The 1143515-nt window shown below is 47.4% G+C and overlaps 20 protein-coding genes, 1 long non-coding RNA gene, 2 other non-coding genes and 1 pseudogene across 68 annotated transcripts; 13 read left to right on the plus strand and 11 right to left on the minus strand.

The window, feature by feature from the left end:
* Positions 1-2109: 2109 nt before the first annotated feature.
* Positions 2110-9188, plus strand: ING4 (inhibitor of growth family member 4). 10 transcript variants are annotated; one of them, XM_064591648.1, is made up of 9 exons: positions 2194-2258; positions 5238-5309; positions 5802-5899; positions 7008-7174; positions 7355-7469; positions 7616-7724; positions 7962-8109; positions 8368-8429; positions 8541-9188. In XM_064591648.1, exons 4-9 carry the CDS (start codon positions 7046-7048, stop codon positions 8578-8580), a joined length of 603 nt encoding a protein of 200 aa, XP_064447718.1. In that variant the 5' UTR covers positions 2194-2258; positions 5238-5309; positions 5802-5899; positions 7008-7045; the 3' UTR covers positions 8581-9188. The 10 variants fall into 10 exon arrangements, with proteins under 10 accessions (XP_064447715.1, XP_064447716.1, XP_064447717.1 ...); XM_064591645.1 differs by lacking the exon at positions 7008-7174 and having other exon boundaries at positions 2110-2258; XM_064591646.1 differs by lacking the exon at positions 7008-7174 and having other exon boundaries at positions 2110-2258; positions 7619-7724.
* A 145-nt stretch (positions 9189-9333) lies between these two features.
* On the plus strand, positions 9334-18216 carry ACRBP (acrosin binding protein). The gene is made up of 10 exons (XM_064591643.1): positions 9334-10221; positions 10524-10742; positions 10925-11019; positions 11528-11645; positions 12275-12719; positions 13204-13336; positions 15780-15959; positions 16081-16248; positions 17400-17483; positions 18079-18216. The coding sequence occupies exons 1-10, from the start codon at positions 10179-10181 to the stop codon at positions 18199-18201; spliced, it is 1608 nt and encodes a 535-aa protein (XP_064447713.1). The 5' UTR covers positions 9334-10178; the 3' UTR covers positions 18202-18216.
* A 10745-nt stretch (positions 18217-28961) lies between these two features.
* On the plus strand, positions 28962-32369 carry LPAR5 (lysophosphatidic acid receptor 5). The gene has a single exon (XM_045871114.3). The coding sequence runs from the start codon at positions 28962-28964 to the stop codon at positions 30066-30068; it is 1107 nt and encodes a 368-aa protein (XP_045727070.1). The 3' UTR covers positions 30069-32369.
* Positions 32370-40376: 8007 nt separating this feature from the next.
* Positions 40377-70710, plus strand: CHD4 (chromodomain helicase DNA binding protein 4). 8 transcript variants are annotated; one of them, XR_010411615.1, is made up of 41 exons: positions 40377-40503; positions 41381-41558; positions 45119-45240; positions 45448-45663; positions 45889-46007; positions 46129-46370; positions 46627-46754; positions 47002-47137; positions 47291-47469; positions 47656-47895; positions 48754-48957; positions 49078-49283; positions 49641-49772; positions 49853-49949; positions 50843-51034; positions 51515-51715; positions 51906-52043; positions 52323-52444; positions 52539-52712; positions 53064-53205; positions 53292-53423; positions 53539-53656; positions 56296-56420; positions 56761-56998; positions 57161-57336; positions 61428-61608; positions 61693-61779; positions 61870-61958; positions 62063-62196; positions 62725-62869; positions 62978-63143; positions 63394-63491; positions 63603-63732; positions 64137-64208; positions 64524-64661; positions 64920-65028; positions 65141-65273; positions 67630-67741; positions 68608-68806; positions 69743-69906; positions 70086-70710. XR_010411615.1 is itself a non-coding variant. In XM_045873986.3 (40 exons), the coding sequence occupies exons 2-40, from the start codon at positions 41459-41461 to the stop codon at positions 70101-70103; spliced, it is 5742 nt and encodes a 1913-aa protein (XP_045729942.1). In that variant the 5' UTR covers positions 40377-40503; positions 41381-41458; the 3' UTR covers positions 70104-70710. The 8 variants fall into 8 exon arrangements, 7 of the variants coding, with proteins under 7 accessions (XP_045729942.1, XP_045729943.1, XP_045729944.1 ...); XM_045873986.3 differs by lacking the exon at positions 67630-67741; XM_045873987.3 differs by lacking the exon at positions 67630-67741 and having other exon boundaries at positions 68608-68803.
* LOC123845153 (small Cajal body-specific RNA 11) lies at positions 63169-63308 on the plus strand. The gene has a single exon (XR_006790987.1). It is a non-coding gene; the product is annotated as a small Cajal body-specific RNA 11 (non-coding RNA).
* A 147-nt stretch (positions 70711-70857) lies between the features above and the next one.
* NOP2 (NOP2 nucleolar protein) lies at positions 70858-82536 on the plus strand. Of its 2 annotated transcripts, XM_045873993.3 has the most exons (16): positions 70858-71698; positions 71970-72079; positions 74301-74346; positions 74514-74602; positions 74778-75022; positions 76802-76857; positions 76971-77131; positions 77232-77431; positions 77588-77677; positions 78520-78607; positions 78685-78825; positions 79421-79560; positions 79709-79798; positions 79958-80080; positions 80186-80414; positions 81760-82536. In XM_045873993.3, exons 2-16 carry the CDS (start codon positions 71974-71976, stop codon positions 82413-82415), a joined length of 2460 nt encoding a protein of 819 aa, XP_045729949.1. In that variant the 5' UTR covers positions 70858-71698; positions 71970-71973; the 3' UTR covers positions 82416-82536. The 2 variants fall into 2 exon arrangements, with proteins under 2 accessions (XP_045729949.1, XP_064447725.1); XM_064591655.1 differs by lacking the exon at positions 78685-78825.
* Positions 80740-92469, minus strand: LOC135364467 (uncharacterized). Its single transcript, XR_010411618.1, has 3 exons — positions 92222-92469; positions 85062-85271; positions 80740-80903 (listed from the first exon to the last, which is right to left on the minus strand). It is a non-coding gene; the product is annotated as an uncharacterized LOC135364467 (long non-coding RNA).
* IFFO1 (intermediate filament family orphan 1) lies at positions 82970-95414 on the plus strand. 4 transcript variants are annotated; one of them, XR_010411617.1, is made up of 9 exons: positions 82970-83841; positions 87785-87845; positions 87966-88061; positions 88730-88870; positions 89621-90023; positions 90159-90279; positions 90557-90649; positions 93078-93208; positions 94128-95414. XR_010411617.1 is itself a non-coding variant. In XM_064591659.1 (9 exons), the coding sequence occupies exons 1-9, from the start codon at positions 83075-83077 to the stop codon at positions 94229-94231; spliced, it is 1671 nt and encodes a 556-aa protein (XP_064447729.1). In that variant the 5' UTR covers positions 82994-83074; the 3' UTR covers positions 94232-95414. The 4 variants fall into 4 exon arrangements, 3 of the variants coding, with proteins under 3 accessions (XP_064447729.1, XP_064447726.1, XP_064447727.1); XM_064591659.1 differs by having other exon boundaries at positions 82994-83841; positions 89866-90023; positions 90554-90649; positions 94132-95414; XM_064591656.1 differs by having other exon boundaries at positions 83008-83841; positions 89866-90023; positions 90554-90649.
* An 833-nt stretch (positions 95415-96247) lies between these two features.
* On the minus strand, positions 96248-100480 carry GAPDH (glyceraldehyde-3-phosphate dehydrogenase). The gene is made up of 11 exons (XM_045873995.2): positions 100343-100480; positions 100036-100076; positions 98280-98379; positions 98087-98193; positions 97876-97966; positions 97625-97740; positions 97445-97526; positions 97078-97229; positions 96908-96986; positions 96627-96808; positions 96248-96523 (listed from the first exon to the last, which is right to left on the minus strand). The coding sequence occupies exons 2-11, from the start codon at positions 100056-100058 to the stop codon at positions 96454-96456; spliced, it is 1002 nt and encodes a 333-aa protein (XP_045729951.1). The 5' UTR covers positions 100059-100076; positions 100343-100480; the 3' UTR covers positions 96248-96453.
* A 2524-nt stretch (positions 100481-103004) lies between these two features.
* NCAPD2 (non-SMC condensin I complex subunit D2) lies at positions 103005-131592 on the minus strand. Of its 9 annotated transcripts, none has more exons than XM_064591649.1 (32): positions 131486-131591; positions 130134-130283; positions 120633-120708; positions 120294-120352; positions 119633-119811; positions 119181-119323; positions 116717-116844; positions 116521-116644; positions 116201-116348; positions 115045-115242; positions 114588-114722; positions 114403-114490; positions 114129-114309; positions 112830-112954; positions 112018-112254; positions 111562-111736; positions 111211-111295; positions 109153-109286; positions 108651-108783; positions 108475-108559; positions 108231-108398; positions 107762-107931; positions 106858-106969; positions 106662-106785; positions 106425-106580; positions 105580-105757; positions 105395-105489; positions 104888-104968; positions 104593-104776; positions 103829-103955; positions 103570-103731; positions 103005-103334 (listed from the first exon to the last, which is right to left on the minus strand). In XM_064591649.1, the coding sequence occupies exons 2-32, from the start codon at positions 130258-130260 to the stop codon at positions 103249-103251; spliced, it is 4203 nt and encodes a 1400-aa protein (XP_064447719.1). In that variant the 5' UTR covers positions 130261-130283; positions 131486-131591; the 3' UTR covers positions 103005-103248. The 9 variants fall into 9 exon arrangements, with proteins under 9 accessions (XP_064447719.1, XP_045729952.1, XP_045729953.1 ...); XM_045873996.3 differs by lacking the exon at positions 131486-131591 and adding an exon at positions 130938-131459; XM_045873997.3 differs by lacking the exon at positions 131486-131591 and adding an exon at positions 130855-131458.
* On the minus strand, positions 119888-120216 carry LOC123845172 (small nucleolar RNA U85). The gene has a single exon (XR_006791004.1). It is a non-coding gene; the product is annotated as a small nucleolar RNA U85 (small nucleolar RNA).
* Positions 131593-131694: 102 nt separating the features above from the next.
* On the plus strand, positions 131695-132864 carry MRPL51 (mitochondrial ribosomal protein L51). The gene is made up of 3 exons (XM_045871123.3): positions 131695-131943; positions 132028-132138; positions 132547-132864. Exons 1-3 carry the CDS (start codon positions 131865-131867, stop codon positions 132741-132743), a joined length of 387 nt encoding a protein of 128 aa, XP_045727079.1. The 5' UTR covers positions 131695-131864; the 3' UTR covers positions 132744-132864.
* Positions 132865-148395: 15531 nt separating this feature from the next.
* On the plus strand, positions 148396-220205 carry VAMP1 (vesicle associated membrane protein 1). Of its 7 annotated transcripts, XM_064591669.1 has the most exons (7): positions 148396-148552; positions 151274-151400; positions 151604-151762; positions 152481-152532; positions 170718-170975; positions 196845-196899; positions 208268-209163. In XM_064591669.1, coding segments are annotated over exons 1-5 (363 nt in total). In that variant the 5' UTR covers positions 148396-148550; the 3' UTR covers positions 170741-170975; positions 196845-196899; positions 208268-209163. The 7 variants fall into 7 exon arrangements, with proteins under 7 accessions (XP_064447739.1, XP_064447741.1, XP_054363191.1 ...); XM_064591671.1 differs by lacking the exons at positions 170718-170975; positions 196845-196899; positions 208268-209163 and adding exons at positions 209175-209256; positions 220147-220205; XM_054507216.2 differs by lacking the exons at positions 170718-170975; positions 208268-209163 and adding an exon at positions 209175-209255.
* Positions 156005-163310, minus strand: TAPBPL (TAP binding protein like). Its single transcript, XM_045874001.3, has 7 exons — positions 162892-163310; positions 161868-162086; positions 161491-161748; positions 158991-159329; positions 158079-158381; positions 156612-156695; positions 156005-156418 (listed from the first exon to the last, which is right to left on the minus strand). The coding sequence occupies exons 1-7, from the start codon at positions 162956-162958 to the stop codon at positions 156375-156377; spliced, it is 1314 nt and encodes a 437-aa protein (XP_045729957.1). The 5' UTR covers positions 162959-163310; the 3' UTR covers positions 156005-156374.
* CD27 (CD27 molecule) lies at positions 163554-168254 on the minus strand. The gene is made up of 6 exons (XM_045874005.3): positions 168010-168254; positions 167736-167867; positions 164992-165174; positions 164705-164794; positions 164331-164450; positions 163554-164076 (listed from the first exon to the last, which is right to left on the minus strand). The coding sequence occupies exons 1-6, from the start codon at positions 168143-168145 to the stop codon at positions 163952-163954; spliced, it is 786 nt and encodes a 261-aa protein (XP_045729961.1). The 5' UTR covers positions 168146-168254; the 3' UTR covers positions 163554-163951.
* On the minus strand, positions 202848-204838 carry LOC123844042 (calcyclin-binding protein-like; annotated as a pseudogene).
* Positions 220206-223185: 2980 nt separating the features above from the next.
* SCNN1A (sodium channel epithelial 1 subunit alpha) lies at positions 223186-260478 on the plus strand. Of its 5 annotated transcripts, XM_064591664.1 has the most exons (16): positions 228792-228930; positions 232703-232739; positions 236095-236409; positions 236849-237154; positions 238585-238944; positions 250009-250276; positions 251122-251312; positions 253901-254004; positions 254399-254562; positions 254997-255095; positions 255291-255408; positions 258137-258215; positions 258348-258405; positions 258578-258633; positions 258782-258857; positions 259218-260478. In XM_064591664.1, the coding sequence occupies exons 5-16, from the start codon at positions 238589-238591 to the stop codon at positions 259596-259598; spliced, it is 1950 nt and encodes a 649-aa protein (XP_064447734.1). In that variant the 5' UTR covers positions 228792-228930; positions 232703-232739; positions 236095-236409; positions 236849-237154; positions 238585-238588; the 3' UTR covers positions 259599-260478. The 5 variants fall into 5 exon arrangements, with proteins under 5 accessions (XP_045729956.1, XP_064447734.1, XP_064447732.1 ...); XM_064591662.1 differs by lacking the exon at positions 236849-237154; XM_064591661.1 differs by lacking the exon at positions 236849-237154 and having other exon boundaries at positions 236171-236409.
* Positions 223538-230681, minus strand: LTBR (lymphotoxin beta receptor). 6 transcript variants are annotated; one of them, XM_064591666.1, is made up of 11 exons: positions 230338-230681; positions 230101-230197; positions 229748-229873; positions 229493-229645; positions 229039-229135; positions 228812-228903; positions 226572-226649; positions 225793-225900; positions 225436-225461; positions 224632-224860; positions 223538-224454 (listed from the first exon to the last, which is right to left on the minus strand). In XM_064591666.1, the coding sequence occupies exons 1-11, from the start codon at positions 230431-230433 to the stop codon at positions 224213-224215; spliced, it is 1344 nt and encodes a 447-aa protein (XP_064447736.1). In that variant the 5' UTR covers positions 230434-230681; the 3' UTR covers positions 223538-224212. The 6 variants fall into 6 exon arrangements, with proteins under 6 accessions (XP_064447736.1, XP_064447735.1, XP_045729960.1 ...); XM_064591665.1 differs by having other exon boundaries at positions 230317-230681; XM_045874004.3 differs by lacking the exon at positions 226572-226649.
* A 3299-nt stretch (positions 260479-263777) lies between the features above and the next one.
* Positions 263778-276679, plus strand: TNFRSF1A (TNF receptor superfamily member 1A). Of its 3 annotated transcripts, none has more exons than XM_045874014.3 (11): positions 263778-264277; positions 267506-267648; positions 271504-271657; positions 271901-272029; positions 272251-272400; positions 272628-272706; positions 274543-274616; positions 274743-274850; positions 275154-275182; positions 275360-275636; positions 275777-276679. In XM_045874014.3, the coding sequence occupies exons 5-11, from the start codon at positions 272253-272255 to the stop codon at positions 276091-276093; spliced, it is 1032 nt and encodes a 343-aa protein (XP_045729970.1). In that variant the 5' UTR covers positions 263778-264277; positions 267506-267648; positions 271504-271657; positions 271901-272029; positions 272251-272252; the 3' UTR covers positions 276094-276679. The 3 variants fall into 3 exon arrangements, with proteins under 3 accessions (XP_045729970.1, XP_045729972.1, XP_045729969.1); XM_045874016.3 differs by lacking the exon at positions 267506-267648 and adding an exon at positions 271014-271230; XM_045874013.3 differs by lacking the exon at positions 267506-267648 and having other exon boundaries at positions 263779-264277.
* Positions 276680-276876: 197 nt separating this feature from the next.
* PLEKHG6 (pleckstrin homology and RhoGEF domain containing G6) lies at positions 276877-292975 on the minus strand. The gene is made up of 17 exons (XM_064591660.1): positions 292828-292975; positions 292330-292485; positions 291405-291610; positions 289944-290099; positions 289221-289385; positions 288770-288865; positions 288439-288489; positions 287903-288052; positions 286868-286978; positions 286564-286713; positions 286237-286374; positions 285810-285929; positions 285287-285419; positions 285054-285169; positions 278684-278829; positions 277300-277992; positions 276877-277093 (listed from the first exon to the last, which is right to left on the minus strand). The coding sequence occupies exons 3-17, from the start codon at positions 291540-291542 to the stop codon at positions 277084-277086; spliced, it is 2373 nt and encodes a 790-aa protein (XP_064447730.1). The 5' UTR covers positions 291543-291610; positions 292330-292485; positions 292828-292975; the 3' UTR covers positions 276877-277083.
* A 65424-nt stretch (positions 292976-358399) lies between these two features.
* CD9 (CD9 molecule) lies at positions 358400-391509 on the minus strand. The gene is made up of 8 exons (XM_045874018.3): positions 391283-391509; positions 370297-370399; positions 363987-364084; positions 362971-363045; positions 361061-361159; positions 360837-360926; positions 360106-360189; positions 358400-358962 (listed from the first exon to the last, which is right to left on the minus strand). The coding sequence occupies exons 1-8, from the start codon at positions 391346-391348 to the stop codon at positions 358897-358899; spliced, it is 681 nt and encodes a 226-aa protein (XP_045729974.1). The 5' UTR covers positions 391349-391509; the 3' UTR covers positions 358400-358896.
* A 59910-nt stretch (positions 391510-451419) lies between these two features.
* Positions 451420-593362, plus strand: VWF (von Willebrand factor). The gene is made up of 52 exons (XM_064591672.1): positions 451420-451658; positions 452817-452871; positions 454388-454552; positions 465252-465354; positions 465892-466100; positions 472321-472445; positions 483733-483949; positions 485564-485686; positions 486570-486681; positions 487029-487075; positions 495645-495781; positions 496272-496410; positions 497477-497577; positions 501176-501371; positions 502047-502262; positions 505971-506211; positions 512261-512355; positions 516207-516367; positions 524035-524138; positions 525345-525483; positions 528225-528359; positions 530634-530780; positions 533291-533431; positions 533636-533749; positions 535221-535377; positions 536379-536537; positions 537213-537348; positions 539372-540750; positions 542882-542998; positions 543095-543235; positions 543500-543643; positions 546208-546372; positions 547300-547343; positions 547665-547842; positions 551969-552189; positions 552534-552726; positions 552895-553236; positions 555013-555212; positions 562091-562193; positions 562614-562688; positions 563903-564007; positions 566184-566389; positions 568645-568794; positions 573472-573582; positions 574483-574663; positions 575352-575392; positions 575889-576005; positions 589329-589427; positions 590087-590215; positions 590739-590778; positions 592724-592821; positions 593038-593362. Exons 2-52 carry the CDS (start codon positions 452817-452819, stop codon positions 593224-593226), a joined length of 8442 nt encoding a protein of 2813 aa, XP_064447742.1. The 5' UTR covers positions 451420-451658; the 3' UTR covers positions 593227-593362.
* Positions 593363-596768: 3406 nt separating this feature from the next.
* ANO2 (anoctamin 2) lies at positions 596769-960708 on the plus strand. Its single transcript, XM_054507219.2, has 25 exons — positions 596769-596884; positions 624414-624598; positions 625838-626164; positions 688013-688111; positions 707333-707484; positions 710246-710300; positions 712765-712816; positions 726375-726430; positions 727539-727580; positions 734352-734416; positions 774769-774903; positions 781083-781243; positions 786076-786158; positions 791966-792076; positions 880882-880956; positions 892519-892714; positions 909979-910090; positions 912056-912113; positions 912256-912356; positions 924687-924832; positions 944312-944464; positions 944833-944885; positions 946793-946974; positions 957759-957864; positions 959774-960708. Exons 1-25 carry the CDS (start codon positions 596863-596865, stop codon positions 960041-960043), a joined length of 2997 nt encoding a protein of 998 aa, XP_054363194.1. The 5' UTR covers positions 596769-596862; the 3' UTR covers positions 960044-960708.
* Positions 960709-1032829: 72121 nt separating this feature from the next.
* NTF3 (neurotrophin 3) lies at positions 1032830-1100210 on the minus strand. The gene is made up of 2 exons (XM_045874020.3): positions 1099987-1100210; positions 1032830-1033933 (listed from the first exon to the last, which is right to left on the minus strand). Exons 1-2 carry the CDS (start codon positions 1100002-1100004, stop codon positions 1033139-1033141), a joined length of 813 nt encoding a protein of 270 aa, XP_045729976.1. The 5' UTR covers positions 1100005-1100210; the 3' UTR covers positions 1032830-1033138.
* Between the last annotated feature and the right edge of the window lie 43305 nt (positions 1100211-1143515).

Consider the following 1143515-nt stretch of genomic DNA (forward strand, 5'->3'; position numbering starts at 1 on the left):
TGGGAAGAAGCTACCTGGGGAGATGTTCAAGGGCAGTACTAAGAATTTACACTAGAGTGTGTGTATGTGAAGAGTGAATGCTGTGTGATGAGACTCGGTGTATGTATCCCCAAGCGTAGAAGGGCACAGCATTGATACTTAAAGTGAGATCTTGGTTTATGAGGGTTTCTACATACAAATCCTGTCATGGGGCCTGCGATGCCTAAATATATGAGAGCAAGGTTTCAGTCATGTGTTGATAAAACCACTAAGCTCCCCATGAAAGAAATGGAAGCATGCCCTCTTGAAAGGGCCTACACTCCTGCCTGAGCATCACCAGCTCAGGGCTAATGCCAGCCGGCTGAGTGCGTACATACATATATCTATTATCTATATCTGTAGGTTTGCAGTGGTGGGAGCCATAACCAGAACTGAGTAACAATGCAGGACAGTTGTAGTGCTTGAAAAGTAGAATGTGGTCAGGAAACCTGGACTTCAGCCCTGGCTCCACCGCCAAGCAGTGTTCACCGAGAGGCTTCTTCAGCTGTTAAAAGAAGGGATCGGACTAGATCGCCTCCAAGATTCCTTTTTGAGAATTAAGGACCTTTAAGCACTGAAAACGTGACAAATCTCCAACATCCAATAACATGGCTATCTGTGTACTGCTGGGCAGCCGTGCTCATGACCTAGAGGAATGTGGATGGTCCATGAAGTAATAATGCCCACTTAAGTTTTGGGCTCAGCCAGTCTCTCGGGTGGGCATCCAAGACCTCTCAATGTGCGCTGTGACACTAATGAATGTATCATCTATGATGAAACATGTCAATGTCTGCTAGCTTCCTGAATACTTCTTTCCCCTGCTCTCGCCAATTGCTGAAAATGTCCTGGCTGCTCTATCTTCACCACAGCTATTAAAACCAGAATCTACTCTTTTTAAGGATTCACTCACAATCATAGCAAGAACTCTATGAGGTAGGTACTACTAGTCTCAATTTATAGAGAAGGACATAAGCACCAGAATAAAATTGTTATCCAGGGGCATGACACTTCGAGTGAAGTCTTCTAGATCCAACTGCTGTATCTTAACCACTTGCTCAGTAGTAAACCTGAGGTTTCATCTTACCCTTCTTCACATATTTGGTCTAAATTAGGTGACTGAAAAATCTTTCATTAAAAACGCTGCCCTGTGGCATTGATAATTATCACGAATGTGTGAGTTGGGGGTGCGGGGGACAACAGTCTCCAAAACACTATCTTACTAACACCACTATTAAGGTTATGGGCTTTGAGTTGTTTCCCCAGTGTGGTGGCAGTCTGTCATGCACTTGATTGGTTTCCATCCTGATGTAGAGTCCTCATTATACTGTAGCTGACTAGGATGACAGCTGGCCCACTTGTGACAGAGCTCCGTGCTCCAATCCTTTCAGAATCATGGTGCTAGTCACATATAAACTGGGAAACAAAAAAAGGGGGGGGATAAAAACAAGGGGCAAGGCCAAAAATACTATGTCATTTTATACGTGAGAATGTATTCGAGTGTGAAAAGGACAGGAACCCTGACAACTGTTAAGAATTACAGCTTTATTGTGTAAGTCTTTGTATTTATAAGTACAGTTTATAAATAATGATTTCTTTCCAAGTTAAAAAATAATCCTGGGGAGCCGATGTTCGTGCGATTGAAAAGAAGTGCGGAGGGTTTAAATCTCGCAACACCAGCTACGCCTTCCTAACTTCGTTAAGAAACTAGCTCCCTTGAAGAAAGTCTTGATTCAGCCAGGACCTGCTCTGGTCACTAGATTCATATCCTGCAAAAAGGAGCAGAGTCCCCAGTCGCTGAAAAGGTATATTTATGGAATACTATCCTAAAGAGACAAGGGGGTTTTTTTGCCCCTCATTACCGCACATCCTGGTTTTGGAGGGAAAAAAAATTTTTTTTTGATAGGGAATGCAAAATGGCGACCCGCAGTGACGTCATGCCTGCTTCGGTCGCGTACTGGGGTCTCAGTAAGGGCGGAAGCGTGCTAAAGCCACCTCAAGACACCTCGGCACGGGCCGCCCCGGCTACCTACGCAAAAAGGAAAGTTTCAACGTCGGGCGGATGTGTCCCGGCGAATAATTTACTGAGGGCGGAAGCTCTCCTTTTAAGGGCGGAAAGGCTCCAACCCAAGGATAATAGCTTCAGCGCCTGTTGCGTTTCAGTCACTTCCGGGGCGGATCGGAAGTTGCTTTGTTTTGCTTCAAGATGGCTGCGGGGATGTATTTGGAACATTATCTGGACAGTAAGAGCAGGCTGGAGGAGGGGGTCAGGGGTCATAGAGTGGCGGGGGGGATCGGGGCTGAGGAGCTGTACGGCCCCGAAGTCCCGGTGGTCAAAAAGTCACAATTGTGAAGGGGTTCCGTGAGAGAAAATATTGGAGGGTGTGAAGAAAGAGGGGGCGGGGCAGCAGGGTCGGGGCCTGGCTTTGGGTGTAGACGAGGGAGGGGCTGCGCGGTAGGGCTGAGGGGATGTCTCTTGTAGGGCTAATGGGCAGAGCTGGGAAGGTATTTGCCGAGCCCATGTCCAGGGTCTCCAGCCTCAGGATATTCACCACCACCACCCCCCCCCCCCCCGACAATCGTTTAGGATCGGTCGTTTTAGTATATCACCCACTGCTATTTGGAGCAGCGACAAAGACCTGCTCGCAGCTCCTCCGCTCAGTTGTTTCTGAGAAGCGGTTTCTCATGGGGATCGCGGGTTGTGAGTGACCACTGTCAGGTAGTAAAACTGGAACCTTCTCTTCTTGGAGTAAAGATCCAATTCCTATCGAATGGAAATCTGGTGTTGTGTTTATGCCATCTGTGTTACCCACCCCTTCACAAAGCCTGTCACCCTTATGCGCTTACATTTATTTGTCTTAGTGTTGGGAGTCATCCATTCATTTATTGAGGCCCTGCTCTGGGTCAGACATAATGGCAGGTACTGCGGAGATACCAAAATGAGTAAGACACAGACCGTGCCCTCAAGTGCTCATAGTCTAGGAGGAAACAGATTCTGCTAATAAATAATTATAAAACTGTGACAAATGAAATAATAGAAATACATTAAAAGGACAGTTGGTAGCACTGGAGAAAGAGGGGCTAATTCCCTGGGGATGTAGGTAAAGCTTTACCAGAGGATGTGATCTTTGAATAGAACTTTGAAACCTGAGTGTTTATTTGCCAGTGTGGAGAAGGAAAGGAAATTTCTGGTTGGAGAGGGCATCAGCAAAGGCATTATGGTGGGTTTGTGGCAGGTCAAGGAAAGGTGAAGTCAGAGTGCTTGATAGATAGGACTCTAAGGTGGAAGATTGGGAAGTGAGGCTGGAGAAAGGCTGGAGCTAGATTGTGCAAGGTCTTTTAAGTCAGCCTAAGAGGCTTGCACTTTAGATACCGAAGAACCAACAGATTTTAAAAATAGGTTTTAATAAGGGAAAACAACTGATGTATGATAAGTTCAGGTCTCAGAGAGTGACAGAAGTCTTTAGGAGCTAAAAGGACAGCACTGATTGAATGACTGGGTAGTTGAGAGAGAAAGAAGAATCTAAGGTGACTCTGATTTCCTGCTTGGGAAGTGAGGTGGATATGATACCATCAGCAAGATAGGGAATCAGGAGTAACAGCAATATACCTAATTCAATTTTAAACTTAAGCATAGGCATGGTAATTGTATGAGAGTGAATGAGGTCAAGATCATTCAGGGAATATAAGGAAAGTGGGAAAATGAGAGGATTAAAGTATAATCTCAAGAAAACAGGGGCGCCTGGGTGGCTCAGTCATTAAGCGTCTGCCTTCGGCTCAGGTCATGATCCCAGGGTCCCGGGATCGTGCCCCGCATCGGACTCCCTGCTTGGCGGGAAGCCTGCTTCTCCCTCTCCCACTCCCCCTGCTGTGTTCCCTCTCTCACTCTCTCTCTCTGTCAAATAAATAAAATCTTAAAAAAAAAAAAAAAGAAAACATTAACATTTAAGGGACAGGCTAAAGAAACATCACTGTTGGAATTATCAAAAAGTATATGATGAGATTTAGAATCCTAAGAGGAAGAAAGTTACTGAAGGAAAGAAGATGGTGCCAACTGCTGCAGACATATTTTTTAAGATAGGACTAATAACAGATCATTTGTTTTGGTAAGTCATTGGTGACTTAAAGTAATCTCAGTAAACTGGGGATGGCAGACCTGACGTTATAGTTTAAAGCAGTGGAGGTATTTTAAAAGTTTGAAATGGAGTCATGGGAAGAGATTTTTCTTTTATGGAGAGACTTAAGTTATATGTGCATTTATTCAAGTATTTATTGAAGACCCTCTGTACACAAGTCATAGCAAAATAAGTGAGAAGACAGATGTGTCCAGTCCTTCTGGAGGGCTAGGGCGAGAGATACCAAATAACTGGTTACACAATTAATGATTTAATTGCAGTTGGGTAAGTGCCCAAAAGGGTAGAGCTAGAATAACTTGACGGCATCATCCAGTGCACTTGGAGTCTGGAGAAGTCAGAGTTGAGCTGAACTTTGAAGAATGAACAGCAGTTTAGTAGGCTAAGAAGTATGGTGGGGGTGGGATGAAGAACAAGCAGTCATTCCGGACAGAGAAAGCAGCACGTGGAAAGCTGGGTAGCAGTATGAGCCCTGGCAAAGTTGGGGGGCACTCAAGAGAAGGCCAGTCTGATCAGGGCAGACCAAGCACAAAGGGGGACTGACCTGAATCAAGGCTGGAGTAAGGCGAGCATGGGCCAGAAAGTACAAAATATGAATAGGAATTGTGTGATAGGAAGTTACCAGACGGTTATAAAGCAGGAGGGTGACTTGATGAGATTTGCATTTTTTAAGAGAATATTCTGACTACGATACAGAGAGCAGATTGGAAGTGTGTGTGTGTGTGTGTGTGTGTGTGTGTGTGTGTGTGTGTGAGTGAGTGATAGTGGAGGATACCAGGTAGGTATTTGGATTGAGGGCAAGGAGCTTGAAGGGAATCAAGGGAAAGGAGGGGCTGATTGATAGAGTAAGGTCACTGAAGGGGCAAATGGTGGGAAAGCTGTGAAGAGATGGCAAAGTTAGTTGTGGAGAGATGCAGACACAGCCTCCACTGAAAAAGGAATGATGACTGCTGTTCTGGGTTAATCCAGCTGTTCTGGGTTAATCCAGCTGTTCCAGGGAGGGGAAACTGAGTCCCCTTTTGGATCTGTGCTTTAAAAGCAGCTATAAGGCCTATGAAGTGCAGTGATTCTTTTTCTTCTTCTCCCTAGGTATTGAAAATCTCCCCTTCGAACTGCAGAGAAACTTTCAGCTCATGAGGGACCTGGACCAAAGAACAGAGGGTATGTACAGAGTAAGGAGTTTGGGTGTATAATGAGTGTGTATGATCATTTCTTTTTTCTGTTTGGTGTTACCATATCATCTGGTCTGATCTGGCGAACTGTGGCTTCTCTCTCTTTTTTACTCTCTTGCAATTCTTAAAAGGAGAGCAGTGAGGATCTGCATTTCTAGATCAGCGTTTCCATAATAGAGTATTGCAGCAATGCCTCAAGAACTCAAAGATGCTCTGTTCTTTATATCTGCAAGAAGAATTCAAAAAGAAGTCAACTCTAGAATCGTTTCTGTTCTCTGTATTCAATATATCTATAGGAAGACTAGGATGTTTCTACTCTGCTGGATTGTTAATGTTGTATCACAAAATTCAATGTGGCTGTAGACCGCAAGTCATGTTGGTAGAGAAGTTCTTAAAAAAAAGAGAGAGAGAGAGAAAAAAAAAAGAAGGAAGAGCAGCAATTAACAACAGGATCTCTACACTGTATTCTTCAACCTTACAGAAGCACTAGATACCATCTGTGGCCTTCCTTGGATGTTGAGCAAATCTGGCTGCATTGAGGCATTCACTTGGAGCCTGAGGCTACACCACAGTGGTCAGGTTGGTCTCTTCAAGGGCAAAGATGTCATCTGTTGGAGCCATGCCCCATACCTGCTGAAGGATATATAGGTCTTACCTTCCATCCTTATGTAGCCATGCTCAAGGATGTGACAAGCTGGTGTTAGAATACCTAAAGCTGTGATTTCAGTTACTCTGGGTAAGTTTACTCATGAAAAGGTGAACATCATGTAAAATCCTGGATGTAGGACACCACCCCACCCCACCCCCGGCCCCGAGAACTGCCTGGCGGATGCTGAGAACTAGCTTGCTTCCTTGGTATCACAGTCCCTACTCTTGAGTTCATGCACAGAAAGACCGGTTGGGACATTATCAAACTACATGCATTTCCAGCTTCCTCCCATGAAAGGGGGCACAAACATAGTGTGCACACAGATCCTTCCAGTTGTCTGTCGCTGCACCACGTTACAGTCACTCTTTTGTCTCTTTTCATCGACATTTTATATGAGTCCTACCAAATAGTAGGCGGTAGGCATCTACAGTCTCAGTGTCTGGGGACATCGCCAGCCTTCCAATATTAAAATGTTCGGAGCAATGTCTAAGATGAACAAACAGAAAAAGTGACGGGAAATACGAGCAGGTTGCAGACGATGAGCAAAGTAGGGTAGAAGAACTGTTACATAAATGAACTAGGGCCTAGTTTTAAATGATGAGTCACAGATGTACAGACCTGGAAGGCAGCCGCAGCAGATGACCCAGCCGCTTCGCAGCACTCAGAGCTGTTGTGGAATGTTTTTTGAGAAGAAATCAGGAAGCCTGTGAGACAAGATTCATGGTTCAAGAAGCAGCAAGCCCTGCAAAGAAGCATCTGCGGACACCAACAAAAATATACTTCGTATTAGTGCGGTGTGCAAAGGCTCCCTCCTTATTTTTCACTAACTTCAGTTCGCCTGAAGGCACCTTTAAAACAAATACTGTCAATATGTTGCATTACTTGAGTAAATGGCACAGTACCTGTGAACTTTCAGGGCATTTTAGTTCGAAGGTTATGATGCTGGTCAATGGAAAAGGTCCAAGAAACAAGAGGAAGAAGTGTGTTTCACCTAGCCACTCAGGGGCCTTTGTGACCCGGCCTCTGTCTCTGTTGTAGACCTGAAGGCTGAAATTGACAAGTTGGCCACTGAGTATATGAGTAGCGCCCGCAGCCTGAGCTCCGAGGAAAAATTGGCCCTTCTCAAACAGATCCAGGAAGCCTATGGCAAGTGCAAGGAATTTGGTGACGACAAGGTGCAGCTTGCCATGCAGACCTATGAGATGGTATGGCCCTGTTCACGGCTCCCCACCTACCTCCCATCTAATCCTTGGGGTCCTAGACCCCTCCTTCAGCTGTGTGGGGATCTGTTTTGGGTCTGGGAGATACACAGAATGTGCCTTAGCCTTATTTTCTTTTTGCCCAAACCAGCCTTGTAGCTCTCTCTTTTCCTTTCTTGCACCTAGGTGGACAAACACATTCGGCGACTGGACACAGACCTGGCCCGTTTCGAGGCTGATTTGAAGGAGAAGCAGATTGAGTCCAGTGACTATGACAGCTCTTCCAGCAAAGGCAAAAAGAGTGAGGAGGGGGGCGGGGCTTGAGAGGGGGCGGGAGGGTGCAGAGGGAGAAGCCGCCACACTTTGGCTACGGGGGAGGGGCTCGAGCAGGAAGACTTAACCCATCTTTCTGTCTCCCTGCCTTCTGGCTTTCCCCCTCTTTCCTAGAAGGCCGGACCCAAAAGGAGAAGAAAGCTGCCCGTGCTCGTTCCAAAGGGAAAAACTCAGATGAAGAAGCTCCCAAAGCTGCCCAAAAGAAGTTGAAACTTGTGCGCACGTGAGTGTACAAGGGGGCGCTTTGCCACACAGTGTATTTTTTTCTCCTGCCCCGCACTCCCACCCCACACTGCCCCTAGCCACTCTCCATCTTCTGTGCCAGTAACTTCTTGTCATTGTGGTATTTGCTGGATAGAAAAGAGACGCCACAAATCACTTGCCCCTCCAGGATGTCTTTCTACCACCTTTCTAGCTTCCCTTTCTGCAGATGACACGTTCTCTTCCTCTCGGCATGCAGAAGTCCTGAGTATGGGATGCCCTCAGTGACCTTTGGCAGTGTCCACCCCTCTGATGTGTTGGATATGCCTGTGGATCCCAACGAACCCACCTATTGCCTTTGTCACCAGGTCTCCTATGGAGAGATGATTGGCTGTGACAACCCTGATGTGAGAACCAACCGTTTTGCCTCCAGATGGGGTTCTGGGGGCCACGAGGGAGCGGGTACAAGAGGGGAAGAAACGGTTGAATAGTGGGACTCCAGAATAACAGGAAGGTGGAGTTGGTTGGCCTTAGGACCTCCAAGATTTCTCCAAAGGGACGGAATACGGGAACACTTCTGAGGAATCTGTGGAGGAAACTTCTTTTCTTTCCTCTGCTCCACCTGGGCCCCTGACTTCTGCTTCTTCCATCTTCCTCCTTTTCAGTGTTCCATCGAGTGGTTCCACTTTGCCTGTGTGGGGCTGACGACCAAGCCTCGGGGGAAGTGGTGAGTGAGAGAGTTGCGGCAGGCGCCGGGCTGCCCCTGAGCTGCGTGGAGGAGGGCACTCCCTCTCACTCACTTTCTCCTTCCACCTCTCTCTATCATGTTCCTCTCTAGGTTCTGCCCACGCTGCTCCCAGGAACGCAAGAAGAAATAGATAGGGGCCTTGGATTCCCACGGTTTCTTCTACATCCCTGGACCTGGGCTAGTGGGGAGAGGAAAGCCTGTGCTGGGGCCCGGGGGCTCTGGGAGAGTGGATGGCGCAGTGTAGTCATCCCTTCTCCTCCCCTCTCCCCACTCCTGGTGCTGAGGCTGCATCCAAACCCTGGTAGGGAGGGGTGCCGCAGCCACTAACCATCTGTACTCTGATTCAGCCTGCCCCCCTCAGAGGGAAGTGGTCTTGCCCACTGTCCTTTTGCCTCTGTGCTGAGGTTGGTGCTGTATTTCCAAGGGATGGTCCTCTTCACTCCCCTTGCTTTGTATTCAAGGACTGGGGCAGTAGCATGGGGGCACTCCCCTGCCCTCCTGATTCCCTCCCCCTGTGGGGGTGCTCTGGTGTGATAAACTCTCTTTGTTCTCTTCCTGCTTTTTCTGAGGTAGGGGATCCCCCAGAGCATCTGGGCTGTGGCCTTAGTTGAAGGGGCACCCCTTCCTCTGTGCCAAGAGGATTCATCCTGGCCTTGTGAGTGGGAGAGGGGGCAAGGTGGAATGCACATACACATGTGTAAAGGAATTTGAGTAGGTGAATAAAAGCTATCCATGTTGGCCTGCTGTGTTTATTGTAGAGACCGTATTTCAGTACGTGTGCTAAGCATTTTGTTTGCATCCTCTGGGTTGGATTAGAGGTGGGAGGAAGTAGAACAAGGCATGAAACCAGAAGCGGTACCTCTGCACCAGAATCCACAACTTCTCACCTTGGGAAGGGGTGCGGCGGGGAGGGGAAGTGCTGCAGCCTGGGGCTTTCCCAGACTTTTAAAATTCTGCATCTTTTCTCCATAAAACATCTTTCACTTAATTTCCAATAAACGTGTATGTGTGTTTTATGCATGTACTATTATACTATTAGCTTGATTTCTTATTTTAAACACAAAACGGAAAAACATTTTGCCCCTATGCCGATGGGTTGTCTTGCTCACCTCCCATTTGGAAACCCCGTCCTTAGACTGAACCATCCTTACACCTGAGCACCTCCTCACCCGAACCTGGCTTGCTTCCCCCTTTGGCTCATTTCTTACCTGGAGGATCCCTCTAGTTCCTACCCAGGTAGGCTGACTTTGTTCTGTACACTCCATCCCTGCCTGCCCTAGAACCCCACCTACATTCCCATCTTGGCCTCACCACCCATTAGGCAGATTGGTTCTCCAAACCCCGGTTTTGTCATCTGTAATGCAGGGATAACAGTACCCACTTTGTAGGATTACCTCGGGAATGCAATAAGGTGATACATACAAAGAACAGCACGGGGCCACTTCCGTCGAAGGTACTGAGTCCGTGATGGCTTTTGCCGTCATTATCCTCCGGGGGTGGATTATGACACACGTGAGGACCCTTACACCCTTCCCCCCACCCCACCGGGCAGGCGCGGTGACCCCCAGAGCGCGCTGCGGTTTCCGCGGCCCCGCCCCCCGCCCTTTGTGACGTCGGGGGCCGCACCTTCTACTCCCCCATCGGCAAGCCCGCGCCCGCCGGCTCTCTCTGGCTTGGCCCGTTAGAGGCCGCTTTGGTCCGGGAAACGCGGGCGGATCGACTGGGGCCATGAGGAAGCTAGCCGCCGGCTTCCTTCTCTCACTCCTCGAGGGTGAGAGGTTCCCGCCTACTCGAGCAGTCTTTCTCCCGGGGTTCAGTCCTCCACCTCCCAAGCGCCCTTGTTACAAGGTTTTGAAACGCTTTCTCAGGGTTGTCACGTTGGGTTTGCTCCCTAGCTTCTGGGCTCAGACCCTACCCTCTGCCCCTGGAATCTCCTCACCCTGATCCGCGGGGATCGCCGGCCAGACATCCCCCAGTTGCTGATTTCCACGGGGCCCGTTTGCGAGTCTGTCCAGGGCCCGAGGCGGGTTTTGGAGTTCGGTCCATCCATCCGTTTGTTTCCCTGCCCCGCAGGGCTGCTCCTGCTTCTGACACCTGCCCCAGCCCAGGATTCAATTTCGGCCTCCACCCCAGGCAGCCCTCTCTCTCCCACCGAATATGAACGCTTCTTCGCACTGCTGACCCCAACCTGGAAAGCAGAGACTACCTGCCGTCTCCGGGCAACGCACGGCTGCCGGAACCCCACCCTCGTCCAGCTGGACCAATACGAAAATCACGGCTTGGTGCCGGACGGTGAGGGCCAGACTGGTGGGGCAGCCCGGTGCTCGCTTGAGAGGGGAGGAGTATGGCCGGCTCCTTAGCCGGGGGCCATATTCTCCACTCTGCAGACCCAAGGAGCCCACTGCCCCCTCCCCCTCGGGGAGAGAGGTTCCCCCTTGTGTGTGTTCACCTTCTCCACCCCTGCCCATTCTCAGGCGCTGTCTGCTCCGACCTCCCTTATGCCTCCTGGTTTGAGTCCTTCTGCCAATTTACTCAGTATCGTTGCTCCAACCACGTCTACTACGCCAAGGTGAGGCCGGGGACAAAGGTTGGATCTGGTGTCTGAGGACCACGGGGGAGTTGGGGGCCGGGGAGGTGAGGTGTTGAAGAAGGGCTCCAGGAGGGCCATCCTGAGATCTTCCCTCCCTGCCACTTTGCCAATCCTTTACTCAGAGTACGTAGGAGTACAGTCTCACCTTGGGTGTCCAGACTGACGGAATAGTCTTGTTCCTGCAAGGAAAGTAGGGAAGAGGGCAGAGAAGAGGCAAAGGGACAAGGCCTCCCCTTTCTTCTAATACTTGAGTGATTTCTTTCAAGTCAAACACAAGAGTGAAGGCAGAGGTGTGGCCCAGACACCGAGTCTTATCTCACAGGGGAACCCTTTCTCAGGTTTAGAGGGTTCCACCAGGGACCATATCCTTTCATCCCTGCCCAGCAACTGTGAGAGAGGAGACATGCCAGAAAAGGACTGAGCTGGACGCTGGAGTAGAAGTCTGCCCTATGGGAAACGCATGCCCACTGTCCTTCTCTTCTTGCAGAGGGTCCGGTGCTCCCAACCAGTCTCAATCCTCTCACCTAACACTCTCAAGGAGATTGACAGTTCTTCTGATGTCCCTCCCACCACGATGACCTCCCCCCTCTCATCTCATGTCACAGGTGAGACCCTGCCAGTACCTGGGAGGCTACCTGCAAGCCCTTCCACAAATCCCAGAGCCCAGGAGTTAAGGCATCGGTGGTAGGGAATGGGGAAGAATGTTGAGCAGGGCTGGGGAGTGGGGGGCTGGCAGCATGGTTACATAAGGCTGGAGACTGCTTTTTATGAATACAAGGTGGGGCTTTCCCGTCCAGGAGTATCTTCTGACATTGCTTACAATTCTAGGAAAAATTCACTTTTCCCAGCTCCCCCATTCCTGCGTCTGGAAGTCCTCTGGGACTTTTATAAGCCGCCATCTTCACTCTAGAAAGGATTTGTTGCTCGCTATTCAGCATCTTTGGTGTTTCCTAAGTGAGAGGGACAAAAGGTGGGATTTGAGGTGGGAGCTAGGGAAGAGGAGCACTTGTCGGGGAGGTGGAAAGGAGAACCACAGTTGCCATAATTGCCATGGCAATTTTTCTTTTATTTTCATACTCGTAGTCTTCCCCGTGTCTTTTATGCTCGGCTGTGTGAATGTCATTTAGGCTGCTTTCCTGTGCCTTTGTGTTTCTGTGTGTGTCCCTCTCAGGGGCCAGAAGCCTGACTCTTTCTTCCCATTTTCTTTCTCGGTCCTTCCCAAACCCTTCTGCAGCCACAGAACGACAGGCCTTCCAGCCCTGGCCCGAGAGGCTTAGCAACAACGTGGAGGAGCTGCTACAGTCCTCCCTGTCCCTGGGGGGCCAGGAGCAGGGGCAGGAGCGCAAGCAGGAGCAGGGCCAGGAGCATAAGCAGGAGCAGGGCCAGGAGCAAGAAGAGCAAGAAGAGGAGCTGGAGGAGGAGGGAAAGCAAGAGGAAGGACAGGGGGCAGAGGAGGGACTGGAGTCAATGGCTGGGCTGCAGACAGACCCAGAGCTCAAGTTCCAGTCTGAATTTGTGTCTTCCAACCCTTTCTCCTTCACTCCCCGAGTCCGGGAAGTGGAGTCCACTCCTATGATGATGGAGAACATCCAGGAGCTCATCCGATCAGCCCAGGAAATGGATGAAATGAATGATCTGTATGATGAAGAACCTGTCTGGAAAAAGCCAACCCGTGACAGGTACAGGCTGTTCTGACCTACGCACCCCGGCTACCACCCTGTCCCCGCTGCTGCCTTTTTTGGGAAGGAGAAGCTCCCTTACCCAGCCTCGGCTTCCAAGACCCACTCAGACCTGCTTGGGCTTCAGGCGCTCCTAGCAGCTGTCTGCCTCACCTCTTCTGTCTCCATCACTGCCTTAAGCACTGTCCTAGATGCCCTTGCTCTGTGTGATGGGATGGTATGGGCCCTGGACCTGGGCCTGGGTTCTGGTCTTGTCTCTGCCTCTGATTAGCACTGCAGCTTTGGGGAGGATTACTTCCCTTTCTGTTTCTCAGTTCCTCATCTGTGAAAGGAGGCAGTTGGCCTGGAGGCCTCTAAAGCCCCATCAGCATGCTGAATGTGTGTGACCAAGACCAGACACCAAGGAGGGGTGGGGGAAGAGTGGATGTGGCTTTCTGCCCCAGCCCTCCGGCCATGCCCACCAGCCAACGCTGTCTTCTTGCAGCCTCCTGCAGATGCCCCACGTAGAGGCATTGTTGGTGCTATGCTACTCGATTGTGGAGAACACCTGCACCATAACCCCCACAGCCAGGGCCTGGCAGTACATAGAGGAGGAGATCCTTGGCTTCGGGAAGCCGGTATGCCTGCAATGCTGTTTAATGGATACATGCTCTTTGGCCATCCTCTGCACCCGGCACTAGACTGGGCCTTGAGAGTGAGGGGGGAAAGGCAGGGATACAGAAAGCACAAGGTATCACTGGAGAGACATTCTCTCTGAATGAGAATCTTTCTTTAGGAGGACATCTCCGGCTCACCTTAAAGGAAAAAGGCCCAAGACCTAGTCTGGAATCCTTTCCAGTCCAGAGTTCAGTCTTCATCTCTCTGAGCCGTTAGGCTTGAGTTATCTCCTGAGCTAGTTCACCATCTTCAATACTTGGCTTTGCCTTGGATGCAGCTCTCCTTTCCAGGGGGGCCATAGATCCCATTCCAAGGATCTGTAGAGAGATCCCAGTCTCAGTGTGCCCTCAGCACCAAGCGAATCCTATTCCCAGGAAGATATTCTGTAGGCTTTCAAATAAGACAAGTTAGTAAGCACTTGTTAAGAGTGAGCATGCCCTCCATTCACCCATTTGTTCAATATTGCATAGTGCCAGGCCCAGAGGATGGCCAACGAGCAAGTTAAATAATTGGTTTTTTAGTATAGTGTACCAACTCTGTACTAGGTACTCGAGATGTTGGTGATGGGTAAAATAGATCCAGTCTTCTTAGACTCTAGTGGGAGAGACAGATGAGGAAACAGGCAGAATAGTGTGATGGATAAATGCAGCCATGGATAAGTACATAGTCCAGACGCAGCAGATGGGGCACCCCATGGTCCATGTTTGGGAGGATCAGAGAATTCTTAGAGGAACCAATGTTTAAAACAGAGACCTGAAGATGAAAGATGTTACGCAGGCAAAAGAAGGGGCTTGGTAGAGGTTCCTGTTAGAGGGAATAGTAGGGCACCAAGAATGAGCATACTGCTCCTGCCCTTAAGGGCTCTGAAAGCATGAGGGATTCAGTAGCATTATAAAAGAAGTGCGCAGTAGGTGTTGGAGAGAGACTTTTCTTTTTAAGATTTTATTTATTTATTTGAGGGAGAGCATGGGGGGGCGGGGCAGAAGGAGAAGGAGACTCGCCGCTGAAAGGAGAGCCCCATGTGGGACTCGATCCCAGGACCCTGAGATCATGACCTGAGCCGAAGGCAGACGCTTAACCACCTGAGCCACCCAGGTGCCCCCTGAGACTTTTTTTTTTTTTTTAGGGTAGGAAGTTCAGGAGTCATGGAGAGCTCCCTGGATATCGGGGTTTGGTTAAGGGACCAGTCGGGAGCCCATTTTTACCCGGAGCAGAGTGGCAGGAGAGATAGGAAGGGGCCTAAGGTGAAAAATCTCAAACAGCGGCCTGAAGCATTTGTATTGAACTTGGTAGGAAGCGCTAACCCAATAACAATTTGAGTCAAGGACATGATGATGCTCCCTTACGTGCTGGTGTGAGGAGTAAGCAAGGTGACATAAGAGATTCCGTGCACTATGACGCATGTACCCACGCGTGAAGGGGGAGGATGGCATGAATGGGACATGCTGGTTAGCAAGCCCCAGCCTAGAATGCGGAGGAAGCCCAGTCAGGGCGCAGCTCCCAGCTAGGAGATGGGTAACTCTGCTCTGAAGAATGTCTTCCAAGAACTTGGAGGTTTTGGACCTGGGTTCTTGGGTAGAGTGTAGGTTTGGGAGTTAGCAGAATAGAGCTCCACCATCTATTAGACGCGTGGTTCTGAGCAGATCACCCGGCCTCAACTGAGCCCGTTTCCTCATCAGTCAAATGGAGATGTTTCTAGTACCTAGTCTAGCATAGGGCTCTGGTGAAGGCTAACTGAGACGAGAGTGTTTATGGCCATGGTGCTTAGCGCTGTCTCGACTGTGTAGATATTAGCATTATCATTAGCAGAGAGAGGGAAAGAGAAGATCATGAGTCCTTTTCAGAGTCTAAGGAGTGATTGCAAATCTTAAAAAAAAAAAAATTGTGGGCACCTGGGTGGCTCAGTTCGTTAAGCGTCTGCCTTCGGCTCAGGTCATGATCTCAGGGTCCTGGGATTGAGTCCCGAGTCGGGCTCCCTGCTCAGTGGGGAATCTGCTTCTCCCTCTCCCTCTGCCCCTCCCCACTTCTTGTGTGAGCTCTCTCTCTCAAATAAATAAATAAATTCCTTAAAAAAAAAAAAGGAGTGATTGTAGGTCACCTGGTGGTAGACATCTGTCAGGTACTTGGCAGTGAGGATTTGGAGCTCAGGAAAGGGATCGGAACGGATGATATGATTTGGGTGTTGCCTGCAGAAAGGTGAAGGTTACCTGGGAGTAGACACAGCAGGAAGAAGGTGAAGAGTTAGAACACTGAGCAGAGGTCCTGGAGGAGCCTTTGGGGAGAGGTCAGGGAGGAAAGCCAGAGAAGCCTTGAAGAGCCTTAATGGGAAGACATTCTGCAGGGACAGTGCTGCAGGGCTGGAAGTGTCTCAGCCTCAGTCTGTCAACCACACTCCTGCCCCAGGTCTGTGACAGCCTTGGGCGGCGACACACAGCCACCTGTGCCCTCTGTGACTTCTGCTCCCTGAAGCTGGAACAGTGCCACTCGGAGGCGGTCCTGCAGCGACAGCTGTGTGACAACTCGCACAAAACACCCTTCATCAGCCCCTTGCTCATAGCCCAGAGCATGTCCATCGGTACCCAGGTACCTAGCCGGGCAACCTGCAGTGGGGGAGGCCTCAGGCTCCAGGAAGGAAAGGGCAGTGGGAAGGGAAGTCTGCAGGGGGGCAGGGGCATGCACCTCTCCCCTGTCCCCTGTGCCACAGGTAGGGACCCCAACATCAGGCCGCTTCTACGGGCTGGATATGTATGGTGGGCTCCGCATGGACTTCTGGTGCGCCCGGCTGGCCACCAAGGGCTGTGAAGATATTCGGGTGTCCGGCTGGCTCCAGACGGAATTCCTTAGCTTCCAGGATGGGGATTTCCCCACCAAGGTCAGAGCCTTTACCCAAAGCTCAACCCTACCCCAGTTGTCCCCATTCCTTCCAGTTCCTTGCTCTAAGTAGCCCTAAGATGTGCAAGGGGGCTAGGCCTCTGGCTTCTGGGGGACCAGTCCTCACTGAGCCTCCTGCCTCTTTTCCAATAGACACCCTTCCACCCCTCACCCCCTCTCAAAAAAAAAAAGCGAGCAGGATTGTGTTTGTGAAAGGAGTAGGAATCAGAGGGGCGGAGGGGCCGGGAGAGCACAGGACTGGGAGGCAGGAGACAGAGGTTCTGATCCCAGCTCTTCAGGGTCCCTGCTGAGGGGCTTTGGTCAAGTCACTTCCCACACTGGCCCAAAGTTAGACTCACCTTTACAACCAATAATGAGGGGATGCCCAAGGTGTCATGGACCTGTGACCCAGTGCTGCCCTGCTTCAGTCTGGCGGGCTCCTTGCCCTACGGTTCCAGCACTTTCTCTGCTCAGTGGAATCAACTTTGCTCCCTCTCTCCCCAGAGTGACCTCCCCTGTGGAGCTACTAGTTGTTGACGGACAGCCAGGCCCCTCCCTCCTGTGGTTTAGCAGGAAAAGTCAAGGCCAGGAAAAGCCAGGGCAGCTTAAGAAAGGGTTGGTAGCTGAGATGAGGGGCCCCTGCCCAGCTCTTATCCCTGGGCCTGAGGAGTGGTAGATCCTAGAAAGGGTCTCAGAGATCATCCCTCCTCCTCCCCTGGATTTATAGATGGGGAGATGAGATCCACAGAGGGAAGTGATTCACCCAAGGTCATACATTAGAGATTCTTCTACCCTCTCCCTCACTTAACCATCACTAGAAGGCTCCCTGAGATTGGACCCCTGATTGGGGCCCCTTCCCCATTCCCTATTCCTCAGCAACTTTCCCAGCAAGCTGACCAGCAGGGCAGCCACTTAATTCTCTGCCTCCTGGCTTCTGTTCAGCACCGAACTGTGACTGAGGGTGGGACAGGAAAGGCACAGGGGACAGAGGCCTATTCCTCAGAGAAGGGGGCACCCTGGGTGTGGAAGGTCTGGCTCTCAAGGGCTCTACCCATGGCCCTGGTTTGGCCATTATGGGCTCTCTCTGGAGGACTGGCATCTTAGAAGGCTTCTGATGTCTCCGCACCTCCCCATTCCTGGCTCCTGGCTTAGATTTGTGACACAGACTATGTACAGTACCCAAACTACTGTGCCTTCAAAAGCCAACAGTGCCTGATGAAAAGCCGGGACCGGAAGGTAAGCCCCTCACCCCGCCCCCTCCTTCTCCCCTCAGCCCTTCAGTCGGTCACCACAGGGGGGTCTATTCTGAGTGCGCACACACACCCCCCACTCTGCTCTGAGCAACAGGGGTAAAAACAGTTCCCAGCTTGCCTCTCTGGGCTGAGGCCTCCACCAGAGCCCTCTCTCCCACCCCCTCCTGTCTTGGAGTAAGCGAGGCCCTCCAAGGCAGAGGTTGCAGGGGGCGGCGGGGGGGGGGGGTGTCCAGGGGGGATGTGCAAATAAAAGGAGAGGGCCCTCGAGGCAACACAGCAAGAATGCCTAGCTGGGTTGGGCATTGGATATTGAGGTCTGGACTCTTACTCACCAAGGGGTCTGGAATAAGTCACTTCCTTCTCCATCCTCAGCCTCCTCGCTTCTTAAAGGAGAGGTGGGGCTACTTGGTGTGTCTTGCAGCCTTAAAAACCCACATCTGTTTCCTCCTTCCTCCGACTGCCCTGTGCCCGTCCCCGCTCGCCTCTGGTTCCTGCGGGACTAATGCCACTTCCCCACCTCCACGCCTCTGTCCCCTGGGCTCTGTGACACAGACTGTGTGTCCCCGATCCCCGTGTAGGTGTCCCGGATGAGATGTCTGCAGAACGAGACTTACAGCATCTTGAGCCAGGCCAAAAGTGAGGACCTTGTGCTTCGATGGAGCCAGGAATTCAGCACCCTGACTCTAGGCCAAGCTGGATGAGCTGGGGTCCATACTGTCTCCACCCCGGCCCGACCTTCCCACATTCCATTGCTCTTAGACCCCATCTGTCAGTTTGCTTCCTGGCTGCCCCTTATGGGCCTCTTACCTGGCTCCTACTAACTTTCCTTGGGTTGGGGCAGCAGTCCCAGAGAGGCCCATGATGGGAACGCCACCCACCTTAAAGGATGTCTTTGCATAAAGTGTTTATTTTCAACCTGTGTGGCCTACTTTGGTTATGATCCCATACTCAGCACTGCCATCCTGCCCCCTGGGAATCAACACTCCAACCGCTGGGATTTATGGATCCGTCTGAAGATGAAAGGACCTCATGAATTGTACTCAGGGAAGTAGCCAACTGCCAGGAGACCTAAGGAATCTGGAGGTTGGATTGAAGAAGGCCATGGCTGGGGTCTTAGGGATTGTGTGGGCCATGAGGGCGTGTGTCTTCATTTCTGAAGCCCGTGACTTCAGATGAGTATAAGATTGTCCCTCTGGAGGATAAAGGCCAGAGCCTGCCTGAGATCATGTCCCGGGGGTGGGGGGAATAACCCCAGGGAAGTAGGGCAGAACTTGCACTTCATCAGGAGGGAGGAGACATCCGGGACCTGGAGCTCAGGAAACCCTTGATTTGACATCCAGTGATGGGCCAGATGATCTGAACTTTGAGGTGGTCACATCTTGACAACATACATTGAGGTGTGACTCCAGCATTGGCCGTTAATAATTTGGGATCTCCCAAAATGTGTTCTAGGGACACATATGTTCAGGAAACCATACAGTCTCTCCTCCTACAGGTACACGGTGATTAACAGCATTAAAACAAAAACACTTGTCTTTTATGGAAAAGTTCAAACTCGCACAAAAATAGAATAGTATAAAGCACCCCGTACACCCTTCACCCAGCTTCACTTATGAACACATGGTCAATCTTCTAATGGCATGGTAAAGACCATGAGAAGTCCTGTCATAGAGAAACCTGTTCAGCGTAGTGTTTCTCAGACTTATTTGACCGCAATATCCTTTTTCACCTACACTCAAAAAATTTTAAGTTGTTTTTGTGTATTGGGCATGGACAACATGCCCAGCCTTGTTGATGCAGAAAGTAAGGGGCCCAGCCAGAGGGCGCAGAACGAGGGGCTACCATCTGAGTCCCCCCGTCCCCCAGAGCTCACAGCCTGCAGGAGCCAGAGAGAAGCAAGGAGGAATGGCCCCGGGCAGGGACAGGCATGGCCATGAATGGCAAGAATGAAACTACCTGCTGGAACGCAAAAGAGAAAGAGACGCCCAGGGGAACTGGTGTAAGTACAGCTCGGGGTGGGTGGTTAGTCATCTAGCATCAGTGGGTGGATGCGCCAGTTGAGCTTCCCGGAAGCTAGGGAGTGTGTGAGCAATGGGTCGGGGGAGGTATTAGTAGGCAAGAGCTGGGGCTTGACTGAGGGCCATTCTCACTGACCAGCTGCAAAGGCCACTGAGGGCACTGCTTCCTCTCTCTCCCTGCCCCGTGTGGGGTTGGGTGAGTGCAGGGAGCTGGGACATGCTGAGATCTGCCAGGAGAGCGTGTCCCCACCCACCTCAGGAGCAGGTCCTACCAGCCCAGCCAAGCCCAGAGCAGGCAGCGGAAGCCACAGGGAGCACAGGTATGGGGCTGGTACCGCGGGGTTGAACTTTGCAGGGGGCACAAGTCCCTCCTTTAGAATGGGGTTCATGGGTGGGGATGGAGATGAGAGTGCGCCATGGGACCTTGGAGAACCTTACTGAATAGAGTAAAAAGCTAAAAGGGGAGCAAGCCAGGGGAGGCAGCCACCACACTTGGCACATCCAGGAGTGCCCCTCTGAAGCCCGAGGCCCTCACACTGGAGCATCTTGGGGAGATGTGTCTTCTCCTTCCCCCGCCCCCGAAGCCACCACGGTTATGCTGAACCCTGGGCTTCCCACAGCCACTGAGGAGGGCTCTCTGGGGGTGGTGTCTAGCCCTTTCCCACTCTCAGATAAAACTTAACTCCGGGACCCCCTCCCCCTCCCCCTTCCCCCCAGGCCAAACCCTCTGCTAGATGACAATGAACTAATTGATTAAACTCCACTAATGGGTTTACTGGCACAGATGTGTTCTTGCAGTTATCCTTCCCAGCTAACCAAGTTGTATCTTAATGGGGTCTTTGAGAAACACCGCTTAAACCCAGTGTGTCCATCTTCTATATGAGAGGATTAGACGAGACGGTCTCTAATGTCCCTATAACTCTGATAGGATGTGGCTCATGAGTGGCATGAAGGGGATGGAATTTCAGATATTGAGGACAGGTGGGGGAACTATCTGGGGGTCGGCAAGGCCTTAGGATAACTTTGGATCACACTACTAAGGGCAGCTGCCTACCTCTTACCTATATTTAGGGGAGCCCACATGACAAGAAGGGGAACTGCCACCAGGTTGTATCTCCGGCTCCTTTTAGGGTGAGGAAGTTGTAGCCCCAGGGGGAGATGGAGGCAAGGATTGAGGGGAAAATAGGAACTTGCCCATACCCGTAAGCCTCACCTCCTGGCCTCTCAAGAGACACTAGAGCCCAGCTCCATCTGTCTCTGCCTGATGTTGTTGGCCCTCCCCCAGCCTGCTGCCCCGGAGTATACCCCAGCAGCAGACACCTTGTGTGCAGGGGTGGGGGGACACCGGAAGGAAGCAGCAGAAAGGGGGAGGGCGAAGCCAGAGGCATGCAAGAAGTGCAGCACAAGTTCAGAGCAAGGTCAAAGATCAGAAGGCTCCGGCTTTCTCTGTGGGGGCAAGACCCATCCAGGCCCCAAAGCAAGGGCAAGATGTGCACGGACGACTCAGGGCACAGGGCTGTGGCAGCGGGCTGATCCGGTCCGAGCGACTTCTCTGGATGGTGACTTTATTTCCTGTTTTTCCAGCTCCTGAAAGGGTGGAGGGAGATGTGCAGGTGGTGAGGTGACATCCACACACAGGGGAAACCAATTCCTGAGCTGTAGGCCACCTTTGCTTTCTGCTTTTGCCCAGAAAAAAACGGGAGAGATGAGGTCAGAATACCCAGGGGGAGAAGACATGGCAAAGGATGATACTGGATGATGCAGGAAGAGACAGGCTGAGGTGGGGCCCAGTGGGGAGAGGCTGGAGCAGGAATTTTGGCTGGAGAAGCAGAGCAGGCCTGGAACAGGAAGAGGGACCGTGGAGATAGGGCACAACAGCCGCGGGGGGCCTGTGTGTCCCCCCACTCCCCCGGGGAAGGAAGAGGCCGTCCACTCACGGTGGTGACATTGTACTATCTCTGCGCTATAGACCCCTCAGGCGAGCGGGGTTCATCTGTGTCCTCAGAGCGGCTCTAGGAGCTGTTCACAAAGCCTTCACACTTCGGTAAGCTTCTGCTGGAGACTCCTGCCTAGTTTGGATCTGTCTGGGGTCTGAACATACGTGTATTAAGACGTATAATTTAGGGGCGCCTGGGTGGCTCATTCGGTTAAGCGTCTGCCTTCGGCTCAGGTCATGATCCTGGGGTTCTGGGATCGAGCCCCAAGTGGGGCTCCCTGCTCAGCGGGAAGCCTGCTTCTCCCTCCCCCTCGCCCTGCCCCGCCCGGCTCGTGCATGCGCATGCTCTCTCTCTCTCAAATAAATAAAATCTTTTTAAAAAGGGGTATAATTTAGAATTAAGCCTGTCTGTGGGCAAAAGGGCCATCCTCCCAATGCTGCCCGCACACAGCAGCTGAAGTGAACTTAGCTAACAGGGCGGTTAGAACGCACAGGGGTGGGACGTACTGGCTGGCTGTGATTTCCAGCTGTGGCCTCCGGAATCTAAAATGAGGTTTGGGGCTGTTCTAGAACAGATCTTCTGGGGCAAGGGGAATGAGATCTGAGAGTCCTTCTTTTCAAACTTCTAGAGGATGTGAATGACTAAAGAGAGGAGACAGAGCAAGGCATTTGGCGGGTGTGCAGGAGGGTGGGGGGGTGCACATGGAGAGTGTGGTAGACAGGAGGAAGCTGGACAGAGTTATTTCTCTCCCCTCCCTGCCCCCATCATTGTCCCAAATCACCTATTCCTTTCTCTTCAACCCTCTCTGCAAGGCTGGTCAGCCTCCAGAAGTGTGGATGGGCACAGGCAGGTTGTGTGGAGGAGCGAGAGGGATGACCGTGACCTAGCCTCCTGCCCATTTTTACTCAATTCTCACTTCCTGCCTGGCAGAAAATAGCTCTGCCCTTCTGGCTTATCTCAGCAGAGAGCAGTGCCCAGCCCAGCTCAGAGGGCAATGGGACAGGCCGGAGAGGCCCTGAGGCCGTCAGGAATCTAGGCCTCGGACTTGCCAGTAGGAAGCTGAAAGAGCCCCGGGGGAGGAGAAAGGCAGCTGTCCAGACTCCGGTGCGTGAGTGGTGTGGAGGGCGGGTGGTGTGCACTGGGCCGTCCCCAGGGTGCTTCCCTGGCCCCTCAGTGTCTTGGCGCTGGGATCTGTTCGTGCACCTCTGCGTGGGGATGTGCTCCTGAGGCTGCCTGATGCTCTGTCCGGGTAAGAAGATTGTCCCTAAGGCCAGGGCTGTGTCTGCTCTTCCTTCTGTGGCCTGGTTGTCCACGCCTTGGTGCATGCTCCCACTTGTGTGTTATCGGGTGTGTGTATATAGTGATTGTGTGCTAGCAGGGATCTTGCGCGCACGTCTCTTAGCGTACCTACACCTTTGTGTGTCTTTGCACATGCCTATGCGTGTAGTGCTATGCTCATTACCACATCTGTGCGCGTGGAGCTTATTAAGATGATGTGGGCCTCCCAGTCCCTCCTCCTCTCTGGTGACACGAAACCTCGGTGTTCGTTCTTTTCTGGGACAGCTGCTGTGTCTTCGCTTCCTCCACCTCCTCTACAACCTGACCTCTTTCTCAAGGCAGGATTGGGGTGAGATCCCGGGCTGCCCCTCCCCCCCCCAGCTAGAGCCCTCCTTCCATTTCCTGTTTACCTCCTTTTTGGCAGTTTTCCCCATCTTTGCCATCTGGCCTGGCACTGTGCCCACGCAGCTCCATGACAGGAGCCCCAGGGAAGCAGGCAGATGGGGTGGGGACCAGGGCAGGGGCCTGGCAGCCCTCAACGCCCAGCTTGGGCCATTGTGTGTGTATCCGTCAGAAAGGGATGACTTTTTGACAGAAAGGACTTCTCCACTGTGGAATCCAGTAACAAAAGCATCACCATCTGCTTTACCAAAGGCTTCCTCACTTTACCTTTAAGTAGCAGCTCACCTAATACGTTTCGGTGTCTTTAACATTGTAACTTGGTTGACAGAAATACTTGGGATTCTTGGAAAATAATTATTCATTCACTCATTCATTGCCTCCCATGTGCCTCCTAGTTGTAAGAAGCTATTGATTCTCCAGGTAATGGTTGAGAATGACAAAGTGTGACTGTAATTATAGTGTAAACTGTTTCTGAGATTGTAATGCAAGCTGTTTCCAAACAGGCCTTTTAGGGGGCATGGTCTTCTACTAAGTGAGTTATACATGTGGACAAGATAGAGCAAGATAAGAAGCAGTTGGGGGACCGATACAAGAGATACTATAGCGAGATTACAGGATGTGTGAACATGGGGTGGGGGGGGACAGATTTCCTTCCAGGCAGTCAGTGAATGTCACATGGGCCTGCTAAGAACGGAGACTGAAGTGTGAGTGAGCTTAGGAATAAAGCAATGGACGACGGGGCCCCACCCCATGACCTTACCATCCAGCCGGGGCTGATGGAAGCAAATAAACACACGTAAAACAACCTGAGAAGTTCAAAGCAGCAAACTACTTAAGTGCTTAAGTAGGTAAGAGGACATCGTAAGGAGGGGCATTCCTGTGTGTGTGTGTGTGTGAAAGCGAGATGAGTCTGTGTTACCAGTGTTGGAAGTTCGAGAAAGGGTGGGCTATTAAAAAGTGTATATTTTAACTGGGCAAATAAGGAAGTAACAGTTTATCTGTGGGCCCAGATTTCTTATGGGCAGCTGTAAGGGACCAGGTGCTCTGGGCAGCGTGCATCCTCATATCCCACCGTCCACTCTTGCTGCAAGCAGCCCTGGGGCAGCTAGGAGCTGGGTTTGAATCCTGAATTTGAATGCTGACAGAGTTCTAGAGCTTTCTGTTTCCTTTCCTGTAAAAATGAGGATAAACCCCTACCTCAAAGGGCTGTTGGAAGGATTAAAGACCACGTGTATAAAATACCCTGGGATGTAGGGGCGCCTGGGTGGCTCAGTCGTCAAGCGTCTGCCTTCGGCTCAGGTTATGATCCCGGGGTCCTGTCATGATCCTGCGGTCCTGCGATCGAGCCCCGCATCAAGCCCCACATCAGGCTCCCTGCTCAGCAGGAAGCCTGCTTCTCCCTCTCCCACTCCCTCTGCTTGTGTTCCTTCTCTCGCTTTGTCTCTCTCTGTCAAATAAATAAATAAAATCTTAAAAAAAAAAAACAACCCTGGGACGTGGTGAATGGTCAGTAAATGATCGCTAGTACTTTTCACTCAACGTTTATGGAGGTAGTGGCTGGGAAGACAAATATGACTCAGTCACAGTCCACAGCCCCTCCCCTCTAGGAGCTCACAGTCTAACGGGAGGGGTAGACTAAGCACAGCTAATTACAATACAGGTGGGACACCTATGGTGAACCATGCACAAAGTGGAAAGACATCTGCCTTGTGGGGAGGGAGGAAGGCAGGCGAGGCTTCACAGAGTCCTAAGAAATGATTGACTTGGCCAGTTGGAGAATGGGAGGCAGGGCATTTCAAGCAGAAGAGCCTGCACCACACGTGCAAGAGCAGAGTCCTGAACACATTAAGGTCTGTGCAGAATTATTATTAGTGTGGTGTGATTGGAGCAAAGAAGCATGGGAGGTGGGGCATGTGTCAGGGAAAGAGTCTGGTCTTACTTGCTTTTCAGCGTGTTTTAGCCCCATTTGGTATGATTTTCGTTGTTGAAATTGGTATTTTTTTTAAAGAATTTATTTATTTATTTGAGAGGGAGAGAGAGAGAGAGCAGAACAAGGGGGAGCGGCAGAGGGAGAAGCAGGCACTCCGCTGAGCAGGGAGCCCGGTGCGGGGCTTGATCCCGAAACTCCGGGATCATGACCTGAGCCGAAGGCAGACACCCAATGACTGAGCCACCCAGGTGCCCCGAAATTGGTATTTTTTTTTTAAAGATTTTATTTATTTATTTTGACAGAGAGAGAGACAGTGAGAGAGGGAACACAAGTGGGGGGGGGCGGTGGGAAAGGGAGAAGCAGGCTTCCCGCGGAGCAGGGAGCCCGATGCAGGGCTCGATCCCAAGACTCCGGGATCATGACCTGAGCCGAAGGCAGATGCTTAACCAACTGAGCCACCCAGGCGCCCCTGAAATTGGTATTTTGCAGAGGAAATGTTTATTTCCTTTAACTCTTCTACTGAACCTCTTACAAGTCTTAAACTGCCGGTAGTCATGGTTGAAGGGAGAACAAATGAACAAAGAAACCCACAAGAAACCTTTACTTAGAGTCAGGTTTACAGCTTGGTTCCATGTAAGAATTTAAGCAGTTCTGGGGCACCTGGTGGGCTGTCGGTGAAGTGTGCAACTCTTGATCTCGGGGTTATGAGTTCAAGCTCCACGTTGGGTGTAGCGATTACTTAAAAATAAAATTGTAAGGGGCACCTGGGTGGCTCATTTGGTTAAGCGTCTGGCTCGTGATTTTGGCTCAGGTCATGATATGGTGGGCCCTGGGATTGAGCCCTGCGGTGAGTCCCACTTCAGGCTCTGCACTCAGTGGGAGTCTGCTGGGGATTCTCTCCCTCTGCCCCACTTCCCCCTCGTGCTGGCACATACATGCTCTCTCTCTCACATAAATAAATCTTTAAAAAAAAATTTTTTTTTTAAGATTTTATTTATTTATTTGACAGAGAGAGAGACAGCGAGAGAGGGAACACAAGCAGGGGGGAGAGGGAGAAGCAGGTTTCCCGCTGAGCAGGGAGCCCGATGCGGGGCTCGATCCCAGGACCCTGAGATCATGACCTGAGCCGAAGGCAGACGCTCAACTGACTGAGCCACCCAGGCGCCCTTTAAAAAAAAATTCCTTTCAAGAGGAATAAAATCCAGGATCTTGGGATAATTGCTCAGGGTCTCTGGACAACTTTACTCCCTCAGATGGCATGTGGACCCCATGTTCATAGCGTTGTTCACAATAGCCAAAAGGTGGAAAAACCCAAGTAACCATGGACAGATGAATAGATAAACAAAACATGTATATAAATACATCATTCAGCTATAAAAAAGATTGCAATTCTGATACATACTAGAACATGGATGGACCTTGACAACTTTATGTTAAGTGAAAGAAGCCAAACACAAAAGGACAGGTATTATTATATGATTCCACTCAATGAGGGATAGGCAAATTCAACTCGCACAACTCAACACCAAAAAAATACCAATAATCTAATTTTAAAAATGGGCGGAGGACCTGAAGAGACATTTCTCCAAAGAAGACATACAGATAGCCAGCAGACAAAGATGCTCAACATCACTCATCATCAGGGAAATGCAAATCAAAACCAGGATGAGAGGGGCGCCCGGTGGCTCAGTGGACTAAGCATCCGACTCTTGATTTCGGCTCAGGTTATGATCTCATATATCATATCTCATATAATCTCAGGTTTGTGGGATAGAGCCTGTGTTGGGACCCACCCTGGGCATGGAGGCTGCTTAAGATTCTCTCTCTCCCTCTCCCTTTGCCCCCTCCCCCCTCTAAAAAAAAAAAAAGACAAGAAATAACAAGTACTGGTGAGAACATGGAGAAAAGGGAACCCTTGTGGACCATTGGTGGGAATGCAAACTGGTGCAGCCACTGTGGAAAATAGTCTGGAGGTTCCTCAAGTAATTAAAAATAGAATTACCCTATGATCCGGTAATTGCACTACTGGGTGTTTACCCAATGAAAATGAAAACACTAATTCAAATAGAATAGGCAAATTTCTGGAGACAGAAAGTAGAATAGAGGTTACCAGGAGCTGGAGGGAATGTGGGGAGAGAATGGGCAGTTAGTGTTTAACGGGTATAGAGTTGTTTGGGAGGATGAAAAAGTTCTGGAAGTAGCAGTGATGGTCACACAACATCGTGAGTGTACTTAATGTCTCACTGAATTGTATACTTAAAGATGGTTAGGGTGTCTGGGTAGCTTAGTCGTTAGGCGTCTGCCTTCTGCTCAGGTCATGATCCCAGGGTCCTGGGATAGAGCCCCGCATCCGGCTCTTTGCTCAGCGGGAAGCCTGCTTCTCCCTCTCCTACTCCCCCTGCTTGTGTTCCCTCTCTCGCTGTGTCTCTGTCAAATAAATAAATAAAAACTTAAAAAAAAAAAGGTTAAAATGGTAAATTTTATGTTGTGTATATTTTACCCACCCCCCAAAGATGGAATTTGGGAGTTAAGATGGAAGAGTAGCTTCTGTGGCATTAGGGCGTTAAGGAGGGTGGGATTCTGAGACCATGTCCTGTCCTCTGGCTCCCCTATCTCCTGGCCATATCCTTTGTCCACGAGCTTTTGCCTGAGCACTGTGGCTGCCGGGGGCTGCTCTCTCCAGTGGCCTTGGCAGTGCCCTTGGTACGTCCTTGCCTCACTGCCACACTCTCTGGACTTAGGGTCCCCTCTGAGCCCTCACTAAAAAACCACCATCTCCCTCCATCGCAGAACCCCAGCTGGGAAGCTCCCTAGGTAGATCCTCCCGGGGAGCACCTGGAAAAGTTCAACCGACAGCACCTTCCCCTGCCTGGCAGGACTATGCTGGTGTGTGATCAGCCCATGAGAGCCCATTATGTTAGTATCCCCATTTTACAGATGAAGAAACTGAGAGAGTGGTCAAACAATCAAGCTGAACCTGGGTTGTTCTGACCACAAACACAGCCCACACAGGAGCGACCACGGATGTGATAAGTGAGGCTCAGATATTGTACTGTACTGGGGAATTTGAACTTTATTCTTTAGATAATGGGGAGCCAGCAGAACTGGGGAGTTCCAGGGGAGGCGCTCCATCAGATTTCTCACCATCTGACATAATACCTATTTATTTGCACTTTATTATCTGTCTCCCTTCAGTGGAATGTAAAGCAGATGGGGGCAAGTCCTTCGTTTTGTTCAGGGCTGTGAACATTCCTGGAACCTTCTAAAGCTCAGTAAACATCTGTAGAAGAAAGGAAGAGATATTATTAGCAGAACCTGTGCACTTGACACATATCTCATTTAATCCAACAACCTCGTGAAATAGGAGACCCCCCCCCAAACCACCACCACCAACCACCACCTTTTTCCCCAGGTAAGGAAGATGAGGTTCAGAGAGATTAAGTCACCTTTCTGAGGACAAAGCTAGGCAAGCTGGCAGAACGAGGATTTGAACCCAGGTAGTCTGACTCCAGAGCCTGGGCCTCTAACACGGGGCGATGTAGTCTTACTGCAGAAAGCCTCTCTGGCCGGATGGAAAGTGGGGAAAAGATCTGAGGCTGAGAAAAGACTCAAAGAGGCCAGCCAGGTTAGCTAGATAAGCCTTTGTGACTTCTACCCCGTCCTCGCATAATCTTGACTTCGGCTTGCCTTCCTATTCCAGGTCTCCACCGCTGATGAAGCGGTGCCCCAAAGCATCCAACCCCTGACAGCCATAGCCCACATTCCCATGCCCTGCCGGCGCGGCGACGACGGTCTCTGCGCAGCCTCCGGGCTCCACCGCGGAGAAGAACACGATGCCCGCACCCTAGCGTGCCCGACGATGCCCCCCGCCTAGCTCCTCCTCACACGGTGGTACGATGCTGAGCGACTCTGCCAACGACTCCAGCTTGGCTCCCCCGTGCCCTGACTACCGGAGCACCCACCGCCTGCACATGGTGGCCTACAGCCTGGTGCTGGCCGCCGGGCTCCCCCTCAACGCGCTGGCCCTCTGGGTGTTCCTGCGCGCGCTGCGCGTGCACTCCGTGGTGAGCGTGTACATGTGCAACCTGGCGGCCAGCGACCTGCTCTTCACCCTCTCGCTGCCCGTGCGCATCTCCTACTACGCCCGGCACTACTGGTCCTTCCCCGACCTCCTGTGCCAGACGGCGGGCGCCATCTTCCAGACGAACATGTACGGCAGCTGCATCTTCCTGACCCTGATCAACGTGGACCGCTACGCGGCCATCGTGCACCCGCTGCGGCTGCGCCACCTGCGGCGGCCCCGCGTGGCGCGGCTGCTGTGCCTGGGCGTGTGGGCGCTCATCGTGGTGTTCGCCGTGCCCACCGTCCTGGTGCACCGGCCCTCGTCCTGCAGCTACAACGGCAGCCAGGTGCACCTGTGCTTCGAGAGCTTCGGCGACAACCTGTGGAAGGGCAAGCTGCTGCCGCTCGTGCTGCTGGCCGAGGCGCTGGGCTTCCTGCTGCCCCTGGCGGCCATGCTCTACTCGTCGGGTCGCGTCTTCTGGACCCTGGCGCGGCCCGACGCCACGCGGAGCCAGCGGCGGCGGAAGACCGTGCGCCTCCTGCTGGCCAACCTCGTCATCTTCCTGCTGTGCTTCGTGCCCTACAACGCCACGCTGGCGGCCTACGGGCTGCTGCGGGGCAACCTGGTGGCGGCCAGCGGCCAGGCCTGCGGCCGGGTGCGCCAGGTGCTCATGGTGATGGTGCTGTTGGCCGGCGCCAACTGCGTGCTGGACCCGCTGGTGTACTACTTCAGCGCCGAGGGTTTCCGCAACACCCTGCGCGGCCTGGGCACTCCGCTCCGCGCCAGGACCTTGGCCACCAACGGGGCTCAGGGGGCGCTTGCCGAACGGCCCATCGAGAGCACCCTCGTCACCAGTCCGGCTACCGCCAGTCAGGAGCTGCTTGGGCCTTCCAACTTCGGGACGCCCTTGACCCAGCGCCCCGAGGACTCGGCCCTCTGAACGCACATCGTGCGGTCGCGTGCCTGTGTGTTCACCCCCACCTCCCCGCCCCGCCCCGCGCCGCTCACACGCGCGCTCACAGGGTGTGTACGTGAGGGAAGTGAATTGGGCACTTGGACTTCTGGGTGGCAACTGCTGCCCATAAATGCATGAGAGAACAAAGTGCGGGGAGCCAGAGGCACAGGGGAGGAAGAGTGCTGGTGGAAATGCCTTCTTTGCTTTGGTGGTGATGGGGAGCATGGGGCAGATCCCTTCCCCAGTCCCGAGGGAGTGATGCAGTAAGCTTCCCCAGTGCAGAGGCAGACAACTGGATGACGTGCCCTTGGTGTGGGCATGAAACACTATGGAGAGCTGGTAGATGGAGCAGAAAATGAGTGTCCTGGATTTAGACCAACCACGGCAGTCTTAGTGCCTCCGGTGCCACCCACTCTCATTTCCACCTGGCCTTGCCCTGCCCAGCATGGAGGCAGGATACAAGAGTTTACTGGATACAGACAGAATCGGTTTCATTCTTGGTTAGTGACTTGTAACAATTTAGACCTGACACGCAGCATGGGGTGGTTGGGGGCAGGATAGAACTGTGAGTTAGAGGGCTGTTTTCTCCCCAGAGTCTGGTCCCTGTAGCCCTTTCTAGGTGTCCTTTCTCCTTCCACCCCACCCCACTTCCGAGACCTCCTCCATTCTAGGTCCTGAATTCTCTCTGCCTCTGGCGCTTCATCTAGAATTAAGGAGAACATTCTTTGTACTAAAGTAGCAGCTCTCAAACTTTGTTCTCAGACCCTTTTACAAACTCTTAAAAATCGAGGATTCCAAAGAGTTTTTGCTTATACTTTATTCTTTTGATACTTAACCATATTAGAAATAAAAACTCGTAAGTCGTAACAAGAGAAACACACAAGCACACCTTCCATTAGCTGTGAGAGCAATAATGTCATCACACTTCAGGAAGCCTCTGGAAAACTCCACCGTATACCTGTGAGTAAGGAGATTGCAAAGGACAAACAACATAGTGGGAGTAGTAGTATTCCGAAAATAACTTTGACCTTGTGGACATCCTCCAAGAGTCAGTATTAGAGTTCCCGTGTAACTTCTTCCCAGGGCATATGTATACATTGTTTTTTATTACTGCGGGGGACAGGGCAACGCTCCACAAATCAATTGCTAATTGTAGTCCCAAAGGCTTGAGGGTGTGCAGGGGCAGGTAGGAGCTGCACACCCAATGCAACATTACTTTGGGCTTCCTGGTGCGGGGGCGGCGGCTCTGAGGTGGGGGTGAACTAGGCACAGTTCACCAAACACGCAGAGGAGGGGTGGGGCTTCTCCTTCCCAGGAAAGGGAGAAGGGGACTGTTGCCACAGCCAGGAAAGAAGTTTCCAGGGAAATAAGAGTGCAATGGAAAGACAGGAACGGGCTGTCTGTTCGTAGCAAGCTGGAGGCAAGGAAATGGAAGACTGGTTAATGGGCCACCTACTGTTTCCTTCTTCCCTCGTTACCGGAGTAGGGCTGGGAGGGGTTGCAGAGTTGGCATCTCGAGACTCTGCGTAAGTGAGGAAGTTGCTGCCATGCGTGTGTCCTGTATGCATTTCTCTCGCTAGGTCTCTCAATGATGTGCGTGCGTGTGTGTGTGTGTGTGAGAGAGAGAGAGAGAGAGAGAGAGAGAGAGACTGTCAGGGTTTCCCCGTGTGTGTCTCTACGTGTTTTAGTTTGGACTAAGCCTTTTGTGTGTCTTCAAGGAACTGCTCCAGATGGTGATTTACAGGGGTAAAATGACCCCTGGTGGCCAAAGCGGAGAACTGACCCAGATTCCTCAGTGATAGCTTTCAAGTAGAGCCTTCCACCATCTGGTGGGAGGATAGAGCCCCAGGCCAGGCCCTCCTGTAGCTCTAGAGGAGGCCTGATGGTTAGCACCTGCTCCATCTTGCTTCATCCTTGGGTTCAAGACCCATGCCCCGGGAGCATAAAACGTGGTGGTAGTCCAAAGTCTCAGAACTTTGCCCTATCCAAACTGAATTGAACACAGTTTTTAAAAATTACTTGAGTATTTTTATATTCTGATATGTGAATGAATTCCAAAGCGATGAAAGCTCACAGAGCAAGTATCTTCTAACATACTATATAATTATTTATTTTTATAATTTTTATAGTTTCCTGTCTGTTTCTCCACCCCTTCCCCCCCAGGTAGAATGTAAGGTCCCTGGGGGCAGGGATTTTTGTTTGCTTGGTTCTCTGATGTATCTCCAGCATCTAGAACAGCTCCTGGCACAAAAGAAGTGCTTAATAAATATTTGTTGAATGATGAATTGTTGAATTTTGGTGTGGAGTAGTTTACTATCTCGTGGGGGACCACAGAACAAGGCAACAATTACCATTCAAGACAGAGGATGCAAGAATGCAGAGTAAGGTGTTGGCAGTTAATTTCGTGGGCAGTGGGAAGCCCCTAAAGGTTCTTGAGTGAGGTTCTGCTCACTCTGACACACAGTGTGGGGTAGGGAAGTGAGGCGGGGCGTCTAAGGGGTAAGGAAGACTGGTCAGGCTGCTGTTAAAATTGTCAAGGAGAGGTGTGACCATGGCCTGTGGAGGTGGATGGAAATGGGCCACCTCCAGTGTGAAATCTCTGGGGTTTAAGCTCTGGGGGCGCATTCAGTACATCCAAAGAGTTTCTATCACGAGATAGAGGCAGGAATAGATTCAGGAGATATGGCAGGCAGAGGGGGAATGAACAGAAGAAGCTGACAAGTAACAGGCTGGGGAAGTTTAAGAACACCTGTAGCCAACCACTGCCATTTTTACAGGATTCTCCAATTACTGAGGGACAGTAGGACAGACCCGAGCTGTGAGGGGATCCAGAGCCTTCACCCCGCGTCCTAGAGTGACCCCATTTGTGGTTTAGGAAAATCCAAATGAGGAAAATGAGAACATCCTAGATGGAGGGAGAAGAGCATTAACAAGTTTTGGAAATACTCCCTATGCCGGGATCTCCACTATTGATTATATTATTTAGTGATTGATTATTATAATAAACCTCTGAGTTAGGGACGATTATTATCCTCATTTTACAGATGAAGCACCCTAGAGAAGCTGCGGTCTGAAGGTCACACAACCAGGAAGAGGTTTCTATTTGGCTCCCGAACTCCTATTCTTTGCAGTACATTCCACCGTATCTCCCCTTCCTGAGGCTTCCCCACCTTCTCCCCCTGGCTCTGTCCCATCCACCCTCCCTGGTTTCCTTTCTCCTCCTCACCCAGGCCACCTCTCCCAGCTACTTCTCTCACCCTGAATCTGCTGTACCATCTCTGCTCCACTACTTCCTCCATACTCCTAACCCACTTACCCCCCCACCTGCCCCTTCCCCCTCCACCGGCCCCAGGTTCCTGCGCAGAGCACCATGCAGCTGTCAGCACAAGAGAACTGGGCTCACTCGCGGTTCCAGTTGTGTCAAGCCCCGAAACACACCCCATCGAGGCCTTAGAAGGGAGTAGGTAGCTGGTGGCATACCCAGGCCGGGTGGCTCAGCCTGGGTGCTGTTGGCCATGACTTTCCTCCCTTAGCCGGGAGGTTCCCAGCATCTCTGAGGCCGCCCTCCTGCTTGTCCACCAACTAAGCTGAAGAGGAGACCTCCCCCGGGTTCTCCTCAAAGTCTGCCTCCTCTGTAGGATGGGCCCTCCCCATGGTGAGAATAGCCTGGAGAAGAGTAACAATCATTGGTCTTGAAATAGAACAAATTCAGGAGAACCAGGGCCAAGGTAAGGGGTCACAAAGGGGCAGGGATGCTTCTCTCTTAGCCCTGAACCGTCTTGAGGGAAATCCCCACTGGGTTGCCTCCTGGGGTCCCATGGAGGAAATGGGGAGGGGGGTTAAATCTCACACCACAGGCCTCCCTTCTTCATTCTTTCAGGAGACCCTGGAGACAGAGGGAGGCTGGGTAGCTCTCACCATGCTATATCCTTTCCAGAGAAGATAACACTGAAAAGTGAAGTTTCTCACACGGGTCTTGGGGAATCCCAAAGGCTCTCAGAACCAACCTGGGCGGGTACTAATTTCAGCTCTGTCACTTCTTGACAATGTGACTTTAGCAAGTTACTTCAACTCTCTGAACCTCTGTTTTCTCCTCTGTGAAATGGGGATCATAGTATCTACTTGTTGGGTTGCTGTGAGGTCAATGATATCACCTTGGAAAGGCACCTGAGAGAAATCCCAAAAGGGGGAGCTCTCTTTTCAACAAGAGTGTGGGGAGGAGATGCTACCGGTAAAGTCTGTTTGTGATGCCCAAGGGGAGTGTTTCTGGAAGACAGCAAGGGCTTCAAGGTGAATCCTCACCCAGACAGAGCTCTGCCAGCGATTAAAACCAGGGCCAGGGGATGGGTGAGCAAGGCAGGCTGGGCAAGTTTCCATGGTGCTAGGTCAAGTAGACAGTTTTCAGGGGCAGTGACTGGCCTGTTGCCCTCTGGGGGCACTCTCTCCCCACTAGGCCTGATGTCCATCCCACAGACAGAGGAGTGGGTAGAAAAGTGCCTGAAAGGGAGAGGAGAGGGGGCATGGGATGAAGAACCAAGCAAAGGAGAAAGGGCAAGAGAGGAGGCTGGAGGGGAAGTAAGGGCCCAGACAGGGTGGGGCCGGGAGGGGGGCCTAGGGCAGGAGGGCGGGAGAGAGCCTGGGAGGGAAAGCTCCGAGGAGGGAGGAGGGAGGGACAGGGAGGGAGACCAGCGGCGCTGACACAGCCTCGATGTGTGGAACGGGCTGGGGTTTGGCCCACAGGTCAGGCGTCTGGCAGTATTATGGGATGGAGAGGCCTTAGGAGACAGGGAGAGTATTATGGGCTAGAACAGCCTTAGGAGACTGGGGAATATTATGGGCTGGTGAGGCCCGGATCCAACTGGAGGCGGGAGGAAGGGGTGCGGGGCGGGAAGGGGGGGGTGGTGGTGGAAGGGAATATTATGGGCTGGAGGCCTCCTGCGACCAGAGGCAAGAGTATTATGGGCTGGCAAGGCCTTCGGTGGCCAGAGGGGGGAGCAGCGGGGGATGGCACCGGCTGCATGTGACTGAGGGGGGGGGCAAGTTGGGGGGGTGGCGAGTGGGGGTGGGGAGCATATTATGGGATAGCTCTTTGTACCTACTGCGGGGACTGCTTCTCCAGAAGATATTATGGGATGTCGTGTGTGGGAGGGGGAGTGGGGCTGGGGGGATTATTATGGGATGGTGGTGCAGAATGGGGAGGGCCTGAGGAGCTCTTCTCCAACCCCCCCACTCCTTACTCTCTTGCCATCCTCTCTAAGGTCTGCCTTCTCTCTCAAACGGCCCAAGGGGAACACCTGAAATCCACCCCCCACACGCACACACTTTGAGCACCTCAACCCATCCTAGGCATCTCCCCTAACTAGCAGACACCTCCAGGGTGCTCAGGGGGAAAGGCAGCCCCTGGGGAATGGGGAGAAAGCCCTAAAGCAGGGTTGTATTGGCCAGTGGACCACACCTCCCACCTGCACAGTGTCCCCTTGGCTCCCAATCCCCTTGGGCCACTCTCCTCCCCCTGCTCCCTCCACAAAGTGGGGGCCCCCTGATCCTCTTCCCCTCCCCCTCCCCTCCATTTCCTCTCCAGCTCCCTCCACAGCCGTAACCAGTAAAACAGGCGGCCAGCTATTATGGGATGGCTGCTCCCGGCAGCTCTGCAGGGAGGGGGCGGTCACCGCGGAATGTCTCTTGTGGGTGGCTATTATGGGATGGCCGCCTCTCTTTTTTTGGGGGGGTGGGGGCTAGCAAGGAGAAGGATTATTATGGGATGTGCCCTGCACAGCTGGGTGGGGCTGTCCTGGGTAGGTGAAGCTCTGGGGAGGTTGTGGGGGGGGGGGTGAGGAAGGAAAGGAAGGAAGAGGGAGGGAAAGGAGCTGGGGAGGGTGGGGTGAGCCCTGGAGCCAGACCTGAGGCCTGGCAAGAGTAACTGGCTGGAGAGGTTCTTCTGGGACAGCTGTTCGAAGGGGCCCCTGGGGCAGGCTACAGCTGGTCAAATCTGAACCTGGGACACCTGGGTCCTTTTGCAGCTTGTCAGCTGCAGGGTTGCTGAGTCCAGGGCCTGCAGAGCTGGGCTGGCAGTGAGAGCGTCTGGGTTCTGGCTGTGTGGCACACCAAAGGGAATAGTGCTCCTGGGTGACCACAGAACCCAAGTACTCTCCTCCCCGCTTTGCCTTCCTGGATTTGAGCCTTGGGACCACAGCTCAGGTAGGTGGGTTGGGCCAGGGGGGCTTTGCACCCTTGCAGTCACACCCCGGGAACAGAGGCTCTGTTGGCTCCTGAAGGACAAATGCCTGGCCTGTCACCCCCCCCCCCCCACACACACACGCCCTGCACCACCTGCATCCTGTCTAGCCATCACAATGCACTGTCGGTGTGGCTTTTCTTCCCTAGGTTGTCCTTCCAAAGCCCTTTTTCTGACAAAGCAAGAGAACACCGGTCCCTTAGACCTCTTATGTGCAGACTTTCTGGGGCTCACAGAGAAAAGAGATGTAGAGAGAGCATGTGCTGAAAACTCTATGGACAACCCACTCTGAGGGTTATTCTAGGTTCTTCTCTACCATGAGATGGAAACAGAACTCTAAGGGAACCGGCTAGAGAGGCTGTCCCCCTGGGTGCATTAATCAGGAGATTATCCCACCCTTAGTCTCTGTGGGCCAATCACTGCTAGTGGCTTATTTGTAATTTATCTGGAAGGGTAGCATGGAGCCAGGGTAGGGAGTGGGGGAGCAAAGAAGCATAAAGACCACAAAAGCAATACATAAACACACACATCCTAGCCCTCTCTGGAACTCAAGAAGAGAGGAAGGGATTCTAACATTCTCCTTGTTTTGGGAGCAGGGAGAGGTGGAGAGTAAGATGAGGCAGGGGATAAGTGGGTAGAACTTGCAGGGCTAGGGGCAGAGGACTGTGGGGGACAAAAGTGATCCATGTTTACAATCACGGGCACAGAGCCGTGACTACCGTTAGAAAACTCTCTTCTTGGTTTATATTATGAATCACCGTAGTAATGGGGTATTTATATGAGAAGAAAGGGCTGTGGGGCAGATGGAGATATTACAGAAGGGAATTTGAGGCCCATAGGCAGGCTGGATTCCCTGGAGAAAAGGGGAGAGAGGAGGGCATAAGAGGTATCTAGCAGCTTTACATGCCAAGGAGAATCTTGTTGAAAGAAGGTATACCCACATTATGGTATCTTAAAAGAGCTGCCTTTCTCCCCTAAGTGAGGAGTACAAGGTTCATCCTTAGTACTCAGAACAGTTATGGGGGAGGGTTTGCACAAATGAATGGGGCCCAATCTTGATAACATGAGATGTGAACGAGGAAGACTATGGCAGCCTTGCAGAACAGGGGAAACGGCCTGCACACCACAGGGATGTGGCAAAAGGGGGAGTTCAATGAGGTAGGAGTTGGTGAAAAGATGTATCAGCATCGCTGGTGCTCTGCTTGGAAGCAAAGGGATGCTAATTTCTTGAAGCAAGCTCTTACCTCTCCTGAATTTATTTCTCCTCGCCACATCTCCAGCCCTGGGTTCCTAGGGGAGGGCAGAGTCCTCTGGCCAGGCCCTTTCTCTAGGAAAGGGGGATAAAAAAGAGCAATGCAGAGACCATGTGAGGTTCATCCTACTCACTTCTGATCAGGAAGGCTCCTCGTAGGACTTTTCGGTTTCTCTCCAACCTGTTCCACCACGGTAGATCTTGTATTTGTATGAAAAAGGCACATGAGAGCAAAGAAAGACATTATCTCTGCCTTGGGGGTTGGGGGCAGCAAGGCAGTGGTGCTGGGACATTGGTTTTCACTTGGGTCCTGGTTCCCTGGGGATCAGGAAGAGGGAAAAGTGACAGGTTTATGGGATCAGGCTCTCTGAGGGCTAACAGGTGTTAAGACTGGGCTCTTGGACTTCCCAGAACTGGGTCCCCAAGGTACCTGCAAGATAGGCCCAGTCTGGGAAAGAGAGGGTATACATTGAAAGGCTACCTTGTAGCATAATTGAATGAAGGAGGCATCCTGGAGTGTTGGCTTGTACATGGGAGGAGGGAAGATGGTGAGTATTGTATACATCAAAGAGTTTTTTTGGATGGAGAATGGGGCCCCAACAAGATGAGAATGGGGGCAGTTGGAAGTATGAGACTTCAGGATATAAACAAGAAAGTGGCTAAAAAATACAGGACATTGAGGGTGAGCAGAATTTGGTGTTCAAGAATGAGGGTAACAATTCTGGCATGTTAAGTGTCTCTCAAGAAGGAGGCACATGATGATATTATGGGATTTCAGTATTAGAAACACTGGATAGATGGACATTGCTTTCTAATCAAAATCCCTTAGTGCAGTAGGGAACGGATAGGAGATATCTTGACCACCCATCTATATCATAAATCCTTTTGGAATACCTTCTAGCCTCTAGAAGGACCATCAAGAACCTCTCCTGGGATCTGATCTCTCCTGAGACCAGTTGGGATTTGTTTTATTCTCTGTAATAGGAAATTGGGAAATAGCACTCTGCAGTGTTCCCTTGACATCAGACATTCTATCTTGTCTCATAGTTTTATGGGTTGTTTATGCTTCTTGAAGGGAGGCACCTGTGGTCCTTGCATTCCCTGTGGTGCCCAGCTTGGTGCCTTCCTAGGTGCTCTGGCAGCATCTGTTGAATGAACATGAGTAGCCGTGAGGAGAGGGACAGCGGGTCTTGGTTCTTGGCATATACATAGCAGGATCCTCACTTCACATCATGGTGGGTTGTCCATCCATGGGAGTGGCCCAGGCGTGTTGGACCACCTGACCTGGGGAGGCGGGGTGACGTGGGAGAAGGGCTGCTGAAATGTTAAGAAATAGTCTAAAGACTCCTTTCTAAAGATAAGAGTTTGTAATTATTATGGGATGCTGTGGCTGAATTAAACTTCATGTAAATGGCTCATCTGGTCAGCATGGTATTTGGTTGGCCTTACTCAAAACTTAAGAGCTGAAGGTAAGCATCTGGAGAATAACTGGATTTTGGTGGGATTGGGTGGGGCCCTAGATTGACTCTCAGTTCCTAAGTGTCTGGAAATGATGGGATGAGGGAAGGTAGGGTTTGTTCTAGACATCAAGAGGCTTTATGCCAGGATACTGCTTTGGCCCAGAAAGGGATAAAGGTGTGTACAAGTTGAGGCCGGCACAGGGCAGTGTGGGTAGCCTGCTTCACCCTTGTGGCTCTGGGTGTTAGAATAGACTGACAGCCTGTGGAGGTGGGGGAGGTTTGAATATGAATATTATGGGATGCCTGGCTGGAAAGGTATAGGGGTGGTGGCTGGAGATGAAGCATTATGGGATGTGACACTGGGCTGCGCTGGGAGTGTTAGAGTATGTCTGGTGCACCACGGGCTCCTTGACATTATTATGGGATATCAGGGTGTGGATGGGGGAGTAGAATTATGGGATATCTTTGGAGCGTTTAGAGAAAGGGAGATTAGATGTCCATCTGTAGGGTGACAGTAAGGCTGCGGATCATTATGGGATATCTCTTTGACAGAGAAGAAGTGGTTATTATGGGCTGTGGAGTTTGAATGAATGTATGAAGGCTGAGGGTGGTGGTGTGAGGATCTAGACCCTAGCCTGCAGGGGCTGAGGGCAGCTCAGGCTAGGGGGTTGGTTATTATGGGATGTCAGTATAGAAAGTGGGAAACTGATTATTACGGGATGTGTGTGGGAGGAGGCCGAAGTGTCCGTTGTTGTAATGTGGTGGTGGTGGGGGGAGTTTCTGACTATTATGGGATATCAAATTGGGGGTGGATGAAGAGTGGTTATTATGGGATGTCTGTGGGGGATGGGGATGAGTATTATGGGCTGTGAGGCTGAAGTGCTGGGAGGGGTGCTTATTATGGGATGGCCATGGGGAAGGAGAGGTGACGAATTATTATGGGATGTTAGCATTAGGGGCCAAGAGTGAAGAAGTTGGCAAAGGATGGCTATTATGGGATGTCTGAGGTGGGGAAAGGGTTAGTTGCAAAAGGTCTGCAATATTATGAGATGTCAACAGCTTTGGCATATAGGTGTATGGAGTGTGTGTGTGTGGGGGGGTGGTGGTGGGGGGTGTCCGTGTGTATTATGGGATGGCCAGGAGGTGGGTGGTTGCCCGGGTGACACGCGCGCGCGCGCTCGAAGGGGGCGTGGCCAACGGTTGCCTGAGCGACGAGGGGGCGGGGGTTGCCCGGGAGACCTAGGGAGGAGGGTGGCGGTAGTGGAGGGGGGGGGGTTGGAGTTGGTTGAGGTTATTATGGGCTGTCCGTGGGGGGGCGGGGCCTGTGCGGTGGGATTTCCCGGCCGGTGTTTCGGGCCCTTTAAGAGGCGACGCCGGAGCCGGAGCCATTTTCCCCCCTTCGGCCGCGGCGAGGAGGAGCCGGAGCGGGAGTGACACCGGGCCGGACCCAGCGCGACCTGCGGCGGCTCCGGGGTGAGGAGAGCACGGGGTTCCCAAAGAGACGCCTCTCTCAGCCCGACCAGCCCCCAAGCTCATCCCTCCACCCACCTCTTCCTCAGACGTCCCGGACTCGCGGACCGCCCCCTGCCCAGAGGAGCCGACCCTTCCTTTCCCTTGCCTGCAGGGCGCCCTGCCCCCCCACCCCCGCCCTAAGCCGGCCCGAGTCTTGCTCCCCGCGACTCCCACCTCGGGCTTGGTCTCCCACAATGCCCGGCGCCCGCCCCCTCGCCCTTTGCTCACTTGCCCCCCGGGACACGTGGCCCGGCCCCCTGCCCGGTGGGCGCTCCCTCACCCCCCGCGTCCCAGCTTCCAGCCCCCTGGAGCGCCCGAGCCTCCACGCCCCCTCGGCCCCGCAGCTCCTCCGGAGAACCTGAGTTGTCCCAGAGGACAGCCTTTGGAGAGCTGCCCTGTCTGGGGACTGGCCCCTCCCCAGGCGCAGGGAGGTGCCCCCCCACCCCCAAGTGACCTTGTGTCCCCGAGCGCCTCGCCGCCTGCCGCCTCCCCCGGGCCCCCCCGCGCCGTGGCCACTCGGACCCCCTTCCCTCCCCGCCCCCCCGTCACACCCTGCTCGGTCCAGCCTGGTTTTTCCCCCTCCCCACGCCTGCACCAGCCTGCCCTCGGGGGCGTCGCTCCCGCTCATCCGGGGGGCTCCGGTTGGGGAGCCGGCTTCCGGGCTGCCCTCGAGGAGTGTGGAACTAAGTTCAGCCTGAGTGGCTCGGGTGCCCTGCTAGGGTGGCTGGGGTGGGGGGGCCGCTGGTGGTGGTGGGCGGAAAGAGCGGGTGGGTGTGGGGGAGGGGGACAGTGCGCGTCACTGACTGTTCTCTCTTTCTTCCCCCCCTCCCCCGCACAGTGACTCGGGCCAGTGTAGAGGGCCCCAGGCCGCAGGCAGGAGCAGCTGGGCCAGTTCCCTGGCCGGGAGCGGAAGGGGATGGCGTCGGGCCTGGGCTCCCCGTCCCCCTGCTCGGCGGGCAGCGAGGAGGAAGATATGGATGCACTTTTGAACAACAGCCTGCCCCCACCCCACCCAGGTAACATCTTCCCCAAGGGCCCAGGGCAGGAAGGAGGCATGTGGGCCCTCCCTAGCGACTCTGGTGAGGCAGGGTTGAGTTTTTCTCTCTCTCTGTGCAGAGTCTGAGGTGGAGGGCATCCGAAGGGAGTGGTTCCCTTCTGCGGAGCTCTTGTGGGAGGGGGTGGAAGCCATGTGCCTCCTGGGCTCTGGGACCGAGATGCAAGCTTGCTGCACTGTCTTCAGGAATGCTATGCAATTCCCGGTTGAGGGAGCTCTCTGGGCTGGCCGACCTTACCTTGTGTGGGTCCATGGAGGAATGCAGGTGGCTGGGACCCCTGGAGGCGGGGTGGGTGTGGGGGGGTGGGTGTTGAGAATTGCATGTTGGAGATCTGCAGGTCATCTGTGTTAGCAGGATCCTGTGGTTGCTGCTGTGGAAAGGAGAAAGGGAGTGCTGGTTACTCTCTATCTGATTATTTTTAGCTTCTGATCAGTTACCGGTTTTCTGTGCTTTCTCAACTGTGTGAAGTTTGAATTGCGCTCCTCAGCTGGGATGTGCAGCGCTTTTAGCCAGGCAGATTGCTGGAATGTTTCAAGTGGGGAAATGATGGGGGCTAGGGGTAGGATGTCACAGCCTGAAGGATATACTAGGGAGGGGCAAAAGAACAGAGGTGACACCCTGGGCACCCCCCCTTCCCATGGCAAGTGGACATAATATAGGCTTTTTTCCTAGAGGCTTCTGCCTCCCTGCAGGGAGCCTAGGGTTTGGGCTGGTGGCATGAAGTGTTTGTGTAGGTGTGTTGGGGGTTGTTCTGTCTGTGTTTGGGGGTGGCTCCTTGGACTGGCCAAACCCGTATGGTTAGAATCATCCTGCCTGATTGGAGTAGCCCTTGTCCCTTCTCAAATGGTGATTGATGTCATGCATCTAAGTGGATGTCTCTTTCGTCTGTCTTTTAAAGAGCTTCTAGCTAAGTCACCTACTTGTTTCCTTGACCTTTTTTCAAGCTTTTTTTTTTTTTCCATGCTATTTTTTAATCTTCTCTGCTTATGTTTATTTTTCCTTTAATTCCGGAGCTTTCTGGTCCTGTTTTTTGTTTCCCATCAAACATATTTCACTTCTGCCTTGTCTCTCCTTAGCTCTAGCAGCAAGTTGAGGTGGTCTGGGAAAGATGTTTCTACATTTGGTGTCTTCTGAGTTTGGAAGTCTTCGTTTGAAACTGAGGCCACTTAGGAGAGGGGTCAGTGTTGTTCCTGAGTCTTCGGTTGTTGGGATAAGAAACTTCGGCTTGAGTCTCATCACTGTGTAGGCCAAGGTGGCAAATTTCTGTGCTGTTGCCCAAGGTGGGGGTGGGGTGGTGGTACAGGTAATATGATCTGATCCTTTCTGTGAGGGGCCAGAGGAGTAGTAGTGCTATCCAGCCAATGTTGGTTCCACATCTTGGCTTCCCATTGGCCCCTTGGTCTGGGGCTGCCCCCGTGTTGATTGGGAGTTGTGCAGGCTCCCAGGGTGAACTCTGCCCCAAGCTGTAGCATGACCCAGTTTTTCCACTTGCCACACCCCATTCCTGCCCCTTTCCCAAATCTTTTATGTCTCAGCTACTTTGCTGCATGTTGTCTCAGCACATTATCTGCCTGAGAAGTTTGGGGGTCTTAGAATGGGTATCCCCTTCACCTGCGTGGGTTTGTCCTTATATCCAGCTTTTATGGAGGTAAGGGAGACGAGGAACCAAGAGCTGTAACTGATTAGTGAGGGGGACGACATGGGGATTGCTGGGGAGAAGCCTGAAGAAAATGGTTCTTTCTGGTGAGATCCAGGCTGGTGTTCCATTCCCAAGGGAATGGGAGGGGCTTTCTTATGCCTGGCCTGATCCTGGGCTGAGTGGGGGGAGGCTGATGGTGCTTTGTCAAGCTTAATGTCTCATGTTCCCTAGTATCTGCCTTGCTCAGGAAGGGCGGAGCCAGAAGCATTTTAGGGCTAGTTGTGGGGTCAGGGGCGAAGAGCATGTGTAGGATTGAAGGAAGCATATTGTTGTCCAGCACTGTCCAGGTGCTGCTCCTTTTTTCTTGGTGTAGACATCACTCCCATCTGTTGGCTAGGTGGCTCCTACTAATCCATGAGAGGTGGTTTAGGATCTATGGCTTGGACTCTTCGGGAGGTAGGTGGTGAGGAGGAAACTGAGTTGTAGAGACTTCTCGTGGGCTCCCGTTCCTCAAGGTAAATACTTTGGATATCAAAAATTTGAGAAGGTTGTATGCTCTGATCATAGCTCCACTGAGCCTTTGTTAAATCTTAGCTTTGATGATTGGAGAAATAATTACGATTGAGGGAGTAACCCAGTCCCTCTTGTATTACCCTTCATGTTTGTCTTGGGTTTCCTTGCCTAGGACATTAAGAGTGGCCTCTTGAGAACTGTGTCATCCCAGAATAGGTGTTAGGAGAAGTGGCATGTGGACCTGGGGCCAGGTAGTAATTTGGGAAGTCTTTGTGAGGGTAGTCTTTCCTCGGCTACCTCTCTCAACCCCACCCCCCTCCCCTGCTACTTCCTGTCCTATGTTGGCAGCTGGGTGCCCTGGGCTGGCTTCTGCGGTCAGGAGCCATTTTCCCTCTCCTCAGTGGGTGAGGCACTCCCTCCTTTTCTCCACTCCCTTCTCCACTCCCCCCCTCCCTGGGCGGGGGTGGCTTAGGAAGAAGGAGAGAGAGGAGGGAGGAGGGAGGTGGTGTGAATGTGTGTTAGTTACAAAGGAAGCTGCATCCTGGCCTTCTCCTCCCCCTCTGTGCCCCTTCCCACCTATCCCTGCCCAGGAGCTCTCAGTATTACCCCAGGCTTTGTGTGTGCTCCCAGCCAGGGGAGGAGGTGGAGCCAGATGGGAGGAGGATGGGGGGGTGGTGTGTGGAGGAGATGGTGACAGCTGGGCTGATTTGGGCCCCTGGGGAGAAGAGGCTACTGACCCAGGAGAAGCTGGGGAGGAGCAGTGGAGCTGGAGATGGGGAAAGGAAATTATGTTTGGGAGTGGGTGTGATATTGGGCTGACAACTGAACCTGGGGCTTGAGGATTCTGGTGGTTTTAAGCAATGATGACCCGAAGTGGGTAGTGAAGGGTGTGGTTTCTGGGACCCCTGGACTGATAGCGTCTGGGAATGTAGTGAAGGTGTATTCTCTCGTTTTTGCCTTATGGGTAGGACCTTTCATTTTCATTCCCTGGTTTGTAGGATATTTGGTGGACAGTTGGAGGAGGGCTAGACCTATTTCTCTTATTTGGTTAATTCTAAGCAGCTTGCTTCAGCTGCACTGGTGAACATATAGAGGACTCCTGTTAGGGATGAGGGAGAGGAGGCAAGGGTCTGGACAGCTGCCCGAGGTGGGCCTGATCTGGCCTGACAGGCCTATTTTGGGTATATACAGCTCTCTCTTTGTCTGTTTTTGTCCTGAGTATCAGCTTCCTTCTGTGGTGAGTATAGCAGTTCTCTTCAGTGGAATCTGGGACAAGAGGTGGGGGAATAGTCTAAAGCCTCTGGATTAGGCTCTAACCTTTTGCTATTGATCTTTTCTCTACTTGCCTCTTTCTGCCAAATACATGTAGAAAATGAAGAGGACCCAGAAGAGGATTTGTCAGAAGCAGAGACTCCAAAGCTCAAGAAGAAGAAAAAGCCTAAGAAACCTCGGGACCCTAAAATCCCTAAGAGCAAGCGCCAAAAAAAGGAGGTGAGTGGGTGACTGGATGTTTTGGGGAATAAGAAGAAGAAGGGAGAAGCTCTGATGAGAACGGTTGAGGGGTGGGGGGCGTTTGTTTCTTCTTCTAGAGTGGTGGGCCCAGGTCCTGGGGATGAGCCTCAGGGCTGTCCTGAGGTCAGCATGTGTGTAGCATGTGTGTGTCTGTCTCCCTCTCCCTCTCCCCTTTCCCTGCTCCAGCGTATGCTCTTGTGCCGGCAGCTGGGGGACAGCTCTGGGGAGGGGCCGGAGTTTGTGGAGGAGGAGGAAGAGGTGGCTCTGCGCTCAGACAGTGAGGGCAGCGACTATACCCCTGGCAAGAAGAAGAAGAAGAAGCTTGGACCTAAGAAAGAAAAGAAGAGCAAATCCAAGCGGAAGGAAGAGGAGGAGGAGGATGATGATGACGATGATTCAAAGGTGCCTTGACCTCTGTCCTGTCCTCCATGCTTGCTGTCGACAGTCCTGTCCCTGTCCTTTGTCCCCCAGAGACTGCACTGCCCCTTTGAGTGTCTTCTCTCCCCGTTTGTAATGATTTTCTCTCCTCTCCCCTCCCCTGGGCTTGCAAGCCTTTATCTCAGCTCAGGTTCCCTTTAGCAAGTGTGGGCACTAGGTGTCAGGTCCTTGACCTTGCTCTCTCTGCAGGAGCCTAAATCCTCCGCTCAGCTCCTAGAAGACTGGGGCATGGAAGACATTGACCATGTGTTCTCAGAGGAGGATTACCGCACCCTCACCAACTACAAGGCCTTCAGCCAGTTTGTCCGGTAAACAGGAGGGTCTTGGGCCCCAGGGAGGAGAGTGCTTGTATAATATCTTCTTGCTTCTTTTTCTCTCTCTTTTATTCTTAAACTTTTTCCTCTTTGTTCTTGTCCGTTTTTCCACCAGACCTCTCATTGCTGCCAAAAACCCCAAGATTGCTGTCTCCAAGATGATGATGGTTTTGGGTGCAAAGTGGCGTGAGTTCAGCACCAACAATCCCTTCAAAGGCAGTTCTGGGGCTTCAGTGGCGGCGGCGGCGGCGGCGGCGGTGGCTGTGGTGGAGAGCATGGTGACGGCCACTGAAGTTGCCCCACCTCCTCCCCCTGTGGAGGTGCCTATCCGCAAGGCCAAGACCAAGGAGGGCAAAGGTGAAATGGGACCCGTTGCGAGGCGGGATGGTGTGGGTGTGGGATGTTGAAGACAGAGGAGGCATGGGGATGCTGTTCTGTCAGCCTCCAGATAGAGGAGTGTGAGGGGGAAATGAATCTTGGATTTACGAGGGAAATTTGGGAAGCTGGGCACAGGGAAGCCCGCTCAGGTGGAGAACATTGTCTTATCTTCCCCATCTTCTGCCTTGTCGTGCATTTGGAATATATAATCTTACTTGTGCTCTTCTGATTTTAGGTCCCAATGCTCGGAGGAAGCCCAAGGGCAGCCCTCGTGTACCCGATGCCAAGAAGCCTAAACCCAAGAAAGTAGCTCCCCTGAAAATCAAGCTGGGAGGTTTTGGTTCTAAGCGTAAGAGATCCTCGGTGAGAGCCCAGCCCATGCCTGTGGGGAGGGTGCCCTATCTAGTACGACGTTAACCTTATGTCCAGGTCTAGCCTTCGCAGTAGGCACGTAAGAGTGGGGACTGTTGGCCCTAGAACACGGGGACTAGGCTTCTTCCTTGACCGTCCTTGCTGGGATTCTCGCACCCCTAGTAAGAGCGATCCCTTCTCTAGCATTCTCCTTCCTGTTGGCTTCAAGCGCTGACCTTCTTTCTTCTCATTCTGCCAGAGTGAGGATGATGACTTGGATGTAGAGTCTGACTTCGACGATGCCAGTATCAATAGCTATTCCGTTTCTGATGGTTCCACCAGCCGCAGTAGCCGCAGCCGCAAGAAACTGCGAACCACTAAAAAGAAAAAGAAAGGTGTGTTTCTTTTTTGGGTCTGTGTGTGATGGGATGGGGTGGGGATGACTGGGGAAGAATCTCCCTAAGGAGATCGGGGTTGGGTTTATTTTAGAAGGGGTGGGGGGAGGTAGTTTTTTTCTAATAACTGGGCTTTCCCTCTTCCTTGCCCAGGCGAGGAGGAGGTGACTGCTGTGGATGGTTATGAGACAGACCACCAGGACTATTGCGAGGTGTGCCAGCAAGGCGGTGAGATCATCCTGTGTGATACCTGTCCCCGAGCTTACCACATGGTCTGCCTGGATCCAGATATGGAGAAGGCTCCTGAGGGCAAGTGGAGCTGCCCACACTGCGTAAGTACCTGGCCATTGTGGCCCTTTGGAACCCTCAAGAGGAAGGGTGGGGTGATAGAGATCTTTTGGGCCTGGGTGGTGTTGCTGGTGTGGACTTTGGGAAGCATTCAAAAGAATGTTGGGTGTGGTTCCGACTTGGGTGGGTGGGGGGTGGTAATAATCTGACTCTGTGGTCCTTTACTGAAGGAGAAGGAAGGCATCCAGTGGGAGGCTAAAGAGGACAATTCGGAGGGTGAGGAGATCCTGGAAGAGGTTGGAGGAGACCCAGAAGAGGAGGATGACCACCATATGGAATTCTGTCGTGTCTGTAAGGATGGTGGGGAGTTGCTCTGCTGTGACACCTGTCCTTCATCCTACCACATCCACTGCCTGAACCCCCCACTTCCAGAGATCCCTAATGGCGAATGGCTCTGTCCCCGTTGTACGGTGAGTGACTGACCCCAGCCAAGGTGGGAGGTGTGGGTAGTGTGGTCTAGCAGAAGGGTATACCTCTTTTATATGTAGGCTTTCGGGGGCTGGGGTGCAGGAGAGGTCATTGGAGAACTCTTATCTTTAGCCCTGAGACAGGTTATTTTCCTTTCTCATGTAGTCTGGGGATAGCTTTGAGAAAATGTAGGATTAACTTTGAACAGAAGAGTTGATGCTTTGCCAGCTCTTTTAAGGGGTGTTCTTAAAGCAGTGTTCATCTAGCCTAGGGCATCCATTCTGTCTTCACACCCAGCCTTGGGGTCTTGGTAGTTTAGAATGGCTAATAGGGTCACTTAATTGCTTTTCAGTTGCTTATGAGAGGAATTCTGGGCTCTAGGTCTGTGGGTTTTCTGTGCTCTCCTTGTTCTGGGTTATTGTTGAAGTCTAGCTACTGGCTCTGTTAAACAGATAGGAGTGATAGTGTCACTCAAATTCTGGATGAAGTCCAGAAGTGGAGAGGGAATTCTGTTATTCTAAGCTAGTATGGTCCTTCTTGAAATGAGATTTTAAGAATTTTATTTATTTATTTACTTATTTAAGAGAGGGAGAGGAAGAGAGAGAGCACGAATAGGGGTGGGTGCGGAGAGGGAGAGGATCTCAAGCGGACTCCACACTGAGCCCCAATGCGGGGCTTGATCCCATGACCCCAAGACCATGATCTGAGCTGAATCCAAGAGTCGGACTCCTAATGGACTAAGCTACCCAGGCACCTCTTGAAATGAGATTTTAATAATCCCTTGATAAGGTTGAGGCTATGGGCTGTATCATTTCCTCTCCTTGGTAATGATTTGTTGTTGAATTCTTTTTTTCTGTCAGTGTCCAGCTCTTAAGGGCAAAGTTCAGAAGATTCTAATCTGGAAATGGGGTCAGCCACCATCTCCCACACCAGTGCCTCGGCCTCCAGATGCTGATCCCAATACTCCCTCTCCCAAGCCCCTGGAGGGGCGGCCAGAGCGGCAGTTCTTTGTGAAATGGCAAGGCATGTCTTACTGGCACTGCTCCTGGGTGTCTGAACTGCAGGTAAACCTGGGATAGGCTAGAGATCTGGGGGCTGCAGTGAAGAGGGTCATGAGAAACGGCCTTGTGGCTGGAAGGAGCGGATGCCACTCCATGGTGGCTGATGTCTCTTCCTGCTTGCAGTTGGAGCTGCACTGTCAAGTGATGTTCCGAAACTATCAGCGGAAGAATGATATGGACGAACCACCTTCTGGGGACTTTGGTGGTGATGAAGAGAAGAGCCGGAAGCGCAAGAACAAAGACCCTAAATTTGCAGAGATGGAGGAACGCTTCTATCGCTATGGGATAAAACCTGAGTGGATGATGATCCACCGAATTCTCAACCACAGGTACCAGTGGAGCTGGGCCAGACTGGTGGTGGTCTTGGGCGTACTGGAGGCAGGCAGCATATCCATTGGAAGACTGCTGCCAAAGGGAGTAAGAAAATGGATGTCACGGTGATTTAAACTTGGAAGAGATATGTCATTTTATTATTCTTATCTTACTGAATCTTGGTATTTGAGCCATAGGAGAAAACTATAGATTAGGTGTAATTTTAGGTCCAGAGACTGGTGTGGTAGAGATTCTAAATACGTGTGGCATCTGGCCTTCTTAGAAGTCTAGTTTGGAACGTGCATTTTGGGCACTTTTTGAGAGTGAGAAGTGGCCTTCTGGCTGTGAGGATTTTTTTCTCCTTGACCTTTCAGTGTGGACAAGAAGGGCCATGTCCACTACTTGATCAAGTGGCGGGACTTGCCCTACGATCAGGCATCCTGGGAGAGCGAGGATGTGGAAATACAGGACTACGACCTGTTCAAGCAGAGCTATTGGAACCACAGGTGGGTAGCTTTGCTGAGGTGTGAAGTTGGTTCTTGCCGGGAAGGACCTTGGGTAGCTGTGTGATGTCTGTCTTCTTTAGGGAGTTAATGAGGGGTGAGGAAGGACGACCAGGCAAGAAGCTCAAGAAGGTGAAGCTGAGGAAGTTGGAGAGGCCTCCTGAAACTCCTACAGTTGATGTGAGTTGGGGCAGAAGGAGGAGGGTACGGTTGTGCTCCAGTCTCTGGATGGTGCTTGTAGTGCGGCTCTGCCAGTGGCAGTGTCCGAGCTGGACGGCTTCCCCACTTGTCCACACCTCTGAACGACAGAAATGCCAGCGTCACTTTCTCTTTGCATCATCAGGAAAATAAAAACATAGGAGATGGTATTTTCTGTGATTGAGAAAGTGTTACCTAGGGATGGGTCACACAACTAAGCTTTTATGAAGCTTGTATTGGAACCTGGGTCTTCTGACTCTTAATTCATGGCTTATTTTGTCTGGGTTTAATTTGTGGAATAGAACATAAGGACTGTTAAGGTTAAAAAAATGACTCTAGGGATGTGGGGGTGGCTCAATCGGTTAAGCATCTACCTTTGGCTCAGGTCATGATCCTAGGGTCCTGGGATCCAGGCCCACATCGGGTTCCCTGCTCCCTGCTCAGCAGGGAACCTGCTTCTCCTTCTCCCTCTGCCATTCCCCCCGCTTGTGCCCTCTGGCTCTCTTTGTCTGTCAAATAAATAAATAAAATCTTAAAAAAAAAAAAAAAGAGGACTCTAGGAGGAACATAGGATTATTGACCTGGTGGATCTTGATTAGCAGAATTACTATATTGCTAGGGAGGCTATATGATGCTGTCTTCCTTCAGAGATCTGTAGGACCAAGATCTCAGTCGGTCTGATGGATTAGTCCCCTGCTTCCTGGAGGATCCTAAATCAAACGCAAAGTTACAGTAGCCATTGAGGATCTTCTTTCCCACAGTTCTTTGTGGCTCTTGAGGATCTAGTGAGGATGTGTGAGGAGCAAGCATCTGCTGTCTTATGCAAGGAAGGGAGTTCCTTGCCAGCTCTTGACTTCCTTCATTTCATCCTTCAGCCAACAGTGAAGTATGAGCGACAGCCAGAGTACCTGGATGCTACGGGTGGAACCCTGCACCCCTATCAGATGGAGGGCTTGAACTGGTTGCGCTTCTCCTGGGCTCAAGGCACCGACACCATCTTGGCTGATGAGATGGGCCTTGGGAAGACTGTCCAGACAGCAGTCTTCCTCTATTCTCTCTACAAGGAGGTAGGAACGCTGGGCTGTTAGTTGTTTTGTGTGTGGGTATTTTGTGTTTGTGGTTTTTTCACGCTCTTGAGGAGAGAGAAAAAGGAAGGAAAAAATTGGTCACGGAACTTGAAGAACATTGTTGAATGACAGTAAGATAGACACACGTACACAGAGATGGACTGAAGGGATGGAGCCCCGGGTAGAATCATTGGTGAATGCATAGAGCCTCAGTCTTAGGGGAACAAATACCCGTTGAGATAAGCAGAGTTGTGAGTGGAATTAGCACAGAAAGATTTACAGGATGGGGTCGGGTTCTGAACTCTTTGTAAAGGTGGGTGTGCAGTGGGAAGGAGTAGGCCAGGCGTTCTCCTGCGTAGACAAAGGTGAGGGTAGGAGTAGTAGCACACATGCCAGTTCTCAGCCGGCCTTGGGGGCAGTGGTAGAGATGGGTGCTGGGGCCCGCAGTCCTTACTCCGCCACTTCTCTTCTTTCTCCAAGGGTCATTCCAAAGGCCCCTTCCTAGTGAGTGCCCCTCTTTCTACCATCATCAACTGGGAGCGGGAGTTTGAAATGTGGGCTCCAGATATGTATGTGGTGACCTACGTGGGTGACAAAGACAGCCGTGCCATCATCCGAGAGAATGAGTTCTCCTTTGAAGACAATGCCATTCGTGGTGGCAAGAAAGCCTCTCGCATGAAGGTATCTCAGTGGGAGGAAGACCACCCTAGAGGGAGTTGTTGCTGCGGGCTTAGTCGGCTTCCTTCTGACTCTAGTCCCTGCGGTGAGGCGGAAGGATAACAGTTGGGAGGAGGGAAAACCCCATAAGTCCCTTGGGTTAACCTTAACTGGAGGGGTTGAACGTTAGTGACCAGGTTGCCTCTTTGTGCAGAAAGAGGCATCTGTGAAATTTCACGTGCTGCTGACATCCTATGAGTTGATTACCATTGACATGGCTATCTTGGGTTCCATTGATTGGGCCTGCCTCATTGTGGATGAAGCGCATCGGCTCAAGAACAATCAGTCAAAGGTGAGACTGAAGGGAGGGAGGTTATTGCCTCCGGTTTGAGTTTTCTAGTACCACCTACTCCTTAAGGGGAGGACCTGGGAGGAGAGGAAAGGGTCAAATAGTCTCTGCCTTCCCTCCTCACTTGTGATTGCTCTTGGTGGCCAGGCCTTAAAAGGGGGATGGAGATGGGGGGGGGCGGAGTGGAGGCTTAACCATTGGGCAGTGAAACAGCTCAGGTTTGCAGACATCTCCCAGATTTCTCTTTTCATTGAATTTCACCTTCTCCATATGCTTGTCCAGTTCTTCCGGGTGTTAAATGGTTACTCACTCCAACACAAGCTGTTGCTGACCGGGACTCCATTACAAAACAATCTAGAAGAATTGTTTCATCTGCTCAACTTTCTCACCCCCGAGAGATTCCAGTAAGTGTGTGTTTCTCCATAATCAGCTGATAATTCTGCTTCTAATTCTTCCTGTTGCCCATTTCCTATATCACTTTCCTTTCTCTTTCTGAAGCAACTTGGAAGGCTTCTTGGAGGAGTTTGCCGACATTGCCAAGGAGGACCAGATTAAAAAACTGCATGACATGCTGGGCCCTCATATGTTGCGGCGGCTCAAAGCTGATGTGTTCAAGAATATGCCATCCAAGACAGAACTGATTGTGCGCGTGGAGCTGAGCCCTATGCAGAAGTGAGTCAGAAGGGACAGAAGCACTGACTCCATTTTGTCCAAGTAGTTAGACACCTACTAGTCTGCACAGTGTTTCTGATTCCTTCCTGTACTCTGCTGCCAGGCATCTGGTGACGGGAGCAAGCGAGATCACACAGAAACCTCATGCCGTAGTTCTTATGTAGTTAAATACTTTCCTTCACGTGATGGTGCTGGCGGTGGTGCCTGTTAGGTTTCCAGCCGTTAGGTCCTAAAGCGAGATGTGTTGGAAGGAAGGTCTCAGACCTTGGGACTGTGTCATGAGTCGTATAAAGGTTAAGAGTCCTCTAAAGGCTCTCGAGTCTGACTTCTCTCTCCATCTTGTCCATGTAGGAAATACTACAAGTACATTCTTACTCGAAATTTTGAAGCACTCAATGCTCGAGGGGGTGGCAACCAGGTCTCTCTGCTAAATGTGGTGATGGATCTGAAGAAGTGCTGCAACCACCCATACCTCTTCCCTGTGGCTGCGATGGTACGCCCTGTCTCCTCTCGGCCCCCGCTGCGCTGGAGTTGCTCCATTTGGCTCAGAGTTTGTTTCTTTTTGGCTTCTTTCCTCAGGAAGCCCCTAAAATGCCTAATGGCATGTATGATGGCAGTGCCCTCATCCGAGCATCGGGGAAATTATTGCTGCTTCAGAAGATGCTCAAGAACCTTAAGGAGGGTGGGCACCGTGTACTCATCTTCTCTCAGGTATTGTGTGGGCTGGGCTGGGAGCTTGAGGAGAAAGCAGCAGACTGCCCTCAGCGACGCGAGGAAAGCAACTGTCATCTGACTCCCCCTTCACTGAACTGTGCTCCTTTTCCAGATGACCAAAATGCTGGACCTGTTGGAGGATTTCTTGGAACATGAAGGTTATAAGTATGAACGTATCGACGGTGGGATCACTGGGAACATGCGGCAAGAGGCCATTGATCGCTTCAATGGTAAGTGGGAGGGAGTGGTTTTAGTCCATGCATTCTCATTTACTCATGTCTTTGTATGGACCACTTGTTCTTTTTTTTTTTTAAGATTTTTTAATTTATTAATTTGACGGAGAAAGACACAGTGAGAGAGGGAACACAAGCAGGGGGAGTGGGAGAGGGAGAAGCAGGCTTCCCGCCGAGCAGGGAGCCTTATGTGGGGTTTGATCCCAGGACCCCAGGATCACGACCTGAGCCGAAGGCAGACGCTTAACGACTGAGCCACCCAGGCGCTCCTGGATCACTTGTTTTTGTCTGTCTGCTTTTCTTTATGGTTCTTTAGAGTTTTTGTCAATTGTGATATGGAAGAATAAAGCTTTTGAATGCCTTGATTGAAAGGATGTTTTGGACTATTCCTGGCAGATTTTTTTTTTTTCCGTTTGGAGTCTTCATTCTTTTTGCCACACGAAGAGCATTTTATTTAACCCTCTTCGTTGTATCTTGAGTCCCAGAGAGGGACCAAGACTTTACCAAGCTCAGTTCGCAAATATGTGGCATACCTGTCTCCGTAGCTGCCACTCCTCCCATTCTTCCTCCTCCTTCTTATTTCTAATTTGATTAAGTTAGTTTTTAGAAAGTTTATTTATTTTTTTATTAATCTCTACACCCACCGTAGGGCTTGAACTCATGACCCCGAGATCAAGAGTTGCACGCTCTTCCGACTGAGCCAGCCACGCACCCCCTCATTTTTTATTTTAAAATAATTTTGGGGGTGCCTGGGTGGCTCAGTCATTAGGCGTCTGCCTTTGGCTCAGGTTGTGATCCCGGGGTCCTGGGATCGAGCCCCGTATCGGGCTCCTTGCTCAGCGGGAAGCCTGCTTCTCCCTCTCTTACTCCCCTTGCTTGTGTTCCCTCTCTTGCTTTGTCTCTCTCTGTCAAATAAATAAATAAAATCTTTAAAAAATAAAAAAATAAAATAATTTTGGACTTAAAAGTAAGAAAAAATAATTCAGAGTTCATATATATTCTTCACTTAGCTTCTCTTAATAATAACCGCTTACATAATAACAGTATAACTGTCAAAAGCAGGAAGTGATGATTGATGGCATACTAGTAACTGAACTGTAGATCTTAATTGAATGTTACCAGTTTTCCTCCTAATGTCCTTTTCCATATTTCAGGGTCCAATACCAGATCCCCCATTGCATTTGGTTGTTGTGTTTCTTTCATATCTGTGACAGTTCTTCATTCTTTCCTTTGCTCTCATGCCATTGGTACTTGCAAGGATCACTGGTTAGTTATTTTATAGGATGTCTCTCTTTTTTTTTTTTTTAAAGATTTTATTTATTTGACAGAGAGAGACCGCGAGAGAGGGAACATAAGCAGGGGGAGTTGGAGAGGGAGAAGCAGGCTTCCTGCGGAGCAGGGAGCCTGAGGTAGGGCTCGATCCCAGGACCCTGGGATCATGACCTGAGCTGAAGGCAGACGCTTAACGACTGAGCCACCCAGGCGCCCCTAGAATATCTTAAGTTTGGGTTTGTCTGGTGTTTTCTCATAGCAGGTTGAGCTTAGTAGACATTTTGGGCAAGAATGCCATAGAAGCAGTGCTGTATTCTTTTCATTGCATCATATCAGGGGGAGGATATGATGTTGCTAATGTCCCATTACTGGGGATGTTAACCTTGATCACTCAGTTCAGGTGGTATCTACTTAGTTTCTCGACGGTAAACTTACTCTTTTTCCCATTAGAATTAATACTGATAAATGTCTTTTTTTTTTTTTTTTTAATTTGAAGTATAGTTGACACAAGAGTGTTACATTGGTGTCAGCTGTGCAAGGTAGTGATTGGACAAGGCTCACCATGAGTGTAGCTGCCTTCTGTCGTGATACAACGCTATTACAGTATTACTGAGTGTATTCTCTGTGTCTGCCTTTCACCCCCATGACTTACCCATTCCATAACTGGATGAGGGAGGTATTCGAGACTATGGTCATGCACCTTTTCTCTTTAAACTTGCACATTGATTTCAGCATCCATCTGTGGACCTTGCTTACAGTGATTACTACCGTGGTGTTTGCCTGATGATGTTTTGTATTTCTGACATGCCTTCTACATTTATTAATTGGAGTTCAGGAGACACTTTTTTTTTTTTTAAGATTTTATTTATTTATTTGACAGAGAGAGACACAGTGAAAGAGGGAACACAAGCAGGGGGGTGGGAGAGGGAGAAGCAGGCTTCCTGTGGAGCAGGGAGCCCAGTGTGGGGCTCGATCCCAGGACCCTGGGATCATGACCTGAGCCGAAGGCAGACGCTTAACAGCTGAGCCACCCAGGCGCCCCTTAATGTAAGATTTTTGATCATTAATAAATGCTAGAAATCTATCTGATGCACTTGCATATGTTTTGAGACAATCAGAATGTTTTTTTAACCTGTTAATGTGGCTCATTACATGGATTTTTTTTAAAAAGATTTTATTATTTGACAGAGACATAGCAGGGGGAGTGGGAGGGGGAGAAGCAGGCTTCCCGCTGAGCAGGGAGCCTGAGATGGGCTGATCCCAGGGTCCTGGGATCACGACCCCAGCCGAAGGCAGACACTTGACTGAGCTACCCAGGCACCCCTTAGGAGACACTTCTAATGGTGTTTTGGCTCCTTTCTTAGCACCGGGTGCTCAACAGTTCTGCTTCCTGCTTTCCACTCGAGCCGGGGGCCTTGGAATCAATCTGGCCACTGCAGACACAGTTATTATCTATGACTCTGACTGGAACCCCCATAATGACATCCAGGTGAGCAGAGGTAGCGGTCTTTGTATACAGTAACTCACTGGTAATGCAAGTGTTCTCTGCGAAGACTCCACCATCTGGAATTAGTTGTTTCAGGGGGAAACATTAGATTCTTTTTATGTCTTTTACCTTCTTGTGAGCCAGAGAGTTTGGGTTAGCTGTGGTCTTATTTGGAGTAACATGATGGAGGGTGGGGTCTGGGGCGGGGGGTGAGTTTAGAGTTTCATGTGAAAGCAAGCTGCCTCGTGCTGGATTTAGCTTATTATGTGGATGTCAGGGCAAGAGCAGAAGCCAGAAAATATGGTTACTTCAGTTTCTGACTTTGTTTTGTGCCCAACTTCAGGCTTTTAGCAGAGCTCACCGTATTGGGCAGAATAAGAAGGTGATGATATATCGGTTTGTGACCCGTGCGTCAGTGGAGGAGCGCATCACGCAGGTGGCAAAGAAGAAGATGATGCTGACGCATCTCGTGGTTCGGCCCGGGCTGGGCTCCAAGACTGGATCCATGTCCAAACAGGAGCTTGATGACATCCTCAAGTTTGGCACTGAGGAACTATTTAAGGATGAAGCCACAGATGGAGGTAAGCTAGCAGGAAAACTTGTTTTGGTGTGGGGTTTGGCCTCTCGAAAGGATATATTTGATACTTAGGGTCCTGAGACTTGGCCCTAGGGTCCTGTGGGATTTTTTACCACTGCAGCTGCTGAAGCTGACTTTGAGGGTGTGGACCTCTGATTCTTTATAGGAGGAGACAACAAAGAGGGAGAAGATAGCAGTGTTATCCACTATGATGACAAGGCCATTGAGCGACTTCTGGACCGTAATCAGGATGAGACAGAAGACACAGAATTGCAGGGCATGAATGAATATTTGAGCTCGTTCAAAGTGGCCCAGTACGTGGTGCGGGAAGAAGAGATGGGGGTGAGTATGAGTCCAAGGCAATGCTGTGCTTGGTGATTGGTCTGGAAATTGTTATTGAGACCAGAATGGTATTTGAGACAAGAGGAAAACATCTGTAGGTAAGTCAGTAAGTACATTGATGAATTGATCTATCTATTCCTTTGAAAATAAATACTATTACATATGGGCAGTCATGCTCTCATTTTTGCTGTGGCTGTCAGGAAACTCACAGCCAAATTTCACACTGAAAACTTTTATGTATATTAGCTCTTCCTTATCAGAATCTCATTTTCGCTTACATATTTTATTAACCCTACAAATAAACTTCTGATTGCTATCTCAAGTCTCTTTGGAGAAAAGGCAAGAGATGAGATACATATCTAAGCAGCCTACTTCCCTGTACTTTTTAAAACATTAGAATTGTTTTCCCTTTTTCTCTTCCCTTCCTTTTCTGGATCTTTTTTACCAAAAACAAAAAACCTAAAACTGATAAATGTGTGGCTTCTTTAATAATTTTTCCTCCTAGAAGTGAAGTATAAAATAAAAAAAACAAAATTACTTTCTCTTTTGTCCCCCCCTTTAGACCACTCAAATCAGGGTTCTTTGAATTGACATAGATTTCTGGTAGTCTTTCCCATCTTTTCTCACCCTTCTCACTCAAAACCATCCCCCTTGCTATGTTTTTCTCACATATACCCATTATTTTTGTTCTCCTCGGGAGGTGGTGCGGCCAGCCTCGGTTGTGTGTAACTGTGGCTGAAAATTCTGACCTCGGTCTGTGGACCAGTGGTATTCAATCACAGCAGCCCTCCTGTAAGGTGCTCCGGGTTTCTGTCAGGGCAGTGGCTGCATGGGGGTGATTGGCTGGGGCAGCACGTGCTGAGTGTTGGGGAAGGGCAGGGGGTCCTCCCATTGATAACTTCTGCTCTCAGCTACTCAGGTATATAGGTGGTCCTCTCTCATAAGTAACTGTAGCTGCTGTTTACCTTTTATAAATCATATTTTTTGAATAAAGAGTGATTTACTGGTCAAGATTCAAAAGGTACAAGGTATCTCTTTCCCATCTAATTCCCTCCCTGGAGATAACTGATGTTTTCAGTTTCTTGTATATTTTTCTAAAGGTATTTTATGTGCATATAAGTTACATGTATATCTATCCGTATATATGCACATGTGCATGTGCTCACATACACGCACAAACACCTTTTTCCCTTTTCCTTTTTTTTTGAGAGAGAGTACACGAGCGCAAAGCGGGGCGGGGGGGAGGGAGAGAGAGAAAATCCTAAGCAGGCGCAGCATGGAGCCCGACATGGGGCTCGATCTCACAACCCTGAAATCTTGACCTGAGCCGAAATCAAGAGTTAGTTGCTTGGGTGCTTAACCAACTGAGCCACCCGGGCGCTCCTCCCTTTTTCTTTTAAACACAAAGTAGTTTGTTATGCATAATGTTCTGTACCTTGCTTTTGTCTACTTAATAAATCTTAGAGATTTAGGGGTATCTGTGTGGCTTAGTTGGTTAAGCATCTGATTCTTGATGTTGCCTCAGGTTATGATCTCAGGGTTGTGGGATTGAGCCCCCCCTCCCCCTACCAGGCTCTGAGCTCAGTGGGGAGTCTGTTGGGTTTCTCTCTCCCTCCCCCTCTGCCCCTGTTCCCCCCTCTGCTTGCACTCTCTTTGAATAAATAAAATCTTTTAAAAATAAATAAATAAGGGGTGCTTGGGTGGCTCATGTGGTTAGGCGTCTGCCTTTGGGTCCTGGGTCCTCGAGTCCTGGGATCGAGCCCCTCATTGGGATGCCTGCTCAGTGGGGAGTCTGCTTCTCCCTCTCCCTCTCCCCTCTCTTCCTCTGCCACTATCCTCTGCTTCTATTCTCTCTCAAGTAAGTAAATAAAATCTTTAAATCAATCAATCAATCAATCAATCTTGGAGATTTAGTCCAAATTGGTACATAAAGACCTCCCCTCCTTTTTTTTTCAAAATTTAAAAAAAGGTGTTATTTATTTTTTAAAAAGATTTTATTTATTTATTTGATAGAGGGAAGCACAGTGAGAGAGGGAACACAAGCAGGGGGAGCGGGAGAGGGAGACCTGAGCCGAAGGCAGACGCTTAATGACTGAGCCACCCAGGCGCCCCAAAGAAGATTTTATTTTTTTATTTTTATTTTTTTTAAAGATTGTATTTATTTGACAGAGAGACACAGTGAGAGAGGGAACACAAGCAGAGGGAGTGGGAGAGGGAGAAGCAGGCTTCCTGCTGAGCAGGGGGCCAGATGCGGGGCTCGACCCCAGGACTCTGGGATCATGACCTGAGCCGAAGGCAGATGCTTAATGACTGAGCCACGTAGGTGCCCCAAAAAAGATTTTATTTTTTTTATTTTTTATTTTTTTAAAGATTTTATTTATTTGAGAGAGAGAGACACAGCGAGAGAGGGAACACAAACGGGGAGTGGGAGAGGGAGAAGCAGGCTTCCCACGGAGCAGGGAGCCCGATGCGGGGCTCGATCCCATGACTGTGGGATCACGACCTGGGCCGAAGGCAGCCGCCCAACGACTGAGCCACCCAGGCGCCCAAAAAGATTTTATTTTTAAAAAAATTTTATTTGAGAGAGCGAGTGAGAGGGTGAGAGAGAGAAAGAGCACAAGCAGAGGGGGAGCTTCGGAGGGAGAAGGAGAAGCAGACTCCCTGCTGAGCAGGGAGCCCGATGGAGGGCTCGATCCCAGGACCCTGAGATCATGACCTGAGCCGAAGGCAGATGCCTAACAGACTGAGCCACCCAGACGCCCCCTAAAGATTTTATTTTTTTAAGTAATCTCTACACCCACTGTGGGGCTCAAACTTACAACCTCGAGATCAAGAGTTGCATGTTCTATTGATTGAGCCAGCCCAGACTCCCCTTCCCTTTTTTCTTGTTGCATAATATATCCTTGTTTGGAAGTACTGTAGCTTATTTATTTTTTAAGATTGAGTTGTAACTGACAGACAACATTAATGTTAGTTTTAGGTATACAACAAATTGATTCAATATTTGTGTATTTTGTGAAATGATCACCATGATAAGTCTGGTCAACAACTGTCACCATGCATACTTAATACAATTTTTTTCTTGTGATGAGAACTTTTAAGATCTACTTTGAGGGCACCTGGGTGGCCCAATTGGTTAAGTGTCTGCCTTTGGCTCAGGTCATGATCTCGGTCCTGGGGTCAAGTCCCACATCGGGCTCCCTGTTCAGTGGGGAGCCTACTTCTCCCTCTGCTCATATGTGTGCATTCTCTCTCTCTCAAGTAAACAAACAAACAAAAAAACCACTTTGAGTAACTTTCCAGTATGTAATACAGTGTTATTAACTGTAGTCACCAGGCTGTGCAATGCATCCCCAGGACTTGTTTATAACTGGAAGTTTGTACCTTTTGACCCTCTTTACCCATTTTGCCCACTCCCCACCACCAGGAATTTGTTCGGTTAGTTCCATAATGATGGGCATTTAGGTTGTTTCTGTTACTATGCTGTTAGTAGTGGTTTAGTTCTAATGTGAGGGATTTGGAATCAATTACTGATCCTGAAGTGTTTGAAAAAAATACAAGAATTTCAGAGGAGCATAAACATTACTGGGACATAGGATATGTATGTATAATTTGTTTGGGTTTTTTGCTTTGTTTTTTTGCACATAGTTGGCAAACTTTTATGAAGTAATGAACAGAAGAGCTTATGGCCCTTCTACTTTATGTCTTAAGAAATCTTTTGCAGCATTTCAGAAGCCCTTCCGTTCTGCCTTGCTATCTAACCTCTCTTTTCTACATTTTGCTGTCTCCCAGCGGTATAGGTGTCAGTCAAAGGGGTTAGAAGAAAGCAAACTGTCTCTTCATTCTTTTGTGATAACAGTGTCATCCCATGTTTTTCTTTAGTTATGTTGACTGCTAATCTGTATGTAATTATGAGGACCCGTGTCTTGTCAATTAAATTTCTTTTTAAGTTCTTAGGTCCAAGCAGGCACACTAAGTATGTCAGAGTCCAGTCCTGAAAAGGAGCTAGCAGAATGGGAACTGTGAGGACCAGGGGTAGCTGGTGGTGCTGACTTCAGCACCCCTGAGTCCTGGCCCTCCCTCTGTCCCAGGAGGAAGAGGAGGTAGAACGAGAAATCATAAAACAGGAAGAAAGTGTGGATCCTGACTACTGGGAGAAATTGCTGCGGCACCATTATGAGCAGCAGCAAGAAGATCTAGCCCGAAATCTGGGCAAAGGAAAAAGAATCCGTAAACAGGTCAACTACAATGATGGCTCCCAGGAGGACCGAGGTGTGTGTGGCCGGCCCCGCCCCCCACCCATGGGCCGTTCCACTAGAGCAGTGGGCCCCGCTCATCTGCCCTCTCTCCCTCCAGATTGGCAGGACGACCAGTCCGACAACCAGTCCGATTATTCAGTGGCCTCAGAGGAAGGTGATGAAGACTTTGATGAACGCTCAGAAGGTGAGAGCTATGCCTTTCTGCTAGCTTTTTAAATATCGCTTTGATTAACACCCCTACCAGTGTCACTCATGTATCCTTCTCTTCTTACAGCTCCCCGCAGGCCCAGTCGTAAGGGCCTGCGGAATGATAAAGATAAGCCATTGCCTCCTCTGTTGGCCCGTGTTGGTGGGAATATTGAAGTAAGTGTCATATAAGTCTAGGGAGGGGGTGGGTGAGTGCTAGATATTTGGTCTTTGATGGAGTAAGGCCTGCTCCCTCTCACCTAGGCGCCTTCTTTCTCTAGGTACTTGGCTTTAATGCTCGTCAGCGAAAAGCCTTTCTTAATGCAATTATGCGATATGGGATGCCACCTCAGGATGCTTTTACCACCCAGTGGCTTGTGAGAGATCTGCGAGGCAAATCAGAGAAAGAGTTCAAGTAAGTTGAGAGCCGGAATGACTGATGTAGAGCAAGAGCTTTTATTTTTTTTTATTCTTTTTATTTTTTTGAGATTTTATTTATTTGAGAGAGAGACAGAGATAACGACAGAGATAGCGAGAGAGAGCAAGGAGCCTGATGCGGGCCTCAGCGGGGCTCAATCCCAGGACCCTGGGATCATGACCTGAACTGAAGGCAGATGCTTAACTGACTGAGCTACCCAGGCCCCCCAAGCAAGAGCTTTTGATCTGTGGTCATTCCACGGTACTAGTCCAGGCTGTGCAGAGATTGGCAGTTTCTCTGTTGAAGTTGGCAGGTGTAGCCGTTAGTAATAGGGTTCTTTGTGTTCCTAGCTTCCCTGGAGGAGAACCCAGGGCGTGGTGTGGGGTCTGGAGAACTGGCCTTCAGTGTGATGGCGGGCTTTATGTCAAGATGGAGCCAGAGTTATTGTCTAGGATAAGTGGGAAAGATCTCATCTAGGAGTTGGCCTTATTGCTGTTTAACTCATTTCTCACTTCTTTACTACAGGGCTTATGTATCTCTTTTCATGCGACATTTATGTGAGCCAGGAGCAGATGGGGCTGAGACCTTTGCTGATGGTGTCCCCCGAGAAGGCCTGTCTCGCCAGCATGTCCTTACTAGGATTGGTGTCATGTCCTTGATTCGAAAGAAGGTGAGCCCCTCTGCATTGTTCAGAGTTTCTAGGGGAAACTAGAGGGCCAACAGGAAAGGAGCCTAGAGCTGGAATTGGATCTTCACTTTCTTGTCCCCATTGCTACAGGTTCAGGAGTTTGAACATGTCAATGGGCGCTGGAGCATGCCTGAACTTGCTGAAGTAGAAGAAAACAAGAAAATGTCTCAGCCAGGGTCACCTTCCCCAAAGACTCCTACACCCTCCACTCCAGGGGACACACAACCCAATACCCCTGCACCTGCCCCACCTGCTGGTAAGTCTGCCTGTACTGTCCTTTTCTGTCCTTGCCAGTGCTTTTTCTGCTCTCTTGTGCTCAGCTCTGACAGGGGAGTCTGGCAGGACACACAGCAATCTCCCTCTCAGTTTAGGAGAGCCGTCCTAAGAATAGGGCTGGCTCTTAAAGGCACGAGAGGACAATTAAAGATGAGACCAACTGAGAAGGCGTGACCTTCTCTCTGATCTCGAACCTTCTTCCTAATTAATTGACTTCTATTGATCTGCAGAGGATGGGATAAAAATAGAGGAGAATAGCCTTAAAGAGGAAGAGAGTGCAGAAGGAGAAAAGGAGGTTAAGTCTGCAGCCCCCGAGGCCACCGTTGAGGTAAGAGCTGGGGGAGTGACTGGATGCCATACCGAAGATAAATGGATAAGCCCACTCATCCTTTCGGTTGTTGGTCTATCTGCCTCAGCTTCTGTATTTTTTCCTTTGAAGTGTACACAAACCCCTGCCCCTGCCTCAGAGGACGAAAAAGTCCTTGTTGAACCTCCCGAGGGAGAGGAGAAAGTGGAAAAGGCAGAGGTGAAGGAGAGAACAGAGGAACCGATGGAGACAGAGCCCAAAGGTATCCACATTTTCAAGTTATTACATCCAGATCCCTGTGAAGCTCTTGGACTTCTAGCTGGGCTAAGGACATATCAGGAGGAAGGGACACACTGGAGAATCCTGGACCCTTGATTTTAACTTGAGGGTTTTTAACCCCTTAAGACATCTTTTATGACATTAATCATTGATGTAGGGTTAAGACTGTTCTGGTTGGCTATGGTGTGGGACAGAGGAGAACATCCTTCTTTTTTTCCTTTTTTTTTTTTTTAAAGATTTTATTTTTAAGTAACCTCTGTACCCATCATGGGGCTCGAACTCACAACCCCAAGATCAAGAGTTGCATGCTCTGTACCGACTGAGCCAGCCAGACACCCCAGAACCTTCTTCTTTATACACTCTCAATGCCATCTGTTCCCCCCCCAGGTGTTGCTGACGTGGAGAAGGTAGAGGAGAAGTCAGCAGTAGATCTGACCCCCATTGTGGTAGAGGACAAAGGTGAGTGTTTGGAGAAAGCTGATTGTGATTGTAAAGGACTCTAAAACTACATGCAAGGGCTTTATTTCTGGGACACCCTGCTGGCTTCTCCCCATCCACACCCAGATAGTTACTTTATCCCAAGCTAAAAGACTTCATCTGTCCCTGCATATGATTATTATGGGCCAGTGGCACCTTTTTCCAGCTTTGAGAAATACCTGTGTGGAGAAAGGGTGGAGGTGGCTGGATACTTAGAGCATAGAATGCTGTGGGTAAGGGCCAAGGTGCTATGCTTCTGCCTGGAGCTGACATTTTTTTTTTCTGCATGTCCTATAGAAGAGAAGAAAGAAGAAGAAGAGAAAAAGGAGGTGATGCTTCAGAATGGAGAGACCCCTAAGGACCTGAATGATGAGAAGCAGAAAAAAAATATTAAACAGCGTTTCATGTTCAACATCGCGGATGGTGGTTTTACCGGTATGACAATGAGGGACCAACTGGGGTTAGAAGGATCTGAAGTGAAATTAGGGTTCTAGTCAGAAGCAAGGGTACAAAGACTTCACCTCTACCAGATGAGGGACTGCTGAGTCGATTGCACCTTCCTCTGCCTCTGTTGGAAAGCCAGAGGTGTACTCCTAAGATGGCATCTGTGGGGGCAGGAATAAATAGCTTTTTGCATTCTTACAGATATTTGCCTTTCTTTTTCTCCTCAACCTTCCCCAAATTCCTCTTCAGAGTTGCACTCCCTTTGGCAGAATGAGGAGCGGGCAGCCACTGTCACCAAGAAGACTTACGAGATCTGGCATCGGCGGCATGACTACTGGCTGCTGGCTGGCATCATAAAGTATCCTTTGCCTGAGTCTAGGCTGAGGTTCTCGGTGAAGGGTTCTAAAGGTCTCACTGTGTGAGGTTCCTACTTTTCCTTGTTTTGTTTTTCCTGAACAGTTTTCCAAAAGCCATGGCTATGCCCGGTGGCAGGACATCCAGAATGACCCACGCTATGCCATCCTCAATGAACCTTTCAAGGGTGAAATGAATCGTGGCAATTTCTTAGAGATCAAGAATAAATTTCTAGCCCGAAGGTTCAAGGTGAGCAGGATGAGGAGGAATATGATGTTGAAGTGACAGTCTTTGAAATGCAGAAGGGACTAGAGAGGAGGGAGTCTGGTCGTGCAGACTTACTGTCTAGTATATTTTCCAGTGTACTTGGCTTAACTCTTTGTATTCTGTGAAACGTTGTGCTCCCAAGTATCTTAAATACTAGAAATCAAGACTTAACAGGGGCGCCTGGCTGGCTCAGTCTGGAGAACATGCAACCCTTGATCTCAGGGTTGTGAGTTGGAGCCCCGTGTTGGGGGTAGAGATTACGTAAATAAATAAAAAAAAATTAAAAAGAAATCAAGACATACAGACTTGAAAATTAACCAGCTCTTCAAGTCGGAAGATGACCATGCCTGATAAATGACACAGATGAAGGGGTACCTGGCTGGCTCAGTAAAGCATGCGACTCTTGATCTCAGGGTTGTGAGTTCGAGCCCCACATTGGGCATGGAGCCTACTTAAAAATAAATAAATGAAAACTAATAAATGACACAGACGTGCAGTGGATGTGTCAGGGGACCACTGTAGGTTAGAGTATTCAGGAAAGATACAGAGGTGGGATTAAATTGGACTTCTGAAGAGGGAGGGCTGTCAGTGGGTTTGAGAGCCCCGTGTGGATAAGGGGTAGGGTGGTTGCAGAGAGGAGATGCAAAGGTAGAGTTCATTCTCAGAATCGCTAGGGTTAGTAAACCCAGGACTGAGGGGAGTCTCAGTCTGGAATTCAGCAGATGTATGTTGAGGGCAACTGTGTGCAGACCACCAAATGGGATACCACGAAGACGAAACATGTGAGTTTTAAACTGAGTATCATTGGGGGAAAAGAAATGTACACTAGTGAACCTTTAAACATCATGTGCCAAGCAATGGGGAGTAGCACGAGGATACAAAGACAAATAAGGCATGGTGCCTGTTCTCAAGGAGCTTTTGGTTTAAGGTAGAGGCAAATGTGTGATCAAATGAATGCCACTCTGTGTATTGGGAGAGATCCATAAGGAAGTTCTCCGGGGGAATTTGGGGAGCCCAGAGAGCTCCTGGACGGCTTCATGGAGAAGATGGTATTGGAATGAAGTTTTGATGAATGTCCTAGAGATAGCTGGATAGAAGCAGAAGGTTGTTTGAACCAACGGGATTAAGGAGGGCAAAGGCCTAGGGGCAGCAGAGCTTATGGTGTTTGGAGGCAGCAAGTAGTTTCTGCAGTTGAGCTGTAGAAAACATTTGTGTTGGGTGATAGTGGGAGGTAGATTAGAGAGTGAGGTAAGGGCTAGAGGTTAGTAGGTGGGTTTTTGGCACCAGATAAGAGTTTGGACTTTACCCTATAGTTAACGGGCAGCCATTGAAGGTTCATGAAGAGTTTTAATACGACAGGAGAAATGGAAACCGAACACTCATGAGATTATAGAACTGTCCGATGGTCAGGAGGTAGTAAGGGCTGGGCTGTGATGCTGGTTGTAGGAAATGAAAAGGATAAGGTAAAGGGAGACAAGAGACCAAATAATTGATAGGATTTACTGCTTTATTGTAGAGCCAGCAAGTCTGTTCTGTTAAAGGGCCCGATAATAACTATTTCAGGCCTTGTGGGACACATGTTGCAAATACTGTCATAGTGTGCAAGCAGCCACAGGTTCTAAACGAAGAAGTATGAATGTGTTCCAATAAAACTTTATTTGTTGATAGGAAAATTTGAACATGTATTTTTTATAAAGTGTCACAAGCTATTTTGATTTTTTTCCAACCATTTAAAAATGTAAAAATACCATTCTTAGCTCTTGGGCCATACAAAAACACAGTTTGCTGACTCTTGACTTAATGGATTTGAGATATAAAACTAAAGTTTTGAGCCCGAGTCACTGAGAAAAATTACCATTGACAGATCAGGGAGGTGAAGAGAGGGAGCAGTTTATAGAAAGAGTAAGTTCAATTTTAGAAAAGTCCTAACTAATATCCTCCCACTACCTACCCCTCACACCATAAACAAGTGGGATCAAAGAGTGATCAACCACACATGAATGGAATCAGAACACTCAGTGCTTGAAATGCAGGTTTGAAAAGCATCAGATCCCTTTGCACGGAGGGGCTGGCTGAACTGGGAGAGGAGAAATCACTTAAGGGAGTTCTTTAAAAGAACAGCAGCAAGCCGAGGGCCGATGATCCTGGAGAAAGCTCATAGTTTGGGACAGGAGGAGGCAGTGAAGGAGACACACGGTATGTAGATTGAAAGTAGATGCTTGGTCAGTCTGGGGATAAATTACTCTGCTCGATGGAGCATGTCTTGTGGAAGAAACAACAGCCCATTATTCTCATACTGTCCTGTTTCCTGACCCCTAATGGCTTTATTGTCTTTAAGAACCAGTGGATGGATACTTGAGCAAATTAAGTCTTATAACTTCTGAATCAACATTCTGTCTCTTGGAATATATTGCAAAGAACCTTTTACATAGCTCCGTCAGGTGACTTGTGTAAGTGTTCATTGCAGTATGATTTTTTGGGGTGGGGCCCGGAAGTAACCTAGCTGTTTGCCTGGGACATTGACTGGGAGTGTGGATAGGTAAAATGTGGATTCACATCATGGAGCATTTTAAGCAACAGTTAGAAGGAACGAAATAGATGTGTTAGAACAACATAAATTGAACGTTTTGAAAAGATCTGAAGTGGGGAAAGGGATAAAAGGCTTTTTATGTGTACAGAACAACATTCTATAAATAAGAAATGTGCACATGAAACAAAACTCAGTCTTCAAGAACACCTGCACAAAGCCACGCAGTAAGTATAGTAGAAGCATTGCCTGTTGGGGACAGAAAGGAACGGGAGTGAGATACGGAGATAAAAGAAACAACAAATACTTTTAAAAAGTAAAACAACTTAAGTAATACGATGTGGTAGGTATAGCCATAGGACGGACTACCACGCAACCATTAAAAATCATTTATGAAGGGCAGTTATAATGAAGGTTTTTGCCATGGAACTTTGAGTGAAAACACAACAGGTATATAGAGTGACCTCAGCTACTTAAGAAATACATATGCAAGGAAAAACCTCAACATGTTAACAGTATCTCTGGGAGGTGCAGTTACTTGTGATAATTTTTTATACGATCTATTTTCTGGACTGAATTTTTAATCATTTTTGTATAAGCGAATCCATAAAGGGCAAAGAGTTTTAGAAATATGAACTTCCAAATGGGAGTAAACAAAGTAACGTGATGTTGAAGGGCTTGGGTGTGGGGGAGCCGTCTGTAAGGTTTTTTATCGATTGGGAGAGACCCATCAGAAATAAGCAAAGCTGGTGTCCGTGCAGCTCCCCTCTCCTCTTTATCGTTCTCCAGCTCTTAGAACAAGCCCTGGTGATTGAGGAACAGCTGCGCCGGGCAGCTTACCTAAACATGTCAGAGGACCCCTCTCACCCTTCCATGGCCCTAAACACGCGCTTTGCTGAAGTGGAGTGTTTGGCAGAGAGTCACCAGCACCTGTCCAAGGAGTCAATGGCCGGAAACAAGCCTGCCAATGCGGTCCTGCACAAAGGTAGCCAGTGGCTCCCCTGCCTCCTGCTGACTCAGCCTTTTTCCGCTACCCCCCTACCCCCCGCCCAAACACATAGTTACTGCTGGTTTCCAGACCTTTTTCAGAGCCCCTCTGTCTGGGCGCTTAGGATGTGCTGGGGATCTTTGCTTTCTTCCTCGGAAAGCTAATATCTTAGAGGCAATCGAGGACAGTAGTTCTTTGCCTCTTTTAACTCAATATATTCAAGTTCTCGGAGGTGGAAAGGAAAGCAGAATAATACAGTGTTATCTGGGATATTGTAGAGTTAACTTCTGGTGAATTAAGATCCCGTCAAATTCTAGACCCCTTTCAGCATTTCTAATTAAAGTTAAAACATGATGAGGGGGGTGGAGGGTGAAATGAGGAAAAGGAGGCTGGTTCAAAGGAAGGAGAAGACAGCTCCGAAAGCCAAGATGGTGAGAAAAGGAAACAGAAATCTTCTCTCAGGGAGTGGAGAAAATAAGAGACAAGAGGGAGCAAGGTACAGTGAGGGTTAGGGGATGTAAAAATGCATAGCATCATGGACAGTTGGAACTGCAATATGAGGAATAGGAACGAGTGTGGCCGAGGTGGGTCAGGCGACTCAGTGACTAAAACAATACCCAGCACTCCAGCACATCACTTGCTTGGTCACTGAGAATAAACGAGGGGCCGGGTTCACTGCGGTAAGAAGGATCTCAGTCTTTTTTTTTAAAAGATTTTATTTATTTATTTGAGAGAGGGAACACAAGCAGGGGGAGCGGGAGAGTGAGAAGCAGGCTTCCCGCTGAGCAGGGAGCCCGATGTGGGGCTCCATCCTAGGACCCTGGGATCATGACCTAAGCCGAAGGCAGACGCTTAACGACTGAGCCACCCAGGCGCCCCAGAAGGATCTCAGTCTTGACCACCACAGCTCACCGCCTGTTTTTTCCCTCTGTGCAGTTCTGAAACAGCTAGAAGAACTGCTGAGTGACATGAAAGCCGACGTAACCCGGCTCCCAGCCACTATTGCCCGGATTCCCCCGGTTGCTGTGAGGTTACAGATGTCAGAGCGCAACATTCTCAGCCGCCTGGCAAACCGAGCACCTGAACCTACTCCACAGCAGGTAGACCCTTTTCTTCCGGCCAGCTCTTTCAGCAGAGCCATTCTGGAACTCGTGACTTTGCTCTCTACCCCTAGTTTCATATACTGGGCAGATTGGGGCTCTTACCAGGGAGTTCCCTTGGGATTGGGTAGTTTCCCATGGTTTGGGATTCTGACTCCCTTGGCTCTCTTTTGTTCCAGGTAGCCCAGCAGCAGTGAAGACCCGGATCGATGATACCACCTCCACCGCTGAGCAGTGACCTTCCTCACTTTCCCTTGCCCAGCTTCTCCCCTGGGGGCCTGAGAGACCCTCTCCTTCCTTCTGCCCCATCTTCCGTGTTGTAAAGGAACAGCCCCCGTGCACTGGGGAAGGGGAGGGAGCGAGGGGCAGTGGTGCCCTTCCTGCTGGAGAGACATGCAGCAGTAGCGCCGGCGCCGTCTGCAGGGAGCTGGCGGGCTGGCCTTCTTCTGGGCCCTGGCTTCTCCCCACTGTAACGCCTGTTACACACAAACTGTTGTGGGTTCCCGCCAGGCTTGAAGAAAATGATCTGAATTTCTTCCTCCTTTTGGTTTTATTTTGTTGGTTTATTTTGTGTTTTCTTTTCTCCTTTTTTGGGGTATTCAGAGTGGGCCGGGCCCCTGGGCGAGACACAGCTACCTCTGTTGGCATCTTTTTAATACCAGGAACCCAGCGGCTCCAGCCACTGAGCAGCTAGAATGAAATAAAGTGGAAAAAAAAAAAAAAAAAAGGAAAAGAACCAAAAGCATAAAAAACCACAGCAAATTTCTTGATGAAAATTGAAAATAAAAGTTTCCTTGTATTTTAGTGCTCTGGTTCAGTGTGGGTGTAGGTGCAGGTGGATGAGTGTGTATGGACAGCAGCTCTGGGAAATGTGTTACCTGAAAACGAAGGGGTTAACTTGTGTGCCGGATCCTACAGAAGAGCCATGTTCTGTGTGCCTGTGCCTTCTGTGCTCGGGACCAAGGATGACCGCCCCCTGGAAAATGAGGGGCTCCAAAACTACACCTGGGTTCATACCCGGTACCACTGTTTAATGGCTTTGTGATCTGAGGAAGTCAACTTATCTGGGCTGTAGATTTCTCATAAAATAAAGATATCTTCTGCATAGAGTTGAGAAGATAAAACTAGAAAAGTACTTGGAAAGGTCTTTAACAGCTACTAAGCACCGCCTTAGTGTTTATTCGAAGGAAGGCTGAAGTTTTTTAACTTGTGTGAAATTAGGACACAAGAGGTCTTCCTCCGGCCTCTACGCCTGTGAAGCCAGGCAGAGACCTTACTTGATGGGCTGAGCAGGGGTCGGTAGGGTCGAAGAAGCGGGTTTCCTAATGAAAGGGTTGGGAGGAGGTGAATGGCATGGGATTCCATGATCTTGGGACTAGATTTAGGGTGGAGAGTGCCAGACGGAGGGCCGCGGATCCTAGGTACCAGTTTATCCCACTGAAGTCCGCAGTGAGGCAAGAAGCCAAACGCTTTGCGGGAAGGGCGGGGAAGTTGAAAACGGTTCCGTCCTGTTTGCTCTCTCCGCCCTCGGGGAGTGAGTGAAGCGGTCCGCCGTCGAATTGCCTCCGGCACCCCCGCCGCCAGTCCCGCGCGCGTTCCCGGCGAGCGTCCGTTCCGGGTTTGCGGGCGATTAGAAGGGACCGGAAGAGGCGGGGCCGCGAGGCGAGGGCGCCTCTGTGCGCCTGCGTGAAACGTTTGCTTGGAGTGTGGTGTCCGAACCTTAGCCTCGGCGTGCACGTGGAGTGCCGCGCCGCTTACCGAGGAGGTCTCTCGTGCCTGGACCCTTTTTCAGGTGAGCCGAGGCTTCGGGTGGGTGTGGAAGAAGTCGGGGAAGGTTGACTGCATCGATGCAGACTGGGGCGTTGGGAGGGGGACGCAGTACAAATGGCGTGGGATCCAAGGGCTGGGTCGAGCGTGGAATGGAGGTTTGGTCATGCCATGAGGGGTTGCTGAGTCGAGGTTCGAGGCGGTCCTCTTTCCCACTCTAATACGCTAAGTCTGCGGTCTCCGTTTCCCTTTCCAACACGCGCGACTCCACCCTCTCCCATTTTTCTTTTCTCCAGTGCTATGGGGCGCAAGTTGGACCCTACGAAGAAGGAGAAGCGCGGGCCAGGCCGTAAGGCCCGGAAACAGAAGGGTGCTGAGACCGAACTCGCAAGGTTCTTGCCTGCAGGTAAGGGTTAGGCGTGTCCTCCCCCTCAGTTACCCAGGTTTTGCACCATTCTTAAATCTGTGTCACATGCTCCTCCGTTTTTAGTCTCTGTATTCACTCTCTTTTGGAGCGGAATTTTCTTTGAATGAGTTATTAGATTTATACATTTGAGGAGAAACCAGAGTATATTGTATGAGTTATTAGAAAGTAAGTAGGAATGGGGGCGCCTCGGTGGCTCAGTCCGTTAAGCATCCCACTTTTGATTTCACCTCAGGTCCTGTGATTGAGCCCCTGTCTCGCTCCCTGCTCCGTAGGGAGTCTGCTTAAGATTCTCTCTTCCTCTACCCACCCAACCCCCATTCTGTCTCTCAAAAAAAAAAAAAAATTTAAAAGAAAGTATGAATGAAACACTCACTGTCATCAGCACTTAGAAATTAGGGACAGTGCAGCAGAGATCCAAATATCCATGCAAAGAGAGGTGTAGTTTAACACTGAGGGAGATTATTAGAGGACCTACACAGAGTTTAAAAAGTTTTTTGTTTTCTTAAGATTTTACTTATTAGAGAGAGCAAGCGAGAGAGCACAAGCAGGAGGAGGGGCAGAGTGAGAAGCAGACTCCCACTGCGCAGGGAGCCCCATTCAGTGCTCGATCCCAGGACCCTGGGATCATGACCTGAGCTGAAGGCAGACACTTAACTGACTGAGCCACCCAGGGGCCCAAGTTAAAAAAGATTTTAATCTGGGTTTTGGAAAATGGTTGACATTTTAGTAAGTGGAATTTGGGAAGGGAACAGACCAGTCACCATCACCTACATTGTGGAGGAGGGGGCATGGGAAGGCACAGATCTCGTTTCCATATGGTTAATAGTCTGCATGGAAGGCTGGGTGGGAGAGAAGAGTGGACAGGTAGTTTGTGTTGGGCATTAGTTAAAAGATGCAGGTTTTTGAGGTATTAGAAAGTGCTTGCTAGGCACTGGGTGCCTGGTAGTTCAGTGGGTTAAGCGTCGAACTCTTGATGTCCACTCGGGTCATGATCTCGGGGTTGTGGGATCAAGCCCTGCATGAGGCTCTGCACTCATCGGGGAGTCTGCTTTGAGGATTCTTTCTCTCCCTCTGCCCCTCCCCCTGCTTGTGTGCGCCCGCTCTCTCTCTCTGTCTCCCTCTAAAATGAATAAGTCTTTTAACAAAATGTTAGGCATTATACTGAATCCTTTGGACACAGTATGTTACCTCATTTTCTTAGTGCTCTGTGAGAGACATTGTTAAGGAGATGAATGCTGAGAGGTTAAGCAACTTGGCCATGTAAGTGACAGGGCTGAGATTTAATAAGCCTTTTATTTATTGGAGAATGTATAGAAAACCACAGTTACAAAGGTAAAATCTGTGGTTGGTTACTGATTAAATTGAGAGTAAAGGAAAGCAAAAGAAAAGACAATTTTGTTACATAAATCCATTTATTATAGACTAGCAGTGTTTGCAATGGTGGAGCTTCTGCTGGTCTTTCAATTCCTTCAGTCTGCAGAAGTGGTGGTGTAGGTCCAAGCACTGCTGGCTACTGTTTTTATGCAGAATCCACAGTGCCATATCCCTGTAGCTCAGTTGTCGTCCTTCTTTTTTTTTAAGATTTTTTGGTATTTATTTTAGAGAGAGTGCAAGCAGGGGGAGGAGCAGAAGGAGAGGGACAGAGAGAATCCTCAAGCAGACTCCCTGCTGAGTGTGTGGAGCCCAGTGCATGACCCATGACCCCGAGATCACTACCTGATCCAAAATCAAGAGTCAGATGCCCAGCCGACTGAGCCAGCCACCCAGGCGCCCCACCATAGCTCGGTCTGCATTTTGGTTTTGCCACAGAGGGAGCAAGTGTATGTGGCATGCTGGCTTATTTCAGTTTTCTTCACTATTTTCCTGAGGGTGGGTTTAGCCATGTTGCCACAAACCAGGTCCAAAGCCAGAGAGAAAAGATGAATTTTGAATATCTCTTGTTATCAAGATTGTGGTAATGCTATTTATTGAAATCAGAAGTCTGGAGGGAGGCCCAGTTTGGATTTGGTTGATGAACAACCACATAAAGATCATCTCCTTTACATCTCCCATCCAGCTTCTCATAAAACTCTGTGGAGCGAGTTACAATCTATCCCCTTTAATTAGTATATTCTTTCCCTACTTTTATTTTGTCTTCTAATGTTCTTTTTCATTTTCCCTGTGACATACTATTCTGTTTCTCTTTTTTTTTTAAATACAGCTGGTGATGAAAATTCTAAGAGGTTGTCTAGTCGTGCTCGAAAAAGGTGAGTGTCGATGTCCAGGCTTACGTAGATTAAATTGGTATTGCTCGTCTTTAGTCACATAATCACATGTGCTCATACTGATGGGAAGGGCTGTTTGGGGACCGTCCCATTTTTGTGGCAGAACATTAGAGGTATGTTCCATTTCCTCCCTCCTTATATCTTTTCAGGGCAGCCAAGAGGAAGTTGGGTTCTGCTGAAGCCCTTGAGATGCAGAAGTTCCCTGGGGCCAAACCATTGCCTGGAAAGCTACCCAAAGGTCAGTGAATATAGGAGCTGTATGCTACATGAGGAGTCCTCTGTGTGCTGGGTAGGGAAGGGCTTGCTGAGCATTCTGGAGTGAAAGAAACAGCCAGAGGACATTTTTAAGGGTAGAAAGTGCAGGCTCCATTGGTGTGTGGCTGCCATCAGTCCAGAATTCTTCAAACCCTTAGGAATCTCTGGAGGAGCTGTCCAGACCCCCAGAAAGATGGGAGCCCAGTCCTTATTTCATGCTACTCAAGGCAAGAAGCGTCCAGCACCAGCCCATAGCAGCGAGGAGGAAGGGGAGGAGGAAGACTCTGAAGAGGATGGTGTGCTGAACCAGGGAGACCTCTGGGGCCCCGAGGACAGTGATGCCGATATGATAGATGACTATGGTGCTGACTCTGACTTGGAGGACGAGGATGAAGGTGAAGAGGTGAGGTTTAGCTCTCTGGGTGTTTAGGAAGGGATCCTTGCCTTTTAGTCTTTCCAGGGCCTTGAGACTAGCCCTCAGTGATAAGGATAAGCTGAGTAGAGAAAAGGGGTTTTAGTGTTCCATCACTGTTTTCCTGTCATCTATGTTTGCTCAATGCACACACAAGTGTAGAAAAGCTGTAGGGTAGAGCATTTTGAAATTTGAGACTGCTCAGTGCTGGTGAGGACCTGGTCAGGTGGATACTTTAGTGCCCCACTGAGGGGAATAGAAATGTGTACGCATTTTTTTTAATAAGGCATTTGGTATCTGAGAACCTTAGAGGATTTCTTCCTTTTGACCTAGTAATTCTGTTTCAGAAGAGGATGCAGAATGTGGACAGAGATTTATTTACTGAGGTGTAAGAAGTTATGTAGGGGCGCCCGGCTGGCTCAGTCGGTAGAGCATGTGACTCTTGATCTTGGGGTTGAAGACCCCACGTTGGATATAGAGATTACTTTTAAAAAGTTAGTTATTTGTATTAGTATACAGTTAATATATGAGTATGTTAGAAAAAATCACCTGGGTGGCTCAGTTGGTTGTGCATCTGCCTTTGGCTCGGCTCATGATCCCAGGGTTCTGGGATCGAGTCTGCATCCGGCTCTTTGCTCAGCTGGGAGCCTGCTTCTCCCTCTGCCTGCCGCTCCCCCTGCTTGGGCACGCGCGCGCTCGCTCTTTCTCTCTGACAAATAAATCAATAAATAAAATATTAAAAAAAAAGGAAGAAAAACTCAGGCGATACAGGGTTGTATAGGATGAAAAGGAAGTTCCCATTTGCGTCCTTTCTCCCAGTCTACCCTTTTCTATACAGAGTTGCTATTATGAGATTTGCAGGCACCCTGTGGGCCAAAATGCCCAAAACTCTGGAAACAGCCAAAATAACAAATATGCTTAAGTAAATTATAGTTCCTTTATACACTAAGTTAATATTTGGCCATTGTGTCTGTGAAAATGCTGATGATCTGTGAATGAGAAAAAAGGCAGGAAACAAATTTGAAAACGCATCACAATTTTGTGAAAAATAGCATGTCTGGAAGAAATGTGCCAAATGGATGTCCAAGGACAATTTTTGTTCCCTCTGTATACATATGGGGGTATATTAATGTTCTGAATTTTTTTAAATTAGATTAATTAGGAGCGCCTGGGTCGCTCAGTTGGTTAAGTATCTGCCTTCCACTCAGGTCGTGATCCTAGGGTCCTGTGATCAAGCCCTGCATTTTCCTTCTTAGCAGGGGAGTCTACTTCTCCCTCCCCCTACCTGCTCGTGCATGCATGCTCTTTCTCTCTTTCATTCTCAAATAAATAAAATACTCATTTGAGAGAGAGTGTGCGTGTGCGCGTGAGCAGGGGGAGAGGCAGAGGGAGAGAAGCAGACTCCCCACTGAGCGCGGAGCCCATTGGCGGGAGCTCAGTCTCACAACCCTGAGATCGTGACCTGAGCCAGAATCAAGAGTCAGCTGCTCATGACGGACTGAGCCACCCAGGTGCCCCACGTTCTGAACTTTTTAATGGGAAAGGAATTACACAAAAAAGTAGAACAGTTTTGATGAAACCCTTTAATCTGTTACTTAGTTTCAACAGTGGTCAGTATTTTGCCAATCTTACATTAGCTTCTTTAGGTTCCATACTTTTTTCTGAGTGTTTCGTTTGCCTTTAGGAAACAATAAAATACCGAGATAGAATACTACCTGGGAGGGTGGAAGGGCAGGCTTTGCATTACTAGCCCCTTGTCTCTTTTTTCAGCTGCTGCCCATTGAGAGGGCTGCTCAGAAACAAAAGGCCCAGGAAGCTGTGGCTGGGTAAGTTTTTGAAACTCAGGATGGGGACCAGGCAGCAGCTGGGATGAAGGAATTGAGGGAGGAGCCGGTATCTGTTTTCATCTGTGAATCACTCTTTCTGAACCTGTTTCTAGGGGCCAGTGGAGTGAGGAGGAGACTGAGGAGGAGGAGGAAGAGGAGAAAAGGTCGCCTGAGTCAGGCCCCCAAAAGGATGATGAGACAGATGGGGGCTTACAGATCAATGTGGATGAGGAGGAGCCCTTTGTGCTGCCCCCTGCTGGGGAGATGGAGCAGGATATCCTTCCAGTGCCTGGTGGAGGGGTAGGGGGCAGGTGCTTAGGAGAGTGGATTTTCAGGCCCTGGGACATCATGAAACAGTTCCTTAACACGTCCACATGCCCAGGCTCCAGACTTGCAACGAATTCACAAGCGCATCCAGGATATAGTGGGAGTGCTGCGTGATTTTGGGACTCAGCGGGAGGAAGGTCGGTCTCGTTCTGAGTATCTGCACCGGCTTCAGAAGGATCTGGCCACTTACTACTCCTATGGAGACTTCCTGCTTGGCAAGCTCATGGACCTCTTCCCTCTGTCTGAGGTACTGAATTGCTAATTTAATGCCACTTCTGCTTCTCTTTTCTCACCTTCTTTATTGGCCGTTGTGTGAGGAAGGTGGTCAGCCTCCTTACTCTTTTGTCATCCGGCTGAGCTCCTTGGCCAGGCTGACTTGCTCTCTGCCATTTTGCTTTCCTAGCTGGTGGAGTTCTTAGAAGCTAATGAGGTGCCTCGGCCCATCACCCTCAGGACCAATACCTTGAAAACCCGGCGCCGAGACCTTGCTCAGGTGAGGGGTGGATTTTGAGATTTCTCTCAGGGATTCTAACCCCAGAGACACCCCTATCTCACTTTGACGCAGGGGATGAGGGGTAGGGTCTTAGTACCTAAGCATTTCTTGGTACAGGCATGATCCAGAGGCAAACCCAGGTAGGCCTAGTGTCATGCTGGATTTATCTGACTGGCTTGGGGCCCAGGATGACCTCTGTGAAGTGGGAAACTCGTCCCTTCAGCCTCTGCTCCCTGTGACAGGGTTGAGACACTGCTTCAGGATAAAAATTCTGCCTCAGAACGAAATGGAGTTGTCTGCCTTTTAGATCATTGAGGAGCTGGTGAAACTGTGATTCCTGCCCCCAGAAAAAGACATGATACACATGCACAAACAGTATTTTAAACTCGTTGTTTCCAAGGGTTCAGGGACCCCATGTTAAAGACTGCTTGCTGTTCTGTGGTCAGTGGTATGGCCCTACATGTAGTCTCTCCCCGGGTGCGAAGGTAACCTCCCTGAATCTGATCTTTCGTGTGCTATAGCCAGTGATGTTACATTTTAGGTTGGTAAGGGGTCGAGCCTATTGGAAAATCAGAGTTCAGTTCTGAGACAAAAAGGGATAGGAGCTGGCAATCTGCTCCACTGGGATAGAGTTCAGACCTTGAGTTAGAGCCTGAGGCTAAGGGAGAGGACATCAGAGAATGGTGTGGGAGAGGCTGAGGTCAAAGAGTCTGTGACGATTGTGTTTTAACTACAAGCTCTGGAAGTTGCGATGCCACGGGCCTCAGTAGAACCACGTTTTCATATTTCCACCTGTTTTCTGGGTATAGTAGCCTGCGAGGTTTTAAAATCTTTATCTTCAGGCGCTAATTAATCGTGGAGTTAACCTGGATCCCCTGGGCAAGTGGTCAAAGACTGGACTGGTGGTATATGATTCTTCTGTGCCCATTGGTAAGTGTTCCCTGCCCGATAGCCCTTTCTGCCCCTGCTGTTGTCCCAGCATGTCACAGACAGGTCCTCCTCCACAGGTGCTACCCCTGAGTACCTGGCTGGGCACTATATGCTTCAGGGAGCCTCCAGTATGCTGCCGGTCATGGCCTTGGCGCCCCAGGAGCACGAGCGGATCCTGGACATGTGTTGTGCCCCTGGAGGAAAAACTAGCTACATAGGTATGAGAAGGGCAGGCAGGAGTAGGAGCCATCTGGCTCTCTGCTTCTGGAAGTAAATGGGGTCGCTGCCTCTCTAGTGCTCAAGAAAACAGTGCACAAGCAATTCACAGAGTGGGGAGGAGGACACGCTCTGGAGTTGGCCTGGGTTCCAGCCCCATGTACCACTAACTATCCATATGGCCTCAGACAAGCCCCTGATCTTCTTATTTTAAATGGGGTAGCAACTGTGCTTGGCTTGGCGGTTATATCATACTTGGATTGTTAGGGTTGAGATATGCTTTTAGAAGTCCTTAGCAAAGTGTTTGGCACATAACTAGTCATAACCATTTTATTAAGCTGTTATTACTTAAAAGAAGTAAGTTAGTCTGTAGGACCAAAAAGATGCTCAGTAACAACAAAACCACACCGGCAGTCACACTCCTCAGCGGGTGCGGGCTGGCAGACCTGTACAGTAGACCGTGGGGAGGAGGCTTATTGGGAGTGAAGTCGCCTTGCAGTGGTGAGAATTCAGCTGTGGGGTCTTGGGCGGGAGGGTGGCTGGCGGGTGTGGGGGCAGAGGAGCTGGCTGGTGAGCGCTGTGCCTCTCTCCCTTCAGCCCAGCTGATGAAGAACACAGGTGTGATTCTTGCCAACGATGCCAATGCTGAGCGGCTCAAGAGTGTCGTGGGAAATCTGCACCGGTTGGGAGTCACCAACACCGTCATCAGCCACTACGATGGGCGCCAGTTTCCCAAGGTGCGGCTCCCCTCTGTGCGTGTCTCTTGTGCGTCTTCCAATTCACCTGCCCCCTTCCTGACCTCACGGTTTAGACTTGCCCCTCGGAAATATGGTACGGTTCAGATTGCCAAAAACACCTAATTAACCTTATACCCTTTTTCCCCAGGTGGTGGGGGGCTTTGACCGAGTACTTTTGGATGCTCCCTGTAGTGGCACTGGGGTCATCTCCAAAGACCCAGCTGTGAAGACTAACAAGGTGGGGAGTTGAGGGGTGGGGACCAGCTGAGAGGTATGGCTGGGCCTTACGGAGCTGGAATGGGAGGTGGAGGAGCATTCTGAGCAGTTAATAGCTCATCTCTTCTCCTGAGGCTTTTTGAAATTTTGACACCCTTGCGTCCGTCTCTCCCTGGGACAGGATGAGAAGGACATCTTGCGCTGTGCTCACCTTCAGAAGGAGTTGCTCCTGAGTGCTATTGACTCTGTCAATGCCACGTCCAAGACAGGAGGCTACCTAGTCTACTGCACCTGTTCCATCATGGTGAGCCCTCTGTTGTGGCAGAGCTAGGAGGTTGTTTGCCCCTTAGAGCTCCCTTCAGCTCCAGCTCTGCTTTTCCTTCTCTTTTTGTCTCCCCCACGTGTCCAGGTGGAAGAGAATGAGTGGGTGGTAGACTATGCCCTGAAAAAGAGGAACGTGCGGTTGGTGCCCACAGGTCTAGACTTTGGCCAAGAGGGTTTTACTCGCTTTCGAGAAAGGCGCTTCCACCCCACCCTGCGTTCTACCCGCCGCTTCTACCCTCACACCCACAATATGGATGGTTTCTTTATTGCCAAGTTCAAGAAATTCTCTAATTCTATCCCCCAGTCCCAAACAGGTAAGCAGTCTGCTCTTTCTGCCCTTCATCACCACCTTTGCTCTTTTCTACCTTTCAGGAGGCATCTGACTGCAGGGAAGGGAGGGACTTCTGCCTCCCTTAGCCTTTGCATGCTTGGATGAGCGGCCTCTTTCATCCCAATTAGAATCGTTCCTGAGCCTGGACCCCATTTTAGTACATGTGAAAGCACTCGTACAGATGGGGACTGTTTTGCTTGATTCTGCCAAGTGGCTGCAGTCTTTAAGCACTAAATGCATTCCCAATGCAGTTGTGGTTTCTTTTCCTTCTTGGCCGAAGGCTGCCTTCCTGGTAACGGACCTCTGCTGGTCCAGCATTGTCAGCATCGGGTTGGCACAAGACTATTCGGAACCATCAGCAGTTCTCTGAGCCCATCACACTAATTGCAGATCTTTTTCTCAGCCATCTTGAGTCTGGCCTGGATCTCCGGAAGGGTGGGGTTTTCTGGAACAGGAGTGGCGGTTCTGCATGCTGGGATAGAACGCTGGGTTTAGTTGGAAGAGGGAGAGGCGAGTTTCTCTGAATACAAACTGTGACTTACTGAGTTGATTTTTTTTTTTTTTTTTTTAAGATTTATTTCTTTGACACAGAGAGACACAGCGAGAGAGGGAACACAAGCAGGGGGAGTGGGAGAGGGAGAAGCAGGCTCCCAGCTGAGCCTGGAGCCCGATGTGGGGCTTGATCCCAGGACCCTGGGATCATGACCTGAGCCAAAGGCAGACGCTCAACCATCTGAGCCACCCAGGCGCCCCTTTACTAGCCTGTTTCTAGTTGCTGTGTGTGACTTCTTTTCTTGCATCTCATCAAAATCCACATTGAAAAAAAAAAAAACCAAAAACCTGTCTTTAATTTAAAAAGAAAGCCCAGTGGTTTAGGTTTATTCAGGATTCACCTCCTTAGAGTGTCGTGTGACCTGCTGTCCTCAAGGGGGCATAGCTTCCTCTGAAAACTTTTTGCCCAAGGATCAATAATGATCTCCCTCCCTCCCTTCCCCCTTCCATTCCCCCTCCCTTCCCTTCCCTTCCCCCTTCCCTTCCCTTCCCTTTCCCCTTCCCTTCCCCCTTCCCTTCCCCTCTCTCTTTCATTCTTTACTTTTTTGATCCCTTTCTCTTTAATACAAGGTTCAAATGTGACTTGAATAAAGCCCAGGTGATATTAAGTAATATGAATGTAGGTAGTCTGCTCTTAGGTACTACCCCAACTGTGTGGCACACTTGGCTGACAGGCAGTTTCCTTATCTTGATACCGCTGCTTACTTTCTCCACTAATGATCAAGTCCCAGTGATGAGGCCCATTTTCTTAAACCACATGTTTAATTTTAACCCAGGAAATTCTGCAGTGTCCACCCCTACAAACCTAGACTTGCCTGAGGTGAAAGGTCAGGTGACCCCCAAGCCTGAGGGCAGCAGCCAGCCTGCCAAGAAGGCCGGAGTGGCTGTGAAAGCAAAGCAGCAGTTGGAGAAACGGCAACATCCCAAGAAGGCCTCTTTCCAGAAGCAGAATGGCATCTCCAAAGGGACAGACTCAGGATTGTCCCCTGTATCTTGTGACACAAAGTCCCAAGCTTCTTCTAAGGTCCAAGATAGCAGTCAGCCAGCTCGAGAAGCTGAAGTGATCAGGAGACGAAAGGTGGCTAAGAAACTAAAGCAAAAGTCAGCTACGCCACTGTCCTCCAAGAAAGTCGCCTTCCGGAAGCAGAATGGTCCTCCTAAGGGCACGGACACAGAAGTGTCCCTTTCCAAGACCCAGGCCACTCTCAAGCCTGAGGACTGTGATCAGTCCCTTCGAAACGCCAAAGGGGCTGAGAAGGTAAAGCAGCAGTTGCCAGAACAGCCTTCTAAGAGAGCTGCCTTCCAGAAACAGAATGGCACCCCCAAGGGACTGGAGACTTCCACCATGTCCTCCCGTGGTTCCAGCCGGCCCCCACCAGCAAAGAGGAGAAAATCTCAGTCCAGAGGCAGCAGCCGTCCAGTGTTGTCTTAGATGAATAGTTGAAACTAGACTGGGGTGGCTCATTGCTGTGGGCACTGGGTTGGAACTCTTACCTCTGTGAGGTTGGCATCCCCACTGTGTATATGAAAACTAATACACATTTTATAATCTCTGGCCACTGTGTTTTTTGAGGGGACTGGGTACTGGCTTTGCTGCTTTAAGGGTAGTGGTGGGAGCGTGGGACAGGGCCCCTCTGAAGAGAGGAAACTGGTATACTGAGAAATCCGGTTCAGGCTCCTGGGCTCCGTTGGTCTCCTCAGGGTCCCAGGGAGGGAGAGTCCTGGAGTCAGAGCTTAGGGTGTTCGGACTCTGGGGAGAGGAGGGCAATAAGGGTGTAGGGAGGATGGGCATCCTGCCACCAGAACCCATGGAGTACTGAGGGACCTGGATTCTATTTCTCTGCCACCCTGGCTTGCGGGCATGGACTGGGGTCAGCTCAGCCTCGGACCCGGAAAGGTCCAGGTGCCAACCTCCAACTGAACCGTTCATTGGATTCCTCTCTGCCCTGCCCCGCCCCCCTGACCTCTGCCCCTTCCGTCGAGCCGTCTGATTGGTTGCGCCGCGTCCCCCTGGCGCCTCATTGGCTCTTCTCCCTCGCCCTCCATCCTTGCTCCTGTAGCGGTCTCCGTCTCCCAGCAGAAGACGCAGCCATGAATCCGTTATTCGGCCCCAACCTCTTCCTCCTACAGCAGGAGCAGCAGGGCCTGGCCGGGCCGCTGGGGGACCCTCTCGGAGACGACCACTTCGCCGGGGGAGGGGACGTGTCCCCGGCGCCGCTCGCCCCGGCCGGCCCGGCTGCTTACTCGCCGCCCGGGCCGGGCCCGGCGCCCCCCGCCGCCATGGCTCTCCGCAACGACCTGGGCTCCAACATCAACGTGCTCAAGACCCTGAACCTCCGGTTCCGCTGCTTCCTGGCCAAGGTGCACGAGCTGGAGCGCCGCAACCGGCTGCTGGAGAAGCAGCTGCAGCAGGCGCTGGAGGAGGGTAAGCAGGGCCGGCGGGGCCTGGCTCGCCGCGACCAGGCCGTGCAGACCGGCTTCGTCAGCCCCATCCGGCCCCTGGGGCTGCCCCTGAGCGCCCGGCCCGCCGCCGTCTGCACCCCTTCGGCGCGGGTGCTGGGCTCGCCCGCGCGTTCGCCAGCCGGCCCCCTCGTGCCCTCCGCGGCCTGCCACTCGTCGCCCTCCACCTCCACCTCCTACTCCTCGTCAGCCCGCTTCATGCCCGGCACCATCTGGTCCTTCTCTCACGCCCGCCGGCTCGGGCCGGGACTGGAGCCCACGCTGGTGCAAGGGCCTGGCCTGTCGTGGGTGCATCCCGACGGGGTGGGCGTCCAGATCGACACCATCACCCCCGAGATCCGCGCGCTCTACAACGTCCTGGCTAAAGTGAAGCGCGAGCGGGACGAGTACAAGCGGAGGTAGGGGACCGGGAAGGTGGGGACGGGGTTCAGTGTCATGCCACACGTGGGGCAGGTGTGGATCCGAGGGAGAGCAGTGCGGCCCAAGAATCAGGGAGGAATAAGATGAGAGTAAAGTTCCTGCTGTGTAAGGAGGAGCTTGGAAGTAGACGGAATTGGGTACAGGAAGACGGGGATCCACAGGGAATGCAGAAGTCGCACTCGTGACAGGAAGAAGGATACTCGAAGCGGAGTACTGTGGGGCATACATATTTTTCTTGTGGCTTTTCTTTCTGTCTCAACTAGGCTGCAGTATTTGGATGACTGTGTTCACTGTGGGGTTGTGTGCCGTGTGAAAGGGACAGGCATTTGAGAAGTCACATCTGGGGTACTACTTTGCCTCTCCAGGCTCAGCTCCCAGAGCAGTTTTGTGATAGATGCTCCACATTACTGATCAAAAGTAAGAGACCAGGGATATAGCTTTCATTTGGGAGTCTAAGTGAAATTAGAAGGTGAGGGGGCGGGGGGCTGCATCTGGCAGTGGGTGATCCTGCCCCTGCTCTGGGTTTCCCAAAGTGATGTCGATGGAAACTGGGTACCTACTCCAGTTCCATATGAAAGGCTCTGGGACCTCAGAACATTGCTTGGAGTAAGTCAATAAAAGAAAAGTAAAATAAAAAAGGGAAAAGGAATTCCCTAGGGAAAGGGGAAGGGACTGCTAGTTGTCAGAGGGCTTGTGGAAGCTGGGGGAATCTCTGAAAGTGCAAAGAGCCAAAGGATGACAAAATGTGAGTGAAGCCAGCAGAGGAACTGAGTGGGGAAAAGTTGCGAATCTGGACACACCCTGTGAGGATACGGCAGCTGTGGGGCAGGCCCAGTGCTCTCTGAGGATGAGGATTTGGCTTTCTGCAGGGGACTGGCCGGGTAGCACAGGGGGCCAGGGGAAGGGATGTGATGCTGGTGCTGGCTGTGTACCAAGTGGATCCCTTAGAGGCCTGATAACCCAGCCATTAGGAAGGAGCATGAGCACAGCCAGCTCTCTGTAGACTCTGTGATGGATGCCATGGTTGAGGAGGAAGATGATAGGTCAGAAGGAGGCTTTATTTTGGGAGCCATCAGGTTTAACCTCTTAGTGGGCTCCTCTGACCCCTTGTGGGCAGGCTTGGGAACTACCTTAGCAGCCCTGGGTAGCGGACACTGGTGTGTTGCCTGGGGCTTGGCTGAATGTTCCAGGAGCTTACCTCTGGGTCTGGGGCAGCCTTCAGGGATCTGTAGCCTACCAGAGTCTAGCAGATCTCTGATCAGTAGGCTTTCTGAGGTTGAGTCCTGTCCTCATGCTGGCTTCCTTCGTCGTAGCCCATGTTATAAGTGCCTTTGGGAGTCTTAGTTCTCCGAAAGCCGTCATTTAGATACCACCCAGAGCCAGCCTGCCGCAGCCCCTGTCCCTGCCCCTGTAGGAGTTAATTAACACGGTCAGCAGCAGAACACGGACAGTTCTGGAATGCATCCATAACCACAGAAACAACTGCTGTTCTCGGGTATTTGTTTTTTCTTAACTGAAAGAGTGTTTGTCCTTGGTCCAGCTGTCCAGGGCAGCAGAGAGTTATTCCTTGGGGATTGATGAGCTCATCGCTCTGCAGCATGCTGCTGTGCAGAGGGCCCCGCAGCTAGAGTTGTATGGTACGTGACACTGGCAGTTACTCATTCTTCCACCCCAGATCCTATGCCCTCGTTCTGTTCTCTTTAAAACACCGTGGCTCCTGTCCGTGGCCCAGAAGGCATGGGGATAGCTTGAGCACTAAACTGGGAAGGAGCTGAGGCCTCCTGGGTTCTATTTTCAACTCCCCTGCTATGGGCAACCTTGGGTGGATCTCTTCCTCCTGGCCTCCCTTTTTCCAGTGTAGGAATGGACCCTGCTTCCTCACTTTGCTCAAGGATACCGTTTATTGGGGAGGGAGGTCTTTAGTAAAGGTAGAATACACGGAAATTCCTCAAATCCTACTCATGTCAAGGGAACCTTGTAAGTGAGACCAGATTTGAATGGAGGTCAGAAGGGACCTATTTGTGGGAAAGTCTGGCTGGAGAACAAATAGAATTCTAGTAAGCTTCCAGGGGCACCAGGCTGGCTTAGTCAGGAGAGCATGAGACTTTTGATCTCAGGGTCGTGAGTTTGAGCCCCACATTGGGTGTAGAGATTACTAAAATAAATAAATAAACTTTAAAGAACTCTAGTAAGCTTCCAGATGATTTATTTTCAGATTTTTTTTTTTTTTTTTACTCTGTAAGATTTTGTTCATCTCAATCCTCCCCTAACTTCCTTACTTAAATTTCTACCTGAATTTGTTGCTTCCTACCCTTCCTGATGCATCTTGCCCAGGGTCCTTGTCCCCTTGCCAGTCTTGCTTCCTCCAGGGACTCACAGACTCAGGGGTATGAGGGTACCACATCCCATGCCTTCAGGTTGTCGATGAAGAAACCACAGGCCCAGAAAAGATAAATATGTCTTATCTATGAAAATATATCACTCGATGCTGCTAGGGCCCCTCACCGGCCCCAGCCATCTGATGGAGAATACCAGAGCAAAAGGAGGAAGGACAGGGGGGCAGCAAGGAAGGGTGGGCAGAGAGCCAAGGGGCCCGGGAGCTGGGCTACATGACGGGCTGGCAGGGTGGCGGCCGGGCTGGCTGCCTCGCCCCTGCCCACAAGGGAGGGGCAGTGGGTGACGCAGAGAAGTTATTTTTAGGAACACTGCAGTGCAGAGCCCAGTGAGGAGCAGGAGGGCATGGAGGGAAGAGGTTGTGGGCAGAGCCCAGAGGGGAGAGGAGGGCGAGGTGGGGGAGAGATGGAGGCGGGGGAGGGAGGACAGAGTCCCATGTCTGCAGAATCTGCTCGGTCAGGCTTTCGTTTTCTTGCTGTCCTCTTTGTGGCTTCTGGCCACCTTTCTGATCCCGCAGTTTCTCTCGTGGTACCGTGCCCTCCTTTCTCAGCCTGGAAGAAGTGGCAAGAGGTGATGGGCTGTCTGAATGGGGTCTGAGAAGTTCTCCCAGCCCGGGCACCCTCGCAGAGTCTTGAATCCCCCAGCAGCGTGCTGCCCCCAGCTCGAACCTTCCGCCTCTGCTGCGCCAAGACTTGTGCACTGGTTTGCGGTGGACTCACGCCTAGTGAAAACCCTAGTCCTATGCAGCAGACCCTGCCTGTGGCCTCTTAGCTGCTTGTGGTCCTGGTCTTGGAGTTCTGGAGCCTAGGAGATGCCGCTTCTAGTTCCCAGCCACCGGATGAACGGATTTTTCCTACTCTGATTTCCCTCGCCCTTGGGGTTTGGGTGCCTGGGACCCCCAGGCTCCTGCTTCCCGCTGCTTTCATGCCTCAGGGCCAGCCCCATCACCTCTCCAGGGCTCCCGGACGGGGCTCCGGGGGGGCAGTTTCTGGAGCTTGCGGGGGGATGGACTTTGAGTGTCTCCTACCAGGCTCTTGACCAACCCTGTTGATGTGGTGTGTGACCTGCAGCTGCTTCTCAGGGTGACACGGCTCCACGGGAGGAGCCCTGGGCTGGTGCGGGCAGGAGGCGGGAGACCGGATCTGTGCCCCTGAAGGTGGCCTGGGGGTCTGGTGCGGGCCTGAGCGGGGAGGAGGCCAGCCGGGCAGCTGGCTGAGCCAGGGCCCAAGCGGGACGGGCGCTGCGAGGGAGCAGAGTGGCAGCAGTTAGTCTTACACGGTTCCTGGGGCGCGGCCCAGGGTTGCCGGGCAGGCAGCAGGCGGGCTTGCACTTGCCAGGAAGCGTGGAGCCGCCCGACAGCTGCGGCTGGCCACCCACGGGCCGGCCGGTCCTCGCCCACGGCCCCTGTGCACCCCGGGCACCAGAGCTAGAGTGGGAGAGAGGCCTGAGCCAGAGGGGTGAGGAGCGGGGAGCCGCCGGGGCAAGACCCCACACCTAGGCTCCCTCCCTGTCCCCCATGTCTGCCAGGTGGGAAGAGGAGTACACTGTGCGGATACAGCTGCAGGAGCGAGTGAACGAGCTCCAGGAGGTGAGGGCTGGACCCCCCCCGCCGCCGCACCCCACGCCCGGGCCTCTCCAGGCCCTTCCTTGCTGGCACCTGCCTCCCGCGTGGGCAGCACCGCTCACGGGGCTTTCTCCCTGACTGCAGGAAGCCCAGGAGGCCGATGCCTGCCAAGAGGAGCTGGCCATGAAGGTGGAGCAGCTGAAAGCTGAGCTGGTGGTCTTCAAGGGGCTCATGAGCAATGTGAGTGCGGCCCCTCAGGCCCGCGACCGGGCAGGGCAGGCCTTTCTGGCTTGTGCCTGTGGCTTTCCTGGCCACAGCCCTCACCCACTTTGCTGTGCTTCTGTCTCCCCCCGGCTGGCCCCCCACCTCACCCTCATTCGAGAGGAAAGGAAGGAACAAAACCTTGGGTGTTGGTGTCATAGGCGAGAGGCAGTATGGCCTGTCAAGCAGTTATTAAGGGGCCAGACCCCGGCTCTGCAAGCTGCCTGCAGGGTGGCCTTGCTGAAGGCCTTCTGTGCCCTCCTCTGTGGAAAGGGATCCGAAAGGCATGTACTTTGCAGAGTGGTTATGGAGATGATGATGCACTTGGGACCGTGCTGGCCCAGATTTCATGCGGAATAAGTGACAGCCATCCTTCTTCTTGCAGTACTTTCTCCGCTCTTGTAACTCCCTGTGGTCTCTCCCTCTGGGAGCATAAGTTCCACGGGGGAGCCCCCGCAGGTCCTGGTCCGTGCCCTCTGGGGCTCCCCGTCTGACCAGAGGGCCAGTGGCCTGAGCAGCCCATGAGTGCTGTGGGGAGGGCATCCAGGAAGAGGGGGCAACGGTGGTGTGTGACTGCAAGGATGAGGATCTTGGCCTTGTCTGGGGTGCCGGCCGCCGCCTCATCGTGCCCCGTGTTCCCTGGACAGAACCTGTCTGAGCTGGACACAAAGATCCAGGAGAAGGCCATGAAGGTAGATATGGACATCTGTCGCCGCATCGACATCACCGCCAAGCTGTGCGACGTGGCTCAGCAGCGCAACTGTGAGGACATGATCAAGATGTTCCAGGTGAGGGGACGGGGCTGCCCGCAGGCCCCGGGCCCCTGCCCACGCCTGCCCAGTGCCTCAGCTCCTTACGGGAGGGGGCTCAGGCCCAGAGCCCTTCGTCAGGCCTGGCCCCTCCTTCTTGGGGGCCTCACCCTGGCACTGGGGGCCCTCAGTGGGACTCGGCTGGGGGGCAAGGAACAGCCTCTGAAGAGAAGGTTCGGAAGCTGCCTCTAACACCGTCTCTCCCCTCCCTCCCTCTCTCTCTCCTCTGTCCGCCTCCTCTCCTCTCTTCCTTTCATCTTCTCTTGCTTTCTCCACAGAAGAAGCTGGTTAGTTTTGCTCTCATGCAAGCTTTTTAATGTCCCAGTCCCAGTTTCTAAGCCACCCGGGCCTTTGGCCGTCAGTTTTGACCCGCTGGGCTTTTGGGCCCAGATTTCTTCTCCTGTCTCCGTTCTCCTTGCTCTTCCCCCTTTTCTCTATCTTGTTCCCTCTTTGCTTCATTTCTTTCTATACCTTCTCCTCTGGCTTTTCCAGATCTGGATGTGTGATTTAGGTTCTCCTTTGTATACACCATGTCCTCCTCCTCCTTGCAGCCAAAAACTTTCCTTTTAGTTCGGTCATTTCATTAGAAAGGCTTTTTTTTTTTTTTTTTTTTTTTAAAGAAAACAAATCTTCCGTAGCCATTATGCACGTCTGATGTGGTCGCCCCGGGCCATTTCTCCCCTGATCTTACCGCCCTATTTTCTGTTTCTCCTTTTTCTTCCTTCTCAGTCTGCAGCCCTGCCCCCATCCGTGTGTGTCTGCCTGTCTCTCGGTAACTCCAGTTTCTGTTCCTGTCGTTGTAACTGTGTCTTCTCTCTCTGTCCGCCCCACCCTCCCGCTGGTTCACGCTTCTCCGCCTCCCCTGCGTCCCTCTCCCCCCCCCCGCCCCGCCACCGCCCCGCCGGCGCCCACCCGCCCTTCTCCTCACGCACCCGGCCTCGTCTCTGTAGTCTCTGCACTTGTCTCCCATTAAGGTCCCATCCATGGGGGGGCGGAAGCGGGAGCGCAAGGCTGCCATCGAGGAGGACACCTCCCTGTCGGAGAGTGACGGGCCCCGCCAGCCCGATGGGGATGAGGAGGAGAGCACAGCCCTCAGCATCAACGAGGAGATGCAGCGCATGCTCAACCAGCTGTGAGTCCCAAGTCCTGCAGGCCCAGCCCTCAACAGCACCCCCCTTCCCCCGAGGCTGGAGGCCCCCCCCCCCCCCCCCGCCAAGCCCGGCAGAAAGGCCCCCGCCCTCCTTGACGGCGGGTTCCCTGTCTCCAGGAGGGAGTATGATTTTGAGGACGACTGTGACAGCCTGACTTGGGAGGAGACTGAGGAGACCCTGCTGCTTTGGGAGGATTTCTCAGGCTATGCCATGGCAGCTGCAGAGGCGCAGGGAGAGGTAACGGCCCCTCCCGGCCTCAGGGCCCCTGCCAGTCCTGCCCGCCCCCCCAGATGGACGCCCCGTCCCCTCCCTCGCCTCCCTGCACTCCTTGCTGCTTTCCCTCTGTGGCCTCCATCCTCTACCTGCTTCTCCCCTCTTCCTTTATCCTGTCTCTGCGCTTTCTCCAGTTTCCTTTAACCGGACTCTCTCTCTCTTCCCCGCCTTGGCCCTGTGGAATGCCCCCATCCCACCCTCCCCCTTGGCCTCCCCCTTGCTTCCCTTTCTGCGCCAGCAGCAGGAAGACAGTTTGGAGAAGGTGATTAAAGATACGGAGTCCCTGTTCAAAACCCGGGAGAAAGAATATCAGGAAACCATTGACCAGATAGAGGTAAGGCTGGGGGTTTCTGAAGCCGCAACCCCGGGAACCCCAGACACCGGGCCTTCTCCTTTCTCTTATGGGGGTGGAGCCTTCAGACGTCAGGCTCCGGCGGGGGGCGGACAGATGTGGGTTCCAGCCTCAGCCCTGTCGCCTCCAACTTCTAATGGGCTACTTCCCCCCTCTGAGCCTGTTTCTTTATTTGTCAGGTGGGATTTTGATTGTCCCTCCCTCACAGGCTTGCCTGACACCCCATGAAACGAGGCCCGTGTAGAGCTGAGGGCAGTGCCTGTCTCCTGGGAAGCTTACTGTCCGTGCCCTAGCAGAGGCCACTAAGAAGTGGACTCGAACTTTGCTGTTTCTTCAGCTCAGCCTTTCAGTGGATGGAGGACCCTCTGTTGTCATTCCCTAGCCCGGAGGGAGCTTCCTGGGTGGGCAAGGGAAGCCGGTGTTCTAACTTAGAGTTAGGTCTGCAGGGCCGCGGGCCGTGGGTTTGTGGGGCCAGGGCCCAGGGGCAGCGGGGCGGGCGGGACGCGGCTCTCAGCGGCCTCCTGGCCCTGGAGAGGGCCCTTCCCTGAGCCCCGAGTGCCCCGGCTTGCGTGGGCCTCTCTTCAAGCCCACGTGACCTGTTTATACCCTTGCTGCTCTCGCACTGCCAGGCATTTCGAGAAGGAAGTTGACAGATGATTTTCCTACTTGCGCATTCCACACGGTCCTGCTCCTTGAAGCCAAACCCGCTTTTGTTTCTTGCCCAGGCAGACAGGCTGAGTTTTAAAGGCCTGCAGCCGGGATGTCTGCTCCCTGCTGAGGAGAGGGGTTGGGGGGGGGCGCTCTCTGTCCACTCATGGACACCCATCCCGGTGGTCTCCCTCTTGTCTTGCAGGAGGACGGCTTTAGGAGAGGTGTTGGGAGAGCTAACAGGGGGCTTCGGGTGCACAGCTGGCCCTGATAATTGCCCATTGCCAGCGGTAGAGCCAGGGCCCAGGTGGAAGCAAGGTGGGAGGGAGCTCCTGCCGTCCTGTCTCCTTCCTCCCCACCGAGTCCCAGCTCTACCCGGCCCTCCGGTCCCACAGCGAGGCTCGGGTTTTCAGTGGAGGCTGTTGGGTACCTGGTAGCCTGCGGTGGCCACCCTCCCTCGCGTGTGAAGGAAGGGGACACGTACGGATGTGTAGAGGCCACGGGTGACGGTCCTAGCCTCGCCTTTGGATAGAATATATTTGCTTCATTTCCGTCTTTCCCGTCCTCGCGAGGGATGGGCTCCAGAAGCTAGCCCCTTCCCCTCCCGCCCGCCTGAGCTGGAGAAGCCGGGGTGGGGGCGGCAACCAGGCTGCGCAGGAGCAGGTGACCTCATACCCTCTTCCCGGCTGAGCAGTCGCGCGGCCCGCGGCCCGGCTCTGCAGTCAGGGCTGCCATGCAAGCTGCCCCCGCCAGGGCGCCCGAGCCACCCGGGCCACCATCTCTAACGTCTGGCCCTGTGACCCCTTCACTTTTTCCCCTGAGTTCCCATCCTTTCCTTGTCCAGTTTGGATTAGTTCTGGGTGGTTTCCTCTATCCAATTCGGATTATTCACGGCTAGTTTCCTACCCTTTCTCTTTGCTCCCAGGCAGTCAAGCAAATCACCTCCAAGCAGTTTTATTTGGCCTCTCGTTTGGCCCCTGTCCTTTGTACCCAAAGCGAAGAGAGGCAGCAGATTGTCTCTGGCCCAGATCTTTCCTGCCTTCGGCCTCTGTCAGCTCTCCCTCTGCGAGGGAGGCCGTATTTCCTTGATTCTGAGGCCACATTTCCGACATGGAACATTTCTTGAGTTGGGATCCATCTAAGCAGTAGGACGTTGGGGGTGGCAGCAGTCTTTCCGTGCGGCTCTGCGAGCGGCTCACATGAGAGACAAGGGCGATCAGGGGAGGGTCGAGCCTCTTGCAGCAGGCAGGCAGGTCTCCTTTGTGCCTCGAGCCTTGTCGCCACTTCTCGAAGTTCACGAAGTCATTTCCCAGCGTGGTGCTGGGCCTGCACAGGCAGAGATGAGTAAGAGTCGTGGCCGGCCTTCCAGAAGCACCCAAATGAGTGAGGGAGACAGACGGGGTGCAGCGTGGCACGGGGCCGTGGGAAGCCCAGGGAAGGAGCCAGGCTGCGCACAGACAGCTGCCGCGGGCTCTCTGTCCTGCCCACACTTTGGTTCCTCTCGTCAGGGAGGCTCTGTTGCAAGAATGCGGGCCCGTAGCAGAGACCTCCGCCTTCCTCTGCAGGCAAAGATTCCCGGGAAAGCTAGGAATGATAGTACAGTGGGTGCCTTCTGGCTGGTCAGACTGGTTTTTAGATCTGAGCCTTTGCCCACGGCCGCCTGGGCCCCCCTGCCCGGCGGTGTGTTTGGCGTGTTCGCCTGCTGGGGGTGTGGGGCCGGGGCCCTGCTGACCTGCTCGGCCCTGCCCTGCCCCTGCCACAGCTGGAGCTGGCCACGGCCAAGAATGACATGAACCGCCACTTGCACGAGTACATGGAGATGTGCAGCATGAAGCGCGGCCTGGACGTGCAGATGGAGACCTGTCGCCGGCTCATTACCCAGTCGGGAGACCGGTGAGGACCTCTCCTGGGGGCTGGGGCCCGGCCCACCTTCCCCATGTGTCTTCCTCCGGGGGCGCATGCAGGGAGGGGGCGCAGTGGGCAAGCCCTGAGCACCCCGAGACTCAGTCCCATCTCGATGTGGGGCTGTGGGAGGGCACCCGGTGTGTCTGGCCCAGCCCCGCAGCCTTCTCTCCTTCAGCAGTGGGGCGATGGGTGGGCGTCCATTCGTGGCTGGATGGCCAACACCTCCCAATGCTGCCAGCTCTGGGGTTTCCCTGGTTAGAAGCAGCTCAAAACTGCCAAGGGACAGAAGAGGTGTGGGGGCAGATTTTTATCTAAAGTCAGGGCCACAGTTGGTGCATTTGACCCTGTGTAAGTTCTGTCTCTACAAAAAAGTCAATTTTAAAAAGTCACAAAAATACTACAGATAGACATAAAGCTGGGGCCATCAAGCCTCTGCACTCGGGCTCATGTAACATCTCTCATACTGTGATTTGAGGTATTTCTTTTCTTTTTTTGATTTTATTTATTTGAGAGAGAGAGAGAGTGAGAAAGCATGAGTGGGGGGAGGGGCAGAGGAAGAGGGAGAAGCAGGACCCGGATTTGATGACCCGAGCCAAAGTCAGATGTGGGCACCGACTGAGCCACCCAGGTGTGCTCCTGTGATTTGAGATATTTCTGGACTCTGAGCCTCCCAGAGTCTCCAAGATAAAGACATGGACCATATCCCCCAATAGGACGGGGTGCGAGAGCTTTCTTTCCCCTTCCTGGCTTCCCTCACCCTGCGTCCACCCTCACCCAGGGGGCCCTCCTGTCCTTGCCTGAGATGGTGTTCACCGGCCTGCACGAGAATAAGGCCACGGGAGAGAGGAATGCCCTCCTCATCAGGATTCCTGCCTGCCCCAGGGTGACAGCTGGTGTTTTTTTCTAGAAAGTCTCCTGCTTTCACTGCGGTCCCGCTTAGCGACCCACCGCCGCCGCCGCCAAGCGAGGCTGAGGACTCCGATCGAGATGTCTCATCTGATAGCTCCATGAGATAGGGACCCGCCTCCAGCGCCCTGGGGCCCCACTGTGCTGGGAACTCACCAAGGCAGTGAGGTGGGGGGGTTCACAGAAGGGGAACATCATCCGTCCCGCCGCACCAAGCCTTGCCACTGGGGACTGGGGCGCTCCTTCCTCGGGCTTCCTGCCTGTGACCTTGGCCTCCAGGGTTCTAAGGTGTCTGGAGCGAGGCTTAGCCCGCCCGTCCCAGGTGACTCCCACCACAGCCGGGGCTCTCCTGCCTTCATGCGTGGGTGGCTGCTACTTTCTCATCTTTTTTTTTTTTTTTTTTTTTAAAGATTTTATTTATTTACCTGAGAGAGAGAGCACAGAGGGAGAGTGAGAGGGAGGAGCAGGGAGCCCGATGCGGGGCTTGATCCCAGGTACCTGGGAGCATGGCCTGAGCCAAAGGCAGACACTTAACGACTGAGCCACCCAGGCGCCCCTACTTTCTCATCTTTAAAATGCTGCCAGAGCGATCGTGGCCCCTTACTTTGTCCACTGAGTAAGGAATGTGATCATCAGATTTTCCTTCCGTTTCTGTGGCCTCAAGCCAGCTTACGGTCTGATTCTGTACTGGTGCTAACTGGCCCAGGCACTGGTATGAAGTGGGTGAGGCTGGACGTTGCATGGCTTGTGCAACACATGCTGTGGGAGAGGGCCGCCCCCCCCTCCTCGTGGCGCAGGTGGGAGGACGGCCTGGGCAGGTCGCTCTGTCCTCCCTCCGTCGGCCTAGTGCTCCTGGCCGGCCGTCTGCCCTGGGATGGAAGCGATGTGGTGGCCATCCTTCCCTCGGGCAGTGCCTGCCTTCAGGGGGCCTTAGTGCCTATCTGGGCAGCTTCTGGGAATGACTGGGTGCAGCGTCGTGGAGGGAGATGGAAGCCCCTGCTTGTTTCCAGTCAGCGCTGAGGGGCAGAGAAAAAGGTGAAGCTCCTTGTGCGTGCGTGCATGCGTGCGTGTGCTCAGGGTCTCCATCTCTTCAAGCATCTCAGCTGAAGATGCGCCTCTTCCGTGTCTGTCATGCACTGAGAGCAGCAGGCTAAGATGTCCGGATTTGGAGAAGCTTGGGGGAACCTGGGGGCGCGCGAATGAGGACACATCACATCAGTCTGCCTGCCTGAGGGAGGCTGGGCTGACATTGGAATGGAATCTTTAATAATAATCAAACTGGAGAGTATTTATCGAACACTTTCGTGTCACTGTTTCAAGCACTTTCTGGTGGCAGCTACCCGATCCCTTCTGGGCGGGGGGGTAGGCCCTGCTCTTCAAAAGTCACCTGACACACAGGCAGGTGCCAAGTGAGGCTGGGGAGGTTGTAACTTGCCCCAGTCGCAGGGCCTCTGCCCACGTGGCTGGTGGCGGCCTGTGCGCCGCCCCTGAAGCCCCCTCCCGCAGATGCTGGCTCCCCTTCCCATGCCCCTGGACGTCCTGGTGGTGGGGGTCACCCTCGTGCTCCTGGTCATGGGCTACAGTGCTCAGCTGACCGAGAAGAATCCTTCTAGAGGACCCGGAGGGGCTGGGCCTGGCCTATCATTTCACAGATGGAGGAACTAGGGCACACTAGGCAAGTGACAGTGCAGACCTCTCCGCAGCCCGGGAGCCAGTCAAGGCCACAGGACTTGGTAGCCCAGTTCCAGAGCGCGACTTCCCGGGCCAAGGTTACCCTCCAGGTGGCTGCAGACAGAACGGCTTTCAGACAGAGGCAGCCAGGTCACCTGGTGACAAAATGGACTTGCCCTCTGATGTCATGTTGGGTCATGTAGCACCTAGGGGCCCTGAAGGGATACTAAGCCAAAGTGAAGACCAATCCCAATGGCTCTTAGGAGTGCAGTGCACACACCTTTGTGAGGGATGCTCTCGGTTAGGCCCAAGACATGGGAGTTTATGCCTGGTTGGGCTATGCTGGGCCTTTCTTGGGTACTGTCCACAAGACTGGTTTCACTTTGGCACCCAGCCTAGCTCCCCTCCCCTTTATCCCAGACCTCAGAATAAGCTAAAAATCCCAAAGAGTTGGCTGGGTACAGTATACTTTATTGATGGTACATGACAAGGTAGGGGTCCCCAAGCCCCTCCCCTTCTTCAGGGGGTCTGGGATGGAAACGGAGGAGGTCGGGAAATTCTCAGTGTTTCAGGGGAAGTAGGGGCAGGGACTCCCCAGCAGCTGAGGGCCTCTCTCTTCCTCTTGCTCTTGCTGGGGCTGGTGGTCCAGGGGGCTCTTACTCCTTGGAGGCCATGTGGACCATAAGGTCCACCACCCGGTTGCTGTAGCCAAATTCATTGTCATACCTGGAAGGAGATCAAGCGTGAAGGGCTGTTTTCCCGAACCGGCCACCAGAGGGCGCCGGACGCTCGCCACTTTCTCAGGTGTTGCCCCACCCCGGCCACATACCAGGAAATGAGCTTGACAAAGTGGTCGTTGAGAGCAATGCCAGCCCCGGCATCGAAGGTGGAGGAGTGGGTGTCGCTGTTAAAGTCGCAGGAGACAACCTGGTCCTCAGTGTATCCCAGGATGCCCTTGAGGGGGCCCTCTGACGCCTGCTTCACCACCTTCTTGATGTCGTCGTATTTGGCCTGACAAGGTAAAATCAAGATGGTTATTCAGGTTCCAATCCTGCCGGTCTCCCCCAGACGCCCATCCCTAGTGCACCACCTTCTCCGACCCCCACTTACAGCTTTCTCCAGGCGGCAGGTCAGATCCACGACGGACACGTTGGGGGTGGGGACACGGAAGGCCATGCCAGTGAGCTTCCTACAGATTGGGGGGGAACGGGGTCAGCACCAGTCCTCCTGACCGCCCCCCCCCAAGACCCCCAGAGCAGGAAAGCAGCCAGGAGCCTCACCCATTCAGCTCAGGGATGACCTTGCCCACAGCCTTGGCAGCGCCAGTGGAAGCAGGGATGATGTTCTGGGCAGCCCCTCGGCCGTCGCGCCACAGCTTCCCAGAGGGGCCGTCCACGGTCTTCTGGGTGGCAGTGATGGCGTGGACGGTGGTCTGCGAGCACGGGGGAAGGAGTGAGTGAGGGCCTGTGCGGTACTCGTCACCTCACCCACCCTTGGGGAGAATTAAGGGGCAGAATGACCTGACCTTGGAACCCCCAGTGCCCCGTGGCACCCCCCCAGCCCAGGACCATGTCCTAAGCAGAGAAAAAGATGGTAGTCCTGGGTGAGAAGTCCATGGGCTCTGCGCACTTTCCCCAGCACTCGTACCATGAGTCCCTCCACGATGCCGAAGTTGTCATTGATGACCTTGGCCAAAGGGGCCAAGCAGTTGGTGGTGCAGGAAGCATTGCTGAAAAGAGGGACGCACGTCAAGGGCAAGCAGGTCCATCTTATCACACAGTTATTATCCGGCCACTTCTCCACTCCTCTCCCCTCTGCCAAGCTTACCTGACAATCTTGAGAGAGTTGTCATACTTCTCATGGTTCACACCCATGACGAACATGGGGGCATCGGCAGAGGGAGCAGAGATGATGACCCTCTTGGCCCCGCCCTTCAAGTGAGCCTGCAGCAGAGGAGTCATGACAATCCAGACCCTCCCTTTCCTGGTCTGAGCCCGCAGTCCCCGCAGTCCCCATGCTTCCCGCTGTACCAAATCCCAGGATCAACCCCTCCCATCTTTAGTCTCCCTGGCACTCACCCCAGCTTTCTCCATGGTGGTGAAGACCCCAGTGGACTCCACAACATACTCAGCACCAGCATCACCCCATTTGATGTTGGCGGGATCTCGCCTACAAGGGTAGACAAGACGCCAAGCTCAGGGACATGAGGTACTACGTACCCAAGGTGGTCCTCCCATCCTAGTACCTCCCTCAAAGCAAAGTTCTTCCTGTTCCATCTTCCACACTTACTCCTGGAAGATGGAGATGGACTTTCCATTGATGACAAGCTTCCCGTTCTCAGCCTTGACTGTGCCGTGGAATTTACCATGGGTGGAATCATACTGGAACATGTAGACCTGGGGGGGGGGTAGGAAGGGGCAGTGAGGGGCTGCAGTTCAGCCAGGCTCTGCAGAGCTCTGACACCTGCAGTGGCAGCACTCACCATGTAGTTGAGGTCAATGAAGGGATCATTGATGGCAACAATATCCACTTTGCCAGAGTTAAAAGCAGCCCTGGTGACCAGGCGCCCAATACGGCCAAATCTGAGAAAGGCAAGGGGCAAGAAGGAATGAGTGGGGGGGGGGGGAATCCTCCTGGGCATGGAAGCAGCCCAACTCCTCCTCTTTCAGGGGTTAGAGGATGGCACTTCCTGGCCACCAGGAAAAGTCCCAGAAGGTCTAATTTTATCCTGCGCAACCCCGCCAGGACAGCCTGCCCAAGAGGTGACTGGGTTCAAACACTTGCCCAACTCCCCAGCATCTCCAAGTCCTACCAGGAGAAACAGCAGTGCAGGGCATGGTCTGGCCCAGCTTCAGGATACACCCTCTGGGCAGCAGAGACTTGCACACTTAGCAACACCAAGCTCAAAAAGCACGAGCAAAGGTCAGAAATTAACTGGATGGGGAAAGCCCATCTCTTCCTCCACAATGGAAAGAGGGAAAAAAGGAGCACTTCCCACCCCCTAATCTCAGGGCTCTAGTGTATTAAGCTACCTGTCCTCGCAAGCCCTCTTCTAAAAATCAGGAGCAAAAGCAACAGATGTGTGCGCGTGTGTGAGAGGTAAGAGAAACCCAGGCCCCCAGCTGCAGAAAGGTCAGGCAGCTATATTTAACCCCAGATTAGAGTGGAGTGGGGATCTGATTTCTGGAAGATGGTCTGGTGAGAAGGGCAGGATTCCCAAGGCTCATGGACACCTAATCCTCCCAGTGACCTTTATAGCCTTGGTCGTTAGGATTGGGTCAGCTCTAGGCATCGAAGGAAGAAGAGCGCTTCTTCGAGGAGGGCCAGTGTGATGGAAGGGGCTGCCGCCACAGGAGCCATTTTGTGGTGGAAAATTTCTAACTACCCATGACTCAGCTCCCCCAGCACGGCACTAAGCTGCAGCTACCACACCTCTCCGCAGAAAGGGAAAAAAAAAAAAGAAAAAGAGGAAAAAAAAAGGACTCCCCTAAAGCCAGGTTTCTGATTCACCAGAGGCTCCTGTAGCAAGGGCAGCCCTGAGGGAAATCTGGTTGGCAGCCTAGCGGATGGTGTGTGCTCAGAGTTCTGCAGCCCAGCTCTTTCGAGAGCAAGGCTGCCGGAAGCCTTGCCTCACCTGGCTCACGGGACAGAGGCGACTCCACCCCGCCGAGGGCAGGCCGAGGAGGCTTAGTCATAGGCGAGGAAGGAGGAACGGGGAAGAGCTACGGACCGTTTCCTAACGGTGGTTCCTTCACTTCCTTCCCCGTTGCAACATGGCGGCTGGGTTACCGCAAACGAGCGGTGCCGGCGGGCTGCGCACCCAGCCGAGGCCCGGGAGCCCGGCACCGCGCCGGCGAGGTGGGGGGGGGGGGCTGGGGGGAGGGGCGCCTCCCCGGCACGTGACCCCGCAGGGCGCGAAAGCAAAGAAAGAAGCCCCGGCCGGGGGATTAAGGGAATGGCTCCTAAGCCGGGAAGGCGGCGCTCCCGCGGATCGCAGGCAGGTGGGAGGGGAAGGCTGCGGGCGCCTCGAACCGCAGGGTGGGCGTTGCAGGAGGCGCCACAGCCGGGGATGGGGTGGGGGCCACGAGGCCCTCTGCGGCGGGGGCCTCCGTCAGGTCAGAGCGCCGACCTTGAGTTCTCCTTGCGGGGGGGGGGGTAGGACCACCGCACTCGCGTCCCCCACCCACGCGCTCGCCCGGGCCGCAGGGTTCGATGCCCCACCCCAGCCCCGAACTCACCCGTTCACTCCGACCTTCACCATCGTGTCTCGGGGACGCGGCTGCGGAGAGAGGAAGGCGAGCATTAGAGCGCGGGGGTGGGCGGCGGCTGCAGTGCGGCCGCTGCCCTCCCCTCCCCCCAGGCCTCCATTCCCACTCCGCGCTCGGGCACGTCCGCCCTCCCACCCCTGCAATGCGGAGGTCCGGCCGGGCACGCCCGACCCGCGGCCACGCAGCCCAACCCGGGTCCGCGAGCACCCCGGGCCCCCTTCGGAGCCGTGCCCGGGCCTCTCGCGGCTCCCCTCCGTCTGGTTTGGCCGGGCTTTACCTGGCACTGCACCAGAGGATGCGGCTACCTGTCGAACGGGGAGGAGCAGAGAGCGCCAGCGGAGGCTGCAGTCTCAATTTATAGCGCCGGGGCGGGGCGGGAGGGGGCGTGGGTGCGCGGGCCCCGCCTCCCGCCGGCTTGCCCAGTCGGGGCCCAAGGGCGCGGAGGCCCTGAGCTACGTGCGCCCGTAAAGCCGCGAGTAGCCGGGCCCAATTTTTTTTTTTTGACCCGCCTGCTGCTTCCCGTGTGCACGCACCGAGCGTGTGGGCTAGGGACGGAGTGGGGGAGGGGACTGAGACCAGCCCAGGGGAGGAGGTGATCGCTAACGGCACTCGTGGGCATCCTGTGGCCATGCAGGGACTGTGGACCCCAGGACCGGGCTCCTGGTGACAACGGAAAGCCTCCGGGAGCCAGGGCCATTAAAATTGCTGCACAGATGAAACGGGAGGACTTTGGGAGCTGGTGGGATGGGGAATTGGAGCCGAAGCCGGGACCCCTCGCGGTTGCACGCGTCCACCCCCATCCCCTTTCTTTCAGAGGCCGAGAGGCGGGAAGGCTGAGGAACTTCTCCTCAAGGCTCTTCGGTAGTGGCGGAGGAACTGCAGAGGAAAAGGCCCGGGAGGGGTCCGCCCGCCTCCTGCCGGGCTCGGCCCAGCCCCCACTTCCCCTCTCCAGGCCCTGGCTCCTGGCCTCCCTGGGCCGGGGGCCTGGGCTGGCACTGGGCAGTGGGGGCCTGGAGAGGAAGGAGGCTCGGGAGGTGGCTGGGGGGTGGGGGGAGGTTTCTGCACTGAAGGTCACGCTGTCCTGCAAGCTCGGGCAGCCCGGAGAGCTGATAATTGGGGCGGACAAACCAGGCCCTGTGTGCACCAGCTGCACCAGCTGCTCTCCCCCAGGCGGGGCTGGGCCGCAGGGGGAGGACGCAAGGCCGGAGGCCTCCCAGAGTCGCTGATGGGAGATCTGAGTGCTGTGCCGCCCAGGCCGGGAGACAGTGCCCCTTTCACCGTCCCCACCCCGGCCAGAGAGCGGGGACGTGAGGGCGGAAGTCCCTCCCCATCCTGGGACGTGCCGGCCAGCCCCAGAGCCAGGGACTCCCCTTCCCTGCCTGCGCGCCCCGGGGATGTTGGGGGCAGGGTGAGGAGTCCAGAAGAGGGAAAGAATTAGGAAGTCTTGGGCACGTAGTGGGAACCGGCCCCCAGCCCCACGCGAGGTAGAAGGAGGGATCCATTCTCCTCCAACAGTCCGGAGCCCCAGCTGCGCAGGTTTTGCCAGCTGAGGATGGAAGGGCTCCGTTCAGAACGCTTGAGCCGAGAACAAGGGTTTAGAAGGGGGTGGGGTGGAATGGACATGGCCCATCAGCAGGTGCTGGGGGGCTGGGGATCCAGGGGCCTCTTTGCTGGCCCAGCGTAACCTGAGACCAGCCCCCTTTTCTAGCTGAAGAGCCTGTGCTAAGTTTAGCCCGCCTGGTGATAACCTTCGCTTAAAAGGCAGAGAACGCGCTCTCCCGCATCCCGACTCCCACCCCCCAGTCCCTGCCCTTTCTGGGACTGCCCTCCCTCCTTGGAGCCCCAGAGCCAAATCTAGGTCTGCCTGCCAGCCATGTGCATGGTTGGTTCCCAGGCTTTTCACGAACCCCAAGAGCAGGGCCAGAGGGCACCTAATGGTGATGGGAGGTGGGAAGCGCCACAAGCAATGGGCTGGAGCCTGGGGTAGGGACTCAGCTGCTAACCGTTCCATTCCTGCTCAGGCTCAACCAGGACCATGAACCCTTTCCCTTAGAAGCCCCTCCATGCTCCCACACTACCTAGAATGTGTGGCTGAGCTCCCATCTTCCCTTTTGCCACATGCATGTCCTTTCTCATTAGTGTCTTCTGCCAAAAAGGGAGCTCAGTGCCCATGGAGCATTACGGATGCAGCCTGCCGTCGTCATGACAGCAAAGACACCAGTGTGTTCATGAGAGCACGCTTGCTGCCTCCTGGTCCAGGTGACTCAGCAGAGCAGACTTGGGGAGTTGAGGGGGTGGGCAGTCTAAAGCAGTGCCTGCGTGAGGTGCTGACTTCCCACAGACCCCGTACAGTCAAGCGATGCCTTGGTAGGCAGACGGTCTCCACAGATGGTGGAGGGGACCTGATCTTCCATCAGTCTGGTGGTCACCTGTCCCAGAGTCGGGCTCGGGGAGCACAAATGGGGGAGGGGAGCACAGAGACTAGACCCTGGTCTAGAGAGGGGTTTCTCCACCTCAGCACCACAGATTGACGCTTTGGGCTGAATCATTCTGTTGTGGAGTCTGTCTTCTGCATGATACCGTATCTAGCAACATCCCTGGTCTCTCCCCACTAGATGCTGATAGACAGCATCCCTCCCACGTAGGTTGTGATCTCTAGGTATTGCCAAATGTCTCCTGGAGGGCAAAACCGCCCCCAGGTGGAGCGCGCTGATCCGGAGACTAAACACTACGTGCTTCGCCACCCACCGAGGAGCAGTCCTGTCACTTGTGCAGTGTGAGGAGGTCGAGAAGGGGAAGATGAGGCACCAAGGGAGAATGGAGCTTATCAGATCTTGAGATAGGCCCCAGGACGTTGGGGCTCCTCTTTCAATCCTCTCCCTTTCTCCTGCATCTGGGCCAATGTGAAAGATGAAACAGACAAGCCTAGGAAAAACGTCTAAAAGTATATAAAAACATTTATTCAGTAGGAAACAAGGAGACTGGCAGACATATATTCCAGTGAAAGCAGCTCAATTCAGTTCAGTTGGGCTAGTTTAAGAGAGACGCTTTACATTATAAAGACCATTGTATATTAAAAAGACACGAAGACAGGCAAACAAGTATTTTACAAGAGCAATGGACTTCTAGGTCACACCACCAGACACCCTGCACAGCAGGGACGGAAACAGGCAACATGACCTCTCAGGGCCTGTGCCTTGGAGGAGGTGCTCGGCGGATGGGTGTGGTCTTCTTGGGTGTCTCATCTTCTGTCATCTCTGCTGAAAGCTCTACTCAGAGGATTGGAGGAATGAGAAAAAGCTGAGTCACAAAGATGGTGAAAAGTAGATCTCAGGCAACAAATGGGATGGCCCCAGACCACGCAGCAGAAACAAAACCCAAACTGTGGGGAAGACACCTCGGGGGAGGGGGCGGAGACAATCTACACAGCAGGACCCCAGCAGAACCGGCCTCACCCCCGAAAATACGCCCCCTCTGGACCAAGGCCGGGAGGGAGCATCATACCTTCCTCGCTGGACTCATCACTCGAGAAGATGATTCTGGGTTTCTTTTTTGAAACTCGCTGTTGAGTGTTTCGATGCCGATGGGCAGTACGGCGGGGCTCGGGGGTGACAAAGTCACCGTCTGATGAGGCTGCAGAAGCCAGATGCTGGTGCCGCTTAGAGACTAGAAGAGGCAGAGACACGAGTCCCCAAAAAAGGAACCTCTGAGAGGAGGGCCGGATCTCTCACCTGTGGCTCACCCGTGGGGCTGCCTCACATACCAGTGGATGGTTTCTTGGCTGATGGGGCTCTCTGGCTACCCCCTTGGCCAACCTCAAGGTCTTCTACTGCATCCAACCCTCTGGTGTGGCAGACCCGAAGCTTCTGTTCAAATTCATCTATTATAGCCTGGAAGGGAAGAAGAGATGAAGAGCAGGCCTGGAAACACAGTTACTTCTATGATGGAAAAGAAACAAGTCCATGAAAAAACATGGTGAAAACTTAAATGTAGATCACCGAGAGAGGGGTACATACTGCATGACTGCAAGTATAGGATGTTCTGGAAAAGGCAAAACCGTGGCGACAGCAAAACAAATCAGTGGTTGCCAGGGGTTGGGGGGACAGAGAGTCAGTGGGGGAGCACAGAGGACTTCTTTGGCAGTGAAACTGCACCATATGATACTAGAATGATGGACACAGGGCATTATATACTTGTCCAAACCCACAAAATGCACACCAAGAGTGACCTATGGACTTTGGGTGATAATGATGTGTCAACACAGGTTCATCGATTGTAGCAAATGTGCCACTTTGGGGGGGGAAGCTGATCGTGGGGAAGGCTGGACATGTGTGGGGGCAGGGGGCAATGGAAGAAGTCTATACCTTCCACTCAATTTTGCTTTTGAACCTAAAACTGCTCTAAAAAATAAAGTTTATTTTAAAAAAGAGAAAAAGAAACAAAGAAACAGGAACTGGAGACAGAAAGAGCTGGTCTCAGGTGGTGCTGGTGACTTGGCTGCAGGGCAGTCTGGGGCAGCAGGCTCACCTTGCCCTCGGGCTTGGCTCCACGCCGCAGCTTGCCCACGACCGACAAAAAAGCACTAAAGACGGACTCATCTGACAGTTTATCCCCAAAGCAGTCAAAGTTGTCCAGCATCTTGCGGAGGCCTCGCTCTGTGAGGGCCAGCTGTGACACACAGTAGGCCAGGTCCCGGTACTGCCGCTCGGTCCTGCAGACGGCAAGGGCCTCGTGAGGAGTCGCGGGGCGGAGAGGCAAAGGCCTGTCCTTCCTCGGCCGGCTCCCACGGCCTCAGGGCCGCCCCAGGGGGACAGCAGCCTACCGAGCAGTGCGGAAGCGCGGGCACAGCTTCTCCACCAGGCTCTCGGTCTGCTTGTCCTTGGTGATGTAGGAGAGGAGCTGCCTGAGGGAGGGGAGATGTGGGCGTGTGAGCTCCCAGGGGCAGCCATCCCTCCCCCAGCACCAGCCCTCTGTCACCCTCCTGGCCATTCCTCCTGCCCTCTTCCTGTGCCCTCAGAAAAAGGTCCACCCCACCCCTGGAGAAACGTTCACCGAGAATGGGAATTTATAACAAAAGCAGCTGCCGGGTGGTGAGGACCACTATGTGCCTACCACCATGTTAGAAACGTGATCGTGCTGAATCCTCAAGAACTAAGGGGCAAGTATCCTAGGCCTCATTTCCTAGAGGAGGAACAGGCACAGAGAGGATAAGTCATCGCTCAAGGCCATATAGCTAAAAAGTAGCAGAGCTAGAATTCAAACACAGGTTTGTCTGATTCCTAAGCATGTGCTACATGAAAAATGTGCTCCCAGGCCCAGGGAACCGTACTTCATGATGGTGTGGAAAGGTTCTTCCTCCACCCCTCCCTCGGGGTCTGACAGGCGGCTGATGATATCTGGAAGGAGGTTATAGATCGCATTGCCCTGGGAGAGAGAGAGAGAGAGTCACGTTAGAGGGACGGTGGTGTGCCTGCCCCTCAGCAGCGAGCCCTCAGCTGCCTGGCTGCCTCTCACCTTGTGGGAAAGCTCATTGAAGAAGTTCTTGGCCAGGGCAGCGATCTGAGGCACGGGGTCGATGAGCAGCACGGCCATCTCGCTCACCTGCCCCTTCACCTTCACCATGTCCTTTAGAATCAGGTGGGTCATCACCAGCCCCGCTGTTCTCCGAACTTGCCGAGCTGGGTCCCGGAGCCTGGGAATGAAATCTTAAGTCACTGGGACCAACGCTGGCAAGGAAAGGCCCTCAGCAGGAATCTATTACCCCTTCTTCTTTTTTTTTTCTTTTAAGTAAACTCTGCCCCCAACGTGGGGCTCGAACTCATGACCCCAAGATCAAGAGTCTTATGCTCTACTGATTGAGCCAGTCAGGTGCCCCTCTCGTACCCCTTCTTAACGTGACATCCTTGAAGCAGTTAGAAAATGGATTGGGGGAAGAGGCCAAGCTTGTAGCCAAGGCTTTGGATAGAGGCGCCAATCCCTTTGGGGCCATATTTAGCCAGGGCCTGTACAGGTCAAGTATCAAGCAGATGTTCAGGGTAATGCTAAAGACCAAACACAGTTTTAGTGATTTTTATACTGGCCGAACTGCAGCCTCCAAGAGCTGGTGAGGCCTGCTAACGTGTCATGAGAGGGTTGCCTGGGTGGCTCAGTTGTAAAGCGTCTGCCTTCGGCTCAGGTCATGATCCTAGGGTCTTGGGATCGAGTCCCGCATCAGGCTCCCTGCTCGGCGGGGAGCCTGCTTCTCCTTCTCCCTCTCCCTCTGCCTGCCGCTCCCTCGGCTTGTGCTCTCTGTCAAATAAATAAAACCTTTAAAAATAAAAAAATAAAAAAAAATAGAAGTGTCATGAGGGCTCTCTTACCGAGCATACAGATGAGGTGTCCAGGGGTCCACCAGGTTGGGGAAGCGGATGGCCAGATCCCCAGTAGCAATCATGAGGTTAGACCGGACAATGGGGAGTGAGGACTTTTCCAGCATGGTGAACAGCAAACGAAGCTGGGAGTCACAGAAAGTGGCACTAGGGGGCCAGGAAAGGACCATCAGGGAGACCGTCGATTCCCATCCTCTCAGAGCGGGCGCTCCTGCCCCCAGGACCTACCTGATCATGCAGAACTTGCCCAGGGCAAGTGAAGCTGCCGCAGAGAGCTCCGGGTTGCTGTAGAGGCCAGGGCTGTTGCAGACTTTGAGCAGAAGTGGAACGAAGGCAGCCAGGACCTGTGTGCCTGTCAGCAGAACGGCGCTTGGTTTGGGATGGGCTATGTCGGCCGGGGAGCAGGCCCCTCAGCCAGCCTTACCATCTAACAGCTCCTGCTCGCAGATGCCGCGGATAAGTTCTGCCTCCGTGTCGTCGGCGGCTGCGCCCACCAGCCCCATCTCCTCCTCCATGGCGGTCTCAGAGCTGGCGTTCTGGTGGGGAAGAAACCAGGCGTCACGGCTCATCCGGGACAGTGTTTCTGACTGCAGCCTACCTTTCATTTTGTAGGACTGCATCTGGGGAAAGCCCGGTACTGCACAACTCCTCCTACAACTGCCAAATGTGTCTGTGGAGAGGGAGGGCTCCTGAATTCCAGAGGAAAAGAACTAGGTCTCTGTAGTGTTGTTTTCACGTTGCCAAATCTGAATTGGCAAATTCAAAATTGAACAAATGGCATTTATATTCAAGTTGCCAAAGCATATGCCTCCACCTCGGAACCCATCCTCAGGGAAGCAGGCCGTTTCCTGTATACAGTCAACAGACGGATCACGTGGACAGTGGTTCAAGGTCACAAAGGTCAGACCTTATTCCACTGCTGCAAGGCTCTGTGTCTAACTGGTTTGCAAGACATCACTGCCTCTAGTGGAGAACACAATGTCCCCATCAGGTGGCAGGCCCAGTGACCAAGGCTGATGGGAAGGGGGGGGGGGGGGTGTGCTCGTCCTCATAAGCAGCGCCTCTGGGGGCCAGCCTGAGGTCCCTAACTCAGTGCCCTGTGTTTCCCTAAAACCTTCCTTCCTGGGTGATGGTGAACGGACTGCTCCATCTTTGTTCTCACTAATCTTTCCCAGAGTAGTAAAAGTAAGGAGCAGAGCCTCTTCTTCATTTTATTTAATGGTAGGAAAGCAGGGATCCCCAGGAGGAAATGTGAATGACCCCAGGCCATGAAACAAAGCTGGGCAAGGCTTGGGACACAAACCCAAATGCCCAGGCACTTCATTCACCTTCTCCTTTAGGTCCTTAGTCTTCTGCTCCTGTTCTTCCCGAAGAACGCGGCGCCGACAGAGCTCTCCACTCACTGCCTGTTCCAAATGCACCAGCTGCTGCAGGGCCACGTCTCCAGCCAAGGACAGCAGGTTCATCAGCAGGAAAGTGGGGAGCATGGGGGTGTCCTCTGGAGGAGGGGAGAAGGAAAGCAGGGAGAAAAAGACAAAATCAGGTTTCACAGAGCCCTGCACCCTGTTCTGAAGGCTCTTCTTGCTCACGGGCCATATGCAAAGCATGCGAAGAAGAGGTGGGGGTGGGGAGATGGCGGTAGCGACTGGCCCGATCTGAGTGACAAAAGTGACAGAGGGTGGTCTGGGGGCGGGTCATGGGCTGCTGTACGCAGCCGTGTTGGCAGCGGCTTCTGGCCCGACAAGGAAAGCAGTAGAATCTGGCTGCCTGCCCACTGGGGACCCTCTGCCCACTCACTCGGGCCCTCCTGGGTGCTGCTCTTCTCTCCCAGCTTCTCCAGGGCCTGTTTCGCACAGCCCTGCAATATCTGGGCACAGATCACCTCAGGGCCCTCTGCCAGCTGGTAAATGAGGGCCACCGCCACCTCCTTGAATGGGATCCAGAGTGGGTCTGGGTGCACGAAGCCTGCAGAGGGGAAGGGAGAAGTTACCCACTGCAGAGAAAGGACTCGATTCTGCCCAAGGCCTTCATGCTAGCTCACCTTTTGTGATCACCTCCCGCAGTCGCTCAAAGAGCCTGTGTTCCTGAGGCAGCCGGAAGGGGGGGTGACGTTTGCTCAGAGAAGGCTGTCGAGAACAGCAAAGACAAAACGTGGGTATGTGTTGAGAGTGGATAAGAGGACCCCCCACTTTCCTTGGTTTGGAGACCCCCACATACCTTTCTCCTGTCAGAGAGATTGGCAATGGCATGGCACACCTGCTGGGCCAGCCTGTAGTCCTGTGGAAACTTCTCGTCCAGCCCTATGCTCACCAGTGTGTCTAAGTTGCTTCCCACAATTTCTGGTTTTCCTCTAGGGGAAGGAAGCCACAGAGTTAGAGCCAGTCAGGAACAGCACTCTGTAGGGAATAACGCCAAGTGGAGTAGGCAATGGTGCTCAGTGCAAGGCTTTCTGGGAGCCCTGGAGCGCTCCAGGAGAGGCTCTAACACGGCTGGCCTTCAGAATCCCTCTTGCTGGCCTGAATCCCATTATTTCTGCTGGGCTGGGCGGGGGGAGGGTGGTGGGGGCTGGTACTTGCACTATTTTATTTTTACTTTTCATTGAGGTAGGCAACTCATGTACAGCTGCCAGGCCTGACTGCCGGTGCCAAAGGGAAGGGAACTTTCTCAGAGCCCTCCCTTCCCCTCTTATCCCTACTGCCTGTCTGGACCTGAGCCTCACCGCGCCATCATCCCCAGAAGCATGACCGAGGAACAGCGCTCCAGAGGAGAGCAGGGGACCTTCTCGGTTGCCCGCTCCCACAGCACCTGGGTCACTGCTGGCTTCAGTTCATCCTTCTGCACAAATTCACAGAGCTGAAGAGAAAAGAAAAAGGGCTCAGGCCAGAAAATAATGATTCGCCCGGTCCTTGGTCCACTTCTCTGAAAAGAACACGGAGAACCTGAAGTGGATAAAAGCAATACTTAGGCCCGGCAAAGGAAGAAGTAGGCTCGAATTGTGAAGTTGGGGTTTGGGGAGGTATTTCCATCTCTGTCACTTTTCCACCCACATGGCCTCAAAACTACATTGGTTAAGACGACATAATGACATAACCTTGTTCAGTTCTGTGTGGAACCGTGGTTCTGACCACATTTGAGAGATTTCTAATAGGTCTTATTACTGTTACCACAACTCAACATGTCTGAGACAGAAGGCTCCATCCTTCCTTGCCTTCTCATTTTGCCCAGAGTACCAACATTCTTAGTCACATATACTTAGAACTTCACTGTCAACTAATTTTTTCTCACATAGTCTTACCTATTCTTCCTTTGTTTTTTAAAAAGATTTCATTTATTTATTTGAGAGAGAGAGAGAAAGTGTGTGTGTGGCAGTGGGACAGGGAGAAGCAGACTCCCTGCTGAGCAGGGAGCCCGATGCGGGGCTCAATCCCAGGACCCCGGGATCATGACCCGAGCCAAATGAAGGCAGATGCCCAGCCAACTGAGCCACCCAGGCGCACCCCCCATTCTTCCTTTAAACTCCATCTTCCATTAAGTGCAGTTCCATAGCTTTTCCTCCCCCCCCCGTCCAGCCCTGACACTGCACACTTACAGCAGCCTCCTCTCCACCAACCTGTGTGTTTGTGTTGGACTAGTCTCCCAAACACCTACTTCATCATGCCACACCTCTGCTCATCCTGTAGAAATAGCTCTTCTTTGCCTACGGTAGGGGCTCCGGACCAGGAGCTAGCCCACAAGACTTCAGGCCAGTGGCCGCCAGCAGGCTCTTCTTTCCCCCAGCAAGGAGATAGGCGGCCGGCATCACGCTCCACCTAGTGGAGGCCGGTGGTCAGGACCACCTCCACCTTCGGGCCCCACAGTCCAAAGGCTACACAAGCAAATCCGCCTAAATGAAATGCTGGCGAACAAGGGGAAAGTCCAGGACGTGTGAAACGCCTTCAGGGACCTTTACAATCCAGTTCCAACTGACACTCCCACTTTATTAGCTTTTCCAGGTAACAATTTCCAGCCCGAATACAATCTTCATTCCGCAACTCTCTGTGCTCTTTCTTGGCTTTCCATCTACGTCCTTCTCTCCTTTCTCCGATTCTCTATATCACACTTATCAAGACCCTGCTTAAGTCCTACCACCTACCTCACACTGTTCTCTTTCCCACTTGGGACTCGTCAGAGTAACACAGACGTTAAGAGTATGTCGTCCAGAGCTCTTATTGCAAGTCTCTCCGGCAAACCAGCTGTAATTAGCCGAGTTCCTCAACCTCTCAGTGCCTCAGACTTCTCACTGTAAAATGTGCACTACCAGTATCAGCAACAGGGCTGTGTGAGAATCACACAGGTTCGGCCGAGCCAACTGCTGAGAATAGCGCCTGGCATATTAGAAGTATTGCTGTGTTACCATTGTTGCTACAAACGTTACCTGTGCCACTTTTCCTGGCACTAATTGCCCGCGTGCTACACCGTCCCGGGTTTTATGTTTGGCTATACCCACCACACTGTTGATTCCTTTTAAGTTGGGAACTTGAAAACAATCTTACACTTTGCGGTGCTGAGTAAGTTGTGAACACACCATAACCACTCACCAATACTTGTTGAGTGAATAAAGAAAGTAGAAGTAAGGGGGCACCTGGCTGGCTCTGCTGGAGGAATGTGTGATACTTGATCTTGGGGTTGTGAGTTTGAGCCCCATGCTAGGTGTAGAGATTACTTGAATAAATAAATAAGTTTAAAAAAAGAAAGGAAGGAAGGAAGGAAGAAAGAAAGTAGAAGAAAGGAGACTTACGATTTCCTCAAGACACTGGATGGTCCCAACTGAGGCATCTACTAGTAGCAAAGAGAGATTCTGAATCAAAGCCTGGGCCTTGGCTCTGTGGGAAGAGCAGAGAGCAGAGGTCATTAAAAACTGGTAAGTTCGAACCCGGCACACAGGTTATTAGTTAGGGCTATCTGACCACAGCGTCAGATAACTATGTAGGATGGGCTTGACTGGAAGTCCAGCCCCACCCTGAGCCCCATTACAGATCTACAGGCCTCTGGATTCGGAACTCCTCTAGAAGGATGCCCCCGGCCCCGCCAGACATCCCATGAGAAGCTGACCTCAGAAAAGTTGGCAAAGCAAAAGTACCACATATACCTGGCGGAGTCCCCTTTGGGGTTGAGGTAAAGTTGGCGGTAGGCATTAAGCACAGCTTCCCGGACGCCAGGATCCTTAGACCAGATGAGAGGCAGCATGCGGCGCACCCCGACCAGGGCCTGAGGTACCCCAAATTGGAACACCATCACAAAGAATTCAATCACCTCCTGTACGACTGAGAGGACAGACACAAATGTCACCCATCTGCTTGGCAAAATTCCCCAGTACTAGAAGTGGCAGCTCTCCTCATTCTCCCCGAGAATGTCAACTCCCAGATGGCCCTATCGTGAAATACTGTGTGTGTTAAAATGCGCATGCTCCATGGGGCTATACATAGCCAACAGAAATAAAGAATACCTGCCTTTTGAAGGAGCAGATAGTCATCAATAACATATGGACGAGACTGGTGTTTCCAACCCCAAGACCCAGGCCTTACAGAGAGGGACGCTGGCATACCTGTCGTTGTATTTTCATACATCATCTTGCTGATGATGCTAACGGCCTCTGTAATCTTCAAAGAGAACCTATAGGCATCCTGCAGATACTGCACCAGCATCTCCTGCTTCACCAGTTCATCGTTCTCCCGAGGTTTCCCAGGCTCGGACACACTGGGCTTGTCTTTACAGTCCGTCTGTTCTGGGCCCATGTTCCCTGCCGGCCCCTGGGTATTCTCCTGTGCGGAAGCTGCTGGGCCTAGGAGTTAGAGAATTACAGGATGGTTACTGCTCGAGGGCATATGGGGTAATCGAACAGCTATAACATCCCTGGATATTTGTTTCCACAGTGGGAAGGTATACATTTATTTTATTTTTTTTAAGATTTTATTTATTTGACAGCGAGAGAGGGAACACAAGCAGGGGGAGTGGGAAAGGGAGAAGCAGGCTTCCCGCTGAGCAGGGAGCCCGATGTAGGGCTCGACCCCAGGACCCTGGGATCATGACCTGAGCTGAAGGCAGACGCCCAACAACTGAGCCACCCAGGCGCCCCGAAGGTATACATTTAGAACCTACGCTAAAACATCTTGGTTCATTTCTCAATAAAGATTTCTAAAGTCCTCTACGGTTTTGGAAACATCCTTTCACAGCGTATGACTATCAATCTCAGGCCCTTGGGCTACTTCCATTCTGGAGCAGAGCCACTACAAACTCTCCTCTGATTTCTTCAGCTCTGCGTTCTGTTAGCCAGGTCAGCATCTGGCATAAAGTCCATGGCCCATATATACTAGCTGAAATGTTTTGTTTGCTAACTGAAAAAGGAAAAGGAATTACCTTTGAAGACAGTCTCCAGGAGATTCAGGAACCTGGTCTCCTCTGACTGCTCTGAGTCCATGTGACTGAAAGGCTCAGACTCCTGGAAGTGGCCTATGGCTTCTCGAGCGACAAGGATGGCCTGCCTGGAAGAACATCCATTTGTTACCAACTCGGGACCCACAAGAGCATCACTGCAGCCTTCTGTCACGGAGCCTACCTCATGGTTCCATCGAGAAGCTAGACCTACTGCCCCAAAGAAAAGGAACACTTCTCATGCTTACAAAGCTGAGAAGCACCTACTAAGGGTAGAGTAGAGCTCAAAACACTTTTCCCATTTCTCAAGTGACAAGGCTTTACTATATAGTCTTCAAGAAACTCAAATAAGGCTTTTCAAATTTTAAAGGTCACCAACCTACTTATACCAAACATCTGCTTAAAAACTTTGCTAAGTCAAAGTTTGGAAAAAATAAGTGTTCAATAACTGGTTAATTTATGGTACATCCATACAATGGGATTCCGTGTAGCCATAAAAAATAATGAGGCAGCTATTTATGCATAAATATTAAAAACACAACGATACATGATTCAGTGAAAAAAAGCAAGGTGGTAGACCAGCAGGTAGAAAATTCTATCACCTGCGTAAGAAGGCGAAGAAAAGAACATACGTTTGACTACATGTCTGTGTCATCTCTAGAAGAATGTGCAATAAACTCAGAATGTTGCTTCCCTGTGGAAAGGAGAACTAAGTGGCTGGGAAATAGGGTTGGAAGGGACTTTACAATACATGTCCTTTTTGTAATTTTAAATTTTGTACCATGTGAATGTACTAATTTCTTTTTTAATGATTTTATTTTTAAGTAATCTCTACACCCAATGTGGAGCTCGAACTCATGACCCTGAGATCAAGAGTCGCACGCTCCACCCACTGAGCCACCCAGGTGCCCCTCATCAATTTCTTATTTTACAAATAATGAAACTGAGGCCCAAGAAGTTTAAGCAACTTACTTGAAACTACAGAACTAGAATTATACTTATAGGCTCTTTTCTTTGAATGGACAGCTTTTGCATATTTAATTATAATATTATTTACAGTTAGTTGTTTGTGAAGTTTCTTTAAACATTTCTAAAAGTAGAAATGCATGCTTAATTGTGGACTATGCCGTTGGCATAAATCTGGTGTTCAGGCCATTACTACAATGAAAACACCTACCATCACCTGGTGGCAGCATACCCTAAGTACAGTTCATCTTAAAGAAACACTGTTCCTCAAAAGTTAATTCTAAACATAAAAAGGTCATTAGAGAATCTTTCACATACTTGTAACTAGCCTTGGCAAGCAACTGATGGATGCGTGTTTTCACATCTTCAATGGTCTCTGTATTAGCAATTGCCTCAGGAATCTCTTCTTCTTCCTGGGGAAGCTTTAGCAGCTGTTGCAGAGTACACTTCAACTCTGGCAGCATGGCTTCCCACTCCTCCTCTGGGTCCAGCGCTGCAGCTGAATGAGAAAGTCTTAGACTCTTTCCTTGGACTTTCTGACGGCAGGGAGCAGGAGGTCTCGGGTGAGGAATCCTACGCAGGAACTACTTACAAGGAGCTGCAGCTCGTCTCTGGGCCCTCATCTCTTGTAATTTCTGGGTTTCCTTCTGCAGTGGTCCAGCGAGGTCAGTGTCACTAAGCTGCCAAGGTCAAATGAGTTGCAGGGTCACTAGTTACAGAATTTGATCCCTGTTTCCATCTAATTCCTTCTCTTTTGGGTAGATCGAGCTTACTTACCTTGCAGGAAAAGGGATTATTGGCAAGGAAGCTGGCCAGCAGCTGAATGGCATTTTTACATACTAGCACCGACTTGTCTGCCAGACGTCCCACTGCTAGGGCCACCACTGCTTGGAAACGCGTCAAGGGGAGAGCCTGTGTGGGGGAGGGAGAGAAGGAGGGGCTCACATCCCACATCATCCATTCTGCTCAAGATGATCTTGAAGTACACGCTACATGAGCTACCCACTCATTCTAAAGAAACTTTTCTATGAGATATAAAACAGTTTCTCTTTGTAGTGGTTAAGATACAGTGTAATCCTTAAATGGAGCCAGGCATTCTTGTCCTTGGTAGAGGAAGACCTTTATTACTGCCAGTAACAATCTGAATCCTAGACTCTTCTGTGGAACACTGGATTCCTTTTTTGTTTGGCCTGTACACAGAGTACTGTATGTCTATGCCATGCAGGTTGTTCACCTTCTGCTGGACAATTCGGGTAAAGAGCTGCAAAACACGGCTCCGCACAAAGGAGTTGACGTCATGGCCATGGGCTTGCAAGGTGTCCAAGAACTGGTCTCTGGTGTCTCGGGCTGCTCCTCCCAGTTGATCACCATTCAGCACCTGCAGGACCATCTCTGCCATAGCTGCCAGCACAGCATTGCGCATCATGTAATTCTAAGGGCGAGAACCAGAGCTGGTCTGAGGGCTCCGCACTCCAATCCTAACTCGCCTTCCCCGAACTCTTGAGCCTGTTGAGGCACAAGTGACAAGGCCTTAAGTTAAGGGTAAGCTTGCTTCACTAAGACTTTTTCTGGTCAGCTGCTTACGTATTCACCCCTGAGGCCACTGGAAGGGGCCTTGTCTGCTCAGAGGAGAACACAGGGACAAAATAAACAACAGCCCCAAACAATTTTTCCCCATAAGGCTCATCACATCTATACACATTTGAAAAGCATTCATTTCTACCTTTCATCGGAGGCCTCAAAGCCTTTGATCCTTACTAATATAACACCCTCTTCCCCCCACTCCCCATTTCACATTTTACTGACAAAAAATGAGACACGGAGAAGCACAAGTAAGCCCTAGGGTGCCAAGCAAGTCCACTGCAGAATCTGGTGAATAAGGACTGGGGTTTTGCCAGGCCAGGAGCCAGAGAATGGGGTCTTGCACAAGAAGTTAAAGTAGATTAGATGACTGAGTAGACTGTCTTTGTCCTTGACATTCACCCAGAAGTGCCCTGCATCAATCTGGAAGGCAGCCAGGCAGAAAGAATTGAGAGGTGGCATTGTTTGGAGTGCTGGCGAGCCAGGTGGTAGGAAGAACGGAAGGGGCTTCATCCTGAGGAATGGAAGGGACTCAGAATCACAGCTGACTGACTCGCACTAGACTTAAGGTGAGGAATTGCCAGCCCCCCATCAGACCTGGATAAAACCAACTGATACTGAAATGGGGATTAATAAATGGCTCTTCAGTCAATGAAATTTATCTGCTTCTCTGTAGGAAGAAACTGCCACCGAGTTATGCTTAGATAACCTGACTTCATGGGAAAGCCATCTTCTTGTTATAAGAAACAGCCTTTAGCAATGGACTTAAAGTCCCCAGAAGAACCTGAGATCCGCAGGGGACCACGTACCTCTCCATCCAGATGATCCAGCAAAATGCACATGCTGGACATCAGGATGGCTGGGATGCGTTCTGCTAGTTCTGTCAGGAAGGCTGCAAAGCCTTTTGCACCTGCAGGGTCCCGACTCAGCTCCTGGGGACACTTCTGCCCAATCTCTCTATACAGGGAAGAAAACACAGCCACAGCAAGATAATTCAGTTCCTAGTAAGGAAAGGTAAGACTGCTATCTCATATCTGAAGAAATCTACTGTGCACAGAGAATGTACTTCCAGTCTTTCTGTATCTTCCCCCTGAGGGAGAGGAGAATCAGAAACTTAGAGAAGAGTCACCTTACAATCTCCCCCACTATGCTCTTCATTCCATAATCAGTTGCCCACAGGCTCACAGCTGCCACCAGTACGGGGGCCAGGTGTTCAAAGTGCTGCAGCATCTGGATGATCTTCACAGTGGCACCTGTGGATGTGCTAACGGTGAGAAATTATAGGCAAAACGGAAAACGTGGGGCAAAGCAGAGGGCTAACTTACTGAGCATATGGTTATAACGTGTCAAGGCGACACCAAGCAGGCGCGTGACGGCCTCCCGGGTGGGGCGGTTCTTCTGGTGACTAATGGTGGGGTTCTCCAGGAGGCGGTAGCAGCAGCCAGTAACCAAACTGAGAAGGAAGAGAGGGAGATGATGAAGTCAGCTGTGTGGATGCCATTCTATCGGGGCCCTGCCTCATTCATTCTCCCTCTCCTGCCCCCAAGGTCAGGGGCTTCTAGCTTTCGTCATTCTATTTTTTCAAAAGATTTTATTTAGTTATTTGAAAATAAGAGTGAGACAGCGAGCATGAGTGGAGGGAAGGGTCAGAGGGAGAGGGAGAAGCAGACTTGTCTCTGAGCAGGGAGCCCGACGCGGGGCCAGTTCCCAGGACCCCGAGATCATGACCCCAGCTGAAGGCAGACGCTTAACTGACTGAGCCACCCAGACGTCCCTTTCTTCATTCTACTGATCACCTTCTACACCAATTTGCTTTGCTTTGGGGCGCCTGGGTGGCTCAGTCGTTAAGCGTCTGCCTTTGGCTCAGGTCATGATCCCAGGGTCCTGGGATCGAGCCCCGCATCAGGCTCCCTGCTCGGCGGGAGGCCTGCTTCTCCCTCTTCCGTTCCTTCTGCTTGTGTTCCTTCTCTCACTGTGTCTCTCTGTCAAATAAATAAATAAATAAATCTTTAAAAAAAAAAAAAATTTGCTTTGCTTTGCTGACTCTAGATAGGTGCTCTGTCTTTCAAAATTACCAACTTTCAACCAGTTATGATGCCTACACAGAACCCAAATATATGATAAAAGGTAGGAGAAAGTCACCAGACTTCTCGTGGTTAATTCAGTCCTCATCTGGATCAACCTTTTAGCTGCACTGGATGCAGCTGATCACGCCATTCTCCTGGAAACACACATCTGACCAGATGCCAGACTCCCTTCCCCAGGGTACAATAGGGATTTCTGCGTTCCTCTAGCTACACTTACTGATTTAGTAATCTCATTCCAGTCTTGGGGCCATAAATACCATTTATATAAATACACTGTATTCCCAAATGGGTACCCTAGCTCAGACCTCTCTCCTGCGCTCCAAATTTGTATATTCAACATCAGAGTTGGACAACATTGCTTGGATGTCTGATAAGTATCTCAAACTTTGTATCTAAAGCAGAACTTCTAATTGTCCCCCCAAAACATGCCCCACAGTCTTCCCCATATTTCAATTGCTGCCAACTCTGTTCTTCTGAAAGCTCAGGCCCAAACCCTGGATGAGTCATCCTTGACTCTCCCTCAAACCTCACACACATCTGTCAGCTCATCCTGTAAGCTTTACCTTTGGGAAACAGGTACAGAATCCATGCATTTCTCCCCATCTCCACTGCCCTTCTTGGCTCTAAACTCCCACCATCTCTTGACCAAGTCACTGCAACAGCCCCCTAACTGGTGTCCCGCTTTCTTCCTTTCCCTTCTTAGTAATGTAACAGTAACCAGAGCACGATGCTTCTGTTAAAGCCCAAGTCAGACCACCTCACCTGCTTGGAATCCTCGAGCGGTGCCATGTCACGCTGAGAAAATGCCAAAGTCACCATGACGGCCAAGGAGCTGCACAGTCGGCTCCACACCGCCTGTCCCTCTCATCTGCCCCACTGCCCTGTCTCTGGCCTCGCTGCTATCACCTGTCTGTGCCAGATACATGCCCTCCTCGGGGTCTTTGTACCCGCTGTTCCGTTGTGCCATTCCTTGCCCTTGCTATGCCTCCAGATCCTCTCATGGCTCACATGGCCTCCTCTGGATCTTTGCTCAAATGTCACCACCTCAAAGAGGTGGTGCTAGAACAGCTGGTTTAAGATCACAACTCTGTTCCATCAAACTCCTCATCCCCTCCTCTCTTGTTCTCCACAGTAATAATCTATAAAACACACCATATATTTTACTTATTTTTTTTTTAAAGATTTTATTTATTTGACAGAGAGAGACAGACCAAGAGAGGGAACACAAGCAGGGGGAGTGGGAGAGAGAGAAGCAGGCTTCCTGCTGAACAGGGAGCCAAATGCGGGGCTCGATCCCTGGACCCTGGGATCAGGACCTGAGCTGAAGGCAGTTGCTTAACAATTGAGCCACCCAGGGGCCCCTATTTTACTTATTTTAAAAATCATCTTCTGCTCTATAATATAAATTCTAAGAGGGCAGAAACTTTTGTTTCCAGTGCCTGTCATAATACCAGCCATGTACCCAGCCATGCTCAGCAAATACTATGTCATAAATGAATAAATGGGCATTAAAGATAAGAAATTCATGGCAGTTTCTCACATTTGTCATCTACTTCCAAACAACTCAGTGTTAATAAGTAGACTTCTACGTATTATATAGAAGTGAGGCATGAAATGAAGTATTCAGAAAGAAGACATATCTAGCAACAGAGTCCTTGTACCTCACAGCTCACTATTACCCGTAGCCATCTTAACCACCCACCTGACAAATTCCTCTTCAATTATTGAGTGGTTCCACAGGTGACGAATGTCCAACTGGAGCAGCTGTGTTAGAAGCTGAAGAATTGGCTGCCTCTCTTCTTCCCAGTCAAAGCCATGGGCTCTCTTGGCCCGGGCTTTCTTTCCCTAAAAAATGACCATATGGACATGTAAGGAAAAATAAGAAAACAAATCGGGTCAAGATCTGCTAGTCTGAGTGCCCAAACTACCCAGTATTGAGACAAGGTAGAAACTAACACAGAAGACATAAACAAATTCCAAAATATAGAAGAGTTTCTTGTCAGGGAAAGATATGCTGTGATACTTTTGAGTATTTTCCCATAAACCCTAAATAAGGACAGAAAGGACTCCCAGAATTGTTGGAGTCCCTTCTTTCCCATCCATCCCCCTCTCTCTCCAGGCCCCATATTAAGTGAGCCAGAAACTCCAAATTACCTTCCCAAGGTCCAGGTCCATGAGGCTTGTCTGGCTGCTCATGGTCTCAAAGGATTCCAAGAGGCGGATCAGAGCATAACAGTTCATTTTGAGAGCATTTAGGTGGGCGCTCCTATCTGACACACTCAAAGCTGCATCATCCAGGATAGTGGGAAGTTCCTGGGAATGACGGGACACCACTGCGAGGAACAGAATCTGGAGTCGGCTTCATTCACTTTCCTCATACACCCCGACTTCAAAACACCCGGCAATTGCAGCCATCAGATTACCAAAGATCTGTGTTTCATCTCTCAGTGGTCACAACACAAGCCAAGTCCTTTGGGACCCCCAACCTCGATACCCTGAACATGCCCTGTCCCCACTCTCTCACTCCAGCTACCCCAGTTTCTCTCTGGAGACTGGAAGAACCACCTCTGTTAAAAAGAGGTAGTTCAAAAGTAGGAAATATTTCTTGTTGGTCTGCCCTTACAGCGAACACACACAACTCTGTATTGCCCACCAAGATTACAGACCTTAATAGGTCAAAGGTCCCTGGGCTTAGCCAAACCAACTGAATCACCACAGCCTTGATATCATCATGTGGCTGATAAAATGTAGGAAATAGTAAGCAAACAAACAGCGACAAACACCTTCCATCCCCTACCCCCTGACCCATAAACACCTTTTATCAGGAATTCCAGAGTATCTTCCTTGAGGCCAGGATCTATACTTCGAAAGTGACTATGAGGGAAAGAAAGTGTGGGGGGGTGAGACAGGAAACTGCAGAGCCCATTCTAGATCAGATCAAACCTGAAGAATCCAATACTTAAAAATATCTGTGAAATTGCTCAACTGAATAAATGTGGTGTTAAGTTGGGGTCAATGCTCATTAGTAGAGATATCAGTACCCAGAGCCTTTATCAGTGAACCTACAATTTGGAATTTCAGGACTAACATGCAAAGTTAGGGTCGATAGCGAACAGTTCTTAGAGTACCAGCCAGCTAGGTGCTTTATACTTACTGTAGAATGCTGTAGATAGTATCAAAGTGCTCCAGCATAGCCAGGGGCCCCTGAGCTCGGAAGGCAGCCTGAAATGCTATGAAGATGAAAGAAACTAATTAATAAAGGGGAGAGGGCTTTTTGGTAAATTCTATTCATGGCAGAAAATCGAGTTAATTACTTTTATTGGTTGAATCACAGAAAGAGACTATTCATTTCGATGTAACCTATTATTTTTTTTTTATAAGATTGTATTTATTTATTTGACAGAGAGAGACACAGCGAGAGGGAACACAAGCAGGGAGAGTGGGAGAGGGAGAAGCAGGCCTCCTGCGGAGCAGGGAGCCTGATGTGGGGCTCGATCCCAGGACCCTGGGATCATGACCTGAGCTGAAGGCAGACGCTTAACGACTGAGCCACCCAGGCGCCCCTTTTTATTTTTTTTTAAAGATTTTATTTATTCATTTGAGATACAGAGAGAGAGAGGGAGGGAGAGCATGAGCAGGGAGAGAGGCAGAGGGAGAGGGAGAAGCAGGCTCTCCGCCGAGCCAGGAGCCCGATGTGGGGCTCAATCCCAGGACCCTGGGATCATGACCTGAGCCGAAGGCAGACGCTTAACCATCTGAGCCACCCAGGTGCCCCATCGATGTAATCTATTATAATAATAGCTTACATTTGTCCTGTTTTATAATCAAAGTCTTACTCATCTCTGAGTTTGATAAAGCAGATGGCATTATGCCTATTTTACGGGAAAAGCAATTAAGTCTCAGAGTAGTTGTGTAACTAGTTCAGTGTAGTTAGTAGTGAACACAAACTCAGGATCTATTTTTTTTTTATTTTGAAATTACAAAAGTGGCAAAAAACATACAAAGTTTCTTTTAATTTTTTAATTTTATTATTATTTTTTAAATAAAGATTTTTATTTATTTATTTTTGAGAGAGAGAGAAAGAGCACAAGCAGAGGGAGCAACAGAGGGAGAGGGAGAAGCAGACTCCCCGCTGAGCGGGGAGCCCGATGCGGGGCTCAATCCCAGGACCCTGGAATCATGACCTGAGCGGAAGGCAGACACTTAACCGACTGAGCCACCCAGGCACCCTCGTACAAAGTTCTTATACTTTTCACTCTAATAATGTAAACATCTTACACAACCACAGCACAAGAATCTATTCTAAACTAAGAAATTAACATTAACCCAATGCTATTAATCAATCTACAGACCTTATTTGAATTCTGTTAGTTGTTTTACTTAAGTCCTTTTCATGGTCCAAGATCCGATCCAGGATCCCACAATGCATTTAGTTGTCATGTCTCCTTAGTCTCCTCCCATCTTTGCCTTTCAGTCTTGACGCTTTCAAAGTGTGCTATTCAGTTATTCTGTAGAATGTCCCTTGGTCTGGGTTTGTTTGCTTTCTCTCATGATTAGATTGAGGTTATGCATTTTTGGCAAGATGAACGCAGAAGGGAGGCTGGGTCTTTTCAATGCATCATATCAAGAAGTACATGATATCAATGCCTTATTACTATGTTAACTTTGACCACTTGGTAGTCAAAGGTAGGTATCTCCCCTGTAAAGTTACTATTTTCCCCTTTGCAGTAATTAAGTATCTTGTGCGGAGATATTTGAACCTATGCAAATATCCTGTCTCTCATCACATTTTGCCCACTATTTTAGGCATCTGTCCATGATTCTTGCCTGCCACAATTATCACTGAGATATTTACTATACAGTGGTTTCTCTTTTTTCTTTTTTTAAAAAGATTTTATTTTTAAGTAATCTCTACACCCAATGTGGGGCTTGAACTCACAGCCCCAAGATCAAGAGTCGTATGCTCTTCCAACTGAGCCAGCCCGGTGCCCATATAGGGTGATTTTTCCATCTCCATCATTCCTTCTACACTTACTAATGGGAATGCCACTTGAAGGATCAGCTGTCCCTTTCCCCTCAGTTATTTTTTTTTTTAAGATTTTATTTATTTATTTGACAGAGAGAGAGAGCACAAGTAGGCAGAGAGGCAGGCAGAGGGAGAGGGAGAAGCAGGCTCCCTGTGAGCAAGGAGCCCGATGCGGGACTCGATCCCAGGACCCCGGCCGGGATCATGGCCTGAGTCCAAGGCAGCCGCTTAACCAACTGACCCACCCAGGTGCCCCTCCCCTCAGTTATTTATTCAAATCGGAGTAGACCCATGGACATTTCTTTCTTTTTTTTTTTTTTTTTTAAAGATTTTATTTATTTATTTGAGAGAGAGAATGAGATAGAGAGAGAGAGCATGAGATGGGGGAGGGTCAGAGGGAGAAGCAGACTCCCTGCTGAGCAGGGAGCCCGATGCGGGACTCGATCCCGGGACTCCAGGATCATGACCTGAGCCGAAGGCAGTCGCCCAACCAACTGAGCCACCCAGGCGCCCGTGGACATTTCTTTTATTCGTTTTAATCCATTCCTCCTACGATCTATTTTGTTGCTCAAATTATCCCATACTTGACCACTGGGAGCTCCATCAACTTGACCTGTGTCCTTTCAACATATTCCCTTTACTTTCGCTCTCCCAGTTTCTTGTACCACAAGATGTTCCAGGCTCATCTTGTACTTTCTCTGGCCCAGTCCTGGAATCAACCATTCTCAACAGAGTCCTGGTTTTCTTTATGGAAATATGGCATCTAGAAACCAAGTTCAAGGCACTAGTTAGGCTGACTGCTATTGGAGTATCATAGTTTTTAGGCCTTCTCAGTAGAGAATAGCAGGCTTGTATGTGTATATGCACACATATCCCCTATATCTATTTTTATATGTGTATATATTAAAAAATGAGTTCATTTACATATTTACTTAATCTTAGTATAAACATAAAACAGTTTCAGGGGATGCTTGGATGGCTCAGTCACTGGGCGTCTGCCTTTGGCTCAGGTCATGATCCCAGGGTCCTGGGATTGAGCCCTACGTCGGGCTCCCTGCTCAGCGGGAATCCTGCTTCTCCCCCTCCCACTCCCCGTTTGTGTTCCCTCTCTCGCTGTCTCTCTCTGTCAAATAAATAAATAAAATCTTAAAAAAAAAAAGTTTCAGAATTGCTAACCTATATTCCTATTAAAAAAAATTTACTAACTTAGCTTACAATAATTGTGTAAAGTTCTTTTTTCCAGAGTATATAGTCAAAATACTACTGCTTTTCAAAGTTACGTAGGTTAGTTCTTTTTTTTCCGACTCTACAATGTGATTATGTGAAACACTTGTAACGTACTTGTTACCACTTTATATTACATTTTGAAAACCCAGTGTCTTTTGATTCTCAGGCCCAGTGCTCTTTTCATCCTGATCGTACTGCTTCTAGATAAACACTTCAGTATCAAGGGGAGTAGAGTTGAATTATGTCTTACAACATGTAGGAGTGACAAGGCAGTATGGGAATTAGGTTTTGACCCAAGTTATATACCAAGCTCTTTCTGAGGACGGGGAAGGAAAGAATTCCACCAAATTCTTCTTTTCTGTAATACCAAGCTGGTTTGCCTTGAAAGTAAAGCCAGAATCTTGTACTCCAAGTATCACTGCTGGCATTGACCTGATTGATTATAATGTTAGGACGTCCAACTACGTACAAATCCTGTGATTTTTTTTTTTTTTAAAGATTTTATTTATTTTGACAGAGAGAGAGACAGTGAGAGAGGGAACACAAGCAGGGGGAGTGGGAGAGGGAGAAGCAGGCTTCCCGCTGAGCAGAGAGCCCGACATGGGGCTCGATCCCAGGACCCTGGGATCATGACCTGAGGCGAAGGCAGACGCTTAAGGACTGAGCCACCCAGGTGCCCTGTCCTCTGTGATTTTTAACAAGCTGTCTTATTCCTCCAGTTCTTACAGCCTCCCTAGCACTATAATCATAACACATTCTCCTCTTCCTTTATACTTCTTACTCTATGCCTCTCTGACTTTAATAGACGACTGTTCTCCACTTTACCAAAAAGAATGAGACCCAAAGCACAGGTTCTCTCGTAATCCTGCCTCCCTATCAACAAACATCTCTGCCAACATCTTCCCATTCTTTGCCTGAGTCTCAAGCAAAAAGTTCCTCTCTTCTAAAGCTAACCTGTCCCACTGCCCCAAGATTTATCTCCTCTTTTTCACCTTTGCTTTTTATCCTGTCCAGGACTTGCTCTTATCGTGCCAACATGCTCAAGCCTCCCTTTATTTTTTCTAAAGATTTACTTATTTATTTGTCCGGAGGCGGGGGCGGGGGGTGCAGAGCACAAGCAGGCGGAGTGGCAGGCAGAGCAGGCAGAGGGAGAAGCAGGCTCCCCGCCGATCAGGGAGCCTGACACGAGACTGGATCCCAGGACCCTGGGATCATGAACCGAGAGGAAGGCAGACGCTTAACCTACTGAGTCACCCAGGCGTCCCTCAGGCCTCCCTTTAAAACAAACAAAAATGCTCAATGCCTTTCATTTGACCTTGCTATCATATCACTTTTAAATTGTGTTTCCTTGGGGCGCCTGGGTGGCTCAGTCGTTAAGCGTCTGCCTTCGGCTCAGGTCATGATCCCAGGGTCCTGGGATCGAGCCCCGCATCGGGCTCTCTGCTCAGCAGGAAGCCTGCTTCTCCCTCTCCCACTCCCCCTGCTTGTGTTCCCTCTCTCGCTGTGTCTCTCTCTGTCAAATAAATAAATAAAATATTTAAAAAAAAATAAAAATAAATAAATTGTGTTTCCTCTTTCAATTTCCTGAAATCTGTTTCTGAGATTTACCAATCTAACAACTATTCTCTCAAAGATGACCAACTACCCATTTTTCATTACAACCAATGATTTTTCTTGGTCCACATATCTCTTTAATTCTTTGAAGCATTACCCACTGATCTAGTCAGACTGCTTTAGGTTTACATTTGACTTGAACATTTACCAGACCAAGCTATTTAGCTTACTAAGTCTGTTTCCTCTTCTCTAAATTGGGTGTAATAAAAGATCACACCTATAGGGCTTTTCAGAATTTTTTGGTAAAGGTTAAGTAGAGATAATCCCCATGAAGCAATCAGAACAATACTTAGCATACAATGTAACTCAGTATATGTAAACTATTAACCGACCTTACAAACCTCTTTCTGTGATCTGGAAAATACAGAAAATGGAAAAAAGAGAAAGACATAAGCACTGTTAACACCTGGCTAAATTTTGTCTATTTTGTATGCACAGCATTTCTGCTGTTGAGGCCATATCACATATTCACTTCTCTGTTCTGTTTTTTTAAGATTTAAAATTACAGGGGCGCCCGGGTGGCTCAGTCATTAAGTGTCTGCCTTCGGCTCAGGTCCTGATCCCAGGGTCCTGGGATCGAGCCCCGCATTGGGCTCTCTGCTCAGCGGAAAGCCTGCTTCTCCCTCTCCCACTCCCCCTGCTTGTGTTCCCTCTCTCGGTGTGTCTCTCTCTGTCAAATAAATAAATAAAATCTTAAAAAAAAAATTTTAAATTACAATAAGCATATTATAAAACCTTTGTAAATAATTTTTAATGGTCACATAATATTCCACTGAATGTATGTATCTTAATTAACTTACCGTTCTTCTATCGTTAGACATTATGGTATTTCTTTTTCTTTTTTTTTAAGTAGGTTTCATGCCCAACGTGGGGCTTGAACTATGACCCTGAGATCAAGAGTCACATGCTCTATTGACTGAGTCAGCCAGGTGCCCCTATTGTTAGACATTATGGTATTTCTAATTTTTTCCACTAAAATTCACAACACAGGGCGCCTCGGTGGCTCAGTCGGTTAAGTGTCTGCCTTTGGCTCAGGTCATGATCCCAGGGTCCTGGGATCCAGTCCCGTGTTGGGCTCCCTGATCAGTGGGGAGTCTGCTTCTCCCTCTGCCCCTCCCCCCTGTTTATGCTCCCCCCGCCCCCAAAATTCACAACACATTTATTCCCCTGGCAAATCTGGATTAAATCCAACTGACTGCTTACTCCATTCATGTAACCACACAAATAAAAATGGCTTGACAAAAATACACAATCATGCCAACTATTCTCACTTTAAACTTATGCGCATTAACTTCAAGTGGACCCTTAGTATTTCTTGCTAAGCCTATTACCAATTCCCAGGCCTACTCACTTTCTTCTAGGCAATTATTTCATACTTTTCCTCTGCTCAGAAGATCAAGACCTTCTTCTCCAGCTCCCTCTCAGTTAAAGGGTTCACTTCCTATCTCATGGAGAAATTAGAATCACACAGAAGAGAACTTCCAGCCACCCCAAGATCCGTAGCTTCCTGCATTATATGCATCTGTGCCCATGTACTCTGCCTTCTCTTTTGCTGCTGCGGATAAACTAACCCATGCTCTAATGAAACCATCTCCTCCCCCTGTGCACCAGATCACACACTCTCTCACCTACTAAAGATACTGCCCCAACACTCGTCCCTTCTCCCTCCTGCATCATCAAACTTTCCCTCTCTGATCGCTTCCATTCATTCAGCACATGCACATGCAATGCCACCCATCTTACAAAAAAATCCTCCCTCAACTCTATCTCCTCCTCTACTACCACCCTATTTCTCTGTTCCTCATTAAAGCAAAACAACGACAAAAAGTTATCTAAACTGTCCTCTCATTTTCTCATAAGCCTCTTCCAATTAGGCTTTTGCCCCCACCACTCCTCTGAAACCGCTTTCCCCAAGGTTGCAATTGCCACATTGCGAAGTCCAGTCATTAATTTGCAGTTGAGCTCTCCCTTTCTTTTTGAAATGTTCTCATAATTTAGCCTCCAGTTAGCGCCTCTGTTCACTTTCTACCTCAATGACTGGTCCTCAGTTTCTCCTACTGGTTTCTTTCTCATCTTCCCAGCTTCTACCGGACTGTCTCAGATCTTATGTTTTTAAATTGCTTTTCTTCTCCAACTACATTCAAATTTCATAGCTTTAAATGCCCTCTACATGCTGAATATTAAACCCCAAATGTATAGCTGTAGCTGGCACCTCTCCCCTGAACTCCAGAACTCTACAACCAACAGACTAAACCTGCTCCTTTCGGGCGCCTGATTAGCTCAGTCAGTTAAGCGTCTGCCTTCAGCTCAAGTCATGATCCCAGGGTCCTAGGATTCAGTCCCACATTGTCAGGCTTCCTGCTCTGCAGGGAGTCTGCTTCTCCCTCTGCCCCTTCTCCCACTCATTCTCTCAACCTCTCTGTCTCTCAAATAAATAAATATCTTAAAAAAAAAAAGTAAATAAACCTGCTCCTCTCATATTCTACTCCATCTCAGTAAATGGCAGCTCCATTCTTCCAAAAGCCTTGTCATCATGCTAGATTCTTCTTTCTCTAACCCTATAAATTCAAGCCAATCCATCAACAATCCTGTTTGCTCGACTTTCAACATCTGTTCAGTACCTAACTTTTTACGATTACCTCCACTGCTATCAACCCCAGGCAAACTACCTGGTACTACTGTATTAGCCTCTCAACTAGTCTCCCCACTTCTTCCCTTGCCCCTTACGCTCTCTATTCAACACAACAGTGATACTTTTAAAACGTCAGACTGTGTCACTCCTGTGTTCAAAACCCAATGGCTTTCAAACTCACTCACACTGAAGCTATATCTTTACCATGACCTACAAGACTCTAGATTAGTGCTTCTCCAACTTAAATGCGCATCTGAATTACCTAGGGATCTTCTTAAAAAATGGATTTTCTGATTCAGTAGTTCTGAGTTGGATCTTGGATTTCTGATAAGTTCCTAAATCATGATTCTAATGTTGCTAGTCTGAAGACCACACTTAGAAGAGCATGACTGTAGAGGAATCTGCATCACTTCTCATCTGACCTCTTTTGCCCTAGCTTACTCCACTCCAACCATATTGGCATTTTCCCACCTCAGAGCCACAGCACTAGATTTTCTCTCTGCTTAGAATGCCTCTGAGAATTGGCATAGTTCACTTCCTCACCTTTAAGGCCTCTGCTCGAACATCACCTACCAGCAAGCCTTCTCTGATCATCCAACATAAAATGCAGTTCCTACCCCACCATGCCATATCTTGTTTATCTTGCTTATTTTTCTCCCTGGCACTTGCAACCATCTGATAAATCCCATTATTTGTTATTTATTCCTTGTTGAGAACCTTGAGAGAAAGAACTCTGTCAACTTGTCTTTTTGTCTACTGTTGTATATCCAGTACCCAGAACAGTGCCTGGCACACAGTGTATCGTCAGTAAATACTTGTTCAACAAATTAAGCGATTTGATCTTGCAGAACTTATAGTTAGGGTTCTAAACACCAAAAGCAATGCAATTGTTATAAAAAAGAACTCTTAGTGATTATTTTAAAAATTATGCATTATAATAACTGAAGGACAACTGACTACAGTGTAGCCTGTGCAATTGGTGATGCCTATATCAACACAGTATGGAGAGAACAGTCTCTCTCTCCCCTAGAGTGGATACTGTTGGCTAGCCACCTACCCATGGACCGCCACACTCTGCCTTCTTTGCTTACCAAACGGTGATATGTCTAGGTTTGGGGAGGCTCCTAGATAATAATCTTGATCAGTTTAGACAATCTGGGTGATTCCATTTCCCTTACCAGTAATTAGTCAGGGAAATAGGCAAAACCCAATTCTGGCTAAATCTGTTGGGAGGCTTCTGGTAAAGTTTTAAAAAAGGAAAGAAGAAAAGAAAAAGCATAAGATAAAAAAAAAAAAAATCACCTTTTCTACCTCTGGACATCAGAGCAAGGAGCTACCATCTAGCAACCATGATGGGAAGGCCAAGAGGAGACAAGCTGGAGTTAAATTATCAAGCTGTTGCATTAGCCAACTCTTCTTGTTGCAGGAGATAACAAACAAAGTAGGTTATTATCCCTATCTTTACAGATAAGGAAACTGAGGCACAGAGAGAATAAGTAACTTGTCCAAGGTCAAAGTGGTAGAGCCAGGATTCAGATTCAGATAGCTTGGCTCCAGAGTCTTAAATCTTTACTCTATGTACTTCTCCAAAGCAACCTAATTGATAGAAGACCACTTCCAATAAGTATAGTGATATTATGGGGTCTCACTGATAACGTATAAATTGTCTTGTTCATCTGTAGGTTTCAATGGATAACTGCATTGTCCATACACTGTTCAGTGTAGCAGCTGTACATATTTGTCATCCCCCCCCCTCCAATTAGTGCACACTCTTGGAAACAAGAGATCTAGACTTTAAAAAAGTATTACCTGAAACAGGTCAGGTCAAGTCCCACACATTCTGAGAAAGCCTATAACCTTTAAATCCACCAGAACTTAATTTTGGCTTATAAGAGGTAAAGATCAAAAATACGTTTTTGTCCAAAGAGTAGCCACATACACCCAGGCTGTTTATTGAATAATTGAGGAAAGGAGGTCAATGTGTATACTCTCCATGTAATACATCCTAAGCAACGCTAGGAAAAAAACAGTGACTAGGCAAGACAGGTTCTTTGCCCTCATGGAGCTTAGTCTGTAGTGGAACAGACAGACAATATAATTACATGTGGGAGGGTTGTTTTGAAGTGCTAGGCACAGTAGCAGCTATGGAGTCTTACCTCTAAGCTGTGATGGAAGATTTCTGATGGACAATATCTCTTGCACAACATATTGATTCACCCCTCCACTTTTCAACAACTCCTCTGGGGATAAGGGCAGATGGAACTCATACAGTTGGGGAGACATCCTTCTCCCACTGGCTCACAGGGCTGGAAAACAAACAGCAAATAGGTCAGGGTTTAATATCTAAGGCCTGTCTTTTTATCTGGTTCTATTATTCTCCCCTCTCCAATATATGACGCTTATATCAAACTTTTATCAAGCTCGTAACATTATCTTAGAGGATGTGAGATCAACCGTGGACTAGAATCTAATTCTAGTTGTGACTCTGCCATTTGGTCATGTCACATAACCCCGTGAACCTCATCTGCAACACGGAGTTACTAATCTCTGATTATTTTACAAAGTTGCTGTGACGATCAAATGAGTCAAGGGATATGAAAATGGACATCATATCTGATATAGTTCTCCAAACGCCAATCTCAAGGAATGCATAATAACATAACCCAATTTACAGATGAGGAAATTGAAGCTAAGAAAGGTTAAGCGATTTGCCCATATTCCGTAGCGGATCTGTAAAACTTATTGTTTCTACATCTTACCCCAAATATATACGCATGGAACCTCCCCGCCTCTCCTAACGCGGCCTAATACCGCGTCATATTGTCCCGTAGCCAACATGCCCAGTCTTTCATTCCCCGCTGCCCATTAACACCACACCTCACAAGAGTTCACCCGCCGCTCCTCCGACTCAGGTCGTGAGGCCGAAACGAAGGAAAAAACACGCAGTGCACAATACGCACCAATGAGCACGGCAGCACTAGGGAGCGGGCAGAGAAACCGGCCAATCCCCGGCAGGCGGCGGCAAAATTTCCGCCTCACAGCCAGGCGCCGCGCGGGCAAAGCCACAAACGTGCAGTTCAAATCTCAACGGCCGTTAGGAGGCCAATCGCGACACTCCCTGCGGAGACCGGCCAATCACATCGCAGGAGTCGGGAAGCCGGGCAGCGCCGCCGAGGGAGGGGCGGGGCCTAGGTCCAGTACCCGCCCCCTTCGCCTCGCGGCCACCCGGTTCTGCTGCCCTTCTAACCCGGGAGTGGTAGCGCCCCTGGGCTGGGGACCTACTCAGTCACCCCCCCCAGGACAGGAGGCAAGTCCAAGCTGGGAATTTAGGAGGCTTAGGCTCTAATCCACGTTCCGCCATCGCCTCTGCTATATGACGTCCAGCAGGTCACTTCACTCTCTGAGCCTTAGATTTCCTCCCCTGTAGAAAAGGGTTAATAAAAACAGCTACAGCGCAAAACTGCTGTGAGGAAGAGAAAAAGGAAGTTCAGGGTTCCAGGGTCTGCACCTTCATCTCCCTCACAGTTGAGGGACGCCCCCCAGGAAAGGGTGAATTTTCTTGAAATTCAGGTTGGGGGCGTCCCATACAACGACGATACGAGTGGCTCAGCTCTTCTGACGCCCCACGATTTCCGCGGGCGAACCGGAAATGCCGGGGCGAGGCGAGGCGGGGCGGGAGGGTGTCAAGGCCTCTCTACACCGGAACCCGGAGGGCGGGGCTTATGGCTGGGGAAGGAGGGGCCGAGGCAGAGTGAGGCCCAAGATGGCGGCCTCCACCTAGGGTCCTCTGACGCTAGAGCGGAAGGTACCTGTCAGCTCCTTGAAGGCCACGTGCGACGCTATTCTTATGCTTGTGCGGGTGCTGTTGTGGGGGAGAGACGAGAGCAATGGCAGGGAGCCTCTTTTTGGGGGCAGAAAGGGTCCTATGGGGCCGGGTGCCCTTGGCCTGCAGAAGCTTCTCTTTGGGTAAGTGGCTGATGTAGAAAAACTCCCCAAGAACTGCTTGCCTGTAAGAGGCTCATATTCATTCCATTTCTTCCCCATCCTTAGGTATTCCTAGAATGTTCCACGTAAGGCTCACCCTCCCTCCTCCCAAAGTGGTTGATCGTTGGAACGAGAAGAGGGCCATGTTCGGGGTGTATGACAACATCGGGATCCTGGGTAAGACGCGACTCCATGGCACAGAATTTCAGAATGGCACTTGTGCCGTAAAGATTTTTTTCCACCTGTGTAGGAATGGTACCGTGCTCAATCGTAAGAGCAGACACCTACGTGTCTATTTAGGTTGTGTTGGGTGCTGTTACTCCTTATAATAACTTCTTCACTTTACAGGCAAGGAAACTGAAGCACAGAGACGTTGTGTGATTTTCCCAAAGCTAGTAAATGGCAGTGCCAGAATTTGAACCCCAAGCAGCCTGGCTCCAGAGTGTGTGCTCTTGAACATGTGGTGTAATGTGTCTTGTCTGTAGGTGTAGCTCAGGGAAGTGCAACTGTGTGCTGAAGGCTTAACTGGGTCGAGGCTCACTTCCCTCTTGTCTTGGAACTAATACGTTCTCTCACATTACACAGGAGACTTCAAAATGCACCCCAAAGAACTGATCAAGGGCCCCAAATGGCTTCGAGGCTGGAAGGGGAATGAATTACAACGTTGTATCCGAAAGAAGAAAATGGTTGGAAATAGGATGTTCCTTGATGACCTGCACAACCTTAACAAACGCATCAACTACCTCTACAAACACTTTAATCGACATGGGAAGTATCGGTAGAAGAGAAAGCTGGGAACTGTGGAAGAGGCACATCTGTCACCTGGGAGAAGGGGAACAGTACTTTTCCTTATAAGGAAAGGAATTTGTATGCTCCTTGTAATAAAATGGGGCTTCTTTGGAATCTATTATCCACATACTTTATTTTACACTAGATGCTACTTTTACTCATTCCTGTAGACTATGACGTCTGACTCATCCATAAGTCCTATAGTCTTAGGTTTGGACTTAACCACTTGCCCTTTGCAGACTAGCCATACCTATAGCTTTTATTTATTTTTATTTATTTATTTATTTATTTTTATTTTTATTTTTTAAAGATTTTATTTATTTGACAGAGAGACAGCGAGAGCAGGAACACAAGCAGGGGGAGGGGGAGAGGGAGAAGCAGGCTTCCTGCGGAGCAGGGAGCCCAATGTGGGACTCGATCCCGGGACCCTGGGATCATGACCTGAGCTGAAGGCAGATGCTTAACGACTGAGCCACGCAGGTGCCCTACCTATAGCTTTTAAAAAAGAAAAATTATTGTTGGCACTTTTGACATTTAGCCCTTCATGTATTGAAAATGGTATTTTTAATTGCCTCATAATTCTGTTATGTTAAATGTATTTTTAAAAACACTTTCACATTGGTTGAAATGTAACAGATAAGTGGAATTATGCTTCTGCATTATTCTCATCAAAAATATTGGGTACCTTTTCTGAGCTGAGAACTGTAGGAATAACAAAATGTAATAGATAATACGCTTTTCTAGTTAGGGAGTAAAGATATATTCACACATGTACACTTTAATAGGAGGCATTGAGTACCATATGAATGGTTTACATCCTAAGCCTGACTGATCATCAGAATCATCTTGGTAGTTTCGTAATTTCAAAAGCCTACTCCCTGCCTCCAAAGATTTGTGATCTGTAGGGCTGAGCTGAGTTTTGCACATCTATGTGTTGTTGTTTTTTTAAACACATTTTAAAAATGTATCCATACATGCAATGCAAAATTTAAAATTACTAAAGGGTAATCAGGTAAAAAGTTTTCTCATAGCCTGTTTTTTTTGTGCTCCTTCACAGAGGTCACCACTCTTTTTTCCCAGAGGCAACCATTCTTAAAAGATTTTTTTTAGTCCTTTGGACATATACTGTGCATGTACAAGCATATATTAACTGTATATCTCCTTTTGAGAAGAGTAGGATTCCATACCCACTGTTCTGTACCTTTCTTATTTACTTAATATAACTTGGATATTTTATATCCTCACATTCTATACCATAATGTTTTACTAGTTTCATTTTGATAGATATTTAGATTGTTTCCAGGTTTTTACTTATTCAAAGTATTACTCCTCTAGTTTTCAATAATTCTGATTAAAATCCCTCAGGTAATTTTAATTAGCCATGTTTGGAAACCTCTGACACGGAGATAAATGATCTAGATAAGAGATTGTATTTGGCCTGATCAGGAGAGGTGTCCTAGAAGAGGTTGGATTTCAGTAAGGGAAGACGTGGGAGAACATTTCAAGCAGGGAAGAGAAGAGTGCTCAGTGGTGCATATGACCCAGCAATTCCACTCCGGGTTGGGTATATATCCAACACAAATGAAAACATGTTCATAGCATTGTTATTCATAATAGCCAAAAGGAAGATACAACCCAAGGGGCGCCTGGGTGGCTCAGTCGTTAAGCGTCTGCTTTCGGCTCAGGTCATGATCCCAGAGTCCTGGAATTGAGCCCTGCATCGGGCTCCTTGCTCCGCGGGAAGCCTGCTTCTCCCTCTCCCACTCCCCTTGCTTGTGTTCCCTCTCTCACTGTGTCTCTCTCTGTCAAAAAATAAATAAAATCTTTAAGAAGAAACAACCCAAATGTCTATCAACTGATAAAGAAAATGTGGGGGGTGCCTGGGTGGCTCAGTTGGTTAAGAGTCTAACTTCAGCTCAGGTCATGATCTCAAGATCCTGGGATGGAGCCCTATGTTGGGCTCCACACTCATTGAGGAGTCTGCTTCTCCCTCTCCCTATACACTGAGCCTGCTTCTGTCTCTCCCTCTGCCCCTCCCCCAGCTTGTGCCCTCTCTCTTTCTCTCAAATAAATAAAGTCTTTTAAAAAAGAAACATCATGTATGTAAATTAAAAGTACATGAACAGAAAATAGTACACATTTTGCAAAAACAATTATATCAAGCAATTTATAATGTCTGTGGCTCGGGAAGGGAATAGGGGAAAAAGGAATAAAAAAATGAAACACATCTTTTGATGGATAAGTAAAGATCATGTGGTCTCCCAGAAAAACAATGTTCTATTTTTTTTTTTTTTTAAGATTTTATTTGACAGAGCGAGAGAGCACAAGTAGGGGGAACAGTAGAGGGAGAGGGAGAAGCAGGCTCCCCGCCAAGCAGGGAGCCCGAAGCGGGGCTCGATTCCAGGACCCTAGAGTCATGACCTGAGCCAAAGGCAGACGCTTAACCATCTGAGCCACTTAGGCACCCCAAAAATGTTCTATTTTTGTCTAGGATGATTCATATTCTAAGAAACACATTTATTTAGTCTTGTTAGTTTCTTAAACTTATCAGTGTTTATTATAACAGGTCAAACTTTGCACAGCCTCAAGTATCTTTTGGTATTCTCACCACCACATTACACAATCATATGTAATGTGCATGTACAATATATGTATGTTTGTTGCTGGTTTGGGGTATAAAACAATGTAGTTCAAGATAGCTGTACATACTAGTTTTCTGGGGCTGCCATAACAAAATACCACAACTTTGGTGGCTTAAACAACAGCAATTTATTGTTTCACATTTCCAGAGGCTTAGCAGTCTGAGGTCAAGGTGTCAGCAGGGTTGGTTCTTCTGAGGGTTTTGAGGGAGAATCTATTTCTTGCCTCTCTCCTAGCTTCTGGTGGTTTGCTGGCAATCTTTGGTGTTCCTTGTCTTGTAAACATATCAGCCTGATCTCTGCCTTCATGTTAAAATGGCATTCTCTCTGTGTGCATGTCTCCAAATTTTCCCATTTTATAAAGATTCTAGTCATACCAGAGTGGGGCCCACTCTACTCCAATATGACTTCATCTTAACTAATTACATCTGCAACAACCCTATTTCCAAATAAGATCTCATTCTGAAGTATGAGGGTTAGGACTTCAACATTAAAAAAATTGTTTAAAGGGAAATCGGAGGTGGAGACGAACCATGAGAGACTATGGACTCTGAGAAACAAACTGAGGGTTCTAGAGGGAAGGGGGTTGGGGGGATGGGTTAGCCTGGTGATGGGTATTAAAGAGGGCAGGTATTGAATGGAGCACTGGGTGTTATACGCAAACAATGAATCATGGAACACTACATCAAAAACTAATGATGTAATGTATGGTGATTAACATAACATAATAAAATAAAATTTAAAAAAGATTTTATTTTTAAGTAATCTCTACACTGAATGTGGGGTTCGAACTCAGCCCCAAGATCGAGAGTCATATGCTCCAAAAACAGCCAGCCAGGTGCCGCAGGACTTTAACATAAAAATTTTTGAAGGACACAATTCAACCCATAACTATAGTCTTCAGTCTCCCTGATACATATATATACCACACTGGTATATATATCTACCAATATATATACCACATTCCTTTGCTTTTGTTCTTAGTTCTTGAAATTTATGATTCTTTATAGCTTCGATAGATTCTCCAGGTTTGATTTGGGAAGAGAAAGCCAGTGGCTTCTATTAGTTATCTTGTCAGGAAACTGGATTTATACTTCTCAATCCCTTCCTTTCTTATAGTCCCCACCCCCAGTCCTCTTCATTATAGTTATCTCAGCATTTTGGCTTAAATCAGTAGGCAGTATCTACATTATTAGGACCACATCAATATTGTTTACTACTTAGTGTACTGTGGAATAACTTGTGTTTCTTATTTAAAAACTCTGTATCTTTATTGAGATACAATTTGCCCAGTTCAATGGCTTTTAGTATATTCACTGAATTGTACATCCGTCATCATACTCAATTTTTGAACATTTTCATCATTACTCCAAAATGAAACCCTATACTCCTTAGTTGCCACCCTCAATTTCCCCTCCCTCCCAGTTCTAGACAGCCACTAATCCATTTTCTGTCCCAAAGATTCTTGCCTATTCTGGATATTTCATCTAAATGGAATCACACCATACTTAATCCTTTGTGACTGGCTTTTTAAACTTAACATAGTACTTTCAAGGTTCATCCATGTTGTAGAATGTATCAGTACTTCCTTTTTATTGCTGAATAATATTCCATTGTATGGATATACCACACCATATTTATCCATTTATCAGTTAGTGGACATTTGGGTTGTTTTTACTTTTTGGCTATTCTGAATAATGTGACCTATGAACATTCGTGTAACAAGGTTTTGTGTGGACATTTTCATTTCTCTTACATATATACCTAGAAGTGGAATTGCTGGGTCACATGGTAACTCTATGTTTAACTATTTGAGGAATTGCCAACTCTTTTCCAAATTGACCACATTATTTTGCATCTCTACCTGCAGTATATGAGGGTTTAATTTCTCCACATGCATGGCAACACTTGGTATTATCTGTTTTGTTTTTGTTTTTGTTTTTCGCTGTAGCCATCCTAGTGGGCATAAAGTAGTATCGCATTGTCACTTTGATTTGTATTTCCCTAATGGCTAATGATGTAAAGCATTTTTTCTTGTGCTTATTGTCCATTTGCATATCTTCTTTTAAGAAATATCTATTTAGATCCTATGTCCATTTTCAAACTTTTTTATTATAATTGAGTTGGAAGAGTTCTTTATGTATTCTAGACAATTACCATATCAGATACCTGATTTGCAAATATTTTCTTCCATTCTGTGAATTCTTTTCACTTTCTTGATCACATTCTTTGAAGCACAAAAGTTTTATTTTTAAGAAGATTTTATTTATTTATTTATTTTAGAGAGAGGAGCAGAGGGAGAGGGAGAGAGTGCAGAGCCTGACTCGGGGTTAGATCTCACAACCATGAGATCATGACCTGAGCCAAAATCAAGATTCGGAGACTTAACTGACTGAGGCACTCAGGTGCCCTGAAGCACAAAAGTTTTAAATTTTGCTGATGCCCTGTATATTTTTTCTTTTGTTGTTTGTGCCTTTGTTATCATATGTAAGAAACCATTGCCTAATCCAAGGTCATGAAGACATAGAACTATGTTTTCTTTTAAGACTTTTATAGTTTCAGCTCCTACATTTAAGTTTTTGATACATTTTGAGTTAATGTTTGTGTATGGTGAGAGGAAGACATCCAAATTCATTCTTTTGCATGTTGACATCCATTTGTCCCAGCATCATTTGTTGAAAAGATTATTCTTTCCCCCATTAAATGGTCTTGGCACCCTTGTTGAAAAATCAATTGACATAAATGTGAAGTAACTTCTATTTCGTATTTAACTTTTTGTTTTTCCTTAAGTTAGTAATTGCCTTTTTTCTTTTGTATACTTTTCTATGTATCTAGCTCTAATTTTTTTCCATACGTCTCATCAGACCTGTAAAAATAATTGTTCATATTATTTTTCAAATATTTAAACATGTCAGATACTTTATCAATTTTTTTCTCTGGAGACTTTCCCAGTTTTTTTCTATCCTCTTATTTCAGTCAGGACACATTCTTTCTGGGTCTGTGGCACAGCTACCATTCCAAGGATTTTCTTTCACCAGTGTGTGGATCCAGCATTCCATACCCTACATCTATTGTCTTTCTCTTTCTTGTTTGCCAGAGCACATCTTGTAGTAGCCTACTTGAAAAGGGAGGTAGGAATTTGATGCTGAAAGAAGTCTATATTCTACCTTTTGATATATACTGATCTTAGTTTTTATAGTGATCTTATATTGATAGTTTGGTTGGTAGGGAATTCTAGATTAATGATCGTTTTTCTTCAGAATTTTAAAGGAACTGCCACACTGTCTTCTATTTCTAATACTGTATTGAGATGCCATTCTGATTCCTTTTCCTTTTTTTCCCTTTTCTTGAATTCTTTTAGGATCTTCTCTTTTTCCATAATATTCTGATTTTGTAAAAGTGTGTCTTGATGTGCTTCTTTTTTTCTTTGTGTTGGGCACATAACACATTATTTAATCCGGAAGGATTTGTTCAATTCAGGAAAATTTTTTTGTATTTCTCTTATAATCCTGTTTTCTCATTTTATCTCATATCCTGTTTTCTCTTTTTAGAACTCCTATTAGTTGGACATTGGACTATTTGGTTTGATTTTCTAACTTTCTTATTTCCTATCTCTATCTCTATCTCTGTTGGCTCTTGCTCTTGGAACTTTGTTCCTTATTTGTTTGCAATTTTTGACCACAATTTATATTTCTTGGAACTCTATCTGTGGAAATTCCCCAAGGCCTAGATTGAGGATGAGCTCATCCAGAGAGGATTGCATTGTTTCTGCCTGGTGCTTGGTGGCACTATTAACCTAAAACCACTTTAAATTCTTACCATTTTGTTGTTGGGATCAACAAAAAATTCAGGCAGAAAAACCATACTTGTGGTTATAAATTCTCTGCTAGTATTTAAAAGAAAAAAAATAACAGATCTCCGGGGCACCTGGGTGGCTCAGTCATTGAGCGTCTGCCTTCGGCTCAGGTCATGATCCCAGAGTCCTGGGATCGAGCCCCGCATCGGGTTCCCTGCTCGACGGGAAGCCTGCTTCTCCCTCTCCCACTCCCCCGCTTGTGTTCCCTCTCTCGCTGTCTCTCTCTGTCAAATAAATAAATAAAATCTTAAAAAAAAAAAGAATAACAGATCTCCACTAGGCACCTAGGTTCCAGATAAGCAATGTTCTATGAAGTCCCCTAGGGCAGTGTGGGTGTGAGTGTATTTTAAATCCACTCTTACATGACAATATAGGGGTTCTGACTTTATAATGGGGAACTTCTGTTAGATTTCCAACCTAGAAAAGCCCTGAGCTCTGTCTCCTCTGCCACCGTGGCATCCAGTGAGGCTATCACCATGCCTAAATTCAACTTTTTAGCAAATGCCCGTAAGGCAAAACAGGCTTCTGTGCTCAGCTTATCTCTCTGAGTACCAGCTTGAACTTAGTTTTTGGTCTACACAGTCTTTATTTTCTTGTCAGCTCATAAATGCATTTTAAAAATAACCTTTGAGGGGTGCCTTGGGTGGCTCAGTCATTGAGTGTCTGCCTTCGGCTCGGGTCATGATCCCAGGGTCCTGGGATCGAGCCCCGCATCGGGCTCCCTGCTCAGTGGGAAGCCTGCTTCTCCCTCTCCCACTCCCCCTGCTTGTGTTCCCTCTCTAACTGTGTCTCTCTCTGTCAAATAAATAAAATCTTTAAAAAAAAAAAGAAAAATAACCTTTGAGGCAAAAAATCTAGAACAGTTAAAACAATTTTGAAAAAGAACAATGAAGTGGGAGAAATAATTCTATACGATGTTAAGGCTTACTATATAGCTACAGTAATTAAGACAGTGTGTTATTGGTAAAAGGAAAGACATACAGGTCAGTGGAACTGAATAGAGAACCCAGAAATAGACCTGCACAAGTATGCCAAACTGATTTTATTTATTTTTTATTTTTTTAAGATTTTATTTATTTGACAGAGAGAAACACAGCGAAAGAGGGAACACAAGCAGGGGGAGTGGGAGAGGGAGAAGCAGACCTCCCGCGGGGCAGGGAGCCCGATGAGGGGCTCGATCCCAGGACCTTGGGATCATGACCTGAGCTGAAGGCAGACGCTTAATGACTGAGCCACCCAGGCGCCCCTATTTATTTAAAAATTTTTTTGAAGATTTTATTTATTTATTTGAGAGAGCGAGCGAGCACGAGATGGGGGGGCAGAGGGAGAGGAAGAGAGAGAGGGAGAGAAGCAGACTCCCTGCTGAGCATGGGGGCCGGGGGGGCGGCAGCGATGGGGCCTCCATTCCAGAACCCTGAGATCATGACCTGAGCTGGCTGCGGACGCTTAACTGATTGAGCCAACCAGGCTCTCCTCAAGTTTTTATTCAAATTCAAGTTAGTTAACATATAGTGTAGTACTGGTTTCAGGAGTAGAATTTAGTGATTTATCATTTATATATAACACTCAGTGTTCATCACAACACGTGCCTTCCTTTTTTTAAAAAAAATTTTTATTTATTTATTAGAGAGAGAGGGAGAGCATATGAACTGGGCGGGAGGGGGGCAGAGAGAGAAGGAGAAGTAGACTCCCCATTGAGCAGGGAGTCCAACTCAGGGTTTAATCCCAGGACCCTAAGATCATGACCTGAGCTGAAAGCAGCTGCTTAACCAAGTGAGCCATCCAGGGGCCCCAACAAGTGCCCCCCTTAATGCCCATCACCCATTTAGCCCATCCCCCCCACCTCCGTTCCAGCAACCCTCAGTTTATTCTCTATAGTTCAGAATCTCTTATGGTTTGCCTCCCTCTCTATTTTCATCTTATTTTATTTTTCCTTCCCTTCCCCTGTGTTTGTCTGTTTTGTTTCTTAAATTCCACACATGAGTGAAATCAAATGGCATTTGTCTTTCTCTGAATGACTTATTTTGCTTAGCATAGTACCCTCTAGGTCCATCCACATCGTTGCAAATGGCAAGATTTCATTCTTTTTGATGGCTGAGTAATATTCCATTGTATATATACACCACATCTTCTTTATCCATTTGTCAGTCAATGGACATTTGGGCTCTTTCCATAATTTGGCTATTGTTGATAATGTGCTATAAACATTGGGAGCATGTGCCCCTTTGAATCAGTATTTTTGTATCCTTTGGATAAATACCTAGTAGTGCAATTGCTGGGTCGTAGGGTAGTTTTATTTTTTAACTTTTTGAGGAGCCTCCATACTGTTTTCCAGAGTGGCTGCACCAGTTTACATTCCTACCAACAGTGTAAGAGGGTTCCCCTTTCCCCCCATCCTCCCCAACATCTGTTGTTTCCTAAATTGTTAATTTTAGCCATTCTGACAGGTGTGAGGTGTTATCTTATTGTGATTTTGATTTGTATTTCCCTGATGATGAGCGATGTTGACCACTTTTTCATGTGTCTGTGGGCCATTTGTATGTCTTCTTTGGAGAAATGTCTGTTCATGTCTTCTGCCCATTTCTTAACTGGATTATTTATTTTTGAGGTGTTGAGTTTGGTAAGTTCTTTTTTAATTTTTTTTGTTTTTATTTTTTAAAGATTTTATTTATTTATTTGACAGAGAGAGACACAGCGAGAGAGGGAACACAAGCAGGGAGTGGGAGAGGGAGAAGCAGGCTTCCCGCCGAGCAGGGAGCCCAATGTGGGGCTCGGTTCCAGGACCCTGGGATCATGACCTGAGCTGAAGGCAGACGCTTAACGACTGAGCCACCCAGGTGCCCCGAGTTTGGTAAGTTCTTTATAGATTTTGGATATTAGTCCTTTATCCGGTATGTCATTTGCTAATATCTTCTCCCATTTGGTAGGTTGCCCTTTAGTTTTGTTGATTGTTTCCATTGCTGTGCAGAAGCTTTTTATCTTGATGAAGTCCCAATAGTTCATTTTTGCTTTTGTTTCCTTTGCCACCAGAAATGTATCTAGCAAGAAGTTGTTGCAGGCCAAAGAGGTTGCTGCCCATGTTCTCCTCTAGGATCTTGATGGTTTCCTGTCTCACATTTAGGTCTTTCATCCATTTTGAATTTATTTTTGTGTGTTGTGTAAGAAAGTGGTCCAGTTTCATTCTTCTGCATGTGGCTGTCCAGTTTTCTCAACACCATTTGTTGAAGAGACTGTCTTTTTCATTGGATATTCCTTCCTGCTTTGTTGGAGATTAGTTAGCCATATATAGAGTTGTAGGTTCATTTCTGTGCTCTCTATTCTGTTCTATTGATCTATGTGTCTGTTTTTGGGCTAGTACCACACTGTCTTGATGATTACAGCTTTGTAATACAGCTTGAAGTCTGGAATTGTGATGCCTCCTGCTTTGCTTTTCTTTTTCAACATTACTTTGGCTATTTGGGGTCTTTTCTGGTTCCATACAAATTTTAGAATCGTTTGTTCTAGCTCTGTGAAAAATGCTGGTGTTATTTTGATTGGGATTGCTCTGAATATGTAGATTGCTTTGGGTAGTATAGACAGTTTAACAATGTTTGCTTTTCCAATCCATGAGCATGGAATGTTTTCCCATTTCTTTGTGTCTTCTTCAATTTCTTTCATTAGCGTTTTATAGTTTTCAGAGTACAGATTTTTTACCTCTTTGGTTAGGTTTATTCCTAGGTATCTTATGGTTTTTGGCACAATTATAAATGGGATTGATTCTTTGATTTCTCTTTCTGCTGCTTTGTTATTGGTGTATAGAAATGCAACAGATTTCTGTATGTTGATTTTCTATCCTGCAACTTTGCTGAATTGTGTATCAGTTCTAGCAATTTTTTGCTAGAGTCTTTTGGGTTTTCTACATAGAGTATCATATCATCTGCAAATAGTGAAAGTTTGACTTCTTCCTTGCTGATTTGGATGCCTTTTATTTCTTTCTATTGTCTGATTGCTTAGCTGGGACTTCCAGTGCTATGTTGAACAACAGTGGTGAGAGTGGACATCCCTGTTGTGTTCCTGACCTTAGGGGAAAAGCTCTCAGTTTTTCCCCATTGAAGATGATATTAAAGATTTTTTTATTTATTCATTCGAGACACAGAGATACAGAGAGAGAGAGAGAACATGAGCAGGGGGAGAAGCAGGCCCCCCCGCTGAGCAGGGAGCCTGATGTGGGGCTTGATCCCAGGACCCTGGGATCATGACCTGAGCCAAAGGCAGACGTTTAACCATCTGAGCCACCCAGGCGCCCCTGAATATAGGTCTTTCATATATGGCCTTTATGATGTTGAGGTATGTTCCTTCTGTCTCTACTTTCTTGAGGGTTTTTTATCAAGAAAGATGCTGTATTTTGTTAAATGCTTTTTTTGCATCTATTGAGAGCATCATATAGTTCTTATCCTTTCTTTTACTGACGTAGTGTATCACATTGATTTGTAGATGTTGAACCACCCCCTGCAACCCAGGAATAAATCCCACTTGATCATGGAAAATAATTCTTTTTTTTAAGTGTCTTTTTTAAAGATTTATTTATTTATTTGAGAGAGAGAGAGAGAATGAGAGAGAGAGAGAGAGAGCATGAGAGAGGGGAGGGTCAGAGGGAAAAGCAGACTCCCTGCTGAGCAGGAAGCACAATGCAGGACTCGATTCTGGGGCTCCAGGATCATGACCTGAGCTGAAGGCAGTTGCTTAACCAACTGAGCCACCCAGGCACCCATTATGGTGAATAATTCTTTTAATGTACTGTTGGATTTGATTCTCTAGTATCTTGTTGAGAATTTTTGCATCTGTGTTCATTAGGGATAATGGTCTGTAACTCTCCTTTTTAGTGGAGTCTTTGTCTTTTTTTTGGAAACAAAGTAATGGTGGCCCCATAGAATGAGTTTGGAAGTTTTCCTTCCATTTCTGTTTTTTGAAACAGTTTGAGAAGAATAGGTATAAACTCTTCTTTAAATGTTTGGTAGAATTCCCCTGGGAAGCCATCCAGCCCTGGACTGTTGTTTGTTGGAGATTTTTGATTACTGATTCAATTTCTTTCCTGGTTGTGGGTCTGTTCAATTTTTCTATTTCTTTCTGTTTCAGTTTTGGTAGTTTATATGTTTTAGGATTTTTTTTTTAAGATTTTATTTATTTGACAGGGAGAGACACAGCGAGAGAGGGAATACAAGCAGGGGGAGTGGGAGAGGGAGAAGCAGACTTCCCGCTGAGCAGGGAGCCCGATGCGGGGCTCCATCCCAGGATCTTGGGATCATGACCTGAGCCGAAGGCAGACGCTTAACAATTGAGTCACCCAGGTGCCCCTGTGTTTTAGGATTTATCCATTTCTTCCAGGTTGCCTAGTTTGTTGGCATATAATTGCTCATAATATTCTCTTATAATTGTTTGTATTTTTTTTAGTATTCATTGTGATCTCTCCTCTTTCATTCATGATTTTATTTATGTGGGTTTTTTCTCTTTTCTTTTTGATAAGTCTGGCTAGGGGTTTATCAATTTTGTTGTCTTTCAAAGAACCAGCTCTTAGTTTCGTTGATCTGTTCTACTGTTTTTTTGATTTCTATTTCATTTATTTCTGCTCTAATCTTTATTATTTCTCTTCTTCTGCTGGCTTTAAGCTTTATTTGCTGTTCTTTTTCCAGCTCCTTTAGGTGTGCTGTTAGGTTGTGTTGCCAAACTGGTTTTTGACAAAGGTGCAAAAGCAATTCAACGGAGGAAGGTTTGCTTTCTCAACAAATGGTCCTGGAGTAATTGGACATCCATAGGCAATAAAATGAACTCTGACCTAAACTTTACACCTTATACAACAATGAACTCAAAATAGATCACAGACTTACATGTGGAACATAAAAAAATATACAACTTTTAGAAAATAAAACAAGAAAGAAATCATCAGGGTCTAGGGCTAGCAAAGGTTCTTAGACTTTACACCAAAAGTATAATCCATAGAAGGACAAGGATAAATTATTGCTCTATGAAAGTTCCCTTTAAGAGGATGAAAAGACAAATGATAGAACAGGAGAAACCACTTATGAGACAAAATACTTTATCCAGAATGTTTAAAGAATTCCCAAAACTCAATAGTAAAAAAAAAAGGAACAACCCAATTAGAAAATGGGCAAAAGACATGAGCAGAGCCCTCACCAAAGAGGATACATGGATGGTAAAAAACACATTAAAACACATGCAACATCATCAGCCACCAGAGAAGTGAGAATTAAAACTACAATGATATATCACTATAGACCTATTGAAAAGGCTAGAAAAATTACTGACAACACCAATGCTCGTGAAAATGTGGAGACATTGGATCCCACATACATTGCTGGTGGGAATTTAAATGGTAAAGCGACTCTGGAGAGCAGTTTGGCAGTTTCTTCTAAAACTAAACATGCGATTACTTTCCTACCCAGTAATTGCAATCTTGGGCATTTATCCCAGGGAAATGAAAATTCATGTTCATGGAAACCTGTACATGACTGTTCATAACAGCCCTAACCTGAAATCAGCCCAAGTGTCTTTTAATCTGGTAGATGGTTAAACAAATTATTCCACAGAATACTATTCAGCAATGAAAATTGGTAAGTTGGATGGATTTCAAGGGCATCATGGAGGAAGGGCTGCTTTTTCAACAAATGGTCCTGGAGCAATTGGACATCCACAGGCAAAAATAGGAAAAAAAGCCAATCTTTTTTTTCTTCTTTTTTTAAAGATTTTATTTAGGGGCACCTGGGTGGCTCAGTCATTAAGTGTCTGCCTTCGGCTCAGGTCATGATCCCGGGGTCCTGGGATCGAGCCCCACATCGGGCTCCCTGCTCGGCCTCCCCCTGCTTGTGTTCCCTCTCTCGCTGTGTCTCTCTCTGTTAAATGGATAAAATCTTTAAAAAGAAAATAAAGATTTTATTTATTTGTTTGACAGAGAGACAGCGAGAGAGGGAACACAAGCAGGGGGAGTGGGAGAAGGAAAAGCAGGCTTCCCGCTGAGCAGGGAGCCTGATGCATGCGGGGCTTGATCCCAGGACCCCTGAGATCATGATCTGAGCCGAAGGCAGGCGCTTAACGACTGAGCCACCCAGGCACCCTGGAAAAAAAGCCAATCTTAAAAGGTTTCATACTGTATCCTTCCACTTACATAGCATTCTTGAAATAAAGTTATAAAGATGGAGAACAAATTAGTGGCTGACAAGGGTTAGGGATGGGCGCAGGTGTGGCTATAAAAGGATAGCACCAGGGAGCCTTGTAGTAATGTCATAGTTCTGTATGGTGATTGTGGTTACAGGAATCTACACACATATTGCATAAAACCACATATACGAATGCATGTAAAACTGGTGAAATATGAATAAACTCTGTGGATTGTACCAATGTCAATTTCCTGGTTTAATACTGTACTGTTACCACTGTGGGGAACTAGGTGAAGGGATATAGGGAAACCTCCCTGTACTTTTTTTGGGGCCACCTCGTGTGAATCTATAATTATTTTTCAACAAGTTTAAAAACATCTTAATTTTTTAAAAATTCACTGACTTTTTCACCTTTTTTTTTCCCCCAAGGGAGATTTGGTGGGGCTTAAGGGTTTAAGCAGGGTTGTGACATTTGGATAGATCTTCCTGGTGGTTTCTTAGAGGATGGATATGAGGGAGGGCAAGACTAGAAGCAGAAAGATATATATTTTATTGATTCTAGGAGGCATTTTGTTTTTTCATTTTAACATCTAAATTGGGATGTTTCATTATAACTATCAGCCAGACAGTAGTCATACTGTATTTGTCATACCTACTCAGAAGAATTAAAACTTGTGAAATGGGTGTCTGAGGCTTGGAAGAAAATTCCAGAGACAGAAGAGGAACATTCTTTTAAGAAATGCTGCATCACCACAGCCCTTGATGGCATGCACAGAGGGCTATATTGTGTGAAAAATCATGGACATCTAAGGCTGAGTCAGAAAAAAAAAAAAAAAAAAAAAGAATCCTAGGAGTCAGCCTCTGAATGTGAAGTTTTGGGACTATTGTTACCCTGTTACTCTTTTTAAATTTCCTTTTTATGTACGCACAAGAGTGAACTATTATAGAATCTGTATCTGTATAAATCTACACTTTCAATAAATATAAAATAAAAATTCGAAGTGATAAGAAAGCGTGGTGTCAGTTTATTTGCTACCTTTTTTTCTTAACGGGAGCTAAAATAATGGTTACGTTTTAAAACTGATGGCGTCCAGGCAAGGGATAATAGCCTAAAGTGAGAGTAGGACCATGATAAGAGGGGGAGCGAATCCTTGAGAAACGAAGAAGGAAAAATCGACTCAACTTTGGTGAATTATCAGAGGAGGGGTACAGATGAACAGGTAAGGAAATCTAGGATGGTTTCCAGGTTTTTAATTTGGGCAACTGAGTCGATGTGGTGACCTATGTGGAAGGGATAGAAGGGGAGGGCTTGCAGGGGGAGTTCGTTTTAGGAAACATTGCTTGAGGAGCTTGCTGGCTATGTTGAAGGGAAAAGATGAATGAAGCCTTCGTAATTGCTCTGGAGGGACCGAACCCCGCGCCCGGTACTGGGTGACAAGGGCCCACGGCTCTGCCTCGATGGATTCTGCACCTCAGAGCTGTTTGTGAGGGATGGGAACGTAGGGTCTGCGCGCCCCGCTGTGAGTAGACGGCGGGACCGCCTCGTTACCTAACACTCTGGGGTCTGGGCAACAGCAAGCTGAGGCCCGCCAGCGACTGTGATTGGCTGGAGGTGCGGGCGCCGGGGGCCGTGGGCGGGCCCGGACTTCAGGAACTGCTCAGCGATTGGCTGGCAGGTACCCAAAGAGCCTCAATCAAACTGTTGGCCCCGCCCTTCCAGGGAGCTGGCGCGTATTTCCACTCAGCCCTGTCGCTTAGTTAGACTGGTAAGCAAACTATAGCTGTGGTGGTCAGTGAACGATCCCCTCGGCCACCGCTCCTTCGCGGAGACCGGCTGTGAGAGGAGAGCTGGGATTGGCCAACTTGCAGGGGCGGGGCCCGCTCGGCCTTAGTCGGGCTCTGCTTCGGGACGGGCGCCTGTCCTGGGCGTCTATTGGGCTGAGGGATTGTCAACGTTACTGGGAGGCGTGGCCGACGCTAATAAAGTGTGGGACCCGCGCGGCAGCTGCGGTAAGTTGCACCGCAGCTAGAGCTCCGGGTGGTCAGGTGGGGGCGGAGCTTGGCGGCTCCGTAGACTTCAGCCGCAGCGTTTCCCCGGCCGGGTATCTGGCCGCAGCCTCAGGAGACAAGACGGATCCCTCAACCGTCACAGAAATGTAAGTTGACTCTGGTGTGGGGGGCTCGACACCTCCTTGCCAACTCCCACTCCCAGCGCCGGACTCTGCGGGACGGAAAATGGCGCATTGCAGCAGCTGCGGCGACGCGGGGAACCACCACCGCGCGCCGCCCCCAGACCTGTCCGCCCCTGGGGAGGGAGGGCAGCACCCCATTCCTGCAGCAGCCACGCCAGCACCCGACGGGCGGGGTAGGGGCGCCGGGGTCCCACCTTCATGGCACTCTCTCCTCTCGCCTGCTGGGCGCCCCGTTCAGGTCTCGGTAATAGTGAAGCCCGGGACAGGGCGAAGGTGGGGCATGGAGAGACATCGGGGAGGGGGTTCGAGACCCTTTCTTGTTGTCTGATCGAATCTGTACTTAGGGCCTCTGGAAACAGTAATGGGTGCACCTGCCAGTTAGTAACTTGAATTGCCCTGCAATCTCCGGATTTATGTATGCCCCTCGCCCCAACTGTGCCGTGTTACCCTACTCGCCCACCCCCTCTTGGCGGTGAGCAAAGAACCAGAAACTTATCTGACAGTTCTTTGGCGCCAGGTGAGCAGCTCAGAACGACTCAGGGGGCAGTGGCATGTGATTCCAAGCAGCCATTCATCTCAAGGCCACCTGTATAGAAGCTGTTTTCCTGTCATCCGGTTTTAGCCAAGTATTTGGAAGAGAAATAGAACTGAGGATCCCTGCCTTCCCGCAACAATTCAATTTAGTCTCTGACCCCCTTCAACACAGCCCCCATCCCAAGATCCTGAGGGAGAACTGTGGCGACACCACTATATATTTAATAGAGATTTTTTTCTTTCTTATTACTGTCTGGAGTCCTGGCTTGTCCTAGATATATTTATGTTGCTTCTCTTAGTGACAAAAAAGGGAAAAGATTTATTTATGTGACATATGGTTTATGATTACCCCTGGATGTTTTATTGCTGAGTGTTCCCAACTCCCAACAAATAGTGAAATGGTCCCTTCAGACGCTTTATAACAATTTCGTTTTTTCTCTATTTGATTTCTACAGTTTTAACTGTATGTGATATTCTAAGCATTTTGGCCAAGCCCTAAGGTTCCATTCGCACCCCCCCCCCCACACACACACACTTTGGGAAGGAGGTGAATGGACTCGTTCCCAACAGCACACATGTGGGATGAACTGAAGGAAATGGAGAAAGCGTGGTGACTAGCAAGGCATCACGAGGTCTCTGACCTTAATCTTGTCATTGGTGCCACCATCCTGGACTGCTTCCAACACCAAATACTGGCTGCTAGCTACTCACTGAATTTTCCACCTTCAGAGAACTAGATTGCTTAGCTCAGTAGTAACATAAGAGTCTTGTGGCTTCCATGGCTTAGTATCTTTCTTTCTTTTGCTTCTTTTGTGCTTTAGAGGGAGATGAGAAAGTGATTTCTTTTAATGGGGTTGAGTTGGGTGTAATCTGCTAGTAAAGCCTCTCTGAAGAGTTATTCTTTATCTTTTTAGACCAAAAGAAATTCACTTAGGGAGGAAGAATTTTCTGGGTATTAGTTCTATTGTGAGTAGTCAAGGCATTTCCTTTTTGGTGACTTGTGATGCTATAATTCCTAATGCATTTACTCTTGTACTGCTCCTGGGAGGTATGTTTGGTGAGACTGTGCCCCTCTGTGAGGCGTTCTTGCTATAACTTCTATTCTCCATCAAGTTTGAGAGATCTCCCTCTGTTGGTGGGTTCTTTCTTGGGAGAGAAAAATCTCATGCCTTAGGTTAGATTTCTGGGAATTCTTTAGGAGGTGAATTTAGTCTCTGTGTGTTGGGACATGAAAGGAGTTTATCTTGAAGACCCACACTAGATTCATCCCTTCTAAGGCTAAGGGAAAGAAAGGACAATCTCTGTGTGTAGTAGTGTGAACCAGGATTTCCCTTTGAGACATAAAGCACTAGGGGAGCCTCCTGAGACCTGATGCCAAATCTAGAAAAGGAAGGGACATGATGTCTATGATGCATTACATCGAGGACCATTACTCATATTCTTGCTTCCTGTCTCTGCTCTTGGAGAAATTTCATAACTAACACAATTGCCTGGCACCCCAGGTCTATCTAATGAAACACCCATCTTCTCTGCCAAAAACAAAGCAAGCGAACAGTCCTGACTCAACTCTACCTACAGAAGCCTTGCCTTTGGTGATTCTCCAAGTTGTCCTTACAGCAGCCCCGATACACTAGTCATTGTGTGAAACAACTAATAACCGGTTTCCCTTAAGCAAGGTCTGTCAACTTGCTTGTCTTCTTTAGACTTTGCGTAAAAGAGCTGTTCGGTCCATAGGCGTTAGTCTTTTGTACGAACTTCTAAACCTGGAGAGGAATTTTCCAGTTTGACTTTATGTGAAAGGCTTTTTTTTCTGTCAGGGAAGTGCCATTTAGTCCAAGGCTGGCACATTTGTCCCTGTAGCCATGTCCCTGTAGAGGATGTTTGAATTTGGGTGAAAGGATAGCCCCAAACAGGATCTCTTGATGCCACCCTGGATGTCCTTGAACCCCACGTAAATGTTGTTACAGGATCTTCCATCTCTTGCTTCTTCCTCTATGCTGCATCTCCCTACTTGGAGTCGCCAAGAAGTTAGAATCCTTTCTAGTTGCAAGGTAGCCTAATCACCATTGTGTTCGTGGTAGGGGGTGAGAATGCACGTGATTCCTTTCTTGTCTCAGTTACTTTGTGTACTTGGTCCGCTTCCCTCTGCAGGTCTGCTCCAGCTCAGCCACCCACTGAAGGGGCAGAAGGGACTGCCCCAGGAGGGGGTCCCCCTGGCCCTCCTCCTAATACGACCAGTAACAGACGACTACAACAAACCCAGGCACAAGTGGAGGAAGTAAGTGGAGAACTCTTTCTCTTGAGAGTTTCCAGATGATGCAAGTTTAGAAACTTTTTTTTTTTTTTTTAAATAGAGGGGTAGCTAAAAGCTCTGGGAAGCAAGGCATCCCTGAGTTACACAGGGCCAGACTTGAGATTCCATTGTTTTTACCCCTGTCTCTAGCAGGGAAGCTTACTAGCTTTGTTTCTGCACCCCCTCAGGTGGTGGACATCATGCGTGTGAATGTGGACAAGGTCCTGAAGAGGGATGAGATACTGTCACAGCTGGATGACCGAGCTGATGCCTTGCAGGTGGGAGCGTCACAATTTGAGAGCAGTGCTGCCAAGCTAAAGAGGAAGTATTGGTGGAAAAACTGCAAGGTGAGTTGTCTTGTCCTCTCTGCCTTCTCTTCCTGGGCCTCAACTCATAGAAGGCAAGAAAACCCTCAGGTTCTACCTTCCTCACCTCTGGTGGCGCAGGATCTCTGCCCTGCCGAACTCTGGGGAGGAAATCTGAAAGCCTCCTTGAGATGCATTACCCAGAATTGGCTGCCAGGGTAGGCCAGAGTACTCAGAACCACTAACTGGGTGCCAGCCCTATGTGAGGAGCTCGGAAGTGGTCAGTCAGGCTGCTTTTCCCCAAAGACCCCTGGGAAAATCTCGCCTGGCCCTTCCCCACACACAGCCAACATCCACACGATGGCTAGGGTAGGTATATATTTAAATACCTGCAGCTTTTAGGAATTAGCGGAATACTTCACAATGAAAAATGAACCAACTGACTAAAGATCCCAAGTCTGCACCTCCACTGGCATTCCTTTCAAAGCCTTCAGGCAATAGGAGCCAAGCGAAATGGAGCATGCTGCAGATGCTCTGATGTTTCTGGGAAGCCTCAGTGGTGGTGCAGGGGTGGTTGTCTCACGGGGAACATGAGACAGGAGGGTTTGCCCTCCCCGAGAGGCCTGCCTATCTCCTGGGTGATGTGTCGTTTCTTCCACTGTCCCAAGGACGGAGGAAGTTCTTTTCCCATCTCTAGTGGGAACATCTCTTTCCTCTTCCCTAAATCCAAGGACCCATTTCTTGGTCAATGTTTCCTCAGATGATGATCATGCTGGGAGCTATCTGTGCCATCATCGTGGTAGTTATTGTAAGTAAGTATCGCTGAGGTTGCTGGTGGGGTGAAGAGGTGGGAAGGTCCTGGAGTCTTCTCCCAGCCCTGCCTGCCTGGGGAATGGGGCTGCTCTGACTGAGGTATGGAGATCGCTGCTGTGGGATCGTCACCTGGTTCGGGAGGGAGGAAGGACAAAGACAAGGGACTTCCTTGATGGACAAGCCTTCCCTCTGCAAGATCCCTTGGGAAGATGGTCCCTCCTGTCCTGAGGAAGTGGGGCTGTGCTGTTTGTCACTGGCTTGGGTCAGAGGGAGACCACGGGGATGGGACACCCACAACTGAAAGGCCTGAATGTCTAGTAACTTGATGTAATTTGCCCTCTTGTTTTCTCCTGTCTCTTTCTCTTTTCCATCTGGGACTTCCTGATTCCTGTGTCCAGTCTACTTTTTTACTTGAGAATGTGCCACCCCTTCCCTGTTCTCCATTGCCATCGAGACTCACATCCCTCTCCCTCTGTTTGCTCTCTCAACGAACGTCCCCGTGTACCTTCCTCCACCCTGTCCTAGCTTCTCCATCGCCCATTCCTCCGTTTCTGTTGCTTTCATTTGCACTGGGTCCCTCAACACTAGAAATGCTGCTCCTGGCACAGTCTCGAAGTAACTCCCCGAAGAACCGTAGGTGGCACCTCCCTACCCTCTTCTTACGTACTCTCAGCTTCCCCCAAAGCCAAAAAGAGTTGGAGGCCAAGAGAAGAGGAAGGCATGTAGCCGCGGTGACATGCCCAAGAAGGTGCCAAGATTGGGGGAGGAGAAGGGTGTTGGTGCCCATGGTGTCACCAGGAAAGGCCAGGCCGCTGGAGGGGGCTGGGAACAGCGGGGAGAATGGCAGCTCATTCAGGACTGCCCTGGTCACTTGGGGCTCTTCTCCTAGGCCAGGCCTCAGAAGAGCCTGAGGTGGGCCCAAAGTCCAACTTGGTTCTGTGGTAGTACCCTTTCAGAAAGTCAAATCTGTTTTTGTGGTTATTTCTGATCTATTAGTCTGAGATTTTCGGTGTCGTCAGGGATCTTACGGCCTTTTGCTTTGTTTTCTGGAGATCTACAGAACACACATTAATTGCAAAAGGACCGGCTTCATTCCCATCTTAGAAGCAGCCCCCTAAGCTCATTACTACAAGGGGCTGTCTCTCGTTCACATTTTCTGCAGCATTCTGTGTTGTTCATGAGAGCACTAAATAATTTCATATAGCCAAAGCTGGAGACTCTGAGTTAGTTTTAATTGTTGGCACAGATAAAGAGAGAACGAGTGTTAATTATAGAGAGACAACGAGTCAAGGGCCTAATTTGAGAATAACAAGCTCAGAGGAAGCCACTTGTTGCCTGTTCGTTGGGGAGGGTCCTGCTCCTCCCTGCCCGTTGATAACGTGTGAGGTGTTAGAAATGAGGATCCTTGGGCCCTTGGGGACTCCTCTCCTCTACACCCTTCCCATGTACTTAGCAAAGACAGGGATGAAGCAGGAGGTCCTTCCTGAGGCTGGCCGATTCTGAGGATTCCGAGAAGTCCAGTATACCCGCCAACCTGGTCTTGGGTGGGAGGCGGGACCGTCTGTGGACAGGTGCGCATGTGCACTGCTGTGCTGTCATGGGCCCTCTTATCTAGAGCCACCTGTCTGTTCTTCCTGCACTGTGTTCCCCTTCTAAACCACTGGTACCCTTCTGAATTCCACTTTGCCTCCTTTCCTTTCCTCTCTGCATGGTTTGTGGGGGCAGACAGTGGAACCTGAGGATGGGAGGCCAAGGCTGGGCTTCAGGATAGCATGTGGAGTGGAACAGACCCAGGTGTGAGGGGAGGAGGGAGGCTGGGAGCAGCAAGGGGGAACACCCATGACCCCTTATTCCTCCCATCCTCCAGCCCACAAGCAGGAAGAGGCTGAGGCCAGGCCGGGCCGGGTCTGGATGCTTGCTTTCCATGCAGCAGCATTTCATTGTGCAAAACCATCCTTCCTCTCCCTTTGCCCTTTTCCCACATTCCCTTCGTCCTGCCCCAGGGCAGGACTGAAGAGCTGGAAGAAAGCAGTCAGTGTACCCTCCCAACGGCCCCCCTCGAAGGTCTCCACTCTCCTTTGGGCTCCTCCTTGCCTAATGCAGGGGGTCACCGCTGGAGAAGAACCACCACTGTCCTCGATGTGTCCCAAGCCTGGAGCAAATTCGCACTCTTGGCCCACCTAGCCCTGGCACAGGAATTCTTTCCTGGGTTTCTGTCCCTCTGAGGCTCACCAGATGTAGTTGGCTTTGTTCTTTTGGGGATGTTTGGCCTTCTACTTTCTTTCTCACCCCACCCTGTACCCTCTTCTGTGTCTTTGCTGTCCCTCTTCCCTCCCACCACCCATGTGCATGAGCAAATATGCAACCAGACCCTGGGACTTTGCAGTCAAATGAAGCCGAGCTTCCCACATCCCCTCTTCCTTGGTTTGCCATGAGGCGATGTGGGGTTTCCACTGTGTGTCTGTCATCACCTTTGTCTTTTTTCCTACCCCCAACCTCGTACTTGTATAGAATAATAACTGTTGTACTTCCACCAAAGGCATGTGGCATATTTACCAACTTCATGTATCCTGAACAAAGGCAAAAAAATATAAATTCCTACCACTAAACTGCCTTGGTTGTTGTCTGGGTTGGAGTAACTGAGGAGGGGCGGGGGAGGGGGTTGTTTTCCTTCCACAGTGTGATGTTGCGTGAGGCCGGAAGGCTGGCTGTGTGTGCCGGGTGGCATTCTCGAGATTAAAGATCTGTGTGTTGGCAGAGGAAGTGGTCTCTACACCCTGCGTTCGTACCTGGTGGGGCCCAACTCTTCCAGGTGCTAGTGAGAGGAAGTAATGACAGGAAGTTGGGTGGGCATTCAGACATCACATCAGAAACCACTGCAGGTTTTCTCAGACACCTCCCCTCTACCCCCTTCCTAGGTCCTCAGGCTGCTCGGCCTGTCCGAGGGGGCACCCAGATGAGGCCTCTGTGAACACATCCTGTTCCCCAGCAGCCTCACTGCCAGTTTTCTTCTGCTGAGTTCCACTGTCCTGACCAGACACATTTTAGAAATGGATGAAAGGAGAAATCTCTCCAAGGGAGTGAGGCGCTTGTAGGTATCCTGAAACACCCAGTAGCTGTCCAAAATTACCTTAACTGCAGCTCAGGGTACACAGGGCAACTGACATGGCGCCCCAGGGCTGCCTCTGAGGGCCTTCGTTTTACACCCTGAACACTCTGCAAGTTGGTGCAGCTGGCTTGGGGACAGGGCTCAGTTGCGTCCAGTGTGGGGAAAGACAAGAAAGTGGAAAAGCTTTGTTTCTGAGGACACAGGGGGCTTTTATTTGGACAGAGTTCAAATGCTTGTGTTACGGCCCAACCCCCACCCCTTTGTCCCACTGCCCCCCACTTGCTCCTTTTTTTAAAAAAAGATTTATTTATTTTAGAGAGAGAACGAGAGCATGAGTGTGGGGGAGAGGCGCAGAGGGAGAGAATCTTCAAGCAGACCCCCCACTGAGTGTGGAGCCCACTGTGGGGCTCCATCTCACAAACCATGAGAACATGACTTGCCCACTTGCTCGTTTCTTAATATCTTCCCATTTTCTTTTCCTACCGCAGGCTCATTTTTAACCTTCACCCAGACACTCTGCTTTCCTACCACTCTCTCACCTCTTCATGTTTTCTCCCTTGGTGTTCAGCCCGGGGACACAATGAAGGAAGGCAGAGATCCACACAGAGCCAGAGTCCCCAGGATCTGTGCCTTCATGCCTTTCTTGGGGCCTTTTTGAGCTCTGAGACTTGGCTGGAGTCCTTCTGGGAGAATGTGACTACTCTTGCCTTTTGCTCAGAGGTAGGAAAGCGGTTACCCAGAGGGCCTCAGAGTCTTGGCAGATCTTGGTGAGGTAGCTAGGAGAAAACAAGAGGGAAGGAGGTTGGTTTCAGTTGAGGTAACCCCAAAAGCAGGGGGCTGTAGTATGGGGACTGGCTGGAACTCAGGACACGGGCTTCATCCCTGGTCTGGGTGGGGAGGTGGCTAGATCTGGCTGATTCTACAAGTAAGGAGGGGCAGGGGCAGGGCTGAGGGCAAGCAGGTGCTTACCTTGCCGTCTCTGAAACCCCAGGAACAACAGGGCAAGAAGGAAGAGGCTGCTGGCAAGAAGGACTCCAAAGGCTGTTTTCTGCTCTGTAGGTTGAGAGCAGCATGGTCAGGAATCAGTAGGTTGGAATAATTTCTAAGCCCACACCCACCCCAGCAAGAGGGAAAAAGCGGGGTGGCGGGGGGAGAGGAAGAGAGAGAGAGAGAGCGTGTGCACGAATGCGTCCCCATCCCTGGTTAAGGAGCGTTCTGGTTTCACCCAGGAACTGGGCACACTGTAGTATTTGTACTTGTTGAAGGTTGTTGGCTATCTGTGTGCTCCTCCACACGGAATTTCCTATCCCTTCCCACCTTGGGACATTTAGAGAGATTTAGGTTAGATGAGTTGTTCACAGGTGAACTGAAATTTTGCGACTAGCTGGGGAATGATGTAAGCTGAGACAAAACCCCACTTCTTTTTTTTTTTTAAAGATTTTAAAAATTTGAGAGAGAGAGAGCATGAGAGGGGAGAGGGTCAGAGGGAAAAGCAGACTCCCCGCCGAGAAGGGAGCCCCATGCAGGACTCGATCCCGGGTCTCCAGGATCATGACCCGAGCCGAAGGCAGTTGCTCAACCACTGAGCCACCCAGGCGCCTCCAAAACCCCAGTTCTGGGGAAGCTTGCAGTCTGGCGAGCCACCAAAGAATGCCCAATGCTCCTGGACGTTTGCATTTCTTCTTTAAAACCTTTCAATGACACTCTGTGACTTTAGGATGACATTCCAGCTCGAAGGCCCATTGTGATCTGCCCACTAATAGCAGTTGAGGGTTTAAGGCTGTAGGGCAGTCAGGCTGCCCATTTTTCATATTTTACCATTTACTAGGTGGGTGACCTTGGGCAAATTACCTAACATCCATATGTGCTAGTTTGCTCATCAATAAAATGGGAGTCATGATAATACATGTGATCATACAGCTAAGTGCTTAGCATAGTGCTTGCTTCATGTAAATGCTCAATAAATGTAATTACTTTCAAGCTTCAGGCCACTTCTCCCTTTTTCCACACACCCCTGGCTCTAGCTGTGCAGTTCCCCAAATTCTCCTGAGACTGTTTTATAATTTGGCCTTCACGTGTGCCGTTCTTTCCATCTTGGCTGTTCCCCTCCCCCCTGAGCTAGCTCACTTGGCTGGTTTGTCTCCTGCAGGCTGTCTTCCCTGTCTAGTCCGTCCCTCCAAGCTGACTAAGCTGCTTGAGGGCAGGAACAATTCACCCTTGATCTCCAGCTCTCAGTATATAGCCTGGTGCCCTGGAACCTGGGGTATAGCGGAATCTTGGGATGTGGAGGCAGCTATGGAGGCTGCCGCCTCGGGAACCAAGAAGCGGAGGCTCAGCGAAGTGCTGTGGGAAGCAGAACAAGGCCAGAGACGAGCTGGGGGCAGGAGAGCCACGAGCCCAAGTAGGGAGGTGGGGCAAGGAGGGCACTCCTAGTACCTGGTGGGGAGACCTGGGTGCTGGCCCTGAGGGGCTGCTCTAGGGAGCTGTGGGTGACCTGGCAGGTGTAAGTGGCGCCTGCAGGGCCAGGTTCTACCGTCAGGAAGGAGGAGATGCTGTAGGTGCCTGCTGGGCTTTGCCGGAGGCTGGAGAAGGAGGCACCAGAGACTGGGACTGGGGCTCCGCCTGGCTCCTCTCGGGTCCACGTCACAGCCATGTCCAGAGGGTAATAGCCAGCGATGTTGCAGATGAGGGTGGCTGGCGGAGTTTTGTTCTCCAAGCTCAGTTGTACTTTGGGGGAAGCTGGAAGAAAGAATGAGGAATAAGATTCCAGAGGGCTCCAACCTGACAGCAGAGTTGCCCAAAGCCTTCTTTCTCTCCCTGCTGGCAGTCAGAGTAGGTTGTGGAAGCTGAAGTCAATTAACCCCTGAGTGGAGTGCCCAAGGCGGGTGTAAGGGGTCCACCCTGGATGCAGGCCAGAAGGGGGCACATCTTCCACAGGTAGTTGAAAAGTGATAGTAAAACCAAGTAAAGTTTGGCTTCTTATCATCATGATAAGCCGCTGATTTTCAGGGACATCAGTGATGAAATACTCCTGCCAGTCGGATGGCTCCCACGGCCCCCACTTGGTTTGCTGCTGCCCCTCCTCAGGATGTGGCCCAGAGGACTGGGCTACTTGGGAGACAGCCAGCTGGGACAGGGCAGCAGGACCCGGGGCTGGGACACCGCCTGGTGGAATTATCCTAGAGTCTGACAGGGGGCAGTCTGTGCCCCTAGGATGTAGATGGCAGTTAGTTCGTGGCAATGCAGTCTGCCTCTCGAGAAATTGCCCCTGTGTTGGATTCTGTCCTGGAAAATGCTCGCATAGGCATATCCCTTCCCCTCTCCCTGGAGAACCGAGTATGGCCTAACCTTGGACGTGGAGCTGGATGATTTGTTGAGCTTGGTACAGAGAGGTGGTGATCTGGCAAATGTAGGTCCCCTCGTCCTTCAGAGTGAGGCTAGGCAGGGTGAGGGAGGCATCCCCGGCCACGAGTAGCTGCTCAGGCTCCAGGGTGGCGCCCTCCCGCTTGGCCTGCCGCTGCGCCCTGGTCCAGCTGTGCACCAGCTCGCCGTTGCCCTTATGACGCAGCCGCCACTCCACACCGGTCAGCTCCAAGCCCGGTGCCATGGAGAAGCCGCAGTGCAGGGAGGCTGACGACCCCAGCAGGAAGTTCAGGGACGGGGTCTGTGTTGTCACTTGGAGCTCCACTGTAGTGAGAAGAAGAAGGGTGATTGTGGGCTACTTCCTCCTTGAGTCCACCTGATCTCTAGCTATGGGCATGTTGTGGGCATCCACCTGCCCCTGCCTCCTCCTCTGGACAATGAGACCAGTTGAGCTCATCTCCCACTAGATGGAACCACAAAGAAATGGTGCTCTGGAAAGGCAGCCTGGCACACATGGTAGTCCTAACTATTTTGGAGTCACTTACCCCTGGACAATCTGATAAAAGCTATGGACTTCTCACCAGAAAAGTACATATGCAAAATTATGGGTTAATGTTGACCTTCAGGTCAGACCACTGGAATAGCAGAAAAAGCTTTGGATCCCTGTTTCTTCCACTTACTAGCTCTGTGACCTTGGGCAAGTCACTAAGGGTTGCCAGGGTCATCTGTTTAAGGAAAGGCTGCTGTGAGACTACATAGGAGTAAGAGTTTTAAAAAGCACACAGTGGTAGTATTTGTGCCAAACGTGCTGAACCTGAATCTAATGAGGAACAATCAGACACATCCAAATGGTGGGATGCTCTTCGAAACAGTGGGCCTGGACTCTCCAAATGTCAGTGCGAGGAAAAGAATGTTCTGGACTTAAGGAAGCTAAAAGCTTGGGGCACCTGGGTGGCTTGGTTGGTTGAGCATCTGCCTTTGGCTCAGGTCATGATCCTGGGGTCCTGGGATCAGGCTCTGTGTTGGGCTCCCTGCTGATCAGGGAGCCTGCTTCTCCCTCTCCTGCTCCCCCTGCTTGTGCTCTCTCTCTGTCAGGTGAATAAATAAAATCTTAAAAAAAAAAAAAAAAAAAAAAAGGAAGCTAAAGGCACAGGACAACTAAATGCAATGCATGATCCTTGTTTGAATCCTGGTCTTTAAAAAAAAAAAGCAAAAACCCAAAAACAAACCAGAAAGCTATAAAGAACATTCTTGGGGCAACTGGAGAAGTTTGAATTTGGACTCTATATTGACAGTACTACTGTATCAATTTTAAAATTTCTTAAGTCTGATGCTCAGTGGCGTACCAAGGAGTGGTGGGGGCGATGGGAAGAGAGTGCCCTGGCAGGGAGGAGTATTTTATCACCAATAGTGTTCAAGATTGCCGATATGGTGATGGTGTGATGGTGAGAATATGTTGTTGAATTCTTAACACACTGTACCTACCCCCTTATTGCCTGCACCACTGTAAACTGCTCCCCACCTTGGTTTGCTGCTAAGGTGATGGTTTTGTGATTATGAAGGAGAATATCCTTGTCTTTGGTTATAAATTTTGTGTTCTAAATGAATACATGCTCTGCATGGAAACTTTTGGGGTGAAGTGTTGGGATATCTGCAACTTACTTTCAATTAGTTCAGGGGGGAGGCTATCTATCCTTCCATTTATCAAGAGAGAGAATGTGGCAAAATATTAATAATTGGGTATTCATTACCCAATTTTTTTACCCAATTCTTTGCCCATTATTCTTTCACCTTTTTTTTGTAGGTTTGAAATATCCCAAGATAAAAGGGGGGTTACTTAGCTGTGCCACTGGACAGATAAAGAGAACTCCTCTTTTCTAATGTGGCAGGATAAATTTAGGTTGCACCACAGAAAGCTTCGAGTGTTCTGGGGCTTCCTACGGATAGGAGGGTAGCCCCCTAATCTCTGGACTTGGTTGTCTCTTTTTGGAGGCAAAATACTGGATTTGATGAATTCTGGAGAAACCTATCATCATGTTCTCAATTTCCTGTACCCGCTGGGTGGGATGTGCTGGGTGGGAGAGGGCAAGGACCAGGTTTTACTAATAAGAGCTAATGAACGAATTTGCATCGCTGTCGTTGCTCTAATCATCTTGAAGCGCCAGACCAGGCTGGCTTTCACTGGGCTACAACTGGTACTTGGCTTAATAAGACTGCTAGGGACAGCATATGTGAATAGAGCATCACAGGTCATTTCCTTAGATGAGGGAGGTGAAAATTATCCCAGAGGTGAAAATTATCCCAATCCAATTATTTGGGTCTTTAGGAGAAAGGACCGAGGCTAGGGGACACCTTGAGATGACTGATGTGGATGGAGGTGGGCTTGTTCCCTTCCTCCTCCTTCTATTCCCCCCCATAGCTGACCACTTGAAAAAAAAAAAAAAAAAACGCCAAACTTTCTTTCTGCTACTTTTAATTTTCTCACCTGCAGTCGGTACCATCCCATGGGGGCTCAAGGGCAGGTTCAGTGTGGGGTGCAAGACAGCTCCATTCTCAGCATCCCTGGGAGTCTTCATCACCATGGAGACACTAGGTCCCCCTCCGGATACCTGCACGTTGGTGATGAACCAAGCTGCCTTCACAGTGGCCTGGAGAAAATAGTGGGAGATCTCACAGGTCACCTCCTTCCCGTTGCAGTCAGCATGGAGCAAGGCCTCGGCCTGGGGGATCTGTACCAAGTTCACTGGGGGAGAAGGGCAGCACAGAGGTCTAGTTGGTTTGAGGACACCTGGCCCTCGGGAACTGGGCTGTCTCAGCAGAGGGAGCTCAGAAAGATTGGGACATAGGGTGGAGGGTTCTTACCCGAGGCCTCGAAGGTAACAGGTGGGTTGTCTTTGGCCAGTGTGCCCCCTTGGAAATCGGTGAAGCCTTCCAGGGAGCCGTCATCCAGCACTGGTACCTGCCTCAGCACGAGCAAGGCCTTCACCGTGTTCCTACTGCTGGCAAAACCTCCATGCTGCCTACCTTCCTCCACCAGGAAGCAGTTTAGGACCACATCCACTGCCCGCCATTGCGTTTCGGCTGCAGGTTAAAAGATGGGGTGAGCACCCTCTTCCCAGAGAGTTGCTTCTGTGCTTGAGGGTCACCCACCCCAACTGTGGAGTCATCAAGGAAGGGGTAAAAATCTTCCAGGGTCCTAGCTGTCTCTTTGTCTCTCTCTTGTCACCCCCAAACCAGCCTTCTGGGAAGCCCCTGCTACTCCAGGTACATACTTGGTATGAATTATTTAAAATGCTGGATTTGCCTTGCTCAGAAGACTTTGTTTTTATTCTTACTACAACTGTCGCAAAAAAACTACCTCTTCAGTCAAAGGAGTTCTCAGCAAAAGCAAATAAATGAGCAAAATTGCCACTGGGAGAGGAGACAGGACACTGGTGTGGCTAGGGGCCTTGGCAACCATCTTCTCGATTTCCCAGCCAGCCCACTGGGTCTGCTCCGCTTTCTGCCATTACAGGTGGCCTTCCCCTCCCCCACCTCCAGGGCTCACCTCCCGCGGGGATTTACTAGCCCTGGGAACCCTTCCTTTTCACGGTCTGCTCCCAGGCAGTGCCCTCTCGGCTAGGCCCCCACCACATCCACCCAGGAGGCCCCTCTTCTCTTCATTTGGCCTTTCCCACAGTCTTCTACCCTCTCCCCAACACCATTGGTGTCCTACTCTGCCAGCCTTCTTCCTTGATTCCTGTTGGGCTTAGGAGGCGATAGGAAGCCATCCCTGCCCCTCCCCCCAACCCTTTCCCCTTCGGGAATCTCACGGCAGGTGGCTACCTGGTGCGCCCTGGGCCCGACACTCCCCCCCCCGCCCCCCCAGCCAGTGCTCCCCACTCACCTGGGTCAGCCGCCACCCGGGACAGAGCCAGGCAGAGCAGCAGGCACCATCCCTCCCCCGTGCCCATGGAGGCGGTGCGCCCGCCACTCGTCTCCCGCGTCCCCTACCGCCCTTCTGCACGGCCTCCCACTGGCACGGCCGGGCTAGGGAAGAGGCGGCCTCTCCAAACCGCCCTCGCCGGCCTGTTGCTTTCTCGTCAGTCCTTGGCCTCCTCCTCTTTCGCTTTCACTTTGTCACCGCGGCTGCCTTTGCCTGGGAGTGAAGCCACCGGGTGCTCCTGCCAGAGTCCTGTTCATTGTTCTCCTTTTTCTCCCCTGCCAAATCCTCTGGTTATCTCAAGACCTGACTTGACTGCATGCACCCTTTTGCTCCCCACCCAAGAAAGTGGAGCTGAAATAAGGGGGAGGGGGAAGGGCGAGACTGAAGGGCTACTGGGGACCTTTCTTCATTTTCTGTGGGTGCCACACCCACTCGCGACCCCCACCCCCCGACTTGGCCGGGCCCCAACACTAGTCTGCACTGGAGAAAGCTCCTCCCTCAGATCCCCGATCTGGGAGAAGAGGCTGGGAGTGGCCTGCATCGTGAGATTGGAATTTCAGAGAGACAGCGCGGGGAGAGCTTCGGTGTGTGGTTGGCTGGCACTTTATTTTGCCGAATTTTTAGGTCAGTGATACCGCACGTGGTGGTTCGTAGGGGAAAGTGTGTTCTCCAGCTAGGGCCCCAGCCCTCCAGTGCAGCGCAGGGGTGAAGGTGGCTGGGCCAGGGCACACGCGGGGCCCTTGCGCCCCATCCTCCACCTTTTCCCATGCGCCCTTGTCACTGCCAATCTCCAAAAGACACTTTCTCAAGTCTGCGCACAGGAAAGGGTCCTGATGACAGGATGGTACTGAAACCCGGGGGTGGGGGTGGGGCCGGGGAGTGGGGGGTGGGGGTGCCAGGTCTCGTTCCCCGTGGATGGCTGCTGGGGTGGGATGGAGGCAGGGATTTTATTGTAGTGTGACCCCCCCCCCCTCCCCCGCCCCATCCCGCTCCATCCCGCCCCATCCCGCCGTGCGCGAGTTCAGGAGTAGGAAGCAGGTTCTGGTTTTCGATAATCTTCCTGAATGGGGATGGCGCCGCCCTCTTCCTCCCTGGGGCAGCTGTAAGGACAAGGCTCTGTAGGCACCACTGGACTTTCTTCTTTGTCTGCGGGAGGAGAATCAGATGAACCTTGGCGGGCAGTGGGGTTGGTGAAGGGAGTGGAGATGAGCCAAGGAGGGTCAGTCTGGGGGAGGGCTGTGGGGGCTGCCAGCTAAGAGGAAAGGAAGAGGAGGTGGGAGCCAGGATTGGTAAAGATGGAGTGAGGAAGGCTTCTGTGAAGTTCCAGGCATGGACAGTGGGGCTGGGGTGGTAGAGTAGGGTGCAGGGACAGGACTAGAGACCTGTATTTTGTCTCTTACTTAGTCTGTGTTTTCTTCGTTGATGGAAGAACAGGGCTCCGATCATGATGAAAGCAAGAAACATTCCAGAGAGAATCACAAAGGTGCGGATGCAATCTGAGCTGCACAGGGACCTTTGGGCTGTGATAGGCAGGGGCCATGCAAGGGTTTTTGGAGAGGGCCTACATCTCGTTTCCCCTCAGCCCAGGCAGCCTGTCACCCCTCCTCCCATCTCTCTCCCACCCCTCCCCCACTGCTACCACTGGACTAAGTTCTTTCCTAATCCCTAGACTCTGCTTCTTCCCCTTCTTCCCCTGACTCCTAGGAGCTTTCTGGCTGGCTTCCCTCTCCTGTATGCAGTCTCTCTGGGGGTAGAGAATGGGGAGAAAACTCACGTGGCCAGTGGGTTGAGAGAGCTGGGGCAGGCAGCCACCTGAAGTCAGCCAGAGTCTGCACCTGCCGGACTGTCCTGGCTTCCTGCATCTCTGGAAAAAGAGACAGGGTGAGCAGCAGGGAACCTCCTAGGGCACAAGCCTGGGCTGAAGGAAGGCCTGAGGCCTAAGAGGCACCGGGAGATGGGAAGGCTGACCGACCGGATGGCCAGGCAGCTTATGTGGGGAGGGTGGCGGTTGGGGCACGACCCTTATCCCCGTGACTGGACAAAGTGTTGCCTGGAACTTACTTTTGGCATAAGGTAAGTGGGTGGGTTGTGGGTGTGGGCCCGGGGCCCGAGATGGTCGAGGCAGTGTCAGCAAGGGGTTTGAAGGAGGATCACAGTCCGTGCACTCCTTGTCCCTGCACTGCCAGCCCTTGGGGCAGGCACACTCTGCATTTGTGGTGAGGGTGCAGTTTCGGATGAGAAGACCTAGGGAGGAACACAAGAAACTCAGGCCTCAGAGACCTGCCAGGCACACTTGCTAAGTCCTGTCCTGGGCTCCCCTCCCAGGCCCACCTCCGGGGACTCCTGCCCCAACTGCACAAAGGCCTGCCCCTCCCTCCCTGTCACCCAGTGCTTCTGACCCAGTGACTAGTGTCATTAAAGGAGACACTTGGGGTTTTTCCTTTATTCATGGTTCAGCAATGCCAACTGTAAAAAGTAGAAACAGCTCGCAGGATTTTCTCTCCTATTCACTGGCACTTTGATAACTCCTCATTGAAATATAATGGGTGGACAGAGAGGTACACAGGTCATAAGTGTAAACTTGCTACAAATTGGACCCACGAACAAGAGCGGCAGCGTTCCTCTCTAGGCACTACGTCCTCCCATGCACAGATGGCCACTAGCCTGACTTCCTAATGCTGCAAGTTCATTTTGCTTATTTTTGTCCTGTATTTGTGTAGTCATGCCTGGGTACTCACTTGTGTCTGACATTCTTACTCAATCCTTTGTGAAATTCATCCATATCGTAACTGCAGACCGTTCATTCTCATGCTGCATAGCATTTCACCGTATGAATATACCATGATTCATGTGTCTGTTCTGTTAATGGGCATTTGGGTAGTTTCCAGTTTTTAAGCAATCAGGAATAGTGCTGCTATGGTCCCCAATAGATTTTTAACTTTACTAGAGAGTTCCTTGATTAGTAAAATACTTTGCCTTTAGAATATAAATTTTATTCAAGTGTAGATGTCAGGTGCTGAGTGACTGCCGATAAATTATACTAGGGGAGAAGGATGTGAGTGGAACTGGGCTGGGTTGGGCTCACAGGTGGTCAGGGTTAAGAAGAGGAAGGTGATTCTGGGGAAGGCACCAGCACCCGGATGTGGGCCAGGCTTGAGCCTAGCCTGGTGGGGCCCTGGGACAGTGCCTTCCTGACAGGCAGAAGAGGGGTACAGAAAGGAAGGCTGGAGGATGCCAAAGATGATGACCAGGGCTCTAACAATTCCTTTAGCAGATGCCTTTTGTCAGGAAAGGGAGAGGGACACAGATTCCTTCTTCCCATCCTTATGCCCCTATGGTTGCTTCTTTTGGAATTCTGACTAGTAGTTGCTACCAGCATTTGGTTTCCTTGTGGCTTACCAGGAATCGTGAGCCAGCCTGGACAAGGGTCTGCAGGACGAGAACAGTGATGGGGGAGGTAACAGTGACCGTGGGAGAGAGAAGAGATAGGCAAAGGTGAGGAAGATCACCAGAGGCGGTGGTCAGGAGGATATCTCCCCGGAGGGAAGAAGGGTTAAGGAGAGGGCTGGGCTTGGTTACCCGTGGAAGGATTGCCACGGTTTTCAGTGATGAGGATCCAGAGACCTGGGAGTTCTCTTCACCACATATAACCTGTGCCCCAAATTCCAGGCTGATGTCAGGCACTTCTCCATCTTACCCAGGGGAACACTGAGGTCCAGAGGGGGCCATACTCATTCAGCCTCCCCCTGACCACCTCACTCCTGGCCACCATCCCTTGGAGTCCTGCAGCCAGTCGCTGCATGGGTGCTATGGAGGCCTCTGGGCTGAGTCTTACAGAGAAGGGTCATGGAGCACAGCAAAGGGAGCACAGCTCAGTATTGGGAAAGGCCTTCTGGTGGGGCCTGCAGCGAGTGGGGAGGCCCTGACCAAAATATTCCAACCCTGCTGGGGTTGCTGCTAAGAAGAGAAAAGCATCCCTTAACATATTTTTAAGTGGACTGAGGAATACTTGTGTATTTAAGATGTTGTTTTTTGACTGATTGGCAATGGCAAAACCTTTTGCTGAGTTCATTTTTAAAGAGGACAGTGTAAAAGGCCTACTGAGACCAAGCACATTTTATAGGTAAGCAGTGTAGTAGTTCAGTTCTGGAGTCCTCAGAAGGGTCCCCAGGGGGAACGTTTGTTCAAAGGGGCCGCTTTAGAGTCTGTGACTCTATCCCGGCTGGCACAGTTTCTGAAATTCTAGCTAAGCTGGAGGAATAATAAAAGAATTCATAACAGAGCTGCAGACATTTCACTTCTTCATTTAAAAAAGATAAAATTACAAAATAAACAAGAAAAACATGGGCCACATACATATTCATTTTCCTAAATTGGCTTTTGTGCAAAAAAAAAAGACAAGAAGAAGGATGTCCCCACTGGCTGGTATTGTTGTACCCTAAGAAAGAGGTACTCCAGGTTCCAAACAAATGCGTGCTTCAGACAGCCAGGTCATCAAGGGCGGGGGGTCGCTTATCTGAAATCTGGGGACCTAGGGCCACTTCCTTCCTCCCCTGTTTTTCACTTACTCCTTTTTCTTGTCGTGATCTGAGTTGTACATGCAGTCTTGGCAGCCCCCCAATTCTGCTGACCCCTTCCCTGTAACACCAGAGTTCTCCCCGCATCAATATGTGCCCTGCCCTGCCCAGTGCCCTGTATTGGCTCCACTTGCGGTAGCCTCGAAGTGACGAGCTCGGACCCCCTCCTCCTTGCTTCTCCACACCAAGCTCTGCCACCTTGCTCCCCCAGAGGCTTGCCCTTCTCACCGGAGTTACAATGCCGACAGCTCTCACAGTGGCGCCGGGAATGGTGGTCTGGTGAGAAGGAGGCCCCCGGGATGCACGGGTCACACTGAGCAGCCTCGCCAGTCCTGTCACAGTCCTTCACGAGGAAAGTCCCTGTGAGCAGAGGTCCAGGGTCAAGCCCAAGGAAGGCCACTTCTCTGCCCTCTTCAAGGTGGTACAGGATTCCTGTCCTTGCTTGAGCTCAGATGTGCTCTCCGCTGCCTTTCCCCCCGGTGGCGAGGCCTCCTCCTCTTACCTGGCTTACACGCCTGGCAGCACAGTTCTCCCTGGACCCAGTAGTGCTTCTCCGAACAGCGCTTGGGTGCTGGGGTCGCCGAGAGCCCCGCCAAGGTCCCCAGAATCCACAGCCAGCAGGGCGGTGGCCAGGCCATGGCTCTTGCCCAGGGAGCTCTTTCTGCGCTCCAGTTGCTGCCGGCTGGCCTCCGTGGAGCTGGCCCCTCCAGCGGGTGCTGGTGCCCTAGTCTCTGTATGTCCCGGCAGCAGCCGCAGGCCCTCTTCAAGGTGCCGGCTTCGGGTGGCAAGCCAACCTTTGATGGCAGCTGCAGCTCTGTTGTGGCTGTTTTTTTTTCACAGAGCAGTGACTTCCACCCCCTCCCCCTTTTCCATGTGCTAGGTGCTGGGTGCTGGGTGCCAAGGAGAGTATTAAAGGGCAAGCACTGTCAGAAGACCTGCTGCTCTTCAAAGACCTCCATCCCCCCCAACACGCCGGCCTCTCCCGGTTGCCATCTCGCTCTTGTGCCCGCTGAGATCGTAACCCACCCGTGCCTGCCTCTTTTACAGAGTGTTGAATGGGGTTGCCACCTCTCCCATTCACGCGCTCAGACGCAAAGGTGCCCACAATTGCCCCCTGTTCACAGCTTGCAAGCTAATACCAGTTTAGAGAAGGAGGGGGAGCCTGAACTGAGAATAGGTCCACAGACTTTGAGCTGAAACTCTTGGGGTCAGATAAGTTTTAGAATTCAGAATTTTTCAGATTCTGGGGAGTAACTAGCCCCACAAGATGCCCTCACGGGGCCGGGGTAGCACCCAATCAAGCACAACATTTCTGCAGCAAAAGAATTGAGTACTTGGGCGCCTGGGTGGCTCAGTCGGTTAAGCATCTGCCTTCAGCTCAGGTCATGATCTCGAGGTCCTGGGACTGACCCTGCATCGGGGCTCCCTGTTCAGTGGGGAGCCTGCTTCTCCCTCTCCCTCTGGCTCTGCCCCTCCTCACAGCTCATGCCCTCTCTCTCAAATAAGTAAATAAAATCTTTATTTTTTATTTTTTATTTTTTTTTAAAGATTATATTTATCCATTTGACAGAGACACAGTGAGAGGGAACACAAGCAGGGGGAATGTGAGAGGGAGAAGCAGGCTTCCCGCTGAGCAGGGAGCCCGATGCGGGACTCGATCCCAGGACCCCAGGATCATGACCTGAGCTGAAGGCAGACGCCCAACGACTGAGCCACCCAGGTGCCCCCAAAATCTTTTTTTTTAAAAGAATTGAATATTTAATTCAATTCTTGAATTGAATTCAATTCAATTGGAAGGCGAGCAGTGTCTTACCTAGATATCAAGGAGCAGGGTGGCCCCTGCTGAGTGGGGTGAATAAGGACTGTAATTAACCCTTGCATCAACTGAGGTCTGGTTTTATGGCCAAAAGACTTTGCTACAGAATGGTTCAGAATTGCAAACAAGGGACTTAAACCTGTGTTCTCCTCTCTGTTGGACTCTGCTAGGAGATCACGTGTGATCTCATTTCATCTTCCTGCCAGCCTGGGGACGGGGATCACTCCAGTCCATCCAGCCTTCCCTGGTCACCTCACTATCATCTTCATCCTCCCTTCCCAGCCTTGGCACTTGGGATCAGATTCCCTGGGTCATCTCTTCCCTGTTTCCGCTGTTTTCCTGGGAAGCCTGGTCTGGGGACATTGGAACTTGCTGGACTTTTCTCTCTTTGAGTCCTGGGAACGCATGGCTTATTTCTCCAGGCCACTTTTCATTCAGGGGCTTTGCTGTTCTTTCCACACTGCTCATAAAATGTCACACTCCTGTGACCTCACCTGTTAGCTCTGTTCTCTCACTCTAGTTTCCTTTCTCTTCATATTTTCCATCCTCTTGCCTTTCCCCAGCCCCTTCTTCTCTTTAAGAGGGTCCTCACATGTGGGAAGCCACATATGAGTGTGATCTGAAGAATTATTTCTACACAGCCATCCTTCTCATTATCTGGCAGGGCGCCTGAATTCCCACCTCAGACTGATAACCTTGCGATCTGAGGATTGGGCTGTCACGAACGGTCCTGCCCCATCCCCAGATTATGGTCACTATTTTCACTGTGAATCTTTTTTTTTTTTTTAAAGATGTATTTATTTGAGAGAGAGAGTGTGGGGGGAGAGGCAGAGGGAGAGAATCTTCAAGCAGACTCCCTGCTGAGCGTGGAGCCCCATGAGGGGCTTCATCCCACCACCCACGAGATCATGACCTGAGCCGAAACCTGGAGTTGGACGCTTAATGAACTTAGCCACCCAGGCACCCCTTCCCTGTGAATCTTAAACCCTGGCTGGGCACGGGGAGGCGGGGATGTGTGGGGATGGATGACACCATGCAAGAACAATGAGGAGTTGGGACCTCTAGGGAGAACTTTCGGGAAGCGGAATTGGAGGACCCTGAGAGGACTGACAACTTTGACTATCCGTGAGCTGCTCACCCATGCAAGGGAGGCTTCAGTGCTCCGTGCTAGGACCCATCATCCCCTCTTCATGGGGGAGCAGGAGCAGGGTCTGCCTGGCTCTCCTGGCATACCCTGGTCAGGAGGAGGAAAGCCAGCTTTCTGGACCTCACTTTTCCTCTGGGCAAATGGAATGACCTCATCTCCTGCCTTCTGTGCTGTTTGCTTCAATTTCTGGTGAGTCTTGGCCTGTCCTGGACTGGCTCCCTGGATAGTTCCTTCCTCTTGTCCACAGGCCCTGCGAGTGCAGCTTGCTGACCTCTCCCTGGGAATCTGCCACTACCACATTCTCTCTTGGAGTGTGGCTTCTCTCCACACCTGCTGGCACAGAGATACATCTTCTCTTCTGAAAAGCTCCCTCCTTCGCTTGCATCTCCAGGGACAGGCCCAGCACTTCTCTTTTGATGATTTTCACGAGTTTTGAGGGCTTCGGTCTGGAGCAGTGACCACAGCCTGGATGTCAGCAGGGGCCACCCTGCTCCTTGATATCTAGGTAAGACGCTGCTCGCCTTCCAAGCAGGACAGGTCCTGGACAGAGTGGGCAGGAGGCAGAACTGTCACTTGGCACCAGTTCCAGTGGGTCAGCTGTTGTAGTCACCTCTCGTCCCCACTCAGCTAAAGTCCTGTTCCTGTCTCTGTGCTCCTGCCTGTTCCCTTACCTCTGCCCTGCCACAGGTTCCAAATTTGGGACACAGGGCTTTCTGGAATTTTCCTCCAAACCAACTGCAAACAGAAGGCTGTTAGGTGTGGCAAAACTTTTGCTGAAGGTTTATATATCATAGGGATACAACTTAAAATTGCATTTTGGATATTCTTGTTCTCAATGGTCGGTCCCATCCCAGAGATTTATCAGTGGTCTGGCTACCTTACAAGGCAGTAAAGGCACTGACCATCTTGCTGACACCGTCGTCCCCCACCCTGCACAGACTGCCTTTCAGGAGCGTTCTGTCAGGGGGCGCCTGGGTGGCTCAGTCATTAAGCGTCTGCCTTCGGCTCAGGTCATGATCCCAGGATCCTGGGATCAAGTCCCGCTTCGGGCTCCCTGCTCGGCGGGAAGCCTGCTTCTCCCTCTCCCACTCCCCCTGCTTGTGTTCCCTCTCTCGCTGTGTCTCTCTCTGTCAAAATAAATAAAATCTTTAAAAAAAAAAAAAAGAAGTCTTCTGTCAGGCAGCATACCTCATCTGTCTTCAGCCCCCAATCCCCAAATCAGTCTTGGCCCTTTATAAATCTATAACCAGTCAAAATACCCAGTGGAACAAAACTCTCTCCAAGATCTTTCCTTAAAAGGAAGTTCTGTTACATTAAGTAGATGGCAGAAATCACTGTTCCTGATCCTTATCAACCAAACCCCTTAGTTTTTCTAGCCTTCTTTGTCCCTCCACTCCATTCCTTCGTCCTCCACTCCTACTTTCTTTTTTTTTTTTTTAAGATTTTATTTATTCATTTGACAGAGAGATAGAGAAAGCATAAGCAAGGGGAGGGGCAGGCAGTGGGAGAGGGAGAAGCAGACTCCTTGTGGAGCAGGGAGCCCGATGCGGGGCTCGATCCCAGGACCCCAAGATCGTGACCTGAGCCAAAGGCAGACACTTAACCAACTGAGCCACCCAAGCACCCCTTCCACTCCTACTTTCTTTGGTGACCTCCCCTACACCTCTCCTACCCCTACACCTCCCTGCTTTAGGTCCTCCTTCCCAGTGAGTCTTTGACAGACCAACTGGGCAGGACAGTGGGGTGAGCTCACTTCCCAGTTCTATAATTTGCATTCATGGGACTCCTGTCTGGGTTTCCCAGGGGACTGAGCATTTGTGGGCATTTTTTCCAAACTCTGACCACTTTTCAGGATCTCAGCTCCAGCTCCTACTATCGCCTAGCACTTAAGGTACTCACTGAATGATGGATGGTCTATCCTCAGCCTTATTCCTTAACGGTTCTATCCACAATTATGAGTTTGAAATTTCAGGGGGCCCACGGCCACATTGACCTCCTAAATTCCACTCCTCATTCAGCAAGAATTTGTTGCATGTCCATTCTGTGCCAGGTACCAGCTAAGTAATGGGTCACAAAGATGAAAGAAAATAAACGTGGTTTCTTCCCTCATGGAATGGACACACCAGTGAATCAGAAATTGATCAAATCATCTCAAAGACAAATGTAAAGTTATTAGTAATGGTCGTTACTGCAGCACCCTGGAGGGCAGAGACAGGGTGCCTGTCCCCTCAGGGGTGAGGAATGATTCAGCCAGGAAGTTTTGCTGAGCTGTGTGTGATCTCGCAGCTCTCCCTCCACCCTCTTGAGAATTGTTACTTCCTTTGGTTTAGGTTTTTAGACACCACTGTGTTTTTTTTCTTTGGCCACTTCTCTTTTTGAGCCATAATAGTTTTTCTTATATATAGATGTTATAAAATAGGGATAATCTGTTCCTTGAAGACTTGGTAGAATTTGTGTTTTTGTGTGTTGTGTGTGTATTTTGAGGGTAGGCTTTTCACTGCTGATTTAATTCAGGTTTTCAGTTTCTTCTAGGGTCAGTTTGGTAGGTTATATTTTTCTGGGAGATTATCTATTTAATCTGTTTCAGATTTATAGGTGTAAATGTTTAAATCACTGCTAGATCTATAGTTGTTTAACCTTTTTCATTCCTAATATTGTTTATGTTTTACTCATTTTTTCTTGATATATTTGCAAGAAATATATCTAATTATTAATTGCTTCAAAGAGCCACTTTTTGATTTCATTCTATTTTTCTATTATTTCTTTATTTTCTGTTTCATTTTACTCTCTGGTGTAATTTTTAAATTATTTCCTTCCTTTTACTTTCTTTGGGTTAATTCTGACCTTCTTTTTCTAACTTCCTTTTTAAAAAAGTTTTATTTATTAAATAAATAATCCATATACCAAATGCGGGGCTTGAACTCACGACCCCAACATCAAGAGTCGTATGCTCTCCCAACTGAGCCAGCCAGGCACCCTCTTTTCTAACTTCTTGAATTGGATGCTTAGTTCATTCATTAAAATTTTTCTTTTATAATGTATGCATTTAAGGCTATAAATTTCCCTCTAAGAACTGTTTTGGCTATGCTGAAGCAAGATTTTGTGAAAATATGTTATTACTAAATATTGTTAATGTTATATAAAATTTTGTTATATATTAATATTTTAATGGGAGCAAAAAGATCTTTTCTGTTGTAAATAAGTAAAAATAACATTATCTTTAAATATTGTCTTCCCCAACTTTATCTCATCCTTTTTTAATTAAAAAATTAGAAGTGAAAATAGAAAAAAAAATCGAACAATTCTAGATAAGACTCAAAGTCCCTTTGATCAGTCTTCTTCCCCAGCCCTGGTCAGATTAGTGAGTAGTCTTCCAGAACTTTTCCTTTCTTTCTTTTTTTTTTAAGATTTTATTTTTTTATTTGAGAGAGAAAGAGAGCGTGAGAGAGAGAGCACAAGCAGTGGGAGCAGCAGAGGGAGAGAGAAAGAAACAGGCTCCCCACTGAGATCATGACCTGAGCTGAAGGCAGCCACTTAACTAACTGAACCACCCAGGTGCCCCTTCCAGAACTTTTTCTAAACAAACAAATAAATTATATGTGTGTATGTTTTATTAGTTTAGGAATGTTCATGGCCAAAAATGAGGGAAGATCCCTTTCCCTTGTTCAGCTGTAGGGTAATAAACTGGTTCTTTTTATACAGCAGAGAATGGAAAGAGCAAAACCTCTGTCTGCAGACATCTATCAGCAAAGAATCAGGTGGATCTTTCCAACAAAGTCTCTTTTCTCTCCTTTTTTTTACTCCCTTTTCTTTTCTTTTTTTTTAAAGATTTTATTTATTTATTTGACAGAGAGAGAGACACAGGGAGAGAGGGAACACAAGTAGGGGGAGTGGGAGAGGGAGAAGCAGGCTTTCCACAGAGCAAGGAGGCAGATGCGGGGCTCAATCCCAGGACCCCAGGATCATGACCTGAGCCGAAGGCAGACGCTTAATGACTGAGCCACCCAGGCTCCCCGAGTCCCTTTTATTTTCTACTTAAAATATTATTAAGCAATAATGAGCTATTTCTTACTCTGATCTCAGCCCCTTTCCTACTGAGAACCCTCTGCTTGAATTTGTCAGAGCAGGGAAGACCCCTTGTCCCCCTGGGAGGTGGGTGAAAAGGCTCATGGTGCAGCATGTGGTCATGACTTCTCCCTGGCAAGGGTTTATCTCCTTCTTTGATACCTGAGATCATTGACGATGAGGACACCTAATTTTAACCTTTCCTTTTTTATTTGGGGCATGGTAGGTTACCTTTGTTCTCTAAAAGAAGTATTATACAGGCCTGTAGTAATTCTCCTAACACAGAACAAGAAATAAAGCCTAAGGAACAAATCATGCATTGATTCTCTCCACTCATTAGAAAATTATCTCTTAGGGGCACCTGGGTGGCTCAGTTGGTTAAGTGGCTGCCTTCAGCTCAGGTCATGATCCCAGGGTCCTGGGATCGAGTCCAGCTTTGGGCTCTCTGCTCAGCGGGGAGCCTGCTTCTCCCTCTGCCTGCCACTCTCCCTGCTTGTGCTCTCTCTCTCTCTGTCAAATAAATAAATAAAATCTTAAAAAAAAAAATTATCTCTTGGAGGTCAAATAGCCCCAAGCCTGGCAATCCCATGTTCTTCTTGCGTTGAGTTTTAAGGTCCATCTTTGTCCAGATAAAGGATTCTTATTTGGCCTAGCATCTTGGCCTGCCTCTCAGAAATCTCCAAGGGCCTCAGCCCACTTGTGTTTTGGGTTTTGTTTAGTTTTTTCATAAATGATATATATCTTTCTAGAATTTGCTTTTTGCTTTTTTAAATCCAATAACATACCTTGGAGATAATTTTATGTTATACTTCTAGAACTACTCATTTTGTTAAATAGACAATGGATGTACATAGGCTTTTTAGCCATTCTCCTGTTCATGAATACTTATGTTTTTTTCCCAACATTTCATTATTACAAATGGTGTTATATAAACATCTCATACCTCCCCGTGCATGTGGGAGTGTGTCTTTAGAATAAATCCTGGGCATTGGGACTGCTGAGTCATAGGGTATGCATACTGTTCACTTTAATAGATACTGGCAAGTTGCCCTCCAAAGCAGCTCTACCAACTCACACGCCCACCAGCAGTGGATTGAGGACACATATCTCCTCACATCCTGCCAAATTTCACATTAGCAAACCATTTTTGACAATCTAATTGGGGGAAAATGCTGTCTCATTGTTGTTTGAGCGTGTGTTCTTTTGATTGCCAAAGAGGCCAAGCGTCTTCCGCAATCATTGGTGGCTTGGATCGCCTCTTTTGTGACGTCTTTATCCTTGTGTCACCACCAGTGTTCTAAAGTCCACTCCTGGCTCTTCTCTACACACTCCTCTGCTCTGTGACCCAATGTGCAGGGCCTCTACCAATCCTGTAGATCCCTTTAGATGTTTCCCATCTGCCCTAGGGGCTGAGAAAAGCCTCCTTGTGGCAAGGAAGGTCATTCCTGTCCCATCCCTTAAGAAGCCTTAGGAGATTGCAGACCTGCTCAGAAGTGGTATCCCTTAGCTCTTTTGTGAGATGGAAGTTGGGACATTGCTGACCCTTAGACTCCATTGCTTCAGCACCAGATGCCTCCCTAAAGACTACAGTGACCCTGAGCCTAGACTGAAGGGCTCCTTGGTGCATGTTGACTCTTTTTTTTTTAAAAGATTTTATTTATTTATTTGTCAGAGAGAGAGCACGCCCATAAGCAGGGGGGAGCGGGAGGGAGAGGGAGAAGCAGGCTCCCCGCTGAGCAGGGAGCTGGACATGGGACTCGATCCGAGGACCCTGGGATCATGACCTGAGCTGAAGGCAGACGCTTAACTGACTGAGCCACCCAGGCGCCCCTGCATGTTGACTCTTTTAAAGTTGAAATAAATTCAACATTTTAACCATTTTATAATGTACAATTCAGTGTTTTTTTAGCATTTTCACAAAGTTGGGCGAGTATCACCACTGTCTAATTTGAGAACATTCCCATCTCTCCTAAAAGAAATCTCACACCCATTGGCAGTCAGTCCCACTTGTACCCTCCCCTATCTGCCCTCCCCCCTCTGCCTCCTCCCCTGTCTACCCTCCCCCACCCTCCCCTACTGCCTATTCTCAACATTTCATGTAAATGGAGCCATATAATATGTGGCCATTTGTATCTGGTTTCTTTCACTTAGCATAATATCTTCAAGGTTCATCCATGTTGTAGTTTGTATCATCAGTACTTTGTTCCTTTTTATGGATGAATGATCCATTGGTGGATACACCACATTTTGTTTATCCATTTATCAGTTGGTGGACGTTTGGGTTGTTTCCACTTTTTGACTATTATGAATAATGCTGCTATCAACATTCATGTCAAGTTTTGTGTGAACATATGTTGGGTATACACCTATGAGTGGAATTGCTGCGTCATATGGTAACTCTATATTTAACTTCTTGAGGAACTGACAAACTGTTTTCCGTAACAACTGAACTATTTTACATTCCTATCAATGGTACATGAAGATCCCAGTTTCTCTACATGGTTACCAACACACGTTAATTCCATTAAAAAGTTATAGCCGTCCTAGTTAGAATGAAGGGTTATCTCATTATGGTTTTGATACGCATTTCCCTAAGACTAACGGTGCTGAACATTTTTCATGTGCCTACTGGCCATTTGTATATCTTCTTTGAGAAATGTCTATTTCTTTGTCCATGATTAAATTGGATTATTTGTGTTTTTTGCTGAGTTGTAAGAGTTCTTTTCTTTTTAAGATTTATTTATTTATTTGAGAGACAGAGCCTGAACGGGGGTTGGGGGAGGGGCAGAGGGAGATATAATCTCCAGCAGACTCCCCGCTGAGTGCGGAGCCTAAGGCTGGGCTGGGGCTTGATACCATGACCCTGAGGTCTTGACCTGAGCTGAAACCAAGAGTCGGTCACTCAACCACTCAACCGATTGAGCCACCCAGTTGCCCCAAGTTGTAAGTGTTCTTTATATATTCTGGATACTAGACCCTAATGGGATATATGATTTGCAAATATTTTCTCCATTCTGTGGGTTGTTTTTGCACTTTCTTGGTGGTATCCTTGATATGTAGAAGTTTTTAATTTTGATAAAGTCCAATTTGTTTTGTTGCCATTTCTTTTGATTTTGGTGTCATATGAAATTTGTTGTCTAATCCAAGGTCACACAGATTTTTACCTGTTTCTAACATTTTTATGGTTTTAGCTCTTACATTTATTTTTTTGGTTGATTTTGAGTTAATTTTTGTATATGATTTGAGGTAGGTGTCCAACTTCATTCTTTTGCCTATGGATATACATTGTTCCAGCACCATTTGTTGAAAAGACTGTTCTTTACACATTGAATGGCCTTGGCATCTTTGTTAAAATCAATTGACTATAGATATATGGGTTGATTCCTGGACTCTTGAATTCATTCCATTGATCTATATTCCTATCTTTATGTCAGTATCACATTGTTTTGTTTTGTTTTGTTTTAAGATGTTATTTTTTTGACACAGAGAGAGAGAGTACAAGCAGGGGGAGTGGCAGGCAGAGGGAGAGGGAGAAGCAGGCTCCCCGCTGAGCAGGGAGCCTGATGTGGGGCTCGATTCCAGTACTCTGGGATCATGACCTGAGCCGAAGGCAAATGCTTAACCAACTAAGCCACCCAGGTGCCAAGTACCACATTGTTTTAACTACTATAGCTTTGTAGTAAGTTTTGAAATCAGGAAGTGTGAGTCCTCCAACTTTTTCTTCTTTTTCAAGATGATTTTGGCTATTCTGTGTCTCTTGCATTTCTGTAGGAATTCTAGGATTAGCTTGTCTATTTCTGAAAAACGAGGCAGTTGGAATTTTGTTTAAGATTGGATTGGACATGGACATTAATTTGGGGGAGTACTGTCATCTTAATAATAGTAAGTCTTCCAATCCATGAACACAAAATATTTTTCCATTTATTTAGGTCTCCTTTAATGTCTTTCAACATTTTGTAGATTTCGGTGTACAAGTCTTATACTTTCTTCCTTAAATTTATTCCTAAATCTTTTATTCTTTTTCATGCTATTGTAAATAAAATCGTTTTCTTAGTTTCATTTTCGAATTGTTCATTGTTCGGGTAACATGTTGACTTTTGAAAGAGGCAGTTGTTTTCTCCACAGAGTTGGAAAGGGATACCTTGTGGTGTAGGTGTGTTGCTATCACACCCTGTGGGCCATTGCTTGGGCTTATTTGGAACTTATCTAAGTCACAGATGGAGAGTTAGATTCTGTGACGCAAAGGGAAATATATCTGACTCATCTTTCCCACACCCCTTTGCTTCTGAAGGCTTCCTTGACTGGGAGAGGAAGAGAGTGGGTTAGTGACAGGGGCTTCTGCCTCTCTCACAAGTGCTTCTCCTGACCTTTCTCTCCTTTGTGGTTTTTAGGGGTCCCACTGCAGTTATTCTTGAAGAGCAAGGATTGTGGTAACCTTCTCTCTTACCTGCAAATTGGGCAGAATCTTCTTTCCTTTGGTGAGCATCCTGCCCATAAAGGAATGTTGAGGGTGACAGGCACAAGCAGGGTCCTGGAATTCTTGCGGCAGGGAGGCGGTCAGCGGAATCTTCTGGGAAGGGAGTATAAGGATCAACCAGATGGTGGAAATCTGAGAAGTGGAAGACCAGTCAAGGTAGATCTGTGCTGCCTAGACTATGTCCAAGGCCATTTCTCTGCTTGATCACTTGCTAGCTGGGCCAGTTACTTAAGCTATGAGTCTGTTTCCACTGTAACATGAGGATGCTGATAGGGTGGATGTGAAAAGTTAAGTGTGGTAACATGGGGGCATACCCCGCACAGGGCTTGATGCAAAAGGTGTTAGTAAATGTTCCTTGGAGTATAAGTTGATCCTCAAGCTCCTTTCTTGGGGTTGAGGCAGTGTGAGCTTAGGACTCCCGAAGTGTCACAGAGCTCATAGTGGAAGGGAAAGGGTAGAGAAATCCTTTAGGAGAGGTATATGGAAAGTATATGGGACAAATCTCTCCTTTACTAGAGCTCAGGGGTAGCAATGGAAGCTTTAAGATGGGCAATGTAGAAGGTTCTGGGGCTGAGGAGACCCCATTACATTTCATGCCAGAGAAATGGGACAGGCTGGCTAGGGACAGTTGCAAGAAATAGGTTATTGCAAGTTTGTATGTTTTTATATTTGAGGGCACAGGAAAAAAAAAGGTTATGCATAGTTACTAGTATTTTAAACAAATATTAGTTTATTAAAGTTATCAACTTTAAGGCTGCCTGAGTGGCTCAGCTGGTTAAGTGTCTGCCTTCAGCTCAGGTCATGATCCCAGGGTCCTGGGATCGAGTCCCACATCGGGCTCCCTGCTCTGCGGGGAGCCTGCTTCTCCCTCTCCCACTCCCCCTGCTTGTGTTCCCTCTCTTGCTGTGTCTCTCTCTGTCAAATAAATAAGTAAAATCTTTAAAAAAAAAAAAGACTTAAATACTTGTTGTAAGCCTCATAGATGTTTAGCTATAGTGAATCATAAGTTCCCTCAAACATTATAATTCTGTTTACAGTCGACACCTTTTACATGCTTCAACTTAGAATCACTAATTGAAAATCAGTTACACATTTTTTTATTTAAAATTGTATTGTTATCACTTACAAATTGTATTTTATCCTCTGATTTTTTTCCATACAATTATTTTATTTAGATTGAAGTATAATTGACATACAATATTATTAGTTTCAGGTGTACAATGTAGTATTCAACCTTTGTATATACTGTGGAATGATCATCTCAATAAATCTAGTTACCATTTGTCACCATACAAAATTAATACAATATTATAGATTATATTTCTTATGCCGTACATCACATCCCATGACTTATCTTATTTTTATTTTTTATTTTTTTTTAAAGATTTTACTTATTTATTGGACAGAGAGAGACACAGCAAGAGAGGGAACACAAGCAGGGGGAGTGGGAGAGGGAGAAGCAGGCTTTCCACCAAGCAGGGAGCCTGATGCGGGGCTCCATCCCAGGACCCCGGGATCATGACCTGAGCCAAAGGCAGACACTTAATGACTGAGCCATCCAGGCGCCCCCCATGACTTATTTTAAGGCTGGAAGTTTGTACTTCTTGATCCCCTTCACTAATTTTACCCTCTCCCCAACCCTCTCCCCTCCGGCAACCACCAATCTGTTCTCTGTAACAATGAGGCTGGGTTTGGTTTTGTTTTTTGGATTCCACATATCAATTACACATTTTTAATAGAACAGTGAGGCTAATCTTATAGTTCTACTATGTTAAATTCCTTTAAGCACTACAAAAACTTTAACAATTTACATAGATTTTCCCAATGATTTAAACTTCTTTGAAATTTAGCATGAGTTTCATTTGCTCCATCACTTTTGGTTTGTATCAGTGAAGGTCTGACTGGAGAAGAAAACCCACTCTGAGTGAAATGGAATAAGGAACTGGTGAAGGAGTCTATGGAGGCCTGTTGCCTGTGTGTCTGTGGTAGGCCTGAGATCAGCGTAGGTCACTGCGGAAGACATGCTGGCTGTGAGGTGCGGGAGAGCAAGAACCAAGTGGAATCTCTATCTGCCCTTTACCACCCCCAGCTTTGATGATCTGGGCTCTCTGCAGAGGGACCTGGTGATGCATACATGCCTGGCCCAGGAATTAGAGTCTGAAGGAAGAGATCTGATAGGAGCTGGAGGCCCCACCGGACTGGCTGCCCCCCATGCCCACAAAGTGAACCAGCAGAGCAGCCCCGATGTGTACGAGCTGCGGCAGTCCTAGCGCCCCAGACTGACCTTGACAGCATCATAGCTGCTGCTTCGATTCTGCCTTTTGCCCTTTCCAATCTCACATCCATTTCTCTTGTGGCCAGCCCTAACCTTGAACCGTTTGAAAAATGTGGCTTCGTCTTCCTTAAGCTGACAGAGTACAAAGCCACCACGTTAATTCCAAACCTTCTTGGAGTTAAAAGGATATCTCTTCACTTAAGCGAGCAGTTTGCCTAGTTCACGTGGACAATGTATAACCATGATCTGTGATTACCATCTCAAGAAGGCTAAAGTTGTTTATTTGCCCGAGATTTGAGGTTAGGATGCCAGACTTGGTGCCCACAAACATCTAGGTGAGTCTTTTTGACTGAGTACACTAAGTTCCCTTAAATGTTTTCAACTCCATTTGTAAATTTAGTATTTTGATTTTGCCTAAGTTCATATTTTTCTGATGGGTTTAGATTGGCATCCTGCCTTCTGTATCCAAATTGCAGCCTCGCTATAGAGTACATGGCAGTCTGGGATCCCCACTCAAGCTGCAGCTACTCTTGGTAACTCTTCCCTTTGGCCTAAGTGACTACTGATCCTTTCCTTATTCTTGTCTGAGTGGGTCACAACTGTAGAGATGTTTCAGTGACATCCTGTCATTGTGCTCACGACATGGAAATCATACTAAGGATTCCGAGCACTGGGTTAGGACCCTGCAAAGTCCCAGGAGTGACTCCAGAGCGTGGAGATTATAAGTGTGTGCACTATGTATACCCAGGATCAGGATCTTCATAATTCATATTACACAGCCAGGGTAGACCCCAGGGAGGAATGTAGGGTTCAGGGTCACCTCTAGGAAAAGGACTGAGGCCAGCAAGAACCACACACAGACTTTTTAAAAAGAGCAACAAGGCCCCCTGTGGGACACTGGGTGTGGGTAAAAAGGCTTAGTGTCTGAGGGACTCTGCTCTTGAGTCCTACGCTAGAATTTGAGCAGAGGCAGGACGCTTGTTGTTCCATCTGTCTGGGCTTTGGGTGCCACCTTGTGGTGGAGTAGTGATTCTGGTCTTCAGAGAGGCCAAGCCCTCACAGGAACCCAATCTTCTGGCTCCAAGGTCATTACTATTAAAATATAAGGGCAGATGCACAAACAATGAATCATGGAACACTTCATCTAAAACTAATGATGTAATGTATGGGGATTAACATAAGAATAAAAAAATATATAAGGGCAGAGGTGCCAGCCATCTGACCTCTTCCCAAAGCTTTTCTGTGTCTGCGGAGCAGGCTAAGTTTCAACGAGTCCTTGGGATTTGGGGAAGCCCCAAGTGAAGTCAACTGATATGAGGGGAGGGACTTAGTCCCAAAGACTCCAGTCTGTAGCTGTTGAGGATTCTGTCTTTAATATAACTCCAAAGAATGTGCCAGAGCATTATCTGATCTTAAAAGCCCCTGTACTTTCCAGCCTATTTTAGCCCAGGCTGTAGACCAGTGGCTCTTACTTAGCTCTTTTGGGGTCAAGGGGCTCCTCTGAGGCTCCGAAGAAAGATGTGGATTTTCCTTTAGAAAATGCACAAGCATATGATATTGTGAGTAGAATTTCAAGGAGTTAGTGAACTCTTTGGGGATCCAAGGATGCCTATAGTTTGTAAAAGCCCCTACTCTAGATTCCTGCTTCTGTTAGTGTTTCAGAGGCTTGATGCCCTCAAATAGATTTGCTGTCCTTCTGAGGAGATTGGCAATGTCCACATAAAGACAAGACATCTGGAGACAGAGAAAGGACACAGTAAAACTTCTTCTTGTGAGAGAAGTAACATCATTAGCCTCAAGATGTATAAGGAGCTGCCTTGTGTTGAGAAACAGACGTTCCTTTTGGGAAAGTCTGAGAAAGACAAATAATAAAAACAGGTGACTCACATAATGAGGCGGAAGGTAAGCCACTCTCTGGAAGGGTCTCCTAAAGCAAGTCTTAAATTCTATTTCAGATGGTCTGAAATGTCTCTGAAAAGCTTCCAGAGGCAAAGCAAAATATTTAAGAGATTGAAAAACTCACACTGGCCTGCTTCTAGAATAAAACTTAAACATATTGATCTATGCTCCTTTAAGACACATCTTTAAAGGGATTTTCTTTTGGTTTGGTGCTATTCATTTGTTCAACAGATATTTACTTAATGCATATTGGAAAAGAGAAGTTTAGAGTTGGCAGGAACTTCAGGCATCTGTTATTCTGATTCCTTTATTCTCGGACAAGCAACATGAGGACCACAGAGGTAAAACATCACTCGTTCATTTATTCATCATTCAAGCTTAGCAATCACTTCCTATGTGTCAGGAACTGGGCTTTGTATGAGGAATGAAAGAGGAAAAACACTGAGAATCTAATGGGATAGAGAGGTATTTAGGCAAATGGCCATAATTCATTAAAGTTAATTATTTTAATTGAGGCTATTCAAAAAGCAGAGGAACCTTAGCAAACAAACCAATTATATCTGCTACAGTAAGATGACTTTACAGAGGAAGTAGCACTTGAGCTTGCAACTTGATGGATGAATGGAGGTTTGCTAGGCGGGCGGGCTAGCTGTGTTTGGTCCAGGCTTCAGAAATGGTATCCCGATTGGTCAATGCAATATGGTGCCTGGCCAAAGGATGAATGGGGCCTGAAATCCAGCCTGCACTCTGCTGGAAGGAAGAGGTTCCTTTTCCTATTTTGCACAAAGGCACCATGTGGGTCTCCAGCCCTGAGATGTGGGCAAAGGCAGAGACATGTAGAAGAACGAGGTATGTTCTGAGAACTATCAGGCCTGAGGAGAATTAGCTCAGAATTGCTAGTGTAAAAGTACTGAGTGAGAGGTGATGAGTCCCGACAAGACTAAGAACAGGGAAATGTAGTAAGGAGGAAATAGGAGGGGAAGGAGCATGGAGCCCAAACTCAGCACCCAGAAGCGCTTTGCCTCAGGCCACAGGCCAGGCCCTGAGCAGGACTTAAGGTCAGGGCTGCCTGACTTCAAAGCCTTAAAAATGCCCACACTTTAACTCAACAACTCCAGTTCTAGGAACCAATCCTAAGGAAATAAATGAAGATGTGTTCAAAGCTATAGGGACAGTCTGTGAAAAAATTTCTGTAACATTAAAACATTAAAAAAATTAAAACATTAAAAAACATTAAAAACAAAAGGAAGTAACATAAAAACAAAACAAAGCAAAATATTAAACATTGAAAAAAAAGGAAATAATCTAAATGTCCAATGATAAGAGATTGGGTAAGTGTATTGTGTTAAAAATGATGGAATCTGGGGGTGCTCCCTGCTCAGCGGGAAGCCTGCTTCTCCCTCTCCCAGCCCCCTGCTGTGTTCCCTCTCTCGCTGTGTCTCTCTCTATCAAATAAATAAATAAAATCTTTAAAAAAAATGATGGAATATAAAGTAGGTATTGAAAAGATGCTTTATTTTATTTTTTTTTAAAGGATTTTATTTATTTATTTTAGACAGAGAGACAGAGGGAGAGTGGGGGGGCAGGGGCAGAGGGAGAAGAGAATCTCAAGCAGATTCCACACTGAACATCAAGCCTGTTGCAGGGCTTGATCCCAGGACTCTGAGATCACAACCTGAGCTGAAATCAAGAGTTGGACTCTCAACCGACTGTGCCACCCAGGCGCCCCTAAAATGACGTTTTAAAAGTATATTTATTACTAGGGGAAAGGTTCAGTACATTACTGAATGAAATGAGCAGATTAAACTACATACTGCCTAATACTATTTTTATAAAGATATTGAAGAATTTATACCTGGTAGGTCACAGTAGTGATTAACTTAAAGGGATGTGATGGTGGATGACTTTTATTTTCTATACTTTTTGCTAGCCTGAATCTTCCAGTTTTTTCCTATAATGAATAGGTCTTACTTATGCAGCAACAACAAATAAAGTTACAGTAGAGGATTTTGAGTTTCTATCTCTTCCCTGGGAAGGTGGGGGCATCTGTTAGGATTAAATAAGATAAAGCATTTAAACATTCAGCACAGGGCTTGGCATATAGTTAAGCATCATTAAATGTTAGCCACCAATGCTACTAGATATGTATATATCTCTCAACAACCACATCATTAACTACCACTAGTACTCTAATTACTAGTCCTGTTTACAACAACACTGCTACCCCACACCACGGCTATCACTATCACTCCTGCTACTGGCTCTGGTTCAGGGCCAGGACTAGAAAGAAGGACAGTCTGGAGCTGTGATTTTGGTTTTCAGGACACAATCCAAATAAGAGGCTTTGCTTCAGTAGCAAGTTTTGGATGGGAGGCAGAGTTAGAGATTAGAAAATGGAGTAGAGACTCAGCTCTCAGGCCAGCTCCCGACCTTGGTGATGTCAGGTTCAGTGCCAGAGTGCTGGGTTGGAGCTGCAGGTGCCAGGAGAGGGCCTGGGCGTGGGAGGGGGGCTGCAGAGTCTGGGGACTCCTCAGAGAGCCCCACTAAGTCTATGATTGCCATGAAGGCCCAGTCACGCTTGCCTTTGTCCATATTCCATCTGAACCCAGGCCGACTGCTCCCCCTTTCTTGAGTTCACCCCAGTGGAAATCTTGCCCACCAAAACATATCCCCCTTGACCCTTTGTATCACCTCCCTCCAAGCTCTTACCCAGCTAGGGGTTCTCTTTCCAAAGCCAGATCTTACCCAATCTTTTTTTTTTTTTAAGATTTTATTTAGGGGCGCCTGAGTGGCTCAATTGTTTAAGCATCTGCCTTTAGCTCAGGTCATGATCCCAGGGTCATGGGATCAAGCCCCACATCAGGCTCCCTACTTAGTGGGGAGTCTGCTTCTCCCTCTCCCTCTGCTGCTCCCCCTGCTTGTGCTCTCCTGCTCTTTCTCTGCCAAATAAATAAATAAAATCTTTAAAAAATAAAGATTTTATTTCTTTATTTGAGAGAGTCAAAGAGAGTGATAGCTAGCATGAGTGGGGGGTGGGGAAGCAGAGGGAGAGGCAGAAGCAGACTCTCTGCTGAGCAGGGAGCCCGATGCAGGGCTCGATCCCAGCACCCCAAGATCACAAGCTGAGCTGAAGGCAGACACTTAACCAACTGAGCCATCCAGGTGCCCCAGACCTTATCCAATCTTCTTGCCACTTCTCAAGTCTGCAACAGTTGATGGTGCTCTTTGGACTATCTTCCTCTTCAAAAATTGTCTCCCTCTATGAGGTATTGGACAACCCCACGGCATCTTAGCCTATGCCAGCTAAATCCAACCACTTTTGGCTGTTTAATTGATTTGTTAACAGGAGGATCCCTAACTCTTAATGCCCCAATGGTAAGTGATTGCACATTCTTCGTCTCTGATAGCATTTTCTGGGAAGATATGCAGTGTGGCAGGATGCAGAGGCACCTGAAAAGAGCTCGATTTTTTTTTTTTTAAAGACACTAACATTTGTTTTGAAGTGTAATTTATGTGCAATACAACACATAGATATTAAGTGTACGGTTTGATGAATCTTGACAATTGCATATGCACGTGTTACACCATTCTTATCAAGTTAGGGAATATTTCCATCACCCTGGGAGGTTCCCATGTGCCCATTTCCCCCACCCCACCAAATACAACAGTTGTTCTAGTTTTTATCATCACAGATTAGTCCTTCTAGAATTTCATGTAAATGGGATCATTGTTTTTGTCTGATTTCTTTTGCCCAACGTAATGTTTCTGAGGTTCATCTGTGTTGCTGCCTGTATCCATAATTTCCTTTTACTGTTGAGTGTATTCCATCATGTGAATATACGACAATTTGTTTATCCACTCACTTCTTGGTGGAAATGTGGGTTATTTCCAGTTTTTGGCTAATAGTGTCAAAGCTCCTGTGAAGATTCTTATACAAGCATTTTGGATATACGTTATTATTTTTCTTAAATACTTAGGAGTGGAATTTCTTGGTCATAGGGTAGGTGTATATTTAGCCTTCTAAGAAGCCCCCAAAGAGTTTTCCAAAGTAGTTGTAGCATTTCAGACTTGCACTAACAATTTATGAGCATTCCAGTTCTTCTACCTACTTGCTATTATTTGTGGTTGTCAGCTTTTAAAATTTTAGCCGGGCTGTTTTTTTTTTTTTCCCCAAAGATTTTATTTATTTGACAGAGAGAGAGAGAGCACAAGTAGGCAGAGAGGCAGGCAGAAGGAGAGGGAGAAGCAGGTTCTCTGCGGAGCAGGGAGCCCGATGCGGGACTCGATCCCAGGGCCCTGGGATCATGACCTGAGCCAAAGGCAGATGTTTAACCATCTGAGCCACCCAGGCACCCAGCCAGGCTGTTTTATTAGCTTTGTGCTTTATTAATGCAGCAGTGACACAAATTCTCCTTTATCTTTCAGAAATGTTATGGCTTTAAATTATGACTTATTTTGATCGTGGAATAAATATGTGAATGAGGGGCACCTGGGTGGCTCAGTCGTTAAGTGTCTGCCTTGGACTCAGGTCATAATCCCAGGTCCTGGGATCGAGCCCCACATCGACTCCCTGCTCCACGGGAAGGCTGTTTCTCCCTTTCCCACTTCCTCTGCTTGTGTTCCCTCTCGCTGTGTCTCCCTCTCAAATAAATAAAATCTTAAAATAAATAAATAAATAAATATGTGAATGAAAAAACCCACAGAAAACAAACAAACAAACAAAACCCCAAAATGCTATACACACTGGTGGGTGTATAATGGTATGTCATTAATACCTTTGGATTATTCACAAATATTTCACTTAATTTTCAATTATTGGGTGATTTTTTGATATTATTATTTCTAATTTAATTCTGTTGAGGTCAGAGAACATAATCTTTTATTTTTATTTCTTTTAAAGATTTATTTATTTACTTTAGAGAGAGAGCCGGGGGCTTGGAGGGGGTAGGAAGGGCTCAGAGGGGTAGGGAGAGAGAGAATCTCAAGCAAACTTCCTGCTCAATCCCACAACCCATGAGATCATGACCTGAGCTGAAATCACGAGTTGCACTCTTAACAGACTGAGCCACCCAGGTGCCCTGAAACATAATCTTTTAAATTCAGTCCTTCAAAATGCTTAAAGACCAAGCTATGATATATTTTGGTGAATGTTCCATTTGCACTTGTAAAGAATGCATAGTCTGCTATCGTTGGGTGGAGTGTGCTCTGAATTTATGTTAGGTCAGACTGGTTGCTAGTGTTCAAATCTTCCACATCTTTCCTGATTTTTTGTCTATGCGGTCTATCAATAACCGAGAGAGGAATTTTTACTGTTTTTAAATTTTTAAAAAAGATTTTATTTTTTTATTTGACAGAGAGAGACACAGGGAGAGAGGGAACACAAGCAGGGGGAGTGGGAGAGGGAGAAGCAGGCGCCCTGAGAGAGGAATTTTTAATCTTCAACTATGATTGTCTATTTCTTCCTGTAATATTTTTGTTTCATTTAGTTTGAAGTTCTGGTTTAAGATGTATACACATTTAGTCTTATTAATTCTTAATTATTCATACTTAATTAATTCCTTTTAGTGAATTGACTTTTTTATTGTTATGAAATGAGCTTTAAAAAAATCTCTGTAATACTTATATTGAAACTGACTGGGGCACCTGGGTAGCTCAGCCAGTTGAGTGTCTGCCTTTGGCTCAGGTCATGATCTCACGGTCCTGGGATTGAGCCCCTGTTGGGCTCCGTGCTCAACAGGGAGCCTGCTTCTCCCTCTCCCTCTGCTGCTTCCCCTCCTTGTGTGCTCTCTCTGTCAAATAAATAAATAAAAATGCTAAAAAAAGAAGGAAAGAAATGGCTTTCTTACATTTACTGTGTGCATAGTATTTTTCCATCGTTTATTGTCAACCAGTCTGTGTCTATTTTGAGTGTGTCTCTTATAAAAAGCATATAATTGGGCCTTGATTTTTAAAAATCCACTCTGATAATCTTTTACATGAAGTGTTTAATCCATTTACATTTAATGCACTTATCAATATGGTTGGGTTTAAGTTCACCATCTTATTTGGTTTTTATACATACCCCCTGCAGTACTGCCCTTAGACAGAAGCAAGACTGTCCAGGGTCCCACACCTCAGGGGGCCTTGTGCTTTGGAGTGCCTTTCTCAAGAATTTTAAGTCCTCCAGTGCCTTGGACCAGTGGATCTGGCAGTGCCATCTGGGCAGGGTGCCTCTGGACCAGACCTGGTCCTGTATGGATCCCTGCCACCAGAATGGTGCTGATACACTGGTTTGGGGTGACTCTCAAGTTGGAAATGTTCAGGGCTCTGGGATAGTAATATGGCCACTGCCAAGCCTTGGGCTTGAGTCATGTGTGTGGGCCTGTGGGAGGCTGTCCTCTGTTCCTGTTACTACCATGGTGCTGCTTGCATTCTGTGGTGCCTACCCTATGTCATCCCCCTGTACTTGAAAGGCAGTCAGCCCAACCCCCCTGCAGGCTCTGAACTATGGCTCTCTCTTGCCTGCTGCTGATGTGGAGATGTGTGCTTTTGGCTTGTCTTTTTTTTTTCTAACCAGTTTAGAGATTTAATTCACGTATCATGCAGTTCACCTATTTGAAGTGTGCAAGTCGATGGTGTTTAGCATATTCACAGAGTTGTGCAGCCATCCCTACAATTTTAGAGCACTTTCGTTATTCCCAAAAGAAACCATGTGGCCATTAGCAGTCACTCCCTATTTCTTCCATTAAGGCAGCCCCATGCCACCATTAGTCTACTTTCTGTCTCTGTGGATTTGCCTATTGTGCTCATTTCATATAAATGGAATCATATGATATGTGGTCCTTTGTGACTGGCTTCTTTGACTTAACGTAACGCTTCTGAGGTTTATCTTGTGTTGTACCATATATTAGTACTTCATTCTTTTTCATTGTTAAATATCCCATTATATCACTATACCATGTAAATTTTTTTCAAAAAAGATTTATTTATTTATTTCAGAGAGAGAGTGCAAGTGGGAGGGGCAGAAGGAGAGAGAGAATCTCAGGTAGACTCCATGCTGAGCGTGGAGCCTGATGCAGGGCTCAATCTCACCACTGTGAGATCAGGACCTGAGCCCAAACCAAGAGTTGGCGCTTAACTGACTGAGCCACCCAGGTGCCCCTCTCATCATTCTTGAAGAATATGCACCCATCATCACAGTCAATTTTAGAACATTTTCATTATTACCCCAAAAAGAATGCCCACACTGCTGAGCCATCACCACTCATTTTCCCTCAAGCCCTCCCAGCCCTAAGCAATAGGCAATCTATTTCCTTTTTCTATGGATTTACTTATTCTCAACATTTCATATAAATGAAATCTTACAATATGTAGTCCTCTGTGATGGACTTCTTTGACTTAGCATAATGTTTTCTTGCTTTACCCATGTTGTACTTCCTGTCGCTAATATTTCATTGCATGGATATACCACATTTTATTTACCTATTTATCAGTTGATGGACATTTACATTGTTTCATCTTTTGGGCTGTTATGAGTAATGGTGCTATCAACATTTGTGTACAATTGCACAACTGTTTTGTGTGTGGAAGTGTTTTTATTTCTCTCAGGTATATACCTAGGAGCAGGATTGTTGGGTCATGCGGTACTTTTATGTTTAACCTTTTTAAGAGTCACTAGACTGTTTTCCAAAATGACTGCAGCATCTTACATTCTCACGAGAAGCGTATGAAGTTTCTAGTTTTTCTACATCCTTACCAACACTAGTTATTATCTGTCTTTTTAAAATTATAGTCATCCTAGTCAGTGGTCTCTCATTGTGGTTTTTACTTGCATTTCTCTAAGCTCTAATGATTTGAACATCTTTTCATGTGCTTGTTGGCCATTTATACATCTTATTTGGAGAGATGTCTACTCAAGTCCTTTTCCCATTTTTTTAAAAGATTTTTTTTTTTAAGGAATCTCTACATCCAACATGGCGCTCAAACTCACAACCCCAAGAGTTACATGCTCCATCAACTGACCCAGCCAGGCACCCCAGTTCTTTATCCATTTTTGAATTGGGTTGTTTGTCCTTTTTAAAAATTATGTCATAGGAATTCTTTATATATTTTAGATACAAGTCCCTTATCAGATGTATGGTTTTCAAATATATTCTCCCATTCTGTGGGTTGTCTTTTCACTTTCTTGATGGTATCCTTTGAAGTACAAAAATTTTAATTTTGATGAAGTCCAATTTATGCCTTTTTTCTTTTGTTGCTTGTGCTTTTATTGTCATATCTAAAACAAACAAACAAACAAATCATTGCCTAATTGGAAGGGGTAAAACAGATTACACCCATATTCCTTCTAAGGGTTTATAGTTTTATCTCTTGCATTTAGGTATTAGGTATTTTATCCACTTTGAGTTACATTTTTAAAAAGATTTTATTTATTTATTTGAGAGAGAGATAGAGCTGCAGGAGGGGCAGAGGGAGAGGAAGAGAGAGAATCCTCAAGCAGACTCCCCACTGAGTGCAGAGCCTGACGAGGGGCTCAATCCCACGACCCTGAGATCATGACCCGAGCCAAAATCAAGAGTCAGATGCTTAACCGACTAAACCATCTAGGCGCCCCAGTCCTGGGTTAATCTTAAACCATGCCTGGGGTGCCTGGGTGGCTCAGTCATTAAGCATCTGCCTTTGGCTCAGGTTGTGATCCCAGGGTCCTGGGATCGAGCCCCGCATCGGGCTCCCTGCTCTGCAGGAAGCCTGCTTCTGCCTCTCCCACTCTCCCTGTTTGTGTTCCTTCTCTCACTGTGTCTCTCTCTGTCAAATAAATAAAGAAAATCTTTAAAAAAAAAAAGAATCTTCAACCATGTCTGACGAGGAATGGACATTCTTCGTGTGATTGGCTCCTTGGAGTATTGCTCCATAGTTCAGGAGTTAGCTAAGGATTTGAAGGAGTTTGCTGATTTGGGGGCTCTCCTCTTCTTCCTTCTTTTCTGAGAGTGCCCTTCAATTTCCAGCCGAACTGACAATGCCAAACTTAGACTCATTAACAAGAGTGCCAATTTCTTCTTTGGCTCTATCCACCCTCCTCCCCCATGCACATCATGAAAACCTGTAAAAGCCAGATAAATATGGATCTCCCTCAGTATGTTTTCCTTTTTTTAAGCACTAAATCTCTTCCAGTTTCTACCCTTTTGGTGACTCTCCAATGTCTTCAAATAATTGTTTTTTAATATTTTATTCAGAGTTTATAAATATATACAGTAGTCCCCCCTTGTCTGTGGGGGATAACCTAAGAACACAGATGGTACTGCACCTGTATATACTCTGTGTTTTCCTATACATACATACCTATAATAAAGTTTAATGTATAAATTCAGCACAGAGATTAATAACAATGACTAATAATAAAACAACAGAATAATGATAACAACATACTATAATAAGAGTTGTGTGAATGTGGCCACACATGTACACACACACACAGCACATCTTCTCGTACTCTTCTCACGCTTCTTGTGGTAACGTGAGATGATAAAATGCCTCCGTGATGAGATGAAGCGAAGTGAATGACGTAGGCGCTGTGATACAGTGTTAGGCCACCTTCTGAGTCTACGTCAGATGAAGGATCATCTATTTCCTGCCCATGGTTGGCCAGAGGTAACTGAAACCACAGAAAGTGAAACCGTGGATAAGAAGCAACTACTGTAGTCAATACAAGCTACTCTGCTTTTAGCGAGCAGTCTGATCTATGACCTCATTGTCAGACTTTAGCTAGTCTGTGTACAAGAATGTGGAAGGACCAGCTATTTTCCGGACTGGAAGTCCAAAATTCTGGCAGAGCCTCAATCTTAAAGGGAAATCAGCTCATTTGCTCCGCCTTCTAACACTCACAGGTTCATTATCACGTACTCCATGTTAGGCACTAGGCTAGCAGGAGACATGGTTCCCGTCTTCAAGTGTACCGTCTAGTGAAAAAACAAACATCAGTGTGGTGTTTCACTGTTTACAGAGCACACATTCTGTCACATTTAATTGTCACTACAACTCTTGTTTCCTCCACTTAACAAAGATGGAAACTCTTTGACCAAAACCTCCAGTTCTTGCTCAACCACGCCCACTGCACCTGGTCTTCCCTCTGGCTGCCATTCCCCTGCCTCTCGGCTTGATTTTCAGCCATTAGCTCCTTCCATTTTCACTTCTCTGTCTGTCTTAGATCCGACAGCCCACCACTACTTCTGTCACTCTTTTGTTGATATTATAAAATCCTTCGTCTCTCTGACCTTTAATCACACCTTTGTGGAAGCACCCCAATCCCGGATGGACTGAGCGATTTCCTTCTCTATGCATACAACTGGGTCTCTTTGTACCACAGGGCAGTCTCACAGATCCGCATGGATTCAAGTTTATGGTCACCAACGGAGCCCTCAACACTACCTGGTGATCCTGTCCCATCCTTCTGGTGAACATGCTCTTTCCCTCCATGCCACGACTACTCACACTTCCTCCATTCAAACTTCCAAGTCCTACCTCATCCTCTTGCTCTCAGCAGCTGACTTGGCATCCATCTTTACCAAAAAACTAAACACCACCAAATTTACAAATACACCTGCATTTACATATATCCTCACTCCCTATCCTCCTTTACAATGGACAAAGGTCCCTCCTCCTATCAATTCCTCCACATGCACCCTGAAACCCACTTCTTGCAGTCTGCTCAGAAATCTTATGTTGATGATTCCCTCCCTCTTGAGGTTTCAACCTCTTCTCTATGGGCTCCTTCCCCAAAACTTTTAAATATGCTCAAGTTTCTCTTCATCTTAAAACAAAAACAAAAAACCTTCCACTCAATATTGTTCAAATACTAGCTCTTCTCAACTTGATCTGTAGATTGGACACAATCTCAACCAAAATCCCAGCAAGTTGTTTTGTGTATATTGACAAGCCAATCTAAAGTTAAAAAGACCCATGGTGTGCCTGGCTGGCTCAGTCGGAAGAGCATGAGACTCTTGATCTCGGGGTTGTGAATTCGAGCCTCACATTGGGTGTGGAAATTACTTAAAAAAAAAAAAAAAGACTTAGACTAGCCAATTCAGGATTGAAGGAGAAGGATAAAGTCAAAAGAAGACTGACACTGCCTGCTTCAAGACTTATTATAAAGCTACAGTAATCAAGATAGTATGGGGTGGGCAAGAAGAATAAATGGATAGATAAATGGAAGAGAATAGAAAGCCCAGAAGTAGATACACAGGAATATAATCAACTGATCTTTGGCAAAGGACCAAAGGCAATCAATGGAGAAAACATAATCTTTTCAACAAATGGTGCTGGCACAACCCGACATACAAAAAAAGAGTCTAGAATAGACCTTATACTTTTCACAAAAATTAACTCAAAATGGATCATAGACCTATATGTAAAATGCAAAAACTATAAAACTACTAGAAGATAATATAGGAGAAAATCTAGGAGACCTTGAGCTTGGCAATGACTTTTTATTTTATTTATTTTATTTTTTTAATTAATTAATTAATTAATTAATTAATTTTAAATTTTATTATGTTATGTTAGTCACCGTACAGTACATCATTAGTTTTTGATGTAGTGATCCACGATCCATTGTTTTCGTATAACACCCAGTGCTCCACGCAGTATGTGCCCTCCTTAATACCCATCACCGGGCTAACTAATCCCCCCTCCCTTCTCCCCTCTAAAACCCTGTTTGTTTCTCAGGTCCATAGTCTCTCATGGTTCATCTCTCCCTCCAATTCCCACCCCCCTTTTTCCCTTCCTTCTCCTCATGTCCTCCATGTTATTCCTTATGTTCCACAAATAAGTGAAACCATATGATAATTGACTTTCTCTGCTTGACTTATTTCACTTAGCATAATCTCCTCCAGTCCCATCCATGTTGATGTAAAAGCTGGGTATTCATCTTTTCTGATGGCTGAGTAATATTCCATTGTATATATGGACCACATCTTCTTTATCCATTCATCTGTTGAAGGGCATCTCGGCTCTTTCCACAGTTTGGCTGGCAATGACTTTTTAAATACAACAGCAAAAGTAGTACAAATACTACTTTCACAAGTGAAAGAAAAAAATTGATAAATGAGACTCCATTAAAATGAAAAACTTCTGCTCTGTGAAAGACGCTGTTAAAGAATGAGAAGACAAGCCACAGACTGAAAAAATATTGGCAAGACACGAATCTAATAAAGAACTTGTGTTAAAAATATACAAAGAGGGGCGCCTGGGTGGCTCAGTCGTTAGGCGTCTGCCTTCAGCTCAGGTCGTGATCCCAGGGTCCTGGGATCGAGCCCCGTGTCGGGCTCCCTGCTCGGCGGGAAGCCTGCTTCTTCCTCTCCCGCTCCCCCTGCTTGTGTTCCCTCTCTCACTGTGTCTCTGTCAAATAAATAAATAAAATCTTTAAAATATATATATATACACAAAGAACTGTTTAAGCTCAACAATATGAAAATAGGCAACTCAATTCAAAAATAGGCCGCAAAAATGGGCAAAAAGATCTGAACAGACACCTTGCCAAAGAAGATGTACAGATGGCAAATAAGCATATGAAAAGACGCTAAACCTCATATGTCATTAAGGAATTGCAAATGAAAACAATAAGATACTACTGCACACATATTAGAATGGCTAAAACCCCAAACACCAATCTCTGGTGAGTATATAGAACAACAGGAACTCTCCTTCATTGCTGGTGGGAATACAAAATGGCAGAACCAATTTGGAAGACAGTTTGGCAATTTCTTACAAAGCTAAACATAGTCTTATCATATGATCTGGCTATTTCGTACTTTGGTATTTGTCCAAATGAGTTGAAAACTTATGTCTATGCAAAAACCTGCACACATATGTTTTGGCAGCTTTATTCATAATTGCCAAAACTTAGAAGTAACCAAGACATTCTTCTACAGTTGAATGGATAAAAAACAGTGGTACATCTAGATCATGAAATATGATTCTGCAAAAAAAGAAATGAGCCATTGAGCCACAAAAAAATCCCCAGGGAATAATCTTAATGCATATTGCTAAGTGAAAGAAGCCAGTTTGAGAAGGCTACATATTGTGTATTCCGACTGTGACGTTCTAGAAAAAGCAAAACTATAGAGACAGTAAAAAGATCAGGTGTTGCTAGGGGCTTGGGGAGAGGGAGGGATGAAGAGGTGAATCATAGGGGATTTTTAGGGCAGTGACTACTTTGTACGATATTATACGATACTATAATGATGCATACATGACACTATACATTCCTCATAGCATGTTCAGTTAGTGACAATGTATCAATTTGGTTCATAAGCTGTAACAAGTGTACCACACTAATGCAAGATGTTAGTAGTAGGGGAAGCTGTGTGTGGAGGGGGAGAAAGAATATATGGATACTCTCTGTATTTTCTGTGCCATTTTTCTGTAAACTGAAGCTTTAAGAAATAAAGTTAATTAATGAAATTAAACAAAACAAAGCAATCACTACCTTCCTTCAATTCCATATCCCCCTGTAGCTATTGTCATTTCTCTCTTCCCATGATGGCCATACTTCATGAAGGAGTTTGTCTAAGTACTACAGAAAATGATAATTTACACTGATTGAATGCTTATTATGTGCTGAAATGTAAATTGTTATATTTACCTCTCACAACAGTCCTATTGCATTGGTATTATTTTTATAGATTTGGACCTTGAGGTGTGAAAAGTTTGAGCCACTTGACCAACTTCACATTGTTGGTAAGTGTTGCAATCAGTGTTTGAAGACAGGCTGCTGGACCTTAGGGGTAATGCTCTTAAATCACTCTACTTGTGGGCTCCATTTTCTCTCTGGGGGCTTGACATCGCACAGCTCCACAGACCTCATTATTCTGTAGTCTGCGTTGATGATGCCTCCTGGGGCATAACTTGAAAGGCACCTTCCACGGCTGTGCCATGTAATAGGCCTGCGTACCTCCCACCCATCCTTCATCTCATTTCCGCCCTATCTCTTCACTGGATCTACTCTTGCTAAGGTCTATGACTACATTTTAATAGATCCAGCAGACACTTTTCCATCTTCTTATTTAACCCCTCAGCAGCATTTGACAGAGTTGACCGCTCCTTTCTTCTTGAAACGTTTTTTCCCCGCAGACATCATGTTTCCTAGATTTCTTCCTCCTCCTTTGGCTATTCTTTCTCCGTCTCCTCTGCTAGTTCCTCCTCCTCTGCTTGGCCGTCAAGTGCAGGTGCTCTGCGGGGTCTCGTCTTGGCCCTCTTCTCTTGTTACCCTCATACACCCTGTAGGCGATCTACTCTTCCTCTTCATTTATCATCTCTAAGTCTAGGACTCCGAAATTTATGTCTTCAACCTATTTGGCCCCAGTGTTGGAATGTCTCACAGACATACTCCAAATGCTCAAAACTGAATCTTTTCAGGTCCTTTGCCGTACTTAACTGAACTCTGTTCCCCTTTATTTTACTTTGTGTTTGAAATATACATCCAAACAGAAAATTGCATAAGTGCATATGTAGAGTTTAGTGAATGATTACAAAGTGAAATGGCATAATTGCCATCTATATCAGAGAAGAGATGGAGCATCATTGGAAGCTCAGAAGTCATCTATGTGCCCCTCTCCAACCATAATCAACTCTCTCCCTCCTAGAGCAATCACTGACATGGTCTTCGGTGATGATCATTTCTTTGCTTTTTGTTATATTAGTTTCACCACTTATGTATGTATCCCTAAACAACGTAGTTCAGTTTTTTAAACATTATGAGTGGAATCGCACTGTATGTTTTCTTTTCTGTCTTGCTTCTTTTTCTCAACAGAATGTTTATGACATTCATGCTTCTTGCCATGTTTCACTCTAGTGCATCCATTTTCACTACTATATAACATTTCACTCTGTGACTAAACCATTGTTGATGATGATGAACACTGGGTTTATTTCCAGTTTTTGGAACTGGGATTATAAACACTGCTTCTGTCGACCCTACTGTACAGGAATCCTTATAATCATATGCATGCATCTCTCTTGGTATATACCTAAGAGTGGACTTGCTGGGCCATACATTATTGTCAGCTTCATTAGATAATGCCAAACTGATTTCAAAAGCAATTGAACCAAGTTACACTTCTTGGGCAGTATGTGGGAGTTCTGGTTGCTCCACACACTTATCAATATTTAATACTATGTACTTGCAAAAGAGTTTTGAATTTTTGCCAGTCTGGTGGGTGTGATTTTATTTGTATTTCTCTGGTGTCTAACGAAGCCGAGCACCTTTTTATGCGTTTATCAGCCATTTGGATTTCTTTTTTTGGTGAAGTGAGGTTTAAGCTTTTGCTATCTCAAGGTCTGTATTCTTACTGTCTCTTCTGGGTAATTCCTTATGATCTTGTCATCTTTCTGGTGCTTTTTCCATGATTTATAAAAGTATCCATTATTTTTAGTTGCTTTCCGCCAGAGGTCTGGATTGAAAAAACTAGTCTGTTATTACTGGAAACTGGAAATTCTCTATTAGTTTCCTTAAAAAATTATTTTAAATGAGATATTTCTGGCAAAAAAAGCATAGGCAGTTGGGGTGCTTGGGTGGCTCAGCTGCTTAGGCGTCTGACTCTTGATTTCAGCTCAGATCATGATCTCAGGGTGGTGAGACAGAGCCTCATATCGAGCTCCATGCTGAGCGTGGAGCCTGCTTAAGATTCTCTCTCTCCCTCTGCCCCTCCCCACCCATGTGCTCTCTTTCTCTCTCTAAAAAAAAAAAAAAGAAAAGAAAAAAGTATAGGTAATACCATAATTAATCACACACATAACCATGGTTCTGCTTAAAAAGTGAAACACTGCATGTAAAATTAAGGCCCTTTGATTCCCTTTACCCTTTTTCCCTAGAAGAAGTTAATATCCTGAATTTGGTTTCATCATTTCCTTGCACATTTTAATAATTTTTCTGCAAATATCTTTATAATCTATATATGATATTTTGCTTGTTTCTTAATTTCATATAAATGGCATTAAATTGTATGTATCTTTTTAGCAACTAGTTTTACTGTGACACCTCTCTCTCTCTCTACACCCAATGTGGAGCTTGAACTCACAACCCCAAGATCAAGAGTCACACACTCTTCTGACTGAGCCAGCCAGGGGGCCCCTTACTTTTTAACTATTAGAAAACAATGCCCCAGGGGCGCCTGGGTGGCTCAGTCGTTAAGCATCTGCCTTCGGCTCAGGTTGTGATCCCAGGGTCCTGGGATCGAGTCCCACATCGGGCTCCCTGCTCAGCGGGAAGCCTGCTTCGCCCTCTCCCACTCCCCCTGCTTGTGTTCCCTTTCTCCCTGTCTCTCTCTGTCAAATAAATAAATAAAATCTTAAAAAAAATAAAAAAGAAAACAATGCCCCAATCAACTCTTTTATATGTTTCATTGTGCATGTGAACAAGAGTTTCTCTAGATTATATACCTAGATGTGAAATGTGAATCGTATGTCAGAATATGTATCTTCTGTTTAGCAAGATATGGCCAACTTTCTCTTCAAAATTGTTTAAATTTATTTTTCCATTAGTTATGCATGAAAATGCTGGTTGCTCCAAATCCTTGCTAATTCTTGATTTCATCAGATTTCTAAATTTTTGCTAAATCTATATGTGTGAAATAGTACCTTGTTATTTTATTTTTACTTTATTTTATTTTTTAAAGATTTTATTTATTTATTTGACAGCGAGAGAGGGAACACAAGCAGGGGGAGTGGGAGAGGGAGAAGCAGGCTTCCCAGAGAGCAGGGAGCCCGACACGGGGCTCGATCCCAGGACCCTGGGATCATGACCTGAGCTGAAGGCAGACGCTTAACGACTGAGCCACCCAGGCGCCCCAGTACCTTGTTATTTTAATATGTGTTTTCATGACTACTGGTGAGGTTGAGCATCTTTTCTTTAAGTTTCTATTTAAATTCCAGTTAGTTAACATACAGTGTAATACTAGTTTCAGGTGTACAATACAGTGATACAACACTTAATACAACATCCAGTGCTCATCACTACAAGGGCCCTCCTTAATCCCTGTCACCTATTTAACTCATCCCTCCACCCACCTCCCCACTGATAACTGTTTGTTCTCTATAATTAAGAGTCTGTGGCTGAACATCTTATTTATTTATTTATTTATTTATTTATTTATTTATTTATTTATTAAAAGATTTTATTTATTTATTTTGAGAGAGAGAATGAGATAGAGAGAGCATGAGAGTGGGGAGGGTCAGAGGGAGAAGCAGACTCCCCACTGAGCAGGGAGCCCGATGCAGGACTCGATCCCAGGACTCCAGGATCATGACCTGAGCTGAAGGCAGTTGCTTAACCAACTGAGCCACCCAGGCGCCCTGACATCTTTTTTAAAAATACTTTTTTTAATGTTGGTTTTCTTCATTAGTGAGTTGCCCATTCATATTCTTTGCCTATTTTTCTGTCAGATCGTTTGTCTTTTTCTTCCTTTTTTTTTTTAAAAGATTTTATTTATTTATTTGACAGAGAGAGACACAGCGAGAGAGGGAGCACAAGCAGGGGGAGTGGGAGAGGGAGAAGCAGGCTTCCCGTGGAGCAGGGAGCCCGATGTGGGACTCAATCCCAGGACCCTGAGATCATGACCTGAGCAGAAGGCAGGCACTTAATGACTGAGCCACCCAGGTGCCCCATTGATGTAACCTATTACTGATTTTTTTTTTAAACATTCTGGATGGTAATTCTTTGTCAGTCATATGAATTGTAAGTATCTTCACCCAGTCTGTCCTGTGTTTATATTGTCTTTTAATGGACAGAATTTTGCATTTTAATATAATCAAATTTATTAACAGATAACAACGAACAGAAAATCCCCCACCCCCAAAAAAACACACACAAAAAACAGACACAAGAAAACAGCAAACAAGATGGCATATTTTAATCTAACTCTATCAATAATCACTTTAGATGTGAATAGTCTAAACATACCATTTAAAAGATAGAGGTTAGGAAGCAAGACCCAACTATATGCTGTGTACTAGAAATGCACTTTAAATATAGAGTATTCAATAGGTTAAAAATAGAAAAGTAGAGAAAAATTTACCATAAAAACACTAATCAAAAGGAAGCTGGAATGTTTATATTAATTTCACATAAAGTAGACTTCAGAACAAGAACAGATCAGGGATAAAGAGGGACATAATATGTTGATAAAAGGGTCATTTCTCCAAGAAGATATAGTGATCTTGAACATACATGTAACTAACAGTAGAGCTTCAAAATATATGAAGCAAAACTAAAAGATCTAAGGGAGAAATAGAAAAATTCACAATTTTAATGGAAACTTCAACACTCTTCTTTCAGTAATTGATAAAACAGATAAGCAGAAAATCTGTAAGGATACAGATATCTGAATAGCACTATCAACCAACTTGACCTAACTGAATTGACATTTATTGAACACTCTACTCCACAGCAGCAGAATATACATTTTTCTCAGATGCACATGGACCATTAACCAAAATAGAACATATTTTGGGCCAGAAAACAAACCTTAACACATTGAAAATAATATAAATCATACAAAATATCTATCTTCTTAGATCATAATGGAATCAGAGCACAGTATCTAGAAAGTCTGAAGATATGTGGAAGCTAAACTGCACTCCTCTAAATCACCTATGGGCCAAAGGGGAAGTCTTTGAACAAAATGAAAATTAAAATACAACATATTGAAATTTGTAGAATGACGCTAAAGCTGTGTTTTGAGGGAAATTTATAGCATGAAATGTACATATTACAAAAGAAGAAATATCTAAAATCAGTAACATAAGCTCTCACCTTAAAAGAAAGAAGAGTGAATTAAACCTAAAGCAAACAGAAGGAAAGAATTAAAGAACCAAAAACTGGTTCTTTGAAAGATCAATAAATGTGATAAACAACTAACCAGACTGACAGCTTTATGGCCACAGATTTGATAACTTAGATGAAATGAACTGCTTCCTCGAAAGACACAAACTTCCAAAACTCACTCAAGGGAAAATAGATAACCTGAAAGACATCGAATTTGTAGTTAAAAACTTTTTTTTAAAAGATTTTATTTAGGGCGCCTGGGTGGCTCAGTTGGTTAAGCGACTGCCTTCGGCTCAGGTCATGATCCTGGAGTCCCTGGATCGAGTCCCGCGTCGGGCTCCCTGCTCGGCAGGGAGTCTGCTTCTCCCTCTGACCCTCCCCCCTCTCATGTACTCCCTCTCTCTCATTCTCTCTCTCAAATAAAAATAAATAAAATCTTAAAAAAAAAGATTTTATTTATTTATTTGACAGAGAGATAGCAAGTGCAGGAACACAAGCAGGGGGAGTGGGAGAAGGAGAAGCAGGCTTCCCACGGAGCAAGGAGCCCGATGCAAGGCTCAATCCCAGGACCCTGGGATCAGGACCTGAGCCTAAGGCAGATGCTTAACAACTGAGCCACCCAGGTGCCCCTGTAGTTAAAAACTTTCTAATAGAACTCCAGGCTGAGATTAACTCACTGATAAATTTTACCAAACACATAAGGAAGAAATAATAGAATTCTGCACAATCTATTCCAGAAAATAGAAGAAGGAATATTTCCTAGCTTATTTTATAAAACCAGCATTGCCTTAATACCAAAATCAGACAAAGATGTTATGGGAAAAGAAAATTACTGATATCAATATTCCTCATGAACATAGATACATAATTCCTCAATAAAATATCAGCAATTCAAATCCAGTAATATATAAAAAGGATAACTGGGTAGGGGGCACCTGGGTGGCTCAGTCAGTTAAGCATCTGACTTTGGCTCAGGTCCTGATCTCAGGGTCCTAGGATTGAGCCCAACATCTGGCTCCGTGTTTAGCAGGGAGTCTGTTTCTCCCTCTCCCTCTGCCTCTCCCCTCACTCGTTCTCTCTCTCACAAATAAATAAATAAAATCTTTTTTTTTTTTTAAAGCATAATACATCATAACCAAATGAATGCAAGTTTGGGTCAACATTCAAAAATAAACGCAATACATCATATTAACAGACCAAATAGGAAAAACCATATGATCATCTCAATAAATGCTGAAAAAGCATTTGACAAAATTCAACATTCATTCATGATAAAAACTTTCAGCAAACAAAGAATAGAGGGGGACTTCCTTAACCTAATAATCTGCAGATAACACTAAACTTAATAGTGACAGATTGAGTGAAGACTGGGAACAAAACAAGGATGTCCTCTCTCACCATTCCTGTGACATAATAAATATATATTTGGTCTCTGCCCTTAGTTCCTGACACAGAGCTCCTAAAACCCTTGTAACCTCCTGAGTGATAGGAATGTCTTTTGTTTTATTTATATTTATTTATTCATTTATGCAAAAATTCAGATTTTATTTTTACTTATTCTTACATTGGTGGAAGCTGATGTCAGGAACTTACAGGCAAACAATAACTTTTGTTAGCTGAACAAAAAGAAACACAATGTGGCATTATCATTAGGCAAGACTTGCTTTTTTACATTTCACACATGAATGCAATATTATCCTTTCTTGAACAAAATGCCCAGATTACTAAAGAAACCATCTTTGGAGGAAGTGTTTAATAAGCATATTCTCTTAATGGGAGAGTTCATTGCCTCTTCTTAGAAGAAGGCTGTGTATGTAGTTATCTGTCAAATTTATCTGTGCAGCTCACCAACATCTTATTGGGAACATCAATATTTCCACACCACAGTTCCCAAAATGACTTTATTTATTTATTTATTTTTAAAAGATTTTATTTATTTGTCAGACAGAGAGAGAGAGCACAAGCTGGGGGAGTGACAGGCAGAGGGAGAAGCAGGCTCTTCTGAGCAGGGCAGGGAGCCCGATGCCTGAGGCAGGGCTCGATCCCAGGACCCTGGGATCTTGACCTGAGCTGAAGACAGACCCTTAACCTAATGAGCCACCCAGGCGTCCCACCAAAATGACTTTAAAGTCCCAAAATTCTGTGTCTCCTTTGGCTTGTTTCTCTCTTGATTCCATGCAGGCTTTATTAATGGTTCACTTTATATCATCATCTCCATCTTCATAAATTTTCTTTAGAACATTCATCAATCCCTCACTAGGATGTATTTCAGTGCTGTGGGAGGGCTTTTCTTTCTCTCTGCATTCTTTTTTCAACCTGAATCAGGTAGTCCCACTGTGTGTTTTCTGCTTTCTTTCTATATAAGAACTGTATCTGTCTTGATTTTTTTTTGAACTGCCTTCCACGGAGACGGGTTTCAAGAGATTGTTCACAACCATGGAGTGACTCTTCCCATTTAGATTCTTTACCAAGGATCATATGAGCTCTCTGTGAAGTGCACCTGCACGTTCTCAGTGGGGACTTGATGAACTCCACTTAAGGTGATATAGATTTTCACAAATTTATCTGCTAATCCCATCTGTAATTACTGATTTTCACTGTCTATCCCGTTGTGATGGGAGCAAGCACAGTACCTGGCTTTTCACTGTCAAGAAGTTCTGCTGTTCCCTGTGATTTCTGCTGCATCTTGGTCTTGATTTCTGTCTCCATCTTGGATTTGTCAGCTGTAAGGGCATCATGTACTCTTTTTCTAGAGGCCTTTTCCAGCAGCACCTTCACCTCCTCTGGATCTTTCTGTAGCTCTTCCAAAGCTGAAGCCGCATTCAGGCTGGGTCGGGCAAGGCCAGAGCTGCAGCGGGGCAGGGGAGAGAACAGGAAATGGTGCAGGGAGCCTGCTCACTCAGAGGCAGAGCCCGCCCCCTGTGCACACACCCGACCCTGAGTCAGATGTGACCGCCTCCTCATGCGGCGCCTCCCAACTGTGTTTTGTTTTCATGCAGTGACTCTTGGTGGGCTCCTGGATAGCTTCAGGGTGGGAACTGGTCACCAGAAAGATTCAGCCATGATTAGAAGTTTGGAACTTTCAGCCCTACCCACCCATCCTCCAGGAAGGGGAGGAGGTTAGAGATTGAGTTAATAATTCTGTTTACATGATGAAGCCGCCATAAGAATCCCTAAACTAGGGGGTTCAGAGAGCTTCCAGGTTGGTGAATGCATCTGTGAGCAGGGACCGTCGTGCACCCCAATCTCCGTGGGGGCAGAAGCTCCTGTGCTCTGGACTCTTCCAGACTTTGCCCTGGTTACTTCTTTATCTGGTTGCTCGTTTGTATCCTTTATAATATCCTTTGTAATAAACCTGTTACTAGTTAGTAAAGTATTTCCCTGAGTTCCATTAAACTGTTGCAGGAAATTATTGTAGTTGAAGAGGGGGTCTTGGGAACCCCTGATTTGTAGGCAAGTTGGACAGAAGTGTAGGTAACCTCCCAGCTCTGTGTCGTTAGTGTCAAAATTGAGCTAAATTGCAGGACACTAGGTTGGTATCTGCAGAGAATTGGAGAATTTCTTGCTGTGGAAAAACCCACACATTTGGTGTCACAAGTGTTGTGAGTAGAAACAGATCCTATTAAATGGCATCAGAGGAGTGGGGTTTGCTGAAACAGCCATGGCTCACAGACACTTACGGCTTGGGAAGAGAAAGTAAGGAAGGGCAGGGAATAAGGAACCTTTGATCCCTGGACGGCCACCTAGTCCCTCATGGTCTGAAACTGCAGCTGGGCTGAGATCAGCCATGGATAGAATTTAGAAATGGGGGTAGACCTGATTCTCAAGGAGCTGGCTCATTAGATATATAAAGAAATGCAAAAATAATGAGAAGCAGGCTAAATATACACTCCCTTGGTTATTATCTGTAACAGCCAAAGTGAAAGTCGAAGAAACTGGTGGGTTGGACTTGGATGCTGGACCACTAGCTTCAGCCACTAGCCTCAAAGCTGCCTGCAAAGAGGAAAATTATGCTCTAAGGCCTCCGTTTCCCATGAAGGTTGTCAAGATGGGGGTGGGGGTAGGGACAAAACTGAGAAACTACTGAAAGCAGGAGTATAGTGTGAAGGAGTTGTCTTATTTTGTAGATTGGTATCATCGGCTCCCTGAAGAATTTTACTGAAGTGGGTTGTAAGAGTAATTGATTTGGGGGCTGTGTCTCTGGTTTTGAATGCTGCAGAACGGAAGAGCATGTTTGGGTTGATATAGGACCTGCAGCTCACCATGGAATAATCACAGATGGATGATACACGATCCAGGAATGCGCAGGAGATTATTCAGGTGTTTCGACTCAGCCCACCTATGTATTGCTGCAGCACCACATGCCCACTCACCTCAACGGGGTGCCCCCAAAGTGCCCCAGGCCAGCATGGTGGACGGGATAGGAAACACCGGAAAATGTGTTTATCCTGAGAAGATGAACTGCCCAACTTCCCCTATAAATGCCGAGTGGAACACTGCAAATGAAGCAGCAGATGAGCTTCCTATAGAAGCCATGTGGGACTGGCTTTGTGGCTTTATGATGACCAGGATATTCACCTGTTGAATAAGCCCATTACCCTTGACATACGACAAGATGCTCCTTGACACAGCAGCCCAGCGCACCGGGAATCCAAAACCTGTGGGTGGAGTTTTAACAGGGCCTAAAATTAGGTTAGGAGCATATGCAGATATAGCAGTTGATGGAATTAAATGAAAGCTGGGATGAAAATTGATGATGGTTCTGAGATGAATGGCCAGTATCCTGTTTGAAAGGCTGCCGTGTTAAGACTGTCAGATGGAGGGCGCCTGGGTGGCTCAGTCGTTAAGCGTCTGCCTTTGGCTCAGGTCGTGATCCTGGGGTCCTGGGATCGAGCCCCGCATCGCAGCGGGCTCCCTGCTCAGCGGGAAGCCTGCTTCTCCCTCTCCCACTCCCCCTGCTTGTGTTCCCTCTCTCCCTGTGTCTCTCTCTGTCAAATAAATAAAATCTTAAAAAAAGAAAGAAAGAAAACCAGTATGTATGTTCTAAGAAGTCAAATATGCTCACTTGCTGTACCTTAAAAAAAAAAAAGACTGTCAGATGGAGAGACTGATAGAAGAGGATCATCTCTCAATGGGCTCAACTGCATGCTGTTTTCTAGCGGTGATGCAAGAATTGAACGCTGGTTAAAAGCCCCCGTGTTTGGGTTTTTACAGACTCATGGGCAGTAGCCAGTGGCCTGGCCATAGGGCCACGGTAGATGGGCAAGAGAAAACTGGACTAGTAAGGGGATGCCTGAATAGGGCGTGGCCATGTGGAAATCACTCTGGGAATTTAAGGGGCACATTAAAGCAGGGCATGTCGATCCCCACTGGAAGGACTCCCTTCCGGATTTAGAAGGTGATTGACACCACGAATTAGATCTTTTGGGGCACTCCGTTGAGGTGAGTAGGCATGCGGTGCTGCAGCAGTACATAGGTGGGCTGAAGCTAAACATCTTCCTCTTGTGCGCTCTGAGACACACAATGCCATAAGGGAGAGACTGCAGATGGCTCTGGGAAAGATGCCCGGGGGAAGGCTGTGCACATAGATGGTGTGTGGATTACCTTGGACCAATGCTGGTAGCCACAGGGGACTCTAAATAGGTCCTAACCAGAATAGACACTTATGCCGGGCTGGGCTTTGCATATTTGATAGTAGACCCAAACGCTAAAAATACTATTAAAGGTTTGGTACAGAAGACACTGTACCAATTTGCACCACTGAGGAACATTTCTTCAGACCAAGGGATGCACTTTATGGTCCATAGTGTCCAACAGGGAGGCAAAGAGATATCACATCGAATAAAGGAATCATGCCATATATCATCCTCAGAGTAACTGTCCAATAGAGAATTGGAATAGGTAGTTGCAACATTTGCTGCCTAAAAGCAGGGGAGATAAAATCATGAGGGGCTGGTTTACATGCCTTTCTGAGCGTGTGCTCACACTCAGTGTTAGCGGGAGCTAAGGGGAGCCCCTTGGATGGGTCCTCCAACTCTCTTGGGGACCTGGGGAAGGGGGTGGGGGAGGATGCTGGTGTAACTACATGGTTCCCCATGTCACCATGTTTACATGCCTTCCTGAGTGTGTGCTCACACTCAAGTGTGAGGGGGAGCTCAGGGGAGGCCCCTTGGATGGGTCCTCCAACTCTCTTGGGGACCTGGGGAAGTGGGTGGGGGAGGATGCTGGTGTGACTACCTGGTTCCCCATGTCACCATGTTTTCTTTCTTCCTATCTGATGCCCAGGTCCCAGGACCAGTGATGCAGCTGTGGGCACCAGGAGCAGGGATTAACAACACCTTTATAACTTTATGCCAGAAATCTTAAGGGCCTGATAGGGTGGACTGTGCCTGGACCACATCTGGCAAAGCTGGGGTTAATGGTGGATACTGCTTGCTGCCTCGTGGTCAAGACAGCCACTATTTCTGCTCCTGTGTCACCCTTCTCTGTAGGAATGGGAGTGGACTGACAGAGAGGAACTTGTTAAACTAGTATTGCTGTCAGCAGCCTGGACCAGCTCAGTGGCCGGAACCTGGTGTGCTTTCCAAAGGTGGAAATGTTTGGGTAAACATATATGGAGAGAAAGATAAATAATGGTTGAGGATAAAGGAATGAATAAGTGGGTTATGCAATAAGAGGAATCTAACGTATAGTAATACCTTGAGAGAGGCTCAGAGCAAGAGAATACTGTTATCTTTCAGCACAGTTATATCAGATGCCTGGAAAGGGTAAATCTATGTGTTTGTTGAGAAAACCTCTGCTTTTATGATCTGAAAGGATTTCAATCTAAAATGGAACCAGAGGATATGACATGAAGATCCTCACACATGTGCTCTCAGAACAGAACCAAGATTCTGATTTTCATTAAATGCCTGATTTACAGAAGACCGAGACGTATCTCCTGATCAATGAACATCCAATGAACAAAGAACCTCTCCCCATCCTCAAGCCAATGAACTTTGTGCTTGGACTCCAGCTGGGTTTCCCCCTCTTTGCACTCCTTTCCCATAACTACAGCCAACCCCAAGCAGTCAATGGACTTGCCTGTCGCTTGCTATAGCGTGCGTTTCCCGAATTGCAACTCATCTGCTATTCCCAAATAAACTCAATTTCCAGTTATTTGAACTTGCCTTATTATACCTCCTTTATTTAGGTTGACACCAACAAGGGCAAATGGCAGACTGGAAACCTGAGTGGGCATTGCTCTGGAAACATTCTGCTCATACGACATGATGGTAAGCTAGACCAACTGTTAATGACTAAGTGGGCCTCTAGTGATGTTCCATATCTCTTAAGTCCTATTTTTCAGGCTATATCTATTACAAAGGGTATCACTTGGGAAGAAATTTCTGAGAATTGTTGGGACTTCAAACCGTGTGGTGTACAGCTCCCAACTGACAGATGGTTGTGTAACTAAATCCTGATGATCAAATTCTTAGAAACGTCCCTGGTTATAATTGCCAATATATAATGGCCGCATACACAAATACATATCACCCTTGTTTTTGTGGATAGAAAGCTATTAAGCAAAACAGGGAAATACAATGGCCCTGGAGGGATTAAAGTAGTGGACATCATGCAGTGAGTTCGAGTTCCCTCAGAGAATGGCCACACCCTGAGACAAGGAAGGCTGTGGGAGGCCTTGTGGCATAGTCAAACTAAATTACATCTAGGTGTGGCTACCTCTCATCTAACTCCAGTATAGGAGACCCATCATTTTTGGGTATAGAACTTGTTTCCTAACTGCACTTGGGCCATTAGTATACAATGGCAACAGCATGAGTGGTGGATTAAACAATACTGGCCCACAAGACAGAAAAAGGACTTACGAGAGCACTTAGCCAGTCTAGATATCTTGGGACAAATGGAATTTGTTTTTAATAAAGAGTGATATTCAGAGAAAAAGATTCATTAACTAGACTAGGCAGATTAGAGGGAGTTCTCTTCAGGAGGAAGGCAAATGATGGGAGTCAGCCTGGAAGGATAACAAGGCTTTAGCAGAGTGAATCAGGCTGACTTAACAAATAATGCTGGATAATGCTAGCACCCAACACAGGGAAAGGACTTGCACCCTGGCCCAATAGAGTATCTTGACTATTTTAACACAGGTTAAAGGAAGTTAAAGTGGCCATGGGGTAATAGCCTTCAGTCCTAGCTTTGAGGCTCAAGGGGCACACCAATGGGAATCTTATGGAAGATTATGGAATCTTATGGCAAACTCATGGAAGTTCCCTGGAAGCACTTATCCACCCCAAGATAGGTAGAAATAAATTGTATCTTGTAGTATAGGTAGTAGAGATAGAAACTATTTTAAATACCACTTGTGGAATGGAAACCAGTCTCAGTAAGCCTGGGAGATGAGGTGGGATCATTGGCTTTGTCCCCAGTTAACCTGGAACCCAGAAATAACCCAATAGCCAATTGTAACAAGGCCCATTCTTAATAATATCTGGTATTTGGGCAAAGGTAGCTTCTGTTGGGAAGGCAAAGCAAACACCTCTGTCATTCTTACTGATTTGTTCTGTAATAAAAGCGAATTGTACCATGATCATACTGTGATATACTGATGTTGGTAAAATTCACCTTCCTCATGCAAATAAGTCTTGTGGTAATACCGATATCGATGGTCAAATGTATTGGGGGATTGAATTAAATCCTCCTCAGGATATAATACCTATGGAAAATGATTGGCCTGAGGAAGACCTGGATCTAGCTAACCATTAGCTGATTTCTATGCTAAATAGTAACGTACAAACTTACTGTAAGGTACAAATAGCAGTAGATTAAGGGGGAAAATGGGTACTCAAATTAGTACAAAAATATAAAATGTATGTAATGGCTCCCTAGAACATGTTAGTTTCTTTTCTTCTATCCCTATTCTGTACTGGCTTGTCTAAATGTTAGGTGTATCATGTTGGTACTATTGCTGTGTCTGTTCTATAAATGCTACACCAAATGTGAATGCTCTGACAGGTATGATCATTTTGCTGTAAGGAATCTATGACCAGAACACCTATTCAGTATACTGGAAGTCCTGGCCAATGTAATAAGGCAAGAAAATAAAAGTTTTCCAGATTGGGAAGGAAGACATAAAACTGTCTTTGTTTGACAATGACATAATTATCTGTGTAAAGATCCCAAAGGATCTACAAAAATATTCCTAGAACTAATAAGTAAGTTTAGCAAGTTTGTAGGATACAAGGCCAATATACAAAAGTCAAACATATTTCCATATAACAGCAATTGACAATTGGAATTTGAAATTAAAAAAATATGATTTATAATAGTCCCCCACCCCTCACCCCCCACTTAAGTATTTAAGTATACATATAACAAAGTATGGGCAGGATCTGTATACTGAAAACTATGAAACACTAATAAAAGAAATCAACAAAGATGTAAATAAATGGAGAGATGTACTGTGTTCATGGGTTGGAAAATTCAATATTGTATGGATGTCAGTTCTCCCCAGTTTGAGTTATAGAGTCTGTATCCTCAATCAAAATCACAGCAGGCCTTTTAAATTTTTTTGATAGAAAATGGCAAGTGGATTCTAAAATTTATACGGAAAAGAAAAGGAACTGAAAGGAACTAAAAAAAGAACACTAGTTGGAGAAACTACACTGTTGAATTTCAAGACTTATTAGGAAACTACAGTCATCAAGATGGTGTGGTATTAGAAAAAGGGTAGACACATAGGCCCACGGTGCCAATAGAGAGCCCAGAAATAAACCCACACAAATATTATCAACTGAGTTTTGACAAAGATGCAAAGAAAATCCAATGCAGAAAGAACAGTCTTTTCAACCACAAAAAAACAAACTTCAACACATACTTCATACTTACACAAAAAGTAATGGCCCATAAGCTTAAATTGAAATAGTGAAGTGACAAAATATCTAGAAGAAAACACAGGAGAGGGGCACCTGGGTGGCTCAGTCAGTTGGGCACTTGCCTTTGGCTTGGGTCTTGATCCCAGAGTCCTGGGATTGAGCCCTGCATTGTATTCCCTGCTTGGCAGGGAGTCTGCTCTCCCTCTGCCCCTCCCCCCTGCTCGTGTGCATTCACTCTCTCTCTTTCAAATAAATAAATAAATAAATAAAATCTTAAAAACAACAACAACAAAAAAACACAGGAGAAAATCTGTGTCAACCTTGGGTTTGGTGATCAGATTTCAGATACTACATCAAAAATGTAATCCATGGGGTGCCTGGATGGCTCAGTCAGTGAAGTATGCCACTTTTGATCTTCAGGTTGTGGGTTTGAGCCCCACGTTGGGTGTAGAGATTACTTAAAAGAAAACGCAATCCATAAAAGAAAAAAGTTGATAAAGTGTACCATATCAAAATTTAAAAACTTTGCTCTGTGACAGATACGTTAAGAGAATAAATAGACAAACCACAGGCTAGGAGAAAATATTTGCAGACTGCATATCTGATAATGGACTTGTATCCAGAATACATAAAGAATCTTTAAAACTGAATAAGAAAACAAATGACCCAATTTAAAATTGGGCAAAAGATTTAAAAAGACACTTTGGCAAATAAGATATATGGATGGCAAGTAAACATATGAAAAGATGGTCAACATTTGTCATTAGAGAAATGCAAATTAAAATCACAATGAGGTACCACTGTTCACCTCCCAGAATTGCTTAACATCAACACCACCACCACCAAATGTGATGGAGCAGAAGGAACTCTCATTGCAGGGGAAGTACAAAAAGGTATTCTATAGTCACTTTGGAAGACAGTTTGGCAGTTTCTAATCATGAGAAAACATCAGGCAAACCCAAACTGAAGGACATTCTATAAAGTAACTGATTAGCACCCTTCAAAACTACCAAGGAAAAAATAAGGAAAGAAAAAAAAATAAGGACAGAAATTGTCACAGATCAGAGAAGACTAAAGGGTCATTTATGACCCTTTAGTATCTTGGTTTGGATCCTGGGCCAGTAAAAGGACATTAGGGAAAAACTGGTGCAATCTGAATAAAGTCTATAGCTTAATTAGTATTTCAGCAATGTTAATTTCTTACTTTTAACTAATGAATCATGAGTATGTAAGATATTAAAATAAGGGAGGCCAGGGCGCCTGGGTGGCTCAGTTGGTTAAACGACTGCCTTCGGCTCAGCTCATGATCCTGGATTCCCGGGATCCAGTCCCACATTGGGCTCCCTGCTCAGCAGGGAGTCTGCTTCTCCCTCTCCCGCTCCCCCCTCTTGTGCTCTCTCTCTCTCTCTCTCACTCACTCTCTCTCTCAAATAAATAAATAAAATCTTTAAAAAAAAAATAAAATAAGGGAGGCTGAGTGAAGGATATCAAAACTTTTGTGCTACCTTTGCAACTTTTCTGTAATTCTAAAATTGTCCTAAAGTAAATACTTTACTGAGAAAAGAAACCCCACAATTCTTTAAAGTGGCTAATATTAAGGTGACTGACAATCCCAAGTTAAGGTAAATACGTGAAACAATGGAAGTCTCAAGCATTGCAGGTGGGATTGTAAATTACTTCCATCATTTTAGAAATGTTTTAGCAGTATTAACTAAAACTATACATATTTCCGTCTTATGATTTAGCAATTCTACTTCTAGGTATATACTCAAGAGAAATGAGTGCATATGTCTGTAAAAAGACATGTATAAGAACATTTGTAATAACTTTATTCAGAATTGCTGAAAACTTGAAACAACCCTTAAATTAGAAAGAACCAAGAGAATGGACAAATTTAAGTGTATTCATATAGTGGAATACTACATGGCAAAATAATTTTTTTTTATTTTTTAGAGAGAGATTGAGAGAACGTGAGCAGGAGGGAGGGGCAGAGAGAATCCCAAGCAGGCTCCACAGCTCGGAGCCTGATGCCAGGCTTGATCTCACAACCCTGAGATCATGACATGAGCCGAAATCAAGAGTGGGACACCTAACCAACTAAGCCACAGGCACCCCATACATGGCAAAATTTTAAAAAGAAACCAAACTACCAACTAGCAACAAGGATACATCTCAAAAACATGACATTGATTAAAAGAAGTCAGACATAAAATGACTAAATAGGCAGCTTAATAGACTAATTGATGGGGTAAGTCACAAGTTAAATAGTGAATATCTATATAGACTAATTGATGGGGATAAGTGATAAGTTAAATAGTGAATAACTCTAGAGCTATCCTGTATCACAAGATATATTACCTATCTCCCAGAATGTTAACGGAGACCCAAGTGGTAAGGATAACTGGGGGGGTGGGGTGTGAAGTCTTCTGGGGTGCTGAGAATGTTCTGTATCTTCTGGGATGGCAACATGAGTCTACCCATATGTAACACTTCTTCAGGCTGTACACTTAAGATCAGTACACTTTACATAGTTTACCATATGTATCTTATGATGTAAGAAAATGTGAAATAAAGAAGAATAAAAACTATAGTGGGGAACAAAAGAAACTTAAGTGGTTTCCTATTGCTTTTAAAGTCCAAAATCATTATTATAGCTTATAAGTCAGAGTGATCTGCCTCCTACCTACTTCTCCAGCTGTTCTCTGTTCCCAAGCTCCAGCCAAACTATTCTTCCTATCACGGGGCCTAGGCATGCACCATTCCTACCTTCCACTGGGAGAATTCTCTCCTCCCCACTTCACTTAGCTAACCTTAATTATTCTTCAGGTCACATCCTGAATTTCCTCAGGGAAGCATATCCTGATCCTCAAGCTTAGATTAGGTCTCTGATTATATGGTGTGCTTCTACTTTATAGTACTTACTTCACTGTAATTATTTTTCAAGCTTCAGAAGGTTAGGTAGTAGGTCCGTCTTGTTTGTTTGTTTTATCTTCAGATGTCCGGTACATAGTAAATACTCATTTAATATTTACTGGATGCTAATTTTGAAAGTGAGCCTTGGATTACTCATTTAACAAATGAGTAGTCCAAGGCCACAGAGTATGATCTGAGACTCAATCAACAAACCCTGTTGACTCTATCTCCAAGGGATATCTTCAAACTGTGTACTCTCTCCATCTGTCTATTGCCAGGAGCCTTCTACCTGGTCTTTCTGCTTCCATTCTTTATTCATTATCCACTGGATTATTACAGATAATAATGCCCTATTGTCTATTCTCCCAATAGCAGCCAGATTAATCCTTTTTAACATGAAAAGAGATTGCACTTCTCCCTTGCTCAAAACTTTCCAATGGCTTCTCTGAATTTAGAATATAATGAAACTCCTTATTTTGGTTTATGAAGCCCTATGTGATATGACTATCTGACTCCATCTGGAGCACCCTCACCCACCCAACTCTAGCCTAGACTTGTATTCTCCTAACTCCTCTAATGTCCTAAGGTCCTAGGCACTTTCACATTAGCTGTTCCCTCTGTCTGGAACATTCTTCCTTTTGGTCTTCCTATGACTGGTTCCTTCTGGTTGTTCAGTTCAGATGTCCCCTCCTCAAAAAGATTTCCATGACCATTCAGTCTAAAGTAGCTATATAGTTACTCTCACTTGCCCTATTTCAGTTTTCAGGATAATACTTATTGTTCCCGATTTATTTTGATCATCTGCCTCATCTAATGAGAGCAAGAGCATGCCCTTATCGTCTATTTAGCTCTGTATCTTTGATACCTAGAACAATGTTTAGCAGCACATAGTAGGTGCTCAGTAGTTAAATATTTGAGATTTGATGAATGCATGAATACCTCAGTGCCTGAGCTCTTTGTACCTTCCCAGCTATTGGTAACCACAGGCTCATTGAATCCAGTTTCTCCATAGACCTCTTAGAGCTGTGCTGTCCAGTAGAGTAGCAACTAGCCATATGTAGCTATTTAAATATAAAATTAAATTAAATTTAAATTCAGTTTCTCCAGGGGTGCCTCGGTAGCTCAGTCGGTTGAGTGGCCGACTCTTGGTTTCTGCTCAGGTCATGATCTCAGGGTCCCGGGATGGAACCCCACATTGGGCTCTGAGCTGAGTGCAGAGTCAGCTTGAGACTCTTTCTCCCTCTTGATCTGCCCCTCCACCCCTCTCTCTCTCTCAAAAATAAATAAATAAATAAATAAATCTTTAAAATAAAATTCAGTTCCTTAGCTACATGTGGCTGGCTGCTCCCATATTGGACAACACAGATAATAATTTTTTTTTTAAAGATTTTATTTATTTATGTGACACAGAGAGACACAGCGAGAGAGGGAACACAAGCAGGGGGAGTGGGAGAGGGAGAAGCAGGCTTCCCACCGAGCAGGGAGCCCGATGCGGGGCTTGATCCCAGGACTCTGAGATCCTGACCTGAGCCAAAGGCAGTCGCTTAACCGACTGAGCCATCCAGGCGCCCCAATAATTTTTATCATTATAGAAAGTTCTGTTGGACAATGCTTTTTACAAATGGACTAATCCCAAAGGGAGTCTTTGGGCCTTGAGTATAAAAATAATTGCCTTTTGAGGGCTTGTTGCTCTGGAATGGCTTCTGCATGAATTGCCCTGTTTGACTGGACAAGCAGCTTTATCAAACAGGTGTTTTGACTGTCAGTCCGTAATTTGAGGATCTCAGAGGTATACGACATGGAACAAATAAATCTTTTCATGATAAGCACATAAAAATGAACAGATGCCTAGAAGATGATCTCCAAACACGGAACTATATAACTCTGTGCTGAGCAGAAGCATGGATGGAGGATGTGTTTACACTGGGTTGGGGGAGGTGAAAGGTTGGCAGTTCTAGATACTAAACTAAATTAACTCTAAGGTATAATTCCTTTAAGATGAACTGTTCTGTCAGAAATATAAATATAATTATAAAGCTTTGAGGAACATAAAACAGACCAATATTATAGGCCCAGTTCATTAATGAGAATCTGAAAATATTAGCAAACAGGATTCCAAAGGTACATTAAAAGAAAAATAAAATAAGATCAAGTGTGGGTTTTTCCAGAAAAGTAAAGATAGTTTAGTATTAGGAAACTGACTTATGTAATTCATCAGGCTGATAGATTTAAGGAGAAAAGTAGTGTGATCAACTCTGAAGAGGCTTAAATGACATGTGTTTGCTTCTTGTAAAGATTCAATATCCGTTGTAAGTTTAAAACCTCAGTGGAGGGATGCCTGGGTGGCTCAGTCAGTTAAACGGCTGGCTGTGGCTCAGGTCATGATCTCAGGGTCCTGGGATCAAGTCCCGCATCGGGCTCCTGCTCAGCGAGGAGCCTGCTTCTCCCACTGCCTGCAGCACCCCCTGCTTGTGCTCTCTCTCTCTGACAAATAAATAAATAAAATTTTCAAAAAAATAAAACCTCAGTGAAATAGTAAGTGATGGATATTTTCTTAGCAAAATAAAATAAACCTATTACAACTCCTGCTGAATGGGGAAATACTAAAAGTATTCCCCTTAAAATCAGGATCAAGACAGTAATGTTCATTAATGCCATGACCATTTAACATTGTTCTCAAGTTACTAGGCAATGTATTTTGATGAGATTAAAATGTATTAGAAGTATAAAAATTAGACAGTAGAGATTAATTTCACAGGACTTAAAGGTGATAACCCAAGTGAATCAACTGAAAAGCTATTATAGTTGATAAGAGAATTCAGTAGGTAGCCGGGTTAAAAAAATTGAGTCAGAAAAGATCCCATTTCTGTAGCATTTATGAAGATAAAGCACTTAGGAATGAACTTAGCAAGAAATACTCAAGATCTATATTTTAAAAAATTAAACATTAAAACACTACCGAGGCACACAAAAGGAATCAACACAGAGAAAGTCACCATGTTCTGGGGCGCCTGGGTGGCTCAGTCGGTTAAGTGTCTGCCCTTGGCTCAGGTCATGATCCTGGGGTCCTGGGATCGAGTCCTGCATTGAGCCCTGCATCAGGATCCCTGCTCAGCGGGGAGCCTGCTTCTCTCTCTCTCCCTCTGCCTGCCGCTCCCCCTGCTTGTGCTCTCTTTCTCTCTGTCAAATAAATAAATAAAACGTTAAAAAAAAAAAGTCACCATGTTCTTGAAAGGAAGACCAGCATGAGAAAGATGTTAGTTCTCTCTGAGTAATCTATAAATCCGGTGCAATCTCAATACAAACATCAATAGGAGTTTTTTGGGGGAAGGGGTACTAAAGAAGCTGATCTTAAAATTCATTCTGAAAAAGAAATTAAGAAAACAGGGCCTGCCTGGGTGGTTCGGTCAGTTGGACGTCTGCCTTTGGCTAAGATCATGATCTCGGGGTCCTGGGATCGAGTCCCACATCAGGCTCCCTGCTCAGCGGGGAGCCTGCTTCTCCCTCTCCCTCTGCCTGCCACTCCCACTGCTTGTACTCACACTTTCTCTCTCTGTCAAATGAATGGATAAAGATCTTAAAAAAAAAAAAAAAGTAAGAAAACATAGGAACATTCTGGAGAAGGAGATCAAAAGGAGCTCTAATAGATATTAAGATATAGGAGCGCCTGGGTGGCTCAGTCGTTAAGCGTCTGCCTTCGGCTCAGGTCATGATCCCAGGGTCCTGGGATCGAGCCCCGCATCGGGCTCCCTGCTCCGTGGGAAGCCTGCTTCTCCCTCTCCCACTCCCCCTACTTGTGTTCCCTCTCTCACTATCTCTCTCTCTCTGTCAAATAAATAAAGAAAATCTTAAAAAAAAAGATATTAAAATATAAACTAAATTAATTGAAAGACTGTGGGTGCTAGCAGATTAAAAAGATAGATCAAAAGAGGAGACCTGAAAATCCAGAAGTAAATGCAAGTTCTTACACAAATTTGGTTTATGATAATGGCAGTGTTTCCAATTAGTGAAGAAAAAAACATCGTTTAATAGGTGATTTCAGGGATAGCAAGATAACATTTGGAAATTGTCCCATAGAAAAATATTAAGAAAGATAACAGACAGTGGAAAGTAAATTACAAATGACTCTTTAACATAATGAAAGTGTTTACTCGCAATAAAATGAAAAAGTTCAGGGGTGCCTGGGTGGCTCAGTTGTTAAGCGTCTGCCTTCGGCTCAGGTCATGATCCAGGGTCCTGGGATCGAGTCCCACATCGGGCTCCCCACACAGGGAGCCTGCTTCTCCCTCTCCCACTCCCCCTGCTTGTGTTCCCTCTCTCGCTGTGTCTCTCCCTGTCAAATAAATAAAATCTTAAAAAAAAAAAAAAATGAAAAAGTTCAGTCACAATAAGAAATGCAGATAAAAATTACACCGAGATAACATTTTTCGCCTTTCAGATTGGCAAAGATCAAAATGTTTGATAACACACCAAAGTTGGTGTTTGCATATGGAAATGGACACTGTTAAAAATAGCTCATGTTCAGTCTTTATGGAGGGCTATTTGGTAATATTTATCAAAATAAAATATACTTATCTTTTGACCCCAATTTTATTTCTAGCAATTTTTTGATAGCAGTACTCCCACATGTGCAAAACAATATACGTTATTATTGTGGAACTTTAAAAAAAATATTTATTTATTTGAGAGAGAGAGAGCATGCACCCATGCTAGCAGGGGAGGGGCAGAGGGAGAGGGAGAGAGACCCTCAAGCAGACTCCCCGCTGAGCACAGAGCCCGACTAGGGGCTCTATCTCATGACCCTGAGATCATGACCTGAGCTGAAACCAAGAGTCGGACACTCAACCAACTGAGCCACTCAGGCGCCCCTGGAATTGTTTTTGATAGTAAAGATTGGAAATGAATTAAAAAGTCTCAAAGAGATCTAGTTAAATGGGGCAGCCATATAATGGGATACTATGCATAAGCAGATATGAAAATTAAGGAGGGAGCTTTTTGATACTGATACGGAATTATGGCCAAGCTATTTTGATAAATGAAAAAGGCAAGGGGAAGGATATACAGAGAATGTGCTACCATTTATGGAAAAAAGGAGGAAGAGACTATAAGTGTATATATTTGTAAATTACCCCTGGAAAAGCATCAGAAACAGTAACATTGGTTGCTTCCAGGGAGGGCACCTTGGTGGTTGAGGGTCAGGAGTGGAAGAGACATTTCAGTTTACTCTTTGATATTTTCCGAATTTTGAGCCTTATTAATAAATTACCTACCCAAAGAAAGGAAACAAAGTTAAAACTAGAAAAGAAAATGAAAACATAACTTACTCTGATTTACACAAAAAGAAACGTCTCATGAACATGTTCTTTTCTTTTCTTCCAGGACCTCCATCCTCAGAGGACTGGCTTTTTATCTCCATGGCCTTTTCCTCATGATAGCAAGATGGCTACCACAGCTCAGTCATCATGTTCTCACACAAACATCCCCCAAACAAGAAAGAAGGGACAAGGAAAGCCAAAAACTTTCTCCTAATTATGCTTTTTGTTCTGGGAAGGAAGACTTCCCTATACGTGTCATTGGTCCGAAATGGATCTCATGTCCATCCTAAACCAATTTCTGGCAAAAGGGAATGGGTTTACTGGCTCCTGGGATTGAGGAAAGGGCCTCTCCTCCTCATACCATGGAATCTCTGCCCTAGTACAGAAATGCAGTTCTGTTCCTAGGAAAGGTACAGAAGTCTGTTGGGGAGGTTGCAGAAAGACATCACTGCTGTTGATGTGAGCCACTCCATCTTTTGAAAAAAAAAATCTTAATTACCCTAGGACAACATAACCCCACATCTCCCACTGCCACTACTCTAAGCCAGTTATGTCCATCTCTCTTATGGACTGCTGCCTTAGCCTCCTTCCTGGCCTCCCTGTACCCATGCTGTCATTGGCCTTGGCGCTGGCTCTGTCCCCCATGTGATATAGGAAGGGCATTCTCAAAAATAAAGTATGGGAGGCTAGCTGGATTCAGACCTAATTGTCTCAACTATTGTATCTGGTTCTTTCTTTTGAAGACAACAATCAAGAGGCTGTCTTCGTTGATTTTTCTCTCAGCCTCCCTTCTAGACAGAGCTCTCCTCAATATAAAGTGGGCTCTGTTAGCGTGGCTTGGAGCTCATGTGAACTCAGCACTCGCAAAATAAGCATGCGCTGCATTAGAGGCTCAGTTGTGTCCTCCGAAATTTGTATGTGGAAGTCCTGCACCCCAGTACCTCAGAACATGACTGTGCTTGGAGATCGTCTTTAAAGGGATAATTAAAGGGCGCCTGGGTGGCTCAGTTGGTTAAGCGACTGCCTTCGGCTCAGGTCATGATCCTGGAGTCCCGGGATCGAGTCCCGCATCGGGCTCCCTGCTCGGCAGGGAGTCTGCTTCTCCCTCTGACCCTCCTCCCTCTCATGCTCTCTGTCTTTCATTCTCTCTGTCTCAAATAAATAAATAAAATCTTTAAAAAAAAAAGGGATAATTAAATTAAAGTGAGGTCATTAGGGTGAGCCCTTATCCAATCTGACTGGTGTCTTTATAAGAAGAGGAGATTAGGGGGCCCCTGGGTGGCTCAGTACGTTGAGTGTCTGACTCTCGGGTTCGGCTCAGGTCATGATCTCCTGAGATGGAGATCTGCACTGGGCTCATGCTCAGCGTGGAGTCTGGTTGTCCCTCTCCCTCTGCTCTTTCTCTCTCATTAAAGGGGAAAAAAAAAAAAAAAGGAGATTAGGACACAAACAGGAGGGAAGACTATGTGAAGACACAGGGAGAGGACAGCTATTGGCAAGCCGAGGAGAGAAGCCTCAGAAGAAACCAACCCTGCTGACACCTTGGTCTTGGACTTCTAGCCTCCAGAACTGTGAGAAAATAATTTTCTGTTCTCAAAGCCCCCCAGCCGCACTGCTTTGTGATGGCAGCCCTAACAAATTAACACAGGCTGGTATAGTCCCAAATGTGAATCGCATCACCTAGGACCTTAGCGCCATTTCTTTTATTTATTTATTTATTTATTTATTTATTTATTTATTTATTTATTAAAAGATTTTATTTATTTATTGGACAGAGAGATAGAGAGAGAGCACAAGTAGGCAGAGTGGCAGGCAGAGGGAGAGGGAGAAGCAGGCTCCCCACTGAGCAGGGAGCCCGATGCGGGGCTCGATCTGGACCTGAGCTGAGGGCAGACGCTTCACGACTGAGCCACCCAGGCGCCCAGCACCATTTCTTTTAAAAAGCTTTCCTCCTTTTTATTTTGTTGAAAAATGTATAAAATTTGGTTTTTATCTAAATACACTGGAGCAATAATTAAGGATTCACATGGTCTGGCCCTGGCATATTGGAAGAGAGGGGTATTAACTCTAAAGATGCAGCTCAGGTGCCTGGGTGGCTCAGATGGTTAAACATCTGCCTTCGCTCAGGTCATGATCCTGGGGTCCTGGGATTGAGTCCCGTGTCAGGCTCCCTGCTTAGTGGGGAGCCTGCTTCTCCCTCTGCCTCTGTGTCTCTCATGAATAAATAAATAAAATCTTAAAAAAATGTATACAGCTCACTATAACTCTTTTTAAACCACTTTTTTTAGATTAAAATTTTATTTGAGAGAGAGAGAAAAAGAACGGGGGGAGGTGCAGAGGGAGAGGGAGAAGCAGACTCCCCACTGAGCAGGGAGCCCGATGCGGGGCTCGATCCCAGAACCCTGGGATCATGACCTGAGGCAAAGGCAGCCGCTTAATTGACTGAGCCACCCAGGTGCCCCATGACTTAATTCTTAAAAAAGGAATTTGGATCTAATACTTTCATGGTCAACCTTTAATAACCCAACCACTCAGTTGGATCAGAGGGCTCTGTGTTTTGTAGCCACGCCATCTTGATGAGCCCCAGCGACAGGGTTCTTAACATCAAACCCAGACGGTGGCCTTTTATGGAAGGAGAAGTCTGCAGCAGCCACTTCCCTCACAATCCTTCAAGTTCAGGTTGTCTCTACCAGGCAGTGAGATAGATAAAGTCATGGGCCCAAACATTTCCCAATAAAAGAGCTTGAGAATATTTAAAGTTCTTTGGGGGAGAAATAAAATAAGACAAAAAGGAATAAACAAGTAAAAATCATGAGTGCCCCTTCTGAGTTGAAGGAGGTTGGCCTAGATCTCTTCACCAACAGGATGTGAACTTGATCTCTCATATTTTATGTCTAAAGTGCCTATCTTTCCCTTTGACCGGCCATCTGGAAAGAACACTCTCTCACTTTGCATTGTGGCTGGAGGTGTGAGAGTTGGCTCCGATTGAATGCCCGCAGGACGTGAAGGAGATCTGATTGAGAAAACCTTTTCTTTTTTTTTTATTTGTTCAGAGAAATTCTATAAGGGTGTGTGTTATGTGAAGTTTTTACCTGAGAGGCCTCCAGAGCCAGACCGACGGGGTGCAAATCCAGCTTTGCCATTTGCAGCTGAATTGGGCAAGTCATTTACCCTCTCTGTGGCTCAGTTTCCCCATTTGTTCAAGGAGAACAGTCAAAGCATCTATCTCAGGGAGATGTGGTAAGGACTGCGTAAGTTAATATTGTAAAGCGTTTAGAACACCGTCTGGCACCTTGTTAGCGATCGCGGGCTAATACAGTTATCACCTGAATTACATACACCAGTCTCTCACAGAAATACCTTTGTAGGATTGTATTTTAATGTTTTGACCTTTGCCTTTGACATTGCCCCAATGGAATAGTGTTTCTATGTGAATCCCAAGAAAATGAGTGATCTAGGTCTCAATCTCCTCTTTATTTGCATGTGGTTACAATTTATAAATACACTTGCCATTTTCCTCCCCCTCCCAAACTCCCCCTTCTACCTAGTAAGTGTGTCCAAACCCCCGGTTTTTAATGACTCCCTTTCCTGTTAGGCGGAGAGGGGAGGGGTGGTCCTCCATGTAACTCCATCTTCATATAGGGTCTACTTCAGTCCGTGTGACGTGCGGGCTCTCAAAGGGCCTCTGAAGCTTGGGGATGAGCACCACGAATCTGCTGGAGGTCCCACTGATGTCCTTGCAAGTGACAAGGACTGGCCTCCTTCTGTGCCATGCTGAGGGTACAGCACACCATGGTGGGCAGCAGTGAGCATCATATGCCCTGTCCGTGCCGGAAGCTGAGCTGCTGCAGGCCCAGTGGGCAGGAGGGTCTGCAATGAAGTCTCAGGCCTGCTCAGATGGCGGTGAGAGTCTTGTGGCGGGTACATACCCAGCCAGTGCCTGGCCCTGCTCTCGGAGATGTGTCTGAGGCCCGGCCCCTTACGGTCTGCCTCTCAGGGGCCCTACCCAGGCCCTCGGTCAATCCCGTATGGGTAGCGTAGCCTCAGGGAGAAGGTGCTCTTGCACTCCCTTCTCCTGGCTGTTCCCAGACACCAAGAGGCATGGGTGACGAGTTGGGTCCTTGGCCCTGTTAGAGGGCATGGCAGCCCAGTGTCTCTGTTTCAGCCAGGTGCCAAGCTTTGCCATCCTCCTGGTAGGGTGTAGAGAGCCCGGGAGGGCCAGGGGCACCCTCTTCAGGGGTGGGGTACGGAGGCTCTGGGGAAGCAGGGGGGTCTCCAGGGCCCCGTGCTCCCCCCAGGACTGGCCCATTGTAGATGTAGATGTTGCCGGTAACGGTCACAGACCCGCCGGTGACATGAATGCCATTGGTACCTGTGGGAAAGGAGGCAGAGTGAGAGGGGCCAACGGCGAGCTAGTGGAATCTCTGTCTTGCTCTGTTTTAGTCTTCTCATTTCTGTCTGGCTCACACTCTCCTCCTGCCCACCATCCCTCCCGCCCCACCCTTCCTTCCCTGCCCCCTCTCCTCCCTGCTGCCTGCCCTAGGCTCACCATGGGCCACCTGGCTTTGCTCTGGGAGCTCAGGCTCCAGCTCCCTGGCCTGGCTGAGAGGACTCTGCTGCTGTAGCACCTCTTCCTCCAAACTCGGGGGCGCTGGGAGCCTGGCCGAGGCCAGGGCCGTATCTCTAGGGAAGGGCAGAAGTGGCTTTACCAGGTCAGGGAAATGTGGGTTGACCCTTGGAGGCTCCCAGCTTCCGTCAGCAGAATTTGATTCCTCTCCCTGTAGGAGAGAGGCAGAGAACCGACCGATGACGTGGGCCTCGGACCCCAGCTTTCTTTAATTCCCACCCCCCACCCCATGCTTAGGCAGTTCACTGTTCTCCTCTACTCCACTTCGTGCTCCCTGCCACAGGGCCTTTGCACTAGATGTCCCTCTTCCTGGAGCACTTTCCCCGAGATGTTCTGATGGATGGCTCCCTCACTTCTTCAGCTCTCTGCTCAAGTATCAGTTTATCCAAGAGGCCCTCTCTGTCCACTCTAAGATAATGTACCCCCACCCTTTGCCACTGTCACTCACTGTCCTGCTACCATGCTTTATTTAGCAACTGTGACCCCCTGATAATGTATTTCTTTAACTTTAGCCTTGCTCCCCTGGCCTGTAAGTCCAGGAGGGCAGGTACTTTGCTTTGCTCACTGCTATATCCATAGTGCCCAGAACAGTGCCTGGCATGTGGTAGGCTCAATCACTTATTAGCTGAGTGAATGTTGAGGCCTTACACTCTTACCCTGCCTACCCCTCCCTGTTCACTTAGCCCCGCCTGTCCTCCTTGCTGCCTTCTCAGCCTTCCCCATTACCTCTGGACGCCTCTTGAGCAGGGATCCTGCAATGGAAAATGAAATGGGGGTCAGGCCTCCAGTAGGCCCTGGGCCCCCGGGCTCGCACCCTTCACAGCCCACTGAGGCGTTTGCCCCCCACCCTGGGTTCCCAGAAGGAACGAGCTATTATTGCCTTATCTCCAGCCTCAGAATGGGGGAGCTGGGTGGAGAGGATGTCTGTGCTGGGGGCGGGCACTGCAAGTCTTCAGGGCATGGACAGGCAGAAGGGTTGGCCCCAGGGAAGCTGACTGTCTCCCCCAAACTCCCTCCCTCATGCAGGTGGGGACAGCCAGCCGGCCAGGCCCGCCACCCTGCCTGCATCCAGCTCCTTCCTACCCAGCTTCCTGCAGAGAGAAGGGTGGCTCTTCCAGGTGCAGGCCAGGACGGTGGTGAGGAACAGAAATGAGGCCAGCGGCAGCAGGATGGCCAGCACCATCACAGTTCCTGCCAGGACAGCAGACAGGAGAGCCATGATGACACCACGGAGGGCAGGGGCTGGGGGTGGGTGTGGGGGCACTAAGGACCAGCTTTCTAGTTCTCTGGGTGACCCAGAGAAAAGGGAGAGCAGCTTTTCCCTTCCAGACCCACTGCAGTTCCTAAAGGCAGAATTAGAGAAACTTCCCTTGGGTTACACAGAAGGGGAACCAAGTTGGACTTGGGGAGGACCTCCTGACAGCCAGGAGAAACTCTGTCATAGATGGAGATCTTTGGGGGTGGTGCTGGTGGCCACCACGTAGAGACCCAAGGACTGGGGCAGCCTGTGGGTGAGAACAGGTGCATGCGCAGTTGGGTTTCCAGGGCTGGAAGCGGGGGTGGGAAGCGGTACAGGGAGGGTGGGGCTTGGGTTTATAAGCAACTCAGGCCACAGGGTAGAGCCACACTTCTGTGGACATGAGCGTCCTAGAGAGAGGCCACTGTAGGAGCTGAGATTGCCCCTCTATCTCTGTGGGGGTGTTTATGGGGGTGGGAGAGGAGGGGTTGCAAGGTCTCCACTCCCTTGCTCAGGGCAGGTTGCAGGAGAGGGAGGGAAGGGAGGCTGGGACTTGGGATTCTCAGGTTCTGGTATGTAGCCGTGGATAATTTCTGTCTTTCACAGCAGAGTCTGCAGTGCCCACCAAGTGTGTTCTGGGGAAGGTCAGGAAGACTTGGACATCCTGGGAGCTTGCCCTTTCTGATCCACCTGAACCTGGGGCCTGAGGGAAGACAGAGTGGGAGGCATGGGAAAAAAACTGGACCTGGAGTCCGAGACATCTGGGTCCCGGCCCAACTGGGTGACTTTTTAAGTCATTCCTCCTTTTGGAGCACCTCAAAGAGAAAATGAGGGGGTTAGGTACATTCTGTCCAAAATTCCAGCTCTGAAGTGCCAATAGTATTTGATACACGGTTAAAAAGTAACAAGAGGACATGGAAAAACACTTACGATGTATTTGAAAAACCAAGTTACAAAATATTCAAATGACTCCACTTTTAGAAAAACAATTGTATGTATAGACATACACAGAAAAATGTCTGGGAGGATATATTTAAAAATGTTAAGAGTGGATATGCTAAGTGATGGTCCTATAGGTGATTTTTATTTTTTATTTTTTAAAGATGTTATTTATTTATTTTTTATTTTTTAAAGATTTTATTTATTTATTTGAGAGAGAGAATGAGATAGAGAGCATGAGAGCGGGGAGAGTCAGAGAGAGAGGCAGACTCCCTGCTGAGCAGGGAGCCTGACGTGGGACTCGATCCTGGGACTCCAGGATCATGACCTGAGCCGAAGGCAGTCGCTTAACCCACTGAGCCACCCAGGCGCCCAAGATGTTATTTATTTATTTGAGAGAGAGAGGCAGAGAGAGAAAGCATGAGCAGGGGCAGAGGGAGAGGGAGAAGCAGACTCCCTGCTGAGCCAGGAGCCCAATGGGGGACTCGATCCCAAGACCCTGGGATCATGACCTGAGCCAAAGGCAGACGCTTCACCGACTGAGCCACCCAGGTGTCCCATGTGGGTGATTTTTAGTTTTGTTTCTCTGAATTTTCCGATTTTCTATGGTGTGCATGCATTATGGCATGGGCTCTGGAGTAAGAAAGAACCGAATATAGGTTTTCATAATACCAGTTACCACGTGGGGGATCTGGGGCAAGTCACATAAACTCTGCTGAGCCTCTTCCCCTCGGTGAGGATAATAACAGAACTACATTGACCCTAGAACAACATGACAGTTAGGGTCGCCGACCCCCAGGCAGTCGAAAATCCATGAATAACTTTTGATTCCCATAAAGTCTTAACTATGTAAATAGTCTACTGTTGGCCAGTAAGCCTTACCAGTAACACAGTTGATTAATGCATATTTTGTAGGTTATGTATTTATATACTGTGTTCTCACAATAAAGTGAGAGAAAAAAATGTCATTAAGAAAATCATAAGGAAGAGAAAATATATTTACAGAACTGTGCTGTATTTATTGAAAAAAAAAAGCCACAGGTAAGTGGACCCGCGCAGTTCAAACTCATGTTGTTCAACAGTCAGCTGTACTTTGTAGGGTCATTAAGCAAGATTAAATGAGTTATGGACGCCTGCATGGCTCAGTTGGTTAAGCATCTGCCTTGGGCTCAGGTCATGATCCTGGGGTCCTGGGATTGAGCCCTGAGCCCCAAATCGCATCGGGCTCCTTGCTCAGCAGGGAGCCTGCTTCTCCCTCTGCCTGCACCTCCCCCTGCTTGTGCTCTCTCTCTCTCTGTCTGAAATAAATAAATAAAATCTTAAAAAAAAATTAAATGAGTTAGTGATTGTCAATTGCTGGCAGAGTGCCTGACACCTTGGCTCTCAATAAATGAAAGCTATTATTATAAAGATTTGGTAATTTAAAAAAAGTTAATAAACGCTCTCCCAACTAATAATGTTTACAGTCATTAGAAATATCCCTTAATCATCTGTTAGGCTAGGAAACCAGTAACTTCACAGAGAAAAAAAAAACAACCAAGAAAAAGTCAAATGTGGGATGAACTCTAATAATGAAAGTGTGTAATCTAATAAAGAGATTCTCAGTCTAGTAAGTAGATTATGTGATGGTAGCAGGTCCAGAATGATGACAGTGATGTCAGTTACAATTACCTATCAGTGTAGGAGTGGTCCTTGGCACAATATTATGTGTAACCTACAAGTTATATGTATAATACATAACTTAAAAAGAGTATATGTATTTGTGTATGCTAAGCTGGCCTAGGGATACACCCTAGGGAACTTCTCTGCTTGCCTGTTCTGAGAGAGGAGGATTCATCTTTTCCCCATTTTTTTAGATGGAAGGAATAAAGGCATCTTCCCAGCCTCCCCCGGCCCCCATGTGCCCCTCAGCCCCAGGCCCCTCACCTGGCATCTCAGGGTGCTCTGGTGGATTTCTGCAGCTGGTGTCAGACTGGGCAGTGCCTGGAACAGCCTCCACGAGGCCCTGCTCCTCACACCTGCGGAGGAAAGAGGGCCCGATTCAGGTGGGCACAGGGCTGGGGGTGGCAAGGTGAGCCCGTGGGTGCGAGCACAGGGTGGTCAGCAGCTGGGACTTCTGGGATGGTGGAGGTGCGGCGTGGGGGCACACTCACCTTGTGTGGGGCTGGCAGCGGGCCCTGGGGGAGGAGGTGTTCTGGAAGTGGCCTGCCTTACAGGGCACACAGTTTCTGTTAGCCGCCCCGACTTCATCTGGCAGGAGAAAAGCAAGGCCAGCCAGGGTGAGTGGGCAAGGGGAGAGTCTCTCCACGTGAGTTTCCGCTGCTCCCATGGGACGGCCCCTCCCTGCCCGCCCACCTCACTCTGTGGCACCTTTCCTGATCGCCCTCTTGCTCAGAGAAGCCTCCAGAGGCCCTGCCTCTGTCCTGGCTCCATGTCTCTGCAGATGCCCGCAGTGGGACTCTCACAGGGAGGGAGAGGGGCTCTTTATACTGAAGAGAACTACCTGGGGGGCTTCCCCCCACCGGCGAAGTTCAGTGCTCCCTGCCCCCTTTCAAGATCGCCGACACCCAGCGGCTTCCCTGCCCTCCTCCCGCAGCGACCTCTGACCTGTCAGCTGGGCCTCGGTGCCAGGCGGGCAGTCGGAGAGTGGCTCGCAGTGCACACACTCAGTGTCCCAGTGCACGCAGAACATTCCCGGCTGGCAACGGCACTGGGTCTTCTGTCTGCTGGTGCAAGGCACGGTCTCCTCGAAGCCCAGCACTGGTGGGAGACAGGAGGGCTCAGCGGAGGGGCCGCGGTCGGGGACATGCCGGCCCCCCCAACCCCCCCAGCCCCCCGCGCCCCCCCCACCCCGCCACTCACTCTGGTCACAGGGACGGCACAGCTGGCAGATGGAGAGATGGTTCCAGTGCTCGTTGTAGGAATTTTCGGGACACAGGGCACAAACAGTGTCCCGGCTGCGGCTGCATTCGGCCGAGACGTGCGTGCCTAGAATGCGGGAATGGGAGTGGGGCCACCGCGGTGTCAGGGCAGCCCGGCCCCCCCTCTCCTCGGCCGCTCGCTGTGGGACCCTGTCCTCTTGCTGGCCACCCATGAAGGATGGCCGGCTGGCTTTCCTGCAAGATGGTGTTTGTCTTCCCCCCGAGGCAGCGAGGTGGCCCGAGTCCCCCGCAACCCACCGCCCGTCCCCCGCTTTCTGGGCCATTGCCTCTCACCTGGGGGGCAGCGGGAGCAGCAGACCTGATGCTTGGGTTCGTAGTACTCCTTTTCCCGGTCCCGGCAGGTTTGGTTCTCTGTGTGGTATGGGGGCTCCTTCAAGGGAAGATGGAGGTGGGGGGAGAATTATTCGGGGGTCAGCTGGGGAGGTCAGAGGGACTAGAGAGTGGGCTGCCCAGACCCCCTCTTCCCCTCCCAAGCCCGCCGCCACCCACCTGCACGGGCCCCGCCCTCACCAGTTGGGCTTGGGACGCTGCCAGGACACCGCAGAGGCCCAGGATGAGTGGCCCCCAGGCCAGGCCGCAGGGGGAGGCAGCCCAGGGCAGGCGCATGGCGGCCAGTCGGCCAGTCGGCCAGATGGGGCGGAGGCCGGGGGAGGAAGGTGGGAGGCCTGCACGTCCTGGGCAGCGGTGAGAGCAGCCTTCCGAGCCCGGGGCCTGCGACAGGGCTGGGGCTGACGCGCCCCCGGGGGCCCAGCGGCCTGGCCTGGCCTCCAGGGCTCCAGCGCTGGGCTCAGGAAGTGGGAGTGGAGCGAGCCGGCCTTCGGGGCGGGGACAGGGAGCTCTGGGAGCAGAGGCAGCTGTCGCAATCGGGGAAGAGGAACAGGCTTGGCGGCCCCGATGCAGGGCGGGAGGGGGCGGCCGGGAAAGCACGTGAGGGCAGCAGGGCCGGAATCGGGCCTCCTCCCTTCTTCGGAAGCCTGGCCACGAGGGGAGGACTGCAGGGGCAGGCTAGGTGGGAAACAGGCAGCAGAGCCAGGGGGACAGAGATGGGCCTCCGAGAGCAGGGCAGAGCTGCCTTGGAACAGAGAGACGGAGAGAGACAGAGCCGTGTCCAGCTGGGTGCCAGAGCTGAAAGTGGAAGGGCCCGTGACCGACACACACAGGGGGAGTGCAGGGACCCGCAGAGGCCCCCATTCGGCCAGCCAGTTGCAGCATCTGGGAAACAGAAGTCCCACTTGGCATCCGTCTGGACGCCTGGGGGTTCTGGTCCTGTTGTGTGACTTTTAAAGATAAGCTACAAAGGAATCACACGAGTCAGCCGGCCCTCCCTGTGCGTGATCCACATTAGTGGGCACAGGTCACCTACAAGACACTGCTGAGAGGGCAGTGGCCCCTGCTCCCCAGTCCTTAGATGACAGGGAGGAACGGGTAGACCCAGCTCCCAAAGACGAGTAGGGGCGGCTGCGCTGGAGCTGGGCAGCCTCGGCCCTCAGGCCCATCTTCCTCACCCAGCAGCCTCTGATCCCTCCGCACTTGGAGGAGGCTGAGAGCCCACTTGTCCAGCCCCCTCGCCTTAAGGGTGAGAAGACAGAGGCTGAGGGGGGCCACATAGAGGAGATCGGGATTCCAGGGGGCTTGGTCTCGTCCCTAACCCCCTTTCTTCCCATCATTTCCCTGCAACCCATGAACAGCACCCCCATGTCCCCTGATGCCAGGCTCGCTGGTCTTCAAGTCTCTGTGCTCCTGGCTAGTTCGCATCTGTCCTTTGAGGTTCAGCAAGGCTCTGGGAAGCACCCCCACCCCAGGCTGCACAGCTCCCATACCCACTGCAGTCTGGAACCTGCTGCTTTTGGCCTCCCGCCCCACGAGGCAGTGAGTTCTGCAGTGGCCTGGATGGAATCCTTAAGTCTGGGTCCCAGTGCTTAGCCCAGTCTGGCCCATTCCAAGGGTCTGGTACATATTTATGGAGTAAATGATGAGGCCTTGCCCACATCACCTAGCCAGTCTATACGGAACCAGCCCAGACTCCAGAGTTCCTGATTCCTGGGTCCCACGCTCATTCCAGCAACCACTCTGCCTCCTTTGGCTTGAGGGGTGGATTTCTCTCTGGAGATAGGTCACCGGGACCCTGTCCTGCCCCTCTCCCTGCAGGGCTCTGCATTCATCCTTGCCGTTGGTCGGTCAGTTGTTGGTCGTTGGTCGGTCTGACTGGCTAGACAGGCTCTTGGTGGGGGGAGCTGGGAAGTCCTGGTGCAGGAGCGCCTCTGGGGAGGAGGGCTCCCAAGACAGTGATGGGCCTGCCTGAGTTTAGACATCTCACTCCTCCCTCCTGGTGCAGGCCTCAGATCTGCACTCTGTGGCAAGTGTTTACACGGAGGGTCCAAGGCTGCCCATTTCAGAGCAGCATGCACTGCTCAGGGCGATGCCCTTTCCGGGTTAAGGGAATTCGGGGCTGGGACTGGACTCACCACTGAGCTCTTCAGTGCATAAAGCGGTGTGTGTGTGTGTATGTGTGTGTGTGTAGGGTCCCTAGAGCCTTTTTTCTCTTTTTTCTTTTTTACTTTTTATGATGGAAATTTGCACATAACATGTACATACACAAAAAGGAAGAAAATAATATTGTGAACTCCAGCTTCGGCTCACGGCCAGTCTTATGTCTTCCATACAGCCCTCCTCCATTCTTCCAATCTTCCCTTAATTATTTGGAAGCAAACCCCAGACATATTTCATTTGAAAATATGACAGGATTTGATAAAAAATACAGGAGGAACTCTTGTTTCTTTTAACTGAGGTATAATTTATAAACAATGAAATGCATAAAGTACACTAATCTCATATATACAAATCAGTGAATTTTCGCTTCTGTATATCTCCCCAGAACATTTCCTGCACGTCAAAAGGCTCCTGCTTCGCAGGTAAGCACTATCTCAGATCTTTTTAAAACCCAGCTGGCTGGACTACGTTCTTTTTTCCGCTGCCAATCTCATGCTGTCACGTCAGCCTTCGAGGACTCTCTGGGTCCTAAACGAGAGCCTTAAGATCTGGACTTTAAGCCTGGTCCCATCACTTCCCCTCTCTGGGCCTCTTTTTTTTCTTTTTTCTTTGCCAGTCACCTGCTGGTTTGCTTGCCAATCTGTTCTCTAGTTTCCTCTGCTCTGTGCGGCCTCACTACTAGAAACTACATTTCCCAGATTCCTTTTTCCTCCGGCTTCTGGGTAGGTTCAGCCAATAGGAAGACAGGTGGGAGGAGGACAGGTAGGTGGGAGGAGGAAGGAAGCCAGGCTCTTTCTCCCTGTCTCTCTGCTTTCAGACATCGGACCTCACCTGTGGTTGGTTGTGTTTCTTTCTTCTCTCCTTTCATGATCCCCTCTCCTCTCGGGCAGCACCCACTATTTACTTCCTGCCGAATGGCTCAGGGGGCCTCTGGGTCTATAATGCTACATGACTTGCTGACTTTCCAGCCCTGGGAGGTGTAGCAGCTTCCCGCTTTGCTGCTTTCTGGGTTGTCTCGCTGTCCCCCGTTGGCTTCTTATCTCCTTCATCACCCATGGACCAATTCCCTGAGTTAAATTTCTTCCACTTGAAAGACTTAGAGCTTTTCCTGTTTCTAAGCTGGACCACGATGGACAAAGCTTACCAATAAATGGTTGTTATGCCTACCCAACCTTCTCCAGGAGGGTGGAGGAAACTCACAGCAGGGATCCATGAATTCTTTATGGGCAGAGCATTGTCTTGGTTTCTTTCCTTTGTGTTCTTTGCCAGCTTCCTTCAAGTTTTACTGATTTCTTTTGGGCAGCACCAGAGAGAACACAAGCAGGGGGAGTGGCAGGCAGAGGGAGAGGGAGAAGCAGGCTCTCCACTGAGCAGGGAGCCCAATGTGGGGCTCGAACCCAGGACCTGGGGATCATGACCTGAGCTGAAGGCAGACGCTTAACCGACTGAGCCACCCAGGCACCCCAGGAATGGATTCTTTTAGATACTCTTACTTTCTTTCTTTCTTTCCTCTTCCCCACACTGCTCTTTAGCCAACTGGTGCCCTTAGAAAGGGTCTGGGAAACACTGAGAGACGTGTCATGGGTGAGGGCCATCCTTCTCCCGAAGAATTATCCAATTGTCATTTGTGCCAAGGTAGAGAAATCCTGCCTTGACCCAAAGGAATAAACTTCTAATGGTGAACTTCTAAGCCTCCTGCCAGGTGACTGGAGTAGGAGTGGCAAGGAGGAATTTTCTGGTGCATCCTTTTAGGTTAAGGAGAAATTCACACCATATAAGTGCAGACAGAAGGATCGCTGTTTTCCACAGCGGACAGCCCAGTGTTGAAAGGCTAATTAGCTCTAAGTAGTGAGAATAAAGAGAGTTGCATTTAATTGAGTGACTCATTTTTTACACTAGGAAGGATAGAGGCTAAAATGGAAAAAGTGAAGGAAATTTAGATAAATTAATAGATTACAAATTAATAAGTTATCAGAGGAAATCAGGATATTTGATGGAGATGCTTTCTCATAGCATGTCACTCTCTGCCAAAGATAAACCTTGAGTCTGAAGATGCTAATTTTGCTGTCTTCTGCAGAGTGGGTCAACAAACAGTGACCAGTAGACAGTGGGGCCACCAAGACAAATAGGCCTAGGGCCTGTTCTCAGAGAACTCATAGTACGATCTGTGCATACGCACACACACAAATCCACACACATACACACGCGCATACCAGGATAATGATAGTATCCAGTGGTAAGAGCCGCCAGAGAATTCTCAACAAGGCTTTCTCTGGGAGTGTGGGAGAGAAAGTGATTATTTCCATCACGTCCTGTTCCCCAGAGAGCAAGAGGCCAGAAGACCCTTTGAACTCATGACCTCATCCCATTGCAGACCCTCTATTTTACTTCTCTCCCTGTAGCCTTTGTCCATTTTATGGCCACACCCCAGGGTCAGGGGATGGCTAGTGCTGGGAGGGAAGGAACAGCTTGGCTCTGGGAGAGGCTGGGGGAACTTCCAAAATGAGGACAACAAGGCCCTGGGTCCCCACCCGAGCAAGACTCCACTTCTCTGGAAGTCAGGGGAGCCACACTGAGCATGGAAAACGAAGAGGCTCAGCTCTCCATCTGGCCCCCCTCCTGACTCCTGGGTGACTGTGGGCACGTCACTTTGCTTCTCCGGGCCTTGGTTCCCTCCTGCTTTAAGTCAATTGGAAGGGGCCTTTGGGACCATCTGGGCTGCCTCGCCCTCCCTCCCCTCTGCCATTTCACTTTTCAAATGAGAGCACAGGGCCCCAGAGAGGTAAAGTGACTTTTTCAAAGTCATGTAGTTTAAAGGCAAAAATGGGAGTCACAGAATACCTATGACATGGTCCCATTTATGAAAAAAAAGCATAAATTAAAAAAAAAAATACACGTAGGCCTATAAAAAAACACAAAAAGATCCAGATGGATATACAGATTACGACGACTCTCCTTGGGCAGAGGGGTGGGTAGGAAAGGGAACAAAGGGGAGCTTTTGTTGTTCTGTATATTTCTGTATTGTTGGAAAGTTGCATCGCGACAACAATGTATTGGGGCATTATTTCTGCACTTTCAAAGATAATATTTTAAATGGCGCCACGACAGAAACAGAACTGCAGGTCTCAGATTTCTGTTTCTCACAACCACAAACTTGATCTGGCCCGTTCCAGATCTAGAAGGGCACTTTTTCAAAGCATGTGCTGCCTCCTGGTACCCTGCTGGGCAGTTACAGGGACACTGAGCTTTCCCACTCATCCCAGCCCAGACTTTGCAATTCTTCTCACAGAGCCCTTGAGATGAAAACTATGTGCTGCACTGCTTTAAGCCACGGGTGGATTTCAGATACCAGCTAGCGAATACAGAAGACTGGGAGGTGCCTCTGTGAACCTTTCAGATCCAACAGGCGGGGTGCTGCATACCTTATTTGTAGGGAGGATTGCTCCTTGTTTAAGGACCTGGCCCCAGGGACAATGGAAGATCTAGGAGTGTCGCAGTCCCGCAGGAACGTGGGGACAGTGTAGAGAGCTTTTCACAGAGCCAGGGAGGTAATCTGGTACCCAGACTGCTGATGAGCCCACAGGCTCTGTGTGCGAACCTCCCTAGCTTTCAAAGCCAGGTGCGGGGAGGGGGGGGTGCAGGGAGAGCCTCAATTCCCCATGAATCTCTGGCTGGTTCGTCATGGGAAATAAATGGCAAATACCCTAAGCAGACAACCCCACAGGAGAATTCTGATTTTGTGTTTCACTTGGCTGCCATTTTGTTCTGTGCCCTCAGAAAACTGGCTTCTTTTTGTGGAGGGTCAATTTCTTCATCTGGAAAATGAAAGAAAACCCAGTCTTTCCCTTCCTAGAGGGGGCTGTCCTCCGCAGACATCAGGGGAAGCCGGGCTGGGAATCCTGGTTGACAGCACCTCTCACTTGAAGAGGCCGCAAGAGAACTCCTGCCCTGAGAGGAAGCCACAGGACCCAGCTGCACCCTGAGTTTGGTGTATCCCACTTCCCTCTCATTTGCCTGGTACACTCCTCCGTGTTCCCCAAGATGCAGCAGAGACGTCACCTTCTCCAGGAAGTCTTCCTGAGTCTCCGCTGGGTGAGTGCCTCTCCCTGCCACCCTGGGGCTCCCTCAGCACTTAGCTCTTATCTCTGCCACCAAGAGTCCTTATCTTATGTTGCATGCCTGTCCTCTTCCACCCGACTCCATCAGTGCTCAGGCGGGGCCTGTGTCTACACATCCCAGGTCTGCTCCTCCGGGAGGCGGGAGAAGCCAGTGAACATGCTCTGGGCTGCCTCCGGTGGGGGTCCGGTGGGGGTCCACCAGGGCAGACCTGCCATCAGGCCCAGGGCCTGGGCTGTGTGGTTGTGACTCCGTGCCTCCCCGGGCTCTCTCTCTGGGCCCTCTCCCTGCCCCTGCCCTCTCTGTGTGCTCACTGCTTCCACTTCACTCTTTATCCTCTTGCTGGATTAAGTTTGGAGCAGAGATTCTGGAGGAAAAACACAGCCCTGACCAGTGAGCTTTTCCTTCCTTCCAGGGCTGGTGCAGACTGGGGCCATGACCACCCGCTTCCTCCCTGACACCCAGTGCTGCCCACATCCCTCCCTGTCCCCTCAGTGCCTGCTGTCCCTAATGTGCCCTGGGCTTCAGGTGTGTGCCCAGGTGCCCTGCCTGGCCCCTCTCGGTGCTGCCTCTCGGTGACCACATTCCTGCAACCCCGTGACCACAACAGGGGACATTACACATTCCTGGCCTGGCAGCCAATGGTGTAAAAAAGAACAGAATGTCCCAGGGCCCCGCCCAACCTTCAGCTTCACCTGGGCCCCTCCCTGGCCTGGACAAGGTAGGGGGTGGTAGTGAGGAGTCAGGAGGGAAGAGGATGGAGGGAGAGGCAGAGGGGCACTCTGTGCTCCAGGGCCCAGTGGGTCCAGGAGGTGTTCCCACTTTATTGAGCAGGGAGGAACCTTGCAGATACCCCTTCTTCTTCTACAAGACCTGGGGGTGAGGCTGATCAAGGGGTGCCTTTGGAAGGAGTCCCCAGGGAGGGGACTTAGCTCCTGGAAGCCCACTTGGGGCTTCTTCCCCCTTGATCTCCTGCCAGGGAGGGGAGAGTCCCTTCAGGGCTGGCTCTCTCGCCTTCAGCCTCATCTCTCTCCTTCTCCTCCAACTCTGTCCTCCCTCCCAGGTGCCCATCCTGTCCTCCTCCATGGATCTCCCTTTTTCTGCCTTCCCTGTTCTCCTAGTCTCCCCCGCTTTAGTACCCCTCATCCTGGTTGGTTCGTTTTCTTTGTGTTGCCCTCCTGGCTTGGTGTTCAGGATTCCTGTCCTTGTCCATGATCTCCGGCCCTCCCCTGTCAATCTGTCTCTGGTCTCCTTGTCTGTCAGCCCCCCACTGTTACTAGTGGGGTGGGGCTCTCACCTTCCCTCCAGTCCCAGGACTCCCTGGGCACCTGCTCTCAGAGCTCTCCTCCCTTTGGAGAACTCTCAGCTCAGACTCCTCCTTTGCCCCTCCCTCCCCCCTGCCCTGCTCACTTTTAATTGAGATGCTAATGAGGCTTCTGTCGCTTCCATCCCAGCCTGGCGGGCGGGCTCCCCAGCCAGGCTGCTGCACCTGTCAGGTGAGGGGGAGGAGAGGCTCGCCTGCCAGATTCAACTGGAAAGGAACCAGTCCCAGTCCAGCCACAACCCAGGAGCTGGGAGTAGGAGGCGGTTCAGACCTCCTGGAGGCCTTCAGTCGCTGGGACAGAGAGGGAGTCGGGACACGGCCCAAGGCCAGGGCCAGAGACACAGCAGAGAGCCCACCAGGACTGAGAGGGGCAAGGTGGGGAGGAAGAGGAAGAGAGGCAGGACCAGAGAGCCTGGCACACAGACAGGAGACAGGCAAGGAAGAAGAGAGCTGAGAAAGAGACCCAAAGAGAAGCAGAAAGACGAGAGAGAGAGCGAGCCAGCACTGGGACACAGAGGTCCTACAGGAGGGACTAAAGATAGGGCGGACTGACAGCTGAGGAGACAGAAAGGGAGGCGCAGGGACAGAATCCCGAAGGGTAGCTTCCCAGGGAAGCCCAGCCGCAGCTCTTCTGGCCCGGACTCCCGCAGGTCAGCCGGCTCCTGCCTGGGAAGGTGGAGGGAGGGAGGGAGGGGCGGAGAAGAGGGGGCTCAGGGCGGGATGTGGGCCTGGCCAGGAGCAGCCTCACTGTGGGTCAAGGTGATGATGGGGGAGGCACGAGGGCCCAGAACTCGGCACTGACCCCCGGCCCTCCATGACCGGCCCAGGCTCATGAAAGGAGAGCGGCGGGAGGAGCAGGGGCTGGGCCCCGAACCCGCGGCGCCCCCGCAGCCCACGGAGGAGGAGGAGGCCCTGATCGAGTTCTACCGCTCCTACCGAGACCTCTTCCAGTTCTTCTGCACCACCACCACCATCCATGGCGCCATCCGCCTGGTATGCTCCCAGCACAACCGCATGAAGACGGCCTTCTGGGCCGTGCTGTGGCTCTGCGCCTTCGGCATGATGTACTGGCAGTTCGGCCAGCTCTTCGGGGAGTACTTCAGCTACCCCGTCAGCCTCAACATCAACCTCAACTCCGACAAGCTCGTCTTCCCCGCCGTCACCATCTGCAACCTCAATCCCTACAGGTCAGTCCAGCCCTCGGATCCCTCCGCCGCGTCCCGGGCGCCGGGAAGGGGGGTTCACAGGGGCCAGAGGCCGACCCGCAGACCCGCGGTAGCAGGTGGTACTCCTGCGCCCAGGTAGACCGCCCTTGGGGCAGGAGAGGGACTCCCCGACTTGATGGGCTGGCGGCTCTGACCCGCGGGGCCGTCCGAGCGCCCGCGGCTTATTCACGGTGCGGTTGTGGGAGCGACAGCGCCCCCCTCTTCACTTGCCTTCTAAGTCCGCGAGTGGGAGGGAGTGCTGATGAGGTGAGAGGCGGATAACTCCAAAGGGCCGGGTAGAGATCCTTCCCATCCGTTCCCGGAGCAAGAGGAGGGCGGAGAACAAGGCCTCCTCCACCTGGAGAGAAGAATGTGATGGAGAGCTGAAGCCGTGGCAGGTGCTGCGGGTGGCGGGTGGTGGGTGGTGGGTGGTGGGTGGGAGCGGGCAGGGGCTGGGCCCCGGTCGGTTGGTCTGGGCGTAGAAGGGGGAGTTTGTTTCCGGGAAAGCGAGGTGGGGGGTGGCAGCGAAGCGGGCCCAGAGCCCCGAGGCTGGGGATAGAGCTAGAGGAGACCAGGACAGGACAGAAAGCAGCCCCCGGTCCAGCGGTGACCCTTGCCGGGCTGTACGGCTCACCTGGCCAGATGCCTGACTTTTAAGTGCTCGGGTGTGTCCTGCAGTTTTGGGTTTCATCACTGATCTATGCCGGCTTTTCTGGAAGCCGGAGGGGATGGTAACCATGGAGAAGAAAGGAGGTGGGGGCTGGGTGTTTATATATGCCTTTTATTTGTATTCATTCACTGGGTCGCGCAGCACCTTTAGGGCACCTGGAGCATGCCCCATACAGTGCTAGGCCCGCCGCAAATGGGATCATTCATTCATTCATTCATTCATTCATTCATTCAATCTTCACCGAAGGCCAGGCACTTCGCTAGGTTCTGGGAGCCGGAAGATAGAGTAAGACGGAAGAGACAGGCAGCACAAATAAAAGCAGGACAAAAAACAAAACAAAACAAAAAAAACACAAAAAACCCCCAAAACCAGAACAGCAGGACAGTGTGATCAGTCTAATAAAGACTGTGAGAGTCGTAGTCTCTGCCTTCAGGGAATGTAAGATTTAGGAGTGCCTGCATGAGTGTGTGTGTGCGATCACGGCTGATGGAGATTGGTCACCTACTAGGGGTGGAGGCCTCCCATGCATTCTATCGTGTCCTAAGGTGTGTCACAGACCAATAGGGTTGGGACGTCCTGTGCCACAGAGAAAACACTGCCGGCTATTTCACGGATTGGCCTCCCTATGCCCTCCCGGTGAAGGGCGCATTTCCTGAGAAGCTGCTTCATGCACCCCCCACTGCTAAGTACTCTGCAGCACCCCAGCTCCCCCGGCAGCCCCCCAAAGCAGGGACTGTTATTACCCCTAGTTAACATTGGAGGAAACCGAGGCAAAGACAGACAAGTCACAAGGTCACCGAGATAGTGACCGAGCTGTGACTTACTCTCTGACCCTCTCTCTGATCACAAACCCCTGCCTCTTCTTAATACCCCAGATGCGGGACATGGAGTAGATGAAGTCTGTAGTCAGATGTTTACATCTCATTTCCTGGCTCTCCTTCCCCTCCTCCCACCCCTGCTCAGCCTCATTTTTCTTCCTTGGTGCCCATGGGCTTTTGCTCCCCTTCTTCTTGACCCTCTGCTGCTTCCCTGCCCTGATCTTTCCCCCACTTACTCCTCTTCACCCCCTTGGGCCATGGTGGAGGGGTGGGACCCGGGACCGCTCTGAGCCAGCAGGGAGGGGAAGGCAGGCAGGTGGGAGGGACAACAGGCTGGGTAGTAGGTTCTTCATAGATATTTGTGCTTGGAAGACACAGGTGGGAGATGGAGAGGGCCGGGCTCCATCTGTTGAGGCCTGCATATTACCTAAGGTTCTGCAGGGGCCAGGTCATGGGCAGGCCAGGAAAAAGCCCTGGGAGCCAGACCAGAGCGGCAGGCTAGGAGGCAGGTGTCCGCACAGAAAGAATCTCTCCTCCGTGAGATTCCGTGCCTCTCTCAGGCAACTGGTGGCCACAGGGCTTAGCAGAGAGAGTGCACCCAGGACGGGAGGGGAGCCAGGGAAGGCCCCCTAGCATGGGGAACAATGTTGAACACTTGCTACATGCTCATCCCTGCACTGGGTGCTTTATTTTTTTCTTTTTTTCATGTTTTAGAGTTTTGTTTTGTTTTTTAATTTGAGAGAGAGACAGAGATATTGAGAGAGAGCATGAGAGGTGAAGAGAGGGAGAGGTCTTGGGATTGGTCTGTGACACACCTTAGGACACAATAGAAAGAGCTCACAAGCAGGGGGAGGGGCAAAGAGGGAGGGAGAAGCAGGCTCCCCACCCAGCAGGGAGCCCTGTGCCTACGTGGGGCTCAATCCCAAGACCCTGGGAGCATGACCTGAGCCGAAGGCAGACGCTTACCCGACTGAGGCCCCCAGGCGCCCCCGCACTGGGTGCTTTATAAGCACTATCTCACTTAATCTTGGCAAGTCCATGGTTAAGAAATTATTATTATTTCCATTTGGAAATGGAGGTGAAATAATTTGAGCAAGGTCACACAGCAAATAATAAAGAAATAACAACAATGATAGCTAACTCTTCAGGGCACCTGGGTGGCTCAGTTGGTTGGGCGTCTGCCTTCGGCTCAGGTCATGATCTCAGGGTCCTGGGATCGAGCCCCGCGTGGGGCTTCCTGCTCGCATCGGGCTCCCTGCCTGGGCGGGGAGCCTGCTTCTCCCTCCCTCTTTGCCCCTCCCCCTGCTTGTGAGCTCTTTCTCTCTCAAATAAATAAAATCTTAAAAAAAAAAAATAGCTAACACTTCTATAGTACTTAATGTGCCAGATATAAGTTTACATTTTATATGAAATTATTTAATTCTCACAAAAGACTTCTGAAGTAAGTACTAGTATTAGTCCTGTGTTATATATGAGGATATCGAGGCCCAGAGAGGTTAAGTAACCTGCCCAAGTTCACACAGGTGAATAATCACCCTGCCACCCCCACCCACCCCACCTAGCAGCCAGTGCATCTCAGGTTACAGCTGAGTCACAAACCAAGTGTGTTTGATTTCAAAGCTCTTTCTCCCTCTGCACTTTAAGGAGGGGCTGGGTGAAGCACCACAGGGTTTCGGGCTGCTGGTGGGGGCCCATGGGGAAGAGCAGGAATAAGGTGAGGGGTACTCGGGGCGCCTGAGCGGCTCAGTCGGTTAAGCATCTGCCTTTGGCTCAGGTCATGATTCCGGGGTCTTGGGATCGAGCCCCGCATCAGGCTCCTTGCTCAGTGGGGAGCCTGCTTCTCCCTCTGCCTTTGTCCCCCCCCATTTCAAATAAATAAATAAAATCTTAAAAAAGATGAGGGGTACTCATCAGGAATACTCAGCAGGAGAGAGGGATCCAGGGCACTTGGCTCCTGTTCCAGGAGAGAGGCAGGGGTGGGTGGACAGGTTAATGCAGCTGGCTGGGCGGTGACCCAAGCGTGACTCATGGCTGCTGGTCAGCGCCAGGTACAGGAGATGGGCCCGAGGAGTGATTCCTACAGGCAAGCAGCAGGGAGGAGGCGGAGACCAGTGGACAGGACAGAAGAGCTGGTGAGATAACAGGAATGAGGCAAAATCAGAGCAGGGACGCAGCAGGATGCCCACAGCCAGCAGAGGCGGAGCGGTCCTGGGCGGCTTTGTCATTTCTGGGCGAGGGGGCAAGGGCTGAAGACCTTCCATACTAAGCAAGGAAGCACTAAGAATCCAGTGGGAAGCGGCTTTTTTGACCCAAGAGAGAGAGCCAGTCATATCCACATCGAGGGAAAACAGAGCCCGAGAACATATTTTTCGTCTCGTCCCGGGAGGGACTGAGGCTGGACCTAAGGAAGAGCTTGAGATTCTCAGACAACAAAAGAGGTCATGGAACCCTTTCCCAAGATGGCCAAGCAGAGGCACAGCACAGGGGTGGGATGAGGAGAGGGGCAACTCCCCAAAGAGAGACGCTGTGGGGAGGGAGGGCTCTGAGCTGGGCCTTCTAGCCCTAACCCTGCAAGGTGGCAGGCTTGGCAGGGTCGAGAGTCCAGACTCTTAGAACTGCCCTCCTTGGCCCCCAGGGCTGGGCTCCTTCTCGTGTCAGGACCCTCCCCACCTCTGTAGCAGCTGTCCTTAGAAAATTCTTCCTTAGGGGCACCTGGGTGGCTCAGCTGGTTGAGCGTCTGCCTTCGGCTCAGGTCACGATCTCGGGGTCCTGGGATCGAGCCCCGTGTTGGGCTCCAGGATGGGCATGGAGCCTTCGTTTGGTTCTTCAAAAGAACCAAACGTCCTCCTTAGATAGAGCTGCAGTTGGCCTCTTTAAAATGTCTAGCCTCTCTTCCTGGTTCTGTCTCTTGGAAGGAACCGTAAAGACACCTTCTCCTTCTTCACCCACCGACTCGGACAGTAGCACTGGCCATGCAGCTTGCAAAATCCACGATCAATACTGATCCTCCTCCTGAGCTTGTTAGATAAGGAAGGAGATTCCTCCCCCGAGTCAGATGGGAAACCGAGGCTCTGAGAACCTACAGGCTTTGCAAAGGTCGCCCGGCTGTTAGGCGGAGGGGCCAGCATTGGAATCTGCTCTTAGGCTCTACTTTTTTAAGCCCGTAGAGTTACATGGTGGGTAAGAGGCAGGCAGTTCCCCCATGTCTCCGTGGCCTGCTCTTCCCCACCAACAGTAACGATAATAAGACAATAGCAGGAGCTGCACAGTGCCTCCTCTGCTGGGTGTTTTTCTCGGGACTTTTCATGTATTAACTCTCATTTACTTTCCGTAACAACTGGATGCCACATTGAGTCCCATTTTACAGGTGGTGAAGCAGAGGCACAGAGGATAAGTGACTGCTCCGAGGCAAACCATCTAAACAGTGGGCAAGGCTCAGACATCCGCCTGCAGAGCCTGTTAGAACTTAGTTCCTTAGTTCCTTGGATGAAATGGTTTCTAGAGCTTTCACCCCCCAGGCTGTCCCTCCTTTGGAACAAGCCTTAGTTTGTGAACATCTATTGCTCTTAAAATGTTGTGGCCAGAACTGAATTGAACATGCAATCTGAGAGCTCAGAATTGACTCTAGAGGGGCTGACTTTGTCTTCAGGGGGGGCTCACAGCTGAGGGGCTGCTCCAGGGCACCTGCCTATGAACACAGCGTGGTGAAGGCTGAGGTTCCAGAGGCCGTGTGTGTGTGTGTGTGTGTGTGTGTCTTGAAGGGTTCCCCTGTGAGGCAGATTGGAAGCGCTGAGATGTGAAGAATGGGGCTGAGGAAGGGGCCAAAGAAAGGGAAGTCAAAGTTTCTAGGTGGTCCCGGGAGGAGGGAGGGAGGGGAGTAGGTCCCCACATGCACACTGGCTAGAGAGGAAGCTGGTGAGTTTCCAGTGCCCATCCCGCCTAGTGTTGGCTGAGAGTGCTCTCTGAGGGTCCTCCTGGGGGGTGGGACGAAGGCCTGGGCAAATTCAATGCCCAGTGAGAAGGGCTCGTCTGTGTGAGGAGGCCACCGAGGGGCAAGGGGGAGGGAGGAGATGCACACCGGAAGGCGGCCGGGGTCTCAGCCCCTAAGTCCCTCAGTCTCCCTGCTCCTGCTAGTTTGCCCTGGGCAGGAGAAGAGGGACCAGAGGGGAGATGGCCAGCTGCAGGGAAAGGAGGTTTTGCTGCCCATTCTCAAGTGCTTCTGAGCCCAGAGGCAGAAGTAGTGGGAAAAGCAGGGACCATGAAGTCGGCCAGAGCCTGGGCTCAAATCTTGGCTCTGGGACTTCCTTGCTGAGTGGCCCTGGAGAAGCTGCCCAGGTGATGGATGGTCCTCAGTTTCCTCAGCTGTCAAAGGGAGATAGTAATGCCTGCCTGACTGAATTCTGTGAGGGTGTGCCCACCCTCCAGTGTAGGGCTGTCTGGCAGAGCAGATGGGGGGGGTGGTGACTGGGTAGGAGGTCAAGGTTCGAAGGCTGGACTGTCTTGCTAAAGCCCCATGTTTGCATTCTTTACTCCCTCCCCTGCTCTGCTTTCCTCTTGCCAGCACCCTCCTGCTTGCAGGATAAGATCCGATGTCATTAGTGGGTTTTACTCAGTGTCACTTCTCTTGGTTCTAGGTGTCAGCCAAAGGGGAGGGAGAGATTTGTTTTCTGAAGGGGTGATATGGGAATGCATCTCTCCCCCGCCAAAAAGGAGAGAAAACCTTGAAGAGGGAGTGTTTTGTATGGAGCCTGGCCTCTTCTGGGGGTGGAGGGTGGGGTCTCATCAGAGACCTCTCTGGAAGGGGCAGGAAGGAGCTGACTGGGGGGGTGGGCTGAGGGGAGAACTGGCATAGGGACAGCCTGGGGCTCCGTGGGGAGGAGCAATGTGGCTAGAGAAGGTGATAGACCACTCTGAGTCGATGATGAGGGTGAGGGGGGTGTACAAGGCAGAAGAGAGGCACAGAGGAACTTGAGACAGCTTACGGGGATGTGGAAAGGGAATGCTCAGCCAGAGATGTGGTGGCCTATGTGAAAATAACTCCAGCCAAGGTTGGGGGACCTGGATTCTTCCTATGTGACCAGGAGAAAGATGGTTGCGTTTCCCAGGCTTCAGGCTCCTGTCCATGTCTTCCTGATATTCAGTGGCTTCTTTATTTTGTGTCACTGAATGTTTTCTTAACCCCCTGAGAGCTTCACGTCGTATGCAGATCTAGTGCTATGCCCATTTTACAGGTGGGGAAACTGAGGGTGGATTCCGAAAGGTTGAATTACTTACCAACATTACCCTGCTGAAGTGTGTGGCCGGAACACCAGGACCCACATCTGGTCAATTCTGGCTCTGGTGCTCCTTCTGGGGCAGCTTGCCAACCTCCTCAACTAGCCAGAGCCGGCAGGGACAGAGAGGAGGACAGTGTGGTGGATAGAGCGCTTTCTGACCCGGTTCCTGGCTGGGTGACCTTGAACAAGCCACCTCCCTCAGGTTTTTCACCTGTAAAAAGGAATGACAATAGTATTAGCTGACATGGCCAATAGTTTGCTGAATTACACTGAAGAGTACATTAAATAATGTCTATTCTAATACCACAGTGCCTGGCTCAGAGTAAGTGCTCAATAAAGACTAGCCATTTCTGCAGTCATTTATAATTACCAATCACAAGCAAGTCTCTGGGAGTGTCAAACACACACCTCTGACCTGAGCTACATTTTCTGAGGAGATGAGGGGCAGCTGGAGTTGATGCCTGGGGCCTAGCCAGCTAGACTTTATGAAGGAGAGAGAAACCGAGCCAAGGGGAGGAGGTAGTGAGGATATGGCCTAGAGACTGGTTAGGGCCCCTGGGGTTCTTGTAAAACAACCTTGTTTGGGCCCCACCCTTTCCCACGAAACCCAGATCTCTGGCAGTGCCCCTGACACACAGGTTTTTGACTTTTTCCCTTCCCTTCCCTTCCCTTCCTTTCCCCTTCCCTCCCTCCCTTCCTTCCTTCCTTCCTCCCTCTTATAGACAGAAAGAGAAAGTGTGAGTGAGGGGAGGGGCAGAGGAAGAGGAAGAGAGAGAATCTTAAGCAGGCTCCATGCCTATCGAGGAGCCCGATGCAGGGCTCAATTTCACCGCCCCTTGACTTTTCTTTATTTTTTTATTCTTTCTTTCTTTCTTTATTTAAATATTTTATTTATTTATTTGACAGAGAGTGAGAGAGCACAAGCAGGGGAAGCAGCAGGCAGAGGGAGAGGGAGAAGCAGGCTCCCCGCTGAACAGAGAGCCCGATGCAGGGTTCAGTCCCAGGACCCTGGGATCATGACCTGAGCTGAAGGCAACCGCTTAATGACTCAGCCACCCAGGCGCCCCATTGACTTTTTCTTTAATTGAGGTATAATTGGGCACGTGGGTGGCTCAGTCGGGTCAGTGTCTGCCTTGGGCTCAGGTCATGATCCCAGAGTCCTCGGATCGAGTCCCACGGTGGGCTCCCTGCTCAGCAGGGAGTCTGCTTCTCCCTCTCCCTCTGCCCCTCCTCCTGCTCCTTCTCTCTCTCTCTCTCACCTACTCTCTCTCTCAAATAAATAAAATCTTAAAAAATAATTGAGGTATAATTGATATACAATAACATGCACAAATCTTAAGTCCTCACTGAGGTTTGACAATCAAGATCCTGAACATTTCCATTACCTGGTGGTCATCTGAAGTCCATTCCTCTCCCTCTCCCATGGTCATTCTCTGACTTCTGTCACCATCAATTAGTTTGACATAATGTGAATTTGGGTTTTTTTGCATGTGTCTGGCTCAACTTACTGATTTTACTGACCTTAATGTTTCTGAAATTCTCCCATTCTTTTTGCCTGTATCAGCCTCCTTTTATTGCTGAGTGGTATTGATGGACATTTGGGTTGTTTTCAAGCTTTTTGGCTATTATGAATAAAACTGCTATGAACATTCACATACAAGTCTTTATGTTTTCATTGTGCTTGAATAAATAGCTAGGAGTGGAATCGGGTAAAATATCTGGAAGTGAAATTGCTGAGTCATCAGGTAGATGTGTGTTTAACTTTGGTAGTCGAGGGCTACCAAAAGGCTCTCGACTGTGCCATTTTAGACTCCCACCAGCTGCAACTCCAGCTGCTCTCCGTTGCCACCAGCATTTGACATTGTCAGTCTTTTAGGCGCCCAATTATACTTTAGGTTTAGGCTTTTTTTAAAAATTTTTTTTAAGTAGGCTCCACGCTGGGTGTGGAGCCCAATGCAGGGCTTTAACTCAGGACCTGAGAGCAAGACCTGAGCTGAAATCAAGAGTCAGATGCTTGGGCACCTGGGTGGCTCAGTTGGTTAAGCGACTGCCTTTGGCTCAGGTCATGATCCTGGAGTCCAGGGATCGAGTCCCACATCGGGCTCCCTGCTCAGCAGGGAGTCTGCTTCTCCCTCTGACCCTACCCCCTCTTGTGTTCTCTCTCTCATTCTCTCTCTCTCGCTCTCAAAAAAAAAAAAAAAAAAAAGTCAGATGCTTAACTGACTGAGCCACCCAGGCACTAGGTTTAGCCTTCCTAATGGATGTTAAATGGTACCTCCTCCTCCTTTTTTTTTTTAGAAGTTTGCCTTTCTTAAAATTTGTAATTTTTTGTTGTAGTTGACGTACAATATTCTATCAGTTTCAGGTGTATACCATAGTGAATCAATCATTATGGCTTTAATTTGTATTTCCCTGAGGACTAATTATGTTGAACACTTTTCATGTGTTTAGTGACTATTTGTGTATATGTTTTGGTGAATTTTTACTTTATTATTTTTGTTTTGTTTCGGGTTCATTTAAAAACAATTTGCCTTTTTACTGCTGATTTGTAAGAGGTCTTTATATTGCAGGATAAATTCTTCCTAAGGTATTTTTTATTTTATTTAAATTCAATTAATTAACATGTCATGTATTATTAGTTTCAGAGGTAGAGTTTAGTGATTCATCAGTTGCTTCCTTAGATGTTTTTTTTCCAAAAAACGTTTGCCTACCTCAAGGTCATGAAGGTATCTCCGGTGTTTCCTTCTAGAATATTTCTGGTTCTGAATTTTATGTTTAGGTCTGTGATCCAACCTGACTTAATTTTTGTGTATAAACTGAGGTAGAGTTTGAGTTTCCTTTTTTTTTTCTTCTCAATACAGCATACAGCTGTTCCAGCACCATCTGTTTGAAAAAATTATTTCCTCCATTGAATTGAATTGGTGTTTTGGTCAAAACTCGGTTGACTGTATACATGTGAGTTTTGTCTGTCCTTACATAAGCACTACATTGTTTTGCTAACTGTGGCTTCCCTATAAGTTTGGAGTCAGATAAAGTACTCCAACTTTGCTCTTTTCCAAAATTGTCTGAGGGGTGCCTGGCTGGCTCAGAAGAGTGTGTGACTCTTGAGTTCAGGGTTCTGAGTTCGAGTCCCATGTTGGGTGTAGAGATTACTTAAAAATAAATAAATAAACTTAAAAACAAAATTGTTTTGGCCACTCTACATTCTTTCCATTTCCACATGCGCCTTAGAATCAGCCTGTCCGTTTCTTCAGAATGTCTGCTGAAATGTTGGTACGGATTGTGCTGAACCTCAAGACCAATTTGGGAGACACCTTAACTATACAGAGTTTCTGACCCATGAACTCATGTAACTCTCCATTTGTTTTGGCCTTTGAGTTCTCTCAGCATGATTTTCAGGATAGAGCTCTTGCCTATCTTTCATTAAATTTATTCCTGGTATTTGATGTTTATGTTATTTAATATGGTTTTGTTTTGTGATTTCATTTTTCCATCTTTTTGTTGCTAATATGTAGAAATACAATTAACTTTTGTACATTGGTTTTGTATCCTACAACCTTGTTGAATGTATTAGTTCTAGGTTGTGTGTATTTTGTTTTGGTAGATTCTAGCCCTAAGGCACTGCCACTATGGACTTTCATGATGGAGATGGTAATAGGGCCTGTACTGAGAAGGAATGTGATGATTTATACTGGACAGTGTTTAACTTCTGGTGTTGGGCCCCACCCATCACTCATTAAAACTGAGTCTTTGATGGGAGGGGCCGTGTGCGGCATCTGTAGTTTTAAAGTTCCTGGGGAGATTCTAGAAGTGCAGTTAAGCACCCCTAATTGAGAAGGTGCCGGGTGGCAGCCGGGCCCAAAGGCCCGACCCACACAGCGCGGTCCGAGCGAGCGTGTGGGCGCAGAACGAGGCCACACCCTCTCCCGCTTCGGCAAAGGGCAGACGAGTTCCGGGTTCCCAACGCGGCCAGGGCGAGGGGGAGGAGAGCGCCCCACAGCCAGGCGCCTCCCGCCTCTCCCTTCTGATAAACAGGCCGTAATGAATGCCGTCACCGCAGGGGCTCACGGTCGCCTCCACTGCCCCCGCGGAACACCTTGTCTACACCCCCACGTCCCCCGTCCTCCGAGAGCGCCCTGGAGCCACCAGAGCTATTCCCCGCAGGCTTCTCCTTGATGAACCGACCTCACCGGTTTCGGGCGAGGAAACTGAGGCCCGCAGGGGCCAGGCACTCGCGCGAGGCCGTCCCCCAGTCCGCCCCTCCTCCCATCGCCCCTTCTAGGTACACGCAAATTAAAGAGGAGCTGGAGGAGCTGGACCGCATCACAGAGCAGACGCTCTACGATCTGTACAAATACAACTCCTCCAACACCCTGGCGGCCCACCCCCGCGGTCGCCGCGACCTCTGGGAGACCTGGCCGCACCCCCTGCAGCGCCTGGCGGTCCCGGCCCCGCCCTCCCGGGCCCGCGCAGCCCGCAGCACCGCCTCCATTGTGCGGGACAACAACCCCCAAGTGAACTGGAAGGACTGGAAGATCGGCTTCCAGCTGGTAAGGCCCCGCCCCCGGAGGCCCCGCCCCCGGAGGCCCCGCCCCGCCCCGGCGTCCCGGCCCCCGGGTTCCGCCGGCGCCCTGGACTGGGCTGCCTTTCCGGACCCGCCTCTGTTGCCTAGCGACGGGAGGCGGGACCTCGCCGGCCCGCTGGCGAAATACATTAATTGAATAACTATCTTCTCTGCCGGCTTGTGGGGTCTCCTCGCCCCGGCCTCCGTTGGGAGCGTTCCGGCGGCCGGAAGTCAAATCCGTTGTGGAAAAAGCACCTTTCTGAATCGTCAGGCCCCACTGGTGGGACTCAGTTGGGACCCATCAGTAGGGAACTGGGGCTCTGCGGGCCTAAGAGAGAATAAGGAGACAGGAAAAAGACTTAAAAAAAAGTGTTTTAATAAAAAATAAAATGGAGAATAAGCGGAAGTGGGAGAGTAACAGAGGAAAGAAGAGAGACCCCGTTTGGGGACAGTGGACCATACAGCCAGGAGACCTGGGTTCTCGTCCTGGCGCAGTTGCGAGGGCAAACCTCTTGATTCCTCGGTCTTCCCATCAGTAAAATGGGGAGACGAATGCTTGCTCCACCCTCTCGCGCAGACTGTATAAATGACCCACAAGGTGTGCACAGCTCCCGGTCTCCTTGGCCAACCACTCCCTTAAGCCCATGGTTTCCTGGTCCACTGTCCTCCGGGCTTCAGCTTCTGTCTGCCTTCTGTTCTTCCCCACTCCTGGCTCCCCACCCCTGTCTATCAGTCCTCGGGACCCCAGACCACTCATCCTTTGACCTCAGCCTGCCCTGCAGCCTGGACCCTGCTGCTGGCCCTCTGACACCCTGTGGTCTCTGTGTCTAGTGCAACCAGAACAAATCGGACTGCTTTTACCAGACTTACTCGTCAGGGGTGGATGCAGTGAGGGAGTGGTACCGCTTCCACTACATCAACATTGTCTCGTGCCTGGGGGACACTTCTCCGTCCCCGGGGGAGGACATGCTGGACAACTTCATCTTCGCCTGCCGCTTCAACCAGGCCCCCTGCAATCAGGCGTGAGTCCCTCCTGCCTGGCTCCCTGCTCCCCACAGGGTCTCCTTCCCCGAGGCCCATCTGAGGCTCATATGGGCAGCGCCCAGGAAATGCTCAGGTGCAGGGAGGAGAGGGAAGCGCCTCAGGTCCACACCTCTGTCCCGTGGATTATCCTGCAGGGCTTCTGCCGCTCTTGCTGCCTGCGGTGCTGGGTGTGAGTCAGACAGCTGAATATGGATGCCCTGGGAAGGCTGGAGTTGAGCCCTGGCTCTGAGACTCCAATGTCTGGAAGTATGCTTCTCCATCTTTCTAAGGCCTCTTCGTCACTAGCCCCAAACTTAAGAGTGCCTAGGAGGTCATCTTCTTGGAGAAGGTGGGCAGTAATGGTTTGGTGGAAATAGCACGGATTGAATGAGGGAGCGAACCTGGGTCCCTGCTGTGGCTCTGTAACTTCCCGGACAGGTGACTAGGCATTTCACATCACTCTGCAGAGCCCGTTTCTTTGTAAAATGGGGGGTGGGGGGTGGGCAATGAGATCCACTCAATGTTCATCCAACAAATACTGTTTACTATCTGGGCTGTGTGCCAGTCACTGTTTTAGGAATCTGGGATATACCGAATGGGAAAAATAATATAACCTTTGGCCTTTTGGCACTTTTTGTCAAGCGATGAGGATGTTGATTATACCCATCTCCAAGTTCATGAGATAAATGTGAGGGCATTTTGTAAACCGCAGGGAGAAATGGGTCTCATTGCTCTTGAACTCCAACAGGTGAATGTGGCTTGCCCTAGGCCGCCAGGCCAGCCCTAGCTAAGGATCCTTCCCACTCCCCTGCACTGCCCGCCAGGCATTCCCTCTGCCAGAACTTGTCATTATGTCCTTGCAAAGAGGTCATGGCAGGTGGCAGCCTCTGGCCTCTCCTACTCCCGCCTTCCCCTCCTCCTGCTGCTGCTTGATCTTCACGTTTTCAGGTGCCATCTCGCTGTCTCTGCCAGGCTGAGGAAGGGTGCTGAAGGGCCCTTCCTTCTCATGTCGCTGCAATGCACCTGCTTCTCATGTCACCTCCTTCTGCCCCCACGCTCACCTGGCACACACACTCTGGCCAGCGCAAGATTCTGTTCCTGTTTCTCGTCCTCATGTTTGTTTGAAGATAGGCGCTACCTGCTGGGAAGCTTACACCTGCCACCTAAATGTCACCTTCCCAATGGTCCTCTCACTGTGCCAGCCCCGTGCTTACCTCCCCATCAGCGGCAAGTCCAGAGTTCATCTCAGTCTTGACGGTTAGGTCACTTCCTTAGCTCAGAGCCTCATCATTTCTCACCCAGCTTATCATAATCCCCTCACCTCCCATTGTCTTTCTGACTCCAAATCCTCTTTATTCTGTAGCTCTTCCAGTTAGTCCTGCTTAAAATCCTCCACTGTCTCTCATGGCCTCCAGAATCGAATTGAAGCCCCTTATCATGGCTTTCTCCTTCTCTCCGTAATCTTTTCTTTAATGCCAGCTTGATCGAGATACAACACACCATAAAATTCATCCTTTAAATGTATACCATTCAGTGATTTTTAGTATAGTCACAGAATTGTGCAAGTGCAATCCAATTTAAGAACATTTTCCTCACCCTGAAAAGAAACCCTGCACCTACTAGCAGTCACTCTCCCCATTCCCTCCCCTCCTCCAGGCCCTGGAAAGCAGGAATCTACTTTCTGTCTCTATGGATTGCCTATCATGGGCATTTCATATGCATAGAATCATATTCTATGTGGCCTTTTGTCTCTGGCTTCTTTCACTCAGCACAATGTTTTCAAGGCCCGTCCATGTTGTAACAGCACTTCATTCTTTTTATTTATTTTTTTAAAGATTTTACTCATTTACTTTAGAGAGAGAGAGAGAGAGAGAGAGAGCATGAATGAGGGGTCGAGGGGGGGGGGAAGCAGAGGGGGAAGGAGATGCAGGCTCCCCACTGAGCAGGGAGCCTGTCACACGTCTCGATCCCAGGACCTTGAGATCATGACCTAAGGCAGCCGAAGGCAGACGCTTAACCGACTGAGCCACCCAGGCGCCCCCCCTACCTTTTTAAAAAAGATTTATTTATTGGGTTAAATAAATAAATTTATTTATTTATAATAAATAAATTTTTATATATTTATAAATATATATTTATAAATATAATAAATTATAAATATATATTTATAAATAAATAAAGGGGGAACTAAGGTTTAGACATGTGAGAAGCTAGGGAAACTGCTAAAGTCTTCATAATGCAACACAGTGACACAAGAGTGCTCACAAGGCCAGTGAGGTCAGGTGGCCTGGAGGGAAGAGACTGGGCTGGAAGGTAGAGGACCTGTTTTGAGTTCCAAGTTTGTCATCACTGTTTGTGTGACCTTGGGCAGCTCCTTGACCTCTCTGAGCCCTGGCTTCCTCTTCTGTGATGTGGGGGTGATGCTCTCCCAGGCTATTGGTTGGAGTGGCTTAGGGAGCGTGGGTAAAGCTCCCAGGGTGTGTTGGCACATAGTAGATGGTCAGGAAACAAAGGTCACTGGAAGTCCTGCTCTCTCTGGCCCCCTACACTTTCCTTTCTGATCCTACTTTCTCTCTCTCCTGGACAGGAATTACTCTCACTTTCACCACCCGATGTATGGGAACTGCTACACTTTCAATGGCAAGAACAACTCTAACCTCTGGATGTCTTCCATGCCCGGGATCAAAAATGGTGAGCCACTCCTCATTCCCACCATCCCTGACCTCTGCCTCAGGGCTTCCCATGGCCCTGCTCACCCGCCTTTACCCACCTCGTGCTCACGTCTTAAGAGATGCTGTGTGCCGCTGGGCCTCCCCACAGTGTGCCTATCTCTATCCTGGAAGGAGTCTTCTCTGTTCTTTGTCCCCCATGGGCACCACAGACTCGATTCCAGGTGTGATAGGAATCCTGTCCCAGTTCTGCCTGCCCACCCCCGAATCCAGCTCAGGGGTTGCCAAATCCCTACGTGAGTCTTCCTGGCCTTGCCCTCCCCTGGAGCATTAGAGACTGGGCAGGTGGGAGAGGGGGTTCCGTCCCCTACCACTTCTCCAAGACCTCCCCCACTCTGCTCCCTCTGCACCCCCAGGCCTGTCCCTGACGCTGCGCACAGAGCAGAATGACTTCATCCCGCTGCTGTCCACGGTGACTGGGGCCAGGGTAATGGTGCACGGGCAGGATGAGCCTGCCTTCATGGATGATGGCGGCTTTAACTTGCGGCCTGGCGTGGAGACCTCCATCAGCATGAGGAAGGCAAGGGCACTGCCTGGGAGGCCTGGGAGGAGAGCCGCAGGTTGGAGAGGGCAGGGGAGGTGACTCGACAGCCAGAAGACCGGAGAGGGAGTTCATGTGGGGTGGGTCTGAGGCGGGTGGAGGTCTTCAGGAGCAGAATCGGGAGCAAGGGGCTGGAGAAGTAGGGACCTGAGGAGGGACCATGGGTGGGAGTGCTGAGAAGGGTTCGGGACGTGCCTAGGGTTCCCAGGGCGCTGTGTCCTTGCAAGTAGCACTGGGATGGGCATTGGGGGCCCCTGGGGGCATGTTTTGAAATGGTGAGACAGACCAGAGAGGCTGGCAGGGTAGGAGATATAAACCCTCTGGACTGAGGGAAGACAGAGAATTCAGGAAGGGGCCTGGGCCACTTGCTCTGACCTCTGACCTCTGACTTCATTGTGCGTGTGGGTGCGCAGGAAGCCCTGGACAGACTTGGGGGCAACTATGGTGACTGTACCAAGAATGGCAGCGATGTCCCTGTGGAGAACCTTTATCTTTCCAAGTACACACAGCAGGTGAGACCAACCTGTTTCTATGGCAACCATCTCCCAGGCCTGCCCTGTTGGTCCGTCAAAAGTTGGAGGGGTGTATGTGTGTGTGAGTTACAGGTGGAAAGAGGGGTGCAGAGAATGGTTTGTCCTTCCCTTCTGGGGCTGTGTGGGGGGAGGGCAGGCCTGAACCCCCTTTCCCGCCACCCCCATCTCCTCCAGGTGTGTATCCGCTCCTGCTTCCAGGAGAACATGATCAAGGAGTGTGGCTGTGCCTACATCTTCTATCCACTGCCCAAGAATGCGGAGTTCTGTGACTACAGGAAGCATAATTCCTGGGGTGAGACCACAGGGAGCCCCTGGTCTGCCCCGGGGCCCCAGGGCTTTCTTGGAGCGGAAGCACGCGCTCCCCTCTGGGTCCCTCTGTGACGCTAATTCTCTCTCTCTCTCTCTCCTGTGTTCCAGCCCTTAGACTCACCTCTCAGTTTCTTCTCACTCTTTCTCTCTCCTCTATCCCTGTTCCTCCCTCCCAGCTTCTCTCTCTGCGTTTTGGCTTCTGTGTGTTTATAGAGAATCACCCCATTTAAAAATGACTCACAGCGTAAGGAAGGAAAAGCACGTGAGGAAAGTCTTCCTCGCTCGCTCCACACTCTGCCTGCTGAGGTTCTAGTGCACAATCTGCCTGTAGCTTCCCTGTCTCACTTGCCAGGTGCTGGGCAAGGCACAAGACCGCTCACTGGGTGCCGGAAGAAAATACTAGAAGTTACATGTATCTGTCCAATTCCCTAACATCTTCCATTCTATATATGTTTTATAATGTACCTAATGGATCAGTTCTGTAGTAGCAAGTATGGAATTTATAAATCAATACATACAGAGTTACTTATTTAAGATTTTTTAAAAAAGATTTATTTATTTGCGGGGGAGAGAGAGCACATGGGGGGGGGGAGGTGCAGAAGGAGCAGGAGAGAGGAACCCAAGCAGACTTTGCGCTGAGTGCAGAGCCTGACACGGGGCTCGATCTCCCAACTCTGAGATCACCACCTGAGCTGAAACCCAGTGTCAGAGGGGTGCCATCCAGGCACCCGAATTTAAGAATTTTTTACCTACAGGAGGGCATAATCAAAAAAGTTTGGAGAGCACTGAAATCTCCTTTTTATCCTGGTTTAGGAGTAGACAAATCCCTGTTCCTTTCTATAACTATAGCTGAGTTATGCTGCATGGAAGCTCTGTTCTAGGAACCTAAGAGGGAAAGAAAATCCCAAACAAGAAACTAGAAAATAGAGGACTGGCAATCCTGCCGCACCTGAATGGTCCTCCCGAGGTCCTCCTCCCCGGGCTCCCCTGGGCCCAGCTCTCCTCCTGCTGGTGGCCATTGCTGGAGGAGATGAGCCTCCACACATGTAAGAGGACGGGGCAGACCCCTCCCTTGGTTCTGTCCCTGTGGATCTTTCTGCCTCCTCCCTTCCCTGGGGGTGCTCCCCACGGATATCTCCCCTGCCCTGTACTTGGTAGTCCCAGCCTCCTGTTCTCATCTCTCCTGCCTTAGGTCAGAGTGCACCAGAGCTGGAGGGAAACTCCGGGGCCATCTGACGTCACCGGCTCCTTTCTCAGATGAGCAGGCTGAGGCCCAGGGGGAAGATGTGATGTGATGTCCCCCCTCCCATGTGCAGAGCAGGGACTCCCTGCCCACTGCTCCTCGCTGCCCCCAATGATTTCTAAATGGCTGTGAGCTTGAGGATCTGTGAGAGAAAAATAATAATGCTGATTGCTGAGAAGCCAGGAGGATGGGGGAGAGGAACTGGGGGACATGGTCTGCTGTTTCCTAAGGACTCCTGACTCCCCAGAGGAAAGGGCCCAGCTGCCCCCCACACTTTGCTGTTCCAGACCCCCCTAGTCCTTGCAGAACGAAGTGATTTGGGTCAGAAATGGAGGACTTCCAGAACGGGCAACAAAGTAGCAAGAATGACACAATAACCTTACTTAGAACTTGGCAAATAGGGGAGAAGGGGGATCCATAGACTCATCCCCCACCTTTTTAGGTAACAACTTTATTGAGATCATTTCTGTCCCAGGTAATTCACCCATTTAAAGTGCACAATTTGATTTTAGTATAGTTTTAGTTTTCAGTATAATCACGGAGCTGTGTGGCAGCCACAGTCAACTTTAGAACATTTCCACCACTCCCAAAAGAAACTTTTTACCCATTAGCACTCTCTGAGCTCCCCATGTCCTGCACCCGCAGCCCCCTGCCCCACCCCTGGGAACCACTAATCTACTTTCCGTCTCTACAGATTTGCCTATTCTGGACATTTCATGTGAGTGGAATCCTGTGCTATGTGGTCCTTTGTGACTGGCTTCTTGTATTTAGCATAGCATTTTCAAGGGTCATCCACCTTGTGGCATCTATTGGTACTTGGTTCCTTTTCAGGGCTGAATAATATTCCATTGTACAGCTCTGCCTCGTGTTTTTACCCGTTCATCAGTTGACGGACACTTGGGTTGTTTCTATTTCCTGTTTCTCTTTTGTGTGTGAACCTATGTTTCAGTTCTCTTGGGTATATACCTAGGAGTGGCATTTCTGGGTCATCGTAACTCTGTGTTCGACATTTTGAGGAACTGCCAGACTCTTTTCCAAAGCGGCCGCACCATTTCACGTTCCCAGCAGCAATGCAGGAAGGTTCTAGTTTCTTCACATCCTCCCCGATACTTATTTATTTATTTTTTTAATGGCCACCCCGGTGGGTGTAAAGTGGCATCTCATTGTGGTTTAAGCTCATATTTCTTACACAGTTGTTCCCGGTTTTCTTTTTGATTTTAGATTTTTGTCCATATCCTACTCATCTTTACATAGATGTGTCCTGGGTTGTTTTTTGGTTTGTTTGTTTGTTTTTAAATTTTCCTGACTTAGCCTAATTTCTTAAACACTTTCTCGTGCTACCACTCAGGAGGCATCCCTGTAACGCTACTTGTAATGTGGGTATGCTCCTATCTTGGGAGACCTCTTGGGTCTGGGGTGGAGAAGGTGGAAGTGCCCCAGGAAAATGGGCACCTCTCTGCACCCACAGGTTACTGTTACTATAAGCTTCAGGATGCCTTTTCCTCGGACCGCCTGGGCTGTTTCACCAAGTGCCGGAAGCCATGCAGGTGAGTGTCTCCGTCCCCTGGGGCACAGGTTGGGTCGCTGGCCACTTGGCTGGGGAGAGTCCAGGGTACTTGGCTAAGCCTTTGAGCGGGAGAACCTCACCTCAATCACTGAGTTCCTTTCTCCATCCCCAGTGTGACCAGCTACGAGCTCTCTGCCGTTTATTCACGATGGCCCTCAGTGACATCCCAGGTAAAGTGGGGAAGGGGAGAGGGATAGGGGATGTGTGTGTGTGTGTGTGTGTGTGTGTGTGTAACACTGTGGTCTTCTCTGGGTGTGTATATGGATGTGTTTGATGCCACATCCAACCCTATAAGCCTGAAGAGTATGGGGTGACCCCACTGACACCCCCATTCTTTTTCAGGACTGGATCTTCCAGATGCTATCCCGACAGAACAATTATACCATCAACAACAAAAGGTCAGTCCTACCCTGATCTGGCTGTGGAGAGGAGTCCCTGGGAGGGAAAACCAATCTAGGAAGAGGACGTGACTGGGGGAGGGTGTTTGTGAGGGTCTGAGAAGTTAATCCATTGCCATTTCTTCCTACCCTCTCCTCAACTCCAAAGAAATGGGGTTGCCAAACTCAACATCTTCTTCAAGGAGCTGAAATACAAAACCAATTCTGAGTCTCCCTCTGTCACGGTATGTCCTTATTGAGCCGGTGATTCTCTTGGAGGTCTTAGCGGATGGCTGTCAGGGAAAACAAGGGGGTGCCTCTGTGGGGCCACAGGGGTCTGGGCCTTGAAGGTAGGGGAAAAGGAAAGGATGGGAGGGCAAGGGTGAGGTTGAGAAGGTTGGAAAAAGGGGAGCTTGGCTGGGGGATGAAGTCTCTGGGCATGGTGAGAGGGAAGGGTGTGCCAGATGGGTATGACTGGGACAGAAGGAAGGGGTCCAGGGGACCACCAAGAGGCCGAAAGGGGTGGGTGAGGGCTTCGTGGAAGGAGGGATGGGGCTCTTCTTCCACCTCTGCCCTAGTGATCAGTGTGCCCTTTTCCCTTACAGATGGTCACCCTCCTGTCCAACCTGGGCAGCCAATGGAGCCTGTGGTTCGGCTCCTCGGTGCTGTCTGTGGTGGAGATGGCCGAGCTCATCTTTGACCTCCTGGTCATCACATTCCTCATGCTGCTGCGGAGGTTCCGAAGCCGATACTGGTCTCCGGGCCGAGGGGGCAGGGGTGCCCAGGAGGTGGCCTCCACTCCGGCTTCCTCCCTCCCCTCCCATTACTGCCCCCGCCCCACATCCCCCTCCCCACCCCCACCAGGCCCTGCCACTTCCCCAGCCTTGACAGCCCCTCCACCTGCCTATGCCACTCTGGGCCCCTGCCCTTCTCCGTCCAGCTTGGTGCGGACTGACTACTCTGCCTATACTCTGGAGGAGCCCTGAGAGGGAAAGAACATGTCCCCCCTCCACCCAAGGCAGGCGCTTCCCCTGGTGGGAGGGGACCAGGCTTGGCAGGATGAGAGAAAGTTTGGGGACTTCCTCTCAGAACTGCCCAACTGCCTTTGGTGTGGGGGAGGGAAGCAGGATGGACAAGGGGCTACAGAAATGGCCCAGTGAACAGGGGCCAAGGAACCTGCCTGGCATTGCCCTGTCTTCCGCCCTGTCCCCTCTGGTCCTGCCTCTAGAAGATGCTGATTTCCCAACCCGAGCGCAAACAAGTCCACTTTTCCCTTGGATCAGCCAGGCCAAACTTGGAGCTTCGACAAGGAACCTTCCTAGGAAACCACTGGTGACCGGAAACAAAAACAAGGGCACACAAAGGCATGCACACTTCCTACCCAGAGATGACTGAAGCCAACCCCGGGCCTGGCCACGCTGCTTTCCAGTGACACGTTTGCTCCTCTTCTTGAACTTGAGTGGGGAACCCCACCCAAAAGCCCCCTTTGTTAGTTCTTGGGCAATTCTCCTTCCCAGGGCAGGGGCTGGAGCAGACCGATGTAGTAAAGGCTTGGCCATGCCTAGTTGGCCCCAGGACTCTTCCAGCCTCATCTACCCTGCGCCCCAACAGAGCCATACCCCAATGCCTCTGCGTCCTTCATACCTTCGCATATTGGCCCGAGTTCTTTCCTCAGCCTGGAAGCCTGGAGAATTCCTGTGCATCCCTTAGAACCCTATTCTGGCACCACTACTGGGAAGAGTTCTGCTCCTTCTTGTCTTCCCCAGAATTGATCACTTCCCTCTCCCCTGGACTCCCATAGCACGGCATAACATCTGTTGGAGAGTTGATGTTGGCTTATGCTTTCTTGTTCCTTTGTGTCTGCCTCCCCAACTAGACCGAGCTCCTTGTGGTCAGGGACGGAATCTTGTTCATTTATGTATCCTCAGAGTCTAGCCCAGTGTCCCGCTTGGAGCAAGTAGGCAGGTGCTCAATAAATGTTTGCTGCATAAGGAATGTCTGGAGAGCTGTATGGGGGCACCATCAAGGGGGTAGGGAGTGGATGCAAGTCCCTGGGTCACTGCCCAAGCTCCTCAGAGGTCCCAGGGTGGGGTGAGGGGCCAGCCTTCCATAGCCCTTGGCTTCACTATGGAAGCAACCATTCTTCAGGGGCGTTGGCAGAGACAAACTGGACCGCCAGCTCTGCCATGGGCATTGCTGGACATCTGCTAGGTGGCCATCACCACGTTAGGTGGGAGGGCGAAGCCGTGATGCCGCTCCCCTCAGGACACCTACTGGGCAGTGCTTGGGGTGACTCACCCTCGTCCACGATTTGAACTTCCTTTCCCTCCCCAACTTTGCTTACCGTCATCAGTCATCCACCTCTCCAACTGCTAAGTGCAATTGGAGTGACTCTCCTCCCAGTTACAAGATAATGCCCTCACCTGCCCACCTCCCCATCAACTGCCCAGTAGTTCGTGGGGGCGGGGTGCGGGGGGAGGATGAGACTCAGGCCAGTTCCTTCTGGAACCTCAAAGCCTGGTATATTCTTATTCTCTCATCATTGCAGAGAGCAGTGGCAGGAATCCGCCTGCTTTTATTAGAGGAGAAACAGGGATGTGTGAGTGGAACCCCAGTTTTTGGAATGCCGGTTCCTTTCTCCACTCTAGCATCAGACCTGGATCCTGGAAGTTACTCTTCCTCACCATCTTCGAGGACACCTCCCTGCTGCCTTGGTCTTACCCCTCTCAATTACAATCTTCCCTGTCCTGAGGAGCCATGGGAACCTTGGGGAAAGGGGGGGGGGTGAAGGGAGCAGAGAGGTAGAAAAGGTTGTGACCAGGAACTGACGTGAGGACTTCTGACTTCCCTTTCCTAGACTCGAGCCGATGAGGGGAAAATGGTGGTGTCACAACAGTCTCCTCGGTCCGAGCCCTCAGGTTCAGCCTGTCCTTGTCTGCTCTCTGGGCCTTGCTTCTCCCAGTCCCCAGCCCCTCTCCGCTGGCTGCAGGACGAAGCTGGCTCTGTTGTGGACAAGCTCAATCAGCTCCTCCCCACCCCCCCACCCCTCAACAGCCCACACTGGAGTTTCTCCCGGCCCACTGCATTTCCACCCTGAGCTGTTTATGTCTTATCTATACATACCCTTGGACCCCAGGGTTAGGAGTCAGAATGGATGTCAGAGAAGAAAGGCTTTAGGTTGCCTTCTTTTCCTTATTGAGGAGGTTGGCAGGTGACGTGACTTGCCCAAGCTCCTAATTCTTACAGAACCAGCCAGATCTCCTGCTATGACCCATCCTGTCTCCCTGTGAGACATGGAGTCAGATGACAGGGCTGGGGCTAGAACTCAAGTCACCCAGACTTGGAGTCCAGTGTCCTTTCCATCACTCTGCTGCTGTGTGGGGTGTGTGTGTGTGTGTGTGTGTGTGTGTGTGTGTGTGTGTGAGACGTGGCAGAGGAGAGGGGGGTCTGTGCTCTTTCTTCTTCATCTGTTGCTCCACAAGCCCTAACAGCCAATTCTGTCATCCCCTAGTTCACCCCTCTCCTATTTCTCCATCTCTGCCATTCCCTCCCTCACCATTATTTCTTCTTCCCCTGGAGGGGTCATGGCCACATTCTCACCTCCTCCATGAGACTAGCCTTTCCTATTCCTACCAGCACCCACCTCTCACCATCTTTTTGAGACAGAATTTTATTGAACAATTTAATACCACATTTTTCAAAATTTAAAGTAAATACACATTTATCCTAAACAATGAAAGAAACTCTCTTTTTGTGTCAGGCTATGTATAATGGCTTTGACAGTTGGCACAGACTATTAAAAATTCCTTGTAACATTAAAAATAGGACATTAAAGTTGTTATTAATTGGGAATACCGTTCATTGTGCAACTCCTAACATTGCTACCACTTATTGAATGCTTAATATATGGTAAACACTTCTTTTTTCAGAAGCTGGAAAATGGGGTGAAGTCAGCCAGGGGTGGGGGGCATCTGAGCTCCATTTTCACCTACAGATGCCCCGCCCTTGGGATCAAAGAGGGGAGGCCAGGGAGAGCCAGGGAGGCTGGAGTCCAAGAGGTGGGGTCAGATGGTAGATTCAGGGGAGAAGGGGCCAGACGCTCTGATTCTAAGACACAGAGACCTCTCCGGTCTCCCTGCATTTCTAGCAACCTCAGCGGCTGGGGGACCTGAAAGTCATTGTGCCCAGAGGATATGTGGGTGAACGTTGTACCCTTGTTGTGGGACTCATCTGAGATATAGCCTGCACAAAGGGGGTGGCCTGAAATACCCAGAGTGTGGTGTTTGACTCAAGGGGACAGATAGAAAAGTGGTAATGTTGTCTATAATAGCAAAACAGGCCCTTGGACTGAAGTTGGGGCTCAGAGGTTTCAGCTGGCTGTGCAGAGAACATGCCTTGTGTGTCTCCAGGCCTCAGTTTTCTTATCTATACAACAGAGGGCTGTGGTAGATTATGTCTAAGGTCAATTTGGATTTATATATCAGAATATTTGGGAGAGGGGCACTGAGAATGTACTGGTAAAATGTGATCGAGATATCTATAATTTCCAAAGCATTTTCACAGGTATGATCTCATTTATCCTCATGACATCATTTTCCCCATGTAGGTGGGCCAGGCAATGTTACTCTCACTTAGTAAATGAGGCTCGGTGGAGGCTTTGCGTCAGGTCCCCGATTTTTTGTGGCAGAGCCAGGATCAGCAGCTGGGGCCCCCAGCCAGGTAGAGTGGATGAGCACCCGAGTCGGGGGAGGGTGTCAGGGCCCCAGGCAGGACAGAAAACTAGGGTGAGGGTTCACTCTGAGTCTGGGTTGGAGGGATAAATACCCAAGAAAGTGGGAGATCAGGATGTCAGTGGAGAGCTCCGGGGCAAGGGAAGAGCTACTAAGGAACACTGAGTACCTGTCATGGGTCAGACCCTCAACCTGTCCCGTCTCAGTAAAACCTTTACAGCTCCCCCCCCTCCCCCCGCCCTGAGCTAGTTCTCTCCCTGTAGCAAATTGGAAAACAGACTCACAGGGTGTAGGTTGTTGGTCCAGGACCAGCCAGCTAAAAAATAGAGCCTTCTGAACTGGAACCCAGTGAGTCTGACTCCAGAGCCCTGAGTCGGTTTATTACTGTTCACGTGGGAAAGGTCGGGTGACTGGGTGAGTGAGGAGGGAGGGGCTTATGCACCTCGGCGTTGGCTCGGGAGGGGTCGGATTGGTGGGTTGGGGGCCCGAGGCCGCCCGATCCGGGACTCGGGCGCCTCTGACTGAGCTCCAAAGGGTTACAGCCCTTCGCCCCCTCCTCCCGCCTCCTCCCTTCTCCGCCCCCAGGCTCTTCCTGTCCCGCAGTTGCAACACCCCATCTGCCTCTCTCCTTGCCCTCCCACCTCCTCGCTCCTCTCGGCTTTAATTTTCTCCCAGTTCTCGGGACTCGGGCTCCAGCTCTGGCCTTTGGGGTCGGAGGTCCCGGCCCGCGACCGAGCCGTGATCTTCACCCCGGTCTCCACCTCAGCTCCCCTGCCCACGGCCCCGGGCTCCTCTCGGGACCTGCCGGGCCCGCGCATCCCGGACTCCGCCGCCGCCGCCGCCGCCGCCACTGCCTGAGCCCTGATGGGGGAGTGAGAGGCCACAGCTGGCCGGACATGGGCCTCCCCACCGTGCCTGGCCTGCTGCTGCCACTGGTGAGCCCCGCGACCAGGGCCGAGAGGGCTGGGGGGAGGGGAGAGGGGCAGGGGAGCGGAGGGCGCCGCCCCGCAGGAGTGGGCCCTCGCCCCAGCCTCCCGGGGGGGCCTCGGGCCAGCGTGGCCCCACGTCAAACGCGGCCAGACGTTCGGGTTCCCCATTCGGCCGCCGGCCCTGAGTCGGAGGCCAGGGGGACAGGGAAAGAGAAGTCGAGGACAGCCAAGGAAGTTTGCTGGGGCCAGGAGGTGGCCGGGAATGTGGGGGCAGGTGATCCCGAGGGTGGGGCAGATTCGGGAGAGTAAGTGAAGGAGTGGAAGAAGGACATTCAGGCCTCGGAGTCCCGATGATTCAGAGTTCTGTCCTCTGGTGGGCTGGCCAGCCGGTGTGTGGGGGGCTGGGAGAGGGGAGGCTGCCGGTGGGCCCCGGCTGAGCAAACCCTGGCAGAGGGTAGGATTTGGATGCTAGTGAAGGGGGAAACTGAGTCCGGGAATGGACATGGGTTGGTGGGTAAGTTTGGGATGCTGTGTGTGTGTGTGCCTGTGTAGAGGGGGGTATTTGGGAGTAGAGTGGGAACTGGGTAGGGGCAGGGCAACCCCATGGAGAGCGTCCCCAGTGCTCTCCCCAGGGCCAGGACGCCCATCTGGAGGCATTCCTCACCCTCTGCCTCTGGCTCAGCTTCTAGATGGGTGGCTTCTGTTGGACAACCAGCACCACCTCCACCTGGTGCCTTGTCTCCGTCCCTGTGCCAGCCTTCCAGCCCCCTTCCCACAGGCCTAAACAACAATGTCTTGGTTTCTTCTTTTACAGCTGGGTTTGGGGAAGTTAGTAGAAAGTTGTTTTCGTCACTGGAAAATGTCCCTTTCTTGTGCCTCAGCCTCGTTTCAATGTATCCTTGATCTCCCTGCTTGTCCTGGAGTCACCCTCTGCCATACTCTGAGCCCCTGTCTCCCACCTACTGGGGTGGATTTTCCCGGCGTGCGCTGGCCAGTTTCTTCTAGGTCTCTGCCCTTTCCTGGCCTACATCCCCACTGTCCTCTCCTCTGGGTCTTATGCTGTCTCTCCTAAGCATTCCTTCCTTTTCTGTCAGTTTCCCCACGACGGTCTCCTTTTTTGAAACTTTTTCTCTAATAAATCATTGAACACTACATCAAAAACTAATGATGTACTATACGGTGGCTAACTGAACATAATTAAAAATAAATAAATAAATAACAAAGAAGAAAAGAAACTTTTTCTCTCTGGTTCCTCCCTCTCCCTCTCTTTTCTACTGGAGTCCACATTTCTAGACCCTGATTCCCCAGGCAGCACCTCTCTCCATCTGGGCCTCACTGTTCTTCTCACTGTCCCACCTCCTGTCTCCCCAGCCCCGTCTCTTGACTTCTTTCAAGACTGTCCTTCTCCCAGGCTCCCTCCGCCCCCCTCCAGCTGCCTGTTCTTACTTCTTTTCTCTCTTTAGGGGTAGATCGCTTAGATTCAAATCCTGGCTCCCTCACCAACTAGCTGCCTGAACCTGGGCAGGCTACAGAACCTTCCATGTCTTAGTTTCTTTATCTCTAAAACGTATGTAATAAACACTACCTCATAATGTCGTTTTGAAGATTAAATAGATTGATATACAGTTGACCCTTGAACAACATGGGTTTGAACCACGCAGGTCCACTTACGTGCAGACTTTTTCCATTAAATACAGTACTGTAAATGTATTTTCTTTTTATGATTTTGTTAATAACATTTTCATTTCTCTGTCCTATTTGATTGTAAGAATATGGTATATACTACACATAACATACAAAATGTGTGTTAATCAATTGTTTCTGCTATCGGTAGGGCTTCCAGTAACAGTAGGCTATGAGTCGTTACGTTTTGGGGGATTCAAAGTTATACATGGATTTTTCATTAAGTGGGGGGCTGGAGCTCCTAACCTCTGCGTTGTTCAAGGGTCAACTGTGGGTTAAGTATTCAACTTAGCAAGTGCTGGGTCTGTGCTAGACATTATTTTAAGTGCTGGGATGACATCAGTGAACAAAATCGCTGCCCCCATGGAGTCTACATTCTAGTAGAGAAATAAAGTATAGCAAATAGAAAGCACTTATAAATGTTAGGTTTGTCTTGTTAGTATTAGTAGTATTGGTAGTGATTGCTTGGTGGCTACTGTGTTTGGAAAACAGAGGGTATGGGTAGTCTGAACAGATAGAGGAAAGTGCCTGGGGGCTGGGGTGGAGCATCCAGCCCCTGTGGGAGTGTGACTGGGAAGGGACCCGAGCTCATCCTGGAGCTGGAAGGGAAACAGAAGGTTTTCGAGGTGTCTGAGCTTTTCAATTGCTCACCATTCAGTGGGCAATACTGAGCACAGGAGTATGCCGTGTGTGGGGGGATAGTGGGGAAGAATACTGGAGAGACTGTGACAAAGCTCATAGGATTTTGTGTTCTCAAAGAGCTTACAGTCTGGGAGCCAAGACAGCCTGCAGCAAAAAAGTGGTTTCAGAACAGTCGGGGTGGGGCGGAGGGAATACCCACAAAAGCGTTTTGATGTAGTGTCCTAGAACACCGATGGGAGGCAGAACCAGGGAAGGGAATGAGCATCATCCAGCTGCCTCAACTCTGGCTTCAGTGCTCCAGGAGCACTCCCTGCCTAGACCGAAGAGCCTACAAGGGACTGTCTCTGACCCAGCTGAGAACTGGACAGCATGAGCAGTGTATTTGCTATAGACCCCTAGCAGCTGAATGGGACCTGGTGCCTAGATGGTGCTCCTTAACTCTTTGTTGCATGAATCAAGGGACAGGCATTGGTCAGATGGAATGAGGAAGGGAAAACCTCATAGAAAAGTGGATTTGGGGCTGAGATTCGAAGTCACTGACTGGCAGGTGGCTAGAAAGAAGGTAGACTGGTTGGAGGGAGAGTAGGGGAAGGGAGAGGTGGGATTTTGTGTTGGGAGTGGCGGTGGCAGGAAGGAGAACGCCTTGGCTGGAGTGGAAGGAGCATGTTGAGGAACAAGAAGAAATGAGAATGAGAAAATTAGAGGGAGTGGGGGAGGGGATGAAGAGAGAATCTTGAATGTGGTCCCAGGTAGAGGAATTCATTCATTCATTCATTCATTCATTCATTCATTCATTCAGAAACAGTTCTCTGAGGGCCTATGATGCCTGGGAACGTGTTCAGAATAGCAGTGGGGGACCTCTGCAAGTACTCATTCAGGGAAGAGTGACCTGTGGAAATGATGTTCCAGGTCAGGTTCTGGAGAAGATGAACATGTGGCTACAGGCTGAAGCGTGAACACAGATAAAGGAGTGTGTAGGATGGATCGGAGCAGGAAAGAGGCTGGTGGCTGGACAGTCCGCTAGAAGACAGTTGCAATAATCCAAATATGAGGTAACCCATGGGTATGGACAAGACTGAGATCACTGGCAAGATGAACCGACAGACCCAGTGGCCGCAGGATCGGGACAGGGAGGCCTCGAGGAGAGAAGGGTAGCAGAGCTCTCGGCACTGGTGCGGAGAAGTTGGTGGTGTGACATTTGTCTAGACCAGGAGATGGATCCGTTGAGTGTGGGGCATGTTAAGGGTTCTGGAACAGCCAGGTGAAGTGCGCACCTAACAGGCTAGAGCAGGGCTTCTCCAACTCTTATCTGCCTTCATATCATTCATATGGGCTGCATTCAGTCACCAGTGATGCTCAAAAGGAGAGGAACACTTGTCAGACTCTCCAGTGGGGGAGTGTGTGCATGTGTGTGTGTGTGTGTGTGTGTGTGTGTGTGTGTGAAGGAGTGGGCATGGTTTGAGAACTCTCCCCTGGAGATAAGTGTGTTCTTACAAGGGGGCACTGACTCTCTACTTCCCTCTCTGGGAAGGAAGCATTGGCTTCAACTGGAGTGGAGCACAGATGAGTTGTTAGATCGGCCAATCAGTCTATACTTATTTTGCTCCTCTTGTTTTGGGAGCTGAGAAGATACCCAGGAGGATAAGACACCATCTCTGACCATACACTCCCTCTGATCGCTCATCTCATAGAGTTTATGATCTGTTTGGGGAGATCATATCTACTCACCCAGGATAATTATATTATAATAAGAGCCCGAAGTAGATATAGTTAATTCATGGTATTGAGGTTCACAGGGGGCTGACCATCTAATGAGCTTGAGTGGAGGAAGTGGCGTTAATGGAGGGCTTCAGGGGACGGAGGTGGGATCGTGACTGAGCTCTTGGAGGAGAAGCTGTCGTAAGCTCCCCAAAGATTTTGACATTCAAAGAACAAACACGTTTTAATTTAATGAACAAATTAATGCAGGGGAAGGACACAGCGAAGGTCGTGAGGTGCTGGGTCAGGGTTAGACCACAGGGTCGCTCTCTCCGCTTCTCTGGCTTCTCCGCCCCCTTTGCAGCCCCAGCACAGGAAGTCACACTTTAAAGTCTCCCCAGGCGGAAGTTGTGGGGGAGTTGGAGGGATGCTGGGCCACCCCCTCAACTATCTCTCCTCAGGCACCTCCCAGCTTCCTGCCTTTCCCCTGCTCCAGATGACAGGTGCAGGCTGGCTAGGGTCTTGGGGCGCAGAGCTTGCTCACCTCCTAATTTAGCTGCAAGATACAGCTGCTGAGGACCTGCTCCCTGGAGCCAGCTGGTGCCAGCAAACGGTACTCAGTGGTGGGGGCCTGAGGCCCTGGCTACTAGGGGTCAGAGAGGGCTGTCTGGGGCGCTGCTGGGGGCTATGAGAACCCTGGGAAACAGGGGCTGGCTGTCTTACATCTCTTCTCGCCTGCTTCCTCACTCTTGGACGTGGGCGTTCAGGGCTCTGGAATGTTTCCTGTGCTGCCAGTGGACTTGGTTGGGGGCGGCGGGCTGTGGAGACTCAGAACTGGCCTTATTTCCTAAGGGTTGTTTGGGGACCTCAGGGAGGTCCCCAACCCCGACCCCACTGGCCAGAACCAGCCAGGCTGTGGGAATGCAGTGAACCCCGGGTGGGAGGGCAGCCTTGGTTTGCTTTCTTTTGGAAGGAACTGGGGAGTGTCAGGGGGCTCCTGTGAGAACCCAGGGAAAAGGCCTGTCGGCTGGGGACTGGTTGAATGGGGAGGAGGAGCCAGGGTGGGGCCTGGTCTAAAGGAAGGATGCTGAAGGGCGGGAAGGAGCTGAGAGGCCCCTCAGGGAGGGGTGGGTAGTGACCCGATGGGAGGAAGCCAGGGGTTGAGGAGACTTCCCTTTGGGATGGAATGGGAGAGGGAGACATTTCCCGAAATCTGTGGGCCAAGTGGGACAGGGGTCCTTTGCCTGGCTCTTTTGAGGAGGAGGGGGAGGGGGAGGAAGCGTACTCCTAGTGGGGATTGGAGGCAGAGCCTGGCCCACAGGAGGAAGGGCTCACATGGGGTCTTAATGGCTGGCTGGTCCCTCAATCTTTGTGCTGACTCATGACCCTTGAGGAGCTGGGGAAGCTGCTGGTTCTCTCTCCCTTCCCCTAGATGCCCTCCCTCCCTGGCCTGAGTCACTGGGCGGAGCTGCTGGGAAAAGATTTCCCTTTCCCGGATCTGACTTAACCCCCAAAGTGCTGGAGAGGGAGGGAGACACTAGGCTTGAGAAAGCCTCTCTCCCTCCCTCGCTTGCTCCCCAGGAAGCTTATACCTCACAGGCCGGTGGGCCCTGAAAAGCCCCCCACCAAGGCTGTCCCGGGACTGGAGCCCCTACTTTTTCTCCCTGACTCTGTCTCTGCTGGTTGTCTTTGCTCCTGGGGGTGGGGGGTGGGTGGGCCCACGTGGAATTTCAAGTGCCAGTAACCTTAGGCGCTGGGAGCTCTTCTTCAGGGAAAGGAACCACACTTTCAGGATTGGGAAGGTCTTCCCATAACCACCCCAAACTCTTCCTGTTGCCCTGGATGCCCCAGTCTTGTTCAGGGGAGATAGTTCCGGAGTGGGCCAAGGAGGGTGCTGCCCTCTGAGTAGGGGAGCCCAGCCCTGCGGGGGGTGGGGGTGGGGGGGGTGTTGCTGCTGTGTTTCTCAGGGTGGCTTCTGTTTGAGGCTGAGGCTCCAGCTTCCAGGCTGCGGCGTCCCCCAGAGGGTGCCTCAGAGCATGACCTGCCCACCTGCCTGCCTACTGGTCTGTGGGCTGTGATGCCCTCCTGTCCCAGACTGGGGTTTCTGTGATCTGTTGCTCCCCAGTGTTTAACACACTTTGAGGACATCCTCTTATCTTTACATAAAGTGGCGCTTATAGCAGAGGGAAAACCAAATCGAGACCCAGGGAAAGCCGGAACGAGGCTGACAGGAGATCAGGGGGCAAAGTCTGGGTTGGAGCTCCACACACTCCTGGCTTTGCTGTCCCCGGCTCTGCAGCCAGAACTGAGCAGATGATTCAGTTGCCCTGGGCTTGCCCCGAGGCTGTAAAACATGCCTCCCAGCATGCCCTGGTGTGCAGACGGCTGCAGGACTCCCTGAGCCGCCCTCAGCTCTAGACTTGATGGTCCTTTGAACCGGACACCAGCCTCTGGCCAGCTCTAGTTGCGTGTAACCTACATGCGTTTCTCCACATTTAGGGGCATGCCTGCCCCTAAACTTCGTCAGTCACCAACCTCTTTCCTGACCCACAACTTTCCCTTTTACTCCCCTCCCCATTTGCCCCGGCCAGCCTGGGGCCTTTGTGCAGATTTGGTGGTAGAAGGGGATGTGGCCTGGAGTCTGAGGACAAAATCGTAAGTGAGGTTCTGATAGAGATTTATAAAGAAATTCTTCCTTTTGCTTCTGCCCACTCCCCAGGAATGGTGCCCACAGAAACATCACTTACTTCCACACCAATCCGATTTTATAAAAAACCTTTTTGCTGGTATAACACAATCCAGGAAAGTGCACAGATCCTAACTGTTCACCTCTGTGAATGTGTACAAAGTGAATACACTACGAACATAGCACCCGGATGGAGAAACACCACCCCAATCCTTAGGGCTCCTTGTTGGAAGGAAAGGCCATAATTGAGGTAACCTGCCAGTTCTCAATCAAAAAAACATGCTTGACTTGGAGGGACAAAAATTAGTCCATAGAACAACTAGGGAAGAATTAAGCACTGGATCACATGGGGCCAGCCGTCTAAGCTTAGAGAAAGAACATTGAGTGTGAGCGGGAGTGGCCTGGCCTGGGGAGAATGTTCCACTGAGAAAGGACTTGAGCTGGGAAGGCTTTGGACTTGCTACCTCTAAGGCTCCCATCAACCCTTTCCTGATGGGATCTCCTCTGTCTGATTCTTCCCCAGGTGCTCCTGGCTCTGTTGGTGGAAATATATCCCTTAAGGGTTACGGCACTGGTCCCTCACCTCAGGGACCGGGAGAAGAGAGCTATTCTGTGTCCCCAAGGAAAATATATTCACCCTCAAGATAATTCCATTTGCTGTACAAAGTGCCACAAAGGTAGGAGAATGCGGCAACAGTGAACCTGCTCAGTTATGCGGTCCTGCTTCTTCCTTTGCCTTTTCCAGAGGTTCTAGAACCTAGGGGTCTCTCACCTCCAGTCTCCTAACTTTGCTGCCTCTCCTGGGCTGGGATTTTCTCCCTTCTTTCCTCTGTTAGAGACTTGGGGAGGAGGGTGGCCCTGGCTGTTCTCTCTGGCGTGGGGCTCTTTCCTTGAGCTCTAACCCTGCCACCCCTTCACAGGGACCTACCTGTACAATGACTGTCCCGGCCCAGGGCTGGACACGGACTGCAGGGAATGTGAAAATGGCACCTTCACAGCTTCTGAGAACCACCTCAGACAGTGCCTCAGCTGCTCCAAATGCCGAAAAGGTGAATCTCAGGAGGCGGCAAGGGCTCTAAACAGAGCGCCAGTTGGCTCGGTTAGAGCAGTGTGCGCACCTGTCCCCGCGAGGGCGGACAGACCTCTGCTGGTGGGTGTGGGCGGGAATGCGCGTGCACGGGTGAGTGCATGGGTGGGGACGTGTGTGCAGAGAAAGACACACACGCTGCAGTGGGGCAGGGGCTCACACCCCCTCTCCTCCCCTGTCCAGAAATGAACCAAGTGGAGATTTCTCCTTGCACCGTGTACCGGGACACTGTGTGCGGCTGCCGGGAGAACCAGTACGGGCATTACTGGAGTGAAACCCTTTTCCAGTGCGTGAACTGCAGCCTCTGCCCCAATGGCACGGTGCAGATCTCCTGTGAGCATGGCTCTCCCGACCCCAGCCCCCTCCCTGCCCCAGGGTGGCCCCGGCTCAGGAGGAAGCTCTCTGCCTCTGTGCCCCCGCTCCCTGATGCAACACTTCCCCTCCTTCCCACTCCCGAAGTCTGTGGGACCACCTGCACTCTCCTGCCCCTCCTGGCTTTCCCCGTGATCCTTGGGGTGCAGGGCAGTTCTCCCCTAGCTGTGCTGCATCTCTCCCCACAGGCAAGGAGAGACAGAACACCGTGTGCACCTGCCACGCGGGCTTCTTTCTAAGAGAGAATGAATGCGTCTCTTGTGTTCAGTGAGTATCTCTGCCATCTGCTGGGCACCGGATCGGGTGGGGAGGGGGCTTGGGGTGGGGTGCGGTGGCTGCCGGTGAGAGCCACCAGCAGGGCAAGGGAGACACCCCAGGATGCTCTGGCTCTTACTGGCTGTTTGAGTGGTTGACATTTAGTGTCAAAACACCAGACAGTTCTTCCTCCCACACCCCCCTCCCAACCACGGCGGGGGCTTGCTCCTAAAATCTGAAGAAGTCTCCGGGAATAGAGCTCATACTTCATGGACTTGCAGTTCTTTTAATTCAGACATTTGGATTGTGGGGTGACAGGGCCTACTACAGTTCATCGATTCTAGGACGCGCATTTTCACATCTCTGAAATCAGACTGCATCTAACGATGATGTATCATGATTCACCTGGCAGCTCCGTGTGTGTGTGTGTATGTGTGTGTGTGTATGTAGTATGTAAATAATGATGCTTCTTACTTTCGATGGCATCTTTGCTGCAGTATGGTATTTCTTCCCCAGTCTCTGTTCAGGCCTCCTCTTTTGGCTCCACGGAGCCTGGTCTTGCACACTCGCTTGCAAAGAAGGAACTCTGAGGGCTCTAAAGTTCAACTGACCTGGATTTAAATCTCAGCCGAGCCACTTGGGCTGTGTGACCTTGGGCAAGTTACTTAACATCTCGGAGCCTTAGTTTTCTCACCTTTAAAGTAAGGCTAATGACATCCACTTGGCAAGTTGTATGGCTACAAAGTGTCTGACACTGAACTATTTTTCTTTTTCTACTAAGTCCGCTCTGTTGCTTCAAAGAGTTTTCACACTCATTCCATGAGGTTCTCACCATGAGCTTGTGAGGTGGGCAGAAGTGCCTCTTCCTGCTTTCAGATTCCTGCTGAGCATTCACCTTCCCCTGAGTTCCTTCTAGCCCCCCATGGGGTTCTCATCACTCCACGCTGCCAGTGACAACTCCCGATGGGGGAAGATGCGCTTGTTCTAGAGTGCTCTCTGGCTGCCCCCAACAATATGTATTTTAAATTTTTTCACATGCATGTTTAACCCCTCTCTCAAAGTCAGTGATTGTCACTAGCAGTGTTATCTCAAGAAAAAGCTCTCCAGCCTCTCTTTACCATGGGATTCTCATCAGTAAAACGATTCAGTGACCATTACCATTTACTGAACACTTACTATATGTCAGGCAGACTGATCTCACTTAACTCCTCAATTCTGGCAGGTGGGTAAGAACCTTATTTTGTGGATGGGCCAGCTGAGGCTTACAGGTTAAATGACTTGCTTGGATTTCACGCTGCTAGCCAATGAATGGGCTGGAATTCATGCCCTGCCTCTCACCGCTTTTATTTATTTATTTATTTTTATTTTATTATTTTTTAAAGATTTTATTTATTTATTTGAGAGAGAGAATGAGCGAGAGAGAGCGAGCACATGAGAGGGGGGAGGGTCAGAGGGAGAAGCAGACTCCCTGCCGAGCAGGGAGCCCGATGCGGGACTCGATCCTGGGACTCCAGGATCATGACCTGAGCCGAAGGCAGTCGCCCAACCAGCTGAGCCACCCAGGCGCCCCCTCTCACCGCTTTTAATTTTTTTCTACACAGCCTCCTCAAGACCAGTTCTAAAATTAAATGATTTTGTGATTAACTGGGGTTTCATTCCTCTGCATCAGGAAAGTTTTAATTTCCCAGGAGAGGTTTAATTTCCATTATATCAAGAGAGAGCTAAAATATTCGTAAAGCAAAGAATTTGCAATGAGGTGGAGTTTTTTTTTTCTTTGTCTCCCCCCCCCACCCCCCATCTTCTTCTTATGGGAGGGCCCCTATTCACCTGTGCTATCTCTTCTTTTAGCTGTAAGAAAAACACGGAGTGCACGAAGTGGTGTCTACCCCCCGTGGAAACGGTTAAGGTCCCTCAGGACTCAGGTGAGGACAAATCACCCAGTTCCCATGCTCACCTGCCCTGTCCTAATCCTTGCCCTTCCACCTACCCAGCCAGCCCTGCTGCCTCCTGCTATCCCCTCCTCTGACCACAGTCTGCCTTGTCTCCAGGTACCGCAGTGCTGTTGCCCCTGGTGATCTTCTTTGGCATTTGCGTTTTATCCTTCATCGGTGTAATGTGCCGCTACCAATGGCAGAAGCCCAGGTTCTTCTCCACTGGTGAGTGGGGCCTTTGGGAGGGGAAAACATGCTGGCGGGGATGTGGGAGGAGGGTGAGTGGGCAAGATGGACCAGCACTGAGGGAAATGAGGAGTGTCCCCTTCCTTTGCTGCCGAGAACCCCGTCGGCAGGAGGCGGCCCTGATGGCTTGTGAGAGGTCACACTGCATCAGTAGTTCTCTTGTCCCCGGGGCCACTTTGGCCCCGAAGCATGTCACCACAAGTCCCCACGGCCAGCCCCAGTATGGGTGCCAGGGCTGAGAGAGGAAGTGAAATTTGTGACGCTTTGTTTCTTTTTTCTCAGTTTGTGGGAAATCGACACCTACAAAGGAGGTAAGATGAAACTAGGAACCTACCCCCAATCTTCCCTGATGGTCCATTATAATCTTGTGATACCCAAATGACCCTCGGCCACCCCTAACTCCCTCTAGTCCCACCCCCTTCCAGAGTAAAAGAGGGTTGGGGCTGTTTTTCCTCTCCTCTGCTAATGCTGTGCCTTCTCTCTTTTAGAGGGAGCCTGAGACCCTGGCCTCGGTTGCAGGTTTCAGTCCCAACCCGAGCTTCAGTCCCACCACGGGCTTCAGTCCCATCCCCAACCCCACCTTCAGCCCCAGGTCCGTCTTCACCCCTAGTGACTGGTCTAAGTTCAGGGCTGCATCAGTCTCTGGAGAGATGGCCTCACCCTACCAGGAGGCCGGCCCCATCCTCACCGCGGCTCCAGCGTCCACCCCCATCCCCACCCCTGCTCAGAAGTGGGAGGACAGCACCCACACTCAGCGCCCAGAAGGTGAGTTCCTAGACGGAGCAGGTGGGGGGGGCTCCTAAAGGGCGCGTGCGCGGACGGGGAGGGGGCGGGGCACGGGGCGCAGGGGGGCGGGCCGGGGCGCCGCCGCCGCCGCTGGAAGCTCACCGCCGGCTTCCCCGCAGCCGACCCAGCGGACCCGGTGACGCTGTATGCCGTGGTGGACGGCGTGCCCCCGTCGCGCTGGAAGGAGTTCGTGCGGCGGCTGGGGCTGAGCGAGCACGAGATCGAGCGGCTGGAGCTGCAGAACGGGCGCTGCCTCCGGGAGGCGCACTACAGCATGCTGGCGGCCTGGCGGCGGCGCACGCCGCGGCGCGAAGCCACGCTGGAGCTGCTGGGCCGCGTGCTCTGCGAAATGGACCTGCTCGGCTGCCTGGAGGACATCGAGGAGGCGCTGTGTGCCCCCGCCTCCGTCTCGCCGGCGCCCCGCCTCCTGCGATGAGGCCACGCCCCGCCCCGGCAGGGGCCTGCCCTGAGGACCGATGCCTTCTGGCGGGGCTGCCTGGAAAGACCGTGCAAAATGCCCTTCGGACCCTTTTTTCTGGACAGGGGCCTTGGAAGGGCAGGCATGGCTGTCAGCCACCTACTTGGTGCTACTCTCTCAGTGTACATAGATTTTCTCAGCTGCCGGAGCACTGCCAGAGGCTCAGCCTTGTGTGTGTGACAGGCGTCTGTGTGTGTGTGTGTGTGTGTGTGTGTGTGTGTGATCCTGAGAGTGGCTGAGTGTGCCAGGAGCCCAAGCTTGTGGCTGCAGAGACACCGCCCATTTTGGGTTTGGAGAACCAAACAAGGCAGCTTAGGGGCCTCTGGTTGGTCCCTGGGCCTTTTTCACAGTAGATAAGCAATTTTTGTATCAATTATGTTACACTAATAGAAACTGGGCACTCCTCTGCCCCCTGTTTGGACAAGCACAGAGTGAGCTGACCTGTCCGAAGGCAGGGGTGAGCACAGAACAATGGGGCCGCCAGCTGGAGCTGTGGACTTTTGTAAATACACTAAAACTCTGGAATTAAAGCTCTGCTCCTGGAGGGGGTGGTCCTTCTGAGTGGTGGGTGTGGGAGGCCGGGGCAGAGACCCGCTCCTGATGGGGTGGGATGGGAAAGGCCCTGAGCTTGGGCCAGACGTCCCACCACCATGATGCCAGTTGACAAAGGAGTAGCCTGTGAGCACGCCCCTCCCCATCAGGTTCTCTTTCTTCCCACCCTCATCTAGCCAGGCAGTCATTTTTATGCACGACTTTATGTGGGGCTCTGGTATGTCTATGGTACAAAAATGTATAGTACTTGATCCCAAAGCCCTCTGAGCAGGAGAGGCGGAGTGGCTTCTTAGTGGAAAGTGTGGTCTTTGAGGTAGAGTCCAGGGATGGGGTGGTGACCAGCACTCTCGGGGAGAGATTTCCTCTAGGAGAAATGCCAAAGGTCCTGAGTGTCCCTCACACTTCTCTGAAAAGAAAGGAGGTGGGTGTTAGGTCAAGTCAGATGTGGGGTGGAGAGCGAGGCTAAGTGCCCTTCCTTGCCACTGCCCCTGCTCTGGTAGTGCCCTCCTTCTATACTGACTCCACCCCACCAACATCCTACTCTGGCACCCCCTCCCACTCCATATGGGCCTTCTTTGCTCCCTCCCAGGCCACCTTCCCTTCAGCACTTACGATGTGGACAGGGGGGTGTCCAGCTGTATGGTGTAGGGCCCACGCATCCTCTGCAGTTGGCCCCGGGTCAGCTTCCGAGGCTTGCCGTTCCCAGGCTCAGGGATGCCCTCGATCCTTTGGCTGGCTAGTTCTTCCCGGATCTCTCTGAGCATATCCTCAGCCCGGAGGGGGTGGGGGGAGAGGGTGCAGCCAGGTCCCAGGAAGAGGGACCCCTCTTCCTCATCCCCTGAGGACTCCCAGGGGCTTTCCCCAGCAGAATCTGTGTGGGTTGGGGATGGGGGGAACTGTCCCCGAAGTCGGGCCCGATGCAAGGTTTCCACTACCACATTCCCTCCCACTGAGGTTCCATCTTCTTCCTCAGACCAGGTTGGTTGATCTCCCCTGGGAAGGCTGCTTCCTCTTTGGATAACTTCCCTTGGCAGTTCAGGGGTGCTTCGGCGTTGGGGAGCTTGGGGGTTAGGAGGCTGAGGGCGCAGAGGAACATCTCGGAGGTCCAGGGTGGAGAAGGTGAGGCGAGGGTCACGCCGAAGGGCCTGTGGGCGCAGATGGCTCACATAGTGGGGCCCCTTGGGGGAGCCTGGGATCAGGGTGTTGTAGCCAGAGTCTGAGGTATCATCTGGTACCAACGGAGAGTCTTCATCTGTGTCTTCTGTCACCACCAGGTGTGGGATGATGGTCGAGAACTCAGGAGTCCTACAAGTAATAGTAATAGTAAATGGTCAGTCCCGTGCTGAAGGGTCAAGTTCGAGTCCAGGAAGTCTCATCCCATCCAGAAATGGCCCCTCCTCCAAACTTACTTCGGTATCGCCTTTACACCATATGATTATTTTCTCATCTTGCTGGCTAGACTGTAGTAAGCTCCTCTAAGGCATTTTAGCCACAGCACTTGGGCCAGGACCTTGTATCAAGCAGGTGCTCAGGTATTTGCTGAAGGGTTCCTGAGCTCCCCTGAGGTTATCCCCCAGTGATGGATCTGTTTTCTCCTTAACCATGCTGCTGAACAGCTGTGTTACTGTGAATGAACCTTTTGCCCTCTCCGGGGATTTGGACTCAATGGATCCCTGCAGCTGGAACATTCTGCAAATCCATACTGGTTTTCCCTCTCCATCCATCCCTGGGCCTGGGGAGCCTGCTCCTCTCAGGGAGCTTTCGTTGCTTGCGTCTGTTTCCTTCATCCGGGCAACCGGAGGCTGGCTAACCCCCTAGGCTGTCCCATGTGGCCGTTTGCAGGGCTGGTGCCAAACCTGTTCTACTCCAACCTCGATCTATTCCCAATGCCCCCCAAAACTGTGTTGACATTTCTCTGCCTTGTGGGTTCCTCTTCTCTCTCTCCCTTCCCGCAGCTCCCCTACTTTGAGAGACTTGTGGTCCCTGTGGGTCTTACCTCCTTTCTGCGCTGCTCTGAGAGCCCTCTGGGGAAGGCGAGGAGGGCCTGGTGCCTGGGGACTCCTGGTCCTGGTCCCGATAGAGAGCCAGGAGCTCCCTCTTCTGTTGGACATACTCCTCTGCCTTCAGCTTTTGCAGGGTGACCTGGGATGGGCATACTTTCATTAAGAGCTCTCACTTATTGAGACTTACTGTATGCCAGACTGGTGCTAAGTGCTCTACAGACATTATTTCATTTAATCCTCACAGATTCTGAATATATTATGAAGTCTATGAGGCAGATATTATTTGTTATTCCTACTTTGCTACAGAAAGACTCAGGCTACGTAACTGCCAAGGTCATGAAGCAAAGGACGATGGGATGGAGCCAGGATCTGAACTCTCGAGCTGGCCCTGGGGGTGGGTGGGGTGAACAGAAGGCGCCTTTTCCTGCTTGCACAGGTCTTCCTGCTTCTCAAGCCCCCTTTGCAAGCCCTCTATCCAGTCTGTCCCCTCCTTCAGGAAGCCCTCCCTGATAGATGGTGATGGCAATGTAAATGTTCTGAAGGGTGCTGGGCCTCAAGTTGCTCCTGCCACCAGGGTGGACAGGGTCAGGCTTTCTCCTCTGCTGTCCTTCAGAGGTGAAAGCAAGACCATTGCAAGAGGAATAGAGAGAGGGTACACTATATTTTCTGTCTTCTTCCCTCAACATTTTCACAGAGGTACCCTGATAATCAAGTAGTGACATCTGAGAAGTGGCTTATAGGGCACCTCCACATGCATGTGGTCATATGATACATACCATCACCCTGCAGGGTGGACAGCATGGATATTAGCCCATTTTACAGATGAGGAAACAAGACCTAGAGAGACAAAGGCTTTTGCTCAAGGTCCCATGGGAAGAGAAGCAGAACTGGGACTGGGCCTTCTCTTTGAGTCCTGGTTCAGCAACTGCCCTGTTTTTGAAGGGCAGCCTTAAAGGGTAAAGAGTTGCTAAAGGACAACATTTGCTTGGCGAGGGGGAGGGAAGGCAGCAGAACCTGCAGAGAGGTTGAAGGCAGAGGCTGGGCAAAAGGGAGGTGCTGGTGGCAGCTGTGGGCAGCTCTGATATCAGTACTCGCTAGTATGGCCATATCATTGTTAAAATATTGGAGTGCTTGCATAACTGGTAAGCAAAGGGCTGCTATCTGAGCCTCCTGCCTCCCTTCCCTAGGGCTACCCCATCCCTCAAGATCCAGCAGCTAGAGGGATAACATGGCACAGCAGGGGACCTCTAGGACACCCCCCACCCCCAAGATGCTCCTCTCTGATTGGATGATGACCATGCCGTACTGATGGTTAAATATTTTGACTATCTCCCCAGCTTGAGGTATATGAACCAGCAACTCCTGGACACTTGGACCTTCCCAAAGCCTCTCCAGAAACACAGCCAGTAGCTGGGTCAGGATAAGAGACATGTTGGAAAAATGAATGAACAGGGATAGGAAAATGGCATCAGGTTTATACTGCAAGTTTCCTTTCTCTGGGTCTCCAGTCCCTCAGTCTCATGAGGGACAAAGCAGTGCAAAGATTCTTAGCAGTCGCATAAGACTAGTTAGTTGGCCAGAGCAAGGGATGATGGTGCCTGGGGGTAGGAAACTGGCACACCAGGGCCAGGTCCTATGACCTCCTCCCTCCTCTCCAATGTGGGACAGAACAAGAAATAAGGACGGTGGGCGGAGTCATTCTTGGGGCCAGGGTGGAGCTGGAGCAGCCTGCTTGTCGGGCTGAGGTGCCATGCCCTTGGCCCCACATGACCCAAGTTCAATTGAGTGTTTGGGAAGTCCAGGATAGGAAAGGTGTGTGGAAGGAAAGAACTGGAAGGAAGGGGTTGGGGTAGTACAAGTATGTCCACTAAACGTGCCCCTGGCCCAACCGTAGGAAAAGGCAGGGAGGGAGGGGACTCCAGGCACCAGGGAATGGGGCTATTTGAGGTCCTCCCAGACACCCCAAAGCCTCTCCAGCAACACTGGGAGGATCTTCTCAGCTTGGGTAAGAGGAGAGACAAGTTGGGAAGGGAAGAGGAAATTGGTGCCTGAGCCAAAATGTGACCCCTCCACAAAGCCAAGAAGAGGAAGGGAGGGCTCCCCCAGCAGGATTCTTGTCCTTTGCTCTGGTGGAGAACACAGCCTTGACAGGAAACGCCTCTTCTTCCCGCTGCTGCCTCTGGGGTTGCTCCTCGATTCATCTGCTCCTCCCAAAGTTCCCCAAGTGGACTAACACGGATCTCTCAAGGTGCCCACGGACTCTGAACAGCAGCTGTGAGGCCTTTCCCCAGTCAGCTATACATAGCCCTGCCCTGGCGCCACTGACCACCACTGTCTTTTAATGGTGACAATAACAAACATTTATGGAGCGCCCATTAAGTCCTGGGCCTTGTGCCAAGCAGCAACAATAATTGTCCCATCTCTCCTGCATGGTAGTGCCCACTATCACTGCAATTCCCCAGAAGGTGACTGGGGTTGGAGAGATGACATAACTCCTGTAAGAACACAGATAACAGGTGAGAGCTGGGCTCTGGCTATTCCCTCAGCTGCCTGCTTCAGTCTTCCCTCCGGTCATTTTTGGACTTCTGACTCTGACAGCTTTTTTTGTTCCCATCACTGGTTCCTTTTTCCTCTTCCCAGTCCCTAAGCATGGGCATTTCCCAGGTTCAGTCTGTCTTCCTTGGAGAAGCTCATTTTTTTCCCCTGAAAGTTTAAGCTACCCAGGCTAGACCTATGGGGAATAAATCTACACCTACATTTCTGTGAGGGGGAGAAAGCAACAGTCTCATCCCCGGGTGGTTGCTCTATCAAGGGGACCAACAGATATTCTATTGCTCCCATCAGTTTACAAAGACTGGTGGCAACAGAGAGCAGTTTTCTTTAAGAATTCGGTGTGAGACAATAGCAGGACAAACTAATTTCAGTTTCTTTGTTCTTTGTTTTGCTAAGCGAGGCCAGGGAGCTGGTGCACTGCTTGGTTATGTATCAGAAGTGACTTCCCTTCCCGTTAACCAGGAGTGAGACTTCTGAAGGTGAATTAGTTGGAATAAAATCCTAACAGTTTGTAGTGGTCCCCTGGGGGTCCTAAAGGGAGGTGGGAGGGGGGTGTCATCTTGGGACTGGGAACCAAAGGAAGAAGAAAAAGTTCTGACAGTGGGGTGGTGAAGGAAAGGGGCTCCAGTAAGGGTCCCCCGCCTGCTGCCCTGGGGAGCCCTGTGGCTTGTTTAGGTATTCAAGGAAGTGGCAGTCCAGTAGAGCTGAAAGACACAAGATCTTGAGGTTCTGTCTTTCATTTATTCTTTTTTTTTTAAATGGCAAAATCCTCATATTTATTTTTTACTCTCCTAATTCATAGTTTTAAATACACTATTTAAACAGAGACTAAGCTCTGACTTTCCTTTTCTTAAATAAGCTCTCCACATCATGATATGGTATTATAGGAAAGATTGCAGGAAGAATGCTTAAAATTGTTTAAAGGACAAACTATTTTCACAAGTTCCAGAAGCCCTAATGACCTAATGTGCTAATGACAAATCATTATTATCTATTCATTAAAGCAAGCCCTATGAGAACCACCAATTTGATTTAAACTGTAAAAATAATGAAGTTACATTCTTTAGAAATAGTCTTTCCTTGTTCAAAATGCCCTTTTGGTAATTGAGGTTTAATTGACATATAACATTATATTAGTTTCAGGTGTACAGAGTAATGATCCACTATTGGTATATGTTACAAAATAATCACCTCGGTAAGTCTAGTTAACATCTATCACCATACACTTTACAAAAAAAAATTTTTGGGGGGGCGCCTGGGTGGCTCAATTGGTTAAGCGACTGCCTTCGGCTCAGGTCATGATCCCGGAGTCCTGGGATCGAGTCCCGCATCGGGCTCCCTGCTCGGCAGGGAGTCTGCTTCTCCCTCTGACCCTCCTCCCTCTCATGCTCTCTGTCTCTCATTCTCTCTGTCTCAAATAAATAAATAAAATCTTTAAAAAAAAATTAAAAAAAAAAATTTTTTTTCTCTTGTGGTAAGAACTTTTAAGATCTATTCTCTTAGCAACTTTCATAGTTCATCCTTTGTCCCCACCTGAACCCCAGGGCTATATTTCTATCCTTCTCAAAGCCCCTAAGATATCTCCACTTGGCTATCCCCCACTACATCATTTTCAAAGTGCTTTCGCTTAAAACTGAATAGTACCCTAGACCCACCCCTCCCAGGAAGCAACATCTAACCCAACAGCTTTTTCTCTTTGTAAGATTTCGTTTTACTCAGGGGTTCCATTGCCAAAGCGATCTTTCAAATCTTCCTAACCTGTAACCTGCATTGGGAGCATTTACCTAGAGCTGGGCAGTAGGCTGCCTGTTTAATTAGAATGACTTCCTTGACTCTTCCCCATGAGGCAAGGACTGTTATTATTTGTGTGTGTGTGGGGGGGGCACATAACTCACCCAACGTCACCCAGCTAGGAAGAGGTAGAATGGGTGTCCGAACCAGTTCTTACGTTCAGTATGGGCTCTTCACCACAGTCTCCCAAAGGCTCACCTGTCTCTTTCTTCTTCTTTAGTTCCTTTCTTTACCTCCACCCCCACACATTTTTTTCCCCCTGTTTTGCAACATGTCCCTAAGAACATGGCACTAAACCTCTGTTTTTCACACCCGAACTAGTACAGTAAATCTCCTGCCACCAGTCTCTGCCCCCTCCAGCCCACCTATCACCCTGCCAGCTGTCAATTCAAGACGAACACACTGATTTCACCATGGCATTCCCTTGCTCAAGAATCCATGGTGGCTCTCTCTTGTCAACCCATTCAATTCAACCTCGTCCTGTCCACCCTCTTCTGTAGCTTTTGGGGGTCCTGTAGAACCTGGCCTCTCATCACTTGCTCACATAAACCCTTTGCTCCTGACTTAGACAGACACAGTCCCTGTCCCCCAGATAATCCAACCCAACTGCTCCCTTGATTTTTCTGCTCATGGTCTTCCCTAGCCTTAAAAGGCCAATTTAAATCTTTACTCTTTGGTCCTTCTGCTTCTATGGTGGGTTGAATAGTGGCCCCAGAAAGATATGTCTAGGTCCTCACCCCCAGAACCTGTGATTGTGACCTTGTTTGGAAAAAGGGTCTTTTCAGATGTGCAAAGATCTTCAGTTAAGGATCTCAAGATGAGACCATCCTGGATTTAGGGTGGGCTCTAAATCTAATGACTGGTGTCTGCATAAGAGACCCGGGTGGGAGATTTGGACACAGAGACATACAGAGAAGAAGGCCACATGAAGACAGAGACAGAGACTGGAGTGAGACAGTCACAAGCTGAGGAACCCCTGAAGCCACCAGAAGCCAGAAGACACAAGGAAGGATTCTCCCCTAGAGTCTTGGAGAGGAAATGTGGGCTTGCTGACACTTTGATTTTCAACTTCTGGCTTCCAGAAATGTGAGAGAATACGTTTCTGTTGCTTTAAGCCATTAAGTTTCTGGTAACTAATACAGCTCTATTTGGATCTCTTGAATTCTTCTAGCTTTTATCACATAAATCTGCCCTGTTAAATACCTTCACTTGTTCCTCGTCATCTATAGGACAAAGTTCAAGTTCCTTAGCATAGCATCCAGTAGTAGGCATGATCTGGTAGTACCTACCTCCCAGCCTCTCTGCCACTATACCTGACCTTGGACTTTATATCCTGGTAATATGAACTACTAGGCCAGTGGTTCTCTCAACACACATGATGTTTCATGTTTCCCACATTTGCACATTCTGCTTCTCCGTTTGGAATACCCTTCTTTCCCATCCTTGTTCCCCTAACGAACTCCTAGATATCCCCACAAATGGTGCTCAGACAATAGCCGCCTGTGAAGGGGTCTCAGCATCCATCCCTCTGCATTGTCTCTTTCCCAACCAACCCACCAGACAGAATGAAAATCTCCCTTCTCGGCCATAGTTCCAGTCTGTGTACAGTTTCTATTATTTGTATACTAACATGTCTAGCTAGGCTGCAGTGCATGTTCCCTGAGGGGAGGGATGGTGCTTTATTCTTTTCTGAGTCCCTAGCACCCAGCCAGTGCCTCCACCTAGCAAGTGCTCCACTGATGTTGAATGGAAGACAAAGTCCAGAGGACCATTGTTTCAGGGTGTAAAAACCTTTAGGGGATGCTGTCTTGGGCTCTCCCAGTGACTGGCACAGTCGCTGGCCAAAGGCTTTCTTTCATGCTCTTATGGATGGTCAAGGCTGTGTCTCCCTCCTGAGGGGCTGAACCAGACTCAATCTGCATCCATCCCAGCCTCTTTCTCTCCCTCCTTCCCTCTTGTGCTCCCATCTCTGACCTCTGAGGAGCCCCCCAGCCCTCCCCACTTCTGGCTTCCACACACCTGGGCCTGCTGAGTCTTCTCTAACCACTGGGCACGGTCTGCAGCACTGGGACAGTGCACGATGAGGGCACTGGAGACACAGTGGAATTCAGTGAGATGGATCACCAGGAAGCTGTCTGCATGGAGAAGAAGGTCCGTTCAAGGGCTAGACCTTATTTGATGCCCATCCTGGCTGCTCCTTCCCCTCGCCAAGAGGAAAGGAGAAGGGAAAGGCCCCCACAGGAGAGACGTACTAGGGTCTCGTAGTGGTTGGCACACAAGCTTCTCCAGCATGAGTGGGGGGCGGATGACCTTGGCTTTGTCTGCCTTGCGTTGGGGCTTGGTCACCAGGAGCACGTCAGAGAAGAGGAAGAGGTACACGTCCAGCTGGGAGGGCATGTGTAGGAGAACGAGACAAGGGTCAGCTGGAGCAGGGGAGGGCGGGACACGGATCAGGGTCCTGTGTGGTGTGTGTGCACGTGTGCACATGCGCACAACTGTGGGTGCTAGGGCTGGAAGGGGTGTCACTTCGGGCCCGTCTCTCGCTTCACAGGCAGGGACCATGGCTGACTCAGGGGCGTACAAACAACCAGAGCTTACCACGCCATGTCCTCCTCCCAACGCACACAGACACAGACAGACAGAGAGACACACACACACATAAACACACCTCTTTGCCCATTTCCAGCTTTTCTGACTTGTATTCTGTCTCCTGGCATCCCTCTCTTCTCTTCAATCTACCTCCCGTTTTCTCTGAGCTTCCCCACAGCCCCTCACCTTTCCTTCTCGCCCCTCCTTCACTCGCACGGGTCCCTCCAGCAGCAGCTGCCTGGTGTGCTCAGAAGCAACCCCCAGCATGGGGGACATCAGGTCCAGGGTGCAGAACGGACGCAGGTTCTGAGGGACACGGGGTGGGGAGGATCATGGGGCCGGGCAGGGCTGCCTCCCCCTCCCAGCCACGGTGGTTCTCTGTTCTGTCGCCGGCACCTTCCTGCCTCATCCTTGCCCTCTTGGAGGGAGAGGGAGCATCCAGTACCTCCTTCTCAGTCTCTGGAACACCACCCCTTAGGCCCTCCTCATGGGGAAGGAGTGATGCGCACGGCCCCTCTGTGGCCGCTCTGCCCCTTACCCTCCAGGCCGCTGCTTCATTGTTCCCCTGGGGACCTTGCTTGTTCGGAGCCTCCTTCCCTCTGCCCTCCCTCACCTTCTCCACCTCCTCACTGGACGGCTCCAGCACTTCGTAGGGCCCGATGCGTTGGGCTGCAGCCACCAGGCTCTCCTGCTCTTCGCCCTGGCGGACCTGTTGATTGATGTGTCGCAGGAATGACTCCACAGCGGCAATCTAGGTGACAGGCGGGGTGTGGAAGGAGGAACAGCTCAGCTCCTTACCCTGTACGTCTCCCCGAGTCCATGACAACGTGGGCGGCCAGCCGGTGCCACGCTGCCACATACATATGAGGAAAGAGACCCTTAAGAATTTCTGGAAATCAGTCCCCGGCTCCCAAGGGCGTGGCCCTGCCAGGCCACCTACCATGGCGTTCAGGGCCTCTTGGGTGCATGCCTCAGGACTCTTCTTAAGCACGGCCTGGAGCAGCAGTGGGTACTTGGTGATGCGCTGGTGGGGTTTGATGAGCAGGTCACCCAGCGTCTGCCTCCCCGAGAGCTTGTGCTTCTCACACCACTGCCAGCAGAGGGGGGCAGGGGGTCAGGAGTCTGCCAGCCCCCTGCTGCCCCATTCCGGTGACGGACTCGGCCTTGGACCCAGCTGGCGATCAGGGGTGACCTGGTTGTCTAGGGCCTGCCCCAGCCCCCTTCCCAGGCACCCCCTCTCCCACCTGCACAAAGGCATGGAAGAGAGGATTATTGTCTTGCTGCTCCCGGGCGGAAGCCATGGTCTGCTTCACTTGCAGGCAGTACTGGACATAGGGCTGGAACCGCTGGCTGAACTGAGGGACAGACATGGGCAGGCAGGGGTAAGAAGGTCATGAAATCTGGCCTCCAGCTGCAGAGCATGGGGGGCAGTGGGGAGAGAGCCTCTCACTGACCCTTAGTCCAGCTCCTGCCAATCCCTACTCCCCATGACGCTCTCCCCAACCTGTGACTGCCAGTCCCTCTCTCTGGATTCCAGGGAGAAACTGAGGTCCCAGGAGGCAGACCCACTGCCACTCTCTGAGTCCCCATGCACAGCCCCTGCTGTGCCCTGCCGCTCTGGGGACGTACTCTCCCATCATCAATAATTCAGCTGGAATGTTTTCAGGACACTGCAGGTCCCATTTCACACAGGTGGTGGCTAGTGACCTGAGGCTTGCCCAGAAGCCCTGTTCCTGGGGAAGGGGCCTGCCTATGGCTCCCAGGAGATGAGCCCCCCACCTCTGTACCCCATTCCAGCTCTGCAAGGCCCACGTCTTCCTGGTTGGGTAAAATTGTGGAAGAAAGTCTGACCCCAGGCCTCTTGCTTTCTCTTATCACATTTCTCCACGCTCGGGATGCTCTGGAGCCTTTTATGCCCCTTCCCCCAGTCACCTGGGGGATGCCTTGCTTAGGCCCCATTCTTTTCCCAGCTGTTTGGCAATGCATCTCTGGCCAAGAAGTAAGATTTTATAGTTAAGAGATTAGGTATAACCCTTCCCTGAGATAGCTGTGTTTCATTTCAAAAGAGTCACCAAAAGACCAAAGAACTTTTGGGACAGAGATCATACCTGTGGAATGAAGGGCAGGAGGTGAGGTGATATTCTGGGGTGGGGGCTGTGCTCTCAGACCCCCTCAAGTCACAGAAGAGTTCAAGGGGCAGAGGCACACCCTGCAGACAGGACCTCTCTCGGCCTTACCAGGTCCGCCCCAGCCAGATGTGGCCCTTTGCCATGTCTCACCGTCAAGAAGCCATTTTGCAGGCTGACAGGGTCCAGAGGCTGGCCTGAGGCTCGAGTCGCCCCCAGGGTGGGTCCCAGCACCTCCTCCCAAAAACTCTTGTGGGCTCGAATCAGGCTGGGGACATTTCCAAACAGGGTCTCAGCTGATACCTGGAGGATGGAGCAGAACTTAGCCATAAGCCTGGGCAGGTCACCATCAGTTAGCCCTGGCTGTGGACAGGCAAGGACCCACAGGCTTGGCTGGCAGAGGGTGGGGTCAGGATGAAACTTGCAGAGGAGCTGAGAGATCTAAGGGGCTGGGGCTCTCCCTTCTATTCCTCTGGCACTTGGGCTGAGCTCTGCTGAGTCTGGAAAAGAGGAGAGGCCAGCCTGCTTGGGGTCTAGAGCAGGAAGGGGAGTAGGAGGGCAGGGGGTGTCCTGGAAAATGGGGTCAAGGGAATTCAGACAGAGCAGCCTGGGAGGCTCTCTGGGAGCCCACCTCCACTCCACGGCCTCAGAGCTTGGGATGTGCCAGCTCCTCCTGAGCACCCACTCACCTCGGTCAGCAGTCCCACTCGCTGCAAGTTCAGCAGGCCGGCGGCCAGGAGCTGGAAGCAGGGAAGGCCAAGGGTGTCAGCACCTGACCTCCTCCTCTGGGGACCCCAACCTAGCCCTTCAACGTGTCCCCTCGGCTTTGCCACTGCTAACCTGCCTCCCAAGATCCCCAGCAGGTCTCCAATGGGAGGATCTCTTGGTTATCTGTCCCCACTTTCCCCCCACCCCCCTCCATGGTCCTTCTTTCCTGGCCTGGGAGGAGTGGGGGACCATGCAAGGGAGATGGGTGGATGGCTGAGGTGGGGGCCTGGCCCAGAGCTGGGGGAAGCTCACATCAGTCATGATCCTGAGCTTCCGCACGTAGATCAGCTCGGTGGTCAGCAGCTCCCAAAGCGCTTCCTGTTGGTGGCAAAGCTCTCGGCTCATCTCCTGCAGTGGGGACAGCCCTGGTTCAGTTGGGGAATCATGATAAGAATGGCAGCTGCCACCTGTTTAAATGCTACTAGATCTACTTCACAGACGATGACCTTTTAATCCCCAAGTGTGTAGGTGGTGTTATCCCCATTTTACAGATGAAGCAACTGAGGCCCAGAGAGGTTTCCTGTCTCTATCAAGGTGTCACTAGTAAGTGGCAGAACCAGGAGTTGAACCTAGAGCAAGATGTCTCCAAATGCTTTCCCCACGTGACACCACTTCCCAAGGCCCTTCCCTCGTCCAGGGTGGAGGTGAGGTGTATGTGTGTGTCTATGACACCGCAGGGCCAGACGCTGTGTTCCAGGCCCACCTTGTGCCCAGGCACCAGCTCCTTCCAGGACTTCTCAATGATCAGGCCGCTGTCTCTGCCCTCTCCTATCTCCCAGTGCCGCCGGTCCTCAGGGGGCAGGCGGGGCATCCCAAACATGCTGAATGTATGCAGCCTCACCTCCAGCTGGTGGGCCTTGGTGACTTCCTGGGGGAGCCGAAAAGGGGATCAGTCCTGGCCATGGCCTGGGCACGCAGACCCCTGGCCTGGGGATTGCTGTGTGCGTGTGCACGTGTGTGTGTGTGCACGCGCGTGCGCATGCATGTATGTCTGGGAATGGGAGGTGGCAAGTAGCACTGTCTGTGAGTGGGGACACGGAAGCCTGGGGGACAGGGGAAAGGGCGTTGCTGGAACACGGGTGGAGAGACACCTTGGCCTGCAGAAAGGTACGTGACAAAGGAGTCTGACCTAGGCTCCCTGACCAGAAAGATACTTTCCAGGGCTCTCCTGAGACAGAACCCTTCAGAGGGACCTGTGGGTGGAGACCAGGGGACCTGCGGTCTCAGGTGACATTTTGACATTTGCCTATAAACTGGACATTTTTATGCGGCAGCATGGCTTGCAGATGCATCCCTGAGAGGGTCTCTCCACATAACCGAATCCCACTTCTTGGAGGGGCTGGCCATGCTCTCTGCTCTGATCATCTGTGGAGGACACTACAGCTCGGACTGTGAGCACGGGGATGGGAGAAGGAGGGCCCCTTACCTTGAGTTTGGGGGAGTGTGGTGGGCCAGCCCCAAAATGGCCTCCATGCCACTTCTCAGGCTCTGGTTCTCGCAACTTCAGGGGAGACACGGCTCGGACCTGGCCAGAGCCCTTGGCAAAGGGGACGTAGCCATGGAGGCGTCGGCGACTGGGATCCTGGAGGAGGAGGAAGAGCAGGGTAAGCTCTTAGGGGGCCTCCCTTCTCCCAGAAGTCCTAGAGAGGTAGTGAGGGCTGGGCTTGACTCCAGATGGTGTCCCCTACCCCTGCAAGTGGGGCCTGCTCACCCTCCCCTGAAAACGAGTTTGGGGTGAGTCACTCCTGCTCTGAGTCACAGCAGCGGCTGCCAGGGAGGCCAAGCTGAGCTGGGCAGGGGCACGCCAACTTGGCCCCCCTAGTGGGCCCTGGGGCTGAAGTGGGGCCTCCTCCAGAGCAGGAGCACAGGTACCTACACGCCCGGGCTCTAGCGTGGACAGCCCCCAGGATCCGCCCACTTACACGTGTGCTCCCTGTCCCGCGGGCCTGCATGCACAAGGCACAGTGCGTGCTGCATTCTGGGTCCCTCCCAGCTTCCCCTGCGTGGGAACGGCTTCCCTCGCACGTGAGGATGAGGGGACGCACGTGTGCGGCTTCCTCCCCAGGGGCGTGCGGCCTGTGTCCTTTCCAGTTGGGAGTGGCTGTGCTTCCTCATGAGAGACCGACACCACAGCCACAAGTCTCCTCCTGGGCAGGCCTGGTCACATTCCGTGATCTGCCTGTGGCCTGACTAAACACCACATACTTCCTAGTCTCCCTTCCTGCCCTTGGCCTGGGAGAGTCCCCAGCTGTCCTCCCGGTCTCCCACGGCCAAATCCTCTTCCAGGAAAGCAGGGGATACCCCGAGCGGGAAGCAGAACTGTCCTCAAGGTGAAGGGGAAGCTTGGAGGCTGAGGGAAAGACTGCACGGCCTCCACATCCCTTTCCTTGGTCAGCATTTGAGGCAGGCCAGGAGGGTGGAGCTGTGGGGAAGCCAAGGCAGGCCCCTCACCCCTCCCCACTTGAAGAGTAGGGACACCCTGAACTTTTGCTCTTCCTCCAGTGCTGACTCAGAGGGAGCAGGTCTCAGGGAGCCCACAGGCTCCTCCCAACTAGAGGCTGGAGTCTGGGAGGTGCCCATCCCAGTGGGTGGCACACTCCCCGCTCTCTCCCTAACCACTCCCCCCCCCCCCCCCCCACCGCTCCAGGCCTCAGACCTGTCTAACAGCACCTCCTCTGAGGGCCTGGCTTCACCCATCTGCCTGGGATGGGTGTGGAGTCCTGGGAGCCTGGCCCAACATGGCCCTCCTGTCCCTCGCAACCCAGGAAAGAAGGCAGGGGTGAGGGACAGGAATAGAGCATCCCATGAAGCTGGAAGACAGACTTGAAAGCCTTGCTATCCTCCCTCCTGCCCCATGCAGGTCACTTTTGGGGCAGCCTGGACTAACCAGCCCAGGGCCTCCTCGGGAATGGAGACTGCCAGCAGAGCCCTGGTTGGAGGCCTGATGCCGGCCCCCATAAGTCTCAATGAGGGACGCCACAAGTCCTTGGAGGGGACCCTCATCTGGAGGAGCAAAGGTCTGCATCTCTTCTTTCCTGGGTCACCTCTGAAGGGTCATAGCTTCAATATCCAGGAGAAAAGGGTCCCCTGAGGCTGCAAAGAGAAAATAAAGGAATGGAAGGGCCAGCCTTGATCAGTGGGTGGCACCAGGTTGGGGACCAAGAGGCGGAGGGGGGAAGGGAAAGGTGATGGAGTGGGGGAGGAAGGGCCAAGGGCTTGTCACTTACTGCGGGAGCACAGCAACCTATCTGTGATTTGGTGGGGGTAGGGTATGACCTCGCATGCTGGGGAGAAAACCCCTTGGAGCTATGCGTCCTCCCTTACATGTATGCACATTTGGTGTACAAGCTCCCTCACAGGCCTCAAAGGATGCTGTAGTCCTCGGAGTAGCTGGGAGCAAGGGTCACAGGCAGGTCCCCAGGCTTCCTGGGTGTCCTTCCTTCCCATGCACCGAGCCACACCCTTCTCATAGCCTAGGGAAAAGCTGCTGGGAGGCATGGGGTGGGGGCATGCTGGAGACTGTACCACCTGCCCACTATTTTTGTACAGTCCCGAAGCTAAGAATGCTTTTTATGTGTTTAAATCGTTGGAAAAAATCAAAAGAAGAATAATATTCCACAACACATGGAAAGTATATAAAATTCAAATCTCAGGGTCCATAAATAAAGTTTTATTGGAACACAGCCACATTTACACCTTTCCAACTGTCTACCACTGCTTTCTTGCTAGGTGTGACAGAGACTGTCTCTATAGACGTCCAGTCTAAAATATTTACTATCTGGCCTTTTACTGAAAGCTTGCCCGCCCCTTACCTGGACCCTCCTGGCCACAGACAGGGAGGTGAGGGAGGACAGCTATCAGGCCGCTGGGCTTAGAGACAGCAGGCTATGTTTGGTCTTCCCCAGCCTCTGGGAACACCTCCACGGAGCTGGGAGCCAGGTCGGGGGCTCCATCCCTTCCCCTTAAACCTGGATAGAGAACCCACCCTTTGAGTGGGCAGGGCCTGGAGAGCAGAGGCCTCCTAAGCAGCTGCTTGTCCCCCCTCAGATAGCCTGAGGCCCCTGCTCAGCCCTCCCCTTACTTTTCTCTGATTTCTGAGCGAAAAGAGGAAAAAGTCCATTTTCTCCCCGGGCCCCTCCCAATAATCCTCCCTCCGAGGGCTGCCTCCCCTCCTTCTCCCTCTCCCTCGCCCTGGTCCTTTCCGAGCTCGGACGCCGGCTGGCCTTCCCCTCTAGCCCCCGCGCCGCCCGCACCGGCCCCAGCCCCCCTGCCCGCCCCGCCCCCGTCCGCCCGGCCCCGCGGCCGCTCACCTGTGTCCGCAGGTGTCCCGGCGCCCGCGCTGCCGACCCCCGCCCGCGGGGCTCCCGGTCGCCGACGGCTCCCCCGGCAATGCCGGCCCCGCTGCCCGGGCTGGATCTGGGACCGAGCGGCCCGCGGGACCCGGGGCAGCGCAGGACCGGGCCGGGAGGGAAGGTGGAGGGAGAGGGGCGGGGACGTGGGCTGGCACCGCCCTCTCACCGCGGGTGCCGGACCCGGCCGCGCTGTGCGGGCGCCCGTGGGGCCCTGGGGACGGAGGGTCCCGTGCCCGGGACGCAGCCGCCACCCTCCCCGGACGAGGAGAGCTCCCTGCGCAGGGCTCCCCTTCCCCTCCCTCCTTCGCACCTGAACTCACCAGCCACCTGGCCGGGGCGGAAGGCCGGGAACCGCGCGCCGCCCCGGCGCCCTTCCCCTCCCGGCCAGACCCCTTCCAGGTACCAGAGGAATGAGGCACAAATGCGAGGCTGGGCGTCGCGGGAGGAGGCGGTGAGGGTAATGACCCGGTGATCTCTGGTGCCACCTTGCTTTCAGGTGCAGTGAGTGGCCTGCTCTCCCCTCCTCCCCCTGCCTAAGGGGAGTGGGATTGCCAGCGGAAAGGGCACAGGGGCCACAGGACCCTGGGGCCCTCACGCCGATTCTCTGGCTGAGTCAGTCCAAAGTGTGACCCTTATCTCTCACATGGCTGCCCTGGCCATCGGGTGGAAGGCTCTCTCTGGACTTTGCCTTTGCTCCAGGGATGGCACCGGGTGCCAAGCTGAGACCTGACCCAACGCCTCTCCCACTCCTGAGACCAGGGGTGGGAGGACAGGGGTGTCAGATGGGGGCATCCCCACACTTCACTGGCAGACGGGCTTCGCCTACAGTGAGGGTGCCATCCCAGCACCCACGGGGGCTGCTGACATAGACACGGTTCAAGGGCACTCGCTGGGCATTGCCTGAAAGGACCACATTCTCACATCCCCACCTCATGACACATCGCCTGACAGAAGCGCTGGATATTGGTGATCAGAAGTGTCCACGGATGCGGCGTCATTGTGACCTTACAATCAGGAAGCCAAAGAGTCTGTGGCGGGGCCGATGGCCAGGCCTGAGTGCCTCCACCCCTCCGCCCTGCCCTGTGGTCTTCCTCCCACGAATCAGCTATGCGGTGACCGATAGGCCTCCTTCCATTTGTAGAGCATTGGGAAATTTATCAAGCATTTTCAAAAGCATAATCTCATTGTAGCAGTAGGGAAAGGGATCTCCATGCTCCTCTCCTGTCTGCCACCTTAAACCCATAAGTGATTGGAAGTGTTCTAGTCCTCACTCGGACTCTGATGACTCTGTTTTGTTTGGGACCGGAATCTTTAACATGGGATGGTTTCTAATTTCCTCCGGCCTCCTTATATTTGCCCTCTGAAAATCTCTTTTTCTGAGCTTGCTGTTACGTGATTGCTCCGTTGTTTCAGAAGAGTTCCTCTAGGTCCTTGCATCCTACCTCCTGCTTCCTGCCTCCAGGTAAATCAGCATTGGTTTTCGGGAGAGAGAGGAGTCGGGTGGGGCGGGAACTGTAGTGAAGAGAAGCCCTTTTCTCTTCCATTCACAGCCTCTGTGTGTGTGTGTGTGTGTGTGTGTGGTAGAGAGGGAGAGAGAGAGAGAGAGAGAGAGATATTCAGGGGTGACAAGAGTAGCCACGAGGGAAAGAGAGCTAATAAACCAGGAGATGGTGATTACCGGCAGTATTAAATGACACCCCAGAGAGAGCTGGTGCCAAGGGGCCCCTAGCTTCTCCTCCCAAAGTCTCGCAGAAAGAGGTGGAAGGAGGAGTAAGCGGGGAATGGAAATTGAGAGAACACCAGAGACAGGCCCGGACTTAGAGCGCTCTGGGGTTAGCTGGCTGGACTGGCCGGGTGGATACGCGGAGAGTTAACCCTTGCACTTCCCTCAAGTCTGAGATCCAATCTCTATCCGCCACTGCCTCGGGGCCTGTCTTCAGCCTCTCTGGGAGGAGAGGTTCCCAGGGAAAGCTGGAGTTCTGAAAGTGGGAGGTGTGGCTGGATGCAAGCTGTGCGCCGGAAGGCGGGACTCCTGTGATCTAGTCCTTCTATTCTGGCCTTGTCAGATCCTTGCCCTCACAACCTTTGTTTCCCTGAAACCCTGGCTGTGCTGTGGAGAGCCGCCTTCAGACAGGCTGAGGCGGAACACAGCTCAGGGAGCTGAATGAAGCCCAGAGAGCAGGGGGGTGGGGGTGGGGTGGGGTGGGGGGGTGGGGGGGTGGGGGGGTGTTGGACAGTCGGCCTCTACTGTGGGGCGCTGGGGAGCACCTGGCCCTTGGCCCGGAGAAGGGCACCTGGATGCTTGTCTTTCCTCCTGGCTGGCCTGGACTTTCCTCACACCTCTAGCTTGAGTCCTGTCCCTCCTCCGAGCCTGAGTTTCTCCCTTAGTGTGGATAAGTTTCATCAGGGTATGCCCCAGCTCCTGAGAAGGTGTCTGTCTTCAAGATCGGAGCTTTGTGGATCCAGAGCATGAGGGTAATTTTCTGGGACTCCATGTCCTTTCTCCCTTCCCTCACAGGGAGACTCACTTGAGCTCGGAGCTCTGCCTAGCCAGCACCTCTCAGGGCAGGGCAGAGGCCATCCGGGTTAATGAGGTGCTAGCAGGGGCATCCTCCTGGGCCCAGGGTCAGGAAGAGGAGGGGAACCTGAGGGCTCCAGCTGGGAGGCACCAGGGCATGTGAGGCAGCTAATCGCCAGGAGGCCAGGCCCCTGGGCACAGACCAGAACTGATGCCCTCCTTCTCTTTGCTGCTTTCCTTCTCCCCCCACTCCCTCCTGGTCTTCCTTCCATGCTTACTGACAGTGTTCATTGGTGCAAGAAGGTACGAGGAGTGTATAGAACACATATTCCCAGTATGAGGAATAGCCCTCTTCCTAGTATAAGAGACAGTTCCTGGATTCCAGGAGGCTACAGACTAGGGAGAGACAGACGGATGGTGAACAGAACACTGATTTACAAGTTGAACATATAAGGAACGATCCAAGAGCTACGGGAGCACTTTGGAGGGACTAACAGCTGCATAAACGAGCCAGGGAAGCGTCATAGAGGAGGAGAACTTTGTGCTGGGATTTTAAGGATGAGTAGGAGTTTGCTGCGCTGAGGAGGAGGAAGGCATTTCTGAAGGAGGGAACAGCGTGAACAAAGACCCTGACATGTTGGAGGAGCGTGTTTAAAAAGCAAGAGGAAAAGGGCAGGCTTTCCCAAAGGCCTCCTGAAAGCTAGCCGTGGTGGCTTCCTGGGGACCTCCCACTCTCGGAGCAGCTGATCGCTGGGCGGTGTGGCTTAGGAGGACAAACCCTCTTCCTGACATTCAAGGACCTCCTCAATATGACCCCAATTACACTTCCGGCCTTTCCCTTGCTACTCCCCTACTCCATCCCTGGACATGTCCCCAGTCTCTGAGTCTGCCTCAGTGGCCCTGATTCCATGCCTTTGCTCGAGCCCTTCCCCTCAGCTCGCTCAGTGTTCTTGGCCCCTTGTCCTCCCATCTCCATTTCTGCCCCCTTCAGGGTCCTTCCCAAGGGCTGCTTCCTTCATGAACCATTTCCCGCTACTCCTCCAACCAGAGGGACCACGTTCCTCCCTGCTTTCACGGCCTTGGCCCCTGTGTTTCTTTAAAAGACACTATTCTTTTTTAAAAATTTTTTTTCAATTTTTATTATGTTAATCACCATACATTACATCATTAGTTTTTCATGTAGTGTTCCATGATTCATTGTTTGTGCATAACACCCAGTGCTCCATGCAGAATGTGCCCTCCTCAATACCCATCACCAGGCTAAGCCATCCTCCCACCCCCCTCCCCTCTATATCCCCCAGTTTGTTTTTCAGAGTCCATCGTCTCTCATGGTTCATCTCCCCCTCCGGCTCCCCCCCTTCATTCTTCCCCTCCTGCTATCTTCTTCTTCTTCTTTTTTTTTTTTTTTTAACATATATTGTATTATTTGTTTCAGAGGTACAGATCTGTGATTCAACAGTCTTGCACAATTCACAGCGCTCACCATAGCACATACCCTCCCAATGTCTATCACCCAGCCACCCCATCCCTCCCACCCCCCACCACTCCAGCAACCCTCAGTTTGTTTCCTGAGATTAAGAATTCCTCATATCAATGAGGTCATATGATACATGTCTTTCTCTGATTGACTTATTTCACTCAGCATAACACCCTCCAGTTCTATCCACGTCATTGCAAATGGCAAGATCTCATTCCTTTTGATGGCTGCATAATATTCCATTATATATATATACCACTTCTTCTTTATCCATTCATCTGTCGATGGACATCTTGGCTCTTTCCACAGTTTGGCTATTGTGGACATTGCTGCTATAAACATCGGGGTGCACATACCCCTTCGGATCCCTACATTTGTATCTTTGGGGTAAATACCCAGTAGTGCAATTGCTGGATCATATGGTAGCTCTATTTTCAACGTTTTGAGGAACCTCCATACTGTTTTCCAGAGTGGCTGCACCAGCTTGCATGCCCACCAACAGTGTAGGAGGGTTCCCCTTTCTCGGCATCCCCGCCAACATCTGTCGTTCCCTGATTTGTTAATTTTAGCCATTCTGACTGGTGTGAGGTGGTATCTCATTGAGGTTTTGATTTGGATTTCCCTGATGCTGAGCGATGTTGAGCACTTTTTCATGTGTCTGTTGGCTATTTGGATGTCTTCTTTGGAAAAATGTCTGTTCATGTCTTCTGCCCATTTCTTGATTGGATCATTTGTTCTTTGGATGTTGAGTTTGATAAGTTCTTTATTGATTTTGGATACTAGCCCTTTATCTGATATGTCATTTGCAAATATCTTCTCCCATTCTGTCGGTTGTCTTTTGGTTTTGTTGACTGTTTCTTTTGTTGTGCAAAAGCTTTTCATTTGATGAAGTCCCAATAGTTCATTTTTGCCCTTGCCTCCCTTGCCTTTGGCGATGTTTCTAGGAAGAAGTTGCTGCGGCTGAGGTCGAAGAGGTTGCTGCCTGTGTTCTCCTTTAGGATTTTGATGGACTCCTGTCTCACATTGAGGTCTTTCAACCATTTTGAGTCTATTTGTGTGTGTGGTGTAAGGAAATGGTGCAGTTTCATTCTTCTGCATGTGGCTATCCAGTTTTCCCAACACCATTTGTTGAAGAGACTGTCTTTGCTCCATTGGACATTCTTTCCTGCTTTGTAAAAGACACTATTCTTAACCTGCCCAGTACTATTGCTATTCAGTATGCCCATGTCCCTCACTAGACTCCAAGCCCCTTGAGGGCAGCCAGCCACCAGCATAGGGCCTGGCCTAGGACTGGCGACCAGTGTCTGTAGGGTTGAACCGCATTGATTGGCTAGAGGATCCAGATAGAATCAAGTTGTATGTAGACTTGCCTACTCTGTCATCTCTCTGTCCCTGCTCAAAGGAAACACCTTTGTTTTTTAAATATCTGGGAGTCTTCCATAATTTTAGTTTGGCATTCCTGCTTTGTTACTGGAGCTTCAGCATCTCCTCAGTGCTACTGCTAGAGGTTTCTGACCCGTTAGGACGAACACGCCGTGTAAATTTTACTTGCACATCACTGCTGATGGATTAGTAGTGGTTTCCTTAGAATATTAGGCCAAGAAGGATTCTGTGGATGATGAGGGCTCAGAAGAAAGGGCCCTCAGATGCCTGGGTGGCTTAGTTGCTTAAGCGTCTGCCTTCAGCTCAGGTCATGATCCCAGGGTCCTGGGATCCAGCCCATGTCAGCCTCCCTGCTCAGTGGGGAGCCTGCTTCTCCCTCTCCCTCTGCCGCTCCCCCTGCTTGTGCTCTCTCTCTGACAAATAAATAAATAAAATCTTAAAAAAAAAATAGAAGAAGAAGAAAGGGCCCTAAGATGGCTTAGTGACACTTGCCATGTGAGGAGGCAGGGCTCCTTCTGCCTTCTGTTAGTTCATCAGATACTTTACTTACATGAAGCCAAGACTGGGGCACTGGGAGAGCCCAGGGCCTTTGCCTCTGGTGGAAGCTGAAGGAGGACAGTGAGCAGAAGAGGAGCTGGGGACTCCAAAGGTAGATTTACCTTCTTGAGATTTCCTAGAGCAGACCTTGGAGTCAAGTGTCTGAACATCCGGGTCTGTGTTCTTACTGGGCGCCCTCATGGTCTTGACATGATCAGTCCCCAGAGGGGGCTGTGGACTCAGCCAGACCAATAGGGCTTAGTGGTTCAGGATCCCCAGCAGGTTCCTTAGCAGGTAAAGCTAAGGTGATGACAAGGAGTTTCCCACCTGTGGGAATGTTCCCGATTTCTCTCTCCTCCTAGGCAGCTGAGGCTTCAAGAATGACAAGAGGGGCGCCTGGGTGACTCAGTCGGTTAAGGGTCTGACTCTTGATTTCAGCTCAGGTCATGATCTCAGGGTCGTGAGATCAAGCCTTGTGATGGGCTCCATGCTCAGCGCAGAGTCTGCTTTTCCCTCTCCCTCCCCCTCTCTGCCTCTCCAGTGTGCGCACCTTCTCTCTCTCTCAAATAAATAAATAAAAATAAAATCTTAAAAAAAAGTTTTAAAAGAATGACAAGAATGTATCAAAAGTGAGTAATACCTAGAAATGTTTTATTTCCCGGCTTCCTATCTTTGCGCCGTTGCACCTGAGGGCCATGGTCTCCCCTAGTGGCATCCCCTGGAAATGCTATGACTTGGTTTCTGGGGTCAGGAGTGGACACGTCCCAAAGCCCTGCCCTTTCCCCCTTGAATGGGACCCATATGGTCTTACAACCCAACATTCCTCCTCAGGCAAGAACACTGGCTAATGATCTTGGCAGATGGCCCAGGCGTCAACCTGATAACCTCTTGCAGTGCTGCTCCCACAGGCTGTGCCTTTGTTCAAGGGGTTTTGATTAATGGGGGTGTGCTCACTTCCTGCAAGTCCCTTTCCTCCCGAGGAGTCATCTGATTTCCTCCCTCAGGTCTATCCTGACAATGGGTCTCCACCTCTTCAGCCTGAGGTTAACTCAAAAGTACCTGTAATTGTGAAGTTTAAGGCTCCAGTGGTCTTTGCAGATGTTCTCCAAGTTAGAACATCTTGGCTCCCTGCCATGGTCAACTTCTAGCACAGTGGCCCTCGTTACTTAGTCCAGGATTGCAGCCAGCCCTTGCTCATGGCACATGTATTTTAAGGCTCATTTGCCCAGGATGGCAGACTGTCTCGTCCCATCTCATTATGACACATCTTGCCCAGTCCAGGAAGATGGGCAGATATTTTATTCTTTGGGTGGATGCCAGTACCACAGTCCTAAATCATTATTTCTAATTTAATTTGACAACCTTGATTTTCAGGAAGTTCTTTCTATCTCTGACCCAAATATCTCCAGCTCAAACTTAAGATAATTCCCTCATACGCCCAGAACTGTCCTTCTCTGTAGCATGAACCCCTTTTCAGATCACTGAACCACAATTTGGGTCATTTTAGAGACCATCCTTCAGAGACCCTGGTGGTCAGTTTGGGTTCATGTGGACAGGCACCCAGGTCTGAGGCCCCTAGGTCTGTGCGCCAGGCACTGTGCTGGATGCCCCGTGTAGATTAATCAACATTCTCTTGCTACCACCCAATGAAAACAGGTATGACTAGTATTATCCCATTTGATAGATGCAAGGCTGAGTCTTGGAGGTAAAGTAACTTGGCTAAGGTCACAAAGCCAGCATGTAGAACAACTGGGATCCTATCCCTACATCTAACAAGGCTTTAGAGCTGGGAGTTGGTCCAACCACTAGCCTCCAAACAGGAAACCTCTGTGAGCATTTTCGACAGATGTCTTCCTCTGACCTTACTTCCATTTTACATTGGTCTGCACCCTAAGTTTGCCTTAATCCTTTCTGTCTGCCTAAATGACCTTCAGTCATGGCCTTATCCATTCCTTCCTGCTCTTTGTTCCGAGTCAGTGACTTTGTTCAAAGAAAAGCCCTTCTCAAGGGCTTCTGGGGCAAGAGGACTTGACTTCTCTATGTCTCCATTCTTATATGTAAAATGAGGATAATAATATTAAATTTTAGGATCATTATGATAATCACAGCTAATATTTTAATAAAGCAGTTACTATGTGCAAGCATAATTAAGCACTTGACATGTTTCATTTCATTTAATCCTCACAAAAGCTCTGAGTTAGATATTACCCTCCTAGAACAAATGAAGAAACAGGCTCAGAGCGGTTATATAACATGCTTCAGATGACTGAGTCAACAGGAAGAAAAACCAGGATTTGAACTTACATTTGTCTCACTCCAAAGCCTGCACCTTTTACCACTATCCTATGGAAAAATAAATGGGTTGCTGTGTGTAGCTTGCCATATGGCAAGAAAACCAAGGAACACCAACTGTCTTGTTTCAACCCTCAAGGTCATCTCAGCATTCAAAGAAACAGAAATCTAACTCCTGAAGCCTTGAAAAGTAACATTGGTCTTTGCTAAAGGCTGTTGACCTGGAGCACAGGGTCTTGCAGCTTACCACGCAGCAGCATTTCCTAAAAAGCAGCCTCTTTGCACATCATTCCCTGTCCCCAAAAGATCCCTCCTCATAGCCTCTGTTCAAACCTCTCATCTTCTCTTCTGTCTCCTTCCAACCCCTCTGCCTAGCTCCACTCCCTTCCCTTTTCAAAGCCATCCATTCTCATCTTCCCTTCTGCAGCTCTGTCCACCCTTCTGCTCAGTAAAACCAAAGACTTTTCAGAGCCTACCATTCTCTAAAGGGTGTAGTAAACCCATATACAAATTGAATAGGCTTGGCCTTGGCATGCTGGGCACAGAATGCACGTCCAAGGGAGGTGGAAGGAAACCCTAAGGAGCTGAGGACACATTGGAGAGGGGATTAAAAAGTTGATTTCTTCCTGGGCCCCCCATTCCATCTCTTTTTCCCCCCTCCTTCAGTACCTGGGGGAGAGAGGAGGACGTGGAGTGATCTGTCTCTCCTTACTTACCATCTGACTCAATGCTGAACATTGTGCGAGACCCAAATGAACCCCCATCCGACCTTCCCCACTTCTCCAGTCCACAGCGGCCTTTGCTACCTTTGGTTCCCCTTGCTTTTGTCCCCCTACCATTTGTCTTGCCTTTCTTGTCACCAAGCCTTCCACGGTGGTGTCTCATCTCCTTAACTAGGCTGTAGGCTCCTTGAAAGTTGGACCTTGTCTCTCCACAGTGCCCGCCAAGGTGCTGGGCTTGTGAAATGACAGGACTTGAAATGGAGACTACAAAAGATTTGAAAGGGAGGTGGCTGGGAAATAATGGTCAGGGGAGGTCTCTGAACTTTGCTGCCTCACTGTGGCGGACCGTTCCTGGGTTTTCATGCCTCTGCGGCTCTCTGGGCTTGGCCTGGTGATTTGCTTTGGCCAACAGAGTGTCAGAAGTGACGACGTACTAGTTCCAGTCTCAGGCCTCCAAAGGCTTTGGGCACTTTCATCCTCTCTGGGAACCTTCCCACCATCATGATAATAAGCCCAAGGTAGCCTACTGGAGGACGAGAGACCATGAGGAGGACACCAAGTCATCCCAGCTGAGGCCAGGCAGAGGACATGACCCAGGGCCACAAATGCATGAGTGAGCCCAGCTGAAGTGAGCCTGGCTTGGCCCAAATCAGCAGAACCTCCTGGCCGACTGAGAGACTCACGCACAAAACTAATTACTTATCATTAGCCTGTTATTAGAGGTTTTGTGGATGTCTGTTATGCACCATTAATGTGGCAGTAGAGAACCGATACAACTGTTTACCAGCTCTGTGACTTTGGGCAAGCTATTCACAGATTTTATTTATTTAATTAATTTATTTGAGAGACAGCAGGAGAGAGAGAGCGAGAGAGCACAAGCAGGGGGAGCAGCGGAGGCGGAGGGAGAAGCAGCCCCCCCCCCTCCATTGAGCAGGGAGCCCCATGTGGGACTCGATCCCAGGATCCTGGGATCATGCCCTGAGCCGAAGGCAGATGCTTAATAGACTGAGCCACCCAGGCGCCCCTGGGTAAGCTGTTTAATCTCCACGTACTTCAACTTCCTTTTATCTGTAAAATGGGGATGCAGGAGACACTGTTGACAGCTTGCAGCTCTTTCCCCTTCCATGGATTGCTTCAGCTGAAGAGCTGCCTTACTCAAGTGTCTGCCCCCTCCTCTGGGATAGCCTACATCCAAAGACTGGCTGACTTGGAAGTATAAAGGTCTGGCCTCCTTGTTCCAATTTGGGACAACTCTGCAGGGCCATCCAGCTCCGGAGTTACCTGTGGGGTCAGCTAAGGTTTTTCTTTCTTTTTTTTTTTTTTTTTAAAGATTTTATTTATTTATTTGACAGAGAGAGACAGTGAGAGAGGGAACACAAGCAGGGGGAGTGGGAGAGGGAGAAGCAGGCTTCCTGCAGAGCAGGGAGCCCGATGCCGGGCTCGATCCCAGGACCCTGGGATCATGACCTGAGCCGAAGGCAGATGCTTAATGACTGAGCCACCCAGGCGCCCCTAAGGTTTTTCTTGCAACTGTGTGGTCTCCCTACTTCTCCCTCCGCCCAGGCCTGCTTCATTTGCCCTCCACAAGGGCTGAGGCCAAGAGTGCTTCCAATAAACCTCTTCCATTCATATCATCCTCTTACATTCTGATTTCCAGGAACTCACCCATGAGAGGGTCGGCCAATGACCACGTGGTGAGTTCTAGCCAATGGGGTGAAAGCAAAAGAATCACATGGCCATTTCCTGAAATGTTCCTTATTAAGACTGTTGTCTTCAAACTTTGTTACTTGTTACCACAACTAAAAGAATTTTGGGAAACGATATACATCCTTGCCTGTTTTTTAGATCTAAAATTTTTCCTTATAGTTTCAAATGCAACTTTTAGTGTATTATTAATATTAACATCAAAAAAGGATTCACTTTTATTTTAATTGATTTAAAAAATTTTAAAACATTTTTTAAAAGTTGCGAAATCAGGGGCGCCTGGGTGGCTCAGTCGTTTCGCGTCTGCCTTCAGCTCAGGTCATGATCCCAGGGTCCTGGGATCGAGCCCCACATCGGGCTCCCTGCTCAGCGGGAAGCCTGCTTCTCCCTCTCCCACTCCCCCTGCTTGTGTTCCTGTTCTTGCTGTCTCTCTCTCTGTCAAATAAATAAAATCTTAAAAAAAAAAAAAGTTGCAAAATCATGCAATGACTGCTTGTATACACTTTCCTTGGATTCATCAGTTATCAATATTTTGCCCTGTTTGCTGTCTCCCATAACCTACAACATCATTAGGATGATTAGTATAAAATTGATCAAAACAGAAATATATGTTAAACTAACATTGAACTTAAAAGTTTATTGGGATTGTACTTCCCCAGTGAGATGGACAGAGCTTCCCCCGACCTAAATTTTTTTAGAGAGGCAGCAGAGTGCAGTTGTTTAGCTTATGGATGGAGTAGGTAGCCTGGACTGGAAGTCTGGTTCTGCCACTTATTAGGTGTTTGGCCTTGGGCAAGTTATTTACCCTCTCTGCACCTCAATCTCTTCATAATATCTATCTCAGAGGGTTGTGATGAGGACCTAATGAGTTAATATTATAAGGTCCTTAGAACTTTACCTGATATATTGTGTATGATGTAAATACAATGCATCAATGGACACATAATTATTTATTGCTAAAATAATTAAGGTTCAGAGCAAATTAACAAGAAAATATGGATTACCAGTAAATTGGAGGCTTACGAAAGATGTATTAATGATTGTTGTTGAATGAATTATTTACAGGAGAGCACATCACAAATGATATTAAATTAATTTAATAGAAATATGGTCAGAATAAACAAATGAGACGAGAAGTGATTGATAATTGACAGCAAGCAGGAGACTCGTACCCAAATTAAAAAAAGAAAAGACCATGATGTTTCCATCATCCAATAATTTGGGGGCAAAAGTTAATGAAAATTTTTTCTACAAGTCAATAAATGTTTACAAAAATATGAAACACTGAAGTGCCTTTGATATATGTTCTTTTTATTTAAAGATGTTGTGTTCATCTGTTGAAAGTAAATGTGAAACTTTTCACTTCCTCCTCCTTGAAGTCATGCAAATGTGCAAAGGAGAACAGACCCAGACCGGATGGCTGAGGGCGCTGGCTGGCCGCACTCTATCTAACCGCAGGCTGCTTGGTGAAGGCGCAGAGTGCGCTTCGCAGCAGGTCAGCACTGTCCAGATCCTTTTTAGGAATCATGAATAGATTTTTTAAAAAAAGATTTTATTTATTTATTTGATAGAAAGGGAGAGGGGAGAGAGAGAGAGAGCGCGTGAACACAAGCAGGGGGGAGGGGTAGAGGGAGAAGCAGACTCCCCACCAAGCAGGGAGCCTGATGCAGGACTTGATCCCAGGACTCTGGGATCATACCTGAGCCAAAGGCAGACACTTAACTGACTGAGCCACGCTGGTGCCCACGCATAGATTAAAAAAAAAAAAGATTTATTTATTTGAGAGAGAGAGAGAGAGAGAGAGAAAAGGGGCAGAGGGAGGAGAGAATCCTCAAGCAGACTCCCCGCTCGAGCGCGGGGCCTGTTGCAATGTGGGGCTCAACCCCAGGACCCTGAGAGATCCTGACCTCAGTGGAAATCAAGAGTTGGGCACCCAACCGACAGCCACCCAGGCACCCCACGAATAGATTTTTAAGTAATCTCTACACCCAACGTGGGGCTGGAACTCACAACCCTGAGATCAAGAGTCACAGGCTCTACTGACTGAGCCAGCCAGGCACCCTGCCGGCCCCTGGGGGCGCCCGGGGAGGAACCTCAGGCCTGGCCGCCTGCATGGCACTGCCAGGGGCACAGCCGGGTGGCCTGGCTCTCAGCTGGAACTGTCAGCTGGAACTGGAACTGGAATCATGAATAGTTTTAAGATGGATAGATCGGGCATGGAGCTCTGCTATGAGTTTGTCACCTGTATGATATGATACCTTTAGTATTTCATTGCTTTGTGCTAAGGGGTTCGCCCTCCCGCCAGTCTGGGACAACTTGGGGCACGTGGAAATTAATACTGCCATCCGGCTGCCCTGCACTAAGCTATAACTGAATCCACAGCTTCCAAATGGGCTGTGATATCTTCCTGTTAATTTCGCAGTGTGCCTGTAAGAAAAATATATACATGACAGAGAAGACATGAAGACCTATCATAGGTTTGTGCTGATTTGATTACAAGGGGATTCACCAAAAACCATATTTTGGTATTTTCTTTGTTTGGGGCCACCAAGCTTTTTCACTCTAAGCATTATATCTTTTTTTTTTTGGTTTTATTTATTCATTTGACAGAAAAAGCACACGAGCAGGGGGAGAGGCAGGGGGAGAGGGAGAAGCAGGCTCCCCGCTGAGCAGGGGGCCCGATGCGGGGACTCAATCTGAGGACCCTGGGATCATGACCTGAGCAGAAGGCAGACGCCTAACCAACTGAGCCACCTAGGCGCCCTCTTGGCATTATATCTTAATAAAAGCCAGGACAGATGAGAGGCTGAGGCTGATGTGTTTGACAATAGCGTGGATTATTTATTTATTTATTTTTTAAAGACTTTTATTTAATTGACAGAGAGAGACAGCGAGAGAGGGAACACAAGCAGGGGGAGTGGGAGAGGGAGAAGCAGGCTTCCTGCAGAGCAGAGAGCCCGATGCGGGGCTCGATTCCAGGACCCTGGGATCATGACCTGAGCTGAAGGCAGACGCTTAACGTCTGAGCCACCCAGGCGCCCCAGCGTGGATTATTTTTTTAACACCTTTCTTTTCTTTTAGACAGAATTATTTTCTGTAGTAATCATGAAATGAAATGATTTCATTTCATGCTTACTCTTATTAAACAAAAATAGTCCCACTTGGAATCTATCCTCTTTTTCACTGTTTTAAATTTTAAACACAGATAAAAAGTCCAAGTAGACAGAGGTAAAATAACTCAATTTACTTCTTTTGTCTTTACATCCTCACTGCTGTCATCCCTTCCTTTGAATCTCCTGTTTAAACGCAGAGGTAAGTAGTTTGCCCAGATGGATGCGCTGACCTAGCATGAAGGGACCTTATAACTGGAAAGGGGCACACTTGGCTCAGTCGGGAGTCGAGGGGCCTGCTGTATCATTGGAAATTCCAGAAGTGAAATTCTCTGTAGAATATAATGTTTCTTAGAAACACATTATAAAAAATGCTAATTTGCTAATACCTATTGTGGAAAGCCAACGGAAACCACAGCATTAGTTTAGATTTAAAACTTAGACCAACAAAATATATTTTCAGGAAAGGAATAGTTTATCACTGATGTTGTTTAGAATTGCTGGTTGAGGTGATAATAAAGAGCAGCTGGCTTTTGGTTGATCACTGTTTTAACATTCTCTACAGTGCAGCCCATAGGCTGCCCTTGGTGGTGGGGCGACAGTTCCCACTACCCTGATCTTGCACACCGTTGATAAGAGGTCTACCTTTCTTTTATACAGTGGCAGAACAGTGGCGCATGCCAGTAGGCTGGTGGGACAAGAGAATTGGCAGTTGCCTTGACTGCAGGCAGGAATGTTTTAGGAAGGAGGCGACAGGGAATGTGAGCTGGTGGAAATCAGTTGCCTTCCAATGGTGCTGAGTACTTGCTGGCAGATTTAAGGACCTGTATACACCTCAGCCAGCACAAGCCTTTGGTCCCATTTGTACTTGTTCCTGTCTCCATCCTGCTGTCTGGAGCAGATACTGCCATCCTGGATCATGAGGCTGAGGGACGCACTGCAGGGCCATGAAGAGCCCTCTGTATCTCTAGACTTTACTCCAGTGAGAGAGAAATAAGATTCCATGTTTTCTGGGGTTCTGACACTTCCAGGGGTGGGGAAGGCCCTGGACATTTAAGGGGCCTGATATGTAAAGGACGAATAGGTGTTTTCTGAGTAAAAAGAATAAGAGAATTTCTGGGAGCAGGAAGCTCAGGTAGGAAAGTCAAGAGACAGCATGGTGAGTTTGAGGAATGGAAGGAAACTCAAGATGGGGAAACTCAAAGTTCAAGGGGATATGGGGGGTCTTGAGAAGGAACTCTAGAAGAATGGCAAATGATTTACCTGTGCTTGTTAGCCAAGGTGGGACCTCTGCTGTTCTTGGAGGTTCTCAGAGGCCAAACCAAGAAATCCAGGGCCCTGCCTTCGCAGGGTTGCCCCAGGCAACTTCTGTTAGTAAAGAATCCTGTTTATTATCCTCTGACTCATAGTCTCCTGTGGTTTCCCTGGTTGCCACCAACAATAAAGCATAAATCCAGTCCTGGAGGGTGGGGTCTGCAGATGGGGCTATTCTCTCCCTTGTCTGGCTTAGCACAAGGGTCAAGGACAGCAGAGCTGCCCCGGGTATAGCAGAGGTGGTTGGTGGGAGAATGTCTTTGTCTACAGAATCTCAGGTGTGAATTTCCTTGGGAGAGGATGAAAGAAGCCGGGGTATGGAGCTGTCATCAGGACTCGGGGCTATATGCAGTATGTGACTGAGCACCGTGCAGCCTCCACCCTTTCCAAATGCTTATGGGAGGACCCCAGGAAACGGAGAGACAGGGAACCTTGGGAACACAGCAGAGTCAGAGCAGGATTTGGGAGACCTGGCAACATTTTTCACCAGGGCCAAACAGGGTCTGTGCCCTATTATAGGCCAAATTTACAAATGCAAAACCAGGAGGAATGGTCTATTTGACAAGTGGTGGGGATGTACACAAAGGAACCAAAAGAAGGGGAAGCCAAAATATAGATTTTAAAAGATTATCTCATCTCATACATTTGCACAGTCTTACAGGTTACAAAGCACTTGTGTATCTACTGTCTCATTTGCTTTTCATAGAAGCCCTGGGAGGAAGCCAGGACAAAAAATACCAATCTATTCTAAAATGGGGCTTATAGAAGTTAATTAACATAGCCAAGGTCAAATCCAGGGCTAAAATCTAGCCTTCCTGGCTCGCAATCCAATGTTCTTTTTACGAAATCATCATTTCTCAAACTTTGGCATCCATAGACCATTTTAATGGATGTCTGGTATACACAAAGTACCTAAATTTTTGACACATTTAAAAAATTGTCACAAAATTTAAAATAATGTAATGAAACATTTAAGAAGTAACATCAATGGCTTTTTTTTTTTAAGATTTTATTTATTTGACAGAGAGCACAAGCAGGGGGAGCAGCAGAGGGAGAGGAAGAAACAGGATCCCCGCAGAGTAGGGGAAGCCTGATGCGGGACTTGATCTCAGGACCCTGGGATCATGACCTGAGCCGAAGGCAGACGCTTAACCAACTGAGCCACCCAGGTGCCCACATCAGTGGCTTTTTAAAATTTATTTATTTATTTATTTGAGAGAGGGAGTGAGCGAGAGAGTGCAAGCAGGGGTAGGGACAGAGCGGGAGGGAGAAATAGACTCCCTGCTAAGCAGGGAGCCCAACACAGGACTCGATCCCAGGACCCCTGGATCAGGACCTGAGCCGAAGGCAGTTGCTTCGCTCACTGAGCCACCAAGGCACCCCAATGGCTTTGATTTAAGTCAATGAGAAAGATATATTTGTAATCTTCACTAAAGTATTTATATTCAGCTTGATGTCAAATAGTTTGAGCCATAGCTCAGATCCCATATCCCGTAGGGTTTTGGTTTTTTTTTTAACCATTTCTACTAAGTTAGGAAAATTGAAGGAATGGCATCAAGTGCCTCATCAGACAGTCCTGGGTAAGCAGATTAAACTTGGATTCAGGACTGTGGAGAGCACCGTCAGTGGAAATGGTTTGCCAGACCACCAGGACCTAGGTCTGTAAGCACATTATGCACAAAATTTGGAATATTGACTGTTTTAACCTAGGAGGTGGGGGCAAATCGATTCCTTCTCCAATCCTTGGCTTTGTTCAGCACTGGAAAGCACTTCTTGTTATGATGTAGAATTTCTTTTCTTTTTTTTTTTTTAAAGATTTTATTTATTTATTTGAGACAGAGAGAATGAGATACAGAGAGCATGAGAGGGAGGAGGGTCAGAGGGAGAAGCAGACTCCCTGCCGAGCAGGGAGCCCGATGCGGGACTCGATCCCGGGACTCAGGATCATGACCTGAGCCGAAGGCAGTCGCCCAACCAACTGACCCACCCAGGTGCTCCTCCCCTCAGTTATTTATTCAAATCGGAGTAGACCCATGGACATTTCTTTTTTTTTTTTTTTAAAGATTTTATTTATTTATTTGAGAGGGAGAATGAGATAGAGAGAGAGAGCATGAGATGGGGGAGGGTCAGAGGGAGAAGCAGACTCCCTGTTGAGCAGGGAGCCCGACGTGGGACTCGATCCCGGGACTCCAGGATCATGACCTGAGCCGAAGGCAGTCGCTTAACCAACTGAGCCACCCAGGTGCCCCATGATGTAGAATTTCAAGGGTTTCTCTGTGTGTGTGTGTGTGTGTGTTTGTGTGTGTGTGTGTGGTAAAATACATAACATAAAGCTTCCCATTTTATCAAAGTGGTTTTAAATATATCCGATAGTATATTTTTTATTTCTTTTTCAAATAAATCAAATGTTGGGAAATAGTAAAGCTTTGATGCTGCCACTGTGCCAGGGTTCTAGTTTTGAGACATCCTGATATTGTATTCCCAACACTAAAATGGTGAAATTTTGGTCCTGAGTGATAGGTTCTTTTTTTTTTAATTTAATTTAATTTTATTATGCTATGTTAGTCACCATACAATACATCATTAGTTTTTGATGTAGTGATCCACGATCCATTGTTTTCGTATAACACCCAGTGCTCCATGCAGTACGTGCCCTCCTTAATACCCATCACCAGGCTAACCCATCCCCCGCCCCCCTCCTCTCTAAAACCCTCAGTTTGTTTCTTGGAGTCCATAGTGTCTCATGGTTCGTCTCTCCCTCCGAATTCCCCCCTCCTTAATTTTTCCCTTCCTTCTCCTAATGTCCTCCATGCTATTCCTTATGTTCCACAAATAAGTGAGACCATATGATAATTGACTTTCTGAGTGATAGGTTCTGACATATCACTAAGGTACATTATGTAAGTAGACCATTTGCAATTGGAGAAATGTTCTTTGTTGGCATTATCAATGTCATGAAGTGTCACCTTGCCTTTCAAAAACTCATGTAATGAAAAGGAAGCAGTAAACTATCTTTATTAGCAGATGACATGATCTTATATAGAGAAGACCCTAAAGAATTTACAAAAACACCAATTAGAGCTAATAAATAATTTCAGCAAAGTTGCAGGATACAAGATCAATATACAAAAACCAGTTGCGTTTCAATACACTAACAATGAACAATCTGAAAGTGAAATTAAGGGGAGCCTGGGTGGCTCAGTCTTTAAGCGTCTGCCTTCGGCTCAGGTTGTGATCCCAGGGTCCTGGGATCGAGTCCCGCATCAGGCTCCCTGCTCAGCGGGAAGCCTGCTTCTCCCTCTTCCACTCCTCCTGCTTGTGTTCCTGCTCTAGCTGTCTCTCTCTGTCAAATAAATAAATAAAATCTTTAAAAAAATGAAAGTGAAATAAAAACAATTTCATTTATAAAAGCATCAAACATAATAAAAATACTTAGGGATAAATTTAACCAAAAAAGTACAAGACTTGTACACTCTGAAACACTGTTAAAAGAAATTAAAGATGGTCTATGTAATGTAAATCTAAGAACATCTGTGTTCATTGTCTGGAAAATTTGATATGGTTAAGATGGTAATACTTGCCCAATTGATCTCCAGATTCAATGTAATCCCTGTCAAAACTGCTTTTTTTTTTTTCCCCCAGAAATGGGTAAGCTGATCCTAAATTTCATATAGAGTTGCAAGGGACCAAGAATAACCAAAAGATCTTAAAAAGAACAAAGAATAACCAAAAGACCAAGAATAACCAAAAGATCTTAAAAAGAACAAAGTTGAAAGACTCACACTTACCAATTTCAAAACTTACTACAAAGCTACAGTAATCATGACAGTGTGGTCCTATTGTAAGGATAGACACATAGACCAATGGAGTAGAATTAAGAGTCCAGAAACAAACTCATACATTTATGGTTAATTGATTTTTGACAAAGGTGCCAAGACCATTCAATGGGGACAAAACTTTTTCAACAAATAATGCTGCGATAAGTGGATATCCACATACAAAAGAATGAATTTGGACTTCTATCTCATACCATACACAAATCTTAACTCAAAATGGATCAAAGATCTAAATAAAAGAACTGAAAGTAGAACACTTTTAGAAGGAAACACAGGTGAAACTCTGTGTGGTTTCAGATTAGGCAATGGTTTCTTAGCACACCAAAAGCACAAACAAAGAAAAAATAAATAAATGGGACTTCATCAAAATTAAGAACTTTTGTGGGTCAAAGGACACTAACAAGAAAGTGAAAAGACAACACACAGAATGAGAAAAATTTTTGCAAATCATATACTTGATAAGGGTTTAGTATCCAGAATATATAAAGAACTCTTACAACTCAACAGTAAAAAGACAACCCAATTAAAAAATGGGCAAAGGATTTGAATAAGCATTTCTTCAAAGATATAATAAGTGGCCAATAAACGCATGGAGAAACACTCAACATCATTAATTATTAGAGAAATGCAGGGTGCCTGGGTGGCTCAGTCGTTAAGCATCTGCCTTTGGTTTAGTTCAGGATCCCAGGGTCCTGGGATCGAGCCCCGCATCGGGCTCCCTGCTCAGCGGGGATCCTGCTTTTCCCTCTCCCACTCCCCCTGCTTGTGTTCCTGCTCTCGCTATCTCTCTCTCTGTCAAGTAAATAAATCTAAAAAAAAAAAAAATTATTAGAGAAACGCAAATCAAAACTAGTGAGATAACACTTCACACACACTAGAATAGTTAAAATAATAATAATAACAAAAAGGAAAATAACAAGTGTTGATGAGAAGGTAGAGGAATTGGAACCCTCTTACACTGCTCTTGGGAATATAAACTGGTTCAGCGGCTGTGGAAAACAGTTTGGCAATTCCTCAAAAGGTTATAGAATTCTCATATGACCCAGTGATTCCATTCCTAGGTATATGCCTAAAAGAACTGATAACACGTTCACAGAAAAACTTGTACGTGAATGTTCATAGAAGCGTTACTAACAATAGCCAAAAAGTAGAACCAACACAATGTTCGTCAAGCAATTAAAAGATAAACAAAATGTGATACAGCCATCTCATGGAATATTATTCAGCCATAAAAAGGAATGAAGTACTGATACTTGCTACAACATGGAAGAACCTTGTAAACAGTGCGCTAAGTGAAAGAAGCCAACCTCCAAAGACCAAATACTGTATGATTCCATGGATAGGCAAATCCATAGAGGCAGAATGTAGATTAGCACGTACCAGGGTTTGGGGGAGGGAAGCAGTTGGACTAACTGCTAATAGGGGTAGGGTTTCTTTTTGGGGTGATAGAGATGTTTTGGAGTTAGTGATGGTTGCACAATATAGTAAATATACTAAAATTTCTGGAGCATACACTTGAAAATGGTGAATTTTATGTTATGTGAGTTACATCTCAATAAAAGTGTTAAAACAGAACAGAACAAATTCATGTGAGCACCTTTGCCCTCTAGAGTCAGAGTACTTTCTAGGCGTTGGGAGGAGGAAGCAGTTTCTTGTATGTGCTGTTTATTTCTACCTAAACACATTGGAAAGAATACATTCTTGGTGACTGCAATCTGAATCATGGTGAAATGTTTCTATTTCCTTCAACATTAACTTGGATTCAGGAGGCATATTGAAGACTCTCAGTGGTTCTCTGTGAATTAAAGTGTTCCAACTGACGTTCATGTGATGCTCACAATAATAATCTTTATTGAGTCCTTGCTGTCTGCCAGACATTGTCCTCAGCACTTCATATGTATTTCTTCACTAATCCTTACCCCAGCTGTATGAAATAGGTATTGTTATCGTTATTAGTATCATCATCATTTCCAATTTTTAAAGAGAAAAAACTGAACCACAAAGAGATAAACTTTTTTTTATTAAAGATTTTATTTATTTAACAGAGCAAGAGAGCACAAGCAGGGGGAACAGTAGAGGGAGAGGGAGAAGATGGCAGGGAGCCTGATGCGGGGCTCCATCCCAAGATGGTGGGATAGTGACCTCAGCCAAAGGCAGACGCTTAACTGACTGAGCCACTCAGGTGCCTGGTAAACTTCTTTTATTACAACTTCAGCCTCCTGCCTTCTTGCTCCCAAAGCCAGTTCTCCATCTGTGTTGATGCCAATGTGTTCCTTTCATTCACAAAGTAATCTCTAATAGCACAAAATATTTTTCTCCTGTAGTCGGGAATTTTAGAGGTAAGGAGAACAAAACTTCGTTAACTATTTTGCCATCGTGTATGTGGTCCCCACGCCCACAGTGATTTCATAGTCCGTGTAGCACCTCATCTGCCAGCCATGTGATATCCAACCATGGCGTTTGATAAAGCTGCTTTCTGTCTAAGTATTTAGGTCATTAACTTCACAACTGGGTCGTCTGTCTTCTCTGTTGCTGTGTGACTTTTACCTGTATTTGCTCGGAGGAATGAGGACAACTCGGAGTGATGTGCTCTATTTCTGGTAAATTTTTATTCTGGGAAGTGCTTTTTTTTTTTTTTTTTTTTGGTCTTTCTTCTTCTTTTGCACTAATGGTTTCTTTTTTAAAAAATATTTTGTGCTTATTTTGAAAAAAAAAAATCAGTAGGCTCTGCCTGTGACTGATAAACAAGTTTTGATGACTTTGAGCCATGATTTGACATTTCACAGGTGATAATGCACTGGAGACAATGGGTGAATGGTCAAGAAACCCGAGTTTCCAGGTAATCTTTGTGGCAGCTCCTATCTGCAGTTTCTTTTTTGCTTGTTGTGTAAAATAATCACTCGTACATTTTTCTTTGTCTCAGTAGATACAGACAAATTATATTCCCACTGAATTCCTGCTCACTGTGTACAGATGGCATTGTTCTGAGTTGTCAGATTTATATTACTATCGTCATTGCTACTTTTATGACTCCATAAAGCACTTTTGAACCATTAATGACTTTTTATAATTTGGGGATATAACATAACACAACAGTGTGAACACACAAAGTACATTTTAAAACATAAGCAAAAGCATGCGTAAGCTGGCCCCTTTAATTAAAGCAGTCCTGAAATCTTTGGGAATGTAATAATTATTAACATAATGAGATGTCTGTGACAGCCATAATCAATGTCATATTTCCAATTTGTGAAAGATAGGGAGCAAAATTGTTTATCACCTTTTTTTTCCTCCTGAAACTACCAGTCTACAGTTGATAAAACTGTTTTTTTTTTTTTGAAGATTTCGTTTATTTATTTGACAGGGAGAGAGGGAACACAGCAGGGGGAGTGGGAGAGGGAGAAGCAGGCTTCCCACCAAGCAGGGAGCCCGATGCGGGACTCGATCCCAGGACCCTGCAATCATGACCTGAGCCAAAGGCAGACGCTTAACCGACTGAGCCACCCAGGCGCCCTGATAAAGCTGTTCTTGGAAACACTTCACTGCTCCAAGAGATTTTAATAGGAACGAGATGGGCTGCGGGGAAGGTGACTGAAGGATGAATAGGTAGACAGAGACCACGTGAAGTGTTGAGGGTAGCCTCCCAGGGTGGAGCACATTCCCAGGGAATCCTGCCCTTCCTCCTCCGGCCCGGAGTCCGATGCCAGAGTTACAGCCCACCACCAGGGGGCACTGTACAACTAGGGACGCCCGCCAGGTTGTTCCGTGCGTGAGTCCACCTAGAACGCTGTTGGCCACAGGCATTCTTGAACGCCACCCAAGGCTCAGCAGTCTAATGATATTCGTTTTGTTTTTCTCCTTGATATTCAGGGATCTTAACCTGGTGACTGTGGTCAGTGAACATCTAGAATTTATATGTAAAATACGTGTCCCTGGGATGAGCTGTATATTTCCAGTCAGAGGAAGGTTTTATAGTTTTAATCAAACTCTCAAAGGGATTTGTGACGTTTCCCCTCCCGCTCCCCCCCAGAGCAACGCCATTCCTTTGAAGGTGTAGAACGTAATGCGTCCCCTCGACGGTATTGGATGCAGTGATGTTAGATACTAATGTGTTGACATCTACCAGTGGCAAGCACTTAATAGATGTTATTTAACACAATCCTCGAAACTACCTTGCAAGATGCCTTCACTTCACAGGTAAAGAACCTGAAGTTCAGAGGAGAAAGTACCTTTTGCTCCAGGTCACACAGCTACGTAGTGGGGAGGCTGGGATTTAATTCCAGGAGCGGCTGGCTCTTGCTGTGCTCTTGCTACTCCGGGGAACACAAGCAAGTGGGACCCACTCACCGGCAAACACACAGGAGGCACTGGTGTGTGTCCAGTGGCGTGCTGGGCGCCGGGGGTAGAGGGGGGAACGGGACAGGCTTGCTTCCTGCTCTCCTGAGGCTTAGCGCCTGGAGGAGGTGCTGGTGGTGGTGGTTGTGTTGGTGGGAAACAGAGTAAACATTAATGCCTGCAGCTGCAAATTAAGGAAAGTGCTCTGGAGTAAATAAATAGGGGACAGCAACACAGAAAGATGGGGAAATCTCTGGGGAGGTTGGCTAGGGGAGGCCTGAGGAAATAGCAGCTCAGCTCAGACTAAAGGATAAAACAGGGGCTACTGCATCCGAAAGGATGAAGACCCAACTTTTACATCAACATGGATGGGACTGGAGGAGATTATGCTAAGTGAAATAAGTCAAGCAGAGAAAGCCAATTATCATATGGTTTCACTTATCTGTGGAACATAAGGAAGAGCATGGAGGACATTAGGAGAAGGAAGGGAAAAATGGGGGAGCGGATTGAAGGGAGAGATGAACCATGAGAGACTATGGACTCTGAGAAACAAACAGGGTTTTAGAGGGGAGGGGGGAGAGGGGATTGGTTAGCCTGGTGATGGGTATTAAGGAGGGCGCGTACTGCATGGAGCACTGGGTGTTATACGAAAACAATGGATCGTGGATCATCACATCAAAAACCAATGATGTATTGCATGGTGACTAACATAACATAATAAAATTAAAAACAAAACAAAACAAAACAGGGCCTCCTGGGTGGCTCAGTCCATTAAGCGTCTTGCCTTCAGCTTAGGTCCTGATCTCATTAGGGTCCTGGGATTGAGCCCCGCCTCTGGCTCCCAGCTCAGCGGGGAGTCTGATTGCCCCTCCCCCTGCTCCGTGCCCTCTCTCTCATTCTCTCTCTCTCTCTCTCAAATAAATAGATGAAGTCTTAAAAATAAAATAAAATAAAATAAAAGAGCCTGCCATGGGAAGAGGCCAAGACGGAGGCTTCCAAGAAGGGAAGAGCCTGGCCCGGCTATGCATCTGAGAGGCTGATGGCCTGGCTGAGCAGAGGATCAGGAGCAGAGGTGAGGGTGACAGGGAAGCAGAAGTCATATTTGATGTGGGCAACAAAGGCAGAAGGAAACACTGATAAAATTAAATGTCCTTATAACCTGCAGAGGATAACCTTCCTCCAGGAAGCTCCCAACTGTCTTAAGGTGAATGCTTTGCTAGAGGGGAAAGACAACCTTAGTTTGACAACAGCAAGGCCTCTGGTATCCGGTGAATCTTCTTTAGTATATGAAAATCCTTTTGGAACTTTCCTTAACTTTAAGTCCCCCAACCCCAAAGTATAAAATCAGTTGCCCCTCACAATCCTGGGGCAGCAACAGCTCTTTCTGCCCATGGGTCCTGTCCCCGTGCTTTAACAAAATCACCTTTTTTTGCACCGAAGACAGCTCAAGAATTCTTTCTTGGCTGTCGGCTCCGGACCTCACCAAGACCTCTCCAAAAAAACGACATCAATATTCTCAGGGAAATGAGAAGCCATCGTAGGGTTTAAAACAGGGGAGAAACGCCAGCTCATTTATGTTTTTCTTATTTTACTTTTAATTGTAAAAATAAACACATAAAATAAATTTTACCATCTTAACCACTTGGTAAGTGTACAGCTCAGTAGTTTAGGTACATTCACATTGTGCAATGGTTTTCTACAAATCTTTTCATTTTGCAAAACTAAGACTCTACACCCATTAAATAACACCCCCCCCCAGCCCCTGGCAATCCCTATTCTCCTTTCTGTCTCTATGAATTTGACTACTCCAGGTACCCCATGCAGGTGGAATCATACGATACACAAGTATCCTGTATATTTTGGTGACTGGCTTATTTCACTTAGCGTTATGTCCTCAAGATTCATCCAGGTTGTAGCCTGTGTCAGAATGTCCTTCCTTTTTAAGGCTGAAGAATATTCCAGTGTATGTATGTCACATTTTGCTTCCCTAGTCATCTGTCAAAGGACACTGGGTTGTTTCCACCTCTTGGCCATTGTGAGTAATGCTGCCGTGAGCATGGGGGTACCAATATCTCTTCTAGACCCAGCTTTCAATTGTTTTTCTTTTCTTTTTCATTCCTGTTTTAGAAATGATACTATATGAGTTTGACACAAATTTCAAATGACACAAAATCACCCTGTCTGGGGTGGAGAAGGGTTGGAGACAACCCAAAGTGCAAGGATGTTATGGGGTCCAGGTCAGCAACAGGGTGGCCTGGCCTGCTGATGGGGAACCGTGGACAGTGTTGTTCCATTTTTAAAGTCCTGGGAGGCCTGCAAGGGGCCACGTCAAGTCGGCAGTTGGGTATGAGCCTTGTGGGCAGGAGAGAGACTCTGGGAGTTGCGGTGACAGAGATGGTATCTGAGGTCATGGGGATGGTGGAGATGGCCAAGGCAGAGCAAACTGGAGAAGATGGGGGCCTAGGACCAGACCTTGATGTTTACGGTTGGCTGGAGGAGGCAGCAGCTGAGGACTAGAAGGAGAAGGAGGAATTGTGGGGCCCAGGGGCCGAGAGGAGGGAGTAATCCTTTGTGGGGTGGTTGCAGTGACAATAGAAGGCAGAGGAGCAGCACCCCCTGGGCTGGGCCACACGGCGGGCCGTTGGTGACAAGAGCAGTTCCAGCCCAAGCTAGGGGCAGAGGCCAGCAGAAGGGAGAATGGGGGTATGGGAGGGCAGGCAGCTCTATCAAGAAGCTAGGTTCTGAAGATTGACAGAGAAATGGGCAGTCCTGAGCAGGAGGGATGTGGAGAAAGAACAGGGGTTTTGGTAGTTGTTTGGCTTTTAAAATGCTTTCCACTGAGGAAAACCGTATGGAGGTTCCTCAAAAATTTAAAAATAGAAATAGCATTGTGATCCAGTAATTCCACTCTTGGGTATTTGCTCAAAGAAAATGAAAACACTAATTCCAAAAAGATATAGGCATCCCATGTCCACTGCAGCTTTATTTACAATGGCCAAGATAAGGAAGCAACCTAAGTGTCCATTGACAGATGAATTGGATAAAGCAGATGTGGTAGATGGACAATGGGATATTACTCAGCCATGAAAAAAGAATGATATCTTGCCATTTGCAATGACATGGATGGACCTAGAGGTTGTTATGCTAAGTGAAATAAATCAGACAGAGAAAGACAAATACGGTATGATCTCTTATATGTGGAATCTAAAAAACCAAACAAATGAACAAACAAACAAACAGAAACAGACTCATAAATACAGAGGACAAACTGGTGCCTACCGCGGGGGCGGGGGTGGAGGATGGACGGAACACATGAAAGGGGTTAAGAGGTACAAACTTCCAATTATAAAATAAATAAATCACGGGGATGAACAGCATAGGGAATATAGTCAATACTAACCTAATAACTTTGTATGGTGACAGGTGGTAACTGCGCTTACCATGCGCATTTCATAACGTATAGAACTGTAGACTCACTATGTTGTACACCTGAAACCAATATAATGTTGTGTGTCAACTGTACTTCAATACAAATAAAAATGAAGAAAATGAAAGAAAATCCAACTAGAAAGCAAATGCATTTATAAGAGCATGTGTGATGTTGGAGGGAAGGATGGGGGTGGCAGAGAGAGAGGGCTAAGAGGAGAAGTTGGAGGATGGGGTCGAGGGCTCCTGCGGACTGCCTGTCTCTGGGAGGAGGGACCCGACCTTTGTGGTCTCAGGAGAGGAAAAGAGGATGGGGTCTGGTGTAGGTGAATCTGGTCACAGGAAGTTGAAAAAGCTCCTGTCTGATGGCTCCATGTTCTGGGGAAGTGAGAAGAAAGCGGTCAGGTGAAATTCGGGAGGGGCAGGGGCCAGGAGCAGTTTTGAGGGGCAAGGAGGGTGGGAGGGAGAACTTGGTTCAAAAACATTTTAGGATCAGGGGCTGCTTCTGGAGCCCCCTGGAGGCTGGTAAGCAAGAAATCATAGCAATGTCATTTGCCTGGTTGCCGTGTGTTCTCCGGCAATGCTCGACTGTGTTTGTGTGGCCTGGAGAAGTTATCCAGGGCTGAGGTTTTGTTAGGTGAGTATGATGGGAGGGGAGGGAGAGGATTGAGGACTTGTGCAAGGGAGTGGGTCTAATGAGGATCCATTGACCCTCGGCTGGTGGAGAGTGAAGAGAAGCCAGAGGAGGGGCAACAGGCTGGAGGTCTCTGTGACACCAAAGGATTGGTTTACAGGCAGTCCCTGAGCAGGTGGCCGGAGCTGGGGTGATGGGACAGGTGCCTGGGGAAGTGGGGCAGTCTCAGGTACATGATAAGATCCAAGGTGTGGCTCAGGAGTGGGAAGCTGAGGGGCGAGGAATTTGTCATCAGGAAGGAAGAGGACCAGGGAAAGAGAGGCCCCGGTGATGGGGACAAGGAGCTCAGTCTGCAAGGAAGGAAGGGGAGTGGCCAGGAGGCCAGAAGATGGTGCAAGAGAGAGAACAGGGTGCTAAAGCTTGATGCCCGAATTCTTCAAGGATATTTATAAGGGATGGCAGGGGTGGTGGTGGGACGTAACTTCTGGAAGCAGCCATGAAGAGCCAGAAGGACGCCAATCTTACTCTGGCCCCTAAAGTATGTGGGGAATGTGAGAGTATGTTCAAGGCTAGATTTGAAGAAGAAATACCTGACCTTGACAGGGTACGAGGCATGAAGACTGGCAGCTGACAGAGCCCTAGAAGGTGCCCTTTCTTCCTGGAGAGGCTTTAGGAGCACAACTGTCCCCCACCTCCCAATCCTTCATTTCCCTATCTTCCAATCTTTTTGAAGTCTGTTAGGGGCTGTCTGGCCTCATTTGGCGTAGAGATTTCATTCATTCCACACAAGTCTACTGAGCCCTAGATAGGCAAACTGTTCTAGGCACTGGAGAAACAGCAGGGAACATAACATAGAAAAAGAAATCCTTGTCCCAGGAGCTGGCTGCTTAGCGGGAGGATTTGTTTAGGTTTTTTTGTTTTTTAAGATTTTATTTATTTTAGAGAGAAAGAGAGAGAGCATGAGCGAGCTCGGGGGTGGGGGGGTGGGGGTGGGGGTAGGGGGAGAACAGAGGGAGAGGGACAAGCAGACTCCACGCTGAGCAGGGAGCTGGATGCAGGGCTAGATCTCATGACCCTGAGATCACCACCTGAGCCAAAGTTAAGAGTCAGCCCTTTAACTGAGCCACCCAGGAACCCCTGTTTAGGTTTGTTTTTGATGCAAAAGCCACCAGCAGGGTAAATTACTCACGGGTGCTGGAATCTGGATGTGGAGTGCGTTAAGAGAGTGAGTCACTTTTTTTGCTTGGGGGTAGGAAGAGGTGGGGTGACCCTGGAAGGAGACAGAAAGAACACCAGGGGGCTTGGTGTCTGAGGGCTGGGGCTGTGACCTTGAATAAATTGTTTACTTTTTAAAAGACTTGTCCTGTTGGCTGATCTGTAAAGCAGGGGAATAATCTCTCATTCCTTGGATTGTTGTAGAATTAAATGAAAGTGTTGCCTAAATAAGTTCTTTACAAATTGTCATTATGCTATTAAGTCTTTATCTCTTTCTCTGAGTATGGACACATAACAGCACCTACTTCCCCCAGGTGGCTGTGAGCATTAAATAAAATAAAGCGGGTAAAAGTTTTAGCAAGATGTTTGGCACTCGTGCTGGGTAAATGTTGGCCACGATCATTAGTCCCCTGTTCATCTCCAGAGAATTCTTTGCTGTTTGACCACGAAGTTCCACCAGGAAGGGGAAATGGGTAATTGTGCCGGGCTGAGGGCTGGGGTTTAGGATGCTGGGGGCCAGGCCTGGGATCCCCCTGGGCCTGACATGGTGAGCAGGCAATGGGCGGTGGGGGGCTCACAAGGTGCCTCAGTTCCTTGGGGATGAAGGAGGAGGAAGAGGCCCACTGATGAAGAAGTCTTGTGAGATTTCTAGGGGTAAGTGTAGCTGGAGGAGTGGATGGGGACCCCTGCTCTCCTTTTGCCTGCTCCCTTCCCCTGCACTCCAAAGTCCCTCACCCATTCATTCATTTGGTACATTTTCATGGAGGGTCTCCTGGGTGAAAATCCTGCCCTTCACAGTGCAGGGGGAAGGGGTGAAGGGTTGGGGGAGGTGTATGGGGGTGGGGGTGGTGGGGATGAGCCAGCCAGACAGGCTCACTGTTCTTCGGGCCCACATCCCAGGTGGGGACAGAGGTGGATAGGAGCGGTAGGTGGTAGCCTCGGTCATTGGTCTTCTCCCTGGAAGCGAATGATCTGGTCTTTCCTCTTGGGGGTTGCGGTGGGTGGGGAGGCCCCCCAGCTTCCGGCTCCAATGTGGCATTGCCTTGGAGTCCCTGAGAAGGCCCAGAAACTCATCTTTTAAAAGGACAACGCATTGTGGGGGTAGGGAGAGAGAGAGAGAGTGAGAGAGAGAGAGAGAGAGAGACTCTCCGCTCAGCCGCTGGGCTTCGGGCGGAGTCGAGGGCGGGCAGGGGGCGTGGGGACCCGGGCGGCGCGTCCTGTGTGGCCGCCAGGGGGCGCCGCGGGCCGGCCTCCGGGTCCGGAGCCCGCCGCGTGGGGCGGCAGCGCCAGCGGGTGACTCACGGCAGCGGTGGGAGGATGAGTCAGCTGTCCCGCGCCGCGTCCGGGCCTCGCTTTCCCCCCTCGCCGGCCCTGGCCGCGCGCACCGAGCTGGCCCCGGGAGCCTGTCGGCCCTGGGCGCCGCCCTGTCGGCGTACCCCCTGTCCTCGGCCCGGCCCTCTCGGGACTCATTTTGGGCCCAGCCCAGGGGCTCCAGGCCCTCCCGAAGCCGGGGTGCGCGCCGGACCCCGCAGTTTTGCTTTGCGGGACCAGGGCTTCGGGAGGAGACTCTGCTCGCCTGGGCCCTGGGCGCCCCCGGGATTCCAGGGCTGTCGCCCCCTCTAACCCGCCCCCCGCCCCCGGAGGCCCTGGCTGCCCCGAGGGGGTCCGGGGTCTGGGCCCCGGGTGGCATTTCCTGCGGCACGGGGTGGCCCTCACCCTCCCGTCGGGAACTGCTTCCCTCTAGAAGGGGCTCAGGGCTCCGCCTTGGCCTGGGCCGGGATCTGTGGGCCTTCCCTGTGTGCCAGGGCTGGGCTGTGGGCGTAGGGCAGAGGGAAACATGCCCCCTGCCAAAACCACACGGAAAGAGCCTGTTCCGTTTCTTGGGTGTGCCCGGGTGTTTTCACCTCTTCTCAGAGCAAGTCGGAAAGAATAGGAACCCCTGGGTCCTAACTGCGGGTTGAAGAAGGTGCCCCGGGAGGGTCTGGCTCAGAACTTTGGGCTGTAAAGGCTTGGGGAGACGTCGCAGAGCCTGGGCTATCAGCCTCGCTTTGGAGATGCCTCCCAGGAAGGGAAGTGACTTGTCCCAGGGCCTCGGAGAGGGAGCCCAGAGCTCCTGGGTCTGGGCCTACCACTCACAGGGTGCAAGGAGAGTGCCCCAAATAGTGCCTGGCACATAGTCAGCCCTAATATAGTTATACGGCTAATCTTTGTAGGGCACTTACTGCATGCCCGGTATTGTTCCAAGTGCTCCTCACATATTAATGATCTTGTTTGATTCTCACAACTACACAAAGACATAAATACTATGATTAGCTCCATATGGCAGCTGAGGAAACAGAAGCTCAGAGAACTTAGGTAGCTTGCACAAGATCACACAGCTAGCAAGTGCAGTGTGGGATTAAACCCAGATCCCCTGCCTTTAGACACCATGTGCATGCGACTGACTCCGAATATGAGTGGCATCAGGTAATACACTGGAAATGGTTTGGGTTTGGGGTGTCTGAAGAGGACAGCGTTAAACCCAGCAACCAGAGGGAGGAGCCATTTTCCTCTGGCCTTGTCAGCTCTGCTCCTCCTGCCGGAGACCCAAGCTCTATAGCTTTCCTGAGGTGCCACAGGCCAGAAGAGAATCGCTGAGTGGCACTCTTGTCCCATTGTTGACCATCTGCATTGTGCCAGGACCTGGCCTCTGGCCTCCACCGTTATCCCTGCTGGTTTGGTAGACCACACTTGTGGCTTTAAGGAAAGTTACCTTTAGCAGGGTTTCTCAAATACTTGTCAACACAGTGAGGTGGACTTGGGGTTCATTAGCATCAGTTAGGGAGCCTGTTAAACACACAGATCCCTAGCTCACTGGAGAGCAGAGATTCTCAGCCTTGGTCCTACACGGATACTCAGTAAGTATATATACTTTAGGACTTGTAGAAAGCCTAGGTTCTACCCTCTAGAGATGCTGATTGAATAGCTCCGGGAGTCTGCCTGGGATGCCTGCCTGCACTGGGATGATGCTGGTGCGCAGATGAGATGGACCTGCTGCCCCAAGGACTGCGCCAGTAGGGTTGAGTGGCCCCCGGAATCGGTTATTTTAAGAGACAGCTGCCGCCATTTTCTTGTACAGCCATGTTTGCCAACCTCTGGGGTAGAACCCACTTTCTTCTATTTTTTTAAAATTTTCCATTAGCCAACATATAGGACATCATTAGTTTCAAATGTAGGGTTCAGTAATTCATCAGTTGCGTATACCACCCAGGGCTCATCACATCACGTGCCCTCCTTAATGCCTGTCCCTCCCTCAAAATCAAGAGTCAGATGCTTAGCTGACTGAGCCCCCCAGGCGACCCTGGTACTAAGTGTTAAGCCGAATGCTAGGTGCACATACTATAGTAGATGCACGGCTGGGAGACTAGGGACCTACCTGTGTGCTGAACTAATCGTGTGCCCCGGGTCCTATCACTTAACCTCTCTGACCCTCAGGTTCCGCATCTGTTAAATGGTCACAAGGTTTCTGTGTAGTTCAAATGAAATGGTCTGCAAAGGTGTGCTTTGGTAACTGCAAATCAATGGTGACACCATGTTATCTATATTCACTGAGTTGGATAAACTGAACTTGCTCTTTCCTGGTTGGCAGAGTGAGGGGTAATACACCCTTTCGTAGGGAATTCCCAAGATGGCAGCAGCTGATATTAAAGTTCCTGACAACAGTACATCCTAGAAGCTTGCCTCCCTTCCTCATTGAATCAGAGTGTACTTACTGAGAGCCTACCCTATGTACCCGGTATGGAGTTAGGTGTGAGAGGGTTCTAGGCTTTTTGTTGGGAAGCAAGGCAATCCACAGAGAAAAAGAAGTGGGTAACGCTGGGTGAAAACTGAGTACCATAAGCAGTATATGCTTTGGCATTTCAGAGGGAGAGTGTAGCATTAATGACCAGAGAATAAATACTTTATGCAGCTAAAGAACTGGAACCAGCTCAGTCTAAGAAGGACAGGTTGGAATTGGGTGGAGGGTGGGTAAATGTGCCATGAGAGGAGCTGCAGAGCTGGGCTGAGGGGGAGGCCTGAGGGAGAGAGACTGCATTTCCAGGCCACCCCTTGCCCTGATTTCTCCTGTACCCCAGGACTGACCGGGGGCCTGGAGGCCTCTTAGGCACCAGCATCACAAAAGGGTGTCATAAAGCGCTCACCAAACGAGGCTTTGGCCCCTTCCCTTCCTTTTCCAAGCAAAAAAGGCACATCCTTCTTCTAGTAGTTTCCTCTGAAGGGAGACCTGGTGCCATGCCCCTCTAGAATCTGCCGCTCACTGGTAGCCATTTTGGGTGCGCTGACAAGGAAGGATGAATGAAAGGCTTCTTCCTCCCATCTCCCTGGCAGGGGGAGGGGCAGGGCAGCTACAGTTTGATACGTCCTTGTGCGGCCAACACAGTCAAAGGTGCTTATTGACAACAGTCTAAACATGTGAGGTTGCCAGGTCACCCCTCATAGATGACTCCCCCATAACTGGCTCTCCTTCTCACTGGGTTCTCTGGCACCCTTGTGCCACCTCATTCTGTTGCTTCTGCCCCAACATAACATCATTTGTCCCTACCCGAAGGCTGCCCGCCCTCCTGGGGCTGCCACCCATTGTTCTCTTAAAAACGGTCTTTGGGAATGGAGGCAACAAGGGAATTTGCTCTGGAACTGAGGAGGAAGGAAAGAGGGACAGGAATGGAATGGGTGGGTGATGGAAAAAGTGACTTCCAGCCATTCCCAGGGCTTGGGGCTGGAAGGCGGAGCTGTGGTTGCCATGGTGATGTTCAGACAAGCACACTGCTGTTTCCCCTCTTCTCAGAACTGAATGTTTTTTGTGCCTTTTTCTTGCGACTTGAAAACCTCAAGCCCATGCCTGATATGGAGTACAGATTCCCCAGGCTTAGCTGCTTGTGCCTCAGTTTCCCAGCCTGACCAAAGGAAGACAAAGAGAGTGTGTTGGATATTCTGTTTGTCCCTCCATACTTAACTCTCTACCTTTCTCCACCTGTTCAGCACCCCAGCAGGCTGACCGTTGTGGACCTCTTCTAGTGGGCTCCCTTGCCCTCTGGCTTCTCGTCAGAGCCCATGGGGGGCACCCCAGGACCTGGAGGATGAGAGGACAATGGGACGGGCACTCATCCCCCCGGCTCACTTGCCACTGGGCTGCTCATTGGCAGTGGCCTTGTTCCTCTCCGGGAGGCCCCGGTTCCTGGCAGGTAGCCCCCGCTGAAGCTCAGACCTCACCAGCTCCTGCTTCCTTCCCCTGGCTTCTTCATGCCTCACAGAGGCCATGGCTTCCAGCTCTTGCCAGCCCCGGGGTGCTGCACCATCCCTAGGTGGTTTCCTTCAACCCTGCCTGTCCCGCTATGGTTAGCCCCTGCATTAAACTCTTCTCAGTCGCCCCTTTTGGATGCATTCTCTGTCTGCTGCTGAGGCTCTGACAGATCCAGAGAATGGTCTTAACAATGAGGAAGGAAGGAGGTAGTCTCAGGGCTCCTTTGTGGTCGGGGCTCCGGCAGTCTGTGTGGGTGGGGTAGCCTCCTTGCTGTAATCTGAGAGGTACCCAGAAGACTGCCCAGCTCAGAAATGGCCAGGCTGAAATCCTCAAGTCAGAGGAGGACCATTTCTCTGGATTAAAAAGTTTACCTGTAGAGATGACACACTTCCTAGGAAGGTGAGCACGTTATCTAGTCATTCATTTCTCAACATGTCTTAGTTTCATCAGATAACAAGCTTGACTGTAAGCTTCATAAACGCAAGGACTGTGTCTTCATTGTGTAGACATGGATGGCATGGGGTCTGGTGAAGCTAAATATCTAAGATCTTATCTAATATCTAAATATCTGGTGTATAAATTTAGTCACCATTCAGTGACTGCTTCCTGATTCCTACTGTGTTCCAGGCACAGGTCTGGGTGCTCGGGATACATTAATGAACAAAAGAGACAAAGACCCCACCTTAAAAAAAAAAAAGAGACAAAGATCCCCCTCAGGCAGAGAGACAGACAATAAATTATACGTATATATAATGTTGGAAGATGATGAGTGTCATAGAAAAATAAAAAGGGCAGGATAAAGGAGGGGCGCCTGGGTGGCACAGTTGGTTAAGCATCCGACTCTTTTGGGTTCAGGTCTGATCTCAAGGTTGTGGGATCGAGCCTGGCGTTGGGCTCCGCACTCAGCACAGATTCTGCTTGGGTTTTTCTCTCCTTCTCTCTCTGCCCTCCCCTTGCCCCCATCTCTCTCTCAGATAAATCAATAAATCTCAAAAAAAAAAAAAAAAAGAGCAGGATAAAGGGGATAAAAGGTACTGGGGCAGGTGTGACTGAAATTTTATGTAGGGTGTTTGGGGTAAGCCTTATCGAGAAGTTGACATTTGAGCAGACCTGCAGGAGCGGTGAGGGATCTCTGCAGCTATTGGAAGGGGAGAGTGATCCACACAGAAGGAAGAGCCCGAGCAGGAACCTGCCTGGCACCACTAAGACACAATAAAAAGCCCAGTGTGTTTGGAGCAGAGTGAGCAAGGCGGAAGTGGTTTGCTATGACATCTTTTTGCGTCCTTTTCTGTGTCTGACCTACATTTTAGGGTCTCCCACGCTAGCCCTTAGGCTTCCAAGGAGGCCTCTGCAGAACCTCACTGAACCCCCTAACCCAATACAGACTACCTCTGTTCCCATTGTTCTAAGTAACCAAATCTCCTGTTTCCTTCGTGCATCTGATCTCATGGACAGTTGATAAGGAAAGCACAGGCTCCTAATAAATGCAACAAATGTTGCTCCTAGGAGTCTTTAAAGTAGATATTTTATAATCAATTTCACATTGGTAAAATTTAATGCAGTGTAACAGATTGATGGTAACATAGAAGGCTCCTAAACTCACCTCCTCCCATGGATTCACCTAATGTATAGCTACACATGGAGCAGTTTCCTCTGAAAGAAATCCAGAAATCAAATCAGTGACTTCTATACATTGGATGGATACATCAAAATGGGTAGGAAAGGCTGGGACAGACTCTTGCCATAACCCCTATCCCCCACCATGGCACAGCAACATGCAGTTGGGAGAGAACTCACAACTCCCAGTTTCTCCCTGAGGAGCAGAGGGCTTGGACCCAATATCTTATACCCTAACTTTTAAGACTTCCACTTGAGGGCTAAAGTCCCAAAATACCTAGCTCTGAAAACCAATGGGGCTTGCATCTATAGGACCCACAAGGCTATAGCAAACAAAGAAATGGTCCTTAATGGGATAACCCCAGGACTCAGTGTGGAGAGAGCAGACAGAAATGTCCACCTCTGTATTTCCCAGAAAGAGGCATATTTGCACACTTTAAAATCTGCTGCCTGAGGGTCAGCCTTCTAATTTAGGACACATCTAGGGGCTAACTTGTGATCCTCCCAGAGAACAGAGATGGGGAGGCTGGGAGGGTTGTCTCTGTGTTCACCATCTGGCCTGCTTCAGGTAGCCTGGGTCTCCTTGGAAGGAACTTGTGCACATGCTTGGTGCCTTGGCTTTTGCAACTGCTACCTAGAGGATGCAGCCCTTGATCACTTAGCTCTGGTGGCTAGCAGGGCTTGTGTTTGTGGATCCCACAGGACTATAGCCAAAAAAGAGAAGAAAGAAAGAAAGGAAGGAAGAAAGGAAGAAAGAAGAGAAAAGAAACAGTTCTTTTTTTTTTTTTTTTAAGATTTATTTATTTATTTTGGAGAGAGAGAGAAAGAGAGAGGAGGGGCAGAGGGAGAGGGAGAGAATCCTCAAGCAGACTCCCTGCTGAGCATGGAGCCTGATGTGGCGTTCAATCCCAGGACCCTGAGATCATGATCTGAGCCAAAATCAAGAGTTAGATGCTTAACAAACTGAGCCACCCAGGCGCCCCTGAAAAGAAACAGTTCTTAACCAGCTATCCTCCTGGGGCTCAGAGAGGGCAGACAAAAATGTCCATCTCTCAGTCTTTCTCTGAAGGAGATCTATTTGCATACTTTAAAAGCTGTTACCTAAGGGTCCAGCTTCCAATAAGCTTGCATCTAAGTGCGGACTAAAGTCCTCCCCTCTGGGATACTGACAGGTCTCGGCACACTCTAAACTGCTGGGAGCCACTAAGAACAAAGAAGGTGGCTTGGACAATCATATAGTTTGAGAGACAACTAAGGGCTCAGGCTGGACTGAACGATAAGGTTCATCTCCTACATGATACCAATCCTTCAAGACTGGGAGTGAAGGCTGTTTTATCTAATGTACAGAAACCAATGCAAAGAGTCAAGAAAAGTGGAAAAACAGGAATATGTTGCAAACAAAACTAGGTATGGAGGGAACACAACACAACAGAGGCCATGTATGACAAGCGCACAGCTGACATCGTATTCAACAGTGAAGACCGAAGGGTTTTCCCTCTAGGATCACAAACGAGACAAGCGCTCCCACTATCACCCCATTTATTCAACATAGTACTAAAAGTCCTAGCCAGAGCAGTTAGATAAGAAAAAGAAATAAAAAGCATCCAAATTGGAAAGGAAGAAGTAAAACTGTTTCTAACTGCAGATGACTTGATATTATATCTAGAAAATCCTAAAGACTCCACCAAAGAACAGTTAGAACTAATAAACAAGTTCAGTAAAGTTGCAGGATACAAAATCAATATACCACTGACCCTTGAACAACACGGGTTTGAACTGTATGGATATGCTTATATGTGGATTTTTTTCCCCGATAAATATAGTATTGTAAATGTATTTTCTTTTCCTTATGATTTTCTTAATAACATTTTCTTTTCTCTACCTTACTTTAAGAATACAGTAAATAATACATATACAAGTTATCAACTATTTATGTAATTGGTAAGGCTTCTGATCAACAGTAGGCTATTAATGGGGTGCCTGGGTGGGTGGCTCAGTCGTTAAGCGTCTGCCTTCGGCTCAGGTCATGATCCCAGGGTCCTGGGATCGAGCCCCGCATTGGGCTCCCTGCTCGGCGGGGAGCCTGCTTCTCCCTCTCCCACTCCCCCTGCTTGTGTTCTCTCTCTCGTTGTGTCTCTATCTGTCAAATAAGAAAGAAAGGAAGGAAGAAAGGAAGAAAGTTTAAAATTTTAAAAACAAAAAACAACCCCCCCCCAAAACAGTAGGCTATTAGTAATTAAATTTTTGGGGAGTCAAAAGTTATACAAGGATTTTCAACTGTGTTAGGGGTCAACACCTCTAACCCCTGCATTGCACAAAAATCAGTTAGGTTTCTATATGCTAATAATGAACTATCAGAAAGAGAAACTAAAGCACTCCTATGTGTGGGGTGCCTGGGTGGCTCAGTTGGCTAAGCATCCAGTTCTTGATTTTGGCTCAAGTCATAAACTCAAGCATTGTGATTGAGCCGCATATTGGGCTCCACGCTGGGTGTGGAGCCTGCTTAAGATTCACTCTCTCCCTCTCCCTCTGTCCCCAACCCCTCTCTAAAAAAGAAAAGAAAAGACTCCCATTTGCAATTGCATCAAAAAGAATAAAATACCTAGGAATAAATTTAACCAGGGAGGTGAAAGATCTGTATATTGAAAACTATAAGATGATCAAGGAAATTGAAGAAGACACAAGTCAATGGAAAGATAGTCCATGTTCACGTATGGAAGAATTAATGTTGTCAAAATGTTCATACTACTCAAAGCAATCTATAGATCCAATGCAATCCCTATCAAAATTCCAATGGCATTTTTTACAGAAATAGAAAAAACAATCCTAAAATTTGTATGGAGCCACAAAAGACCTTGCATAACCAAAGCAATCTCCTACAAAGCTGTAGGCATCCTGCTTCCTGATTTCAAACTATATTGCAAAGCTACAGTAATCAGAACAGTTTGGTATTGGCATTAAAAACAGGCACACAGATCAATCAAACAGAATAGAGAGCCCAGAAATAAACCCACACATATTTAGTCAATTGATTTATGACAGAGGAGACAAGAATATACAATGAAGAAAAGGTAGTTTCTTCAATAAATGGTGCTGGGAAAATTAGACAGGCACATGCAAAAGAATGAAACTGATCCCTAACTCACATCAGACAAAAAATCAACTCAAAATAGATTCAAGACTTGAATGTAAGACCTGAAGGCATAAAACTTCCAGAAAAAAGCATAGGGGATAAGCTCTTTGACATCAGCCTGGGCAATGATTTTTTGATCTGACCCCAAAGCAAAGGCAATAAAAGCAAAAATAAATGAGAGGGATTGCATGAAATGAAAAAATTTCCGCACAGCAAAGGAAGACATCAACAGAATGAAAAGTTAATCTATCGAATGGGAGGAAATATTTGCAAATCATATCCACTAAGGGTTAGTATGTAAAATATATAAAGAACTCATACAATTCAATAGCAAACAAAATCCACAAAAAATCCCCTAACTGGATTAAAACTGGCCAGACAAACTGAACAGGTATTTTTCTAAAAAAGGCACACAAATAGCCAAAGGATACATGAAAAGGTGCTCAACATCACCAGTTATCAGGGAAATGCAATCAAAACCATAATGAGATATCACATCACACCTATTAGAATGGCTGTCATCAAAAAACCAAGAATAAGTGTCAGTGAAGATGTGGAGAAAAGAGAATCCTTGTGCACTGTTGGTGGGAATATAAATTGGTGCAGTCACTATGGAAAACAGTATGAAGGTTCCTCAAAAAACTAAAAATAGGGGCACCTGGGTGGCTCAGATGGTTAAGCGTCTGCCTTCGGCTCAGGTCATGACCTCAGGGTCCTGGGATCGAGTCCCGCATCAGGCTCCCTGCTCCTTGGGAGCCTGCTTCTCCCTCTGCCTCTCTCTCTCTCTCTGTCTCTCATGAATAAATAAATAAAATCTTTAAAAAAAAACAAACAAAAAAAAACTAAAAATAGAATGACCTTATGATCTAGAAATCCCACGTCTGGGTATCTATCTAGAGGAAAGGAAAACAGGATACTGAAGAGCTATCTGCACTCCTGTGCTCACTGCAGCATTATTTACAAGAACCAAGGTATGGGAGCAACCTAAGTGTCCACCAGTGCATGAATGGACAAAGAAGATGTGAGATACACACACACACACACACGGGAATATTATTCAGTCACGAGAAAGAGGGAAATCCTACTGTTTGTAACAACATGGATGGATCTTGAGGGCATTATGCTAAGTGAAATAAGCCAGACAGAGAAAGACAAATACTACATGATATTACTTATATGTGGAATCTTAAAAAGAAAACAAAGTCAAACTCATAGAAACAGAATGTAGAAAAGCAGTTGCCAGGGCCTGGGGCATGGGGGAAATAGGGAGAGGTTAGTAAAAGGGTATAAACTTTCAGCTATAACATGAAGAATGTGTGAGGATCTAATGTATAGCATGGTGACTATAAGTAACTATAACATGTTGTATAATTGAAATTGTTAAGAGAGTAGTGCTTAAATGTTCTCACCAAGAAAAGTAAAGAAAAGAGAAGGAAGGAAGGAAGAAAAGAAGGAAGGAAAGAAAATAAATATGTGAGTATGTGGGGTGATGGAGACGTTAATGAACTGGAATGGGGGTACCCTTTCACAGTGCATATGTGTATCAAATCACCACGATGATGTACACTTTATCTCCAACTTTATATGCCAATTACACTTTGATAAGGCTGAAATAAAAACAATCAGGTACTGTATATGTGTGTGTGTATCAGTGTCCTTAGTTGCAAGTATAGAAGTCATTCCTGTTGTGGTCGGAAAAGGAATTTGTTTTGGAATATTCGATTCCCCGGGGAACCTAGGGGAGGACCAGGGAAACTAGTTAGCCGTCTACCGGGACCCTACCTCCTCTGACTCCATCAGAAAGGCCCGCCACCCTCCCTGGTCACGGGAGGTGCATCTCAGGTGGCCCACGCTGGCCCCCAACCGCGGCACGGCCTCTCCAGCAGCCCCCAGACGCAGGTGCCTGCATCTCCCCCATCAGCCCGACGTGCGGACCACGGGGTAACCGCCTCCTTTCTCTCTGTCTTCACCTGCAAGCGAAACCTCATTTCCTTGCCTCTCGTTGGTGGGGCACGGGTCACGTGCCTGCTACCTAGCTCCAAAGGAGGCTGCTAAAGCAAGTTTTCCGACTTCTACCTCGGAAAAGGGCAATTCCCCAAACACCGGGAGGGTATTCAGAGTGTGGGGCAGCGAGAAAACAGGACAAATGTCCCCCACTGCAAAGCTATGTGGGGGCTGGGCGGTGAGGGCAAGAGAGAGTCACAGGCTCCATCTCTCTGTGTCTTGTGTTCTCGGTGGCAGCCAACAGAGCCGTACTCTGGCGAACTCAAGTCAGGGGATTTTACTGCAGGGAAGAGAGAAGAGGAAAAGTGCATGGAGAGGGAAAGGGGTAAGAGTTATCTGTGGAGCGTCTGTGTGCTTTATCACACGCATTCTTTCTTTTAATTCTCTTGTAACCTTGTGAATTAGATATTGTTGCTCTCTCTTCACAGGTGAACCTCAGCGAGGTTAAGTGACCCAAGATCGGATAGCTAGGAAGTAGCAGATGTAGAAATCACATTGAGATCTTGCTGATTTAAAAATCCCATGCTATTTCTGTGGTTTGTTTTTCTTTATTTTTGTGTGCGTGGATTGTCCCAAATCTCCAAATATTTTTCCGACTGCTGGAGGCTGGCAAAGGCAGGAAGTGGAGGGTGGCCGCCCGAGGCTGTGGTGGAGGAGGAGAGAGGAGGCGGGGGTGTGCCTGTGTGGGCCCTTTGTAGTCAGGTATTTATAAATCTGGACCTTCTCCCTTGTAGCAAATATCGGAGCTATTTCTTCTGGCTCTTAGACTCGGGGAAGGTATCCACACCACTGTTCACAGGAGCTCATCCAAGCGAGGGGGTCAGGTGAGGCCAGGCCAGCCTGGAGGTGTCCTGGAGGCTTTTGGGGTGTACCACATGACCAACCTGCCCTCAGGCCTTCTGAGAGGAACCATCTTGAGCCAGGGGCCTATGGTGAGGCTTCGGTGTCAGGACAGTGCCCACAAGGGACTGACGGTCAGTGATGGGCTGGGCCTTCTGACAGAGAGGGGGCACAAGCAGGAGGCCGCCTAGAAGGAGGGGTAAAGGGACAGCCCACCGGAGAAGTGATCCGGGCTCCAGAGTGCGTGGGTCCTGAGCACTGTCCCCTTCCTGAATTAGAAGGCCCACCGTATGGCTCTTCCTGGAATCCTCAGAGCCTTCTTGCTGTAAATTCCTTACAAAAATCCCGTCCGTTTGAGATCTAATTGAGTGAGAGTGATGGTGGCAACCAAGAGATGGCACGAGGACGGTCCCAGAGCCCGATGTGGTCTGCCCTGCCGCATTCTGGAGGCCTGTGCCTGAGGCCTGTGGCTGCCCACACTTGGGTCACTGGTTCCCGTGGTTCATAGCGATGCCTTGGGGCCAGAGCCTGATGTAGGGATAAGATCTGGACCAGAAGCCAAGGAGGGGAGAGAAAGGAAGGGCCAGGAGGACCGTGGGGAGGAATGGTGAATTTCCAGTCATTGCGTCCCAACATAGCTCAGTTGTGGGCTGTGTTTTAAGTGGTGTGTCCCTCATAATAGTCAAAGCACTAGTTTGTATTTCAAAGCATATATTTACTTATTTAACTATAAATTCCAAAGGCAATGAAGGGAATACACTGAAAAAGCTCCCTCCTCCCCGCCTGACAGCTCCCTCCCCTGAGGGAACTGTTGTAGAATTGTCGGCCTCCTTCCAGAAATGTTTTAGGCACATACAGGCAGACACATTCACACCCACATCCTTTCCCCCCACTTACTACATAAGTGTTAGCATACTCTTCCCATTGTCCTGCACCTTGGTTTTTTCACTTGTGAATCGTTAACTCGAGATCGGCCCTGTAACAGGGCTCATTTGCATTCTGAAGGCCTTTCGCCCTGGTGAGCGGGAGCGGCATGGAGGCAGGGGTGTGTGCGTGTGTGTGCGCGCGTATGTGCGTGCGTGAGTGCACAAGTGTTTGTGCGCATTTGTATGTGCACCACCAACAAGGCCTGCAGGACAGAGTGCAGAGGCCCCACTCAGAAAACCTGGCTCTGGGTCTAGGATCTCATTACCAAGCCGGGGCCTCAACCCCCCTCAGGCTGATTCCTTCCTGCAAAGGGATAACAGGAATATTCCTTGGGGTTGTTGAGGGGTGGACTGAGGATGAGGTGAGAAATAGGCCTGTGAATTGTCAAGTCCTGTGCGGTGAAAGGTTATTCTCAGCCTGAGTCTGAAGTGGTTTCCTCCATTTTCCTGAAGGGCAAGTTGGACCTTCTCTGCTTCCCTCTCACCCACCTCCTCATTTTGAGTTGGTGGCACCATCTCTACCTCAGGGAGTAAACAGACGGTCTCCTGGGTCTCCCACCCACACCCACCTACCCATTTATGGGCATCTACCCCACCTCACCTCCCTCCCACCCTCTTTTGGGCACCTGAAATCTGACTCCTCCCCTGCACTCTCCAAATCTTCAAACTGTCCTCTGGCTCTTTCCAATCAGCATTTAAATGTGCTCAGATTCTTTGTGTCTTAAAAAGTAAACCCTCCCCCCAATCGCCTTCCACTGTTTTCCTCTTCCATTTCAGAGTTAAACTTTTTGAAAGATCAGTGTAGGCTCCGTTCCTTGCCCTCACCCGGTTTCATCCCCTCAGCCCTGTGTTTCTTGGTCAAATATTTATTGAGCTCTATGTGTCAGGTGCTGTTCTAAACACTTACATGTACTGACCCTTTGAATCCAAAGAGGTTGATACTACTATGAGCCCATTTTACAGATGCGGAAACCCAGGCTGGAGAGGTTAAGTGTGATCACACTGAGTGCAATCCCCACATAACAAGTAAGTAATTCCAGTTTCAAAGCCAGGCCATCTGCCTCCAGAACCTGTGTGCTTAGCCACGTCATTACCTGCATCCTGTGGGCAGTGTTCTAGTAACTGATTTGTGCAAGGTCCGTGACCTCTGCTAAAAAACAAAATCCAGGCAAGTAAATTTGAAGGTCTAATTGGCTTTATTAAGTGTTTTATGAATTTGGTAGCATCCTGTCTAGCAGGCAGAGGGGAGGTCCCAGGAATTGTACACAATGGAGGGTTTTTATAGGAAGGAGGGAGGGGCAAGAATGTTACTAGCAAAAGCAAAGATTGTTTCAGGCCAGGTCATCTTCCTTCCTTTATTTATTTTTCTAAGTCATCTCTAAACCCCACATGGGTCTCGAACTCACAACTCCTGAGATCAAGAGCCACTTGCTCTACTGACTGAGCCAACCAGGTGCCCCCAGGTCATCTTCCTTTAGGGAGAAGGGCAAGGGGTCTCTTTAGGTGGATTTCCTCATCTTCTTTTGAAGGATGGAGAGGGCCCATGTGACAGATTACCTCATTGGAGCTGACCAGAAAATTCCAGATTGACTGATTTAAAATTCCACTCCTGGAGAAGCTGAAACTGCAGTTAAGTTTGGGTTTGCTGTCCTGGGGGCAAGTGGGTTTCCCAGTGTGGCAGACCTGGGTTCACATCCCAGCTCCTCTACATACTGCGCTGTGATCTAGGGAAAGTTCCTGGACCTGTTCCTCAGTGACGGAAGTTACTTGAAAGTGCTCAGCATGATGCTGGTGGGCCAGGGTTCTGCTCGTGGTTCTGTCCCTAACTGTCCCGTGCAAATAGCCTCTCCCCTCTGTGCCTCCGTTCCCCGTCTGCAAAACGAGAGCAGTGGCCAGAGTGTTTCCAAGGGCCCTTCCGTACGTAAGTAAGCCTCTTTGGCTTGAGGGATACCTCTCAGATTTTACACATTCGCCACAGTGGGGACCATCTCTCCGGGAGGAAGAAGACAGTGAGGTTTCACCCAGCAATCCTATGCCCACAAGAAAGCAGGCTCCTGCCCACCAGAGGAGCAATTAGGGAAGTTGTTTATGCCTCTTAAAAGCTGCTTCAAAATTGCATAGACTCTGGCTGCATCCCACCAGCAGGGAGGCAAGAAGAGCTGATAAGACCCAGAGCCGATAAGACCCAACTTTTGTGCAAAGCTTATCTCCTTCCGGTTTCACAGTAACCCTGGGGGCAGAGACTGTGACCACACACTTAGAGCATGCTGGATATGGTGAGGGGTTTTATTAGGGCTCTCCAGGGAGATAGAACAGGTAGGATGCATCTCTATACCTAGAAAACGATTTGTTTTAGGAAACAGGCTCATGTGATTATGGAGGCTGGCAATTCCCAAATCTGCACAGTGGGCTGTCAGGGTGAAGAGCCAGGAAAGAGCCAAGGTTGTGGTTCATGTCCAAAGGCCACTTGCTGCAGAAATTTTTCTTGCTCAGGGAGGTCAGGCTTTTGGTTCTACGCAGGCCTTCAACTGATTGGACGAGGCCCACCCACACAATGGAGAGCAGTTGGCTTTACTCAAAGTCCACCGATTTTAATGTAAATCTCACCCCAAAACGCCTTTGCAGAAACACCCAGAATAATGTTTAACCAAATATCTGGGTACTGTGGTCAAGCCAAGTTGATACATAAAGCTAACCATCACAGGGGTCTTTCTGTCTAATCCCTGCGACCTGGGAGGTAGTTATTGGGATCCCTACTGATGAAGAGAGAAAAAAGACTCAGAGAAATGACAAGATTAACTCAGGGCCACAGAGCTACAGTGGCACACAGTCATCAAGGAGTCATCTCCTCTTTACTGGACCCAAGAATGCTTTCTGGGTGAGACACTGGAAAACCAACATGCAGCGGACCAGAGCAGAGCTATGTGAAGTTGCGTTTGACCCAGATGGAAAGTACGCACACACTTTTACCAGAAAGGAGGCGGCTGGGCACCTGAGTCATGCCACCTCTCCATATCAAGATCAGATTGTCTCGTTCCTTCACCTCCGTTGTGGAAAGTCCAGTGTCTTCCTCAAGATTTCTCGGACTGCCATGGGTGGAGGCTGGAACTCATTCTCTTGATCAGTTGGCCCTGAGTTCCTGCTTCTGCCCAGGCAGCGATCTTATCACGACTGACTTGGCAGATCCTGTTTGTCAACCTCATAACCTTTCCCCTTTCTTTCAAAACTCACCTCCTCCCCACCCCACCATGAAGTGTCTGTGTGGCAGGTTTTCCTGATGGCCCAGGGAGATGGAGAGGAGTTACAGAGCAGCCGTGAGGACTACAAATTGGGTATTAGACCGCATGTTCTCATTCAGGCCTCTCGTGGCCATTTCTACAGCCCCAGCCCCTGCTCTCGTTGCTTGGCATTCCCCCTTCCTCATCTTCCTTCCTATGCCCTCTGTTGTCACCATCCTCTTCCTCTCAGAAGTAAAATTAACTCCCTCACATTTTCTTTCTTTCTTTTTTAAAAAGATTTTATTTATTTGAGAGAGAGAGAGAGAGAGTGAACACAAGCAGGGGGAGTGGGAGAGGGAGAAGCAGACTCCCTGATGGGCAAGGAGCCAGATGCGGGACTTGATCCCAGGACCCTGAGATCATGACCTGAGCTGAAGGCAGACGCTTAACCGACTGAGCCACCCAGGCACCCCCACATTTTGTTTCATAGGGAATTCCACTTTCTTTCACCCAGAGTGTTCGTTTTGGCTCCAGGCCTTCCTCCGGGGGTCCTGGGCGCGGGCAGATGCTTTCTGAGAATTCTCTGAGTCAGCAGCTGCCTTGTGCTCTTGCGCCAGTGGGGTCTGGCTCTTTCTGCTGCAGGAGCGGGGATGAGACAGGGTCTGAGGCCAACCGAGGCGCTGCCCTTCCCAGGACTGGCCAGGTGAGGCCACCTCCACCTGTCTGGCTTGTGGCCGGTGAAACTGTTGCAAGGACAAGTCCCCAGTGGACCTCAGCTAAAGGCTGCAGCCTCTCATCCCACACAGCTCTGTGGTTTTTCTCCCCTGTGACTTGGCCACAGTGAGTGGGCACCCTGGCCAGAGGGCAGGAGGGTTTGGTCTGAAACGGCACTTGCCAGACTCTGAGCTCAGGTACACCCGCAGCATGAAGCCCATAGTAGCCCTCTCCACTTTGGGCTCTTGTATTCAGAGCCCCTCCTCTGCCTCCTCGGTATCTACATGCCCTGTCCCCTGTTACGGGCTTTGAAGGTTGCCCATGAAGCACTACAGAAGTCACATTCCCAGGCTCTGGAGGCCTTTGGGTTCCCAAAAAGCATGGGGGCATGGGACGCTGGTGCTGGAGGCTTTGGAGGCAAACAGACATGCTTCAGTCCTGGCTCCCATCTCCATGACTTACTGTGTCAATTTGGGCCAATCACTTAAACTTTCTGAGCCTGAGTGTCTTCATTTGTAAACACGGGCATCACAACACCTTCATGGTGAGGGCTGCTCAGAGGACGAGGAAGGTAAGACAGGGCACGGGCTTTGCACGAGACCCCCACGTTCAAGGTCAAGGTCCAGGGAGCAGAGAGGCTGGCCCTGCCCTCTATAGCCTCCGGGCCCTCAGAGGAGGGGGATCTCCCCTGGCGCCCCCACCCAACCCCCAGCCTGGCTCCCTCGGGCTCTTAGAAAAGCCTCCCTAGATCTCCATTGGGAGATTGATCTGTGGTTCCAGCCAAGGTGGCTCAGGAAGGCAGCGGGGACAACATCCCCTGTGTGAGCCTTGCAGGCTGACACCCTGAGCCCTGGAGGCCCAGAAAGCTCATTCATGGAGGTCAAGCTGCTCCTGCTTCCCTGAATGACACCCCACAGCCCTGGGCATGGACAGGGGCCCTGCTGCTGTTCTCTGTGCGTACCCATCTATGTGAGCTGGTAAACTGCACCCCGTGGCAGGGAGTCTCTGTCTAGGCGGGCACGTAGGTCTCTTAGCCAGTGTTTGGACCGAAGAAGAGGGAAGGAAAAAAATCAAGTTCAGGGTATTTGTTCAATAATTTTTAGGGATACATGCAGTGCACTGGGCAGTACCACCTGTAGACCTGGGCCTGGTCTTCACTGCCCCCCTGCCCACTCCAGCGTGCCTTCTGGCCCTCTCTACCCTGTGCATGAACTTGATCCAAGGAGCTCTGGGACTCATGCCCAGGGGTTCTCCGGGGGCTCTGTAGCCAGGCCTCAGCTCCAGGAGAACAGCCTGGAGTCGGCTTGCTCCTGCTGGCGGGTGTGAGATCCCAGAAGGTTGAGTTGCCGGAATGGTGCTGACATGTTGATTTTGTGTGACTCAAACTGTGTATCTAGACAGTGGCCCAGAAAAAGAATATTTGCCCAGGACCATCATGCCTCCGCTGGAGGGGGACCTAGCGCTGGGCACCTTGCCACGCACTAGAACAAAACAATGTCCTGCCTTCCAGGAGCTTCTATTCTGGTCAGGGGAGGCAAATCAGGGTGACAGGGGCTATGGAAAGCAAGCAAGCAGGTTAAGGCAGATAGGAGTGGAGGTGCGCACCTGCTCGGCCCGCGCTGGAGGGAAAATGATGAGGATCTCAGGTGCACGCCAGAGTCTGCAGGCGCTGGTAAAGACTGGCTTTCACCCAAAGAGGGCAAGCCACTGAGGGGTTTGAGCCGAGTACATGCTCTGACTTATATTTTTAAAAGGGTGACTCCCTTCATTCGCGGTCAGTGCTATGTAGTATCTTATCATGAAAAGGAAAGAGTTTAGTTATCCGCTCTCCTTCCGATGACCTCTTGGGCTCGTCCAGCTCTTTGCAGTAGTAAACAGCACCGCTGGGAACATTAGCTGCACATATATGCATGCGCCTGTGCAGGCCTTTCTGTCGGGCAGATCCCCTCCCTCACTGCTGCTCCTTCCTGGTCTCCTTTGTCCCTTTCTCCTCGCCCGTCTGACCTCCTGGCCCTGTCCTCTCCCTCCTATTGTCACTTATTCATAGGTCCTCTCATCCAGACTCGTGGCTTTCCTATCAAGTATATGCTAATGTCTCCCAGTTTTCGCTGCTGCCCAGAACCAGTCCTCCCCCACTCCTGAACTTCATATATTGAACTTCTGACTAGTCTTTCTCTACTGGGGTTTCTAACTCTCGTGTCTAAAATTCAACTCCTGATTCCTTCACTCCCCACACCTCCTCCTCAAGCCTTCCTATATTGCATACCCTTCTCAGGCCCCCAACCTTGGAGTCGTCCTTGACTTTATCCCATCAGCAAATCCCATTAGGTTTACCTTCAAAATGGTGCCCACTTCTCACTGCATCCACCCCTACTGCCCTGGTGGAAGCCAGCCTCAGCTCTCACCTGGATTAATCCAATAGTATCCTAACCTGCATCCTCCTTCTCCTTGGTTTTCCTACCATCCATTCTCCAACCAGAGCGAAATCTTTAAGACATAAATCAGATCAGAACATTCCCTCTGCTTGAATCCTGCAGTGACTGCCCATCTCATTCAGAGGAAAACCTGCCATCCTTAGAATGGCCTATGAGACCACCTGCCCTCTTGCTTCCTTCTGACCTCCTCTCCTGTGACTCTCCCCCTTTTGCTCACTCCGCTCCAGCCTTGCTGGCCTCTGTGCTGACCCCAGGACCTGTGGGCACCCTGCTGCCTTAGGCCTTTGCACTGCCTGTTATCCTGAAATAGCTTCAATGTTCATGTTTATTTGCTTACTATCTGCTTCCTCCCAATAAAAAGCTCTATGCAGGCAGGGCCTTCGTTTTCTTTCCTGCTGTGTCTCCAGCATCTAGAACAGTGCTTGGCACAGAGTGGACAGTTATTTCTTGAATGAATCAATTAATGGATTATTATTATAAGAGCTATGTAATCTAAACCAGATAAAGAGGAAGTTACATCATGGGGGTGAGAGGCAGGGAGAAGGTGATAAGATCAATGGTTGGGAGGCTCTGGGTAGGGTTGGGAGATTGTTGGATCCGGGCTATGAGAGACAATGAGTTTCAGTGACAGGGAGAGATTAAAGAGTGTGATACCTGGATTGAGTGGAGGAAGGTTCTCCGTTCTTCTACCTCGTTGGTTACTTCACATCAATCTCCTTCATTGGTTTCTTTCTTTCTTTTTTTTAATAAATAAATCTTTATTTTTTAAAAAAAGATTTTATTTTTGTGTGTGAGAGAGAGAGAAAAAGAGAGTGAGCACAAGCAGGGGGGAGGTGCAGAGGGAGAAGCAGGGAACAAGATGTGGGACTTAATCCCAGGACCCTGGGATCATGACCTGAGCTGAAGGCAGATTCTTAACTGACTGAGCCACCCAGGCGCCCTCCTTCATTGGTTTCTCTTCAGCTTTTCGATTTCCAAAACTGGAGTGAAGTAATGAAAAAGTCTAGGGCAGTGTTTTCTAAATTGAGAGACATCATGAAATTTAAGTTGGTGCATCTATAAAAATAAAGTAGAACAGAATAGAGAATAGCAGAGCACAACACGTGTGGCAAGGGTAAGTATCATATTATAAAACTCTATTTCATTTATGTATGTATGGATGTGGGTATTTATATATGGTGGGTGTTATACGGAGTCACGTGTATGGTTGGGTCATGGACAAACAAGTTTGAAAGCCATTGGCCATGTGAGTGGGTGAGAAGGTCAGACAACTAACAGGCCAGGTCGTTGGAAGGAGTTTATTGTGAACCCTGAAATCACCAAGACTTTATAGGGGTAGTACCAGAGAGAAAGATACTTTACCTATGATAAAGGGTCCAAACTCTTCAAGAAATGTCCTGGGAGTCCGTCGATGATTGCAATGAGGTGGTGCTTGCTCCTTGCTCTAAGACTTCTCGTTCTAATCCTTTCCTGTGCTTCCCCAGCCAAGAGCCTGATGGCTCTTTTTTCCTCACCAGCATATTCCAACCTGCCTCAGTAGCCCTAGCAACCTGCTCCTGACTCCTGGGTCACAGCCCTAGGGGCTGGTCTCCTCACTCATCCCTCCACTGTCTCTATGCATGCTCACTAGTAATCGCAGCAATACAATACCAAGGTGAGCCTTCATTCACTGAGCTCCTCTCTGTGCTCTGTAGGAATCCTGCAAGGTACAAATTCCCCTTCATTTTAAGGAAGAGAGCCGGGAGTTCAGAGGTTAAGTGACTTGTCCAAGGTCACTCAGTGGCAGAGCCAGGATTTGAACTCAGGTCTGCTTTCATAGGGAAGGCTTTGCAATGTAACCCCGCAGCCTCCCTCAACAGCTGATCGATTCCCTCTTACAGACCGTCCTCACAGCATGACATTCAGATTTCACGCTTCAATACAACTACAAATCACTACATTTCATGGAGGCTGGGTTCTACAATTCTGACTCCAGTTCTGATATGTGGGTTTTTTTCCCCCTACACCAAGGAATTGTCTGACAGCAGTGGGGTGTCCTACAATTCCACTCAATTCTGACACCGTCCACCTGGAGACAGCAACAGATGCCACAGGATGAGGGCTCAGTCCCACAAGAGTACCCGCCCCCCCTCCCCAGCTTCAGGCCCCAGTCGCAAGCCCAAATTGTTACTTGTGCCTCTAGCTGACTGGCTATTGGCGGGAGGTTCCTAGGATCCCCTCTGTGGATTTGATTAATTTGCTAGAGCTGCTCACAGAGCTCAGGAAACCAGTTTACTTCTTAGATTACATGTTATTACAAAGGATGTTAAAGGATATGAATCAACAGCCAGATGAAGACATACACAGGGTGGGGTTTCCAATACAGGAGCTTCTGTCTCCATGGAGTTTGGGGCCCAACACAGTGGCATGTGGATACGCTCTTGTTCGCCAGTGTGGAAGCCCTCCAAACCCTCTCCTTCTGGGTTTTTATGGAGGCTTCAGTACATAGGTAAATTGATTAAATCATTGGCCACTGGAGATTAATTCAACCTCTAGCCCCTCTCCTCTCCCCACATGTCAGGCGGGTGGGACTGAAAGTTCCAACCCTCCAATCACATGGTTGGTTCCCCTAACACCCAGCCCCCACCCTTGGGTGCTATTCCAAAAGTCACCTCATTCATGTAACCGCAGGTGTGGTTGAAAGGGGTTTGTTATGAATATCAAGACACTGTTATTGTTCTTATCACTAAGGAAATTCCAAGGAAGTTCCTAAAGGAGCTCTATGCCAGAAATGGGATACGAATACATATGCAAATACATATTTCTTATGATAACTCACAACGTCACAGGTTCTCTCAAAGAGTTGGAATGTAAACATCAAAATTCTTTTGTTTTTATTTTTATTTTTTAATTAATTATTTTTTGGGGTGCCTGGGTGGCTCAGTGGTTAAGCGTCTGCCTTCGGCTCAGGTCATGATCTCAGGGTCCTGGGATCGAGCCCCGCATCGGGCTCCCTGCTCAGTGGGAAGCCTGCTTCTCCCTCTCCCACTCCCCCTGCTTGTGTTCCCTCTCTCGCTGTGCCTCTCTCTGTCAAATAAATAAATAAAATCTTTAAAAAAAAAAAATTTAATTATTTTTTAAAAGTAGGCTCCACGCCTTGCGTGGAGCCCAACCAATGCAGGCCTTGAGCTCATGACCCTGAGATCAAAACCTGAGCTGAGATCAAGAGTCGGATGCTTAACTGACTGGGCCACCCAGGCTCCCCAACAACAAAATTCTTGAATGGCCTCTGTTTCCACTGAATGCCAACCTTGTACCCAGAGCTGCACTGGGGTCATAGGGAAAGAGTGGAGGCTGGGCCCTGGCTTCAGGAGGTTACAATCAGGGGACCTGAGACCTCAGAGATTCTGCACATTTCACAGACGACAAAACTGAGGCTTGAGTCATAATGCAGGAAAGAATTAGAAGCCATGGAACAATGATTAAGGATTAGTCATTTATAAACTCCTAGGTCACTCCTCATCATTTCTTGAAGTTTTTAGCACCTGGCAAAAAGTATCTCCAACACTATCCCTATAAAATCTTGGTGGCTTCCGAATCCAGGTCTCCTGCCCAGTAGCTTATACCTTCCACAGGTTGAGACGATGAAAGGAGAGTATGGGACATCGATGAACCTGGCTCACAGTGTTAGGGCCCTACCTAATCACCAGATCCCATCCTACTCCAGGTGTTCAGGGGCCATGTGCCCCAGGTGAGGCTGCGACCCTTCCGAGTCCTGGGCCTGGGCCCTGGGGAATGAGTCTTGCTTAGTCTGACCCACTTAGGGTAACTCCACTCCACTTGCCTGGATTTAAGAATGAGTGTGTAATCAAAGAGGGTGGTGGGAGGAGGAGCAAAGTGGGTGAAGGGGAGTGGGAAGTACAGAGGTATGGAGTGAATAAGCCATGGGGAGGAAAGGCACAGCGTGGGGAATACAGTCAATGGTTGTGCTAGCCTTCTAGGGTGACCGATGGTGGCTACACTCGTGGTGAGCACAGCGTGATGTGCAGACGCGGCGAACCACTATGCTGTACCCTTGAAACTAAATTGTGCGTCAACCGTACTTCAGTTAAGAAATTTTTTAAAAGAATTTTTAAAAAGTACGAGTATTGGGGAAAAAAAAGAATGCGTACGTAATCCATCTTGGCCGATGAGATGTGAGGGGATGTCTTCTGAGGGAATTTGGGGAAGAATTTTTATGTTCTTAAAAGGAAAAGACATACTGAAGAAATATTTTCTCTTCTATTATTTAAATATAGATGTTGTGGGAGGAGATGAAGCCTTGAGTTGGTATGGCACCTTGTGACCACGAAGGCACTCGCTAGGGGGAAAGCCAGGGTGCCGAGGACGGCCAGCCATGGAGCTGCTCTCCCTCTGAATTTCTTGCACGTGAGTAAATTCCTCATTGGTTAAGATTTTTTGAGCTCAGCCTCCTGAAACCTGTAGCCCAAAGCATCTTAACCAGTTAAGGCCGAGTGTGGCATCAGATGGCCTTGGCTGTGAGCGCCGTGCAAGGTCAAGCAAAGCAGGGGTCGGGGCAGCCCGTGCTGCAAGCTAGCGACCAGAAGTCTGGGTTTAATGCAATACAAGCTGTTTTTCCCTGTGTCCCTGTCAGTTTGCAGTCCCGACCAGGCGGCCTTTTGTGTGGTCATTCGGGGACCCAAGATCCTGTCTTCCTTCCTCTCTGTACTTGGGGTGTAGCCGCCAGGTGGGGGTGGGGAAGGCACACCTGCTTCTTAAGCCCTTCTGGCTGGGAGTTATACTCATCACCTGTATTTTTATTTCACTGGCTAGATGGAGTCATGCAGCCCCTCCTGGGTGCAAGGAGACTGGCGGCGCAGCCCCTTCCAGTAACAACTGCATCCTCCACGAGGGGAGTAGGGACACCTGAGAGTCAGCGGGCCCTCTGGGCTGGAAGCTCTGATGGTGGGGTAATGAGGGAGGGTCTGGACCTTGAGGGGGGAGGGACCCGGTGAGGGAGGGAGGGACGGGCTTTCAGTGGGTGGTGGTGGGCACAGGGTGTATTAAGGGAAAAAGCTGATTCAAAGGGGACCTGGTTGGGGTAAGGGCTGCATTTGGGGTGGAGAGGTCTATAAACTTGAAAAGAGGGAATGAGACCAGAATACAGAGGGCCTCGCATGTCTGTGTTCCCCAGAGTTGAGTTGGGCTGTTATGCAGATGGGCTCTATCTGGGTCCCTACCTGGTAAGCATCGGGATTCAGGATGAAGCCCACAATATTCCATGGCATGGATAAAGGAACAGCAGGCTTTATTTATTTATTAAGGGGTGGGGAAAAAGAAAATGTACAGGCCCAGGGTCAGCCAAACTATGTTGTCATGTTCTAGTAGAGAGACCCTGGCCCTTTTTATAGGGCAAATACAAAAGCAGTCTTGTTAGTGAAAAAACCCACGGGCTGCTTGGGGCCAGCCAGTCTGGATGTGGGTGCTCACTGTTGACAGTAGGGGACAACCTTGCCTCCATGGGATAGTAAGTTGTGGGAGGGCTGAGTTTGGGGCAGCCCCTCCCACTCGGAGAAGGGAAATCCTGATCCCAATGAGCTCTGTGTCCATGTAACATTGCGGGAGGGGTCAGAGCCCTCGGATCTAGTAGTAACAAGGCTACTTATTGTGCACCTACTATGTGTGAGGCACTTTCTATTTGCACTTAGTAGGCCCAACAATCAGGGCCTTGGGTTGTAACCTTACAGCCACTCTCTTTTGTCTTGCCCTGTTCTTAAATTGTGTGCAGTGGAAGCAGTTCATTTTTGTCCAGGACGGATGTGTGGCAGTCTTAGGACTATCCTGGTGACTTCTGGGTAAAGTCCTACAGCGACTTTGAGTTGCAAAACACAGTTTTCCTTCCAGAATTACAAGGTTTAGTCACAGGTCAAAGCTTCCAATTATAGTTAAAGATATGGTTGCTTTCCTTGGGCCTGAAAAAGAGTGTGCCCAGCGTCTCCTTTCTTGCTTGCTCTCCTCTGCTCACCTAACTGCATTTTCTGTGCTCCCAGTTGGAGAAGGTTTTAGCTATCCCAGGCCAATGATCAGAGGCATGAAATCAGCTTCTCCGCAGCCCTCTGGGTGCCAGCAGCTGTGGGAACATGGCCCCTCCTCTGGGCTTCTGGGGTCTGATAGCCTTACCTCCTCCCTCTGCTCCCCTACCCTGTGGTTATTACTTCTTCAGTCCCTCCTTCTCTTTTCTGATTTTTTAGAATAGATGTCCTTCACCAACTCCCTGTATTCAATTCTTTCTGATGAATTACCTATTTTAGATTCTGTCTTCTTGGTCAGACTCTGATTATACATTGGTTATTTAACGATATCCAACCAGTCACAGTTGAAAGATGTAAATTATATTAAATCTACCAGTGAGTTATTTATGGAGAAAATGATGTAACATTTGCTTATGTAAGCCAGGGTTTAATAAAGTACTGCTCTCCCTGGGAGAGATTTGTATTTGCCTGAGTCCTATGACCTTCCTTCTCTGCCTCCACTTTTAACCCAGAGGGCGCCTAATATGTCGTTCATGGACCAAACTATGAATACACCTTCCATCACATCAGCATCATCAGTAGGATCTGGGAGTGAGGAAGAGATGAGGGGCTCTACTCTGGTCCAGAAGGAAACGAAGCGGGCAGCCTGATATAAAAGGTGGTGGCCACTGAATTTGAGTGTAGATTTTTCTAGGGCTAGTGGGGGCAGGAGACATGGCAGAAGAGATGAAAAGATGTTCCCCTGGGTCTCTCTTGACATCATGGGGTTGGATTTGTTTTCAAGAGATTCAGAGGACTCCTAACTTTGATTTGCTGAATATCATCTTTACATTTCATCTTCATTCTCTGGTTCATTTAATTACTGATAACTCCTTTAAAGAGGAAGAAAAATGGACCAGGGAGAGTTTGCTCCTCTTTAGTTCCAAACCAAACCAAGGTAGCTCAGTAAGTGCTGCTGCCTTCCGTCCAAATGTCAGAGTAATTGTCTGTTGTTGCTTCCACTCCTCATTGTTTCTTTGGAGTTGTGTGTTCCTGCTCTTTCTCCCTCCTCTTCCTCCCATCCCTCCTCCTCTCAACGTCTCTCCCCTCCTCCTTCCCCTTCCCTCCCCTTCTTTTTCTTCTCTTCTTCCCTCCCCTTTCTCCTCCTCTTCCTTTGACTTCCTCCTCCCCCTTCCTCTCCTCCTTCTCCACCTTCTTCTCTCTAATGCTTTTTAGCAGACTTTGTTTTATGTGTTCCACAGTTTTGGTCAGAAGCTTCACAAATTTCACCACCTTTAGTGCACTCTTAAACAAAGCTATAACTTTACCATCAACCTTAATCAAAGCTGAATCATCCCGCATGTCTGAATAGTTACTCTGAAGGCATACAAATTGGTAAGGAAGAAGGAAAACTCTTACTATATGCAGATGATATGATACTGTATATAGAAAACCCTAAAGACACCACCCAATACCTACCAGAACTGGTAAGTGAACTCAGTAAAGTCATAGTATACAAAATCAATGTATGGAAATCTGTTGCATTTCTATACACTAATAATAAAGCAGCAGAGAATGAAATTAAGAAAACAATCCCACTTACAATTGCACCAAAACTGGTAAAATACCTAGGAATAAGCTTAACCAAGGCGATGAAAGACCTGTACTCTGAAAGCTATAAAACAGTGATGAAAGAAATTCAAGATGATGCAAAGAGAGGGAAAGACATTTTGTGCTCATGGGCTGGAAGAACAAATATTGTTAAAATGTGTATACTACTCAAAGCAATCTACAGATTTAATGCGATCCTTATCAAAATACCAACAGCATTTTTCACAGAGCTAGAACAAAAAATCCTAAAATTTTGTATGAAACCACATAAGGCCTTGAATAGCCAAAGCAATTTGACAAAGAAAGACAAAACTGGAGGTATCACAACTCTAGATTTCTTTTTTTTTATATTTTCAAGGATTTTTGTTATAAATTAAGACAGGGAAATGGGAATATAGTTGAAAGAAGTTGTGGGGTCTAAGATGGGATTTATTTTTAAATATGAGAGTTAGTTTTTTGTGACTGTATGTTGATGGGAGTGAAAAAGGAGTAAAAAATGAGAGTCCACAGCTTTCTGTGAACGAGCACAGTGGACAGGAGCAATGTATTCATGCTGGCTGTACTTGGGGCAAAGAGAAATCCATTCCCTATAACGGGGAGGGGAGGCAGGTGCAGGGGCAGATTTGGTAAAGGGATGGTGAGGAAGAAGTGGAGGAAGTGACACAGAAGATGGAATAAAATGAGTATTTCTCTATAGAAATGAGTCAGAGAGGAGCGAGAAAATATAAATGTGTCCTTTGAGAGAGCAGGAGATCATCAGAAAAATACGATAAGATAGTTAAGGACCCAGTTGAGATCTGGGGGTAGGAATTTAAAAGGTATCAGTCAGCCAAGTTGTTCACTGCTCAGATGTACATGTGGTGTAAGTAGAAATCTAGATGCAATGAGGGTTGGGATATTGCTAAGAGAATACAATAGAGAAAGAGAGGTCAAGGTACAAATCAACTTATATTACAAATGGTAGTAATTGTAACAGTATGTTACTGGCATAAAAATAAACACATAGATTAATAGACTAGAACAGAAAGCCCAGAAATGAACCCACAATTATATGGTCAATTAATCTTTGACAAAGGAGGAATGAATATACAATGGGAAAAAGAAAAATGGTGTTTGGAAAACTGGACAGCTACATGCAAAAGAATGAAACTGGACCGCCTTTTTTTTTTTTTTTTTAAAGATTTTATTTATTTATTTGAGACAGAGAGAATGAGAGAGACAGAGAGCACATGAGAGGGGGGAGGGTCAGAGGGAGAAGTAGGCTCCCTGCCGAGCAGGGAGCCCAATGCGGGACTCGATCCAGGGACTCCAGGATCATGACCTGAGCTGAAGGCAGTCGCTTAACCAACTGAGCCACCCAGGCGCCCTGGACTGCTTTTTTTCACCATACACAAAAATAAATTCAAAATGGATTAAAGACCTAAATGTGAGACCTGAAACCATAAAAATCCTAGAAGAGAGAACAGACCGTAATCTCTCTGACATTGGCTGTAGCAACATTTTTCTAGATATGTCTCCTGAGGCAAGGGAAATAAAAGCAAAAATAAATTATTGGGACTACATCAAAATAAAAAGATTTTACACAGTGAGGGAAACAATCAACAAAACTAAAAGGCAACCTACTGGAATGGGAGAAGATATTTGCAAATGACATATCCAATAAAGGATTAGTATCCAAAATATATAAAGAACTGATGCAATACAATACCCAAAAAACAAATAGTCCAATTAAACATGGGCAGAAGACATGAACAGACATTTCTCCAAAGAAGACATCCAGATGGCCAACAGACATATGAAAAGATGCTCAACATCACTCATCATCAGGGAAATGCAAATCAAAACTACAATGAGATATCACCTCATACCTGTCAGAATAGCTAAAATCAAAAACTCAAGAAACAACCAGTGTTGGTGAGGATGTGGAGAAAAGGGAACTTTCTTGCACTGTTAGTGGGAATGCAAACTGGTGCAGCCACTCTGGAAAACAGTATGGAGGTTCCTCAAAAAGTTAAAAATGGAAAGGAATCACACTACTGGGTATTTACCCCCAAAATACAAAAACACTAATTCAAACGGTTACATGCACCTCTATGTTTATTGCAGCATTATTTACAATAGCCAAACTATGGAAGCAGCCCAAGTGCCTATTGACTGATGAGTGGATAAAGAAGATGTGCTATATATATACATGATGGAATATTACTCAGTCATAAAAAAGAATGAAATCTTTGCAACAACATGGATGGAGCTAGAGAGTGTAATGTTAAATGAAATAAGTCAGTCAGAGAAAGACAAATGCCATATGATCTCATTCATATGTGGAATTTAAAAACTAAAACAAATGAGCAAAGGAAAGAAAAAGAGAGCAAGACAAACCAAGAAACAGACTCTTAACTATAGAGAACAAACTGATGGCTACCAGAGAGGAGGTGGGTGGGGGTTTGGGGGGAAATAAGGGATGGGAGTTAAAGAGTGCCCTTATTATGATGAAAAATAAAACAAAATGAAAAAAAAAAAAAAAAGAATCATTACTCTGGCCTGCATGCCAATGAGTAGCCTCCAACTCCTCATGGAAGTTCATGGAAGTTGCTACCACCCAGCACCACCATGGCAAGAAGGCTCAAGAGTTCTGTAACCAGTGTTTAAATGGATCCATAGAAAATTTGCATCTGGCACCCCACTGTGGAATCTTATATCTACTGTATCTTGATGTCTGAGTTGAAATTTCCATGTTATCATCCTGTTACACACAGATTAACATTTAAAATTTTTAAAAATTAATAGGCTTTATTTGTTAGAGCAGTTTTAGGTTCACAGGAACATTGGAAAGTACAGAGAGTTCCCAAATACCTCCTCCTCCCCTATGCCCCTTACACATATAACCTCCCACACCATCAACATTGGCATCAATGTGGTACATTTGTTACAACTGATGAACCAATGCTGACACACGGTCATCACTCAAAGTCCATAGTTTACCTCGACATTGTATATTCCCTGGGTTTTGACAAATGCATGATACCACATATCCACCATTACATATAGTATCATACAGAGTAGTTTCACTGCCCTAAAAATCTCCTGTGCTCCACCTATTCATCCTCTCTCCCTTCCTAATGCCTGGCAACCAATGATCTTTTTACTGTCTCCTTAGTTTTGCCTTTTCCAGAATGTCATATAGTTGGAATCAGATAGTATGTAGCCTTTTTAGATTAGCTTCTTTCACTTAGCAATATGCACTTAAGGTTCCTCCATGTCTTTTCACAGCTTGGTAGCTCCCTTTTGTTTTTTAAACACTTTCAATTTTCAGAACTTCCTTATGAGATACATTGTGTCAGCTCTTATACACGAAGAAACCAAGGTCCAAGACCATGCTAGTTGAATGCTAGAACGTAGATCTGTTTTAGTGTCTCTCTCTGACCTTTCCCCCATAGCCAATGGGCTTCTCTAGGCTTGATTGAGTATTGTGGTCCTGGGCACGTCACTGCCTCTTTTCTTTGGTCCTCAGTGTCCCCATGTGTTAAGAATGGAGAATACTCCTCATGTTTCCCTAACTCCCAGGGTAGTGCTGAGGGTCAGTTGGATAGCCCAAACCCTGCTATGAGATCTGTGGGTACCAGTGACTGTCCCTGCAGGGTGTGTTGGAATAGCCCCCCAGGGTCCCTCACTGCCTTGCTTGGCTATGTCAGTTCTGGCTCCTAGAGCCCTGCAGGGTAGTAGCGATTCCACATTGGGATAAGATCTGATTCTGCCTGCATTGCTCCAGGGGAAGCAGATGGTTTGGGGAAATCTAATTTAAAAGTAAAGAAATTGAATTAGCTCTCCAGGGGTCTGCTGGCCAATGCTTGAGTAAAAACTATTACATTAGCCTCTCAGGCCTCTCCAACCCAGCATTAAAACTGAGGGCAGGTGGGGTGGGCTGAGGGGACAAGGAGAGAACTTAGCTCGGTGGGGTAAAAGTCCTTAGCCTCTGATGATCCCTGGCTTGGGACTCATGAACCTGTAGCTGCCTCTGCCATTAACTTTCCATGGTTCACAGACCTCTCTGGAACTTGCCTTTCTCAGAGACCCACACATAAAATCCTACCTCTCTTGGGGTGTGGTCGCACTTAAGGAGAACATCCTCACCAGGCATATTTACTCTGAGAATTCCATTGCAGATCCTCTTGGGGTAAAAACTGTGTGGCAGGGCTCATCTAGGGTGGCTGACCGAGGCATCTTTGAGCCAGTTAGCTCTGACCAGGAAAGTGGTCTCAGGGAGTCTTTTCTGCCTAATTTCCTGTGCTTGGAACGCCATCCAAAGGGCATCCTGAACATTAACATTGCTCCCTTGGCCACAACCATGGGACCAGGGATGGGTGTCCTGACAAGAGATGCCAATGGGGTTGCTTCTTATTGGACAGTGCCAAACTAGTCATTAGATCCTTTCTGCTAAGGGAGCTTGCATGTGAGATGCAGGGAGAAGCAGAGATGCATATGCAGAGCTGGGATAAGCCCATCTCAGACCTCTGCTAGGCCTGTTGCACCATCCAGGCTAGAAGTACAAAAATTCAGAAGTTGTGGTATGACTGCTGAGATGCTGAATATCCTTTCAACAAACTCTATTATTTAAGGGCTGGGGTGCTCTTTTCATTGCATCTTGAAGAGCCCAACAATGGCACTGAATATGAAAAGAAATGCAACAGTTTCAGATATAAAACATTATTTTGATATATTTTTGGGTTGCCCATAGAAATATTCATGGTTCCTATTACTTTAACTTTTATGAGAGGTCCTCCCCTCACTCTTGCCCCCCTCCGCCCATAATGAAAAGAAAAACATATATAGAGAGCACTGCTTTCCTGATGGAGGGGCCAAGGGCAGGTGCTCCAAGATGGGCCACTTTGGCATGAACATTGAGTTAAAAGTAATCAAAACCCAGCAGATTCAGGAAAAGCTCTCTACCTCCCCCTCAACTAACTGTGTGTACCAGGAAGAGAGCTGTTAACAAAGATTCCTCTTTACCAAAGACATTTACCTATGTAATAGGGCAACCTTTGTTTTCCAAACATCTCCTTTCACCTCCCTGGTCTTTTTCCCCTTTGTACCCTCAGACATTTACTCCTCTCCTTAGTTCATACAAGCATCATGTTGCCTGTCTTTGGAATTTCCATGTCTGTGTGGATTCCCCAAATGTACGCTATTAAATATGGCTTTCTCTTGTTAATCTGTCTCATGTCAATTTGATTCTTAGTCCAACTGGAAGGACCTTGAAGGGCAGAGAAAAATCTTCCTCCCCAACACTGAATATTTGCTTGGAGACTTACATCTCTATATAATTTTAGAGATGGGAGGCTTATAGGAGTTCCTCAAGGACCCATTGTTACAGGAATTGGCACACCCCATCTCCAGCTTTTCCTGGAGCCTCCTTCACACTTTGGGGCCCACTACTCTGTTGGACAGCCCCAGCTTCTATGGAGTTTTCTTTTTATTAAGCCAACATCTGTTCCCTGTGAATTCCACCATGAGTTCTCATTGCGGCCTCTGGGACCACATATGTCCCTGGTCCAACTTACAGTCCTTTAGATATTTGAAAACCAAGATTGTTGTATTGTAGGTTTCCCCCACCCTGCCCAGGTTAGAATCCTTTGGTCCTTCACTCTCCTCCTGGATGACATGGTTTTAGGCCCCTCCCCAATAAGGTCTCCCCTACCTCCAGGTCTTTGTAGTAGGCTCCCTCACTTTTTGAGGAGAGGCCCCAGATTGGAGTATCATACTGCCCTGGGTCCTGACTCCTGCATCTGTGGTGGCTTTATTATCTCCCTCCATCTGGACACTTACCTCTCTGGATGGAAGCCAAGACAGCCTTACTTCATAGTTTTGGCTTCTTTTAAGTTTGTGGTAAGCTGTATTTCCTTGCCTTTTTTTTTTTTCAAATGAAATTCTTTCCCCATCCTGCATTTATGTAATGAGTTCTTCCAAGCAAGTGGTTCCAGTATGTTCCTGTTAAATTTCTTCCTATGATATTAATCCTGGAGACGCCACGATGTGAAATGTGCATTAAGACTGGGGAAAGAGAACTGGATTCAAATCTGTATCCAGTATATTACCTGTATGATCTGGGGGCAAATACTTAGCTTCTCCAAACCTCAAGTCCTCTAACTTTAAAATGGAATAAAATACCGGTAACTCATGTGTCCCTTTCCCATCTTCTTTGTAGCTGAGTACTCATGTGACAGACTTTGGTCAATGAAGCACAAATGGAAGTCAGCTTCCGAGCTTTTGGGGGAAGCTTTTGCATTTTAGATAAAAGGGGTACTTGTAGCAAGGATTTGCCCTTCTCTTACTTCTGCTGTGAATGTAGAGATGGTTGGAGCCGTGGCAGCTGCCTTGTTGACAGAGTGAGGGAAGCCAAGAGAATCACAGAGATGGCCTCTTTGTGAGTATTCAGCTGCTAAATCAACACCTGTGGTTGCCTCCAGGCTTAATGCATAAGGGAAAAAACCCTGTTATCTAGCCAGCCAAACATGCACTTAACTACTTCTTCAGCTACAAGTTTAAGGGATGAGGAGCTGTGTTAAAACATATGTAGACTGCTTGATTTCATTTACTTACTATTTATTCCTCCTAAGATATATCCTTTGGGTGTCATAATCCATTATTCCAGATCCTGAGATCTCTTTGAACTATAATTTCGTTACTCACATTACTGGGTATTCCTCAGAGCTTTGTGAAACCTGTAATATTTAATAGTATTCCAAGTTATTTAAAACATTGACCGGATGGGGCAAAGCAGCCCCCTCCCCCCTCCAGCCCACCAATGGATCTCTCCCCTTGTATGGGAGTGTTCACCCAGCTATGGATCTGCCTGCTTGTGCTGGAAGACCACCCATACTACTCCATCCTGTGCCCAAGCAGCTCATGAGATGCCCTCATTTTCAGTGAAACAAAAATACACTGCCCTTCGGGAGTGTCCTAATGCACTAGTTAAAACTCCTTCTGCAGGGAAGTTGCAGCAGCATGGAAGGAGTGCCAGATACCTGTGGTCTTGCCTCCACCCTAGCACCACTCAGCTCCACCCTAGAAGGCGTGGAGTTCAGGAATTTTAAAGCACTTTCAGTCCTTGAAGGGCACCTTTAATAACCTTTACTATCCACCTGTTTATATTCAAATTTGCTGCCCCTGCACTGCCTTTCACAGTTGAACCAGGAGGCCCACATACCCAGCTGTGTATCCATGCCTCTTTTGCCCAAGGAGGTTCTTTCTGGACCCATAGCTATTATTGCTATTGGCAGTCTATTGCCTTTTTTTTTTTTAAATTTTAAATTTATTTATTTTTTTTAAGTTTTATTTTATTACGTTATGTTAATCACCATACATTACATCATTAGTTTTTGGTGTAGTGTTCCATGATTCATTGTTTGCGTATAACACCCAGGGCTCCAGGCAGAACGTGCCCTCCTTAATACCCATCACCAGGCTAACCCATCCCCCCACCCCCATCCCCAGTCTATTGCCTTTTTGTGACCTAAAACTTCCTAAAGGCCTTTGTTCCAAAAGCCCTTCAGGCCCCGAGAGCTGTGGCACATCTTGGTTTTGCCTTAGTTGCAGAGCTTCAACTAGACCCATCCACCAGGAGTCCGGGTGAGCTCGTTGGGCTGGACTGAGGGCAGCGTGGACCAGCTGGCTTCTTTCTGGGTGTCCGCCAGCTCTCAATGATCCCTCCTCTTCTGGTCTTAGGTTCAGTCTATAGGTCAGAGGGTGGCTCAATCTTTACTACATGTACCCCTCCACTGAAGTCAGGGATAGATATGGCACTGAAAACTGGGGCAGATTTTCTCTCCGGAAATTTCAAGTGAGGCTACTGGAGGTTGTCTGCATAAACTTGGGGGTTGAACACCAGCCCTTTTCCCAACCCATGTGGACTGAGTAGTGGAGACAAGTGGTCTCTTTGGCGAGCAGAACACAGCACTCAGAAGTGTAGAGCTCCAAGAGTTCCTAGTCCATGGTTCTAGAAACTTCCTATGGCTCAACTGTGTTTCCACTTTTGGGTTCCGGGAGTCACCACTTGTGTTCCTAAGCTGTCGCTTAAGCTAGGCAGTGGGCCCATTATTTATGACAAACTGAGAAGACAGGGTATGACTCCAAGGTATTCCTCGATTTAAGTAGTAGCAAGCCTGGTATAATCTGACCCCATCCACTCTTCAGCACAGACGCAGAGTGGAACCTGCTTTTCCTAGAGGGCACTGGCAGATATTAGAATTAATCAGGGATTGTGATGCTGACTTAAGACAGGCTCATTCACACTTTCATAAAAAGAATAGTTGACCTGCAATTTCAACATTGAAACAGTACAATTAGCCCTCAAATGCTCAGATTAATAAGGCTCATGGGGCCACAGAATAGCAATGAGATGCAAGCGTGCTAACCCTGGATTTTTCCCCTCCTCGCGTGGGAGGCCTGAAAGGCAATGAGGCATTTTGCAGCTGCTTTTTTTGCTGGCTCCTATCAGCTCCTCCAGCTCCTGGCCTGTGTGTGTTTAGCTCCAACACATAGGGTCCTGGCCTCTGCAGGACCCACACCCCCCATGAGAGGAAAAAGAATTGACACAGATTTGTCTGTCTTCACGGGTGTTAGCTCCTGCTTGAGTTCTGGCCTGTTCTTGCTCTCCCCAACTACATCCAGCTGTCCTTCCTATCTGACCTGTGACCACAGGGCTTCAAGTTCATGTCTGATGCAAAGGCAATGGTCTTAAAGAGACTGCCGAACCAACCCTAATGATTGTACAAGGTCAAATCTATGCAGCAAATTATACACACACACATAAAATGTAAATTATAATATAATATTTAACATTTAATAATTATTCTGCCTCCCTGATCAAAAGCCCTCATTTATTCAACCAACCAATATTAATTGCCGACAAATATTTATTGAGCACCTACTACGCACTAGAGACAGTAGGTTCCAGGTGCTGGGAGTAGAGCAGTGAATAAAACAAATCCCCCGCCATCAGGGAGGTCACATTTACTGTTCTCTTCCCGAGATACAACCTGATGTTACAGGAAAGAGTCATGGGCTAGGTTCTGGTGTGGACTCTATTAACAACTGAGTGATCTTGTGATCAAAATCCCTTCCTCTCTTGCTTTCTTCATTAGTCAAAAGAGGGAGACCAACTTTCCAACCTATTTCTCATATAAATGTGGTTAGAAGACATTTGAAAAATAAATATCTTTAAAAATATAAAGGAAGCAAAAAACAAAAACCGGTCCAGGATATTGTCATCATCATTTATTTATTATGTATCAAATTGTCTTCAACATAAGTTACAACCTGATTAAGTTTGATAGACATTTTTTTTTATCTCTTTAAAGACAAAAAAATTCTCTTTATGTACAATATCTTTTGTCTAGAGTCTAGCAAATATAGTACCTTTCATTGCAGGATTTCTGCTTAACATAATAAGCAAAAACAACCAACGAAAAAAATATAAACCAAAGCAAACCAAATCCCCAAATTTCTCAACTACAAATACCAATATTGAATAAAGCATTAAAAAGACAAACATGGAATAACTTTTTTGTTTAGAAATGCAGAATGAATACTAAGGTTAGTGGCAAAAAAAATAAAAGTCAAAAAACAAAAACAACACAACACCAAAAAACCCCACAAAACCCCCCAAACCCCCCAAAACACAAAAAAACCAAAACTGCAAGAAAATAACCAACAATCTTTAGGGGTGGACCTTCCTGCTCAAAGGGGGCAAGCTGACTCTAGACCATCTCTCGGCTCCTGCGGATAGCACAGCACAGGATCATACTGAAGATCATGCCAAATATCTAGAAGACAAAAAGGAACATGAGGAACAGGGCGGCTTTCCGGAGGGAAGGGTGAGGGAGAGGAAAGATGTGAGTCATTTGGGCCAAGGCAAACAAGAATAGTGACCACAGGGCCAGGCACGCTGAAGGGTGCCAGAGGAGGAGAGACGGGGGCTGGGTAATGGGAAGAGTCACTAACTGCTGGGATTCTGCAGGTCTGTGGCCACTTGCTCGTGTAAACTGCACAAGCCACTTCCCTGAAGAAACTTCCAGAGTGTGACAAATAAGCTCAGAGCTAAATTTAATGCTCAAAGGCCAGATATTCCAATGATCCACACAGGCCTATACTTTCCATCTATGTGTGGGTCTGTGTTTTATATTCCATTTTAAAAAGTATTGTTATGGCTTTTACTGAAAGCGGCCTCAAGCCTTTCTTAGGTGCAAATAACCACCAAGAAAAGGAAGCAATTCTCATTTTTGGGATAGTCTTGCTGGGGCAGAGGAGGGCTAAGTCCCCTACACGGTTCTTATCACTTCCTCTTGGGGCAAGGGGGGTGGTGACCCAAGGGAACCTTGGTTGCCCTTAATGGTTTCTAGGGGCCGATTAGCAGGGCAGTAGATTATCTGAAGCCTGGAATCTTCCTTCTGGCTGTCCACCTTTGGATGCCTTTCAGACTATGGTGTGTGTGTGTTTGTGTGTGTGTGTGTGTGTATGAGAGAAACAATTCCCATCCATGTAACTTTTACTGAACTGCTTTCTTGGGGAAAGGAAAAGCAGGCACATAACAAAAACACGTCCTGAAGATGATCCCAGGATAACTAACAGGTCTGGGTGACCTACACCCTCGCTACTCAAAGTGTGGTCCTTGGACCAGCAGCACCGGCATCACCTTACATTCACCCCTGAACCTTAATGGTTAAGACAACGCATTCTGGAGACACACAGAGCTCAAATCCCAGATGCTTCACTCATGAGCTCAGAGGCTTTGATCAACTCAACCTCTGCATCTCTCCACTCCCTAGTCTCCCACCTCATAGGTGTGGTGAGGATTAAATTAGTTGATAAATGAATTGATGTATTAACACAGCGCCTGGCCAGAGCGTGTGTTTAATAGATGTTAACCACTAAGATGCTCATTCCCTCCCGGTGCCCTCAATACTCACCATCACCACGGCAATCCCGATGCCCACCGCGCCGATGATGTGGAATTTGTTGTGGAAGACCTCTTTTATGGCCTCAGGGCAGGGCTGAGGAGGGCAAACCAAGACTCAGGTCACATACAATCCCTGCTCCAGCACACCTCCTCCCACCCACAGCACCCATCTCATGCCAGGAGTGCTGCGGGTCCCAGAGAAAGGGCTGGGGATGGGAGTGTCCAGGTGTCCTGGCTGGTGGACAGAAGGGGGAACTGAGGGATATGGAGGTGGGTCCCTAAAGTCCCGGTAAGAAATAAGGGAAGGAAGAAGGGTAAGGCCCTGCTTTGGGGTCTAGCTCATATCAGGCCATCTGATTATTCTGAAGTGTGGACGTTAGCTCCCACTTCCAATCAAGAGCTGTCGATATACCTAAAAAGCGAAGTGTCCAGAAGTCAGAGCACACCCGACCCGCTGGCTTGAGGACTGGGGGAGGCAGAAAGTGAGGCAGCAGCGAGCAGCTCCGGGGCCCAATCATTGCAGGCAGCTAGGATACTCTGTTATTTCTCTGGACTGGTCCTTGTTCTGCTGCCCCAGGCCAGGGAGGAAAGAGATGGCCCCACCGTGGGCCCCTTTCACAGGGGCGAGAAGTAGTTCTGGATCACTCAGATGCCTGTCCTCCCAGAACGAGGGGGTGAGATTTCACGACAACGCTGCTGGGATTTGTCCAGAGCAGCCAGGCGGGGGGCACACGAGTTTACCTTCACTGTGATGGTTGACAGAACATCCTTCTGGGGGCAGATGTCGGAGATAAACTGTTCCACTCCACCAGCCAGACCACAGCAGTTCAACTGCAGAGGGCAGGGCAGGGATGGGGTGGGAGAGACGAATGATGCAGGTGACCGGAACACAGACCCGGGGGCTGGTGCGCCCAGCCCCCCGTGCGCACCCGCGTCCCGACGGAGCATTTGCGGAGGTGACGTACCGCGAAGTGGATGGCTTTCAGGGTGTCCCGCTGGGGCTCATCCTTGGACTTCAGCTTGTTGTAGGTGTCCTTGTAAAACTCCTGGACTTCCTTAATCACCTGCGATGGACAGACAGGGCATTTTCTTGGACAAATGTCACCCGTTCCATCTTGTTCATGCTCAGCCAACAAGATTCCTGACTGAAGCCACCAAACTGTCCTGCCTCTCCCAGGGCCTCCGGGGCCCTTCTCGTCTCCTCCCACTCCCTAACCCACTCCGGCCATTTTCCCTTCTTCCCTTGTACCTTTGGCGGGTCCCTTCCACCCCACTTGGCGCCTTCCCTTCCACTTGTGAACAAAATGGACTCTCCTCAATCTAAGGAACAGTAATAACAAAAAAAAAAAAAAAGAAAGAAAAAAAAAATCCTACTCCTGACCCTACTAGTTCCTCAGGCTTCCATTTTTTTCTTCTTCATTTAGAGGCTGTGTGAGTTTTGGCAAATTACTAAACCTCTCTGTACCTCCGTTTCTGTGTACATGGAATGGAGATTACAGCAGTCTGTGCCTCAGAGGTTATGGTGAGGATTTACATGAGATATTGCATGTTAAGCCCTAGCACAGTGTCTGGTACAGAGTAAATTTGGAATAAGTACTAGCTATTATAATATGATGGACAATTGTTCTCCTGTACCTGGGTACCTGGGTATACCCTAGTTTAACAAACGCCTGTCCCTCGCCGCCCCCCCCCCCCCAATCAGTTAACTGACCAACATCCAGAATCTCTCCTTCAGCAGCTTCCACTAGTATCCCTTCCTATTTCTACGGTTGCAGCATTTATATCTGGATAGTTAAATCTCTCTCTCTCTCTTTAAACAGGGTTTCAGCGCCCAGTCTCCCTGCACTCCCTGCTGCTGACCATGCCAAGATGGCCCTTTCTAAAACAGTGTTCTGACGTGGCCCGTCCTGGCCCACAACTCTTCAGTGGCTCTCCGTGGAGGCCCACATTTAGCTCTCTTTAAAGGAAAGTACTCAGGGGGGCACCTGGGTAGCTCAGTTGGTTAAGAATCTGCCTTCAGCTCAGATCATCATCTCAGGGTCCTGGGACTGAGCTCAATGTCGCGCTCTCTGCTCAGCGGGGAGTCTGCTTCTTCCTTTCCCTCTCCCTCTGCCACCCCTGCCCCACTCATGCTCTCTTTCTCTCTCTCTCTGTGTCTCTCAAATAAATAGATAAATAAATAAAATCTTAAAAAAGAATAAAATAAAGGAAAGTACTCAATCTCCCACCAACTTTCCTCCTGAAATCCTCTCATCCAAAGCTCAGGTCGATGCCTGCTTCTCCACAAAGCCAGAAGAGATTTCCCTTTGGCATGCTACCTTCTCCAACCCCATGGAACTTCTGGATATAAATGACTTCTGTGACACTTATCAAATGCGTATCCTTCTCCCACATGTAGGTGGCAGTTGCTTCAAGAGGGGCCCACAGCTTGCGCATCTCTGGACCTACATGGGGCCTGGCCAGCACTTGGCTTATAGTGACACATATTCAGAGACTAGGTGAAGGGGCAGGGGGGTTCAGCCCACACAAAGACTTGTTTTCCTAAGCCATCTTTCCAGAGGAGATGGGGTAGGGCTGCTGAGTTGTGAGACACACATACACATACACGGACCCAGTGAATCTTTCCTGAACAGCTATTATGTGCCAGAACCATCCAGGGAACTGGAAGCAGTGGTTGGCATGACACCCACGTCCCCTGCCCCAGGGGGAGCTCACGCTCTGATGGGCACGTGGGAACGTAGTGAAGTAAGAGGCATGTGTGATGGCTGAAAGCTGACCCAAGTGGCCAGCTGGGACACCCTTCCGCCCTCATCACTCCCACCCCCAAATTCCCAAACCTGTATCACCCCCAAGAGATCTTATGGGAGAAACCTACCTCATCTTTGTGGGAATATCCCCAGATGGCCGCAGCTATCTCAATGGCAAATATCACCAAGAGGAAGCCAAAGAACTAGAAGGCAAAGAAGGGGTAGTATGAGGAGAAATCCCAGCCAGCCGGGGCACCTGGGTGGCTCAGTGGTTAAGCGTCTGCCTTCGGCTTGGGTCATGATCTCAGGGTCCTGGGATTGAGCCCCACCTTGGGCTCCCTGCTTGGCAGGAAGCCTGCTTCTCCCTCTCCCACTCCCCCTGCTTGTGTTCCCTCTCTCGCTGTGCCTCTCTCTGTCAAATAAATAAATAAAAGTAAAAAAAAAAAAAAAAAAAAAAAAGAAATCCCAGCCAGCCAATGAGAGCAACCAAAGGGTTTTCTGGAGAACGAGGGAGAACAACAAGTCTCTATGAGTCAGGAATCTGGGCAACAAATGAACAGCCTGGAAAGGACGGGGAAGAAGTTTAGGGAACTGTGAGCGTTAAGCCGAGGCAAGGAGCGAAAGCCGTAGTAGGAAGAGATTCCTCAGGAGGAAAAGAACGGGGCACAGCCGACACCAAAATTGGTATTTCTAAGGTGTTAATGAAGAGTCAGTGATAAAATACCATCGTGCACTCACAAAAACTACAGGGATTTGAGGAAATAAAAAAAGTGAATACACTTCGGAATTTGAAGGAAACGGTAACAAATTTTAAAATAAGAGAAAGCAAAGGTACCTGTGGATTCAGGGAAAAAAAGCAAACGCGCGGTCCTCGAAAAAGGGGAAAACAAAGTCCTGGCATTTAGTTGCCTAAGGGAAGTGATAAGACAGAGAAAGGAAGAGGAGCAAGGCATCCTTGCAGGGGAGGAGGACGAGATAGCTGCCTGGCTCGGAGGCTGGGGCGGGGCCTGCAGTGGAGGAGCTGAGGAGAGCTCAAGCCCTTGGGGTACCCTCTGCACCCCATCCCACCCCATGTGTTCTATGAGCTCTTGGGGGCGGGGGCCTGGGGATCAGAGTGGCCGCGGGGAGCGGAAGGGGTACTCACCAATCCCAGCATGCACTGGGACTCTTGCACGGCCCCACAGCAGCCCAGGAAACCCACCAGCATCATGAGGGCACCGGCTCCAATCAGAATATAAACTCCTGTGGGGAGAAGGGAGAGGACAGAGGGCAAGGCATGGAGTCACCGGTGTGGAGGCCCAGATATGTCCTGCAATTCCTTTTTTCCCTCTGTAAGATTCTGGGCCGTGCCCCATCCTTATTGCCCCTCCCTCAGGAAAGAAGTGTCCCGTCCTTAAAAACTGCCTCCTCCATCTCTTCCCGCCAATCTCTCTTCTAGGACCCGGCCCCATCAAGCCCTCACTCCCATCTTACCCTCACCTTCCTGGAAGGTACTCACAACCCCCTAACCAGGACAAAGAGATCCACAGAAATCCCCAGATTCGGCTCAGGACACAAACTGATCCAGTCTGTCAGCTGTTTCCAGCAAGATGAATCCACTCACACTAATTAAAATAGACCCTCCAGGCCGGGGCTGACTTCCTGGGACTCGGATGAGCCCCGGGCTGGCCTCTCCCTGGACAGAAGAGTGTGTCAGCGCAAGCCTTCAGCAGGAAGGGGTTGTGTGCACTCAGCCAGCCATGCTCAGGGTGGGCCAGCTCTGCCTCATTCCCAGAAGGGATGCCTCCCTGCCCTGCTTCCCGGGGGCAGTGAGGCCCGCGCGGTCAGTAAGACCGAGGCCATGTGTCAGCAGAGGTTATAGTGCTTTAGTGCACAGAACACCGGCCTGGTGTCAGAAGACCCTCGCTTTGATCCCGACTCTGCTATTAACTGCTGTGTGATCTTGGCTGAGACTTAACTGCTGTGTGATCTTGGCTAAGACGCTTTCCCCCTCTGGGCCTCGGTGTCTTTATCAGTAAAATGAGAGCCTGGTGGCTAGGAAATTTCAAAACATCCCTTAGAGCGCACTGGTGAAGAGGTCTTACAGTTGCAGTTCATTTGTTCCAGGTGAAGGGTGAAAAGGATCCTCCTTTAAAGGGAGGGTGAGGACACAGTTTCTAAGTCCTCAATCTGAGTGAGAAGGGCAGTGACTTCTTCCCAGACCCAACGCAGTGCAAAACCCTGGGAGGGGAACGCAGTGGAGCCGGGCCCTTGTCCTTCCGCCACCCCCCCGGGAATGCCCAGAGGGGTCTTGCAGTTCTACTCTGCAGAAGCCACAGCCGTCCAGCTCGCCAGCGCACAGGCCCCGTGGGGAAACTGGCAGAGGTCCCGGGCCTTCCTGTCTGGCAGGCGAGTTCTGTTCAACCTGGGGAGGGGCTCCTGTCACGTGGCGAGAGCACGTTTGGGTTTGCAAGCTAGCTGTGACCCTGGGACAGCCACTTCACCTCTCCGTGCGACAATTTTCTAGCTGCGAAACGGGGGCGCTAACGATGCCTACCTCAGGGCTCGCTGTGCAGACGAAGGGACAGGATCCAAACGTGCCCAACAAATGCTAGCTGCTGTCATTCTGAATAATACGAGGGATGGATGACAATCACTCAGAACCACAGTGATGCATTTTTATATACTTGCTGATCCCTCCCTACTCACTGGGACTAAAGAGACTTCCTCAAAGTGCTGGCCGAAGCTGAGAGAGAGTGTTTGTGATGTTTCCACACAATGCACAACAGGATAGTGCAGTGAGAACCTTGGCAGGTGTTACAGTGACTTCACCGTCCCACATCTGCACCCCTAGTCCAGAGCCGAGGCTTTGCAGGCAACAAACCATGCAGCCCGCCTGCAGCTGAGGCTCCCGGGCAGCCCCAAGTGGAGCACACACAAGGGAGCATTTGTGTCTCTCCCCTTTCCCCCCCATCTGTCGTGATGTCAAGTCACGTGGGTTTACTGGCAAACCCCTATGTCGTATGAATATGGGTATTGTTCCCCTGCATGCCCGGCCCAGACTGGGCATGGGGACAAATGTAGCTTGTCCTCGAGTCAAGTCCTGGCCTCCTGGGCTGTCCGATAGTGTGAGGTGGTGGGCCAGACTCGGACAGGCAGTGCGGCCCCACGCACTGCATGGGTGTCACGGGAGGGGCGGCCCTGCTCGGCTCTAGGCTCTGCCATGGGGACACCAGCGAGCCGAGCTGCAGCAGTCAAATGGCCCCGGTTTCTCCCCATCTCATCGGGGCAAGGCAACGAAGGATGAGGTCACTCCTCTGAGCTCCATAGCAGGGGCTGAATACATAGGGGGTATTAAGAGATCAAAAGGATCTGCAAGCACATGGAATAGAGTCGAGTGGGAATGGACAGATGGACATGTCTTCTCTAAGTCCAGATCCCGGTTTGTAAACCGAGGCGAGTTGGGCTGGCAGCAGTGGTGAGCTACTAAAGGAAAAAGCATTTCCCCATATGAGAGAGAGAGAGAGAGAGAGAAAGAGAGAATGCAATTGATTCTCTTCCTAATGGCTTCTTGGTTAGTGGTAAATACTCATTCTTGGGCTCAGCAGATGAAGATGGCAGGACAAAGGTTGTTGGTGTTACATCTTGCTCGGACAGCTGCAGATGTGGGGTGTCTTGGCTTCACCCTCTCCGGTTGGGGAGGAAGATAAGCAATTCCCTGGGAGCTATTTACAGGCACTTTAGCAGTGGCCATGAAACTAGAGGGTGGCTCCTTTGCAACAGCAACCCCCAGCCCCCCGGAAGCCGTGGGGCAACTGGAGGGCTTGGCTGCTTCTCAGCAGGGCCATGCTGGGCTTCCCTCTGGACAGGCTCCTAGCCTACACCCTGAGCTTGTTGGCAAAGGCTGCCAATGAGAAATGACAAAGCGTTCCCCTTTACAAAACAAGTGAATGTTAGCTTTCTGTCTGACTCATGGAAAAAGTTATTCGTCACAGAGCCTTCTCCAGGATTACTGTATTAATTTGCTTGAAGGCTGTTTCTTCTTTTTTCAGGTTGACATTATACGGTCAGAGAAAAAAAGCCTTTGGTAGAGCAGAAGCATATGTCAGGGTGTCCTTTATACACAAAACTGAGCATTCTTTTCACCTGTGTATCAGGGCTCTGGGCTTTAGCTCCAGAGAGACACATCAGCCTCCGGCCATCGCCCCAGCCCCGGTGTGCAGCTTACAACAACAGTTTCTGGTCTCCAAATACTCGATCAGGGGTTCAAAGGAACCCTATGCTGCTCCCCAATGGCTCTCTCTTGGTCCCACTCCCTCCCGTAGATGGCCGTTGACACTGATAAGCACCACAGTGGTACTCCATTTGCCAAGCATGGTACTTCTCTATCTTGGAGAGGTGTGGGTGTGTGAGCTCTGCCCGTCTCAGGCTGGGGAGAATGGGGTGCAGAGCAACAAAACAAAGTGCCCGAGGCCGCAAGCTCACTGAGGGCAAAAGCCATGTATCCTGGAAACTGTCAGGCACCTTGTTATAAAAAGAGGAATGGTCCCAGGGAGGGGTGGATGGACACCCACGGCCTCTGGCTGGAGCCCCCAGATGCCCTCACTCAGTGGCTATGGTTCCGGAAGGACACCAAGGAGTTAAGAAGGGCTGCTGGCCTGGGACCAAGAAAATGAAGTTCCCCAACACGTTTGCGGCCTGGGATTATGGATACTGCTGACAGGCTGAATCTCCCAGGACCTGAATTGGAGAGAAGGCCCATATAAGGCTGTCAGACGTTCTGGATTCACTACTGACTGTTGTGAATGTTGGGAAGTTTCTTTTTTCACTTGCTTTTCGGCCTGGTTATGCATTCTTTTTCTATTTTAAAAAGCCGTTGTTGCCCTCCTGGAGAAAATACACCCCTGGGTCCTTCAGGTTTTCTGAAGGGTCGGTTGTGTGGTCAGGCTGGCCGGTGGGCTGCCTGGCAGAGGGTGAGGGCCCCCGTGCAAGGTACAGTCACCCCATGATGCCCAGAATAATGGCAGGGGTGGAGCTGGTAGTCTGCCAGAAGATGGGGCACGGCCAATACAAAGGCTGGTGTCACAGCTCAAGGGGGAAGGGGATCCAGAGAATGAAGCCTCTTTGGCCCTCTGCCCATGAATGACGATGACTCCGTTTCCCAGCGCACTCGGTGGAGGGCAAGGCCCAGCCAGACCCCAGTGGTCACTTGTCTGACTGATGCTTTAGTGTCACCTGCATTGCACTCCTTTGCTTGGGCTTCTGCAGGTGGAGAACAATCCCAGAGCTGAGCCCTTTCCCAGGGAAGCAAAATGTCGATATTCCTCTGCTGCAGCTGAGGGCAGGGGCCGCTGGCCTCCAACTAGGGATCCCTGTGTGTCTCTCTCTGGGACCGTGCCTCTGGTCACTCCGGCTAGGACCACTGGCCATCCTGCATCCTGTGATTCCCAGGCAAGCTGTGGATCCTCCGACCACGGGTTCATCACTCTCCGGCCACCCTGCGTCCCTTCCCACCTGTCATCTGCCGGCCAGGGCTACCAGCGCTGCAGGCTTCCCTCCCCCCAACTACAATCTGGGTGAGGTCAAAGGCCAAAGGAGCCTCCACCCCGCCCAGCACCCCCAATGGGGAACATCCGGTTGGTAGAGATACCGCCTCTTCCTCCATGGGGAGTGCTCCCCACAACCTAGCACGGACAATCCAAGCAGCAGCTTTCGTAGGCCTGGGTTCAAATCCTAGCCCTGCCTCTTGACAGGTACGAGCTCAGGCAAGCTCTTTAACCTCTAGGCCTTGGTTCCTTCATTGGTAAGATGGAAATCATTCCATGTACCCTAAAGAGTTACGAGGATTAAATCACGTAACAACAAGTGTGAGACAGTGAGCAACACACGAAGAAGGGGTTGTCTTCCTCCCGATTCCTCCACTCGCCAATGAGATCCTTGCCTCCTACATCTAAAAACACGGGGAATTAGCCAGAGTCCTAGAAAACAAAAGATGGAAGCCAGCCAGGCACTCTGCAGAGCGCAATGGCAGCCAAGCAGGAGGCCAGCCTCTCCTCAGGACACCGGCCCCATCGGCTGCCACCCCCTTCCACATTCCTGTGCAGATCTGCTCTCCTCTCTCCCCCAGAGGGCCCGCAGCTCCCTGGCAGCTCCCTGGCGTGACAACGTGACAACGAGTGGGGCAGGAGGGCGCCAGGTCCCCCTCGGCACAGCACCCCTGGTGCTGCTCCCTCTCCACAGGGCAGCATTCCAGGCCCCCCTCCCCCACCACCCTGCAAAAATGCTGTTGCTAAAACAAGTCAGGGCACTCTAGAGACCTACTCCCTAAAAACTCCACGTGTGAGTGTGTGTGCGCATGCGCGTGCACATAGTTTCTTTCAAAAAACATACTTGTGCTTTTCTTTCCCTCACTTTCTTTCCGGAAATAGGGAGACACACCCTAAAAAATCCCCAAAACAATAGCAACGGGCAACACAAGCAGGGAAACGTCCATGGGGCTGGGTGCGTGCAGCCAAGTGGCCCATGCAGGCCTGGCTCAGGTGGCGTCTGGGAGGCGGGAAGGGGGTCTGTGTGCCCACCAGCTGCCGCATCCTTCCAGAAGGCCTGGGGTATGACTCTCTTCAGGCTGTGTTCTCCATCTTTTTTTTAAAATAACTTCTTTGGTGGGTGGGAAGGAAATGACCAAACTTACACTTTGAGCCTGATGACATGGCAGCATCGTCCTAAAAATAGGGGGCTGCTCTTGTTTCTCGTAAATGAAGTGTTTCCTATCCCCCCATACAGAAACAGCTGCGGATTTCGGATTTCGTGAGTTGACTAGAAACCGGGGAATTGCATTTGACAAGCCTCAGTGGTGGGCGGAAAGGACAGAAAAATGCTAGAAAAGATGAAAAGATGCCCAGGAGCCACATGTAAGCTGGCAAGTCTATTTGTGTCTAAGTTGCACACCTTTGCCCCAAAGCAAAAGCACTTTAGGAAACAAACAAATAAAACCCAATACCCAGGGCATTTACCAGCACCCGGGGTCTGCCAGACTGGCATCTCTGCTAGTCTCTTATTCATTTTGACTGTATGATCCAGGAGGCAGATGTTTTGGGGTCTCAGAGCCCCTATCTATCTGCACAGTGGGGAGGACTCACCTCTCCTACTCCTGGCACTCTGGGTCCCCAGGACAAAGTTTTCTGAATTAAGGAACTGAGCAAGACTACGAAGACACAGCATTAAGAGAGGGTCTGCACCTTGGGCAGAGCCAACTTCCTATTGGGGGCATGGTCAGGATGCCAGACTTAGTCAGCATGTTAAAGAACCCGCATCAGTCAAATGCAAATTCGTGGGCTGGACTGCACCAAGTGTGGCTTGAAAGGGACCCGACAGGTCAACGGGGCCAGAGCAAAAATCTTTCCCAAGGCCAGTCCCTGGATCAGCACAGAATCTCCACAGTTTGAGGAGGTACTCAGTGCCCCCGTCCCCCTCACCTGTGTAGAAGCTGGAAGGCTGACTGTCTTGCTCGAAGATGCTCTTGGTCTGAGAGTCGAATCGGAGCCATAGTCCAACGGCAAGGACTGCAATGCCGGCAAGCTGCAAGATATCCCGGATATGGGCATTAGTCCTGGCTGCCAGAGGGGCACCGTGCCACGACACCGGAGGGGAGACTTGCAAAGGGCTCTGGGAGCCGCCTCCATCTCTGCCTCTCACCGTGCACCTGCTAGTAACAACAGCCAGTGCGGGGATCAATCCATTTGCTAAAAATATCAGCCGGCTGGGAACAATCACCTCCCAGCAGCCCAGCGGCAGAACGGGCCCTTTACGGACACTGGAATACTACACAGCAGTGACAACGGACCACTGTCAGCTACGCGCATACCGTGAGTGCATCTCATGATGCCAAACAAAAGAAGCAAGGCACACAAAAACACATACAGTGTGATCCCTTACAGTTAGAAAGTGCTCTACTGCTTAGGGGTGCGTGTAAATGACAAAGGAAAAGAAAAAGAAAGCGATTATCCTGAAGTCAAGTGTGCAGTGCTCTGCAGGGGGAGGGTCTAGGGCACTGGTAATAGTCTAGCTTTGGACTTGGGTGGTGGTGCCATGGATATTTACATCATAATTAGGCTTTACACTGTTGGTGTTTCATGCACTACTCTGTATATGTACCATACGATAAAAAAGAAGACAGTTGCTCAGTGGGCAGTCTAGCACCCACGAGGGCAGCCGTGATGCCTCACGAAATCACACGGCTCAGTAAGTGACAGAGCAGAGTCTCCCCTGAGTGGCCCACATTTGTCCTTTTCTTTTCACGCTGGCAAACCTGACAGGCTGACCTGCCCCATTCCAGGTTTTAGGCGCACGCTTCCGAACGAGTAATCCTTATAAACATCAGGTAAGACACGTCTGAGTAATCTCCCAATTTTCCAAAAATCCTGTTTTATAGGTGGGCAAGTTGAGATACTGGACCCTGAAGGGCAGACTTTCCCACTAAGGAATACAACCGAGTTGCCAAATCCCAGCCCGGCATTGTGGAACTAGAGGCCTGTGCAGGAGGCCCCCGGCAAAGTGGTCCTCGACCCCCAGTGCTGAGCTGAGCTCCCCGTCTCTCATCTGGCCCGGGGCTTGCACGGGAGGGACTCCCAGGCTGCAGTGCAGGGCCTGAGGGACAGTGGCTCACCCTCCTCGACAGAGGCGCCCTGTGTCAGAGCCCTGCTCCTGAGGGAGCTTGACTCTCTGCCCTGGGAGCTGGGACAGCCACGGTGCGGTGTGGCCAGGCCTCTCCCTCTGTAATTGTTTGCTCCTCTCCCCCACAGGGCTCGGCCATGGGTGCAGATGTGATGAGTGGAGGTGGCGACGGCGGACATGACAACCCAGGGCCGCGGCCTGCAGTAGGTTCAAACCCTTGCCCACGCCTCCAGCGCTGCGTTTCCACAGCGAGGCTCAGGAATTCCTGGCTCAGAGTTCTATTGCCTCAGTTTTCCCATCTGTAGAATGGGAATGGTGACATGTGGCCCCTCCTTGCTATTTAAGTATGGCTAGAAATAAAGGAGATGATACTAGACGTCCTTCCGAAGGAGGTACCACCAAGTGGGCTTTGTGAGAATAACTCGATCAGCACTCAGGTCACCAGGTCGCACTCCTCCCCAAGGAGGACAGTCATTCAGCATCTCCCCAGACCTCTTAGCTCTCATCTGATGGAAGGCAACACCACACATCAGTAAGTATGGAACATAAGGTGCCCCATAGCTACACAATGCAGAGAAGAAAAACTCATGGATGCCAGGCTTTCCTTCTTATTCACAAGACTTGCAGGTGAGTGAGGGGCTCCTGGCCTAATCCAAAGACAGCAGACATGGCTCTGGGAAGGCGGGGAGATGTAGGAGTCTCTCCCCCATTTCTAGCCTGGGTACCTTGGTTCAGACTGGGTTCTCCTGACTCAGGAGTGCCACCGTTGGGGCAGGGACACGGTGGGGCCCAGCTGGGACATGCCCATGCTCTGAGTCCAGGACAAGCACACACTAAGTGGGTCCTGACTGTGGTGGTCAGGCCCTGGCCTTAGCTCCCCTGGGGTCCTGGAGAGTTAAAGGAAAGAAGGCAATGCTTTCTTGTCTCCCCACAACATATGGAGGCCCAATGAGAGCCCTGAACAATGGGAGACTGAGGCTGCTGGCCTCCCTGTGGACATGACCGTGTTAACCTGAGAATGCTGTAGGCAGGGACTTCCCATGCACCGGAGGGAGGTCTCAATTTCAGTCAGCGCTTGGACACAAACCTTGTCCTCAGTCCTCCCTCTTGCCCTCATCTTGCTGGTGCTATTGCTGAGAACGCCTGGGACCGAAGAAAGGCCTGTGTCATTTATTGTCCTTTCTGCTCTATGCTTTCTCAATTATGCGCAATTATTTCTCCATTATGCTCAATTATTTCTCTTTGGGAATGATTCCACGGATAACAACAGTGGTACCCAAAAAACACCTGCAATGGTCAGGCCTCTTCCATTTTACCATTTCAAGGAGCCTGAGCCAAATCTGTAGAAGTCCGATCGTTTACCTGGTCTACACACACTGGTGGCGAGAAGGACATCATGCTGGAGAATTGGAACTAGGAGAAGACAGACTTCAGGTCTCACCCCGGCCAAGGACATGGCCAGAGAGAGTTGGGGGTCCCACACATGTGGACCCCACCCAAAACCTAGCATCATGCTGCTTGGTTGTCAAAGCTACAGCGTTTCACTAAAATGAGGAAGAAAAAGCGGCTGGCTCTGGACAAATGGAAAAAGCAGTGCTTGATCTCAGTTTCTTATGCTCACAGAACTCACAGAAAGAGAGGAGGAGGAGGAAGGTTCAAAACACCCAGGTGGAAGGGAGGGTCAGGGGTAGGACTGGGAGCACATGGTTCACACAAATCAGAGGAGTGAGTCTTACAGCCTTTTTGGATTGAATTACTGGAGTTAATTGGCCTGAGGGGAAGATATGTAAGCCATTAGCTGCCCTATTTTCTGGAATGCTATTGGAGAAATTGCTTCAGTTGGCAGGGTCATGATGGATGGCTGGGGGTCACAGGGCCACATATAATTGGCACCACCTAATAATGCCTCCTAGGTGTGCAGGTGGCACGATCTAAGGAGCTCTGGAGTACTTTCTAGAAGAATTCACTTTTTGGTGTGGCACTGGGGGGTGCCCCAGTCCGCCCACCTGGCTCTCACCCCTAGCTACTTGGAATACTAGGAGAAAACAAATGGCAAGAACCAGAGAGAGCTTTAACTTTGAAAAAAGGGCATGGAGTCAATTATGAAAGGACTCCATAAACTACGAAAACAGGGGTCCGGGAGGCCAAGAAGTTGCTGGTTTCCACCCGGGTGAATGAGCTGACCTGTGGCAGGAACGTGGGCCACACCGTTACCATGGCTGCCATCTTGCTTTTGCAACAATTCAGGATCTGAGCAGGTCTGATGTAGACGCTCAGTGAGCCAATTCCTGCTCACAGCCCCCCCCCCCCCCCCCCGAAAAGGACAGCAATCTGTCGAAGATCACCAACTGTGTGGTAGGGATGGAAGTGAAAAGTCCAGAGCCTCGACTCCCAGCCCGAGGCACCGCAGGGTCTACCTGGTTACCTCGTTCCCAAAGGAAGCCAAAGGGAAACATTTAAGTTTTGCCAAGAAAAGCTTCTTTGCCCCCAAATGGGCCCATCTATCTGACAGTGCAGACAGAAAAAGGAGAGCTTTTCCCCACTGTTGTGTTGGAAATGCTTGAATTCCTCATGCATGTTTGTTTTTCTTAGAAGATAGCCAGGAGAAAAACCTAAATTGAGGACATTCTACAAAATACTTGGCCAGCACTTCCCAGAAAGTGCTAAGGTCATCTCTGAGAAACCAGGGAAGACCTGAAAGTGTCACAGGAAAAGGGTCTTACTGGTGAAACAAGTGAGGCCCGAGGGAGCCTGGTTTAGGTAATAGTAATGTACCACATTGGTTCTTTCTTAGTTGTGACACATGCAATGTGGTCCTAGAGGTGTTAACCATAGGGGGAACTGATGGGGGAGTAGGGGGCTCTCTATACTCTCTTTGCAACCTTTCTGTACATCTGAAACGGTTCTAAAACTAAGCTGGGTTTTCTTCTTTCAAAGCCTATCCTAGGTCTATCCTAAATTTCGAAACAGAAACAAACCCTCTCTCCCTCCAGGCTCACTGCTCCCTTCTGGTTGCCTGGTGCTCTGACACCTGAGCTGGTGGCTTATCCACCTCCAGGTCCCCAGAAAGTTGTCACTATATAACCCAGCCTGTCTCCTGCCCTCCATGCCTCCTGCCTTCCATGTGCGGCAGCAGCCAATTCCCTGAAAGGCTCACGTGGCTTAGTTGCTCAGCTGTAAGGTTTTTTTTTTTTTTTTTTAAATATTTTTAAGATTTTATTTATTTGTCAGAGAGCAAGAGCACAAGCAGGGGGAGCAGCAGGAGAAGCAGGCTCCCAGCTGAGCAGGGAGCCCAAGGTGGGGCTCGATCCCAGGACCCTGGGATCATGACCCAAGCTGAAGGCAGATGCTTAACAGACTGTGCCACCCAGGCGCCCCTCAGTTTTAAGTTTTAAGGCGTTAGCTGTGGTTCACCTTTTCTGATCTCTCAGCAGCATGACACAATTGAACCCTGAGCCCACCTCCTCCTCAGCTGCCCCTTAGATGGAATCACTCAGGTTCCCAAATAAGTCCCCTGCGTTCTCGCCTCTGCTCATACCAGCCCTTCCCCCTGCAAAGCCGTTCTGACCACCGAGGCCTGCTGCTTCCCCACCAAGATGTCCTCAGCCTCCTCCCAAGGAAACACAAACCCGCGAGCTTCGCGCATGTTCTCTCCAGCGCCCTCACACGCGCCTTTCCTCTCGTGGGTGTGCTGGGCTTGGGTCTCGCTGGAGCACAAGCTCCTTCAGGGCAGGGCTGTTTCTCAGGCTTTCTAGTCCCTTGCCCTGTCCATACCTCGGGCATAACAGTGAATAAATTATCAGTCAATCAACAAATAATTATCCCATCAATAAGAGGATTACTTCAAGGGGACAGAATCTCTGAAACTCTCACCAGAAGCTCCTCTCTCTCTCTCCCCTCTTCCCTTCAACAAGCCTCCTTTCCCACCTGGCTTTTCATCCAGATCTCACTATAAAAGTCAGAAACTGCCAAGAACAGTAACTTGTCCAGAGAAAATATTGAGAAAGACCCACGAGGGCATGTGACGAATATCGCAGTGAGACTTAGGGACAAATCCATATAAAGTCTTTTGAAAATGAGACTTTATGAAGAGCCTATGAGTCACTGTCCTCACCCCACAAAGAAGTCCAGTTCGACATCCGGTCTTTGATGAGCGCACAGGTAACCCCATCACCTGGGGCTTATGCCGGTTCCAGGGGACACGAGAACCCAGCAGTGCGCCTGCTCAGGCCCATGGCGAACCGTTTCCTGGTCATCCCCTCTGCCACCACTGAACGCACACCTCACTAAAGGCACCCACGGGAAGATGAGTACTTCAGTGAGTCACCCCACAAACCTGGCTGGACGGTCAGGCCTGGAAATCTTATGCTAAAACACGCCTGGAGTTAGAGGCAATGGCTTTAATGCCGAAGGCAGATTGAAAACAAATTGAAGTGTAATGTCAGTTAGGGGCACCTCATTGCTCCGGACCCTATGCCTAGTTTGCAAAGCTGGCTCTAGTTAGCGCCTGAGGAAGTGTTTACAGACAGGCAGCCACCCTGACGGAAGCACTTGAAGAAAGCCTGCAGACAGATGTGACAAGAAGGAAAAGAGCAGCTGTGTGTGTGTGTGTGTGTGTGTGTGCGCGCGTGCGTGCATGTGCGTGCATGCGGCCCGGCAGCCCACCCCCTCAGGTGGAAAGAGCCCTGTTTGCTTCGGACAAATCCCACTTCAAAGAAAAATCTTCTCATGGTGAACAAATTGGGTGGTCTTGGCTAGGCGCCCCCTTTCCTCCTGGTGCCCTCTTTTCTTCTGTAATATGACCTCACTGGACATACATTTGTTTTTAAAGGACAAAATATTCATTATGATGTCTCTATCCAACTGCCTTAGAAAGCCCAGAAGGGGCAGAGTGGCTCATTCTCCACATGCCGTTTCTCCGAGGTCGGCCTCAGACTTTAGGTAGTCCCATTGGCACTTTGTTGGGGTTGGAGGCAGGCAGCAGTTAAGGGGCTAGGGGTAGGGGAAATGGGTTGCTTGCTTTCCTGCTTCCCATTGTCCTTCTGGAAAAGCAATGGCCATTTTGTTGCTCTGGTGAACCTGTGGTCAAGGTGATGCTGTAATATTCTTCAGTGAGGGGCAGGTGGCCTCACAGAAAGAAGGACAAAGCAAGGAGGCGGCGGCCCTGGCTCCGCCATCTGTGCCACCCAGGGCCTGGTCTACGTGCGCCAGGTGTCAGAGGCCCCTGAGGGGATGCCATACGTGTGTCCATAGAGTCCCCCATCCCACTAGGGGAGTCTCTGCCATACTTTTTTTTTTTTTTTTTAAAGATTTTATTTATTCATTTGTCAGAGAGTGAGAGAGAGAGAGAGAGCACAAGCAGGGGGAGCTGCAGGCAGAGGGAGAAGCAGGCTTCCCGCCGAGCAGGGAGCCTGATGTGGGGCTCGATCCCAGGACCCTGGGATCATGACCTGAGCTGAAGGCAGGCGCTTAACGACTGAGCCACCCAGGCGCCCCTCTGGCACACTTCTGCCTAGAAGCCCTGGATTTGTGGCCAGCCGTGGACTCTGGGTCTCACTCTGCTCTGCCACCTCAGTGCTGTTTGACACTAAGCACTTTCCTTGGCTTCTCCGCACCTCAGAGGTCTCATTTGTGAAAAGAGATCGCATGGCGCCTGCCCTCCCTTTCACCTAGCTGGGAGGGGATGACTGAGCGAGGTGAGGCACACACAACACTCTGAAAGCCACGACGTGGCACAGCCGGCGGGATTCTGTAGGGAAAATAATGCCAGGAATGAGAAGAATAAACCTGGAGAAAGACACAAGACAATAGGGCGGCAATTCACGGCAGTCGGTGGCTGTCGGTTGTGTCCCTCTACGACCTGAGGCGGCGGCCGGGCAGGAGGGAGCAGGGCGATTTAGGACACTGGGGTTCTGGTTTCTGTGGGTCTGCACGAGTGCACTGCGGTGGAGGGACGATGGATAAATTTACCTTCCCCACACCCATAACGCCTCCCGGGAGCTCTGTGAGGATGCGGCAGGAATGGTAATGCGAATTACCTCCGTGGGAAGGAGGTATTTGTGGAGCAGAAATGGAGGGGATGTTACCTCTTCACTTCCCTCCTTCAGAAAGATATGTACCAGCCCCGGTTGTTATTATTTATTTTTTAAAAGGTACCAAGCCTGGGAGACCTGTAGGCATAGTTGCCCATGGCACCCAGGAAATCAGTAACAGACCGAATACCAAGGATGTGAGTTTCCCCTATCAGCCTTTTCCGGGCCCCAAAATACCAGTCACACTTTAAGAAAACCTCAGAAGTGGAGATAAGGACCTCTATGTTCACACAGGCTTCAGCATTTAAAAACAAGTCAGGCCACCCAGACCTGTGGGCTCGGGCCTCACCCATCTCCATGGAAACCCTGGCTCACGGTGGACTGCCAAGCCTCGGATGGGCTGATTCACTCGTCAGGAGGCCGGGCCGGGCCCTGGCGACAAGCACAAACAGGAGCCCAGTCCCTACCACCTCTTCGGATCCTCTGCTGGCACTCTCCTCTCCCACCTCCTGACGAAGGCTGAAGCTGTCATCTTTGGAAGGGCATGGGCACCCTGCGGGAGCCGAGGCTGGAGTCCTCCGGGACCCAGTCCCACCGCAGAGAGAAACACCACCAAAAACCCAATTTTGCTCTACTGAACAGGAAAAACTGCCATGCCCTGCCTTCGCTGAGGATCCCAAGTAAAATGTTACTTCCTCGCAGAATTTGAAGATATCAACGTTAACTTTAGTTTTGTAGAGACGAGTCGGAAAAAACCCTGGAGGTGACGGTCCTGGAGAGTAAGTCCCTCTGTGAGTACGGTCATCCTGGGGGTCATCTCGGCCCTCTGGACCCCTTCTGCTCTGGGGCTTTTACTGAGCCACCGAGGGCAGAAGCTGGGCCACTGGGAAACATGTGGTCCCCAGACCAGCACTATCACCTGGGAATTTACTAGACAGGAAAATTCACTGTCCCCATCCTAGACTTACTGAATTAGAGGCGAGTGGGGTGGGGCCCAGCAATCCCCCCAGATGATTCTGATGCTCCCTCACGTCTGAGAACCAATGCTCCAGGCCTTTATGTAAGCACCGAACAACCGGAACCACATGGAGAAAGAAGCTTTCTCTGGGGGTTCTGAACCCAGAAACTAGCTTTCTAAATGCCAGTGCTGAAGGGCAGGAAGCCATGGAGGGGGTGGGTGGGGGGGTGGTATGAGCTCTCACTGGGCTCCGCCCAACATGGGGCAGAATTTCGCCATTCCAATTTACACTGCAATCCGGAGAGTGGGGGCTCAACCGTCCCACCTTGTGCTGTAGAGCCATGGGACTGGGCCTCAGTCCACCTTGAACTGCTGCATGGTGACAGTTAAGGGGGAGGATACAGGGCAGGTAAACAGGAAGGAAGCAAGAGGTATGAAAGAGATAATGGCTGGACAACTCCATCTTGAACCCACTGAGCTTGGGCATTCATAGTAAATGGGTCAAGTTAGAACCTGCATTTGGCTTCCAAAGAAGTACATTCATTACACAGGCTCAGCCCTGTGAACTCTCCTCCCCAAGAAGCCAAAATGATTCCCACAGCCTCCGTAGCAGGGCACTCTTGGTAAAAACTTCTTCCTGATTTCTGCAACCCGCATTCTCCCCAGGCTGGGCTACCATTACGTGTGAGTGGATTCTTTTCCTCAGCCAACCCTAAATCCTAGGGGGAAATTTTTTTTTTTTTTTAAAGAATACATGCAGAGGCTGATGGGTAATGACGTTGTAGGCTAGTGTTGAGTTGACTTTTGGCAGCCTTTCTGTCATGAGCAACTCCTTCAGAGGCTAGACAAAGGAAACTCAATCATATAATAATAGGAGCAGTTAATCTCTATGAGTATCCATGTGCGTCCCACATTACAGGCGGTGACCAACGTACATCATCTCATTTAATCATCTCATCACCTTTATTTTAGAGATGAAACAGGTTCCAAGAGGTTAAGTAACAACTTGCTTGAAGAGAGACAGCCTGCAAGGGGCTGCGTTCACACTGAACCTGATCTACATAGACGACTCAAAGCTCCCCTCCTCCTGACACTGTGCTCTCTCCCTGCCCAGCTGGGGAGTGGGAAGACTGGGAACCCCTAAGAACTATTCCTGGGGGACAAGAAGGTCCTCCGGACATGCTGAATTTGACAAAATGCTCTGACCTAAACCTTGCCTTGCCTGCTACGCCGAGGTGATTCAGACTCAGGGCACCGGCCCCCGCCGAGGGGAAAGCCAAGAGGGCCGGAGCGCTGACCACTAACTTCTTGGGGTTTGTTCTCTCGCTCTTCTTCCCCTCCCCCTCTGCTGAGGCTGGGAAAGGTGGTGGTCTCAAGCCCACCATCACCGGGTGTGAAAAGGCACCCCCTGGGGCCAGCTCTATCTTTTTCCTCCCTGTGGTGTCCACATAGAAGCCCTGGCGACTTTGGCCCTGCCCCGCTCTGGGACCTGGCTTCAAGGTGTCAAGAGAGTTCTAGATAAGAGGAATCGACCTCTTTTTGGGAAGCATGAGAAGTGAACAGGAGAGGTGCCGAGGCTGCCCTTCCTGGTTTGGAGGCAGAGCAGATTTCTTCTTCCCTATGGCTTTAGGTAGACTCCACAAACCTTGTGGAGTCTACCTGGAGGTGCCACCTGACCCTGGCCTCTGTCTGAGGCCAACTGCCTGATGGACAGAGCACACCGGGAGGGCACACCGGGGGGGGGGGGGGGGTTGCCAAATGGCCCTGATGCCGGGGCCACAGCCAGCTAATTGTTCAAAAACTGGGCCCTCTCCTCACCCACCTTTCCCACACTGGGGAAATCTCTGAAATGGGCATTTTGTGGACAGCTGGAAGGAGGAGTTCTCGAATTCACCTTCTGAAACGGATGCCTTTCGTGGTAAAGTTTCAGCCCGGAACAATCCTGTGTGAGGCGGCTTTACAGAACTGAAGCAAGAAGACACAGAGGAGTATGAGTGCTTAGGACAACTTCAATCTCTGAAACGTTCTGAGAGGCCGTGGTAACAGTCACTGTAGCCATAGCTGCCCAAACCAGTACCTGAGCTCTTGCTCTGAGCCAGGCACCTCGATACGCTTTATGTTAAATACGCCATCATTTCTAACAACCCTAAGACTTTGGCGGTATTACCTTCGTGACTCAAATAAGGAAAGTGAGGCATAGGGAGAGTCTCTGATTTGCTGCTTTCCCAGCAGGAATCTGCATTTTTGACAACTCCTCCCACCCCAACCACTGTGTACTGCTCCCTGACCGCACGTCGGGGGCACGTCGGGCGGGCACACCGGGAGGTCAACGACAAACCCAAGCATCCCTGAGAAGCCAGGCCCCTGGGGAGGCACACTTCTGCCTCTTGTGACCATTTACTGCCCTAAATACAGGCAGTATAAAAAATGTATAAATACGGGCAGTATAAAAAATGATGACACCTATCCCATCACCTATATAATTCAATATTTTAAAAATTGGAGTTATAAAATAAATATAATGAAGTTCAAAAAAGTGCTTGGTTTCCCCATGATTCCTCGGGCTTACCTGCATTGCTGATGTCCTAAGCACCTGCTTAGCCTGTTCTCTGACCTTGCAGGGGTTCACTTTCTGGGGATTCTGTGCACTTGGTTGTGGGGGGGGGTCTCCTGGACGGAGGGGCTCAACAGCTACCAGCCTACGGGTGCCCTCAGTTTGCTAAGCATGGCTCTTTGGGGCCATGGTGTATTCCAGCCTGGCCTCAGGGGAACATGACCTATGGGAGCAACAGTGGTATTTCCCAGGGAGAAGAGGAATATGAGGGAGCTAGATTTCTACGGTAAGGCCCTGCTGCCCCTTCTGAATATAAGAGGGCTGGTAGGACTGCCTTATACCCTTTGAAGTAGTTAGGAACATCCTAGCTGGAGATGAGGAAACGGGCTCAGAGAGGTAAAGTAACTTGCCCAAGGTCACAGAGCAGGTATGGAGCAACTTAGCCATCAGCTCTCTCCCTCTGTCACATGCATAGCTCGGGCCATGCAGAGGTCGGGTACTTGACTGCCTGGCTCATCCCTGGTGGAAGGGAGCTAGCGAGGTCCCCTCTCTGGGGTGTGGCAGGGGATGAAGGGCCTTGTAGGCTTTTTGTCAGTACACCTTTATGGTAATTAGGCAGCGACCTGGTCTGAACAAGTTCAAGAGATGACAAATCCTCCCTTCCAAGAACAAAGTCAGCATCATTTAAAAACCAGAGCCCTATTCGGCCCAAAAGAGAAGAAGAGTTTTAGCTAATATGGTGTGTTAATATTAAGTAGTTTGGGGATGAAGGCTCCAGAGGGAGGGCCTCTGCCCAAGATAACCTCTTTCTAAACAAGGAACCTCACTGCAAGTTTCCATGGCCCATTTGCCAGACCTGGAGCATACATCAGCCAGCCCATAAATCTGGTTACTGCTGAAAGCAGGCATTCTGATCTTAACCAAAATCATCTGATGTGGGGGATTGTTTTGGGGATGTTTTACTTTAAATTCCAGAATACCACACATTTGTTTTCCATTGTGTATGCCTCACTAAGATGCCTGGCGATTAGACACACACACACTCCACTCTTGTTTACACACTTCAGCCATGTGGACCAGCTAGCTTTCATTCCATCTGCGGGACCAGTTACCACTTGCCTGCAGGGCCCTGAGTGGTGGGAGATGCCCCTCTGTTTATACCTTTGAAGCAATGCCATGTGGTGTGTGGACTGGCGGTGTTGGCAACAGGCACACCCAGCACCGCTCCGTTAAATGGCCCTCCTTCCCCATCATGGGGCGTTCTGAACACAAAGCCAGGGGAGGGGCAGAAGCTGAGGTCTCCAACTGCTGCATCCAACCTATCATCTATCCTATCCCTTTGCCATGATCTCTGCCTTCGTTTCAGGTCTCTTAATTATAGCTGCCGTTTGCACAACACGGGTTTCAGCTTATATGCAGATTTTTGGGATAAATACAGTACAGTTCTATAAGTGTGTTCTCTCTTCCTTATGATTTTCTTAATAATATTTTCATTTCTCTTGATTATTTTGTTGTGAGAATGCAGCATATAACACATATAACATACAGAGTATGCGTTAATTGACGATGTTATTGGTAAGGCTTCTGGTCAACAGTAGGCTATTAGTAGTAAAGTTTTGGGGAAGGCAAATGTTCTAAAGAGATTTTTGATTGCATGGGGGTTGGTGCCCCTAACCCCCCACACTGTTCAAGGGTCAACTGTATGCTCCTGACCAGCTAGCCTGTAACACTCGCTATGTGCTACACCCCGCCTGCAGCACTTCACCTGTCCTCTTTAATTTTCACAACAGACCCACCAAGTAGGTAATATTTACTTTCATTTTTTAGCTGAGAAGACTTGGGCACAGAAGCAGCTCGTTGGAGATCACATAGCAAATAAGCCGCTGAGTGAGAACTCGAACCCTGGACAGTCTGACTGCAAAGCCCAGATTCTCAATTGTTTTGTGGAACTGTCTTTTCCATCAGTGTCATTAATTTCAGAATTTTTCACTTTTGTCCTGTCTCCCTCCCAGCCATATAACTGATCCCATTTCAAAAGTGCACTTTCTATCCATAAAGGATCCCAGGGGAGCCCACCTGAACTAGCAGAGGGCCCTACCTTCTCAGGATGGGAAGGCACCTGCCTCAGCCACCTGGCCTGGAGGTGCCACCTGACCCTGGCCTCTGTCTGAGGCCAACTGCCTGATGGACGGAGTCGAGAGAGAGAGAGAGAGAGAGAGAGAGAGAGAGAGAGAGAGAGAGAGAATGCGCTTCTTCCTGCTGGCCTCTGGCCCGAGAACTTCATCCATGCCCTTGCTGAACTGGCCAGAAAGTCAGCGTGGACACAGCACTGCTCTGGAAAATAGATTCCCCAGAGTAACTTGGCGTGTTTTCTTCTCACCCCAGCTTTGCTACTGCTGCAAGCCTCACAGTGCAGACACTGCACTGCAGCTGCCCACCGGCCACCGTCCTTGCGGCCCCTATAGGAATGGCCCCAAGGGGAGGCCCAGAACCCTACCCTTTCCCCACAGCACCATCCTGCCACCAAAGGGCACGAGCGGGCATGACCACAGGCCTGTGTTATAGCCCTGGCTATGGGGTCCTGGGAAGCACCTGCCACAGGAGGAGGATAATGCCAGCTTCTCATCCTAATGGGCCCTCCCCAGCACTGGGAGAGAAGCTAATTTCCATTTGAAACAAGCTTTCGGGGTCTCTTAAGGGTTATCTGTCTTAGGGAGTCAGAGCGACTAGACTATGGTGGGAGTGGGGGAAAGTAGAGGATGAGAAGAGGTTCTGAGGCTGGGAGAAAGGAAGCTTTAGAAAGCCCGAGCATAATAACGGATTTAAATCCATAGCCCTGTATCATGAGAAGCAATGTGAGGCCTTCACATTGCATCGGGGCGAGCGGGGAGAGAGTCTTAGTGGGAAGGGTTTCTTGTCTCTCTGGACTGGAGCAGGGCTGCTGTGGGGGTGAGGGGGCCTGCCGCCCACTACAGGGGGACACCGATGTGAGCTGGGCGTGAAAAACGGCGCACTGCAACTACTCCCCTAGACGGGGAGAGGGCATGTCAATTCAAACCTGTAAATAACTATGTCTTAGTCCGTTCAGGCTGCTGTAACCAACGACCATCGATCGGGCGGCTTAACAACAAAAATTGTTTCTCACAGTTCTGGAGGCTGGGAAGTCTGAGATCGAGGCACCAACAGACCTGGTGTCTGGTGAGGGGTTGTTTCCTGGTTCACAGAGGGCTGTCTTCTTGCTATAATCTCACATCGTGGAAGGGAGGAGGGTGTTCTCTGGGGCCTCTTCTTTTATAAGGGTACTAATCCCATTCACGGAGAGCTCTATCCGCGCGACCTAATCACCCCCACAGGTCCCACCTCCAAATACCATCACACTGGGTTTTAGGATTTAACGTATGAATTTGGGGGGAATACAAACATTCCAATCTATAGCAAACTGTCTTTTAAAAACACCAAACTTCCATTGACTTGCAAAGCAATGAGTTCATAAGTATGATTTTGCTTTTTTTTTTCTTTTTAAAGATTTTATTTATTTATTTGTCACAGAGAGAGAGCACAAGCAGGGGGGACAGCAGGCAGAGAGAGGAGGAGGCTCCCCGCTGAGCAAGGAGCCTGATATGGGACTTGATCCCAGAACCTGGGATCATGACCTGAGCTGAAGGCAGATGCCCAACCGAATGAGCCACCCAGATGTCCCTTTGCTGATCTTTCTATATCAAGTTTTAATAAATCAGTTTATCATTTATCTTGCTATTGCTTCAAACAATGTAGGTTTAAAGATAAAACTAGAATGTTATAGAAACCTGTTTTGATTTCAGTAAAACTGTCTGATTTACTTTATTGTATTTTTAAGTCCCAGTCAAGGATTTTCTGCTATGATCCATGTGCTGTATTGTTTTTATACTTGGACACTGACATGCAGCTCATACTGGGAACAGAAGCAAAGGGCTATGTCCTGAGCAATTTGGAGGTGAGGGATTGGTAGAGGTCATGGGCCATTGGCCTTCCTGGCCTAAGAGGTGTACACTGGAACCTGGAATGGACGTTGATCATAATAGTAACAGGATTAAGCTTTGAAGGGTGACTCTTAACAAGGCCAGCAAGAGTCACTGTTTCAGCATCCCTGCGCAATGCCTGGCAAGAGGACTGAACAAGAAGGACCTTTCAAAACCAGATTTCTTATTTTCTCCAAGTCAATAGTCCCCACACCTCTCCACCCAGGGATCTTTGCTAGAATCAAATGAATCCAGGCCCCTCTCCATCAAAGGGCTTCACCCTCCCCTGCTATTCAACCAAGCTGAGTATCATCTCCTCAGGAGTCCAAATCCCCAAACAACGTACTACCCCCCCGCCAAACTCCTCCCTTTCCAAAGTCCTCAAGGACAAGGCCGGGGAAGGTTGGCTGATCTTAGTCTCCATTTGGTGGGAAGGAGGCAGAGGGAAAGACAGAACTCAGTTCTTCCTAAACAAATACAAATTACCCAAGCTACGGGAAAACCTAACCGAAGAAGCAAAACTTAGCTAGAAGCTCATAAAGTTGGATTCTTCATGTGGACTAGAAATACAGAATACTCATTAAATTAATCGAGAGTCAAAGCCACTCCTTGGGCAATGATTAAGCTGAGAGTCAGAGCAAGTATGGGTGGGGAGTCCAGCTCTCCAGTCTAGGCTGCTCTTGATCATCAGGGAACTTAGCCTTTCTCAAATCACCCCGTATTCTGCCACACAGTCCCTGGGTAGTGGCAAGGCAACTCCCTGCTCATGGCTGAAGCATGGGATTTCAGAACAGAGAAGAGGTTGCTTGGAAACCAAGAGAGAAAAACCAATATGAGGTGTTCATTGGCCTCCAGAAAAAAAGCCAAAAAAAAAAAAAAAAAGAAGCAAAAGCATTTTTTGTGGAGGCAGGTCTCATTGATTTTGTGGAATTCCCTAAAAAGGTTAAGGTCCATGAGTCTAGGATGATGGCACACAGTACTTAAAAACGATTCAGAACAAAGTACTTTTTTGGGGTGGTGGTGGTGGTTGGGGGTGGGGGTGGGGGTTGGGGGTGGGGGGGGCAGTTGGAATTACCGGATGGATGTAATTATTATAAAATTATCTCATCTGGAGACAGGATGCTGCTTTTCACAGCTGCATGCCATCACTTGATGGAAAATGAAAATGTCCCTGGACCAGCATTACTTTTTCCACAGAATGAAACAGGCAAGTGATCTCCCATCAGACTTCAAAAACATAAATTAAAGAAAAAATGTATCGTTAAGATTAGCCCTTCTGGTCTCCTGAATTCCCTCAGTTGCAGAGGACATTTCCGAGTAGTTGAGAACACGGGGCCAACAGGCTCTTGCCGAGTTTCAAAACCCCAGAACAAGTAAGTCATTGCTCTCCCGTATGGAAGAGATGGAGAGGCGGTTTCTGCACAGCTTTGGTTGAAAAGACCTGTGGCAGGCCCAGAGGCAGTCCCACTGAACCCCCCGCCCCCCCCCAGAACTGGTGGGGGGGAATGCAGAATATAAACATGCACCTCCTCAAACTTCACTCTCTTCTCCCCAGCTGGACACAGGTCTATCGAGAATACTCCTGGTCTACTAAGGAGACAACAGGTCACAGAAGCCACGATGACCCATGACCTCAGGTCCCCCGCCCTCACCCACAGCCAGGCACACCCAGGAAAGAACTGTCAAGGCTTGGGTTCTTTAGAAGAAAAGGTGCTTTTGCCAGCTCAAGGTGTATTATTAAGTTCCAAACTGTGCGACCCAAAGCCACACCTCCTTATAAAACGGACTTGAACCGGAAAACAAACACGCAAATCAAACATGGGACACCCAGCACTGTGTTTAACAGGGAAGATTCACCTCTAATACAAAAGGGTGTGAGAACGCAGACTTGTGACATCTGAAGTCACAGAGGACTCAGTTAGCAGAGTTAGTTAGGTGCTCTGGCAAGGACAGCCCTCCATGGGGCTGCTTATCAAAGTGGTTCCAAATCCCAAAACCTCTTCCTTTGAGTACAAAAGAGTAAGGTCTGGAATGGGGCCATGGGGCACTTTGAAAGGAAAGGGGTAGGGGGTGTGTGTGTGGGTGTAGAGGAATCCTCCATCCCCCCAAAATCAGGAGCTGGAGCTTTGCTACTGACAACCATTGCAGGGAAAAGCGAGGGGCAAGCCATCAAGATTCCGGGCAGGGGAGAAGTCCTCTTTTCCTTAGCAGATGCAGACACCTGGCCTCACCTCACCTCTCCCCAAACCTGCCAGCCTCAGTACAAACACTGCCAGCCTTACCAGAGCTCCCGCTGTCTGTGTGCCAAAGGTGGGGAGCCATTTTAGGCAACAGTCCCAGCTGCTTGCTCAGCCCGATGCTGAAGGCCAACAGCTTCTGGGGGAAGCAGCAAGTTGGGTGGGAGGGGCTTTTGCCTCTGCCTGCCCCGCTAGGTCCGTACCCTGCCCAGACCCAGAAGCCTGAGGTCTTAGGGGTTCTCTGCCGTGTAGTTTATTTTCAGGAGTGGGGCCACCCCACAGTCAAATGTGGAGCCGCACATGCAGTGGAGTGGGTGTCCTGAAGCAGGAATCACAGAGGTGGGGTGGATCACGAGGATGCAGGAAGAGAAGGGGGGCGGAATGTGTGGAGTGTGGATGCCTGCCTACATCCCTGGTTTCAATTTCCACACTTCTTGGGGAAGGGCTCCCACCCTCTCCACTGCCTCAATCTACTTTCTCAACTGTGGCGTAACAACAGCTTGGGTTGGAAGTTTACTGTGTCTGGGGTTAGCTACTATGCCAAGGGCATCCCATACATTGTCTCGTTGAACCCATGGCAACTCTATGGGGTAGACACCAGCTCCGTCTGCTCATGGCGGCGGGGGTGCTGAATCCAGAGCCGTGCACTGACCAGTGCACAGGACTACCACAGATAGCTGAGGGCCAGGAAAACAGAAAACCCCCAAACAGAGGGACCCCACCCAGGGCAATAGAGGGAAGTGTGAGGTTAAAAGGAAAGAGACCAAGAATCGGGCCTCAGAGGTAAAGACCCAATGAAGCCAGGCTCCGAGGACAAGCCTTAGTAGCCCCTGTGCATTTCCATCTCCTGACTCGGGTTTTGGGTTGTGTGGGAAAGTGCTGTTTCTGCAGGCACTGGGGGTGGGGCTGGGCTCACAGACTGAGCAAAAGGGACCTTTGGTGACCATTTATTTCAACCCACTGGTTTTACAGATGAGCAAACTGAGGTCTGGAACACAAAAGCCACCTCCCCAAGGTGTCAAAGTGACGTAAGGACAGAACTAGACTAATACCCAGGTCCCTGTCCAGATTTCCACTATTTTTTGGGGGGGGGGGGGGGAGGCAGGGCGGTCTAGAGGAAAACAGAGAAACAACGGAGAGCCAAGAAGTTAGCGTTGTGGGGGTGTTGGATGAACAGACTGGTAGCTGGTCTGGCTGTGAGCATCAGAGGCCCTACTCGGGGAGGGCAGGCTCAGCTGTCACCCAGGGTCCCATGGGGCTGAGGCCGGGGCCCGCGCAGAGGTGTACCTTCTCCCCACCCTGATCATCCCACTGCCACTGAGGTGGGTGTCTTCTCTCTGGGTCCCTGCTAGGCCACCCCTCTCAGCATCCTTTGTTCATGAGGTGCTGGTGGCTCCTGGCCTCACAACTCCTGTCTTCCAAGGCCCACATCAGATCCCAAATGCCAAGTTTATAAATTTCTGGTCTCAAGAGAAAAAGGTAACTGGTGCTATCATAACAATCTGAGCCGTTCCCTTTAAAGGTATTTCTGAGAGCTTGCTTCTGCCCAGCTGGGCATGGCACCAGGTTGGGATGGAAAGTAGCTGCACTTTAAGCTAACCAGACCTGCCTTCAAACTTACTTCTGATGCTACACATGACCCTAGGTAAGTCACTTCACCTCTCTGGGGACTGGTTTCCTGGTCATCGGTACCATGGGGATAATGCTTCCTGCTCTGGCTTATGTCATGGGACTTGGAAAAAGCCTCTGCAGACTGTAAAACGCTGCACAAGTGGATCCTGATACTCCCTTATTCTATCATCTCTACAGGGACCTTAATACAGGACTACTGAACAATTGTTAATTCAGGAAAACGTAGCTTATTCTCCCCCCCCCCCCACTCATTACCAGGTCCCCTTGTTGATTTTGTGACGGAGACAGAAGAGGATGGGACTCAAGTCAGGGACCCAGGGCTTGTGGTATTGGTTTGGTCTCTGGGATCCTGGGCCATCACCCCTCTCTTGTTCTCTGATTCCTCACTGTGACTACCAGGGCTGGACTGGATGACCACTAAAGTCATTCCTAATTCTGGACCCAAATATTTCCAGATTCAGTCATGTCTGTTTCAAATGACATAGCTGACCAGCAGCGCTGGTCCAGGCAGGGGCAGCTCTGAATATGGGTGGGGTGATGGGCTGGAGACAATAAGAGACTGAGCAGATACCAGAGGAGACCTGGAGCCTCCCATCAGGCTCCTGCATGTGCCACACGGCAGAAGGGTAAGGGTGTGTGTGTGTGTGTGTAATGAAGGCACATGGCAGTCTGTGGTTCCTTCCTGGCCTGAAACCCTGATGCAGCCTAGGCAGATAGCTGAGGACCAAGCAACAGCCTGACAGGGGAGATTGTGCTGGGGAGGGAAGAGGAAGACTCCCCCCAAGGACAGGGGTGGGGTGGGGTGGGGCTAGCCTGCCTTCTCACATTCTTTTCTGGTGCCAGAGGTTGGTGAGGAGGAAACCAAGCCTGGGAGAGAGCTGGCTGGCTGTTGGGGGCTGGTGGGAACACCAGGAGGAAGAACTGCCCACTGCCGGGGAGGGGTCTCCCTAAAACAGGCCAAGTGTTGGGCAGGGGCACATCTATGTGCCATCCTCACTAGAACATGTGTTGGGTATGTTGACTCTTGCAAGGGCAGGTCAGTCTCTTACCTTCAGCTCCGGAGGGAGGATTAAAATCTCAAGAGGTTTGCCCCAAGGTTCGTGGGGACCCCAGTGACCAGCTCCCGGGGAGTAAGTACAGTATATTTTTTGTTACAAGGCTCTGGTGGCAAGCCTGTTTCTACAGCCATCTCTCTAGTAGTACAGGGGCTGCCTTTCCAAACCCCTTCTGTCCATCTGTGTGCAGACTCAGGACACAGACTCAGGACCCCAAGGTTCCCTATTCCTTGCTTCTTTCTGCCTCTGGGTGGTCCCTTAATCCCCCAAGAGAAGATGTGGAGGGGACATCCGCCTTTCCGCTGCCTGCCTCTGGCTTTCCATTTGCCTAAAGGCTGAGTGCGGCCAGCAGTGGGAGTCCTGCGGCTCCCGGCCCGGCCCGGCGTCCTCTCCAGGTGAACCACTCTCCGTGGCCCCGCCTAGCCACTGGGTGGGCCGGCACAGGGGTGTAGGCGAGGCGGGAGGACCCGGGCTGGCAGTGGGCGGATGGCACCTCATCTTCCCCCGGAAATGGAGAAACACAGGACTAAAAGGGCCAGCAGGCATGTGCCCCACCTCTCCCCAATTCTCCCAGAGTTCTCTCCAGTTCTGATACTTATCGCCTTTGGGAGGAAAAAAAAAATCAAGAGAAGCTAGTCTTTCAGGTAGTTTCGAGGGAGTTCCGACTTTCCCACGGCGGGCTCAGAATCAAGCCTGCAGGTACCTCGAGGGTGGAGGGGGTCTCCCACTCTCACTCAGGGACGGGGTCCCAGTCCTCCCTCCCTCTCCCTTTCCAGTGTAAAAGTGTCAACAGCTCTGGGCTGAGCTCTCCCCGCTGCACTGAAGTCCGCAAAGCGCCCGCATCCCCCCCTCCTCGCGGCCCCCGCCACTCGTGAGACCCCACCCAGATCGCGACCTGTACTGCCCGCCACAGTCCTCCTCGGCCAGGGCCTGAAGTTCCCAGAAGAGGGGTGCTCCGTTTCTCCCTGCCGCCTTCTCCTCCTTCACTCGGAGGGGCTGAGGGGAAGGGAGCAGACACGACTCCCACCCCAAACCCTCGGCGAAAAAGAGGGCCGGGGCCGGTCTCCACCCCCCAGCTCCCCACGACCCCCCGCGTCCCGCCGCCGGCTCGGCTTCGGAGGAGCCCCCTACGATCGTGCCCGCCCCGCTCGTCTCCGGCCCCGGTCGAGGAGCCAGCTGGCGGCCGCGGTGCCTCGTCTCCTCCCGCGGGGAGTCCACCCGGCGCGGGCAGTGCCAGTTACCGGCAGCCCCGACCGCAGACAGGGTCCCCGGGACGAACAGGTGGCTCCGGAGAGGAGCGCGCGGCGGCCGCGCTCACTCACCCAGAAGATGAAGTTAAATCCGAAGAGCAGGTATTTGACGCACTTGGTGCCTCCTTTGACCGGCATGGTGCGGGCTAGACTGGCCTGGGCCGGGCTGGTGTGGCAGTGGAGGACGCGCGGCCGGGACGGGGGGCACCGCACTTCAGACCGAGGCTTCGGCGGCTGCGGGTGGGCCTCCGGGCTGCACTTTTAAAAAGTGCCACTCCTTACTGCGCGCGGCGGCTGCGGTGCGCATGTGCCGCGGACCCCGCCCCCGGCCGACCCGGCCCCTGGCCCCACCTGCCCCGCCCATGCCCCGAGGCGGGCTCCAGCCCAGCTTCCGGGGGGACGCGGGGCTCAGCAGTCCTGGAGCCCGCACTCCCCTCTCCGCTCCTGCCTCCGGCACAGCCCTCTCCCCCACCGAGTTGGCTATACCCTCCTTCCCGCCGCGGACCTCCCCCTTTCCTCTCAACCGTCCTGGGATCTTTCCAGACTACCCCCTCCCCATCCCCCCGCTTCTACCTAAGAGTTCTGTGGAGGCCTTGCCCTTCAGTTCTCGCTTTGTTGATTCTGGTCTTCCTGCCTGAGCCCTCTGCTTTGGGAGACCTTTCTCGGGTCGTTGGGGGTTGGGGTCGAGTCCCCTTACTCAAGGCAGCCTGCCCGCGGAATGAGGGCTCTTCTTGCGCTGGGCTCGATTTGAAGGGAAGCTGCCTGGCTTTATTTCTCCTTGAGGCGGCTCCTTGCTCCTTCATGGAGGACACTCTGTATTTGGCATAGCTGGCAGTCCAGGTGGGAAGAGAGGTTGGAGGCTTATGGGAGTAAGTTTCAAATACGATCGCCGAACAGTAATATGGCTGAGAGTCAGGTGGTCCTGCAGTGCTTCCTGGCCTTGGGGTTAGATGCCCTGAGAGAAGACAGAGTTCGTAGCCAGGCTTCTGTTCTTGCCTCCACCTTCCCTCTTGCACTTTGACCTCCAGATGCTGAGGTCTGAGCCCCTTTCTCCTCTGCTCGACAACTTTCTGTAGCTCCCCACATGCAATGACCCAAGTTGAAAGTCCCCGTCTTGCATTCTGTTCCTCTTGTGTCTGTGCTGAACGCTGCTCTACCTGGCACACGCTGCCCTACTCAGCTCCCCACCTCTGCGTGGCCTAGCCCTGCCTTTGGCATGTGGTATGTGCCTTCTGGCTGCCTGGCCCTACCTTCTTCAGTTGTAGAAACTCCGAGGCTCCTCAAACATTCCTCTACTGTTGCTCACCAGAGAATGAGGAGATTCCCTCTTCTTTTGAAGTCCCCAAACCCCTTTGTATTTTTTTTTTCAAAATGAAGTTTCCTTTACAAAAGCAAGAAACATCAGAAAATACCAACAAGGAAAAAAAGAACATAAGTCAAATTTCACCCACTAGAAACAGAGGGTGTTGCCCTTTGTAGCTCTTATTTTGCTGCTTATTATCACTCTCAGTTGTCTCGTTGATTCATTCAAAAACATTTTTCAGGATCTACTCATAAGGGAATCATTAGGGGCAGGAGCTGGGTGTCCCCCGGTGGAGGGATTCAGGCAGCCAGATGATGGGGGAGAGTACGGTTTGGGGATACAGAGATAGGGTTGGGGGCTGAGGGAGCTCAAAGGAGGAGCCTCTGACACAGACTGGGAAGTGATGCTGCAGAACCAAAGGAACAGTTGTTTCACAGGAGAATCAAAGTCTGGGGCCCGGAGCTGTCTGGGGTCTGGGTTGGAGCTCATAGCTGGGGGAGGTACTGGGTAGGTAAAGCTGGAGACCCAGCTGGTGAGTTGAGGGGGGGCCTCCCCTTGCTGTGTGATTTAGGTTGATGGCTACCTGTATTTTAGGCAGTTGGGTGGAGGAGGGCAGGAGGTGTAGGCAGCAAGCCCTTTGAGGATAAGGACTATTGTTTGTCTGTCCTGACCTTGGCTCAGAGCTTTTGGGGGATTATGAGGAAGGTGACAGGTGACGTGTTGTATCAGGGGCCCTGCAACTGGGTAGTATGAGGGGAGCATGGGACACAGAAGATGAGGTGAGGACATGTGGAGAGCAGTTAGGAGGCTCTAGAATAGGTCAGGTGAGAGAGAAGTGAACAAGATGGGGCGATGGGGTGTAGGCTAGACAGTGCAGCAAAACCAGAAGAGAGAACCGTGTGTGTGTGTGTGTGTGTGTGTGTGTGTGTATGCGTGTGTAGGCGGGAGGGGTGGGGGAGATCCCAGCCAGAATAGCTGGAGTCAGATTATGGGGAACTCCATTCACGTGTTCTAATGCTTCTTGGGAACCTACTGAGAGGAGGCACCGGAAGCAGAAAGACCAGGGCTCCCTTCAGTGTTGCATAATACCAAGAGCGGCTGAGTGGAGGAATTTTGGTAATGCTTCACCTTCGTCACTCACCCTAATCTAGTGTCCACTGAGGATGGTTGGGGCAGGGCAGTATGTGGGGGCGGTAGAAAATCAGACAATATCCCATTGTGCCGCTCTCAGGTGGGTGTCCCCCGGTGGAGGGAGAACAGGTGGAGCGAAAGAGGATTTTATCTTTTGATATTCGTCTCTCCTCTCCTTCCCTCACCCCCACCCGTTAACCAGCGCAGGTGGGAGGAGAGTTCAGTAAATATTTAAGCTTATAAGAGAAACTACTTAGGGTAATGTGCATATTGAATGAGGTAATCCCCTAGGAGGGCTAAGTACAGTGCCTGTCACACACCTGCGCCAAGAAATGTTAGCTGTTGTCACTGTTACTGTTACAGAAGCAATGGAGGGGGGTATGGTGAAGCTCCAAATTACATACAATCAAGGGGGTCCTTATAATGTGAGTGTGGCGATCTGAATTCTTGGTCCGACCCTTTGGTTTATTTTGGACAAGTCCTTCCTGTCTCTGGGCGTCAAGCTCCTCACCTGTAGAATGCGCATTTTGGATTAGGAGATGGCGGGGTCCCCTCCATTCTGACAATCTATGTTGCAAAAAGCCTCTGGGCCAAAGTGTGTTTATTACAGGCAGTTAGTTCTACAGGCAACCAGGAAAGGGAGAGATGGAAAAAATATGGTTTGCTTTAGCTGGAAGGGGAAAATCTGGGTAAGCCCCTGAGTCAGAGATCACATGGAGGCAGAGAGGGCTTCCAGGCTTTGTGGTGCGGGGAGTGGGGAAACTTTCCCTCCCTTGCCTCAGGGCATCCTGTTTCTGGAAAAACCTGGGTTCAGGCTGAAGGTCCACTTTGGCTTGTGTGCGCCCTCTGCTGGTAAGATTTGAACCCTCGGGGCCAGGCGAGCTACTGACCTGCCACACCCATATCCTGGGGACTGCTCCTTGCTGCCGCTCTGGGAGGCCACAGGCAGGACCCACACTCTCCCTGGCTGCTCACTGCCCTCCTGGCTACCCCACCAGGGATCATTTTGGGGCCTGTTTTCTCCCTGCTGCTGCTACTGCAGCATTTCACCCTGCTGACCATACCTTCTTTCTGGACATTTCTCCCTCGGTGTCTCTGGTGCTGTACCATTTTGGTTCACGCCCTTCCTTCACTTCCAGAAACTTCTTTCCTGCTCCTCTTACTAACCTCAAATGCCACCACTTCATGAAGAACACCCCAGTCTTCTCCTCCATGGATTACCTTGTTTGAATCTCCCTCACACTGACTCATTGACCTTCATCATGTTCTCTTGTGGGTACACATTTTGGTGGTGAGCTCCTCTAAAGTAAACTTCACCTGATTAATTTCTGTGTTCTCCGTAGCACCCAGTCCCTTGCTGGCCGGTCGGGCACCCTGCAACGTGTGTGGAGACACTGCGGAGGAGTGGGCCTTCCTCAGGCTTTGGGCCTCTGACCCTCTCTCAGCTCTCACTGAGCACTCACCCCCTCTCGCCATTTCTCTTTGGAGCTGACCTCTCCCTAAACTCGTCCTGGTATCCAAGGGCCTGTTGGGCAGTTTCACTTCAATGGCCCCTCACGCCTGAATCCCCCAAATCTGTGCGGAGGTCACCTTGCGTGCCAGAGGGCGTTTCGCCCCCGGGATTAAGTTAAGGATCTCGGGATGGGGAGGTTATCCTGGATTACACGGGTGGGCCAGGTGGGATCAGCGGGAGTCCTTATGAGAAGAAACAGGAGGGCCAGAGCCAGAGAAGGAGACGTGAAGGCAGAAGCAGAGGTCCGGGTGATGTGGGGGCACGTGCCGAGGAATGCAGGCAGCTGCTTCCAGAAGCTGGCCGCAGCAAGGAAGCCGATTCTCCTGTAAAGCTGCCCGTGAAGGAACAACTCATTTTAGACTTCAGTCCTTTAGGACTGTAAAATGATGTGTGTTATGGTAAGCCACTAAGTGGGTGGTAATTTGTTACAGAAGCAATAGGAATCTCAAGACAAATATCCAGATCAGAGTTCATGAACTTGAGAGCCTCCCTGCCCTGGAGGCCCGTCCCCGTCAGCCCCGAGATTCACAGCACCTGTGACTGCTTCGCCCTCCAGCCCCACACCTGCCTCTTGAATGTGGCTCTTGCTTCCAGAATCTCTCCCACCACTTCTGGCAGTTACCACCAGGCTGCCCAATTCAGAGATAAGGAAGCAAGCCTAAGGCAGGAGATGGTGATTTATGGCCCGAGATCAGGCCTCGAGCCTTCTGCTTCCAGCTCCGGGTGCGTTTCTCGGACTTCATTCCTCCTGCCTCCTGTAGGCCAGGCCCTCAAAGCTCTTCCTCAGCCCAAACAACTGTCCTACCCTCCTCCTGACCCCCTGTTGTCACTTGTTCAGTCTGCACACATCGCTCCACCCATTGTCTTGCACCATCGACGGGCTTGAGCTGTGCTGGGCTGCTCTCCTCCCAGCCACACCTTTGCACTGCAGTAAACACACACCCAGTCATCGTGGGCTGCCCACGGATAGTGGGCAGTTCATGAAGATGCCATGGAGGGCTGGAGGAGGGATGACAGACAGCTCACAGGCCAGAGAACACCCTTCTAAAAACCCTTTCTGGGTGTCTCTTTCTGCAGGCTCCCATTCTGTGGCAGCTACTCTTGCCTAGTCGCCTGCCGCACCCCCCCCCCCCCCCCCAGCTCAGCCTCCACCAGCCAGCCTTCTGTCCCCATGGAGTGGTGGAGCACTCACTCCGTGTTTCCAGTTTGTATTCTCCACTCCCACTCCCCCAGCTCAGCAAAGCAAGTCATATTTCTCAGGATCTGTCCTCTTTAGGAGACTGGGGGTGGGGAGGGGGCCGGAGGTAATGAATATTTAATATACTTTTGTCCTACTCCTAAAGCTTTGCTTTGTTCCTTCCTACTCAGTGTTCCTGCTTGAAAACCTCCTAACTCCCCCTTCATCGACACTGTTTTCCTGAGCACTTTCACCTTCTAACAGAGTGGAGGCTTTTCTTTTTTTTAAAGATTTCATTCATTTATTTGGGAGAGAGAGGGAGAGAGAGAGAGCAAGCAGGGGGGAGGGGCAGAGGGAGAGGCAGGCTCCCCACTGAGCAGGGAGCCCGATGTGGGACTCGATCCCAGGACCCTGGGATCATGACCTGAGCCTAAGGCAGATGCTTAACCGACTGAGCCACCCAGGTGCCCAAGTGGAGACTTTTCCTAGGATGTGTCCTGTTTATGGTCTGCCTCCTCCTGCTGGAATTTAAACTCCACTAGAGTGGGTGGTTTGGACTGTCCTGTTCGGAGATGTGTCCCAAGTGCCTTGAACCTGACACACAGTAGGTGCTCAATAAATATGTATTTATTGAACATACGAAAAGCTAATGTTCCAATTCTAAAATCATCACAAAAGCCCTTTACCGTATTTACAATTCTGTCCTTACTCTTGGGAGACTGTGTGCCCTCCCGTGTCTACGCCTAAGTTCCCACCTCCTCTGTCCTCAGCCCCGGCTCCCGGCCCAGGACCATCCTCTCTTCCCCTGTATGCAGCTGACCTGGCTTTGAGGCCAGCGGGGGCCCTACCCCTGCCCCAGTACCCTTGGTCACCTCAGTCTGCTCTGCCCCCTCCCTGTACTCTTGTAGGAATTTCTTTCTGAATTACCTGCTAGACTCTATTCAGACATTGTCCTGGATGGTAATATGACATTTCATGCGTCTTAAAAAAAAAATCTCCCCAACTAGATTATCAGCTCCTGAGGTACCCACTGTAGGTACTCCAGAGATAGTGAAAAAATAGTCCAAAGAATAACACTTGGATGGGCACATATGATGTGCTAGGGACTGTTCTAGTTGCTAGATAAGCTCATTGAGCCCACAAATGGCCCCATGAGGTTGATAGTCTTATGATCTTTATTTTACAAATGGGTAAACTGAGGCACAGGAGGTTAATGAACTTGCTAGGAAGCAGCAGAGCCAGGATTGTCCAGTTCCAGGACCAGGGGCTCAATAAGTGGATGTGTTAACATTGGCACTGTTCTTTGCTTTTTTTTTTTTTTTGCCTCCGATCATCGAGGAGGATGAAAGGGCTGCAGGTGACGCCACAAGGGTGGTGTCATCCTGAAGGTGCCACCGAGCAAGCCAGCAAGCCGACTCTCTTGAGTGTCAGGGGCTGACCGCAGGTGGTAGTTGCACCTTGCCTTGTCTTTCTGAGCCTCCCTTTCCACAGCTGTGGGGACAGCAGACTTACTGCTTTTTCTCTACCTCACTGAGTGGGGATGGCTGCTGACTTCTGTTCTGGGTGGTGGTTCTGGATTCAGGAGGAGGATCGGAGGTTGGTCACAGGCTCCTCCTGGAGGGGCAGTGTGTGTTTGTGTGTGTGTGTGTGTGTGTGCGTGTGAGAGAGAGAGAGAGAGAGAGAGAGAGAGAGAGAGACCTGGGACCTTAGTGTGTGGGTTCAGGCAAGTATGGACAGGTGAATTATAGTTAAGGAGAACCTGGGGGTTAAGAAGCTGTCACTAGGGGTGCCTGGGTGGCTCAGTCGGTTGAGTGTCTGCTTCAGCTCGAGTCATGATCCCAGGGTCCTGGGATCGCATCCTGCATAGGGCTCCCTGCTCATTGGGGAGCCTGCTTCTCCCTCTCCCTCTGCCCCTCCCCCTGCTTGTGCTTACTCTTGCTCTCTCTGTCAAGTAAATAAAAATCTTAAAAAAAAAAGAAGCTGTCACTACTGTCCCCCTGAGACCTGTGGGAAAGTTTCAGAGAGGGAGAATGTTGTCTCAGAGTCACTGCCAGCAGATTGCACCATATAGGAGGCCCCTGGCCATCTGGCCTGGGCTGATGTCTGTCACCCATTTCCCCACTTCCAGCACCTTGTATGTTGGAGCTATTTTGTACTACTTTTCTTTCTCTCTCTTTCTTAATAGCTTTAAAAAAAATTTTTTTTTGAAATGACTTTAGGTTTACAGAAGATTTGCCAAAATAGTTCAGCTTCCCTCTAACGTTAACATCTTACATAACCATGGGATATTTGTCAAAACTAAGAAGTTAACACAGGTACAGTACTATTAACTGAACTGCAGATTTTATTCTGAACTCACTGGTTTTTCCACTAATGTCCATTTCCTGTTCCAGTATCCAATCCAAGAGCCCACAGTGATTTAGTATTTTGCATGCCTTTTAATTCTCTGACTTCACTGGGCTCACTCCCGTCCATTTGCCTTTGAGCCTGTCATTTCCTTGGTTTACAGTAACTTTCCTATTCACTGCAAACTCTTATACATCCTGCAGCAACCCTTCTGTTGGGTCAGAAATAATGTGGGGAACTTGGTAGGAGTGGGATTTGGGGATCTGGCCGTTCCACAATATTAAGCAGGGAAATTGCCACTTCCACACCCACACCCAGGATCTCATTTGATTCTCGGTTGGGTTTTCTGTCTCCTTTACGCAAATGCAAGCAAATACTAGCATATATTACTACTCACTCCCGCCTCGCCCAGCCATGGTTCCTCAAGGTCCACAGGTGACTTTCCCAGGACAGTGCAGGCGGCTGGTGGCAGAGGGAGGACCTGAACTCAAGTGGCCGAATTCTAGTTTCTTCGGGCTGTCTCTGTCCTCTGTGCTTTGCCTGTCTCCACTGTCCCTGGTGGCCTAATCTGTGTATGCTTTGGTACGACACTTGGCTCAGTTTGGTGGATGGTGGGCTTCCTGTGGTTTCTCACTACCATGCATATTTAGAATGATTGTATCATCCTTGGCTTTGGGGGTTTTCCTCAGGTTACTTCAAGCCAGATTGTGGCTGGTATCCCCGCCATCCTTCTACCCACCTCTGCGGAGCAGGCCAGGAAACACTCCAGAATGCCAGACCCCTGGGCTCCCTGACTCCGTCTACCACCTGGAACTTTGGTGGGCCTTCTGCCACCCTCACCATCCTCTCCACCCTTGATTCTCCACTTCTTGGGGGGCTTTCTTACACCCCCCCACCTTTGGGGCATGCTAACTCTCCCTGAAGCATTAGGTTTATATTTTCCTCTAAATTTAACTTTAGATGATTTAACATCTAAAGTTTAACATTTAGATGATTGAAAGATAAACATATAAAAGAGTAGGGAGGGAGAAGTGTCCCTTCTGGAAATTATTCTAGATTAAGATTAAGGAGTCCTATCAACCAAGGGCAACATGTGGGCCTGGTTGGAATCCTCCTTCAACCATATCAATTACTAAAAAAAATGTTTTCTGTAGGCAATGGGGAAATTTAAATATTGTCTAAGTATCAGATGATATTAAGGACATGCTGTTAATTTTTTTAGGAGGATGATGGTATTGTGGAATATTTTTGAAAAACCCTATCTCTTAGAGATTCATCTTGAAATTTTTAAGGCTAGAATGATCTGGTGTCTGGGACTGGCTTTAAACTTCTCAGCCCCTTCCCCAAAAGTGGGGAGGCAAATGACATAAGAATGGGGATATGGTGGTAATTGTTGATGCACGGTGATGGGTACATGGGATTCATTATACTACTCTCTGTACTCTTGTGTATATTTGAACACTCCAATAATGACAAAATACATCTCCATCCGACCTCTCATCCCCTACCAGTCTAGCCCTCCCCCAGTAACGAATATTGGTTTTTATGCATGACTCTGTATGCAAATACTAATATATATTATGTCTCATTCCCTTCCCCCACCATTTTTTGGCACCTTGCTACTGGTACATTCACCTTTTCCCATTTTTATTGTATGCAGTAGGCAGAATAATGCCTCCCCCCACAAATGTCCACATCCTAATCCCTAGAACCAGTACGTATGTTACTTTACATGGCAAAAGGGACTTTGCAGATGTGATTAAGGTTAGGAGCCTTGAGATGGGGAGATTATCCTGAATTGTACAAGGGAACCCAGGCTCTTCACGTGAATCCTTAAAATCAGAGCTATGGTCCTGGCTGTCGTCTGAGGGAGATGTGACAAAAGGTCAGAAAGACAGGACAGTGCTGGCTTTGAAGCTGAAGGAAAGGAGCCCCAAGCCAAGGAATGAGGACGGCCTCTAGCAGCTGGAAAAGGCAAGGAAATGAATTCTCCCCGAAAGCCCCCAGAACTAGGAAGGCAGCCCTGCTGACACCTTGATTTTAGCGCAGTGACACCCATGTGTCGGACTTCTGACCTCTAGGAAACGCAGTATAATAAATGCGTGTTTAAGTGTGTCATAATGTGTCACAGCAGCAATGGAAAACGACTACCTTCTGTCCCAGAGCTCTCTCTGTATCAGGACAGGTCAGAGCAACATTAGCTCCTCACATTACACACTGGCTCTGAAGTCTGACGGATCTGGGCTGGAGTCTGGGCTCTGTCACATACAGGCTGTGCGGTTCTGGGCAAGTCCTGTCACCTCCCCGAGCCGGTCTCCTTGTCTGTAATAAAGGGCACCAGAGGGGCTCAGTCGGTTGAGCGTCTGCCTTCGGCTCAGGTCATGATCCCAGGGTCCTGGGATGAGCCCTATGTCTGGCTCCTTGCTCAGCGGGGAGCCTGCTTCTCCCTCTCCCTCTGCCCCTCACCCCGCTCAAGTTGGCTTCTCCCTCTGCCCCTTACCCTGCTCCTGCTCTCTCAAATAAATAAAGAAAATCTTTAAAAAAAAAAGGGTAGTAATGAGAGCGCCTGTCCCATAGGCTTGCTTTGAGGGTTAAATCGTAATAGCGCATGCAACACATCGAGCACAGAGCCTGGCAATAGTAAATGCACAAAAAAGGACAGCTGTTAATGATACTATGAACGGAATGATTTATAACAGGGATCTTTCCCTGGATGCTCTAGGAGAGTGGCAGCCACCACTGCTCTCCCCCTTTATCCAAAGTTGAGGTTCCCTCCTTCCCACACTAAAGGCGGGTCAAGGGCACGATGGGACCCTGGCAGGTTCCTGTGCTGCTCCCTCATGGCATAGCTTCTCTGAGGGATGGGGACCTCCCGGATCCCCCTCAGTGACCCAGTAGTCAGCTTGGTGTGAGCTCACCCCCTCCTCAGGCCAGGCCCCTCCTAGGGGGTAGTTGTGGTTATTGGAAAGGTTTGCACTCTGCCTGTAACCGAGTGCATGTTCTGCCCTCTGGGGCTGCATGGGATGAGTTTGCTTCCCTTGCACACAGCGGCTCTTCTGCCTTTTAGATGGGTGTGGGGTGGCAGAAAGAGCATCGTAGGCTGGGTGTGTGTGGTGGGGGGCACTTACTTGCTGAGTGGCCCTGGGGTTATGTGAGTCTTTTCTGTTTTCATAATCTGTAGAAAAGGAACAAAACCACCTACGTTTCAGGATCATCTTGGGACCCTATGGAAACTATCCCACACATAGTAAAGTCCAGTAAATTCTGCTTCTCTTCTCTCCTGCTCTGGGCCACACCTTCTGGGTTCCTTAACTGCTCCACCCCCTCTGGCTACTGGGGAGTGCAGGGCTCTGACCCAGGGCAGGCCTCCAGGGATGGGCCTGCCATAATGGCCAGAATCTTCTTTTTTAAGATTTTATTTATTTATTTGACAGAGAGAGGGAACACAAGCAGGGGGAATGGGAGAGGGAGAAGCAGGCTTCTTGCAGAGCAGGGAGTCTAACGTGGGGCTCGATCCTAGGACCCTGGGATCATGACCTGAGCCGAAGGCAGACGCTTAACGACTGAGCCCCCCAGGCACCCTATCACCCAGAATCTTCTGCTGGGGGAAGTCTGCCTTTAGCCCTTCCTATCCCGCTGTGGGCCTTCTCTCTGCTTTGCTTCCCGGCAGGAGCGGCCTCTTTCCTCTCTGGGGGAAGTACTGTCCTCTCTCACTGCTGACAACCCACGGAGGCCCAGCCCAGCCCTCCCCTCTTCTCTGGCCTCACTGTGCTTGGCGGCAGCCGGAAACTCCTCTCCCTGCCATGCCAACCCACAGATGCTTTTACTCGGCATGGAAATGCTTCCTTCTTTTTAGCTCTGGCCCCGGACCATCCCCCGGCGCCCCTGTCCTCGTGAACTTGTCCAGATCTGCAAATTTGTTTTCCCAAATTCATCGAGTCGTGGGAATGCGCTCTGGTCACACAACATGAGTGGAGCTCAGCCCACACTTCTCTGTCCCCGTCACCTTGCTGGCTTGTACACATGTGTTTCTGCCACACACACTCTCAAGTGTCTCCCCAGCTCCTTCCTTGTCTCTAGTACCTGGGCTGTCTCTCCCTCCAGCAGACAGGAACAGTCCCAGGAAAACCAAAAGTTGGAGGGGACAAGGGAAGATGGGGGGAGGGAGATCTCATTTCCTTTTTGGCCCATGAGGCCAGCTGGGGAGGGTGTTAGACACTGTGTGTGCATGCGAGCACACACACACACACACACACACAGTGTCCTGCCTCCCATGGCATGGGGTTCGCTGTGGCTGGAGTAGCCAGCTTTCTGAGGCAAAAGTGGTTAACCCAGAGATTACTGTACTTTTTCTCCCAATTTAAATTTAAGATGAACAAACAAACAACCCCCTTTGGAACAAAGAGTCTTAAACCACCACTGACACAGAAAACCGGGCTTCTGAATTGAGACCTGCGCGGTCTCTCCAGGCCTGGCAGACCCCAGTCATTCCTTTTTTGTCCTCCGCTTCCTCAGGGTGAAACCCAATTCTGGGGGGCCCACAGTGTGTGGTGCACCTCCCCCCACACCCTCCCCCTCTGGCCCTGGGCACTTGCTCTTTGCTCAGCCTGGATCCCTTTCCCCCAGGAGCCCTCCTCCTTTTGGACCTCTGCTATTGGATGGCTTCTCCCCTTTACAAATGACACAGCCCAGCCCAGGCCACCCATTCCCTATGCTCCTCCCCGGCTTTGTTCCCTCCATCACCCTGTCACACCACCTGCCCTGGTGCCCATTGATTTGTTTTGTCTTTGTCTCCTTCCACTTGAATGTAAACTTCACAGGGACAGTGGCAGTTCCTTTCATTTGCTGCTCTATCTCTAGGGCCTAGACCAGGCCTTCAGTGGGTGTTAATGCATTTTTGTTGAAAAGGAAGGGAGTGCTTCATATGTGTGGATGGATGTGACTTGCAGCGGAAGCCTCTGGGCTGGGACAGCTGGGCCCCTGGATAAGGACATTGTCAAGGGAGAAGGGGCCCCCCTTGGCCTCCCTCTGAGGGCTAAGTGGTCACCCACTATCCAGGCAGGACACAGAGTGGGGAGGGCCGGTGAGTGCGACTCCCCAGGAAGCCATGCTAGGCCTGGCCAGAGGTGAGGGGTCCCTGGCTCAGCAGCCAGCCATTCCTGCCTGTCCCTTCCTGTGCAGTGAGTCAGCCAGCCCGGGGAAGTGCGCCAGGGAAGTGGCCCCTGTCAGGAGTATAGCAGGGTTAGGGGTCAACAAAACAAGAGCTTGCTCATCTACCCCTCCCACTCTGCCCATCGGAGGTGCCTTTTCTGTATTTCCCATCTCTGTCTTGATCAGTGTCTATCTGGTATGGGTTGAATTGTTGCCCCCGAATTCATATGTTGAGGTCCCCACCTCCTAGTACCTCAGAATGTGATTGCATTTGGCAATCAGGTCATTGCAGATCTAATCAGTCAAGTTCAAATAAGATCATACTGGAGTAGAGCAGTCCCCTAATCCAATATGATTGTGTCCTCATAAAAAGAATGCTATGCAGATAAGGAGGAATTTTGAAGACATCATGCTAAGTGCAATCAGCCAGACACAAAAGGACAAATATACGATTCCACTCAGGATAGAATAGTCAGACTCATAGAGACAGCACACAGAGTAGGGGCTCCCAGAGGCTAGGAGAGTGGGGAATGGGGAGTTAGTGTTGAATGGGGACAGAATTTCAGTCTGGGAAGATGCAAAAGTTCTGGAGATAGACGGTGGTGATGGTTGCCCAACATAGTAAATGTGCTTAATGCCACTGAACTCTGCTTCAAAATGGTTGAGATGGTAAAATTTTTTGTTATGTATGTTACACACACACACACACACACGAAGGCCCTGTGAAGAGAAAGAGACATGGATAAAGGGAAGACATTGTGAAGACACAGGGAGAACACCATCTATAAGCCAAGGAACACCAGTGATGGTCCACCAACCACCAGAAGCTGGGGGACAGGCATGAGATGCTGTCCCTCACAGCCTCTGCAAGAAACAACCCTGCACACATCTTCCTCTCAGACTCCTGGTCCCTGGGACCATGACATAATACGTTCCTGTTGTTCAGCCCCCTGGTCTGTGGTAGGTTCTGGCAGCCCCAGGAAACGGATACAGTACCTCTCCTGGCCGGTAATTCTTCCTCTCCCGGTCCCTCGAGTTCTGGAATTTAAGCAGAAATGAGAAGAGGAGCTGGTTTGTGAAGATTCTTCGGTTTTTGGCTTTCTTTCATTCCATCTATTCTCTTGGTTGCTCCTTCCCTCTGCCGCCTCCTCCCCCTTCTCTATAGTCCCCACACAATATGTGAACAGTTACTTGTTCAGCATCTTCTCTCTCACTAGACTGTAGGTCTGGGAGGCAGGGACCTTTTGTGCTCATTCAGGGCTGTGTCCTCAGTGCCTGGTCCTTTGGAGCACTCAGTTTACATTATAAATGAATGAATTCTGTAGAAGGGGAAGGAATGAGTCTTGTCTCCCCACCACCACGCCACCCCCCACCCCTGGCCCAGTCAGACATGCTTTGACAAAATGTCTGTGCTTATAATAAGCAGGGACAGTAGAGTCCCCCTCATGACCATGCCAGATGGTTGGGACCTCTCCTGGGTGGGGAGGATGCTACCACAGAAAGTGATGAGGGCAAGCCAGGGACCTCATGGACAAAGCTGTTTCCTTAGGTCCACTCAACTCAAACCTGGACTTGTCCAGTAATAGAAGGCCAAGGAGAAAGGCTTCCCGTGTTATGTCAAGCAGAGTCTGGAACCGGATTGGGAGAGAAAAACACTGGGTGGATGTTGGACTACACATTCCCCTTTCTCTTTCTTACTCCTGCCCCGCTCTGCTTCTCTGCTGTGGGAACAAAAAAATAGGGGTGGGGGCAAGAATTAGAAGGAAACCAAAGTCCTCTCTTCATCTTCGATTCATAGATTCGATGAATATTTATGGACTGACAATGTGCCTGATACTGTGTTTAGACCAAAGATGGAGAGATGAAGAGAGTCAATCCCCAACCTCGAGGAGCTCAGAGCCCGAACAGGGAGGTAGACCAGCAAACCGTCCCAGAACAAGGCCACAGCTGCTAGGATGGAGTCTATGAAGGAGGCTGTGGGAGCCCAGGAAATGCTCTGAGTGTGGGACTTGGTCAAGGCTGCACAAAGGAGGTGCCATCTGAGAAAGGCCCTGAAGGATGAATGGGACTTTGATGTGGAAAGAAGGGGAGAGCTTGGGGAGTAGGGAAGGCATAATGTAAGCAGAGGGAATAGCACCTGACAAGGCGGGAAGGCAGGAGAGGGCCTTGTAGGTCTGGGGTAGTGGGCTTGGGAGTGGTGGTGGTGGGCGGCACTAATGGGAATCCCTGTTTTAGGGAGAGAGTGTGGCCAGAGTGTACTGGACTCATGAACTTGGGCTTGCTCCTGAGAGCGAGAGGGAGTGAAATCTGGCTGTGCGCGCGTGCATGCATGCGTGTAACTATGTGGGCTGGTTATTTTCTCTTTGCCCTGCTTCCTGCTAGCCCACCCACTCTCTACCCTCTTCTCAACTTCTCTATAGGCTGCTTCATCTACGCTCCCTGACCCCTGTTGGAAGGCAGGAGGAGAGATGGGTTGGGGTTATCCCCCTGCTGCCTTGTCACATTCCAGGCAGCGGCGGCGTCCCTCTGCCACCATACCTCTGGTTTTCCTTGGCTCTGGTAACTTGGCTTCCTCTCTCTGTGTCTCAGGCCTAGGAAGGTGGAGGCTTCCCATGGGGCTAGTCCCCAGGTGCATCTCCATCCCTGGTCTGTTCACTTTAGAAAACCCTTGCAGGTGTTCCCTCTGTTTCTCTCCAGCAGCCTGCCTGATGGGGTGTGGCTTAGCCAGCATTTGGTGGGGAAAACAGCCCTGATGGTGTAGACTGGGTTGGGGAGAGACGATCTCAAGGGTGCTGGTTAAGACACTTTTTTCTTGAGAGAGAGAGCACGTGCACACACACACACACCCACACACCCACACACGTGTGTGTGTGAGAGGGGAGGGGCAGAGGGAGAGAGAGAGAATCCCAAGCAGGCTCCACACTCAGCATGGAGCCCAATGTGGGGCTTGATCCCACAACCCTGAGATCATGACCTGAGCCAAAATCAAGAGCCGGATGCTCCCCTGACTGAGCCACCCAGGTGCCCCTGGTTAAGACACTTTTAATGTCGGGGTGAGAGATGAGGGGCTGGCACTGTGGCAGTGGCCGTGGGATGGAGAGAAGGGGCTAGAGCTGGGAGGCATTTCTGAATTGGAACTGTCAAGTTTTGGTGACTGACTGGGTACATGGGGGAGGTGAGCAGAAGGGAAGGATGGACCCCCAGGACCTGCTTGGAAGACAGAAAATATTGGTCCACAACTGCTGCACAACCAGCCATAAAATCTGCTATTTCCAATCCGAATGCAGGACTGTGAAGTTTTTGCTTAACCTCTCCTGTCTTGAAAACACCTAAGTACCTCAGAGGCTGTGGTTTAGATACCAAGAGGACAAAATTGTTATCCAACCAGAGGTGGTTCGAAGAACCAGAGACAAAGCCACTGAGTCAAGTTAAGGTGGATGACATGTATTGTTCACTTTTATGCATGTGCATCGTCAGGCCACTGAGCATCCATTCACCCTTCATTGTCAGGCCACTGAGCATCCATTCACCCTTCAAGGGTAAAAGAGCACCTCCCTGTGCTTTAAGAACCAGCCCCTCCCCATTCTGGCACTTATGCTTTGGGTGGGATTGATCCCCATTCTGTGAGTCAGCCCGATTGGCCAAAGCCATGGTCTGTCTTCAAGGCCACAGTGATGAGTGTGGGAGGGGCCTGGGCTCCAACCAGAGCCAATGAGACTTTCTGGACGAGAGGTGGGGACTCCTCCCCCACAGCCTTGAGCCTGGAAGCATAAACACTGCAAGCGCTGTCTCCATTTTGTCATAGGGGGCCTGAGATGCCAGCTCAGGGAGGAGATCAAAGCTGAGCTGAGACGGAGAGAAACCAGGGTTTTGTGGTCATGTAAACCCCAGTCAGGCTACACTGGAAACAGCCCAGCCCTGCTGCTGGACTTTTCAGTTTGTGAGCTCATATTTGGTTTCTGCCTTTTTCTTTTTCTTTTTTGGTCACTTGCAGCTGAGGGAGTCCTAGAAGAAACGGTAGTCATCATCAAATTTTGTCTTAGATTCGAGTTATTTAGAGACAGTGCCTCAGGGGCGCTTGGGCGGCTCAGACAGTGAAGCGTGTGGCTCTTGATCTCAGCTCAGGTCTTGATCTCAGGGTCATGCATTCAAGCCCCACATTGGACTCCACACTGGGCATGGAGCCTACTTAAAAAAAAATTGAGGGGCGCCTAGGTGGCTCAATTGTTAAGCATCTGCCTTCGGCTCAGGTCATGGTCCTGGGGTCCTGGGATTGAGTCCCGCATCGGGCTCCCTGCTCAGCAGGAAGCCTGCTTCTCCCTCTCCCACTCCCCCAGCTTGTGTTCCCTCTCTCGCTGTGTCTCTCTCTGTCAAATAAATAAATAAATAAAATCTTAAAAAAAATTGAGACAGTGCCTTGTGGCAAGTGTAATGAGACCATCACAATTCCCCACTTGGACGAGCTCCTTCCATCTCAGGTCCATGTTTGTGAAATAGTGCCGGTCATACCTGCCTGTTTTGAAGGTTAAGTGAGAAAGGGAAAGAAAAACTGTAAGGTGCTTTCAAAATTTTAATTACTGCTATTTTATTATACGTTCCTTGTGGGCAGGCACTAAAGTGCTTTCTGTTTTTATACATACCACAGAGACTGCTGAAGCCTCACACAGAGCAGGTGGCCGGTAAGGCTCGGAGGCTTTGTTTGAATGGCACTGAATGTTCTTCCTGCTTATTCTCTGAAGACTATAGGTGAGGAAAAATGGAGTCACAGAAAGACAAATGATGAAGCCATATGCCAGGAACAGACTTGGGAATCCTGTCTCCGAACTCAGCTGAGGCCAACAGCGAAGCTCCATCCCTCTGAGAGGAGGCGACACAACACCGGAGGAGGAGTGGGTCCCGTGGCCGCTGTGTCACTAGCCTGGGGGGGTGACTTTGGGTGAATCAAGTCCTGGGTTTCCATTTCGTGAGCCTTCACATAGGGTCAGTCCTCACGTGTAAGCCTCCGTGAGTTCTAGGTACAAGTCCTCTGTTTTTGTGTTTTGGTTTGTTTTTAAAGATTTTAAGTCATCTCCGTACCCAATGTGGGGCTCAAGCTCATAACCCCAAGACTGAGAGTCACATGCTCTCCCGACATAACCAGCCGAGCGCCCCCTAGGTGCAAGTCCTTTGAAGTACAAAATGCCTGACCTTGGAAGCTGCAGGTCCTGCTTGGCAGGTGCCTCGGGAGCAAGAGAGCTGTGTGCTTTGGGGCTCACCACGCACCTTCATCCGCACGGTTTCCTGTGCTTTTCCTGGGGCTCTGAGACATCCCTGACAGGTGGTGTTTCTTCCAGCGACAGAGCAGAAGCCGAGGCACTGAGAAGTTGGGTGACAGCGAATCGGAGATCTGGCAGAATTCACATCCACTCTTGTGACTTTCGGTTCAGGCCTGCACAGGCCTCTGTGTCACCTGTCGGGAAGGCCATGCCCCTTAGAGACTTGATCACCGGTGGAGCTCATCAGTGCTGAGGGGAAGGCTCAGAGGAAGCCAGCTTGTTGCAAGTCCCTTGTGGGGGGTCTGGCCACTGTGGGATGGCCTTGCGACAGCCTGGCTGCTGGGGACGCTGGAGGCCCAGGCTACCCGGTGGTTTATCTGGGGGGCCTGCCGCGTCCACCGTTCCTGGTGGAGGTGGGGTTGCTTCAGCAGGATTTGTTGAGCAGCTCTCCTGGGCGACGAGGGGAGGCGGCAGACACTGTCTGTTTGCCGGGCGGTGAATAGCTCTTCCGGCCATTGTGCTCACCAGTGCCCCGGGTCATGAACACAGAGACCAGGATGCCTTTGTAGAAGTCACAGTAACACCCTGTACTTCCCGCATTCCAAGGAGGCTCCTGAGTGTGGTCACTGATGGGAGGTCTCCCAGACACCTGCTTCCTCTTCCTCTCCGGGCCTCCATCCTCTTCAGGACTCGATGGCCATCGTGATCTGGGGGTGGGGGAGTGGGGGGGGTGAGGGGGTGGGGGGTGGGAGGGCCTTTGACCACGCAGCTCCCCCCATGTTGGGCAGCCCTCCTTCCAGACATCATCTCCCGGCTACACAAAATACTAACATCACAGCAAATATTTTCTGATTTAGGCTCTGCTTAAGAGCTTTACATACTGATTTTGTCAACGGTTCCATGAAGTAGATGTTCTGGTTATCGCCCCCTTCCTTTTTTTTTTTTTTTTTAAAGATTTTATTTATTTGACAGAGAGAGAGTTAGCGAGAGCAGGAACAGAAGCAGGGGGAGTGGGAGAGGGAGAAGCAGGCTTCCCGCCGAGCAGGGAGCCCGATGCGATGCGGGGCTCGATCCCAGCACCCTGGGATCATGACCTGAGCCAAAAGCAGATGCTTAACGGCTGAGCCACCCAGGCACCCCAATCGCCCCCTTCCTGTTCCTAGGAAGGCAACTGAAGCATAGAGGGGTCTTTTTTTTTTTAAAGCTTTTTATTTTAGAATATTTTTAGATTTCTAGAACTGTTGTGCAGAGATAGTGTGCGTACCCTGTGTCCAGTTTCCTCTGTTACAGACCTCCTGCATTAGGAGGGCACATACACACTATTCAAAAACGAATATCCATACATTATCTAAGTAAAGTCCGTAGTTTATTCAGCTTTCTTTATTTTTTACCTAACGTCCCTTTTCTGCTCTAGGATGCCACATTACATTCAGTTGTCATGTCTCCTTAGGCTCTTTTTGGCTGTGACTGTTTCTTAGACTTTCCTTGTTTTTGATGACCTCGACAATGTTGAAGAGTATGGTCAGGAATTTTGTAGAATGTTCCTCGATTAGAATTTGTCTGATATTTTTCTCACGATGGGGCTGGGGTTATGGCTTTTGGGGAGGAAGATCACAGGGGTAAAGTGCCATTTGCATTATGTATCAAGAATACATACAACCAACATGACCTGTCACTGTTGGTTTATTACATATCAAGGGTATATACTATCAACCTGACCTATGGTGTTGATCTTAGTCATCTGGCTGAGGTAATGTTTGTCCTTTGTAAACTGACTCTCCCTTTCCAATACTGTACTCAAGATTTACTTTCATCTCCACTAAGAGGAGATGAAGCTGGTGACCCTCCTAGAAGCAGGCGGAGGGGAGGGAGGGCAGAGCAGGGTGATGGCAGGTGTCCTGCATCAGAAGAAGAATTTGCACCTGGCCAGGAGGAGAAGCTGGTGGCCTCTGAGGCAGGCTTGATGCAAGAGCGGAGTCGGGGTCTGGGATCAGGCCTGGAGCAGTCACTCAGCACGGCCCAGTGGTAGGAGAGCCACCTAGGCATTTCCTGGAGAAACAGGCAAGAGCTTGGGTGGCCTGGGTCTCATTTTCATGGACCTCATCTCTCAATAAGTGATGCTATAATCAGACGCAGAGACACAGCGACAGAACAACAACAACAAAAGGTACATGCTGTTCAACTTTAAACTGCCATCTAGCTTACCATTGGACCATTTTGTGTAAGAGTTTGGGATAAGTAAACATTTGTTTACAATATTATTTTGTACATTAGCACCATGAGGTTGCATTATTCGGGATGAAAGTGTAAATTTTGCAGTGTAAATATTTAAATAGATCACAAATTTCATAACCTTGTTTGGGCACTTCCTCGTTTTATAAAATATAGGTACTGGTAATCTCAAAAGACAGCTTGGTCTGGGCCCCCTCATGGGACCCTGGAGAGACCGTGCCTCCTTCAAACACCAGGGCCTGGGGAGAAGTGAGCCCCATGCTCAGAGGCCTCGGAGGGCGAGCTGGACCAGAGCTGCACCAAACTCTGTGGCCATGTCACAAGCTTACATTCACCTGTCTGTTCCAGATCGTGAGCTAAACATGTGAGACTGAATTTGGATAGTTGATCTGGGAGGCAAGGCCCTGGCTGGCCAGATTTTCATCTTGATGTTGGGAGGAAAGTGGGAAAATAAAAGGATGCTTTGCATGGAAGTGGCCATCTATAATTTTCAGCATAGCTCTAAATGCCTGTCACTGTGCTGATATTACATGATTAGAGATAAATATCTGTGGATATTTGGGGGTCTAGGAGTTACCTGTTACATGAAAATACCCCTAGAACATGAAATCACTGGGACTCTGGGCAGCTAATATGGCAGAGGAAGAGGTCAACCAGCTTCCTGTGAAGAGTGGAGTCCTGTGAGAGAGGGACCCAGGGCAGAAGTCTAGAGAAAGGTGGGAGGCAGGGCTGCAAGGGGCAGTGGGTGGGGAGACACAGGGCAGTGGAAGGGAGGCCCTGGGGACATTCATGAGTCTGTGGAAAGCTGTCCTGGTGACATCCTATTTATAGCTGTTTGACCTCAGATGAGTCACTCTCCCATGCTCTAGTTTCTCCACTTGTCTGTGACATGAGGATGGTCCGTCGGTCAGGATGGGACACTTTCCCTCATTTTCCCACCACACCTTGCCACACACCACCACTGCCATGGTCGTGTGTGGGAGCCTGGGGACTCTGGGCTGAGGGCATAGCACAGATAATGCCTGATTGAATTCTCACAGCCCTGGAATGTAGGGTTACTGCCTCCACCATATAGTGGGGGAAACTGAGCTTTACAGAGGTGAGATAACATACCCAAGGCCACTTGCTAGCGACGGGTGGGTGTGGGGCCTCCACGGCCAGGTCGATCGGGTTTGGGGCTGGCAAACTTCTCTTACAAAAAGTAAATATTTTAGGCTTTGTGGGTGACATATGGTGTCCTGTCCTCTTCCTCCTCCCTGTCTCTTCAACCCTTGAAGAGTGTAAAAACTGTTCTTAGCTTGTGAGTGGTACACGAATAAGCCACCAGCTAGATTTGGCCTACAGGCCATGCCTTCCCGACCCCTGGTAACAGGTAGATGGAAACGCAGAGTAGTTTGCCCTCCCAGGTTTCAGAGGGGGATCTGAAACCCACTCAGAGAATCCTGGGCCCGGGAGCGTGGGGTTACCTGACTGGTCCAGATGGGTGATGGTTTGCTGAAGACCCACTGGGATGTAGGCTCTGGGGCCTTTCTCATTGCCTGTTCTGCAGGACAGTCGTGCCCCTCACCCCTGCCCCTCTGCCTGCCCAGCCTCGCCTCTGCTCCCTATTCTGTGGAGAGCCTCGTAGCGGTCCCTGGGCCCAGGCCTCTCCACCTCCACACCACCCTGCCTTGCTTTCCTTTCTCCTGGGACTTCTGTTCTTGGTCAGGTAAGGCCAGCTGAGAAGATCTGTCATCAGCTGCTGGTCCCCAAGCCTTTCTGCCAAGCCGCCTTGGTGGCTGGCATGGGCTGGGCGGTGCTGAGGCAGAAGGAGGAGAGTCACAGCCAGAAGGGAGGAATGCCGGGCCCTGGGGCAGGAAGCCTGGCAACCTCTTTGTTCCTAAGGTGTCTCAGAGTTAAGGAGGTTTGGGAAAGGAAGCTCTTGTGCAAACACGGTGGGGGGGTCTGTTTGTGTGTGGGGGGCCTGCCTTGCATGTGTATCGTATTCAGTCAGTGTCTCTGTGCTTGTGCAGAGGCTGGCGGGGGGTGGGGGGGGAAGGAATAGGGGTCACGGGTTCTAGGCAGCATAGAAAATAGTTAGGCCGGGCTTACACCTGGGTCCATCATTGGCCAACTACGTGGCTTGGGTCCAGTCCTTCGGCCTCTCAGACACTTCTTCTCCTCATCTATGAAATGGGAGGAGTAATATCTGCATTGTAAGGCGTACAAAGTAACACTGTTTATGAAATGCTTCCTACACACCAGGAACCATTCTGAAGGCTTTCTCTATGTAGTTGATCCTCACTGTGTGTAGATTCCATATTTGCAAATTCGCCTACTTACTCACATTTTAGGTGTAACCCCGAAATCAATACTCGTCATGTTTTCCCAGACATTCTAGAACATGTATGCAGCGGTGGTGAGACATTTGAGCTGCCTGATGTGCGTGTTCCCAGCTGAGGTCCAACAAGGTGACGTTCTGCCTTCTTGTTTCAGCTCCTGCTGTCCTTTTCGCGGCCTATTTGGTACCATGTTGTTCTTGTTTTTGTGCTTTTTGTCGGTGATTTCATGGTTTCACATGCCCCTCCATGTTGGGAAAACTGAACAGCTACATGCAAAAGAATGAAACTCGACCACCATCTTACACCATAAACAAAAATAGACTCAAAAGGAATTAAATACCTAACTGTGAGACATGAAACCATAAAACTCTTGAAAGAAAGCTTAGGCACTAATCCCTTTGACATTAGCCATAGCAACATTTTCCTAGATGGGTCTTCACAGACAAAGGAGACAAAAACACAAATAAACTACAAAATAAAAAGGTTTCACACAGTGCAGGAAACAATCAACAAAACTAAAAGACAACCTGCTGAATGGGAGAAAATATTTGCAAATGATGTAGCCAATAAGGGGGTTAAAATCCATAATATATAAAGAACTTACAAAACTCAACATCCACTCACACACACACAAAATCCCAAACAATTTGGTTTAAAAATGGGCAGAGGACCTACATTTTTCAAAGAAGACATCCAGATGACCAGCAGACACATGAAAAGATGCTCACTATCACTTAGCATCAGGGAAATGCAAACCAAAACCATAATAAGATATCACCTCACACCTGTCAGAATGGCTAGAATAAAAAAGACAAGAAACAACAGTGTTGGTGAGGATGTGGAGAAAGGGGAACCCTCAAGCACTGTTGTTCGGGAATGTAGATTGGTGCAGCCACTGTGGAAAACAGTATGGAGTTTCCTTAAAAAGTTAAAAATAGAAATACCCTATGATCTAATGATTCCACTCCTGGGTATTTACCCAAAGAAAATGAAAACACTAATTCCAAAGGATATATACACTCCTATGTTCATTGCAGCTTTATTTACAGTAACCAAGCTATGGAAGCCACCCAAGAGTCCATCGACAGATGAATGGATAAAGAGGTGGTGTGTATATACAATGGAATATTACTCAGCCATAAAAAATGGGATCTTGCCGTTTGCAACAACATGGATGGACCTAGAGGGTATGATGCTAAGTGAACTAAGTCATACAGAGGAAGACAAATATGACATGATTTCACTTCTATGTGGAATCTAAGAAACAAAACAAATGAACAAGCAAACAAACTCTTAAATACAAAGTGGTGTTTGCCAGAGGGGAGGGGGGTGGGGGGATGGGTGACCTAGAGAAGAGGGATTAAGAGGTACAAACTTCCTGTTATAAAATAAACGTCACGGAGATGAAAAGTCCAGCATAAGGAATCGAGTCAACAATGTTGCAATGACACTGTATGGTGACACACGGTGACCACACTTCTTACGGTGCGCCTTGAGTTATGTATGGAATTGTGGAATTAATATGCAGTACAACCCGAAACTAATAACAGTGTATGCCAATTACACTTCAATACAATAAAGAACAACAAAAACGTCCCCCAAGTATAGCACTAAAGTGCCACCGAGTGCTCAGAAGCTCCAGAAGGCTGTAATGTGCCTGATGGGGAGAGCAGGTGTGTTGGAGAAGCTTCATCCGGGCGCGAGTCTCGTGCTGTCAGCCATGAGGTCAGGCGAAGGAATCTACAATTGGTGTAAAATCAAGTGTGTTCACACCTAAAGCCAGGTTCTGTACTGCCGGGCCGATGGAAGTGTGACTCCTCCGGGGAGCCTAACCCTTCCTGTTTTTCCCCAGGGGCAACGCTTAATCTTTGCTAATTCGGTGTGCAGCAACTTCACAGAACAGCACGGTCCTGAATACCAAGAATGAGCTGTGGTAACTCATTTCATCATCACCACGATGCTCCTAGAGCTCTCATAAGCAGTGTTTTGCCACCGAGACCCCGGAGGCGCAGAGAGGCTGCCCGGTTTGGCTGAGGCCATCCGGCTGCGTGGCAGGGTTGGCGTCAAAGCCAGCTGACGCCTTCTGAGTCGGCTCAAGCAATGTGCTGAGAGCCTGAGGCGGCGCCCCACACATCGTGTGCCCTCATCAAGGCTCTGCTACTCAGGGCCCCGGGGTTAGATGGTCTCTGAAGGCCCTTCTGCTCTGATACTCTAAGGCCTGTGATTTCTGCCTGTTCCTCCAAGCTTGCCCCGCATCGTGGGAGTGGGCTGGGTCTGCAGCCCAGGGGGTGGGGAGCTGTAGCTTCAGGAGTGAAAGTTGGGATGCAGAGGCTGTGGGCACGGGAAGAAGCATGCTCAGGTGGAAGATGCTGTGGGCTCAGGTGGTGTCGCAGAAGAGCCTGGGGAGAAACTTGGCTGTCACCCACCTTGTCCCAATGTCTTCAGAGCTGTCCCCTCACTGACAGGGGGTGGCTGGGAGGGCTACGATAGGCTCATTCTCTTTCATAGAAATGTGACCTGAAGCTGAGAGAGCTCTCCAAGATGACAGGACATCTTGGGATGGACCAAGAACAGAACTCATGAAGAGTGATGTTAAAAATACTCAACAACCTCTGAGCACAGCCACCAACCATTATTCCCAGTTGCTGCTGTAGACAAGGAGGCTGTCCACACTGGGGATGCTGGCTGAATCCTGCCGGGGCCCCAGGGGCAGTCCTGGCTACTCAGTTCTACCTCCTCTTCCTCTTGTCACATACACGGATGTGCAGAGCTGGGCGGATTTTTCTTCTTCAACAAGAACGGTACCATTGCTTGGGTTCTCTCAAGTCACATGAATCTTTAGCAGGTGCCTTTCCTGGAAAATTCTAGTGGTGGAGGTATTAGTGGCGGGGCTCACCTCTCCCTCACATCACAATGATTACCCATTAAATGCCCTGTTAGTGAGAAGTGAGGGCCAGGAATCTGGAGAGAAGGTCTGAATTCAAATCCCAGATGTCCATCAGCCCATGCCTGGGTGCAAATACTCCTACCTTTCTGAGTCCAGTTCTCTTATAGGTAAAGTCAGATAAAACCACACACCTCACGGGGTGTTGTAAAGATGGAGTACAGTTTTACAGGTGAACACGGGTCATATGTTGAAAAATTCTGTCCATAAAATGAAAAGAATTGAGCTGGATCCTATCCCAGGAGGCTCATGTGGGGAGCGGGAGCTTGACATTTAGGTCAGATGGAACTGCTTTGGATAACCTATGCGGCAGAACTGCCCTTTGGCCCCACATTCTCCTTCCCTTCTTCCACAGTCATTAGATTTTAGTTGGAAACATGACTTCCCAGAATAAAGTCTTTGTTGCCCAGACCCCTTTGGCCACTCAGCCAAGTTCCGGCCAATGGGATATGAGCAGAAGTGGTGGATGTGGGCATCTGGGTTCTCTCAGCTGGTTGAGTAGCTGGCTCTTGGTTTCGTCTCAGGTCATGACCTCAAGGTCTTGGGATCGAGCCCCCCAAGGGGCTCCGTGCTCAGCGGGGAGTCTGTTAGAGGGTTCTCTCTCTCTTTCTCCCTCTGTCCCTCCCCCTGCTGGCACTCTTTCTCTATAATCAGTCAATCAATCTTTATTTAAAAAAAGAAAAAAAAAGAAAAAAAGAAGTGTTGGGTGCAACTTCTGGATATGTCCTTAAAGGGCAGGACTCTCTCTTCTACACCCCTCCCCCATCCTGCTCCTTCCTTCCTCCTCCTTCCAGAGCCAGATGTGGTGACCAGCTGTCTGAGACCATGAGATATTGCCAGCCACCCCCCTCACGCCCCGCCCAGTCCGGGGATGGTGGAGCAAACATGGATGGTGCCGAGTCTCTGCTGCCGTGCTGAACTGCTGTAGCGGCCTGGACTGCTATGTACAGAGTTGTGCATGAGGGAGAAAGGATTGTTCTCTCATTTTCAGCATGGTTATTTGGATTGCTTGTTACAGCAGTCAGATCTGTAGCTTAACCATGTGAAGGTGAACCCGATGGTGAAGTCAAAATGGTAAACCAGTTCTCAACAGGCTAGTTGCCAAAGCATTGCTTTTGTTTGAAGAGGGAGTTCGGGAGGGCAGGTGGCTATAAGAATACCCTTGAGGGGTGGCTCAGTCGGTTAAGTGTCTGCCTTCCGCTAGGTCATGATCTCAGGGTCCTGGGATCGAGCCCTCCATTGGGCTCCCTGCTCAGCGGGAATCTGCTTTTCCCTCTCCTGCTCCCCTTGCTTGTGCTCTCTCTCTCTCTGTCAAATAAATAAATAAAATCTTTATTAAAAAAAAAAAAGAATACTCTTGAGAAGGGGGCAGCAAGCTGCCAGACATCTTTGGGTCATTCTGGGAATTGTCGACCACCTGATAGGACTTTAGAGATATCAATGGCATAAATACTCTTCCTCCGTCTACCCATTCCCTCAAGACTCCCTCTCTTCCTGCCTCCTTTCCTCTCTCCCTTATCACGGGCCATGCATTGTACCCACTCTATATCCCTGAGACTACAGTGAGGAAGAATAAGACAGTTCTGCCTTCAAGACATAATATGAGGCAGACTCCAGCCACTTAAGTCACAAACCTCAGGGTCAGCCTCAACCCTTCTCTCTCACACCCTGTACAGCACGTCTTGTCAGACCAACTCTCAAAATATACCCAGAATCCACCCTTGCATTCCTATTCTCCCAGTCTAAGTCACCACCCGAGGCTCCCTAGGGGTTTCTATGCTTTTTACCCTCACCCTCTTACCCATAGTCTGTTCTCAACAGAGCATCCAGAAGGACCCTCTTAGACAATAAATCAGATCGTGTCACTGCTCTGCTCAAAGGTTTCCAGTAGTTGCTCATCTTTTCCCGAGTAAACTTCACATTCCTTTCAGGGGTCCATACAACGCTATTGTGGTTAGGCCCTCAAGTCTCTGGCCTTGCTGTCCCTTGCTCACTTCACATGGGGCTGCCATGAGCATAGCTGGCTTGCTTCCACCTGGGGGCATTTGTGTGCAGCTCTCTTGGCCTTGGCTATTTTTTCCTGGATAGTCTAAGACTTGTCCCTCACACAGCCCTCTGCTTCCACATCACCTTCTCAGAGAGGACCTCCTGATGACCCTCCGTAAATGTCACTTGCCCCATCACTTGCCACCTGCCTTACCCTACTTTATTTGCTTCTTAGCATTTATTACCAACTTATATTTGTTTCAGGTGCCAGCAGATGGAGTTCCTGGGGAGGGCTATCTTCCTGGCTATGCCACCACATTAAGCGTTAGGGTTTCAACATATGAGTGTTAGTCCATGGCCCTTGTTCATTGACTTCCTCCCGCCACTCGGTATAAGCTCTTTGAGAGGATTGTCTAGCACTCCGGATCTCCATCTCCTGCAATGATGCCAGTGCATAGTCGGGGCTCAGCACGGTCACCGGATGGGGAGTCAGAGTGGGGGGTGAACTGCTCTAACAGGGCACAGAAGCAGAGCTCCCTCCTCCAGGGGTCCAGAGAATGTGACTGGACCTGGGCCTTGGAGGGTGACAAGGAGGGAGTGCTCGGCCTGAGTCTGCTCAGATGGCCCGCCAGGCCAGCCAGGCCACTGCTCTGACCTCGATTCTGGAGAGTTCGGTTTGGTGACGAGGGAGCCATCAGGCAGGAGTTGGAGGGATAGATAATTCCATTAGTCAGGGTGGTCGGAGGGGTCAGGTGGGGGCAGGAGGGATAGCTGGGATTAGAGAGGGGGGGCAGGGGTGGTGGTGGGTGGGCCGGCTGAAGGGATGGGGCCGTGGGCCCGCCTTGTCTGGACCATGGCTGCTGGAGTGCGCCCTGGCGCCTGCTGTCCGCTTCCAGGCCTGGCTGGGTGTTTACTTGGCCGGTACTTTGGGCAGCCTTGGCCTTTCCTTGCTGAATAGTTATTGCTGAACTTCAGAGGCAGAGTTAAGTAAATACTGGCTCTCAGATACGGGAACTAAAATCATACAGGAAATGTTGAGGCGGGAGGGAGTGGGAGGACCACTTGTGGGCTTCCCCTGCCAGAGGCCCTGAGGGGCACACACCCAACTCATTCACCCCTGGCCCTGTGAGAAGCGAAGTGGGTCATCCCGTGTTTTCCAGTGGAAACCCTTCTTCATGGCATTCATTCCTTCCTGTAGCTGGCAACCCTCAGTGAGCACTAAATGCCACCATCAGGCTGGGGATACAGAAACCTTAGTGTGCCAAAATTTGTATGCAATGTTCACGGCCTCCTTGTTCTGTACTTTTTCCTCCTCTCGCTCTTGAAACTTCTCCCCACATCAATTCCATGCCCTAGACTAGTGCTGTATGCCTGGGAGCAATGGTATGCTGATCAATGTTTAACATTTGACTCTCCAGGGGCACCTGGGTGGCTCAGTTGTTAAGTGTCTGCCTTCCACTAGGGTCATGGTCCCAGGGTCCTGGGATCGAGCCCCGCATGGGAAGCCTGCTTCTCCCTCTCCCACTCCCCCCGCTTGTGTTCCCTCTCTCGCTGTGTCTCTCTCTGTCAAATAAATAAATAAAATCTTAAACAAACAAACAAACAAAAACATCTGACTCTCTGGAAAGAAAGCCCTGATCTGTGGTTGATTAACATGGTATAAATACTAAATACTCCCACCATGGCTACACATGGCTACATTTTTGTGTTGCTGGTGTGATGTCACCGAATTACAATGTGATGTCACTGAATGCAAAATTGGGCAGAGTAGCCCAGAGGAGATTATATAGCAAATCTGCCATGCAGATACCGTCGTCTGTCTGTGTGACCTCAAGAGCCCAGATAATAGTAAAATCCAGAATATGATTAGGGAGCAAGTTTTGAGTAGTTATTGTCTCTGTGTTAAATACAATTTAATTATAAGCTTGTGTAATTTAATTTTAAATAATGACTGTATTTAATAATTGAGTCACAAAATTCCCGAAAATGTAACAATCAGCTCTTGTAAGTCAGTTTATCACTGCCTGGGAGCTTGTCCGAGATGCCAAATCTTAGATGTCACACCAGATCGACGGAATCACAATAGGAATTTTAACACTTTTAACAATGTCCTCAGGTAATTTGTGTACATTTTTTTGAGAACTGTGGCCCTAGAGGTAATCACTGTTTAGAATTTTGTATCTTTTAGAACTTCTTCACAACAAGGATGCATATAATTTTCTATGAGGTTTTTCTGGCTCTTTCTTTTCTTCTTCTTCTTTTTAAAGATTTTATTTATTTATTTGAGACAGAGAGAGAGAGCATGAAGGGGGGAAGGGGCAGAGGGAAAGGGAGAAGCAGACTCACCCCTGAGCAGGGAGCCTAAGGCTGGGCTTGATCCCAGGACCCTGCGATCATGACCCGAGCCAAAGGCAAACGCTTAACTGACTGAGCCACCCAGGTGCCCCTGGCTCTTTCTTTAAACATTTTTTTAAAATGGACATTATTTTTTAGAGCAATTTCAGGTTCACAGCAAAACTGAGTAGGAGGTACAGAGATTTCCCACAGAGTTCCTGTCCCCACACAGGTATAGCCTTCCCCAGTATCAACATCCCCCAGCAGAGTGGTACATTTGTTATGACCGATGAACTGCTGACACATCATTATCACCCAGAGTCCATAATTTATATTAAGCTTCACTCTTGGTATGCACATTCTATGGGTTTGGGCACATTTATAATAACATGTATCTTCCATTGCAGCATCATACAGAATAGTTTCGTTGCTCTAAATAGATGCATGTAATTTTTTGTTTTGTTTTTGAATAAAAATAGAGTCACATTTTAAATGGTTTTGCAAGTTTTTTTTTTCACTTAATATATCTGATAGCTTTCCATGTCAGTCTATACAGATCAAGTTATTTTTAAGGTCTCTACAGTAGTTTAGTGCATGAGCGAATCATAATGGTGTTTTTTTTTTTTTTAATCATCTCTCTGAATGGACACATATTGTTTTCCCCTTCTGCTTCAAGAAACCTCTTAATTAAATCTTTTCCCTTTAACTTGGTCTCAATTCCTTCAACAAAATCTACCTTTAAAAAAAAAAATCCTGAAAACTAATTTATACTAAAGTGTTAGAGGCTGAAAATAATAGCTTAAAGTGTCTGCCTTCTTCCCCAGATTTAAAAAGTTTAGTTAATATTTATCAATATTTCTTGAGATATTTATGCATAAGTTTATAAGCAAGCTGACAGGGAATATGACAAAGTTAGATATAGCCCAACCTTAAAATGTGGATGGCCCAGCAAAGGGAATGCAATCTGGGGATGTATAATCATGAAATGAGGTAGAACATATACTATGATCTATTTCTACTCAGGGAACACGTCTGACACCAAGTAGGTGGGCTTTTTACCTCCCACATTAACCAATTCTCTGACACCAGCTGAGTGTCCTGCAATTTTTTTTTTTTTTTGGGTGTCCTACAGTTTAATTTGACTCTGACATGGAGTTTGCAAGAGATCTCACAAGTTAAAGGACTCAGCCTCACAAAAAAGGACCTACTTCAGATGCCAATTCCAAGTCCCAGGCTTTTGGTACTTCTGACCAATTGGAGGTTCCCATGACCAATCCTGCCCTCTGGCTTGATAATTTGCTAGAATGCTTCACAGAATCGAGGAAAACACTTTCCTTGCACTTATCAATTTGTTATAAAAGATATAACTCAGGAACAGCTAAATGGAAGAGATGCATAGGGCAAGGTATGGGGGAGCTTCCATGCCCTCTCTGGGCATGCCACCCACACAACCTGACATGTTTGTTCGCCAACCCGGAGGTTCTCTCACCTCTACTGTTTAGAATTTTTTTGGAAGTTCCATTACACGAGCACGACTGATTAAATCATTAACCATTGGTCGTTAAGTCAGTCTCTGACCCCTCTCTCCTCCCTGGGGGCGGGGGTGGAGGGGTGGGACTGAAAGTTCTAACCCTCTAATCAAACCCGGGTCTTTCTGTAACCAACCCCCCCACCCCACTATGTAGGAACCCCAGCCACAATCATCTCATTAGCATACAAAAGGCTCTGGAGAATCCAAGGGTCTTAGAAACTCTTGTGTCAGGAACCAAGAACTGGGACCAAGTATTATAACAAAAGGTGTTCCTATCATCCTCTCACTCAGGAAATTAGAAGGGTTTGAGGATTTTGCCAGGAACTGGGACGAAGACAAAATATGTATTTTTAATTATATCACTATATTGTGATCGAGACAGGACAGTTACCAGCAGCTTTGGTGCTGTAAGAACATAGAAGGAGAGAGAAAACCTTAATTAAGAAACTAAGTAGCATTAGAGAGGCATTGACCAACAAGTGGGGAAGTGTCCATTTGTCCAGGGCCCGAGAACAGCATCATAAAACACATGAGGTGGTACTGTCAGCCTTAGTTTCATAGGGTGGGATGAGAAGAGAACCCCAGAGGCCAGAGTGCCTGGTGCACAGGATATAACCTTCACAACCATCCTATCATGAGAGTTTTCTCTCCATCCTTTTTTTCTCCAGGTCTAATCCCTGGCTCCTGTATTTCCAGGAACCCTGATCTCCAAAGATGATGGACGTTCTAGTTGGTTCCTGCCTGAGGCTCGGCTGGACTTGTGCGGTGGCTCTGGCTGGTCCCTGTTCCTTTGCTCTAGCAGGAATCAGACTGTGAACCGTCTTGGGATGCAGTCCAGAACTGGCTGCAGCCCAAGCCTCCCCTGGCTGGACAGCCCGGTGCTACATGTCACTCATCATGTCTTCCCTCTCAGCTCCTCACATGTTGCCTGTTGGTCCCTGAGCCCTGAGTCTCCATCAGTGAGCCGTGTGGCACCAACTTCGCTCCAGCCTTTGCCACTTCCCAGGGTACAGAATGATCCTCCACCCTCTGACTTGATTCACCTGCATGTCTTGCCAGGCCAGGCTTCTAGCCCATTCTAGCAGCCCATGTCAAATTTGGCTAGAGATTTTTGCTTCAAGAACTTAAGTCTTTCACCTTTTGTAACAAGGCATTATCTGTTCCTTAAGAAAGTGGTGGCTGTTCTCTTTGAAGGAATTTTTTGGTTTTAAAATTTTATGTATAAAAAAATTAATATAAAATACATGTTATGAAACATATTAATGAGATGAACATCTTTGAACACACTGCCTCATCCAAGAATTAGAACATGATCAATATGGTTGCTTCTGCCTACCTCTCACCATCCTGAATTTTTGCATCTATTATTTCCTTGTTTTTAAGAGTAGTTCATCACATATGTGTATATCCACAAACTTATTACTTTTGCTTATTTTTGAAACTTATAAAAATGGAGTCATATTGTATGTAGATATTTTGCTGTTATAAATAATAATGCTGTTCATCAAATAAAATGGTGTTTGAAGTGATTATGCCAAATAACAATCCTACAAGCAGTATATATGAGTTCACATTTGTCTACATTCTTTTTTTTTTTTTTTAAAGATTTTATTTATTTGACAGAGAGAGACACAGCGAGAGAGGGAACACAAGCAGGGGGAGTGGGAGAGGGAGAAGCAGGCTTCCCATTGAGCAGGGAGCCCGATGCGGGGCTCTATCCCAGGACCCTGGGATCATGACCTGAGCCGAAGGCAGACGCTTAACGACTGAGCCACCCAGGTGCCCCACATTTGTCTACATTCTAACAACCACTTAGTAATAGTAGACTTAAATTTTTTGCCAAACTAGTTAATGTAAAAGGGTATTTTACTGTGGACTTAGTTCATTTCCTTGATCATTAATAAAACTGAGCATCTTTCCCATTCATCAGTTGGGTTTTCTTTTCTTTGAAACACCTACTTCTTATCTTTTGGCCATTATGCAATTGGGTTATTTATCTTAATGATTTGTAGAAGGTCTTCATATATTCTGGGTACCATTTCTGTATTGGTTATTTGTTTTACAGATATGTTGTCCTAGTTTTTATCTTGCTTTTTTTGATAAACAAAAATTTTAAATTTTAATGTAGCTAAATACATCAATTGTCTTATGATTAGTATTTTTACTTGCTTAATAAATCTACTCTGAAAATTTTAAAGTTTCACCTATCCTATTTAATCTCCTAATGCACTGGGAATTGATTATTGAGTATGGTGTGAGGTAGGGATCCAATTTCATTTTCTCTCCCACATGCATAACTGATTATTCCAGTATTATTTATTGAACAGTCCAACTTCACCCAATTGATCTATGATGCCACCTTTGTCAAATATAAAATTTCTATGTATCTGTGGGTCTGTTTCTTGGCTCTTAACCTAAGTCCTCTGATCAGTTTGCTATACCCACACTAATACCATTCAGTCTAACATGCTATAGATTTATGATTGATTAGTCTTGATATCTTGTAGTGTAAGTCCTCCCATCCTATTCTTTTTCTTGAGGAGTATGTTGGTTACTTTTGGCCCATTGCACTCTATCGATCAATTGATAGATAGGTCAGCTTGTTGAGGTTCTCAAAGAGCTTGTTGAGATTTTGATTGGCATTGTATTGTGTCTACATCTCAACTGGGGAGAACTAACAGTGTTGTGATATTGAATCTAAATATTCATGACATAACTTTCAAATTATTTAGATCTTAATTAATGTCTTCTAATAATATTTTGTTATTTTTCCATACATGTATTGAAACTATGATTATGTTCTTATAGTACTGAATTATATTAAATGAGCTTCTTTTTTTACAATTGTATTTTCTGTTGCTACTATATATAAATGCAGATTTTCAAATATTGATCTCATATTTGGTTGCCTTGCAAAAGATTTCTGTTGATTTGTAATAGTTTGTCTTTAGATACTTTTGAGACCATTACATCATATGTGATTAATGATAGGTTTGTTTCTTTATTTCTGCTCTTTATGACTTGAATTTATTTTCCTTGTTTTGTTGCATTGGCCAGGATTTCCAATGTAGTTTAAACAGAAGTGGTTAGAGTGGGCATTCTATCTTGTTTGTTATTTTCATGGGAACGATTTTACACTTCTTAACGTTCTCATTAGAATGATGAGGTTTTCATTACTCTTAGTTAACTTATTTTCTTTACTTTATTTATACTTAAATACTTAAAGCATTTTCTTCTATTCCCAATTTGCTGAGTAAATTTGCCAAATGCTTTTTCTGCATCAATCAAGATGCTCATCTTAATTAATTAATTCATTATTTTATATTGAGATATAATTGACATACAACATTATATTAGTTTCAGGTATACAAAATAAATGATTCAATATATATATGTATTGTGAAATGATCACCACAATAAGCCTAGTTAACATCTGTCACCATACATAGTTACAGAACTTTTATTATTTTTATCCCTTAGGTTGCTAGTGTGGTGTGTCATAATTATAGATTTTTTTTTTTAATGCTAAACCACTCCTAAATTTCTGGAATAAAAAAAACTTGGTCATAATATATTATATTTTTTATATACTGTTGGATTCAGTTGCTAATATTTTGTTTAGGACTTTTTACGCTATGTTCATGAGTAATCTGGCCAGTGATTTTCTTTTCTCATTTTTCATTTCTCACGTCTGGTTTTGGTATCAAGGTCGTATTAGATTCATAGTCTGAATGGGGACACTTTCCCTCATGGAACAGTCTGCTGATGATTCTCTAGTAGTTATTGAGTCCTTGAACAGAGCACCAACTTCTAGCTGGCCACATAACTAAAGATTATATTTCCCAACTTCCCTCATAGTCCCCCATGTGATTAAGTATTGTCACTATTTCTTTACTGACACCCATAGTAAGTCACTTCTCTATAGCCTTGATCACTGGGATTTATGTCCTGCATTGAGGTCCTTGAGGGCATTTGTTTCTAATAGTGACTAGTTTCATTAAAACTAAAAGCATGACCTAGCATATAGACTTCTTAATATGTATTTTTCTACATTAGCGTAGGACTAGATAAATATCTCCACTGCTTCTTGATATACATTTGCAGCTTCCCTAGATACCTTAACATAGTGGGGAAAAAAGATCAGTTCTTGAAGTTACTAAACCAGCAATTATTCATGTGAAAAGATGTGAGTTATGAAACATTTTTAGCTTTTACGAAGATCTTTAAAGACTTTTTTTTTAGTGGTAAGACACCTTCCTCCTAAATATATGAACCAATGCAACTTTTGTATTAAACTAATAATAATAATAATAAATGAATTAACATGGATTGAAGCATAATAGACTGAACTTTGCATTTTTCATGATGATTTCTTCTTTGACTCATGAGTTGGTAGTGTGCTTAAATTTTTCCAGGCATATGGGAATTTAAAAATAATTATATTTTGTTATTTACTTCTAATTAATTGTATTATTCTGAGAAACACCTTGATATTGATTTTTCAAAATTTGTTGAGACCTGTTTTGTAGTTTAGTACTTGGTCAATTTATATAAATGTTCTAAATGTGTCATCCCTAATTGTTGGGTATAGAATTCTATATATGTCCAATAAATCAAACTTATTGATTGTATTATTCAAATTTCCTGAGGTTCCCCCCCCTTTTTTTTGTCTCTTTGATCTAACAGTAATAGAGAGAGGTATGTTGACATCTCCCCATGATGATGAATTTGTCAATCTCTCCCTGAGTTCTATTAATTTTTTATTTTATATATTTTGGACCTATTTTATTATTTACTTTGCTAGGTTAATAATAATCATATCTTCTTAATAAACTGAACTTTTTATCATTATTTAATCTCATTCCCTATCTGTAATAATGCTTTTTTTTCAAAGGTCCATTTTGTCTGATATTAATACAGCCACCCCAACTTCAAATATTTCCATGTCCTTATTTTAGGTATGTCTCTCATAAACATCATAGAATTATGTGGTATCCAGCTTCCAAGATAGACCCCTTATGAGTCTTCTCCCCCAGTATTCACTTTATGTAGTCTACACCACTGAATGGGGGCTGACCTGTGTGACTAGGATATCGTGGAAATCACAAAGTTATTATGTTAGATCATAAAAGACAGTGTGTCTTTCATTTTGCTTTCCCTTGGATCACTTGCTCTGGAGGAAGCCAATCACCATATCATGAGGACATTTAAGCATCCCTATGGAGAGGTTAACACAACAAGGTACCAGACCTCCAGACAACAAACAGCATCAACTTACTAGCCTTGTGGGTGAGCCACCTGGGAAGCAGACTCTCCAGCCCCAGTCAAGCCTTCAGATGACTGGGGTCCCAGACAGCATCTGAGAGACCCTGAGCTAGAACCCCCAAGAGAAGCTAGCCAAATGCAGAGGAATATTTCTCAGCATCCACAAAGAAATATGGTCTCTTGTTTCCTTGAAACTCAGCTTTTTTTTTTTTTTTTTTTGAGAGAGAAAGAGAGCATGAGGGTTAGGGGCAGAGGGAGAGAGAGAATCTTAAACAGGCTCCATGCCCAGTGGGGAGCCCAGCACAGGGCTCGATCTCACGACCCTGAGATTATGACTTGAGCTGAAATCAAGAGTCGGCTGCTCAACCGACTGAGCCGCCCAGGCACCCCTGAAACTCAGCTTTCTTGGTGTGTCTTACTTTTTTCACTTTTGATAGAGAAGTGACTACAAAGAAGTGTTTTTGTACTCTAAAAAAAATGACAAGGCATTTGGAATGGCAATAAATAGCAACTGGTTTGGGGCCTTATTGTTGGAGACATAACAGCATGTGGAAGGCACTGGCAAATTGGGGGGAACATGCCTATCCAAAGAGAGAAGACCCTCCTTTCCAGCTGATTTTTCCCTCATGAGAATGTGGTCCAGTGATATAAGATCTGCCAGTCTTCCAAGTGATGCCAGAAATCCATATTTTAGTGTAAAAGATCCTGAATTTTTAACATTGGCTCAAAATTTAGAAACGTGTAGAGAAATGAAACACACACACACAGAATCACGTGCACACGTGTCTGACTACATTGGGGAAAGCAAGGGCCAGAGAAGGTTAATCACTTTCTTTCTTTTTTTTTTTTTTTTAAGATTTTATTTATTTATTTGAGAGAGAGAATGAGATAGAGAGAGCATGAGAGGGGAGAGGGTCCAAGGGAGAAGCAGGCTCCCTGCTGAGCAGGGAGCCCGATGCGGGACTCGATCCCGGGACTCCAGGATCATGACCTGAGCCGAAGGCAGTTGCTCAACCAACTGAGCCACCCAGGCACCCGGTTAATCACTTTCTCAAGGCTGGGTACTAAGTAGGGGGGCACTCTGAGGCTTCTTCCGTTTCTGGGATTCTGTGATTAAATATAAGCAACTATTCATTCAGATCAAGGGTGTGATTTGATCTTACGGTCTGCTTGCTACAAGGGCAGTATCCTAAATGTCTGTGGTCTTTGCTTTGAGCAAGAGGCTCCATCCTCTGTGAATCACTTGTGGGCGGGGGGAAAGCTTGTTCAAGGCCCACAGTTGAGTATGTATTAAGTTTTCCATGAAAATTATAGCAGGGTAATTCAGTTTCACAGAAAGAGGTTGAAAGTTTGGAAGACAGAAGAATTCGAGGAAGTAAGACGAGATACCTGTTTTGAGGTGACTGGGTGGCTCAGTAGGTTGAGCCACTGTCTTCGGCTCAGGTCATGATCCTGGAGTCCTGGGATCGAGTCCCCTGTCAGGATCCCTGCTCAGTGGGGTGTCTGCTTCTCCCTCTGACTCTCCCCGCTCTTGTGCTCTCTCTCACTCTCTCTCTCAAATAAATATTAAAAAAAAAAAAAAAGAAATAGACCTGTGTTTTTCTTTCCCCCTAAATCAACAACTGCTTTGTAGTATGGGAGAAGCCTTTCACATAGATAATGATTCTGTTTCAGGAAACCATGAAGGTAAGAGGCAAGTTCCCATGGCTCATGAATGCTCGGGCAAAAGCGTCCTATGAGAGGGTGTGGCTTGCTTGGCAGAGGCATGTTCTGAGTCTCCACGCAGATGCCTGGACCTGTGGACTAACCGAATTAAAAGCAGTAATTGCTTGCTTCAGCCAAATCATCTCATCCCAAATCTCTTTCCCAGCAGTGAAGTCCAAGCTGAGAGGATCCCAGCCTGTGTTTCACAACAAACTAGGGAGGGCTCAGCCAGAGATTCTGGGGCCCTCCAGCTCTGTCCAGATGCCAGCACCAATTGGGAGAGTCCTAGAGAAAATGCCCATCCCCAAAATCCCCTCCAGCTGTGACACCTGATGCCTTTGCTTTCGGATTTAAGGGCTGAGCCATGAGGAAGTCTCAGCTAGGACTAAACAAGAGGGGAAGGCAGTGACAATGTTGGGGGGAGGGGAGAGCACTGGACCAGGAGTTAGAGGGCAAGGGGTAAACATGGGCTTTTCCACTCCCTCGCTGTGTGGCTGGTGGCAAGTTACTTCACTGAGCATTTACTTCTGCATCTGCAAATTGGGAACAACAGCACCTGTCCTTGCTCACTCATGGCGGTGGTACCAGGCTCTGAGGAGGTCATGTCTGTGTAAGTGCTCTGAAAACGGAGAAGCACCACAGAAAGGACTCCCATTACATCGAGTGCATTTATACCTCTCCAGCCCTTTTGCCTATCATGTTTCCCCTTGTGTTCTGTGTTCCATGCAGCCATGCAAACTGTCTTTCAGTTTCTTTGTAGACAGCTCCCTCCTGCCACTGGGCCTTTGCACATGCTGCTTCCATGCCCCAAAGAGCTCCTTTGCTTGGTTTTACTCCTACTCATCCCATAGAGCTCAGCTCAATTGGCAACCACTCTACCCCCACCCCCAACAGTTTAGGCTGGAGTCTTCTATTACATGTGTGACCCCCTAGCATCACTATCTTACCAACATACCTCTTATCACCATTTGCAGTTCTAATTCAGATTCATGTCAGTCCTTGTCCCTAGACCATAAGCCTCCATGAGGTCAGAGAATGATATATTTTTGCTTATCTTCGTATTCCTAGAGCTTAGCCCAGATACCAAATAAATATTAGTGATTACAGACTAAGGTTAGGAGTGTGGGTAGCAGGGATTCTGGATTTAGGAGCCAGGGTTAGGATCCTCAGAAAGAGAGAAACCAGTAAAGAATGTCTCCTCTCTGAATAAGCTCTGTGTGTGCACCTTTTCTTCCCCACCCTTTGAACCAAGCTCTGCCCCACTATGTGATGTCATGTTGATGTCCATATACATTGTATACATCAAACTGTGGCAACTAATTATTAATAGTAAAGGAGGGGACGACTCTGTGTCCATCAGGAGAGGCAAACAGCTCAGGGTCCAGAGAACAGCCAGCCAGAGCAGGAAATGGGTTTCAGAACAAGGAGCAGAAGATGTGTTAGTAGATGCTGCTCTGTCTGGAACACTGCTTGGGAGACTTGAATTATTAATAAAAATTCTAGGAAGCCTGCTAGCTTTTCAGGAACTTTTATCCAATTAAGGGAAGATAAATTCCAAGTGTGCTTCCAAGCACCATTACTTTTTTTCGTTTTGAAAACCTCATATTGATGTACAATATTCATAAAGAAAATACATAAATGATAAGTACACAGTTCAATACTTTCTCACAAACTAGATACCGCGTGTCATCACCAGCATCTAGGTTAAGAAATCGAACATTACCAGCACCCCAGAAAGTCCCCTCATCCTGCCTTCCAGTCACTGCCTCCTCCTCCAACGGAAACCACTCTCCTGACTTCTCTAACAGCCTAGATTAGTTCTGCCAATTTTTGTATTCTATGTAAATGGAATATCCAGTAAGTACTTTATTGAATCTGGCTCCTATCACTCAACATTACAGTTGTGAAATTCATCCACATTGTTGTGTGGGGTTGTAGAGCATTCTCATTGCTATATAATAACCATTGCTATATAATAATTCTCCCTTGTGTGAACATAGCACAATGTATTTATCCCTCTACTGTTGATGGACATTTGGGTTGTTTCCAGTTTGGGCTTATCACAAATAGAAGCATAGATAAATCTGGTTTGTTGTAAAAAAAGAGGTATTAAAAAGTAAATCAAGCTGTTTTTCCCCGTTTATTTATTTATTTATTTATTTTTTTCAAAATCTTTTCTAGGGAAGTGAGGATCTGGGTGAAGAAAGAGCCTATCCTTTTTCCTCAGAATTCACAGGTGACCTCCTCTTCCTCCTTCTCTCATTTGCAACTTTACTTTGTAAGCTGCATTCTCGCTAACTTTCTGTGTTTGATTTTCCCTGCTCCTTTTTTTAACACTAAAAAAGTAAAGATCATTTTAAGGACATTAAGTACTATTACAAGCACATTGTGAGAAAACTGGAAAATACAGAGAAGCTTAAATGAGAAAAGGACAACCTCCTGCCACCCAGAGAGAACTGTAAATGTGTTAGCATATTTTATTTTATTTTATTTTATTTTATTTTATTTTATTTTATTTTATTTTATTTTATTATTTTATTTATTTGACAGAGAGAGACACATTGAGAGAGGGAACGCAAGCAGGGGGAGTGGGAGAGGGAGAAGCAGGCCTCCTGCGGAGCAGGGAGCCTGAAGAGGGGCTCAATCCCAGGACCTTGGGATCATGACCTGAGCCGAAGCCAGACGCTTAACGACTGAGCCACCCAGGCGCCCCAGCATATTTTTTAAAAAAGATTTTATCTTTAAGTAATCTCCACACCCAACGTGGGGCTCAAACCCATGACCTCAAGATCAAGAGTCACATGCTCTGCTGACTGAGCCAGCCAGGCCCTCCATGTTAAGATATTTCTTTACAGTGTTTTCTTCTCCATATATTTTATACAGTTGAGATTATATGGAATATGCATATTTATCTCTCCTTTCACTTAAGATTATTCCATAAGTGTTTCCCCATGTCATTTGTAACTGTTCTTCAACACCGTTTTTCCTGGCTACGTGATAGTTCATCCCATGTGTGTGCCAAAAGTTATTCTACTAATCTCCTAAACTGGGACATGTAGGATGCTTACGCTTTCATTCTGACAATTAGAAACAATGCTGCAGCGACTATCTTGGATGCAGATCTTTGCCCTCATTGTAGATAGTTTCCTTAAGTTAATTCCTAGAAGTGGAATGAACTGGATCAGGGGTATGAACACATTATAGGAGTCTGGTACACCACGTGTTGCCAAGTTGCCATTTTTACACTCCTGCTAGCTTTTCGAGCTGAGAGCAAGAAAGAACGCATTTCACTGCATCTTTGCCGACTTTGAATATTGCTTAATACGAAGTATCTTCATATTGTTTGGTTTTAAGTATTTAAAAATTTATCTTCTCTCTCTCTCTTTCTTTTTTTTTTAAGTAGGCTCCACCCTGGGGCATGAACTCTCGACCCTGAGAACATGACCTGAGTGGAAATCAAGAGTCAGACGCTTAACCGGCTGAGTCACCCAGGCATCCCCAGATCAAACTTAGTTATTGTTTTTTAAAAATAATTTTTAGTTAAAATCTTTATTTTGAGGAGATTATAGATTCATAAATAATTATAAGGACTAATACAGAGAGATCCATTGTATCCTTTGCAATTTCTGTTAAGGGTAACATCTTGCAGAACCATAGTTAGAATATTACCTCCAAGAAACTGAAGTGGATATGGTCTACCCATTTTATTCAGACTTCACTAATTTTACTTGTACTCATTAGTGTGTGTTTATTTAGTTCTGTACAGTTATATCATGCATAGGTTTATGTCTCCACCATCATGTCAACATAAGGCCATCACAACAAAGGTCCCTCCCATTGCCCTTTTTTAAATCACAAGCACTCCCCTCCTGTCCCCCCACCTCTCTTCTGCCCCTAACCCTTGGCAACCACTAATGTGTTCTCTGTTTTTGTAATTTTTTTGTAATTTTTATTTATTTATTTATTTATTTATTTTTTTAAAAGATTTTATTTATTTATTCATGAGAGACAGAGAGAGAGACAGAGGCAGAGGGAGAAGCAGGCTCCCCGCGGAGCAGGGACCCCGATGCGGGACTCGATCCCAGGACCCTGGGATCATGACCTGAGCCGAAGGCAGACGCTTAACCGACTGAGCCACCCAGGCGTCCCTGTTTTTGTAATTTTTGTCATTTCGAGAGTGTCGTATAAATGGAATTACATAGTATGTCAACTTTTGGGGTTGGCTTTTTCACTTATATGTTGTATATATATCAATAGTTTGTTCTTTCTTATTGCTGAGCAGTCATTCATGTATGGATGGACCACCATATATTTAACTCTTAACCCAGTGAAGGACATCTGGGTTGTTTCCAGCTTTTGACTACTATAAATAAAGCTGCTGAACATTCATGTCTAGAATTTAGTGTGAACCTAAGTTTCCATTTCTCCTGCATAAATGCCCCAAAATGCAATTAGTGTGTTTAACAACTGTTTAAAAAAATTTCCATTTTACCAGTTTGATCCGCTTGACCTATATATATAGATAACTGAGAAAGACTTTGAAGTTGACTTAGTGACTTATGTATTTTTGAAGCTATTTTAGGAGATGCCTACCAGGTTAGAATGAAGTTGACTTAGTGACTTACGTATTTTTGAAGCTATTTTAGGAGATGCCTACCAGGTTAGAATTGGTATAATTTTCTGTCTGTGAAGTGAGAACCCCAGGGCCTGCGCTAGTGGTTCCAGGTTCAAGAATCCTTCTGTGCTGCTAGAACCAGAAACTCCACCAGATGTAGTGGTTTGAGACTCTCTAACTCTACGGCAACAATAATGTGGTGTCATGGTTACCAAGAACACGAGAGGATTAGTCTGAAGTTGTGCCGTTCTTTAGACCTTGTACCGCAGGCACGTCATCACCATGACAGTGTCTGAGGAGGAAGGAAGTGAGCACATTATGTCCCTGGGAGAAAGGAAGTGGAGGAGGATAGCTTCCCTTCAGGTGCCGGCAGTATATGCTGGGACCTGGGAGCCTGACTTGAAAAATCTGGTGTGTCTGTTCATTTGGAGTGGACTGCCAAGAAAGTTCTCTTACCTGTGGAGTTTGCACAGAAGAAGAGACGCTCCAAATATACAAAGAAAGGCAGACATGAGCCCTGCTAGGATGTCTTTCCTCTCTTGAGGTTCTTTGGCATTTGAATTAGTTACACTCTGGAGAATTTACTCCGAAGGCCGGGAGAGGTCAACTCCTGCATCCCCCTGCCTCTGGGCAGCGCTGCCCGAAGTGCCTCCAACAGTCACACCTTCCCACGTGTGCTATTCTCTGTTTGCATCAGTTCATCTTTCAGGGATCCATCTTCCTTGAGCCTCATAGCATTTATTGTCCTCTCAACACTAATTTAGCAAGGCTGCTCCATGATTGCAGGGCTGAGCAGCGTGTGGTCTCCACCCTAGTCTCCTATTACTGCTGGAATACATCGTCGCAAATTTAGCGGCTAAAAACAACACAAATCTTTATCTTATAGCTCTGGAAGTCAGACGTCTGAAATGGGTCAAAATCAAGGAGACAGCAGAGCTGTGTTGCCTCTGTAGGTTCTAGGGGAGAATTTGATCCTTTCCTTTTCGGGCTTCCAGGGTCTACCCACGTTCCTTGGCTTGTGGCCCCCTACCACTCCAAATTCTGCTTCCGTGATCACATCTCCTTCCCTGAGTCTGACCCTCCTGCCTCCTCTAGTAAGAACCCTTGTGGTTAGATTGGGCTCACCAGGCAATCTGGGATCATCTCCCTATCTCAATATCTTTGACTTACTCGCATCTGCAAAGTCCCTTTTGCCATGTAAGGTGACATTCACAGGGTTTGGGGATTAGGATAAGGACACCTTTGGGGCATTCCTATACTGCCATTAGGTGGCTGGCTGTATCTGCTCAAGCCCTGGGGCCCCCTTTAGGGCCTCATTGTGCATCTTCTGGAAGAGTCCATCGGCCACCTGACTGGTCTCCCTTTGTCTGTCTGTCTCCTCTACTAACCCATGTCTACTGCAGCTATGGTGTCTCCCCAGAGGCTACTGGATAAACACACCCCTTACCCTGGCTCAAGGTTCTTGACAGATTGTCTTCCCACTTTTTCTTGTCTTATCTCCTACTAGTCTCCTTTACTTGTTTTGATTACCAGCCTCTTTAGTCATTGCTTTATTTTAACATGCACAGAGCTTTCCTGCTTCTGTGCTTTTACTTCTTTCTATGCATCTGAAATGCCCATTTCCCTCATTTTCACCTATCAAAGTCCTGTTTGACTTTATCATTGAAGACCTTAAAATGTAGATGACCACTGACCCCGAAATTCCATGGGAATTTCATACAATGGAAATAATCTTGAGGGTTGTGCATGGATACAGCTCCAAAGTTGTTCACTGCAGCATTGTTAATAAAAAGAAAAAGTAGGGCGCCTGGGTGGCTCAGTTGGTTAAGCAACTGCCTTCAGCTCAGGTCATGATCCTGGAGTCCCTGGATCGAGTCCCGCATTGGGCTCCCTGCTCGGCGAGGAGCCTGCTTCTCCCTCTAACGCTCCCCCCTCTCATGTCCTCTCTCTCTCTCTCTCATTCTCGCTCTCTCAAATAAATAATAAATAAATCTTTAAAAAAAATAAAAAGAAAAAGTAGGACCAACCTAAATAGATGTCCAACAATATGGAATTGGTTACCTAATTTGTGGGAGTAAAGTGAACAAAAGAAAAAAAAAACTCCCCAAAATGTTAATGAATTGAATATTTATGATATATTCAAAAGCAAAAAGCCAGATTATAAAACTATCTGTATGAAGATTTTATTTAAAAATTATATTATATTAATTATATATATTAATTATATTTATATATATTTAAAAAGCAAAGTAACATGCTAAACCCTTGATGATGGTTGCTTCTGCGTAATAGGATTATGCACGACTTTAATCAACATATAGGGTATTATTGGTTTCGGAGGTAGAGTTTAGTTATTCATCAGTTGCATATAACACTCAGTGCTCATTACATCATGTGCCCTCCTTAATGCCCATCACCCAGTTACCCCATCCTCCACCCACTTCCCCTCCGGCAACCCTCAGTTTCTTTCCTAAGATTAAGAGTCTCTTATGGTGTGTCTCCCTCTCTGTTTTTGTCTTTTTTATTTTTCCTTCCCTTCCTCAATGATCCTCTGTTTTGTTTCTTAAATTCCACATATCAGTGAGATATATGATAATGGTCTTTCTCTGATTGACTTATTTCGCTTAGCATAAGACCCTCTAGTTCCATCCATGTCGTTGCAAAGGATTATGGACAATTTTTATTTTCTTATTTTTATCTGTCCATACTTTTTTTTCTATAATAACCACATGCTACTTTTATAATAACAAAGAAGTGATTAATGTTGTTAAAATATCACTCTACACACCCCACCCAGGTCAGTTCACCCTCCGTCCTTTCCTGCTAGGGAAGGTGTTGGCCTCCCCTGGCAATCATCCTGGATGAAGGTGAGGGCTCTTTCCTTTGGCTCTCCAGCATGGTTTGTAGGCTCTCAGCACACCTCCCGTATTTTTATTTAAGAAACTGCTGCAGAGCAGCCTCTGGGAGTAGAGCGTCATCCTTGCGGTGTAAGGCCCCGGGGCTGCTCTTTGCCCTTAGGGAGCACTGCCGAAGAGGGGGCAGCCATGCATCCCATACCCCACACCCCATGGCAGGCAACAAGGATGCGAGGCAGGGTGACTGGAGCTAGTGATCTGGAGGGTCACTTTGGTCCTGTGTTTGGAGGTGGGGTGGAGTCTGGGAGGACAGGCTGTTTTCCAAATTCCATTTCTGTTCTCACGGAACTGATGGTCTGATTAGGGAGATAAGGCATCAGCACATCACATTTTAGAAAAAAGTACAAAAATTGCCAACAGATATCTTGTGAATATAGGAGAGCAGAGGAATGAGGTCACACAGGTCATGGCAAAGGGATGTTCTCTGGGCTGTGGAAACATGAGGCCAATGTGATTAGACCCCCAGACTGTATATAAATGCGTCTCAAATACTCATGTAGCTCAGGGCCATTGGCTCATGTCTCGAGCTTTCATTTCAAATAATGTGCTTTTATTTTATTTTTTTCTAAGATTTTATTTATTTATCTGATAGAGAGAGACACAGCGAGAGAGGGAACACAAGCAGGGGGAGTGGGAGAGGGAGAAGCAGGATCCCCGCTGAGCAGGGAGCCCGATGCGGGGCTCGATCCCAGGACCCTGGGATCATGACCTGAGCTGAGGGCAGACTCTTAATGACTGAGTCACCCAGGCGCCCCTCAAATAATGTGCTTTTAAACACAGAGAATTTTCTAGAATCCCAGGAAAATCAACAACCTCAGTGGAAATATTAACTCAGAAAAGCCTCCCTGGACAATTTTTAAATTTATTAACTGATCAATTGCATTTAATATGTAAAATACCAATTAAAATCCCTGGGCTTGTACTGTCAAATGTGAGACTTGGTGGCCTGGCCTCTGACTTGGGATTTCCTTAGGTAATGGGCTCATGCAGCCCTCCCTGTGGCCAATCAGGGGTCCCAGCAGCATTCACCTCCGTTCCCCTGTAGTTAGAGAAAATAGTCTTTGTATTCCAGGCAAGAGTGTCATGCTCTGATAAAATAGAAATTCCAGTGTCGTTTGGAAATAGGCAGTGCCAAGTGCCATACCAGTTATGACCACAGAATGCCAGGTGAGGGCATGACCCCGGTCTGATCACTGTCGCGTCGCAGAGCAATCCTGTGACTCTCCTTGTGTAATTTCCTCCGACCACAGCGGCGAGTGCCTTTTTTTCCCTTTTACCCTCTGTGCTAACAAACTGGAGAGCAGCTCAAGAACTTCCTCAGATCCTGAGTAACTGTCTGCAGTTTCAGCCCTGAAGCCACATTTTAATATTATATGCTAATTAAACACCATGGGGAGTTCAGCAAACATTTATGGAGCCCCGACTATATGCCACACTCCATGCCAAGCGCTCTGGAAGATACAGAGATGTGTTAGGCACGGTCCTTGTTCTAGGAGACTGGAAGAGATAAGGCTTGAATAAGAAAATGCCCAGGGGCATTTTGTTGTTTAAAAAAAAAAAACCAAAAACAAATTCCTAGCAGTAAAAAAAAAAAAAAAAAAAAAATCACTGGGTCAAAAGGCACAAAAATTGCTAGGGCTTTTATATATTTTGCCAAGAATTATACCAATTTACCTTCCTGAGGCATTTTATGATTATTATGAACTGAGTGAGTGTGTCCCCCAAAATTCATGTGTTGAAGTCCTCCCACCCAATGGGATGCTATTAGGAGGTGGGCCTTTCAGAAGTGGTTAGGGTTAGATGAGGTCGTGAGGTTAGGGCCCCTGATGGCATTTAGTGCCCTTAGGAGAAGAGGAAGAGACACCAGAGTTCTCTCTCTCTGCGTGTGAGGACACAGCGAGAAGGCAACTGTCTGCCAGCCAGGAAGCAGACCCTCACCAAAACCTGAATCTGCTGGCAGCCTGATCTTGAACTTCCAGCTTCTGGAACTGTGAGAAATAAATGTCGGTTGTTAAGGCCACCCATCCTGTGGCATTTTGTTACAGTGAAATACCATTAAAAAGTCAGCAGCCTGGAGCGCCTGGGTGGCTCAGTTGGTTAAGCGTCTGACTCTTAATTTTGGCTCAGGTCATGATCTCGGGGTCGTGAGATCGAGCCCCATGTTGGGCTTTGGGCTCAGCAAGGAGTCGGCTTGGGGATTCTCTCTCTCCTTCTCCCTCTGTCCCTCCCCAAACCCACCTTGTTCTCACACGGTCTCTCTCTGTCTCTAAAAAATAAATAAATAAACAACATCATTTTTTTAAAAAGTCAGCAGCCTGAGCTAGGACGATTTTTTTTTTTTAATTATTTGGCTATTTAACTGGCAAAAACTGGTATAAGATTATTGTTTTAACATTATTCCTGTAATTACTAAGAAACAGTTTTTAATATTCTCCATTTGTATTTCTTCCTTTGTGAAGTTCTTGCTTGTGTCTTTAGCTCATTTTCCAGAGATGTTTGTCTTTTCTTGCTGATTTATTTAAGCTCTTTATAGATTAAGAATATTATGCTTTTTCCTCACATTAATATGCAAATGTTTTTCTCAGTTCTCCATGTACCTTTAATCTTTATTTATGTACAGGAGTTTGGGAATTTGTTTAATGTTTTTTTGGTGGGGGGAGGGGGTGCTAGGGAACACAGGTCCAAAGTAAAAGTGCAAAACACAAAGTGCTGGAAAGGATGCACAGTGAAAAGTCAAACCTCCCTTCCTGCCAGGTGGATGACAATTGTCTCACTTTGCTGTGAACTGAGGGACACTTGGGGACATGGGATTTTCCTTACTAAAACTGGGACAGTTCTCAGCAAACTGGGACAGTTGGTCACCCTACTGGCCCCCTAGTTTCCTTCTCAGAGGTAATACCGGTGTCTTGGGTAGCCAAGAAATTCAAGAAGTGTTACAAAAGTTGTAAATATTTATCTTCCAATCTGTTGTGGGGACGATAACCTTAGTCCATAAACTCACATTCACAAGATATACCACAACATTTTGTTTTCTTTCAATCAAATTAAGTGTAACCTTCTTTACAGGCAGGGTGACACAAGAATCCAGGGCGTGCCCTGTGCTCAGAAAGCAAGGTCAAGGTTCTCAGATCTTAGCCCATCCCCTTGCACTTCCTCCTTCCCAAGTCCACACAACTCCTTTAAAGACTAGCAGCCCAGCAACTTCCAGGCCCTGTTGGCATGGCCTCGGTCTCCCCAGGAGAAGCTGCCGCCTCAGCTCTGTGATGATCCCCAGGAAGGTGTGGGCAAGGCAGGAACAGCCAAAGTTCAGGGACGCCAGCAGGGGAAGGCAGCAGAGTGAGCTCCGAGCCCCTACTCTTCCCTTTCTGTAGGGCCCTCCTTCTGGGGCCTCATGGCCCACAGTCGGTGCACTTCATGCCTCCTGGGCCCCCACTGTGCACCTGCCCCCCCCGCCCTGGCACCATTGCGCACCCCAGAATGTCTGCTCCGCACCCATCGGCGTCACTCCCTCTTGTGCTCAGCTCACTGGCTTCCACTGTCCGAAAGACCTTCCTCTTCTCCCTCTTCCTGCCTGCCATCCTCCTTCCATGTCCCTTCCCTAGAGAGAAAGATTCTGCCATCTGGTGAACACCTTCCAAGCGCAGGCTTTGTATGCGTTCTCCTACGTAAGCCTCCTGTATTAGTTTCCTGGGGCTGCCGTGACAAATTGCCACAGACTGCACAGCTTGAAGCAACAGAAATGTATTGTTTCATGGTTCTGTCGAAAGTTGAAGTCCAGGTGTCCGCAGGGCCACGATCCCTCCAAAGGCTCTCAGAGAGAGAGCTAGCTTCCTCGCCTGTTGCAGCTTCTGGTGGTTCCAGACATTCCTTGGCATGTGGCCGCCTCACTCCTGGGTCTGCCCGCCTCATGTGGCCTTCGACTCTTCTTTCTGCGTGCCTCCCCTGTGTGTCTCTTTTTTTTTTTTTTTAAAGATTTTATTTATTTATTTGAGACAGAGAGAATGAGAGAGAGAGAGCACATGAGAGGGGGGAGGGTCAGAGGGAGAGGCAGACTCCCCGCCGAGCAGGGAGCCCGATGCGGGACTCGATCCAGGGACTCCAGGATCACGACCTGAGCCGAAGGCAGTCGCTTAACCAACTGAGCCACCCAGGCGCCCCCCTGTGTGTCTCTTACAAGCACTCTTGTCATCGAATCTAGGGCCCAACTAAGTAATCTAGAATGATCTCATCTTGGGATCCCTAGCCTAATTACATCTGCAAAGACCCTTTTTCCTTTTTTTTTTTAAGATTTTTATTTTTAAGCTATCTCTACACCCAACGTGGGGCTCAAACCCACAACCCTGGATCAAGAGTCACATGCTCTACTGATTGAGCCAGCCCGGCGCCCTGACCCTTTTCCCATATAAGGTCACATTCACAGGTTCTAGGAGTATGAACGTGGACATATCTTTTGGGGAGCACCATACCACCACCACACCTCCTAAAAACCTTTCATCTTACCAAAGAGGATGCTAAGGCTCAGACAGGCTAAGTAACTTGCAAAGGATCACGCTGTTTGAGGCATCTGAACCCACTTCCACCTGATGCAAAGTCTTTGTTTCTTTCACTGCACCTGTCAGTCTTCCAGGAGCTGATTTACCTTTCTTTCCTCCCTCATCCCCCACTTTCCTGACTAGAAACTACTTTCTTGCCTTTAAACCACCCTGACATCTCTACTGGGATTCTTCTTGCTGGGCATTTTCTTTTCTTTTCTTTTTTTAAGAAAGGGGAAATAACTGCGTTTTCTTTTTTAAAGATTTTATTTTTTGACACAGAGAGACACAGAGAGAGGGGGAACACAGGTAGGGGGAGTGGGAGAGGGAGAAGCAGGCTTCCTGCTGAGCAGAGACCCCGATGCGGGGCTCGATCCCAGGATCCTGGGATCAGGACCTGAGCCGAAGGCAGATGCTTAATGACTGAGCCACCCAGGCACCCCTAGGAATTTGTTTTAAGGCAATAGGCCACGTGTGCAAAAACATGTGTGTAAGGATACCAGTCACTCTGTGGCTTGTAAGGGCAAAGTCACATGCCAAGGTCCCTGGCTTCAGGCCCTTATCTTTTCAAAGAAAATTTCAACCATACAGAAAACCAGAGAGGATGAAAGAGTAGATTAGATACATAAATAATACAGCCGGCGTGGTCCCATCTCGACCTGTTTCCATATTTGCCTCATATTTTTGAAATGATTAAGTAAATAAAACATATACAAAGAGGAGTGGTCCTTTATGTACTGCTCTCTGGATCTTGTCTTCTTTGTTCCTCCCCAGAGGCAGCCACTACCCTGAATTTACTGGTTATCACACCATGCATGTGTGTGTGTTCTTTACTGGCAATTAAACACGTTTATAAGCAATAGTATACAGTTTTATTTTACATGGTCGTTAACTTTACATGAATGCTATCACACTGTGGAGATACTTGCTTTTATTTCTTGCTCACCATTATTTTGGGGATTTATCCATGTTGGTACACTTAGCCTAGATAATTTTTTTTTTTTAAGTAGCTCCACGCCCATCATGGAGCCCGATATGGGGCTTGAACTCATGACTCTGAGTTCAAGCCCATAGCCAAGATAAGAGTCGGTTGCTTACAAAAAACAAATAATCAAGTCAAAAAGTGGGCAGAAGATATGAAAAGACACTTCTCTGAAGAACACATACAAATGGCTAACAGACACATGAAAAAATGTTCATCATCATTAGCCATCAGGGAAATCCAAATCAAAACTATCTTACACCAGTTAGAATGGCAAAAATGGACAGGGAAAGAAACAACAAATGTTGGACAGGTTGTGGAGAAAGGGGAACCCTCTTACACCGTTGTGGGAATGCAAGTTGGTACAGCCACTTTGGAAAATAGTCTATTTAAAAATAGAGCTACTCTATGACCCAGCAATTGCACTCCTGGGTATTTACCCCAAAGACACAGATGTAGTGAAAAGAAGGGCCATATGCACCCCAATGTTCATAGCAGCAATGTCCGCAATAGCCAAACTGCGGAAAGAGCCGAGATGCCCTTCAACAGATGAATGGATAAAGAAGATGTGGTCCATATATACAATGGAATATTACTCAGCCATCAGAAAAGATGAATACCCAGCTTTTACATCAACATGGATGGGACTGGAGGAGATTATGCTAAGTGAAATAAGTCAAGCAGAGAAAGTCAATTATCATATGGTTTCACTTATTTGTGGAACATAAGGAATAACATGGAGGACATTAAAAGAAGGAAGGGAAAAATGGGTGGGGGGAATTGGAGGGAGAGATGAACCATGAGAGACTATGGACCTGAGAAACAAACAGGGTTTTAGAGGGGAGGGTGGAGGGGGGATTGGTTAGCCCGGTGATGGGTATTAAGGAGGGCACGTACTGCATGGAGCACTGGGTGTTATACGAAAACAATGGATCGTGGATCACTACATCAAAAACTAATGATGTATTGTATGGTGACTAACATAACATAATAAAATTAAAAAAAAAAAAAAAAAGAGTCTGTCGCTTACCCGACTGAGCCACCCAGGTGCCCTGATAATTTTTTAACTGCTGTTTAGCATATCATATGATGAATGTATCGCAATTTATTTATTTGTGCCGTTGAAGTATATTTAGGTTGTTTACACATTTTTGTGACTACGTTCACTGATGCAAGGAAGCATTCTGTGCAAGTTGCTTTGTGCACATGGATGAAAGTTTCTCCAGGGGATATGTCTAGGACCATAATTACTGAGTCACGGGGAAGAGCAGCTTTAAATATAATAGCTATTTCCACATTTTGCTCCAAAATGATACACCATTTGTCCTAACAACAGCAAATAGGGGTTCCAGTAGCCCTACATCCTTGCCAATCTGATGGGTAGATAACTAATTGTGGTATTATTTTGGATTTTCCTGATGACCAGTGGGGTTGAGTGGTTTTTCATATGTTTACTGACCAAATGGGTTTCTTCCTTTTCTGTGAATTGTCTTTCTGAATCATTTACTGAGTGTCCCTGGGTCATTTGTCTATTTTTTTTTAAATTTAAAAGAATTGAGATATAATTGACATGTAAAATTATATTAGTTCCAGGTACACAATATAATGATTTGATATTTGTATATATTGTGAAATGATCACCACAATAAGCCTAGTTAACACCTGACACCATAGTTATATATATTTTTTCTAGTGAAGAGAACTTTTAAGATCCACTCTTTCAGCAACTTTCAAATATCCAGTGCAATATTCTTAACTAGTATCACCATGTTGTACATTATATCCCGTGACTTACTGATTTTATTTTTATTTTTTTTTAAGATTTTTTATTTATTTATTTGAGAGAGAGAATAAGAGAGAGAGCATGAGAGGGGGGAGGGTCAGAGGGAGAAGCAGACCCCCTGCTGAGCAGGGAGCCCGACGTAGGACTCGATCCCGGGACTCCAGGATCATGACCTGAGCCGAAGGCAGTCGCTTAACCAACTGAGCCACTCAGGCACCCGACTTACTGATTTTATAACCAGAACCTTGTATCTTTTGACCCCTTTCACCCATTTTAGCCACCCCCACCTCTTACCCTTGGCCACCACCAATCTGTTCTCTGTATCTATGAGCTTGCTTTTTTTTTTTTTTAAGATTTTCTTTTTTTAGAGAGGGAGAGCACACATGTGAGCATGAGTGGGGGCAGGGGCAGAGGGAGAGGGAGAAGTAGACTTCTCGCTGAGCAGGGAGCCTGACACAGGGCTCCATCCCAGGACCCTGGGATCATGACCTGAGCCAAGGGCAGCCGCTTAACTGACTGAGCCACCCAGGTGCCCCTGTCTGAATTATTCTTAATCTTCTGCTTTCCAAATAGATTTTGATCAGCTTGTCTAATTTTATGAAAAATCTTGCTGCATTTTGATTGGAATTGCATTTAATTTATTGACTAATTTGAGGATAATTGGTATCATTACATTATCGTGGCTTAGTAAGTACGAACTCAGTATATCTCCCTATTGTATTTTCTTTTATGTTTTGTAACAAAATTTATGATTTTCTGCATAATGGTATTGTACAGATTTTATGGAATTTCTTCTTTTCAAAAAATTTATTTATTTGAGAGAGACAGAGAGAGCGAGTGAGTGGGGAAGAGGCAGAGGGAGAGGAAGAGAATCTCTAGCAGACTCCGCACTGAGCATGGAGCCTGGTGTGGGGCCCGATACCACAATCCCAAGTTCACGATCCGAGCTGAAACCAAGAGTTGGATGACTAACCAACTGAGCCACTCAGGTGCACCTCCTCCTCCTCCTCCTCCTCCTTCTTTCAAAGATTTTTTATTTATTTATTTGACGGAGAGAGACATGGTGAGAGAGGGAACACAAGCAAGGGGAGTGGGAGAGGGAGAAGCAGGCTTCCTTCCGAGCAGGGAGCCCAATGTGGGGCTCGATCCCAGGACCCTGGGACCATGACCTTAGTGGAAGGCAGACGCTTAATGACTGGGCCACCCGGGCGCCCCCCCCTTTTTTAATAACAGTATCTCTTTTTATTTCTGACATTGTTTACTTTTTTTTTCAATTTTTTTTTTGAACTTATTTATTTATTTTTTAGTAATCTCTGCACCCAACATGCAGCTTGAACTAACGACCTCGGGATCAGCAGTTGCCTAAGAGTTATGTGCTCCACCAACTGGCCAGGCACCCCTGGAATTCGTTCTTTTTCTTTTTTTCCTCTGGAATTCATTCTTAAGTACCTTACAGTATTAGTTTTACTGCTAGTCATTGTAAAGATAACATTTTATAATTATATAGGAACATAATAGGTTTTAAAAATTCATCTTGTTTTAGCAAACTGCTGAATTCTAAGTAAGATTCTTTTATGTAGATTCTCTGGAATTTTTCAATGCAGACAGTCTATTTATCTTCAAATAATAACTATTTTTGCTTTTTCCCTTCAAAGTCATATATATCTTTGTGTTCTTTTACTGTACTGGCCTGAAAGTCTGATCCAACGTTGACTAGCAGGGATGATACTGGGCATCTTTGTCTGCTAGTTGTTAAAGGGAAAGTGGCTTATGATTTACCATAATTGTGAAGTTTACTCTCTTTCTTAGGTCAAGAACATTCCCTTCTTTTAGCAGTTTACTAAGATTTTTTTAAAAGATTTATTTATTTTAGAGAGAGAGAGAATGAGCAGGAGGGGCAGAGAAAGAGAGAGAGAGAGAGAACCTCAAGCAGACTCTGCACTGACCACGGAGCCCGACGCTGGGCTCGATCTCATGACCCTGAGATCATAACCTGAGCTGAAACCAAGAGTCAGATGCTTAACAGACGGCACCACCCAGGTGCCCCTTACTAAGATGTTTTTGATTCCTTGCTTTCCATAAGTGAATGTTGTTTACTTTTATCTGACGCTTTTTCACTTTGCCTTATAATTCAATAATTTTTAAAATACATTTGGAGCTTATATTATGAAGTGCACATGAATCGTCCTGGTTCTGCCTGTTCAACTTATTACCAACTTTTTATCCTCTTTATGTCTAAAGATGACTTTTATCCTAGGTCTATTTTTTCTGATGCTAGTATAGCCAGCTTTTTCTTGGTTACCATTGACCTTTTGCTTTTTTTTCTTGCAGTCTCTGTTTTTATGTTTTAGGTCATTGTCTTGAACATAGCTGGATTGTGCACCTTTTAAAAGAAATCTAATATGATAATCTTTCTCTTTACTGCTGATTATTCATGTTTGGATGTTTAGTGCTATCTTAATTTATGCTGTTTGCCCTGCTCTTGCCATGTATTTTTTCCCCCCCAGGTCAATCTAGTTTTATTTCCTGTTTTTTTCCTCATTGGTTTGGAAAACTTATATTTAATTTTATTTTTAGTAGCCTCTCTTAAAATTTTGATATGCATTGTAGCCTTAACCAAGCCTACAGTTATCAACACGTTCTTTCTCCTGAGCAATTCAAGGACCTTAATACACTTTCACTCCCACCACCCACTCCCTGTCTTAGGTGCTAATGCTATCTGGTATTTTGGTTCTATCTTATTTTTTCAACTCTCTAATTAATCATTGTTATTGTTACTGTTTTATGCAATCACTGCCTGCTCATATTTACCTCTATATTTACCAATTTCTTGGTTTGCCTTTTCTTCCGGTTTTCTTTCTGGGTTTAATTTCCTTTTCCCTGAAGTACTTTCTTTAGTAGTTCTCTCAGAAAGGACTCTTAATGTTAAACACCCTGTCATTTTTCCGAAAAATGTCTCTACTTTCCGGTAACTCTGAATGATAATTCAATTAGGCAGAGCAGATGCTACAGTGCCTCTCCCACGTGCCCTTGACAATTAATGACCCGTGTAGGTGTAGAAATACCCCTGCTTTCTTGACCCAAGAGTGGGATAATTCTGAGCATGAGACTCAGCCTTTCTCCACATTTTCCTCATAGGATTAAGCTCAGTTGCTCTCATGGTGGCTGTTTAATAAATAACTTTTATTGGCTGCTCTCCCTTCCCCATATCAAGTCCCCACTTCCCTGCTGGTGTTTCCTGCTCTCCCAGATAAATTATGTGCACTACAATTCTCAGGGCCTGCTTCTGAGGGGCATTCAAGCTAAGGCGTGTCCTATAAGGACAGTCTCTCAGCACTTCTCTTTGGATTTTCTCATTCTATTATGTTTCTTAACCCATCTCTCATTTTTTCATCTCCTTGTCTCTTTGAAGAATTTCTTCCCTTCTCCGTCTAGCAGTTTTTTTCCTTCAGAAATGTCTGTTGTTCGTTTTTGGATTTTTCAATGAATTTACTATGTATTCTCATTTCTAAAAGTTCTTTTTCAAGTCTTCCTGTTCTCTTCTCATCATGTCTTGTTGCTCTGTGTTTTCAATTCCTGATCTTTAGTCTACGATATTTTTAAACACTTTGATTTTTTTTCATCTCTATCTGATCATTTTACTATCTAAAGTTCTTGGGGGATCTAATCCTGCTTTTGGTTGCAACTGCCTATTCTTTCTCATGGTGGATTGTTTTCTCAAGTGTTTTAACATTTGTGATTTTGAATTGCTCCTCTGAAGAGCTTTATCTCTGGATATCATATGGGACCTGGGAAGAAGGTTTATCTTTTTAGATAGATTTCATTTATTTGTTTCTACCAGGAGCCCCGGGTACTAACCTAAGACTAACCTATGTGTCATCTTCTCAACTTGGGAGTCCCTGGACCATGTGCCAGTGTCCATTTGAAACCGAAACCTGCATGAGTATGGGCCCATGGCTATACAAATTCTAAAAAAAGACTTCATTTTCCCCATCACCAAAACTGATGGAGATAGACAAGCTCCTTTTCTTCTACGTTGGTGGCTGGAATTCTTCCTGGTCCACCCTTTGGAAGGTTTTCCTTCACATATCAGCTTTATGTAGGGTCTTATCCAGCTCTCTGCCTGCGTCAGGCCCAGAGCCTCATTTCATGCTCTTGCAGAGCTCGGCCTCAAGCCCGGAAGGTACGTGGATTCACTAAACCTGTAGGCTGGCACCACTTCCTGCTCATGGGGATCCTTGATCCTTGGAGATACCCATTATTCTGTCACATTTAACATGTAATATTTAACATGGCATTTAAATATATTTCACAGTGGGCAGATTTTCAGGTTATCTGGTAAAAAAAAAACAACAAGCTGGAAGTGGAAATCCTTAAGTACCTTTTCTACTCTATTGTATGAATTCTGCCTCTACTACCATTTTCTTCCTCAGGAGCATTCATCCTCCTCTCCTGGGTGGTAGAGGGAGTGGTAGAGCGTGAAGCATGTGTGTGGGGAGTGGGGAGGTTGGGATGGGATGGTCTCCCAGAGTCTTAGGGCAAGTGGGAATCATACATGAGAAGCAGTGAGGTGAGCTTCCTTACCTGCATGTGTCTGAGTCTGCCTACCATGGCTCCTGGAACCCCACCCTGAGAGAGTCACCTTCCTCCTCTGTTTTATCAGCTACGTGTTTTAGCAGGAATGGGTTTAGCAGATGAGGTGGAGAATACGGCTCTTAGGAATGGAGACTGGGAAGAAGGATTGGGGTATATGTGTATGGTGTGTATGTGGTGCATGCATGTATGTGTGAATGTGATATGTGTGGGTGGTGTGTGTGGTGTTGTATGTATGTGGTAGGTGTGTATATGTGCATGTGGTGGTGTGTGGATGTGTGTGGTGTGTGTGGTGTGTGTGTATGTGTGGTATATGTGGGATGTGTGTGTATTATAATGTATGTGGTGTGTGTGTACGTATACAGTATGTGTATATGTGGTATGTGTGGTATGTGTGGTGTAGTGTGTGTATGCTGTGTGTGTGATGTGTGTGTGATATGTACATGTGTTGTGTATGTGTGGTATATGTGTGTGTATGGTTTGTGTGGTATGTGTGTATGTGGTATGTATGTGTGTGATATGTGTGTATGTATGTTGTGTGTATGGTGTGTGCATATGTGTGGTGTGTGATATGCATATGTGTATGCATGTGTGGTCTGTGTATGTGTCTGGTATGCGTGTATGGTATGTGTAGGTCGTATGTATGGGGTGTGTGTGGTGTGGTAGGTGTATGGTGTGTGTGTATGTATGCGGCATGTGTGTGTATATGGTATAAGTGTATGGTTTGTGTGTGTGTATGGTATGTATGCTGTGTGTGGTGTGTGTATGTATGTGGTGTGAGTGTGTGTGGTATGTATGGTGTGTACGTGCATATGGTGTGTGTGTAGTGTGGGTAGTGTATGTGCTGTGTATGTGATATTGTGTGGGTATGTGTGTGCTGTGGTGTGTGTATGTGTGCATATGTGATATGTGTATATGTGGTGTGTGTGTTTGTATGTGCATGTGGGGTATGTGTGTGTAGTGCAAATAATGTGTGTGTGTGGTGTGTGTGTATGGTGTATGTGTGTGTTGTATGTGGTGATATGTGTGTATGAGGTATGTGTGCTATACATGGTGTGTGTAAGGTATGTGTTGTGTGTCAGGTGTGTGGTGTGTGTGTATGGTGTATGTATGTGCATGGGGTGGTGTGTGTGGTGTGGGTAGTGTGTGTGGTGTGTATGTGATGTTGTGTGGGTATGTGTGCGGTGTATGTCATGTGTGGTGTTGTGTGTGGTGTGTGGGTGGTGTTGTGCATGTGTGGTGTGTTGTGTGTATATGTGTGTATGTGGTATGTGTATATGCACGTGGGTTGTGTGTGTTGTGTGTATATGTGTATGTGGTGCAGGTGGTGTGTGTGAATGGTGTATGTGATATGTGTGTGTGGTGTGTGTATGGTGTGTGTACATGCATGTGGGGTGTGTGTTTGGTGTCAGGTGTTTGTATGTGTGGGTATATATGTATGTGTGCTGGTGTGGCATGTGTGTGTATTTGTGCATGTTGTGGTGTATGTGTTTGTGTGGTGTGGGTAGCATATGTGGTGTGTGTGTGATGTTGTGTGGGTATGTGTGTGTGGTGTGGTGTGTGGTGTGTGTGTATGGTGTATGTGATATGTGTGTGTGTGGTATGTATGGAATGTGTACATGTATGTGGGGTCTGTGTTGTGTGTCAGATGTATGTATGTGGTGTGTGCAGGTGTGGTATGTGTGGTGTGTGTATAATATGTGGATGTGTATGGTGTGGGGGGCTGTGTATGTGTGTGCTGTGTGGATGTGTGTGATGTGTGTGATGTGCGTGGTGTGTGATGTGTGTGGATGTATGTGGTGTGGGGGGGGCTGTATACATGTGTGGTGTGTGTGGATATGCATGGTGTGCGTGATGTGTGTGGACGTGTGTGGTCTGTGTGGATGTGTGTGGTGTGTGTGATATGTGTGTGATGTATGTAGATGTGTGTGATGTGTGCGGTGTGTGTGGATGTGTGTGGATGTTTGTAGTGTGTATGGTGTGTGTGATGTGTGTGGTGTGTGTGCATGGTGTGTGAGGTCAGGGCCGTGTCAGGCACCAGCAGTGGGTGGAGGAGTGTCCCGGGGAGGCCGAGAATGGAACTCATTTTACAAAGGCCCGGGCTTGGGAGCAGGCCCCTCATTTAGCTTGTCCGGGACCGCTAGCCAGGATTCAAAGGGCCTGTTGTCGGGGCCAGGCCTGCATCATTCATACCTTAGCGTGCACAGGAAGCATCCGTTCTCTTCTTTCTCCAAACACAGCGGCTCATTTGGCTCAGGTTGAGGTGTTTTTCCAAACTTTGCCAGTGTCTGGCCTTGGCAGCCGGATCCAGAGGCTGTGCTGATCAGGTCTGGGCTCTTCCCTGGCCTGGACCAGCCTGCCCGGGGACAACCAGCATTCCCGGTCATCCCCTGTCTGTGCGGAGCCCTCCGTGTGGGGAGGACCCGGGCTGTGGGTTGGGGGGCGTGGGGAGGGCAAGGCAGCTCATTATGGCAGCTGTGCAAGGTCTCCCACCAAACTCTTCAAGGCCTTATCGGCCTGGAGGTATTTCTAATACCATTTCCGCTCATTGTTTCCTTGTGGTCATTAACAGGAGGCCAATCCCCTGCTGGGGCAGCTCAGGGCTATTGTGGTGGGAAAGGAGGGGGGTTGGTGGACGTCACGACTTGGGCTCTATCTGCCCCTGGCCGCAGGAGTGCAGCCCCTGGGTCACTTAGCAGCAAGACAGCCCAGAGCTGCGGCGGTCCCTTCGGCCTCGGCTGCCCGGGAGCATGGCCTAGGCGGGCGGCACCGTTGCGCGGCGCTGAGCTTCCCAACGGACCCTGGAGATACCTGCTGCCCCGCTTGCAGGGAAAGGTCTGGTCTTTCCGGGAGCAGGGCTGGCTCTGTTGCGGGAGGAAGACCAGGATGGCTCCCTGCCCCTGGGGAAGGGGGTGATCCTCTGTCCCGGGGCTAGAAGGACTCGTTTGGAGGGTGACTTAAAGCCAGGGGCCATCCGAAGGCTTGCCCTCCACTTGTCGCTGGGGAGTCCTGTGGCTGTTTCTGTTCACACCTGGCTTTTCTGCGTGTAATACTTGACGAGGCGAGCCTGCAGTGAGTTTTGCCCTCACCTCTGGCTGTGTTCTGGGAGCAGCCTGATGTACCTGAGTGTTGGGAGCTTGCAGAGGGTCACCTGCTCTGAGACCGAGATGTGGCCATATCGGACACTGAAGTGTCCCTCCCGCAGATATATGACAGACTGGGTTTGTCTCTCCTGGGTTGGACGAGGCATTGGGCAGGAAAGGAGTCACCCCCAGGGAATCTCAGGTGATAGATTCTGTTCCTATTTAACAATGTTTTCAAGAGGAGAGGGACTGTAAGGGATTGGGGTGTGCTCTCCAGCCAGAGTCAAATTGTCACTCTCTGGAGGGGTGCACACTATGGGGAGCCTTGCCCTGGCCTGGGGCTACTGAACTCCCGTCCATTCATCAGCTCATTGCCTGAGCAGCTCCTGGGGGCTGTCACTATGCCAGGTGCTCATGGTGTAGTGCTGGGGACTGACCAGCAAACGTGGCTGTCGAGCATTCTCGAAGTCTGGGTGCCTGTGATAGGAACAGAAGCATACAATAGCTCCTTCTCCCCAGTTTGCTGCCAGGCATGGAAAGATGAAGAGGCAGGGGGGAATTGGGTGCATGTCAGCTCCTAGCTGGTGCAGGGGTGCCAGGCTGGCCTGAAGGCATATAGAGGAGAAAGCAGAACTTTCCTCCTCTGCCTGGGCTCTGGGACGGCTGTTTGGGGAAGGGCGCTTGGGGTCTGGCTCACAGTGATTGTTACTCTTGGGCCTGGTCCTGGCCGGGAACTTTTTTTGGGGACCAGCACTCCATGTTCAAGGCAAACAGGGGCCAGTGAGGATCAATCTTTTCTCTTGCTTTAAAAAAAAATAAGTTCTTCCCACTTCGCACATGGACCGTAGTGCATACCCGTAGCTATCTGTGAGGGCAGTGATCAGTGATCATTTCCCCTGCTTCTCTGCAGATGATTCCTGCCAGACTTGCGAGCGTGCTGCTGGCTCTGGCCCTCACCTTGCCAGGTAGGTACCAAACTGCTTCCATTCTTTACTCCTGCCTCAGGGTCATTTGGAAAAACTCCCTTTCAGGAATCAGCGGGTGTGTCTGGAGCTCACCTGTGTGCCCAGTCCCATGTTAGGCTTGTGTTGGGCCCGCCAGAGTGACTGGTTCATACCCCTTGTGAAGCTTCTTCAGAGCCCCCTGCCCCTGGCTTGTATTCTTCAAGGAGCAGGTGCCTGCAAATGCCAATCTGATTGGACGATTAAGAAGCACAAGGGCCACCCAGAGCAGTCCTCTGCGATGGGGCTGCAGGATGGGGAAGAAGGAATCCAAGAATTGGGTAGAGACTGCAGAGGTCATCTAGTTGAACCTCTCAGAGTACAGACGAAGAGACTGACGGTCAGAGGGGAAAAACAAATGCTCCAAAGTCACATAAAGCAAAGATCAGAGGTCAGTTCTCCTGGGTCTCAGGCTACTACTCTTTCACTGGACTTCATGGTCTACCTTCCCTTGCTGAGATACTGAGTCTGTGAATGGCAAGAGGGACCTTTTTCTGGCCCTGGCTTGTCCCCACTTAGACCACTCTGGCCAGCAACATCCAGCCTGCTGCTCACAGTGTAGTCTGGGGGGAAATGCACATTTTTCATACATTCTACATCTTCCTACTAGGTGGGTCCTAAGCCAGTGGACCCAGAAAACTTAGTAGAAGTTTTACTAGAAATTTACCACTAGAAATTTATACTGTGGTGCCCCATCTGACCACACACACACATACACACAGACACACACACAATGGGAAGGTGGCAGGAGGGTCTCCTGGGAGTTAGCATATGGCTCTCGAGAAGCTAAGGCTTCATAGATTCTATGTGTTGGACACACAGGCTAATTTGTTTGAATGTAAACTGTTCAAGATATACCAGTATATTAATGCATAAGGTTGCTCCTTGCAATCTATTTATATGTTAAAAAATTTGGAAAAATGCTAAGAACCTAATAGTAGGGGGTTATACTGTATACATTTAGATGCAACATATAGTCATTACAAATCATGTTTTGCAAGTATACACAACGTACGATAAATTCTTTATAATACATTGAGAAATAGGTTATAAATAGTTTGTACAGGATGATCACAAATTCATAAAAAATCTATAATTGTACATATGCTGTGAAATAGAACAGAAAGATAAAACCAAAATGCTGACTCTAATTATTGCTGAATGTTGCTTACAGATGATTTTACCCTGTTTGTATTTTTCTTCTGTATTCTCCAAATTTTCTCTGATAAGCACGTATTACATTTTAAATCAGTAAGTAAATGTCACTAAAACAAACAGATATCCTGAAAAGCTGTCCCTCTATTATTTCTATGAGTCCTGGGTCATTTTTGAGGTCCAAAAGCAACAACTTGAGCCTTGTTTAGGATGGAAAATCCTTCTCTACAGTCAAATTTTTATCAGCCACAGGCTCATTTCTACAAGGCTGGAGTGGTTTGGGCTGATGGTCCTAGCTCTGCTCACCTGTAGTCTCTCCCTCCAGGGACCCTTTGTACAAAAGGGACTGTTGGCAGGTCATCGATGGCCCGATGCAGCCTCTTTGGAGGCGACTTCATCAACACCTTTGATGAGAGCATGTACAGCTTTGCGGGAGATTGCAGTTACCTCCTGGCTGGGGACTGCCAGAAACATTCCTTCTCACTTATCGGTGAGTCCGGGGCACTGAAGGGAGGGATTCAGAGCATGTGCGAGCTAAGCTCAACCCCAGTGCAGGTGGGGGTTGTGGGGGTATTCTTATGACCGTGCCTGAGCTTACAGATTCCTGGGGAAGCATGGATGGGAATGGCCTTTCCGTGACCAAGAAGCTGCCCACCCCCTCCAGGTCTCTCTCTTGGGAGCCTGATGGGGTGGAGAGAGTCTTCATGCTTTTCCAGCGGTTGTGTGCATTGCTCTGGGTCCAGGCAGCACTCTGGGAGCTCCAAAGTATCAAGAGAAATGATGAACCAGAAGACGCTTTGTAACACACAGAGCTCCTGGCAAACAGGAGGGGCCGTTGCTATGTTCTTGGTGGAATTCAGGGTACCTAGCGGATGTTGAGCACCTCGTGTGCTCCTGGAGGAGTCCTGGTATTTTGCTGGTATTTATCTCTGTGCCCCACAGTGGCTCTGAGATGTGCACATGGTTGTAGCCACCCCGTTTTACAAATGAAGAGCTGAGCCCAAGGAGTTGGTATGATCCTGCCAAGGGTTGACAGTTAATAAAAGGTCCAGCTGGATTGTGATCCCGGGCTTGTCAGGATGCGGGAACGTTCCTCAGCACTAAGGAGAGAGGGCACTCTCCAAGGCTGGGAGAGGGGCTGGAGGAGGTGATGGGAGATGTGGTTCGGTGACCTTCACACTCTGAGAATGAGTCAGATGTGTGTGATGTGTGAGCGAGGATGCTACAAAACCTTGCAAAGATAGGGTTCGCAGCCTTGAGGAGATGGCGTGGCAATGGACAGACCCACATTGTTAAAGCACCATTTTTCATGACACTTGGCAAAGACAGTCAGGAAGGCTTTTTTCAAGAGGGACCACGGCCATGGTGGGGGGGTAAGCTTGTAGTAGGAGAGAAACATGGGGCTTCATGCCAAATATCAAAAGGCCAAGTGGGGATTTATAGCCAATGAGCCGGGTGGGGGTCAGTGGATGGAAAATTACCGAGGGCAACACATCAGGGATAACATCCGGCTAAGCCCACTTGACAGGGTTCTTGCTGAAGGCAGGCCAGGGTGATAAGACATTGAGGGAGGAGTATGAGGAATTGGTCAGATATTGAGGATGGGGGATTTTCAATAAACTGACCCCACAAGATTCTTTTTTTAAAAATTTTTTATTGTTATGTTAATCACCATACATTACATCATTAGTTTTTCATGTAGTGTTCCATGATTCATTGTTTGCGTATAACACCCAGTGCTCCATGCAGAGCGTGCCCTCTTTAATACATGTCACCAGGCTAACCAATCCTCCCACCCCCCCCCCCAGAACCCTCAGTTTGTTTTTCAGAGTCCATCGTCTCTCATGGTTTGTCTCCCCCTCTGATTTCCACCCCTTCATTCTTCCCCTCCTGCTATTTTCTTCTTTTTTTTTTTTTTTAACATATAATGTATTATTTGTTCCAGAGGTACAGGTCTGTGATTCATCAGTCTTACACAATTCACAGCACTCACCATAGCACATACCCTCCCCAATGGCTATCACCCAGGCATCCGATCCCTCCCACCCCCCACCACTCCAGCAACACTCAATTTGTTTCCTGAGATTAAGAATTCCTCATATCAATGAGGTCATATGATATATGTCTTTCTCTGACTGACTTATTTCTAAAGATTTATTTATTTATTTATTTGAGAGAGAGAATGAGAGAGAGAGAGCACATGGGGGGGGGAGGGTCAGAGGGAGAAGCAGACTCCCTGCCGAGCAGGGAGCCTGATGCGGGACTCGATCCCGGGACTCCAGGATCATGACCTGAGCTGAAGGCAGTCGCTTAACCAACTGAGCCACCCAGGCGCCCTCTGATTGACTTATTTCGCTCAGCATAACACCCTCCAGTTCCATCCACGTCGTTGCAAATGGCAAGATTTCATTCCTTTTGATGGCTGCATAATATTCCATTGTATATATATATATCACATCTTCTTTATCCATTCATCTGTCGATGGACATCTTGGCTCTTTCCACAGTTTGGCTATTGTGGACATTGCTGCTATAAACATCGGGGTGCACGTACCCCTTCGGATCCCTACATTTGTATCTTTTGACCCCACAAGATTCTTGCTGAACTCAACCAATCAGACCCAGGACAGAGCCTAAGTTGGGGGCCTAATTCAGAGGAGGGCTCGGAGGAGCCTGATTCAGGTTTGGTCAAGGAGAGATTTTGTCAACACCCAGACCCCTATCGAGATGCAGGCAGTGGGGCTCTTGGGGCCGTCACTCCACCAGGCTCCAAGGCTGGATACAGCCCTCGGGGCTCAGTGCGGGGCCGTGCTGTCTGGGAGCTGCATGGGCTGACAGTTGTCGGAACTGGGAGGCTCCTTATGCCTTCACCGCCTGCCCTGCCTCTGCTGGAACCCTGTCTCGGTGTCACTTCAGCGGACTGAGTTTCACTAGGCTGCCATTTTCTTCCTCCTCTGTGAGCCCCCCAAGGGCATGGACCATGTCTCACTCATCTTTGTTTCCTGGTGCTTGGCTCACTGGGGTCTCTGGCAGCACCGAAGTTGGGGGTGAGGTGGGGATTAACAAAGCACGGTGCTGTGTTGTACCGAAGAGTCAGTTTTGTGAAAAGCATGGCCTGTGAGGAGCCTTGGGGGAGGGGTTTTGGTTGGGCAGAGAGGACAGGGCAGGGGCTGCATGCAGCAGGGACAACCTGGGCACAGGGAACATGCTGGAGGGAGTGCAGCCCAGTGGGGAGGTCAGTGTGGCTGGCACAATGGTTCTAGAAGCATCTGCCTCAGGATGGCCAGGAGGGCTGCTTCGAAACAGGTTGCTCGGGCTCCATTGCCAGTTTCTGAGTCAGTGGATCTGGAGTGGGGCCGCAAGGCTCATTTCTAGTAAGTTCCCAGGTGCTGCTGTGGCTGCTGGTTTGGGGACCAAACTTTGAGAAGCATGGGGCTGGGGAGTAGTAGGCAGTAAGGCTGGGTCATGGGGTGAGGCTGAGAGCCCGATGGGGGAGTTTGTCTCCCGACTCAACAGCAGTGAGGAGCTACTGTAGAGTCTTGTGCAGCTGAAAGGATGAAGAAGGAATTGCTACTTTGCCAGAATGATCCAGAGAGGGAGAAAGGCGGGAGGTAGGGCGGTCTTGGCCATGATAACCAGGCAGGGGGTAAAGAGGACCACAGACATCCCCAGGGCATGACAAACGGAGGAAGCCATTCTGAACACTGAACTTGGGGACCCCTCTTGCTTCAGAGGCAGCAGCTGGGGAGTGACTTGGGAGAGCAGTTGCAGAGAAAAAGTACCCCTGCACCTTCCCTGGGAGGCTGAAGGCTGATGACCTCCTGCCTCAGGTGGCCCCAATGTTTAAGTGGGTTTCTCTACCTTAAAAAGCATAGTGCATTTACAACAACATGGATGGACCTCGAGGGCATTATTCTAAATGAAATAAGTCAGACAGAGAAAGACAAATACTGGATGATTTCACTTACTTGTGGAATCTACAAAAGAAAAGAAAAGAAAAAAAAAAAAACAAGAACCACACTCTTAGAAAAAGAGATCAGATTTGCAGTTATCAGAGGCAGGTGGTCACAAAGTACAAACTTCCGTTTATAAGACAGATAAGTCCTAAAGATGGGTGTACGACATGGTGATTATAGCTAACACTGCTCTATGGTGTGTTTGAAAGTTTCTAAGAGAGCAGATCTTAAAAGTTCTCATCACAAGGCAAAAACTTTTTTCTCTTTTTTGTTTTGTTTCTCAATTAAAAAAAAACCCCATAGCAGCCTCTTGTATCTCCATAAGAAACCCAAAACTTACTGGGGAGAATATCCAAAATTTACTTATTTTTTTTTAAAATTAAACTTCTTATTTTCAGCTGATTATTGATTCACATGCAGTTGTAAAAAAAAAATACAAATCTATGTAGCCTTTACCCAGTTTCCCTCAGTTGGTAACATTGTACAAAACCATCCTCAACTATCACAGCCAGGAAATTGACATTAAAACCATCTACTGATCTTTCTATGTGTACTTAATTGTTTGCATCTTAAAAAATCATAGTGGGGTTCCATATAGACCCCCTACCTAAGACCCCCCTCCCTAAGATGACTTTGGGGTGTCAGTGGGAATGGACGGTTAAGAGTGATGGGAGAAAGATTTTGAAAGAAGAGTGACACCCTCTCTTCCCTGTAGCTTTGGGCTTCAGGGGACTTTCCAGGTCGGAGGACCCTATGGAGACACTAGGCATTGCTGTCTTGACTCCAGCTGTGGACTCCTTACCCTGGAGGTGGATTTGAAACATGTGTAATGAAATCTTGGGGCCAAGCCCAGAGTGCATCTTCTGGGCTCAGGGAGGCAAGCGTCATGTTGGACAAGTCCCTTTCCCTCACTTACACCCCACTCTGGACCCCTCCCCGCTCAGGGCAGGCCTCGCAGGCAGGGGAACTCAGACTGTCACTGTCACTTCCTCCAGGAAGCCCCCTGACCCCGCTGGCCCTGTCCAGCCCTGGGCTCATGCACTTGCGGGGACTGGTTGTTTTCCATGCCCAGTACGAGGTCGCTCTACCCCCAGCAGGAAACGGAAGTGTAGAAAGAGCCACACTTATGGTTAGAAAGCCGTGTGCCGGTCTGGGCTCCCCTGGTCATGGAGTGTCCTTAGGCAACTGTGCCTGTGTCCCCAACTTCCCCTTCCTCATTTTTAAGATGGGGATACTGTGAGGATCAAGGGAGAGAAATCATTGACAGGAGTGCAGGGTTACCCCCATCTTAGTGATAGAAAGCAGCCGCCTTAACACAGGGTGTCCACTTGTTGGGTGTGAACATGGCAGGGCAAGGAGCTGCAGGATCCTGAGGGGCCGTTTCTGTCAAGGTCAGGGGGACATTAGTCCTCCTTCCCTGGTGCATCGCTTGGGTTTATGTCCAAGGCCTGGCCTTTTCTGCCCATCCTTTTCGGGGTTTCGGGGGCCAAGGAGAAACTGCACGGCTGTGTTAGGCCTCTCTGTTTCAAAGCATTTCAGTGGGACCCTCCCCTTACCCCCACTGGGTCGTTGTTCTTATAACAATTTGTCAGGGGGCAGTTTTCTGGCAGGTAATGGGCCTAAAGCAGCCTATGAGTTCATTACACTTTTTTTTTTTTTTTTAAAGATCTTATTTATATGAGAGAGAGAGGGAGCATGAGAGGGCACGAGTGGGGGGGGGTGCAGAGGGAGAGGGAGAAGCAGACCCCCGCTGAGCGCTGCTGCTGGACATGGCAGTTCCACTTTCCACGTGCATGCCGTGTCCCCTCCCATACACCTCTGCCCTATTGTTCTCCAATGACATCCTGTTTCCTTGCTTCCAAACCACAAATTCCCATTCCTCTCAAGTGCCTGTGGACCTTATTCACATCCTGGGTAAAGTGTTTATGTCTAAGCATGAAGGACCACCTGGTGCAAGGGGAGGGGGGCCCTTTCCTCCATCCTGGCTCTTGGTCAGGCAGGTCCAGGCAGGCCAGAGCTACGGGTCTCCTGGCCCATTGGCACAGACACCAGGGGGAGAGACCCCTGGAGTCCTGGTGCCCCCTGTTCAGAGAGACCGCTCTTCCTCAGGCAAGCTGCGGGAGTTCCCGCGCCAGCCCAGAGAAAGCCGTAGACTAAGCGGACCCGTGCTGAGTCACTTACCTGGAGGAGCCTTAGTTTCCACGTCAGTAAGTGGTGCTATTAGACCAGATCCCTGTTTCTCCGGGTTTGGAAGATGATCACCTGCATCAGAATCACAGGAGTGGAGGTGGAGTGTTTGTTAGAAATGCACATTAGTGAGTTTCACATTCTAAGGTCCAGGAAAGCACCCCGATCTGACTCTGGTTCCAGCTGCCAGCTTGCTCCCCAGTACGCTTCCCCTCCAACATGCGGGGGGGAAGCCTTGTTCCCTCAAGTAGCCCCCTCGGTCACTGAGTTCAAGAGGCCAAGTGAGAGACAGAGCCATGGGGAGAACTTCCCTGGTTTGCTCTGGCCTCTTGCGGTGGACGCCCAGCCCATCATCTCCCCTCGGTTATAGGAAGTTGCACCCCTGCGCATCTGTGGAGTGTGGGAGTCCCTCCTGGGCTCACTGGCAATTTTTAACGGCTCATCTTCCTAATGGCTGCCCATCATCGGATTCTCCCCTGAGTTCTGCAGGGAGGGAAGGAAGCAAATAAAATGTAAGGCTAATCTGGAATTCTCTCCTGCATTAATGGTTAACTGAATCCAGAGCACTCAGATGCCCCATTTGGCAGCTTTGTGTTTCAAAAGATTTAGCCTTGAAGTCAGAAAACCTGTGGATGGGCTCCGCCTCATGTTAACAGCGTAAACCAGTGGTTCTCAACCTGGGTGATTTTCTCCCAGAGGATATTTGGCAGTATCTGAGACATTTCGGATTGTCACAACTTGGAGGTGGATGCTACTGGCATGGAGGGGGTGGAGGTCAGGGGTCCTGCTAATTACCCTACCATACGCTAGAAGGCCCCCACTACAAAAAAGTGCCTGGGGGCACCTGGGTGGCTCAGTCGGGTTAAGCGTCTGCCTTTGGCTCAGGTCATGATCTCAGGATCTTGGGTTCAAGTCCTCCATCGGGCTCCCTGCTCAGCAGGGAGTTGGCTTCTCCCTCTCCCTCTGCCCCTGTCCCCGTTGCTCATGCTCTGTCTCTGTCTCTCTCAAATAAATAAATAAAATCTTAAAAAAAAAAAGAATTGTCTGGCCCCAAATGTCAATATTGCTGGGGTGGACAAACCACGTTGTAAACTTAGGCTTCAGTTTCTCTATCTATAAAGTGGAGTCAGTCTAGATCAGTGTTTTTCAAACTGAGTCACAACGTATGGATTTAAAATTAATGGCTGTAACCAGCATTTAAAGAAATTAAATGGAATAGAATAGAAAACCTTAGAAGGTGTCAGAGTGCATGGCACACGGGAAGGGTAAGTGATATGAAATGTGTGAGTGTATGCATACTGCGTCATGAAGTCAACTGTGTTTTTATTCCGCTTCCTGGGTAAAAATGTTTTAAAGCCACCTGTTTAGACCATCCCCAAGAGCCTTCTCACTGCCATGGTGTTTTTCTTTCTTTCTCTCTTTTTTTTAAAGATTTTTATTTATTTATTTTTTATTTATTTATTTTTATTATATTCAGTTAGCCACTGTATTAAAGATTTTTATTTTTAAGTAAACTCTACACCCAACACGGGGCTCGAACCCACGACCCCAAGATCAAGAGTCACATGCTCTTCCAACTGTGCCAGCCAGGTGCCCCCACGGTGTGTTTTTCTGTATTGAAGTCTTCTTCAGGGCACACTTTCAAAAATCTTCTTGCTGCCCTCCTGCTTTGGGTGTGGAGTGACTGCTCTTAGGGCCTCCTTCAGATGTTCAGTGTCAGGAATCCTGTAGGCTCCTCGCAGTTCAGTCCTCAACAAGGGTCCCAATCCCAGCTCCCCCCGGGTCGCTGGACAAGTGAAGATCCTGGGCAGCCAGCCCCACCTCCCCTGACAGGGCTCTGCCTCACACAGTCTCTGCTCAGCAGGTGCTCCCTGGCTTACTAATGCTGATCCCTCCCCGGGCACACAGAGCCAGCTCTTCAAATACTTAAACCAGCACCTGGTCTGAGTCCTGACTCTCTCACCACTCACTGGCTCCGTGACAATGGGCACGTTACCCCAAGTGTAGCCACCTGGGTGGACCCAAGTCCCATGGTCTGTGGGGTCAGGCTGCTTTCATTATTTACTTGCAAAGGGTGGGGGCTCCCATGCATCCCCACACAGTGGGAGCCTATCACCCTTACTGGGGTAGTGAGCTCTGGCTTTCCCACTGCACCTGCCCTCCGTGGAGCAAGCGACCATTTGGGTGATTCTATATCACCGAAAGCTCTGAAGAGCTGCAGATCTGCAGCTGCAGGGTGGTGGCCTACCCCAAGCTCCCTGATTGCATCGAGAACGTTCCCTACCCACCCTCCAACCACATGCTCCCTGGCTGACTCGTTCTCCAGAGCCCTTTTGAATCCCCCATGAGAGGGTGGGAGATTCTGCAAGGAGAGGCGCACAGGGATTCCTCTTGTTTCCAGGAAGGAGATGCCTTTGGCTCAGAGGCAACATACTGGTTGAGTTACCCAGTGAGGCAGGGACAGGACCACCCCTCCGTATGCTCTGTGACATTGGGCATGATGGCAAGGAAAATTGTGTTGATGAGGAGACAGGTTCTGTGGTCATAAGGGACCAGAGCCCCCGACTTCTTGGGCTCATCATCCACCCTTTCCCACAGGCAGGTGGTGAATGGAACTGTGCCTGGGTGATGGAGCTGTGCATGGGTAGGCTCAGCTCCAGAACAGGCCAGGAGAGGAGCTGCGAAGGCCCAGAGGCACGGAAGGCTCCGGGGAGGGACTGCCAACTGGAGGTGGTCACCAGACTGTCCCATTTGTTTGTTTTTTTTTCAAGATTTTACTGCGGAAATGTCCAAGTATTCAGAAACGTTCAAAGAATAAGACAGCGAACACGCATATGCCCACCATTCAGATTCTACCATTAATGTTTAATTCTGTTTGTCTGATCACCTATCTATGTGGTTGTGTTTGTTTTTCTTTGGCTAATTTCCTGCCGTCAGAAAGTTTGCTTAACTGTTTAAAGATTTGCTTGCTGCAAAACTGTTCTAAGTGCAAATGCAGAGCAGGCAAGCTCCTCAGGCAAACAGGACAAAAACTCCTTTAATGTGGTTGGTGTCTCGTTTTCCTCCTGACAGTGTTGGTCCAGAGCTCTGCAGACTGTGGTTTGTGTGCTGTGGGTGGTCTGTGGGCCTTTCCTGGGGGCCCCTGAGCTGCTAAGAGTGGATCATTCAGGAAGCTATTCTTAGAATGGGCCAGTTTTTTACGTGCGACTCTCTCGCTGAAATCTCACCAGAAGCGACTACATTTTCTGCTTGGCACATGCGTACGTGCGTGCGCGTGCGTGCGCGCCATAGCTCATCGCTGTCCTCTAGCAGCTCGGTCCAGCTCAGGCCTCAGCTGGGGAACTCCTCTCTGACTTTGTCAGTGGCCCAAGCCATGGCAGCTGAGAGAGAGAGAGAGAGAGAGCAAGCACAAGCAGGGGGAGAGGGAGAAGCAGGCTTCCCGCCGAGCAGGGAGCCCGATGCGGGGCTCCGTCCCAGGACCCTGGGATCGTGACCTGAGCTGAAGGCAGATGCTCAACCGACTGAGCCACCCAGGCACCCCAGTTCCACAGACATTCTTACCTCTTCTTTTGCTGAGCGGCTGGAGCCCACACTCTTCTAGGAGAGGGAATCTTTCCTCATTTTCAAGGTTAACCTTTCGGCCTGGGTCCTTTGCCCCATTTCTGCAGGATCCCTCAGTCACTGAGCCCCATCTTTGACCCCCTTTTCTCCAGCATCTTCCATCTGCATGTGCACTGCTGCCTTTCATCTTCCCTATTTTCAGCAACTTCTGGGTCTCTGAGGCTGGAGACTCGGACTCCGCATGGTTCCTTCTGACTCCTTCACCTCCCGTGGCCAGTCAGAATCTTTGGAGAGGATGGGATTAGTCTCCATGGTGCTGCAGCAACTGGGGCTCCTGCTTGTTTTCCTGCTTTCAGGTCACTGCCCCCACCCTGGCCTCTGTGTTTGCCCCTCACAACTGAACCCTTGTTCAGAGATGATTTTCTCATGTGTTCGCCTATTCACAGATCTCTCATGGCAATATTGATCATTTATTGCCTCCTTCCTGAGTTTCTCACGTGGGGTGAGGCACTTTGCCAGCAGGATCTCTAAAGGCCTCCCAGAGCATCAAATTCAGTAACCTGAAACAGAACTCATGACTCTCCATTTTATTTTATTTTTTTAAAAAAGATTATTTATTTGTCAGAGACAGAGAGAGAAAGAGAGAGAGCACAAGCAGGGGAAGCAGCAGGCAGAGGGAGAAGCAGGCTCCCTGCCAAGCAAGGAGCCCCATGTGGGGCTCGATCCCGGGACTCCCAGGACCCCGGGACTCCCAGGACCCCGGGATCATGACCTGAGCTGAAGGCAGACGCTTAACAGACTGAGCCGCCCAGGCACCCCAGGAATCTCCATTTTAAACAAAGAGCCCAGGGATTCTGGTTTGGGCTGTCCTAAGAGAACATTTTACAGAACTCTATCCTAGGGTACCTATTACAGATAACTCACAATGTTGCTTTTATGTGCCGCCTTACAGTATGGTCAATTGTTGCCTGCTTATCTTACTTAGAGTGTAAGCTCCCAGGGGTGCCTGGGTGGCTCAGTCAGTTAAGTGTCTGCCTTTGGCTCAGGTCATGATCCCAGGGCCCTGGGATAGAGCCCCTCATTGGGCTCCCAGCTCAGCGGGGAGTCTGCTTCTCCCTCTGCCTGCCGCTCCCTCTGCTTGTGCACTCCTTTTTTCTCTCTCTGTCAAATAGATGGATAAAATCTTAAAAACAAAAAAAAGATTGTAAGCTCCCAGAAGAAGGGGTCATGCTTTTATAGTTTTCTTTTGAGAAATAGAAGAGACTGTTAGCGGGCTATGTATCCAGAAGGCTTCAATAAATATTTTTAGATGAATGGAAAAATGAGTGAGTAAATGATATTTTTCGGAAGATTTTTATTGCCCATTTAAGTCCTTGGGGTGGGGGGAGTTTTCCACGGAGATGAGATTCGTGATGTACATAAGATGATTAGAAATAAGTGTCCTGTCTTGGTAATAATCACTGACACTGACTCTTTTCTCTTTCAGGGGGCTTCCAAAATGGCAAGAGAGTAAGCCTCTCCGTGTATCTCGGAGAATTTTTTGGCATCCATTTGTTTGTCAATGGTACTGCGCTGCAGGGGACCCAAAAGTAAGTCAGAAGCCTGGAATGTCTGGAATGTCCGAGTTAAAAAAGATAGGACGCGGGGTAGGGAGTTTGCCTGGGTGTCTCAGTTGCTTAAGTGTCTGCCTTCCGCTCAGGTCATGATCCTGGGGTCTTGGGATCGAGCCATGTATCGGGCTCCCTGCTTAGTGGGGAGCCTGCTTCTCCCTCTCCCTCTGCCGCTCCCCCTGCTTGTGCTCTCTCTCTGTCTCACTCTGCACTCTCCTTCTCTAATAAATAAATAAAATCTTAAAAAAAAAAAAGGACCCTAGGGATCCCTCTTGCAACCCCTTGTTTTTTCAGCTGAGGGAGCTGGGCCCCCGAGAGAGGAAGTAAATGTGCCCAGGGAAAGCGAGTGGCAGGGCTTGGCGGGGGGAGCCCCGTGTCCCGACTCCTGGTCTAGGCCCTCAGCGACTTTGCACCAAGGTCCCAACGCTGGAGCATGGATTTGGGGTTGAAAGGTGGGAGGGACACCCAGGAAACGCATGAGAAGCAGGCTTCCAGAGCTCATCCTTGTCCCTCCAGCATCTCTATGCCCTATGCCTCCAACGGGCTGTACCTGGAGACCGAGGCTGGATCCTACAAGCTGTCCAGTGAGGCCTACGGCTTTGTGGCCAGAATTGACGGCAGTGGCAACTTTCAAGTCCTGCTGTCAGACAGATACTTCAACAAGACCTGTGGGCTCTGTGGCGACTATAACATCTTTGCCGAGGATGACTTCAGGACACAAGAAGGTAAGTGTCTCTTGATACCATTTCCCTGGAGTTGTGGTCATGCTTGTCGTTTCCCCGCTTACAAACCTTCAGTAATATGCCCCCAGGCATGTCATGTTTATCCTGCCAACCTTAACTCTGAGCATTCCACCCCACTGCCTAGACCTCCCCCAAACCACACTTTGGAGGTTGGTTGGTTTAACTTGGAATTGCCCACAGCAGGTTACACAGGATAGATGGTTGGTAGGTGCTGGATGGTTTGAACAGATCCTCTGGAATGAGTTCAATAGAACTTCATGGAGGAAGTCTATAAAGGGTGGTCCACTGTCCAAAACTGAAACTCTATACCCACTAAGCCAGTCTAGGTGTGTGTTTGTGAGCAACAGAAGGTAACATGGACAATGCGGAAACCACTCCTCATCTTTAATCTTCTTTTGATAACTTCAATTACATAAACATTTAATGAGTGATGCTCCCTTACAAAAGCTGAACATTTGTACCTAAGTTCTTCTTCTTCCTTATGACCCAACTACCCTATGATTAAGGGGTAAACATCTAAAGAAACGGCTGACCATTCCCTTCATTTCACTGTATATGTTGGAAAATAGTAAGATCATTTGTATTTGTCTTCTCCAGCACTGATTTCTCGCTTTGTATCATCCTATATGTACATTTAAGGCTATACATTTTCCTCTAAATGCCATCTTAGCCACACCAATTTGATATTTTCATTTTCATTTAGTTCTATGGATTTTCTAACTGCCATTGAATTCTTTCTTAACCTGTAGAGTGTGTTCAAAATTTCCAGATGTTTAGAATTTCTAAAGTTATCTTTGGTAACTAAATTGATTTCTAATTTAGAAATTTGAGGAGATTTGTTTGTGGCCTCCTACATGATCTTTTTTGCAATTCTAGGTATGCTCCAAGAGAGTGTATTCTCTGATTGGTGCAGGATTCTATATATACTTGTTGAATTAAGTTTGTTAATTGTGTTATGCAAATATTCTATATATTTACTACTTTTTGTCTTCTTCAACTACCCATTTCTAAGAGAGTTGTATTAAATTTTTCTACAGTGGTGAAGAATATGTCAATTTCTTCGTGTAATTCTATCAAGTTTCCTTTATATATTTTGAGCCTTTACAATTAGATTTTAGAAATATTTAATCTAGTGAACTGTTCCTTTTATGTAATGACTTGTCATTTTTAACAATACCTTATGCCTTAAAATCTGACATTAATATATAGGCACCACCTTTTTTTAGGTTAGTATTTGCTTGACATATATTTTTTCATACTTTCAACCAGTCTGTGTGGTTTTATTTCAGAAGTATTGCATGAAAGAAGCACATAGCTGGATTTTATTATTATTATTTTTAAAAGTCAGATTTATCGAGGTATAATTTACATACAGTTAAGGCCACCCTTCCAGGTCTAAGAGCTTTCACGAAAGTGGAGAGCCATGTAACTACCACAAACTATGGAACAGTATCCTCCATCCAGAATTCTTGTGCTCCTTTGTAGGTGAGCTCTCCCTGAGCCCCTAGCCCTGGTAGCCACTGACCTTTTTTCTGTTCCTATAGTTTTGATTTTTCCAAAATTCACGTAACTGTAATCATACTGCACTTGGAGTATTTTGCCTTCCATGTCCAGCTTCTTTCACTTAACGTCATCCACTAGGGATCCATCTGTGTTGTTGCATGTATCAAGAGATTGTTCCTGTTTGTTGTTGAAGGGTACTACCACAATGTGCTTATCCATGCCCCCAAGAAAGGACATTTTGTCGTGTCTAGTCTTTGGCAATTATGGATAAAGCTGCTATAAACATTCATGCAGGGGCACCTGGGTGGCTTAGTCGGTTAGGCATCCAACTCTTGATTTCAGCTCAGGTCATGATCTCAGGGTCGTGAGATCAAGCTCCGTGCTGGCGTGGGGACTGCTTAAGATTCTCTCTCTCCTTCTCCCTCTGCCCCTCCCCCCACAAAAAAATTCACATATAGGGTTTTTTTCTCCTCCATTTAAAAAATTGTGGTAAACACACATAAAATGACATTTACTGTCTTACTCATTTTTCAGTGCACACTTCAGTGGCATTAAGTACATTCACATTATGATGCAACCAGTCACAGTGTCTGTCTCTGGAACTCTTTTTCTCTTGCAGAACTGAAACTCTATACCCACTAAGCAATAACTTCCTATTCTTCCCTCCTCTTCCCCAGCCCCTGGCCACCACCAGTCTACTTTCTGTCTCTGTGATTCTGACTACTCCAAGTACCTCATGTAAATGGAGTCATACAGTATTTGTCTTTTTGTGACTGGCTTATTTCGCTTAGCACAATGTCTTTACAATTCATCCATGTGTTGTGGCATATGTCAGAACTTCTTTTTTTTGTATTTAAATCATTTATTTCAACACAGGCATTGTTTTAAATTTGCACCTTGTTTGGTAACATATTTCAGCATCTAGAGAACAGGTTTGAGAACAACAACATAGAAGGATTATTTGTCAACAATTTAACAAAAGTGCTTACGGCCCGTTTGTTTCAGAAACACAGATGTGCCAGTCACAAAGAGCCATGAAGGAAGTGGTAATACACTCACAAATTTGCTTGGAAAGTACAAGATTACATATTTACCCTGTACATGTAAGTGGGATATTCTGAAGCAGTATTGCTATTATTAACAATAAACCTTTAGGAAGAAAGTCACTTTTTTATCGCCGTATAATCAACATCCAGTGTTATATTGGTTTCAGGTGGATAACATAGTGATTCAACACTTCCATACATTACTCAGTACTCATCAAGATAACTGTAATCACCATCTGTCACCAAACCACGTTTTACAATCTTACTAGCTATACTCTGTCCATGCTGTACTTTTCACCTCTGTGACTTATTTATTTTGTGACTGGAAGTTCATACCTCTTCATCCCCTTTAGCTCAGAATTTCCTTCATTTTTAAGCCTGAATGTACATTGTATGTATCTACCACGTTTTGCTTATCTGTTCATGCCTTGAGGACACTTGGGTTGTTTTCATGTTTTGCTAGAGTGAATAATGGTGTGCAAATATTTTTTGAAGACCCTGCCTTCAGTTCTTTTGGGTAGATATCCACAGTTGGAATTGCTGGATCATGTGGCAATTCTTTTTTATTTTTTTTAAAGATTTTATTTATTTATTTATTTGAGACAGAGAGAGAGAGCACAGAGGGAGAGTGAGAGGAAGAAGCAGACTCCCCCGAGCAAGGAGCCTGATGCAGGGCTCGATCCCAGGACCCTGGGATCATGACCTGAGCTGAAGACAGACACTTAACCGACTAAGCCACCCAGGCGCCCCTCATTCTTGTTATTTTAATGTAACCTAATCTCTCCTGTCTTCTAACTGGGAAGTTTTGCCTCTTTTCATTCATTTTATATTCAGTTGTGTTGTTGATGTATTTCATTTTCTATTAATCATCTTATTTTGTGCTTTCTACTATTACTGCTTTTAAAAATGTTATTTCTTTCCTCACTACCTCACTGAGCCCTCCACCTTGTTTGAATACCACTAAATTTGGCATTATTATTATAGCTTTACACAGTCAGTGCTTCTTTAGATATATCTTCATGTGTAACAGGTTCTTTGCTCATAATTTCTCCTTGTATTTCATTCTTTTCTTCTAGGTCCAATTGCTATTTTTCTAAAAAACATCCCTCAGTACTTCCTTCATTCAGGGTCTGATAGTGATAACTGGAACAAACTCCCCCTCATTCTTACATGATACTTAAGCTAGGTATAGAATTCTAGGACATCAGTTATTTCTCATTGTACTTTGAAGATGTCATTCCATTGTTGCTCTTGAGAAGTAGATTGTCAGTCCAACTGTTATTTCATTGCAGATCATATCATTTATCTTTGTATACAAGTCATCTCTTTGTTCTTGGCATTCTGAAATTTTACTATGTTGTGTCTAGATTTGGGTTTTATTTTTATTATCTTTTAAAAAAATATTTTATTTATGTATCTGAGAGAAGAGAGAGAGAGAGAGAGAGCACAAGTTGAGGGGGAGAGGAGGAGGAGGGAGAAGCAGACTCCCTGCTGAGCATGGAGCCCACTGTGGGGCTCCATCAGAGGACCTTGGGATCATTAACTGAGCCAAAGGCAGACACTCAACTGACTGAGCCACCCAGGCGCCCCAGTTTTATTTTTATTATCTTGCTTGAGACTGTGATTCCTGAAACTGAGGACTCCTATCTTCCATCAGATTTAGAAAAATTTCAGTCATTTTCTCTCCATCTGTTAGACATATATTGGATATTTTTATTCCATCCTTTTTTTCCCCCTCATTACCTTACTTTCATTTTTCTATCTCTCTATTCCTCTTTGTTGCTTTTTGGGTAGTGCAGTCATGCTGGCTGGTGAGAACTGATTCTGTGGGTCTTTTCCAAGTCTGCATCCAGTACTGTCATGTTTGTAGTTTGAAATTGGCCATGGTGGGAGTATCTGCAGCATGGAAATCAGCAAATCCTAAAAATTAGGACTTTGCTTTTCCCCAGACAGATGGCTCATCAGCACATCACTACTTAGAGCTCTCTTCTGGTTCACTAATTCCCTCAACTCTAATTTCCAGATAATGTCTAACCCATCAGTTGGGTTTTCTTTCTATTTCCATGACTATATTTGTAACTTTAGAAGGTAAATTTGGTTCTTCTTCAACTCTATTGTTTTTTCTTATTGTCTTGTCCTTGTATTAGGTTTCAATTTCTTCTTTATAACAATAATTTTATTTGTTTTATAGCCTCCATACAAAGATGGTATTATCTGAAGTTTTTGGAGTTCTTGTGGTATGTTAGAAAGTGAACAAGCCTGTGTGACATGGTAACTAAGAGCCCAGGGGGCACTTATCATAATGCCTGGCACACAGTAGAAACTCCAAAAATTTAAATTCCCTTTGGCTTCTCCCATGGATTAAAACAACAGCAAGTTTATTCTCTCACAAGGTCAGGAGGCCCAAAGTCTAAAATCAAGGTGTTCGTAGGCCTGCACTCCCTCCGGAGGCCCTAGGGGAGAACCTGTTCCTTGCCTCTTCCAACTACTGGGAGTAATCCTTGACTTGTGGCCACATCCCTGTCTCTGTGTGTGTCTCTGTCTCTCCTCCCACTGCCTCTAAGGCCCACTTAGGTGATCCAAGATACGCTCTTCCTCTCAAGATCCTTAAAACCTTCATCACATCTTTTGCCCTAAAAGAGAATATTCATAGGTTCCAGGAATTAGGAAGTGAATCTTTGAGGGGGGGCATTTTCCCTGCTCACCACACGCCACATGCCAGCTGACAATACTTTCAAGGTCCTGCCTTTCTTTCCCCAAGGACAGTTTCTTTTCTATTCTCAAGTACATTATTTGGCCTTGAAACATGCTTCACTCTTCCGGACCTGGTTATGCAAAAGGACTGTTTGCCTCAATGCTCCATTAGTCCCTTTGCAGTGAAGACTCAGAAGTGGTATTAGGAATCTCCTTTGCCATGGAAGCCCATAGGCCCTCCCTCTGTTGTGGGAGCTGATGGTGGCATGATCGGTATAGCACTAAGGCCCCAACGCTGTGAAAGCCCAGGGGATGCAGTGACTGGGGGCTCAGGTTCCATGTCACATTCTTCCCTTCAATCTGCAAAAATATTTTGAGTGTTTACAAAGTGCCAGATAAGAAGCCAGAGATAAGAGACACAGCCTGTCCCCTGAATTAGGGAGCTCATGGTCAGACAGAGTATGAATATAAACAAAAAGAATACTAACACAAAGGGCGATGGGAGTTTTGATGGAAGGATGGCGGGGGTGCTGAGGGAACACAGGCTGGGGCAGGGGGCTGGGAGCAGAACTCGTTCAGAAGGGCTTCCTGGAGGAAGTGGCTCTGGAACTGCATCTCAAAGAATGTGAGGAGACAGTCAAGGTACTGGGGGTGGAGAGCATTCTGCACAGAGGGGAAAGGCACGCAAGGACATGGAGGCAGCGTGGATGGGCATGCTCCTCATCGTCTTCCTCACCGTGTGCATCCATCCAGCCACCCCTCACCACACACTGGCTAAGCCCTGGGGCTTGTGCCCTGTGGTATTCCACTGAGTGCTGCACAAAAGGTGGTCCCCAGCCCAGGCGCTTGTGTACCCATCTAACAGAAGGTTGATTTGGGTGACGACAGACCTAGACTTTTCACTCAGAAGTCCTGGGTCAGGCTTAACTGTGACTTCGTTCCTGAAACCTTCTCCACAGGGACCTTGACCTCGGACCCCTACGACTTCGCCAACTCCTGGGCCCTGAGCAGCAGGGAACAACGGTGCAAACGGGTGTCCCCTCCCAGCAGCCCATGCAATGTCTCCTCTGAGGAAATGCAGCCGGTGGGTACCTCTGGGGTGGTCTGAGGGGAGTGGGACTCCTGGGAGTGAGAGGCAGAAAGTCATCTGAGGCCTCAGGTCCTGCATCGAGGTGTACAGGGGGCCTACCTCTGTGGGTCCCTCTGGCTCTTCAAAGAAGGGTTCCCACGGGCAGCCATTTTCTCCTAAAAACCAACTGTGGCCGGAGTCTGGTTAGCTCGAATCTAACACTGTTCTGGACCTGGAACTCTGAAAATGGGTCTGTCTAATGAGTTGGTAGAGTGAGTGACTAGACTTTTCTGTTTTGCACTCTAATGCCCTCTCTTGTCCCCAAATATCTCCATCATCACCTGCCACCTGTCTGAAATTCTGCAACAGGAACCTATTCCTTTTTAGGTGTTCAACAAGTGGTGATTATAAAGTACAGCTAGGAGGGCAAGGCACCATAGTCTTACTGGCACATCAGCAGGAAGGGGGTTACTTTATCGTCAGGGAAGCTGAGGGAAGAGGAGGGAGGGGTGGGCCTGAGGTGTCCAGCCTGGGCATGATAATATTTTCCTGAGGCTGTGGTGTCAAATTAGCCAGAAAATTAGTGGCTTACAGCAACGGAAGCGTATTCTCTCGTGTTCTGGGAGCCAGAAGTCTGAATTTAGTTTTCCTGGGCCAAGATCATGGTGCCACTGGGGCCGCTCTCCCCTGGGAGGCTCTGGGGGGCAAATCTTTCCTTTTCCAGGTTCTGGTAGCTGTGGCATTCCGTGGCTTGTGGCTGCCTCAATCCAGTCACTGCCTCTGTGGTCCCATGGCCTCCTTATCATCTGTGTGCCTCTGTCCTGGGACTCAGTACCGATGGTGGCACCTCCCCTCCCTTTCCGCACAACCCCTATTTCTAACCATATGGTAGCCCGTTAGCAGCTTCTTCCCCTTCAGAGTTGCTCCTTATGACCCCACTACCAGAACCGCCCCCTTGGAGAGGAGGGGGTCTGGTGGGAGAGAGTGGGCAAGACTGCACTCTGCCTCTACCTTCTCCAGGGGTGGACTTGTGCCACGGTGGGTGGGGTGTTGGGAAGGTGATGCTTCTGAAGGGGAAGGACCTCCCTTGATGGATGAACCCTCTCCCCCTTGGGGTCCGGCTGCCGGGGCCGAGAGAGGAGAAGCAGCATGGCTCCGGGGTGAAGCTGGGCCCTTGTCAGCACAGGGATGGTCCTACTGAGGCTGTGCGCACACACTCACTGTCTGGGGGACAGGGTTTCTTGGAGGTGGTGTAAGTCAGGTCCCCCATGCCGGGAGTGACTGGGGACCTGTCAGGAGCAGCGTGAGAGAGAGGGACTGAGAGAGGCAGTGCTGGGCGGTGGGGAGGGTGAACTGCCATGTACTCAAAACTGAGGTCTCAGCTGATCGTTCAGGGAGCTCTGAAAGCTGGGGGCCCCCAGGCAAGCCTGAACCGACCAGCTGGTCATCGGAGGTAGGCTTCCTTTGGGCAGGGAGGCAGGATAGTCTCTTGGACTGAGGGCAACGCATGCAGGGACGCAGCTGTGAGCCCTCAGCAGCTAGCACTGCTAGCCGTGAGGGGATGCGTCCTTGGCTTTGAAGGGCATCTGCGCTGCACCGGACAGCCCCTGTAGAACGCTGTTCCCCAGCCCCCACCCGGGGAGCAGCCGCCCTGTTCCAGCCCACAGCAAAAGGACAGCCCCTGCTTATCCCCGGGCCCACCGCCCTGACAGGATTCGGCAGGCCACGGTGGGCCTTTCTAGTTCTCCAGAGCTGTGAGGAAACCGAAGCCACGGGAGGCTAAGTACCTGCCCAGAGTCGCCAGCTAAGAAGCTGCAGAGTCAGAGTTCCCCATCTCTGCCTCCCCCTTGGCTGCTGTTCGGCCTCATTGCCTCAGGCTGCTCATTATCTCTGCCTGTGGTCCTTGGGTTTTCCCTCAGGAGATGGCTTCCAGGATTCTTATGGTTCCTTTCAGCTCTAGAACTCTCTGCAGGTTTCAGTGGATTGGGCTAGAAAGACAGGTTCCAGTAAGTCTCAGTAAACATTCAGTGGGTGGATAAATGCGGAGTCGGTGGTGCTATGTGTCTGGGGATTGGGACTACCTTCACGGTATCGATCACCCGTCAGCAGCTTGCAGAAGTCTGATTTACCCAACTCTGCACAGAAGTAGGGAAATTCCAGCCATCCCCTACTCCAGAAGCAAAACACACACACACACACACACAGTCCCCTACCTTAGCATGAGAGACCTTCATTGCTAGCTGGTTATTCACGCAGTGAGTCTCTTCCAGATTGTTCCATCAGAACCAAGGACTTTGTCAGGCACAGGAAAATACTCTAGCTTGATATTTAGTCCAGCTGCCTAGATTGTAAACACAATTTCCAATTTCTAAACAAGCACATTCCAAATGCCTCCTTTTCTTGGGTTTCCAAGGTTTCAGTGGTGCTAGGTTTCCGGCTTGTTCATAAACATCTGTGTCACCTGGAACGTAGCCCAGTACTGGCAACCAACTAAGGCCAACCAAGTTCTAACACCCGGGAGGAGGGTGTTGTTGTGTGGAAGAGGGTAGTTTACTCTTCTTTCCAGGAAAACTTTTGAAATATCTGGTGCATGCCCTTGGTAGCCCCTTGATTTTTTCTCCTCTGTGGGTCTCAGCATTATGCTAAGGATATGGGCTGGGGGTCAGGCCGCTTCCTGGCTTTGTAACTCTGGGGGAGACACTTGCCTTGTCCGAGCCTCAGTTTCTACATGCGTAAAATGGGCATAGGAAGAGCAACCCACAGGGCCAATACAAGGATAAGAGAGAATATGTATGGAGTATTTAGGGCGGTGGGGCTCAATTGTATGAACTGTTCTTGTTATTATTAATATTATTATTATTTATTGACCCCTGGTGTCCTCCCGTTGTCTGTTCTCGAGGCTGCAGTGGCCATACCATGAGAATGGGAAGAGGCCAAACACACACAGAGCTCGCTGTAAGCATAAGCTCCAAAATTCTTTCCTTTCTCTTTTCCTCCCCTCCTCCCAATTATAACCCAGTTCCTTTTGGGGAGCTGAGCACAGCATGAGGTTAGAAGGAGAGAAGGTGTCTAAACACATTCATGCTGAGGAGCAGGGTAAGTGACAGAAGCCAAATTTTCTTCTAGAGCTGCTTGGTAACCCCAGTGAATTTCAGATGGAGTGCCCTCCAGGAAATCATGTGCAGTGAGGGGCAGGAAGAGAGATTTTGATCATTTCTGTCTTTTATTTCCTAACTTACTGTTTTGTGGCTAGCAGGCGGTTCCCCCGCTCCTGCCCTTCAGTGTTCTCTAGGCAGGGGTGGGGTTAAGGCAGGGGTGCCTCAGGGGTGAGGTGGGGTTGCAGGCCGTATAAGTACTGAATTGGCTTTTCGAGGGCATGGGCTTTGTGTCACTGTATTTTGCAAACATGGGCCAGTGCCAAGTAAGCTGGACAAATATTCCCCTACCCTTGGAGTACAAAGGGATACTCTCACCTATCCATAAGAGGTAGGAGGTGAAAACGATTTTCAAATGAAGAACCTGATACTAGGTGGAGTTGAGGAAGCAGATAGGACACTCTGTCTCCTGGGGACAAAGGGAAGGGAGGGAGGAAGAATCCAAGAGAAGCCTTGTTTTTCTGCAGGGGTGCTTTTTGAAGGCTCCAGCTGCAGGCTTGCTACTCACTTTGTCTCTTGGGTGCGTTGAAGTCCTTACTAACCAGTGTCCTGGGAGCAGCCTGAGAAATTGGTTACCAAGTTCTTAGTGCTGGGCTGAGGCCCCCAAACACGCCAGACCTCCCCAGGCACAAGCTTCTTTAAGCTCAGCACTAGTATGAGGTTGTTTACCGAGAAGACAGACCTGACTTGGTCTCAGCCAATCAGGTTGTGTTCACCCAAGATCGGGGCACCCTCACTGGCTGGGAAGCGCAATGACTCATCTCCTGGGAGGTGATTAATGCTGGCTTTGGAATTGTTCTCTGCCTGCTTCGTTCATCCCCTGGGCCCCTGGGTTCAGAAGTCAGGTCTGGTAAATGGGCGTTACATACAAGCTCTTGCCATTGTGGCTCTAAGGACCATTTGCAGTGGCAGAGTGTTCCGGGGAAGGCTACACTGACCAAAGAACTTTTCTTGAGAGCCGCCAGAATCTATTCTCCCCGCTTCTCTGGCGCTCTCCTTCTTTCCACACTGTAGCAAGGAGTCAGCTAATTCTGAGCCAGGTCATATTACTTATACCTAGGGGATGAATGTTTCCTTGTTATGCCAACAAAACCCCGGAGCCTCTCTACTGGGACTGAATAATGGCTTGTTTGATTGCATGCAAATTTCCAGTATTTTTTAGCTTTTGAAACAGAGGGCAGGGCTGCTGGAGTCTGGAGCTCAGGGTGCAGACCTAGTAATAAAAAGCCCCAAGCTCTAAATGCTCAGATAATTGATGTTAATTTGCAGGTAACTCTACTGTATAATGAACATTTTAGAAAGATTCTTAGGTTGCCTTTTTTTTTTTTTTTTAATTCACATTCTCTTAGTCTGGGTACTGTCAGCAAGGGCTGAACCTTATGAAGGGGTCCTGTCTTTGTCCTCAGTCCTCACTACAACAGGAAGCTGCAGCTAGTCCACCTAATATTCTTACTAATTAGAAAAAGGTGCCCCTTCCTCAAGGCACTTTACCACAGCCTGTTGGGAAATTGCCATAATAAGCATTAGAAGTGTGCATAGAATGTACGTGTACCTGTGTGGTGTCTACAGTGTGAACAATAACCCCCCAGCATGTTGCCACCATGCACTGGATGCCCTGCAGAACTATACTCAATGGCTGTGACCTTGACCTCGCTTCCACTGGGAAACGTTGCTGCAGCCACCCTCCTCCAGGATCACCTCTCCCAGACTGGGAAGGCCATTTCCTGCTTTTGCTGCTGCCTTCTGAATGTGAGGACCCTTTCAGTCCCCCAGCCCCAAGAGTTCTCTCCGTATACCTCCCCAGAGTTGGTCCTCAAGATGACCAGTCTTTCTTGAGAAGACCGAGTACACCATTTATCACTTGGCCTTCCAGTGGTCAATCGTTGAGTAGGAGCAGTAGCAACCTCAGGCAGGTGTCTGGAGCAGAAGAAATTCTTTTCATCGATGTCAGGAATATTAGGCTTATCATAAGTCAGAGTGGTAGTGAGCCCGTGTGCTTGTGGTGGGATGGGGGTGACCTTGACCAGTGTGCTTTTGGGGTCTAGCTTTATAGCAGAGATCAGGGGCTGCCACAGGGTTTCAGAGACTTCCCCCCAGTCAAGCAGTATTTATCTGACAAACCCTTGAGGAGGGTCAGATAAGGTCCTAGTCCTCAAGCTTTCAGTTCAAATGGCTTCCTAACATAACGATCTCAAAATCCTTTAACAAAATGTTCCCTAAGTGGCTTTCTTTTCCTTTTCTTTCCCCTGATGAGGACAAGAATGAACAAGAATCTGATGGTACCCATGCGTATATATTTATTGAAGTATTTTGTGGGGCTTGGGTGATAGTAAACTACACAGACTGGTTCTGCAATCTTGTTCAAGGGACAAAACACATACGGGAAACTGAACAACTATGAAAGAGAACAACATAAATGCCATCTTGGGTCAGTAGGTGACAAATTGCCAAAAGAATGGTGAAGGTATGGCAGCTCAGGGAATCAGCTCTTGGCACAGAGCCTATGATCTTTCCTTACTGGGAGCAGGATGAGTGGAATGGTTCTATCCCAGGGCTTGGACAGACCCCAAACTGCGAACCTGGGGATGGTGCTTGGCCTGTGTCCTCCGAGCCCACTGAGCCCTGCCCTGGTTCCTGACAATTGCTCACATACCTCCCAGGAGACCAGGGCAGAGGGTAAGGAGGGTCCTTTGGGATATGGGGACTTCTGTGACATATCCAGTTCCCCTACTTCTTATGAGGGGTGTAACCCAATCATCTCAGAGGGAGGAATGTCCAACTTCACATACACAAAAAACCTCAAACAAAACAAAACAAAAAAACCCATCCATTTGGTGGAAATCTATTGACCAGTTTCATGGGGGCTTTGTGAGCCAGATCTTGGAATGTGGGTGGGAGTCCCAGGGCAGCCAGAAGATATAAATAGAATCAGCAACCCTCCCCCATCCATCCTTGCTAGCTGACCAATGAGAAACTATGCCCTGCCACGGGGGTGAATTCTTGAACCCACTATTCTGGACCTGTTCAGGCGCCAGGCGCCTCCATACCTCCTCCAGGGGCAGCTGCCGGGCACCCACCCCAGGGCTGGAAAGATCAGGGCCTGGGTGAACAATCTTGCACTTTATATATTAGCTTCGCCTTCCTTTGTTCACTTCAGTCCTAGGAATGCCCCCTCCCTTCTCCTTGGTCAGCTGTTTGCAAACAAACACAATAGCTAAGCTTTAGATCTCCTCCCCGGCTATCTGCCGCTGGGGAGATGTGCTGCTTTTCTCTCCTGCTCCCTCGGATGGGGCTTGGCATCTCCAGGCAAGAGGCCTGGACTTCTTCAATGAACTGCAAATGTGATTAAGTTGGGCTGCAGTTGGGTCTGCATACCCACCCGGGCAGGGTGAAGTCATGGGCTGATGGAGCTGGGGCTGGATCACTCCCGCCAGCCTCTGGCACTGCAGACAAGAGATGAAGGAAGATAGAAGTAGCTGATGCCGGGCACTGGAGCCAGGGACACGCTGGGAGCGTGCAGATGAGCTGACTGTTGCTTGTGTCTCAGCCAGAATGGCTCAGCAGAGAGCTGCGGAGAAGCCATTTTCGAGCTGTGTGGCTGCTATTGACAGTAGGCCAATGGCAATAGTGATAGGCCCTTGATTGCCTTTCTCATGTAAAGTTGTCCAGTCTTATTTTGCAGCAACCGGCTTCCGTAGGTATTGCTATCTGTGTCAGTTAGGAATAGGTCCCACTGTGAGTGACCAGACACCCAAAGTAACAGAGAAGTTTGTTTCTCTCTCGTTGTAAAGAAGCTCAGGTGGGATATGCAGGGCCAGCACGGGATGCCTTGGTGCTGGGATCCCGGGTCCTTCGGTCTCGTTTCCCTGTTGTTGTTGGCATGGAGTTTCCACTTCATGGTCCAAGATGGCGCCTCACTCCTCAGGCATCACAGCCACATTCCATTGGTGGGGAGACAAGGGGCTAAGAAAGAAGCACCCTCTCCTTTTGAGGACATTGTCTGGAACGTAGTCCATGACCCTTCTGCTTACGTCCTACTGGACAAAGCTTAGTTATGCCTACTCCCAGCTGCTGGGGAGGCGAAGAGATGGAATCATTGAAAGATTGAAAATTGAAGGTGCTATGACTAAGAAAGAAGGGAGGAACAGATCCTAGGCAACTTTCAGTCTCCACTCTGCCTTCTTTATAGGGGAGGAAACAGAGGCACAGACAGGCGAGATCATTTTCCCACAGACACACACTTTGGAAGTGATGGGGTTGGGACTGTAGTGCAGCCTTGCTTCTAAAACCCATGCTCTGTCTTCTGTAATCCCTTTGTCTAACTGGTGTGAGGAAACAGGTGGGGAGGGCCGGGGGCATGGAGGAAAACCACGTAAATTGTGGTTTGGTGACAGGTGACGGGCCTGTAGGATGCAGTCAGGCTTTGAGCCCTGCTCGCTACCACAGTTTGTAAACTGTGTGGTCTGATGACCCCCTGACATTCTTAAGAATAATAGAAGACATGAAAGAGATTTTCTCTGGATTATCTGTTGATTATGGATTTGGATTATCTATTGATATGTATTATATTAGAAAATAAAATGGAGAAATTTACAACATACTCATTTAAAAAATAATGAACATATTATATTTAACAACATGACATCTTTTTAATAAAGGTCACTGTAAGTGCCAAACAGAAAAATGTCTAGAGAGGAGAATGGCATTGTTTCACAGTTTTGCAAATCTCTTTATTATCTGGCTTAAGAGAAATCAGCTGGATTCCCATGTCAGTATCTGTAGTCAGTCTGTGGTGCGATCACCTATCATGGAGCTTCTGGAAAATTCCACTGTGCACTCATGAAAGAGCAAGAGCCCAAAGGCCAGATAACATCTTAGTATGATTATAACAGTAGTTTTGATCTTATGAAGCTCTGCAAGGATCTTGGGAGTCTGTAGGGGGTTCCTGGACCAACCACACTTTGTGAACCGCTGATCTAGTAAATGCTTTTCTCTACATGCCTCAGTTTCCAAATCTGCAAGCCTGTTTATCTGGCCTTTCCCTGAGGAGGTTTGTGTTCTTGCAAGGTGTTGCAGGCTTATGAAGGGCCTGTTTGTGGGAGTGGGTGCCAAGGTGGTGTCTGAAACCACTTTATTTGTTCAGGGGACATTGGTGATGTGTGAGATTGGGAGCCAGAGGGGGATGAGCTGGAGAGTAGCCAGGGTAAGATCCTGGAAGACCTGGCCTTGCTAACAGCTATTGTGTTTGTTTGCAGACACAGGAGCTAGAACTTTGCCCTTTAAGCTGGGGTGGGACGCAGTCAGATTTGCCTTATGTACTGACTTGGGCACACACTAGAGATCTAGAGGCCACATGACCAGTGCTTGTTGAGTAAAGGTTTGGTCACCTCCTACCTGCCGATGTCTCTCTCCAGGGTCTGACAGGACACAGTGTTGGCTCCATCCTGGACTTATTTCTGTCTTGGGACCTGGCCTGGCCTGACCAGGCTACCTGTGGTGGAGCGGGGAAGGCTGGGAGGCAGAGGTGGCAAGCTAGACGTGCCACCACACTGCAGTGGGACCCTCAGACTGTGGTCACCCTCATGGGCCGAGTTCAGGCCAGAGCTGACCAGAAGAAGATCGGAGGGCAAGATGGGAAGACAGACTTTTCCTTTTGTCTCTGTTGAGAAAGATATCCTAGCCAGATTTTCAGGTGCGCACGGAGAGGCCAGAGGCATTGTTCTAAGAAGGGAGGTGGCTATTTCTGCAGAAATCCACTCCCATCCTGCAGGTGAGTAATCAGAAAACACCCTTCTTGCTACAGCTTTCTGTAAACCATTTAATATCTCAAGGGACCCCCCAGGAAATGTGCTGGAGGATGAGTCCCACTTTTCCTCTGAGCAGGGGACAGACAGATTTGGGCCAGCTGGAGATGGGCCAGGCTGGACTCTGCCTCACATCACTCTCAAAGTGGGAGGGGACGCTGGACTCCTGAGTCTCTTCTTTCCTCTGGTTGACACTGTGCCATGCTGGTGGGAACCCCAGGTGCCTGGTCCCTGCGGGACTGTCCCGTGCTATAGTGTCTGCTCCAGGCGCTGTCCCACAGCCCAGTGGGGTGACGGCAGAAGCACTAGAAAAAACTCGTGGAGCCGCCTTTTTCGGTTTTTCTCTGGTTCGAAATTGTGGGTGAGGAGAATGGCCAGCAAGAGCCCGAGCCTCTGGCCCTCCCTGGGCACCCTTGGCTGCCCTTTCAGAGCCCAGGAACATCTCTCTCCGAGGGGCCTGTCTCATGGGCCGGGCAGTGTAGCAGAATGGAAAGAGCTGGACGCAGTCCCTGGCCTCCTCTCCTGAGTCTCAGGAGAGTCTCAGACTTGCCTGTGGCAAAGAAGAGAGGGTCCCTCCTCCATCCCCTCGCTCGAAAGAGTCTCTGAGATACTAGTAAAGCGATCATGTTGTCATGGCAACCATTCATCCTGGTGTAGCCCAGTCTCCCCCAGATGCAGACAGGGGGAAAGGGACAAAGATGTCGTCTGTCCTGCTGCTAAGCTGCCCAGCATTCTGGAGGACAAGCCTCCTGGGAGGAGCGAGGGTAGAAGGGACCTCTCTGGTGGCTGGGAGATCCACAATGATGATATGGAGTCATCATTTTTGCGGTGAAACCTTTACCTGCCTGATTTCATTCAATCTCCACTACCATCACATCACATAGGAACTGTCGTTATTATCCCCAGTTGACAGAGAGAGCAGGGGTTAAGAAATAGCCCAAGGTCACACGGCTAGCAGGTGCAAGAGGCGAAACTCAGATCCGGAGCTGTGAAGCCATAACAAGTCCAGGGCAGGACTCTTCCCAGCACGGTCTGCAGAGACCTCAGTTTCCCCTGTGTGAAATGCCTGGGATGGCACATGGCAGGATGCGGGTCATCACCCAAGACCTCAGTGGTCCTGGGACCCACTACAGTGGTCTTCATTCATTGATCGCTGGCTCAGGGCCAGACACCGCCAGCAAGGCAGCACCCGTTGGGATTATTCCTGTGTTACTCAAGGACGCCCTTCTCCAGCAAGGTGAGAGCATTTGCCTCAGTCCCTCCCGCCCGGGAGTGGCAGGGCTGGGCTTCAGCCCTGCAGTGGCTGTGGAGTCTCCCATCTGAAGGCAGGTAAGCCAGACAGGTGGGGTCATGCAGGGAGCAGCCATGCTCAGCAGTGGCTCAGCTGGCTCGTTGTCCTTGCCCTCATGTCTGCAGCCGAGCAACCCCTGCGGCGGCCTCTCTAACAGGTGCAGGGAACCAGCCATGCCCACCTGCTTGCACCCAGCTGGGCCCTGGGCCTCCTTTGGAGTTGCACCCCACACCCCAGCACCCAGCCTGCTGTGACCTGGGGCAGCTGTGACATTCTGCCCTGCTTCCTAGATGGGTTGGAAGATGCACCCCAACTCCAGAGATTTTATTTTATTTTATTTTGTCACATAAAGAAAACTTTCATTTGCTGCAAATAAGGAGATCACGGGGAATGGCTTCCAAAGCTGTGACTCCCAACTTCAGAGATTTTAAGATTTTATTTATTTACTTATTTGAGAGACAGACAGGGGGTGGGGCAGAGTAGAGGGGGAGGGAGAGAGATAAGCAGACTCGTGGGAGCCCAATGCAGGGCTCCATCTCACAACCCTGAGATCATGACCTGAGCCGAAACCAAGAGTCAAACACTTAACCCACTGAGCCACTCAGGCGCCCCATCAACTTCAGAGATTTTAAACTGAAAAAAAAAAAAAAAAAGGGCAGTTAGAATCATTAGAACACAGAATGCAGAGATGTTTACGAAGACAATACGTAGGAGTGTTTGTACTACTGTGTTTCGAGAGTACTAAGCAACAATTTCGACCCCGCCCTGTGTTGTTAGGTTGAGGGTATCAACAAGGTGGTAAATCCAAGGACTGCGTTTGCCTGGCAGAGGATCTGGGGGACATTTCCGAGAATCCTCTGGATTGATAAGATTGTTCAATTTGGGAACTGTTGATCAGCACCTACTCCGTGCCCGGTGTGAGGGAGCGTCCCCGGTTTTCCAGGCAGGGCGGGATCTTCGCAGAGCCACGTCCAGGAAGACATAAGCCAGTGCCCCGCAGAGCCTGGGCCATACGGCTCCTGTCCTCACCATGTGGCATCTCGTTCCCGCAGGACCCATGGGAGCAGTGCCGGCTTCTGAAGAGCGCCTCGGTGTTTGCCCGCTGCCACCCTCTGGTGGACCCTGAGCCTTTCGTGGCCCTGTGCGAAAGGGCTCTGTGCACATGTGCCCGGGGGCTGAGGTGCCCTTGCGAGGTCCTCCTGGAGTACGCCCGGGCCTGTGCCCAGCAGGGGATGGTCTTGTACCGCTGGACTGACCACAGCACCTGCCGTAAGTCTGCGGCCCACGCTCCCGGCTGGGGATGAGTGGTGTCTGTCCTGGGGTGTCACTAGGGAAGCCCTCGGGCTGTGTCATGCTCCTGGGCCACCTGATCACAGAGGCCTGGCCCGCAGGGGGCGTCCCTTCCCTTAAAGGCTGCAGCTGGGAAGGCCGTCTGGCACCTGTCCCCTTGCCTCCATTCTAGGCCATGCCTCCCTCAGTGCCCCGGGACTCCCTCAGGAAATCTATTCCCTGGATTGGGAGAACCTTCCCTGCCTCTGACGGGAATCCCACCTGTCCTGATTTCGGCTCACAACTTCGCCGCCTGCCTGTTGACAAGGAGCAGGGAGTTGTCCAGACTATGATCTTGCAGAGCTTGGCAGGCTCTCCATAAGCCCTTCTCTTTTATGAACCCAGCCTTCTTTCCTCCCAGCCCAGGGCTCCCCTTTCCCTCCTCCTCACCTTGTGACGCCCGTGGTTTGGATCTCCCAGTCTCACTGGGTCCCTGCTCACTGTCATTGTCACCATCCCCAAATTATCATAATTAAGTAGGAACTTCTGTGGTTCCCTTGCAAGAAGCCTCCTCTCTCCCCAGACTTTCCACCATGGACCAAAAGCCATGCAGATGGACAGTGCCATAATTACACAGGCCATCCTGGCTGATGGAGACAGAACAGCCGGCCAAATATTTACAGCACACACGTTTTTCAGTGTGTGTTTTTTTTCCCCCGCTTATAAATCAGAGCTTTTATCTCTGCTGTGGGGGCGTGAGAAGGTGGCTATTAGCAGCTGGTTTCTCCGCTGTCTGGTGGCTGTTATTTTAGGTCTTTGAAGATAGGGTTGGAGGGGGGAGATGCCTCTTGGAGGAGAAGGGGTTCGGAGCAATTGTTTGGTGTTTCGAAGCCCAGGAAAGGTCATTGGTATGTTCCGGTTCTTCAGCTGCTCTAAGCATCAGTCGGCCACAGGGTTGAGAGACAAAGGAGGGGAGCCAGTCCTTGCCCGGGAGGAGCTGGGTCCAGCGGGGGAGGACAGATGCTTAGGTGATAAGGCTCTGAAGACAGTCCTGCAACACAGTGGAAAATAAATAGGGAGCAAGTCACCCATGTGGGGAAAGTGGGTGTGAATGGTGTGTACCCTGTGCTGGGTGGGGCCTTTGACTGGGGCCAGTTTCATGAGGAAGAGGAGCCCTCAAAGGAGGGATGTAATGGAGGAAGCCACTTACCCCTTGCTTGGCCCCAGAAGGACATTTATTTTTAACCTAGAGGAGTTTGATATTACCTCGAGAGGGTTTTAGGTGAAAGGGACAGATCATAGGGGAACAAAAAAAATACCAAGCTGTTCATGGAGAAACAGATGACCAAGGGGCAGGGGTGGTGGTCCCAGGTGACTCTGCTGAGTCTTAGCCAGGCTCTACAAGATGGAAGATGTCCCTTCAGGGGAAGGGTGGTTGGCAGGGTGGTCTTGGAGGGCGCTTGGACCATTGGGGTGCCACTGGGGTGGAGCTGGCCCCTGGGGCCCTGAAGACAGAGGGGAGCAGACAAGAGAGCGCAGGGGCTCTGCGGACGGCGTGGCTTAGGAGGTGCTCTCTGGGGTGCTCCGGGGAGACTGCTGGGTTTTCCGTTTCAGGACCGGCATGCCCGGCAGGCATGGAGTACAAGGAGTGCGTGTCCCCTTGCACCAGAACTTGCCAGAGCCTGCACGTCCAAGAAGTGTGTCAGGAGCAATGCGTGGATGGCTGCAGCTGCCCTGGTAACAAACTTCTCACTTTATTCACAAATCCCAGACCTTGCCAGTGCCCTTGGCTTGGGGAGGCCAGATGAAGGCCACTTGTGTTTGTCACCCATTGCTGAAATCAGAAGCCTTTTATTTATTTTTTAAAATGTCTTTGTACAGAGGGATCAGGATTGAGCCGGGGGTTATTTTTAATTTCTGTTTTCCTGTTGTACTGGATCGTGAAAGCACGTGTGTCTCGGAAACAGAAGGATGGTCTGGGCTCCGACAGTGACTTTGTTTGGGGAGCACGTGGCCCGATCTGAGCGGCACTTTTGTTTTCTCAGTTTCGTGTCAGGGCACGGGTCTGGGTGAAAGATATTTTAAAACGTCTCCTGGGTTTGCCATGTGAGCTCAGCTGAAAAAGAGCTTTGCACTAGAAAGTGTTTCTCAGGAGAGGCCATGTGAGCTTTGGTGAAAAATGCTGTTTAATTACTGAGAGTGAGGCCTGTGTGTTTTGACTAATGACTTCCCCGCTGGACGATCTTGAACAAAAACTCTTGCCTCCTTTCTTCATCTGTGCAATGCAGGTTAATAATGCCCTCTCTTTCAGTGCGTTAATGTGAAAGTAAGGGTCATACAAGTTCTTCAAGCTTCCTGGGAGACGCTCTCAGCCTAGACTCATGCCTTCCTCACTGGAGGACCTTGAGCAAAGCTCTTTCCCCCATTTCTTTGACAGTAGAGAGAGATTAATAATCTCCCTCCCCCCTGTATGGCCCTAATGGGAAAGAGCAACATCATGGAACAGGTTCCTTGAGCTTCCTGAAGAAGCCCTCAGCTGTGATCACCCACGGGGATTCTGTAGCTGGGAGATGAGTAATGATGATAAACTGAGTCTTTGCCTTGATGTCCTTGAACACAGAGGGACAGCTCCTGGATGAAGGCCGCTGCGTGGGGAGGGCTGAGTGTTCCTGTGTGCATGCCGGGGAGCGGTACCCTCCGGGCTCCTCCCTCTTGCAGGACTGCAACACTTGGTACCTGGGGCTGCGCCGTGAAGTCTGGGAAGGTGGCCCAAGGGCAGTGGACGGGGATGCTGGGCAGTGGGGGAATCTCCAGGGACACTGGGTCCCCTAGATTTTCTTCTTCTCTCTCTCTCCATCAGGGTTTCTCCCCCTCAGCCTTATCTCCAAGATGCCTCCCTCTTTGGCCACAGCCCTGTGCCATTCACCTTCAGCCTCATAAAGACCCCCCTAGCACCAGCTCCCTTCTTTTCCCAAATCCCTCCCTTTGGGGGCTGTGGTGTCTGTGATGAGCTCTAGGTGTGTTCATGCGCCCTTGTGTTTGCACAACTAGCCACGACCTGTGCTTCTCTCCCCAACAGCATTTGCCGAAATAGCCTGTGGATCTGCAGCAATGAAGAATGCCCAGGTAGGCACCCTTCCGCTCATACCCCCCTTCTCTGGATGGAATGGTATGTAGTCCTTGCTAGATGGAGAGGGCGGCATCTCAAGGCAGGGAGAAGGTGGCCTCTGTACCGGCTGGATACCACCCTCTGACCACAGCCCTGGTTTGGGATCCCAGCTGTGCTGACCCACTTGAGGGCCAGCAGAGGGACACTCAGCATAGCTGAAAGGTGAGAATGCACCTGCACTAAGGTTTTTTTGTCCTTTTCTTCTCATCTGTTTGCTCAGAGGATTATGGTTCAATGAACTGTAAGAACTGTAGGGTCACAGTCAACTAAACAAAGATGATGCAAATTCTTTGGAAGTGAAGAGGAAGAAGGGCCCGGTAATTCCTTAAATTCAAAGTGAGAAGTTTCTGGAATGCCTGATAGGAAGACCTTAGAATGGCCCAGGAGCTAGGAAGATCAGACCACCGAATGATTTCTTCTACCCCACCCCCTCCCTGGAAAATCTCTTTAGGAAAAGTTGCTTTATAATCTCTCCCCTTTACTGGGTCTTCTGTTTGGCTCCAACTCTATTCTATTTGCTGCAAACTTGGGCCGTTTGAAGCTCCCTTCTGCCTCACCCCCCAATTACCCTGGCTCTTCTCCTGATAATTTTCCCCTTTGTGGTCACTCACGTGGTGTTTGCTATGTGTTAGGCTCTGTGCTAAGCACTTGACATGCGTGCCTATGAGGCGGGTACAGTTTATTCTAGGTTTACAAAAGAGGAGACAGAGCAGGAGAGATTACATAACTTGCTCAGTGTCACACAGCTGCTAAGAGACAATGACAGGACTCAAACTCACACCTCTCTGATTGCTGCTTTTGCCCTTCTCTTTATTCTCTTTCTTTGTCCTCCATCTGTTCCTTTGCAGGAAGGTCTTTGCTATCAACAGCTCAGGAGAGGCCCCATGTTTTAGTTAAAGACCAGCTCAGCCTCAGCTTCTATGCTGGATACTACTTTTTGGGTTCCCATGGTTTGTAGAGCGCAATCAAAAACTGCAAGGCAAATAGCCAGATAACAGGCTCCCCTCCCTTTGGCCCCAAGAGGCCGCATTAGCTCTGGTGGGCTGACAGGGCTTGAACTTGGATACTGGGATCATATTTGGGGCCTGTTGGCTGTAGGGTCACTTAGGATCTTACCCAATGCCTATCACACTGGGAAAATTCTGGAACTAGATGGAAAGTGGGCACTAGGGGTAGGTAAATTCGTCTGGCTCAGGGATGGCCAACCAGTCAGTTTATCTTCTGTGCAATTTTTAAAGGAAGCATGAAGGACAAAAGATTGTTCTTACAAGGAATATCAGTGCTCCAATTTAACATCATCATACCCTGTGAAAGACCTAAGGAGCCCTTTGAAAGACACGAGGTTGCTGCAAATGACTTGCAAAAACACTGTTAATATCTAAATAATAAGCATTCATTGCATAAGATCTGTGAGCCACAATGGACAGAATTAGGAATTCGTTTATTGTCTTTTGTTAGATTGACTACCAGATTAGGAATTCTTTTTTTTTTTTTTTAAAGATTTATTTATTTAGTTGAGAGAGAGAGAGATAGATAACAGGGGAAAGGGCAGAGGAAGAGGGAGAGAGAGAATCTCAAGCAGACTCCCCACAGAGCACAGAGCCCTATGTGGGGCTCAATCCCACAACCCATGAGATCATGACCTGAGCCAAAATCATGAGTCCAACGCTCCACCAACTAAGGTACCCAGGCACACCCAGATTAGGAATTCTTAATAACTACCTTTTACAGGTACCATCTTCCACCCATCCATCTGTCCATCCATCCATCCATCCATCCACCCATCCATCCATGCAAACATCCATTTGTCCATCCATTCAACCATCCATCCATCCATCCATCCATCCATCCATCCATCCATCCATCCAACCATCCATCCATCCATCCATCCATCCATCCATCCATCCATCCATCCATCCAACAATGATTGGAACACTCACTGTGTACATGATGGAATGCTTGGTCTGGGACAGATTATAATTCCCTGGTCTTCAGTTCAAAATTTAGAAGATAGCTTTGCTGAGGATGTAAGAAATTTTCTTTCTTTTTTTTTTTTTTTTTTAAGATTTTATTTATTTAACAGAGAGAGAGGGAACACAAGCAGGGGAGTGGGAGAGTGAGAAGGAGGCTTCCCGCGAAGCAGGGAGCCCGATGCGGGGCTCGATCCCAGGACCCTGAGATCACGACCTGAGCCGAAGGCAGTTGCTTAAGCGACTGAGCCACCCAGGCACCCCGGATGTAAGAAATTTTCTTGATGCCTTGATGGGAAGATAACCAGTTCCAACTCTGCAGTCTACTGAGTGGTTTGATGTTTTGCCCACACAATCACTAAGCTCTTGCTCTGTAGATTTAAAGCCTCAGTTCTGACCCTCTTTTTCAAGTTCTGGAGTTTAGCTGGTCGTTTCCCACTCCATTTCTACCTGTAGCACACAGGTGTATTTCCATACCTTGCCATGATTCAGTGGGCAGTGGGGCTATCTTATGCCCCCAGTGTGACATTTGCTGATATAGCTTCTGAGGGGAAGGTCCTGGTAGGGAATATGCTTGACTCTGCTAGCATAGCAAAGAGCAGGCTATGACTTCTCCACAGTCCCTGGAAGAGCTGACATTGTGAATCTTAGAAATAGACAGCTGGGTTTTGATTCTCTGGGATAAGATGAGAGTGTACTAGTTGTCTATTGTTGTGTAACAAATTACCCCAAACTTAGCAAACAACAAACATTTATTATCTTAGAGTTTCTGTATGTCAGGAATCTGGGTGTGGCTGAGTCTGGCCCATGATTTCTCGTGAAAGTTGCAGTCAAGTTGCTGACTTGGGCTGTGGTCTTATCTGAAGGCTCCACTGGGACTTTGAAGTTGAATCATGTGATGGTTGGCAGGCCTTGGTCCCTCAGCATGTGGACCTCTCACGAGGATGCCTCATGACATGATAGCTGGCTTCTAAGGTGAGTGACCTCAGAGAGAGTGAGGGAGAACAGCCTAGACAGAAGCCATCGTCTTTTAAAAAGCCGATCTCCAAAGTGACATCCTTCATTTCTGCTGTATTGTATTTACTAGAAACCAGTCAACATGTCTAGTCTACACTCAAGGTGAGGGGATCACCCAAAGACATGAATACAGGAGGTGGGACCATGGGGGGAGCATCTTAGAGGCTGCCCAGCACAGGGAGTATTGTGTATGGGGTGTGGGAGGGAGAAGAAATTGCCCAGGAGAGCATCAATCTATATGGGGAGGGGCTGGAGCTTAAATGCTCCTTTAGGCCTTCATTGCTCACTGCACCCCTCTGTTCTTGTTAGCAGTTAGGGCAGCTCCAGGCAAAACTGTGGCTTCCCCAGACTTCCCTTTCTGTAACCCCAAGCCTCTCTTCCTCTTCCTTTCCCCACTGCAACACATGCTGCCCAGAAAAGTTCTACTAATTTGGATCCCACTGAACCATAAATGTTTGGTCAGGGTCAATGAGGAAGGAGCATGCCTATTAACAGGGACTGTTCCTCGAATAAATAATTTCAAACTCCTGATGGAAGAGTGTGGAATGTTCTCTTTTGCAGCTGGGAAGGTGTGAGTGGAGGGTTTCTCACTTGCCCATTCTATATCCATGGGCAGGTAGCATAGCAGGGGGCTGGGGGCATGGGCGGTGGGGTGGACTTGGGCAGCCTGGCCGGAATTCCAGTCCCCCCACTTCCCAGCTGGGTGACTCTGGCAAACTGCCTGATCCTTTGCAGCCTCAGTGTCCTAATCTGTAACACAGGGATGCAAACAGCAGCTTCATCCCACGGAAGCTGTTATTGGCACACAGCAAGCACTCAATAAACGTTCGTGGTGTTCATCCCCACAGCCCCGGCTGCCTCATTAAGCAGGATCAGAGAAGGACTGAGACATAGGCACAAGCCCAAGGAGTCTGGCCTGGGGAGGTCTGGTCAGAGGGAGGGTTTGGCTGGGGCCGGTGGGGCAGGAGGGTCAGACAGAGCCCAGGCCTGCCTTGGGCTTGGCCGTGGGGCAGGGGAGGGCCTTGGTGTAACTTTTTACTCGTTTGGTTCCAGATAATTTCTGATGCCTTCTAACCCAGGCCTGTAATTCAACTTTAGGATTCAAGCTGTCTGTTCTGAAGCCTCCAGGAAGGCAGACAGACTTCCTTGTTGGCTAACGGAGACAGTGATCAGGGCCAATGGCTGGCCAGTGGGAACGTGTATTCCTAGGTACCTGGGCTGCCTGGGGTATCCGAATGCCCAAGTTCATGGAAACTCCCCAGGGGCCTGACCCAGCCAATACTGGAGTCATACCAGTCACAACAGGCCTCCTTCAGGGCAGGCCAGTGTTCCACGTTTAGAAGCCAAGACTCTTCAATAAATAAATAAATCTTTAAAAAAAGGTTGGGGGGTGTGCCTGGGTGGCTCCTCAGTCAGTTGAGCATCTGATTCTTGGTTTCAGCTCAGGTTATGATCTCAGGGTTGTAAGATCCAGCCCCACATCAGGCTCCACACTCAGCGGGGAGTCTGCTTGAGATTCTCTGTCCCTCTCCCTCTGCCCCTCTCCCCACTCTCTTTCAAATAAATAAATAAATCTTAAAAAAAAAAAAAAAAAGGAAGAAGCCAGGGCTCTTCTCCACTCAGTCTCCATATCCAGACTCAGTTGTACCTCGGCCCCTTGGCAAGGGCCCATGTGTGCCCAGGCTCAGAATGACTCAGGCTTAGCCCTCACAAAATCAGGCCTATGAGAAACTGCAGGAGCCAACCCATGAGGCAGGGTTGGGTGGTGTCAAGTGCTTTGGGCTCTGAAGCCAGACAGAAGGCCCATGTGTAAATCCCTGTCTGAGGACTTTGGGCCTTGGGAGAGTTTTTCTCTGTGCTTTACTTTCCTCATCTGTGAACTGGGGCTAGTGACGACCGCCTCATGGAAGCAGTGAATGAGATGCACCCACGGATTGCTTGGAAAGGTGGAGAGATGATGTTATTGTGATTTAGAGGCAGGCTTTGGTGAAAAGTTCCACTGGGGGAGTCTGTGTTGCTTTGCGAAAGGCCTAGGGCCTGACATTTCTGTAGGCTGTGTGGCAAAGGATAGAAGCTGATGGGCTGAGCAGAGGAGCCCTCTGGAGGTCTCACGTGCTGCAGACAAAAGGGTTTCTTTTAGAAGAGGTCATGCGTTTCCATCAGAGGAGAGATTTCTTTTCAGTTTTTTCACGAGAGATCTTTTTTTTAAAGATTTTATTTATTTATCTGACAGAGAGCGAGAGCACGCACACAAGCAGGGGAAGTGACAGGCAGAGGGAGGGGGAGAAGCAGACTCCCCACCTAGCAGGGAGCCCAATGTGAGGCTCCATCCGGGATCATGACCTGAGCCAAAGGCAGGCACTTAACCAACCGAGCCACGTAGGGGCCCCAACGAGGGAAGATCTTTATTCATGTAGGGGATCTGCTTTAATTCCCGGCTGTTCTACTTTTTAGGCTATTTTAAAAATCACCTGTTCTTCACTGATTCACCAGACTGTTATTGCCCACCTTCTCCATTGGGTGGGGGGCCAGCTGTTGGTTGGGAGCTGCCTTTTGCCGCTTGACCAGCTACTTGACCGGGAATGTCCTGGCCGTCCTGCTCTGGGCAGAGGATGGGTGAGCGTGCCCTGGGGCCCCCCGTTCTGGCTAATGTTTCAGCTCCCAGGGCCAACCGCTAGCCACATCTGTGTTGTTCGGTTTCCTGCGCTCACAGCTCCATCCCTCAGTGGTACCAAGTTGATAAGCTAAATGTCATATTTAGACTTTCGATTCCTGAGGAACTTCAGAGCACAAGTCAGTGGGGTCAGAGCAGGAAATCAGATTGGGTGATTAGATTCTAGCTCTGGAAGTTTTGCTTTTGAATGTTTGTGCATTTTTTTCGTTGACCCTTCTTTTCCTAGGCCTTGTCGGAGATAATGCAGGCCCACTTTCATACTCAGATAAGAGCGTGCCTGAGAAAACAGAAAGGTCAGGGGAAGAATTCCCACCCATTCTATTGCCATGGGGTCAAGATGTTTGACACAAAGGGCCATATCACTCTGCAGGATGATGGTGGGTTCTGAGAAATAACCATTGGAGAAAGGCTTTCCTGTGACACCAGTGGATTTGGAATTTCAGCACATTTACATTGGCTGGGACGACCTTTGCCCCGACCTTTACTGCCTGCCATGAACAGTGACCCCTCACTCTTGCTCTTTTTTGGGGGTACTGCCGTGGGAGAACCTGAGCTGTTCCTGCTTATAACACTTCTGATACCAAATGTGTGTGATTTTTCCCCAAGCCAACCAATTCTTTGACTTTCTGGACTCCAACTGGGTGTCCTACAATTCAATTCTGACACCAATGAGCTGGAATCAGTGCAGACCCTGCAGGTTAAGGGCTCTGTCCCACAAGATGCCCCACTTTAGATGCTGATCCCAAGTACTGGGCTCTCAGGGTACCTGCTTCTGTCTGACTTGACTACAAGTTGGGGGGTTCCCACAATGCCTTCCTCAGGTCCAATAATTTGCTAGAATGCCTCACAAAACTCGGGTACTTTACTTACTATTACTGGTTTACTATAAAGGATATTATAAAGGATACAAATCACTGAAGATAGGTGCATGGGGCAAAGACTGGAAGGATCCTGAGCACGGTAGCTTCTGTCCCCGTGGAATTGGGGTATGCCACCCTCCTGCATGTGGATACATTCACTAACCCAGAAGCTTTCCAGATCCTCTTGTGTAGGGGTTTTAATGGAGATTTTATTATGCGGGCATGATCGATCATTAATCCCCAGCCTGCCTCCTGTCCCTGGAGGTTGGAAGGTGGGGCTGAAAGTTCCAACTCTTTCATCCTGCCTGGGTTTTTCTGGTGACCAGCCCCCATCCTGAAGCTATGCAGGGGCCCACCAAGAGTGGTTTCATTAGAACAAAAGATGCTCCTATCACCCAGGATGTTCCTTAGGAGCTCTGTGTCAGGAACCAGGGATAAAGACCAAATATATATTTCTTATTATCGCAGAGTGTGATGCTGATAATGATCTTGGGCCTCTCTAATTTCTCCTAATTTCTTGTGGGCTGAGTGTGCCCATGCCGTTTTGGGGTCAGCCGCCCTGGGGACCAGTCAGAGGACACTCACAGTGACCTGAGGCTACTCTCCCCTACCCTTGCCTTCCAACACATCCAAAGGCAGGACCACACCTGGATCCAACACACCTGGATCCAAAGTTGTGCCTGCCAGGCCCTTCATTGCAAATGTGGGCCTGAGGTGGCAGGCGATGGGGGCCTGTGGAGCTTGTCTCTGCCACATGGGCAGCTGGACTCTCCCTATGGCCTCTGAGGACCCCCTGACTGTGTGACAGAGCCCAGCATCAGCCCCTGGGGGTGGGCCGAGGTGGGACTGGCTCTAAGACCCTCTTAGGGGGAACTTTAGGTTTCGATGGGATTAGTGCTCTGGAGAATAAGTGTCTGCAGTTTAGAGGTCAAGGGTGACTGTGTGGGAAGGAGGGCCCCCAACTTTATGGAATGGCCGTGGTGTGTGTCTATATTTATTTTTCTAAGGAGTAGAAGGCACAGATGAGAGGAAATACATACAAGGAGATTGGGCAGGGATCCAGATGCCCACTTCAGCTTCAATGGGCCCACTGTGGGCCCTGGGGACCAGATTGCCCTGAGCTGGGGTGGGGCCTGTAGGGGATCACTGGAGACGTAAGCAGAGGTCCCCCCTGCATGGATACTCCCCGGGATGTGTGACCTCTGGTCTGAGGTGCATTGGGCCAGCCACATGGTTGGGTTGTGGTCTGGGGCAGGATGGAGCAGGACTCAGGTTGGGGGTGAGCCGAGGGCTCTGCGTGACGGGGTGATGAAGGGGAGTCCTTGTACCCACCCACAGATGTGTCAGCCTGAGCTAGGGAGCTAGCTGGGGCGGTGCTGAGATCATGGGCAGATGGCCTCCTGGTCCCCCATTGGCCCCAACTAAAGTCACCACATGGACATGCCCATGAAGAGGCCTTAGAACCGCCCCCTGGCCTCTGCCCTGCTGAGCCTGGAGAATGCCTGCCTTACCCCTCCTCTGCCCTCTGTCTGGGCTGGCCTCTCTGCCTGCTTGCCTCAGGGGACTCTTCTGGGTGGGGCTGTGCCCCGGAGCCCCCCACAAGGCTGGTGCAGAGAAAGGCCTGTCCCTGGACCAAGTGGCGCCTGACCCCAGCAGAGCCAGAACCTGTGGGGTGGCTGTGGGGAAGGACAGGGAGCCACAGTGAACCGAGAGCTCAAGCTGCAGGCTCCAGGCTGGGCTCCACCCCTGAGTGCGCATGGCTCTGTCACTGCCCTTGGTTTTCTCTTCTATAAAGTGAGGCATTGAACTAAAGATCCAGCTCTGACCTCTCACGGTTTGAGGACTGGCACCTGAGTTCAAGTCCTCCCGTAGAACTCGTTTTTAGACCGGTGTGGGGAAAGAACATCGTGGAGTTCCACGAGAGGGGCCCAGTTTGCCCCCCTCCCCCTCTGCCAGGGGGCTTCCCCTCCTCCTGTTCTCACCGCCTCCCTCTGCATCCCTCCAGGGGAGTGTCTTATCACAGGACAATCCCACTTCAAGAGCTTTGACAACAGGTACTTCACCTTCAGTGGGGTCTGCCAGTACCTGCTGGCCCAGGACTGCCAGGACCACACCTTCTCTATTGTCATCGAGACTGTGCAGGTGAGCTGGCCTGCTGCCCATCAGGAGGCGGTGATGGGCGGGGAGTGGGGGGGTGGGGGTGGTGCAAGGTGGTCCCGTCTGAGCTGCTGTGGTACATGCTATCCCTCTTTTCTCCAGAGACTGGAGCCAGGAGGGGAAATCTAGAGGGCACACGGCTCCTCCTGAGGGCTGGAGTCCCAGATTTGCTTTGGAACCATAGGCCCAAGCAACAGGAAGACAGCCAGAGGCCTAGAGTTCTTTATAAAGACAAGAGGAGGATGGGAAAGGGTGTGGCGAGCTGAGCAGCGGTGAGCGCTGGGCTCAGGGCCTTGTCCTGGCACACCTCCAGGGGGCCTACTCACAGAGACCATTCTGTGAGAATGGAATTGTTTCCCCTCAGCAGGCCAGAAGCTGCCTGGGGTTGTGCTCTTTCCCTGAGTAAATGGGTCCCAGGCTGGGGCGCCGTGTGGGGGGTTTGTGGTGACGTCACTCTGTGTGGCCCTCTTGGCAGTGTGCTGATGACCCGGATGCTGTCTGCACCCGCTCAGTCACTGTCCGCCTGCCCCGACTGCACAACAGCCTTGTGAAGTTGAAGCACGGGGGAGGCGTGTCCATGGACGGCCAGGATGTCCAGATCCCTCTCCTGCAAGGTGTGTTCTGTGCTCCACCAGGCCTGGGGCTGGTCCCACTCACCCCTCAGCCCTGCTGCCTGCTCACCTCTTCTGTGAGGAGAGCTATCACTGGAGGGGTGGGTATCTTCAGCATGCATCCTTGCAAGAAAGGAAGGCTTCCTGGAGGAGGAGGAGAAGGAGGAGAGAGGGGAGGGAGGAGAAGGAGGAGTGGAGGAAGCTGTCTGGAGATAGGGAGCTGCTCCAGGCCAGGGAGAGAGTGTAGACGGGGAACAGGACCAAGATTTTCACTTGGTTTGGCCAAAGGGACGAGTTGAGGGTTGGGCACAGTGGTTCTGGTTCTGCTTTGAGATGGGAAAGGAGCAGAGACTGACTCGGAGAAATTAGGGGGTGGCTGGTGATGGGTCTGACCAGAGGATGTCATGGGGCAGAGCCAGGGGACCCAGTGACCTGTGGGAAACACTGACCTATCCAGGGACTTTGCCAGGTGGCAGCACACCCTTTTGGCGGCATAATCGCCACCTTCACTCTCCCTCTTCGTGTGCATGACTTCTGTGGACCCTGTGGCCCCTTATCCTGGCATTGCGCACAGCCTGTCCACATGTGTTTAATGCTGTGTGTCTCCCTGTGAGATCCCTTCCTCCAGGGTAAGAGGTATGTCTCCCACCTCGTCTCCAGGGAGAACTGCTGAATGCAGCTCTGCACACAGCATCACACAGCCTACGAGTGGTGTGCAAGGGCAGAAGCGCCTGGGGGAAGGCTCCGAGTCCGGGATTCAATGGGAGGCCGAGCTGCCTCCGCCGAGGATGCAGGAGCCTCTGCCACCCTCTTGTGGCAGTAGAGTGAATGGCAGGCTACAGCCGGGATACTGGGGCACCTCTTTGTACTACGCCCATCCTGCTTAATCTTCCTCCTGAGACCCCCTTCAACCTCATGGACATCCCCACTTGGCCCCAGCTCCTTGATGTCATTGTTACAGTCCTTTGTGAGATACTCCATATCTTTCCACTATACATCTGCCTCTCACTACCCTGCCCTCTCCCCATCTTGGGCTAAAGGGCTAAATCCTGTCCCTGCTCGGTTCCAGGTGACCTCCGCATCCAGCACACCGTGATGGCCTCCGTGCGCCTCAGCTACGGGGAGGACCTGCAGATGGACTGGGATGGCCGTGGGAGGCTGCTGGTGATGGTAGGTGCCCTCCCGGCCACTGCCGCCTTGCAGCCTGGACCTTACAAAGTACCTCTTGTGCTCTGGCAGAGTGGCTTTCTGTGGTGGGAGAAGAATTCCTCTCTCCCCGGGCCCTACGCCCCCAGAGGGAGGAACAGGCCTCTCTTGTTTATGAGAGACTGGTGTTGTCTGGACGCCCCTTGTTTGCTCTGGGGGTTCTCACTTCTGGGGCTCTGGCACCCCAGGGGCCCCCAGACTGGGTGGGTTCCCCAGGGGCTAGGAGATAGCATTTTGTGGCCCAGCTTCCTGGCTGTGGCAAAGCCTGGGGGCAGGGGACGTCTCCCGGGGGGTGCCCACAGTGGGCAGCAAGGGAAGAACCAGTCTGGAAGTGGCAGCTGAGACCCTGAGTTGTGCACCCCAGGGGTGCAGACCGTTCTGCCCCTGAAGGGTTGCACTGGGAACCGCCAGATCTCTCACCCCTTCCCTGGGCCTTTGCAATCTTTGCAATCTTGGGGGGCTACTCCCTCTTGGTCTCTGTGGCCCCAGAGGCACATTTGGGTACCAATCCATATATGTCACAGAGCTTCCTTATACATTGTATCCCCTGGAAATTTCCCGAAGCAGGTGGGCAGGGTGGTTTTCACTGCCTTTTTATGAATGGAGCGACTCAGGCTCAGGTGAGCGGGGAGAGGTGCCCAGCACCGAACACACGGCTGGTGGCAGAGCTGGTCAGCGCTCTGGGCAGTGTCTTTCCTGCTAGATGAGTGCTTCTCATTTTTGGGTCTTCAGATGCCTTTGTACTCTTACAAATTACTGAAGACCCCAAGATTTTTTACAAAGGTTATATCTGTCAATATTTACCACATTAGAAATTAAATCCGAGACTTAAAATATGTATTTACGAATTCACTTAAAAATAACAATAATCATATATTGCACACCTGAAACCAATATAATAATGTATGTTATTGACATTTCAATTAAAAAATGCCAAACAAAAAATAACAATAATAAACCTACTCCATGTTAATATAAACAATATTTTTTTTGGAAAATAATCATGTTTTCTAAAACAAAAATAAGTAGTGAGAATACCATTGTTTTACATTTCTGCCAATTTCTTTAATGGATGGCTTAATAGAAGACAGCTGGAGTCTCAAATCTACTTCTGCATTCAATCTTTTGCAACATTATGTGTCATGTAGCCTCTGGAAAATTCCACTGCACACTTGTAAGAGAATGAGAGGGAAAAAGCCAAATAACGTCTTTGTATGATTAGGAAAATAGTTTTGGCCTTGTGGACACCTTGAAAGGGCCTTGGGGATCCTTCACTCCCCACCCCAATGGATCCCCAAGACCACACTTGGAGAACTGCTGCCCTAGATCATTCCTCAGACCCCTGGAGCATCCCCTCTGATGCCACAGGGTCCTGTGTGCTATAGGGCCCTTGGTATAATCCTGTCATGGGCATCTGGGCATTCCTGATGAGATCTTGGTTTCCTCTGTCCTCATGACACCATATTCTTTCCCTTGTCTTGGAGTCCTAGAGAAAGTTCCATATTAGTGACTTTCTTTTCTAAAAAATAAACCTTATGACCACAGACCATAGAGCAGAAAGATCTTGGAGAGCATCTTGTCAGCCTCTCATTTGCAATTAGAAATAAAATCCCTTTCTGGAGCCAGAAAGAACTCACCCTGGGTCTCGTGGTCATTGGGTTCAGAGCGAGGATCAGAGAACACAAGTCTCCTGACCCCCTCACCTTCTGTGCCCTGGTCTTCAGGGAGGGTGCTCCCCTACCCTACCATCAGCCATCCCACCTTCTCCATAACCTCCCACATCCCAGAAAGGGTGCTCTTGATCTGAGGGCCGAGCCTACGCTTGAGTCAAGCCAAGGGGACTGAGGGGACTGAGGAAGCTACCGTCTTAGTGCGGGATGGTGGGACAGGAGGCCCCGGGGGTGACCAGAGGGACTTTGGGGGGCATGAGGGCACTCACGGTCTGGGAATGAGGGGGGAGGAGAGGGTGCTGCGGCATGGGTGGTGGAATGAAGACATCACCGATTTCGCCGCTCAGCTCAGGCCCAGCTTTGACCGCCGGCATTATGTTTCAGCCTGCGTCCTCAGGAGAACCTCATTCATTCATGAACTCACTCATTTGTTCAATCATTGACACAACACACATCTAGTGAGTGTGCACAGTCACCATTCGAGAGGCCGAGGTTGCAACAGTGAAACAAAACAGATGAGAATCCCTGCCCCGCTTAGTTTATGTTCCACTCGGGGGAGACGGAGAAGAAACCCAACCAAGCAGTAAATTATATCATATATTAGAAGGTGATAAATCCTGAGGAGTTAAATAAAGCAGTGAGAGGGACAAGAAGTGTCAGGGTCAGAGGATTTACATTTTAAATAGGGAGGGCAGGGAAGGCCTGGGTGTTTAGTATGGCAACACTTGAAATTTGTAAAGCAAACAAGGAACCATCCCTCTGTTCTCTTTCTTCTAATGGTATTTCCTTGGGTACCTTTTATTTGGGTCCGGACCCTTCCACTACATTGTTCATCCTGCATCCTGTGAAGTCATAGCTGGAAGCTGGAAGGGGCTCCTAGAGATGATCATATGGGGCCCAGTCCTACCGCATGATGGTTTCAAACCAGGGAGGCCATCCAACCATGTTAGTTACACGCAGAGCAGGAGTCAGGACTCTGGGGTCCCAGCCCCGGCTCTGTCTTTGGGTCAGGGCCCTCTTAATAGAAACCAGTGGATGCCCCCAGTTGTAAAGTGTGAAAGGCAAGTTTGACTCACCAAGGTGTCCATGAGTGTGCACTTTGGGTTCAGAAGGCTGGAGAACAAACCATTTGCTGGTGGCCTAGAGTTTGGCCTCCAGAACCGTCCTGGTCACCCACAGGAGACTGCCCCAGAGTCCTTGCTGACCCGAACTCCTCTGATCGCACCCCCTAGAGTCCTCCTGGGCTCATGGCCTTTTCTCTCCAGTGACACCCAGTCATGGGAGAGACTCCAAAGTCAGCTGGGGACAATGATGAGTCGAATTCAGATGGGTGGATGGAACAGAGCATGCTGGACGGGGACTCCACCTGGCCACTGGTCCCAGCCCTGTGACCTTAAGCCAGTCACTTACCCTCTCTGGGACTCAGTCTCTCCATCTTTTTTTTTTTTTTTAAGAATTTATTTATTTATTTGACAGAGAGACATAGCGAGAGAGGGAACACAAGCAGGGGGAGTGGGAGAGGAAGCAGGCTTCCTTCTGAGCAGGGAACCTGATGTGGGACTCAATCCCAGGACCCTGGGATCATGACCTGAGCTGAAGGCAGACGCTTAACGACTGAGCCACCCAGGCGCCCCTCTTTAAATGGCTAGATGATCTCTAAAGTCCCTTCTGGCACGACTGCTCTCTGACTCTAATGATTTAAGAGCCGGGATGTTGCTGGTGGTTAAGCTTACACCGCATTTAGCGCCACCCCCCCGCCCGCCCCAGCCTCGGGCTTTTGCTGCAGTTTATTAAATTCGTATTTATTTTTGACCCGGGGAGCGTTTTTTGATGAAAACCATCTCATTAGCGACAGGCAGCTGTGGCTAAGGGGGGTCTGCGTCTCCCCGCAGCTGTCCCCAGTCTACGCGGGGAAGACGTGCGGCCTGTGCGGGAATTTCAACGGCAACAGGGGAGACGACTTCATCACGCCCGCGGGCCTGGTGGAGCCCCTGGTGGAGGACTTCGGGAACGCCTGGAAGCTGCACGGGGACTGTGAAGACCTGCAGAAGCAGCACAGCGATCCGTGCAGCCTCAACCCGCGCCTGAGTATGCAAGCCCGGTGGAGTGGGGGCAAGGTGGACCTCGCAGAGCCCAGAGGTCGCCCGGCTTCCAGTGCCTTCCATGGCACGGTGCACCCACTTTGGGGGGACAGGAGCACTTTGCTTTTACCATCAGCATTTGATTATCTGCATCTGGGTCATTTATTCTTCCAAGTACCTTGACGGTGCATCCCCCCCCCCCCCCCGCCCCCCGCCGTGGGCTGAACCCTGGGAAAGAAGAGAATGGTCCATGTTTCCTGTCCCTGGACTTTCTCAGTCTGTTGGCGCAGCAGCCACACAGACCCAGAATTAAATTATCGGGAGATAAATGCACTGGGATGGCCATTTGCAGATTTATCTGTGGCAACATTTCAGGCCTGCATGAATTTCCCCCTTACCCAACCCATCCTGGAACTCTTTCTCCCTCTGTCAGTGGGCGTGCTCTGGAAATGCAGTTGGTTATGTATTTAAGCCAAACGTAATTAGGAAAGTTTATTGGCTGCAGAAGAAAAATCACAGTGATTTCCTGAGGCACGGGAGGTTGTTTTGCAGGGAGTGCTGCCCAGCGAGGAGCTGGTGGGCGATCTCAGAGCGGGAGGGGTCCTGGCCCTCTGGGGGCGGGGCGCCGACGGCGGGGGCGGGGCCCGGGCCAAGCGGTGCGCGGCTCTCTCTCCCGCCACAGCCAGGTTTGCGGAGGAGGCGTGCGCCCTGCTGACGTCCTCCAAGTTCGAGGCCTGCCACCGCGCCGTGGGCCCTCTGCCCTACGTGCAGAACTGCCGCTACGACGTCTGCTCCTGCTCCGACGGCAGAGACTGCCTTTGCAGCGCCGTGGCCAACTACGCCGCCGCCTGTGCCCGGAGAGGCGTGCACATCGGGTGGCGGGAGCCCGGCTTCTGTGGTGGGTGCCCTCCCTGCCCGTCAGTCCCCACACAGCCCAGCCGAGCCCTCCTCGGGTGCCCCGCGCACGGCTCGTCCTTTTCTAAGCACTGTCTCTGCATTACTGCATTTCAGAACCCGGCCCAAGCGCATTTGGCAAGCCTGGGTCGTAAACCTCTTCGTTTGCAGCCGCTTTCGCCTTCCATCTCCAGCAAGACACGGTGGTGGGGACTGGCTCTCCCACAGGACAGTGTGATTACTGTGGCCTGTTCTAGGAGCGCGAGTTGCATCCCCCCTACCTCGAGGTCCAGAACCTGGGAGTCCTTGCCAAGCAGAAATTTCCTGTGGCTGCTGCCACCTAGTGTTCAATACGTGTATGGCCAGGTTGAGGAGTAGAGTGGGTCCACAGATCCCAGGGGACATTATCTGCACCCCAGAGGGTCTCATGAAGGCAGTGCGGGGCGGGGGGAATGCACGTACCAATCCTTCCTTATAACTCCAGGCAAACCATCAGTGGACTCCTGGCCCAAATCTCTGATCAAGTTGTGTAAAGTTGAATGACATCATTGTCCCCAGCTGACTTTGGAGTCTCACTCTGCCATGTTAGATTTCTGCCACCAGAGCTGGTCTGGTCCCTTGAGCGGCTAGATTGTGTTCACTTTGTTGGTGGTGGTGCTGCTCTGGGAACACGTGCTGGGTGGCCCAGCAGGGTCAGGCAATGCTAGTGGTGTAGAGCCAGAACCTTCTTCCATTTTTAACTGCTTCCCTACTAGGTGACTATCACACTGAATAAAAGGACACTTAGATTAAGGCAGGGGCAACCAAGGAAGGCTTTCTGGAGGTGGTGTACTTGACCAGGCTTTAAAAAGGCACCATCTTGGCAGAAAAGAGCTGTTCCACGGTGGGATAGTAGTAGTGATGCGTGGAGATGAGGGGGGATAGTCTGAGAGGATGAGGTGTCACGAATATTCTGATTTTTAGGGTGAAGTGGATGTGCTTGGAGATAAAAATGTCCATGGTCTTGGCAGAAGCAGGAAAATAGGAGCTATGAGAAATGGAAGGTCCTACTATCATATCATGTATTTGAAGAAAAGCTTAGGTAGGGGGCTCTAGAATGTCTAGAAGTGTTGGGGCCTAATGAGCGCCAACTCACGTTTGGAGTCTAAGCAAGGTCATAAAAAGAGGAGCAGAGGCAGAAGTGAGGACAAAAGGAACCATGTGTATGCAGGCATGTGCTTGTGCCTCCCTGACCCTCTGGGCTCAGGACGCCACAGAGTCGTGGCCAGCAGCTGGAGGAGCGGAGTCTGAGGCCTCCCTGGAACGGGCCTGTGACTTCCCTGCTCTGCTGCCTTGAACTCTTCATCTCGCCCTCCACACCGTAGTTTCCTCATTGGGGCTTGCTGTTTAGAAATTGGGCAGAGTAATGAGGAGTAATGAGGAGTAAATGGCATGCTGTTCGTGAATATGGTTGTCTGCCATATCATGGTTTGGTTGTCCACCAACATTAGAAATTCTGTATTACCAGTGTGCTACAGCATCTGAAGGATTTCCTAATTTAGGACGTTGTCCCAGATGCTGAGGGCTTACTGACATATTCTGTAATCTCGAAAGAGCCACCGTCCTTCACCTTCATGGAGAACAGAACAGGAAGGAACAGGCTGAGATGTGGTTAGGGAGGCATAAAATGTGGGGGTAGGGGGTGGGAAGGAGTTTTCTGTATCTATGGGCTTATGTGGAGGTGAACCAGAGAAAAGGTTGGCCAGAGGGCCCTGGAGGCCTGAACCTAAGGAGGATGGGCATTTTCCTCCTGAAAAATGAACAGAGCTCCCTAAACCACGAACTTCATCCTTAAGAAGAGCCCACACCAACTGGGGACGCTCAGGGAGCAAGGACTGATCACATAGCTACTCTGTGGGATGCTGGGAGGAGCTCTGGGAGAAGCACACACATTTTTGTTTGTCTTGTAACTTGACAAGAGCATGGGCTCCTTGCAGGCAGGGACCAAGTCTGACCATTTCTGCATCCGTGAGCCTAGCACAGCCCCTGGTACACAGTGGGTGCACAGTAAAGATCTGTTAAGCTGGGGTATGCATTGCTTCTTCTGGGGAGGAAGGCCAAAGGAGAAATTTCACAGGGCTCTAAGCCAGCTCTGGGGACAGTCTGTCAGAGAAAACAAGCTCTCAGCTCCAACTGCTCCTTAATGGGCGAAATGTGACCTTATTGTCAGAGGTTCGATGGACTGAAAGCAAGTTGCATTCTTACGACCCGACACGCACCATCTTAACCCACCATGCTCTAAATATTCATCCACAGACCCAGCCTCTCCACTAGTTCAGAGAAAAATCCATGTCTAATATGGCGACAGAGCCCCCTCCCTTCTCAGTTACCCTCAAACACCAAACCCTGAGCGGTTGCAGGAAGCGGAGGCTGCAGGGGCTCCCCAGATGCTCCCATCCCCGTGTCCAGGGTCCGTAGCCTGGTCTTCCTTTTACAGCTTCTGTGACACATGCTGCCTGTGGGTTCCTACTGTAGAAATGGATTCTAAGAGAGAGGGAAGGATTCCAGTGGTCTCAGGAGGAGTGTCCTCAGAGTGAGGCTCTCATTTCCTGGACGCAGCAGTTGAGCAATGGGAATGGGCATTTTCCCGCACCCTGCAGTAAAGAATTTCACCACTGGGGTGCTCCCGGGAGTACACGTGTTGGCCAGAACCCAGGAGTGCCAGGGCTCCTTAGGCCTAGGCCTTTCTCTGGAATGCCCCTCCCTTCTGGAGCCTGCAGAGCCTGGGCTGTGTTTCCCCAGTCATCGTAGTGATAAAGTAGCAGTAACCATGTACCACGGACCTTGTTAGCTCACTCAGCCTTCACAACAAGCCAGGTGGGTATGAGTCTCTTCCAGCTAGGAAACTGCTCAAGGTCATGCAGTAACTAATAGCAGAACTGGGGCTCAGACCCAGGAATTTGGGAGACAGAGCCCATCTATTTCCCTGGGTTGCTGCTTGGCCCCACGTCCTCTTGGATCTTGGACGCTATTCTATCTCTCTGTGGGAGGCCAGGGAGAGTGAGGGCAGTGGGGAGGCATGCGGCCTGCTTTGCTGGGGCGGGTTCAAGAGCGGCCCTGCTCTTTGTGGCTGTCTTCCAAAGCATGGCTCCTTAGGGGCAGTTTCCCTTTTAGAGCATAATGGTGAAGAGCATGAGCTTTTGGGTCAGGGAGAACTGGGTTCAAATCCTGCCTCTGCTTCTGCCTGGGAGGCATGATCTTGACAAGTCACTCAGCTTACATTGAGTTTTCTTCCCTGGAGGAAGGGGGCCATGAGATCTAGCTCAATGAGAGGCGTAAAAGGCATAAAAGCTGTGTGAAGAGCAGGGTAGGTGCTAAATTAATTATCAGCATCCGGGGAGAAATGCTCTTGCCTGCCGCTCTCAGTTCTTTTTAATATTCAAAATATCAACATCCCCCCGATTTCTATACGTCCCAGGCTTCAAGGATTCAGAGACTGCTAAGGCTGGAGCCCTCGGGTTCAGCAGAGGGGGAAACCGTATTATTATCAGAGACATTTGCCAGCCTGAAAATGTGGTTTTGCTCAGAGTGGGAAAGGAAGGTGGTGACCATATAGATATAATTGAGGTCCCAGCTGCAAGGGGTGGCACCCCAAGTCCCAGAACCCCAGTCCTTGGCATCTGCATGTTTCCATGCTTCCACTGAGACCTTCCTCCCCTCCCCTCTCTCCCAGCGCTGAGCTGCCCACAGGGCCAGGTGTACCTGCAGTGTGGGACCCCCTGCAACATGACCTGCCGCTCCCTTTCTTACCCGGATGAGGACTGCGACGAGGTCTGCTTGGAAGGCTGCTTCTGCCCCCCAGGGCTGTACCTGGATGAGAGAGGAGACTGTGTGCCCAAGGCCCAGTGCCCCTGCTACTATGATGGCGAGATCTTTCAGCCCGAAGACATCTTCTCGAACCATCATACCATGTGGTAAGTGTGAGCAGCGGGACTGTGGACCCCAGGAGTGGCAGAGCTCGGAAGGGAAATGGTCCTCCAGGTCCTTCACTTCCTGGATGGGAAACTGAGGCCCAGGAAGGGAAGGGACTTGTCCAGAGTCACACAGCAAGTCAGAAGCAAAGCTGGGACTTCACCCAGCTCGAATGACTTCCTTACCTCTCGGGGACCTAGAACAGGCTGCCGGTAAGACTCCTTCGGCTTCATTGCCAACTCCCATTTACCTGCACTAGGCCTCAGTTTCCCCTTTTGAGAACAGTAAATGGAGGCTCCGTGTCCCTCCCTCCAGCCTCCTGGCAGTGTTCTCAGGCAGAGGAAAAGAGACCACGGCAGCTTTGCTATCCCGACCTGCTTCATGCACTGCCCTGAGAAATAGTTCCCACCACATGTGCTTCTTGCGGCCCTTTGCCGGGGCCCTCGGTCACAGTCAGTTCCAGCAGGGCCATCACGGTCACAGGAGAAACTGGTAACGCAGCGTTTGTTGGGCAAACACTTCCTTGGCATGTGCTCTGCCCTGGGTGCTGGCCTAGAGGCTGGTGATCCAAAGGTGAACAAGACACAGTGTGGGCCCCAAGGAAGCTGACAGTCTACTAGGGAGACCAATTAAAATGTCTTGATCCTGGAATATTTGTCATAAAAGGAGAGAGAATAGTGTGAGGAGCCCTAAGGCATCCATCCCCAACTTCAGCGATGATCAGCACTTTGCCAATCTTATTTTATGTATCCCCACCTCCCCTTTTTGGCTGGAATAAAGAAAATCTCAGCTATTATGTCATTTCATCTGAAAATGTTTCAGTCTGTATTTCTAACAGATAAGCACTTAAAAAAAACCAAATGTAACCGTAATATCATTATTAAGCTAAGCATTAACAGTAATTTCTGATAACACCTAATATTCCAAACATGTTCACTTTTCCCTGACTATCTCAAAATGTCTTTTTATATATAATTGGTGTGTTCAAATCAAAGTCCAAACAAGGTCTGGACATTGCATTTGATGTGAAGCTTTTCCTCTTCATGTAGTGAGATAAATTTGCAGTCTTTCCCAACCTCTTGTGCCCAAAGTGTGTTGTTCACACTTAGAGTACAACAGTGGTTGTCACTGGACTTGGATTTCAGCACAGTGTATTCTATCTCCCGTCTGGACTGTGACCTCCCAAGAGTAGAGACCATATCTTAGGCCCCGATTCCCAGCACCTGACACACTTCTGGCAGAAGATAGGTACGATCAATGTTTCCTGAGATGAAAGAACTATTATGTTTGGTAGACTGGCCATTTCGTAGACATAAAAAAAATCTCTACTCATTCAGAAAAGGGCAGTTTGCTTCCAATTGGAGAAGACTCAGGGTAAGAGGTAGCTTTGGGTTTGGGGAGGATTCTAGCAGTGGGCGTGGGGTGGGCCCATGCCCAGGAACTAAAACACACAGACAGTCCTCACCCATCCCCAAGGTAAGTCCTCTGTCAGAGCATGTGTTGCATGAAGGGAAGAGAAGCTTGGAGGGATGTTGAGGGTCTTTGAAAGGCAGGGTGAGGACTTGAGCAGTAGACAGTGAGGACCTCAGAGGTGTTGAACAGAGAGCAGACTCCAAGCATCAAAGCATTCTGGAAGCTGCGTGAGGCACGAAGGCAGGGAGATCAGTTGTGGGAAGAAGTTGACACAGTCTGGTCAAAAGGTGCTAAGGCCCTGGGCCAATACCAGTGGTGGAAATGGAGTGAGGGGACAGACGCCAGAGACCTTGGGAAGTAAACAGACTGGGGGCCTGTGCTGGGGGGATGAGGTTTGCTGAAGATGGCCCCGGGGCTCTGAACAGGAAGGGAGGACAAGAAGAGCAAGGGGTTTCCTCATTGGTAGAGGGAAGATAATGCGTTTGGTCTTGGCCCAGATGATTAAGTTACCAAGAGGGCATATTGGTGAGTGAATGGAGTCACTGGAATGATGGGTATGGGTGGAATGTGAGGCTGGACAAGATTTGTGTGGCGGTAGGGGGATATAGCCATGGGAGTAGCAAGGCTCACGGAGGGCATGGGCCGAGGAGCAGGAAAGGGGACTGAGTTCAGAGCTTGGGGGGGATGTTCAGAGGGCCAGGGGAGGAGAACAAGGACCCCATGAGAGAGGCCAAAGGAAAAAGGCCAGCAGAAAGGCATAACTAGGGCAGAGCCATATTGTGGAGGGGAAGGGCACAGGGGAGTAATAACATCTGTTGGTTTGAATGCTGGGCCTTCGCCCAGTGGTCGTTTTACTGCAGTTGTCCGGCTATGATTTTTAGGGTGTTTCTCTCTGGGACCTTAAAACAACGCTGTTAGGAGAAAGCATTGCTTTTTTAGTAAAGAATTTGAGGCTTAGAGAGATTATCGCTTTCCCAAATCATCTAGCGAGTGATAGAACCCAGGGACTCTTGAACTCTTCATGTTACATGGAGAGTAGGCTGTTGAATTTGGTGACAGAAGGTCACGGTGGCCCCCATGTTGCAGTAGCGTGGTGAGGAAAGCAGCCAGAGGGTAGGAGGCTGGGGTGACTTGGAGGGCAGCAAGTGCCCCTGGTCATTTTACCACATCGGAGGCACCAGGAAGGTGGGAGATGAGGTGCAGCAGGCCGAGTGAATAGCCCTGGCTTCAGGCTGTCTTCAGGATCTGCACATCAGTGACCGCTCCTTGATGTGGAAACCTCCTCTTCCCGGTCTCTCCTTCAGGCACCAGGGCTGAAAGCCAGTGGCCATCCTGTCTCTCCACTTCATTTAGAAAACTGGACTTCCTGGAGAGTGGGAGCCAGTGGGAATTCAGGGCCTGTTTGTGGCTCTTTATTTTTACTCTTTAGACGATACACTGCAGAATGAGCCCCGCAGGGCACATGCTGGGGATGCCCACAACAGGTGGTAGGGAGTGCAAACACCTGTGGCTAGTGAGTGTCTTCGGGCCATTTGGTTGGTCATCAAACAGGCTTCACAGTAGAGGGCTTGCTCTCTTGCAAGCCAAGGTCTGGGACAGGAGTTGATTATAAACTTATCTGCAAGGTTTTTCTTTTCTTCTTTCTAAAAATAAAATTAAGCTTTTTAAAAAAGATTTATTTATTTGAGAGAGAGAGTGAGATAGAGAGAGCATGAGCGGGGAGGGAGGGAGAGAGAGAAGCAGGCTCCCCGCTGAGCCCCAAAAGTAAGCTTTTGGGTCACATCTAAATGACAGACTGTGACATTTGGGGGAGGATATCTTTAAATCAGGTGTTAGTTAAAAACCAGAAGGCACAGTTTCTGTATGTGCCCAGAGAGGGAAGGGCTGATTCTCTTGCTCATTCAATTAAAAATTGATTGAACAACATTTACATTAAAAATGTTCAAGATCATTACAGCCAGAGAAATACAAATTAAAACAATTAGTGTTACCTCATATCTATTAGAGTGGAAAATTTTGAAATCTGTATAATGGCAAGTGTTGGCAGGGCTGTGGAAAAGGGGCCCTCGATCTGCTACTGGTGGGACATACACTTTTCAGATAACCCAGTATCTTTCCAAAACCAAAATCTGAGGATGTCACACCCCTGCTTGGAATTCTTAATAGCTTCCCTTCAGGAGTCCTCAGGATAGAGACCAAATCCCTAAGATGGCCTCCCAGGTCCCATGCACTTAGACCCCTGCCTACCTCTCCCCTCTCCAGCCCCCCGCCTCCTTTAATCTGGAAAGAGCCTTGCTCCTTTCAAGTGCAAGGTCAGTTGCCCCCAGGAGAGCAGTTGGCACAGTTTATGCAAATTAGATATCCACACTTGATAGTCCCACAGTTCCATTCTTGGGCATATATACTAAAGAAATTCTCACATGGGCTCTTAAGAGCATGTGTATGAAGATGTTAATCACAGCTTTGTTTGCGGTGGCAAGGAGCAGGTGATAATCTCTGTCCATCCCTGGGAGGGTACGTCCTTAAAATGTAGTGGATGCACACTGTAGACGGTTGTGCAACCTCGGAAGGCTCCTGGCAAGTAGGTATGTATTAGCAGGATTGAATCTTTTTTTTTTTTTTTTTTACTTAAGAGAGAGAAAGAGCAGGGGAAGGGCAGAAGAAGAGAGATAATCTTAAGCAGGCTCCACGCTCAGTGCAGAGCCTGACACGGAGCTTGATCTCATGACCCTGAGATCATGACCTGAGCCGAAATCAAGAGTCAGATGTTTAACCAACGGAGCCACCCATGTGCCCCGGCAGGGTTGAATCTTAAACACATGTGCTAAAGAAAACAGCCAAACAGTGTGATATATAAGATAATACTGCTTACATAAATTAAACTATATGCATGCAAAATAAACACATATTTTATAAGAATACACTCAGGCAGATATACATTGAACAGAATAAGATTGCATTCGTTTTCTTTATTTATTGATGCATGAAACAATTAACTCCAAATGTAGCAGCTTAAAGCAATGAACTATAATCTCACCCAGTTTCTAAGGGTCAGGACTCTGGGAGCAGCTTGGTTGGGCGGCTTGGCTCGAGTTGGCGCATAAGGCTGGAGTCGTCTGGAGACTTGACTGGCGCTGGAGGGCCCATTCCCAGCTCATTCGCACAGCTTTTGCCCTGTGGACCTCTCCACCGGGTGGCTCGTGAACTAGTTTCTCCAGAGTGAGTAATCCAAGAGAGAGCACCAAGACAGAAACTGCAGTCTTTCATTCCCTAATCTTAGGCGACATGTGGTATGTCACTGTTGCCACGTCCTGTTGGTCACATCGACCAACCTTGGTGCAACGGAGATGACACAGAGTGTGAACACCAGGATGTGGGGATCACTGGGGGCCATTTAGGAGACCAGATATCATAAAAATAGCTGTGCATGTGAGGGGAGGGGATTGGGATTGGAGGAGAGGAAGAAAATAATATAAAAAATATATTGAATACTTTATGCAAAGCCTATGCCAGCTGCTGAGGAGATAATGGGCAAGACCAGTCATGGCTTCTACCCTCTTAGATCTTATAGTCCAGTGACAGAGAGAGAGATGTTAGCCAAATAATAACTCCAATACATGCAAAGGCACAAGGGTGGGAGGAACAGAAGTACGTGGTCTACGAACGCTTGACATGGGCTAGAGGAAGGGTAAGCAGGGGTCTGAGGGCATGGGGCCTGGGAGGTCATCTTAGGGATTTGGTCTCTATCCTCAGGCTTCCTGAGTAGAATCTATTAAAGAAATCTGAGCAGGGATGTGATGTAATCAGCTTTAGGTTTTGGAAAGATACTTGGGCTGCCAAGAGAAGTGTGTTTTGGAGAGAAGCAAGCATAGATGCAGGGACATCCATCAGGATGTTTTGCCTTGTCCAGGTGAGAGGTGGCAGTGGCTCAGGAAGTGGGTATGAGTGCCGGAGATATTTTGGAGACAAGTCCAAGGGCTGGGTGATGGCCAGACATGGGGGTGGGAATAAGGCAGTGTTAGGGCTGACCCCTCATTTGCTGGTTTGTGACACTGGATGGATGGTGGTATCATTCAATGAATCGGAGCCCTGGAGGAGGACTGGTTTTGGTGCAGGGGATCATGAGGTCAGTTTTGGACATACTGGGTTTGAAGTCTTTGAGACACCAAGATGGCGATCATGTAAGCACTTGCATGTATGGATCTCAGGTTCAAAGGGGAGACCCCAGCTGCTGATGTGAATGTGCGAGTCATCTCTGTCATAGAAGCTGAGGGTGTGGATGACCGCACAGGGTGAGAAGAGAGAGCTGAGGGAGGAGCCAGCAGGGGGGGTGAGACTGAAGGAGCAACCAGGAAGGTAGGAGAAAACAAGGAGATTTTTTCTTTTCCTAGAAGAACAGAATAGTCACAGTGATGAATCATGTGGAAAGGGATCAAGTAAGGAAAGAACTGAAGACATTCCATTAGGTTTGGTAACATGGAGGCCACTGGGAGCCTCAGCAGGCTGCATTTCCGACGCGTTATGAGACTGCCCAAGTTGGAGGGGGCAGAGGGTGAGCGGGAGGTGAGGAGAAGGAGCCGGCCAGGGTTCCAGGGTCGCTGCTCTTGCAAAGCTGGCCTCTGACCTTCCCCTCTGCAGTTACTGTGAGGATGGCTTCATGCACTGCACCACGAGCGGAGCCCCAGGCAACCTGCTGCCCAACACCATGCTCAGCAGTCCCCTGTCTCACCGCAGTGAGTACTGCCCCCGGAAGGGCTCCCCACCTCCCCGCTGAGCTGCTCTGGCCCATGTCCATGTGCGCATGCGTTCGGGTGCATGTGGGGACTGATACAATGTTGTTTTGTGTGACTATCAGGCCTTGATGTGCCTTTGCATGTGTATATCCAAATTTTTGAGGCAAGGAGGATTTTAGGGGAAAAGATTCAGTTATCTGCAAGATGGACTCAGTGGGACTTCCGTTTTGCCCACGGTGACCTTAACCTAGTGAGCAGCTGTAAATTGGTCGCCTTGATTGTAGTGAAGACCACCCTTCTTCCTTGGCTTCTTTTTACCCAGGGACATTCTGACAAGGATATCTATCTATCTATCTATCTATCTATCTATCTATCTATCTATCTATCATCTATCTATCGATCTATCATCTATCATCTATCTAATCATTTTAATTTATTTTTATTCATCATGATAAGTGCACTCTTTAATCCTCATCCCCTATTTCCCCCCGTGTCCCCACCCACCTCCACTCTGGTAACCAGAGGTTTGTTCCCTAGAGTTGAGTCTGTTTCTTAGTTTCTATCTCTCTCTCTCTTCTTCCCCTTTGCTACTTTGTTTTGTTTCTTAAATTCCACATATGAATGAAATCATATGGTATTTGTCTTTCTCTGACTGATTTTGCTTAACATTATACTCTCTAGCTCCATCCATGTTGTTGCAAATGGCCAGATTTCATTCTTTTTATGACTGGATAATATTCCATTGTATATATATATATATACCACATCTTTATCCATTCATCTGTCGATGGATACTTGGGCTGCTTCCATAAGGGGGTTACTGTAAATAATGCTACAGTAAATATAGGGGTACATGCATCTTTCTGAAGTAGTGTTTTTATCTTCATTGGGTAAATACCAAGTAGTGGAATTATTGGAATTATTGGTAATTCTATTTTTAATTTTTTTGAAGAACCTCCACACTGTTTTCCAGAGTGGCTGCACCAGTTTGCATTCCCACCAACAGTGCAAGAGGGTTCCCCTTTTTCTGCATCCTCACCAACACTTGTTGTTTCTTGTGTTGTTCATTTTAGCCATTCTGACAGATGTGAGGTGATATCTCATTGTAGTTTTGATTTACATTTCCCTGATGATGAGTGATGTTGAGCCATCTGGATGTGTGTGTTGGCTATCTGGATGTCTTCTTTGGAGAAATGTCTGTTCATGTCTTCTGCCCATATTTTAATTGGATTATTTGTTTCTTGGGTGTTGAGTTGTGTAAGTTCTTTATATATTTTGGATACTAACCCTTCATCAGATATGTCATTTGCAAATATCTTCTCCCATTCCAGTAGGTTGCCTTTTAGTTTTGTTGATTGTTTCCTGCACTGTGCAGAAGCTTTTTATTTTGATGTAATCCCAATAGGTCATTTTAACTTTTGTTTCTCTTGCCTCAGGAGACCTAACTAGAAAAAAGTTGCTACAGCCGATGTCAGAGAGATTACTGCCTGTGCTCTCTTCTAGAATTTTTATGGTTTCAGGTCTCACATTTAGGTCTTTAATGACAAGGACACCTGTTTAGAAAGCTTTTAAGATGGATTTGAATGCAGGGATCTTGGACCCTTTGTTCTCAGTTTGAAGGTCCTAATAGTTGCTACACTGTTTAAGGACAAGGCACAGAAGGGAGAAGGGGCTGGCCTGACACTGGTGGGACCATATTCACGTTTATGATCAGGGAGAATTAATTGGCTTCCAGATGGAGACTTGCTTAGAAAAGACTATCCCAGTAGAGGAGGAGGAATGATTTTAGACAGATACATGGGCTATTTTCAACCTCCAGCTTGACCACCTCTCTCTGCCTTTCTCTTCCCTCAAGACCCCATCTTTCCAAGTGACCCAGGTGTGTGCTCTGTGTGTTCTCCAGTTTGCCCTGGGAGAGAAGTCAGAATGCCGCGTGTGACTGCTTGGGGAGTATCTCTCAGCCTTGAGCTGGGGCAAGATCCCAAGCACGTGGGTGGCTCAGAAGTTGAAATCAGAACTTGCAACCTTGTCTCTTTCTTTCAGGCTGCCATAGCAAAATACCGCAGACTAGGTGGTTTAAGTGTGAGAAATACAGATTTCTGTATTTCTGTATTTGTCTTGTAAATGCACTTCTCACAGTTATGGAGGCTGGAAGTCCAAGGTCAAGGTGCTAGCAGGGTCCCGGTGAGGGTTGCAGACTTCTTGTGTCCTCATAGGGCAAGAGGGGCTGGGCAGCTCGGTGGGCTCTCTTCATTAGGGCATGAATCCCATCTGTGAGGGCTCTACCCTCAGGGCCCCCATCACTTCCCAAAGGGCTGGCTTCCTATCACCACTACCTTTAGGGTCAACATGTGAATTTTGAGGGGGCAGGACATTCAGTCCACAGTGGACCTGAGGGTCACTAAGTCCTTCTGTCCCCCTCTCCGACGGTTGCTTGTGTCACCACCCTCTTGGCTGTTTTCTGGCCTATAGTCCCTGGAAGATGCTTTATTTATTTATTTATTTATGTCAGGAAGCTCCTAGAATTTTGTGCAGTTTGGAAGGTCCACTTAGTCTTTTAGGGTTTCAGCTTCCTAACAAAAGTTTCTGTTTAAAAGTAAGGCTGGAACTTGTCCACAGGAGATAGTAAGTGCTCTGTATAGTCAGATGTAAATGCTGTGAGGTGCATCTGGGTTTTTGAAAGGAAAGTGCTGTAGCAATCCTCCTGTCATCATTTATTCAGTCATTGTTATCCACCAACTGTCAGGAAATAGGATACATCCATGTACAAAGGAGACAAAACCCCTGCTTTCAGGGTGCCTGGGTGGCTCAGTCGGTTAAGTGTCTGCCTTCGGCTCAGGTCATGGTCTCGGAGTCCTGAGATCGAGCCCCACGTCCCCCTGCTCAGTGAGCCTGCTTCTCCCTCTGCCTCTGCCTCTCCTTCTGCTTGTGCTCTCTGTCTCTCTCTCTCTAATAAATAAAGTCTAAAAAACCCCTGCTTTCATGGAACATATATTCTGGTATTCTAGTGGGGGTGGTGGGCAATCAACAAATAATTAAAATAAATAGTACATTAGAGGGGCACCTGGGTGGCTCAGTCAGTTAAGTGTCTGCCTTCAGCTCGGGTCATGATCCCAGGGTCCTGGGATCGGACCCCACATGGGGCTCCCTGCTCAGTGGGAAGTCTGCTTCTCCCTCTTCCTCTGTCTCTCCCCCTGGTTGTGAACTCTTTCTCTCTTTCTCTGTCAAATAAATAAATAAAATCTTTAAAAAAAATAGATAGTACATCAGAAGGTAGCATTAGAGGTGATCAGATGGAGGATGACAAAGCGGAGAGGGCAGGGAGGAGTGTAGAGACAGAGTGTAGCAAATTTAAACAGAAGAAATGGAGTGGCCAGTGGCTGGGCAGAGGATGACATGGAAGCAAAGTCCCCATTAAAGATTTTGTGGCTAAATTAGTTGTGACCATTTTATGAACGGTCCAGCTGGGGCCCACAAAAGTTCCTTTTTAGCACCCAAACACAGGTCCTTTAAAGCCTAGGTCTGGACATTTCCACAGTACATCCTGATTTAATGCAACTTGCTGCGGTAGGTTCAAGGGGAATGAGGAGTGGGCTGACATGGGGATGCAGAGGGCAGGAGGGATGCCTTCAACGTAGGCAAAGGTCAGGGGCTCAGATGAGTAGATGAGGCGGCCATCCAGTCTCACCGGGGGATCCTGGCTCAGGGCAAAGCCTTCTGGAGCACCTGATTCCAGGGAGTGGGCGGCTGGGTCTCTGGAAGTGAGTGGCTGCTCTGGTGGTGGGGGGCGGGGACCAAGGACAGTGTGGACGGGAGATGCATTGACTCTTCTACTTTATTCTACCTCCAAGGCAAAAGGAGCCTGTCCTGCCGGCCCCCCATGGTCAAGTTGGTGTGCCCCACTGATAACCCGAGAGCTGAAGGGCTCGAGTGTGCCAAAACTTGCCAGAACTATGACCTGCAGTGCATGAGCACAGGCTGTGTCTCCGGCTGCCTCTGCCCCCCGGGGATGGTAAGCCACTGGAGCCACAGAGGGTGGGCAGCCTTGCATTTCCCTGCGGGCTAAGCAGGGGGGAGGTGGCTTGGGAGCAGAGAGAGGAAGAAACAGGAGCTGAGCAAGAATGGTAATGGGGCAAAGGTGGTGATGGGGGCAGGGGTGGGGGACTTCTTCCAGTCTTCTGTGGCTGACTCAGCCACCACAGCCGGGAAGAGAGATGGTGGGAAAGTGTCTGGAGTCCATCCTGATGAAATCCGACAAAAACACTGGAACTTTGTGCATAGAGGTGCCGCAGGAAGCACAGCGAGTATTTCCAGAAAATACTTATGCGTGAAAACAGGTATTTCCCTTGGAATTTTCCCAAGGGCTGCTGCATTCCCCCTATGAAGAGGAGACAGCACACATATATTTGCATATTATTTGCATATATGCGTAGAACTTTCTATTGCAAGAGAAGATGTTGATGTTGCTGCCACTTCACCAGCAAGGACCAGCCCCAGTCTCTTCCCCTCATCAAGTCTGGTTTTCCTCATCTGTGAAGTGAGTCACGAGGTCCTGGCCAGCTCTTAACACACAACCTGTGGCTAGCAGTTCCCGGGATGCCTTGCATCGTCCAAGGCATGCTGCGTTTCTACCACCTGGTTCTAGATGGCTGCTGGCACGGGGCCCAGGCTCCTTACCTCCCTCCCAAGCCTGCATGTGGGCCAGTTTTGTACACATGTATTACGGTCGTCCCCCTGCCTGCAGTGAAAGCTACCCACCGTCAACGAGGGTCCAGAAGCAGGTGCCTGAAGTAGCCTAACGCTTTGTCCCAGTGTCTGCACCATTCCTCTCACTTCGCCTCATCACGAAGGCATTTTATCCTCTCACATCATCACCAGAAGAAGGGTGAGTGGGTAGAGTAAGATACTTAGAGAGACCACATCCATATACCTTTTCTTACGGTATAGTGTTATAATTGTTTTATTTTTAGTTATTGCTGTTAATCTCTTACGTGCTTGATTTACAAATTAAACTTTATCATAGGAATGGGTGTATAGGGAAAAAAACAGTATATATGGGGCTTGGTCCTCTCTGTGATTTTAAGCATCTACTGGGGGTGTTGGAATGTATCCCTGTGGATGAGGGGGAGGGTCGACTGCATACACAGGTTATTCTTGTCACCCTGAAGGTTGTAACTTCTGGGTTTTTCTCTTTCAAAAGCATCATGTCTTCTTGCTTTCCTTGAGTCTGATTCCCCAGTACCCAAAATGAGTAGTGTGGGGCTGGGGCAGGAGTTGTAGAGGCCAAAACGGGAGGGGGCAGGATGGCTCTCCTATATGACTGTACAGGGCGTGAGTGATGCCCAGGCCTTGGCTTGAGGGGCAGGGTCCTGGGCCATGGGAGCTGCCAATATCCTGCAGAGGGAACTGGGACCCATCACTGGCGGCCCTCAGGCAGGCTGTGCGTTGGGGTGTGTGCAGGGCACGTGATTTATCTCCTTTCCCTCCAGCCCTCCTCCAAGACAGAGAGACTAGCTGTTCACTCTCCCTGGGGTCTTCCCCTTTGCCTTAGTCTCTGACAATTCTGAACTGTCTTTTCTAATGGGGGAGCTAGAGATTGGCTTGGGAGCACCCCCACCTGGAAGGTCTTGTTTGGTGCCTTAGCAGGAGGGGGCCATTCAAGGAGGCTAACTGAGGAGGACAGACTCAGGGCTGGCTAGGGGCAAGAAATAGGATGGGGGAGAGGAAGCTTCTGTATTGCTCTTTTTACCCCGAGGGGCTCTTATTTGACTGTCCCTTCACTGTACCCGGAGGAGAAATTCTCCAGACATCAGAGAAGCCTCTGGCAAGAAAAGGGGCATCACTCAGGGGATTATGTCAGCATCAGAGACTCTTAGATAAACCTTTTTTTTTTTTTTCCCCAATGAAGTAAACAGAACAGATCATCTTAGATAATAACCACAACAGCTGCATCACGGTCCCAAATCCCCAGTGGAGAGTGAGACCTCACGCATAGGATGTGGGCACACCATCAGGAGCTCCCTGGCATTCCCAAAGCGCCTGGCGCGCCCTCTGAGGACAGTCTTTAGGTATCTGTCATACGACAAGATGACTCTAACCTCAACCGCAGGGGATTCTAAGCTCAAAGGGTCAGAGTGTAAGAGCTTGGGTTCTTTTCACAACTGGTTCATTAGGATGCCGATGGAGGTGCGAATCGTTGAGGCCAGATTCAGCAGAGCAGAGAAGTCCGTGATTTCTGAGGTGCGCAGCGTGCAGCCTACTGCACCAGACGCGTATTCCTGGCCGCAATGCAAAGACAAAGGAGCTGTTTGGGCCCGCGGTGTAGACATCCTACCCAGGGGTGTTTCTCTGTGCGGCCTGTCCCCAGGGAGAGGTGTGAGGATGTGGCACGGGACCGAGGGTTTGGGGGAAGAGGTCGGGGTTCTTCATTCTGTGCACTTGAGCAGGGGCCAGATCTAGGGGAGCAGAAAGAGCACTTGAGTAGGAACAGGGTAGGGGGCCGAGCTCTCTGTTCAGGCTTCACTCACCCTTGGGTGAGCGTTCGTTCTTTTTCTGAGCCTCAGTTGCCTTATCTGTGACATGGGCACATAATTCTCGTTCTGTCTTCATCACGCGTTGGCTGCGGGCCCGAAGGGATTGTAGGTGAAAGTGCTTACAGAATCATAGGGATAGCTTTAATTCTTTCCGTAAATAACCAAGGCTCAGTCTCAGAGGCTTTGCCGACCTCCTGTCCACAGGAGAGATCCGTGAAGGGCCTGTTTTCTTACATTTTCGATCTGTCGTGGACCAATGCTTTTGTAAATACAATAGAAACAAATGATCAGAAAAAAAGGAAACAAAAAGCAAGGACATACAAAATATGAGCCCCCCCCCATTTTTATTAGATTCAGACGTGATGTATTACTCAGGCCAATTGCCATATGATTGTCCCAGCACCTACTCCTTTTACGTACTCACATCATCACAGACCGGCACTGGCCGGGGACCACGCTTTGAGCAGTGCTGCTCTCGGTTGAAGACCACCTCTCCCTGTACAAGGCATCACTCAGCATCTACTGTAAGGCCAGCAGCAACTGTCTGAAAATGTTGGGAATGGATTGGGGGTCCCTCCTCTTTGCAGTTTGTGCCAGGCTTGGCACCTGCTTAGAGATGGGGTTTCCCGGCCACTTCATCTGCTCCTTCCGCTGGTGCAGAGGTCTCTTTGCATGGAACAAAGTCAGAGGGATGCCTTTGATATGTGGCCAGTGCCGCCCTCCCTGATAAACTGTTGGTGGAGAGGCTGCGTGGAAAAGGCACTGACTTGAAGTCCCGTCCTTCCATGTGTGAATCCTGGCTCCTGACTTTTACTTAACAGAATGGCAAGTCATTTAAAATCTTTGAGTCTGATTTTTCTCACCTGTAAAACTGGGTTAGGAGGGTAGTTGGGAGGACTGGCGGTGACAGTGGCGGGGCCATGGAAGTTGCTTAATAAGTGGTACTTTGATGACCGCTGTTAGAAGCTTGGGGAGAAAAACTATGAATCATATTATGAATGGAGAGATGCTATAGGAAATCAGCACACACTGGGAGCAATTTTAAGACCTCAGTGTCCACATTCGGAGGCCCATAAGATCAAACAAATAAGGGGGTTGCATTAGAAAAATTTCTATCGGGTGCCTGGGTGGCTCAGTTGGTTAAGCGACTGCCTTCGGCTCAGGTCATGATCCCGGAGTCCCGGGATCGAGTCCCGCATCGGGCTCCCTGCTCGGCGGGGAGTCTGCTTCTCCCTCTGACCCTCCCCCCTCTCATGTGCTCTCTCTCATTCTCTCTCTCTCAAATAAATAAATAAAATCTTAAAAAAAAAAAAAAAAAAAAAAAAAGAAAAATTTCTATCTTTTTCTTTAGTTCAAAAATTGAGTGAATTTGCCTTTGTTAGACTATTACCCACTTTCACCACGAGGTGACAGCAAAGCACAACCCAGTGTCCAGCTCACTCATTCCAGCCACCCTGTTAATTCTCTTCAGGAACAGTATCCAGTGGGGAAGTGAGAAGCCCTAAGGACTCATGATTTCTGCCCTTTCTATCACACGGGAGTCTGAGGAAAGACAGGAACCAGAACCACCAGAACCAAGGCTACGTAGTTCTATAGTGGAAATCCTGGTTTCTGAGTCCGACTGGGCTCCTTTAGCCCTATTTGCCTCCCTCCCTCCAGTGAGGTGGTCTTGGAAAGTGTGGCACCCCTGTTTGGGGGATGCTCACTTACCCTCTGAAATCTAGTAATGACACTTTCCTAGCTGGTACCTAGTTCAGCTGCTACGAGGAAGCCCTTGGCAGCTGGGAAACATGTTCATCTCTCTGGTCCTTTGATGCCTGGTTTTCTCACTGACCCAATATGAAGAGTAAAAAGACTTTGGCATTGCTTTTTTGAAATGGGGAGTTTGGGGCTCTGGGGCCCATCCAGGGTGGGCCTCACATGTGGGCACTGTAAATCCTATGAGATGTAATTTTAAAAGGCCCAAAAGCCTTTCTGTCTCAAAAATATCTCTGACTCCTTATATGATTGGTCACCTAATCAGATTTACTGACATATAATGAGCATAAATTCATTTTGGTTAACAAGAGTTTTAGAAAGCTTACAGACTTATAAATCCTCATAGGAAGTCATTCACCCCTTAGTATGAATTATTGAATCAGATTCTTTCCTCCTTAACAAACATTTAGTTGAAATCAGCTGCGTTGAGCTGGAAGTATTGATGGGATAGGGAGAACAAACAAAGGATAGTTGGAAGGCAAAAAAGATTTTGGAGAATGGGTCAGTATGGTGTTCATGCAAGGGGGCTGGTGGGGGGCGGAGATGGGGCCTTTTCACAGAAGAGTAACAAAACCAATTTTTTTCTACTTCATAATTTTTCTTGAAGCTGTCCAAGACCTAGTACCATGTTCTTGGCATGAACCATTCTTCCTCAGGATGTCCCAGGTTGATGAATAGTGACAGCGATTTCTGCCTATTTTCTTCCAAAGTCTTGGAAGGGCATTTGTTAACTTTATCTTATTCTTCTGGTGTCCCAAAGGAACAAACACTAGGCAGAGATGGTTCTCTTCATTTTGAACATGATGTTCAAGCGACGTTTCCCAGTTGGGGACTGCTATCCTGGCTTACCCTACGTGTCCGCCCAGTCCTCATCTAGATCCTGTTCATCCCCTGTGTTGTGCTTTTATTTTTCTATCTCCAGGGATTTTTTTTTTAATGCTTTAGGGCTCTCTGGGTGTTTTTGGCTGGGCTGGTGTTATTTGATCTTCTCTCCCAAGTCGGAGGCAGGACTGAGGTGAGGCCTGGAAACCCTCTTCTTTCCTTTTAAGGTTATGCTTTGTCCCCTCTCTAGCTGTCACTTGTGGAACTAACTCCACACCCCTGTTGTCTATAGCAGTCCTCCTCCAGTACCAAGGTCCTATTTTAATACTGTAATCCATCAGTGAGTCAGGGCAGAGAGGAGCCATGTGGTTTGTCAGTGAGAGCGCAGGAGGAGGAAATGGGAGCTGCTCAGTGGTGGCATTATGTCATGACCAGGCTGGGATTGAAGTTTATGTCCACTGGAGTGGGGCTGGGACTCACCCCTGGGCTGGGGGAGGGCCACCTGAGCCATGGGTGTGCAGGACTTTTTGTCAACGGGCTGAATATCCTGGAGAGAGGTAAAAACAGCCAGCATGCAGACCAAGAGGTGTGGGAGCCTCCACTCAGCCTGCTCGAAGGAGAAGGGGTAGCTCCTGTTCTGCTGAGGTGAGCTGAGGTGAGCTGAGCTGAGGTGAGGTGAGGCGAGCAGGGCTCTGTCTCCTGGAATCCATCCCTGTGCTTTTGTCTCACATAATGTTTCCAATAAGGAGACTTATTGTCTGGTGTTCATCGGTGGTAGGTGTGGGTGTTGGAGAGCTCGCTGAGCTTCCCCAGCAGATGCATCGGTCATTCTTAGAGTAGCCACTAGGTGGCAGGCCCTGGACTTAAGTCAGAGCAGATGAAGCTTGGGGGAGAGGGATGGATATGTGGGAATGAACCCTAATTGTGACAGCTTATGAAGGCTGTGATAGAAAGACATTGGTCACCCCCTCCCTGTGCCTCCCAAGCTGCCATCTTCCCTACTGGGCGCCTAAGCTCATTGTCTTCTGAGAATGGGACATGGCAGACCTGCCTCGTCCTCATTCTCTGTGCTCCAACCCTCCCCCTTGACTTAGGTGTTGAGGACTTAGGGTTGGGTGAAGGTGGTGGTTAAGCAATGGAGGCTATTCTTCCCATCCCTTCCCCAAACACACACACACACACACACACACACACACACACACTACTTTAGCCTCTGGTCCCTGACACAAAAGCCCTTTGTTCAGGCCAAGACTGCCCTGTCCCCAGGACTTTGTCTGGTTCCAAGTCCTGGGAACTCAGGCTTGTCTGAGTAGTGACGGGAGCAAACGGATCCTGACATACCAGGAACTTCTCACCCCTTAGGTAGCTCTGGCACCAAAGTGTCATGGTCCCTCCCCCTGAGGGTGACCCAGGGTTCTTCTCAATCACCTATATTAGGCCATGCCAGAGCAGATGTCCAGGGCTGCCTCCTGGGGCTGGGACAGAAGCATGTCTACACACTGGGGTCAGAGTGGGTTTGGACAGCTCTTCCGGAGCCCATCGGGGCCAGTGGGTCTTACTTCTTTTGTCCCCCTGGGGCCTACAGACCTGAAGAGTATAACATGCTCACATAGTGCTTTCTTTGTGGGTGGAGGGCAGGGAAGCAGAGCATACCCCCATGGAGGGTGTCAGAATCTCGGGGGACTGGGTGAGGAGCGGGCTTGCAGGCTTGAACAAGCCCCCAGACTCTGGTTTTGGTCCATCCCTGTCTATGGCCAGTAGGCAGCCTTCACCCCCAGCATATTAAATGCATTTAAATTTTATTAAATATATCATCCATCTTTTCTGTTGTAAACATAATACAGGCTCATTGATGAACATTTGGGAAAAAAAACTTTAAAAACCAAAGAAGAAAATAAAATTCCCCTATTCCTCTATCGCTTGGATTTGGATTTGGATGGAACTTCTGTATTTCCTTCTAGTCTTTTTTTGACATACATATATATATGTGTGTGTGTGTATAGTTTTCATATATATACATATGTAGTTTTATAATTGGGATCATATGTATGTACAGTTTTTCCTGTTTGAAAAATGAACAGCGTCAGTATCTTTCACAGCGTTTAAGAGTCTTCCAAAGGGCCTTTCCAATAGCTCCAGAGCACACCGTTACCTGGTGATTCCTTAATGGAGTTCATCATTTTCCTATTGTCAAACACTTGGTTGTTTCCATTTTTTGCAATGATAAATGATTCTACGTTAACCTTTGTCCCTAAGTCTATTTCCTTTGGAGAAATCCTCTGCGTGGAATTACTGCGTCTAAGCTATGCACATTCCAGGGGCTTTGGCCACAGATTACCAGTCTCCACCATGGTCCCAGCAGGGTATGAGGGCAGAGGGTGGTCGGAGTGTCTCCAGCTGAGCGGCGACAGGGTGGGGGGAGGTCCGTGTGGATGGATGCACATGTTTGCCGAGCCCCAGCCTGAGCGTGGGTTCCCTGGCCTGGCCTGTGGCCGAGGCTGTCTTCCTAGCAGGGCTTTAGATCACTCACTATGGCCCCCAAGGCATTTGGCTTCCTTTCCCTTAGGTCCGACATGAGAACAAGTGTGTGGCGCTGGAAAGGTGTCCCTGCTTCCACCAAGGCAGAGAGTATGCCCCAGGAGAAACCGTGAAAATTGACTGCAACACTTGGTGAGCCCCTGGGAGAGGCTTGCCTGGGGACCGAGCCATTGGGGTGGGGTGAGCGGGAGTGGGGACGCGGGAACCGACACAGCCACAGGGCCTCTGGCACTTGCCTCCAGCACCCTGGGGGAACATGGTTATTCTTTTTCCTTTTCTCTGTGCCACTGTTTCTCTATCTGTAAAGTGGAGGAGAATCTGTGTCCTCTCCTGTGCTGACCCTGCATAGACACTCTCCCGGAGAGTAGTGTTTCCAAGAAGGACCTTGGCCCATATGGGTCATTGCATGTGTGAACAAGCTGCCAAAAGGCATGGGGTTTTGAAGGTCCCTCTCTGGACTCATACTGTCCTCTAAGCATACTGCAACTGTCCTTGTAATGGCATGGTTCAAAAAAGACCTTCTGAGGGAGGCTGGTTTTCTTCTTCTCTCTGGCCACCCTTCACTGGCTCACTCATCATGCCATGACTTCTGGGCTGTGCGCAGCTTCAGGGGAAGGCCCACGTGGACAGAGGCGGGAAGGGCTAGCACCTGGAAGGGGCTTAGCTGTCTCTCGGGCCTGAGGTCTGAGCTTACCACCTCTGATGCACAGAATGGGCTTCCTGATGTCAGCTCTGGTTACAGGGTAGTGGGGGATGTGCGCTGTGGCAGTGAGCAAATAACTAGATTTAAACAGAGCTATGTACACACAAAACCTCTCCTGGCAGAAGTTGATGGTTGATCACTGTTTTCCCAGCTCAGAACTTTCCTTCTGTTGTGTCTAGTTCTCCCCGTTCACCTCAGAGGGCTCTCAACCTCAGTGTCTCTGTTCTGTAGAGATCCCATGGCCATGGCCATTCTCAGCAACTTCCAGGGAGGCTGAACTTCAAGCAAATTCATAGCAGGGGGTCCTCAGAGCATCTGGGCTTCTTCCCCTGGCTGCCCGATCCCCTTGGGGGACCTGTTTGCTTCTTTGCTTCACTTTTCCCCTTGTAACAGGAGAGCAGCATGGCTTCCCTCTCTCCTCCTTGGCCTTGTGCTCTAAAAATGTGACCGTTTATGACTGCAGACTGCCTTCCCACATCCACACCCCGCAGGTCCTTCACTTCTAGAGGCTTCCTGGAGGGTTGGGTGGCACCCCACAGCAATCTGTTCCTTCATTGTCTCTCGTTCCCCAATGCCCCGAAGAGCCCCCCACACCACAGTACCCAGCTGGTCATCCTGGCCATTACTGTTCCTAGCGTCTGTCGGGACCGGAAGTGGAACTGCACGGACCACGTGTGTGACGCCACGTGCTCGGCCATCGGCATGGCGCACTACCTCACCTTCGACGGGCTCAAATACCTGTTCCCCGGGGAGTGCCAGTACGTCCTGGTGCAGGTGAGAGTGAGGGAGGGCGGGGGTGCTGTCTGTCTCCCGGAGGGGCCAGGAGCTGCTGACTGCCCTTTGGGGGTTTCTGGGTCAGATTCTGCTGTTCTGTCTGTAGAAAGAGTCCTGGGGCTGATTTCTACTGCAGCAATTTTCCAGCCCATAAAAGAGGGGCCTGAAACTCAGAGCAATTGTCCATTTTCCTTCAGCTGACCTGGAGACTAGCGAGGACAGGGCAGAAGCTCCTTTGTTGACTGGGATGGGTGTGGGGGCAAGGCAACCACCAGCCCAAGTTAGCACCCACATGGAGTTAGAAAAACGCATCAGTTCCTTTTGGCAGACACAGCCTGTCAGGACGCACAGTGGGAAGGGGAGCCCAGGTTAGACTGAGCCCCCTCACCCTCACTGCTAGTGCCCTGGTGAGCGGCCCAGGACAGGACAGTTGGAATAATCTCTGGAGTCGGCTTCCTGCCCTATGATCCTATTGTCCGCCATTTCCATTTCCAACCTAGTGCAGTTCAGAAGGGGGGCGGGGTACAGAAAAGTCATATTGCCCAGGAAATCCTAGCTGGTGAGTGAGGGCACCGGCCCCTCTACCTCCCTCTCTCCACCGTGTGGACTCCTGTAAGCTCCTCTTGCTGATTGACACCAAAGTGAGTAAGCAAGGAGGTATGAGTGCTTTTCTCATGAGGGATGAGACAACTTGACTGTGAAGCTTTAAACAAATGTGGTCTCTCTGTCTCCATTCTCGGGAGGAGCGGTAGGAGCTTGGCGTGGTCTAAAGGGAGGACCACAAACCCCTAGGAGCCTCAGCCCCAGAGACAGAGCTGTGGGGCCCCATGAGTCAGGCAGTGAGGGTGCCTGAGCATGCATGTCTGCAGAGCATGCATGTCTGCAGGGCATGCATGTCTGCAGAGCATGCATGTCTGCAGAGCATGCATGTCTGCAGAGCATGCTGGGAGTGGGTGGAACCAGCAGTAGCGCCGAGCAGCTGTGCGCAGAGCATGCTGGGAGTGGGGCGGAACCAGCCGTAGCGCCGAGCAGCTTGCACAGAGCATGCTGGGAGTGGGGCGGAACGGGCAGCAGCACTGAGGCGCTGTGCGCAGAGCATGCTGGGAGTGAGCAATAACACCAACTAACCGAGCCTCTATCTCCCATGCCCCAGCGTGGCCCCAGAGAGGCATGCAGTGTATTGGGGACACAGGGCATGTACATCATGAGATGGTTTTACTGACACTTATGAACCTGGCATGTATTCTGCTCTGGAACTTTGCTGCAGATTATATATGGCAGCCCGTCTTTTGATTATCTGCCTCCCAACCTTGGTAGCAAAAGATGAGGTACACCAGCCCTAGAACTCAACCACCCAGCTGATTTCAAATATGAGCATCCAGAAAACATGACTAGACTAATTCAGTGCCATGAGAAGTAGCTGGCCAGATCTACTGCTCCCCAGCTTTTCCCTGCCCAGACAAAGCTTTCCCAAGTGGGCCAGTTTTAGAGTCCCTTTCAAATTGTGCTTCTTTGTGGGTTGCTTGTTTTCCTTCATAGCTAGTCCTTTTGTCCCTTCTGATACTTTGTCCTGGATCCTCCCTTTTCTCCCTTCTTCCTTATCAAGACTTGACTCTTTTTTTTTTTTAAAGATTTTATTTATTTATTTGACAGAGAGAGAGAGAGAGCGAGAGCAGGAACACAAGCAGGGGGAGTGGGAGAGGGAGAAGCAGGTTTCCCGCTCAGCAGGGAGCCCGATGTGGGGCTCGATCCCAGGACCCTGGGATCATGACCTGAGCTGAAGGTGGATGCTTAACGACTGAGCCACCCAGGCGCCCTGACTTGACTCTTTTTTAGCCAAATCTCAGCTGATGACAAGAACCATGTATAAAGCATCTGTATCTTTGTTCCCTCATTTACCCTCCACAATCCCATTAACTCAACACAGACCCATTTAACTTAATCCCAGTATTGGCTGATTCTGTCTTTTAGAGGGACAGATTATGTGTGTGCATGTTTATGTGTGTGTGTGGGGGGTGTGAAAGAGGTAAGTGACTTGCTCAATGTATCTAATAAGTGGCAGAACCAAGGCTCACACCTTTTCCTGAGTGTCTTTTTTTTCTCCTGTCATACCACAGCAATAGTCACCATGGGGAGATATTTGCTAGAAATGTGTCCCTCCTTCCTTAATCTTCTATGCAACTGACCAGCAAGGGACCAGCACTTCTTCATCCTCTATTCCCAACCAGAGGTGGTAGCTCAGCACCATGGAGCTGTGTCAAATGACCTTTGGTTACATTTCTGGGCCAGCAGTCCAGAGGGATTCAATCAGAATTGAGAGCCACAAAGTGCCAATGTGGTCAAACTGTCCTAGTTAGCTGGGTAAGACTAAGGACTAACAGGTTCTAGGTAGGGGCCTTTAGGCTGATATGTTCAGCAAAGCATACCACAGGCCATTTCCCTCTCTCCCTCTCTCCCTCCTTCTCTTCCTCGTGCTTGCATTCTGGTTCATATGTAATGGCTGAAGATGATAAACCTGTCCGTTCTCTCCCCACCCCCATCTCGTTCTCTTTCCCTTTCTCTCAATTTCATTCTCTCTGTCCCTGTCACACATGCACGCACACGCACACACACATGTGCATGGAATGGTAACATCCTTTAACACGTATCCTTCAATGGTCTGAGATGATGAGATATCCATCTTCTGATCTGGGGAGAGGTAGCAGAGATAATATTTCTCTCCTGGCACCCCCTTTCTCCAGGATTACTGTGACAGTAATTCTGGGACCTTCCGGATCCTGGTGGGGAACGAAGGGTGCAGCTACCCTTCAGTGAAATGCAAGAAGCGGGTCACCATCCTGGTGGAAGGAGGAGAGATTGAACTGTTTGATGGGGAGGTGAGTGCCAGCCTTATCCCCTCCACCCTCATACCCCCTTTGTTCTTCTGTCAGCTGATTAAGAGCAGGTATCAAGCATTGTTTAGAACTTGTGTGATGGGATATTGTACAGCCATTAAAGAGCGTGAGGTAGAGCTGTATCATGTGACCTTGACATAATCTATGAGAAGAACAAGTTGCAGATGACTATGGATAATGCAGTCCCATTTTAATAAAATGAAGTGCGGAGATGTGTGTGGAAAAGAACGTGTAACTATATCTGCCAAAGAATAGTGCTTACCTCTGGAGGGTGGAGTGGGGATTGGAGGGCAGGAGGCCTTTCCCTTTCATATAGGTATCTATATATTAAATATATAGATATAAACATACACAAATATTATATATACACATACCAATATACACACATGCACCCATGTATACACACGATATACACATATCATACATACACGTGTACATATACACACATGTGTATGTACCATACACATAATACATATATATCATATCCACACATGCACATACATATACAATATACACACATTCATACACATATGTGCGTATTTAACATACACGTGACATACATATATCACATACGTGTATACACATATACACGTACACATGTAATATATACATACATATGTATACACATACATATATAATATATAAGTAGCATGTATACATATATCATACACCATATACACATATATATAATATAAACATAGATCACATATACACATACATATCTATCATATCTACATATCTATACATCTATCACATACATGTATATCATATATACACATGTACATATACACACATACATGTGCACATGTAATTTGTACATATATAATATATATACAAATATACACATCATATATATACACATAAATGACATATACACAAATATATACGTATACATTATATGTAACACACATAAACATTTATTTTGGGAAGTAATGGTGTTTTGGGGGATTTTTACCTTATGTTTTCCAGTTCTTTTCAGATAAAATATTTTTAAGGGAGCTCAAAGGGAAGTAAAGAGATTCAGTCCTTGTGTACTAAGAGTTTATGAAGTGGTTCTCAGAAGGGCACAGAAGAACCACCTAGCATCTTAGTTATTTATGTATTAGAGAATGCGCGAGAGAGAAACAGCATGAGAGGGGAGAAGGTCAGAGGGAGAAGCAGGCTCCCCGCTGAGCTGGGACCCTGATGTGGGACTCGATCCCAGGACTCCAGGATCATGACCTGAGCCAAAGGCAGTCGCTTAACCAACTGAGCCACCCAGGCGCCCCAAGAATCACCTAGCATCTTAAGATACTGACCCTGGAGTCCACCCTGAGATTCTGACTCATAGGTCTGGGTGGGACCCCAGAATCTGCATGTGGAGTGCCAGGGAGTGCCAGGCTCTGGGCTCAGACCTCTCCTGGTATCTTCATTTTGTTCCACGGTCTCATCCCTGCCTTCTTGCAAATATGCACCACTGATCTCAGGGGATTGGGGGGAGAATTCCCCATTATTGACTGTGGGTCAGCAGTGTCGACTCTTTCAAAGGATGGATGACCGTGGTGATATCGAATAGGAGATGCACACTTAAGATTAGCTCTGCATGTGGTATGTCACTAAGGAGAGAACCCTTGCAAAGGGGTGACAGGCCCTTAGCAATGACTTCAATTTTACAAATTAGTCAGCCAAACATGCTGAAATGGGCTCTAAGTATTCAGCATTGGCGACAGTTGTGCTAAGTCAAGGGCTCAGGTCAGAGTCCTTCTGGAAGCTGAAATCTGTGATTTCTGCCATGGTCTCCCTGTTCTGTCAGCAGTGACTTCTGGTGACAGGGACTCTGGGGAGCGGGAAAGGGGGAAGGAAAGGGAAGAGTCTAGTGCTCATTTATATAAACGGATAGATTTTTACATGAATTGCCTAGAGATGCTTCAAATCATATTCATGTTAAAACCAATTTAGGGGACCACATGCATTTAATGATCAAGTATCAAAAATCATTTTTTGGTACAGAGATGGCCAATCTCCTAATTATGATTTTGCTGCCACCTCTGCTGTCATCCGCTAGTCATAGGATTCTTGGCCAGTGATAGGCAAAATGGACCCAGAAACATCCAGGCAGGGTGCTGGCCTGGAAGGGACATGCTCTGACCGGGTGGGGCAAACGGCCTGTGGTTCCGGAGGGCTGTGGTGGCAGGCAGGGGTGCGGGGTAGAGGAAGGAGTCAGTTACTCCTGCCTGCCCTCCACTCTCCCTGTTCTCATGCTTTGTCATCCTTCAGGTGAATGTGAAGAAGCCCATGAAGGACGAGACCCACTTTGAGGTGGTGGAGTCGGGTCAGTATGTCATCCTGCTGCTGGGCAAGGCACTCTCTGTGGTCTGGGACCACCGCCTGAGCATCTCCGTGAGCCTGAAGCGGACATACCAGGTCAGGGGATTTTCTGTTTCCTCTTCATCTTGTCTGTGACTTACTGTTTGCACCTTCCTCAGCCCACTGGCCTGCCCACTGTTGCAGGTGAGCGTGGGTGGTCCTCCAGCCCGGTCTCCCTCCTGACACAAGTATGACCATGGATTCCAGGTCCCTGGAGTCAGCTTTGGCTGTTTTCCTGAGTTAGCCTCATGTAGGAAAGATGGTGGGTGTCCCCCCACCCCCCCAACCCAGCAAACAGTTCCTTGACTAGCCTTGCTAGACATGCAGTTTATATCCACAAAAGAAGGAAACGAAAGATCAGGCAACAGCTTTTCTTAAGGTTTCTTAACCTGAAGAGGCAAACTGATCACGTACACTATTATGATAACCCTGCGAAATATTTTGGGGTGTGGCCTTGCCATCGAGCCATCGACCAGCCCGGTTTGAGAGCTATTTGCAGAACTGCTGATACCCTGCTTTTGTGAAAGTGATGGTATTTGTGGCCAGGTTCTGACAGCGTGTTGGGACTTTGTTTTTCTAACTGATGAGTGTGGGACAAGTGCTCTGTCTACTCTGGTGGCTGATTTAGTCTCAGGGGCATATCTGACAGCACCGGTCATCTCAGCTGCGCTGAGGTGAGGCTACATGGCCCTTACTTCTTGTGGCCACCCATTCTCTTTCTGGAAAGCATTAACAATTCACGCAGTCGTTTATTCACCAAATCCTTACTAAGTTCTAGTATGTGTCAAGCACTGTTCTGGGCACTGTGGATAAAGTAGGGAAAAAAACCATATATACATATATATATACACACACACACACATATAGTGTATATATAATATAGATATTGTTATTATGAATAATATATATTATTATATATACACATATATGTATCTATATATGTATCTACACATCCATACCCACATGTACATATATGGGTGTGTATATATATATATGTTTTAACTTGTCTTAGTTTCCTGTTGCTGCTATAACAAACTACCACAAACTTAGTGGCTTAAAACAGCAACATAAATTTATTATCTTAAGGTTCTGGAGGTCAAAAGTATAAAGCTGGTTGGCAGGGCTTCATTCTCCTGGAGGCTTTAGGGGAGAATCCGGTTTCTTTGCCTGGTCTAGCTTCTGGGGCCTGCCCACATTCCTTGGCCCATGGTCCCATCCTCCATCTTCAAAACGAACAGCACAGCCTCTTCCAATCTCCCTCTCTGCTCCTGTCACCTCACTCTCCTTACTCTGACGCCTCCTCTGCCCCTTGTAAGACCCTGTGATTATCCCGAGCCTACCTACATTGTTCAGGACCACCTCTCCATCCTGAGATCCTTAACCTAATCACATCTGCAAAGTTCCTTTTGCCCTGTGTGGATTAGGACGTGGACATCTTTGGGGGGGCGCATGGTGTTGCCCACCACAACCCTGGTGGAGATCATATTCTAGTGGAGCTATTATTTTAGCTTGGTTGGTCCAATAAGACCTGTCTGCAAAGGTGACATAGCAGAGCCTTCAGGGAAGGGAGGGAGTGAGTCATATAAATATCCAGACAAGAGAGTTTAGGCAGGTGGAATAACATGAGCAAAGGCCCTCCTGTGGATGGTGTTTGGAGTGTTTGAGCAAAGAGGCCAGTGTGGCTAGAGAGGAGGGGCTGGGATGAGTGGTAGTTTACAAGGACAGGAGCCATACTCTGGGGGCTATGAGGACTTTTGTTCAACAGTGAGAACATTCTTACGTGTTTCCCAATAAGTTCACCCTTGTACCAAACCAAATCTGAAATAGAACAAGTCACATCTCTCTGTGCCAAGACAGGGCTCTAAATACGTTTCAAGAGCATTGCACTGTTTCTTTTCCAGTCCAGATATTTCTAGTTCTTTACCTAGTCCTTATGTGACGGTTTCTGTTCATTCAGTAATGACTTGTTCGGGACCCGTAGCTGCACACACGTGCATGTTGTACGCATGAGAGGTGAACATGGAGACACATGAGATATGATGTCGACCCGGGTGGCATTCAGTATAGGCAGAATCCTGGCCAGCTTGTTCTGGACAGACTGCGGTCATTCAGATAATGGGCTCGCCTGTCCGCAGTAAAGTAGGACCAGAACATTCCCTCTTTGGACCTGGACACTCTCATTGACATAATGTTGAAGCAGCTCCTCTCTCTGCTCAGCGCATTACTGGGGAGAGAGATGATTTATCCTGGAGCGACCAGGGCCAAGGCTGCCTGATTTCCACCTCCGCCCTTGACGGACTGTGGGATGTGGGCGGGTTGCCGTCTTCATGAATAACCTTTGTTTAGCTTTAAGATGGGCTGCGTGAGGAAGCCTGGGAGAGACCACGGTGGGGACCTGGCTTTGCTGATTGCCCTGGTCTGCTTCTGGGTCTCTGTCCTCATCCCTCCACTGGCCGCCCCTTCTCTGATGAGCCTGCCCCCCTGTTGCCCCAGGGAGCCCTCCTTTTCCCAAATCAGAGAGTTTGCCCTGAGGTTTATGATGCTCATGATCTCATCTTGTCTGTCAGGAGCGGGTGTGTGGCCTTTGTGGGAATTTTGATGGCATCCAGAACAATGACTTCACCAGCAGCAGCCTCCAGGTGGAAGAGGACCCGGTGGACTTTGGGAATTCCTGGAAAGTGAACCCGCAGTGTGCCGGCACCAGCAAAGTATGTCTGGGCTCTCCGTGTGGCCCAGAGCCACGAGGCCTGCTGCCCGGAACGTCCCCACCCATCTCATGGGGGCTGGAGGGGTGGGGTGGGGTGTGGGGTGGTATGAACAGCCAGGTGGCAGGGCTGGCCAGGAGGGTCTCTTGGATCCTTCTGGGTTGACTGACTGGAGGTCCGTCTGTGTCCTCTTGCCCTGCTCCTCAGGTGCCCCTGGACTCGTCTCCTGCTGTCTGCCACAACAACATCATGAAGCAGACGATGGTGGACTCCTCCTGCAGGATCCTCACCAGTGATATTTTCCAGGACTGCAACAGGCTGGTGAGGGCTTGGGGGTAAATGGAGGCAGAAGAGTGCAGAGGGTTGGCCCCGTGGCTCGGGCACTTGGAGCATGAGCTTTGCACTGAGGATGCCACCTTGGAGGCTTGGAAATGATCTATATCATCACGTCAGCTCTTTACTCCCTTTCTTGGCTTCAGGCTGGGAAACAGAAAGCATAGTGGCCCGTGTAGGAGGAGGGCGATGCCGGTGAATCATTTTTCCTCCCACGCAAGGTGTAGCTCTTCTGGGCACCTGCCAGTGCTTCTCTTTTGGCCTCTGTCTTAGGGCTTGTCCTCCACCAAATGATCTTGTTTCCCACACAAAAGCCAGGATTTCATCTTCCTGTTCCTGCCTGGCCTGAGCACCCTCTGCCCTCACAAAACCCTTGAGCTCCGGCTTCTTGTCTGACAGAAACTCTTCTCTGGCCTAGACTCTAGGGATTTTGAGGCCTCCTTTTATGACCTCTTTTCAGGTCTTTATCTCAAATGGCGACAAGCAGTTCCCCAAAGTTGAACTCACGTTCTCTCTGTACGTGCAGATGTATGTGGGTGTATGTGTGGGTTCGTGTACATAGTTACATATATACATGGACACAGCCACATACACACATGCTGCCCCGTGGCACCACACGTGGGAGCGACTGGCTGAATTCCTGTACCTCAGCGCTCCTTCTCTTCCCATCCCCTGATTGGTAGTCCCTGAGGATGCTCCAGAGAGTATACAGAAGTGCCCGGTTAGGTGGAAACCCTGGGCATCTGAGTTGGAGGAACGCCGAGAGCCAGGCGGCCAGGGAAATCAGGATTGCTGGAATGTCTTGGACACAATGACCCACTTAGTGTCTGGATTCATTCCTATCACCACTACCTTGGAGAAGGCCCGTGTGGGCAGCTGTGTGTGTGGGGGCGGGGGAGGTGGGAAATGGTTACTGTGGTTCAGTGTGGGTGGGGGGTGGGTGGGCTTGGGGGCAGAGTCCAGGGGGCCCAGGCCAGCCCAGCTGTCTAGCGGAATAGCACCACAGCACCTCAGCGAGGCAATGTGAGCAGTCCTAATGTGCATCCTCCTTCGCTTTGCTGAATGAGGCAAGGGAGGAAGGTGACCAGCTTGTATGTCTGTTTGTTTTATGTCGAAACACCCAAACAGCCATGAGGCCGGGAGTGGGTTATGGGGATGGCTGGCTAGTGGAGCAGGTATGTGGAAAGATGGATCGAAGAGAATGTTCTGGAAAATTCTAAGGCATATTACATTCTGTGGAAGGCCAGCAGCACTCCTGTGTTCAACTTTTCTTATTGGAGTCCAGATGAGAAGCTGGGAATTACGCCTCTGTACCCACTCCCTGTTTGGGCCACTGACCAGCATGTCTCCTTCCACCCGGGGCCCCATTGCCCTACCCTGACCCCCAGAATGTTCTCGCCCACCGAGAGCCAGAGTTGCTAAGTGCCCAGGCCTAGGTCACCACGAGGCTCCCTTGCAGGTGGACCCTGAGCCCTACCTGGACATTTGCATCTACGACTCTTGCTCCTGTGAGTCCCCCGGGGACTGCGCCTGCTTCTGTGACGCTGTTGCTGCCTACGCCCATGTGTGTGCCCAGCACGGCAAGGCGGTGGCCTGGAGGACAGCCACTCTGTGTCGTGAGTCCTCATGTCCCTTGTGGTGGCACGTAGCCTCCCTCAGACTTTAAAACCTCAAAGTGGGGGTGCAGGAGGACTCCTTTGTGGGAGAGAAGACAGAGCGCCCATCTGGGGTTGGATGGCCGAGGCCTGAAGGGAGTTAGGACATTGATGTGAGTGAGGAGGGATGGGGGACAGCGATTGAAGACATCAATATGTAGAAGAATTCCAGAAGAGGGGGAAGGTGGAGCAGCGATGAAGAGAAGAGGGAAGTCAATATAGTGATTAAATTCAGTATCTTTAATTAGATGCTATTATATTTGCCAGTGTGAATGAGCAACACATACTTTTCTATAGAGTCTTTCTTCCTCGAGTGTGAGCAGTTGTTTTTTTTTTTTTTTAAAGATTTTATTTATTTAAGAGAGAGAGAATGAGAGAGAACACATGAGAGGGGATAGGGTCGGAGGGCAAAGCAGACTCCCTGCCGAGCAGGGAGCCCGATGCGGGACTCGATCCCGGGACGCCAGGATCATGACCTGAGCCGAAGGCAGTCGCTTAACCGACTGAGCTACCCAGGCGCCCCAGCTGATTGTTTTTATATGGTAAACTGATTCAGAACCATTTGGTTCCTGGTTAGGTGCTTTATTTATTTATCTTTTTGAAGATTTTATTTATTTGAGAGAGAGAGTGCAAGCAGGGGAAAGAGGAGAGGGAGAGGGAGAAGCGACTCCCCACTGAACAGGGAGCCCGACCCAGGACTCGATCCCAGGACCCTGAGATCATGATCTGACCTGAAGGCAGATGCCTGACCGAATGAGCCACCCAGGCGCCCCCCGGTGAGGTGCTTTAAAACCCTGGCGGCCTCGAATACTGGTGACTGCCATGCTGCTTAGTTCCCCGCCATCACCGTCGCCTCCCCCGGGGCCATCACCCCCGTGGGTCTCACCACCACCTCTCTGGGGGACTTGGGTGCAGTCCTGGCTTCTCGGGTTGCACAGACCGATTGTGTTCTGTCTACACAGCCCAGAGCTGCGAGGAGAGGAATCCCCACGAGAATGGGCATGAGTGCGAGTGGCGCTATAACAGCTGTGCCCCTGCCTGTCCCACCACGTGCCAGCACCCCGAGCCGTTGGCATGCCCTGTGCAGTGTGTCGAAGGCTGCCATGCACACTGCCCTCCAGGTAGGGCGCCTGCCCCGGCGGGCTGGGCTGGGCTCTCAGGAAGGGCGCTTCCCCCTCGTGCTCCTCCTCGGCCTCGCCCAGCGCTGCCCTGTCCCCATCCCTGCCCCTTTGGCCCTGCTTCCAGGTGGCCTTTCATCCAGGCCAGGCCAGCCAGGCTTTTGTCAGGTTGAGCTCCTGTGCAGTGTGCTGGGGCACCCCTATTCACGGGCTTATCACCGAGAGCACTTTCTGATAGAAGGTTCTGCCAGGATGGGAAAGCTCTGCTGAAGTGGAAAAGTTCCTCCTGTGTCTGAGGAATTGAATTTTCAGTTTTGTTTAGTGTCAATTCACATTTAAATTTAACTCGTTGCCTGTGGCTCCTGGCAACTCTAGGGGGTAGCACAGACGTGGAGTCATCAGCTATATTCTTTGCTGGTGTGAAATGACCCTTGGAGAGAAGATTTCATTTGTCCTGAGGCTTGGGTGCGGTGAGGGAGGGTGAAGGAAGACCCCTGCCCGGTGTGGCAGAGGGATAAATCAAGGCCCAAAGAGGGAAAGTTGCTCCCTAAGTGCTGAGGTGCCCCTTGGGGGAGGCAGGCAAGAACCAGCTTCCGGGATGGGCCCCTTAAGTTAAAACCGAGTCTTCCTTGTGGGAAAGGTGAAGTTTTGCCTGCTAACGAGGGATGTGTCATGCAGGGAAAATCCTGGACGAGCTTTTGCAGACTTGCATCGACCCTGAAGATTGTCCTGTGTGTGAGGTGGCTGGTCGTCGCTTGGCCCCGGGAAAGAAGATCACCTTGAACCCCGATGACCCCGAGCACTGCCAGATTTGGTAAAACAGACCCCCTGGTGTTTGAAGTGAAGGGTCTCACTCTCTTCTCAGGGTCCTGCTCAGGGAAGAACTCTGCTGTGTGGATTGAGAAGTTGAGTGTTGGTTTTGTTTTATTTCTAGAATTTGCCTCTCTTTCTTTAAGAACAGACCACATTGCTTCCCCAGAAAACACCTCTTAAGAGGCTGGGGTTTTTAGCCTCTTCTCACTTAAGGAAGGAGGTACTCTTACTGCCCCTGGAGGTCACATCTAGTCCAAGGACAGGTGCCTTTGGAAGTCAAATTTCTTCTTTACTCAGAGCCCTAACCCCTTCGTGTGACATAGACACCCTGGGGCCACAGCCGAGGTCTCCGGATGGGACTTTCATATTTGGGAGGGAAGACACTCATCACTGCACCCCGGGCTCTCACTCGGATTGCCTCTGGGAACTGGCCTTTGTGGACGTGAGAAGGAGTCCTCAGGGTGGGCTCTGAGTTTTCTGAAGCTCTGCTCCCAATTAGGGAACATGTATTCAGACGTTGATGTGTTTAACACCACACCCTGACACTGATAGAGCCTTATGGGAACTTGAACTTGAGAACTTAAATTTTCTGGGGAAGGGCTGTGGCCACAGCTGCCAGAATCAGATCCTGCTGCCGCCATCTGTACAAACAAGGGGGAACACTGCCTGGGGTAAATTTTCTAGCAGACACAGGAAACTAGAAAGTATGTCACTCATGCATTGTTAACGAAGGATTGAAGCAATAAATCGTGTGGGCCACGGGGAAGTAGGAATTAACTTCCGGTAAGATCCTGCCTGCCTTCCTTCCCCATGTTGAAACAGAGGCTGTAAGGAATAAAGAAGGGGATGAATCCAACACTGGCTTGGGGTTCTGAGCCACACAGGCATGAGAGCTTAGAGCCCTCTCCCAACCTCCCCCTGCTGGCCCGTGGGGAAGGGCAGCTACCAGGGTGCATATCTTGGCTTCAGACAGCTGTGGACGGTAATTCCAAAGCAGGCTGGGGACATCACCTGGGAGGCAAGCCACAGGGGACGCTTCTCAGGGCTCAGGGCACTGCTGCCTCTTGGCTTTACAGGGGGTGCTGAAGGCAAGTTACTTCGAAGGCAGAGCATCAGAATAGGAGAAAGTCCTGGCCTCTATGGGTCTCTCCCATAGGGCAACTTGATTTCACCTGTGGTCTGGCATACCTTGCCATTTCTGAGACACTGGTGAGGAGTGACCAGAAGGGACTGGAAACTTGGCCTGGTAGTGCTGGAATTTATGGGAGGGCAAAGGCTCTGCTACAGACTTGGGGTATGTGCTTGGGGCTCGGTGCAGGGCCTAGCCTCTCCCTGGCACACGACAGGTGCTCACCACATGGTTGTTGGAGGAATGATCGAGCCACTGTCTTTTCCCCTAACATCTTGGACCTTCCTGAATACTATTTCCAACTTTGTTCTGGGATAAAGTTGGGATTTTGAATCTTTGTTCATCTTTCCAAAATGTTTTCATTCCACTTTTTTCTGTTTTTCTTAAGGCCCAGTGTATTAAACATGGTACAACATTTATTCAGCTTAAATTTTGGTACAATAAATGCGGTAAAGCATTTATCTTCAATAGGACATTCACATGCCTTGGCCAGCATCAACATTTTAGAGCGATATTTGTTTTTGGAGACACCTGGGAGAGAGTTTGGATTAGAATTAAATATTTATGCTGCTAGAGGTGTAGGTTGAAAAGACATTGACTTTGAAGGACTGTGTGGATGGCCTAGAAGCAAGAAAGAGTCTTCCTCAGGTGCTACGAGGGGTTGGAGCTTTGGCTTCTAGAATAAAGGGAGGCCTTTGCTGCATGTGTAGGGGTGCTATTTGGGGACCTATGTTAAAAAATGATGTGCCACTTGGGTAGGGGAGTGGTCTCTGGGAGCTCAGCTCAGGTAGGCCCGGCAGGTCATTCTCTGGGAAGGCTGGAATGGTCTAGATAAGGCTGAGAAGTGCCCAGAGGTCCTTCCTGAACCATTTCTGGTTTTCTCTCCCTACTGCAGTCATTGTGAGGGCGTCAACCTCACCTGTGAGGCCTGCAGGGAACCTGGAGGCCTCGTGGTGCCCCCCACGGAAGGCCCCATTGGCTCCACCACCCCATATGTGGAGGACACTCCAGAGCCACCTCTCCATGACTTCTACTGCAGCAAGCTTCTGGACCTGGTTTTCCTGCTAGATGGCTCCTCCAAGCTGTCTGAGGACGAGTTTGAAGTGCTGAAAGTCTTTGTGGTGGGCATGATGGAGCGTCTGCACATCTCCCAGAAGCGGATCCGCGTGGCCGTGGTGGAGTACCACGATGGCTCCCATGCCTACATCGAGCTCAAGGACCGGAAGCGACCCTCGGAGCTGCGGCGCATTGCCAGCCAGGTGAAGTACGTGGGCAGCGAGGTGGCCTCCACCAGCGAGGTCTTGAAGTACACACTGTTCCAGATCTTCGGCAAGATCGACCGCCCTGAAGCGTCCCGCATCTCGCTGCTCCTCATGGCCAGCCAGGAGCCCCCGAGGCTGACCCGGAATTTGGTCCGCTACGTGCAGGGCCTGAAGAAGAAGAAAGTCATTGTGATCCCCGTGGGCATCGGGCCCCATGCCAACCTCAAGCAGATCCAAAACATCGAGAAGCAGGCCCCTGAGAACAAGGCCTTTGTGCTCAGTGGTGTGGACGAGCTGGAGCAGCGAAGAGACGAGATTATCAGCTACCTCTGTGACCTTGCCCCGGAAGCACCTGCCCCTACTCAGCACCCCTCTATGGTCCCGGTCACTGTGGGTCCGGAGCTCTTGGGGGTTCCCTCATCGGGACCCAAAAGGAACTCCGTGGTTCTGGATGTGGTGTTTGTCCTGGAAGGGTCGGACAAAATTGGTGAGGCCAACTTTAACAAGAGCAGGGAGTTCATGGAGGAGGTGATTCAGCGGATGGACGTGGGCCAGGACAGCATCCGTGTCATGGTGCTGCAATACTCCTACACGGTGGCCGTGGAGCACACCTTCAGCGACACCCAGGCCAAGGCGGAGGTCCTGCAGCACGTGCGGGAGATCCGATACCGGGGCGGCAACAGGACCAACACCGGGCTGGCCCTGCAGTACCTGTCTGAACACAGCTTCTCTGTCAGCCAGGGGGATCGGGAGCAGGTCCCTAACCTGGTCTACATGGTCACAGGAAACCCCGCCTCTGATGAGATCAAGCGGATGCCTGGAGACATCCAGGTGGTGCCCATTGGAGTGGGCCCTCACGCCGATGTGCAGGAGCTGCAGAGTATTAGCTGGCCCAATGCCCCCATCCTTATTCAGGACTTTGAGACGCTCCCCCGAGAGGCACCTGATCTGGTGCTGCAGAGGTGCTGCTCTGGAGAGGGGCCGCAGCCCCCCACCCTCGCCCCCACCCCAGGTCGGTGGGCACCTTGCCTGATGTGGGGGCTGCTGAGGGCTGGTGGAGGTGCAGTTCTTGGGTTCAATCTTGCTTCCCTGCTCTGTGCCTTCAGTCAAACCCTGGCCTTTAGAGGGCCTTGTTTCCTCACCTCCCAGCCAGGGAGTTGCATCTGTGATCTTTTGGCGGCAGGAGGATCTTTTCTTATTGAGTGTGCTTGTAAATTCAAAGGTTACTCGAGGCTATTGTTAAAATGTGAACAATGTCAAGGATATAGAGTGAAAAATACAAGTCTTGCTTTATCACACAGCCTCATCACTACCCAATCCCATGCCTTGCTTGGAGGTAACCTGTTAAATGTAGTGGCTCTCAGCTTTGACCACGCTGGATGGATACAATCACTTAAGTAGCTGGTGATCTCTGGGGCAAGGCCAGGAAGTTAGGTGACAGGTTTAACCCTCGGATTCTGGAGCCGGACCACCTTAGTTTGAAATTCAACTCTTGCCCCTTACCAGCTGGGTAATTTGGGGCAATTTATTTTTGGTAATAATTTGGGGGTAATTTTGAGCGAGTACCTCTGTGTATATGTCTGCTCATCTGTAAAATGGGGATAACAATAGTGCTTGTAAAATGCTTATAACAGTACTCAGCACATAGCCAAGTGCTCAAAAACTGGTTGCCACCAGAGCTAGGTGACTGCCTTCTTAACTGATGCTAATGTCTAATCAGGTCCTAGTTCTTGAGCAGAGTGTTCAAGACATTCCTTGGAGTATTCGGGACCATCCAGAATAACTAACTTCTTTTTTTTCCTAAGAGCTTTATTGTTTTTTTTAATTGAAGTATAATTTACACACAGTGTCATATTAGTTTCAGGTGTACACCATTGTGATTCAACAATTCTACACATTTCTCAGTGCTCATCATGATAAGTGTGCTCTTAATTCCCTTTACCTATCTCACCCCTCCTCCCTACCTCCCCTCTGGCAACCACTAGTTAGTTCTCTGTAGTTAAGAGTTTGTTTTTTTCGTTTGTCTTTTTTTTCTTTGTTTGTTTTGTTTCTTGAATTCCACATATGAGTAAAATCATATGGTATTTGTATTTCTCTGACTTATTTCACTTAGCATTAGGTCAGCCCTTTAGTTCTATCCACGTTGTTGCAAATGGCAATACTTCATTCTTCTTCATGGCTGAATAATAGTACAGTGTGTGTGTGTGTGTGTGTGTGTGTATTTATACCACATCTTCTTATCCACTCTCTATGGATGGACACTTGGGCTGCTTCCCATGTCTTGGCTACTGTAAATAATGCTGCTGTAAACAAGAGGGATGCCTATATCTTTTTGAGGGTGTGGAAAAAAAGGAATCCTTGTGCACTGTTGGCAGGAATGCAAATTGGTGGAAAAGAGTATGGAGGTTACTCAAAAAGTTAAAAATAGAATTACCATATGATCCAGTAATTCCACTATTGGGTATTTACCCAAGGAATGAAAGACTAACACCAGAATAACTTTCTTTAAACGTCTCCTGATCCTCACACTTGTTGTAAGTGCCTTTGTGTCTTGGTTTTGGTTTTAACCAGAGCCACAGATTTATTGACATTCTTGTGGTATTTGTGCTGAGGAGAACAGTAGTAGCATCGTCTTATCAAATCTCGGGATGGCTTTTCGGCCAGAGGTTTTTTCTGCACTGTGATCATGGCTCTGCCCAAACATTACCACGAGTGCCAGTCATGTACAGCTGGACCACCTTACAGCACCTTCACCGGCCCTACCACCTCACGGCACACAAGCTCGTTCCCCAGCCCTCAGCTGCCACTCCATCTCCTTTAGCCATCCATCTCCCTGTTGTGCCGTTCTGGTATTTTGTTCAGTTCCAGAAGAGTTGCAGCTTCCAGTTACTGAGGGAGCCAATGCCTCTTGCTTTCATCTGTAGGCATATAAACTGCCTTTCCAGTATGTCCAGACCTGGGGCACTCATGGGCCCCTCTCACTCCTCCCGGGCCCGTGTTCCCACTGTGCAGGACCAGTGGAGACACCCTCCCCTTTGTGGTGCCGAGCGGCCGGCAGCATGCTGCTTGCCCTTGGATGTGCTGTGCGCTGCAGGGGGCCTGGCAGCCAGCCCCTGTGTGCTCACCCTCTGCTCTCTTCACAGACTGCAGCCAGCCCCTGGACGTGGCCCTCCTCCTGGATGGCTCCTCCAGTTTTCCCAATTCTTACTTTGAGGAGATGAAGAGTTTTGCCAAGGCTTTCATTTCAAGAGCTAATCTAGGTAAGTGGTGCCCTGGAGGAGCCGGTGGGGAAGGAGTGCTTTCTGGGGGGCTCCGCCCGATCCAGGCTATGATTCCCACGTCATCTTTCCTGTCAGGGCCCCAGCTCACGCAGGTCTCGGTGCTGCAATACGGGAGCTCCATCACCACGGCTGTGCCATGGAACGTGGCCTATGAGAAAGCTCACCTCCTGAGCCACGTGGACCTCATGCAGCGGGAGGGAGGCCTCAGCCACATCGGTAACTTGCTGCTGCGGCCGGGAGCTTCGTCTGGTCTCAATTCTTGGCATCCGGGACTGAGTGACCTTGGCCGGTCCCTTGGCTCGTTGGGCTAGTTTCCTTTCTGGGAAAGTGTGCGGGCCTCGCTGCTCTCCTGGATCTCAGTGTGTGTTTCTCTGTCTCTGAATCGTTCCATTTTGACCACCTAAGGATCTGCCATGAGACAGGAGGCCCGGCGTTCCTGCTGTCAGGACTGACTCGGTGTGGGCTGTTTTCCATTCTCAGGGGATGCTTTGGAGTATGCTGTGCGATATGTCACCTCCGAAGTGCATGGTGCCAGGCCTGGAGCCTCGAAGGCAGTGGTCATCCTCGTCACGGATGTCTCTGCGGATTCAGTGGATGCTGCAGCCGATGCCGCCACGTCCAACCGTAAGTGTCCAGTGTATGATCCCGAGACTCTCCTAAACCACTAGAGCACTGAAAGTGGGCTGGGGGGGAGGGGATGCTTTCGGGTGGCCTGGATGGTTGTGAGTGCTACAGAGCTACCTGTGGCCTGGTTTCAAACAGCAGGAAGTCGCCCAATCCCCATGTTACTTAGAAACCAAACAGTAATAAATATGTGTTTGTCCTTCATTGGTCTGCATGCTTTCGGCTGTCACTTGTAATTTCTCCAGATTTTTCCTTTGTGTCCAGGGCTGGGTCAGACTTTCATGCCTTTCCTTTTTGAGGTGGTGTCCTTGCTCTGTCCCCACTCTCACCATGTCTGAGGCCAGAGTGACTCATGGGGCCGTGGGAACCATCAGACCTCTTCCAGTACCAGCCTAAAAGGTGTGGGTGGGGTGCTGGTTGGACAAGAGAAAGGGTGCAGCTTTAGGACAGGGACAGGCATGGGCATGACCCAGCTTTGGTGCCCCGTGTGAACTTGTGCTGTGAATAGCAATGGAATGTGAGCCAGGGCAGATGGCATGGTGCCCAGGAGGCGCTGGGTGAGTGGAACGATGTTAAGTCCTCAAGTGGCCATCTGGAGACTTGGTCATCCTTCAGAACCCTGCTCTGGAGTTGTCTTTGCTCTGATGTCTTCCTAAGAGAGTTATCCACTCCCTTTTCTGTACCACATCTGAACAACTCAACATGTGCAAGTGACATTGTATTTGTTTGTTACATATCTGCTTCTTGCAGAACTTGGGGGTCTTTGAGGGCAAGGGCAACAGCTTGCTTATTTTCCTGTCATCTGTGCCTGATGCACAAAATAGGGGGCCATCTAATGTTTGTTGAATGAATGAAGGAGACATGTTTATAAAATTGATTATTTTAGGGAAAAGGACCCTAAAAGGGAAAGAATATACATTTGGATGATACAATGAGCTAACAGGAACAGAAAAGTTCCTGGTAGAAAATCAGCTCTAACCTTAAGCCAACTGCAAATACCTAGAACTTTCCGGAGAACTGAATTGGGGAATTTCAGGATGGAGACACTTCTTCTCTCATGAACCCCAAGAAGGACTTTCATCTGGAAGGGAAGCAGTTGCAGTCTGGGGGAAATAGACATGCTCTAGGGCAAGTCATTGAACTGTTCAAAGCCTCAGTTTCTCATCTATTAATGGGCACATACATACTCCAGGCTCAGGCCTGTGACATTTTCTCTTCTCTTCTAACACTCACCCCCTGGGTGGTCTCATTTAGTGTCATGGGTTTAAATCCATTCATACACTGCTGACCTCAATATTCCTGTCTCCTGCCTGGATCTCTCACCTTGACTCCACCTCGATGTTCTACAGAGAAACTCAACATAAACCAAATTCACATCTGAATCTCCTTCCACAGTCTTTCCCATCTTAGACAATGGCATTCCATCCTTCCAGCTGCTCAGGCCCAAAACTTCAGCATCCGTGATTCCTCTTTCTCTCTCAGACCCTGTCCAGTCCATCCACAAACTACAGCTCTGCCTTCAGAAGATATTGAGAAGCCCACCACACCATACCACACCCACCACTGTCACCCTTGTCTCCCACCCGGACTATTGTAAGAGCTTTCTGATGGAACCCCAGCCACCACCCTTGTCCCCTGTAGTTCATAATAAACATGGCAGCTGTAGCGACCCTTTAAAAATTGGTCAGCCCAGGGGCGCTTGGGTGGCTCAGTCGGTTAAGGGCCCAACTTTTGATTTTGGCTCAGGTCATGATCTCAGAGTCTTGGGATCGAGCCCCGTGTTGGGCTCCATGCTCAGTGCAGAGTCTACTTGAGGATTCTCTCTCTCCCTCTCTTTATGCCCCTCCCCCCTCTAAAATAAACAAATCTTTAAAAAAATTGGTTAGCCCATGTCACTCCTTAGCTCCATAGTCTTGGCTGGCTTCTCATTTCATTCAGAGAACATGTTATGTCCTTACGTGGCCTATGAAGCTTTGCATGGTCTGTGCTCCACCCCCTCTTATCTGCTCTGTTCCCACCACCCTGGAGCATGCACTCATACTTCTGCTCGAGCCCTTGCGCTCACTGTTCTCTCTGCTTGGGATATCCTCGTGGCTCCTTCAATCCTTACTTCAGGTCTCTGCTCGGATGTCATCTCTTCACCAAATGCTTCTCCAGCCACCTTGCATGAAACAGCAACTCCCTCTCCTACCCCTGGGCACTCCCATCCTCATATCACATTTTGTTTTTTTCCTAAGCACTCATACACATCTGAAATGCTGGATATTTACTTATTTTTGTGTTTGGTGTCTGTCTCTGCCCAGGGCAAGGTCCACAAAGACAGGGACTTCATCTGTTCGGCTCACTGTGTCCCCATTGCTTAGAATCGTACCCAGCACAGAGTGGTGTCATTAACATTGGTTGACTGACTGAATGTCTTGCTCCCAGGGTCGGTTTATGTGACCCGTCTGGAAAATATGAGGCTCTGTACAGATGCTGGGTACAGCTGCAGCTCTGTCCATTTGGGGCCCAGCTTACCAAAGCAGGTTGACACAGACCCTTTCTCGTTCCTCTGCTAACCCCAGGAGTGACAGTGTTCCCCATTGGAATCGGGGATCGGTATGATGAGGCCCAGCTGAGGAGGCTGGCAGGCCCAAACGCTGGCTCCAATGTGCTGAGGCTCCAGCGAATCGAAGATCTCTCCACCATGGCCACCCTAGGAAATTCCTTCTTCCACAAGCTGTGCTCTGGTGAGTCTCCTCATGTCTTTTTTACTCCCTCAAAATACAAAACACAAAAACAAAACCCATTCTAGAGACCTGAGGTTGGCCTGAGGTTGGCCAGGCCTTGATGAAGACAGTTACATAGACCGGGACCTTTAAGTTTCTGCTCATGGGAAGTTCATACTAAAACACCCAAGGGGGTACCAGAAAGTTCTCTGTGTATAGCCCTCCTTCCATCCTAACTGCCCATCAAGACTTTAGCAGAGACAGCCCGTGCTTACTTGTGCAGAGTGATTTTGGACAAAGAAGTGGAAGACAGAAGCAGGGAACTCCAGTGTCCCGCAGACCATGGTCTTCTTCCCCACGCCCTATGTTCAGTCTCAGCACGAGTATACAGGGCCTTAGAAAAACAGCAACATAGAATCTAATACCAAAGTATCATAGTTTAAATTGACTTAGAATTTTTTTTTTTTACTGTATATGATTTTTTTTATCTGTTTTTATTTATATTCCTTAAGTAACTAGCTGTGAGTCAATACCTACTACAGAGTTATTGCCCTTTCCTGCTGGAAGATAGCTCTCCTGGCAGGACTCTTAAAGATCTCTTTCACATTTTGGGGATCTTGCCTCATTTCCTCCCCCTTCCTCTCACTAGGCACTGGTCTACATATGAAATGGGAAAAGGAGATACTGACTACGCACTGTAGGGATTTCTGTGTTCTTACTGTTGTTGTCGCCATAATTACTAAGAACTGCAAAGCATGCCAGAAAAAACCGCAGGATGGCCACCTCTTAGCTTGGTGGACCCGCATCCTCATGGTTGAACCCTCTCAGATCCTTTGCAGACTGAAGTCCACTTCACAGACAAGCCTGGGTGTCCAAGCAGACATCTTGAATGGCTTGGAACTTCTGCATAATGGGTGGGACCTCAGATCTTATTTGTGTCTGTTTCAGGGTTCGTTAGAGTTTGTGTGGATGAGGATGGGAACGAGAAGAGGGTGAGTTCCTTTCAGCTGACTTTGAAAAAAAGATCAGAATGAGTATTTGGGGTGCTTTTCCCCCCTTGTTCCTCCTTCTGTCTTGGTCTGGTTCTCACTCTTACCATTATATCCTGCTTGTGTGTGTGTGTGTGTGTGTGTGTGTGTGTGTGTGTGTGTAGGTTTTTACCTGTAAATCTTGTGTTCTGCCTTCTTGCTGCTTGGGCCCATGTGCAAGTCCTAGTCTCTGTGTCCTTAGAGGGGGTCAGTTGCCCAGTTGATGGGCTTAGGGCAGGACTGACTCAGCCTATGCTTGCCTGAATCTGCTTTTTTCTTCTGCAGCCTGGGGACGTCTGGACCTTGCCAGACCAGTGCCACACAGTGACTTGCCTGCCAGATGGCCAGACCTTGCTGAAGAGTCATCGGGTCAACTGTGACCGAGGGCCGAGGCCTTCCTGCCCCAATGGCCAGCCCCCTCTCAGGGTGGAGGAGACCTGTGGCTGCCGCTGGACCTGCCCCTGTGAGTCCATTGCTTTACCAGCCTGGACAGTGTTATAGGGGTAGTACTTTTAGCATGGCTGTGCAGAGAGGTAGACCAGAAGGCCCTTTCCCTCCTCACTATATGCAGAGTGCTCCCTTCACCCATGTTTCCTCCCCTTTGTGTCCTTTAGACGTGTTTTCATTCAGTCCCAGGGATCGCTGTTCTCCTGTGTCTTTGGAAAGCACTTCCCCAGATAAGGCATAACGAGAAGGAAGAATTGATTTTCTGAGGTCAGAGCTCAGCTTGGCTGTTGGCAAGTCAGCCTTTAGGAGTCTATGCTGGAGAAGTGTAGCAGTGAGAGTGATGCCCCCAGAAAACTCTCCACTCACACCTAGAGCTGTATGGGAGCTGGGTGCTGTGGGACGTCATCACAGTGGCCTGGTGTAAGAGGAGGACATAGTCAAGTCCTTCTTGTGCAGACCCGTGGAGGGCATTCATCCATGGGGGTGGGTCAGCCCTCTGCCTCATGGTTGGGAGAAATGGCTGTGTTTGGCAATACCTACTCAGCATAATTACTATGTCGAACAAACACAACCAGTGGGATAAAAACTAAACTGTATTTTATACCCCACCCTCCCTTGACTATTTATTTAGTGGGATAAATGATCTCCCTGGACTGGATAAGAATGCTACCGGACCTCATAATTTCTGCTTATTCATAAAATGTTCTATGGTTCCTTTACATTATAAAACAAACTCTCAACTTGGTAATTTGGTGCCCATCCCCGTGTAAGAATCAAAACCTTAAACTTGAGTTAGAGTTAAAACAGCTCCTTAATCCCAATTTGGGCTGCCTGCCCCCAGGACAGGGATGTATCCCACTTGTGGGATGCAGACCCCTCTCTGGAAGGGGCCTCTCGAAAGTCCTGTTCATAAGGCTCAGGTGTCCCATTTGTCCTTAGTGGGGCACCTGGGGGTGTGAGACTCACAACGCAATAGGAGTTTTGTGCAAACAAATTTCTTCTTAAATTCAGTCCCTCTGGACTCCTTTTATACTCTTGACTTTTTTTTACTCTTTATATTCTCTCTTTTTAAAAAAAATATTTTATTTATTTGATAGAGAAAGACACAGCGAGAGAGGGAACACAAGCAGGGGGAGTGGGAGAGGGAGAAGCAGGCTTCCTGCAGAGCAGGGATCCCAATGCAGGGCTCGATCCCAGGACCCTGGGATCATGACCCGAGCCAAAGGCAGACTCTTAACAACTGAGCCACCCAGGCGCCCCTCTTTATATTCTCTTTTATCAGAAGTGGTAAAACTTGATTTAGGCTCTTTTTGTTAAGGATTAAAAAAATTTAAATTAAAACCATTTAAAACTTCTTATTTTGAATAATTTCAGATTTTCAAAAAAAGTTGCACAAACGGTACAAAGAATTCCTGTATATCTTTACCCAGATTGTAGTATCTTACATAATCACAGTGTAATGATCACAATCAGGAATTAACATCCGTAAAATACATCCATAAAAATCTTAGTTTTTGTCCGTTGTCCCACTAATGTCCTTTGTTCAGATGCAGGATTCAACCCAGAATCACACATGGCATTAAGTTATCATGTCTCTGTAGTCTCCTTAAATCTGCAACAGATCCTTAGTATTTATTGATATTTATGACCTTGACCTTTTTTGAAAAGTTCTGGCTAGTAATTTTGTAGAATGTCCCTCAATTTGAGTTAGAGTCAGATTATACATGTTGTCAAGAATAATCCAGAAGACATATTGTGTCTTTTTTCGTTTATCAAGAGGAGGTACATGTTATCAATTTGCCTCATTACAGGTGATGTTAAGTTTGATCACTTGGTTTAGGTGGTATTTACCAGATTTTTCCACTGTAGAGTTACTGTTTTCTTCCTTGCAGTTAATAATGATCATGTACAGAAATATTTTGGAACTATGGAAATATACTTTTACCCATTGAGTTTACCATGCATGGGTAATCCTTACCTGACACAATTTTTATTGTAGTATTTGCCAAATAGTGATTTTTGATTTCCATCATTCTCTCCACATTTACTAGTTGGAATTCTACTGAAAGGAAGAATTTTCCTTCTCTGTCATTTATTAATTCAATTAATTATTTGTATCAATATGGACTCATCAGTTCTTATTTTATTCTAGGGGGTAGAATCAGTTACTAGCATTATTTATTTTCTTGGTCAGCTGGTCCTGGATTTGGCTGCTGGGAGTTCTTTCAATTTGACTCGTGTCCTTTTGACATCCCCAGCTCACTCTCTCACACAGTGAGGAGCCTGGCTCTCATTATCCACAATATATTTCTATGTTGGCTTAATCCCAGAATACACATAAAGTAGTTTCAGAATTTGCTAACCAATGCCTGGATGGAAAACAAATCTACTAACTAGAGTACGATATTTGTATACAATTCTTTTTATCTTTTGTCTTTGAGTACATAGTACATTTCCCCCCGAAGTTATTTAGGTTAGTTTCTCCCCTCCGTACAGTGTAGTTATGTTATTCATTACCATGAGTTTAATTTGTTTCTGTTTGTATTCCGTTCTGGGTTTCCCTCATCCCCATTCTTGCTGATTTTATTCATTTGTTTGTTTTCGGTATGTGAATTACTAATCTGGCCCCAAATGTGAGAGGGTACAGAAAGGTTTACTCGGATGTCACTCCCCTGTCCCCTTTCCTCTGTCCTTTCTGCTTATTTCCACCTACGTTCGTGCAGGCAACCGACCTCACTCATTCCAGGTTTATCCTTCTTCACAAATGAGCTTTGCCTTTTTTGCTTAAAAACATAGCCCAGAAATCCTCTCTATCAGTTCAAAGACAGCAGCGGGGACACGAGAGGATCACAGAAGTGAAGTAATTTATCCCAGATCACAGCACAAGCAAGGGGTGGGAGCCAAATTCAATCTTGAGTTTCTCTGGCTCTGAAGTACCCACTTCACTGTAACAGTTTATGCCCTGGTGGGCAGAGCCTCAGGTGAGCTAACACCATTTCTTTGCCTGTGACTTGCTACATCCTCATAGCAGTTGGGGCTGATCTCTTTAAGGCTTGACACGCTTCACAGCTGGGCCACTTGCAGCATGGGTGTCGTCGGGCCAAAGGCGTTCAGTACTGCCCCTTGGAAGGGACCATCTACTCTAGGACTCAGGAGATTTTGAGTGGAAGAGTTCCTAGCAGGCTGCTCAGCTCTGACAGCTGGTGCATCCAGCCCCCTCCTTTGTTAGTGGCCATGCTGCTTGACCTACAGGTCACTCGTGCAGATGGAGGTTGCCTAGACCTGCTGTGAGTGAGGGACATGAATGCATTCTCATTGACCCACTGAGTCTGCCTCTCAGTTCTTGGGCTTTTATTTTCCCACCACCATAGCTATGGTCATGGTTGCTCCGGAAAGCTCATCTCTAGCTTCATTTCGGTCCAAGATTAACTTTCAAATCACGCATGGTGGTGGTGCCTTCCATGGGGGGATTTTTACAGAATCATCTTATGCAGATGCAAGATGACTAGTATTCCCAAGTGGTGTTTTAATAGGAACCTTGAGAATTTGCTGATCATGTGAATGAATGAGTGGCAAATGAGGGAGTGCTGAGACCCAATCATTTGTTTTGGCTTCAGAAATATTCCTCTTGTGTGATCTCTTAAAGGATCAAGTCAACATGGCCTCTTGTACCGTTAGAAACTTGGCAGCTGAGAGGACACATGTGTCTTTAGGTGAACTTTCTTTACAATGAGCTCATAAGCTCATGATACGCTTAGCTCCTCATGATTTCAACAAGTCCTAACAACCCTGAGACTTAATTTTGTTTCCTGGGCCAAGGCATCCCTGTAGAGGAGATCATTCACTTTGCACGCTAAAGTAGAAGTATGGCTCTATAATTTTCCATGTTTTTTTATGTGATACTTATCCTTCTAAACCTTCTCTAGAAAAATATTTACTGGCTAAGTGTTACTTACCTAAGCTACTCTATCCCTCAGAATTTGTTCCCTAATCCGTAAAAAGGAGGAAGTTAGACTGCATGACCTCAAAGGGCCCATTCAGCGCTCAGTTCTGTTAACTGTGTGCAGCTTGGTAACACCTGCCTCTTTGCACTTATGGGGGTTTGGAGAACGTCACATCCGTCCTTTGCTCTCCCCATCCAGGTGTGTGCATGGGCAGCTCTACCCGGCACATCGTGACCTTTGATGGGCAGAACTTCAAACTGACTGGCAGCTGTTCATATGTCCTATTTCAAAACAAGGAGCAGGACCTGGAGGTGATTCTCCATAATGGTGCCTGCAGCCCTGGGCTGAGGCAGGCCTGCATGAAATCCATCGAGGTGAAGCATGACGGCCTCTCAGTTACGCTCCACAGTGATATGCAGGTGAGGGGTGTTTTCTCTGGGTCCCATGCAAGGCAGCAACAGAACCTCGAAGAAGCCTCCGCTGCTGGTTGGTTTTAGCTGGTGTGTCTGTTAGGGACTCCACCTTCTGCCTCACCAGCAGAGCACCACCTTTTTAGGAGGGGTGTAAAGGATTCTAATAATCTGTTCTGTCAAGCTCTGCAACGCTCCTTTACCTTAGAAGAGCTACTGCCAAATATCAGAGTTTGTGGATGACATTGGAGTTGAGAGTAGGAACTGTCGGTAACTTTGGGAAGAAGCTAAGAGTGAAATTCTAGGATTCCTTATTGTGTGACTACTGATGAATCACTGTCTTCTTTGGACAGCCGACAGTGAATGGGAGACTGGTCCCTGTCCCATATGTGGGTGGGGACATGGAAATCAATGTCTACGGCACCATCATGTATGAGATCAGACTCAACCATCTTGGCCACATCTTCACGTTCACTCCACGAAACAATGAGTTCCAGCTGCAGCTCAGCCCCAAGACCTTTGCTTCAAAGACGTATGGTCTTTGTGGTGAGAACTTTCTCCTTTGCTCTAGTCTCAGGACTCTTGGCTGCTTGTATTTCTGGGTCCAGTTGATTGTAAGGTTCAGAAGCTGGTGGGCATGGAGAGTGGCCAGGTCTCCAACATCAATATGTCAGCACCCAGGGCTACCAATCTTGCCTTTCTCCATCTATCTAGGGATCTGTGACGAGAACGGAGCCAATGACTTTATGCTGAGGGATGGCACGGTCACCACAGACTGGAGAGTGCTCGTCCAGGAATGGACCGTGCAGCAGCCGGGGAGGACGTGCCAACCGGTCTCCTGGGAGCAGTGTCCTGTCTCCAGCAACTCCCACTGCCAGGTCCTCCTCTCAGAATTGTTTGCTGAGTGCCACAAGGTCCTCACTCCAACCACCTTTTACGCCATGTGCCAGCAAGACAGTTGCCACCAGGAGCAGGTGTGTGAGGTGATTGCCTTGTATGCCCACCTCTGTCGGACCAAGGGGATCTGTGTTGACTGGAGGAGGACCAGTTTCTGTGGTGAGTCTCCAAAGGCATCCTGTAAAGTTGTGAAGACCAACTAATTGTGGTCTTGCTCAACCCTCTCTGGGCCTCATATTCTTTTTCTGGGTGATAAAGATCAAAATCCCTGCTTTTCCCATTACCTAGGATCTTATTTAGGATCAAATTAAATGATAGATGTTTCAGTAATTTGGGTGTAGAATGTCTGTGTAAATGGAAGCGTTTCTATAGTTCAGACAAATGTGACTTTAATGTATTGGACACATATAGGCATCAGCAAAGTACAGAATGACCAGTCACATTTCTGATTTGAAATTACCCCAAGTTTAGCAGAGGCTCACAGAGTAAGCCATGCCTGAGCAGGATGTTGAAGTGTGAGTGGAATTTTGCCACTGAAATACCAAGAAGGATCTTAATTAGAAAGACCATGGGATTGCTAGTGGAGGTTCCTCTCCAGGGTCAGCTCTCCTACTTGGACTTGGCATTTATTCGTCATTTAGCATGCAGGGGATACCATAATGAATCAGATGTGATTCCTGCCTCAGGGGGCGCTGGAATGAAAAGAACACTGAACTTCAGCCCCCACCCCCCAATTACTGAATACAATCTCTGACTTTCTCTGGAGGGAAATCAATATATGCAAGCATCTTGGAGTCTCAGAGTTTATTATCATAGAACTGCCACAACTCTAGCCTGTGGCTGGAGGACTTGGGCACCCTAGTCCCAGCTCAGGAGCTGATCATCTGTTCTCTGTCTATCTGGACCTTGCTTTCTGCATCTCAGAATGAGATGGTTGGACGAGCAACCCTTAGGTTCCATCCAACTCTGTTGTTCTGAGTCCATTAGATGGTAGTGCCTTGTTTCAACCTGCCTGCAGTTCAAGGGGCAAATGATAGTTCCTGAGTTAGCCATAGTCCTTCTCTACTTACTAATTTCCTTGTCTACCCCCGGCTACTCACTGTGCCCTTACAGGAAAATGCTTGATGCTCTAAATCCTTAGACACTCCTGCCACCTGCTTTGGCACCATGAGAAGGGGTCGAGCAGGGCCAGACTGGGCCAAGTGAATCATGTACCTTTTCTCCAGGCAACTCTTCATAGCTGTGGACTCCTTATTTAATTTAAGAGGATTTTTTTTAAAGGATTCAATATACCTGTGTTCAAAAGAAACACCCATAAAACTTCCTAAGGATACACAGGCTCACATCATCTGTTAGGATTAAATTTGGCTCCGGTAACAGAGAAGTAAAATTCTCTCTCACACAGTTGATCAGAGGGAGGTGGCTCCAGCTGTTTCTGGGTTTCAAACTGGATTCTAGTTTTTTGCTCTGCCCTCACTTGGGTGTGCTTTTTTCTCATGGCTTAAGATGGACCTCTAGCTGTCACATCCGGGTTCCAGATGGCAGTGGGAGTGAAGAAGGGAAAAGGCACAAAGGACACACACAGCTGTCCTTTAAAAAAAGATTCCTGGGTCAAAATGGTGGAAAAAACCCCAAAAACAAGATTCCTGGAAACCGCTATTGGAGTCTTCATTTGCCCTTACAGTTCATTGGGCAGAACTGTAGTCACGTGACTACACTTAGCGGCAAGGGAGGTCGGGAAATGTAGTCTGTACTCCGTGGTCAGGTGCCTGGCTTACAGAACCATTTATGGAAAATGGAGGGAATAAAAGTGGGTAGAAATTAGCCATTTCTGCCCCAGCAAGTTTGTCAGATGGCCAACCTCTTTGAAGCAGCTGTGCCTTTGTTTCTGTCTGGTTGGTGTGGGCTGAGTGTGACCCTGTTCTCTGTCTGTAGATATGTCATGCCCACCGTCCCTGGTGTACAACCACTGTGAGCGTGGCTGCCCCCGGCTCTGTGAAGGCAATACAAGCTCCTGTGGGGACCATCCCTCGGAAGGCTGCTTCTGTCCCCCAGACCAAGTCATGCTGGAAGGTAGCTGTGTCCCCGAGGAGGCCTGTAGCCAGTGCGTCAGTGAGGATGGAGTCCGGCACCAGGTAGGAGCCCTGGCCTTTTGCCTCCCATGGGGCTGCTTCTCTCTTGGGTCGGTAGCGTGAAGTGTTCACCAGTGATTGGCCCCCTCCAACTGTGGCAGCAAGGGTCAACTCTTAAGGGGATCACTGAAGACTAGGGAAGCAGTATGACATAATGGTTTTTGAGCCAGACACATCTTGGTTCAAATCCTGGGTCTGTCATATATTAGCTGTGTAAGCAAACACCAAAGTATTAATAACGTGTTACTACTACTACTACTACTACTACTATCATCATTATATTCATGTAAGTAGAAGGCTATAGGAACCCAGAAGGGGATGGGAAAAGAATATTTATACTAATAGTGATGTCTACTATGATTACAACATATTATGTACCTTGCATTGTACTAAGCCCTATATATTCATTATCTCAACATTTTTTGAAGGTTTGTTTTGCAGGATATTAACAGTTACCTGTGGTCAAGTGAGTTTAAAGAACACTAGCTAAACAGGTTTCTTTATTGCAGCGTTCTTTACAGCTCTTAATGCACTAATGTATGGTGCAAGTATTTAAGAGGGTTTTTTCTTCTCAACCTTATCTGACTGTGGAACTGTGTGTGTGTGTATCATCCCCTTGGACTATGGTTTCACAGAACACACTGGGATGTCTTACATCATCTTAGTAAATATTTACAAGATCTTTAAGAGAGATTCAAGGCTCAGAGAGCTTCCTTTGCCCAGGGACATGGTTTGTAAGTGACGAAGTTGGGAATTGCACTCAGTATTTAAAACTCTGTCTGACTCCAAAGAGCGTGCTCTTTCCGATGTATGAAAATGCCTTTTTGCTAGGTCTTCTTTGGGCTGATCTTCCTGGGAGTCATGGAGTCATCTGTTCTCATAGCCCTCTACAGATTATTGAGTACATTTTGAAAGGACACTTACCAGACCCTCCCCCATCTTGGCCTAAGATGGCAGTCATAGCTTCAAAGTTGACAACACGTACATTTGCAGTAGCTGGCCCGTGTGTGTCTGCGCACACATAGATGTGTGCGGGGGTCCTGTCCTTCCTCTCGGACAGTGATACGGGAGAGCAGATATGACTTCCAGCAAAAGAGAGTGTATCCTGTGATCAGGAGCTATACCCCAGACTTAACATCTCCATCATCACCAGGGAGGACTTTTTTCACTAAGTGAACCAGGTGAGGTGACTTACTATATTTAATCACAACTAGGAGAACTCACGGTAAAGCTAGCTGACCAATCTCGAGATTGATGAAAACAGTATAACTACACTATTCTGTCCCAGACATTGTCAGCCACGAAATGGACCATTTCCTTTGATTCTCCCCAAAACTCCATAGGGTCATTATTACATGTGCCATTGAATGGGTGAGGAGACTGAGGCTCAGATAAAACTAGGGTTCCTATTCATGACACCAGGACATCCCATAGTGTCCTAACCCTGCTTTTGATCCCATTGGAACTGGGAGCTAAACTTTGGGCTGTGTGTTCATGGAAGCACAGGCATTCATCCAGCTATTATTGGATGGCTCTCATCTGCTCTGTTTTGTTATTTGGCTTTATCCTAGTGGACCCCATTTGCTCTCACTGTGGAGTAGATGAATTAGGAGGGAAGACCAGTCACAATCTACCTCTGTATTTCAACTTGCCAAATGAAGTAACTGCCTGTCCCGTAATATTCTCCAAGACGAGTAAATAAAACCTTACATTGCTCTCCCTGATCTTCACACTCCTGGGGTCCCTCCCACTGGGCTTGAAGGGTAGGTACCATTTATGTGTGGTGCCAGCACCCAGTGGTACTTTCAACCTGGATTTGCTGGGAGTGGGAAGGTGCTCTCAGAGGGAGGCAGAAGTGGTCTCTACTCTCTTCTCTGGCATTCTGTAATGAGAAGGAAGCTCAAGTTTGTAAAGCGCTTCTGGCTCCCTGATTGTCATTTGGCTGCAGGGTGCTGAGAGCTGGAAGCTTGTGAATTTTATCTTAGTGTCTCCACCTACCCCCTCTGACTCGATTTCTCCTCACCACTCCCCTCACCTCGTCCAACAGTTTGGAATATGCATTTGAGTTGTGTGGAGAGTGCTTCCAAGGAGTGTAATATTTTGGACATAGAAACAGTCTTATAAATATATTTCAGAACCAAGTGACAATAAAATGAGTTAATCAAAAACTATGAAGGGAACAAAGCCAGTTTTAGTTTATTGCAGAACATATAGTTTAAATGGATGAAAACAAATATCTGATCAGCCACCTGCAATTTCAGTTTTTCCATTCAAAGCAGAGAAAGAATGAAAATCTAACACGAAGAACATTTCCATTAAATGAAATGTCTTTCACCAAAAAATAAAGCCTAGACAGCTTTTCTTCAGGGAAATAATCCAGGGTGTAAGTCTCTGGTGGTAACTTCAGAAGGGCAAAATATTTACCAGTTTCCATAGCTCTTGTTTATTTTACAGAACGCAGTGTGAACACGTGAGCCTTTGTGGCTGGCTCAGAGGGGATTCAGCTGAGCACTGACTGTCCCTCTCTGGGTTGGAGGCTGTGCAGGGGGGGCAGGGGTAGCAAGGACCGCCTCCATCACCTGGGACGAAGTGCCTGGAGCCTGTGCTTCCTGCTCTGAGGTCTCTGCTGTTCCCTGGTGGCCCAGTGCTTAATTTTCCTGCATCTTCCCCCAGATCCTGGGCTGGGGTGGGTGGTGCATGGTCACTTGCGGTGTCCCTTCTCTGACCTGGGGTTTTGAAGACTTCAGTTTTCCCTTACCATATTCTCTGTAGGCGGTTCTTTTGTCTTTTTTGAATTTAGAACTGCAGCCTGCTCTCATTCCGGTTCTGTCCTGGGAACAGTCCTGCCTGGCCCTGGAACCCAGTGGGTGAGACAGGCCGGGCTGGAGTTAGCCTGTCCTGGTGCAGGAGTGCCACCTGCTGGTGTGGTTGCTGCCTAACCGGACAGGTGATGCCACTGCAGAGCTGGCCGCTGGTGCTTTAGCTTAGCGTGAGCGGGGGAAAAGGGCTTTCTCAGGGACCAGATTCTGTCCCCTGCCTCGGGCACGCCTCATTAAAGCTTCCTGGGGAAATAAAAATAAAATAAAAATCCCTGGAAGAGGAGGCTTAACACCTGATTTTGGTCATCTGTTGAGGTCTATTGTCCACTCTCAGGATCGTGGGAAAATTGTATTACTTTTTTCTTGAATTTAGATATCTAAAGTTCACATTTAAAAAGACATATATAAATAATATGGTCGTCTCCTTTCCCATTTTATCACTTTTGCCACTTAAAGGTCTAAATATAGATCCCTTGATTGGCCATTTTCTTGGCATCACCATCTGTGCAAAAAGCAGGAAAGAGGCAGGACAGAGCAAGGCCTGGGGAGATGTGAGATGTCCCCCTCCTCCTTCCACTCCCAGGCCTCGGAGGCCAGTGCCCTGGGCCCTCCCTGGACCTTCCCAGACCCTAGGGGAGCACTGGGCTCCTGGTGCCGGCTCCTGCCTCCTCTGTCCTGCTCACTGTCACCAGGGTTGTCCTTATTTGGCACTCTTCTCTCTGAGGCAGGGTCCTGCTTACAAAGTGTCGGGGTGCGTCTCGCCTACCCTGTAACCCTTCCCCCACAAGCAGACAGGGAAGGCCTCTAGAATCTTCTAGATATCCACAAGGACTTTCCATCCTCTGTTCCCACTCAGAATTCCTTCTCCTTCCCTCTGCCCAGGTCCTTCCCACTCAGCACAGATGCACGTTTGTGAGGCCTTTCTGGAGCACCCCAGCCTCTGCAAACATTTCTTCTGCACTGCTGTGGCTCTTGTATTTCCCATTTTTAAAAACAGCTTTATTGAGGTATAGTTTACATACAGTAAACAGTACCTATTCCAAGGGTACAATTTGATGAGTTTTGACATATGGACGTTCCCATAAAGCCATCATCACAATCATGATAATGAACATTTCCGTCAGCCCCCAGAGTTTCCTTAGGCCTCTTTTGAAGACATCCCTAGCCCCCGTCTCTCACCCCCAGGCAACCACTGCTCTGCTTTCTGTCCCTAGAGATACATTTACATTTTCTGGAATTTTCTATAAATGGAATCATGCAGTGTGTACTCCTTTTTTTTTTTTTTTTTTTTTTTTTTGCCTGTCTTTCACTCAGTATGATACTTTTGAGATCCCTTCATCTTGCAAGTTCCCATAGTTTGTTTTCATGGCTGAGTAATATGCCACGCCGTGAATGTATCACAATTCATTTCTCTCATTCAACTTTTCATTGATGGGTCTTATTTCCTCAGTTTGAGTGTCAGCCATTTGAGGGCTGGGATGGGGTTTTCGGTCCCCCCACCCCTCCCATGGCCCCGGCAATGTGACCTGCCTATGGCAGGCACTGTGCTTATGGACGAAGGCAGCTGGAGTGTAGAAAGCACATGGTGTCTGGGGCCAGAACGTCAGATTCAATCCCAGGATGCATCTCCTGGTCATGTTCCTTGTCTGTGTCTCCATGCATCATTTGTACGTGTAGATAATGACAGTACTTCCCTGATACGGTTATTGTAAGGAGTATAAAGTGAATAAATGTAAAGCCCTTAGAAAGGTATCTTGAACATATTTAATGCTAGTTACTGCTGGGAAGCAGTAGAGCATGGTGTCAAAAAGATGGTGTGTGGGTTCATATCGTAGCTCTGCTGCTGTGGTAGTGTGACCCTAAGCAGGGGCCTCAGCTTTCTCATTTGACAAGGGGGTAACACACATGTCCTCACCAGGGGGCTGCAGTGTGGATTAAATGAGTCATTTATATAAAACCCATAGAATAGGGGTGTGTGCGTGGTGCAGTCTGTTAGCGGCTGCCTTCAGCTCAGGTCACGATCTCCGGATCCTGGGACTGAGCCCCGAGTCAAGACTCCCTGCTCAGTGGGGAGTCTGCTTCTCCCTCTCCCTCTGCCCCTCCCCACCAGCTCACACACACACACTCTCTCTCTTTCAAATAAATAAAATCTTTTTCTTTTTTTAAAGATTTTATTTATTTATTTGAGAGAGAGAGAATGAGAGACAGAGAGCATGAGAGGGAGGAAGGTCAGAGGGAGAAGCAGACTTCTTGCCGAGCAGGGAGCCCGATGTGGGACTCAATCCCGGGACTCCAGGATCATGACCTGAGCTGAAGGCAGTCGCTTAACCGACTGAGCCACCCAGGCGCCCCAAATAAATAAAATCTTTAAAAAAACCCCATAGAACAGTGGTACATAGCATATGTTCTTCAGACATTGGCTGGTATTATATACTGAGTGAGGGGAAGGTATCAAGGTCAGAGAGTTTAATCCTGGAGAAGGACTGCAGCTTGGGGGAAGGGTGTTCTCCTTGGAGACCTCTGATCTTCCTTCTCAGCTGACTGATTGTTGACCATGGAAACAGATGGAATAAATAAGACCTTCTTGACCTGGGAATTTTTTAGCTTTTGAGCTACTGCATAAGAATGTGTTTATTCAGGGGCAGGTAATTTATTTTATTTATTTTTATTTAAATTCAATTAATTAACATATAATGTATTATTAGTTTCAGAGGTAGAGGTCAGTGATTCATCAGTGCTCATTACATCACGTGCCCTCCTTAATGTCCATCACCCAGTTACCCCATCCCCCCACCCACTGCCCCTCCAGCAACCTTGTTTGTTTCCTATGATTAAACGTCTCTTATGGTTTGTCTCCCTCTCTGGTTTTGTCTTGTTTTATTTTTTCCTCTCCTCTGTTTTGTTTCTTAAATTCCATGTGGAGTGAGATGATATGATAATTGTCTTTCTCTGATTGACTTATTTCGCTTAGCATAATACCCTCTAGGTCCATCCACATCGTTGCAAATGGCAAGATTTCATTTTTTTTCTGATGGCTGAGTAGTAATCCTTTGTGTGTGTGTGTGTGTGTGTGTGTGTGTGTGTGTGTATATATATATATATATATATATATATATATATACCACATCTTCTTTATCCATTCATCTGTCAATGGACATCTGGGCTCTTTCCATAGTTTGGCTATTGTGGACATCGCTGTTATAAACATCGGGGTGCCTGTGCCCCTTTGGATCACTCCATTTGTATCTTTGGGGTACATACCCAGTAGTGCAATTGCTAGGTTGTAGGGTTTCAACTTTTTGAGGAACCTCCATACTGTTTTCCAGAGTGGCTGCACCAGCTTGCATTCCCACCAACAGCCAAAGAGAGCTCCCCTTTCTCAGGGGTGGGCAATTGAAAAGTGAATTTAATTTTAACTCTGAATTTGACTTGCTGACTGAGTGTAGAGGGATTCCTGGTCCTGGCTTGGCGGTCCCCATCTGTGCTGGTCACAGTCTGCACCACTGAGGCGGGCCTGGGTGCCCTCCCTTTGCAGGTGAGGAAACAGGCCCGGGGAGTGGAGTTCAGGTCTCCCTGACTTCACAGCCCTTCTACAGTGGGGCTGTCTGCAACTCTGGGAAAGCTGCTCAAACCCGTCATGTGCCCTCTGGTCTCCCATCACTCCCAGGACCAACAGTGTGACGAGTTTGAGAGTCTCGCTGTCCTCCCCTCACCTCTTCCTGCCCCATCCATATCTTGTCAATTCCAGGAATAAATGGAATCTGTTTCTCAAGCTACACCCTGGCTTTGGCTTGGGAAATGGCCAGCTGTGTGGCACAGGAGTGCTCACCGTTTTGCCTTGCTTTGTTTTAGCGCCCTTGGTGCTTCTCCAGCTCTTTTCCTCTCAGAGCCTGACACTGCCTTCCAGCCCGTGTTCATCTGTGCGGCTGTCATGGAGGCATGGCTCAGGCACTGCCCTCCGAGGGGAGACTGAGCTGGGGGGCGGGGGAGCTGACTCCCACGACCTCTGAGGCTTTGTGCCCCCAGTGTCCTGGGCCCTCTCTGAAACTCGTTTTCCTTCAGTTCCTGGAAACCTGGGTCCCAGCTCACCGGCCCTGCCAGATCTGCATGTGCCTCAGTGGGCGGAAGGTCAACTGTACGTCACAGCCCTGCCCCACGGCCAGAGGTGAGCGCCTGGCTCCCTGCTGCTCCTGGAGGAGGAAGGAGTCCCTTGAGGCCCTGGCCACCCCGTCTGCATACCTGCTGGGCCAGATACAAATGTCTGTTTCCTCCACCCCTCCTGCCCTACCCTTCCTTCCCTTGCTGGGCTCGGGGTACCCTTTTTGTACCCGGAGTAGACACTCTCAGAGGTTAATCCTGCCCCCCACACCCCATCCCCACCTTGGCCATCAGTCTCAGAGTCCCCTGGAGGGCACATTTGACGGGGTCACCAGGACACACTGGGAAGACTCATTTGTCAGAGGCCCCTTGGCCCGATGCCTGGTGGGCCTCCTATGAAGGGCCTGTGCTGGTTTTCTGCAACATTTCGAAGGCTGCGGGCTGCGGCATCATTGATTTCTCTGACTTCTGTGGCCTTCTCCCTCAGCTCCCATGTGCGGCCCGTGTGAAGTGGCCCGTCTCCACCAGAACGCAGAGCAGTGCTGCCCGGAGTATGAGTGTGGTATGTGTCCCACCCTGGGCGACTCTCCAGGGCCCAGACCCTGGCCCCAGCCCCAGGTGACCCACGCGGCAGGTGCTACAAGGTGCATGTGGGCTAAGGCAGAGGGTGTGCCAAAGGGGGGGTAGTAAGAGCTGACTGGCTTTTCAAAAAAAAAATGGCAAGAGTATGCTCTGGAATGTAGGATTTGTTTCCTAGGAAAATTCTGCAGTGAATTATTAAATATAAGGTTTGAAAGCATTAAAAAAAAGAATGGGGTAATCTCTGGTGGGGGGCAGTGCAGAGATTTACTGAAGAAAAAGTCATGCCAAAGTAACCCATGTGCCTTTTTCAATAAAATCCTGAGGATACCAGCTATAGAGAAGGCCACACACAGGGCACTTTGATTTCAGCAAGTGATTCATCAAAGGGTTTCATTATAGGCTTGCAAACTCCACGGTGAGTAATGGGCTGAGTAAATAGTGTAATGAGATGAATCCAGAGCTGATGGAATTATGGTTAACATGACAGGAAATCTCCAGTGCCCCGTCGCTGTCCTGTCCAACGTGTTTATTAATTGGACGGATGAGGACATAAAGCACAGGCGTGTCAAATTTGTAGTGATGCAAATCTTTGAGGGAGAGCAAATAGATCAAGGGACAGTCTAGGGGTCTAAAAAAGAATGAAATCATCTGAGAAATTTATTTATGCTGATGGAATTTATAAGGCATAAATGGAAGTCCTGCGTGGAGGGAGATGTGGTTTGAAACAAACTTGTGGAAAACAGGCCTCAGAATGTTAACAGTAGAGAGAACTGGGGCATCCTATAGTTCAAGCCCCTCATTTTATAGATGTGATTAAGCTTCTACGATGTGCCAGACACTTTGCCTCCATTATTTCATGACATCTTGAGACTGACCCTGGAAGGTAGCCTTCCCCACCTTGCAGAAGATGAGACCGAGCTCCCAGAGGGTTCAGGTGACTTGGCTTGGCTGAGATCTGGAAGTCCCAGCAGTGACAAGAGTAATCAACATGAGCTTATCATATGACTCGGATCTGCCTGTCTGTCTGTCTCTCTCTGTACCTATCACTTCTCCCCTTCTCTCCCTCCATCTCCAGCTCCATCTCATCTTCATCATGCACCTAACACAGTAGAAGTCTGCAGGAATAGGAGTGTAGGGTGCCACAGTAGTGACCTTGCTGACCTCTGAAAGGGCGTCTCTCTTTCCTGGCCTCAGTGTGTGACCTGTTGAGCTGTGACCTGCCCCCAGCTCCTCACTGTGAAGATGGCCTCCAGATGACCCTGACCAATCCCGGCGAGTGCAGACCCAACTTCACCTGTGGTAAGGCCTCTGTGGATGACGAAGGAGTAGCATGGCCGCTGTCTCCTGGCCTGGGAGGGTGTCCTGTATTCTAGTTCATTGAAATCTGGGCTTTGGGTACATCTGGAACAGAGGGGGTCAGATCACACCTGGGTTGACCCTTCCTAGCCACATGCTGCTGTGGCATTCTGGGTGTGGGCATAGCTATATACACCTCCCTTTTTTAAAAAATTTTTTTATTGTTATGTTAATCCCCATACATTACATCATTAGTTTTAGATGTAGTGTTCCATGATTCATTGTTTGTGCATAACACCCAGTGCTCCATGCGGAGCGTGCCCTCTTTAATACCCATCACCAGGCTAACCCATCCTCCCACCCCCCTCCCCTCTAGAACCCTCAGTTTGTTTTTCAGAGTCCATCGTCTCTCATGGTTGGCTCCCCCTCTGATTTACCCCCTTCATTCTTCCCCTCCTGCTATCTTCTTCTTCTTCTTTTTTTCTTAACATATATTGCATTATTTGTTTCAGAGGTACAGATCTGAGATTCAACAGTCTTGCACAATTCACAGCACTCACCATAGCACATACCCTCCCCAATGTCTATCACCCAGCCATACCATCCCTCCCACCCCGCCCCCCACGCCAGCAACCCTCAGTTTGTTTCCTGAGATTAAGAATTCCTCATATCAGTGAGGTCATATGATACATGTCTTTCTCTGTTTGACTTATTTCATTCAGCATAATACCCTCCAGTTCCATCCACGTCGTTGCAAATGGCAAGATCTCATTCCTTTTGATGGCTGCATAATATTCCATTGTATATATATACCACATCTTCTTTATCCATTCATCTGTCGATGGACATCTTGGCTCTTTCCACAGTGTGGCTATTGTGGACATTGCTGCTATAAACATCGGGGTGCACATACCCCTTCGGATCCCTACATTTGTATCTTTGGGGTAAATACCCAGTAGTGCAATTGCTGGATCGTATGGTAGCTCTATTTTCAACTTTTTGAGGAACTTCCGTACTGTTTTCCAGAGTGGCACCTCCCTTTTGAGCTGCATTAAGAGACAGTTGGGCCTGAGATGGAGAAGCCTCCAGATCCAACCTTTACTAACTCCCATCCTCCCACACACCATTGAGGGGAGGGAATGTTCCTTTGGTTTGTTCTCATTGCTAGATCTTATTCCCAAACAAATCTGTCAGTTTTCTCCCCCTTTGTGTATCTATTGAATCACCAAATAGCATAAGGCTGGGTTAAAGTGAGACATGGCAAGGAACACAATTCCATATGTAGCCTTTGAGAATACCCACTTTATGTCAAGTGGAGTTCCTGTCCTGTTGATCTAGAGTCTCACTTGAGCTCCTAGAAGTAAGACCTGGAGGGTAAGAAGAGGCCTCATTGTATTTGAAGGAAGTTGGGACCAGGCAAAGGACACAGGGAGGGGATTGGCATTTATAAAATGACACTGGCGGGGCACCTGGGTGGCTCAGTCAGTTGAGCATCTGCCTTTGGCTCAGGTCATGATCCCAGGGTCCCGGGATCAAGCCCCGCGTCAGGCTCCCTGCTCATCGAGGGGTCTGCTTCTCCCTCTGTCTCCCACCATGCTCTCATGCTCGCTCTCTCACTCTTTCTCAAATAATTAAATAAAATCTTTGAAAAAAAAATAAAAAAATAAAATGACACTGTGGGTTTGACAGGGTTGCTAGCATGCTTTCGTTCAACATTGTTGGAGGATTTAAAAGTACAGGGCATTGTTCTAGGTACCCAGCTGGCACAGGGGTCCCAGAAGCTCCCAGCCTGTAAGAATGCTTGCCAGCGCATGGTGTGCCTGGGCTTGTCTGGGTCTTAGAGATTCTATGTCTGCTGTCTCCAAGATTCCATAGCTGGAAGGACCCTTCTTCTTCACAGAGTGGAGACCCAAGCAGCCTTCACTTCTCCTCCATTAGAATTCCTAGCTTCACATTTGTCCTTTTGATTAATGTTCCTATTTTTCCTGCAGACTAACTGCTTTTTGGTATGATTGAAAAATCCCACAGCCCCCAAGCTGGGCTCACGGGCATTTCTGATTTAATAGTCTGGGTCTGGAGTTTCCTGGGATCTTATATCAAGGCTGAATACTTATGAACCCTGGCTGAACGCACTGCCCAGCATGGCAGGATGGGGGCATCACCTCGTGCTGCCCCTCAGCCTGCAGGAAGGACGAGTGCAGAAGGGAGTCCCCGCCCTCTTGCCCCCCGCACCGGACACCAACCCTTCGGAAGACCCAATGCTGTGATGAGTACGAGTGTGCCTGCAACTGTGTGAACTCCACGGTGAGCTGCCCTCTGGGGTACCTGACCTCGGCCATCACCAACGACTGTGGCTGCACCACGACAACCTGCTTCCCTGACAAGGTAGGGGCTGCTTTGTTCTGGCTGGGAAGATGGCCAAACATTGGCTCCTTGTGAACTATTTGCCTACCTAAACTTCCCCTCCTGCCCAAACCGAATGCTTTAATGGTGGGTGAGCAGTCAGCATTCCATCACAGCCCAAATGGACATTTAATTAGCTTGGGAGGTATTTAGAGAGAACCTACCATGTTCTCAGCATGGCTAGGTGCTAAGTTTACAAGCAAACTATAAGACATGGTCTCCACCATTAAAGAGCTTATTTTGTAGGTTAGCTAAGGAACTAATATGATTGCATGAATTATTAGTTAATAGTTTACTCTATTCACTTGTTAATTGCTATCAATTCATCCATGTACCTGTCCACCTATCCATCCATCCTTTCTTCAATCCATCCATCCATCCATCCATCCATCCATCCATCCATCCGTCCAATATTTACTGAGCAACAATTATGTTCTAGCAGAGCTGGTGCTTTGTTAGGTGTTATGAGAGAAATGTAAGATGCAGATGACTTATGATCTTGCTAGTATATAGAAGATAATTGTTTATAAATGGAATGCAGTAAAGGCAAGGGATGGTATAGCTGGTAAATGCAAGTAGCGGTCTTATGGGGGAGGAATGCACCAAGATGAACTATTATGAGCCAGAACTGCAGCAGGAAGACCTGGGCACACTTGGCAGCTGCTGGATTATTGACAATGAGCCCTGGAGTGAATGCTAGGGAGAAGCCATGGTTCTCTTTCCCTGGATGCTTGCTGCTTACGGGCTGTCATTTCCTTCAGACATTTTTGGTGATTAGAGCTTAGAAATGCATTTTAAAGAGGATAAAACTCATGCATTCATAGTGATTTCAGATTCAAAATATATGTAAGGTTTTACTTCTTTGATTTATACTTCTACCACTTCTAAGTTGCAAATACTGGCCTCCTAACATAATTGACATAATTAGTTTTTTGCTTTATATTACAAGATGCCTAGAATAGTCTCAAAAATAACAATCCCAATATTATTGCTAACAATTTTAAAACAATTGAGAGAGGTTTAAGATTTCTTTGCGGTTCTTTATTTAGCCTAGAAATAGAACCCATTAGGGATATATGGTCAAAATCCTGGCTTTTAAAGTTATTTGAAATAATTATTTTCCTTGTGTGATCTTGCCACTGCTTTGATACCTAGTGAATCAGATATTTCAGTTTGTCTTCCACTTTTAGGGCTTGGTTTTACTTCCTTTTTGATTTACTATTTTGTTATGTGAAAGGTACTATGGCATAATAACATAGTTACTAATAATGTTGTAACAAATAGCTTTGTACATCTGTCATTTTGTATTTTGGGCAATGTATCTTTTGAGATAGGTTCCTGGAAGTGAGATTGTGGGTGGTAACATTTTCTAGCAGGCTTCTTAATAGAAGAACAAGGGGTCTCATTCCATAAGTTCCTTATATAGCAGCTGGGAGACCGAGCAGGTAAAGGATAATGGCTTATAAATATGTGTACTGCTGTGATGTGTGTGAATGAGGGTGGAGACCTGTTCATAGCTTCAGAGGGCAGATTTGGGATTACGTCAAAACTATCATTAAGTGTCCTGATCAAACAGTGCCTCATTCCTACAGAATAAATTCTGAGTGTTATGTTCAACCTGGCTTTACATACTCTGATCCCAGTCAACCTTTGTAACTTCATTTCCCATATCCCTTCTGTAGCCTATAGTTTTTCCAAGTAGGATCCCTTGTCTCTCAAACATATCCCATTCTCTGTGCCTCAGATGTTTTCCTTGTTATGCTCCTTGTCATCTTCGGGCCTCAGGGGAGTGCCCGTTCATAGCCCCTGCTCACCTCCAGCCCACTCCTAATGCGACAGAGGGCTATGTGTGGATGGGTGCTAAGTCCAAGGACTACACTGGGTGTGAGGATTAGGGAACAGTTTCCTGTGTGACGTGGGAGGGAGTTAAACGCAGCTAAGGCAGCGATGAAACTGGCTTAAGGCAGCCAAGTGAGTTATTCCTGAGCCTGTGGTCCACAAAGGACTCCCTAGGGGCCACTAACATACACCGGCGATGGCTCTCTAAGGCTGGTGGGCAGGGAAGGGCAGAGGGCACAACCTTCATAAACACCCCTCCAGGTGGGCAGAGACCACGTTGGTTTTCATACTGCTGTATTCTCAGCACCTACAGCAGCTTCCAACACACAGTCGGTGCTTCCTAACCTCTTGTTGAAATGAACAGAATGAGTTCACTCACCATAACCTTGTGTCTGCAGGTGTGTGTGCACCGAGGCACCATCTACCCCGTGGGCCAGTTCTGGGAGGAGGGCTGTGACGTGTGCACCTGCACTGACTTGGAGGACTCTGTGATGGGCCTGCGTGTGGCCCAGTGCTCCCAGAAGCCCTGTGAGGACAACTGCCGGTCGGTAAGGGGCGCAGAGGGGCTGGGCACTGCCTGGAGCAGTCTGGGCAGGAGGTGGGGGACGGCGGTCCCAGGAAGGGGCAAGAAAGCCTCTTTAGTAACTTCTGGTTCCAGGCCAGAGGTGAGGGGAAGTAGGGGGCTGGGGCTGGGGCTGAGTGAAAAGAAGGTGTGAGGATTGTTATGCCATCCTTCTGTGAGTCCGTCCTTCTGTGAGTCTGTCCTTGGCTAATGGCCATGTCTGTTGTATGGTCTTGAGTCCAGAGGGCTGTGGAGTTGGTTTGAGTAGAAATTGGATTTAATGCCTGCAAAGGAGGACCTGATTTTTTCCCATGTCTTCCCCTTCAGACATCACTTCAGCCTGCTCCTAGAACAGACACACATTCTGATTTTTCTGAGGTTTCCCCCCAGTTTCAATGTCCTACAGTGTGTCTACGGATTGGTGATTTTTCAGACCACGTTTATGATTTGCAGGACAGGAAACATGATCCCTGCTGCCCCAATTCAGTTTTTAATTCTTCTGGTGGTGGCCTGCCCCCTAAGGCTCCTGTGTGCTCTGGGGCACTCTATTCTTGCACATTTCAGACTGATGAGACCCTAGAAAGAAGGGAGAAATGGTGTGCCAGGAAAATTGTGGATCAAATTCTGGTGCTATTATTATTATCCGTTCAATGGTATCAGGAGATGATGATGGTAAGAGAGGAGTAGCCGGGGCAGACAAGGACATACGTCTTGTGCACTTGTCTTCATAACAGCAGTGGAGCTAATGCTCTTGATGCTGGGTTGGAAGTGGGTGGTTTGATGATGGAAGGGAGGGCCTGAGCGCGAATCCCGAAGTCGGAGGGTCTACTCAGTTCATCTGCTCTCTACCTGCCTTGCTGGTACTGAGGAGGAGTGGAGTTGCAAGGCACCCTTGGGAGAGGATGATGTGGTGGTATCCAGGTGTGTCCATTGGGGACACTGAGTTTTGGAAACCTATTGGTCTCCATCCCCTCCCACAGGCCATGGAAGGTGATGGAAATAACTTGCTATCAAGCAAGAGAGTGCTACTTAGAGGTCATTTTTATAAGACCAGCGCCCAGTGTGTGTATGTATATATATAATTTTAAGATTTTATTTATTTGAGAGAGAAAGTGCGAGGCAACAGAGGGGCAATCGGAGAGGGAGAGGGGGCATCTCAAGCCGACTCCATGCTGAGCATGGAGCCCAACTTGGGGCTTGATCTCACAACCCTGAGATCATGACCTGAGCCAAAAGCAACAGTCAGACGCTTAACTAACTGAGGCACCCAGGTGCCCCAGCACCCAATATATTTTGTGTATCAGTAGGGAGTTTTGATTGCAAAGAACGGACTCCACTCAAGCTAGCTAATATTAAAAGGAGATTTATGGAAAAGACAGGGAATCTCAGAAATGAAATGCAGGAGATGTGAGTGGGCACCACAGTCATACAACATTTCTCTTCATTTGTCCCATGAGCCCCTGTCTCTGCTTCTCTCTGCCCATCTGCAGGCTGACTGCCTCTGGGGGGAAGTTTTGCTTTCTCATAGATTTCCTTTGCACGTGGCTTTATGGAATCTGGCTTCAACTCAACACAGCTTTGCAGACCTAGGGTTCAGCCCTGGCTAATCTGACTTACCCAGTCTTTGTGTTCCATAGAGTAACTTCTCAGGAAGAAAATTGATGGGCTCAGCTCAGCCTAGGAATTGGGTCCTCTGTGCAGTGCCCACTCTGGTCCAGTCAACTGTTAGGGAGGGTGCAGGTCATGTGGTATACACCCGGCTATCTAAAGGCTGTGGTGCTGGAGGCAATTTCACAAAGAAGATGGGTACAGAGCTCAGGGGAGTGGGTAGAGGTGGCCCCATGTCTAGATCTCGCGACTGTGTAATTGCTCAAGGGGTTGTCTTAGAGACATGTCTATCTTAGAGACTGAATGTTTACACCTTCTGGGGAGAAGGCAGCCTCGTGGTTTAGTTCAAGCTGAGGGGATGTGGGAGACTGTGCGATGTGTTGAGGTGGGAGCTTCAGGGAATTGAGATGGCTTCATTCTTCAAGGAGGGTAGTCTCAGCTCCGGTCCAACTCCGGAGACATTTGGGCTCACTTACCTGAATTCATTTGCTGTCTAAGTTGTGACAACAAGCAAACCCAGGACAGCATTACCAAAAAAAAAGAATAACATTACCATTGCCCTCTGATTTTTCTTTTCTGAAGCCAAAGTGTGCAGAAATAGACTTTCCCCCATCACCTCCATAGTTCTCAGCTCTTCATGTCAGAAAAATGTAAAGCTAGCAAGGGGCATTGCAGGGTTCCCATGGAATTTTGTAGGTGGGCCTACATGCATATGGCCTTCCTTCCATGTTGACAGCAAGAGGAATTCCCATTCCTTTGAATAAATCTTGGAAGAGCTTTTCTTTGAAGGCTTATGACTGCTTGATTCCCTACCCTTAGATTCCAGAATCAGACTAAATCATGGAACCTTGGGAACTGTTCTGAGGGACTGAATATCATGCATTGTATTTTATTTATCCTTATGATTCTCTTCCAGAAGGAAGAAGAGGCAGGGCTGCTCTTTCCACTTGCCAGATAGGAAGCAGAGGATTAGCACAGGGAATGAAGTTGCCCGTAGTTCTACAGCTCACTGGAAGCCAGTAGCCATGGGAGTGTCCTGACTCCTGGCCCAGGGCCCATTCCAATGGGCTAGTGTACTGGCAACACCAGCATTGCAAGGGCTGGTGTGATGCAGCCAAGAGACAAGGGACCAGAGCTCTATGCCTCCCACCTCTATGTCAGCTCTGGCAATTGTGCTGCAAGGATTGTGCTGCTAGATACATTAGGGATTTATTCTCAGGGCATCTGTCTTCAGATTAGGTGGATATTAGATGGACTTAGTTCCATTCTTTTTTTTTTTTTTTCCTTTGGTAAAGACTTATTTATTTACTTGAGAGGGAGAGAGCAGGAGTGGGAGGGGCAGAGGGAGAGGGAGAGAAAATTCCAAGCAGTCTCCTCACTGAGCTCAATCCCATGATCATGACCTGAGCCAAAACCAAGAGTCGGACGCTCAAGCGACTGCACCACCCAGGCGCCTCTGCTTAGTTCCATTCTTAAATGGGGAACCAGTGAAGACAGGATGGAGAAGAGTAAGGAGAAGGTGTGAGATGTAGATTTTTGAGCAGATGTAAGCTAGAGGATTTGGAGGAGTATGGGAAAAGAAGGAGAGATGACATATAGGATGAACCCTGGTTGCATAGCAAGAAGATGTGGCTGTTGGAGGCATGGAGGGAATCTTAGAAAGATGGCAGCCAAGAAATTTGGTGGTATGGCTAGGAGTACCCAAATGTGAGAAGTTGGTGTGGTTTTGAGAACAAGGCCTCTGGTCTGGAGTTAGCCAACATATGGACAACATGTTTGCCCATGATGGGGGCGTGGGATGGGGCAGCAGCAAACAGAAGGATTATGCGAATCCGGGTGACTCAGCACTCTGAGAGAGGCACACAAGAGTGACTCTAGGTCCCTAAAGGGATTAACGACTCTCTTCTGTGCTCCCCTGAGGCTTTGTTTCTTTTATGGCACTTTGTACATTCTGCTTGTAGTGGAAGGTGTCTAGATTGTACCATCCTAATTTGTTGGCTCCTCCAAAGTACCTAGTACGTCATAGATGCACAGTAAACGATTAGAACCTCAGCTGATAAAAGACTGGGGACAGCTCAGTGGGCACTGTTGTGACGCAGGTGGGGATGTAAGTAGGTCCCATGCAGATTGTGTGAGGTTGAGCCAATTCTCTGGAGTGCTTGCATTCCCCCCAGGGAGAGGCACCAGTGTTGTGTGCATCTCCTGACTCGGCCCTGCTCTGAGTGTGCTTGTGGAGCAGAGCAGGCTTGGCATCCACACCCATCCTGAACAGCTGCAGTCATTCCTTCTCTCTCAAGGACAGAGCTCCAAGATGAAGACAGTCCTGGGTTCTCTTTCCATGGCTCCTGGGATAAACACACATAGCATTGTTTTGCCTGTTCTTTGTATATTGCTTCAGAGTTTCTGTGGAGGATTTCAGTACAAGTCCCTAATGCTTTGGCCAGATGAGAGGACCTCCAAGAGGCAAGATAGGCAGGCCTACCTGTAGGACCATGCTCTCCCTGACAGACTTTCTGGAAAAGACCAATCTGTGTACTTTCTTATCTTACTGTGCCCATAAACCACTAGGTAATATCAAGCAGTGACCAGGGGAAACCCAACTCTGCACGTTGGTGAGAGATCAAGGTGCTCATCTTGTATAGGTGGTTATCCTTGTAAGAGCAGAGACTAGATCCCAGGCATCCTGACTGTTCTTCCCCAGTCAATAAGGGGCCCTAGATTTGGCCATGATAAAGATCAGACCAGCTAGCTGCTGCTGAGTGAGTTCTGGGCTGTCTTTAATACTCCCACGGACTGGATCCTGGTCTGACTGGAAGCTTTCAGAGGGCAGGGTTATGTCTCTTCAGCTGGTGTAAGACCTAGCTTAGCGACTCAGGGGTGGACTCCTCCTAACCACTTCTGAGCATGATCCTGAGGCTGGTGGAAGACAGAGATGAAAATGTTCACTCCAACTGGCCTGCAAATCCCCAAGGCTCAGGACACATACAGGGTAGATAAGAACACCCGTGTCTTTGCTCCTGGGCTGTCCTAATCTCTGTCCTTTGTGTTTTTCCAGGGCTTCACTTACGTCATCCATGAAGGCGAGTGCTGTGGAAGGTGTCTGCCATCTGCCTGTGAGGTGGTCATTGGTTCACCACGGGGGGACTCCCAGTCTCACTGGAAGAATGTAGGTCTGGGGCCCAGGCTGGGTAGGAAGGAGGGTAGTGACCTGACCAGCTTTGTTGGTCACCCTGTGGTCCACGGCTGGCTTTGATTTCATCCCCCACCCTTTGGTATCCCCACAGGGAATTGCATCTGGCTATGGTATTATCCAGATGTTCCTTGGGGTTACTTGGCCCTTTATAGGGACAGTTGAGATTGCCTCAGACTTCCCATTTGGTGGATTTGGGGAGAGGCCCGGTTCCTTCCCTAAGAGTCCTGTGAACTCCGGGGGGATTTGTGTCCTGTTCACCTATGAATCTGAGGTCTGCTTCCCCTGAGTGCTTGTTATGGGACAGCCTCACCATCCTGCAGGTGTGGTAGGCCCACCACTGCCCCAAAGCTCCACAGATTCTGAGTACTGCCCTGCCCTGGGTCGGGCCACTCATCCACAGGCCTGGATGCCCCGGGGACAGATTGCTGGGCTGTGGGGGCCAGGCGCCAGCATCCCTAGTGTCTTGCTATTTCCCTGTAGGAGTAAGTGGGAAGAGGCACCTGGCTGGGAAATGGGTGGAGTTCGCCTTCCACATCACTTCTGTGTCAGCCCACGCTGCCATTTCTCGGTCAGAGTGCCCTAGAGCCTCTGAGCTCAGCTCACATTTAGTGACCAGGATGGAGGGGAGTGTCCCGAGGCTTCCCTAAGATGGTGAAGACTGTGTCTGTAGAACACATGGCTCTGGGTGAGGGTCTTGGTCACCTGGTGTCTTTGACCCACACTCATTCCCTCTGTGGGTCTTACTCTAGGGGTGGGACTTAGACGTTAAGCTGGGGCTCATCCCCAGAGCCCATATCAGCTCCCTGAGAGAACAGCACACCCCCATGGGGCCCTTGGCCCCAGCCTTGATCAACTCTAGTGCTCTAACTGCAGGTTGGCTCTCACTGGGCCTCCCCTGACAACCCCTGCCTCATCAACGAGTGTGTCCGCGTGAAGGAAGAGGTCTTTGTGCAACAGAGGAATGTCTCCTGCCCCCAGCTGAATGTCCCCAACTGCCCCATGGGTTTCCAGCTGAGTTGTAAGACCTCAGAGTGTTGTCCCACCTGTCGCTGCGGTAAGGCGTGTGTCCAGGGGCCCCACCTCTAAGCCTCTCTGTCCGCTAAGGGCTCCTGAATTTTTTGCCTTTTCAGCAACTCAGGGAAATGGGCAGAATCAAAGTCCTCCTATCTGTTCCTAACGCTTTTGTGGGAAAGCAAATCAGATGAGAGAAACGTTACAGTTTCCTGAAGGTCATCCCCATCCTCAGTGGTGGCTTTCTACCACTGGACCTCCATTTGCTCGTGTGAGTTAGTGAGTGGTAGACTTCTCAATCATTCACTGTGATTCCTCTGGTGGGAAAAGGTACTCCAACTTCCCACCCCAACCCTGCCAACAAACACACAAAATAGCGACTCTCTTCACCACCTGCTTGGAATTCTTTGGAACTTCAAGTTTCCAGAGTAGAATTTCCTTCTTTCAGAAGCCCAAGTGCTCTCCCACTCACTCCTTAAGTGTGGACCATTTAAAAAGTCTGTCCCCTTGAGGACGCGGGGGAGAAGGATCTTCTCACTGTGGGCTGCCTGCTCACAGGCTGCCTGCCCTTCCTTGGCAGGCCTGGGGGGAGCAAGGCCACTGTGGTTCTGGCACTAGGACCCACAGCACCTGGGCAAGGGGTGGGGCGAGGGACTGCAAATGCAGGAGAGGGGCCCAGACTGGGAGAAGACCCTGAGGGGATCTGCCCTGCACTTTTCTCTCTCCCCCAGAGCCCCTGGAGGCCTGCATGCTCAATGGCACCATCATTGGGGTAAGCCTTCTTTTCCAGGCGAGTTGTAACTGTGGGAAGGGTGGACAGCTCAGTCATTCTGAAGTGGAAATGAAAGGAAGCAGGGAGCCCTATCCTCCACTTTCTGTTGCCTCCCGCTTCCGGGGCATCCTGGTACCCAGGCTCCCGCCATCTTACTGACTCTCTAGGGCCTCACCTTCCAGCCTCCACTCAGCCTCATGAGCATCTCTTCTGTGTGCAGAGAAGCACTCTGATGGCCTGACACACATTTCAATCCATTCCCCTCTCCCACTGCTCCAGGCTCCCTTTCCGGTATAAAAGCTCTGATTTACTATTGCCATACATGAGGTGGGAGGGCAGGGAGGGAGGGAGGGGGGCACTGGACACAGGAGGAGTGTCAGGGCCATGGCTTATCTTGGCCACCGGGCCCCCTCTCCTAAGGCAGACAGCTGAGGTGAGTGGGAGGGTCAGGGGGGCAGCGTGCTGGGAGGCCTGACCCTGGTGCCTCTGGTTTCAGCCCGGAAAAAGTCTGATGATTGATGTGTGCACGACTTGCCGCTGCACCATCCAGGTGGGAGTCATCTCTGGATTCAAGCTGGAGTGCAGGAAGACCACCTGCGCGGCCTGCCCCCTGGTAAGAGGGTTGTCAGGGACCCAGGGTCCCCGGATACTTGGGGGACCCAAGCACTGGGACCTCGCTGGGGTCTGTAAATAAAGCTTTTGTTATTTTCTGATTGTGGGCAATATTTCACAACTATAATGAAGAGCCTTGTTTTGTAAATTTAAAGAATAAACATAATATTTGCAGGGCTTATGATACCGTATTTACAGTTCTTTCTTTTCACACAACATTTTTTTTTTTTTTTTTTTTTTTTTTTTTTTTTTTTTTTTTTTTTTAATTTTTTTATTCTTATGTTAATCCCCTTACATTACAACATTAGTTTTAGATGAAGTGTTCCATGATTCATTGTTTGTGCACAACACCCAGTGCTCCATGCAGAATGTGCCCTCCTAAATACCCACCACCAGGCTAACCCATCCTCCCACCCCCCTCCCCTCTAGAACCCTGTTTGTTTTTCAGAGTCCATCGTCTCTCATGGTTCGTCTACCCCTCCGATTTCCCCCGCTTCATTCTTCCCCTCCTGCTACCTTCTTCTTCTTCTTCTTCTTTTTTTTTTTTCTTAACATATATTGCATTATTTGTTTCAGAGGTACAGATCTGAGATTCAACAGTCTTGCACAATTCACAGCGCTTACCAGAGCACATACACTCCCCAGTGTCTATCACCCAGTCACCCCATCCCTCCCACCCCACCCCCCACTCCAACAACACTCAGTTTGTTTCCTGCGATTAAGAATTCCTCATATCAGTGAGATCATATGATACATGTCTTTCTCTGTTTGACTTATTTCACTCAACATAATACCCTCCAGTTCCATCCACGTTGTTGCAAATGGCAATATCTCATTCCTTTTGATGGCTGCATAATATTCCATTGTATATATATACCACATCTTCTTTATCCATTCATCTGTCGATGGACATCTTGGCTCTTTCCACAGTTTGGCTATTGTGGACATTGCTGCTATAAACATCGGGGTGCACGTACCCCTTCGGATCCCTACTTTTGTATCTTTGGGGTAAATACCCAGTAGTGCAATTGCTGGATCATATGGTAGCTCTATTTTCAACTTTTTGAGGAACCTCCATACAGTTTTCCAGAGTGGCTGCACCAGTTTGCATTCCCACCAACAGTGTAGGAGGGTTCCCCTTTCTCCGCATCCCCGCCAACATCTGTCGTTTCCTGACTTGTTAATTTTAGCCATTCTGACTGGTGTGAGGTGATACCTCATTGAGGTTTTGATTTGGATTTCCCTGATGCCGAGCGATATTGAGCACTTTTTCATGTGTCTGTTGGCCATTTGGATGTCTTCTTTGGAAAAATGTCTGTTCATGTCTTCTGCCCATTTCTTAATTGGATTCTTTGTTCTTTGGGTGTTGAGTTTGATGAGTTCTTTATAGATTTTGGATACTAGCCCTTTATCTGATATGTCATTTGCAAATATCTTCTCCCATTCTGTCGGTTGTCTTTTGGTTTTCTTAACTGTTTCCTTTGCTTTGCAAAAGCTTTTTATCTTGATGAAGTCCCAATAGTTCATTTTTGCCCTTGCTTCCCTTGCCTTTGGCGATGTTTCTAGGAAGAAGTTGCTTCGGCTGAGGTCAAAGAGGTTGTTGCCTGTGTTCTCCTTTAGGATTTTGATGGACTCCTGTCTCACATTGAGGTCTTTCAGCCATTTGGAGTCTATTTTTGTGTGTGGTGTAAGGAAGTGGTCCAGTTTCATTCTTCTGCATGTGTCTATCCAATTTTCCCAACACCATTTGTTGAAGAGACTGTCTTTGTTCCATTGGACATTCTTTCCTGCTTTGTCGAAGATTAGTTGACCATAGAGTTGAGGGTCCATTTCTGGGCTCTCTATTCTGTTCCATTGATCTATGTGTCTGTTTTTGTGCCAGTACCATGCTGTCTTGATGATGACAGCTTTGTAATAGAGCTTGAAGTCCGGAATTGTGATGCCACCGGCTTTGCTTTTCTTTTTCAATATTCCTCTGGCTATGCGGGGTCTTTTCTGGTTCCATACAAATTTTAGGATTATTTGTTCCATTTCTTTGAAAAAAGTGGATGGTATTTTGATGGGGATTGCATTGAATGTGTAGATTGCTCTAGGTAGCATTGACATCTTCACAATATTTGTTCTTCCAATCCATGAGCATGGAACGTTTTTCCATTTCTTTGTGTCTTCCTCAATTTCTTTCATGAGTATTTTATAGTTTTCTGAGTAAAGATCCTTTGTCTCTTTGGTTAGATTTATTCCTAGGTATCTTATGGTTTTGGGTGCAATTGTAAATGGGATCGACTCCTTAATTTCTCTTTCTTCTGTCTTGTTGTTGGTGTATAGGAATGCCACTGACTTCTGTGCATTGATTTTATATCCTGCCACGTTACTGAATTCCTGTATGAGTTCTAGCAGTTTTGGGGTGGAGTCTTTTGGGTTTTCCACATAAAGTATCATATCATCTGCAAAGAGTGAGAGTTTGACTTCTTCTTTGCCAATTTGGATGCCTTTGATTTCTTTTTGTTGTCTGATTGCTGTGGCTAGGACTTCCAATACTATGTTGAATAGCAGTGGTGATAGTGGACATCCCTGCCGCGTTCCTGACCTTAGGGGGAAAGCTCTCAGTTTTTCCCCATTGAGAATAATATTTGCTGTAGGTTTTTCATAGATGGCTTTTATGATATTGAGGTATGTACCCTCTATCCCTATACTCTGAAGAGTTTTGATCAAGAAAGGATGCTGTACTTTGTCAAAAGCTTTTTCTGCATCTATTGAGAGGATCATATGATTCTTGTTCTTTCCTTTGTTAATGTACTGTATCACATTGATTGATTTGCGGATGTTGAACCAACCTTGCAGCCCAGGGATAAATCCCACTTGGTCATGGTGAATAATCCTTTTAATGTACTGTTGGATCCTATTGGCTAGTAATTTGGTGAGAATTTTTGCATCCATGTTCATCAGGGATATTGGTCTGTAATTCTCCTTTTTGATGGGGTCTTTGTCTGGTTTGGGGATCAAGGTAATGCTGGCCTCATAAAATGAGTTTGGAAGTTTTCCTTCCGTTTCGATTTTTTGGAACAGTTTCAGAAGAATAGGTATTAATTCTTCTTGAAATGTTTGGTAGAATTCCCCTGGGAAGCCATCTGGCCCTGGGCTTTTGTTTTTTGGGAGATTTTTGATGACTGCTTCAATTTCCTTAGTGGTTATAGGTCTGTTCAGGTTTTCTATTTCATCCTGGTTCAGTTTTGGTAGTTGATACATCTCTAGGAATGCATCCATCTCTTCCAGGTTATCTAATTTGCTGGCATAGAGTTGCTCATAATATGTTCTTATAATTGTTTGTATTTCTTTGGTGTTGGTTGTGATCTCTCCTCTTTCATTCATGATTTTGTTGATTTGGGTCATTTCTCTTCTCTTTTTGATAAGTCTGGCCAGGGGTTTATCAATCTTGTTAATTCTTTCAAAGAACCAGCTCCTAGTTTCGTTGATCTGTTCTACTGTTCTTTTAGTTTCTATTTCATTGATTTCTGCTCTGATCTTTATGATTTCTCTTCTCCTGCTGGGTTTAGGCTTTATTTGCTGTTCTTTCTCCAGCTCCTTTAGGTGTAGGGTTAGGTTGTGTACTTGAGACCTTTCTTGTTTCTTGAGAAAGGCTTGTATTGCTATATACTTTCCTCTTAGGACTGCCTTTGCTGCATCCCAAAGATTTTGAACAGTTGTGTTTTCATTTTCATTGGTTTCCATGTATTTTTTTAATTCTTCTTTAATTTCCTGGTTGACCCATTCATTCTTCAGTAGGATGCTCTTTAGCCTCCATGTATTTGAGTTCTTTCCGACTTTCCTCTTGGGATTGAGTTCTAGTTTCAAAGCATTGTGGTCTGAAAATAGGCAGGGAATGATCCCAATCTTTTGGTACTGGTTGAGACCTGATTTATGACCTAGGATGTGATCTATTCTGGAGAATGTTCCATGGGCACTAGAGAAGAATGTGTATTCCGTTGCTTTGGGGTGGAATGTTCTGAATATGTCTGTGAAGTCCATTTGGTCCAGTGTGTCATTTAAAGTCTTTATTTCCTTGTTGATCTTTTGCTTAGATGATCTGTCCATTTCAGTGAGGGGGATGTTAAAGTCCCCCACTATTATTGTATTGTTGTTGATGTGTTTCTTTGCTTTTGTTATTAATTGCCTTATATAATTGGCTGCTCCCATGTTAGGGGCATAGATATTTACAATTGTTAGATCTTCTTGTTGGATAGATCCTTTAAGTATGATATAGTGTCCTTCCTCATCTCTTATTACAGTCTTTGGTTTAAAATCTAATTTGTCTGATATAAGGATTGCCACCCCAGCTTTCTTTTGGTGTCCATTAGCATGGTAAATGGTTTTCCACCCCCTCACTTTCAATCTGGGGATGTCTTTGGGTCTAAAATGAGTCTCTTGCAGACAGCATATCGATGGATCTTGTTTTTTAATCCAGTCTGTTAGCCTGTGTCTTTTGATTGGGGCATTTAGCCCATTTACATTCAAGGTAACTATTGAAAGATAGGAATTTAGTGCCATTGTATTGCCTGTAAGGTGACTGTTACCGTATATTGTCTGTGTTCCTTTCTGGTCTATGTTGCTTTTAGGGTCTCTCTTTGCTTAGAGGACCCCTTTCAAGATTTCCTGTAGGGCTGGTTTTGTGTTTGCAAATTCCTTTAGTTTTTGTTTGTCCTGGAAGCTTTTTATCTCTCCTTCAATTTTCAATGACAGCCTAGCTGGATAGAGTATTCTTGGCTGCATATTTTTCTCATTTAGTGCTCTGAATATATCCTGCCAGTCCTTTCTGGCCTGCCAGGTCTCTGTGGATAGGTCTGTTGCCAATCTAATGTTTCTACCATTGTAGGTTACATATCTCTTCTCCCGAGCTGCTTTCAGGATTTTCTCTTTGTCTCTGAGACTCGTAAGTTTTACTATTAGATGTCGGGGAGTTGACCTATTTTTATTGATTTTGAGAGGGGTTCTCTGTGCTTCCTGGATTTTCATGCCTGTTTCTTTCCCCAAATTAGGGAAGTTCTCTGCTATAATTTGCTCCATTATACCTTCTGCCCCTCTCTCTCTTTCTTCTTCTTCTGGGATCCCAATTATTCTAATGTTGTTTCGTCTTATGGTATCGCTTATCTCTCGAATTCTGCCCTCATGATCCAGTAGTTGTTTATCTCTCTTTTTCTCAGCTTCTTTATTTTCCAGCATTTCATCTTCTATATTACTGATTCTCTCTTCTGCCTCATTTATTCTAGCAGTTAGCGCCCCCAATTTTGATTGCACCTCATTAATAGCCTTTTTGATTTCTACTTGGTTGGATTTTAGCTCTTTTACTTCTCCAGAAAGAGTTTCTCTAATAACTTCCATATTTTTTTCAAGCCCAGCTAGTATCTTTAAAGTGATGATTCTGAACTCTAGATCTGACATCGTACTAATGTCCGTATTGAGTAGGTCCCTGGCAGTCGGTACTGCCTCTTGTTCTTTTTGTTGAGGTGATTTTTTCCGTCTCGTCATTTTGTGCAGAGGAGAATAGATTAATGAGAGAACAAAATGCTAGCAGAGTAACCACGTCCCCAGAAAATATACTCTAAACAAATCAGAAAAGACCTGAAGCAGTGGGATAAGAAGGGGAAAGAGAGAAAAAAGAAAAAGAAAAAAAAAGAAAAAGATAAAGATAAAAACAAAAACAAACAAAACAAAACAACAACAACAAAAGAAAAACCAGAATGTGATCAAATATGATCTATATGGTATATAGATCAGTGCCACACACTAGATTTGGGGTGTGTTTTGGTCTTTTAGAAGAAAGTGTCTCCCAAAATTTTAAAGAAAGAAAAAGATATATGTACAAAAATAAGGGTTGATATGATGAAGGGATAGAAAATGACTGTAAAAATGGAAATTATAAAAAATTTTATAAAAGGAATTGATAAGAAGTTGTTTGAAAAAGAAAGAAGAAGATTTAAAAAAAGAAAAAAGAAAAAGAAAAAAAAAGGGAGAGGATGTGATCAGGCAGGGGAATAGAAAACACCATATACTAGAGATTTAGGGTATATTTTAATCTGTTAGAAGAAACTATCTCAAAATTTTAAAGAGAGAACAACTTATATATATAAGCCAAAAATATGGGTAACTACTATGAAGGGATAGAATATGACTCTAAAAATGAAAAATAAAAATGTTTTTTTTTTAAAAAAAGGGATTGATAAGATGTTGTTTGAAAAAGGGAAAAAGAAAAATTCAAAAAGAAATAAAAAGACAAAAAGACAGTTAAAAAAAAAATTAACTTTAAAAGACTAAGGAATCATGGTAAAAAAGCCGTGAATTCTATGTGCAGTAGTCCCCTAGCGCTGGAGTTCTGCCGTTCTCATTGATCGGTAAACTTGGTCTTGGCTGGCTGTTCTCGCTGATCTTCTGGGGAGGGGCCTGTTGCCGTGGTTTCCAAATGTCTCTGCCGGAGGCGGAATTGCCCCGCCCTTGCCCCCTCCCGGCTAAGTCATCTGCTCAGGTTTGCTCTCCGGGGCTTTTGTTCCCTGCGAGCTTTCCGTACAGCTTTGGAGGCGGAGAGTGAAAATGGCAGCCTCCCAATCTCTGCCCTGGAGGAGCCGAGAACTTGGGGGCCCGCTCCTCAGTGCGCCCCCAGAGAAAAGCTGTCAGTCACTCCCGTCTCCCCGGTCTCCGGCCGCACTCCGTGCTCACCCGGCCCGTGACCGCGCGCCTCTATCTCTGGCACCCGACCCCGTGTGCAGTCTCCAAACCCAGCAGATCCCTGCGGTGCACTCCCGCGCGGCTCCTCCCGGGGGAGGAAGGTGAGTCTCCCCGGATCTGCCGCTTGTTGGGTCCCTGCTGGAGGAGCAGGGGCCCGACTGTGCCGCGGATCACGGTCAATGGCCACCCCGAGCTGAGAGCCCGCGCCTCAGCTCCGCCTCTGCGGCCGGCTTCCCTGCTCCGATACCTGGGAGCTCTGCCGCCCTCAGGCACCCCCGGTCCTTCTGTGACCCCGAGGGTCCTGAGACCACACTGTCCCGGAGGGTTCCACCCCCCGCTTAGCCACCAGAGTGACGTCCCTCGGCGGAGCAGACTTTTAAAAGTTCCGATTTTGTGCTCCGCGGCTCTATCACTTGCCAGAAGCGGCCGACGGAGGCCCCTCCCCCGCTGTCCAGCCTCCCGAATATCGCCTCGGATTCACTTCTCCGCACGTCCTACCTTCCAGAAAGTGGTCGCTTTTCTGTTCAGAAAGTTGTTGCTCTTCTTTTCTTTGATCTCCTGTTGGGTTTGTAGGTGTTCAGAATGGTTTGATCCCTATCCAGCTGAATTCCTGAGAGGAGACGAAATCCAGGTCTCCTACTCCTCCGCCATCTTGCTCCGCCCCCCCCCCTTCACACAACATTTTAAGAAGCATTACTACCATTCTTTGAAAACATTAAAAATTAATTTGTTAACAAATATTTATCAGACACTTACTATGTGTAAAATTCTATACAATATTCCTTGGAATGGGTGTACCCCAACCTATACTTTCATTCTTGGGCACTGAAGTGGTTTAAAATCTTTCACCCTGTTTCTGCCAGGTCATAATGACTATGCTCACTCTGAGGGTGGATTCTGAGAAGTGGAATCATCATTTCTAGTTGGGTAGATAAAAACCGGCATTTCAGTGCTTTAATTATGACTCAGCCCCACCTCACAGAGCCTTCTTCTGTGTTGGGGCTTCTGCTTTTTCGAAAACACAATTGGACAAATGAGTTCTTGTGAGCCAGAAGCACAGAATACAGTAATAGCTCTTTCAGACCGTGCAAATGGAGGGCTTTCCCCCTCAACTTTGCCAGGGAGCAGGCAGGCTCTGGGGCAGCGTCTGGGAGGAATCCTTCATATGAGTAGGAGCAGAGCCAGCCAGAGCGGAAGGGGACTTCAGGAGGATAGGGATGAAGAACGCTTGAGCAGGTCCTTTATATGGAGCGTTCTACATCTGTGTTCATCATGGCACTTGGCACAGAGTCATGCTCAAAGTAGGGGCTTAGTAAAATATCTGTGGAGTGAATGGGTCTATAGGAGACACAGCTATTTCTGAAAGAATGATTCAAAGAGAACATTCCTGCCTCAATTAGAACAAAGCCAACTAAGTACATGCTTTTTTTTTTTTTTTTTTAAATCACAGTTGCTGCTCTAGGATTTTGGGTCGTGTATGTGCATGTAACAGCTTCCCTAGAATACATGTCAGCTTGAATAGGGAATGAAATAATGCTGTGTGGAGTTTGTGGCATCTCTTTCACCTTGGATGTCCACTGAAATACAATCAGTGCAGCAAGAAGTCCCTACCAACAGCATCTCCAAGGAGCGCTTTCTAGAGGGCAAGCTGCTAACTCTCTAACAGCGCCCTCTAGTGGCCAGAAGGTGCCACAACAAGCTCCTGTGTGTCCATAGAAATCCAGCTTTTGAATCAATTCAGTCTAGATCTAGGTTTCAGTAGTTTTAAATCCATGGCCCTTTTTTTTAACTCTTCCTCCTTTCCTCCAAAATTGTGATATCCTCCATGGCAGTGTCCCCACTTCCTCCCTCTTGAGAACTGCTAGATCCATCCTCCTTCAATGTTATCTCTCAACTTTTCCTGAAAACTGCAATTGTCCCCATTCTAGTTCAGCATCCTTAACTGGTCTTGCCACTGTCTTCTGCTGTGAAGGTCAGAGAGGTCTCCTGCAGGTGAGGAGCTGTGGTGAATTAAGTTTAGGTAGGTCTGCTTGAACGCCCTACATCAGACTAAAGTGTTAATGTCACCATGTGAGTCCTTCATTTCCTCCCAGGGGAGACTGTGCTTATACCTAAAAGGAGACCTGTAGAAGGTGGTTTGTGCTGGTGGGTAGTACACATGAAGCTTGACCGGTGAACTCACAAGGAAAGCATGAGGAAGAGAGGTCCCCTGACATGGAATGCTGAGAAGGCACCTGCAGGGACATGACCATGAGCTGACCTTGAGCAGGGAGTTGAATATAGAGGACCTTCCGGGAAGGGGAATGGGGACCAGACTGGCAGATAGAAGTAAGAGTTAGAAGAGGACAGCAGGGGGAGGCAAGACTGGAAGGCTTTGAGCAGCTAATGCAATTTACGGGAAGGGCTATGAGACACAGACAGGGCAGTGTTCGCGGCATGACTGGTCAGGGGCAGGTGCCTGCTCCTGACTGGATGTTCGGGGGAAAGCCCATTCAGCAGTGCCGTACTCCATGTGTGCGTGTGTGCGTGTGTGTGCGTATGTCTGCCTATGGAGCCCAGAGCGCTGCCGGGAGTGGCCGTAAGCCCCGCAGGCTCAGAGAAGCCCTGTTACGTGGTGCAGCTGCATTCTGGCCTTCTAGGGCAGGGGACCTGCTGAGGGAATGTTTTCTTTGTTTACTCCTGCAAGTAGGTCCCCTCCCCCCTCCTACCTTGTTCCCAACTCCAAAAGCATTGCCGCTCTGTTACCTTCCACCCTCTTTTTCTTCCTGCTCTTTCTCTTTCCAAAACACCCTCTGCCTTTCCCTATTCTTGGCTTAATTGTGTCCTCTCCTCTCTGATGTGAAGGTTTTGTCTCCACCGCCCTGTCCCTTCACTTAGTGGCCCCCTCCTCCCTTTGTCCCCTGCCCACTCACTTCTCCTGTAAAGATTTTGTCCATTTTCCTCTCCTTGGGCCTGCTGAGCAGAGGCTGTTTCCTGGTGTCTTCTTCTAACACTCGCTGAAAAGAAGAACACCCAAATCCACACTCCCACAAAATCCTGCCCAATGTAAACCCTGTTTAATCTCCTCCTTCTGACTGTAATCACCCACACTAACTCATACTGTTTATTCCATTCCTTTCTTCCTGTCCTCTTTACCTCAGTCCTACACCTTCCAGGAATTGTACATTCTTGAAAATACAGTTTAAAGCTCACCGGTGAAAGATGACCTGATGCCTTAAACTCCAGCAGTGTCCTTCCCAGTTTGGAGCGTGTGGCCTGGACCCAGGAGCCCTAATTCTGTGCTGACTCCGCACTCACTGGCTTTCTGCACAACCTACTCCCTGACGACACATTGAGTTCAGAAGCTTGGTTTATGAGTAGCAAATTGTTTAAATTCATTCTGTGCAAGCTTACTGACTCCTAACCTTGCTTGCTGATTAGAAGCATTCAGCCCAAGTGCAATGAACAAGGGAGCAATGCAGAGAGGCCCACATTTTCTGTCTGAGGGCTCCAGACTGACTGGCTAGACCTTCATGTTAGGAAAACCTCAGGACCTGAATGAATGGATCTCCAAGTGGTTATTACTAAATGTGGCAAAACAAGAAAAAGAATGACATTGTAATTGGCTTCTCATATAATTCAATTTATTCTTTAAAAATGTTGTGAGATTATATCCCCCCCCTTCTTTTTTGGAGTGTTGGGTAGCATTAAAAGAGCTTTAATTTTGATGCAGTGATGAAGCAGCTGTTGGTAGCTTTTTGGTTTTTGTTTTATTAACATTGTTGAAAATCCTCTTACTTTGCAAGATAAAGAGTTGGTTGCCCTATGTTGTCTCCCAAATTTGGGGACATTTTTGCAAGATAGTGAAATCCTGTTGTCTGGAAGCTGCTGCTTTTTCCAGCTCAGATATAAATGAAGAACGTCACTTAAAGCCACTGTCAAGGAGTTCCTAGCTCAACTAATCTCAGTGAGTGCAGGAGGCCTACTTAGAGCCAGGTGCTGGGATACAATGACAACAGCATAGACTAGTTTGGAATTTACATGCCTCTCAGGGAGAACAAATGAAAATTTCAGATTGTGTTAAGTGTTATGAAGAGTATCTTTGTGTGTATGTGTGTTGTATCTTACAAGACCTTTCTGAGTAATGATATTTGAAATGATTATTGAAGGGTGAGAAAGAGCTAGTTATACAAAGCATGGGGAAGAGCATTCCAGGTAGAGGGATAACATACACAAAGTCTCTCAGGTGAGGAGGTTGGCATATTCATGGTCCTAGAAGATGCAAAGGGGTAGATTGTCAAAAGCAAGAGAATGGTTGTAGAAGAAAAGGTCATAAAATTAGGAAGGAAGGAACCATACAGGGCCTTGTAGAACATGCTAAGAAGATTGGATTTTATTCTGAATGCAATGGGAAGCCTTAGAAAGTCTTATTTTTAAAATTTTTGTAAAATTAATAATTTTTAAAAATCAGGATAGTTTACCTACAATAAAATGCACAGATATTAAGTACATAGTTTGATGACAAATGATAAATGGATAAGTCTGTGTAACCACTAAAATAGTAATATGAAGAAATGCAGTTAAAAGGCCCACAATAGGGGAGAGAAAATAAAATTCTAAACAAACAACTTGATTAAACCAAAAGAATATAGAAAATCATTAACAATAGAACAGATAACAGAGAAGACAACAAATAAAATGAATAGCAAAATGGGAGATTTAAACCCAACCATATCAATAATTACATTAAATGAAAATGGGCAAAACAAAATCCCAATAAAAAATGGAGATTGTCAGGCTTCGATAAAAAAGCAAGACCCAATTAGTATGCTGTTTACAAGAGGTGTGCTTTCAATTTTGTTTATTGTTACTATTTTTTAAAGTAAGCTCTACGCCTAATGTGGGGCTTGAACTCATGACCCCCAGATCAAGAGTCGCACACTCCACTGATTGTGTCAGCCAGGTGCCTCAAGATTTGTTTTCAATTTAGAGAGATGGAGAGATTGAAAATAAAAGGATGAAAAAAGATATGCCAGTCAATGCTAAGAATAAGAAAGCTGCAATGGATATATTAATACCACATAAAATGGACTGTAAAATGAGGAACGTTACCAAAAATAAAGAAGGTTATTTCATAATTATAAAAGAGTAGATTCATCATGAAGACACACAAATCTTAAATGTGTATGCATCTGGTAGCAGAGTTTCTAATATATGAAGCACACATTGAGATAACTAGAAATAGGCTTATCCACAACCTTATTTCATAATTCTAATGTTTTTTTCCTTAGTAATTGATAGAATAAGTAGGAAAAAAATCAGTAAAGATGTAGAAGATTTGGAAAACTGTATCCACCAACTTGACCTAATTGAAAATAATAGACTACTATAGTCCCCAAATGCAGAGCACACATTCTTCTCAAATGCACATGAAATTTTCACCTATCTGGACCAAATTCTGGACCATTAAAACGTCAATATATGTGCAAATTTTGAAATCATTTAGAGTACATTCACAATTAGATTGAAATTAGTAATGAGAAGGTATTTAGAAACATGCCACACCATTTGGAAATTAAATAAAATACGTTAAAATAATCCATGAGTCAAAGAAGAAATCACAAGGGAAGATAGAAAATATTTTGCCAGAGATAATAGCAGTTACTCCAGAGATTACAATATGCATCCTTAACTTATCATAGTCTACCTTGGTTTGATAATACACACTTCATGTATGATGTACTTTCCCCCCTATACTTTGTGCTATTGTTGTCACATAGCTTACTTCTACATGGGAAGTAAATTCACAAGATGTTATTTTTGCCATCCAGTGACTTTCAACAATTTTTAAAAATATTTTGTCAAGAATTTATAATCGTTGTCTATAGGAGATCAGCCCAATATAAGCTACTCTGCCATTACTAGAACCAGAACTCCATGGATTATTTTTAATCAAGAGGGTGACATGACTAGACTTATAAGAAAATACTTCTAGCAGATGTGTGGAGACCTACAGTATAGGGGCAAGAATGCAGGTAGAAGGACAAATAAAGACTGTTACTAGAGTCTAGTGGTATATGATGATTGCTTGGACTAGGTGATGACAGAGGACGTTAGTCATGACAAGCAGAGGTTGAGTTAGGCATTTTTGGCAAGATTTGGTGATGGGGTGGGGGAATGAGAAAAAAGAAAGAAGTCAAGGATGACTCCCAGATTTCTGGTTTTGAGCAACTGAGTAATGAAGCCATTTACCAAGGTAAGGTAGGACAGGAGAAGAATGAAATTTGGGACAAAAATCAAGTTGTATTTTGTATATAAGTCTTGAGAAGATAAGAGGATAAACAGTTGTCAAACAAACCATTGAATTTGTAAGTCTGGAACTCAAGGGAGAGGTCTAATTTAATAGGTCTGGCTGCTAGAACATGAACAAGATGTATGTATGTGGAGGGAAGGAATGCCATCTAGGGGACTGAGAACTGACAAAGGTTAAACAAGAGTTGAATGTTAAATTTCTGAGCTTTGGGTAAAACTTGCTGGATGGGAGAGATCAGAAACTAGAAAGGTAAGCCTACTTATGATCAGGGTATCCTGGGGGGTTAACCAAAGCTGATTTTTCTCCTGGATACAGGGTTACAAGGAAGAGAAGAACCAAGGTGAATGCTGTGGGAAGTGTCTGCCTACGGCTTGCACCATTCAGCTAAGAGGAGGACAGATCATGACACTGAAGGTGGGAGGAAGTTGAACTCATGTCACCACCTGGTTTCCTATTTTGGCATTTCTTCTTCAAGAAAGAGGGACTAAGTTTGGGTCAATATTAGCTTCACACCTATTTCTGATTTTACAGAGAAAAGATGGATAACCTATAGAAGGTACAAAATTTTCTCTTTGATTTAGTAATTTTTTCACTCTTCTTGACCAGAGCGTAGTTAGCATAAGGGCCATGATTTGGAGTTGGTTGATCATTAAGATTTCTTCCAGCCTTGATTGTCTATAAGACTGGATAGTCAATCAGGTGACGACAGTAAGTCTGATCTATGAGAGTGAAAATTGGTTGTTAGGGTGGTGGTGCCCTGGTTCATCTCCGGTTCAGTTATTGCTTTGCTAGTTTACCCTCACTATGTCTTAATTTTTTAAGCTTCTAGGTAGTCAGAAGAGTTTGGAGGGATTCTTTGCATTTATGCAGCCCTATTCACAGTAACTAAGCTGGGACTCCACTTCTATTGTGTGCTCTGGGTGTGGAGACTGTAGGTACTGTCTCAGTCTTGCTCCATAGTCCTCCAAATTGTTTCAACAACTTCAAGGAGTCAAGGTCATGGTTTGAAGTGTCTTTGCAGATCAAATACTGTCTTCAGATTTGCTCTACCCATTTCCCCTCTTTGTTTTCAGCATGATGAGATGCTCCAGGATGGCTGTGATAGCCACATCTGCAAGGTCAATGAGAGAGGAGAGTACATCTGGGAGAAGAGGGTCACAGGCTGCCCACCCTTTGATGAACACAAGTGTCTGGCCGAGGGAGTGAGTAGTTGCAGCTCAGGCCCTACTATTCTCTTGACCACTCCATCTTTGACTCTAAGAACAGAGTCCTCTGAACAGCATGGTCTTCTCTGACATGATGTCCCAGTGTCCAAGGGAGACCCCAGACCTAGTTTAAAAACCAATGAAGTTTCAAAATCAAAGCCTGTTGGAGAGACAAAACTCTATGCACTATATGGTGCTTTCAATAGATACCTTTCCCTTGGGGGAGACTGAATCTGTGATCCTTGAATGGGAGGGTGAGAGATCAAATGATTTCTAGTCTCTCCTGAGAATATGGTCCTGGTCATGCAACTGGGAGAGAATCTAGAATAATCAGAATTGAATCCAGCCTGGTCAGGTAGGATGGTCAGTCTGTTCCCAGTTGTGATAGTAATGCAGAGTTTATGTCTGGGGACTGAAGCTCTGGGCTGTGAGTCCAGAGCCAAGAATTGGCCTGGAATGACCCAGAAGTTGTCTGCTATGTCCTAGTTGTGCCTAATCTGGGACTTTGCTATTTTCTTAGGGGAAAATCATGAAAATTCCAGGCACCTGCTGTGACACATGTAAGTATATTACCAATAGCTTGTCCTTGAAATCTGTCAGACCAAGTCCAGGGACTGTTTTCTTTGGAGGAAGCTTGTTCTGGAAAGATAGTTCTTAACCATTGACGAATCACTAGGTTTAGTTCTGCAGGGAACCTCCACCCTCCCTGAATGTTCTTAGAGTGCCCCCTCCTCAAATTGCCACTCAAATCCCTGTGAAGCAGTTTCTTCCCTTTTTCCAAAACTCCTATTTCTATCCTCCTACCTGCCTTTTCCCTCCTAGAGACAGGGGTGGCTCACAGTCCCATCCTGAGACAATATCTTCTTTTTCCAACCAGAGCTCCTTGAAGAAAGGCACCCTTGGTCCATAATCTTGACAGAGCAGACACTCAAGACAAATGTATTCTTTGAGAGTCAGACAGCCACCTCCCAGAGAAAGAGAAGCCACCAGCTGGCTAACATCAGCTCCCCCTGTGGGCTGTGAGACCTGCAGGGGCAGAGAGCACAGAGTCTTCTCAAGAGTTCGTAAGACCAGTCTACATTGATTAACCTCCCCTTCTTCACTCTCGGCCCCTCATGGCCTTGCAGTTATGTTCTGCCAGTGGGTCCTTGTAGCTCTTAGCAGCAACTTTGGGGCCAGAGTCTACAAGGCTGCCCATCAGAGAGCAATCTCACCACATATTCCTGTGTTCACGAGCACCAGTAACTTTCTGAATCCTAGTGTTAGTGTCGTGGTCTCTGAATATAGAATCACTTGCCTGGGCTAATATTTTTTGGTTTTGGTTTAGTGCTTTGTGTTTTTTGTTTTATTTGGGGGTCTTGGGCCCATGTTCGGTATTGGGTAAAGAAAGGAAGAGTGAAAGCATGAATCATTCATTCTCTCCCTGATGACTAACTCTGACAAGTCCCTGCAATTGCTGTAAGCAGGTTGCAGATCAAGGAAACACGCTCCGAAAGCTACTCTTTCTGTGATTCCTATCTGCATAAATTTCAGAATGTTGAAGTCTGGAAACCATCAGGGAGAATGAATTCCCTCTGGGTACACTTTGCACATGGAATTTGGCCAAGAAAGAGTTATCTGCAAAACTAGCAGGGAGGCAGCAAGGGGCCTGTGTTGGTCAATATTTTCAGGAGAGTGGAGACCCTTCTTAAGGAGAGGAAGCCAGGCTCAGGGATTTAAATCTACAGTGAAAGAATATAGCATGTTGGCCTAAATATGTTTTCCTTATTCATTCTTTTAATGTGGTTGGCAGGCTTTCACTGTAAAATGAAGTTATTTGGAAGTTGGGAGGCAGGCTAATATGTAGTTAGGGTTGATTTAGTTTGGGAGCCATTCAAGAATGGAAGAGTCTCAGTGTTCAGATGGGGAATGGTGAGTTGGCATTAAATCTTAGAATTATCGGTGGGCCTAGTAGAGGTTCAGATCTGAATGCCACTAATCCTTGCCATGCCAGGGACCGGAGACAGCTATTCCCAAAGGGAGGACTCCATAAGGGAGTCCTAGAGATCCTCTTAGCCCCTTGTGTGGCCATGACATTTGCTTTTCCTCTTTTCTAAAGGCAAAGATAGATATTAGTTATATTTATTGACTACTTCATTGCCCATTAGCTTCCGGATATAGTTATAAGCATAAGAAGATTGCTCCAGTCATTATGGTTTTTAGAGTCTACAATTACATAAAAGCAAGTCTCATCCATCTACAACACCAACGCACAGTGGATCTAGGCTCCTCCTGCCATTAAAATTGTACCATTGAGTTAAACCCAGCCGCAACTATATCTCTGGATCGGAGGGCCAGGAGATTCTGAGGTGAACCAGGATAACTTAACTCCCCTCCTTGCAGCCGGCTTTGGTGATTTGGTTATTGTGAAACTGACCTTTTTCCAGTGAAGTGAGGGAAATGGGCCGGAGAGCATTCTATCGAATCTCAGCCAGGCCCCTGGCCCCATCTCTCACCGTCCTGTAGGTGAGGAGCTGGAATGCAAGGATATCACGGCCAGGCTGCGGTATGTCAAGGTGGGAGACTGTAAGTCGGAAGAGGAAGTGGACATTCATTACTGCGAGGTAAGGGGGCCCTGGCTTCAGTGAGGCCTGCGGGGGGAAGGGTGGGGTTATGTTTCCTGATCAAACATGCATAGAAATCGCAGCTAGCGGGATTTGGGTGTAATAGGACCATAAGGATAGTGGGCATGTCAGACTTCCCTGAGATGTCCCTTTGCAAATTGCCTAGCAGGAACTTCCGGCATTACAACGTGCCCCTCCCCCCCCATTCTGTCACAGGGTAAATGTGCCAGCAAAGCCTTGTACTCCATCGACACGGAGGATGTGCAGGACCAGTGCTTCTGCTGCTCGCCCACTCGCACGGAGCCCATGCAGGTGCCCCTGCGCTGCACCAACGGCTCCCTGGTCCACCACGAGATCCTCAACGCCATGCAGTGCAAATGCTCCCCCAGGAAGTGCAGCAAGTGAGGCCGCTGCCCTGGATGCCTGCTGTCACCTGCCTCACCCGAGACCGGGCCTGCCAGAGCACGGCTGCTCGCTCCTCGTGCTCCGCTCTTGGGCGCTCCTGAGCCCACAATAAAGGCCAATCTCTCCCCCTGCAAAAGGCTGATGGTTCACTGTGTCTACTAGGCTGAGATGACAGGGGTAGGCTGGGCCCGAGTTCCGAACCTGGTTCTGGGGGAGAAAGCACAGGGTCCATCTGGAAGCACTCCAGCCGCAGGCATGGCCAACCTCTGGGAAAAAGTGGTGTCTGCCTCCATGGGGTGGGGAGAGGATTGTGGGGGGCAGGCCTCCTCAGAACCCAGCCCAAATCCCCAAAGGGATTTGCTCAGGAACACTAGGTTCTCCAAGCTCTGGATCCAGGGGCTTCTGAACAGGCAGAGGGGTGGGCCCTGGGGCCAGGATCCTGCCAAGACAGACATGGTTATTGCCAGTGTGGCTGACCTTGGGGTGAAGGAGTTTGAGCAGGTATGCCAGGGTTTCTCTGAGCCCTTGGCTCCCTAAGTTCCCGTGTATTGTCAGTGGCCCTTGAGGGAAGAAGAGGTGCTGACGACTGACGGGACTTGAAAAGGGGTGCTGGCCAGTACAGGAACAGGGGCCCATCCAGCACAGGCTTGGCCATAGGGGATGAGCCCCAGACTTGCAGGCAGGCCTGGGTTCTACACATGACCCTTGTTCTGCTGTGTGGCCCCAAATAAGACCATTAGTGGTTCTCAGACTTAGTTTCCTCATCTGGAGAATAGGAACGTTAGTCTCACTCATGGGTGTGAGAGGGTAAAATACGGCTGAAATCTGGGGGTAACTGTAAATTGCTCTTTAATAACATAAGAAGTGACAAGAATAAAAATGAGGGGAAATCAAGGCTCAAAGTGGGGGGAATAAGTGTCTCTATTTTCAGTGGCAGAGCATTAGGGATTGACTTTATCCTGAGGAGGGAAAGAGCTGAGTTTCTTTTGGGCTGTATGCTGGATACCCAGGCCCTGCTTACTCCAGACATCTTTTAGTGGAAGGGTAGAGATAACACCAAACTTCACCCAGTCTCCAAATCACTAACCAGTAATGTCACTCTCAAGAACAGATTGTCCTTCTGTGGAGAGGACAATTTATGTGAAGAGTTTACATGTATATGCTGGCCAGATAGTGGAGACTCTAGCTGGGGAGAGAATACCCATGAGAATTAAGGGAATGCCCTGGGTTTATAACAAGAATTTGATGGAGAATTGACTTTCATTCCAGATCCATTTAGCACAGGAGAGACGCTGCTCACTGGAAGTGCTGCATGGTGGAGCTGGAAAGGATTTAGACATCATCCAATCCACTCTCCCCTCCCCCCACCGCCCCTTTACAGAGAATAAAAGCAGCTCAGAAAACTCGAGTGACTTGTCAAAGGTCACACAGTGGCTGGATGGCAGGTTCAGAATCCAGGTGCCTGACACCTAGGCAAGAACTCCCAGGCCACTCCACGAGAGCCACGCCATCCCTGTTGCTTACAGATTCGGTCCTCACGGGGCCCTGGAACCAGTGACTATGGCATTTCTAGGACTCACCCACTTCTGATAGTGTGGAGAATCACCCGGAGGGGAGATACACTACAGGCAAATGGTATGGATTGTGTTGAGCAGCTTTGGTGGGGAGCTTAGTCAGCAGAGGAAAGGAAGAATGGATAGAAGTTTTATATAACTGCTCAATAATTCACAGGTTGTCATCGGTCCGTCCAGCACCTCGCCTCCAGCTTTGAGTAGGCTCTGAGGTCTCTGTAGGAAACCAGATCCAGGGGCAGGGAATTACCTATCTCTCTTCTTACTGATTGCCTAACACTCTACCTGGGGATGAGGTGTTACTGGAGGCATGGGCCATAGAGAAACTCAGCAGGGAGGCTACCTCTCCAGCCTAAGGTGTCAATTTTCCAACCCCCTGTGCCTCCATAGCTTGAATTTCTCCTCAGATTTACTGATAGGACAATTCACTGTCAAGAAAAAAGCCAAATCAGAAAAACTGTATGTTTTGATTTTTAAAAAATGGCAGGGAGCAGGGTAAGGAGGCTGCAAACAGAGAAAGCGGCAGTGGGGGTGTGTCTCGGCCACTTTCCCTTTTAACAGGGCAGGGCCTGTCTCTGCTCTCAGGGATTCTTCCTGCTTGCCCTCAGACCAGGTGAGACAGAGTCCCCCAGGGGAGAGTTTTAGGGGGAGTCTCAAGGAGAGAGTATACAGGGGCTAAGGGATAAGAAAGTGCAGGAGGGAGAGAAGAAAGGGAATGGATTAAGGAACCATGGTGGAAAGGCTTCCAGTGCTCTTGGCCTTGAAAAAACATGGAGAAGAGTTGCTGGGAGTGAATGGGGAGAAGGGCATTGTCTGGGAGAGAAAGCAGAATAGCAAAGCATTGGGTCATGGACTCTGAGCACACTGGCTGCTTGGGGATCCCGGCATAGCTCCTAGAGGTGAGTTGCTTGACCTTTTACACGGTAGTCTCATCTGTAAGATGGACACACCAGCAGCAACTGCCTCATAGGGATGTGTCAGAATCAAATCATCACGGTGGTAAAGCTCTGAGAGGGCTACCTGAGGAAGTCCGGAATAAACGTTAGCCCTGATCACTCCTCGTGGCGGGAATAAAGCTCTGCATTGGGACATAATACCTTTGGTTTTCCTTTTGTGTTGCCCCTGACTCATCTGTGCTGTCTACTCCCCTTTGTCCTCTAGCAAGTGGGGAGCAATCACCACCAGCCTACCTTATCAGTGTAGGAGATACGATTCTTCACACTGAAGAATAAGTAGCATACTTGACCTTAACATAATACCCTTCACTTTTTTGGGTCCCTGCATCTTGGAGTCGTAGATTCCCTCCTCCAGAATGGCCCTTCAGAGGGTCTTCCGTTTCTCTGCTCATCGCAGGGCACCTGAACCAGGCGGGAGAGATGGGGGTCCTCTTGTTCTCTGGGATGGAGCTTCCAGGCTCCCTCCTGGACCCAGTCCCAAGCCTCTCAGAGGGACAGTCCCAGTGAGACCTACCTGCCCCCCGTCTGCCTCTCGCAGCCCCTCCTCCTGTCTCCTATCTCTCGGGCCCTATGACCCCCCGCCCCCCGCTCCCGCCCCTCGGACTCTCGGGAGAGGTGGGGACGGCTGGGCGCGAGGGCGAGCGCCGGCAGCTGGGCGAGGCAGCCTCCCTCCCCGAGCCGGCAGTGCCCAGGACGGACAGGGCAGCGGGGCGGGATTGGAAACTCATCAGCCAGACGGTGCGCCAGCTAATCCGGCTGAACGTTCACGCCCGACCCAGGTGAGGAGGCAGCTCTGCCCGGCTCGCCCCTCAGCCTCATTGACCCCAGCGCCGCCCGGACTCGAGCCGCCCGCCGGCGCGCTACCGGCCCACGCGCCACTCGCAGCGCCGGTGCGCCCGGGGCGCAGCCGGGAGCCCCCCGCTCGAACCCCGGGCGGCCGGGCGGGCGGCGCGGGGCGCCGGGAGGGGGAGGAGCGGGCGGCGGGCGGGGGGCGGGCGCGTCCGGGCGCCGCTCTGCGCCCTGGAATTAGCCCCGCCGCGGAATAAGCCCGAGCAGACGCCGGCGCAGCCGCGGGCTAGTCCGGGTTTCGTGTCCTGTGCGCCCGCACCATGGCCGCCCTCGGGCTGCGCGGTGAGTCTCCCCTGCCGGGGCCTCTGGTCCTGGGCGTCCGGCGTGTCGTAGGAGGGAGAGGGGCTGCGAGTGACGGAGCCGGCATCCTAACTCCGCGCCTTTGGGGCGGCTGACCCCACGTGAGCCTGGAGAAGGAGGCGCGGGGCGCTGGTCCTACTCCGCCGGGGTCGGGGAGCTGAGGGACGCTTGAGCAATTTCCCACACACATTATTATTATTATTATTATTATTATTATTATTTATTTATTTATTTATTTATTTATTTATTTATTTATTTATCAAGGAGATAGAAGGTAGGGCAAGAGGCAGAGTATTGGTGCAGCGGCTTTTTGGTGATTCATTACCCGTTCTTACCTCTGCGTTTTGGCCTCAACTCATTACTAGTCGTTGGATGTTTAGTTTAGCTTATCTGAGGCAAGCAAGCAACTGGGGTTTAATTCACAAGCAGTCTGCTGAGGACAGAGGTTCGGATTCATCCCCAGCGACTTTGACTTTGGCCTCCCTGGAGTGTCCTCAGGATTTCAGGAAGTCTCTTCCCATCCTAACCCAAACCTGCCTTCAAGAGGAGCATTTACACCTCAGGGTGCAGGGAAACACAGGCGCCCCTTCTCTTAGAGGAAAAACAAGTGGAGGTGGACTTCCTGGGTGGAGGACATTCTCCTGCCGCATCTCTCAAGTTATACTGAGCAGAGACACACGCACTTGGGCAGGGTTGGGTTGACTTGCCTGGAAAGGGATTATGTTGAGTGTCTTTCTTCTGGCGGTTCTTGAGTGAGGCCTGAGGCTGGGAGGTGCCCACTCCATTGGCATAAACAGTGAATCAAAGGACCTGGAAGGTAGGTGTCAGTCATAGTCCTGGAGATACCTCTGGGAGCCATGTGGACCCTGGTCCAGGACAGAAGGCCCCATTGAGCGAGGTTAGATCTAAGCCCAAAGGCAAGTGGCAGGTGGAGGGAGGATCTTAGACAAGGTGGGGGCTCTCCTAGAGCACTGTGGTATTCTGGGTCCCTCTACTTGCCTGGATTTGTTCTTGGGACCTGATCTCAGAGCCCTGGCCCATCTAGCTGTCTGTCACCCTGACAGACATTTGCTCCTCTCACTGTGTCTTGCCACACACCTGTCATTTTAGGAGGCAGAGACCTAATAGGATGGTCCTTTCCAGCAACATGTAATGCTCTCTGAGTTGCTGTATGTGGGAACCTGGGCCACTTTGCTGGCCGGAGGAAGTGGATGTATGAGGGGAGGGGGTGGGTTCCAAACACCAGCCTCAGGTACTGGTCTGGTTACTATGTGTACCTTTTCTGCCATTATCCATGGTAGGGCAAGGCTCGAGGACATGAGGCACAGGGCCTAAAGTGAAGCTTGTCTTTGATTTAATGAAATAAGGACCTGATTTTCTGGAAATCCACCCATCTGTGACTCTTTGTGCTGGCTGAGAGAAACTTGCCCCACCCTATGGGTGGTGTTCTTAGAGCACATGGAGAATAGAAATTTGACCATTAGACATAAGGATCTTGCCTCTAGCTGCAAAACAGAATCAGTCTCTATTTGTGATCAGGTGGTTAGGCAAAGCCTCTCTGCAGAGATGAGCTGGGACAGAGATTGTGCTAAATGAAAGAACAAGCCTTGCAAATATCTGGAGAATGATCTTGCAAAGGCAAATATATATAGGTGAAAGACCCTGAGACAGGAGTGTGCTTGAGCTGTCCAAAAAATAGTGCGGAAGCCAAGTGCCTGGAGCAGAGAGATGAAGAGGGCGAGTGGGAAGAGTGAGCCAGCTCACGCAGAGTCTCGTAGCTCAGGCCATCTGTTCTTGGCATTCAGAGAAAAGGTAGACTAATATTCATCAAGCATCTACTTTATCCAGACACTGTGCTAGGTGCTTTGCCTGACAACAACTTTGTTGTTAATGTTCAGTCCATTTCATCGAAGAGGAGCCTGAAGTTCAGAGAGGTTCAGAAATATGCCAGTTATATTGTGTTAACCACTGAATAATCACAGAAGGATAAAGTTGGAATTCAAACTTGTTTTCCCCAGCACCTCACCTTGTGGCTTTTGCTCTGTTCATAAGAAGTCATTAGAAGGAAGTGTAGGTACCAGCAAGTGGGGGTGGGAAATGTGGGGGGAACTGGGGCTTTCAGGGGGATACTGATTTTGCAAGGCTGTTAGGGAAATGCGGTGGTCACAGTCCAGGCAGGGCCGTATCTATACGCTACAGCTGACCCTTGAACGACACAGCTTTGAACTGCGTGGGCTCACTAATATGCAGATTTGTTTTTATAGTACAGTACCAGAAGTGTATATGTTCTCCTTATGATTTCTTAGCATTTTCTTTTCTCTAGGTTTGTTCTAAGAATACAGTATATAATACATATACAAAACATGTGCTCATTAACTGTCTATGTTACTGGTAAGGCTTCCAGTGATCAGTAGGCTATTAGCAGTTAAGTTTTGGGGGAGTCAAAAGTTACATGCAGATTTTTAACTGCACGAGGGGATTGGCACCCCTGACCCTGCATTGTTCGAGTCAACTCTATTTCCAATCTGGAATCATCATGGTTAGTTTATCTCGTGGGACCAAGCCCAAGGAGGCTGGTTGTCATCACCAAACTCGTAAGGAAATGTGCCATTGTGATCTACGTTGGGCACATGTCTTAACCAGCACGGATTACCTCAGTTCCACATTTGGGGTTTACAGAGGCATGGGAAACTGACCTAGTGACCACAGGAGGAAGAAGATGTGCTTACTGTCCTGATGGGCTCTAGCCAATCAGGCTCACTCTATTATGTCCTGTAAGTGCAGCTCAGATCAGCTCAGAGGACACCTGTGAGCTGGAATGTTTGCCAAATACTATGCTCAGGGTGGGAGTTACAAAGATTAGTAGGGCACAACACCCTGCCTGTTAAGACCTTACCTTCTAGACTCTTGGTGCCCTAAGACGGTCTTAATACTTTAGCAGCCTTATCCACGGCTGTTCGTCATGGGAAGGAGGAGGTGGGGTCAAACTTTTACTTGTTCAGACCACACCAATGACATTAGCACGACCCTACTGTAGTTCTTTCAAAATGTACTAAACATCTTTCCTGGACTCCTACTGACAACCCTGCATTTCCTCCAGAAACTTCAAGGAGGTAACTTTTAAGTCTCTCTGGCTGACGACCTTCCACCTAGGTTAGCCTGCGCTGAAACTACCGAGGGATTGCAGTTCTCACAATTAGCTGGCGTTATTCCCTTCCTCTGTTGATGCAAATACAAGTTAGAGGGCACGCTACCCTTTGTTAAAAAGCAAAATTCATCCGAGTGAAATTGAAGGTCGAATTGGTTGTATTAAGTGATACACGAATTGGGCAACATCCCATCCAGCAAGTAGAGGGGAGCTCTGAAGAGTCCTACAAAATGGAAGGTTTTTATAGGAAGGAGGCTGGGGCAAGAAGTTACTAGCAGAAGAAAAAGGAGTGTTTCAGGCCTGGAAACCATCTTTTTTTTTTTTTTTTTGGAAACCATCTTTTTTGGGGAAAGGGAATGATAGCGTTTTTATCATGCGGTTTGCTACCTCACCAGTGTTGATGGGGAAATTTCAGACAAACCTTTCAAAGGTTACATCCCCAGGATAAAAGGTCACATTCCAGGGATAGGTTGAAATTGTTGATTTTCTGTGTGTGTGCGTGCGCGCGTGTGCGTGTGTGCTCACGCCCACACGCATGCCTGGACCTGTGCAAATGACTCCATTTTGAGCTTGTTTCTTTTTTAATACCTTGTATCTTCTGACTGACATAGGGATAATCCATACTTTCTAGCAGTCCTTGATGCCTGATATACATCATTAGCTGATGAAAAATAGCTTAGAAAAAGCAATAATATACTTCCATTGTGAAAAACATTTAAATACAAATAAATAAAATAAAAATAAAAGTTCCCTGTTTTTATCTATTTTGGTAATTATTCTTCACCCAAATCCCTTTTTAATCTGTTTTTATTTTTGCCTGTATCAAATAACTATTTCTACTTATTATTTATTAATCTTCAAACAGTTTACAAAAGAGGAAACCCCAGATATAATAACAGTTCAATGAACAAATGCCAAATAATGAAGGATTGGGAGCACAGTATTATATCACAAAACCTGGACTAAGAATAGCTACTGCAGTTGAACAAAAATGTATCTGAACTTCCTGACAGGCAGGTCAGAAAAGAGACAGCAAGTTACATGGGTTTCATTGTCTAATAGAAGGAGGCTAGTTCTAGTTCATCAACATTAAACTTTAAGAAGAATGTCACAGTGATATTTGTGCTATTTATATAAGACGTTGCCCAACATAATGAGCTGTAGTTTCATTAATAGATTTTTGGAAAGAGTATTATTCATCACGTGAACATTTATTGTTTCTGATTTTTTTAAAAGGGGTGTTTGTGTTCTGTTCTATCTCGGGCCACTCCACCCTATTATGTTTTTAAAAACGCTGTTTGCAAACCTGTAGATCACCCGCCATTGGGGTAAACCTCTAATTTGAAAAGTAGTGGCTTATAGCATATAAAAAGCTCCACAGTTCATCATCCATTTAGACCAGAGGGCTGCCAGTCTATTTCTCCTCTCCTCTGTAGGAGGGGGACACAAGACCCTTCCTCAGGAACAGCTCCCCAATTTCCATCTGGTACCATTTCCCTTCAGCCTGAAGAACCTCCTTTAGCAGGTGTTGAAGTGCAGTTCTGCTGGTGACAAATACTCTCAGCTTGTGTTTTTTTTTTTTTTTTTTTAAGATTTTATTTATCTGAGAGAGAGAGCGAGCAGGGGGAGGGGCAAACAGAGAGGGAGAGAAAGAATCTCAAGGAGACTCCCCACTGAGCACAGAGCCCGACGCAGGGCTCAATCTCACGACCCTGAGATCATGGCCTGAGCCAAAACCAAGAGTCGGACACTTAGCTGACTGAGCCACCCAGACGTCCCTCTCAGCTTGTGTTTTTATGGAAAACTGTCTGTTTCACTTTCCTTTTGGAAGAATACTTGCATCAGACAAGTTTTTCCTTTCAGGACTCCAAGTGTTCTCTGTCGGTCTCCATGGTTTTGATAAGTCAGCCTTAATCCAGATTTTTATTTTACCCATGTGTAATACCTTCCTAATCTGGTAGCTCTCGATATTAATATTTTATTTTTATTTTTGGTGTGCAGCAGTCAGCCTACTGATGATGTGCCCAGGGGTGATTTTCTTTGTATTTTTCTTCCTTGAGTTTGTTGACCTTCTTGAGTATGGATATTAATTGTATTTTATCAACTTTTGGGATAATTTCACTCACTCTTTCTTCAGTTGTTTTTCTGCCTGACTTCTGGTCTCTTCTTTTTCTAACATGTATGTTAGACCATGTGGTCCCACCAGTTCCTGAGACTGTGTTAATTATTTTCATCCTTTAGTCTTCTGTTCTCTAGATCAGATCATTTCTATTGATCCATCTTTAACTTCACTGATCTTTTCTCTGCCTTCTTCACTTTGCTGTCAAGCTCATCCAATGAAGTTTTTCTTTTTCTTTTTGTACTTTTCAGTTCTAGGAATTCCATTTTTTAAAAAATGCCAGCTTTATTGAGATATAATCACATACCATAAAATCCAGCCTTTAAAGATGTACAATTCAGTCATTTTTATTCATAGAGTTGTTCATCTTTCACTGCTCTCTAATTTTAGAACATTTTCATTATCCTAAAAGGAAACCTCATACTCATTGACAGCCATTCACCTTTCCTCCCTCCCTCTAACTCCTGACAACCACTAATATACTCTCTGTCTCCATGGATTTGCCTATTCTGGATATTATATGTAAGTGGAATCATACTGTATATAGTGTTTTGTGTCTGGGCTCTTTCACTGAGCATGCTTTCAGTGTTTAGCCATATTGTGACATGTATCAGAAGCTCAGTTCTTTTTAAAGCTGAATAATATTCTCTTCTTTGGATACACCACATTTGTTTTTTTATCATTTGATAAAATCATTTGGATTTCCACTTTCTGGTTACTATGAATAATGCTGCTATGAATGTTCACGTACAAGTTTTTGTGTGTGCATATGTCTTTATTTCTCTTGGGTATATACCTAGAGTAGAATGGCTGGGTCATATGGAAGCTCTGTGTTTAACATTTCAGGAATTGCTAGGCTATTATTTTACATTCCCACCAGCAATGTCTGAGGGTTCTAACTTCTCTACATCCTCACTGACACTTGTTATTGTCTTTTTTTAAAATCATAGCCATCCTAGTGGTGTAAAGTGGTATGTCATTATAGTTTTGATTTGCATTTCTTTAATGACTAATGATGTTGAACATCTTTTCATGTGCTATTGAATATTTCTTGCCTATCTTCTTTGGAGAAATGTCTATTCATATCCTTTGCTCATTTTCAAATTAGGTTTTTTTTTTTTAATTGTTGAGTTGTAAAAGTTCTTTATATATTTTGGATACAATCCCTATTCTGATATATGACTTGGAGATATTTCCTCCCCTTCTCTAGGTTGTATATTCACTTTATTAATGGTGTCTTCTTTTTTTTTAAAGATTTTATTTACTTATTTATTTGTTTAGAGAGGGAGCAGGGGGAGGGGCAGAGGGAGAGGGAGAGAGAGAACCTCAAGCAGACTCTGAATGAAGCCCGACATGGGGCTTGATCTCACAACCCTGAGATCATGACCAGAGACGAAATCGAGAGTTGGATGCTCAATGACTGAGCCACCCAGGCGCCCCATTAATGGTGTCTTTTGAAACATTTTTAATTTTAATGAAAGTCAGTTTGTCTATTTTTCTTTGATTGCTTGTGCTTTTTGGTAGAATAGCTAAGAAATCATTGCTTAACCTAAGGTAATAAAGATGTACTCTTGTGTTACCTTTCACATGTTTTATAGTTTTACCTATTGCATTTAGGTCGTGATCCCTTTTTGAAAATATGAATTTTTATGTATGGTGTGAGGAAAGGGTCCAACTTCCTTCTTTTGTGTGTGGATATCCAGTTGTCCCAGTACCATTTCCCCATTTTTTTCCCCACTTCTTAGTTCCTTTGTTGAAATTCAAGGTTTTATTTCTGGAATCCCAATTCTAATGACTGATCATTTTTCTATAATTATGCCAATACCACAGTAACTTTAAATAAGTTTTTTTTGGCATTTGATTTTCTATCCTGCAACTTTACTGAATTTATTAGTTCTAACAGTTTTTTGATAGTCTTCAGGGTTTTCTCTATATAATATGTCATTTGAAAATAGTGCCAGTTTTATTTCTTTCTTTCCAATTTGGCTGTCTTTATTTCTTGTTCTTGCCTAATTGCTGTGCTTGTAGTAAGTTTTGAAATCAGGGAGTGTGAAACCAATTACATTGATTTTTGTTTGTATTTTCTAGTTCTCTGCACTTTTGCAGTTTCCATATCTTCCACTTATTTTTCTTTTTTAAAGATTTTATTTATTTATTTGACAGAGAGAGACACAGTGAGAGAGGGAACACAAGCAGTGGGAGTGGGAGAGGGAGAAGCAGGCTTCCCGCGGAGCAGGGAGCCCGATGCGGGGCTCGATCCCAGGACTCCAGGATCATGACCTGAGCCGAAGGCAGACGCTTAACGACTGAGCCACCCAGGTGCCCCCATATCTTCCACTTATTAAGATCATACTTAACTTCATTTATTAGAACATATATATGTTTGCTGGTTTAAAGTCTTCTTTGTTAAACACAACATTTGGGCTGTGTTGAGATCAGGGGTGTGTGCGTATGTGTGTTTTGTTTGTTTGTTTTTGGTGATCAAGTCCTGTTTATTTTAGAAGCATAAACAGCACAACTAGGAAAGAGTAAAGAGAACAAACACCAGTCCCCTCAACAGGGCCAGATCCAGCACAGACTGTGTCTGTGTGTATGACCAAGCCTGGCCCAGCAGCCTTGACAGTGCAGGTGTGAATCTTTCATGAGGTTGGGGATAGAGTAAATTGGCCCCAGGTCCCTCTGGACCTAGTGAAAAAGGTGAGAGGGTGGAGATGAATTTTTATTGCTTGCTTTGTGTCTTTCATGGGTCACTTATGCCTGTTTCTTGCATGTCTAGTCAGTCTTGATGTAAAATGGACATTGTACATGATACAACATTATCTTTCTCTCAGGAGAGTTAAAATTTTTTTTAAGAGAAGTTTTCTAGCATGCAGTTCAATTACTGGCTGATCCCTTCGAGCTTAATATTTAGGTTCGGTTTTCTGCTTCATTAAGGTATATTTTTGGAAAATGCAAGGTTTTCCCCATGATTCTCTAACTTGGTAAGACTCAACCTCTCACTCATTTTAGACCCAAAGACACCTCCAGATTGAAAGTGAGGGGATGGAAAACCACTTACCATGCTAATGGACATCAAAAGAAAGCTGGGGTAGCGATCCTTATATCAGACAAATTAGATTTTAAACCAAAGACTATAATAAGAGATGAGGAAGGGCACTGTATCATAATTAAAGGGTCTATCCAACAAGAAGATCTAACAATTGTAAATATCTATGCCCCTAACATGGGAGCAGCCAATTATATAAGCCAATTAATAACAAAATCAAAGAAACACATTGACAACAATACAATAATAGTAGGGGACTTTTACACCCCCCTCACTGAAATGGACAGATCATCTAAGCAAAAGATCAACCAGGAAATAAAGACTTTAAATGACACACTGGACCAAATGGACTTCACAGACATATTCAGAACATTCCATCCCAAAGCAGCAGAATACATATTCTTCTCTAGTGCCCATGAAACATTCTCCGGAATAGATCACATCCTAGGTCACAAATCAGGTTTCAACCGGTACCAAAAGATTGGGATCATTCCCTGAATATTTTTGGACCACAGTGCTTTGAAACTAGAACTCAATCACAAAGGAAAGTCAGAAAGAACTCAAATACATGGAGGCTAAAGAGCATCCTACTGAAGAATGAATGGGTCAACTAGGAAATTAAAGGAGAATTAAAAAAATTCATGGAAACCAATGAAAATGAAAACACAACTGTTCAAAATCTTTGGGAGGCAGCAAAGATGGTCCTAAGAGGAAAGTATATAGCAATACAAGCCTTTCTCAAGAACCAAGAAAGGTCTCAAATACAAAACCTAACCCTACACCTAAAGGAGCTGGAGAAAGAAGAGCAAATAAAGCCTAAACCCAGCAGGAGAAGAGAAATGGTAAAGATCAGAGCAGAAATCAATGAAATAGAAACCAAAAGAACAGCAGAACAGATCAAAGAAACTAGGAGCTGGTTTTTGAAAGAATTAATAAAATTGATAAACCCCTGGCCAGACTTATCAAAAAGAAAAGAAAAATGACCCAAATAAATAAAATCATGAATGAAAGAGGAAAGATCACAACCAACACCAAAGAAATATGAACAATTATAAGAACATATTAGGAGCTACTATATGCCAGCAAATAAGATAATCTGGAAGAAATGGATGCATTTCTAGAGATGTATAAACTACCAAAACTGAACCAGAAAGAAATAGAAAACCTGAACAGACCTATAACCACTAAGGAAATTGAAGCAGTCATCAAAAATCTCCCAACAAACAAGAGCCCAGGGCCAGATGGCTTCCCAGGGGAATTCTCCCAAACATTTAAAGAATTAATACCTAGTCCTTTGAAACTGTTCCAAAAAATAGAAATGGAAGGAAAACTTCCAAACTCATTTTATGAGGCCACCATTACCTTGATCCCAAAACCAGACAAAGACCCCATCAAAAAGGAGAATTACAGACCAATATCCTTGATGAACATGGATGCAAAAATTCTCACCAAAATACTAGCCAATAGGGTCCAACAGTACATTAAAAGGATTGTTCACCACGACCAAGTGGGTTTTATTCCTGGGCTGCAAGGTTGGTTCAACATCCACAAATCAATCAGAGTAATACAATACATTAATAAAAGAAAGAACAAGAACCATATGATCCTCTCAATAGATGCAGAAAAAGCATTTGACAAAGTACAGCATCCTTTCTTGATTAAAACTCTTCAGAGTATAGGGATAGAGGGTACATACCTCAATATCCTAAAAGCCATCTATGAAAAACCCACAGCGAATATCATTCTCAATGGGGAAAAACTGTGAGCTTTCCCCCTAAGGTCAGGAACACGGCAGGGATGTCCACTATCACCACTGCTATTCAACAGAGCACTAGAAGTCCTAGCCACGAAAATCAGACAACAAAAAGAAATAAAAGGCATCTGAATCGGCAAAGAAGAAGTCAAACTCTCACTCTTTGCAGATGATATGATACTTTATGTGGAAAACCCAAAAGACTCCACCCCAAAACTGCTAGAACTCATACAGGAATTCAGTAAAGTGGCAGGATAGAAAATCAATGCACAGAAATCAGTGGCATTTCTATACACAAACAACAAGACAGAGGAAAGAGAAATTAAGGAGTCAATCTCATTTACAGTTGCTCCCAAAACCATAAGATACCTAGGAATTAATCTAACCAAAGAGGCAAAGAATCTAACCAAAGAGGCTCAGAAAACTATAAAATACTCATGAAAGAAATTGAGGAAGACACAAAGAAATGGAAAAACGTAACATGCTCATGGATTGGAAGAACAAATATTGTGAAGATGTCAATGCTACCTAGAGCAATCTACACATTTAATGCAATCCCTATCAAAACACCATCAACTTTTTTCAAAGAAATGGAACAAATAATCCTAAAATTTGTATGGAACCAGAAAAGACCCCGCATAGCCAGAGGAATGTTGAAAAAGAAAAGCAAAGCTGGTGGCATCACAATTCCAGACTTCATGCTCTATTACAAAGCTGTCATCATCAAGACAGTATGGTCCTGGCACAAAAACAGACACAGAAATCAATGGAACAGAATAGAGAGCCCAGAAAGGGACCCTCAACTCTGTGGTCAACTTATCTTTGACAAAGCAGGAAAGAATGCCCAATGGAAAAAAGTCTCTTCAACAAATGGTGTTGGGAAATTGGACAGCCACATGCAGAAGAATGAAACTGGACCATTTCCTTACACCACACACAAAAATAGACTCAAAATGGTTGAAAGACCTAAATGTGATACAGGAATCCATCAAAATCCTAGAGGAGAACACAGGCAGCAACCTCTTCGACCTCAGCCTCAGCAACATCTTCCTAGAAACACCGCCAAAGGCAAGGGAAGCAAGGGCAAAAATGAACTATTGGGCCTTCATCAAGATAAAAAGCTTTTGCATAGCAAAAGAAACAGTCAACAAAACCAAAAGACAACCGACAGAATGGGAGAAGATATTTGCAAATGTCATATCAGATAAAGGGCTAGTATCCAAAATCTGTAAAGAACTTATCAAACTCAACACCCAAAGAACAATAATCCAATCAAGAAATGGGCAGAAGACATGAACAGACATTTTTCCAAAGAAGACATCCAAATAGCCAACAGACACATGAAAAAGTGCTCAATATCGCTCAGCATCAGGGAAATCCAAATCAAAACCTCAATGAGATACCACCTCACACCAGTCAAAATGGCTAAAAGTAACAAGTCAGGAAACGACATGTTGGCGGGGATGCGGAGAAAGGGGAACCCTCGCACACTGTTGGTGGGAATGCAAGCTGGTGCAGCCACTCTGGAAAACAGTATGGAGGTTCCTCAAAAAGTTGAAAATAGAGCTACTGTACAACCCAGCAACTGCACTAATGGGTATTTACCCCAAAGATACAAATGTCATGATCCGAAGGGGTACGTGCACCCCAATGTTTATAGCAGCAATGTCCACAATAGCCAAACTATGGAAGGAGCCAAGATGTCCATCAACAGATGAATGGATAAAGAAGATGTGAGATATATATATATATATATAAAATGGAATATTATGCAGCCATCAAAAAATGAAATCTTGCCATTTGCAATGACGTGGATGGAACTAGAGGGTAGTATGCTAAGCAAAATAAGTCAATCAGAGAAAGACATATCATATGATCTCACTGATAAGAGGAATTCTTTTTTTTAATTTAATTTTATTATGTTATGTTAATCACCATACATTACATCATTATTTTTTGATGTAGTGTTCCACGATTCATTATTTGCGCATAACACCCAGTGCTCCATGCAGTATGTGCCCTCTTTAATACCCATCACCAGACTAACCCATCCGCCCCCCTTCCCCCAGAACCCTCAGTTTGTTTCTCAGAGCCCATAGTCTCTCATGGTTCGTCTCCACCTCCGATTTTCCCCCCTTCATTTTTCCCTTTCTACTATCTTCTTCTTCTTCTTCTTCTTTTTTTTTTTTTTTTACATATAATGTATTATTTGTTTCAGAGGTACAGGTCTGTGATTCATCATGATATGAGGAATTCTTAATCCCAGGAAACAAATAGGGTTGCTGGAGTGGTGGGGGGTGTGAGGGATGGGGTGGCTGGGTGATAGACATTGGGGAGGGTATGTGCTATGGTGAGTGTTGTGAATTGTGTAAGACTGATGAATCACAGACCTGTACCTCTGAAACAAATAATATATGTTAAAAAAAAAAAAGAAGATAGTAGGAAGGGAAAAATGAAGGGGGGGAATCGGAGGGGGAGACGAACCATGAGAGACTATGGACTCTGAGAAGCAAACTGAGGGTTCTAGAGGGGAGGGGGGTGGGAGGATGGGTTAGCCTGGTGGTGGGTATTGAGGAGGGCACATTCTGCATGGAGCACTGGGTGTTATACGCAAACAATGAATCATGGAACACTACATCAAAAACTAATGCTGTAATGTATGGTGATTAACAACATAATAAAATAAAATAAAAAAAAAAAGATTATGTACCCCACCTTGAAAAAAAAAACCAAAAAACAAGAACATTCAACCTCTCATCTGTCTTCTCTATTGATCTGTTTAGGGCTTGGCCTTAGATGTGTTTAGGGGTAGTCTGCTATAAACATTTTTCTTGCGTGTGGTTCTTACTCTTAAAATGGGGTCTCGGAATGTCTGGAATGTTAGGACATATTAATGAGGGCTTCCTGTTCTGGCTAGGATGGAACATCAATGCCTTCCAGTACTGTGTGACCTCCAGCATCTTGTTCTGATCTCAGTATTGTGGTAGCCTCTCTCTGGTCAGCCTCATACATCTCGCCCTTATGCATGTGGAGTCTTGCTCACAGCCAAGGACTCATGAAGGTCCCCGAAGGTCTCTCTGGGGAACTTTCTGTGCACCGATTCCTCCTCTTTTTTGCTCTGCCCCATAATTTCCAGCCATTTTAGCTGCTCCAAGCCTTGATCTTTGCCTTCTCAGTTCAGTGGGATTTTGCTTTACTTGGATTCCTGCTCCCTGAACCCCAGTCAATAATGTGTCTTTATGGGGTTAAATTTGTGACTTTCTGTTCTCAGGAATTGCGGTTCCATCCTGATGGTTGTTCAGTGCCTGAAAATGGTTGGCTTGTGTATTTTGTCCTGTTTTATCGCTGTTTACAGAAGAATGTCCTCCCTGGTGCCAGTGATTTTATCAGTACTGGAAACAAGTTTTTGTCAGCAGGTTTTTAGTCAAAAAGTATTTTGTTGACAAATAGTTTCAGATGTAGGTCGTTGGCAAAGACCAGAAATAACAGGACTTTCTAATATTAATTCAAAAGTGATCTTCATGATTTAGAAAAGAGTGAAGTTGTGTTTATTTAGTTTTAATGAGAAGCTAAGGTCCCAGCCTTAATTTTTGTCTTAAGGTAGAGTTGGACTATGGGGTTGCCTGAAGGCAAGGTAATTGAACTCAACATAACCAAAGCTCCAGAATTCTATAACACAAAGCATAGGGGAGATTATTTTGCACAAAGCATAGGGAAGAAATCCTTCTGCTCATCTTTTCGGCATTTCAGTTTTTTTTTTTTTTTAAAGATTTATTTATTTGAGAGAGCGAGAATGAGAGAGAGAGAGTACATGAGAGGGGGGAGGGTTAGAGGGAGAAGCAGGCTCCTTGCTGAGCAGGGAGCCCTATGCGGGACTCGATCCAGGGACTCCAGGATCATGAACTGAGCCGAAGGCAGTTGCTTAACCAACTGAGCCACCCAGGCGCCCCTCGGCATTTCAGTTTTTGAACCTACTCTTTCATTGAGCACCTGTGTGCCAGGCTGCAGTGACGGTCAAAGATGATATCCAGTCCCTGCCTTTGAGTATCTGTCCCGACCTGTGGTTTGCAGAAATTATGAGGGGGCTCTTAAGTCCGTCAGATTGGGAGAAGTTTGGGAAAGGGTCTGTTGAGCAAGGTTCTGACGTGTGGGTATTTGACTTGGATGGTATCTCAGTGGGCCAGTTACTGCACTTGTGAGTAGTTATTTATTATTATCTGCATTGCTGTATTAGTTAGGGTAACACTCAGCTGCTCTAACAAATAGACCACAAAATAAATAATGAGTAAAACACGACAGTTTACTTCTTGCTAAAGAAATAGCCCAGGTGGGTAAGCAAGTTACTGGGGTGGCTCTTATCCATATAGCTTTCAGGGACCCAGCATGATGGAGGTTTAGCCAATTTCAGCTCTGACTTCCAAGGTGGCCCTGAGGGCTGTCCTCGCAGTTATCTGAAAGGGGAGAAGAGCACAGAGGGGCATGCAGCAGCATGCACAGGTTTCTATGGGCCAGGTCTGGAGGTAGCATATATCACTCTGTTCACATTCCTCTGGCTGGAATTTGGTCTTCTAGCTACATCTAATTGCAAGGGAGGCTAGGAAATAGGGTCTAGCTTTGTGTCCAGAAAGAAGAGGAAAACATGGATTTTTGGTAAGCAGCTAATAGTCTCTGTCTTAGGGGCTTATCAAAAATGATCATTTTAGTGTGGTATGGTCACACTTATTTTCCTGAATTAAACTTACAGATTCACACATTTGTCTCTCCGAGTAAGTCTCTGAGGTCTTCAAGTTTCAGCACCCAGGGCAAGACAGGGGGTGGTAAATACTTATTAAATGGTTTTTGAATGAAGGAATGAATTTTTTAATTTATTTGTCTGATGCCAAAGTTCCCAAATGATGATGATGTTATTGATAATAAGAACTGCTATTTACTGAGCATCTACTGTGTGCTAAGTTTTGTAAGCATAATCTTATTTCTTTATTTTATTTTATTTTATTTCATCATGATATGTGTACTCTTTAATCCCCATCCCCCATTTCCCCTGTCCCCCTACCCACCTCCTCTCTGGTAACCTTTAATTTGTTCTCTGTAGTTAAGAGTCTGTTTCTTGGTTTGTCTCTCTCTCTTTGTTTTTCCTTTGGTCATTTGTTTTGTTTTTTAAATTCCACATATGAGTGAGATCATATGGTATTTGTCTTTCCCTGACTGACTTATTTCGCTTAGCATTATACTCTCTAGGTCTATCCATGTTGTTGCAAATGGCAAGATTTCATTCTTTTTTTATGGCTGAATAATATTCCTGTGTGTGTGTGTGTGTCCAGAAAGAAGAGGAAAACATGGATTTTTGGTAAGCAGCTAATAGTCTCTGTCTTAGGGGCTTATCAAAAATGATCATTTTAGTGTGGTATGGTCACATATATATGGTCACATATATATACATTATATATATATACATATATATGGTCACACATATATATACATGAGATATATATATATCTATATCACATCCTTTTTATCCATTCATCTGTTGACAGACACTTGGGCTGCTTCCAGAGTTGGGCTATTGTAAATAATGCTGCTATAAACACAGAGGTGCACCCATCCCTTCAAATTAGTGTGCTGGTATTTTTTTGGTAAATACCCAGTAGTGTGATTCCTGTATCATACAGTAGTTCTATTTTTAATTTTTTGAGGTACCTCCATACTGTTTTCCAGTGACTGCATCAGTTTGCATTCCCACCACTGTGCACAAGGGTTCCTTTTTCTCCACATCCTCGCCAACACTTGTTTCTTGTGTTGTTGATTTTAGCCATTCTGACAGGTGGGAGATGATACTTCATTGTTGTTTTGATTTGCATTTCCCTGATGATGAGTGATGTTGAGCATCTGTTCATGTGTCTGTTGGCTGCCTGTGTGTCTTTGAAGAGATGTCTGTTCACGTCTTCTGCCCATTTTTAAATTTGATTATTTGTTTTTTGGTATTGAGTTGTATCAGTTCTTTATATATTTTGGATACTAACTCCTTATTGGATATGTCATTTATAAATATTTTCTCCCATTCTGTAGGTTGCCTTTTAGTTTTGTTGATCATTTCCTTCATTGTGAAGAAACTTTTAATTTTGCAGTCCCAGTAGTTTATTTTTGCTTTTATTTCCCTTGCTTCCGGAAACATATCTAGAAAAATGTTGCTGTGGCCAGTGTCAGAGAAGATTACTGTGCTCTCTGCAAGGATTTTTATGGTTTCAGGTCTCACACTAAGGTCTTCAATCCACTTTGAGTCTATTTCTGTGTATGGTGTTAGAGAGTGGTCAGTTTCATTCTTTTGCGTGTTGCTGTCCAGTTTCTCCATTTGTTGAAGAGACTGTCTTTTTCCCATTGTATATTCATTCCTCCTTTGTCAAAGATTGATTGACCATATAGTTGTGGGTTCATTTCTGGGTTTTCTGTCTATTCCATTGATCTCTATGTCTATTTTTATGCCAGTATCATACTGTTTTAATTATTATCAGTTTGTAATACAACTTGGAATCTGGAATTGTGATGCCTCCAGTTTTGTTTTTCCTTTTCAAGATTGCTTTGGCTATTTGGGGTCTTTTGTGGTTCCATACAAATTTTAGGATTATTTGTCCTAGTTCTATATTGAATGAAGGAATGAATTAATAGTGAATTGGTATGATATTAGTTGGCCAACAGACTCAGTTGCTTCTTTTAAAAATATTTAAAAAATCTTTATTTTATTAAAGTGATATCTGACTAGTATGAGCTAGAGAAGGCAGATGAAGGCATTGTGAGTCTTGTTTTAAATGTGAAATACATGCTTCACTTGTGCTTGAAACCCAAGCAGTTCTTTGAGCTGCTAAGTTTGAATTTGATTTCTCCTTTGGAACTCCGTGCTTTTCAGAATTTACCCTTATGAAATCAACACACTGGGTTAAAAAGAGAAGGAGAAATTATAAAAATAATATATGAACTGGAGATACAGTTGCATATTTAAAAACTTTTTATTCCAATAAAAATCTCATTATGAAGGATGGAACCAAGGTGCTGAGTTATGGGACTTGGCTTTTCCTGACCCTCTGAAGTGAGGTGAAATGATAACTTTCTGCCTGTGGGTCACCTTGGAAAAAAGTTGCTTTTTAAATGCATGCTCTATTATGATGGTCTTCTATGTTGATCTTGAGGTTCTTCCTGGAATGGCTCGTATTTATGGTGTCAATTTCAAGGAAGAGGCTTGCTTTTCTATTTGTTATGGCAGGTAGGGGGGCCTCCAGTTCATCTATAAACTGTGTCACATCATTCAGGCACAAGTTCACTACATTTAATGACATGTAGTGTTTGAATTTACGTGGACTTTGTAGAACTCATTCCTACCCCCTCTGATCTCAAGCTAGTATTATGGTCTAGGCCCTCCAGTATGCTTTAAAAGTTGGGGAGCCAAACCAAAGCTGCAAAAGTGGAGGGTCTTACCCCTGGTTAAAGCACACACCGCTTCTATAGCCAGTGGGGCAAGGTGTGCTCATGGGTTGCCAGGCATGGTAGCTTTCTTTTCCTTCTCCAGGGACAGGCTTCCCCTGCTTCTGGGTTCATGTAGCACCCATTTTTTTTTTTTTAACACCCAAGCCAAGGCAGGTGTCTAGCTCAAAATGTTTATCTTGGCCGTGCTAAGTGGCCCTTAGTTTTATTTGTCCCAAGCTTACTTTATTCAAGTTCTAGGTGGTGCTCCTTTCTTTCATATGCCAAGACCTTTGTGACTCGATCTATGCTCACACCTTTGATTCTGTAGACCAGGGATCTCACCCCTGGTGGCACAGTAGAGCACCTCAGGCAAATTAAGTCCACATCTTAAAATGGAGCCCAGACATCAATATTTTAACTTTCTTAGGTGATTCTAATTATGTATCCAGGGTTGCGAATCAGCCAGTGTCTCCACAGGTCCTCACCTTCCCCAGTTGCTGAATGCTAATATTTGAAGTCTGGCTTCCCACCACCATCTCTGCCTTCCCACAGAGCAGCTCTTATATGCTTCTGTTTCTCCTTCTCCAGAACTACTTCTCCTGGTTCTGTCCTTTGGAATGTGGTGACCATCACATCACTGATAGTCAAATGAGGACATATCTGGTTTTAAGTAAGAACAATTTGTATTTGTCTAGGCCTAGTAGAGGTGGAGTTATGTGAAATTAAAAAATGTGTCTCTCAAGCTTTCCCCCCCTAGTTATTATGGGATCTCCAGTGCTTTAAAAAGTCTGACCCAGTCCCTAGGGGTGTTTCCAGTGTGTTCGTGAACAATTCTTCAAGCCTCTATGCGGCATTAACCATCTTAGTTGATGTTTGATGTTGAGAATTCCCTTTTCTCAAGCTGTGGGAAGACACTTGTCCTGCTCCTGAAGCCACTTACGTGCCAGTCCTCATGCCTGGGGCTAAGATTATGTGGTGAACAAGATAGGCACTATTCCTTTCCTCAAGGAGAGCACAGCTGAGCAGATAAGGCTTGCTGTCTATATGATATGAACTCACTCATATCAGTTAACCATGCTGTAGCATAGAGAAAATTTTTGAGCAATTTCCTATAGATTATACATGTATTGGGATATTTATAAAATTCTCAGGTTCATCCATGTTCCTGTTCCCTGCTGAATCCCTCTGTATCCGTCATATCTCATCCAGATCCAAAGGTCTGGGTAGCCCGGGCAGGGAGCTATGATTGCAGGAGCTGTCTTAGGCTTTAGCCTCAGACCCAGTCCATTTTGGGCCATGGATATCTGTTCCACCTTCTTTGGAGAGCTGGGCATAAGACAGAGATCATCAATTTTGGTTATACCCCTGGTGATGAGAGGTGGGAGATGTCTGTGGGTGATGGAGGAAGATGAGGGACATTGTGGGAATCCACCAAGTATGTCCAGGAGAGGAGTCAGGCACCCTCATAGAGTGGTGTGTGTGCATGTGTGCATGCACACTCGCATGTGTGGTATGTATAGAGGGGTGGAGGAAGGGTTACCTCTTGCTCACCATTGCATCATCATGCTCTTTTCATGCTAATGAACTTACACAACAGGTTATGATTAGCTAACAGAACAGTTTTGATCAATTATGCTGTAGACTGGCTAATTCTTCTTGATGTAGGGGAAGGGATGTTTATACCTTAATCTCATCAGTCACACTCCAAACCCCAGTGTAGTGGGCTGCCTGTGAATAGGTTTCATTTAGGGAACTCATCCAGATCCCAGTCCATGGGTTTTGTCACTGAGGGAAGCACTTCCTGAAATGCTTATTCTTTTCTTGACCTGGGTCTTCATAAAACTTTTAGGATCTTGGGTCTGAGCATTGACCATAAGTGCTCTTTGTTAGAAGTCCTTTGTAAAGGGGGGAGAGATGTTAAGAATGCTGCCAGGAAGGGACTTATCAAGTAGTCTTGGTTGAGAGGAGATGTTTAGGGGCAGAAGGGAGAACATTTCCAAAGATCAAAGACCAAGGGCAAGAAAAAGCAGGTCACCTTCTGGAAGCTGCTGGTAGTTCAGTGTGTCTGGTGTGTGTGTGAGTGTGTGTGAGTGTGTGTGTGTATGAGAGACAGAGATAGAGAGAGGGAGGGAGGGAGGGGGGAGTGGCCAGCAGGAGATGATTGATATTGGCAGGTTGACAGAAAAGATAGTAAGGAGCCTTGTAGGCCATGTTAAAAAGTGTGTATTATAAACCAGAAGGGTCCTTTCTTTTTCCTTCAGTCCCACCATATAGCTCGCCCCCTGCTGGGGCTATGTGGGTGGAAAAAGAACATGAGGAGGAGGAGGCATGCCTTGCTCTCAGAAGGTTGATGATCTGCAACAGCCAAGCCTAGCAGCTGATTGCAAAGGACATGCAAATGATCACCTTTTCCCCTGCAATATCTTTTTCTCCCTTGCCCATTGGAATATGCCTACTTCTTTTTTCTAGATGCTTCTCAAAAGTCATGTACTCTGGGAGGCCTTTCCTGCTAGCTCTAAGCCGAGCTGCAGGCTTCTGCTCCTGTAGGTCCTTGTTCATACTCCAACTTTAGCTTTTTTCTTGTTCCTGAAATTATCTTATTAGTCCCTTTTCCTTATTAGTCTGCTAGGCCAAGACTACATTTCCAATGTATTATATAGTGCCCAGGAAGTGAAGTGGTTCTGAAATGAATAGAGATATGAAAGATGACATATACCTACCCCCCCCCCCCAAGGACAGCCAGTTGTGCTTGGAGCATGGCATGATGCCATGTGCGTGGTGGGGGGGGCGGTGCGGAAGGGGTAAGCAGGCCGTGGATGGGTGTTAGATGAAGGAGTATTCAAACAGGTGGGCAGGGCCCAAATCATGAAAGGTCCTGTGTGCATATCAGACAATCTGGTCTTTATCTAAGAAGAGTGGATTGAATGGGACGGGAGTAACTTGGTCGGATTGTGACCCAAGGATCAGAGGGGAGCAAGCTGAGTGGCAGGGAAGCCAGTTAACTCTTACTTATCCAGGTTCAAGGTAAGGATGCACGCTGTGGCCAAGTCATCATTAGGAAGGGGATGTTCTAACATTGGTGGAGAGAGGGCTGTTTTTGAGTCAAGAGAAGCAGAGCCCAAGAGGCAGATTTGCAAATGGTTCTTTTTTGTGTGGAGGGGACTGGAAGACCATCCTTCTGTTGCTCTGGCCACATGCAGAGTCTAAGAAAGGTGCTGTTCAACAGGAACTATGGGGCAGGGCGTAGGGTGATCAGCAGGGCCATTGGATCCAAATTTTAAGCTTGGAACCTCAAATTTTGACTGTCAAATTCATGCGGGAAAGCAGGGTAAGACCTCAGCATAAGTGTTGACCCTACGTGAAATGCCGTCCATCCATCCCAGGATGCTTGGTGTGGGTCCACGTGAGCATCCTCAAAATCTGCAAGTGCCCAGGTCTCTCTGAGGCCCATCTGGAGTCTTGTTTCTGGCCTGGGAGAGTGTGATGTGCTGTCTCCGCTCAGGGTAACCCTGGCCTGTCTGGCTTTGCTGGAAACAGTGGCCTTGAAATGGCTAGTGAGAGGGTGCCTGGGTGGCTCAGTTGGTTGAGCGACTGCCTTCGGCTCAGGTCATGATCCTGGAGTCCCGGGATCGAGTCCCGCATCGGGCTCCCTGCTTGGCAGGGAGTCTGCTTCTCCCTCTGACCCTCCCCCCTCTCATGTGCTCTCTCTCTCTCATTCTCTCTGTCTCAAATAAATAAATAAAATCTTAAAAAAAAAAAAAAAAAAGAAACGGCTGGTGAGAGGGGTGTCCCTGTTCTTCACTTCACACTTGCCCTGCCCGTGCTTAGTAATGAGGCAGTAATGATGCCATGAGGGAAGCTTTGAGGAAGAGCCCCGCTGCCTGGAGGTCTGGCTCCCGTAGGACACCACCTCCTGCTGTTCTTTCTCGAAGGCTCTGGAAACCTCCGAGGGCCCCGATTACTCACCTCCCCCTCCTCCCTGCCTGGTGAACTCACTTCCCGCTCCCAGTCTGTTCAGCCTGCAGCTGCCTTGCTCTTGACTGTGCCTCCTGGTCCCTTTGCTCCGGTTCTCCCACCATCCCCTGTTGCCCGAGCTCTCCTTACCCCCCAGACTCTCCACAGCCTGCACCTGCCCGCTCCCCTACTCAAAGGCCCTGCCTCACTCTGATCCTTTGCTGTGACCCTGAAGAGTCTCACCAAACTGTTTGAGAGCCATGGCATGATTCAAACCCGTGCCCTGCGGCACCTCTCCCCCAACCCAGCATGGTGCCCAGTGCCCACCATTGGAGGGTATTCCTCACGGTAAGACCAGAGCCCTGCCCCCTGCACACATGCAGGGCTAGGGACATCTCCAGACCACTTTAGAGTTTCCAGAATGCTTTCACTTGTATTGTCTCAGGATGCCAGCATGGGCTATTTGCACTTAGAGTATATTGGCTTCTTTTTTTTTTTTTTAATTTTTAAAATTTTATTGTTATGTTAGTCACCATACAATACATCATTAGTTTTTGGTGTGGTGATCTACGGTCCATTGTTTTCATATAACATTAACTTCTAAGCCAAGACAGCCAACAGCTAAATGGGAGAATGGGTGTCGGAAGCCCCTGATGATGGATGGGAAGGCACAGCCCAGAATGGGGACCTCAGCTGGGGAGGGGCCTTGAGTGGGCTGGAGGAAGGGGTGGTGTGAAAGGGCAGGCCATAGGAGGACCCTGAAAACAAACTCTACCTGCTTTTTCCTTTTTTTTTTTTTTTAAAGATTTTATTTATTCATTTGAGACACAGAGATAGAGAGAGAGCATGAGCAGGGAGAGAGGCAGAGGGAGAAGCAGGCTCCCTACTGAGCCAGGAGCCCGATGTGGGGCTCAATCCCAAGACCCTGGGATCATGACCTGAGCCGAAGGCAGACACTTAACCATCTGAGCCACCCAGGCGCCCCTACCTGTGTTTTCCTTTAGATTTGGCAGCTCTCCCTACCTTTTGTCTCTGTTCCTTTCCCTCCAGGTCTCTGATCCTGCTTCTTCTTTATCTGCCTCTGTAGTGCAGCCTCAGGAACCTGCAGCCCTCCTGGGTGGTGGAGGCTGGATCTATCTGGAAAGGACAGAGTTTGCCCCCGAAATCGTGGGTTCTAAAGGCTAAGAAAGTGTGTGGTGGTCCCAGATGAGAGAGGAAATTGTAGTAATGGGGAATAGACAGCTGGTGCTTCTCCTGCCTCATCTAGGAGAGCTTTCAGGAGGAGGTGAATAGTAAGCAGGCAGGTGGTTGGCAGAGAAGGGGAATTCTGGGGACTTAGGGCCGAGTGACTGGTATGAAGCGGAGAAGTCAGGGTGGGCAGATGCAGGTGAAGGGGCAGGCCCTGAGGCCCTGGAGTAGGATTTGGTAATGATCCCTTGCATTTTCTGTAGCTCATGTGCTTCTGAGGAGTTGTCATCTTCCTCCTGCTGTATCATCACACTCACCCTGTGGAGAAAAGATATGATAATGACACCCTCCTCTCAGTTGTGGAAGTGGAAAGTAACATAAGAGAAATTACATTATTTTTCTGAAACTGGCAATGCCAGGATGTGGTGCCAAGAGTCCCCCTGGCTCAGCGTGGGGCTCGCTGTGTGGCAGAATGCTGATGGCGAGGCCTGGGAGGGTTGTGGAGTGGGATGGAGAGCAATGTGGTTGTCGACCTAGCACTTCTTAGTTGTCTGTAGATAGCTCCCTCCCCACAACACCCATGTAGTCCCAAATCACAGGCTGACATTTATTGAATTTCTTATTCCTGGCCTGAAAAAGAGTGTCGGCTGTGGCCTTAAACCACTCAGATGGCAGGTCCTCCAGACAGCAGGCTAAGACCAGAACACTGCCCTCCTCAAAAAGTGCAGCCCCCTCCTCCCCCTGGCTTGTCACATGCCCCTGTGGTTCCTCTGTACTTCAGCATCTTAGCCAATGGAGCAAATAAGAATATTCAGAAAGACTCTAGCTTCAAAGAGGGGAGTGGGAAGGAGGGCGGAACGAGGTTGGAGGATACGTGTAGCGCCTTTCAGTTCATGGTAGAGGTTTTCTGCTCTGGCAATGGGGAGCCACTGAAGGGCTTTCAGTGGGAGAGTGGGGCCATATGATTTGGAAGGGTTCCCCTAAAGGTGGAGGAGGAGAATGGATCAGGGGCAGCGGTGGAGGTGGGCAGCTGCAGCCAAGCTGGGGCCGCCCTCTGTCCATGCTTAGCGGGAGGCCTCTGGTCATTTTCATCTGGTTACACTTTGACTAGGTGAGGAGGACCTTCCTTTCCCCCACCCTAATGCTCTAGGAGGCTTGCGAGGGTGTGGACAGCTGAAGGATGGACTAGTCCCATTTGGGGGAGTTGGTCAGAGTGGTCAGATCTGGGCAAAAGCTTGGAACAGAGGGGTTCCTTTGACTGGACAATCAATGGACTGCCACCCATGGGTACCTTTTTTCAATGACCCCAGACAATAAATGCCCCACTCTCTGCGGTTCCCTGCTGGCCTGTGGAGTCCATGGGATAGAGCTCGGAGGCCTTGCCCTGCTTCAGCTTGGGGAACTTCAGTCTTGTCTGCAGAGGAAGCACATTAGCTTTGCCTGTAGTATCTGAATATTTCTGTCTTAGACCTTGAGCAGTAGCTTTTTGAAACAGGAATGCATTACTTTTGATTTTCTGGGTTCCTCATAACCAAAATAGCAGGTGGCCCACAGCTAGACAAAGAAGCATGTCCTAGCCCGAGGGAGGAACATGGGTCAGGCCCCGGGCTGGGAGAGAGTGTGGTGCATTCCAGACACTGCCAACAAAGCAGCATGGCTGGGACTCAGAGACGCAGCAGGACTCGGGGAGAGGTGAGGTGGAGATATCAGCAGGCCGGGTTATGCAGGGTCTCGCAGCTTGAGAGTGGTGGGAAGCTCCAGAAGTCTTCACGTATGCAGGTGTCATAGCCAGGTCGACATTTTGAAAGGACCGCCCCCCCTCCCCCATTTTGGGGAATAGTGAAGGAGAGCGATGGTAGCAGCTGTGGGGTGGGGGGGGGGTTTGTTGGGAGGCTGTTGGAGTAAGCCAGCTGAATGAGCATGGTAGTTTGGACTAGGGTGCTAGTCAGGGAGGTGGTGAAAAACAGGTGGATTTGGGGGATAGTTAGGGTAAAATTCCTAGGATTGGTGACACAGTGGCTGTGGGCATGGGGGCAGAAAGCTGTCAGGGCTGCCTATGGATTTCTGGTCTGGGGGCTGAATGTAGCGATGGCCTTCATAGGGTCGGGGAATACTGGAGGAGAGTCCTCTTGCAGAGCAGGTCATAAGTTTGGTTTTGGACATGTAGGTTTTGAAGGGGACTCTGAAGCATCCAGGTGGAGATGCCAGGTAGGCAGGAGGATGTTTGGATCCAGGGGCTAGAAGAAAATAAGGGTTCAAGATAAAATGCTGAAGGTCATGAGCACATAGGTGATAATTAAGGCTGTAGGAGTGGATGAGAGTATCCAGGCATAGAGTGAGAGTGTAGAGAAGAGGCCCCAGGTCCAAGCCTTGTGAAAATCCATCCAGTTGATCCAGAGGTGGGTAAGCCATGTCCCCCATGGCACCCAGAGCCCAGGGAGGCAGCTGAGTCCTGCACAGCCAGGGATCTGTTGTGCAAGACAGCCTCCGCCAAGAGCCAAGTGAAGGGTCAATGAAGGAAAGATCATTTTCAAATGGATAACCTGTTCCATAGGCTGTATATGATGGCCTGTCCTTCCGATCAGACTCAGTTCACCTTTTTTCAGCTTCTTGGAGGAGTCCTATGTAGTGGGTTCACCTGCCCTGTTTGTCCTGATGCCCAGGCTTCACTCACCCCCCACCCCCCCGCCCCCCCATTTCATGGTGGCCAGCCGTCTTGGGTCTCTCCACCTCTGTGTCATCACTGCCTGGTGTGTCTTTCTGGAGCTGGAACAACTCAGCCATATGCTGTGTTTTCATTGTCGGGTGTAGCAGGGAGAAGGTGGGCATGAAAGCAGGGCCTCAGGCCGCCGTGGTCCATGTGTCAGAGGCAAGCAGAGGGAGCTGCTGGGATGGCTGGTGGGGCCCTGGAGGCCAGCCTCAAACCCCAGGTTGTACCTTCAGGGGCTTGTGGCTCTTGGAGAGTGGTTTGACGAAAACTCGGGGCTGACTCTGAATCTGAGCTACCTTGAGTCACAGCTGTGAATGGGAATATAGCTGTCCAGGATGCTTGAGTGAGCGTCACCTTTGTCATCTGCTCAGGTATACATCAGGGGGGTCTCGGGCTCTTTTGACATACATCTGGAGGTTTCCAAGCCTTCCCTGGGCCATAGAGCCCTGTTCTCAGTTCTGCCCTGGGCCAGGTGGTAGGCAAGCATGAGGAAAGGCACAATGGGAGAGGGATAAGGCAAGATGAAGGACCAAGGAAGGAAGCCCCTCCCTTGCCATCCTGAGCTGCGGCCCCTCCGTCCCGCCACCAGCAAGCACACCCACTGTTGCCCTTCTGTGTTCCCTCCCCTGCCTTTCAGAACCCGTCCACCCTTCAAGACCAGCGTCAGGCTCAGTTCCTCTGGAAACCTTCCAGCCTTGCTGGTCTCCCGCAGTAGGGACCAGAGCCCACGGTTGTAGAAGTGACTTATGAGAGCCCTGCTCCGCCGGCCCTCGTTGTGCTTCCTGCCTGCCGGCTTTGTCTTCATGGAGAGACGATCAGGTTATCCAATACAGGCACGAGTGTTCTAGGGCTCGCGAGCTGTCCCGCAGAGAGCCGGGCGCATAAGGGGCTGTGCCGCAACCTGGTGACTAACCGGTCAGAAGCTCAGTTCCAAGCTGCTTTTTGTTCATTCCTTCTTGTAGCAGGTATTAGGGCTGAGCTGGATGTCCCTGCTGTGATTTCTTCTAACACGCAGCTCAAAATGAAAAGGATAATAATTATAATCACCACCTTTCATTGCACATGTGGGGGCTGGTGACTGCCCTGGGTGTCTTGCGTATGTATCTCTCCTTCGGTTTCTCACCACAACCCTGCCAGTTTGGGATTCTCATGTTACAGGTGGAAGGAACAGGCTCAGAGAGGTCTCAGGGCAAGTGGCAGAGCTGAGAGGTAAGCCCAGGCACCCCGCGCTGTGCTGCTTGGCTGGAGAGTATTTCTCAGAGTTGGGGACAGATTGGGTCTGGTCAGCCTCGAGATCCTGGCCGCTCGTGGGCCCTGTCTGGGGTGTTTTGGTGCAAAGTGGTGTATTTAATGCTCCGGTCCCCTCCAGTTCTGACATTCTGCAATTCTGTCACCAGCCTGTGTCCTTTCCCTCCAGGGGTGAAGCTGGAAATTCTCTGAAATAGAACTGGCTCCCACTGTAGGTTGTTAGGGGGCCTGCTCTGGGGAGGGCTGAGAAGGGGCTGTGGAGGTCCGAGGCCTTGGTGGAGGCAGCGGGTGCATGGGAACCCCTCAAGGGCATTGGAGACAAGGCTTTTGTCAGAGCAGGCTTCGGCCCTCAGGGGACCCACAGTTGGTCTGTCTGTCCTTGCTCTCTCCTCAAGGGGCGTGAGAGCTGGTCAGGGTGCTGGCTGGCCTGGCTGCCCTGGGAGAGACCCTAAAACTCAAGCCTTTGGCATGAATTCAGGGTGTCTCTTCAGGGAGTGCTCCACCCACCCTGGCTCACTTGAGCCGCTGTCTCATCTTGTCTGGGACTTATAAGATTATGACAGCCATCATCTGAAGGAGCTTCTGCTGGTGGCTCCAGGCCCTGTGTGTATGTTCGTGTGTGTGTATGTGTGTGTGTCTCTCTGTGTGTGTGTGTGTGTGTGTGTGTGTGTGTGTGTGTGAGTGAGACTCTCTTCCTCATCCCACTGCTTCCTTCTACACACTCCCCTGCCCTGTGGCCAGGGTGACTCTGGCTAACCAAGGCTGTGAGGAGGTGTGGCCTTTTTCTTAGGGATTTCCCAATTTCCCTCCCTCAGTGCCTCAGTTTCTCTGTGTCCTGGGTTTCCTGTCACCTGAAGCTGCTTTGCCTCCTTTGTCTTTCCCTCTCACAGATATCCCCTTGCTCCCTGGCTCCCCACGCCGGCTGAGCTCCCGGGCAGTGGCCAGAGGAGGCCAGGGCCCCAAACATGGACAGCAGTACCTCAAGGTGCCGGGTCCTCAAGCCCCCAGCCAGCAGGGCAGTTCTGACGGAGAATCTGGCCCGCCGTCACGGGGAGGAAGCTCCCGCAGCGGCTCGGTGAGTGCTGGGGTGGGGTAAAGGCTGGCCCTGCTGGGGGCCCCAAGGGAGCCTCTTGACTGGGGCACCCTCCAGCTGGGGGGCAGGTGTGTGTATTTGTGTGTGTGTGTGTGTGTGTGTATGTGAAAGAGAGAGGGAGAGAGAAATAGGCCCGGGGTTTTTGTGAGAGCCTTTTCCTCTCTGTTTCCAAGTCCCAGCCACGCTGGAGTCTCATGGGCAGAGGACAGATAGAGAAGGGGAGGTGTGAGAGGCCACGTGGTCCCACCTGTTGGTCTGCAGACTCCCTGGCTCCCCTCACAGGTCTGAGGACCCAGACCTCTGCCGGGGCTGCTCAGAGGCTCTCCCCTGTGCCTGGCGCTTCATCTGGTTGCCCAGGTGACCTCTCAGGTGGCTGCAGAAGCAGATGGGTATCAAACCAGTAATAAACAGGGAAACACCCACAGGGAGGGAGGCAGGTCCCTCTCCTGCTCCGCCTTATTCTTTCCCCTCCTTTTCTCTCAACCTCCCACCTCCGGGCTGGCTGAGAGCAGAAGTTGGTCCCCCTGCTGCGGTCTCTGGCAGGGTCCCTCCTGGTGGCTGCAGAGGAGGAGGAGGAGGAGGATGTGGGTCTGAGAGGAACATAGTGTTGAGTGAATCCCTGTGGGGTGGGCCTGGGGTGGACCCGGTGAGAAGAAATTGCCCTTTGTTCCAATGGATCCAGAGAACTTGCCGGTGAGTAATCTGTGTGTGGAAGTACGCGTGTGTTTGCAGGCCGGCCAGCAGAGCTGCAAGGAGATGGGTATGTGTGGGTGTGTTCCAGTGCGTGTGGAGGGCTGTGTGTGTGTCAGAGTGCCCTGGGGTGCTGGGAGTGTGCACAGATGTGCGTGCAGGGGAGCTGGTGTGAGGGTGCCGTGTGTAGGTGCTCTGTGTGGCTCTGGTGTGAGGGCACGCACAGACGTACAGGGCTTTGCTGCTGCATGTTCAGTCCGTGTGCGCGAGCGTCCGTGTGTGCGTGGTTGCCAGAGCGGGTCTGAGGGCACTGGTGGCCGGGCTGTGGACAGGTGGGTGGAGGGCTGTGTGGGCTGGGTGTGGCAGCAGAACGTAGGCCACTCTGTGCTTTTACTGGGGGAGTTGGGGCCTTTGGGCCTGAGGGGCTTCCTGGTCCACCTCCCCAGGCCCAGAGCACAAGGTCAGCCTCCTCCGTCGCTCGCTCTTCCTCACTGGACCTCGCTGTCCCTGTCCTGTTCTCTCTCTTTCCAGGTCATCAACAACTACCTGGATGCTAACGAGCCAGTGTCCTCGGAGGCCTGTCTGAGCCGCATGCACTTCCACGACAACCAGAGGAAGGTCGACTACGTGCTCACCTACCATTACCGGAAACGTGGGGTGCAACCTGGCCTGGGCTCCCCTGGCCAGTCGCTGGCGATTGTCTCTAATGGGGAGACAGGCAAGGAACCTCATGCTGGGGGCCACGGTGATATTGAGCTGGGGCCACTCGATGCCCTGGAGGAGGAGAAGAAGGAGCAACGAGAGGAATTTGAGCACAACCTGATGGAGGCTGGGCTGGAGCTCGAGAAGGACTTGGAGGTGAGGTTAGGCATGTGGCAAAGGGCCGTGGGATGGGTTGGCCCTGCAAGTTTGGGCCCCTGGTGATTGGTGTCATCTGCAGGGAGCATTGGCTTTGTTCTGGCAGGTGGCATTTTTTTTAATTTGGTGGGCAAACCAGATTTTCTTGTTCAAAGACTTGAGGGAGAGTCTTTGGTGCAAGGATGTGCCAATCTGTTCTGTGGGCGTTGGCCTGGTTAGAGATTGGAGGCAAGTCATTTCTTGCTGGTGCTCAAAGACCCCATCCCGTGGCCTTCTTCAAAGGTTTCATTGAGATGAAGACCCAGATTGCCTGTTGAACTTGGGATCACATTCCTCTATAGGGGATATACTTCACTAAGGAATGTGCTTGCCTGGGGCCCTCTGAGGGAGGTGCTTCATTGGAAACTGAACATTGGACATGTTTTATCAACTTGTGAGCGATATATGTTCTCAACTTTGGTCAGTAGCAGCTTAAGGGAATCCATGGAAATCCATTTATCTCCATATCCATCTATCCATCCTTCCATCCATTCATTCATCCATCGATCCATTTCTTCATATCACAGTGATCCTTTAAAGATGACCTGCCCTAACCATCCCCTCCATACTCATCTTCTACCTTTCTTACCCTCCCGCACCTGCTCCAGCCCTTTGGCCTTATCTTGGTTGTGTTTTGGTCACCCTTACCTCAGGGTCTTTGCACTGGTTGTCCCCACTGCCTTGGGCACCCTTCCCCAGACCTGTGCATGCTTATTCCCTCACTTCAGACCTCTGCCTAAATGTTATCTCTTTCCAGACATCTTCCTGACCATCTAGCTATAGTACTCCCACCCCTTCACTCTGTTCCTTGACCATGCTTTACTTTCCTTCATCACACTTAGCATTGCTACCTGAAACAACATGATAGATTTGGTTTTTTACCTGTGCCCCAACCAGCTTCATGAAGGCAGGGGTCTTGTTTGGTTCACTTCTATATCCCCAGCACCTAGGACAGAGTCTGAAGAATAAAGTAGTGTAGTAGGCGCTTAACAAGTGTTAGTTGAATAAATAAGTGATCTCCCCGAATCTCACGTTCCTCATCTGCAAAACAGTTAAATGCCCTGCTGGGCTGTAGTTTTACAGGCCCCATCAATAGTTGGGGCAATGAAAACACCTAGCACAATGTGTAATACGTAGTAGGTGCTCAATAAATGCTCATTAAGACTCTTTTAAATAGAGTCATGCTGAGGGGTGTGGTGCCATTCTCACCTGTTGTGTAAGATTCAGGTTAATACCCCAAACTGGAAGGGGCCCTCAGGGGTCATTCATCCATTTCTCTCACCCCAGGAAGGATGGCATGTGGCTTGGCTCAGACCCTTGTCCTCCTGACCTGTACTGCTTATCCAGACCCTTAACCTTGGAGGTGCTTCTCTCAATCTTTCCACCAGTGTAGGGACATTGTGCTCTTTGAAGACTAACTGGGGCTCCCTTGCTCCCTTGATTTTCACTTTTTAGAACCCAGAGCTCACTTGGTTCCTCGAACTGGAGTCTGGTGGGAAGGTTTCTTGAGGCAGTGGTTTGTTCTGAGGACCAGACAAGGAGCTCCTGGCACTGCTGCTGTGGGAGGCTCAGTCCCCACACCTGTCTCTGTGTGTCAGGGAGTGGAGGCCTGGGCCTTGTTCAGCTCCTCAGTTGGGAAACAGCATCATGCTCAGGAGGGTGGACTCTGGAGCCCAGAGACAGATGTTCACATCCTGGGTCTGGCATCAACGAGCCTCACAGTCTTGGGTGAATGACTTGCTCCTTGGGAGTCAAAGTTTCCAAGTCTGTGTAAAGAGGATAGCAATACATTCTTCATTGGGTTGTTTGAAGAGGAAAACAAGACAAGTGAATTAAATACTTAGTAACAGTGCCTGTCACTGCTATTATTATTGTTTAGAGTTGCCAGATTGAGCAAATTCAAGGTGCCTAGTTACATTTGAATTTCAGATCAACAGCAAATAACTTTTTAGCAGAAGTATGTCCCATGAAATATTTGGGACCTAGTTAGGTCCTTAAAAAATTGTTTGTTGCTGATCTGAAAGTCAAAGGTAACTGTCCTGGCAACACTTTTTTTTTTTTTTTTTAATATTTTATTTATTCATTTGACAGAGAGAGTGAGCACAAGCAGGGGGAGTGGCAGGCAGAGGGAGAGGGAGAAGCAGGCTCCCCGTTGAGCAGGGAGCCCGATGCGGGGACTTGATCCCAGGACCCCGGAATCATGACCTGAGCTGAAGGCAGTCGCTTAACCGACTGAGCCACCCAGGCGCCCCTCGGCCCTGTATTTTGAGCCCACTCGCGTTCTGCATGTGCGTCTAACCCATTTTTCTTAGTGGATGAGCGCTTTGCAGACACTGCGGTTACCTGGTCACTTCCCTAAGGATATTGGGCACCCACGTTGCCTCCAAGTGTGTGCCACCCCAACAAGATGGAGTAGGAATTGTCCCCTCCTTCCGGGCCAGCAGTCCTGGATCGTCTTCTGCTCACCCCCTGCCCCAGCCTCCTGTTGGTGCTAAACACTGGCTGGCGATTCATCAGCTGGAACCTCTGAGGGCCCGAGCAGCTCTTCTGGGGGCCTGTTGGGGCCAGCACAACTCTTCACTGTGTCAGGATGCTTGGTCTCTGCCTTGAGCAGAAGCCTGCAGCTGACACCTCACAGGAGCGAGGCCGCCGCTTGGCTGCACCAGGGCGGCAGCGTGGAGGGCAGGTGTAGTTGGCCCCAGCTGCTCGGCTGTCCCTGCCCTGCTGGGCTACACCGTCTTTTAGGCTCTGGTTTCAATCTGATTTTCAAATAAGTGGAGAGGAAATGGGTTTCTATTAGAGACCCATTAAAAATCATTCATTTAGCCTTACAGATCAAAAGAACTTTGCATGCATCAAATCCTAACTGATTGACTATCATAGGAATCATTTCCGACCCTGGTTGCTATCTGAGTGTGCTTGATACAGGATGATGATGGGTGCATACCTTCCATTTGGTGTTTCACTTTTTCATTCAGTGGGCGAGGTTCCATGTATTACATTGTCCATGTTCATATTTTAAAGGCCATTTGGTGTTTATCAGATGACTAAATGACAGTTTGCATATATGTTTTCTTACGTGTAGGCATTCAATTACAATTTCATTTAAAGACATTGCTGGAGATGCCTGTGGGCCTGTGGGTGGCAGAGACACCTGCCTCCTCACTGCCAATTTGGACACATGAGGGTGACCTGTCTGGAGATGGGCATCGCTGCTGAGTGGGAGGTGAATGTGAGCATTCGAGGGACTCACCCACCTCAGGCCTTCAGACGGGGTTGTGGAGTGGGTGGGCTGAGGAAGGCTTTCTGTGACACACCTCCTCCCAACCTCTCCCAAGCCTCCTGCCCTGACCCAGACAGCTGGAAGGACAGAGGCACAGGCTCAGATGAACGAGGGGCACCAGGGGGATCCCAGAGCCAGGTGTAGTGCAGTGCACGTGGTGGGCCCGGGGCACGTGTGGACTTGGGGTGTAAAGGCCTTCTCCCACCCCGCAGGCCCTGAAACTCCAGCAGGCATGGCCCACAACTTCATCTGTGTGGGCAGCTGGACCTTCCAAACTGGGAATGGAGGAGAGGGCATTGCCGGGGGTGCCGGGGGCCCCCTTGCCCTGGGCTAGCTCTCCCGGGATTTGGGCACCAGAGAACCGATAGCAGAAGCTGCCTTTATTCAGCATGATCTGGCATCTCTGGCAGGTCCCTGGGCGGCTTTGGGCAGAGGCAGGCATGGAAGGGGCAGAGTGCCAGCCGGGAGGCGCCAGGGGCCCACAACTTTATTCAGGAGGCAGCGCTCCCCTCTCTGACTTGGTATCAGGTGGGAGCCCAGGACTGAACAAATCCCTTCCTTCTCTGCAGAGAGGAGACCTTCCCACAAGCCACAGGATAGCCCCGACACCTGACTATTTGCCTTGTAGCCTTGGACGTCTGGCATCTCAACCTGAATTACTATACTGAGCCAGAGAAAGAGGCTAGGGGACAACTGAGGTATAGGACATCATGATCTCCCCCGGGGGCTCATTTAGGGGAAAAAAATGTGGGCCAAGAAAATTTGAATGTCTTTTCATTTTCTTAAACCTAGAGGCCACTGGTTCTTGACCTTTGTCATCACGGCCTGTTCCCACTTCCCTTTTCAGAAGGGCTTTTATACATCTGATTCAGCAGTTGGTTGGATCATGTGTCCTCCTAGGCCTCTGGACGGAGCTGGGATGACTTTGGGAAGTTGCTCTCTATCATTAATCTGTGGTTTTAGGGGAGGAAACCAACTTCCCTGATTGCCTTCTGTGTGCCTGCTAATGTGGACTTGTGCTCCGTCAGTTAGTCTCGTGAACCCCTGCCAGGTGCCTGTTACCCTCATGTCTCTAAGGAGGTGAGAGAGGCTAGTGTCTCTATCACGGGGACGTCTACAAAGTGATCCAGCTGGGATTTGAACTCCGTCTGAGCTTCTGGGGTCTTTGTCATACCAGGGCTGACTGCCAAGCCCTCGAGAGCACCTTCCTATTCCTCCTTCCCCGGAATTCTTAGGAGAGGCTCCAGGGAACACAGGGGAAGAGGCAAATGTGGATGTAATGACGCCCCGGTGCGTGCCGGGTCTTGGTGGTGGCTGCTGCGTGCTCACGAGTGCGGGAGCTCGCGCACTGCTGACGACTTGGCTCGCGCTAAGGGCTTAGGAAACCGGGCTGATTTCCCCCGGCTTTGCCTGTGTTCCTGTCCTGTGTGCCCCACCCTGACGCCGCAGGCGGGAGCCTTCGGCTTCTCACCTGCCTCTCTTTCCCGCCCCCAAGGGACCTTCAGGGGACACAACAAAGGCAGCCCCGGCAACCCCTGCCCCTGGGACTGCACAGCTGAGCAGGGCAGAGCCTCCGCGGGGCTGGCTGGACCTCACTTCCCCGGGGAGGCCTCTCCGCAGCCTGGGCAGGGGTACAGAGAGAAGGGAAGAAGTCAAGCCGCCCCCAAACTGGGGACATTTTTCCAAGGAGTTTAAAAAATTAACAGTATCCTCACTCGATGCTAATGGCATCCCCGCTGAGGTGGTCAGAGCGGCTCTTGTCCCCTTGTCATAGGAAACCTAAAACGCCTTGTCAGGCCGGTGAGGAGCCGGGCTGGGCCTTGCAGCTGCTCCCCCTGTTCCCTTAAAACGACTGTCCAGGGGCGGCATTTTGTCTACACAGACCCCTACCCGGAGATGAGCAGTGTCCGGGTTGTGAAAGAGGTCGTGCAGTGGGTCTCGTGGAAGGCAGGCCGAGGGTTTCTGCCGCTGGGGTGTGGCTCCCTCTCAGGTCCTTCACGCCTGGGGTCTTTCGTCTATTGGCCAGGGCTTCCACAGCTCTCTAGGGTTCCTCAAAAGGGGCTGGAAGGAGTGTCCCACCCTACAGAGCAGAGGGCAAGATGCCTGGCCTGGCTGAGGGCCCCTGCCTGGGCACCACCAGAGCTGGCTGTCTTTCCTGCTGGTTTTCTGTTACCAGGTGCAGCCGGTGAGGTATAAGAAAATGCGACCATGGGATATTAGAACTGGGAGGGCTTTGGATCATTTCTTTCACTTCTGTCAGAGAGCAGGGCCTATGGTTGAGAGGATGTGGCTTGTACAAGCTCATGTAGCTAGTTAATGTCTTAAGTAAATGAAATCTTGGTGATGGGGAGTCTGCGCTACAAGCAAGTCAAGAGGGTGAGCTTCCTTCTGTTCAGTCTGTCGTCCTTGTAGCTGAGTTCCCATCTTCTTGCATGGCCGAGGTCCGACGGGTGCTCCTGGTCCCACTGTGCCAGGGTCCGTGGCTGGTGCCTGTTCTCCCGTAATACGCCATGCTGGTTGTTAAATATTTTGAGTATCCCTTATGCTTTCCAAGGCTATTGGCATCAATCCCTGCATTTGGTGAAGAGGGGGTCAGGGGATAGTTGGTCTCTGTCCTGCTAATCATTCCCCTTCAGGGCAATGCTAGAGGTTTTGGTCTCTGAGAGAGACACAGAGAGAGAGAAGTCCCTTCTCCATTTGTCAGCTGATAAGTTCAAGGTTTTTGCGGGCTTTCACCTCAGCTGGGCAGTCACCTCAGCTGTAAAGACACTCAAGGGATCAGCTCCGGGGGAGACCTGCCGGGCTCTGTTTCTGCCACCCTCTCCTGCCTCTCATTTAGCAGATCTTTTTTTTTTTTTTTTAAGATTTTATTTATTTATTTGACAGAGACAGTGAGCAAGGCAGAGAGAAGGAGCAGGGGCAGAGGGAGAGGGAGAAGCAGACTCCCCGCTGAGCAAGGAGCCCATTGTGGGGCTCGATCCCAGGACCCCGGGATCATAACCCAAGCTGAGGGCAGACGCTTAACTGACTGAGCCACCCAGGCGCCCTCATTTAGCAGATCTTGACTGAACATTTGCAGGTGCCCCATCCCGGGAGCTGATGACACATGTGACTAAGATGTGGTCCTTGCCTTCAGGGGGCGCTGACCTGATTTCAGATAGTCACCTAAAGTCGATCTAAAGGTGCAGTAAGAGAGCGTACTGGGAGAGTGACAGGCTGGGTGATTCCCAGTTCTGCCTCTGCCTGGAAGCTCTTAGCTGGATCACCGTCCCTCTGCCTGCCTTGGATGCTTGGGTCCTGGCAGAAGTGAGCAGGCTGAGTCTTCTACTCTTATCAGGTCTCTCGGCAGGATTCACTCTCTGTACACTGAGCCACTGGGGGATGCTGTGCAGGTTAGAAGGTTTAGCTCAAGCGGGTGTTGTATGTGGCAGGGTCTTTGAGCCTTCGAGGTCTGGAGACACCCGGGAGTCATATCTGGTGCTTGGTAGGTGGTGAGGATGGGCCTGGGGCTGCTTCAGCCTGAAGCATCTCCTCACTGAAGACGGGGTCTCCTTGTCACTCCAGGTCAGCTCATCAGGGTGCCTTGATACCTCCTATCTGATGACCCTGGGGCTATGAAGCAGCGTTCAGGAACTCTTTAAACCTTGGGGGTTCTGTGAATAGAATTCAGGGACGGAATTTATAAACTTGGATGGTAAAAAATGGTGCTTTATTTTCACCAACACTTAACTGGAACTTAGCGGTTACTTCACCTAAGGATATGGGCACAAACCTACATTACTATGAGTTCCTGTGAGTTTGTCACCGATAGAAATCACACATAGATTCATATTGGGTTATATAGTTGTTGCATAAATCTCCAAAAGCATGGATACTCATCATTACTTTGAAATTATGATAATTTTGAGATATGCTGCCAGGTTTTGCTCTCTAATGTATTGATAAGGCTACAAGTATATGACTAGATCACGAGTTTAAATATTTTAGTAACTGTATTTCTAGATACTTCGTTCCTCCTTATTCTGTATAATTATTTTACACATCTAAAAATATTCTAAGTAGAGGTCTATAGATTTTTGACTGTCTTAGGGCTCCAAGGCCCCAAAAAGATCATGAATCCCTGCACATAACCCCTAAGACTTAGGAGAAGCGTCAGGCAGTGAGTGGTGGTCCCGCCTGGCTGCTGGGGGAAGGGAGATCCCATGGGGACACCCACTGGCTACTCCCTGGAGTCTGGCTGGCTCAGATAAGGTTCCTGAGGCGTCCTGAGGCAGGGGCCTAATTTGAGGGGCGTGCCAGCTGAGCACACTTGTGACATCAGCTGAGCCCTTACACGCTGCGGCCCCTGCTACTTGGGGCCTGCCTGGTTAATTGCATCCAGAAGCATGGGCTTTAGTCCATGATATGCTTGACCCCAAGAAGGACATGGAGAGGAAAGAGGGTTGGGCTGAGACCTGGGTTCTAGGTCCCGTTCTGCCACCCACCAGCTTCTTTCTGGACCCTGACTTCCCCATCTGGAAAAGGAGAAGCTTGGGCATCATCAGGGATTCTCAGACTGTGTACTTGAGAGTCCTGGCTTCCTGTGACTTACACGGATGTCGTCTGTGCTAAAATAAAACTTGATACTGTTTTCTCATTTAACTGGAAAATTGCAGTGATAAAGATAATTTTCTCAATTTAAAATTGTTCTTAGGGGTGCCTGGATGGCTCAGTTGATTGTGTCAACTCTTGATTTTGGCTCAGGTCATGATCTCAGGGTCGTGAGATGAAGCCCCACGTTGGCCTCTGTGCTGGCTATGGAGCCTGCTTAAGATTCTCTCTCTCTCCCTCTGCCCCTCCTCTACCCCCCAAAATTGTTTTTTTTTCCTTAAACCTTTGGAGGCTGGCCTGCCAGGAAGTACTTGCTGAGGGCAGAGGAAATGGATGAAAAGTACAAGAATACTAATGGGAGAACTTAGAATTGGCCAATCATATTTAGTTTTGCAACTTAATTTTGGTTGTGGTTTTCTGTTGTCTATCCTGTGAGTTCTTCCGCTAAAATTTGTCTTTGTCTGAATGTTGGGAATAAGCATGCTGGTATTCGAAGGACTTTTGTAAAGAGTTCTGCAAAGGGCACGATGACCTGGAGGTGTTCTAGCAGCTTTGTGGTCTTCAGGGCCCCTGCCTGCTTGGGCAGTTGTGAGTGTACGGCACCTGGGGATGCATTCTGCTAAGAAGGCTGACCTTCGTTCTGGATGAGCAGAGGGCGAGTGGATTCGTGAGTCGGAGTGGGGTGATGGCTCTCCTCCAGGGGAGATAGTGCTCATGTTTCCTTCAGGCCACGAACAAAAGCTGTAGTGGCCCTGATGTGTTCTCAGCCTTCCCTGTTCTGTGCACCATGACTGTGAGGAGGACAGACCGACAGTACTTTGGAAGCAAAAGGAAGAAGAGCTGGCAGGGTTGTTTAGCCATGTCACCGTCTCCTGAAGTGGACAGTGCCCTGTGGAGACCCCATCCCTCTTGACCTGGAGCTCAGCTAAGGTAAGAGTGTCATGAATCTCCCCAGCAGGATTCATGGAGATTGCCATTTATGGCGTGATGGCTCCCAGGAAGCCCTGGGTGGATTCTGATGGCTTCCAGAATGTGTTCACCATCTGTTGAGCATCGCAGGTTTGGGGGTCTCATCTGCTGCAGACCAGCCCACCGTGGATAGCAGCCAGACTCCGTGTCCAGCTCAGCAGTCCCGGGGCCCGGGTGCCCACCGGCATTCTTATAATTGTCTTGTTGAGTTTCCGCTCAGGGATCCATCCATTGCTGTCAGGTGTCGAAGGGTGGAGTATTTCTGGCTGTGAACGTCGTAGCTAAAGCTGTGTTTCCCCCTACTCTCTGAACTCATCCAGCCCAGGGAACTTACACTTAGCTCATCCACGGGCCCTTGGAGGGTCGAGGCTTCCCAGGCTGCAGAGAGGGCCTGTGGCGTTTTAGCACCTTTTTTAGGAACAGGAAGTCATAAGGAGTGGAATTTGATGGATATGCTGTTCTGTTGTGTTTTCTTTGTCAAGTGCAGACAGAGGAACCCCAAAGGCTTTGGAGCTGAAGCCCCGGGGCCCTAAGAGCTTGCGTGGGTTTGCTGCTGGCTCCCTGCACACACCACCCATCCCGCGTTACAGCGTTGTGTGTATTGCTATGTACTGTTCTCACCGTGCACCATGGGGTTGGAGGGGGTGCATTCAGACCAGCTCACGCCGTGGTCTGTGAGCAAGGTCTGGGAGGTCCAGCTCTGCTAGTGGCACGTTTTAGAAAACCAGTGGCTATTGGTAGGAGTTATTTCCTGCAGGTCCCCTGGACTTGCCCAGCAGCCGAATGTAGTGGGAAGAACTTTGTGTGTAGAGGGCAATGAGCAGGATTCACTGCCATGTGCTTTTGTGCAAGTTTGTCAGCCGTGCTGGATCGGTTTTCTTATCTGAGGTCTGTAGCCAGCACCTTCCACTGTTGAAAATACTTCATAAACTTCAGAAAATGAAGTGTCCTTGTTTTCACAGTTCTTTATAGGAATGGTGTGGGGTTTCCTCTTTGCCTTGGGTTTTCTTTGCCATTGGGCCTGAGTTGGCTCTCCCACATGTCCATGCTTTGCTTTAATTTTCCAATTTTTTAACCTCCCTGTGAGCTGAGTTGAATACCCCCCCATGTTCTGAATGAATTAAAATGCCTACTGTGTGGATTAGGCACCCCCAAAGGGAGGAGGAGGTGCAGGGAGTTTACTGTCTAGCTGGGAGATGAGATAGACTCATGAGGGCACATGTGCTGACTGCTGCTTTTCTGGGTCAGGAAGTCTCACCATTTCAGTTTTCTGAATACCATGATGGTGATTTTGAATACCACTGCTTACCTGTTGCAGGATTTTCAGGATCGCCATTTACTATCTGTAATTTGTTGAATATTTTTGCTAAATTGGCTCACTTTTTAAGTTTAAATTCATCTTAAAAGGAAATATTATATTGTTATAAATGGAGAACCGGTATCACTGGCCAACAAATAGACAATAATGCAAAAATAAACCACACCAGAAACAAAATAACCTTATTAATTCCTGGCTGGACACAGCTGGCTGCTGAAGATCTCAGGCTGGGGGGGCCTGCTCACTCTCGCTTGAGAAAGGAGGCTTCGCTAGTGTCGGAGGTTAAAGGTATATTGGCATCTAACGGAGACTTTATCTTTGCAGGATAATTGGAAAGGGTTTAACTTTCTCACTATTTAAAAATGCTATTTTTTTTTTTTAAAGATTTATTATTTTAGAGAGAGAGAGAGTGCATGCACGTGCACATGTGAGTGGGGGGAGGGGCAGAGGGAGCGAATGTTCAGGCAGACTCCCTGCTGAGCACAGAGCCCAACATGAGGCTCCACCTCACGACCCTGAGGTCATGACCTGAGCCGAAACCAAGAGTCAGACGCTTAACTGACTGACCCCCCCTGGGCGCCCCTGAACATGCTATTTGATACACTGTTATATCTGTCTATTATTTGATGCTCCCTGTTCCGAACTTGGGCAACATCACAGAAGCGCTTAGTACACCCTATGAACTTCACTTGTCCCTGGATAAGACTGAAGGCTTCGAGAACCGGGATTGTGTTTTCTGCTTTATTTCTTCGTACAGTGTCTGGCACGTAGTAAATACTCCACCGTGTTTGTTGAATTGATTCAGAGCATAATGTGTAGCAAAGACAGAATACTGTGGCGTCAAGGGGAGGGAGAGAGCCGTAAGAGTTGGGCTTGTCAGGGAAGGCTTTCCAGAGATGGGCCTCTCACAGCCACCTGGGACCGGTCCCTTTGCTGCTCCTCATGAGCCCTCTCCCGTTCTTCCTTCTCCTTCTTGGTTCCCTCACCTCCTTCTCCAACCAGGGAAGAGAATAAGCTGCTTCCCTCTCAGAGCCGCCTACCCTGAGGAGAAGGCTGAGGGGCGCAAAGACCCGGTTGAGGGGGGGGAGGAGTGGGGGGGAGGGGGGAGGGGGAGGAAGGGGAGAGGTTGGGTAGGGAGAGCTGGGCAGTCAGGGGAACTGCAGGCTAGGCCTGAGCTCTTACAGGCTGCCCTCAGGTCCAGCACTAAGGGGAGTCTGGTGCCCTGGGGGTTGTCAGCTGTCCTGTTGTGTCATTCCATCCTCCTTCCTCTCTAGCTGCTTCCCCTTCTTCTTTCTGCCAGCACTGTCTAGCTCTGCACTGGTGGGCAGACCCCCAGCCCCAAAGACCACTATGGTGAAGCACTTAGTGGCGGTTGTGTTTATGTGAGGCTGGTCTCTGTGATGGGATTATACAGTCCCCCAGAAAAAGACGCAGACACCATTTTCACGGGTCCGGAGCTGCCCATATGATCCATGGCTGTGCTCCGAAGGGCCGTCTGGCATTGGGACCCTACTTTCATCTATCCCTAGTAGTCCGGTGTTGTGGAGGGGGGGGTACCTGTTCTCTGCCTCCTGCCATGGGAATCTGGACCCTTCCCTCCCTGAGCATCTTACTGCTGCTTTCCAAGTTCCTAGTAATGGCCAAAATTACTTCTACTGTGCTCAGCACATCTAGTAACTCATTCAATCCTGGTAACAACCCTCTGAAGTATTTATTACTACTGTCGCTCTTGTAGATAAGAGCTGAGGTTACCCAACTTGGTCAGGGTCAATCAACTGGTGTCAGGAAGGGATTCAGACAGACCCTGAGTCTGAGCTCTCAGTCACTGTGGTATCCCATCTCTCCAGGGATAATGCTTCTGTCACCTGAGCCTGGTGTGGGGAAGGGATGGCCTTATTCTCACCATTGGGGTTGCCAGCAGTTAAAGCAGGTTCAGGAGAGGAGAAAGCAGCCTCTGAACTTGAGAGTATTTTCTGCTTACCTCTTTGCTCCCTGTGGTGCACACCTGTCTTCCCTCCTATCTCCGTGGGAGGTCACGGGTTGGGAATTGTTGCACCCCACAGATAACTTTTAATTACAAGGTTTGTACTTTGTGTTTGTGGCAAGAATCAATCCGCTCAGGATGGGCCCTGAGACCATTAGATGGGTGTGGAGCCAGCAGGCAGGGACGAGAGGCAACAGGGTTGCCCAGGAAGCGGGGGACATGGCAAGAACTGGAGAGCGCACAGGTCCGGAGCTGCTTGGGACCCCAGTAGGGAGGGCAGTGAGCCAGGGTGGAAGGTCACCTTCCTTGGAGAGCAGAGCTGGGATGATCCCCAGGTGTGTGTACTACCTTTTCCTGCCTTCAGGCAGTGGAGTGGGTATGGGGGGCCAGGTGGCGTTGGTCTTGAGTGTGCTCAGCCTTCCTTCTGTGTGGCTTCTCCCTGTCCCGTTTTCCCATCGCTCCACATCCTCTGCATGGACTCTCGGGTCTTTCCTTCAGACCCTTCACATTACCCTGCTTTGTAGCGTCTGCACTTTAATGGGGATCAAAGCTTCAGGCTTTTGGGCATCAGCAGGTGGAGCGGGGCTCTGGAAATCACACCATACTGGCTCGCTCTTTTTCCAAGAACCATGGCCCCACACAGGCCTCCCTCCTGCCTTTCCCCCAGCTGTCATAAGCCGCTTACCTTAGAGCCTAATGCTGTAACAGCCGGGTGACATTTGGGATGGAATGCCCTTAAGTGCAAAGGCTTCTCCTCTGATCTGGGATGAAGGAGGAGGATGTGATCAGTACATCTGGCGGGGCGGGGGGGGGGGGGGGGTCAGTGTTTAATGAAGGAAACAGAAGACAGACGGTCCTTCAGGGCCATGCACGATGATCCCTGTACATGTGCAGGGTTATTCCATGTGTGGCTACTTATGGAGGGGGAGTGGTTAATCTGCTCATGGCCTCCTGCGTTCTGGGTCATTCCCTCCTGCTGTTAGGATGCTCAGGAAATGGAAGCTAATTCAGTCATTAATCCTAGCCTAAGCCAAGCTGAATCAGACAGATACGCTGAGATCTTCCTCCCTCAAATGCAGAGTGTAATGCCCTCCAGGACCAAAGGGCTGTGGTTTATCTGTGCTGCCCCTCACCTTCACTGGTTTGGGTAATTGCCAACTGCCCAGACCTTGTCTGCATATGTACGTAGGTACACATCCTAACTATTCTGCTGTGACGACTGGAACCAAGGGGAACAGGGCTGGAAGGTTTCCTGAAGGAGAAAGTTTTGATGTAAGTGAAGCTGGAATGCCAGCCTGAATCTGAATCCCAGCTCGGCCACCAAGGGATGTCGAAACTTCGGCGAATCATGTGACGTCTCCTGTCCCTTCAGTTTTCTCATTGGATCTCTTTGAATTGTTTCGAGGAAGCATCTTACACATGGTGGACACTTAATATTGGTCAAGGACATAAGTGATTCAGTTTTGGTTACTATTCTAGTTCCTTAATTTCAGATCTGGAGATCTCTAAAGCACTTTGTCTTTTTCTGGCCTCTAGGCTGACCTGTCTATAAGTGAGGTGCACTCTCCCATCCAAGTGATGCCCATCTCCCTCCTGGCCTGGCTTTATGGACCAGTGGCAGATTGTGACACCTGCCTGTTGTCACATGCCCTGGGGAGCCCCCCGTTAGAAGGCTTTTTTTTTTCTTTTCTTCTTTCTGGAGTCTCTGGAAAGCTCTCTCAAACACCTTACCAGGCTGACTGGTCACTCGCCTGGAATCAGAGACACCTTCGCCTCCCTAGGTCTTCAATCTTTGTGCCCTGGTTTGAGTGGGCAGTCTCGCCCGTTACACTGAATTCTGGATTTTAAAATCCTCATCGGGCTTGAAGTGTTTTCATGTCAGTTGTTATAGTAAGTCCCTTTTCAAAGTGAATAATCAGCGTCATTGATCTGCTTTCTAAACCTGGACTTTCACATCTCAAGTTTGAAGGGAGGCACTCCCATACCTTTTCCTCTGTGCTTTGGTGGGAAATGCTATACACCGTTCAACTCTAAGCACATTCTGGCCTGTGAACCTACAGGAGGAAGAGAGAATATAAACCGGCTCTCTTGCTTGCTGGTGCGGTATCGGAAAACTCAAGAGGGAAGTTCTTCTTGGGGTCTAACCTAACTCCCTCCAGAGCAACTGCCTGTTGGTGAAGGAGCTGATCAGATGGTATGCATTTGATTGGCCCCGCTGGGTCTCATGTACCTGGAGATTTGTCTCCAGAGCCTCATTTTGAGCTCCCATGTCCTACGCAATGGAGCCAGTGGGAGGACTGGAAAATATCTTCTTTATGGGCCTGAGGAGGAGGGAGTCTGGCAATTTTGCAGATTGGGGCTCTTTTCCCAGCGTTGTTTGAGACTCAGGAGAGTTGTGTGACTTTTCCCAGATCTTGTATTTCAGTGTTTGTGGCTGGTTTGGGTTCCTCCATTTCTGTCTCCCATGGCATCGATAAACAGGCCAGCTTACTGTTTTCTGCAGAGTCACATTTTCCTTGGTGGGCTGCATGAGACGTCTGCAGGTCATCTTGTCCTACAGGCTTCCTGTGTCCATGTCCTTCAAACATCTTCCCAGAGACTTCTCCATCACTTCACATAATATGTCCCTATGCTTTGTAGTGACAAGGTTCTTTCTAGAGTCTGACTTGAACCTCTCTTGCTGCCATCACAAGCCCTTGGTCCACCTAGTCCTGGCCTCTAGAGAGACCAAGAACAGCTGTTGTGGCCCCGCCCCTGTTCCTTCCTTGTTCTTGTTGGGGTATCACCTCCGTGCATCCAGCTCGTGAATCCCCCAGCAATTTCTTTGTCACTAGATCACATTGCAAGCTCCTGTCCAAATGCTGTCTGGCCGCTTCCTGTTCCAGGCATCCCCCTCCCACCTGAGTATTTGTGTTTCAGATTATTTATCCCCAGATGCAATGGCCACATTTTTCCAGGTTGAATCTGCTCGTTGTTACTTCCTGCCTGGGTCTGCTAACATCTCCAGGTCCCTTTTGCAGCCTCCGCTTGCTGGGCGGTGTGCAGACCAAATGGAGCGAGCGGGACGGGGAGAGCCTGTTCTCCTGCTGAGAGGGGCCCCACCCCTCTGAAGTCAAGGCCCTCCCCAGGAGGACATCTGAACTGATGAGCACAGAAAGCCATCAAATGCTGCCAGTAGGGGGACGACCTACGTGGAAACCTGTCCCAGCTGTTCGGCTTTCTCGTAGTCTCCTGAGCTGAGAACAAGGGGACGCCTTCCTGCCCTCTTGGCCTTGGCTCTGTCCGAACAGCCATCACCAGTTCTAATTAAATACTCCGCAGATGAAGCCACCATGCCAGAGAAGGGGATTGGGGCCATTTCCTGTCCAGGGAGGGGGCCAGGCCAGGATGGCAGGGCCACACAAGTTAAATGCAGAGGGAGAGCGAATGCTCCACCCGTTTTTTTTCTTTTGGAAAAGGAAGAGTTTATTTCATTTTAGTTTTTTCTCTTTTATTTTATTGTAAGCCCCAATGACTCAGAACGTCAGAGTTGCAAGGGACTTTTGAGAGTCTTTAATGCTCATCTCATTTTACACATGGAGGCCCATGGAAGTTTGGTAACTTTCTGCAATTCCCAGAAGCATTATAAATGGTCCCCTGCCCTCTCGATGGGTGCTGAGTATTAGGCGTGGAAAGTTAAAATCTCTCAAGACTAGGAGACGCTCAGCAACAGATGCCTGTCCAAACAAGCCTGTCTTCCCCCCTGCTGTTCTTTCTTCATGCCTCCCCTTGACCCAGAGCTAGAAGGCAAAGTCGGGTGCCGTGGTGGTAACTCTCTAGCCTCCCAGGGCTCTTGGTTGACCTTGACTAAGTTGAGGTCCAGGGGCGTGAATGCGGGGGAGTCGGATGCTGCTCCCAAGAGCCAGAGCGTGGCACAACCTGAGTGGCAGGGGGAAGCCGTTAAAGACGGAACTCCTTGTGCATCCTGCCCCCGTGCCCCGATTCTCTTTCTCCCTATCCCAGCAGAGCTTCTGAGTTTTGAACATGATGCTATTTAGGAGGCTTCCTTAGAAGATGCTGATGAATTTGGAGTGATTTTAAAATTCATCTGGGGAAATAAACAGCTGCAGCTTGAAACATAAACACACACATTTGTGCTGCTATGTCCCCACCCCCGCCCAACCCCAGCCATCTAGGAAAAGCGAACACACCCAAACCACGTAGAAACACAGAAACCTGTGTGGTTGGGCTGGACGAGCGCAGCGAAGGGAAAGGGATGCGCTGTCCTTCAGGCTGGCATGTATCGCGCTAGGAGGTCGCAAGGTCTTAAGAACGTGGTCTGGACTCTTAGAGACCTTTGCATCCCTGGTTCGTGGGAACTCCTCGCAAGACAGGGCTGTCTCTCTTTTCTGAAAACCTTCTGCTCCCCGAGGGAAGGGGGAGGAGAAAGGGGACAAGCATTTGTGGTCACCTGAGTACACGCCGGACTCATATTCTCTTCAAGCTGTTGTGAAAGTTTTTCAATTTTATAGAAATTGGAGGTTTTTGGAGATGGAGCTCCGTTTGAGAGCCCTGTACTTTCCAGGACACTGTGCTGCCAGTGGGGTTCCCTGGTGTCTGTGGGCCTTCCTGACTAAGGATCTTGGAATCCCTAGTCTTTGAGGGACCATGTGATTTTGCAGGATAGCTGTGAACCTATGACATGCATCTGTTTCCTCCTCTGAAGATGGAAGTCATGCAATTTGGCTATTTGGCTCAGTTGTTAGAATTCCTAATAACATGAAGTCTGTAGTCCTCTGAGCTGTGATCAGGGATGCCTATTAAAGCAGTATTTGCTGGCCTCTGAGCTGGAAGCACCATCCAGAGGGGTTGTTTTCATTAGTCTACTGTGCATCTACCATGCCTGGGCACTTGCTGGGCTGAACACAGAACCCCAGCTCAGGCAGACAGCAGGGAGGGTCTCTCCCACCTTAGCGAGAGACAGCCAGCTTTTTGGCTGCAGCTTGGTTTTACATCCCCCACCCCCTTTTTTCTGCCTTTAGGAACCCCTCTTTCAACCCTGTTACCCCTCAGTTATGACCTGCTCACTCTGCCTCTTCATAGCCAGGCTTAAACTTCCTGTTGAAGTGTAACATATATCAGAAAAACATAAGTGTACAAAGTGTAAGTGTGTAACCAAGTGGATACATGTGTGTAACTGCCACCCAGATGAAGAAATAGAATATTTCCAGCCCTCCAAAAGCCCCGTTGGGCTTCTGCCCAGTCATGGGCCCCTGTCCAAAGGTCATAATATCCTACTAGCTTCATGCGTGAGTATTGCCTATTTCTGAATCATTCAGAATAAGTGGAATCACTCAGTATATACTTAGTTCCTGGCTTTTGTTGTTGTTGTTAAACATTATGTGTGTGAGATTCATCTATATTGTGTATAGTGGTGGTTTATTCATTGCTATAAAGGTATTTATTTTGTTGTTTGAGTGTACCACAATTTACTTATTCATTGTCAGTGGATGTTAGGGTTGTTTCCTGCTTTAGGCTATGAATAGTGTTGCTTTGACTGTTCTTTTTTTTTTTTTCAGTCAACTTCAATTCTTTTTTTTTTTTTAATCACTGAAGAATAAAAAAAGTTTTTTTCTATCATACAGAGGTAGGCCATTGTAGGGATTGAATTAAAAAACATTTAAAATTATCTCAATCATTGTGATGGTCTATTAATTGAACATCTTACCACGGGGATCTATTAATTTTTTTTTTCTTTCTTTTTATTAACATATAATATATTATTTGTTTCAGGGGTACAGGTTTGTGATTCATCAGTCTTACACAACTCACAGCACTCACCATAGCACATACACTCCCTAATGTCCATCACCCAGCCACCCCATCCCTCCAACCCGCCTCCACTCCGGCAACCCTCAGATTGTTTCCTGAGATTGAGTCTCTTATGGTTTGTCTCCGTCTCTGGTTTCACCTTGTTTCATTTTTCCCTCCCTTCCCCTGTGATCCTCTGTCTTGTTTCTCAAATTCCACATATCCGTGAGATCGTATGATATTTGTCTTTCTCTGATTGACTTATTTCGCTTAGCATAATACCCTCTAGTTCTATCCATGTCATTGCAAATGGCAAGATTTCATTTTTTTTGATGGCTGCATAATATTCCATTGTATATATATACCACATCTTCTTTATCCATTCATCTGTTGATGGACATCTGGGCTCTTTCCATAGTTCGGCTATTGTGGACATTGTTGCTATGAATATTGGGGTGCAGATGCCCCTTCGGATCACTACATTTGTATCTTTGGGGTAAATACCCAGTAGTGCAATTGCTGGGTCATATGGTAGCTCTATTTTCAACTTTTTGAGGAACCTCCATACTGTTTTCCAGAGCAGCTGCACCAGCTTGCATTCCCACCAACAGTGTAGGAGGGTTCCCCTTTCTCCACATCCCCGCCAACATCTGTCGTTTCCTGACTTGTTAATTTTAGCCATTCTGACTGGTGTGAGGTGGTATCTCATTGAGGTTTTGATTTGTATTTCCCTGATGCTGAGTGATATTGAGCACTTTTTCTGTTGACCATTTGGATGTCTTCTTTGCAGAAGTGTCTGTTCATGGCTTTGACTGTTCTTTTACAAATCTTTTGGTGAAGCACTTCTGGTGGGTATATACTTTGGGGGGGAAGTGCTGGGTCATATGGTATATGTATGTTTGCTTAGCTTTAGTAGACACAACTGACTAGTTTCCGAAGTTTTTGTATCAATTTATACTCTCCATGAGCAGTGTATAAGAGTTCCAATTTCTCCACATACTTGACAACAGTTGGTATTGTCAGTCATTTTAATTTTAGCCATTCTGGTTACATCTGTAGTTGTATCTCAGTGGGGTTTTAATCTTCATTCTCTGATGGCTAATGAGATGAAAACCTTTTCATATGTATTGTTTTTTCCCCCCAGCCATTTGGATATCCTCTTTTGTGAAGTGCTTCTTCATGCCTTTTGACCTTTTCAAAAGTGAGTTGTCTGCCCTTTCCTCATTGATTTGAAGGAGTTCTTCATGTATTCTTGGTACAGGTCTTGTACTGAGTATCTGTTTTCTAAATATCTTTTTTCCACTCTGTGGTTTTCCTTTCACTCTTTGTGTCTTTTGGTGGAGAGAGGTTCTTAACTTTATTCTAGTCCAATCTATCGATTTTTTTCTTATGATTAGTGCTTTTTGTGCTCTGTTTAAGAAATCATCACCTATATGGTACAAGTCATGAATATATTCTTTAATGTTATCTCCCAGAACTTTATTGATTAACAATTCACATTTGGACTACAATCCACATAGAATTGATTTTTTTCTTGCATGTGTGGCATGGTGTGAGTTGAGATTAATTTTTTCCCCCACGTGGATGCCTGATTGCCCCAAGAGCATTTATTGAAAGAACCATCCTTTTCTATGGCTCTGCAGTGTTCCATGTCATCAAACATGTGTGTGGGGCTGCTTCTGGATTCTCTATTTTATTCTATGGGTCTGTTTGACCACCTTTGCTCTAATAACTCATTATCTTAATCACTGCACTTTATATTAAGTATCTCATAGACTTTCAAAGTTTTTTTTTTTTTTTTTTTTTTACTATTACCATTTTTTATCTTAGGCAAGCTCCTTTAGTCTGCCTTCCATTCCCACCACTCTGCCCCGAATGCCCTTGTAGAGATGAGCATTGCTGTCCGGTTGGTGCTAAAACCTAACAGATATTTTAGTTCTCAGCTTCCCTACCCGTATAGCAACATCCAGCACAACTGACCATTCCTTCCTGTTTGAAACACCATCTAACCTGATACCACGCTCTCCTGATTTCCCTCCTACTTCTCTGACCACCTCCTCTAAGTCTTCCTGGCTGAGTTATTCTGCTGGGTTATTTTAAATGTTGGGCTGCTTTGAATCTTGTTTCTAGGCTCCCTTCTCTCATTTTACAGTGACTCCCAAGATGATTTATTTCCAACATTTCTGCTGCCATCTTCATGGTAAGAGAGCTCCTAAATTTATATCTCCACTTAGAATTTTCTTTAGAGCTTGAAATCATGGATCATCTCTATCAGAGTTTTTTCTCAGTAGTTCACTTACTAAATTATTATTTTAACCCAGAATTAAAAAAAAAGATTTATTATTTATTTGAGAGAGAGGAAGGGCAGAAGGAGAGGGACAAGCAGACTCCGTGCTGAATACAGAGCCCAACATGGGGCTTGATCTCACCACCCTGAGATCATGACCTGAGCCGAAATCAAGAGTCAATGCTTAACTGATTGAGGCACCCAGGCACCTTAGGAATATGTTTCTTTGTATGGTTTTATTCATGGTTGCTTGAGGGATTACAGTAGATATGCTTATGTTTTTACTGTCTACTCAGAAGCAGTATTTTACCACTTCAAGGGGAGTGTAGAAACCTTATCATCTCATAAGTCCCTTTACCCTTCTGGCTTTGTCTCATTGTTTTCTTATGTAATACAGTTCCATAAATTGAAAAACCCATCAGAAACATTATCATTTTTATTTTTATCTACTAAACACATTTTTTAAAAATCAAGAAGAGAAGAGTGGTATATTTCATTCACTCGGATATTTACCATTTTTGTGGCTGTTTCTTCATTCTTAATGTTCTAAGTTTCCTTTTGGTGTCATTTCCGCCTTTTGTCTGAAGAATTTCCTTTACAAGTGCTTTTACAGCAAGTGTGTTGGCAATAAATTATCTTAGTTTTCCTTCATCTGAGAAGCCTTTATTTTAACCTTCATTCGTGAATAATATTTTCACAGGATATAGAATTCCGGTTTGATGATTCTTTTCTTTTTGCACTTGCAAAATGTTATTCTTCTGTCTTCTGGGCCTTCTGTTTCCTGATGAGAAATCTGTACTCATTCACATCATTGTTTCCTGTTTATCTCTGGTCGTTTTTTTTCTTTGTCTTTAGTTTTGTTAACAGTTTGATTACATGTCTGGGTATGGATTTCTTTGGGTTTATCTATTTGGGATTCAGTGGGCTTCTTGAATCTGTACGTTTACATCTTTCACCAAATGTAGGAGGAAGTTTTCAGTTATTATATTGATTTTTTTTTTTTCCCTTGTACTGAACTCTTTTGTCTTCCTGAAGGTTTTGTGGCATTAATGTTGGGTCATTTTGGTAATGTCCCACAGATCTCTGAGGTTCTGTTTGTTGTTTTCAATCATTATTTCCCCTCTGTTATTCAGGTTGGATAATTCCTATTGATTTTTTGAAGGACTCTCTTCCTTTTGCAACCCCCATTCTGCTATCGAGCCCATCAGTGAACTTTTGATTTCAGTTATTCTATTTTTTCCCTGAAATTTCTATCAAGTTCATTTTATAGCCTCTTTTTTTTCCCCTGAAATTTTCTACCTATGTATTTCAAGAGTGTTTCTATCTATGTATTTCAAATGTTTCAAGAGTCCCTTCTTGAGGCATTTTTATAATAGCTACTTTAAAGTGTTTGTCAGAAATTCAGTATCTTTGTTAACTTGGAGTTGGCATCAATTGTCTTTCCCATAAAGGCATTTCCTGGTTCCTTGTATGCGAAGTAATTTTTGATTGTATCCTAGACTTTTCAGTATTACGAGTCTCTGGGTCTTGTTTAAATCCTATTTGTGTTTTAACAGGCAATTGATCTGGTTAGGTTTGGGCTGCAAGTTCTGATCAGTCCTCTGTGGGCTGTGGTTTCAAGGTCAGTTTCATTTTCAAAGCCTTGTGCTATTTGATTCTGTTCTGCAGATGCTACCAAGTGGCCAGTTTGGGACATGGGCAGTGGTCTACGACGTAGTTTAGCCTTTAGAGTATGTAGCATGCTATTTAGGGTCAAATGTGTGCATGTGGAGCCCAGAAGTAAGTGAAGGAGCTCATGAACAGTTTATGGGGTCACTTTGCTGTGCTCCTCTTTCTCCATGATCTTTCTGTACTTTCCAGTTTGCCAGGATCCCTTTTGTCACCTTTTTTCCAGAAACCTTGGAATTTGCTTACCATCCTCTGCCACATACTTCCTACAATTGCAACTGTGTCTGAGGTCAACTGGTAGGAGAACACAGAGAGAGAAACAGCAACAAGGATTTGTTCCAACTTCTTAGGGGCACAGCTCCTCTGTTTAGAGCAGAGCATTCCTTTCCCTTAGACTTTTAGGGGCCTGTGGGCTAGGGTGCAAAAGAATGGAGAAAAGAAAAAAAATGGGGGTTTGCTTCCATTCTCTCTGAGTGTTAAGAGAGTCCTTTTTTAATCTCTCAAGTCAAAACTAGAGGGCTTCCCTCGGGGCTCTTTGCGATGCTGATGATACCGACATCTGGCTTTTGGACCACCTCAAGTCTAAGTTGGGGGGATACTGAAGGAGAAAGACACCAGTTTGGTATTAGTTTAAATTCCCTCTTCTTCTTCAGTCTGACTACTACTATTCACTTTTCACTTATACTATTCACTTTTCAGAATTCTCCGATAGCTGCTCCATACCTTCTGTTCAGGTTTAATAGCTTTATTCAGAAGAAAAGAAGCAGGGAGTGTGCTTATGCTGTCTTACCTAGAACTGAGACTCTAGGAAGGCTTGTTTAAAACACAACTTTCTGGCCCCCACCCTGAGGGCTTCTGATTCAGTTAGTCTCAAGGCCTGAGAATTTGTGTTCCTAATAAGTTCCCAGAGGCTGCTGATGCTGCTTGCCCCAGAACCACATTTTGAGAACCACTGATCTAGTCTAGCCTTTAATAAACGTGGGAAAACTTTTTATCCAGAGTAGAATATAAGTCAAGTTATTTCATTTTAATAATGTTAAGTACCCAGTGGTTTATTCTTTAATAAGCTGAGCAAGGACAGTAGAAATCCCTTGGTTGAGCAGATGAGATTAAAAGGAATAAAAGATGATGGAGTGCCTTGGGGAAAATCCTAGAAGTTAGAGCTGCTCAAAAATAATTAACTTCAGATTAGGTATTTATAAAGACATTGATCTGTTCTGACATGTGCACCTCTCACCTTGGGCTGTGGGTGGAGGGCCCTCCTCCGAGGGGGCCCAGGAGGGTTTACGGCAGGGTCTTGTTCTGTTGCCCGATGCTGTTCCAGTGTGACCAGCTGGAAGCACGTTCTCCTCTGGCCTGTGCACTAGCGGTGAGGATGCCAGCAGCTAGAGCTGCTGTTCTGCTAGAGGAATGAGCTCTGCAGCTGCAAGAGGCCTTGCCACTTCCCCAGGCCCCTGGGGGAGATTGTCCATGCTGCCAAGGACTCAGTACTGGTGGGAATTACCACCCCTGGGCAGAATTGTTTTCCCAAGTTGCAGGTCTGGGCAGAAAATTAAAAAAAAAAAAAAAAAGAGTGGAATTTTAAGCTCCAGGGGCCACAGACCAGAGAAGGCACAGACCTGATGAGTCCTTTTTTTCCATCTGAGCACGTGCTTTTGCTTGTCCACAGACACACTGCCTCTGAGCCTCTGATTGTCTTTTATGTCTGAACTCAGCCCCAGGGCATTATTTGCACAACTGCCATGAGTCCTCCAAGCCACCAGGGGGCAGTGAAGAGCTGTGGAATGCTGCTTGTCTAAGTGAAACTCTACAAGCCATGAAGAGTCACTGCCCCACTTTAAGAAGGCTTTATTTCTCCTTTGGCCCTGACCTAAAAAAGCTTCATTTTCCCCCTCTGCTTGGGAACCCCACTTTGTCATTCCTAAGTTGATTGTGCGTCTGGTGGCTGGCACTCTCAGTGTGGCAGGGGAGGCAGGGGCTGTGGAGAGGAGGGCACATGGTTGGTTCCCAAGAAAACCACAGGTGGAGGAAGGACATTTAGAGTCTAAGAGCCCCATCCTTGTGTAGTAGTCGTGACTCCCGTGGGGGCTCCTGGGCATTCATGCCATACGCTGGCTCACGTTTTAGCAAGTTTCTTCTAGGGGTCCCGTTGCTCCTGTCCTGCTGTTCCCAGTGGCGTGTGCACTCCTTGAGGGCAGGGGTCATGTGGCATTAATTTCTGCATCTCTGGGCATGGGTGGTGTACAATAGTGGTTCAGCTCTCCTACTTAGGGGCCAGGCAAGTCTAGATCCAAATCCCTGTGTAAGTCCCAGAAGCTTTATCTCCTTCATTAGGAGTTTGCATTTACATTGAAAAAAAAAAGGGGGGGGGGCCTGAATGGCTCAGTTGGTTAAGTGTTGGACTCTAGGTTTCTGCTCAAGTCATGATCTCAGGGTTGTGAGATCGAGCCCCGCGTGGGGCTCTCGCTCAGCGCGGAGTCTGCATACGACTCTCTCTCCTCCCCCTCTGCCCTTCTCCCCTGCTAAAATAAATAAATAAATCTTAAAAAAAAAAAAAAGAAGCCGTAGCAGTAGTAGGTACCCCACAGGGCTTGTGTGGGGCATGCAGAAGATAATGCTTATGAAGAGCTTAGAGCTGTACTGGGCAAATTGCAATGTACAAAAGACCTTAGTTCCCCTGCTCCTGTCTTGCTCCTCTTCCTTGTTTCCAGAGCTTCTCACAGTGCTTGGCATAGAGAAGGTGCACCTAAAATGTTAATTGAATGACTAAGAAAGTGACTGAAGAGAGCAAACCAGTTATGACTCAGAGACATGGCTCGTTGGGCTTCCTGGGGACAGCCGCCCACATGTCCCTGGACACTGGTGGGAATGGGTGGCTGCAGGGCCGTGGGAGGGGCCAGCCCTCAGGATCAGAGTCCCCACTGTGGAAGCAGCGGGTTCTCAGGGTCGGTCCCAGCCCTCTGTGTGTGATCTGCCTGGAATCATACATTTTTACTGAGGGTGCTGCTGTGTCAGGTAGGGTTACTTACCTGAATAATGGAATATTGGAAGATTTAACTTTCACTGTCCTGGATTTCTGTGAATCCATCATTATATTTCATTGGTGTTTGAGGCTAGTGAATGTAGCTCCTTTCCATCTGTGGATTTTGTGGATTACTTATTCATTTTTGCCTTTTTTTTTTTTTTTTAAGATTCAGGCCTAATTTTTAATTGCTGTTAGATTCAAGAGACATCACATTATAATTTTTTGGTAATTGTGGTGAAATATACATAGTTTAAAAAACTATACGTACGTAAGATTATACATGCAATATTAAATAACATAAAATGTACCATTCTAGCCATTTTTAAGTCTACAGTTCTGTGGCATAAAGTACATTCACGTTGTTATACAACCATCACCACCATCCATTTCCAGAACTTTTGCATCTTCCCAGACTGGAACTCTGTCCTCTTTCAACACTAACTGCCATTGCCCCCATCCCCCATCCCTGGCAACCACCATTCTACTTTCTGTCTCAATGACCTTTACTACTCTAGGTACCTCATATACGTGGAATCATACAGTATTTGTCCTTTTGTGACTGTCCTTTTGTGTCCTCTTATTTCACTTAGCATAATGTCCTCAAGGTCATCCATGTTGCAGCAGGTGTCAGAATTCCCTTCCTCTTTTTTTTTTTTTTTTTTTTAAAGATTTTATGTTTAAGTAATTTCCACACCCAACGTGGGGCTTGAGCTCATGACCCTGAGATCAAGCATGCTCCACCTGCTGAGCCAGCCAGGCACCCCAGAATCCCTTCCTTTTTTTTTTTTTTTATTCTTATATTATCCCCATACATTACATCATTAGTTTTAGATGTAGTGTTCCATGATTCATTGTTTGTGCATAACACCCAGTGCTCCATGCAGAATGTGCCCTCCTCAATACCCATCACCAGGCTAACCCATCCTCCCACTCCCCTCCCCTCTAGAACCCTCAGTTTGTTTTTCAGAGTCTATCGGCTCTCATGGTTTGTCTACCCCTCCGATTTCCCCCCCTTCATTCTTCCCCTCCCGCTACCTTCTTCTTCTTTTTTTTTTCTTAACATATATTGCATTATTTGTTTCAGAGGTACAGATCTGAGATTCAACAGTCTTGCACAATTCACAGTGCTTACCAGAGCACATACCCTCCCCAGTGTCTATCACCCAGTCACCCCATCCCTCCCACCCCACTCCCCACTCCAGCAACCCTCAGTTTGTTTCCTGCGATTAAGAATTCCTCTTATCAGTGAGGTCATATGATACATGTCTTACTCTGTTTGACTTATTTCGCTCAACATAATACCCTCCAGTTCCATCCACATCGTTGCAAATGGCAAGATCTCATTCCTTTTGATGGCTGCATGATATTCCATTGTATATATATACCACATCTTCTTTATCCATTCATCTGTCGATGGACATCTTGGCTCTTTCCACAGTTTGGCTATTGTGGACATTGCTGCTATAAATATCGGGGTGCACGTACCCTTTTCGGATCCCTTAGTAAGCACGAGCCTCACACATAGCATGGTCTGTGTCTGTAGTGCATTTTACCTTCAGTTCTTCTCTCTCTGCAAAAGCCTGACATCAGCTCACCCAACCTGAAGGCCTGGTAAAGCTCTGACACCTTGTAAAGCCTCGCTCCCTCCTAATAACTTTCTGTGTGAGTCAGAGGCCACCCAGAGTGTTTACACTTCCGGACCCCAGCACTGGGGAAGGGGTGGTGGCTGCCACTGGCTTTGTAAGCTTCCAGGCAGCCGGGGCCAACTGGAGAGGTCAACCCCACCAGAGGAAATTTCGTCCGGCTTCCACGGAATAGGAATATTAATCTGACATGGTGCCAGAGCAGACTGGACCAGAGGGAGATGAAATAGCAGAGCAAAAATGTAGTGCTTTCTGGTAGAATCAGGCAATGGATGGCTGCAGTAAATCGGAACCAGATTTTTGAACATGGGTCTGATGGTGGCGGAGGGGAAGGTAGCGTTCCTGCTTTGGGTCCTCTCTGCTTTCATCCGTGGCCCTGCCCTGGGGCTGTTTGTCCTTCACTGTGCTGGGGGAAGAGAGTGCGTTTGCCGGGCTACCTGCTGGCTTCCTTTTACTTTTGTTTGGTCCATTTTCTGTCCAGATGATCTAGAGCAATTTGCAGGCCCAGTGTGTTGTCCTGGGTCGTGGGTTGGAGAGAAGGGCTATAAGCGATTGCTGTTTCCCTCCAGGGGGAGACTATTAGGCGAGGGGGCGGCACCTTCCCGAAGCAGGCAGGACACCCTGGCCTGGCCCCCAGGAAGAGTTTCCTGGCCTTCGTTTTGCTGTTGCCTGTTCACCACCTCTGGAATGGTGCACAAAGTGTGGGCTGTGCTGGGTCAGGACAGAGATGGCCTCAGGGCCTTAGTGGCCCCACCTGGCCTTCCTGCCACCTTACCACCCTGCTGTGATTGCTCTTCATCAGGAGGTATTTGCAATTAGAGCAGCAGGAAGGAGGGGGGGAGCAGGGGGTGGAGGACAGGCTTTCAGATGTGCCCTTGGCCAGCATTCACGTTGTCTGCACGAGAGGCTGCTCAGGGAGATGGGCTGAGGACGACACTTGTGAAACTGGAGCTGCCCTCATGCTCTGAACAGACGCCAGTGATTTCATCCTCCACCCTCGTGAATTTTACAGCGTCCTGTGGTGGCAGCTAAAATCACTGCCCACCTTGGCTGGGAGCGAGTGTTGCCGGGCACCTTGGCTGGTGAGAGGCCTGGATTCAGAATGCCCCTCCCTAGGGGCGCCTGGGTGGCTCAGGCGGTTGAGCGTCCGATTCTTGATTTCGGCTCAGGTCGTGATCTCAGGGCCGTGTGATGGAGCCCCGCTTGTGCTCAGGGCAGAGTCTGCTTGGGATTATCTCCCTCTGCCCCTCCCCCCACTTGCATATGCACCCTCTAAATAAGTAAGTAAATAAAATCTTTATAAAAAAACAAACACCATTCCCCCCCGCCCCCCCAACCAAAATGCCTTTCCCTTCATTTACTGCTAGCGGGGCCATAGAATGTCCAAGGTCGGTGTTCAGGGTCTGGGGATAGATGACCGGGGTTTGCCAGCTCCATTTTTTACTAGCTGTGTGACCTTGGGCCACATTTTAAGCTGTCCTGTGCCTCTGTTTGTTTCTCTGTCAAATGGTGATTATAATGTATCCTCACCAGGGCTGGTGTGGGGAGTAAGTCAGATCATGCATGGGAAAGGTTTAGAGAGTGTCTGCCACACAGGAGTTGACATTCAGAGAGAGCAATCCTGTGATTGTTCTTGGGCTGATGGGGTGCACTCGTGTTTGTGGGATTTACAGCTTCAACCAAGTTTCCCACATAGGCACAGGGTTACAGAGCTCAAACATTTTGCCTAGGTAAAAGGCCATGGTCAATCAATGTTTGCCATTATAATTGCTCATTATAAATACCTGGCACTGTTTAAAGTGCAGTAAATAAACCCAGAAAATGTCAGAGCTAGAAATGACCTGTGATGTTAGTCATTGCATCCAACCTCCTGCTTCCACGGAGAAACTGAGGCCTGGCAAGGTGACGTGTCTTGCCAAGGCCCCAATTCCATGCAGTAGGAAAGCAGGAGCTTGAGGTGAAAACCTGAGCTCCCAGCCCAGGGCTCACACTGTTTTCCCACAGGGTCTTCTTCTCCTAACTCAGAGAGAGTTCTGCAGAACAGCCAGAGATCCGACGGCTGAGCAGACATCTGCAGGTACAAACCCACTCAAGTCTTTGTGCTATTTCCCGTTGACGGTGTCGATGACTGAACAAGATTACTCAGAGTGCGCATGAAACGAACCACTAAGTGACATTCCCTTGAGTGTTGGTACAGAGTGGTTGTAAGTTTATGAATAAGCTCTGGGGCACAGGGCTTCTCTAGGTCTGGTTCATCGGTAGAGGAGGTGGACCTACCCTTGGGGCAGGTGCGTCTTTTTGCTAGGGTGGACTGCGCTGGAGTCAGCATGGGCTGTGTGTGCGAGCCTCAGATATTTAGCTGATCTCTGTGTTCAGCACCCCAGCTGGTGACAGGAAGCCAGGGAAGGGGGAACCCAGCCACTCTAAGATTGGAGGTTGACACACAGGTGGCGGCCTCAGTGGTTTCCAGCAGGGTGTGTGGTGGGTGCTTGAAACTCCTTAGTGATAAGGGGGTCCCACAGAACCCTAGCAGGGAAGGCACAGGGAGATGCTTCTGCCCACGTGCACCCCTCTGTGCTCTCCTCTCTCCCCTTCCGGCTCTTGACCTCCCCATCTTCTAGAGAATTTTCTCTTTGCCCATCATCTCCCCAGTGGACAGCACTGAGTGACTCTGAGGATCGCATTACTGTCCCCCCTGACCCCAGTTGGAGCAAGGTCGTGGCCCTTTTTCTTGGGGCCTGCGTCTGCTGCCGGACTTGGCGTCAGGAAAACAAAGACAGCTCTGTTTGGGGATGTGGGCGACCGGGCGCTCTCCTTTCTCCATCCCCTTCCTGTTCCCTAATTGCTCTCTCAGACCACCCAGCTAACGCCTCTCCTCGCTTTGATGTCAGTTTCCTCTGAAGCTTGGACCAGAAGACCTGTCACATGGCTCATCCTCTGGCCACCAGTCCCTCTGATGTCTGACCAAGCTGTGAACGTCCTCTGTCCTCTGTCCAGCCGGTGGGCCAGGGCCCAAAGCTGGCACAGTCCCTAGCCCGTGCCTGTGGGGAGGGGTGCAGATCCTGGCCTGGCTGTTTGAAGGTATCATTAAAGGCCATGGCTCTCCAAATCCTCTTCCCTAAGAAGTGGAGAAGATTGAGCATGGTAGCAAGGTCTCAAGTCAAGTGGTCCCAAGAAATCCCTCCAAACTTGAATATCCTGTTTGTAAAATGCAGACCACAGGCTCGTGGGGTCCATTCATCACCTCCTGGTGTACCTGGACCCCTGATGGAAGCTTGAGCTGGGGAGAGGCATTATTTCTCTCAGGGGGTAGGAGAGGTGATGGATTATATGGACCGAGTAGACACAGGTCGATGTCTACTGCTGTCAGAAAGTCTCAATCTTAACCTGGAGATGTTTTGCCTATTCCTTTCCTTCCCACTCTTAAAGATCCCTGAAGAAAAAGTGCTCAGTGCCATCCAGCCTCCCTCTTTCACTCGTGGGTTATGTTTTGAAATCTCTTTCTCAGCCTCCCCAGCCACCCACCTCCAACCATAGCCCGAAAGAGTTAATTCGGTTCTTGGCCCCCGCCAGGAAGTCTCAATTTGCCAGCAGAGTCAGCCCGGGATGAGCGTTATTGAACTTGCTAATTTATTTCTATAGCTTCAGTCTCCAGCCTGGAATGGAACAATGAGACCAAAAGTGTTCCAGACACATTGTTTGTTTAATAAAGGAGCATTCTTCCAGCTGAACTGTATGGCTGTTGGATTTTCTGGTTTGATTGGTTAACCCCCGTAAGCAGTTTGGATTTCTCTTGTTAGAGCTGGTGGGCGTAGGGGGTCGCGGAATCCATGAGCCCCTCTAATTGTTGTATCATTACTCCCCTGACCCTGGCCTCTTACCTATTCAGAAGGTTTGACTTCTGTAACACTGTCCTGCATCCGAGAATTGGTTAAAGCTATAAATCTCACAAAGATGAGTTTGCTCGTTGGCCCCAGGAGAAATGACAGGATTGCCCCTTCTGAATTTGGCTTTGAGAAGGCTGTTGATTTTATTATTGATCATTGAGTTTGATCTGATGCATTTCACAGAGACTTGGCTCTGTGGTTGTGCTGTTGGCTCAGGGGGCAGCAGCTATGCTGATGACGAGTTTTTCCGTTCCCCCCGCCAGATGCAAGAGGTGGTAGGGTAGATGCAAACCTACTCCTCCCTTCCTTCTGGCAAGTCTGATTTGGATGCATGCATGTGTGGGTTTCTTTATGTTACTGATGGCGTGCGTTAAAAATTGCTCTTGACCTACTGCCAGAGGCAGGGGGATAGATGGAATGACCTTTGGAAGACCCTTCTTGGTAAAATAGCTATGAATATTTTTTTCTTGTTATTCTATGGACTGGACATTTCTTTTTCTTTTTTTTCTGTAGATAGGTAGATGACTATATGACTTAGCTTGGAAGTGATGCTCTGAAGTCACCTTTATCTCTGGCTCTGGAAAAAACCATCACAAATCCAACCCATGATGCAGACAGTGAGTTTAGTTGGGCGGTTGAGGGGGTAGTCCATATGAAGGGCTTCCATTCATCCATCCGTGCATCTATCCATCTGTCTGTCTTTCCATCCACCCATTTATCAAATGTCTGCTAAACTTCAGAAGCTACGTTTGTGTGCTCTATATTATTTAATTTCGCTTAATATTTCTATTCAGTGAAATCAAAGACGATTTCAACCCTGTTTTTACTTGATCTTTCTTTTGCTTTTGACACAGTCGACCACTTCCGACTTGGTATTTTCTCTTCTGAAGGTTTGGAGGGTCTGTAACATGATTCGTCCCTACATTTTCGGTGGTTCTCTGGGCATTCTTACTCCTTCTCGTGTGTTCTCCCCACCTCCTGCCCCCCATTTTCCGGTGAAGTAGCAGTGTCTCGGGGTTCTGTCTTCAGCTCCTTTTCTCCTTTTCCCTTTACCCTTCTCTTCAAACTCTCTTCTGGGCAATTTCACCCATGTCACCATGGCCAGCTTATTATTTACATGCATATGACAACTCTCAAATGCTCTTATTTAACTTAACCCATGTGCTCTAGGCTCTTCTGCCTGTCTGCTGACCACGCATGCCTGGATGTCCAGGAACATCTCAAGCTCAGCATGTTCATAGATGAACTCAGCATCTTCTCTGTCAATCCTGTATCTTCTTGATTCTTTATCTCGAGGGTTGTCTTCACCATTCTTCTTAACCATGCCAGAATCTGGAAGCCTCCCTAGATGTCTCCCTTCCCTCACATCCACGTGGAGACCAAGTCATGTCAGTCCTGTTTTCCCTATTTCCACCTGTCCTTCTCCAGGGCTACCATCCTGATTCCAGCACTCAGTAACCCCCCTTGCATTATTGCAGGATCTCTTAACTGGTCCCTAGATAGCCCCCTCCAAACCATCTTCATGCTGTATCGGGGTGGTCTTTCTCCATGCAAATCTGATTAAGTCAGTCCCTTATTTAAAATCTTGCAGGGGCTTCCAAGCACCTAAGATCAAGTTCACACTCCTTACACATGTAGGTTTCTGTGATTAGCCTCTTGACCACATCTTTGCCTTATCTCTAGTAAGTCTCTTCACTGACTTAACCCCAGATGCACATCCTGGGCTCCAGTCACACCAAATCATTTGCTGTGAGGCTTCTTGCCTCCACACCTTTACCCGTGCTCTTCCCTCCACCTGGCATGGCCTTTTCCCCCTAAGGAATGGGTCTCAGCTCATGCCTGCTCTCTTCTGTGAAGCCTGCCTTGACCCCGTGTTTCCTCCCTCCCACTTCTTTTGTACCTTGCAAATGTCATAATGATTTGTTTTCATGTCTGTTTCCCCACTAGACACCAAGTTCCTCAAATGTGGGGATGGTCTTATTCCCATAATCCTAGTGATTCACAGAGGTCTTGTACCCTGAGCGAGCTCACTAGATGTGTATGGCTATACAGCCCCCTAAGATTATTTTTCTTCTTCTGATCTGCATCTGAGCTACAGATACTGTGTCACTTGTCTGGTTAGACTTTTTCTGTCTTACCGTGTTGAAAATCCACCAGAAACCATGAGAACTTCTGAAATTAGTTTTGTTTCTCATGTTGGGTACAGTCAGCTTTTATTATCTGCCTATTGTTCCATCTAATGTTTCAATTATATGAAGGTGAAATTATTAATAGGAACTGAGCTTCACTTGGGTTCTTAGGCCTGATCCTGGTGCTGCCTCCTTCCCTTTGCCCCCATCCTTCTGCCTGCGAGTGGGGACTATGGATGGCTAGAACGTCAAGCCATGTTTTCAAGGGAGAAGGATGAAGGACACTGTTCTTGCAGACCCTCCACGTCTGTGGTTATGGCAGTGGTCCCACATTCAATGTTCTCAGTGGCCATTTCCACTTTCTTCCCTCCGATCCGATGTGAAGCCTGACCTGAGTAGAACAGGATTAGCAGTCTGTTTCAGGATAAGATCTTAGAAAGTACACCTTTGCTCCCTGTTCTGTTTTCCATGGAAAACTGAAATCTTAATGAAGCTAATGGACAGTATGTTCCTCCAGGGGAGTGCTGAGTCTCACTGTCACCTTCCCTGGCTTCTCCAAGTAACAAAATACACATTTTCAGCAAGGTTGTGTGTCCATGTAGGATGCTATATAGGTCAGTATGGGAATCTGATGTTCCCACAAGTCTGTCAGTTCATTTGGGGATTGCTGTCTAGCTTTGTTGCGGTTGGGTACTTGTTTCTATGCTGTGTGGATTGAGCTTAAGAGAAAGTCCCTAGTGCTAATATTCAGGGCAGTTGAGTTTTGGGGGCACACTTACTATTATCTGCGCCTTATGCTAGGGCTGGTAATGCAGTGGGGAACAGAATTGGTCCCTCCCTGCCCAACAGGGCAGCGTCATATGATGGATAGGCATTAAAGTCACATAGACCTGAGTGTAAATCTTGATTATATCACTTCTTACTATGTGGTCCTGAACAAGTTACTCAAACTTTTTGAGCCTCAGTTTCTTTACTTATACAGTGAGGATTATTCTCCTTCCCTTATAGTCTCATTGTAAGTATTAGAAAGTACATCAAACATACTTTGGTTGGTACAGTGCTTTCCATTTAATAGAGACTCATAATGACTCTCCACTGTTACAGTAGCAATTATAGTAAAATATAAAACTTAAATTCTTGGTCTGCTTTAGCTGACTGTAATTGCTAAAATTTATAAGGTATGTTCCCTAATACAGACTTTGTTCCCAGGGGTTTCCATGTATTAATGCACTAAATCCTTACAATACTTTTATTATTTTGACAAAGGGGAGACAGAGGCATGGGGCAGTTAAATAACTTGCCCAAGATCGCCTAGCTAGTGAATGGTTGGCAGCAGGCTTGGCCCCAGGCAGGCTGGCTTCACACTGTGTGCTCTTCAGCGCCATGTTGTATTGCCTGTCCGTAAAATGCTTAGTCTCCTAGTATTTCCAAGTTAGTAACTATATTGTTCAGGCTGCCATAAGAAATTACCCCAGACTCGTTGACTGACGACAACAGCTCACAGTTCTGGAGGTCAGAGTCCATAGTCAAGGTGTCAGCAGGGTTGGCGGCTTCTGGAGCCTCGGAGGGAGACTAGGCCCACGGCCTTCTCCCGGTTTCGGTGGTTGCCAGCAGTCCATGGCTTTCCTTGGCTTGTGGCCGGATCACTCCAGTCCCTGCCCTGTCTTTGCACTGACTTTTTCTCTCGGTGTCCCGTCCCCTTCTGCTAAGGTCACCAGTCATTGGATTTAGGGCCCATCCTCATCCAGTAGAACTCCATCTTCACTGATTATATCTGCAGTGGCCTATGTCTGGGGTTCGAGGTGGATGTGAATTTTTAGAGGACACTATTTACCCCACTGTAATAACCATTAGCTCTTTACTTTAAAATGGGAATTGATGAAGGAATGTTTATTTACTGCCTTATTCCAAAAGGCAGGTGAAATAATTCAAATGATTCTCTAAGAACCTAATCATATTTTAGAACATGATTCTTTTTTTTTTTTTAATATTTCAGTTATAGTTAGTTAACATACAGTGTAATATTAGTTTCAGGTGTACAATATAGTGATTCAGCATTTCCATACAACCCCTGGTGCTCATCACAAGTGCCCTCCTTCATCCCCATCACCTCCCCTCTGGTAACCCCTCAGTTTGTTCTCTATAGTTAAGGGTCTGTTTCTTGGTTTGCGCCCCCCCCCTTTTTGTTTTGGGAGAGGCCATGGCCAGACAGTGGACTAAGAGGGACATTTACTTCTTTTTCAGGTGGCTGTGGCCCTGCCCAAGCCAGATACCCTCACCCCTCACCCATACTCTTGCCCTGGCCTTGTCTCTAATCAAACACCTTCATCCATTTTTCACTGGCTGTGGCATTGAGTTCTGCTTTTCTCGTGTCTCTCCTCTGAATGGGCTCTGAATTGACTGTCCCTCTGCCCCCTTGAAACGCATTGGTGAGAATGGAGTCTGCCTCTTTGTTGTTCTAGATGCGGTCTCGGTTACATCAGCTTTTTGTGTTGAAGCCCTGGGACCAGTGCTGCTTGCTGCAGTGATTTTGAGCAAGTCAGAGCCTCTCTGAGCTTAGTGTGATCGTTTGTAGAACGATGGGGATCCTCACACTCAGTCACAAGGATATCCTGAGTCAGGTGGCCTGATGGGGCTGGATGGTCTTTCTCACCTGTGCAGCGTAATGAAGGTGGTAGTGGTAGATATTAGGCATCATCTACAGGTTCAGATGAAAGCACTGGAAGCTCCCACAGATGCCTGCCCTCCATGGTTGATCCCCGTCCCGGGAGGGCTAGCAGTCGGGGTGAGTTAGCGTGGGAGGGGCTGGAGGAATGGATCCAGGAGGCAGAGTGTCTGGTCCAAACTTTTGATCAGGAGGTGCACCCTTTGATGTAGCAGAATGGAGTTGCCTCCAAGAGCTGTGCTGAGGCCAGCAGGCCAGCTTGCCTTCCCCCCCACGTTCCCTGGCAGGCATGGTACAAACTTGTGTGGCTGGGTTTCGGCTCTGGGCTATCCTCCCACTGGGGCCCGTCTGCCTCTTGATATCTCTTGGGTCTGTCCTGGTGATGATCTCCCTAGTTCACGAGATGCACGACGTACGCCATCATATCAGAGCGTGATGGGACAAAGCACTTATTGGATGTACATATGCAGCGTATATAAGGCTCAGTATTGGACTGGGATTCGACAGTTACAAGACACAAAGCCAGCCTTCAGGTAGATGGGCACAGTAATTGCGTGGAGATGTGTCTGTCAGGGAGACCTGTCCGAGATTAATGGTTGGGAGTCTGTGGCCTGCAGACCAAATCTAGCTCACCATCTATCTTTGTGAATGAAATTGTATTGGAATTTGGCTACACTCACTTATTTATGTATCGTCTGTGACTGCTTTTGCACATCAGCCGCAGAGTTGAGTAGTTGTGGCAAAGACCATGCCTGCAGAACTTCAAAATATTGACTATCTGCCCTTTTACAGAAAAAGCTTGCTGCCCGCGTCCTAGATGATGGGTCCGCAGGTGAGAGTGACGAATAAAAAATAGACATGGACCCTATTCTCAGGGCCTTTCCAGAGTTCGTTTGTGCAACTAACGCAGGATTCAGGGAAAAGTGAACGGGAGCACCTGGCTGGGGGAGAGCTTTGGAGCTGTGAGTGAGGTTTTGGACCGGGAAGCAAGCAGTCAGAAAGCAGGGCAGGTGGGTGGAAGGCGTGAAGGGATGGGAGGGAGCTGTGCGTGCACAGGTACGCTTTCACAGGTACATGCTGGAGCCAAGCCAAGACCGGGGGCTGCGACAGGAGGGGATTGCGTGGACCTAAGGCCACGCTGTGGTGATGAAGGTGACTCAGACTGACCCATCCAAGCGGCACATGACCCTGGAGTGGGAAGGGTCCTTACGCATCATCTACCCCCACCACTCACTGCATTTGTGGCACAAGTGAAGAGAAGTGAAGGCAACGGAGGTGGCTCATCTAAGCTCACCCTGCCAGTGAACGGCGGGTCAGGAGGAAGTCTCGCCTCTCTCTGCCAGGTTTTGCCCAAGCCCCGGGACACTGACCCCGTGACCTGACTCTTTACGAGAAAGGTCTAGGGAACTCAAGCTCCTCCCCCAGCAGCCCCTCTCTCTTAACTTTTCTGTGGCCCTCAGACTTTCAGTCCTTTTTTCTAGCCCCTTGGAAGATTCCCCAGTCTGCAAGCTCCTTGAGGGCAGGGTCTGGGTAGGGTTTCTCTCTGGGAGCCCCTCCTTCTTCAGACTGGGGTCTCCAGGGATGCGTGTGAAAGCAGTGAGCCTCCAGGCCCTCATCCTAGCCTTCCCACAGGCGGGTGCGACGTCTGAGCTTCAGTGGGCATCCCTTGGGTGGGGTGGGAGTAGGGCCATGTTACTGCTCACAGCTGTAGCTGGTGTCACTGGGGCGGAGAGGCCGTCACCAAGACCTGACCGGCTTTGCAGCTCCCCACGAGGTTTGTCACACATGCTCTGGCCACCTGCAGAGCCTTTCCTCTGGAACCCTACACCACCCCTGAACAAGAAGCTTCTTTAAATGCTGAATGTCTCCTAAGCAGCCACATCTGCTTGGGGAGGATTCAGTCGGGATGCCATGCAGCTTCGGTGATTGACAGAAACACCTCATTTGTCCTGATGTGTTGACGGAATGGCTAGAAGAGCAGCCAGAGATGATGTTCCCGCTCAGCCCATCCCTAGTTGGCAGGACCTGCTCCTCCTGGCCTCTTCCAGTCTCTGAGCAGACTCCCCTTGCCTTCCCCTGGCGTGCTGGGTGGGCGCCAGGCTCAGTCCCTCCAGTGAGGCAGAGATGGTCAGGGACGTGGACAGGGAGGGGAATGCAGCAGGCATGTGGTGCAGCCTGAGTTGGACGGTGTTTGCCCACGCAGTCCCAGATTTGTTTGTTCTCCATACAGCAACATAAAAGTTGTCCAGAGTCAGAGGCTTAGCTGGCTCAGCGATAGAGCCAGAGAACACAGGCCAGAATTCAGGGGCCCTGGGACAGCAGGTGTCATGAGAGAGACAAAGAAAACTGCTTTAGGTGCTTACAGGCAAAACCTACACGGTTCTGACCCTGCAGGGCTTATACCCTTCTCAGTCCTCACCACGTCTCTTTAATCCCCTTTAGCTGGTCTTATTTATTTATAGCCGTAGAGAAGCTGGTCATACATCGGGGCCATGCTGACCTGCTCAGGTGACCAAATACTGAGAAAAAGAAAAGGCCCAAGTGCAAATCGTACCCTGTCACCAAAGGAGATGACAAGAACGTTCACCTGCCCCGTGCACGCCCGTGGCCAGGGTTCCCCACAGCTCTGCACGTTGGCTCTTTGTGGTGGTCCTGTGAAGGGGGTCATTTCTTCTACTCTGTGGGCCAGGGCTCCGAGTAGAGAACCCCCAAAGTCATACAGAAGGACTAGTAGGGCTGTTAGCTTCCAGAGCCTGTTTCTTCCATGTCTCCTCCTGGGACCACAGACATGTCCTTTTCCTGGGGAAGCACTATTTAGGAGGCCTTTCCAGAGTCCTGACAGCGCTGGCCCTCTCTGTGGGCAGAAATGGAGGTCTAGGTAGCATGACTTTTTAAAAATTGAGATAGAATTCTCAAACCATAAAAGCTTCCCTTTTAAAGGCTACAACCAAGTTGTTTTTACTATATTCACAGAATTGTGCAATCATCAAGTAGGTGGCATGATTTGGGCCTCCCTGGAATTTCATCCTCTCCCCCGTCAGCCTCCTCGTGGGCCTTGGTGTCTGCTGTGAGTCCCAGCTGGGAGGAAGCTTTCACGCCCCTGTCCCAGACCAGCTGTGTGGGACCAGGTCATCATCAGCCTTTCGTGTCTCAAGGGGTTGCCTTGTCATTGACTGATAAACTTAGTCTCTTGGTGGTCTCGCAGTGTTGGAATCCGGGGTCAGACCGTGAGCTTCTTCAGGACATCCCGGGCATTCCTTAGCTGCAAGGATGTGGGGTTAAGTGACAGGTGAGCCAGGATGAGGGAATGTTCAGGGCACAGACCCTTCTGAGCAACACAGAGGCAGGTGGAGAGTCCTACGGAGTGCTCTCTGAAATAGCTGGATATTGGGAGAGGGAGAACTGCAGACATATTTTATTCCTACCTCATTTACCTAGACCTGGTGGCCTGAAAGCTGGTGGACATCCTGAGACTAGTCTCCGGACTGCTTCTCTGCTTCTCTTGGTTGTAGGATGAATAAAATGAACTTAGAAGATTGTCTATCTCCAGCTTTCTCTGGTTTCAGAAACATCCATGAAGCTTCCTGAGCATGGCCTGTGGGCAAGACTTATGAAGGACTCTAAGCGGATGTGTTGGGCTTTCCGGCCAGCCATGGTCTCTTTGTAGGCTAGGACTTAGGAGTCCTGGAGTCTTTTGCTACACACGTGTAGGTTCTGCGCTCCTCCATTGGTCCTGTTCATTCCAGTGAACTGTTGGGAGTGCTTACTATACCATAAGCATTGTGCTAGGTGCCTTCATGCTTGATGAGCAAGCCATGGACCCAGTCTTTAAGAAATTATTGCTTCGTTTGATCCTTTAACAAATACAGATATTCCCAGGAGGTGTTCTGCTTTGGCCTTCTGGTCATTTACAACTTGTGTAGATGACTTTTCTGGATTGTATTCTGGAGAGCAGGTTTTGCTTTGGGGCACTGGAAAAGACATGACATGCTCCTGTCCTCCCTCTGGTTGTTTTCCTGTGGGTCAGTATCCAGGGTTAAGATGGGGGCCACAGCCAGTCCATATGGCATCTTTGTGCCAATTAGAAAAAGGTCTCCCTTCCTCAAGATACTTTATTTCCATTTTTAAAAAAGATTTTATTTATTTATTTGACAGAGAGAGACACAACGAGAGAGGGAACACAAGCAGGGGGAGTGGGAGAGGGAGAAGCAGGCTTCCCGCTGAACAGGGAGCCCAATGTGGGGCTCGATCCCAGGACCCTGGGATCATGACCTCAGCCGAAGGCAGACGCTTAACAGCTGAGCCACCCAGGCACCCCAATTTCCATTTTTAAAAATTGTTTTAATATGATGATTCTTGTTAGATCAAGACACTTCACTGCCATGTGTTAGAAAACTGTGAACTCTAAAAGAACTTCTCTATGGTTGGGACCCCCTTAATGCGACATCCTTGTGCAGTACATGACCTGCACAACTGCACAGGGCCAGCTTGGTTAGGGTAAGTACTAGAGTTTAATAAGTATTCTTGCTGGCTGATGTCTGCTGCATATTTCTTCCAGGAGAGAGGTGCCTCATCCTGATTTGGACCTTTGATCCTTTCAAGTTTTAGAATATGAGAACAGGGATGGGAGCCTTGGGGAAAGAAGAGAAGAAATATAGCTCTGTTTAAGTGGTGATAGTTTCTGTGACTCTGATCTTGCTGACTCCTGGGAGGATGGGGGCTTTGCAGCCCATCAGATTACTTTCGTGGTAGAATCACTGAAAGACCAACATTTCGGGATGAATTACTAAGAAAACTCCCAGCTTTCATGAAGTCAAAGATCTTTCAGTGTGTGGGGACCTTCTGAGTTCAACCTTATCATTTTCTAGGTAAGCAGAAGGCAGAGGCCCAGGGGGAGGCTCAGGTGTGACATCCCTAAGGTAACCCAGATGGGAAGTGCAGAGCTGGCACCAGGACCTGAGGCTCTGTGTCATCAGCTCCTGCCTTGTCTCTCCCACTGCTCGCCCTCGGGGGTGAGCAGTGCTGGAAGAGTGTGGGTCCACGTGAGCAGGAGAGACCGTGGGCTTTCTTTCTGCAGAGATCTCACAATAGTGACGTATCTTATTGGCTTGGTATAGAATGAAACTTCTATGCAGAGAAACACCTCCATCCCCCCACTTCTCAGAGGGAGATTTTTCAGCATGTTTGACTTTTTACTTCCCCTCTTCTTGTCCCCAATGCCAAAGTAGGCTGAGCCTCAAAGCAAGTTTTGTGTTGGCTTCTCTTATCCCTTAATCACACATGTTTAGTGAGAACAGGGGTATTCATGGATTCAGTGAGGGGCTCCCGCCTTTCTTGACTTGACAGTGGCCCCCAGCAGCAGTCGACTTCTCTGCGGTGCCTCACTCATGTTCCCAGAGAAGGAGTTATATCTTATTCTCCCAGTTATTTGTTGAGTGTGATGATTAATTATGAAGTTTTGAGCTAAAAGGGGGCAAATAGCTCAGGGAAACCCCTGTAGTTTTGAGAAGCCACTGCCTGCATGTGTCTCGGCCAAATCAGAAGAGTCATTGTCAACCGAAGGGGGGGTGTCCACTTCATCATGTTCCCCAGACCCTTCATTCATCCTCTTTTCCCTGCACCATGAGTGACCTCTGGTTTGTGTTCTGGCCCGAATACAGGTTAAACAGACAGCATGTGTTTGATTCTAGGACACCATGCACTAGGCTAAACTGCGCCAGCACAGAATGCCTAGAGATAAAGACAGAAGCCTCAGAAATAATCTTGACCCATAAAGGGCTAAGGAGAGAAATTCTTTTCTTCGTTGTGTTGTTTGAGATGATGTCACTCCCCCTCCCCTTTGTGTTGAAAACCTACTACAGGCTGAGCCTATGGTGATGCCAGGAGGAGCCAATGACCTCCAGAGCTGGGTCTTTGTCACCCTGAGGTAGGGGATTCAGAGAAGCCCACAATCAGACATGGTACTGCATGTCCCAGATGAGTGACCAGTGAGGAGACTGGTCTCACACGTGTTAGGAGCCCAGAAGGGCTTTTCGGAGATGGTATGACTCGAGCTGGAGTTTGCATGGAGGACTGTCTTGGGAAATGAGCCTTGGAGAATGCCTCATGGCCCGGCTGGCTGGGACCTGGGGCACCAGCACCTTTTCCATGTGGCCTCGCCGCGAGGCTTCCATCTGTTCCTTGTCACAAACCTCTTACTTCCCCTTTTCCCACTTGACACCTGTCACCACTGCCCCCAAGTCTTCATCTCCCAGCCTTTTTCCAGCTCCCCACTCAGTGTCTATGTTTCTGATTATTCCCCCCAGTTAGTTACTTGCATTCTTCTGATTGAATCTCATTTTGTTATTTCCTGTCCCATATTTTCTAAACTCCCCAGGTCCCTTCTCATTTATTTCCCCATCCTCTCTGGTGCTGTTTGCAGCGCCGCCCACTTTGTTATCATCTGTAGATTTAATTAGCAGGGCTGATGACCCCTTTTCTTCCTGACAAAGGAGGCTGTGGGGAGGGACCAGTGGTCTCAGGCAGGGCCAGCTCGATGGCAGCGTGTGCGCCTGCAGGGTCATGGCTGTGGAAAAGCCGGTTTTGGCTGCACGGAGGGGACATGTTCCAAACTGGGCTTTCGCTTCATACAGGGGAAGAAAATGCCCCAGGAGCCAGGTTTTTCTGGGAAAAAAGGGAGGATGCTGGAAATTGGATTGCACAAACCCCCTCCATTCAAATTCCTCTGGCCCTCAGACACCATGTGCAGAAGCCAATTACTGTTAGCATCGAGCATCTATTATGCGCCAGGTGTGGTGCCAGGCTCCTTCTTGTATCATTGCTGATCTTCACAAGTGCTCTATGAGGTCACTGCTGCTTCGGATTATTATTTTTCTGTTTTACCAACAAGAAAGCGTGGCCTAGAGAAAGTACATACCATATCCATGGTCACACAGGGGTGTATGGAGGAGCTGGGATGTTACGCCGGGTCTCTCTGAACTCTTCCTTAAATGTGCCCTGCTTCTCAGAGGCCCCATCTACTTCATCCCCTAGCCCCCAAACCACTCTAGGCTAATGGATTATTTTCACAGCCCTCTTGGCAGGTGGGCTAATTCTGTTTTTTTTGGGAAGCCCACAAAATAATTAACTCTTCTATTCTTTTTAATCATCATAGTGATGGGTCTTTTCCTGAGGGTCTCTGATCAGCTCCTCAATATAAGATCCAAGGTCTAGATCTTAGCTAATTTAATAGTCTTTATTCATAAGTTAATTTCTTTAAGCTCTCCCTTAATGTCACTCAAGTCTGGGTCTGGTGGGATGGGGGTGGGAAACTGGTGTGGTAATTGCTTTTATGTCTGGTCTGATAGATCTGTGGGCAGCACACGGGTCCCTGAGCTCTAGGGTAGTGATTCTCGACAGAGCACTGGATATCGCAGGAAGGAGAATTTTCCTTGTGTGGACTTTCCAAAACATTGAAGCATATTTGGCATCCCTTCTTCCATCCACTAAATGACCGTGATGCTCCCCAGTCATTGTGATGATCAGAAGCTTTCACCCATTTCCAGGGGGAATAATGGTACAACTCTTGTAGTTTGCATCAAGGTGACACAGAGACGATCTCAGGGCTAAAGGTGGCCGAGCAGGTGAAGTTCTGGTCCTCCAAAGCTCAACCAGGACTGCCCCTTGAAATGTTTGGTTTGAAGAAAGGGTTCTTTAGCTGAATAAAGCATATAACTAGTGTTGTAGAAGGTTTTATAGCTTCTTGGTACATGCTCAAAGTCTACCTGCCTCCCTATAGAAGATCTCTGTTATGAAGGTTGAATGGCCCCTAGAATAAAGAGCCAGAGCCCTGCCTTTAAGAAATCTGCACTGGGTGTTCTACACAACTAATGAATCGTTGAACACTACATCAAAAACTAATGATGTACTATATGTTGGCTAATTGAACATAATAAAAAAAAATTTAAAAAATCCGCTTCCTGGGACGCCTGGGTGGCTCAGTCGGTTAAGCGTCTGCCTTCGGCTCAGGTCATGATCCCAGGGTCCTGGGATCGAGTCCCGCATCGGACTCCCTGCTCCGCGGGGAGCCTGCTTCTCCCTCTGCCTCTGTCTCTCTCTCTCTCTGTCTCTCATGAATAAATAAATAAAATCTTTAAAAAAAAAAATCCGCTTCCTCTGACCTGCAGAAGGTCACAGTGGCACAAGGGAAGCTTACCCCTTTATTCTGTTGACCACATCCTAGACCAGCTGCGGAGCAGAGGGACAGTCCCTGCCCATCTATTCTACTTCTTGGGCTCACTGGCAAATGGGAAGAAGTTCCCAACTTGAGCTCTGCTGAGAGAGGAGGAAGCCATTTTCTCAGGGGTACTCTTGTTATTCTTTATCCTGTTGAAGATCTAATGAATGTAGGTGACCATTCAGGGTTGACTCATCCAGGTTGCTGTTGTGAAGTTCATGGGCAGAAGTAACATGGAGTGGGCAGAGTGGCCAGCACAGGCCACATCTCCACCCTCTGGCTCCCTGTTTCCACCCCGCTTCAGGCAGGCTGGACTCCACATGTCGCACGCATTCCTCCTTGTACCTTTGTCTGCCTATCCCTTTCTCCCTGTTACCCACAGCCCTTTTGCATCTGTCAATCCTATCATACAGTGTTCACAGTACAACTCACATTCCCTTTCCTCCTATGGCATCCTTTCTGGTTCCTCTAGCCCAGACTCAGCTCTTCCACTGGTTTCTTATATCAGTGAGAGCTCTTGGTTGCATGGACAGAAAACCCAACTCAAACCGGCTTGAACAAGGGAATTTATGAGCTCATGTGATCAGAAAGCCCATAAGTAAATTTGGTGAAGCTCAATCCAGCAGCTCAACTGATGTCCCCAAGGATTCCCTGTTTCTCCATTATTCTGCTTAACCTTCTGCAGGTTCTACTTCTGTTTACTCAGTGGTCCCTTGGCTGACCCAGGTCTTCCCTTTATGGAGCAAATTGACTGCCACTAATCTCCCCAGAAAGGGAAAGCTGCTTTCTCTGGAATCCCTGGCTAGCATTTCCTCAATGTCTTATTGGTTCTGACTGCATTACAAACAGATTCCAGAACCAATTGTTTTGGCCAAGGGGAGGGATACGCTCATTGGCTCAGGCTAATTGGGCTTATCCCTGGAGGTGGTGATAGGGTCAGTTCCACTGAAGACATAGGCTGAGATCCAGGAGGAGTATTTTATTTCTCTCTGAGCAAAATCTGGCAATTATCAATGAGTGAAAGACAACAATCATATGAACATTCACTAGTTGTCCTGTCCTTTCGGACATTAATTACTCCTGGTCATGATGTTATTCATCTGTTTCATGTGTTAGGTACCATTCATCCGGTTTCCAAAGAGTCTGAAAGCCGTGTGATGGTATGATAGCTTATATTTCTTCTGTATACCCTTAGCTCTTAGCACATTGCTGAACACACAGTTGTTGCCCAATAAATACTTGTTGAATTGAAATATGTTGAGATGATTGAGTCATAGGAAATTCCTGGGGGGAGAGGTGAGTCACCGCTAAAAGAAGACAGGGGCAGAGGAGTAGGAGACCTGGATTTCGTCTCCTCTCAGGAATTCAGCTGGATAGGGATCAAACCATTCTGAACACCTACAAACCCAACAGGAGATCAAAGAAAAGAAGAGCAACAACTTTCTGAACAGAAAAGCGACCACTTTCTGGAAGGTAGGACGTGCGGAGAAGTGAATCCGAGGCGATATTCGGGAGGATAGACGGCAGGGGAGGGGCCTCCGTCGGCCGCTTCTGGCGAGTGATAGAGCCGCGGAGCACAAAATCGGAACTTTTAAAAGTCTGCTCCGCCGAGGGACGTCACTCTGGTGGCTAAGCGGGAGGTGGAACCCTCCGGGACAGTGTGGTCTCAGGACCCTCGGGGTCACAGAAGGACCGGGGGTGCCTGAGGGCGGCAGAGCTCCCAGGTATCGGAGCAGGGAAGCCGGCTGCAGAGGCGGAGCCCAGGCGCGGGCTCTCAGCTCGGGGTGGCCATAAACCGTGATCCGCGGCACAGCCGGGCCACTGCTCCTCCAGCAGGGACCCAACAAGCGGCAGATCCGGGGAGACTCACCTTCCTCCCCTGGGAGGAGCCGCGCGGGAGGGCACCGCAGGGATCTGCTGGGTTTGGAGACTCCAGACCGGGTCGGGTGCCAGAGATAGAAACGCGCGGTCACAGGCCGGTTGAGCATGGAGTGCAGCCGGAGACCGGGGAGACGGGAGTGACTGACGGCTTTTCTCTGGGGGCTCACTGAGGAGCGGGGCCGAGTTCTCGGCTCCTCCGGGGCGGAGATTGGGAGGCCGCCATTTTCACGCTCCGCCTCCAAAGCTGTACGGAAAGCTCGCAGGGAACAAAAGCCCCGGAGAGCAAACCTGAGCAGATGACTTAGCCGGGAGGGGGCAAGGGCGGGGCAATTCCGCCTCCGGCAGAGACATTTGGAAACCACGGCAACAGGCCCCTCCCCAGAAGATCAGCGAGAACAGCCAGCCAAGACCAAGTTTACCGATCAATGAGAACGGCAGAACTCCAGCGCTAGGGGAATACTGCACATAGAATTCACGGCTTTTTTTACCATGATTCCTTAGTCTTTTAAAGTTAATTTTTTTTTAACTGTCTTTTTGTCTTTTTATTTCTTTTTGAATTTTTCTTTTTCCCTTTTTCAAACAACATCTTATCAATCCCTTTTTTTAAAAAAAAAACATTTTTATTTTTCATTTTTAGAGTCATATTCTATCCCTTCATAGTAGTTACCCATATTTTTGGCTTATATATATAAGTTGTTCTCTCTTTAAAATTTTGAGATAGTTTCTTCTAACAGATTAAAATATACCCTAAATCTCTAGTATATGGTGTTTTCTATTCCCCTGCCTGATCACATTCTCTCCTTTTTTTTTTCTTTTTCTTTTTTCTTTTTTTAAATCTTCTTCTTTCTTTTTCAAACAACTTCTTATCAATTCCTTTTATAAAATTTTTTATAATTTCCATTTTTACAGTCATTTTCTATCCCTTCATCATATCAACCCTTATTTTTGTACATATATCTTTTTCTTTCTTTAAAATTTTGGGAGACACTTTCTTCTAAAAGACCAAAACACACCCCAAATCTAGTGTGTGGCACTGATCTATATACCATATAGATCATATTTGATCACATTCTGGTTTTTCTTTTGTTGTTGTTGTTTTGTTTTGTTTGTTTTTGTTTTTATCTTTATCTTTTTCTTTTTTTTTCTTTTTCTTTTTTCTCTCTTTCCCCTTCTTATCCCACTGCTTCAGGTCTTTTCTGATTTGTTTAGAGTATATTTTCTGGGGACGTGGTTACTCTGCTAGCATTTTGTTCTCTCATTAATCTATTCTCCTCTGCACAAAATGACGAGACGGAAAAAATCACCTCAACAAAAAGAACAAGAGGCAGTACCGACTGCCAGGGACCTACTCAATACGGACATTAGTACGATGTCAGATCTAGAGTTCAGAATCATCACTTTAAAGATACTAGCTGGGCTTGAAAAAAATATGGAAGTTATTAGAGAAACTCTTTCTGGAGAAGTAAAAGAGCTAAAATCCAACCAAGTAGAAATCAAAAAGGCTATTAATGAGGTGCAATCAAAATTGGGGGCGCTAACTGCTAGAATAAATGAGGCAGAAGAGAGAATCAGTAATATAGAAGATGAAATGCTGGAAAATAAAGAAGCTGAGAAAAAGAGAGATAAACAACTACTGGATCATGAGGGCAGAATTCGAGAGATAAGCGATACCATAAGACGAAACAACATTAGAATAATTGGGATCCCAGAAGAAGAAGAAAGAGAGAGAGGGGCAGAAGGTATAATGGAGCAAATTATAGCAGAGAACTTCCCTAATTTGGGGAAAGAAACAGGCATGAAAATCCAGGAAGCACAGAGAACCCCTCTCAAAATCAATAAAAATAGGTCAACTCCCCGACATCTAATAGTAAAACTTACGAGTCTCAGAGACAAAGAGAAAATCCTGAAAGCAGCTCGGGAGAAGAGATATGTAACCTACAATGGTAGAAACATTAGATTGGCAACAGACCTATCCACAGAGACCTGGCAGGCCAGAAAGGACTGGCAGGATATATTCAGAGCACTAAATGAGAAAAATATGCAGCCAAGAATACTCTATCCAGCTAGGCTGTCATTGAAAATTGAAGGAGAGATAAAAAGCTTCCAGGACAAACAAAAACTAAAGGAATTTGCAAACACAAAACCAGCCCTACAGGAAATCTTGAAAGGGGTCCTCTAAGCAAAGAGAGACCCTAAAAGCAACATAGACCAGAAAGGAACACAGACAATATACGGTAACAGTCACCTTACAGGCAATACAATGGCACTAAATTCCTATCTTTCAATAGTTACCTTGAATGTAAATGGGCTAAATGCCCCAATCAAAAGACACAGGCTAACAGACTGGATTAAAAAACAAGATCCATCGATATGCTGTCTGCAAGAGACTCATTTTAGACCCAAAGACACCCCCAGATTGAAAGTGAGGGGGTGGAAAACCATTTACCATGCTAATGGACACCAAAAGAAAGCTGGGGTGGCAATCCTTATATCAGACAGATTAGATTTTAAACCAAAGACTGTAATAAGAGATGAGGAAGGACACTATATCATACTTAAAGGATCTATCCAACAAGAAGATCTAACAATTGTAAATATCTATGCCCCTAACATGGGAGCAGCCAATTATATAAGGCAATTAATAACAAAAGCAAAGAAACACATCAACAACAATACAATAATAGTGGGGGACTTTAACATCCCCCTCACTGAAATGGACAGATCATCTAAGCAAAAGATCAACAAGGAAATAAAGACTTTAAATGACACACTGGACCAAATGGACTTCACAGACATATTCAGAACATTCCACCCCAAAGCAACGGAATACACATTCTTCTCTAGTGCCCATGGAACATTCTCCAGAATCGATCACATCCTAGGTCATAAATCAGGTCTCAACCGGTACCAAAAGATTGGGATCATTCCCTGCCTATTTTCAGACCACAATGCTTTGAAACTAGAACTCAATCCCAAGAGGAAAGTCGGAAAGAACTCAAATACATGGAGGCTAAAGAGCATCCTACTGAAGAATGAATGGGTCAACCAGGAAATTAAAGAAGAATTAAAAAAATACATGGAAACCAATGAAAATGAAAACACAACTGTTCAAAATCTTTGGGATGCAGCAAAGGCAGTCCTAAGAGGAAAGTATATAGCAATACAAGCCTTTCTCAAGAAACAAGAAAGGTCTCAAGTACACAACCTAACCCTACACCTAAAGGAGCTGGAGAAAGAACAGCAAATAAAGCCTAAACCCAGCAGGAGAAGAGAAATCATAAAGATCAGAGCAGAAATCAATGAAATAGAAACTAAAAGAACAGTAGAACAGATCAACGAAACTAGGAGCTGGTTCTTTGAAAGAATTAACAAGATTGATAAACCCCTGGCCAGACTTATCAAAAAGAAAAGAGAAAAGACCCAAATAAACAAAATCATGAATGAAAGAGGAGAGATCACAACCTACACCAAAGAAATACAAACAATTATAAGAACATATTATGAGCAACTCTATGCCAGCAAATTAGATAACCTGGAAGAGATGGATGCATTCCTAGAGATGTATCAACTACCAAAACTGAACCAGGATGAAATAGAAAACCTGAACAGACCTATAACCACTAAGGAAATTGAAGCAGTCATCAAAAATCTCCCAAAAAACAAAAGCCCAGGGCCAGATGGCTTCCCAGGGGAATTCTACCAAACATTTCAAGAAGAATTAATACCTATTCTTCTGAAACTGTTCCAAAAAATCGAAACGGAAGGAAAACTTCCAAACTCATTTTATGAGGCCAGCATTACCTTGATCCCCAAACCAGACAAAGACCCCATCAAAAAGGAGAATTACAGACCAATATCCCTGATGAACATGGATGCAAAAATTCTCACCAAAATACTAGCCAATAGGATCCAACAGTACATTAAAAGGATTATTCACCATGACCAAGTGGGATTTATCCCTGGGCTGCAAGGTTGGTTCAACATCCGCAAATCAATCAATGTGATACAGTACATTAACAAAGGAAAGAACAAGAATCATATGATCCTCTCAATAGATGCAGAAAAAGCTTTTGACAAAGTACAGCATCCTTTCTTGATCAAAACTCTTCAGAGTATAGGGATAGAGGGTACATACCTCAATATCATAAAAGCCATCTATGAAAAACCTACAGCAAATATTATTCTCAATGGGGAAAAACTGAGAGCTTTCCCCCTAAGGTCAGGAACGCGGCAGGGATGTCCACTATCACCACTGCTATTCAACATAGTATTGGAAGTCCTAGCCACAGCAATCAGACAACAAAAAGAAATCAAAGGCATCCAAATTGGCAAAGAAGAAGTCAAACTCTCACTCTTTGCAGATGATATGATACTTTATGTGGAAAACCCAAAAGACTCCACCCCAAAACTGCTAGAACTCATACAGGAATTCAGTAACGTGGCAGGATATAAAATCAATGCACAGAAGTCAGTGGCATTCCTATACACCAACAACAAGACAGAAGAAAGAGAAATTAAGGAGTCGATCCCATTTACAATTGCACCCAAAACCATAAGATACCTAGGAATAAATCTAACCAAAGAGACAAAGGATCTTTACTCAGAAAACTATAAAATACTCATGAAAGAAATTGAGGAAGACACAAAGAAATGGAAAAACGTTCCATGCTCATGGATTGGAAGAACAAATATTGTGAAGATGTCAATGCTACCTAGAGCAATCTACACATTCAATGCAATCCCCATCAAAATACCATCCACTTTTTTCAAAGAAATGGAACAAATAATCCTAAAATTTGTATGGAACCAGAAAAGACCCCGCATAGCCAGAGGAATATTGAAAAAGAAAAGCAAAGCCGGTGGCATCACAATTCCGGACTTCAAGCTCTATTACAAAGCTGTCATCATCAAGACAGCATGGTACTGGCACAAAAACAGACACATAGATCAATGGAACAGAATAGAGAGCCCAGAAATGGACCCTCAACTCTATGGTCAACTAATCTTCGACAAAGCAGGAAAGAATGTCCAATGGAACAAAGACAGTCTCTTCAACAAATGGTGTTGGGAAAATTGGATAGCCACATGCAGAAGAATGAAACTGGACCACTTCCTTACACCACACACAAAAATAGACTCCAAATGGCTGAAAGACCTCAATGTGAGACAGGAGTCCATCAAAATCCTAAAGGAGAACACAGGCAACAACCTCTTTGACCTCAGCCGAAGCAACTTCTTCCTAGAAACATCGCCAAAGGCAAGGGAAGCAAGGGCAAAAATGAACTATTGGGACTTCATCAAGATAAAAAGCTTTTGCAAAGCAAAGGAAACAGTTAAGAAAACCAAAAGACAACCGACAGAATGGGAGAAGATATTTGCAAATGACATATCAGATAAAGGGCTAGTATCCAAAATCTATAAAGAACTCATCAAACTCAACACCCAAAGAACAAAGAATCCAATTAAGAAATGGGCAGAAGACATGAACAGACATTTTTCCAAAGAAGACATCCAAATGGCCAACAGACACATGAAAAAGTGCTCAATATCGCTCGGCATCAGGGAAATCCAAATCAAAACCTCAATGAGGTATCACCTCACACCAGTCAGAATGGCTAAAATTAACAAGTCAGGAAACGACAGATGTTGGCGGGGATGCGGAGAAAGGGGAACCCTCCTACACTGTTGGTGGGAATGCAAACTGGTGCAGCCACTCTGGAAAACTGTATGGAGATTCCTCAAAAAGTTGAAAATAGAGCTACCATATGATCCAGCAATTGCACTACTGGGTATTTACCCCAAAGATACAAAAGTAGGGATCCGAAGGGGTACGTGCACCCCGATGTTTATAGCAGCAATGTCCACTATAGCCAAACTGTGGAAAGAGCCAAGATGTCCATCGACAGATGAATGGATAAAGAAGATGTGGTATATATATACAATGGAATATTATGCAGCCATCAAAAGGAATGAGATATTGCCATTTGCAACAACGTGGATGGAACTGGAGGGTATTATGTTGAGTGAAATAAGTCAAACAGAGAAAGACATGTATCATATGTTCTCACTGATATGAGGAATTCTTAATCGCAGGAAACAAACTGAGTGTTGTTGGAGTGGGGGGTGGGGTGGGAGGGATGGGGTGACTGGGTGATAGACACTGGGGAGTGTATGTGCTCTGGTAAGCGCTGTGAATTGTGCAAGACTGTTGAATCTCAGATCTGTACCTCTGAAACAAATAATGCAATATATGTTAAGAAAAAAAAAAAGAAGAAGAAGAAGAAGAAGGTAGCAGGAGGGGAAGAATGAAGCGGGGGAAATCGGAGGGGTAGACGAACCATGAGAGACGATGGACTCTGAAAAACAAACAGGGTTCTAGAGGGGAGGGGGGTGGGAGGATGGGTTAGCCTGGTGGTGGGTATTTAGGAGGGCACATTCTGCATGGAGCACTGGGTGTTGTGCACAAACAATGAATCATGGAACACTTCATCTAAAACTAATGTTGTAATGTAAGGGGATTAACATAAGAATAAAAAAATTAAAAAAAAAAAAAAAAAAAAAAAAGAAGACAGGGGCACATCTTTGGGAGGGAGAGGAGTTAATTAATCATAGCCTGAAGGCTTTATACAAGTATCTTCAGGGGAGGAGAAAAGTATCAAAATCAAAGAGTCACGTAAGTTTTGAGTTAGGAGGGATAGTAGTGATAGCGTACCTGTAGAGGTAATACAGTGGGCTTTCAAATGCCTGGAAATGCTTCTCTCTGATTGGGACATTTATCACAGGGGCCAAAGGAAGGAAAGTCAGGAAGGAGGTACTAGGCACTGCTGCCTGAAGGTTTGATGGCTGTTGAATGTAGTGATACTCATGGCTGATCCACGGGGTGACCCTAGGATTGACCTTCCGATTTGGGGCATTTCTTTTTTTTTTTTTTTTTTATTCTTATGTTAATCCCCATACATTACATCATTAGTTTTAGATGAAGTGTTCCATGATTCATTGTTTGTGCACAACACCCAGGGCTCCATGCAGAATGTGCCCTCCTCAATACCCACCACCAGGCTAACCCATCCTCCCACCCCCCTCCCCTCTAGAACCCTGTTTGTTTTTCAGAGTCCATCGTCTCTCATGGTTCGTCTACCCCTCCGATTTCCCCCGCTTCATTCTTCCCCTCCTGCTACCTTCTTCTTCTTCTTCTTTTTTTTTTTTTTCTTAACATATATTGCATTATTTGTTTCAGAGGTACAGATCTGAGATTCAACAGTCTTGCACAATTCACAGCGCTTACCAGAGCACACACCCTCCCCAGTGTCCATCACCCAGTCACCCCATCCCTCCCACCCCACCCCCCACTCCAACAACACTCAGTTTGTTTCCTGCGATTAAGAATTCCTCATATCAGTGAGATCATATGATACATGTCTTTCTCTGTTTGACTTATTTCACTCAACATAATACCCTCCAGTTCCATCCACGTCGTTGCAAATGGCAAGATCTCATTCCTTTTGATGGCTGCATAATATTCCATTGTATATATATACCACATCTTCTTTATCCATTCATCTGTCGATGGACATCTTGGCTCTTTCCACAGTTTGGCTATTGTGGACATTGCTGCTATAAACATCGGGGTGCACGTAGCCCTTCGGATCCCTACTTTTGTATCTTTGGGGTAAATACCCAGTAGTGCAATTGCTGGATCATATGGTAGCTCTATTTTCAACTTTTTGAGGAACCTCCATACAGTTTTCCAGAGTGGCTGCACCAGCTTGCATTCCCACCAACAGTGTAGGAGGGTTCCCGATCTGGGGCATTTCTGATAATGCTAGGTGCTCTATGGGATGGGATAATGAGGCAAGAGAAGTAAACTGGGACTGTCCCAGCCCACCCAGGACCTAGGGATCATCCTTGGTCAGCGTATGTGTAAGCCACCCAATGGTGTCCCTGTTTTCCATTTGTCCAGTGGGGAGATGCCCACTCCCCCTATCTGCCCTCCCTTCCTCTGGGCATTAAAATGCTCACAGTGTCCTGCTGGGGGCAAGTGGGAAGCCCACACAGGGCTGAGAGCGAGCCTTCTACAGCATCTGATTCCACTTGTGGGATGTCGACTGTCCAAAATACTTTCTCTGTGACGAATAGGAAGGACCAGCATTTTCCTCTGGTCTTTGCTCATGGTTTATCTGTGACCTTTCCCCCTCTGTCTGGGGCTGGGCCTGTACGCCTGAAGCCTGGTCCTCAGCCCCTCCTAGCCTTCCTTAGTTTGGGGAGAGGCCCTGTCCTTTCTGCCAACATCTGAGGGGCTTACGGATTTTTATCCTCTATTTTTGTAGAAATTTGGTCCCTGGCTCATGAGTTCTGTTTATACATTGCCAACTCCTAAGAGAAACATTCTCTTTTATCTTTGACTTCACTTGGTGCTGTTGAGGTACATGCCAGGAACTGTTGCTGTGGTGGGCTTGGCTGTGATTTCTCTCAGGTAGGACCCAAGAAGCTTGGTAGGATCCCCACGGAGGTCAAGGGCATATGTTCTGTGGTCCAAAGGCAGGGGCAGGCTCTGTACTTTGAGTATCAAGGCAGAGATTTGTCAGTGGCTGCCCCTGAGTTCACTCTTAAGAAAATCCTTTTTATATATATGTTATAGTTTGCAGAATACTTTATATAGTCTCATTTGCTTCTGAGATACCATGGGATCAGTATTAACTTCTGAATATTTATTTATTAACTAAAAACTAACATATGGCATATTATTAAATAAATAGCATATTTATTTAGCATATTTTAATGAAAAATAAGGATCTTTTCCAAAACAAAAAAATTGTGAGAAGTATGGCATTGTTTTACATTTTTCCTCGAACTTTATCAAGGTGTAACTGATATGTGATAAACTGCAAATATTTATTTATTTATTTTGAAGATTTTATTTATTTATTTGAGAGAGAGAGAATGAGTGAGAGCACATGAGAGGGGGGAGGGTCAGAGGGCGAAGCAGACTCCCTGCCGAGCAGGGAGCCCGATGCGGGACTCGATTCAGGGACTCCAGGACCATGACCTGAGCCGAAGGCAGTCGCTTAACCAACTGAGCCACCCAGGCGCCCTAAACTGAAAATATTTAAAGCATCGAATCTGTTGAGTTCTGATGTATGTACACACCTGTGAAGCCATCATGAGAATCGAGGTAATGAGCATATCTACCCCCTGAGAGATTCTGTGTGTGTCTTTGTACCATTCGTCCTTTTGTCCTCCAGGTGGTGTTCGTTATTACGATTATTTTAACACTGTCTCTGAGTTTCAAGAGTTTTGGGGACTCGTCATAAATGGTGCAGCTGGTAAGTGACAGAGCCAGGCTCCAAGACTTGGTCCTCAGGCCCAAGTACCCACAGCCTTCCCACATCATGTCATATATGGTGAAGATTTTCTCTCATTTCTTCTGCAGGATTTTTGAAGTAGAGTGAAGCCCAGAGAACAGTTAATCCCACTCTGTCTGTGTGGCACTCCTCCCAGGGTGCCGTGCTGTCCTTGGGGGCCTCTGCTCAGGGATTGGCGGGGGAAACAGGTTCTCTCAGCCCTTGGTGTGTAAGGGGGTCTGACTCTTCAGTTTTCCTGGGTTCGCCCTCACTACTTCATCTACACCTGGCCTTTGAGAGGAGGTTTTCTGGAATGCTCCTGTGTGGAGTGCAGTGATAGGTGATACAGAGTCAACACTTTTGTATGGGTCTAGAGATAATCGCTTCTGGGCACGTGTCCATTTTGGTAGCTGACCCAAGGGATCCTCCCAGCCCCGAGTGTCCTCCCCTTCCAGGAGCTTTTATGATGGCTGTTTGCTTTGAAAAAAGGACAAGATGGGCTGAATTTTCATTTCTGCAGGACCCTGGCTAGATTGTTCCGAGTCTTTGGTTGGGGACGAGGTGAAGCCTTTCCTATAAGAGGGGACATGCTGCGGATATTTTGGGGTGTTTCTGGGACAGGGTGCAGTGGGCGTTTGGTCCTGCCCTCTGCCTCTGCTGACCCATCCCCACCTTGACCTGGAGAGGCTAGGGTTCAAGAGGAGGTTCCCTTGCTCTCATCCAGGACCTCCCAGATAATCCAAGAATGTGGGAGTCACTGAGGGCTTCTCTCACCCTTGCTGTGGGACCATATGCCTGTGATCCCTGCCGATTCAAGGTGACCGAGGTTGGTGCTATCTTAGGCGAGTCTGGCCCTGCTTTGTCCCTCTCCATTGTCTACATGCTCATCTCCCCACCCTTCCTCTGGCAGCCCTGTTCCTGGGCCACGATGTGCTGCAGCTGATGTTCTCGGCTCACAGCGGGGCCAGGACCAGAGTACACTCAGGCGTCTGGGGTCAGCATTGAGGTGGCTTGGCAGGCCTGTGTGGGAAGGAGGCTTGTGGAATATCGGTTTCCAGTGTTTGGCTGGGGCTGCCTCCCATTCATTCTTGTTTCTCTAGAGGGAAGACGTGGTCTTGCAAAGCCACATGCAGTCTTTGGATAACAACAGCAAGACATAAACAATACGGAGAATCTCACCGGGAGCACTCGGCCTCTGGTCCCTGCCAAGGGCTTTGAGAAGTAGCTGGAACACTGGAGAGAGGTGGCTGGGGCGCAGTTCCCTCCCCCAATGCTGCTGTTCCTCCATCCCTCATTTACCTACTCTCCTGTGAAGGGAGAGCCTGCAGGATTGCCCTCTGATGGATTGGGAGCCCTCGGGGATGTGTGGTACCATCCCACTCAGGGACTGTGGAATGGGCCCCGGTGTCAGAGACCTGGGTTTCATTCCTGGCTCTGCTGCTCACTAGCTGTATGTCCATGTCCAAGCAGCTGAGCCTCCTGCATTCTAGGTCTTCATTTGTTATTTGAGGAAGATATGTTAGCTATCTTTGGAGGCCTCTTTATCTCCAGAGTCTTTTGGTCAAATCAGTTCATTCTTCTGAAATTCACCATGCCCATCAGCTGGCTCTGCTTTGAGCTGTCTGCGTGGGGATGCTGAATGGTACCATGGAATTCTGATGCTTGGCAAGTAAAGATACCAAAGACTTACATTTGAAGTCCCTTTTATTTTCCAAAGTATCCTTGGTTCTTTTCCTTAATGCTACAACAACACCCTTTAAGGCTGTAAGGCAGAGAGGTTCTAGGTATGTGCAGTCCCAGCTCAGTTCAAATTGCATTTTGTGAGCACTGGAATGAACGTGTGCAGGTGGGTTAGGCCTCCAGGAAAGGGAGCAGTGGTCTGTAAACACAGACCACTGACAGGAGCTACTGACAGGAAAGGAGAGGCCCTCCTGCAAGGCCTTCATAAGGTTCCTGGTCAGGTGGAATCTTGAATAACTTCCGTTAACCTGAGAAAAAGATTCAGAAATGACATTTAAGAGTAATTGAATTATTCTCTTGAAATAGAACTAGATTTAAATGTGGTTGGCCAAAGGTCACCAATTATTTTCTGGGCTGTGGTAGCCAATTTTTAGAAATTAATCACAGGATCCAAGCAGAACTAACGAGGCATCTGTGCCTATTGAAGTTATACTGCATACTTACTGAGTTTGTACTGTTTGCTGGTACTGTGTTGGCTGCTGAGGACAAAGCTGCCAACAAGATAGACACGTTCTTTGTCCTCCTAGAGATTAAGGTCTAGTCAGGAAGACAAGCATTAGACACCTAGTGACAGTGATTGCGCTGGCGGCCAGTGCTATGGAGGAGGACAGGGGCCAGGCAGGCAAGAGCGGGGAGCAGGCATAATCCAGGGTTCAGAAAACGCCTCCTGGAGAAAGTAATGTTTCAGCTGAGAAGCAGTTAGGAGTTGGCTGGGTCTGAGGGCAGGGGAGGACTTTGCAGGGGAGGAAACGGTGTGTGAGGAGGTTCTGAAGTGGGACGCTGGCTGGAGCACTTGGAAACCCATGGGAAGGGCTGTGGGGCTGGAGTCCAGGGAGAGGGCAGAGGTGCTGATGTGTTAGAGAAGGTGTCTATGATCAGGCCTGCTGTCAAGGTGACTTTAGAGAGGAAGGGAGGAGGGAGAGGTTGGGACACTGGCTGATTAGGCAGGGCACAGGTGCAAATGGGGACCCAACTTTGCTTTGTGAACTCCTTGTTCCATTGATTTAGTTAGTGGTGAACAGGTCTAGGAAACCAACTGACAGCACAACTTAAAAGAGACTGAGAGAGCTGAAAGTCAGGTTATGATTGAGGAGTACAGGAGGCCCCTTTATCCGTGGGGATACCTTTCAACACCCCCCCCACACCTGTGGATGCCTGGAAGTATGAATGGAACCCTACATGTACTGTTTTTGTTTTTTCTATACATGCTATTCATTTCCTTCACCAGAGTGCCTGCATCCTCTTCTTGGGTACCTTTTCCTGACACCCAGGAGATGGAGAAACAGAATTTGTAGGGTTTTATGAAAATAGAATCATGGTGAAAGCAGTAGCACAGTTTTGTGAGACATTTCAACTGAGCGGGAGAGATTTTCCTGGCTCTGTTGTCTATTTCACATTTTTTGCGGCTGGGATAGTTGCATCCCCAAGATGGATGTGCTTGTGCTTGCTTGCAGAAATCTTTAGGCACTGGTTCTCCTTTGTCTGATGACCAGAACCAAATGACATGTTACAGTTCCTTTTCTACGGACTTGAATTTTAGTTGCCTGATGAGGTTTGGGAGCCCCTCCAGTCACATTGATAAGGTATTTATAAAATCTCTTCTAGAGATGGGCTATATGCTCTGATATGCCATCTTTTACCTACTTGATGTTGAATTTCATGTTAGTTTCAGAAAGCCATGTTTTCTGACCTCGTCCTCAAAGCCTGGAGATGTGCTATATTTTGCACCCATGAGTTCCTTTAGGACACATGGGACATTTTGAGACCCTGTTGATAATTTTAAAAGTTCATGGGCAGTAAAGAAGGATTACTTAGTCACCATCGTAATGTAGCAGGAACTGGTGTTCCCTGAGTCTTTCTGTTGACTGCGGGAATTCAGGGAGGACCTCTTGTGTCCCCAGCCCTGTGCTAGAGGAGCATGTTGTCCCTGCAGTCATTTTAGTCAGGTGGCTGACCTCTCGCCTGGCCCACATTCCAGGCCCTGTAGCTGGGACTTGGCAGAAACCTTATCTCTAATCTTCACAACAGACCTGCAGTGTTTTTTGTCAGTATTCAGATAAAGAAACTGAGGCTCATTTGGTTCAGTGCATTGTCCAACATCCTACAGCTGTAAAATCCAGGATTCAGATCTGAATCTGTTTTTATCTGGAGCCCAAGCTCTTCCCACTCCCCTGCTCTGCCCGAAAGAATCCGAATATGGGCAAGAATGGACATCAGTTGGGCCTAGAGAAGAAGGAAACCATTCCCCCCCCCCCCCCCCCCCTTAAAGCTGGATCTGTGTTTCCCTTCAATTTTAGATTCCTGGGTTAGTAAAAAGAGCTTCTGCATTTGGTGATGGTTCTGCTCAGGGGTTTTTAAGTATTTGTTTTTCTCCGGGAGACATAGCCAATCACACCAGCTAACATTTCAGGTCAGCTTGTGTGATTTTCTTTTTATGAGAGGGTAACAATATCGCATGGATTGAAAGGGACACAACTGGATGTTAGCACCGCACGATTGCATTCCAGCTTTTATTTTCATTTAAAACAAGTCCCATTTGAGAAGAAAAAGGAGAAGTATACTTTGCTGGAGGGAAGTAGCAAAGAGGTCAGATTACAATTAATAGACCCTCTAAAATCACAATGGCTAAACAATTTTACCTTTCACCTAAAAATCCTGGGGACATTCATCACAATTTAAAAGTAAGGACAAAACATCATATATTAAAATCAGTAATAGTCATGATTTCATCTCTGTGAGAAGGATGGTACTATTTGCCATCTTTCACCAAAAATGTCCTTCCTGGGGCCATGATGGAGAGCTGGGGCTACAGGTCAGCTTGCCAGATGGTTTCCTTTCTTATCCTTCATTTTCACTAAATTAGAAAAGCTTAAATTACAGTTAGAAGTGGGAGCAAGTGATGGATGACTCCGTCTAGTAATCCTGGATGTTTAACCATAGACAGACTTAGAAATTGAGGAGATTCTTGCTGAAAGCCACTTGCAGTGTTTTGGCAGAACAATGTCATCCTTGGAAGCTGGAAAGTTGAGTGTTTCATCTTAGGACTGCCTTATCCACCTTTTGATTTGACTTTAGTCCAAAAACCATGTCTTTATGATCTGTTACAGCCCTTGGAGGTAGTTTGTAACTCTGCCTGGAACATGTTATGTCTGTCTTCCGTGGACAAGAAAATCATCAGGTAGAGCATGGACTGCTTGGATCTGAATACTTTTTTATCACATTATCTATGTAACTTTGGACCAACAATTTAAATTTTTCTGCCTTGATTTCCTCAACTGTAAAATGGGGTAGGTGATAATACCTGCTGACAGCATGGCCGTGAATATTCTTTGTGCTAAAGTACATGACCATCTAGCTCTGTCCTGGTACATGATACTCACTCAGTAAATACACATCACGATTATTGTTATAATTTTCAGATGTTTGCAAACTCTCCAGGACTTTCATACCACAGTTCAATCTTCGTGCAAAATCTTCGTTTCTTCTTCCTCCTTCTCCCTTATAAATCACAAGCTTTCATCCCCAAAGTGGTGGGGGGTAGGTAGGTTCTGGATGTGTGAATTACTGAATATATTGTGGGACTGCCATTCAGAATCATAGAGATAGTCTTCACTTGCATTATGAACATTGTAAAGTATCTCTTTAATCTTACTCATTGCCATGTGAGCATCATCATGGTCTGAGTACTTCTGTGGGGGAATGCAGTCCTCTGGTTGCCACCTATTTTTCTGCCCAGAACACTAGAGAAGCAGATGCTCAGAGGCTGTGTGTGGCTGGCTTCCGCTGTTACCTTCAACACAGAATCAAGACCAGAGGGTGGATTGTTGAACACATTCGTTCTTTTTTTTTTTTTTAAAGATTTCTTTATTTGAGAGAGAGAATGAGTGGGAGGGACAGAGGGAGAGGGAGAGAGAGAATCTCAGACTCTATACTGAGCCCAAAGCCTGATGCAGGGCTCGATCTCACAACCCTGAGATCATGACCTGAGCCGAAACCAAGAGTTGGAAGCTTAATCCACTGTGCCACCCGGGCACCCTGAACACATTCATTCTTTGTGAATGAAGCTGGAGAATGATTTTCAAAGGGGACACCTGCTTTTACATGAGCGGTAACACCTTTGCTGCACGTAGAGTTGGTGTCTTCTCAGTACTGGTCTCTGTGCTTCCTGCTTCACAAAATACGCAGGAATTCAGTAGAAGCCTCAGGGGGTGTAGGAGGTCAGCAAAACAAGAAGCTGCGAGCGTTCTCTCTGTAGAGTACACTCACTAGGACCGGATTTCCACACTGCCCCTCAGCTGCACGCCGATGTCAGTGGCAGGCTGGCTGGCACACCAGCATCTTCCCACCCTGGTGCCCAGGTTCCGTGTGATCTCCAGCAGTCGCCTGATGAAGCAATGGTGCCATAGGCTTGTTCTGCTTTCTTTGTGAACACCGCGTTTGTAATGAATTCTGCAGGTGGTTTTAGAAGCTTCTCACCAAGAATGGGGCTTTTGCCCATTTTTCTGACTTGTTTTGGTTTCCTCTCATTCTGTAGTGACAAAACTAATTGAATTAATGTCAGGAGTAGTTTTCTTTGTGTGCTTGTTTCGAAAAGAATTTGAGGCTTTATTTGAAGATGGGGAGAAACTGATGGCTTCTTGTCATAATCCAACGAATTTTTTATCACAGACACTATGACGAGGATTACTGAGTCAATAAGACCTGATTTTCAAATACTCATCACTGCATTTCCTTTCCTTTCCTTTCCATTTTTGGGTGAAATCACTACACTCACAGAATCACTTATGCTGGGACATAGATTCATAATCTGTGTTCACACTGGAGCCCTGTTCATGATTTATGTTTATGATGTCATTTTGCACTGTACTGTTTACATTATTATTTATATCATTACTTTTGGGCTTTGGTGAGCCACTCTTGTCATTTGGGGCTATGACATGGCACAATGGGAACACAGATACAGACTTAACAATAAACAATGAAACTGTGTGAATGGGATGAATGGCAGGCTGCTCTCCGAATGCCAGCAAAGGTAACTCCTCTAACTGCTCTGCTGAGTGTAGTAAGATTAATGTGAAAATCACAATTGCTTACATTTCAAATCTGTGCACAGACTCATTTTCATTCTTCTTTTCCTCTGAAGCCACTAAGCCTCCAGGGACCACACTTTGGGAACAGTACTCTGTGGTTTTTGATGAGAGCCTTTCTGGAACAGAGCTGGTGAAGGGGATACAGGTGGGAGGGGACTGGGTCCTGGTGAAGTTTAAACAAAACAAACACCAGGAACTGAAGAAACACCAGGTCAGGGCTTCTAGTTCGGGAGAGTTGGGGAGACAGGAATTTAAGCTATGTCCTTCTAAGTGTTTCCATTTCTTCTTTCTTTGTACCTTACAGAGTAAAAGCCAGGGATCCATCTTTGTCCGGATACACGCCCCGTGGCAGGTGCTGGCCAGAGAGGCGGAGTTCTTGAAGATCAAAGTCCCCACCAAGAAAGTATGAGGATTTTTCTTCTGGGTTTGGAGGTCTCCTGAGGGCTGGCTGGATGGGAATAGTGTGGGGACAAGGCCAGAGTTTGGGGGATGAGGTTTTGTGGAGTTGAAATTGCACTTGACTCCCGAGGGACCCTAAATATGGGGCAATGATGTGGGTAGGGTGGGGAAGAAAGTTGGGGTGCAGAGAGGGGCTGGGCTTGGGAGATCCCTTCACCTTGGAGCTCCACCTGGGATGTACTTCACGAGAAGCCAGATATTGCCCTGGTGCAGCTTCTTGGTTTCTCTGTTATACCTCTTTTCTCCCTCTTCTTGGTGTCCCAGCCCTGCCAAGCACTTTTTTTTGTGGGGGGGCAAATTTAGCAATGAGAGCAGACAGCAGCCTTGCTGATTGGGTGATTGGGTCAGTGGCATGCAGGGAGAATAGCACCAAACTTGCTGTGAAGATCCCTATTCTGGTTGTGACCCTGCCACTAAGTACTGTGTGGTGGTCGCTTCCACTTGTCTCATCTGTAAAATAGAAGGTTCTTAATCAGGAGAGTTGATAAAAAAATCATCTGGGGAATGTTTTTAAAATGTTCATGCCGGTGTCCCTCCTCTGGGATTTTGATTCAGGTGGTTCATATGGAATGAGGTTCTGGCATCAGTATTGTGGGGAAAAAAAAAAAAAAACCCTAGTAGGTTCTGATGCATATTTGAGTTGAGAACCACACAGTTCAGATGATTTTTGAGCTTCATTTCAGCCAACATAGTTTATGTATGATTTTAAAATCTCCCCAGGGAATTTGTAGGTGAGTGTCCTTGTATAACAAAATTTAGCAAATCCTTCCAAAGAGAAAGGAAAAGTGTCCACAGATTTACCATTCTTTTATTATTAGGCATTTTAGGGGAAAGGAATGGCTATGGACTTTGGCCATTTGCAATGTCTCTAGGAAGGAAGGGTCCTGGGGTAGATTCTACTCTAGTTTAACGATGGGTGATATATAGATGATGTCTCTGTCTCTCTCTTTCTCTGATTCTTTGTCTCTGTGTCTCCCTGTCATTCACACACACACACACACACACACACACACACACACACTGTTTTATAAGTGGTGACCTAGCTTTGCAGAGATCGTTTTCCTCATTCCAACCACCATCACCATGATTCCCACCCCCGTCATGAACAGAACTCCATGTCTGCTGCCTTCTGCACCACGACTGTTACCACCTGCCTTCTTATCACTATGTGCACTATCACTGTCATCCTCAGGGTCAGCAATGCCATTTTGATGAGCATCATTGGCTATATTTATACCATCTTCTCTACCAACAGATTACTCTCTCCATCACAGTTCACTCATCAAATACCAGCATGTGGGCCACCATCATGAATGCCCTACTCAAGAAGGGTAAAGTCTGTGGGTTCTGTTTTTATAGGCTTATTAAGACAGATGATACCTTCATGGCAGGTGGACAAATGACTCTCAAACAGTGAACAAATGCAGACGTGAATATTAGCTACGGACATTCTGCCAATAAAAAGTAAATGTTTTTTTAGACAACCTGTCAGAGTGTCTTGTTTTCACAAGGACCACACCAGGGTCTTTTCCCCTTCAGTTGCACTGCTGTGTTGTCTCCTAGTTTTGGACCTCTTGCTCCTAAGCCCATGGTCCTCAAATGCAGGCCATCTTTGTCATGGCCCTGTACTCCTCCTCCACTGATGTTCTCCTCGACTCATCCCAAGTATCAGTCTCGGATGGAAGCTTCTGCTTCCCCCTGGTGGTGTCCTAACCTGGCCAACCCTTTCACTTCTCTTTCTTCTGCTTCTAACTTCAATATATTTCTTCTCCTTTCTCTGGTTTATGTGAGTATCAAACGTTCTCTTAATCTCATTCTATTTGTATCTTGCTTCTTGTGTTTTATCTTTGCTGGCTGATCCTTGGAAAGAAGGTGAGCAAAACTCTAATGCCCATGCTATGGCTTCTATCTCCCAGGACGCTCCTTATAGGAGGAAAGCTAGAGACATAGAAAAAGTGTGTATTCTTCTATTCCCTCTTATGTCTCTTTCTTCTTTGCTCTCCTTCCCATCCTTCTTCTCTCCCCTTCCACCTCTCTCCTGATGCCTTTTCCTAGCCTCCTTCGCTGTTCTTGGGACATCCTGCCATACCTCTCATTTCTCTACCACCTTCTTCTCCTCCTCATTCCCAGACTCAGCCCCCATGTAGTTCCTACCCCTGGTCTCTGCTTGTCCTTTCATAGGCTCATTCCTTTGAGAGCATAGATCTGTTTAAATGACCTATCTTCCTGCAGATTATGTGCCCCCATATGCTTAGTCTACTGGAACTATCTGTAGTTTAGGTAGTGCCTGCACTTGAATTTGTAGATGAGATGATAAGGGCAAGGACATATTACAATGCAGCCATCTCTGAATTTCCCTCCTTCTTTGTCTTTTTTTTTCATTTTTAAAATAATTCAAATATATTTGACATAACCTTGTGTAAATTTAAGATCTACAGCCTGTAAATCTGGTACATTTATGTATTGTAATATGATTATCATTGTAGCAATAATTAACATCTCTGTTACATAATTACTCTTTTTAGTGGTTAGAATAATTAAGTCTGGCTATAATACAACATCCTTGTCTGTAGTCACTATACTCTGCATTAGATTTCTAGCATTTATTTCCTACTTGTTGCAAGTAGGAACCCTTAAACCACATCTGTCCTATCCCTCCTCCTCCCTGGTTCCTTGGTAACCACACTTTACTCTCTATTTTTGCAGGTTTGGCTTCTTAGATTCCACATATAAGTGGTAGTACACAGTACATTTTTTTAAAAAGATTTATTATTATTATTTATTTGACAGAGAGAGAGAGACAGCAAGAGAGGGAACACAAGCGGGGGGTGACAGGGTGATGGGGTGGGAGAGGGAGAAGCAGGCTTCCTGCAGAGCAGGGAGCCCAGTGTGGGACTTGATCCCAGGACCCCAGGATCATGACCTGAGCTGAAGGCAGATGCTTAATGATTGAGCCACACAGGTGACCCTACAGTACATTTTTTTTTCTCTGACTTAATCTCACTTAGCATCCTGTACTCAAGGTTCATCCATGTTGCAAATGGCAGGATGTCCTTGTTTCTCATGGCCAAGTGAGATGCCACTGTGCACACATACCACATCTTCTTTATCCGTTCATCTGTGGATGGGCAGTTAGGTTGTTCCCGCCCCACCTTCCTTTTCCTTTTGGAGGCGTTGGGTGGCAGGCACTGGGCTCGGCGAGTACTCAGAAGCCCAGATTTCTCGCCTTGGTTTTGCAGGTATTTGCAGTGTGACTTTGGGATGTCACTTCCTCTTTTGGAGCCCAGTTCCTCATCTATGAGATGGGTGTAATAATACCTGCCCTATTTTTCTTAGAAGGTTGGTCTTTTTTTTTTCTTAATTTTTAAAAATTTATTTGAGAGAGAGAGAGCACAAGCAGTGGGAGGGAGGAGCAGCAAAGGGAGAGGGAGAAGCAGACTCCCCGATGAGCAGGGAGCCTGATGCGGGGCTCGATCCCAGGACCCCGGGATCATGACCTGAGCTGAAGGCAGACGCTTAACCGACTGAGCCACCCAGGTGCCTCTCTTAGAATGTTGTTCTAAGACTCTAACCCCTAAGCAGTGCTATGGAAATATAGGAGTTTATCATTGTGTCTGTGTACTTGAATATTTTGGCGTGCATTTTCTTTTTTTTTTTTAAAGATTTTATTTATTTATTTGAGAGAGAGAATGAGACACAGAGAGAGCGCATGAGAGGGGGGAGGATCAGAGGGAGAAGCAGACTCCCTGCTGAGCAGGGAGCCTGATGTGGGACTCGATCCCGGGACTCCAGGATCATGACCTGAGCTGAAGGCAGTCGCTTAACCAACTGAGCCACCCAGGCACCCCCTCGAATATTTTGGTGTGCATTTTCGATTCCTAATCCCCCAGTCAGCTTCCCTGCAGTCAGCACCGCTGGAGGGCCCACTGTAGAGGGTCTTTGGAGAGACACTGCAGAGCACAGAAATAATCCAGGCTCTCAGAGAGCTTACAGTCAAAGGGCACAACAGGGGGAACACACATACCCAGAGAGCAAAGCATGAATTAAATATTGTCTCAAATGGCAACTCATTAGCACAGCACAGGTCTCTATATAAATACGATGAGCCAGGGAGTCTGGGGACAGCAAAGCCAGGTGGTGGCTCCTAGAAGGCTGCAGATATAACAGAAAGAACTTTCCCCCAAAGTTTCTGGGTCCCAGACTTGACACAGGTGGGCTGTTGTGGCATCCTTCTGTGGCTCAAGCCATGCGGCCCGATCTTTGTACCATATAATGCAATGGCTGGCCTCACAGGAGAGGTCATGACCAGGAGAGGGGGGATATAACTCAGTTGGCAGGGTAGGATGCGTATGTTTTTCACAGTCAATCTGAGAACCTGAGTACAAGGGTAGAGGTGGGGGTTTCACCCAGTTTCTGAGATGAGAAGGAGGCCTAGACAGAGAGGACGAGACAGGGCAGTCTGCACAAGGCTAGCATTGAGGCTAGTGGCATTTCCCTCCTGTTTTAGTGGGTTTGGGAAGTGACTATGAGGAGAATAAACTACATTTGCATAGGGCACATCCTGGTGGCCAGGGCAACACGGAGGAAGACTGAGGCATGGCGCAGGATCAGTTGAGCATCCCCCAGGCTGGTGGAGGTTTGTATCATAACTCAGCAGGGTCTGGAGAGACCAGGAAGATGGGGAGGAAATCACAAAATTGAGATCTCAAACCTGGACAAATCCATAGTAATGTGTCCAGGGACTCGGAGTCCTGAACACAGATATTAACCGGGAGGGGGAACCTTGGAAGGAAGCATTTATTTTCCAAAAACAACAACAGGAGAGCCAGCATTTTGTGAGACATACTCAACATCCATGCACAGGAACCGGGTGGGGAGGCCTGGCCTTTGGCCCCGGGCAGCTCGGGAAGGTTTGAAATGGGTGCTTTCTCAGCTTTGCTCATTACCAGCATTGATGTTTGTCTCTCATAAACTTTTTATCCACATGAACGAACATCCCCCCCTTGTACCCCTTATTTCACTTATTCTCCAAGTGCTCCCTACAGCAGAGACAAGGCTGGGAACGGACAGGGGGAGATAATGGAATCCATTCTTGTTCATGAAATCATGTTAATCCAGCCAGAGTCCACTGAATTTGGATGAAGCAATGTGCCTGGGGTGGGTGAAAATCACTTTTGTCCAGTCTGTCAAAACTTACGTGGCTGTTGTCAGTAGAGAGACTGATGTTTCAGGGGCCACATTTGCTGTTCCCAGGAGCCTGTGAGGACTTTAGCTTATGAGCCCTTTGCATGCAGGTAGAGGCTGTTAACTTCTAGCAAGTTCTACCTTTTTAGGAAAGCAGCCTTAGAGCAAGCCTCATCTCCAAAACAGGAGTAGTAAATGTTGTGGTGGGCTGTTGTAAGGAGCCGTCCTGATGTGGGATACCTAGCATAGCGGCGCATGCAACACATGATAGCTGGTACTATGACTTCTGTCGCTATTGTTGGTCATATGTGAGGTGCAGAGGGCAGCACGGTTGGCAAAAATTGGGTGGCTCTTTCCTGCTGTTTCCCTTCACAGCCAGCATCTGCAGTGTTGGGGGAAATCCTACCCAGTTCTTTCGACCTGCCAAGGCCGCCAGAAGCCCAGACATGGAATCTGGGGAGAGGCAGGAACAGATGGCCTTTGCACTGTGTGCTGGGGGATTTCTGTTTCCTAGAGCATGGCTCCTTGGGGCGTCCCTAAACATAATGGCTGCATACGCGAGGTCCGTGATGCAGTCCCTGGAGGAGCCAGCAGGAAGGCTACTCAGCCCCGCAGTACAGGAGGGAGGCCTCAAAGGTGCCCATTTCAAGGGACAGACAGCAGATGTGGCAAATGGAGACATGAGTTTGACTCCTGGCTCTGCCCCCACGAACCTGGGGTTAATTCAAATCTTAGCCTATTTCCCGAAACAGGACTTGTGATGGGTTACAACCAGTCATAAATGCATATGGATCATTTTAAAAAAGGACAAATAACAAAGAACTCTGTAATTGGGGGAAGTAAGTAAGTGCAGGGGAAATGATGATCGTAGAAATGGAAAATAAGAGTGATTCATGCAAGTGTGACAGATTTCACTTTGAGCTTCCTGGGAGCCAAGGCAGAAAGGACTGTGGCTCACATAATCCATGGCAATGAGCATCCATTTGGGCAGAAGCAAACTTTGGGAAGCAAACTTTTTCCTGTTGTTAAAGCATAATTGTTATATAAAGGACACAAACAATAGAAGGGACCTATTTTCAGTAATGAGGATATATAAGGTGCTGGAATATTCTTGGTATAGCCATTTCTTAAATGCTTCTGGATAAGAACTGATGAGTCATGTTAAACTGTAGTGCAGGGTGGATTCTGGTATGAAGTAATGTATGTGCATTTCTGATGAGCCGATGATTTAAATCAAAAAAGAAATGTCATTCATCCTTTAAGTCTCTCCATGGAATTCATGGTTGGAAATATCTTTTATCTACTGAGCAGCATTTATTAAAGAATAATTCATCTTTTCATTTTCATTAACTGAATACATATGTAACTGCTATTAAGAAATTTCTGATCAGTGTGAGAAAATTGGTGTTACCACACTGAATGACTATAATTCCAGCTAAAAAGCAAAGCCACTTGGCATTTTGGTTAGCCTGAGTGGCCCCTTCGAGGAAAATATTAATTCTGTTAAGCTTTGTAAATTATTGGAAGGTGCTCAGGTACCTACTACTGCCTCTCTAGAGATTCTGATTTGGTAAGCATGGCTTTTGCAGAAGCTCCACAGGAAGACCCTCCCTCTGGCTCCTGGTGTCCAGCCAGCTTCAGGGACTCTTCCCAGGGGAGAAGACCAGGTGAAGGCCGAGGCTGAGATTGGGGTAATGCAGGCCCAAGCCCAGGGAACAGGTTCAGAGAGGCTAATAAGCTTACCTAAGGTCACATGGCATGAGGGGGTTAGATCTAGGGCTCATTTCTGTCTGACTGCAGCCGTGCTCCTACCTCACTTTAATGAGTCTAAAATGAGACTTAAGCTAGCATGGTCTAGAATAGCGTTTTTCAGAGCCTAAACTGAAGAACAGTGGTCTTCTTTTTTTTTTTTTTTAAGATTTTATTTATTTACTAGAGAGAGAGAGAATACGAGCAGGGTGAGGGGTAGAGAGAGAAGCAGACTCCCTGCTGAGTAGAGAACCCAATGCAGGACTCAATCCTGGGACTCCAGGACCATGACCTGAGCTGAAGGCAGATGCTTAACCAACTGAGCCACCCAGGTGTTCCAGTGGTCCTGTTTTAAAATAAGTTCATGGTCTAACAAACTCTAGAAACAGTAATTATTACCGTTTGTCTGACAAATTAAAAGTTCTGAGAAGACTTTTAGTAAAGAACACGGTTCCATTTTATTCACTCTTTTCCTGCTGAACACTCATAGGTTATTTTTAGGTGTATTCCTAGGTATCCCAGGGAACCAGTTATCTGCAGAACATACTCTGGGAAACTCCATCCTAGATTGAATACTCCTGAGCTTGGAGAGGTAACACAGCTGAATCTTTCTTTTGTCATTGCTTTAGATGGTGCAGTAAGTTACTTAGCAGTTCTGGATTATAGCTTTCTCGCCTATAAATTTTGGAGGTTGGACCCTGACTTCTCTGTCATAGCTTTAAAATGCTGGAGTCCACATGTTAGTCAATTGAGTTAGTGAATTTGTTCATTCTTCCCCCCTATTGTTGATGTTAGCAGAGGGACTCAAGGACAGATACTCCCCGTGGAGTCATTCACACTCTGATTGTGTCCAAATATCTAAGAGTAAAAGTATCCCACATCTGACACTTCTTCAAGCTGTGTGTTAAATGAGGTAGCACACTTAGCCTGTGGGTCCCTACTCCGTATCTGGGGCTGCCTTTGTTCCTGAGCCTGGTAACGTCACTGGGTTTCCTCTGAGTTCTCCTGCTCATGCCTCTCTGTGGAGCCTGCACTGAGCTCCCTGATTTAGACTATTGTCAAGAGGGAGTACTTTACTCTCTCTTCCAGGGGCTGGAGCCTTTTCAAATGCTTTCAATATTTGCCTCTGGTCCTGGAATTATCTCCCCATTTTCTCTACATGTACAATAAACAATAAAGAAACTCCTCCTTTGTGTCTCAGCCCAAATATCACTTCCCTCATAGACCCTCCTTTATTCCTTACATGGATTCTTAGGCAACCTACAGTCAGGATTTTTCTCATTGGTTAGTTTTTCCTTAACTACTTTGGATGCCTTATATTCTTGTGTCTCCAAAGGTGCCATAAGCCCTCCCCAACCACCCCCTGAGAGTAGGAATTATAGTTTATGTTTCCTGTGTGTTCCCTGCAAACTGTAGTATGATATTGCCTAAGTAATAGATGATCAGTAAATACTAGATTGATTGGCTGACTGATGCCAGATCATGCTTCCTCCCCCAGTCCCAGGACCCTCTTGTGGCTGTGACCCACAGTGTAATAGTGGGCTTCCAGTTCACAGCTGTGTACAGTTCATGCAGTCTTCCAGAACAGGAGGCACCTTCTTATCCCTCCTCATCCTGACCAACTCATTCCTTCATTGGGTGGTAAGCTAATAATTACTCTTTGGGGCTATTTTGATAGTTCAGTGAATCCTCTCTGGTGATCAGAAAGTAAGAAGCAGGAGAAACTCGATGAGCTTTGTCAAGGATGGAGAGCTTGTAGACCCCTGGTCACAGGGAGAAAGGTCACTATCTGCTCAGCCTTCAAGATGCCTTTCAGGGCAGACTCTTTTTATTAATACTGGCAGTAATTTTCAAATGAACCAGAACTGTTGGTGTTTATGTAGGGTTGGCTGTAGGTGGGGCCTTGCCCCACGTTGTCATTGTCTGTTCTTAGACATTTGTTTTTAATAGAGGTGCAGCTGAGAGGGTAATGTTTGTATTTGATATCTTTATGGGCTTTTGGTGCATGCTCTTTGATTGCTATTTAAATGGGCTGGAAAGAGTGCAGAATACTTTGACTTTTTATTCCTTTTTTTGTTTTTGGTAATGCTTCTCATTTTCAAAAATAAAAACAAGATAATTGATGCCACCTACGTGCTGCGGTTTGAGTGAGGAACCTGATGTGGCACACGGCCATGTTCTAGACGTGCATAGGGGCCTGGTGAGACCACACAGGCCTGGCCCACGTCACGCAGCTCTGTTAGTGGATAAGCCTGATGCGGGGCTCAGAAACAGTGACACTGAAAATATGAAAATGTAATGGGAAGTGAACTTGAATGGCTGTATTAAGTATTTTTAAGACTCAGGGTTAAAAAAATGGAGATAGAAGTGGTGGCTTTCTTTTTTTAAAGCCTCGAGTCATGTCTCTCTGAACTGGGGTAGCACATGCCAGCCTGGGGCTGGCTGGGACCTGGATCCCAGGCTTAGTGCTGGAGGGCAGCGGGCAGGCTGACCATTAAATTTACCATCCCAAGTGGGGCCCTGTGATTATGCCAGGATGCAGTACTAGATGTTGAGTATGCCAGGACTGTCCTGAGTAACTGGGCCATGTGGATGCTCTTCCAGATTGGCCATGACTGCTCCTGAGAGTGTATGGGGAAGGGTGAGCAGGAGGGGAAAGAAGCAGGCAGGGGCAGTCAGCTTCTGGCACTTGGATGGAGCTCTTCTTACCTAGTAAGAACTGAGTGACTCCTAACACTCTTGAAATCTGATTGTTACATTTTCAGGAATTTTGCAAGCTGATCGTTACATCATTGGTAGCTTGAAAATGGCCATGGTGGGCATTATTTATACCATAGAAATCCACAGATGTTACACATCAGCAACCCGAGCCCCCTCCTTTAAGTAGTTAGTAAGCATTTACCAGCACTGCACCAATGAAAGCCCAAGGATGGGCACTGGGTGGAAGGACAGGGACCACGGATGTGTCCCATGGCTGAGGCATGGTCCAACCTGAGGGTGTTCTGTGATTCCTGCTATAGGCAGGAAGGGCTGTTGGTCAGAGAGGGGCCAGGAATGACAATGTCTCTGTCAGGGACCTGAAATAGATGCCATATTTGCCACCTCTGGTACAGAAATTGATTTCTCACCACTCCCTACTTGCTTGCTCTGTTCTAGCCACACTGGCCTCCCTGCTGTTCCTCCAGAATGCCAAACCTGTTTCCATCTCAGGACATCTCAGCTTGGTCTTCCATCTGTCCGGAAGACCTTCTCTAACTACCTCACATCTCTGGGGGCTCTGTTCATATGTCCCCTCCTTGGACAGGCCTCCCTGATCACCCTATACGAGGCCGGCCCCCTCCACTCTCCACCCCCTTCCATTGTTTTTCCTTCCTAACACTCGGTGCTGCCCACTCCTGAGTCATGTATTTGAGTCCTTGTTTGATTGTCTGTCTCCCCACTACGTGAGAAGCTCTGTGACAGCAGGGATTTAGTTTTGTGGTGTAGGAAGCACCTAGAAGGGGCCTGGGATGATGAATGAAAGAAGGGGTCCCACATACCACACCTAATCTATGGTGGCAGTGGGCTGCAGACTGATGCCTAATGGGCTATAAGGCCCACCTGAGGGCATTTGGGAGGACCGTTGCCATCCCTTAGGGCTGTCTGTAGGGGTGGGGCTGGCAGCCCATGAACCATAGTGGCTATCCCTGATCTGGGTTTTCAGCTGCTCCTTCAGTTGCCAAGAAACATTTGGGAAGAGTCTCACTGTACCTGGAATGGGGCTAGGTTGTGTAGAGGGGTTCCTAGCCTTTCTGTAAGGCTACATTTTTTCGTCCACCCACCTATCCACACATCTGTCCGCCCATCCACTTATCCATCCATCCACACATCCATCCATCCATCCATCCATCCATCCATCCATCCACCCATCCACATATCCATCTATCCATCTGTCCATCCATCCATCCATCCATCCATCCATCCATCCATCCATCCATCCATCCAACCGGTGAATACCTGTTGAGTATCACTAGCTATGAGTATCACTAGCTATGAGTATCACTAGCTATGAGTTGTAGTCACCACTGAATGCTGAGGGTGGGTGATTCAGTGGTGACTACAACTGGTCCTAGCGCCATGTGGCTTCAGCATGGTAAAGATTCAGAAGAGAGCTGTATGAGCTGGGAGGCACCCACAGAGGAAAAAGAGCAGGGTGGACAGAGAGCCAACCAGAGGAAACCAATTTAGGTGTGTGGGGGGAGGTGAGGGAAGGCGACATTTGAGCTTAGACCTGAGGGTTGGGTTGGGGTTTGCCAGGTGGGGAGGGCACGTGAGAACCTTTCCAGCAGAGGGAAGCACATGTCATCCAGTCCCGAGGTGGGAAAAGCCAAGCTGGGGTGGGGAAATGAGAGGAAGCCCACATGCCAGTGTGCATGTGGCGGGAGGCAGGAGGCACGGCTCACAGGGGCTTTGTTAGCCATGTAAGTAGTTTGGATTTTAGCCCATTTTTCAAAATTCAGCAAACATTCATTCATTTGTAGAGGACATACCAAAACAGAATTGAAAACCATAAATGAATACAGAGTTAGACAATGGGAGAGTGTGGGTTTTGTAAGTATATCACTTTCCACACTCAGTGGTGCGTCAGGCAGGAAATGGACCTGTAGGCACAGACAGGTAGGGATGAAAAGACTCATTAATTCCCGTTGTTGGTGTTACACAGTGTCTCCCTGTGGGGTCTAGGATGCAGCTGATCTTAGTGGCTCCTGGTGCTATTTGCACTTTGGTGAATAGCTTAACACCTACATGCAAGGGTAAATGCTTACATGGGGGACTACTCAGGTCTGATGCAGAGTGTGCACACATTGTGTGTGTGTGTGTGTGTGTGCATGTGTGACCCTCTCTCTGCCCTCAGGTACCAACAGGGACATGAGAACAGGGGACAAATTCTGCTGCATCTTTAGTTTCTCTTATTCATAACTTCTTGAGTCCAGAGGCATCTACCCTCATCCAGCTGGTGGCTTGCGGTGCCAGGCTCCACACTGATGTTTCAGCGTGCCTATTCCTTTTGCAAGTAAACGTCAGTAAGTGGGTGTGATGATAATCTTCATCCCAGCCCTACTTCTCAAGGTGAGCGAGCTGTTGTAAATAATAACAGTTGACCCTCAATTATCCAGTGAACTCAATTATCCAGTGACCAGGAATAGATTAAAAGAGGCAGATAGGGGTGCCTGGGTGGCTCAGTCGGTTAAGTGTCTGCCTTTGGCTCAGGTCATGATGCCAGGGTCCTGGGATAGAGCCCTGCATTGGGCTCCTTGCTCAGCGGGGAGCCTGCTTCTCCCCCTCCTATGTCTGCCGCTCCCCCTGCTTGTGCTCGCTCTCTCTTTCTCTCTCTCTCTGTCAAATAAATAAATAAAATCTTTTAAAAAAAGAGGCAGATAATTAGGAGTAATACCTTCTGGGTCATGGGGTGTAAGCAGACACACATGCTCATAGCTGGGCTCACCTCCATCTTTACGCCTGGTCTCTGCTCATCCTGCTGACTTTTCCTACAAGTTGTAAGAAGTGGCCTCCTTTGCTCACTACAGATAAGGGACTCAGAAAATCAAGATTGTATTGTTTATAGCTCATATTATTATATCTTCTCCTTGATCTTTGAGGTCGTTGAACCTCTTCATGTTTGTACGACACTGGGCATGTTAGTAAAACTTTCTGTTCCTTGGTTTCTTTATCTGTAAAATGGGGACAGTACCATGTATCTGTTCATGATAGATATCACCACAGCCTTGGTTCCTTGCATCCCAGGAAGAAACATGATTCCAATGCAGGGAGGAAACAAATCAGCCCTCAGACCACAGTGCTGTGCCCCTCTGGAGGGGAGAGGCAGAGGGAGACAAGAGGGGAAAAAGAAGTAAGAAAAGAAGGAATTTCGGTAAACCTCTTAGACTGTGACAATGAGGCCAAAGTGAGCTTTTATGAGAACCACATTTGAGCCCTGGAATAAAAAATAAGAGCAACATACTTTAAAAATTATTTGTGATTTTAAGCACATGAAAGGCATATCGTGTACCCAGGGAGGGCATAATGGGGAACAGCTGGTTAACATGTGTCTTGCCATTTCTGAGGATGTTCATAATTCTCTGATGTCCAAGAATAACAGTAATAATGATGCCGCCGCTGAGCATATTAATGATAATAAAGAGGATCAGGGTGCCTTTCCTGGATCCTGCTGGACACAAGAGAAGAGCCTGGGCTGCTGGGTTTGGTGGAGACAGAAAGGGAACTGCAGCCTGCGTCCTTGGGGGATCATGGAGCCCTTCCAAGGATCAAAGGTTGAAGGAAAGAGCCTGGATGGGGGAGTCAGGAAACCCGGGTTTCAGGTCTGGTTTCACCACTGACTCTGGCAATTCCTTGCCCCTCTGAGTCTCAGTTTTCCCATCTGTAAAATAGTGATGCTAATACTACTTGGCAGGGACACTTGCAGAGTTTTCATGGAGCCCAATAAAATGGTTCTCGCGGAAGTGCTGGACACATTGCAGAGCATTTGGTGTTGGAGGGGTCATCCCCATCTTTGTGCTTCTCCAGCACTTGGCAGATCAAGCACCAAGCTCAGCGCCTGGCATCTAGGAGATGCCTACAACGTTGAAACATAGAAACATCATGAGTGTTTCTTTTTCATTAAATGTTTAAAGCTGTAGAATGTTAGACTTGGACAATACTTTACAAGGCACTTAGACTAGTTCTTTCTTTTATGATTTGTTAAGTGGATCTGGAGCAGTGCATGGTCTAGGGTCTAATTATCCTGCACTACTGAGTCGACCTGAGTACTCTATCCAGTGCCCTGTGGAGGATGAGATTTTCCATTCTGCCTGATGGGAAGAGGTGCTATTTTCAGTCCTTTTAGATGGTTCTTTCTCCAGACTCAGCTAGTTCCCTTGTATCCATGTGACCAAATACTCACACGGGACCTTCTGCAGACCTCTGGGGCTCCTTGTGAAGCTCTCTCCTCTGGACTACTCTGTCCTGTGAGCTCTAGTGGCCCTGTCCTCCCCAGACTTACAGTTCTATCTCCTCAGCTCAGGGGTCTGATGGGCTCCACTTGTCTCCCCTTCCTGCCCCATGGTGTAGTGAGCTGGAGCCATCCCAGCAGCCATCTTGCTTTTTTCTTATTTCCCAGCAACTTTGTTGCCCGATGGCCAGTGTCCTGAAAACCATGGTCTTGGTCCATTGGGGCTGCTGTAATGAAATACCATGGACAGGGTGGCTTATAAATGAGGAATTTCTTTCTCACAGTTCTGGAGGCTAGAAGTCTGAGGCCAGGCTGCCAGCGTGGTTGGGTGAGGGCCCTCTTCCTGGCTCATAGCTCGTCCTTCCTCGCTCTGTCTTCACGCGGTGGAAGGGGTGCCACCCTCATGACCGAGTCACCTCCCAAAGGCCTCACCTTCTAATACCATCACATTGGGCATTGAGGATTTCAAACTATGGATTTTGGGGGAACACAGGCATTCAGGGGGCCACAAACATTCAGACCACAGCAACCATTATTTCAAAGTGGCCAAAAGTTTTTCTGGGAAAGTTAAAGCTTAAGCCTAGAAGGTGAAGGAGAGGTAGGAGTCGTCCAGGTGAAAAGGAAGGGAAGAAGTTTTAGGAATAGGTACAAAGCATGCTCAGGCATGGAGGTAGGGAGCGGGTCCTTTTTCCTATAAGCTTAGCGTCAGTGGCATTGGGCCATGGGGCCACCCACCTGTGTTTTATTGTGGGTATGTGTCTGGCTCCATCCTGCACGAGTCCCTGAAGTCTAGGAAATCTCTTTCCAGCATAAGTCAGTCAGACTTTTCAGCCTGGGCATTTTTGTGTGGGGTCTTGGTCAGGGCTGTGGAGCGGATATTACCTTGATGTTTCTGGTGAGACTTGCCTTCTACACCTTTTACAATTTACCTGGAGGCAGATGATATTGCTTTCAGTGATTTGGAGTCCCCTCTCCCCGGCTCCCCATTAAGAAACAGTCAAAATTTATCCTGGGGCTGTGCCTGGTCCCTCTAAAGACATACCTTAGGTGCCTACTCCTCTTAGGTGTTTCTCTACCTGAGCTCCACCAGATCCACTGCCAAGGTGAGGGTCAAGAACTGCGTGGAGGTTCTCAGCTAACCTGCGAGAACAAAGCCCTGAGACAGCTGCTGGGTGATTAATCTGTACCAGTTGAATACAGGCATTCCTGACCTCTGCCCAAGTACATTTGTAGGTGGTGCGGACAGGAAGGGAGCCAGAGACTTTGGGCTTTTGGCTTTATTCTCCAGTCTGGTTTATTTCTATCAGGCCTGTTACCTTATGGCTGTTCTGTCCCCAGCTTGGGCTCCTTCAGCAGCAGCAACTGCCATCATCAATGCTGGTTTCTCCCCAAATTTATCATTCATTCATTCATTCAGTCATTCATTCATTCAAAGATAGGGAAAAGTTTGAACAGTATCCTGCCTTCATGGAGATCATGGTTCAGTAGGGTAGCCAGTCTTTAATCCAATAATTTCTCGAATAAATGTGGAATTATAACTGCAGTAAGTGCTATGAAGGAGAGGAATTTGGGCCCATGAAATACTGTGAAGGTGGGACTTGACCTTGTCTGGAAGCCAGGAAGGACTTTCCCTAGGAAGTGACGATTGAGGGAGGCATCAAGTGTGAACAGAGTAGGGGTGGGGGCAGGGAGGGGATGAAGAGTGTCAAGCGCTCAGCATGTTGGGAAAACTGCAAGAGGGCCAGTGGTTGGGTGCCGTGAGCAAGAGACTATGGAGACAGGGAAACATGGAGACTCTTACAGGGTCTGTGTGAAAACCTTTGTGTGAAGACATGGGCTGTGTTAAGAACCTTGCTCTTTATCATTAGAACAATGTAACTGTTGATGGCTTTTTTTAAAAAAAATTTTTATTGTTATGTTACTCACCATACATTACATCATTAGTTTTTGATGTAGTGTTCCATGATTCATTGTTTGTGCATAACACCCAGTGCTCCATGCATAACGTGCCTTCTTTAATACCCATCACCAAGCTAACCCATCCTCCCGCCCTCCTCCCCTCTAGAACCCTCAGTTTGTTTTTCAGAGTACATCGTCTCTCATGGTTTGTCTCCCCCAGTTGAAGGCTTTTTTACAGGGAGGCGATATGATCAGATTCTTGCTTCAGAAACATCACTCTGGCTCCAGTGTGGAGAGTGAATTAGAGGTGGACAAGAGTAAGGTTGCCAGGTAAAATACAGGATGTCTAGTTAAACGGAAATTTCAGATAAACGATGAATACTTTTTTAGTCTAAGTGTGTCCCAAATACTGCATGGGACCGTACTTACGCTAAAAAATGGTTCACTGTTTATCTGAAATTCAAGTTTAACTGGACATCTTGAATTTTTATTTGGTAAACTTGGTAACTCTAAGCAGAAGATATGGGAAACCAGTTACTGTAGTAGTTGAAGGCTTTCCAGACTAGGAAAGCAGAGGTGGACGTGGAGAGAAGTAGACAAAGAAGAAGTACCCTGGTGGGTCCAAGTCTGTCATTCCAAGGCATCTGGAAGACAGAGTCTATCAGCTTCCCTCCTGTCCTGAAACTTCAATTTCCACGCACATGCCATTGACAGACACATGGTGATGGGTATAATGAGCCCACTGTAGCCTCAGTGCAGGGCATGTGCCTGGTCAGCACCTGCCCTCTGAGATGACCTGTGAGATGTGTTCTGGGAACCCGTGAGGGGGTCGTCTTTCTGCCCCCCGTCCCCAAGGCCCGAGGATTCCTGAGGGGTGAACACTTTGCATTACAGTGACCAATGTGTGTGAAGGAGAGGTTTGGCAGGATGGTCAAGAACTTAATGACAATACAGGCATTATTGTAAGTTGCACACTGTTTGTCCCCCACGATAACTCATGCGTTAGCAAATGAAGCGGTAGGGTAGAGCTGTCAAGAACACAGGCTTTGCCAGGGGGCTCAGATGCCCTGGCAGTGCAGTTCCTAGCTGGTTTACACTGTGTGCTGCAGAAACCGGGCCATTTACACCCTTCTTCAGTGCAGCTTGAACTTTTCTACCTTTTTGTTTGCCTAGAGTGTCTTTTCCTGCATCTCCTCCAGCCTTATTCATTCAAACTATTTATAAGGTAACGTTAATAAAGAGGTATGATCAAACAAGATAAAGCATGTATAGAAAATAAAATAAATGCCTGTCTCTAGGGAAATGACTCAACCCATTAACATTCACGTCTGCTGTGTAATATTACACATTCATTAAGGTGGTTGTATGTGAACTGACCTGGAAAGGTCATATATGATATATAGCATATGCTATATTGCTATATTGCTAAGTGAAACAGGCAAATGGTAGAACAATACAGGAAATATGATCATAGTTGTGTTTAGAAAAGAATGTGTGTGGAAAGTGGGATGAAACATGCTTCAATTTGTTAGTAGAGATTTCCTCTGGAAATGAGGGTGGGATTGGGTTGGAAGTAGAAGGAACTGGTCATACTTAGTTAACATACTTTTGTGGTTTTGGTTTGTTTGTTTACTAGAATGGTGTTAATTTTGGAGTTGAAATAAAATCAAAATGCATCAAAAATTTTGCTAGAATAAATAAACCGTGGTTATGTTTCAGTTGTTAGATTGGGGATGTTCTTCCCCTCCCCCAACTTACTATATTATTAAAGAACAAAATGATAACAAAAGAAAGTTACCTTTCTGTGAAAGCGCAACAGAAATGCTACTCCCTGGATGAAACATTTATCTGATTCATCAACTGGATGCCCTGTCTCCTTTTTTTTTGAACCCCTAAATACTTTGTGTGACTTTTGTGGCATTTATCTCTGTCTATCTTGTATTTCATACCTGTTTTACTGCCTCTCTAGATTTAAGCCCCTGGAGGGATATCGTGATAGAGAAGAAAATCGGCTTTCAAGCTAGAAGAACTGGCTGTTGGCTCTTGTTCTGGTCTCCTTTTGCAGCATGACAAATTAGCCCACACTTAGTAGCTGAGAACACAAGTCACTTTTTTCTTTCTCATGAATTTTTGGTCAGAAATTTGAACAGAGCTGGGCTGGGGGATTCTTCTGTTCCATGGGGTATCGAGTTGGGTCACTTGGTGGAATTTAGCTGGGGGTTGAGCTGGACAGGAGGGTCCAAGAAGACTTCCCTCATAGGCCTGATGCATGGACGGGCAGCTGAAAGGCCTGGCTCAGCCTAAGTCCTTTGTCTTTCTGACTCCTCTGACTTCCCCATTGTCTTCCTCCTAGAGGCACTGGGCTTCCAGAGACCAAGGCAGACCAAAGCAGAACTGCCCACCTTCTAAAGGATGTAGCTGGCATAGTGTCCCTTCTCTGTACTGGTTAAGCAGCTACAGAGCCCACTCAGATTTAAGGGGGTGGGAACAGAACAGCACCTCTTAAGAGGAAAATCTGTATATAAAATTTGTGGCCATCTTTAATCCATCACGGCTTTGCTATGAGAAGTACAGCCTCCATATCTCAATGACTACATCTATAAACGAGGAAGACCGAGAGCTACAGTGTCTACAAAAGCACCCTGTGCATTATGAAAAGCTGTATGTACTGTAAATGTCAATAATTATCTTGGTACTAACTCTATGCCTTACTCAAGGCAGGTCCTCCTTAGTTTTAATACTTTGAAGGCAGACTCATTTACCAGATATTTCCTAGGAGGAACACACAAAGAAAGGGATGTGGGTGATCATATAGGGGCATGGCATAGCTGTGGAGTGCAGACTTTGATTTGGTTGACATGAGTTAGATCCACACTGTCACTCAGTTACTATCTGTGTGACCTTTCTTGATGGCATCACACCTTTCTGAGCCTTAATTTACTCATCGTAGCATGAGAGTAGTAGTGCTTACTTAGCTGGTTTGCTGTGTGCATTGGAGCTAATTTGTGTAGAGCACTTAGTGTGGCGACTCACATAGTAGGTCTTCTGTCTCTCTTCAGATGAGGTAATGAAGTCATGTAGTGAATTTGGCCTCCTCACTTGTTTCCCTGCACCGGTTACCTCCATTCAGAGGACTGAGAGGGGGTCCAGAGCCCACGCCCTTGTGAAAGCAGTGGCAGGGGGAGGGCGGGAAGGGCTCTGCTTGCTTCTGCCAGTCTCCTCCTCTTTCCAGAGTGTCCCCCACTGGGGGTTCGGTGCCCTGTGCTGCTGTGGTTGTGAGTGAGTCACTCTTCTCTCCATTGGATGTGGCCTCCTTTTTTAGGCCTGTGGCTTTGCCTTCCCTAGATGTACGAGATCAAATCAGAAGGCAGCATTGCAAAGAAGTTCAACCAACTTCTGCAGACACTGAGCTCGCCCCTGAAACCCAGAGTTCCAGAGCACAGTAACAACAAGATGAAAAACCTCTCCTACCCGTTCTCCAGGGAGAAAATGTACCTGTGAGTATGGGCGCTGTGGGGGTAGGGATGTGGGCGGGGACGGGAGGGGAAGTCAAACAGCTCCCACAGTGAGAGCCCCAGGGCCTGGGAGATAGGGGAGGGGGCATGCTGTCACAGCCAAGAGTTCCTTGGATCTGCTTCCTGAATCCCCTTCCCTAAGTGACACTATCCCAAAGACCTCCCCCAGATTTGCCCAGTGGCTTGTAGGGACACCTGCCATTTCAGTCCTTTGGCACGATGGATGGCGAATCATGGAGCACGCAGCCATAAACCTTGGGACTCTATGAGAAGATGGTCGGATACCGGTTTCCCTGCCCAGTTCCTAGTCTAATAGGGCTTCAACATATTGTAATCATCCAGAGAGAAGGAGGATAAAGCTTTGGGAGTTTTGTGTTCCCAGCTGCCTCCTCGTGTACTCTCCTCAGATGCCAATGGCAGGTCCAGGTTGTTCCGTGTACCTCTGACTGGCTGGGTGTAGTCCAGAGGTTTCCATGACCTCCTCTTTGGGTTTGATTAATTTGCTAGAGAGGCTCTCAGAACTCAGAAAACCAGTTTACTCACTAGATTTCTGATTTATTACAAAGGATACAAAGCAACAGCCTGGTGAAGAGATGCAGAAAGGGAGGTTCTGAATGAAGGTGCTTGTGTCCTTGTGGAATGTGGGGCCCAGCATGGTGGCACATGGGAATGTTCTGGTTCCCCAACCTGGAAACTCTCCAAATCCTTTCTTTTGGGTTTTTATAGAGGCTTCGTTACATAGGCTTGGTTGATTAAATCATGGGCCATTGGAGATTGATTCAACCTCCAGCCCCTGTCCTCTCCCCAGAAATCAGGGGTGGGGCTGAAAGTTCCAACCTTCTATTCTTGGTTGGTTCTCCTGGCAACCAGCTGCTCCTCTCTCCATCTTTAGGAGATTTCCAAAAGTCACCTCCCTGACGTAAGCCCAGTTGTGGTGGAAAGGGGCTTGTGATGCATAACAAGACACCCATCTCACCTTTGTGGCTCTGAAGCGATTTCAGGAACTGAGGGCAGGAGACCAAATATTATGACAAAAGATGCTCCCATTGCTCTTGTTGCTCAGGAAATTCCAAGGGTTTGGGGAGCTGTGAGTTAGGAGCCTGGGATGAAGACCAAAAGATGTATTTATTGTAAGTCACAATATCACCTCCCCTCACGAGGTGGCCATTCAGATAGAACTGTCTGTCTCTTAGAGGAAGCTAAGGCCTGGGGGCTGTTCGAGCTTTCAGAATTACTGGGTTAAGAAAAATGATGATAGCATGAAGTGGCTGAACTGGGACTGGCACGTTGACCCCCTGGCCTGCTGTTCTTTTTGTGCTCTGTGCTTCTTCCATGCTTCCCCTTCCCTGGGCCTGCCTTCATGCCAGTGCTGGTATCTGAGCTGCCCCGTGCATGCGTCTCCCATTCATTTGGTGTCTGGCACCCTTCAAATCCAGTTCCTAAACACCTCCATCTGGAAGAATCTTCTGTTCTTCCTACCCCAAAGATGCTCTCCATCCTCTGAGTTTTCCTAGCAGTGGTCTAGGGACTACCATGCTCTGTTCTTCATCTGTTGCTAGGAGACACCCCCCCTCCATGTGATTGGGCTCCAGGGAGGGGAAGGGGGCCTGGGGGCATGTTCCAGGCATCCGAGGGCTCAGGGCCAGGAGCACAGTCAGCTCTAGGCAAGTGTTCTTTTTAGTGAAAGGTCACAGTTTGAAGTTTAGAACAGACACAGGCCTTGCATAATTAAGAGTTTGGTAGCTAATTGATGGGACAATAGTGACAACATTAAATGAAAGTTTGAAAAACAGAGAGTTGGGTGCCTGGGTGGCTCAGTCGTTAAGCGTCTGCCTTCAGCTTGGGTCATGATCCCAGGGTCCTGGGATCGAGCCCCGCATCGGGCTCCCTGCTCAGCGGGAAGCCTGCTTCTCCCTCTCCCACTCTCCCTGCTTGTGTTTCCTCTCTCGCTGTCTCTCTCTGTCAAATAAATAAAATCTTAAAAAAAAAAAAAAAAAAGAAAAACAGAGAGTTACCATCCCAGCACCTGGAAACTTTACTCTTTTGGGTAGTGGTTGTATATATATATATATATATTTAAGATTTTTATTTATTTGACAGAGAGAGACACAGCGAGAGAGGGAACACAAGCAGGGGGAGTGGGAGAGGGAGAAGCAGGCTTCCCGCTGAGCAGGGAGCCCGATGCAGGGCTCGATCCCAGGACTCTGGGATCATGACCTGAGCCGAAGGCAGACGCTTAATGACTGAGCCACCCAGGCGCCCCTGGGTGGTGGTTATATTTTTTACTGTCTTTGTTCATGCATAGGAATCCTTTCTACATACTTTTATGTGTAAAACTTCTCATAGTATAATATTTTGCATCACAGTCTAGAATTTCCTATTTATGAATTTCTCCTAATGATAATTTTCAGTGACTACATGATCATCCTTTCTATCGATCTTGGAATTACAGTTTATGTCCATAATCCTTATTATAAGTGACTTTGTAATGAACATTTTTATGTATGGAGCTTCTTTCTTCTATTGAACTTATATTTCCTACGATACATTTCTGTGATAAGCTTTCAGAATTACTGGGTTAAGAAAAATGATGAACACTGTGTGCATGAGCATGTGCGAGTATGTGCGTCTTACACATCTTGCTGTGTTGCCTTCTGAAGATTTGCTCTGGTCCTGGGGTGACAGTGGTCTCAGGACCAAGGTCATGAAATGAGTCGACCTTCTGTTTTCTTGGTGTCTCCAGGTACAACATCCAGGACAAGGATACCTTCTTTGATAATGCTACCCGTAGCCGCATTGTAAGTATGCAGGTCAACAGGGGGTGGCAGGCTGTGGAAGTGAGGGGAAGGCTGAGTACCCAGTGTGGCAGGCATTCTCCTGCTTTCCCTGCTACCTCCTGGTGCCATTTGCTTGGGGTTGCCTAGCAACTGGGAGGCATGTACAGGAGCTCCTCCATCTTCCTTGCAAAAGGCATAGCAAATAACTGCCCTCACTCACAGGTTGAGAGAAGTGCCTTCTCTTTAGGATTCTCCACCTAGGCCCATCTTGGAATCGCAAAAACAGGAAATGTGACAGCTGGTGGGGGATTTCAGCTAATCAGGCAATCCCCCCACCCTTGCTTTACAGTTGGGGAAACTGAGACTCTGAGAAGCAATGGATTAAAAAACATTTATACAGATCATTAGTGTCTGAATGAGGACCCATTGCTGGGCTACCCATTTCCCCTCAGAGGAGTCTTGTGCATCTGTATCCCAGGGAATGCTGGAACTAGCCAGTTTGTCCAAGAATAAAATTACCAGCCCATTCAGTAGAAAGCCAAAATTCATGACTAGCTGTTCTACTATTTTTTTTTTTTTGGCCTTTTGAAATCAAGGTTTTGAATTTTGCAGGATGATTGATTCTAATGAAAAATCTGTATATGGCCTGTGCCCTGTGGCCTCTCTCCCTTCACTGATCCCTTTATTCTCTCTCTGCCTAGAGAGCACTTAGCCTGAGGACAGAGGAGAAAAAGGGCGGCCCAGAGAATGCTGCACACTTACTCATGCCACAGTGGGAACATGGCAGTGTGTTTCCATTGATTCCTAGGGAAGAACTTAAGTTTCCACAGAGGAGGGGTGATGGTTAAGTATCTAGAAGGACTTCCAAGTCGGTACGGTGATAAGAAGAATAAGGGACAGGTGATTAGAGGAAGCTACAGAACATTTGCAGGGTGCATTGAAAACATGGCCTTCACTCTTTGCTTGCAGGTTGGGCAAGGAAACACCTCAGGTCCCTTAGGCTTGTGTTTAGGAAGGTTTAAAATGGGCACATCATTTCTTTTATGACCCTATGGAAAAAGGCATCAACTTCCCATTTTATTTGGTTGATGCTATTACAAGCCGTTTAAATCTCCCTGTAGCTTGGGTCTCATGTCTATGGGAGAGTTACAGGGTGTTGTGGGGATTACCAAATAATTGGAAAGTACTTGTAAAATAGTACAATACCATATAAACGCTGTTCTTAATTATTATTGCTGTTGAATTACTGCACAGTATTATAAGTGAATTAAATGTTCTTGGGCCCCATACTGCTGGAAGTTATTTATTTCCCACTCCCTCTAGGTCTGTGGCTGGAAGATCAGAGTGTGAATGATGATGGAGGAACACACTTCTCTCATTTAGCTCTTGTTCTGGAAGCTTCTCCCTTTCTCCAGTCCACCCCACCTAGTGAGAAGGGGGAGAAAAGAGCCTTAGAATTTTGTCTTGGTGTCTACTCTGCCCTGGACTTCTGTTTGAGGACCATGTTCACATCTGTAAACATCATCCCCATGCCCCTTCCTTGTGGGTGTCTAAGCACCCCAGCTATTTGTCCCAGAGCAGACTGCCTTGCTGGGCATCTCTTTATAGCCTGGCGCAGGCTTGGGACCCATTGGAGGGCACTAGTGGGCCAGCAGATTTACCTGTGTCCCTGTTTCCTCTGCAGGGAGGACTCAGCAGCCCTCCCTCGCAGGTGAGAGAGAGTCCCTTGCAAGCCCCACGTCCAGGGCTTTGTCGGCTGGTTTAGGCATGCAGCGGCCATTGAGCTGGCAGCCTGCCCTGTGCCCCGTAAGTGCTCCAAGCTGCGGAGTCTTGAGGAAGTGTCTGACTGGGGAGACAAGATGAGGACTCAGGGAAAAACTAGAGAAATAATACTAACAATGAGTAAGATGTAGGTGGCCCTTTTTTAGTTTACAAAGCACATTCATGGTTTCTTGAAATAGCTCTGTGAGTCAGCTCCATTACAGAGAAGGCCACGGACCATCAGGGTCCACGGAGAGCTTGCTCAGGACCCCTTGGCTAGGAGCCAGCACTGGAAGCCCATTAGGTGGCCTCCTTGTCCTGTGCTTTCCCCAGCGTGACACGTCTCAGGGCTGGTGGAAAGGACAGTCTCCTCTTCCCCTTCCCGGACAGTCTGGCCCAGGCACTTCCTCCCTAGCCCTCCAGAGGCATGTGGGTCTGGGCTCCCTGCTGTGTTTTCCTTACCTCTTGTAACTGCAGTCAATGTATAGCCTTTCTTTACTTTTTCAGGGTGGGGCGAAGGGGGGAGTGTGTGTGAGGGGCTTAGATGCTTTGTTTCCTCAAAGCACTCAAGTTTGAATGGGTTTGACAGGCCGGGCACGAGCTTGGCACATGCTTGGCTTCCCCCTCCCTGGAAGCGGGTCCAGCTGCCTGGTCCACCACCCGCCCCCTCGTGTGGTGACACACGTGGTCACAGTGCTCACAACCCTGCTGTTGTCCGTTTTAGGTGCACGAGATCCTGAAGCGCACAGCTTGTTCTCGAGCCAACAACACCATGGGTAAGGACCCCCTCCCCTGCCCCTGGGCCTGGTGGTGCTGATGGGCTGCCCAGGGGGCCAGAGCTGTCCTTTCAGCGGCTCCCTGTGGGGGGCAGTGTCGGGCAGCAGAGAACAAAACAAACAAATGCCCCCCACAGAGGAGGGGAGGCTGCTTTCACTCAGGGCCAGAAGTCCTGCTTGCTCTCCAGGAGCAGGGCCCCATCTCTTGGGGGCGGGTACTCCTCATGTTGTGGTAACTTCTCCCAGACCTTCATCCCTGTCTCCACGGTCTCTGAAAGTTTTTAATAATCACCCAAACGTGGCGGGCGTTGTTTATTTATTTATTTCCTTTTTAAGAAAAAAGGCACCTCAGAGGCCCTTTAGTGCAGGCTCCTCCTTTATGTGTGAAGGAGCTGGCCTCCCACCGGGTGAGTGACTTGTCCAAGGCCACACATTAGTCCGAACGTGCAGCTCCCGAGTTCAGCATTCTTGTCACGGCAATGTGGCTGAATCTGTTCCCCTGGCGGTTTGTTTTTGAAATTTGAGGATATTAGTCTTTGCAGCAGGAATGTCAGCATTTGGGGGCCCAGAGGGCAGGCCGACTGATGTTGGTGGACTTTGCAGAAGACACACATAATGGCTGAGGTAAACATGGGAGCTTATAAGCACAAGCATGTGGCCTTTCCACAGGAATCAGTCCATAGGCTGAGCGCTTTCCAAAGGTGCTGCCATCACTCAGAAAGGCTTTTGAAACCTTTGAGAGAAAGTCCTTCAGAATACACTCTGGGGAGGCAAATCTTTGGCTTTTGAGGCAGCTTTGAGTTACAAAGAGTCCAAAGTCATTGAGAGGCAAGTCTAGTGAATTATGTAGTCACTCAAGCCAAAGAATAATAATAGTGCTAATGATCATAATGGCTAATATTGGAGAGTTTTGGTGGGGGGACTCATAAGCTGCCTCACTACTAAGAGAATGGTACTGAAGTAGGAAGCAGAACGGGTTTTATATGGTGATAGTGCTTTTAGTGTAGCAGAGAACTTCTCAAGGGGGCAATATATGTATGACTGTTTGCTTTCATCTTGCTACAGAATTACAGGTAACACTCCAATTTTTAAAAGTCAAGTCTTCTATGTGATGTTATTTGTCTGGACCATGGTACTGATGAGGTTAGGACATGAATGAGGTAGGTAATTAGTTAGCCCAGCTCGATTCCATGAAACAGACTGACGTCCTCCCTTAGAGCAGCCATTTGTCCTTCGTTACAAGGACAACGAGAGGAGTCAAGAGATCTTAGAAGGTGTTTTGTATTTTCTCATGGCTTCTCTCAGAATTCTTGAATTTGCCTCACTTCTTGACCAGTTCACTCCTCAGTTCCATTAATCTGCCTTTTATCATGTCACATCATCCCCAATTGGACCAAACCTGCTCCCTCAGATGTCATAGGTGACTTTCCATATTTCGTGGCCTTTTTCTTAGTCTTCATCTTTCTTAACCTCCTACATCTTCCAAACCTTCTTTACCAACCTCCAACTTCTGAGAGTTGCTATCCAGGAAGGTACTACTGCTCTACTAATCTGTTGCTGATCTGTTTCTGCCTCATGGACCAGACTTTCTTTGGTTCTTTTTCCTTCTAGATTTTAGATGTTTTCTTCTCCATATTCCCATGGCCTCCTTACTTTCTTTCTGTACAGATGACTAGCAACCATGTATTCCTTTTTTTTTTTAAAGATTTATTTATTTATTTGAGAGAGAGAGAGAGAGTATGAGAGAGTGTGCATGGTGGGGGAGGGGCAGGGAGAGGGACAGAGAGAATCTTGCTGCTGGCTCGATCCCATGACTCTGAGATCATGACCTGAGCCGAAGCCAAGAGTGGAACACTTAACTGACTGAGCCACCCAGGCACCCCTGGCAACCATGTATTTCTATTTTCCCCCCTTCTCACCAGTTCCAGCCCAACATTTCCATCTGCCAGATGGATACCTCCATGAGATAGATGTTCATCAGAACCTTAAAATCAATATATCAAGTGTCGATTTCTACTTAATTCCCTCTTTCCCACTTCTCTTCCTGTTGACCTGACCACCGTCTTCTTTTTTGCTCACACAGTTCCCTTCACCTGAATGTCCTCCCCCCAGTTCCCCGTGCCCCTCCCCAGACCAGACATGGCTGTCTCACAGGTTCTCCCAATGCCCTCTCCTTGGCTCTCCCACCAAACTCAGTCTCTTTCTTGCTGATTGCTATGTCCATGGCTTAGACTTCCAAACAGTCCTTAAGGCGTGTCTGAATCATCTTTGATACCCCAGTGCACCTAGCTGTCTGCCTTGCACATTCTACTCCATCAGTTTGGTTCAGTGAATTAATTAAATATGCCTAGCCTGTTAGCCCATAGCCGTTGCTGGTAATTGTGTCCATGGACAAGTGGCTTAACTTCTCTGCAACTTAGTTTCCTTTGATGTCAAGTGGGGATAATAACATCTATCTTGCAGAGTTTTTGAGAAGATTAAGTACAGAACTGTTAGTTTGTTTTGTAAATTGGAAGATCCTTAAAAACTGAAGTTTATTTTCAGAGACAGTCTCTGGGTTGTTGAAAGGCCATTAGGGACCCTCTGCTTTAACACTGAAGCTTTTTTTTTTTTTCCTCTGAGGATCTGAGTTTTTTGGTGATGTCTCAAATCAAACATCTTAAGAATTTTATTGCTGTTGAGTAGCTTTCAAAAATTTCTTCCTTTTTTTGACATTCAGAAAACATTTATTGAGCACCTTCTATGTATCAAATGATGTTATAGAAACAGAGATGCCAAGAAGAATTTGACCTAATTTCTAGCCTTGAGGGACTCTTAGTCTTGCCATGCAGACAGACATGTAAACAAATAATTATGAGATAATCTGCTAGGTACAACTACAGAGACATGTCCAGAGTGCAGAGGGAACACAGAGGTGGAAGTAATTAACTTCTGTGTGTGTGTCCAAGTATCAAGATAAATGATCTAATATTCACTTTGTAGCTCAGGGGAAAGTTGGCATGTCAGTAATTCTACAAATGGGGACAGAGAGGACACATGACTTGTCCAAGGTCACATACTGAATCACTGTCAGAATTGGGTCTAGAACTTGGGTTTTTTTGCTTCAAATCCTATTTCCACTCCCTTCGGGATGCTGTGAAGTAGGGGTGGAATTAGGTTGAGTCTTGAATGTTACTACAGAAGCAATAGTGATCTGGCCACCAATTTATAGGCTCTTGAATTGTAAGGGAGAGCCTGCCTTCTTTTGACATATATTGAACCTGAGGTCCTAAACACCAAGGTAGGATCTTGGCAGGGACCTTGGCAGGGAAACATGGGGAAATGAGCTCAAGTTCTGTCTCCATTAAATTCAGTTAGATTTTAGTAGGCTGTGTTGTGTCCATTAGTCTCAGTTTTCCTGCACTTATAAAATGATGAAAAAAATGAAGGAAAACTGAGGCTAACACATCATAAAGCCTCTTCCTTAGTGACATTCTAATTTAAGTTAAACCTTAAGTATGCAACTCACTGTACAATAAATTTTAAAACCCTGTTGTTGATTTTTGTGCTTTAAGCATGGGCATCATATAAATCAAGTGATGAATGATTTTTTTCTCTAGATTCTCAGAGCTAAATATCTGACTACACACTTGACATCTTCATGCAGATGCTCTGAAAGAACCTCAACCACAATGTAAACAAAAAATACAGATTTCCTTTTGGGGGGACAGCCCAGCTCCCATCCATGTACCCCAAATTTCAGTGAACTCTGGTTCTTAATTTCTCAAACTAAAAACTAGAACGAAGTGCTGTTGGGTTGGTCTTGTGAACATGTGTGAAATAGGTACAATTTGACTGTTTACAGCCATTATCCTGCTCTACATCAACTGCATTTTGTTTTTTAACCGAATTTACTATCCCAACCACTAAGAGGTCTTCTTAGCCCCAGTTTTGTCCATTTTTAACCCATTCCATAGCATACAGCCTGTATGAGCTTTTTAAAATGCAAATCTGATCATTTCACTGGTCTGCCTGAAATGGTAAAATAGATCCACATTTCGCTTAGATAAAATCCAAATCCCTTAATAGTTACATATTGTTATGGACTTGATGTTTGTGTCTCTCCCCCCCGCCCCCCAGATCCATACGTTGAAGCCCTAACCCCTACCCAAAAGTCTGTTAGTTCAACAGTAGCTGCCAATGAATTACTGGGTTTGTAACAATGGACATATGACTGAAATTCTCTGATTCCCAGTGGAAGAGAACCCTGAGTCTGATTTTCAAGTTGTTTGTCTTCTGTCTAGGAAAGTCAAGCTCCCCCTAAGCTCTTTGGCCAATGTACCATCTTACTTAGAAGATCAGAAAAACTGAGGAATATAATGACACTCAGAGGCCTCAAGATAACGTGGCCCTTTGAGCCATGGGGTAAATTTTGATTTTATTGCCCTTCTCTCTGGTTTTATAGAGAAACACAAATGGCTAGAATTGACTTAGATTCCTCCAGAGGATTGTTGCCTCATAAAAAGAAGAGAAAAAGGGAGAACAGTTCTTGGCATTGTTTTCTAAGGTATTTTTGTTGATCCTTCAGCTCGGGAATTACCTTTAATATGGTCATTACTGTGTCCAGTTTACAAAGCTTTATTCCCTTTGCCAGTGTACCCAGTTACTAAGGGAATTTTAGAAGATAGCGAAAATAAGAAAGATTAGAATTGAAGATGGAAAATATATGAAAGATAATAATAATTCGGAAACACTCTCATTTATTCAGTATTATCACTTTTTTTCATTGTGGAAAATACATTTATTTGAGTGCCTACTTTTGCAAAGCATGAAGCTATATACAACTTGCATGTGTGGAATTATTTATATTCCCATCTTGTTCCACAAAATTTCTGAGGTGGCTTATAAGAAAAACAATAAAACAGCATAATATAAATAAATTAAGAAATAAAAACCAGGAAAAACACAAATTAAAATAGAATGTCAAAACTAGGGGAAAAATAGAATACAAATATTCAAACCATAAGGCCCTGTAGTTCCTGCAGTTGGACTGCAAATTTGACCTTGAACCAAAGTGAAAGGGGAATATGATTTAGTGGTTTCGCTCTTGATGTCCTCAGCAGTGTTTTTTTGTACAGAAATTTTTCTGAAATCTCTTGTACTAGTCTCTGCTTTCTTATATAGGATAGATCAAGGTACATTCTCTGTACAGAACCATATGTAACCTTTTTTGGATGATTCAGTATCATGACTAAGAACAAGTTTTTAAAATGTGTCCTTAAGAATCATCCAAGTATTGTTAGGGTTGTTTGCCCCACACTCTCTGATATCTTGAATTTTTGACTCTGGTAACCTCCCTCTCTGAATTCTGCTCTTTCAGTTTTACTTTGCTGTCTGGGAGACAGAAGAACAAGCTTATGAGAATTTGGGGTAAAGACAGAGAGAAAATGCATTCAGGGAGGGTCTGCAGGATTCTGCTGTGGTTACGGTCCGCAACATTAGGGAATGGGTTTTGTGAGATCTAGGTACTTTTTCTTTCTTTTGGGCTCTCTGTTGTGAGAACTTAGATAAGCAGATAAGTGATCTCTGAACACATAAGGTATTACTGTAACCAGATTAATAAGGACCCCTTGCACGAGTGCACTTCTACACTCATTTCTCATGTGATCCTCGAAACCACCATGCAGAGTAGGGTCAGCAGAGGTTAACCAATTTCAGGGTGGAGAGATGAATAGGTTGCCCAAGATCAGAAATTTAGAGCCAGATTTAGAACCCAGGTGTCCTGGCTCTTCTTCAGTGCTCTTTAAATTAGTTGATAAAATAAGATAAATTAATAAATGGATGAGGTTTTCAGGGAAAGGTTTCTCAGAGAGGTGGAAGCTGAGGTCTTCCCTGTGTAACATCCATTCATTTATTCAGTGGGTATTTATTGAGCACCTACTATGCGTCATTCATATTCTAGAACTAAGGAATAGAGTAGTGAATCAGCCAGACACAACAGACAAAAATCCCCACTGTTACGTGGCTTACATACGAGGTAACATTTGAGGAGAAGAGGCAATAAGGTGCTGTGTGGCCAGAGAGATAGATGCAAGGAGAGCCAATAATACAGAAGACATGACAGGAGCCACTCCAGAGAATCAGGGTCTCAATGGGAACAAATGACACAACCAAAGTAGGATCATTTAAGGTGGGATTATGGAGAGACCATTTACAAAGGTGTGGACAGGGAGTTGGAAATGCCTGGAATGAGCAGCTGTAAAGCTGTTCCTAGCTCTAGATCCATGAGGTGAGAGAGAGGTTATTGGAACATGGATGGACAGAGCTAGGTAGAGGAGACCCATGGAGAGAAGCAGGTGGATGTTCAGGGAGGAGGTCAGGGGGTCCCATCTCCCTCTCAAAGGAAGATAGGCACATACCCAACAAGGCTAGAGAAGCAGGTGGCATTTTAGCTCTGGGATGAACAAATTGAGAACCATAGGTAAAGTGACATTCCCTCTCTGGGCCCATTTCTTTCTTCTCTTGTAACATAAAGAGGGACCCCTCAGTATGGTTGAAGCTTCTAATTCCAGCTCCAGCATTTCCCAGACTTGGATTCAGAGGAGCAACATGGTCTCCTTTCCCTAAGAGCTAGCTAGGCTCACAGAGGGGACTGGCTTTCCTATAAATTCATGGTGAGCAGGTCCCCAGGCCATAGCCAGGACTTGAGTTGCATAGTGTTTGTGGACCTCAAAGACCATGGGAATAGACAGTGGAAGGCAAGATGAGGATTCAGGACTGCTGGCCAGGGTGATTGGGAGCAAAGATTGCACTCCTACATTGCTCCTTTGCCAGTGGCCATGGGTGACATTGCTTAGGTGTGGTTGCACTCTGCCAGCATCCGAATCCCCCGGTGAGCCTCTGAAAGCCTCGGCTCTCCAGACCCCAAGCTGGCTTTGCTGAATCAGAATGTGCAGGGACAGGGCTCCAAGGGCTGCAGTTTTAACAAGCTATCCAGATGATTCTTAGGAAGTTTAAAGTTAGATAAAGATGACTATGGGCTGGCAGCCACCAGCTTCTTGACCTACTCACATCTGGGAATGGAAAGAATGGTGCAGTGTGCTCTGTCCTCTGGGGATTTGGCCATTGGCTTTCTGAAGTACCCAAAGATAACCAAGTCATCTCTGTGAAGAACTTAATTGTTGCTAGTACTTTTCTAACATTTGTCATATGGACATTTAGTGTTCAGTCCCTTTTTGTCCTAGCCAGCAGTAGGGCCTCTTGGATTTTCTGTCTCCCTTCCCCCCCACCCCCTTTGGTGGAAGGATGGGCAGGAGGAGAAAAGCAAGCATAAGAAGGCAAAGAAAGGGTTACTGACCATCAGAAAGTATGGGTGGATTGGAGTTTGGGGATGGCCTAACTTTTTTTTTTAATTAATTTTTTTAAATGTTATTTTATTTTATTATGTTATGTTAGTCACCATACAGTACATCATTAGTTTTTGATGTAGTGTTCATTGTTTTCATATAACACCCAGTGCTCCATGCAATATATACCCTCCTTAATACCTATCACCGGGCTAACCCATCCCCCCACCCCCACCCCAAAACCCGCACTTTGTTTCTCTGAGTCCATAGTCTCTCATGGTTCATCTCCCTTTCCGATTTCCCCCCCCTTCATTTTTCCCTTCCTTCTCCTAATGTCCTCCATGCTATTCCTTATGTTCCACAAATAAGTGAAACCATATGATACTTGACTTTCTCTGCTTGACTTACTTCACTTAGCATAATCTCTTCCAGTCCCATCCATGTTGATGTAAAAGTTGGGTATTCATCCTTTCTGATGGCTGAGTAATATTCCATTGTATATATGGACCACATCTTCTTTATCCATTCATCTGTTGAAGGGCATCTTGGCTCTTTCCATGGTTTGGCTATCGCGGACATTGCTGCTATGAACGTTGGGGTGCATATGGCCCTTCTTTTCAGTACTTCTGTGTGTTTGGGGTAAATACCCAGTGGTACAATTGCTGGGTCATAGGGTAGCTCTATTTTTAAATTTTTGAGGCACCTCCACACTGTTTTCCAAAGTGGCTGTACCAACTTGCATTCCCACCAACAGTGTAAGAGGGTTCCCTTTCTCCACAACCTCTCCAACATTTGTTGTTTCTTTCCCTGTCCATTTTTGCCATTCTGTTTCTTTCCCTGTCCATTTTTGCTATTCTAAAGGTGGCATCTCAATGTGGTTTTAATTTGAATTTCCCTGATGACTAATGGTGATGAACATTTTTTCATGTGTCTGTTAGCCATTTGTATGTCTTCTTCAGAGAAGTGTCTTTTCATATCTTCTGCCTATTTTTTGACTTATTTGTTTTTTGGCTGTTGAGTTTGAGAAGTTCTTTATAGATCTTGGTTACCAGCCCTTTATCTGTAGTGTCATTTGCAAATATCTTCTCCCATTCTGTGGGTTGCCTCTTTGTTTTGTTGACTGTTTCCTTTGCTGTGCAGAAGCTTTTTATCTTGATGAAGTCCCAAACGTTCATTTTCGCTTTTGTTTCACTTGCCTTTGGAGATGTATCTTGAAAGAAGTTGCTGTGGCCGATGTCAAAGAGGTTACTGCCTATGTTCTCCTCTAGGATTTTGATGGGTTCCTGTCTCACATTGAGGTCTTTCATCCATTTTGAGTTTATCTTTGTGTATGGTGTTAGAGGGGATGGTCTAACTTTTAATTGTGAGGGTTACCCATCCTTTCCCTCTTATTTACCCCTGGAAGTGAGGGATTATGGACTAATGCACACACAGTGTTCAGAGACCGGATATATTTGTGACTTTGGGTTCTGCATGGTGGTGGTAGCGTGTGAGCAATCTTGGCCCAGTGAAACTCAGCCTAGCTCCATGATGCCTCCTTAATCAACGTAATATAAGGTCAGCTGTCAGGGCCCTGCAAATTCACCCTATCCTGGAATGCCTTTCTAAAAATTGAAGCATAATTAACATTAACGTACAGTGTTATATTAGTTTCAGGTGTCCAACATCGTGATTCAATGATTCTATACATTGACCAGTGCTCACCACCATAAGTACATACAACATTATTGCAATATCATTGACTATATGCCTTTAAAGTGCACTTCACTGTGGAGAGAAACCCAAGCCCGCTTGACCATGTCAGAGGGAGAGAGACACCTTTTCTACTTCTTTCATATGGAAGTTATTGCTGCCTTTTCATGGACTGAAAATTACCGATTGATGGAACTACATTTTCATAGACACTTTGGTGTCAGAGCATTTCAACAAATGTATGCTTTGGGCATCTCTCCTTCCCACTCAGGAGACAATGTCTTAATTATTTTGACCGAAGCCAGACCGTGTTGTGTGTTGTAAACATCTGGTTTATCATTCATCCAGCTGAACTGGTTTATATTTTGTTAGAAGAAAAGGCTCAGGATTAAAGGCATTTAAGTAATTAAGCACACGTCAAGACAATTTGGTGATGGGTAAATATAGTCTCTGTTAAATGCACCGTCTGGGGCCTCTGGTTTAGATTTATGTCCGGCTGGAGCACGGGGATGAAAGCAGAGCGCTGGGCGGACTGGGCCCTGCTCTGAGGGGAATCAAAACCAAATGGGTTTTCAAGAGTTCACCACTCCTCTAAGTACCTGTCCCATGGGATAAAAGTTTCCTTTGAGTTTGGCCTGGAGGGAATAGAGCTGCAGTCCCTGTCACCCAGCAGCACTTGTAGATTTAATGAGGCTCTCTTTGGGAGGCCGACCATAAACTCTGCTTTGGTTGATCCTTTGTGTCCAGGAAACCAGAGATGCCTTGGAAGCTAAGGCCTCAGGTTTTGTGTTCTGAGTGTGTATTTTCAGGGACAGGCCCTGGCGCCTGAGCCCACCCTGCTCTGTTCCTTGACCCTGACCTTCTGGATGCCAAGGGACCGTGTTGCTAGACCTGGCCAGGTCAGGCTGTGTAGAGCTGTGGTTGGTGCTGGGCAGAGGAGAAGCATGAGCCTTTTTCCTTTAGGGATTATAGTTCTAAGAGCAAGAGGTTTGAAGAACCTAGTGACGTAAAGGGACTGTAGGGATCAGTGAGATAGTCCTCAGTGAGCTGTGCTGTGTTTGAGCCCAGGCCCTGCTTCTCTTTGTGTGGAGAGGAAAAGGACAATATCCTCTGTGCTTTCTCCTTCTTCCTGGCTCCCCTTCTGGGGGCAGTAGGATGAGAGGCTGGGTCTGTCTCGCTCTCTCTCCCTGGGTCTAGAGCAGAGAGGAAAGACTAGATGTGATCCTGAAGAAGAAAGCTTTGCCATTATGGCCAGATGGATGGGGCACGATGGAACCAATTAGCTCATTTTTGCTGAAAAGAAAAGAAAAAATTCAGAATTTCAGTTTTCAAAGCAGAGACTTAAAAAAAAAACCCGTTTGATTATTTTCATCTTCTTTCAAACTGATTTCCATGCTTGTTTGGGGGTATTGGTTTCTGAAGTCTGTGGGTGACCCAAGAGGCCAAAGCAATTCTCATTCTTGGGTGAAGTTGTGGATGAATAGTTATTTTCAACTTGCCTCCCCCTTCCCGGTTCCTCCTCCTTTTATGTGCTGTTCCCTCCCTCTACAGCAGCCGCTGATTGGGATCACCCATATGATGCCATCTGGAAAAGAGGGGGTACACAACCCTGGAGGACAGATGCACATTCCCTTAGAGCATTTTGGGGCTCTGTTTTTCTGGGTTGGGATAACTCAGGTTTGAGGACCTGAATTGTATTGGCCCCAAGACAAAGAACCATTGGTTGGGCTTCTTCTCTAGGAAACAGACTAATCAACCAGAGTTTAAAGGTTATTCATCAGCAGAGGTTGCCATAGAAAATTGGGGGAGTGAGGAAGACGGGTGCCTGTGATAAATGGGAAGAGATACTGCAATAAGTTTAGCCATGGGGCTGGTTGCTCTCATCAGCCATTATCTCTTCTGTGTTCCCAGCAGTGAACTAGGTGCCATGAGAGATACAGGTGAGGCGGAGGTGGGAATGGGTACCTTGTGAGCCTTCAGGGGACACACACAACAATGGGCAGATGACATCCTACAAGGGAGGCGAGCTCTTTTAGGCACGGGGTACTCAGGAAGCTTTATTTGAGATGGGAGGTAGGGTACACAGCTTTAGACCTCCAGTGATTTGAGATCCTTCTGAGGATTTGGCAGCAGGACCCATGAATTCAGGTTGTCAGCTTATTGCTGTCAGACACTCGGCTACTGTGCTCGGTGCCCAGCAAAGCCGAGAATTCCACACCTGTTTAACTTTCTCCATGCAGTTCGGGACCTGTCTTCAGGGTACACGCTGCTGCTGTGGCTACCGTGGGTGTGAGTGCAGGCATTGGGGCCGGGGGGGAGTAGTGCACAGGGTGTGGTCTAGTTTAGAGCTGGCACCGCCTGTGATGCTTCAGCCTCAATCTGCATCGACAGCCCTTTTGGAGCTTCAAGCCACCCCCTCCCCCTCTCCTGACTCAGGACTCCTCCCCTTGATTATTGTAGGCTTCGCATTGCTGTGGTTATGGCTCTTGAACTGATTAATGACGCTCAAAGTGAAATTGTAGTCTTGTGAGTAAGACAGAGCTGCAGCTCGTTCAGCCCCTGGGCACCCTTCCCCCATCCACACTCCCTTTACCTACCCTCTGCTCCCCCCACCCCCCAAAGTTATTTCAGATGGTTTATGTTCATGCTAAGGAGGAAACTTAAAATCAGGAAAGGACTGGCCCCTCGGTGATGCTGCCGCTCTCAGCTCCCTGGAAGAGTGGTCACTTCTGAGAGCGCCCCCTGCAGTCTCCCGAGGGCCTCTGCTTCCACGTGGGGCCCATAGCTGGTCTTCCTGGCATCCCGTGCCCTAGAAATGAGGCAAGAGGGTCAGGCTTTGAGGAAGAGGAGGCCGTTGAGGAGAGAGGATTGTTTGAGAGCCTCTGCGGTCTCTGTATGTGGGTGGGGTATCGCTTGGGAAGGGGAGGTGGAAAATGTCTAGATTTGTTAACCATCACTGTTGTTTATCCAGAGCCGTGCAAATGCAGATTACTTAGCATTAGTACATGATACGTGTTTCCTTCCAAAACCAATTTTCTTTCTTCTCATCTCACGATGGTCTACAGTCTCTCTGGAAAGAATGGTTCAGGGTAGAAAGCGTGTTTGAGACAAGGGAAATCACCGTGTTCCAGAGCTCACCCCTTCTCCTCCCTCTTCATGATTACATATGCATCCTTGCATGGTAGGGTCCTCAGTACTGGGGGTTGGCGGGATATAATGTCTCCCATATGGGAGCCAGTGACCCAGGACAGACTATCCTGAGTCAGAACATACAGACCATTTTGTAGTCTCTGAATAAAACTGTGAATGAAACGAGTAAACAACACTGCTTCTGTGCTGGGCAGAAAGTTCTCTGTTGTGACTATGCTGGAGTTATAGGGACAGAGTCATTTACTCATTTAGCATATATTTAGTAGGGTCTGCTATGTGCATGTGGTGTGAAATACTGTTGGGATTAAAACATGAATCTCTTGTGTGGTTTTCAAACTTTGTGGTCTCAAGAACCCTTTGCACTTTTTTTTAAAGATTTTATTTATTTATTTGACAGAGAGATACAGTGAGAGAGGGGACACAAGCGGGCGGAGTGGGAGAGGGAGAAGCAGGCTTCCCGTGGAGCAGGGAGCCCGATGCGGGGCTCGATCCCAGGACCCTGGGATCATGACCTGAGCCGAAGGCAGACGCTCAATGACTGAGCCACCCAGGCGCCCCCACTTTGCACTTTTAAAAATTGTTGAGAATATCCAAAGGACTTTTGTTTAGGTGGGTTATCTCAGTCAATATTTATTGTATTAGAAGTTAGCACTAAGAAAATTTTAAAGCACAAGGATACACAAGCACACATTCCATTAACTGTCGGGGGGATGATCCCATCCCAGTCACAAAAACCCCACTCTGTAGTCATGAGAGAATAGGAGGGAAGAAGCAAATAATGTCCTAGTGCTATATTATAAAATTAGTTTTGACCTTGTGAACCTCCTGAAGGGTCATGGGGATGCCCAGGGTTCCCCAGACCACATTTTGAGAACCGCTGCCCTGGGGCACCCTACCACAGGGAGCTAATGGTCCAGGCAGACCAGCCATGGGCAGGGATAAACACTGCTCTGGGAAGGAACAGGGAGGCGCCAGAGATGAGTTCCGATACTGTGCCGTGGGATGCTCTGACGTATAACCATGTGGATCCTAATGATAATAACTTGTCGTCATTCCTGGACTGTCACTGAACACAGGTAGTGTCACCTGATGGCCGCGGCGGTGGTGGTGGCAGAGAGTCTGCAGTGTTCTGGGGGGGGGTGAGGACGGGGGGGCACGTGAGGTTTCAGAGAGCACATTTGATCCTGGAACATAACTTTGCATGTGGGAAACACAGATATTCTCATGCTAAGAACTGAAGCTCCACAGAAACTTCTAGATTGGGGGTGATGGAGGAGGAGCACACAGCGAACCTCAGCTGGGAGGTGGTGGGGGGTAACGTTTCCTGACAGAGGTGAAGTCGAGAAACCCCTGGCCTACGGTTACCTTTTCCATCTCCCCTTCTTCCACAGGCATTAACTCTCTGATAGCAAACAATATCTACGAGGCTGCCTACCCTCTTCATGACGTGAGTATCGTTTCCGCCGCGCGCTCCGCACGGTCTTCAAACAGTTGCGCACCACAGGTGACACAGCGGCATGCACGCGGGCGGGGCAGGAGGGGGTCACGCCGCTCGCTCACATACCTGGGCTGACCGTGGCCCCCTCAGGGCCGACGGGAATCTCCTCCGAGGCGACGGTCTCTCCGGGCATTGCCCCCGTGGCCGGCTGGTTTGGGTGCGAGCGGTTTTGGGAGGTGGTGTGAGAAGGCAGACGGGGCGTGCGAGTGTTTGAAGGGAGGAGGCGGTGGGGAAGGTGGGTGGGTGGCGGTGGAAGGAGGCTCGAAGGCCCAGGTGTGGTCAGACCCCGAAACGACCGAAAACGATCCTTTGTACGTGATCGTTTTGTGTGGGTGTGAAATCCCTCATCCTTAACAGGCAAGTACATAGTATCAGGTCTCTTTCTTAAAATAGATTTGGACACTTTTGAAGCAAATCTCTCAGAATTCCTTATACTCTTGTTTGATTAAGCAGAGAAAACAAGACAGACTGTAAGTAAAGCTTCCCCCGATGGGGGGTCGTGTTAGAAACAGGGCAGCGACCTTCAAGACGCTTCGCGAAGAACTTAACTGGCCCATGAACGAAATGCCCTCTCTGGCCGGTCACTTCCTTCGCGTGTGTCACACGGTTATGCCAAATGAGGCTGCGGAGCGGGGGGCTCCCTGAGGGCCCGAAGGAATTTCCAGATGACAGTCTCTGCCCACCGATAGCTTTGCCGTGGGCATGTATGATGTTGTGGACAGCGGACGGGTCGGGGTGGGGGGGAGTGTGCCATGGCGCAGGGTGATTCCAGACGGTATGCCAGGCACGTGCTCCACCACTGCCTTTGCTCTGAGGAGGCTGATCGCGGACGCGTCGGAGGGGAGCATCTTCGTGTGCAAAGCTGTCCACAGGAAACACTGCACGTGTTGCTGCCTCACAACACGGAATATTGGCTCCTTCCCAGGGCGCGCTTTCGACTTTCCTCAAAAGGGGAATGAGAGAAAGGGAGGACGCCAGAGAATAGAAAAGAAACTCCTTTCTCTGGTTTTGATAATTCCCTTGGCTTGAGACAGCAGCACTCCTTTCTCTCTTACAGGGTGAATACGACAGCCCAGGGGATGACACGAATGACAGAAAGGTAAGCCGGCCCTGGGGCGCACGCAGCGCTGGGGCGCGGGGGACTGTGGGTGGGTGTGGAACTAGCCCCGCACGTCCTGAACGTCCTGTTTACCCGCTTAAGTATTTTTCAGCAGTTCTTCCACAGCTCCCTGCCCTCCAGGGGTTGGAACCGTGGGGCCCATTTCTGGTCATCGACATGACAGCGTGTGTCCGGGGGTGCTACGGGCATTTAGCGCCTGGAGGGCCAGCAGTGCTCACCATCCTGAGGTGCATCCCGCAGTCCCACCCCCGATGACTGGGGGGCCTCAACTGAGAAACACTGAGAGTCCAAATTCCATAATTTCTAGGTGGGGAGACTGAGACACAGAAGGAGTGAGCACCTTGCCCACGGTGACATTGCCACAGGGAACAGAGTGGAGGCTTGGAACACCTCTGACTCCCAGAGCCAGTGTCCCTGTTAAAAATGTATTATTATCCATGCCATGGTGGCTTTTTGCAGGGGTGGGGGTCATCTTTAACTTATTCTTCTTACCCTTGAGGCAGACAAGTGGGGGATAGCCATTGCCAAATTAGAGCTGAGAAATCTGAGGGAGAGGGAGGCTCAGTTGTGCTGTGTTAATCAGAGGTTACAGTTAGGGGAGGGAAAACATCCCTTTGGAAGGACCCCTCCTGTGCCAGTCACAGCACCTGCCTGTGCTGCTCTCTCCCGGCCTTTCATCCAGATCCCCGTTCTTCTGCATGGGTGCACCACCCTCCCCTGCCATGACATGGCACTCTAAGGACCACCCGCCTCTTTATAGTGGGGACTGCCCCATCTGGCTGTCAACCCCCTCATGCCATCCTCCCACCCAGCTTCCCCCAGCCATCAGCAACTCTGGCGAGCAGAGGAGGGAGGGCAGGGGCGGGAGGGCTGAGGAATTGAAGCCCGAGGAGCGCCCCCCTCCCTCCCCACCCTAGCTCTGTTGTCTGGAAAATTATTCATCCCCCAAGTTGCCTTTTGAGCAGCCTTCTTTTTATCCTGCCTATTAGTCCCTGTTATGAAGTGTTAAGTATTAAAAACATAAAAGGTCTTTTCCAGAAATACTGCTGTGATTGCTTACACATGTCCCCTCTCTGCCTGCCCAGGGAATCTGCTGTAGTATTGCGATGTCTTAACCTCATCTGTTTTCTATCTGATGCTAATAGTCTCGGTGTTTAATTTCCTGAAAAGTCCCGGATCAGAGTTAAAGGAAAAGGAGGAAGCGTTTCTCCTCACATCTCACCTAGCTCACCCCAACCGTTTTCTGTCCTCCCACTTTCTCATTTCATGTTCCTCCCCTTTAAAGAGTGATCACCACCACTGCCCACCTAAGAATCCTCCTGCTGAGTGGGTGGTGACCCCAGCCCGGTGAGGTGGAGCACTTTATAGGAACATTCCAGAGACCAGGAACACACAGTACCTCCTGGGAGAAATCAGCCAGACCTCTGTTATCTGCACAGAGGCAGAGGGAAGCAAATTATAGACCATCTGAAATATATGTTTGTCTTTGGAATGATGTTGCGTTATTATTAACAACACAATCTTGTAACAAAAATTTTTCCTTTCAGGAAATGTTTTGCTTAGGCCAATAGAATTATTCCCAATGCACAGCAGAACTGGCAGAATGGGTAGAAGCTGGGAGTTAGGGAGAGACCAGCTCAGATGGAGCATCACCTTGGTGGATGTTTCCCAAAGTTGATGTCAAAAGGCAGACAGTTATCTTTGAAAGACAGGAGGCCCCTTTCTTGTGTCTTTGCCTTGAGTTTGCTGGCCAGTCCTTATTTTCCTCTGCCAGGGTCATGGTTACGGAACTAGGCTTTGCTGGGGTGGGGGTAAGAGAATCCATGAGAGAGGAAAAGGTTTTTTTTTTCTGTCCATTTGGGTTGGAAAACTGATTCCCAACAAGGTGAGGAGATGGTTCCAATGGCTGTAAATGATTGTCGAGTCAGGACAAAAGCCCTGGTGTCCAAAGGCCAGCCAGCCCTGGATAGCCAGGTACTCAGCGTCTTGTGTATGGCAAGGGGAATTCTCAGCACCGCGCTGGCTTTGTTCCTGCAGTTTCAGTGGTATATAGGTGGGGCCTAAAAGGATCCTCAAGAAGAAAGAGTCCAAACCTCTGAATACGTGCAGCATATTGATTCATTTTAATTGAATTATAATAGTCTAGTGTTCTTGGAGAGGGCTGCAAGAAGGATTTTGGTTGGGTGCCAGGGAGAATCCTTGCATCTGTTGCTGGAGGGCGTGGAGAAGGGTTGGGAGCTGCAGTGGGATCCCCCCTCTGGGGGCCTGTAGAGGTGACTTGCAAGGGCATCCCAAGCTGCCTGTCCTGCTCGTACCTGGATGTCCTCCTTTACTCTTCCCTGCAATTCGTGCCTGTTCCCCTGATCTCCCTGAGGCCCAGGCTCCTCACGGGCAGATCCCAGGAAAGCCCTGAGACCCCTGAGAATACAATCTTCTTCCCTTCCAGCTCGCCTAGTGCAGTTGTGCAGCCTCAGTGACTCAGCTCCAGCTAGGGGCTGGAAGTCTCTCCCCGTTCCTGGAGGGTAATCAACAAGATGCACCCTGACTCTGGAGAACAGGGCTTTTCCGCCTCTCTAGAAAGCAGGGCAGCAGGAAGAGGGAGCAATGTGGGTGTGGATGGGTTGTTACGTCGCTGCCAGTGGCCACTTAATTCCACGTTAGCCAGACCTGTCTGGTTTTCTCAAGCTTCCCAGGGAAGTGACCGTAAGCATCTTTGGAGGGCTGCCCGAGCCCCGCCAGCTCCCTGCAGCTTCCTCACCTACGTACAGGGGAGCCTAAGGCACATCACTGGACTGTGATTCTCTTTAGCAGTTTTTAAACCCTGGGTCTTGGATTTTGCAGCTTTTGCAGATGATTGTCTTCTCTAGTGGATGGTTATAAAGTGGCCCCACGAAAAGGTGTGTGAAGAGAGTCACTTCTGTTTTTCTGACCAGAAAGGTACTTTGGTCCTGGGTTTCACTTGAGGATTGATTTTCCCCCTCCTGCACTCATTTTGCTAATAGAGGAGGCCTAGAGAGTTGAAGTGACTTGCCAACAGTTCAAACAGGTCATTGCAGGATCTAGGAGTAGGATTCCCTTCTCTCCCATTCAGTTTGCCCTGTCCCATCACCAGCTCTCAGTTGGCTGCATTGCCATCTTTCTTCCTGTTAGGAGGTCTCACTCTCTGAGGAGCCTGAGGCCTTTGGGAGAGCTGGGAGTCTCAAACATCTTGCCATTCTCTGGCATTGCAAATGGTTTTAACAGTTGGGTTCCTTTATGGTTTCATGAAATACTTAAACCCACTGACCCACTGTCAAATGTGACCCCCAGAGAGCCGACTGGCTGCTTGAATGTTCTGATCCATCAGGCGGGGTAGTCCCTGTGGATCGTGGCTTCCTGCCGTAGAGGTTTGGGGTCAGGCTGGCATGTCTGGAACCATATCCAGGGCCTCTGATATAAGGCACTGTCCATTAAGAGGGAGCTGCAGACCTTCCCTAATCTATTCGCAGGCTTGGCCAGTCATGATGAGGACATTGGTGTAGCTCTGAGGGAGAAGGTGGATTTGCTAAAAGCTGCATTAGAAGGATCTAGACACTGCCCATTTAAAGAGATTGTTACAAGATACTGTGGATGTCTTCCTGCACTTTACTCCACCATACTAATCCCCATGGGGCAGAGACTCCGGAGCATGCCTCCTTCCACCCCGACTGCTAGTCTGTTCTGGGACCCTGCAGCCTGGGCTTTAGCATGACCCACTTGTCTCTGAGTATGTGTGAGTGAACATTTGTAGAGAGGGGGAAGGGTCTACAGTGCTCCCCACCCCTGCAGTGAGGCATGAGCCGGCCTGGGCAGAGCCACGTGGGCATTCGACCCCAACTGCTGTGTCACTCCCAGGTTTGGTGCTCCCTTGCAGGGGCAGCCCGGCTGCACTGAGCTCATACAGCTCTCTTGGCTCACCTTCATCCATATCCACAAACTGAATCTAGCTTTGTGCTCAGAGGGCAGTACACCGAGGAAGGGACCGCCAGAGGTTTCTTGATCCCAGCAGGGGTAAGGCTGGTGAGCATGGCTCTCAGTTTGGGGCGGAGCCAACTGTGCCATCCTGGTTCTTAGAGCACATTTAGCTTTTCCCTGCAGGGCAGTGGCAGATGGGTGCTCTCAGGCTCAGGTTTTGGCTTGATGCGTGACTCGGAGAGGAATCCGCTCTGGAGGTCAGAGCCCGGGAGGCAGTCAGTGCCGACCCACAGCCCTCAGAAGAGTCCTTGCCCGTACCTCCTGACGCATGCTGGCCTCCCTTAGGGCCACAAATGATGTCACCGTGACAGCCAGGTGCTGGTGCGTGCAGGGATCGCACTAGCGGAGGGAATAAAGACCCAGGGCAGTAGAAGCACCTGAGGTGAAGGGGAGGAGGAGATCTAATGAGAACAGCAAGATTTGGTTAGGAGCCACCTGCCTGTTAGGAGCGGCATCTGAGCTCGCGGACTCACATCCTCCTCTGCCAGTCAGGCTCGGAGTAACCCCTTTGTCTGTGCCTGGGTTTCCTCCTTTGCATGTGGTGCTCATGGTGGTGGCAGTTTGCTCTGTCAGGGTCCGTGAGGTTTCGGGTTCTGTTTCGCCATTGTTGGGAGAGACTATGACCATAAAGGTCTAAACCCATTAAGGAGGAATGCCAGTTCTTATGTCAGTTTATGAAAAAACCATGTCTTTAAAGGGTCTTAGGTGAAAAGGGTGGCCTCCTGCTGTTCAACTGGATATCCAAAATACCTAGTTAGGGCAGGTTCTCCTGGACAGAATTCCTCGTGAATTCCATGTGATGTGTAAGGAGAATAGAGAGCATAACAAGATAGCCAGTGTCTGGCAAACTTGTCAAGTCTAGACATATAATTTGATTACATGCTAATAGCTCTTCAGCGTGGATATCTAGAGGATGTCTAATTACTTCATTTACTTGGGGATAATCTGTGAAGCTGGCTGGCCAGGTGTTTGAAACTGAAATGCCCCAGGAGTGACACCTAGGTTTTGTCCACATGCTAGCCCTGCTAAAATTGCTGTGCAGACATCACAAGATGGCACGCCTTGATGTGGGTGCATCATTTCCTTCCTCAGTGTTCCACTCAGGTGTTGCCCCCACACTGCCACGGAAACAACTCTTGTCAAGGTCATGAGTGACCTTAAAGTCACCGAATCTGGAGGTCACTTCTCCATTCCCACCTGACCTGACCCATGAGCAGTGTTTGCCACAGCGGGGCATTTTCTTCTTTTCGAAACCAGTTGTCCCTGAGCTTCTGGGACACCACACGTATCTAGCCCTCTACATCGCTCGCGGCTCTTCCATCTCCTTTGCTGCTCATCATCTCCTTGGTCTCTGAAGGTCGCCGCACCAGGGCCCCACTGTCCCACCTCTTCTTTACCTACTTCCTCTCCCTCAGTGGTTGCATCCATAGCTTAATGACCCATAGATCATCTCCTGTCAGGCACCTCCCAAATTTACATCTTCTTTGTAAATTTAGGAGGTGGACGCTCCTTTGAAATCCAGATGTTTGCATCCAGTTGCTTACTCAGTAGCCCCACGGGGATGCCTCCAGGGCACCTCAAATTGGCACATCCCAAAGTGAACTCCTGGTCCTATCCTTCCCCACCTGCTCTTCCACAGCGCATGGAGTCACCATTTACTCAGCGCCTCAGGAGAGGTTCTCCATCCCACCCCACATCCAATCCAACACTAAATCCTACGCTACCTTTAAAACATAAGCGGAACCACCCACTTCTCATTACTCCCCCCACCGCCTCTGTGGTGAAGGCCGCCTCCATCTGTCCTGGACAGTTACAGAGACCCCTGCTCCTATGCTAGCCCTCTGTCTCTTCTCCACACGGGGGCTGGTGTGAGCGATCTGCAGGCCAAGCCGGATCATCTCTCCTCACTGCTGCACATCTCCCCCTGGCTTCCTTCAGAGTGCAAAGGTTTTAGCATGGCCTGCAAGCCCCCAAGTGATCTGCCACCTCAGTACCTTCTGATGTTATCTCTGATTATTCGCCTCATGCTCACGCTGCCCCAGCCACACGGCTTCCCTGTTTTCCCCAGGACATACCACATGCACTTTCCTCAGGGCATTTGCACAGGAAGAGTGTTCTTCTGCCGGGTGCACTCCCTCACTTCCTTCAGGTCTCAGCGCGAATGTCACCTCAGAGAGGCCTTCCCTTGCCATCTGTCTGAAATAGCACTTCCCCCACTCCCCTGTCTTTCGTGTTCTACTCCCTTGCCTTGATTTAGCTTTCTGCATGACATTTATAAATCTTGGATGTTGACATGTTTCTGTCTCCACACATCAGGGTGTAAGCTCTATGGCAGAAATGACTTTCGTTTACAGCTGTGTCCAGCGTCTGGCACATAGTAGATGCTCAGTAAACACTTGTTTATGAGTGAATGAAGGGACACCAGGCTCATTTTGCTGGACTAAGCAAAGCAAGGGAGTGAAGAAGGTGGGGTTATGATGGTTATGATTGGGAGGTGCAGCAGGTGCTGGCCTGGAGTGTGATGAAGGTCACCTTTATTACGTGGGGAAGGGAAGTCAGCCTCTGTAGCCTCCCACCTTTGGAAGCCTTCCTTGTGGATGTCTTTTAAGAATTTTCCTAGAAGCTGGGCTTTGGGGATTCCGTTTTGACTTGCTAGGGTAGTTGTGGGGGATACAATTCTGACTTGCTAAGGTGAACAAAACAAAAGGTGAATGGTTGCCCCCTCCACTCCTAATCTGTTTCCCTCTTCTTTTTTAGCTGCTGTATCGAGAATGGGCACGCTATGGAGTGTTTTATAAGTTTCAACCTATCGACCTCATCAGGTAAGACGTGAGGGGCACTCTTGGGAGGACCCAAGAGCTGCAGATTCTGAAAGATACCCGTCAACCCTCTTAACCCCTGGCAATCTATTGGCCAAGCAGAGGGACCTGCTTTTCTGAGCTATGATTGTCCTGCTCTATTCTGATGCATGGGGAAGCAGCTCAGGGACAGGGAGGGGGATGGGGTCTGTGTGGGGCAGCAGATAATGTAATGGATACACCATGACTTCCGTCTTGAGGTCTTCAGCACTATGGTGCACTATACTTTCCTTGCCTGCTCTTCTGTGTGTGTGTGTGTGTGTGTGTGTGTGTGAGAGAGAGAGAGAGAGAATGCAGTTATCACTCTTATCTACTGTCCCTTCAGATTTGTCCTGGAGAAGGATGGGATGAAGCAGATCCTTAGGTTATGCAAAAGTGGCCACGGTGTTGACCAAGAGAAGGGAAGACCTGGCAAATCGCATGAGGAATAAGCTGGCTGGTCTGAGAGGGCATGTCAGCTTTTTATGGTGGGAAGGGAGAAGAGACAGGGTCTTGGAATCCCTCCCTTCAGTGCTGCCCCTCAAATGATGTCTTGGTACCTCGGGAGTTTCCCTAGCTTCTCCCGAACATTGGTGAAAGTCCTTTGAGAGAACTTACTAGAATGCTGTCGGTCTGACCAGCCTAAAGTCGGTTGTGGGCTCTAGCAGCTCAGTGGGTTCGTTGAGCCCAGCTTTTTACCCAGCTGGAATGTTGGGAGGTGACACTGTGAGGTGGGAAAGCACTGGGCTGAGAGTGGAGACCGGGCCCACCTCTATGGGCTGTGGCTTCTTTGGGCAAGCCATGTTCTCTCCATGGTCTCCAGGATCCTGGTTATCATAAATTGGGGGGAAAAAAATGGGAGACTGAACTGAGAGATCTGGGAGGAAATTTGGTAGCACAAACTCATTTGGGGACGATGGGGACTTTTGCCCCATGACTGACATAATGGCCTCACTGCCACACAGTGACTTGTGGCTCTTCAAATGAGCTAATTAATCAGCCGGCAAACACAGAGAGTGTCCCTGGCTAATTGCCCGGGGCTGGGACTGTGAGGGGGCAGCTGCCAGAAGGATTGTGTCCAGGCGGAGGAACTCTAGCTTCTTCTTGGAAGAAGAGAGCAGCCTGGGGGCCGCAGTTTGGGTAGGTTCACCGCCCACACAGAGATATGACGGCCCTCCCGGGGAACTGGGAGCTTGGTTGGACGTCTCTTGACAGCAGGTGTTTGTTCCAGCTGAAGACCGTTAACTGCAGTGCTGGGGTCACGGAGCAGGGCCGTGGGGTGCCTGTGGCTGAGGCTTCCTCACCCTGTGCCTCCCATTCCCAGGCTGCCTTGTATGGAGCATGGGCCACCTAGACTGTTCTCTGGGCCACACCAAGGCTGTTTCCTCCATGCTTGGTGGGCTTTGATCTTTCTCTCTGCATCCCAAGTGGCCTCCCACTCTGTCGCCTGTTTTCTCCAACTACTCATTCGTTTTTTTAAAAAATATGATTAAAAAATAAGAATTCTCCCTACCAGAGAGCTTTGTCTTTTCCCCAGAGACTTTAGGTGACTGGCCGCCAGCTAAGTGGGAAATGGCTCCAATGTGCACTCAGTTTTGGCCACCAAAGCAGCCTCACCTGCAGGGGAAGAATTGCCTTTGGAGCAGAGCCCCGCTCTGGGGCCTGGCGGTGCCTGAGGACACAGAGCTCAAATCTGTCTAGACGGGGCATGGTGTGCTGCAGAGTTGGAGGCTGTCCACTGCTCCTCACACATCAGATGGCTCAGGGAGCTCCCACAGCCCCCGGGCGAGGCCAGCAGCTTGGCTGGTTTGGCTGGGAGGGAGGAAGGCTGGAGCCTCAGGCTTCTCTTGGAGGTTGTGCATGTGAGGGCCCTAGGGGGCTGTTGTCTACCCAGTGGTATAAGAAACTCTCTGACCTCAAGGAGCTGCTGGAAGGAGAAAGTGACGGTCGTGGGGAGAGAGGGAAGGGCCAGAGGCATGAGGGGCAAGCAGAGTAATAGGTGGGTAAGCAAAGACAGGTAAGCAAGAGCAGGTTGCTGGAGGGTTCATGAAGAGAAGAGAGGGTGCAGGGTGTGGGGAATGGATACCCAGACTCAGCAGGTGCCACCTGAAACTCACATTACATTGCCTTCCAAATGGCCCAGCTCACTCTGATTCTGTCAAAGCCACCTCCTTCCTCCTTTCTCACTTCCCACTGCCCCCTCTGATATCAGGTCCTGTGGGTGCTTTTCAGTGCCCTTTCTCTCCAGCTGCTTCTCCATCTTTCCTGCCCCCACCTATCGGGACACACCCGGCCCGCAGAGCCCACCCCCCACCTGTGGCTGCCTGCCCTGAGCCCTCACTTGGCCCCACACTGTCAGTGCTGTTCCATTGCTACTTACTAATGTGAGCTGTACCCTCTTTGTGCCTCGCGTAGACATTGTACCCATATGTCAGTACTGAAAAAGATTGGCAGAAGCAGGGGAATCTTTTTTTTTATTATTTTTTATTTTTTTATTTTTTTTTATTCTTACGTTAATCCCCATACATTACATCATTAGTTTTAGATGTAGTGTTCCATGATTCATTGTTTGTGCATAACACCCAGTGCTCCATGCAGAATGTGCCCTCCTCAATACCCATCACCAGGCTAACCCAACCTCCCACCCCCCTCCCCTCTAGAACCCTCAGTTTGTTTTTCAGAGTCCATCGTCTCTCATGGTTCGTCTACCCCTCCGATTTCCCCCGCTTCATTCTTCCCCTCCCGCTACCTTCTTCTTCTTTTTTTTTTTCTTAACATATATGAAGCAGGGGAATCTTATATAAGTTAGAAATGATAATTTGTACAAAGCTTACAAGAGGTATTCCCACCTATTTCCTTGGACACTCACCTCCTTATTTTCAGCATGGAGCTTCTGTTCCTCCTGTGGATCCCCAGTGCTCCTCCCTTATGCCAACCATTTGGAACATTCTAAAGCATTGAGCAGTTGAGAACTCAGTGGGTGTGGGAGAACTGTTTGCATTTTGAAATCCCCAAGTCTGTCTTTCCCCTTCTATAGACCTTCAAGCCTAGACTGGCAGTTTGGGGTTTGAGGCTCCTTTCTCAGGTGTTGAAAGTGGACAGAGGGGAGGCAAGATACCCTTCCCTGCACCCCTCACCCCTGTCTCCTGCTGCTGCACCTTCACTCATGCCCAGCAGGCTGCACTGTGAGACTGCTGATGGGTGTCTCCCAGCCCAACAGGGCTCTCCAACCCTGGATCCTAGCTTTGCTCTAGAAAGCTCGGGTGGGGCCTGTAGGCCTGAGCTGACTGTAAGTGTGTGTGTGTGTGTGTGTGTGTGTGTGTGTGTGTGTGTGTGTATAAGCGTTGCCTGGAAAGTTCCCCAGGGAGGCATCCAGCAGGGACGCCACTCACAGTAGCTCTCTCTGGGAACTTGACGCCAGCAGTGCTTGTGTCTGGCAGAAACACGGCTTGTGACCAAGACAATGGCTGAAATGATGCCTTCGCTGGAAGGAAATGACTCTTCTGGTCCCTTCGGAGCCGTAAGAGGGTCCTTGCAGCCAGAAAAGTAGATTTTTGTCTGCACTGCTCTGGGTTAACTCCCCAACATCCCAGGAGGGAAACAGCCTTTATTGTCTGGGGAGCCTGGGGGTCTGGGGCCTTTTGGATTTGTACAGGTGTGATCCACTATTAGTCAGGGCCATGACCTGTCTTTTCACTAAAATTAATGTCTGCTCACAGGCTGATTTTCTTAGCTGGAAGGGTTTGATATGGATGAGACAAAGCAATAGGCTTTAAGCTGAGTCTGACTGAGCTCCTAACTATGTTGAAACTGATCTACAAAAATTTTATTTTCAGCCCTGGCCACTGCCTGCGTAGGATGGTGTGAGGAAAAGAGGGGTCCAGAAGTCTCCTAAGCTTAGCATGATGGCAGCCCATTGGCTCTGGGGAATTCACCAAGGGGATGATGCACAGGCAGCCTAGCATTCACCGTACGGAATCAGGGTTATGGTCTGGAGAGGAGTGATTAATTGGCTCTCCCTCATTCCCACCCCTCTCAGGAATGCCCACTTTGCAAGTGAGGCTTCCTAAAAATCAGGCCCTGGACACGGAACCCATCCATGTGGCAGCTCTGGGATTCTCTTAGCAATGTCCTGGCTTGAAGCCTTCAGATACGAACACTTCCACAGTGACTCGAGAGTGATTTCTACAGGGTCATACCATCTCAGGAGCCTTTGGGCCTCATCTGTGGTGAGACGCGCGGCCCTGTGCCCTGCCTTGCTACGTACACATCTCTGTCATCGTAGAATCCCAGCTCTCTCCAGCCCCGCCTGTGGGGAGCCTGACTGAAGTCCTGGCATCATGGGAGTTGCCTTTCCCTCCTCCTATGCAAGGCAGAGGTCCTTGCCCTTGCCAGGGTTCTCCAGGACAGCCACTAGAAGGCTGTGTGATTTGATTCATCCCTCTTGGTCTCTGGGCCCCACTTCTACCCTCCTGAAATGTGACCCATCCAAACCCCTCCAGAAGGAAGACAGAGGAAGCCACATTCTTTCTTAGGAGGCTTCTCGGCAGGCCAGGCTCAGGAAGGACTGGCCGCAGCTGGTTTGGGGGAGCGAATGGAGAGGAAAAAATGTTGATCAACCCGTGATTAATTATTTCCTGAGCCCTGCTGCCTCCTCCTTGATCCTTCTCTGGGATTTATAAAGGCAGTTCAGTCCAGCGCAGTAAGCATTTACTGATGCTTACAGGGAGCAGTCTCTGTGCTAGGCAGTGTGGGAGGTGTGGTGATGAACAAGGGGGAGTTTGTGCCCTGAAGATCTAGCAGTTGTATAGGGAGGTAGGCATGTGCCAGGCAGGATGATGTGAGGGCTTATAAGGATTAGAACATAAGTACAAACATAATACTGCAGAACAACAGATGAAGAGTAATTGCTATTAGCAGAATAAGGGAAGTCTTCCTGGAAGAGGTGGCACTTGAATTAGAAATGTTCCTTTCTATTAAAAAAAAAAAAAAAAAGAAATGTTCCTTTCTGAAGGGCTGAGGTTAAAGGACCTAAATGTGTCTTCATGGCCAGCCTGGGCTGCCCTGTGTATGGATTTATTGTTTAGCCGGATATTGATGGCCAGAAATCCCACTGACCCAAAGCTAGATCCTTCATGACTGTTGGCTGCGAGTGGTTAGGTAAAAAAGTTGACTTGGAAGCCTCACCTGTGTAGATTCTGTGTCAGTCTGGCCCATGCCCCTCGTTCTGCCCTGTGAGTTGGTAGAGAATCCAGGGTTGGAAGGAGGCAAGGCTAGATCCAAGGGAGGGGAGACCAAGGAGAGATGAAGTGTGGGGCTAGCAGGTCTTTGCATGGGTCCCAACATTTGAAGTATTGGATTTAGCTGGGAAACATTTTGCAGGCTGGAAAGAAATAGTACCTTGTGGGCCTGAAGAATGTTTTTCTTTTCCTTTGGGGGTGAGGGGATCACGGTAGACACAGAACAGCAGGCTGTAGCTGGTTGTGGCAAGGCCGAAACAAGGATGGTAATGTTCTGTGCTGTTGTGTTCTGGCCCGTTTTACAGATCAGGAAATAAGTCAGGCTGTTTATTAAATCTAGCTGTGATAAGGCTCTTGCTTCCCCAACTGAGTGCCACTGACCTTCAGCGCGCACCCTCCCAGGGGGAAAGCCCATGGCCTGTGGCCTACAAGGAGTTGGGACAAAGTGCTCTCCACTCTGGTCCAAGGCTGCGCCCAGAGGCCGGCTTAGTCATATGAGGGTGGCCTCTCAAGTCTCAGAACAGCCTTCCATGGATGGTGGCTCCCATTTCGGATCAAACTCTTCATCTTTCGGCTGTAGTATCAGCTATATGGTACAGACGGTGGATCCCCAACACCAGGAGGCTACACACACACGTTCCCCATGGCCGCCCAGATTTCCATGGGCAAAACTGGGGAAGGAGCAGGCTGTTTGGCTCACAGCTCATTGCCTCCTTGACTCTCTTATGTCCAACTTCCCAGGGAGGAAGAGAGGCTGCTATTATTCTAAAAATATATGGCAAGCTATATATTCCATGTCCCTTTGGGCCCTCGTGAGCAATAAACTCCCAATTACCCGGAACTGCTGGGATCGAACTATGGCGGCCCAGAGATGGAATGTGTTTCTCGGTCGGTCGCCTCAGGGCCTGGGCCTGGAATGAAGGGATGGAGACCTGCTCTCACAGCATGTTCGTCTAGCAAATGCCCAGCTTCTGCTGCATTTTTCTCGTAGTAGAGAGCACCTTGCCTCAGGGGAAGCTTGTTTCTCTGCTGGACATTTCTAGCCATGAGGTCAAGGAGCCAGAGCAGGAACTTTACCTATTTCCCGCCTTTTGATTCCAGGTCAGCTCCCTGAAGCTCAGTCCTTTAAATAATGGAAGAAAGCTCTTGTGTCCCTAACAGTTCTCCTATACCTGAGCTTTTTTTTTTTTTTTCTTCTACATAATCCACTCCCGGGCCTTTCTGCTTGTCCTCATGTGACATGGGCTCTTCATCCTCACAAGGCTTCTCTTTAGGACTCACTGGCCTGGGGAGCTCAGAGCGGGGTCCCTCTGCACACCTCATCTCGGATAGTTGAACCAACACATTTTGCATTGACCATGTGTCAGACACGGGTGCTGGGCATATGGAGATAAATTAAGCATGGCCCCATTCTGAAGGAGCTTAAGTTCAGAGTCAAATCTCTAAACCTGTAGATGACCACGAGGCTTTTCTGGGAAATGAAGGGACAAACTGATGGAAGAACTTACAAAAAGTAACTGTGAGGCTATAAAAAACAGCATATGGAAAAGATCATGAGGGGAAATTGACCCCCAAACTAGTCATCTATGGTGATGGGCTCAGGGGAATCGGCTATGCCTCAGGCAAAGATTATTGGTGGTGACCGTAACTGTTTCTAGAAACATCCATGTGATGTGTTATGACACCCACAGACCTTGGAAATTGCCAGGAAGCATTTTAGGATCACATCACTTACAAATCATGGCAGAGCCTCACGTGTGTTTAACTCAGGTCATCACACCTAAAGAAAAAACTCCCAGCCAGGCTGGAAAAGTAATGTGATCAAAGATTTGGAGAGGATGCGTCTGAAGACAGACTTAAACAAATAAGAGCTCCCTCTCCAGGAAGAAAACGGAGAAGGAATAAGGTTGCCATTATGAAGTTAGAGGATGGATAGAGAGTGCACGTGTTTAAGTCCTGAGGTACGGGCTTAGGGACATTCCTGTAGGCTAGGAGCAGTGGGTTAAGAATGAAAAGAACTCAGTTTTAGTTCCAGCTTTGTTTCCAGTTGATGTAATGTCTGGACAAGCTGTTCTCTTCCGAACCTCAGTTTCCTTGGCTATGAAAGAGGGACTATAACACCTGTTCCACGTGGCCCACGATATTATTTTGTGGACTGTGATAAAGTATTGCACAAATACTGCGGTGATGGACATAGGTTTGGTTAAGTAAAGGTATTATTTATCTGTTCCCTAGAGGAAAACAGTAATATTCTCTAAGCCAGCAGGATTTAACAGAGTTCTTCAGCTCACGAGTTTTGACAAATACTGTATAATCATAAGACTATTTTTTTTATTGGAAATCAATGCATCATAACTGTGCACTTTGTGTGTGTGAACTCTGTGTCTCCCAGTGACCCTGCTAAGTGGGTATTTTTGCCTGCATTTTACAGATGAGGATACTGAGCTCAGTGACATAAGGAGCTTCCCCAAGCCACCGAGCCAGTCCATCCAGGATCAAACCAGGCCTGCCCGATTCCAGAAACGATGTTTTTTCCCTTGTAACATGGGGCTGAAGGTGACACAGTGCTTCATCCAGCTGGATGTCAAGGGAGCTGGATTTCCAGCTCCCTGGTATTAATCTCTGAGGGAAAACTGGTGTGGCTACTGGTGAGTGGAGCTCACTGGCCATAGTCAACCCATGCTTCACAATGGCGTCGTCGCTAGGAGCATTCCCCTGTGCGTAGCAGGAATGATGGGCCCCTCTCAGCTTGTTGAGCTGGATAGGATCGTTTGTGCCTCTGTTAAGCAGAGAACGCCATGTTTTTGATTTCTCAATTCTATTTTTTATAGTCTTTTTGTTCTGACTTCTTCATGTTGTCAGGTTGTCAGCTATCACTTCTTGCTTTTGGTAACTGATTGGTTCCCTGCATGTCACCACTGTGCGGCTGGGTCTCAGTTGCAGCTTTTGCAACCAGACACCCCAGCAGGTTGGCACCATGCACCAGGTGAGACGCTTCCGCGGCCCGTCCCGGAGTCTGGCTCCTGTTCAGTGTGGGATTTTGTGGAGGGCCTGCCTTTGTCGTGGGAATGTCTTCTTTTGGTTTCCCAGTGAGAGTGAAATGGTGTTTCTGAAGCTCAGGGGGCCTCAGAGATGGAACCAGAGTAAGTATGACACCGTCAGGTCCCAAGAAACCCAGACTCGCAGAGAATTTTCTTAAAACAGAACTCAGAGTCTGTTAACAACATGAGAATGGGTCTTTATATCAAGTGTTTACTGGATGAAGAGCTTTGTCCTGGAGTTGGTGTCAAAGCTAAAAGAAGGGGGTGGGGGAGCAGGAAGCTCGAAGTGTCATGGTGGGACATAAGGTGCTCACAGTAGAACGCTGCTGATGGAGGTCACAAGCTGTAAGGAGTGCCCGGGGGGGGGGGCTGACACACACAGCTATATGTGGATGTGCTAGGCCCAGGTGGTAGAAGGTTTCGAAGGGGTAGTAACTGGATTTAGTATGGTTTGTGAGAGAAGGGACAACTTATGGGACAGGTGAGTTTGGCGTAGAAAGCAGAGATTTGAAGGAGAAAAGAAATATGGTTGGGAGATTTATAGGACTCGGATGAAGGCATTCCTGGTCAAGAGAGGCTGACTGGGAGAGACTCAAGAATGGCTGGGGCTGAGGAAGGGCTGAGAAGAAAGTACAGGGCTACGGGCAGTGGTTGGAGATATCTGAGATAGTGAGGGAAGAGAGCCCAGACAAAGGGATCACAACAGGGGAGGACCAACTGTTAGGTGGTTTCTCTGGAATTTAGGCAGGTGGCAAAACAGCTTACAATGGCTTGGGGACCTGTGTGTTCCGAGCTGTGAGGCGAGAGCAGTTTCTCACCTACTCTTCTGGCAAACTTTGGGCAAGTCACTCAGCCCCTTTGGACCTGGTGCTCTCTCTCTCTCCCTGACAGAGAGAGGAGAATCTGTTCTCCTCCACAAAACCTCTAGGCTGGCTGTGGCAGGTGTAAGCCTGTCTGTGGGAGTTAAGGACTTCAGGTAGATCTGAGGGACTGATCTTGCCCTAGAAAGAGGGAGGGGACTAGCATATGGATAAGTTACCATGGACACAACCCAACTGTTTGATCCCGGGAGCCATGGTCTCACCACGTGGCTCTGGAACCCTTGAGCTCCTAGTCCCTGCTAATGATATTCTGTCGAGTGATGTTCTCCACCCACACCACATGGGTATGTAACCAACATAAACAGAAAATGTCTTAACACATTGAATAACATTGGCGGATCACACGTTACAACAACAACCACAAGATAGCTAAATTTAATTAGCCCGGCACACCCATGCTTTTCGCAGAGGGACATGCCTCTGTTTTAGAAACGGAAAACCACAGCATTTTGTGGGTCTGGAAGTCACAGACATAAGCAAGAAACAAAAACAAAACAAAACAAAACAAAAAGCTTCAAGATCCCTGCCTGGGAGATTGCTGTCCTCCAGTACCTTTGGGATTATCTCAAGGTATTCGGAGATACGGATAGTTGGCTAATTGCCAAGGATGGCTGTCTGCCCCTGGCACAGTGGTTGACTCAGGCTGTGGAAGATGTGGCACTTAGCCTGGGTCACCCAGTCCATTGAAGGGACTCAGGAGAATCCTCCTTGAAGGCACAGGCCTCAGGGCTGTTGGCTCGGCCTCGTTGGTTTCTTTCATAGAATCCATATTCAACTGAACACAAGAGAGACAGAGGGGATTGGAGGACTGGGATTTTCAGCTTTTTATTTGTGCATTTTAGTCTGGATGAGGGTAAGGACAATGGCTGGTTCCCAGCTGTTATCAGTAACAAGATGGCAGTATTTCTTTAGGTTGATATTCTGTCTACTCCTCAACCTTTAGTCAGGAAGGTAAGCTGCTCAGTGGAGAGAAGAACCATACCAAGAGTGTCTCTTTGCCCCACTCACAGGCACTCTGCCCCCTGGAGGTCCCACATGATGAACCTGATGTAGATTCCTCTTGCTGGGGTTCCTTTTCTTTCATTTTGGTCATTCTCCATGCTTACTCCATGGTCTGTTGCCCCTTTTTTTCAGATCCTGTGAGATCATATCTCCCTTTGGAATATTAGCCCTTCTCTGAAGGCTTAACATCTTTCTGTCTAATCCTGTGAGACCGTATCTCCCTTTGGCTATATTAACCCTTCTCTGAAGGTTTAACATCTAACCATGGAGTTGGGAAGAAGACTCCATGTTTTGGGAGAGAGATTTAAGAGACCATGTAATTCAGTTCAGTTTTACCCAGAATATTCATTGAGCACCTTCTCTGTGCCAGGCACTGTTTTGGGCACTGGAGTTAAAGTGATAAAAAGATAGATATGGACTGACTTTGGGTGACCAGATAATTTATCATCTAACCTGGGACACTTTTGAATGTGAAGGTGAACGCTATTAATAGTTATGCTGAGTGTACTAGTCAGCTATTGTCACAAGAATGTTGCATAACAAACTACCCCGAAGTCAGTAGCTTACAACAGCACAGTCATTTATTTGTCTTGCTCATGTGTCTGTAGGTTGAGTGGAAAAGCTCTTTTTGGTCTGAGCGTTGTCTGGGCTTGGCTTGGCTCCAGGCTCCAGACTGCGTTCAGGTCTTCTCCTTAGATCAGAAGCTACCTGGGGCACATTCCAGTCATAGTGAATAACAAGAGCACAAGCAAAGCAATGGAAACAAACAGTACCTCTTATGATATCGCTGACATCATGTTCACTAGCGTTCCATTGGCCAAAGAAGTCACATGGCCAAGCACAAATCCATGTTGCTGGGAAGTATACTCTTACATAAGGAAAGAGAAGTTCGTATTTGCTGAATGCCAATCTAACCTACCACACTGAGACAACAAGTGTAAACCAGGACTGTCCCAGGAATATCTGGACCTGTGGTCCATGCTAGTTTGATCTCATGGAGCTTGTGATCTACCAGGGAACACAGATAATGCATAGTTAATTTTAAGTGTGACGTGGTATATAGTAGAGGAGCATGGACTATAATGGGAATAAAAACATAGGATAATCCAATGTAGTTGGGGAAGGACTCCCTAAGGAGGTTACTTTGAACTCAGATTTGATACATGAGTGAAACCAAAGATAAGCCAGACAAAGGTGAGTGGACTAATGACAGTGGCTAATATTACTTGGTGCTTCCTGTGTGGTAGGCACTGCTTAAGCTCTTTGCATTTGCTAGCTTACAACATCTTTTGAGATAGATACTACTATAGTCATTTTACAGATGAGATACTGAAACACAAAGAGATTGTCAAGTGACCCAGGTTCACAGCTAGTAAGGAAGTGGTAAGATTTGGACTTGTAAGTCTGGCTCCAGAGTCGGTTCTCTTCACCACTGTGTATACTGCCCCACTGTTGGGAGAGGGTGCCTGGGGTGCCGGGGCATTAGATCTGCAGTGAGGGCAGTGACAGGGGACCAGGCTGGGATGAAGCAGGTATCAGGGCCTAGAGGATCCTGTAGGCTGGTTGAGGGTTTTGGACTTTATCCTGAAGGAAAGAGTACATCCTTGAAGGGCTTGGCTTGTGTGGCTGCACTGACATGATCTGGTTGGCTTTCACTTTTAAAGGACTTGAACTTCTTCCTTGTGGGGCACTAGGAAGGGATTGCTTCTTTTGTGCCAGACAGGATGGAGGGGCGGGGGTGGGGGAGGGGATATCTGGGGAGAAGAGCGGCTTCTGCTCCTGGATATCTTCTGTCCTCCCAAGAGAACATGATGGATGTTCTGGGTGGTATGATGCTGAGCACAGTCTTTTTTCTGTTCTCTCCCTCCACATCGTAACTAACCCATAGATTTCACTAGGTTGTAATGTCCCTGTGCCCCAGTGGCAGATGTCTCAGTAGGCATGGTGATGACGGTTACTAACAGCAGCAGCCACCACGCTCACCATGCACCCGTTTCACCATGCCCTTTGTATGCATGATCTGCTTGAATCTTCACGGTAACCCTGTGAAGTTGGAACGATCATCGTCCCCATTGTAAAGAACAGGACATTGCAACACAGAGTGGTTAAGTCACTTACTCCAGATCTCAAGCAGTACAACTTTAGAGCCCATTATTAACTGTTTTGCTGCACTCTGAGGGAGGAAGATGTTGGTGAGACACAGGGGCTGCTTCCTGAAAGGGGCCTTGAGGTGATGGTGGGGGATAGTGGACCAATGTGGTCAGATGTTAGATGGGATAATGAAGGGACTCTAGGATCTTTTAGAATAAAACAATTCTTGTTCCTTAAGGTGCTATTGCTGAAGATCATGGGGACTTAGGAATTTCAGATTTAAGGGGGTCCTTGAAAGCCATCCCCTCACTTTATAAAAAATGAACCAAAATCCTCTAATAGATTTAATAGGGCAGAGGGACAGAGGTATCATGTCAGAGGCCTTTTAGCTAAGGGATCTATGCTGCTGTAACCTGCTGACATTTAATACAGACAGTGGTGAGCTGTGAGGTGGAAGGGTGTGTGGGGTTAGGGATGGTGGATGATGCTCCAGGTTGACTTACCTGCCGCCTTCTCACCTAACGGTAGGGCGGTTGGGCCAGGTGATCTATAGCATCTCCCCCAGTGCCAGCTTTCCAATCTCAAGCCTGAAGCTGGTCTGGGGGCAGGACCCCAGGTCTCACAAGGAGGCAGGTTGAAGTAGGGATTGGAGCCTGGGAGTCTGGATCCCAGTTCTAAACTCCATCCTTCGGCCTCACCACCACCCAGGGCACCCCTGCCACTGCACCCCTGCATTTCTCTCTTCCTCTCCCCTTTTCTAAACACCCCCATCTCTGTTTTCTTTTGCTCCTCTAGCTTTGATCACATCTGGAGCATTTTGTGGAGATGATGAGTGTGTGTTTTCCTGTTGGGACACATGGTGTATATCAGAGATGCTTAAGAAGCTTGGACGAGTGGAAAAAGCTGTGTGGCATATCAGGGGCTGCTGGCCTGGAGAGTGGATGGCAGCTGCATGGCAGGAGACCTGGCACGGAGGCTGGCTGACTCTCTGGGAAAGCCCAGAGGCCCAGCCTGGGGACTTCTGCTCCAAATGGCTTTGGGTTGTTCTAGTGGGGTTGGTGCATGGGAATTGTGTGCGTGTGTGTGCACATGTGTGAGTGTGAAGTGGAGTGGAAGGCCCTCTGCCTTGTGGCCATGGGACGCCACCCTTCAGGGCTTTGCTCTCCATGGTAACTGGGGCTCTGATCTGCCTGTGTGCACATCGAATAACATAACCAATGGTGTGTTTTCTATAGGGAGATGATGAGTGATGAATGTGACATGGGGTAGAGAGGCAGAGCAGTACTCTGTGAAAGGTGACAGTAATCTCCAGTGAGCCACAGGCAGGACCAGTGAGCGGTGAGGATAGATGAGATGCAAAGTGGACTCCCTGTGGTGAAGGAGTGGGAACATGCCCAGTCCCCTGACCAGGATTCTCTTTGCTGTCCATTATCCCCTCCCTCGGTGTTGGCCTTTAATCCTCAGATGTCTAGGCATGGGCAGGAGGCAGTTGACATGTTTATGTAGGTGAAGATATTTTCAGGAAGTATCTTCAAGAATGGCGGTGGTAGAAGCTGACAGATTCTGTGGGAGTGATTTTGAAGGACCCAAGTCACCCTTGCTCTACTTTTCTTTCTTCTTTTCCTGGGTGGTGAAAAGGGGTGGGTGTGCCTGGCCAACTCTGTCTACCATTTATTTGGAGCCTGACTTCTGGGCACGGGGTTTCAGGGCCCAGCACAGCTCTCCTGAGTCCTTACCACTCCCTCCCAGGGCTTGAGTTAGTGATCTTCAGCTTTAGCGGGTATTGCCCTATAAACCTCTCTGGTCCCCCCTTGAACTTTCTCCTTCTCCCTCCTCCAATAACCATCAGGCTTTATTCTTTCTTCTTCCACCTACTTTCCTTACCAGTCCATCCCAGCTGTTCTGTACCCATTCACCCCTAGTGTCATCTTCCAGACTTGAGGACGAGTCACCCCCCATCTTGGCCTGCCGGAGGTGATTTTGGAAAGTGATAGAAGGTATGCACAGGCTCAGGGTTTGGGTGATGCTGGGGAATGCCACACAGAGTTCAGCCTAGAAGTTTACTTATGCTCTTTCAACTCTTAACAGAGACCAGTCCTTTCTATCCATGGCTCAAATTAAATTGCAGATGCCCCGAACTCAGGGTTAGGAATGTAAACAACTAGTGGGTTGTCGACTTCAAGCAGTGAGCAAACTCGGCAGGAGAGAGGCCTGGAGAGGGCTGGCTGGGGATGGATTTTCCAACTGATATTTTTCCAGAGGCTTCCCTGACTTCTTAGATTCCAGGCACCAGAGCACCTCTCTTGGGCAGCACATCTGGGAGTGTGGCTCCTGCTTGGTTGTGAGGCAGTTGTGAATGGAGAGGGGAGAGGTTTCTTCCATTTAACTTGTCTTGCTCAGGGAGAGGATTTAGACAGAGGGTGGAGAATTGAGTGAATGGCCTGCAGAGTCACACTGGGATGTCAGACATTTAGATTACAGCTGTGACACAGAGTCCCAAGAACCTGAGTCTGAGCTCAGGATGCTGTGACAAGGGCTGAGCTTATAGGCCTGGCCCCTTCTGTGGGGGAGGTAGGCAGCTGACCCATGTGTAGGGACTTGCTCATCATTGATTCCCTCATCATTCAAAACACTCCATGTTTCTAACACCTATACTCTGGCAGGAACTGTCTGGGTGGTGGTAATGAAAAATCCTGGCCTTTGAGGAGCTTATAGTCAACTTGGTGAAAAGGTGAGTCAGCTAATACCTAAGGATGCGTGATGAATGCTCAGACAGAATATGTGCAGTGGGATTCGGAGGGCTCCTGAATCAGAGGAGGCCTGGAAGATGCGTGACTCAGCTGAGTTCGGCATCATGATTTAAGATGGATGGTGAGGAGGGGGATGGGCATTCCAGGCAGGGAGGACAGCATGAACTAAGGCATGCAGTGATGAAAAATCATAGCTGTTCAGGGGTTTACAGGGAGCTGCGTGTGGCTGGAATGAAGAGTATACGTGTGGTGGGGAGGGATGTCAGGCAGGAAAGGTAAGCAGGCATCAGATCATAAAGCCAGCATGGAATACTTAGCCCAAGTGATGTGGAAGGATCTTGAATAGGAAGCTGGTAAGATCAGAATGAAGAATGTTATTTGAAGGATAAAGTTCCCCTAACTACTTTTCTTGGAAGTCTGTCTGTCACAGCCAGGGCAATGCCAGGCTTTGTGGAAATGGAGTCTCTGGCGGGAGAGAGGGTAGGTGCCAGGGTGGGAGAAAGGGCAAAACTTCTTGGAGAGGGATACCTCACAGGAGTAACTGGAAGCTTGGGAAAGACAGCTCAGCATCCCAAGGCCACGCAGCTAATTCACAACAGAGCTGGGGCTGCTGAGTGGAAGCCAGATGAGGATAGTGACCCCATAGTCTTGCTCTTTGGTGGCCCTAGCTTCTCCATTTCCAGCATTACCTGCTACCTGTGGAAATGAGCTGCAGGACTATTCATGGGAACATTTATACAAAACCCACATGCAGATTACAAATTTACCATCACCCTGGAGTTTTGCCAAGACACTTTCTAAGAGCTGTTTTACTTGTGCTTCCTTTCCTCTGTTCTCTGTTCTTCTGGGAGTAGAGGTTATGAAGAGCAGAGGTAGCACTGGTTGGCCAGCATCAGTCAAGGGGGTTGTGTCATGCCTAGTCACTAGGCTCTGCGTCCTTGAGGATGGGAGGCATACTTACCAGATTTTCCATTGGCACACATCTGGAAAAAGTAGTTCCCTAGAAAGATAACAGAGTCAAGATTCAAAATGTCCTTTGCAAGAAGAACCCTGATCCCAAACCAACAAGGTGAAATCTACTAGTGATAAATGTAAAGTCAGGATGTAAATACAGTGCAGGACACAAAAACCTGATGTAGCAGGCATTGGTGTGAGCGAGATGGGTGGTGGTGGTGAGTTGACCAGCTAAACATGAGCTCTCAGTTTGTTTTCAAACATGAACTTGTCTTAACTGAACTAATGAACTCATGGGGTATGGCTGGGGAATAATTATGGTGTCACTGACCTTGAGCTGTCCGTCCTCCATAGAAGCTGGTGCTCAAATCTGGGCATTCCATTTTAAGAAGTATATGGCATTAGGGGTGCCTGGGTGGCTCAGTCGTTAAGCGTCTGCCTTCAGCTCGGGTCATGATCCCAGGGTCCTGGGATCGAGCCCTGCATCGGGCTCCCTGCTCCGCGGGAAGTCTGCTTCTCTCTCTCCCACTCTTGCTTGTGTTCCCTCTCTCGCTGTCTCTCTTTCTGTCAAATTAAAAAAAAAAAAGTATATGGCATTAAAGAAGAGTCACAGGTGTTGCAAATTGGTGGCCCTGGGGAAGATTTCAGCCAGGAGACATTTCAAAATATTCGGTTCAAAAGATGTTTTAAAAACATTACATGTGAGGGGTGCCTGGGTGGCTCAGTCGTTAAGTGTCTGCCTTTGGCTCAGGTCATGATCCCAGGGTCCTGGGATGGAGCCCCACATCGGGCTCCCTGCTCTGTGGGGAGTCGGCTTCTCCCTCTCCCACTCCCCCTGCTTGTGTTCCCTCTCTCGCTGTCTTTCTCTCTTTCAAATAAATAAAATCTTAAAAAAAATTACATGTGAATATTTTCAGTCGGAACCTATGTTTTCTGGTTCTCCACCCCTCCCAGCATTCCCTACTGTCTTATATCCAGCAGCTCACATTTCTGCTATGTGCCTTCATCCTATCCATTTAAAGTGTGACCCTTGAATTAAAGCAGAGATACCCAATTCTAGCAGCACACCAGAATCATCTGAGAAACATTTTGAGCACAGATTCCGTACTTCCACATCTGGCCATGATGGACTACCTGCTCTAGGACTAGCTTTTCTGCCATAAACTACTATAAACCTAGTTAAAATTTATGTCATAACTGTTTCCAGACATCAGACAGCAGGCAGGTAATCCCTGAAAGAACGAGGTTAGCCCTATTGTTGCTCTGAACAAGTACAAAATAAAATAGCAAGATGGCATACTTTAATCCAAGCATGTTGGTAATTATATCAAATATAAATGGCCTAAACATCGAAGTTAGGAGGTAGAGATAGTGAGATTGGATAAAAAAAAAGCAATATGTAACTACTACATGGTGCCTACTACAAACATACTTCAAATATAAAGGCACAGATAGGTTTAAAGTACAAGGATGAAAAGAGACATGGCAAATAAACACTAACCAAAGGGAAGCTGGAGTGGCTACATCCATTATCAGACAAAATAGACATTAGAGTAAGGAATATTATCAGAGATATGGATAATATTTATATTGATAAAGGAGCCAACTCCTTAAGAAGATGCAACAATCCTATTTATGAATGTGTGTACCTGACAAAACACATGGAACACAGATGAATAAAACAGAAAGGGGAAATAGACAAAGCCACAACGATATCTGGGGATTTCAACTCTCTCAGTAGTTGACAGAACAAGTAGCCAATCCATTAAGGATATAGCAGATTTTTGAATTTAATTTAATTTTTTTATTATGTTATATTAATCACAATACATCATTAGTTTTTATTATTATGTTATGTTAATCACCATACATTACATCATTAGTTTTTGATGTAGTGTTTCATGATTCATTGTTTGTGTATAACACCCAGTGCTCCACGCAGTACATGCCCTCTTTAATACCTATCACCAGGCTAAGCCATTCCCCCAACCCCCTCCCCTCTAGAACCCTCAGTTTGTTTCTCAGAGTCTGTAGTCTTTTATGGTTCATCTCCCCCTCCGATTCTCCTCCCTTCATTTTTCCCTTCCTGCTATCTTCTTCTTCTTCTTTTTTTTTTTTTAACATATAATGTATTATTTGTTTCAGAGATACAGGTCTGTGATTCAACAGTCTTACACAACAGGATATAGTAGATTTGAACAACATTGTGAATGCAATGATCCTAATTGATATTCCTAGAACATTGCACTCAAACTGCAGCAAACACATTCTTACATTCTTTTCATGTGCACATGGGCCACTTACTTAGCTAGACCATATTCTAGCCCCTAAAACAAGTTGCTATGATTTTTAGGAATTGAGATCATATGGCATATATCCTCAGACCGCAGTGGCATTAAGGTAGAGATCATTAACAAAAAGGCCCTCATGCCTCTGCCCCTGTGTTTATGTAGGACCACACCTCATTCACCTGTTGCACTCTGACCTAGGCCAGTTCGGCCATGCACCATTCTTTTCAATAGCCTCTGAGGTTGTAGTAAGTGACATTTATTAACAAGTGTGAAAAATAATAGTTCATACGACATGTTCAAAATGTCCCAACTCATTGTACTTTTGTATTCTCTGACCATCTCCATGTATGAAATATTCACTCCAGGCAAAACCCTCAATTCCAGAGGCAGAATTTTGTCACCTTTTTAAACAGTGTCAGGGAAATAGAATCCAGAGACTCAGACATGGGGCCATTTTGGGGTTTAGCCTGAGGCTTCATCCCTAGGACAAGGGGTACAGGCCTCCTTGGATATTTATAAGCAAGGATATGAGTATGTCTGAAATAGGTCGAGCTGGTCCACGTTATTTAAACACCTCTAATTTCATCAAACGAGAGCCCTATTCTAGCATTCGTTATGCTAGTCAATTATTTTCACCCATGAAAATCCATTTCTGACACTCTATGCTAATTAACCAGGCTGTGCTTGTCGACAGAGATAAGCCAGGCAGAGATGCCACCTGGGAGCCTGGGCTTTCTGAATAGAGTGCCAGCTGAACACCTGGGCTGTCTTGGCTGGCACCTACATCAGAGGTTCAGTCAAGTAAGATGCATCCTCTCACACTTTATATGATGACGTATCTTGAAGTAAATTCTATACATTGTAACATTTTCCTAGACGGTCTCCCCTTCTTTTAAAGATGTCCAGGAAAACACGCCCATTCCCCTTCCCTTGCAAGCTATTCCAGGACCTCACGAAGTGATCAAGGTTTCCTTTCCCCCTTCCAGAACCGCTTCCAGGAACATCTTTATGCTTGTTTTTGGAGCCTCCCTCAAAATGTGGACAGCCCTTACTGCCTGCCCTGCCTTGTAACTTTGATTTAAGACTCGTAATTCCTGAGGGCAGAGAGCAGCATTGGCTGAGTTTCCCTGCTAGCGTGTTTACAAGTGAACAGTCACATAAATGGCTATTAACTTTCTGTCTGTGGTTGTACTAATTGTTTTATGCTCAAATAATTACTTACAGCGATCACTTTGTTCACTTGTAGTGTCTCCTGAAATCAAAGGAAAGGCTGCACATGTTGAGAAACAAAAGGTGTTGCTGGGCATTTCTCTATTTTCTTCTTCCGTGATGGCTTGTGGAGCCCAAGAAATCAGACATTGCTACTTAGACACCAGGTCCTGGGCTAAGTGATGCCTGGGAAATGAGAAATTGGTTTTATTTATTTTTTACTTTTGATTTTGAAGTAATTTCAAACTTTCAGGAAAACTGCAAAATACAAAGGACTCCCTTATTGTCGGGACTGAGATTCCTTGGTTGTTCACATTTTGCTGCATATGCTCTGTCATTCCCCTCCTTCTCTTTCTCTCTCGCATGCTCGCTCTCCACATACATGAATATATTATGGTTATTGAACCATTTAGGAGAATGTGGCAGATATCGTGCCTCTTTATCCCTGAATACCTGAGTGTGTGTTTTCCAAAAACAAGGATTTTTTCTCACAGTGTAATTTTCAAAACCAGGAAATTTAACACTGCTGTTATATTATTATCTGTTCGAGAATCCATATTGGAAATTCAGTGGTCCCAATAATATCTTCTGTTACAGTTTAGGGTTGGTATACCTCTTTAGTCTCTTTTAATTTGTAATCCTTTCTTAGTCTTTCATGACTTTGATGTTTTTGAAGAATAAAGGATCATTTTGTTGAAGGTCTCTCAGTTTGGGTTAGTCTGATGTTTCCTCATGACTGGATCCAGATTATATGGTTTTATAGTAGGAATCCTACATAAGTGATGTATGTCCTTTTCAATATATCACAACAGGAGGCTTACGCTGTGTGTCCCTTTTATGGCGATGTTAGCTTTGATCACTGGATTATGGTGTTGTCTGCCAGATTCCTCCACTGTGTGGTTGCTGGTTTTCCTCTGTAATTAATAAGAAATTTGTGAGGACAGTCTTTGAGACCCTGTGAATGTCCTGCTCCTCATCAGATTTTTACCCATTACTTTCAGCAAGCTGGAATTGTTTTTCAGTTACTTTACATCTTGGGACAGTATTTTGAAGGAGAAAGTGTAGAGACACTCCTTATTAAAGGCTCTGCTTAGTGTGAGATCATCCTCTGTTCCTATTCCCTAACACCATATAGTATTTCCTGAGGAAAGTAGACTTCTAGATTATTTAAATTGAGAATAGAGAAGGGAGATTAATTTACTTTTTTTTTTTAAAGATTTTATTTATTTGATAGAAACAGCGAGAGAGGGAACACAAGCAGGGGGAGTGAGAGAGGGAGAAGCAGGCTTCCCGCTGAGCAGGGAGCCCCATGTGGGGCTCGATCCCAGGACCCTGAGATCATGACCTGAGCCGAAGGCAGATGCTTAATGACTGAGCCACCCAGGCGCCCCGAGATTAATTTACTTTTAAATGCCTGTGTGTGTTGGTATGTGTATTTGGGGAGAGGAGAGTGATCAAAAATGGGGAAATGGCAGAAGGAAGCTTGGTTTGAGATAAAGGAGTAAGCAAAATACTGTTTAGTGAGTTCTTGATTCGATAATGTCAATGCACAGTAAGTTTCTGTAGTTGATCAGGTGAGCAAACCAGTCAGGTTTCCCATTTTAGATACAGAATCCTGGATCTAGGAGGGTTCTCCAGAGGTCATCTGATCCAACTCTCTGCCTCTGGCAGGAATCACTGGAAATATTGGATGGGTTGTGCTTTCCTTTACTTTTTGATACTTCGGAGGGGAAGTATCTTTCCTACATAATGCAGAACTGAGAATTTGGGGAACAACAACAAAAAAGATCAGTTGAGGTCTCCATTTTTAAGAAACATACACTCTTCTAGGAGAGATGCTTCAAATCACCATTCCCCACCCTCATCACGGTTCTTTGGGACTTTCTTTTTTTTCATTTCTCTCTCTCTCTCTCTTTTTTTTTTTTTTTGGCCTTTACATCTAAAATTGATGCCACTGTTTTTGGACTGTTCTGTCTGGACTATGACACTTACTTTATTTGGCACTTAACACGCACTGTCACATTATTGTTCATTACACTTTCATGTTGAACTGGTCTTAGTTTGAGATGATCATTTTTCATTGATTCCAAGAGTCTGCTGATTGTAAGGTATACATTTATTTTATGTAATACTTAAAGGTGAACATTTAAATTGATGAAATATGGTATAAGCACATTGGTGGTAGAACCTATCATTTGTACTTGTTTATTCAATATTCAACATCTATTTGGCATAAAAGGTTGTGCTAGTTTTTGTGGAGAGGCACAAAGAATTCAGCACTTAGCTGAAATCCAAGAAAATAGGGAAAAAAAATCAGAGTTGGACAAACTTGAGTTTGATCCTCGTTCCACCATTTCCTAGCTTGATGATCTTGGGAAACTCATTTAACTTCTCTATGTTTCAGTCCTCATCTATAAAATAGGGTTAATAATACCCGTTCTTATAGTGCTGTTGTGAGGACTGGTTATAATATTTAGAAATCATCTACTTTGTGTCTGACACACAGTGCAACCCTTATTAGGGTAGGCGTTCAATAAATATTTGTAAATAGATGGATTTATAGGCATGCAATGAATATGCTCTGTTCTAAGAGTGCATTAGCACGGGTCATTCCTTTTGACGTCTGAATTGTGTTCCCTCTGCTCAAATGGAAGCCGTTTTGTTCCAATTCCAGTGTCGATGGGGACCAGCTGGACACCAACCCTTTGATAAAGTCTGAGGACAGAAGTGGACTCACCCTTACGCATTGGTCTTAAAATGATGTGTCACCTTACTCATCTAAGTGTCAGAGATTTGGGGGCCTTTATTTCTAGTCCCCTCTGGCAGACCACGTCTGCTCCCACCTAACTGCACTTCCTTTCCTGGCTGTCAATGTTAATGACAGAGCTGGGTGTCACTGCTCTTTGGATTTGTTGACCAGTGACAATTATTTTCCTAGCATGTTCCAAGCTTGCTCAAAACCATACTACGCATTTTGGTCCCTGGCCATTCTTTTGTTTTTTTCCTTTTCATTTCGAAATCTGTATGTGCTTTTCTGACATGAGGAGAGGAAGATGGGGGTGGGGAGATACAATCAAATCCGTATGTTTGTGATACATTTGTCCCGAATTAATAAGACAGCATTGCTGGGGAAGAACCTTTGGATGACTTAGGAGCCACTTTGACATTGCCCCTTGCAGCCTCTGCCGCTCCTCAGCCCAGGCCACTACTTGCCAGGTTTTGAGAGGATCACATTCATATAGGGACACTGCTCTCTTCTCTTCTCTTCTCTTCTCTTCTCTTCTCTTCTCTTCTCTTCTCTTCTCTTCTCTTCTCTTCTCTTCTCTTCTCTTGTCTTTCTCTTCTCTTCTCTTCTCAGGTAGGGATTAACTTATCTATGTATGTAAAAATCAGTGTAGATGCTTAATAAAGGTTATTCTTCTTCCCTTCCTTGGTGGATGAGAGGGGAACAAATTTGAGGAAAAAAGAAGTCACCAAGAAGAGGTGCAGTGCCCAATGACAGAACAAACAGGGTTATTTTTAAGATGAGAAATATACCTTGAATCGGAAAACAACCAGGGCCCAGTTAAATTTTCACATGGATGCACACTGGGGGAGGAATGTGGGCTGCAGAAGCTCACCATGGGCATGGCCTGTGTCTTGGTAAAGAGCAGAGTGTGGGAGGGCTGAGTGCTCAGGGAGCTTTTCTAGAGGTTGCACCATGACATCAGATGTTCTTCAAAAACATCAATACCAACATTGTCCATGAGCTTACAGTAAAAGCTGTGCTTTGTATCAAGACGTTCTTTTCATCAACCTTTCAATATGAACTATAACAGGTTTCTTGGCATGATTGTTACACATCATAGTGCTGGTCTTTCTTTCCCCTTGAAAATATTGAAGAACACTGAAGAATGATTTTTTTTTTATCATATGGGAAAAAGGGCTTATTTTTTTCTGCCACCCACACACATTATGGAATAGTGAAGTCAGAACAGTTCTCCAGCCTCTTCTTATTCTCATCTCTGGCCTCTTTTCTTTTTGGAGGAATGTGGAGTAAGGAAGCCACAGTCATTTGTGCTGGAACCTTCTGCTTTTAGAGTTCTTAAAGCATTTCTCATATGCTGTCTCAGTGGATATTTGTAACTGCTCAATGAGATGAAGGTCATTTTCATTTAACAGGGTCAACTGCTTGCTGGGGGACCTTGAAGCAGGGCCATTCTGTGACAGCTGTGCGGAGCTCAACAGGGCATCTGGCCAAGGTGATATTAGGGGGCTGGAATTCACTTCATGTTGTCACCAAGTCATGAGCCTTGGCACTTCTTTCTCATTCATACTGAAGGTGGCAGTGGTCCTGCCTTGGACAGAACCTTTCTGGGCTTTGGCTTCTCCACCTACTAAATAGGTTTAATTTTAGAATCCTTATGCCAGAAGGATTGTGTATTTCTAAATCCATGTCCCCTTTTTCCTGAACTAGATTGGGAATTAGCACACGGTGATGCTGCTGATGCTGCTGATGGTGCTAGCTACCTAATATTTCTGAGTATTTGCTGTGTGCCAAGTGCTGTTTCGAGCAATTCATATGTATTAACTCATACATAACTTTTAACGGTCATACCATGTATGGTCTCTATTATTCTTGTGTCAAATTCTGGTCTCTAATTCTGGCTCTGCCTTGTTTATGGCGGGGATTTTGGACAAGTCTGGTAATATCCTTTAGCCTCAGTTCTCTAATAGTAAAATGAGAGGATTGTAACAGGTCAGCAACTTCTAACTCTCCTCACCTTCTTTTTTGATTTTTGAACCTTGTATTATTTAGGAAAGAGGTAACATGCTCAAATGGGTAATTGATTAAGGGAAATCCAGAAAGGATGGGAAGGCACCCTAGGGATCAGCAATAGTGGGGAACTGTTAATACCTCCAGGGCCAAAGGGGCAAGAGGAAGTTGTGGTTACAGAACTCAGAGAGGGCTGTGGCTGGAGCCAGTGTGCAGGAGAGGCCACTGACTGCCAGCCTAGGGCTTTGTGGCCAGATGTTTGGGGGAAATCAGTGCCCCACTGTCTTTATTCCCCTGCCCTTTGATTTCCTGCTGATGCCTCCTATTGGCCAACCCAGATGCCAGAGAGCCAGGGGATCTGGTTGACTCTCTCCACTGAGGTCACCCTCATGGGGGCACAGATCACGTGGAGCTGGGTGGGTAGGGGGTAGGTGTATAGATCCACACAGACCACCTTCACAGCAGTGCATGTTTACTCCCCTAAACCCCCTTAGGAATTGTTTTTAAAACAATATTTTATGGAATATGATAAGGAAATAATTCTAAGTAAAAATATTTTATTTTAAATAAATACTAATGGATATTATACTATAAAATTTATTAGATATAATCTTTTATAATATTCATTATACATAAAGACAAGTCTATCCTTCTCTTTTTTGATAAAGGTAGCACACTGTTTATGTTATCACCTTAAATTATGCAAGGAAAAAAAACGTCCCAAGAAATACATTTTTAAGTGGCAGAGTGTTTCATCCTTGGTTTGGGTAATGATGTATATAAAAACTTAGATTAGATTTTATCATCATATTACATTTTCCAAATAGAAAAGCACTCTTGTGACTTGAAATTTGGTATGTTGCAGTTTGAGTTCAAAATTTAATATTTATTCTTCACTCCCAAATTAAGAGCTAAAAGAGAAAGTTTTAGGTTACTTTTGCAAGGACTTCTCCGCAGATGACACATAGTAGTTGGGGACAACCCTTAACTCTCAATATGTGAAAAGCTAATTGGATATAATTAGATATAATAGCTCCTCCCACCTTTTAACGTTGAGTTTTGGCAATGAGGATATCTTTATATGTCATATTAGTAATTTTGACCAGTGGTATGCCATTTATGGATCTGTGTGAATATCACCTAAGGGTGAATTTATTGACTTTCTTGCCATTTTTATGTTTTGCATTAACATGTTATATTTCAACATCAGTAGTCCTTATGTTTCCATCTTTATTTAAAGATTGGTTGTGGGTAAAAAATAAACAATATTTAAGACTGAAAATGGAAACAATGTAAAATGGTCAAAACCCCTAGGTGATAAATGGTTGGGGGACTAGGCATGAGTGTGTGTCTGTAATCACCATCTGATGTGTCTTGGAGGCCCTCACGCTGCTCATTAATAAACAGAAAATGTCTACATAATCATTTTATTTATTACTTTTTTACAAATAGAAATTGGAACAGATGCCATCACCGGCTCCTTCAATGTGAGTGTGCTTCTGGGGAGGGTCATAGGGCTTTGCAAACCATTGAGTGACGAATTCTGTTTTAGATGAGCCTTAGAGTTCCTTTCGTTTTTTTTTTTTTTTTATTAAAATAGAAAAGAAATCATAATACTTAGTAAACCAGGGGCTCCAGTCTGCATTATCAGCTACTCCGTTACCGAAGGGAGGCATGTCAGGGGTACAGTCTAGGCTTGAAGTCAGGCAGCTCTGAGTTGGAGTGCAGATTCTTCTCTTGTTAGCTGTGTGACTACACAAGATACTCAGTTTCTCAGAGTCGTACTCAGTTCGTGCAGAGAAGAGGGATAGGCCTAATAACCACCATATGGGGTGACTGTGAGGAGTTAGTCTTCCACTAAACAAATGCTTATGAAGCCACTTCTGTATGCCAGACACATTCCAGGCACTAAGGAAGCAATAGGGAACAGGACAGAAAATGTCTCTGCTCTCGTGAAGTTTACACTCTAGCAGCAGAGATGGACAAAACACCAATAAACTTAGAAAGCAATGTTAGGTGATGAGAAGTGTTATGAAGAAAAATGAAGCAAGGCCAGAGGTTGGGTGACATTTGGGATGGGAGAGATCACAGGTCTTTCTGAGGAAGTGAGTGTGAGAAGGTCTGAGGAAGGGGTGTCCCAGACTAAGGGCACGGTCATAGCAAAGGCCCTGAGGTGGGAGCAGATGTGGTGTGCTTGAGGAACAAAAGGGGCAAGTGAGCTGGGGCAAAGACAAAGGGGAGGGGGACAGCAGGAGAAAATGGAGTTGGACTTGTTTCAAGGGGGTGAGGGGCTTGGGTGGTTGAATAGGACCCTGTAGGTCATGAAAACAATTTCAGCTTTTATTGTACATGTGATAGAAAGTCATAAAATTATCTTGAGCAGAGGAATAATGAATTTGAGAGATGTTTAAAAAGATTCTTCTGTCTTCTGTGTAGTGAAGAGATTGTAGGGGCATGGGTGGAAGTGACTCAGGAGAGAGATTATAGCAGTGGGGCCAGAATGTGAGTGGTAGAGATGGTGAGATATGGTTGGGTTTGGTGTATTTTTGAAAGTAGAGTCTATAGGATTTGCTGATGGATTGGATGTGGAATGTGATAAATAGTCAGTGGTCTTCCATGTTTTCGTCCTGAGCACTTGGATTGTGGTTCTGTATCCTGAAATATGGAAGACTGGGGAGGACAGTTGAAGAGTGGCAGGAGAGGTAGAGAAACCAAGAGTTGCACTTTGGCCGTGTTGACCTCAAGACACTTAGCCACCCATGGAGGAAGTGTCCGTTCAGCTGGTGGAATTGCGAGATTGGAAACCAACAAGCTGGAAGAATATCAATCATTTTGCTTTTTTCTACAGTTCCATCTCATGAACTGGGGACAAATCACACAGCTGGGGAATGAAGCTTCTTTCTTTCTTTTTTTTTTTTTTTAAAGATTTTATTTATTTATTTGACAGAGAGAGAGACAGTGAGAGAGGGAACACAAGCAGGGAGAGTGGGAGAGGGAGAAGCAGGCTTCCCGCTGAGCAGGGAGCCCGATGCAGGGCTCCATCCCAGGACCCTGGGATCATGACCTGAGCCAAAGGCAGATGCTTAATGACTGAGCCACCCAGGCGCCCCCGGGGAATGAAGCTTCTTGACTATTTTAGGGCCACTGGGAATCTACCATCATTGCTGTTGACTCTTGGAAGGGCTTCCTGAAAGGCACTCCTCTCTCCTTTGTGGTATGGCGTGGTAGTTGAGAGCAGAGGCTTTTGGACCTCAGCAGATTAGAGTTTGAATATTGCCTCGACACCCTAGTGGCTTCATCCACTTGGGTGAGGTGTTAGACCTTTGAGTTCTCATCCCTTCATCTATTAAATGGGGACATAATGCCTACTTCTAGGACTGCTCACAGACTTGTGAATTTTGTGCCTTGCTCATAGTTCCCCAGCTGAGAGGGCAAGTGGGGGCTGGAATCTACACCACACTCTCTCTCCAAGCCTTGTGCCTTGATGTGGTACTATGTATTCCCAGAGGAAGGAACCTTTTCATTCACACAAGGACACCATTTTTGCCAAGCCCTGTATTCACTCACAGGATTCTTGTGAAGATTGTAAGAGAAAAAAATGCATGAGAGCATTCAGCAGAGTGCCTGGAATGAAGTGAACAATCAGAGATAGAGATATTTTATTTTATTTTGTGATCTGTTTCTTCTTTTGCCTGGGGAGGCATGGCTGATAACAGAGATCTACCCAACTGCTGAGGGGAATCCACAAATGAGTGGAAAGACCCAGGATCAGAACTTGCCTTTAGTATTTCTCCTGGGTTCTGGGGAAGATCCTGCCAATGCTCTGGCTTTTTTCCTGCCTTGTTTTTCCTACTTTAACTCACTTTCCTAGCCCTGATTTTTTGTCTACCTAATTTACCTACCTGTCACTGGCACCTCCCTTCTCTATTTGACCTTGGGCTTGGCATCGGGAACTTCTGGTCCCTGGCTCTCCCCAGTCTTCTGTTCTGTTTGCGCATCTAGACACATCTGCTGCTTGCGGGACCTGTGATGGGCCCCGCCAGCCCAGCTGATTCTGACTCTTCGGCCTGGGCCTGCAGCTTCCCTGGCCTCATAGAGTAGTTCTTTATTCGGAAACCTTTTAAAATAGAGGACTTGGGAGGAGAGAGGGAGACACTTGACAGAAGTGGCACAGGAGAGTGTCATGGACGTAGTGTGCTCTAATTCCAAGGAGTATTTTTTCCCCTCTGGAACTTCTGAAACATTCCCATGCCATTAACTGGCATCTGTGTTGTCTCTTAATGTCAGGACTTGAGCCAAGCCCAGTTTTCACAGCCCTGAAGCCTAGCCCTTTCTGCACTCTACTTTCTGAATTTGCCCCATGTTAGCAAAATGTTCTTTTCAGAAGGAGGCCTTCTCTTGGCCTGTCTGGGAGGGCTAAGAACCGAGAGCCTCCTGGCCCTCCGTTACTGATCAGAGGAGCCAGCTACTATGTCTGCTGGCCTGTGCCCAGCAGAGGGGGAGGCAGCCTGGCTCCTGCTGACAGCTTTGATAGAGGGATGACAATCCAGCTGCTGCTTCCCAATCAGTGGGACCCCCACCTGGAGATGGGTTCAGGCCCCGGATCTCCCGGCCAGTGATCAGAAGGCAGAAGCTGGGAGGTGGGATAAAGGGAGGCCTGGAGAACCTGACGTCCTGTGACCTGGGCCCTTTCTCATGGGCATGTCTGTGCTCCCTGGAGAGAAGCACCATGTACTTTGGGTCTTGGGATTGTGGGTCCCAAGAAAAGAAACTGATAAGCACCATTCTTTAAAGACTATAATGTATATCTGTACAGAGAATGTTTGAAGTCCCTTTTGATACAGAGTCTCTTCTTGGGTTTCTTTTCCAACAACCTTTCTGCTACCCACCCCTACCTCTCCTAGCCCCAGGGAAGATAAGGGAGGGCATGGGGTGGGGAGTGGGGAGTAGTGGGGATAAGACATGGGGAAATTCCCATCAGGCAGAAAAGGAAAATAAACTTTTCCAATGAAGGAAGATTGTTATAAGAGAGAAGTAGAAAGGTGTAGAAGGGTAAGATTTGAGAGGGCATTATTCTGGTGCCTCCCTGCCTTGGGGTCAGACAGTTCTGGAGTGGGAGGTGGAAGCAAGAGGAGTGGAAGTGCTTGGATATTTTGGGGGTGAATCCTAGAGCCCAGGTTTTGTTTGCACCTCCTATCTCAGAGTGCAGCATGAGGAAATTACAAATTCTTTGGAGGAGCCCAGCATCCAGCATGGTGTCAGAGTATTCATGGTGCTGCCTAGGGAGCTGACTAGGAATGGCTGAGCCCGAAACAGCGCCCCCTACATCCCACAGACCACAAACACAGTTTGGAGGATCCAGAGGTTCTCATGAACCACCTACCTTGGAGAGGCTGCGGCTGGGACAAGGAAGAGGCAGCACACGCTCTAGGTGCCAGCTGGATGCCCCAGTAGGACCCTGCTGGCCTGGCCACCCCCTGGTGGATGCCCACACAATGCTGGGGGCCAACCCAGCCCAGCTCAGCTACTGAGTAGTTGGGACCAGCTCAGGGCTCAATTCCCAGAAGCCCCCTCCCCTCTTCCATCCTAAGGATGCACACACTTCTTCCTCACCTGGATACTACCTCATAAAGGGGATGGTGGTGGGGGAGCTTCTTGAGCTGGGCAAGACAATCCTGACAGGGAGCTTGAGCCTTGAATTGACTGTATATTTATCCCAAGGAGACTTTTTAAAAACCTGACAAAACCAAGTCACCTTTAGAGTGCCTGGGTGGCTCAGTCAGTTAAGCATCTGCCTTCGGCTCAGGTCATGATCCTGGGGTCCTGGGATGGAGCCCTGTGTTGGGCTCCCTGCTCAGCGGGGAGCCTGCTTCTCCCTCTTCCTTTGCCCCTCACCCTGCTCATGCTCTCTCTTGTGCATATTCTCTCTCTCAAATAAATAAATAAAATCTTTTTTTTTATGGTTTAAGTTTTATTTTGGAGCATCAACACTGTGAGAAATACATGTCTTAATAGGATTTGATTTCCATATAGGTATTTTCCCCAAAGAAACAAACAAAAGGATGAGACTGCTTGATTTTCAAATGTCACTTGTTTGCCCCAGAAACAGTCTACTTGGTACAAGGATGTCCTAGAAATCCTAAATCTATAGATCATAGTTTCCATTGCTGGTGGGTGATAAATAAAATCTTTAAAAAAGTCATCTTTAACTGTTTTGCTTATCTGAATCTAACCTTAATTCCAACACTAATTTTTAACTTGCCTTGTAAGGTTTTCAAGCATTAAATGACATACTGTGTATAAAGCACTTAACCCAGAGCTTGGCATATGGTACATGCTGAATAAATGTTGCATTTCTCCCCTTGCTCTCCAGTGCTGACCCCTTATACAACCGTAGTCCACTTACATTATTTCCAAGAGCTGAGGGTACAGGTTAGGGACATTGGTAATTTAAAAGGCAGAAACCACATTGGCCCCATCTCATGGCTTCACCAAGGAGAGGCCTTTGCTGGCTTGCCTAGCTTCTTCTGTCCCTGGGACAGAAGATTCCCAGGCTGTCTTCCAGAGAACCAGCCATTGTGAACTCTAATTAAAGGCTCTGAACTTTCTCTTTGGCATCCCTGCACCTGCCCACAGTCTGTCTCCTGAGGGGCCAGGAAAGCCTGAGCTTTTGTAAGACCAGGAAGGAAGGTGCTGTGCTTGCTATCCTGTCAGGCTGATGTAGGCTTGGCAGGAGTTGAGAGCAGAAGTTGCCCCTTTCTGGCTGACAGGGTGAACTCCCCTGGAACATGCCCTACTGGCATGTCTGCTCTGCTTCTGATCTGAATGCTCGGGAATGGTGTAAGCAGCATCCAACCTCCACCACTGCCTTGGGCTACCCAGCCAAATGCCAACCTTGCATTTCAGGGCTGGCAGTCTAGTTCTGGAAGTCTTGTCTTTTGTTAGCATGGCCTTCTGTGCTTCATTAAGGTGAAAACTCCCTGTTCAGGTCTGTGACAGATTGGGCCTGAATGACATGTACACCTGATGTGGATTATATGCTGTCTGGCTCGAAGGCAAGAGAATGGACAAGGTGATCTTCAGGGAATCTGTTGGCCTGCAGATTATAAAATATGTGGTGTCTTTTTAAAATCATTTTAAGATTTCTTTGTCTAATGGGGTCTTTTGTGGTTCCATATAAACTTTAGTATTATTTGTTCTAGTTTTGTGAAAAATGCTATTGGTATTTTTATAGGGATTGCATTGAATCTGTAGATTGCTTTGGGTAATATGGACATTTTAACATTAATTCATTTAATCCATGAACATGGAATATCTTTCCATTTGCTTGCAACATCTTCAATTTATTTCATTAATGTTTTATAGTTTTTGGAGTATAGGTCTTTTACCTCTTCTGTGAAGTTTATGGTTTTTTTTGGTGCAATTGTAAATGGAATTGTTTTCTTAATTTCTCTTTTTGCTACTTTGTTATTAGTGTATAGAAGTGCTGCTGATTTCTGGGTATTAATTTAGTACCCTGAAGCTTCACTGAATTCATTTATTATTTCTAGTAGTTTTTTTTGTGGAATCTTTAGGGTTTTCTATATATAGTATCATGTCATCTGCAAATAGTGACAGGTTGACAACTTCTTTACCAGTACCTCTGATTTCTTTTTCTTGTCTGATTGCTGTGGCTAGGACTTCCAGTACTGTGTTTAAAAGTGGTGAAAATGGAAAAAAAAATAAAAGTGGTGAGAATGGATATCCTTGTCTTGTTCCTCATCTTAGAAGAAAATCTCTCAGTTTTTCTTTATTGAGTAAGATGTTAGCTGTGGGTTTTGAGGTATGTTCCCTCTAACCCTACTTTGTTGAGAGTTTTTATCATGAATGGATGTTGATATTTTGTCAAATGCTTTTTCTGCATCTGCTGATATGATCATATGGTTTTTATCCTTCATTTTGATGAGGTGTGTCATGTTGATTTATTGGCGAATATTGAACCATTCTTGCATCCTCAGAATAAATCCCATTTGATTGTGGTGAATGATCCTTTCAGTCTTGTGAAAGAATAACAAAAGGGGAGGTATCACAATTCCAGATATCAATATATATACTACGAGGCTATAGTAATCAAAACAGTATGGTACAGGCACAAAAATAGACACATAGATCAATGGAACAGAATAGAGAGCCCAGAAATAAACTCATGATTATATGGTCAGTTAATTTATGGCAAAGGAGCAAGAATATACAACGGGGAAAGGAGAGTCTCTTCAGTAAATGGGGTTGGGAAAACTGGACAGCTACATGTATAAGAATGAAACTAGACCACTTTCTAACACCATATATAAAAATAAACTCAAAATGGATTAAAGACCTAAATGTGAGACCTGAAACCATAAAAATTCTAGAAGAGAGCACAGGCAGTAATTTCTCTGACATTGGCCATAGCAACATTTTTCTAGACATATCTCCTAGACATGTCTCCTAAGGCAAGGGAAACAAAAGCAAAAATAAACTATTGGGACTAGATCAATGTAAAAAGCTTTTGCGAAGTGAAGGAAACAGTTGACAAAACTAAAAGACCACCTACTGAATGGGAGAAGATATTTGCAAATGATATATCTCATAAAGGGTTAATATCCAAAATATATAAAGACCAAAGACAACACCAAAATATAAATAACCAATTGAAAAATGGGCAGAGGACCTAAATAAACATTTTTCCAAAGAAGATGTACAAATGGCCAAAAGATGCATAAAAAGATGTTCAATATGTTCAATATCTCTAATCATCAGGGAAATGCAAATCGAAACCACAGTGAGATATCACCTCACACCTGTGAGAATGGCTAAAATAAAAAAGATAAGAAATAATAAGTGTTGGCAAGAATGTGGAGAAAAAGGAATCCTTGTGCACTGTTGGTGAGTATGCAAACTGGTGCAGCCACTGTGGGTTAACAACATTATGGAGTTTCCTCAAGAAATTAAAAACAGAAATACCAAATGATCCAATAATTCCACTACTGGGCATTTACCTAAAGAAAATGAAAAGGATATATGTACCCCTATGTTTTTGCAGCATTATTTATAGTAGCCAAGTTGTGGAAGCAACCTAAGAGTCCATTGATAGACGAATGGATAGGAAGATGTGGTATGTGTGTGTGTGGGGGGGGAGGGGGGTGTATCACGGAATATTATACAACCATTAAAAAGGATGAGTTTTTTTTTTTTTTTTTTTTTTTTGCCATTTGCAACAACATGGATGGACCTAAAGGATATTGTGCTAAGCAAAATAAGTTAGAATGAGAAAGACAAATACCATATGATTTCACTCATATGTGGAATCTAAAAAAAAAGAAAACCCAAATGAATATAAACAAACAAAGAGCAGAATCAGACCTGTTAACACAGAGATCAAACTGATGGTTGCCAGTGGGAGTGTGGGCAAAATGAATGAAGGCAAGTGGGAGGTACAGGCTTCCAGTTATGGAATGAATAAGTCATAGGAATAAAAGGCATAGGATAAGGTATAGTCAATGATACTGTAATAACATGGTGTGGTGACAGATGGTAGCTACACTGTGGTAAGCATAGCATAATGTTGAAACTTGTTGAATCACTGTTTTACACCTGAAACTAATGTAGCATAGTATATCAACTACACTCGAATAAAAAAATTAATAAAAATTTAAAAATGAAACCATTTTAAAATCAAAGTATAATATACCTATAGAAAGATGTATATACAATAAATATACAGCTTGCTGAATTTTTGCAAGCTGAACACACCCATACAACTAGTACTCAGATGAAGAATGAATATGATTGGCACTACTATCTGGACTTCTAGGACAGTTATTTTGTTTTTCAACTTTATATAAACAGGATAATTAAATATATATATTCTTTAGTGCATGACTCCTTTTGCTCAATGTTGTGTTGATGAGATTTATCCATATTGTTGCACGTTCTTATAAGGTGTTCATTCCCATTGCTGTATAATACACCATTGGGCAAATATAGTACAATGTATTTATCCATTTTATTGCTTATAGGCATTTGTGGGGTTTCTAGTTTGGGGCTATCATAGATAGTGCTGCTGTGAGTGTTCCTGTATGTGTCTCTCAGTGTGCATGTATGTGTTTCTGTTGGGCATATACTTAGGAAGAGACTTGTTGCATCATTGGGGATGCCCATGCTCAGCTGTAGTAGATACTGCCCAGTGGTTTTCCCAAAGTGGATCTACCTGTACACATCCCACCTGCACTGTGTGAGCATTCTAGTTTCTCCGCATTTGGCCAAGACTTGGTATTTCTCCTCTTTTTCGTTTTTATCATTTTCTTGACTAGGTATTGCACTGTGATTTCATTTGCCTTTTCCTGATGATCTGATGATTAGGAAAGTTGAGTACCTTTTCATATGTTTATTGGTGAATTGGGTATCTTTTGGGGGGGGGGAGGGGCAGAGAGAAAGGGGGAGGGAGAATCTTAAGCACATGGAGCCCAACACAGGGCTTGATCTCACAACCCTGAGATCATGACCTGGGCTGAATCAAGAGTTGGATGCTTAAATGACTGAGCCACCCAGGCACCTTAATTGGGTATCTTTTTTTTTCAATACTCTTTTTAAAATAATTTTTAAAATTATGTTATGTTAGTCACCATACAGTACATCATTAGTTTTTGATGTAGTGTTCTATGATTCATTGTTTGCGTATCTTTTTAATGAAGTGTTCCTTAAAGTCTTTTGCTCATTTTTCTCTTGGATTCCTAAATCATATTCATCTGTAGAAATTCTTTATGTATTCAGATACAAGTCCAAATATTTGTATAATATTTTTTTTTCCTATTCCTTGGCCTGTCTTTTTACTCACTTAATGGTACCATTTGATGAACAGAAGTTTTCCATTTTAATGTAGTAGATGATGTGGATTTTTAGAATAAATCTCATCAACAATTTTTAACATTACTTGCTTACTGTGTCCTCCTAGACCTTGCTCATTTCATTTTCACATTAAATGGAAAGAAAATGAAGCTTAGAGAAGTGGAAAGACTTTTTCTAAAGGTGGGACACAGCAGAGGGCACATTCATGCCAGCTCTGCCCACTCCAGAGCCCCTGTTCTGTGATCTCTGCTATACCAGAGAAGGCACCAGCTGATATCCCATAGACATTGTCCAGTCCTTGGATGTTTTTGTTTGGCCTGCACATTTTTTTTTCCCAGTTGAATTAGTTGCCAACATCGAAAAATTAGGAGAAATACAGATTTCCAGCTTTTCTTAGAAAATTGTAGGATCTGGCATTACTGGTCCCATTTTCTCACATGTCTCCCAGGACTGCTGGAGCTGAGTTACTGGTCCCTGTAGATAGAACTAAGCCCTCTAGTGTTCCACTGGAGTTGCTATGATTGATCGTGCTTGGCCTGCTTTGATCATTTGTGTTTCCTGCCTGGTTCCTGAAGGCATCTGAATTTTTGACTACTAAACTGTTGCCCTTAAATGACATAATTGATTCTTTTTCCTTCTTTGTTTCATCTGTTCTTACCTTAATACATTTTGACCTTGCTACCTTCCTTTTCAAGGTATCTAGGCTCTGTGTTCAGGCTTCCTGTCCACCTTTCTGGTCATCGGTGCTTTTATGGTAAAAAGAGGAGTAAATTGCTTATGTGGAACAGTTAGAAGAGCTCCTCAAAATATTCTCCCCCTTCCTTTAAGGGGTGAAGGTATTGTGTTTCCATAAAGCTTGAAATGTAATTCCTTTCCTGGAAGAAGTGACAAAGTACTCTAGTGAAGTTTAATTTATCAGATCAGCTCTGTAAGCATAAACCTGGGAAGCAACAGGAGAAAAGATTTGTAGATTTTATGGGTTAAGAGAGTAGTCAGGGAAATCTTAGGTCTCTGAATGGCTGAATGCCTCAGATGGGATGCTGTGGTGGTCTGGTTTCAGAGCTGGGAAAAACATGAGAACATGGCAGGGGACAGAGTATGGATAGGTAGCTATGTGCTGTCTTTCTCCAACTCAGCAAATTTTCCCTGGGCATGTCCCCTGCCCAACCATTTCCTTCCCTTCTTTAAGTCCCTTCTATAAGTTGGTATACTGTGGAGGAATCTTAAGAGCTGGAATCTATCTCAAGGTAGCCTCACTGAATTTGAATCTTGTATCTTCTTTCTTACTAGCCATGTGACCTTGGGTTAATCTTTTTGTACATCCTTTCTTCATCTATAATTGGAGGATAATAGCATACTACCTCATAGAGTTGTGTGGACTAAAAAAATGAGACAGTATTTAGAATCTTCTTAGAACAGAGCTTGGCAAAGAATCAGCCCCCAATAAATTTCAGTCCCTATGACTGCTGTTGCTATCCTGGCAAGAGCACTAGACATGGAGGGGTCAGATGACGAGGGACCAAATGCTTGCTTTGCCATCCACGAGCCATGTGACCTTGGACAAGTCCTTCTATCCAGAGAGCTTCCATTTCCTCACCTGGAAAAGATGTCGTGAGAATTAAAAGCGGAGCCAAATGAGTTGGTCAAGACAAGAGCACTAGGACAGTTTGTGTTTGTTATGTCTTATGTCTCTCCTACCTTCTCTGTTCCCCGCTCTTCTTCCAGAGGTAGGAAATGTAGCCTGGAGGGGAAGGCAAGATGAACACCCATGAGGAGGCAGCTAACAGTATCACATGGTCATGGAAATAGGAACTATAGTGATGTCCCTTCTTTCAGTCCCCATATTGGGAACTGGTGTTTTATCTTTCATCTTCTTGATTAGTCTGACTAAACATTTAATCAATTTTATGGACCCTGTCAAACAACCAGCTTTTGTTTTCATTGACTTTATTTATGGTTTTTCTATTTTCATTCTCACTGATCTCTGCTCCCCACCTTATTATTTCTTTCCTTCTGTTTGCTTTGGATTGAGTTTCTTCTTTTTCTAGTAGAAGTGCAAGCTTAGATTATTGATTCAGAGCTTTCTTATGTTAGTACAAATATTCAATGTTATAAATTTCTAAGTATTGCTTTAAAGGCATCCCACAACTTTTGATATGTTGTGTTTTCCTTTTCACTCAATTGAAAATACTTTCTAATTTCCTTTTTTATTTCTTTGTTGACCTTTCTTTGGGTTATTTGGATGGGTGTTGTTTAATTTCCAAATATTTATGGATATTTTCAGATATCTTTCTGCTATTGATTTTTAGTTTAACTTAATTGTGGTCAGAGAATAAAATTTTTATTTCTTCAATCTTTTAGATTTGTTAGATTAGCTTTATAACTCAGAATATGGACTATCTTGGTGAATGTGTGTTGAAAAGAATGTATTTTCTGCTGTTTAGTGGACTGTTCTATACATGTCAATTAGGTCAAGTTGGTTTGTAGTGACTTCTATGTCCTTACTGATTTTATGTCTCCTTGTTTTCTCCATTACTTGAGAGAGAAGTGTTGAAGTCTCCAATTTATACTTGAGAATTTGTCTATTCATCCTTTTAGTTCTGTCCATTTTTATTGTATGTATTTTGATGTATGCAAATGATCTGTGCATTTTACTGTATGCATTTAGGATTATCAGGCCTTCTTAATGAGTTGACCATGTTGTCATTAATTGATCTGCCTCTTTATCCCAGGTAACGTTCTTTGTTCAGAAGTCTTTATATGTCCCAGCTTCCTTTTGATTCATGATTGCATGATATATCTTTTTTCATTTCTTTACTTTTCTTCTATATAGGCCTTTATAATAAAAGTGGGTTTCTTGTATGTTTACATTGGTTATCATTAATATATTTATATTTTAAAACTACCACCTTACTATTTGTTTTCTATTTGTTTTATATGTAGTTTGTTTCTGTTTTTCCTCTTTTCATGACTTCTTTGCAAATGAGTATATTTAATGGTTCCATTTCATCTCCACTTTTGGTCTGTTAATTATACCTATTTTTTAAATTCAGTGGTTGTTCTAGGGTTTACAGAATCCATCTTTAACTTAACACATTCTATTTTAAAATAATATTATACCATTTCACATCCTGGGTAAGGGCCTTCCAATACTCTCTCTCAGTTTCCTCTCTCCTATCTTTTGTGCTATTATTGTCCTACTCCTATATATGTTATAAACACCATACGACATCATCACTATTTTTGCTTGATACCAATGTTTCTCTGCCTTTTTTCTATTATTGCTTTCCTCCATGAAATTTAATACCACGTATATACTGTATATCTGTTTATGTTCTGTGGCACTTTGGAGACCTAAAAACCACTGTAATACCTAAGATAGTTTTTGGCTTCCAAAGAACTAGTTTTATCCCCATGGGAGAGTATTTTGGGTTGACTGTTTTTTTTTTGTTTGTTTGTTTTTTCTTTCCATACTTTAAGGTTGTCACTCTATTATCTTCTGGCTTGCATAGTTTCTGCCAAGAAATTGGCTGTAAATCTTATCTTTGTTCCTTTGCATATAATATCCTCCCTTTCTCATCTTCCCCTCCCCAACAACACCCTCACTCCAGCTTAATTAAAGATTTTCTATCTTTGTTTTTCAGATTTGATTTTGGTATGTCTCAGTGTGTAGGTTTCTGTTTTTGTTTTTATATTTATTCTGCTTGGGGTTCTCTGGAGTTCTTAGACCTATGTTTTGTTGTTTTTGATTAATTTTGGAAATTTTTTAGCCATAATCCATTCAGATATTTCTTCTGTCTTCTTTCTTTTAATCTTCCTGGGGCTTCAATTACATATATGATAGGCCCTAGGATATTATCCTCTCTCCTGCCCCTCTCCCGGAGCAGACTGCTGATCCTTTTCACTCAGTGATTTGAATGAGAGATGGGCCTGGGAGATGAGTGTGCTTCCACACTCCTCTTCAATAAAGAGGCCCTTTCCAGTTTCCTACCTTGCCCATTACCCTCCTTATGAGTACCAGGTGGTGGTCATTGGCTGGGATCTTATGAAGGACTGCAAGCCCCTCTTGTGTCTGGAGCTCTTAGTTATTGTAATCTGTCATGCTAACCTATACTCAGCCTTTCAGAATTTACAAGATTATATCTTTTTCTTTGTACTGCCCTTTTCTCCTGTGCTCTGCCAAATCTGAAAGTGTTTTCATGTCCCATTTTCCTTGGAGGGGCTTGTCATTTTTTTTTTTTTAATTCAGTTCACATGATTACCTTGTAGCCTCCATTCTATGATGGGTTCAAGGAAAGTTTGATGTCACAGATTATCTGGATTTTTCTTGTTGCTAGGGTGGAAGCCACATTTTCTTGCCATTGTCTATATCCTAGGTGGGAGCAGCATCTTTGGTAGTGGATAAATAGATTAAATTCACTGTTCTTATTTTTTTGTCCTCACATCAAAGAGTGGGCTGCACTCCCATTTCCCTCCTGTGTTTTATGTCATAGCCTCTTGAGAAATAAAATATACAGTTTCTCTGTGGTTTGTATTTTTCTTGTCAAGTGTCCATCACCAATATTTATTTAAAGGAAAAATCCCTTTTTAGAGACTTAGTGTGACAATTTACTAACTTCCTGAACTCTAGAGATCAAAAAAATGGCTTGTTAATTTTCGCTCTAAAAGAATTTTTTAAATTATAGAATTAATTCATTAACAAAGTAGAGAGTTTAAAATTGCAGAAACGTAAAAAATAAAGAAATAAAAACCACCCATCATCCCATCAGCTAAAGAAACCATTGCTAATATTTTACCAAAATGCTTCTAGTCATTTTTCTGAGTTTTATGGTTTGTGTACATAAGTACGCATGCCCACCTAGATAATTTGTGTTTTTTTCACATAATGAAGTTCTGAAAAGGTGTTTTTCTGTGGGTTACGGTACTCATGAGATGATGATGTGTTACTTATGTTTGTCTGGTAAAGATGCCAAAATGTATGGTCTACTTTCAGTTTGCTGTTAGGGCTGGATTCCTTCTTGGGGCTAGTTCACGTGAATAACCAGGATTCTCTGGTGTGTGTGTATGTGTGTGAGTGTGTGTGAGTGATTCCCAGGGAATGTAATTCATAGTGGAAGAGACCAGTTCTTTGTGCTGATCCCTCTTGCGCCATCTAACTTCCATCTCTTTTCGTTTACTTGTCAGGTTTAGAATAAACAGAAATGGGGGAAGTTTATGGTGTTCTCAATATGTGTTGCGATATTCTTTCTTTTTCAGAAAGTATTTTGGAGAAAAAATTGGACTATATTTTGCCTGGCTGGGATTATATACATCATTCCTCATTCCATCTTCTGTAATTGGAGTGATCGTGTTTCTTTACGGATGTGCAACAATTGAAGAAGATATTCCCAGGTGAGAGGGTTTTAAAGAAAAAGCCTCAGTTCCCACATGGCAGTACTTTGGAGTTTCATCCCAGTTGTGAGTACAGTTCACATGCTTCCTTCCAAAGTCCTTACCCTCTATTCTCTCCTCCCCTTACTACACACATAACCTCCCTCCAGAGACAGATCTGGGAACTACAGAGTCTGGGAATGGCTTCAGAGCCTGCTGGGGATGGCTCCCTTCCTTTCCTAGTTAGGCTCTTCTCCAGGGCTAGAGTTTGATACGGGCAAGTGGATTCTACCTGATGAAAAAACCCATGCCGGAGAAACGCATTTTCCCCTCAACTTCACGACTTTTTTCTCTGGTTTCCCCTAAGACCCGAGGCAGGAAATGTTGAGTGGCATTGGGTAGTGATCACATGTCGATATGGTCAAACACTGTTGGGGTAAAATGCTGTGAGGCTGTCCACAGAAGCAGGCAGCTCTGGAACTGAGGGGGCTCAGCCTCTGGTTCAGGAAGTCAGAAACTGCAGGTGACAGGCCCCATGGTGGGGTTCTTGGAGAGCCAAGAGATGGAACAAAGTCTGGTCCTTATGGTGAAAAGAGAGCCTACAAAGAATATAAGCACTTAAAAATAGCATACTCGGGCTGCAGGGTGGCTTAGTTGGTTAAGCATCTGACTCTCGATTTTGGCTCAGGTCATGATCTCAGAGTCATGAGATCAAGCCCCATGTTGGGCTCCGTGTTGGCCATGGAGCCTGCTTCAGATTTTCTCTTTCCCTTCCGTCATTCTCCCCCCCCCCACTCATGCTCTCTCCTCTCTCTCTCTCTCTCTCTCTCTCTCAAAAAAAAAAAAATAGCATCCTTTAGGATAGACAGCATTACATATTAGCTGTAAGACTGGATAGTTAACTCCCCAAGTCTTCCTTCCCTTGGCTATAAATAGTGATAATAACCCATACCTTGTGATGTTGTTGTGAGGATTCAAGGAGACGATGTTTGGCACATAATAGAATATTAATAAATAATTGTTGAAGGAATCAACATATGTGGAAATAAAGTACAAGTGACGAAAGAGACACTTAACATATTTAGCATTTAAATTCCTTGCCATCTTCAGCACTGTCCTTGAAAACCGAAGCATGGTTAATGTATTTTAATACTTTTTCAGTTGCAAGTGATAGAAATGCAACATGAACTAGCTGAAGCAAAAAAAAAAAAAAAGGAATTTATTATAAGGATTCTGGGGTGTGTCAGGGAACGCAGTGTCAGGCGTGTGACTAGCCTAAGGACCAATGGAAATAGGGACTCCTATTTATCTCCCATCTCTGGTTCTTTCTTGTATTTGTTTCATTACAGATTTTCTCCATTGGATGTAAACATTCCTACTAATAGCTCATGGATGTTGTATCGTAGAGCTTTTTCTTGAATTGGTTCCAAATGAAAAAGGCCTATTGGCTCATTTTGGATTAGGGTGGAGGCTCTGGGCCCACAGTTGTGGCTCTGGGGCAGGATCATGCTGTACCAACAGGATGTTCCCTCAGTATCCAGGTGGATGAGGATACTGGGCAGACTGTGGGTGTCCACTATAGTTGGAGGAAGTAATGGCCATCCTGAAGAAAGGACCAAGAGCTGGGCTCCTTTGAGAAAAGGGTTTCTCCAATGGCAGGAACCAGGTATCTCTTCTTGCGGCCATGTTAATCTATAGAAATGGTCTTGTAAATTAGAAACTGGAGTTGGTGTTGCCAGTAGTTAGAATAAAGCTAAATAACCTTTGTCTGGTTTGGATATTTTTGTGTGTAAAACTCCGGTACCAACTGCCCAGTGTTTGACTGGGAATTCTGGGACCATCACACAACATATATGGTTGAGGTTCTGCCTTCCTCAGGCCATCTAGCATGAGGGAAAAACTAATACTTGCCAAATGCCTACCTTGTGCCAGGTATGGTGCTGGGTGTTTGTTAGGTACTTGTCTCTTTGATCCTGTAGAGATCATGGTTGTAAACTGTGAGATTGGTATTATTTTCACCTAACAGAGTTGGAGAAATTGATGCTAAGTGCCGTCATATAACTTGTCCAACTTCAGCAACTAATAATTGTCAGGGTTGTGACTTGACCTCAATTGCCTCCTGCTCCAAAGTCTTTGCTTTTGCCCATAAGATGTGAAGTCTCCCAGAAGGTTCATATCCTCCCTAGCAGCCAAGTAGTTTCAACTGGCCTTACCTGGTACTTTCTCAGAAAACATAGCTCCCACGTGTCTCTTGCCCAGTTTGATCCCTAGAGAGCTGGGCCTCAGATTGATCCAAACTAGAAAACTCTACACTGTGCTTAGAGAGCTAGTGCCAGGGTAGAGGGTGGGCCATCAGTGTGCTCGCTTACATTGGGATTTAGAACTTGTGCCTTGGTTCCCCATATGGGAATACATGCAACAGGGACCATGTAGCTGAAAATGACCATGGTCTACACATATTGAAAAATATATATCTATGCGCATGCATTCATGTATATGCAGGTATATATGGATGAGAAATGTGATGATCATTATCACTGCAGATGTCTCTTCTTACCTGTCAGAGTGTGTAGTGTTTCACAAACTATGTATAGCAGCCCATTAGTGGATCACAGGATCAGTTGAATGGTTACATTTTAAATGAACTAGAATAAGATAGGATAGAGTAGAATGAAATATAATATTAGTATTCATCACAAGAAGGAAGTATGGGTATTGTTCCATGAGATTTTATTTGGCTATATAATATGTTTATGGGGAAGAGAGAGAGTATGTATGTATTTGCATACTGGAATCTGATGGAAAAGATTGTTTTTAAACTGTAGGTCACAGTCAAAAAAGTTTGAAATTGACTGTTTTAAAGCTGAAATTTTGGTTGTTGGATTTTCAGACTCAGGGTGGGGTGTGATAATTTTTTTCTATTATTTACATCTTCCTCACTTATGTGTATTATGAAGAATTTTTTTAAAAGAACTGCTCTTTAATCATAATTAGATAGCCGTCAAAAATCCAAGCTCGATGGGCTTGACGAAAACTCATAAAATACCACTCCCTATCAACAAAAGAATAGTCTTTAAGTCCCAATGCTGAATCTAAACAAATTCATACTCTTCCGGGATCTATGTCTGTCAGCCACTCCTAAGCATGATTAAAAACTTGTACCATTCCTGGGGTTACTTTAGAGGTTTCTAATTTTGACACTAAGCCTGGAATTTATTATCTATGTATAATTTTTAAAAATGCTGTATTTTGAAAACATTATAGATTAATAGGAAGATAGTACAAAGGGGCCCACCATGCCCTTCATCCAATTTCCCCTCATGGTTATGTCTCATATAACCTATGTCTCATATAACCATATAACATAATAGTTATGTCTCATATAACAATATCAAAAGCAGAAAATTTACATTATGTGGAAGTTTAAATGGTACCTTTTATCACCAGCAACTTGGATATATGAATACAAATATCACTTATGAGTAATAATTCCATATGTGCATGATACATCTATAGAACTTTTCTCTACTTACCAAAGGATTGGTTCTATTTATTAGGCATTGGCTTACATGGGTAGGAAAGCCTGGAGCATTAAAAAAAGCTAAAAAAAAAGCTGATTGATCTAAACCATCTTGAAAAAAAATGATTACCTTGGTCTGAGACCTTAATAGCAGATGCTGTGTCTGAATTTCTGGAATAATTCCCATGTTGCACCATCTCCCTTTGTGCAAGCACAGCCCTGTATCACCAAACTTATGAGCAACGAGTTACTGACTAAAAACACCACTCACTTTGGAGTCCTGGTTCAGCTGACTGCCAGGCCATTTATCAACCTTCTTGTGCTTTCTAGAGAAAATAATAGACTGAAGAAATACAGCATTTGATTTATAGCCACAGTTGGTTCTAACTAGAAATCCGTGGATTGTGCAGCTAGTGAAAAACCCAGATGTGATTTCAGTTTTAGCTGAGCTTCCCTCACCTTTCCGCTTCTCTTTCAGCCTTGTCTAGAGAGGCATCCTCTCTCAGGGAACACAAAGTCATTTTAATATCATCCTGAGGCAGAATTTCTCCAGAATTCTGTTCAAATGGCTTGCATCAAACAGACAAATAAACAAAACGACCCTATACCTATAAAGCATTGTGATTTCAAGTTTAAATGATTTGGGGAGTATCCATGCGATAGTGGCTGCCATTTTGTACAAATGATTGGTAGTTGACTGTCCTCCCATTGTAAAGCCAATAACTGACACAGCACTTATGTTTCAAAGTGCTTTGCACTTTGTTAGCTGGTTTGCTAACACTTTTTGATTCCTGACATTTTAGCACTGACTAGTTTTGATTAGGATTAGGTTGGCTAGGGATTATCCCTTCCCCAAGTCTATGTGTTCAAAAAAAAAAAAAAAAAGCCCCAAACAACAAAGTGATGTCCCTGACACACATATTTGAAGGGCAGCACCAAGGAACTTATATGTTCTCAGTCATGGCTTAAAAGCACAGCTCCTTACTATAATTTATAAAGACCAACAGTTTCCTGTGTGAATCTGTTTTCTAAGAGGGGACTCTCCTCTCTGAAAGTAGTGACTCCTCCTCAACGATACAGGGGACATTGTTGGACCCAGAAGACTTAGAATAAACCTTGCTCTCCGGTTACCCATAGGAACGTGCCCAAGTGAAACCAGCACGGCTGAACTTATTATTAAGATGTTACTATGTAATATTGTCATTGTGAATGAGTCACTGCTGTTGACACTTGCCAATGGAGAGCTTAGCAGCGAGTCAGTGGAGGAATGAGGATATACTCTCAGAGACCTAGAGTTTCCATTCTCTCACACAGAATGGCCTTTCTTGGTTTTGGGCTTAATAGCTCATTAAAAACAAGCCTGAAAGCCGGGACTTGAAAGACGGTGACAGCCCTCAGGAAAACCCTTCATCTTCTTAATGAAGGGGAGCTGGGCCCAGGCATCCCTTGACTTCTGGCTTTCATCTAAGCACTTGCTTTAGCACACAGGGTACCAGTCGGCTGACCCTGGCAATGTCCTCCCACTTGTCAGCCATGCTCTGTAGTGCCCTCTGCTGTCCCTTTCTGGAGGAAACACAGCGGCGGTTTTCAGAGTAGGACCCCCTGCCTCCCCATGACTGTGTGTGTCTCCAGCAGCTCTGTGAGAACAGCCGATGCTTCATTTTCGTGAAATCTTGAGTTCTCCACCCTGTTCTCCCAAACAGTGAACTTCACCATCTATCCATTCCCCTGGGGAAATATTACACACCAGAGTGATGAGTTCATTCATTTTCCTACCAATATGTAGTGTGGAGGGACAGTAGGGAAGCCGATTAGGGCTGGTTGTTCTTTGGTTCTCATTTGCAAGCACTCATATGAGCCTGAATTTATTGGATCTAGCTAATCACCTAAAGAGTGAATGGAATTTCAACTATATTCATTAGTCCACTAAATAGAAATATACTGAGAATAGGTTAGAATATAGCTAACGTTTTTTTGACTCTATAAGTATCATAGAACCTAGACTTTGGAAGAATTTACTTTATTCTTCCATTCCCCCTAATCCCATTTCATGGTTTAGATCATTATTATTAGGCTGAGGTTATTAATTCCCATTCTACAAATGGTTATGCAGCTGATGCACTTAGAAAGGGGCTTCCAACCCAGCTCTGACTCCATTCTTCTCCACATGGCTTCTCCTTGAGAAGTAAGAGATTGTGTTGATCCAATCACACTCTTGTATTTGCCTCTCCTTGTGACCAGGTCTCACATGTTTGTGAGGCAGCCAGTAGGCTTTAATGAGACAGCCTGAGCTTGCATGAAGATGGTGAAACCTAACTTCAGACAAGTGACGGATTCATAGTTGGTGGTACTCCCCACCAACCTTTTAGACTCAGTGCATTTTGAAGGGACTTTATAAAGCATCATGCAGTGTACAACATCTCTGGCAGATGCTCACTGATTTTCTGTTAGGACACTCCTAGTGATAGGATCTGTACCTCAGCAGTGGCCCACCCACTTCTTTGACAAAATACAGGAGTAATGCTCTCATGGTAAAGAATTCAACGTCTTTAACACACCCCACTTTTGGAGTTGATCAGCTCCGCCATGGATTTGGAAGTGGGGGATGTTTTTAGGGTGATTTGCTTGGGGTGGGTCCTACTCGAGCTCCACTTGACCCAGCAGCCTCTCTCTACTGCAGCAAAGAGATGTGTGACCAGCAGAATGCCTTCACCATGTGTCCCCTGTGCGACAAGTCCTGTGATTACTGGAACCTCAGCTCAGCCTGTGGTACGGCAAAGGCAAGCCACCTGTTTGACAACCCTGCCACCGTCTTCTTCTCCATCTTCATGGCTCTATGGGGTAAGTGGTTATCATGAACCTTGCTTATTTTGGTGATACCTTTAAATGGGTACAGTGACCATGCTCTAAAGCCCATATCCTTTGATTTATGCCCTTTAGTATTTAGTCCTCATACCTCAAGAAGTATTTTAGGGACAATAGCTTTTTCTCTTTTACTTCTATGTGTGAATAGAACTAGGAATATCCTCCTTGGCTTTATATATTTTTTAAAAACATAGAGGATATTAATCTTGTGCTAATCTCATGTATGCTTTATTCAGAATTTGAACCAATGCAAATCCCTAGCACACCCATAAGGCACTCCAGGTATATCTGCTAAGATGTGTAAAGTCACAGATAGTCACTATAACACTCAGAGTGGTGGGGTGACTGCTATGGCCACAGAGTTCGCTGGTGGTGAAGGTGGGCCCAAATCTGATCTCCTGACTCCAGGTTCTGTGCAATTTCCGGGACACCATGAGTGCAGATGGTGGAGATTTTACTTAATGCCAGAGTAGTGTTTTCAGTATTTCCACCAAAGGGATTTGTGAAGGAGAGAACAGATAGTTCCTTCATTTTCCTTCTTCTCCCTTTACCCCCAGAGTATTAGGGTAATAAACTTTCTCTGGCCGTAGTCATCTGACCATAAACACACACACACACACTCTCTCTCTCTTTCTATTCACAAACTGGAATGGAATAACCTAGAATAATAACCCCTGTGGTAACTGGACATTTCCAAGGAGACACACCCACATATATCATACAAGGAACAAAGTCTACATGTTTCAGCCCATCTTGAGTAGTCACCTGACTTTCACTTTTTACTCATCATTGGATATGCAGGCCCTTAGTTTCCCCATTGGATCACAGAACAGCAGGGCCGTGATCCCACTGCAGAGGATGCTTGATTATCACTGACTCCATGGGGTCGGGAGGACATGCCAGGATGAGACCATGAGTCACACATTCCTGAAAGTGTGAAGAAGAGAGAGGGAGAGGGAGAGGTCTGTTCTCAGTAGTGCTGGGAGTACTAATACAAGCTTTCTCTGTTCCCAGAAGGGACCTCTCCTTGGGTGGAGATAGAACCAGACTGGAAAGACTGCCATATTACTAGGCCACCAAGGAACATTTCCAGGGGACACTCTCTTCTCTGTTCCCTAGGGGAATAGCCACTGCCCAGGGACACATGGAAGTAGTCAGCCCACAGAAATAGGGGCAGGGAGTAGGAGGAGGTGGCACTGGTCACCATAGGGCCCTGGAATTGTTCACAGGAGGGCTTCAGTAGAACCAGCTGAAGCTGAAGCTTGTTGCCTGGGAGTCTTAGGCAGCAGCTCTGTGTCTCCTTGTCAAGCAGGGCATCTCATGATTACCCTCAAATCCACTGGAACTGATTTGAATCCAGAATACATATTCAGTGTTTGATATATTGCAATCCTAATTCCCATTCATTTGTCTGAAGAGATTCCCATGACTGAGTAGCTAAAGCTTAATAACGCTGGGTCCATGATCCCTTATGGACTTTCCTGGGGTGTGTAATTCCTTGTTGTAGAGAAACTTGATTTTCAGTTGTACTTGACCACTCTCAAGCCCCAACAACTACCTCTTCTCTTTCCTCAAAGCTGTAATTAACAGATGCCTCCTGCCCCCTGGGATCTGCGATAATTTACTGTCCCCACCCCTGCCCCTCTCACTCCCCCTCATGGGGTAGCTCAGGAAAAGCATGAAGGGTGGGATGTGTCAGAGCTTCCTGGCATAGCGTGGGGTTCAGTTGTGTTTTTTAACAGCCTGGCCGTGTTTATGTGATTGTGTATTTGGTTGCAGTAGTCAAGAGCTGCTGGGCACGGTTGCCTGCAAATTATGATTAAAAATAGTAGTACTGCCTCTCATTACCATGATTATTATGATCAGTGGTGCTGTGCTGGGTGGGCCTGGGCTGGGGCCCAGTCTGCCAGGAGGAAGGCTGGGAGAAGTGGTTCTTCGCAGAGAGACTACCTGTCAGTTGCGCAGGAGTGGGGGTACATGGAGGGTGGTAGTCAGCAGGGCCTGGGTCTGTGGAGTCTTCAGGCCCAGGTCCTCTGTGGTTCCACTTCAGACTCCAGGGAACTTTGGAAAGCGAGTGAAGCCTTATTGAAAAGGGAAGTAAAGGGCCAGGGTTTCTGAACTCCGTTCTGAATAGAAGTTAAGGGCATTGACTTAGGGGCCAGGCGGTCCTAGATGCGTGTCTCAGTCCTGCTCCTTACCAGCTGGGGATCCATGGCAAGAAGACAGTGTGGATCTAGCTCCGTGTCACAAAAGTCAGCACTCTTAACCAAGATGCCATGTACCTGGGGCAAAGTTCTTAACCTTTGGGCATCATCGTGCTCATCTGTGAGATGGGTGAAGGAATACCCACCCCCACGGTGCTCTTGGGACAAGTGAATGAGATATGGGTGCAGAGCACTTAGCATGGTGCCTGGCAGAGAATATACACCAGGAGCTGTGGGCTGCTCTTCCTCATTATGATGGGCCTCCCTTGTCCTCATGAATCCTCTGCAGTGACTTCTTTGCCCCTCTCATCTGTTCCCATGCTCTGACTTCTCTTCTTCATAGAGATTGCAGTCAGGAAGCACTGTGGATTGTGCTGTATGCGGAGCCCTCCTCAGGTGCTGAGAAGAGCATAGGAAAAGGAGGGACACCCTCCTCCCCACCTTATTCCCAGAGCATCCCCAGGCCAGTGCCAGTGTTGGGAGGTCAGGATGCACTTAAATGAAAAAGCCGCAAATCCAAGGGAGAAACCCTGCGAATCTGTGCACTGTAACATAGTGCCAAGTAAAACATGGAGCTTTTAGCAAATGCACATTCAGCCGGTCTGTAGGTGTTTATTCTGCTTAGTTCTGTGCTGTGCCCAAGGCAAACAGGCAGCTAAGAGCTGAGGAAGTTTACAGTCCCATTATAGAAACACTGCAGACCTGAGTCGCAGCCAACAGGGCAGTGCGGCATGTGGCGAAGGGTGCCCAGGCTTTTCCTGTGGGTGGTGTCCCGGGGGTGGCCTCAGGGAGTGTCACTTCCCTTCTTTTCCAGGGCACCAGACCCTAAGGACAGTTGGAGCATGGAGGAGAGGGCGACCCCAGCAGAGTGGGTCAGGAAAGGATGAGGGTAGCCTGTGGAGGGTAGCATAGGGGCACAGGACAGTTTGCGTGAGTTGGGGATGAGGAGGGCAGCGAGGAGGTGACCTTAGCAGCAATGCAGGTGTGAGGTTGTATGTTGGCAGACTGAGGGAATGGATTTAGACAGATGGGTCGGGCCACATACACAAGGTCCCCCCATCCAGAGAGAAGAACTTACACAATAAGGAGCCATTGAAAGTCTAGATGGGGGAGTGTTGGCATCCTCCCCCTCCCAGCCCCTTCTTCACTGCCCAAATGCCATTGTTCTTCAAGACTCGGCTCAGATGGCTTCTCTGGCAGCCAGCACACTCCCTCTGCTGCATGCCCACAGCTCCTTACGGTGTCATTCTTAAGGCCCTGAGCACTTCATGCCTCGTATTGTAGCTATTTACAGTCTTTCCCTATAGACTGTCGACAGTTTGAGAGCAAAATCCACATTAGATTCACCTAATCTCTCTGATGATGTCTAGAATGGTGTTTTGCGTATTACAGATACCTTAGTTGGGCCCAGTTCTTTTTGCAGGATTGGAAGTTTATTCCAGCTTGCTCAAAGAACAAGAGAGGTGTTATAAGAAAACCAGAAGCAAGCTCCTGGATGCAGGTAATGAAAGGGAGCCAGGCCTCTGGGGGACTGGAGCTAGAGGAGCTCTCTGAAATCTTGGCCCTTTCTCCTTTCAGGTGCTGCATGGTTCATCCCAATTCTGCTTCTCTTTGTATCTCTTAGTTCCAGTTTTCAAAAGAGAGGACCGTATGGTCCATCAGCAGGCTCTGGATGAGGTGTTCAGTACTGGTGTAATGAGCCTCTGCTGTCGAGTGGAGGGTGCTGGTTCTCCTTGGAGCATGTTGGGCGGCCCTTCAAGGGGCTGAGGGTGGAGCAGGCAGACTGACTGGCATGTGGGTATGGGAGGCACTCAGCAGCTACTTGCTAAACAAATGGAAGCCTGGGTGAATGCCCCTAGGGGGGAATACTCTTGTCGGCCACATGCCACTGGGCTTGGAAGGCTGAGACACTGAAGTCAGGTGGTACATAACCTCAGGACAGGATAGCTGGGGCCCAGAGAAGGGATGTGGTACTGGAGACAGAAAGAAAGATGGGAGGGCGCCTGGGTGGCTCAGTCGTTAGGCATCTGCCTTCAGCTCAGGTCATGATCCCAGGGTCCTGGGATCGAGTCCCACATCGCGCTCCCTGCTTGGCGGGAAGCCTGCTTCTCCCTCTCCCATTCTTCCTGCTTGTGTTCCCTCTCTCACTGTTAAAAAATAAACAAAAAATCTTTAAAAAAAAAAGAAAGAAAGATGGGAGAAAATGAGTGAGAACTCTGAGGAAGGTGCAGGAAGAAAGAATGTATGTGTAGGGAAGATGAGCTTTGTCAAAAAAGACTATAGATCCTTCCATACTTGTTTTCTTCATCTTTCCATCCTTCCTTCATTTCTTGAGATCACTGTTTGCCCTCTTCTCAAAACCTAGAAATGGGGAGGGGTGCATGCATCTGTGTGTGCTGGTGTGTCTCCTTTACGTGTATCTATTGGGCTCTTAAAGGATGTGCAATAGTTTGAGCAGTTCCAGCTAGAAGTAGGAGGAAGGGAATAAATGCTTTAAAGAGAGTCCCTAAATTTGAAATCTCAGGTTTATCCTCCACCTCCATTGGTGAACCCAAAGGGTACTCAAAATCCACTCTTTAATAGAATTTTTTCTTTCTCTTTAAGCTACCATGTTTCTTGAAAACTGGAAGAGATTACAGATGCGGCTGGGCTACTTCTGGGACCTGACTGGTATAGAAGAGGAAGAAGTGAGTTCCCTTGCATACTTCTCTGGGTCCTTGCTTGGTTTCACCCTGCAAATAGATCTTCATGAGTGAGATGACCACTTACATTTGCTGTCACATCAGGCAGTCCCTGGCTTCATGGTCTTAATCATGGTTGATATGCACTCTTCTCTTGAGACATTGGACCTGATGGGCAGTCAGATGTCCTAGGGACCCTCTCTGGAAAAAGAGATGGCACAAGAGAAAAGCCTTTGTGGTACCTCCCATTTCATGGGTACATGAAGCCAGAGAGTAGGACTCACTCTCATGTAACCCAGAGCATGCATCTGTCAGAATGCCTCTGTAAGCCTGCTGAGGGTGAAGGGAGAGGTATGGGTGCCAGATGCTGATTGCCTTTGATGCGTGTGGAAGAAGAAAGAACCACTGAACTATTACAGTGTAAGCCAGTACAGCATGGGTGAAACTAGAGGATGAGCTAAGGGCAAAGGGTAGGTTCTTCTAGAAGGTTCTTCTCTAGTTTTATGGACAGATGATATTTGAAGGTTGAAAACAAATCAGCCTTCCCTCTGGGCTCTTATGAGAACTAGGGCCCCAGTCCTGATGTTGGTGAGCTGGCAATGAGTAGTGAGTGCATGGTTACTCACAGTTCTTATCTATTCCCACTTGCCACCACTGACTGAACAGTAGATGTGAATATTGGATAGGGGCTCCTGGTAGTGTGGACATTGTCGATGAGGTGCTGGGGACAGTGTCTAGAAAGACCAGGAGGTACTTGCATTTGCCTGAGGACTCACTTGCAAAGGCTGGCCACAAGCATAGTGGCGGCTACATGGAAAGCATGCCTTTTCTGGATTCTCCCACAGTAACTGATGTGCTTCGTCTTAGCCTGGGGATCGCTGGCTTTGTGGCCCTGATGTTTTATGGCCAAACAAGGAAATCCCCAATTTAGGCTTGTTCTCAAGCCTGTGTGGCTCCACATGTCTGTCTTATGGTGTCATTTCTTCTCCTTGATGCTCTAATTGAGCAGGGGGGCATTCCATCCCCAAGCATTGAGTGCGTGTGCTCATTGTGTTCCAGGCCTGTGCATTAAACGTATGCCTGGAGACTAATGGTATCATGGGTTCTGTGGCAGATCAGAGAACGTCCACATGGATTCTACCTTCAGGGAGGATACAAATTAAGAGGATAAGCATAATAATGAAGGCAATTGCATTTCTTGGGAATTAATGGCCAAATGAGTGCTTCCAATAGAAAGTGCTATAGAAGTGGGACTGTAGGGGTGATCTGGTTGGGACATCCTTGTCCTATGGGTTCCATTTGCTTTAGCAAAGGGAGAGAGAGAAAGAGAGTTGTGGCTGGGTGTGGAGAAGCAGGAGCCCTTGCTCTCCTAATGCAGGGCCTAGCATGTCTCCCAAGAAGAGAAGAAGACACATCGTGACATCCAAGCCTGCATGGGGCCAGAGATGAGCTAAGTGTGTCTGCTAAGGAGAGCTGAGGAAGCCAGCAAGTCTCTGCTGGAGAGGAGGTGTAAACACACTCACACAGAGAAAGCGATCGGTTATGACTTGAGGCCCTCAAGAATCTCAGTCACAGGCCCCTGGCAGGGCTGGCAGGATAATCCATTTTGTTTCTATAGCCAGGTTTCCTGTTTTCTAATTAACCCAGAGATCAGTGGTAAGTTCACGGGTAGTACATGATTTCAGGAACTCGTGTGTAGGCTGGGAGTGGTCTGGCCAAGACTGGTTTACCTGTGCCACAAGGAGAGGTTCCTTATGGGCTCTGGTCACTCCTGATGGGTCAGGTGACTGCAAGGCGGCTTGCTTCTACAGCATGGTTGGTGTGCCCTGGGTCAGGCATGGTTGAGACGAAGGGAGGACAGCCTTGTCTTTTCCTTTAATGTACTTATATTTCGAAGTAGGATATTAAATGCACTTTAAATTCAGTTCAATCTGAAGAGTCTCTGAGCATCTCCAAAGGATTCCATTCGGCTAGGGTGCTTTCTGGTCTCTAAATATTTAGAATATGATGGTGAATATGTGAGAGAAATTTCTTCTGGCTAAAGTAGCCAGGAAGGGTTGAACGAGTGGGGTGCCTCAAGTTCAGGTTGTAAGCCAGGGAGAAGTGGTAGGATGCTGGAGACGGTTTTCTTTCAGGGTAGGGAAGGACATGCACAACCAAATCCAAGCTCCACTTCCTGGGTCCGTGTGGCCCCTGCCTAAGGGGGTCTTCGTGTGGAACCAGGAGGGCCATCTCGAGGGACTTACTAAACGACTCTTTGGATCCTGTTCTTGCTGAAGGGATGCCTGCCAGACCTCCAGAGTCTTTTGCTCTGAAGTGGGACAATCTTCAGCTCAGTGGGCCTCACTTGCCTGATTAGCTTCTGTCAGTCAGGCCCCAGGTGTTCCTCCTAGAGGGTGCCCTTGTCTGAACATAGATGTCCTCCCCTCCATCTCTCTCCCATCTCTTGTCTTTCATATCAAGCTTTAGGTGTCCTACATAGCTTTCTATCACACAGGAAGCAAAATCCTCTACCTCCCTTTCTGACAGTACATGTCATTCTCCTCCTTGCTCAGACCTTCCAGCCACATAGACCTTCAGTCTCTTCCTAGCTCATTCTAGTCTTTGCACTGGCTGTTCCCTCTGCTTAGAATGTTCCAATCTCCACATGGCCTATCCCTTCTTGGCTTTTCCATCCCAGCCAAAACATTACCCTCCTCAGACAGGCCTTCCCTGAATCCCCATTTGGAAGCAGCCATCCTGTTTTATTTCTTCTGTTGTTCTTATCCCTAGCTGCTGGTTTCTTACTTCTCCCTGGCTTACAACCTGAACTTGAGGCACCCCACTCGTTCAACCCTTCCTGGCTACTTTAGCCAGAAGAAATTTCTCTCACATATTCACCATCGTATTCTAAATATTTAGAGACCAGAAAGCACCCTAGCCGAATGGACTCCTTTGGAGATGCTCAGAGACTCTTCAGATTGAACTGAATTTAAAGTGCATTTAATATCCTAGTTCGAAATATAAGTAATATATAAGAAAATATAATATCCTAGTTCGAAATATCACCTGACTCTCAGGTGATACATTGTGTGGGCTTTTCCAAGTTTCTTTTTTTTTTTTTTTAAAGATTTTATTTATTTATTTGAGAGAGAGAATGAGAGACAGAGAGCACGAGAGGGAAGAGGGTCAGAGGGAGAAGCAGACCCCCCTGCTGAGCAGGGAGCCCGATGTGGGACTCGATCCCGGGACTCCAGGATCATGACCTGAGCTGAAGGCAGTCGCTCAACCAACTGAGCCACCCAGGCGCCCTCCAAGTTTCTTGTGTGTTTGTTTGCTTATTGTCACCTTCCTCCACTTAAAGATAAGCTCAAGCTCCACTGTGGCCTCAGAGCCTGGAAAAAAGTGTAGAGCGCAGTAGGAGCTTGAAAACTCTTCGATGAAGACATTTATTGAATGAATCTCTGGGTTTACCTCTTTAGATCAGAGAAGGCTGGTCCTGAGCTGGCCTGGGGACTTCCTTTAGCCGGCTCCTGAGGAGACCAACCAGGTAGAAGTAGCTTTGGGAAGTATTTCTCAGAGTCTAGATGGGAGGGGATATGTATTTGTGATTATTTTGCATCAGACCACCAATCCAGAGAGGCTGTGTATGAGAAACATCAGGAATAAGGAGGACCCGCCCGAGGCTGGGTACACTGGAGCAGCCCACACAGGGGCTGGATTCTGCTCTGACCAGGAGCTCAGTTGTCCAGCTCCCTGCCTTTGAGGAATTCTGTAACCTCACCCGACCTTCTTGGCCACAAACAGATAGATCCTTGTCTGACCTGCTTCAGCTGGAATGCAGAACAGCCTAAGACTCTGTTTTGAGAGTCTTGGACTCCTGTTTATGTGGCAAGAATGCTCAACTTGTTCTAAACAGGTGAGGGGTTCTGAATGGTGGCCCAGCGTGGGGTGAGGTGGGCCAGCCACAACTAGAGGGATGCGAGGACACATCTCTGTGTGATGTCATGGCATGTCTTTGGAAAGTCAGAGGCAGGTCAAGAGCAGCCTCCTAGTCAGTAGGGAGAGTTCCTCAGCCCTTTTGCAGGGTATGAAAGGTAGAAACAACTTTAGCTTGAGGGGGTTTAGAATCCACATTATGGTACTCACCAAAAAGATACTGCTATATTTTTTTTAATGAAAATCTTGCATGGAAATAATATAAATGAAAAGTGACCGGATTTCAGGGGCCATGGAGGACAACTTCAAACCAAATTTCTCAAAGTATTCCTATAGGATGTTCATTGTTGGAGGCAAAAGGATTTTTACAAGAAATAGTGGGTTTAAAAACATTAAGCAAGTGTCTTCAAAGTAGAACTTTTCAGAGCTTCTAATATGCTCATTGTGACTCTCAGGTGATACATTGTGTGGGCTTTTCCAATCTCTTAACCACTGGTATCCTTTTTTACCTACAACTCTTTTAGTACACACATTAGGAAATGATGTGTTGGAGAATGGATGAAGGTGAGAGACAAAATCAGTGAGCTTCACAAGCATTTAGAGATTTCTGGGTGCTACATGGTGCTAATTAAGACAGATTAGGTTGCAGACCCTCATATTGATATAAAAAGACTCACATGAAAACAGCTAGGAAATAATAAAAGAAAAATACATAATTAAGAACTGCATGTGCTATAAGCTATAAAATTCTAGGCTACTCGAGAGGGAGGAGACTCCACCAGGTATGCCATAGCAGGAAGTTGTGGAAGGGGTGGGGCTGATGCATCTTTGGAGATTGGCAGTGATGGGATGACTTAAAACCCTTGAATAGCATCACCTCCTGTTCTATTGGTTATGTTTATAAGCCACATGCATGGTTTTTCCTCTCCAGTATCATGACATGTACTGGGAAAGCCAAAGACTGGTCAAGAGCCTAGCTTATTAGCTTTTGGAAACTCTGATGTGTGAGCAGTGGTAAAGAAATGTGTGTTCTCTGAGTCAACTGTGAGCCAGCGCCTGAATCCTTGCCTAGGAGTTATCGATAAATGCTACAGGAGGAACATGAAATCCTCACACCTGTAGGTATTCGTCCTTGGATGCTGCAGGGAAAACCTGCCAATGAGACCAGGTGTACACTGTTAAATTCTCTTTGAAGTAAGTCATGCATTTTCCTGCTTCAGCATCTGCATTGATTTGACCGTAGTCCTCTTGATTAGTTAGGTGCTCTTTCCTGTGCCTGGTGACTCACTATTCACGTTTGTATTGCTGAATGGCTCAGTAATATCTCTTGAGTATTGGTGTACTTGCCAATGAGTTACTCACCTAGGCTGTACAGGAAACAGGTTCAGGCAAGTGAGTTTTAAGATTCCCTGTGGCTATCTTTAACTTTGATGTTTATTGGTTGCCATTTTAGCTTTCAGAATAATGGAGCAGGAAGAAGTTTTGTCGTTGCCCTAACTCCCAGCTGTGGGGCACATCTGTTTCTCTAGCTGGGATTTGGCTCACTGAAACTTACAGTTTGAGGTATGAGGATAGTTAGGATGACCAGACGCTTCTGTTTGTATCAGTTGCCCAGTTAACGTTTCCTCTCTCCTTTCTCAACACCGGTCCCATCCCCAGGAACGTGCACAGGTTTGGTTTTCAGTGTGGTAACAACTGTTGTGTGTCCCCTCTCTCTCCTGCACATTGTGTTTCTGGTCTAGACTCCTTGTGATCGTGTGTGGTGTAACAGTTCATGTCTAATAGCATTTGATCCTAAGTCCTGACTATTGTACTTGTGGTGTCTGGTTATAACCCATAGGCCAGGGTCACTCTTCTGCCTGTTTACTAACTATGCATTGACTCTTGGGTTTTAGGAACACTCCCGGCCTGAGTATGAAACCAAAGTTCGAGAGAAAATGTTGAAGGCAAGTGGCAAGTCGGTTGTCCAGAAATTGGGTACCAATATGACAGAGAATGAAGAAGAGGTAAGATGCAGGCACTTGCTGCTCGCTGTCTCCTTTATTTCTTAAGATCCTGTTGTCATCTCATTTGGAGTGCCTTCATGGACAGAGACTAGACTGGGAGATGGGGTTGATGGGAATGGGACAGGAGGGAATGATTCATGACACTTCCTGTTGACCTGCACTCAGAGTTTATGGGGAGCAGGGTTTTGCCGTAACTTGATTTATCTCTCTTTCCTGGGTGGCAGTGTCTAGACAAAATGGGAGAGCAGGTTGGAGAAGAAAGAAAGAAACAGTTTCTGGGCCAGTTCCTCCAGACTCCATCACCTAAATATCTAATAACGATACTATACCAACTAGCACGAGGGCAGATAACCTTTGTCGAATGCTTGCTCCAGGCTAGATGCTGTTCTCAGTGCATTATATTATTTTATTCTCACAATAAATTTAGGAGGCTGGCACTCTTGTTAGGTAAATGAAAACTAATGAAAAAAGTTATGTTCATAGCTTAAGTCAGTTGCCAGAGGTCACCCAGCCCGTAAATGGTGAGTGGATCTGGGATTGCAACCCCAGTCCATCTCTGACAGTCAGTGCATCTAACCAATATGCAATACTGCCCTTCCAGTGCAAAGAAGGAGTCCAAGCAAGAAATGGATCTTCAGGCTGGCAGAGGCAAATTCATGCCTATGCTCACTTGAGCTACTCATAGAATGTTCCTTATATTTCATTTTATCTGGGTGGGCCTTCACAAGTAGGAATGTGATGGTGAGCATGTCTTCTAAGTCCTATTTCTGAGTTTTAGGGTGGCATTCAGACATTAAAACAGAGCTTCAGAATCTGTGCTGTGATCTGTAAATACTCATAACGTGCGTGAGCCGGGGGTACGGAGTGGGGGGCTCCTCTTTGGCACCGCCTGTCTCCTCTGAGCGCCACCCGGCTTTGAAACCAAGTGTGTGTGTGTGTGTGTGTGTGTGTGTGTGTGTGTGTGTGTGTGTGTTTATGTCTTTCCTAATCTGGCTCCTGAAAAAAAATCAACAAGATTGGAAATCTGTTGTTTTTGCATGTGTCTTTTCTCCATCTTGGATTTGAATTCAAATTTCATTTAATTTTACATTCTTAAAGTTGGAACCATTCATGTTAACATGCAAATTTATTCAAGCACCAAAACAGAAGAATGTGGTGTTTTTGAGCCCAGAACATTGGCTTTTTTTCTTCTTTCTCTCTCTCTCTCTTTTTTTTTTCTCTTAAAGAAAACAGGACTTAAACAGAAGAGAAGGAGGGTGGCCCTCTGAGTTTTTTTTTTTTTTTTTTTTCTAGACGAAAAGTAAGTCCAAGACCACCAATTATTCGGGGAAATAATGAATTCATTCTTAGGAAAGCCTAATCATCACCACCACCCTCATTAGAAAGCAAGCATTCTGTGTTCTGTCAGCTTCGGCAACTCCAGGCAACCTTCTTTCTCCACCCCAGAGCAATATACAATGGATAATTTTATGGAAATCACATGTAACTTTTATTGACCACTGACTCATTTAATTTTAATTCCATAGACGGGAATGCCAAGGAGCTGGAATTGCGTACATTGAAGCTGTGGTTCTAATATAAATTTTGCTTGGATTTATATGCATGATAGGTCACATAACTTTCAGGAACCATGAATAATTGAAAAACATCTGAATGCATTATGAATGATACATATGTTTATGTTTTAGCATTCAACATCTATTTCCATTACACTGTCTAGAATCCAAAGCTCAAAGCATCTAATGTCTTATGGGCACTGGGGAGAAAATGACCTTCCCAGTTGAGCAGTGCAAGATGAAAATGGCCTGGAATTTGATTGTCAACATCCTTCTTGTGTTCCCTCCATTCTGTTAATACTGTAAATATTCTGTTCTTGCTGTAAATCTAGCCAAAGGTGGGAGATGATGGGAGAAGCACATGTTGCTATCTGATGGGAGGGATGCTGCTCTTGCCTCTGGGAAGAGTTGAAGTCAATGCCTATGGCATAACATGGCTCTGGGGGCACCCTCATGTGTGGGATATCTAGGAAAGGCACCTTCTGCTGGGGAATAGACAGGGACTAAGACCCAAAGTCTAGCTGGTGGTCTTGGATATACGTCTTTCATCATCTTGGCTCTGCCTTCACTGTGACCTTCATGCTGCATATCCCCACCTCTCCTGACTTTCCTTCCTTGTAGATGATTATCTACCATTTATTGAGACCCAGATCCATATGGGAATTTGCCAAAGATCACATAACTTGTGGGGAAGCTGGTAGTCAAACTCAGCTTCACTTGATCCCCAAGGCCCATTGCTCTTATATATTTTTTTAAGTTTGAAGGTACCGAGCCCATTTTTAAAAACAGCTCAGACCATAAAATTCACCCATTTAAAATCTACAATTCATTAGTTTTTGGTATATTCGCAGATTTATGCAGCCATTTCCATCATCTAAGTTTAAAGTATTTTTATCACTCCCAAAAGAAATCTTCTACCCAGCACTTACCAAGCTCTGGGAAACAATTATCTACTTTTCGTTTCTATGGATTTACCTATTCTGGACTTTCATGTCAGTGGAATCATACAAAATGTGGTATTTATCTTCTTTCATTTGGCAAAATATTCTCATGATTCATCCATGTTTTAGCTACATTGGTACTTAATTCTTTTTTATTGCCAAATAATGTTCCATATTGTGGATATACTTCATTTATGACTTGATGGACATCTGGATGGCTTCTACTTTTTGGCTATTATGAATAATGGTGCTATGAATATTTGTGTACAAGTTTTTGTGTGGATGTATGTTTTCATTTCTCTTGGATATATACATAAGAGTAGAATTACTGGGTCTCATGGTAGCTGCATATTTAATACTTTGAAGAACTGCCGTACTATTTCCCAAAGTAACCATGCCATTTTACATTATTATTTTTTAAAGATTTATTTATTTATTTTAGAGAGAGAGAGAGAGAGCGTGAGTGCATGCATGAGCGCACAGGGATGGGGGAGGGGCAGAGGGAGAGGGAGAGAGAGAATCTGAAGCAGACTCCCCACTGAGCATGGATCCTGATGTGAGGCTCGATCTCATGACCCTGAGATCATGACCTGAGCCAAAACCAAGAGTGGGATGCTCAACCAACTGAGCCACCCAGGCACCCCCCATTTTACATTCTAACCAAACAATGTATGAGGGCACTAGTTTCTCCACATCTTGGCAACACTTGCTGTTATCTTTTTTATTTTATCCATCTTAGTTGTGTGAAGTGGCATTTCATTGTGGTTCTTTTTAGCATATCCCTAATGACTAATGGTGTTGAACATCTTTTCATGTGCTTATTGGTTATTTGTATGCCTTCTTTGGAAAAGTGCCTATTTAGATTCTGTGCTCATTTTTTAAATTGTTTTTTTATGATTGTGTAATAAGAGTTATTTACATAATCTGAATACCTATCCCTTATATGATATGATTTACAAATATTTTCTCCCATTTATGGATTATTTTTTTCATTTTATTGATATAATTCAAAGCTCAAAAGTTTTTTGTTGTAATTCAACTTGTATGTATTTCCTTTTGTCACTTGTGCTTTTGTGTCATATCTAAACAACCATTGCCTAGTTCAGTGTCATAGAGATAGACTCCTAGGTTTTCTTCTAAGAGATTTATGGTGTTAACTCTTACATTTTAGGTGCATGATCCGTTTTGAATTGATTTTTCTGTATGATGTAACTAAGGGGTCCAAATTCTTTTTTTTTTTTTTTTGCATGTAGATATTCAATTGTCCTAGGACCCTTAGTTGAAAGACTGTTTTCCCCATTGAATTATATTGACACCCTCATCAAAAATCTATTTACCATAAATGTAAGAGTTTATTTCTGGACACTCTGTTCTATTCCATTAATCTATATATCTGTCCTTATACCAGTGCCACATTGTCTTAATTACTACACCTGTGTAATGAGGTTTGAAATTGGGAATGTAACTTTGACTTTGTGCTTCTTTTTCAAAATTGTTTTGACAATTCTGGGTGTCTTGCATTTCCATATGAATTTCATGACCAGCTTGTCAATTTCTGCAAAAAAACCAAGCTAGGATTTTTGATAGGGATTGAGTTGAATCTGTAGATTAATTTAGGAAGTATTTAAAGTCTTATAATCTATGAACATGGTATATCTTTTTATTTAGATCTTTTTTAGTTTCTTTCAACAGTGTTTTATATTTTCAGTGTACAAGTCTTTTACATATTTTGTTGAATTTGTTTATAAGTATTTTATTCCTTTTGATGCTATTGCAAATGTAATTGTTTTCTTAATTTCAATTTTTCATTGTTCATTGTGAGCATATAGAAATACAATTGATTTTTTTAAAAAGATTTATTTATTTATTTTAGAGAGAGAGAGAGCATGCCAGTGAGCACAGGAAGGGGCAGAGGGCAAGGGAGAGAGAAACTCCAACAGACTCTTCTTTGAGCTTGGAGCCTGACACGGGCCTCAATCCCATGACCCTGAGATCATGACCTGAGCCGAAACCAAGAGTCAGACGCTCAACCAACTGTGCCACCTATGGGCCCCTTGATTTTTTTGTATATTGATTTTGTATCCCATAGCTTTGCTGAACTCATTTTTTAATTCTAATAGTTTTTAGTGAATTCCTTAGGATTTTCTATTTATAAAATCATGTCATCTGTGAATAGAGATAGTTTTATATCTTCCTTCCCCAATCTGGATGCATTTTATTTCTTTCTCTCCCTCTCTCTCTCTCTCTCCTTTTTTTCCAGCTAATTGCCCTGACTAGAATCTCTTGTACAATGTTGAATAGAAGTGATGAGAGCAGACTTTCTTGTCTTGTTCTTGATCTTAGGAGAAGAAAAAAATTAGCCTTTCACTGTTAAGTATGATGTTAGCTGTGGCCAGTTGCTTTTTTTTCTCTCTTTATAAGGCTTCCCAGAGAACAATTTACATCACATCAACATGATACTGATATGAAACATTCTGTATTGTAATGAGGTGGTAACTACATGTCCACATTGGGGAGGAACAATATGGTATGTCCCAAGGTTGGCAGGGTCATGGTACTCTCATCAGGTAGCTGAAGTTTTCTCTGGGCCTCTTCTGCTTCAGGGGTCACATTAGGAGAGTGGATTATAGCCTCTGCAGTTCTGAAAGTTGGTGACTTTCTTTATTTATGTGAGAGATGATGTTGGTCATTAGCCCAGAACTTTGGGGCATAGACTGTCTCTTATTTGTCTTAGATGTTGTTAATTTGGATATTCTTACAACTATTTTTCTTATATATGCCTTTTAAAAAAGTTTTTATTTAAATTCCAGTTAGTTAATTTACAGTATAATATTAGTTTCAGGTGTACAATATAGTGATTCAACACTTCCATGCAATACCTGATGCTCATCACAACAAGTGCACTCCTTAATCCCCATCACATACTTAACCCATCCCCCCACCCGCCTCCCCTCTGTAACCATCAGTTTGTTCTCTGTAAAGAATCTGTTTCTTGGTTTGCCTCTTCCTCTCTCTCTCTCTTTTCTTTTTTTTTTTTTTTACCATTTTGCTCATTTGTTTTGTTTCTTAAATTCCACATATGAATGAAATCATATGGTATCTGTCTTTCTCTGGCTGACTTACTTCACTTAGTGTAATACTGTGTAGCTCCATCCATGTCATTGCAAATGGCAAGGCTTCATTCTTTTTGATGGCTGAGTGATATTCCATTGCATATATACACCACATCTTTATCCATTTATCAGTCGATGGACATGTGGGCTGTTTCCATAATTTGGCTATTGTAGATAATGTTGCTATAAACATCAGGATACATGTATACCTTTGAATTAGTATTTTTGTATCCTTTGGGTAAATACCTTGTAGTGCAATTGCTAGATCATAGGGTGGTTCTATTTTTAACTTTTTGAAGAACCTCCATACTGTTTTTCAGAGTGGCTGCACCAGTTTGCATTCCCACCAACAGTGCAAAAGGGTTCCTTTTTCTCCACATCCTCACCAACGCTTGTTGTTTCTTCCATTTTTTATTTTAGCCTTTCTGACAGGTATGAAGTGACATTCATTGTAGTTTTGATTTGTATTTCCTTGATGATCAGTGATGTTAAGCATCTTTTCATGTCTGTTGGCCATTTGTATGTCTTCTTTGGAAAAATGTCTATTCATGTCTTTTGCCCATTTTTAATTGGTTTATTCATTTTGGGGATGTTGACTTTTATAAATTCTTTTTTTTTTTAATGATTAAAGAAGGCTTATTCCAGAAATATGAGTACGGTTTAGTATTTAAGTCCATTAATAGAATTTATCATATTAATAGATCTTTTTTTTTATTATGTTATGTTAGTCACCATACAATACATCATTAGTTTTTGATGTGGTGATCCATGATCCATTGTTTTCGTATAATACCCAGTGTTCCATGCAGTATGTGCCCTCCTTAATACCCATCCTCGGGCTAACCCATCCCCCCAAGGCCCTCCCCTCCAAAACCCTGTTTGTTTCTCAGAGTCCATGGTCTCTCATGATTCATCTCTCCCTCCGAGTCCCCTCTTCATTTTACCCTTCCTTCTCCTAATGTCCTCCATGCTATTCCTTATGTTCCACAAATAAGTGAAACCATATGATAATTGACTTTCTCTGCTTGACTTATTTCACTTAGCATAATCTCCTCCAGTCCCATCCATGTTGATGTAAAAGTGGGGTATTCATCCTTTCTGATGGCTGAGTAATATTCCATTGTATATATGGACCACATCTTCTTTATCCATTCATCTGTTGAAGGGCATCTTGGCTCTTTCCACAGTTTGGCTATTGCAGACATTGCTGCTATGAACATTGGGGTGCATATGGCCCTTCTTTTCACTACATCTGTGTCTTTGGGGTAAATACCCAGGAGTGCAATTGCTGGGTCATAGGGTAGCTCTATTTTTAAATTTTTGAGGCACCTGCACACTGTTTTCCAAAGTGGCTGTACCAACTTGCATTCCCACCAACAGTGTAAGAGGGTTCCCTATCTCCACAACCTCTCCAACATTTGTTGTTTCTTTCCCTGTCCATTTTTGCCATTCTAACTGGCGTAAGGTGGTATCTCAATGTGGTTTTGATTTGAATTTCCCTGATGGCTAATGATGATGAACATTTTTTCATGTGTCTGTTAGCCATTTGTATGTCTTCTTCAGAGAAGTGTCTTTTCATATCTTCTGCCCACTTTTTGACTTGATTATTTGTTTTTTGGGTTTTGAGTTTGAGAAGTTCTTTATAGATCTTGGTTACCAGCCCTTTATCTGTAGTGTCATTTGCAAATATCTTCTCCCATTCTGTGGGTTGCCTCTTTGTTTTGTTGACTGTTTCCTTTGCTGTGCAGAAGCTTTTTATCTTGATGAAGTCCCAAAAGTTCATTTTTGCTTTTGTTTCACTTGCCTTTGGAGATGTATCTTGAAAGAAGTTGCTGTGGCCGATGTCAAAGAGGTTACTGCCTATGTTCTCCTCTAGGATTTTGATGGGTTCCTGTCTCACATTGAGGTCTTTCATCCACTTTGAGTTTATCTTTGTGAATGGTGTTAGAGAATGGTCCAGTTTCATTCTTCTGCATGTGGCTGTCCAATTTTCCCAGCACCATTTATTGAAGAGACTGTCTTTTTTCCATTGCATGTTTTTTCCTGCTTTGACAAAGATTATTTGACCATAGAGTTGAGGGTCCATATCTGGGTTCTCTATTCTATTCCCTTGGTCTATATGTCTGTTTTTGTGCCAGTACCATGCTGTCTTGGTGATCACAGCTTTGTAATATAGCTTGAAATCAGGCAACGTGGTGCTCCCAGCTTTGTTTTTTGTTTTCAACATATCCTTGGCGAATCGGAGTCTTTTCTGATTCCATACAAATTTTAGGATTGTTTGTTCCAGCACTTTGAAAAATGTCATTGGAATTTTGATTGGGATGGCATTGAAGGTATAGATTGCTCTGGGTAGCATAGACATTTTAACAGTGTTTCTTCTTCTGATCCATGAGCATGGAATATTTTTCCATCTTTTTGTGTCTTCTTCAATTTCTTTTATGGGTGTTTTGTAGTTCCTAGAGTATAGATCCTTTACCTCTTTGGTTAGGTTTATTCCGAGGTATCTTATGGTTTTTGGTGCTATTGTAAATGGAATTGTTTCTCTAATTTCTCTTTCTACGGTTGCGTTGTTAGTGTATAAGAAAGCAACTGATTTCTGTGCATTGATTTTGTATCCTGCCACATTACTGAATTGCTGTATGAGTTCTAGTAATTTGGGGGTGGAGTCTTTTGGGTTTTCCACATAAAGTATCATGTCGTCTGCGAAAAGGGAGAGTTTGACTTCTTTGCCAATTTGAATACCTTTTATTTCTTTTTGTTGTCTGATTGCTGTTGCTAGGACTTCTAGTACTATGTTGAACAATAGTGGCGAGAGTGGGCATCCTTGTCGTCTTCCTGATCTTAAGGGAAAGGCTCTCAGCTTTTCCCCATTGAGGATGATATTCACTGTGGATTTTTCATAGATGGATTTTATGAACTTGAGGAATGTTCCCTCTATCCCTATACTCTGAAGAGTTTTAATCAGGAAAGGAACTTGTATTTTGTCAAATGCTTTTTCTGCATCAATTGAGAGGACCATATGGTTCTTCTCTCTCCTCTTATTAATGTGTTCTATCACATTAATTGATTTGCGAATGTTGAACCACCCTTGCATCCCGGGGATAAATCCCACTTGGTCATGGTGGATGATCCTTTTAATGTATTGTTGGATCCTATTAGCTAGGATTTTGTTGAGGATTTTGGAATCCATATTCATCAGGGATATCGGTCTGAAATTCTCCTTTTTGATGGGGTCTTTGCCTGGTTTGGGGATTAAGGTAATGCTAGCCTCATAGAATGAGTTTGGAAGTTTTCCTTCTGTTTCTGTTTTTTTGAAACAGCTTCAGTAGAATAGGTATTATTTCTTCTTTGAATGTTTGGTAGAATTCCCCAGGGAATCCATCAGGCCCTGGACTCTTGTTTTTTGGGAGGTTTTTGATCACTGCTTCAGTCTCGTTACCGGTTATTGGCCTATTCAGGCTGTCAATTTCTTCCTGTTTTAGTCTTGGCAGCTTATAGGTTTCCAGGAAGGCCTCCATTTCATGCAGATTGCTCAGTTTATTGGCATATAGTTGTTGATAATAATTTCTCATAATTGTTTCTATTTCCTTGGTGTTAGTCGTGATCTCTCCCCTTTCATTCATAGTTTTATTAATTTGGGTCCTTTCTCTTTTCTTTTGGATAAGTCTGGCCAGTGGTTTATCGATCTTATTAATTCTTTCAAAGAACCAACTTCTAGTTTCGTTGATCTGATCTACTGTGTTTCTGGTTTCTAATTCATTGATTTCTGCTCTAATTTTAATTATTTCTCTTCTAATGTGTGGCTTAGGCGTTGTTTGTTGCTTTTTCTCTAGTTCTTTAAGGTGTAGCGTTAGTTGGTGAATTCGGGATTTTTCTATTTTTTTGAGTGAGGCTTGGATGGCTATGTATTTCCCCCTTAGGACCGTCTTTGCAGTATCCCACAGGTTTTGATCCAGTGTATTTTCATTTTCATTGATTTCCATGAATTGTTTAAGTTCTTCTTTGATTTCTTGGTTGACCCAAACATTCTTGAGCAGACTGGTCTTTAGCTTCCAAGTGTTTGAATTTCTGCCACATTTTTTCTTGTGATTGAGTTCCAGTTTTAAAGCATTGTGGTCTGAGAATATGCAGGGAATAATCTCAATCTTTTGGTATTGGTTGAGACCTGATTTGTGACCCAGTATGTGGTCTATTCTGGAGAAAGTTCCATGTGCGCTCGAGAAGAATGAGTATTCTGTTGTTTTAGGGTGAAATGTTCTGTAAATATCTATGAGGTCCATCTGGTCCAATGTATCATTCAAAGCTCTTGTTTCCTTGTTGATTTTCTGCTTAGATGATCTGTCCATTGCTGAGAGTGGAGTATTGAGGTCTCCTACAATTAACGTATTGTTATCAATATGACTCTTTATTTTGGTTAACAGTTGGCTTATGTAGATGGCTGCTCTCATGATGGGGGCATAGATATTTACAATTGTTAGGTCTTCTTGTTGGATAGACCCTTTAAGAATGATATAGTGTCCTTTTGTGTCTCTAATTACAGACTTTAGTTTAAAATCTAATTTGTCTGGGGCGCCTGGGTGGCTCAGATGGTTAAGCGTCTGCCTTCGGCTCAGGTCATGATCCCGGGGTCCTGGGATCAAGTCCCGCATCGGGCTCCCTGCTAGGCGGGGAGCCTGCTTCTCTCTCTGCCTCTGGCTCTCTCTCTCTCTCTCTGACTCTCATGAATAAATAAATAAATAAATAAATAAATTTAAAATCTAATTTGTCTGATATAAGAATTGCTACCCCAGCTTTCTTTTGAGGTCCGCTGGCATGGAAGATAGATCTCCATCCCTTCACTTTCAGTCTGGATGTATCTTTAGGTTCAAAATGAGTCTCTTGTAGGCAGCATATGGATGGGTCCTGTCTTTTTATCCAATCTCAACCCTGTGCCGTTTTATGGGAGCGTTTAGGCCATTCACGTTGAGAGTGATTATTGAAAGATATGAATTTATTGTCATCTTGTTGCCTGTGAAGACCTTGTTTTTATAGATTGTCCCTGTAAATTTCTGTTGTATATCACTCTTGGGGTCTTTCTCCTTTTATAGAACCCCCCCTTAATATTTCTTGCAGGGGGGTGCCTGGGTGGCTTAGTCGTTAAGCGTCTGCCTTCGGCTCAGGTCATGATCCCAGGGTCCTGGGATTGAGCCCCGCATCGGGCTCCCTGCTCGGCGGGAAGCCTGCTCCTCCCTCTCCCACTCCCCCTGCTTGTGTTCCCTCTCTCGCTGTGTCTCTCTCTGTCAAATAAATAAAATCTTTAAAAAAAAATATTTCTTGCAGGACCGGCTTAGTGGTCACATATTCTTTCAGTTTCTGCCGGTCGTGGAAGCTCTGCATCTCTCCATCCATTCTCAATGAAAGCCTTGCCAGATAAAGTATTCTTGGCTGCATGTTCTTCTCATTTAGTACCCTGAATATGTCTTGCCAGGCCTTTCTGGCTTGCCAGGTCTCTGTGGATAGGTCTGACGTTATTCTGATGTTCCTCCCTCTGTACGTAAGGAATCTCTTCCCCCTAACTGCCCTTAAGATGGTTTCCTTGGTTCTAAGATTTGCAAGTTTTACTATTACATGCCGGGGTGTTGGCCTGTTTTCCTTGATCTTAGGAGGGGTCCTCTCTGCCTCTAGGACTCGAATGTTTGTTTCATTCCCCAGATTAGGGAAGTTCTCAGCTACGATTTGCTCAAATACATCTTCTAGTCCTCTCTCTCTCTCCACTGCCTCCAGGATTCCAATTATCCTGACATTGGAACGCTTCATGGTGTCACTTATTTCTCTGATTCTATTTTCATGGATTCTGAGTTGTTTTTCCCTGGCCTCCTCTTTTCCCTTTTTATCTATTATATTGTCTTCCAGGTCGCTTATTCCTTCTTCTGCCTCAGTTACCCTAGCTGTTAGATTATCTAGATTGGATTGGATCTCATTGATAGCATTTTTAAGTTCTGCCAGTTCAGCTTTCATTTCTGCCCTTAGAGACTCTATGTTGCCATTAATTGATTTCTCCATTCTAGCCATTGTCTTCACAATTGCTAGCCTGAATTCCCTCTCCGACATCTTGGTTATATCTGCATCCATTTGTAAATCTGCAGCAGAAGTCATAATCTCTGAGTCTTTTCCATTTTGGGGGCTCCCCCTCCTAGTCATTCTGTTGATGGGTGTTTGAGGGAATGTATAGAGTCCAAATTATTGACCAGAACCCAAGCAAGATGTACCTGTTTTCTTGGGACCTTAGGGTTGCTGGCCTCTTGTTTTCCCAGCCTGTCTTCTGCAGGAGGGGCCTGCCGCACTGTTACTCAGGCAACCCTGTTTGGGCGGAGTTGCCCTGCCCCCCTGTGGCGGGGGATGGGCTCAGCAGGAATCAGTTTTTGGGGCTTTTGTTCTCTGGCGGCTTTCCAGCCCTCTGCCTCAGAGCAGACAGACTGCAGTCTGTTCTTCAATGAGCTCTCCAGGCCACACCATCTCCGTTTCTGTCCGTGCTGCTATAAACTGGAGCGTCCTGGGTTGTGTGCCCCTCTGCAGTGCTCCCAGTCCTGCCTCCAGGTCGGGGCACGTCTCTGCCCTTTGTGCTTCTAAAACCACCAGCCGCTCCCAGTTCGGGCGCGTGCAACTCTGCTGCTCGGGGTTTCCGCCCCGGGGGGCTGCCCTAAAGTCCTTTCCCCACCACTACCGGTTTGCGAGTCTGTGCCCATCCCCAGCGCGTGAGGCTGTCGCTCACTGGCAGTGTAGGATCCCCACAGCCAGGCACCCTCCCGCTGCCGTTTATCCTCTGATATCTGCCCACAGAATCACGGCTCCCCGCTTCGTACCTCAAAACCAACCGCCTGTGATATTCTGTTTGTAGAGATCCAGATCTTCTTACATCTCAGGCTGGTTTTGTGGGTGCTCAGAGTGGTCTGGTAGATATCCAGCTCAATTCCGGGGACCAGTTGAAATAGGGTCCCCTATTCCTCCGCCATCTTTCCTTCCCCTCAACTCACATAAATTCTTTATATATTTTGGATACTAACCCTTTATTGAATATGTCATTTGCAATTATCTTCTCCCATTCAGTAGGTTGCCTTTTAGTTTTGTTGATTGTTTCTTTCAGTGTGCAGAAGCTTTTTATTTTGATGAAGTTCCAGTAGTTTATTTTTGCTTTTGTTTCCCTTGTCTCAGGAGACATATCTAGAGGGAAGTTGCTATAGCTGATTTCAAAGAGGTTACTGCCTCTGTTTTCCTCTAGGATTTTTATGGTTTCAGGTCTTTCATCCATTTTACACCTTTTTTTGTATATGGTGTAAGAAAGTGGTCCAGTTTCATTCTTTTGCATGTTGCTGTCCAGTTTTGGCAACATCATTTGTTAAAGAGATTGTCTTTTTTTCTATTGGATGTTCTTTCCTGTTTTGTCAAAGATTAATTGACCATATAGTTGTGGGTTCATTTCTGGATTTTCTATTCTGTTCTATTGATGGCTGTGTTTATTTTTGTGCTGGTACCATACTGTCTTGATTGCTATAGCTTTGTACTATAACTTGAAGTCTGGAATTGTGATGCCTCCAGCTTTGCTTGTCTTTTTCAAGATTGCTTTGGCTATTTGGGATCTTATGTGGTTCCATATAAATTTTAGGATTGTTCTAGCTCTGTGAAAAATGCTGTTGGTATTTTGATAGGGATTGCATTAAATGTGTAGATTGCTTTGGGTAATACAGACATTTTAACAATATTTGTTCTTCCAGTCCATGAGCATGGAATGTTTTTCCATTTCTTTGTGTTTTTCAATTTCTTTCATAAGTGTTTTATAGTTTTCAGAGTACAGGTCTTTTACCTCTTTGGTTAGCTTTATTCCTGGGTTATCTTACAGTTTTTGGTGTAATTGTAAATGGGGTTGATACCTTAATTTCTCTTTCTGCTGTTTCATTATTGGTATATAGAAATGCAGCAGATTACTGTACATTGATTTTGTATCCTGCAACTCTACTGAATTTGTTAATTAGTTCTAGTAGTTTTTTGGTGGAGTCTTTTGGGTTTCCTATATAGGGTATCATGTCATCTACAAATAGTGAAAGTTTCACTAATTTCTTGCTGATTTGGATGTCTTTTTATTTCTTTTTGTTGTCTGATTGCTGTGGCTAGGACTTCCAGTACTATGTTAAATAATAATGGTGAGAGTGGACATCCCTGTCTTGTTCCTGACTGCAGAGGAAAAGCTCTCAGTTTTTCCTAGATGATAATAGCTGTGGGTTTTTCATATATGGCCTTTATTATGTTGAGGTATGTTCCCTCTAAACCTACATTGTTGTGGGTTGTTATCATGAGTGGATGTTGTACTTTGTCAAATGCTTTTTCTGCTTCTATTGAAATGATCATATGGTTCTTATCTTTTCTTTTATTAAGGTGGTGTGTCACGTTGATTGACTTGGGAATGTTGAGCCACCCTTGTAACCCAGAAATAAATCCCACTTGACCGTGGTGAATGATTTTTTTAATGTACCGTTGGATTCATTTTGCTAGTATTTTGTTGAGAATTTTGGCACTGCTGTTCATCAGGGATAGTGGCCTGTAATTCTCTTTTTTAGTGGAGTCTTTGTCTGGTTTTGTTATCAGGGTAATGCTGGCCTCATAGAATGAATTTGGAAATTTTCCTTCCTTTTCTATTTTTTGGAATAGTTTGAAAAGAATGGATATTAACTCTTCTTTAAATGTTTGGTAGAATTACCCTGTAAAGCCATCTGGCCCTGGACTTTTGTTTGTTTGGAGTTTTCTCATTACTGATTCCATTTCTTTGCTGGTTATCAGTCTGTTCAAGTTTTCTATTTCTTCCTGTTTCAGTTTTAGTAGTTATGTGTTTTTAGAAATTTGTCTATTTCTTCATGGTTGTCTAATTTTTTGGCATATATTTTTTCATAATATTCTCTTATAATTGTATTTCTGTGGTGTTGGTTGTGATTTCTCCTCTCTCGTTTGTGATTTTATTTATTTGAGTCCTTTCTCTCTTGTTTTTTGATAAATCTAGCTACAGGTTTATCAGTTTTATTAATTTTTCAAAGAACCAGCTCCTGGCTTCATTGATCTGTTTTGCTGGTTTTTTTTTTTTTTTTAGTTTCTCTATCATTTATTTCTGCTCTAATCTTTTTTTTTTTTTTACCTTACTGGATTTTTTTTTTAATTTATTTTTTATTCTTATGTTAATCCCCATACATTACATCATTAGTTTTAGATGAAGTGTTCCATGATTCATTGTTTGTGCATAATACCCAGTGCAACATGCAGAATGTGCCCTCCTCAATACCCACCACCAGGCTAACCCATCCTCCCACCCCCCTTCCCTCTAGAACCCTGTTTGTTTTTCAGAGTCCATCGTCTCTCATGGTTCGTCTACCCCTCCGATTTCCCCCGCTTCATTCTTCCCCTCCTGCTACCTTCTTCTTCTTCTTTTTTTCTTAACATATATTGCATTATTTGTTTCAGAGGTACAGATCTGAGTGACTGGGTGATAGACACTGGGGAGGGTATGTGCTCTGGTAAGTGCTGTGAATTGTGCAAGACTCTTGCTCTAATCTTTTTATTTCCTTCCTCTGCTGGCATTAGGCTTCATTTGTTGTTCTTTTTCTAGCTCCTTTAGGTGTAATGTTAGGTTATTTATTTGAGATTTTTCTTGCTTCTTGAGGTAGGCCTGTATTGCCCTGTACTTCCCTCTTAGGATCACTTTTGCTGCATTCCAGAGATTTTGGACTGTTGCATTTTCATTTTCATTTGTTTCTATGTATTTTTTAATTTCTTTTTGATTTCCTGGCTGACCCATTCATTGTTTTTTTAGCATGTTGTTTAGCCTCCATGTATTTGTGTTTTTTCCAAATTTTTTCTTGTGGTTGACTTCTAGTTTCATAGTGTTATGGTCAGAAAAGATGCATGGTATGATTTCAATCTTTTTGTATTTGTTGAGACTTGTTTTGTGACCTAAAATGTGATCTATTCTGGAAATGTTCCATGTGCATTTGTAAAGAATGTGTATTCTGCTGTTTTAGGATGAAATGTTCTGTAATATGTCTGTGAAATCCATCTGGTCCAGTGTGTCATTCAAAGCCATTGTTTCCTTGTTGATTTTTTCTGCTTAGATGATCTGTCCATTGATGTAAAGGGGGTGTTAAAGTCCCCTACTATTATTGCATTATTATTGATTAGTTCCTTTATGTTTGTTACTAACTTCTTAATATTTGGATGCTCCCATGTTGGGTGCACAAATATTTACAATTGTTAGATCTTCTTGTTGGATTGTTCCTTTTATGATTATATAGTATCCTTCTTATCTCTTGTTAGAGTCTTTGTTTTGAAATCTAGTTTGTCTGATAGAAGTGTTGCTACTCCAGGTTTCTTTTGACGTCCATTTGCATGATAAATGTTTCTCCATCCCCTCATTTTCAATCTGTAGGTGTCCTTGGGTTTAAAATGGGTCTTTTTTAGGCTTCTTACATCTATTCTTATGATTTTCAAGGGTATGGGCATAGCAAGGATAGTAGTAATGATAAAATTAGGAGAAATATTTATGGGGTGCTTACTGTGTATAAGGCTTTACGTGTTTTATTTCATTTAAATCTCAAAACCATTATCATATCCAGTTTATGCATGAGAAGCCTGAGGATTAAAGAACAAAACCATTTACTCAGCGCTAATATGTGCAAAGCCAGAGTATGCGCCAGGTAGTCTGACTCAGAGTGATGTTCCTGAGCACTGTGCTCCTCTATTTTTGAATGTTTTCCCTCAACATATCCTCAAACACTACTAAATAGTCATGCTTGCTTCTTCTTTCTTGTACTAAAGGCAAGAAGGACAGGGGTATTCATTGGAAAGATGGGTATGAGACAAACTTGCTGCCCTATTGTTTCTTTTTTTTTTTTTTTAAAGATTTTATTTATTTATTTGACAGAGACAGCAAGAGAGGGAACACAAGCAGGGGGAGTGGGAGAGGGAGAAGCAGGCTCCTCGCCAAGCAGGGAGCCCGATGCGGGACTCGATCCCAGGACCCTAGGATCATGACCTGAGCTGAAGGCAGTCGCTTAACCAACTGAGCCACCCAGGCGCCCCTCTATTGTTTCTTTTTGTGTAAATGCTCACAGGGTGATGCTCTATCTCCACTGAGGACAACAGTGAGTAGAATTAGCTCAATTTACAGCAGGAGGTTCAACAGACAATAGGGAAAATTCAGGAACATAAACACAGATATATATGCTGTGTTTCCAAGGAAGAATATAGAGTCTGAGACTTTTAATAAAAGAATAGGCTCTTTTTGTTCTTTTTTCCTGGATCAGTTTAAATCTTTTCTGGACTAGTCTGTCCTGGACAGATTTGGACGTTTTCTCAAGTTTCCCTCTGGGGCAAGATTTTTCTGTTTTTGCAGGATGATAAAGCTCTAAGCTGAGTACAAATGGAAAGGTGCTATGGATGGCGGGGTTGGGGAGCAGTCCCGATCATTCCTCTCATCCCTCTGACCTTTCACTCAGCCCCTTCTAATTCTAGCCCATGCCTCCTTTTTCTCCCCCCCAGTAAACTTTGTATTAGCCGGGGTACACTCAGAAAGCAGAGCATTTGCCAGTCGAGGGAAAACACCAGGACCTAATTACAGAGGTGTTCGAACCAGGCAAGTAGGGGGAAATATCCCGGAACAGTGAGGCAGCCATAGGGATTTGCTGCCATTCTTAGGACTGGAAGGACAAGGAGGGAGGTGGAATTACCAGAAGCTGGGCCCCGGGACCACCCAGTGGGGCCTGGAACCCTGCAGGAGGTGCAGCCACTTCTGGAGATGCCTTCTGAAGCAGATGGGGAGAGTGAGTCTCCCCTCCCACCCTCCTGTCTCCCACCAGTGCCCCCCCCCATTGGCTAAACCCAACTCAAAGTCGGTTGTTGACTTCAGTCTGGGGAATATCATTTTCAGGGGTTAGTACCCTGCAACACCGAGCTGAGGAAGGGGATGGCAGAGAGTGGATCCAAGAGCAAGGGGCAGAGGACTGGCGCATAGCTGACTAGACACAGAGCCTTACTAGCCCGGCGCTTGCTTTGGGGAGGTGAGGCTCTTACTGGGGCGGAGAAATAACAATTTTGCAAAAAGCCTAAGAATGCCCACCATTGACCTAATGGGCGACTGCTCGTGAGTCGTTGTGAATGTTTGTGTGAGCACAGGTGAGTGGGTGTTCGTCTGTGTGTGTCGGAGAGACAGAGCATGAGTGTGACTGGGGTGGGGGGCTGATTGGAGCGACAGAGCTGGGAGCAGATAACTGATGGTTTCAAGGGGGTGGGGAAATGGATTTTTGTGTCAAGGAACAAGAGTGTGCAGCAAGCTAGGGAGATGGCAAATGTGAATCTTAGAAGCGAGTTTTCCTGTAAAACATACCACTAAAAGGACTCTAAAACAAACTCCTATTGAACTGGTCCCGGGAGTTTACCCGACTGCTTATCCAGTGTGGATGCGGCACCTGTCCTCCCTCTGAGGGCCAGCGTGGCCTGCGATGCCGCGTTTAATGACTGTTTTATGGGGAGTGTTGAAGCTGGAATCTGTGCCAAGAGGAGGCCTGTGGATAGATGGGTGTTAATTTACTGTACAGTGCACCACCCTGGGGACAGTTATTTCAAAAGAAAACTCATCTAAAGTTAAAGTATTGAAATATTTACAACAGATGCCTCTGGCAGGCGAAACAAACAAACATGTGGAATAAATTATGCATAATTGTAGGGCCTTTGACAAGGAGGCTGGGACAACAGCAACAGGAAGCGCGGGACTGTCAGAGAGCTCTGGGGAGAAGGGGGACCCAGGGAGGGACGGGTCTGTCTGGGCCCTCACTCTGGGCCAAAGGGGTCTGGCCCCGGCTTTCCTCAAAGGCCCTTGGTGGTCTGTCGGGATGTTCCCGTTGAACAGAATAAAGTTCCCTCAGGCCCTCTTTGAAGCCAGTAAATGACTTGACCACTTGAGGGTCAAAGAAGAAAAAGCAATCTAAGTAATCCTCTCAGACTCTTCTTAAGGGTTAAAAAGGTTCCCCATTGGCACAGGGAAACAGTGGGGCAGGAAATGACTTGGTTTGCCAGAGAGTCACGTCAGTCATCAGTCCTAAGGAGCTAAGGTGAGGCTGGAGCCTGGGGCCACTGCTGAAAGCCTTATATTTGCATTGGTGCCGACAGTCCCTAATCTGCTTTGTTTTCTGGGTGTTTCATGGCCTCTCACTATTAAGGCTGAGTTTCTGAATGCTGGGGCCATTCTGGGCCTTCGTTCTGTCCTGCGTTTCTGCATGAACTGAGGACTAACTGTCAGGAAAAAAGCTGATTTTATCCCACGCTGCAGGGCCTTCTGGAAGAGTCAGGCCCCTTGGTTTGCAGACCAGCCCCTTACTTCAAGTGATAAGGACCGAATGACCGAGGGCTGGTCCCCTCTCAAATCCCGTGGTGCCACGTCAGTCATCCCTGCCTCCCTGGAATCTCTCAGGTTTGGTAATAAGGCAATGGAGCAGGTCACTGTGTACGATGGAGCTCCGTGGCGAAACACAGCTTACAAAGTTGAATTGTTACTGAAAGCCCACCACTGCCCCCCCACTGACAATTTTATGTATTTTTATTTACTTTATTTTATTTTGTTTTATCTTATTTTATTCATTTTGTGTTTTTACTGATTGATTGTTATTTTCTTGTATTTTTTATTCATTGTTTTCAGCTCTGGCTCATCTGTTTCTCTCCTCTTTCTCGCCATCCCTCACCCCTGCTCTGGCTCTCACTGTCCTGCCATCTCTCAGGGAGAGGCTTCTGTTTCTCACCTCATGTCCCTTCCTGAGGCAGTCTTGCCAAGGGAAATGGGTAAGCGAAGGAACAGAGAAATGGGTGTAGCGAGGGGACTAGGAAGTTAATCCCGTTTGACTTTAGAATGGAGATGTCTTCTTAGGAGTAGTTAAGGACTTAAATTTGGAATTTTGGGATTGTGCATCCCTTTCCCTTATTGGTGGGATCCTGCCCCATGGCTCCATCTAGAGGAAGGGTAGGCTGGGATATATGGTCCTTGCCAGCAGTCTCCAGGACTGCCAGAGGACAGTGGCCTTCTCTGCCACAGCGTCACGATGTGAGTGGGGTGTGAGCAGTTAGACTCCAGGAAGGCGGCTGGAGGGGTTAGTGTGGAAAAGCCCACAGGTGATTCTATCACCTTGAGAGTCACTGTTGTGGGAAGTGAGAAAAGATGGAAGTTTCCTGAAGAGGGAAATGTTGTGAGGAGTAGTAAGTGAGACACTTTCGCCTGTCAGTGGAGCACGGAGCCCGGCTGAGTCCGTTAGTGACTAAGTCTCTCCATGGGAGTTTGGGACTGACCCTCTCTGCACAGAATTTAGCCCTATGTGAAGTGGTGGTGTAGGTAAAGTTTTTGGGTATGGGTACATTGTAGGGTTTTTGTTTATAGTTATTATACAGGAAAAACATTCTCCTCAGGAAAAGTTCCACATTACAGATGAAATGCAGGGCTCCCGCATTCTCATCTCCTCCAAATATTATTTGTCTCCCTAGAGGTAGCCATAGTTACAGTTCGGTTTGTGCACTTCCAGACGTTTTCTTGGGAGCTTTGATTCATGTGTGACCTTGTATCTGTTTTGGTTATGGGCTTCTTTACACACACACACACACACACATTCAGGAGAGAGTCATGGACAAATAATTTCATTATGTTGAGACTGTTTCTTAAGGCAGAAAGGCAGCATTTTCCAAACGGTGCCACAAGACACCCCCAGGGTGCCGCATTGAACTCACAGAGGTGTTGTGGAATTTGTGCACATTTTTGAGGGAAGCCCAATGGTACCTGATGTCTGTCAGACACCACACGAGCTACCACCGTGGCCGTGTTGGCATTAACACACATGATAAGCTTTTCAGTGTCATCCCATCTTCACGAGGTTGAGTTCTCAGTGCTTGTGGTGCCAGTTCTGCACAAAGCCATCGTGGAACAGGAGGCGAGAGGGCTCATGTCCAGTCTGACTCCAAGGTTGGCGAAGTGAGATAGTGCCTAGCAGGCGAGCCCATCCTTTTAGTAAGTCGTTAAGGCTGAGAAAGAAAGAAAATATTTTTTCCTTCAATTTGTGTGTATTTTTTTCTCAAATGGCTACTAATGTGTGAGGACATACTAAGGAAATACTTACTAATATATTTGGACTCAACTACTCTTTAAATAGAACTGTTAAGTGTTTCTTCTAGCCTAGGGCGTTGTGTAGAAATTACGGAGACATTCAGGGTGCCGTGAACTGAGAACGTTTGGGAACCGCCGCATGTAGAACTTCCTAAGTTCTATAGAGATTTCAGAGTGAAGCATACGGCCAAGAGCAAAACAGTTTAATGAGACAGCTAGTGAGTTTTAAAGTTGCAGGACTTTATTTGGGGTGGCAACATTCTATGGCAAAGTATGTGCTAGGAAAGTGCCAGGCGGCCTGGCCCTGGCTGCTTCTTACACTTGCTCTGCTCTGACTACGCTCCTGGCCTTAGAGTACAGCTGCCCCAGGACAGTCTCTCTGTGTCTCTGCCTCTGTCTCTGACAGTTTCTTTCTCTCTCTCTCTGTCTCTCCGCATACGTGTGTGTGTGTGTGTGTGTGTGTTAGGAGGGGACTGAGGGTTTCTGATTCTGGGCATCCCTTTAAATCCTTGGGTTTAAAAATAAACCTGGCATCCTCTTATGCAGAAGACTTTGCTTTCCTTACAGTCTCCGGGGTGGTTTGGGCTGCATAGAGAGGGAAGCCAGAGAAGCACAGAATGTGTCCATAAACATATCCCTTTGTGGAGCATGGGAATTACTCATCCCAAGGAGAGCCTCCTCGGGTGGCCCCGGCCATCAGATGGGGGGCTCTGGTCCTCTTCAGCTGACAACCCACTCTCAGCATCAGAAGTGCTAGCTAAAATAAGACCTTCCCTCTGCTCTCATTGTATACATTTCTGCTGGCCCAGGTCTAAATTAAGAAGTTACAAATAAGGACAGTCCCGAGGACTGTGTTATGGAGGAGAAGCTAGAGAGATGGGACAGCCCTTGCAATAGGAGCGTGGTGGGGGAGCCGAAGTGGAGGCTCTAGCCTCAGAGCGAAGGCTGGGCACTTTCAGGATGGTATTTCAGACCAGACCCTCATGGAAAACACAAGGCCCAAATATGTGCAATGATGGAGAGTGTTGGAACGGCAGAGTAGCAAATGAAGGCCAGCACATACCATCGGGATGTGTGATGTTTGCCACTATTGACTTGCAGTTTAGACTTTTCTTTTTTCGGTCTAAATGATTTTTCCATATACGGCCTGAAGCATGTAAATTAAATTTGTCTTTTGCTGTCTGGGCCAAGGTCATTATTTCACTTCCCTAGAATTCACTGGAAGCATACACATAAGCCCTTCAGGTTCCTCTACTCTCTTCCCCGTCATGGGCCAGAAAACTGAGTGTTGGTTTAAAAAATTCCTCCAGGGTCAGGAGGTGTTCTGGCTCCCTGTGATTCTTTTGACAAGATGGTCAGAAAGAAAGCTCCCAAAGAAAGCAGGTGGGATTGCTCTTTTGTGGACAGAGAAAACAGAGACCTCAAGACGATGCTCTCCTACCAGTCATGACCCAGGCTAGAGGAGGTTTCGGGAACCTCTCGTCTTCTCCCCGGCACTGTGATTCACTCAGCTGTGCTCCAGCTGGTGAGCAAGGACTTCTCACTCAGAGCGTCTGCAGTCCCATCACTGAGTTCTCCCTGGACGTGACTTTCTCCACTCCCACGAAGAATAAGGAACTAAGAAGAAAAGAAAAGAGGGTCCTTACTCAAGGTTCCCCCAGATGTGGACCCTGAGCCAAGGATTCAGGGGCAAAATTTATTTTGAGAGTTGAAACCCCCATAGTGGGGTGTCAAAGTGACAGAGGAGGGAAGGTAGCCGGCAAAGGGTGCCTTGTCAATCAAGTTCAACTGGAGCTGCTTCTGCTGGGAAATTCCAGGACCTGAGCTAGAAAAGGCACTTCACAGTTTTACTGCCTGAGTGAGGAGAGAGCTCCCATGGGTCACCAAGGAGGGGAGCTGTGTGTGTTTGTGTGTGTGTTCATGCATGTGTGCATCCTCCTGTACTTTTGGCCTGCCATCAACATGCACATAGCAGAAAAGCCCCAAGCTACCAAAACAAGTCTTTAGGCCAAGAGGTATAGGGACTGGCAGTTGGAATTTGGATCTTCCCACTGTATGGTAAGGCCCATGGAGATTTGGGGTAGACACCAATAGTATAGAGGTTCTAAGTACTAAAATGCATCAGTCAAGATCTAGTCAGAAAATTGGAAAGCCCAAGAGTTCAGCAGAGGGAATTTAATAGAGGGAAAGTTAGTTAGAAGGATGTCTGAATCTGACGAGCTCAACAGGGACGGTGAAGCAACTCAGAGGTAAGTAACAGCAGGAGGTTGAGGAGCCGAGATGGGAGGTGGTGTTAACCAGAGTGCAGGGCCAGGCTGCCTGGGCACTGGAACCATGGTGGAAGCTGCATGGTGGGAGATGGGACTAGCAGGGGAAGGGCAGGCCAGAGGGTACTGGAAGCATGGTGGAGTTGCAGCCATTGCATGAAGCAGACAGATGGGAGGGAGCAATACCCAGGATTCTCCTTTCCATCCACCTGCCAGTCTGCCACCATTACTTGCATTGGCTGATTCTAGCCTGAAGGCAGTTGGTGAGGGAGTCAGGGGCCACTGCTCCTATATTATGTATTAGAGCAAATGATGGGCAGATCTGAGAGGAAACAGGAAGAGGCCTGGCCCTGGTGATAACCCTTTCTCTGACATTAATACATGTCTCCACCTTCTATGCCACAGCTCTTTTTGTTATATGACTGTTGGGTTTGTCATCCCCAAAGCGGACTCTTGGGAATTTCCAAGGACTTTGGATGGACTCCATTTTGGGAGAGGATAGGTGATAGGATGGGAAACATACTCCATACCCTTGTATCCCCTGTTTGGAGATGTCTTAGGGTTGTTTCTGTGCCTTCTGTTCTGGATCTCCTGCCTCCATCATGGAGGTCACTGAGGAAACACCACATCTTGAATACACCCCCTTTCTGTGTCCCCTGTACCCTGGCTTGCCAAGGTTTGGTTTTTGCTCTGTTCCAGTGAGGTAGGTTTCCTTCCTTTCAAAACCTGGAGCATGCTGGGTTCTTTTTCTCTCTCTCTCAGATCATTACCATGTAGACATGTTGGCTTTTATCTGTTCAATAAAACCAAATGTCAGCATTCTATTTGCTAGAAATAGTGATGTGAATTCATGCTAACTTGCCTCCCCCAGGACTCCCCATGCCTTCAATGTTTACCTCGTTTGTTCTCCCAACCTTCCTGGAAAGAAGTATGTCCATGTAGTCTCCTGTTCTTTCAGATGGGGCAGCCCAAGTGAGGTTTTCATGACTGATGTGCACCAAGTCTAGAGCAAAGCTGATGCCAGTCTCCACTTCCCTTGGTTACCACTTCTGAGTTGGGTTTGTGTAAGAGCCAACTTAATCTATAATATGCCTAAGGAGGCAATGATCCACGTTTCTATTTTTTTTAATATCTAAGACCAGATCGGTAGGTATATTTAATATTCATAGGCTACTAGGAGAATGACATCCTAGGAGAATGACATGCTGCTATCCCAAGCAGGCCAGATAGTTCAAGGTAAAACATACATCGGAATTGGGTCCATGGAGGTGCCAACCCCAGAGATGAAAGGAATTGGATCCCTTTGTGGGAAAGGTAAGCAGAGGATGTTAATTTAGTTACCTGTCTTTGGGTTTCAGAGACTGGAGCAGGGTGATGTGGGGAGCGAGGCAATCCTTGAATTAACTCACCTTCTCTCCTTGTCATCTCTGTAAATCATACTGCTTTGAAAGAAGATGCCCCAAACCAACTCCTGTGGGGCCTTTTTTATTTCTGTTATCTTGGCTTTCAGCTGAAGTCCGTGAGATGTGGTTACAAGACAACATTGAAATGCAATTCCAGATCTTCTGGGCTGACTTGGGCATTCATTTTCTCTGAGAAATGATCATGCTTTGTCCTCTGGCTGGTGGGAGGTGGGAGAAGGAAAAACATTATCCCACGCCTGGAGGAGCACTGGAGACTTCTGCATGGTTCCCATATAGCCCGCATACCAGGCGTTTGCTACCGGCAGAAGCTGGCACAGCTGGAACTCAGTGCTGGTCTGGGCGTAGGGGCAGCCTGCTCCACGAGCCATTCTTCATCCACAGATTTGCCACAGTCAGTTCCTCATCTGGGGAGCTGCTGTTGTTGCTTTTCTTCAACAATACTATGCTTTCCCAACATTATGATGCCACATGCAGGATTTTCTGCACGTTGGCTTTCTTTTTGCTTGGTCCAGGGCTGGTGGGCCTGTACCGATTTTCATGGCACCTTTTGACCACTTCCATCCCTGTGGTGGAGATACACATAACCTTGGAAGGGTTGCCACCCACCTAGGGCGAAGCCATCCTGCTCATCAATGGCCTGGAGTTGGACCCAGCCTCATGATTCCTCAGGAAGGACAGAAGTGGTGTTCAGTTGGCTGTAGATATTTGACATCCAATTCATTTTTATTATAATGGTGCAGGGTCTACCAGCCAACTTACATAAATTTTGTTCTGAATTTGGGCATCTGCATCGGATTTAGAGAATTGCAGCAGGAAGTTTGCCCTGGAAATGTACTCAGCCGATTATTCGCACTCCTTAGCATGAAGTGACTCCCATCCAAGAATCTCAGAGAGCTTGTCTATAAACATGAATGAATTAATCCTCCCAACACCACTGTGTGCTCTTTGCCAGCTGGATTATTTTAAGGGAAGTGACCAGTCCAGGGGCCTATAGTGAGTCATGAAAGAACTTGCTCATAACCAGAGGGTTTGGACCATAGGATGCTGGGTGGAGCCAGGGACTACTCTGGGCCCTTCCACCCCTGGTGCCTGCAGTGTCCAGATAGGGGTCAGCAATCAGCATGATAATTCTGGCTATGGCTGGCTACCTTCCAGCTCAGCACGCCCTCCTTCAGCATCCTCATCATCAGCTGCCTAAAACCATGGCTTTGTCAAACTAAATAACTTTTATTTTTCCAGTATATAAAAGTAAAATGTGCTAAGTGTAGAAAATCTAAAAAGGGAAGTCTATATAAAGAAGGAAAGTAAATCATTCATTATTTCATCTCCCAGAAAAACTCTTGTAAGCCCCATTTTAATGTTACATTGTCACATGGTTAAAAAAATCATTCTACATATTTAATTTTCTGTCACTATTTCTTTACTTAGGTTTAGAACATGAGGAGTTCCCAGTCTTGTTAAATACAACTCATGAGCATCATTTCAATAATTGCTTAATATGTCATCATGTAGATGTATTGTATTTTTCTTAGCCCTTACCCTTTAGTTAACATATGATGAACACACTCATTTCTTTCCATGAATTCTGGGTTATTTGGATTAATATATCATATGAATGTATTATAGTTGTCTTAGTCCCTATCCTGTGGTTGAATATGTTTGTACTTCTTATTTCAGTGGGAGGATGGTTTGGATTCTTTCAGGAGGGTTATATTAATAGGAGAGATTACTGGAAGCTTAATGTCTTTATTCAGTTGCTGGGTTCCTAATTGCACACTCTGTTGTGCTTGTTGAGGGAACTACATGGATACAGCCCTGACACATAACTGGTAAGTGGAAGCAGCGTGAGGATAATTGCCCTTCTTGCCACTGCTCCAGTTGTTCACCGTAAGTGAAGGTGAGTGAGGTCACTGAATCCATGTTGTAGAACTTTCCCATTGACTTGGGTGCCTCTTCTGGGACAGCAGGGGGCCTTTGTTCTTCCTGCATGTGTGATGGGGAGAACATGTTCTAGAGCATAGGTGGGTCATTATCTTAGACTCCGGGCTTCAGTTCTGGCTAGGGAGCCATTTATCACATCCTGGGAATGGGTGGGTAACTTGTATCAAATCCTAGAACTGTCTACATCTTCCAACTCCATCATTAATGTGGAAAAATGCTTGTGGGTCAATGGATGGATCACGAGTGCTTCTCCAATGAAGATGTTTTATCATTTGAACTAAGGCCGATTTTTGGCAGGGAAATCAGTGGGACAAATTGTGAGCTATGGTTTTAGTTCCAAGAGGAAATGTGTCCCGGTTGGTGAATGATCAACCAAAAAAGTATGAAATGATAACTTAAACTTCTGGAAACAATTTAGAGGGCAAGTAGTGTCACTCTGACTTCCGAGAAAGGGAAAGATTTTCTTCTTGTTGAGATGCTGATATTTTTTCCCCCAGCTTTAAAACATGTACACACAAACAGTGTTGACCTATGGAAAATATTATTAATCCACAGAAGAGCCCTCGATAAATATTTTAATATGATGTTCTTTCTTTAGTGCCATTTTTCATTTGACTTGAAGTTCCCATTGATAGTCACTTTATCTCCCTGTAGTACCTAGGCGCACCTTCACACCCTTTGATAAATCAGGAAAATGCAGTATTAGCCCCAAAACTGATCTAATGGGGCTCTGAATTTGGAATGCATTTTGTGCTTTTCCCTGTCTTTGCTTTTCCAATCATACATAATTTAGGATAGAGGCTCCTAACTAGTTCATGCTGTGATTCTAAGCTGGGCACCTTTGAAATTCTAAAAATATAAATTCTTAATCAGAGTTAAAATAAGTAGACCTCATTAAAAGGAAGGAGAAGGAGGAGGAGGAAGAGAATAAAGAGAAAGGAGAAGAAGGAGGAGGAGCCAAGGAATGGCTGTAGCTACTATTACTCATGGATAATAACAAGCACCGTGTTAGAACCCCATTCTCCATATTTTTTAGCTTTTTCCCATAAATGGAGTGTTTCAGGGCTATTTCTAGCTCTCTGGAGGCCCAGGCAGAAAACAAAGCTGGCAGTAGCACCAAGCTTGTCAGACCTGGGGGTTGGCTCATGTTTCTTGGGCATGGTGTACAACCTGCCATAACCTCAGCTCCACTAGAAGTCCTGGAGCCAGCCTCCCTGCCTCCTCTGTCCTTGTTTAATCCCTGTTTGGATGGCAGGAAGTGGGGTGAGTCTTTATCTGAGGTTTCTTCTTGACCTTTGCTTGGACTCAGAGACTTGGGCTAAGAGCAGAGATGGGGCACTAATGTGAATTTGGCTAAAGTGATTGTGTCCTTTGAACTTTTGCCAAACAAAGGTCACTCTAGAGTGATCTGATAGAGTGGCAGATAATCCACATGTGGGAAAGTAGAAGGAATGGGCCAGAATTTTGGCAGGCCTAAGTGAAGCAGGGAGGTTGCTCAAAGTCCGCAGGCACTGGGCCAGATCCTGATACTAGATCTTGTTTCTTCCGGCTTTAGCATCCCTCCCTCTGTCTCCTTTCTTTGGCAGAAGCCAGGAGCTGGCAGACAAAAGGAGGGCCTGAGGTGGCTCCCCAAGAAAATGAGACTAGTGTCTTTGGGCCAGCTGAGCCCTGAGGGGAAGGGTGTAGCTGGGAACACCTCCTTCCCCCAGGCTTTTGTAGCCAATATCATGGATGGTAGATGGTGGATGAAGGAGTCAGTCTGAGTTTTCCTTGTTTGGGAACCATCAGGGGAGTCTGGCCACTTGAAATCTGGAAGGTGGTGGGGCTGCCAGGGTGAGTCATGCCAGAGGGGACTTGCTAACAACTGTTCCATAAACAAGCCAGGAGTTCCCAGTTCCCTAGATCCCACCATGTGTCATCTTCCATCTTTCTTCCAGGAAGCTCCATAAACCTTGCCTCCTTGCAGTGACCCCTCTTGGCAATTTAATTCATGTGTTGTCGCAACGCTGATTATAATGTCGGCACACAGGGTTGGGGGCAGGGGCTGTGGTTATCATTCTCCTCAGCCACCTGCCCGAGTTTCCCCAAATGGAAAGTATGGCTGGACTGGTTGCTTTCTGGAAGGACGTATTTCAAGTAGTTGGAGACACAAAGTAACCTTCGAACACTAAAGTTTATCTGATATCTGTATCCTTAGGTTAAAAAATAAGTAAGAAACTGAAACAAGAATAATTGCATGTGTCCTATGCTTGTTAGATGACACCGATTTTGAAGGATTGAGTTGTATAAGCCAGAAACCCTGGAGCCATCTGCAGTTGCTCTCTTCCCCTCACCCCCATATCCGATGAACCCCTGTCTGCCAGGGTGGACTTAAAGTCCAGGATTTATCTCTTCTTCTTTAGCCTCTGAGTTCAGGCCCTCATTACCTCTTGCCTGGACCTCTTCAGTGACCCCCTCTCCCTTGTCAGGCCCCCTTCCAGCTGTGTCAGAGGGATCCGTCCAGAACGCAGATCTGATTATGACACTCCCTTGCTTAAAATCCTCTAATGTGCTCCAGAGTGTTCAGGATTCTTTTCAAGCTTCTTGGCTTTACCCGCAAGGCCCTCCAGGACCCACCACTCCAACTGCATCTCCCGCTCTCCCACATGGAGCTGCTCTGCCAAACGTTTCCCAACTACTTGCAGTGCTCTGAGTATGTCTTGCTGAATCATGCCTCAGTGACTTTGGGCACGCAAGTCTCTTTGCTTGGAAGGTGCTCTCCCTGTTTTCATCCAGCGCACTCCTTCTTGTCTAGGAAGCTTAGGGCTAATGTCATCTCCACTGGGAGGCCATCTCTCACTCCCCTGGCAGACTTAGCTGTTGGCCTTTGTGTTTCTATTCCAGGGCTGTTGTAACAAATTACTGCCAAGTGGGTGGCTTCAGACAACAGAAATTTATTCTCTCATGGTTCTAGAAGTCAGAAGTCCAACACAGAGGTTTTGGCAGGGTCACACTCCCTCTGAGGGCTCTGAGAACCTGTCCTTGCCTCATCCAGCTTCTGGGGGCTCCAGGCATTCCTTGGCTTGTGGCCGCCTCACTGCAGTGTCTGCCTCTGTCTTCACTTGGCTTCCTCCCCTGTGTCTGTGTCCCTGCCCCTCCTGACTTCTATAAGGACACTGGTCATTGGCTTTAGGTCCCCACGCTAAATCCAAGATGATCTCATCTTAGGATCTCTAGCTCAGTTACATCTGCAAAGGCCCTTTTCCCAGATAAAGTCACATTCACAGGTTCCAGGGGTTGGGACTTGGACGGACGGTTTTGGGAGTCACACTTCAACCCACTCCAACCCTTACAACAATCTGTATATTCCTTTTAGGAGGGGCTTTTCTATAGACTTTTAAAGCATTAATTGATATTCCTATCCCCCAAGAATTAAATCTCTTTGAGGGCAGGTCTTCTGTTTGACCTCCTTGTGTCTTTGGCTTCTAGCATAGGACCTGGCTGTTATCTCAGCGTGATGTTTTCATTACATTTAAGAAACAACTATTTAAGGGCTGTCCGTAGGTCCTTATCTTTAGCTCAGGCTGATGGCAGCATGCTTGGAAGCAGCAACTTGGACAGTATCACCTCTGCAAAGACCATCCAGCTCAAGGAACCAGTTTATAAGCAGTTTTGTTTGGCTCAGAAGTGCATTTTTAGGCTAATTGATTTCAAGGAATATCCAGAGGAGGAATTTGGGAATATCACAAATCACGGGGAGGGCCCAAAGAAGCTCACCTACATTCTAATGTGTATTGTCTGGTGGGTGATGATTATGTGTACATTTTTTTTTAAAGCCACCAAATGGCTGAGAGGAAGCACTAACATTTTTGAGCATGTATAGGCATTGCCTGGATTCCCTCCATTTCAAATAAGAACTTGGCTTTCGAGGGAGGAGCTGGTATTGGGGAATTGGTCAGTAAATGCAAGTGTGCTACGTTTATGAGACCTGCAGCTGTTATTCTCTGGGCCTGTTTATTTATTTATTTTTTCTTTCAACAGAATTGATAAGAACATAACTCCCAGCTTTTTGATTTTCTTTATCCGCTTGTGGTTAGAATTTGCCCTAGGAGTCCAAAATCCCATCTACCAAGTCAGTCTACAAATGATTAGTGTGACCCCACTGTGTGCCATATCCTTATCCGTAGGCCTGGATAAATAGGCCATTCTTTGACTCTTGTAGTCCTTGTAAGCACGAAGCTTACATTGTTGAGAGGGTTTTCATCTTTGGTTACAGGAGGCAAATACGAAAATAATTTGGCAAGATTCTTCTAGCTCCTGTTTAACCACTGCCTTCTCTCTTTGAGCTCTCCCTTGCCAACTCACATTAACAAGACTGTTTATGTGAAAGAAACTATAAAATCAAACTGTTCTTTTGGAAAAGGGAGGATGCAGCTCGTTCTCAGTGCTGTGTAAACTATTTATGAAAGGCTTAAGTGTTCTTGGTCATCTCTGCCCTATGTCACGGACAGAGAAGAGTCCTGAGTGCCAGGCACCCTTCTCCATGCAGAGCCAGCTATGCCATTCACATCTCTGGGGAGCTCTTTCAGCAGCTGGGACCTGTCCTTGCTCTCCACGTCAATCACCTGTTACAGGTTGGCCCAGCGTTCTAGAGTCAAAGCCTCTGTAATCTTGGGCTTTCATGAAGGTCTTCCCATCTTTAGGGAAAACTTCTAATCACACTGGTCTCACTTTCAACTTCTCACCTCTTCTGAGCACCTTTCTTCATTTGCCGTCTCACTACCCATCCCCTGGCCATTATTTCTGGTCCACCACTGAGTCTTCAACCCAGCTCCCCAGCTCAGCTCATGCAACATGGCAGATGTTCAAGGTCCTGCCCTCTAGCACATTCACACTCTCATTCTGTAACTTTTCCAGTTCCCACCACTGTCCCAGACCTGTGGACCCTCACCTACCCCATCCCTTCTTCTCTGCATTTTCTTCCATGGCCCATAGCTGCTGGCCCACGATGCTTCCTGTCCTTACAGAACAGTTAGGTTGGGGTTATGAGCTCTAGCTACCAGCTAAAGGCACTGGAACTGTACGCCTACCTCTCTTTTGAGGTTTGGGCACCCCCCAGAATTTCTCACAGTCGGATCACCCTGACAGTGCAGAGAGGACAGAGAAGGAGGGAAGTGATGATGGTGGTGGGTCACTCATTTGCCCTAAATGTATTGCTTGCAGAAAATATAGATTCTCAAAGAGATTTGTCAAATTATATGTGAATTCAGAACCATGAATGTGAGTAAAGAAAGTAAGGTAAGCTCAGAGGGTGGGGATGCTGGGGAGGAGTTTCAAGCCCTCTCGTGGCTTTCCTAGAGTCCTCTGGTTGGTTGCCAAACCCTCACTTGAATGGAATCTGAGTGTGGCTCAATATTGATCCCTTCCTGGGCTCAATGGGTATAACAGTGGAGAGGTTTAAATACTTGGAAAGAGTTGAAATTAAAAATATTTTGATCAAGAATATGCTTCAGGGAAGGGGGACTGTCAAAGGGAAGGGCACCCTCCTGCCTTTTAAAGGCACGATCCAGCAGTTGTACATGTGACATCTATTCGTATTTCATGAGCCAGAATTTAGGCAATGGCCACTCTTCATGGAAAGGGAGGCCGGGAAAGGGAGCTTTTCTTCTGGACATCTACAGACCCAGCTAAAACCAGGAGCTCCGACACTGAAAAAGGAGAATGGATTTGGGGAACACCAGCAACTTTTGTGGGTGGGGGTCAATACATTTCGTTAATCGTACTAAGTATGGTACCTAAGTGGAGGCTTGTGGAAAAGCCGAACTAGAGGAGATTTGCAAACGATCCCAAGTGATATTTATTGAATAACTTACTCAGTATTTATTGAGCACCTGCTCTATGCCAGACACTATGCTAGGAACTGTGGATGGAAAAGTGAATGAGATGGACTTGATCTCTGCCTTTGTGAAGATTACAGTTTGTGAAGAAGACAGACTTTGAATAAGGAAATAATTACTTACATCCTGATTTCACCCAGCGACACAAGGGTATGGGACTGTGTACTAGCCTACTCTGAAGAGTTGAAGAAGCTTTGCTGATGAATTGACATTTAACGAAGACGGAAAAGCTGAGCAAAAGTTGGGGGGAACCGGGGAGAGAGGAGCTAAGAATAGCTAATGTGTCTTAGGTGCCTTCTTAAGTGCCAGGCCCTGTTTGAAGCACTTTTAACTTTTACAGCATGGAGCTCACAAGGTAGGTACCTTGATGATCTCCATATTACAGGTCGGGAAATTGAGAGAGAGTTTAAGTACTGTATCTAAGGTCACAGGGTGTTGGGTGACCTTGGGTGGCCCAGGGGACCCTTGACACCTGGGCAGTCTGACACCAGGGCACATGCCCTGAATCTCTATGTAACTGAACAGGGAACCTGCTTATTAGTCAAGGAAAAGGACACACTGTGGAATGTCCTGTTGAGAGCAGGGGCTTAGATGGGGGCTAAAGGAGCTCTGTAGGCCTGGCGGAGGGCTTGGCCTTTGTCTTAAGACCAACGGGAAGTCACTGAAAGATTTGAAAAGCAGGGACACTCCATGATCAGATTCGCATTTTTAAGATGCTCTGGCTGCTATGTGGAATACTGGGTAAGTAATGCCAAGTATGGGGACATCAGTGATGACAGTATCTTTTAGGCCAAAGAAGGAGGAGAAGATACAACTCTAGATACGTAGCAGGTAGAGTTCACCAGGTTTGGTTAGAGAAACAGGTAAGAGCCACACGCAGGTGTCTCATTTGAATAGCTGGGAGGTGGTGATTATATTTACTGAGGTGGGGAAGACAGGAAGAGAGGCAGTTGGGGAAAGATGTTGAGTTCAGTTTTGTACAGACTGAATCAAGGTGTTTATATAGACTGTCCATGCAGAGAGGTCATTTTGGCAGTTGGGTCCAGAACTCAGAAGAGAAGTCTGGGCCAGAGATATAAATGTGGCATTTAGTTGGTATTTGAAACATAGACCTAGACAAAATAGGGATGTCTTTGTCGATAAATATCTTTGCTATTTAGAATATATCATTTAGAATAAAATGAACACAAGACAGTTTAGCAGCATCACACAGCATGGTGTGAATTTCATATATGCCATCTGTTCAGAGGAAGGAGAAACCAGTGGGAGGCTGGGGAGACTGGCAGTGGTGGACAGTGTTTCAAAGATAAGCCCCGAAGATACGTGGATCATCAGAGCATTGTCTGGGGGAAAAAAATCTGGGGACACGTTAGGTTTGCAGAAGGCCTCAGAGCCCCAAACTGGGTCAGAGACTTGCTTCTGCCACTTCCTAACTGCCGTGGCCTGGGGAGGAGGCCTTTGACTTCCCTGAGCTGCTAGGAGCAACACCCATCGTATGTGACACACAGGCTGGTGTGACTGTGAAGAATAAACAAGATCTGAACCTAAATGAATTACGTACATTGTGCAGCTATACAGATTTGAAAAGCTGTCTTGTTAAGTGAAATTCCAGGTCCAGAGTGGACAAGGTCATCTGGCTGGTAAGTGCAGGAGTTGGTAGTGGAGCCTGGGTCTTCCAGCTTTCAGGGAGAAGAATGAGGGTTGCAGCAGTTACTAGCTCCACATCCTGGAGCAAGTTATGTACCCTCCCTGACTCGCCTCTCCCTCACATATAACTGAGGAGGTAACGCCATCAACTCAAATATAAACTGTTTCTTGAATGTTTACTACAGGCTGGGCACTGTTCTAGATCACGGGATCACAGCAGGGAGCGAAGAAAAGTGCCTGTTTTCAAGGAACTTCCACGCTGGTGGGAGGAGGACAGACAACAGAGACAAACTCGTAAACATGCAGTGTGTCAGAGGGTGATGAGTGCTCAGAAGAAAGATAAAGCAGAGTATGGGGACAGAGAGAAATGGGACAGGAGGTGGAGGGAAAGGTCCTATTTTTTAATAGGGTGGACAGGGAAGATCTCTGATAAGGTAACGTTTGAGCAGACATCATCATGAAGTGAGAAAGCCAATAGTATGGATACCTGGGGAGAGAGTATACAGGCTAAGAAAACAGTAAATGCAAAGGCCCTAAGGCAGGAATCTTCTTGGTGTGTTTGAGGAACAGTCAGGAGGCCAGGGTGACAGTAACAGAAAGAGCAAAGGGAGAGTGGGAGGGGATGAAATCTGAGAGGTGGCTGGAGGCAGGATCCTGTAGGGCCTTTTTGGCCACAGGGGGATCTTTATTCTCCATGAGATGAGCAGCCACTGCAGGGTTTTCAAGAGAGACATAAGGGATCTATTTGTCCTACTGGTCGAGTTTTTGTGAGGAGCAGATGAGGTAGGTAATGTGTGCAAAATTGCTTTATGAATTGGAAAGTTAAGTTCAGTAATATTTCCAGGGTCATATAACTGGCCAGGCAGTAACAGAGTCAGCATAGAACACAGTGTCCCTGACCCCCAGGAAACCCCTCTTTCCATGGCACCCTGGATCTCCCTCAGAAAGTGTGGGGCACAGTGTCAGTGTAGGACCAGGCCAAACCCTTGAGCAGGATCCAAGGCACTCTCTCCTTCCCAAGCCAAAGGGCTTTGGGAACCTCAGTGACCTGGCAGCGTTTGACTTTTGGTAGGATCTATAGGGGCTTGTAATCTTAAATGGGTAGAAAGAAGGGAGCTGGGACCATCCAAGGCAGTTGGGGTTCGGGCAGAAGAGATTGTCTTAAATTAAACACAGACCTCTTCTCAGGGCTGGACTAAAGAAACTAAAACACCAGGACTTAAGAGGAAAAACCAACAGTTATGATAGGTTTTGGAGAATTCCTTTAATATCTACTTAGGAAGCCACAGAGTGGCCAAAAACCATAGAGACTGAATTTGTAGGAATTTATAGTTGTTTATATAGTATTAGGCATAGATGAAGCAGATGTAATAGTGTGTGAATTGGGGTACTCAGAAGTGACCTTGTATTGTACACCCCTCTGGAAGACCAGCTCTGTAGATGGCCACATCTGGCTGAGGGCTCGGCCTGGCCCTCCCTTTGTGTGGGCAGACTGATACGATGCAGGAGGGTGACGAGGAGAAGGCACCCTGGGGTTCTTGGCTGGGGAGCCTGGGGTTGGAGTTCTGGCACCCTTGTATCTTTTCTGTTTGTCTAGGATGGGTTTTTTTTCCCTCTCTGCCATCCTCTTTTTTTGCTTTTCTTTCCTTTTTTTTTTTTTTCCTCTCCCTCTTCCCTCTGTCATGGGCAGAGGACATTAATTAAGGTTTGATTTTCCCTCTATTAAAGTTATAATAGTTCATAGAAAAACTATCTGCATATCACACACCCAGAGTCCACCCCCTATAAGAAAATGTCATCACAGAATCTCATTCCCAATAAAATATGCCCTATATGCCTACTAAGTGGTCCTCATAAATCACCAGCTCTTAAGAAAATAAAGTGTCATAATTTTTTTCAATGAAACTTTGTTGGATTCCAACTGTATAAAAGCCATAATGATGAACAATCTGTTAGCAAAATTATGTTTCTTAACGAAAGGTACGATTTTCCCAGAAGTGACAGGCAATTGATATTCCAATTTCAATTACTTTAAGTAGGTAAGTATTAAAAACATAACTACCTTAATGTGTATGTATTTTTCAGATAATTCTTATTATAATCTAAGGTTTCTTTGCCTACAGTTCCCTCATATCTGAATCTTGGTAGACTCAGAAATAGATTTCCTCTAAAAGCATAGAAAACATGGGGTGCAATTGAAAATATGTATATGAAATACATATAGGGTATATAACACACACACACACACACAATCACACACACTTATTCTTGCTAGAGAAGCTCACTCGGGGGGGTTTCCAAGGGCAGAATCAGTCCAAGTGGTAAAAGTTTCAGGGAAGACAGATTTCAGATTCCTCGGGGAAGAACTTTTTTAACAGTCAAATCTGCCCACCAACAGAATTGGCTGCATCACAAAGTTCAGTAAAAGGCTGGGTTTTTTTTGAGAACTTTGTAAATACCAGAAGCTTCCAATGACAGGACTGTTCTAAAAAGAGCATTATTTTATGCCTGCCCATTTAAAAACCATGCCTTATAGCAAGTAAAGAAGGAGCTGCTGTCATTGCACATGGTGAGTGTGACCTGCTGAACTGGGAAGGACTGGGTGGTGATGTCACAGAAAGCACATGGACAGGGGCGGATGTAGATTGTGATCGATGATGGCAATCTTAATAATTCAGGAGTCATGAGGGATTTCAGACATTTATGTATTCTGGCAAGAAGCTAATGCTCTGAAATATTTAATTGCAATTCTGCAAATGTATTCTATGCAATGAGTTCCCCCACCTTCCCCCCCCCCCCCCCGTCTTTTTGCTCTTTTGGATCTAAGACTGAAAAATTACAAAAATAGCACACATCCTTGTTGGGTCAGATTCTGGGTATTCTGAATAAGTAATCTTCTATTGTAGTGAGCTCCCCACTTCTGGAAGTGATCAAATAGAAGGTAATATGGATATTGCTAGAAACATTAAATGAGGAATTTCTGCTTTGTGTGATAATAGGCTTTTAAAGTTGTGAAATACTTTGAACACACTGAAGAATTTAAGGTGTAAACTAATGAGTACCTATGTAACCAAGACATAGTTTTGTCATAAAGCACATTTTGTCATATTTGCTTCAGATCTCTTTTTTGTAAATGTCATTACAAATATAAATGAAGCCCTTTCTCTGACATTTTTGCTCCTTCTCTTCTTAGAGGTTACTAATATTCTGAAGTTTGTGTTTACTATTTTCATGGATATTTGTGTGCTTTTATTTAATGTACATGCACACAAATACTCTACAGTATTTTTTGCACGTTTGTAAACTCAATCTAAATGGTATCATACTATACATATGATTTTGTTGCTTGCTTTTTTGCTCAGCATTGTTTTTTAGATAGATCATTTTGATGTATGTACCTCGAGTACATTCATTGAAACTGAATTACCATATTCCTTATATTAGTATACTGGCATTTATCTATCCACTGAGGTTGATTCTTTGTTTTCTGCTATCAGTGATGTACTTATGAATCTTCTGACACATGTGTCTGGGAGCATTTATGTAGGAATTTCTCTAGGAATAGAATTACTCCTAGGAGTTACACATCTTTATAGGATATAATCAGATTGTTCTCTAAAATGACTGAACTAATTTATGCTCCAACTAATTTATACATCCCTACCCATTCTTGCCAATAGCAGAATTTAAATTTTGCCAATTGATAATTATTAAATGGTGTTTCATCAGTCTTTAATTTAAATGTAGTCATTTTTTTGTTTTCTTTGGATTTGTGCCTCTTTGTGTTTTATTTAAGAAATCTTTCTCTACCCTGTAAGATCATAAAGATATTCCATTTTTTCCTAAATTTTTTTTTTAAAGATTTATTTATTTATTTGAGAGAGCGAGAATGAGAGAGAGTACATGAGAGGGGGAGGGTCAGAGGGAGAAGCTGCCTCCTCACTGAGCAGGGAGCCCGATGCGGGACTCGATCCCGGGACTCCAGGATCATGACCTGAGCCGAAGGCAGTTGCTTAACCAACTGAGCCACCCAGGCGCCCTTCCTAAAATTTTTTAATGATTACTTTTCTACGTGAATCTTGAAACTACCTGGAATTTATTCTCATGTATAGAGTGCAGCAGGGACCAATTTTCCTGGTTTTCTATAAGATGGTTTTATTTTACATTTTCTGGGTTACTAATAAGAATGAGCATCTCTTCCTGTGTTTATTGTCCATGTGAATTGATTGTTCTTCTAGTTTGCTCATTTTCTTGTTGAATTGTTTGCCTATTGATTTACAGGAATTCTTTATATATTGTGGATACTATCCTTGTGAGTTCTATGCATTGCAAATATCTTCTTCCAGTCTGTAGCTTGTTTTTACTATGACTGTGGCATTCTTTGATGAACATTGGCATTGTTTTGGTGGTTTGATAGAACTTGTGAAATATGGCTCTGGTGTGTATTTTGTAGAAGTGCTGCAGGGTTCTCTATCAGTCTATTAGATAAAGTGTGCTAATTGCGGTTTTCATGTTTTCTGTAATCTGGTGAAGTTTTGCCTTCTTGCATTATCAGCCATCGACTGTGCTATATTGAAATCTCCCCTGTGATGGGACATTTATGAAAATCAACAATGTCTCAAGCAGGAGGCAAGTCTGAACATGTTTTACAGAATTTATATTATGAAAATCACATTTCCTGAACACTATGCAGTTAACTTAGATATGATTTTTAAGGGTTATCAAAACTACCTCCTTACCTTTAAAATTAAAAAAATGTCTTCCAAAAAACTCATGGGCTGAAAAGCAATGAGAAAAGGATTAGAGTTTAATGATGACAGTTAAATATTGAATTTATCAATTTCTCATGTAGGTCTAACAATTTTTGATTGTTAGTAGTTGCCTACTTACTTAGAACTGGTAGATTGGTACATTTATTGGAATTGGTTCTTTTCTTATTGTAGTGCTGGTTCAGGCATACTTAAAGAAGATGGTATTTCATATATTTTTCCAAGAAGTAATGTGGTTTCCATGCTTGGAAGGGGTCTACTCCACATTTTGTGTACCACACTGCCAGAAATGGGAGTGCCTCTTCCATTTTCTGTGCAGTAGACAGTCACATTTTCTGCAAACAAAGCCATTTTCTGGCTATACAAACACTGTATAGCCAGTGTCCTTAGTACCATGTTCACTAAAAATGTAAGCTTGTATTTTATTTCTGATTTTAAATGGAATGCTTTCAATATTTTATCCATAAATAGGAAATTTGCTGTGTTTTTTTTTTTTCTGTTTTGTTGTTGTTGTTGAGACCATTTATCAGGTAAAAAGAAGTTCCCTTCTGTTCCTATTTTGCTAGGATACTTAAATTTTCCAATGCTTTTTCTTGAGTTTTTATTGAGTTGACTCAATCTTGTGGCTTTTCTCCTCTAACCTTTGAATGTAAGGATCTCCAGTGATAGAGCTCTGAAGTTAAACTGCACATGCATTCCCACTGAAAGCCAAGACGGTCATTATGTATTATTTTTGCATGTTGCCATATTTGGTTTGCTTATATTTTATTTAGGATATTTGCATCTATGTTTATGAGTGAGGTTGGACCAGAGGTTTTCTTTTTCTTGTCCTGTGTGTCTGGTTTTGGTGCCAAGATTCTAAAAGCTGCATGTCATTAGTTCAGACTGTTCCTTCTTTTTTATTTTCTGCAATATGTTATCAAAAAGCAAGATTATTTGTTTCTCCAAAGTCTGATACAACTCATTTTAAAAATGTCTGAGCCACCTGCTTGGTTTTTGTGGGTGGCTTTTTAATTTTGGAATTCTTTTTACTGGTTCTGTTCTAGTTAGGGTTTTATTTTCTTGATTCTGTGTTGTTAAATTATATTTTCCTAGGAAGTTGTCCATTTTGTGCATATTTTCAAATTTATCGGTATGAAATTCTTCATAGAATTGTCTTTGAAATTCCTAATCTTTGTTGCATCTGCAACTGTATTATTGCCTTTGTGATTCCAAATATTGTTTGTGTCATCTTTTTTTAAAAAATATGATCAGTATGGCAGATGTTTATTTTTTTAGTCTTTTCAAAAAAACAGATTTTGGTTTAATTTACCTTTCTGTTGTTTGTCTTCTATTTCATTTATTCCCATCTTATATTATTTCTTTCTCCCTTTCCCCTTCTTTCTTTTTTTTTTTTTTTAAGATTTTATTATTTATTTGAGAAAGAGAGCATGAGCAGGGGTAGGGGCAGAGGGAGAGGGAGAGAATCTTAAGCAGACTCCGTACTGAGTGTGGAGATGAGGGGCTTGATCTCACAACCCTGAGCCCATGACCTGAGCCAAAACCAAGAGTTGGATGCTTAACTGACTGAGGCATCCAGGTGCCCCCCTTCCTCCTTCTTTCTTTGGACTTTCTCTGTTTTGTGTTGTTGAATGTTTAACTCAATCATTTCCAGTCTTATTTCTTTTATAATAAAATCATGTACATTTATTATCATTTAACTTGTTCATTTATTCATTCCTTCCTTAATTCAACAAACCTGTATATGCCAGGCACTATTCTAGGTTTTATGAATTCATCAGTGGACAAAATAACCAAAAGCCCTGCCCTCATATTTAAAAAAATTCTATTTTGATTTCTTTATTCCATGAGTTATTGAGAAGTATGTTTTACATTTCTCTTGATGTAGGGGTGGGGAGGTTGGTATCTTGGCTATTTCTAATTTACTTGAGTTTTGTTTAGAAAATGTGGCATGCATTGATATTGGTTTTGGGGGTACTTCTGAGATTTGCTTTGTGACTGGAATGTGTTATTTTTTTTTTCCCTTTTTTATTTTTATGTTAATCACCATACACTACATCATTAGTTTTTGATGTAGTGTTCCATATTCATTGTTTGTGCATAACACCCAGTGCTCCATGCAATACGTGCCCTATTTAATACCCATCACCAGGCTAACCCATCCTCCCACTCCCCTCCCCTCTAGAACCCTCGTTTGTTTTTCAGTCCATCGTCTCTCATGGTTCGTCTTCCCCTCCGATTTCCCCCCCTTCATTCTTCCCCTCCTGCTATCTTCTTCTTCTTTTTTTTAAAACATATATTGTATTATTTGTTTCAGAGGTACAGATCTGTGATTCACCAGTCTTGCACAATTCACAGCACTCACCATAGCACATACCCTCCCCAATGCCTATCACCCAGCCACCCCAATCTCAGTTTGTTTCCTGAGATTAAGAATTCCTCATATCAGTGAGGTCATATGATACATGTCTTTCTCTGATTGACTTATTTCGCTCAGCATAACACCCTCCAGTTCCAACCACATTATTGCAAATGGCAAGATCTCATTCCTTTTGATGGCTGCATAATATTCCATTGTATATATATACCACCTCTTCTTTATCCATTCATCTGTCGATGGACATCTTGGCTCTTTCCACAGTTTGGCTATTGTGGACATTGCTGCTATAAACTTTGGGGTGCACGTACCCCTTTGGATCCCTACATTTGTATCTTTGGGGTAAATACCCAGTAGTGCAGTTGCTGGATCATATGGTAGCTCTATTTTCAACTTTTTGAGGAACCTCCATACTGTTTTCCAGAGTGGCTGCACCAGCTTGCATTCCCACCAACAGTGTAGGAGGGTTCCCCTTTCTCCATATCCCCGCCAACATCTGTTTCCTGACTTGTTAATTTTAGCCATTCTGACTGGTGTGAGGTGGTATCTCATTGAGGTTTTGATTTGGATTTCCCTGATGCCGAGCGATGTTGAGCACTTTTTCATGTGTCTTTTGGCCATTTGGATGTCTTCTTTGCAAAAATGTCTGTTCATATCTTCTGTCCATTTCTTGATTGGATCATTTGTTCTTTTGGAAGAGATATGTAGGTTACATATCTGTTCTCCCAGGCTGCTTTCAGGATTTTCTCTTTGTCTCTGAGACTCGTAAGTTTTACTATTAGATGTCGGAGTGTTGACCTATTTTTATTGATTTTGAGGGGGGTTCTTGTTGGATAGACCCTTTAAGTTGAGTTTGATAAGTTCTTTATAGATTTTGGATACTAGCCCTTTATCTGATATGTCATTTGCAAATATCTTCTCCCATTCTGTCGGCTGTCTTTTGGTTTTGTTGACTGTTTCTTTTGCTGTGCGAAAGCTTTTTATCTTGATGAAATCCCAATAGTTCATTTTTGCCCTTGCTTCCCTTGCCTTTGGTGATGTTTCTAGGAAGAAGTTGCTGCAGCTGAGGTCGAAGAGGTTGCTGCCTGTGATCTCCTTCAGGATTTTGATGGACTCCTGTCTCACATTGAGGTCTTCAACCATTTTGAGTCTATTTTTGTGTGTGGTGTAAGGAAATGGTCCAGTTTCATTCTTCTGCATATGGCTGTCCAATTTTCCCAACACCATTTGTTGAAGAGACTGTCTTTTTTCCATTGGACATTCTTTCCTGCTTTGTCGAAGATGAGTTGACCAAGAGTTGAGGGTCCATTTCTGGGCTCTCTATTCCACTGATTTCTGTGTCTGTTTTTGTGCCAGTACCATACTGTCTTGATGATGACAGCTTTGTAATAGAGCTGGAAGTCCGGAATTGTGATGCCGCCAGCTTTGCTTTTCTTTTTCAACATTCCTCTGGCTATTCAGGGTCTTTTCTGGTTCCATACAGATTTTAGGATTATTTGTTCCATTTCTTTGAAAAAAGTGGATGGTACTTTGATAGGAATTGTGTTGAATGTGTAGAATGCTCTAGGTGGCATTGACATCTTCACAATATTTGTTCTTCCAATCCATGAGCATGGAACGTTTTTCCATTTCTTTGTGTCTTCCTCAATTTCTTTCATGAGTATTTTATAGTTTTCTGAGTACAGATCCTTTGCCTCTTTGGTTAGATTTATTCCTAGGTATCTTATGGTTTTGGGTGCAATTGTAAATGGGATTGACTCCTTAATTTCTCTTTCCTCTGTCTTGTTGTTGGTGTATAGGAATGCCACTGATTTCTGTGCATTGATTTTCTATCCTGCCACTTTACTGAATTCCTGTATGAGTTCTAGCAGTTTTGGGGTGGAGTCTTTTGTGTTTTCCACATAAAGTATCATATCATCTGCAAAGAGTGAGAGTTTGACTTCTTCTTTGCCGATTCAGATGCCTTTTATTTCTTTTTGTTGTCTGATTGCTGTGGCTAGGACTTCTAATACTGTGTTGAATAGCAGTGGTGATAGTGGACATCCCTGCCGTGTTTCTGACCTTAGGGGGAAAGCTGTCAGTTTTTCCCCATTGAGAATGATATTCTCTGTGGGTTTTTCATAGATGGCTTTTATGATATTGAAGTATGTACCCTCTATCCCTATACTCTGAAGAGTTTTGATCAAGAAAGGATGCTGTACTTTGTCAAATGCTTTTTCTGCATCTATTGAGAGGATCATATGATTCTTGTTCTTTCTTTTGTTAATGTATTGTATCACATTGATTGATTAGCGGATGTTGAACCAACCTTGCAGCCCAGGGATAAATCCCACTTGGTCGTGGTGAATAATCCTTTTAATGTACTGTTGTATCCAATTGCTAGTATTTTGGTGAGAATTTTTGCATCCATGTTCATCAAGGATATTGGTCTGTAATTCTCCTTTTTGATGGGGTCTTTGTCTGGTTTTGGGATCAAGGTAATGGTGGCCTCATAAAACGAGTTTGGAAGTTTTCCTTCCCTTTCTATTTCTTGAAACAGTTTCAGAAGAGTACGTATTAATTCTTCTTTAAATGTTTGGTAGAATGCCCCTGGGAAGCCATCTGGCCCTAGGCTTTTGTTTGTTGGTAGATTTTTGATGACTGTCTCAATTTCCTTAGTGGTTATAGGTCTGTTCAGGTTTTCTGTTTCTTCCTGGTTCAGTTTTGGTAGTTTATACATCTCTAGAAATGCATCCATTTCTTCCAGGTTATCTAATTTGCTGGCATATAGTTGCTCATAATATGTTCTTATAATTGTTTGTATTTCTTTGGTGTTGATTGTGATCTCTCCTCTTTCATTCATGATTTTGTTGATTTGGGTCATTTCTCTTTTCTTTTTGATAAGTCTGGCCAGGAGTTTATCAATCTTGCTAATTCTTTCAAAGAACCAGCTCCTAGTTTCGTTGATCTGTTCGACTGTTCTTTTGGTTTCTATTTCATTGATTTCTGCTCTGATCTTTATTATTTCTCTTCTCCTGCTGGGTTTAGGCTTTATTTGCTGTTCTCTCTCCAGCTCCTTTAGGTGTAGGGTTAGGTTGTATATTTGAGACCTTTCTTGTTTCTTGAGAAAGGCTTATATTGCTATATACTTTCCTCTTAGGACTGCCTTTGCTGTATCCCAAAGATTTTGAACTGTTGTGTTTTCATTTTCATTTGTTTACATGAATTTTTTAATTCTTCTTTAATTTCCTGGTTGACCCATTCATTCTTTAGTAGGATGCTCTTTAGCTTCCATATATTTGAGTTCTTTCCAACTTTCCTCTTGTGATTGAGTTCTAGTTTCAGAGCATTGTGGTCTGAAAATATGCAGGGAATGATCCCAATCTTTGGGTACTGGTTGAGACCTGATTTGTGACCTAGGATGTGATCTATTCTGGACAATGTTCCATGGGCACTAGAGAAGAATGTGTATTCTGTTGCTTTGGGATGGAATGTTCTGAATATATCTGTGAAGTCCATTTGATCCAGTGTGTCATTTAAAGTCTTTATTTCCTTATTGATCTTTTGCTTAGATGATCTGTCCATTTCAGTGAGGGGGGTGTTAAAGTCCCCCACTATTATTGTATTGTTGTCGATGTGTTTCTTTGCTTTTCTTATTAATTGGCTTATATAATTGGCTGCTCCCATGTTAGGGGCATAGATATTTACAATTGTTAGATCTTCTTGTTGGATAGACCCTTTAAGTAGGATATAGTGTCCTTCCTCGTCTCTTATTACAGTCTTTGGTTTAAAATCTAATTTGTTTGATATAAGGATTGCCACCCCAGATTTCTTTTGGTGTCCATTAGCAGGGTAAATGGTTTTCCACCCCCTTGCTTTCAATCTGGGGGTGTCTTTGAGTCTAAAATGAGTCTCTTGCAGACAGCATATTGATGGGTCTTGTTTTTTTTTTTTAATTTTTTTTATTCTTATGTAATCCCCATACATTACATCATTAGTTTTAGATGAAGTGTTCCATGATTCATTGTTTGTGCATAACACCCAGGGCTCCATGCAGAATGTGCCCTCCTCAATACCCACCACCAGGCTAACCCATCTCCCACCCCCTTCCCCTCTAGAACCCTCAGTTTGTTTTTCAGAGTCCATCGTCTCTCATGGTTCGTCTACCCCTCTGATTTCCCCCGCTTCATTCTTCCCCTCCCACTACCTTCTTCTTCTTTTTTTTTTCTTAACATATATTGCATTATTTGTTTCAGAGGTACAGATCTGTGATTCAACAGTCTCACACAATTCACAACGCTCACCATAGCACATACCCTCCCCAGTGTCTATCACCCAGTCACCCCATCCCTCCCACCCCACCCCCCAGTCCAGCAACCCTCAGTTTGTTTCCTGCAATTAAGAATTCCTCATTTCAGTGAGATCATATGATACATGTCTTTCTCTGTTTGACTTATTTCACTCAACATAATACCCTCCAGTTCCATCCACGTTGTTGCAAATGGCAAGATCTCATTCCTTTTGATCGCTGCATAATATTCCATTGTATATATATACCACCTCTTCTTTACCCATTCATCTGTCGATAGACATCTTGGCTCTTTCCACAGTTTAGCTATTGTGGACATTGCTGCTATAAACATCGGGGTGCACATATCCTTTCGGATCCCTACTTTTGTATCTTTGGGGTAAATACCCAGTAGTGCAATTGCTGGATCATGTGGTAGCTCTATTTTCAACTTTTTGAGGAACCTCCATACTGTTTTCCAGAGTGGCTGCACCAGCTTGCATTCCCACCAACAGTGTAGGAGGGTTCCCCTTTCTCCGCATCCCCGCCAACATCTGTCGTTTCCTGACTTGTTAATTTTAGCCATTCTGACTGGTGTGAGGTGGTATCTCATTGAGGTTTTGATTTGGATTTCCCTGATGCCGAGTGATGTTGAGCACTTTTTCATGTGTCTGTTGGCCATTTGGATGTCTTCTTTGGAAAAATGTCTGTTCATGTCTTCTGCCCATTTCTTGACTGGATTCTTTGTTCTTTGGGTGTTGAGTTTGATGAGTTCTTTATAGATTTTGGATACTAGCCCTTTATCTGATATGTCATTTGCAAATATCTTCTCCCATTCTGGGTGTTGTTTTTTTATATAGTCTGATAGCCTGTGTCTTTTGATTGGGGCATTTAGCCCATTTACATTCAGGGTAACTATTGAAAGATAGGAATTTAGTGCCATTGCATTGCCTGTAAGGTGACTGTTACTGTATATTGTCTGTGTTCCTTTCTAGTCTATGTTGCTTTTAGGCTCTCTCTTTGCTTAGAGGACCCCTTTCAATATTTCTGGTAGGGCTGGTTTCATGTTTGCAAATTCCTTTAGTTTTTGTTTGTCCTGGAAGCTTTTTATCTCTCCTTCTATTTTCAATGACAGCCTAGCTGGATATAGTATTCTTGGCTGCATATTTTTCTCATTTAATGCTCTGAATATATCATGCCAGTCCTTTCTGGCCTGCCATGTCTCTGTGGATAGGTCTGTTGCCAATCTAATGTTTCTACCATTGTAGGTTACAGATCTCTTCTCCCGAGCTGCTTTCAGGATTTTCTCTTTGTCTCTGCGACTCGTAAGTTTTACTATTAGATGTTGGGGTGTTGACCTATTTTTATTGATTTTGAGGGGGGTTCTCTGTGCCTCCTGGATTTTGATGCCTGTTTCCTTCCCCAAATTAGGGAAGTTCTCTGCTATAATTTGCTCCAATATACCTTCTACCCCTCTCTCTCTTTCTTTTTCTTCTGGGATCCCAATTATTCTAATGTTGTTTTGTCTTATGGTATCGCTTATCTCTCGAAATCTGCCCTTGTGATCCAGTAGTTGTTTATCTCTCTTTTTCTCAGCTTCTTTGTTTTCCATCATTTGGTCTTCTATATCACTGATTCTCTCTTCTGCCTCATTTATCCTAGCAGTTAGCACCCCCATTTTTGATTGCACCTCATTAATAGCCTTTTTGATTTCTACTTGGTTAGATTTTAGTTCTTTTATTTCTCCAGAAAGAGTTTCTCTAATAACTTCCATGCTTTTTTCAAGCCCAGCTAGTATCTTTAAAATCATCATTCTGAACTCTAGTTCCAACATCCTACTAATGTCCATGTTGAGTAGGTCCCTGGCAGTCAGTACTGCCTCTTGTTCTTTTTTTTGAGGTGTTTTTTTTCCATCTTGTCATTTTGTCCAGAGGAGAATAGATGAATGAGAGAACAAAATGCTACCAGGGTAACAACATCCCCAGAAAATATACTCTAAACAAATCAGAAAAGACCTTAAACCAGGGGAAAAGAAAGGGAAAGGAAGAAAAAAGAAAAACAAAAAAAAAAAAAGAAAAAGATGAAAACAAACAAAAACAGAACAAAACAAAAAAAAGAACAGAATATGATCAAATATGATCAGGCTGGTACATAGATCAGTGCCACACACTAGAGTTTGGGTGTATTTTGGTCTGTTAGAAGAAAGTGCCTCCCATAATTTTAAAGAAGAAAGACTTATATATGTACAAAAATAAGGATTAATATGATGAAGGGATGGAATATGAATGTAAAGATGAAAATTATAAAAAATTTTATAAAAGGAATTGATAAGAAGGTGGTTGAAAAAAGAAAGAAGAGGATTTAAAAAAAAAAAGAAAAAAAAAGGGAGAGAATGTGATCAGGCAGGAAACTAGAACATAGCCATACACTAGAGATTTAGGGTATATTTTGATCTGTTAGAAGAAACCATCTCAAAATTTTAAAGAGAGAACAACTTAAATGCCAAAAATAAGGGTAACTACTATGAAGGGATAGAATATGACTCTAAAAATGAAAAATAAAAATGTTTTTTAAAAAAGGGATTTATAAGATGTTGGTTGATGAAGGGAAAAAGAAAAATTCAAAAAAAAAAAAGTTAAAAAAGACTAACTTTGAAAGACTAAAGAATCATGGTTAAAAAGCCATGAATTCTACGTGCATTATTCCCCTAGCTCTGGAATTCTGCCGTTCTCATTGATCAGTAAACTTCGTCTTGGCTGGCTCTTCTTGCTGATCTTCTGGGGGAGGGGCCTATTGCCGTGGTTCCCAAATGTCTTTGCCGGAGGTGGAATTCCCCCACCCTTGCCAGTCTGGGCTATGTAATCTGCTCGGGTTTGCTCTCGGGAGCTTTTGTTCCCTGCAAGCTTTCCGTACAGCTTTGGAGGACGAGATTGAAAATGGCGGCCTCCCAATCTCTGCCCCAGAGGAGCCGAGAACTCGGGGCCCCAGTCCTCAGTGAGCCCCCGGAGAAAAGCAGTCAGTCACTCCCGTCTCCCCTGTCTCTGGCCACACTCCGTGCTCACCTGGCCTGTGACCGAGCGTTTCTATCTCTGGCACCCTACCCATTGTGGAGTCTCCAAACCCAGCAGATCCCTGCGGTGCGCTCCTGTGCCGCTCCTCCCAGGGGAGGAAGGGGAGTCTCCTCGAATCTGCCAATTGTTGGGTCCCTGCTGGAGGAGCAGTGGCCTGACTGTGCCGCAGATCATGGTTTATGGCAACCCCTGGCTGAGAGCCTGCACCTCGGCTCTGTCTCTGCAGCCGGCTTCCCCGCTCTGATCCCTGGGAGCTCTGCCACACTCAGGCACCCCTGGTCTTCCTGTGACCCCGAGGGTCCTGAGACCACACTGTCCCGGTGAGGGTTCCACCCCCCACTTAGCCACTGGAGCGACGTCCCTCAGCGGACCCGACTTCTAAAAGTTCCGATTTTGTGCTCCACTGCTCTATCACTTGCCAGAAGCGGCCTGCGAAAGCCCCCTCCCCCGCCATCTATCCTCCCGAATATCGCCTCGGATTCACTTCTCCGCACATCCTACCTTCCAGAAAGTGGTCGCTTTTCTGTTCAGAGAGTTGTTGCTATTCTTTTCTTTGATCTCCTGTTGAGTTCGTAGGTGTTCAGAAATGGTTTGGTCCCTACCCAGCTGAATTCCTGAGACCAGACAAAATCCACGTCTCCTACTCCTCCGCCATCTTGCTCCGCCCCTGGAATGTGTTATTATTACTATTATTATTTTTTTTGTAAATGTTCCACGTGTGCTTGAAAGGAATGCTGACCAATGATTTTAAGATCCTATTCAACTGGCAATTCAGTGGTTCTCTGTCAATGTCAGTAACCCTGCCTGATCTGACATGTTGTTCAAAGTCGTAGTTAAAAGGGCCTAATTCACACTGAGCCTCATTCAGTAGTGAGTCAGGAGTGGTGCTTGAATGCTCTCCACTGTAAGACAAGAGTTTACTGAGGACCAGTCCCCTCTTCCTTTTTGGGAGTAGCAGGGCAGGGAATTATGGAATATCAAAACCAGAAAAACCCATTAGAGGTTGTCCATGAGTGGTAGCAAATTTGCTGCATAACTATGAGTAATTATTCAACAGATACTTATGTAGCACTTCAAGTATGGTTTTACAAATGCCAACTGTTCTACCCCATTAATACCAATGCACTTAATCTTCATACCAGGCCTTGACAGTTCACTGATAAGGAGACTGGATTGGATCCAGGCAATGTCTGATCCCAGGGACCATGCTCTCAATGGTTCCATGATGCTGCCTCCCACACAGATCTGTTGTTAAACTCTTGTTAAAAATACATATTTTCTTGCCCACCAAAGACTTCCAGTATCAAAATCTCTCCAGGGATAAAGTATTTTCTTTTGTTTTGTTTCTAAAGCTTAATTTTTATTAAGTTTTTTAAATTTTAAAATTAAAATTTTAATTCCAGCATAGTTAACATACAGTGTTATATTAGTTTCAGGTGTACAATATAGTGATTCAACACTTCCATACATCACCCTGTGCTCATCACAGCAACTGCACTCCTTAATCCCCATCACCTATTTCACCCCTGCCCCTCCTCCCCTCTGGTAACCACTAGTTCTCTATAGTTAAGAATCTATTTCTTGGTTTGTCTCTAGGAATAAAGTGTTGAAAGCCATGTGCTACACATGTCTCCAGGTTGATTCTGATACATAGCCAGGTTTTGGAACCCCTGTCAGGCCATTCCCTTCATTTTACAGATGGGAAAGTGGGGCTAGAAGGGGGGAAGGGAAAAATCTGATCCCCCCTGAGGCTTGCCCCTCGGTAAGCTCTGTGAGGATGCTGTGGAGTTCAGTGATCTGGTAGGAAGCCAGGCTCACTGCTCTGCTTGTGCATCTGAACAGCTCAACCTTTCCCAAAGAAAATCCATGGAGACTGCTTCCATCTGACTTTCGGTCCTTCTGTCTCTCTCTTCCTCTCTCTGTCCCTATATCTCTGTCTTTTTTTGTCTGACTGAAGCTCTGTCTCCTTGGAATTGAAACAGAGATCCTGGAAGCTTTGGGGGTTGGTGTGAGCTTTGGGGCACTTCCTTTTGTAGTGGAGAGAGCTTTAGAACCAAATGGGGCCAGTTCAAGTCCCCGATCTGCCACCCTCTGGCTTTGTCATATTGGACTGTGTGACTTATTGTCCTCCCAGCTTCCGCATCTTTAAAGAGGGACATCACAAGACTGACCTTGTAGTATCTTGAGAGGACTAACTGAGAGTACACTTGTAAAGTGCCTGGTATGTGAGCATACCAGCACATGTTGATTGAGGTCCCTCTCTAAGCCAGACATAGGCCCAGGCCCTAGGGATGCAGCAGTGAAAAAAAGGGACAAAATCCCTGCCCTCTGGGGGTTTGCAGTCTAGTAGGGAGAGATAGATAATAAACGAGTGAACAAGAAGATGGATCATGTGTTCAGTAGCAATATATGCTGTGAAGATAAAGCAGAGTAAGGGAATAGACTGAAGAGGCAAATAGGGTGGTCAGGAGTAGCCTCTGGCCCAGTGACAATCGAGCAGAAATGACATAGGGAAGGAGCAAGCCAAGTGGTGGTGAGGGTGAAGGGTTCTAGGCAGAGGGAGCAATGAGTGCAGAAGCCCCGAGGAAGAGCAGGTTTGTTGTGCTCAAGGAGCAGTGAGGAGGCCAGTGTGGCCAGGCGGGAGAGTTCTTGACAGAAGAAGAAGTAGCTGGAGGGAAAGACGGGGTGTGTGGGGGTATGGCTAGGGTCACATGTGGAGAGCCTATGGACCTTTGTATGCCTCTGGATTTCCCCTGGATGAAATGAGAAGAGTCACAGGGACTCTTAGCAAGGACTGACATGGTCACTAACATTTTTGAATGTTCACCCTGCTTGCTTTGTACAAACTAGACAACTGGGGGCAAGGGCAGAGCAGGGAACCAGTAGGGGGCTATTATGGTGGTCCCAGAGGAGAGAACTGTGGCCTGAACGAGGGGGCTAGCCATGGAGACAGTGATGAGTGTCCCTATTCTGGCTCTATTCCCAAGGCAAATCCCTTAGGATTTGCTGCTGGAGTGAGCTCGAGGAGAAAGAATGAAATCAAGGATGACTCTAAGATTCTGGCCGGCACACCTGGAAGGACATTGGTTAGGGAGGAATTCTGGAATTGAGTGGCATGCATGTGATATGGTGACAGCTGTCACAGATCCATGTAGAGATGAAGAGAAGGCCCTTGGATATGTTAAGGGGCACGCTGTCCTCATCTATAAAGAGGGCGTCATAAGACTGATCTTGTAGGATCTTGAGAGGACTAAGCGGAAGTACACGTGTAAAACGCCTGGTCACGGGAGCAACACATGCTGATCGAGTCCACCCTCTGTGCCAGACACAGACCCAGGTTGGAGGGTCAGTGGCATTTAGATGTTTTCTCAGCTGTGAGATTCTCTGAGCTCACCAAATGGGTAAATAGAGGTAGAGAAGAGAGATGCCCAAGAACTGAGCCTGGGCCTGTCTGAAGTTTAGGGACTGAGATGATGAGGTCCAACCAGAGTCACGGAGAAATGGGGGGTAAAGTAGGGGGGAGGAGTCCCAGAGGGTCAGGTGGGGAAGAGGCCTCGGAAGGGTGGGGCCATTGGCTCTTTCCGCTGCTGCCCGGGGACAGGACCTGGCTGTGTGACTGGCTCTCAGCAGTCCCAGCTTTCATTTTCCTTTCTCAGTTCTTCTTTTCTGGCCAGCACTTACTTCCCTCTCACAGTCTGGGAATGGGCTCCTGGGGAGATGGCCTCTCGTCATCACTTGCAGAGCACCAAGGCTGTGGGACATCTTGTTACAAACCCAGGCTAGCTCAGGAGGCTGGGGTTCTGTGCTAAGACTGAACGGCATGAACACGGCACCCTACCTGTGAGTGTCATGAACCACTGCCAGGACCCAAACTTAGATGATGGCAATTATCAGAGCCTGATCTTGGCCTGCACCAAGGATCTTTGAGCCTGTGTCATAGAGGAGGGGCTTAAGTGAACCATAGTGGCAACATAAATTCAGGAGTCTATGCATATCCTTGAATTCAGCATTCAGTACCAACCTGATGTCAACCAACTGTAGAGTTAATGGCTAAAGAAGATAAGTATCTTACCTTATATCACAAGTCTCCAGCTTAATCATATATCTTTTTTAAAGAGCTTACATAAAAAGGAAATAAGAAGATAAGAAGGACAGAAACTTAGAAGTCATCCTTCATTCTTTTTGTTCCCTTGTACCCTGTATAGCTAAACCACCATAAGTACCTTTGGCTCTACTACTGAAATATATCCCTTATCTGAACACCTCTCACCCTCCTCCTCCTGCTAACCTCGTCCAAACCCCTATCACTTGCCTGGGTGATTGCAAGAACTACCTGCCTGCTGTCTGGAGGCCTCGTTCTCCTGTAGTCTCATCTCCACATGTTAGCCGGGATGAGCTTTCTGGAGAATAGATCAGATAGTATAGATCACCCCCCAAAAACCCACCAGAGGCCTCCCCCATTGTGTCTGGAAGATCCCACAAGATCTGTCCCCCATCTCCCTCTCTCCTTCCACACTTCACCTTATTCACCACGCAAGCTGGATTCACTCTTTTTTCTGTCCGTGCAATATAATAGTTTGTATCCATCCTAGGGTCTTTGGTTTGCTGTTCCTTCTTCTGGAAGGTTCTTTCTCAGTGTCCCTTTTGGCCATCTGCTTTCCTCATTCGGCTGTCAGCTAATCACTCCCTCAGAGAGATCTTTGCCAGTCCTAGCTCAGTGGTCCTCCTGTCTTCACCTTTGTGATTTTCCCCATAGCACCTGACAGTGCCCCAAATGGTCTTACTCATTTACTTCTTGTTTGCTGACTGCCTCTCCCCTCTGTATGTCAGCTCCTTGAAGATGGGGAGTCTGTCATTCCAGTTTTAGCATATGTGCTGCTGAAGCAAGTGCAAAGATGGGGCGTCTGTCAGACTTGTCACTGCCATGTACTCTGTCTCTGGAGTAGTGCAGAGACTTAGGAGTTGTTCCTTCAGTAAATGCCCGCTGACTGATCAACAGTCAGAACTTAAAAAATTATTTTTTGGTTCAATTTCTGATTTTCATTAGGTTTCCAGTTTTATTTTTATGTCCAGAACAGGGTAACTTGTTCCAAGTATAATGAACGTTGGTGATTCTGTCTGAACCTTTGAGCCAGTTGAGGCGGAGAGTGAGGGACCCTCTTTCCCAAGGTAGGAGTCGTGGGGCCCACCCACCTCAGCTCCCAGCTTCTGTTCTCACCAACCAGTGCCACAAGACAAGGTGACACTGGGACAGGAGGGAACCTTGGGCAGCCACCTTTGAAACTCTTGCCCTGGGGTCACTTGGCTGATGCCCCAGCTTGAGCTAGGACAGACCACGCACAGAGCAAAGGAGAATTTCACCCTGTGGAGGATGTAGACTTTCAGGAATCCACAGAGCTGGCCAAGTTATGTTAACATGAAGCTGGCCAAGAGCTTTGGCTGCTTCGTTTTCCTCCTAGAGATCCAAAGTCAGTAGCAACTGTGGATTCCCTCATTTCAGAGCACTCACTCTTATTTGGCTTTTTTTTTTTTTTTTTAAAGTATGTTGTTTCACGGGAATCCTGAGTGAGAAAATAGTGAGGCTGGGAGACAGGCGGTTCCAAAGCTGTGGGTTTCAATCCTGGCGGCTTTGGGACCGGATTCAGGGTGGTTTGAGACCCTTGTCACCTTCCCCTTCATGTCTCCATCAGTCCCATAAGTTAGTTCTGTTGCAAGTGCCTGTGTTAAGGAGTGACTTCATCCTTAGGTCCAGCCAGCCAGTCGATTCTCAGAGCAAAAAATCTGCGAGGGTAATTTTAGACTTGACTTTGCCCTGCTGTGTCTGGTTGTGCAGGGCATATGGAGAGCTGCTTTCTGCAAGCGGTCTGAGACTTAAACATGTCACAACGAAGCTCACACACTGCCCACGTTGGGAGTCTGTCTTATGTCAGCATCTTACACAAGCAACATTTTAGCTGCCTTGCTTAGGAAAAATCATTTTCCATTAGAAGCCTCCAAGAAGGGAGGAAGAATACAAAGCAGGCTTAAGTTCAACAATTATTTCTTGAGTGTTTACTATGTGCCAGACACAGGGCTGGCACCTCAGCAGGGTCACACCCTAAGCAAGGCCACAAGGAAGACAAAGACCACAGTGGGCCAGGCATCTCTCCTCAAACTTGCCCATTCCCATGGGCAGCCCTGCGGAAGTCTCAGTCTCCCTGCTTGTGTGTCACACTGGGCTTGCTGGGGAACGGCGCTCAAGGGGCAGGGCAGCAAAACTCAGAAACCCCAGGTGGGTTTGGAGGAAAGGTAAGAGCCGGTCATGAGAGTAGACCAGAGTCCGTGAGCACTTAGGAGCAAGACCTCGGTCACCATTGGCGAGCTAGGGCTCGGCCCTGGAGGTCATACCCAGTGAGCACCTGAGAGGCCAGGCCCACAGTTAGAACCATACCAAGAAGGTATTGAAATGAAGCCAATTCCTACCTCCTGCAAAAAGCCTGTCTCTGTGTGCATGAGCCCATCTCATGTCCTGTCCGCTCCTGGGCTTTTACTCAAAAATGATCTTTTTTCTTTCACATTTATAATCTCTAATTCCTCATTATCACCTTTTTTGCTCTAAAACCAGGTCAAAGTCCTGCTCTCTTACAATCTCCCCCTCAAATATGTACCGCCCTCAAGTACGCCATCCTTGAAGTCACTATCTGTCTCTTACTGCTGTTCTTCTGGAAGTTCCTACCTTGGCCTCCTTACATGCCCTTCAGTAACTTTGCCATCCATGTCGTTCCCCAAATCCTCTGAAACGGGTCTCTCCAGAGATCACTAGTTGCCTTCCTAATCAGTACACCCTGGGGCTTTCACTTCATCTTTGCTCTGTGCATGGAGAGGGCGAGTCACCGATTTGAGGCCTTGGCCCTTTAAGACGTGCACTTCCTGTGCAGGACAGCAGGATCAGGGCCTAGGAGACTGGTGAGTGCAGAGACAGGGGGTATTCCTGGTGCTTGAAGAGCTCTGAGAAAGGAGGGGTGCTCCCATGGGTCAGGATTTTCTCTTTAGCAAAGTGAAGGAACGGGGATTGTGTAGAAGAATGCCAGCCTTGGATAAACCAGGCACCACCCAGGCCTGTTACCCTTTGACCTATCTGCAGAGGAATAGGCAAATCTGGATTAAACTGTGTGCCATTGTCTCCTGGGTTTTCATAAAGCAGCATGCCTAATTGAGATTTTCACCTTTTTGGTCTTAGCCCTTTAGATCTAGGTTCCCAAGGATTTGAGTAGGTACCGATGGGATTAGATTAGTCAGTACTTTAAGCCTCCCTCAAAAGGGAGTTAGAGGAGTCAAGCCTTTGTTTGGGGGCAGCTGGGGCTTTAAGGATTGACTGTAAGAAAATCCTTGTTGGTGGTGTAGCCAGGGCTTTGTGCTAATTAAGAGAGCCCTCTGATTAAAGCAGAGAGGGGTGACTGGTCCTCCTTGTGAAGGATTGTTCTTGCTCTGGGCCTCTTGTAACACTCAGCTGGTCTTTGCTTCTCGGGCTCCCATTCAGGCCAGGCTTCCTTCTCTTCATGATTTCCCAAAGCACTGAGTGTTCCAAAGCCATCCCTAAGCCCCCACGGGAGCTGATGGGCTCAGCCCACTGATCAGGTCCTGATTCAGCCGTAGAGTTTTGGCTTCTTCCTCACCACTGTTGTTCCTGTGTTTTATTCTTCATTTCTGTTTCCCTACAAGATCCTAATCATTGAAGTAGGAACCTGGAGGAAGAAGACGACTTGAAGCAATGACTAATACTACTTTTTAGTGGTCTTATTAGATTTCACCAGACATGCATGATGATAATACAACAGTCCTCATTATGTGTATGTTTCCTTAATGCTTTTAACTCTCAGCAGCAAAAGGTCAAGGTAAAGGCAGGAGAAGTGACCAGTGTGGGGCATGAGGCCAGACCATTCCTTTTCAGCAGTCTTGTATTTGCTGTGTAACCTCAGGAAAGTTTCTGTCCTTCTCTGTGTCTGTCCCCCCATATGTGTAATGGAGGTAATCATGCTGGTCCCCTCCCTGCCTCAGAGGGAATGAAGGGATGAATGAAATCATGTCTGTAGTGTGTGGAATTCCTTGGAGAAAGGTACTGTGGAAATTCACAGATGTTGGGTATTTGTGCAGCACTCCAAGTTTTCAGAAAACATGGCCTTGTGCAGGGGACACCTTGCATGCTGCTAGCACTCCTCATCAAGCCCCAGCCTCCATACCCTGCGACGGGGACTGTGTGTGCCCTAGCCTCCGTGCAGAACCCCACCTGACCAGCCCAGACTTATGGATGCTAACTCCATGCACAGAGTTTCTCCAGCAAGGCAATTGCACATGCTTCCTTGGAAGTATGTCCCAGGGTTTCAAAAATCCCCCCTTTAGGGCAGTCTTCCCAGTGTGGGGCTACTTTCTCACTTCCTTTTGATCCATATTGAGTGAAGGTCATTCTTTCATTTTTATTTAGCAACTGTTCTCAGTTACTCATGAGATTAGGTGGTGAACAGAACAGGCCTGTTGAGCTGAGGGTCCAGTGCAAAAGAAAAATCATTGAAGAGTGTGTAACATGAATTGTGCATAATTTGAATAGGTGGAAACAGGGCCTTGTCCAATCATTTATAATATAGCTTAACTCAGTTGGTTAAAACACCGTTTCTCAACTATTCTCAGCCTAAGACACGCCAAGTGCTTAACTCGGTCACTTAAAATGTTTTGCAACCATTTCTAGGTGGCCCCCTCTTTTTCTTCAGTTTCTTTTCTATACCACAGGTACCCACCACCCTTTCCCCGGCCCCCCACAGCCACATTCTGGTGAGTGCGCGCACTCCCACACTTTCCGTGAGCCTCCTCTGCTCAAATTTGGATCTTTCATCCTGGCTGTCATGAATATCTTTGCAAAACACCCAGATTTCCTGAAACACTGGGTGGGACACGGTAGATGCAGAGGAGGCAAGGAACAGGGTGGGATCATTGTATTTTCACGGTCTGCACGAGGAAGAAACTAAAGGATACTTACTGAATTGGCATTGCAAACCATCAGAAGACTGGTGGGAATACCAGCAGGGAATACCTGCTGGCTGTCAGAGTAGTTGGTGTCCTTGTGTGGGCTGCTTGCTGCCAGGTTTTGATCTGCATGCTAGATTCCCAGAGGACCCAAGGGACCCCCCCCCCCAGCCCTCCCTTAAGATGCCCCTAGACCTTCAACAGAATGAACTGCTCCCCCTTTGTGGTTCCATAGGATTTAAATGGACTTCTCTTTTATTACTAGTAACAGCTGACTGCCTTCGTGGCACCATTTAATGGTATAGATCAGTTTCCCTTTCTAGACTCTGTACTCCTTGAAGGGGATGGACTGTGTCTGATTTGCCTGTGTTTCTCCATTAATCCAGCACATAGTAAGTGCTTAATAAATATTTGGGAAAGAGAGAAGGAATGTAGACATTTTATATTGGAATCCATAAAGAGAGCTCTGGAAATTCCTGTCCATGGTACCTACTTAGCACTGCAAGTTTTTTAAGCGTTTAAGAAAGATTTTTTTTTTTTTTAAATGCAGACAACGTAGATAGTGGTTCTATAGGGGTCCACAGATTTGGCCGATGGCTTATGAGAGCGCACACATGCTTTTCATTTCTTGGGGTGCAGTGGGCAGGCAGTGGATGGCTCTGCCAGGGGAGGGGAAGTGCCATTCTAAGGAGCTGCCCCAGGACCTGATCCTGAGGGAGTCTGCACACTTGCTTGCTATGTAGAGGTTGCCCTACTTCGTCTGGGGGGTGGCCCATCTCTCTGCCTGCTGCCAGAACTGTTCCTTTTCCCGAGAGGAAGCCAGTCTCAGGAGAATTATCTCTTCTGCCACTTGAGGGGAGTGCTGCTCCAGCTGAAGGATTGGAGAAATGGCCAATTCCTCTGTGGGTAGAGCTGTTTCCAGAAGTCAGACTGGCTCGAGAAGGCTGCCACAGGCAGTCGTCCTGTCTGGCCCTTGGCTCTCCCTTGAGGCCCCCCTTCTCTGCTCTGGATGGGTGGAGGTGTGTGGTGAGGGAGGGAATGATGATGAAGGAAAGGACCTGACCGGGAGGGGTGGACTGTCACCAGCCCTTGCTCCTGCTATCCTTTCCATGTTCACAGAGACTGCTGGGGACACGCCTAGAGTGTTGTTGGTACCATGTAAGCCCCCAGATTTCCTACTGCTCTTCTCCAGTCCCCCGCTGATTGGCTAAGTTCAGGCAGCCCCGCATGCCTCACTCTGAAGGCCAGGCCCCTTTCCAGGGTGGCTTAGCAGATGCTTGGGGCCTTCTTTGCCTCTTCTCCCACTGACCATCCCAGGAGTAGAAAGGGTTTATTCCTCATAACCAAGCCAAGGTGGGCACAGGCAGGCTCTGGGTCACCCCAAGTCTGCGCTATATACAGATCTGGCCCCAAAGAACCCTGACTTCCTGGGAACATGCCATGTACCTGACACAGAACTAGACCTTTCCCCTATATTATTTAGTTCCCGTTACATCAGCTCTTGGAGTCGATTAATTTGATACATTGTATAAAGGGAAAAATGGAGGCTCACCAAAAGAGGCAATGTGCCTGCTCTCCTAAGCTAATAAGTAGTGGAGGCAGAATGTGCACTAAGGGCCATGACTCCAAAGCTTGTGCTTTGAAACACTGTTTCAGCACCAGCCTCTCTAGGAGGGAAGATGAAAATGGGTGAGTAATGTGGACCTTATTCTCAGGTGAGTAATGGTTAGAATGGGAACCAGTGTAATTACATGGGAAGGAGGCACCCCAGATATCTGCAGACAGGTGTCTCCTGCCATGTCTTCCATCCTCCCAAGGGTATAGAGATTTAGGATGGAATATGGTTACTAGGGAAAGGTTTCCTAGAAGAAGTGATGTTTCAAGCAAGGCTGAAGGCTGGGCCCAAGGCAGCTAGAGTAGTTGGGAAGAAGTTGTACTGTGCTGGAGGAATGGTATTCCCAGGTGGGAGCGGGCCCAGTTTCACCCAATACCACCAGCCCTCCTGTGGCCCCCAGAGAGGGAGAGCTTCCTGTGCAGTGCCCAGGCTATCTAAATTTCTTCTTACTCAGCTGTTTCCCCATTGGATTATCAACTCCTCGATGGCAAAGACCTTCTCCATTTCATTATCGTATTGTCTGTGTCTAGCCCACGGCCTGAACTCAGTGAATACTTGTAAATTGGTGCTCTGATCCCTTAGGGGAGCAGTGGTCCCACTGTTGTCGGTGACCCAGGGGTTGAAAAAACCAGAGCAGCTGGTATTTCTGGCACGGCTGCTTGCTGCCAGATCTTGGTGCCACATTGTGAGCTGAGGAGCCCCAGGGCCTGGTAGGTGTGTGGGAAGGACACCTGGCATGAAGGGCCCCAGGGCGGATGCTGGGCCTGTCGAAGCTTTGAGTGTGACCAGGGTGGGAGTGGGGAGGGCTGTTTACAGTCTCCTCTCTCCATCCCTTCCTATCCCTGCACACATCTGCCACAGTGAATTATAGATGGTGGAACACTGGGCCACACAGGAGCAGAGGGAGGACCCAAGAGAAGCTGATTCAAGAGAGATTAAAGTGGGAGTGGAAGCCAGACAGCTGGGAGGCCAACCCTTGGAAGGGCTGGACTAGTGGGTGTGCTCCCTTGGAGGATGGGGACCATTTCTAAGTCCCTGTCATGGCCTCTTCCATGAAACCCTCTCAGACCTCCCCTACCTGCACTGGCCTCTTCTTCCTCCCTCCTCTAAAGTTCTCTTACACATATCATCTTTTTGACTCTTTGGCACACAATTATGGTGACTCTGTTTTCTGAGCTGAAAATTAAGACGTTTGACCTAACGATGAATCTGGTTGTTAAAATTGAGGTTGTCCAGAAAAATCCACTGTATGGCCAACACAAAATTGACTCTGTGGGCCTCCCTGCCTTGACTTGCCTATTTAAATCTGTTGTTATTTATTTAGGGTTTTTGTGTTTTTAGAGAGAGAAATAGTGAATGGAGGTGGGGGAGGGGCAGAGGGAGAAGGAGAGAGAGAATCTTAAACAGGCTTCACACCCGGCATGGAGCCCCTGACATGGAGCCCGATGCAGGGCTCAGTCTCATTACCCTGAGATCATGACCTGAGCTGAAATCAAGAGTTGGATACTTAACTAACTGAGCCACCCAGGTGCCCCCAAATCTGTTGTTATTGGTTTAGTTTTAGAGTCCTCACTTGTCTGAGCCTTGTCTCCTCAACCAGATTAAAGTCCATTGAAGGGAAGACAGTAGACATTGCATTCCCTTGAGATTTTTTAATCTTTTACAGATCTCTGACAGCTCATGCATGCTTTTGAGAGTGGGAGAGACATCTGAATCTTTCCTCTATGTCTTGATTTTTTTCCTCCAAAATAAGATAATTCAGGATCATGGCTGAGCTGGGTTTTCTAGTTGCCTTTAATTGTTGCCTTACATAGAGAGAAGGCCATGAGAAGGCTTGTGATGATGATAAGGCAGAGGGCTGGAGGTAGTGTGTCTCACAGTCCAGGCTCAGGATATGCTTGAGAATGCACAGAGTAGAGACAGGTCCAAGAGCACTGCAGAGAGGAGGTGGTGCCAGGGGACATTGCTGACATTGTCACAGCCCTCAGTGCTCATAGGGTCCTAGAAGTTACCATTCCCTTCTGCTTTCTCCTGATAAGCACAGACACCTCAGTGTGGAAAAGAAAAAAAAAAAAAAATCTGTGTTCTTATCTCTCTATCTGCCTCCAAATAAGACCAAATTTCACCCATTCCACTCAGGTGAGTGATCTTTTTGGGTATTCAAATATGGTACCAACCAGATGGTTAGCTCCTTGAAGTCAGAGATCCATAGTTTATCATTTTGTTTCCCACCATACTTGGCATGACAGTAGCCACATAGCAGAATTCAATATATCCAACCCAGGGAAAGAGATGGCCAGTCCTTTTGTGTTGCCTGCTTTCTTGCCTAACTGCCTTCACAAACACAGGCTCTTCAGTGCCTAACATAGTGTTTCTTGGTCTAGGGCATGACCTGAGCTGGACACGGAAAGTTCCCAGGACATTGGAGCTGAGCAGCATGAACTGTAGAGCTCTTAACCTTGTTTCTAGCCTGTGCCCGTGGCTGCTGTGAGAAATCCACCACTACCCAGGCCTCCATCCCTCGTTATCACTGACCTTCCATATACCTTCCCTTTGCCTAGCCCCACTGAGAGAGAGAGAGAGAGAGAGAGAGAGCAGCCTATAACTCAATCAAGATTAACAGTTTCTCTTGTAGATTTTTCATTTGTCTCTTAAACTTCAAAAGACCAGAATTCCCAGTCTACTTGTTGGTTATGGTGAATATAGGAGTTGGGAAAATTTAAGAATCCCAAACTGTGGCATAGGAAGCCTAGAAAGGCACAGGTTTTAAGATAAAGAATTCAAGAACCACTGACCTACACTTATCTCTATGCATCTGTTTCTTCCCTTCCTCCTTGGAAAACAGGAAAATCCACTATAGAGAAGGAATTGATACCATTTTTAAAATAATTTAAGTGAATCAACGGACCTCTTCTTCCATAATTTTGTCCAGTTATGCCTTCCACCCCTCTGTCTTCCAGCACAGTCTATGCTTATCCTCTAGATCCGTGAAGGAAACTTCCCAAAACTCTGTTCCTGGGGGTTAGTCAAGGGAAGCGTAGGTCTGTGGGTTGAACAGGGAAACGAAGGGAAAGAAGAGCTGTCAAGGAAGAGATGTAAGAGCTTAATAAATAGCCTTTTGACTCAAAAAACAGCCACAGAGGCCATAAATAGTAATGGGCTCCAGGGAGTAAAAGAGGATATGAAGCTGAATAAGGAAGGAAAAGGTTAGAGGAAAAGAGTAAATTTCCTCCCGGGTAGAAGTGGCCCCAAGAGCAGTAGGGAATTGGTTCATTAACTTTTAGTGGGACTTGCACTTTTACCATTATTCCCAGGGAGGGGAGTGGGAAAACTGGTAGGGTCAGCCACAACTCTGAACGCTGGCCTTATTGAGCTTTTCCTCAGGGACCCCTTGCTTTGGCCTCATCCTTGTGGGAAATTGATTACACCTTGAGCACTCTGTCCCTCCCTTCTGTGCTGTGACCTTGATGTCACTGAACCAAAAGTCACCGAATCCATGGCAGTCATAGCAAATGTGAGAGGTGGCTGGGACCAGCTTTACATATCTGTAGCCCTCCCTTCTCTTCCCAGAAGAGAACACCAAGGGCAGAGAGGGGAAGTGACTTCCTGGATGTCACATGGCTGCCAAGCTGTGACTCCATCCCAGGTCTGTCGATAGGGATGCTGCCCCTTCTGGGTTTATCTGAGGTCTCTTCCCTGCTTAGGGATTGCCTTTGCACGTGGAGCACAAGGTAGCGCCCTGGTGCAAAAGTCTCCTGCACAGGTTCTGTGGCTGGTAGCAGTGGCACCAAGGCCTCGGACGAGTAATGCATGCCTGCTCCACTCTGTGTGTCTCAGTTTGAGTCTGGGGCAAAAAGCTTTTCCATTCTTCCCTGCAGAGCCGCTCTGCCATCTGGAGTCCCTTTCTCTATGTCCTTTACCCTGAGAGCACCTATGAATCACCTCCCATTAATCCACGTGACCAGAATGCCAGCAGGTGGCCAGCCATGGCATATCCCCTGTTTGCTTCTCATCATTCCCTGGGATCTTTCCTTTCATCATTACATGGCCATGAATTCATAGAGCCCCAGGGTTAGGAGGGACAATCTGAGGATTCCAGTAAGTTCTACCATGTCTCTGACAGGTGCTTATTTAAGTCTCTGCTTGAATGCTTCTAGGGATGGAGATTTACTATTTCCTAATGCAGCCTGTTCGCCCTTTTGGTCAGGAAGCCCACAGTCTCCACCAGTGGGACCTAGTACTGCTCTCTGAGCACACACAGCTGAGGCAGGGCGATCTTCATAAGGCAGTTCTTCTGATGTTGGAAGGCACCTGTCCTTAGCCTTGCTTGAGTGTTTTCCATTCCCAGCAAAGCGGTCCATTTATTTCACCCATTCCTTACCTGACGCTGTTTCCAGACCTTTTCCTCTTCTAGTCACCCTCTCCTAATTGTCAGTGTCCCTTTTAATACAGTGCCAGAGAAGAACTCCAAGAGTGAATAGAGTTGGACTTATTCGGTTGGTTTCAAATATTGTACATCTGTCAATATAAGCTAAGTTTTAGAGGCGCATCCCACTTTTGGCTTATGCTGAGCTCAGGTACTAGAGAACCCCCTAAGTCTCATTGGGATGAGCTGACATTGGCGTAGGCTGGACTCACCCATATGCTTCTCTAAACCTAAATGTAGGTCTTAACAATTGTCAGATTCAAGCCCAACTTGTGAATGTCAGCTCCTCTTGCGAGGCAGCTGAGACCTTCATGGCTACTCCTGCTGCCAGCCAGTGTGTTAATCTGCTCTTTCAGGCTTGGTGATATTTGCACATGTGAAGCTTGCCGTCTCTGTCTTTATCCAAATCATCGATGAAAATATTGACCAGGAAAAAGGAAAGGACTGTGGCACACTATCAAGGACTTCCCTTCATTATTTCACTTGTCAACACCCCTTGGGTATTTTTACTCAACCAATTACAAGCCCATCTAATTCCATGTCGTACAGAAAAAAAGATGGTGTTCACTTCATGTCAGCACTTTCCCTTGGAAAATGTTAACCTCAGTCCCCAGTGTTTGCCTTGATATATCTCTTTACACAGAGACTGTGGTCCCAGACATGTCAGTCTTTCCTTTGGCAGAAAGAGGGCTGGCAGTTTGGCTTCCTCACCCAGAGCCCAGAGATACCCTCACCACCCAGTGGGTACCCTGAGGATTTTGGCTTTAAGCACGGGTGGACTTGGAGCCAACTTAAGGCGCCAGTCCAGGGTTCTGGCTGGACAGCCCTTCAGAATTCCTAACATAAACGTCCTGTCACATCTGGTGGCGGGTGGAGGTATAGGGATTCAGCTATGTAGCTAGCGTTCCAAACTGAGTCTTTCTAAATTAGCATCAGAACATCATCAGGGTCACCCCCAGGAAATACATGTCAAAATCTGCCAGCTTCCATTACCCAGGGGCCACTGTCTGTGAACTGAGCCCGGGGAGTGGGATTTCTCAGCAAGGATTCGGGGCCCAAGGCCTTTGGTGGCCTCAGGGAAGAAAGCAGTGTGTCCAGTCTCACTCTTTCCCTGGGGTGGGTTTTCTCCCCTACCTCCAGCGGGTCTTCCGTTCCGCTTATCTTCAGCACACTGTGTCGATTTATTTTCTCAACATTTCACTCACTCAGAAGTGCCCTGGCTTTCACGTGGCTCAACCCTCCTCCACATTCCAGGGGAGTGTGGGCTATGGAAGAAAAGAGGCCATCCAGGGATATCGCTGCAACCCTGGGAGCTCCAGGGAAGAGGCCCCTGTTTTCCATGGAAGAAAAGATGGGATGGGTGTTCCTTTTGTCTTTCCCAGAAAGGGAAAGGTGTAAATCCACACTGGCAGCCACCGCCTTTGGTTAGGATAGGCAAGCCTTCTCCTGCCTCCCGCGCGAGGGCAGGACCCTATGTATGGCCACGTGGGTGGCGGTGGTGTGGTGGGGGGATGAGGTTGGGTGGGACTGGTGCCCTCTGCCCTGGAGAAGGGGGGACAGCACAGAGAAGCTCCCCAGCACCCCCGGGGCACCTAACCGGGGCCTGGGCAGAACTGAAACATCGATTGTCCTTCTGTTTGTGAAGTCCCCTTTTGCTAAAGGGGGAGAAGTTGGGGTGGAACGGGATAGTGGATGCTAACAGGATGATAACTAATAACTAATAAAAGGATAAATACTTGTTGAAAGGATAACACCTTCTTGAAACTCCAGACACCAAGTGGTAGAATAATGTCTTTGCTTATATTCGGAAGCAGGTTGCGGCTTGGCCCTGTTGCCTTCTGGGGCATGTTGGTTTGCATTTCCCCTTTGTTGCCTGTAGGTCTGACTTCTATATGAACAAGGATTTGTCTTCCATGCCGTATTCTCCTTTCCAGTGGGTTCTGGGGGCCTTTCCAACACCACACCCCCACCCTGTCCCTATCCCAAATGTCTCGTGGAGCCTCTTCCTTCCCCTGCCTCATGCCCCTCCTGAGTCCCGAGAACTGCTATCTCTTCTCTAGTGCCTACAGCTCATGTGTTTTTTCTTTTCAATTTGGTATCAGCTTTGTAGTACGTTTTTAAAGGGAAGAACCTTTTATTCAAGCATTTTTATTTTTTTTAAAGATTTTATTTATTTAGAGAGAGAACATGAGCAGGGGGAGGGGCAGAGGGAGAGGGAGAGAGAGAATCTCAAGCAGACTCCGTGCTGAGCATGGAGCCTGATGTGGGACTCGATCTCATGACCCTGAGATCATGACCTGAGCCGGAATCAAGAGTCAGATGCTTAAATGACGAAGCCACCCAGGTGTCCCTTAGCATTTTTATTTTTAAAATCTTAGGATGAAGTGGCATTTCAAATGTAATATATGTATTTTAAGATTTTATCCATTTATTTACAGAGAGAGAGTACAAGCAGAGGGTGCGGCAGGGAGAGGGGGTAGCAGGCTCCCTGCATTAACAGAGAGCCCGATGTGGGACTCGATCCCAGGACCCTGGGATCATGACCTGAGCCGAAGGCAGACACTTAACCAACTGAGCCTTTCCTTTGGCAGAAAGAGGTGCCCCCCCCTTTTTTATGGTGTAGTATATTTTTTTCTCTTTATAAAACAATCCTTGTTTACTGCAGGTAAATTAGAAACTGTAAATAAGAAGCATCCTTCTTTTTTTTTATTATTTATTTTAGAGAGAGAGAGAATGAGAGAGAGCACATGAGAGGGGGGAGGGTCAGAGGGAGAAGCAGACTCCCTGCCGAGCAGGGAGCCCGATGCGGGGCTCGATCCCAGGACCCTGGGATCATGACCTGAGCCGAAGGCAGTCACTTAACCAACTGAGCCACCCAGGTACCCCGAAGCATCCTTCTTAATGTGATCACTGTTAATGTTTTGGTATTTTTCCTTTGAATCTTTGTGTGTATTTATGTGTCTGTGTGTGAGTAAGATGAGATGTGCTGTACACTTTGTGGCCTGAGCTTTTCACCCAGGAATTATCATGAACAAGGAGCCACGTTTCATCTTGTTTGTTGGCTTGATGCTTCTAAAAGTAAACAGTGACATCCTTTTGTTGTTCATTCTTGGCCGGTACAAGACAGTTGCCCAGCATGTTTGTTTCTCGGGCAAGCCATGACTGAGGGTTCTTTTCGTTTCTCTCTGTATATTTGTGAGATCCTCTTTCAGTGGCTGATGCCTCTCCAAAGTGAATTTCTTATCATGGTGCTCAGAGGGCTTCTTCACCCTCAGGAGAGGTTGTTGGCCGCTCTTTCTAAGAACCCTGCTGTCCTCGCATCCCCTCTTCCCCCCTGACAAGGAAGAGCAGCAAGTCTGGTCTCTGGCGAGAGGAGAGGTCCTGATGAGGAGGAAGGGGAGCAGAGTGGTTGCTCATCACATCTTGGAAGAAGTGATGCGGCTGCAGGTCCAGGAGCCCTCTGTCAAGGAGAGGTCTGGAGGGAAGTCACAGAGACCTCTCACCTTAGAAGGGTTGTTCGACTAGAAGTAGACATGTCCTGCTCTCCATGGCCCCGAGAATAGAGTGAGCACATGAGCTGCATGATTTGCCAAAGCAGAGGAGAATGTAGAAATCATGGACACCTTTATTTTGCAGATGAGGAAACTGGGCTCCAGAATGGAGACATTCTTGTAGCAAGTAACAGCAGAGCTGGGGCTTGGGACCAGGATCTCTGGCTCCCAGGGCAGAGTTACTGCTACAGCCCCGTGTTGGAGCAGCTCTAAGAACCGACCGGACCGCTGGTGACATACTGGGTCAGGAGGCCAAGGGCCAGGGTCGCTCCTCCTCGAAAAATGTCAGGAGTAAGGCTCAGTTCACTTCTTCTTTCCTATAAGAAAGGCTAGGGTTTGGGGAGGTAGGGATCTAGGGGAGGTGATGACTGGGCAGCGCTTCCCCAAAAAGAAGCCATTCAACCAGGAGGTGTTTCTTAAGTGTCTGATTGAGGCTGCCACTGAGACCAAGAGAAGCAGTGACTAAGCGGCCCCTGCCGTCAGAGTGTTTACGGAGCACTGCATTGTGTGATGGAGGCTTTGCCTGTTACAGACACACTAGAAAAAGACGGGTAGTCATGGGCTGCAGCTGACAGAAAACTTTTGGAAGAAGCTAGTGTCACAGGGATGAATAGGTTGTATATGTAAATAGCAAGGTAGCAGGAAGAGTGTCACCTCTTGCTGTGGAGTGACACTGACCGAGACTCAGATTCCAGCTTCTCATTACACTCATTCACCCATCCATCCATCTATCCATTCATTCACTCATTCATTTACTCAACTAATATTTATTGGAGGCCAGGAGCTGTTGTAGGTTTTAGGACTACGGGAGACACCCCCTGCTCTCATGCAACTTACATTCTAGGAAGGTTGCAGAGTGACCTTGGGCAGCTCAGCCTTCCATCCCTGAGCTCTAAAGCTGGCATGCTGACCCCTTCTCACAGGGTTGTCGTGAGCGAGCGAGGCAGTAGGGGGAGGATGGAGTGGGAGGGCCTACACAGAGCCCTTCTCAGCACCCAGTGCATGCGGGTCACCTGCAGATGGTCACTGTTGTTATTGCGATGACATTATTAGAATTTATTGTTACTTGAGACTAAGAGCTGGTAGGCAGACACTCCCCCAGTGTCGGGGAGCACACGGTGGCTGACGGAGACCAGGAGGAAATGAGGATGGGAACACGACATGGGAGAAAGCCCTGGAGGGAGAGAATTGAAAGCCAGGGAGCAGCGTTGAAGCCCATTGCAGGAGGCAGTGGGAGTGGTCGTGGTGCTCTGCTCTGAACAGGGGCCAGGGGTCCTGATGGCCACAGCCATGATGAGAAAGTAAGTCACATTTATCCAGCACTCCCAGCCTCCCAGATGCCCTGCTTCACATTCTGCAAGGATATTTTCGCTCATTCCTTGTAACTCCTCCAGGATGGGGAAATTGAGGCCCAGGGAACTAAAATCATGACCCAGGACCCACGCTTAGAGGTAGGAGTAAAACCCAGCACTTGTAACCGCTGCGCTCGGGGTGGTCTTCCTGAAGTGCTGCGGACGTGGCCGGCAGCTGGTCTCAGCAGAGCTCTGCACCTTTCCCAGGGAGGAGGTGGCCACCCCCGCCAACAGAAGGCTGTGACCCTGGAGGGAGCCTCGTGCCAGCCAGCTTCTGTGTTTGAGACAGAGCTGCTTGCCAGAGCCATGAAGTGCCTTCCGTTGTGGCTGGGGGGAGAGATTTCCCCGGGTTCCATGTGGGGAGGGTGACATGTTTACGTGGAGGTCCTGACTGTGTTGGCTCCCAAAGGAAGAATGAGGGCGAGAGCCCAGTGCACAGTCTGTGGGACTTGACCTGAGATTCTCTGGTGGCCTGGAAAAGATGTGTGCCTTGCAGATTAATTAGGAAGGTTACCAGCCTGTGGCGGTTTTACTCTGCTCTCCTTTCCTTTGCTCAGGAGCTACTGCAAATTTATAATTATACTGGAGAATGGAAAGTGGTAGCGGTCCACATCGAAAGCAACACTAACTCCTAGGGAGTGCTTCACTTTTGGAATCTCTGTGTAAACATTGTTTCCTCCAAGGGGTCACCCTCTCTTGCATGTGACTGAAGCCAGTGCTGAAGAAATGTGACTTCCCGAGATCATCCGTCCAATCCAAGACTGTAGACGGTCTGGTTGGTGAGGGTGGGTCAGGGGCGAAGTGGGGGAGGATAATTGTCCCTGGAGAGCCAGGAGGGGCAGCGAAGGTTGCCCCGGGAGAGGATTTCTCATCCCTTCCCCAAACCTGGTGCTGTCACTTCACCCCACTTGACCTGCCTGCCCTTCTAGCTCAGCTCTGTCAAGGGGTGGGCCCGACTGTTGCCAGCAGGTAATCATTAGAATCCACATGATTCCTAAAATGAATACGAAATAGGAAGAAAATCATTATTTCTGTTTCTCTGGCGGGAGGGTAGGAAGTGACCCCTGGCTCAGGAAAGGCTTGTGTTACCAGAGTAAACCATCACTGCTCTGGCTCTGAGAGGGGCCAGCTCTCTGTCTCTTCATGCTTACTCCAGGTGCCATTAATTTGGAATTTAGTAATCAATCAGAATCTACTAATATTTATTTTATGAAGTGGCTACTATGTGCCAAGTACCGGGCTGAGGCTTTCACATAGTTAGGTCATTTAGTCATTTGAAGAGAGAAGGGCTCAGAATTTATCTTTGCATGATCTATGAGGAAAGGGTTTACTAAGCAAATGAGTGGTGTGTGCCAGATTGCCAGGGCAGATTTTAAACTACTTAAGTAAGAGGACAAACTGCTTCTGAGAAGCCCGCCAGTGCTTCAGAGATACTCCCTCCTGTGGTACTAAAAAACAAAATTCAACTGAGTAAATTTTTAAAACCCTGTTGGCTTTATTCATTGATTCCTGAATTGGGCAGGGTCCAATCTGCCAGGTGGAAAGGAGCTCCAAAGAGCTGGACAAAATGAGAGACTTTTATAGGCAGAAGGGGATGGAACAAGGAGGTTACTAGCAAAGAGTGGATTGTTTAAAAGCGAGATCACCTTCTTTGCGGGGAAGGCAGGGGTTTGTCAGTTGGATGACCTCACTGGTGCTGGTCAGGAGAGTCCAGACTGCCTGGTTCAGATCACGGTCCTGGGAGAGGCTGAACCTGCAGTTGGGTTAGTTATTACGTCTGGGTTTGGTGAGGTGGGCTCAGCACAAGAGACGCTGCATTGGGCCTGTTGTCTCTTTTGAACAGCAGACAAAGAGCAGGCCCCGGAGGCAGTGTGGTGGAACGGGCCCAGGACAGAAAGTCAACAGAACTAGCTTCCTTGTCTGGTTCTGCGCCGGGTCTGAGCCACTGCACCGTACCATCCGTGCCCCATTTCTCCAGCTTGTCCGCAAAGACAGTAGAACCTTCCTCACCCTCACCAAAAGTACGTAGCAGGGTGCGTGGTGTGCCTCCTTTTGTATCGTAGAGGGCGAAAGTGCAGATAAACGCACACACGCATTTGTACTTCTGTATTCGTAAGACCTTCTGTAAGCTCGGTCAGGAAATCAGCAGTAGTGAGAGGAAGGAGCGAGAGCTGCTCAGGTGTGGACACAAGACGGCTGGAAGACTCCTCACCCACCATGGATACACTGGGGTTTTGGGGCCACTGGGACACATTACCTATTTACAAGTCAAATTCATAAGAAAGCCCTCCTGAAGTCCAGAAATAATATTATATGGAACTTCCAAACAAAAGGGAAGTTCGGGCATTATCTGCCCTAAGACGCTAATGTTGGCTCTTTCTAAGTGCTCTGCGATTATCTTGGAAATCGTTCATTTCTAGACTCTTGCCCAAGACAGATGTTATTCCTCATTGCCAGGTCATTTGGCAGGGATTTTCGATGTATTGGGTCTCCGCTACTTTCTCTACTTCCTCAGCAGGTGCGTGCACACGCGCATGCACACACACACACACACACACACACCCTCCCACGCATGCCTGTAGAAAGCTGACTCTCTTCCACCAGGGAGCTGACACCCAGGGATTGTCCACACTAGGCCCAGACCCAACCTGAAAGAAAGTGAACAACATTTATTTGAAGAACTTGATTCTTCGACCCAAGAACTGTGCTTTTTAAATCGAGAGCATGCAGAAGGGCACAGAGCATGGAACATTGCAAAGCCTCTATTATCATTCATGGTCCCAGCCTCTGTGAGGCATGAACAGCCTCCCCGAGAATGCACTGCCAACACATCAGGCCATGTGAATGGACCACAATTACAGAGTTGCATTGGACTTTCCCCCGCAGTGTCGTACGTAGCGTTGATACATTTTTACATATCCTTGGATTGGAGGGTGGGCGGCCAGGTCATGGGTTTAGCTTTTGCTCTGCTGGTTGCGTATTGGTTCTGTGAAAACCCGGGAGATGCCACAGAGAATCTGGTGTGTGGGGAATCCAGCCATGGCTTAAAGAGTTGCCTGACTTAGGGAGGAAGTGTGGAGGCAGCCTTGAGAGGCTGGTCCTTCCATCCGCCAGCCAGGAGGAGACACCCAGGCCATGTCATGCCCGTGACGTGGGTGCCGGTGCACATCCCACAACAGGGGTGGCAGAGGTGACTGGCAGTGTTTCTCACGCTCCTTGGTGCTTATTGGTTAGCCAACCAGTGCGTGGCCGCAAGAGGATGAGAAAAAGTTAGAACGTGGGGTGAGAAAACACAACCCATCTGGTGACTTTCCTGTCACAGAGGGGGAGGGATTTCTAGGACATGGGCCTTGGCAAAATATGGTCAGAGGAAAGAAAATGGTTGAATATGTCTCCATGCTTTCGAGTACTGTTGTTATTACTTGTGCTATGTTGTTTTTCCCTTCAAGGGGTTATTTGGGGAAAATTGTATAGATCCCAGGGTTGAACTTCCAAACAAATGCAGGCTGCAGCCAGCTCTAGCACTGCAGATGGCCGTGTTCCTAGTGTGGCTTTTGAGAAGTGTGTTTCTTTTTGCTCAGCTCCATCTATCCCCTCTGTCCTGACACACACACACACACACTGCACATACATGCATGTAAGTGCATGCACACACACAAACACACAGTTCCTTCCTTTGCAGGAGAGATGGGCAGTCCCCTCTCCATTCTAGGGCAAGTCCTTTTGAAGGTGAAGACTATTCTGATGATATTTTTGTTTCTTTGTACAGTGTGCGAATAAACTTAAAAATATCATTGTGAGCAGATTCGAGGAAGTTGCTGAAGGGCAACTTCTGTGTGCTCCACACTTTTGGAGGCTCCAGCCTACCCAGTGCGCCTGGGGACTCAGCAAATGTTTGCAGATGATGGTTGTGACTTTGGGGAGGCCCATATTCCTTGAACTTGTCAAGTGAAATGTGGTAAGAGGCCCCTAGCATAGGAGAGGAAGGTGCAAAGTTGTTTTTCTTCATTCCCCCCCCCCCCCTTTCGCAGTGGTGTACTTCCCCTGGAAGCAGACCTAGACCTTCAAAGAACCCTTTCTGAGGGCAAGCGTGCTTGCAAGTGAGCAGGTACCAGCTGTGTGGGACAGTCACCTCCCCAGAGCTGGGGACCTGGGGGTGGGGGAGATTGCACAGAAGGTCCCAGACCCAACTTTCCCTCTAACACTGTGGAGCCCCCACGTTTCCTCGGTTCTGCCTTGGTTCCCCATGGGTAAAGTGGGACTAGGAAGACTTGCCTCACACTGTTGCCAAGAGGATGGTTTTAAGTGCATTTGTTGCTAGAACATTTCAAACATACTCAGAAATGGAGGAGACAGTGGAGTGAACCTTCAGCTCCTCTTACCCAGCTTTGATAATTACCAACTCACAGCCAGCTTGTGTCATCCGTAGTCCCGCTTGTGGCTTCTTCCCCATTCTTGGCTCCCAACACCGGAATGTGAGGACTTAGGGGAAAGAAACAATGGGGTGGAAGCGCCTTCTAGAGTCCCTAACAGGTAGTCAATGCTTCAAAAACGTCTGTGGCGTCTGTGACAGTATGAGCTTTAGAATGATCACCCCCAGCACCTCTGGGTGGCAGGGCGGGGTGGGGAGATAGATGCCGTGCTCTTTCTTGCTGTCCCACAGTGAGAAGACCTAGTGGTAGGTCATGTAGCCCCCAAGGATTATGAGGCTGTCACCAGGACCCCGGTCTCCTACATCCCACGTATGTGCACCTCGCTCCATGCTGCTGCCTCCCAGGTTGATTTTTCCTTTTCACTATCTTCTTAGAGAGGAACAGGAGACTTGTGACATTTTATGTGGGCTCACAGTTTAAGGGGAACCTGTTTATGGGGCTGAAGAACCACATGTCTATGGACACAACTGCTTACTGTCTTTGAAGGATTGGCCCATCCAGGTCAGGTCATCAGATTCTTAGTGTGTTACTTTTTGCCTCGGTCTCCAGAAGGTGGGAGATGAGTGAGAGATGGTTGCTGCTCTCAGGGAGCTCACAGTCTCCTGTGCACAGAGACACACAGATAATCAGAGCGAGCGGAAAGCGGTGAGCGCACGTCGGTGAGGTTGCCACGAGGAGGCTGTGGGACTCCTAAGCGCTGTCTCCGTGAGGGATTACCGATACTACAAAAAACCGCAACCCTGGCACTGGGGCCGTTTGTGCTTGCTATACAATTCTGAAAGCTGACTGCTAGATTTAAGGCTAGCCCTGTAATCTTTTCATGAACTAAGAATGCTTTTTTGTTTTTCTTTAAGATTTTTTTATTTATCCATTTGACACAGAGAACGCTTGAGAACGTGCACACAAGCTGGGGGAGAGGCAGGCAGAGGGAGAAGCAGACTTCCCAAGGAGCAGGGAGCTGATACAGGACTCGATCCCAGGACCCTGGGATCATGACCTGACCTGAAGGCAGATGCCCAACCAACTGAGCCACCCAGGTGCCCCCGAACTAAGAGTCCTTATTAGGTCAGTTTCATAGACCATTGCAGGAAGAATGGCTCCCCCAGCGGAAGCGCCATCTAGGAATCTGTTATTCAGTATTATCCACCATGAAAGTTGCGGCCAACTGTGAAGAGTTAGCTGACTGCAGAGTTAGGAGGCCTGGTCTGCACAGACCACCCTCACTTCTGTTACAGATCTCAAGTCTGGGGCTCCCCAGTACCTCCCTTACATTTAGTGACTTGCTGGAAGGACTCAGAATTCACTGAAAGCTGGCACAGTGCATTTCAGGAAAGAGCCCAGGTTGGAGTCAGCCAAGGGATGAAGTGCATGGGGTGGTGTCCAAGAAAGTACCAAACACAGAACTTCCAGCGTCCGCTCCCCATACGGTCGGGACTGTGTCACTTTCTCAACATCAATGTGCGATGGTACTCATAGAGTGTTGCCAACTGGGGCAATTCCTCAGAGGTTTGGTGTCTAGAGTTTTGATCATATACCACCTGCGTGGCTGACCTTTAGTCTTCAGCCCTTCTGGGGATAGAACTGATGCCATGTGGCCCAAAGATCCCAACATAAATCACATTATTATGTTGTCTGGTGGCCAAATCCCCAGACAAACACAGACGCTCCCATCAGGCATGGCATTCTAAGTAGCCAAGGGCAAAGGCCAGCCCTCCTTTTGGTTAAGGTTAATTACTTACTACACAACCAACAAAGAATCTTCTTCTGCAGAACTATCAGTGGCCAGCTTTGGGGGCAGGGCTGGAAGCTTTGGGAGAAGAGAGGAGATGGACATAGTAATGAGCATAGTTCTGAAAATCATTTTACTTTTTCAAGGTAAAATGTGGTAGTGAGGAATTTAAACAATTTTATTTTTCCTTTTGGTTCCTGAATGGTCACAAAGCAAATAAATTGCAGAGCTGGGGCTAGAACCTGACTTCAGGGGTGCTTTCTCAACACAGACCAGTGGGGACCTTGAGCCCTGGACTCTAGGGCAGCTCTGGGGGAGCTGCCTGATGTTTTCCTGCCCACACTCAAGAAGGAGGGAGAGAAGAAGTCGGCAGGGGTGCCCCAGAAAAAGAGAATGTGAAGCTCTCTTTCCTTCCCTTTTGTCTTCCCTCCTTCTCTCCCAGCAGTATTTCTTGAGAGCATGGTGAATCGGTTGGGAAGAAGGGAGAGAAAGCAAGAGTAAGGAAGGAGACTACTTGTTTCTATCAGGCATGTGTTGCCCTGGTGCCTTTATTCCAGGTTAGCTGCCATTTTCAAGGGGGTAGATTTCCCTCCCCTCCTCTGCCCTAATCTTCACTGTTTTTGAATCAGAAATAATCAAAACATAATGCATCTTCCATAAATTCTGATCTGGCTCATGCAGGATCCTAGAGAGCCCTGGGTGCCCTTTGCCAGGGCCTGGAGATGGAGGGGTGAGTGGTGGTGAGGTCAGGAGAGGCCAAGCTCTCATGTTAAGCTATGTGTTTTGTTCCCTAAGTAAAGGGATGCCCTGTGCATGACCTGGGAGCCAACTCTAGCCACTCCTGGGGATAAGTATTTGGGATGACTTGATCTCATTGGAAAAAATAAAAAAACCAAACCCTAGCCTGTGACTCGGGGAGGTGGCTGTACCCTGTGGTGCAGAGCAGGCAGCCTACTTGGAGCAGCTGAGGCTACAGATTTCCAGACAGTCATTGCCCAACAATGCAGTGAGTCAGGGCCTGGAGTGCAAGGAGGTGATGTGTGTTGACTCCCTGGGTGGGGGTGGGGGGGGGAACAGGGATGTGAGGCAGGCTGCAGAGTGGAGGGAGTTCCCCCAGGTGGACACTGCACTGGGTCACCCTTGGCTTCTGCTTGGCTGCAGGTGGGGAGAGGTAGGGCCCTGCCTCACTTTCTGAGGCAGTGAGTAAAATCTCTTCTAGGCACAGGGCGTGCATGTCTGGCTTGGTCCTGCCAGTCTGTTTCTTTTTCAGGAAGAGAACTATGAGCAGGATGGAAAAAGAAATGCTGAAGCTGGGGATGGAAAGGCTGAATACTGAAAACAAGGCCACTGTCCTGACAGCCCAGCAGTAGCCTCTGTAGTGGATGGTATGAGGCTAGAGTAACCAGGAAGATGGGTTCTTGCCCTGGGCCAGTAACAGTTTAAGACTCAGAGTCAGGAGACAGCATGAGAAGGTTCCAGTGTATGTGCAACCCCAACTTGCAGATCAAACCCTTCACTTCTGTGAAGTCTAATAGTCCCTTTACCCTCTGTGTTTCATGGAGAATCCCAGCATCCCAGGGGAGAGAACAGAGGTGAAGGGCTGATGGGAGAAGAACGTCTTCAAGATGCAAGGGGGTGGGCTGTTGATTGGCATAAGGTCAAATCATTATTTGCTGGCTGGAGAAAAAAATGCCTTGCTGGGGGGCAGAAGTCCTGAGTTGTGATCCTAGGTCAGGTAAGGGGGTAAAGCAACTTTGGTTAAACTGCCATGGGACAGGTAGTTTGGCTGCCAAACAAGTTCCCATGGCCAGCTGGGTCTGGGAATGCTGGATTACGTGGAGATACTTCTGGTTTTCTCAGAGTCTCTGGGATGCATTGGCCTATTACATTTCCTAAGAAAGTGAGAGGTTGTGCCTGTGGATCATCTGTGAGTACTTGGAAAATCCGATGTTCCAAAGGACACAGTGTAAGGAATGCAGGAAAGATAAAAAAGAACACAGATTTGGAATTATCCAGATCTGGATTAAAACTCCAGTTCAGTGACTTACTAATGTACTAGTGTAACCCTGGTCAAGTAACTAATCTTCTTGGGTCCTAATTTCCTCAGGTATAGAATAGGTCTAATAATTCCTATCTCATAAAGTTATTGTGAGGAATAAGGGAAATCAGATATATAAAGAATCCTGAAAAGTGCCTGTAACATAGAAAGCACACAGTAAAGGATGGATGGATGGATGAATGGATGGATGGATGGATGGGTAGATGGATGGGTAAGTGGGTGGATAGATGGGTGGATGGATAGGTGAATGGGTGGTAGATGAGTGGGTGGATGGATGTGTGTGTGGGTGGATGGATGGATGTGTGTGTGGGTAGATGGATGGGTGGTGGGTGGATGGGTGGGGGGATGGTTGGATAGAACAGTCAGTCTTGGACCACTACCTTAGCTAAGCAGAGTCACAATTCTGGGGCACTCCCGGACCACAAAGCATGATTATATGTGTGTATATGTGCACATGTGTATACAAGCACTCATTCATGCATTCCTCTGAGTCTTTTCTGAACACGGAATAGTTAGGAGTACCTCCACCATGCTTCCACAGCATCCTGGTCATGGCCACGTCCCAGCAAGTACTCCACTGCACTGTAACTATTTACCCATCTGTCTCTGTCATGACATTGAGAGTCTTAGAGCACAGCACAGTCCTCGCGCAGAGTAGTTGCTCAAAGAATCACTGTAAAAGGACTTGTCAGCACCTCTTTTCAATAGTCTGGCAGGTAGGGCTACTGCATCAGTGACATCTGAGAGACCTGATCCCAGCAGCCTATTAATGTATTGTAACCCTTCTTGCGTGTCAAAAATAAATCCTCTGAACTCAGTACTGATTGTGGAGTCAGAGGGGCTGATGACAAGGTCTGTATATAGACGAGATGAGGGCCGGGTGGTACAGCAGTGCAGTGGGTTCTACTGATAGTATCGGGCCTCAGGTCCTTCCCTTCCTCACCAGTCGGCCTGGTGATAATCATCTACAGTAGCTGCTGCAGGTCTTCTTGGATTCATGGAAGCCCAGTTTGCCCTTCCATGCTGGGACCTGCACACACTTAGTCCACTCAGTAGCCCTCTGTGGGCAGGGCCTCATTCTGGGCCCCATGGCAACAGAGAAAGCTGGGCAGAACAACCATCCTCCCCCCTTGCTCCTCCATTCCCTCCCCTTTATAGATTTTTCGTCCTCTCTTTTGCTGCACTCCCCTCTCTCTGCCAGAGCCTGGTGAGGCATGCCAAGGACACTGACTTCTGTTATGATCCTATGACTCTGCCTGAGATATCCTCAGCCTCGCCAGACATGGAGGGCACTGAACCTAAAGGATAAACATGCATGGATGGGGAGGATCTCCCCTCACCTATAGTCCATATGGAAGGAGACATCCCTGTATGGATTATTTCACTTTTTAATTTCAGAACAGGTTGCTGAAGAATGTGTGTTCTCGTGGCTCTGAGTGTGCCTACAGGAGGTGCCAGGGCCAGTGTTGGAGACCACTGTTCTCCTGAAGCATAATGGAGGACACCTCCCTTGTCCAGGGCCCCAGGTTTGAGGAAGATTGAGGGAGTGCTTCTGCATGTCTTACCCCGATTTCCTTGCTGGGGTTCCTTTCTATTTGTTCTGACCCCTGTTTTTAATGAAGAGGAATAGCAACTAACCACTGTTGTCTACTAGTTAACAAAATCTGAAACCAAACCAACAAAACATTGCAGACTCAAGTTCAGTGTCACCAAATACCATGGTGAGAGTTAATTACAGTGTCTTTTTGCCAGTTTACTGTTGTTGCAAGTTCCTGAACAATTGTTTCTCAGGCAGTCCTAGTTACAGACTAGCGCTAGTTTAGATGTATACAATGTAACAGTCCAACTGTGGTGTAAGAGTAACAGCTCTGTCCCTGGGCTGAGGCCAGAACAAATTTAAGTTGTTACTAAAACAATGAACAAAGCACCCTTACTCAGAAGAGTCAAGTTCATTATTTATTCATTTGTAGGTGGAATCTTTCAAAGGGCACACTCTTTAAATAAAATTTCCCAACACTTTTCTGAATGTCCTTTTTTTTTCACATGGAGAAGGCTGTCACCTCTGCTTTTGAATGGAGGGCAGTGACCATCCCCTAATATGGTACCTGTGATGCTGCTGTGCACATAGTGGGGAATTTTAAAGCTCAACAAATTCACAAAATGCAAGGTATACTTTACAAATGAAGTTAGGTAATCAGCTGCTGTCTAGGTCTTCTCTGACACGTCAGATCAATGGTTTGAAAATCAAACCAGGTCTCAGCTGCTGGCTGAGACATAGCGGGTACTCTCACCTCTCTCTTGCCCTTCTTACTCTGTGAGCTGCTGACACAGCGTAGTAGTAGATCTGAAATGTATCCCCACACTCGAGTGCGAGTGGTGCTGCTCTGTCTCTGTAGTCAGCTTGCAGGAGGATGGGGAGGGTGTGAATGGGAGCCACTTGGCATCTTGGGTGGGCCAGCAGCACAGCTGACATGACAAGTTCTGTGTGGACACTCTGCTCGTGAGGGAGTTGTCTCCAAGCATGCTTCCATGCTATAAGCTCCTCTCTGAGACTGTTCAGAGAGGGGCAAGCCACAGGAATACGGGCCCCAGAGCAGGAACAGCAAGGGAGGGGTGAGTCCTGAAGAACAGTATTTCCCAAACTGGGCTGATCTATGGCATCCCCTATGAAGCATTTTCAAAAACAGACTCTTGCACCCCCAAGATTCTGATTGAGTAGATCTGGGGCATGGCCAGGAATTGGTGTTGTTTGAACAGTTCCCTGAGTGATCGTGATGATTAGCCAGTGTGGGAGCCAGTAACATTGCCCTGGTTGTCCCATTCCAACCTCACCCCCATACAGTGGCACCCATCTTCTCTTTGGCCTGAGCATCTGTGGGAGACTGAGCCCCCAACTCTCTCCTGTCCAGTCTCCAGGGCTCAGGACCTGCTTCCCAGCCCCCTGCCTGCCCCAGCACAGTAAGGTGTGGATACCCATCTACAGCATCATCATGGTACAGAGGTAATAGATACAGACGGGAATGCAGGGCCATGTGTCTTTAGTAGAAAAAAAAAATAAGAATGACAAATATGGAGCCTGACGAAAGCAAGAATAAGGGGGGATTTCATGAGGAGCTTCCCATTTGTAAACGAATACTCTACACATCAGTTCTCTATTCTGTGAGCTAGAACATAAGGAAAGGGTCCAAACTGAAGCTAGAGGCTTGTAGGTTAGACTAAGAGATAATATGTGACCTAAAGGGACAAGACATACCAGGAGGAGCTAAGTGTGGCTGCAGGGTCTCTGTCACAGAGATCTTCCTGATTAGCCCAGGATGGCAGGAGGATGGATCAGCACACAGCCAGGTATCAGTCACAGGCTAACGCTCTTCCCTATAGCATTTTCCATGAGAAAAGCTGTCCTCATTGGCACATGCCTGTGGAACTTGCCCTTGACTATTTTTCTTAAAATCTTGAAAGGTCACCACGAACCTTTTGCATTTTCCCCTTAGGTCTTGGCCCTGGTGGGTAACGTGAGGCAGTGGTACAACATTGTTCTGTGGGCTCCTCCTGTGTGAAACTAGATGTGATGCACTCAGAGACAAAATACTCAGGCCCAGCCTTGTGAGCACTGGGCGCTACCAAAATGAGCGAGGCTGTTGTTTGCAAACTGATAATCACCCGCTGAGTCATACTTGCCCATGAGCTCCATGGGCCTGGCTGATCTCAGCACTGGAGATCCAGTGTGGAATTAGACACAGAGGCTGCCTACCCCCACGGAGCTTAGGTTTTCCTCCAAGACACAGAGAGGAGATAAATAAACAAGATAACTTTGACAGTGAAGAGGGTTGTGATAGAGAATGGTAAGGGCCAGGGGATGGACTGGGGCGTTGGGACAGACCTCATGGGGGGTGGTGCCAGAATTGAGAATGGAGGGCTGGGCAGAAAGCCCAGCTGGGTAAAGAGGTGGGAGAGGAGTCTGACAAAGGTCCTGGGGTGGAAACCAGCTAGTGTGTTCAGTGGACAGGAAGGAAGCCAATGGACTGAAGTGGAGTAAGCAAGGGATGAAATGGTAAGAAATGAAGTTTGAGGGAAGCCAGAGCCCAGATCATGTCAGCCTTGGGATCTGGCACAGAGTTTAGATGCCTTCTCAGTACACGGTCATTCGGCTTAAGGCCTTTGTGTGATGTTCTAGATGAGGTTACATATTAAGTATTCACGTGCGTTACTAGTGGAGGGCGCCGATGGCTTCAGCCCAGACTACTCCTTTTACAGGCAGGGAGGCCTGCAGAGGGACAGTAGAGAGGGGGGTCCCTTTGAGAGTGTGAGTGGGGAGGGACTGTCTCCTTTCTGAAACCAGGCAGGGCACCCGGGGAACAGTGGGGACTGGGGTCAGGGAGGGAGGAGCTCAGCCCAGTCCTGGAACCCAGGAAGGCCAAGGCAGCCGGTTGGGAAAGAGATAACGTGAAGCAGTAGACTGTCTGGGGAGCCTGAGGGGTCAGAGTAAGCAGGCTGGACCTCAGGATGGGAGACAGGGAGCCAGAGTCTGTTTTTCTATGTCTGCTGGGAAAACCGAGCAGTGGGAGGATTAAAGAATGTTTTCCATTTTAGCCACAAATTATACTACATTCAGTCCTGGGCTTCAGGCATGCCTGTAGACTTAGGTGCTGTGCCACGTGACTGCCTCAGGGTCCTTTGCCAAGACTTCCCTCCTCGATGGAGGCCCTGTCCCTAATAGTCTTTCTCTATTTCTAGACTGTCTAGATGGCTCTGGGCCTTACTTGTGGGCAGGTCCACAGGGCTTAGCCCAAGAGGCTGTGTGTGCTTGGGCTGTGGGGACCAAGACCAGTCTGGGGGCCATCAGGCTCAGTGTGGAAGGAGGGACATGCACTGCAAAGCTGGCCTCACTCCTCTGGACAGGCCATGAAGGCTTCCTGGAGGAGGAGCTATGTTAGGAGAGAGAACTAAAGAGGGAGAAGTTGGTAAAGTTAGTGGGATCTCTGTTCCTAGAGGAGATGTTTTTGAGAGTTCTTGAGGGCTCACCCAACAGATGAAGCACTGAGCAGCCGTGAGTGAGGGCAGAGTGGCATCAGAATGGCAGAATGAGGCCACACAGGAGGGTTGTGTAGCTTTGGAACAGGAAGAGTGGCCCCTGGGGCTGTGCTGTAGGAAGCATTGCCCAAAGTGAACTGGGGTTTCTTTGTTACTTTGACAAGGAAGCTTCGCCTAATGTGTTCCAGCCAGAGCCAAGGTCCCTGGTGGACCCAGCCATCATAATGATGGTAATGGTATTAGGTAACAAGTACTGGGTTCGAACTGGGTGCCAGGCACTGACCCAGGCCGATTCCCATGTGTTACCTCATTTCATCTTCACAGAAGCTGCCTTGCACAGCTGCAGTATTTTCAGTCTCATGTTTAGGGATGCGGGAATTGAGGTGTAGAGAAGCCTCAGACCCAGGCGGCTGCCTCCAGACTCACCTGCTTTGAACAATTCTTGGGGACACCACTGGCTCTCCCAACCAGGCTGGTGGGAGGCCCAGCTCTAGCAAGGAAGAAGCAAAGGGGGGCGAAAAGGAAGATAAATGAGCAAAGAAGGTTTTTTGTTTTTTTTTTTTTCTTTTCAAATGCAACTTTATGGCCCCATCTTACAGATTGCCGACCCCCAGCTCTGGGCCTCGCTATCTTTTTCCTCGTTATTTTATTCAGTGTTATTCAGTGTTATTTATCTAGAGGGCTCCAGAAATTCCCAACAGAATGCCTATCAGTTTCTGGCTTTCATTTATGTAGCGAAAGGGGACTGAACCCCATCTCTGCCTCTAACACACACAGTCTGTGAGCGGCAGAATCTAGCATGTGGGCTGCGTCGACTGTGAATCTCAGCTGAAACTGGGCTGAGGTGTCCCCCTCACAGTGATGTACCAATGGGTCAGCTGATGAAAGTGAATAAAGCTCCTTAACCCTGAGACCTGCAGCCACACAGGACTAGGCTGTCACCCCTCCTGTCCCAGAGCCTGGGTGTCCCTGGGTTTTCTTGGGTCCTCACCTCTGACAGTGCCCCAAGGACACTCCAGTGGAAAAGTATCTTGCACTTCTTCTCATCGCCCCTCTCTGCCTAGTGTTTCACCCCTTTTCAACCCACCGTCCTCCATGTCTCCCATGTATTCATGTCTTCCACAACCAGCTATGTCAAATCCTGGTACATCAGAGGCATTGAGCTCAGGGACCCCAGGAGTGGCACTTGGTCAACTTTGAGAGCTTGCACTCTTGACAATGACACTGGAATAAACTGCTACTTGACCCTTATTCAGACACAGTTGAACCTGGACTAAGACTTTTCTTTAGAGTTCCACCTAACCCCCACTGTCAGTCAATCTCCCAATCCTACACTTGCATGGGGCCCCTGCCTGGGCCAGCTCCTGTCGGTCATGACATTTACCCAGTCCTCGTCTACCCAAGTCCTTGGAGATAGGTAGTTCCCCCAGATGATTTCCCTCAGAAACCCCTTCCAAGTGCTGCCAACCCTCCACATCCTCAGTTCTCCATGGTATTGCCCCTGACCAGAGTGGGGGTTTGGATTCAGTCACCACCATGTCGAGAGAAGACCTCCATCTATTGTGATGGTTGGATCCCTTGTCTCAGGAAATCAAGGCAAAGTGTCCCTAAAGGTGGGGCTGAGGGAGGGACTGTCAATCTTTCTCCCACCTAGCATCAGCCTCTCTGAAGTGTCGAGGCCATGCCCTCCTTGCCTCCTTGCACAGAGAGGGACCCAGGTGAGGCTGGTTAGGTGTGTCCACGAACCTGATGGGAGACACACTGATTGCACAAACATTTCTTCAGCTCACACTATGTACCTGCTGCTGTGTTTGAACACCAGGTACATACAGACAAATAAGACATGGCCTCTGCTCTCCTGGAGCTGGAAGTCCATGAGGAGGAGAGACAATGACATCAGCAGTTAGAGCAGAAGGTAATGAAACCGAAGATGCTCAGGGCCTGAACTGTGGCATCAACAGTAACAAGGAAAGGAGGAGCAGATGAGGAGAAGGTTTATGGAGCTAGATTCTGTAGGACTTGGGGCAGCTTGAGGTGAGCGGCGGGGGGGGGGGGGGGGGGGGGGCTGGATAGCCCAAGCAAATGCCTCAGGTTCAGGCTCTCTCTGCTCAAAGGGTCATGGTTCAGTCCACTGAGTCAGGGGATATAAAAGAAGAAGAAGGTTTACGGAGCAAGATGATTCTTCTTCTGGGACATTTTGAGCTTGGGACATTCCATTGAGCCTGCACCCTTGAGTTCCCTCCCTAAAGCCCATAACTTCAGTCTAATTATGAGGAAAACTTCGACTAAGCCTATACTAAGGAACATTCTGTAAAATACTTGACCAGTACTCGTAAAAAAAAAAAAAGGTCATCAACAACAAGGAAGTCTGAGAAACCATCGTAATCTACAGAAGCCTAAGGAGTAGGATGATTAATAATAATATGACCTCTTGGATGGGACCCTGGAACAGATAAAAATAAAGAAAATCCAAATAAAGTATAAAGTAGGTAATAATAATGTACAATATGGGTTCATTGGTTGTGAAAAATATACCCATATTAATAGATTAATGGGGGAAACTGAGTATATATACCTAGACTCTCTGTACCATCTTTGAAGCTTTTCTGTAAATCTAAAGATCTTCTAAAAGAAAAAGTTTATTTAAAGAAAAGAAAGAAAGTAGAGGAAATTCTCATACGTTACTGGTGCAAATGCAGAATGGTATGGTCATTTTGGAAAACGGTCTGACAGTTGCTTAGAAAATCAAACATAGAGTTACCTTATGACTTAGCAATTCCACAACTTGGTATTTCACTAAGTGAAATGAAAACCAGTGCTCACACCGAAAGCAGTACGTGAAGACTTAGTAATGGCTTTATTCATAATTGCAAGAAACTGGGAACAGCCCAAACATCTCTCGGTAAATGAACAATGGCATGTCCATACAATGAAATGCTACTTAGCAATGAGAAGGAACAAGCCCCTGAGAATGCCACATGGATGAATCTCAACTGTGTTGTGATAAATGAAGGAAGTCAGACTCAAAAGGCTCTGCACTGTCTGAGTTTACTTACATGGCATTCTGGGAAAGGCAAAACTGAAGGCACACGTGGCAGGTCATGCTAGGAGCTGGAGATCGGGGGGACGGACTCCAAAGAGACATGGGGGGGGGTGGAATACTGAGTGAATTGGAATTGTTCCTTGTCCTGATTGTGGTTGTGGCTACACGACGCTGTATGTTCTTCACCGCTCCAAGAACTGCACGCTAATAAGTTGAATTTTGCTATATGCAAATTGTACCTTGATTAAAAATGGAAAAACAACTCAGGGATGATTGGCCACTTTTCAAAACTGCTCTCCACGGGATTTGTTTAAATAGTATCCTCACCTGCTGTACTTTCACTGCTCCCATTTCCAACTGCTCAGTCTGCCAAAAGGGCACTTTGGTGGTGGTACATGAATATCACTGTGCTGTTTGCTATTTGGAGACTTGGAAGTGGGAGCCACAGTCCAGGGACAAAGATCCAAGACAGCAGAGACAAAGAAACACAGATGACAGCTAGGCTTGTATCTTAACAACGGGGACATTAGCTAAGTGCTTCCTAATCACCTGCTTTTGATATAATTGTGAAACTGATGAGATCTTACTTTTGTACGGCGCCTCATAGCTTACAAAGCTCTCATAGCCATTCACTGATGTTCCACACAATGCCTCTGTCACTTAGGTGAGACAAGTGTTGTCACCTCCAGTGTTAAAAGGAGACAGAGTGGGGTGCCTGGGTAGTTCTGTCCATTGAGCATCTGACTCTTGGTTTCAGCTCAGGTCGCGATCTCAGGGTCATGGGTTCAAACCCCACATTGGGCTCTGCACTCAGAGCAGAGTCTGCTTGAGATTCTTCCTTTCCTTCTCTCTCTGCCCACCCCCCCCACTTGTGTGTGCACTTGCTCTCTCTCAAATAAATAAATAAAATCTTCTTAAAAAAGGAGAGGGAGGTACTGAGAGTCCTCACTTAGCTCTGTGTGCAGGTGCAAGGTTTGGCCCTCTCCATAGGTTGGTTACCAATCCATATAAGACACATGGTAATTTGATGTGGTATTACTATCTTATGTATTTTACAAACAAGAAAATAATTACTTTATAGATGATGAAACTGAGGTTCTAGGAATTTTCCGAGGTCACTTGATTAGTAAGTATTAGAGGCAAGAGTTAAAATCAGATGTTCAGCTTCCAAGCCTGCTTCTCTTTCTTTTATCCCATATGCTGGCAATGGGACTTTCCTGCATAGTGTATTTAAATTAATGGCATTTTGCCATGAATCTTCACCTCTTTAATGTGCCAGTGAGTGCGGAGTTTTTGTTAGCTTCCACCATCAGAGCTGGTTATTACACAGAAAGTGTGCTTTACTAACTGTCATCTTTACTAGTAACTTTGGGGGCTTGGAAGCAGTCTGCAATCTTTGTGTTTCTCTCAGCCCTTGTGTTTGGATAGTATCTGAATGTGTGAGAACTGTGTGTTTGTTGGAAGCTGTGACTTCCAGAAAAACAAAAAACAAAAAACCCAAAAAACCAAAAAACCTCATCAGGGTAAGCATGAGAGGGAAGCTGAATTTTCAACAAACACCAGAAATCTACATCAAAATGAGTCTTTTTCTCTCAGATAGCTGCTTTGAGAGGATATCCAATTCAGTTGCTTTTTAGTTGTCTTATTTTATTCAAAATAGTAATACCATGTGCCTTACCGGAATTAGCTCTGGAAATCCTTTTCTTTGATTCCTTGGTGGTCTCTGAGCTCCTTCTGGGCAGGGCTGAGCCTTCTCCCCTCTGTGTCCTCAGGGATCCAGAGCATGGCCCTCCAGGGTGTTCAGACTGTGTCTCTTGAGTGGAACTGAACCAGAACTCATTCTCCAGGACAGAGCTGTCACTGCAGGGTGGAGGCTGGTCCACAGACACCTTATCCCCCTTGACCTCTGGCCTGAAGAACCTGGATGACAACCATGCAGGAAGCCTTAGCCCAAACTATCTCAGATGCCTGACTTTGCCCATGGGTTTATTAGTCATTCTGCGTAATTGTACTTCTTTCTTTGAGCCCACTTCATCTTGGCCATATTTCCTGCTTCCCTTTCTGTCATTTCTTCCAGGACTGTCCAGCTCTGCCCTGGGGGCCACTCCAAGCCTCATCTCACCCTAACTGACTGGTTTTTCTCGCCCCTTCCCTCATGCCATGGACCGAACATAGGTTTTTCACCCCTCCTTGCCCTGCTCCTCAGTCAGAAGCCCCAGTAGGGATGAACTGGTAATGAATGGAACCTCTAACTGGATTTTTCCTGGATCACCACTGATATTTCAGAGCACCCCTGATTTGCTAGCCTTTAAGGCAGAACCTCTCATCTCTAGGCCAGAGAGCAGGAAAAGAGAGAATCATCAAAACCTTCCCTGTACTGAGGGGGCCTCAGGAAGAGCCCGCCGTGCTCTGCCATATTTCCATCCAGAATCCCTATTGAGTGTTATCATCCACCACTCAGCCTCAGTTTTCCTCATCAAAATCTTAGAGGAAAATATCACCAGTGTGAGTTAAACTAAGAATGAACACTGAAGGAGATAAGTAAAAGAATGCTCTTCCCTCTTAACGTTGGCTTAACTTAAAATATGAACGAGCCTTATTCCAGTCCTAAGAGAAATAAGTTTATATGCTCCCACCTATTCAGAATGGTTGCAACCTATAGTTACCTATTCTCACTATGTGATGGAAAGTCTGCTGGTCTCGGAGTCTAGAGCCTGAATTCTATCACGCCATCTATGAAAGCTGAGTATCGCTTGCTTATGTCATCTGGGAATGACAGTGCTAATCACTGAGTGGCTTCCGCCCTAACACTCACTTGCACCCCCATTATTGAGCCAGCCAGCCCTATGCTCAGTTCCAGCGTGCAGTGAGAAAGACACATCCTTCCTTTCTCAAGTTGCCCACAGGCTCACTCTCCAGATAACCCTCCCTCTCAAAGAGCAAGTGATTTCTGAAGCTTTTTGGTGCAAGTGTCCCTTCTGTCTCATTAGACTGTGAGCCCCCCAGAGCAGTGATCATATCCACTTTCTTCTGTTTCCCCGCCATGCCTGGCCCCAAGGTCTGCAAGTGGTGGGCACCCACTGGCTTTTAGAAAGAAGTCTTTCAAGCCAGGAGGGCTCTTAGCCTACAGTACAAGCTCTCAAAGGCTAGATGGCACTGTTGCTAGAGCCAAATCAGGTGTGTTGGGAAAGAAGGGGGAGGTGGGAAGAGAAACCAGAGCAGGAGGCCCTGGACTGTTGACTTGCTGAGTTTGACCAGACTTGTTACAGCGATGCGTGAGGACTCCTGCCAGCTTTGCTTCAATAGGTCTTCACCACAACCATGGTAACAGACAGGACACTGCACCCATTCTAACTTATAGAAAAGCAGCTCAGAGAAATCAAGTGCCCAGGCTCAAGTTAAATGGCAGCTAATGAGCAAGGATTTCTGCCATCTGTGCTTTGTTGGCATTGCCCTTTGCCCAAGGAGGATTGTGGTTGGTGGCATGGCTGTTCCAGGACAGTGGCTTGGGTGAACTGAACCTAGTCTGAGCAGAAAAGGTAGAGTTTGCAGACCTCTGCCTCAAAATGTTTACTTTTGTGACCAGGGGAGAATATAGTCATTTTGGAGGAAACAAATGATAACACATACAGGTTCTTTGAAGAACGGCAATTGTAGGTAATTTGTACACTCACTAGGATCTAAGGTGAATGGTTGATGTTTCATTTAAGGAATGAATTATTTTGAGATGCTGCTCTGTGGTTGGGTTCTATCTGTCATTTGTCCATTGCTTCATTATGTTTACAAGTTTCTCATTAAAATGAAACAAAGCAAATAAGACCATCCCGTGCAATAGGCAGGATGAGTGTCATGACTGTGCCCTTTTAACAGATGAAGAAATAGAGGGTCAGAAATGATCACATGGCTGATCACTGAAACTTCAGCTCAGTATGAGGCCAGAATCAAATCTTGTCCTCTTTGGAAAAACCATAGTTGTTCCAGGCTATGCAGAAATCACAAAATTAGGTGGGCTGTTGTGGATATGAAGAGTAAGGCGTCAGAGACTAGGAAAATACCTATTCAGAGTAATGAATGATTAAATATATGCAAATATGTGCAAATTTGAGAGAAAATTGATACATCTGTTGTTTGTGCCATCTGATTGTTTGTATTCTCCTGTTCCCCAGGATGATGAAGATAAGCTGACCTGGAAAGATCGTTTCCCGGGTTACTTGGTGAACTTCGCCTCCATCTTGTTCATGGTAATTTTCTTGATGGAACTCTTGCCTATGATTTATGCATGTGGATCCTGTAGAGCAAACGCTGTGGGTGTGTTATTCTAGCATGCTGTGGGGATAGTGAGGGGCTAGGAAAGATGAAGCCACAGTCCTGTCTAAACAGGGAGGATCTTACCTGATAGTGAGGCCTCTGTGGGTGTCAGCCACCTGAAGAGGGAAAGGTGATTCCCTCTGACCTGGGATGGGGGTCAGTGGCCTTGAATGGTTACAGAAGGGGGTTCTGTCTTCCCAGATAGAAGAGGGTAGGGAGGTTCTATCTCTCCAGCCCTGCGCACAGGGGTTTGAGGTCAGAACTTCCGGGGGTGGGCTGTGAGGTAATGCCTTCCTTGTTGAGACAAACCAAGACCTTGGAGGAGGTAACCCAGGTAAGATGACTGCAGAACTGTGGCGGCCTGTTCGGGCTATGGGCTGGATCTCCCTGAGGGTTTGTGGAATAGAACAGAGCTTGGAAACCACAGAGGACAGCCAGCGTGGGCTCTGCGTGAGCCTGATTCTTTAGCTCCCCTATAGTTGCTGTTTTTATTTCCCTGTGTTCTCCCTTAGAGTTTGGAAGAGCCTTTTCAAAAGACCCACATGGGTCTCAGCTATGTCAGGGAAGATGAGGAATGGGTTTGTGATTCATGTTCAAGTCAGATCAGTAAAGTAGTAACAGGTCATTCTTGGGAGCCAGGATGGGTGAGACAACAGTGAGTGGAGCAAGAAGGCCCCAAGAAGGTGAAACTCAGAGGACTAAGCTTGGGTCCCTGAGACCCCTGCCCCCGCTTTATGGGTAGATGCCTCCTGGTACCAAGGCTGGAACTTCTGTTTTACAAAAGAGTGCTATGTCCTTATAACATTTCTAAGCAGGACTACACATTAGTTGTAGGGTTGGGGGAGGATTGCTTATTCTGGGACTGAAATCATGATCATTTTCTGGACCTACTTACCAGCGTTACCCCCTGGCCCTGACCCGAGGTTATTATTGCTGTTGTGATCATTGAGAACAGGAGCCATGTCTTAGTCTCAGAGATTTAAAAAAAGAAGGAATCCTAGGCACCGTCTATTTCAGCATCTCATTTCACAGATGAAGGACAGAGGTGATGGGTGCCTTGCCAAAATTGAGAAGTCTGCATTTGTTACCTTCTCATTGCTTAACAAGAGCAAGGCATGGAGAATTTATTCAAGAATATGTGGTGAATCGCAATGTGTTAAGCTGGAATGATGTAAAGTTTAATTTAGGATTTCAAAGCCTCCCACAATGTGCATATTGTTGTCAAAGAGTTTATTCACTCATTCAAGAAATATTTAACTGGGGGTGCTTGGCTGGCTCAGTTACTGGAGTGTGTGACTCTTGATCTTGGGGTTCTGAGTTCAAGGCTCATGTTGGGTGCAGAGGTTACTTAATATAAAATCTTTTAAAAGAAATTTTAAAAATATATTTAATGGGTGCCAAGTATATGCTTGACAGTGTTCTTAGGCATTGGGGATAGAGTAGAAAATAAAATAATCTCTCTAAGGAGTTCAAAGATAGCAAATACGCATATAAATAAGGAAACTGATAAGTAAAATAGACTTCTATCTCCAGTAGCGGTAGGTTAGGATATTTGTAGCATCCCATCTTGCTGAAAATAAGAAATATTGGGTGAATATATTTTTCATTCTTCTTAAAGCCTTGAAGGACTAATAGGTCAGTAAAGAATACTAGGCTATTCCTAATACAGATCCATCTAAGGGAAATGGAACCAAGGAGACAAATACCTGGGCATTAATATTGCTTTTGCCTTGGGGCGCCTGGGTGGCTCAGTTGTTAAGCGGCTGCCTTCGGCTCAGGTTATGATCCCAGGGTCCTGGATAGAGCCTCACGTCGGGCTCCCTGCTCAGTGGGGAGCCTGCTTCTCCCTCTTCCTCTGCCACTCCCCTTGCTTGTGCTTGCTCTCTCCCTCACTCTCTCTCTCTCTTGCTGTCAAATAAATAAATAAATAAATAAAATCTTTTAAAAAAATACTGCTTTTGCCTTGAGGACATTTTCCCATCTAGGCAAACTTGGGCTTTGGTTTTTGGTGGTTTTATGGGGCAAAGAAGATAGAAATGGGGTGTGGCTGGCCCAAAGTGGAGATGCTAACAGGAAATTCTCACCAAGTTACATTGGAACTCCACAAAGAGCTACACTCTCAGAATAGAGGTGAAGCAGAGCTAAACCCACCCCCTCCCCACTTATGGGACAGCAGAGAACATTGTTCTGGCTCTAAGTAGAACAGGGAGAAACAGGGAAACAAAACCCTGCCCCTGAGAAGTGGCCATGGACAATCCCCATCGTGGGCTTCCAGCCCAGTTTGTCACTTGAGAGGACGGGGGAAGCTCGGGCTGGGACCTTGGCCAGGGCAAGTCGTGCTTCCGGGTGCCCAGCAGAAGCAAGCACACGCTCTCTTTGTGGGATGGCAGATCTACACCAGGCCTCGAAAAATCCCCCCAAAGAATTTTTCAAGGGCAAAGAAGAGAATGCAGTTAAAAATAATCAGTTAGACAAGAATCTAAAGTGCAATGAAAGAGAACCAGTGCGGGGAGATGGCAAGGACTAAAGATACTGGAAATATCAGTCACAGGTTAAAACGTCCAGTTTGAAAATTTCTGCAAAAAATAAACTATCTTAAAGATTTTATTTATTTATTTGTCAGAGAGAGAGAGGGAAAGAGAGAGAGAGACCACACAAGCAGGGGGAGCGGCAGGCAGAGGGAGAAGCAGGCTGCCTATTGAGCAGGGAGCCTGATGCAGGGCTCTATCCCAGGACCCTGGGGATCATGACCTGAGCCGAAGGCAGACACTTAACTGACTGAGCCACCCAGGCGCCCCGAAAATAAGAAACTATTTTAAAAATGACCTAAAGAGTTGAAAACTGGCCAATAAATCTTCTAGAAATGAATATATATCAATGAATGTGAATATATAATACATAATAATATATATGATATGAATATATAAATATACATATATGTAATATTGTATATATATATATATACCCACATATAATAGGGATGGATTTAACAACAAATTAGACATAGTTGAAGAGATGATTTGTGAACTGCAGTTCAGGTTAGAAAAAATTATCCATAATGTAGCACAGGGAGGCAAAAGATTGAAAATTCAAAAGAGAAATTAATAGAGTGAAAGGATTTCACATGTATTTAATTGCACTACCAGAAAAAGAGGTGAGAATAGTAATGAATGAAATACACTGACTGGTGGTCTCCTAGTCAGCTAGTTCTGCTAACAGAATGCTAATTCAGAGATTGAAGAATCCCAGTGAAATTCAAGCAGGAAAAATAAAAAGAACTCTATCTCTGTGAAATCGTAGAATATATGAGACACAAGAAAAATCTCAAATGCAGTTAGAAATCAAAAGACAAATTACCTTTAATGAAGAGACTGATCGGCCATTGATTTCGCATAGCGGTTGGAGTCAGAATACAGTGATGTGTTTATCTTCATGTGCCGAAAAGAAAACAATTGCTAACCTGGAATTCTATACCCAAGAAAAATGTAATATAGAAGTATTAGTATAAAATACAGATATTTATAGCCAAACAAAAGCTGAGGGTTGGCAACCAACTGAATCTTTCACTAAAGGAAATCCTAAGAATGTACTTCAGATATGATCCCGCATAGAAAACCATAGTTTTAAGAATGAATGAAGAACAAAGTGGTAAATATGTGGGAAAACCTATGTGATTTTTACTGTAAACAATGATGATGCTGTCTCGTAGGGTTAAAAATAAGGCAGGGGGGGTGCCTGGCTGGCTCAGTCAGTAGAGCATAGGACTCTTGATCTTGGGATTGTGCATTTGAGCCCCACACTGGGTGTGGAGCCTACTTAAAATAAAAAAAAATTAAAAAATAAGGTAGAAGTACAGTGTACACATTAATAATAGCATATAAGTTGGATGGGCAGTAATGAAACAATAACACTGTAAGGTCTTTATATTTCCTCCCTGACAATTTATATGGAAGCACAAAAGCTAAGAGTAGTCAAGACACTGTTGGGGCACCAGGGTATTTCACTCGGTTATGCATCCAACTCTTGATTTCAGCTCAGGTCATGATCTCAGGGTTCTGGGATCAGGACGCATCAGGCTTTGCGCTCAGTGAGGAGTCTCCTTGAGGATTCTCTCTCCCGTTCTCCCCCCACCCCTTCTATCTCAAATAAATAAATAAATAAATCTTAAAAAAAAAAGTATAGTAAAGACACTCCTGAAGAGGAATAAAGAGGGCTAAGGTGCTCTACCAAATGGAAACTTAATTTAAAATAGTAATAAGTATGACAGTGTGGTATTATCGCAGGAATATAATTAGACCAGTGAAACAAAACCGAAGGCCAAGAATCAGATCCATGCAAGTGGCGCTGCATATACTTGAGGAAAATTAAGAATTGCATCCAGGAGGACTCTAAGGTTCTCATCCTGAGTAATCAAAAGCTGGAGTTCTCCCTTCCTGGGATAGGGAGGAATTCTGGAGTTGCCTTCATGATGGATATAAACTTGCAGCTCAGACTCCTCCTAGACAGATGGTACTGGTGGTATTTAAAACCATGAGATTGTATGAGATCACAGGGGTTGGGGGGCAGATAGAGGAAAGTCCAAGAGTTGAGTTCCAAGACGCTGCCATGTTGAAGTTTGGGAGCATGAGGAGGATCCAAAACACGAGATCAAAAGGAAAGCCGGGGGAGCATGTGGAGTCCTGGAAGCCAAGAAAGTATTGCAAGGGGAGGGCAATCAGTTATGTCAGATGCCAGCGATAGCTTGGGCGAGGAGAGGACTGGAAACAGAAGCTTGTCTACTATCTGAGAGAGGAACTGGCATCATCTGCATCACTCTCAGCAACAAATAGGTGACCACGTCACCACTGACAAATACAGGCATACCTTTATTTCATTGTGCTTCATTTTACCGCAGTTTGCAGGTATTGCATTTTTTACAAATTGAAGGTTTGTGGTAACCCTGCATCGAGCAAATCTGTTAGCGCCATTTTTCCAAGGGGTTTGCTTACTTCTTGCCTCTGTGTCATAGTTCGGCAATTTTTTTTTTCAGATTTATTTATTTATTTGAGAGAGAGAGCATGCACACGAGTGAGCATATGAGCAGGGGAGGGGCAGAGGGAGAGGAAGAGAATCTCAAGGAGACTCCTGCTGAGCAGGGAGCCTAATCCGGGGCTTGATCCCATGACCCTGAGATCATGACCTGAGCTGAAACCAAGAGTCAGATGCTTAACCAACTGAGCCACCCAGGCACCCTTAGCTTGGCAATTCTTACATTATTTCAAACTTTTTCATTATTTTTACATTTGTTATGGTGATCTGTGATCAGTGATTACAACTGACTGAAAGGTCAGATGGTGGTGATTAGCAGTTTTTAGCAATAAAGTATTTTTAATTAAGGTATGTACTTTTTTAAAGACATAATGCACACTTAACAGACTACAGTATAGTGTAAACATAACTTTTATATGTGCTTTAAGACCACAAAATTCATTTGACTTTCTTCATTGTGATATTTGCTTTATTGTGGTGGTCTGGAACTGAACCTGCAATACTCTTGAGGTCTGCCTGTACTGAAAACTGGCTCAGTTGTGGGTCATCTGCCCAAAATTCCAGTTTTTTTTTTTTAAATTCCGTGGAGACCTCCTAACTAGACTGGAGGGTGCAGAAATTTTTTTGTGTTGTTTAGAAATATTATGTGATTATTTCTTTGTTCATCTTCCCTTTCCTAACCCCACCAACCTCCACATCTTGATACAAAGGGGAGATTCCGTATCAGAACCAAGAACTAATTACTGTATCTCACTGTGCCGGGGGTCCCCCACCTGTAGTCAGCCAGCACTGAGCACTGAACTGGTTGAGCAGGAGCTGGAAAGAGAGTGGTAGGGATGGGTTGGAACCCCTTTAAAAATCACCCCTTTATGGGCACCTGGGTGGCTCAGTGGGTTAAGTGTCTGCCTTTGTCTCAGGTCATGATTCCAGGGTCCTGGGATCGAGCCTTACATGGGGCTTCCTGCTCAGTGGGGAGCCTGTTTCTCCCTCTCCTCCTCCCCCTGCTTGTGTTCGCTCTCTCTCTGTGTCAAATAAATAAATAAAATCTTAAAAAAAAAAAAAAGATCACCCCTTTTCAGTCAGGTGCTCTTAGGTTGACTGAGGTAAGGATTAGTAGCACTCCATCTTACTTTCAAAAGTATTATAGGTTGGACAATAAATTATATAGTCTCCTATCTATTAGATTTTTAAAGATCGTTATTTTGTGCTAACTTTTCCTCATTTTTTTCATTTTAAAAAAACGCCTCAGTCTTGTAAAGAGAAGGGCTTGGCACTGCCCTAGAATAAGGTTTGGAGTGGGAGATAAAGGGTCATGGTGGTGTTTATAAAGAAGTGGGATTTGCTTATAGAATTAGGGTAAGCCAAAGGCACTTACTGCAACACACATGAGTACTGAATATCCTTTCCTCCTCCACCCCCTGTGACTAGGTCTTGGCAGAAGATGCTGAGGTCATGGCCATGGGGAGGGTTTTAGGGATGCCACTCTGCCAGATCAGCTGGGGTATTTTTCATGGGCTGGTGAGAACAAAACAATGGCCCAGTGCTGTGTTCCTCTTCCCTGTGACAGAGGCCGGCATGGACAATGGTGAATTTTCTCTTTCTTTTCCAACCCAACGTCTTGAGCTATAGTTTCTTTCCTTTTTTTTTTTTTTTTTTTTTAGAGATTTATGTATTTCTTTGAGAGCGAATGACAGAGAGAGAGTGAGCAGGGTGGGTGGGGGCAGAGGGAGAGAGAAAATCCCAAGCAGAGTCCCCGCTGAGCGTGGAGCTCAACGCGGGGCTCGATCCCACAACCCTGGGATCAGGACCTGAGCTGAAATCAAGAGTTGGACGCTCAACCAACTGAGCCACCCAGTCGCCCCTTTCTTTCCTTTTTGAATTATACTTGCTTCATTTTCTTTTTATGTGGGAGGAGATTATCAAAAGCAATGTCCTTGGGGCGCCTGGGTGGCTCAGTTGGTTGGGCGACTGCTTTCAGCTCAGGTCCTGATCCTGGAGTCCCGGGATCGAGTCCCACATCGGGCTCCCTGCTCGGCGGGGAGCCTGCTTCTCCCTCTGACCCTCCTCTCTCTCATGTGCTCTCTCTCTCTCATTCTCTCTGTCTCAAATAAATAAATAAAATCTTAAAAAAAAAAACAAAAAACAGTGTCCTTGCTCTAAGCTAGGTGCCTGAGCTTCCCTCCCACATGCCCAAGACAGTCATTTACTTCTACTTGTGAATTGGGAACCAGCCATCAGAAACCCTCCTCCTTCACCTGGCTTGTTGCAAGGGCCCCCTAATTGTGCCCCCACAGATTATAGGCCAACTCATCTTTTTAAAATCTAGATCAAATCATGTCACTTCTCTGCTCAAAACTCTCTTAAGGCTCTGCATCTCCTGAGCTAGAAGCCAGCATCCTCATGCTACATCCTTATCTGTACATCCTTGTACATCCTTGTCCTACATCCTCCTCTCCTCCCCCACCTTCCCCCTTCTTTCTCCCTTAGCCACCCTCTGCCCAAAAGCCCCTTCCATCAGACTTCCCCTCAAGAGCCTTGCTACAGTGTCACCTCCTAACCTACGCCTTTCCTGACCACCCTATTGTAAACTGCAACCTATCCCTATACTCCTGTTTTGCTTTATTTGTTTCTATAGTATTTATCACACCAGATATACTGTATGTTTGATGTTATTTGGTAGTTGGTTGTCTGTCTTTCCCCACTGGAAGATCGGTGGCACGAGGGTAGGCGGTCCTGTGTGATTTGTTCACTGCTATATCCCTACCACTTAGCATGGTGACTGGCACATAGAGGGCACTCAAGACATATCTTAGAAATGGCTGAATGAGAAAATAAGTTAATTAATAAGTTGCCAGGGACAACTTATTATGTCAATGATGAAGTCGTTAATGTGTGTATGCTCTAAAATGGAGCTACTGAGTCCATGCCCTGCTTTAGACTGGGTACGCTCCCACTGGTTCAGCCCAAGTTGCTTCTGACTTGTCCACTTCTGCTTGCTTGTTTAAAATTCCGTTTTCCCCAAGCCCTTATCATAGGAAACTGACCCAAAACTATTTCCGTGGGATTTTCTCTAATCCCTCCACTCTCTGCTCAGAGCATAGGAAGCACATGAGCTGAGCCTGTACTCTGCCCAGCTGCTACGAGGCTCATCCTTGTATATGTGCAATGATTTTCTCAACTTTGATTCAGAATGCAAGACTTGGAGGGTGGGGACAGGACCCGTTCTCCTTCCTGTCTCTCATAGCATTGAATAGGACTCTGGACTCCATAGCCTGGCTTTCGTTACAGTTTGGCTATGTCCACAAGTAAAGCTACAGGAGCAGAACGCCAAAAGCAATGGGGAGTATGATAATGTTCCCATGTCCTTGGGAGCTAGATTCCTAGAGCTAGGGACCAGCAAGTCTTTACCAAGCAGGTTCCACAGCGAGGCACTGCTGTGAAATGGCATGAGGCACAGAATGCTGTACAAGACCAGTCCCCCCTTTTGGCCTATTTGGGGGGAGACTGATCACAAACATGAAATATATCCAGCGTATGTTTGTTGAATTTAATAAGCAAAATCAACATTGCAGCTAGAGTGGTAAAAACAGTGCTGGATTTAGTACTAGAGGACCTGCGTTCTAATGTCAGGATGGGATTGTAGGTGTGGGAGCCACAGAGCAGGGCTCAGATCCTGGACAGTCAGTACATCACATCCACAAAAGGCATGTTTTATGCTATTGTTATAAGGATTAGTGCTCGTGAAGATGGGCACTGAATAACAAAATTGAGAGAGCACAGGTGGTTTAGGTCATGATGATGTTACCACTGCTAGGATCCCAGCTTTGCCAGGAACTGCCCAGACCTTGGACCCATCACATTGCTGCTTCTCAGGCCTCAGTTTCCTTATATATGAGATTAGAGGCTGGATGTGGATGATCCCTGAAGGCTGAAATCCTTTATCTCCTACCAGAATCCCAGAGACTATGGTTGTAGTCCATGCCTTGTGACCTTGAGCAAATCACTTCACTTTCCATGCCCGTTTCCTCATCTGCAAGGTCACCTGATGGGGCTGGTGTTCTCCAGGCTCTTCCAGCTTGACTACTGTGATCCTTGAGGGGCTTGTGGGAGCCACTGAAGGACAGGTCAGAGCCTGGTTTCTATAGTGGCATGGGAAATCAGGGGTTGAGAAGTTAGGATGGCACAGAACAGTAACAGAGGCCTGGGGAGGGGTGCTTTGGAGGAAGGGAGGGTGGGAAAAGGGGCTTTCTTAAAAGAGCAGTGCCTCTAGAACTTGAATGGGAATCTTGTTCCAGGGCAGATTCTTTTTTTTTTTTTTTAAAGATTTTATTTATTTATTTGAGAGAGAGAGAATGAGAGACAGAGAGCATGAGAGGGAGGAGGGTCAGAGGGAGAAGCAGACTCCCTGCCGAGCAGGGAGCCCGATGTGGGACTCGATCCCGGGACTCTGGGATCATGACCTGAGCCGAAGGCAGTCGCTTAACCAACTGAGCCACCCAGGCGCCCCTCCAGGGCAGATTCTGAGCCAGTGCATCTGGAGCTGTGCTTGAGACCCTGCATGTTCCCCAAGCTCCCGGCTGATACAGCAGGTCCACAGACCACACTCTGGGTAACAATGAAGAGTTTTCTTCCTTCCCCAGTTGAGCGGCTGGGCCTCTTGGATAAGAATAGAAGCTGATCTCCTCCCCACTCATTCCTCCATGCTCCACCCCCAAGACCCCAAAGCCAAGGATGTTTTTGCCATTGTTGTTTTCCCCCAGACCTACCCCCAAATGCACACACAATCACTCTTTGATGCCCTGGCCTCCTCCCTACCCCCTCTCCCATGAATACTGCCATCACTGGCCTTCACTGCAAAAGTGATTTTGGGGGAAAAGAATCTCACACCACGTTTTCCAGGCCCTTACTGTCTGGCAGTGACAATCCCAGAGGAATGGGAAGTGAAAATGTCTACATTTTTGGAGAGCGGTGAGGTCATGTCCATATTTTCCAACTTACATGGTCATCGTTCCTCCCTAGTACTGGAGGCTGGGGCATCTGCTGTGCCCACCCCCACCCTGCAACAGAAGAGGTGTCTCCCATACAGTGTCCTTCCCATCTAACCTCTCGTCCACCCTGACACCCCTCTACGCAGAAAACATCACCATCCTGCTTGCCTTAGGGAAGCCTTCTTTTTCACACAGTGGCCCAGAGGGCAAATACCTAATATTTGTAAGGCACACAGGGATAAACAGCTAAGGTTGCATCCCCAGGCACCCCCCTGCAAGGTCTGACAACATGCATACCTGACTCCTCTGCAACCCATTCCCCATTTGCCCACCAGTGTCCTACCCACTGCATGCAAAGCATTGCCTGAGCCAGAGCCCCCTCCCCTCCTCTGCTCCCCTCCCCTTCTTTCTAGGGAGGGAACACATAGTCCAGGACAGTTTGTAGTTTCAGAGGGAACCTTTTCTCCCCATGTTTGTGTGTAGCTCTCCACAGCCAGTGCCAGCCCCCCATCCCCTGACCCAGGGGGAATACTACCTGAACAGCTTCCTCTGTGGAAAGAATTCTAAGAAAGAAGACTTTGCTTGGCTGAAACAAATTAGAATTTTGCTCTGAGCAGGTTATGCACCCAGAAGTTCCATCTCCTCCCTCTGCCCTCTCTGAGAGCTTACTCAGAGCACTTTCTTCCCCTAACATCCCCGTGCTTCACGGAAACAGGCCTGCCTGGGCTGTGATGGGGGACGAGAGGGGCTGGTCTGGGAGAGTGATTTATTATTCTTAAGTTCTAGAAGGAGGAAGTGGGGGACCCTTAGAGGTCCAGTGACTGGTAAACTTTCCTTTCAACGAAACAGCCAGAAATTTTGGCACCAAATGAGAATTCCGAGTCTTCCATTATAGGTGCCTGGTAGAGAAATCTTAGAGTGATGTTTTGTTCACCCTGAGGATCGAGAGTCTACAAATCTCACTCCTGGTTTCTCTCCCTTGATTCTCCTTTGGGCAGCCTTCCTGCACCCAGCGCCTGAAGCTCTAACTCACCACTTCTCAGCTCAGACGCCTTCGGTGGCTCCCTGTTTCCCTTCACTGAGAGCCCAGTTTATCCCATTATTCCACCTAATCCGCTTGCTCGTCCCTTCACTGAGCACGCAACACCTTCTCCGTTATTACTCCCTGTGGGTTAGTAAGAGTTCAGTCCCCTAGTGAAGGAAACCATGTCACGCATGCTGTGCACATCTCAGTGTCCTGCATTTTCATTCTTAGGCTTTTGTGTGTGTTGTCGACCATTTGGCTTCTGATAAAAATGGAAGACGCTCTCTCATGGACAGTGCACCTGTCCTCAGGATTGGCATGCAAGTTCAGAGGGTGTGCACGAGTGGACTCCAGATCCACAGCTCCTGATGTAGCGACTAGGACAGTTGGCTGAGCAAGTAAGAGCTGCTCAGTACTTGCCTGCTGAGCTCTGACTCTCCCTGTTTCCCAAACAGATTGCCCTGACGTTCTCCATTGTCTTTGGGGTCATCGTGTACCGCATCACGACCGCTGCGGCCCTGTCTCTCAACAAGTCCACGCGCTCCAATGTCCGGGTGACAGTGACAGCGACAGCAGTCATCATCAACCTCGTGGTCATCCTCGTCCTGGACGAGATCTACGGCGCGGTGGCCGAGTGGCTCACCAAAATCGGTACTGTGTCACCAAGCCCCATGCCTTCCCTAGGCCCCCTTGAACACGCTCCGTTCAACGTGCGCAAGGTTTTTGGTGGTGGTGACCGAAAATGAAGAAAAGGAACAGGGACAAAATGCCTTAGACAGTGCGTTTTAATTGGAGAAATGAGGCGGTACGGTGGTTCTGTACTCGCAGGGCCTGCTAAGGGCCTCCCCTCAGGCAGAAATCCTCCCTAGAACATTCTCCATCAGTTGTCTTCCAGCCCAAGTTGATGAACTCCCTCACGGTCCCCTAAGACGCATCCCCGGGGTCTTTTCCTTTTAGCCTAACCTAGAGGCAAGACAGGTTCAACACTTCCTGTTACAAATCGTGGCGTTTTAGCCCTCCTCACTTTCCCAGGAATGTTTACAGAGTCGAGAAAGCTCTTGATACTTGAGCCCTGGGAGGGTCTTATCTATCCCCATATTGCCGAGCCCCCAGAAAATCCACACATTCCCCACGCACTGAGCAGACTTCAAAGGGGCATATCAGACTTCCCAAGCTTCAAGCCAGTGAGAAAAATGCAGTGGCCTCAGTATTCAGACGTGTCATTTGAGCGGCAACCTGCTGTTGCTGGAGCGCCACTTTTTGGCATTTGTGCTTATTAGGTGGGGGAGGGCTGAGAGCTGAGACCCTTTCCCCATGGTACTTACCCTGGGTGGCCTGGATGCATGCACCTCTTTCCCTGGTTGAATCTGGGCACTAGGACTGTCAGCCTCTCACTAACCTCAGGGAAGTTGAATTAATGATACGATATCTTTAATTCACTGACCAGTTAGAAGCTAGACACTTGATAGGATAACCCCATCTTCAAGCGAGCCTTCCCTAGAGGATCAGAAAATTCCAGAAAGGTTTCACTAATTCCAGTCAAAGGGATTCTTTCAGTGCATTTCCCTGGCCTGGACTCTACTCACAGTGGGCCTTGACTTTGGTTTCTATGTGGATACAGGCAAGGTGCCATCTAGAGTGGAGGCTCTGCTCCCTTTAGGCGTGTGCACGTTTATAAATGTTATCTGTGTCTCTTCATAAGTTTCTTGAGAAAAGTCAGCAGAGGATGTTGCTTCAGTGTGTTTAGTGGTATGTGGCATTCTATGGAAGCATTTAAGGGGAGCCTCCAACACTCCCGGGGGCTCAGGGGAGGCTCCTGAGACAAGGATTGCTCACAGATAAGTGATATTCACACAGGCAGGTGTAGAGGGAGGAGGCAGCAAGCAGGAGGACAAGAGGTTCCTGGCAGAGGGAACAGAATGAAAGGGCGAGATCAGATCCCTCAGGGGCAGGAAAGGCATGTGGAGGACTACACGTGGGCTGGGCTTGGACGATGACAACGGGTAGAATTTTGGTGCCGGGGAGGAGCTGAGAGCTCTGCCTATGGAAGAAGGAAAACACAAAGCGTGTCCAGGATGCGAGAGGAGCCCAGCATGGCAGTTCCTTTTGGGTCCGAGGCATGTCCAGGGCGCAGTGGAGGGGGGAGCTGGACCCAGAGCATTAACTGAGAGCTGATTTTTCAGTGAAAGACCTTGGATGCCAGGCTGAGAACTCTGCTTATTTTCATAGACAAGGAGAAAGTGTTTGCTGGAGCTCAAAGGGTCATCCAATAAAAAGTACCCATCTTTCTGGCCTGATCTCTGAACCGGCTGAGAAGTAAGGCAAAGGCAGATGTAGGCAAAAGCCAAGATTTCACTTTTAAAGCTGAGAAAGGCTACATGGGAGGAAGCAGCTTAACAGGAGAGGCAGATAGGCTTCCCAGTACCAGATGACAGACAGACTCCCCTGCCAGCAGTGGAGGACAGGGAAGCCTGGGAAGTGTTAGGACATGGGGTGGGGAGGCCCAGAAGAACACCTGCTTCCTGCAGCTCTTGGCTTCCCAGAGGAAGGGTAGAGGAAGAGGGTAGATGAGGAATGCCAGTGTCATCTTCCAGACGAACCAATGAGATAAGCTTCTGTCCCCAAGAAGGGAAATGAGTGAGGTAGGGGAGACAAGGCAGGGCTTGACGACTAAGCCCTCTCCCTTCACATCAGGGAGACATCAGGAGAGGAAGGAAACGTTCCCCATCCCCCGCAAGTGCTCTGACCTCACACCACTGGGGAGGTTTTGAAGAGGGTGACATGACTGGAGCTGTATGTTTGCAAAACTGTCCCAGCAGGGACATAGGATGCCCCCGAGAAGAGAGAGGCGGGAAGGCCTATTGCAAAGGAGATTATTGAGTGTGTGGGCTGGAAGAAAGGAAGGAAGAGAGGAGCAGGAAACCAGTGATGGTGCAGAAACATCTCCCTGCCACTCATCTGCATTACTTTATGTCACTTGTCTTCCACAACTCTAGAGAGTGCGAGGCCTAGAAGCTGGTGTGGCCCACAGTCCAAACCTCATTAACAAGTATTTACCTCCTGTGTACAAGGCTGGGCAAATTCTCTTTGCATCGGGCTGGAAAACACTTTCCACACTGTGAAGCTACATCCACTGTTTCTAATAGCACTTCCTCCCTCACCCAAAAAGTTCAGGCTCCTCCTGGCTGTGAAACCAGTCTGTGCCCTGGAAAGGAGATGAAATTCTAGCAACTACAATTTGTTCTTTGTGATAGAGATACTCATAAAGCAGCTTTAGACTTAAAAGAATTCCATTATCCCAATTCATCCTCACAAAAACTGTGTGTGGTCAGCAAGGGAAGTATTATATCCTCATTTTACTAAGGTTCACACTCAGATTCTCCCTCTGAAATGCAGATACCTTTTGTGCGATGCTGATGTGAGTTTCTTACTGTCTGGATTGAAGTGATGTATTGGGTCTCCGTGCAGGAACCCACGTGGGCCTCCTCCCCAGATGGCTGCCCTTGTCTGCCCTACACCCGGTGTTCCCAGAGGGCTCAGAGAGGTGCTTTTGTATAATGGAAGGGCCACTGAATTCGGGAGCCTGGTGGAAGGAAACTTTGAGCTCTGGGCCTGGCTCCTTCTCCCTCCCATCCCCCGATGTGTGGCAGTGGGCAAACCAGGGAGCTTTTCTGGAATGAATTTTATTGATCCTTCCTTCATCATTTTCCTCCTTCCTGTCCACAGGTTGTCACCTCTGTGTGGGCTGTTGTCATAGCCTAAGGACTGTGCCCTTGTCTTTAGCCCCTTTCTCTGGGCCTCTAGCTTGGAAATCCCACCCAGTCAAGTCTTTCTCAATCCTTCTCCCTGGGCTGGGGGAGGGGAGCACCACTCCCATCGGCCCCCACAGAGAGTTTCCTTTTGGTCTTGGATCAAATATAAACTAACATTTGAGGCTCTCAGCCGCCTTCTTCCCAGTGTCCTCCACCACCCTGGCGACCCACGCCACTCACGGTCACCCCAGATCACCCTGTGTGTTCCCACCTCTGTGCTGTGCTTAGGCTGCTGGAAGCGCTCTAATAGCCCTCGGTGACCCTCCTTTTAAAGGACCTCGAGAGGCCTGCCTCCCCCATCCTTTTCTGGACACTCAGCCCTCAGGGAGTTTCCTCCCACCCACTTCTGAACTCCTCGGGTGCAGATCACGCGTTCACTCGTTCATCCCCCGGATGTGGAGTGCCCACTTTGTGCCAGGCACGATTCTGGGAGCACAGCCATCGACAGGGAAGACATGGTCCTGCTCTCACTGTGCTTATGCTGTAATAAGGGAAAGATAGACAGTGAGTGGGAACATCTCCCAGAGGATGAGAAAGCAAAATGGTCATGGGACCGTGGTGTGGGGTTGTGCGCTCTGGTCCGGTGGTCGGGAAAGGCCTGTTGAGGTGGTAACATGGTGGCTGAGCCTGGGGTGACAGGAAGGGACCAGCACACAGAGACCTGGGGGGAAGGCTCTAGGAAGAGGGGACACCACACCAGAGACTGGTGGCCCATAAACCAGCAGGTGCGAATAAGCTTGGGGTGCATTATCTGCTCCTCTCACTGTCTTCTCTCATCGCTGGACTTGTCTGTGTGTTTACTAGTCTTACAATAGACGAGGCTCTGCCAGGGTGAAAAATTAATCTTAAAATCTCAGGTGCGTAACACGAAGTTGTTTATCTGACCTCGCTCACGCTCCATGTCCTTGGTGGCAGGGCAGGGGGCTCGGGCTCCCACAGCCATGGGAGGACCACACCGATGGAGGCCTCGCGGACGCCATGTCGGCTGTGAGCCGCTCCAGTCCAGGAGCGCCATCCCTCCCTTCCGCTCACCAGCACGCTGGCTGGAAGCGGCCTCTGAGGACGCGGGAAAATGTGTAGAAGTGCGTGGACATTCCGTGAGTGGGAAAGGTCCCTGCTGCTGACTCCAACAGGCCGCAGAGCCCTGGAGGACAGCTGCTCGCTCTTAACGTTTTCTTTGTATCCCCTGCATGGGGCCTGCCTCACAGTAGATCTTAGCACAACTTTGTTGATGTAGTTATTGGCTAAATCCATCTCTGTCTTCATTTGTGCATTTGAAAATTTGTTTTCAAGGAATGCCCATAGGCTAGGCATCCTGCCAGCCACAGTGGGAGCTACAGTGAGCATTTATGCGTTCATTATTTCCTACTTACCAGAGGATTTGAAGGGATTTTGAGATGAAGAAGGTAAATGTGAAGTTGTCCTGATGGGACAGTGACTGAAAGACGCAACAAAGGCATCCGAAGACTTGACGCATCCTTAATGGCAGAGGGTGCGTGTGAACCCACTGACAGAGGTGGCCATGCACAGTGGGGGTGCCCAGCACCCCTGCAGGTAGAGGGGTGGCTGCAGAGTCCCCCAGGCCTCCCTGGGACACAAAGCTGTGAATAATGCCACCTAATGGAATGAGGATTCTGCCAGGCTTAGGGGCTTCCTTTGCCATTCTCACGCTGGCTTTAATACCCGTCTGGCTTCTTGCCTCGGATCTCCTGATTGATGAGGAGGCTGTGACGACCGCCTTGCTCACCAGGTGCAAACAGCTGGTGTAAACAACCCCAACAAGTTCCCAAGTGTTTCCTGCAAGACTGGGTGGTGAATACCGATTTCTTGGGAGCATCCCCCAGCAGGCCCAGACATCAGGCCAATCTGAGGTCCATTCTTGCCACAAGTATTTGTGACCAAAAAAACCCCAGAATTTGCTAAGAGTTGGCTCCGCCGTGGTAGATAAAGGCAGTGATTGTCTCCCTGGCTGCCATGTAACAATGGTCATGGGCTTGCGTGCAAGACACACTGTGATCTGGTGGAGGGAAAAGTGAGTGAAGCCTGGGGCCTTGGTGGCCAAGGCCCTCTATCTAAGGTGCGTAGCCTGGTTCAGCAGCATCAGTGATGAGTTTGAGGATCCCAGTGAATGCGTGGGACAGGGTGGTCTCCAGTGATCTGTTCATTCTTAAAGGGGTCTCAGACGGTCGTTCTAGGAAAGGGTCTGGCTCCTGGGATGGGAAACAAGCAATAGCTGTCCAGGACATCGGATTCCCAGGCAAATCAGACAGGGCTCAGATGTCCTGGGAGCCAGGGGATGAAGCAAGGTGACAGGGGTCACCAAGTAGACGAGCTCGAGGTATGCTTCGGTCCTACTCTGTTCAGCTGCCATCCCAGAATCCCACTCTGTGGGATAAACCGCGGAAATGTGTTTCTCTTACTCTGGAGGCTGGAAGTCTGAGGTCAAGATGCCTGCAGGGTTGGGGAAGGGTCCTCGCCCAGGCCACAGACTTCTGGCTGTGTCCTCCCCTGGCAGAGGGAGTAGGGGCCTCTCTGGAGCCTCTTTTATGAGGGTACTCATCTCACTCGTATGAGCTCCATCCTCATGGCCTGAGCCCCTCCCAAAGGCACCACCTCCTAATACCATCACATTGGGGATTAGGTTTTCAACATGTGAATTTGGGGGGGACACAAACATGCAGATCATAGCAGCTTCCTCCTTGGGACACAGGCAGATACCAGGCCTTTGAGACAGCAAGCTTCTGAGCCCACACAGAGGGAGCAGAATGTCTGGTGCTCCTGAAAACCGCAGGGTCTTAGGATGCTGACGGAGGTAGGCCTGGATCTGGCTTGGCCTGGAAGGGAAGCCTATCCGCACTCTAGTTGTGGGGAACTCTTCTAGCTGGAGGCAGGGTGGGGGAGGCAGGGCTCACAGCAGGCTTCTAGACTGAATACCCTGGATGCCAGCCGCTTGCTTTTCTTGGGCCCAGTCTCCATCTCTAGCTCTGCCGCCTCTGCCTCTCCCTTCCAAAGCTGTGTGTGTGCACAGTGCTGGTTGTGTGAGGAGCTGGGCCGTTCACCCTTCACGCTCCCAGTTACAGGGTTGGGCTTCTTGTAGGTGCTCAGAGAATGGTGAGTGTGTCAAGTCAGAGTCTCCAGTTCTCCTGAAAGTGGTTGTGTTTGTGAGTTGTTTAAATATTGCCAATGTCCTGCAGCGTTGCTGCCCTGGGGCCACTGAGGTGGGGCCAGGAAGTGAGCGAAAGGAGGGGTGGTGTTAATGGAGCATCCACCTCTGTGTATGGGGCACTGGTGGGCATTGGACATACATGATGCCACGGAATCTTCACCGTAGGGCCAGGAATTGGTCATTGCTTTCATGGCTCTTCTGGGAAGCCTGAGGAGCTTTAGAAACTTGACGCGTGAGCACATGGTTAGTGGTATGTGTGTGTGTGTGTGCGTGTGTGCGCGTGTGTGTGTGTGCGCACGCACACGCATGCATGCACGTGCGCACGCCAAACACTGCTCTAACCACTTTCTGTTTATCAATATACTTAATCCTCAAAACAGCCCCAAGGGCGTCGGTAGTCTTAACATGCCCATTTTAGAGTCAGAAGACAGCCACAGAGAGATGAAGAACAGGCCCAAGGTCTTGGGGCTGGTGGGGGTGAGTCAGGCCTCAGCGCTGAGACCCTGACACTCTACTGTCTGGTAATATGTAGCCGTCCTTGTCCTCAGGGAAGTTTAGAGGTATTGAAAAAGGAAAGGAAAACACCATGAGAGGCTCCAGACGGTTTACAGGGCAACGCCCCCACCCATGTGGGTGTCAGGTGGTAGGGGTCTTGGGAGGGGCAGGGAGACTCAGAGGGAGCCAGCTCTGTGTGCACTGTCACCTGCCTCCTAGGCCCGTGTGCATGAGGACACCTGCGTAGGTTCACAGACTTTGGGGTCCTATATGCTTTATTAAACTAAAAAAAATTTTTTTGAAGAATTGAAATGCCTCAGTTTAAAATTTTGTATCCAGTTCTAAGCTGTCCCCAGGGAAAGCCGATCTATTACAACTAAGGAGAAGAGGGAGGGAAAGAAAAAAGGGAGAGGAAGCTCAGTACCAAAGGCTGCCAGGACATCAAAAATTCTTTGAAGAACATTTTGGACATACACGGATGGATCTAATTTTCCATCAAATGTGGACAATGTGTGTTTTCAGAGTCAGGGGGAAGCGCTACTTTGTTGGCTCCAAGCACTGGGACAAAGGGAGTCGGCTTCACTGCAGCCTGAGCCTGCTCGGGATCGTATGTTCACAGCAGGGATACGTGTGGACGCGTGTGGATGCGTGTGGGCCAGGACGTGTGCCTTCCCAGTGTGGGGGGTGGGGGCGGGTGGAGACCGTAGTGCTGGGAATTTGAAATCTGGCCTGAGAGTCAGATCTGCGGGGGTCGTATTCGTGCTCTGCCGCCAGTTCCTGACTCTCTGGGTGGCCTCAGGCAACGGGGCGGGGGGGTGGGGGAAGAGCCTCCTGCCGGCCTGTCAGTGCAGCCAGGGGAAGGGTGTGGCATGAGGGGATCCTGCCATTGTCTGGGGGTGGCGTGAAGTCTTGTGAATGTTGTCTGGGAGGGACGAGGACCATGGGAGGCTGCTGCTAATAATAAGAGAGACCTGATTGTGGTTATAGCCCAAGTTCATGGCACAATTCATTCCAGTTACAGGAAACCATGATTACGAACGTGCTACTTATAATAGTTTAATACAACTGGCAAGAACTCCTTCCCAAACTTGAGCTGTAACTATGAACATGTCTCTTTCATGTTTCCAGTTAATCGCGGAAGCATTCCTCTCTCCTGTTAGCAGAAGTCCAATATATTCCTCTCCTTTGGGGTTTCTCAGAACCCTGACTCAAGACTTAAGCCACAAGAAGAGAAAGGAATATGGTGGGCATTGTCTGTTTGCCGTGTTTTCCCTCCAGACCCCTTCTCCCCCCTTCTCCACCACGTCCTGTGCCCCTAAGCCCCAAGCAGGTGGTATCACAGGGGGTCCCCGACTCTGACTTCCAGTTGGGTCCAGCCGACAGGAAGCCGTGGGAGAGGAGGAAGCCTAGCAGGCAGGAGAGGGAGTTGGGGGTAGGTCTCCCCTGCTTCTCCCTCATCTCTGGGAGAACTGCCTCCTTTCCTAACCACGGCTTCTACGGGATGAGTCCTCCCTCATGGTCCTTCTTGGGCTCCAGGGACACCATGTCTTCTTTTCACCCCTCCGCCGCTCTAAGAGAAGCTTCATTAGATGCACGTCCTTTGAACCATCTGAGGTGAATTCTGTTTCCTGCTGGGATCTTGACTAGTAGAGGCGGTCAGGCCAACATCCTTGTTTAAACAGGGAAACACCTGCAGTATGTCCGGCCCTTCACTCTTTCGGGTCTCACTGCTGCACACCATTGTTGCTGGACGCCTGCCCTGTCCCATCTGACAGAAGAAGCTGGGCCCTCGGTGAGAGGGTCGCTCCGTACTGCAGGTCCCAGGCAGCCCATTGCTCCTGAGGGAGGATGATCCTCCCCTCCAGAGTAAGCTCAGTGAGGAGGGGGCTGTAGCTGTCAGGGTCCCCTGCTTTCAGGGACTCTTATGTACCTCCACCCCCATCTCCAGGATGCCCTCCCTTCTCGCCCTAGAAATCCACCTAAGGAGCCTACAGCTTGTCCTCTTCAACTTGCACAACACAGTAGGTCTGATGCTACCCCTTTTCATCTCCCTCAGAGAGAGGTTACCCTCAGCGACTCCAGGGACCCTCACTAACCCAAGTGATGCCCACCCCAACCTTCTAAGAGGACTCTGTCAGAGATTTTTCGGTCACTTGCTGGCATCTCTCTCACTAAGGATTTTCACTAACACCCAGATTAAATGCCTGCTACAGTGCTTTGCTACACTAGTCAAAGCAGACGTCTGAGCCCTTACTCTCTGCTTGGTGCTCCCCATACTTGGTTTCCCTCAGTCTTTACAAGAGATGTTTAAGGAAGGTCCCATCTTAGGAATTGGGACAGTGAGGCTTGGCAAAGGAAATCACTTGTCTGGGAACACTGGGACCGAAAAGCCCAAGGTCTTCATCTGTTCTTCTGTTACAGCCTTGTGACTTGTGTCACGGGACACAGAAGACCAGAAGCAGGAAGCACTTGGGATATCACCCGGTGCACCGTCCGCCTGAGGCCGCGACTTGCTTGAGGCTCTGGTTCCTCGAAGCTGGAAGCTGGCTGGGTGCTTTGAAGGATGGTTTGCAGTTGGTGCAAAGCTCCTTCCCGCTGGGGGCATGACCCCGGGGGGACAAAAGCAAGGAGGTCCAAGGACTCCGTGTGTCCAACTTTGAGCTTTTAATTTTTTCCTCCAAACCTGTTACCTTTCACGCATTTATTTTCTGTCTCAGTAACTGGAACCACCAACCACTCAAATGCTCGTACCCAAACCCGAGTGTCGTCCTGGACCTACCTCTCTCTCTCTCTCTCTCTCTTTTTTTTTTTTTCTTCCACACCTAGATTTCCAGTCTGTTAAGTATGGCCCATTCCACCTTCAGACATACCCCAGATCTGACCACTGTTCACAGGTTCCATCCTAATATTGGTCATCTCTTGCCTGGACCACTGTACATTCCTCATTGGTCTCTCTGCTTCTACGACTGTCCCCCCCACTAAACACACACACACACACACACATCCACAGCTCATTTTCTGTGATCCTTTTAAAATCTAATCTTGCTCTATCCCTTCCCTCTGTAGAACCCCAAGGCAATTTCCCATTGTGCTTCCAGTGAGATCTGAAGTCCTTCCTGTGGCCTGTGGAGGCCCACTGACCCGCCCCTGCCTTCCTCTCCAGCTTTACTGCCTACTAAATGCTCTCTCCTTGCTCAGAATGCTCCAGTCCCTTGGGCCTTTCCGTTCCCTGGACATCCGTAGATCTCTCCCATCCGCAGCCCTTCCGAGGCTGCCACCCCTGCAGGATCCATGGGGCCTCAGCTGAGAGGTCAGCTCCCCAGAGCCCTTTCTCGACCACTCTGACTAAACTGTCTTCCTGCCCCCTTTTCTTCCCCTCTCTCCCTGCCTTTTATCCTCATTGCTCTCCAGAGTGGTACATTTGTCTGCGCCCCTCTTCTAGATTCTCAGTCCACGGGGCGGGGAGCGTATTGGTTTGGCCACCCCTCTATTCCCAGTGCCCAGCGCCTGGCACATAATAGCCCCTTGAGAAACATTTGTTGAACAACAACAAAAAAAGGATGAAAAAGATAAACCATTCCCTCTGCGCTGCCTTCCCTGGGAAGAGGTGAGGAGATGGGCTAAGGTGGCATGACTCCCTTCCCACTCACTGGGCTTGGTTTCCAGACCAGTGTGCTTGTGAGATGATGCACTGGTGTCACAGGAGTGTCTGTGGTTGCAAACTGGGCTCACCTACCTACCTGTCTGTTCTCTCCCTACTGCTCTCAGTGCCGTGGGGAGACAGTCCTCATAGCGCAGCTGCAACAGTCAGATGCGGAATCCACGTTGAGTGCCTGGACGGTGCCTGGCACACGGTGGCCCATAGCGGGGTCCATCAATCTCTCCTCTCTCTCTCTCTTTCTCTCCCCCTTCCCAGGTGCTCCCTGCCTACTTAGTCTCCTTCTATCTTAAAATGAGGTGCCCTGGGGTGCTGTCACCTTGGGCGAGGCTGTTAGACAGCACAGTAGGTCTCCCGTCCGTTTGTCTGGGATCCCGAGTCATCTTCCTGACTCTACGAGGGGGATCCCTTGCACGAAGACACTCTCTGGGCTGCAGGAGTATCTCAGGAACACCCATCCTTAATCTCCAGTTCTGGGGCTCTCCGCTCCCTTAGGCAATGGGCGGGCAGCTAAATTACCCAGCTGGCTGGCTTTTCCTATGGATTCCCTTCCTCTCAATGGCACAAACAAGGCAACAACATCAACACACACAGAGGCTGAGACACACCTACCCCCGCCCCCACAAACACACACACACACACACACACAAATAGAGGGAAGGCCAGATGGTAGGGCTGTCAGAATACATTGCTGTTTGCAAAAGCTTGATCTGCCCTGAGAGAGAAGCAGGCATCTTTGCCTTCTGACTGAGCCCCAGAGGTTCAGGCCAGGGCTGGTACTAGTTGAAATACACGCTTGGACATCTCCTCATCTTGTTTTGTCGCCCTTGCTATATCTGCGCCAGCTGGGCTCTTGGGGGCTCCAGTGATGCTGAGCTGCTCCTCGAAAATTCAGATCCTGCAGCTGGCATCCTCTTGCGGGCCATGCTGTTTCCATATGATTAAGATGGAGCTCTGGGGACTTTGAATTCTGAGCTGGCCCCCTGGGACTAACTTGGGCTTTCATACTAATTATTTTCCAAGGCAGTTTACAGCTGGGTCATTTGTACTCATATTTTGTCATGACACAATGCTCCAGAGGTTTAACACTTAAGAGAAAAGGGGGCTATGTAGTGGCTCGGCCCAGGAATTCTATCCAGTTGCCCTTCTGGTCCTGGATAGAGTCTGCCCTCTGTTGGAAATCTGCTTCAGTAGGTCGTCCCGACCTGCTGGTGAAACCCTCAGAAGGCCTCTAATCAACACGGGGTGACTTTCTGGGGGACGTGGGATTTCAGGAGTGAATAAGGGTGGAGAGGGGTTGCCTTCTACCTGCTCACACGCTCTTCACATCGACTCCCCTCCTGTATACCCCTGTAGCGATCACAATCTAAAGGCACTGTGTTTGGAGTTTTATGAAGCCCGAGGCTCTGGGCCATTTTCTCCTGGGTTTAGGCCCACTCCAGAGGTCTGTGTCTTACGAGGGCGTCCTGCCAGTGGCCTGAACTGCGGATTATGCTTGGCCTGAAGACATCATCCCCATCCCAAGTGGACTCTGGGAAATCTTGTTCTATTTCTTGAGTCATGTAGTCTCTGTGGTAGACGGATGAGGCTCCTCGTGTTGGCTGCTGAGAGAGATCCAGTAGTCCAACTGGAGCTTCCGGGCTTTGATAACCCCCACCCCCATCCCCAGTTATCTGCGTCCCTGGGGGGCTGGGGGGTGTTCCCTGGAAGGCTCAGCAAAGCCCAGAACGGGGCTGCAGAGCTTCTCTGAGGTGGGGGCATCCAGCTGATTTAGTGGCCTATCAAGTGGATTTGGATTGTTTATTGGAAGTGCCCATTATTTATGGTGGCTCATGGCCCTAAGAGCACAGACAAAGGCTGTTTTTAGAACTAAAACTAATAAATAATAACTACGCCCATGATTTATCAGCATAGAGGAAGGGAGCCACTCATTTCCAGTTGGAGCAAAGCATCCCAAAAGGATTGGATTCTCTTTCCCAAGAACTTGGAGGAAATTCCTGCAGGGATTGGGAGATCTGAGCACAAAGAGTTCAAAGGAGATTATAAAAGAAAATCAAAGACACGTGCCTCTTTGTACCTCGTCCTTAATCCCCTTCTAGCCACATTTACAAGACAAGTTTACCAAATTTTCAGCTCCTTAGACCTGATTACTCATTTTTGGGTGACACAAGTTTTAATTTTCTTATCCCCCAAATATTTTAAAATGAGAGACAAGGAGTGATTGTTACTGTTGAATTGGCTGCCTTGGGTACACTGGGCAAAGGCTCAAAATCCCACTGAAAAATTTTCCTTCCTCCCTCCCTCCCTCCCTCCCTCCCTCCCTTCCTTCCTTCCTTCCTTCCTTCCTTCCTTCCCTCCCTCCCTCCCCCTTCCTCCCTCCCTTCCTCCTTTCCTCCCTCCCTCTCTCCTTCCTTCCCCTTTCCTTTCCCTTCCCTCCTTCCTTCCTTCCCTCCCTCCTTCTTCTTTCCCTCTCCCCCTCCCTCCCTTCCTCCCCCCTTCCTTCTTTTTTTGACAGGGAAGTTAAGGAACATTTCTGCTGGGCGCCTCCACCCCTCCCCCATCACTCACATTTTCTTCTTTGGCAGGGGCTCTGCCTCACCTCCTGTCCTTCTCTGCCCCTCCCATGGCAAGGGCTATAGCCCTTCTAGGTCCTGCATCTAACTCCAATACCCCCATCTCTTATCTCATGGATAAGATAGGGAAATTTAAATTAATTAAATGAAATTGAAATGAGGGAGATTTCACTCTCTTTCGGCTATTGCTTTCTTGTGATTTCATACCCACAGGGAATTTTTAGTAAATGATAAATACTTTTTCACTATTCTAAATGATATTTTCATGTCATGTCATGTCATGTCATGTCATGTCATTCATTCATTCAATAAATGTGCTTAGTCTGATACATCTAGTGTCAGCCGTGGCCCAGCAGAAGGCGGACCTGACTGTGCTCATTGTGGGAACGCCATCCACACTGTGCGTGGCGGGGCCAGGGTGGCAGGCTGGGGAGAGCCAGGGTTAATGGCCACTTGGTGGTTCGGAGTTAGGAGATCTTAAAATGGAAAGCGACCTTAGAAATGGGTGGCAGGCATTTCCTGGGCCTCAGCATTATTTCCTTTTGTTAAGGAAAATAGGAATCAGACTGAAGAAGGGGATGTGGATCTTGAGCCCAGGGAAGACTTGAGAAGCATAAGTCAAACAGGGACACATTGGCCTTTTGGTTGGGCAGACTTTGTAGCAGGGAGGGAAAAGCCCTTACAGGTGAAATATCTGTGGGGCTTTGCTTATGTCCATAAACTAAAGAAGTCTCAGTGTTCACTGTGAGTGGTGAGTACAGACCATCATCCAAGTGCTTGCTGGGCAAGGCGGTGTGGGACTGGCTGGACTTCTAGCTCATGGGACTGTGCCCGTGGCCCTCTACGCGTGGCAGGAAGGAGAAAACCACAAAGCTGTCTGCCAGCTGAGGGATATCATGGGAGACTGTTCCAGCTTCATCTCCTATAAAATTATGAAAATGTCTCTAGGTTCCCTAGCAGACAATGTTTATTTCCCATGTTTAGAGGACGTCAGGAAGCATGGGCTGGGAGTTCTGTGGAGGTGGGGAGAGGGGCTGTTTTGATTAGACCTTCCCAGCTATGTGCCAGCAGGGTCACCTACTAGCTATCCTTTCCTCTGATTGGTAGAAAGCGCTCATTCATCAGCATGGAAACAATGCCCAGAACTTTAGGGGTTAGAGATGTGCACAAACACCTGGCCACAGGTGGCCCAACTGTGCTGCAGAAAGCAGGGCTGCCAGCTTGGAGGAGGTGATGGCATCAGAGGACACTGTTTAGGACAACAGGAGCTATCATTTATTGAGGTCCAGCACTTGCCAAGCTCTTGGCTGAGGGCTTTATAAGCATCCTATCCTGTCTTCAACAACCTGTGAGGGAGATGTCGGTATCCTTTCTATATAAGTTCAGTCCTCTACCTACATTCTGCATTTGAAGTCAGGTGTGTCTGATGTGAAAATCTGTCCCTACGGCCATCTCTGGAGCAAAACAAGCAAGTAGTCACTCCCCTCAACATACAGCTGAGCCGAGAATAGCATGACTGGGTGCTCTGTAGGTTCAGCATGGCCTGCCAGGGCCTCCAGGACTGTTAGAAAGCATAAGCAAACTAAAGTAGGCTTCAGGATGATGGGGTTCTCAGAGAATGAACCAGTTTTCAGTGTTGCTGGCTGCCCAGGGGTGACACCATGTTTCTTAGGGTTCATGGGGGCTAGGACATGACTAGAGGATGAGTAGGCCTCATTTCCGCAGGCCTTAGGCAGAAGTTGAGGCCAGGATTGCAAATGTGAGAGTAGCACTATGGCATCTCTAAGCTTTCTGGTTCTCAAGGCCACTCCCAGGGCCAAGGGTCCCCATGGGCTGACGTCTGCCTGCGACAGTCTCCTCGGGTCTCTGCTCGTGCTTGGACCACCGCTGATGCTATTGGGCATCATCCTTTATACTCAGGACTATGTTCTAAGATTGCAAATGAATGAGGGGCTCACTGTGCTGTGTGGGAAAACAGGTCATGGAAATACAGCATTTTTCTCTCTAAGATCCCCTTTGGTCATGACGAGAGGGGGTAGGATTCTTTGCCACTCACAGATTAAATCTTGAAAAGACTGGCAGTTTGCAAAAGTCTCTCCCAGAGACCTTGGTAAATGAAGCTCCTTGCAGGAAGTGTGGAGTCGCCGTTCACCCTGGCAACATGCAGCTGGTGCTCAATGCCTGTGACCTGACCGCTCACAAATATTTCTTAGGTACATATCATGTGGGCTGGGGGTGGAGGGTGGGGAGGTGAAAGAGGAGGTCTGATGGAGACAGCAGTCCAAGGTCCTGATTTCACAGTGTGGTGGAGTAAACATCATCTTTGGAGACAGGTGGATCTGGGTTCAGACCTTAACTCTTTTGTAACCCGAACTTATGGCCTGTATGATCTAGAGCAAGGCTGTCACCCCTCTGGACCTCAGCTGCCTTTCTTTGTAAAAGTGAGATGCGCTACGCCCTCACATAGGTAGGTAAGGAGGAAACGAGTTAGCAGGTGTGCGCGCCTGGGTGTAATGCCACGCGTGGAGCAGCTTGGAGCAGACACTACGGTACAGCACACATATCCCTTTGGCGTCCCTGGAGGTCCCCGCCGCTCCCTGCCTGCAGGCGTTTTCCGGTTGTGAGCATGCTCAGCCCATGTGTACGACAAGGCGGAAGTGCTGGGGAGTCAAGTCCAGCGGTACCCTTCACCCAATGAGGGACTCCACTTGCTCACTCCTCAGTGTAGTAATTATGAGGGGTGTTTCAGAGTCTCTTAGAAGGTCCCCAGGGGGACTGAGCCCCAGTCGCCTGTGGCCTTCAATTGTTCAGAACACATGCGTGCTGCCTTCCCTCTCCTCTCTGTCTCACTACCCCACTCCCTCACCAAAGCTTCCTGGGAGCACTTCCAAAATAAACTACTTACTTCTTGACGTAGCAGGTAACCCCAACTAAGACAGAAGACCAATGAAACCTCCTATTGTGATTTTCAGAGGGCATGGAAGTAGGTAATTAATAAGGAGAAATATAAAATACTATAGAAGAAAAAGAGATTACTACCATCTGAAGTCATCGGGGAAGTCTTTGGGAAGGAGATTACAGGCAACATTTGATCTGATTGCTAAAGGATGTGAAGGATTTGTACATAGGGGATGGGACAAGGAAGGGAATATCAGGAGAGGGAACAGAATTTTGCATCCACTTTTCCAAAGATTGCTACTAAAGCTGTGTGTGAGTCAGGTGGGCAGACAAGTCAGATGGGTCCATGCATCAACCTCATCTGGACACAGAACCTCCTGGCTGGCATGGTCCTGATACTTTGGCCCTGTGCTCAGCACACTTTCGGGTGATATTTATCAGTGCGCATGATACAGGCTAGTGCTTTCTTTCTGCCCCTGAAGTGTGGCCCTATAACCTCCTATCTTTGCCAAGCCATTTGTCACAATCTGTGAATCCCCAGCAAACACTGTGCCCTGTTGTCCACCAGAACATCCCATGGGTCTCGAGTCTTCTGAAGGCATCAGTGAGGTTTCTGCCAGTGTTTCTTAGGGTCCTTGGGGGAATTATGAGCTGACTCCTCTCCTTGAACCTCACAGGACTCGCTGGGGCTGTGACCCCCGAGTTTGAGACATTAGGCTTATGTTCGTTTCACTTATTTGATGATTCTCCATCATTTGAGCGAGTGAGTATAAGGTGTCCCAGTCTATCCAAAGAGCATACAGATGCAGGCTTTCCTGCTGGAAATGAAGGAGGCGAGAAAGAGGAAAAATGTCATGGTACCCAAGACAAGTCTTTGCTGCCTGTTGACTGTAGTTCATTGGTTAACAAGTCTTTTTCATCAGGGACTTTGGTTCAAATAAAATCTTATGGAAGTGGCAATCACACAGTTAAAAACTGCGTTCCCCTTGATGAGGTGAGGGTGGTTAGAGGAAGTTCTGTTTGCTCACATCCCCCTTACAGGAGTACAGCTGCTGGAGTGGATAAGAGGAGGGAAGTGGAGGGAGAAAGGTGATGATTCTGTGTACCCTTTGCCTTCTGTGGCTTCATAGTACCTGGCAATCCATTTGGGACCTCCCGGATGAATTCAGTTCTAATGTGCCAGAGACAGATCGCTTGGTTTCTACTCTGAAGGAATGAGAGCCGAGAGACAATGGTTCATGTAGTCAGGATTAAAACTCTGAAGAGGTGAAAATCTGTCTCTCAGTCTTACCAGCTTTGCTCTTTTCTTTCAGAGGTTCCCAAAACAGAACAGACTTTTGAAGAACGCCTGATACTCAAAGCTTTCTTGCTAAAGTTTGTCAATGCCTACTCACCCATCTTCTATGTGGCCTTTTTCAAGGGGAGGTGAGTATAATGGTTTCACACATGGAAGTGCAACTTGTCCCTAAGACTGGGTCCCCGCCAGAGTCAACTTGTCCCCACTGTCAGTTCACACTCTCAGTCCCATTCCCCATCTCCATCCCCACTGTACTGTTTGTGAAGCGGTGGCATAAGCATTATGTCATTTTGGATTAGAATCTTTGGATTCTGATAACCAGAGAAACTATAGGGATTTGACCCTGGGCCCCAGAGGGTGAGTCTTAGAATAATCTTGACCTCCCAACTTTGAGCATGAGATAAGAAGGAATTTCAGGTTTCGTGAATGGCTCATAGGTCTTACAATGCAATTCTGACACCAGCTACCCCGAGCTAGCACAGACTTCGCAGATTAAGGGCACAGTCTTCCACAAGATTGCCCTCCCTCCAAACACTAGCTGCAGGCTCTGGAGTTCCTATGCCACTCATGATTCAGACCAACTGGCTACAGCCACAAACTGCTCAGGTTTGCTAATTCTCTAGAATGACTCATAGAACTCAGGAATGTCCTGTACTTAAAATTACAGTTTTACTGTAGAAAGGGGGTACAAATGCAAACCAGCAAGTGGGAGAGGCACATAGGGTGAGGTTTAGGAGGGTCCTAAACAGAAGCTTCCAGGTCCTCAGGATGCATTAGTTTCCTGGCACGTTGATGTGTCCCACCAACCAGGAAGCTCATCCAAGCCTCCGTGCCCAGAATTTGTAAGTTTGCAGTACGTAGGTGTGATTGGTTGAAGCATTCACCATGTGACTGAGCTCAGCCTCCGCCCCCCTTCCATCCCCTGAGGTCAGGCTGCTACTACCTGGATGAAAGGCCCAACCCTCTAATCACACAGTTGGTTTCTGTGGCATGGCCTCCCCCATCCTGAGTGATCTCATTAGCATAAATTTAGGTATAGTCTCAAGATCCCAACTATCAATAACAAAGAGAATCCTAGGGGGAAGTTCTAAGGATTTAGAGGCTTCTCCAAGAACCAGCAACAAAGGCCAGTCAGATTCTTTATTATGCAATGTGTCTAGCTGTAAAATCACTTCTGACAATTAGATCAGTTGGCTACCTATAAGGAGATTTCCTAGTAGGCATTAACTTTGTCAGAAAAGCTTCCTTAGCACTAAAACCTCATCAAGCAGGCCTCCATAGCAAGAGCTATTATTGTGCATATTTGATAGTTTCTTATAAATAGGTTTGTGACACAAACCACAACCCCCTTCCTGGGATCTCTGCCTTTGACTCGTATAAAATTATAGTAGCAGAGAGACTATCCATATTAATGGGTATATACTCCACTGGTGCTTTCACTCTAGATTTAATATCAATAGCAAATTTCCTACATAGATATTTCAGGCCAAAAAATAGGGTCCCGACCCTTAGATAAATCTGTGGTCTATTGAAAGAGATGGTCTTATCTACAGCACATGCAATGAGTTGCTATCATAGAAGTATAAAGAAAGTGCCCGGGAAATACTTAATTGTGAACCGAGACAGAAGACTTCACAGAGAAGGAAAGATTTGAGCTGAGCCTTAAATAGATGGGTAGGACCATTTCCTGGGAAATCAGAATCTCCCACCGAGGAGCCTCAATCAGAACTCAATTCTTAACATTGGTTGAGGGAGGAGGGTGCACAGATAGTACATTTAGGGATAATCCAAACCTCGTGGCACTGAGGCTCAGAAATTGTCACAGGTGCCCATACACAGGACCTTCCCAGGCGCACACCAGCCCCAGCCTCAGCCCCTGTCCCCTGGAACTCGGGTTAAGAGGTGAACCCTCGATGGTCAGGTGACAGCTAGCCAATAACGCAGTGTCCACGCCCACCCCTGGGTGAGTTGGCCCCTGCCCTGGCCAGTTCTTTCCAGGAGGCTGTTGGGCGGTGCCTCTTCCACTCAGAAGGCAGGCCTTCTAGCAGCCCTGCCTTCCCCTTCCCTAACTCTCCCACGCTTCTGGATTTCAGGTTCGTGGGCAGACCTGGAAGCTATGTTTACGTGTTCGACGGTTACCGCATGGAAGAGGCAAGTACGGTCCGGCTGGTGGTGTCCCCGTGCACCCCTGGCCCCCGCCGTCCCCCCTTGCAGCATGCCTCACTTCTTGCCCTTGCTTCTCTGAGCTCCGCTTGGTCTAACCACATCCTCCGTTATCTTCTTTTCCGGGCAGTGTGCTCCAGGGGGCTGCCTCATGGAGCTCTGCATTCAGCTCAGCATCATCATGTTGGGGAAGCAGCTGATCCAGAACAACATCTTTGAGATTGGAGTCCCGTATGTAATGAACTCCTCTTCCCTCTCCGCTTGCCACCAGGGCCTAGCCCAGCAGGGCCAGACTTCCAGCAGGGTGTTCCCGGCCTCCTCTTCTCAGAGAGCCTGGTTATTTACTCCTCTGTCCACTTGACAATAATTTTCCCCATGAGGCAGGGCCCCTCCCACAAGCCTTGTTTGCCGATCTGATTTGGGAGGTTTGAAGCTTAGAAAGATTAATAAGCACTTGCTTCAGTAACCTAAGGACCAAGTGGCAGAACTAGGAGTCAGGTAGCTCGGACCTCAAAGTGTAAAGTATGTTTAATGCTCACTGTCCTCCCACTGAGTTAGTAAAAAAGGACTCTCATTATGGTGGATATAAATGAATACGAAAGTTTGAAATACTGTGTAATAATTTAGAGCAATCTCTAAGAAGCTGTGGGATATGTGATCTTAGGAGGGGAAGGATGCAGAGCTGGTAAAGCTCAGACTGGATCTTCACGTGGATCTTCTATCCCCTCCCACATGGTTTGATACAAATTTCATAGAAGGACCTCTTTCAGTGAGGTGTTGCATGGAGATAGGTGACTCATAGGCACTGGATCTAAAAGAAATGAAAACTCAATAATGAAAATCTACCTTCAGGTCAAAGAAAAATGTAACCCCCCTCCTCCATCTTGCGTTTCTATTGCTTTTTGGTGCTCACGTACCATTCCTTAGGCTCAATGCTTTGGGTGTTTTTCTGCCCTCACTCCGAGACAGTCGCGGGTAGCCCTTGAGTATGTGCCTTTATAGGAGGAGGATGGGTAAGAATGTCGTGTCTGGCCATCCTGTTGCACCTCCCTGCTTAAGCCAGCCTCTAGTCATCAGTCAGGAAGTGATCACTTTTGAGAAACTCCGCCCTCTGAAAGTATGCCCTGTTCCCAGCTTTCTGATCGAAAGTCATTCAGTGATAGTCGAGCGAAGCTGGTGAAACACATGGCCACCGTTCTCTAGGAGCTTACCATCTCAGAGAGAGACCACATTTGTTATGGATAAACATCCAGAAAATATACAGACCAAGAAAAGATGTACCAAAGCCCCATCTGGCTCCTTTGAAGCTACATGACCAGCCCATCCACTCCTGCTACAAAGGAAAGTCTCCATTCTCCTTCAGACATCTGGGGAAGACACCTGTCCTTCCAGTGTGTTGTTATTCTGCTCTGGATGGAATTGTACACAGCTTGCAGGCATGAGATTTATTCATCCCTGGACATCTGCTCTACCACTTAGTCCATTCACTCTGGACCCAGAGGCCTTTTATAGAGGATAAGAGAGACAAGAGCTCAGGCATATGTTTGGATAATGTATTGGCATGTCCCCCCACCCATCAACTCCATCGGCTCCATAACAGATGAATTAACACATGGCTATTTGCCTTGAAGGCTAAATTTTCTTGTTTATGCTTGATGCGTGTTTAATATGCCACACTTTAATTGATGGCAATTGCACAGGGACCCATAAAGCTATGGGCAAGTCACTTCTTTAAGTCTTGCTGTCCTCCTCTCTTGATGAAAATGATGGCATAAGAATCATCTCTGAGGTGTTCTCATTTCAGCTCTGACATTCAGTGACCTTCTCCTCTATTCAGTGAAACTGGACACTGCTGGTTCCAAATACAGGTCACTTCTGTTTCAAAAGATTGTTCCTCATTTCAGTTTCTAGTCTGCTAGAGGAAACATACAATGTAATTATGTAGTTAATTTCATATATACATATAATATATTAACTATATAAGATATGTAGTTATTTATAATAATGAATATGTAGTTAATCCCTGAGGATGTAGAGCAAAAATTCTTCTACCAAGCCCCAGTGTCTTTTATCTCCAAAGTTCTTTGTAATTCTACAGGTTGTATTCTGAGTTTGGCCACATGAAATCACCATGATAGTGATTATTGGATTTTCCACTCCCTACTGAGAGCCCACTCTCTAGAAATTAGACCCCACCCAATCCAGAGTTCAAGCACCTGGTGATATCCTTATGTGTGACACTGTTGAGAAACATGACATAAGCAAGAAAACAGAAGGAGTCTTTCATAGTCAAAAGAGAAATGACAGTTGAACCTGACAGTGAGGAAGGAGAGGTATAAATTATAAAACTTAGACTCAGTGGTCTTGAATTCTGTGGTGGAGGTAGCACATCTCAGTAGGACAGAGATTGTCCAACAGATCTGGGTTTAAATTGAGGCATTATAATGTACTCACTGTATGACCTTGTTATAGTTATTCTAAAAAGATTTTCATGCAACATGGCTTATGTAAAAATAAAGGTTGGATGAATGCCCAGCTGTCTAGAAAATAGAAAATATGGAGTCCAAGAAAGGAGGGACCATTCTTCGGGGTTCCAGGCAGCCTAGGTGTACTGAGCATCACTACCTTTACATTTGTAAGTGATGCGTTGTGAGTGCTGCAAGTCCGAGAATGAGATTGAGAAGACCAATTCAGGAGCACTATTTTTCTCTTCTGTTCAGGGCTTAATGGCTTTTGGCTCATGTACCTTCAGTTTCTTTCCCCAGAAGAGATAAGTATTAGTCTTAGAGGCCAGATTTGATTTTTAAAAACAGAAGCAAGTCTGAGGAGTTCGGTAGGTGATTATGCTAGTTAAGAACACGGGATAAAAGATATAAGATTATACAGTTAGAAGATGTTTATCTTGAATCATAGATCTGTGCCTCTGAAACAAATAATACATTATATGTTAAAAAAAAAGAAGAAGATAGCAGGAGGGGAAGAATGAAGGGGGGGAATTGGAGGGGGAGATGAACCATGAGAGACTATGGAGTCTGAAAAACAAACTGGGGGTTCTAGAGGGGAGGGGGGTGGGAGGATGGGTTAGCCTGGTGATGGGTATTAAGGAGGGCATGTTCTGCATGGAGCACTGGGTGTTATGCGCAAATAGTGAATCATGGAACACTGCATCAAAAATTAATGAGGTAATGTATGGTGATTAACATAACATAATAATAATAAAAAAGAACTGAGAAATGCTAGTGGCGAGTGAAAGACTCTCTGAAATAAACAAGTAATTGAAAAAAAAAGGTGTTTATCATCTACTTCTGAAAGTGATTTTTTAAGATTCTTCCAAAGAAAATTTTGAAATATTAAAGACTATCTAATTGACTATTATCAGTAGCCAGTCAGCTATAATTTATCTCTCTCCCTGAGGGTGAAACATTCTTATTAGATTCTGTGTGTGTGTCTTGCAAAAAGTACCACAACCACAATTTTGATGCCCTTGAGAATCTTACAGTCCAGTAGGTTTCTTATAGAACATTCTTACCCGGGGCGCCTGGGTGGCTCAGTTGGTTAAGCGACTGCCTTCGGCTCAGGTCATGATCCTGGAGTCCCGGGATCGAGTCCCGCATCGAGTCCCGCATCGGGCTCCCTGCTCGGCAGGGAGTCTGCTTCTCCCTCTGACCCTCCCCCCTCTCATGTGCTCTCTCTCATGCTCTCTGTCTCTCATTCTCTCTGTCTCAAATAAATAAATAAAATCTTTAAAAAAAAAAAAGAACATTCTTACCCAATCTTCAGTGATTTGTAAGCTAACTCTTAAAGTTTTTTTTCTCCATATCTACCTAAACAGCTATTTGCCTATTCATTTCCTCTAAACCAACGCACTTTTTATTTAAATTCATAACATTTCTGAAAATGGAAAATGAACACTGCCAGCTATCATGAATAGCAACTCACAGTAGAAAGAAATACGATAAAAGTAAACACTATTAAACAACCAATGACATCAGCCTAAGATCTGCATTCTCTCTGTTATAAAGGAAGCTGGACAGGCACTGGGGAGTTGTTAAAGGCATGCCAGCAGCAGACTGGGGTTTTCTCCTTGACCGCCATCAGAGGGGTTGAACGAGAGCAGGGAAGGAGGGAATTCTCCCAGATGCTCTAAAGAGATGAAGGCCAAGTGTAGAGACCTCCAAAGGTGTCCAATGGACTGCCGGTGCAATGTGTCTGTTGCTCGGGAAACATTGCTTTAGACCAATAGCATCCCTGCTAATCCCGCAGGCTTCCACAAGGCTGGCACAGATGCGGGGCATGTCCATGGATACTGTACAGCTGCCCTTTGGGACCTGGATAAGCCTTGCCAGCTCGCTCAGACCCCGCTTTGCTACCCCTTAAATCTGGCAGGTGCCAGATCTACCCCGAAATCCTCAGGGCTGTGCGGCAGTCCGGCTCGTCCAAGCACCTCCCCCCAGGCAGTGGCAGTCCCACCTTGGCCAGGCCTGGATTCAGAGGCCCTGTGGATGAAAGGAACACAGTGCTTCAAAGGGAGGCAGTGAAACTGGGGGCAGTGGGCTCTTTAAAGGCAGCTCTGCGACTAATTGAGGACATGATAATAAATAAAACTGAGTTGCGTGATCTGGCCTTGGACTATCCCCACTCAGCATCCCCAGGCTCCTGGGGCCTGACACAGTTGTGACAGATGCTTTCCAGAGAGGCACTGGATGGTTTTAAACATTACAGGCCCCAGAACAATGCTCATCGGCAGCTCCATCTGAGATGCCTTCAGCCACGGCGGGCGGCGTGGCAGAATCGGATCTTGTGCTATTTATTACCCGAGTCCCCTGACAGGGGTTTCCATTCTCCCCTGCTGCTGCCCCACACACCCCGCCTTTCCCACATGTGTCTGTGCAAGATAGACTTTGCATCCAGATCGCATGGGGCCCCCGAAACATGCCACCCCACATCCCAACTTCTCACCATAATTTTATCTCAAACTTAGCTCCAGTCTTCCTTGAAGCAAAATTGGAAATGGGCCTTTTATTATTAAGAAGGATTTTTTTTTTGATAAAAAATAAAATGCTATCTTTTTCAAATGCCAGATTCTTTCCTGGGCGAAGTCCGAGGCAGACAGAGCAAATACATGAATACTCCCACCAGCAAAATGTCCCCCCATCCCTATTCTTACTAAAAACACCAGATCACATCCCAAAATAGCTGTAATGTACCCTGGACACGGCCAGCAAGATTTTATAAACTCTGCTTTTTTTTTTTTTTTCGGTAAATGTGATAAATATTACATTTCAAGACATAAAACAGTCTCTCTTTAAAGGCATCACAGGCGAAGGAGGTCTGTGTTCTCAAAGACAGTGGAATCTGGCCATGAATCAGAAGTTTAAGGAACAAATTTGAACCTTGTCAGGTGTCAAAGAAAGGAATACATAGCCTAGAGGTTGCTATGTTCCTCTTCTTTGGTCCATTTAGGGCTTGGTTCTGCCTTCTCTAATGAGGCTTGAGGCATGCGGAGCCAGGTCTGTGGAGAGCTGCCTGGGGCCCAGATCCCTGTGGCAGGAAGCCTAAGGTGTGACGGACAGTCACCATGGTCTTGGGGTGAGCCCATGGGGCACAAGCAAAAGAAAGGCTCCAAGCCTTCCGGACAGTTTCTCAGACCTGTCATTAAAAAGGGACGGAAAAATAGCAGAGCAGATGAAAAGGACAAGGGGGTAACATCAAAGGAGTTATTTTAACAAGCGAGTGCATCATACGGTCGGAATCATAATCTGAAGTTTTCCAAATGGCCCATCTGTATGTTATACAATTTGCAGGATTCCTGTTAAATCTTGTTCTCTAGGGACTTTCTTTATTAATTTTTTTTAATGCTCACGGAGATCTCCAGGAGGGGAACTTCTGGGAAGGAGGGGGTGCATAAGAATTATTTGTGGATTTTTTTTTCCCCTCATCGTCTTTGACCTCCCCACAGTGTGTAACACTGTGGCTGAAGTCTTTCCTGAAACACCCCTTCCACCCTTCCCTTCTTTGCCACATGGGTTCACAGTTGACCTTCTGTTCCTACAACGGCTGCTTTCTTTGACCTTGGAAGGCTCCACTCCCTCTCCCCATCCCTTGACTGTTGGAATGCCTTTCCTGTGCTCCATCCACACACAGGTGGGGCTCATTGCTATGGTTTTGGTTCCTCTCTCCAGGATGATTCTTATTATTGTTAGCTTCCACCCAGACCTGTTTTAAGGGCTCTAGACCTGTGTATAAAATGCTTACTAGATATCCCTACTTAGTTGTCATGTGGGATCCTCTGCCTCAACCATTCCTCCCCCACCCCTTCATCAAAATGGCCTCTTCTTTAGTGTTCCTGTCTTAGCAAACTGTACCACCATCCACACCCATGCCTGAAGACCCTAGAATGGTCCTTAGTTCCTTATTCTGCTTTCTTTCCCTCATACGGGTCACCACCAGCTTCTTAACTCTGCTTCCTGAGCCTGTCTCAGTCTGTCCTCATGTCCACTGTGGTTACCATGGACTCTGGGGCCATAATCTCTCACCTCAGCCACTGCCTAAGATGGCCGACAAGGCCTTCATGCTGTGAACTTGCACTACCTTTTCACTCTTCTCTTTCCTCATTTTTTCTGTCCTACTCTCTGCTCTGAGCATTTTGAACTCCTTTCGGTCCCTTCTCTGAGCCATTCTCATATTTGCCTTGGGCCATTGCACAGATAATCTCCTCTGCCTAGAACATAACTTCTCCCTCTTTCCCATACTTCTGTCATCTTTCATCATTTAGTTGGTTTACACATCTCTTCCTCGGGGAAAACTTTCCCTGATTTAGGTCAGGTTAGTTTTCTGTTTTCATTATTACCTAAATTTCTCCCTTCATAATACTCTTTACACATTATTGGTAGCACTTGTTTAAGTGTCCACTTTCCCAGATAGATCACCTCATTAAACACATCAGAAGTCATGTTTTCTCCTGGAGACCATCCTCTGGGAATCTTTATTCTCTTGTTCAAACCAAAACTGTTTGTTCACTAAACCTTCTACATAGCTACCAATCCCAGTTAGATCCAGCACTTCCTTGTTCTGATGGATTTCTTGTTTGTTGGATTCCACTGTTTCCTTTCTTGTTTTATATCCTTGGTTGGTGAAATTCATCCTCCAAGAACTTCACAAGGGTAGATGCGTAGAAGGATATCTTTTTTAAAACCTTGCATGGTTTACATTTCTTTATTCTGCCTTTGCACTTGATGTATAATTTGGTTGGGTATAAAATCCCTTGCTAAAAATCAGTTTGCCTTCTCAATATTAATAGATTTTTCTAGTATTTTCTAGTGTCAAGGGCTGATGTTGAGAATTTCTTTTTTTGTTTCCAAATAATTTTTAGAGAATCTGTCTCTCTGGACATGGAAGCTTTTAGAATCCTGTTCATTATTCCTAGAGTGGTGAAATCTCATGATGATGGGCTTTGGTGGAAGTCCTTTTCCTTATCGTTATGCTGAGTGGGTCCTTCCAATCCGAAAATGCATATCTTTCAGCTCTGAGACATTTTCTTGTATTTCCTTATACTTTATTCACCATTTTCTTTTGTCTTCTCTTTCTGATTAAATGCTGGAGTTGCTAGACTGATTAATTTTCTTATTTTTTCTTTCCTATTGTCCATTTATTTCTTTTCTATTTTTTTCTGAGAGTTTATTGATTCTTTAACTTCCTATCATTTTATTGGATTTATTGCAGATCTAGAATTTCCCCAGTTCATTTTTTCCTTTGAATAAACTTTTTACTCCTGCTGGTATTGGGAAAATGGTAGTCAGTCACCCGGGCAATATGCGTGGACAGAGACACTAGGGCCTACTGTTCCTTAAACAATGCATTGACCAATCACTATTGCCTGCCTTTGATGGTACCTGGTACCTGAAACTCCTGAACACTTCCTGAGATTGCAGCATGAGCTGGCTTGCTTTACTCTGCTGTCTTTCACTGTAGGGACTTCGTAGTCAGCCATCACGGCTTTGTTAACCCCTTTATCCACTGTCTGTCTTCCAAAATATTTATTAACGTCTCTCAGACACTGTTGTACTCATGACCCTTTTCTTTAACCTTGTAGTTTTAGACATTTTAAAATTCATTTACTGTCATTTTAGTAGCATTTCAGAAATGCAATGTGCTCAATTTTCTTTTTTTTTTAATTATTTTTTTATTCTTATATTAATCCCCATACATTACATCATTAGTTTTAGATGAAGTGTTCCATGATTCATTGTTTGTGCATAACACCCAGCGCTCCATGCAGAATGTGCCCTCCTCAATACCCACCACCAGGCTAACCCATCCTCCCACCCTCCTCCCCTCTAGAACCCTCAGTTTGTTTTTCAGAGTCCATCGTCTCTCATGGTTTGTCTACCCCTCTGATTTCCCCCGCTTCATTCTTCCCCTCCTGCTACCTTCTTCTTCTTCTTTTTTTTTTCTTAACATATATTGCATTATTTGTTTCAGAGGTACAGATCTGAGATTCAACAGTCTTGCACAATTCACAGCGCTTACCAGAGCACATACCTTCCCCAGTGTCTATCACCCAGTCACCCCATCCCTCCCACCCCACCCCCCACTCCAGCAACCCTCAGTTTGTTTCCTGCGATTAAGAATTCCTCATATCAGTGAGATCATATGATACATGTATTTCTCTGATTGACTTATTTCACTCAACATAATACCCTCCAGTTCCATCCACGTCGTTGCAAATGGCAAGATCTCATTCCTTTTGATGGCTGCATAATATTTCATTTTATATATATACCACATCTTCTTTATCCATTCATCTGTTGATGGACATCTTGGCTCTTTCCACAGTTTGGCTATTGTGGACATTGCTGCTATAAACATCGGGGTGCACATACCCTTTCGGATCCCTACTTTTGTATCTTTGGGGTAAATACCCAGTAGTGCAATTGCTGGATCATGTGGTAGCTCTATTTTCAACTTTTTGAGGAACCTCCATACAGTTTTCCAGAGTGGCTGCACCAGCTCGCATTCCCACCAACAGTGTAGGAGGGTTCCCCTTTCTCCGCATCCCCACCAACATCTGTCGTTTCCTGACTTGTTAATTTTAGCCATTCTGAATGGTGTGAGGTGGTATCTCATTGAGGTTTTGATTTGGATTTTCCCGATGCCGAGCGATATTGAGCACTTTTTCATGTGTCTGTTGGCCATTTGGATGTCTTCTTTGGGAAAATGTCTGTTCATGTCTTCTGCCCATTTCTTGATTGGATTCTTTGTTCTTTGGGTGTTGAGTTTGATGAGTTCTTTATAGATTTTGGATACTAGCCCTTTATCCGATATGTCATTTGCAAATATCTTCTCCTATTCTGTCGGTTGTCTTTTGGTCTTGTTGACTGTTTCCTTTGCTTTGCAAAAGCTTTTAACTTGATGAAATCCCAATAGTTCATTTTTGCCCTTGCCTCCCTTGCCTTTGGCGATGTTTCTAGGAAGAAGTTGCTTTGGCTGAGGTCAAAGAGGTTGCTGCCTGTGTTCTCCTTTAGGATTTTGATGGACTCCTGTCTCACATTGAGGTCTTTCAACCATTTTGAGTCTATTTTTGTGTGTGGTGTAAGGAAATGGTCCAGTTTCATTCTTCTGCATGTGGCTGTCCAATTTTCCCAACACCATTTGTTGAAGAGACTGTCTTTATTCCATTGGACATTCTTTCCTGCTTTGTCAAAGATGAGTTGACCATAGAGTTGAGGGTCCATTTCTGGGCTCTCTATTCTGTTCCATTGATTTCTGTGTCTGTTTTTGTGCCAGTACCATGCTGTCTTGATGATGACAGCTTTGTAATAGAGCTGGAAGTCCGGGATTGTGATGCCGCCAGCTTTGCTTTTCTTTTTCAACATTCCTCTGGCTATGCGGGGTCTTTTCTGGTTCCATACAAATTTTAGGATTCTTTGTTCCATTTCTTTGAAAAAAGTGGATGGTATTTTGATGAGGATTGCATTGAATGTGTAGATTGCTCTAGGTAGCATTGACATCTTCACAATATTTGTTCTTCCAATCCATGAGCATGGAACGTTTTTCCATTTCTTTGTGTCTTCCTCAATTTCTTTCATGAGTATTTTATAGTTTTCTGAGTAAAGATCCTTTGTCTCTTTGGTTAGATTTATTCCTAGGTATCTTATGGTTTTGGGTGCAATTGTAAATGGGATCGACTCCTTAATTTCTCTTTCTTCGGTCTTGTTGTTGGTGTATAGGAATGCCACTGACTTCTGTGCATTGATTTTCTATCCTGCCACTTTACTGAATTCCTGTATGAGTTCTAGCAGTTTTGGGGTGGAGTCTTTTGGGTTTTCCACATAAAGTATCATATCATCTGGAATGTGCTCAATTTTCTATATTTAAGTAAAACCACTGACTATTCTTTACTAAAGATTTGGCCAAGTTTTCCGATTACTGGCATCTGGAGGAAAAGTCTCAGTCTGAGTTCTGATTCTGGACCTCCCCCTTCCTCCATCCTTAACTCCCTCTCTCCTTTTCCTTTTTTTTTTTTCTTCTCTCTCTCCTTTATTATTTTTTCTTCACCTCACCTTCTGTCTTGACCTGTAGACAGGGTCTCAGCCAGTCCACACTATTTGGCTTCAGAATCTTTAGGCTCCACCTAGGTTTTTCTTAATTTCTTATTATCACAGAATTATTGCTTGCTCTTTTATTATGAAATACTGTATTTTACTGCTGCTTCTGTGGGATCTCATTCTTTAAATCCTTCTGTGATGGTGATGATGATGATGATGATGATGGTGGTGGTTGGTGGTGGTGACGACAGGGACAAGGATAAATATATTGAGCTCTTAGCATGTACCAAGCCATAAGTTAAGCATGTTACATAGATTATCTCCTTTAATTGCCCCTTTGGGCTAGTTAATATTTATTTTCTCATAGATAATACAATTAAAGCTTATGGAGTTTTAATAGCCTGTCCAAGAAAATATAGCTGGTGAGTTGTAAACCTGGGTTTTAAGCAATTATTTTCTGCCATCAAAGATCAGACTTTTACCCACTACACTACACCACTACACTACGTCTTCTTGATGGCAAATGGTATTACACAGGACACTGATCGGGCACGTACTGCATGAAGCACTGGGTGTTATATGCAAACAATGAATCATGGAACACTACATCAAAAACTAATGATGTACTGTATGGTGACTGACATAACATAAAAAAACAAAACATTATTTTGAACCATTAGATTTCCACTCACTGTCAGGAGCATATCCTAACAATGAAAGCCATACCTAAATGATATTGAGAACGGTCTTCTGGAAATAGCTGCATAGAGGTTAGATGATCCCATGTGGGGAATGTGGCAGGAATTCCTGCATTGGATGGAGCATGGACTTCAAAGTCCCTTTAACTCTTCAAGTCTATGATTCTGACTGTTCTGCTATTAATTCTCCTCCTATTTCCTAGAAACTTTCTTCTAGATTGATCAACACAACTAGTACCTTGTTCCTTTACCTGATTTCATTCTCTGTGATGGTGTATCAATGGAAAGTATGAAAAAACTATACCCTCAGGCATATTTTAGCATTTAATATTAAAAATAATAATAGTTATTATCTACTGAATGCTTCCTATGTCCAGATATTATGCTAAGGATTGTATAAACATCATTTCACTTAATCCTCAGATTAAGAATACTTAAACCATTCTTATTTTGGTTGACTTAGTCTACTCGAGCTGCCATCACAAAATATCATAGGCTGTGTGGCATAAAAAACAGATACTGATTTCTCACAGTTTTGGAGGCTGGAAAGTCCAAGATCAAAGACTGGCAGAGTTTGGTTTCTAATGAGGGCCACCTTCCTGGATTGCAGATAACCACCTTCTTACTGTGTCCTCCCTCACATAGTGGAGAAAGAAAGATCACTGTCTCTTCCTTTTCTTATAAGACTACCAATCCTATTGGATTAGGACCCCAGTTTTATGACCTCACTTAATCTTAATTACCTCTTAAAAGCCCTATTATCCCCAAATGAGGTCACATCTGGGGTTAGCCTTTCAACATATGAATCTTGGGGAGATTCAGTTCAACCCATAAGAGTGGTAGACAACATTTAGGTTGGCTTTAATGGAAGTATGATGCTGTTTATGTTATTAAGACCTGAAAATGTTTGAGCTGGGAGGAGAGCATCTTTCTAGTATTTTCTAGACATCCTCTCTTCCCCATGAAGAGGATGGACAGATTACCTGTTATACAATAGGATGGTCTCAACATTTGGCAAGAAGGGCCAACTGTCTTGTTGCTTCTCAAACAGTAGGAAGAGTTCAGTTTCTTCGGGTTTGAAGAAACCAGACCCTTTGTGGGGGGGACCTTTCATCATCCTGTTAAAAAACCTCACGTTGTCTTAAAGAGAAAAGTAGTCTTTTTAGTGTCCCTCTCTCAGTCCTTAGAGCAGAGATGACTTTAGTGTCAAAAAGCCTTATTTATTTATTTATTTATTTATTTATTTTTCTCCTTCAGTCTGTAGAACTAACTCTGTCCTCCAGAGGCTTTTGATGACTGGTCCATTTCTTTCCCAGGAAGCTAAAGAAACTATTTCGAAAGCTGAAAGATGAGACAGAACCTGGAGAAACTGACTCTACCCACTCAAGGCATCCAGAGCAGTGGGACCTAGACTACAGCTTGGAGCCATACACTGGACTGACTCCAGAGTACATGGAGATGAGTAAGATCACATGATCTTTCCTTCCACCTGGGGGGGGTTCACACGGGTGGTCTGCATGGAGGGCAAGGAAAGGGGCTAGGGAAATGACAGGGGCAGTCTCTGCATCTTCTTGGGCTTCATGGCTACACAGTGTCACCTTCAGTGCCACATGGAAGTGAGGAGGGTAGGGCAGAAGGAACCCTGGAATGAGAACCAGGAGCAACTCTATTACCACCTTGACACTAGGGTGATACACTCTTCTTTTTGGCCTTCCTCTCATCTATGAAATGAGAAGTTTGGTCGCTCAGGCCCCTTTCCATAGTTTCTGTCATTGATAAAAGGGAAATAGTGAAAGGGAAATTTAAGAATGAAAGTTCCATTAAGGAAGAGTAAAGTAATCCTAGGACACTCAGGCCAAGGATACTTATATCTTTGACTTGGAGAATATAGGAGAGTCCACCACTCTACTCAGGTGGGGCTGGGTAAAGTGTCAGCTTTTCTCTTAAAAAGTTGGGTTGTTTTGTGTAGGGGTTGAGAGGTAGATTTCTAGTTACAGAACCTCTTGCTATTCTTGGCTAGGGCTGGAAAGCAAGCGTGCATGTGGTATAAGTTGGTGGAACACAGTCATTTCACATGTGGTTTAAAAGCCATGAGTTCTCCATTATATGTGTACTAATTTAGATTAGCCACCTTCAAGCTCTTGGTTGCTTGTGACTAATCCTGACCTTTTATTGGGGTGGATATTTGAGAAGCTTATTCACAAGATTTGGAACTAATGAATTAAAAACATAGGACCAAGAAGTCAGCCACATCATCTCAACATTTACTCAATCTAGAATGTGTGGAGAATCATCAATCAGATCCATCAGAAGAATCACTTGGTAATTTGTCATTGGACCTATCATTGTGTTTGCATGATAGCTCCTTCCTCCTTTGGTTCATCACTTGTAATAGGGGGCTCCTGATGCCTCTCTGTGCACCAGGTCCCAAGCTTGTTATTTCTCATGGATATTTCTCCTCTTCTGTTTATACGAATATGTGTATGTTAAGGGTAGAGGGATGGACAGGGTCTAGAGTAGATGGCTATAAAAGGTCTGTTCTAGTTCTGGGGTTCTAAAATTCCAGGTAAAATCTGTACTTTGTAATCTAAATAAACTCACCAGAGGAACAATCCTTATATCTGCTTCAGGAACGATAGGCTAGGACCCAGTTAAGGTAAACATGTAGCTCCTTATGCTTTTTATCTTTATCTAAGTGCTACTGACCACTGATCCCTCTCTGGCACTGAACCAGGTATTTACACAGAGGTGATCGTGCATACTCCGGATGCCACTCCTCTGTGTCTGCCATCCTGTCAGACAGAAATTGCTGCCAGCAGTTGAGGTTTCTGCTGAGGAAGTGGCTTATGTTAAAAATCCCTGGGCTCTGTCTCACAACCCCCAGCCCTCCAACCCCAGTCCCCCTCCCTGACCACTGAGGTATCCATGTAGGTTTTTCTGGCCTGCCTGCCTGTCTGTCCAGATAGCTGGCTATTCCAAACTTCCTCTTTTGAGGCCTTAAGAGCAGAGACACTAGAGCTTTACCCCCTGGGTTCAAATCCTGGCTTTGTGACCAACTATTTGGACAGCTTTGGGTAAGTGGCTAACTTTTATGTGTCTCAATTTGCTTTAGCTGTAAATAAATACATAAATAAAATAATAATTAATGATAATAATATCTACCTCATGGGATTGTTGTATTTAATGAATTAGTATCTGCAAAGTGCTTAGAAGAATGTCTAGCACATAAAAAAGCTGTGTTGTCAAGTATTGCTGTTTCTCTTAATGGTCTTGAGGCACCAGGAAAGCAGAGTGTAGGGATATATGTGTACTTTGTCAGCCACCATATCACTGGATGGACATCCACTATGTGTAAGACTTGAGCACTTTACAAAGTAATGAGAAGAGGAAAAAAAAAACCCCAAGAACCAGATTTAGTGGCTTCTGGAAGACGTTCATACCCCGATTTTGTAGAGAGTGAAATTCATTCTGTAGCTTAAACAAAACGCACACACACAAAACTCTTTACAGACTATAAGGGAACAAATCAACCATGTAACAGGAAGTTTGAAAATAGAGAAAAGAGGGGAGCAGATCTCCCAAACTTACCTCATTTCAGCCCATTTTTAATTAGCATCTTGGCACCATTTCTTCTTAGACCCTTTTTGTTATGTATATGATTTAAAAATAAAGTTGTAATCATATGCACACATTTGTTGCTCTTTTTTCAGTTAGTATTTCCAAGTTGTCATATAATATTCAAAACTAAGAGCTGCATGATAAATGATCCCTCCAATAAATGTACCATAGTTTATTTGCTGATTTTTCCAATGAAGAATATTGGAGGCTCATTTTTGAATTCTTCCCCAATTTACTGATCTAATATATATTATCTTCATATTGACTCCTCAAGGTAGAGTCCTACAGATGTGATTACTAGATCAAAGATATGGCCATTGTAAAGTTCTCAATTTATTTTACCAGATTGCTTTCTAAAAGGATTAGACCGATTCACCAAGCCCCAGGCGATGTACAAAATACTCTTCCAGTGAATACAAATTATTTAGTATCCTGAAGTAATGTGATCTGAAGGAATTATTAGTGTACAGTAAGCTTGGGATTCTCAGCCTGTGGCCACCTCATTCCACCTTGTTGATTTGAATATTCCCAGACTCATCCTTTAAGACTTAGCTTTTCAGTGTTTCCACTGTGATGTCCTCCTAGACCAAGCCCCATTCCTCCTGGGAGGAATTGCTAATTATTTGCGTTTCTGTCCCATCATTGCATATGGTACACACACTGATAGTGTATCTTACAGAATTATGGTAATATTGCTCACATATCTGTTCTTCTGCAGACCTAGTCTATCAGAGTCTAGTGTGTAGGAATCATGGTTTATTCATTTCCATGTCCTCTATAACCCAGCACATTTCCTGGTACATAATAGATATTCACTGTGTCTGATAAACAAATGAGTAAATGAATGATTTATTAATTAATGAGGGAAGGTTTCTTAACAGAAATAAGTGTTTAATAACAACTTTATGTGGCAAATGAAGGATCATCTTCAAAGTGGGGCTTGGTTGATGGTGGGTCAAGGATGTTTTGAAGAGATTTCCAGCTGTAGGTAGAAGGTTGGACTTGATCTCCAAGGTCACTTCTGGTTTTGAGGGTCTACATACTAATTAATGATAAGAATAAGGGAGAGCATTCCAAGGAAAAGGACTCACAAGGTCAAAGAGTCTCCTGGCCACAAGTAAGTGTTGCCAAAGCAAATGGTGGATTTTGGGTAGGGAGGGTTTGGATGAAGATCTGGTAGGTTAATGGTGGGCCCTGAAGATCAGACAAGTTTGTGTTTCGTATCAGGCCATTAGGAGCAATTGTAAAATCTCGGCCAGTGTTTCCCTTTAGGAAATAGGCAGCAAGTACAGAGAGGAGGTAGTAAGACAAAGGAAGGAAGAAGAAACAGAGATGGACTCATTCACTTATTCTTTCATTCATCAAACACTTACTAAGCACATAAGGGGAGGAACAAGTTTGGAGACCAGGACAGAGTCAACAGTTCAGAATGATATTGATTCAGTCAACAATTCAATTGATACTGATTCAGTCTTCTGTGGAGGAGGAAGCCTGAATCACACATGGGTGTTCCCAGCTGGGTTCCACAGAAACTCACTCCCAGAATTCTTTAGGCCATTTTGCTAAGCTATCAGTCGTTTCGGAGACATGACTACTTTATTTCATATTTTATATAAGTGCAAGGACAATGTTTCTGAGTTAGATTCCTTTCATTCCTTTTGTCCTGGAATATCCTCTTCACCTTGGAAGGGAATATTTGCTCCCATGTACAAAGTCTGGGCTGCAGACTAAACTTTGCCAAATATTACTCCATCTAGTAGTGTAGGCTAAGTGAGCGTTAGGGTAGGCTCTGGAGTCCAACCACCAGGCTTCTAGTCCCCAGCCTGCATCAGCTAGTGACATGACTCTGGGCTTGATGCATAAAGTCAGCCAGGCTCAATTTCCTCATCTAGAAAATAGACTTGACGATAATAGCACCTACCTTATGGAATGGTTTCGAGAAGTAGGTCATGGATATAGAGTAGTTAAAAACCAGTGCTAGGTACATGTAAGCTCTCCATGAATATGAACTGCCACTGTTCTCATCAAGAGTCCAATCTCTTTCCCTTTAATCTAGGAATTGACTGAAAACAGTTTGAAGCCTAGGGTGCCTGGTTGGCTCAGTCGGTTAAGCGTCTGACTCTTGGTTTCCACTCAGATTGTGATGTCAGGGTCGTGAGATTGAGCCCTGCATCAGGCTCCATGCTCAGCAGAGGGTCAGCTTGAGATTCCCTCTCTCTCTCCTTGCCCCTTCCGTCCCCGCCCCTGCTCACTCATGCATGCACTCTCTCTCTCAAGGAAAGAATGAACGAAAGAAATGAAGAAAAAGAAAGAAAGAAGAAAGAAAGAAAAATAAGAGAAAAGAAAGAAAAGAATAAATAAATAAAATCTTTAAAAAAACAACAACAACAGTCTGAAGCCATCAGTGTAGCGAGCCCTGGAGTTTCTTCCCAACCCATGAGTGTAGGGTTGGGCAGTAATGTTGATAGATGGAGGGTACCAGACTCCAAAGCAAATCTAAGAATCCCACTCAGAAGCCTTAAATGTAAACACTTAAAGATGTTTGTCTTTTCAGAGAACTCTAAGCCCTTAGGGCTCTACTTGTCAAGTCTGGCATCTCAAATGGGCTCTTTTTGTCATCTGTTTATCTAAAACCCACAAACTTTTGTTCCTCCAGTCATCTAAAAAATAATCACTATTGTCTTCCTGCTTCAGGAATTCAATTATCCCCCTTCAAGCCTTCCTCCAGCTTCTTGAATACAGCCCAAGTTTTGAGGCCCTTAATGTGGGTGATAAGACAAATTTCTTCTGTCATTCACATAATCATTAGAGGAAATCTCATTTTTCTTGGTCATGAGTTTACATCCTGTCAAACTTTAATAGAAAGGGGGGTGCATTGTGCTTGCAAACATAAATATTCATTCATTTGGAGTGAAGGCCAGATGACTTTGGAGGGCCAAGGGCTATCTCTCCCCGCCCAACCCCCGTTGTACAGATGTGTCCACCAAGACCCGTGAGCATCACCCAGCGGATGGATATGCATGAGACAGGTCTGCTCAGAGACCAGGGTTGCAACACCATCCTAAAATTGCAGATTTGAAGGAGCATCCCAGAAATGGCATAGACCCTGTCTTCTCCTCCAAGATTCCTCTCTGACTTTGCATCAACCCCAGCTGGGGAGAAGCCTGCTCAGTATGATCCAGGACCTTTTTTATTCATGGCTCCTTACCTCACTGGTTTTGTCTCTACTAAGAATTTTGCATTCCCACTTAAGCCCTCACCGTTCCTCCTTTTCTTCTTCTTCCTCTTCTTTTTTCTAATTAATTAGTTAATCTTTAAAAGAGTTTACTTATTCATTTGAGAGAGAGAGAGCATGAACAGGGGGAAGGGCAGAGGGAGAGGGAGAAGCAGACTCCCCGCTGACCAGGGAGCCTGAACTGGGGCTCGATCCCAGGACCCTGGGATCATGACCTGAGCAGAAGGCAGACACTTAACCAACTGAGCCACCCAGGTGCCCCTATCTTCTTTTTTATTATTGTCTGTGTTCCCCGTGCTATACTTTTCATCTCCATGGCTTATTTAGTTTATAACCAGAATGCTTACCTCCTTTATGTGACTGCAGATGCATCCTAACTTGTCCCCTGCTTCTTTTCCCCCCCTCTTTCCCATTTTCTTCTCACTTTTTAAAATGGCTTTTCTAAAATGCAGTCCAGAGCCTGTTTTCTTTTCTACATAAAATCCTTCAACGTTACTGACTTCCCTTAAGTTAAAGTTCAAATGCCCTGCAGGGCATAGCTTGCAAGGTCAGCCAGGAGCTGGCTCTGCAAATATGCACCTGCTTATCTCCTGCTTCCAGGGCTGGATTTGCCTGTGCTGGTCTGTCTGCCTGCAGCAAGTTCTTGCTGAGTTGCTCAGGCTCAGACATGTCTCTTGGAAGCAGTTTTGGGTTCTTCCATGGACAGTTCTTCTTGTCTCCTACACCTGCTTTGGTAGAGGAAAAAATGTGAGTGTTTGAGGGCAGAGACCCTCTTATTCTCCCTAGTCTCAACTGGCACAATTCCTGGAATGTAGTAAGACCCAAATAAAAAGGTTTCTTTCTTTTTTAAAGACGTATTTATTTATTTGAGAGATAGAGAGAGCCTGAGCAGGAGGGGCAGAGGGAGAGGGAGAGAGAATCTCAAGCAGACTCCCCACTGAACATAGAGCCTGATGCAGAGCTGGATCTCATGAACCTGAGATCATGACCTGAGCCGAAACCAAGAATTAGAAGCTTAACTGACTACGCCACCCAGGCTCCCCTCAATAAAATGTTTCTTGAATGAATGGCACTTTAGCTTCCTTCCTTCAGTGACAGAGAAATAGAGGCCTTACTTCTTTCTATCCCATGATAGTTGGGCTAGCCTCCCTTTTCACTGTGGACATATTTATTTATTTATTTATTTATTTATTTAAAAGATTTTATTTATTTATTTGAGAGAGAGAATGAGAGAGAGCATGAGAGGGGGGAAGGTCAGAGGGAGAAGCAGACTCCCCGCCGAGCAGGGAGCCCGATGCGGACTCGATCCCGGGACTCCAGGATCATAACCTGAGCCGAAGGCAGTCGCCCAACCAACTGAGCCACCCAGGCACCCCATCACTGTGGACATATTTAGATATATTTTTTATATGCAACAATTTTCATCTCCCAAGACCAAAGTGAACCACGTTTATGATCATGGCTTCCCTCAGAGAAAAGTCCCTTCTGGCTTTAATTTACCCCTTTGCCTTCAGGGACCAAGTCATTAGTGGAAGTGGACAGAGTAGAATGCTGTCCCTCAGACTCATATTTAAGCTCAACTCCGATTTCATGTCCTCTCTCTGCAGTGCCCTCATCCTGGCCATCCCCGAGGGCATTGCTGGGTCAGGACCTGTGCCAGGCACCAGGCCCGCAGGGGCGACAAGTGGGACCCAGGCCCTTCAGGACCTCAGGGGCTAGCGGCAGAGAGAGAGGGGGGCAGACAGTTACAAGCAAGGGCCCCATGGTCACAAAACAAAAACGAAACAAAACAAAATGCAGCTAACTTTGCTTTCTTCAGAGAGGCTAGGCCCTGAAAGCTTCCATTTGACTGAGCAGAGGTGTGTTATAGAAAATTGTCCATTCTCTTCTTTGTTCCTGGCTGTCATTGCCCGCTTACCAAACTTTTTTGGGTTTTGGAACCCATGTACTGAGGCTGAGCAAACTCTGGCCTGAAAAGAGGAACTCCCCTCCCAGCCACCACCTCAGCCTTGTTTTGAGGCATTGGACAAGGCCAGGAGGAGAATCCATCCCCAGGGAGACATTTCCCCGCTCCTCTGCCTGGAAACTCCGCTCCTGGGACCGTTCCTGTGTTTCCAACCACAGGGAGGGCTCCACCGCCCTCCAGGCCCCAAGCTGAGAAATCGCAACATCGCTGTTCTTCCACTCTTCTGTCCAGGGGGTTTGATCTTGCCTCTGGAATATCTCTGGAAGATGCTGCTTCTGCTCAGCCTCTGAACCTCCTGCACCTGGTGTTTTGCCTGGCACACCCTCAACACAGCCCTTTGCATCCACCACCATCTTGCTACTGCCCTGTTTATGCTTTCCAGCGTTAGCCTTGGTCTTACCATCCTTTGTTCAAAGACTTCCAGGGTTCCCATATCTTTACCAAGGCCTCTGTGGGACATTCTTTCAATGTATTTAATCCTAGGCCCCTTTACACATCCTTGGTCCAGCCAAAATGGACCTCAACAGACAATTTCTCACCCATAGTCTCCATTTCACTCCTTTTGTGTCTGACCTTCCCTAGCCACCTTGCCCTGGGACTCCCTGGGCCTTCTCATTCTGGTGTCACCTCCTCCCCAAAGCCCCTCCCCTTCCCTTCCCTCCCTGCCCTTCCCCTCCCCTCCCTCCTCCCCCATGCCTCAGGATTTTAGCTTCCCCCACTCCCACCCCAGGATTTCAGACAAGCTGCCTCCTAAGACAGCAATGCCTCTGATACCTCTTGGTAACTAACTTCCTGGGGACAGGCCCTACCACTGCACCAGCCCTGAAAACACACCAGAGAGCCCTGTGAAGGAGTGACTGAACACAGGAGGGTATCCCTTCTCTGGCTCCGCCTTTCTCTTATCTAGGCTGAAACATCTCACTTCTAGCAAAACTGCAGTCAGTTCTCATGTACTAATGGGCTGGTAATCCAATGGGTGGATTCCCAAGAATTACCCATGTTTCTCTTTCTCTGTCTGCCTCCCCCTTTCCTGTCTCCCCCTCCCCCTCCTCCCCTTTGCTTCTGCCTTCTCCCCTCCCCCAGCTCAGGCCTATTATGTACTCCTTTCCAGTGAGTAAGCCAAGGAAATAAGAGAAGATGTAATATGAACCCTTCCATGCTGCTTGTAGGTAGCAGCCCTGGGAAACAGCTTGCTGGGGGAAGAGAAGAGAAGTCCACAAATGTCAAAACCTTGTTGGAGGCGATAGTTTCTGCCACCCCTACGGACAACTAAGGTTTGGTGGTAGTAATCCTATCACTGCTTCTGATTCCTCTGCACCTCTGTCTTCATAGTGAAGCCCCTTTTCTCTTCAGATGATCACTGTAGGGCAGAGCAAGGAGCCTCTCTCCTTCCCATCTTCACAGGGTGTCTGTCAGGTGAGAAGCGGGTGTGAATCCAGCTCTGCCTTTATCAAGAAGTGTGACCCTGAGCATGTCATATCATCTCTCCTTTCACTTCACTTTCCTCCTTGACATGACAGGGAATTAGACCAGATGACGATTTTTTCCTTGCAGAGATGTGACCCATGGGTTTGTGGTCAAAACCAACTGTGGAATAGGTCACAAGTTAGGTGCTACTACTGATCATATAGTTTAAAAATATAAGGTAAAGCAGAGTCAGTGTTACCCTCACTTCCTCATATTTCTAGATTATTTTTGAGTGAGAGAGCAAGAGAAGTTTCAGCATGCACAAAACCTGGCCACCCCAATGGAAGTGAATGATGCACATAATCATTTTTCACTGAGTGTCTTGACAAGAATAAAGAGTTGCAAACTGGACCAGGTAACCTCCTGGGACACTTCCAGTGCTGGCATCCCAGTTCATACATCCAGCCAGACAATGCACCTTGAAGGCAAGAGGCACAGGAAGTGATGCAAGGTGCCTAAGGTCACCCCACAGACCCATTAGTGGAACTGGGGCTAGAGCCCCTTTCCAGATCATTGCACAAGACACTTTCCTCAGGACCCATGGGAACTTGGGCTTTCGTGGAGGGATAGGGGTAGAGGGAGATTTCTTCCTTCTTTCCCAACAGGTTGGACCTCCCAATTCCAGAAAGACCCTTGTCTTGGGCTTTGAACAAAAATGAGAGCAGTGAAACCAAAGCTGCCCACTCCCTCTGGTGTGCCTGACATAGTGATCCCTGGCTCCACTCTCAGCTGTCAGCTTCCTTCCCCATGATCCCCAGGACCACCCATGCAGACAGGAAGTGCATTGAGCCCACTCTGAGCCTGTCAGTTGTAATGGTGAGGCAGGTCATCAGTTGAGGGAAGCAGCAGGGAGAGATGTATTATATTTACATGTTTCTAAATTGAGCTGGAACCAGGGCTCAGGGCCCAACAGGCATGGGGGAATGGCCCTGAGGTGAAGGGGAAGCTGGGAGTAGGGGGTGGAGCTGGGAGTCAGCCTGTGGAGGTAGGGAGCTACCTCTAGGCAGCACCCGGTGGTGGAGATAGGCTGGCCCCAGACAAAGAGAAACCTGAGAGTGAGGGATTAAGCTGGAGAAACCTGTGAAGGGAGCAGCAAGCTTTCGAGGGAATCTCCAATATCAAACCCTTTTCCTGAAGAGCTTACTAAGGGGGACTAACGGGGACTTCAAGGGTAGTCTCCCACCCCCACCGCTGAGGGGAGGAAAGAATGCTGGCCCAGGAGCAGGCCATGACATTAATCATTACTGTCCCCAACCCCAAAATGAGGCTTCAAAGCTTTTTGGCCACAGGCCCCTCACAGCCCCATTGTGGAGTTTTCCTCAGGGCCTGATGGGAGGAAATTCTTCAGTTGCTTTAAGGGCTGCAAGCGAAGTTCTCTGACACTTAAGGCAGTCTGACTTTTACAGAGTGGAATTTGGCATGAGAATGTAGGCCTGAACTTAATTCTGGAAGTTCCAAAAGAATCTCTTGATCAAGTTTTATTACCATTTTATCAGATAAATAAGTGATACAATTGAACACCAGTGGCCTATGTTCATATTCACAAAATTGTGAAGGGAGCTTCTTGAGGGCAGGAATTGTGTCTTATTCATTCATAGCACCTAACCACAGGGCCTGGCATACAGTAGGTGCTTAATAAATGTTTGAATAAGGAAGAAGAGGAATAAAGAGTGAAAGAGGTAATCCTATAGAAAGGACCTTGAAGACAAAGTGATAATTGGACTCTATAGACATCACTGTTCACCAGAGCTCTCCAGAACCCCTGGCTGTGTTGATTTACGTGGGACAATCTACCCCTTGACTTCCTCCAACCAGAGGCCAAGATGCCTTATTTTCAAGTGTTTATGATGAGGGAATGCTATCCTCTCAAACGCAGATCTCCTACAGCAATACAAATTGGTAGACTTGTCCAGTCATCCGGGTAGTTCAGGCAAAATATCCCATGTAATAGTCAGCTACTGCTATGATAAAGCTTTATAACAGATAGCCCAAAGTCTCAGTGATTTGCAACTGAGACAGAGAATAAAGAGCAATGGAAAGAGCTGGCTCCAGACATTACTGTCTTCCCCTGGGTAATGATCAGGTAAAGGTAGCCACTTATTAAAGAAAGAGTAGAAAGGTTCAGATACACCAATGACTTAGGTGTCATCCAAGATCCCTTCCATATTCCAATATCCTTTGGTCATGGATGGTGGGGACCACACTGGGTAATTTCCAAGTTTCCAACAGACCAGACCTATAAATCTAGTCCCAAGGGTGCCTTAGCTGTAAGTGATGAAATATTCCAGAGTATCTGTACAGTCATTAGCACTGAAGCCTGAATATTCTTTCATAGAACTCCAAGATTGTATGCTACAAGGCAATGGCTCAACGAGCCAGGAAATTCCTTTCCCTGAGCCATCCTGTCTATACAGACTGAGTCATCTCACTGGATAATCAAGCACCTGCCATCTTCTCCAAATGGCATTTAAACACAGTTCAGGCAGTATCCAGGGTCTCATCCCAGTATTTCTGGGAAGTAGGGTGAGTCACAGGTCATCTCTCTCTCTCTCTCTCTCTCTCGCTCGCTCGCTTTTGAAGCATACATTGCTTGTCATTTTCTGTGCTAAGAGTCCCTCTCCCCATATGTACTTAAGAGAAAAGGCAAGAGTATATCTGGATACCATATCCCTCAATGTACTACAGAAGGCTCCTGACATGCAGAAGATGCCCACTCAGTGCTTGTGAAATGAGTGGATGAGTAAATGGAAGGCAGTCTTTAAGATAAAAACTTACTGAGAACTACATCACTTTCCCATTTCTCTTCTTGCTGTAACAGCCAGGAAGCTCAGAGTACACTGGGTTGCTCAGTCATAGCCCCGGAATGGGTCCTTAGAGTTTGCATATTTGTTTCTCCTTCCTTCGTCATTTCCTTTTTTTTCTAAAATTCCATAAACCTAATTTTGTGTTCTTTTTGTTGACTTTTTCACAGCCCTTTGGGAAGATGAAGGGCAAAGGAATAAAGGAAACAAAGGTTCTCAGACATGATTTGTTGCTTGGGAACTTCTTTCTGATCACGCTTAAGTTTCATTGCCCTTCCACCTCATGGACTGTGTTACCACAGCCCAAATGGGTGGATGGAGGATGGGTGGATGGGTGGATGGATGGGAAGAAGGAATGAATAACTGGTCTTCACATTCCCATTTTGCAGGTGGATAAAGTAAACAAGAGTGAGTAAGCCAGGTCATTCATTTGTTCATAATAAACATTTACTGGAAATTCACCAGGCTGTTCTCTGAAAATCAGAAATAAATCAGTAGATCTCACCAACTCAATTCTCTCTAGTTTTAAGAAGCTGAATTAGTGGGCTCCTGGGTGGCTCAGTTGGTTAAGCATCTGCCTTCAGCTCAGGTCATGATCCCAGGGTCCTGGCATCAAGCCCCACAACGGGCTCCCTGCTCAGCAGGGAGTCTGCTTCTCCCGCTCCCTCTGCCTCTCCCCCTGCTTGTGCTTTCTCTGTCTCTCTCTCAAACAAATAAATCTTAAAAAAAAAAAAAGAAGCTGAACTAGGTCCACTGATACAAGTTTTTTGAGGTGGCACAAATGTAGGCCAGACAGGAGCAATGACACAGAAAATGGCAGGGACAGCTCCAATGCACCAGCCATAGAAGACATGGGAGCGAAGATGCTTTGGAGAGTGAAAATATCAGTACAGATTGCCTGACAGGAAGATTAGAAATCAGATTGGAGAAGATCCAATAAAGGAAAACTAAGAGACATGAGAGCAGCTAGGGAGAGGGATGGACACTATCGCATCAGGGCCAAATATTTACCTTTTTGTGTGGTGAAAGGACATTGAATTTGGTTGGCATCAGAAGCTATCTTTGTTTCCCAGCTTCATCAGTTGCTAGGTCCGTGGCCCTGGGAAAATTATTTCACCTCTCTGAGACTCAGCTTTCTTAATGGAAAAATTGAAATAATAATACTTGACATTGAAGATTATTTTTATGAACCAGAGAGCATGCTGCCTACATAGGGTAGATGTGTAGGAAATGTTGGTTGAAGCTCCACGAAGTCTGAGCATTGGAGTTTGGTTTAGACGCTATGGAAGGGGATCAATGTGCAGATTTTTCCAGAAGAGCACAGTGCCCAGGCCTTTAAGTTCCCTGTGGCTGAGAGCCACATTCTTCTGCCCTTTGCTGTGGTCATCAGCAGGGCTCATCCCAGAAGGCTCCCATGGCACTAGCCTCTTTTCCCAAGGTAGAGAAGAGGGCTGCTTATGGACTGGTCTACATCGTACTATCAACCTCTGTTCTGCTGTTAAAACTAGACTCTGAATTATCGAGTAGCAGGACTCTCAAAAGTCACTGGACCTTTTTTGTCCATCTGAAGAAACTAGTATTTCACAGTTCATGTGGCAGTGAGGAAAAAGTGGGGACTGGGTCTCCCTTAATCACAAAGAATTGAAGAGAATATGCCTTGCCAATCTGTCCCAATGTTGCATTGATTTGTATGCAGTAAACTCTTAATATTTAAACTGTTCCTTCAAGCCTGTTCCTTCCTGTTATGACTTCCAGAGTTTCTGAATTGAGCCCAATCCATTGTATAAACCCCAAGTGACTCTGTACATATTGAAGAGGAATTCCACTTACTATCTTTATTTCCTAAGTAGTTTGTTTGGAAATTTGGATGAGTGGTTTTCAGGACAGATCTTAACTACCAACCCTATAGCCAACCTTCAAATGCCTCCTTTACTTTGTTCTTCAAGTCAAGCCCAGTGGTTGTGAAGCCTTATGAATCTGCTGGTAAACATGAATTATTCCTGCCCCGGTGCTCTGTGAATGCTGCCATTAGAGTTCTAACTCTGTGACACCAGCGGGGTTTGTTTACATGTCCACCTTCTCCACTGTGTACTAGGAGCTCTTGGGAGGATGGCTCAGTAATCTGTTCATCTTTGTTTCCTGGCAGTAGACATGGTGCCCAGCATATAGAATATGCTCAATAAATGATAGTTGGATGGATGAATGAATGGTGAATGATGGACACTGAGAACCTTCCTATATTCTTTCAGGACTTTTAACTGTTTTCCAAAGCAGTTGAGGCCCATGCTCATGCCCTCATTATCTCTTTCTATTTAATGATCAACTGACACTTGCAATTCCTTTTTACACCAGATACTCTCGGTGCTGAGCCCAGTTGGCTTCCCTTGCCCTCAGGGGAAGGGCATCACTGGCTACAGCCTTGAAATATGGGCTGATGAAATAAACAGTGATGACCTTCCCTTGCTCTATTTTCACATAAGCATTTATATTAATGGACTGTTCCTAGCTGAATCTTTTCAGCAACTGCTTCCTGAGTGAGAAGACAAACTCACACCAATGTGTCCCTTAATAATTTCCGTGTATTGTTTGTTAGTGGTTCAAGAAAGGGAGGATTCTTAAGCCCCCAGTTTTTAATCCCCTTAAGAAGATTGTGTTACTTTCACTAAGCTATATAAAGTTAAGGGAAAAAATACTGTAATGATTTTGATTAGATTTAGACTCTCCTGACTAACTGGTTTTATACTCACTTTCTTCCAAGTCTTCCATGCAAGTTACAGCACGGAGAACTGCCGTGTGGAGGTGTCAGCATTTCATGTCCCATCTTTCCTCACCGTCACTAAGTACAATGATTTCCCTTCACACAGTTGAGTCAGCCTCTTTTTGTATCTGTTTTGTGTTTATAGCTGGTGAAAAAATAAGCTTGTATTTATGAACCAACTAACCTCTGGACACCTGTTGTGGGATAGGCACCACACAAAATTGTGAGGACTCAGAAAAGAATCAGATATGTCCATGGTCCCCAGAGGTTCCCCATCTAGGAAGCAAATTAAATAGACCAGTAGAGCGACATGTGCAAGGCATGATGGGAGTGAGGTGGAGAGATGCCCATGGCACTCACTTCTGCCTGGGCGAGGTGGTGGGACTGAGGCTCTTCATAGAGAAGGTTAGGTTTGAGTCGGACCTGAAATATGGATTGTAATTCATTCAGCACACAAGAAGAGAAGGAAAATTAGAGCAGCACAGATAGTAGTGGTATGTATGAAGGCTCAGAAATGTGGAAAATGTGGTGAGTTCGAAGAGGTACAAATGGCTTTTGAAATGGTTGGAAAGCAAGCAGAGTTGGTCTCCAAGCTTACCAGCTAAATATTAGCCCTGAGCTCAGAGCATGGGTGGGGAGGACATGTGTCTGGAAAAACAAATTAGGGTTAGATCACGAAGGGTCTTGTATGTCATGACAAGGATCTGGGCTTGAGAGAGAGAGAGTGTGTGTGTGTGGGGGGGGTGTGCATGCACACATGTGTGCATGCACACTTATGCATGTATGTGTGTGGGCACATGAGCCCATGTGTGATGGGAATGTGGTTTCACTGAAGAATTTTATATTAATGAGTAAAAACTGTTCGATCAAGAGCTTTTCCACCAATCCTGGCCAATCTTTTCTACCTAATGCACTATTTTTCTTCTTTAAGCAGATTGTCCTGGAATGTCCTTGCTGGAAGCCATCTTGTTTAGTTTAAATCACTCCTCCTTGTTATTTTAACCTAAGCCCAGATAACGAAGGCCAAGATTTTAATTGTCTCCAGCGTCAGGCAGTATGGGGCTGGTGTTGATTTTAGAAGGTCCTGGAGAGTGAGAGGAGAAAAGCAATGGTGTTTGTGCCTCCGAGTGTTTCCAGTCTTTGTGCTTCCAGCTCAGCATTTCTGGAGCACTTTACAGCAGGCCTTGTAGAGATTTAGTTGAAAATCAACTTATGGATTCCTCCCTAATTGGCTTGGTCAGGTTTAATCTGTTATTGGTCAAGCCAAGCTGGCTTCTATTATGCAGTGCACTGGGGTTCCCAGGGACGTTCTTATCCTAATGGAGGCTGGCTGTTTTTAGAAGCAAATTGTGGTGTTGATGAAGGCCGATATCATTGTGTCCTCTGAAGTGAACCCAGAAGGACGCCCATCTGATATAGCATTTAGGTCTTTGACTAAAAAGAAAAAGTCTTGGATTTGGCATGTGTATGCTAGAGGGTTAGAGTTTTATAACTCTTTTCTCCACAAGATAAAACAAAGCTTCCTATTTGTTTCTGCCTCTTTGGGCCGATTCCTGGAAATGTGCAGTGTACCCCCTCTAAGCAGGAAGTACCTGCAGCTTAGAACAACTGCAGAGAGGGGCTCCTCATGGCCTCGGGTACCCTGAGGAACATTGGAGCAGGGACGGGGGTGTCCTGTCACTGCAGGCCTGGAACCACTGGCCTTTGCTGAGTCCACCCCCTTGAGGTCATCCAGTGCTGGACACACAGACTTACGTGACAAGGAGAAAAATAAGAACTGCATCATGGCCTTGGGGTAATTCAGGCGCACCGTGAGCATTTAGCCACCACTGAAAGTCGTTTATGTAGACCCAAGAGAGACCAAAGGGAGCCTGTGGGTCTGGAGAGTTTATGAAGGTAAAAAAGCAAACCATCAGGGCAACCCCAGGGAGAGGGCTCATCTCTGTCCCTGGAGATCACGTGAAGGAAAGGAGAGTGAGTGCACAGTCCTATTTTCCTATTTCCTGGAAGACCCTGGGTGTCTGGGTGGGCTGTTTGCACAAGTATGGTGAGGGCGTTCTGTCTACATTTACAGAGTAACCTGCCCCTTCCTCCCCCTACCAGTCTCCTTGCGAGGCCCTTGTTGGGGCTTTGGAGAGTTTGCATGGTTTTGCTCAAGGAAGTCGCTGACAAGAAGAAGAACACTTGCCCTGTAGAACTGAGCTTATTAGAATCAAGAAGACCAACTTAGAAGGCCATAAATAAAGACACGTTCATATATATGCTTAAACACAGACATGCATTTTACAGGTTTTAGAAAACTAGTCTAACATCTGTTTTGCTTTCCTTGTTAATTCCAACCCCCCACCCCCTCTGCCCCCACCCCTACCCCTGAATCTAAAGTGAATTCCTCAGCAAATCCTGATTTAAAAGATGCCTTAGACCCTGCATTTTGAACTGGCTCCCAGAACTTGTTTTTGAAGATTTCTCCTCCCCCTCCCCACTGCCCCAACCCCTTCAGCCAGCCAGCTTGGCAGGCCTTCATTCCAAGATCCAACTTTGACAAATCTGTGTCTTCTGGTGCATTTTGCCACCAACTGACACCTGCCAGTCTCCTGGGGCCAGCTGAGAATCCACTGGCCATCAAGGACCATGGCAGAGACAGACTTGCATCAGCAAGAGCAATAACCCACAACTGTGGGCCCAAGCAAACTGCCAAATCAAAAGCAGTTCCATGCATGTTCTCTTTCTCAAAACTGCTGTGGTTAGGCATATCCCTCTGTGAACATTTTCTATTTTATTATTACTTTTTTAGTTTAGATCCTGGGTTTTCATTCTTTATTTGAATATCCTAGAATCTTGAAGTTTGTCCAAGAAAATGAGAATCACAGCATCATTACAAATCAGACCTCAAGAGGAATTTAAACCTGTCTCTTCAGAACTTATCAGTGAGGATGCTGAAGCTCATTGAAGCAGAGAGAATTACTCAAGGACATATGGCTAGTGAGAAATATATCCAGGGCTAGAGGTCAGGCCTCCTGACTCTCATTCAGGGCTTATACCTTAAATTTGTGTCTGTTTAACATATCCGTATGCAATATACATTGCAGCTACCTGTAAGTGTTGATATTTATCCCAATAAGGGGATAAATAACAGATAACATTATTGAACAATTATTAAGTGGCAGAAATTGTTCTAAGTGCTTAATTTGTGCAATATCATTTACCGTCGTGACAACCTAGATGGGCATTGTCATCCTCGATTTGCAGTCAAAGTAACCAAGACCTGGAGAAGTTAAATAAGTTGCCCTTGGTACATAGGGGGTTCCTATTAGACTGTGGCTTTCCTGGGACTCAGGACTGTGGTGGCTGAGCCCCTAGGGATGGATGGAGCCCTTGCCTGTCTAGTGGAAAAGAGGTGTGAGCACACAGTGAGGGCTGTAACAGAGGCAGGCACCAAGGTGGGGTGAGGGTAGAGCAGGAGGAAGATGGCAAGGAGATGGCATTGGTCTTGGGGATGGAATGGTCTTGGGGATGCATAGATATTGTTAGCTGGAGAGCAGGTGTACAGGCGAGTGGGGGCACCTGCTGCCTTCAGGGAAGACCCCGAGGGGGAGAAACCCAGTGCCAGAAGGCAGAAGCTCGATGGCTGTGGGGGAAATGTGGAGAGATGGGGCTAGAGAGGTAGGTGGGGGGCAGACTGTGAAGTACTTGCCTCCCAAGATAAGGAATTTGGCCTATAGCCAAGAAACAGAGGGGAGCCCACAGCCATTTTTATGAGAGGTAAGTGACAGGATCAGACTACTGGGGGTTTTGAGGGAGGAGACTATAGAGGCCTGGGCAGACTGGTGACAAAGGAAGCAGTTAGGGGGTCGTGCAGTTGCCCAGGCTGAAGTGATGAGGGGCTGGAAACCGTACAGCCATCTGTTTGGCTCAGGCTTCCTCCCCTCCTTTGCTCACACTGCTTCCTCGGCTTGGAATGCTCTCTTCAGTCTAGGCCCGTCTTTCAAGACCAAGCTCAGGTGTTTGATCTGGAGGCTCTCCTCAGTCCCCAGCCTGAATAGGCTTGTGCTCCCCCTCCCCTGGGTCTCCGCTACCTCTGGTACATTCCTCATTCTCTCTTGGCACGCAGAAAATCTCGGTGCACATCTTTGTGTACATTTCTCTCTTCTGCTTTACACCCAGCTCCCTGAAAGCAGGACCAGACCTTTGCCTCCTGAAATACTTGGCAAGGTGCCTGACATTCAGTGAGCTCTCAATAAATGTGTGATGAATGAATAAACTTTCTAAATAAAGGCAGTGACTATGGATATGGAAAGAAGAGGCCAAATTTGGGAGGTGTTTGTTTTTTTTTAAGTTACATCAGGGGTTGGCAAATTATGGCCCATGAAGGCGCCTGGGTGGCTTAGTCGTTAAGTATCTGCCTTCGGCTCAGGTCATGATCCCAGGGTACTGGGATTGAGTCCCACATCGGGCTCCCTTCTCGAGGGGAAGCCTGCTTCTCCCTCTCCCACTCCCACTGCTTGTGTTCCTGCTCTCGCTATCTCTGTCTCTGTCAAATAAATAAATAAAATCTTTAAAAAAAAAAACAACTATGGACCATGGGCCAAATCCAGCCCACTTTATGTACTGCTTTTGTGAATAAAGTTTTATTGGAACACAGCCAAGCTCGTCTGTCCACGTGTTGTCTCTAGCTGCTTTTGCTCTACAATGGCAGAGTTAAGTCATTGTGACAAGACTGTGGCCTGCAAATGCAAAAATATTTACTATCTATACACTTACTGAGAAAGGTTGTCAACCTGTGAGTTAGAGGACCAGGATTAGTGACTGGAGATAAAGAGTGACGGAAAGGAGAGAGTCAAGACTTCTCCTTTTCTCACATCTCCTCATTGTGCCTAACACAGAGCTTTGCTCTGGGGTGATGGCCTTGGCCTGTGGGCCTGCAGGCACTGAGAGAGAAAGACCCATGACTGTGGGGCAGGAGGAAAAAGGATCCTAGGAGACCAAGTTGGGAAAGAGACCCCGTAAGAAAAGACAAGGGGCCATAGCTGCAAGGCGAAGTTTACCTAGATCCTGCTTCTTCCTGGTGAAGCTTCTCACACTCTTCTCTCTCTTAGTCATCCAGTTTGGCTTTGTCACCCTCTTTGTGGCCTCCTTTCCTCTGGCACCTGTGTTTGCCCTCCTCAACAATGTCATTGAAGTACGGCTTGATGCAAAGAAGTTTGTGACTGAGCTGAGACGGCCAGATGCCGTGAGAACCAAAGATATTGGTATGTCCCCTGCTTAGAGATCATGGCAGGCCCTCCACCTCCGTTGGTCCCCTCGGGCTCCCCACCACCACCTGCTACCACCATCGTACTCTGGATTCAGGAGGGCTGGGGGAAACCCTTGCCTCTTTATCCCTTGGAGCTCCTCATCCTCATATCTTTGGGCTCTGGGAGGCCTTTATCCACACCCACTTGTCCCCCTGGTTTCCAGACAGGGTGGCACCTAAGCCTTTCTAGGCAAGCCCATTCCTGGGGGGCCCTGCAAACCTCCACTGGTACCTTGCCCGTGGAGCATCACCCTGAGCTGCAGCCTTGTCAGTCACCAGGCCAAGGGTGGGAGTGAGCCAGACGCCCTGCTTTCTGTCTTACAGGGATTTGGTTTGACATTCTCTCTGGGATCGGCAAGTTCTCCGTCATCAGCAATGTAAGTGTTCCATCTGTGACACCCTAGCTCTGTGGGAAGGGAGCTGCAGAGGGGGCCTCCAGAGGAGCTGAGGTCTTCAAAGCAGGGTACCAGCTCTTGTTACCTTCCAGCCTTTTCCTTTTGGAGCTTCGTTCAAGGCAGCGCCCTGGTTAATAGTGCATACATGCCTTCTAACTCATCGGGCTGTGGCCAGGGCTCTGTGACTTTCTTGTTAACTTCACGACACGAAAGAAAGGTAATTATCCACCGGAATGCATACCTTGGCCTTAAGAGTCAAAATCTGATCTTTCCTCGGAGCCAAGAATAATGAGGAAAGAGTTCCGCCTATCTATCCATCTCTTTCCTTTCTTTTTCTACTCCCGAGCTAAACAGTACCTGGACCGTTGCCCGGGCCATGGTTCCTAATTATGGTTCCTCCAAGCTGTCAGTGTGAAGTCATGATTATTCCCATGGACTCTGGCATGTGTAGGTTAAGACAGGATATACAAGAAGAGGGGTCCTACCTGTTGTGACCTCCTTAACTGCCTTGCCAGACATGTCCACATTTCTGAGGAAATCTTGCTGGGCCCAAGCCAATGGCAGCTTTGGCTTCTGCTTTCTGTGTGGATGGTGGCCGGGTAGGGCCTTTTGTTGGAGGAAAATCCTGCTGGCCTGGCGCATACCAAGAAAGCCACCACCCATTTTCCCCCGGGAGAAAAACTTTGGTTCTGGCTGTGACTTGGTTGCCTATTAAGAACACATAAAATGACTAGAGAGGCATGAGGAGAAGCAGAGAGAATCAGCCCGCTGCATTTTGAATGCTCAGTGTAGGAAGTGCACATCTTAAGGCTGACAAATAAGGTGCAATTTGGAAACTAGATCAGTAGATATTTTAGAGTTGTGTTACCTAGAAAAGAGGCCTTGCATACTAGGCACTTTCCATCATACAACAGGATGACAAGAAGTCTTACCTCCCTGGCCTTTCTAAGACTTCTTTATTTATCTGTAAGAATGGGAGAGCATAAGATTACCCTCCAAAAAGGATCATTCTGGAAATTAACTGGGAAGATGAAAGGACCTATAGCAAGTGCTCAGTAAGTTACTCATTCTCAAATATGGTTATGGCCATCCACACTCATACATACATTTCGAAAACAATGCCTAAACTACATTTTTTTTTTTAAAGGGCTTTAATTGTTGGTGCAGAATACAGTATAAACACCTGCCAGAAAGATTTAAGATTTTCTTTGCAGAAAGTACCTCCACATTCAAACATGCAATCATTCACTCATTGTTTGGTTTGCTCCGTAGACATTTATAGAACACTTAAATATGCCAGACAGTGCGTTGGGTACGTGTGGTGGGATCAGGCAAGACCCACGCCTTCCCCCATTGTCTCTGTGTTCCTAAGTCAAATGGATGAAAGAACAACTTCCATTACATGCTGTGCTAAAAAGTGTTGAGAGACAGTGGTCAAATGGAAGGAACTGTGGCACCATATCCCTGGGGTTCCTGGTTCTCTGGTGTCCCCCAGAGACAGAAGTTCATGGTCATCCAGTGTCCTTGCATATCACCTGAAAGTGGCCCTCTTATCACAATCAGTAATTTTCTCAGAAAATCTTCCACTCTGCCTTGGCTTGGCCAACACCAGTGTCAATTCAAATATCTCAGAGGTGCTCATTCCCTCCAGAACCCAACGATCCACACTGGCTTAGCATCCTTAGCAACCAGCCACTGTCTGGTGGGTTCACTTACACATACCAAAGGTGGAAAAGCTGCATGAGCTCAGAGTAAGGACTTCTCTAGCAGAGCGGTGCCTCTGGATGGGGAGCCCAAGGAGGACCAGTCTCTCAGCCAGAGGGACCCTGCCCCACCGAGACAGCATCCATCCTGACCACCCCTCAAGCACATGTGCTTCTGTACTTCAGGCTTTCGTCATTGCCATCACCTCCGACTTTATCCCCCGCCTTGTGTACCAGTATGGCTATAGTCACAATGGGACCTTGCACGGCTTTGTCAACCACACCCTCTCCTTTTTCAACGTCAGCCAGCTGAAGGAAGGAACGCAGCCAGAAAACTCACAGTTTGACCAAGAGGTTCAATTCTGCAGGTAAAGTAATTGGGAGGAGGAGGGTGGCAGCAGGTGACCAGAAGTGGTAGATCCAATTATCTGGAAGATCTAGATTTATATCACTCTCCGCTCCCTCTTTCTCCTACCCTCAGCCCCCCAAATCATGATAAATCAATTTCAGTAAATCAATAAATATTTATTGAGGGCCTTTTGCCAGACACTACAGAGCAAAGAAGTATATAGCCTTGTCTTTACCACCAAGGGGTTTGTGGTCTGGTTGGAAGAATCAAGCAGAGCAGATGGGACAGAGCTGGCTATTCAGGGATTCTATCCAGTGTGGACCAGGAGCACTGTGGGTGTTCAGAGGAGAGGAAGATCGGTGGGGGCTAGAAAGGAAAGGGTAGGGTTCCTGGAGGGCCCAGGAGGAGTTGTAAGACAAAGAGAGAGTATGCTAGGTGGGGAGTCAGCATGGGCTAAGTCGTGGGGTGAGGATGAATTTGGGGTGTTAGGTGAACACTTAGGGGTTAGGTAATGTAGTTAGGAAGAAGAGCACTTAAAAGATAATAAAAAGGAATAATATAGGAAATACAATATATCAAAACTCCTAGGATAGAATAAGCCAAAGCATTGTTGAATTTGAATAGGTAGGACGAAGTCGATAATGGGAAATCTTGATGTATTCCAGGCATTGTAATGTGATGTGATAGGAAGTTACCTCTTTAGTACCAGGAATGATAGATAAAGTGTAGGCTTAGGACAATTAGTCTGAGAGAGAAGGATGCACTAGAATTGGGGGAACTCAGGGAAGGCAGCTGAGCTGCTGCCGTCAGTCAGCCATGAACCACGGCAGGCATAGCCCGGAGTGGTGGAAGGAATTAGGAGGAGGTGAGGAGATGAGCTATTTACTGTAATACATGACAACATTGGTGGCAAGAGACATAGAGGGCGCCCGAAACAAGGATATCTCTCACGGTTAGGCTGAAGTCAAAGGTGGGTCCATTGACAGTGATGGGGAAGATGCTAAAAGAATCCAGTTTTATGGTACATATGATGAATTTGATTTCTAGCACATCAATTAAAAAAGTGGTGAGAAAGTTTTCACCTAACTCCGAGACACAGTAAGCTGGAATTCCTGAGAGGTCCAGGTCAGAGTCGTGATTGAAAACCACCAGCACGGGGATCATGGAAGCCAAGAAACAGAAAACTCTCCACTATTAACCCAAGAAAGGCAAATAAAGAGAACAGAGGGGAATGAATTCTTTAACCGTTTTGTACCCTCGTGAGATGATAGTCCCCATGAAGGGCTTGAGCAAAGATCACACCTCATATTTTAAAAAAGAGAGCAATAACTACAACAAAAACCAAAACCTAGGAAAGGTATCAAGGGCTTTTCTGGGCCATCCCCAAGAGTGTCTGACGTAAGAGCTGGTGATCCCTCCGTCAAAGAAGCCATACCCTGGGTGCATCCGTCGTGCATTCCCGCTTGGTACCTTAAGGCCCGCCATTCATGCAATGGCTGCTCAGGTTCAGACTCACAGTCTGCCGCCACGCAGGAGAGAAAACGAATTGGTCTTCCCAACTCAGATGACTGAGTGATGCAGCCTTACCAATGTGTGATTTAAATAGAAGGGTATTCTGGTCCTAGCTGGGATAACTGTAGGGATCCACTCTAGCCAACCGGGAGGAGACTCAAAACCGGGGACCAGATCTAAGAACAGGTAAGTACATTCATTCACAGGTCTTGATTTATGTCAGCCTAGATGTTTCCAGTATTTGCCCATCTGAAGCTATAAAGAGTCTCACTCTGGGACTGAGGTCCTCTGCTGCTACACGATGCACTGCCCAGGGCCGCTCTGCTGTATGCCCAGCATACCAGACTGTGCTTGGTGTTACATTCTGGCCTACAGGTCCGAGAAAGACATAGTTCCACTACACAGAGACTGTCCCAGCTCGAGGCTTTTCTGGTAGCATCTAGACTGGCTCCAGCAGGGTACACAAAGTTAGTCAGCAGTTGGCACTGAAAAGTAATATTTACGAAATCATTTTTATAACCAGAAGGTATAGAAATGGTCTTGTTGAAGCTCCTCATTCTACATAAAAAGAAACCAAGGCTTAGAAAGGTGAAGAATTCTCCGAGGTACTGAGGTTTCACTGACAGATTCTGAAGTAAAACTAACATTTATCCAAGAATGCAGGCTCAACCCCCAGGCGCAGCGGGAGCAACACCAATGTGGGTTGTGTGGGGAAGCAAGGCTCACTGTGTGTTTTTTTTGTTGTTGTTTGTTTGTTTTAGATTTATTTATTTATTTATTTATTTATTTGAGAGCGAGAGAAAGAGCACAGATGGGGAAGGGCAGAAGGAAGAGGGAGAGGGAGAAACTAAGCAGACTCCGCACTGAGTATGGAGCCTGATGCCTGGCTCAGTCTCATGACCCTGAGGTCATGACCTGAGCCAAAACCAAGAGTTGAACACTTAACCCACTGAACCACCCAGGTGCCCCCTGTGTTTTCTTTCTTTCTTTCTTTTTCTTTTTTTCTTTTTAGAGGGAGAGAGAGAGCACAAGCAGGGGGAGTGGCAGGAAGAGCGAGAAGCAGGCTCCCCACTGAGGAGGGAGCCCGATGTGGGGCTCAATCCCAGGACCCTGAGATCATGACCTGAGCTGAAGGCAGATGCTTAACTGACTGAGCCACCCAGACATCCCATTCCCCTGTGTGTGTTTCTTTAGTTGGTCTAGAAGGACTGAGGATCTGGGACCTTGCTTCTGACCATCAGATCTCCCAGAAATACTATGAATATGCTTTCCAGATATATCAGGGGCTTAACTAGCTTAAACATAAAAGGACTTTAATGGGCCCCCAAGGCAAGACTTGATTCAATTAGGTCTGCCTAAATCAGATCTTTCTCCACCTCCCTCCCAAGTAACTGGAGTATGACAGCCAGCAGCTACTGGGTCCAAGTCCAAGTGGGAACATACCTCTTTGCCAGTGATCCTGCAAAAGTCTCATCGGCTAGGACCAGTATGCATGCCCTCCCAGAACCAATCACGGTAGCCTGAGGAGGAGTGGGGGGTCGGAGGTGAAATGATCTCCATCTGAGGCACAGAGTAGGAGGTAGTGCCCTGGTGAGAAGTTAAGATGAATGGCTACAACAACAAAGCCCAGCAGACCAGGTATTATTAGTACACATGGAGCAGATCAGGCTTTGTTGTAGCTGCTTTCAGAGTCACTGGACTCCCCAGCCTGCTGCAAAGCCCTGGCGACTCTTCTCTTCATCGTTTCTGTGCAAGCTGATGGGATCATGGCTTATTGGTGGCCCATTAAACAACAACAACAACAACAAACAAAACGAAACAAAACAAAACCTCTTCCAGCAAAGTGGCAGAATTATTACTGGGTGCATAAGTAGGAAGTGCATTTTATATTTCTGCTAAGAAAATGTATCTGCAAGATCACACCAAAATGATTTCCGGAGCATCTGTCATGCTTTCTTACTCAGTACCAGTAACGATTATGGGTTCACTGTGCAACCATTTTTGAGACCTTATGATAAAGGCTTGTCGTTGGTGCCATAATAAGGAACAAGACACAAGGCCTCCCTCAAGAAGTCTAGATGAGGAGACGAGCAAGTAAGCAAGCAGTTAAAATCTAGCTTTAATAATTTATAACAGGGTAACTGCAAGGAGCTCTGAGAGCCCTGAAGAAGGAGGCATGCATCTAACCCAGACCTAAGTATTGTGTGGAAACTTCAAGGGAGCTAAAACCTGAAGGTCGAACGGTGCAAGGTTGGCCAGACTGATGCTCTTGGCCAGACTAATGCTCTTGTCGACGTTCCTCATTCACACAACCAAGCCAGCCTGGGAGGGATGGGAAGAGTGCTGGGGGACCGGAAAAGACCTTAAGTGGTGAAGGAGGTCTGGGGAGAACAAGGCCTTCCAGGTAGACGGGCTCCTTGGTGCTTGGTGGTGGGAGCTGGAGTGATGGATAAACTAAGGGGCGAGGCAGGAAGAGAATACAGAAGCCAGACCAAGAAGAGCATGGTGGGCATATGGAGGTGCGTGGACTCCCTCTTAGGGCAGTGGGGAGCCACAGGGAGCAGGGATGAGATCATACTTTTCTTTGGTGTTCTCTCTGGCTGCAGTGTGAAGACCGGGGAGTACATTTGAAATAAAGAGATGCTCCATTCTACGGTGTAAGCAGGTGTCCAGACAGCAGGGTCAGCCTATTATCTAGATATCATATAGGTGTACTTTGGGGCTACCTTTTCCTAGATGGATAATAATTATTGATGGAAATCTCTGCCTCAGTGGGTCCTGCTCACTGCGTGCTGTGTGAACTTGGCTGGCTCACCAGAGTCTCAGAAAGTGGTGGCATAGCCTACTGATGTTGTAAGCCAGGAATCATCAGTGGCTGTAAGAAGTAGAAATGCAGGAGAATGAGAGAGAGAGAGAGGAGAGGGAGGGAGAGAGAGGTTGGGGAAGGGAGGGAGAGAAGGAGAGAGCGCTCTGGAGCTAGCTCCAAAGCCAGTGTTTAAAACTGCTTCCGTGGTGGGAAATGAAAAGTTTGCCCTGATTTTCTGGCAAATAGTGTTGGGAACTCGATGACCCTTCTTATTCTTAGCTTTCAGTGACCTCTGGAGATAAATGTGGTCAAATAAAACTGAGGTCTCCGGCTCCAACCCAGCCTCGCCAGGGATAGAGGTATCTTAAAAATAGCAGTAAAAGTTAGGACAAGTCTCCAGCTGCCCATTTGAGATGCATTCCCAGCATTTTTGGAGCAATGTTTGCTTCAGTCCTTTCACTGCTCTGGCAGGGCTGCTTCATAAACAGTCCGATGACGTCGGTCTGCGGGCAGGGGCAGTGGCTATTGACAGGGCAGAAGGGCTACCATGTCCTGGAGGGCGGATGGTGGCCCAGGCTCCTGGCTCCATTGGAAGGGAGCGGAGGGGCCGGCAGGGGAGGACCTGGCCAAGGATCTGGGGCCTGGAAACTGGGGAGCCTACTTGGGCATGGTCAACCCAATGGGCCTGCTGTGGGGGTGCTGAGCATCCTTGGGTGGTGCCTGCTGGGTTTCTCCGCAGGGCCTGAGTTCTTTCATATCCCCAGGTCACATGAAGAGTCTTTGAAGAGGATAGTTCTCTTCAGTGCATGGCTGTCTCTCATCTGCTCCTTGCTGAATCCAGAGGGAGAGTCAGCTTTTCCGGGCGTCGCCTTTCCTGATCTTTATCGACCCCTGGATTAACGTGGTTCTCATTAGTTCCTAATTGCCTGTACTGTTTTCCCTTGTTAAAGGCCAATTTCAGAAGGCAGTTTGAAGTAGCTCAGATGGTATGAAAATATTGTATGTAATGGTGTTTAGCATTAATATGACATTAATTTCCATTGGGACTATTAAAACAATTTTTTTAAACATACCACTGTTTGGAGTTGAGAAATGTATTTCCTAACTGATTCATAATGTAACTAAAACCTCATTTTTGGAAAAAGCCGTCCCTGATTGTTGATGACTAACTCCTCAGTTTGTTACTTTGGCACACTTCCTGCCTACGGCAATTTTGGATGATGATGAATTGTGGCAGATGTCCCTGTCCCTGTCACTGGCCACCCCTGCAAGTGAGGATGGGAGGGGGACATCTGAGCCAGGAGTCTCTCTTTCCCCTTCACACCTCAGTGTCCCCATCTATAAAAATGGGGACATGGAATGAATAATCTCTAAAGATTCTTTTCTGCTTCTTTCTTTAAAAAATTAATTATTTCATGATACATGTAACATACTAAAAACCCTAAACATTACGGGCAGCCTCTCTGACTGTCCCACGTCCACCCTACCCTCTGCCTGGTCCTAGGCACCTCCCCAACGGTACTCACGGCAAGGCATTTGTGCACGTCTTTCTCAGACTCTTCCGTGCGTTAACACCAAGTGAGCTCATAGAACCTTGAAGGGGTTTCATGGCTTTGTTTAAAATAATGAAATATATTTTGAATTAATGGGAACCTTATTTCTTTAGGTAGTGTATAAATTCAACTCCCTGTGATTCTTCATAGTGTTAGAACAATCTAGATATAATCTTGAAGTAATTTAAAGCTAAATTATAATAATGAGTTTTGTACCAGTTTCACTTACTGTATATGAGTCTGTCTCAGTTAACACTATAATTTTGCTCCTCAAAGCTTAGTATAAAAATGTGTTTGGGTCCCCCAAATATTGCCATTAATTATATCCTTTTGAAATTATGATTTTTTTTATCATAAAAGCAATTCTGTATACATATGTATATATACAAAAGGAAAACACTTTCTTCATAGTCCTGACCCCAGTCATTCTCTCCCGGAAGAAACCATTGTATTTATTCTCTGTGGAAGCCTCCAGAGATCACAGTCACATGCATTGTCTTACTTAATTTTCACTGTGCTTTCCTTTAACATTTGATGTACATGCACGTGCATGCATGTACACGTTCATTTATTTGTGGTCGCTGGGAGAGAGCTGGAGCACTTCTGTGTGCTCAGCACGGAGATGCACGTTTTACTAGCTCCATTTTACAGATTCGAATGCTGAGGTTCAGAGATGAGAAACAGGTTACTCGGGGTCTTATAGCTTGTAAGTGACAGAGGCCACTCCCAGTGCACACTTGCTGTTTAGACACTCTAGTGGTTTTGTAATTGCAAACCTCTCATTATTACCAGACTCAAGGGCACTCTCAAAATTAATACTAAGGCTCAAAAGAATAAGGAGAGCTTTGGAGTGGTGAGGATGAGATCTAGGAATGGTTCCTAAAATCATACCTCTGAACTTAAATCCCAGCCAGCAGGTGCAGGAAGTGACCAGATGTGGGGGTTCACCCAGTGCTTCGCCACTCAGTGAGACTTTGGGAGAACCACACTCCCTCAACCAGGGAAAAGCATCTGGTTTTGGAAGGCCTTTGAGCTGCTGGGAATGGAGCAGAAGTTCTACCGCCCACTGGCCTGAGGCTTCCCTATTTTGTGCCGTTTACCTGGACGCAGATCCTGGGAGAAGACCCTGGCAGTTGTGGTGATGGCTGACTCTTTCTGATTCATATCAGCATGAGGGGAAGCTTGGAGCATCTGTGCCCAAGAGCTCAAAAATCCCCCTGGAATGCCAGGAGGCACTGGGAGCAGGGGTATATGTGCTCTGTCCTCTTCATAGGAGAGGTGTCAGCTACCTCCAGGCAAAGGAGAAAGAATAGCTACTGTTTATTGGGCATATATCTGATAGGTTGGGTGGTGTGCCACGTGCTCTTCATTGACATTTCCTCTTCATTACATCCCTGTAAGATGGAATGTTGAGGCCATTTTTTAGACCAGCACCTTGGCCATCAGAACATCGGGTAACTTTCTAGAGGACATAGAACCAAAGTGGTAGAGGTTGCATCAAGCCCTCACCTGGTGACTCCAAAGCCCATGCTTTTGCCAGTGCTGGGCACTGGGCTTAGAAGCTAAACACACCTGGCCGACAGCTCATGTGTCATGGTGGACACAATTAAGTTCACTGATCACTCGTCTTTTTTTTTTTTTTTAAAGATTTTATTCATTTACTTGACAGAGAGCGAGCGAGAGAGAGAGGATGCACAAGCAGGGGGAGCAGCACAAGGAGAGGGAGAAGCAGATTCCCCACTGAGCGGGGAGCCCGACACAGGACTCGATCCCAGGACCCTGGGATCATGACCTGAGCCGAAGGCAGACGCTTAATTGACTGAGCCACCCAGGCACCCCGGTCACTCATCTTTTGTGGCCATTTCTAGTCTTAAAAATTATCTCTTTGTTTAAGTAGTGTCTTCTTGTTACTCAGTGAAAACATTTGCTAAGCTTGACTTCTTAAGATGACACTTGAAAAAAATGATGCAATCTGAACTTATATTGGAATGTAAACAACCAATCCTTTCCTGGTGGCAGAGGCTTGTGGGAATAATATTTTTCAAACTGTGAGTCATTGTTCATGAATGGGTTAGAAAATCACCTTAGTGGGTCAGGATCAGCATTTTAAAGATGAAAATAGGATAAGACAGGAGAGAATAGAATAAGAAAATATCGGGGCATCGCACACGGCAAGGGTGTGATTTTCATTTCAGTGACATACTTACATATGCATTAATGGAAAATGATCTCTTACTACTGTAGGTCACAGTTCTTTTTAAAAGTTAGCTTCAGAAAGGGAAAGATGAACAGACGCATAATTCATTAAATTGTGCGTTGTTCTTTTCTATGGATAGTTCGTCCTCTAGGTCCTACCAGAGCTACCTTTAGCCCATTGGCATGGGGGTGTTTTCAAGTAAAGCTTTCTGGAAATATCTATGTTACTCTTTCCCCAGATCTTTGATTCAATGGATGTGTTTGTTAAATTTTAAAAATGTTTTGGACACTCAGGGAGGGCAAAGGAACATCTCCAAAATCTGTGGTGTTAGTATCAGAGGTGGGACCAGAATTAGATTATTTATGGGTTCTTTTCAGACTAGGAAAAAAGAGGGGTGAGCAGTGGCCCCTAGAGCAAGGTCAGTGAGCAGCTGTTCCTTCATTGATGGAGCTAGAACACAAGGGAAACAGACTGGTTATAGCAGGAGGGATGGGGCTGGACCTGGGGAAGGGTGTCCTCATGGTACAGAGTGGGCAGATGTGTCACACCTGTCCTCCTGAGGTCTTGAGAAGAGTAGATAAATCCCCTTGGGGGACCATGGGGTCTTTTGGGGGGCAGCTGGAGGGCAGTGAGCCTGAGCTTTTTCCCACCCCAAGGTGTTCTTCTCCATTTAGCCATGCTCTCCCTCTCTCCTGTTAGCAAGCCTAATCTGGAGCTGGCCGTGCTTCTGTCCTCAGCCTTGGATGGATATGCTGAATCCCGTCATGTTTTGCTGGGCTGCAGTTAGCTTTGCTTTTCATCCGGATGTCAAAGCAAGCCTGCAACAGCTGTGATCAGCTGTTGGAAGGGGGAGGTGGGGAAGGGACAGCTCCTGGCTTCCTGCCCAACCCTAGTCGACTGCTTACTGTCCACGTCTGTTTGTCTCTTCCTGTTGTTGACTCTGTCGCTCTGCCTTTTTCTTTCTGTGTGCATCTCTTTTCCTCTTCCTCTTTTTTCCTTCTCTTCTTCCTGCATCTCTCTGTGGACAGTTGGAAGCCACCATGCTTTTACCCGGATCTTTTAGGGCAGCTGGCTCATTCTGGGTGGGGAAGGGACAGAAAGCACCCATTTTTTGGGCACCTGGGTGGCTCAGTCCATTAAGCATCCGACTCTTGATTTCAGCTCAGGTCATGATCTCAGGGTGGTGGGATCAAGCCTCACGTTGGGCTCCGCGCTCATTGGGGAGTCTCCTTGAGATTCTCTCTCTCCCTCTGCTCCTCCCTCTACTCTCTCTCTCAAGTAAGTAAATACATCTTAAAAATAAATCTTAAAAAAAACCCAAAACACCCATTTCTGAACCCCCCACCTCAAACTGCAGCTCTTGGCGAGGTGCTTTGTGACAATAGAGGAAAGGCCTGCCTTTAGCCAGACTGGGATTCTTGCCTTGACTCTAGTTCTTGCTGGCCATGAGAGAGACCTGGGCAAGTAACTGACCTTCCCTGAGCCTCAGTGTCCCCCTATATTCATTCTATCGGGATATCTGTGCCTGCCGGAAGATGCTATGGAGATTGAATGGGAAAGCTTCCAGAAAAGCTCCTTGCTCAGGGATTGGTGCGTATTGCATGTTCAGTGTAGGTCATTTTCCTTGTTGGCCCCTCCTCAGACAGAGTCCCCACCCTGCCTTCCTCCGCAGCCAGGTGCCCCACTCCTTCACCCAGGGCTTGTTTTGCTTTGACTAAGCCTCAAAGATCTGTTGAATTCCATGGAGAAAACAGTTCCATGAAGGGTCATAATTCTTCTGGTACCAGCTCTTGTCACTTGTCCAGGCTTAGAAAAAACTGAGTCTGAGAAAATGAGCCTTTTTTGGGGGGGTGGCAGAGGGGGTGGGAGAGAGAGAATCTCAAGCAGGCTCCCTGCTGAGCCTGATGTGGGGCTTGATCTCAGGACCCTGAGAATCATGACCTGAGCCAAAATCAAGAGTCAGATGCTTAGCTGACTGAGCCACGCAGGTGCCCCCCAAATAAGTGGTTTTTAACATGAGTCATCACAGAATGGGGGTGAAAAGGCAGCAGTGAGGAAAATCTCTCCATGGGTCTGAAAAAGAGGCGTGAGCTCATGTCAGACGCTGACATTTTGTTTCTTAAGCCACATGGACAGATCATAAGTGTGGTCAGTAGAAGAGGATACTGACCAACCATCACTATTACCACCATTCCCCCAAATTCACTCAGCCTTGAGCTTGGTTTGAGTCAGCCTTCCTTGGGGTGCAAGAATGAAGCCACCTCTATGGCCGTGGTCCCGAAGCAGCCAGCCAGGAAGGAAGCGGTTGTCTGCAGCCACCTGTGTCATCCCTGAGCCCAGGGGCTGCTGAGAGCTGTCCAAAGTTTCTGGGCATCTCCCTCCCCTCTTGAGCTCATGGCCAGTGGGGCCAACATGGACCACTGTGCTGGGCTCTTCTCATGATTCTTGGGCTTCTCTGGAAGAAGAATCCAGACACCAGAGGAAGCCGTGGGGGATGTTCAAGAGAGAGTAGGAAAAAGACATTTCCAGGCCAACACTGGGTTTTTTTTAGGACTTTGGTCCTTTTATTCCATGGACGCTTGTTGGTGGGGCTGTGAATTCCTCCCTCCCTGCTTCCTGCTATTTCCCAAGTCTGGGAGCCTGAGGCTTACCTGCTGCTCTGATCCTTGAGGATCAGAAGCACCCGCTTCTCTCCGTCTCTTCCCAGTCTTAACACCACATTCCTCTCTGGGCAGGTTTAAGGATTACCGAGAGCCGCCGTGGGCCCCGAACCCATATGAGTTTTCCAAACAGTACTGGGCCATTCTGTCTGCCCGTCTGGCTTTCGTCATCATCTTCCAGGTGAGTTGTTCAGATAAGGAATAGAATCTGGGCTGCAGGGGTAAAGACAGCCACGTCTCCTCTCCTGCCCCTCTGCCCCATGCTTTCAGGACACTGTGACACAGGGGTCTCTGCAAGTGGAGGAGGCAGGGAGCACTCTCAAGAGGACTTCCATTAATGGATGGATTTGCAGAAAGAGAATAGAATGCAGAGTAAGGTTACAAGAAGATGTGGGGTAAGATGCAGGGTGGAGACAGAGTCCCATTTAGACCTAAGACAAGAAAGGAAGCGAGAAGAGCAGTGGGGACCAAAGTCTCAACCCTACTGCAGACAAACAGAGCCCCGCCTGGTCTCCGCAGCTCAAGAAAGGGCTCGAGTTCTGAACCATTCTTCTAGCTCTCAGCTGGCTCCCTCCTTTGTTAGCATGCTCCGGCCCCTGAGACATCTGGTGGGGAGGGCTCCAGAGCCATCCGGCCATGCCTCCATGGATGAATAGCAAACTCGAGCCCCACGATCGCTATCTCTGACAATAGCCGTAGCTCGGGTTGCATGGCCGAGATCTGCGGGTGTGCGGCCCCAGGTCCCACTAGGGGTCCTGCTGCCCTTCAAGAGGGGCTGGAGTGCGAGCCCAGATCCTTTTCTCTTCCACTCCCTCAGGCTTTTGTATTCCTTGAAGGCAGATCTCTGGGGGGCTCTAAGATATCCTGGCCCGACCCTGGCCCAGGAAGTGGAGAAGCCCATCGGCTAGTCTTTCACCTAAAGAAGACAGCCATTCTTGCTCTGTGGAGATGGGGCGATGGATTTGAAAAGCTGCTCCCCCCTGCAGGCGTCCCCTGGCTTTCCCACAGGGCACATGGAACACTTGTTATGTTAACACTGTGAAAGTTGGTTTAAGAGGAGAGTGTGGCTTGAAGCTGCTCTAGAGCATGAAAGGCACCCAGGAGCCTCTGGACGCAGCAGCTGGTCCGCTGGCCCTCCCCGGGGCCCCTAGGTGTGGGGGAGGGTCAAGGTCAAGGTGGGAATAGGTTTAGAGCCTGGAAGACAGCCGTGCCCTAGAGATCTCGTCTGGGGCTCCGTCGCTGTCCCGGATCTCAGAGTGCACGTGTGCCTGGAGGGCAGAGAATGCCCCAGCTCGGGGGGCGAACTGGGTGGGAACTGGGCTATGAAGGGAGCTGCCATGTACCGGGCTGAGCTGGCGCTGTTGTGAGGTATTTGCCACTTCAGTGGGAAGTGCTGCAGGAATGTTTGCAAGCGCAGGGGTGGGGCTCAGCAGGTGGAAGAAGGAAGCCAGTTACCAGCGTGCACAGAAGCTGAGAATGGAGAAGGGGCAGCTGCAGGCAGGGGCCCTAGATGGGCTGGTGTGGCCTGTTCAGCGGGATGGGAGAGAGAGCGGGATCGAGTGAGGGCGAGGTTGGCTGAGGCCAGAAGTCAGGGCAGAAACCAAAGGTCCATCTCTGACCTGGAGGACTGAGGGCGGGCTGGAAGCCAGAGAGGAGCAGCGGGCTCGGGGGGAGCTCTGGGGGGGCCAGCGGGCCCTGTGCCCACTTCCCAGGGAGCGCTGGAGCAGGGCGCCTGCGGGCTGAGAGGCCGGGCAGGAAGGACAGGAGGAGGCCAGCAACAGCCCCGCCCCGTGTGAGGCACTGACTGGTGTCATCCTCACAACAGCTCGGGGGACAGGTACTTATTTAACTGCTCCACTTTCTATATGGGGATGCACCTCTGCCCGCCAGCTCGGGGCACCTGCTAGAAAGTAGCAGAGCCAGAAGGGCACGGCGGTGTCCTGCTCCTGGGTCTGTGCTTGCCACCGCCCCCCCCTCGGCGCCACACCGGCCGCCCCACTCTGATGGGCAAGGGTGACTGTCGGGGGGAAGCCCTGGTGTCCCACTGGGCCGGGCCTCTCCTCTCAACCCCTCTCCCTGGCTTTTGGCAGAACCTCGTGATGTTCCTGAGTGTCCTTGTGGACTGGATGATTCCCGACATCCCCACGGACATCAGCGACCAGATCAAGAAAGAGAAGGGCTTGTTGGTGGACTTCTTCCTGAAAGAGGAGCATGAGAAACTCAAGCTGACGGACGAGCCGGCCCAGAGGAGCCTGGGAGGGGGGCGGCGCAGCACGAGCCGGGCGCCCAGCTCAGCACCCTCGGGCCGGAGCCAGCCGGGCAGCATCGCGTCCTCTGGTTCTCAGCACACAAACGTGTGAGTGAGCCAGCCCCGCTTGGGGGCCGCCGCAGCAGCCAGGGACCTCACAGAGAGCGGCTGTGCACCTGCTCGGGCCTCCTGGTCCACGTCTGCCGGGGTCCAGCCTGCCGGGGTCTTGGCAAGGTGTGCGTGTGCAGAGAGAGAGAGAGGCTAGAGCGAGCGAGAGAATGAGCACAGGCAGGAAGAGAAATGGGGCTGCTTCTCAGAAACTTCAAGCTTAAGTTTCTTTTAGGTCCTCTTTGTATCCTTCTGGGGGCTTGGGACCCTATTTTGAGTCACTTGGTGAAAGAACTGGGCATCTCTACCCCCGGGCTCCCAGGCACCATGAGCCTTCCCTGCATTCCCTCGGGTGTCCTCTCTCAGGTGGCCACAGGCTGGGAGAGAAGTGAGCCCCCATCCTGAGGGATCCTTCACCCCTTCCCACCATCTCCCTGAGCAGACCCCTCTGAGTCTTTGCAGCCGGGGCTGTCACAGCCCCACTGGGTGCAAATTAAGTCACAGGGCTGATTGCTGTGGCCACTGGACTTGATGGTGAGTGGCAGAGGTCCAAACCCGGGCTTGTCTCCAGTTCATGTTACAGGGATGCTTTGAGCTTGTGCAACTAACCATCACTTAACGCAGGTTCAGATCTAAAGTAATAAAATAAATGGAAACTTTCTTTATAAAGATACGTCTCCTTGTCTTTTTTTTTTTTTTAAGATTTTATTTATTTATTTGAGAGAGAGACAGAGATAGTAAGAGAGATCGGGAGTATGGAGGAGAGGGAGAAGCAGGCCCCCCACTGAGCAGGGAGCCCGATGTGGGACTCGATCCCAGAACCCCGGGATCATGACCTGAGCCGAAAGCAGACGCTGACCCAACTGAGCCACCCAGGTGTCCCTGTCTCCTTGTCTTTGAGTCTCTTGCTTTCTGTCGCTTCTGACCAATATTTATTGAGCACCTACTACATCCCAGATGCTGTTCTCAGATGAGAGATACAGCAGAGTCCAAGAGAGATCTCTGCCTCATGGAACTTCCTTTCTGCGGAGAGACAGACAAGAAGCTGATGAATGTTTAGGATTTCAGCTAGTAAATAGGGGCTAAGGAGAAATACAAGGGAGAAGGGAAATGTGAAAGCAGGAGAGGTAAGGGGCTTACCATTTTACATATGAATTAATGACAAGCCCAAGATGGTTCAAAAGTTACATCTTTGAACCTTGGGGGTGGGGGGTGAGATTTTCAAGTATGGTCGGAAGCGAAGACCAAACATCTTTTGTCATTGTCTTTCACACACCCCACCTGCTATGCAGAAACCAGTTACATGGTCCTGTTCCTTGGGACCCGGCCCTAGTCCAACTCAGTGTCTGGATGGAAGCTTCGAGGAGGGCCATGCTCCAGAGGAGAGCTGAGTGTTCTCAGGTTTCAGCACACCTGGTGATCTCAGGGCCCATGGGTGCTGGGCTGGTCATCCTTGCTGCTCCCTGTGGCTTCTGTTGCCTCCTGGCCACGTGCAAGGTGGCGCTGCCGCCAGCTCTTGCTCTGGAAAGTGGTCCCTTCTTTTATGGGGACACCAGGGCACAGCTTTAGTGGGGGCAGCAGACAAGGCTGTCCCACGCTGCTCACGTACCGGTAGTCCTACGGTACACTTTAACCACATCAGGCCTCCGTGGTCATGCTCAGCACGTGAGCCTGGATGCACACTCGGTATTATCAAAACAGAACACTGCATCGCCCTACAACAGGCTTTGGCTAACTTGGGAAGAGGGGAGTGGTCCACGGGAGAGAAATTTCCCTCAGGAGCGTTAATGACATGGAGATTCCAGGCACATAAAAGGGAGGCTCTCCCCAAGGACGAGTCCTTCCAGGGTGGGTGGGGTTGGTATTTCCACACTGAGGGTCCGGGGCTGCCTCCAGCACCAAGATACCCTCTGCGCGCTGACCGCGGCTGGCTCAGGACCCCACCTCTCTTCCCTCTTTTTTCCAAGTAAACATTTTCATATGATCACAGAAGTGCCACTTGCACCCCAAGAGTCAGACGATCAGAAAACCAACGAAGAAGAAAGCCAAGTCATCCACAGTCCCCCAAATTTAGAATCAACATCAGCAATTGCTGTGTTTCCTTCCAGACTCTTAACCCCTCTCAAACTGATGCGTATTTTTAGTTACAATTCCGCGGTATATGCTGTCTTGCTGTTTCCACTTTGTATATCTCATCAATCCTTTTGTCCCGTAAATTTCAGTTTTCTGTTTTGAATCGTATTCAAAATTACGTACCGACCACCTACCACGTGTCGGGCTCTGTATTGGGCACTCGGGATACATCACTCGACACAATGATTCCTGCCCCCCGGGAGCTTACGTTCTAGTGGGTGAGTCAGGAAGACATCATGAACAGCGAATATAAACTATACAGAATGTGAGAAGGTATGAGATGCTATGGAGGAAAAAAAAAAAAGTTGAGCAAGGTAGAGGGGATTAGTAGTGCGCGTAGGAGCTCCATTCTATTTCCTTCGCATAATGGGCCTTTTGCTTTGTTTTTTTTCCTGCCCCACTCTGTCCCGTTAAGGGACTGGAGATTGGGTGTGGAAGCTAGGGGTGGCCAGAGCTCCCCCCGAGAGACCAGGTCAGACGGCGCCTCCTGGGGAGACCTAGGTGGGGAGGAAGGGAGATTTCATCTGCCCAGATATAGGTTTCCACCCTGAAAGGATTCTGCTTTCTCCCTCTCTCCCACTACTAGTGAATTAGGGATTCTGTGATTTGCCCCCACCCCCAGGCCCAAACCATCTCAGCAGCACTCCCATTACCAGCAAGACCATCACACATGCCCGCCTAACAGGGCAGCACCTGGGATTTAGGCTAAGTAAGAAGAACTTCCCAAAGGACTTGTTAAGCTGGGTAAAGACATGGTAGGTGCAGTCCCTAACTTAAACAATAAAACCTTCTCTGAGCTCTTTGAGGTAATAATTAATTTTGTGATTTCACTATAAAATGTAAAAAAAAATAATTGTGAACAAACATCTGAAACACTGCAGAAAGGAAAAAAATATCACTCCTTTTCTTATGTCCTTTCTCCGAAATAGTAACAGTTAATATTTGGGTTTATTTTGAGTTCATTTGTGTTCTTGTGGTGTATGTGTGGTCACCTACATTGGTCTGTAATAGCATCTATTTTGTTTAATCATACAGGTAATATATACTCATTGAAGAATATTTAGAAAATGCAGAAAAAGTAAAACATAAATAAAACAGTTTAAATCATCTAAGTTTTTACCTCCAAGAGAAACAGCCATGAGCTCCAGGTGGAGGGCTTTGTGACCAACTGTATTTACCACTGGGTTCATTAGTTTTTCCTTATTAAGAATAAAAAGAAATGGAATCCATTTGATAGTTGATTTAAATAAATAAGCTTAATGGCTATTTCCCTGATGCGTTCATTGTAAAGAAAAGAGGGTGGAATAAGAGGTAGACTTCCCTTCCCATTTTCCTCTCTCACAGCCTCTTCGGAGCAGCCCTGTTCTGGAACAATCCTGCTTGGGAAAATAAATGATGCTTTTTCTCAGTGAGGATTCCTTCCTTCCTTCCTTCCTTCCTTCCTTCCTTCCTTCCTTCCTTCCTTCCTTCCTTCCTTCCTTCCTCCCTTCCTACATTTTTCAGCTTTATTGAAGTATAACTGACAAATAAAATTGTAAGATATTTAAAGTGTACAGCATGGTGATTTGATACATGTATACATTATAAGAGGACTCCTCCCATCGAGTTAAAATTTTTTTTTTTTTGCTGTCTACAGGAGATATACCTTTTTTCTTTTCATATTTTTATTTAAATTTTAGTTAACATACAGTGTAATATTGGTTTCAGGAGTAGAACTGAGTGATTCATCACTTACATATAATACCCAGTGCTCAGTACAAGTGCCTTCCTTAATACCCATCACCCATTTAACCCATCCCCCGCCCTCCTCCCCTTCAGCAACCCTCAGTTTGTTCTCTGTCATTAAGAGTCTCTTATGGTTTGTTTCCCCCTCTTTCTCTTCTTTTTTCCCCCCTTTCCATATGTTCATCTGTTTTCTTTCTTAAATTCCACACGAGTGAAATCATACAGTATTTGTCTTTCTCTGACCTATTTCACTGAGGACAATACTCTAGCTCCATCCACGTTGTTGCAAATGGAAAGATTTCGTTCTTTCTGGTGGCTGAATAATATTGCATTGTGTATATATACACCACATCTTCTTTATCCATTCACCAGTTGATGGATATTTGGGATCTTTCCATAATTTGACTATTGTTGATAATGCTGCTATAAATATTGGGGTGCATGTGCCCCTTCAAATCTATATTTTTGTATCCTTTGGGTAAATCCCTAGTAGCACAATTGCTGGATTGTAGGGTAGCTCTATTTTTAACTTTTTGAGGAACCTCCAAACTTGTTCTCCAGAGTGGCTGCCTCGGCGAGAATTTTAAAGATGTAGAAAATCATCATTAACTTCTTCTGAAATGGTCGTTATTTTGCCATATCAAACTTTGCTTTTCTGCGAGAGGAATGAAAGCCTTTTGGTTTGCTGAGCCACCCAGCACACGGTTCTAGCCTTGTATAGAGATTCACCTATATTAAGAAAGACGGGAGGGAAACTTACCAGGTGCTCTTCTAAGTGGCAGTAAATTGTGGTAGGAGATTCCACCAGGCTGTGGGAGGCATTTCTAGAAGCCAGGATAAGAATGATATGGGAAAACTCAGAGACCAGTCTTTGCCCCATGGTGGCTTGAAATATGTAGTCAAACAGGGTCTGGGGTTAAACATAAATGAGGAAAACGCTCCTGTCTTTTCATATTGTCACAGTGTTCCCTGCGCTGGCCGGGGTATGCCTTTAGGAAAGATGTTTTCTAACAATGTGGTGTTAAAGGGTCCCTTCAGGACTTAGGCGCTCACCCCCCAGCTGCTGATGGTCCCAGCTGGCAGCCCCTCTCAGAACTGCGGTAAGTGGAAGGGGGTTGCCTGGACCAGGGCCACTCCTTGTTCAGGGGCTTCCTCTCATCTCTGCAGGGGCATGAGGCCCGCCTTGGCTCAATTCCAGATAATTCCAAGGGCTACCTCAGCCCCAGAACTCCATGTGCAATTGGCTGAAACGTATTGCAGCTCAGCTCTTCCCCCTCCACATTCTGCTCACCTCGCTCTCCCCCCAGGGCGTCCTTCTGGAGCACGTGCCCGGTCAACCCCTGCAGGCCAGACACACAGCTCCCCATCCCAGAGTCTGCTTCCCGGAGAACCTGACCCAAGACACAAAACACGACACATGGGGGCATTTGCTTTTGTTGGAATGATGGCTGGATTTACCTTTCTCAGGTTCCCATCCTTACTTTCCAAACGTTGTGGCTCTGGTAATGAATGCATGCTATTCCAGGGTTTTCCAAGGAAAAACCTCTGGAATAAGCCTGATCGATACTCCTTTTGAATGTTACCTTTTTCCAGTCCTGTTAATAGGATTTTAAAAGGTATTCTCGGAATTCAAACATTTCAATGGAATGTGTCTTGATGTGCGTTTCTTTTATTTAATATGCCTGGAATGAGGTGATCACCTTCAGTCTGCATATTCACTCCTTTCTCAGCTCTGAAAGGTATTCTTCCAGGGCGGGAATGGAGTCCAGTATAGCCATTCCAACTGTTCTGATTATTTTAAGGAAACGTAGAAGTTGTGGGTTGGTTTTCTGGTTTTTTATCTTCATGTTCACCATCTTTTTTCTGAGCATGTGTCTCCTTGTCCCGATCCTCTACATTCAGGAGTTTGCCCTTCCCGGAGTACCATGTTCCTTTTTTTCCCTGCCCTCTCCCCTTAGAATCAATCCATCTATATAATCTCCAATAAATTATTTGAGCAGCTTCAAAGCTCTCACTTGTAAGATCCTCCATGGATAATCGTGAAGAGAGGTGAAGATTTCTCCTAAGCCCCCATAACCCTACTCTTCTGAACTTCTTGTGCTGCTAATGGCCTTACCTTTACCTGCTATATGTATCCCCCTGCTAGTAAATGAAGAGGTTGGACCGGGCAAGTACTAACATCCATTCCTGCATGGACACGTACAGTTCTACAGGTCAACTAAAGTTCCACAAACATGAAGAGTATGGTCAGTCTTACCTTCCACGTTGCCATTCTACTCATCTTTTGCACCCCAGGCCCTGGCCATCTGTGTCTCTGATATCCTCACCCAATTCAGCACAGGGAAGGGTTGCGGGAGTTTCTACTCTTGCCTCAATGCGCAGGGGTATCTGATCTGCTCAGCCACAGCAGAGGGCGCCAGAGAGCAGAACCCACCCTTGAAGGCTTAGCCACCAGTTCTGGAAGACCAATCAGATGTTTCCTCAGAATGCAGCCTTATGTGCACCTCTGGGTAGCCTCCTGCTCCCGGCCCCTTTCTGTACAGCAGGAAATGGCCGTGCCGCCAGAACCAGAGCCCTCCCAAACCAGGCTAGAAGACAGACATCTCCTCAGGACTCTTGCCCAGATGCGGTGGAACCCACTTATTCTTCCGCCCCTCCCATGGTGCACACAGCTTTATCTGCAGAAAGGAAGTGCAAGGTGAAAGCCAGATGGGAATTCAAACAGACAGCTCTACGTATGAGTTCAGGAACCTTCATGTTTTATTGCCCCACCTTTGTCTCACTTCCTGTCTGTCTAACAGAGCAAGGAGCTGAGGACTGAGGCTTCTAAGCCAAGATGTCTTCCTCAATTAGGGGAATGAAGCCATAGGCCCTAAGCGAAGGAGGCAGACTTTTGACATGGATCCCACATCATAACCTGCTCCTAGTTTTCTCCCAGCATGATGGACTCTGGTTGGCCTGCATCTAATTCTTCAGAGAGTATATGTCAACTTCTATCAAGAACCACATCTGCTTGGTCTGAGGGAGGCTGCTAGTTGAGAAACAGATGAGGCCCCGAAAACAGGCCTCTTCAACCCTTTTCTGGGGGCCACATTCCTACTCTACTTGGAAACTTTTCTCAGGATCGGCCTTCACAACTTCAAATTTGGTTTTCTTAGCTGCCAACCTCTGTCTTCACTGTACTGACTCCACCTGTCTTTTCTGATTGCTCACTGTCTTGTCACAGGGCAAGGTTTTTTCTCTGTATCTCTCTTCTCAGTGGCTCCCACCTCCTTCCAGAAAGCCCCCTGAAGCTCCTTTCCGGGTCGATGGGCAGCATATGTAGGGAGCTTTTCACTATCATGATGTCAAAAATAGGTAGTATTATTAACATGGGCAGATACTGGCTTGGTGGGTCCAGAAGCTTCTACAATTTTAGGAGGCCTCTCTAAGAAAAAGTACTCCAAATTATAAAATAAAATCGGATACACAGTGAATATTTAGCATGAAAAGTTCCAAATACAAATTTTAGGCTAAACCGGAAACGTCACAAAATCCTTAACAGTTTTATTTTTTATTAATGAACTGACTCACTCACCTTTATATTACAATACTGCCCCCTCCACGGCTTTAGTCTTGGGCTCTTGGATTGCTTTCCATAACAATGTTTTCAATTAGGAAAGAGAAAGGTAATTCATCCTTTCCCCTAGCCAAGTTGATCAACATTTGCTTTTTATTTCTTTTCTGTGTGTTTGTTTTTGGCCGATCCCACCACAGGTTTATCTGTACCAAGAGCACAGGACACTGGCCCCATGCAGAGAGACGCCCAGGGGTCACAGCAGTCCTTCCATCCTCACGCTGTCAGAAGCTTCTACACTGGAGCCTTTGTGGGGTCTGGGCACCTTTGGGAGCTTGGGTTTGACCTTCTTGGGCTTGACGAGGGCCTTGAAAGCCTCGGCACGTGCACCCATGACCTTGGCATTGCTGGCCTGCATTTCATTCTTCTTGGAAAAGTGCGTGTTCCTCAGGAACTTGGACTCCTCCCCGTTAAGAGATGCATATCTTTGTGATGGGGTTTCCTGATGCCATTCCTGTGCCATTTTCATGAGGTTGTGCATGGTGTGGTTCTTGAACTTGTCCATGTCTGCACCGAAGCCATGGCTCCTGAAGCGCCTTGGACCGTGCTTTTTATTTCTGATGGAAAATAGTAACTTAGTCTCTTCCAGTTCCACAGCTTGTTGTTGGTGATTGCATCTAACTGTTAAGATTAATGTCAAATTTGGGAAAGCTTCTCTCCAGTTTCTTTCATATATAAGCTCCAAGATATGAAAAAATTTTCCATACATTTCAAAGGTTGTTTTGCCTCCACTTTCCGTATATCCTGGTCTCCCGTGGGAGAGCTTCCCTGGAAAGGTACCTCTTCTCATTAGCCCCATTTTCATTGTCACTGGAACCGAAGCTACGAGGACTTCCACCCCGGGGTGCAGACTCCAGCCTGTGTTTCTTCGACATCAGGACACCTCCCTCAGAAGCCCACTGGCTCTGGGTGCTCTGCCTGAGGCCCTTGGAGTGACATCATAGTAGTGACAGCGATGACAATCCCTAGGAGCCAGTTGCTGTGCCAAGAACTGTACAGTCACCTCACCGAATCCTCACAACCTCGTGTGAAGCATTTTGACCAGAAGGGCCATGCCACCGACTCGTATTGCATGCCCCTCTTTTTCCTATTAATCACTTGAGTGCCCACATCATTTTGAACAGAGCTGGAGCAAGAGGCCACGGATATCTCCTACCTTTGATTCCTCCAACTTTCCAGGGCATACCCCACCCAAGAGGGTTTTTGGGGACCCCTTAAAGAAATGGCAGGGGAGTATTCCATCCTCTTTGGCTAATGCCACATAGGGCACCATTGGGGACATTTGCCACCCCACATTGGCACCCTGGCTGAACAAGATTTCTGATCATAACAAAGTCATGCCTCACACTTGGGCTCCAATATATGGCCTTATTGTGCCTGAGGGGCTGGGTCCGCAAGGGTTCCCAGCCTTGCCGCCTATGTACTAGGTTCAGCTCTTCCCCAGGAACCACCAGATCTTTGTATTAAGTCAGGTTCACCAGCCTGGACACCCCTTCCCCACAGGGACATCCCCTCTGAGGCCCTGGGGTCTTCCTTGCCACACTGATCCACTCTGATAAATGCCGATCGGGGTTTTCTGTTGGGGGTTTCAGAGTGGCGAGAAAGATCTTCCCTCTGGACCAAGCTGAGCCTAAGGGTTTGCCTCTCTAAGACCACAGAAGCCCAAGGTCTCCTTCCACTCTGGGGAGTCCTTTGTTACATAGAAGGAAATCTTTGTGTCAGCCTTCACTGAATCTAGAGCCTTCAGTCTGACCTGGCAGAGATGGCATGGGGACCCATGGCAGGGGATTTGGACGCTCTGTCTCACACAGATGCAGAACTTGAGGTTCAGAGAAGCTCTGCCTCTGTTCAAGAGTCCAAAGCGAGAAAGTGGCTGAGCTGGAGTGAACTGCAGTCTGCCTCCTCCCAGAACCTCTGTTCGTAACCATTCATTGGAGAAAAGCGAGAAGGCACATTGCTCAGCTGTGTGTGGGTAAAGCTTTGTGGGGACAGCATCTCATATGATGCCGAGACAATGGACTTACTGGAAAATGCACTCCATTTTGGAGCTGGACCTGGTTCTAGTGCCCACTCTCCTAGTCGGGCAAGCTCCAACTTCCCTGAGCTCTTCCTCTCTCTGGAGCAAGGAGAAGATACCTGCCCTGCCTCTTTCTCAGGGTTGTCCTTGGTATGTCGCCAAGCATGAGATCAATATGAAGGAGTGGTATTAGAGCAAACACATACATTTCTAAGAAGACAAACATTATCATCAATGGCTAAGACAAATGTATGCCCACTATCAGATCCACTGCTAGAAACTGTTGTGGCCAACAGTAAGTCTAAAGTCCAGGCATGGCCATTCCAAGAGGGTGGCACAGATGCCAGGAAATGGAGGCCTTGTGTGCTGGAATGATCTCTGCAGAGTACCCGGCAGTGCCTGGTTAGCATTCTTGACATCAGCACGTTGGCTAAACTCCATTTCGGGCTGGGTTTCCAGATGAGTAAACTATTGAGGAAGACCTCAAAGGCAATGTCACTGCCCAACATTCACTAGAATTACTGTCTTTCCTCCCCACTTCTGTTAACGTGCCTTGGCTTTTAAAACAAATGCCTTGCTTTGACGTCGAGTAAGTATGTCGTGGTTTTTTAAAAACATTGCACCAACTCCATTAAAAACATGTCAAGTGATACCCAAGTATAAGCTTCAGTCACTAGACCATGATTTTCAGAAAATGCATTAATCTAAACTAATTTTTCATGGTTTCCGTGGTTTCGTTGAGTGGTCTTTATAAATGTCTACCAAAGAAAAGAGAGTTTATTGTGGGAGCAGGGTAGACTTCTGGATTGAAATGCTTCATCATCAAGACTGAAATCCCCTCAGAAGAAAACTCGCTTTACTACTGATCTTTGGATGAATACTTCATAGCATCACGGCTCATCTAGAATCCAAGATAACGACTCTGGTTATACTATTGCCTGTTTGGGTTGCTGCATGGAGGCAATTATTTTCCAGGACCACAAGTCAGAAAATGCCAAAGGACCTTCAGAGAACTGGCAACCAAGAATAAATAGGCTTTCTGAAAAGTATCTTCCGTCTATCAGTGAAAGTCTGCAACCTCAAATCCATTTTCAGTAAGGGTAGAAATGGAGACTCAGATGCCCATTGAAGAGCACTCCCTCACATGAGAATTTATATTGGAAAGATATTATGTAGCCGTTTCTTTACCCCTTATAGGTGGGGCATATGGGCAGTGGGATGTTGTTTGGAAAGCAAGGGGTCAGATAAAAGGATGTCTCACTGGCAAAGAGATTTTTAAAAACAGAAGATATGTCTGTTTCTTTATAGATTACCCACTTTTTTCTTTTCTTTTCTTTTCTTTTTTTTTTGAGAGAGAGCAGGGGGGTAGGGAAGGACAGAGGAGAGGAAAAGAAAATCTTAAGCAGTTTGCATGCTCAGCATGGAGCCCTACTTGGGGCCCTATCTCACGACTCTGAGGTCATGACCTGAGCCGAAATCAAGAGTCAGACACTTCACTGACTGAGCCACCTAGGTGCCCCTAGACTACCCAGTTTGGAAAGAGATTTAAAACTTCCATTATATATATGAGGGAGTTAAAGTAGAGAGGGATCAGAAAGTATATGCAGAGTGTGTCAAGTAATGGACAACACGACGTTTACCAATTCCTTTAATTACTACAACAACAGAGGCTGCATAGCTTCACTGAATATCCAACTGGACTCTTCAAGTTACTCGATCCCTACTGTTTGAGCAGGAGCAGTGCTCCAGACAGGCTCTGGCTCCCCGTTGCCTAACCCTCCACACCAGCTGTGATTGCACAGGGTGCCCGGCCTTGGACTGACCTTTCTCCTCACCTGTGCCATCCTCACTGGGCTGAGATCCCTGCCCTTCCCTCGGTTCTCATGCCCCGGGATCCTCCTGCAAGCTCACATCCCCCTCGTCCCTCGTCCCTGGGCATGCATGCCCTTCCATGATGCTTCTTAGGATAGGTCGGGAGACTCCTGGTCCACTGCGGCCACGCCCACTGGGCCCAGGCTTAGTGTTCTGCCAACTTCTTCAACAAACACTTCTGCAAGGGGAATTACACACACGTTGTGGGTCTGGGATCAGAAAGGGGACCGATATGTACATATGTAACAACCACTCATTAGGACTATGTTGGACCAGGCACATCAGAGTCGTTATTTGTAATGCTCGCAAAGACCTGGAACAATAATCCCATTTTATGGATAAGCACCTGGTGCTCTGAGACACTCTCTGAGTCACTTAAGGACACCTAGCAAATACATTCATGAGCCACAAGTAAAACCCAGGTCTGCGTTAGAGGCCATGCTGCTATCAGTTTTTTCTCCAGGCTTTCCCCCCATTATTTAATTATATAAACTACTTTGGCCAAACCCATCTGTTGTTATCTCTTCCATATTCCCATGTTCCTTTCCTGGGCTTTTGCTACATCTGGAATGCTCATTTCTGGTATGCTGCCAGAAAACCCATGGTTTTACACCTGACCTTTGGTTCCCACTCAAGGCTGCACACTCCAAAGGGCCGGCCTTTTCTCTGTGCTGTTTTTCCGACGGTCCTCTCTCCCATCCCCAGCTCCTCACTCCTTTATCATAAAAACATTGCAACTGGACTTGTGTGCTGGCAGGTCTCGTGTGAGCACACTCACCCTGTGGAAAGGTGTGGACGGCTCACCCATGGGTTTGACTTCCCTTAAGGAAAATGAGCACATGTGTATCATCTCTAGGATCCAGAGCCTGGCGCAGTCCCTGGACACCTAGTCTGCACTCCATAAAGGTGGGTTGCTGCAAGGCGGGATGGTGGGAATGGACGGAGGGAGGCAAGGAGCAAGGTGGGGCTGGACTATTCGCCGTGGTAGGTGTTTAGAAGGTGGTTGGCCATGAGGCTTTCATTGGAAAGCAACGATGCCCTGCCACTGCACTCCTCTTTCCACGCCTCATCGCCTGGCTCTCCATAAAGAATCAGAGCTGATAGTTCACGGACATACCAGCAGGGCCAGATTGAGGACTACAATATTCAAATAATTTTCTACTAGATTATAAATAGTCACTGCCCACCCCTCCCCACCCCAAATTCTACTCCCAAGTGTACTCCCAGGCCACCCCTGCTACCCTCTGGAGGGCCCCTGCTCCTCCCTATGATCCTGGAAGTAAATAGAGAAGTGTTGCTTGTCACACCAAGGGGACCTCAGGACTCTGTAGTCGTCCAGGCTGTTCCAAATATCTCTGCATAAAAGTACCAACTCCTGGGTGCCTGGTCTTGGAAGTCTCATCGATTTCCACTTGCCCTCCATCCCCCCCACCCCCGCCAGAAACTCCCCTTCGGCAATGTCCAATTATCGTTGGAATTTGCTCAGATACCCTGAGTGCAGGTTGCCCCCTCTTGCCTCGAGGTTCCTAAGTCCCTGCAGGCAGCCAACACAAATAAACCTGGAGGAATTTGCCTGAGTTCATTCCAAAGGAAACAAGTCGGGTAGCTACCTACCTTTGCCTTGGCTCCATGACATAAGTGAAATCCAAGACGGGGAAAACCTTTGGCGTCTATCAAGTTGGCTTCTTGGTGGAAATCTTATCAAGATATTTTGGCCCTTCCAGATTTCCTGGAGAGACTGTAGCAAAGGCAAAAGTTTGTGTGTCTCCGATTCTTCAGGTCTCTCCTCTGCCTCCCCAAATCCTAGGCTTTTCCTAAAGGAAGAGGTAATTATCATTTTTAATCTGCTCTGAGGACATGTATTAATCACAGCTGGCCCCACGTCACATCCCCAAAGCCCTGGAGAGTCTCTGCTTTATTATGTTCTAGTGAATGTACTCTGAGCCAGTTGGCATCCTCTCTGAGGGCAACTAAGTGGCTAAGATGCATCTGCATTCAAGGCAACTTATGTTTTCTCAACACCAGATAACAGATTTAAACACAAAGAAACCCATTTTAATGAACACCTGCTATCTTGTCCGTGCAATAAATCTTTTGCAGGAGAGAGAGGACAGTGCTCACACTATTCTCCCTGCTGACACTTAATTCATTTCCTTCCCCTCTCTCCCTCCCGCTGAGAAAGGGCTCCCAGATGCTAAAATGTGCCAAACCTGGCCTGGTTGGTGGTGACATGACTCAGACACACACCGATAATTCCCGTGGCTTGTGGATTCCTCTGGAGGTCACCTCCCTCATCACCCTGCCTCCAGGCCAGGAACCCTATCAAACTCATCCCAGACTGGTATGCCAAAGACCGAATGGGCAAATGAGCCCCAGGCCTGGAACAAATTAGTCTACGATGAAAGGAAACCGTGTTCCAGAAAAGAGAGAATGGCAACTGGAACAGATAATACAGACCAGCCTCTGGCACCATATTGCCCAAGGCCAACGGTGGCCAACCTCAGGCTGGTGTCATTACAACCTCGGTGAATGTGGGAATGGTGTACAAAACATTGGAGAAGGGACAAAAGGCTAATTATGTCGAACTTAATTTCAGAATTTATCTGACCCAAAATTGTTTTTAGAAGACAGAATTCCACAGCCACCATGAAATACACTGGTGGCATGCGTGGGCTTTCACAGGTCCTGAGGTGAATGTTGCTGTGCTAGCTTCCTGGGGTTCATGTCCCACCACCTCCTAAAACACACGAATCTTTTCTCACCTAAGGCCTCTGCACTTGAGGTTCCTCTGCCTGAGATTCTCGCATCCCTTGCCCCCTTACTTTATTCAAGTCACTACTCAACTCTTCCTTCCTCAGAGAGGCCTTCCTTGACCACCGTGCATCCAGACACTTAGGGGCACGTACACTGGTGATATATTCCACGCTTGGGAGGACAGACCCACAGAAGAAGACATGGAGCTGTGGGAGTGGGCTTGGGGTGACTGAGTCAGAAAATTCTGGGGTCTTGAAGTGGTCTAGAAGGGGGCACTCCTCGCTGCATGGTGAGGCACATGACTGGCAGACAGCAGGAGCAAACACAAGGCTCCAGAGGATTCATGCAGGCTTCTTTCCTCAAGGTCAGCTCAGAACTGCAAGATGGCCTCTGATCCAGCCATCACTTTATTCCAGGGGAAAAGAAGTAAAAGGGTTTCCTTTTCTTAGGAGGTTTCTGGAAGCCCCACTCTGTAACTTCTATTTACACCTTATGGTCCAGGACTTAGTCACATGGCCTCCCTCTCTGAAAGGGAGCCTGGGAAGTGTCGTTTTCTTTGCTGGGCGCATTGCCCAATGGGGTCAAGTCAAGGTTAAAGTCAAGGTTCCACTGGTGAGGGAAAAGAGGAGAGTAGACTTGCATTGGGCACTGAGTACTCTCTGCCCCCATCCTTCCACACGCTTCTCCTGGACCTTTAAATAAAGAAGGAAAAGGTCTAGTTTGAAGTTGAAGGTGCATGAAACAGAAGCACTAGGGGGAGGTGAGGCTGTTCATCCAGGAAGGGGCCAGATCATAACTGGCCTTGAATGCTGACTTAAGTAAGAGGGACTCCAGGCGTGGCTCACGAGGCCTCAGGTGGTGATGGCTGCCTGTGTTAGGGGCTTGCTTTGTGCAGAGCACAAAGTCCAATGTTTTTATATACACAAGTTCATTGGACCCTAATAACCAAGCCATGAGGTAGATTTTGTGGTTTCCATTTTCCAGAGGAAGAACTGGAGGCTGTCAAATGTCTTGGCTGTCAAAGGCTGGCTTTCTTCCTACTGTATCAGATTCCAAAAACTCATGCTCCTACCCCCATGCAACAGCCTGCCAAGTGTCCAGCACTGGCTCCCCAGCCCAGCTTCCTGGAACCTTTAGTCCTCAGCCTGCTCTCTTCTACCACCACCCCTCCTTCCTCTCCCTGCAATCCTTTCCTTTCCCAAGTTCCCCACTCTTGTCCTCCTGCTCCTTCTCTCAGCAGCGGCCATGCAGCCTACAAGTCAGGGTTGGAGGCTGTCTCTGCTCTCCAGCCCAGGCAGGTGGCGTAGTCCTGCTGGAAAGAACACTGGAGACCCCCGTGCTGAAGAGCAGGGGAACACAGGAAGGCTTGGCTCCCCTCCCCCAGCGCAGAGTGCAGTCTGGGTGGACTGGCTACATGAGAGCTTCCAAGGGCCTGATGGCATAAGGTTATGTTGCACATTCCGGCAACATCCCCCCACTTGGTGGGTGTTTCTAAGACCCAGCAAGTAAAGAAATGTGCCCAGGTGGTATATACTCAGTAAATATGTACAGATGCCGGGATGGTGACTCCACCTTCCCTTTGCAGTCCCCAAACCATCCACCTATGCCTCCTGACCTCCCCCCATGGGTGAAGCTTGCTTCTATAGGAGAGGAAGGGAGGATGGGAAGGAAGGAAAGAAAGGAGGGAGAGAAGGAGTAAGTGTGACTCAGACCTCTGCAGCCTATAGGTCATGGGAAACTCTGGTGCCTAGCTCAGGCTCCAGCTCCATCTCACCAGGTTCTCTTTCCAATGGATTTCTGATAATCCCTGGGAACCCTTGCTCTTGTAGCTTCAGTGTGTCTCAGCTGCTGCTGCTCTTTAGCTAGTGGTTGGGCTCCGACCATCATGCCAGTCCTTGGCAGGTCCCCTCTTACCTTTACTGAGTCCAGCTTCCCTTGAGATGCCACTTTTCACTGCTCCTATGTAGACAGAGACCCATCCCTTAATTCTCTAAAATCAGACAATCAAGGATCAAGATTATCAGGGCTTTACTAAGGGACAATCTTATACAACTTCAAGTTGCAAGTAGCAGAAATCTTCCTCGTGTAATGGGGAAGTTCAGGGATAATATTGACCTTAGGATCCATGGACACTCAACCAGGTCTTCCTCCCTCCCTCTCTCCATCCCTTCCACTCACCCCTCCTCCCTTCTTTTCACTCTACAGGGTGACATCAGGAGGGTAGGGCTAAAGGTAGCTCTAGGTCTACATTATCCCAACTTTGTGACTGCAGAAGGAAGAGTCACTCTCTTGGCATCTGTACATAAGAGACCAAGGAAAAACTGTGATTTTTCAGTCTACCCTGGCCCACTACTTGTAGTCATGGGCATGTTTTACCTTGTCAGCCAGGTCTGACCCAGAGGGGTTCAATGTGACCCACAGGAAGTGGGATGTGGTTCCCAAGCTTTGCTGTTTCTCCCGGGTGATCTGCTTGGTTCCTGGAAGCCCTTCCCAATAGCCCAGACTTCCCCTGGCAGAGGCAGAATAGTCCTCTGGAACCCCAGCAATGGAACTGAGTGCTCAGGAATGAAACATGTCTCATCTAGAAAATGAGAATGTAGTTCTAGAAGAAGGTAGTTCTAGACCAATTTTTCAAGTTCCTTCCAGGGTTCATAATCTGTGGCTCCAGGATGCTGAAGTCTTGGGAGAGTTGATTACAATACTCCTGGATGTTTGTTTGGAATATACTTATTGGATATACTTAGTATATCCTTGTTGGCAAGCATGATCACTGGATCATGGAGGGTGTCCTTCCATGCTTCCGTGGGTCTGACGGTGGCAGGGAGTTATCATGTCCACTTCACACATGAGGTGCAAGGACCTATCTTGTTGCAGTGAGCGGGGAGTTGGTCTCCTTGACCACCTCGTCCAGTGTTCACCTTAGCCAGGAGACTAGAGGACCCAAGCCCGCTTAGATAAGAAGACTTCTGGAGAGAGGGTCTGGTGTGTGCTCTTTGTCTTCTCCCCAACCTCAGAGACCACCTCTCCTGGGGCCAGCTGGCTCCCTCTGACATCCAATAGACTGGGTGTAGAATGCTCTTTCCTTAGTACTCTCCCATTTTCCCCTCCACACACACTCACACACACTTGAGCTCATGTCACGGGGATCATATATTCCCTTCTTCCAAATGTTCTCTCTGCTCAGATGTTCTTTTGTGAGTTTCACTTGTGATGACAAGGAGGAGATAAGGGAAATGAGGTAGAGGTGAAACTGCATTTTCATCTTGCGGCCTGCACTGCCTGACTGTGTCAAAAGAGTTCAGCTTTTATTGAGTGATGTGCTGATGCAGGCAGGTAGAAGGCAGTTGGTCCAGGGGATATTTTTGGGAAGCGTGAGAATCTTATCCTGCTGATCCACTAATAGGCAAGCCTGCACTGAGCATTTTCTCTTTGCCTGGTTCAGAACAAAGTGTTAAGAGAGATTCAGAGGCATGGAGGTACTAGAATTTGGAAGGGTAATTTGATAGGTGCACTTGAGAACACAATGTTCTCAGGAAGCAGTGCCAAGTGCCAAATTTGTGAACGAAAAATTTTTGGTGTACAGGAAAGGGTTAGCTGTTGAGGTGCCATTTGAACTGAGCCAAGGAGCATGATTGGTTTTCTACCATGCCCATGGAAAAAAGGGTGGGGGAAGTTATGGTTGTCTAGGCAGTAGATAGCTGGGCTGCTAGATGGGGCTGTGACTGCAGGGGTAGAGAGGAAGGGGTAGGTAGACAACAAATAAAATAAGAATTAGGGCTTGGTCCTTTGTAAAACTCTAGAAGGCAGTATCAATCAATCAATCAATCAATCAATCAGCATTTACAGTATTCTCTCAGTGTGCTGGGCGCTGGTGACTCAGAAATGTATAAGACATGATCTGGACCCTGATAGTAAAACATAGAATAATTGGAGAAGAAGGCATTTGGCATGACAAAATGAATCTGCATAAATCAGATAGGAAGCTATGAGTCTTGTCCTAGAGATGGCCATGGTAGACCAGAGGTCGTGCTCCCTATTGCATTCAGGTGTAAACCAATTCTCACTAGTGGATTAAGGGAGTGACCTGGAAGTCCTTTTCAAAAGGACAGGGTGCCTTCTCCACTGCTCTCTCCACGGACATGTTGGATGCAGTCACAAACAGAAGGAGTCTGAGTTCCAGGACACAGACACTGGACTGTTACCAGAGTGAGAAATATATCTCTATTGTGCCAAGCTACTGATACCTTAGGGTTTATTTATTACAGCAGCTGGTACTTTCTTAGCTCTTTCACATTGAGCATTCCCTGTAAGGAAATCAGTCAGGTACCCTTGGTAGCATTTTCTGAGACCCCATTTTAGAGCTAAGGATACACAACTGGACTTACGTGGAGCTCAGCAGAGAGTTGGAGCTTAGGTTGAAATGACTGAATTTGTTTCTTAGGGCATTCTGACTCTTTCTCCTTCTTTCCATGTGCCCAGGAGGGAAACATCTCCTGCTCCTGCCCACCCTCTTTCCCCTCAGGACTCACAATAACCTAGACAGATCAGGTGCTCACCCTCCTTGCTTTCCTATAGACCTACTCATGGGAGATCCTGGCCTACCACTGAAGGAGATTCTATAATCTTTGATTTTCTGCCAGATCCTTGATTACAAAAAATTTAATACAGTTTCATAATTTAAGACACTAGTTGCATTATACAGCTTTCCAAAACCCATTTGAGCCATTTCCCAAAAAAGACACAATATTGGTAATGAATCAGAGTGGATCATAAGGAAAAGGGATACAAAGTACATGAGAGAGTGAGACAGTGATGGGGGTGTGGGGAGCATGCTAGGGCTCTGTGTCCTCGGATGCTGCAGGCCCTCCAGATCCACAAGAGTCTGCTTGCCTCTGTACGCGGCCAGCCTCGGCAGATTGGAGCAGCTTGTCTCTGGTGCCCTCTCACTTCCCGATCCCAACCAGGCCTGCTTCTGAGGTCCTTGTCCAACTTCTCCCCCATTGTCACCCAGAACCCACAATATTCTATTCCTGGTCCCAGGTAATCATGTTTATAATTTCCACTTCCCAGACTTAAATCATTTCTCTTCTTAAGAAGAAAAAAAAAAGAGTCAAAGAAGGGCCTTTTGAAGATGGAAAAATATCTAAGGCTCAAAAGAAAGAAAAGACCATTACTGTAACAGTCTAACACACAAATTGGTGTAACCACTTTGGAAAGTTGTGTGCCATTTGTCTGAAAGCTAACATACACATTCCCCAGGAGTTACCAGAGTCCACACCCAAGAATATACCTGGCAGATATGCATATATTTTTGAAAAAAAGACAATAAAAGAATGCTTATACCAGCATTATTTGTCATAGCTCCAAACTGGAAACAAACTTCATGCCCATCCATAGTACATGGATAAATTGATTGTGATAAATTCATACAATGGAATACCTTACAGCAAAGAAAAAAAAATACAAACTTTACTACATGCAACAACATGAATCTCACAGACATAATATTGAACAAAACAAGCCACACATGAAAAATATTTATATGATTCCACTTATATAGAATTCAGAAGCAGGCAAAAGAATTATAAAAAACAAGAGTACTGGTTATTTTGGAAGTGACTGACTTGGAGAATAAGAGGGAAGCTTCTGAGGTCACAAAGGGGTCTCCTTGGTGCCTGGAATGTTCTATGGCCTTGACTTGGATGGTGGTTCATGTGTTTCAGACTTTATGGACCTTGTACGTATGCTCTACTATAATCTTAAAATGTTCAGATAAAAAGGAAGCTTTAAATTAGGACTGCAGACGCTGGCAATTGGCGGCTAAGGTACTTCAGGATGGGGAGTCATCAACGGGATCTGTGCCCTCAGCCTGTGGAGGCGCTAGAGGCATGGCGCGTCCCTGTCTTCATCTGGGCAGCGTGGGGGCAGCTCCCTGGTTTACTGTCTGTTCTGTATGAGACCTGAATGTCCTCTCCAATGGAACTGGAAATGCAACCGCTCAGCACCATCTGTGGAGGGTAGCGGTGCTGCTTGCCTGACATCTTCTCCCAGGCCATTCACTCTCCCACTTTGTTGGGTGATACTCCATTGTCTTTTTTTCTCCCCTCAGACCACCAGCGGTTCCCTCCTCACCCTCACTCTCACTGAGAAGGCAGGAACCATTAGAGGACGGACGCTGACCTCCGGCCCACACTGAGCCTGCCTACCTGCCCTCCCGCGCTCTCCTGTCCGGGCCACTCTTGCCCCACCTGTTTCTCTCTCTGGGATCATTCCCATCGGTGCAAACAAGCTGTAGTAGCTCCCACATTAAGATAAAAGTAGAAAAACAGAGGGGGCGGAGCAAGATGGCGGAGGAGTAGGAGACCTGGATTTCGTCTCCTCTCAGGAATTCAGCTGGATAGGGATCAAACCATTCTGAACACCTACAAACTCAACAGGAGATCGAAGAAAAGAAGAGCAACAACTGTCTCAGCAGAAAAGCGACCACTTTCTGGAAGGTAGGACGTGCGGAGAAGTGAATCCGAGGCGATATTCGGGAGGATAGACGGCGGGGGAGGGGCCTCCGTCGGCCGCTTCTGGCAAGTGATAGAGCCGCGGAGCACAAAATCGGAACTTTTAAAAGTCAGCTCCGCCGAGGGACGTCACTCTGGTGGCTCAGCGGGGGGTGGAACCCTCCGGGACAGTGTGGTCTCAGGACCCTCGGGGTCACAGAAAGACCGGGGGTGCCTGAGGGCAGCAGAGCTCCCAGGTAACGCAGCAGGGAAGCCGGCTGCAGAGGCGGAGCCCAGGCGCGGGCTCTCAGCTGGGGTTGCCATTAACCGCGATCCGCGGCCCAGTCGAGCCCCTGCTCCTCCAGCAGGGACCCAACAAGCGGCCGATCCGGGGAGACTCACCTTCCTCCCCCGGGAGGAGCCGCGCGGGAGTGCACCGCAGGCATCTGCTGGGTTTGGAGACTCCAGACCGGGTCCGGTGCCAGAGATAGAAACGCGTGGTCACAGGCCGGTTGAGCACGGAGTGCAGCTGCAGACCGGGGAGACTGGAGTGACTGACGGCTTTTCTCTGGGGGCTCACTGAGGAGCGGGCCCGAGTTCTCGGCTCCTCCGGGGCGGAGATTGGGAGGCCGCCATTTTCACTCTCCGCCTCCAAAGCTGTACGGAAAGCTCGCAGGGAACAAAAGCCCCGGAGAGCAAACCCGAGCAGATTACTTAGCCGGGAGGGGGCAAGGGCGGGGCAATTCCGCCTCCGGCAGAGACATTTGGAAACCACGGCAACAGGCCCCTCCCCAGAAGATCAGCGAGAACAGGCAGCCAAGACCAAGTTTACCGATCAATGAGAACGGCAGAACTCCAGCGCTAGGGGAATGCTGCACATAGAATTCACGGCTTTTTTACCATGATTCCTTAGTCTTTTAAAGTTAATTTTTTTTTTAACTGTCTTTTTGTCTTTTTATTTCTTTTTGAATTTTTCTTTTTCCCTTTCTCAAACAACATCTTATCAATCCCTTTTTTAAAAAAAAACATTTTTATTTTTCATTTTTAGAGTCATATTCTATCCCTTCATAGTAGTTACCCATATTTTTGGCTTATATATATAAGTTGTTCTCTCTTTAAAATTTTGAGATAGTTTCTTCTAACAGATTAAAATATACCCTAAATCTCTAGTATATGGTGTTCTCTATTCCCCTGCCTGATCACATCCTCTCCCTTTTTTTTTTTTCTTTTTTCTTTTTTTAAATCCTCTTTCTTTTTTCAAACAACTTCTTATCAATTCCTTTTATAAAATTTTTTTATAATTTCCATTTTTACAGTCATTTTCCATCCCTTCATCATATCAACCCTTATTTTTGTACATATATAAGTTTTTCTTTCTTTAAAATTTTGGGAGACACTTTCTTCTAAAAGACCAAAACACACCCCAAATCTAGTGTGTGGCACTGATCTATATACCATATAGATCATATTTGATCACATTCTGGTTTTTCTTTTGTTGTTGTTCTTTTGTTTTGTTTGTTGTTGTTTTTATCTTTATCTTTTTCTTTTTTTTTCTTTTTTTTTTTTTCTCTCTTTCCCCTTCTTATCCCACTGCTTCAGGTCTTTTCTGATTTGTTTAGAGTATATTTTCTGGGGACGTGGTTACTCTGCTAGCATTTTGTTCTCTCATTAATCTATTCTCCTCTGCACAAAATGACGAGACGGAAAAAATCACCTCAACAAAAAGAACAAGAGGCAGTACCGACTGCCAGGGACCTACTCAATACGGACATTAGTACGATGTCAGATCTAGAGTTCAGAATCATCACTTTAAAGATACTAGCTGGGCTTGAAAAAAATATGGAAGTTATTAGAGAAACTCTTTCTGGAGAAGTAAAAGAGCTAAAATCCAACCAAGTAGAAATCAAAAAGGCTATTAATGAGGTGCAATCAAAAATGGGGGCACTAACTGCTAGAATAAATGAGGCAGAAGAGAGAATCAGTAATATAGAAGATGAAATGCTGGAAAATAAAGAAGCTGAGAAAAAGAGAGATAAACAACTACTGGATCATGAGGGCAGAATTCGAGAGATAAGTGATACCATAAGACGAAACAACATTAGAATAATTGGGATCCCAGAAGAAGAAGAAAGAGAGAGGGGGGCAGAAGGTATAATGGAGCAAATTATAGCAGAGAACTTCCCTAATTTGGGGAAAGAAACAGGCATGAAAATCCAGGAAGCACAGAGAACCCCTCTCAAAATCAATAAAAATAGGTCAACTCCCCGACATCTAATAGTAAAACTTACAAGTCTCACAGACAAAGAGAAAATCCTGAAAGCAGCTCGGGAGAAGAGATATGTAACCTACAATGGTAGAAACATTAGATTGGCAACAGACCTATCCACAGAGACCTGGCAGGCCAGAAAGGACTGGCAGGATATATTCAGAGCACTAAATGAGAAAAATATGCAGCCAAGAATACTCTATCCAGCTAGGCTGTCATTGAAAATTGAAGGAGAGATAAAAAGTTTCCAGGACAAACAAAAACTAAAGGAATTTGCAAACACAAAACCAGCCCTACAGGAAATCTTGAAAGGGGTCCTCTAAGCAAAGAGAGACCCTAAAAGCAACATAGACCAGAAAGGAACACAGACAATATATGGTAACAGTCACCTTACAGGCAATATAATGGCACTAAATTCCTATCTTTCAATAGTTACCTTGAATGTAAATGGGCTAAATGCCCCAATCAAAAGACACAGGCTAACAGACTGGATTAAAAAACAAGATCCATCGATATGCTGTCTGCAAGAGACTCATTTTAGACCCAAAGACACCCCCAGATTGAAAGTGAGGGGGTGGAAAACCATTTACCATGCTAATGGACACCAAAAGAAAGCTGGGGTGGCAATCCTTATATCAGACAAATTAGATTTTAAACCAAAGACTGTAATAAGAGATGAGGAAGGACACTATATCATACTTAAAGGATCTATCCAACAAGAAGATCTAACAATTGTAAATATCTATGCCCCTAACATGGGAGCAGCCAATTATATAAGGCAATTAATAACAAAAGCAAAGAAACACATCAACAACAATACAATAATAGTGGGGGACTTTAACATCCCCCTCACTGAAATGGACAGATCATCTAAGCAAAAGATCAACAAGGAAATAAAGACTTTAAATGACACACTGGACCAAATGGACTTCACAGACATATTCAGAACATTCCACCCCAAAGCAACGGAATACACATTCTTCTCTACTGCCCATGGAACATTCTCCAGAATCGACCACATCCTAGGTCATAAATCAGGTCTCAACCGGTACCAAAAGATTGGGATCATTCCCTGCCTATTTTCAGACCACAATGCTTTGAAACTAGAACTCAATCCCAAGAGGAAAGTCGGAAAGAACTCAAATACATGGAGGCTAAAGAGCATCCTACTGAAGAATGAATGGGTCAACCAGGAAATTAAAGAAGAATTAAAAAAATACATGGAAACTAATGAAAATGAAAACACAACTGTTCAAAATCTTTGGGATGCAGCAAAGGCAGTCCTAAGAGGAAAGTATATAGCAATACAAGCCTTTCTCAAGAAACAAGAAAGGTCTCAAGTACACAACCTAACCCTACACCTAAAGGAGCTGGAGAAAGAACAGCAAATAAAGCCTAAACCCAGCAGGAGAAGAGAAATCATAAAGGTCAGAGCAGAAATCAATGAAATAGAAACTAAAAGAACAGTAGAACAGATCAACGAAACTAGGAGCTGGTTCTTTGAAAGAATTAACAAGATTGATAAACCCCTGGCCAGACTTATCAAAAAGAGAAGAGAAATGACCCAAATCAACAAAATCATGAATGAAAGAGGAGAGATCACAACCAACACCAAAGAAATACAAACAATTATAAGAACATATTATGAGCAACTCTATGCCAGCAAATTAGATAACCTGGAAGAGATGGATGCATTCCTAGAGATGTATCAACTACCAAAACTGAACCAGGATGAAATAGAAAACCTGAACAGACCTATAACCACTAAGGAAATTGAAGCAGTCATCAAAAATCTCCCAAAAAACAAAAGCCCAGGGCCAGATGGCTTCCCAGGGGAATTCTACCAAACATTTCAAGAAGAATTAATACCTATTCTTCTGAAACTGTTCCAAAAAATTGAAACGGAAGGAAAACTTCCAAACTCATTTTATGAGGCCAGCATTACCTTGATCCCCAAACCAGACAAAGACCCCATCAAAAAGGAGAATTACAGACCAATATCCCTGATGAACATGGATGCAAAAATTCTCACCAAAATACTAGCCAATAGGATCCAACAGTACATTAAAAGGATTATTCACCATGACCAAGTGGGATTTATCCCTGGGCTGCAAGGTTGGTTCAACATCCGCAAATCAATCAATGTGATACAGTACATTAACAAAGGAAAGAACAAGAATCATATGATCCTCTCGATAGATGCCGAAAAAGCTTTTGACAAAGTACAGCATCCTTTCTTGATCAAAACTCTTCAGAGTATAGGGATAGAGGGTACATACCTCAATATCATAAAAGCCATCTATGAAAAACCTACAGCAAATATTATTCTCAATGGGGAAAAACTGAGAGCTTTCCCCCTAAGGTCAGGAACGCGGCAGGGATGTCCACTATCACCACTGCTATTCAACATAGTATTGGAAGTCCTAGCCACAGCAATCAGACAACAAAAAGAAATCAAAGGCATCCAAATTGGCAAAGAAGAAGTCAAACTCTCACTCTTTGCAGATGATATGATACTTTATGTGGAAAACCCAAAAGACTCCACCCCAAAACTGCTAGAACTCATACAGGAATTCAGTAAAGTGGCAGGATATAAAATCAATGCACAGAAGTCAGTGGCATTCCTATACACCAACAACAAGACAGAAGAAAGAGAAATTAAGGAGTCGATCCCATTTACAATTGCACCCAAAACCATAAGATACCTAGGAATAAATCTAACCAAAGAGACAAAGGATCTGTACTCAGAAAACTATAAAATACTCATGAAAGAAATTGAGGAAGACACAAAGAAATGGAAAAACGTTCCATGCTCATGGATTGGAAGAACAAATATTGTGAAGATGTCAATGCTACCTAGAGCAATCTACACATTCAATGCAATCCCCATCAAAATACCACCCACTTTTTTCAAAGAAATGGAACAAATAATCCTAAAATTTGTATGGAACCAGAAAAGACCCCGCATAGCCAGAGGAATATTGAAAAAGAAAAGCAAAGCCGGTGGCATCACAATTCCGGACTTCAAGCTCTATTACAAAGCTGTCATCATCAAGACAGCATGGTACTGGCACAAAAACAGACACATCGATCAATGGAACAGAATAGAGAGCCCAGAAATGGACCCTCAACTCTATGGTCAACTAATCTTCGACAAAGCAGGAAAGAATGTCCAATGGAACAAAGACAGTCTCTTCAACAAATGGTGTTGGGAAAATTGGATAGACACATGCAGAAGAATGAAACTGGACCACTTCCTTACACCACACACAAAAATAGACTCCAAATGGTTGAAAGACCTCAATGTGAGACAGGAGTCCATCAAAATCCTAAAGGAGAACACAGGCAACAACCTCTTTGACCTCAGCCGAAGCAACTTCTTCCTAGAAACATCGCCAAAGGCAAGGGAAGCAAGGGCAAAAATGAACTATTGGGACTTCATCAAGATAAGAAGCTTTTGCAAAGCAAAGGAAACAGTTAACAAAACCAAAAGACAACCGACAGAATGGGAGAAGATATTTGCAAATGACATATCAGATAAAGGGCTAGTATCCAAAATCTATAAAGAACTCATCAAACTCAACACCCAAAGAACAAAGAATCCAATTAAGAAATGGGCAGAAGACATGAACAGACATTTTTCCAAAGAAGACATCCAAATGGCCAACAGACACATGAAAAAGTGCTCAATATCGCTCGGCATCAGGGAAATCCAAATCAAAACCTCAATGAGATATCACCTCACACCAGTCAGAATGGCTAAAATTAACAAGTCAGGAAACGACAGATGTTGGCGGGGATGCGGAGAAAGGGGAACCCTCCTCCACTGTTGGTGGGAATGCAAGCTGGTGCAGCCACTCTGGAAAACTGTATGGAGGTTCCTCAAAAAGTTGAAAATAGAGCTACCATATGATCCAGCAATTGCACTACTGGGTATTTACCCCAAAGATACAAAAGTAGGGATCCGAAGGGCTACGTGCACCCCGATGTTTATAGCAGCAATGTCCACAATAGCCAAACTGTGGAAAGAGCCAAGATGTCCATCGACAGATGAATGGATAAAGAAGATGTGGTATATATATTCAATGGAATATTATGCAGCCATCAAAAGGAATGAGATCTTGCCATTTGCAACGACGTGGATGGAACTGGAGGGTATTATGTTGAGTGAAATAAGTCAAACAGAGAAAGACATGTATCATATGATCTCACTGATATGAGGAATTCTTAATCGCAGGAAACAAACTGAGTGTTGTTGGAGTGGGGGGTGGGGTGGGAGGGATGGGGGGACTGGGTGATAGACACTGGGGAGTGTATGTGCTCTGGTAAGCGCTGTGAATTGTGCAAGACTGTTGAATCTCAGATCTGTACCTCTGAAACAAATAATGCAATATATGTTAAGAAAAAAAAAAAAAGAAGAAGAAGAAGAAGGTAGCGGGAGGGGAAGAATGAAGCGGGGGAAATCGGAGGGGTAGACGAACCATGAGAGACGATGGACTCTGAAAAACAAACAGGGTTCTAGAGGGGAGGGGGGTGGGAGGATGGGTTAGCCTGGTGGTGGGTATTTAGGAGGGCACATTCTGCATGGAGCACTGGGTGTTATGCACAAACAATGAATCATGGAACACTTCATCTAAAACTAATGTTGTAATGTAAGGGGATTAACATAAGAATAAAAAAATTAAAAAAAAAAAAAAAAAAAGTAGAAAAACATCTCCCTCCAATTATTGTCCCATTTACCTCCTATCCTTGAGAGCAAAATTTCTCAAAAGAGTTTTAAATCTCAGTGATCTCCACTGGGAAGACTTTCCTCCTGTTCTCTCTCAAACCCTCATCATCTGGCTTCTGTTGCCAGTACTTGTCAAGGTTACCAAGCACCTCCCGTTGTGCGGTCCAGAGATGTTCTCGGTCTTTACCTTGTTGAGAACCAGCAGCACCTGCTACAGTGGGTTGCACCCTCCTCTTGCATCCAGCTGCAGGGCATCCCCCCCCACTTCGCCCTTCTTCACTGGTTGTTCTCACCTTCATACTCCTTTTCTCTTGTTCGTTTTGTTTGTTTGCTTGTTTTACTTTAGAGCTTTCCCCTTGAATCTTTTTTTTTCCCTCTCCCTATCCTTACATCATTATTTCTCACGTAGTGTCAGATTATAAATACAAATTCCAAACATCTATCTCTGATTGCCTATTGGAAATCATGTGAATATTTAATTTTATCTCAAATTTACTATCTGCCAAACCAGATTCCTCTGACAGGATTCCCATGCCAGCATATAGCGACTCTGTTTTCCAATTGCTTAGGTTAAAAACCTTTCATGGTTTCAACCCTCTGGGGTCTTAGTCCAAAGAGTCAGGCTTTCATCCAAATGCCACCCACAATCTTGTTCATCTCTGGTGATGGAAACTCCATCTTTCCAGATGCTAGGATCAAAAACTTTGCCATCATCCTTCCTGCCCTCCTTCTTTCATGACCTACATTTGTCAGCTCTACTTTCAAACTATGTCTGGAATAAGACCACTTCTTGCCAGCTGTACCACTCCCCAACCACTGCCGCCCCTGCAGGACTGTGACCATGGCCGCCTGAGCTCCCTGCTTCAGGCCTTTGCTTCCTCACAGTCTACTGTCAGTGTTCTCCACCTCACAGCCAATTCAGGTATTTAAACCTGTCAACTCTCCATGCCTTTCCTCTGCTCAGAACCACCCCAGGGACTCCCTTCCCATCCAAAGTAAGAAACCAAGTCTTTCCTACCTGATCTGGACCTTGCTCCTTCTCCAACTTTGTCTGCTTATGGAATGATATTCAGAATGGTAAATGGCATGAAAAGGTGCCCGCAGAGCCTCTGACCAATGTGAACGGGTGCCTGCCATTGGGCTGGAGGAAGGACTTGAAGGTGCCCTGCTGGACCGGGCGTTCCCCCATAGTCGCTGGATCCGAGGAGTTCCAAGGGGGAAGGAGCGTCTGTGTGGCTAGGGTAATGCTGAGGTGGCACTTGAGACTTCAGAAGAGAGGTTGTTCACCAACCAACTTGGATGGTTTTCAGTATTTTAGCAATCAGTACTCCTGTATACATCTGTATCGGCTGACCATCAGCATTGCTCCTGCCATTTTCCTCCTGTTCACTCTGCTCCTGACATGTTGAGACCCCCTGCCGTGTGACAGGCACTCCTGTGTGGGGTGCTCCCCTGCCTGTGGCTCACCGCCTCACTCCTGCACACCTCTGCTGTTTCTTTTTCTCAGAGAAACCTATTGTGGTCACCAGCATCCTCATCACCTGTATGTCCCTGATTGTTCTCTAGAGATCTCTTGACACTCTGATACACCCGACATTGACTTCTTTATTTTTTATTGCCTATCTCTGGAATGTGAACTGCAAGAGGGAAGAGGATTTGTTCTTTCTGCCACAGCTCCAGTGCCTGCCCTTAGTAGGCACTCAATGAAATTGTTAAATGAATGAATAAATGAACACTCTGTCATTGAATAAGACCAGTAATTAGTACCAACCAACCTTCAGGCTAAAGCTCAGAATAAGGAAAAAATTTGTGAGGGTCAGAGTTACCCGTGGAGGAACGGGCTCTTTCAGAGAGATGGTATGCTCTCAAGTTTGGGGACTCTGTGCATTATGTTGGGAAATCTGGCGCCCACCAATCTGGGCCTCGACTGATACAACTCACTTAACCTGTCAGGGCCTCTGTGTCCCCATCTGCAAGATGAGGTAATATCACCCATGTCCCAGGGTCATGTTGACAGGATATGCAAGGTTCTTATCAAAATGCCCCACACATATTAGGCTTATAGAGTCGGTTGCCTCCCCCTTCCTTCTCTTATCTCTTCAGGGGTGTGGTGGTCCTCAGATGGGCATGCAGCTTCAAGGATGCATGAGTAGGTGCGGCATTATAGATTCAGGCAGGGGCTGGAGAGAGGGGTGAGGGCAGGGATTGGTGCCATTGCTCCTGCTGGGATGGCTCCAGGATGCTGAGTTGGAGGGCACAGAGCAGGCCCCATCTGTGCCACCAGGCCTTCTGTGATGATCTGGGAGAAGTGACAAACACTACCCCAGATCATGCATATTCAAAGCCCAGTCTGGTTCCCTGGCACAATGGGCCAGAACAACAAAGCAGGTAACAGCTTGCCTCCTTGAGTCAAACCCTGAGTAACTGGGTCATTTAGGTCTGAATCAAAGGGGCAGGATGGGATCCCAAGAAGATGCTATGTCTTTTCCTTTGAATTCAGGTGGCTTCTCTCTAAAAGAAGGGTTCTCATCCAAGATTCCATGACTTCCAGGATATGTTTGGATAGAATTCACCCAAGAACTTGGATGGGAAAAAATACATGTTTATTGTACTAACCTCTAACTGAATTGTCACACACACACACTTCTATTTTGAGAATAGGCACCAGATCACAGTACTAATAGTGGTACTAGAGACTTTGTCACCAACAGAACGCACAGATAGCTTCATATCACACCCTAGTTGTTGCAAATGTCATGAAATACCATCATACTCACCACTACTTTGAAATAATGGTAGCTTTTTTTGAATTGTTGCAATATCTTATTTTTCAATGCATTACTAAAGACATTTTTATCCTGTTTTTGTCATGTTTAAATACCTGTGTTTCAATACCATTGGTTTCATTCGTAATACTTGTGTTTCATTTGTAATACTATATATTTCATTGTATTCTAGGTTTTATAAAAAACATTATTCTGAGAAGTGGCTATGTGCTTTAACAGACTGCCAGAGTGATCCATGGCTCCAGACACTTCTCTATACCACCTCATTCAAAACTTCTCTAAACCATTTGGAAGAGACAGATGTATGTTGTGCTGGGTCTTGTGTGTGTATATGTGTCTGTGCATAGATGTGTTTATGTTCCTGACCCAGAAGTAAACCATCAGTCTAATTTCAGGAACACTCCTCCATGTCAAACTCTGATCCTTTCTTCCTGCCATAAAACCAGGTTACCTGGTGTCAGCAGGCCTGGAGAATAGCTACCTATCGGACACTAGTCTTACCCACACCACAGTGAAGTCACCCCGAGCTGTCTCCTCTCACATGTGATTGGCTAGGTCAATGGGCTCCTTATTCCTGTGCCTAATCTCCCAGCCCTGTCATCATCCACCCACCCAGGACCACACTGGCACTGATTATCTTCTGAGCTTTCTCATCTTTCCCCATCTGTTATTCACAGAAGGTTTGAGCTTCTTTTTAGATCCAAAAACTTCACTCTACAAAGAAAAACAAAATACAGTACCATCAGCTGAAAATTAGTAAATTGTCTGGTCCCCATATAAAGAGATAGAAGCTTCAGAAAACCCCAGGAAACTTTGCTGATGTCAGTGTCCAGGTTCCCTATCTTCACCCCTGCTTCTCTAGACACAATGGCAAGACTCCTTGGCCTGAAAACACCTGGGCAGTCACCTTTGTTGTTTCTTCATTTTAAGGAGACAGGTTAGGTCAGTAGAAATAAGAAAGAAAGAGCAGAGAGGAGTGTCCAGAATTGACCAAGAATACCCCTAATTTTCAGCCACTGAAAGCCAGAACATTCCTTCCCCATCCCCATCTTGAGTGGCTTGACTATAGAGGTAAGGACCAAGTAATAAAACCACAGACACATAATGAGAAAGTACTATTCTTTTTTTTTTTAAAGATTTTATTTATTCATTCGAGACACAGAGATAGAGAGAGCATGAGCAGGGGGAGAGGCAGAGGGAGAGGGAGAAGCAGGCTCCCCGCTGAGCCAGGAGCCGGACGTGGGGCTCGATCCCAGGACCCTGGGATCATGACCTGAGCCGAAGGCAGACGCTTAACAACTGAGCCACCCAGGCGCCCCGAGAAAGTACTATTCTTGGCCCTGAAGATACAGTGGTGGATAAGATGATGTCTCTCCTCACACTTTGCAGAGGAAAATGAAACATAAATAAATGAAGAGAGAACAACATAAGAGAGTATATTAATGAAAACCTTTTTTAGTTGCATGTGACAGACATCCAATTAAAACTAATTGAGGGAAGAGAGCACAGGCAGCAATTTCCCTGACATTGGCTACAGCAACGTCTAGGTATGTCTCCTGAGGCAAGGGAAACAAAAGCAAAAGTGAACTGTTGGGACTATATCAAAATAAAAACTTTTTGCATGGTGAAAGAAACAATGAACAAAACTAAAAGGCAACCTACTGAATAGGAGAAGATATTTGCAATGACATATGATAAAGGGTTATTATCTAAAATATTTAAAGAGCTGATACACCCCAAAAACAAATAATCCAATTAAAAATGGGCAGAAGACATGAACAGACATTTCTCCAAAGAAGACATACAGATGGCTACAGACATGTGCGAAGATGTTCAACACCACTCATCAGGGAAATGTAAATCAAAACTACAATGAGATATCACCTCACACCTGTCATAAAATGAAAAACATAAGAAATGAAAAATGTTGGCAAGGATGTGGAGAAAAAGGGTCCCTCTTGCCTTGTGGGAATTATGGGAATGCAAATTGGTGCAGCCACTGTGGAAAACAGTATGGAGGTTCCTCAAAAAATTAAAAATAAGACTATCATACAATCCAGGAATCGTGACACTACTGGTTATTTACCTCCCAAATACAAAAACATTAATTAAAAGGGATACATGCACATTTGTGTTTATAGCAGCATTATTTACATTAACCAAACTATGGAAGCAGTCCCAGTGTCCATCAATAGATGAATGGATAAAGATGTGATATATATAATATATAGCAATATCAATATATATACAATATATATCAATATATGTAATTGGATATTATTCAGCCATAAAAAATGAGAGTTTGCCATTTGCAACAACATGGATAGAGCTAGAGAGTATAATGCTAAGCAAAATAAGTCAGTCAGAGAAAGACAAATACCATATGATCTCATTCATATGTGAAATTTAAGAAACAAATCAGTAAAGGAAAAGAGAGAGAGAGAAACCAAGAAACAGACTGTTAACTATAGTGAACAAACTGATGGTTACCAGAGGGGATGTGGGTGCAGGGATGGGAAAATAGGGAATGAGTACATTTAAGATGAAAAATATAATAAAATGATTAAAAAAAACCCAGAAAATGGACAAAAGACTTGAACAGACACTAAAGAGGAGATACAGGTGGAATATAAGCCCATGAAAAGATGTTCTATACCTTTAGCCATTAGGGAAATGCAAATAAAAGCTATAATGAGATACCACTACATACATATTAGAAGGGCTAAAATAAAAATACCGACAATGAAAAGTGCAGACAAGGATGTGGAACAACTGGTAAGATGTATGAACAACTCTTACACATTTGCTGGTGGGAATGCAAAATAGTATAGCCACTCTGGAAAACACTTTGGTAGTTTCTTATAACATTAAATATGTACTTACCATAGGATTCAACAACCCCACTTTTGTGCATGAATGCTTATAGCAGCTCTATTCATAATCATAAAAAATTGGAACGACTCAAATGTCCTTCAATTCAAGTGTTTGTTCAACAGGATAAACAGATACTGGTATATCCACACAATAGAGTACCACTCAGAAATAAAAAAGAATACACTATTTATACCTGCAACAACTTGGATGAATGTCAAAGGCATTATGCTGAGTAAAAGAGCCAGTTTTAAAACATTACTTACTGTGTGATTTCCTTTATATGACATGCATAAAAAGACAAAACTATAGTGATGGAGAACAGATCAGTAGTTGCTGGGGTTTGAGTTGGGGAGACTGTAACTATGGAGGGAGTTTACTGGGGTTATTGTGGGGGTGGTTACACAAATTTATACAAGGGCTAAAATTCATAGGACTGGATGCCAAAAAAGTAAATTTTACTGTACAATATAAAATAAATACTGTATAAAAACTAGTTCAAGAAAAATAATTTATTAGCTTATTAATTGACTTAACTAATGTATTAGTCAGCCTCCCCTAGATTTTGCTTCAGTGACAACTACTTTTCAAATCTTAGTGATAAAAGTTTATTTGTTACTCATGTTATATATGCTTCATAGGGTAAGAAGGACCCGGACTTCATTACTGGGCCAGATCGAGTCTTTCTTGGTCTTGTGAAGGAGGAGAAAAGCAATGGTAAAACTGTGCACTAGTCTTTCAAGCTGCCATTCCTATTTGGAGTATATCACTTCAGCCTGTATTTGTCAAATACATACAATGGTTTCTCTTGGCCAAAAGTAAGTCAAAACTGCTATCAGTAGTGGTGGGAAATATACTCCTATAGTGAAAACCCTCATGAGGGTACCTGTAGGAAAGGGTCCAATGCTTAGAGAGCAAATATTTTAGAGAATACTACCTCCACAACAATTAATATTTATTGAGCATATATTTTTTGCCAGGCACTGTTCTAGGCACTGGAGATACAACAGAGAACAATACAAACAAGGTCTCTGCTTTCATGGAATTACCAAATTCTTGATGATGGTGGGGAATGTGAGATAATGTAAAAAGAAACCAACAAACAATAAGCAAAAAGAACTAGATAATGGTAAGAATCATGAAGAAAATAGAGCAGCACAAGGAGTTCCAGTGCTTGGTCAGCTACTTTAGCCTGGGCTGGCAGATAAGGTGACATTTAATTTCAGATCTAAAAGACTTGGTCATGTGAAGAACCTCAGGTTCTGGTGTCATGTGAAAGTCATGTGAAGAACCTCAGGTGTCTCCTAAAATCCTCGGGGGAGGGAAAAGTGTTTGGTCTTGTCTCTCCTAGCATGTGTAAGAATGCCTGAAAATAATTCTCACTGACCAGACTTCGGTCACATGTTCATCCCCAAACTGGTCAGAGAAAGGACAAAGTCTTATTGGTCAGCATGGGCCACATGTTTCTCCCTCTGATGGTGTCTCTCACTGACAGTCCCATCAGAATCACATGGGGTGGGATGGGGAACATATCTCAATAAAGACAGGATTTGGAACAGGAAAAAAGTGATAGGTGTCCACTTCTTGGAAAGCATGGCAAATGCTGGTTGGCTGGTCAGTCATTGATAAAATGACTGTGATTCAGGACCAGGAGGCCTGGATTCCAGTCACTGCTCTCATAGAAGTTAGCATGGACAGGTCTCAGCCTCCTTACGTGGGAAGTCTGGGAGCATTAGACACTCTCCTAGCTCATTTCCATTCTGTGACTCCGGTTTTTAAGTACTCTCTCCTACGTCTCATTCAGTTAGGATGTTTTAGTTACAAGTTACAGATGACCTTGACTCAAAAGTTTTAAGAAATGAGGGGGTTCATTTCCCACATGAGAAGGCACAAGCAGAGCCAGCTCCATAGGTTAGGGCTCTGGTTCCTCACCCCTGTGGTTCTCCTGCTCTCTCCTATTCCACAGGGTGGCTTCATCTTCAAGCTAATTCCCCTCACGGTCACAAGTTGGCCATGGCGACTCCAGGTATCTCACTGGTCAATGTCCAGTGGAAGAACGGTGGCCAGCTCTTTGTTGTATCTCTCATTAAGAACGAAGTAACCAACTCAGTCTCCCCTGAAGTCTCTCCCTTTTGGAGGTGGATACCTGAGAAATGTCAGGATTCCTTCAGGAGGGATAAAGGAGAAGTGACTGTTAGGTAGGTAATAAACAGGGTGTGCTTACAATTCTCACTTAGGATGGGCTCCCCTCTACAGAATCCTCTTCTCTCTCAGCCCTGATTGCTTTTGTTGCCTGCCTAGCAAACATGAGGAATGTGATATTTCTCTATGTGGCTCTAAGGATAGTGGTAGAATGAAGTCAATATGAAGGTGAGAAACTTCTTTCACATGTAACTCTACAAATGGAAAAGAATATTAATCCCACACAGCATTAATCTCATTGCTTCCTGGGTTATCCTTCAGAGGATAAGAGAGCCATGGCCCAGTGGCATGAGAGATAAATGACCTGCCCATTTTAAGCTTTCACAGAGGAAACTGCTACTTCTCCCTTTATTAATCCATAGGTCCAGAAGTAAGACATCAAAGTCACACCTGCAAATGCTTTGGATATTGACCTCATCAGATATAGAAATAAAATAAATACCTTTGCTATGCTTAAAGAGATAAAACGAGACTTGAAAAAATTAGTAAGGAACAACGACTATCAAAGAAGCCAGTGAGCTTTTAAAATGAATCAGATGGTTTATTTGTTTCAGAGGTACAGGTCTGTGATTCAACAGTCTTACACAATTCACAGCGCTCACCATAACATGAACCCCCCCAATGTCCATCACCCAGCCTCCCCATCCCTCCCACCCCCCACCACTCCAGCAACCCTCAGTTTGTTTCCTGAGATTAAGAATTCCTCATATCACTGAGGTCATATGATACATGTCTTTCTCTGATTGACTTATTTCACTAAGCATAATACCCTCCAGTTCCATCCATGTCATTGCAAATGGCAAGCTTTCATTCCTTTTGATGGCTACATAATATTTCATTGTATATATACACCACATCTTCTTTATCCATTCATCTGTTGATGGACATCTAGGCTCTTTCCATAGTTTTGCTATTTTGGACATTGTTGCTATAAACATCGGGGTGCAGGTGCCCCTTCAGATCACTCCATTTGTATCTTTGGGGTAAATACCCAGTAGTGCAATTGCTGGATCGTATGGTAGCTCTATTTTCAACTTTCTGAGGAACCTCCATACTGTTTTCCAGAGTGGCTGCACCAGTTTGCATTCCCACCAACAACGTAGGAGGGTTCCCCTTTCTCCACATCCTTGCCAACATCTGTCGTTTCCTGACTTGTTAATTTTAGCCATTCTGACTGGTGTGAGGTGGTATCTCATTGAGGTTTTGATTTGGATTTCCCTGATGCTGAGCGATGTTGAGCACTTTTTCATGTGTCTCTTGGCCATTTGGATGTCTTCTTTGCAGAAATGTCTGTTCATGTCTTCTGCCCATTTCTTGATTGGATCATTTGTTCTTTGGGCGTTGAGTTTAAGAAGTTCTTTATAGATTTTGGATACTAGCCCTTTATCTGATATGTCATTTGCAAATATCTTCTCCCATTCTGTCGGTTGTCTTTTGGTTTGTTGACTGTTTCTTTTGCTGTGCAAAAGGTTAAAAAAAAAAAAGAAGAAGATAGCAGGAAGGGAAGAATGGGGGGGGGCATCGGAGGGGGAGATGAACCATGAGAGACTATGGACTCTGAGAAACAAACTGAGGGTTCTAGAGGGGAGAGGGGTGGGGGATGGGTTAGCCTGGTGATGGGTATTAAGGAGGGCATGTTCTGCATGGAGCACTGGGTGTTTTACACAAACAATGAATCATGGAACACTACATCAAAAACTAATGATGTAATGTATGGTGATTAACATAACATAGTAAAACAAATTAAAGAAAAATAAAATGAACCAAATGGAACTTCTAGAAACAGAAAAATATAATAATTAAAATAAAACCCAGTGGATGGATTAAACAGCTAAAGAGAAAACTAATGACTCAGAAGACAGATTCAAAGAAATTTTCCAGGGTGCCTGGGTGGCTCAGTCAGTTAAGCGTCTGCCTTCAGCTCAGGTCATGATTCCAGGGTCCTGGAATTGAGCCCTGCGTCAGGTTGCCAGCTCAGTGGAGAGCCTGCTTCTCCGTCTCTCTCTGCCTGCTGCTCCCCCTGCTTGTGCTCTCTCTTTCACTCTCTCTTAAATAAATAAATAAAATCTTAAAAAAAGAAATTTTCCAAAAGAAATCATAGAGAGACAAAAAAAGATTTAAAAAAGTTATGTCAAAATATGTGGATATTAGAGTGAGGAATTATAATATTTATATAATTTTGAGGGTATGTGTATCTTTGAGGAATTGCATACCTAGCAATTCCAGTCCAAACCTTAACCAGCTCAACAACTCACAACCAAGATAGAATTCTTGTTTTTATATATTGGGAGAGAGAGAGAGAGAGATATGGGAACATTCATGGCAGCAATGCTTGATATAGCAATCAAAACCCAAAAACTAGAAAGTAGGAGGAACATAGAAAAATAAACTGTGATCTATATTTTATATGCAAAATATATTTAAATTATATTGTGACTGTGGAATACTATGAAAAAGTAAAAATTAATGAACTATTATTGTATAGATCATCATGGATGTGGTATGAAAGTAATGTGGAATTAAAAAAAGGCAAATTATATAAAGATACATGCAATATTATTTCACTCATACAAAGTTTGAAAGCATGAAGAACATGAACAATAGAATGACATACTGAGTAGGGATACAAGAATATGTGAAAACAAAGAAAAATGAAGAAATGATAGGCAAAAATTCAGGTTACCTCCAGGGGTTAAGGGAACTTGATGGGATCAGGGAAAAGCACACAGGGGCTAATGTTCTACCACTTGAGCGGAGCAGTGGCTTCATGTGCACATTTATTGATTTTGTCACCCTTTTGTTTATGTTAAGAGTATCTTTTGCATATAATCAATATATAAAAATAAAGATATGGAATATTACATATCAAGCAAATATGTACCAAACACATTGACCAAGTTTTTTCAGACAAAATGCATTTTGAGGTAAACTCCATCCAAAGGGAGAAAGAGAGATACTATACATCAGTAAAATGAATAGATGAAGATAATATAGTGATCACAAACATGTATGCACCTAATAATAAAGGCTTGAAATACATAAAATAAAAACTGAAACTTAACTTTTGAGATACACAGATCAATCATTTGTTGTAGCTGGTGATTTTAACACATTACTTCCTGAAACTAATCAATTAAATCGACAAAAAAAGAAGATATGATAGATTTGAATTATACAACTACATAACTAATAAGCCTGAACTAATACATATATATTTCACACCTAATATATATAGAATGCATATGCTTTTCAAGAATACATGGAACATTCACAAAAGTCAACATTAAACTTGAGTAAAAAAGGGAACCTCAGTAAATTCCAAAGAACTAGCATTGCACAAACCATACTTAGACAATAATGCTATACAATGAAGACTTGATAACAAAAGGATAATTTTTAAAAATCCCATATGCCTGGAAACTAAAACGCATGCTACTGAATAACCCTTTGGTTAAAGGGGAAGTCAGAGGGAAAAGTATGAAGTACTTAAAACTGAACAGAATAAAAGCACCATATGTCCAAACACATGGGGCACAACTAAATCACTTCTTTGAGAGAAATTTACAGCTTTAAATACATTTATCACAAAGCAAGAAAGAACAAAAACAAATGAGCTAAGCTTCCAACTCCAGAAGGTAGGAAAAGAGCAGTTGAATAAACCTCAAAAACTAAAGGTAATAGAAAATTAGAATGAGGCAGAAATAATAAAGAAATGTATCTTATTCATGAATGGCCAATCTAACATTTTAACTATTTCGGTTCTCTCCAGAGTAATCTGTAAATTCATTTTAATTCCAAGGTAATTCTCAAAAAGATTTTTTGAGGGGATATAAACTTACTCCAAATGTGTATCAAAGAATATAGATCCACAAATAGCTAATTAAACTTTGTAAAAATAAAGTAAAAAAAAACTTTGTAAAAAGAAAATAAGTCAAGTTAGTCATCTTATTAAAAAAAATATATATGAGGGTCCCCTAGGTGGCTCAGTTGGTTAAGCATCTGCCTTTGGCTCAGGTCATGATCTCAGGGTCCTGGAATAGGCCCAAGTCATGTTCCCTGCTCAGCAGGCAGTCTGCTTCTCCCTCTGGCCCTCTCCCGACTCGTGTGGTCTCTCTCTCTCTCTCTAGCTTGCTCTCTTTCAAATAAATAAAATTAAAAAATTTTAAAAAAGAAAATATGAAAATATTACAAACCCATAGTAATGTAGCAATAAAAGCGATGTGATTTTGGTATGGGGATAGCAAAGAGATCAATGCAATAGAATTCAGTGCTAAAAACCCTCATCATATTCATATATATTCCATTCCTAAATATATAGGTATGAATCACCAGAAAATAATGAAGAAAAGAATTACATTGGAGGAGAATAAATTGTATACCTACCTTACCAAATGTAAATGTGATCTTTTAAAAGATTAATGGTCTGTATAGGAAAAGTAAAATTGTAACATCATAAAAGAAAAAGGTGTAGGGAGGTATTTATTAAATGATACTCCAAAAACACAAACGACAAGGAAATTTAAAAAAAATGATACTTTTGACTTTATCAGAATTTTTATTTAACAAAAGACATCACTGTCAAGGAGAATAAACCAGTAACAGATTGGGAGGTGTTTACAAAAATAAACCAGTAACAGATTGGGAGGTGTTTACAAAAATAAGCCTGGGATTAGTATCTAGGATGTTCAACAAACAGAAATCAGCAGCAAATACATGTGTTCCCAATGGAATAATGGGAAAAAAGTTATGAATAAGCAATCCACAATAGGGGGAAACTCAAATGGCCAACAAGTATATAAAGAGATGCTAAATCTCACTAGAAGTGGTAGGACTAATAGAAGCAGGAAATAGTAGTAATAGTAATTACTAAACATTTATATATGTACCTCACTACTAGTTCATCTACTCCTCATATTAATGCCATGAGGTAATTATATTACTATCTCCCTTTTATAGAAGCAGAAACAGAGGCATAGAGAAGAGTCTTATCCAAGGTCATACGGGTAGTAAGTGATGGAGTGAAGATTTGAACCCATACTCTCAAGTACGACAAAACCCCAAACTTTGCTTTCATCCGAGTGTCAAGGGTGTTGGTAAGGATGTGGGGAAACAGACAGCTTTGTGCGCTGCAGGCAGGAGGACAGTCTGGGGCCAAGGTTCTAGAGAGAAACCTGGGAATGGTGAGTATGGCTAGTATGCCTTTCCCTACAAGAGGATGTGAGCAGAGTTAGGTGCAGAGGCCTGGGTCCCTGTAAAGGGGTGGGTGCTCCGTGGAACACCAGGTAGTAACAGTCAAAACCAAGACTTAGAGGGACATAGAGCATTACGGGTGAATCTGAAAAATGTACTTTTCAGTTAAAAAAGAGAAGAAGAAACAGAAAGTCCACAGCAGGATGCCATTTATGTAGATTAAACACACAAACACAATGTATTTAAAATGTGTTTTAGAAAGTCCATTTCTATTGGGGTCCCTGGGTGACTTGGTCCTTTGAGTGTCTGACTCTTGATTTTGGCTCAGGTCCTGATCTCAGGGTTGTGAGATCAAGCCCTGCATCTGGCTCTGTGCTCAGTATTGGGGGGGGTAGTCTGCTAGAGAGTGTCTCCCTCTGCCCTCTCTCTCTCTCAAATAAATAAATAAAGCTTAAAAAAAAGGAGAAAGTCCATTTCTGTTAAGGATTTGTATCAAACACATTGGGAGGGCAGTGAGAGGACTGGGGATCAAGGACATGGAGGAAAAGATTACTACAACACCACCAGTGGGAATTGTGCGTGGTCACAGCTTGTGTGATTAGCTCTCTCGTCCCCACATAGCATTGCATACTCACTGCCTGAGAAGCCCGCCCCTCCAGATACCACCTGCCCCTCCAGAACCCCTCCTGGGAGGTTCTGCCTGGTCATGGTGGCCAGAACTCAGACTTGCCTCTACAAGACCCTGGATTCCCTCGGCTGTGTAATTCCTAGAACACGGAATTTTGGTCACGTCCAGACCACATGCCTGAGGCTGAGCATCTGACACTCGGTGGTACTGACACAGAACTCCATCACAGCCAGGTGGCCCTTCAGGGGAGCATGGCTCTTCCTCGCCAAGGCCCACGCACCTCCATCCCACCTTAGCCTGGTGCTAAGCTCAGCAGGTCCTCCTCCTGAATGCCTGCTCCTGTTACTGCCGGTCTCTGCTGGGCTCAGGGGACCACAGTGTCCCTGACCCAGAGCCTCCTTTTTCCTCTGTCACCCCAGTAAGGGAGATGCCCTTCCTGCTCCTTGCCCTGAATGGCACTTCTCCCACACAGCCCCACCCTACTCCCATTCCTTGGCATGCACACAGGCCTGGCACCGGGCCTCCAAGTTCTCAGCGTCAGACGGCAGGAGCATGCCAGGTGTATCGAGGGCCAGCCTTGGCCCTGCGTTCTGGCTGTGTGGGCTTTCAGCATTTTTGCATCTGTCTGGGCTGTGTCACTTGGCACTTTGAGATGTGTTGCTTTCTATGAAGGTCATTTCCCATGTATGCATTTAATGTCCCCTGCCAGACCGATGGTTTTCAAGAAACAAAGCTTGTCCCACTCCCCAATTCCCTGGAAATGCATATGTGTGTGCCCCGGGGTAATGTTTGTTCTGCTATTTTTCAGTGGTGGGATGGACCGGCCCTGAGCCAGGCATATCTAGGCATCGCAGCCTTCCCCTGCTCCCAACCAACCTACATGACCAGGGTGTGTTAGGACCCGATTAGGAAAACCAACAGAGCTAATGGGGTAGAAATAACAACTCTTGGGAGTCCAGACCTCTATAGCTTACAAAAGCCCTTTCACAGACACTTAGGCATTTACTTGTTCCAACCTCCCGGAGGCTCAGTGCCTTACCCAAAGTCGTGGGGCTGTAGCAATGGGAGCAGCTTGGATTTCCCATCTTCTGTGCCCGCCTCCGGGATTTTCAGAGAGGCCAAGTCTGACCAGCTGCTGCCTTTCTCTCAAGTGGAAGGCACAGTGTCTGTGCGCTGGAGTTTGGGCCCAGCCTTCTGGCCTGTCCCCCTCTGCAGAAGCGGGATGCTTTCATGACCACCTCGGCCTGCAGAGAGGGAACGTTAACCAGCTCTAGCACTTCCTTCCCCAAATGGCTTTCCTCCTAATCAATCCCAGGAGCTCCCCCTTTGGTTGCAGGGAGATGCTGAGGGAGACACTCCAAATGCTCAGTGCCACACAGTAGCAACTTTGACTGTAAATACCCCAAATTGTGTTTAGACAGCATTAAAGCCTGGTTAGTTAGCAGCAGGAAGCTGGTCTAGGGCCCTGCCTCTATCCTGGTCTGGCTGGCTCTCTGCTCTCACGCGGGACAGAATGAGCATGCTTGCTGGCCTGTCTGCTTTCCCCAGTAGTGTGTCTCTCTCCCTATCCCTTGGACATAGCAGGGCTGGAGAGAGAGCTCTTGATGAAAATGGGGTCCCCTGACTCCCTGGCCCCTATCATCCCTCCTTCTCTCCCAGTGGGTGCTGATAGGAAAAGCATGGTGCAGGGGCGGAGCCTGGTTACTTTCGTTTATCAGTTTCCTGTGGTTGCCGGGACAAATCACAACTCAGGGGCTTAAGACAACAGAAATGTATTGTCTCCCAGTTCTGGACCCAGAGGTCCAGAATCAGTTCCACTGAACCAAAATCAGTGTGTCTGCTGGGCTGCCTGCCTCCCTCTGGAGGCTCTGGGGGAGAACCTGTCCTTGTGTCTTCCAGGGCCTGATGATCTGCAGGTACATCCCTCCCCTCTCCGGGGTCAGCGTCTTCTCTCTCTGCTCACCTTCACATCACTTTCTCCTTGGCGTGGGGTCAAGTCTCCCTCTTATCAGGATACATGTAATTGCATTTGGGGCCCATCCGGAGGATCCAGTATAATCTCTCCAGCTCAAAATTTTTGTTTTGATCGCTTCTGCAAAGATTCCTCTCCCCATTAGGTAGCGTTCACAGGTTCCAGATACCAGGACGTAGATATCTTCTGGGGGAGGAGCAATTTTTCAGCCTTTTTCAACCTCTAATTCCTTGTGTTGTTGGAGAAGTAGACTTCCTCTCTCTGGGCCTCAGTTTCCCCATTTGTGAAGGGTGGCTAAGATGGCCCCTGAAGCCCTTCCCGTGCTTTGGCGTCATGAACCTCCCCCCACAACCCGATCCAGCCAAGTGGCCCCCGCTTGCTTCAGGAGGGACCAGCCTTTCCTCAGTCTTGGAGGCGGTGTTTGCCTGCGGGGGGCACATTCTCCTCCCCACCAGGGCCATTTCCTGGGGAGTTTCAATTGCCCGAGGTGTTGGGGCAGTGACTGAAAGGTGGCCAGACTAGTCGGGGCTCTCACGGGGTGCCTGTCAGACTTGCGCCAACACCTGCCACCACGTTCCGGGCCCAGGACTGCGAGAAGGAAACAAGGGTAGGGGTGGGGAGGGCAGAGATGCAGGACTCTTCCCTCCCAGCCCTGCACCTAATGCACGCCCATCCAGTTCCTCTCAACAGGAACACCAAGGGGTGGCTGGCCCCGGCAGCCCCCGCACCCTCCCCTCCCCTCCCCCCCAGCTGCATGCTCCCTATAGTAAACACATGACCTCACGTCTGACTGCCTGGCATTCTGGAAGCTGTCCAAGGAAGCCTAGGCAGGTGGGTATCGCAAGCCTCTCAGCAATAAGCAGCTTCAACCCCAAGCTGTACCATCAGCCCTGTGCTCTTGGATTTTAAAAGCAAGCTCTTCAAACCTGGCCACAAGCCCCGTGCTTTGCTCCCTCTCTGTTCTGTGGGGCAACCCCCAAGCCCCTCGTGTGTGATGTGGGTTACGGTCTCCTGCAGCCTGAGGTGACCTCGCGTCCATGCCCCCTCAGCATTGCCGCTGTGCCTCCTCTCTCCCCACCACCTTAGCTACCAGGAATCTCGGCACCATCAGCAATTACCCAGGCAGAACTCTGTTTCTGGGGCCCTGGCACATGCCAAGGACACTGCTGAACGCTCTACACGTGTGATCTAACTTACTCCTCCAAACCACAATCCTGAGAGTTTTGTGTTATTCCTGACTTCTTTACAGGTAAGCAACTGGAGACCTGGATAAGTCATGGATTGGCCCATGGTAGCCCCACTGGTCAAGTGGCAGCCTAGGGTTTGAACCACTCTGCCCGAATTCAGCACAGGCCTCCCACCAGCTCAGAACCATCCCACACGCCATTCTTGCCCCAACATGACGTGTCTCCCCTCTGTCTCTTTGCCAGACATGTCCTTCTCCACCTTTGAGGCCTTGATCACCTCTCAACAACATTGTCATGATCGCTCTTTTCCAGAAGCTTCCTTGTACCTAGGTTCATTCCAGACCACCCTTGTCTTTACTGTAAAATTCCCTGCAGGCATTGGGTTAATGTTGACAGATGCCAGGTGCAGTCCTGGGCAGTTCTTGGGTCTTGGTTTTCTAATCTGCAGACTGGCAGGGTTGGATGAATCTATTGCCCTCTGTCCTCACCCCTGCTCTGACCTCCATTCCCTCACAGACCTACCCACCAAGCCTGCTGGAGAGAAAACAGAGAGCCAGTGCCAGCCCTACCCCTCACCCAATCTCTTGGCCTCCAGTGTGACCAGCCCTGCCCAGGGTCTGGAAGGCCACGGGGATCCAGTGAGCACTCACGTGGCCCTCGCCCCCCACACCGACTCTTCTTGGGGTACATTCCATGGACTGGTATCACTCAGCCTCCTCTTCCTGGCTTCTGATTGGCCCCCTGGCAAAGAGCACAGGCTCAGTAGTCACACAGACCCAGGTTAAATACCAGCTCTGCCACCCAACAGCCATGTCCTTGAAACTCTGTAGGTCTGTTTCCTCCCCTGCAAAATGGGAATCATAGGACTTCGGAGTGTCCTAAGATCTGAAGGAATGTGTCAGAGTAACTGGCATAAGGTAGGACTGGTTATGGGTAGCTCCTCTTACTGGCCTCCCCCTTCCCCATCCTCCCCTATATTCCTGCCCAAACTTGCAGCCTAGTGTCCAGCTATTGCCCAAGGCTCCAGGTGGAACTCCTGGGACTGCAGATTGCCTAGCACTGCCTGCCACCTGGAGGTTCTGGCTAGAGCCCAGCTAGTGTGTGCCTCGGGCTTCACATTTAAGCCAGCTCAGTGCCTCTGCAGGAGGCTCTGTGGCATCCAGCCCCACTCCAGCTTCAGGCCCGTGGTCGGCCCTGCCCGGTAGGGCCATAGCATCGCCATACCCCCCAACATTCAGACCCACTGCCGGGGCCTCTACTTTGCCGTGTGGTACTTGTCACTCTGCCCCATCTCCCATTGGCTCCTCCACTGCTAGCCCTTACTGGTCCCCGTGACCAGCTAACCACTCCTCGTGTAAAGATGCAGCCTCTGGGGACACCTGCTTGTCTATGAAACAGCCAATCTGAGGAAGAACCTAGCACTGGACACAATGCCTTGCAAATTGTTTTCGGGCCACGGAGGAATCATCAGCAAAGATTGAGAAGATAAACATAGCATTTAGGGTGCTGCTATTATTACAACCTTTTTAGATCAATTAAGGCTGGATTTTACTGGGGTGAGACAGGAAATTATGGTATCTGAAGCGTGGAAACAGTCAAGACAGTGCAATGGTTTCACATGGTGATAGTGATAAAGCCCAACCAGGACTCAGGATCGGCAAAAAGAGGTCCAGGACTTGCCACCTACCCCAGCTGTCCCTACCCCATCCCCATGCCAGAGAAGCTCTCTCCCTCTCTGTCCTTCCATGAAATTCTGCTCCAAACCTACCATCCCTACAGCTTCTACCCACAGACTGGGAGGGCTGGTGGGACCCAAGGGACCACCTGGACTCATGGTTCCCAAGTTTGGCTGCTCCTCAAAACCACCATCTAAAAAATTACAGATTCTGGGCTTGTGTTCCAAGTCCACTGACTCAGAATCTGTAGGGGCAAAAGTCCAAGAGAGTGGGATTTTAAAAAACTCCCAGGTTATTCTTCCAAACACCCAGATTATAGAACCCCTGGCTTACCACCGTCCCCTCATCATACAGCTGAGGAATGAGGTTGAGGGAGGAGGTGGCTGGCTCAGGGTCAGAGCCAAACAAAACAAGACTGGAGAGGGGAGGGGGGGTCCTCTGGCTACCACATGATCCTATCCCTATTGGCCGGCAGCATGCCCACCCTCAGCTTGCCAGGTGTTCCTCCGTATAGGTATGCCCATGGCCATAGTGTTGGGCTCTGAGGTCACATGGCAGCTGTGGATCCCATCTTTCATCTCCAAACTGGGGGCTGGCATGTAGTTTTTACTCTCTTCTGATCCTGTCCTGGGAGCCTGGGGTTGGGCTCTGCCCGTGGCATCCAACTATGTGATCTTTCCAACTCATTTTGCCTCCAGGAGAATAGGCCATTGAAAATAATCTTCTGCACCATTCCAATTTGGGACCATTTTAGATGTGCCTATATTCTTCTGTATTTTTTAACTCTACCATAGGATACATGCTCCTCTTGGAACAGGTCACTCAGACTGACAAAGCCTTGAATTGTCAAGGTGACTCATTCCTTCCTCTTCTCCAAAGCATAAAGCACTTAATTGAGCATCACAGCCCCTGCTTGGCATCCAGGGATATTGAGGAACAATGAGGGGACATGGATTTACAGCATCTTAGCAAAACAGGAGAAAGTTCATCTGAGAAAGTTCATTCTAGAATCTTTTAATTCCTTATTTCTGTATGACAGAGCTGAGCTGCTTGGGGCCAGGCCTACCACAGTGGTCTCATGTGGCCGCAGGACCCTGCCCACCCCTCCCTGATCTGTAAGTCCCCTGCTCTGCTGCCGGCCGTGGATACTTCCATTTAAGCTGTAATATTGGCTCAAGTTTGGGGGCTGCCAAAACTTGGGCAATTTACATACATTGCTCTATTTTTCCTGTATGAAAACCCTGCATTTCAGAGCAAATACACTGAGCCTGAGAGAATGTCCTGTAGATTTTCCATGCACCCCTCCAAATCTTTTCTCCACCCTTCTCTCCCTGCTCTGTGCTACAGGGCTGACCCACAGGAGACCACAAGGACCACACCAAGAGACTACCTTGCCCATCGGCGTGCAGTTGGGTCCCACTCATGCAGAACACCAGCAGGAGACGGGAGAAGGAGGAGAATGAGGTTCAGATGCCTTCCCAGCTTTTCCTTGCAGAGTTTCCACCTCCTGCCAATCAGTCCTCTCCACTCTGTCTGCAGCTTCCAGGAAGCACCTCCTAACCTTGCCCTCCAGGCTGGGGGCTGGGCATGGCCATGTCCTGCACAGCTATATTGGAACCTGAGGCAACAGGAAAACTGAGGGCCCATATAGACATGATTTTATATCATTTTTAATGGTCTTTTTTTTCTAGAACCTTAGCTGAAAAAATACTGAAAAATTGAAAATGGGTGTATCAAAATTCACATTATTTTTATATATTTAAAATATTTTATTAATACTCCACACTGAATGTATTATAATTTTATTTCCCAGGCTTGAATGGAAGTGACCTCATCATTAATACTTTAAAAATCTATTTCTTGGGGCACCTGGGTGGCTCAGATTGTTAAGCATCTGCCTTTGGCTTGGGTCATGATCCCAGGGTCCTGGGATCGAGCCCCACGTCTGGCTCCTGGCTCAGCGGGGAGCCTGCTTCTCCCTCTGCCATTCCCCCCGCTCATGCTCTCTCTCTGTATCTCTGTGTCAAAATGAATAAATAAAAAAAATCTTTAAAAAATCTATTTCTTGGCTAATCTTATTTTTAATTGAGAGTTATGAATTACAACAAATAAAAGTTATAATTTCGAGGGGCTCCTGGGTGGCTCAGTCGGTTGGGCATCTGCCTTTGGCTCGGGTCATGATCCCAGGGTCCTGGGATCAGGCCCCACATAGGGCTCCCTGCTCTGTGGGAGACCTGCTTCTCCTTCTCCCACTCCCCCTGCTTGTGTTCCCTCTCTCACTGTGTCTCTCTGTCAAATAAATAAATAAAATCTTAAAAAAAAAAAGAGTTATAATTTCGAAAATGATGAATATAAGATTTTATCAACAAATATAAATACACTTTCTGAATTTAAGAAGAAATGAAACGGGCTCCTGGGTGGCTCAGTTGGTTAAGCATCCGACTCTTGATTTAGGCTCAGGTCATGATCTCAGTTTCGTGAGATCAAGCCCTCATTGGGCTCCATGCTCAGCAGGGAGTCTGCTTAAGATTCTCTCCCTCTCCCTCTCCCCACTCCTGACCGCTCACACACTCTCTCTCTCAAATAAATAAATAAATCTTAAAAAAATCAACAAGTAGATTCTGAAAACACTATTGCTGAAGTTGCTTTTATTTTAAGCTAGGAAAGGAAAATTATGATACAATCTTGTTTTGATGTAAATAAAATATTTAAGTTTCAAATAATGCTGAGTTAAAGCTACTTACTTTTAATTTTCAGTATTTTAAAAACTATATGTTCTGGAGAAAAATTAACCATTAAAAATATACAGAAATATGTATCTATAGGGATGCACAGTTTTCCTTTTGCCTTGGGCTCCAACATGGTTCAGCATGGCACTGCTAGAGCTGGATTTTGATATTTTGTTCTTTATGGGTTTTTGACATTGTTTTCTTTAAATGTTCTATGCTTAAGTAGGTATCATTTTTTAAAATTTTTTTAAGATTTTACTTATTTATTCGAGAGAGAGAGAGAGTGCGTGCACAAGCAGGGGGATCGGCAGGCAGAGAAAGAGGGAAAAGCAGGCTTCCCGCTGAGCAGGGATCTTGATAATGGGGCTCGATCCCAGGACCCTGAGATCATGACCTGAGCCAAAGGCAGATGTTTATTTATTTATTTTATTTATTTTTTATTTTTTTAAAGATTTTATTTATTTATGAGAGAGAGAATGAGAGAGAGAGAGCATATGAGAGGGGGGAGGGTCAGAGGGAGAAGCAGACTCCCCGCTGAGCAGGGAGCCCGATGCGGGACTCTATCCGGAGACTCCAGGATCATGACCTGAGCCGAAGGCAGTCGCTTAAGCAACTGAGCCACCCAGACGCCCGCAAAGGCAGATGTTTAACCCACTGAGCCACCCAGGTGCCCTGGGTTTTTTATATTGATTTTAATTTGAAAAAATACTGCTTCAAGATACTCTTTATCTTGACTGCTGAGTTGTTGGGCAGCCCTTCACTAGCTCACCCTCCTCTGGCCCTCCCTGGGTCATGGCGCCATGCTGTTCCTAGCCCCGGGGTGCTGCACCTGCCCCCATGCCTGCATTTTTGTAAACAGTCCATTACTACAAATCTCTTCAAATTACCCAATTTGACTCTACCTCTGCTTCGTGCTGGAGTCCCCACTAAGACAACAAGGTCAAGGAAATTGCCCAAGGTGGCAGAACTAGCAGGTAGCAAAACCAGGGTTCAAATTCAATTCTGTATGACTCCAGAGTTCTCACCCACGCCCCATGCTGTGGGGCCTCCCTCATGGGAACAAGGACTTGGAAAAATTAGGCTGTCCTGGAGACAGCTAACCTACTGAGGCACCTGTGCTCTCTTTTCCTGTCTGGAAGGGCAGGATCGCACAAGCTGCTTCCCCCACCCCCACCAACTCTTTCCCAGGGCACACTGTGGCTGGGACTGTTCGTCCTCTGCCTGGGAGTCCCCAGGCCTCGGGCAAGAGAGGATTCCATGCTAGACTTTTTCTTCTTTTCCAACTCAGCCTCTAATTGAAAATGACCCCATGCAGCTGTCAGCCTGGAGGCCTTGGGTGTCTGCACCCCAGCCTGGGCCAATTGCCGAGTTCCTTGTTGTAATGACATCAAACGCATACGCCCAGGAAGACATTAACAACTGGTTATTTGCCCCTGACAGAAGGCGCTGGAGAGCACAGCCTTGGGGCTCCTGAAGCCTGGCAGTGCTCCTAGAAACCAGAGAGCCACACGCATGGTGCCTGTTCGCAGACACAAGCGAGTCCCAGCCTGCCCTGCGAGGGGCGGGGGCAGCTGGACAGAGGAGGTGCCTGGGTTGGGGGACCTTCTCCCTGTGTTGCAGGCGTTGAGAACACCAAGTGCAGTGCCTTAGAAGGGAGCCACCAAGTGACTTTCTTTGGCACACAGTTTTGGGACAGAATTTGCCTTCTCGAGGTGGACCCTCTTGTTGAGAAAGCAAAGACTAAGGCTGGCTTACCTTCTCTGAGCCTATTTCCTCCTCGCTGAAATGGAAGGAACTACAGTACCTCTTCGGTTGGGAGGGAGGAAGGCATGATTTGAAGAAAGAAAAGCAAATGTTTCTCTCTCTCTCTCTCTCTCTCTCTTTCTCTTTTTTTAACAGAGAAGCAATGGGATTTAATTCACGCCTTCTGAATTTCAAGAGTAATGTTTGTACTATGCTGTAGACTTGCCCCTTCACTTGATTATTTTACAAAACAAAACATTTAGAAATATTAGGAGAATTAATGTGAACACATAGGCGTCTATTCCATAAATACCTATCCTGCAGCTGGGAAAGACAAGATACTGGTCACTGTGCTAGGTATACGGTGGAACACAAGACAGCTGGGACCACGGCGCCAGGTGGCCCACATGCAGCATCCAATCAGTAAATAAACAAGTACATAATACAACATAAGGTGGTGGTAAGCACTATTCAAAGGGATAGAGAGTGAAGGGCGTTGCAGAAGACGAGTGGGGTAGTGGTGATAGTGGGTATTTTAGCTCTGGTGGTCAAGGAAGTTTTCTGAAGAGATACGGATTGAGTAGAGATTGATATGTCATAAAAAATAGTCCGTGAAGAGATCTGGGTCAGTAGGATCAGAGGCAGAAGGAACAGGTAGTGCAAAGGCCCTGAGGCAGGAATGTTCGGCGGATTTAAGGAAAAACAATACTGCCCGTATGACTAGAGCAAGGTTGGCAAGGGGGAGAGTGATGGGAAATACGGTGAGAGAGGTAGTCTGGGCCGCATCTTCTGTGGTCTGGTAGGCTCTAATAAGTTTGGATTTTATTGTAAGTGTGGTAGGAAGTCACTGGAGGGTTTTGAGCTGAGAATGAACATGATCACACTTCTGTTTGAATGGGATCTTTTTGCCCACTGGTTACAAGAGTATGTAGGGGAGAAGGATGGAAGTGGGAAGACCAGTTAGATTCGTGCAGAAGTCTGGGGGATAGGTGTTGATGGCTCGTGCCAGGGTGGTGATGGAGGCAATAGGAGATGGTTGGCTTCTGTGGACATTGTGAGGGGAGAGTTATAACATGTATAGTGAGTAAGACACAGTACAAAAGAGAAAAAGATAATAGATTTTTTACATAAATATATATGGTTTTGCTTTGTTTGTACATGATGCCCCTCTCTATTTTTGGCCTGAGCTGCTAGGTGAGCAGAGGACTCACAGAGAGGGGCTAACACTGGGAGACTGGTTTTGGGAAGGGGCTGGAAATCAAGACTTTGCCTCTGAGTATTAATAGTAGTGGCACAGAGAGATGCAATTCGAGTAAAATTTGAAGAACTATAAATTCCTAAGTCATATAAATACCTTGCTAATTGAGCTTTCTAATTGCTGACCATTCATGAATCTGGCTTTATGGCCAGACTTTGAGAAGAAATAACCAATCTGAACCTAGTGATATATTGTCATATGCTCTGGGGTTTTTCCGATGATGAACTAGTAAATTCCTTGAGGGCAAGGACTAGGCCTTTTTTTTTTTTTTTTTTTTTTTGTCATTTCCAGTGTCTGCCTGCTTTAGGATAGACTTCTAACAAATGCTCATTGAACCCAGGAGGGAAATGGAATGCTTGTACCAAAAGAGGGTCAATCCTCAGAAAACCTCTGAGTGTCGATGTGCCTGAGCGCTCTTGCTTTTTCAGCCTGCTTACTCCCATGACCTCAGGGAGGCCTCTACTGGGACACTCAGCCAAATCTACATCCCTCACAGGGGGCCTACCCCACCATAAAACTAGCCATTCCTATCTGATTCCCATTTTACCTGGTAAGTCATGCCGCTGAGACTGAGGTGGGGTGTGTGTTCGTCTACATGATATGTATCATCTCTATTGTAATTCAAAAGACTGATTCTTCAGACCACAATTTGAGATGCCATGGCTGGCCCAAGTGGCTGATACTTTATGCCACCCAGTTTTTAAGAGACTGTGAAAAATAATATTATATCACATAGACAGTTGTCTGTATATCTTTATACATAAAGCTGGACTTTGGGTGGGAAACTATAGTTTTAAGATATAAATTAGTGGAGGGGCACCTGGTTGGCTCAATCGTTAAGCGTCTGCCTTGGGCTCAGGTCATGATCCCAGGGTCCCGGGATTGAGTCCCTCATCGGGCTCCCTGCTCAGCGGGAAGCCTGCTTCTCCTTCTCCCACTCCCCCTGCTTGTGATCCCTCTCTAGTTGTGTCTCTCTCTGTCAAATAAATAAATAAAATCTTAAAAAAAAAAAAAAGAAAGAAATTAGTGGAGAGGCAGAAAAAGCAGACCACATGCATGGATGGTCAAGGGAGCAACATAAGGGAGGGCTGAGATGCTATGGGGGAAGATTCTGGGTGTATCATCTCTAAGCTATTGCTGTATAATGAACCACCTGCAATAGCCGTTCATCATCATTCACACGTCCAAGGATCAGTTGCACAGTTCCGCTGATTGGAATTGGGCTTGGCTCATCTCAGCTGATGTTGGCTGGGCTTGGCTGGGCAATTCTTCTGGTGGTGGCTGGGGGGTCATTCATGTGTCCCACCCTCCGGAAGCTAGCCTGGCACATGACAGTTCCAAGAATCCAAGAAGGAGAAAGGAATTGTCCAAGGCCTCTTGAAACCTGGCTTCCAAATTTACCCATCAATACTTTTAGTCCATTCTTTTGGCCAAAGCGGCCACAAAGCCAGTCCAAATTTAAGGAATGGGGACATAAGCTCCACCTCCAGATGAGAAAAGTGTGAACTCACATTGCAAAGGACTTGGATACAGGGTGGAGTGGAGAACGGGGAACATTTGTGCAGGGGGGAGGGCATTCTGCTTTTCATTTTTGTCAAATAGGGTCCTTATGATACATTGCATATTCCAAAGGAAGGACAGTTCCAGGGGGTAGTAGGCAGAGGCCTCGGCACCAGGAAGGAGATCCTCTGTTTCCTATAATTCCCAGAGATGCTAGGTTGTGAGGCTTTTCATCAAAGGAGCAGCGCCCTTTGTGAATGTTATTTGGGGGTGGGCATCAGAAGCTCACCCCCTTCTAGCTTCTCCTTCCCTTACTGAAAACTGAGGCCCAGAGAGGGAAGTGATTTGATCAAGGTCACACAGCTACTTTTGGCTCCAGGAGAATCCAGATGTATATGGAGGGACAGGAAGTGGGGTTTTTTTTTGTTTTGTTTCTTTCTTTCTTTCTTTCTTTCTTTTTTAACTTTCATAATGTAAAATGACAACCCATTCCAAAGTGAGGGCGGGAGTCAAACTCATTAGGTTGTAGGAAAGCATTTTGAGAAATGAGGAAGGGATTTCAGGACCTTATAGGATAGGGATGTGATGGACAAAGGAAGAGAAAACTGAGGTGTCACTGTCAGGAGACCATCCAGTGACTGTGAGCAGCCTCACAGGAACCAAAATGGCATCTGATCTCAAGGAGCAGGTCATCTTTGAAGAAAAATAATCAGCATTATTTTTCTTTCCTGATTCAGGCCCCTCTCCTTATCTTCTTTGCTCTACATGTTATATTTTCTCCATCTCTTCATCAAAAAAAAGCACAGTCTAGGTCTTAAACACTTATTTTTTTGAAGATTTATTTGAAAGAGAGAGAGCATGAGAGGGAGGGGCAGAGGGCAAGAGAGAGAGAGAGGAGAGAGAAAGAGAGAGAGGGTCTGAAGCAGACTCCGCATTGAGCAGGGAGCCCAATGCGGGGATTGATCCCAGAACCCTGAGATCATGACCTGAGCCGAAAGCGAGAGTCAGTTGCTTAGCCGACTAAGCCACCCAGGTGCCCCTTAAACACATACTTAACATAATAAAATATATTTACAGAATGCCTGCCATGTGCTGGGTGTTCTTACAGGTGCTGATAATGCCACAGCAGAAAGAAGAGACAGTCCCTGTTCTCAAGGTGCTTGTATTCTTTTTTTTTTTTTTTTACATCAGGCAGAGGGTAAATGCCAGGACCAGATATGGCAGGACAAAGATGGAGTGCAGGGAAGGCATCCTCAGGGAGGTGACCTTTAAAGTTCCCATTTGAAAGACAAGAAGGAGATGGCAAGTGGAAATGTGAGGAAAGAGCATTTGGGGTGGACAGAAGAGCCGGCGCAAGAACCCCCGTGGGTGCACCAGAAGGGAAGGGTCCTGGCTGCAGCACAACCTAACTGGTCACCTCTAACACGGAGCGGCTTGTGCTCTCCAAACAAAGAGTTGTTTTTGTTTCTCTTTTAAGCTTTTTTCTATTTGAAAACAGGCTGTCAGCGTCGGCTCAGGAACCATTTGCTCGCCCGATGGGGGAATAAACACACGGCCCCGGTGCCTTGATTGCTTTTGGTGGAGCCAGAGCCCTGGTGTGTCGGGCAAGAAAGATTTGAGCCCTGGAATCGCATCCAATTTCCCCCAACCCAGTAACAAGATCTCATGTACTAGACAAGCAGGCCCTCTCCCCACTTCCCGCACCATCCCTGCCCCCTGGAATTCCTGGACAGAACAGCTGCACTGGGGGCTCAGTTTTCAATGAAACAATAAAATACTCCTGGGTGTCCCTAAGAGGATAGCATTTATGACTGGGGTGGGCCAGATTCCCTGCACAGACACCCCCTCCCCGATTCCCAGGCTCGCCAGCCCAGACGTCCACATGTCCTACAGCCTGTCCTTAAGCCTCTGGGAACTGCACATGGGTGCCCCAGAAGGTCCTGGCCCAGAGCACACTGGTGGAGAAGAGAGACACACATCGCCAGGAAACAGAAGGACCTTTGCCAAGAAGTACCAAGTGCACTTTTGCAGCCTGGCCCATCCAGCAGGGCACGGTCCTTGGCACCACACCCCACACCCCAGAACCCCACCACCCTGCCCCACGCCCACCCTCGGGGAGACTGCTCTCTGGTTCAAGGACAGGAAAGCCCTCCCTGGCTCCAGGAAAGCGGGTGTGGCCCACATTCGGCCAGCATCGCACACCCCTCCCCCACTCCCTGCCTCTGCCCTGCACTCTTCTTTAATGGAGCAAGAGGTCCTTGACTTCCATAAATTTCTCCTGTGCTCTGCAGGCACATGTGAACACTGTGCACTGAGCCCCTCGGACCTGCTTCCCAGCGCCAGCCTGGAACTTCCACGCCCAGGGGCCAAACCTTGCAAGCTTCCACGTGGGGGCGCAGCGTGCCAGCCCACCACTCCGCGTCGGCCCGCACCCTCTGCCTCAGGCTCAGGGTTTGTGCAGTTCTGTTAGACACTTAATTTAATTTTGTCCTTCCTGCTTTATAAAAACAGAACCATGGAGAGCAGGGGTAGGAGGCATAGGTCTCATAAGCAGAACATAAATGAGACGAACAGAGGTGTCATTAGGCATGCTCCAGGAAGAGCAAAGAAGCCACAAGCAAGCGCTCACCAGAATGAAGCCGATGGATTGTGTTCCAGTGGATGCCAGATGCATTCCGCTTGTAGGACCTCTACCCAGAATGCTCTTCCCCTGGGGCTTGCACAGTGCTTTCACTCACCAGCCTTCCAAGTCCTTGCTCAGAGCTCAGCAAAACGATGAGTCTTCCTGACTCTCCTATCTACCCTCCCCTGCCTTCTGGGACCTCTTTACTCTGTTCTGCTTTCTAACCCCCCCACCTCCCAGCACTTAATCACCATCTCACCATCTCACCGACTGACTTATTTATTATGTGTCCTTTTTATTGTCTGTCTCCTTCCATGAAAGATGGATCCCAAATACCTTGGCTGGGGTCTGGTACCCAATACATTTGACATTTCATTCATACTGACATTTCATTATCAATGTTGGATTGTAAAGGAAATAAATTAGCAAAATGTTCAAACTATGGGTAGCCTATTGCAAAAAATGCACAAAACAAGGTGAGGTGTATTCACGATGTTACAATTTCTTTTAGGTCCCTGGGAAAATACACACGTTTGCTGTGTAAGTCTGTGATTCTGTTTTCAGATATTATATTGTAGTGCACAGCTTCAGAAACACTATACATTAACAGTAGGGATGGCTCTTAAACAAGCTGAGCTCAGAGTTAGAGCAGATATAGGTTATGAGCAGAGTGCAAGGAAGGATCGTGAAACCCAGAAAGACTTCTTGGAAGAAGCGGTGGGAAATGCCTTTCTGGTGGTTGATGTTTGGCACACGGTGGGTCAGGTTTTTTTTTTTTTTTTTTTTTCAAATAAATCTTTTTTTTTTTTTTTTAAAGATTTTATTTATTTATTCATGAGAGACAGAGAGAGAGAGGCAGAGGGAGAAGCAGGCTCCCAAGGAGCAGGGAGCCCGATGCGGGACTCGATCCCAGGACCCTGAGATCATGACCTGAGCCGAAGGCAGACGCTTAACCATCTGAGCCACCCAGGCGCCCAGGTGGGTCAGGTTTTGCAGCGGGCTCTTGCCAATCAGGGATGGGCTGGGGACTAGAGCCTGGGCCTGTCTGGAATACTCATTCGGTGTTTGCTGGTGGATATAGCCACTTCGACCACTCCGCCGGATAGGAAACGGGGACAAAACATGTGGCTCTTCCCCAAGGCGGAGGAGCGGAGGGTGCAGGTTCCAATGAGGCCTGAGGGAAGGGGCTGGGTAGATCCCCTGGAGCAAGGACAGCGTTAGTCCCCACTACCAGTTTCCCGTGATTCTCCCGATCACACCCTTAATAAAAACATCAGCTATCCTGTAGTAAGCACTTGTGAAGTATCTGGTCCTGTACTAAGTGCTTTATGGGCAGCAATAACTCACTATCTTCTCACTGTGACAACTATCCTGTGTTCTCCGGTTCCTTTCCCTCCATTTTCCAGATGAGGAAAGGCAGGATCAGAGGCGCTCGTCTGCCCCCCGTTGCACAGCGAGTATAGGATGAAGTTCATGTCAGAGCTTCAGCTGCCTGGCCCCAGAGCCCACACTGTTAACCCCTTGAGGGCCACAGAGAGAGGGGGACACACTGGGGAACTGATGGGACTCCTCTCACCCACCTCCCACAAGTCCCTCACCTGGAGGGAATGCGGAGGTTCTCTGTGGAATGGATAACAAAAGCCAAACCCTTTCGTGCTGCTGAAAAAGACAAACAGAAAAACCTTACACATGAAACCAGAGAAAATCTTATTTGGGTTGACCAGATGAATAGAGTAGACAATGACCTCTGAGTCACCTTCGTTTTGGGTTCAGGGAATTGTTTCTCTTTTTCTAAACACAAACACAGAAAGTGTGCATCATTTCCTCCTAACCTCACAGAAATTCACCGCAGCCTGGGACTGTGGGTCTGGACATGGGTGTCGCTGGATGGGGCAAACGATGGTGACCGGCTGGGGGCAGGGCGCTGGAAGTATGTGTTGGTTCAATTCTTCTGAGCTCCAGCCTCCAACCTTGACCAGGGCTGATGTACCAGGAAGTTACGAAGCTTCAAGTTCCCTCATTGGTTCCAGCCCCTTCCAAAGGCTGGGAGGAGCCCTTGCAATTTCTTCATATGTGACATGGTTTTTAAAATCTTGTGGAAGTAAGATTAAGATTATTCTGACATCTAGAAACAAATGATAACCAAAAACAATCTCAGATCACACTACCGTATTAATTCATTAAGGGAAAGACATAAATTTCCAATAGAAATGATACATTTCCAATAGAAGTAATGAGTGGGTCTTGGATTGTTACATAATCCAGTTAAAGGAAAGGAATGAGTTATATGTTCATATGGAAAAAAGATTTATTTTCTTTTGCTGATGCAACAAAAACTGCTATCATTGACAAATACATAACATAACCCCACAGTGGGAGTGATGATGACAGACTGGTTAATGAATATTGGCAATTCAGGGAGCAGGTGAGATTAATCACTGCATTAAAAAAAAAAAGAAGAAAAAGAAAAGAAAAAGGAAATGTCCTGACATTTTTCAGCTGATATGTGAAAGAACTTTAATAGAGGTTTTCCTAAATTTAGTGACAATTCTGAAAATGCACATGACATTACCAAGGATAAGTTGTGAGCCTGGCAGAAACTTTGCTCAAAAAAATAAAAAAATCAATATTAAAAAAAGCACAACGCGATCACCCATGTGACAAGAGAAGCTAAGTTCTCTTTCTCTTCTCTCTATAGGAAACAACACGATGAAACTATTGTCAGATGTGAAGAATACGCAGACAAAAAATATGGGAAAGAAAGTGTCATAGGCATATGCCGGGCAATTAATGAAATTATTAGTATTAGGCTTTTCATATTTTCTGATTCTTTAATAGGACCTGTCGACCTTTAACATTTATAATTTGTTGTGGTTTATTTTTCTTCTTTAAGTACCTATGCTGGTTTGTTAGGGCTGCCATAGCAGAGAACTACAGACTGGGGCTCATGCCGTGGGAATGGATTGTCTCGGAGTTCTGGAAGTCCAAGATCAAGGTGTTGGCAGGTTTGGTTTCTTCTGAGGGCCATGAGGAAGGGATTTGTTGGCTCGTAGATGGAGGTCTTGTGTTGTCTGTGTCTTCACACAGTCGGTCTTCCCTCTGTGTGTGTGTGTGTGTGTGTGTGTGTGTCCTAACCTCCTCTTCTTTTAAGAACATCCGTCAGATTGGATTAAGGCTCACCCTAATGACTTCCTTTTAACTTCATTACCTCTTTAAAGACCCTCTCTCCAAATACAGTCACATTCTGAGGTACTGGGGGTACGATTTCAACACTTGAATTTGGGGGGTGAGGGAGGTGTTCACAATTACACCTATAATCCTACTCAATCTTTTATTGATTTTGAAGAGGATGTCAGGTTTTTTTTTTCAAGTTTCAAGCACCAGGAAACCTGGACATGTGGGTATCTCTTTTATTTTTAGAATCACCTGTTCTGAAGTTTATAATCCCTTGCATAGAAGAAGTCTTTCCAATTCAGTAATGTTTACTGAGGACCTACTACGTGTGGGTACTACTCAAACTGGGGGTCCAGCGAGGATGGCCACGGGCCCGGCTTGCCCAGTCCCCAGGGGTGGTGAGTGCTGGGAGGGAAGCGCCCAGTGTCTGGAGCCCAGAGCAGGGGCAGGTGGGCCTCATGGAGGCATCACCCGGGGAAGTCACCCAGGGTCCTGCCTATAGAAGGGCTCTGTGCTCAGGGTTAGTATTTTCCTGTCACCACTTTGAAGTTATTTATCATTTATGAATAAGAGACCCCGTGTTTGCCATGGGCATCAGGCCCTGCAGATTCTGTTCCCAGTCCCAAGGAGGGAAATTGCAGCAGCTCCTGGTGATGGCCGAGTTAGTGCTGATGACTGGCTGGGGTTTTCCATTCAGAAAAAGTGGAGGATGAGCCCCCAGAGGGGGACCAGTGTGTGCAAGACACGTGGGAGCACTGAGTGTGCACTCCAGAACTCTCTCCCTCCTCGTGAGTTGGCGGGAATGAGCTTTGTATGGGGAGTAGTTTGAGGCTTGAGCTCTGGAGATGGAAGATTCAAGACTGAGTGCCAGTACTCCCCTTCACCTGCTGCACATGTGGGCAAGGTACTGACCCTCCTTGGCACTCAGCACCCTCATCCATTGCAGGGCAGAGAGTCCTACATTCAAGAGTCAGGACTTCATACCTGTGCTACCTCTCCTTTCCTGGCATGGCTTTCAAGTCAGAGCGGGCTGGGGGCAGGGACCACCGTGTGTGATGAAGGTTGTGGTCAGGGAAGGATCTGGGGAGGCTGGGAATGGGGGTGGCTACGCCAAGGCTGGGCACGCACACGGCAGGTGTGGGAAATATGGCGACAATTGGGAGGCTGATCTCAGGGTCTGTGAGAGAGAGAAATGGCCAGAAAAGAGGCTGGACTGCACTGTCAATGACCTCCAGTGCCCAGCCAGGAAGCTTGGACTCTAGCAACGGGGATGTCCTGGAAGCATCTGGGTGGGACTTGAGGAAAGTGACATTTGATGAAAATTCATGTCTGGGAAGACTCTCATTCAGGTCCTTTACAAGGAGGGAGGAAAGCCAGCACTGCTGCAAGGCTCCTGCTGAAGGGGGTGAGACCCTGCCTCTTTCCATCAGCAGCACAGGGACATACAATGCAAAGGAATCCAGGGGGCTGCCAGAAGCCTCGTGCTCTGAGGACCATCAGGACTGCACTCTCCCCGTCTTCCTACCCTCTTAAAGAACTGCAGCCTTGCTGCCCATGGGTGGAAAAGGGAAGTGAGGGTCGCTAGCCTGGAACAAAGGCAAAGCGAGGCTGCAAGACACACGCTGAGGAGGCTGACTCCACTGGGCTGGCTGACAGGCTGACATGAAGCAGGGTTCATGTCAAAAGTTCAGGAGGAAGCATGACAGGATAAGAGGGAGAGGAAGCCGTGTGGACAGTGGGATTGTCCTGGGATCGAAACCCAGCATCTGGCCTTCCAGCTGCAGCAGACCAGAAAAGGCAGGAACCAGAGCTGGTCCTCCCACCAGGCCAAGGGGACCAGGGAATGCACAGGGGGATGCCGAGTGATGGGTCAAAACCGGATGACGGCATGAGCAATGAAGTCGCCCTGCCTACGCTGAGTCCCGCCTCCCCTTTCTCCAAACCTGGCTTTTGACCCACCAGGATGCTTCCCAGCACTTTCCCTTCCACCTGACTTCAAGCATGTCCTTCCTCCAGAGAGGATGGAATAGCACATCCATCAAACAGCCACAGTGCTGCCATATCGGCTCCTCCCACTCTGTCTGCGTCTACACAGATCCAGGGAAGAAGCTGGAGCAGGTGGTCCAGGGGGTACCGAGCACCAGAGGGTAGACAGACGAGGCTCAGAGCCCTTCTTGACAGATGAGACCCTTGGACCCATGGTGACCTCTCTACTGAAAGCCATTCTTCTGCTTAGCTGCCACAGGACGCAGACTCCCCATTTTCTGCAGGACTAGTCCAAGTTCCTTAGCACGGTACAGTTAGCCTCCATGATATGGCCCTTGCTGTTCTCACTCCCTGTGTTCCAACAGCACAAACCTATTGGTGGGCCTGAGGCAAAAAGCCCCCTTATTTTTGCCCTAATGATAATCTGTCATGTAACTATTGAGACCCTGATGGCATTGCTATCTGTGTCTATGTCTCCAGGAGAGTGGGATCCTGACACAGAGCCAGTACTGAGGGAAGAGGGCATGGATGCGGCCTAGAGACCCTTGTCTCCTCTGAGGTCTTGCGGGGGGACTGGCGTGGTGGGGCTCACATCTGTAGTTCCTGATGCGTGCACGAGCTCTTGCCCGTTGGTGTTTCTGCCACCTCTTGCTAAGCGGAAAGGACCAGGACGGGGCAGTGTCTCACCCAGGAGCAGGGGCAGGACCTGAGTCCTGCTGGAGCCACCGGCCACTAGAACACGAGGACAATAAAAGGTAGATGTTGCAGAAGAAATTGGGAGAAATCAGGAATCCTCTACTCTACGACCTTCCTCCCACCCAATTGGTACTGGGCTTTTGGAACCTAAAGATACTTTTATGAGGACCTCAGAAAGCTTTCAGATTTGGTCGGGACTAAAATATCAAAAGCACTGGAAGTGGCTTGAGCTCGAGCATGAGGGATCTGGGCAAGGAAAGAGATGCCTCCTTAGAAGTGAGGGAGGCAGTGGGCAGCAAGAGAGTGTGTGCCTCTGTGCAGGTCCCCCAAGTGAGCTCCTGCTACCTTTCCTCTGGGCTCCTCAGGAATTCCTTATAATCCAACACTCTGAGAGGGTCTGGTGAGGCACCCAGGATCCGGCTCCAGCCTACAGCCCTTCACTGGCCCACACTGCCTGTTCCAGCTGTCGACATCTTCACTCTCCCCCGAGAGGCAGGTCCTACATCATCTCCATTTAAGGAGACTGGATGAAATGAGGGAACTTGCCCAAGATCCTGTGGGTATGAACGGCGGGGTCAGGGGTCAAGAGTAGGTCAGTTGGACTTGGGTCCCCACATCACACCACAAACCTGAGGGGCAGTGTCTGGAGGGTCTGAGAGCCACAGATGGAAGATTCCAAGTGGAAAAATCTGGTCTCTGGGAAGTCCCTGGAAACTGCAGACATATTTGCTGGCAGGGCAAATGCTGGGGAGACATCTGCAAGGCCCTTGCGAAAGAGCTTCCACTGGCCTCTTAGAAGCATCTAGATGTCTCCTGTCCCTCACCCTGTAGCTTGGTCATGAAGGAGCCTATTGACACAGTGTGGAGGGTGTTCTGGACAGAAGATCCAGTTCTCATCCTAGCTCTGCCCTGCATATTGGCTGTGTGACCTTGCCTGGGTTGCCTGAACTCTTTGGAGTCCAGCTGGCTTAGTAGGTTGGGGTGGGAAGGAGTTCTCATGGCCTTTCTGGAGCTTCTCAGAAGCCACCCTCCTTGCCTCTCCTTCATGCAGTCTCAAATCTCTTACCCCAGCCACTCACTTAGGTAGGCTGGTAGAGTGCCCACAACACTTTGTAATTGAAGGAGAAATGTTTTTATACCCACTTTTCAGGAATGAAAACTGAGGGCTGCAGAATACAAACCACTCCACTACAGTCTCAAGAGAAGTCACTGTGATGGGGCCACAGGCCTAGTTTTCTTGACATATGACTTAGATGAAAAGAACGTTCCCTCAGGGTACCCGAGCCAGAAACCTAGCCTTGGGTGGGGCAAACCTCTCCACCTATCCTGGTTGGGGAGCTGCTCCCAGCAGCCAGAGGTACAGAATTTCAGAGGGAGTGGCCCTGCCCACCACCTGTTCCCCTCACCCCAGGGCTTTGAGCATCTGGATGGGGGACCAGAGGGCCTTCCCTGATGGCAGGAGGGAGTGACCAAGTCTTGTCTCTCTGGAATGGAACAAGTTTGACAGTATAAAAAGTCCCTCAGAGGGAGGGAAAGGCAAAGCAGGAGAAGACCCTCTGGCGAAAAGCAACACTATGCAAAAGGGGGAAATGGGGTGCCTAAGGTCTCTGATAAAAAGCTTTGCCCAGAGATGGTTCATTCATTGGGCCCTGTTTGCACTTCCCATTGCCAAAGCCTGACTTTTGACTTTTGGTTACAGATCCTGTGCTTCAATTAAGGCCATTAATTGCTCAGAGTACGTGAAGTGTGTTTGGCTTCCCTTAGGTATACCGACGTGTCAGGCTTGAATTTGACAGGGGCAAGCATTTTAATCACGACAATACACGGCCTATAACAGCACCCCCCCGCCCCCACCCGCTCCCTGCTTATTCTTATCCTTTGCCTGTTTCGGATTTCTTCTTATCGGTTACCAGTGCCTGAAACGATTTTATATACACATTTGCCTCTTCCTTTTTTTAAAAAAGATTTTGTTTATTCATTTGACACAGAGAGAGAGAGTACAAGTCGGGAGAGCGGGAGGGAGAGGGAGAAGCAGGCTCCCCTGCTGAGCAGAGAGCCTGACCTGGGGCTCGATCCCAGGACCCTGGGATCAGGACCTGAGCCGAAGGCAGACGCCCAACGACCAAGCCACCCAGGCGCCTGTGTATTTTATTTTTATTTTTATTTACTTATTGTTATTTTTTTAAAGATTTTATTTATTTATTTATTTGACAGAGACACAGCGAGAGAGGGAACACAAGCAGGGGGAGTGGGAGAGGGAGAAGCAGGCTTCCCGCTGAGCAGAGAGCCTGACCTGGGGCTCGATCCCAGGACCCTGGGATCATGACCTGAGCAGAAGGCAGACGCTTAACGACTGAGCCATCCAGGCGCCCCCATTTGCTTCTTCCTTTATCTTTTTTCCCTGTCGCGTGCTCTAGACAGGAAGCTCCACTAAGGTATGGGTGTCATCTTTTGCCTGTTTGTCATTATACTAATCAATGCCCCGGAGGAGAGCAGGCACGTCTCTATGGAACGCACTCGAATGGTTGAACGACCGCTCCACCTGTCCGCGAAGGGTTTTATTGAAGAAGTATAAACATAGCTCTGGTTCACAGCCTCATGTTGTGTTTCCCTTAACTTAGATTTAAAAGTTGTTTCCTTCCAACTTGGGTTCTTGTCCCCACATTTCCACCAATGGAATAATGGAGGCTCAAAGCTGAGGACTGAGAAGGATATTAGGATTGTAGAATATTGGATATTACAGATTTGGGGACTTTTTGCCTCCAAAACATATTCCCCTAACTCCTCATCGACATCTAAATGACTAAAGAGAAGATTGTTCTTCTACACTAATCCATTCTCCTTTAGTTTGGACCCAAATCCTTCCTATTGTAATCCCAGTTTACTAAGGGGTCTCATTCATTCGTTTGTGCTATAAATACTGACTGAACGCTTCCTGAGAGCATGGTGCCCAGCATTCAGGGTACGGTTCTCAAACCCGTTTGGTAGCTACTTACAGAGATTACAGCCAAGTGGGGCAACATGTCCAACAAGTGATCACACAAATACCCACAGAAGTGACTTGGGGCATGTTCTGTGGCAGCAGGTGAAATTCTGGGTGCTATGGGAACACACGGTGGTGAGGAAGGCTAGGTAATGAACTCAGGAGGAGGTTTCAGGAGAGGTCCCCCCACAGAAACAGAATTTACAAACTGAGATCTGAAGACTGAGCAGGAGTGAGTCCAACCAGGGGAGTGGAGGACAGAGGAAGAGCATTCAAGGTGGAGGGTCATGGCGTTTTTAAGAGGACAGAGAGACAAGTGGGTTTGAAGGCAGGAATGACAGACGATGAGTTTGAGGGGGCCATGGGACATCAAGGTAGAGAGACCCAACAGACAGTTAGTTATCAAGATGGCTTTATGCTTGGCGTTATGAAAAAACAGTTCTTACTTAGTTAAGAATAGTGCAGCATAGATAAGCTATTTGCAAATGGGTCTAGTCAGAGCTCAGTGGATGGGTCGAAGTTCATCCGCAAATCAGGGTGAGGCATCTGGACTCCTCCTGCTCCTCTGGAGCAGAGGGTGTTGGCTCCTTCTAGGATTTTCCTAATAGAGAGAGGAATCTTTTATTTTCCTGATTGACCAAGGGGCTTTCAAGGAGGCATGTTAGCAATTGGTAAAGGTCCTAGCCCAGAAAATAGAACCACAGTCAGTCCTTTTTTGCCAGAATCTTTAGATTTCAGCTCCCCAACATTTGACTTTTCCCTTTAAAATTTAACCTGAATTGTTCTTAATAGTAGTAGCCTCAAGCCAGCTACCGAGGCATATCTCCAGGGAATGGCACTGCCCTGGGCCTCAGAATAGTCATTTGCTTCTCCTCGGTCATCTCCAAGCTGTCTGTCCAGCTTCAAAGTGATAAAGAAAGAGGGTGGAAGGGATCACAGGCAGTGGAGGCCTGACCACAGATCCCAGAGGAGTCCAGATGCCTCACCCTGATTTGCGGATGAGCTTCCACCCATCCACTGAGCTCTGACTAGACCCATTTGCAAATAGCTTATCTATGCTGCACTATTCTTAACTAAGTAAGAACTGTTCTTTCATAATGCCAAGCATAAAGCCATCTTGATAACTAACAGTCTGTTGGGTCTCTCTACCTTGATGTCCCATGGCCCCCTCAAACTCATCGTCTGTCATTCCTGCCTTCAAACCCACTTGTCTCTCTGTCCTCTTAAATTTGGTTTAGAACCAGTATGCACGGAGAATGTTGTGATCATCTTCCTTAACACCTTGCTCTCTCACCTTCCACAACCAGCTGTGAGCAGATCTTACTAACATTTCAAAAACGCTTCTCCAACCTGATGTGTCTCCCACCCCCACTGCCTTCTCCTTAACCTGTCCCCTTTCTTGTGTTATGTACTGTTGATCTTCCAGCTGTCAACCTATCTCCAGTCTGTCTGTCAGTTATACTGCCACCAAAATCATCTTCTTAAAAAAAACCTGAAAAAACCCTTATTGACTCCTCACTGCTTAGTAGACCAGTAATTCTCAAAGGGTACAGCACCATCACCTGGGAACTTGTTAGAAATGCCAATTCTCAGGCTCCACCCCAGACGTAAGGAATCAGAAACTCCGGTTATGGCGCCCGACAATCAGTTTTAACGAGTCTTCTCAGTGATTATTCTGATCCTAAGGTTGGGAGTACCGGAATAATCAAATACAAATGTCATAGCCTTTCACATATGGCTTTGAAGTCGTTGGTCCTGGCTTCTCTCTCCAGCTTCCTATAGTCATGAAATTCTTGTTATCCTGAACCTTGAACTTTTCTCTGTGTATGTCAGACCCTTTCACCCTTACACACTTTTGTAGGCTCTTCTTCTGTCTGGGATACCCTTCCTCTCATTCTTCCCTGTCAAACTACTACTCATCGTTAAGAACCAGCTCAGAGGTCACCTCCTCCATGAAGCCTTCCTCAATTGTCCCAAGCTGCACTTAGTTGCTTATTTTCTAGGTTCCTATAGCCCTTCTGTTGACAATTTAGTTATCGATGTTTTATCTGTAGATGTGGTTTCAACATGGGGAATGGATTTCTATTGGATAATTAGAGCCATTTTAAGATAGAGCCAGCTCCCCGTAAGGAGGTGTTTATAGAGAAGATGTGGAAATTATGAAGGCCACTTTAAGCTGCTATACATTAAGGTCCCATCCTTTCTACACTGCTCTTCTGGGAGGGATGACATCTCTTGTGCTGAATCTGTATCCTTGAACAGAGTGTACGGCATCTCATAGGCATTCCACAAATTAAAAAAAAGAAAGGATGGAATGAATAAAAGAGAGATTTCTGCCTTGTAAGGGAGAATGAAAGTTTCTTTTTTTTTTTCGTTTTTTTTTATTCTTATGTTAATCCCCATACATTACATCATTTGTTTTAGATGTAGTGTTCCATGATTCATTGTTTGTGCATAACACCCAGTGCTCCATGCAGAACGTGCCCTCCTCAATACCCACCACCAGGCTAACCCATCCTCCCACCCCCTCCCCTCTAGAACCCTCAGTTTGTTTTTCAGAGTCCATCGTCTCTCATGGTTCGTCTACCCGGGAGGATGAAAGTTTCTATCCAAATTTGAAATCCCCGTCTTCTACCTCCTTGCAAAAGCCCCAGAGAGATAATACAGCAATGCTGGTCTTTACACTTCAGGGACAAGACAGAGCCACCCTCCCCCGGCACAATGATTGTCCAGCCACTGGGTTGGGGGATGGAAGGTGTGGGCTGGAAGGGCCGCTTGTGTTCGCCAACCCCCTGCACTGAGCCTGGCAGCTCCCTCCGGTGGAATGATCATTGGGCATCTCTGCTTGTCCTGACCCTTCAATCTCCCCTGTGTGCCAAGGGCCCGCCACCCTCCTGGCTCCCTTCACCCCATCGCGATCCAGCCATCAGGGTCCTCCGAAGCACTAGGCATCTTCTCCATTACTGCGTCAATCACCCAGTTAAGAGTATCATGCCTCCAAACCACACAGACGTCTGGGGCTCCGATCTGGACCCTTGCCCTTACCAGCTGCTCAGCCTTGGGCAAGTGACAACTTTTTATTTTAAACCAGTGTTCTCTGTGCTGAGTCCTTATATTCTTCACCAACACACTCACGGTTAAAAAAACAAAAGCCTGGTGATGGGTATTAAGGAGGGCACGTTCTGCATGGAGCGCTGGGTGTTATACTCAAATAATGAATCATGAAACAGTACATCAAAGACTAATGATGTAATGTATGGTGATTAACATAACATAATCATAAAAAAAAAACAAGACAAAATAAAAAGCCAGTTTTACTTTAGTGTGTCTTTGATGAAGTAATAAAAACTATGTATTTTATTAAACCTCGAAAAAAAATAATAAACCAGTGTTCTCAACTGCAGGAAGGAGTTAAAACTACCAGATGCACACAGGGCTTTACATGGAGGGATCAACCAGTAAATGATCACCATTACTATTATTTACTCTTTGGTCTAGCCTTATCTTCTACCCCTAAAGCCCAGCATCAGCTTCCAGTGCTTTTCTACCAAATCAGAAAGCCCACAAATCTGGCTCCTTCTGTTTTGGCTGGTGGAGTCTGCCTCATGCCTTTTCTGTCTGTAAATCCTCAACCCTGATCAACCTGTTTTCTTGTCCCAAGAACGTGCATTTTCCATATGCTCGCCAGCTGGCTACCAGTTCTGTCTCCTAAAGGTTAAACTTGTGTTCTGGAGCATTCTTTTTGAGCATTACCTTTTCTTAAAAAAATGCAATACATCAGTGGTTAGGAAATCAAAGCAGCCACACACACACACACACACACACACACACATGTGCAAACACAGACACGTACACCCACCTCCATACATGTCCATGTGAGAAATCATCTAACTCTAAAGAATGTTTCACAATTTTCCAATAAACTTTTATGTTTTCTTGCCACAGAGACTTCTGTAATTGACAGGCTATGTCATTAACTGAACTCTGTAACAACTGAGCCAAATGCATCAGCGGTAGGCAGCTTCTAGAAAAGGCTTCTGCGATCTCTGGGCCATTGCCTTCCACCTCTTTGCTTCTCCGGAGCCCCGGCCCCCACCACAGGCACATCTGTGCTTGTTTCATTGGCCTTCTGTATGCTGTAACCAAGTATAGGCCAGCCGTGAAGGAAACAAATCCACTGCCCATCAGAGCACTTTTGACCTCTATGGTTCTGCTCTTCCCAGCTGGGCCAGCCTCCATCTGGAACCAAACAAGGACCCAGGGGTTCCAGTCAGACAGAGCTTCCATTGCAGCTCGTCGTGAACATGTGTGCCTTCTGAGACATCCACTCGCCCAGTGTAACCTGAGAAGGCATGTGTAAGGAGTTCGGGTCTCCTTAGATGTGGGGGTTAGGTTGAAGAAGGTTCTAGTTGAGAGAATCAGCCTTCAGTGGCTGTGGCTCTTCCTGGGTCTGTGGAACTGAGCACATTCAAGGACCTTGGGCCAGGGATAAGGAGTGTGGTGGAGTGGGCGGACAGAGGTGGGGGGGAGGTTGGAGTGGGAGGAGGGGCTGCTGTAGGCTATTGGCTACCCTCCGTGAGGCTGAGCAGAGCTGGAGCTCTGGGAGGCAAAGTCAGGTGTAACCGAGGACCTGATATTGGGTTTGCACACCCAAGGCTATTCAAGCTTAAAGTCTGGGGGATGCGTCTTCCTGGTGAAGCCAAACAAATCTCTGACTACACAGATTTCATTTCTGAACACATGTTCAAAGGTGATAAAATAAACGCAGATGGTTTTTCCAAGCTTCAGTGGAGGGTTTTTACATGGACTAACTAAGCACACATGAACACACATACAGGAAAGGGAACAGCAAAGAAATCCTCAAAAATGCCAACCCAAAGAACCAAATGAACCAAAGATCACCCTGGAGAAAGCCTTGTTAGACACAGACGAGAGGGAGAGGTAGCAAGAACAAGGCTGTCTCACGCATTTGCAGGAAGGAACAAAACACACATGCACACACATCAGAAAATCACAGCTAGTATTTCTGCTAAGGAGGGTTAGAAATACTTTTCCTGGTGTGTCAGCTGAGGGTTCAAGGCCTGTCGGTGAGACTGGGCCAGGGGAATGGGGCAAATTCTCCCTTGGGGACTATGTCTTGTGGGGTTGGTGATTGATATACTTTTATCAGGGCTAATACTCCACCTCAAAGTTCGGAAGTTTCTATCAGAATTCCAGAATGAGAACCCGTGCAAATCCCCCGATAGCTAATCATCATCATCATCATCATCATCATCATCATCATCAGTAACACTCAAAGAGACTTACGAGCCAAGAACTGGATGATTTCATTACATTGCAAAACAATCTTATGATGTAGGTACTACCCTCATTTTACAGACCAGGAAAGAACGGCTTAGAGAGGTTAAGCAATGTGTGTGAGTTCACACAGCTTGTAGAGGGAGGCCCCCAAGAGACTTATGGGAGGGCATGCAGAATCCCCCCCAATGGCCAACAGAGCTCCTCACGGTAGCCGCCCTTAAGGAAGTGAGGACTGTCCAGTCTGGTCCTTGCCCCTTTGCGCAGTAGAATCTCACGATGCTGGAAGCCCCCATCAGGACAGGTGCGTTTTCCGAGGACCTGTGGCTGCTGGTGGCAACGAAGCTGGGCCAGAGCCGGTCTCCTCCTGTCCGGTGAAGTTCTTCACACTGCAGCACCCCTGCCTGTGTCCTGGAGCTCCAACAGGACAGCAGCCCGTACGGAAAGATGGAGGCCAGTGTGGCGTTCTCCCGGAGCCAGGCACCAGCCCGCCAAGTCGCCTCTGGGGCAGAGAAGAGCTTCATTAGGGAGCTATGGCAATGGCAAGTATGTACACTAGATAGAAAGAGGCCTCCTGTGAATCTTGAGGAAGGCTCTGCCCTGGGCCCACAAGCCTGACATGTTGACTTTGGCAGCACTTGAATGCCCTCTTATGCCGATAAAGTTACTCACATGGAACCGGGTAATGCGTTGCTGCTCTGCCACCCAGCATGGGGGAGGCTGAGCCGTCCCAAAGGCCTGAAGGCTGGAGTTCCTTTCTGGAAGGTTTTCATCCCATCCCCAGGCTCACTTTGTCGCCAGAGCTGCACTCAGCCCAGAAGCAGGCTGCTCCAGACTCGCTCTCCTCGGGCAGACAAACTCCTTCGCTCGGGCCCTGTTGTTTAGGAATGGTGTCTTCCCGGGCTGGGGGCTCTGTCACCCAAGCGCATCTCCCCAGGCAGCCGGACCCTCCAGACCTACTTGGAATAGCAAGTCCAGAAGAGGAACTTTAGTTCCAGTCTGAGAAGAGGGCTCAACCGTAAGACAGCCATTACTCTATCAGCGGGTTCATTATGTTCTAGGTCACGAAACAGGGCCACAAAAGGTTTCCATGTCCCTAGGACAGTAATGCTCATTCTGAAATGCAAAGTGTTGCACGGAGCGGGGCGGAGGGGGCCTAGTGAAGAGGAAACAGACTGCATCCTCATGGCAGCCGCGGATTTAACTCTTCACTCTGCCACCTGTTTGCTCGATGACCATGGGCAAGTTAAATCCTTAGCCACGTTTCCTCACCTGTAAACTGGAGGTGATAACGCCTACCTCAACAGACTTGTGACAAGGAAGGGTGGCCATGTTTGCAAGTGCCCAGCAGAAGGTGGGCACGAGGCCAATTCCTCATGTCGTGCCTTCCTTCGTATTTTAGGTGTCCGGAATCGAGTGCAGTATGATGGTGCTCTCAACCAAACCCACTGCGATTTGGGGAGGCTGTTCCAAGAGGTTCATAAAGATCGCATGTTTTGTTAGGCATGTGTTAGATCTTGGGGGCATGGGCTGCTCTAGCTGGAGAACACACTCGGGCCTTGAAGGCAGGGCAATGCAGGGAAGGCCCAGGACAGGGCTCCAGAGCAGAACAACAGTGGGTACTATGCCTTCAACAAGATGGGAGATGAGAGTCCTTGGGCTCTAGCACCAGGGGGAGAGTCTGCTTCCCAGTGGAGAAGGGCTTGGGGGAGCCACTCTGTCTTCCTCAGGCCGGCCTCTGTGGGTGGGTGTGGCCATCACCACAGGGATCCCTGGGACTCGGGAGCACCTTCCTTCCACTTGAGCTTTTACCTCTCAGAACGACGAACCCACCGAAAATGATACAGAGGAATACGATAGCTAAGAAAGGAGAGGAAGGGAAGGAAGAAGGAACTATCTCGAATGCTTGTCCTATGCTAGGAAATCCACAGTGGTTATTTAGCTGAGTCCTCATGATAGCCCTGTGAGTTAGCAAGAATCCCCACGTGACTTTCTGACCCTAGGAACCCCAGGCTCCGGAGAGCCTTCAAAGCCTGGTCCCCAGTCACAAGGAAGGGAGGACATAGGATTTCAACCCAGGTCTGACTCCGAAGCGCGAGCATTTTCCAATTCCTCATGCAGCTCTGGGAGGGGCCCCCAGAGAAGGGAGGAGGCCATGCGCCCAGAGGATCTCTAGTGAGGAAGTTCTCTTCTGTCTGTAGATTATTCATGATCCATTTCAGCTGGCTTCTGGGTAACCATACAATTATTCTGTTACAAATAGTTAAAACATTTTTTCCTATATGCCTAAAAGGATGAAAACCACTTACAGAAAGCAAAACAAAAACCATAGCCAAAAAAAAAAATAAATAATAAAATAAATCCAACCCTTAACCCCAAACCCCAAAACAACAAATGTGCTGAAAAGAGACTTCCCAAACTAAAATTGCCAGGTTTGTTGTTACTGTTCCGGGGCCGTGACCTTGGAGCAAATCAGAGTTCTAATTGGCAGAAGTGACAGTAGAGAAAAGCGAGCAAGTCCCTGACAGTGAACTTGCTGGCCAGAATCAAGTGCGGTGCCCAAAGCTACCGTGTGTCCTTCCAGCGGACGTGCCAACAGCGCATTTAATGAACTAATCAAACATGAAGTATACCAGAAGGGGGAGGGGCATCACTGTGTCTACACACAACTCTGACAGCATCCGATTTTAACAAGTTTACTAAAACGACAGCCATGGCCTTGACAAATACTGAATGCAGAATACTGGTGTACATAGATTTTACAGAGCGTCTCCCGAGAGCCGGGTCACAAGATAAGGTTTAACAGATGGGAGAGGCCTGAGGGAAGGCAAGCACACGGATTTTATTGAGAAAAAAGCTTATATACTGTAGGGTTGCTGAAGTTTAATAAATAAAGGTCAACTTATAATATATAAAAACAATATAAACATTTATATGCTACATGCATATCATATAATTTAAAGTAATAATTTATATATGGGGAGAGATGCCAATTTATGTTCTTCCAATTTTTCTCGACAAGGCACACACGCAGGAGGTGTCTATCCGTATCCATCGCCAGCCCACAAGTTTATTGTTTTCTGACGTCAGTGCTCGGACGTAGGTCTGGGACGTTTTGCACTGAGAGTTCCAGTGTTTATCGTCAATCCCCCTGCAACCGTTCTTGACAGGCCTGGCTTCTTTACATCGTGTCTCATAAAAATATTGTTTGACGGGAGAGTTGCCGGTTTTGATCTCCCCCAGCACCGTGACCTGGTGTCCCCGAATGTCGATGGCCGATGACTTGTCGGTTACCCACAGACTCTCGCTGTCGCATACGGAGTACTCCCCCCGGTGACTCTTGTGCTCGGCGTACCTCTTCCTCCGTGACGTTCTGTTGGCGGCCACAGGGCTGCCCACGTAATCCTCCATGAGATACAAGGGAGGGGGCTCCAGGGGGGTGCTGTCACTCAGCAGGACCCGGGGCGAGCTGTAACGTCTCTGCTGCCGTAACAGCTCTGTGTCCATCGCAGTCACGGGCTGGAATTCCGACTTGGCCAGCTCGCCCTGCTCCGGCCTGGGGGGGGCCCCTGCTTTGGGCAGGGTGCTCTGGTAGTTCTCCTTAACGTCCACCATCTGCTTGGAGAGCTTGTTTTTCAAGATATCTGCCTGGATCAGCTTAATAATCAGGGAATTTAGCGAGTCTTCAGGCAGACTCCTTTGATCCATGTTGTTACCTTGGATGCCACGGAGATACGCGAGAAATATCACATAAAACAAGATGGACATCACCTTGTTCACCTGTAAGATCTGAAAAGGAAACACAGGGGTTAATGGCAGGCTGTGGCAGCTGAATCCATGTCATTGTGGGTTGAGTAACCCTGTGAGAGGCAGCAAGAACACCCAGCTCCTCTCTGATGTCCAGAGACCAGGGTTGTCCATTTCTTTCCTCGGGAAATACTGCCTCCGTACGAGTCCTTTGAATCTCTAAAGTGCCTTTTCCTCCTAGACTTCCACGTGCCTCTCCCTCAATAATCTTTCCCCTAGCATGGTGGCTGTGTGCTAGGAAATGGGGAGTGCATGTGTGTGCATGTGTCTGTGTGTGCATGCGCACGCGCGTTTGTGTATCTTGTGCTCGTGAATGACAGAGAGGGCAAAATAATTTTTTTTTTAAACTAAATAAACCAAAAACATGAGTGGCAAGGTCTTCGGTATAGAAGAGCTAAGGTTGTCCCCGGGACCGGGCCCCCAAGAGCCTCCAAGGCAGAGGGAGGAGGAAACTCGCACTTAGGACTTTCCTAGACAGAAATCCCCCAGGGCATCTGCATTTGAGGTCTGCGCTAATCTGCAGACTTCTGTTGTGTGTGGATGACGTCCTGCCACTTCTTTAGATATCACTTGAGTCTGAGAAGACCACAGTCCACTCCACCTTGGCAAATTATGGAGTTGCACCTGAAAATTATAAAGGCATATTGGCATTCTTTTAGCAACAGGAACAGACTTGCAATGGTCTTAAAGAACATAGCCCTACCACCCTCCCCCACACCTAATGCAACTTCTGGGTCACTGGAAGGAATACCCCTAGGCTGGGGATGGGTCAGCTGCCTGCACACTGCAGCATCAGAGTGGGCTCATCCCTGGCCAGGCCCCGTCTGGTGGAGCTGTTCTCCGCCCTTGTAATGAGCACGGGGGCTGCTCCCCACTCTGTGAGGGGGCCTGGCCGAGCTCTCTAATGGACATGCCTCACCAGGGCACCCAACTGCTTCCGAGAGACTTCTCCCCGCCAGAGCACTACCTGCAGAAGTTGGAGGCACAGCAATAACTGGCTCAAGGTAATGGGCTGGACTTGCCCTGAACAGCAAGATTCCTTGTGGATTCCTTTTTTTGTTTTTTCTTGTTTGGCCTTTTAATGTGAAGTTTCTAGTACACAATGTTTCTTTTGGGGGCTGCATTTTCATTTTGCTATCTCTTCATTTAAATGGTACTTGAACCCATCCACACTCTCCTTCTGTTGCCAGAGCAGAACCTCGACACGGGGTTTCTGTTGGGTCCTTATGGGATTATAGGGCTGATCTCCAGATACCTTTCTGGCTGGTCTCTCCCTCACTAGAGCAAAGCCCAGCTTTTCTGAAGGTTGGCACTGGATGGGGACTCTTCAGGCAGGGAGGGCTGGCAGCAGGAGCGATCTCCACTTGCACTCTGTGATCTACACCACCCCCGTGGGGTAGCCAAACCTTAGTTACCATTACTACCACCTCACTGGCCCCCAGGGGCTCACGGTTTCCTCCTTAAGGCTCTAAGCATGGAAAATAAAAGCCATTCCCTCGGTTCACCTTTGGTATTTGTAGAGAGACTTTAGTAAATCCAGGGGGAAAACAGAAGGGAAATAAACAAGAGAGACACAGGAATCAGAGAAGCGGCCCTGCTTACCAAGTACCCATGTCTGAGCTTGCCCACGCTAACTTGCTCCCGGGACTTCCAGATGCAGCCTCTTTCCCCGTCTTGTCTGAAGTACTGCTCTCTTGTCCCCAAAGGCCAGCAATGCTGCAGGCACTTTGCTCCAACTTCCTCTTCCTGGCTCTTGGCCCACCTCTTTGATAAGGGGATCATCTTCCTTCCATGGGAAGCACTTTTGTGGACAACTGACTCCTTCAAGGTCAAAGCCGAGAGAAGGATTCTAGCTTCGCTGCCCACCCCTAGAGACTGCTCTAAGAATCCTATTACCCTAAGAAAGTGGTTCCCACAGGATAACTACTCTTCCTCCCACTCTGCATATAACTGACAATTCCTTCCATGTTGCAGGCCCAACAAAATGAATCTTGAACACACAATGTATGGCATGCATGCAACTAGAACTGCATGCCCTTTCTCCCCCCTCCAAATGGAATACAGCTGCAATAAAGCAATTTGGGGCTAAGAGTCTATCAGAAAACAATTTATTAAATCCTCCCAAAGCCCGGCCACTGTAAGCTAAGAATACACAGGGTACCTGCTCATGGGGAAATAGATCAAGGATGGTCAGCGAGGGGAGGTCCCAGAGGGAATGAGAATTGATGCACAGATTAGCCAGGAATGACAAGGGTGCATGGACAGGAAGAAAGATGGATGGTGCCAGTAGACTGGGGCTACAGAGGGAAGCGTCTTTATGGCTGGGGCCTGAACAGGAACCAAAGGGTTTAAGGGGTAGAAGAGCCATATAAACGAAGCATTGAATCCAGCTCCTTCATTGTATAGATGAGGAAAACCTAACTGCAGTTGAAGGAGGAAGAGAAACGCACAGGGTAGAGGGATCCTCTGCACTCCCTGCCCAGCTGCCCTTTTCGTCAGATTACAGCTGGGCGAGCAAACCCCGGCCCCAGCCCATTTGCTCTTCCAAAGCTGCCTGAACAAGCTTTAGGAGCCGTGTGCATGTTCCCTTCCGCTGGCACACTTTCCTCACCTCTCCTGTTGAAATTACACTCATTCTTCAGTGCCCAGTTGGAAAGCGAGGCCCCCAAAAGCAGGCCCGCCAAAAGCAGCAACCACCACTTCCTTTGCATTCCTGTGGCATGTTTCCAATTGGCTGTGGCGGCAGGTATGACAAGCCTCAGGGCTCTCCGTGCTTTACTCACTAGGTTCCCTCTCCTCCAAGGCCAGGAGCCCCTTCCCGCCTGTGCCTCCCCACTGCGTCCAGGCCACGGTGAATACACGGTGGAGGTTAAGGTCTGGGTGCAGGGAGGCAGGGACGGAAGTTGAAGTCAGAAGAGTGACCTAATTTGGAGGGCCTCATGTGGAAATAATTTAGAGGCAAGGTGGTGGCAGGAGGGGTGACTGCATTTGAGCCAACACCCCAAGCTCCCTGGGTGCATGCTCCATTGTCCCATCAGACCTCACTTACAGAACACATATTTGAAGATAAAATTCTTAAGAATTTCAAAATGACAACCACAAAGCGTTAACCCCCCTTCCCCGAGTGTGGGGTCCCCTTCTTGAGTGCAGGGCCTGGGACGATGGGCACTGGCAGCACACCCATGAAGCCAGCCCTGGCTGCAGGAGCTAGAATGTTCCATTTTGGTGAAATTGTATGAAGGTAAGAGTAGAAAACCATTTTTGGTCAAGAGGAACGGGCAAAGCCCACTGAGTGCTGCATGGGAGGGGGGGCACGTTCAGAGCCGTGGGCAGGAGCCATAACTTCAGCTGCAGTCTGGTGGGGAGAGCCTGGGGATGCGCAAAATGAAAAGGTTCTCATGACGACCTGCTTTCCTCCTCTGGGCAGTGGCAACCAAGAAATGTGGGAACCAAGGGCGCCTGGGTGGCTGAGTCAGTTAAGCGTCTGCCTTCGGTTCAGGTCATGATCTCAGGATCCTGGGATGGAGCCCCGCATCAGGATCCCTATTCAGCGGGCAGTCTGCTTCTCCCTCTGCCCCTCACCCCATTCATGCTCTCTCTCTTTATCTCTCTCAAATAAATAAATAAAAATTCTTGAAAAAAAAGAAAGAAATGTGGAAACTAAATGGGGCAGTGGGAGAAGTCAGGATCGTCAGGATGGAACATTATTATCATGGATACGGCTCAGAATTGCCAGAGCATGCTGATTATAAAAAGCAGAATAACGTGTAGTTGATTTTATTACTATTTTTAGTTTCTGTCCAGACAATACTCATTGCTGCACCTACGTGGACTGCTCCTACCACCCCACCTAGCTGTGCACTTCCGCTGGGAGCCGAAGGCATCGAGTGGGTTAGAACCCAGGTCTCCTGACTCTTTTAGACAACTCTGCCCCTCTCGGGTCCCAAGCACAGAAACTCAACACAGAGGGACGCCTGGGGGGCTTAGTCTTTAAGCGTCTGCCTTCGGCTCAGGTCATGATCCCAGAGTCCTGGGATCGAGCCCCGCATCAGGCTCCCTGCTTAGCGGGAAGCCTGCTTCTCCCTCTCCCACTCCCCCTGCTTGTGTTCCCTCTCTCACTGTGTCTCTCTCTGTCAAATAAATAAATAAAATCTTAAAACAACAACAACAACAACAACTCATCACAAAGAAATCAGGCCACATGGGTGGAGGTGGGGGTGAGACACACATGAAAAATTAATAATGTAAGAAAGTTTCCAAATGCCTCTTAGCATTGGTCCTACCCATTTCTGGAGCTCCGCTGTTTTTACCATCAAATCCAAAACCTTACCATGATACTTGAGAACAAGCTGTGGGAATAAATCATCTGTAGACTGGTAAGGGTTTCTAACCCACTTGTAAGGCTGCATGAAAACCCAGCAGGGGAGCCTGTGGCCACCACCTTGATAATCTGCTTGTAGCTTTCTCATGGTGAGCAAGTCCAAGAATGTTGCTACTAGACCTCTCCAAAACACAGATGTTTGAAGCTGGAAAGGACCCTGTGTAAACCCCTCATTTTTACAAGTAAGGCAACTGAGGCCCGGTATGGGGACGGAGGGAGTCATCTAAGATTAGACTCCTTAGTAATAGCAGAAAGTGACAGAGGACACCCTGTTCTAAAGCTCAATAAATAAATGGGGCTTGTGCACCAGCAACATTATTGTGAGGGGTTAATAATGAAATCTACATGAGAGCTCTTAGCACAGTATCTGGCATGTAGCGGTACCCTGGGAATGTTCGTTGAACGTGAATTTGAGTTCTCTGAGCATCAGAGTTGCTGCACGCCTGTCCATGCACACATACAAGGTACCAAGCGGCTGAAGTCAGGAATTCCTTTTCCGCATACAGCCCACAGCAACCAACACAGAGCTTTCTCCCAAATGCCACTGCTAGCAAGTGCTTGGATCTCAGACCAGCCACACGAGTTGTGGGAGAAGAAAAGATTATTGCAAACTGGAAGCACAGAGAAGAGGAAAATCTCAAAAGCAAACAAGCACGGGAACGTGTGAAGTGTTGTTTCTGAATAAACTGGGGGCAAGAAGAGCCTAGAGCTGATCTCTGGCTCCTTCTGGTCACCAGAACCTGCATCTTCCACCCCTGGGCTTTCCCCAGAAGGCTAGTTCCCTGGAGTGGGGAGTGAAGAAAGGAAGGCTGTCCTGGCTTGACCCAGGCAAGACATGTCAGTGAATTTTTCAATTTAGAAAGACCTCTATGCTCATTCTCTTTTGGTCACTGTTAATAGCGACCCCCATCCAAGCATCCTGTTGTGTTATCATTGGCTGTATGTCTTCTCTTGGCTGAGGGGCCATGCCTTCCTCATCCACACGTGCCTGCTGCCTATCATGGGGCTGGTCCATTGCAGAGTCTCAATGTCTACTTAGTGAATGAGTGCCTACCACAATCGAGACCTGCCCAAGACACTGCTCACTGGCCTGAGATCCTGGATGGGCTTCTGCCAAGCCTGGTCTGGAAGCCACTCAACTCTGCCTTCTTTTCCCAAAGAAAATACAAGGCCTGGCTCTGAAGTAGGCCACGGTCCCCAGGCTCTTCTTGGCTATAATTGGAAAAAGACCTGTTAAAGACCTCAGTAAAACCCCCTTCCTACACTCTCCCCAGTGCCCATATCCCCTGCTCGGAGTTTTCCAAGATCCTGACCAACTAGCAGATGCTATTTTCCTCACTTAGAAATGCTTTCCCACATATGGTGTTTTCTCAGTCCCTGGAGCAACATTCCTATAAGGTTTCACCATCCCTCAAAATACTCAAAAGAGAGCAATTTCTGATTTCTCCTTTCTGGCTCAGTTTACAACACACACACAGAGGGTTTTTGGGCAAAGCGGCTGAAATGGAAAAGAAAGCTGGATGGAGAGTGGGGTGGGACAGGACCTGAACCCATAGCCACCCGTGTCTGTCCCCGTCACACATAAACACCTGGGGCACTCTCCTTTGAGTTCCAATTTACCTCTCCACGACTAGCTTCCCAGCACACGTGCCTCCTCCGGACCATGGACCTAGAGATCTTGTTTGCTGCCCGTGTGTGGAGTGACGGTTTAGCCTGGTTGGAGTGGGGGCATCAGGAACAAAAATGCGATGTGCCAGGGACCGACATACATTAACTCTTTAATCTCGGTAACAGCTCCTGTGAGGTAGGTACCAACATTCACCATTTCAGATGGGGAGGCTGAGGCACAAGATGGTTAATAACCAGCTAACAAGCAGAAGAGTCAGGATTTGATCGCAGTCTGGCTCTGGAATTGATGCCCTTACGGATTATGCTATGGGGTCTGTCTGTCCCTGCTCTCGAACATTCCAGAGAGTTTATTTCCAGAGGAAGCTCAAGTTCCAAGGCTGGAACCAAGGCAGCTGCAGGTCGAGCACCTCCCTGGGAATCCTCAGCTCTGGGCAGAATTTCTAGGTGTTTGAGGCCATCACTCCTGTTTCTTCCTCTGCGTATTCCCTGTGAAAGTAAACAAACTGTTGTCCCCCTTAGGCCCGATGTCCTCCAAGACCTGTCCCTCTGTGGGTCGGCCAGTTCCTCTGCAGGTCCGCCATCCCTGCAGAGGCCATGTGTTGTAGTGGACGGAACACCAGATGCACTATCTCAAGGCTTGGTGTTGGTGCCAGGACTGGAAATGAGGGTGACTTACAAATAAGGCATAGAGGTTGTGCTCTAGCTGTCCTCAGGGAAGAGGCATGAGATCAAGGTGGAACCATTTTTTAATGTGCCAAGTTTTTAATATGCAAATTCAAGAGATTTCATTATTTCTGATACGGCCACCTCCTCTGGAGGCAAATGCATTTCTCTGGCTGGATTAACAAGGACTCTGTCCAGCTGTATCCAGAGGGCCTAAATCTTTGGAGAATTCCTGCAGCTATGACATGGTCTCTGACTAATGCTAAGGGCCCCAAAGACTACATCCTGCCAGATAACCCTAGTATCTTGTTCAGGGACTGGAAAGGGGGAGAGGTGGGAAAGCGATAGATTTAAAATAAAATGACAAAAAGGAAAGGAATGTGGTGGAAATATTAAACTAAGGCCATAGAGAATACTGGCTAAGCTCGCTCCCCGTATCTTAATTAATTCAAATTGGCTTTGTTCGGAACCCGGGTCCCGAGGCCTGAAAATTAGTCAGGGGGGCCATATGAAGATGTTCTGACCCATGACAAGGCTGGTTGCCGGGAGAGAGAGATCCTGGTGGAGCCTCCGCTGGGGATTGGTCTGGTCTTGGTTGATCTCTTTATTAATGATCCGGAAGCAGGAGAGAGGAAAAAGTGGCAGATTAATTAAAATGCACAGATGACGCTCAAAGGGAAGGTGCTACAAACACTCGTGAGGACAGACCAATTATTCCCCAGCACCCGTGGGGGTTGGCAGCCTGGAAATAGCACGATGAGATTCAGACGGGAAACACGTAGGTTAACTCACTGGGGGCAAGATGAATCCAAAACCAACAAGGGAGGGAAATGCTCGTAAAGGGATGAAGGGAAGGAGCGACTTGGAATGGCTACAAGGAGTAAATGAGAAATGAACTCACATGACTAGGGCTGTGTGGGTTTCCACGGCCCCGCCTTCTTCCCCTATAGCCCTGTGGGTCTTTCCTAAATCCCACCTCATTCACTCTGAGCACGACTCTGGAGTGGTGGCCACTCTTATGTTCCCTGTCTTATGAAGCACAAAAGTACATAAGTTGAGCTTCAGAGAGGGCAAGAAATAGAGCCAAGATTGGAGAGCAAGTGGATGGCTGTCACCAAAAGATGCCGGTCAGCATGCTCTGCATTCCCCCAAACCGGAGGTGAACCGTGACCGGAGGAAGGAAGAGCTCCTCTCTGTGCTTCACTTGGTGACATCTCATTTAAGAGCCCTGATCCCTGGGTAGAACCCACACCCATACAGTCAAAACCGGCGAGAGCAGAGGCAGGGAGATGGGACTGCTCTCCTGTTCCTCTGGTTAAAATACTTAACTCCAGGTCAGAAATTGTCTGACACGGACAACACTTGGCCTGAGATCTGGGATAGGACAAGGTCCTCAACTTCCAGGGGCTGCTGGCTTCCCAGGGGGAACAAGGCACACAGTCAACAGGGAAGGCCTATTCTAGAACAAAACGAAACAAAATAGAGGGCCTCAAAAGAAAAGAAATTTCTGAAACTGGTCCCCCTTGGAAGCCTGAAAATGAGGAAGACAGATTCCAGAATGGACAAGGAGCCCATATCCAAAAGCCAAGCTCGATGCCCTGAGATGGAAGTTGAAAGCTGTGAGTTTGCTTTGCACAGCTGTTGGAAGAGGAATTCTATATTGTTCAAAGCATACCCTCCTCTCTGGCCCCAAGGCAGCGAAAGATGGAAGGTATGGCATATGTCAAAACAATGTGCTTCAGCCCTCCAAGAGCAAGGTAGTACAGCTATTCTCCAGGCCATGGAAGCCTCGGGCATGGCCCTGTCTTGGCAAAGAGATCTGAAAGGAGCTTGGTATGCCAACACAAGCCCCAGGAAATCCAGATTTACTTTATCCTTTGCATACTACATACTCTCATCTCATGGCCAGAGGGTGGACAAGGAAGGATCTGCAGAGAAAATCTGAGTCAACCCAGCTACTGGCCATAATGGCATGTATTTATACATTTAGTTTCTTTGTTCTGGGCACTAACACCGATCCATCACTGTGCATAAAAGTGTGCATGCATGGGCTTCTGTGTGTGCGTGCATGGGCACCAACACACACACACACACACACACACACACACACACACACACCCCGTAGTCCCCAAGATGAGGATGCATTACAGCCAGGCTCCTTCTAAATTATTGTGTCATTTAATATCCTAAGACATTTTGATTTTGGTTTTGTTTTCTGCATCAGGAGAAACCCCATTTTCCGAGTGTGAAAACACACATGAGAAGGTCGCTTCAGTTATACGGATAGTTGGGGGTACAGCTGGAATTCAACTCTTAGCATCAGAGAATAACTGTCCAAGTCAACCTTCTGCTTTAGATTTGTGCTTAATGTTGGAGTTGGGTTTATGTGTCAGAAATCTGCATTACCTGCAAAATGCTATACAGCTGTAAATTAATATTATTACAAGGTAGGGGCTGCTGAGTAACTGATATATTTTTTTAAGATTTTATTTATTTATTTGACAGAGAGAGACACAGCGAGAGAGGGAACACAAGCAGGGGGAGTGGTAGAGGGAGAAGCAGGCTTCCCGCGGAGCAGAGAGCCCGACGCAGGGCTCGATCCCAGGACCCTGGGATCATGACCTGAACTGAAGGAAGACGCTTAACACTTGAGCCACCCAGGCGCCCCATGATCTTTAATAAATATAATAAATGATGATGATGATGATAAATTATTTATCTAGTCCACCCAGCCAAGGATGGGTCTCAAAATGGCAGAAAAAGAAGTTGGCTTCATCTTGAGAGCTGGAAGCCGAGGGAAATCCCGAAGCACAACTTCCATTCACACTCTGGATGCCTCTTCCAAACCAAGACCGCAGCTGACTTGGCAATGCCCAAACCTTTGTGCATCAACCAGAGTAGCAGCAGTGAGAACGGGATCAACCCAAACCATAATGGTTTGGCCCCATGAGGACTTGGCTGCAGTGTGGTCAGATGGCAGCCTTTCTCCTCCAGGCTTGGCGATCAGGCCTGCGTCAAATATAGCCTCTGTCCCCCTCTTAGGCTCCCCACTGGCCCCGCAGCCAACCTCCTTTCATGAGGATGAGGGATTGGCAAATGGTCTGGGGCTATCTTTGGCCTGGAGCCCCACTCCAGGAAACTGTGAAGTCTGAAGACTTCCCATGCCACGGCTTCCTCCTACTCTTCTGGGCGTCTCTCCTCTCTGCTCAGCCTGGCCACCATCATTCGCCTGAACACCCTGACAGACCAGGAAACCAAGGCCCGAGAGACATCTATGTGACTTCCTGAGCCTCTTCTCGCCCACTTGTAAAGTGATGGTGGGATGTGCACACAGGAAGAAAATCAATCTCCCACCCAAACCGGAGTGTGCAGTAGGCACTTCATAAACATTATGACTCCAATCCCAAACAGTCTACGGCTCTCTTTCTGGGCAGCTGGGTGAGACTGAAAACCAACCCAGAGCTTGTCCTCTGAAAGCAATTTTGGCACCAACACTCTGAACCCAAAGCTGTCTTTAATCACAGACACAGTCATAATAATCGCTTGTAATAATAGCTAGCATCTACTGAACCGTGCCATATGCTAGGGACTTTGTGGGACACTTTACATGGATTATCTCAATTAATCCTCACAGATACGATTATTATCCCCACTTTTCAGTTGAGGAAACTGAGGCTCAGAGGGATTAAGGCATGTTGTCAGAGATCACACATCAACTGAGAGGCAGAGCCAGGGTGTGAAACCCTGTCTGGGTGACCCCGTGGGTAATACTGCCTAACACCTCCTAGTTCATTCCAGAGAGTCTAAGAACTCTGTCTGGGTGACCCCGTGGGTAATACTGCCTAACACCTCCTAGTTCATTCCAGAGAGTCTAAGAACCTGCCACTTGCTTGCAGTGAACTAGGCAGTGAGTGCCATGCTGGTATATTAATGCTTCTTTCCTTTTTAGAGAAAGGGACATCCAAGACAGGGCCGCTGAAATGTGAAGAGTACGTTTCACAGTCTAAGCTTGGTGTCACCAATTCATAGTGGCTGAAAAATATACCGACACCACTTAGGGCTATAGGGCTCATTTATATAACCCCTAGCTTCCCAGTAGGTAAAATGCTTCTTTCCTCCCTTCTTATTTGATGGTGAAGAAGACCAAGAACCCAGGGATTCTTTTTATAAATTGCTGGATTTTTTGAAGGTGAGATAGATTTCTGATTCTTTGGTTTTCTTTGTAGTATATTTGCAGTTGGCAAGGGGAAACAAAATAATGTGGACTCCTGGCACATTTCCTGCTCTGATTTATGAATAAAACCCAACTCAGCCACTAATGAGCTTTGTGGCAAAGGGAGAATCATTGCTTGTCTTAGGGTCTCAATTCCTGATGATATTTCTCCAGAGGGTGCTGCCGGTCTTTGGGCAGGGTAGTTCTTCATTGCTCAGTCTTGTACCTCACACACAAAGCTTTGGCCCCCATCTACGGAATGCCAGCCATGTCCCCCCCCAGTCATGGTGACAACAGGAAAAATGCACTCACACTCTTGGAATGCCATCTCATCTGGGGAGGCTTTATCCCTCCTGGTTAGGAATCACATGATATAATGTTGGTGGACTAAAGCAGTGGTTCTAAACCATTTTTGGATCATTGACCCTTTCCAGAATGTGATAGAAGCTAAAGCGTCTTTCCCCTAAGAAGCATACATGTGCGCATAAAAGAACAACCTCTCAGAAAATTTTCAAGGCAATTCAGACTCCCCGAAATCTCATCCAGAGGCCCAAAGATCCTAGGTGAAGAATTCTCGAACTAAAGAATATTCTTTTCACATTTATTTATTCCTTTGAGAGAGCGAGTGGGGGCAAGGGCAGAGGGAGAGAACCTCAAGCAGACTCCCGCTGAGCATGGAGCCCAACGCAGGGCTTGATCTCAAGACCCACGAGATCATGACTGGGCCCAAACCAAGAGTCGGATGCTTTAACCGACGGAGCTACCCAGGCGCCCCTCAAACTGAAGAGTTTTAAAGGTTCTTTCTAGCGGGAATACTCTTATTTTTCTACTACCCTCTGCCGACCCTGAGCCATTTCTTCGCCAGACCAAATGATCCTCATCACTGGTCTCATTTTTGGGTCCACCCCATTTCTCTGTGTCACTTTGAAGCTGTGGAGCCAGGTACCCACATCCTAATCCACTCAGATTCTCGTAGCATGGGAAAGTTATGGCAGGAAAGTGACCTGCCCCAAATGAAACAACAAATTAGTAAAAGAGCCAGAAATAGAAGCCAGCTCTCCAGAGGACCAACCCTGTGCTGCTCATTTGGAACCAACACAGGACACTATATTTAAGAACACCAAGAGGGAAACCTGTCCACAAGGCTCACTGGCTGCAGAGCTTCCTCGAGGAGGCAGAGGGGCCCCATGTGAGCCTGACCAACATGGCACCTTCAACACTACAGTGTGAGAGGGCTGGAGCGTTCATAACCTGACCCAGCCAGAGAGGTAGCCCACGGAAGCAGAATCCTTCCTTTCTTCTTCCTTTCACAAATACCCGTGTTGCATCAGCACCATCCCTCACGTGATACCCACACTCCTCAAGGGCTTTGGGATTTTATGCATTTTCCTTTCCATGTCTGATCCTGCCATCATGCTGGATGGCCTCACGTCCATCCTGACAGCTTTTCCATCCCTTTGGTCTCCCTGTTCCTCAACGCCCCCAAGACCATTATGTTGGAAAACCTCATTGTTTCTGAAGAGCTTCTCTGCATTCCAACCGACTGTCCTTATGATTCTAAGGATGCTGAACAGCACATGCTCTGAGAGCACATGCTCTCGGAGGAAAAGCTGGTCACAGAACCCCGGAAGCTTGAGAGAGCTTTAAGCATAAATAGAGGCTCTCTTGATATATCAGGTATTGAAAATGGGTCAATCTGCAAGAAGGTCTAGCTAGAAAATACACTGGGACCAGATATCACACAGAAGCATGTTGTTAGTTGAAAAACAGCTGCTCATTTCTGACACTCCTGTCTAGAGGTGCTGTCTACGTGCCCTCCCCTTGTATGTGGGTGTTTGTGGCAGTTTGACCAGTACAGGATAGCGAAGTCCTGCTAGATGACTTCCAAGGCTAGGCCCTAAGCGGCCATGAAGCTTCCACCTGTTGTGGGAGCCCTGAGCTACTGCGTGAGTCACCGGACAGTCCCAAGGCCAGCATGCTGGAGAGGCTCCCCTTGATGGTCTTCTAGCTGGCCCTGCCAAGGCGCGAGTCTTGCAGGTAAAACTGACCTAAATAATCCAGACCAGCCCATCGGCTAACTGAATACCACCAAGTAACCTCTGTTAAGGCCACATGGCACAGAAAAATCAGCCGGCCCAGCAGTCTCCAAGTTCCTGACCCACAAAATGACGAGAAATGCAAAAATGGTTGCATTTTATGCCACTAAGTTTGGGGTGGTTTGCTATATAGTGAAAATAAGCAAACACCCGGAGCTGGAAAAATTATATAGATTAAATGTGTCATTTGTTAGTGTCAAGGATGACATTTCATGAAATCTGCCCAGAAGCGTCTGAGTAAATTCCTGGAGGACAGACCTAAAATGGACCTCTAGGACCACTGCCAGCGCACTGCTGATGACTGGAGGCTGGAACTGTGAAGGGGAGGGGTCCCCTGGAGCCGCCAATCACCTGAGGGCGTGCTTCTGCTGGGGTGCCGCAGTCCCGGTGGGCCTGCCTGCGAAGTGGCAAAGGGGGCTGTGTATGTCTGAGTGTGAGTCTGTGTATATACCTCTGTGTGTGTGTCCATGTGAATATCTGTGTGGGTTGTGCACATCTGCATATGAGTGTGTAATGTGTACGTATGTGTGTGTCTTTGTGAACATGTGTGTGTATGTCGGTGTGTGTGGTGTGTCTGTGTGAATATTTGTGTGTGTGTTATGTACGTGTTTGTGTGAATGTGTGTGTGTCTGTGCAGGTGTGTGGTGTGCACGTCTGTGTGGATAGCTGTGTGTGTGTGTGAATACTTGTGTGAACGCGTGTGTGTGTGGTGTGTGTCTGCATGTGATCGTGTGGAGTGTGTGACTGTATGCACGTGTGTGTGTGTGTGTGTGTGTATGTGCACGCAGTATGCTGGGAGAGGGATGCTGACAAGGGGAGAAAACCCAAGCATTAAGAGGACTCCAAAGACGGGGGTCCCCCTCCCAGCTTGTAGTCACGGTGACACCCTGGATAAGCCTTCCCCCCCCTTCCAGGCATCAGTTTGCTCTTCTAGAGTGAGGGGATCAGAATAAATCATCCTCAGATCATTCCAGTGCTATCCGTGTGCCCCCCAAAGGGGGTCTAAGGCAAGGCTCTGGGCTGATGCTCTTTCTGGCCCCCCTGCACACAGAGGACTGAGAGATGGCTCTGGGGGTTTTCCTTAACCCACGCCCTCACCACACACACGCACACACGCACGCACGCACACTGCGCTGGCTCTGCTCATCTAAAGAGTAAGGCACATGGCTCCAGCGGCCTTCTTGGGTCCCTGTGCATTGGAAACATGTAAGGACAGGCAGGGGAGAAGCCCGGGAGATAGAGAAACACTGGGTCAAGTTTGCATTTCTCATTATTTCTCCAGCCCTTCTCAAATTCCTTTTGTTTAGAAACCTCCTTGAGTTTCTGAAGGCTTCCCCCTCCCCCATCCCACCCCTGAAAAGCTCTAGGAGCTCCTACAGCCTGTAACCCTTCCCCATAACACGTTCCATATGTCGGTCACCCTCTGCGTGAAACGTTTGCACTCACTTTTCTGGTCACATCATCTGTGGGCTCCCCACACCGCCTCTCCCTAGAACAGCCCATCCAGCCCCTCTCAGGCCCTCTGTTCAAGCAGCGTGGGTTTGGGTCAGGCTGGAGGGCTCTGTGCTTTCGGGCCCAGGCCAATCCCCACTTAGGAGTCTTGCAGGTTTGCCTCCGGCGGGCCTCCGTCCCAGCCCGCCGCGCCCGCTGCCACCACCAGCTGCCGGAAGACCCTCCTTTAAGCACTGGGGCTGACTGAGCAGTGCTCTGACCGAGCTTGCCACATTATTTGCTTAAGAGCGTGCTTTTATAGCAAAGGCAACACAGCATTCTATTGTCTTCCTTTTCCCAGACCGGCTCCCCCTCCTCCCGTGGCTAGCCACCATGGTAAATAAAGGCTGAAGAGATTTTTCCAACATAACTTCCAATACTCCTCATGGGGATACAAACAGACCTTCCGTGCCTGCTCACCCACCCCTACCCCATGCACCCCACCCCCTTGCCCCACCACCCCTTTCTGGTGACTTTCTGATGCATCTTTGGATGACTGGGCCCGACTCTTGAAAAATACAATGCATGGCTCTCACACTAGTTTTTGTGGGTTTCCCAAAAGACAGAAGGTGGGTTTCCACTGCTTTGGAGGGGTTGCGCTGGAAGGGCTGAAGACCTCAAATTGGTCAAGGGAGCCTGAGGACTGTGTGTACCCCCTCTTCCTCAAAAGCATAATTGTATTTAATGGCTTCATCCCTACAGGGTTCTGGAGAGGCAGTTAGAGGACCTTGAGAGAGGCAGTGAGGCATCCCCTTAACCTAATAGGTGCAGCCAGGGGCAAGTGGAGAAAACATGAGGTCCCAGGGGCTAGATTGAGGGCTCAGGGCCTTCCAGAACAGACACGTGGGTCCCAGGCAGAGAAACACATCTGGGGACATGGCAGAGTCATCAACTCTCTTATAGGAAGGAAGGGTGATACACCGAGCACCTGCTATTTGCCAAGGACTGCAATTTAAAACTTATATCCTACAGTCTTTAGGTTTTTTGGTCTAGATGGATGGAATTAGGAAAATTAAAAGACGGTATTTCTAAGGGCACCTGGGTGGTTCAGTTGGTTAAGCGTCTGCCTTCAGCTCAGGTCATGATCCCAGGGTCCTGGAATTAGCCCCGCATTGGGCTCCCTGCTCAGCGGGGAGTCTGCTTCTCCCTCTCCCACTGCCTCTGCCCTCCCCAACTCCTTCTCTCACTCTCTCTCTCTCAAATAAATAAATAAATAAATAAATAAATAAATAAATAAAATCTTTAAAAATATAAAAGAGGGTATTTCTATTTTAAGGCTGGGAAATTTAGGGCATAGAGGTGGTAAGTAATAGGCTCAAAGTTGTCACAGCTAGAGGTAAAACTAGAACCAGAATCCCTGCTCCCTCACTTCTGGTCCTACAGTCTTCCCAAAAGACAACTGCTCTACTCTCAAAGTCCTAAAGAGTCCAGAGGGCAGACACCATGGCTGTGATCCTCCAGGAAGCGAGCTCCTTCAGCTGTCTGTGAACTCTGGGAGAGCCCCCACAGTACAAAATGCACACTGCACTTTTCTCTAGGCTCACCGGATCTTTGATGTGCCAGCTTATACAAAGTGGGTCATTTCTGAAGTGGGACTACCTCTGGCTGCAAGAGCGACCGCCTGTCCCAGCAGATGGATGGGGCCTGCCATTGGCCCAAGTTCAGCACCTACTCCTTTATAAGCCACCCCTACTCCCACCTTCCCCAACCTGCCTCCTTTTAGTGTAAAGATTTACTGCATTCTGGAGATCAAATAGCTTAAGCAAAAGTGTGTGTTAAAAACAATCTTTCTCCACAATACCTGCATTAAGAAAATGACAACAATCATGAAGGAAAACATATCTGACGATGGGTTTGGATGATGCGTGGTGGCTAATGAGACAGCTGAACTAATGTAACTGGGGGATCCGACTTCAGGAACTCCAATTACACTTGATGGGCTTGGCAAGGCACACTGCAATTTGGTGCTAATGAATGGATTAATCCGGAGGAGAAGCTGGAATCCAGGAATGTGCAGGAATGTGTACTGACGCCTTGCTGGGCATGCCATGGTGGGGCCAACAAGGACCTGACGGATTGAGGTGTAAAAGCTTGTAGGCTCATGGCAGGGCTGTCATTTCTGGCCAACCGACTAGCTCTTCCGCCAATGGACCGACTCACAAATAGAGCCATCTATTTCAGGGAGATCTATTTCTGCTTACTAGAAAGCATGCAGTAGTGAGTTTCCAGGCATGCAGTGTAAATGACCAGATTAACTGGATTTAATAGAGCCGACTGCAAAAAAGTTCCTTCCAGACCCGACGCTCTGTGACTCTATGTTGATGTTGTGAAGGCAAAAACTCCGCCACAGGGAAGCAGATGGGGCCACAGAGATGTGTGGGAGCCGTGAGTGACTTCCACCCCAGTGTGGGTGAGTCATGTGGTTGGAGGGAGGGGATCACTGCAGACTATGGTCAAACGGAAGGGTCTGGAAATATACTGGCATTGATTCAGAATGTGGAACTTTTGATCCTATGAACATGATATATTTTATTTTATTTTATTTATTTTTTTATTCTTATGTTAATCCCCATACATTACATCATTAGTTCTAGATGAAGTGTTCCATGATTCATTGTTTGTGCATAACACCCAGTGCTCCATGCAGAACGTGCCCTCCTCAATACCCACCACCAGGCCAACCCATCCTCCCACCCCCCTCCCCTCTAGAACCCTCAGTTTGTTTTTCAGAGTCCATCATCTCTCATGGTTCGTCCACCCCTCCGATTTCCCCCGCTTCATTCTTCCCCTCCTGAACATGATATATTTTAATTCCCCTTGGTGATGTTAATAATGTAGTTGGCTAATGCCACACTAACAGAATTGATGAAGTGCCACTCATCCAGGAAAATGAAGTGATGACCTCAGTTTGTACCCTACTCGCGCTTCTGAAAAGGTTGAGTGCAAAGCAAAGTTTTGTGAACTGAATTGTATTTTAAAGAATCCTAGAAGGGCTTAAAACAAAATATCTGATTGTGGATTCATATGGAAAGCAATAAAAGATCATTCTTAAATTAAAAAATATTATATATTAGACTAATTTTAGCTGAAAACAAAATGGAGAGCAACTACACTATAACTATATGACAATCCCACAGTAAACACATATGATTTGAGATTCAATTCTTCACCAAGGCAATCAGACTTATTTATCCTTTGATGTGTTATTCAACTATCTGGGTGCTCTATGAACGTGCATTATTCTTTATGGCTTATTCTCCAGGAAACTAGAAATCCAGAAGAAGAAAAGAGGCAGGAGAAACACCTGGGGCAAATTCTTATTTTTCCCACTCTTGTGTCTTAAACCATGTCAGCCTACGTTCCCAGAGTAAACCACACTTCAGTCTTCTCGAAGGTCCCAATAAGGAAAGGAACAGAAGGAAAAGAGGGCAAGCAGAAATCATACAGTCCACTTAGAGAAGGTTCAAGAATAATTAGAAGGTCAATAATGATGATAGCTAACCTTACTGAGCATGACTCCATGCCAGGAACCGTGCTAGGAACTCTACGGTCATAACGGATTTAATTCTACAGTAACCCTCCCAGGAAGGTCCCCCAGTTCATAGTCTCTTATCTGAAACCCTGTATATTACCTCATACTGTCAATGGGCCTGGGGCAGTACCCCATGAGGAAACGACCTCATATTTCTGCTGAAAAATTATCAACATTCACAGAAGGGAGGGAGATTGTGTTGATTCAGGTCATATTTTGTAGCCAAATGGATCTGCTGTAACCTTAAGAAATGACACCGGGTTTTTGAGTTTTGGGGGTTTGGGAATTATAAAGATGAGACTGGGGGCATTTATAGTTCTTTCATAATAGAGAAACGACACCCAAGAGAAAGTAACTAGCCTGAGATCACACCATGGCCATCCCACACAGCTAAGTAGGTAGTGAGGATTAGTAGCAGAGCTGGGATTCAAACCCAGGCCTGTCTAACACCAAAATCCATGTTCTCAGACACTAGGCCAGGCTGATGGTGTTCCTTGGGTGAGTCCTGAGGGAATTAAAACTCCCTACAATGGTTTTCTGAGGAGACAAATTTAAACTATGATTGCATATACCCTTTCTTATGTTTAAAGAATTTTTTTCCTTAAATAAATTTCTCTAGAGAGAGACTTTTTCTTTATAAAATAAGAGCATATTGAAGAATATTCTAAAAATGTACAAGTATATAAAGAAATCTATCAGCTCCGACAAGTATCATTATGGAATATTTGTGTCAAGCCTTTTTTAAACACATGCGAAGTTCTTCTCTGCATTCCATAGTTGAGAATGTTTGATATATGGCATTCTGTGGCATTCTTACTTAATCTATAATTGAAGCATTCTCCTATCATATTAAAATTCTACACAAACAAAATTTTGATGGCTACATAATATTCCATCATAGGAATGTGTTGTAATTTACTGGATTACACCCCTTTGTAGGAAATTTATTATTTCCAATTCTCTGCTCTCATAAATAAAGCTGCAGTAAAAGTCTTCGTGCACAGAGCTGACTGTTGGTATGAGTTATTGCCCGGAGTGTGGGCTCAGCCGATCTGCCAGCCGTGGGCACATCTGCCCTGCGGCCACCTCGGGTGTCAGGTGGACTGGAGCCTCCGTCCTCCCTGCTGACTGTCAGGCTGCTCAGAGGCAGGAAGAGCACAGATGTGCTGTTTGCTGCCCAGCAAATTCATGTTCTCAGGTTCAGCTCAGCCCCTGCTGTGGATCAACAACGTGCTGCTGGTATTTCCAGCTCCTAGGAGGACACTTGTCTCCTGAGGTCTCTTAGAACACAGAAGACCTTGCCTCCTACTTCACAGAGCCCCTCACATAAGAACTCCTTAACTCCTTACCCGTCGGAATCCACCTGAATGCGCCTGGTTGAAGGGACGGATCCTGCACCCGCCAAACCCGCGCACTCCCGAAAGAGAAAGGGGTGCTATTGATCATGTGGTCGGGGGAAGGGCTGCACTGCCGGCCTGCTGTGGGTCAGCCATCATTTCCTCCGAGTGGCCAGTTGTCCTTGTCACAGCCCTCTCTAAAAGGTCCTACATGGTGACACGCTGGTCCCACTCCCCTGTTTGCTCGGATGATTCATTCCATCTGGGCCTCCATCCTGGCTCTATCCTCAGCCTGCCCCCCCCCATGGACTTCCTCCCCTCGGTACATAGTGTCCACCTGTTGCCAACCTTAAAAAAGAAAATAGCTGTCCTCCTCTAAGGACGACTACCTGTCCCAGCCCAGCTTCATACATGAGCACCTGCCTTTCCATCCATTTCCTCAGCCCCTGGCAACAGACAGGATCCCCACCTTCCATCACCAGGGCGCCAGGCGGCTCAGGAAGCAGCACTACCAGGACACCCCTGAGCACCTTGTTTCAATCAGGCGGATGCCTGCAGTCCTTCCCTCAGCTGCTGTGAATGCATCAGTGCGGTTTCCCCCAATCCTCTGTTTTCTCATCTGTACCTACGATTGCACAACCACGTGCAACATCCACGTGTGGCTAACTCCCACAACCCTGCCTCCAGCCGGACCTCAGCCCTAGACTCCACGTCTGTGGATGCAACTGCCCGTTGGGCATCTCCACTTGAATATTTCAGAGGCATCTCGAGGGTGGTATGTCCCCAGCCAACGTCACCACCTTCCCCCAAGCCCTGCTGCTTCTCTGGCCTCCTGTGCTTGCTCACAGGCAAGGGCACCATGTACGGTGCTTGAGTCTTTGCCCTTCCCTGCCCCCTACAGCACACTGATCTTTAATTCCAGGCGATTCTGTCTCCTCCGTTTCTGGCCTGCCCCCTTTCCCTGTGTAGCCCACACCTCTATGGCCTGTGAGACTTCTCTTGCTTAGGTGATGTCAACACACTCTGAGTGGTCTCTGAGAACCCACTTTTGTCCTCCCACAGATGCCCTGGCATTTCTTCTCCACAATGGAATGGAATGAGCCTTCTTAAGTTGAGCCTTATTGGGTCCTTTTCTAAACCCTTCAGGATAAAGCCCAAATCCCTTGGCCAGGCAGGAGGCTCTTCCCAGCCTGGCTCCCAGGTGCCTTCTTCCTTGTTCTCCCCTTACCCTCCACACGCCAGCCCCAGGGAGGGGCTTCAGTTCTGCAAATGCACCCAGTACCTTCTCACCTCTGCAGAGACCACCCCCCTCCCTTTCCTGGCTGATTCCTATTAGTTTGTCTGGCCCCGCTCTTATTCTACCCCCTGACGACTTCCCGCAGGACTTCCCCATTCTTTTATAACCTTGCATTCATTGTCCATCTCCCCAAGCAGACTGCAAGCTCTCTTTCCATGTTTGATGTCCCCAGCACCTACAAGAGTGTCGAGCTCATGGTAGGTACTGTATAAAAGCTTCTAGAAACAAAATCCCTGGGGCAAAAGGATGAACCTCTTAAGAAGTATGACCATTTAGACTTTTTCCTTGGTAGAGTTATTATTAGGTTCTCACTTTCATGCTCGCTCTTCTCCAAAGGCTGTTGATATGGGCTACCTGCACCCTGGAAAGATACCTGTTCAGAGTCAAGAGCAAGAAAGTGACCAGGTGAATCAGTTGAGGACGCTTATGTGAGGGTTGGGAGAAGGGGTTTCTGGACGTCCTGGGAGATGGTGACTGATGTGGGTGATGGATCTCTCCTACTAAACTCTGTGTCAGCAACTGCCAAGAAAGGATTCAGCTGCCAAAAAGGGAAAATAAAAATTTCAATTCTAGCAGCCCCAGCCCACTGCCCAGAAGCAGCACAATTGCCTCTCTTCAGGAAGGAGAAGCAAGGAGGAAGGCAGGTGTATAGAGAAAGACCTCTGCACTAAGGTGGGAAGGAACTGGCTCAGAGGTCCAAAGGCCCTCTGGACTTGAGCCTGCTCCTCTCCCTCACTCTCTACCTACTAGTAGACCATGATGCCTCCAAGAGAGGCTTCCTGGTCCTGGTCCCTTCCTTCCAGCCCTGGAACAGCATCAGCATCAGACTGGGGATGCCTAGTGATGGGAGAGAACACACAAGACCAGAGAACCTGCAAATAAAAGCAAGTCCAATAGGACCTGCAAATGTGAGATTAGGGCTGGGCCAAAATGCCCCCTTAGCCACTGCTGTGATGGTCTAGTCTGGGCTGGAGCAAGGCCCCAGGAGGGCTTCCTACCAGATCAGGGGCTCCTGCAGCTCTAGGAGACCACTGGGCTTCATTGTCCCTGAGGGCAGGGCCCACATAACATTCACCTCGGAGACCTCAGTGCCTAAACACAGCGCCTGGCACAACGTGAGCTGCACAATTCCGTGTATGGATCAGAAAGCATTTACTCCCAGGAGCTGTACAAGGATGTGGGAAGAGCTGGGTAGGCAAAAGGTAAAGAAAAAGAGGCTGTGGGGTGCCTGGGTGGCTCAGTCAGTGAGGTGTCTGACTCTTGATGTCAGCTCAGGATCATGGGATTGAGCCCCATGTTGGGCTCTGCTCTCAGTGAGAAGTCTGCTTGAGGTTCTCTTCCTCTCCCTTTGCCTCTCCCCCTGCTCGCTCTCTCTCAAATAACAAATAAAAAAACTTAAAAAAAAAAAAAAAGAAAAAGAAGGCTGAAATCTTTCATGGTGGCAAAAAGAAGGTTCAGGCTCATGTCTTTAGCAAGACCACTTAGGGGAGAGAAAGCTGTTTTTGAAATGAGTAAGACAGGAACTGGGCTAGAATCTCCCCAAAATATATGCATATCTTACAAGTAAACCTCAGAGAGGTGCTTTTCTGGCCCAAAGAAAAATAAAGCTCGAGAATTTTTTTTGCCTTTAAGAAGTTCACTGAATAACAACAGCTCTTGGGGTAAATTAATACAGTCATCAATATAGTAATCTGAGGGCATTGATTCTCTAGAGTAGAAAGCAAAAGGCTAACTCTGAGACTAGCTCCTGGCAGTAGAGGTCTCTGACCCTGCCACTTCCCTTAGCATCACCCTCTCGGAAACCCTGGCCCCGGCGGGGGTTGGGGGGGGGCGGTGGGAGGGAACAGGTGCAGCTGGGAAGAGACAGCAAAGGTGGCAATTCCAGTCTTGAAAAACTGCCCAGTCGCTCAGCATCATGGGAGATCAGCGCCTCCCCACCCCCACCCCCAGGCAGGTTCAAATCATAGCAATAAAAAACTGACCAGAAAGAGGGACAGAGTAAGTAATCACTGAAGGGAAAAAAAGCAAGGATGGTGGCAGTGGTGGGTTCCAAATGTCATAATAATTCCTAACACATATACCGTTCTGTATACTTTCAAATCGATCATTACAGTAGTTCAATGAGATATGAGGACCAATAGTCTTTTCATCTTAAATCTAAGCCAACTGAATCGTAAGAAGGTTAAATGAATCGCCCAATGGCAAAGAGCCAGTAAGGGAGATAGCCAGGACTAGAACCCCCAACCCCTACATACTCATGTACACTATATGCCCCATCATGCTCTCCCTCCCCACTACACAGGCCCCCAACCCCCTTTCACCGACACAGCCCTAGGATTCTTGCCCATCCCACGAAGGTAAAGTCTGGGTATAGATTTTTCGAAGTATTCCCATTAGTAAACAAATAGAAACTCAAAACTTCTGTAGAGCCTGTGTATGGATAGATGACAACCTTACTGTTAGCTAAGTAACATACTTCTTGCCAGGGGATGCTTTACTGACAAGGTCTCAGGTATCACATTTATCAAAATGAAACCAGGTGAAAATTGACAGTAGGCAGACAAAGGTCTCAGGGCCCCCAGGTTGGTTTTCTGCCTTGTACATAATGCATTCCTGCATCAGACTTCTAGGGATTATGCAAGGCAGTGGGGAGCTCATTCCCTGTCTCCTTGTGCTCCAACCAGCCATCAAGACAAAACCTCCAGGATGCCAAACCCAACTTTCCAACTTCCACTAGGAAACAGAGACGTCTGGGCCAAAAGACATCTGTCTGTCCCTGAGTTCTGCAGAGATCCGGAAATCTCTCCCCAGTGAACAAATTCAAATCTGTCCAGAGGCCCGCCTCTACCTCCAATGCCTGCTCATGTAGATTTCTGACCATTCTTCCCCAACCCCACCCAGACCCCCTGTCTCCAACAAGAGCTCCCTAAGAGTGTGGCCACACAGCAAAGGATGTGCCTAATAAACAGCCCACGCTGAAGCTGACCCTTCTAAGAGGCCTCTGGGAGAGGCCATGGCTCCTCTCAGTGTCTATGCCCCTGCTGTCTACCCAAAAGCTTCTTACTGCAAAGCCAGTCCCTTTGCTTTGGGTATGCTCTTGGTGGGAACGGGAGTATCAGCATGATCCTGCTTCTATACTTTAGCATTACTTTATAATTTCAATATACTCTTGCATTAGAGTTTCCCTAACCCACATAGGGCTTCTGTGTGACAGACGAGGAAACTAAGGCCAAATGAGGAAAGTGATGTATTTAAAGTTACTCCCTGGCTGATGACACAAGGCGAAGCATGAATCCAGGTGTGCTGACCCCGCGTGAATTGCTGTTTCCAAAGGCAGTCTGCTCCACATTAATAGCCCATGAAACAGTCTATAAAAGCCAGAGGAATTTTTAGTGCTAAAAAAGACCTTAAAGTCAGTGAGCCCATGTTTCTCAACACAAATTATACTGTGGAAGAATAAACTATTTAACGTGTCTATTGCAAGACCCAGTAACAGGGCCGGAGAGAGGAGAGGGTCCTGGAGGAAATGAATTGCAACTTAGTTGCCAAAAGGAAGGGTGGGAAAAGGAAAGAGCTCAAAGCAGGTGTTGACAGCATGCCCAGCTTCTGTGAATACTAGCAGTTGAGAGACACACACATTTTGTATTTCAAAATAACTGCCTTTATCAGATGTCATCTGGGGGGCATACTCATTTTACAATCAGTATGTGTTTTATTGAAGAAAAGCCTCAGGGCTGGGTGGCTTGCCCTGAGGATGCATTTGGGCTCTGTAGGTGAGGGAAATACCAGGTCTTTGGGTCTCATAGCAATGCTGGCTGGTACAGATGGGCAAAGGCAGAGGAACCCATTTATGGCCCCCTAGTCTCCCTCTCTTCAACCACAGCCCCAGGACCCTGGAAAAGGCAGAGGCACACTTGTCCAGGACAAGAAGTAAAGAGGAGGGCACAGCGTCTGCCCTCTAGTCAAGGGAGGATGGGTGGTGGAAGAGATTTATCAACAGGAACTGCACAAACCCTTCACTCAGGTTACAGCAGACCAAGCGCAATGCCCCCAGGAACACGGATGTTCCTTCCACTTTGGCATCCAGACCGTGATACGATTCAGGAATAGACTTCGGGGCGAGGGGGTGTTTTCCTGCTACAAAACTTGGACGTGCTAGATACTCCCTCTTGGAGCCAGTGGTAGTTCATCCAGCTTTCTGATCTCAGTGGACCATAAGAAAGGGGTCTTGTCTCCATATCAGAGGAGGGGAAGAATCCCAACCATATAATTCTTCCCCATGAAAACCTTCTTCACCAGAAGGCCCTCTTAAAATGGACTCATGAACAACTAACAATGCAAAAGGGAAATGCGATTCCTTTCATTCGGTTCTTTTTTTTTTTTTTTTTTTTAAGAAAGAGAGAGCACATGAGCAGGGGGTTGGGAGGGGCAGAGAGAGAGGGAGAGAGAGAATCTTAAGCAGGTTCCATGCTTAGTGTGGTGCCTGATGTGGGGCTCGATCTCATGACCCTGAGATCACGACCTCAGCTGAAATCAAGAGTCAGACACTTAACTGACTGAGCCACCCAGGTGCCCCTCTTTTTTTTCTTTTTAATATAGGGTGTCTCACTAAATCAAAGATATGGGTAAATAAAAAAACAATGGAGATCATGAGTCAAAAATTATCTCAAAAATTAAATGTTGAGGTACCTGGATGGCACAGTCGGTTGAGCTTCAGCTCGTGATCTCAGGATTGTGAGATCCAGCCCTGTGTTGGATTCCATGCTCAGTGCAGTCTGCTTAAAACTCTCTCTCTCTCTGCCCCTCCACCCCCCTCTCTCTCTCTTAAATAAATAAATCATAAAAAAAAATAGATGTTAAAAAATACATGGTTCAGGGACACCTGGGTGGCTCAGTAGGTTAAGCGTCTGACTTCGGATCAGGTCATGATCTCGGGGTCCTGGGATCGAGCCCCGTGTTGGGCTCCCCACTCAATGGGGTGACTGTTTGTCCCTCTCCCTCTGTCCCAACCCCGGCTCGTGCTTGCTCTCTCTTAAATAATTAAATACAGCCTTAAAAAATGTATGACTCAAAATTATTTTTATATTATTGTGGAATGTGAAAGAGACACATGTTCACCAAGATCTGTGAAGATCTTCAAGGAAGGCTTGGCCAGTGTTCCCACATTTTGCCTTACTGGTCAGGGTTAGTTCTGGATTAATGATAAAATCCCACCCAATTCCATGCTCATCCATAGCTTGTAGTTAAGCGAAGATGTGGAGCTTCCCCCTTATGCTGCTCACTTGAGATGGTCACTGCACCCCCTGGGGAATGTCTGTGGTGGTGTCCCCTGTGCAGTTCTCCGCCTGTCTCCAGGACTCTACACATCCCAGCCCCTCCCCGCCTCCCTCCAAAGAGCATGGCTGAGCTTTGTCCCTTCCCCCCAGAACTCTCTTCTCCTCGCCTGTTGTTTGGGAAAGTGGTTCTGTCGTCACTATATTCTGACTCCTCCAGACTCTAGCTCTGAATGTTGTAAAAGTTAAATTTTCATAATTCGCAAAACACTTTTCTCTCTTAAGTGCCTGGCTCTGGAAATTAAGCCATGACTTGCCAGAATCGATTCTGCAATTTAACTGACTTTCCTGTTCTAGATGGCACCCACCCTCCACGATGAGGTGATGAGTGTTAATGACCCTGCAGGGGGCGGGGGCGCTTCACCGTCACTCAGGATACTGTCCTGCTCCGCTATATCGCATAACCAGGCACTGTAATTACGGGGCCAGTAGAATTCAGCATGTGGGGCGTGTACCAGGATTCCACCACTAAACTGCCATTTCCAAGTTCATCTCCGCTCTGTCTTCTGGGCCCTCCCTGAATCTGAGCATCCCAGGCGCCACCTCATATCCTTTCTTCCAGACAAATGAAAGGACCTGTAATAGGATGAATGAAGACTGAGAAAGCACCCCCAAAGTGGGGAGCATGGAGAAGCAAATCACCCACCTCACTCTTCACCACCCCACTACGTGGATGAGATTTAGGACTGGGGAGAAAAGAAGTCTGTCTTCCGCTGATAATTTGTTTTTGGCCCAGGTTTAGAGAGCTCTTCTTAAAAAAATAAAAAGAGCCCGTAGAGTTCTCAAAATGAATCCAGTTTAGGTGATATGCATTAAGACACTGATTTGGAGAAAGATGAAAAGAAATTACAGGCATGATGGAAAATGCATCTCTCTTTCAATCTGTAATATACATACATTACATGTAATATATACACATATATATGTATTTAAGTGTGTATATATAAAACAGCCCGAGAGGTGGAGGACATGACGTGAATTATACGAACAAATCAAGGCAGAGTTGGTATCACTGAACAGACTGTGATTATGTTGATTGAAACCAGGTTTAAAGGACCAGGGGAATTTGTTTGGGAACAGCGAACAGGACCAAAATATTCTCTCAGAGAGGAAATCTCATCAGAGGAGAACCATGGGGGTGGGGAGCAGGCAGAGGGGTGGGGGGGCGTGGAGAGGCAGGGGGCGGAGCGGGCGCAGTGGCTGAGTTTGGGAAAGTAAAAGGAATCTGTCCATTTGCAAGGGTGTAGGAGATATACAGCAGGAAAAATCCAGGGGAGAGGATGTTAGGACAAAGGGGAACCTGGACAGGGGGGCAGGGAGGAGAGCAGGAAAGTCAGCCAGTAAGAACGGACCTGTCTATCCCTCTGCTGCTACGTGCTGGGAAATAAATTCACTCCGATTTGGTGATTTAACAGTGAAACATACCTCATCTCTAATTGTCGGAATTCAGGGATGAACGTTCATCATGTTTAGGTTTGAAGGAAGCAAGATTAATGGACAGGTCTAGCAAGATGAATCAAAAGAATCTTTTTAGGCGCAACCATTTGAGGAGGGGTGAGAGGCAGGCAGTGCAAGAATCTGGCCTTTGGCCAATCCCTTGGAGAAAAAAATGGCAAATTCAGAATTCCTACCTTCTAGGCCAGTCAAAGCCACTCACAGTTGCAGGTGACCGCAGCCTGACCGAATGACAACCTTGAGGTGTCATTTGTGCCAACACAAGGTCACGCTCCCCTGGGGGATCTCCCCAAATACATGCTTTGAAATGACAGCGGCATTTAAAAAACAGTCATCATGGGAGAGGAGGATTTTAGCACTCGGGGGAACATGGAGGTCAGCTAACTCAGCCTTTATTTTACAGCTGAAGAAACCAAGCCCCAAGGAGCCAAGGTGAGCTGCCCAAGGTCACAGCCAGCTAACGGTCCAGCCGGCACCGGGTTTTGTGCACCCAATTAAATGTCAGTTTCTACCTATTCTTTTTTAGTTGTTTTTTCTCTTTTAAATTTTGTGCTGCTTTTATGACAACATCGTAACCTTCATTAGATCATTTAAATCATAGAAGACCCTCAAGGGAATCTGGCCTAAGAATAAGTACGTTAAATACAGAACAGAAATAAGCACCACACTAAAGCCCTTCTTCCTCCCAGGCACTAGGATGTGAACATTTGGGAGAACAAAATTCTGCTCCTTTGAATGCAGTCACTGGAATAATGGGAAGGACAGAGAAGGGCTGGTGAAGATCACAGAACCCAGATCCCAGGACCAGCTCTTCCTAATTTCGTTCCAATGCTCCCCAAGGGGAGTCTGGTAAGTCCCCACACTTCAAGGGCATAGAAGAACACTTGTAGGGGCAGTACGTTCCTGCTACTCCCTTTCCCCACCTCCCTTCCCTAAACAGAACTAACAAGTACAGGGAGTTCAAGTTCCCTGGTTGGTCCCAGGGCAGACGGCTGCCAGTCCTCCTGGGAAATCCCAACCTACAGCATTTCCCGCCTGTTCATTCTAAAGTGGAGGAATTTTTATTTTCAAGTTCAAACAGGAGACTCTACCCAGGGGGAAAAAAAAGAAAAAAAAAACAAAACGGCAAATAACATTTCAGTGAGTAGGCAGTACTTTCAGGATATAGTTCTCTGCTACATATGAGCAGATCCAAACTTCTCATTTCCCCTCTTCTCCTCTTCCCTGGACTCCCCTCAAGCATGTATGTGTGCACACGCGTGTCATTTCTGGAATGACTGGATGCCTAGGAAAGTCCGGATCAAAAGGAGAATTTGTCAGAAGAATTATGAGGGAACAAGTCGTCGTAAAAGACACCCCAGGGGCTGGGAGAACATTCTTCCGGCCTTATCCTTGCAGACTGGTTTTAGAACAGCCGCAGAAGAAGGGACAGCCCCATTCTGCTGACACGCGGGGGGCAGCCCTGTCCCAGACCAGGAGCTGCCCTCACCACGGTGCATCTCACCCCTGGCTGCAGTGGAACAGGGCTGGCCTTTCAGGAGGGACTCACTCAAGGTGACACTGAGAGATACCAGAGCTGGCTTCAAAGACGTGAGAAGCTCAAGTATCAACCTGTGCCCCTGGCAAGGGCCTAACTTCTAACCCCAGGCCCTGCTTCTACCTTTCTTGGCCTGGTGGCACCTTAGAACGCCCAGGATTCTCCAGAGAGGCCGAGCTACGAATGGTACGAAGACGGCCGAGTTGGAGGACCTGCCTCTCAGTCCTGGCTCTGCCGCTTAGAAGTTGGGCAGCCCTGAGGGACCCTTGTCATCTCTCTGAGCCTCGACAAGTTTTTTGTGGCAATGCTTCCTAAGTAGCCCCTGCTGGTGCAAGCCTCTTAGATAAGCATGGGTGCTGGTATGAGATGAAAGGCCAGCCCTTCCTGGAGATGCTACTGCTATGGTGCCCTCGAGGGACCAGCTTAGGAGGGTCCCCGGCCTGGAACTCGGGAGATGCAGAGCCACCAGGTGAGCCACGCGGTAGGGGGCTCTGATGCAAGAGGATGGGCTGCAAAGTCCGAAAGACCCAGAAATGCCTGCTCTGCCATCTCTTAGCCTTCTGTGCTTCTGTGCTTTTACCACATACTTTCTCTGAGCCTCAGTTGTCCCTGCTGTAAAATCAGGCAAACACTGCCGACCTCGCAGAGCAGGGAAGAAGAATAAACGAGGCATTTTATGGTTTATACCCAGGGTGCACATTGCCTGGCACATAGTAGGCACTCAATAAATGCCAGGTCTATTCATTTAGGACAAGTACTCCCTTTGACCTGAATTTTCCCACTGGCAAGCTCCTGGGTAATAAAGTCCTCCTTCTCTCCGCCTCGTGTGAATTCTGTGCAGGGGAAATACCCTAGCACATGTCGTCATGGTGCTACCTATCCCCTTAGAAGGCCGATGGGAAAAGCTGTCATTCTCAGCAGCAGGGGTCATCCTAGATCAGAGCTGTGTCAGCTGCCCTGCTCTGGGCGACAGGCTCGAGCCAGTTCTCTGCCACCTGGAGTCTGGCTCTCCCAGCAACTGCCCCCAAGAACCCCAGCTCACACTGGCCTCTCGAGCTCCGGAATCCAGTGCTCTGAGGGGGAAGGGAATGCTTCTCACTTAGCATGGAGTGGGGAGTGGCACTGAACTGAGGGCAGGAGTTGGGCTCCGAGTGGTGGGCCTTACACTCGCTACTTCTGGGGGTTGGGCGTACTGATTCCCCTCTCTGAGCCTTAGTCTCCACATCGGGGAAAAAAGAGGTAAGGGCACCTGACCTGTCCACTGTAGGGGGTTCTTTCCAGTCTCACTAGATATAACGAAGGGTTCACGAGATGGCGCAGATGCTAATGAAAACATTTCCCATGGGAGTGACTGGCTTTCTGGAGGTTGTAAGCTGTGCAGGCATTCAGAAGTGTAGGTCTTACCATATTCTTGCTTACATCTTCCATCCCCAGCCCCCACCCTGGGATATAGACGCCTACATCGAGCACACAGGAGAAAAGAGACAAATACTGAATTCAGATAAACCCAAGTGAGGTAGAACATGGTCTTTCTGAGTCGTGATAATTGAGAATCCTCCTTGGTTTGGAGCTCCTTAATCCTGGCCTGGCATCAGGATTATCTGGGGAGAGGTTAATATTACAGATTCTCAGGCCCCACCCCGGGCTTACTGAATCAACAGCACCAAAGAAAGGGGACCAGGAAACCACATTTCAAATAAAACCTCTACAATGACTCTAATAAGCCTCAGGTCTGGGAACCGCTACTCCTTCCGTGTCTCCCCGTCGGCCTCACCATTGGCAGGAATTTCCACCCCACACAAGCCCAGCACCACACCCCTCACAGGAACTGGTCCAAAAGCACTTACTGAACCGAGCTGAAATTCCAAGGTGGTGGCCTGGGAAAACAGAGCCCTTTGGAACCTCCCAGAGGACAAGGGCGAGCTGAACTGTCTACCAGTGCCGGGGCAGAAAACGGACAGAGTGTGGCTTAGGCCAAGCCCCGAACTGGAGCCCTGGTTTCTACTGCTATGTGGAGACAGATCTCACCTTGTTCCACTCTCCTCTCAAAGAGGCATGGTAAATACATAAATAAACGTTCCCATCACCTTTCATCATCCTCACAAAATCGTAAGTGTCGGACCAGAACAACCTAATTCAACCTCCTGATTCTACAGGTGTGGAAACTGAGGCCCAAAGAGGGAGGCAGTAGCTTGACCAAGTTCTCCCAGCAAGTGAGGGCCCCTGTGGTGTGGGGTAATGGGAAGAGAACCAAGCCAGCTGTCCAGTTATCCAAGCATTCTGCAGACCTGCTGAGGTCCCACACTGGATCTGTTCAAGTACCGATACATATCAGACTTCAGTCTCTGAAATCCAACCTCAGCAAAAGAAGGCATCGTGCCTCTCAGGCCATGCCCTTTACATGAATCCATCCTCATAACAACCTGTACCCCTCCGGGCCCTTTATCTCCACAGCCTCACTCTGGGGGGCCCCTTCTGCTTGTCGGTCCTACTGCCCCACCCCCACCATCCCTGCCCATCCATTTAGAGCCCTATGGCCAGACTGGTCTCAAAGGCTACCATCGTTTACCTCCTCCACGAAGATTTTGGAATCTGCCTCCCAAGGCATTTTGATGATCTCTTTGGTAGATCTTCCATTTTGCCTTGTCCTTTGTATATTTCTTTACCCCTCATGACAGTTTTTAAGCTGTGTAAGGACAGGGACTACATTTTTATGCCTTTCAAAAATCCCTATATTGTCTAACACATACTTCGTTGATCAATATGTATTTGTTCAATTAAACGGAGTCTTGACCTGATGCAACGGCCTGGGTCCTGCCTCTCTCATCCAGAAGAAAGCGCAGAATGCTCTTGACCAACCTTTGGTATGGAGTGCCCACACTTGAATGGAAAGATAAACAAGGTAAAGTCCAGAGAGAATTGGAAGCCACAGGAAAGAGGTCTATTCAGCTTGCCTTCTTCAGTGCAGACCACTAGGATAGGAAATGAAATGCATGCATTACACAGGATATATATATGTATGTAAACTTGAGAAGGTATTTCTTTAAAAAATATTTATTTATTTTAGAGAGAGAGTGAGAGCACAAGCAGGAGGAGCAGATGGAGAGGGAGAGAGAATCTCAAGCAGACTCTGCACTGAGTGCAGAGCCCGACGCAGGGCTTGATCTCACGACCCCGAGATCATGACCTGGACTGAAACAAAGAGTTGGGTGTTCAACCGAGTGTGCCACTCAGGCACCCCCAGAAGGTATTTTAAAGTCACGAATATCTTGGGATATATAAATTTATGATACTAAGGGTTCAATTTGCTCAAAGAATGGTCCCTGAGCTTCCTGCTCTGCCAATACCTCCTTCCCAGTCTGGATCAGGGTTGGATTCCTGTCTGATATTGCCTTATTCCCAGGGATGCCGTGCACACCACTCTGTAGTCTTCCGACCTTGGAATGAGGTAAACTACAGTGAAACCTCCTCCAACAAATCCTGTCCTACCACCTCCGTATCAACCAGTTGTACAAAGATCTCTACCAAGATCTCTTCTGGAGCTTTCTTCAGTCATACAAAGATGATCTGGAGAGCCAAGTACTAATGCAGGCCCGGTGTTGCCACGTGGTTACACACGTCGCGTGTCAGGTCCTGACAGGTGGGTGTTAACTGTGTCCTCCCAGGGTAACAAGGAGGCATTATATTAGTTCATGAAAGAGAGATTTCATAGCTGTCTAAAGCATGTGAAGTTGAAGTGAGGTAGATGTAGAGGGCCCAGCTGTTCTCCATCTGCCTTCACGGAGGACTTTAAAGGAAGCAGCCAAGTACTATTCGTGGGCGCCTGGGTGGCTCAGTTGGTTAAGTGACTGCCTTCAGCTCAGGTCACGATCCTGGAGTCCCGGGATCGAGTCCTGCATCGGGCTCCCTGCTCGGTGGGGAGTCTGCTTCTCCCTCTGACCCTCCTCCCTCTCATGCTCTCTGTCTCTCACTCTCTCTCTCTCAAATAAATAAATAAAATCTTTAAAAAAAAAAAGAAGTACTATTCGTTGTTCCACACGTTTGGGGGTGCATGTTGTGCCTGTTCCACTTCAAATTATATTTGCTTATCATTTGCTGAGTGCTTACCATGTGCCAGGCACTGTTCTAGGCACCCCCACATATGTTATCTTGTATTTTATATGTTATCCTACTGAATCCTTACCTCAAACCTTGGTCATAAGCAAGTTTTGCTTATCATAGAGGAGGAAGCTGAGGTTAGATAATTACAATTAACTATTAATTATTAATAAGTAGTAGGTCAGGGACTAGGATTCAGGTATTTTGAATCTAAGCCCAACATTCTTTCCATTAAACTAGAGGTTTCAATGGGTTTCCATCTAAGTTCCAAATACAATTGGTTGAAACATAGGGCAACCTGGAGGTTTGCGTAGAGGATTAAAAGACTTGGTGAAACTCAGTGGGAACAAGCGCTCTGATTGATTAGTGATGTCTGTTATGGGCAAAGGAGTGACAGTAGAAAGGAGCGATATGATTGATTAGCGATGTCTGCTCTGAGTAAAAGTGGACAGTGTCAGCACGTGTGATGAATGTATTTGTCACCCTTGCACCAAAGCATACTTCAGCAAACGAACAGGTTACCCTGTTAGAAAGTTTGAACACACCACAAGTCTCCACCACATCCTTTTAACACTTATCCATACACATACCCCTCAAACATTTTCAACATTCCCTTGATTTTCTTTTCCCCAGTCTTCCAAGTTACCCACATTTTTAAGTCACTAGCCCAAAAAACAAGTCTTGGAATAGCATGGCTTATGGACACAGATTTCCCTTCTAAGGGCTTCTTCCTGTAGGCTACCCCAGTTTGACCTTCCTCATTATCCAGAAAGGTCCTTTGGGGATGGAAAACATTCTCAAAACACAGAGGGTGGCATGTTTTACGTGACCCTTGACAATTGTTCCCTGGAACGACCATTACCGACTGAGGGCTGCAGCTGATGGAGCATGAGGAATGGTGTCCAGGAGAGTCAGGGGTGTGAGGACAAGGAAGGAGGGCAGCAAGGAGGCAGGACTGCACGTGGGGGTCAAAAGGCAGAGCTGGGCAGCTGGGCAGCCACTTTCAGAGTGCAGGCAAAACAGCACTGCCTGCTTGAGCAGGGAGCTGAGGAGAGCAAAGAGCAAGGCTAATGACCAATAGCCATTCCATCTCAAAGTGATTTACTGCCTCATGGAGCCAACCACTGAAAAAAAATAAAAAGGAAAAGAGAGGAAATGTCTCTTCTTCATTTTAGCTCCACTGTCTTAATCATCGAAGTCATTTGGACGTTGTGCTGCAGGCAGGACTGACCGCAGCTGAGAGCCTGGAGAAACCGGATCCTACCCTGGGCCCCCTTTAAAGCGATTAAGCTCGTATCAGACCAGGCTGGACCCCCTGACAGCAAAGACGTCATGCTTGGAGCAGCAACCCAGGGAAATGCTCATTGGGCAAATCAAGACCTTAAAAAATAATTACAGTTCACACATCCTGAAGCAATAATGACTTCAAAAACTCCCTTCACATGTGATTTATACATAAGCACATTTCCCCCTTGAACCTTCTCCTCCATTCCCATTCTGCTCACTCCACCCAAATCCAAGTGGTTAGCAAGTCAATATTCTTAGGTCCTGCTAAAAAGTCCAGATGGAAAAACCCTGGTCTGTATCAGGAGGAAAAGAACTGCTAACACCACCTGCCATTAAAATTCTTATACACCCAGTTGTGCATGAATGTGAGTATGTGCACGCATTCCAAGAAGTTCAAAGGAAAAGAGAGAAAAATTAATTAAGCCTTCACCTCTCTGCCAAGGAATCAAATGCTCTCTTGGGCCTGGTTTTTGAGGCAAAGAAATGTACTCCTACAGGGCTGCTGGTTCTGATCCAGTCTATTGCAGAAAGAGGGGAGAATGAGGTTAAATCTGGGGGCGGGGGGCACTGGAATTGACCCTGACCTCTTTTGTTGTCTCTAGGAAGGGTCCCAGGTTGTGAGAGGGAATGACCACTAAATGTGCATCTATTATATGCCAAGTCTGGCATAGGTAGGAACATATAAAGATGGAGAAATCTCTTGGGTGGTTGGCCTTGTGGTGACCAATTCCTCTTCCATGCGGTCCCAAGGGGGGACTGATAAGTGGGATCACAAAAAGGGAAATGCAAGAGGATAAACTGGCCCCTTAGGACAAATTGCAAATTGGAATGAGCATCTGGGATGACTAATCAAGTATGTTTTCAATGTCGGTCGTAAAGACATGAACCAAGTGCTCAGACTGAGCTCATGTGCCTGTGAAGAAGAAAGAACCAGACACCCCAAAGAGAAGCAGCCTAAGAAGGGTGTCTCCTCAAAGGCCTTGTTGATGGGATCTGCTCTAGGACTGTAGTCCCTTCTGGAAAACAACCCCCAAACACCTTGATAACCTGGGTTATCAAGGGACATCAGCTGAGCTCTGGTCCTTTCTCATATTGCAACCGCAGGTGTAAAGAAATGGAAATGAAATTTCACAGCCAGGCAAAGATCCAATACACATGTTCCTCCCTGAAGATAACTGAAATACGAAAACAGCTCCGAAGAGGATGGAATCACTTATAAGACCCCTGGGAAATAGCCTTTTGCTGGGGTGTGAAGGGCAGGAGCCAGGGCCGGGTGTCACCCTGGCACGGGAACAACAGCGACATCTTTGAGAGTGAGGGACAGACATGTCCTTAACTGAGCAGCCTGGGAGCAGGCACTAAGCCTTGAGCTCCTAAAAGCCTCCTCCTTCTCCACTAGCAAGAACTGGCTGCCTCCTGGGAGCTTCCACGAAACTTTATGGGGGTCAAGGAGGAAGGGTGTGGTCAGTCTCCATTCTCTGACTTCATCCCATATGAGAATCCAGAAAAGGAAGAGAAGATGAACTCTAAGCACAGGAAGGGGAAACCAGTTTGAGAGGGGGTGCCAAATCAGGTGTTTGCTTTGGGAGCAAGCAGAGTGCTCACCAATGAGAAATGGGGACAGGAAGGAAATCAGCAAAGATCAAGCTACAGACTTCACTGTTAGAGTCAAATCTGCTTCCCCAGATCAAAGGCTGATGGGATTTTCCATGGCATGCCAAGAGCCCAAACTGAAAAGTGAGTTACCGTTTTGTAAAACAGAAGAAGGGTTTGGGCGTGTCCATGTGTGAGCATGATGTCTGTGTGTGTGTGTGTATGTGTGTGGGTATGCATGTGTGTGCATGCATGCTCCCTTTTTCTACATCACTGCTCACAGAGAAAGAAGGACCAGTTCATCTACCTGCCAAAATCATTTCAGAGCTTGTTCTAAGAGACTTTCAAAGAAGGAATAAGCTCCTTGTGAGGAGGGATTAAATTTCATTCAACTTTTTACCTGGCTGTGTGGCTTGGAGTAACTGTTTGCCAAAGTGAATGCGGGTTAGTCACTTGTTCTGGGAAATCAAGATGCCACCCTCAGAAAGTTGGTTCCTTAATCCCAGCCCGGATCTCAGATCTGATTCCAGGTTTCTGCTGGATAAACACCTTCCATTCACTCCTCTATTTATTCTACAACTCCTGTTAAGCCAGGCACTGTGTTAGGTGTGTTTGGCATGATGCTATGAACAAGTGGGGATGGTTCCTGCCCTCAAGAAGTCTAGAGTCTAGTAAAAAAAGTGTTAAACCAGGGGCGCCTGGGTGGCTCAGTTGGTTAAGCAACTGTCTTCGGCTCAGGTCATGATCCTGGAGTCCCAGGATCGAGTCCCGCATCAGGCTCCCTGCTCGGCAGGGAGTCTGCTTCTCCCTCTGACCCTCCCCCCTCTCCTGCTCTCTCTCTCTCATTCTCTCTCTCAAATAAATAAATAAATAAATAAATAAAATCTTTTAAAAAAAAAGTGTTAAACCAGTAGTTAGAATACAAAATGCTGGTGCTAGGAAAAACATAGGGTGCTATGAAAGCATGTGGCAGGGGACCCTAACGTAAGGTGGGATTAGGGGCAAACTCCCAAAGGAAGAGATGTTTAATCTGACACCTGAAGAGTGATAAGAATCAGGCAAGAGGCACTGAGGGCAGAGAGAGATGGTTCTAGGTGTGGGAACAATTACCTAAGGACTGAGGCTCTAGGCAGGAAGGTGTATTTGTGTATTCTGAGAAACAACAAAATCCAGTATGGCTGAGGAAGAGGGATGGAGGAGAGGAGAGAAAAGGAGGAGAGAGGGGGGAAGAGAGGGAGAAAGGATGTAGAAAGAGGAGGGGGATCATGAACAGTCTTGACAGTCATGATAAGGACCCGGAAGCAATGGAGAACCATTACAAAATTTCAAGTAAAAAAATGATCCAGGGCGCCTGGGTGGCTCAGTTGGTTGAGCAACTGCCTTCGGCTCAGGTCATGATCCCGGAGTCCCGGGATCGAGTCCCACATCGGGCTCCCTGCTCGGCGGGAAGCCTGCTTCTCCCTCTCCCACTCCCCCTGCTTGTGTTCCCTCTCTCGCTGTGTCTCTCTCTGTCAAATAAATAAATAAAATCTTTAAAAAAAAAAAAAAAATGATCCAATTAGCTTTGCAAAGTGTGGAGAACAGCAAGAGATGAAGGTGGTTTTGATTAGGGTAGTGGCAGTGGAAATGAGGATACTGGGATAAACTTGAGAGGTATTTTGGAGCTTAGAATTAGGATGACGTGGAGGTTGCCTGGTCACGGGGAATGAGAGTGAGACAAGCTAGGGATGACCCCCAGGCTTCTGACCTGACCAAGCACAGTAGCAGGTGGCTCCATTTACTAAGCTGGGAAAAATGGAGAACATTCACTGGAGGGAGAGCAGGTCTGCAGCACAGAGGAGCCCAGGTTGAGTTTGGGATGCATTGCGTGTTAGGTACACAGAAGACATCTGGATGGCATATCCCTTGGGCAGTTGAATGTATGCGTCTGGAGACTAAGAGAAAGTACCTGAATGTTTGGGAGTCAGCACTGTGCAGATAAGGGAGGCCACTGGAATGCTTGACTTTGGCTATGGAGAGCGTGTGGGGAGAGGAGAGCCCAGGTCAGGCAGAGGAGAAAAAGTCAGCCAAGAAAAGTATAAAGATACTGTCCCAGAGGTGAGATGCAAAGCAGGACAATGTGGTCGATCAGGGGAAGACAGAACTACAAGAAAGAAGAGAGCGTGAAAGAGGGTACTCAGAGGCCATGCACGACGAGCTTGGCTTTCTTCACCCATCTAGTGACACAAGGGCCACGAACGAGAGAAGGCTCTGGGGCATGTCGGTAGTGACAGCCCCACCCAGTGGGTTTGAGCATGGAACGGAAGTTGCAGAAATGGCGACTCCATTGAAGAAGTTAGGTTGTAAAGAGGTAGGAACTGGAATGGAGCATCCTGCGGTGGCGAGAGGGACCGCAGTGGGGCCTCTAGTTCACAGACCCCCGGCACTTCCTGGCAATGGCACCCAACGACTGGATTAGATTAATTTCTAACTTCTGACCGTGTGGACCTCAAATCCTAATATGCCATGAATTTATACGGTTCCTATTCTCTCTGGAATTCAAAACACTTCATAAATATGTTCTCTTTGTTCTCATTCCATACGTGTAGCAAAAGCAGCGAGATGATCGTTTTCTTCTTTTTGCAGGTGAGCAAACCCAGGCCGAAACCTATCAGGGTGGGGGGTTGAGATGGGAAGGCATCTCAGCAGCCCCCTTCTTCCTCCGCCCCCATCTCTCCTGGACCAGCAGCTGCAGGATGCTTGGCACGCTCTTGCTACTAACAGAGCAGTTATTCAAGGGCTCTGATAAACTTGGGCCCAAATCACTTGACCTAAGGGAGCTTGCTCTGTTTCCCTGTCTATTTCAGGAAGCCTGGTAAAAATCTTGGCAAATATCAGAGCTCAGAAACTGAATCTGGTCCTTGTCATTGCATCTGGGCTGAGCTGTGGAGAGGGAGTCTTACACAAACCTCTCCTCCAACAGTCAGACACTTAGCAGACTAATGCCAAAGCTCTGACCCCGAGTCACGGCTCCAAGGAGGAGGGGTGGAGGTGGGCTCCCCAGGCTCACAGTCAGGGGGACAGAAACAGAATGTGGACCACCTCTGCACAGAGAGCTTTCTCCAGAGCAAGCGGCAGCCCTGCCTGAGGCGGTTAGGTGCACTTGGCCCCAGCAGCAGGGGGATGGATTAAATAATGCTGGCAAGGCTCCACCTGGGGCTGAAGATTCCAAAGCTCCCAGTGTTCAGTACGTTTCTAGAGTGAGAAAAGGAAGCGGAAGTTATGTTGCAAAATCACGGAAGTTGGAGATCATTCATTCGTTTTTCACTCATTTAATCAATGTTGATCTATCATTTGGAAATGTGTGGAGGTGGTCTTGGTTGTCATGGTGACTGGAAGAGGGGAAGATGCTACTGGTGTTTAATACTTGCAGTGCATCCTGCACCACCAAGCACTGTCCTGGGCAAACTGCCCACAGTATCCCTGCTGAGAAGATTCAATGCCCATTGCAGACCCCCAGCCCACCCATTGACTGTGGACACTGGAAGGAAGGATTCATTGACACACAAACACCTGGTCTGCCGTGCGGTGGGACCACACCCCTCCTTTTTCTCTATTCCCAGCACTGAGACTTCTCCTGTCTGGTGTGGGCAAGTATGACCCAGAGTTGGTTCTGTTTTCCTAGACTCTGTAGGCCATCTAATGTTTCCCACTGACCTTCATTCCTGACCCTTCTCCCTGCTTATCCTTCACCATCCCTGCCAATCATGAAAAGGGCCTCAACAGAAGGATGTGCAGAACCAGCTTCTTGCATCAGCGTCTGGGAGACAGCAGCTCATTCTAGTTTATCTGCTGGGTGCCCTCAAGTGAGACATTCACTTCTCTGAGCCATCCCTATTCTCCCCTTCCCCAGCATCCATATAAACAGAGTGCAGACCTTGGCCTCACATTACCCATGGTGCAAGCAGGCTAAATCGGACGGCATGGGCAGGGCTCTGGCTCCTCGGAATACAGGGCAGTGTGTGTGTGTGTGTGTGTGTGTGTGTACTGAGGAGAGGTGAAAGGGCCGTCATGGCCCTGAGATTCATTTAACTATTCAGGCAGCCCCTGTGCAGTCGGAGCTGGAGCCAGGCCCAGGCACTTCTGCCCCACCCCGGCATGCAGGCATCTTCCTCTCAGCTCCAGGCGAAAGCACGGGACAGAACCCAGGCAGTCCCAGGTTGTGTGCAAGAAGCTTGGCATAGCCTCCCAGAGCTGACAACGATCGAAGACAGATGTGTACAGTCAAAGACTAATGGGAATCATGAAAAGGAGTAGCCAGCTTACATGTGGAACGAGACAGCAGCTGGTGGGGGAGAGAAGTGGGAGCAGTTTACAAAAGAGCAAGCCAGGCGCCAGATGCACACTGGGTGACCCTGTGGGCAGGACAGCCCTGTTGGGAAGATGTTTCCACAGGGAAAGGGGCTGGACTCTCTGCAGGGGGCCGAGAGCTCCCATTTGCTCTACACATTAGGCTCTAATTGAGAATTCTGTTCGAGCCAGGAAGGGACCCTAGGGAGCAGCCGTCCACCCCCCAATCTCACCCATGGAGAAACCCAAGGTTCAGAGAAGTTGAATACTTAGGCCAAAGGCACACAGCCTAGCAACAGGGCCGGGATAAGAACTCATGGCTGCCAAGCAACCTTCTTGGGCCAATCTGGTGCCTCACTCACTGTACTTTCCTGATCTCTCCACCCTTTGCACACCCCTCCACCCTCTGCTTTCCGAGACCTCTACCCGCTCCCGCTGTTCCCTACCAGCTGGACTCCTGCTGCGCCTTCCCTCCGCGTCTCCTAGAAACTCCCAAATTGTTGCAAGAGGAAGGCGGGAGTCATGTTGAGAATAAAAAATGATTGGATTGAGACAAGGAAGGCAAGACACCTTCCTCCTTGGCTACCAACTCTCGCTGAGACAGACAGAGGCTCTACTCCAAGGTCTTGTCCCTCTTCATCCTAATTCTGAAAAGAACTGGCTGTATTTGTACACGACCCGCCCCGCACAGTGTCAATGTGTGGAGGAGTGTGAATCCTTAACATCTTTCCTTCCTCTTATAGGTTGAATTGTGTCGCCTGGAAAGATATGGGAAGTCCTAAATCCCCGGCACCATAGAATATGACTTTATTTGGAAATAGAGTCTTTATGGAGGTAATCAAGTTACGATGGGGTCTTTGGAGTGGATCCTAATACAACTGGCGTCCCTATAAAATTGGGAAATTTGGACACAGCCAGACATGCCCAGTGGGAAGACAATGGGAAAACACACAGGGAGAACGCCATGTAAAGATTCAGGATTGGAGTGATGCATCTACAAGCCACATCAAGCATCAAGGGACACATCAAGCTACCAGAAGCTGAGGGAAAGGCATGGTAAGCTCCTTCCCTGACACCCCTAGATGGAGCATGGCCCCACCAACACCTTGATTTTGGACCTCTAGCCTCCTGAATAGCGAGGCAATACATTCTCATTGTTTTAAGCCACCCAGGAAACTCAAACAGTACTTCCCGGGTAATTTTCCTAAGCAGCCTGCCCTACCCTAGGGCCTCACTCAATTGTCCACACAGACAATTTAGGTTGAGTTTTTATCAACCCGCCACAGAGTACAAGTCGCATTATGTGTATCGTGGATTGACAGAGCTCCTAGGACACGTCTAAGAAACTTCAGCTGACGTCCCCCACCTCCCTCCTCCCATAAAAGCAGCCATTCCAGGAAATCTTGGTCACCACGCCACCCCCTGGTGTTATGAGAGCTTCAGGACAGATGTCCCTGGTCTGTGGTCGGCTGGGGAAAAGATCCCGAACTAGTGGGGACCTGGAAGGGGCACAAGGCTAGGTGAACGGGATGAGAAAATCCTCCAACTACCCACACACCTGCCGGGAGAACAAAGCCGGCTCAACACAGATCTAAGAGGTTTCTAAGGAATAGGGAGAGTGGTCCTACAGTGCAGCACACAGACATGGGCAGCTGGAAAAGCTGCTGGCCAGGCTTTGATTGCTCCTCGATGGAACAAATAAACTGATAAGGAGGGAGAGTCCAAGAGGGATGCACGTGTGGGTGGATCAGGAAGCCGGGGGGAAGCCCATGCTCTGTAAAATAGCCAGTGTCTAAGGGGAGGGGAGAGAGAAGGAAAGAGAGAAACTGAAAAGGTGTTAGGGACTGGAGAAAGAGTCGCGGGCAAGTCACACACACACAGCGGTGCTAACACACTTGCGACAGACTTTACGAGTCGAAACAATATGGACACAGACATTAAGAATGACAGTCTGTTACCGATTTATCCATCTTACCATTTATTTAATAAACGGCCACTTATTAAGTGCTTCCAGTGGGCCAGGCACTGTTTCAAGCATTTCACATGGATTCGATCATTTCGTCCTCACCCCATCTGATGAGGTAGTTCGATTATTAGCCCCATTTTACAGAAGAGGAAAACGAGGATGACTGGCAGATGGGTAAAGTCACCCAGCTAGTAAGAGATGGAACCGGCCTGGCTCCCTCATTCCAGTTCTTTTCCACCGTGCGATAAGAGATGTGCCCTTACCGGAAAGGTGGTGGGTGGGGTGGGGAGAGAAGACAAGAGGAGAACCATCCAAAAATTAGATCAAGAACTCACCTATGCCCAAAAGAGCAAGCTAATGGAGCGAAGGGGAGGGGACAGGCTTTCTCATGACCCATAGTGGTCTTCACTATGGCTTCTCCTGGGGGCAGGGGCAGAGATGTCGGGATACCCTTCCGCTGCCCTATGATAACCATCAGCTCAGACTCCCCACTCGGAGCTGATGCACCTTTTGAAAATCACCACCTTTAAAAAAAAATGTTAACATCTTTAAGCCCAGAAAGGTAACTTCTAGACATCTATTTTAAGAAAACCACCAGATACATGTATAAAAATCTGTATAAAAGGATGGTTAACTGTAGTATAAAGACAGTGGCCAAAATGAAAATATACAACAGCAATGAAATGGTTCAAGTACAGTGTACGATGGACTAATACACAGTGAAAATCATCTTACACAAGAATACTTGAAGATATGGAGAGAAAAATACGATACATAGAGGTGGGAAATGCCCCATTTAAAAACTGTATATCAGGTATGACGAGCTCCCTTACTAAGAAAAGGAAACACATACACAGAGAGAAAGAACTGCAAGGGATACGTACTGGAAATTGTCTTTCTCTTTTTTAATCCTAACATCTTCCTAATTCTCTATAGTGAACATGCATTAGAACAGGTACCTATTTCATAATCAGAAAACAGTGTTGTATGTTGTAACTACTTCTGGGAGGGTCCCAAAGCTTTAGCTGTCATTTTTAGCTGTCTGTCTCATCTACTTTCCACCGACCAGATGCAAGAAGAGGGCACTCAAAGCAGCCTCGATCAGCTCTATGGTATTTCTTTGGCCCTGATCTTAATTTAGGAAAAACCAAAACTTCTGAATTAAGGAGACAACTGTTTTGTGTTTCCAATTAGATGGAAGAACTCTAGATATATTAATAATAGCTGCTGATTGAATAGGGACTCAAGGAAGGATCCTGCTCAGGAGGTCAGGTGGGCTGAGGGTACTGAGTGGCTGGGTATTGTCACTTACTGCATCCAGTAAATGACAGCTGTGCAGTTTATGCAGCTATGGCAACAATGGTGAAAGGCCCTAGAGAGGTGGGCAGAAGAGAAGAAGGGAAATTAACTATAAATAAGCAAGAAGTGTGAAGTAGTGGTTAGGAGCACAGACTCTGGAATCAGAAGAGTGATTCCAAGCTTGGTGCCACCACTTCTTAGCCATTTAACCTCGGGCGAGTTATGTGGTCATTCTACAAATATTTACTGAGCAACTACTATGTGCCTTGTTTTACTCCAGGTCCTGGAGATAGAGCAGTGAAGCCAGGATACAAAAATGTGCTGTCCCCATGGAATTTACTTATATACAAGGGAGAAAAGGAGGGGTGCCTGGGTGGCTCAGTTGGTTAAGCGTCTGCCTTCAGCTCAGGTCATGATCCCAGCGTCCTGGGATCAAGCCCCATGTCGGACTCTGCACTCAGAAGGGAGTCTGCTTCTCCCTCTGCCCCCACTGCTCGTGCTTATTCTCTCTCTCTCTCTGCCTCAAACAAATAAATTTTTTAAAAAATAGGGAGAAAAAGATAGTACTTTAGAAAAACAAGTAAAACATGTAGTTTCTAAGATGATCTTAGGAGCAATGGAGAAAAATCTGTCCAAGCCTCAGCTGCCTTGTCTGCAAAATGGAATGGGGATGATAAAATAGCTATTTCATCAAGTACTTACTTGTGAGGTTTTGTGAGGTCACACATAAGGCACTGAGCACGATTCCCACTTCAATAGATACTACCAATTACCATTATGTTGAGATTAAAGGAGCCAAATCTACTCTTGTCTGAGTGGTAACACAAAGAATTGTAAGAAATGGTTGCAACCATTCAGAAATTGCAGAGGCAACGGGGCTTCATCCCCAGCAATGAGGAAACATCAGCATTGTAGTCGCGTACTGAGCTTCCTACCGACTAAGACAAAGAGTAAAATTTTTCTCACTTGAGTGTATCCAACCCCAGGAGAAGTCGGAGGAATCCCTGATCACTTTTTTTTTTAAAGATTTTATTTATTCATTTGAGAGAGAGAATGGGAGAGAGAGCATGAGAGGGGAGAGGGTCAGAGGGAGAAGCAGACTCCCTGCTGAGCAGGGAGCCCGATGCGGGACTCGATCCTGGGACTCCAGGATCATGACCTGAGCCGAAGGCAGTCGCTTAACCAACTGAGCCACCCAGGCGCCCTCCCTGATCACTTCTATTATCATTGAATAAAGCTAATATCTGCTTTTTGGTTTCTCCCACTTCAGGATTTAACAAAAGGTACATGATCCAGTGAACTTCACCTGTGTCCCTGCAGCTCTGCCATCATTTCCTCCCCTGTGTCTCTCTAAGGATGGCAGAGGCCAAGAGGAAAGGAGGTCTGTTGCTAGTCTAAGTCCCCACGTTTCCAGGACCATTTGGAAGTCACAAAATTGGTCAAAGATTCAAATGGAGTTCTCCCAAAGCCTGGCACAGCCAGATTATAGATCACAGTGCAAATTTCCACACGGACTTTAGGAATGAGCCCCCAGAATACAAGGGTTTTTCTGACCCATGCCCCAACCACTGGGCCAATGGCCAAGGATTCTCCAGGGGAAAGAAGGAAAGAAATGGTGCCCTGGCTAGTCAGAAGGAAAAGCCTTCCAGAAGTCTCTTTTATAAGCCTTGGATTCTAGCCTCCAGGAGAGGAGAGAAGTCATCAGAAGTTCGCAAAAGGCACAAAGAAGAAAGATGTGTGTGTTTGTATGTACGTGCGTCAGCATATGAGTGTGCAAGAATGTTTTCAGTAACTAAACACAGAGCTTGAATCCGATGGATTATCCCAGGGTTTCACAGACCAGTAGCTTATTTTTGGTGGCCCTCTGAGGAGCTAAATGATTTGTTTGCACTTGACATCAAAGAGGGTAGCTTGTTAGTGCTTTTGCTCTTCTCTCTGTAAAGCCAGGTTTGGCAGATCTCTGGCCCTAACTCAGAACTCAGAAGTGTTAGGATTTTCTGTGAAGCCCACTGCTACACTTACATCCTTCCTTCCCTGAGACTGGGAGGACAGCACAGGGCTGAAAACAACACAGCACTACGGGAAAGCCGAATCTCCAAACACTACAACCTCCAAAGCGGGACCCCGTGAGATGGAGCATTGTGTTAAAGTAGGAACAGATGAGAAGACCCCAAGAGGAGTTTCTAGAAAGTTCAAAGAACACTCTGAGGGGGAAATAATGCAAACCAAAAACAGAAAAGGGAAAGAGAGGGGCCATGAGGGGATGCAGTCGGCCCTTTCGCCCAAACCACAATGCCCAGGCAGCGGAGGAAGCTACCCTGAGACACAGCCTCTCTTATTGCTGTGCGCGAACTCTCTCTTTCAGGCACATCAGCCAAGCCCCAAACACTGCGTGCTTTTCCCCACCTCTGTACCTCTGACTGTGCCATCCAGATCCACCCCTTAGAACTCTCTTGCCTGATCCAGGGGTCTCCTCAACCACCTACCAAATGTCTTTGGAGCTCTAACTGCCCTCCATGTGCAACATGCCCATTGCCCTAATCCTTTCTTTTGGGTTTTGTTTAGTTGGGGATGTCTTATTTCCTGAGATGTACTCAATGTTCCTAGAGGTGAGGAACCATGCATTTTTGTATTCTCCACAGCACAGGACACAATACCTTACCATATCAGGCACTCAGTAGCTCGCAGCCAAATGAGTGGTTTTTTTAGAACCAGAATTTATGCCTATTAGGTCACTGAGCAGAGTTCATTTTTCAGAGGAGAGAAATGAAGCATACTGAACATTCTGACTGCTTTTCTTTCTCCTGTGCTCCTGCTAGGGGCACACATGGTCTCAGGCATGGAAAGCAAGTTCTTCCTGGGAGGCCTCCAGGAGCCAACAAGAACCATGGTGTTGGGGCTCTGACTGCCCCTTCTTCCATCACAGCTTTCTTTCCCTCACCCTTTGCCGCTTGTCCATCAGCAAATCCTTCCAGCCCTGCTTCCAAACAGATTCCCAATCTTCTGGCTCCTTCGACCTCATTCATGACCACTCAAGTCCAGGCCATCATTCTCTCTTGCCCATCGTGTTGCCATCTGATGGCCTTGCTGTCTCCACAGCATGCCCACCCCCCCAACAAGGTAGGCGGAGGAACCTTCTAAAAAGGTTAACCAGATGACATTATTCCCTGCTCCAAACCCTCCAGTGGCTTTCCATTACACCTGAGAGGGGAAAAAATTTTGGCTTCCCAACATATTTGAGGGGGGCACCGGGAGGTCCTGGCTTCTCATTACATGCTTCAGCTCATCACACAAATAAACTCTGTAAATGGCCCATGAGGCCTTACATGATCTGGCTGGCCTCTCTTGCTGCTTTCTGTCCCAGCCACGCAAGCCTTCCCGCTGTGTCTTGAATATAGCAACCCAAAATTCCCTTTCCCCCTGCCTCACATCACTATGTTTTATTGTCTACCATGGTCCCGACCCCCATAGGAAAATGTCATTTTTTCATCTATTTATATGCTTGTTTGTTTCTGCATTTATGGATTGTCTCCACTGGAATGTAAGTTCCATGAGGGCAGAGGGTTAATCTTTCCCATTCACCGCTCTATCTACTGCACCTGAAACAGTGCCTAGCACATAGCAGGTGCTTACTAAATGTTTCTAGATAGAAAAATCTTTTGGGATACTGATATAAGAATTACTTGCCAACAGAGCTCTTTCTAATGTCAATATTAATGCCAAAAGACATTCCTAGAGTCAGAAATCAAAAGCCACGATTTTATAGCCTTTCTTAAAGTTACCTAGTTGAAATTTCTCATGGAAAGAACAGAAGGCTTTTAAAAAATGATCACAAACCTTCCCACAAGAATGTGCTCGACAAAGATAGATCTCACAAGGCTGAAAAGAGTCTTACCAAATTCTGTTTACCCATCGTGCTGTTGTAAGTTTGTTTGCCTGGGGTCCAGTTCGGTGTAACCGACATTTCTTGAACACTGGAATTAGGTCCTAGTGAATATGAAGATGATTAGCATAGGGCTCTTACCAGCAAAGAGCCTAAAGATGCACAGGGGAGACAGAAACACGAGCACCATATTTGCAGAGGGGCCCGGGCTAGTAAAGCAGTACATGGTAAACCGGAGATCTGTTTGGGGTCTCAGGGAAGGTTTCCTGCATGAGCACCCCTACAGTCAGTCAGGCAAACAAAGGTGGAAAGGAACCCTAAACTTTGGGAGAAACATAACGAAAGTATGCCCATGAGAAACCCCACAGAGTTGGGCAGTGTGTGTCACAGAGGGACAAGCAAGTCACATTCCAGGAGCCTCAACTGTATCTGGTGCGTGATGGAGAGAGTCTTCTACTTCACCTTATTTATTCAAACATACAAGTGTTGGGTGGTATGGAGTATGTCCACTCTTTTCTTCCATAATCAACAAAATTGTTCATCACCAAAAATCCCAACTAATGTAGAAAACGGAGAGAAGAGTGAGAAGGAAGACAATGGCTGAGACTTTTGAAGCCTGCTCAAAAGTTAGTCTTACAATTAGATAAGAGGCTACAATAAAAGAAGAATTTCACATGAAATTCAACCAAATTGTGTATTTCTTACAGAAAGGTATGTTGCTTTATTGAAAGGATGGACGAATGGAAGGAAGCCAGACAACCACCATAATCCTGAATGGAAGAGATGCAGGGTCGATGGGCAGCCTGTGAGGCTGGGAGTCAGATCTTGCCTCTGATCAAGGCTCCATTGGGCAAGCCACTTTACTTCTCTGAGTCTCAGTTTCTCCATCTGTAAAATGGGGGTAATTATGTCTAGGCGTCTTGTCGAGTTGCCATGGGGATTGGGATTGTGCAGGGAACGCTAACCCCATATGCTAATCAATCCTGAACAAAATTATCCCATTAAAAACTCTCCTTGGGGATCAGAAACTGGTTATCTTAATTGCCTAGGGTTTAAGAATCTGAATCTTTGCTATCTTGGATATTCTTAAGGCCTTCATTGTTTGATCCCGTGTTCAGCTTAGAAAATGCAGGGAATTAAAAGTAAAGGGCTCACACAATTGGGAGTTCCCTGTATACAGTGAGGCGCTGCATTTTCTGACTTTATGAGGAGAGCCCTAGGGATCTTCAGAGGGAAAAGCTGAGATCTGTATTTGGGAAGGGAAGCTGAGCATCGAGAAGGCAAGCCCCAGGCTCCCGGGGCTGCACAGCACGTGTGAGGGAGAGGGGGAGAACCCGCCTAACCAAACCTCACCAAGCCTTCCTAAACTACAAGCAGAATTCGTTTCATGCTTGTCAACTCAGGTAAAGGCCCTGATTGAATTGTTACCCAAAGATAAAGACCAGGGATGGTCCTGAGCGTGGCCTGAGGCTCAGCAAGAGTCTTGCAGGAACACGTCGAGCGGTCCTTTTCCTAACAGGATGCTCTGTGTGATCTGCTCATTTGTCATATTAGTCTGCATTTTGTTAACTGCTTCTCTCCTTCCTGGTGCGGATGCTCCTAAGGAGAGACTCTGCCTACAGTTCAGCACAGGCACCGCGAGCAGCCCAGAAGAGACAGGTCTCTTCCGACTGTCCCCATCTATCCTCACCTGAGAATCCTCACAGACCTCACTGCTGTTTTCAGTTCTGCCGTGATTTATTGACCATTTTAAAGGATAACTTGGCGGGTAAATGCTCGGTCCACAAGCCTATGCTCTGAGAACAGCTGCCCCTTGTTGAAAGGCTGGGCTTCTGAGGTTATTTATGGACTACATGACATGACCCCACTCCCCGGGTCGCAGCTAATGAACTAGCATGAACCTCTGACTCGAATTGGGCCCATCAGGATCTCTCTCTAAGGAATCTGAGATTGGGGCCCTGGGACAGCCAGTTGCTGGGCCTAGAATAGTGGGGGGTACAGATGCATAGAGAGCGGAGCCACATGATCCTGCAGACAGAGAATGGCCTCCAGGATCCTTGGTTAACGTCTTAGGAAACCCGTTTGTGGTGCCTGCTCTTGGGTCCCCAAGATGGCACTGTGTCTAGTTGTTTTTTTCCTTCGGGTTAATTAGTAGCATTCAAGATAAAATCATGATAGTCATAATTAACATTTATTGAACCTTGACCATGTTCCAGACTCAGAGTGCCACATACTGTCTCACTTAGTCCTTCCAACAATGTGATGATGTCCTTTCACACTGAAGAAAAGCGACTGAATCTTAGCGATATTGTCAAGACCACATAGCTAAGAAGTGAAGCCGGGATTTAAAACCGGGCTGATGGTCTACTTTTAAGGACAATAATATATAGCTAAGAGAACAGTTCTGCCTGTGCACCAACCCCCCTGCTGTGGGGCAAGCACTGAGCTAAGTGGTCTAGCTGTTACCCCATCACCTCCGCTGCAGTGATGGGCTTTGATGTTTCTGCTGGCAGAAGCATTCTGAGAACTTTGAAGGGTATCCCTTTCAAGATGGCAGACCGAGTACCCCCTGCAGATCTCCTCCTCCTGTATCAAATCTATACACATAGGGGTACCTGGGTGGCTCAGTCAGTTAAGCGTCTGCCTTCGGCTCAGGTCATGATCTCGGGGTTCCTGGGATCGAGCCCTGAAAGTCATAACCAGGAAAAGAGCAAACTGGTACCAGAAAAACTCAAACCCAAGGAAGCCGTTAAAAGAAGAATAAAAAAATTGAGCGAGAGGCAGAATTCTTTGGAATATCATTTTTCTATTTTATGTATATACAATCAATCAAGAAAATGAATTATGGGCAAAAAAAAGCAATCAGAAGGGGACCATGAATATTTCATAATCTCAAAAATATAAGGTCCTTCATCCACAAAATGAGAATAGGACGTTTCAAGGAGATTTTCACAGTGATAAGAAGATACACCAGAAGGGCAGGTCAGCCATGAGCTCTGCAGCCAGATCCACGATGGTGCTGGAAAGGAAGTTCTGTCTGGCAGATACACACGTGTCCTTGCGGAGGGAATATCACACCGAGCAAGCAGCTGGACACAAACTGGGTGACTGGCCTTGAGGAAGGGGTAGGCAGCCTACTGAAATAAACTCAAATTTCCTGGACAACATTTTGACTGCCTTACGCGTGTCCACACTCAACATTCTGTCCCACCAGCTGCCCCTCACAAATGGCAGGACCCTGAGCTTATACCCCAGGTGACAGCATCAGAAAGACGTAAAGTAATACCTCGATTCTTTCAAGCCGCACCTGGGATATTCCTTCCCATTTCTCCTGGTGCCCCCTGAAGGCTACCTCCCAGACTCCCAAGGTTTGCAGGAACTCCCAGGGGCTGCAGGGTCTTCTTCTGGAAGTTCCCCAGCCTGACTTGGAGGAGAGCCATCTTTCAAACAGAACAATGTGCTATTAGCATAAGAATAGACCAGTTTAAACCGTAAGGTATATTTGTAAAGTAATTTACAGCTTGCAGAACACTTTCCTATGCATTATCTCATTTGCAACTCTGCATTAATTACCTTAAGTAGGTAGGGTTTATTATCCCAGTTTACAAAAGAGGAAATTAAGGCTTCAAGAGGTTGTGACCATTAGTGATTGACAGAAGTGGAAATAGAACTGGGTCCTCTCGCTTAAATGTTAGTTCTCAATATAGTTCCCCATAATGAGGTTTACATTCCTTCGCCATTCCCTCTAAGGCAGAAATAGCCTGAGGAGCATTTTCTCCTGAAGCTCCTGTGCATAATCCTACAGGGAGGGGGGACTTCAGAGGACCACTTTTATCTGCTCTTACTGCCAAATGTACTGCATATTCTTCAACTCTAGTGTCAACTTTCTACTCAGATCATGTTCCCTTATGAACATGGTCTAGACTGGATTTTGAAAAACAAAATAAATTGCCTCGAGTCCAGAAATAAAAGCTTCAGCTCATCTCTCTCCTTTGAAACATTCCTGTCCCTTGACTTAAAAAAAAAAAAAAAGCCACTGTTGAAGGTGATTGCTGGGTTGAAGGGGGATGGTGACAGCTACACACTGCCAAGAATGACTTCAGTTCCATCCACTTGATACCCAGAGAGAGACAGCCCTGGGCTTCCTGCCTCCACTGCTCTTTGCAGGGCTCGTCTCTGGCTGTGACAGTGCAATCCTTCGGCAGTCCCCTGTGCAGGATGAGGCCTGTACCCACCTCACGGCCCAGGGCTGCAGACCACGGTCACACCAACGTCTGCCCTCCTCCCGTGAACCCCCTTCCCAGTCTTCACATCTGGTCGATGTGGCTCACTCCACTGCATCATAGTTCCTAAACCCCCTTCAGGCTGCTCTCCACCATCCAGAGAACCCCAGGTCCAAAACGCTCACGGAAGCATGCACTTAGCAATGGGTGTTAGACGTCCAGCCCCAGCCTGCCTGACAGCGTACCCAGTAATATCTTTTTGTAAATGAGAAACCCAGAGACTGATGATTCCAGATGGTCCACTTTACAATTCAGGAATATGTGGTTGGAAACATAACTTTTTCAGACCTTATTCATGTTTTCAAACCTTGGTTTTTAGCTTCCTTCTCTGACCCTCTGCTCCCTGGCTCTTCTGTGAGCCCTGGCTTCCCAACAAGAACATGTCAAGGGAGAGAACAACTACTTTCTTGGATGCAGAGAGCCGCTGGTTAAGGTATGGCCTCAGGCTGCACCTCCTGGAAGCCCCATCCCAAGATTGGCACTTGGGCTGGATCGCAGAGTGAGAGGGGAGAGAGGCGCTTCCTTTCCCCCTGAGCCATCACTGCAGAAATCAGCAGCCCTGATCCCCAGCTAAGCCTGGAGGAGGGTCTCTAACTGGTATGCACATTCCCAGGAAGAACCGGTTCAAGAAATCTGATCATTCAAAGACCACAAACCATTCTGCATCTTAAAGGAACGGTGGAAACCTGGTATAATATCTGCCTGAGGGCTGTTGGTGAAACTAATGAGATGACATTTACAAAAGTGCCTGCACAGCATTCATGTCCTGGGAATGCTGGTCTCTGCTTTCTCCTACTCTGCACCATTCATCCTCAAAACCCCCTCCAGTAGATGGGGGTGGTGGGGTGCTTCACAATCTGCTGATGACCCGTGATCTGCCCTCCTGGCATCCCGTTTCTAAAGCAGATGCGAGGTAGTTGGGGAGTAGGAGAGCTCAGCCCAAATTTGCTAACCCTCCTTAACTAGGTGAGGAACTCTCGCAAGGACACCGAGGGTGAGGAGGGGCACAGACGGGGCAGCGCCAGCCGGTACAGTGAGCCAGTGGTTCTCAAACTTGGCTGCCTGTTGGAGTCACCTGGTGAACACTAAAAAGTACAGATGCCTCTGTTCCAACCCTAGATATTCAACTTCAGTTGGTCTGAGTATCATCCAGAGCAACCACTGAGCCAAAGCTAAAAGATCTTCAAGTGCAAAGTGAGATCACAACAGCAAGAACATGGGATGGGGTGTCTCTGTTGAGCAAAGCCCTTTGAGAGGACACTTGAGGTTCCCCGGGCTTCCTTTGGCTTTACCTAGCGGAGTTCTGGCATTCCCACATCCCAAGTTGCTGGGTGATGTGCCACGTGTCCGTCTGGGTCACTGTCACACACACTCTCCTTACAATATCCTAAAAACAGTGTGACCTTGCAAGTAACTCAGTACAGATCCAGTACTGGCAAAGAGGTTCTGTAGATTTGGGTATTTTCAGGAGACTTTCAAACACACACGCACACACACACCCGTAAGAATCATCTATAGGTGGATCTGATGTTCAGGAATCTGGGACCCAGAAACCTTAGCATCTGTTCACATTCCACTTCGCACCTGTGAAAAGGTCCGTGCAAGCGGGCCCCTCTGTGGAGTCACAGTTCCACATTTTCCGGGGTGCCACTCCGAAGGCCACCTTCTTTCTTGAAGGTAAATGAAATCAAAATCGGTTGGAAATGCATAGAGAAAGAAAACCTGCCAACCACCCTAAACTCTGAGCATTACGAATTCCTAGTCTAGTTCTTGTTTCCCTGCAGTCAAAGCTACTCCGATCAGCACACGGCCCCCTGTCTTCCCGTCTTCCTGGGCTGGCATCATCTCCCCCAGCCAGCATGAGTCAGAGTAGCCAGAGCCCACATCAGGCCTGATGCTCCTGCTCTGCATTTCATTCATTTGTCCCCTCACTCATTCATTCTTCCATCAATCCAACCAACGGTCATTCTTTCATTGCACAGCTATAAATTAAGAGCTGGCCTCCATGTTGCAGCCAGAGTGATATTTTTTTGAAGCCAAAGCCTGACTGGGTCCTCTCCAGGGCTGACCCCAAGTCTTCAGTAGTGCCCCATCACCCTTGGGGTAAAGAGAGAGCCCCCTGTCTTTGGCTCCTGCCTACTCCACACCTCTGTGTACCCATCATCCCAGGCTGCTCTGTGTACCACCTACCCAAGCTTCTTTCAGTTCTTCTGACTGTAGTTCTTCTCACCTTGCGGCCTTTTCCCACCTGCTTCCTCACCTGGAACTCCCTTCCCCCTCATCCCCTCCTGCTTTCATGGATGCTTACAAATCACATCACAGGCCTTCAGAAAGCCTCCCCGCTATTTCCTGGAGTTGTTTGGCTTGTACTGATGATCTCCCTCCACACTCGCTGATCTCAGAGGAAATTTCTTTTCTATCTCTATTGTAGCCCCTGCTTACTGCTTCTCTTTGGACAAGAGTCTCAGACATCCCTGTGCCCCAGGAAAACACATGAAAAACAACCGGAATCCTTTTCCAAACCCCTCACATTTTTCATTTTAGTAAAAAATCGGACCTTCTCGAATGGCTCTATCCTGGACGGTGCCTCTGTGGAGTGGTCCCTCAAATGACTCAGGAGACTTGCAGCAGACAGACGGTAACTTTATACGGCAGCCCTCAAAAGGAGATGTAAACACCAAAGGGGGCGCTGGGAAGACATATTCCCGATTCATACAAGAGCCAAAAAGTAAAAGGGGAATGTCAGAGGATTAGAGTGACAAGCTGAGGTCTCTCTGCCAGTAACCCAACCACATTTAACTTGATTTCCTAGACTTGCTAATAGACCACAATCTAAAATATCTTTCTCTCTTATTCCCCCGCCACACACACACACACACACGCACACACACACACACACACACACCCAAGACACAAGAACATGAAATGAACTGAACGTTTCCTTGGTGATGATTTAAATGCTAAGGAAGAGAGAGAAGAGTATGAGGGTGAGTGATGAAAACAACTTTTTCCCATTTTAATCCATAGCCATCGAAAACTCGCCGATAGTTAGAAACAACAATGACAACTTCATAAAAGCAAAAGCTGAATTCTAGTGCAAGGGAATCCCACAAGGGAGCTGTGACCAATGCGAGGGGACTGACACAGGTTTTTTAGGGCGGGGGGTGCTATCTTTGACTCACGCACCACCAGCGGATGGATCTTCAGAAGGAAGGTCCAGGAGAGGGACGGAGGGGAGGGATGTGACAGACACCTCACAAAACCATTCACCCCCTCGCGTTGTGTTCGCGCCGCCCCCACGACTCCTCTGGGGAATTGGGTCTCTCCCACTGTGTGTGGGGCCACAGGACAGGCAGGCTCGTCTTGAGGTGCCCCTCGCGGCACAAGATCCAAGTGGGGCTCTGCTGCTGCTGCTTCCTGACAGGCTGGACCCAGGAGCCACCCCCCACCGTGTGCAAGCGTGGCATGTAAGGCAGGGTCAGGGACAGCAAGCCCAACAGCCTCAGGGCACAGGTGGCCCTGTAGGTCCCAGAAGTCTCAGTTCAGAGACTGTGCCACGACACCAGATGGCTCCCTCAGGAGGCTCTCGCTGACCCCGGGAGTTGCTAGAAGTAGACTCGGTCGGTCGTGCTGCTCCACGTGTCTTGCTAATCAGCCCAGCCCACAAGGACTCCTCCTTCCTCCAGACTCTCAAAGCCCCCGTGGTCCCTGCCACTTATGTGCCACTTACCAATCATATCCTGCCCCCCGTCCCCACTCCCACTGGTCTATTTGTCTGCCTCTGCCCCGGACTCCCAGACTTCAAGGTTCTTGAAAGTAGGGCCCCTTCCTTTCACCCTTTTGGTGCTCCCCATGGTGCCCAGCATGGTGGCCAAGATGCATCAGGCAAGGCAAGAGGCCCTCTTAAAGTAACACTTCTGTTCAGTGGCCAAGAGAAACATCTAACAAATGTGTTATTTTTTTTTAAAGGCCCCTTATAAATTCCAAAGAAAGTATTACTAAGGATCTGCTGTCTATTTTATTTCTCCTGGTATCTGGACCAATTAAAAACAAGATGTGGAAAAAAAAATGCTGAGGCTCTCACTGAGCAGGAGGGACTCGGAGGACAGAAGTGGACAGTAGATGGCAGTCTGTCCCTGTGTCAGAAGTGGTCACAGAGACAGTAGCTATGCATGGAGGCTACAGGGAGAAGTGGTGAGCTTCACACAGATGCACCTCCCCTGTCTGTGCGGACTGAAGCCAGGAGCAGGGAGACTTCTGAAAAGCACACCTGTGAGCACACACCCTTACACATCTACCAAGCCCCAACACCTGGACAACAGGCACCTGCCCCAAACTCTCCCCATGAAGAACCATGGGGAACACACCTCCCAGTGCGCTCTGGGTATCCACCGCCAGAGCTTTGGTGGAGCATCGGGAACTCGAGGATGAGAAAGCCACTGCCCTGCAGGAGGGAAGAGTGTTTTGACCAAGAGGATTCCCAATCATCATTCACACTAAAAAACAACACTCTGGTCAGGAGCCCTGCACTTGACCTTCCATGCTCACATTGCTCCTCCCTGGAGCATAATGATGGAACCCCTGTCTCCCTCACCAGCTCCTGTATCCTCAAGGTCAGGGGTGAGGCACTGACCTGCATCTTTTCCAACATCTAGCACAGGGCCTGATACTTAGCAGCAACCAACACGATGTTTATCGAATAACCGTTACACATGTATTTTCCAAGCGTCTAGAGATGTATTGTCCTAATTCGTATACAGTGACACCCAACTCACCTGTGACCAAGAGCCCAAATTTGCAGAAGAGCTTGGCAGACTAAAACATGGGGTGGGGAGTCTGTGAGGGGAGCAGGAACAGCCTTTCCCAGTGAGCAGGCAGTGAGCATCATGACCTCAGCCTTGGGACAGGCCAAAAGGAGACACAGAGAACACAGCTCTGGACCCTCAGCCAGGCGCGTCACCTCTCTGAGCCTGGCTCTTAGCGTTGCACGGTCTTGCCTCACAGATGACCTGTCATGCACTCATTCACCGACACACTTCTGTAGCAAACACTGCTCAAGGTGTTGGGGGACACAAAGATGAAAAGTCTAGATCCTTTCTACGCAGAACTCGCATTCTAGTGAAAAGTAGAAATGCAAATGAAACTCAGGCTGCTAAGTGCTATAACCCAGGGAGGCTGGGGAGGGAGGCACGGGCTCTCGGGGGGAATGCAGGGAGGCTTCCCAGAGAAGGTAATGGTGGAGCAAAGATGTGAAGGATGACTTCCATATCCTTGGTGAGGAGGGAGGGGAGGGCATTCTAAAGACAGAACATATCCTCCAGGGCGATCTCAAATTCAAGAACAGATATATATTTCTGCCACTCATGACATCTTGTAACCAGAGGACATTTCTCTTTACATTTAAGCCATATCCCCTTATGGATCCAGCCATCCAGGTTCTTCTACTAATCCCCAATTCCCACAATAAAGGATGAGGCAGGAAAGACTTCAGGGATCACCAAAGCTAGTAGTCCTCAACTCTCTCACTTAACACCTGAACAAAGTGAAACCTGGTGTGGCTTAGGGAACCCTGAAAATTGCACAGTTCATCTCTGCTGGAGTTAAGGGTGGAGTCTGGTCTTCTTGCTCCAAGCTCAGGATCCTTCTGATTGAGCTTACTGAATTCTGCTACCCACAGACAGTTTTAGCCCATATAAACCTCTCCCTATGCTCCCAACTTCCAATCCAAGATCTGCCACAAATCTGGCAAGGTTGCTTCTTCAGCACTTTATAAACATACACTCATCCATATGTTCAATAACTTATCTGGCATCACATAACTTAATTCCCTCCTCCACCCCCTCCACGTTTCTGCACATAAGTCCTGCAGGCCAGCAGGGATACCTGGAAATCTCAGGCATGGGCCGCAGTGAGGCTTAGGGAGCGGCAGAATCACAGAATATGTGAACTGTCACAACTGGTGGGGTCTTTTGACCTTCTAGCGAGTCCAGTCCACTCCTTTTCCACAAGGGGAAACAGAGACCCAAGGAAGGAGAGTGATTTGCTCAAGGTCACGCAGCTAGTTTGAGTTCTTTGCCAGGAGAGATGGTGCAAGCTGTTTCAGGTAGAAGCTAGGTGTCAGGAGAGCTTGGCTCCTCCCCAATTGTGGGACATGCTTGTTGGCATGCAGGTGATTCCCAGAGCTGCATTCTCCTCCAGGACCCAGTGGAAGCAAGGGACATGCCCTATGAACCACCCAGAGTAGCAAGTCTGCTAGACACAGTATGAAAATAATCGCAGACTACAAACGTGATACATATTCCCTAAGGGATAATTTAGAGCCTGTGGGGGAGGATATTTTTTAATTCTAGGGTCTGAGACCTAGAAAGAGAAGGAAGGGGGCAATACATTGCAGACCTGGCTCCATAAATAAATAAATAATAAAAGGGCTATGTCCTTTTATACAGAAAAAAAAGCACCACCCCATGTGAAAAGGTATTTTAAATAAAATAAACATATATTTTTGAGCACCCACAATCTCACAGGCCTTAGGTTAGTGTTCTATAGTTATCTGCACATTGTAAATATCTTTCAGCAACAGAACAAAGTCATTCTCATTAGTTGCCTTGAAGATGTAGTGAGAGTGGTGATGGGGAAATCAGCGGAGGGAGAAAGAAGAATAAGAACCTCCAGTCACAGCCTTCAGAGATGGCAACATGCACTCCAAGCACCCCTCTCGTTTCCCTACTTCCGGTACTGCTCAGAGAGGGGCATGAGGCAGGCAAGTGCCAGGGCTGGGGGTCTCCAACTGCTCTGCATCAAACAGAGCCTGGGGATCCCAGTCCTTAGCAGCAACCCTTCCCCCAAACTTTCAGCAAGAAATCTACATCCACTTTAGCCCTGGTGTAAATGGAGGGAGTTCCCGAGCCTATTAGGGAAGACCATTTTCCAAATTCTAAAGGACCCTCGTGTTCTCCATGCAGATTCTCTTTTACTTTGATTCTGTGCAACCCTCATCGCAGGACTCAAGAATGCTGGGACCTACCACCTCTCGTGGGCGTGTGGATCAAAAACAGATGTCCAGCTCCAATATTATAGAGTTTACAAGGAAGCAATTGTGGCTTAAATAAATACCCCCATTCTGGAAGGGCAGATTCCCTTGTCAACAGAACGGGAAGTGAAGGGGGAGGGCCGATGGGAGCTAAGACAGATCTGACACATGCTTGCCAGCAGGTGGCTAAAAAGCCTCAACATTTGTCTTGCACATGAAAATGAACCTTCCAGTGGAGCAGGTCACCCTGTGGGGTGACAAACTTTGCAGAGGCCTACCAAACAATCTCTCATCTGGATGACATCACAGAAGGCAGAAAACACAATCTGACTGGCAGTTGATGGATGGACTTGGGATGGCCACAGGCTTCAGGATAGAAAGTCAGCACATCAACATCTAGTTTTGTAACTGTAAACATATCCCTCAATGTCAGGTAACCTCAGTCTTCCCATCTGGAAATGAGATTATCCTGGCCATTGAGATAATGCCATGCAATATTTGTAATAATGCCTGGTACCCAGTAAGTACTCAAATATTAACTATCATCAGCATCATTATCATCATCAATCATCTTAAAGGTGGGTACTTGTCCTAGTCAGAAACACTGACACTAAAAGGCACTCGTGTAGAAACTGATGATTAGCATCAGGCCTAACCGAAAGCCAAACCCAACCCCTCTCAACTCTGTATGCACTGTGCAGGGTAAGCCAACTTCACGAGCATTCTTGGCCAAAACAAAACACTATGGCAAATTCTTTGCATGCCTTTCTGCCTTTGACTAAGCCATTCCCCAAAGATAAAAAGCGGGAGTTCATTTAGGGTGTGCCAAGATGCACTCTAAGCAAGGCACGGATTGTGTAGGAGGATGGGGCCACTGTAGAATCCCAGGATGGTGGAACTGGAATGGGACTTTGAGATCTTCTGAATCAACCTCCTCATTTACAGATGGGTAAATCAAGGCCTAGCGAGAACGCCACGAGGCACATAACAACGGTGACAGAGTTAGTGACAGAGCTCAGTCTCAAGAGTGATCCCCTACCTCCAAGTCAGCAGGCTTTCTGCTGCCTTGTGCTGCCTGCCATTACCTCACTGGACTGAGATCTTTTGAGATCAGTAAGCTACTGTTTACTCCTACAGCTCTGGCCTTAAATGAACAGGAACCTTAAGATTTTCAAAAATCCCTGACTGAACAAATCCATAAAAGAACTGGGTCTTTTCTAAAAAATGCTGTCAAAAAAGTGAGCAATCACAACAGACCACACCAAATTTCACTTCAATATCTGTCCTTTCTCCAGCTAAATCACACTTATACTCAGAGAGGTTTGTCCTATGAGGATGCCTAGAGCCATAGCCAGCCTCTGGCAGTTCCCAGTTAAGACTGCTTAAGAAGGACCACGGCATAGATGAGGACATGAAACAGCCAATGCATTCTGATTATCCAGGGGTGCATGCACTCTCTAGCTCCTTGGCTTTTTAAGGTAGAATGAAAGGCTGAGTTACAGAAAACTATGAACAACAAAAAATGCTTTAAAGATCTTGGGCTATCTACATGGGCTTTCACACATTCTAAAGTGAGTTATCTGTAAGGTGTACCTTTGCCCAGCCTTTGTCTTAATAGAAATCTGTCCAGGCAAGAGCAAGATACCATCTATGCTGGCCTCATACTTCTTAAAAGTTCACACATCTTTATATACGAATGATCTTAAAGAAGCTGCTACCAACTTTTCCCACAAGCTGGTCCTTCTGCAAGAAGCAATACGATGATTGTCTAATCTGAGCCAGGCAGCCATATACCTCCCACCCATGACATAAGCTCTGCAAATGCCTTCTGCCCACCCAGGGCCACTCCGGAGCTCACGTGTCCCCCAGCACGCACACACATATCCCGTGCTCCTCTCTCGCTCTGCACACGTCTGGCCATGCACAAAGTACATCCACAGATCTTATCAGCAGCACCACACGGGGCTTACGCTTGTCTCCAGCAGAAGATTTGGTCCCTCTCCAACGGCCTCGATTTTAAATACAACTAAACCTAAAACCCTAGCAACGGTCATTAGTTCAACATCTCCACCACCAGAAACTGCCTGCCTCATTAAAGAGTAAAACAGCAGCTGGTAAGGTCTCCAGGCAGGGTGGTAGGTTTTAAAGATCTTCTGTGTCAGCCTGACTCCCCTCTCTTCCTTCAGCCAACTTGTGGATTTACATTCCCACTGGTTGGGGCCAGAGCACTGGAACTGCTCAGGAAAAGGTCTGGAGAAGCCTGGAGCAGAAGCCGCCACTCCGTTAGTCGTCTTGAATGGAGGGGAAGTGGAGAGGCCTGAACATCTGATCCATCTGGGAGTGGAATTGCAGGGATGGGAAATGTTATGTAATTAAACTCTGCTGGCCTGTCCCGCCTGGGGAATGTGAGACCCATCAGCAGTGACCTCTTCCAATCAACTTAATTGGCCCAATCTCGCCAAGAAAAGCAACAGAATTGGTTTAGTGCCTCATGGAAATAGCTTAGCTCCTGACTATTTATGGCCACTGAACTCAAGGATGGGAGCCTGACTCTGAGCCAGGAGTTGACAGCGCGTGCTGACTGCTGGGAGGACTTGGAGGCTTCAGTGGATTCCCGTGCGTCTCTGAGCCTCCATTTCTGTCTCTGGGGGAAGGCGCTGGAACAACGTGCTGCGTCGGGCGCATGGCACTCCGCAAACCCAAAGCCTCTAACCAGGCAGGCTCTTGCCTCCAAGGACCCACGATCTAGAGAAAAACAGACCTTCACAGCAACCCAGGATGCCTGGACTTTGCTCCTCTTTTATTCAAATATGCCAAGGGCCATCACCATTTCCTCTGTTTCCTAAGTCACGTTTCTTTTAGTGTCGTGGTCTACATAGCTCATGTTAAGGAACAGGCAAATGTCTCTGATAATTAAGAACATTGATTTGGGGGTCACCTTTCTTCGGAATAGTTCAAGGACCTTTTATGAATACAGATTCCCATCAACTGCAATCTAGGGTAGGTTGCCTTTGTTTATTGGGTGAGTAAACTGAGGCAGTTATAGAAGTTCTTTTTGCACAGTGTGTGAACAGTAGACATGCAGTGGGTGTTAAGACTATTTTGCCAACTTGGGAAGGGGTACAGATCCCATTTTTACTGTGGTTCACAGACATGACAGCGCCTATATTCAACAAGATTTCATCTCTGAGTAAAACTTTTGTATCCCTAAGCACACAAAGTTTTGGGGAAAAAGAAGAGTGAACTTTTCTCTTCATTGAGCCATTACTGAGATTCGGACATTCTCCCAAAGTCACACTGCCCCGGAGGGGCACAGCTGAACTAGAATCAAGGCATTCCCACCATCTTCAGAAATATGTGCCACCGGATCTGCTGACCAATAGTCCAAGCCTTTATCAACTTTCTCTTACGTGGATGAATTTCACCTAAAAATGAGATGGGACCTCAAAATGACACAGCTCCGATGTCATAAAATTAAAAATGTCAGGAGTCAAATAAAGTCTCCCCAAAGATATGCCCTTGCATGATTAGAACCTAATTAATGAGGTTCCCTATCACCTGGTCCAGGTAAGCAGGTATGTGTAGCCAAAAGCACACCCTCCTCCTGCTCTGATGCACTGACCTCACTAGCTGTCTTAAGGTAAGAACACCACCAACTCCACCTTTCCTTCATTCCCCAGATGCTCCCGGAAGCCTACAGCTCTTGTTCTATGTATACCTTTTATACTTAAAATACACAACTGAGCATCCAAGACCATTTTCATCTTTCCTCAGGCACACAGAATTCCTGCAAAAACATACGCCCTACCCCCTCACGAGGGCCAGAACATATATGCCTCCTACCCTCAGGCTAGCTTTCTCTCAGTTACTTAACCTCAGCCTCACAGTGTGCGCATGCGTGCGTGTGCTTAGCACATACACGCACACTGGGTTAGCTGTACGCTCACAGCCCAGAAAACATCAAAGGTGAACAAACACTCCCAACCTGCACGCTCCCTGATCCCAGCTTCTCCCTCACCAGCTCCACATATCAAGTCTCATTCCTGCTAGTGAGTCCTGCACATTCCCAGAAACTCAATTCTCCAATGTATCAGGACCTGCATTCTGATCTGAATTGCAGCACCTGCCCCGAATCGCCAGCCCACACCCCCTACAAGAAACAGTAACACCCTTCAGCTGCCTCTCCAACACACAAAACCATACATCGTCCCTCTCTTTATGTCCCCTTTTTACATAACCACAGATACATTTCAAGTCAGCTTCCCTTTGGTCCCCAAGATCCATAAACATTTCTAGAAACTGAATTATAGTTCTTGAAGAAACCTCAACTAGCATCCAGCTCTCTTCGTTCCTCTTGGCAAAACTGCAGCAGTCAGCTGAGTCCGAGAAGGAATTTTTCCAGGGCACTGTGCCATGCTCCAGTACCCAGCAATGGACTCAGCATCCCGTAGGCATTCCATAAATTTTAATTAATAATCAATATTAACTGGTGACAATGAATTCCTTTATTAAATAAGCAACCCATCATCCAACATAATATAACACGCGTCTCTGCCACCAGGCATGCAAAATATATTCCTCCACTGGCTCCAATCTTAAGTAGACCTTCTCCCCGATCCTCACCTAGTGCCAATGCATGGGACTTTTCCCCTTAAATGTACACCCCTCATTCTAAGCCTTCTCCAATTCCTTCCTCTCTGAGGAGGTAGGGAGAGGGAGAAGGCATAAACCAACCCAGCATCCTTCTTTGCAAATGCCTTGTTTCTCCATAATGAGTGTCTGAGCCCACTTTCCTATCCCCTGCATACCCCAATGCCATCCCAGCCAAATTTCCCAAAGCACACTCTTAAAGTTCACACTCTGCTCTCCACAGATAGTCCCCCCACCCCACATATCCCTTTGGTATCCTCAGGAGCCCAACCTTCCAGACACGTCCACCTTTGGCTCCTACACACAGCCACCCTCCCACGCCACGCCCACTCCATGTATCTGTGCAGGCATGCACAAGCCATCTGTCTTCAACACACTGTACCTCTCCTCCTGCTCAGACACCCTTCACAGGCACAGATTTCTCATTAGCTACACCTATGTTCCCACATGCTCTCATCTCCTGCCAGTCACACATATGCCCATCCAACAGACTCCTCAGAAACAAGCACCTCCACTGCACACAGAGCAGGGTGGAGCTCCAGCTCTCTGGCCACCCGCAGTACACGCACCCTGGTTTGGAGACTCCTTCCCTGACCACACAGAGCACCCAAGGGGCCTGGATCTCCCTCCATAGGAAAGCAGACCCCATTCACACAGAACCAGATCCTCTACTTCCACCTCCAATCCAGTCCTTACCAACGCAAAATCTCACACTCTCCTTGCTGCAGGCCCACAGACTCCCTATTTTCCTCCAACATTGTTCACAGAGCCTTTCTTTTCATCTCCCCCAACTCCCAACACCATACCCAGGTCTAAGTGTCTGAGCCCAAGGCAGAGGCGGTTGGATTTTGTCCCCTGAATTCTACCCCTCAACTTCCTTTGTGCGACATGTCAGGAAGGAATTGGGGGCTGGAGGGGAGCAAGCTGAATATACTGGAGAATTTCTGAGTGTAGGGAAAACAGAACGGATTGCAAAGTTCCCTCTATGTTACAACTTTCTCCCCTCCTGACGTTTAGGGCAGAGGGCTTAGATATTTTTCTTGCTCTCTGTTCTGGAGGGTGGGAGAGGGCATCTCTTTATGAAAAAGCAAGTCGTCCAGCATATTCTCTAATCGGTGAGTTACAAACAAGAGGCTCCAGGAGGGACACCCACCTCCGTTTAGGCCACCGCTCCCAGCTCCCGCCCTCATCTCTTCTCACACATAAACAAGTCCCCCTGAGCGCGGTGTCCCACGTCTCCTGCTGTGAGCCCGCCGCTCAGGCTGTGGCCAGGCTGCGCCTCCCCTCTGACTCTGAACCTGCCAACCGCCGTCAGAGGTCGGAAGGAGGCGGTCTAGGTCGGTGTTTTCCTCCACCTGGAGTGCCCCCAGACACGGCGGGGGCGGGGGAGGGGGTGCTCCTTACCAGTTGGCAGCCCCCACCCGGTTCGGCGCGAGGGTCTCAGCGCCATGCATTTGAAGCGCAGCTGAGGAACACAGCAGCCAAACTCCCCCCCACCCCCCACCCCGCAAAACAGCAGCGCCTCCTCTCCCGGCACCCACTTGTGCCCGAAAGCAACAGAGTCCCCTCCCCCACCCTAACCCCTCCTTTCCCGAACCTTCAACTCCCAAGCGTCCCAGATTTCATTTGGAGTGTGAGCAGCGCTTTGGGGCACTGGGGTAATTTGGCCCACTCAGGGTCTTTCTGACTCCAACCTAGCTCTGCCGGTCCCTGGTCTCCCAGCCTTCCCGCACCTCTGCCTCAAATTCCTAGAGCTGGCCTGGAGAAACCCCGAGGAATTCCCCAGGGACGGCCGGGCCAGCGTGCCTGCCGCTCCCCCGCGGGGTCCCAGATGCGCGGGCTGCGCGCGGAGCTCCAACATCTGCGCAGAGACCCAGGGTGGGGTAGCCACGGGGTGGGCGCTGGCCACCACAAGCCCGGGGTGCGTGGCCGTTGCGGAGAAAAGCTTTCGGAAGAGGCAGGGTACTCCAGGACAGGTACGCCGCGCAAGGCGAGGAGTTGCAACTCCCCAAACTGGGAAGCCAGCGTCCAGGTCCGCAGCTCCGAGTCCCCTCCCCCGGCCCACTCCCGGGCCGGGGGAGGGGGACGCGTGCGGGGAACCCCGCGGTGTGGGGAGCGGGGCGCCGAGCGCGTGCCGGGGAACAGCGGCGGCACGCTCCCATCTTCCCCGCGCGGGATCTGTCTGCCACCCCCTTTTGTTACAGGATGCGCGGGGAGCCCTCTCTTGCAGGAGCAGACGCGTGTGTTGGTTGGGGGTTGGGGGGCGGTTCTGCTGAATCCCTTTGCTGCCCTTCCGTCGTTCCTATTTCCCCTCGCCTCCGCCCCCATTTCCAATCCAGGTCCCTTAAACCTGATCACTTCCCAGATATTGGGCGGTTTTTCCGGTAGCCAAGGGACGGGAGAAGAGGTGGGGAGGAGTGTCTGTGTGTGTGTTTGTGGTGGGGAGGGGGTGGCTGCGGTAGCGCCTCGGCCTGGGCAGATCCCAGCGCAAACTTCGGGGAAGGCACAAGCCCGGGAAAGTGAGTGAGTGCGGCGCTACGGGGGTGGGGGCGGGGTGCAGAGTTGGGGACCCCCGCGCTAGTCCACAGGAAAATCTCCCCACTCAGCCCCCCACCATGGAACCTGCCCACCCAACGTGCCCGCCTCCTCTTACCGTGGCAGAAGTAACCATGGCATCCGTGTGACTGTTTCCAGGGACGTCGACATGAAGAGAAAGGTGGACGCGAGCTCGGTCATTCAAAGTCTCCCCCACCCCGCCGCCGCCACTACCCAGCAGGGGAAAAAAAAAGAGAAGAAGAAAGAAAGAAAGGAAAGGGAAGAAAGTAGTTGCGCCGGGCTCTCTCGCGGGGCCGCGCGCGGAGCTGCTCGGTAGGGAGAGGAGCCTTCAACTCTGAGTCCCGTGAACATAATCTGCGCGGTTATAACCAGCCAACCCGGCCAGATGGCTCCGCGCTCAACGCCTTAACCCCTTCAGCGCCGCGCCGTCCGCCCCCGCTCCCGGCCGCCGCGCGTCTCGCCCGCCCGCGCCCCTGCGCCCCTGCGGCTTGGGGCTGGGGGACCAGTGGGGCTACGGGGTCATTTCTCCTAGCCTGTCTTAAAGAAAAACATCAAAAACTTCCAAATTAATAATATACTTCAGTATCCCCCTTTTAGAGATCCAGGAAAAAAACGAAATATTCAACTTTTCACTACATTTTACATGTTCATGTCTTTAGCTTGTCTTATTTGTTCTTTTTCTTGAAAAATTTCTTTTTGATCTTCTTATTCTTTTCTTTTTATTTAAGATTTTCCTCTCTAGGCAGAAGGGCCTTTCTTGCCCCTTCCCCCTGGCGGCTTGGGTCTAATGTGCAAACTCCTCCTCCAAATCTTAGACCCTTCCAGCTCTCGATCTCTCCCCACCTCCTATCAAGCCCACCCGTCACTCCTTCCCCCACCCCACAACACGAACACGCCCAAGGACAATCGTTCCCCAGCGAACTCGCTGCTCTCAGGGACCAGTACCCAGGACGCTGTGCAGGCGGTCAAGGACAGCAAGTCAGAGAGGTAGGGGGGCGGGGGTCAGGGGGACCTAGGAAGGGGCGGCCGTGTGTGTGTGTGTGTGTGTGTGTGTGTTTGCGTGAGAGTGAACGCGAACGTGGAAGGGAGAGAGGGAAGGATCGGAGACTCCCATTTGACCCAGACACCGACTTCTAAGCCCCTTCCTTCCAAACTAGGATGGGGCCCTGCAGCTGAGCACCCATCCAGCCCCCACCAGCCTGCACGCGGGGACCGAGCGGGGAAGCAGAAAAGGCAAGCCACAAACAAACCTCTTAGTAGCGCTCCGAAAGTAGTGACGCTCACTCCCCCACTCGTAGATTATTCAAGGAAAGGATGGGAGGGAGGGGGCAAAATCTCTTATTTCGCGATAATTTTAGCTGCCCATTAGACCCCACTTGTTCTGAGATCGTTCTCTCTAAATTTACCGAGTTAAGTCATCTTTCTTTCGTCCATTTGCTATCGAGAGAAGTGGCGCGGGGCGGAGGGGTGGGGGGTGTCGCTTAGGGGTCAAGGAGAAATGTAGAGCCTCTGAGCGGAGTTTTACGCTCCTGACCCCCTCCGGGGCAGCTCTCCCAGCAGTGGCGTGGCGGAGTCCATCTCCGCGCCCCCCACCACTTCCTCCCTGTAGCCTCTGTCACCCTTCGCCCCATCTCTCACCAGGACCTTTTGACTCACGCGCTATTGGGGGAGGGGAGCAAGTAAGTATCGAGTCTCCTCCCTGCCCTGCCACTCCAGGTGTCTAAGAAGCAACCTACTTTATGTTTCAGCCGGGGTCCAGGTTCAAAAAATCCAAATTTCTTTGACTTGTTTGAGAATTTGGTCAAACACGGAGAAGCATCAGCGCTGTGCCTACCAGATCAGGCCAAGGGGATGCAGAGAGAGGCTGCGGGGTCCGAGCGGAGGTAGGAAGGGATAGGGAGTCTGGGGGCTGAGTACTGCTAGAAAGATTGTACCTGCCTCATCATTATCCTGGCAGATGGAGGCTGCCACATCGAAATGGCCAGAAGCGCCCACTGAGGCCCAGGGACGGCGCTCCCGCAGTCCCTGGGAAGAGTGGGGTCCTCCTTCAGTGCCTCCCTCGTGCCAAAATGTCGAGGTCCTCCTCCGGACCAGATTAAGCTGCCGGGTTGTTCCCTCCACTTGGCACACAGCACCATGAAGGTTTGGATTGGGCGTGATCTGCTGGGTTCTGGTTTTCTCCCTCTGCTCTGGCCCGCCTCCCTGCCCTCCCCGACTTCCCGCACTTCACCCCCCCGCCTCCACTGTCAAAGGAGGGATTCAGGCCCAGTGACAGCTCCACTGGCCAAGGTCTAGGGGCTCTTTTCTGGAGCTCCAGGTCCACCGGTAACCCGAGGGTTGCAGGGAAAAAGGTGGTTGGCTCCTGCTGCAGTGAGGAAGGGGTTAAAAACATGTGCGGGCCGATCAGCCGGCCGCTCCTGGGTCACTGGCAGTCTGGAGGGAGGAGGGGAAGGAGGGGGCAAACTTAAATTTGAAAAATCAGAAGAAAAAAAAAGAAGAAGAAAAGCCTGCAGTGAGTTTAAGACCCAATTTGTTTAAGACCGATTTGTTCTGCAGATGCCGTGCACGGACTGGCCGCCAGTTTGCCAGGACCTAGGCAATCACAGGAAGAGTGTATTGTTTTCCAACTGGGGTGGGGGGCGGGGGGAGGGTTGTCCTGCGCTGGTGGGTCTGTCTTTGCGTGCAATCAACAGGCCTTGTAATATGAGAGGTGACACCTTAATCTTGCCAAATATGTGTGGTGCCTTTGGGGGGGGGGGGGGGAGGCGCGGAGGGAGGGGCTGAGGGAAGGAGAGAGGAAGAGAGAGAGAACCAGACAGAAACAGGGTAAAAGATGCATTTTCCTCACTTTTTCCAAACCGAGAGGTACTGGTCCCTTCCTTTGTGAAAGACCTTTTTCAGACAATCTCCCCCCAGCAAGCAAGCTGCCTTTTCCTTCACTGTTTTCCTTTCTACTTCAGAACAAAAGATTCTCTTCTCTCTAAAGAAGACTAGGGACAGATGCCCAGGTCTCTCTCTTGACTTCCAAGAGAATAGCAAGGTGATCAAAGAAGAAGGTGGCCAGAAAAAGGAGTAGAAAACGTATATATATCTTTAAAAGAGTAAAAGGTTATTGTATATAATGTAATTCATTTTGGAACTGCAGAACATTGGGACTTATTGGCAAATCCGTTTTTCTAAATAGAGGAAGATCTTAATGGTATAGGAAGTAAGCTGATGAGTTCATGCCCCACAGACAGTGCTGCGTGTGGAAGTCCATCCAGGACTAGGTCTTTTCTGATTCGCCAGGTAATTGCCTCTCTCCAAGTTGGCTCCTCGGTCATGGCCTTGGCTGTCCATCTGCTGACTGTATTTTTAGGTTGCTAAACTTTTTCTCCCTGCTGCATCTGAGTGTAAGGCCCTGACTCCTGAAAGTTGTTTGTGAGGGCAGGAATTAGATCCAGTGATTGAAAGCCCCCTTTCAAAATCTCTCCTAAAGCAGATTTCTAGAGCCTGCCTTCTGCCCACCCTTATCTTTTGCAATAGCACCACTCTGTGGTTGAAACACTGAACAGAAACAAAATGGTAATGTTGGAATGAATTATGCCTTTACCTTGTGAAAAACACTATTGATCTACTGGATGTTTCAGTTAAATGGACTGTCTGTTGCTGCGGGGAGGGGGGTCTTGTGCAGTAGGCTGCATGTGGTTAATTCATTATGACATGGTGACCCAGGAAATGAGAGAGTTGGGCCTAATGGCCTCCAAGGACCCTTTCTTCCGTGACCACACGTGGCAAAGACAAGCTCGGTTCTTTTCCCCAGCACCACAGAGCTAGCCTTGAATGTTTGTCCTCTACCACTGGGGTTTTTTTTTTTTTTTTTTCCTGCCTTAGATTGCTAAACTATATTCCACACCTTAGCTGATCCTAAAGTGTTTGCAAGTTGCCCCTTCGGCTGCTGGAGGGCACTGTGGAGAGGTTTGCAGAAAGCTTACACCTACTTCCTTTTGCTCTACTCCATCCACCCGCACCCCCACTCACTTAGACAGCTGCTTGAGCTCCTGGAGCCCGAAAGTCTATGTTTCTGAAACAAAGTGCCTGCAAAAGGTGTTTGCATAGGGACTGGGAATTTAAGGGCCCAGGAAGACTGTGTGTTACCTTGGCTCCTGGCACTCAAAAGATTCCTGGCTGCCCACCCATTACTACACACACTGTAACTACAGCATTATTAACCAACAGCCACATGAGCTATCCTGCCAATTAGCCACTCCGCCCAAATGCCCTGAAGAGACATGGGAGCCATTCTTCTTTTTTTTTTTTTTCAAAGTGGGTACAGATGTCTGCAGAAACTGAGTGACTTTTTGTTTATTCAGTGAGCCCAGGTCTTCCCTAAAATGTTCATCATCTTGAGAAAGCCCAGCTTTGCTGCTATCAACATTGATCTCTAAACAGAGCAACGAGATGGATCAAATTCTATCAGCTTCCGTGTCCCTGCCCCACATTTAGTAGTTAAGAAAACCGAGGCTCTGGCTTTTCCATGAATTTCCCCAGGGAAACAACAACAACAACAACAAAAAACCATAGTAACAGATCAGGAAGTAGAACTCATTGAAAGAGTGGATCTTGGAATTGTACAAACCTGGGTTCCATGCTCCCTCCTTCATTGGTCGCTGTGTGTTTTTGACAGGTTCCTGAACTTCTCAGAAGCTGTCTGTAATTGGCAGAAACAATGCCAACCTCATAGGAGTATTATGGAGACCACATGAACTAATTGATTTAAAACACCCAGCACAGTGCCAGGCACAATGGAAGCACCAACTCCCAGTCTGATAGTCCTTCTATCAAAACACGGCCAACCACGCTGGTAGGGGATCTCAGCTTCACTCTGGAATGTCCTCTTTGTTACTTGAAAGCCATCTTGAAATATTTCTTCAATGTAGCTTCAGGGTTATATATTTTTCCCTTGGACAAAGGAAGAAATTAGCAGACTGAAGTGGTGGACATATTTAGAATTTATATCGTTTCAGAACTCGGCCCCCAGAGAGCATGAAAGGCATAGTTGAAGGATTTCAGAATCTTCATCTTAGTCATTCTTTGTCTCTAAGGCAGAACCACCTCATCGTGTAAGAGGAAATTCCACCATGTCCTTCAACTTGTAATAGATTGCCTGGTATATTATTGGTTTGTTGTTATTGCTAATTATGTTCTAGGGCTTACATTGAACAATATGATGAATTACATTGAATAACAATGGATCAACTCATTTTGTGAAATAGCATACATATTCATAATTATGTTTCAAGAAATTACCCATAATGATAGAGGTAAGGTATGTATTCCTACCACACAGGTGGATATAGAAATCATAATAAAGTCTCCTATTTCACCAGTCACGACATGAATTCCTCACCACCCTATAAATTAACTTTATGCTGTACCTAACTCCACTCATTAAAAAAAATGACATTAAGGTTTCCTAGGTAACTAATGCACTTCCAAAGGGAATAGGCCACAGGAGACAAAGAGGGCAGGGAAAGGATGAGGGTGGGGAAGTGAAGAAAAGGCAAAAACAAAAAACAAACAAACAAAAAACATTAGCTTAGACGCATGTGACGTAAACAAAATATTTCATGGGGAAGAACTCATAAAGTTTTATTGCCTGGGTTGGACACAGATATGGGCACTTCCATTAATTCCATCTTCGGACAGTAAAATACTCAATAGGCTAACCCTCTCATTAGGGATGCCAGTATCTCCTATTTGAGGTTCAGATTAACAAATGGTGGGAGTAATCAGTCCCTTACAGTCATCTGCTAAGCTCTGTCCACTCACCAGCCCGCTGTTTCTTGAGCCCTCCATGGTTGTATTTAGACATAACCAAATGTTGAGATGAACGTGAAAAACAGGATTGATCTGGATGTTTCAAAATATGCAGATACTTTTGATCTTATAGACTCTGAAAACCTTGGAGCAAGTCTGTTAGCCTCAGGAGAAGGCTGGCACCCCAGGGTTGAACTGACAGGTTCCAGGTCCTGTTTCCAACCACCCTACTCCCGCCTGTGGTCTTGTCACCGAGGCTTCCTTCTTCTGGGGAAGGGTCTGGATGCTAAAGAACCCTTGAATGCTTAGGAGGAAATGGAAGATTATAGGTGGAGCATAGGCTTTAATTTATGCTGTAAGAATTTTGAGCAATTCTGAACGACCATGCAATTCAGAGAAGATCTATGAGCTGGAGACTGGAAGAATGAGAATGTGAGCTAGCTTTGGCACTGCTCTGTGAGCTAGGGGAAATCACTGAACTTTTCAGTGTCTCGGTTTTACCATGTGGAAAAGGGACTTGACCTCATTTTCTTGTATAACTAGGAATACAAATAAGAAGACAAAGAGACACACTAATTTGAATACAGTTGGGAGTTTTGTATTATCTGTTTTCTACCTACAGTAACCCCAGAGTGATGTCTGTGGGTGGAAACTCTATCTGGTTACAAACCACAGCCAGGTGATTTCTCTGTGCCAGGTATGGTGAGTTTCCCTGGTGATTCCCATAGCGGAAGTGTTCCTGTCCATTACTCCCGGGACAGTCAGTGTTGAGTGCAGCCTGTCTTTTGCATGTTCCATGTCCTGCTGGAGAAAGGACACAAGATGCAGGTTCATGGCTGGAAAGTTGATGGGAAAACCAGCACTGTTTGCATCACACAATGACTTCCATTGGGGATTGAAGTCATTTTTGGAATTTACTCCAGTTGGGCACTTGGGGTGGGATTGAAGATTAGAAAAATCTCTGGCCACACCCTCCATTTACTACCTTTAGTGGGTACTAAGGGGTGGGGAAAGTCTGGGGAGCAAACATCTAGCAATCCAAAGGTGCAACTTTCCCAAGGACTAAAAGCTAAATAGGATGGGGACCTAGGACTCCTTACCCCTGTCCAGTCTAGCCATGTGTATGACAACATATAATAACGTGTCCTGTGAATACTCTTTTCCTATACATCTCTCCCCAGAATTCAAGGCTGGGGGTAGCTGGCAAAGTCACTTCACCCATCCTCCTGACCCCAAGACCAGTCCTCACTTACCACTGACAAGATAGGTACAATTTGTATGGGGTAGGGGGGCAAGGAAGTTTCAGTCTATTATTCATGTATCCTCGAAAACATTCTCTCCACTCCAGTTGGTCTAGGAAAACTTAGGAAGGAGAATTAATCACAGTCTTTTACTTTAAAGATCTTACGCCCAGAGTTCCCACGAAACACCAAAAAGAGGTGTTAACAGTTCTTGGGGGCCAAAGAAAGCTGAGTTCAAGGTAAAATAAGCTTACACACCCCTACTTTCCCCAACACACACACATAGACAGACTGATATACCCATGTAGCCAATCCATCTGATGGTTTTCTATATTTACCAGTCAGTTCACTGACAGTTCTGCTTCTGTTCTCACCCTTGGAGCAGGCTGTCCTCAGGCCTCTGTTCGGAATGCAAATGATGCTTAAGCGGCAAAGAGCACCCAAGCTGGGGTCTTGTAGAAACATAAATGCCCAGCGCAGGAAGGAATGTTAACAGGTGGGAACTTCTTTCCAGATCACCATCATCATCATGATCACAACAGGGAGCATTTATCGAGTGTTTACTGAATGCTAGGTACTGTTGTTAATATTAGCATAATATGGCAGGCACTGTTTCAGGTGCTGTATATATGAATACACGTGTGTGCATGTGTGTGTGTGTGCGTGTGCACGTGCGTGTGTATATGGGTCTTAGTACTGCACTAGAGACAGTGTTCATGGCTGAGCTCCTGTGTGATCTTAGGCAAGCTATCTGTCCCCTTCTAGATCTCATTTTTTTAAATCTGTAAGGTAGAGATAATAATAGTGCCTACTTTGTAGGGTTTTTCTAAGGATTAAATGGTATATAAGTAGGTACTATTTTTTTTTAAGATTTTATTTATTTGAGAAAGAGAGAGAAAGTGTGCGCGTGAGTGGGGGGGCAAGGTGGGGAGCAGAGGGAGAGGAGAGAGAGAGAATCCCAAGCGGACTGCCCGCTGAGTGGGGAGCCCATCACAGGGCTCCATCTCATGATCCTGCGATCATGAACTGAGCTGAAATCAAGAGTTGGACGCTTAACTGACTGAACCATCCAGACACCCTGGTAGGTACTATTATTATCTTCACTTTATAGATTTAAAAAGTTGAGCCATAAAGAGTTTATATAACTTGCCCAAGTATACATAAGTAGTAAATGAGGGTCCAAACAGAGGTTTGAACTGCAACTGCTTATTACCTCTACACCATCCGACCTTGAGAGGGTGGTGTTTTAACAGATGAGGAAACTGAGGTGTAGGAGGGACGAGCAACTTGCCTAAGCATACTCGGAGGAGCTCCCATGCAATCCGCTCTCCTGTCTGTAGTCCACGGCCGAGACCGGCAGCAGCAGCAGGGCTTCGGTATGCATAGAGGCAATTCCTCTGGGCTCAAGGTTGTCCCCGGGTGGGGAGGGAAGCAAGGAAATGGACGATGAATTCGAGTAGGATCAGGTTCATCTGTGGGCCCTTTGTGTGCCTTTCTAGGTGACAGTAACTCACACTGGAACAGTGACTTGGTACATGGAAAAAGGAGGACTGGTTTCAGCACTTACTCATCTCTTCAGAAGGTTCCTTTGTCAGGAAACACCTGTATAATCACACGACAGCCTTGGGTCAGAGAGCTTCCACAAGTGGCAGGACAAAGCCACACGGTGCCAGGTTACTAAGAAATTCTTCAAAGTGGGCAGGCCATTGCCTTGGCTCCAATGATTAAAAAGCTAATCAAAACTGTTAATGTTGGGGCGCCTGGGTGGCTCAGTCATTAAGCATCTGCCTTTAACTCGGGTTGTGGTCCCAGGGTCCTGGGATCGAGCCCTGCATCGGGCTCCCTGCTCAGTGGGGAAGCCTGCTTCTCCCTCTCCCACTCCCCCCTGCTCGTGTTCCCTCTCTCGCTGTGTCTCTCTCTGTCAAATACATAAATAAAATCTTAAAAAAAACACAAGCAAAAAACAGCTAGTGTTTGCAACATCGAGCTACACAAGAAAGAAGTTGAGTCTTAAGTCCCTCACAACTAATAAGTCTGTAAATGCACACTCAGAAACTATAGAGCCCTGGAGTAGAACATTATGGCTCTTGATGTTTTGCTACAAATGTTTCATTTGATTCCTGTACAGTCACAAATGTATAGTCATGCAAATGTCTCTCCCTCTAGCATAAATGTAGACTTAAATGCCACCTGGAGCTCAGTCTGAGCAGGGAAACCAGTGTTCAGAACCTGCCTATGAATGAAATTCAAATCTGGAGCGGCTGCCAAGATAGTAAGCATGAGGCATCAGATTTGTATTTCACCACTTCACCATGTCCACATGAGGATAAGAGAGTTCCACTGGTTCTTCTCCCATGGCTTAAAAGAATGCCAAAGGTTTTCAACAATGAGCCCAGAAGTTAGAAATCAGCTCCTCTGGCATGGATAGAAAGAATAACATTGCAAATGATGATAGTGATTATCTTTCTACTTGTATTGATCTCCTCCAACTGACTCTATGGACATCTTAAAAATGAAGTGAATGAAAGGTACACAGCATAGTTGGAAATAGCCTTCTGTAGATAGAAATTAATAAAAACCAAAAACTATGTCTTTTTCCCCCCCAGGGTTAACAGGGAATCCATGGTTAAGATAAGGACAGACTCATAATTGGCAGGAGATTCAAAGTATGAATCACTGGTCCACACTCCATATCTCAAATTGGAAAACAGAGACTGGCTGCAATATGGAATCAATGAATGAATGACTTACGTTCTTTCAGATGGGAAGGCGCCTGAGATTCCCCTAGTCAAATTCCTCATTTTACAGAGGAAGTTATTAAGAGGCTCTTCAGTGAGAGCATGTAACTCAAACTCCTGATTTCCTGAGTACTGCTTCCTCTCCTTTCATGTAACCCCCAGGAAATAGACATATCTCATGCTTACTTTGTGGAAATGTTTTCTAGTTTCCTCTGATTCTTTCCCTACCTTTTCTTCCCTTTATTTCATTACTTGTTTCAACTTAGTTTATTTCATTTCCTTTATTTTGTTCCACTGTACACCACTGGCAAAACAAGAGAAAATTAACTTCACGTGCAGAAGGCAAGGTTTCAGTAGGAACTGGAAAAGAGTTTTAATCACAGGAGAGGTCAAAGGACAACCTTAAAAGTGAAGTGGGTACTTTCCTATAGGTTGGTCCTTTCTGAAGAGAGAGGATTAATTAGATGAACTGTATTTTTCCAATAATGTTATAGATAACCTTTCAAGACATGCACTGACGTGAATCTTTTTTCCCAGATTGTTCTTGCTTTTTTTAATCTTCTTTCCTTTGTGTTAAAGATGGCAAAGGATCAGTTTTGCTAGGGAAATGTTTCTTTGGTAGATTAATTTTTTTTCTTGCAATAAAGCAATCAATAAAACCTAGAGTCAAATTATTTACTCTCCTATTTGCCTCCTCATTCCTTCCTTGTAAAGGAACTGACACTAATCTCTGTCCTTGGCATTATGGATGTCAGGAGCCTAGGAGCATCCAAATAAATAGGACTTGAAAAGAGTCAGATATCTACAGGGTTATTATGTAAATGAAAATGTGACTGTTCTGCAAGAGGTCAAGGGGTAGAACTAGGATTGATGAGTGGAATTTACAGGGGTGCAAATTTCAAGTCAAGACAGGGTGATGGTTCTGACATAGAGAATTTCCAAAAATAGAAGCAATTGCTTCATAGCTAATGAGTTGTTTTCCTGTCACTGGACAAGCTCAGGCATAGGACCACCTTCAAACAATGTTGTGGAGGGGTTTCAGATTTGGATGGGTGATTGAACTATCACATCTCAGTGATCTGGTCATTTTAGCAAGTATGTAGTTTCCCAAAACATGCTGTATATATTAAGATTATATTTGATATATTAACAGGTTTTTTTGATGGTACATGATAAATATTTTAAATTATAATAGTTATATTTACTTTGTTTTAATGTATCAATTCAAACATTCCTTTAAAAATACATTTATTTGGGACTTTCACTTCTGATTATAGCAGACTAAATTGTAATATAGCAATCTTTCCACCAAAAAAAGCTAAAAAAGCTGGAGAAAATATATTTAAAAGCCATCTGAAGATTCTACTTATGATATGGTTGTGTAAATCCTTCTACAGATAATAGATATATATGCTCTGGGGACAAGAGAATGGAAAAGTAGGCAGATTTTCAAGGGGAGTTGACATTTCAAGAAGAGAACAAGATAGGGTGAGTTTTCTGTCTTTTATAATTTTTAGCTTGAGGGCAGTCCTCAGTTGGTATCACATGAAGCAGCAAAAGCTTACAGGGAGAAACAGACAATTCCCAGTGATAGCTTGAGATTTTAATACCCCTGTCTATGCAATTAGTAGAACTTATAATAATCTAAATACCAGTAAAGGCAAAGATGATACAATCAATCACCTTTACTTAATTACTATTTACAGAACACTACACCCAATAAATGCAGAATACACATTCTTATCAAGTACACATGGTATGTTTACAAAGATAGTCTGTATATGCTGGGTAATAAAACAAGCCTCATTAGATTTAAAGAATAAAAATCATGTAGAGCATATTCTCTAACTACAATGGAGTAAAACTAAAAATCAATAAAAATAAAATGTGTAGAAACCTCTAAATAATTAGAAATTTTTTAGCTCTTCTATAGGTTAAAGAGGAAATCACATGGGAAATTAGAAGATATTCTGACCTCTACGATAATGAAAATACAACATATCAAAATCTGTGGGATGTGGATAAAACAGTGCTTAGAGGGAAGGTTACAGCTTTAAGGGTTTATAGTAAAAAGAAGAAAGTTCTGAAAATCAATGACCAAGTGTTTCACCTTAGATATCTAGAAAGAGAAGAGCAAAAGTAAGCCAAAACAAATAGGAAGAAGGAAATCATAAAGATAAGAAAAAAGCAATGAAATAGAAATTAACAGACCCAAAATTTGAAAAGATCAACAAAATTGGTTACTTCCTAGTTAGATTGGAAATGAAAGAGAAAAAAATTACCAATATTGGGAATGAAGAGGGACTGTCCCTCAGATCTCACCAGTGTTAAAAGGAAAATAGGAGACTATCATGAAAAATTTCATGCAATAAATTTGACAACTTAGATGAAATGGACAAAATATTTGAGCTAACACATGGTCAAATAGGATAGCTGGATAACTTTTTATCTATTAGAATAATTGAATTTGTTATCGTAAATCTTCCCACCAATAAAACAACAGAAAAAGATGGTTTCAGTGATAAATTCTATCAAGATTTAGGGAAGAATAGTATCATACTTAAAATACTTCGTAAGTTGTTATATGTGGCCAGTATCATGCTAATATCAAAGTTTGACAAGGACATTATTAAGAGAGGAAAGAAAGAGAGAAAGGGAGAAGAAAGAAAGAGGAGAAAGAAAGAAAGAGGAGAAAGGAAAAAAGTGAAAGAAATAAAGAAAAAATTATAGACCAATGTGTCTTATGAACATAAATGCAAAAATTCTTAACAAAACACATATATTCCAGCAATATATATTTTCACAAAGTAGGACTTATTCTAGTAATGCAAGGTCAGAAAACCAATCAATATAATTCACTCTATTAATATAATAAAGAAGAAAAATCATTGTGTATTTTCAGTAGATTCAGGAAAAGCATATGACAATATTAAACTCAGTACTTATCTGTGATAAACACACACATGAACACACAGAGCAAACTAACAACAAAAGGGAGCTTAACCTGATAAAAGAAATCTACAAAATACCAAAAACTGACATAATACTTAATGGTGAACTTTTGAACACATTTTCCCTAAGATCAAGAGCAAGGCAAAGGATGCAAATATCTTAGGTATCTTTCAATAGGAGAATGGATAAGCAAATTGTTGTATATTCATATAATGGAATACTCTTCAGCAATAAAATAAGGACAAATTATGAATACATGCAACAATATGGATGAATTACAAATATATTATATTGAATTAAGCCTTACACAAAATCATATATTGTATGTGATTCCATATTTATGAAGTTTTACAGCAGGCCAAAATAATCTGTTGTGCAAAAAAATTATAGTAACTGTTGCCTATGGGGTGGTGGGAGTGGGAAATAACTAGAAAGAGGCATGAGTGATAGAGGTTTGGGTTATACAGTACATACATTTCTCAAAACCCAGTCTGTGTTTACTTAAAATTTACAAAATTCACTTAATGTAAATTTCGTGTCTAAAGAAAATTGCCTGTAAAACAATATTGAACTCTAGTTAATGAAACGTGTCCTGACATATTTCAAGGGAAGTGTCCTGATGGTTTTAATATATTTTAAAATGCTTTTAAGAAAAGATGAATTGATGGATGGACAGAAGGAAAGATAGATGGAGAGATATAAAATAAGCCAATCGTGAAAAATGTAAATTATAGACTCTGGTCTATGGGTACATGGCTGTTCACTGTAAAATACTTTAATGTTTTCTTTATGTCTGAAAATTCCCAAACTAAAATATTGGAGAAAAAATAGGAAAAAAATATGTTTGAAGTAATTGGAAAGGTACCACAGCAGCATGAACACGAGGGGACAAGATCTCAGAGAAAAGGGAAGCATAGAGAAGTGACACTGATCTTTAGCTGCATTTTTCTCTTGAAGCAGTTGCTGATTTGTAAGTGGCAGCTGAGAGAATGAAAAACTGAGGTGAACTTTCAGTAATCTCTCCAGACTTCAGAGATAACAATTGGAATTCAAGAATCACTGAGAATTGCTTTCAATTTTGATTGTTGAAAGGCTACTTCTTAGGATAAGGAGGAACCAAAAATAGAACCACTTTTGCAATGACAGAAACCCAAGTTTCAGTCAGCTCAAAATAGGATTAAGATAATCTTTCCTTAGCCTAAGTGCCTAACAGAAACAAAAGAAAATCCTTACTGGAGTACACCATGCTTCAGTTATTTGCATAACTGTCCTTACGCAGACCAGGTAAGCTGTCCAAATTATTAAGAAACAAGAGATAAAAATCAGACAATAGGAAGAAAACCCAAGGATATCAATATATTGAAGTTAATAGACATAAACTTTAAAACAGTTGTGATTATTATGTTAAAAAATTAATAGCAAGATGGGAAATATCATGAATCTATATAAAAAATCAAATGTAAACTCTAGAACTGAAAGACTACAATAGAAAATTAAGAATGCAGGTTAAATACAACTGAAGAGGAGATTAGTGTACCAAAAAAGAGATGAGTAGAAAATATCCAGTTAGAAGAGTGGAGAGACAAAAATATTAAGAAATACATAAAAGAATGTAAGAACATATGATACACAGAGGAGAGATAAAATATACATGTAATTGGTGCCTGAGTAAGGAGTGGAAAAGAGAATGGCATAGGAGTGATATCAGAAAACATAATGGTCAAGACTTTTCAAAAGTTGATTAAAGACACCAAGCCACATATTCAAGAAGTTTGGCATACCTGAAACAAGATAGAAAACTTCACTGCACATCACAATAAATCTGCTGAAAACAAAGACAAAAATAAAAACGTGAAAGTGTGTACCAGAGAAAAAAAGATACATTACCTTCAACTGCAGTAAGACTTACCAAGGACTATTCAACAGAAACCATGGGAGTAAGAAGACAAGAAAATATCAAAGTATAGAAGAAAATAACTGTTAATCTTGAATTCTTCATCCAATAAAATATCCTTTAAGATATATGAAGTAAAGTTATTTTCAGATAATTAAACTGAGATAATTTGTTACTGAAAGATCTGTATGGAAGGGAAATTTTAAAGGGAGTTATTCCTACATAAGGAAAATGATTTCATATAAAAGTAAGGAAATATAGGAAAGAAAATAACAGAAAACAATGAAATGGTTAAATATATGGCAAGTGTGAATGGATACTAACTGTTTGAAACCATAAAATATCTTACAGAATTAAATTCATGACAACCAAAGCATAAAGAGCAGTAAGTTGTAAATGAGAAAAATATTCCAAGATCCTTGCATTCTTTGGGAAGTGATAGTACTAATGTATATTAAACTTTAATAATTCAAGGTTACATATTGTAGTCTCTATGATAGTCACAAAATGAGTAATAAAGGAAGGTTTATTTAAGATGTTAATGTGGGGGTGGGGGAAAATACAAGTTCCAAAGAAGGCCAGAAAACAGAGAAAGAACATGCTACAGGTGAGACAGAACTAATAGTAAAGTAGTAGAGAATTGAACCTAAATACATGTTATTTGCAAAAAAATCTTTTAATTTATTAGCAACAAATGATTATAAGATGAAATCTAAAAAAATACGATTTCAATAGAATAAAAACATATGTACTGAGAGTAAGTCTAGAAAAAGATGTATAACATCTTTACATACAAAAGTATAAATACTATTGAGAGAAATTAAAGAAGGTTTACATGAAATGATATACCATGTTCATAGATCGGAAGACTCAATATTATAAAGATGTCAGTTCTTCTCAAACTGGTTTATTCATTTGATATAATCCCAAATAAAGTAACAGAAAAGTGTGTGTGTGTGTATGTGTGTAAATTGATGAGCTGATTCTCAAATTTATATTTTGTTTTTCTGAAAACCACCAAGTTGAGTCAAGTCAGTCTTGAAGCCAAGTTAGTGATTTATACTACCTAATAACCTGAGTCATTACAAAGCTACATCAATCAAAACTATGTGGCATTTGCATAAGGATATACTAATATGTTAATGGATCAGTATAAGGAATGCAGAAGCAGACCCAAAGTAAATGGGCACTTATGGCACTGAAAGACATAATTAAAAAACAAATAAATTGTGTTAGATCAATGAGATATTCACATGGAAAAATAAGAATCTTGCCTCTATTTCATACTAGATACAAAAATCAACTACAGTTAGATTATAAACCTAAATGTGGAAGGTAAAATAATAAAGTATATAGGATATACCATGAAAAATTTTTCATAGCCCTACGATAGGAAAATATTTCTTAAGACATAAAGAAAGCACTAATCATAAAGGAAGAGATGGAAAAATTGGACTATATTAAACTTAAGAATGTTTCTCTAAAGATACCATTAAAAGTAAAAGGGCAAGTCAGAGTTAGAGAAGAAATTTACAATATATATTAGGAACAAAGGACTTGTGTGCAGAGCATATAAATAACTACTACAAATAAATTAGAAAAAGTAAGACAATATGATAGAAAAATGGGTGAAAGCTTGAACTTGAAAATGCTTCATTAAATAGAATATCTAAATGCAAAGGTGTACAACCTCATTAGTCAAAATGGGAACACAAATTAAAACCACAATGCAATACCACTGCATCCACACCAGAATGGCTAAAAATAATTTAAAAAAACCTCTGACAATAGCAAATGTTGGTAAAGATGTAGAGCAACCAGAACTGTCATATACTGCTGGTGTGAATATAAATTGGTACAATTATTTTAGAAAACTGTTTTATCACTATTTACATACACTTATTTTTGGCCCAGGAATTCCACTACAAAATATATACTCAATAGAAATATGTCATGCTTCTGCACCAAAAAACATGTGCAAAATGTTTGTAGTTGCAATATTTTAGAGACAATAGAAATGCCCCTCACCTGTGGAATGAATAAATAAATTGCAGTGTATTCATACAATGGAATACTCTACAGGAAATGAAAATTATGAATTATTCCTGCATGCAACAAATATAGAGAAATCTGACTTCCAATATATTGAAGAAAAAAGACAGACAAAAAAGCCTTACATAATATCCTAATTTCATTTTTAATAAGTTACTAAAAGAAGCAAAACTAAGTTGTGGTTTTTGAAGTTAGGATAGTGATTACCTTTGAGGATAAAAGTGTAGTGCTTAAGAAAGAGGCAGTACGAGGGCTTCCAGAGTACCGGTGAACATTTCTTGATTTGGATGATGGTTATACAGAGTATTTACTTTTCAAAAATTTATCAAGTATTGTATTATGATTGGGGAACTTCTCTACATGAATTTATACTTCAATATTTTTTGTAAAAAAAATCCCTCTAAGTAAAACAAATTAAACAATTTAAAGAAAAATATTAAGTTTATAACTGTTTTATTGATATGCCTATATGGGAAAAACATTATGTGTTTAGCAAAAGATAGAAGTTTGGGAAATATCGAACTTGCAGCAACTTATGCTCTCCATTTCTCATTCTTGGAGTATCTTTTTGTTTCTACTTAGGCTGGGGACAAAGAGGCAGTCTGTCTTGACTCTAGGTATTTCCTATCCTTCACCCTTCTGCTGTCTGTAGGGCAGTATCACACTTTAGAGAGCATCTTGTTTGATCTCTTGAACTTTACAAAGGTACCAAGCAACAGGGGAAGTTTCAAATGATGTAGCATGTCTCAGTCTCCACGTGTAGCCTTCATTCCACTTAAATTCCAATAAAGCTTGGTGAATTTAGCGTATACCTCCATCCTACTTCTGTGAAATCCCTTCACCAGTCCCCCTTGGATGACCTTCATCTTAAAAATGGGCTAATATATGTGAGAGAGCATAGGATGATTAAAAAGGGAAAAGAAAAGAAAAAAAGAAAGGAAGAAAAAGAAGATGAACAGGAAATCAAGGGCTGTAGAACCAAACTTGTTTTGAGTCCCAACATTTTAGTCACTTTCTGGCTGGAGAACTTGAGCAAGATCATTAACATGAGGTTGCTTCTCTGAGCCAATGTTTCCTCATCTGTAAAATGAATTGTTGTGACAATTAAATAGGATAACATATGGGAGGCCCTTGGTACTACACCTAAAATAGAGACTCCACAAAGTATTGGGGTCTGCATTGCCTCAGCATTCAACTGCTTTGGGAGAGGGATCAAAAGGGAGGAAGTGATTTCAAGGTATTGTGCATGTCAGACACAGGGTGTTATTTATCACACATCAGGCAGACTACTTTAACATGTGAGAGGAAGGGCAAGGTTAACTCTCCTGAGAATATCTGTAATAGATCCCTCATGGGGCTTGTACTTGAAGAATGTTGGTTGATCTAAACTCATGCAAACTCATGGTCTCCAGAAGGCCTCTGTCAAAAAGGGTAAATTGAGAAGCGCAGCTCATTTGTGCTCGTTAGCACATATCAGTTTATCAGATCAGCTTGATCAGGTAAAGAAGGTACATTCTGTTGGAAAGAAGCAATTAGCCCTATTAGTGGGGGCAGCCTGGTTGATGTACCCCTAGAAGCCATAAGTGAGTGGGAGAGAGAGTTTTGTTTATGGCCAAAAACACAAATTCTGGAGCCACTCTGTTTAGATTCAAATCCCTTAGTACCTCTAAATTTAGAAAAATTACCAAATTTTTCTGTGCCTCAGTTTTCACAACTCTAAAATGGAGATGATGGCTGAGTGGAAGGAATGACGGGGAGCAGAGTATGAGGACCATTCAAAGGAATGTCTATGAGTCATTAGCTTCTCATTTTCTTTTTTTTTATTCTTATGTTAATCCCCATACATTACATCATTAGTTTTAGATGTAGTGTTCCATGATTCATTGCTTGTGCATAACACCCAGTGCTCCATGCAGAACGTGCTCTCCTCAATACCCACCACCAGGCTAACCCATCCTCCCACCCCCCTCCCCTCTAGAACCCTCAGTTTGTTTTTCAGAGTCCATCGTCTCTCGTGGTTCGTCTACCCCTCCGATTTCCCCCGCTTCATTCTTCCCCTCCTGCTACCTTCTTCTTCTTCTTTTTATGAGTCATTTGCTTCTATTTCAGGCTCCTTACTTACAGTGGCTCTTCATAAAATTACGTAAAGTCTTGTTACTGTTTTGCCAAAATGAGTTGCACCATTAATAACTGTTTCCTCATTCTGATATGCCAGTTAGGTTTTAGAAAATGATCCAGCATAATAGAAAGCAAACTGGATTAGGAATGTTTTAAACATGCCTACATCATGGATATACCACATAATACTACTTAAGCCACTTTCCCCCTGAGAGATTCACTTTTATCTGCAATAGATGAGGGGCTGCACTAGACAATTTCTAAGTTTGCTCCCAGATATAACATTTTATAGTCCTTTTCAATCTGTTGCAGGCTCTGAGCTGATGGAAGTGTTTGGGACATGCTGTGACCAGGTGATATTGCCAGGTGACTTTATGAGATGTCTTTCCCATTCCTCATCCTGTGATCTTGGGTGAATAACTAGAGTTTTCTATTCTCCTTCGTAGATAATGGGGAAAGTTTCTAAGTGCCTGGGTATGGGGTAATAAACAGATTTCAAATCTATTTGCTGCCTCTATGGGAGAAAAAGGCAAAGAGACAAAAAGTGATTACCCAGTAAATTCTTAAATTCATATTTCTGGCTTCCCTAAACTACACATTAACATATGAAATGAATTAGCATTTATAATATTTAACAATTGTTTATAATATTTGAGATATCATGAAAATGGATCAGATACTGAAAACAGGCAGATATTATTGTTTTCAAAACAGGAGACAAAGATGACTTCGGGAGACTATAGATTAAAAATTGAACATTCTGAAATGAGTCTTGTGTAGGCAGCATGTAGATGGTTCTTGTTTTTTTATACATTCTGACACCCTATGTCTTTTTTTTAATTTAAATTCAATTAGCCAACATATAGTAGTACATCATTAGTTTCAGATGTAGAGTTCAGTAATTCATCACTTGCATATAACATCCAGTGCTCATTACATCATGTGCCTTCCTTAATGCCCATCACCCAATTACCCCATCCCCCACCCACCTCCCCTCCAGTAACCCTCAGTTTGTTTGCTATAGTTAAGAGTCTCTCATGGTTTTTCTCCCTCTCTGATGACTTCCCATTCAGTTTTCCCTCCCTTCCCCTGTGATCCTTTTGTCTCTTATATTCCGTGTATGAGTGAAATCATAAGATAATTGTCTTTCTGATTGACTTATTTCGCTCAGCGTAATACTCTCCAGTTCCATCCATGTTGATGTTAATGTAAGTATTCATCCTTTCTGATGGCTGAGTAATATTCCATTGTATATATGAACCACATCTTCTTTATCCATTCATCTGTCAATGGACATCTTGGCTCTTTCCACAATTTGGCTATTGTGGACATTGCTGCTATAAACATTGGGGTGCAGGTGCCCCTTTGTATCACTATATTTATATCTTTGGGGTAAATACCTAGTAGTGCAATTGTTGGGTCATAGGGTAGCTCTATTTTCAACTTTTTGAGGAACATCCATACTGTTTTCCAGAGGGCTGTACCAGCTTGCATTCCCACCAACAGTGTAAGAGGGTTCCCCTTTCTCTGCATCCTCACAAACATTTGCTGAATCCTATCTTGTTAATTTTAGCCATTCTGACTGGTGTGAGATGGTGAGGCATGAACAGAGAGCTGTGTCCATGTTCCATACTTTTCATCAATGACTTGGAAGAAGATAAGAGTTCAAACTTTGCATAAAAATAGAACTACTCTATGATCCAGCAATAATACGAGTAGGTATTTACACAAAGGATACAAAAACACAGATTTGAAGGGGTACATGCACCCCAATGTTTATAGCAGTATTATCTATAATAGCCAAACTATGGAAAGAGCCCAATGCCATTGACTGATGAATGAATAAAGAAGATGTTATATATATATATATTGAAATATCACTCAGCCATCAAAAAGAATGAAATCTTGCCATTTGTAAGGCTGTGGATGGAGCTAGAGTGTATTATGCTAAGTGAAATAAGTCAGCCAGAGAAAGACAAATGCCATATGATTTCACTCATATGTGAATTTAGGAAACAAACAGATGAATGTGTGGGAAGGGGAAAAAAAGAGAAGGAGAGAGGGGGAGGCAAACCATCCGAGACTCTTCATCATAGGGAACAAACTGAGGGTTGATGGAGGGAGATGGGTGAGGGATGGGCTAGATGAGTGATGGGTATTAAGGAGGACACTTGTTATGAAGAACAGTGGTGTTATATGTAAGAGATGAATCACTAAATTCTACTCCTGAAACCACACACACACACAAAAAGATTTCCAACTTTCCAAATATATGGGTTACTTCAATCTTGGGAATATTTGTTAGATGAATGGCAGAAATAACATTCAAAAGAATTTTGAAACTTAAAATACTGGGTAAAAACTAGCAATATGAAATTAAAAATGAAAGAAAAGGACAAAAAATTCAAGACCTGCATTTAGATGCAAAGGCAGTTCTGCCAGGTCAGGAGTTGTGTGATCTGGCTTGACACTGAGTAGTTCACGTGGAAGAGAGCAGGAGGTTCAGTCTATTGGAAATAGTAGACTGTGTCCTATATGTAGTATAGGACACATAGTAGACTGTGTTCTATATGGACAGAATCAAGATGCACCTAATGACTTTAGATTCCTCAAAGGACCTAATCACAGGGATGCTGGTCAGACGTTTGGAGGTGTAGGAAGTTGGACTGTCACAGGCCCTTGGGACCCAAAGTCCCTTATAACCGACTTAGTTGATTGTCCTTCTGAGTCCCAGTGCAGTTTCATCTTGGTGTCTTCTAGCTCTGAGTGCAAGGAATTTCCTTTTCTCTCCACTGGATAGTTTATCTTGTGCATGATTATGTCTAGAGCACCAGCCCATTAGGTTGACAAACTCTACTGAAATCTCCCCAATTTATTGAATAGTTCCTTTTAAAAACATTCTAGCAGCAGCTCAAAAAGAGCTTTTGGAGGCAAGGTGCTTGATCACTCAGAGAGTATGTGCAAGGGTCTTTTTCATGCCCACAAGATGAAGCTGTGTTTCTGCTGGAAGTTTTGGGCTGGAGTCTGATCGCATCAAGAAGGCAGAATCACAGTTTATCAAATAAGTGAGAGAAGCTGATGGTTAGGAGCTGAGCTGTGCAGGTCAAATCCAGGTACAGGGCCAAATACCAGCTCAAGGACTTACCACTGTTGACTTTGGGTAAGTTGCTTAGCTTTTCCATGCTTCTCTTTTCTTGTCTGAAAAATGGGGAGGATGATGATAATAGTACATACTTAATAGGGGTGCAATGAGTATTCAATGAGCTACTATGTTAAAGAGCTTGGAAATGGCTATGTGACCTTGGGCAAGTTGCTTGATGTTTCTCAGCTTTTAAGTGAGGATGATAATATTACCCACTTACCATGACTATTACTCACAGCCATGAAACTCAAGTAAGACTATGTACAATGTTCTTTTCATAGTGTCTGTCCCCTGGTGGGGGTGATAACCTTAACAGATATTAACCAGAGGGAGTACAATTTCTCTAGTCCTTTGACACATAACCTATTCCAAAATGAGGACCCTGGTCTGTTGTCAAGGAACAAAAATGTCATCATGCCCTATACAGAATAGTGAGTGCCCTTCTGGTATCCACTAACTGAGGATATTCACAATGACAGAGGGATACAAATTCAACAGTTCTTTTAAATTGATGTTTATTTTGGTAATCATAGCATGTACATCCACCTGAAAACTGGTAGCACATGTATGTACAAAATACATGTGTCTTACAGCAGCACATACTACTGACCCGGGAAGACTGCAAATGCAGCAGTGTGTGGACATACTTCCATGTGTGCTTAGATGCAGCTGGGGGTGTATCTACTGCTGCAGCTCTGGAAAATTCAGGCCACGGTGGGCTCTGCCCTGGGTGACCTCTCCCCCTTGGATACTCATGCCACTGCTTCATTTCGCATCAGGGATTTTCCCTCTCCTCTCCCTTTCCTTACAAAATGTCCCCCCAGCACTCTTGCCAGACTACCAGGGAGTGATTAATTGGTCATGGATTTTGGCATGGCAGTGACCTGCCCCTTGCTGTCTGCAATTCATATCACCTGCTTCTTGACCTATACAATTGAGATTTTACTATTGCCTTCCTTTCAAAAATAAGTAATATAATATATGTCACATTCCCAACATCATGGCTGACACTAAGCAGTTGCTAACTGCCTTCCTTATTTCCCTTTCTCCTCCTTATGTGACATTTTGCCTCCCCATAGTGTCCAAGTCCAGTATACTGTAGATAAGAGATAATTAATAAATGTTTGGGTGATTAATGGATCACCTGCCAGTTCTATGTCTTTTCATATTGTTTGGGTGAATGGTTATTTTAAGTGATTGAGCTGAGATATTAGGATATGATTAGAATAAAACATTCTCATATTTAAATAGGCCTTAACCCAAGGAATAATTAGTGCAGGAATTCCAGGTACCCATATACGCCAGTGAACTACATATTTGGACCCAGCATCTTGGTGAATCATCACACCATGTACGTCATGGCGTGCTTTATCTGAGGACATGCTTTACCTGAGGACAGCTCTTCCTCTGTGGTCCCCTTAGTCCATAGTTTCAATAAAGTGTATGTTATATGGCTTTTTAATTCATCTACTTGTATCTGCCTGGTCCCTATCAGACAGCAAGAAACTTCTCTGGAGTGGGTCATAGTCACCTTTGTACCACCAGTGTCTATCATTAGTTTGACATATAGAAGGTGCTTGACAAATGTTGAGTGCAGGAACAAAAAGCTAAAAGAAAAAAGCCAAATCATATGGCCCTCTTGAAACAGGAAATTGTGCTACTCTCGTACCTGCAGAAGGCAGGTTTTCATTCCCCGTGGTGGTAAATCCTCATCTGATCCAGGGGGAGAGACCCACCTTGACTCACCTCTCAGACAAAATGTCTCCAGCACTATTTTCAGGACTTGGCCTTGACATTTAGAATTGGACACACCAGGCAGCCAGCAGAAGGCACACATTTCTCTTCCAAAAATACTATACTGGGAAAGAGGAAATATATCTTACTTTTCTAAGAAGTAATTTAATTATCCAACAGTTAACATGACCATGGAGACTCCCCACATAGCTTTTGGGAGACTCTGATCTAATTCCTTTCTTCCTTCAGCATGGCTTTGGTTCAAGTACAACGTAAACCAATGGCGCTGTGCCTGGAGTCTTTACAAAGAATGTTCTTACCTTCTCTGGCCAGTGACCTTCCCCCAAATCTGACCTCACTGGCATTTGCCTCTTCTGAGAGATTAAAGGAACATTTTCCAGAATCTTTTGGGGAGACATTACATTCCTTTGCAACCCCCACTTCTGTGACTTCCTCACAGAAGAAACAATGGAAAATGACCCAAAGCATTGTAGTCTCTTCCTAAATGGGCTCCCTATCTGCATTTCTCCCCACTCTGGTCATTCTCCCTCCTGCCACATCAGTAATATCTCCAAAAAAGCAGAGATTCATGTCAAAATATTCTGCCTTGTCCAAGTTACAACCCTATTGTTGAGCCTATAGGATAAAATCGGGATCCATACATACATGTCTGAACCTTTACCTTCTGGGCCTTTTCTGTCTTACATCTTTTCTGTCTTATTGCCTAACCTCTCCCCATGAGACACCATCTGATACATTCAACTCTTTCAATAGGAACTTGCAGTGATTGGGCTTTTTATCGTCTGCTCCCTTTGCCTGGAATTACCTTTGCATATTCAATCTCTACTGGAGTAAGAAAGAGAGTCTGGAGTTGTGGGGAGTTCCCCACACCTTAGGGGAACTCAATCCAGCAAACTAATATGAAGGACCTACTCTGGCCAGAAGACCCATTCAATCTGTTGGTCCTTTACAAAAATGGAAGCTTTTTTTTTTCTTTTAAGTAGCCTTAAGATAGCTGATTTATTATGAGTATAGGGAGCTGTCTTGCTATTAGTGGGCTGAATTGCATGTCCCTTAATTTCATAATTTGAAGCCCCAACTCCTGGTACCTCAGAATGTGACTGTCCTTGGAGATACGGCCCTTAAGAGGTGATTAAGTTACAGTGAGGCTCTTAGGGTGGGCTCTAGTCCAGTCTGACTGGTGTCCCTCTAAGAAGAGGAAATTTGGATGTACACAGAGACACCAGGGGTGCATGCAGATAGGAGAAAGGTCATGTGAGGACACAGTGAGAAGGTAGCCATCTGCAAGCCAAGAAGTGAGGCCTCAGGAAAAATCAAACCTGCCGACACCTGCAGCTTAGACATGTAGCTTCCAGAACTATGAGAAAATACATTTTTGTTGTTTAAGCCATCGACTCTGTGATATTTTCTTATGGCAGCCCTAGCAGACTCATGCTTGTAACAAGACAAATTTTCTTATTCATCTTTGAATTTTTTAAATTCTTAATACTTAGAGCTTCTTGGAAAATAGAAGATAATAAATGTATATCAAATGACAGGAAAAATCTAGGATTGGCATCATCCAAGAGGAACTGGATATAGGCACCACGTTCTGAGGGAAAGGATGCACCCTGTCCCAGAGCGATCTGGGGAATTTGCAGGAGTTTAGGGCATTAATAAAAATGTTAGGAGATTTAGGCACTAACGTTCATTCCCACATCACCAGTCAGGCACGTGCTCAGCCACACTCTGAAGATATCTCTTCCCTCCTAAAGGCCTTCACATCACTTTGGGATGACAGTGAATTTCAAGATTCTTGACTTAGTTTTCATTTATTATAAGGAAATAAGAGAAGGTCTCCTTTTTTTTCCATGTCAAAATTTATTAGTATAACCTCCACCCCACATACTGCCTTCCACCTCTTAAAAATAGGACATTCCTCTTTAGTGAAATAACATGCCAGCAACATAGACAAATGGAGAGCAAGAAAAAGAACTAGGGAGGTTGTGAATTGCTTTCTTTCTTTCCCATACAAATATAGCAAGAGAATGTCCAAATGCATAATAGTGCTTTGGGGACAGATCTCAGCCCATTTGTAGGGGAATAGTGAGGACTCTCTTTTTACTGAGCCAACTTCTGCTGGAGGGAAAATTGATATTGGAGCCAAGTTATACCCAGAGTGACCTTTTCCATCTCTTCCTCCTCAAACTACATCTCCAGACTATCTTCTGGGATTAACTTTCCTGTGTCGCCCTACCTGTTGCAATGTTCCTTTTCCTTTGTGTGCATACCCCATTCACTAGCATAGTCTTGTGAGCTTCTCTAATTTATACTTGTTAGTATGCATTTTTTTTAAATCAAGTTCATAAAGCTTTTGTTTCAAGGTGTGACTGCTGGGTTTATGTCTGTGGTCCATTTGCTCTGTAAATGTTTGTTTACTATCTGAAACAACAGATGAGATTAAGCTTGTCTCCCTACCTCCACCCTAATGCATACACACACACACACACACACACACATTGTGTTGATTGATTGGCTATTGCCTGCCGCTGAAGAGAGCTGACCTGACCGAATGTGTAACTCCAAGACATAGGGGAAAACAGTGAATTGAGATGCTCCCAGAGAACTTAGAGAATAGACACTGAATGGTGGAGACAAAGAGAAACTGAGGACATTCACATGATCCTGGCAGAGCCAGAATGGAAAGGCCTCTTGACTTTTAGTTCTGTCCTGGGCCCAGACATCCTTTGTGGCTGCCTGGTTTGGAAGACTATTTCATGCTTGCTCACAGATTCTGAAATCTATCTAATATACTTTCAAGAAATTCTACATGCAGTTGGGGAGAGAGAAAATAGAGAGGTGGAGTGGATTAGAAGGAAGATAGCAACAATAACTGGTTTTGTTGGGCAGCCTTGCAGGGGATCCTCATAGACATCCCCCTTCCCTGTCTGCACACACATAGGCACACACACACACACATATATGCATGCATGTACACAAGTAGTTCTCCATTCTACACCCTTTCCTTGGTAGCCCACCAGCCTCAATGAGCTGTCAGACTTTCACTTGCCTAACAGGGTGTCTTGCCCCACATTTGCCTTTAAACAGGGTCTACTGCCCTGGACAGCTAATTCTTCAACAGTCCTATTAGAATTGCCTAGTCTCAGCTCTTATCATGTCAATTGCACCTATTCCAGAAAAACATTTATTAGCCCAACGTAATTAATGGTGGCATGTCAAGTATTGCCAGAAGGCCAATGGGGAAGAGATTATTTTAAGGGAAAGGGGCCTCCTTAGATTATACCACAAGTGTTCCCTGAATTTTAAGCTGGCTCTACTTGATGCCTTGGGGCTATAGACAGCTTGCTGCAGAATTTCTATCTTGATAAGCGTTTGGAGAGTAGCCTGATTAGACTTCAGTCTTTAATATGGTAAAGGGAACATCTCAACTACTTTGGAAAACATGTTCTATTATAACTCTATGCAATTCTAATGTTTAAATATGGGTCAATCTGATCATTTCACATTCAGTCAGTAACTCATTTCTATTCTGATCTCCAGTGTCTCAGTGTGCAACTCTGTAAGGGAGCAACACTGTGTCTCCACTTCTCCTTCAGGGTGTGGAGACTAATGATCTCAACCCCACAGAAGCCCTCCAGGGCTGGAGACAGCTGGTCCTCTAAAGTAAATTGGACAGTACAGCTGATGAATGAGGCAGTGTTAATTAATGCACCTAGAATAAATGGCTTATGGTAATTCCTTCATTCAGCATATATTTACTCACAAAACAGCTTTGTTTTGATTTTCTCAAGGAGACTCTGACATCTCCTTGGAGGTACAGAAAAGTCAAAATCTGTTATTTTCAGAAATAAAAGGCTAAAGAAGAAAGAATAAAAAGTTAGGCTCCCAGTTTGAAGTCCCCAAGCCAGAGCATGCCATATGTGATAAAACATAGGTATTAATAGTCCACTTCTCCTTCTCATTGCTTTCTTATGTGGGCCCAGGAAGCCCTGTTACTCCCTAGCCCGCCTGTTAGCATGGCAAATGCAGTGATTCCTCCAATACCTCCAAATTCATATTTATCCCAAGCATTTGTATAGAATGGATTTTTAAAAATCTAGCATCATGAAGAAGTGCAAGGAGGAAGGATTTGATATGCTAAGGAAGCTCTTCCCACTCCAGCAATGTGGGAACCATTGATTTTGTAAAAAAGCTCATGTTTCAGAATTAGTAAGAAAGACCTGTGTTTCAATTTTCTAGTTTGAGCAAATTAGCTAGCTCACCTCTCTAAGCCCTGCTTTCTTCATCAGTGAAGTCGGGATAATTATACCTACTTCAAAGAGTTGTGTGTGCATATATGAGTTTTGGGTTAAAAAGAGAAGATGCCTATGAAGTGCTCATCACAGTATGTGGAACATAGCAGTTTTCAATAACTATTAACCCCTGTGTCTTCCAAGTTTCAATCCTGAGAATTGAATGAAGCTACATTCACTTCTTTGCATCAAGCCTGCCTTTTCAGCTCTGAAGCTTCTTTCTTCCTCATGGACCTGAAGGGTGGTTTAGTCAGAATTATGGGATTCCCCAGTGCCCATCCTGTGCCCCACTTGGCACCCTTGGCACCTCAGAGGGCTCCATAGAATCCACAGAAGAGATACCTGTCTCAATTCCTTCTCTCTCTCTCTCTCCACACACACACACACACACACACACACACTTACCCTGGGATGGGTTCACAAAGGCCTTTTCAAATGCTCCTATGCAGTCTCTAGTATGCTCTGAATAACTGATCAGGGTCAGCTGAACCTCAAGGTTTGTTTCAGATTCACTTCCATAGCCTTATGTAATTAAAATATGGCTGTGGAGGGGCACCTGGGTGGCTCAGTTGGTTGAGCATCCAACTCTTGATTTTGGCTCAGGTCATGACCTTGGGGTTATGAGATTGAGCCCCACGTCAGGCTCTGCACTAAGTGTTGAGTCTGCTTAAGATTCTCTCTTTTTCTCTCCCTCGGCCCCTTCGCTGCCCCCCCAACCCTCTGTCACTCTCTCTCTCCAAAAAAATATGGTTGTGGAGATATAAAAAATGAAACAAAGAATCAGTGCACTTCCTTGCATCAAATGGTACCAGAGCCCTTAGCTGAGAAGCATTCTCTATGAAGAAGAGGCCCAGTCCTGTTCTTTACGTTGCTGAACTTCTCTGCTTCATGCTTAATCACAACTCAGAGAAAACTCTGGAGAGAGGACTGCATAATCCAGCCAAGGGTAACTGTGTACTAAACTCAGAAATCTACCCCCAATATCCAGCAATTTCCCAGGCTCTCCAGTGAGGGCGTTCTTGGTTTTCACTAATTTAATAAGCCATGCAAAGGAAACAGAGGGGTTACATTTGGCTCTGGGGAATTTTCATTATGCTGTATTATTAGAAGGGAATACTACCTTATGGAATAATATCAGGGAGAAGCTCATGTAACATCAGACCTAGAAGAGTCCTTGGAGACAATCCAGTTCAACCCCAGACTTTAAAGAACAGGAAAACAAGGCTCAGAGTGGGACAGTGCCTTGCTCAAGTGACATAGATACTGCAGTTGGTGACAGATCTCAAGCAACAACCTGGGTTTCTGGGTCATGTTGCTGCCTTATCTGTTTCATTCTGGCATAACAATTCTGTGGTCTTTGGAATCCAATATGCAGAGGTTTGTATTCATCATTTATTTTTAAACACTGGGGATTCTCCTTATTACTCTTATTTCAGCTACTACTGCTTGAAGGAAGGACACATTGAAAAATCAGGACGAGTGAACAGTTAGTGAATGCTGCTCTCAACCTGCTGTCTGGCTACTTACACTAAATGAACTATACAGTGGAGAGTTATTGGCTTCATCTGGTGCCAGGCAGATAGTGTTCCTTCTCCCAGAACCTAGGAAAGCAGGCAGTCCCTTCTTTCTCATCCTCACAGTGCCTTCTGTATAGTAGGGGCTCAGTGACATCTTGCCAAAAAAGAAAGAATGGATCAATGAGTAAGTGAATGAATTGGATTCCATCTGTTGGAGTTCCACTCTTTCTACCTTACTCCCTGGAGTCCTCATTCTTTTTTCTGCAGTGCCTAGAATGGCAGATTTTTAGAACTGGAATGGTAAGTCTAAATTACCAGATCCAACCCACTCATTTTTCAGAATGGAGTTTGGAGAGAGTAAGTTCTTGGGCAAGGCTCACAAAGTGACTGTGTGTCAGGACTGAGACTGGATTCCAGCTTTTGTGACTCCTGGTCTAGGAGCTAAATTTTTCTTATCACTCTATTCCTTCTCATGTCCTCTCCCAGAACATCCCATACCTTGGCTCTTAACCTGGAAAATGTGTTCCAAGAGCCACCTTAAAAGCTCATGGTATGATGTGTTCCAGGGCAGTATTCTCATTAAGAAAGAGCCCACATTGTTGGAATAATGGCAAGTGTGCAAAGCATAGCTAATCCCCTGTACTGAAAGATAAACATTTACTTTCCCTCTAACTGGAAGGACTAGTCCAGCTCAGCTGAGACCGATTTGTGAATGTGGTGCTCCCCTAGTCTCTCTGAGGGCTGAGGCCAAGGAAAGGGTTGATAAGCATCTTCAACATTCCTCACCATGGCACACTCTAGTTTATTCTTCTCTCATATGATGCTTACAGATCTTTGAGGTTGGTAGGAGTAATATAATACCCATCCTTATAGACTTGGACATGGAGACTCAGAAACTAGAGTGATTTGTCCAAGGTCTTGTAATTACTACAACCGGGTGAGGACTTTGGTACCTGGTGACAGATTCAGGATGAGATATTGAAGTGAGTGGATGTTCCTTAGTCTCCAAGGCTGACCTCAGGGAGAACAACCATAACCTTCCACATCACATTTGGTGGCACCACAGTTCAAGAAAGAGAATTAGATTGAGAGAATTGTGAGTCTCAGTACAGAAGTTCTCAGTTTTCTCCCTAAGATGTCCAATGAAAACTGTGTGAACTAGGCCATTTGCTATAACAAGGCAACTGGAAAATACAGTCTCATTAAATAAGAAATTTTCCTCTATTTTATAATAGTATGAGGTGAGTGGCTCAGACTGGCAGGGAAGCTTTGCTCCTTGAGGTTGTACAAGGATTTGGGTTTCCTTGTAATATGACTGTGTGATTGCCTAGGATGTTGTCCTCCTTTGCATGATAGAAACCGGGTCTTAACCAAGTCTCTCTTTCAGGCTATGGGAAAGGGAATGAAAAGAAGTGTGGACAAGCATTTGCCTTTAAGCAAGTGACATGGAATTTGCTCATGCCATTTTTCTTATTGGTAAGAACTTATGTCATGAGGCTACTTCCATCTGTAAAATCCTGAGAAATATAATTTGTAAATGAGTGGGTATGTGTCCAGCTAGTTTTGTGTGTGTGTGTGTGTGTGTGTGTGTTGGGGTGTGGTTCTATTACTAGAAGACAGAAGGAAAAGTAGATACCAGGGACAGTTACTAGTCTCTAGGATAGTGGCTGAAAAATCAGGTACCTTTCTGAGACTTACTGATAATAAGAAAAATAAGAATAGCACATCTTTATAGAGTACATACTGAAGGCCAAAGACTAGGCTAAGTAGTTTATGTATGTTGTCTTATTTAATGTCCAGAATAACCCTGCACCTACTAGGAAAATACGCACTCACCACTGTTCTTCAACTGTTAATTATGTTTACTGTAAAAGCAATCCAAGGCGGCATTTGCAGGCAGTTTATTCATTCATTCATAAAGTATTGAGCACTTTCTAGGTAGCAGGTTCTAGGCTTATCATTGCTTATCTGATGCTGAGTAAAGCAGATATGATGTCTGTCTGCAAGGAGTTTATAAACTAAAGAAGGGGATGGACATTAACTATGTAAGAACAGCAACTAAAAATTCCACAACTACAAGTTGTGGGAGGTGCTATGAAGAAAATGCCATGAGAGAAAACAGTGGGAGGAAGTGCTTACTCTAGACTGAGTGACCTGGAAGGCTTAAAAGAAGTAACATCTCAGCTGTGTTATGAAATATGGACTGGAGGCAGGACAGGAGTAAGCGGGATGTCTCCAGGGAGAGGGGCCAGCCATGCAAAGACCTTCAGGCAGGAGGGAACTTGGTCTGTTTAAGGCCTGGGCAGGAGACCAGCTTAGCTGGAGCTTAGTGAGTGGGGAAGAGCCAGTAGGAGATGAGGATGTTCCAGAAGGCTCAGGGCAGGCCACTCAGGGCTGTGCTAAGGAGTTGTATTTTTATCTCGCACCAATGAGATGTTCTCAGGGGTGAAAGCATTGATTTATATTGTACTAAGATCCTTCTTGTTCATGTATGGAGGATGGAGGGGGGAGAAGCAGCAGTGGGAAAGGGAGAAAGATTCAGAAGCTATTACAACAGTTCAGGTAAGCTATGATGGGGGCTTAGGCCAGGGATTGGATAGCAGAGGTGGAGAAGATCATGTGTGCTGGGGGTCTGTTTTGGGTTGAGTGATGGATTGGATTGAATATAGTGGAGGGGTGTGGCCCTAAGTGAAGTTAAGAAAGATGGTCTCCCCCGGGTTTCTGGTTGAGGGACTTGGTAGATGGCAAAGAAGGAGAGAGGGGCCAGTTTAAGGTGATGAACTGGTGATAAGCAAGGTGGGCTAAGTACAGATTTTGGAACAAGTGTAGTGGCTAAGGGACTACAAAATTAGGTTCAGCCTGTTCTGGGTGAATGATCTACATGTATGTCATACATGCATGTTGATAATTCATAAATGAGGGGCTCTGTGGGGGTTGGAGTCAGTTCACCAGATCAGTCTGGGGTGCTGTGGGCAGAGCTTCTTAAACTGTGCCTTCAAGGGCAATTCCGAAATCATGGGGGGAATGATACTGTAACCCAGGGATCCAACGCTATAGAGAAAACAGCTTCGAATTACTTTGTCTTCTGCTTTATCATAAAAGCTTGCGTGAAAAAAATTTTCTATTCCATAATATATATGCTTGTATATATAATATATATGCATAATGTGTACAGATATTATCTTAGAATATTTTTAATATATTGATACATATATATCTTGTAAGTATCTATGTACATACAGTGTGATGATATTAGTATTAAATTATATCTCAGATTACTTATAAGCAAGTGACACTGACCATCCAGGAAGAAGCATCTCATTTACACCATGATTTCCTATACCTCCTTGCATCAAGTCCGGCATTCTCAAAGAGTATGTGCCCCCTTTTTGAGGAATATGATTGTCAATGAATGAAAACTAGAAGAGAAATTAGTAGATCTGACTCCAGGATCATCTTCAGTCTTGGGCGAGATGGTTTTCCCATCCCTGAAATGATGATAATATTGTCCATCTACCCAGCCTTCCATGGTCAACAGGCTCCAAAGTGCCACATACACCTGGCATGTCATTTTACTGATCATTGGAGTAGGCATTGTCCGTCCTGACAAGAGGTGCTGTGCCTTTCTGCTTCTTAGCTGTCTGGTATGTGAAGACCCAATTAAGCTGAGCAGTAACAGCAGAACTATGATAATATGCTGTACTTCTGGAACTGACCCAGAGCACACACCACAGACAAACAGAAGTACCTCCCCAGTCCTGGGCTCATTTCACAGAAGTGGGACTGGGAGGCCTGCCTGGGATGTGACCTTCGTTAGCTCTGAACCTGCACTTCCTCCTCTTTCTTTCTCCCCTTAGAGATTTATTTATTCACTTAGTTTGGCGTAGCTAATGGGGACTCAGGTTGGGAATGGCGGGTGGCCAATAGACTGCTACGGATGGAAAATGTTATATATTTCTTCCTGAAAGGTGACATCTGGGGGCGGAAGGGTGACATCTGGGGGCAGGCAGGGCGGGAGGAAGGGAGGGAGTGAGAAGGGAGGAGATGGGTGGAGGAGGTCTGCTATAATTAAATACCTAGTGCACAAGATGGGTGACCCCAACCCCCCTACCCCGGAGGGAGCAATTAGAAAAGAAGTAGCAGGAAGAAAACAGAAGGAAAATGCTGGGTGGGGAATGAGAAAAAGTCACAGAGAGACAAGGCCCTGTGGTATCTAAATCTCAGAATAAGGCAGATAAACCAGGCAACCAAGGTGGGGATGGGGAGGGAGGGTGGAGCCAGTGGCTGCCTCATATCCAACAGCAGGCCCACCAGAGGGGGAACGAGGCTGGGTGTGATTTGAGAGAGGCCTTCTTGTCTCCCTTTTGCACCTCGTATCTCCATGTTTGATGATGCATGGAATTCATTATTTAGCTTTAGGGTTTTGAGTTCCCTGTGGGAGGCAATATTTTAAGCTGTTGTCATTATTTTACACCACAGTGTGAATGAGCCTGGGTGGGGGGAGGCAGTTTTAGGAGCAAGTTAACACCTGGTGTGGGGAGAAAACAAGTGAGGGATAGGAGAGGAGGCGTGACGAGCAGTGGATGGGACCCAGGATGCAGACATACCTATCACCTGAATCCTAGTGCTCCACGGCTGAATCTGGATGACTCAGGGCCCTGCTGCAGAAACACTGAGGAAGTGACACAGGAGGGGTGACAGGGAGGTGGAGAACAGGTGGAGCTGGCTCAGGGTAAGGAGGACAGCAGGGAGCATGTGTAAATATTGGGAGGGCATAGATAGAAACCTGTTTCAGGTATAAGTAAGTGCCCAAAGCAGAGGCTCTTAAGGAGAAGCTGATGGAAAAGAGTTTTTGGAAGGACTGTGGGTAGGTGGCAGGCAAAATGTGAAAGATCTTAAACATACACGATGGAGCTTGGACTTGATTTTATAGATCACCAGTAAGAACCCCCCAGAGGTCTCTGAGCATGGAGAAGGAAAGAGGAAGTTGTGAGGGAACAAAACCAGCACCCTGACCTTCTCTTCATAACACCTCTGCTTTCTGTGGATGAGGTCCTTGGGACCCAACAGGCTATACAACTTGCCTAAGAACCTTGCCCTGAAAAGCAGCAGAGCTGAGATTCAAATCCAGGTCTGTCTGACTCCCAGGTCTGTGCCTTTCCATGACAACAAGTGGAATGAAATTTTCTGCCAATTTGTCATGTTTTCTTAGTGAGTGTATTAGTTCTAGGGCTGCCAAAATGAATGACCACAGACTCAGAGGCTTATGACAACAGAAATTTATTCTCTTTCAGTTCTGGAGGCCAGAGTGTGAAATCAAGCTTTCCTGTGAAGGCTGCAGAGGAGAATCATTCCTTGCCTCCTTTAGCTTCTGGTGGCTCCAGGCCTTTCTTGGTGTGGGGCTACTCCTCTCCTGTCTCTGCTTCTGTCTTCACACAGCCACACCTATGTATCTCTGCTCCTTCTCGTCTCTTATGAGGACACTTGTCATTGGAATGAGGGTCCATCTTAATCCAGGATGATCTTATTCTCAGATCGTCCACCTGATTACATCTGTGAAGATCCTTTTTCCAAAGAAGGTCACTCACTCATAGGTTCTGGGTGGATGTGTCTTCTGGGGGCCACTACTCAATCCACTGCATGAGTGTGATGAGGACTATGGACACCAGGGCTCTGGGATGTGCTTTTTCCCTTTCAGCCCCAGAATTAATAGTGGTGTGGGTATGGCTTCCTCTAGTTTTACCATCACTGATGCAAAGAAAGGAGAAAGAAGAGATGGCACTTGTCCTCTACATAGATGGGGAAATGAGATTCAAACTCTGAAAAGCTGCTCTGTAGGTCCATAGTCAGGCTGGAAGTAGACTCCCAGCTGGCAGTGGGGCAAGGGAGGGGGGCGATTTCTTTACCAACAGAAACAGCTCCTGGTTCCAGACCATCTGAAATAGTAGTGACATCTCATCTCCTGCTGGTCCAGACCATTTCTTGTCACCACAATTTGGGCCTGTGCCCTGTGCTAAGTAGAGACTCTTAGCTAAAAAGACCCTTAGCAATGACTCAAAGTAAAGTTTTAATGACTTGGGCCAATAAGAAAACTGGTCATTGGCTTTCAGAGAGCTAAGGACACCTTTCCCCCATTTCAGGTGTTCCTTGGTTAGCGGGTGCAATGGTTAATGGATGTCTGGAGCTGCTTATTGCTGGCCACCTTTGGGGCTCACCACCAATCCCTAAAGGTGGCCATGGTTACATTTATGAATGACCTATGTAGGACCTGAGCCCTGGGTTCTGGTGCTGCCCTCCACATGGCTGCAGGGGAAGAGGTGTTCTCAAAGCCCTGGGCAGTGGTCACTGAATGGGCCTGGGGGATCAAACAAGGCATATGTTTTAACATGAATGTGTTTTATGCATCAGGAGAGGGATTCCAGGAGTATTTCAGAAGCCCTTCAGTATCCAAGTCAGGTGTCGACCCAACCGTGCTCCTCTCAGCTTGTATGAACTGCTTCCCTGTGCTGGGACCCAGATGTCTGACATGTGTTTCCTGGGAAGGGGTGGTGGGAGAGAAAGAGGGAGAAGAGGGAGAAGAGGGGAAGGGAGAGAATGGAAGAGAGATTGGTAGAGGAGTAAGGACTGGAAAAAGAGAAAGATAAATAAAAGGAAGAGAAAGGAGATTTTAAGGAGACAAAACTTACTGGCTGTTGTGTAAAGGGAAACTGAGGTATTGACTGATTTGTTCAAAAGAATGGATAGCCTTTGATCCTCACATGCCACTGCCAGGATGCTCTTTGAAGCCTTGAGCACTTGAAAATATTGGATGCTTCCAGCCATGTCATTCCAAGAAGAAGGAGAAAGAGAAGAAGAAAGTTCATCTAAATTCTGATTTTTTTCACGATAACTTTTTAAAAATCACAAATCTGTTGTCCTGATATTTTAAAATAGCAAATATTATCTTATTCCAAAAAGTATTTTTTTTTTTTGATGACCTTCCTTTGCTAATGTCCCAAGCATAGGCTTAAGGCTATGCTTATCAGGTAGAGCACACCAAACAGACAAGCATCTAAAAAATGAAGTGACATCATTGGGAGAGTCTTTTATATTTGTTTGGTAGTTCAAAATGTACAAAGCTTTTTCACATATACTGTGTGACTGGATCCTATGAGGAAAGAAAGAAAACAGGTTTTTATTTTTCATTGGGAAAACGTACAGTTAAAAGAAGACAAATCCAACTCTTCCAGCTCCTTACGTTTTTCTCCAGGGTGCTGATAATTATACATATGTAAGGATGCTTATGTAACACGAGGAAGAACGTTCTACTTTGAAGTTGTCCAAGAATGAAAGGCCCTGGATCAGGAAGAAGTGAGTAGCTCTTCAGTAGAGGATATTGTGATCCCAACTGTGCCCCTATCCACCCAGTTAAACATATGTCCACCTCCTAACCCCCAGGACTTGTGAATGTGCCTTATTTGGAAATAGGGTCTTTAGATGAAATGAAGTTAAGGATCTTGAGATGAGGTCAACCTGGATTTAGAGAAGGTCTTAGATCCAGTGAGTGGTGTCCAAAGAAGAGGAAGGAGAGGAAGATTTGAGACCCACATGCAGATCAAAGCAGAGACTTCAGTGGTGTTGCCATAAGCCAGGGAAGACTGGAAGCCACTATAAGCTGGGAGAGTCAAGGAAGAATTCTCTTTGGAGTCTTTAGAGGGAGAATGGACTTGCCTGCAGATTCTTCGATTTCAGACTCCTGGCTTCTAGAGCCATGAAACAATAAACCCCTGTTGGTTTAAGCTATCCATTTTGTGGTGATTTCTTGTGGCAGCCACAGGAAACCAATACATAGGGGCAAAGGGGATGTATGTTCCCTGAGTAAAGATGTCTCCCAAGGCATCTGAGGATCAGAAAATCAGGTTGTTGGCCAGGGGATTTTTATCTAATCCTCAGATTTTATGATTCAGAGCATTTTTACTCAACTGCATTGTGTCCTTATAATTTAATGTTCTGCTTTTATATTCAATATAATTTTATATGAATTTTGTTTGTATATAATTTCATATTTTTATCTGTAATGGCTATATGCCAACAAATGAGTGTGTCATAATTACCTGACCCCTCTCTGTTGATGCAAATCGTTTTCGTGGTTTTTACTATTATACATAATGCTGCTGCAGAACTGAGTTCTCATACAGCCATCTTTCTCTTGATATCCTGTGACAGTGCTTCTCAGCTGGGGTGAAGTCTCCCTAGAGACATTCAGCCATGTCCGGAGACTTTGTTTGGCACAAGTTGTTGGTGAGAGTTGCTGCTGGCATCCAGTGGGCAGAGGCCAGGGATGCTGGTAAGCATCCTACAATGCACAAGATAGAATTTCACAACAAATACTACCCAGTCTAAAATGTCAACAGTGATGAGATTGGGAAAACATACCTTAAGTTAAAGTCTTGGGAGTGGAATTCAACAGAGTATTAGAAGTCCTAGCCACAGCAATCAGACAACAAAAAGAAATAAAAGGCATCTGAATCAGCAAAGAAGAAGTCAAACTCTCACTCTTTGCAGATGATATGATACTTTATGTGGAAAACCCAAAAGACTCCACCCCAAAATGCTAGAATTCATACAGGAATTCAGTAAAGTGGCAGGATATAAAATCCATGTACAGATATCAGTGGCATTCCTATACACCAACAACAAGACAGAAGAAAGAGAAATTAAGGAGTCAATCCCATTTACAATTGCACCCCAAACTGTAAGATACCTAGAGTATTATCTAACCAAAGAGGCAAAGGATCTGTACTCAGAAACTTTAAAATACTCATGAAAGAAATTGAGGAAGACACAAAGAAATGGAAAAATGTTCCATGCTCATGGATTGGAAGAGCAAATATTGTGAAGATGTCAATGCTACCTAGAGCAATCTACACATTCAAAGCAATCCCCATCAAAATACCATCCACTTTTTTCAAAGAAATGGAACAAATAATCCTAAAATTTGTATGGAAACAGAAAAGACCCCGAATAGCCAGAGGAATGTTGAAAAAGCAAAGAAAAGCTGGTGGCATCACAATTCCGGACTTCAAGCTCTATTACAAAGCTGTATTCAACAAGACAGTATGGTCCTGGCACAAAAACAGACACATCAATCAATGGAACAGAATAGAGAGCCCAGAAATGGACCCTCAACTCTATGGTCAACTAATTTTCGACAAAGCAGGAAAGAATGTCCAATGGAAAAAAGACAGTCTTTTCAACAAATGGTGTTGGGAAATTGGACAGCCACATGCAGAAGAATGAAACTGGACCATTTCCTTATACCACACACAAAAATAGACTCAAAATGGATGAAAGACTTCAATGTGAGACAGGAGTCCATCAAAATCCTAAAGGAGAATACAGGCAGCAACCTCTTCGACCTCAGCCACAGCAACTTCTTCCTAGAAACATTGCCAAAGGCAAGGGAAGCAAGGGCAAAAATGAACTATTGGGACCTCATCAAGATAAAAAGCTTTTGCCCAGCAAAAGAAACGGTCAACAAAACCAAAAGACAACCGACAGAATGGGAGAAGATATTTGCAAATGACATATCAGATAAAGGGCTAATATCCAAAATCTATAAAGAACTTCTTAAACTCAACACCCAAAGAACAAATGATCCAATCAAGAAATGGGCAGAAGACATGAACAGACATTTTTGCAAAGAAGACATCCAAATGGCCAACAGACACATGAAAAAGTGCTCAATATCGCTCAGCATCAGGGAAATCCAAATCAAAACCTCAATGAGATACCACCTCACACCAGTCAGAATGGCTAAAATTAACAAGTCAGGAAATGACAGATGTTGGCGGGGATGTGGAGAAAGGGGAACCCTCCTACACTGTTGGTGGGAATGCAAGCTGGTGCAGCTGCTCTGGAAAACAGTATGGAAGTTCCTTAAAAAGTTGAAAATAGAGCTACCATATACGATCCAGCAATTGCATTACTGGGTATTTACCCCAAAGATACAAATGTAGGGATCTGAAGGGGTACGTGCACTCCAATGTTTATAGCAGCGATGTCCACAATAGCCAAACTATGGAAAGAGCCAAGATGTCCATTGACTGATGAATGAATAAAGAAGATGTGGTATATATATATACAATGGAATATTATGCAGCCAACAAAAGGAATGAAATCTTGCCATTTGCAACAATGTGGATGGAACTGGAGGATATTATGTTGAGTGAAATAAGTCAATCAGCGAAAGACATGTATCATATGACCTCACTGATATGAGGAATTCTTAATCTCAGGAAACAAACTAAGGGTTGCTGGAGTGGTGGGGGGTGGGAGAGCTGGGGTGGCTGGGTGAGAGACATTGGGGAGGGTATGTGCTATGGTGAGCACTGTGAATTGTGTAAGACTGTTGAATCACGGACCTGTACCTCTGAAACAAATAATACATTATATGTTAACAAAAAAGAGGATAGTAGGAAGGGAGAAATGAAGGGGGGAAATCGGTGGGGGAGATGAATCATGAGAGACTGGACTCTAAGAAACAAACTGAGGGTTCTAGAGGGGAGGGTGGTGGGGGGATGGGCTAGCCTGGTGATGGGTATTAAAGAGGGTACGTTCTACATGGAGCACTGGGTGTTATACGCAAACAGTGAATCATGGAACACTACATCAAAAACTAATGATGTAATGTATGGTGATTAACATAACATAATAAAATAAAAAAAAAATTTGGGAGTGGAATCAATTGGCCCTTGCGTTTGACTCTTGATATATGTTGGAGGGAGTATAAGCACCGTGGTTAGAGGAGAGGTTCGGAGAGGTAAAGAGATCGGGGCCACAGACCATGGCTACTAGTGGCTGAGGCAGGGTCACAACTTGGGGGCAGACTTCAGTCCAGAGCTGTCACCATCCTGGCCCAGCTGTGTCTCCTCCATAGTCTAATGCCAGGAAAGCATCCAACAAGCTGTCTCAGGACCAAGAGCAGATGAAAGATAAACACACCTGGGCCTTCGGGGCTGAGGCTCTTGATGATATCAGGGAACGCATTTACTCCTCCACTAAACAGAACTCTGATTCCCACTATGTCAGGAAGACTTCCCTAAACACTCTGGCCACCCTGTCCTGCCACACTGTAAGCGCCTCTCATTGCCTGCACTGCTCACGAAAGCACTTTAACATGTCTCGCATATGGTGGGTCCTTAATAGATGCTTGAAAATGTCTGAATGATGATCAGTTTAATAGCTTTCTGTGAACCGTCCTGAGTCTGCAATTAGTAGTCTAAAATGGTGACTGTGGGAAAGTACATCCTGTTTGAAACGTGGAATGGGGGCAGAGCCTCCACACTCTGCTTCATTGTCTGAGACTCAGGGGCTGCTCCTGATCAGATGGTGGAGAAGCCCATTCTGGCACTACTCTCAAGGCACAATCTGGGGGGCCACCTCTGCATCATCTGTGGAGCTCGTTAAGAATGCAGGGAGCTACGTTATAGGTTTAAAATCCATCACCTCCCTGAAGCCCAGAGCCATGTTTATATGTGCATAGTTGAAGCGAGGCTCCCCTTCCCCCACCACCATCATAGAAAGAGCTTGGGTGTTCAAGAGAATTGATTTGGGCAAAGCACTACTCCTTGTCAGCGAATGCCCTGAAACTGTAATAAAGCACAAGGCAGGGAAGGGGCAAATACTCCTTTAGCATACTAACATGCGGATTATTATCTTGCAAGAAATAAAATTAAAGTAAAAGGAATACAAATTTCTCATGAAGACCATACAAGAGTCTTCAGAATGACATTAATCCTCATGACAGTATAATGTGCCAGTTCCAGATCCTTAATGGAGAGAAACAGGGACAGTCTGGAGTAAAGCTCCTGTTGCCTTCATTTCTTTTTCTCTGTTCCAAGTGTAGTCCAGAGCTCCCTCCCAACTCCACCCCTTCTTGCTGCTTGGAAATCAGAGCATGCGCCTTTGTTTTATTGGGATTAAGTGAAGGTTTCAGGCATAAGAAGACTGAAGAGATGGGGGTCCTATTGCTCTATCAGCCTGGGCAAGGGGAGGGGAAGAGACACCACAGGCCGAGGTCTTAAAGAAAGAGAGCGCTATAGTTCTGAGAGAAGAGCAAAAGAAGACATAGACATGCATGTGGGGGGCCATCTTCCTCAGGTATGAGAGAACTGGTTAGTAAGGCTAGGGGCTGATGCCTGATTCCAATTTCCCACCCCTTTCCCTCAGGCTGAATGTGACCAGATCCTTTCAGTAGGAGCTGCTTCATTGGCTGCCCCCTACATGGGCTCAAGTGGAAGAAGGCATGGGAGAGAAAGAAGGAAAATCCTCATGCCCATCCCATCCCTCATAGTCATCTAATAGGTATAAACTACATCTGCTTGATGGATTACTGGGTAGCAGGAAGTATTTTCCCTCAGAGTGTAACCCAGCTGGAAAAGGATAAATAAAATTCCCCTTCATTAGCATCCATCTCCGTGGGACAGTAAACAAGCGACCTCTATGCAGGTTGTATTCAGATAAGAAAACTGAGAACCCAAGGGGTCTATTAGCATCAGGGTAAAATAGCATGTTGCAGGCCCAGGACACCAAGCACAGTACTCTTCCTCATGTCTAACTGTCTCTATACCCCTGGGAGGCCAGAAGGGACCACCTGTATGGCCTCTGGGGGCCAGTGGTGTCAAGCAGGGGACACAGCTGTCCACACAGCCAAAGGGGAGGGCATGATGTCCCAATCTGTGCACCACATGAGGTTAGTGAATCCCAGTGTGTGATTCATAGCACTTAACTTCTCCCTTCCATGCGGCAGTGGAACGGAGTGAGAGGGCTTTGCTCTCAAAAGAACCTCAGGAGAGTCTCTGAAAGGCATTGATCATTTCAGAGGGCTCATGACCTCCTTGAAGGACTGTTTGGCTGCAATGGAGCAGTAAAAGTGTATAAAATGTGCTGCAAATAGAAAGTCCCTATTGTCTGATGCGTGGTAGAACAAGTGCGCTGGGCTCCTTCCAGAGAGATCCTTCATATTTTTAAAGGAGCAAAAATATCCTTCATGCCACAAAAATCACAATCCTCTCCTTATCCATCAAAGCCAATGAAAACTTAACCTCTTTCTTTCTGTTTTATTTATTTTTAAAGAAGTGAACATATTGGCATAGCCCTTTTTTTCTCTTTCCTTCTTTCCCTCACTTCTTGCCAATTTTGTTTAAAGTAGTGCAGGCTGAAAGGTGGGTGTGGAGGAGGTGGTGACCATGGTAATGAGAGGATAGACTATAAGTAATAGTCAAACATTTAACACGGTAGTTAGGAGTGCACTCAACAAACAAAAATATTTTTTATTCACCCAAAATATGTTTACTGAGCACCTATCATGTTGGTACTACGAAGAATAAGCAAAATGAATGAGCGGGTCTAGTTGACAAGATAAAATATGTATGTTGATTACTGCAGTATGAAAAATCATTGCCTTCAGATATACGTATGCATGTAAAATAATATAGGGTTTGAGAGAAAACATTCAGCTTGAAAGATCAGGGAGGCTCAGTGGAATCCCAAGGTGACATTTTTGTTGGACCCAGAGAATACATAGGATTGAGGCATGAACAGGTGGGAAGTAGAAGCAAGTAGTAGAGAGTTCCTACTGCCTAAAGAACAAGATGGCAACACAGAATTATGGGCTAAACGCTGAAGATGGTAAGTCATACAGGTTGGGTGAAGTTTAGATAAAGTGTATGATGAAAAGTAGTGGAAACTATGTTTGGAAAGATATGTTGGTATCAGATGGTGGACTATATCTGGTGGATTACGCTGACTGCATGGGAGTGGAATATAATGAGAGTGGTACTTCACCCACACTCCCACACTCGCAGACAGGTGCATGAAGCTGAGGCAGGAAGAGCAGTTATGAGGCTATTGCAGTGGCTCAGGAGAAGGGCAATGAAGCTCTGAACTATAATGATGGGCTGGGATGGAGAGGCTGTTCAATCACAGAGGTTGAATTGATGGGATTTATAACTGATCATTTATCAAGCCGAAGGAGGAGGCAAAGTTCAAGATGGCTTGAAGATTTCCAGATTATGAAGTCCAAATCAGGGCAATCTATGAAAAAGATTGGGCAATAAAAGAAAAGTAGCTGATTCATGAGGGAA

Source organism: Mirounga angustirostris, unplaced genomic scaffold, assembly GCF_029215605.1.
Source record: "Mirounga angustirostris isolate CCGP_5_RB_7025 unplaced genomic scaffold, mMirAng1.0.hap1 SCAF_5, whole genome shotgun sequence".
NCBI classification, from domain to species: domain Eukaryota; kingdom Metazoa; phylum Chordata; class Mammalia; order Carnivora; family Phocidae; genus Mirounga; species Mirounga angustirostris.

What these genes read in the sequence shown, in the direction of transcription:
- ING4 (XM_045873978.2), top strand. Translation starts at nt 2,222, where the DNA reads ATGGCTGCGGGGATGTATTTGGAACATTATCTGGACA. An exon ending in TTTGGAACATTATCTGGACA is followed by an intron (nt 2,259 to 5,237) that starts GTAAGAGCAGGC and finishes TCTTCTCCCTAG; the next exon opens with GTATTGAAAATCTCCCCTTC. An exon ending in ACCAAGCCTCGGGGGAAGTG is followed by an intron (nt 8,430 to 8,540) that starts GTGAGTGAGAGA and finishes GTTCCTCTCTAG; the next exon opens with GTTCTGCCCACGCTGCTCCC.
- ACRBP (XM_064591643.1), top strand. Translation starts at nt 10,179, where the DNA reads ATGAGGAAGCTAGCCGCCGGCTTCCTTCTCTCACTCCTCGAGG. An exon ending in CCTTCTCTCACTCCTCGAGG is followed by an intron (nt 10,222 to 10,523) that starts GTGAGAGGTTCC and finishes CCTGCCCCGCAG; the next exon opens with GGCTGCTCCTGCTTCTGACA. An exon ending in ACCACGTCTACTACGCCAAG is followed by an intron (nt 11,020 to 11,527) that starts GTGAGGCCGGGG and finishes CTCTTCTTGCAG; the next exon opens with AGGGTCCGGTGCTCCCAACC.
- LPAR5 (XM_045871114.3), top strand. Translation starts at nt 28,962, where the DNA reads ATGCTGAGCGACTCTGCCAACGACTCCAGCTTGGCTCCCCCGTGCCCT.
- CHD4 (XM_045873984.3), top strand. Translation starts at nt 41,459, where the DNA reads ATGGCGTCGGGCCTGGGCTCCCCGTCCCCCTGCTCGGCGGGCAGCGAG. An exon ending in TCAAGAACAATCAGTCAAAG is followed by an intron (nt 52,044 to 52,322) that starts GTGAGACTGAAG and finishes ATGCTTGTCCAG; the next exon opens with TTCTTCCGGGTGTTAAATGG. An exon ending in CCCCCGAGGCCACCGTTGAG is followed by an intron (nt 63,492 to 63,602) that starts GTAAGAGCTGGG and finishes TTTCCTTTGAAG; the next exon opens with TGTACACAAACCCCTGCCCC.
- NOP2 (XM_045873993.3), top strand. Translation starts at nt 71,974, where the DNA reads ATGGGGCGCAAGTTGGACCCTACGAAGAAGGAGAAGCGCGGGCCAGGC. An exon ending in CGCAAGGTTCTTGCCTGCAG is followed by an intron (nt 72,080 to 74,300) that starts GTAAGGGTTAGG and finishes TTTTAAATACAG; the next exon opens with CTGGTGATGAAAATTCTAAG. An exon ending in AGGAAAAACTAGCTACATAG is followed by an intron (nt 78,826 to 79,420) that starts GTATGAGAAGGG and finishes CTCTCCCTTCAG; the next exon opens with CCCAGCTGATGAAGAACACA.
- IFFO1 (XM_064591656.1), top strand. Translation starts at nt 83,075, where the DNA reads ATGAATCCGTTATTCGGCCCCAACCTCTTCCTCCTACAGCAGGAGCAG. An exon ending in TCAAGGGGCTCATGAGCAAT is followed by an intron (nt 88,062 to 88,729) that starts GTGAGTGCGGCC and finishes TTCCCTGGACAG; the next exon opens with AACCTGTCTGAGCTGGACAC. An exon ending in ATTACCCAGTCGGGAGACCG is followed by an intron (nt 93,209 to 94,127) that starts GTGAGGACCTCT and finishes GTTTTTTTCTAG; the next exon opens with AAAGTCTCCTGCTTTCACTG.
- GAPDH (XM_045873995.2), bottom strand. Translation starts at nt 100,058, where the DNA reads ATGGTGAAGGTCGGAGTGAACGG. An exon ending in GTGAAGGTCGGAGTGAACGG is followed by an intron (nt 98,380 to 100,035) that starts GTGAGTTCGGGG and finishes TGCCTTTCTCAG; the next exon opens with ATTTGGCCGTATTGGGCGCC. An exon ending in TCCATCTCCATCTTCCAGGA is followed by an intron (nt 97,967 to 98,086) that starts GTAAGTGTGGAA and finishes CTACCCTTGTAG; the next exon opens with GCGAGATCCCGCCAACATCA.
- NCAPD2 (XM_064591649.1), bottom strand. Translation starts at nt 130,260, where the DNA reads ATGTCTCCCCAACTGTATGAGTTCCATCTGCCCTTATCCCCAGAGGAG. An exon ending in ACGTTATAACCATATGCTCA is followed by an intron (nt 116,645 to 116,716) that starts GTAAGTTAGCCC and finishes GCACATCCACAG; the next exon opens with GTGCCACTGTGAAGATCATC. An exon ending in CCCAAAGGGGACTCCGCCAG is followed by an intron (nt 111,296 to 111,561) that starts GTATATGTGGTA and finishes CTCTTCCCACAG; the next exon opens with AGCCAAGGCCCAGGCTTTGA.
- MRPL51 (XM_045871123.3), top strand. Translation starts at nt 131,865, where the DNA reads ATGGCAGGGAGCCTCTTTTTGGGGGCAGAAAGGGTCCTATGGGGCCGG. An exon ending in CTGCAGAAGCTTCTCTTTGG is followed by an intron (nt 131,944 to 132,027) that starts GTAAGTGGCTGA and finishes CCCCATCCTTAG; the next exon opens with GTATTCCTAGAATGTTCCAC. An exon ending in TGACAACATCGGGATCCTGG is followed by an intron (nt 132,139 to 132,546) that starts GTAAGACGCGAC and finishes CACATTACACAG; the next exon opens with GAGACTTCAAAATGCACCCC.
- VAMP1 (XM_045874007.3), top strand. An exon ending in ATTGGTGGAAAAACTGCAAG is followed by an intron (nt 151,763 to 152,480) that starts GTGAGTTGTCTT and finishes ATGTTTCCTCAG; the next exon opens with ATGATGATCATGCTGGGAGC. An exon ending in CATCGTGGTAGTTATTGTAA is followed by an intron (nt 152,533 to 154,400) that starts GTAAGTATCGCT and finishes CCCATCCTCCAG; the next exon opens with CCCACAAGCAGGAAGAGGCT.
- TAPBPL (XM_045874001.3), bottom strand. Translation starts at nt 162,958, where the DNA reads ATGGGCACGGGGGAGGGATGGTGCCTGCTGCTCTGCCTGGCTCTGTCC. An exon ending in TGGGATGGTACCGACTGCAG is followed by an intron (nt 159,330 to 161,490) that starts GTGAGAAAATTA and finishes TTCTCACTACAG; the next exon opens with TGGAGCTCCAAGTGACAACA. An exon ending in CATCCAGCTCCACGTCCAAG is followed by an intron (nt 158,382 to 158,990) that starts GTTAGGCCATAC and finishes TCTTTCTTCCAG; the next exon opens with CTTCCCCCAAAGTACAACTG.
- CD27 (XM_045874005.3), bottom strand. Translation starts at nt 168,145, where the DNA reads ATGGCCTGGCCACCGCCCTGCTGGCTGTGGATTCTGGGGACCTTGGCG. An exon ending in CTGCCAGGCGTGTAAGCCAG is followed by an intron (nt 167,868 to 168,009) that starts GTAAGAGGAGGA and finishes CTCTGCTCACAG; the next exon opens with GGACTTTCCTCGTGAAGGAC. An exon ending in CCACTTACCTTATGCCAAAA is followed by an intron (nt 164,795 to 164,991) that starts GTAAGTTCCAGG and finishes CTCTTTTTCCAG; the next exon opens with AGATGCAGGAAGCCAGGACA.
- LTBR (XM_064591665.1), bottom strand. Translation starts at nt 230,433, where the DNA reads ATGCGCCTGCCCTGGGCTGCCTCCCCCTGCGGCCTGGCCTGGGGGCCA. An exon ending in GTGCCGTCCCTGTGACCAGA is followed by an intron (nt 229,646 to 229,747) that starts GTGAGTGGCGGG and finishes GTCTCCCACCAG; the next exon opens with TGCTGGGCTTCGAGGAGACC. An exon ending in TTCTCTCTGCAGGAAGCTGG is followed by an intron (nt 225,462 to 225,792) that starts GTAGGAAGGAGC and finishes TTTCCATTGCAG; the next exon opens with GATCCCTGCTCAAGAGGCGT.
- SCNN1A (XM_045874000.3), top strand. Translation starts at nt 238,589, where the DNA reads ATGAAAGGAGAGCGGCGGGAGGAGCAGGGGCTGGGCCCCGAACCCGCG. An exon ending in TGCAACCTCAATCCCTACAG is followed by an intron (nt 238,945 to 250,008) that starts GTCAGTCCAGCC and finishes CGCCCCTTCTAG; the next exon opens with GTACACGCAAATTAAAGAGG. An exon ending in TTTCCAAGTACACACAGCAG is followed by an intron (nt 255,096 to 255,290) that starts GTGAGACCAACC and finishes CATCTCCTCCAG; the next exon opens with GTGTGTATCCGCTCCTGCTT.
- TNFRSF1A (XM_045874013.3), top strand. Translation starts at nt 264,239, where the DNA reads ATGGGCCTCCCCACCGTGCCTGGCCTGCTGCTGCCACTG. An exon ending in TAAGGTCCCTCAGGACTCAG is followed by an intron (nt 274,617 to 274,742) that starts GTGAGGACAAAT and finishes CCTTGTCTCCAG; the next exon opens with GTACCGCAGTGCTGTTGCCC. An exon ending in AATCGACACCTACAAAGGAG is followed by an intron (nt 275,183 to 275,359) that starts GTAAGATGAAAC and finishes TCTCTCTTTTAG; the next exon opens with AGGGAGCCTGAGACCCTGGC.
- PLEKHG6 (XM_064591660.1), bottom strand. Translation starts at nt 291,542, where the DNA reads ATGCAGACCTTTGCTCCTCCAGATGAGGGTCCCCTCCAAGGACTTGTG. An exon ending in AGCTGGTGCCTGGGCACAAG is followed by an intron (nt 288,866 to 289,220) that starts GTGGGCCTGGAA and finishes TCCCCACTGCAG; the next exon opens with GAGATGAGCCGAGAGCTTTG. An exon ending in CCAGTGAGGAGGTGGAGAAG is followed by an intron (nt 285,930 to 286,236) that starts GTGAGGGAGGGC and finishes CGTGTCCCTCAG; the next exon opens with AACCTGCGTCCGTTCTGCAC.
- CD9 (XM_045874018.3), bottom strand. Translation starts at nt 391,348, where the DNA reads ATGCCGGTCAAAGGAGGCACCAAGTGCGTCAAATACCTGCTCTTCGGA. An exon ending in GCCTTCCAGCTTCTACACAG is followed by an intron (nt 364,085 to 370,296) that starts GTGAGGGGGACG and finishes TTCTCCCCACAG; the next exon opens with GAGTTTATATTCTGATTGGA. An exon ending in CCCAGTGCATGCTGGGATTG is followed by an intron (nt 363,046 to 363,986) that starts GTGAGTACCCCT and finishes TTTGCCTTCTAG; the next exon opens with TTCTTTGGCTTCCTCTTGGT.
- VWF (XM_064591672.1), top strand. Translation starts at nt 452,817, where the DNA reads ATGATTCCTGCCAGACTTGCGAGCGTGCTGCTGGCTCTGGCCCTCACC. An exon ending in ACATTCCTTCTCACTTATCG is followed by an intron (nt 454,553 to 465,251) that starts GTGAGTCCGGGG and finishes TTTCTCTTTCAG; the next exon opens with GGGGCTTCCAAAATGGCAAG. An exon ending in AAAATTGACTGCAACACTTG is followed by an intron (nt 524,139 to 525,344) that starts GTGAGCCCCTGG and finishes TACTGTTCCTAG; the next exon opens with CGTCTGTCGGGACCGGAAGT.
- ANO2 (XM_054507219.2), top strand. Translation starts at nt 596,863, where the DNA reads ATGGCCGCCCTCGGGCTGCGCG. An exon ending in CTGGTATAGAAGAGGAAGAA is followed by an intron (nt 786,159 to 791,965) that starts GTGAGTTCCCTT and finishes CTTGGGTTTTAG; the next exon opens with GAACACTCCCGGCCTGAGTA. An exon ending in ATCTTTGAGATTGGAGTCCC is followed by an intron (nt 912,357 to 924,686) that starts GTATGTAATGAA and finishes TTTCTTTCCCAG; the next exon opens with GAAGCTAAAGAAACTATTTC.